The following is a 1,126,639-nucleotide window of genomic DNA, read 5'->3' on the forward strand; positions in this document are numbered from 1 at the left end:
TATTTAACACATACTCTAAAAAAATACATTTATAAGAAATAAATATGATAATAAATTAACACATAATTTGTGTGTTCAACTTCAAATATAATTATTTATTTATCTATAAGCACCAAAGAAGTATTTAAAAATACACCATAATTTACTGAACCCGTTTTTCAAATTTGTTAGTTGAAAACACACCAGATTGAGGTAATTATTCTTAAAAAATATAAGGTATAGACGTTTCGTTTAATAGTATTAAAAAAATAACCCACAGCCTCATATAAATATTAATAAACAAACTTCATATAATATACACATTCACTATTGTTTGTATTTGCTCCGTTAAATTAAAGTTTATATATATAGATGTTTAGGTAGGTATGCATATTAATTATATTGTGTCAATATTTGTGAAAGCATAATCAAAAGTTATATAGAGCTTAATCTATATTTACGATACAGATAGTACGTTTAAAATGAATCGATACGTTTACATGACATAGCAGTACTTTGTTATTACGTCATATTTTATATTACGGTGCATAAGATTAAAGTCACTCGAATATTTAAAAACAAAGTATTTCCTAACTTCTGCTATCTTTAACTCTATCACATTCTTGATCAGATTCGGTGCTATCCGACTTTATAGTTTCATCAGATTCGTCTTTATCCGTGTGGGCGCAAGCGTCTTTAACATGTTTGTTAAACACTTCCGGTTTATCTAAGTAAACGTGATGTCCAGCTCCAGTTATGATCTATCAATAAAATAATAATTTGAAAATATATATATTTTTAACTTGAAAAAAAATTAAAAATACCTACCTGAACGTTAACATAAGAATTTGGTCTTTGATTTTTGATATTTTCTCCGGTGATATTGTCCACCCAAGATCGTGATCCAAACAGCATCGTTATCGGGATATTCGCACACAAATCGTCCATTCTATTAGTAATAGGATTCTTGGCCCAGCCGAAGCCGTGCATCATTGCATGAAAAGCACTTTCACCACTATACAAAGATCAAATGAAAAGGTGTGACTTTCTAAAAATTTAGGTTGGCTGCAAAAAAAAGTATAATTACCTCGGTGTTTGAGCATTGCATTGATGGATGTATTGCGGTATGACTGATTCGGCTTCGGGCACCATTGGTGCAAACTTCTTAACTATATCGGGTCTGGCCTTTTCCACTATCCATTGTCCGAAAGGTCCGGCTGCTCTTAAAGCCCATAAAGGATTCAAAGGTTGAACGGCTGTCACTACGGCTCGCACCCAAAGTGGTAGTTGATAGCGTTCAGAGACGTTAGCGGGCCTTTCTGGGAAACCCCACGGATCAGCCAGAATTAGATGCTTTACTCTAAAAAATAAAAATAAAATTAGCTAACAGGTTAATATTTGTTTCTCTCCGGTTTGTTTTCACTAATTTATTTATAATAAATCAAGTAAATTTTATTTTATCCATAAAAGATGAGTTTAGGCATCCGAACCAATAAAGTTTATAAAAAAAATTTCCGCAAATCAGATTTTTTGTGTTGCTGTTCCTGCTAATGATACAGTCGAAGATATAATTCTACACTGATAAGTAAGTATTTTTTAAAATAAGAACGTCATAGTATCCAGAGTTCATTATTTAGCGAAACAATATAGATTCAACCTTTTAGTCATATGTGTTAACTTTCTAAGACATTAGTTTTATATTTAGATAATTTCAAAGTTAAGCTGTATCAAATGCTTTTTCTACATCTAGCATTAATTATCCTGTGCTTTTTTCATATTAAAATTGGTAGAAATGTGCTCAATTCGCATGCTAAGTTGGTGGGTCGATAAATGCATTTTACAAAAATCAAATTGTTCATTAATAATTTTACTACAGACAGATTTATTCAAATACCACAAGATTATTTTTTAAATATTTTACTAAGCTAGTGGGAAGGTTCTGATCGGAACGTTATATTCTTTCCTGGATTTTTAATTATATGAATTTTGACTGCTTCCCAGATAGTGCGGAAATATCGTAATGATAAGCATGCATTTAAATATTTTAGATAAGAAGTGAAGGCCATTAAGAGAAAAGTTTTTTATCAACATGTTATTCAATTTATTTAACTCAGAAGATTTTTTATTCTTTATTTTTTTTACATATTTCATTTACAAATCACACATGTGATTTTTTATACGTTTAAAATGGATGTAATTTTGTATCAGTGTTTAAGACGTTGAAAAAGCGCTGCCTGCATTTCAACCTTATTCAAATTGGTATTGGCTATATTGTATCTGATTTTTAGTGGTGGAATATTAGCATTTTGATTTTTAAACAAAATTGTTATTCTCCACAAAGAATTGTCAGCCGGATTAAGTTTTTTAAGTTAACACGGTCATGTGTCATTACTTATTTTTTGAATTTTACCGCGAATAGTGAAGGTCATTATTAATCAAAGTTTTTAATTGCGTTCTCGTATTTTTTGTCATTGCTTTATAATTTTATTTTTAAATTTAATATATTCAGCAATCAGTGGGGTTAGATCAATTTGATAAGCGGTATTTGTACGCATTGGAATGAAAGATATTTTTGGTTTATTCATTTTTTGTGAAATATATTTTTTAGAAATAATTATAATTTCTGAACTATTCACTACATTATTATATACTTTAATTTGTTAATTTATATGTTAATTCAAATGTATAGAAATAATTTATAAGGTGTAAAAAATTGCATGCATATTTATATTTATAGATATTTCCAAAGCCAAAGCAGGTGAGATAAAGACACATTTACACAATAGTCACATTAAATATTATTGTTAATTATTTAAACAAATTTATTTTTCACATATATTGGGCTAAATATAATATTAGATTTACACCTCCTTGCTAGTGATTTTAGAAATAATTTAAGAAATTGGGTAAAATGTGATTTGACAAATATAATTGATGTTTCAAAGATGTTCTAGTGTTTCCTGCCACATTCTCATACAAGATCTTTTATTTAGAAATAATTTGATATTAAGGGGGAAACATTACGACACATTAGTATAATTCTGGGATTTGAGAGATTAATGAATAAAAAAGAGAAGAATAAGTAAAAATTGAATTGATTCAACTATTGAAATAATGTAGCAAAACTTTTTGACAATCGCTACATATAAAAAAACCTTTTTGAAACATTTTGATGAGTCGAGATACAACACAAAAGATTTGAAGCATATGGAGCAAAGTATTGATAAACTAGTAGCAGAATTATTTTTATTATTATAATGAATCATGTAAATAAAAAAAAACATAAATATAATATGGAATCGTGGTATAACGAAACGTAATTTTAAAGGTGCAACAATATATTAAGTTAATATAATAAAATGTATTAAGAGTGTATTAAATGAGTAGTATTTTGAATAATTAGCTGCACCGTACGACCAACAAGTAGTTTATTTATACAAATGTACAATATGAAAAGCCAAAGTTGAAATTATTTTTTTTAAATATTTTTCAAAAGTTGTTAAAAATAAATATTACCTGAAAAAAACACGATTTTTAGAAGACAATTTAATTGAGCGATATATAAAATAACTTTGCAACGAATCCTTTTCCAAAGAAAAAATCCGAAGATTTACATGACATTACGCACAAAGCATTTATTTTATGGAATCAAGTATTTATTTAAATGCACATATCTCTTAAAATAATTCCTTGTTTAATCGCACCCATTTTTTATAATATAATAATAATAAAATTTACCAATAAAAATAATGATTCATAATATAATACATAATCCCAAATTTCCCAGATTGTTTGAAATTCTGAGAAATAAAATAAAATATGCATAAAAAAAAAATAAAAAAATTACTAAGCGCAAATATTTGTATGACCCCCTGGTCAAGCGACAAACGACAAGCGAAATCTTACACATATACGGGCAATATTTACAATATCAAAAAGGTCTGCATTTATCATAACGCCTTTTTTTTGTATATCTCTAATAATCCATTTAATGTATAGCTCTGAAAATAAAATATTTTTCTTATCTGTAAACTTTCACAATGATAAGGATAAAAGGTTTTCTAAGAAAGTACTTTCACTATAAGCATACTTTTAGCCTTCAAGCTGTTTCATAGATAAAGAATAACAATTGAATAGATTATGATAAGTGATAACTTGCAAGATAAATTTCAAGGGTTTAACCCAAATATTGCAATTTTTTTACTTATGAATATTGACGAAAGATATTATCGAAGCTTCAAATAATTAGCATAATATAATTACCTCTCAGGATATTGCATGGAGTATGAAGCAGCGACGAAACCACCCATACTATGTCCAAGAAGATAAAATTGATCAATATTCATCTCTTTACGCCACTCCTCCACCGAATTGACCAGCTGCATCTCGGCTAATTTAGCATCAGAGCTAAACGCCGGTCTAGAACTCCTCCCGAAACCTAATTCGTTCAATTAAATAATTTATTTGACTGAATATAGCTTTATATACATATTTGTTTATTCACTACCTAGCAAGTCGATGGCATAGACAGGTCTGGTTGTAGATAGAGAGTCTAAATTCATCACCCACATAGCGACACCCGCACCGAGACCGTGCAGCAGCAACAGAGGCGTCTTGGGCGACTCTTCATTGAGCGATATCGTCCATATTTTATCAGCTTTGCCGACGACCGGTCCGATATCGACGAACCAGCCCCTATACGACGACTTGAGACCTTAAATTACAATCAAATAATTGAAATGCAAAAATAGATGACACAAAAGCGTCCTTGAATTCTAATCTTTTGACTGTGAAACTGTTCGCTTTTGATATTACAAGTTATGTAATTATAAACAAAATGATTCACTTGTTATTTAGGACGGTTTTGCGATACTCACATGATAAAATTTTTTTCTCCACCGATCTCAACATGACGATTGAGGACGTAGACCACGTTAACCAGCTGGGAAACCACCCACTGTAAAAGATTAAAAAATATATATATTATACGTATGCACCGCAAAGCTTAGATTAACCTACATAGTATTGGCTTTGGTCTCTACTGTCAAGCTATTTTTAGAAATAGTAATCAAAGTTACATTTTTATTATTATTCAAATTATCAATCAAAGTAAATATAATTACAATGCAAAATTATGAATCATTCTTTAAATTCTCATAATTATCTTTAATTATTCAAAAGTTACAGATACTGAATGCAAACAAAACAATAACGTATTGTATTGACACACAATCATAAATTTTATTAATGAATTAAATAAATATAACATTATGAATGAAATTTTTTCATTATGAACGTAAACGTGAAACAAAACAATAATCCGGAATGTTCTATGGCCAAAAATAATTGACACGTTCTTTTAATTGGTATAAGTGAAAATTTCAAACCTTAATAAAGCAATTAAAACAGTATTGACGGAAAAGAAATAGATAGATTAACTCGAATGACAAATCGATATAATTTTCAAGTTTACGTCACTTGTTGCATGGAATATGAAAAAAAATGATTCAATAGTTTAAAGTGCGCACATCTATTATTCGCCAATTGAAGTTTAACAAATATTGCAGGTTACGTATAATAGGTGAGATAAAACGTCAGGTATTCTTACCCATCTTTCGGATTGATTATTTCACACTCCTTAGCCATCGTCTACCAGAACCGACTGAATCTACGACCGAAGTCATTCGCACAAACAATCGATGTTGCCATGCGAACGGAACTTCTCCATTAGCGTATGATATTTTCCCTAAATGTCAAAGTTTTCCCTACTAATGCGATGTACTGTCAAAATTGAATTATAAAATATTCAGCAAAACTAACTATTTACTTAAAATTAGATATTATTTTCATTTTAAAATCTACTAATGACCGATATCAATCATTTGTAACATTTGTTTTTACTAAAATTTTTATTAAAAAATAATAATATAAACAAACATACAGATAAATGCCTTGATAACTGCATTTATATTGGAATGAAAAAGTTATCACAACTTTTTTAAATGATGTAGAGAATATTTAATATTGCTTCAAGTATAATGTTATATATATTTTTTTTTCCAATTTTATTATTTAATTTATTGAAGTGCAATTTATCTTCTTTCCCCTTAAGTTGTGAGAATTCAGATGATGCTGAAACTCAAATTAAGAACTAAATTTAGGTAACCATATTTTGAAAATACAAAAGAAGGATACTAAAAAAGGCCATTTCGGATATTTTTGTTCACTGAGAGATACTGCGGGAGCAAAAAAAATATGGTCTCGGAAAATTTTGTTGGAAGAATAAAAAAGAAAAACAATATTTTTAAGGAAGACAATCCTTCTCAAAGGATGACATCTAGCCACCTTAACAAACTGCAAGATCATATTAGATTATTCTCATTGTGCAGCTTGAGTACTAACAAAATGTAATAATCACTAATTTTGATCTCCCAAATACGATAGAAATTAAAAATATACTAAGGTCTGCATGAGATTCGAACCCGGGTCTTTCAAATATTAGTCACCGACCACCGGTCTTTAGTTTAAAATAAATTTTACGTCCTAGATTGAAAATTTTGAAATCACGTTATCTAATTTTTAATTAAAAAACTCCCGCTGCACTGTCAAATGAGTCTCAAAAAATACATAAAGAATTCGCCATGCCCAGATCACAGACTTTTTCGAAATAAAATAGTTTTTAAACTGGTGGGGAATGCGGGCCAATAATCCCTCAAGACTTCCTTAAGAAAAGCGATAATTGAGTTGAAAAGCAGATTTTATTAAAAAATTAGCTGCGTTGACATTAGATTGTAATAGGAACAAAATAAATCTTATAATAAAATTTATTCAGGGTTAATAAATAAATTGCACACATAAAAAGGATTTTAATACTAAATACTTATTCAGTAATGTGTGCAATTCAATACATCATGAAATCAATATGCAGTTACCAAGGTTACGAAACCTCTAACATAAAATAACCACATATTTAATGATAAAAGTAAGACTAGCTTAATTACCTAACAAAATGGTTCAACCAGTGTTTATGTTAGAATTGAACCACAAGATTGTTCCGGGTATTGTAACTATTGGAAAGTATGACGGAACACATGCATGTTTAACGGCGGCGACTACTGCTGATAAGGTATTCTTTTTTAAATAATATTTTTTAATTTTATACAAATATAAATATCGAAAAAACAGGTAATCATTCACAATCCACACAAAAATACAACGCTCAATTCTGGTAGAATTCAATGGTCGGAATCGCACAAGGAAGTAGCTATATTAAATTTGAGCCAATCTATCACTTATCTTGCTGCAGGTCAGATATGTGCAAAAAAAGAAAGAGATATGCTATTGATTGGATCACCGACACATTTATTAGGTAGTTGGTAATATTTGTATTAATGAATAACATAAAATTTATATTAATTTTATAAATAATTTTAGCATATGATGTTCAAGAAAATGCTGATTTATATTATAAAGACACTCCGAATGGAGTCAGTATAATAATTATCGGACATTTTGGTAAAAGCAATCAGCCTTTGGCTATAGTAGGTGGAAAGTGTTCGGTCCACGCGTTGGACTACCAGGGAAATGAAGTGTTCTGGAACGTCGTGGGCGAAGAAGTGAAATCTTTGATTTTGATGGATTACGATAAAGATGGAACTAATGAAGTAAATAAAATGTTATTATTATAACTAAATATAGAATTGTTGATGAACTGTGTTTCAGCTTATAGTTGGTTGCTGTGATTACATGATTAAAATTTTTAAAGAGGATCAAATTTTATGTGAGATATCTGAAACAGAGATGGTTATTCAGTTAGCTGTGATGCAAGAAGTAAGATTTGCTTATAGTTTATCGAATGGAACTGTTGGTGTATACGAAGAAGGAATTAGATTATGGAGAGTCAAAGTAAGATTTATTTTTTGGTACAATATTAAAAACTATATAGATTCATAAATATTAAAAATTATGCTTTAGTATTATGAATAATTTTTTTTCACGAGTAATAAATATATAAAACAGAGTACAATACAATAGATGATTCTTTTAAAAATAATGACTGTTACCAAAACTTGCATATTATAAATACATTTTCACCTGATGCTTTGAACTAATTTATTTTCAGTCTAAAAATATACCAGTGAGTATTTATTGTTATGATCTATTGGGAAATGGCAACAATCAACTCATAACCGGTTGGACCAATGGAAAGATTGACTGTAGAGATGTTAAATCAGGAGAAGTTCTATTTAAAGACAACATTGGACATCCCATCGCCGGTATTGTGGAAGCTGACTATAGAGGAACAGGAAAATCTGATTTAATATGCGTTTCCATAGAAGGAGAAAGTAATTTTCATCTTAAATTCATTATTATCGGTAATGCTAAAAATATGTGCTGTTTATTAGTTTATTAGATACAGGAAATAAAAAAGAATTAGGTTTTAACTATTTATATAATCTCCATCTGAATCTATCAGTTAAAAAAATCCATCTGAAAATTTCAGTATTACAAGAAGCATATATTAAATCTAGCGTTTCTTGGTTCACACTGTATGAGTTGAGAAACACTACAATTGGTGTCGAAGTGATAGATTCATTATTTGTTAGCAATTCAGAATACATAATGCCTTTCTGCTAGATTTTCTTTGTCTACTCATTGCAAATGAGAAACACATTCACCAATTTTAGTTGGTGCGACATCCACTGTTTCAATTTAGATCGCAAACATACATAGTTTCACCATCAAATGTATTGATCCAAGTCTCTCTGATTCACATCAATCTCGGAAAACGTTGTATCCATAGTTAAAGGCTTTTCTCCATCTGTTTCACGCACCAATGAAAACCATATTTTAAAATACTATTTAATTGGCCACAATTATTTTCGTTCTAATCACAAATGTTTTCTAAGCGCATGAATATGAGTTCGATTCCTTCAATGTTTAAGCAATGGATGTTACAGCAAAAAAAATACAAAATGTACACCCCAAGTTCTTATGTTATGCAATTTAATAACAACTGTCTATAAATGGCACATATTTATGGCATAACTATTCTATACATATTTATGGGATAATATATTCATAAATGTTACAGTACGTGGATATATGACTTCTCCTGATCACAACGCAAATTTGAGTTCTAAATTCGAGCACGAAGCTTTGCGTGAATTGTTTTCTAAGAAACAAGCTCTACTTTTAGAGTTGAAGCATTACGAAAGCAATACAAAGTTTAACGAGCAATATGAAAAGAACAAGGAGTTGAACGATACGATTCCTAGCTCGATGGGAATCATACCGGCAAATACTAGACTACAAATCGGTTTAGCGACTAATTTAGGATCAGATAAAATAAAGCCCCACGTAGAAGTATCTGTATCGACAATAAATTTCACCATAATAAAAATTGTGATGATATTTGCTGAAGGTATATTTGAAGGAGAGACTCTCATAGAGCATCCCGATCAACATGAACTGAGTAATGTAATGAATATTGCTCTAAATCCTCCCAGAGATGTACCGATCGATATCCATATCAAGGTTTGTCGATTAAAATATGTAATAACAAATATTATCAATTAAATTAAATTTTATATTGAAGGCGTTCGTCGGTTACGCCGATAGTCAGCAGTTTCACGTTTTTGAACTTACGAGACAACTGCCAAGATTTTCAATGTATTGTATGCCAGATTCAGAAAATCAAAAATCTCTCGATATTCCTTCGAGTCGTGTAACGTTTAATGTAACGGAAAGAATGCAACGGATTTGCATTTGGATCAATCAGAATTTTCTTCTGCCTGATGACGTTGAAGTCGATCAAAACAATCAACAAGAGTTACACATTCTTTTGCATTGCCTGAGAGACAACACCAATTTGCTAATGGATTTTGAGGCAAGCGGTGAAGTTAAATTCAGTACGTCAAATATGGAACTAGCTGGTGATTTGATTCAAAGTTTGGGAGTGTTTTTAAATTTGGAGCATTTGCAGGTATATGTAAATAACAAAATCGTATTCAACGTTTATTTTATAATTTTTAAATTTGATAAACGTTTACATATGTGTACTTTTTAAAAGGCAAAGAGTAGCTTCCCGGATGATGAAAAATTGTTGAGACGACTTTTGGAGAGCTTAGATGAGATACAAGAAACGAGATTAAGATTGGATACCGATGCTGCAGAGCAGATGCAAAATATACGCCATTTAATAACTATAGCTGACGAAAAGAAGACTTTTGATTTGTTAGTAGGTATAAAAAAATAAAGTAGTTCATTAGTAATGTATCTTAATTATTTTAGAAATGATATGTTGATGTGTTATAATGAAATTATGGACATTAATAAGGACTTAATAACGAGCAACACAATTAGATTAAACAATCATCATGAAGGAGCGGAAGCTTTAAAGACGATTAATAGTATCATCCAGAAGAGTTCACGATTAAGAAGTATGCCAATATAAATACAGATCAACCTAAAACATGATTATAAATGTTATTATTTTACAGTAGGAAAATACACCATGGTTATGGTTAATCATTGCAGGTATGCTATAAAAAGCAAGAATGTCGATAGTCTTATTAAAATAATCAGAACTGGAGAAGCCTGAACTGATCTGAGTAAGATATTATTCATGAAATAAAACGATCAAGATACAAAACACAATTTTATTTCAATATATGTTACAAAATAAAAAAATAATGATTAAATATAAATTATTAATAATCACACATATAGTTTAAAATAATACAATTTGAGGTATGTCATTAATTAAAAATTCTTTGAGTCGCATAATGTACATCGTCGGAGCTGACGTTGAGTAAAATCTTTTGGTTGATGTCGTTTCTTGTGTGGTCGTTAATGATTAACCTTGATGAACCGAGACGGACGCATACGCCCAATATTTCGGTAATTGTAGGTACTTTTAAGCCGACGAAAGCGCATATCGTTTCCATTTGTTTGTAGACCATATGGAATGACGTTTCTTCAATACCGGTCCTTTGAACCTAAGATTAAATGTAATAAATAAATATATACTAAGACCTCTTTTTTCAGTCAATCGACGTCGTTTTAGTTACCTCTGATGAAATCGCTTGTAAAAATATTTGTTCCATCTTTGAGCATGATTTAATAGCTTGTACTTTAGGACTTGCTATCATTTCTGCCAGAGCTTGATTCACATGCGACAAGGAAACTTGAGTAGTAAGATGATTTATTCTTTCGTGGACTTCAGCCAACTCTACAGCTCTTCTGCAAATGTCCAAAGCTCTACGAGCATCTCCTGAAACTGCTGCGACTTTCCTAAATAAAAAAAATAATAGAAAATATGAGAATTGTAAGATGGTGTTTTGATCAGCAGATAACGAATCTCTAATTTAATATATGCATATAACACAACTTCATTGGGCTACTTTATCAAGTCTAAAGATGGTGTAAAAATAAATAAAAAAATTAAAATCATGATTCAAATTTTCACTTTTTTGCCACAAACATTTATAAAAAGATATGTTCATTACAAATCAGTAATGTTTTTGCCTAAGGGCCGTCTTCATTAGAATTAGCCAAGATATTTACAAGATATATTTATTTAATAAGTTTCATCTTGATATAATTTAAACTACGGCCCCTGTCGTGTCCTAAAAAAACATTTAAATTACATTTTTTTTATAAATTTCAGATTCGATTATGAAACGTTTAAAAATTTTTGAATAGCCACTATTTTGAAACAAGAATATGGATCAGGGTGACTAGGGAACTTAGCCTAGATATTTACAAGATATACTTTTAGAACAAGTTTCATGTTTGCTTCAGAAATTTTGAGAAAGAGCGACTTGTGATCTATGCATAATTGATTGTGGATATGATAATGTATGATTATTACCGAGCTACTAATTGGACTGCATCACTGTTAAAAGCTCCTGTATCGGCAAGTCTTGCTGATACAATACTTTGCAACTGCAAATGTGTGTACGGTTGGAATGTTAATCTAATAAAAAAAAATACATAAATTAATAAAATAATCCTTTATAAATAGATTAATAATGATAAATACCTAGTAAGACCTAATCGGCTTGCAACTCGACCCATCAATAAACGTTCAGGAAGATCCATGGTATTCGCTATGGCAATGACAACTAAATGTGCTACATTCTTGGACGGCCAATCTAATAAATTATAAAGAACGTCTTGTCTGCGATTACATAACACATCCAACTGTAAAATGAATAATTAAAACAATATTAAAAAGATTATTTTGATGATTAATTTATCTATAATACCTCATCAATTAGTAGAACTGTTGTAGATCTTCTCGGTGCCGGTTTTGTGAATCTAGCTTCTAGCATATTACAAGCCTGCTCCCAAGCTACCCTCTTTCCCGTCAATTGCTTATAAATATGTACATATGCTTGTCTAGGTTCCGTTAATCTCATTCCGTTGATCTCTATGAAGTCAAACTTTGGTAGTTCGTCTAATTTTTCTTGTTTCTTCAAACACCTGATTACTTCAGTGACTGTAGCTGTTTTTCCAGTACCAGGAACTCCAGATATGTACATACAACTATTTTAAACATAATTAATATTTAAACTGAATAAAAATATTTGGATACAAGTAAAAATTACCCGCCAATGTTGTCTACTATTTTATTTTCCACAAAACTGTATATATTATTGAATTCTTCTTCTCGGCAGGGTAAGCTCAGAGGAACTGAGGATACATGCAAACTTTCTCTAGCGGTTTGTAAAGCTCCTTCTGTAATTAATAATACAATATTTAAAAAAACAATTGTCTCATACGTTAAATTATTTTAAAACTATACGAACCTTTGATTTTTATAGGTATTTTACGAGCACTGATTGAGGGAGTAATATCAGATTTTAATAACGATTTTCTTGTGGGAGTAAATTCGGTTTTCATTAACGATTTTCTAGCTTTCGGTGTTCCAATACTCTTGTCTTTCTTAGGCGTTTTTAAGATGAATTCCTCTTCGTCGCTTTGTTCATACTTTTTATTATACTTCTTTGCTTTCGGAGTTGCGCATTTATCAATCATATTATCAGTATCAGAATCATTAGAATATTTATCGACTCTGGCCGATCTAATTGATCTTCTAGTCGGAGTTTTTTCAACGTCCAAATTCTCAGATTTATTTTTGTGGGGCGAAAGATTGCCAATAACACTCTTTCGACTCTTTTTCGGTGTTACATTTTTATGTGGCAAATTATTTCCTTCTTTATAACTGTTGGTAATATCTCTCATGAGAGTAAGCTTTGATTTTTCTATCTTTTTCACGACCCATTCGTCGCGATCGTTTAAGGACGACGCTGCAAACTTTTTAATCAAAGAATTCGGAGTACCAATCTTGCTTTTTTTATCGACCGTTTTTTTCTGGGGCGTTTTTAATAGATCCTGATTTAAAGGAAACTCCATTCGTTCATCTTCTAACACGGGTGCTAGCACTAACTTTTTTTTCGTTAGTGGAATAAGTTGATATCTACATAAAAACTTTGGTATTTTAGATGGACAACTTCCGTTTTGTGTTATAATAGCTGTTGTCGGTAATTTGACGATTTCACATTTTTTATAAAATGTTTCTATTGAGACGTCTTTATCATACGGACGATAATCTTCAATAAACTTAAAACATAATAAACAATAAAGTAAACTAAAAAAATACATAAATAAGACTTATTTACCTCTGAATCACACAATACTATATTTGTGCCACAAAGAGTACTTGATGGAACATCATGCGACTTACAGTACCATTGAACATGCGCTCTGAATCTATCAGATAAATCCTTATCATGGCTTTGGTATAATTTAACAATTTTCCCAATATCACATCCTTCGACCGTATCCGGTTCTGCTGCGTCTGCATTTGAGATCAATATGTAATCTCCAATACCAGCAACAATGTTTCTAAATTGGAATTTACTATAACAAACATTAAAAAATACGTTATAAATTATCTTTTGATACAAATTATTTATATTTTTCATACTAACGTGTAAAAATCCACGATCTTATATCTAAAATCAGGATCATTCGAATGTTCCCAGTCAACTTTATCGCTCAACCATTGTACAGGAGCAGCCATTTTCTATTAAAAGTGAAACTAAAGTAAATTATAAATGCAAAAGTTAAATATACTGAATGCAAATATATCACCTGTCGTACGTCAACAACTTCGTGTCACAATATGGCGCGAAACGTTGACATTTGGGTTCGTAAGTTTTTGGCCAAAAGCTTTGCTTTGTTGCGCTAGATTTAACACTGCTAAACTTGTTCAATATTTAATAAAATTGGAATTATGATTTTTATTTACAGGAAATAAATATAAAAACATTTTTGCACCTATAAAAATGATTAATAATTTTTTTTATTAAAACTGATCTAAAATATGTTTATATAATGTGGTGGATTAAAGTTTTTTAAGTTTAATTTTCCCCTGTGTGAGGAAAAATAGTGATTGGAATAACACAAAATAAACTTTATAATAAGAGTCAAAGTCGAAACAAATTATTATAATATATATAAGTGCTGAAAAAGAATAAATGCATTAGACATCGCATGTATTCTGTATAAACGCTGGCATTGAATAACCAAATATTTACATGCATAATAATAATAAAAATTCAAGTTGAAAACTTTTCTACGCAAACATCAATCATATGTGAAGCAAAAAATCCGACTAACGACACTTGCAGAATATTTATTTTTGTTACTTTTAATAATTACTTATATATTGTAATTTTTAAAGTAATTAGTATATAAATTGTGAAAAATAAACAAAAAACGAACATTTTATTTTACATACATATGTATAGAGATATTTACACAATAAGGTGTTATCTACATCGAATGCACATTACAGTTAAATAAAAGGTTAACTATTCTTTCGGCAATGACATACAACTTGTTCCTATATTAAATTTTATCTTTTGATAATGTTTATTTCATTATCATTTAAAAGGCTATTTGTACAATATTAAAGATGAAAAGCTAAAAAAAGCATTGTTTGTATAAGCTCAAAACGGACGGTAAAGCAGCAGAACCTGCTTGTACTAAACAAATATTTTGGTGTGAGTTATTTATAAAGGTATGGTGAAAATGTGGCTCTAAAAATTTTATGCTGTGGACGAGTGTCTTGAAAATGAAAAAGGTCGTAGACGCTCATCTAGGCGTTAGTTAAATTAAAATCACGTACAACAATTAGACCCAGCCCAAAGATATTCAGCGCCCCGGGAAAAATGGTCACCTCGGAAATGTCTTCTTTCTTTTTTGTGATCGATTTTCGTGTGAGCAAGTTTCTTTGTGACCAAGGTTCATATGAACAATAGTCCATGTGAGCAATCTTCCTGTGACCAACGTTCGTGTAACAGTTACTATGCGAGTAATAGCCCATTCACCATTAAAAAGGATTACCGAATAAAATTTTTGGGCATTGGTTACTGATCACTGGTTTAGTGGGTGTAGGTATTTCCCGGATATGTACAAATCTAATCATCCAGCCGTTGTTACTTCCCGAGCACTCAACGTGCTGCTTTTTGTCATACCCAATACACTTTACAACTTTTTTATTTTGTCAATAAATCAAAAGTAATTACAATAAGTCATATTAAGTTAATATAATACAGTCTTATTTTTTCAGAAAAATTGAAGAATAAGGAATATATATCACAAAAAGGGTAGAATCTCTGGAATTTACCATTAAAAAACGGTCCACAAGGTAGCTACTTTCAGTCTTCTTCGTCTATTATAATGATCGGCGTAGCTCCACTTGATGAGAATTCGAATGAGCTCTATTGCGTCGCAGGCAGGGGATTTTTTGATGAACCGCTGACAGAAGCGAAATTCGAATAGAAGTATAGGCGTTATGTATACACTTTCAGTTATTTGCGCTGTGGTATTCATATATTCAAAATGTCAGTTGTGGTAGGGTCTTCATATATAAAAATTGACAAAATAATGTATAATTTAATAGTCTTTAAGCATTTTTTTTAAAAATGATTTATTAATTTACGCATAAAAATAAGTTTTTTTTTATGTCAAAAGCTGCATTAGTTTTTTAAAGTACACGAAGATAATAATTTTGCCTTTATTTATGAAGGATTGCACTAAAAATTGAATAGAATACTTTTAATGCATATCTCAAGTAATAACTAGAGACTCAAAAATTATAGCAAATCACACAACACAAACGATCTTATTTATTCATATAGTTTACTCTTTGCATTTCGTCGCTAATACCTTAATAGCTTAATAGATTAATACCAACCAAAGTATGCACAATAATACACACTTTGGTTGGTTACCATTATATTTTTTTATTTGGTTATCATATAATTATTTTACCCGCTGTCTTTGTGACGTTGATCCATTATATTTTAGGTCTTTGATGTGTGAATAAAAAACACTATCCAGTATTTATAAATAAATAAATATATAAAGAATAAAACACCCATCGTGAAATAAATAATAGAATATGATGATTTACTACTAACCACGGTTAATTTTCAACATAGTGAAAATAGACCACTTGATATGAAACAAAACTAATGGATATGTGTGGGTATTCTCCGGTCAGTTGCGCTGTTAATGCAAAGGTTAACTTAACGACACAACGTAAAAAAGAAAACAACAACTCATTCGGACAAAAGGTCAAACGCAAACGAGGATAATAATACATTACACAAATCCCGGCGTCTGTTATTAATATAAAACTAGTAGTTTCTAAAAGAAATGGTGAATATGCGTCTATGTGAAGAAACCTATATGAAATTGATGAAGTATGCTGTTAAATTTCTATGCCCTTTACTAATATTAACAAAAAATGTGTTATTAGAAGAAAATTATTAAATTTGGTCGATTAAACGGTTTCAGTTAATATCGGATTTGTATTAGTGACTAGAAAAAAATAATAACGAATTCAAACGAGTGTGGGCTCTTTTGCTGGTAATTTAACTTATTATCTCTTTTTACTAATTAATATTTATTGAAAAGATAGACACGTACCACAGTTTATTTTCAATACGATAAGTAAAAAAACATTTTAGTAGTACATTTGCTGTTGAAGTGAATAGCACATCTTAATACTATAATAATAGTCATAATGGATATTAATACGATCTTAAAATCACTATGTTTATTCTATATTTTTCCAATATATATTGGGGCGTCATCTGGACGAACTTGTATTTAAGAATTTATTTTAATTTTTTGTTTTTAAGACTTCTTTATATAGAAATAGCACTATTCATTTTTGACAAAATAACTATTGTTTTATATGATTATTTGCAACCAATCAGACACATCATTACTTAAATTTTTCTAAGCTAAGATTTGTTTTATTAAAAATGCTTTTGAAATAAACCTTCTTTATTAACCCGTTTCTTCATATGTTCATAATATGCGAGCCAAAATATACTGTTCCAACTGTAAAATAACACAAATTAAATTTAATCTTACAAAAAGTTACTTATTTGAAAATGGATAGTATTTTTCGGTCACCGTATACGTGTATGTACATACTTAAATTAACATTTTCTCATGTTTATAGATATAGCTAAAGACGTTTTGTTCGGCGGTTCTATCCAATTTACAATTGACACGAACTTAACGAATAATTACTTAAGGATTGCTCATAATTATGAAGAAGCATTTGAATTAAATTTTAATAATGAGGTTATTAATTTAATACTAACATATTATTAAATGTATGATTTTCAATGTATATTTAACAATTTAGGTCATACAAATAGACTCTAATCATCCAGATTGCATAGAATGGGTCGATAATAATACTTATATTTTATCAAATATTTCCCAATACAGTCAGGGTACTTGGCACTTTGGAAAAAAAAATTTTTTTATACTTCAACTTGATATTGCTGTAAAATGTAATTACTTATTTTATACATTTACATACATGTATTAACAAACTACTTTACAATAATACAAATGTCGATTATCATACTTTTAGACTTACCTGCAACAAATTCTACGATAGCTACCACTTTGGGATCGAGCATTTATATTGACTGTTCGTTAAATAACCAAATACAACCAACATATTGCAGTATCGTTAACAATCATGGGAAAACTGTTAGCGGAAATCATTTGTTAGCCATAAATCCAGTAAAACTAGAAGATGTAGGAACATGGAAGTGTAAAATGGGCTTGCACAATTCAATCAGGGAATTTATTCATGACGTGATTGTGAAAATAAAACGTTAGTCAATAAACGTATAATATTATATCTGTTATTTTTTATAATAAACTATTTTAGCTGATGAAAACATCAATAGTACAACGTCAGTTGGTACAATGAATAAAGAAAGCAAGCTTGTGGAATTAAAATGCACAATTAAAAAACCTACATTTAGAGTGAATTGGTGTAGAGCTGTAAGTCCTAGTGGAGAATATTTTACACTCATTGATGGGCATTTTGCTGACAAGTATTCTTCTATCGGTACAAAGTGAGTTCATAAATTTACACATAATTTATATTATCATTATCAATGTATATTATCATTATCATTGTATAATATCATATAATTGTATAATATCATAACATTTTTAATTTTGAAAAAATATATGATTTTGTAATAGATCACAATTTTGTGACATATATGTAGTTGTCTTGCAATACATCAAATTTAAATACAAAAAATACTATTTTATCTCATATAATTTTTTTCGCAGATTAAATAATAATACATGCGGAATTGAAATTCACCTACCACTTAGTACAACTACAGATGTTGGACGATGGCGAATTGATATAGGAGAAACAAATGATGTTTTTACAGGGTGTTTCTTCGATGTTCCAGATGATAGTAATTAATATTACATGGTAGTAATGGAATTATGTTAAGATTGTTTTTAAATAATCACTTTTAATGTCTAGATATAACGTTACCAATTATTGATGTTAAAGAAAAGAGAGAATCGATCGAGATTGGCAAATCAATGTTATTTGAACACTCAGTTCCATGGCCAATAAAATATTGCTATGTGATGAATCCCAATGGTGATTTTCTTTATTCTAAAAACATAGGGTTGCTGCAGGTTGGAGTGTGCAAAATTATTGTCAAAGTTAGACCTTTCTTGAATATTATTTTACTTCTGTTTTTGGATACACAAAGCAATATATATATATGATTATTTACTTTAGAGTATGACACTACAAGGAAGATGGACTTGCGGTATACCTTCACGAAATGACACTGAAGAACTACAATTTCATACACAAGTAAAAAATATTATTAAAATCTGTAAAAATTATTGAAAATTTATATTGAAAATAATTTTAGGTATTTGTTCTTTCTGGTGGGATAATATTTGATACATATGGTAATAAACCGATCATAGGGAAACCGTTCAAGCTTACGTGTAAATCACAAGTAAAAATACCAATGGCATATTGTCGATTTATATCACCGACCCATAAAGGATATTCTTCCTCATCCAATCTTGAAACAAGGTAAATTTAAAATTTACAAGGAAATAATTATTGTTTTTTTACAATCGATATTAATATTTAAAATTACAGTAATAGCGAAAGCTCAGGCCTTGATAAAGGAGAGTGTGTTTTGTACATAAAGAAACTACAATTGAAAGATCTGGGAATTTGGACGTGTGCTGCTTCCTTTGCACCGCCATTAACTATTTTTGAAGAATATGCAACACTAAACTTAATACCTATGAATTAAGTTAATATTCATGATAATTGGTTCATTTGCCTTATTAATATATAATTTAAAGCAAGTTTAATTTTAACAAAATATGAAAGCTGTAAACGCTACAGCGTCACTTCCATAGTTGCCTAATAATTTTTCACATTACGCAGACAGAAAACACTAATTAGATATCAATGAAAATACAAAGAAAAATTAAATTAAACCATTATTAACTTTTAGAAAATTCTAATATGATATATGAATAAAAATAATTTTTAATGCGATTCTGATAAAATATTATATTCTTCGTTTATCTTAATTGTATATACTATATTAAATATGTAATCAATTGCCGAAAATATTTTATAAAAATCATGTTCATATATGTTTAATATTAAAATATATAGTATATCGCATAAATATGTAATGAATGAACTTGAAATATGTTATATTGGAATAAATTAAATTATATTATTATTTTTGCACGTATAATTTCTTATCATAAATTAACAATTATGCAGCGTAAATAACTAAAGGGAACCAAAAAAAATCCACTCTCTCTTCTAGTAGCTTTACTGTTATGTAACTTTAGAAAAATTTAATAAATATTTAGAGAGATGGGAAATTTAAACTAAAACTGAGTAAATTATATTTACGAAGCGTAGACAAGCTTTACCACCACGTCTCTAAAGTAAATAGGATAGTAACGTATAATGAAAATCTAGCGTTAAATACATGTGCTTACACTTAGACTTTAAGCTAAAAGACATTTTAGAACTTTTCTTATAAGAGATTGCGACCATTAGACTGATATTTAATAGAAAGATCATGCTTATCACAACAATAAGAGAAATATAAAACAAACAATTAATCAGACACATTTTAACGTTTGCTTGCTCGGCGTGGAGTAGCACCAGCAATACTATTATTTTTATAAATCCAAAATAAAGCCATACAAATAATATACATCTTTTAAATTATATTAAAAAAAGAAATGCTCATATGTACAAGTATTGCTTTACCGCTTCGACTGCGATTATTTTATTGCTACTTATGGACGTTATTGCTCTATGATTTATGTTGACTTTGAGAATAAATATGCTAGGGCTCTTTAATATTTGATAACAGTATAGACTCTATACTATAGACTTTACAAAAAGTCGGCTGTCCAAGAACAGTCGCTACCGTTGGCCGTAACAATTATGTGGGGCATGTTTAAAATTAATCAGAAAAAGTAGAAATTGTTTTTTTAGCGCCGATTTAATGTCATAAGGTATGCCATTATTTATTGAAGTATAGTTTAGTTACATGTTGAAATATTTTGTTAAAAGAAATCAACGGACGAAGCACCGCCGTTAAGATCCGCTAAGAAGCGTAATGCCCTTTGCCGCCGTCACGTCAGTATTACCAAAGTGCCGCCTAGTTTAAAGCATAACAAATAAATAAAAAGACCTCCACAATGTTTTTTAACCCGGATTTCAATGTTTATAGTAGCGTAAAAAAGCTACAAACCGAACAGAAGTGGTGCCACCAGTAGAAATAATGTTAAACGGTTCGTCAAGTTGCCAGCTCGCCACAACTTTGATTAATATTTTTATGATAAGAACGAAGAATACGAAGATCATACAAAGTAAACAGTCGAATATATTAATAAAACAGGTTTCGAAACACACAAGGCTAAGTCAACGGAAGACACATGCGAACTAAAGATACAAATATCGCAAATAAAAAATAATAATCATTTTCTCTCTAGTAGGTCCAAGGTTATTATCAGCACACCTATATATTATTCTTATATTCTTTTCTAAAAAAAATATAGAATTATACGGTGTTATTTATTAATACAATTTTTAGGATTAATTGATATGGTGAAAGCAAACGATATTTCATTACATAATATTTATGGAAGGGAAGATCAGAATATGATCTCAGATTTGTAATATTTCAAAAATAGTATTTCGTAGAAAGTTACTTGCTCATTCATCGTTGCGTCTAAATCACTGAACACTAAATTACTTGTAATTAAATACGTGTGTGTCCCTCAATGATCAAAGTAATGTACCTCTTTTTTATACTTGAAAAAAATTGTTGCAAGTCACGATGATCGTGTATTTTTAAGGTACCAATTGTGTAATAGTGTTTTCAACATTCCCAGCATAATTGATGTAGACGTCATCTCGCTTGGCCGGTTTCCGCCTCATTCCTCCACTAGCCAGCGAAGCGAAACACCGTCAAACAGTAACTCTATATTTAAAACTATTTTAATAACTAGTTTTAGTTACCTTTTAGTGAACGATTCCCATTTAACTATCTAACAAAATTAATATATCATAAGCAAGTAACGCAAACGACAAAAAATCTAAAAATAGCTGGCTATTAATGAGATAGTGGTATCCACATTGGATCACTGTTTGTAAACTGTACCATACTCATACACCAAGTCATTTAATAATTTAACTTCAATTTATGTTATAGAAATGCCTGTGACCTTGTACCATTTCGCACCAAGTCCGCCTTCGAGATGCGCTCTTTTAACAGCCCGAGCTTTGGGCCTGGACGTCGATGTTAAAGTAGTAAATCTGCTCAAAAAAGAGCAACTCGATCCCGAGTTTGTCTCCAAGAATCCTCAACATACAGTACCGACTCTCGACGATAACGGATTCATCTTGTGGGAGAGCCGAGCTATAGCTACGTACTTAGCTTCAACGTACGACAAGACTGGAAAACTCTATCCTCGTGATGATCTTAGCGTATTAGCCAAGATTGACAGTCTTCTCTACTTTGACGCGGGAACTTTGTTTCCTAACATCAGAATGATTGTTGTAAGTATCACTGAAAAACAATCGTTTACCAACTAATTTCATTACTAAATGTTATATACATGAAAACAATTTTAAATTTAAAAGAACAGTATGATAATATGCGATGTGTAATCGTTTCTTATCAAGCCTTATCTACTGATCAATATTGCTAGTTTAACAAGTACTTTTGCATTGATAATACAAATTTTTGAGTGCATTCATGCAGTTTTGTATTAAAACAATTTTTTTGCTTCTTAACTTAATCAATATTTGATTTGTTATATGTTTCAATAACTAAGTAGCATCTTAAAACTGACCATATATTTTGAGATACTTGTATATAATAATTTTGATCATTAATAGGCGCAGATAGATTTCGCACCTCTGTTATTGCAACATAGTTTGTCTGCACTTTGATGTTACATAATGTTTTAAATATATGATAGCTATCCTTACTGATATTATTATGGACTTCCGATATATAAGGGCTGATTAGAGTATATTCAAACAGAATTTTGATCAATAGGAGAGCGCAAAAATAATTATTACTTCTCTAACGAGCGTTCTCACTGCGACGGCGACGGCACGATTTTATTGCTTTTGACGTGGATTTTTGAGTTCTTAGACAAGAATTACCTAATCCGAAGTCATTTGGGATACATTTTTAATAGACTTGCAAATGCGGCTATCAATATTTTAATTTTAGTTTCCAGTTTTATTCATGGGAGAGACTAAAATAACGCAAGAGAGGCGCGACAAAGTAAACACATCGCTGGAATTGCTGAACATATTCTTGGAAGGCAAAAAATGGTCTGCCGGTTTGGATCATTATAACGTAGCCGATTTATCTATCTTGGCATCAGTGAGTGGACTGTTTGTAAGTATAATATAAAATATAAATGCAATATATAGATGAAGCTAAAATAATTAATATCTTTAATGTTTAGACACTCGGCTGGGACATGAAACCGTATCCCAACATTGAAAAATGGTTCGAAAGGTGCTCGACGATTCCGGGATACGAGGAAAACGTGGCAGGAGCTAAGATGCTCACGGATATGGTTAAAAGCAAACTAGAACCTGGAGAAATCTGAATTGTTTATATATTTTCTTATATCTGTTACAAGATTATAATTTTTATATTCTTTTACATAAATAAATGCGAATCAACATTATTTTTATAAATGTATACACTTTGGAATGCCTCTAAAATGTTATTTTGAATTATAAATAACTTGTATCATTTTTTTTAAATAAATCGTTTCAAAACAATTTTTTATATTATATTATTAACATATTAAAGAAATAATTATAGTAAATTATGGCATAAAAACATTTCAGGCCCTTAGCCATTTTAACTCCTCAGTAAAATAGATGTTTTAAAATTTAAAAATATATAAAAACTTCAGGCATAACTACATAAATTTATATTACTTTATTTATAAAACATAAAAAATAAATCAAGACAAAAAAATCAAATATATTGATTCTTGGTTTAAATAAAGTAATTCTTTTCTACTAGTTATATTCATTATTTCTTTTTAAATCAATTTAACTTTTGATTTATGGCTTGATTTTGACATGCTCATAAAAATAATGATACAATACAAAGAAAGAATTTCTTGAATTTGGAATTCAAAAATATTAAAAATTATTTATTATGTATATGTATATAAAATGCAATAAAATAAAAATTCTGTTCCAAAGTAGGTAAGTCAGTATTATATCTATTAGCATGTTTTTAAATATATTTTTATTTTAGTTTCTGAAGGTCAACGTATAAAGATCCCCCTAAATCAGTAATATTGAAACATAAGTTTAAGTTCTAATAAAATAAGGAAAAAGATTTAAATCAAAGAAACAAATTTATAGATTTCATCAATGAATTTATATTCTTTATGAAAATATAAAGAATATTAAAGATACAATAATTAAACCATACGTCGTGACTTTTAGTTTCAACAAAATGAGACTATTCTTTATACTCTATTACATAGTAATATACAGTGTATATAGGATATTATTGTAGCAAGGGCGCAGTAAAATATTTGAATATTATGTTAATCGACTATTTAATAATTTGGCATTTATAATAGCATTTTATATTATATAAGGGGAGGGGGGGGGGTTGCATAATTTTATGTAATTTTAAATTTGACCTAAAACAATCTGGACCCATAAAGGTTAACTTTGAATAAGGCTTTCTTCTAAATACTTGTATGCATATAATAAAATCACTTCATTCTTTCGAATTTTACTACTTTCAAACGTTCATTTCTCACCTTTCTCTCTATAACAATTGACATGGAAAAGTGCATTTTTTTCATAATCAAACCAATCTCTGCGGGATCATTCTCTTCTATGACAATCATATAGCAAATTCCTTTATCCGATAAAGTCACAGGTAAAAGCGGTAAAAACTGATCTATAATTTCTCTACCGCGAACGCCGCCAGCCCACGCGCGGCTTATGCTACTCTTTTTTATTTCCTCACTATCGGTCACGACGTAAGGTGGATTAAATAAAATTACGTCAATACTTCGATCTCTTATAGACTTCATCAGGTCGCCGTTGACGCATTCCACGAGCGCATTATTTCTCTCGCCAGTCAGCTTCGTGACGTCGCACGCTTTCGGATTTATATCAACGGCGAAACAGAAACAGGATTTGAATACTTTGGCGAAAGCCGTTATATTGATTCCAGAACCGGGACCGATCTCTAAGCAAGTGGCCGGTTTGAGTTTTTCAATTAGATCGATCTCATTCTCCAGCGCATCTAACATGAGATACGAGTCTTCGGCGGGTTCGTAGACCGATGAATAATCGTCGTTAGATAAGTGAGATAAAAGTGGAGTATCCATTTTATTTTGTTGTTATTGAATGATAATTAAATTACGCAGCATTTCCTGATTCTTCGTTGGCATTTGAAGTCGAAGGTGTTGGAGAGTCACTGCTGATGATTGTGACGAGTCTTGTGCTTTCTTTGGCAGTCATTTGATGAATTTTATTCAATCTATCCTGCAAAAAGTTAATAAAAATGCTTTTAATACACTGTTTTATAAATAAATGTTAATTTTATCAATACCTGAGAGCTTTGCAAGATCGCTGAAGTGACCGTGATGCTCTGTTTGATGCACACCAACTTTTTGAGATACTGGTCGAATTTCGGAGGTGTTTTTTGACTCTCCGTGATCTTTTTTAAGTCGTCTAACACACTCTCTAGTTCTTGTTTTAATTCTACTTGCGAAATACTGAAATTAATAAATTATAAAAATTTACTGATGTAACAATAAAATAAGTATCTGTAATAAAATATTACATATAAAAAAAATAGTAAATAAATATAAGCATTGTCATAATGTTCACTTTTTGTAATTCATGAATTTCATAATTTTATACGATGTTTTGTTAATTAAGTCATTATACTGCTTGGATACAGTATAGTAAATATAATTGACTGTGTAAACGATATTGGAAAAGAAGGAAGAGAGAGGTTCTGTCTAATAGAATAGAGCGATTGCTAGAAAACTTATTGATTTATAATTAATACAGCTCAATATATTTTTAGAAAAATTAAAAGAAATCCGAATATACATAGCTTCAATTGATTCGTCTTAATGTTATTTAATTTTTTCAATGAGACAATTTTATAACCGTGTGAATATTGTGCAAGTAAAGAACTATTAATGATGATTTATTTAACACAAATTAATTGTTGCATATTAATATAATGAAATTCACTCAACAACTACTTAAATTAAAAATATAAATGGTCCTTAGCAGTTTTCGATACTTATGAAACATTAAAAAAATCATATGGTATTATAATCTAACATTTATCATATAAAACACATAAAATCTTGACTGTGACAATAAAAACTTTTCGTTAAAAATTGTCATAAATTGCTAATATCTAGGTTCTAAATTTTAACAAAGATGAACATTAAGTTGGAATTACCTAAAACAACACATTTTAACCATTAATCGATTGTTTGACAAAGCCTAATTCTTGTACAAAGGTATAAATACTGATACACAAAAAAATACAAAAAAAAATAGAATAATGATAAAGTAAATCAATAATAAATTAAAAACAAGACCCGCTAAGTGCATTTTAAATGTTGCAGCTGCAATGAATGAAAACACTATCCAGGTTAAATTATTCATCAGAGATTGAAATGGATTATGATCGCTTTTCAAATGTATTTAAGCAACAAACAGTCAATGTGTATACAAATAGAAAAATTGCAATACAAGAACTGACAAATCAGTGGAATGTGGTAATTAGGTAACCAAATTACAAGTGTCATGTGAGTGTTGCCAAATATACAGCTGTTTTTATTAGAAAAGTAAGACAGCAACATAGTCTGTTTTTGCCCCCAAATCGAGCGGTCGAGGGTAGGAAAGAGCTGAGCCCATACACATCTCAAAAATAGTAAGCGCAAACATAGCGTACTCACAGCACTTCCATTCAGAATACACTTTCAATAGGAACTTCCACAAGTTATACTTAGCTTTTCAACTACTTCGCTTCCAAATCAATTATATCATATATTATTAAGGGGAAAATTTATCTTTCATCTTCCTTGAACAAAAATATCCGAGGTGACCTTTATATTTTTTGTGTCTTCTTTTGATATTTAAAAATCTGGTCACCTTAATATTATTAACTTATGGGAGGCGGAAAAACTTCGCTTGCGTAATGTGACTAAACGATTCAAGCAATCTTCTCTTTGTAGTAATACAATATATATATACCGGGTGGTTCGCACACACTCGTCCAATCGGTCGACGGTCGGTTTGAGCAATCCCATAAGCCCCTCCGCCAATGTGTCTCTGGTGGGGTGGCCGCACAGCTGATCCGTCTCTTCGACAGAAGTGCCTGTGCCCGTTCCGGTTCCCGTGCTTTCAGTTTCCTCCATTACTGGCAACACATTTATTGTTCTAAATCACGACACTATTTCACTCATGACTATTGCCAGTCGGAGATCGAATCAAACTTAACCTAATCTGTCAAACGTCGAAAACAGATTTGATCAGATCGGGTGTTGCCATTGCGAAAATATAAAAAAAATTGTCAAACGTCACAATATTTTGTTTTTGACCGAATATTTGCTGTTCTAATCCAGTGGCCCGGAACATTTTCAAACACACGGCACATTAAAGCTTTTCCCACAATTTCGTGGCAAAAATGTATATTTAAAAAATAGAAAACATAAACAAACAAATCCATACATATTAGTGAAGGGCAAAATTAGGGTATATAATACAATACATAGGTGACCAGATTTTGAAAATATCAAGGGACATTAAAAATAAAAAGGTCATATTGAAAATTTTTGTTCAAGGACGATAAAGGAGGACAGATTGGTGTGAGAGCTAAAAACAAGGTCATTTCGGAAAATTTTGTTTGAGGAGGACAAATTGGTACGGGAAGTTAAAAAATTGTCATTTCAGAATTTTTTGTTTAATGAGAACAAAAAAGGGCAAAAGGTGGACAATTTTTTTGAGAATCATCCTCAAAGTAGTACGTCTGGTCACCTTACCAATATATAAATACAAATCAAAATCAAAATGCAAATATTGTAAATTAAATCAAACAACAGTGCAAATATAAACCGGTTATATAATTTAGTGACGGGAGGTAACGGGTGGCAGTTAGACACAGATTGCAGTAGTATTTTATTAAATATGTTAATTACATGTTAGAATTTTGTTATCATAGAGTGAACGAGGCAGCAGGCCGGGCTCGCAACCGGCCATTGCGAGCTCGCCAAAGTGTGCCAAGGAAGCTGTTCGTCTCGCTAGTATTACCAGAGTGCCGCACAGTTTTGGCCATAATAAAACCAAAATATTTATGTTTATTCCCACCAAAAAAAGTCACGTGACTGCACAAAATTGAACCCGGCAGCTGCCAGTGAAAATACCAGAAACTGGCAAAAACAAATTTTAAGCATTTGTTTGATAACGCTAATATAAGTAAGTTAGCTGGACTCGATAATAATAATAATCTAGTGTTAAGTACTTACCTACATAATAAAGACAGCGATCATAATTATCAGTCTTCAAAATTACACAAAAGTGATGATTTCTGAATAATTATTTTTTCCTTGCATCATAAACCGATAAAAAATATCAACGAGCAATGAAATTAATCCGCTAATTAATTACTAATATAATTGTCAAAAATGCTACTGAGAAGATTCTAGTTCAGTTTATCACATATTTGGTTAGCTCTAACCACACGCTATGCGTTATCAACTTTGATCGTGCAAAATTTAGTTTATCTTCATAACGCTATTATTGATAACAATTAATATGTGTAGAGCTAAAACTTTTTTTTAAGTAGGATTTGTTGATTGAAATTATTATAACAAAGTAAAGGAAACATTTTATGAGCATATTGTGTTTCAAAATATGTACCTTAAATATAAACATATACTACACAAGTGTTTATACATATATTACCTATATTATGATTACTAAATTCGGAAAAAATAATATAAAATTTCCATTAATAATCTTTTATTAACTATTGGTTGGTTTTATTAACCGAAAGAGTATGTGTGCTTCTCATGACCGATGGGTGGGGGAGTAAAAATGTCATCACCTATATTCATTTGTAATATACGGCCCTACCAATAAACTTGGAAAAGCGATTGCAAGTATCGACATCATCAATGCCAACTAACATCACACACCTCACCAAAAATCAACAGTTTTATCTATAACATTAGAAAAATGCATAAAATAGATTCCCCTTTCCTGTATTAGAATACATCCTCCAGGAAAAAAAAATGGAAAATAATTTTGCACTATTTCCGACACAAAAATGACTTGAGACCTTCAAAAGTAAACAAAAGTTAGGTAACCCTTTCATAGACAAAACAAATGAGCGTTCATATTTTATATTACATAGATTACAATGCATATTGCCTAAAACAATCTCATTACGACGCTGAAAGATCTTATGCATATTTATTATTTATGGTTAAAGTAACTGTGGCTGACCACCCTTCAACATATCTGTCACAAAGTTGAATATTAGAAAACAAAGGGTGTATAAGATCCTTGTCAAGATGCAATTTTAATTTTTCAGAGGGTGTTTCTTTCATTCGGCCTAATTGGTCGAAATCAAGACTTCAGTCAAAATTTCGATTTATTTATATATTTTCGGCAAATTCTAGAATCTGTACGAGATTTATAATATTGACCCCTATTCAAGTGTTTTCACATCTCGATGCTTCTTATTTCTCGACAAAAAACTAATATTAACCTCGTCTTAAAATTGTTTTGTACAGTAGCACATGCTATTTACTCAGCTGACTAACAAATTCATTAAAAACATAAAGAATCAACATTTTTTTTGACATTAGTGAATAAGTCAAACATGGATTGGCCTCTCCCATTGAATAAAACAAAATAATACATGTTGAAAAATCAATATAATTATCTAGTTGCAAAATCTTTTTATTTTAGCTATCAATTTTAATACTGGCTTTATTCGATTATCTCTTAGATAAGAAGGTTAATCTCCAGCAGTTAATTTCTCATGTTATCATAACAGTTGTTCCTACACATTTACAGTAAAAGGACTTTTTAACATTATCAACAATCATAAATAAAACAACTGTGTAATCTACAAACAATATAATTATATTTATAATTTCACAATACATAATTAATACTTTGGATGTGTAAGCTCATTACGTGGGGAAGCAGCATTTAAGGACCATAATATCAGGTGTACAAAATGAGTTTTTGTGCAATATAAAACACTCAGTTACATATTTTTTTATTTATATTAATTTTTCATTAACGGCCGGCCGCGAGAGCCTGCGACAGTTATCCGAGGGGTGAAAATATGACTGACCTACTACGGGACAGCACACTAAGATTGATATGCATTTTAATAATAATACATAATTTAATAAACGTGGTCACATACAGTTCAAATTTTCTTACATCGTACAAACAAAAAGGGAAAACATTGCACAAAACAAGGGAGTTCAATTATTTGATATCATATAATATATATTTATTATATCCCTTATATGCTATCACATTTATGACTGATATGGCAACAAATATTAAAAACGTACAATAGCCCACGAATGGATGTTTTTCTATTCACCGAAGGAAACTATATTTAGGCATGTAACATTGGTAAAACACAACATTGAATTCATTTTAACATTAATTCACCCGAACAGCTACTCCAAACGCGGGAACTATAAATTCCACAACACAGTTTTAATATTAGCGCCAATTTTTCAGCTGGCGTACTGTATTATATTGAAGGACAGTTTATTTTTTAATTCAATACACAAATGATAAACACATAAATATATATATATATATATATTTTTTTTTCACACAAATCTTAATTAACATGTAAGGAAATATATATATTAGTATGTATGTATTTATATAATAATAATAATATAAATATAATCAGAAAAGAGGTTTTATTTTATATTATATGACTTCAAAAGTATCCCTTGATTCGATTTTATAAAGAAACTTATAGTTAGCTTAAAATCAGGGGATACTATATTGTGCAAATTGGTTTTAAAATTAATCAATATCTCTTAGATAGATCTATGATTTGATTTGTCCAAAAATGGCGTCTCACCATTAAGGCATTGTAAACATATAACATGTGTACAAGTATATAAATTCACGAAAAAGGCTTCGTTTAACGTTTATAGCAAAGATGCGTATAAAAAAATGTTTTTTATTTATTATATATCACAAACGTCTGTGACGAGAGAAATAAAAGGAAAAGTCGGTTGTTGTTACACAATAGACAAGTGTAAAATGATCCCAACGTGGAAAAACTCACAGTCTTTACGTGTGAATACAAAGGTTAGATTAAAAGGAATGCTATTTAAACACAATACGAACCACACGAATTAAGTCCACTCAACAGTACTTATACGGTATAAATCAACGTCTTCGCAATAACCTGCGATCTTACATAAATATAAGATTTTGCAGTTATTGCGATAAAACGATTTAAAACGAAGCCGGTTATAGGTACACGACAATGTTAAAGACTCAACATTTAGGAAATAGTTAACACGGAGACGACAAACATGCTCACTCGCGAAGAAGTACTCCAAAGACCGTCAGGGAATCACACGGGATGCCCGCTTGGGTTTAAATCAAATACGAAAATATATATTTATTACACAATTTACACCGCACTCATTGGTCGATAGGACGTGTGAGAGAAACGAACAATAAATTACAATAATAAACGCGCTCAGTGCCAGCACCGGCCGTGAATCAACACAAAATAAACTTTAAATAAAATAAAAATAATAAAAATACTGTTACATACATATTGTGTATATATAAAAATATCGAAGGAATGAAAGGATCGGCGATCGTTTTAGAACGAGAGGGGGCGTTAATCGGAGAAGAATGCGTGCGACACAAAATATATCGTTCTACCCTGTCGATAAGATTTGTCCGGACTTTCTTTTTTTAAATTTGATCGTCAGTCCTGTATCGAAACGATGGAAAGAAAGAGACAACAGAGAGACGCGGTCACGGATCGTTATTAATAGCTGCCGTTGATCATTTAAATAGATCGATTGGTCCAAACTGAACGACGACGACGATAAACGGATACACTCTCTACGTTTTCTTTTTAATTAAATTATCACTAAGGTACATCTATTCGAAGGGGCTAAACCAAACTTGAGTTTATTGCAAAACGGAAAGTTCTAATATAACATAACCAGAGTACGGAGACTCGGCGATACTGATACACAAGCTTTTACATCTGTTAATTTAAATTGACAGGACAACCATTAATAAATAATGTAATCAGTAAATAACATGATACTTTTATTTTTATGACAGAAATATATTAATGGATTGCTCAATTTCGTAGAATGAACTACATGCGCATGCTCGTGTATCGGTGAGCGCCCGTTATTCGCACCCTAAATACAACACACGCACACAAAAGTCATTCCCCCCATAGCCGCGTAACATTATTTTTATCATCGTTCCATCCAACACACTCCGCATAAGGCTTTCGATAAAAATCTATTTTTATATGTTTACAATATTCATTTACGTAACAAATTGCTCTCGACGATTATTTACCTCCTTACAAACGTTCCGAAATTTTACGTTTATAACATTCAAGAAATTACACAGAGTCACAGTCTTACACTCCTAATAAGAGGTTTTATACTTTTTTTCATTAGTCGATTATAATTAATAACATTTGTATATAAGTGTAATACAAACATCTTTTCACACCCGGATAACAAATCGGAACAGATGATACAAATTAATAATTACATCTAGATTAGGTTTAACTTTAACGTAAACAATATTACAAATTATATTTTTTTTATTATTAATAAATAATAACAACGAATAGCCGGTTAAATTGTTAAAAGCGTCCACTGAAAAATAAAATATATTCAGACACAAAACATAATGTATATATACATAAATTTTGTATGACACAACATGACTAGACTATATATCGAGATTCGGAAAGAAGATCTTGGAAATATATATGTATATATATATTTAATAACCATCGTGGCATGTCATACACACTACGCACAATTATTAGTTAATCGTTTATGAGGACAATAAACAATCATCGGTACATTGGATAATTTCATTATTGCGATAAGCCGATCAGGGCCGCCTTGCGTAACACTTACGTGCCGCCATGTAAACAGAACGTATAATTTGCGGCAATAAAACGAGCGACACGGCGACGAAAGGTGTGCAAGATTATTTGCTATTGTTTGGGAGCAATAAAAACGTCCGCCTAGCACTATGCGTAATGCGATTTTACGTACGTGTACGATAATAATAATAATAAAACACGCAGATAAAGAACACTAATCTGGCGATTTATAACCGACACAAAAATTGCTTATCAGTATCAGTAAATCAATATATCATAATAAAAGCTTCCAATACTGTTTTTCAAGATTATAAATGCAAAGGATCTATATGCAGACAATTCTCAAGGACAAAAATAAAATGAGTTTTCTACGCTTAATTTTAAAACAATGGCACAAACGTAAAGCTATTTAGCCCATAAAAAAATAGACGAAACTTTAGCCTATTGCCAGTCGAGTACAATTTTTGATATTTTTTTAATTTCTTGAAACCGTGACAAAACGTCAACCATCTATGTTTTACAAATGTTATCCAAAAATGTCCATTTTGAGAGACGTTCGTTTAAAAAAATTCATACTACTCTTGCTAAGTACTATTATTACTTAATTTTCTGGATTTATGTGGTGCGTTTCATTTTATTGGACTAAAAACGAATAAATAATTAAACATGATAAAAAATTTATAATTAAAATAATACATATTAAAAAAATAATAAAATGAATCAACAATATATACATAAATAAAAAGATAAAAATTAAACTTTTTTTGATCTTTAAGACATCATTGGGATTTTTCAGTCTCAAAGGGTTATTTTGATATTTTTATAATTATTTGTAAATATTATTTTTTTATTAATAAATACAAAAATTAACACGATAATAGTTATTATTTAATAAATTAATAAAAATGTTACGAGACAACATAAATAGTTAAGGAAGATTTTTCTCAGTTTTTATCTTTGATACATTAATTCTGAATGAATAGAAAAATTAACGAAAGCGAAGAGAACGCGTCCGATATAATATCATCATGCATGGAATGAGTTACGGTGAATGCACAAAAATAAATTTTCTTGATATACATAAATATATATATATAATAATATTGTCGGCGGGGCTGGGAGGATTAGATGCACAATATTACGTTAATCATTGTATCGTTCATCGGATATCTTCGACGTTAGTTTTGGAACCGAACAATTTCACCAGTTGATCTTCATAATCGTCTATGTTCCTCTTCATTATCTCCATGCACGGTCCGAGTAGACGTTCGAAGGTCTCCACATCCAAAACTGTGAACAGTAACATTAATATTAATTTATAATTATTAATAATATGATATTTTAGTTTTTTGATAAAAATGTTACTTATTAGCTATGACAACCTATATTTTAAGTCATGCCATAATATTATGGAAAGATTAGGGCGTTAGCTATATACATAAACGAGCAATCAAAAAGAAGATTTGATAAACGTGGTCCATAAATTATTCCCCCAAAAACTAAAAATAGAACAGTCATATGTCTGTAAACATACTGACACGATTATCCAATAAATCTGTGAATAAGTATCACAATTCATCCCAAATTAAAAGAGAAAGAAGTAGATACGATTGACTCACATGCTATTTTGGTTGGACCTTCGGCGTAAGCGGAGGCAGCTCTAGGACGATGGGTGACAAGTGCTAATTCTCCGAAATATCCTCCCTTGCCTGTTGGATGTCGAACAGCATTATTGTCAAAAATAAACATAGACACATGAGTCAAATATATACATAATATAATTCATACCGATATGATTGATCTCAACGTCTTTGCCATCTTCTCTGGTGAGAACGATACGAACAGTGCCTTCCTCTACAAAGTACATTCCGTCGGCCATATCGCCTTGACGGATGATAGGTTCGCCCTCGGATACGGGACGAGGCGCTAACGCATCTGCTAAGTTTGCCCTCTCGTAAGGCTACAAGATAAATAATTATTATATAAATTAAATTATCATAAATATATACACAATGAAAATGAAATAGGGTTCTACCTGGAGAGCTTTGAGCATTGGAACTTGGTCCAATAGCTGTTCGTACATCTTGCGCTTTTTAAAGGCGCTCTTGAGGAGTATGCGACGGAAGGTGGTCCTATCCATGGCCCAGAGGGCGCCTGGAGTTATGGCCCGCACGGTGGCGGCACGTGGCATGTTGTACATGAGCGCCAGCTCTCCGAAGCTCCCTGCACCGTCGTAAGTGTGAACATGTCGCTCCTCGCTGCTGTCTCCGCGGACGAACACGTTAAACTTTCCGCTGCAATTGAATAGAATTATATAAGCATAATTCAATATTTAGTCAAAAGAATTTCATCGGTCAACTTTGACCGTAGTCATAATTCATACACTTTTCAACATTCATTGTTTTACCCTATGCTTATAGAAGTTTTATCATTGTAATGCAAAAACGTCCACATGCTACATCTATTGTAATGATCTTAAAGTAAAAACTATTGTAATACAAGTTTTTGAATTGCAATTAAACAATAAAATATTTTCTGAGCTTTGAAATATAGATTCTACCAATAATAATGAGCGTGTATACATCTCTTGATAAAAAAATAGTTTGATTTATAATTATACCTTTCTATAACGTAAAAGTTGTCTCCGTCGTCACCCTGTTTGATTATGTAATCATCGGGCTCCACGCGCTTCTCGAACATGGCGTCGAGCACATCCCTCATCTGCTGAGCGTCTAGGGCTCGGAATAGCAGAATGGAGTGAACGGCATCTGCCAGCCTGGCCCGCTGCTCGTCCGACTTGGGATGGACCGCCTGTGCCGCTTCTCCGTCTTCTTCATCCTCCTCGGGGTCGTAAGTCTCGGCGAATACGGACTTACGCCGAGAGTTAAAACGAGCCACGGGAGGTTCTGAAATTTCCCACAATTGTCATTAGATAAACGTACCGCTGAATTTGCATACATTTAAATGCTGATGACCTAGATGCACACACGCGTGTTGCGAAGGTCGCATTGTGTGTGCATTTAGTATGCAATTAATGTTTGTGATGCAGATGAAAACATAGTTTTATAAATGAGACGCTTAAAAGCAAACATACCTTTAAATATAAATACTATAACGAAGTTAGATATAGTACATATAACTTTTGAATTTGTCTTTTTGTTCATATAAAGATATTTTTACAGCTAGTATTACAATGCGGTATTTTTTAATAGGTACGATATAACAGGAAATGATTTTAAGTGTATTTAAATAAATACTTTTTTTCATAAACGAATTGTCTGTGCACTTATTTAAAGTAGATTTCAGGATTTTTTGATTCGTTGCAGAGAATTATTCATGGGGTGTTCACTTTCTTGACTAATGTTCGCTCGCACCTAATCTGTCCAACAGTAATGCACAAACAATTCGTTTTATGGAACAATTCTTTTATATATATTGCTCATTTAAATTGTCCTCTTTTTTAAACATACTTAATTGTATTGCTCTTTCTGGAGATAATCTATTACTAAGAACGGAGAGCTTTTAAGTAAATAATTCACATTGAGATTTTTTCACACCCTTCGATATTAGTCTCATTTTAAATATCCGATTAATTAAATTAAAAGGTACATAAAATAAATGTTTGCAGATATTATATAAAATATAATATATGTATAATGCCAAAACTGTATCAAGCTATTATTTCATTTATTCAAACTATCTAGAATTAAGAATTTGGATTCGGAAGATGAAAATGATTAAGAGACTGGGAATCATATATTTATCGATTCAAGATAGCCAACTAAATTCTTTAATAATAAAAATACGAACAGTTACAGACCATTTGCTACGACTAGAAAATATGAATAACTTATAAACTTATTAAGGGAGAATTTGGCTAGGCTTTCACTGATTCTAGACTGTATATATTATAGAACAGTAAAAGTTAATGTTTTAAAATGAATTTCAATCAATCTCCGATACACCAGTATCATTATGGTCTGGAAACATTGCCATACATGCACTGTGTGTTAATCTATGTATAATTAAAATTTATGCTGGATGATTATAAACGTATATGAGTCGAGATTATTGAACGGATTTTTAAACAAAGAAATAATTGAAGGCGATACAGATTCCGATTACATTACATCAATTCCATCTAAATCAGCTGAATATTTATTAACAATAAAAGAAAACTAAAACTGAAATCGGTTTAGAAAAGGTACCATGAAACAAGAATTGACGAATAACTTTTGATTAACTGATGGCAATTCGTTCAAAAAGGGTTGAATCTGAATAGTAGAATCATTTTGCACGAAAATCAGTTTCAAAGTATCTAATGAGTCTTATACATGATTTAATATATGTTTTAACCAAAGGGAATAAAAAGTAAATAATTACATTAATTTTTACTACTTCATTATGTTGTCATTAACTTTAAACAGGAATTGAGTGTTTCGTTATTTATAGTTTTTAGTACTTGTATTTAGTTATGAAAAAAGCCACTATTGTTTACATTATATTTTTTAATATTAAAAATTTACAGTAAACATTATTGGTGAATGAAAATGTTGATAAATTTAGACTTCCTACTATTGACCCACCAGGTAAATTACTCGAATCGCGACAATCGTTCCTAATTAGAGGACACTCTACGGAGAAGGCCAAGACTAAACAAGATTAGGGTTACCATATTTATTTATGTTAGTGTAGGACACAGGAGTTAATGTAGGATAATTTTATAAAACAACAAGGACAAATAGTGGACACGTTTTTTTATTATGATTGAGTCAACATTCAATTTTGTATTGATTGATAAAATATACACATGCTAAAAGAGGAATTGGATAAGAATTGTCTTCTAAGAAATAGAGGCTTGCCGATGAAAAATTTGGTGAGTCTTCCAAATTTAGTAAGTTGTGATTCCGAGAAATCCCTTCCTCAGCCAGCCCACAGAGATGCCAGAGATTCGAACCACAAGATTAGCCTGGGTTTAGACAAGATATAAGTGCTCACCACAGAGGGCATCCGCCTTCAGGACTATGCCTTTAGTTTGACGGATCTTTTTAGAGCTATAGTACTTAACTTTTTTTGGTATTATCTAACAAATTTGCAATTCCCTGTATTTTTTAGCTTAAAAAGACAGGAAATTTTAAAAACATTCTGGAGTTTTTGTTAACATTTCAAAACAAAGAAAGACATAGTTAAACCAGTGGCTCTACTTTGTAAAGCTTTATGACACTGTAAATACATTTTACGTAAGAATACTTCTAGTCAATACATAAACACAAACTTTTGCATTAGAAAAATATTTGCCAGAATTTTAACGTGTTGTACTGTCTGATTAAATGTATCTCATTATATTCGAGAAACTGACAATACACACAGAGGAATAAGCAAATCGAACCTAAGTCATTTTAAATACCATTTGAAATTTATAAATGAAATTATACGCGATAAAGTCAAGATAATCATGATAATGGGTAAAAATTAAATTTCTGTATTTTTAGTCAAATGATTGTAACTTCTATATTTTCCAACCGATTTTTATCAACAGCAGCGTATTTCCAATAAAGAAACAGGATCTATAAAAAAAATTCTTGGTGTAATTCACAGTACAACCAAATTTTTTCTTAAATTTTGCTAAAATTCGTCGATAAATTCGTAAATAGTGCCTAAAGCAATAATCCGATTAATAAGTATTGTTGGACAGTTGATAGGAAATTCAATTACTTTTAATTTTATATAAAATACTTTTCAATCGGCCAATTGAAACAAAAATATCTTGAACTGTTCTTTTTTAATTGTTGACTACATTATCGGATTCACCATGCGATTTTACATAAAAAATAACTATAAAATGTCATGGGTCAAAATTGCTGTGTATTCACAAAATAAAGATGTAGAAAAATATAACATTGAGACCCTGATTGGGAACATAAAAGTCAGTTCTTGTGGAGTGAATAAAAATTGTAACCAAAAATGAATCATTGCAGAAGAAAATTTTCTTCGACATTTTTGACAAAATTATTGATTTGACAATATAAGATTTGGCACTCTTAAGAAATCAGCAGGTGTATAACTTTACCGCTCCTTTGTGTTCCATTTTGGCACAATTTCACATCCTTCTTGGTGTTTCAAAGCAGAATGAATACAAAAATTTGTCATGAACTTCACATAAAATTAATACAAACATGATGCACATTTGCACACATTTATAGATCCTCACACAAAAGCTTTAGTCGTAAACAGCATTTTTCATTAAGTTAATCTGCCGGGTGCAGTCGAGTATGTAGAAAGGATTTTCAAGAAGCTGGAAAGCCTTAAAAGATACACTAGGAACATAGTGAGATTTCGAGTACTACAGTCAAAAAAGAATGTAAATTAAGAAGAACCGGTTGAGAGGTGGAAAATTAACATCAAGCAAATTAAAACAAGCAATTATTTCCACAAAACATAGAAACCACTTCTCCTATATGTAGAAGGCAGTAACATAAAATGGTAAATAAGCATTAAATACAATACATGGGGGCTTACACCTAGACTCCAAACTTAAATTTAATAAACATATTTTGGAACTTCGTTCTAAAGGGCTTGCCGTCAGCGGCCCTCAGACCGATAGTTAGAAATAGCACGCTAACAATAAAAAAATGAATTCTAATCTATACAGAATTAATTAGACCCATTTTAACATATGCCTGCCCGGGGTGGAGTAACACAAGTATTAGTAATTTTTCTAAATTAGTAGTTACGTAAAATAAAGGTATAAAAATAATATATAATACACATTATTATATTAATCTTAAAAATTGCATATTAGCCTTCAAATGCCAATAATTAAAGAACACTTTCATTTTCATACCAGAAAATTCTATAAATATATCTCGCAAAACCACACTAACCACTAATCTCGTGTATCAGTGACTATGATTAAACAACCTTAAATTTAAATACAAGCACAAAATGCCAAAGAATATATTGCTTCAGATGCTAAAGGCAATATATCAATGGTTCCAGTTCTCCAATGAAATGTACTCAAATTATCACTTAATTTATTGTTTGTTTTTTGTTTCCTATATTTTTTTATTTCTTTCGCTTAAATTGTAAAAGATTTTTAAATTTTTTCATCAAATTGTAGCTATGTAATAATAAATTGTAAATATGAAAATGGTTATAAACCAGTAACATGTATATTATATTTAATTTGTGAAATTATTTATATTGAAATGTACATATTTAAAAAAAATAAAGAAAATTCGTGAATAGAAAAAATATGAAGGACCCTGAGTCTGGGCCTATAACCAGAGTGATAGATGTACCATCTTGGCGGCCATGGATGGACTTACGCGCGGGTAAATATCAAACTGTTTATATAAATAAATTAAATGAAATAAATCATGGAACATAAATCAGGTGTAAAGGCGAAATTTGTACTTGTTAAGAATGTCGGCGCCACGCACAGAAACCAATGGTTATGAACTCTACTCTGCGTTTGGCACACACCTAATCTGTTAGCAAAACATTGTCGGCCGCTTTCGTTGCCGTTAGGGGCAAACGCAGAGAAAATGATCATAAACCATTGGTTTCGGAGTATGGTACCGATATTCTTAACAAGTACAAGTAAAAGTGTTTACAAATCCAATTTTAAACCAAACAATTTTTATTAAATAATTTGTGTAATTTAATAAATATTAAATACCACTATATTGATTTCTATGGGGAAAGTTCTACCGGTGTTCCTAATTAATTAATGTTACTAATAAATGACCTAAATATCAATGTTTGGTGCAGCTGTAAAATAAACATCATGAACACGGAACATGGTCGATGAACACCAGCAGACCGTTCGGAAGACCGCGACTACCTTGGAGGGATCGAGTCGCGTCAGATGCCGTTCTCGCAGAATCGATCGTGGGAGGAGACGACGTACGTAACGATAGTGGTGGGGGATATACCTTCTTCGTCCGAGATGACGGAGTCGTCTGGGGTGGCGGCGGCGGCGGCGGGTTGGGCGCAGGCCGCTCGGCCGCGGGTCTCCCGCAGACGCGAGAAGAAGTCCGCGGCGAAGTCCACGACGTCGGGCGGCTGCTCCAGCAGGAAGTTGACGGTGAAGTCGAGGAGTACCTCGCGCAGCTCCTCCGGCACGGCGATGCGGCCCCCTCGACCCCGCGACATGCTGCCGTAGCCTCCCACTAGCCTCGCAGCCTCCGCCCGCCTCCGCCCGCGGCCCCCGGCCAAGATGGCACTGACCGCGTTATGGCAACACTGCCGCGCAAGAGACCACTCCTTTGCGCAACGAGCGCCGACTGAGCGATGCGACCGCCGATCTACGACCGACGAGGGTCGTTCGCCATCGTCGCGACCTATGCCCGATTTACATACGATATATTGCCTCCAAAATGAAAAATCGATAAGCAAACGAAAAAATGCAGCTCGCCAAGTTGGCTACACATATGAAAATCAATCATTTTTAATCGGCGTTTTGGCCGTAAAATGTTATAATCACAACCAAATAATCGATAAATCGTTTTAAATATCTTAAATAAAACAATTTGATAACCTTTTTTTATCAAATTTAATTATACCATTGTTATCCGCATTATTATTATTTTTAATATTATACATTTTTCGTATATTTTATAAAAACTTTTCATTTTGGGATACTTTAAAAAAACTTCAATGTGAAAACCTAATAGATTTGTATTTGGGATTTTAGTTAATTAACAATAATGTGTGTTCTTGCACTCTTTTATCTCTCACTCACTTTTATCACATTACACGAGAGCGAGCGAAAGGGAACATATCTCACCGACCAGTCCTGGGTTTGTTCCAATATTATTTGTAATATAACGTTCAAAATTGCATAAAGTTAATTATTTCCTATAAAATATTTTTAATTTTTTTCTAATTGTGTATTTTTTTCATTAATTGTAAATAACAATAAAACAAGTTTATTAAACGGTTTTCACGTAATTTTATTATTAATATCTGTTTATAACACCAAATTCGAGTAATGGTTTTCAATGAAACAAATATATTATAACATAAAAGTGTATTTTCTGTTTCGTAGTCATGTTTCAGAAAGCATTACTTAATTTAATCCATAATATACATATATAAATATTCGCTCGAAACTCGCAGATTAGAAATTAAATACATCAAATGCTTATCAAAATAAATGTAAAAAACATATTTCCTCGTGTCACAAAAAAGACTAAGGCCGGTTTCACACGTGCCGGATGGATTCACCCGGCACCGGGCCGGCGCCGTTTACAAAGCTTTCACACGTGGCCGGTCTCTGGCCGGTTTCTTCCCAACCCGACCTATACCCCGTCAACTGGTGCCAGTAATTTAGGATTAACGGCTTCACATATGCCCTTCCACACATTTCGCGTTATTTTTTTATTTTTGTATGTATTCTATTAAGATAATTAAAAGAGATTACATTAATATAGTTAAAATTTCGAAGTCTATTTCTTCCGCTATTGCCTAAACACGAGGAATATATATTATATTTTATTACAAGATACCACAATCACTGTCAACGGCCCGGTTCATGTTTGAGTTTTACCCCCACCACACTCAACTCGGTACCCGGCGCCGGACAGTTTAGTGAGCGCGGCCGGCGACAACCCGGCAGTCAGCGCCGAGCCGGCGCCGGGTAGATTTGTCCGGCACGTCTGAAATGATAGTACTAGCCCATACAATACCACCCCCACTACACGGCGCCGGCCCGGTGCCGGGCAAATCCACCCGGCACGTGTGAAACCGGCCTAACAGATGTTTTAATGAAGCACTTAAAAATGCATATCACAGAATATTATAATTGTTTTATACTTTGGGTGAAGATATGATAAAAGTTTTTTGCTATAAATTGTTAACAGCTTTGTTAAGTTTTTGGTTATCATATATTCAATAAAATTATTTAAGTAATGCCGTCAGATTAACGCGCACGCAGAAAATACAATTTTTATTATTTCAGAAATTATTTAACCGCAGATGACACTTATAGCATCAAGAAAATACCAGCCGCGGGCAAAGGGTTTTAATATATGATTATTTTATTACTATAATACATATTCTAGAAAATATAGAAAACTTGACCTTTTTTATTTTCTACTTTAAAAAATGCTATAGAGATATACCTTAAATTATATAAAGTATAATATTTATAAAAGGTAAGAAAAATTTATAATATTCAAATATAAGGTAAGAATGATATTATAAATATAACGCTTATACAGTTATGTGCAAACGTACACTACTTTTGATCTGTATTCCTTCGTAATTTGGGAGTTCTACTTTTTTTAACGAGTTTTTTCTTTATAAATCATTTTATGTTCTCGTACGCTTAACTTTTTAGCCTTTAAAACTTATAAACTACTGATTTTTTATAATAAAGTTTTACATGTTTTTAGTACTTAAAGACAAAGGCATTTGGTAAAAGTACCGATATTTCATATTATTGCGAATAAAAATAAGGTAATAATATAATAAAACAATTTAAGTAGAACAAATTTATTATAGCTTTCTACTGCCTATAAGTAAAATTACATTAAAATATGTTAGATATTAAATTTTTATAATTTACAACGCATTTAATTAAAATAATTCTTAATATTTTAGAATTTATTGAACTGTACTAAAATAAGCAATATTTATTAATATTAATAAAATTATGTTTTTAAATGAATACGCTCAAAGAACACATCATAATATCGAATATTTATAGACGGTTCTCACATCTCATTTAACTATTTATGAAAAACACCATCGCTTTCATTGATGTTTACATAATTGTGTATGTGTTTGAGTAAGCAAATGAATAATCAATTGATGTCGTAACGTTTTTACAGTCTGGCAGCACTGAAATTTGACGTCTTCGTAAACGTCACAAGTTCGGCACGCAGGTGTTTATTTTGTTTACAAGCGAATCGCCTCGCTATGATGAGAAACCTTGAAACATAATATTAACTATTCTAAATTTAGCACGATTTATATAAACATTTTCGCAATATGGCTGTGTGTTATGCCGATATTTTGCTGGACGAAATTTGTTTAGAAGGCTTAGAGGGTATCACGCCTGAATCACTATGGATAAGAATCGAAGACAGATTGAAGCACAAAGTGCCGCTAAATATGAAACCGAAGTTTTGGAGTATTGTAACGAATTTGATGGAAGTAGAATTTTTTACATTACCTGAATCGAGACCGCCCGTTCCGGTGTACGACAGATATGCACTGATATATTCAAATTTAGAGGATTGCGCCGTTAATGTGCGTTTTATCACATTTAATTTGTAATACAATTTCATTTATATAATTTTTTTATTATTTTCTTATCAACAGAATGTTGCAGAGTTTCCCGATATTTATTCGTATGATCCTGTACCAAATGAATTCGGTTCGTGTAAAGATTACAATACGAGGAAAAATATAACGCCTACTATTAAAAATCTTTCATTCAATGATATAAACACGAGGTATAATTTTTAAATAGCTTATACTTTTAAATTTTATGTTTTAATAATGTTTTATTTGTTAAGCATGTTAAACACTTTGGTCGTTGTTGGAAATGCGGATGCAAGATGGCGTGCTATAGCCCCTGGTATTCCAGATTCTGTGAGAATAGACATTAGTGGTGTTCAATATTGTATGTTAGAGCGAATAGGTCGATCGCGATATAACGTAAGTATTATAAGGCAGTCATGCACAAAACAAAATGTTTCTGTTTCAATGCAATTCATTCTGAGATTAATCAAAATATTGTCTTATTAACTCAACAATGAATTTATTTCAGGGTGAAATCTCAACAGGCAAAAATTCACTGGTTATTCTGGGCGAAGATTCAAAGACGATGTCTTACTATAGAAAATATTTAACGCAGCAGAAGTTGATTACAAAACAATCGACAATTTTTAAGAATCCGAAAGCTACTTTTACTCTGCTGTTTCATTTACCGCGCTTTTATAAACATTATCCGTTAGTTGTTCATCACAGAATGAAGCTATTGGAAAATTACTTCAAGAAAAATGACCAAAAGGTCGTGCTCTATAAAGATTTAAAGAATCATTTGCTGCAGCACATGGATGAAAAGAGCTTTAAAATGTTGATGCATTCGCCTGAGTTTATCGGAAAAGTATCTTTGAACAAAGTAAGTACTGCTGAGATAATTTGCGATCTTAAAATATATTTTAAACATTTTTATAATACATATTTCAGAATACCTTATATAGAGAAATATATCCTGAAGCTCCAGAAAGCGCTTGGAAATTAGTCAATACTGGTAAAGAGCGTAAAATATACACAGTTAAACTAATGCAAAACACTGAAGAGAAGTTTGAAGATGAGGATGAAGATGAAGAGGGAAATGTTGAAGGTTAATTTTATTTTCAACTAACTACAGGTCATGTTCGCTGATAGTAATTCACGGTGCAAAAAAACGCACATATGTGCGAGCGGGCGCCCCGGCGTCCATGTGTTAATGAACTAAAAGTTAATATAATAGTGAAATAAATTTTTATTTTGAGCATGTTTAAAATACAATTTATCGTCATCAAATTTATCTATAAATAGCTTTCTCCGACCATACTCTCAGAGGAAGCAGCAGTAGCAAACTGGCACGGTCTCATGCATCGTCTGGCACATGCTGATTAATCAGCGAGTGTTCGATAAGTTACCACACAAAATAATACAATTTTTTTTATAATATTTCTTACTCGAATAAAGTTAAAATTAATTATCAATAGTAATCACTGAAACGTAAAAAATAAATAAATTAAATACCAGTCAAGTTATTTATAATCTCAAAACCTCGATATTTATTTATTTATTAAAATTATAACCATCGTGACCTGACAGGCAAACCTAATGCGTCACGATAGTCAAAAGTACTAATACATCATAATACATACAAATATAAACAAGACAAAACAACAGACACAAATCACCTCAACAGGTGATTTGTGTATTATAATTATTTATTCCTAACATTTTCGCATTCCATTCATTGGGATATCTTTATAGATTACAATAAATATCAGAACGGCATTATTCATATTTAACAAATGGTTGAGATAATAATAATTTTGGGGTACAAATGTACCCTGCTTAGTCTCATGAAGGTTAAACATGTTTGCCTATGATTCTTTTAAAAATAACCTGTCCTATATTTTGTTTGAATATTTTTTTTGCAATTTCGAACAAAAATCAATGCATTTTATTTGACAATTACTAGAAGATCATAATATCATCTTTAGTTCAAATGTTTACCCCTATGTTTATGCGAAAGAGCACAAGCAATAGTGTTCAAAAATTAACATTCGCTTATCCCAAAAGAGAATTAATATAATCTTTTCCTTAAATGATTGTTCGTGGAGTTTCTTTAGCTATAGATCTCTGTTTTGAAACTTAAAAGGCGGCTTTGTCAAACAGAGAGCTAAGTGAAGGCGTGGCGAGGCGTTTTTATTTTATAACACGCCTCGGAACGCTACGCGTTCGCTTTTCTGTGTGACGAGACTCGAAGGACTCGGTGTATTACAAAATAAAAACGCCTCACCATGCCTTCGCTTCGCTCTCTGTTTGGAAAGGCCTAAAAAGTCTACTCAGAGACTTGATGAAGTTGCACACATGGTACCACTTTATTGAACTTTCATTCGTCAATAAATTCCATTGAGTGTCTTCACTACTAATAAAATGAATAACAAAGCACTTTTATTTAATATATTTTTAATCATACAAATATTTTCAGAGGTCGGATCTTATGTGATCGGAGAAGAACTCGTGCAACAAGCTTATATGTTTATTTATGATTCCAAGATGGCTGGTATAACTCAACAGGAACTTTCTAAAAAGCTTGGATGTGGAAGTCTGATGGCCCGTTTTGCACTCAAATTGCTTAAACCGTTGACTCATATTGTATCGGATGAAAAAAATAGAATAAAAGTTTTAAGGTATAATTCACAAAATAAATTAATTCAAAAGATAGAGATTATTATAATATTTGTACTTTTTTTTAGATTCTATTCTAAAACCTTCAGTGAATCCATAAATAAAGAGCTTAGCAATGAGACTTCCAAAATTAAAACGTTTTTCGACACAAATGAAAATAAATCAAATAAAAACGAAAGTATGTCCGAAAAAGACTTTTCCGATATAAAAGTTGAAGCCAAAAATAATGAAATGAAAAATATAAACATCGAAGAGTTGAAGATTGAGTCGAAACTAAAAGGATGCGATTTTTCAATATCTGAGGTGATGGAAGATCCTAAGATAACGTCCTTGCGTAAATTGCGTCGCATTAATATGATAATGGAAGAGCTTCACAAAAAGCAAGTCATTCCCAACTTGAACGATCTATTGAAATACATAATAAAAAAAGAACAGGGCGTGGAAACTGGCGTCGGTAAGATGGACAAAAGGTCGCTGCTCAGATTATTGATTCGGCTCGAGAAAGACGGTCAAGTTAAATATTTACAACTCAAAGTTACGTCTCAGTCCAGTCACGAGATGCTGAAATTTCTTTGTGAACCGAACGTCACCCCTTCACATCCTCTCATTCAAACGACGATCGAGCAAACAAAATCTAGGATGGTGCTAAAGAAAAGGATACCAATTGGGGTCAAAAAAGTGATTGTAAACAGACAAAACAGCATCGGCAAGCTCAACGGATACGCTCCCAAGTTCGGCAGAATGTGTACCCTACACGAATTCATGTTTTACTTGGCATATAGTCACAGAAATAAACATGGTTCGCCGTCCGAAGAACTCAAAAAGCTTATAGATGAAAATGTACTTTTACAAAATGGTGAGATTATATCGTATGAAGAGACTTTGGATATGTGCACGTTCGTTCCGCCTTTACCGATATACACCGATCATCCGGAAGGCTGGATTTTATTATCGGATGCTATTTGCAGATTGCCCCTATGTATGTTTGTCAAATTGATTAATGTGAATTTTCATGTGGCCGATTTGCAAGAATATTTGAAGCATCCCGTCAAAAAGATGTTCCTTTTAAAACACTTACCGGAAACTATGCGCAATAGCTTAATTTCTTTGTGTCAGTACTCATATGGATTTTGCAATCGCGTAGAAATGCTCTGTTATGTTGGTCTGGTACAATTTGGCAAGCAAATGTATAAAGATAAGGATAAAGTCTTCGTTTATGTGAATCGGAATGCAATTTTATGGGATACGACTTCGTCGAAAGCCGGGTATCACAAGATCGAAGAGAAGGAGTATCCCGTTGAAGAATTTGGATTTTATAGCCTATCTGACGTGAAGAATTATTGGACTCGAGTTCAAGAAATAGCTCTTTGTACGCCTTTGGGTGATAGATATGCATCACTGGGAGACGTAGTGGTGACGCAAGCGCTCGAAAGAAAACTGTCGTACGCATTGAAAGATGTCACGCCCCAAGAAGCAAAAGAATCCGATAGCGGTTATATTCCGGGCGACGGTTGCGGTGCAGCTGGTTTAGATTCGAACATATATATTCATTTGAAGAGATCGTGGAGTTTCGACCATCTCAACAATGGAAAGGTGTTGAAAAAGAATCCAATGGAGAGGAGAGACATCATGATTAATATGCCGCGCAAGAAGCGATCCATGGCTAGAGGCCTCACTCATAAATCGGCGTATGTACCGCCGGCAGATATTAAACAAAAGGTGCGCATTATTAAAATGCGTAAAAATATGAAAGCAGCGTTCCAAAAGTGTGGCAATGACGAGATAGATCAAGAAGCTTTGCGGATTCTTGGACCGAAGCGTTCTAAGTGGAGACAGGATGAAGATTTTGTATTGTTTTTAAGCAAAGTAGCCATGGATATAATGAGCCCAGGAAACCGAGCAATATTGTTCACCACCATCAGAGACATTCTGCATAAGTGTAATAAGAAGTCGTTGGATAAAACGTCTCCAGCATGTAAAAGAAGATTATCTAATCTAACGCACAATCCGAGCTTCGTTCACAAAGTCAATTCTAAAATCATTGAAGTCAGTCAAAAGAGTTTGATTTACGACCGATACTATAATTTATACTCTAGAATGGCAGTAAATAAATCGATGGATAATTTTGCAATGTATAAAAAGAAATTTATCGAATTTGTAAATTATTTGATGTATGAAAAACACGATAAGCTAACTGGTATCGTTCTTCCGAAGACTCTAGAAGACGTACATAAATATTATATAGTGAAAAGACAAGAAGAAGTTAAACTGGATCATTTTAATAATTTCCCCTCTAGTGATATACGCAATGGGATTATTTGCTCGTTAATACATAGCGCTTTAGCGTGTCCTTTTGTGAAGGACTATACGATATTCTCAATGTTGTGTATATACAGAAAATTTCCCGAGATCATACTCAGAGGTAATTTAATCAAACTCAGAAAAATGGGTATGATATCGCTGAAAAAGAGTGGCGAAATAAAAAGTGACAGAGTCAAAATCAACAAATACACGACAAACTATTTCAAATTATCTATCAACTATTTCAATAACCTGTGTTGCGATATTCCGCAGAAAATATTCGAACAATCGACAAAACACATTAAGAAGATGATCGAGAAGAACGATGTGGATTTGGAGTTGCTCAACGGTGGAATTACAGCTAGTTTGCTCGATTTGATATATTCGGACTATGTAAAATTGGACATGAGCGTACCGGAGAACATCCTGATCGATCCCAAGCTAATGAACGCCGACGATGTGGAAGGATCTGGGAATGAAGAGGAATCAAACGATGGCTTCCAATTCCCGTCCAAGGTCGGCAGTCTGCAAATATTAGAGAGTAATCCCCAACATGCGCACGATAAATACGTGATGAACTTATGTAATATTTCGACAACTTTAAAATGTCAAGTTACAGACATAATAAAATTATGTACCAAGGATTCCACCGATGTAATATGTAATGAAGTAATAAGGTATTGTGTTAAGTTACATTATAACAGTCAGTATTAAATATGTCATAAATTTCATATTAAAAGTTATTACTTTACAGCGATGGTGTGATTCATTTTACTGTCAATCTGGATATCAATAAAAATAATGAAGATAATTTAAAAAATGATCTCATTTTATCTTCTATTTATCAGTTTATATACGAAAAACTGGCTTATGGAGCTTTAAACAAGGAATTGAAGGTTTGTACTTGTTTCAAAATCAGAAAAATGTGTCATATACATGTATTTAACTATTATGTTGTCTTGTTAGAATCGAATCATCACATAATCTACATTTGAAAATGTTGACATTATTTTTATTGCTATCAATTTATGCTGACAAATAATATAACCATATTAAAATTGTTAAAATCAGAGTTGGAGTTGGACTATAAGAAAGAGTCGGATATTGTAAAATTGTGAACGACTCTACAGTCCTGCTTTAAACGTATCTAAAGTTCTAAGTCCGTAAAGAAATATGAAAAAAATACACTATTCAAGTCTCATCATAGAAAGTTATTTAAATTTAAATCCATTTAATACTTTGTTACATGTTTTTATTATTAACTTCGCAGGATCATTTCATCAATGGCACTTTTACAATATCACAACTAAACGAGCGTATCAAAGAGTTATGTAATAAAAAATTGGTGTATCGATTAGGCACCAGTGAAGTGCATTGGGTGTCTTATAAATATTTGGAAAATTGGTTGGTACGACCGGCGCCGTCTCAGTGCATAAAAAAACCGATCAAGATCTCCAAGTCCTGTAAAGACAATGAAAACAGTGATAATGCATCGGATACAGATGGCAGCGATTACGAACTAGTAGCGAAGGTGGGAAGGAAAAGGAAGCGTTTAGGAAGTGTAATTGAGGCAAGAAAACAGGCACGGAACAATAGCGAAAAGGATCAGGATGTTAAATTAAATGATGGTGAAGATGAGATAAAAATTGAATATGAACCGCCTGTCGATGAGAAAATAACCAGTAATACGTCAAGTGAGGATGACAATATCCACTTATTGCCGAGACCTTGGATAAGGCCGGATGGCGTATTGAACATTCGCTATATGTTGAGATTGATCGGAGCGATATTGAATTATATGATTCAGCATCCGACGATTAAGTTTACCATATTGCAAAAGAGATTCAAGTATATCGAGAAGCAGCAGTTGCATCAACTATTGGAGGTATTTATTTTTTAAATAGTTGTGTTTTTGAGTTACTCGTATATTTTTTTTAATGTGTTGTAGATAACCGAGAAGATTGGATGTGTGAAAACGTTCATCATTAGACCAAAAAAAGTTACGCTCTGGAGCCCGAGAATAAAAATTGAAACAGGTAATTGTATTTATAGTCTTATACAATATAAAATGAAAATTCTATCTAGAACATTAAAAATATTGCTATAGAAAAAAGTAAAGTTAATTTCTTCTTGGTTATATTTTTTAGAACCATGTACCAGTTTGGATGAATATGAAGACATGTTTGTGGAGCTGCTCGACATGGCTTTGACAAAATTCTCATTGTTCAAATTGCATAATAAAAATAAAGATCAAATTTTACAACAAACATAGATTTGTATGAAAAATTAGATTTACTTTGTAAACAATCAAGTATTTTAATGTAAATAAATCGATCTTATTTATTAAAAATAATCTTATGATTCTACCAAAACCTTATTCCAGACTCCGAATCAATTCTTGCATTTGTATCATCTAATCTCCTACGATATACAGAATTTATCTAAAGACCGACTAAAATTCCCTTTTCGACCCAACGAAATACAAAATAATATTAATATTAACTTAATTAGTCTCAAATTGCACACCGAAAAAGTTTTTCTGCGAACATGTCTAACGAGCAATAGTTTATGTTGATGCGGGATTATCATAGATGAATGCCCTTTTAAGTAGAAAATATCATATTTAATTTTTACCTGTTAATCTCATGAGCATTTAAATAAAATGCCTTTAATCGTGAATCCAAAAAGTTGATGTAAGGTGAGAGGTATTTTTCTTAAGATAAGATTCTATAAAACAAATAAATTAAGTGAATTGACTCTTTAATTAATTAAAAATACATATATTAAACTGGAATACATTTTTATTATTAATTAAATATCAAAATGAGGACTTCAGGTGTGAATGGAGTGATCATTTTTAACATTTACGAATCTTGCTCTTTGCCATACACAGCCATGATCTTTTCCATAATCTCCCAATTCTTCTCTTTGGTCAAATCCTTAACGAATATCTAAAACATATAAGAACAGTTTAAGATTTGCACAAATGCATAATGTTCAATGAAACTCACCGTGTACCAAGACGAATCGTCGTCTTCAGCTAAGGGAACAGCGACGCCGAGGCAATTTATAGCAAGACAAAGACACCCAACGGCTGTGTGGTTAGGTTTGTAATCGAGAATGGCCGATGAATGGTGAAAATCTTGTAAAAAAGCCATTGCCGTGCGAGCTAAAGGTATTTTTTTCCATTCTGCAGGTGTGAACCAAGCTTGTAAAGATCGTAAATAATGAAGAAGGTACTTGTGCTATAAAAATAAACAAATACATTAACTATGTCGTCGCTATAACAATCACAATATTATAATGATAAAATAAAATAGGAGTGTTACAAGATGCTTATTGGAACTATTTCTTCACTTTTTGAATTTGAATTGAACAGGAATTTGTGATACTTTAGGGTGATGACGAACGTGAAGAGTATCTCGTGACTAATAAACAAAGGTAGTTCTGGGTATATGGTTTTCAATTTTTCTGATAAAAGTGATCACAATGAAATAGTAGATTTGGAGTCATCTGTATTCAGCGTCAGAAAAGTTGGTGATATGGGAAGAGGCTTATATAAGCCTATATACTTCTGATGACAGGCAAACTCCACCATTAAATTCGTCAGAGGTTTAGATTTATAATTAGCAATCATTTTTAAAAAATAATATTTTTACACACAAATACAAAGTAGTGAGTAATTAAAAGATACAAAAATTCTCATCTTTTGTACATGTAAACATATTTGATCGAAAAAGAAGCTTTTATTTTTATGAGACGATCATATTTACTCCATTTAAGGTAATTGACCAAGCATACTAATAAAATTGAATTGTTAGCGTACATGATACGGTAGATCAGGATGAAACGATAATGTCCTCAATATGAACAGCTGAGCAGCCGACAGGGATCCGCGCAGATTCCAATATTCCTCGTTTAATTCTAAAGGACCAGCATTACGCCGTAGCGATCCATGAGACACGTTTAATACGTCTCTAGATTTTAATTGATCGTCTCTCAATTTACCAGCTAAGCTGAGGCACGCCGAGCCGATAACCTGCAATTCAAATCAATCACGTAAATACAAATCTTCAAGTAAAAAATACGTTTTATTAATTTACATAGCAGTCGTATGTAGATTTATCAACTTCTTTGTAAAACTTGTGAAACAAAACTGCCGCCGCAGCTATGGTGGCCGGCTGAGCGTTCAACTTTATTCCACATTCGAATATATAATGCGAGGCCAAGGTGTTGCCTGACGCTGCTAAATAATCGAACTGCCTATTTTTCGATTTGTCTCTTTGTAGAGCGTTCACGTCGATAATGTCCTTCATTGTTGTCTTGGTACTGAAAATGTATGTGAATATTTATTTTTAGGTTATGTAGTGTAATTGAAAAATATATGATCAAATCTGATTATTGCACTGCAATGAATAAATTAATAGGCATCAATGTAACTAAGTTATGTAAGCAATAGTAAATAGTGTTAAGAGCGCTACCATCTTTACTTTTTGATATTTTATTTCAGTCGGCAATAAAAATATGTTTTTGAATAGATTGAATTACTACTTAAATAATAATAAAATTTATCAAATCGTTAACAAATTAACACCAAAAAGTATTGATGTAAAACTACAAAAGATTAGATGATGATTAAAATAATTAAATTGATAAACTCACGGAATAGCAGATAGCTGTCAGTGGACGACAAACAAGACGCTCTAGATTTGGTCATAACACGCCGCTTTTCAACCAAAAAAAATCACATTTTATATTTTTGCAAAATTTATGAATAAAAACAAGATAAAAAAATATAAATTCAAATAAAATCTTTTTCCAAAACATGTATCCATTTTATCATGAGAGTATTAAAATTGATTAAACATATATTTTTTAAAAGTAAGAGGTGTTCAGAATATTACCAGCGAGCTTAAACGGTGTACTTTTTTATTAGTTCATAATAATATTATTTAAATATATACATAGTCAAAGGTAAATCTTAAAATATATCTTTAAATGATTAAAAGAAAACATATAATATTGTGCTATTACACTGTATCCCAGCTCTATTTAACAAGTGGCCCGCAAGATAAACAGATTTTTATTTGAATATTAATTAAGTTCTAAATATTTTTTATTATCAGCAAATAACGTATTATTTATGCTTTTATTTTACTTGATTATTCGTATCAATAAAATATCTTTTATTGTGACATAAATTAACTTTTCAATTATCTACTTATTTATTTGCTACTTAAAATATTTGCCAAATAAAATATGGCACGCGTGCTTAGAAAAGTTAGACAGTGCTGCTGTACCTGATTGTTAAGAAAAAATCCACCAAAAGCATGTGCCTACCTCCGCCGCCGTTACGCAAGTGTTACCAGAGTGCCGCCAAGTTTTGCATACAATGCATGAATAAATAAATACTCAAATAGATCCCTACAAGTAAATATTTTTCTGTTTTTACTTTTTCTTTAAGAATTTTTCAGCGGAGCTATGAATTGTTCAATTTTTTTATTATACGGTGAAATAGATTGGCTAGATTGGTAAGTTTTATGTCGATATAATTAAAATTATGGCGCAGTATACAGGCGCGAAAGCCAGGTGTTCGCGCCTGCATACTGCGCATGCAGGCGCTAAGTCAGGCCTCCTTTCTAGGTCGTCTCTCGTGACGAAGCCCGTCACGCCAGTGTTACCAGAGTGCCGCCAAATTTTAGCCATAATAAAACCTAAATATATATAAATGGACCTCCTACAGTGTAATTATTAAGTTCGTCCTTAATATTTTTTATTATTTTTGTTGAATACATATAATATATTTTATATGAGCTGAAGTAGCTAATTATTAGAGAATTTTATATCTAATACGTACAACCTAGCTCGAGTTTAATTAATCATTACGATATTCATCTGTGAGATCAGAAAAATCTAGGTAAACCTATTCTGTGATGATCAATTGGAATTATAATTATATAATTATTACTGATTATAATTATATAATCTCAGACAGGATAGAAATAAAAAACATCAAGGTCCGTATGAGATATAAGCTCATGTATTTTAGGAAAGTAAAATAAAAAGGAAGAAAATGAATATATTTGGACAAAATATAAAATGTTTCATCTGCGGTTTAAAAAGAATCGACCAAACATCCAGCCAAGTGGTGGTTGTATATTATGATCCTTATCAACAAGGAAGAACATAATTATGGACGATCAAATGATGTGATAGGATACGTAGTCAGTTGTTTCATTTTTGTGGCTACGAAATGTTGATATATTCTCTTTTGTAAAAAAATTACAAATTAAAACGACCAAAATTAATAGGAAGAAAAAAATACACAGAAATTTTATGTTAAAAATAGCAAATTATACCTATGCATTTCCTGGGAATTATTAAAAGCAAAAACCATACAGTGGATTAGAGTAAAAGTTATTTTTAATGACATACCTGTAATTATTTTTTTACATTATTATATTTTAATTCTATTACTTGTCTAAACAAAACCCTTACTTTGAACGGACAATGATGAAAATATGACAAAAAGTGTATTAAAAAAGGCATAGATGTATTTATCGCTTTTAAAAATTGTTCTTTTGAATCAGGTATTGAAAAATTGTAGATTACATGTTAAATTTTTTCACCCCTTAAAGCTGCGCACAAAAAAAGTTGATTTGACCACTGTCGTCGAAATATTGTATCGGTGATGATTTTAGAAGGCATTCCTTCATATCAAATCGAACCCTTTGTTTACATGCGTATCTGGTAAATCAGGTTCGACCAAGAAAGCAAGTCAATAGTCGGAGACTTACAGCAATTGTCTATCGTGCTGGTATATTCCATTATTTATTTAAAATTATTTTTTATTCTAAATCAAGGTTGTCCAAAATTAAAATATTGCACATCTAAAAATATGCTATTATGTGAGAAAAACAAGTTTGTTTATGAAGTTGCTGTTACAATTAGTATTTTTACAAAGCATCGTTTGTCTGTAGGTCGGAACGGATTGCTTCATTCTATGATGCTTTTACACTCCAACCAAATAGATTTTTAAAATTATACTCAATTTATAGAGAAAACATTTTTCACAGATCATCTTTATTCCATTTTACATAAATATACAAATTAATGTCAATTCAATTCAAAAATACATCATATGGCATAAATTAAGAGGATCATATTGCATTTAAGTATAAATAAAGTATAATGGGAAGCTTTAATAGCTTTAAGTATTGTTTAAATAAGTTAACTTGCACAAATACATTACACTGTAATTTTGTGTAATATTATGTATTTGTAATTTATTAATTACACGTATGAATTAACTTATATTTATATTACAGATGTTTATATATAAAGTAACCACAATAATCTTCAAAGGTATCATCGATCATAAACTAAGGTAGCATACGTTTATACCTAAACAAAAATCAGCTGAATAAGCAAAATAATTCACTATTCAGACATATCATTAGTCATTTTTGTTTTGATAAAAAAACATTTGATACGGAAGATTCGACGCATATTTAATTTCATACTCTGCGTACTTGTTGCACTTAAAATTGGAACAAAATGAAATAACTATACCGTCGATATGGTATCACGTATAAAATAATTAACATTTAAACTTACAAATGTTTTTCGTTTGACGAAGTGTTAAAGTATATCATATTTAGTATTTACAAATCCATATTTGTATAATTTAAGAATGTTTTTATGAGAAATTTTTAATTAAGCAATCAGTGTACAATTGGAAAATTATGATGGTTTAAAAAGCAGTAGAAAATGGGTACAAATTGCTTAATTATCAATTTCTGCAGAGATCTGCACCGAATAATTTAAAGTCTCAGTTTGTATACACAATTTGTTACTAATCGTCGCCTTTACCAATATTATTTGTTTATGACGGAGGCGGCCTTTTTAGCTTTGACCAAGTTGACTAGTTCTTTGTATCGTTTCATACAGTCTTTTTTGCTACGGCTCGGAATACACTCTGCTATGCGGTCCCATCTCTCGGCCGTGTTTACCGGATATGTCTTTATGGCTTGCTCCAATAATCCTTGCTCTTGTTTTGTCCACGGTACGTCATCTTTATCGCTCTTCTCCTCCGCTTTCTCGACCTTCTTCTCCGCCCGGCTTATGTCGCCGTTTGGAATTTTATTCTTTTGCGGAACATTAGAAACTGAACCGTTGGTTAATATTTTGGCATTGTCGAAAGATTTGGATATGCCTGCATCGTCGACAGTCGATACGGGAGCCTTCTTTTTGTCCTTTTCGAACTTATCGAAAGCTTCTTGATTGGCGGCAACTTTCAAAGAGCTCTTTGAAAAATCTGAACTTTGCAAATTCTTAGCTTTATTGAGAACATCTTTAGCGACGAATCTGCGTTCGTCTTCAAATGTACCGTGTTGGTTCACAAAATTAGCTATCACTTCCCATCTCTGATTCGTGCCGGCCGGGAAGAAATTCACGCTTTTGATTAGCGTGTGTATTAATTCTTGAGTCCAATCCGGAGGGCCGCCTCCGGGACCGTTCTTTGAAGTGTCTTTAGCGATTTCCGTCTTTTGAGTCTCCATCTGCGCCTTCCTCTCTTCCTCCAATTTGTTTTCAGTTTCGTTCATGACCTTCATGAACATATCTCTACCTCCCTCTTTAATATCTTTATTGAGTTCTTGAAGTTGGAGCAGTTGCAGCACTTCGCAAATTTTTTCAACAGCGGACATGTGCTCTACGGTTTCGGAATCTTTCGAAATATAGTAATTGTTAGATTTGCAAAAATCTCTAAATGCTTTACGTTCCTTTTTTAACTGCTTCTTTAAAACTTCCCTCTCGGCACGTATGCTGTCCATACGAGCCTTTTCTTCTCGTTCGGCGACCTCTTTAGCTATCTGAGCTTCTTTTACTAAGCGTTCTTCTTCAGCTTTTCTGGCAATTGCAGCATCCTGTACAAAAAACGTGTTTAGAATACGTGCATCTTATAATATATGGATATTGCAAAAGTATAATGTTACCTGTCGAGCCTTTTTAACTGCTAACTTCTTGTCCTTATCTTCTTGTTTGAAACGCACGATTCTAGGATCGTTACTGTACGCGATATCAACGAGCGATCGTATCCTAGCCATCTCTTCCTTTTTCTTTTTCGCCCTGACGCTTTTATTCTGCTTCTCGATCCATCTTCGCTCCTCTCTGTCTTGACCCTTCTCCTTTTCTTCCTCGTCGTGGTACGAATACTCGCGCCACGATTCGAAGTTGTACCAGAAATTGTAAAATTTATCTACGTGCTCGCGCGTCGAAGTATCGTCGCCGAACGAAGGCGTGTTTCTCTTTTCCGACCATCTCGCGTTCAATTCGAAGAACGGGCCGAAAGTGTCGTAGAAATCGGACTTGGGTTCGATGCCGGTCGGAATGGAATCGTCAAAGTCGGGGTCGACCGAATCGTAGGAGCGCCGCTTGACGGTCGTGCCGAGTGTCTCGTACGCCTTGGTGATGCAAGTGAAGTAGTCGTCGTCGTTTCTGACTTCTTCGCCTTGAGCCTTGCGCTTGTCCGGGTGATGGCGCAGCACCTTGAAGCGGTACGCTCGCTTCACGTCGTCGTCGGTGGCGCTGAACCTGAGGCTCTTGATGCCGAGCACGGCGTAATGATCCTGCTCTTTCCATTCCTTGGGGTCGAGGCTGCGCAAGTACTCCACGTCGTCGTCGAAGACTACGTTGTCGGCGAAGTCGTCGCCGGAGCAGCTGTGATTGAAGCCCAGAGTCGCCTCCAAGCCCCTGTGCTGTAAGGCGGCGCCCCGGATGAACGCCCGCCCGACGCACTCGACGCGGCGCGCCTCCGCCTCCATGTTTATCGTCTCCGGCGCACTCGACATTTCATCGCCCGCCGCACTTGACAGCCAGGTTAGCACGCGGGCCAAAGTGTTGCCGCAACGAAAAAACTCTTGACATTCGCGAGCTTTCTGTAATATTAACCTTTCCCTTACACATTCAAATAAATCTACGCAGGGAGGGGGGGAGGGCAGGCAAAAGTTAGCCAGTCAGTGGTCGTTTTTTTAATATTTCGAATTCACTAAGATTCATCCTTCCCTCCACTTCCCATATCCAACTGTCGTCTCCATAAAGGATAGTGATGCCGGAGACCATCAGTAGCAAAATCGCGACGGTCAACCCGACCGCGATCGTCACTCGGAAGATCGAGGAAGGAGGCCTAGCCTAACGCTTGTCCGCGCAGCGTACAGGCGCGAAAGCTAGGCTGGGTAATAACCGGTCGCCCATGGACCGAAACTCCCGAGCCTAATGCGACCGTGGAGGAGGGCGTGGGCCCATTCAAAAAAAAAATAAAAAACCCCTAGAAAGATAATCATGCGTAAAATTGAGGCATGAATTATTATTAGCTTAATTTCGTAAATTTATTATTATTATAAAAAAATTAAATAACCACTATTTTTTACTATACATAAATAAAACAACAAATATAATAAATATATATTAATGTTATTTCTATATACTTCAACTAATTACACATAATTTTTGTTTTTATCGCAAATCAAATACTTTAAACATTAATCAGTATTTTTAACATTTCATCGGTGATACTGCATAGCCGCTAAACTACTGTTTGCAATACCGCGGAACTGGAAATAACTGAACTTTACAGGAGGTAAAAAACTTCATAAGTATTACATTGTGAAACTTATAGATGTCTAGTAAAATAAATATAGTGCTTATAGATCGTCGAGTTTTTACCTAATTCCAAAAAATATAATTTTCGGTAATCTACTTATGTTACATCACTTACGCGGATTGTCGTATCGAATTAGTAAAATATGCGACGTATTTAACATAGATACGCGGAATTCAAATTTTCTAAACTAAATTTTGGTTACATCTAAAATATTATGGGGGCCAATATAGATTTGTTATGGCCAAAACTGGTCGGCGCTGAAGTAGCATTGTTGTGACGGTTTTCGCTCTCTACCGGCAAGCTTGTAAGGGCTCGGACGCGTGCCGTCGCGCGTCTGCCCCATTTTGTAATGTAAACACTGTAACCGTCAATAAATATACTACTGCAGCGGCTCAATCTGTGTCTCATTGCCACCCGTCAACTCACGGTCCCTAAAATATTAATTATGGCCGCAAGAAAAAATTAAATTTAACAGCAATCTCTTAAAAACAAGACACTATAATTTTCATGATGAATGGTGAGAGATCATTCGTGGTAATTCAGCTTATTATAAAAATCATGACAATCTTTCATCTTAACATCTTTTAATTCCTGCAAATGATTGTACTTAGTCTTAGATATTTTTTGTGAGGCTTGATGAAGCTGGGAAACATCTGACAAAAGAGATTCGATTTGTTTAAGGCACCTAAGTAATGGGGAAATTCATCAGAATAATATTATGATAAAATCCTTTATATCACATGAGTACTTCTGAAATACAGTGGACAGAAAAGTTTCCATTCTTAAAAAAAGCAGCATATAAGTTAAAATTAATTTTCCGTTACACATACTTTTGTGAATCATTTTTTCAAACATTAATTTAATAAAAGCAAAATTCAGATCTCTATGATTGTTTACTAACAAATTCCTAACAACGAGGCACTGGCCAATGAACTGCAATGGCAAAAATCACACTATTTTGAGATTGATTTTGTAATTTTTATATAACGTTTATTTTGTATGTATGAGGCATCGATAAAGTGCTAACATTTTACAGAATAAAAACAATAAATTTTCTATTTCTAAATCAGAAATGCGATGCAGCGGAGATTACATAACCATTGCTTTTTGAGCGTGGCGCCATTATTCTAAGCAAGCACTTATTTTTTTGTGTATTACTACAAATTTGTTTTAAAAAAATAGGTGGTGCTCGCCGCCCTACCGATATTTTAGAATGTGCTCAAGGGTACAAAAAGGCTGGGAACCCCTGCCTTAGAGGTATGTTTGTTAGCCTTTTATAATATATATTTAGGGACAAAAAATTATATTGCATCGCAGCAAATTAAGTAACATAATTTCTGTTTGCAAAAGCTCCATCTCATTTCCTAGTTTAATTGCCAGGGGTACTATTGGGACTAATAAAATAACTTCCGCTATTTGCAGTTATATTTGTAAAATTAAAATGTTAAACTTACCCATCATAAAATAAATAGAACACAGCGAATGACTATAAAATTTGTCACAGAACAGTTACGCACTGGCTCTTGCAATGATATAATATTAGAAATGACAAAATTCGTCCCTCCCTTTAAAATTTAATGACGACTTTTTGCATCACGTCCGTTATGTATGAAATATAATTATGTAATGGTAGTAAGGATTTTTTCAAATAAAATAAAAACATAATAATACATTATATTTTATACACAATAACAAACAAAACAATTATTTTCACACTTTCTTTGATTTCAAATATAAATTTGGTTTTGAACGAATTTGACTATAAAAAACAATTTAAAGGACAGTACATTTTTTATTTATATTATAACATAACCTAAGATTATTATATGTATTATATATATAATGTACAAAGCTATATATTTATATTTTTTGTATATACAAGCCTCTAAAAGTTTCACAGACTGGACGTTTCACAATAATATTTATTATACATTAATTTGAAATGGCACTTTAAATAATTAACTAAAATTAATGGTTTTACATCAATAACAATTTTAATTTAATTATACTACTAATTTAACTGGTATATGTATAATACCTTGATTATCAGGTATAAGGTTTATGGATATAAGTAAAATACTAGTTAAATATGGGGATATAAAATGTAAAAAAATAACTTTAGACATACATTTATATAATAAGGAAGTTTGTGTGAAACATTTGTACAGAGTATAAAAATAATATTTACATGAAGTAAATAGTGTAGATATACATACAAATAGCAATTTGTTCAAATGCAATTTATAATATCATTTTTAATATAATATGTGTTAATTGAGGACACGTGTGAATAATGTGTTGCAAATAGCATGATAAAAATAAGTTGAGCAAAATCAGGTGAAGAAATGTCTTTTAGAACATAAAAAGTAAAACAAATAAACTAAAAAAACTGTATACACATATTTTTTATAGATACAGTGAATTTAAATACTAGTTTAACATTGATATTAACATTAGTTCAGTCGTACGTCAAAATATCTAAAGAAATTGTCGATACAATTTTGGTAACATTATAACTCTTTCTTATAGCCGTTTGATGTTTTGTTGATCATTCCTAAAGTATTCTCTTTTAGCTGATACAATTTGTGTTGAAGGTGATCGGTGATGACTTTTCTAGCTTCTTCGGGACTAGCATTATCACTTCTAAGTCTGAAAAGAAAATGAGATTATGATAAATAAAGATAAATAGATTTTAGAGATTTACTTTATAGTATCATCACTTACTTATCAACAATATTTTTAACGTCAATCGGTTCGCCATAGTTGATGGTCAGATTCTTCCTAAACCTGAACATGTACGGTTCGATGTTCGGTAGGATATCATCCATTCCTTCGTGCCAAATTGGTATTATTATGGGCGTCACAGGAGATTCATAGACAAGTCTTCCGACTCCCCATTTCAGCCGCAGGTTATCTTTGGTCATGTTCACCTTTCCCTCGGGGAATATATGAACCCATGAGCCTTCTTTTAGCTTTTCCAAACAAAAGTCTACAGCAGGCTACGACAATAATGTTAACATACCATAAGATTGACCGTATATTAAATTAGCACAAGAACACAATTTAAGCAACCACAACCTGATACACTCCTTTTCCTCTGATGACCGGTATGCATTTTCCAAGCATGAAGAATATAGAATGGGCTATGTTGGTGAAGCATATGTCGTGAGCTGCCAGAGACCACCGTAAGCGTCTCTTTGAACATATATGTCTAATGGGAAGATTTCCTTAAAAAAATATAAAAGAAAAATGAGGATCAGTATGGTTGTAATATTTTAAGAAGTATTAAGATCTTACCCCATAATCCTGGATCATCGAAGCAAGAATAATGGTTTGATATTGTAATTAAAGGCACATGGGCAGGGCGATAATCCAGTGCATCAGTGATATATCTTTTATTATAAATGGTAGCCTTGTTAAGCCATTCTATATAAATATAACACATAGGGTGAGTAGTTTTAATTTTTTTTTTGTATGAAACATGCTTTTTTTATTGTATAAAAGTACATCGATACTATGATATTCCATATATTTTTTTAATGGACTTTAATATTATAGAATATGTTATGAAACTTCTGTACAATAAAACAAAAGGGCATAGCTTAAGAGTAAAAGGAAAATATATGTACTATTTTTGAATAATAACACAATATCAAGTACGGGATGTGGCAGAGGATTTTAAAAAAAATAACAAAATATGTTATAAAATTAACCCTTTGTCCACGGCTGGAATTTTTGCATTTTGATAATATATGGGGGTACCTATTTATGCAATAAATTCTTTAAATATTATATTTCAATAAATAAGTGATTTTCAGGCTTAAATTATATAAAATAATCATGTCACAAGGCTCAAAGGTATATGACACTTTTAAGTGCCCAATGCATACTGGTGATTTTCTCGATGACATCTATAGAAGCCATTTGCGGTCAAAGGGTTAAGACATTCTCTGATTCCTCTGACACATTCTGTGTGTAACAAATAGTATCTAAAGTGTACCCAATATTATAGTAGCATTTTTTAATTATTTGCTAAACTAATAAAAAGCAGCAAGTTGGAGTATTATCAAATGTTGCAGTCAGTGTCGTAACTAGGCAGATGTAATAAAGGGGGTTCTAAAATGTCAGTATTAAAAAATATATTTGATAATATCGTGTATTTTAAAAATTAATATTTTGACTCTATTTGAAGCTATATCAGATGTGTTGAATAAAAGTATATCAAAAAAGCATTACAACGAAAAGATTTCATAGATCGTCAATCCAAAAAAATAAACATAATAATTATGATGATTTTTATAGATGTGAATAATCTTGTATGTGTGTCGTGTACACAAAAACTATTCATAAATAATTGTTACGTCATTTCTATTTTATTATTTGTTAAATAAATTAAGCATGTGAAAATCCAGTTACGGCACTGATACATACAGTTGACTTTGTACTCACATAATTATTTAAAGTGACAAGAATTATGCTGCAATCTAATAATATAAGTATATTAAATACAATGAGCATATACTCAAAAAATACAATAAGCATCATGTTAAAATAAACAACAAAGAAATTTTATTTAGTAAGTATTGCTAGACATAATAATATTAAATTTATACTTAATTGTGATATATATGATTTAAATTTTATTTTAATATGAATGGTGGATTACAAATAATGTGTTTTATATATTATATATACAGTAAAAACCCAGTAATTTAAGTTTATTATTATGTACGTAACTAGATAAGTTAATATATTTTTAAAATACGAATAATTTTACTGTTATACTATCTTAAAGGATTGGAGAGTTACTGTACATAATGAATGATAAATTGCTATGATTATACAGTTATTTTTGCGACATGTTACAATTGGCAATAGCACAATTGAAATTTATTATTGGTTTAACGGTTAGCACTTGTAAAATTTAGCTTGTCGTCCTGTTTAAAATTATCATATTAACTTTTTATTGTCTAACACTACATATTTTTCTTACGTTACTCTACAGCGACAAAAATGACTGTATAAGCAATGAATAAATTGAAATTAGATAGATTTATGGGTCATCTATACCCATCAATGACCCAATTGTGTTTTTCGATACAATGAGAAGTGTACGTAATTTTGTCTATAGCCAATATATAAATTGATGATATGCTAAACGAGTTAATGGTGTATAATGTGCTAATGATACGAATATTTCCGCTTTTGTTAACAATCAAGCGAAGGTAAATCAATTTTTTCTACTTACTATCCATCTACAATTTAACCGAGTCGGTAAAACATAGCAAATTAATACAGTGAATGTGCAAAGTGTGATTTTTCTGTTAAAATTTCATACCGAATGCGCCTGGTTTGGTAGATGTGCATCCTGTGTGTGAATGTTAATAATAATATAATATAATATATTAATAATGATCTTAAAATATTTATATACATGTACACATTGTTCTCTTTTTTGTTATCAGTTTTAAAATATAATATGTGTCATGACACAGTATATTAAACGAAGATGCAAAAATGATAATGTTGATAATACGGAAGATAATAATAGAATATCGTTTGTAAAGAATCAAGTGTATTTAGTATCTAATTTGATGAATCATTTGATTATCTACAATATATTTTAAATATCGTCAATTCAGAAGAAGTCACTATTAAGAATATTAGATAAACCAATTGGAAGTTATAACGTTAAATACAAATTTATACGCTTTCCTGTAACATTTTGTGACAATTGTATTTTTAAATGGGATTTTGAATTGGTTTGTATTCTTATTAACTCTAAAGTTGAACATTTTTTTTAAATAATGTAAATCAAAGACTCCAGACAACAGATTATATTTTATTGCTTCTGAATAAATACTATAAGAGAAAAAATAGAATATAGTGGACAAAAAGTAAGGCATATTTTTATTATGCAACGAAAGAGTTTTTAATATGATTTCTAAAATTTATGATTGAAGTTTAAAATATTTTTGAATAATCCAAAATACTACAAATCCATTTAATTTCATTGAAGATATTTATAAAGGGTGGAAATAAGAGTTGCAATTCAATATTAAAAGTCTTTAACACGGCATAAAATGTTGGTCTAATTTTAAATCGCTTTTCATAAAAATATATTAATTTTGTGTTGCGACAGTACTTGCAAGCTGATATAAAAAATACATCTTATATAACATATTGGAATAACTGAGATTAAAAATGTCAATTTAATGCTTAACAATAGTTCATTTATTAGGAAATTATAAATAAAATAGTACAGTCATCCCCGAATTTACGTCGTTTCGTACTTGGGAGTTTTTTTTATGTATTTTAAATAAGAAAATCAGTTTTATTGTTGTTTTTTAAACTTACTTCTGATCTATTTATTCAAGAGCAATGCGAATCATCTAATAATATCAAAAACCAATACTGATGCATAGGTTACTAAGACTGTCTTAAAAAGCAGTTCCGCTACTACTTCATCTACAAGGCTGAAAACTATAACTGTTCTCAGAATTTTTCAAGTGATGAATTTTTGACATTGTATATAAAAGGTTTTGTCTTTTTCTAGTGAGAGATGAGTGTTTTAGGGAAGAGAACTAGTGTTCAGTCAATATAGAACAAATGTTTAAATACAAATATATGGAAGTTCAGTGGTCATATTCGGGTTACTAAGAATAACTAAGATTTTCGAAAGGAAATACTCATATTCCTTCAAATTGAAATATCTTAGAAATTTTTCTTGTAGCTGTATTCCACATTATACAATTTATATCATATAATCCGAAATGCTCCTCAAATTTTGAATCTCAAACCTTAACATTTTTGATATGTTCGTTAGGAGCTGTTGACTCACATATTCGTCGTTTGTAATTTAAGTTATAACAAAATGCCAAGATAGTTCGTAGATATTAGAATAATAATTGGGAAATTTCGCAGAATGGTAAATGATTTACCAAAGCCTATATCAACAATAATGAATTCAAAGCATCATCAGTAATCGCTCTGATAAATTTGAATAATTTAAAATCTCCAGCATATAATAAAAGTCCGAGGGTACAATTGCTGTGTTTATATCATTTATAAACAGAAGAAACAGCAGTGGATCAAGACTTTGAGTATTGCGAATCCTAAACAACAAATTGGCGTTGATGCTCCAAGCAATTGCGAAAGAACCTCGTTAGTACATTTGAAAACTTGTTGATTAGCACATTACAGGCCGTTGACGCACTTATGCGTTAATGGCTATTCAAAATACAAAAATATTTTTATGGTGTATGTAGATTATAAAAAAATGCTACAAAATAGTTTTTTTAAAAGGTTATATATTTTAATTAATTTAGTATACAAATTTTTTGATCACTGAATGACAAGTATTTTCTCATAATATTATAGGCTCAATTTTAATTGATTAAAATCATTTTTTTTAGTTAGTAAGAGTTGCACAACATTGCGATTTTTAAAAAATACATATGTGATACTCTCTATCGGTTAAATTTAGTTATTTATTACAGTCTTTTTGATACCATATACTCACTTAATTCGATTTTAATTAATCATCAGTGAGATTATAAAAACTAGGAAAACCTAATCTGTGGTGATCAATCAGAATTATAATTAAAATAATCACTAATTATGATCTCCCACGCAAGATTGAAATTGAAAAATTACATTGATCTTTTTGTTGTTTAATATCAAATAAATATTTAAAAATTCAGGATGGACTGAAAGTGCGATTTATATGAAGATCGAGTAGTAACTGCTAGGCGATCACCTGTTAAAATTATTTTTTATAAGAAAAAACACACCAGCTGTTGAACAGGGCCGGCCCAAGGGGCAGGCAGTACAGGCGATCGCCTGGGGCGCTAGATCTTGGGGGGCGCCGTGATACCAAATAAAGGCGCAATATTCACTTAAGATTATCAAACAATATTGTTAAAGAATATAATCTGATATTTTTTGTATACACTACTGTGTACTCTTTACATTATTTTACGCGTAAAAAATCGCGACGAAAATAAAACTACAAATTCTTAAATATCCACAATCGCAAAAAAGAGTATGGTGTCAAATATATGTAATATTAAATTACTTTAATTTGAATTATATTTTTGCGCTCATGTAATGAGTTATTAAAGTATTATTAGGGTGGGGGGGGGGGCGCAAATTTAGTTTTTGCCTGGGGCGCTAAATAATCTAGGGCCGGCCCTGCTGTTGAACCACCTTCGACGTAGCTTTGAGGGATGACTGTACATACTATTTTTTTAATTTAGTGTTGTACTTACTTAGCGAAATAGAACAAATATTTTAACTATTTTTGTTGTTGTTGTTTTAACGGTCTATTATTGATAGGAAGCACTTTTGCAATTGTAATTTATTAACAATAGAGTTAAATCGGAATATATAACAAACGTCTCGATAGAAGATGCGATTTTGAACAAAGGGCTCGAAGGGGCGATTGAGGTTATGTTACATAATTAGTAGTCGGTCTTACCTGCGAGAACTTTGGCGAAGAGGCCGACGACGGCGATGGTGAATGAGCTGGCGGCGCCCCACAGCATTGTGGGCCGCCGCAGCTTCGGCAGCACCCACCTCACGTCGGGCCCCATCGTCGACCCCGGCCGCACAACATCCCCGACTACGACGCGGCGACTGTCAACGCTGACAGCTGCCGACTGGCTGCCATGCGAGCTCCATTTTTGGCCGAAACGCTGAAAAAACTGCTTCAGTTACAATTTAATTTTTAAATTTAAATAACTACATGCTTGGAAATAGCGCGATTTTTAACGAGCATTTATAATCAATTTATATAAAAAATAATAATCGGCTCTACCGGTGGGCCTGTAAAGTCGATTAATTAAAATATTAAAGATAAACTCAGGATTAGTACGAATAATACATTTTTTATTGATTAAAATTGAGTTAAAGAAATTTGTAATGACACGTGCAGGATAACCGGATGTTCATTGGTGATAAATAATACTTGATAATAAAGGTGATAAAATACTCATAGCGAGTGTAAAACATAATTTTAACCATAACAGCAGAAATTAATTTATTTTAAATCAATTTAGTTAATTGTTACGACCAATATTTTTTTAGATAATAATAAACTTTATTATCAAAATATTTTTTCCGATTAATTATTTCAGTAGGGTATAATTATGGATTATGCAGCTTGGTCATTGAAGACATTACACTTGAAAAAATAAATAAATAGGTTCTCAGTTCTCAGTATCTCAGTTCAATAAATTAGTACAATACAATATTGAAACATTGAATGTAAAATTAATAAAAAATAATTTAGAATCAATTCACATCATAATTTGAATATTAAAATAAGGAATCAGTACTGATGAATTGGATGTAAATATAATTAAAGAAACATGGGAGAATACTAGGAACTAAATTACATTATTTAGTGAATAAAGCACTCTCCGAAGGATAATTATATGATATTTTGAAGATTACTACTAATATACCTATACCTTTAAAAAAAATAGTTATAAGATTGAGTTATAATCTTGTATGGTAACGATGATGGAAGATGTAGTAATCAAATAATTAAAGGATTTTATTATTTCAGAGAAAATAATATACTGAGACTGCATTACAATAAGTGATAAATGATTAGTTGTTGGCCAAAGATACGAACAAAATCATTGAAGCAGTTTTTTTTGGATTTCAAGAGAGCTTTCGAAATAATAGATACAAGTATAATGTTAATAGTAGAGATTATAGGAATAAGTGAAATAGTTTTTAGATGGTTTGTTAATTATTTAAGAATAGAAAAAAGTTAAAACAAATGATGCTTATTGATAAAGAGAAAATAATATCTCACGGTGTACCACGGGGTCCAAATTAGGACGATTGTTATTTATAATATATATTAGTGATATAATTGATAATATAGAAAAATGTAAAATACATGTTTGTCTTAATTTATTGCATAGGTGATAATGTTTAAGAAGTTGTAGATAATTTAAATAATAAATTAAGTATAATATAAATACGGTTTAAAAATAATGTACATAAATTAATTGTATGTTCACTTATTATAAAGATATGTTAGATAATAATATAAAAATAGTTATAGATATTATAGAAATAATTGATAATATAAAATATTTAGGAGTAATTGTAGATAAAAAAATTAATTTCGAAGAACATTGTAATTATATAGTAAAAAAAAAATAGTAGAAAAATCGGTATATTATCTAGGATGAGAAATATGTTAACAATTATTAGAAAACATGTTTAAATACAAAAAATATCCACAATAGTATTATTGTGCAACAATATTATACATACATATATGTCTAATAAATTAGATAAGACGATATTGCAAGAAATAGAAAATAAGGCAATGAGAGTAGTTTTAAATAAAAATAGATTTACTAGTTGTACGATTGAAAGATTGGAATGGTTGGATATTCAAGAAATATTGAAGATGAATTTTTTAATATCTATATCTAAATTAGAAAATAATATGTTGGCAATAAAAATATAAAAAGGATTTAATTTGAAATATAGATGTACATAGATTTAATATTATAAATATAGACAATTTAAGGATAGTTAGGTATAAGGAAACGAGTACGGCTAGCGAGGTACTGTAATAATATTCCTGGGACAATCCGCAAAAATAATAATGTAGCGGGTTTTCTTAATTGGATAAAGAAACACATTCGTGCATTGGAAAATCAATTTTAATATTAAAGTATTTTTTATATTCTGTTTATGTTACATCATATTTTACATGTTTGTTTTGATTATATTTATTTTGTATATAAACAATTGGCTAAATAAATTAATAAAATAAATAAATGGTCGTAATGCTGTATTGCTAACGTAGCGAGATGTGTGGTGAGTATGGTTGGTGAGGCAATATTTAATAGCCTAACTTTATTTGATTTCTTAAAAAAGCCCTCAGCTGAAATGGTTTCACCAAAATTCAAAAAAATATAGTGGCTTATATCGAGCATTGATGTCAAACCATAGTAGTAAGGTCAATAAGTTTCTGCTACGTAAAATAAATCCAGAAAAAACTCCGTTGCGGAAATTTTTTTCTAATAGATTTAAAAAAAATATCTTTAAATTGTTTGGTTGTTTTGAGAAACAGGGTTCAGCGTTTGGTTAGAAATAAAAGCACAGTTCATTGTGTAAAGGAGAGTGTTGCAGAAGATCAGAGCACATCACTCCAAGGCAGTCTGGACGGGTTAGAGTTTCTCGGATGTCACTCCGGTGTATTCTGAAAGCTTTAAACCTGTTACCTATAGTGTACGGTCTGGTTCAAGAAGACATTACTTTAAGAATATTTTATTTAATAAAATGTAAAAACTATTACAAACAAATCACAATCTTTCGAAAGCACTGGAGCTATTAAAATAATCAAAAGTTGGCTTTTTAAGGGGAGTGGTATTAATATTATTAAAATAATTCAGCGTTTCAGATTCGTTTTTTGATATCGCCGTGTTTGATCTTTCTCAGTATATTTGTTTTTAGGCCTGTGTGGAATAGAAGCTAGAGCAACAAAGGTTTGGCCAAACAAAACACGAGTGAAATCGTAATTGAGCTACACTCAAGAAATTGCTCACAATCGCTAAGTAAACTTATGAAACCCGTCAATTAATATAAATTCGTAGAACATAAAAAATCATATTATCGGATTGAATTGCATTGTTGTATGTGTCATTTGTCATTATTGGATCAGATGGTCTCCTACAAGTGGCCACCTGGAAGTTATACTTTCACCAAGGTATGTAGGTATGCAGTTGTAGCTAAACAATAATGCTATTGGATATAAATTGACCTTCTTTTCCATTCGCACAAGCTTCGTCCAAACACAGGCAAGACTTCAAGACTCACCAACTAGACCTAGCTAACCATAAGAAACCAGATACCAGGAAGAATTGATTTTCACAACTTCGAGGCTTTTCGGCTCATTCTTATTCGAGACAGCCACTTGATTCTGACACCTGATACTTTATTGTACAATAAATTATATATCAAACATATCTTCAGGCATCTAGCTGGCTAAATAAATCACACCATTCAGTATACTAAACCTCTAAAGTTATTTATCAATGGGTAATTATTACATCAAGTAGTTAATTACATTTTGATCGAAGGTTTGTATTTTAAAATAAAAAGTTTCTATTCTATGTCATGAAATATAATCGACGTAACAATACTTATCGTTGACTTTTGTTTCATATAGCCGATGAACAAATCTTTGATAAAGATTAATAATATAATTATTCTTAAGTCATTGATCCTAACATTCTATTTTTGTATTGACCGGCAAATGTTCGAAGAAGTAAAACTAAATATTTACTAATCGTTATTCCTAGAATCGGCCATAAAACTTATATTGTCAAACAATGCTTTTGGGATGGTTATTGAAAATGTTTGACCCTTTTTAACTACCTGCTCTAAATGCAGCTGTTAATAATTATCTGTTCTTAAAATTGTATCGGTTATAAACCATCACAAAATATTCGTTTAAGTTTAATTTTTAATAAAAAACGATTCATGAAAATTCTCGAGAAATGAAACATTATCATTTTACATTTTTCTCGAGAAATTCATATGACGTGTCCTTGTATTTAATTAACATAATGTAATAAATATGAGAGTCTACATTGGTATAGGGAGCATTACCATACGGTCAGTTAGAGCTCTGAAAATATCGACCTTCACCTGAGTCGCAGCCAGCTCATATCGATAACAAATAATTTGTGCCATGTCTTTAAGTTAAGCAATAAACCTAAAAACTAGAGATATCGAGAGTTTAATTAGAATATTTTATACCTTTTGCGATAAATGGAAGCTGAGAGGTGTCTAGTTTCATCGAAGACCCTCTTCGAAATCATAGGATTCATAAAATAATAACGTTAAATTGGTGGCTTCATTGATTATTATAAGGATAGAGTAGATATAAGATAGGCAAAATGAACCTATAATTATGCATTATTATTAAAAACATAATATAGAACGGATAAATGATAAAATATAGCTAATCGTCATAATGATTAATGAAAATTTTTATTTAAAAAATAAATATAATATAAATTTTAAATTTAAAAACATATGATTTGTTCAAACCTTATTTACAGACATTATTGGCGAAAACGATTCAAGACGAATGTGCACAGTAAGGAATGAATAAATATAACAACGAACAACAACAAACAATGAGCTGTGATTAAATTAATCGGTGAATTATGTATTCATTCAAGCTTATTAAAAAAAACAAGGTGATTGCAAATTATTATTATTTGTTATCGTATAAGTCCCTTAGAAAACAAAGTGAATGCATTATTATTCTTAGTGGGAAGTAATCTAAGTTATATTTTCGCATGTGTAATTTATTTAATCATAAAATTATTTTTTCTTATGAATTGTTTAGGGTATAGATTATACACGTTGTCCCATTCATTATACAGTAAACAGTAGATATATAATTTTGCAATGTGGGTTGTATAATATTGCATTAAAAATGACGAAACGGTAAATCAATAACAATTTTACTTTCATCACATAAAGCATTGCAATGTTAATAATATTAATATGTAAAAAAATACACAAGAATTAATCACGAATTGAACAAATCATTGCTTGAAGATTTTTATCGATATCTCGCAATACCAATATATTGAAAGATTACAAAAAGATAATTTCTTGAGCCTATTCGATGTTTCTAAATATTTTTTATTTTACATTTATATTAACATCAGCAGATGTACATGCGAGCGTTAATATTTAATTTAATTATCTTAAAAGGAATTTCATTGTTAGCGAATTTTATTATAGAATAACACTGATTAAAAAATGGCAATATTTGAAGCAACCTTGACATATAGAACTAAAATAAATAAATAAATTCCACTTTTTTATAACCCGTTATATACACGTTGTATTTTACATATTTTTGTGTCGCTTTGTTTCAAGATGAAATTATTTAATCTTGGATGCGTAGTATATTCTGTATGATTAATTATCCAACTTATATAAATAAACGTTTCCTGCGCTACTGCGCATTATCTTTCATTGTGACAATTTATAGATCTGCTGATCATGTGAATAAATTAGTTTAAACGGTGTTTTTAAAACATGAAATATTCCTAATTATGTACAATATATAGAACGTTTCACTCTATTTATTATGTTTATAACTGGAACATCACGCAATTAAACCAGTTTTCACGTGGGTTGTATAATATATATAACATTAAGCACTTGCACTTTCTAAGATATTTAAATCATCACACATTAACACGTTAATTTATATATCTTATAGCAATGCACATTTCATTAGTTGTCAATGAAAATATACTCACATTCAGTAAGCAGTGCTCGCTGGTCATCCTCCCCAATTTTTTTCAGGTGGCTGCCCTGCGACCCTGAAAAACACAAGCGACACGCTTAGCGCACCATTGGACACTATTTATCAATTTTGAAAATTCGGTGATTGCCATCCGCGCGCAGATTGCGTGAAATCGTGACCGAATTCTATTTTGAAATAGTAGTGTTAAAATATAAAATGGCGCCATGATCGAAATAATGCTCATATCGGGTCGATATGCGTCGTAGTACATATATATTATGCAATTTCGAATGACTTCCTTACGCAATGGCGAAGGTTCCGAAACGTTTTCGAGTTAACCGTTGCGACACCCGAAGGCGTGTAGCGTCGGCTCGCGACTCACTTTTCCTATCGTTTTACGTCAAGGAGGTACTATTAAAAAATAGGAAAAGAAATGTCTTGTTTTATGTCATTATGACGTTAGTATGCAGAGCTGATATCGAATGTACCCGAGTAAACAAGGTTAACCGGTTCATTTCCATAGACGCTAGTGCTCTCGACCTAATGGCCTTCAAGGGATAAGGAAACGCGCACCGGATAGTTGGCAGCACTGAATAAATTAATTTGTCTTTCTAAAATTTAGGGTGAAACTGGATAAATTATTTTCACTAATTAAAATGTAATACTGTCGAAAAGGAATGCGCTGTAACGTACAATGTAAATGACATCCGACCGGAAGTTGAAAAATACAGGTATAAAGAAGAAATGGAAATCGTCACACGAAACTCTTTATTTTTGTTAAATATTTTTGTAAACCGTTTAAAAATAATTGCACTGCGCGGCCACGTAGACTCGTGGCTTTTATAAGTTAAACAGTAGTTTAAAAAGCAAAAAATCATTTTCTGCGGTCAAATGAGTATCTATGTGTTACATAACAGCCGCGTAGTAACTTTTAAGAATGTAAGTTTTTATATTTTGGTGGTCGCTGGGTAATGATTTGAAATTTTAAGGCGAATCGTTATTTTTATTCAGAAATTAATACCTTATTTTATTTAACATTTTTTTATTTTTGCTCCGTAAATTGCATACTTAAAGGCAAGAACGGGTTAAGTTACATAGACTTTTAATATTTACAAATTTACTACCTAGTATTTTTATGACCAGGGAATTCGGGACCACCCGTAACCGTGGCGATGAAATTATTCGGAAGCAGGGCCAGTCCGAGAGGTGGTCGCCCGGGGCGACAATTACTCCAAATGGGGGCGCTATTTACTCTGAATGAGGGCATCGTTTGATTATATTTAATACAGTGTCAAAATCTCCTCGATTTCTCGAAAAATAATTCGGAGATTGTATTTTAACAAAATTTTCTAAATGACCTTTCTTTTTAGCTCCTGCAACAATTTATTCTCTTCAAACAAAAACCTCGAGATGGTTTTTAAATAAAAAAAATCCGTGACGACCTTTTTTTAGCCCTATCAGAATTTTGTCCTCCGAGATAGTTTTTGAACAAAAATTTCCGTGATGTCCTTTTTTCATCTTTTTTAGCACTTATGAAAAAATCCTAAATGATCTTTGTTTTTTTAGAGTCCAGGGCGCTGAATATTCTTAGACCGGCCCTGTTTGGAAGTAGAGAACTCATTTAACTTTGTTCTCATAAAACTATTTTGTTTTGTTTTTTCTTTTTACACACATATTAAGTGGTATTCATTAACAGTTTCAAAGCACGAAACATATAAGATATCTCTACCGAACTAAAACGAGTACCTCTCTTCCCCGAATCGACGAAATTGATTGAAATTAGAGGAATAACTTTTCTAATAAAACTAATTAATTTATTTGATGTTCTATAAACGCGAAACAAACGATTGCATATCTGAGCAGATATCGATTAAGTGGCATCCATTAACAGTTTCAAAGCACAAGTGTCGGTGTGTATCTTTGCATCCCAGATTCACATTCCATAGAACGATAACGTTGCTACATTTTACCAGCGTTACGCAGAAACAATCTAACAAAATCTTTATTAGACAATAGGAAAAAGTCTGATTCCACCCTAAATCGATTACTGAAGTCGTTGGACTATCACCAATTCTGAAAGGTATATAAGTCAGTACTTTGACGAGAAGAGACACATGCATATAAATATATACTACATATGTGCATTATTGCACAAATTGTACGATCAATTTCAAAACTATTCAATAATATATAAAATAATAATAATTCCAAATTAAATATCAAATAATTTCAGTACACAGAGTATATTTTTAATATTTTTATCTTAACTTGAATCAATTGTGGGTAATTGTGAATAATGTCATGAACGTGTCATGTTCTAGAATTTCATTTAGATTGGATATGTACATAATCACACAGCGCAAAAATTTGAAAAAAGTGTTGAGATTATCTTAGCTGCGCAGTAAAAAAAATAACATGGACCGCAAACTCAAATTATTGAGATATATTTAGCTTATGGGTCGAGTTGTTGATATCCTTAAACATAATTAATTAGCTTTTCAATATTTAGATTATTTTTTATATACAATAGAAATGTACTCTAAATTAGGATATTTATTAAATCATATTTAATATCATATATGCACGACCTAGTCAGAGCTAGAAAACCTAATCTATGACGGTCGATAGCAAAAATAATTAAAATAATTACTAATTCCGATCTCTCAGATACAATATCTTTATATGGGACTCAAACTCAGATCTTTCACTTTATTTAAAAATTTGATCTTCGGCCTAATTCTACATTACAATCATAAAGGCTACGTAGTGTATTTTTTGGGTGTTTTCTCAAAACTTATAGACTATGAAATTAGTATGTGCTATTGATAGCCGGCGATCATAATCTTCATATAAAATATTTAACTAATTTTCCACAAATATGTTAATTAACACGTGATACATGTATAATATTGCATATATTATTACGAAATTATAAAAAAATATTTGGGACACATCTTTGGACCTTTTCTAACACGACTTTTATGTCTAATGTCTAATCTATTGATAACTAAAATTAAATTGTATTTATTTGACATCGTTTTTAAAAATTGGAATCTTTCTCAAAATCTTTATTGGGCTCAGACTATTTTTGGTTTATGAAATTGGCGTGCTGTCCATTTAAGATTCGTTAAAGATTTAAACAGATGTTTTGATGAAATATAGGCGGATGGCTCAATGGTTGCGAATGGTTCATAATTGAATAGGTCACTAGTTTTTTTATTATACATTCAAGATCAGTAAGTTTTTTTCTAAAAAATGTGAATGACTTTCTGTTTAAAGTAAGTATACTTTCGAATCGATTTTGGAGTGAGATAACGATTATATTAATAATTAAATTAAATGTAAACAGTTACATACGGTAATTGTGTTTGTTTAACGTTAGAGAACTTCAAATTGATCTGATCTATGTTGAAATACTACTTGAATATTTTGGACAAGTATATACAATTATATATAATACTCAAGTACATGTACCTACTTATGGAGATAACACATACTTATGGAGATAATTTTATAGATTACGACAAAATATTTGGCTATCAAAAAACAGTTTCACCCATTCCTTAATTAATTATTTTAACGTTAGATAAAAAAATAAACAAGAGCGATCATTCTATACGTGTAACATAATGATCTGAATGTGGTGTTGCAACAGTTTTCATAATTCACTGCAGATATGAGAAACGATAGGAAAACAAAAGGATGGGAAAATGTTATAATGAATCGTTATGTAAGATGGACACTATGCAGTTCCTATTGCATTTTCAATTTCACTGTTAAAATATTTATATAAATAATAATTATATAATATTTACATGTAGCCATTGTTGGAGTTTATCCAAAACTATAAACAAATGCTGTTATTTTTTTTAAACACATCCATTAGTTACGATTATATTAAATATGTTTAAATAAATACCTTATTTTTTATCAGAGTTGAAAAGTATTGTTATTTGCAGGTATTAATTTACAATATGTATATGTCTTGAGGTTGGCGGTTCTGTCGGTTGTAATTGATATTTCGCGTTGAATTTATAATATTACGATAAATATAAATTACTTTATTATTAGTGTTGCCAGTATGAATAATACAAAAAATAGATAATTTCTCAATGCCTAAAGGAAAATTTAGCATTAGCACAATTATTAAATAAGGTTGCGCTACAAATAAATCACTATTTTATTTATTGAAAATTGACTACCTTTGGGGACTTTTTGGTTAATATTTATTTATTTATTGTAAATCTTCCGCTGCAAGCAAACAAGCGTTAGCTCATTGCGCTGCAACGAAGTAAACACAATCAACAACTACTAAATATGTAGTGAGATATTAGACTGAATTCAGTGTCTGTAAATCAATGTCAATTTTTTAATTATTTATAAGCTATAATTAATGCTTTCAATCAGTATATGTCACTATGAACAACCTAGGTCGATAATGTTTCAAATATTTATCAATAAGATTAGGAAAACTTAATTGGCGTAAACCTAATCTAATGATAATATTAATTTTATACTAATCACAAATTCTAATCTTCCAGACACGATAAAAGATTTATGGTTTGTTTATTTATTTTTTATTTATTTTTTATTTATCGACGTGTTCAGTTTCTACGTCTCAATGTATAATATAATCGCCATATAATAATTTATAGGTACAGAAATGGTACTAAAAAAATACATCTTCAACGTTGGAAACGATAATTTTTTTCTTGTCCTTGACAACACGTTGGAAGTCTTGGCCTTTAAAATTGTCACTTAACAGTTTTTCTGGTACAAGGTTGTCATATAAGGTCAATGAAAGTACAATTATATGAAGTAAAGAAAGGATTGCAAATTAATTATAAAATCCGGAAGCTGTATCAAATGTAAAAAGTATGCCGTTACAATTAAATTATAGATTCATTTGTAGTCTTTCACTGTGAAATAAAAGTCAGAATTGCATAGAACGACCAATGAAAGCAATACAACGAAAATAGGTTAAAAAAAATTTTTCTGGAAGTAAAAATATTGTAGAGATTGAATTTCTCCATAAACAAATAATACGAATTAAGTATGTCATTAGTCTTCATTAGTCATTATGGTTCTTTTTTAGAAACTATTATTTTTGCCGAATTACAAATAAAATAAATAAATATCCGAATATCAGTGTCGTTCTTTGAATATTTATACTACTTCATTTATCGACTTTATAGGTCGACTGTCGAACAATAATATTTCTCCAATACATTCATCTATATTATTATTTAATATAGTATCGTAAAATATATTACTTATATTTATGTAGTCGATATATTTGTTGGAATAACATATTATTGAATATGCACTGTATATTGTTATTTCGAATTTGTTTTTTAAATTGTCTAAAAATAGAACCGTGCACAGGGCAGTGTTATTTTTTGTTACATAATCTGTGTTTTTAAATTTTTACCTTACCTTAGTGTTTTTAAATTTTATCTTTATTTTTACTTTACCTTAGTGTTTTTAAATTTTTATCTTGTCTGGAAGAATTTATGATTATTCTAACATTTAAATTTTAATCCATCGTCGTAGATTAGGGATTCTTAAGTTTTCCTGATCTCACGGATGAAAATCGTGATGAATAATAAAAATAATGTTGATCTAGGTCGTGCATAGCGACATTTATTGATTGTAAGCTGTAATCATAGTTAATAATTAATAAAATAAATGATACTGATTTACAGACTTGTGTGTCACTAATTAGTGGTTTATTGTGCTAACTCAGTTGTAACGCATTAGGCTAACGCCTGTTATGTTGCAACATAACAGGCGTTAGTCGAAGAAAATTCGTACCTTAAAAATTATAAAGTAAAACATAACAACCTAATGCAGCGGTCTCCATAATATTTTGATCGCGTACCCCTAAGAAAAAATGATTTAGTACGTACCCCTGAATATATACTTACATTGGTAAAAAATTCTAATTTATTGAAAAGATTTAGTCGATTCTTCTATGAGTATTCGAATGCATCGCAACTGACAATTTATCGTGTATTTGATGTTTTCAATCGTGTAATTATTACTTTACGTACTTTGAAGATTAGAATATACATGTTTAGTATATTCACATTTTATTTTGATGAAAATATTATTTACATATTTAGTTAGCATTTAAAATTTATACAGTTGTTTTCTTATACAACTTATTTTATTATATTTAGATTGGGTTGTTTTTAGTAAGACGTAAAAAGTATATAGAAAAGTAAAAAATATGTAATTGTAATCAACAAAAAATATACTTGTTTTTTTCCAAATTCATAAATCCGCTTTGCATTTAATTGATGAGTTTTGCTGCTAAATTGAGTATTTGAGAAAACAAACTAGGAGTTTTGTAATATAATATGCTAAAAAGGGATGTAGCCAGTCTAAAAATGAATATAGCGCCTTTTTTAAGTGTATTTTGAAATAAAAAACTCACCGAAAGAACGACGCAATAAGTGCAATAAGCAAATACGATCACGCGTTATCGTCGATTATCGAAGTCAACGCCGGACGTATCGGGAACAATAATGGCATATCGATTACCGATATAATAATACGACTTTCGCGTGTGATCGATCGGTCGTAGCGAAGCGGTGCCGTTTCTGTTGGCGGATAAACCTCCACTGGCGCACTTAGATGGTGTTTGTACGTTTATTTCTAAACGAGTTCTCTCACGACGATTACTCAAGAAACGGCAGTGCGTAAATCTTACGTCAGCTTTCTAATGCAACACCGGCTCAATAGAGCAAAGATAGGTTGGGTTGAGAGGCGGTGATCTGTGATATAATATCGACTGGTCATGCGATGCGATTCGAATTAGACCGCCATTTTTTGATCGTTCGCCGGGGTTGCTACATGAAAAATATATTAACTTGTTTGATTCAAATATAATTTAGCGTATCTGTATTCAAAATATTGTCAATAGAGAAAAATAATTATTTACTTATCCTCACAAAAATCGTCCCCCTGAAATTATTTCCAGTACAATTTTTATAGTTATTTAACAAAACTTTTATATTTAACTGGGGTTACTCAATAAATTAAATGCGGAGTGAAATATTATTTTAAGATTTACTTATAAATGAGAATTTAACACAGAGGTCAGTAATCATCTCATCTGAGAGTGAAAGTCAGCTCTAATCCTCGGCTTTGGAAACGGAACGCCATTCCAGTTTTAAAATATTGCATTTTATTGTTAAAATAGTAGAATTTCTACCCGATATATACATTTTTTACGGTTTTGTGAAATGCTGCGAACGTTAAGAATGAAACGGACCATTTCTGCCTGAATTTTCAAAATAAAATATTTGTTATGGCCGTATAGAAAACGGTTATAATTGTCTATTCGTTACCATTGTTTAATGCTTTTCTTACGACAGATGTGCACCGTGTTTGTGTTCAATTATTAAAACGTTAGTTTCAGGCTTGAACATGTTTGATCGATTGTTTTCAAGTTGTCTAATTGACTATGTCTAATTGACATACCAAATTGGTACAGATTTACATCAATGTAACTCATTAGGATCACGCTTACTCAAACGATTGGGAACGTTGAGCTCTCCAAAAGTGTATTCTCACAACACGGCCATACTGAATCACTTCCGCCAGCAATATTTTATTATTTATTTATTTATTAAAATTATAACCATCGTGACCTGACAGGCAAATCCAATGCGTCACGATTGCCAATAGTATAAAATATATTACAATTTTTAAAATAAATACAAATATATATGTATGCATACATTTAAATTCATATACGCACATACACACTCATACACATATAAGTAAAAACAAGATAAAATAACAGACATCAAATGTACATTTCGTAACTAGCAAATTGAGTGTCATAGACATTTTTTAGATAGGCTGATTGTAGCAGGGATTTTCTTTTATGGGTAAGTAGTTAATGAGTAACTTTAAGATAAAAATGTAACTAATATTTCCACCTTGATTTTGCCATTCTGATAGGCTATAAAGATCTCATATTTAAAAAAAAAGTAATAAAAAAAAGTTGTTGAGAATGTGTAACTCCATCATTGTTTGCGAACTTATCATAAAATAAGGTGAAGATAGTTGAACTACTTAATGCAAATTTTGTTGAAAAAAATGTGAGATGCAGTAAACTAACTATTCTTATTTTTCCTGTAAAGTTGACAATTGTGGATTTTTCTCTATAACAAAACCTTTTAACAACACAAACCTATACTGCATTTACCGATTCTTATAATCGATTGAAACCGGTTTGATACCTGTTTTTTCTAAATTTGAACTTGCATTCAATTGAAAAATAAAAATATTCTTGAACTGTTCAAAAGATTTGCTAAACAACAAAATCTTTTTTTTACCTTATATTCCATAGTGAATTATCATGAAACTTTTTTATCATATTATGTAATATTAATTCCTTTTTTATTGTACAAAACAAGTATAAATGCAATATATTTATGTAATATAAAATATTCTTCAAAGCATAATAAGAAACAAGTTTTCATTTAAGTATGTAATCAGTGAGAATATTTATGTAATTGATAGAAGAAGAGTTTGATGTAATATTCAAATAAAACATATATAAAGAGATGTATATTAAATATATTTAAAAACATAAAATTAAGTCATAACTATAGATGAGGTATAAAATTTGTAAATCAGTCATATAAAAATACATAAATAGACAATAATTAATTATTTCTTATAAAAATAATAATCTCGTAAGTTGATCAAAATTCCCATGAATCGAGCCATTTGAGATGATGCATAGTAGAATTTGATTCGCCGGCCATCGGGCCTTCCATTCCGTAAGCGAGAGGAGCAAACAGATAAAAGCTGTACACAGTAACCGAAAACACGGTACCGAGTATGATATGTTGGAATGAGTTTCCCAGTTCATTACTTACATAACTCTTTATGCTAGTAATGAGATAATCGACTAGAACACCTGAAATAAAATAATATAAAGTTAATTTGTAAAAAAGATACTTTACAAAGTTGACGATCTTGAAATCATTATTACCTGTAAGCATAGAACTGAATACAAGCGCTGGAAAATAATGATGAAAATATAACACACGCCCCATCGCCCAGAATGGAACATAATGTAATAACCATCCTATACTAAGCCAAATGGAAGCGTTTATTAGCATCATTTTTCTGCCTGTGAATATTAAGTTTGAAATTAAAGTTAAATTATAATCTAATAAAATTAGTATGTATTATATTGTTATATTGATTACTTTTACTATCAGCATTATCAAAATATCCTCTTTGATGTTGTACAGCATTAATGATGAATATAATTGGAAATATAGCAAGAAAAGCTAAGTTTATCCACCAAACAATCGGATTGCCCAATAGATAAATTCTGTGCGAACTACCTGAGAAAAATTGTCCCTAAAATAACAATAATATTAATATTAAACTTTTGCATAAGCAAGTACTAATTCGCAAAATTTCATAGATTAATTACTCTGTAGTTTAGGGGCCATTGCCACGGTTGAGACGTAATCTCTCCTTCTTTCGGTTTTAATCCAGCGTTGCCTTGGAACATAACTGCGTGAGATTCAAAGAACCTTTCGATAAACGATGGAGCGTATGCGTTAAAATTTACTTTTGGCACTGAAAAAATTTCATTAACATTATAATAAAATTTAAAGAATATAATTTTAAGATCGATTTGGCTCACATCCGTCAAACTCGTTCTCTTCAACGTTCCATATAGCATTTTTATCACGTAAATTTGGATTGCAAGATACCTCTTGCTGCTCGTATCCCCATCGCGGAAGCTGGCGACCGGCAGACGTAAGCGTACATGATTGTAAATAGTGTACGAGTCGAAAGCGCGATGTGACCGTTAGCAACTCCTCTCCTTCTCGTCCTCCGACCATTTGTATTCTCCAGACGTCATTGGCATCACCAATTCCTTTCTATATGCATTAATGTGATTATTTCATTTCATACCAGTGTAAATTAATTAATTATTTATATAATGTAGAATTAATGCAGGCAATTTTAGATACAATTAGAATTTAAACTACGAATAAACTGCTGCCAATATTTTAACTCTCTTATTAAATTATATCACTTTGATAATCAATCAGTAATTTGCGTCATTTTAACACTTTGTTGCGTAGAAATCTTGAAACAGAATTTTTAATATGGAACTTCTCCGAGGCCAAATATTCTCTCAAGATTGAAAAAATACCAATATATGAGGGAGTTCTTGTTTTCGACACATTATGACGCATTGGGATGAGCTATGAGCAGAGCGTAAAAACAACTTATAGTCATGTACAATGATACAATATTATCGTTTTTTTATTAGAACTTAGTATGTTTCGTCAAAATCCAGTAACTTTTGCTGGAGGCCAAGACACTTCTAGGTTTAAAGCACTAGTCCTAATTGTTTTACTTTAAATTGATTTAAGATTCACTTAATCAATTATTACCTCTCCATAACCAGTAACTTGCAAATGTTTCTTAGTCAACGGTGCTGGTTCACGATGCGAATGCAAATTACGTCCGGTCATTTTATGCTCCAATCTGATCAAATCGCCGTGATGTAAAAGAGATACTTCTACAACTTTTTCTTTATTGTACGGCTTGACAATCCATTTGTTATTCTCGTCTTTGTGCGTGTAAGTTGTTATCTGAAATCATAAATCCTATGTAATATTAAAAAATAAATAGAGCAATATTATTTATTTAATAACCTGTTGTTGTCTAGCGCCGACGTTTTCAGGATAAAGATGTTGATGCGAATGAAGATATCCACCGCCAGTTTTATGATTCTTTATTGTGACTATAGCTCCGTAAGCTACATGTCTCGGAAATGAGGCGTTATGCAGAGAATTACCAATGAGTTGCGATTGAAAACCGGATGAATAAAATCCATCGCCGCTACCACTGCAATATAAAATTATTTATATCATTCTGTTAAAAAAATATTTATAAAAATTGAATACCTTCTATTTAACACTGTCAAATGTATCCAGAAAAAGAACATATAAAGCAGCATAGGCCATATAATTAATGTAATACCTCTGACTAATAAGTGTTTGATCGTTTCAATCTGTAATAGTTTAAAATAAATATACGCTCTATAATATTTAAGTTATATAATTTAATACATACCACTGGTTTTGATAGATCTCCTAATAGATCCCATAAATCAGCCACAGTTCTAAGGCCACCCAATAGCACAATAAATAGTCCGGCAAATTTGACCGAAATGGTACAAGCTAACATAGCGCCGAGAAAGAGCTGCCAAAATATATATTTCTTCGAAAATGGGCAACACCTTTTCGTTGAATACGACGTTACCTATAAATAAATTATTTTTAACAATTATATTTAATTTGAATTAATTAATAACACATTAAAAATCATACTTTAGACATTCCTAATATTGATCCGCACATGAAAAATAATAGAATCGGATCTAATAATATGTATCTATTCAATGTTAACAAGCCAATATCTGTAAATTAAATAATAAAAATGGTATTAAATGACCCAAATTGATTAATATGTAATATTATAATAACGTACCACAAAGTATGAATAATGTTCCTAGTGTGGAAGAATTTAACGATTCTGTTAATTCCCATAACGTTAGAAAAGTCATGGGTATTATAAGAGCACCTAATGTCGTACAAAACTGTAATAAAACAAATTTTAAGTATAATGTAGCTAAAAAAATATATTAAATTATTAATTACACTAACAATTCTCATTCCTTCATATCGAGCACCTTCGTATTTATCGCCTGGCTTCTCAAACGGAAACATTCCATCATAACCGGTGAGTTTACCAGAGAATGCAATTAGCATCTGTATTGAAATACATTATTAAATAAATTAGAAATAACAATATATCATCTTAAATAAAAATGCGTACTTTTCCTAGCGGTGGATGTACGTCAAAAAAGAACGTTCTATTAATGTACCAACTAGCCATTTTTCCAAAGTGAGTCTCATCCCAGCTTTAAAATAAGATGTAAATTATAGTTATTTTTCTTTTCGATGTCAATCAATAAACGTACCAAACGTGATCCGGTTGTGTGACATTATAAAATCGGGTCGCAAACGTAGCGATTAGAATGCATCCAAAAATTGTCCACCATACACTAAATGAATGGGTAAAAAGAAAGTAATTTGTGTACGTGTAACTCTGTAAAACGGCAATATGATGATACAAACTTGTCATTAGAAGGCTTTGCTGCTTTTGACGATGTCATTTTATTGCTGTATGTCAGTCCTTTGGTCAGATACGATTTTTCATGTTTCTCAATTCATATTGACAGTTTTATATTTCGTACACATTCGATGTGAGGTGTCACCAACATAACGGTACATAAATTCTTGTTGGCTTTAACGCCAATGTTTTCGCCCATTAAAAATTATTTATCTTAAAACTGATAATTTTTACTTACAATTACGACTTTTTATAATATATAAAATTATATTAAATTGAAATATAGGAAAAATCTGTTTCGTATTTTTTAGATATATGTATATGAAATACATATTTATAAAAAAAGTATTTGGCTTTTGAAAACAATTTAAAACTATATTTATGTATAGGTACTTATCATTATGTTTTTTCGTTGTCATTATTTATTAGAATGTATGAATAGTTATTAATATTAAGTAAACAATAAAATATTTTTATTTATTTTTCAGGGAATGCGATGGTGGCAATGACAATAATACTGATGGACCTCATATCGTATAATTAAGCTAAGCATACGTCTCGATTTTACACCATCGAGCATAGTTTTATTGGGATTGTCCCGGTTTCACAAAAAATCCAAGATGACCTTTTTTAAGCTCTCCTAGCATTCAATTTACTATATATCAGCGTTACAAAATGTAAGTATAATGTTACATACTTAGATATATGTATATCATGATGTTAGAATGACATTCCGCGTTCAGGTTTTCTGCTGCTGGATATGTCCGCGTTACAGGTTTGACAGCCCCACACTACTCCCCCCCATAAATTTTAGATTGACAGATTAAAATGTGAGTATAGCATTGACGTAACGTTCTACTGTGGTGGTTAAAATTGCTTGTATTTCGTTATTGTTGTTGCTGTTTATCTTCTAAAAATTTGCAAAATTTGTTGAAAAATATAGTGTAGGCAATGGCGGCTGGTGAAAATATAAATAGGTGGGTTCAGGGGATAAAATATTTTTTTTACACATAATATGTATTATACATACGATTACCATATTTAAGAAACTCTAAATTGGGACAGCTGAAAAAATGGTAAATTTTCACATTTTGGTGAAAGAGTAGTGAGAGCTAAACAAAAATGTAGTCATTAAATTTTTTGTTCATTTTGTGACGTTGAGATGCTGAAAGAGCTAAAAAATGAAAAGGTCATTTTAGAAATTTTGTGAAACCGGGACCGATGGTATGAATCTAAGACAATCCTGATAACATCGGGATCGATGGTGTGAAACTGAGACCTGGTCCGGCTATCGACCTGTTTCCGAATATCGACCAGCTCGCTTTTGAGAGATAGGCAATTTACAATGAGCGAAAAAAGGAAGAAGCCAGAGAGCCGACCATAGTCAAGTAGCATGAACGGTAGAACGCCTCAGTAAAAGGACGATGGACGGGCAGACTCATCGTGAATTTAAAGGTCTGAAGCCAAGGGATCACGGTGAGCTAAACTACCACTTGATGCAGGCAATAACAGCACATGGTTGCTTCGGCACTTACTTACGTAGGATAGGTAAGAAAGCGCCTCCTGGGTGCTATCGGGGCAACATCGACGAATCCGACGAAATGCGGGAAGAAGAAACCTTGAAGAAATTCTAGGCGAGCAACAACTGTTGCTAGAAAACATAATCCCCTCCATACTGAGAGACAAAAATGCGTGGTCAGCTTGGCGAGAATTTGCATCGTGCGTTATATGCATGAAAGAAGAAAACGAGAGAACCCGAAGAGCTATCCCCAATGACGAATGAGGGTTTCTAGATAACCCATTATCTGAAAAAACTCACATAATAATGACGCAATAGCACTAGCTCTAGGATAGCTGCCTCCCTGAAGTTTTAACGTGTAAAAGCAGTATACTGAAGAGATAGTAGGAGTAGAGTGGTTTTTAATGAATAAAATCTAACATGACTGTTGTTGATTGTCCCAGTTTCACAGATCAGTTCAGATTCTATAGGGACTGTCCCGTCCCGGATTCATAATATCGGTCCCGGTTTCACAAAATTATAGAGAATACTCGATATGTATGCTCGATATATGTCACATAACATATATCGCTCGATATGCTACGCTGCACCATTCACCGCTGTGCTCACGTTATATTATTGCGTTTACGTAAATAAAACTGATTAAATGATGACTATCAATTTAAAAATTGCATACTTACAATTGTAAATTTAAAACTTTTTAATCTAAATAATTTCGAATAATTTATTTAAATTATTGGCTGGCCCGGTCCCTGTGGCCGCTAAAGACGAGCTACTCCTGAGTGTAGGAATATGGTCTGATGGGAAAAGAACAGGAAATTTTATAAAAGCATTTGTTGTTCTTCTTGCAATGTTGATAATTATGTAGTTAACTGATTTATACTTACGGCTATCGATATTTTATACGGTTAAGCAGCTTCCATAAATTACGTTACAGGGTTTTTTTGAAATTTTAACGCCTATCTCCTCCCTCGTCACAAAGTCTTACACAATGCTAGATCTCCCTTTCCCTTGTACGTTATTTAACAAAAGCAAAATTATTTTTATTTACAAAGGCAACAATATCATATATAGTACAAAATATGTATTTGTGTGAAACCAATGTTGCTAAATGATTTCTATCACAAGTTATGTATAATAATAATAATAATAATAATATAAGATGTACTCGATATTCAAAAAGGTATATTGTAAATAAATCACATGCTTACACATTAGAATTTAGTGAAATAAACATTAAATTTATGCTTTAAGAAAACTATTTTATTAAAAAGCGGTATAGCAAAAACGTGTGCAAGTTACTAAAAATACACTATGCTTTCTTATAAACAAATTAAAATTCGTGATGTTACATTTTTTAAAAGACCCCCCTACTTCCCCTGTCACAGACGGTCACAATTCTGCTGATCTCCTAAGCATGCGACATTATTTATAAAGACCGCCTTGGCAAATCTTCCAACGATTCACCACGGCTGAGTAAGAAAAACGTACATTAAAAAAATTGTGATTAACATGAATATGGTCCAGAGTAAAAATAAACTCGCATGAAAAGCTACCTCATATTTATAGATACGGTGGTAGTGGTATGTATTTAATTTGAGTGGTTGTTTTTTTCTTAATTTAATAAAAAAATAAAACTGTCAACAATTTTTCACACATGGCAACACTTCTATTATTGTAAACAAGGACGTCAGACGACCGTCATCAGATGCGTCAGAGTTATAGTCGGTGACGGTCGACTCGCGATGGGTCGCTGCTGGTTCCTGGTTTGCTCTCTGGCCCTACTGGCCATTGTGAATGGCGATGAGTCGCACTACATCAGTTCTCTCATAGACCACCTCAACAAACAGGATATTCACACTTTCACTGAGGGTGTCTTGATTAACGTGCAACAAAAGGTGAGTTGACTCATTAGTTTTTTTTATCCATGACGTATTTTTTTCGCAAGAAAACGCAAATTACCAAATCGTCGCCATTTAACGTTCTTGTTAATGTTTCGCAACAATGTTGAACAATAAAATATAAAATTAACATAGGCTTATTTGTAAGAATTATATTATTTTAATATTATATATAATATTAAATTCTTAGAACGCATCTAATACAATGATCAACACGTTGAGAAATAGCTAATTTGTTAACACCTAAGTAAAGTATAAGAATAAACATTGTTATAATCGTGACTGTATTGACAAAAATATTATATTTATACTACGAGTTTATTATGTCTGAGATGATAACATATTTTTTTAGTGAATAAAAACAATTTGAGGAATTTGAGGAAACAATTAGTGAATAAAAACAATTTAAAAAAAATATGAGGTAACTGTTTATTAAGTGTTGATTGTCAAATTTTGTTTATTATTTAAAAACATTTAATCACGAGTTGTTTTATAGTATGTTATGTGTTTAAAAACATATAATGTTTGAAAAAATACAATGTATACTTAAAATGCTAATAAAAATATTAAGTTACCTACTTATTTATTATTGTCTTCCCATTGTATACATATAAAGCGGTGAACTAACTAGCCCTCGAGTTATTTTAAAATCATAATTAACACATTACGGTTTGCTATTTTCGCGGAAATAAATATTTTGACAAAGTGTGATTTTTAACAAAATAATTTTAAATACATTTCTCGATTAAAGCTTAAATTTTCTTTACGTTCGTAAAATATATTTACAAGCCTCAGTTCCATTATTTGTAACCCTTGAAAAAGCTTGATCAGACTTACTGCAAAATTTCGCTAACACTCAAAAACACGTAATTGGACTGTAATGTGTTAAAGAGTTTTGATGTATATATAGCTAAAAACAATCCAAACCTTCCAAAATTCTTAAAAATATATTCGTATACACTTGGCAGGTTCGAATCTTCAAGATAAAATCTTAACTAACCGGCGTGTCAGCTAAATAATTATAATTCATAACCGTCATTGAAAGTTAACTTTAAAGTTTTCTTTTCATTTTCTCTCATATGTTAATTTATTATCAGGGTAATAAAGTAAAAATAAAAAACACAATTATATATTTTCATTAATTAATAAAAAAGTATATATTAAACTAGTCATTCAATTAAAAAAAACCTACATTATTGGTTTTCCCCTTGTAGTAAAATAAAATGTGGTAAATGACAAAAAACTTATTCCTTGAAAGACATTTTGTAATGCTTTTATTAAGTATATTACTCATTGGAATCTTTAGCAATAAAAAAGGCTTATCATTTGTTGACTTTTTTATCTGAAACAAGTATGAAACTAAATGAAGACGTTAAAACTTTAAATTTAGCAAAACATTATTGAATAAAATTTTGGAACATTTAGTAGTTTGATGGTCCATCAGCCTTCTTTATTTCAGAGACACAATTGTGTACTTTTTTATTATGTAGTTATTTTGCTTGTCTAGTCTCTTTATACTAACTGCAACTTGTTATATTGTGATTTTCGAGAAAATATATTTTATTCTTTAAATTTAATATTACTTTTTCAACCAATCGTGGGAATGAAATATATAATGTACTTTCATTTTAGAATGTATTTGTTTCATAAAGAATATTTTTTCTAAAGCAAAGGCATTCTAAATTAGGATCAACAATTGATTAGCAGCGATTAACTACTGTCGTATTTTTCACTTTCACTATACACAGGCAATGAAAGAGTTGAGCCAAAAATACCCGAATAAAATCAGAATTTATTTATATTGTATGCGAGCAATACATTTTGAATTGATAAATTGTCATTAATGAATCGGCTGTCGATTATAAAAACAGGATCTGCTTTAATACTCAAAAACACGAAAGAATAATTCGATTTAATTTATTCTTCTACTTCATTTACATGGATTGATTGAGATTTCCTCAATAACTATCACACAATAGACTTCTTAGATTCTACAAATATCATAAAAACCTGAGTTTGAATCCCGTATAGACCCTTGTGTTTTTCAATTTTTATCTTGTCTTGAATAAATTAGTGATAATTGTATAATTATACATCCGATCGATTATCACAGATTAAAATTTCCTAGATTTTCCTATTCTGATGTTTGAATATTGTGATGAATAATTAAAAAAAAATTGAGCTAGTGACATCTATTGATTGTAAGTTATAATAATAGCTAATAATTAATAAAATAAATGTCACTGATTTAGACTTTGATTTCAGTCTGGTGTCAAACTATTTTTTTGGTAGTTGTTGATTATGTGTACGCCGTTGTAACGCATTGATCTAATGCTTGTTATGTTTCAACAAAATATTTACAATAAATAAATTTATGACTCAAGCACTATTTTCAACATGTTATTGCAACAAATGATATCCATACCACATTCTGAGGTTGTGTGTGTAATAAGCAACCGTTCATGCTCTAAATTGTCGACACTCGTTCAAAACGACCACCTTAATTTGTACAGTACAATCCTAATTGCTTGATTACTATCGCAAATCTAAAGTTTATATACTATATACGTACATTTATGTATGGATTCTTTGCCCTTTTTAAAATTACTTTGTATACTTGGCTTCCTTCCATTCATATCTATTTTTATGCCATTGATATTTCTATAAATATAAATTCGGCGTATTTCACTTTGTGTAAACAATGTAGCAGGTATGAAACAGGAGTATATTTAATTAATTATGTGGCAAATTAATTCATGGATTCACTCAATGAAAAAAGACTTTATTTAAAGTAGAGGCTATTTAAAATCCACTTATTGTGATGTTCTAAAGTTATCAAAAACATATTTATTTAAATTTAGCTGTTCTATTTTTATAAAACTCTAAATTCCGAAATCAGTATTATCATAAATATTTACTGATTGACAAATATGATGATATGCACCAGCTTACCGCGCAGAATTTGACAGCTGTATGATCTCAGCCAGAGTAAAACTTTGATGCCGCTTTTAGTCTAATTTCAGCATCCAATAAGCATCAGTACTCTTAAACCGTTGATAATAGTACAAATGAATTATTTACAATTTTGTTAATGACATTAGATTAAATTGTTGATAGTTCTAAGTTATATTCGCTCTCATTACACGATTTTATTAATAAATAAAATAATTTTAAGAACTGTTTCTATGCTTTCCTTTAATATTATTCGCTTATCAGTCACAAATATTAATATGTAATTACCATAGGCGTATCATTAGATAATTAGAGTGACTAAGAAAAACATTTTTATAGACGTATTATATAAAATATTTACAATTAATAAAAATACATTTTCAAATGCTGTTTCCGTCTGAATTAAGTTTTAGTGAATTTACTGATTATTAAGGTTATCTCCTAAGCATGTGTGCTAAACAAGGGGGCATTGTGCCCATTCATAAACAGATTGATAAAGGATGTCGAATATAATCATATCATTCAATCACTTGACTGAATCAAAGCTGTTGTAACACTTATACGCATTTCCATGATGCACTTAAGAATGAGTTAAGCACTTTAAATATGAATGTGAACCCTTTCAAACATAAACACGTGACTGCATTACTTGTATTCGAACACACGCGCAATTTATTATTTTAATTACATGAGACACTTAATGATTCATTCAACACGATACAGGTTTTTCCTTATCATAATAGTCGATTGTAAAACGAACAGGAATTGTTTATGTAATCATATTTCTGCTTTTGAATAATTGTTCAATCACTGTTTATTTAGTTTATGTATATATATATACTATAAATATGATAGTATACATGTTTTTCTTAACAGATAACTAATAGTGTATCTGGAAGGTTATCATCGGTTGGGGAATAAAAAAATGTGTTGTAAATACGTTAATGGTATTTATTTATATTTTTGGACGTAGAAAAAAAATTGCGCCTTTGGACAAATTCCTTTTAGTTTGTAGCATATTAGATTGTTTAACTGCTTTATTCAACGATCTAAAACCGTATTATATTTTCAGGACAATCTTTATGACATCAACGCCAATGTTACTGTGTTCTGCAATTACGATTTGTGTACCCCAACGACCGTGAGTTGTAAAGGTCTGTTCCAATATGTAAACGACGATCTGGTGGTGGTCGAAAAAGGGACAAATTGTGATTTGTCTCAACTGGATGTTAAAGAAGAAGCTCAAGAAGCTGAAGACGCTCTGTTTGCAACTGTACCAGAAATAGTAATTACCCCGTCGGAGCCTGTGGAGTTGGCTCACGAAATTCAATTAAACGATCAATATGTGGGTTCTGGTGAACAATTCGTAGCAGTGCGTCGTATGTCCAGTGGCGATGATACATGGTGCGCAGGTTGCCCCACAGATATAAATGTTAATGCTGAGGGGGTGTCCGATTTGGCGAATCAAGCCGTTCAACACCTAGACAGACATAAACCTAATGAGAATCACTCGCTTAAGAAGATCATCAGCGTTCAACGACAAGCCCAGGTATAAATACAGATTTTAAACTATTTATACCACAAAGATACGATCGAATAATGTATACTTAAACACACTTGAGTTTTGTGATTTATATTATAATCATTTTTAAAGTGATTTTTTAATCATTAATCAGATTTTTAAATCATATTGATAATTTAACCTATTTAATGTGTAGTATAAAAATATTACAAGGGATTGTTTAGTTACCAAACAAAAAAAAAGTTATTTTCTACCATCGCTAAATATTATTTGTCAGCATGTCAAATATACAAAAAGTAAACAGCTGTGCGATTTTTTAGGATAATACTAGTGTGGTATAGGCCCTAGTAAAGAATATTGACTTAATTAGTTTTTTGCTATAATGTATAGTTAATTTTATCATTTTTACTAGGGCTACCTTAATTAATAATATTTAATTTGATATGAAGATTTTGTCGCAAATTTAATTTTCACTCAATAAAAATGGCACTAGAAGTATTTTATTGAAGAAATAATGTTGTAAAACGATGCGTTTTAAAAACAAATTGACGTAATTTAAGAACGAGACCTAATAAAAAAATAACGACTATATCAATATGAATTAATCTTATCTTTGTGACAATCTGTTTTACTTTAACTTCATGGTACTATTTTTAATTTTAGATTGTTAATGGAATCCGTTATATCTTATTACTGGATATTGATACAACGACGTGTGTGTCTAACGTAGCTGAAGAACCATGTAAGAATATCACTTCCACTTCTTTGTGTCAAGTGAAGATTTTAGAAAAGCCTTGGTTGAAATTATCGGATGGTTCAAAGTTTAGAGCTATTTTGTCAAATAATTGTACTGAAGAGTTTACGTTCGGAGACGATGGCGAAGCTTTGCCGGCGTCTAATTCGGACGATAACATAAAAGCTGTGCATAAGGAAGCTTTACTTGGGGTTCAGAATGCTGAGACTCAGACCATAACTGCTGAAAGGCTTAAAAATATTGAAGATCAAATAATTATGGACGTGGAAACTACACCACAATCAGTCAATACAATTGAAGATCAAGTAACTGATGCGATAGTTGCAAGTGTTTCACCACAACAGCCCGATGCAACTGAAAACGTTGAAAACCTGGTGGAGGAGGTGAAGGAACAAAAAGTAGTTGAGGAATTGGGTACTGTTCAAAATTCCATGACTGTAGACGATATAATTGTACCTGTAACTATGAAGAGTACTTTATCGAATGAGAGAAAGCAGGCTCTCGATATGTTCTTGGGTTTCATGGATTTTGATAAACCGTTGATATTTGAAGCACCAGCGGTATCTAATAAGAAGGAGACAAATGTAGCTATGCAAAAAGTTATCGATATGCTGCAAAAAGTTAGCGATGTATCTAAAGATTCATCTGAAGAAGTGAAGCCAGTTACAAAGAATAGTATAAAGTCTTCTGAAGAGAATTCTTCAGAAGAGATCAAAGATCCCGAAGTCCTACACGTCAGAAGCAGGCGTAGTGTCTTAACGTTTAAATCAGAGAAGCAACAAGTTGAAGAATTAGCTCAACACGCTGTCGATACGTTAGACGATTTTGACTCGGACGATAAGAAGAGAGTGTTATTGAACGTAATGCACTTTTCAAAAATAAGTTCGGTTCGTTCAGGAACTATAATTTATAAGATTAGAATGAGCGTTGGTTTTACTAATTGTTTCGAGCAAGGCAGTGAAAATTATGATTGCAAAAAGAAGTTGATAAATGGCAAAAATAAGATTTGTAACGTCGAGGTCATGTTGAAGCCGAACGGTGAAAAAAATGTTTTGAGCTCACATTGTTTGGACAATAAACTGATTAAAAAGATTGCAAAGAGAAGCCTCCGTGGTCTTCCCGGTGCTCCCGTTTCCGTTAAACTTCCTAACACCGAAATAAACGAACTAGCGAAAGCGTCTTTGGCTCATTACGAACTGACTACTAACAGTAGCGGACATACGATTGAAGAAGTTCTCTCAGCGTCCAAGCAGATAGTCTCTGGTCAGTTGACCGAGATAACTTTCAGAGTCGAAAACAACAGCGCTAAGAAGATTTGCACTGCAAGCATTTGGGAAAGAATTTGGCTTGATCATCGCGAGATAGAAATTAAATGTAAATCTTTGAGTAATAAGGTAAGGGAGAGAAGAAATGCAAAGTTGAAGGAATTTCAACATATCAAAATATTGGAGAAGTTGATCATGGACGAGAAGAAGTTCAACGATTTTCTTTTGATACACAGAAAAGAGTACATGCATAAGCGAGATGAGTACCTCAAGCGCTTTAAAATATTTCGTAAGAATTTGGAGATGATTGATTATTTGAACGATAATGAGATGGGAACTGCGAAGTATGGCGTTAATAAGTTTGCCGATTTGTCAATGGAGGAGTTCAAAGCTAGCTATTTGGGTTTGAGACCAGATCTTCACAGTGAGAATAACATTCCATTCCCACAAGCGGTGATTCCGAAAACTAAGGACATACCTGTCGCTTTTGATTGGAGGGATCAAGGAGCAGTTACCGAGGTGAAGGATCAGGGTCAATGCGGAAGCTGTTGGGCTTTCAGTGTCACAGGTATTTAATTTATTTTTAGTTTGAAACGTATATGAATATTTATTTATACAAATATATTTATTTATCTTTAACCAGGAAATATCGAAGGACAGTATAAAATCAAGAACGGGAATCTTTTATCACTCTCCGAACAAGAACTCGTCGATTGTGATAAATTAGACGATGGTTGCAATGGCGGACTTCCAGATAATGCTTATAGGCAAGTTCTAAATAGTATATAGAGTTATTTTACAAAATACATAGCATTTTAATACATGTGATGGGATCAGATCGCATGTCTTATATTTTATCAGTAGAGAATTCTAATTCCTTTGTAACATATATTTATAATAGCTCTCTGTTAATATTGTAGAGCTATTGAACAGCTCGGTGGATTGGAGTTGGAAAAAGATTATCCATATGATGCTGAAGATGAAAAGTGCAACTTCAACAAATCAATTGCTAGAGTGCAGATATCCAGCGCTGTAAATATTTCATCAAACGAAGATGACATGGCAAAATGGCTGGCAGAAAATGGACCTATATCAATTGGTAATTTAAAAAAATTGAGTACACCTATGTAGTATTCTGTAGGCTTACTATTTTATGTATTTTTAAAGGTATTAACGCAAATGCTATGCAATTTTATATGGGTGGTATTTCTCATCCATTGAAGTTCTTGTGTAATCATAATGATCTGGATCATGGTGTACTGATCGTCGGTTATGGAATTCACAGTGAGTAAATCATATTTTCTTTGATGATACCTATTTATGTAAATGAAATACTTTATTAAATGTTTTTATTTTATTTATTATAGAATATCCTATATTCAAGAAGGATATGCCTTTCTGGATAGTGAAGAACTCATGGGGACCCAATTGGGGCGAGAGAGGATATTATAGAGTGTACAGAGGTGATGGCACTTGTGGTCTTAATTTGATGGCTTCAAGTGCTGTGATATAATATGATGCTTAAAAAAACTGTAAAAATCATAATCGCTTTTATATTAATCAAACTATGTATAAGGATGCCAAATAATATTTATAAGCGTCAATTATAAATTAATTTTGTGTTAACATTCTTAATATTATATGTAATTTATATGTGTAATTTAGTTTAGATGATGTATAGTAGAATCTGACATGTTCATTGATATTAGACTGTATGAGTCTTTCTACTTTAGAGAATACTATGCCATAAAATGACATTAATATGTAGTATAATGCGAATTACAGTTTAACTTTTTGAACTTGTGATTTAGTAAATGTTTTATAATACTAATTTATTAAATATTTTATATATAAATTTGGTACTTTTCATTGTTTCATTCTCCTTATATTAATATATAGATACATGACTGATTTTTTTGTGCTTAAGAATAAATCTTACATGTGGTTTCAGTAGGATGGAACCAATTTTAAAAATCCAGAACTTTTTGGCAAACAATGTTATCCTTCTTAAGATCAACTTGAATTTTAATTATATTGTATAAAATATTGAGCTTGACATTTTGTTATAGAAACTGAAATTTTATAAAAATAAATATTAATTTCACGAAATAGTAAATATTAATTTAAAAATAAATATTCTTTCGCGAGTCAGTTTTTACGCCCTTCTGTGTATTTTTAGTGCCTTTATGTGGCAAGATGAAGTGTTGAGAAAATATCCGTTTTTCAATGACAGGCACTTTTTTACGAACGAGAAAGCGGTAAAGATAAGACTAGGATATGAAAGGTAGGTCAAAATAATACATAAGGATAGTGCGTACTGCGTAGGTATAAATATAATGTGTATATGTATGAAAAAAATATTTGTATATATACTTATCAAGTACTTGTAAACATAACATATAGCTAACTTAACCGGCAATATTTAAATTAATTTAATCATTGGCTGAATTAATTATTAACTTAATTGACAATTTTCCCCATATTATAAAACTTTTATCATACAAGCTGTGGAAGCGCCATATCCTATATTTTATTTTATAAATAATTAAAGAACAATTAAAAATATTTTGTTTACATTTACATAGAATGCAAATATTTACATTTATGTATGTATATTATCAGTTCAATCAAACACCATTATCTATCCGAAGATGGATTCGCTTTTATACCGTGTAATAGTGTGAGCGAGCAAACTCGCTCCAGTGGTTGGGAGTGGGGAGTAGTGCTCATTAAATCTGTGCTAACCTATAATTGACATTGGCTATATATGCTATATACTGAGTGATTAACAATAAACGGTACAATATTTTACCCTCAGCTTCTTCCAAGTATAAATTCATACCCCTAAACTTGTATGAATATGTTGTTACATGTGCATTCATTATAAAGAAATATTGCATATAATTTAATCCATTTTCGCAATAATAAAGAAATACTAGTTGTTTATATAATATATAATGAAGGGTGACAAAAACATGGTAATATTATATATCAAGAAAAGTTTTCCAATTTGTTTTCTTTGTGAAAAAAAAATGTTATATAAATGTGCCACATTTGTACCCTTCACTCTGAGACGTCAGATATTGGGTTCCTTTCTGAAAAATATAATATTTTATAAAAAAATTACAGCCATTAATCAACGCAAGTTGCCATTGATAGATTTAGTTACATCTGTGTAACATATTTAACAAAGCATTATTTATTTTGTGAAAAAAATCACTATAATGAGAAATTAGATAATGTAGCGAGACATTTGATGAATTTACTACATTTATTAAATCAAGCCTAAATTAATATATAGCAACATCTATATTTTAATAGACAAATATTTGTTTATTTAACTATAGTTTCCCAAATTGTGTATTTTTTATGAATAACGAACTATATTTTTAGTTTAGGTTAGTTGCTAAATTGTATTATTTCTAAATACACTTATTGTCTTTTAGATTAGCTCATTATTTGCGTTAAGATTACGTCAGAGGCCAAGTGTTTCTTACAATGTCTTTCGTTGCAACATGATAAGCGTTAGCCTAATGTGTTACAAATGGGTAAACAAAGCTACAAATTTTAGTTTATTTTACAAAATATACAGTTTGAATTAATGAAACTGCTACTTTTTATTTGATAGTTACTTATAATGCGTAACGATAAACATCTAAAAACATGGAGCAGTGTATTTGAGTGTGTAGCAGGCACGTACGGTGAGATACGTTCCCTTTCGCTCGCTCGCGTATTCAGTGACGAGAGTGAGTGAGAGATAAGGGCGTGCGTTACATGTGTTCCGCACCAGATATAATTTGTCTTCATCAAAATCCGATCGTCGTCCACTTCTAGGAATTCTTCAGGCTCCGATTACCCGATTTGATCTTTCGAAACTAGGATTGACTTTTAGAACTTATTCATTAATTTTTTTGATGGATTCCGATCGTTGATTTCAAGCTTAAGCATTTTATTCTTATGAAAAAAATATGATTTTATGTACGAAAAATAACGTCAAGAAACAGCTCTACAAAAATAAAAATCTCACAAAGACGTTTTTCTCATCGCAGACTAACTTAAACTAGACCATCTGAAAATAATAGCAAAATTCCTAGTACCTCTAATATTAACATATTAATTATTTTAACACTATAGTTTGCAGGAAAAATATACGATTTTATAAAAAGTAATAGTATCACTACAGCTTTCATATTATCTAATTTTGCAAAAATAGAAGCAAAAGTTTATGTAAATCAGGGGTCAACATCCATTTATACATATTACCCACTTTTGCATATTTATTATGGGATAATTTCCTTATCGTCCACTAACGTCGCAGTAATGCATTTTTTTAGAGGAGGTTAGGTTTGTTGAAAGTAGTTACTTCAGTTTATTTATACGTATATAGTATATGAGAAGTTGTTATATAGCATGGTACGATTTATGGGGGAAAAAAAAATTTTGTAACATCGGATCAAAATACCCATCGCCTACCATGGAAGTTTGAATCGCCCACTAGTGGATGGTACGGACCAGATCGACGACCATTGATATAAAATAAAAGTTTAATTTCAACGCGCATTAAAATTTTTGTGGATGGTATTTATATAATATATAATAAAAAATTCTGCTTTTGATTTTAATCATGAACGTAAAAATATAAAATATGTTATGATCAGAGTTAGAGTTTTTATATCGAAAATAAAGATACAAATTTTAACTAAAAACTATACTGTCTAATTAATAATATAAGGTTCATATTTTGTATATTAAACTAAGGCATACTTTGTAATTTGTAAACTAAATTTAAAAATTACATTTAATGGAGAAGTTTATTAAACTAGATTAAAGTATATTCGTTTTTTAATATCATTTATAATTAACGAAGATGAAATTGCTATAATCAACTCACGGATAATTAAATTATAATCGTGTAACTCACACGCTAGTTGGATAAAAGAATAATTAAGATAATCTATCCATCATATTTGCTGGAAGGGCAAACTAGTATGATATAAAAGATACATTAATTCTGATTCTGGAAGTTGAGATTCGATCTCAAGATCGACTTAAATCTAGTTGAATCACTCCCGAGACTGAGCAACTGCCAAAGTTCGATCGACCCCTCGATCCAACCGGTATCTAGCCCTCCTTTGACCTGACGCTTCATAAGATTCTCATGTCATCTGGACGAAGTACCGTTACACGAAAGAGCATGCTTTATCTCTTTCTTCGTTGCATACGACACCACTCCCACTTTTATTTCTAGGGGATCGGCGTCAGTTCTGGATTGTTAAACGAATAAATTTGATTAACCTACAATATCACTAACTTCATTCCATAATTTTACTACTTATGTATCTGATTTTTTTTAATTTTGTGCAGAATTTTAACGATATTTTAAATAAATATAATTATTATAGTCATTATTAAATGTATTCTTACTACTTTTGTTTCCAAAACCAATAAAATATTTATATTTATTATAAGAAAAGAGCATTATTATATAATAAAAATAAAATGGTAAATATTTCTTTAGAAGTGCAGGGTAACACCCCCACGGTGTATGGCTGAGAGGCAAATAGTAGTGGATTCTAATTAGAATGTAACGGTAAACCGTCGAGCTCTATAGGGAATCTTATGATGCTGACCTGACCCATTGATACAATTGCAAGAGAATTTACCAGCAACACTGGTTTAATAAATAAATATTTATAATCAATTATGATATAAAATTGTATTTGTTCAATTAGGCCTCATTATGGTACTTATTACACTGCACGGAAAAACTCACACCAATATTTATATTTTGTAGTCCATCAGAATTTGGAGCCCTTAGGCATTGCCTATCTTGCCTTTTCCCACGGGACGTATCTGATCATCACGCTCCCTATAACGAGGTGTCATTTAACGGCCGATAACCCCCCACTCCTTGTGTGATAAACTCGGGGGTGGTTTCGGTGATATCTCCTGGGGGGACGATAAGATTTCCGCGAAGCGGCCGCACGCGCGGAGATGCGGCCCATCGATTGGCCCGCTGGAAGTCGGACGTTGCGCAAGGCTTCGGTGGTTTCAGTGGAGTCGGCGTTGCGGCCGGGGGATGACGCCTCCGGCCGCCGTGGAAGAACCGCCGGTTCGGGGGCCTCTACACCATCCGCCGGAAGCGGTGCACGACGTACACGACGTGCATGTGCACGACCACAACGGCAGACAGGTGACGACGAACTTGACGCACATTTGTCGGATTTTATAATTTAATTATTGCAAAACAAAGCTTTGTATATGTACTCGTATTTATTGCGAATTGAACAGTTAATAATACATTTCGATATATTTTGAAAGCGCTATTCATAAAACTAAGTAGTTTACGATTTACGACTATGTTCCTTAATGAAACAAAGTTGACCTAAGTCTATTTTGATATTTTAATAGCAATTCGAGGAATTCTATTAATACTTCACACATAGTTATTTACATGCAAATAATTTACGATGAAAAGTGTAAAATAGTAAAGTTAATATCTAGTTAAAATGTACAAAGTTTTGTTTGCCATAAAGATAAGATAAATAGTTTTAAATATATGTTTACAATAAATCATTTTTTTAAATTTAAAAATCAATTTACCAAATTTAAATAATATTGGTAATGCCGATTATGATACATATATGTCGATTTATCAAACTTTTGTGCCAAAAACATACGAAATATATTGTTGCGTTTGTAACGATTTGGAGTATTTATCGGTAATTAAGTATACTACCTCAGACGGGGGGGGGGGGATGCATATGAAATAATAATGGTCGGATGATCAATTTATACAGGAGCAGTTTGTTCTTTACATTTAAAAATATCTTATTTAATATTACTATTAAGAAATACCAACCTAAATTTCCGCATATTTTTTTCTATAAATTGATTTATTTATTTATGTGTTTGAGATTGAATACGACTAATAAATTGCTGTTTTAATCAATGATTTTAAAAGATGAAGCTCTTGTCTTGTATTTTTTTTATATAAAATTAATTATTTTATTAAACAAAAAATTTGGCTGAGTAGTGAAAATTTTCTGTATATTTTACTTATGAAGTTCAGTTTGTTTTATTGCTATTTTATTTAACGAAAGTCTGGAGGCTGATTAGACCAAAATTTTACTAATTACGCTCAAGAAAGTATAATAAATTATTTGGTACCGGAGTGCAAAATTTTATAAACCTAACTGATTACAAAATATCTAGCAACCAATGTGAAAAAAATAAAAATAATAATATTTTGTAAGTAGTACTTAGATTTATATCGTTGGGTTGAGTATTTATTATATAATATATGATATTTCGATATTGTATTTCAGTCGAAGTCAACCTCTGATTTAATTTATAAATTAAATGGCTATATTTTTTGTGTGAAGAAGTAGTAGAAATAAAGATATATTTTATTATATCAATTCAATAAAGCTATGGTTATTATAACTTTACATTCAATATTATGTATCCAGCGGTCTTTTCTAAACAGGAGATAAAATGCAAAAAATTGTTACTCTAAGAATTTTTTTTATTATTATTTAAGCCTGTTGTAAGGCCTATAAAGTAGGATGCCTTGCACTTTCTGCATTTTCACTTGTGAGCAACAGCAACTTTTTTAAAATTAAAAAAAAATACATGTGGACCTTTACTGACAATGTTAAGGACATGATGTTTGAAAAAGAAAATGATACTTGTGTGCTGTGCCATCGGCTACGAATGATTGAAAAAACGTAGCACAGGGGTATGACACATATATTGTGTCATCGGCCATTAAAGTGTTAACTATAGATGTCACCAAAGAGGCCGGATTTTCTTAATGAAGTAAGTTGAATTACAAATACAAGGCAACCGACTCAAATACGGAGTCAATGACTTTCGCAATTCATTTTAAATTTTGCTAGGATTAGATTGTTTTCTTACTAATAATGCCAAACTTTAATTGTATGTTTACATAAAATGTAAAAACTTTTGATAGCATTACGTTATAGGCACGAATATTGCTCGGGACTGATGCCCGGTTGAGAAAGGCGATTAGTGTAAATTAAATGCATTGTCAAATAATAAGTATATAATTTTATCAAAATAAAGCAAAGTTTGGTTTAGTATAGTAATAGAATTATAATTTATACAAAAGTAGGTTTCTTGTATTTTGGCAAGTTTTTCATATTACCCTCGCGGTCGTTATGTGCGTATAAAATATTATAGCCAATGAAAACGGAGCGGTCAACAATTTTCAACAAAATTGCGTGCTTTAGTATCTTGTTTCAATCAAACTGAATCGTAAACGCCTACATATAAAATACAGGTTGTTTCTAAATTTAAATATTAAAAATTACCATATTTTTTACACTGAAAAAATGTTTTTAATTTTATTAAGGAACAAAATCAAAAGCACATCAGTGACGATGAATCAGATTTTTGTTGCAATGTGCAAAAATACAATGGAAATTGGTAGTTCTAATCATTATAATATTCAATTAGAAATCTACTCAAATGAATACTAAAATTTGTCTTATTTTGTAATTAATTGAATAAAATAAAGACAAATGAACATCATTTTAGTACATCATCTTTAAGGCGTTCAATACAGGTTTTTCAGTGTATAGAATCACATGGATATCTCTGGAAAATCATATTTAAGTTGACTACATTGACACTAGTGTACCGCCTGCTGCACATTTATATCGGACCTAAACCCAGGGCCGGCCCGAGGGGCAGGCAGTACAGGCGATCGCCTGGGGCGCTAAATCTTGTGGGGCGCCGTGATACCAAATAAAGGCGCAATATTCACTTAAAATTATCAAACAATATTGTTAAAGAATATAATCTGATATTAGTTTTTTATACACTGCTATGTACTCTTTAAATTATTTCACACGTAAAAAATCACGACAAAAAATAAATTATAAATTCTTAAATACCCACAATCGCAAAAAAGAGCATGGTGTCAAATATAATATATTATTACTTTAATTTGAATTATATTTTTGCGCTCATCAAGTATTATTAGGGGGGGGGGGCGCAAATTTAGTTTTTGCCTGGGGCGCCAAATAACCTAGGGCCGGCCCTGCCTAAACCTGTATATGTATGACAAGCCTCAATGGTGTAGCCATTACCAAGCACCATAAATAAGGTTATTTTATCATTGTTATTCGGCGCTTTTCCGTTAGAATGCTCTCAACTGCTGAAATGGTTTCTGATGTCACAGCATTCTAATTATTTTGCAGTATGGATACTCATTTATAAAACAGCCTGTATTATACAGTTCAGTTGAACTTTGATATATCGCTTACGTATGGATATAGATCATTATCTTGCCATTATCCTTCATTATTCAAGACACATTATCCTTCAATTTTTATTATGCATTCATAACATATGATAAAACTTAAAACTCGACTTTGTAAACACAGGGAAATCAACATTGATTTATACAATTATGTATACAACATGGCCCGTAAATACACATTATCATTTAGGTATTCGAAGAATTTTTGTTTTATATATATTTATTTTTAAATAATTAAATAGAAAATTAAATTAAATTATAGATTAGAAAAACGCACTAATATCATTGTATATCCATGACATTTATTATTCATCTTGTTGCTGGCAACTTTATTCCGTATTTATTGTGCTGCGTTATTCCATTACTTTTTTTTTTTTTTTTTTTTTTTTTAAAAGATTCTTCTTCTTGTTGCAGGGCTAAATTTAAGTAAATTATTAATGGGTTGATTTACTTATGGGTTGATTTACAAACTCCACAAATATAAAACCCCTAACTATCTGCTACACTTGTTACGCTCCTACCTTGATCGTCGAAGTTATGTTGTTTCAGTAAATAATGAACAATCGATACCGCGTAATATCCCAGCTGGTGTTCCTCAGGGGAGTTTACTTGGACCGTTCCTTTTCATTTTGTACACAAATGATATACCTATTTTAAAAAATACTTGTCTTTCAATGTATGCCGATGATACGGCGATAATGAGTAGCTCTTACGGTCTTAAGCCTATTTCAATAAAATTGCAAAAATCCTTAACTCTCTTAAGTAATTATTTCAAAAAGTGGAAAATAAAAATAAATCAGGACAAAACGGAGGCTATAATTTTTACAACTCGAAGACAACCTTTGCCCCCGACCATTATAAGCGAGCAGGGAAAGTGTATAGAATGGAAGGCGAGCGTTAAGTACCTCGGAATTCACCTGGACTCCAAGCTTAAATTTAATAAACATATAACCGAACTTAAATCTAAAGGGCTCGCAGCCATTGCGGCGTTAAAACCAATTTTTAATCGAAAAAGTGCGCTAAATACTAAAAATAAAATTCTATTATATAAGCAATTAATCAGACCGGCAATGACTTACGCCTGCCCAGTGTGGAGTAATACGTGTAATACTAACTTTTCTAAGCTACAAGTTGTTCAAAATAAAGCTATAAAAATAATTTATAATACACCTTTTTATACTAACCTCAAAAAACTTCATAATAAATATTTAATTCCAACTATTAAAGAACATGTTCACCACCATACTAATAATTATTATAAAAAAATACCGCGAAATCATACTAACCCGTTAATCTCAAGAATCGGTGATTACGACAAAAACAAACTCAAATTTAAATATAAACAAAAAATGCCAAAGCACATCTTGCTCTGACGCATAAATTTTATCTATTAATTTAACAGCTCCAGGTCCACGAGTTTTATATTAAAAATATATATTTATAAATTATAATTTTTTTTTTTTTTTTTTTTTTGTTAAAGGTGTTTATGTACTTTGACCTAAACTTAACGTATTTTATGTTCTTTTATTATTCTTATTTTTGTAATTCCTCTTAATTTAGCTAATCAATCGTAAATTGTGATAATGGTAATTAACCAGCAACCAATGAAATGTAAATATATATGTTTATAAAAAATGTATTATTTAATTATGTAATAAACAAAAAAAATGGCAAATGGCAAGTAAATTATTAGCAATTTATTACTTGTTTTAAAGCCAATTAATTTATTGCTTTTTAGAAATATGATTTTAATTCAAATAATACAAATCACGTCATATCTTCAAGAAAAAATAAGGTTACAATATTTTTTTACAAAAGTTAAATAAGTAATATCATTTTATTATATTATTTTTTGACCATAAAATACTAAATTTTATTGCTGCGGTGCCAAATAAATTAGTAAAAATATGTAGCGAGTCCATTTCAGGCACTTATTTTTGTGAGTGAATAAAAACAATTTTTATATAAAAATCTAACATTCTTTAATTTTTTTTGTATAAATTCTGGAATTTTTCGTTACGCGGGCAAATAAATTCGGTCATTTCTTTTCAGTAGAAAAACAAATATTTTTTAGCTGCAGATTTTAAAAATATCCTACTTTTTTGCTATATGGTATTTTCTTAAATAATATATAATCTGATAATAATTATTTTTCCAATGATTTGATATATACACGTGTCGTTCATTGAGTTGTCATTCTTTTGTTTTTTATTTAAACCTAAAACGCTCCATTTTGTTATAGCTTTCTAAGTCGGAATAAGTCATCTTACTAGTGTGGTATTTGAAAACAAAAATCTGTGAGGTGCTTGCGACTGATAACGTTTATGTTTGTAAATTTTGTTTTCTAAATTCAATAACTATGTATAATATGTATATGTAAGAAATGTAACTATAGCTAGATTATATATATATATATATATATATATATATATATATATATATATATATATATATATATATATATATATATATATATATATATATATATATATATATATATATATATATATATATATATATTTTGCACGGTTTGTTATAATTCAGAGGTCACTAACGACTTTTTTAACAAATGAAAAAATATTTCGTGATCAAACAATTGCGTTATTAATTGTAAATATTTCACGAATACGTTAATTACCCATACGTTCCGCTAAAAAAAATATTTTTGTTTGAAAAGGATGCGCGATAGACAATACATTCTACCCTGCGTATAATACTATTGTTCTACTATCCTTCGGTTACCGATCGCCGGAGTGAACCGTTTTTATTTCAAGACAAAACACTTTTCGTCAAGAAACGATGCAATTTAAAAAACGCAAACATCCTCATCTGCGATTCTGTGCTATATACGATTCAAAGCCATCTCGAACCAGCATTATAAAGTATGTGACATTTGGTCAGAGGAGAGAAGCGCCTCAGAGTCACAACAACAGACGAGTCAGGAGATTGTATCGAAACCAGAGACATCAATGGAACATCCAGCATCATCTCGACAGATTCCAGCTGTTCCATGAGATCACAGCCGACAATAATAAAACTCAACACGCCATAAAAAGCTCTGCATTAACTCCACCGCTTGATAGTGTCATATACATTTCTATATATAATATATATTGTAATTTATATATGTTTATAAAATAAACTTTTACCAACTTTTTCGGCGTCTATTTTGGCTTCAAAGTCTCACCCCTTCTGCCTCAAAACCTGAAAATGACTTAACAAATACTGTTATTGTTTTGTAAAAATATATATAAATAAAGTTTGATAGTTAAATTATTATAAAATGAATAAATATATTTAAACGCATTTTTATATTTTATAAAAAACAAATCTTTCAGGTGGGTGTCGTGACCATTGTAAAGTAATTAAGTAATTATTTCTGTATGTATAACTGTAGTTCTTAAATATGAGCACCCTCTAATAACTTTACTGATATATATTAATTATAATTTCTAATTGCTACCATAAAACAACCCTTACTTTAAAGTTAATTTGAATTTTTAGTGTTAGTTAATTTTAGAGTTTTGTTTGCGCTTATTTTATAGGGTAAAGTTAGGCGTAGTAAGTTTGCCTTATATAATAAATATACGTTTGTATCTCATATCTGATACAATTACAGATTGAACCATATTCTTGTTTTTTTATTACGTATTCTTATGAAGCCAAAAATTTAGATCTAACTATAGGATTACATCAACCCACTCAGTCACGCTAACCCATTGTGTTCACACAAAGGCGTGCTAAACCAACATTTATTTTTCAATTTATTTAAAAGCAATTATGATCCATTGTTCTTTGGGTGTATTTAAATTTTTAAATACAGCGAAAAATTCACACTATTTGTACAATTAACTTTTACAACCCTCTTGACGTATAAAATACACAAGTCAGAACTTCAAAGCTTTTAGAATGTTCTAGTAGACTGCTCCACTAATGGAATAGGCTCGAGTCCATAAAAAGTCAAAGGTCGCGAAGTCTAATTGTTTCTGATTATATACACTTTATATTGCTATGTTATAGTTTTTATTTGATTTGGGTCTCGATTGTATGTATTACTGAAAAAAATTGGCACGGAATTTACATTGACACGAACTAATCTAATTACTCCAATGAGGCTTTTATTAAGGCGAAGTAAGCGGTTTCTGACTAATATGAGAATTTAACGCTACATGTAAATTGTATAATGCTTTAATGGCATCGCTTAGATAAACATAACAAATGTGTTTTTATTTATATCTAAATTTTTTAGATTTTTTAAAGGTGATAATGTTGTAATTACGCATAGTTAAAGCTAATATGATTTTTATGCAAAACAAGCGATTAGCTGTTTTCATATTTATGATTTTTTGGCAGTAAAGTTTTCGAGCAAAATTATCAGGCAACACGAAAATGGCAAATATGTATTCTATGTTATATAAAAATTACGCGACCCAAAAATAGATTTAGATCTGCTACGTGATGTTCTATTTCGATTATTCTAGAAGCACATAATACATTTAAACAGATTCAGATAGATAGAAATGTCAGCCAGATAGTTCGATGGAAATTATTATACAATACATAGATATATAGAATCATAGACTCAATATAATCATTTTAAAACATTAAAACTAATAAATTATATGATTGGTTAAAAAATTATATTTACTGCACTTATGTAACACGACAATGTGGCGAAATTGACTCTTGATAAAATCAAGGAACTTAGCTGGAAGGTCTTATCTTATTCACCTTATTCTACAGACCTTGCTTTTTTTGATTACCATTTATTTAGAACGATGCAACACTTCCTAGATGGTAAAAAATCAATAAAAATAATGCAGACTATGTGAAAAAGGGGCTATCATAATATTTTGTAGCAAAGCCTTCATTATGTTATTGTAATGGAATTTAAAAAAAGACTGAGAATAGGGAGAAAGTTATATCTTTCAAAAAATCATACTATGTAAATAATAATGTAATAAATTAATTAATAAATAATAATAATAATATAAAATAATCATATATAAGAGAGATTTTTTGATTCATTAAAAAACGATGTTCGTTTTGGGATTACCTAATATATAAAATCGTTGAAAGTAAATATGTTTTGAAAACCGCAAATTTTTATCCTCCATAAAAATCCCTATGCAATAAATAATCTTCGCAATTGTGGGTTTTATGTATATATAACGTAAACACACTTTAATGGTCGGTCCTTTCAAAGCTTTCATATGTGCTGAATTTTACGGGCAATTAATTATTGCCCAATTTTAATTTGCAGAAAAAAATGATGCCATTTCAACTAGAAAAACTTAATTTTTATGAAGCTCTATCCGTATATTATATAATATAGTGATAATTTATTTCAATATATGACAACCCATTTTGTCAAAAGTTTTAACGCCATTATTCTTAATTACAAAGATTCTTATAGATTGTTTTAAAGTCATAACAAATTGTGCAAGATCGTTTAACTGTTTTCGTTTTGAAACTTTTGTTTATCATAATTCGCAAACAAATAGTAGTTTAAGTGCAAGTTTGGAAGTCGAGTTCTGACTAAAGTTCCCAATTGAATTAAAGAACATGCTTTGTCAACGTTCTGGTTTATATATCATCAAGGAAAGGGAGGAGTCCTATGATTCGATAAAGCGAATTTATTCTGGCACCTATATTAAAATAAATAATATCATATACGTATTTATATTAGATTTCACTTATCGATGGGTTTCCATACTGAAAAAAGCTATAAAAGGTTTTAATAATCCAGCTATCTAGCATTTAAATATTATGAGATACAATCTCATTTATCGATTCTGAATACTAAATACTCATTTTTTAACTGCCAAATTAAATAGTGCGAAGGCTTTTTCCAACTCTAGATAAAATTAGCTCAATACTTGGTTATGTAACTTTGAACTGAAAACCGATCTTCAATTCAGGCTTATATCGATAGCCTTAAGTGTAATTGTAAATTTTATGTGATTTATTTCAATGTTCTTCGGTTTATTTACCTTTCACATTAATTTTAGACAGGGTTATTTTTGGATATTATGCTGTGATGCTTTCAGTTACAATATGTATGTTTACATATATACACATACGTATGATTATTTGTTTATTTTGAGATGTGATATTTTCATGGTATATGCATCAAGCCATTTTTACCCAAAAGTGGAACTAGCCAATTTTATTTATCGTAACATTTTTTTAGATATCTGCTGGCAGCTGGGTTTGCTGCATGCCATGCTACTGGCTACGTTCGAACAACAGTGTCCACAAGGCATCATTGACAGTGGTCACCCTGTTGGTGACTTCCTTGCTGGTGGCGTCTCCCGTTTTGTTCTTGATCTCCAGTGTTCCTGCCAATGAGCAGCCTTACAAAGACTGCACTACTATTGTCAGTACTTACTTCACTATATTTAACTAGGATTATATTGCAAACACTCAACGAAATATTTTTTTTAGGAAGAAGAAGACTGCTTTGTGGAGAGAGAATTGGAACCGCCTCTACCGGTTTGTGGTACTCAGACATGCAAGGACATAGCTCGAAGGATGCAGTTCTCGTTGTCTTGGGACTTCGATCCTTGCAAGTATGACTATTTAATTGTTTTTAATTATCATATATGCTATAATGCCATAGTTAAACTATAAATAGCTGTATCCAATTACAAGATCAATAAAATTGCTATTACTTAAAAATAATAAAATTGCGTTCATTCGAGATTAATCAATGTGCCAAGGTACCTCATGTACCACAAATATATGATTGGCGATCTTTGTTGTATCACAGTTGCACCACAGTTGGTAACGAGAGCCCAAATCATGCAAAAAACGACGAAGTTGATTAGAAATTCATTTTTACAATATGATGTTTTACTATTAGAACTAAAATTGTAGCAAATCCATAATCGAAAAAATAGTTCAACTATCTGGCATTATTCTGTTTTAAATAATTCCAGCATAATCAGTCGCGGGATCATTTGTCTTAACACACGAGTGAACGTATATATTATGATAAAATGGGTCCCATTAATTGATTGTATAAGATTTAATTTTTTGTAGTAAGCGCGTTTCTTATTATTAAATATTGGTCTGAGGGCCACAATAGCAGCAAGCCCTTAAGAGCGAAGTATAAGTATTATATTTAAGCGGTGTAAGCGCATGCTCTGTTCTGGTTGATTTTAATTTTACACCCTTCTAAATATGTATTTAAGATTTTAAAATATTTTGTAGTTTAATCGCGATTAGTTTAAAACCGTAAGCACTCGTTAAAATAGTTGTATTGTAAGAGCATTTTTAAATTATATACAAGATGAAGAGAAACGGCGCAAGAAAACTTCCCTAAGGAATTTTAGCTGGAACTTTATGCGTTATGTTGTTCGCATAATAGGTTTGTCTAACTCATAATGGGTACTGAAAACAGCCGCCTAAGCTATCAAATAAAATATAACTCACTCTTCCATCACTACTTATGTATAAGTATATTTTAAAATACGCTTTTGGGTACTTATGATATATTGATGAAATAGCGTCGAACCTCTGAAGAGCGTGACTCTCTGGTGGAAGCAGGTCCTCTGGGAGTTGTAGACTATTTGGCGTAGTTTTGGCGGTACTCTCTGCGGAGATGTAATCTTTGCGAGCGCCTCACTTTGGGGCTAGAACCAGCATTCTTTTCGAGAGGCATGCTTTTCAGTAGTTTATAGATACGTTCGTCTACTAGGGCGATCCAACTTATTAAAATTTCATTGGTGAGTCATATATTATTTCGCTGTCTCTCAGGGCCATTGGTATCCCGTTATTTTGTGTCTATACAACATATGTTGCTCATATAAATGCCTGGAATTTAGTTAAAAAAATAGTACGCATATTAACATCAATACTTTTTCGAGCGATTATAGATACAAGCGCAATGTTTATTTAATTCCATGGATTACTTTTAGGGATTTTTATAAGTTCGCTTGCGGTGGTTGGTCTGAATCTAGAAAGTTGAAGAATCGCAGGTTGCGATCTAGTTATGGAATGGATTTGAGTTTTTACACTATACAACGATCGGTTCAACTGCAATTACAACGTGAGTATATATTTTTTTATGTTCATGATAGATCATATATTATTTTGTAAAACTTTTTAATTGCAGTACTGCTTTCGATGAATGCTACGAACGGACGTTTTAAGAAATTAGGATTATTTTACACGAGTTGCTTGGTGTCGTTCAACAAACCGATCGACATGTCTCCTAGTGAGTACTTTTTTTGATACGATTCACTACTTTATTTTTAAAATCAAACTATACATAAAAACGAATCAAATCATATCTCAATATAATCGACAAGTATTTTCCTTTGTAAATAAAATCGAATAGGATCATATAAAATTTAATCCCAAATATAGTACATTTTTTTATTAACCATAGTAATTCATGTAGAATTTGAGTTATAAGCGATAATAAAGGTGGTTATTATAAAACCACTTGACCCTTTTAATGCCACTTGACCTTTTTAAAAAGTTAATCAATATTTTAAAAATGTTTTCAGTGTACATGGTGCTTGATAAGTTAGGCGGATATTTACCGCCAGGTTCACTAGGTCCTAACGATATAACTTCTCTAATTGTAAATATTCTGAAAGCGCACGGAGCCCCTCTATTTGATGTCTATCTAGATAGAGATGTCAGCAACAAATCTATATATGCGGTCATCATCGATCTGCCGAGAGATATAAGTAACCAAAGATCCTTCATAGAAAAAAATATTTTTGAAGTAGGCAATTTTCTTTTGTATTCCTATTCTCTTATCCTTGAAATGAATTTAAATTAAATCGATTTTAGCGTCCGTCACTGGAAAGACGAAAAAGAGACATAAACAAACAAAGTATATATTACACTTACATCAAAGTGGGTATTGTATTATGTTTGCTTTTAGAATATGAAAAGAAACTTGATACGACTATTGATTATATTATTTTAGGACAAGTACATGGAGAGGAAACTGTTTATGCTGGAACGGGTAGTTTCGGGAATGTTGCCAAAAGCCATGAAAGTAATAGACAAAGCAAACGATATGCAGCAAATTTTGCTTTTTGCCACTGCCGCCGATAAGGTCAGTTTGTATAATATGTTTTAGGCTTTCAGTTGTAATATTAAGTATCGGTAAATATCCGGTGTCACCCGCATTTGCCCTTGTACTAAATTTTACTTTAAAATGTGATAATCGTGAACAAACATAGAAACACATCGTCTGTTTTATATTTACTGGATGACCCAATATATATTATTATCTTATAAACCGATAATGATGTTGACAAAATAGATACCTTAAGTTAAACTTAATTTCAAGCTATTGCTACTGATAGTATTAGCCTTTAAAGCCTAAAAAAAATCGATACGATAAAACACAAAAGCTTATTTTAAGCCCTCTCTTTTGATGAATCATACGTTGTGATAAAATAATATTCTCTTTCCATGAACGCCTTTTATCAATCCCTTATTTAAAATTTTGCATTGCGGTAAAAATATAAATGATAAAGGTTTTTTTTTTATTATTTTATAGCCTTAAAATTAGTTCGATTGATCTGATCATATTTTTTCTTCGTTTTTAATATACTCAATGAAATTATATTTAATTTCTCTTTTTTTATATAAAGTCAAAAGTCAAACAGCTTCAATGTCTTTTATGATGATGCAATAATCTTAAAATTTACATCTATAAAAATGGATTAAATAGAGTTTTTATAGCTTAAATATAAAATATTTTTATATTTATATTGATATTGATATATAAAAAAGTCTACATCGTAAAACAACTTGAATATTATAGAATTAGAAAGCTACAGTTATAAATATGATTATATCAAAATTCAAACGAACCCAATACCTCTACACACAATACAAGAGAGAGAGAGAAAAATTGAGCCGATTTCCTGAAACATTGTTTACCAAACCAATTCCCAAACGATATATAAGCTTTTCCCCCAAAGCACAACACTCCTACATAATTTATTTAATCAGCACACAAATATTGAACTAGGGAAAAGGTGTGCCAAGAGAGGTCGCAATCAAGGGCGTGCCTTTTCAAATATTAAATTCAATAAAGAAAATTAAATTGAATAATTCATTAATCGTATCGCGAATGTGACGTGACACGGTATAATGTAATTAAATAATTCATTCTGTATACTCATAGAAAAAATATGAAATAATATAAAACATATACTTATTACAGTTATTGCCAAGAAAAAAAGAATTGAAAGAACAGCTTCATGATCCTGTAAACAGTGAGCCTTATACGATCGATCGATTACAGGAGTCCTTTCCATTTGTAAGTATATCTATTAATTTATTATTAAAAAATACATGTGTGGAAAAAGACCGTAATATATTATTTAGACACGTAATTAAATTTGCTTATAAATTTCATATCAATTATTGATTTAGTGATCTCTCACGTTCCTACCGCACCCTTGATAATAATATATATCATGGTAAATTAAATGATTATTTTATCACATTTATTAAATTTAACTGAACATCTTAAAATGGTAATATAAAATGATTTTAATTAAAATTTAGGACATATATAAATATACATACTCAAAACTATAAATAATTAAAATTGTTCTATTTTGATAAATTATTAATAAAAAAATAATCGAGATAACAACTAGTGGCGTGTAGAAACAGCCAAACTTCATAGTAAATTAAATTCTGATCATACCGAAAAACACTGACTTTTGAATGGTCCATTTTTTGGTCAGACTTTATACCTTTATAGTTAACGTTAAACATTAAATAAATATCTGCATGTAAATAAATCATGTTTGATTTTTAATTTGTGTGTTACAAATGTAGTTGTGATTTAATGTTAAACCGTTAAATCCTAAATAAATTATAAGTTTCTAGTTTTAAAAATGTGTTCTTTCCGCACATCAGTTCAATTATAATTAAAAGCACTTGATTTTTCAGGTAACTTGGAAGTATCTTTTTAAAGAAATGTTAGGCGAAGACGGCGTTGGCAAAAAAAACATATACGTTATAAGCAGACAGTATATGCAATCAGTTTCAGAAATGATATCACGTTTTCAGAAGAGGTTTAGTGTATCGAATAAATTGTTTGTTCTAATCCGAGTCACATTTAACCGTTTGATTTATTTTAGGGTTATACAAAACGCTTTGTTGGCGATGTTTGCAAGAGACTTTCTTTACGTGATGGTAAATCATACAGCAGCTTCTGATGATAAATATCAATTTTGTACTCATGTAACTACAAAAGCTTTTACACAACCTGTTTCAGCGCTATACCTAACTCAATATAGTAATCAATATTTGGACGATTTGCACGCTAAGGTAAGTCCTGCAAATCACCCGAAGATTGATTTTTATATATAGTATTGTAAAGAGGCGTTAAATTTTTACATGTGTTCAGTGATACCTTTCAGGCTGCTGAAATGTTTGTACAGTTGAAAAAAGGGTTGTTCTCAAGAGTAGAAAAAGTGTCATGGTTGGACTCCGAGACTAAATGGAGAGCCATGGACAAATTGGCTGCAATGACGGCTCATTTCATAGCGTGGCCGTCTCTACGCAATCAAACTTTTGTCGATGAGATGGTATCTTCTGTGAGTATTTTATATCATTAAGTGTTTCAAACAAAAATGTGTCATTTTTTCTGGAAACTTATATAGATAAAATTTCTGGAAGACTTGATTATTTGAGAATATTAGATAAAAATAGCAGACAAAATGTACAACAGCACGCATTTAAATTTTGTTAAAAGAGCCAGAATCTTATTTTTAGTTTATCATGCTGGTATACAATAATAATATACTACATATAAAGTAAGTTAAATTATTAACACTATTGAAAAACTGACTAGAATATTGGGATACTTGTATTGAAAGACAGAATCTAACCTGACGGCTATGTTCGCTTCAGTGAACGTTCTTGTGTGAATTTTGCCCCACCATAATATGCGATATTTTTAAAGATTCATATATAAAGAACAATAAAAAATTTGTTTAATTTGAGAATCATTTATATCTATTTGCGAGAAGTTAAAATAGTACATGAAAAAAATAAAAATCTGACATCACCGTTTCAACGCTATTTATTTGTATCAAGCCGGCAGTAGTTCAATCTGATGGCCCTCTGCAACGACAACTTACAAACTTAAGGAATCTGTCTTGTTACTTTATATAATACATATGCATAATTTATTTGTATTTGATTTTCAGATTATGCCAATCACTATCTTTATTAATTTACTGTGTATTTTCATTTAATAACACCACCAATTTGATTTTGTTATAGCTAACCATCTCCGAAGACTTCTTTGAGAACATAATCCAAAGATACAGTGAGCTCAAAGAAATGCAGATGAGCGTCAAAGACTCAAACATAATAAATCTATCATGGCCCTATCCGTTTGTGGTGAACGCCTTTTACGAGACAGATGATAATTCAATAGGTGAGTATGAGTTATTTTAATAAACACTATAATATGTTCTATATAAAAACGTATATATTTCAGTGGTTCCGTTGGCTCTCCTCATTCAACCACACTTTGCTCGTGGTGTGCCGGAATATATATCCTATGGTACAATCGGTAACGTGATAGCACACGAGATGCTCCATGCTTTGGATTACAGTGCAGTACCTCATGTTCCCTCTCCGCTATGGGCAAAATCGTCGTCTTTATCAAATCTAAAAAATAAGCTAGGATGCTTAGCTTCACAGTATCAAGCAATGTTTAAGAGAGAGTTCAAGTTTATGGGATACGATATGAGAGTGGAGGTGAGATAATAATTTTATTTTTTATTACATTTATAATTTAAAACAACACAAATACAAATCAATAAATTATCATTAAAATGTATAATAATCATATTTAGGAAATGGACCTCATTTAATTTCAACCACAATATTGTCTATATGATATTATTAAATTTATCTTTCCGGCTATATGTATGATGTATTTATGTTTCCCTATTGGGACTTTTTATTACTAACTTGGTTTTACATAATTTGCTCTAAAGACTTGTCGAAGCCTCGTATTCATAAGCTGTCTTACTGTGCGTTTCGTTTCCAGTTTTACGTATACTTTAATTCAAAACCATAAACTAGTATATACTATTATTTTCTAATTTTGCAGAAAAATGTTCTATCAAAATTTCATTCTAGAACTTTTTGTTATGCCTATTTCTTACGTCATATACCACAGTCCAAACATGAAATGAACAAACATTTTTAATATTATAAAAAAATGTTTTCTTAAGAATAGTTAGTATATTGTACTATCTATTCATTTTAAGCATTAACTCTTGAACTAGTTGAACTATGTTTTTATAGCAGCAATTTATATGTTTTTGTGGTTATTTTAATCAGTACTACATTTAATCTCAAGTTAAATATAGTTGAGCGGTCGTGTTATGAGATGTTTTGATCCTTAACATATGTTCTAAGGATCCATTACTTAATAAACCAAATTAATTATTTGGGTTATTGTATATTTTACTATTATAGTTGTATACAGTATTGACCTTTTATATATACTTTACAGTTTGACGGAAATGCCACGAGGGAAGAGAACGCTGCTGATATAGGCGGAGCTAGAGTATCTTGGGTAGCTTGGAGAGGTATAGTTGGTGGAGTCAGTGGAGGTTCAACTTTGCCACCCTTACCGTTGAGCCCAGCTAAACTGTTCTACTTGGCAATGGCTCAATTATACTGCACAGATCTATCAGCCGAAGATTATATAATGGCAGTTGAAAACGATTTTCATATGACGTCACCGGAGAGGTATTATTAAAAGCATTACATATAACCTGCACAATAGACTAGTAATATAAGTCGGTGACCTTGGTTTGAATCCCATATGGATCCTAGTGCTTTAAATTTATATTGTTTCAGAGTGGTTTGATGTATTGCTTATTATATACTTTTAATTCCGAGGATTTATTACAGATTAGGTTTTCTTAGATTTTCCTGTTCTCACGGATAAATAATTAAAATAAAATCGAGCTAGATCGTGCATAATGAAATCTATTGGTTATAAGCTGTAATACAATAGTTTATAATGATTAAAATATGTATGTGTCACTTTAATTTCAGTCTGGTGTCTCCCTTCTTATTTAGTAGTTGTTGATTGTGTTTACTTTGATGTAGCACATTGAGCTATTTAGTGTCATGTTACAACGGAAGATTTACAATAGTAGAATCAATATTTGATAACTCTATTTTTAATAATTTATTTACTATATGAGCATAAATATTAAATGAAATTAAAACTTGTGCAGTAGTCAATCGTATTCTTTGGCGCACATAGTTAAACATTAAATATTTTAAAGTTAAATCTGTCATTTTTGTGAATAATACTATTATATTTATAAAATTAGAGTTAATAAATCAATATACAATTTAATTCTTTTTATAAATATTTGGACATCTATGTAAAAAGTATGTAATTATTTAATAAAAATATTTAGTCAAGTTTTAAACCAATTTTAAATTATTTATTATTTGGCTTATGACTTCATGCATTGTACATGGTGTGTGTCAGTTTTGAATACATAAATATGATACTGTATTATAAAATATTACTGAATGTAAATATGTATTAATCGATAAAACATATTGTATGCTTATTTTTAATTTAGATATAAGCAGTCATTATATTATTCATTTATTGATTTTCAGAGTTAATGGTTTAATACGCAATAGTGCGGCTTTTGCTGAAGTGTATCAATGTGCTCCCGGTTCGGCTATGAATCCCACAAATAAGTGCATCATATGGTGACTTATATAATAAAGATTATATATTTATATTTTTATTTATATTGTAACATATTGTGATGGTAAAATAATTTTATATCGGTATCAGCATTATTATGAAGAAAGGGGGATAGAGTCAAAAATAAGTTTTTTTAAGTTGAAGAATATTTGTGAGAAAAAAACGTTGAATGGTCCATAAAATATAGTATTAAGTATTATATTGTGAATTATTATTAAATAATAAAGGCAATATTCCGTGCCTCAAACGTTTTTTAATATAATATTTGTAGTTAAATTATTATATTAAACACCAAGGTTCAGGGATATTACATTACATATAAATTTGGCTAATTTATGTTTATTACATATTTTATTATGTATTTGACGCATCCGTTTTATAGATCACTAAATAGAGTTTCTAATAAAAAAAATATCGGAACTCTTTTTAACTTAATTAAATGCTTGACCAATTATTATTTTTTAAAACATACAATTTTGGCAACGATACTGGTTTTAAAAAGTGTTAGCGATTTGTGCCTTGAATTTTGCTATTGAATTGGTCCAATATTATACATTCATTTTCAGCTAAATGTTTATATACTGTAAGATAAAAATAAAAAAATAACATCCTAATAATATATTTTTTTAAAACAGTAATTTCTTTATAATCTATTAAAAACTTATCCCCGGTTTGAGTGAATGTTATAATTTAAGTAGAACTTTTATGGTTTGTAAGCTTTTAAACGTTAGATTGCTTATGTGAGCTTTGATGCGAGCTTTCTATTAAAACAATTAGTTATAGCTGACAATAATCTACAGTTTGTTTTGAAGTAGATTTCTGTTAGTATTGTTAGAATTGGTGTTGCACATTTAAGTATCAAACGACAGTATTACAGTATTGATTATTAAAAAAAAAACAGTAGTAATTCATAGTCCTTAAAATAAGAGTGATATTATATGCACCAGTCGTAATATGACAGCTTCCATTTTTAGAAAATTTTATTTAATTTATTAATGTATAGAGAAATATCGTTGTTTCGGACTCGGCTTCTTTAAAAGACTTCTTCATATCAATATAAAATAAGATTTTACTGAGATGTATTAATCGTTTTATACATAATTTGTATTGAATACATGTATGCTATTAAAATAAAAGTAAAACTTTTGATTAATTTACATTTACTTTATACAGTGAAACCTTGAATTGTGTCATATAATAAGAATTTATGTGCCAAAAACAAACAATCAAATGTGAGGCTCAACTTAAACACAAAAGACTCGAAGATGTCCTCTGAATGCCGAGTTCGTAGATTTACGCCAATTCAATTATGAATGTACAACTTAGAGTTTAGATTACATGTGTATGTGATAGAAGTTACAAAACAAAAAAACCTTGCAATGTTTTTACAATTTCGAACAAAATTGGTGTATCTTATTATAGATAGGCTACGAGATTTGTCCTCCTGATGTGATAACGTATATTAAACCAAAATTTGTAAAGCTAAGGATTTTATATTATATGAAAATCACAAACTAAGCTTTGTTTTTTCTAGGTAAGAATTATAAAATTTAATAAAAAAAAGTTCAATTATTATTGAATAATTTTTTACTAATATTCCTTTCTTAATATTGCATGATAAATGTTTGTATCGTAAAGTATATTTATAATACATTTTAACCTATTTGAGCTTAATTTTCGTCCATTGTTACAAAATTTGTATATGAATATAATCCTCAAAATTCCTAGATAAAGAAAGTATTGATATTTACATACTTATTTTTTTATTGTACTCAATAAAGTATTGAAAATTATTTTGTCATGTATGATTTTAATGCAAAACCACCCCAAATGTCACATGAAATAGTGCTGCTAGTGCATTGTAATCACAAACCGCACCAAATGTAACGAAATTGCAATTATACGTTAATGTACCTAACATAACAATATTTTAAATGTATAATGAAATGACGACAAAACGCTGTTATTGAATTTTTTATATATTGAATAAATTATATGTTATATAGATAATGTTACATTTTTTCAAAGTATATTATATTATATAATATTGTAATCCCATTCATTCCATAATTGTTAAATCCCTTCTGTGATAAAAAAAAACAATAAAGTATTATGACTAAAACTGACTTTTGTATATATTATATTTGCTATTTCTAATTTATTTACAGAAATATTGTTGTTAATTTTACTATAACGTTATAATGAAATAATCTACTGTAGCCACGAGGTAAGAGGCACTGTCATGACAGCTGTGCTGATTGACGCTACGCATGTTGGAAGTACATACTGACTCACAACCCTTTCTCCATGGGATAAATATATTACTCCAGAGTAATTAACGGTTTTCAGCATATTTTAATTTACAGGGGCGTGATTCTGTTTTAACCCTAATTACGGTCAGACTTCTACGTTCCATACTGCTCGTTTAATGAGCAAGATCCAAGATCTGAACTATTAATATCTTAGATATTCGTCGTACTAGCTAGAACGTCCCTCTTTTTTGCATCTTTCAAACACGATAAAAAGAAATAGGTTCAGTTATGAAGTAAAGATGCAGCAGGTGGCAAATAAATGGCTGCGCACTCGGCTAAAAAAAATGTTTTTTGGTTTTTACACTTGATTTTTAAAGGTATGGTACTAATCATTTTTTAGATTTATTAACACCCTAAAGTCAATATCATATATTTAAAACTATAAACAAAAGATATTAACTAATTCGTTTATATTTTGTTTGATTGTATAAATGTAATGTATGAGAATGTTGATATTAACGAGGACTTCCTAGAGGACTATGTGAAATACAATAACTTAAAACCTGTAGTCGTTCAATCAATCAATATGGCTTTTTGGATTTTTATTGTCTTTTTAATGATCTTCTTGATTGGTAATGATTCATTATATATAACATTTTGATTTGAAGATAATTATATATTTTTAAAGGAGCTGCTAAAGCAACGTTGGGTATCTTTTGGAAACCGATGATTGGAATTTGGGGCTTGAAATGGATTTTATATGGACCGTACAGATTAGAACATTATCGAGAAGCAGAACTCAAAGACCAAGTTGTAATTTATGATAGATATGGTATTCCAATTCATCCAACCACAAAACTACACACTGTCAAAACTTTACCGCCGTAAGTTTCCAATATTTTTGGTTAAAAATGAACATCTACTCAATAGATATATTTTTATTTAACTATAGAGTCAAAGAAGCATTAATCAATTGCTTATTCTTCTTTATATTTCCAATTGCTATATATTTAAAAATGATTCAAAGGTGGCCTAAGCATTGTATACTCCTTCCTGATGATTCCGATAATGAAGATGAACAAGTAATTGTGTTTTTTCAATACATGTTTATTTATTTTAATGTAATGTGTATATATTGTTGTGCCTTACAGAAATTGATAGAACATGATACGTATCATGTTATATATTCTAAAAATATTGAAGATGACAACGCTACAATTAGATTGAACAATTCAAACAAAAGCGAAACATCATCAGTGGTAAATTACTAATATACTTAAACTATTTATACTTAAAATAATATGGCATAAATTTTAGATGCTAAATGTTATATTCAAAAGTGACAATGATATAAGACACAAAATGAAAATGCACAAGAGCGATTTATCGCTAACGGCTATAGAATCTAATGCTTCACTTAAAGGTAAATGCTTAAAATAAATCACTTACTTTATTTTTATATATAATTAAAAGCATCTATTTGTACAATAGAATGTGATTTGAGTAAAAACTGGATATTATCAAATTTAACTAATAACTGTAGTGTCTATATGAACATCAGAGGCATAGATGCCATTTCAAAAGGAGCTATACTATTAAATGAACAAAGTCTATACACAATTCAAGGGTCATTGAGTCAAAGTTATGGTGATTCATATATATTTACGATTACAGAAGGATCTTATCAGGTATTTACTTAACCAAACTATCAATTACATAATAAATTTTATAATTGAAACTGTAATTTACAGTATTGGGGAGTCGATACAGATAATAATGATAAAATCATTCGACTACATGAACTTCATAGACTTGATTCTGAAAAATTTACAGTGAAATATGATACTATACACAATCTTTTATTAGATGGAAGAATAGTGTTGTTTACAAATGTCTTATGTCTAAATACACAAACGCAGGTTATTTTTCATATTTTAAAACTTAACCTAAACTCACAAAATATCACACTTTATATACAAAAATATGTTTTACAGTCTGAACATAGATTCTCGTCGGATAACGAATCGTCTCAGACAACGCGTATGTAAAATTAACCGTAATAATATATTAAAATGAGTATTGTATAATATCTTAAATATTACATATTGTACGAAGTCTTGTTGTGAGATTATAGTATAAATTATCAATTATCATGGGATGTTAGTTCACCTCTGAGATTTGTGTTCATCATCTGAAAGATTAGTAACATAAATATGTTATAAAATGTATTGATTTTGTAGTAAATGATTGAATAAATACACTCACGAAACGCTTCGTTTCCATGTTCCAATCGTTCCTTGAAAGAACATATATCAGTTTAGCAAAGCACGCTTCAACGGTCATGTCATAACCAGGAATAGCATTACATTCAGTTAGGAACTAAAATTATGAGTTTTTTTTATATACATACATATATCATATTTCATAACTACATATTAACATCTACATATATTTATATAATACAATCGAAAATATATTTGTATATGTAGCATCTCAGTAGACATATTAACCAAAAATAATATGTTTATTTAAAATTATTTTTATGTGATGAAGTCTCAAACAAGGATTTAGGTTCAATGCCTTTACACTCATATACATTTCATTATATAGCATAATAAGTGGTAGCCAAATATGGCCACGAAGTGTAACCAAACGCATAAGTACTTTGACGGTTAGTTTGTGCTGTCGTAATTTACGTGGATTTAGAGAACTAATTAACTCAACTAAATAACTGGTAGTATTTTGCCTTCTATTATACCTGTCGATTGAAGTTTTCAATAACACAGACTTAGAGTATTATATGAATTGAATTGGTCATATAAACTCAGCATGATTTTAAAACACACGTTAAGTATAATCAATAAAATACCTTTCCAGCTTCATATATCGGTTGAACGGATCCATGTAAGCACTGAGATACGTTGACCATCATCACTCCACGTTTAGCTGCTTTCCTCAATTCATTCTGTATCTCAGTTGAGCTCGACGGTATGTTTCCAGAACCATAAGTTAGTAGAACGGCTCCTGCATTAGAAAAAATAGTGTGTGTTAAAGAATGATCTTGACTTTAAAATCTCTTTATTTTCAAAATTCAGTGAAAAAATATTGTTCAACGCGCGATCATCGCGTGCTCCTTAATTTCAGACCTGTAATTGGTCGGTCGCCTTGAGGGGCACAGGTAAATACACAGGACAGTATTGGTGATTTGCTATCGAAGTTATTAAATTATCGTCCCTTTCACTATTATTATAATAATACTTGTTTTATTTATTATAATCATTGCCTTGCTCTTAGATTAATACTGTTTTATTTTTGTTAAAATAATAGCATCTTTGTTCTAATTCAGTCCTCTTGCCCATTGATAAAAAATATAGTGTAGAAATATATGTAGCAATATGTTAAATACCTTCAGTCGGTGATTCAAGTAATTTTCCGATTATATCACTAGTTATTCCTGGATAGAAATAAATAATGGTGATGATTCTGTTTTCAAACGGATGGTACTGCAGATTAACATGTGGAGGTGACTTCAACACGGCACGGTGATTGATGTGCAGATTTATCCCTGATTCTAATAGCGGTTCGTAATTTGGAGAGTCAAAGGCGGAAAAGTTGCAATTAGAGACTTTTGTAGAGCTGTTAGGAATTTAAATTTAGTTACAAATACATCAAAGTTTTTGAGTAATTTTGGTGAAACTTACCGATTACCGCGTAACAGTCGATTATTAAAGAACAAAGAAACTTCTGGTATGACCTTAGTGCCGGCTATCATAAGAGCTGATTTGAAGTTGTTGCAAGCATCGGAACGAGCGTTAAAAATTGGTATCTGTAATGAGTTTTATTTGTATATTTATTGTAAATCTATCAGAGCTCGATAGGAGAGCTAAAATATGGCAACACTCCGTTGCAGTCTGCCGACGAGTGATCATCCGTATATTAATGTATTTTTTAAGTTATTAATATGTAAGGGGTGTTGTGTTGCGCGTGAGCTAGAATTAATAATTTGCACCATACATTTTAATTAAAGATGTAGAGTTTGTCATAAAAAATGAAGGGGATTCGTTATTCTTTGTGTGACATGGATGTGTCACACAGGTTTCATTTAAAAAAGCCACCCATGCTTCATTAAATATCAATAAAATGCTAGGATTGTCACAACAGACCATAATTGAATTAATTTTGCTTTATTGGACAATTACATTTTTATATAAAAAAAAATTCAACGATGTACAACGTTTCATCTTAATATCCTTTCAAAAAAATCTAATTCTAATCTAATAATCAATTGTTGTTAAAAATTACGTTTCGTTATAAAATTTCGTTCCACATTATTTCTAACCATTTTTAAGATAGCTATTCAAGTGATAATAATTTTAGGCATTTATCCATAGATGACTATATACATAAACAGTCTTATAATATTATTCTGTAGCGCAAATAAGATTTTTTTGAGACCCGTGGTGGCTCTTGGCATTACGGTCGCGACGCGGCTGAGCTCCGTATGTGGCTCCTGGCATTAGAAAGGTTATGGCGTATTTGAATTATTTGGGAAGAGCGGTAAAGAATAACCGACAAACTTCATCCAATTTGGAAGCCGATAGTAAAATAAATCACTTTAATAATGAGAGGTTAATTCAAAACAAGAATAACTTTAATATCAAAAAGACTAGTATATTATTTATTAGTATTTATTTACCTGAGCACCAGTAATAATAACAGTTTTATTCAGTCCTTCAAGCATCATCGATAATGCAGCTGCTGTATAAGCCATCGTGTCCGTGCCATGTAATACTACAAAGGCTGCATATTTATCATAATTATCCTAAATAGAAAATACACATTCGTTTTATATATTCATAATACAATATTACTAATCAAAATTATCATATTATATTTAAAGACGGAGAGACACATTTCATTAAACATCATAATTGTTCTGATAAACACTAAGTATTATACATCAATTTCCACATTTGTGTGTCATAATAATATTAGTAAGTATTATATAACAAACCACGCGTTTTATATTTAGACAAATCATTATCAGAACCAGATAACTCGAAAACGTGAGAGTAACATTGAAAATGATTAAGAGTTTATTTAAAGATCTGGTTTCCATCGATCATGATACGTGACGTAGGCGAATTCAATTGATTTAAGCAATTACTATACCATTCATGCTAAATATCAATACAATGTGTGAATCATGTAAGCATATGAATATAAAACTTATCTTATAAAATCGTCACATAGTAACATTCATTATATTACAATATTGAACTTCAGGTCATAAAGTTATGTATTATGATCTATTTCAATTTAGTTACCTTGATCTGTTTGGCCATCTTGACCCATTCGGCGATTGAAATGTTTGATGAATCCAAAGGGTCTTCCCATTCGTTGATAACGTAGAATATTTTGTCTTTGTTGTTGTTAATGTCTGATAAATATCAATTGGTTATTATATTATGCTATATAAAATGCTGTAATATTGTACCTGGAAGAATAAGTAGATCTTCTTCTTTCTGACAAAATTCTCTATAGTAGTGCTCGTCGTGCATTTGAGATTGATGACGTATGCATTTAGATAGAGCGCCTTTAGATGGAATTAGAGCTGTAACATAATGAATTTTAGATATTATAAAGCATTAAATATTTTATATAATATGTATAAAAAAATATAATATGTTACACAACATATTCTATTTTTGTTACAAATAATAAAATACAGGGCAATTAGGAAATTCTATCTCGGAACAACGATTAACTCAGTTAGTATATTTTTATCTCGAGGTCATAGAATGTATAAATGCTTTAAAAACTCAAATCAATCATATTAAAACAATGGTGTTAATAACTTTTTTGTGATTGTTAAAAATTATATTTTTTTTAGTAATTTATTAACATTCTCTACATTTTTGACGTCAAAATTTCTTTGAAATATATTTTATATATAAATAATGAAAAATAACTGAATTTTTAGACATATCTAGCATTTCATTATATTGATTTTCAGGTCAAAGTAAATAAAGCACTATAATAAGGAAAATTATTATTTTTTCAAATACGTATTAATTAATTGTTTGTAATAAAGAAGTTGCAAAACAAAATTAAAATCATTTTCCTCTTTATATTTTTATAATAAAAGCCGTAAAAGTGTATCTTTAAAGTGTTTATAACCAAATATATTAGATTGTTTCATATCATTTTTACTCAGTCCAAAAAGGGATGGTTAGAAAAAGATGTTCATAGTAAATAGCTCTTTATTTTATTATAATAAAATTGAAAGTGAGAATTATTTTTTTATGCATGATGATGTCGATAAAATATTTACGTATCCTTTTTTAAGTTTATTATGAATTTAAGCTTTAAAAAGCATAATGTGGCACAGGCCACAAGAAATATAAATTTGGGATTTGGTGGGGGTACTGTTAGTCTCAGAACTGTTGGTTCGAAAATTTTTTTCTGGTAAAAATAACATTGAAAATAAGTCCAGTGAAAGAACTCTATCTGCATTTGATACAAATAACTATTGCAGTAGGTTTCATGGTATGGTAAAAAAAATAGGAGAAACTTCTGATATTTATTATTAGAATTACTTATATACATCATTCGTTTTTTAAGTCAGGCGATACTATTACAGCGTAATCAAATTGTTAAGAAATTAAAACCATGCATAGAAATTAACCATTAAACTCATGTTGGTAAACATACTTAAATCGATTTTGTTCCATGGTAATGCAACACATACTTAAATAATTACAATTAAAAATAAATAAAGTAGGATTGAAAACTTTGTTTCATCCTCTGTATTTCTCAGACATTTTTCCTATAGGATAATATTTTTAAAGGTATAAACATATCTTTGGAATAATAAATTCAGTAATCATAATGATATTATAAAAGCCATCAATAAATTCACAGTCCAATGAGTTACAATAAGCTAATCACAATCAACAACTACTAATTAGTGAAACACCAGATTGAAATTTATTTTATTATTTATAAACTATTATTAGTACAGCTTACAATCAATATATGTTACTATGCGCGACTTTGCTTCATTTTATTTTAATTATTCAACCGTGAAATTAAGAAAATGTAAGAAAAAATAATCTAAATTGATAGATCGGAAATTTAATTAGATATTAAGTATTAATTTCAATTTCTCAGATACGATAAAAATTTAGAAATAGGGATTCGAACCTCTGTCTCTTAGGTATTAATCACCAACGTATATTACTGGTCGATTGTGCTGGTTTTAATGTAATTGGAAAATTCCAATTGAATATTTTTAAATAAATAAAAAAGACATCGGATCTAATTAATTTTCTATTTTATAACTGGTTTAGACTGATTTTATTTATGATATATAAGGAAAATATGAAAATTATAAATATAATAGTTTATTTAACCTAAGCCTTTATCAGCGATGAATGGCTCACGCTATGACCCACTGATCTGAGTGTGATCTGCAAGACTATATTTAAAGGTAAAAATCTTCTAGATTGCTATATAATACTTTTTTTTATTTATTTTAGACTAGGGAACGAAACATGTAGGGTTGTTATAACCATTGATATGTCTAAAGTTGTGTCAGTGACGAGAGATGGGGACCCAATATGTTTATGGAAGCTATTGGACGTCCACTTGTTTCTTTTCATTGCATTATCCATCAGGGGGTATTGTGTGGTATGGCAGGATTTACATAATTTAATGTCAGTTATAAAAAATAGGGAATTTAATAGTTGCTCAAGCCCTTCCCAAGAGACAATTTTACGTGCTTTTACAGGAAGTTAATTCAACGTACAGTTGATGTTCGATAAAATGAGATGGCTGAACCGAGGAGTATTTGATATATTTGTGGAATGCTTTGTAGAAATTAAGATATTTCTTGAGGATAAGAATCTGTAATAATGTTTTTTTACAGATCTCTCTGTTCATGTGAATGAACTGAACTTAAAATTATAAGATTTTGCCAAAAGTATTGACGTTATGTTTAGATATATTTCATTTGAAAGCAAACGTAATTTTTTTAAGCTAGATGTAGAGACTAAAATTTATGAGTATTTTTTTTGAGTAAAAAAGGATTTTGTCAAAGAATTATAGAATTAGTAGAATTTTAAGAATATATAAAGTTATGTGAGTTTTAATGAGCTAAAGTAAAAAGTGAAAAAGTCATAGTACAAGAGTAGAAATTTATTCATATATGTATTTAATTGCATTATTAATTTAGCAAATACCACAAAGTTTAGATCGACATATTTCTACGAAGAACTATTTACCTCAATGAATTATATAAAATCGTCGGGAAAAAACCGACTGGGAAAAAATTATTACAAATTTTATATTTATATATATTTTTTAATTAAAATTTGGTATTATCTACTTTTCTTACTATAGATTAATTGAAAAGTTAAATGATTTTATTTTTTAAATTTTTTATTTGTCAGTTAATTGACACAAAATTTGTAGTTACAAAATATTATATTACTATAATTTGTTTTAACAAAGAATATAATAAATTTATATCAATACTATAGATCAAGTATACTAATACCTAAAAGACCTAGGTTCGAATCTCACATGAATCCTAGTGTTTTTATTTTCTATCGTGTCTAGAAAATCTGAATTAGTGATATATATTATATATAATATTATATAAATATACTTCCGATCGATTATCAAAAATAGTATTTTCCTTGATTTTCTTGAGCTCACGGATGAATATCGTGATTAAAATTTAAAATAAAAATAAGCTATGTAGTAAGCTGTATTAATAGTTTTTGTGGTACTGGTTTACAGATTTCAGTCTGGAGTACTAGAGTTTCCACATATATGTTTTTGACAACTATTTGAATATCGAATAGTTAATGATGAAATATTTTAATATATTTGTAAGGTTATATAGAATAAATAATAAATACAGATTCAGACATTGTACATATATATGTTAACAATAAAAATTATCCATTTTTTTCACAATTAAAAATAATAGTACATGAATGGACAAATATAAAAATAACGAACAGGTAAAAAGCAAGCGAATATATTATCTAATATAATTATATAGTTGTAAATACTCAATATTCCATTTACTCCATTGTAACGCATTGTGCTAACGCCTGTAAAAATGTACAATTTAACCCCTGTAACGGCAGTGAAATAGTATGGGATAAATAAAATATTAGATAAATAGCGTCAAAGTAAATATTATCTATTCTAAAACTAATATAAAATGAGTACATTTAAGATTAAAGAACAGATATGAAATTCGTAAATAAAACAGATTATTATACAAATATGTTAATATCATTATTTATATATTATATGTTTTATTAAATTTAAAAAAATAATATGTAATTATAATATAACTGTAAATAGATAGCTAAATTAAAATGCGTGTTATGACGAAATTCAGTTAAAATTACCAAGCCTTTCAAATTAACGTTCACGGTTTAACGGCCGTTAATTGCTATTAACGTTTCGTTTGTTCCATTTAAGGAAAAATAATTATTACAAATTGTCGTTAAATTAACTCATGCTTAACTATCATTAAAAGGAAAAACCTGATTATTAAATCTAGTGAACTAGTTTATCGATACGGTTTTGACTTTAAAGCGAAGAAAATAAATCTAGTAGTTATAATAAAAACACATAAAAACAAGTATGAGCAATAATATTATTCTATAAATATAACTGACCTCCATTTTTATCAGGGATCATCCCTATAGTTCCACCTGTGTAGATAACCAATATGACTTCGTTCATTTCGCTTATCTTCGATTGGAACATGTTTACGAAATTTAGTATTTTTATCTTTAGCGCTTAAAGAAGCTGATCTTGGTTTTAATTAATAAACAATAAGAAAATAAAAGTTTGAGAAATTGCTGTCGCTTTGATTGATTTACTTGCAGAGGTCCGATTCGGTTCGCGGTTGATGTCTGAACTGAATAAGGCAAAGGCGAGCTGTGATAGTAAAGCTATGTGCAATTAAATAAATATGGTATGTAAACGGTTATTTATACGTGTTATGAACCATCTATTATTACAATTTGGGGAGCGATGTACACGGCTTGTACGAAAGTTAGGCACTTAATAAATAATGCGTAAAATTAGACGTTTTATTTTAATCTATAAAGTAGACGTCGTATGTACGAATTTTTAGAAAGCCTTCGATAAGATTTGTCATGGATTATTATTAAAAAAAAGTCAGATTTCGTTGCACGGATGATTTAACTCGGTTATTCTCCATTTATTTGAGCCATAAAGACAGTTTGTAACCTATGGCGGCCGATTGTCAAAATAATATTGCAACATTTTGGGAGTTCCACAAAGGTCCAACCTGGTCCTTCTGCTCTTTATGTTATTTATTAATGGCGTTAATACGGCAGTTACAAATTACATTTTTTTTCTAAATGCTGATGATTTAAAATTGTTTAACTGCGCATCTGAAAGGACTCATAAAAAAATATGACTTATGCCCTAGAAGTCTCGCAAATATGAACAAGCTCATCAGTACCAACGGATGGCCTTTTACTATTAATTACTAATTTTAATTTTTAAATACCTAACCACTTTATTATTGCTATAATTATAATACATACGTCAAAAACATATTATAAGGATAAACTACAATCAATTGCTAAAATTCTGAACCGCTTGATCTTTTTATTATTATTAGAGCATTAAGTTACCAAAATACGATAACTTACTATTTGCAAATGGAAATTTCGTGGCCTGATTTTTTCATTTACAGATTAAATTAATTCTAATTGTGCTTACGTTACTTTTGTGGGTTCTGAATAGCGATCGACCTCGTGAGTAGTTGTTTTAAACACTAAAAGTAGTTTTAAGCGAGTGAGAATTGCCATATTTATTTGCCACTTTTGGCTATTATACTGCTTAACGAGATTCGCACGATTTGGTGACGTATTTTGTTGTCAATTCAAAGAGTTAATTATTCTATACTTAGACACATACTGAAAAATGTACATATACACATACACCAAAATAATCTTATTGCGCCTTAAACTAGTATATAATTTTTATGGCAATCGAGCATCATATCCATTTAAATAAACAAAAAGCAACTGATAATCATTATTGAAATATAACTGATCATGTATAATTATAAGTAATATCTATTGAACATTATATGCATTTTCCCATTGCGCTACAACAGGGTTCACACAATTAACAACTACAAAGTATTGAGACATTAGACTGAAAGCAAATTCTATAAAACAATTATATGTAATTAATTAATTAAAAAATATTATAACAGCTTAAAATCAATATATATGAGCCGTTGATTAAGAAAGTGGGGTATATTCATTAAAAATTATCTTAAAAATTCTGTTTTTAAGCAATTCACAGTCATAAGTAAGTCCATTGAGCCCTATTAAAAATAACGCGAATATATATTTATTTCATACAAAGTTTTTATGAAAAAAGATCGTATACAATATAAAATAAGTCTATTATTGCTTACTAATATTTTTAAATTAGTTCAAACGCAAACCATTAATTATCAAACAATAACAAAATATTGACTTGACCCACTTTCAAGACAAATGGCTGAAGTTTTCATGGAAAAAGACCGTAAACAATATAAAATAGGGCTATTATTGCTTACTAATATTTTCAAATCAGTTCAAACGTAAACCATTAATAATCTAACAATAACAAAATATGGACTTGATTCACTTTCAAAATAAACGGCACTATGCGCGACCTTGTTATATCATAATAACTTATTAAAATACTCACCCCTGAGATTAAGGAAGTCTAAGAAAACATAATCTAAGTTGTTAGATCGGAATTATAACAATATAATAATCACTATAACACAGACACGATATAAATTAAAAATCACTATATTTCATATAAAATTCAAACTTTCAAGTCTTTCGTGTATTAGTTATAATATAATATACTACGTATATTTGATAAACATTAGCTGTTTAATTCTAAGAATCATATAACAAAGAGTATGCGACTAATATCCACTACATACATATTTTTATATTTTATATAACCGCTTAGACTTTTATATATACTATGAATTTATTTAATTACTGAAATATATTTAATTTATATAATATAATTTTATCTGTTTATTATATATAATAATATTATTCATATTAAAAATGAATATTTCATTTTAATTACTTTAACAAGCACGTGATTTAATGTTGAATGATATTTTTTTATCAAAATGCAATAATTATTATCTTTTATAAGTTTTCCCATATATATTGTTAATAACGCACGAATGACATGGGTCATGCGTTATCTTTTAAAATCCAGTTTTTATCGGTTTTCCTTTAAGCTGTTGATGAATTGTATTACTTATGATATTTTGGATTGTTAAATATTTACAGGAAGATGGCGTCTATGTATGTTTTTTTTATTATCTAAAAATAACTATTGAATGATCTGGGTTTCTATTTTGTTTATATAACATATAAATATTTCTATAAATAGGATATCCTAAAAAAATTGAATTAAATTTTAAATATTCATATTTTATGATCTGTGAATTCTATTAAAAAATCTAGAGCCATTTCCATTGATGTGTAGTATTTATTTTATTTTAAAAAAAATACTACACATCAGCTCATAAAAAGTACTCTATTGATGTATCACGTATTACGCTTAATAAATAAAATTACATTTTATCTGTTTTTTTATAACATTTTTTATAACATTCTATGTGAACAACAATCGGGATTTAGAGAAAAACATTTCAGCGAGACTTCATTACGAGTAGTGATAAATGATTGGTTGTTGGCTAAGCATACGAGCAAAATCATTGGAGCAGTTTTCTTAAATTTCAAGGGAGTTTTCGAAACAATAGACAAGAACAATGTTTAAGAAATTAGAGAAGTGAAATAGTGGTTTAACAATTATTTAAGAAAAAGTCATATATATAATTATAAAATCATATACATAGTTATATATAATCTTAATAAAATTTAAAAGTTTGTGTATTACTTTTAACACTTAAAAGTTAATAGAATATAGCGTCTGTAAACTACTGCTAGATTGGAAAATTCAACGTCGTCGTATTTTTTATATTTTTTTATTCATTGATGTATGTATATGTACTTATTTTTTCTCTAAATAATACAAACATATATTATTATATTGATTTTAAAATAGTTAACAATTAGATAAGTGTAAATAAATCAAAATTTATCGCAGTTAAAATATGTGTTATGTTTTGCAAATAATTGATAAATAGTGATGAAAAATGTTATTCTTTTAAATTAGACAGTGTGAAATGTTGAGGTCATATAAATAAATAAACAATTATATTAGGATAATAATAATAATATTACAGAAATTCTGTATGCAATGCTAAAGAAATGTAATTCAATTGCAGACTCACCATTGTGAAATATAATTATTTTTATTGCATAATTTTGCGTAATAAATATACTATGGTAAAAAAATAATGAAATTGAAAAAGTGAATAAAAACATTAGTAACTTATAGTAAAAGCACTTATATAAAAGCTAGATTACGATTTGTTGTCAATATTATATCAAACAATTTTTTTAATATTATAGAAAAAGATTTTAAAGAATATGTAATCGAATAAAAATTTGTAAAGTGCGGCTAGAATTCTAAACATCGCTCTATCGTATTGTAAATTAGTAGCATTTGTGTGAAAACTTTCTCAATAGTTGCGTAAGGTTTAAGAGTTTTAGTCCATTAGCGTCCTTTCATAGTGAGACTGGGGCTAGGCTCGATCTCCTACCTGGGCTGTCGTAAGTGACAGCCGCGGTCGGGTAAACCGGCACGAAACTATTGATTGTTTCTATTATCACAAATCAATTCAAGTAAACAGATAAAGCGAATACATGCCGTTCCTCTTTTCAACGTCAAAAATAAATCTAACATGTCATATTACATTATACATTTTATCGCACAGACATACACACATACATGCATTCGTATACACCTGCGAAATTCACAATATAATGTGTGACATCGCATAATATAATTTGAAAACGCGACAAAGCCTCGAGCTGCCTGAATATTTCATACGAACCGAAAGCAACGCTCGAAGTTTTCGATTTGAATACTTAAACTTTGACGATGAGACCTTCGTTACGTGTGGTATGTTTATTAATACCGAAAACAAGGGGGACCCATTTAGCCCCACTCTCCCCCGCCCCATTTTCAAATTAAACTAAAAACTGTTCGAATGAGACTTGTGCTGTTAAAATTAATGTCCAGCTAAATAATATTCATATTTATAAGAAAGCTTGTTAAGATGCTGTTAGTAACAAATAAGCATAATCTACATTTAGTAATAATTAAATAATCACACCGTTATATTAATATTAAGTAATATAACGGTGTGACAATTTAATTCCCAGATTGATGCTGCAACACAGGAGTCAAGGGAAATTAAAGCGAAAGCAGCATATCATCAATAGAAAATGGTTAATCGAAAACTGAGCAGCTATCAGTTTCTACTTAATAAGCTAGCACATACATATTTCTGACAAATGTCATGAAGCAATGGAGAATATTAAAGTTTATAAAATATAATGGTAAACTGTAAAAGCAGCAAAATAATAATAATTAACCTTAATATATTGTCATCGGTTTATTTAAGCTACTTGAAATTTGGGAATTTTTTCTCAAAGTTGCTTTTTGTTGATATTTTGTTAAATATTCTAGGTTTCTTATTGGGATATGCTATTTTTACGAAAATTACTTGTGTTATTTTTCATCTTCAATATTTATTGCATACTTAACCATTCCAATCTGTCAATCATCCTTCTACAACTAGTTAATCTATTTTTATTTAAGACTACTCTCATATGCCCTATTTTGTAATTTTTGCAACAACATTTTATTTAATTTATTAAACAAATCTAATATTGTTGCACAATAATTAAAACAGGGCAGTATAATACTATTGTAAATTATTTTTTTGTGTTTATACTTAAAATATTTTTCATTCTGGATAATATACCTATTTTTCTACTATTTTTTTTTATATGTAATTACAATTTAATTTTTATCTACAATTGTATCATTATTATATAATATGTATAAATAGCAATGGTCCCAATTTAAACCCCTTTAGTACATCGTGAGATAAAATTCTCTCTTTGGAGTACGCATAGTTTATTTTAACTTTTTTTTTAAATAATTACTAAACCATCTTAAAACTATTTCACTTATACCGATATTTTATGATTTTTTCAAAATTATTCTTTTGTCTATTTTTTCAAAAGCTCTCGTGATATAAAAAAAAACAGCTCCAATGATTTTGTTTGTATCCTTGGTAAGCAACCAATCATTTAGAACTACTTGTAATGCAGTCTTAGTGGAGTGTTTGTCTTTGAATCTCGATTGTTGCTCCCATAGAATGTTTTGAAAAATATTGAAATCCCTTAAATGTTTGATTACTAAGTTTTTAAAATTATATTTACATCTAATACATCAATATGGTTCCTTTTTTAATTTACAAATTATGTTGTGAATTTCTTTCAAAGATACTGATTTAAATAAAATTGTACTAAATTATTAAACTGGGATATTGTATTGTATTATTGTCGTATTGTCCACTTATTTCTTAGTTTTAACCTAATCCTATTGCCAATTTTTAAAATTGACTTAGCATACTTAAATATAAATAAATTCTACGTAGAAAAGTTTGAATCTTAACAATACGATTTATAAAGTAGCAAAAGCTTTGACGTATTGAAATTAACACAGCTTAATCTGTCTAGAATTTCTTAGTAAATGCTCCTTCTTTTAGCTTTAACGTCGTTTTTATTCTGAAATATTAATTTATCTGTCAGAGACAAAATGAAAAAAATTAATATTAGGAGTTATACAATTTCTGGGTGAAGCTGAACAGTAGAAAACGTATACATTGCAAATAATGTATTTTAATAAAATATTTTTTTTATAAATTAAATTTTAATAAATATATATATAATAATAAAAATAATTTTATTGGACTAGTGTCTATAGTTTTTATTTATTTATTGTATTTATAATGAAGAGTAGAAATCACTCTTTTTCTCGTATATATTTTTCTCATTTAAATTTGAGATTTGTTTATCTGTGATCTGTGAGTCTGTTCCTATACTTGTTTTAAGCAAATTTATAATATAAAACGAGCCCTTACGACCCAGGAAATCAAGGACATTTTGGTGAAAAATTGTAAGTCAAACTTTTTATATTTTTATTTTATTTATTTATTACAAATCTGACCATCATTGCCTATTTTATTTATTATTTATAAATTTGACAATCATGAGGTATTTCCAATGCGTCAAAATGGCCCTTATAAAAACATGCTTGTATTTTGAAACACTTAAGTTAAAGCAAATTTCTACATGAGAAACAATGAAAACTTAAGTTGATTCATTCCAAACCCAAAAATATTTGTATAAAAATGATAGAATCACTGCTGTCTATCATTGATAGCACAATAAAATATTTTTCTTAATGTGGAACTTTATCAAGGAACAGTTGCTTTTATTTTATTTTGAGGATTTAATAAAAATATTACATTGCATTGCCATTGAATAGGTTAAGCGCTTACAATGATTCGGACTCAGTCGGGGGGGTGCTTTTCCATTAAATTTATAAATAATCTCATTTGAAGTGGAGAGTTTCTCAGTCTCTTTCTCCTCCTCTTTAGACGAGATATTTTCTATTGCTTCATGCTGTTCTTTGGTGGTGAGCTCCTGGCCATGTTCTTCCACCAACTCTTATATATCATCCTCATTCGCCTTGAGCCTCATGTTCTTTCCCAAGGACACACTTTCATCGTATTGCAAGACATGACTCATTTATCAAATCAAAATTGGTCAAAAAGTTTTGCTTTTATTTCGTAGTACAATTTACACACAGGTTCCACTGTATTAAAATATTTAAAAAACAAAGAACTCAGCTGTAACAATTTGATATCACAAAAATAATGCACAGTGTACATGACAAGTTAGTTAAGAAACTGACTCACTGGAAACCAAAATTTATTAGACGCAAATTCTAGTAGATAACTATTGATTAAAAATAAAAGTGTAAATTCTTGCAAGACAAGCTCATTTCAATCTCTACAATTAGTTCCAAAAACAATTACCAGTCATTAAACATATCTTCTATCGACTCTTTTCAGTCACCACTCCTCTCTCTTCTAACATTAGTATGTAACCAACAAAGTTCTCAGACACTAGGGGGTTTAAGAAATAAAGTAATCACATTCGACTTTCGAAATGCATAACCCTTTAGCACCCAGAAGCTCACACCTCCACGGCGGGCTATCGGCCATTTCATATTCATGCTATATCGGCCGCCGTATTTCATGGCGTTATAAATTCCGGTCGATCGTAAAAATGTATGACGTGGAAAATCTCCACTTGCAATTTCCTTCCTTTCTGCAGCCGGGGGTAGGCGAGGCATGCACTGTCCAAGTGGAAGGTAGGTGGCGCACAGCCCGGCTGCACCAGGTACAATTTCACAGGGACGCGATGCGGGACCTATTTATTATCTGTCTCGTAGAGGGCGGCGCGTGTTCCGAATGTGAAATCTCCATCAGCCGACTGACTGCACCGGTAAACTGTGTGTGTCTCCTTTTAAAATTGAATATGTTAATTCTTCACTTTGTCGGATTCACGACAAAATTCTAAGCAAACACAACTCATGGCTTCTAAGAAGCCTTCTCTAGAAACGCAAAAACAACAAAAGAAAAGTATTCTGAATGCCTTTCTAAGTAATTATCATCAATCATTAGAGTACACGAATTATACATTTTAATATATAAACTTTATTGTCTTACAATTATTCACTCCAAAATCGTTTTGATAAACGTTAAATTAAATAGGTAGAATTATTTATAGATCTGGTTAAACTCTAAATTTTAGCCTTCATAGCTGGACCAGGGTTGACGTGAAGTGAAACAAGGCTATATCTTCCGTCTTATAAGTCTCGTTTGATGTTCAACGTAGCTCTGTTTTAAGCGATTAGTGTCTCGTATGTTATACTGATTTTATAAAATGTAAAGTAATATTTTCACGTATCCTATTTATTTCAGCTTGGTTTTAATCGTTTTTAAAAAATATAATACTTAAACATAACATTTCGATTAATAAGTACATTGTATAAATTTAATTATGTCTTACGAATAAAATATATTCTCGATAAAAGGTTACCAAACGTCCTTCTCAAACATTTTTTATGTTTAGTGTCTTCAAAATCTGGTCATCTTATCGATAGGCAATATCTATAAAAAATGTTAATACAAACTACTTTTATGTACTTTATTATAAAAACAAAAAATACGGATATACCGATTGATAGATAAATATAAAAAATAAAATAATGATTTTAATTGCAATACATTTGTTCAAAATATATAAATAAGAGTAATGATGGGTATATCGAATGTATATCTGTATCAGGTGCTTTACAGATAATAGTAGGGGCGTAAACTCAAACTTGCCATCTTTTTCTCAGTTATGAATAATGATGAAATGGATTGCTCTTGAACTGAATGTGTTAACGCAAATAGAGTATATATACAAGCAATAAAATAATCCTGATAAAAAAAACTTGATTAGTTAGAAAAATTGTTAAATAAATATTATTTTGCATGATATTTTATCATCTAAATGCAATTTTAAATATTAATCACATAATTTTACATATTTATATACTTATTGTTATTAAATGTTTGCGAATGAACTAATTTCACAGAGATGTAATAAAACTTAACATTTTTTATTAAAGTGAATTGTATAAAACCAGAGGAAATGAGTTGAATTAATGGAAAAAAAATTGTTAGAATTTTAAATCTCAACTAAGAAATAACGTTTAAAAGCGTTTTTCAAAATTTCAAGGGTAAATTATGTCGGAGTCATAATGGAAACTAAGGTTTTTTATATGATAAACTTTTGGTTGTGACAGGATTTCGAAACGTAATTACCTGAGTAAGGAAGGAACGATTAATTTTTTTTTTTCTATAATTGGTGCTAAACATTTAAGATATGTTATTATTATATTGCAATAAAATATAATTTTTTTATAAGATTTTAACAAATATTAATGATGCTGTGGTAATTAAGTCTATGGATATGTATAAGTCCATCTAGCAGTAAAGAATGTTCATAGCTATTTGATATATATATATATATATATATATATATTTAACTCCAGAGCCGATACATCAAATAGCGGACTAATAAAAAATAATATGTACTTTAAAATGTTTATAACTGCTTGTTTTTGGTAATTGTTTCACTTTCACTCTTTTTATAACTGCTTGTTTTTGGTAATTGTTTCACTTTCACTCTTAATTACTAAAGGAACGATCATGATATTTAGAAATAGCGTAATAAAAACTACAATTGCAAGTGTACGGCAAAATTAAATTTACCATTGCATATAATCAAATCCTAGATTTCCTAATAAAATGGAATTTAAAAACTCCTATAATCAAATGATTTTACAAATAAAAGATTGCAAAAAATATATTTTAGAGAGCAAAAAGACCGAAATATACAAATTTGATATTATAAGTAGACATTTTTATTTATTTTTATTTAAGTGTTCAATTTGTTATCGTACGTTAGAAATCGTCATACATAGAAAAGTGGCAAATTCACAGATCATTGCCGTAAGTTATTTTGCCAATATATTGCTTTTCTTCTATTATTTATTCCATTAGATGCGTTAAGAGTTGTTTTATTCATCATTCCTCATCTGCAATATTACTATCACATTTTTCATATTATCTACAGCATGCGTCTGTAAATCCTCATTTCAAAGACTTCTAGACGATTTATCACCTTTGCTGTAAGTGTCCATGCTTAGAAAGACTGATAACACAATATCCTATTATTCTCATTCTTAAAAGCAAGTTTAAATCGTTTTTGCATAGTATGCTTTGTTGTCGATCCAGAATTTTATCCCAATTTTTGTCTCGATTGTATCCCAAACAACTACTCTCAAAATTCTGCTGTGAGCAAAGTATCATCAGCATATTGAAACATACCAAAAAATGCTTATTTCAATTCATTCGTCTGTGTTTGGTAGTGCTGCGTCAAAAATCTTTTCTGAATAAATGGTAAAAATCATAAGGGATAAAATACAACTTTCCTCACTCATCACTGTATTTTCATATGTTGCCAGTATAATTTAAAGACAAGACATAGTTTGAGAGCTGTGAATAAGAATTAAAAAACTCAAGAACTAAAATTTTATATATTTGACATTTTTCTTGAGCTAGTGATTTAATAAATACTGAAAAAATCTTTATTATTATTATTTATTATTTTATTAATTTATTTAGCTTAATAGCTAATCTTTACATCTAACAAATTTAGTAAACATATATAAAAATATACAAAAAATACATAGTGGAAAGAAAAAATAAAAATATACAATAATAAAGTCTTAATATTGTAATTTATTTCTATATGTACGAAGGTGTTTTTTTATTCCATTTATGAAACCCGTTATATTTTTGCTGTTTCGGATTTCTCTTGAAAGACTATTATATAAATCAAAACCTCCGTACATAATTCCCCTAGCCGTACTCGTTTTCTTATACTTAATTATCTTTAAATTTTCTCTATTTCTAGTATTATATTTATGTACATCTTTATTTCTTATTAAATACTTATTAAAATATTCTGGTAACATATTATTTTCTAACTTATATATAAATACTAAAACATTCATACACAATATTTCTTGAACATTCAACCATTCTAATCTATCAATCATACTTTTACAATTAGTTAATCTATTTTTATTTAAGATTACTCTCATTGCCCTATTTTGTAATTTTTGCAACATTTGTTTATCTAATTTATTTAACATATTTAATAGTGTTGCACAATAATTAAAATGGGGCAATATTATACTATTGTAAATTATTTTTTTTGTATTTATACTTAATATATTTCTTAATCTAGATAATAAACCTATTTTTCTACTAATTTTTTTTTAATATGTAATTACAATGTTCTTTAAAATTTAATTTTGTATCAACAATTACTCCTAAATATTTTATATTATCCACTATTTCTATACTAGAGTTATTTATTACTATTTTGGTACTATTATCTAACACATTTTTATAATTAATAAACATACATTTAGTTTTATTCTCATTTAATTTAAGTACATTATTCTTTAACCATATTTCTAATATACTTAATTCATTATTTAAATTATTTACAATTTCTTTACTGTTATCACCTATGCAATACATTAACGTGTCATCCGCAAATAGATGAATTTTACATTTTTCACGTTATTAACTATATCATTAATATACAAAACAAATAACAATGGTCCCAATTTAGACCCTTGTGGTACTCCATAAGACACTAATTTCTCTTCAGAATATACATTATTTATTTTAACTTTTTGTTTTCTTTTATATAAGTAATTATTAAACCATCTTAAAACTATATCACTTATAAAAATAATTTCAGAGAAGCTACAGATTATAATTTAATGACAAATTGTAACTTACTGAAAATTATAAGCAAATTGAGAAATCGTTATCGCAATGGTTTTCTGAAAATTACTGAGAGTTAGAATTCCTATCAGAGATTTTTTTTTATTATTTTGCATAGCAATACAGATTTTATTTTAAATTTCTTTATGATACATTTATTATATTCATTTATGTATAATCAATACATATTTCACTATTACAGTTAATCCCGTAGGATTTTTTGGTGTAAATTAATTAACTCGCGGTAGAATATATTACGTAAGCTCTTCACGTGTGCTATACGCGCCTCATACCATGTCGCGAATTTTTCCCAAATTACAAATTAATCATATTCATCGTGCACGAGGCGTTTACGCGATATCGGCAGTCGTTCGCCGAGATCTTAATCGTATATTAATAATTCCTAAGGTTCCCCAGGAGCCATTAAAATTACAATGAGCGATATCGGTGAATTATTAACGGGGATGTTGGTATAGAAATGGGACCCTGTAGGGTATCTCCGACCGAACTTCAATACGCTTCAATGGCATTAGTTTCCTTCCAAATTAATTGAAATGTGTTCGAAGGCGTGTATAATTAAATAAAATTTGAATTGCCAATGCCGGCGTTCGACTCGGACGGTTTGCGACCGCTGACGGCGACGGCACGGGAACAAACGAGGCGTACGAAATTTCAGGCCCGTGTGTAAACCTGAAACCTGAAATGCTTTTGCTCTATACGTTGCGCTGTGTGTGTATTATATTATACAGTAGTATTCGGTGGACAAAAGTTTCACGTTCTGTCAACGCGCGTGTGGTTTTGTGTTGTGCGATGTTTAATTTAATATCCCGCGAATTGTTATATAACGGAGAAATATTATTTTTAGGTGAATTTTTAAATACCAAAACCAGTTGTATGAATTCAATCACGCTTATAACCGAAACTATAATAATAGAGTCCCTTCAGAAATGTTTCTTAATTGTGATATATTTATTATTTTTTTGTAGGACTTTTTTATAGGTTTTCTAGTGTCTAGTGGATGTTTTAAATTATCGTTAGAACCAGGGCGACTTAGAATGTATATAGTAGTTTAGAGTTAATCTGAAACAAGTAGCTATGGGTTTCGTTAGATTGAAATATAATAAGAAAACCATAGGGAAAAAATCTTCATGCAAACTTGATACAAACTTAAATTAATGAATTTCAATTCAAATCAATTCAATTCAAGACATTTTAAAGATGAATGTATTTACCGATTACTAAGAAACTGTATAATGAAGCAAAATATCGCATATCGTAGTTAGTATTCAAACTTGCTCCACTTCAAACTAAGTTGTCATGTCTGAGTAAAGCCATCTGGATTGCCAAATTATAAACTAAATGAATCATTCAAAGCAGTTCAGTTTAGTAAAGATATAATAATTATCCTAGCTATATAAAGCTAATAATTTAACAGGTTAAATAGTCAGATTTTATTTTAAGATATTAAATACAAAAAAACAAATTTTAATATGCGCTGAATGTAATGAAGAAGTACTTAAATTGCGATTTAAACGATCCAAAATTTTAAATGATTCAGGCCATATCTAATTTATCTCATATAAAGACAATGAAAATATTGCTTAAGAAAGATATTAATCATACTTATTTTTAATCTTTTTTGTGTAACGTTAAATATACGTGAGTTTGGCTGCTAAATATATTTTTATGTATATATATAAATATATAAAAAATACGGAGACTAACTGCCGCTCTCTGTATGATTGTGATTGGTCCGCAAGCTTTGCAAGCAGACACCGGAAGATACTAGCAGATTCGGCCCGCCCGCGAATAACATACGATCACATACTGAGAGGAACTCCACCATACGGGCACCGCAGCAGAGAGGGATCAACTGCCACACCAATCTTCCACTGACATCATCCCTCCGACAGCTTCTTCACCACCGCTCGGAGAATAACGATCTCACCCATCATAATAACTCGCAACAAATGTAATTTTAACGAATGAAATTCTTACTAGTTATACTATTTATGCAAGGCGATAAGGATATCAACTATTTGAGCACACTCCGGGATAGTGGATCTTGGGTTGCCTTTCGTAATTGCCCAGCTTGTCTGGAAGGGCCCATATTTGAGGCATCCTCTAGAAAATGACCCACATAAGCACCCTCAGAGGCTAAAGATTTCAGAGCTGCATCCAAGGAGTATGGACCTCTTTCGTGTGTTAGACAGGAGTTTAGATCCTACATAGAACAACGAAACAAGAGCGCGCCCCGTCGACCACAGCCCTAAATATTTCGTCGCTTAGGGTTTGTTCACATATTTTTATATACAACTATCGAACGGAAAACAGACGATTTTTTAAAGCAACATAAAAATAACATTTAACGAACATATACACAATAGTTGTTCGTCAACAGCTAATGAATTATGCCGAACTCACGAGACATTCTATATATTTTCATCCACCGGACAAGTCACACTTGACATAAGTAATATTGTTCATAATTGAATAAATAGAGATTTTAATTAATATATAAAGCATATTCGGGCATTTCAAATGAAAAAAAGAGAAGGCAAAGATTTTTGCTTCCTATCAGTAAGACCGCATATTCGAAACTTAATATCAGTGCAGGCATTTTTATTCAATTTTACCATCAAACTATTTTGCAGTTTTGCAAGGCAAAACCTTATCGCTTCAGTAACTACAGGGAGAGCCATGCTAGGCTACCTCCCATACTTCCGCTACCAGAGCGCCTTCAGAAACCGCAGCCCTGATGTTACGTCAACAACAGCTGTGCTGCCAGAAATCCAGCAGTTCTCCAGAGGTTGCGCCCACAGAATATTTTGCTTGGAATCAAGAACGAAGAACCTCCGTTTTACAAAAATATTTTTACAAACGTAACTATTAAATATTTGTGAATTTGTTGCAAAATAATAAATATTGTGTCTTTAATCAACCAGAGACATCTTCAGCAGGCTTTAATTTTAGTTAGTTGATAAGTTTTTATTAAAATAAAATCTAAAAAAAACTACATAATATATAAAGGGCTACGAATTAAGCGATAATACAAATTAATTAACTTTACCCTATTCTCATACGCCTAACTCAACGACGATGCAACATTTCATTATTTTTTTTCGACTCATTTAACGAAGCTCTTTATTTTGAAAAATTCTCACATCTACCACCTCAGTATATTAGTTTTTTCAACCACAAAAAATACATTGCTCTGTAGCGCTTCTCCCTTTAACCTCACCCCTTTGGCCTTTTACAATTCAAATGCGATTCGGCAAAGAAAATCTGCTTTAGCGCTATATTTCTCACCGGAGCGAGCATACAACGCCCCCTTTCGGCTGTTTAGCATTTTACTTAAAATATCGATTTAAATTCCGAAGCACATTTTACATGACAAAGGGGCGCTGCAGCGCGGCGCTTGAGCCAACCTGTGGCGCACCTGGGAGCTCCACGAACGGGGGGAGCGCACAAAATTAAATTTTAAACGGCTGACCTCATGATGCCGGCGTACCATTTGCACCGCATTTATATTCAGATTAAAACGCGCATACACAAGTGTGCACTATGGACTATGCATTGTAATGTTTATGTAATGCATAAATTTATTTTACATAAAAAGTCGTGACTTTCAAGATTTGAGAGAGAGAGAGAGAACCGCATTTTTAAAAAAAAAATTTTATGTTCTTTTTAGTGAGACAATATAGCTTATTTTCTCAGGTATTAGTGTATTAAGTGGTATTCATATACTATAGACTAGTATGTATGAAAAATGAAAAAGTCGAAATAAAAACCATTTTCTCAGTAAACATGCATTTTAGAAGAAAATATAAGTACTTAACTCATTATATAATATATAAATGTCTAAATTGCAATTAAATATTTATAATGTAAATACCAAACAATATATTATCTGTGATATTAATTTAGTTTTTTTTAACTATCTTAACGCATTAAAAATGATCTTATAAAATGAGATGACAAAAGTGAACGATCAAAGCGTTAAAGTAAGCGGCAGGTGTTCCGATCATAAACTATTTACATAAGATGGCGAAGTGCACATCTAATATGGCCGACTAACGTAACTTAGCTGCAACATATTTTGCATGAAAGATTATAACTTTAAAAATATGTTTATCATGAATTATAAAATAAAAAATATACGTCGATTATCACTATGTTTATTATTATTATATTTATAGTATTGTATTCGTTATATTATATTTATATATATTTGTATTTCATAAAAAAAGTGTTGACTATCAGCTTAATCGATTATGATATGTGAAAATAATATTCTTGTATTTGATGAAATGATATAAAATAAAATAATTTTCTTAATAAATTTATTTAATCTCAACAGGGTTATAAAAAATAATAAGAAAAATCTTCAGATCATATGTTAGTTCTAAGACAGGAATAATTAATATCTTTAGAGATTTTCTAGCGCTCAAAGGTTTAAGTGGGCAAGCCATGTAGTGAGTTGAAGAATAAGTAAATTGCCTAAACTCTAAGTGAAAAAAAAGTTATTTTGGAAAGATGTGACGTTACTGAACTGAAGCTTATATTTATGATACTAAATTTTTGAATACGTTGATTAAACATATTTATAATTTTCTATTTTGTTATTATGCATTTATTCACTTAATGTCAAAAACAATTGTATTATATAATTTAATGAACTCGGCAGAAAACCTTTTATCAAATAATATTTAATGAAAAAAAATCGGATATAATATACCGCTTAATTTCAGAATTGGCAAAAGCGAGTTTCCCTGGTATTTTTAGCTCTCGAAATATTTCCACCATTTATGCACTTTCGTATAACATTCATTGGTTGAACTATATCAAAAGAGCATTTGTGTACATGGTTAACTATACATTACTAAAAGGTAAAATTTTCGTGAACGTACAAGTTACATATGTACGTAATTGATGACGGCAAAGTATAAATTGTGTTTAAGCGATGAGCCAATCGAGGGTTACAATAACAGACAAATAACTTCTGGAATTTCCGTTTTGCTGATCTGGTATCATTGAGAAATTTACTTTATCGTTCAGTAATTGGATGTGGCGTGGTTATTATATTATCTTATGACTTCATCGCTTCTAAGAAAATCTCACTGCCTAATCTTTACCAATTGATTAATTTAATCAATTACATTTGTGTGTTAGTATATTTTAAGCTATGCTGCAATAATGGACCATTGGTCTAAATCAAAACTACATCTGGTAAATTCATTTAAAATATTCATGACCTGATGTTTAATTTACAGAATTTTTTAGTATTTCAAACATTTATTAAATTTTAATTCAATAGATAATGCAGTTTGATATAAAAAAATTTTATTATTGCTTAAAAATGAATAAAATTGTATTGTGATGTGTCTAGAACTGTTAAGGCTGTATTCATCTCAGATGAATACAAATCTTAAAATCTAACAAAATAATATGATACGATGTATATTTATCTTTAGTTGTCAATACGATTTTTAATTGAAAAAATAATTTACAAAAAAACATAGATTGCATTTTTTTTTAATAAATTAACGAAGCACGGTGACATGTGTCAGCATTTGAAAGTAATCAACGATAAGAACTTTGAGTAAACTTTCTATTTCTAATAGTTTTAATAATTTCGGGAAATAAATAAGTTTTTTCTTGTTATGGTCAAACCATTATAACAGTTTCAATATAGAGTTAATATTTACTGACTATAGCCCAATATCTTAAGAATCCTACTCTTCAATATAATTTTTCCTAGTAATATTTTGTATATTTTCATTGTTTGATAAGTTCAAGTCTGGTAGAAGGTCATCTCGAAAGCTTATTGATGCAAAGTCAGTAGTAGAAGTTGCTATTTTTGTATGAACTTTTTGCCGTTGGTGAGGCTTTGAAGCAATTGAGCAGTCAAATTCTTGTCATTTCAAATTTTTAAACAGACTTTATATTTAACCAAAGTAGTATTATTTCTGCTCAATAAACATTATTTTTCGTCACCAATTAATTTATTTTAAAATAAAATATACTTAAAAAATGATTTTTCTTATATTTTTCTCATAATTTTTTTGTAATAATAATAAAAAATATTGTTTTTAATATGTAATGAAATATTGAAAAGATATATTGTTTAAAAATTAAGCACCCAATGACGCCCTTTTAATATGCAATTTTTTTTTTCTGTTGTATGCAAATTTTATATAAATAAAACCATAGTAGAATTTATTATAAAATAGTCTTTGTTGATTTTTCTATTGAGACGATACCCGTACGATTTTTTTTATTTTTTACTTATAAATGTGTAGGCACAGAGTTCGGAATTATTATAATCAGAGACGTTCAGTTCATACGCGAAAAACACGTAGAGGACGATAAAGGGAGTGACCGTAAAAATGGCAAAATCTTGTACGACCCCAATTTTTTTTACTAGTCCATTGGAGTAGTTCGGAACCTTTTTACTGTCATTCCGTGATTATGATGAAGCGACTCGGAGCTTTTACGGCGGTTTTACCTCTGCCAAAAACGTGATGGGGCCAAATGGAACGAAACTATCAATGGACCATCGATTTTTTTCCTATTTGTCTGAATTTCTATAATAAATATACTACAATTGTATTGTTCTTTTTTCGAAAGTTGACCAACGATGGTGTCGTCAGACGCTGTTTAATATTTCACCCCGAAATAGGAGGAAGGCTCATTATTTATTCAGTCAATAAAGGGGTTTATCAAAGTAGACCAAGCTGCAATATCCTATGGTGGAGTGGATTACTCAATGGGATGGTAAGCATCTGGTGTCATTTTCATTAGAGCTTTCGTATATACGTCTTTGTTTAGGTGTATTATTGTAGCTATATATCAAATGATCTTATTCTATATTTATTTTCATATTTTTTGTGCATTTTACTGTCGTATGAGTTTTCAATATTTATTAACCATGGAATATTAATTTTACATAATTTAAATTAAAAAGTATAATGATGCATGAACAAAAAAAATAAATCTGTCTAATCAATTCATGACTTATATTGATATTTTTCTATTTTATAAAATTAAATTTTATTTAATATGTATGTATCTACTAGATAAAATGTTTATTATAGTCTTGTCCTTATTCCAGATTTTTATATTTTTATGAGGGTTTCAACCACATGCGCAATTTTTATAATCGAATAAACAAAAAAAATATGGTGGGTTGAAAGTTAGTACACTAACAATATTTTCATGGCACTGGAAAAGAAATCTCATAATCAAACAATTGCGTTATTAATACTGAGCAGCAAAGATTTTGTAACTAGGATTTCGATGATTGATATGGACTAAAATTATCGTACATCTTCATAGTCTCTATGGTGACCATTATGTATCACGTCAAGTTTTGATGTTACAGATTAATTATTGTTTGTATGGACCCCATACATTAAACATGTACCGGTGTTAAGCACATAGACATGTTTTTGTCTAAGGGTTTAATGAAAATTTTTGTTATGATAATATAGAGTAAAAGTAGTAGGTAATATAATTATCAGTTTGTATTAAAAACAATCATAAATATATAAGGATAAACATCAGTTAAAAACAGAATTAAAAATGCTTTTTATTATATTTTCCTCTCTTTTATTCTACTTCGTCAATTTTCCATTCCAGGAACCATCATACTAACATTCCGTTTCCCTTGAAAACGGTTTTCTATTATAAACATATCTTGATGGAATCTCTTACCCAATTCGTCGCTCACTGCATCCAGATTTTCCAAATGGAGAAAATTAATTTTAAGTGACATTCTTGCACCCATTTTCTGGCAATAGCCTAATATCTGTTTCACTAAATCAGCATAATTAGTCTTTATTATTATCTAAAAAGTCTTCCACTACAGTTTTGAATGACTTCCAGGCAGTTAACTAAACATTATTGAAGTGAATTTCAAACTTCTTGTCCTGTAATATTTCGCATATTTGTGGCCCAACAAAAATACCTTCTTTCAACTGTACTTCTGAAATTTTTGGAAATTTAGATTTGGATTTTTAGAGGTTCGCGAGTATTATTATTTTTGAAATCTCGGGATTCATCAGAATTTTCGCTTACTTTATTTCTGTATTTCGGCTGCGATTCTCCTTGATCTTGTTATATATATATACGTTTCGGTGGGGCAGTATTAATTATATTAATTGATTGTTCATTTTCCCGGGATAAGTCATTTGTGTCTATGTTAATGTGTTTGAGTAATTGTGTGGCATTTAGGTCGGTGACAATTTTATGTGATTTTTTCGTAATGACTCCAAAACCGGCAGCCAATGTAAATTTTTTCGCAATCTGCACATGAGATTTTATACACACATTGGGATTCATTTTTTAAATGATATTTTCCGTTTGGAAGAATTAAGCCAATTTTGGTTTTGGATTAGAAAATAGTTCTACTATCGTGTTTAATTAGCGTTCTTCCGATCTTTTCTGTCACCCTCGGATGCATGGAAGATTTGCATGTCCTATGTAATTTTTTAAAATTTTCTTTGTTTACCTTTCTGTTAACATTAAATAAAACAAAGAAAATTTACAGAACCTCTGCATAATGCATTAAGATCAGGTATTGCTATGTAAGTTGATAAGTGTAATTGGAAATATTTCACGGACCACCTAATAGCACATCGTAAAAAAGTACCGCGAAAAAATTACTCTTTGTTTAAAAAGCATATTAGCTAGACAATACCATTTTACAATGTGTATAATACAAGTGTTATTCTGTCCTTTGGTTAGCAATCGCCGTAGTGACAATATGGACTGTTCCTGTTTTGAACCGAAAATACACCTCTTAGGTATATCCAAGTAGCGATGCAAATAGCTCGCAAAAATCTCATCTGCAATTCGTCAGAGATGTGACAGCGAGAGAGTCACAGCGTGAGGGAGCTAAGAGACTACATCGATATAAAAACATATAACGAACGGTTCTAGCAGCTCTATAAAATCAGCCGACAATAATATAACTTGAAAGCGAGGACTATCTAACTTCCGAATAGTGGCATCTAAATTTTTCTATATATGTTTATAAAATCAACTATTATCTATATCCTTTCGGCCTTAACACGTAAAATATTTTATATCATATTTTATATACATTTTTATCTACTTTTATAAAGTATTGTATAAAAAATCTGATGTCGATTTTCTGGTATTGTATTTTAAAAGTACCGAAATACCTGTATTGAAAATATGATCCGGTATTGAAAACCCTGATCCCTATACACCGCGCACCCATAGACATGTGTAATATTTACACACCAAATTTTATAGGTGAGAGAAGATTTTGCATATTTCAACGAGCATCCGAAAGTGTGTTCCGTTGAAGTGGCGGCGTTTTATCCATAAGTGATTCTGTTAGGATGAGGTGGGAGGGGGGCAGCGCGACCTTGCTGGAAAATATTTATGGAAGAGAATGTTTTCGGTGCTTTTAATGCCACTTTTACGGCCCATCACATTACGTTTGTGTCAAGTGGTTCGGCTCTCTTACTACTTTAGGATCAAACATAAAAATGGCACACTTTATACAGTGAAACTCTACCTTTATGCGCGTCCGAAAGCGACCGTCCCCCAAAGTGTTGCCGCAAACTTCCCTTGCATCACAATGAGCGACCATTAAGGTTGACCGTGTTTCGATTTGTCACAGTGAAAACAAAACGATTAACGTCGAAGAAAAACAGAAAGCGTCATGTAGTCGATTTCTCGGTAAATATATTTTGTGCAAAGTATGGTGAAAATATTTGCTTTTCTAGTCTCGTACGTGAGGTATTTTCGAGAATCGAGTTCAAATCTTCTATATGTGGATGTTAGGCGCTAAAAGTACTAATGAAGCAAAAATATCAATATGCATAAACGTCATCATGTATTGTGTTGTAACGACGCACTTTATTAAGACGTTGAATTATATTGACCTTCACTATTTGCCACCATTTAGCAAACTCATGCTCATATCATATATGTGATACGAGTAATTATGCACTAAGTATTTTAAAACGTTCTACTTTGAGATTGACGTATAATACGATTAGATCACGCCATTATTTATGTTTAACATAGTGAAAATATGTTTCTTGCTTGCAACGTTATAGAAGTCCAACGGCTGTTCTCTTTTTCAGCACCTAACGCGTGCAAATATGCTGTTAATCGTTTCATTAATACAATTCTTGCCATTAGGTGTTATATATACACCTTAAATTACCATTATGTTGATATATTTTAATTAATTAGCATTATATAAATTTGAGCTTTCCTAGAATGCGTCGTCAAGCATTAACGTATTGATAATATAAATTAATCTCAGTCGATAAAGTTAACGCTACATATTTTAACGTTAGCGCCTCTGGCGGGTCGCTCATGTATGCATAATAACAACAGATAAAACATCCCTAAAACACAGCCTTGGGCCACACCTAAAATGCTTCCTATCTGTGCAAAAAATATATAATATAATAGCCGATAAAGCAGTTTCCTGCGTTGCTCATATTTTAACTGTCAAGCGGGTGGTATCGCGTTTCAGGTGCGCGATCTTAATTATTATTTTTAATTACCCGTCAAACGTCACGTATCCCAGCGATTCTCAAACGTTTCATTTTTACAAACAAGTGTTACGCATGGATTTTTTTCTACGATGAATATACTTATATGTTGCGTGTCAGCTTCAGTTATAAAGGATTGTCAGGTGTTCCAATTCAAGCAGGATAATTCCTGGAATTTAAAAGCTTTTCCAGAAGCTGGTGAATTATCAGATTTTCAAGCGTAGGGTTTTCGGCGTAAAGTATAATATGAAACGTTTTCTTCGTAATTTGATGTAAGCGAACTGTCTGGCTAAAGGAGGAGGTAAATTGTCATTTGCGAAGCGTAAAATTATTGTATTTTTTATTAAAATATTAAACAAAAAATTAATGTAGTTTACTCAAATCTCCTACCCTTGCATTATATTTAGTGAATGGGTGTATAATAAGAGAAAAGACAATTACAAAATAAAGCGCTACTATACTAATGAATTTATATAATTACAATTTTTTGACTCGCGATTTTTTATTACGACCCGCGGAAAACGGCTTGAAGACCACTGATCTAGATTATGAATTATAGAACTGTCTCCGTCAAATGCATTTCCAGAAACACTCGAATGCAAGCAAGCAATTTCTATCTTATTGTTATACTTTATAATGCCATTTTCTTGTTTAGATTTTTTTTTATACTATATGTAAATTCACTAAATCAAATGACTAAAACTTGGTTAGTATTTTTATTAATAAGGTTTTTTAATAATTGAAAATTTGTTCTGCTGCGGAAATTGTATCCAATTGAATTGTAAAATACATTTACGATAATATATCAGCTAGATACATTTTAATAAAAGTATCGCGATTGTGATGCAGAGATCTTCGTTATTATTTTTAATTACCCAGCAAACGTCACGTATTCTGTGTCCTCGCTGCTTCTCAAACTTTCCCGAAAAAATTCGTTATTTTTCATCTGTGTCGCCGTTTATGGAGGAGATCGCATAACGGAGATACATAAAGGGAGTAAGTAGTAGGGAGGAGAGAGAGAGAGTGGGTGGAGAAAAAATGATTGCGATTGCGTAATGGAGCGAATAATAAAAGCGTATTGCGGGACCGTTTATCAGACACCCACCATCTTGGGGATGCTGGAGGAGATCTAGACGCAGGGGAATTGATTGTAGTGGTCCCAGCACTCCAATCAACTAATTGGCGAGGGTTCTCCCCTTGCTCGTGGGACACAGTGTTGGAATCATTTTTGCGGCGGTACCACTGTATTCACAGGTGGGTGGGCAATTTGACTACATTAAAAATCAATAATCACACATATTGCGAAGCATATACCAAAAAATAGATAATCAAGATTCAATCATTTAGCAAATTCGTATCATTTTTTACCGCAACATACATGTAGTATATTTCCGTTTAAATCAACTATAAAGTAATTTGTCGTCTGGTAAAGTCACAATGTAGATTTCGTTATTACTGTTGCCGATGATATTAATTTATTTCCAGTTAAACTTTTTTGCTCATTATGATATTTTTGGAATTTTTAAGTGTCTTAACAATATTTAATAAATGTCTTTATTTAGAAAACTTGTGTAATTCTGATTTTAGATTAAAATACTAAATATATTTAGAATTATTAGTAGTTTTTAGCTGGTTAAAATAACTGTCAACATGGTAACTACTATAGAGGTACAATTTTTTTGTTAAGAAATTAAAAAAATATTATTAGTTTAATAAGTTCATAATTTCTTATACAAATTAAATAAAAAAAATAATCAATGACATCATATCACTTTATCATTACTTTTAAAATCCTGGTGTCATTGAAAAATATATGCATCTTTATCCTTTTGTGATTCCTATCTCAATATCGATGTATTATATAATTAAAAATATATATATTTGGAAAAAATGTTTTATAATAAAGAAAATATCATACAGAATTTTTCAATGATGACACGAGCCTTGGCAATTGCAGTCAAAGAAGAAAAAGGCAATATTTAGGATTTAGGCAACTAAAAAGATCTATCTGCAAAAAACGAAATTAATATTAAACATAATCTATGAAAGCAGTCAAAACATTTTTTATAGAAAAAATAACATTTCAGCAGAAAAAAATATTTATCCTTAAGATAAATTAAATCGTAATAAAATCTTAAAAAACACCCATAATAAAGACAGTGATAGATATAAGGATTCAACTAAACAGTTTGATGTATTCTAGGTGACTATGTACGATTTAATCTATTATCCAATGAAAATAATTAAATAGTTTTGTCGTGTTAAAAGTGTATATTTCTGTTTTTACTAGGGGATACGAAGAGAGAAGCAGCGGCTTCTGGGATCTGCGATGGTTTGAAGTGAGTATACAAACGTCAGAAGAAGTATCAGAGCAAGTTTTTGAGGAAGGGATATAGGAAAATATTGTTAGTTGCCCACGTTCCAATGCCCTTTCGTAGGAGATATTGTTTTCCGCCTCTTTCGGTGAAATGGCCAATTACAAAATGGCGGTGAGTTGGCCACTAGAGTAGATTTTAAACGGTCATTTGGATGGCAATCCCAAATATACGCATTATTCTTTTTAAAGGTCGATGACATGTCGGAGATGAATATTTTAAATTTTTTTGCTTCATGGCGTATACATAATATGAGAAAAGGTTGTTCCATTTTAAAAAAGAAGCCCCTTTTTTGTTTTAGACTATTAAGACTCATCTTTGAATATCACATGACAACTGACTTTGACACCGGGGCTTATGTTTTGATGGCATAATATTTGGATTCACTCGTCTGTCAATTTTGCTAGAAGCTTTTGACCGTTTTGAGTCCTTCTGATTAATATAATGGTATAATTATTAAACGAAAACATGTAAGTAAATAACGTAATCATATGTTCAATTCAAGGTTGAATGCGTTATGTATAAAAAAATCACTGCTTAAAATATAATATATTAAAATAATTTTTTGGATTCAATTTATACGTTTTACTTTTTTTAAATGAATAAAAATTAGCTTGATGCGTTTTCAACAAGGGAAACACAATTAAGTAGTGAGACGCCATTTTTGTCATTAATTGCCAAACTTTTAGCAATATATTAATTATATCATTGTAACATTTTATGCAGTTAATTTATATTAGTTTATATAATAACAAAGTAAATATGTTTGCTGTTAATTGACTTGAATAATAATAATATTTGTATTCTCCAGCGTGTTTTATAGTGTCATTTTAAATTTTAACGCAAACTATTAGATTATTATTATAATAACTGAACTGCATCCACGACGTTTCTGCAAAATTACCCAAGCGGCACAAGAGCACAATAACAAAATTAGCAACACAGCAATAACGCGGCGAGAGAATTCTGCGAGTTTAGTATAATTACTTCGAAAGTAGCACATTGCCTCTGAGACTGAAATACTAATTGTGAAAAAAATCTAAACGTCTAATTGAATACATATTTAGAACGAGCCGATAATAGATCACATGCTTATTGGTTACATACGAAAAAAGCCTCGATCCGAGTAATAAAGTTAGAGCACGTGGCCCGGAGGGACAATGGAAACTTTTCACAACACAGGAGGTCTGCACTGGATTTTCTCGTATGAACGAGCTTCAAGATCCGAAACTTCGCGACCTCTGCGATGGGATGGGGTCCGGATCACGTACAAAAAGATGGCAAAACGTTCTTTATAAATAAACCACGAAGATCCGAAGGCTTTCACGATCCAAATACATTATGCCCAGCCCATGTTTATCGGCGCGTGGAGTGGGTCAGACATGACCCGACACTTGGATCGAATTCGCGCAAGTTGGGGCGTTAAAATTATTATCTTAGTATGTGTGTGTGCTGGAACATTGTTTAATGCAAATTTGGATAGAGTATCAACGTAGGATGTTAACTCAACACCTCGTTCGGTCTAGTCCCCGAGGGACACTTTGGCGTAACGGTCATTTGGTGAAGCGGTCAGTGTACGTTCGTTGGGTACTTGTGAAGACTATATAATTACGATGCTAATTAATGGATTAGATTGATTTGGAGGTTGTGTGTATTGATATAAAATTCAATTAATCATAGCCGTTTGTATCCACGTATGTGCATTTACCCCCAGTTTTTGCTCTGCTTTGTTTAGTACAAACTTGAAATCTGTTTTTTAAATCGGTATGTGACAACTGAGCAATGGTCAACTGAATAATTTATAGTTTGTGTCGGTCAAGTAAGCGACAAAAACTATATTTATTCTATTGTAGTTAAAACTTGGTAACATATATATATTTATCTAAAACTGAAGAACTAAAATAATCTTAGTATTCAATATCATTTTATTAAGTTCTTCACTGTATATTCTTAGACGGTTCGCAAAATATTGTCCACGGTTTCGCGCAATATTCCGTTCTGTTTTCAAGGAATCATTTTCGATTTTCTTTTTCTTTATTTTATACTTGGTCTTCAGAACTATGCTGAAGACTTGCGTTGAAGTTCTTTTAGGCTTGCTTTGCTTCTCGATTTTATTTGAAATGGTTGCAAAATCTCGCTTTTTAACATATTTTTAAACTAATTCTTTAAAGACGCCATCATTTTCTGTTCATTGAAAATTAACAAAAGTCACCTTAAATAATAAAAAGGGTGATAAATTGTGCTTAAATAAATATAGGCCAGTTGCAGTGATGTTATCTCCTGCTAAATTGTTTAAAATAATTATCCATAAATATGTCTTCAATAACTTTCGGCAAGTTTTGTTAGAGTAAAAGATTGAGTTTTGTCCCGCCTATTCCACTGTTACTAATTTTTTGTCTTTCACCAAAATATCTCGATATATGAACTCAACTTCAAGTATCCTTCTTTATGCAGATGATTAAAAATTGTTTATATGCATCTGAACAGATTCGGACTTCTCTACATCAGTGCACGTCACATTATCCAATTTTTATACACATACATTCACGCGTGCTAGAGCCGAGTCATTTGCATGAAAATACGATTGTGTGTTGTTTTTGTTTCTACCTGCGCCTTAATAACGACTATTATTGGCATACTTTGGAGAGTTTAATGTCTATAAAAATGTTACACGTATGATATATTATTTAAAAAAAAGCAATAAAAACATTTAAAAAATTATTAAAATATTTTTTTTTATAGTGATACAAATTACAAACATATATACATATTTTAAAATACAATTAATTAGATTTAAAAAACTATTTCACGATTAAGATGGAAGTAAAAATACTATTTTTTTTAAGTAATATATTTATGTAAATCTACAAAAAAAATTTAAGCAAGCAATTGAAGCCTTCTGGTTGTGGATAGTAGCTTCGATGTTTTTGGTTGCATTAGTTGATGATTTGTGGAGGACGTTTGTTCAGCAAACTGTACAAAATTACTTTTATGAATATCTCCTGCTGAAAGGCGTCAGTGCTTGTCTTTTTGAGCGCGTGTCCTAGAGTTGATTGCTCGTACAGGAAGCAAGGCGTAAGTCCGAGGTCGAAGAAGTCCGTTCAGCGAAGATGTTCTTGGTGCGAAGAGGTAGTCCGAGGTTGAAGGTAACCTCACTCGCAACACAAACGCCACAAGCTATCCTTACCCGTCAACTATCAATCACATCCCCACCCATTACCACAAATTTTCTTTTTTTAAACAATCATCAATAACCAAATATCCAAAAAACTAGGAACATCAAAAAACATCAGGATCAAGGATCAAGGCGGGACCTCAGATTCGTGTCTGATGCATAGGAGTCACTACATAATTACAATAAGTTCTTTTTGTACAGAATCAATCAATAAAAACAACCTTAAATGGCAAAGCAAGTATTGCTTCTCCAATTCTCCAGTTCTCCAATGAAATGTACTCAAGTTATCAATTAATTTATTGTTTTTTTAGTTTTCTATAATTTTATTTTTCTTTCGCCTGAATTGTAAAAGGTTTTTTAGTTTTTTCCTTAAACTACAACCACAAAAGTTTTATCTCTTATTTTTTTAAGTCAAATTGTAACTAATAACAAATTATTAACATAAAAATAGCTATATCAATAACATGTATATTATATTACACATCGGGGGTTGCAAGAATTTTTGCAGCAAGAGCCTTAGTTGCCTAATTGAAAATATTGGAAGCCGCACCTAAAGTTCTTAATTATATAATTAGGAACTTATTAATTATATATAATTAATTTGTCTGTAAAATTGTTTATATTATCAAAATAAACGTATTAAAAAAATACTATTTTATAATAATAGTGTCACACTTTTAAATCCAACCTTATGTTGTGTTGAATAAAATGTAAATTAATAAAAAAGCTTAAATCATTAGATATAAATAAATTAAAAAAGTATTATTTTAGATTTTTTTATAGCGAAATCATTGAAGAGTTTATCAACATTTGCTTGTCAGTTTCATTGCACAAAATGCTTAGTGCAGACAGCCTTTTTAACTAATTTTTAAATCTTTAAAAAGACTTACGTATATATGAAAGTGCATCAGTAAGTTTCAGGTCAACGTATTTTGGGTATCCTTCTAGCATTAATTCAAAATCTTGCAAAAAAAGAAAAAAAATGCAACACCATTGTACACAGCGCCTCTTTTTCTTAAACTAGTTTAAAGAAGCATTTTAAGTATTATAACTTAAAAATAATTAAAAAAAATGTATTTTCTCCTAAATTCCTATTTTTTTCTGTTATCAATAATTTTAAAACTATTTTTTGGTTTTCTCAGATATTCTTTAAATATTATTTTTAAATACTATCATTTTAAATATGATGGCACTATTATTTCGATGAGTTATGTTTTACGTCCTAGTTTTATTTTAATAATACATTTGATTTCGATCACTGTAATAACAAAAAGCTAAAAAACATAACCAAAGATGATTGTGTGAAATTAGAATTAACTATAATTTTTAATTTCAATTTTTAGCACACGATTGAAAATTTAAATGAATGTGGATCATTCACAACCTTTGCATTGAACACTGCTTTATAGTCATCGACTTTAAATAATTTACTACATAGCTATTTTTTTAAATGCTTATAAACAATAATTCTGAAATTGAAAGATACACTACTAATATAATTATTTGTTATTTAATTTCATTAAATTTAATTAAGCCTAATGGTTATTGTAAAAAAACGAATAATATTTAAATAGTCTGCCTTACTTTATATGTAGGCAAATAGCAACAAGTTTTTTAAACTTATTTTTAGAATTCATTGAAGCTCCAAAAATATTTTCAGACCCCTTTCCAGATAATAAGATTTATTATAACTTTTTCAAAATTTCGATCTTAATATAAAACATGTTTCTAAGTATTAATAACTGGAGGTAATTGATTTATCAACCATTGACATATTAAATTGCTTTTAAATTAACGAAGTTAACAGAGTTTGATAATGGACTTCCTGTTTTCTGCTTCGGAGAAATTTCAAGCCAAAATATTAACTTTCCTCGTCAACACATACATACATATGTAAGCAAACGTTTTTAAAATATAATTATGTAAAAAAATAAAAATAATATAAATAATAAATATTATAAAAATTAAAAAAAACAATAAGTAAGTGATCATTAACTTTCGTCTCTTTTAATTAGAACCGCAAGTTTTGATATTGATTTTATTAAACTAATTAAAGCATGCTTTAATTTTAAATTTAATGGTATAAAAAGAGCTTATTCCAAAAAAATATTAAACCTTTTTACAAATCTTAATGTTATAATGTCACCATATAAATTATATTGCCTTTGTATGTAAATATTATTAATCGGTATAGAAATTTTTAGTTTTTAATATAAACATACATATGTGCATGCTACTTTTATAGAGACAGTATATTTCAATAATTTACATATCAAGTTTTCAAAACAAAACAACATCTTACATTTATAAAGCTCTGTTAGTGACATAAATACATATAAGTTTATGTTTTCTTAATTTCATATTATATACTATACTAGTAGTTAATTAAATATTATTTTTATATAAATTGCATTTATATTTTACTTGGATTTATAATTATTTTAGCAATTATTAGCTACGAATCGTATTGTATCGGGTGATATATATTATATTTACAGAGAAAATTGATCAAATAATATGGTAGATTATACGATTTTTTTTTATGGTTTGTAATTTTAATTTTCTCTTCCAATTTCCCCTCGAGTAACCAGCGTCCGTTTCACACGAGAACAAAGCCTGCATGGCACAGTTTTAATTAAATAAACCACGATTAAACAACAAGTTTTTCCTGGTATACGAGCGCAGACATATACTAGCTTCTGCTTTTGATTCCAACAGCCTTGCTTTTTCTTTGAACTTTTACACGTCGTTCGCTTTGTAGCTATATACATAACAACATAACTATTTGTTTATTTAAGTACAATGTAATAAATCTATTTTATTCCTTTATTTGATGCGATACATATTTGCTGTTATTTATTTAATCAAAAAATATATTCAAATAGAGTTATATATATTATTATTATATTTTATAGAAACGTAAAAAAATAATCCGGACTTTTTAAGTAGCCTACTTAAAGATTCTTTATTTACAAAGCCTTTTTGAAAAGATTCGCAAAAGCTTCGGCAAACTTTTCTCAACCCTCGTCTTCAATAGATCAAAAATTCGACGAAATTGTACTTCAAACAATTAATCGGCCTACCCTTCTCTCGCCTCTTCTTAGGGGTAGAAATTGAAAAAAATGATAAGATGGGCAAAAAAATTACACACACATTACGAATGCATGCATATAAAGAAAATTAGGGCCGAGGATGTGAAGGGCCAATGGACCGAGGGATTATTTTCCACGCAAATTAGGTCTCTAGAAGAAGCCTCCCGCTGATTTGCTTTATTGCGAGCAGGCGCAAGAAAAAGATGTTGATTAGATTTTCACGGCGAGAAATCCATTTTCTCTCAAAAAACATTCCGAGGCGTGCAAACACAAAAAATACACAGCCCCATTGTTCCGTTTTCTTTGCGCGTTTTTAGTGATTCAATTATTTATTTTTTACATCGACCTATTATATACATATACTACATATATATATATTGCGAACAGGGTCGGCTTAGTGTGAAATGATTCGGGATTCTTACAAACGAGTCGCTTATTCAAAACATTTAGTTCAATGATATTAACTAAATATAGCATTACATCTAAAATATGAACCAAATAGTACTTTACAATAAACTGGTTTCAAGAAAAAATTAGGTTTTCATAAGATGTTAATTGTTTCAATAATTTGAAAAAAGATCTGAAACAATAAATATATAAATAAGCAAAAGAAAAAAGTGCTGGAAAAAAATAAATAGATGCAGCGATGGATAAAAATCAGACCCATAGAAGAATTTATAATAATTTACGGCTCATTTGAAAGCACAAATGTTATCGGTGACACAAGAAAAAACAACAGTTAGAGATCTTTAGGAAAGTGGTAAAAAATCAAGCTTTTTAATTATTTACTGCATGAAATCTTCTAATAATTTAAATTTTACAAGTAAGTCAGGAAATTGCTGAGAGAAGATAACCATTCAAGAACGATAGATACATACAAATGGTTTTATAATTGCACCTGAAGACCTTTTTCGGTATTTTAAAAACAATAAATTATATAAATTATTATTATTAGTAAAATATTGAACTGTTAAATGTAGCCTACCAACAAGTCGAAGCTGTAAAATTTACATTTATATATATGTAAAATATATTAATCAATTAATTATTCAATTAATCTTTAGACGACTCCCATATTTTACAACCAAATATTGATAATAAATTGATACAACGTAAGTTTCTCTTTAAAAGTTTATGAAAGTATTACACATAAAACAATAAAATAAAAGCCCATAATAAAAACATAAATTAAAATATGTCAAATTTGGTCAATAATTAAATAAAGTTTGAAATTGCCATTTAAATTGTAGAAATCGAGTGGTAATAATAAACAGTAATTACATAAAATTTTATTATTGTGTTAAATAATTTAATAGTATTAATGAGTAATTAATTTACTTTTCACTCACATCTTTACTGTATTAATCAAATTGATAAGCAAATATTACTATTTGAACAGGAAAACAGAGCAGTTAGTCATTGAATTAGTATAATTAGAGTTTTTAAAATTATTAAAAATAATATATGTTTAAACCCACAAATAAAGCTATTGTTTTATTGAATTAGGTTTTTTTATTACAGACCTCTAACGAGCCAGAAACATAAGCTTAAGTTCCACAAAGATTTTTTTTCAACTGCGTTGACGATTAAACCACAATAATTAAAACGCTAAAAAAATATTTAAAAAAAATAATAATTAATAGCACAATTTTTAATTCAGCTATATTTTATTAATAAGCAGTTTAAAACTATATTTATTACAAAATAGAAGAGTTAAATAATAATTTTAATGTATTTTTATAATATTTGATAACCCATTGAACCGACACATTTTTTTATATATAATATTAACTCCAACTACCGTATGAATTCCACATTCTCAATATTACATTGTCTTGAAAATCGATTCGGTTAGTAGTTTTTGTAGTTACAGTTAGGTATAAGTGTGTTTTTTTTAAATGATTTTAATTAAAATAGTATCGACATTTTTTTTAACTTAACTCTTTGCTTATATTTAATATTTTTTTTTCAATAGAGTATATGCTTTTTTTGATTACTGTATTGTTTATTTAAATGTCTAAAAATATTTGTTTGCTAAGGTCACATCTAAAGCTAGTACTAGCTCTATTATTTATTAAAAATTATTATTACTTTTGCATAACTACAATAGCGATGACGTAGAAAGAGCAAACTTCTACATAAAGAGTTAAGCTATGTATGAAAATCCAATATCGTGCCACCCTTTATTCGTCTTAATTAAAGCGAAAAACTAATTTTCCAGTTGTCTTTTGAGGCGGTGCAACGTAACAACGACGAGATGCCTCAAAGGACAACTTTAATTATGAATTTAAAAATACATATTTATACACGGCCAATATACTGCAAAATACGTATATAATTTTATTAATACGACAAACTGAATCATAAGATATGTGAAAAATTTTACTCTAATTCGATAGATGTCTCACGTATTAATTTATGAATAAAGGTTAAAATGTTGACATATTTGACATAGACGTGCTGTATATAATTTATCATATTTAATTAATTTTTAATACAGGAGATATGATATTTATTATCAAGATATTTAGAATAGTTTTTAATTATTGTAGTACACAAAGGATTCACGATACTGCAGCTGATTGTGTCTTTGATAATAGTCACGGATAACAAAGCAGTAAGTAGGTTCTTTGTCGAGCACATACAATTGAGAATGCATATACAATAATGGGGTTTGAATTATCGGTTTACTTCCATAAGTAAAAGAGCATGCATGCTGAGATCGTAATTCTGATTACATTATTTTAGTACATATATTTAATATAAACATTACCGTTTTTCATGCATTTAATATACAATATTACTATATCAATATTGAAAATAATGCTTGCTCGGTAAGGAATTACACCAGAAATATCATTAATTTAAACTGCAAGTCATCCAAAATAAATCTATAAATATAATATACATATAATAGACATTTATATGCTAATTTAAAAAAAACTTCTTAATAAGCAACAAGTACCAACAATTTAAGAACATTGTTATTTTATAACTCAGTTCTGTGACTTTTTTTTATCAGAAATGGAAGATAAATCTCTTGATTTGCTTTACCATACAGTAGTTCAATAACTAAGTCATATTAATTCTTATTACGATTTTTGAAATCAGACGAGAAATCATATTATGCTTAACACTATATTTAAAAACCTGTCTTAACTAGTTCTATCGAATATTAAATAGCTTTGGAAATTAGTTATTTATTAGTTAATGTTAGAAAATCTAATTTAAAACTACTATAACAAGGAAAAACAGTGCTCATATATGAAACTTACACAGCATTTAAAATTTTTGAGAGACATACCGTCTTTTTTAAAAACTCACTTTAAATCACTTCCAAACTCACTGAGTCTATAATATTTACGATCTGGCTCTTTACAAAAACAGTTTGCCGACTTCTGATTTAGTGCATTCGGCAATCATTAGCCAGATATAAAGCTACTATTAAAAATAATGCACTGACCGGGAGAAAATAAATTGTCACAATATGCGTAAAAAAAACTATTTTTTTTATTCATCTTTATGAGTAACTAACAAGTGCTTTTGTATGGGACGTTGTTTTTTACGTTATTCATCAATGATATAAGTACAGCAGTTACAAACTCCAGTTTTCATTTGTATGCTCATGATTCAAAATTATTTATTTTGCTACATACATTCAGTGTGTAGCAAAATTAATCTATTTACAGAGAGTTAGACTCATTGTTTAGTTGTAATTCAGTTAACTTTCTGTCTTTTAGTGTCAGAAAATGCCATATTAAGCCATCTCGCTCACAATCAAAATATTTTAACGATCTCGGTATAAACATTTTGGCTAGAGTAGAAAAACTTTAAGCAAAGATCCCAGAATCATTTTTACGTAAACAATGTATGCGAAAAATGTTCTAAAATGCTCGATTTTGTTAAAGAGAATAGCGTTTCACTTTAACGATTCGCCAGTTATTTGTGTGTTCTATAATATTTTAGTTTCAAATATTCTTGAATCGGAAACTATAATTTAGAATATACAAATAACAAAATACTTTTAATTAAAAATGTTCAGAAATAGTTCTTAAAATACCTTTATACATGTATGAATATTAATTAATTATTCGTTTTTGTATTCCAGCGTCTTTTTTTTAGAAGCGTTGCGATACGAATCGCAGAATTCTTGCAGAAAGTTGTATTTCACTAAGCATCTCTTTAAAGGATGCAATCATATTCAAAACATGAATTAAAATACTTACAGCATCTTATTTAATTTGGAATATATTAAAAAAATATATGTCTAAAGAAAGACCTGGCTTTTAAAGAAATATCCCATAAGAAAATAATAATTTTCAAGCGATATATTATCAAAATTAATTAAACCAGAATTTCAATTTTTATAAAATTATCAAACCATTTTTATTATTTTGTAGGACTTTTTGTATTTCCGACATTTATTTTTCTGCGTTTCAATAATGGCAAGTATTTATTTATACAAAAAGATATATTGACAATTTCCACATACTCCACTAAAATTAAAGCCGACAAAAATACAACTCGATACGCCAACGAAGATTCTTTGAGTTCTAATACCTGCCGTTTAGTCAAGATACATTTCTCTATATATGTAGTAATTTTTATATGTAGTGTCACTTCTTCAACCTTAAAACCGATTGATAATATGTAGATATATTGTGTTGCAATCAGCCAGCGATCGACTTGTTGGCCAGGCCTGTTATAGAGTACTTACAGATTCTCTCATATATTTTAAAATACTGTCATAGGTATATTTATTATTTGACACGTCTTTCTATATCATATTTTTCACCTAGTAAACTCCGTCAATTTTTTGTCATGCGTCCATCACATTTTATGCACACGACGTTACATATAATTAGAACATGCTTATCAGCGACATCTGCCACCGTTCCGGTGCTATCAAGATTCCTACTCTATTATCCGTCGTTGTTAAGGGCATTCGAGTAAAGTTTGCTAAAATACAAAGGGGGCTCGGGCTCCAGGATTTTCTGGAGCTCGATCCGGGGACGCCCAACCCCCGCCGGCGTCGGCTCCGGCAGGGTTTAGCCATCTGATACCAGCTTATAGTTTAAAAGTTGGCCGTTGTTCCCGTATTGAGATCCCATTCGCCGATATGCGCAACGACTTGGATTCTCAGACTCGAATTCACGCTTCATTTCCATCGTGCAAATAAACGAACCAAGATGTATATCGACGCTTTTTGGAATTCATTCCCGTCGCTTAATGTTATCGCTGGGTGTCGTCCTGTTTTTTGGTATTGCACCGAAATTGGACCCAAAAGCGGTGGGTGTGAGATAGAGCCGTGAAATTATACATTTTGAATAAAGGGAGATTTATTTATTTAATGTTGGTACAATAAATATACGTTACTTCTAGCATCTACATCAGATATGTGCATTTTTTTTATTTTATTGCAGACAGTTTGCAGAAATTTGGAGTAAATTGTTTGGTCGGCCATTGCTTTATGGAGTTTAACCGTTTTCATGTCGCATCACTGGTTGTTATTTTAATATTTTTTTATTTTGGAATTTAATATTGATTTCAGTATGTATTACATAGAGCAAGTTTTTATTTATTTATTTACTATTATTATTTATAAATACACACACACACACAAAAAATTAAAACAATACACAAAACATTCCGGAACACAAATATATAATTTATCGAGAATAATTTGATTGTCGACGGCACCCTTCAGTAGTTTAAAAAAACGCTTAGCGATCGCTAACTTTTTGAGGGAATCGTATCCCAACGCTCCTAAAAGTAAGACGCTGGGATACAAGAACGAATAATTATATATATCCTCTTATTAAGGTATCCCAGCAACTATTTCGATTAATAGGGAGTATTTAGTTATTCGGGAATTCAAAATTATAAGAATGCTGCAAACTAAAGTGTCATTTTGATTGCTTAATATACAGTTGCAGAGACCCTGTCCCCTAAATAATTGATAATTCGAATTAAATTACCCTGAGTTCTAAGAGCTCTTGATGAAATATGGTGTTGCAGGTAAATGTATGTTTATATTACAAATAGTCATAAATAACATTGTTAAAAATATTTAAAAAATATCGTGCAAATTTATTTATTGATATAGTAAAATTTTATTTAAATGTAATAAAAATATCTATTATCATAAGCATGTGTCACGAATATATGAATTCGTGCGCATAAAATTGTATGTACACATATAAATCATACATACATATAAATCTATTTATATAATATTATCATATAGCTAAAACTCTTCTTTTTATTTTAAATTCTCTAAAAATTTTCGTGTCTTATCAACTACTCGAGTATTGAGTAGTAAAAACTTAAAATACTCGAGTACTCGAGTAATGTCCAATGTGTCAAAATAGCTAATAATAATTTAAATTCATGCACAAATAATAAATAAATATTATATATGTATATTGAATGAGAGAGTTAACTTAATTTACACATTTATTTTAATTTTAAAAACAATATAGAATTAATTGTCTCATATTTCATATTTATCTGTAGTTTTGATTTAATATTTCCTGCTGTTGAGAAAACTATCAGTTGCTGTTGACATTGGTATTATTGTTAACAATTTTTCTTTCGCTTTTTAAACGTATCCAATTTCTAGAAATCCTCCTTCTTTACGGCATTTAGCCATTGATTTTTGCATCATCAACGAAATGTCATTTTGCAACTTTTCAATTCTTAGGAAGAATCTAAATCAATACCCTCCAAAAATATATTCGGGTGTATCCTTTCAATTATTTCTTGTACCAAAATATTTGAATCGTTTTTAGGGAAATATTTGAAGCTTTCATTGACAATTGGAAGTTTTTACTTATTAATCTTTCATTTCTGCGTTCATTCATACGCGTTTAAACTGAAATTGATAGCTTATTTAGTTTTTCCTCGTTGTTCAATTTTAAAAAATAAAAATGTATATACTCTTTCATTTGTCAAAAGTGTGGCACCAATGCTACTCAATTCTTTCACAGTAGTTTCCATTAAAGATTTTTTTTTATGTTTTATATTATTTATTGCCATTGCTAAGTCAGGAACTAGAGTCTCCAATTCGAGTAATCGAGTACTCGATACTCGAGTATTTTTGTCTATTTTTCAAGTACTTGATAATCGAGTATTTTGAAAATTACTTGATTAATACTCGAAATTAAAGAAATTTGAAATATTTCAGAAACAAAAATAACTTTAACTCGGTCCGGTAAAGGTTAACGTCTTGCTTTTATTTGTCGTTTATGCCTGAAGTCCCGAGTTAGAGCGGTTACTATCAGGTATAATTTTTTCATAGTTCCATAGTTGCATAGTTCCGGTCGTCGGCTATGTTAGTGGGTACGACGGAGAAATTTCTTTTGTGTTTTCTGTTCGACAGTCCCGACATATCTAATTTATGGCAATGAACAATATGAAATATCAACAAAAATTTTTTAGGTTTTATGACTATGCAGTTGTAGCGTAAAGTGTTGTCAATTGTTTATACTGATCCCTCAGCTTAAAATATAAATCAAAACAATTGTGTGTTTTAAAGGCATTTAAAGTAAAGTCAGTTCTTTGCGAACCGTTTAGCTCTAGAGTGAAAGGGATTCACCCAAATACATCTTCGAAGGATATAGATTTAAATTCTTCGCAATAATCAGAAGGAGTAGAATATTGTATATTGTTAAGAAAAAAAATCTATTCAAGAAGAATTACAAAATACTATTTTGTCAATAGTCGAAGGATATAAGAGAAAAGCAGAGAAGGGAATGAAAGAAGAGAACATAAAAAAGAGAGTTCAAAAAATTTTATATCTATAAAAAGCGAACAGATATAAATTAGAAGCCTTATCCAACGCGTTAATGACAATAAGACTAACATCAACAGCAACGGAAAGGGTTTTTTCCATAACGGGAATAATAAAACCAAAGGTTAGCAGTAATAATAAATTCGAGACACTTTTTGCATTATTGTTTTTAAAAAGTATGTTCGTGAAGTTAAAATAATTGTAAAAATTAACATACTAAGTATTTTATTTATTTATTTATATGTGCACGAATTTGAATAATAGCTATTTTGGTACATTTGGTAAATACTCGAAAGTACTCGAGTACTCGAGTATTTTAAAATTTTAATATTCGATACTCGAATAGTTGATGGTTCGAGTAATTGGAGACTCTATCAGGAACACACGAAGACATAACAATTGTTCCCACTAGCGTATCTGATGACTTAAGCTATGTAAAAAATCATTACCTCACAGTAACCGCTCTAACCCGGCCAGGTAATGCCGAACGCAGATAAATAAGTAGCATTTTTTTACATATTTCATCATTTATAATTTTCAAGTACTCGATTATCGAGTACTTGAAAAATAGACGAATATACTCTAGTATACTCGAATTGGAGACTCTACTTAGTACTGGTCCCAATAAACTTCCCAGTGGAACTTCAGAGTTGATTTCCTTCAGCTCCGTGCATTCCGCGTTGACTTTCACGCGAAAAAATCTCTTATGTAATATTCTAATATTTTATAAAATTTCTTCTGCAGGTTTACTTCTATTTTATAGATCAGTCCATCGTGCTAGACTTTGTCAAAAGCATGACTTTTGCCATTATAATCTTATGAACTTGCTCTATAGTCCCGTGGCGATTTCTGAATCCAAATTGGTTATCTGCAATAATTCATTTCTCTGAAATTATCGGGTTTATTCGTTGAAATAACAGTTTTTCGAATATTTTCGACAGCACAGAAACAGGCTTATCGCTTTACACGACGTTGTTTCTTCAAGTCGTTTTCCTAGTTTTGGTATCATTATTTCAGTACAAGATAACATTATAGTGTGAATATTTCTTTCAAGTGAACTGCTAAGGTGTCAGCCTTTTCCTTATCACTTCTAGCACATTTATTGTTCTCGTTTCTAAGTGGTGGCGAGTATATTATGGGTTGATTTAGCTTCTTCATAGCTTTCCACAGCGTGTAGTCGTTGCTTATTGAGGCCGACAAGTTTTTCAAGTAGTTTTAAATATAATCATATTTTAGGTTCTCTAATAGAGCCTTGAGTTCTATAACGGCTTTATTGAATTTTGTCTTGTCGCTTGGTAATCTTGATTGTTGCCACTTTTTGCGTAGCTTACGTTTTTCTATTACTTTTTTTGATAATATTACGAACTGATTTTTCATTTTTTTATTTGTATTAAGATTGGGTGTGGCTTTTCTGTTTGAATTAAAAGAAGATATAGTGATTCGTATAGCTAGTTGGTGACCAGCCATACAAGAGTATGATATGAAGGTTAAAGATCGCTCTGAAAAGAAAATGAGACATGTAGATGACTCGAGTCGGAATCCCACAACGTTCAATCTGATCGATGGTACCAAAGCATATTGGATATTACTAGTGCAATTGTATACTAAAAAGCTCAGAAGATTATCAGAGCATTAGAGCATCGAGAAGCTGGCACACATATTAGGGAAGAATTGATTTACAGTAAAGGATAGTCGATTATATTATACGACCGCGCTCGGGGATCGTCTTTATGCTCCTGCGATGCAAAAATGTAATCTCTTGCGTAAGAATCACGATGAGATTGGCCACCCTGGAGTTTGAGAGACGCTTTTCATTAATTAAAATAATATATTAGTTTCCTAAGATTAAAAGGTTTATGCACAAGTATAAAGCAGCATATCTAAATTGTGCATATGCTAAAGGTGCTTATGGGTGCGGAGAAGGATTTTTACATCCTTTAACATTATCCTAGTAGCAAGTGGTTCCTTTTGATACGGTGCACATAGAGCATTTAGGACCCTTTGTGAAAAATGTTATCTTTTGATGATAGTAGATGATTTCACAAAATATTTTATCTTGCGTCGTCATTATTATAATTTAATGAATTATCATACTTTTAGAATTTTTAACCTAAAATCGAAATTTTAATTTAGTAAAACACTAAAACGCACCTTATTGTTTAAAAATTTTATGTATTTTTTTTATTGAAAATTCATAAAAAACATTGGATTTTTCACCGGTTTGTATACGAACATATTGTACATTTAGGGCTTGGAAACATATACATTTTTTGGAGTTGAAGGTGTAGGACTTACTGTCGTAGATGGTGGTGGCGAATTTATATACCCACATAGTGTACATATAGGGGTTGGAGGTGTATTTGTAGTTGTAGGTGTAGGATTTACTGTCGTAGATGGCGGATCTGTATACGAACATATTGTACACATAGATACTATAGGGGGTGGACGTGTTGTTGTTGTAGGTGGAGAATTTACTATCGTAGTTGTTGGCGGCTGTGTTGTTGTTGGTGGTGAAGGTGGTTTAACTGTTGTTGTTGGAGGTGGAGGTGAAGATGGTGGAGGTGGCGGTGGCGTTTTTTGAACGCAGTTACTTATTTGCTGTACACTATCAGGTATATATATTTTTCTATGCGTTTTAGTGCCTAGATATTTTTTAAAGTAATACGGGCATTTCTTTGCTATTTCAGTTGCACTTATTAGCTTATTTTTGTAAAGGAAAAATTTAATTTGATTATTTTTTGATGGAACTGGTTTTTTATTGCGCCATTTTCCATTTGCTGCGTAGTAACACAAGCTCTCTGAAATTGTTCAATGTAATATGCATGTATTGTTCATCATATTTACTTTGAGAAATTAATGTCTGTGTTAAATATATAAACATACCTCTGATACTTTCGCATAATTTACATTCTAGATTAAAGTAATTTGGACACATTAATCGAATATCCATTATTGATCTTCGCTGTCCATTTTCATCGTGAAGATACTTTTTTAACATTAGTTCTCTAGCGTTTCCTGCTTCCATTGTGTCTGGTATTGTTTTCCATAAACCGTATTTAGCATAGAAACACAATTCCGCTAATAACATGAAATATTTTAATTATTATAGATTTTTTTAATCGGTATTAAATATTTCAGTATTATAATGTGTTTATACCGTCTATATCTTTATTCGGATCCTGCTGGACCAAATATATACTTTTACATATTCTTTTAATTTGACAAATTTTTAGCATCTTTCCTTTTTTATAAAAGTGGTTTTTGATGTAAGTATATCCCATGGTTTTGCAATCATTTTGACACCACGGAGGCCATAAACCATATCTAAAAAAATAACAAGCTTCTCCTAAAATAGAAAATATAACAATACTAATTATGGTATATAGGAGTTCCTTTAATAGAATATCATACTTATTATTATTGTGTAAAATAATAAATTAGGTCTGTAGCATATGTGATCTGTTTTATTATAATTTAATAAAAACGTGATAATATAAGGTATATACTTGTATATTAACTTATTGAAATGTTTTAAAAATAGTCGTTGAAAGATATTTAAAAAAATAAAATCTTACGTCTCCTACAGTCTTCGAGGTATTGTTTGTATTTATTTGGATTATTTTTAATTTGTTTTTCTTCTTTTGCAATTAAGTCTGTATAGAAAATAATATTTTAATATTTTGCTTAATAATTTTTAACTAAAAATTGTTTATTATTATATTTACCGTCAAGACAATTGGCATGCGATTGTTGTACATATAGCAAAAAAATCAGGAACAGAGTTCCAAATCCCAAAATAAATGATATTCTGGGCATTTTAAACAATTTGTCAATGTGTCGATGTAATATTTAAATCTATGCTAGACGTATTTATACTAGAAATAATCGTTAAAAATAAATAAAATAATTTTAAACAATATCGTGATATATTGTATATTTATTGATATCTTTTAGGTAATAGCGGAGCTTGATTTCAATATAAAAACAAATATAATAACCATAAAACAAACGTCACGAATATATAAACTCGTGCATATCAAGAAGCACATATAAATGCAATAAAACATTTATCATATAACTCCTTAATTACACAATCTGTCTATTGACAATAAGTGAATTAAATGCTTTCATTTAAAAAGCAAAGCACCGAAATCAATCAAAGTTGAATTGGAACAGGTTTCTGGCATATCTGCACTAGCGTTTAAAACTGTTTACAATTGGGTGAATGAGTTTAAACGTGTTAGTATATCCACAAGTGATGAAAATCGTTCAGGACGTGCACTTGAAGTGACTACGCCAGAAATGATCGACAAATCCACAATATGGTCTTGAGTGGTCGATGAATCAAAGTGTGCAAACTTGTTGATGGTACAGGCATATTCAATTTTTCACGAAAAATTGAATATGAAAAAGATATCGACTGTATGAAAGAGATATCTTCTGAGTTTGAAAGTTACGCCCTAAAATAAATAGCAGGGATAGCTCTATTCACTTAGTCCGAATTCCATTTGTTATATTGCTTGGTTCCGTTAATTTTGATTGATGAAGTTTCAAACTGTCTCCATTGGTAACCTGCATTCGAGATAATCTTGATTGGATTTAATGTGTCTACTAAATATTCGTATTTAACATGGTGAATAAATACAAATTGCATTTATTAAATAATTTTTTTTATATTTAAATATTTCAAAAATGCTTTAAAAATTCTTCGAATCCACTTTTTTATAAATTTATTAAAAAACTAAAAATACAGAAAATATATATTTAAAAATGAAGTATAATTTGCTAGTTTATCACATTTATAGTTTAAAGAAAAAAATTAAAAAGATGAAAAATTGTAAAAAATATATCTAAAATAGCGCGCATTTCTCGAGAAAAAACCGACCATCTTTATTAATCTGCTGTGTTTTTACAATGTGCAGGTTGAATTTTCAGTGCTTCTCAAAATTCACACCAAGATCCTTAGTAAAGTAAGGCCTGTCTAGAATACATCTTCCGAGATAATTGTGTCAGATTTCATGACACTAAAAGGCACTTTTATTAAAAATTGCGATTCTCCCGCAAGTAATCCGAAGTCGACTGAACTCTATTGGAAATTTTCAAGCTCGATGCATATTGTCGTTTTTATGTCACTAATGAATAATAGAAAAAGCAATGGACCCAAGTTGGATTCTCACGGTACACCAGTATAGGTATTATATCGTTCTGAAAATTAGTTTTCATACTTATCGAACTGATTTAAGAATTGCTTCATGAGGCCTTTAGAAATCCTTAACCTAGATATTTTTTTAATATAAATTTTATGGTTGTGGGGAAACTTCTTTAGGTAATATTAAGCCCGGTAAACTTAATATTATACGGATATAGAATTGAGAGGGTAAAGCATTTCAAATACCTGGGTGATTGGGTAAATAAATGAAACGGATCCTGACGCAGAGATTGAAGTCTATCAAAATTGTTAAAAGTTAAAGCTGGTCTTAAAAACAAGCATTTACATTTTCAGATTAGAGTTGCTATTATTAAGATGCGATATCTAGACATAAAAAAATAATAAAATTAATAAATGTTACTTTATAGGCGTATGCTAATAGTTACATTTACTAAGAGAGTCTCCAATGACCGAATTTAATATCAAGATGCTTCTTTTAACCATTAAACAAGTAAAGATGGAGTATTCAGACACACGATCTGAGATCTTCAAACCTTGAATGAAAACATTAAGGTTATAAATTAATTGGAAGAAAAAACATGTTATGGTTGCTAAACATATTAGGGATGACTGCCGAAAAAGTGCTTCGTACAGCCAAGGACCGGAAGATATACTTGGAATTTGTCAACAAGGTTGTCACCAACATCTGGAATCCGAAATTTTTTTTAGTGGCAGTGTGTCAGAGATTTCTTTGTTTTTAATAAGAAATTGTTACCTGGTTGTAGTTTTTAAATAAATACCGTAAGTTAAACTAATACACATTAAATTACTTGTGAAAATAAAAAAAACATAAAATACATTTTATTAATTATTTCCATAATAAAATTTTACATTGATGTAAATTTCTAAATGTCATATTGTCTCGTAATTTCGTTTGTGGTAATCAACATGTTCTAACCGTTCTTATAAATATTTTATGTATAAAATATAATAGTTTTATTTTCACATTCAATACTTTAGAAGAGCGTGTACTCTTTTTCAATTTTTCAATAGTGACATAATTGTATTAATATAAAATTTTGAAAATCGCTGACAAAGAACCTGAGGGTCTTACCTTTCATTCGGAAATGATAAATGCGGCCTGTTGCCAACTCAAGTTTTAGCTCCACCAATAAATCTGCCCCTTCCCGTTTAAACGCGGTTTGGAAATATAAGATTAATGCTCACCGACCAACTGAGGATTATTATTGTGAAACACGGCCGCATCTACGCTTAAGACCATACCTGCGATTTTGTACCACTATTGAATTTATAACAACTCGGCCGCCTTCGCCAAAATATATTTATATACATATGTAGCTACTGTATTTATTTATGTATATTGATAACAAATTGCGGTTTATAACGAGCCCCACACCATTACTAGCCGAGTAAAATGATTAAATTTCTCTTAAATTATTCAATCCCCTTTAATTATTAAGAATACACATCTTTCAAAGATTTTCACTGTATACATAGCTATTAGATAACAAGCAAAAAGTTAATGTATATAAAATTTTAATGTTCGCTACTAACAGAAAATTTAGGGCAGATTACTTTTTTTTACGAGATTTAAAACACATTTTTTAATTTGGATAATTAAACAACAAATAAACAATATTTTTGCTAGTATATATTTTAAATTTAATTATTGTTTAAATTAGTTTACCATTGAACAGAATATTCTTACTTTAATAAATAAATGCAATTTAAAAGTGATAACTTAAAAAAATAGATTCTCTAAAAGATTATACATGTAAATGAATTCAACCATTAAGTTGTCGAAATGTCATATTTTCCCTCCATATATAAATGTAAATATATCATTCATTGTTTTTAAAAAGTAAATGTAAACCACAAGGGTGTATTGTATGTGCAATAATCAAAACAATGTAACCGTCTTACCAAAAAGTGATAATTATACTTGATTGATGATTAAAATCTTTGTAATTTGTTTAATGAATGGGTTTAGTAAATATGATAATAAAAATGATTTTTGTTTAAATATTAAACGGCTAAATGATTGTAGAAAAGTTGGAACTCTTGAAGTTGAAGCGAAAATGGGAATGAAATTTTACAAATAATGGACGCCGAGCCCCAAGAGAGAGAGAGAGAGAGAAGTGGGAAGGGTGTCGCATGCAACGAAGAAAGAGATAAAGCATGCTATTTCGTGTAACTGTATTTCGTCCAGACGACATGGGAATCTTATGAAGCATCGCACGAAATAGCATGCTTTATCTCTTTCTTCGTTGCATGCAACATCCCTCCCACATCTCTCTCTCTCGGACATATAATTGTGTGGTTTCTCTACTTTTATTTCATAATGATATTTTAATATTGCGTTAAAAACGAGTTCGGGTTTTGTGAAAATTACAAATTAAGCAATTAACCGTAAAATAATACATTATTAGTGCACAAAAGTTTTCTTTGATGATTAAAAAATTACAGCAATATTTCTCGTTATAGCCGCTACCTATCGGCTTTTTCTTGATTCAATAACTGAAATTATTGAGAAACCGGATATTTATCAGTGAACTTGAAATACAAAAACAGCCTTGGAGGCCTTGGTAAAACTATCGTTTGTCTTTAAAAGTAAGGGAACATGGTGTTCCCGGGTGTTACCAACCTCTTCCTCAGGTCGTGTGTAAGACCTTACCTATCGGCTCATTAACGACTCTTACTTGAGCACAATTGCTTCCCATCTGTTACGATGGTCCATTGCCAGATTTTAACCTGCGTCATCCACGATGGATTGTCACAGTTGGTTTGTCACACGGAACTACTGATGGTCTCCCGGCATCAGTATCTTTTGTTGAAGACGGAAGAAGAAATGAAAGGGGTTGGTAAGGCCAGTGGATTGGTCGCGCTTCGCTGTCTTTGTGTCTCTAATCTGTGATGATCGAATGAATTATTCCAATTTCTCAGACACGATAAAAATTTAAAAACATTTACGTCCGTATGGGATTTTAGCCCAGGTCCTTTAGGTCAATAGTCGGCGACTTGTCCCACTCGCTTATCGTGCAGGATATTCGAGACCACGATAGAGCTGAGACTATTTTGCATCCTTTGCAACCAGACTAACACTAACACTTTAGCTTAAGTTTCAATGCTATGCTTGTGCAAGAAGTATTGGGGTTCACGAGTCCATCGAGAGTGATCGAGCTCTCATTAGCTTTCATTATCGTCATTGTTATAGCTTCATACCTCGGAAGCGCCCGTGTGTCTCGAAGATCTTCGAGCAAGATGTCAACACTATCTCTGCTGCCTACCTCGGAGGGTCCCGTCGAGACTACGACAAGACGTTTCTGTCAAACTCGGGAGAATATTTTTATCCCTGGCCCTCGGCCTCCTTTCTTGCGACCTCCAACTTCGATCTTTTTGTGGAACCAAATTAATTTAGGTTTCCTTAAACAAGTTTCTTCCTTGCTGGTGCTGCGTGGAAGAAGCTGACAACTAATTATGTTATCGATAAATTTCATTCTAGTCATTGTGACTGTAATTAACGTTCTTTAGGTTGAGCTCCGTATTTTAACTAAAAAAGCAGCATCCTCATCGGTTTCAGTGCTTAAGTTTGTAGTAACAAAAATTGTTTAATGTTAAAATAATCAAAATATGATATTTAAGTTGCATATATTCCATTTATTTATTGATATTATTGATTTAGCAATAAATACCCCATAACAATTATTTTTATGTATTTTAAATTGTATAATATGCATAGATGAAAAATTAGGTAAAAGCGAGAATTCGAGTATTAACAAGTAAATTCATATTTATTTTCTTATTGTTAGTAAGATTAAATTTATTAAAACAAAAATAATTTTACAAATCTTATGACATAATCATGAAAAATATATAAAGTAATAGTAATTTAGTAGAATACTAGTAAGCTAACTAACGTCGGCGGTGGTTATAATGACACGGTCAGCTATTTCCACCCGTAACAATGATTGTCGATGGCTGTTGCTGTATTATTTTTAAGGTGAAGGTAGTTGGGGGAGGTGAAGGGGTAGGCGGAGGCGAATGTGGCTCTATTGTCGTAGTCCGGGTTAAGGGTGGAGGTGGCTCTTCTGTGGGAGATGGGGGTGGTGGTGGTGGCAGGGGTGGTGGTGGGGGTGTGGTGGTGGAGGTGGTGGAGGTGGTGGTGGCGGAGGTGGTGGTGGTGGAGGTGGTGGTGGTGGCGGAGGTGGTGGTGGTGGCGGAGGTGGTGGTGGTGGTGGTGGTGGTGGTGGAGGTGGAGGTGGTGGTGGTGGTGGTGGAGGTGGAGGTGGTGGTGGTGGTGGTGGAGGAGGTGGTGGTGGTGGTGGAGGAGGTGGTGGTGGTGGTGGAGGTGGAGGTAGAGGTGGCTCTATTGTCGTAGTCGAAGGTGGAGGAAAAGGTGGCTCTATTGTCGTAGTCGGAGGTGGAGGTGGAGGTGGCTCTTCTGTGGTAGAAGGAGGTGGACGTGGCGCTTCTGTGGTAGACGGAGGTGGTGGTGTTGGCGGAGGTGGCGGTGGAGGTGGTGGAGGTGGTGGTGGAGGTGGTGGTGGAGGTGGTGGTGGCGGAGGTGGTGGTGGTGGTGGTGGTGGAGGTGGAGGTGGCGGTGGAGGTGGTGGAGGTGGTGGTGGAGGTGGTGGTGGCGGAGGTGGTGGTGGAGGTGGAGGTGGAGGTGGAGGTGGCTCTATTGTCGTAGTCGAAGTTGGAGGAGAAAGTAGCTCTATTGTCGTAGTCGGAGGTGGAGGTGGAGGTGGCTCTTCTGTGGTAGACGGAGGTGGAGGTGGAGGTCGCTTTTCTGTGGTAGATGGAGGTGGAGATGGAGGTGGCTCAACTGTTGTAGTCGAAGGTAGGGGTGTAGGTGGCGCTTCTGTGGTAGTCGAAGGTGGAGGTGGAGGTGGCCCTTCTGTGGTAGACGGAGGTGGAGATGGCTCAACTGTTGTAGTCGGAGGTGAAGGTGTAGTTGGCGCTTCTGTGGTAGACAGAGGTGGTGGTGGAGGTGGTGGTGGTGGAGGTGGTGGTGGTGGAGGTGGTGGTGGCGGAGGTGGTGGTGGTGGTGGTGGAGGTGGTGGTGGCGGAGGTGGTGGAGGTGGTGGTGGTGGCGGAGGTGGTGGTGGTGGCGGAGGTGGTGGTGGTGGTGGTGGTGGTGGTGGAGGTGGAGGTGGTGGTGGTGGTGGTGGAGGTGGAGGTGGAGGTGGAGGTGGAGGTGGCTCTATTGTCGTAGTCGAAGTTGGAGGAGAAGGTGGCTCTATTGTCGTAGTCGGAGGTGGAGGTGGCTCTTCTGTGGTAGACGGAGACGGAGGTGGAGGTGGCTTTTCTGTGGTAGATGGAGGTGGAGATGGCTCAACTGTTGTAGTCGGAGGTGAAGGTGTAGTTGGCGCTTCTGTGGTAGACAGAGGTGGTGGTGGTGGGGGTGGTGGTGGTGGTGGAGGTGGAGGTGGCGGTGGTGGAGGTGGTGGTGGAGGTGGTGGTGGAGGTGGTGGTGGAGGTGGTGGTGGCGGAGGTGGTGGTGGAGGTGGAGGTGGCTCTATTGTTGTAGTTGAAGGTGGAGGTGGAGGTGGCCTTTCTGTGGTAGACGGAGGTGGAGATGGCTTAACTGTTGTAGTCGAAGGTGAAGGTGTTGTTGGCGCTTCTGTGGTAGACAGAGGTGGTGGTGGTGGAGGTGGTGGTGGCGGAGGTGGTGGTGGTGGTGGTGGTGGAGGTGGAGGTGGCGGTGGAGGTGGTGGTGGAGGTGGTGGTGGAGGTGGTGGTGGCGGAGGTGGTGGTGGTGGCGGAGGTGGTGGTGGAGGTGGAGGTGGAGGTGGAGGTGGCTCTATTGTCGTAGTCGAAGTTGGAGGAGAAAGTGGCTCTGTTGTCGTAGTCGGAGGTGGAGGTGGAGGTGGCTCTTCTGTGGTAGACGGAGGTGGAGGTGGAGGTCGCTTTTCTGTGGTAGATGGAGGTGGAGATGGAGGTGGCTCAACTGTTGTAGTCGAAGGTAGGGGTGTAGGTGGCGCTTCTGTGGTAGTCGAAGGTGGAGGTGGAGGTGGCCCTTCTGTGGTAGACGGAGGTGGAGATGGCTTAACTGTTGTAGTCGGAGGTGAAGATGTAGTTGGCGCTTCTGTGGTAGACAGAGGTGGTGGTGGTGGAGGTGGCGGTGGAGGTGGTGGCGTTGGTGGAGGTGGTGGTGGCGGAGGTGGTGGTGGAGGTGGAGGTGGTGGTGAAGGTGGAGATAAGGGTGGCTCTATTGTTGTAGTTGATGGTGGAGGTGGAGGTGGCCCTTCTGTGGTAGACGGAGGTGAAGGTGGCTTAACTGTTGTAGTCGAAGGTGAAGGTGTAGTTGGCGCTTCCGTGGTAGACAGAGGTGGTGGTGGTGGAGGTGGTGGTGGTGGCGGAGGAGGTGGTGGTGGAGGTGGTGGTGGCGGAGGTGGTGGTGGTGGTGGTGGAGGTGGAGGTGGTGGTGGTGGAGGTGGTGGTGGAGGTGGTGGTGGTGGTGGTGGTGGTGGAGGTGGTGGTGGTGGAGGCGGAGGTGGAGGTAGAGGTGGCTCTATTGTTGTAGTCGAAGGTGAAGGAGAAGGTGGCTCTATTGACGTAGTCGAAGGTGGAGGCGGCTCTTCTGTAGTAGACTGAAGTGGAGGTGGCTTAACTGTTTTAGTCGGAAGTGGGGGTGTAAGTGGCTCTTCTGTGGTAGACGGAGGTGGCGGAGGTGGCGGAGGTGGCGGAGGTGGCGGAGGTGGCGGTGGTGGCGGAGGTGGCGGTGGCGGTGGCGGAGGTGGCGGTGGCGGAGGTGGCGGTGGCGGAGGTGGCGGTGGCGGAGGTGGCGGTGGCGGAGGTGGCGGTGGCGGAGGTGGCGGTGGCGGAGGTGGCGGTGGCGGAGGTGGCGGTGGCGGAGGTGGCGGTGGCGGAGGTGGCGGTGGCGGAGGTGGCGGTGGCGGAGGTGGCGGTGGCGGAGGTGGCGGTGGCGGAGGTGGCGGTGGCGGAGGTGGCGGTGGCGGAGGTGGCGGTGGCGGAGGTGGCGGAGGCGGAGGTGGCGGTGGCGGAGGTGGCGGTGGCGGAGGTGGCGGTGGCGGAGGTGGTGGCGGAGGTGGAGGTGGAGGTGGTGGTGGTGGAGGTGGTGGTGGAGGCGGAGGTGGAGGTTTTATTCTTTCGCTGATCTCCCATTGTAGCATGAAGGAATTCGGACACCGCAATTGAATATTCAGTATTGATCTTTGCTGTTCAATTTCATTGTAAAGACAGTTTTTCAACTTTAGCTCCCTGACATTTTCTGTTTTAATTAAGTCTGGTATTGTTTTCCATAAGCCGAATTTAGCATAGAAGTGTAAATTCTCTATTAACATGGAATATTTGGATTAGTATAATTTTATAATTTAACCAGTAATACTATTTCAATATTTCAATGTGTTTATACCGTCTATATCCTTATCAAGATGTGCCGAATATACACTTTCACATAATTTTTTAATTTCTGAAATTTGCAACTTCTTTCCTTTTTCGTAAAAATTTTCATTTATATAGTTATATCCTCTGACTTTACAGTCATTTTCACACCATGAAGGCCAGAATCCATATCTATTGAAAAAACAAGCTTCTGCTAAAATACAAAATGGATTAGTTATTAATATAGTTATTATTTTGATTATTATTGTATTATTATAATTTTTATTATTGGATATATTAATAAAATTGTTATGTAGTACATGTGACCAGTTATATTATAATTTAACTAGTTGTTTAGTTAGTGAGTGACCGTATACCGCACTCTTACTTTTGGGTTTTAAATGTAATTTTTGATTCATTCTAATTTTTTTGAATCTAGTTGCTTAATTGTTTGCTATACAGTATAAATAGGATCAGATCGCACGTGTGCGATAGAGACATATGCGGTTGCTTGCAATGTTTTAGCAATAACGAGTTGAATGTTGGCTTTTAATTCATATATCGTTTCTTGTTTATCAGCGTAGACTAGCGACTTTACATATCCATAGAAAAAATTAATCAAAGGTGTTAAATCAACGATCTTGGAGGTCAATTTACAGGTCCATTATGCGAATTTATGTTCTCGTTGAGTGTTTCCTTCAATAAATTGATTGTAGCACGCTGTGTGACATGTTGTGCCGTATTGTTGAAACCAAAGCTCTTTCACAATAATACTATTCAATTGGATAACGAAAAATTAATAATCATGGATTTATAGCGCTCGTTATCGACTGTGACGATCTAGCCGGCATAATTTTTAAAGAAATATAGACCAATGATTCTACTAGCCCGCAATGCACACCAAACAGTGATTTTTTACAAAAAGTCACTGTCACAACAGAAACAACTTATTCGGTGCGCACTGTACGACATCTTTGCGGATGCGTATTATCAATTAGAAAACTATCCATGTTTATTCGAAAAACTTGCTCGGATGAACATTTATGTTGACCGTAAAATGGACGTAGCACCTGGAGGGGTTACGCAAACTGAACAACAATTTTAGAAATAAATTTGCACAATTTGCAAGCGTTGTTCTGGCGTAAGTCTATTATGATAAAAAATCAGCTGTCAAATTGGCTGTCTTAAAAATTCGTAAAACAAACCTTTAATAAAAACAAAACACCCTTTATATATATGTATATAAAATATAACATATGTGAGAAATTCAAATAATTCCATTTAGTCAAATCTAACAAATATTATCGTTAAATCAAACAAAAATACTATTATCAACATCTTTCATTGCGTTTTTGGGCATATTTTTTATTTTATTTTAATTATTTAAACTGCATTTTATGATTGGTTAAATAGGTTGGGTCTTTACCCAGCTCAAAAGGAATTGTGCGTTCGATAGTGAGCGTTATGAATTTCTTTTTTGTATGTAAATAGACACTTTTTTCCAACGATCATGCGTCTCCATGGAAATTTGAAGGAATCCTTTTTTTTTCTTATTTGTTGGGATGTTTAGAACTAAAAGGTCTAAAGTAATATTTATTATTTATGTACATATTTGCATTAATAGGCTTCGTTTGTTTAATTTATATTTAAATTTAATATATAATTTCGCAGCGGACATCGAACGACGCTGGAAGCGGAAGCGACGTCTTAGAACAATTATATATTACAGGTAAAGATAGTAAAGGGGTAGCCATAGCGTTGACCGCGTAACTATTCCTAGTTGTCCGCCAGAAAGAAAATAAAAGAGAAAGAGAGAAAATAAAAGAACATATTGTTTTATTTTTAAACTATTTCTATGTTTGTGTAAAGTAATCATTAATTTATTTTATTAAAATAACTTGATATTGAATAGATATTGGTATTATCTATGTTTATTTTAAATTTATACTTATTTTTGACTTGAAATTACTACTTTTTTATGATCACTTAACACATACGATGTTAGTAAACTGTCGCAAATAATTTAAAATGCAGGTCACCCGTAGTGATTAAAAGCTTAAGATAGAAACGTGTTAATTTAAGTTATACGTTTATATATTTACTTATTGCAATGTTTTAAAAATATTAAAAAAAATAGAATCTTACGTTTCTTGCAGTCTTCTAGGTATTGCTTGTATTTAGCTGTTTTTATTTTAATTTCTCTCTCTTCTTTTGAAATTAAATCTGTATAAAAACATTATTTTATTATTTTGGTTAATAAATTTTGCTTAAAATATGTATTATATTTACCGTCAAGAATATCGGCATGCGATTGTTGTACGTACAATATAGAGAGCAGGAACAGAGTCCCTATTCCCAAAATAAATGATATTCTGGTCATTTTTCCCAATTACTTGTGATGACCATTTGTCTATGTTTCGGTGGAATGAAAGTATTTATACTACAAATAGTCATTAAATAAAATCGTTAAAAATAAATAAAAAGCTTTTCAACATTATCGTGATGTATTGTATATTTATTAATAGCATTTTGGTAATACACGAATATAAATTCGTGCGCAGCATGAAGCATGCATAAATTCATTAAAACATATATGTATACGATTGTTTTTTTTTTTATCAAGAAAGAGCATAGTAAAAATAAAGTTAATTGTTTTTTTTAGTTTCTTTCCCTTTTTATTTTCTCTTCCTGAGTTTTTAAGAATTAATTTTGTTATTATAGTTTTTAGAATTATTAGGTTTTATTTTTAATTTTGCTTAAAATTGGGCTTAAAACTTTGCTGTTGAATTATAGATTGAACAGATAACAACACATAACAACAATATAAAACAAAGAAGCGGAAAGCACACCAAGCGGGCTACGCCGAGAATCGACCGAAACTCAGAAGTCTGAAATCCAGATTTCAACCAGATTTTCAGACAACTTTATTCAGACCTTCGAGTATCGTTCTAAGATACGCAGACACGGCTACGAGCGCATCACATATTTATATATAGTCCGGGAAGAACTTGTACGAGATTAGTTTCTTTATTAGAATTTGACAATAATTTATAAACTTTTCTTTCTAAGTGTACATATAAATAAACGGTAATACTATGTCGATTATAATGGTGCTAGTTTTGATTCACACTGTTAATGATTATTGAAGAATTTTATTTTATATTTGATGATACAGCGGTTTTCACAGCGAACTAATATAATTGTATATATTTATTTTGCTATATATAACATGCTGATATAATACATATTAAATCTACATTTATTTAATTTAGAAGTATTACCATTCTCTAAGTTTCCAACTTACTCCCTTAAATATTTAACCGGGAGAGCTCTATTTAATTTGTTCCAAGTGTATTGCTTGGTTCCGTTAATTTTGATTGACGAAGTTTCAAACTGTCTCCATTATATTTTACATATAATAATAATTCAATAAGTGTTTTGAGAATTATTTAAAACCGCTTCTTATAATAATGTATTTTAAAATAAGAGTAATACAGGAAAAATATATTTTAAAATTAAGTTAGTGTTGGATTTTCATTACGTTATACATATAGAATCGTTTTAATAATTTTTATCAACAATAAAATACCGAAAACATATTTTAAAAAACCAGAACAAATTAAAAATTAAATTTAATACCCATAAAAGTTTAGAGTCCGATATTTACACACATTCACTAGCTGCGGTAGCTAACTAACTTATTAAGAATATACTTGATTTGTTCTAACTTATCAGAAGAAGCTTTGAATCTTTCATGTCTTGTCTCCCTATTGTCGAAGCGGATCTGATTATAAATATTGACGAGCCTTTCTCGAGACATAGCTACTGTTAAAAATTACTGGTCCTTCACTAGTCCACAACTCATTTAAGCTCTTCACTTGTTTACAACTCATTTAAAGTTATTTTGTGTCTGCGATTCCTGCTAAACGCAAGATCTGCTGATGAAAGTATATAATTCTTCGACGACTAACGACTCGATCTTATTCAAATTTGCTTCTTTACACATTTCTCTCGTCATATATGCAATTATAAATAGAACAAAAATTTCACTATTTGTGATTACTAGTGCGCTGCCATTTATTAGGCCTGAGTTTTTAGCAACAATATTACATTACCGACGTCTTGAGACGATGGTGGTAACGATCTCCATTTAAAACCATGTTTTGATATGGGTATTTCTTTTTCGTCTTCGTTCTCATTTCGTTCTCATCCTAGTCCGTAGCATACAAATATTCAGCAATATCTTCTAATATTCAACAATATCATCCAAATATCATATTCAGTATATTTTTTTTTCTAAATTAGAAAAGATTTTGAAAATATATATAAGACTTAAAAATCACAGCAAAATAAAAAAATCGAACATGCCCAATAATTCTTATTTATATAATATTTGCGGATAAATAAAATTTCACTTTAGTACTCCTGCACACAAACAGCACTACACATCACGACTGAGTCAAAGTGACTAAGTGAGATGCAATGCGTGTGTGCGTGTGGCTGTTGTATCCTTTTGCAAAAATGCATCTCAGAATACGTGACAAATATGTATACGTTTGATTGTATAGGTGAATTTATTTCTGATTCTCGACAACATCTCTGCTACGCCGATGAGTGATTATTAATATTACTTACTAGCTATCGGTCCCTCATCGTCGTGAGGTACTGAAGCTAGCGAGTGTACGTATACCAGCCCTTCAACTTTTTGCGATTTAAATATTATTTTTATTTGTTCTGACTTTTTTTTTTATCTATTTTGAAATTTAATTATTGAGATTAGAGAATAAAACCATTATGTAGCTGTGCGCTTTACAATGTAAATAAGTTGAGATCGCACGTGCGCGTCTGAAAGATATGCGGTTGCTCCAAATGCATTTTTGACTGTTAACGCGTTTTTGCGTGAATTTGTGCACTATATAAACGAATACTCCATCTATAGAAAACTAGTTCACATTTTCAACTCATTTGAAAATAGGTTATCAATTTTACTAAATGTTTATAGAAGAAAACATTTTATATTATTCAAAGTTATTAAAACATACTTATTTAATAATAAAACTAAATATTAAATATCATTTAAGATTATGTTTAAAACTTGCCTAGATAATGATAAAACTCAATATTGTATTAAATTTTAAAGTAGGTTTGCAACTTTACTAAATAATAATAAAACAAAAAAATACTATAAGGTCTGCAACATAAAAAATATATTAAAACGTAACATTTTGTATAATTTAAAAATAAGTTTGCAGTTAAGTTAAATAACAATCAGTGACCTATAGTTGAATCAATGTGAGCGATTATATAATAATCATTGATTGTGTTTAAGCGCATTTTACGTATTTGAGTGCTCATTTTCATATAATAAAGTTTTTTTTTAAATATATTTTTACACAAAAAATAGTTTGCTATATGACTATGATATATAAATTACATAATACTTACACAGTGAAATACATTTTTATCATAAATTTAATTTTTTGTTATTAAAAAGTTTTTTAGTGACACTATACAATAAGTAGCTTTATATTCAAAAATAAAAAAATATTTTATGTGTAAATATAAAAAAAAAATTTTCATCTAAAATTTTTTCAAGAATTTTTTTTCGTCGCGAAGTGTACCGTGTTGTTATATTACCTTTCACCTTTGTCCTAAGAGTTTTCGATGCGCAGTCAAATAGCAAATAAAACGGTAATACACGATTCACTTAAAACATAAATTAAATTATGTTTTAATTTATTATATAATTTAAATTATATCATTTTATTAAAATTAAATTAAATATTTACCATTTTTATAAAATTTAATATTTTTTAGTATTTCACAGTTTTATTCAGTAAACTATAGTATTTTATCATACAACACAGAGCAGGCAAGACCCGGAATTCGACAGTTAATGTCAAAGTTTTTCTAACCGCTGTCTAGCTAGGCCAAAGTTCGTGCTGTACTAAATTCAAATACATAATCAGCAAATAAATATCAAACCAAAGTAGATATATTTTACACAGTTGATATATCTTATACAGTATTAGTTAAAAATATGCAAAGGTTAGAGCACACGGGAGCGTAAACGATATAACCCAATCTTAATATTACCTGTGTGGATTCGTAAGTATTTTACTTAATAGTAAATATAGCACAGTTATTCTAACTAATTAATTATACACTTATTATTATTGTTTTATATTAATAATTTTATTTATATTTTGTAATTTGGTCGGAAACGCTCAGAACCAAAATGTCGCAAGTGCTAATTTAGCACATAGTGTGTAAAAATTAAGCGTTTTCCACGAATAATATAAAATTTATATTTAATTACTATTTTTTAATTGGTGGATCACTTTGGCTAGGTCCAAAACGTCGTAAGTCGTTTGAGAAAATGATCCAAGATTATATATCTAACACACTAGGTACCGGTTCGGATGGATCATAAAAGAGAGAACAGGCAATTAAAATATTAAAAAATAAAAAATATATATACATATGTATATTCAATGTCGAATTTATAAAAACATATTTCCATGTAGACATTAGCTAGCTAATTTTGTATCGTATCAATGCACCCGTACACCGTAAAACTTTGTGTTTCGTGGTAAAAAGTAGTTTTTAACCATTCTACCCTCCCCTTTGCAAGTGACGCCACTGACTTAGTAACCCAGGAGCTAGTACTAAAAAAATAATGATCAAAATTTGACTCACTTCTCAAAAATGTTTACCCTCACTGTCCTAGGACAATAGTTTGTATATACGATTATTATTTTACTAGCGAGTATGCGTATACCAGACCCTCATCTTTTTGCGTTTTAAATATAATTTTTGCTTCGTTCTGATTTTTTTAAATATTTAAAAAAAATTAATGGTTCAAATTGGACATTATTATTTAGGATTTTCAATGATAGACAAAATGGTTTAATCTATAAAAAACTACTTAACATTTTCAATTCATTTGAAAATAGGTTTACAACTTGACTAAATATTTCCAGAAGAAAACATTTTATATTATTTATTAGATTTGAAACGTTAAATTTTATCGTTATATTTGAAACTTTGATATTTAATGATAAAACTATATATTGCATATCATTTATAAATAGGTTTAGATCTTAGCTAGATAATAATAAATTTAAAATTGTACAGTGAAATCTCAATACAGCGAAGCTTACGGAACCAATGAATAAATTGCATATAACACAATTTTATCATAAATTTAAATCTTAGTAATAAAAACTTTTTTTAGTTACACCATAAGTTGATTAATAATTTAAAAAAGTTGTTTTTTATGTTTTATGTGGAAATATAAAAGCCGATTAGAAAGAAATAATAAGCTGAAAATATCAAGCACTTAATCTGTTACTTTAGAGTTTAGACCAAAAGTGCGCTTTAAAAATAATAATAATTTTGAGACCTTTGTCAAATTTTATTAAAAAATATTTATATTTATATATTTTTTAAAGTAAATGATTTATCTGCGCAGCATTATATATTTTAATAATTAATAAGTGCAAACAATTTTCACATTATATAAAATTAATAATAAACTAAACATATTTAAAATCTAAAATAAATTAAGAATATTTAAAATCCATAATAAAATAAAAAATATTTTTAAGGTTGAAAAAAATATTTTGAATAAATCTTGAAATTTTATAATTTAAAAAATATTTAAATTAGTTAAAAAAATTAAATTAGTTATAAAATATTATACTATTTTGTGTAGTTTCCTTTCAAATGGGTCAGTAAGAGAGATTCTTGCAACACTATGTGTTTAGTAGTTGGTTGGTAATCAATAGTACTTATTTTGAAACTTTGCCCCTTTTTGTGGAAAACGTTTTTTCAAGCGAAATTTAAAAAAATTATCAAAAACTATTATTTTAAATTGCTAACGTTCGCCAAAATTTAAGTACATATAATTTTTTTAAGAGAAGTTCATAAAAATTCACATTATTTATATTATATAATATTTTAAATACCGTATAAACTAAACATATTTTAAAAATATTTGTTTTAGAATTTAATGATTTTTAAACATATATTGTTAAGTGTTTTACAATTTAAATCGTTAAAATCAATTTCGTAGTTCGTTCTTAAGCGCGCGGTGATATCCCGAACATGTATCGGGAAATCCCCTCAATTGCTTACATTTGACAGTTCTTCTGTCATCAGTCAAGCGCGCGCCGGGATTCATCTTAATGCGATTCAATAAACAGTAAAATATGTTATAATCACAACATTTTTCTTACAGTGTCAATTGAAGATGATTCAAAGTGTATAAAATAATTAAAACTATAAATTATGAGTGTGCCAGTAAGTGTTTGGTTATATGAATAATATGTCACGGTTATTCTAACAAAATTACCATTGACTTTCCAGGATCTAATATTAAAAGACGAACAGCGGTGATTGGGCAATTAAAGGTATACATACCAAAGTTAATTAAACAAAGTAACATTTTACCCACTATATAGTATCGTTTACAGTTAATTTTCAGAAGCAATGATAGATCTAATAACATTTACGTATGGCAAACAATTAATATATGACATATTGCGACTATTTTGAAGAAGATGAAGATATGTCAATCTATGTGTTTAATCCTCTACAGTATCTTCTGTCAATTTTGTTCTTCGCTTGTCGTTTAAATTTAATTTATGGATTATATTAGTAGTAATAATGTGTTCAATGCTTAACTCTTGATAAAGGTGTTTTTAATTATTTTTCAGAAGCAATGAGGGAGCAATTTGATGACTTATATGGCCACAACGTAGAATTGGTATATATAAACAAAGAGTGAATTTTCTCATGTTGAAGTCACTGTCAGCAAGTATTATCTTTTTGTAAAGAACATACTATATAAGTTTGATGTAACTGAATATCTTGAATTTGGCTATTCCGAAAGAGGAATGAAGGCACAGAACAAAAATTGAACATATTTTGCCACATCGGAATTGAAAATAACCTACTCTTAGATATTTTGGCTATCGATTATTCCAGGTTTGCGATCACATATATATAATCATTGTAAATTGTCGTTTATTAGATAACATCCAAGGAACCACACATTTATAAGCTGTCCGTTGGTTGATATATATAGCCGACAGCGCCGATTTGATCGACATTAACTTTCAATCCTCATACATACTAAGGATATATTACACGTTCACGTTTAAAATTGTGCATTAAATTGGAAGCAATGATAATGTTTACGTAATATAAAAGGAGAAATTCACTTTTGGGCCCCGGAGCCCGGCGACGGGAATTCAAAATTTGAATATTTCATTACGAAGATTGTTTTATGATTGTTTATCTAATTTAATCAATGTATTATTCTAATCCTCAACACATTATTAATATATTCAATTTTCATAGTCATAACACACCTAGTTAAGTTGCAATCTGATTATTTATAAAAGAAAAAACTTACTTTTCGGTCTCGGAGCCCGTCGCCGGGAATTCAAAATTTGAAGATTTCATTACGAAGATTGTTTATCTAGTTTAATCAATGTATTCTTCTAATCCTCAACACATTATGTATATATTTAAGTTAACATACTTATAACACACCTAATTAATTTGCAATCCTATTATTTATATTCAGTCAAATGACGAATTAATGAAAATTATTGTCGCGTAGCAAAATTTTATTATTAAATAAAAGTGTTGTCACGGTACTGTCTATTTGAATTCGAATGCTTATTTTTCATTGGTCAAAACTATTTGAATATTTGAATGCTTATTTTTGATTGGTCGAAACAACAGAACGCATTACCGGCGGCTCGAAAATCAATCGGAGCAAATTCAATTTTTATTTTTATTATGATTTATTATTATAATTCCTTTATTTACGTGTATTGTTACACACCGTTTATACAAAGCGATACGATTTACAGAGTAGAGGATTGAACGGAGAATGTTTCATTTAAAGTTATGCGCGTCCGGAAGCGGCTTAGAACAATTATATATAAGAAGATTCAATCAATGCAAAAATATAGTACTAAGTGTTACTGTGAATTCTAACCCAGTTTTTGTTATATTTATATTATTAGTGTATTAATTACACGTCATAGAGAAAAAAAGGTTAAACAATATTCTTTCTAGTCGATGCTGCATCGGATGAGCTGGTAAAAGTTACAAGTTATGCTAGACCAGAGGTCGGCAAAGTGCAGTTCGGGAACCGCATGCGGCTCTTTGGCCCCATAAGTGTGACTGGCACAAATATCCACGGGCATTCGCGCATGACGCGCCGGATTTAAAAAATTAGGAAATATGGTCTTTGTGTTGATTTGGAAAATTATAATAGAGGTTTGCTAAATTAATAAATATATTTGGCTCTTAATTTTTTTTTAATCGTTGTAATGTACATATTTATCTCTTTGGCTAATAAGTTTGCCGACCACTGTGCTAGACGATCAATTACATTCTAATCACTGCGACTGTATTTATCCTTATTGGTTTCACTGTTTAGGTTTGCAGTAAACAAATATAGTTTATTGTTAAATAATGAATATTTAACAGGTAATAATTCATTTTATTGATTTAGTAATAAAAATCTCTTTGCATGTATATTTTTTTTGTATTTTCAATTGCATGTAAATATAAACAAAAAAATAAAATAATAAATTCGGGTATTATAATAAATTCAATATGTGAACGTGTATAATAGTTGCTATAGATTATACTAAATAAATTATTAATAATCACACAGTTTTTATCGAAAATAATAAAACAATAAAATATTGGTTTTATAAAAATGTAAGAGTTATTTACTAATGCCGGTAATGAAGATGATGATATGGGCAAGTAGAGCCTTCTGTAACAGTAATCACTGATACATCTGTGGCCGTAGCTGTATTGTTGTCGTCGGGGAACGTTGACAAAGTACATTCCTCAGTAACAGTAGTTTCGTATGGACAAGATGATGTTGACTCAGTTGTTGTTGAATGTGGTGGCTTTGTAGTTGGCTCTACGGTCGTGGTTATGGGCGGTGTAGTTGGCACTACTGTCGTGGTTGGTGGTGTAGTCGACGATATCGGTGTAGTTGGCTCAACTGTCGTTGTAGACGGTGGGGGTGTACCAGGTGTTGTGGTTGGTGGCGTAGGTGGTGTAGGTGGTGTAGGTGGCGTAGGTGGCGTAGGTGGTGTAGGCGGTGTTGGTGGTGTAGGTGGCGTAGATGGCTTCAATGTTGTAGTCGATGGTGGCGGTGTAGTTGGCTCAACTGTCGTTGTAGATGGTGGGGGTGTACCAGGTGTTGTAGTTGGTGGCGTAGGAGGCGTAGGTGGTGTAGGCGGTGTTGGTGGTGTAGATGGCTTCAATGTTGTAGTCGACGGTGGCAGTGTAGTTGGCTCAACTGTCGTTGTAGACGGTGTAGGTGTACCAGGTGTTGTAGTTGGTGGCGTAGGTGGTGTGGGTGGTGTAGGTGGTGTAGGTGGCGTGGGTGGTGTAGGTGGCGTAGGTGGTGTAGGTGGTGTAGGCGGTGTTGGTGGTGTAGGTGGCGTAGATGGCTTCAATGTTGTAGTCGATGGTGGCGGTGTAGATGGCTCAACTGTCGTTGTAGACGGTGGGGGTGTACCAGTTGTTGTAGTTGGTGGCGTAGGTGGTGTAGGTGGCGTAGGTGGTGTAGGAGGTGTAGGTGGTGTGGGTGGCGTAGGTGGTGTGGGTGGTGTTGGTGGTGTAGGTGGCGTAGGCGGTGTTGGTGGTGTAGGCGGTGTTGGTGGTGTAGGTGGCGTAGGTGGTGTAGGAGGTGTAGGTGGTGTAGGTGGCGTAGGTGGTGTAGGTGGTGTTGTATGGTGCGTAGAGGGCTTCAATGTTGTAGTCGACGGTGGCGGTGTAGTTGGCTCAACTGTCGTTGTAGACGGTGGGGGTGTACCAGTTGTTGTAGTTGGTGGCGTGGGTGGTGTAGGTGGTGTAGGTGGCGTAGGTGGTGTAGGTGGCGTAGGTGGTGTAGGTGGCGTAGGTGGCGTAGGTGGTGTAGGTGGTGTAGGTGTCGTAGGTGGTGTAGGTGGCGTAGGCGGTGTTGGTGGTGTAGGTGGTGTAGGTGGTGTTGGTGGTGTAGGTGGCGTAGATGGCTTCAATGTTGTAGTCGACGGTGGCGGTGTAGTTGGCTCAACTGTCGTTGTAGACGGTGGGGGTGTACCAGTTGTTGTAGTTGGTGGCGTAGGTGGTGTAGGTGGCGTAGGTGGTGGTGTAGGCGGTGTTGGTGGTGTAGGTGGTGTAGGCGGTGTTGGTGGTGTAGGTGGCGTAGGCGGTGTTGGTGGTGTTGGTGGTGTAGGTGGCGTAGGCGGTGTTGGTGGTGTAGGTGGTGTTGTATGGTGCGTAGATGGCTTCAATGTTGTAGTCGACGGTGGCGGTGTAGTTGGCTCAACTGTCGTTGTAGACGGCGGGGGTGTACCAGTTGTTGTAGTTGGTGGCGTAGGTGGTGTAGGTGGCGTAGGTGGTGGTGTAGGCGGTGTAGGTGGCGTAGGCGGTGTTGGTGGTGTAGGCGGTGTTGGTGGTGTAGGTGGTGTAGGCGGTGTTGGTGGTGTTGGTGGTGTAGGTGGTGTAGGCGGTGTTGGTGGTGTAGGTGGCGTAGGCGGTGTTGGTGGTGTAGGTGTTGTATGGTGCGTAGTATGGTGTGTTGTATGGTGCGTAGATGGCTTCAATGTTGTAGTCGACGGTGGAGGTGTACCAGTTGTTGTAGTTGGTGGCGTGGGTGGTGTAGGTGGCGTAGGTGGCGTAGGTGGTGTAGGTGGTGTAGGTGGCGTAGGTGGTGTAGGCGGTGTTGGTGGTGTAGGTGGTGTAGGTGGTGTAGGTGGTGTAGGTGGTGTAGGTGGCGTAGGCGGTGTTGGTGGTGTAGGTGGTGTTGTATAGTGCGTAGATGGCTTCAATGTTGTAGTCGACGGTGGCGGTGTAGTTGGCTCAACTGTCGTTGTAGACGGTGGGGGTGTACCAGTTGTTGTAGTTGGTGGCGTAGGTGGTGTAGGTGGCGTAGGTGGTGGTGTAGGCGGTGTTGGTGGTGTAGGCGGTGTTGGTGGTGTAGGTGGTGTAGGCGGTGTTGGTGGTGTTGGTGGTGTAGGTGGCGTAGGTGGTGTTGTATGGTGCGTAGATGGCTTCAATGTTGTAGTCGACGGTGGAGGTGTACCAGGTGTTGTAGTTGGTGGCGTAGGTGGTGTTGGTGGCGTAGGTGGTGTAGGTGGCGTAGGTGGTGTAGGTGGCGTAGGCGGTGTAGGTGGCGTAGGCGGTGTTGGTGGTGTAGGTGGTGTTGTATGGTGCGTAGATGGCTTTAATGTTGTAGTCGACGGTGGAGGTGTACCAGGTGTTGTAGTTGGTGGCGTAGGTGGTGTTGGTGGCGTAGGCGGTGTAGGTGGCGTAGGCGGTGTTGGTGGTGTAGGCGGTGTTGGTGGTGTAGGTGGTGTAGGCGGTGTTGGTGGTGTTGGTGGTGTAGGTGGCGTAGGCGGTGTTGGTGGTGTAGGTGTTGTATGGTGCGTAGTATGGTGTGTTGTATGGTGCGTAGTATGGTGTGTTGTATGGTGCGTAGATGGCTTCAATGTTGTAGTCGACGGTGGAGGTGTACCAGTTGTTGTAGTTGGTGGCGTGGGTGGTGTAGGTGGCGTAGGTGGCGTAGGTGGTGTAGGTGGTGTAGGTGGCGTAGGTGGTGTAGGCGGTGTTGGTGGTGTAGGTGGTGTAGGTGGTGTAGGTGGTGTAGGTGGCGTAGGCGGTGTTGGTGGTGTAGGTGGTGTTGTATGGTGCGTAGATGGCTTCAATGTTGTAGTCGACGGTGGCGGTGTAGTTGGCTCAACTGTCGTTGTAGACGGTGGGGGTGTACCAGTTGTTGTAGTTGGTGGCGTAGGTGGTGTAGGTGGCGTAGGTGGTGGTGTAGGCGGTGTTGGTGGTGTAGGTGGTGTAGGCGGTGTTGGTGGTGTTGGTGGTGTAGGTGGCGTAGGTGGTGTTGGTGGTGTAGGTGGTGTTGTATGGTGCGTAGATGGCTTCAATGTTGTAGTCGACGGTGGAGGTGTACCAGGTGTTGTAGTTGGTGGCGTAGGTGGTGTTGGTGGCGTAGGTGGTGTAGGTGGCGTAGGTGGTGTAGGTGGCGTAGGCGGTGTAGGTGGCGTAGGCGGTGGTGGTGGTGTAGGTGGTGTTGTATGGTGCGTAGATGGCTTCAATGTTGTAGTCGACGGTGGAGGTGTACCAGGTGTTGTAGTTGGTGGCGTAGGTGGTGTTGGTGGCGTAGGCGGTGTAGGTGGCGTAGGCGGTGTTGGTGGTGTAGGCGGTGTTGGTGGTGTAGGTGGTGTAGGCGGTGTTGGTGGTGTTGGTGGTGTAGGTGGCGTAGGCGGTGTTGGTGGTGTAGGTGTTGTATGGTGCGTAGTATGGTGTGTTGTATGGTGCGTAGTATGGTGTGTTGTATGGTGCGTAGATGGCTTCAATGTTGTAGTCGACGGTGGAGGTGTACCAGTTGTTGTAGTTGGTGGCGTGGGTGGTGTAGGTGGCGTAGGTGGCGTAGGTGGTGTAGGTGGTGTAGGTGGCGTAGGTGGTGTAGGCGGTGTTGGTGGTGTAGGTGGTGTAGGTGGTGTAGGTGGTGTAGGTGGTGTAGGTGGCGTAGGCGGTGTTGGTGGTGTAGGTGGTGTTGTATGGTGCGTAGATGGCTTCAATGTTGTAGTCGACGGTGGCGGTGTAGTTGGCTCAACTGTCGTTGTAGACGGTGGGGGTGTACCAGGTGTTGTAGTTGGTGGCGTAGGTGGTGTTGGTGGCGTAGGCGGTGTAGGTGGCGTAGGCGGTGTTGGTGGTGTAGGCGGTGTTGGTGGTGTAGGTGGTGTAGGCGGTGTTGGTGGTGTAGGTGGCGTAGGCGGTGTTGGTGGTGTAGGTGTTGTATGGTGCGTAGTATGGTGTGTTGTATGGTGCGTAGTATGGTGTGTTGTATGGTGCGTAGATGGCTTCAATGTTGTAGTCGACGGTGGAGGTGTACCAGTTGTTGTAGTTGGTGGCGTGGGTGGTGTAGGTGGCGTAGGTGGCGTAGGTGGTGTAGGTGGTGTAGGTGGCGTAGGTGGTGTAGGCGGTGTTGGTGGTGTAGGTGGTGTAGGTGGTGTAGGTGGTGTAGGTGGTGTAGGTGGCGTAGGCGGTGTTGGTGGTGTAGGTGGTGTTGTATGGTGCGTAGATGGCTTCAATGTTGTAGTCGACGGTGGCGGTGTAGTTGGCTCAACTGTCGTTGTAGACGGTGGGGGTGTACCAGTTGTTGTAGTTGGTGGCGTAGGTGGTGTTGGTGGCGTAGGTGGTGTAGGTGGCGTAGGTGGTGTAGGTGGCGTAGGCGGTGTAGGTGGCGTAGGCGGTGTTGGTGGTGTAGGTGGTGTTGTATGGTGCGTAGATGGCTTCAATGTTGTAGTCGACGGTGGAGGTGTACCAGGTGTTGTAGTTGGTGGCGTAGGTGGTGTTGGTGGCGTAGGCGGTGTAGGTGGCGTAGGCGGTGTTGGTGGTGTAGGCGGTGTTGGTGGTGTTGGTGGTGTAGGTGGCGTAGGCGGTGTTGGTGGTGTAGGTGGCGTAGGCGGTGTTGGTGGTGTAGGTGTTGTATGGTGCGTAGTATGGTGTGTTGTATGGTGCGTAGTATGGTGTGTTGTATGGTGCGTAGATGGCTTCAATGTTGTAGTCGACGGTGGAGGTGTACCAGTTGTTGTAGTTGGTGGCGTGGGTGGTGTAGGTGGCGTAGGTGGCGTAGGTGGTGTAGGTGGTGTAGGTGGCGTAGGTGGTGTAGGCGGTGTTGGTGGTGTAGGTGGTGTAGGTGGTGTAGGTGGTGTAGGTGGTGTAGGTGGCGTAGGCGGTGTTGGTGGTGTAGGTGGTGTTGTATGGTGCGTAGATGGCTTCAATGTTGTAGTCGACGGTGGCGGTGTAGTTGGCTCAACTGTCGTTGTAGACGGTGGGGGTGTACCAGTTGTTGTAGTTGGTGGCGTAGGTGGTGTAGGTGGCGTAGGTGGTGGTGTAGGCGGTGTAGGTGGCGTAGGCGGTGTTGGTGGTGTAGGCGGTGTTGGTGGTGTAGGTGGTGTAGGCGGTGTTGGTGGTGTTGGTGGTGTAGGTGGCGTAGGCGGTGTTGGTGGTGTAGGTGGTGTTGTATGGTGCGTAGATGGCTTCAATGTTGTAGTCGACGGTGGAGGTGTACCAGGTGTTGTAGTTGGTGGCGTAGGTGGTGTAGGTGGTGTAGGTGGCGTAGGCGGTGTAGGTGGTGTTGGTGGTGTTGGTGGTGTAGGTGGCGTAGGTGGCGTAGGTGGTGTAGGTGGTGTAGGCGGTGTTGGTGGTGTAGGTGGTGTTGTATGGTGCGTAGATGGCTTCAATGTTGTAGTCGACGGTGGAGGTGTACCAGGTGTTGTAGTTGGTGGCGTAGGTGGTGTTGGTGGCGTAGGCGGTGTAGGTGGCGTAGGCGGTGTTGGTGGTGTAGGCGGTGTTGGTGGTGTAGGTGGTGTAGGCGGTGTTGGTGGTGTTGGTGGTGTAGGTGTTGTATGGTGCGTAGTATGGTGTGTTGTATGGTGCGTAGATGGCTTCAATGTTGTAGTCGACGGTGGAGGTGTACCAGTTGTTGTAGTTGGTGGCGTGGGTGGTGTAGGTGGCGTAGGTGGCGTAGGTGGTGTAGGTGGTGTAGGTGGCGTAGGTGGTGTAGGCGGTGTTGGTGGTGTAGGTGGTGTAGGCGGTGTTGGTGGTGTTGGTGGTGTAGGTGGCGTAGGCGGTGTTGGTGGTGTAGGTGGTGTTGTATGGTGCGTAGATGGCTTCAATGTTGTAGTCGACGGTGGCGGTGTAGTTGGCTCAACTGTCGTTGTAGACGGTGGGGGTGTACCAGTTGTTGTAGTTGGTGGCGTAGGTGGTGTTGGTGGTGTTGGTGGTGTAGGCGGTGTTGGTGGTGTAGGTGGCGTAGGTGGTGTAGGTGGTGTAGGCGGTGTTGGTGGTGTAGGTGGTGTAGGTGGCGTAGGCGGTGTTGGTGGTGTAGGTGGTGTTGTATGGTGCGTAGATGGCTTCAATGTTGTAGTCGACGGTGGAGGTGTACCAGGTGTTGTAGTTGGTGGCGTAGGTGGTGTTGGTGGCGTAGGTGGTGTAGGTGGCGTAGGTGGTGTAGGTGGCGTAGGTGGTGTTGGTGGTGTAGGTGGCGTAGGCGGTGTTGGTGGTGTAGGTGTTGTATGGTGCGTAGTATGGTGTGTTGTATGGTGCGTAGATGGCTTCAATGTTGTAGTCGACGGTGGAGGTGTACCAGTTGTTGTAGTTGGTGTCGTGGGTGGTGTAGGTGGCGTAGGTGGCGTAGGTGGTGTAGGCGGTGTTGGTGGTGTAGGTGGTGTAGGCGGTGTTGGAGGTGTTGGTGGTGTAGGTGGCGTAGGCGGTGTTGGTGGTGTAGGTGGTGTTGTATGGTGCGTAGATGGCTTCAATGTTGTAGTCGACGGTGGCGGTGTAGTTGGCTCAACTGTCGTTGTAGACGGTGGGGGTGTACCAGTTGTTGTAGTTGGTGGCGTAGGTGGTGTAGGCGGTGTTGGTGGTGTTGGTGGTGTAGGCGGTGTTGGTGGTGTAGGTGGCGTAGGTGGTGTAGGTGGTGTAGGCGGTGTTGGTGGTGTAGGTGGTGTTGTATGGTGCGTAGATGGCTTCAATGTTGTAGTCGACGGTGGAGGTGTACCAGGTGTTGTAGTTGGTGGCGTAGGTGGTGTTGGTGGCGTAGGTGGTGTAGGTGGCGTAGGTGGTGTAGGTGGCGTAGGCGGTGTAGGTGGTGTAGGTGGCGTAGGCGGTGTTGGTGGTGTAGGTGGTGTTGTATGGTGCGTAGATGGCTTCAATGTTGTAGTCGACGGTGGAGGTGTACCAGGTGTTGTAGTTGGTGGCGTAGGTGGTGTAGGTGGTGTAGGTGGCGTAGGCGGTGTAGGTGGTGTTGGTGGTGTTGGTGGTGTAGGTGGTGTAGGTGGTGTAGGCGGTGTTGGTGGTGTAGGTGGTGTTGTATGGTGCGTAGATGGCTTCAATGTTGTAGTCGACGGTGGCGGCGTAGTTGGCTCAACTGTCGTTGTAGACGGTGGGGGTGTACCAGTTGTTGTAGTTGGTGGCGTAGGTGGTGTAGGTGGCGTAGGTGGTGTAGGTGGCGTAGGTGGTGTAGGTGGTGTAGGCGGTGTTGGTGGTGTAGGTGGCGTAGATGGTTTTAATGTTGTAGTTGACGGTGGCGGTGTAGTAGGCTCAACTGTCGTTGTAGACGGTGGGGGTGTACGAGGTGTTGTAGTTGGTGGCGTAGGTGGTGTAGGTGGTGTAGGTGGCGTAGGCGGTGTTGGTGGTGTAGGTGGCGTAGGTGGTGTAGGTGGTGTAGGCGGTGTTGGTGGTGTAGGTGGCGTAGATGGCTTTAATGTTGTAGTCGACGGTGGTGGTGTAGTCGGCTCAACTGTCGTTGTAGACGGTGGGGGTGTACCAGTTGTTGTAGTTGGTGGCGTAGGTGGTGTAGGTGGCGTAGGTGGTGTAGGTGGTGTAGGAGGTGTTGGTGGTGTAGGTGGTGTCGGCGGTGTTGGTGGTGTAGGTGGCGTAGATGGCTTTAATGTTGTAGTTGACGGTGGCGGTGTAGTAGGCTCAACTGTCGTTGTAGACGGTGGGGTTGTACCAGGTGTTGTAGTTGGTGGCGTTGGTGGTGTAGGTGGTGTAGGTGGTGTAGGAGGTGTAGGTGGCGTAGGTGGTGTAGGTGGCGTAGTTGGCTTGACTGTTGTAGTTGGTGGTGTAGTTGGCCCTATTGTTGTAGTTGATGTTGGCGGTGGTGTAGTTGGCATTACTGTTGTTGTTGTTGGTGGTTTTGTTGTATGCTTGCAGTGATGTGGCTTTATTGTAGGTATACAATCAGGCATATATATTTTTCTATGCGTTTTAGTGCCAAGATATTTTTTGAAGTAATAAGGGCATTTTTTTGCGATTTCAGTAGCACTTATTCGCTTGTGTTTGTATAGGAAGAACTTCATTTGGTTATGCTTTGACGGAATTGGTTTTTTTTTTGGCCATCTTCCATTTGCTGCGTAGTAACATAGGCTATCTGAAATTGTTAAATGTAAAACGTATATAATTTAATTACTTGGAGAATGCGTTGTTTTTATTATTCATGTAAACCTACCTCTTATACTATTGCATAATTTACATTGGAGTTTGAAGTAATTCGGACACATCAATCGAATATCCATTATTGATCTTCGCTGACCATGTTCATCGTAAAGATATTTTTTTAACATTAGTTCCCTGGCGTTTCCTGCTTCTATTGTATCTGGTATTGTTTTCCATAAACCAAATTTTGCATAGAAACATAATTCCGCTAATAACATAGAATATTTTAGTTAGTATAGGAAATTTATATAATCGATAGTAAATATTTTAGTATTAAAATTTTGAATACCGTCAATGTCTTTATTTGGATCAAGTTGGCCCAAATATATACTTTTACATATTTTTTTAATTTGACAAATTTTCAGCATTTTTCCGTTTTTGTAAAAATTGTTTTTGATGTAAGTATATCCGCTGGCTTTACAGTCATTTTTACACCATGGAGGCCAGAATCCATATCTGAAGAAATAACAAGCATCTCCTAAAAGAGAAATTAAATTAATATTAAATATGGTCTGTGGGTGGTTTTTTTTAATGTAGTTTCGGAAATTTATACTAATTTTTTGTATTATTGTGTATTTTGTGTAATAACAATATATTTGTTTCATACATATGTATGTTGCACATGTGATTAATTTTATCAAAATTTGATTATAATGTGTTAATTTTAGTTGTATACATTCATATTTAGTTGTTGCAATACATCAATTAAAATGAATAAAAAAATCTTACGTTTCCTGCAGTCTTCGAGGTATTGCTTGTATTTAGCTGGATTAGGTTTTATTTGGTTTTCTTCTTTTTTAATTAATTCTGTATAAAAAGCATTATATAAATATTTTGATTTTTTTTTTGTTTTAAATATGTGTTAATATTATATTTACCATCAAGAATATCGGCATACGATTGTTGTACGTTTAGCATGGAAATCAGGAGCAGAGTCCCTATCCCCAAAATAAATGATATTCTAGTCATATTGTACTAGGCATCAATTAGTTATCGAGACCATTCGCCAATGTTTCGATGGCATATTAAAATTAGTGCTAGGAGTATTTATACTGAAAATAGTAAATAAATAAAATCGTAAAAATATATAAAAAGCATTTAAACAATATCGTGATATATAATGTATTTATTGATACCTGTGGATTTTGATTTAAATATAATAATCATATTTAACAACACTAAAGCAAGAGTCACGAATGTATGAGTTCGTGCGCATTAAGATGTATACACAAATGCTCTAAAACATATATTATATAATTATATTTTTTTTATAAGAAATCAAAAAATTTTTTTCAGTATTCAGCTGGAGAATGCGTCTGATGTGAAATGAATTTGTATAACATATTTGGTTATCTGTAAAATAAATTGTATGTGATTAATATTTAGTTATACGGTTATAAAATAGTTTCTAACCATGGTTTTCACAATATTAATAAAATACTAAGATATTTAAAGTCATACAATTTATTATTTTGTAATATAGTAGCTAATCGTAATAAGGATGATATCGTATTCTTTTATATTTCAAGAGTCAAGTACCGCTTTCATTAAATAATTATCAATATGCCCTTACACGTTTTTAAATATATTCCATAGATTAACTTGAATATCAAACAAGGGTGAAGGATACACGAATTTTCAGGCAGAGCTACATAGCTTGATGGAAGTGCCTTGTTTTCAAATATTGAAGGTTTCAATACCGGGACGTAGAGGAGGTTAATTCTGAGTCGACGCTGGACGAAATTTTAACTACCCTCAGTTATGTAAGGGCACTATGTGAGCTTTGCGATTCTATAGTCTAAATACTTTATTAAAAATTCAGCAAGCTCGCCAGACGGGGCTTGGATGTTGCTTGCTTTCTTGTGCTAGATTCTGGAAGACAAAACGATACGCTTCATTGATATTTTAAGCACAGGTCGACGCTATTCTGGGGCTAAAAATTGTTTTATGAGAGGGTTTTAAGTGAAAAAAGCTCGTGCTTCTGTGTTATAGTATGGGTTGGTTGCTTTACGTTTGTGGTTACTGGATTGTTTGTCTATGCTAAAAACTAAAAGAAAACACTCAGCTTACCTACGCATGTCTTTCGACAATAGCTCAAAAATATCGTTGTTTTGGAATATCTATAAAGATATTCAAAAACAACGTGTGTGTAGAATTGCACAGGAATACTATGTACTTCATGCTTTAGCGTTTTTAAGTAAAATATTATTAATGATAAAATATAATCGGGAAGTAATTTTAATTAAAAATATTTTAATGAAAACCTTACTTTTTTGTACTTTACATACGACAATATTATTATTTATTTAAATAGTAAAGAGTTTCCAAATATATTGCTAATTTTTTGTTGTGAACAATGAGCTCAAGATTTTAAGTATTACTTTAAGCATTTCAAAAAATAAATAACAGTTTTGGCATAATGGTCTTTTTTACTACCGAAAATGTTCTGTATAAATACAAACGCTAGAGAAGTAGGTCAAGGGTCAGATTTTCTTTTATCTAATACTAAAAAAAGTTTATTTAGAATAATGTTCTCAACAACGCGGTGCCAACAATCCGTCGATGGTCAGCGACTTTCAGCTGCGAGCTATAGTGTTTTAAAGAGTCACGATCGCGTCCTTTATTCTTGAATTTAATAGCCAGGATGTCAGCGCTTCATACGCTTCTTTTGGACGAGCTATCCAGCTTCTCAACAAGTTTGCCAAATAATACTAGAATAAATGCTACTGCCAATCCTTAAGGTTCCTCTGGCTCATCACTTAAATAAATCAAACCTGTTGGCGTCTCAATTGTTATAAAATAGTACGCATTTTATATATTGTTCGCTTTTATTATCCCCAAAAATTAATTTAAAAGTTAAACAATAATAAATTTGTAACTCCAAAGTAAAACCTATTTGTTTAAAAGTTATTAAGTTTTTAAATAGACTGTTTAAATATTTATGGTTTTAAATGATTACACGCATTACTGAAAATAAAAGAAATCATTGGTATAAAGTATGTTTGCAGACGCTTATATTGCTTGTAAGCAAACTTCCTGGTTATTCCACATGACCGGGACCTAAGTACATACATATACATATATACATACTGTATGTGTTTAACCTATTGAGCGACAAATGTGGGATTAAATTATCAGCAACTAGCTAAAATACTAACTTTATCTCAAAAATATCTCAAAAAATGTTTGCTCGAAGCAAGACTATTTGTGTTTTTTATTTATTTTACCAAACTTACAAAGATGATGTTTTTATTTTAAAAATTATTTATATAGAATTTCTTAACTAAGTTAAATTTTATTTTATATTATATTAACGATAACTATTTATATAGTAAATATTACCAATAAATAGTTGGAGAATTATATTTATTATACAATATATATATATATATATATATATATATATATATTCAAACAGACAATACATTTTTATGGCATTGTGTGTAAAGTCTTCTTTATTGTACACGCAAGAAAGATGCCTTTCTAGTAGCATAAATGAGATGTGATGAGAATGAAATACGAAAATTGTTATTTTGTTATTCCATTTGTGTTCCTGTGGTATTAATTATATTTTAATTTTTGTAAAAAAATGTGAAACATATGTAAGTTTGATTTAATATTATCAGATGCATGCAATATACATATAGACGTTGACAATCAATAAAATTTTAATTACTGCACAAGTAATATAAAAATAAAACACGAATAATATATTTTTATTATAACAATATTAATAAACGTACAAGTCACGATTAATTGAATTTATATGTTTTTGTATATAAATATTATTGATTTTCTAGACATGACTATGCAAGCAATAGCTTCTACAAATCCGCATGGTAATGTCAAATTATTTATTATATGTTCTAATTGTATTTAAATGTCTACATATATGGATGTATATAAAATAATGACGCTATTTTTAAAGCGTTGCCATTGAAATGCTGCGAGGAAATTCATTATATTAAATTGTGAGAATTCATTAAAATAATGGCAATTTTACTTCTGCCGTCATAGTCTCAGGAAGTAAAACAAAAACCTTAAAAGGATTGCGAAAAGAGAAATAAACCCGAAAGCCCAGATAATATTATATATAATATAACAGTATACAGTTTTGTATTTTAATAATTTTTTATTTGCTATCAGTAAATTCATAATAATACCGTATTTTAAAATTTACAGTGTAAAAATAATGCACAATTGTATTATATTACTGCTTATCATGCTAATAACACTAGAAAATATTTTTTACAAATATATTTATTAATAGTTTATATATCTTGATTTATGGCATGCATTGGTTGCAATTTATAGTTGTAGCTTCAGATTAAAATTACGTTTTATAATAATTTTTTATCGCATCTGTACTTATTTTTCTATAAATTTTTGTATTATATTTTACTGTTTATATAAGGCATTCTAGTTTTTCGATGTTTTTCATTTGTCAAGAAATGAAAATTTTTTGAGAAATCTTAAGAAATAAAAAAAATATGTAATATTTAGTATGTGATTATAATAAAACAGTATATTACAGTATACTTATATTTATATTATTGATGAACAGAGAACTAGATGACTGTTGAAGGAAACACTACAAAAGGACGATGATTTGTTATAACAGACATAAATAATCAAAGGAGTTACGAAGTAATTTTGTATTATAATAGAATCTTAGAGAAAACTAATATTAACAGCGGTTACTATTTTACAATTTCATATTTCGAACATGATAAAAATTTAAAACCTCTTTGGATTATTAAAAAAACAAGATTTAAGTTCGCCGACAGACAAATTTTATTGTTCAATTCTGAAGAAAGCCCCTATACATTTTTTTAATCTGCTGATTTAAAACTGCCTTTGGATTCGGTACACTCACAATTTTTCATAGTGACTTTTTAAAAATTGAAAATCAACTACTTATATTTTTCTTCTACATCATTAGAAAGTAATAGTATTGATGGAAGGAAACCAAAGAAAAATTACTTAAAAAATTGGTATTTTTAATTTCAACTTAACCGTGACTTTATTTTGAATTTTTATTTTTTAAATGTAATAAATTGTTTTTAAAAATATATACATTTTCTATGTCAACTTTCTGTAAATATATTTTCTATGTATGTAATTTTATATCTAATATATGTATGTAATTTGTGTCAGTATATAACAAAAAATATTTTATTAATTTTTGAAAAGTTTTTAATTGCATTTTTTAAATAATATATCATACGTGTAAAATTGTTATCGATCTCTGCTAAACTTTCCAAAGTTTAAAGTACAAAGTGCAAGGTACCCAGGCTAAGAAGTTGCAATAAAAAAAACAATTCAAATTATTATTTTTTATAAAACGTTCAAAAAAAAAATGAAAAAAAATGGACCCACTCATAATATGTAGCCTGTGTACCTTGTAACTCAACTCAACCTAACTCAATTCCTTATAAAAACACATTCTGCCTGAATAAAATAGATTATTATATGGGACCGAAAATTAAGGACACGATAACTTCCGCTGATTTTATTATATCAGCATAATTTTTTTGGCAAAAAATTGATCTTGTAAAAATCTCAGGTATGTTTGTTAACCAGCTATACCCACCATTTTGTTTCAAAATTGTAACTTTGTTATAAAACATTATAGAGAACTAAGTAAAGAGTGCAAAAATAATTTATACCGATAATAAAAGCAAAATAAAAAATTAAAATACTTTTTTTTTATTTTTGTCACTTATTTGTTATTTAGACAACATCTTCAGTTTTTTTTATAAATAAATTTTGCATTTATTTTTGCTCAGTTTGTTAACCATGTTTATTTTTTTTTCATTTTAAAATGCGATCCCTCTTATAATATGAAATCTGGGTGCCTTGCACTCGTTGTACCACCCTTGTAATTTAAATTAAATGTTTTGTTTTTAACAATTTATTTATAGCTGGGCTATGGAGTGGTTAAAAAATTGATCGATTCCAACTCCAATTTTACCTTATGGACCGACTCCGATTCTGCTAACAATTTTATTGCGATTAATTTTTGCCAGCATATAATTGATATATATTGAATAAAAAAAATATAAAAGGGTTCTAACCCTAAGAAGTGTAACTTCACAGCTAAAAATAGACGCCAGAAACTAGTAATAAATCATTTTCGTATTACATATTATGTATACAGTCTTGGCCATAATAATGGGGCACCCCTTAAAATGGTGTGTAACTTTTTACAAGTACTTAGTCTGACTGAAATATTTTGCAGGTAGTTTTAGCCGTAATTTTAAAAACTAAATAAAATAATTTGTCGTTTTTTATTGCTCAGTTAAGTTTTAATGGGATTGCATGTTTTATTGTTCAGTCTCGCTTATGCGATCTTTATGCTCACTTGCATGATTTCGACTTTTATGTGCAGTTTTAATTTTTTTCATTTATTAATTTATTTAGTATTCTATAAACATTTAAAAAATGCTGAATAACGCGATCTAAGTGAAGCTAAAAGAACAAATATATCAAAAATATTAAAAACTTGCTTTATTTAAATTTTTATTTTTTACTTCCAATCGCTATTTTAATTCGGAAAAAGATGTTTGCGAAAATAGACAGTAGTAATTATCATGCGCGTACGGTGAGATACATTTCCTTTCACTCGCTCGCGTGTTAAGTGACGAGAGTAAGTGAGATATAAGGGCGTGCGTTACATGCATTCCGCACGCCCACTTTTTCTCGCCTGGTAATTACATATAAAGTATATAATTTTTAGTCTATGTTCCTTTTCCTAGGGATTTTAAAAAAATTTTGCGAAAAATAGTCAATCATTAAGCGGTTAACATAGGTATATTTTTAGAGATATAAAACTTTGAAATTAAATAAAACATATAAAAATAGTGTAATGGCCATGATATTCGCATTATTGGAAAGATATTTTTATGGCACTAGTGTTTAAATATGATTTTGGGCATAAAGGCGCCGCGACTGGCTTGACTGGCTTGAATAAAGCGCAATATGGAAGTCCAATTTTCAAGAAGCTGGGGCCGTATATTGGAAATAATGCAGCGAATGTTGACCTACAAGTCATCCATTGTATCTGGTTTATCGGCGCAGACTAGCGACTTCACAAATCCTCACAGAAAACAATCCAAGGGTGTTAAATCATACGACATTGGAGGGCAATTCACAGATCTATTACGCGAAATTATGCGCTCATCGAATGTTTCCTTCAATAAATTATATGTGGCGCGCGCTGTATAACACGTTGCTCCGTCTTGTTGAAACCCAAGCTCTTCCACATTAATGCGATTCAATCAGGAAACGAAAAAGTCAGTAATCATACAAATTCGGTATTTTTTTTTCTTTTATTCAATATTAGTTGGTCCTTGGACGATCAGTTGGTATTCAGATGGCTCATCTTCTATTTTAATTTGCATCTTGGTTTCATATTCATTATAATGTTGAACGGATTTAATAATATTAAATACATATTTATTGATTTTTTTCATGACGATATTTTACAGAGTTTCTTATAGGTACTATTGTACGAATCAATATTTTAAGCAATTTTATTCCAATAAAAATTAGCAACAATAAGCACCCTAATACAAAACCTATTATGTCCAATAAGAAATATTCATAAAATGGAACTTCAATAGCCGGGGCGCGAAGATGAGATGCCCCTTTGTGACGCAATACGTATTCTGTCCACCATACGGTTCTTTCCAAGGCACTTTGAGGTTGATCATTAATAAGATCTGATATTTTGGATATTCTTTCCTTATATCTGAAAACAATCAATGATTATTTATGTGTATAGATATTAAATAGTTACATAAATACAGTGCAACTAACTCTGGATTCTTGACGACTTTTTCGATCGCTTCAATTATCGTCTTTTTAGACAATGTTTCATGGAAAAGTTTTTCACCAATTCCTAGCTTAACCATTTTATTAACATTAAATAATTGATCGCCTATAAAAGGTAAACCAATTAATGGAATTTTATGATGAATTGCCTCTTCCATTGATTGTTGTCCGCCTTGAGTTATGAATGCTTTAATATTTGGATGGGCTAAAATTGTCATGAGAGATCATATACATATTAAGAGACACGTATCTATTTATATAACACTCACCTAATATATCTTGTTGAGGCATCCACTTAGAGACGATCACGTTCGACGGTTTATTATCTAATGTGTCATTCTCCCATTTCCATAAAACAGTATACGGTATTTCATTAAAGGCATCTAAAAACTCATTTCTTTTATTTAAAGGCAAATCAACAGATTTAACATTAGATCCAAGACTAAAATAAATAACTCCATTAACTGATTCATCCAATATTTTCTGATATTTCTAAAAGAATACAATGTTTAAAGTTGAAATCTTAATTATGATTAAAGAAAATAAAACTTACCAATGGTAGGGAAGTATTTGATTTCAAATGTAAACCGTTCATGTATACAATCGAAGGAACTGTAGGTCTTATATTACCTGTGATCGGATTGTCATTTAAGAATATCATGTCGATATCTCTTTCTATTTCCAGTATTGGTCTGATGTCTTCTCCAAAGTGTTTTTTTGCTAGAGCTTCCATTCTGGATAAGTACATATAGTAATATATGTATCTATAGTACACATCTTGGAACACAATAATCAATTTTTGTATAAATGTGTATGGTTTCAAATATGGATTCATTAGATCCGGATATAAGATTGGATTCGATGGATTACCAACAGCATCGAAGTTGTCTATAAGAGTGATTGACGATGAAATCATGATTAAACTGCAGTTAAACCGGTCTTTGACGGCCATCATAGGCGGTGCAAATACTTCTAAGAAACACAAATCAAATTTTTGGTTAGGATTTTTTAAAAGTTTTTGCATTTCGGGCGTATTGAGCTGTGCTTCTGCGTACTCCAACATGGTTTCAAAATACCAAATATAAATGGACGTTGGAAACCATTTGTTTAGGTCGACAAAATTTTCATTCCTTGTGAAGATTTTATACGAAATGTCTTTAACATCGATCTGGGTTAAGTTTTCATATTCGTCGCGATCGTATTCAACAGGATCGGTGGTCAGTAAAGTTATATGATGACCCCTTTTCACTAGAGCTTCTGTCAATGCTCTGTGTGGTATTTGATGACTTATCGAAGGCGTTGGTATGAGGGTCAGGATATTGGCACAGTTCACACGATTTAAAATAAAGCACAACAAAATAAACCAACTATGTCGATACATCGTCGCGGAGAGCAATTGAGGTACTAAAAGGAGGGAAAACCAAATCTGATTGACAATGAATATATTAGAACAGGTATGAATAACCTTTTTATATAACGTGATAATATTAAGTTTTCTATTATCTATTATGAAAATATCTCAGTTGTATTATATAGCAGGTAAAAAAATAGTCCTAATGACTTATTAATGTTTAATTTGTGATCGAAAATTAAGTTTAATTGTTTCATTGTATGTTTGCTTTATCTGTGGTATTTTAATATATTCTAATGAGAGATATAATAAAAGACTATTAAAACATATCAATAAAAATAAAAAGATTTGTTCTTCAACATTTTGATTCATTCGAAAGACCGCATTTAATGGTCAATATGGTCTCAGATTTCTTATCCCTGCATAAGAATATTTATGTATTGATTTTAACGACTCTCGTGAAATTGAATGAACGTTGACTTCCTCCAAAACAAGAGGGGAAACTTTTTTGGAGACTTAATTTAAATATATTAAGTAAGTCAGTATTTATATCCAACATAGTTCAGTATTTAATTGATAAATTGGTTAGTATTATTTGAGTTCAACGATCAGTATAAATAAGTTATTTAATGGTTAGCATATATATTATTCTTAAGAACAAATCTTTACACTGTGTGTGTAATTAAATCTAGGCATTTTATTTAGGTGGAACTAATGTTTAACATACGTGCTTATTTTTAGGTTCAAATTAAAAAAAATAATAATTATTTTTAAGACACAAAAATTTAAATTCCAGCTACACAATTTTTGCAATAAATGCATATTTATGTATATATAGAAGTCTTAGTGATCAAGGTAAACTCTTAGCGATTTAGGGTGACTGCTTGGCTAGACCAGATCTGACTATCAAAATGGAAGCGGCTGTATTTATCTGGAATTCAACAAAGTAATTTGTGTTCATTTGTGAATCTCTAGTTTGGGTTAGACTCTCACATTCAAGTCGCGAAGTAAAAGATTTACTAATACTTGATATTTTTAGCAGTGGATTTTATACTGTGCTGGTTTCAACTACTTTCATAATAAAGTTAAATGTCATTATTACAACCATTTAGAGCAAATAAAAATAAATACTAACTCGTCTCGAAAGTAAGTTCTTACCAATGATCGAGAGATCAAAACAATAAAAAATAAAGTTTAAAGTTTATTGGGGTAATAATTGTTATAATTTTACGGATAACTGATTAGCACATTCATCACTTTGTTATGTTTACCACACTGTTAACGATAGCCAAAAGTGGCAAGCTGGAAGTTTCACTTTTAAAACGTAAAAATATTTCGTAGATAGGTCTAAAAGATAATGCAATTGCCCCCTCAACATCCTTATTTGCGATAGCCACGATGCGATGCGCCAGAGCTGTATCGAATCTGCAATATAAAAGATGTGATCCTCGGTCACAAGAAGGCAGACTGAGGGAACTGCTCCCGCTTAGCTCCGAAGAGTCTCCGTAAGAAGCCAATTAACTGATAATCTAATATCATCACAAGATCACATCACGACACCAGCATCTCCGGCGGCTATTTTGGCTGCAAAGTTTGGCCTCAAAACCCAAAATCTGAGAAATAGGAGATTTTAATCTTTTTTCATTACAAGAAAAATTATGAGCGATTTGAAGTTAAACGGAATGTCTTTTTAAACGGGTAATTATAATTTTAAGCAAGTAGATGGGTCAAGGGTTGCGTAAATCCAGCAACAATGGAATTTGCAGGTTCCACCAAACGCACAAAGAAACATTTTTACTGGTTCTTGTATGTCTATTTTAAAAGCCATCGGCTATCTTAACCACGGCACATTCTTTCGTTATTTGTGCCGTTTACAATATATTCCGTTTAATGTTGATGAAATATTTTCTGTTCATTGATTCATTGTCCTAAGTATTATTTTAAGTTACAAAAAATATTCATTATAATAACGCTGCTTTTTAATTCTATTCCTAAATTAATCAATGTTTATATTGTTATATTTAGATGTAATGTTTGAAATATCATTATTAAGTGCAGAAAATTTACTGAAATTATAATTTAGTTAGCTGTCTAATCTGCTGTCTTTAGCCGTATGGTTGAATTAACTGTCTTTATTCAAATTTAAACTGTTTTAAAAGAATTATTAATTTTATAATATCAATATTATAGTATAATATATTTATTAATTTAATACTTATTGACACTAGAAGTTCTCAAATATAATATATAATTTTATTTGCATTAGCTACTTTTTGGTTTTGATAAAATATTTTTTCTATTTTTCATATTGAATTTTATCACAAAATAATCGGATTGTAGGTTTAATAAAAATAGCACCGGTAGCCAAGGACAAATTAGGCTTTCGTTGACCGTAGTTTTTTTATGCCTGCTCTAAAACTGGTTTTAATACGTTGCGTTAGTTTAAGTAAACGTTAGATTATATCTATACTTATTAAGGTGTATCATATTTTAATATTAACAGACTGATTTTGTATTATATAATTTATTCCTATTTTTGTAACGTAATTTTTTCTTAAATTAATCTAAAGTTCTAAGAAAATGTCAAGATTATAAATTACAATTAAAAGTATTTAGCGAAGAAGTATTTTGTAATATTGTTATTATTCAAAACGCAGTTGATTTACAAAACTATAATAAGCTCTTTGATTTCTTAGAGATTTGCGAATATTAATATTATTATTAGAATTCCGGGATTCACTGTGATAAGAACTTTGTTCGTTTAATTAGATATTTCGGTAGTGACACTCTTATCGTGGTCATGAAATTTCAGCAATTGGCGTTCTCGCCCTTGACCTTGCCATATATTGATACGCTTTCGGTGGGTAAGGATTATTGATATACATTAATTGCTCATTTATAGGAGCTGCATAATTAGTGTCCGCAATAATATGCTTGTTTAAATGTGCGTTTATTAGATCGGTGTCAATTTTATTAGATTTTGTCGCTCGAATGGGCCTCATCGCGTTTGTTCATTGCGATATTTTTGTGGATTTTTATTTTCACTGCTTCGCATTTTGTGTGAACAAACTGATTTTTTACATTAGTTCATATTGCTGGTAAAGTCAATCTTATGGTTTTTATTAAAGCAATGTTCGTCGAGAGCAGAGATACTTTTTCAGAAAAAAATTAAATATACATTTTAAAGGCATGCTATTTTTTTGTAACGAAAGAGAAAATTTGAACAAAAATTGATTTACTTATTTATACGTAAATATTAAAGCAAAAAATACACTCAAAGATTAAAGCGTATCACATAAGTTAGTTTAACAAGTTGTACATTAATCTTGAAGTTTATTTGTGTGATAGTAATATTTAAAAAAAAACTATTATAGATAACAAGCGTATTACATGAAGGTAATTGTTTAATAACTCAGTATGATATATTACTACAGCTCTTTTTATATGCATACTTTTTTATATTTAAAAACACTAATAATATATAACCATTTAAATACCGTGAATTTGTATTTGATGAATATTACAATATAAACTATCTTTAATTTATTAAAAATAAAAATCTTTCTTATATCAATGGCAAACTTTCTCTTTTTTTTATGTCTTCTATCTGTTCCAAAGATCAGGTTAAACTAACAGAGATTCAGGTTGACTGTTCAGCTGGACCATATCGAGCGCTTAAAATGAATTATAGAGTTGTTTCAGTCGATTCGACGTAGCTCTGTTTGTGTGCGAGTTCGGCTAAAATATTATATATACAAAGTCGAAAGCAAAGTGGAAGTCAAAGTAAAAGTCTCTCGTGAAGTTCTGAAAAGAGGTAATAAAGGCATAGTTTTGTCTTTGTGATTAAATAATTAAAAGATTAACATTGTTTTATTTATTTAAATTAAATTAAGACTATCATGTCCTAGCGGGTTACTTCAATGATTATAATGGTAAAAAACAATACATAATATTATTACAACACACAAAAATATCGTGGCGGCGCCGTTGCAGTAGAAACGCTTGTTACCGAGAAAATAAGATAAACAATAATACACAAAAATAATATTTAGTAGGAAAGAAAAAAACATAAATAAATAAATTTAATGATTCAAATTCAACCAGCTCCTCGTAGCTGACATTAAGCATATATAATGCTAGCATATTAAGGACCCGGATGGTGAGTCGGCTAGTGTTAACGTCCTTGCTATGAACATAGATATGAACAGTTTTGAGCTACACCCCGGAACAGTGAGTGAGTTATTGATTAGAGGAAAGACCACGCACTATCACTTCCACATGATCTTCAATGGGAGCCTGACAAGCTAAAAGTCTGCACTCTAGGCTTGTCAGACTCTCTGATGGTAATCCAGTACAGTAGTTTGCCGGCACTCGCTACGCATTCGTCCTTGGCCGGCCACTTTGATATTTTAAGACTCGCTCGAAGATGGCGCGATGCCGAGTTTTTGATTTTATCCTGTTGAGCCCACGTTTAAGGAATCTTCATTGAGGCCTCTGAGACTCCTGCCTTCAGAGCTGTTTCCACGAAATATGGGCAGCTAGAAGTCTGTGCTGTTTTGTCCTCCTGAGAATAACGACATCTAAGAGCGCATAGTCTACTGTGGTTCAGGTTCACAGGCTCTCGTTAATGGGGGACCTTATTCTTGAAACTTGCGTGATTACTTAGACCAAAAATAATTATTTAACAATAGTGCGATTACACAAAAGAACTAAAGGGTTCCTTTATAAATAGCACGTAAGGTTTCTTAGTTGCATTGAATGAATATTCCTTTGTTACGAAACGGTCACGGGAAATAATACACCGGAAGACAAATAGCACCGTAAGGCCACAATATGCCCGTTACGCAATTCACCTCGGAGATATCTATCAAGCAAATGTCGCATTCTAAAGGCGGATACTTATTTCGTGTTATAAGAAGCGACTGCAGCGAATGGCTAGATGATCGCTGCATGATTGTGATTGGTGAGCAAGCTTTGTAGCCCTGAATACATAAGGTCAGTTACAGGTAGTCACTCCACAGACTCCGGCAGACACTCGAAGAGACCAGCAGACGCCCGTCTGCCCGCAGATAACCTACTGTCATGGACGCTCGCACCAGAGAGGGACCAACTCCACCATACGAGCACCGTAGCAGAGAGAGATCAACCTCCACTATACTATCGCTGCCACGCCACCTACAATACCTCTAAGGATATTCCATCAACATCATCCTTCCGCCAGCATCTCCACCACTGTTCGGAGAAAACATCTCGCCTATCATAGTCTGTCGCAATATGTAATATAATCTAATAAAATTACCACTAGTTTCCACTTTCGTCTTACTGGCTGCGTAGTCACACCCGAAAGACTACCATAGCTTAAGACGTAACGTTACTTAATGTAATTCTACTGATAACAGTAACCGAAATTAATGTTATCTTTGCCGATAAAAAAAACACAAAACTTTTCATTCCTGTTTCTCGTATCGTTATTTGAATAATTGTGGTGCAACGGTGGTGACATATTTAAACGGTATTTTTTGTATAACAATTATTATCTCTTAAGTGCGTTATTTAAATAATTTATTTACAAAATATAGGTTTAGAAATTTTATTGTTGTTTTTTAGACATTAGTTGAGAATATTTTTGCTTATTTATTAATCTTAATATAAGACGAATTGAAATATAAATTATTAGCCCCACAACTATTACAATAGATACCAGACACACTAATACAAAAGCAATTACGTCCAATAGGAAATATTCATAAAATGGCACACCAACAGCTGGTGCTCTAAGTTGAGATGCTCCTTTATGCCTCAAAATGTACTCTGTCCACCAAATGGCTCTATCAATTGCATTTTGAGGTTGATCATTCATTATGTTTGATAATTTTGTAATCTTCTCTTTAAATCTAAAATAATATAAATATACTTTTTATCTGCTGACTTGTGAAACTTTAAAAAATAAATTTTAAGTCATACTGTGAATTTTTGACCACTTTTTCAATAGCTTCAATAATAGTTTCTTTAGATAAAGTTTCGTGGTACAGTTCTGTTCCAATGCCGAGCTTAACGATTTTTTTAACATTCAAGAATTGATCAGCAATGAACGGTAAACCAACTAATGGAACTTTGTGGTGTACGGCTTCTTCCATGGATTGTTGTCCACCTTGAGTTAAAAACGCTTTTACATTTGGATGTGCTGCAATTAATTAACAGTTTTATAGATAATTAAGGTGGTATATGTAATAAATATATTTATATAGTATATACATTAATGTTTACCTAATATATCTTGTTGAGGCATCCATTTTGAGATGATCACATTTTCAGGTTTATCATTCAGTGTTTCATTTTCCCATTTCCATAAAATGGTATATGGAAGTTCCATGAAGGCATCCATGAAAGCCATTCTTTTATTTAAAGACAAATCTGTGGATTTTACATTTGATCCCAAACTAAAGTAAATAACTCCATTGTCAGCTTTGTCCAAGATCTTTTGATATTCCTGAAAAACAATATATTATAAATTGACTTTAAGTATCGTTTTTATTTATATTTTATTGTAAAAAAATATTGATTAATAAAAATATCACAATGTTTATAAATGTAAGTAATTAACAATTATAGATATTGTTAATTTATCATATTCATTAACTGTTTGTGTGTTAAATTTGTTATACGTTAAAGTTCCGAACAATTTTATTAAATATTTTTAATTTTTAAAAACGGTACTTATTCAACTGTACATTTAAAAATATACTATAAATAATGATTAAATTGGTAACTATGTCTTTATTGAATATATTTAATATTGTAAATTAATAAATTAGTAAATATTTTTAAAACTCACCAGTGGTAGAGTTGTATTCGTTTTCAAATGAAAACCATTTATATACACAATTGCTGGCACTGTAGGTCGAATATCACCAAGAATAGGATTGACGTTGAGGAATAGCATATCGATATCTTTTTCAATCTCAGATATCGATCTTATATTTTTTCCAAAATGATATTCATTAAAAACGTCGAATTTCGGAATGAACACATAATAATACATAAGCCTAAAGTATATGTCTTGAAACACTAGAAATAATTTTTCTCTTAACGTATACGGCTTTAAAAATGGATTCATGATATCAGGATACATAATCGGATTTGCAGGATTGCCAACGCCATCAAAGTAATTTAGAAAGACGGTCGTCGAAGAAATCACTACCAAACTGCAGTTAAAACGATCTTTAACAGCTACCATAGGCGGAGCGAACATTTCCACGAAGCATAAGTCAAATTTTTGGTCAGGTTCCTTAAGAAGTCTTTGCATTTGTGGTGTTTTAAGTTGCAAGTCTGTGTATTTCAGCATAGCTTCCCAGAATACCATAACCGCCGACACCGGGAAGTAACAGATATTATGCACTTCGACAAAATTGAAATTTTCTTGCAAAAGTCTGTATGAAAACGATTGAACGTCTATTTGAGTCAAATTTTCGTATTCTTTGTGATCATAGTTTACAGGATCTGGAGTTAGCAATGTAACGTGATGACCTCTTTTTACGAGGGCTTCAGTAAAGGGACGAAATGTAATCTGATGGCTGATTGATGGAGTTGGTATGATTGATAAAATTCTTGCAGAATTTACACAATTAAATACACTGTCCGATATGATGAATAGCGTTACTAGCCACATTTTTAAAAAATTAACCACACAGTGTTGAACCGTTGAGATCATTTCGAATACTAAATTTAAAGAACTTGGTATGTTTTATTTATATATCGCATGCATATAATTTCTGTATGGTGACTATCTCGTGACTAAAATCGCTTCCTTCTTTTTTCTTGATATATTATCATTATATGATATAATAGTGGCTTAAACGCCATACACTTATTACTCATAAATATTGCTTGTTATACGTAAAATGTTTAACAAATAAAATATCAAATCATAATATAATACTCACAATGCCCTTGTATGTATGGACAAGCTGATTTGTGTTACTATTTATATACATATTCATTAATTACCTCATTAATATATTACATGTAAAAAGGTATTGCCTAGTTTGATGCTAAAATGCATTAAATAATTTTACAATATAATTGATAAAATACTATTGTAATAATTTTCATAATCATTATGAAATTAATATTCTTTCTACCTTTTGCAAATTAATATATAAATATAACAATATACTGTAATATCAAATTTTAACCATCAATAATTACACCAAAATATATATATATATATATATATATATATATATATATATATATATATATATATATATATATATATATATATATATAAACTATTTCACATTCATGTATGTTTCTTTTATTATTTATTGATGCGCTTTTAAAAAATATCACAAACATACCATTTTATATAAATCTTGATCTTAGATTATTTTTTTATTCGTTCCTAATTTATTTTTTAAACTTTTATTGCGATTTATTTATTATAATACAACAATTTTAACGATAATTTAATATATTAATTTTAACATATTTTACATAGCATTTATGTATGCATTACAATTTATTTTTTAATTTAAAGTTAATGATTAATCTTGATCTTAGATTATATAGTATTTTACATAGCATTTATATATTACAATTAATTTTTTCTGATAAAATGAATTATTATGAAAAAAAAATATTATGAGCTGGTAAATATTATGTTATATTTTTTATTAAAATAAAGTAGGCAATCGAATCGATAAGTCTAAATGTATAATATTTTAATTACACGTTATAACAGTTCAGAAAAACATATTTAATGTTAATATTAATAAAATTAAAAGATATTTATAGAATTATGTTTTATAAAATTTTAGTTAAAATTAATCATACACTACTATTTTTTTTGATGGTCGGTAACAATTTTTGACCTACGTTTTTGTTACTTGAATCGTATTAGTAAGAGCTAAAAATGAACATCAAAAATAATTTCAGTGTTATTTAACCGGTCTTACTATGTAAAAAAAAGATTGTTATGACCAGTTCATTCGAACCGGTCATAACAACCAATTATAAATGCTTAGTAAGATATTATCTAAGTAAGCATTTATAATTGTGTAGTCAAAATATGATATCTTTATTTAATTAATGCGAAGACAATTATACAAACTTGTGCATATCTCACTTAATAAACGGCGCTGCATTTCTACAAGGATGCTGTTGTGAGGTCAAGGAATTCTAGATAACTTTTTTTGATATGATAAAATATTTTTTAATACGAGCATCATTACAAATACACATTAATATTTAATTTATCACAGCAAAAGTGTAGTTGAAGGTATATAAAAAAGCCCTACGCTTGTCATAGGTTTTCTATGCTCTGAATTTTTTTTGTATGTTAAATTCAATTTTAGATAATAGCTATACGTCTTTAATGTACTTATATACTGAGTAATTATTATGTATTATATAATTTATCCTAGTTTTTGTAACGAAATTTACTCTTAGTTTTTCTAAAGTTCCAATAAAATGTCGAGATTATAAATTAAATTTAAATGTATTTAGCAAAAAACTATTTTCTAATATATCTATTATTCAAAACACAGTTTGTTTACAAAATTATTATAAGCTATTTGATTAGGTGAAGAAGGATTATTAATAAAATGTTATGTCATAAACTATTTCTAAACGATGAAGCAATATTATTGTTTAAAATACACAAGTAATGTAAATTTAGAAACTAATTTATTTTATTCGAACAATAAAAAAAAATAGTGCATATTTATTTTCACTGTATAGTAATATAAATTAAATACTTATCCATATTGGTATTTATATAATGCAAATCTGTTATGATTATTTGCACATATAAATAAACATGAATACAAAATAAACTTACTAACATAAATATTTTAAATTACAGGATAAATCAAAAGGAAGAAAAAGAATGTCTAGCCCAATATATTTTGACATAAGACTTTAAATATTTTGTTAAATATTATATATTTTAATTCGACCAATACACCTTATAAATTTTATATAAATACAATAAGCGTTTTCAATTTAGACTTTTTCGGGAACTTTTATTAGTAATTTTAAGAATATCTGATACAGTTTTTTTAGATACAAAAATATTTGAAAATAAATGTATAAAACACACTTATTTGTGTATAACTCATTAATTGAAACACACAACATATTTGATAAATTGTTTTAACCTTGGCTTAATTTATTTATCTACTATTTTAATTTATTTTTTTATTTATGATCTATATAAGTACATATGTAAAGTATAAATCATACGTGAATATGACACAATAGTTTTATTTCATATTAATAGTAATTGATATATTATTTTATAACATTTGTCATAATATGTTTTATTAAAATACAGGTATAAAAATATTTAGATTAATAAAAATATTTTCTTGAAATTATATGCTATACATAAGAAACATAATTTAATGCTATACTATATAGAAAACAACAAATAATTAATGTATACGATTTGTACATGCTATCCATTGACAATTTTACGTATAGATAAAAAACAGCTGGAATTTATTTATTGAACTTTTTCATGTATTTCTCTGTTTCTTAAGTATTTTTTTAAGCGAAACAATATCATAAATAATTTATATATCACACATATACATAATAAAAAGCATCCCAAAACAAATCCAATTATATCTAATAGAAAGTATTCATAAAATGGTACTCCAACAGCTGGAGCGCGAAGATGAGCAGCACCTTTATGCCGCAAAACGTATTCTGTCCACCAAATAGCCTTCTCTAGTGAATTTTGCGGTTGATCATTGAGTAAATCGGATAGTTTTGACACTTTTTCTTTATATCTAAAAATATAGAAATTTTAGTGTAATAATTTATTATATACATATTATACATTGTATGTACTTTGGGTTCAAAATGACTTTTTTTATAGCATCAATTATAGTCTTTTTGGACAATGTCTTGTGATGGAGTTCAACGCCGATACCGAATTTAGAAAATCTTTTAACGTTTAAGTATTGATCAGCAACAAACGGTAAGCCTATTAGTGGAATTTTGTGATAAATAGCTTCATCTGTGGATTGTTGACCACCTTGTGTTATAAACGCTTTGATTTTTGGATGTGCTAAAATAAATATAATAATATTATTTCTTAGAGGAAAATGTTCATGGTAATAATATACCTAGTATATCTTGTTGAGGCATCCATTTATATATGATCACATTTGGAGGTTTATTCTCCATAGTTTCATTTTCCCATTTCCAAAGAACAGTGTAAGGAATTTCTTTAAAAGCCTCCATAAACATTTTTATTTTATTTACAGGTAAATCTATGGATTTAACATTGGAACCCAGACTGAAGTAAATAACGCCGGCGAGTGATTGATCCAATATGTTTTTAAACACCTGAAACATATTTAGTTCATAACTATTTATTTTAATAACAAGGCGTTGTTGAAATAACTTACTTGAGGCAATGATGTATTAGTCTTTATAGAAATACCATTTACATAAATTATAGATGGAACTGCTGGTCTCATATGTCCTAGAATTGGATTAACGTCTAAGAATAGCAAATCTATCTCGTTTTGTATTTCGTTAACCGATCTTACTCGTTCGCCCAAATGATGCTTAGCAAAATCATTGAATTTAGTCATGAACATATAATAATAAATATATCTGTAGTATATATCTTGAATTATTAAATACAACTTTTGCATGAACGTGTAAGGTTTCATAAAAGGATTGAATGAACTCGAGTACAGTACTGGATGAGAAGGGCTACCAATAGCCTCAAAGTAACTAGGAAATGCATTCAGAGAAGAAATCACTATTAAACTACACTTAAAACGATCCTTTACAGGTAACATATACGGAGAAAACATTTCCACAAAGCATAGGTCGAATGTTCGGTTTGGATCTTGCAATATTTCTTGCATTTTAGGTGTTCTAAGTTGAGCGTCCGTGATTTGTATAGTATTTTCGAAGAACCAAATCATAATAGACAATGGAAAGTAATAGTTGCGCTGTTCGACAAAACTATTTTGTTTGAATTTTAAAGCTAGAAAATCATACGAAACAGAGTGTACGTCAATTTGAGTTAGATTTTCGTATTCTTTGCCTTCGTATTCAGCTGGATCCGTCGTTAATAAGGTGATATGGTGTCCTCTTTTAGCTAAAGCGGCCATCAAAGGTCGAAACGCAATTTGATGGCTAATTGATGGTATTGGTATGATGCTGAGAATATTAGCCGAGTTTACTATATTAAAAGTAAAGCACATAAACCATAAGTATAGGTGCATGGTTTTAAAGTTTGGTGTCACTGTTGAACCCATGAGAAAGACTAAAATATTAATATACGGTATCGTCTTTAGTTCACATACCAGTAATGATAAAGTTTGAGCGAAGTAAGCAAATCAGTAAGATAATGTCAAATAAATTTGTTAAATATAAAATAGGTTTCGTGACTGTTGAAAACTAAAGATTTGAAACTATATTTAAAAGGTTTGCTAATTTTTATATAAAAAATATTTATATTTAAACTCAACTAAATCTTTTTAATAAAAAATAAAATTTACATTGGCATATCAAAATAATTTTCGTCTGGGAATCTTTTCTGCTAGGCATCATGAAAAGCAATAGTCTTAAGTCACGCCTCGGGACAGTGGTGAGCCATTGACCAGAAGAATGAGCGCGCACCTTTTTAAGACGAGAGACGAGAGCCTGCGTCCTTGGCGTGTCAGGATCCCATCGAAGGCTGTCAACCACAGTAGCCGGTCACCATTCGGCAATTCCTTGGCCGGCAGCCCCCACTATTTGAAGACTCGCCTGCAGGTGGCTCGATGCCAAGCTTTTGACTTTAGTCGGTCGGTCCCACTTTATGGCATCTCCGATGAGGCCTCTAAAACTGCAGCCTTAAGAGATGTATCTGTAAAGAAAGGCCAGCTGGAGAGCGCATCGTCTACCGCAGGTCAAGATGTCGCGACGCCTAAAGGAACTCGCGATAACTGTATGCGAGATCTTAAGTTTAATACTATCTTTGTTTTCCTGTTTCTTGTATCTTCTCAAGAACCAATTAAATTTGAAGCATTAATGTCGAACCAATTAAACTTGACAGTGTTATTATTAAAAATGCCATATTACCTGACTCTGGAAAACGGTATTCTAGCACATGGAATGTACCAACTTATTTTTCGTAATTATTAACAGGGTGCAGCTACATTTCTAAAATTAGTTATTTAATTTTACGTTTTCTGCATAATATTAAAGCGGTATTTTATTGTATTAAACAATTATTATCTTTTAGGTGCGTTACTTAAAATAATTTATTCATAAAACATATTATAGGTTTCGACATTTTATTGTTGCTTTTTAGATATTAGTTGAGAATATTTTTGCTTATCTATTAATCTTAATATAAGACGAATTGAAATATAAATTAACAACCTCACTACTATTACAATAGATACCAGACAAACAAATACAAAAGCAATCACGTCCAACAAGAAATATTCATAAAATGGCACACCAACAGCTGGAGCTCTAAGATGAGATGCTCCTTTATGCCTCAAAATGTATTCTGTCCACCAAATGGCTCTATCAATTGCATTTTGAGGTTGATCATTTATAAGGTTTGATAATTTTGTAATCTTCTCTTTAAATCTAAAATAATACAAACATACTTTTTATCTGCTAACTTGTGAAACTTTTAAATATAAATTTTAAGACATACTGTGAATTTTTGACCACTTTTTCAATAGCTTCAATAATAGTTTCTTTAGATAAAGTTTCGTGGTACAGTTCTGTTCCAATGCCGAGCTTAACGATTTTTTTAACATTCAAGAACTGATCAGCAGCGAACGGTAAACCAACTAATGGAACTTTGTGATGTACTGCTTCTTCCATTGATTGTTGTCCACCTTGAGTTAAAAACGCTTTTACATTTGGATGTGCTGCAATTAATTAACAGTTTTATAGATAATTATGGTGGTATATGTAATAAATATATTTATATAGTCATTAATGTTTACCTAATATATCTTGTTGAGGCATCCATTTTGAGATGATCACATTTTCAGGTTTATCATTCAGTGTTTCATTTTCCCATTTCCATAAAATGGTATATGAAAGTTCCATGAAGGCATCCATGAAAGCCTTTCTTTTATTTAAAGACAAATCTGTGGATTTTACATTTGATCCCAAACTAAAGTAAATAACTCCATTGTCAGCTCTGTCCAAGATCTTTTGATATTCCTGAAAAACAATATAGAAATTGACTTTAACTGTCGTAAATAATTAACAATTAAAGGTTTTGTTAATTTCAGAACATGATAATTACTAAAACATTTTTTTTTAAATAAATTTTCAAAAGCTTCAGTTTAGAATTTACAACTGAACATTTACAATGAACATTTTTAAGGATTACTTATATTTATTAACCATTTGTGCGTTTAATTTGTTATACATTTTTTACAAGGATTACTTATATTCATTAACTATTTGTGCGTTAAAGTTCCGATCTAATTTCAAGAAGTATTTTTTATTTTTAAAAACGGTACTTATTCAACTGTACATTTAAAAATATACTGTAAATAATGAATAAATTGATAACTGTATACGATTGAATATATATTTTATATTGGAAATTAATAAATTAGTAAATATGCTTAAAACTTACCAGTGGTAGTGTTGTATTCGTTTTCAAATGAAAACCATTTATATACACAATTGCTGGCACTGTGGGTCGAACATCACCAAGAATAGGATTGACGTTGAGGAATAGCATATCTATATCTTTTTCAATCTCAGATATCGATCTTACGTTTTCTCCAAAATGATATTTAGTCAAAGCGTCAATTTTTGGCATAAACTTATAATAATACGTAAACCTAAAGTATATGTCTTGATAAAGCAGAAATAATTTTTCTTTTAACGTGTACGGTTTTAAAAATGGATTCAAGAAATCAGGGTACATGATCGGATTTGCAGGATTGCCAACGCCGTCATAGTAATTTAGTGTGCTTGCCGTCGAAGAAAGCAATATTAAACTGCAGTTAAAACGATCTTTAACAGCCATCATAGGCGGAGCGAACATTTCCACGAAGCATAAGTCAAATTTTTGGTCAGGTTCCTTGATAAGTTTTTGCATTTGTGGTGTTTTAAGTTGTAAGTCTGTGTATTTCAGCATAACGTCCAAGAATACTAACATTATTGACACTGGGAAGTAACAAGTATTGTGCAAGGTGACGAAATTGAACTTTTCTTGCATAAGTTTGTATGAAAACGATTGGACGTCTATTTGAGTCAAATTTTCATATTCCTTAGGGTCGTAGTTCACAGGATCTGGAGTTAACAACGTGATGTGATGACCTCTTTTTATTAGGGCTTCAGTCAATGGACGAAATGTAATCTGATGGCTGATCGAAGGCGTTGGTATGATTGTTAAAATTCTTGCGGAATTAACATAATATAATACGCTGACCGATGTAATAAATAATGTTACTACCCACATTTCGAAAAAGTTTAACACACGATGTTAAACCGTTGAGATTAGATCGAACACTAAATTTGCATAACTTGGTACGTTTTATTTATAAATCGCATGTATATATTTTCTGTATAGTGTCACGTAATTAAAACCACTACCTTCTTTATTTTTCTTGATTATTGTCATTATTTAATATACTAATGGCTTAACTCTATACACTTATCATCCATAAATATTGCATGTTATACGTAAAATGTTAAATAAATAGAATATCAAATCATATAACAATACCTACAACGCTTTCTTGTATAATGCTAATTATAATAAATATATATATATATATATATATATATATATATATATATATATATATATATATATATATATATATATATATATATATATATATATATATATATATATATATATATATATATATTTTATTTTAAGGGATAAGATAGTTTATATTACTTTTATATATATATTTATCACGCTAATATAAAATTATATGTAAAAATATATTACCTAATATTAAGTTTCTCTACAGATTTATATTAAAAAGCAATTAATAATTGTTGTCAGTCCTCAATCATTTTACAATATATTTGTTTTATAATTTTTATAATCAATATAAAATACTCTCATCAATATGCTTTTCAATTTCTACAAACTAGTATGTCAATATGGCGACACAATTAAACCCAAATATTTAACATAAATAACTATATTACATATTATTGGATGTCTTTTACATAATAATCATTGAGGTGCCTATTAAAATATAACACAAACATACCTTTTTTTTTTTTTTAGTACTTCCTATTATTTAATTCAATTTTTATTGCGGTTTATTAATTATTATGTTAAGTCGCATTCTTTACAATTTTATTTTATTATATTTATATATTTAACTATTCATTCTTTGATTTTAAGATTTTTATTCTAAAAAATATTTTTATGATTCGGTGATAGTTATATTTTTAATTCAAAAAAGTAATATTATTTTTTTTAAGCCCAGTTACAATTTTAGACATGGTTTGTATTAATGGAGTTGTTGTCGTTGAAAAATTCATAGCTAATGGCTTTTCTATATTTATTATTAAATTAGCTACACGTGAACTAGCTTTATTTATAGATTTATTTTCTTTCTTTATTTTCGTGAAAAAAACTTGGTGTATTTTCGGTATCATCCAAAAAACTCATACCCTTTGTCAGGTAGCAGTATTATCAAAAGTTTTGAGGCACGTTTCGTGACGTTCAGATAGCACATATTTTTTGGGTGCGAGTCAACCCCTTCAAGCTTAATGACGCTATTGTTTTTGGCCGTCTGCCGCCATTCGCTGAAGTTTGGTCTGTCTCCGCCATTTAGAGACTCCACGAGCTTATATCCAAAGAGAAGCCCTTGTTGCTGCCCCAAGACAACTTAGGGCCCATACGCACTGTCGGCTAGCTGCCGGCGACTAGCCGCCCGGCGACTGTACTTTATATGGTTTTAAGTGGGTGCATACGCACGCAGGCGCCGAGTCGCCGGAGCGTCAGGCGCGATCCTGCGCAGAGGTGATGCACAGGCGACTTGCCTGTCGCGGCAACCTATAAAAGCATGGGTTTAGATGAGTGCATTCGCACGAGGAGCGACTTTCGAGGCGACTTATACATCATTCACACAAAATGGCTTCGACACAGAAAAGCTCATCGTACAAATTGAATCCCGAATCGTTTACAATAATTTTATATGAATATTGATAACGAAAAAAAATATTGTGAAATAATATGTATAATTAAATAATATTATTTCTTGCTTCTTAATTTAAATTAATTTTATTAACATAATACAGATACATTTATAATTGCATTTGGGAAACAAAAAGCGTTTCATACGGGGAAATTCAATATTATATTGAAAATAAAATAATATTTTTTTCTCTTTAAAATTAATATTGCAATTTCTTCGCGAATGTACTACCCGACCTCGAGTCGCTCGGCTTAGCCGCCTAGTCTAGTTACCTACGTTTTTGAGCCGGTGGCCGCTAGTCGCCGGCGGCTAGCCGACAGTGCGTATGGGCCCTAAGAGGTCCAGGATTCTGCATTATTTCGTCCTCATGAGCGCGCTTTGCCGAACGCAGTAACTTGTATTGTTTTTGTGTTTCCAGTGGCGGCAAGAGCATTACTTTTTTATTAACTATGCTTTTCTGTTTATTTATGTATATATATATATATATATATATATATATATATATATATATATATATATATATATATATATATATATATATATATATATATATATATATATATATATATATATATATATATATATATATATATATATATATATATATATATATATATATATATATATATATATATATATATATATATATATATATATATATATATATATATATATATATATATATATATATATATATATATATATATATATATATATATATATATATATATATATATATATATATATATATATATATATATATATATATATATATATATATATATATATATATATATATATATATATATATATATATATATATATATATATATATAAACCACTCATATATTCATAGTGATATACATTTAAAATTTAAATAAGCATATAAATCAGGTTCTTCTGACTTTGTAGCTCAAAAAATATCAATGCAACTAAGAGATTATATAATTAAATATAATTAAAATTAAAATTAATAAGAATATGTTTAAATAATCATGTCAAAACTCATTGCTTCTTTTTATTTTCTGTTTGACTCGTTTTGTTAAAATTTATTATACATGTGATAAAAAATTTAATTAATAATACTATAGTGAATGTAGCCATTAATAAACATCCCAACATAATAGCTAATACGTCTAACAGAAAATATTCATAAAAAGAAACTCCAACAGCAGGAGCTTTAAGATGTGAAGCTCCTTTATGTCTCAAAACATATTCAGTCCACCAAACGGCTCTTTCCAAAGATCCTTGAGGCTGATCATTGATGAGATCTGATAAATTCGATATAGTTTCTTTGTATCTAAAAATTAGTATTATATTAATTTATATTACAATTTTATTAAATTTGCTTACATTATTATTTACTATAAACTTACATTGAGTTACCAATGACCCTTTGAATCGTATCTATTATTATTTGTTTTGATAACGTTTCGTGGTATAGCTCAGCACCCAAGCCAAATTTGGTAACTTTCTTGGCATTGGTGAATTGATCGGAAACAAATGGCAAACATATTAGTGGTACTCTGAAATGAATAGCTTCTTCCATAGACTGTTGTCCGCCTTGAGTTATAAAAAGTTTTACGTTAGAATGAGCTGAAACAATAATAAAAATGCATTATTAAAACGTTTCATATTTAAAATCATCCTTTTATATTAAATAATAATAATAATACAATAATCTATGGTTGCTTATAAAATAATACAGATTTCTTAACAAATATATTTACCCAATATGTCTTGTTGAGGCATCCATTTTGAGATTATCACGTTTGAAGGTTTATCGATCATTGTATCATTTTCCCATTTCCATAGAATTGTGTAAGGCATTTCTTTAAAGGCATCCACAAATGCCTTAATATAATGTAATGGTAAATTCGCCATTTTGACATTGGATCCCAAACTAAAATATATAACACCATCGACTGCTTCATCCATGATTTCCTGAAATTTCTGATTAAAAAAAATTAATATGTTTGTTATATTAAATTGTTTTAAAAAACTCACCAATGGCAATGAAGTATTTGTTTTTAAATGTAAACCATTAATATATATAGTCGATGGTCCTATAGGGCTTACATCGTCGAGAATCGGTATTATGTTTATAAATAACATATCTATATCATTTTGAATCTGAGAACTTGATCTTATATTTTTTCCAAAATGTTGTTTGGACAATGCATCAAATTTTGGCATAAATTTACAATAATGAATGTATCTGTAGTATAAGTCTTGAAGTACTAGGTACACTTTTTGCATGAACGTGTAAGGTTTAATGAAAGGGGTAAACATGCTTTGATATAGAATAGGATTTGAAGGATTGCCGACAGCGTCATGATAGTTGGTGTAAACTTTTGTTGAAGACACAAGTATTAAACTACAATTAAAACGATCTTTAACCGACAAGAAAGGCGGAGCATAAGCTTCAACAAAACACAAATCAAATTTTTCAGTAGGATCGTTGATGATTTTTTGCATTTGTGGTGTGCGTAATTGTAAGTCCGTATATTTTAACATTAAGTTATAGAATGTAGTCACTGTTGATGCTACAAACCAATTTTTATGTGTAAAATTTATTTCAAATTTAAAAACATCGTACGATATAGATTTAACATCAATTATAGTTAAATTTTTGTACTGTTTGCTGTCGTATTCAATGGGATCAGTAGTTAAAAATGTGATGTGATGTCCTCTCTTGATTAAAGCGTCTATAAGGAAACGAAATGGTATTTGATGACTTATTGAAGGCGTTGGATTGATAGCTAAGATTCTAGCACAATTTACATAATTTATCATAAATAAAAAAATAATTGTATAATTATTTTTAAGCATGACTTTTCAAACGAATTAAACTAGCACTGTTGAACCTTTGCGAACAAGTACTGCATAAAGTATTTTTTATCTACACATGTCTAGAGAAACCATGTTAAAATTATCAGTTTATTTATTATTAATAAATGTAAAATTTATGTAAGATAAAAGGCAGTTAAAGGTGAGTGTAATTTAATATTTAATATAATAAATTACAAATAAATATATGTGTTTTATTAGGGTTCAGTTTTTAGTTATTAAAGCTTTTTTATCAATGATCTTTTTGACCGCATGTGGTTTAGATAAAGTTTCGGTTACATGAGTGCACGAATTGTTACTTTAAAAACGTCGAAAAATAAAATAACAATAAAGCATGTTAACTGAATTTGATAAAAGTAGGAGTAGAATGCGAATTTTTGCTGTTTTAACACATTGAATACTTCGATTTATATGCGCTATCATTAGGAATATTTTTTTCAAAATAATCGTAACTTTTTTATTAGTCAACATTTTAAAATCAAATTCGAAATACAATTATTTAATGATTGTTTTTTATGGTTTACACAATGGTTAAATCAGTAAAATACAAATAAAAGATAAGATAGCATAAAAATAAATCTGTGTTAAAAAAAAAGTTTGGAGGTCAAAAAATGTCTCTAATATCGATTTTAATTGTAATTTAGTCCATCCAGATTTTTTTTTATTATTTCAATAGATGTTACTATGTGATAAAACATCTAAAGTCACATAAAACACTTGATATTAGCTAGTAAAATAAGTACAAAGTGAAGCCCAGATATAGAGTGCGCGTTAATACGCTTAAGGCGCAGAAAGGGTTAAAACATTCATGCACACGGTATTTAATGTGTTTTAAAATCGACTTATGTATTGTTATGTAATACAAACAAAACTATAGATTCTATGAAAATACCGGTATTTAAGTATAAATAATTGTATCATAGTTATTGATTATGGAGTATTTCATTTTATAACTGCCTTTAAAATATATTTAAATAACGGAGGATTAAAAATCAATTTGGAAAAAAATTAACTTTTTGTGAATCAGTTTATTTTTAGTAAGTACAATTTACTTAAGCAGAGAAATAGCAGCGAGTTGTGAATATTTTCTAATGTGCGGATAGAGAAGCTGGTGGAGAAGTGATGGAGAAGGGATTCATTCTAGATGCTTTTCTGAGAGTTCTCGCGTTTTTTGTTGTTATTTGTTCTCGGTCTCAGTCTGGTTGTTTGCGGTCTCAAATTGGTTGATTGTATTGAATCGTGCAATCATTTCTGACTCTCTAATCTCGAGTAATTTGATCGTCTCTGATCCCCCCGTCTCGAATCGCTTGATCGTCAGCCGACGTGATAAAGTGCTAGATATTTTATATTCTTGATTCGAGCCGGCACTGGTGAATCACAGATTCAGAAATTGGTTCGACAATTGCGGTGCTTGCATATTCGAGTAACCAAATATGTTTACGTCTTAAATGAGTAAAACTGCATGGTGAACACATTACAAAGGTCGTTAATGCAAGGGGTAGACTACCGGTTTTTACGCCGGTTAGACGCATTGTCTATAGCATCATTATGCCCGAAGAGTTGTTTTTATGGTAATCACATTGCGGGTACCGGGCAATCTCTTATTATTATTAAATTTTTATTACCTCTTTTATTAAAAACAAGTCGTTATTTTGAATGACCTTAGCGTTAACTGTATAGTTGGGTGGATCTCTCAGAGTTATCTAAGCTAATTTTATATGTGTTCTGATAAGACAAGTACAACTAGTGAATAACGCAAAGGAATATTAAAACTATTTCACAGCCCAAATAATTATATAAATATTGAATTGAAAACATTGGATTCCAAAAAAATATAAAAAGTATAAGATAAGAATTATTTATTTTCAAGGTAAATGAAACTCGTAGTTATAATTTTCAAGCTGTTTATAAATTCACAATGATTATGTTATATATTTTTTTATATTCTTTTGTGTATTCGTTATTTTAATATATAGTTTAGATATACTTTAATATTTTTTTATCATTGTTTAAACAATACAAGATTGTTTTTTTATTTTAAAATATTTAAATACTTATATTAAAAATATTCTTTGTTATTGAAAACATTGGAAGTTAATTTATTAATAATAAAAAAAATAGTTATTTGTACTATAGTCTAGTAGAGATATCGGTAAAATGATATTAAGGCAAAAAACTGTGCTTAAAAACTTATGTAATTTTATATTCGCACTAAAAACCTTTCTATTATTAATTAACCTTGCATTGCTGCGCAAGAGACTGTAGTAAAATATATTATATTATATATAATTGTAAATATATATGCAAAAATATAAATTATATGCATATAAATAAAATATTTATGCATTGTGTAATAAATTACTTAAAAATAAAATATTACAATAGTTATTGATTCTTTTTACTTTGTCCCTTAATTTTATTTACCAAATTTGAAAAATAACGAATCAAAAATTTAATCAAAAGTATTGTAACGAATATTGCTACAGCTAAACATCCCAACACAAAACCAATTACGTCTAATAGGAAATATTCATAGAAAGGCACGCCGACAGCAGGAGCTCGAAGATGAGAAGCTCCTTTGTGTCTCAAAACGTATTCAGTCCACCAAACGGCTCTTTCTAAAGACGTCTGAGGTTGGTCGTTGATGAGAACTGATAATTTAGATATAGTTTTTTTATACCTATAAAATAATTAAATTAATTTAAATTATTAATAATTTTGTATATTATTTATATTTATATTATACTCACGTTGAGTTGAGTACGACCTTTTGAATCGTATCTATTATTATTTGTTTCGACAACGTTTCGTGGTGGAGCTCATCGCCTATGCCAAATTTGACAATTTTTTTGACGTTTAAGAATTGATCACCAATAAACGGGAAACCAACCAGTGGTACTTTGTGATGGATGGCTTCTTCCAGAGACTGTTGGCCGCCCTGAGTTATGAAAAGTTTGACGTTCGGATGAGCTGAAACCATTATTAAAAACATTTTTCTGCTACGAATGATGCATTGCCTTAAAATATAACACATATTTTGTTTTATTTTAGGAGTCAAGGAATTTTATAAGATTTTCAAGTACTTTACATTTTGCTACGAATGAGAAATTAAATAAGCAAATACAACATATACACAAACGTCTAAATCAATAGAAATAAAATATCACTAATCCTTTTAAAGGGCATTTAGCTATGTATGAAATAAAACGACGAACCTAAAATATCTTGTTGAGGTAGCCATTTTGCAATGACAACGTTTGAAGGCTTATCTTCCATTGTCTCATTTTCCCACTTCCATAAAACATTGTAAGGCATCGATTTAAACGCGTCTATGAATTGTTTCCTTTTATAATCGGGCAATTCCGCAGATTTTACATTGGATCCTAGAGAAAAATAAATAGCTCCGTGGGGCGACTCGTCCAAAAACTTCTGATATTCCTGCAACAAAAAAAAATATTAATTGCACTAGCTACTGTATATAGTTTTAGTTATATAATATATTTAAACGCAGGAAATGCTTTTAGTTGTTTTTTTCAACTACCAGCAAATATTGTTGATATTCAATTTCAATCTACCGTGAGCCAACATCCCTGTGACTAATTGCTAATTTAAGTAATTTTAAGCGAAACGGTTAATCATTAGGAGTCAATGAGATTTTGAGAATGAACATATTCATGCCCTTAATTGTGCTAGTCAGGATTGTTGTCTTAATTACAATACTTACGTATTTAATTAATGTCCAAGTATCTGAGTTTCATTGCATAGTTTTGTTAAATTAAAATAGGACTTCAAACTTTGAGTGTCAGTGTGTATTATCGTATACACTTGTACTCGAAGAATTTAGTAACTTAATCAAATATTTTCAGTCCACTAATATATTGCTGTAATTTATACCATTTTCCAAGTGCAAAAATATATTCTGTTGACTTTATATTGATTATTGAAAATACAAATAGATTTTAAAAAGTTCACAGAAGTGATATACATATGTATATATGACGGTTTAGAGTAGCGAATGAGTGTCTAAATTTATATAGAGCTGATAAAACCGATTAAACAATATATAGAAGCGATAAAATGTGTGCTGTTTTTATTTCTACCTATATTTCAATACGGTTTGTCATTGCGAGAGTATTGCAAATAAATAAAGCAGTGAAAAAAATTTAGACATTGTGGCGTCCTCTGTTATAAAAAGTAAATACTCGTACTTAATATTTAATCACATAATTGTCACCGTTTCAACAATCCATTACCTCACTGTAAAACATTAGGCTCACATCTGTTAGGTTACAAAGGAAGATTAAAAAATGCACGAGAGCAAAAAATATAATTACATATTAGTTAAAAAATCACATTCTTAAGGATCAATCTTGATAATCAACAAGTTAGATAATATAATTAAATCTTACAATGTTAGTCCACATCTAATAAAAAATATAGTAATATGGTCTGTCATCACATATCTGTGAAATCTGAAATCTCTCACCAGCAAAATAAAACAAGAAGGCGGTCTTCAAAAGAAGAATCGCGAGGAAAATATTTAGACCTAAAAAGTTTGAGATTGCTAATAAGAAAAATATTTGTGAATAAATCAATACTTGATTTCGAAGATCTCGAAGAATCTTGATACTCATGTGAAGTAGGTCAGATTAAATCATGCTTTATAAGAGTCTGAAGATCAATTCAAGATGGGACAAGCTAGAGATTAGAGGTGGCTAACTAAAAGGCTAAGTTCTACTCTGAAATATTACATAAGTATAAATAACTGCTGTAATAAACCCAATATTGGTATTGATAGTTATTCGTTGTTTGTCTTTTTTATTACCCATGTTAAAAAAAATAGTTGGGTTTCGATCAAAGCTTATGAGAAGTAGTGATTTTTATCATTACTATAAGGTTCGTAATTTTAAATAATTATTCAGCGGATCAGAAGGTGTTTAAGTAACCTGTAAATAAATAAGTATAATAATAAATAGTATAAAAAAATAAGATGTGAAGTGTTTTAGTGCCAATGCGTAATTTCAGAATTTTCAAAGCTTTGTTTATTTAATGTATTTATTAAACAAGAGTATGTAAACGTAATAATTTTAATTATCAGTTGACAGAAATATTTATGTGGTAATGCTTTCAATGACTAAAGATAAGAGCGTCTGTGAGAGTTGCTAATAATATACTAATGTATATAATTTTATATGTATACTTGTTTATATCTTACATAGCATATTTTTATTATTTTATCAAAAATATGCTAATCAGATGGATTTATAATATTAAAAAAAACTTACGTTTGGTAATGGTTTATTAGCTTTTATATGCATGCCTCCAACGTGTATAATAGCCGGGACGCTGGGCCTAATATTTCCAAATAGTAAATTGTTTGCTAAGAACATCATATCAACTTGATAGACCAAATCTTTGATGGATTTGGCATTGACACCAAAATATTTTTTAATAGGTGGATTGAAAGATTGCGGCATCAAAATTCTATACAGATATTGATAAGCGATATATTCATAAACTGAATCTATTTTTTGCCAAATGCTAAGATCACCATAATATGGGGTGTTCATGTCAGGATATAAAACAGGATTTGAAGGACATCCAAATTCTTCAAATGTGTTAATCAAACCAGATATAGAAGAAAATATTATTAAACTACATTTAAAACGATCCTTGAAAGCATAACCTGGAAAATAGTAGGTTTCAGACATGCATAGATCAAATCTTGTTTCGGGATTGTTCAATAGTTTTTGAAAATCTGGTGATCCAAATTGGATATCCGGTAGATTGTTCATTACAGTCATGAAGGTTTTGAGAATTTTGTAGTTCGAAGTTAGCTTTTCTTCATTTTTTTCGACAAAGTTAAACTTTGAAAAGAGCTCAAACGATTTTTCAATGTTGATGATGGATGAATTTGGATACTGTGAATCCGTGTAATGACTAGGATCAGTCGTCATTATAGTTAATTCATGTCCTTTGTTTGCTAAAGTTTCCATTAAAGGACGAAATGGTGATTCGTGGCTCACTGAAGGCGTGGGAAACAACACTAATATTTTTGCACTTTGTAAATTTTGAAATAACAGTATTTGTAATAGTATGCACTTCAACATTTTGAGTACGGGGATTCACTTGTACTATTACTAAACAGAGATTTGAATGAGAACTGGTCTTATATATGAGAATCTTATCAACAAATTTTGATAACAATAGGCAAACAAAGTATAAAATTACATAATATATATTTACATACTTTTATCTAGCAACTAATTTTTATGTAGAATAATTATGATATTTTTTGAATATTATTAGTTATTGCGATTATGATAACAATAACCCTTAAATAAGTTATTAATTATTACATACTAGCAATAAACATAATCTCAAAATCACTTGATATCAATATTTTTGCTATTCTGTACAGAATTCTTGTACCAATTTTATTAATATATTAGTTTGATTTTAACTATATTTTTTTTTTGTCAATTAAATTTTGATAAAATATTTTTCCTACTTCATATACATATGTATATAAAAAAAATATTATAATGATTAATTTTTTATTGTAAATCTTTTATTTAATCATCGCTAGTGCTAGCTCAATACGTAAAAATAGGGTAAATACAATCAACAACTAATAAGTAAGTAGTAATACACCAGACTTAAATTAAAATCTGTAAATCAGTGACATATATTTTATTAACTATGAGCTATTATTAAAGCTCACAATTAATTTATATCAGTATGCACGACTTTGTTCCATCCGTAAAAAAATAAAAATTTAGGAAAATCTTATCTGTGATTATTAATAAAAATTATACTTATATTGTATATTAATCACCAATTAATCTGATATAATCACAGGTCGTTCTTTCCTTTGTTAACTAACATTCAACAAACTGATTTCTGTTATTTATTTCTAATAAGTACTGATTTTCCCTGTAAGTTTAATCTGTAATTCAAAACATCTTAAATGCTTTTGAAAAATATGTTATGTTTTATTAATATATTAAGTATTAGAAATATTTCTTACTATCAGCAATATTATCATAGCGGTTTTTAAAACTTTCATTACTAATATTAATTTGACTTCTTATTTAATTCACGTACATATTTATATTATATCATTATTAGTTTTGACTTTTGAATTTCTTGAGCACTTCGGACTTTGACGTCGGAAACGGTGATTCACTTTCTCATGTTGACTCGTTCTATGTGTTCCATATTGGTACTATGCAGTGTCGTAAGATAACTGTGTTCGATAACGATTGCAGAGGAAAGAAGTAGAGCATAATAACAGTGATGAAAAAACTTGACCTTTGACTATATATTCCTAAAGGCGTTTACCGTTTCTCGACCTATACAAAAAATAATTGAAATATGACAATAATGTCGACCAATGTTACGAAGCATAATAAATAATTCAAATAAATTAAAACATGCATTGAAACACCAAAAATACGCCACAACACAATCAATGACTTACAATTGATCATATTTAAACACATATACAAAGGGTAAGTCAAGTAGAATACATTATATTTTGTGTGATTTTTCTAAGGAGATGTATACCAGATGCTATTTATTATTGGAATTTAGATAGGTTCAGACTTGTTTTTAAATGACAAAATGTTTCGTTATATCATTACATATAGATAGAACTACTATTAACATATAGTTTAAAATTTCTTAAATAGTTGTTCACGTAGTGCTCAAATTTACATAGTTTATACCAATTCACCAATTTATACTCTAAAAAAATGTTAAAATATAAACTATAACAAATTAATAATGATATTAAAAAATAAAGAAGATTTAAAAATAATATTTATATCCCAAAAATTCGAGATTCCGGTATTTGTACATCCAGCAGCTGCGGCATCTCACGATAGTGAGAGTCCGACAGCTAGTCACAATAATTATGTTGTCATTAAGACAATTTACTGACGTATTACCAGAAATTAATATATATTACGAATATTTTATAATCAATAAAACATAAGATTATTAAATAAATATGTTTTTCTCTTTTATGTATTTCATCTTTAACTATTGCTATATTTATGTATGTCAATATGCTTTAATTCGTAGCCCAATATCTTCTTTATAGTTTTACATTTCTAATTTTTCTTAGATTAACAATTTTACCCATTGAGTAAAGAAATTTATTTACTCTATGATTTCACTTAACCCTTTTATGATGTTAAAATTTAGACACATTAACAGGTTATATATTTTATTTAATTTCTTTTAAAACTAATTTTATTTAATATGGAAAACTACAATTAATGAAACAAAGTATACTAAAAATAAATATATAAAATATGTATGAGAATTAAATAAACAGTCAAATTATTATTATTATTAAAAGTTTTAACTACCGCTATGATTATATTATAAAAATATTCCTAATACTTATTATAATAATATTATATAACATCTTTTTCAAAAGCATTTAATTTTCTCCTATAACTGAATACACAAAAAGATCTTTGAATTACAGATTAAAATTACACGAAATTATTAAGCCTAATTTATTAAAAATTAAAAAATGTTTAATGTATATACAAAATAATTTATAATTATGGATTTTTATTAGATATTATTTGTTGTGATCATAGTTGTTAAATTATATAACAAAAAGATAACAAAAAAAAGTTTGCAAAAGCAAAAAGGCACAATTGGGCTGTAGATAATATAAATGGTACATCAAAGAAAATACGTTTTTGTAATACACATACACTTAAGAAATAATACAATTAGTTTTTAAAGTTAGTCGGTATATATTAGGATTGGAATCTCTAGTCATTATTTACTTAGTGGTTGTTAATTGTGTTTACTTTGTTGTATTGCAATGGGTTAATGCCAGTCATGTTTCAATGAATGAAAAACGATAAATAAATGATATTATAAAGATATTTTAAATGAGCAAATAAAATATAAAATATATATCAAGACAATACTCCTTTAAAAAACTTATAATGAAATTAGAGAATTATTTCATATTTTTTTGTGGATTAATAAAATTCATAATATTAATTATGTAAAAATTACATACACTGTAAAACAAACCTGCACAATTTGTGCTTAATATTATTATCTATCTAGTTGAAAGATAAGATTACGAGGTACGCATTTTAAAACAACGAATTTATAGAACAGCACATGTAAATTTATAAAATTACATTTTCATTTTATCCAATAAATAATTAATAGATTTTAAAATAATCTGCATAAATAAAAAAACAGATTATAAACAAATTTGTATTTATGTACCTGTATCTGTATATTTGTTATAACGTTGTTATTATTATTTTATCCTAATATTAGTTACTAAAAATATCTTATTTTAAAATACGATTTTGCACCTGTTTGTAATTTTTAGCACAAGTTTTCATTTACATTGTGGTATCATCGGGTGTCGATAAAATGAGTTGCTTTTCTTTGTCGTTGCACCATCTCTTCTTTATCTTGGTGGATTGGTTCAATATGTTTCTGGCACGGTACGAGCTCAAATATATTTGTCTCAAATATCATATTGTAATTCTTCTGCAATCGTTAATATCCTTCTAGTATTTTTACTAAAATCTAGTAAATCACATTTAAAGGGCAATTCTTTGCCGTTAATTTTTTTAAACAGCATTAGTGTTAAAATCCTGATTAAAAATAATTTACCAACGATTCAGTATTTTTTTTCTACCTTCTATAATTTTTATTGTTAGCTTGTGGCATTTTAAAACAGAAATTTATTTATTTTAGTACTATTTTAAAATTTATTTTTGGGAACAATATAGTGTTTTCAGGTTTTGGGGGCAAAGTGTGTGAATATTTAAATTATGTACTATTTAGCAATGTAGATACAAAGTGTAGAGTTGTATTATATAAAATAAGTGCTGGTGGAAAAACAGGAACTGTCGTCATAATGTCAGTTTTTTTTCAGTTTGCCTCGGATGCCGTCTGCTGTTTTTCATCGACTGCCGTTTCAAATAGTTTGATCATTTCTGATCCATCTCAATTCGTCACTGACGCTATTATCTTAAATAGTTGGATCGTCTGCAAATGTGACAAAAGTGTCGCATAGTTTATATTCATTATTCGAGACGTCTCTAGTAAATCACAGATGCGGACGTTGGTGGAACAATTGCATCGCTGATGATTCGCCAATTAAAATATGTTCAAGCCTTGTTAATACAAAGGGTAGATCAGATTCCTTAACGCTTGACTTCTTAGCAGGATTACACCGTAGTGGGTCGCTGTTTGGTAATTTCTGTTCTTGAGCTAAAACTGACTCCCCTGGCTCCCTAAAACTGCAGTATCAGAGTTGCATTTAGGGAGTAATTCAGCTATAAGTTTACGCCCACATTATTGGCATCCACGGAGAGAGCCCCCCCTCTACACTTTACAGAGACTGCAGCCTACAGAGCTGCCTCCACATACTGAGACCCTACTTATAGAGTCAGTCAGACGTCTGCACTAATGATATGTGCCGCATGATATTTTGCTTAGTACAGCATGTCATTAAGGGCGTTTTTTATTTGTGCTTTACAAGTAATTATATATATTGTATTCTTAAAATAAAAATAAAAGTTTAAAAGTATTTTTGTTGATTCATTAAAAAATAACATTAACTTAGGGATAACATGATATACTAAAATAGTAGATAAATTATGATATATGCATGTATATATATTTGTATTATTGTATTTTTAATGTTAATGTGTAATGTTAATGAGCTAACATTTTTAATAAAAAAAACTTACGTGAGGTAAAGGTTTATTGGCATTGATGTGCATTCCTCCGACATGTATTAAAGCTGGAACTGTGGGTCTTATATTTCCAAAAATTTGATGATTTGCTAAGAACATCATATCTGCGTGATAAGCAACATCTTGCATTTTTTTGTTATGTTTACCAAAATATTTCGTTATTAAAGGATCAAATACGCTCGGCAATAAGTTGTAAAATAGAAACTGGTAAGCTATGTAATCGTATGTCGAAACGACTTTTTGCCAAATACTAAGTTGTCCAAAATAAGGTGTGTTGATATCAGGGTATAGGGTGGGATTAGTAGGATTCCCAAATACTTCGAAGCTGTTAATCGTCGCTGACATTGAAGATAATAGAACGAGATTACATCCAAAGTGGTCTTTGAAAGCATAAATAGGCAGATAAAAAACTTCGGTCAGGCACAAATCAAATTTCTGTGTTGGGTCGTTTAGTAGTTTTTGAAATTCTGGCTCGGAAAACTGATTATCCAAAGTAAAAGCCATTATGTCTAGAAACGCTTTAAAAACTTCAAAACTCGTAGTCAATTTCTCTTCACTCTTCTTAACGAAGTTGAATTTCAAATATTCCTCAACTGATTTTTCAATGCTGATGATCGTTGAATTTGGATATTGGAGATTTGTGTAATGCCTGGGACAGGTAGTTATTATGGTTAATTTATGCTCTCTATTTGCTAAAGATTTCATTAAAGGTCGAAAAGGTATTTCATGGCTCACTGAAGGCGTAGCAAACATCAATAATATTTTAGCACTTTCTAAGCTATGAACTAACAGTATTTGTAGAAGAATGCACTTTAACATGATGGATACACTTATTCACCACGATTTTTAAATAAGAATGAATTGTGAAAAAACGCACGTACATAAATATGTATTTCTTATCAACAAATTATGATAAGAGTTTAAATGTAAATCATTTAAAGTCTTTCAAATATTTTTTACATAATAAAGAATATAGAAATAGCTCGAATGCCAATCATAACTATACAACGCCGCTTTTTGCGTACAACTTTTAGTAAAGTTATTGTGGTCGTTGCATATTTTGTATGTACTATTATACATCTAGGTCAAGTTTGGGTATTCGGAATTCGTATAATGCATAGGGTTCGTGGTCAAAATAACCAAAAGTTGTCCTTTTTTTGCGAGTGGTTCAACGAGCGGCACCAAAAGGGATTTGATGGCTAATCGATGGTGTTGAGAATATGGTGAGGATTCTGGCACAATGGCACGACTTCGAGAAAAGGCAAAATGCCAATTTTCTCAGATATATAATATTTTATTGAGGTACTGAAATATTGAAGTGAATAATAAAATATAAATCTTGTTTCGAATAGTATCAAATAAAACCCCATTAGAGTAAAACATATCTTCAATATATGTATATAACTGTAACTTACATAATATAAGTGAATATAGAAAGATGTTTATGCTACGTAAACTTCTTGCAAATGCGTATAGATTTTGTAATGTAATAATATAAAATTATTTTTATTATTATCAACGCATTGTTGAATTTATAAATTAAACATTATTAATTGTTTAATTTATAAATTCAATTACTATTAATAAGTATGTTAAAATTTAGTTTATTTAAAAAAGCAAAATACTACTGTATAGCACCTTATATATTTAATGACGATTTAATTCCTTTACTTATCTACTATGGTGAGAAGCATGTTTGTTCAGCATATTAAAAAGCAGTTTATTGACAAACATTAACAGCTACTTTATAATTTCTGTAAAAAAAATTGTAAGAAATATTCGTTTATGCTTTAATTTTTTTTCACGCTTCAAAGGATTTTCTTTAGCGTAATGAAAAAGTCGAAATAGTAAATATTTTTTTCCCTTCGTTCTTAAACTATTATAATAATGTATTTTTGGTAGACAGAACAAGTAGGAAATACTTGTTCTGTCTACCAAATATTGATAACTTTTCTAATAGTATATGTAATGAATTTTTAATGAAACCAATAAGCGTTTAATTTTAATTTGGCACATATTTGTTATTAATGTATATATGTAACTATAAATCATTTTTTTTATAAATTTAATATTAAATAACATTTTATTTTCTTGTACGTAATACTAGTAATATATTATATTATTTTTTTATTGTTTTAAATATGGAATATATTCGCCTACTTTAGAACGTAATTTATTATTATTATTAAAAAAATTATAAATGTTTATACAGCTTAAAATCAATATTAATAGAAAAACGTAATTTAAAAGCTTACTTTATTAAAATAGGTTACTTTATATTAAAATACACAATATAATCGGCGTCTGGAAGGTCTTGTTATATTATATGTACATATATGTACTCGTACTCCATTCATATAGATAACGATAGTATAGTTAACCGTCCCCAGCAGTTGATTAGCTGTCGTAAACAGCATGTCAAATATATTTATATAGCGTAAATATGGTCATGTTGTTATTATGTTAAATAATAAAAAAAATCATTAAATTTAGAACGATAACTTTTTTGCCAAAACTGCTGTAAAAAAACAATTAAACTAACTGCTATGTATGTAATATTAAATCTATATATTATTATATTTATTATATACATAGATAAGTTATGAAATTAAAAAATAAGCGACTGATGCGTGCATAGAAACTTAATAATAATTATATAAATATTTATTTTAAATAATATTTGGAAAACAAGTTTTAATTCTCGATCTTTTTTTAATATTATATACAATTATCATAATGATACGTATTTATCTGGTTTTTAGGGGGCATAGCCCTTGGCGTGGTTGACTTCGCGGTCAATGAGACTCTTGTGTGAATCTAGATAGACTGCTTATTAAGTGATATTTACATGTGACAAATGGACGATTAACGTCATGACGTTTCTTCCGACTGCGGTGAAGGTGGCGCAGGTGGTGATGGCCGTATATTATGCTCCGGGCTCTTGTGGCTGCGTGCGGCGAGTGTCAGTTGTGACTCTTCGAGTGGTTCCTTAGACCGTCTGCCTTTCTGCTGTCTCCGGCAGTCTGCCCTCTTCTCATCGGAGTCCGAGCTTATATCCTTTAGGGGTTACACATTTGCTGGCCAATCGCGATTGTGCATCTATCTCCTAGCCAATCGCTGCAGTCGCTTTATAGAACTCGAGAAATCGGATGTTGCATTTTCGAAAGCAAGTTTTTTGCTTGTCCAGACTTTCGAATTCTTCGGAAAGGGTTTGCGATGTGGTGATTTATTGCGTCCGTACCGTTTTGTCACAAAAGAGATTCTCTTAGCGACTCGTGTTGTGTGGTCAAAAGAAATCTCTCTTGTGCCATGATATTTGTCTTATTGTTAATGCATGGACGTTTTTGGTCACGGTCATTAACAATGAGACAATTATCCTTTTAAATGTGGACCTATTTGTGTGGTCGCCATATGTTCATTATCGTAATTTAAAAAATAATATATGCGTTAATTTTAACATGACAAAAAGTACAAGTTTTTAATGTTAGATATTGAAAAAGCTTTCGACAAGGTATGGCATGACGGTTTGATTCACAAAATGTAAAATTATAGGACCTCAAAATATTTTCTACACTAATTATGCTCATAGCTGAGAAGTAAAAGTCATGTTGTTTTAATAAATAATAAGCACTCAATATCGTGTAAAATTCCAGCTGGAGTTCTCTTAAAAGTCATACAAAATAAAGATAGAAAAATAATATATAATATACATTTTTATACTTATCTTAAAAAACTTTATTTTTTTAACAAAACCCACTTTAAAAATATTTCACGTAACCACACCATCTTACTAAACTGGTGTATCAGAGTAATAACCTTGATTATTAAAATAAGTACAAAATAATAAAACATACATTGCATTGGCGAATGAAGGACATACATCAATGCTTTTAAATCCTTAGGTAAGTATCTTTAAATTTGCACTAAATCCATTGTTTTTTCATTTCTGTTTTATTCTTTTTCCGCTTTATTTGTAAAAGGTTTTTCCATTTAACTGTATTTTATACAATATTCTTAATAACTTGCAGGTAATAGCAAAATTGTTATAAAAATGTAATAGAATGTTTGTAAAATGTATTATTGTATTAAATTAAACGGCTCGTAAAAAAATTAAAACCAATATACAAGAAAATGTGTTTTTACTGATTTAAAAAGTTTTTGTACTAGAAAAATAATTGGCAACGTCATTGTATCTAAATATATTATAAATTTATTACGACAGAAAGATACCTACTTTATTCTGCTTGACATAATTAATATAACAACCGTGCCATGTAAAGACATCCGGTGGATTCTTCCACCTCAAAAATTTTCCCGGTACGACTAAAATTTGCTGTTCGCTTTTCCTTCTTAAGCGTTCGTTAATTAGGAAGTATTTAAATGTTTATAAAAAATATTTTTATACAACAATAATTACAATTTTTAAGAGAAACGAAGAGATTTTTGTTTTATATAGTATTTTTTAGTACTTTGAAACTGGAACTATAAGAAATATTTTAAAATTATCAACTATTTATATATAAGTAAGTTATTCAATATATGTATTTTATAGAAAAAAAAACTTTTTTAAAATATTAATATGAAAGTAATTAGTATATTAATAAAGTTATATTTTATTATTGGATATTTGAAGTAGAATTGAAAACTGATTTTTCATATCCGTCCCTACTATTGTATTTCGGTTTTATCTTAAACTTTATAATCCTAATATATGTAAAGAAATATAAAAACAGAAAAGTTATAAATAACAAACTTTTTGAATATTAACTTAAAAATTTAACAGTTTTATATACCAAAAAATTAACAAATTCAAACATCGTAGAAAATTTAGTTTTTCTTGTGTATTTTTATCAAGATCTAAACTTTAAAAACTAGCCAAAACCTAAGCCGAACGTTCTTTCGTCTCTATTATTAAAAATATTAATTCATTATAAAATAGTCGTTTTTTTAATGATTTAATATTTTTCTTTCTAAATTTATAACATTCACTATTCAATCAATATTTTAATTCTATTATTGTAAGTTGTTGAAGGATTTGATTTAAAATATTTTGATAGCCTTTTTACATTGTCTGCATTTTGAATCAAGTCTAGGAAATTTTGCATCTTTCTAATGAATCTATACAATGTTGAAACGATCTAGTTTAGTTAGGTTCAAGTTTAAGTAGGATTTGTTTCCATTTCTGCAGCTAGGATTGATTCCCATCTTTGTCGTTTCCCCATATAGAGATAATCTATTTATCGTTATTTTTTGTTAAAAATATTTTAAAACATCATTGACATTTCCGAATTTTTAACAAATTATTAAACAATTAAAAATGTTATGAGTGGTTGTAGTTGCTAAATTTATTCTTTAAGAAATTCATTAAACATGATATTTTGAATAAATTGTTCACTTGGTAAAAAATCCGTAATTGAAAATATTAGAATGTATATATAAAAAATTGTGCACCAATATATATGTACATAAAAAAATACATACTCAGATAGCAACAGTCAAAGCACGACTGAGTGTCGTAGCTGATATTAAAAAAATACACTTTTTTTTCGGGATTACCTTATATAAAGAAAAGTAGTTTACTCCTACATTTATTTTTCTATATGGTGTCCAATATGCTTTTGGCAAATAATAATAGTGTAACTTTTTACCCAATATTTACAAAAATTAAGCCTTAGAGACTTAAAACAAAATATGATCCACTGAGATTCATAGAAATAAGGATTGAATCTATTCTTACAAATAAACTAAAGACTGATTTTAGAAAACAACATAATAATTAAATATTTTAATAAAGCATTTTAATTAGCCTTGTTATTATTTAAAATATAATTAAAAAACAAAAAAAATATATTCAGAATAAACCAGAAAGTGGAGTATGATATCAAAGATTCAGTCGCCGACACACGCCGGTAAAGGAGCAAGGAGAAGTCAAGATAATTAATACAGGTGTATAACTCTTTTATGTTTAAAATTAATTTTATTTTACATCTCGATGTTGGGTTGAGCTTAATCAGAGCGTGCCCATTGTTATGCTTGTGTCCTGCGTATGACAGAAAGGTTTACTTTTCGCAATTTTCCTTTGATCGTTAACCCAAAAGCGCGGAACGACGGGAGGGCGGAGAAAAAAATAAATATATATATATACATATGCGTACGTACGAACATACAATAATCCGCAAGTTTAAGCGGATATGGCGTAATCCGCTCCGCGTCACGTTCAGTGCAAAAATTTGCTTTAAACACGAACATGATATATTTCTTGTTTGGCGAGAAAATGATACAGACACTGCGCTGTGTGACTACCCTTAAGCTTTTCGAATAGCGCTCGAGGGTGAATATATTACGCGATGGACAGATTAGAATCATTTCCAACTAACAGATAAAAATGAATTTCTCATATATTTTAAATAACGCAATTGAAGACCTGTTCACTTTTTATTGGATAGTTAAATGGTTCCCGTTCTTTCAAAAGCAGAAGTCAAAATAATCTAATTTCTCTGAAAACAAGAATTAAAAACCTAGTGATGGAATCTTTAGTCTGCGATAAATATAACACCCGAATCGGTTACCACATGTATGCGATAAGGCACGCTGTTATCCACATATAAAATGGTGTTCTTGTTCTATGAAATTCTTTTTTTATGTTAAATGACATTCTATTGGTAGATTTTAAATAATTTAAAGTAATATAATTTTAAGTAATACTTTTAGGTCATCGGCGAAAATGAAGAATTTGGATATATAAATAAATTTATTAATAGCAATATTAAATAGATAAAAATAATAACGCGCTAAGATGGTTAATTATAGATAAATAGTAAATAACAATTATTTTACCTGTCATCAATTTGTATGCTTCAATTTTATTATATAAAAATCATCATACATAAGAAATTTTAAATGTAAAGTAAAGGTTATATTTTTTAGATTTCTAAGTATTTTTGTCAATACTATTATAATTTGCCTAAATTTTATTATAATAATTCATTGGAATTTTTTTTTGTATTTAGTAATTTCTAGGTGTTATGTTTAAAATAAATATATGTCTCTTTTCTTTGCATGTTATGTATATAAAGATTTTATTTTGTATTTTAAAAAATAAGTAAAAGTGTTATATATGAAAAATCATAAACAGCAATAATTAAAAAAAAAAGAGTTTTTGTCAAATATTTTTCGGGATTAAAACACAAATTGAGGTGAAAATGATTAAAAATAATGTGCGTGTATTAAAGTCACGAAAACACTCCTTACTCTTTTTTATTTTATTTAAGTTTTTTTATATTAGCAAATTGCTTAATGAAATATTTTATTAACGTATTATGTTAAACTGTTAAGTATTGTAATATATTTTTAGTAAGCACGTTTTTAATCCCAAAAATAATAATATTGACTAATTTGCTAAAACTTTTTACCAATGCTGAAATCTTAGCTTTCTCGACAAATATATGTACTTTTTTACCCTTTTTGCTGAATAATTTATCGTAGTAGCACAAATTTGCAGACTTTTAACCGTCGCGAATTAATTAACTGTCAAAGTATTTTTTCTCTATTTTTTCCTTAGCTTGCTCTGCGTACGATGTTAATCGTTCGAGAAGAGGATTCAGAAAATTCGTGAAATCGATTCGTGAATGTTTGAGTTGCTCGCCCCTTTAGCCGGTTCTGGTCAGATTAATTAAGGAGCATTGTAAAAAGGGTCTCTTTTCCCTTTCGGCACGAAGACAGCGACCTAGGCAACGATACCGTCAAAACTTCCTGCCGCAAAAGCGTCGTGGAGACCGGATAAAAATTTACATAACACCCGTCAGAATCGAAAGACTTTTTAGACACTTTTACTCCTGTTTAATGAGTAAGTATTGTAAAAATGTTTTATTTTTTCGGCGGTGTACAATAGAGTCAAAATCGTCGCCCCTCGTCTTCTTCGAAGACTAATTGCTTCTATAGAGAGACAGGCACGTACACATTGCGCATGATGGGGAAAAGAAACTCTTTTCGGACAGTTGATAGGGTGAAGAAGTTTGAAAAATTAAACTTTGCTTGGAATTGTTCGAAATATAACGACTTAGGATTTAATACCACAAAACAAACTGTGAAAGTATATAAGAAATTCACTTGTACTAGAAAAATAACTTAATAACTTTTCACCCTATATGCTTGCAAAAGAAGATAGATTTTTGAGAAAAATAGTGTCAAAATTAGAATAAAAAAAATAATTATTTCAGGAATAACTGATATATAATATTTCTAATTTAACTGTGAGTGTTGATTGTACTTATATGTGTTAAATAACTAAACCAATATTTTTTAAATAACTTATTATTTATCATACTTTTATTTATTTTATTGTGTAAGATACTAGTGCATATATAATATGTGAATAAAAATGTTGCCCCCAAGTGATTTGCGCATATGTTCAATAGACCAAAGGCAAATATTCGAGTCGAAAGTTACTAGTTGCCTTAGACCAATTATTGTTTTGTGCACAAAGGCAAAACTTGTGGCATAAAGTTTTCCGTGCTTGAGTTATCTTCTGAATTAACTCCCAAAGAGACGCAAGAAAGCAATGTGCAAACACACAAACATAAGCAAGTCGTATGCATAAACTTACTGCCTTTATCTATTTTTTCTGAGTGCAAAACTTTAAGCTGGAAATATATATTAGATAATATTTATATTTTTAATGAAATATTCATGTGTGTTATGATTTATCATTTTTAATAAAATTGTATTTATAATAACAAACATTTAAAATTTACAATAGATCTATGTATGTACATTTTTATTTTTTACTATGAGTCGCTTACACTTGTTTTAATAATTAGTATCAGAGCTTTCTTGTAGAAAAAAAGGTGCCGAAACTGACATATTTTTATTCTTTTAAAAAAAAAAAAATTATTGAAATTTAACGACACATAACTTTAATTTATTGTATTCAAGGAAAGTGTACATCGTTATTTACAAAGTTTAATCCAATTCTCATCTGACAAATCTTCTCGACTCATTTTCTGCCCGTTAGTATCTATGGATACATTTCGTCCTATGAATAACCAAATTTGAAGGATTGAATAGGGGTCTGACATCTTTGATGAACTGCTGAAATTGTCTTAATAAGATTTATTTATTTCGTCATTTATTTGGTTTTAATAAGTATTTAATATATTAATTATTACTTAAGGAATAAAACTGCTCTAAAATTCTTAAGATATTTGGACATATGGAAAACTATATGTGATATAAAGTATGTATTTATATTATTACAGAATTTTTGCATATTAAATTTAAGGCAATATTTATAAATTTAAAAAAGGAGAACTAATTTATCTGCATCGCGAGTAAAAGCACGAGGGTACAAAGAAGATATCTGATAACGTCTGAGGAGTAAAAAAAGAGCCTGAAAAACTCCTCACTTCAAATGAGATAAGGTATATCTAGTGAATATGGGAATCCGAGTAAGGCTAAGTAAGCACTGTGAGCTATGAATTGACAATGAAATGTTACATTTTTGTCAAATTTTTAAAAGGAGTTAAAAGGACAGGTTTCTTCTTAAGATTCAGATATAAATATTCACAAAATTAAACAATTTTATATTAAATTTTATTTATAAAAAATATACGTATATTGATCATTTACATAATATTATTTTTTGGTTTTGGAACGAATAAACTTAAGTTTCCAATTTTTCTATGAGCAAATTTGCTTTGATATACAAGTGCTTTTAAATATAAGCATGTTTTCCGAACAAACTATGCTCTTAAATCGAGTTTTTCTTATTAATTTATATTGAAATCAAACTCGCAGTAAAAATATTTTAATGTAACTTTTACTTTCAAATAAAAAAATATTATAGTGGTTAAGAAGCTCTTGTGAATTGCCGTAATTATAATAATTGATATTTCGCCTGTGGGAAAAATAAAAATAGCGCTTGGACTTCAAGGATCCCATTTAATATAATATACATAAATATGGTTGTTTACTTTGACCCGGTTGTAGTACTCACTAGCGTTATAAAGGTAATAGGGCCTTGATATTTTCTTCGTCAAGTTTGATATTCTACTTAGTATATGTATAAAAACAATCTCTACTGCTTGTACGTCTTTCTATGACTCAAGCGACTGATCATTAGAAATTCTTTATTAACCTTATCATTACTTTAATGCATAATAAAATCAATATATTTTGTTATATTGGTATTACCTAATTTAAAAAAAAATAAATATTCAATAAAATAGTCAATTAAAATTTTTTATATAAAAGTTTATTATTGATAAATATCTAAATGCATCTTTTTGGTTTTGAGACTTTGACAATCTTACTTTCACATGTTCTAGTAAATATCATTGCATTTGATGTTTTTGCTATACTTTATATAAGTAACTATAAATTATTTAATATATTTCGATAAATATACACATATAATACATAAGAGTATCAATATAAGTTGGGGATCAAAAACTTTCTTCCCTCTCTTTTAAATTTCGCCATCTACTCGTATTTGTCTTGTATGAGTTTTCCATGGAAAAAGTTTACTCTTAGGCAGGTTTTCTTTTTTAAATGAAAGTAAGATCGATGGAATCCCAGCAGCAATTTATATACTCTCTTTGTTTTCTTCGCGCGAGTGGGCATCGCAAATCGGGTCAAAGGAAAACTTTTTTCTCTCTCTGGTAACAATTAATATATTGAAAAATTTACACACGCAACTTTGTGACATAATCACAAGCGCATAATGGTCAAACGTGGTCCACGAATATCTATTTAGGCTTAATGGCGGCGAATTAATAAGTGATGATGTCACTCGCGGGAGGCTGGGAGCAATTACGAGTCATCTCGATGGAAGCATCATCGCGGTTTTAATGTTCAGGTCGGAGATTTAACCGCTCGGTAAGCCTAATAAATTCCAACCTTGTCCTACAATTTAACTTAGTCTCCGCGCGGAGATTAGGTTAATGCCTGGCAATGCTAATTTTTGCCGAGCTTAATGAACGCGAGTAATGACTTAACAAAAACTTTGCATGCACAATATGTATATATATATATAAATATATGTATATATAAATATATATCAGATTCTTTTAATTTTTAATAAAGTAAATTTATCTTTGCGCTACTACACTCGGTATACGTGTTTATTTTTTATCACAAATAATAAAGTAAATAATTTATTTTTATGCGATAATACATAGTTTGATAATGGCCGTACAAATTTTGCAATAAATAAAAAAAACATTGGTCATAGTACTTTCCAATTTAAGTATTGATTAAGTTGAACTCTTAAAGATTCATGGTGGCTACTTGACTGAACCAGATCTTACGGTTGAAGCGAAAGCGGCTATTTTTCTCGAACTTTTTTGGGTCATTTCCTCTATTTTGAGCTTGTGCTGACCATTTGTATATTCTAAGTCGAAAGCAAAGTGGTATACCAAGTTGTTCTGAAATAAAGTTTTTAATAAAAAAATAAGTTCAGAATTAAAGTTCTATGAAGCGTTCTTGCAAATATATTTGTTTTGGTCTGACAGCAATGATTCGTTGCTCGCTCCTGTTCCCTAGAAAATGATATTTTAACTAGTTGTTATTCAGTTGTAATGATTGCATCTAATGGTTATCTTATGACGGTAATAAACTTTATATATTCCGTTGTTAGTTTCTTTTGGTAAATATATGTATAGCTGGTATTTTATTCCTCTGCTTTGAAGACCAAAATTCGCTCTGATTTGTTGTTTAAAAGAGAGACACAATAGACCTTTTATTAATGATGATTATGGTTGATTCTATCAGATTGTTAAATGCATAATAAAACGATATATTTATATTTTTAAAAACGCTGATTTTTTACAAATGCAAAGATAGCATTCTATTTGTTTTAATGGATCTTGTATACAAAAACTACATCGCGACGATTAAAGGTTGTAAAATATTTAAAATGAAAGCAAGAATACCCCACATTAATCATATTTATAAAAATTATAAATATTTTTCTCTCAAAAAATCATATCGATCTGATTTTTATAGTAAGTAATTTACTTAATTACATACTTTAAAAAAATCTTTCCAGAACTTTTGTAGAGGTATATTTTCCCTTATGAATTTGAGGTCATTCGAGCGGATCAATTGGCTGCACTTTTGTGAGAGCAATTGACGAAGAAAGGTCACGTATTCATTGTAACACACTTGTAAAAATTGCAACGTTGGGATGACCGACAAATTTTTTTCGCTTTTCGTCATATTGGTCATTTAACTAATAATTTATAAAAAAATATATATATATATAGTTTTTTATAATAATAAATACGTATTTTCGATTTTTTATTTACTTATATGACTATAAAATGGTAATTTAAATTAATAAAATATTTTATATAAAAAAAACAATTACGTAATCCATAAAAAGGGATATTATTCCGATTGCCTTTTTTTTACATTGTCTGCATTTTGAATTTTCTTTATATAAAACATGTTGCATCTATCAAAATTAATGGTAGTCGGAAAGAGCAAGGTCTGGAGAATAAGGTGGATGAAATAAAACATTTTAGTTAAGTTCATTGATTTTCTCGAGAGTCAATTTTGCTACATAGGTATCCAGTTTTATATATTTTTACAGTGAGCCCAGACAGACAGTTTACCTTATTTATCACAGTGCTCTGTATAACATATATTATTATATAAAAATACATTTACGAATAAATAAATAGGTAATTTTATTAATTTGCTGTAGTGAAGTGTCAATTATGGCATATTTAATTATGAAAAATTAAAAGTAAGATTTTATATGCGAATAAAATTTAAATTATGCCCTAAATTTTAAATCCCGTTTTGGTGCCCCCCCCCCACCCATAAACCCTCGTTGCTACACCTCTGCTCATATGTGCATTAGCACAGAAATAATATTTAGGTTTCAACGTCAAAAGTACAAATGGCTGTTAAAACTTAAATTTATTTTGGAATTATATACCTAATATTAGTAAATAAATTTATTAAATTATAAATAAAATTTACTGGTTATTAATAATTTATTTAATTCATTATTCCAGGAAAATAAATGAAACTATTTAAAATTGTATAAAGAAGTATACTTACAAATTTAACGTTCAGAAAGTTAAAGAATGTATAATAAGTAATCATCGTTAAAGTTTTCAATGGAAGTGTTCAGTTTGTAATTAATATACCGTATAAAGTATGTTGAACTTTTTTCATTTATTCAAGTTATCTTCCCTTTATAAAAGATAATATTATTTAAAGTGTGACACTATGTTTAAGAGGTTTACATATTCAGAACATGTAAAAAAATTTGTTGCTGATCAAGTCAATATGAGTAATACAGCTCAATTTATAATAATACAATATAGTAATCATATATTATGTATAAATTGTTTTATTACTTAAAATATTATAATGCTATGCATGATTAAAATTAGGTTTTATGATTGCGAAGCAACTAAATAGTCATTAAATTCGTTGATCACATTTTACATTTATATATAATGTACATTATTATTTATAATATGAATAATTAGTGACCCTTGCTTCGCCTACGATTTTTTATATAATAAAATTGCTATAGTAATAATTTGATTGCTTTTGGATATTTTTATATTATTATAATGCAAGTGTAAAAAAACACTTGCACTATGAAACTGATATAAAAATATTCAAAAGCATCAAAATTATTTTATAAAACGTATCATAATAGCAATGTTATAAATTAAAAAATCTTAGATGAAGCAATTATTAAACATAGAATCATGGATATTTTTAGCATAATATATTAAACGAGAACATATAGAGAAAAAACTATGATGTATAGCTTTGAATATGTTTCACCATAAAATACACAAAAATCTTTTGCTTTAAGTGCATAAAACACATATCAACAATAAAATTAATGCAATCTTCTCGCAATTGGCCAACAAACTGAAATTCATATATTTTAGATAGGCGTTTAGTGTTGTGGTCTAAGTTTCGGTTTGGTCGGTCCAAGGAAGCTGTGAGTAGTAACAACATCTTTATTGGGTCGTGTCACTTATCGCCTCTCGTAGCCGAGCTTAGGTTTACTACCCCTATTGATATTTATGGTCCCCTTTACGCCTCACTTATTCAACTGTCTACTTTGCGGTCTCAACCATCACGCCATATATCATCGTAAAGCAAAATGGATTAACGATGAGTTTTTCTGACGGTTTTTTCGGATTAACTCTGTGACGGATGTCAACGAAGAGAGACGTGAAAATTTAGCGATGCCTATGTGAAGTCAGAAGAAAAAGATTTGCGCGTTTGGAGAAGCTTAAGACATTTAAGTTGGTATTCAAAATATTATTATGTATTCATCACAGTATGTTACGCATTTGATACTTTTATTGTTATAGCACATTAACTCTTGCATTAACTTAACTTCATGTTTCATTTATCTGACTTTCGAATTAACTAATAATAGTTCGATGCGAGAGATACCCGGAATCAAAGAGTTCAACTTGTTATTCAGGGACGACTTGGAGAATATGTGACGCAACACACGTATATATATACTAATAAATATTAAAAATATTTTATAAAACATTAAATAAATTGTACATATAAAAAGCGCGCGCATTTTACGTTATGAATAGCCAAGACATGGCAAAATATTAGTAACATTAATTCAAAGGTCAAAAATGTGTTTTTTTTTTATAGACATCTACGTTTAAATATTTTGATTAACTTTGTAAATAAAAATGTATAAAACTGATAAAATACTAAAATACTGCGCGCGTTGGGTGTCGAAAATTAGAGCAAAAGTGATACTTCCTAGGCTTAGCGAATGCATGAATTCCATGGTGACTTAGTATTTATATATATTTTTTTAAATTACATTAAGTTGTGTTTAAATCTGGGATTTGGTATTCAAAGGTCCAATCCCAAAAATCTCAGGATTCCCAAGATTCCAAAAAAGGGCCGAGAATCTACTGTGTATGTGTTTGTTTTCCGTCTAGCATAACTTGACAGATTGGTAGTATGTTAATCGCATATTTGCGTTTGCGGGCCCACATTTGTTTGCCGAAACTTTTACAATGTGGGTCACGCGCTGTCACGCTGACGGTGCAGGTGTCACCAGTTTGACGCGGATTCCGTTTATTTGTTTGTTTGCTTTTTTATTATCATCATGCGAAGTTACCCTAACCTTGTTATACGCCTCGCGCGGCGGGGCAAAGTTTTTTGTTGAAAATTCACCCCCGGTATGAATATGAATTAATCGTGTGCCGACAACGAACAACTTTGACAAGTGGTGGGGGCGGGTGACGATGTGGTGGGGGTGCGATGACTAGAGTGTAGACATCGATCATTCAGTGTCCCTTTGTGTATGTGTATTGTAAAACTATAGAATTTTGTTTAAGCTGCCACATTGAAATTAAGACCTTGATGATTTTAATGAAGTGGGTAACTCACAGTGGTTTTAAGCTTATGTATATTCCGTGAAAGCCTTAGGCTGCAGTATATAATTTTAAGATTATACACAAAAGCTAAAGAAATATTGAAGTGATAGTAAAAATATTTGAATACACAATACAATGCAAAATAAAAATACATATTATAATTTAGGGTTTGAGAGAGCCCTAGGGGGTGTAATTTTGTATTAAGTGAGACTCAGGGGAAATATTGTTAGAGTTTTTATTAGTTTATATTACAATTGCATCAGGCGATAAATGGAGAAATTTTTCTCCGAGCGATGGTGGAGAAGCTGGCACAGGGATAATGTCCGTGGGAGATCCTCGAAGGTCTTTTAAGTGTCTGCAGCGAGTGTCTGGAGGCAGTTCTTCTTGCTCGCCGTCAGTCGACCACATGCTGGAGCTCGCCGATAACAGTGTGGGAGATCTCATTTTCAAACTTCATATAAACCAAACATTCACCGGTTACAATCATATTTTTTCCAACTTCCTTTCTTGAGTCATCCAATTACACATTGATCTATTTGATGTTAGATACGAGGAGCTGGTCCAGTCTGTATCATTTAATGCACTCTAACCTTTGAGTTTTATTTTTTTCTAAAAGTATATTGAGTCCTATATTGTTGAGCCTTTTTCTTACCGTCCGCGAATAAATGGATGGCCTCCGCTTGCAGAGACTTCAGCACCCAGCTTTGAAGACGTTTTTCGACAACTTTAAAGGGACTCACGAATCAAGAATCGATCTTGTTGTGTACTTGTATTTCATTTTCTTGCAGTTATTTGTTTTGATTTGTAAAAACCACATTGAATAAACCGTTTCAAAGCATTTTGGACATCGTGTTGTAGACAATTAATGTTCTTTCTAATTTTCGATATATTCAGTCAAAAAAAGTAAAGAGAGTGAAAATGTTTTATATTAAAATAAAAACAAAATAAAAATGAAAATATTCCTTTATTACATTTTTATCAATTATTTGTTTTCAAGACCCGACCACTACCGCAGTTTTTAACATTTTAAATTTTTTCTGAAAAAAAATTTTGCTTTCATTATTTTTTAGTTTGTTAAGCATGTTAGTTTTCTTAATTTTTAAAATAAAAATTGCAACCCCTCTTATTATATGGAGCTTGGGTGCCTTGCTATATTAATGGGGCACTCCTTAAAATGGTGTGTAACTCTTTACAAGTTCTTAGTCTAACCGAAAGTCTAGAGCATTGCGCTGTCGTAGGCTGTTGAGTATTCACAAATATATCATTTTGTACTCTGACTTGGCATTTAACATTACTCATTGTGAGTTTCACCAAGGAGATTGTTTTTTTTTGGTACACCCTACTGTGTACTTTTTAGATTTTTCTACTATATTATAAAATAACCGAAGCTGTATTTCGTTTTCTCGTGTAATTAATACGCTATTAAAGTATGCAAACAGCAGTTGGATGCAATCCGACAACTTTGACCAACAGCCGTCATCGGCCGGCGCACGTGCATAACCTCAAAATCACCACGGGAAACGTACGCGTGTATCGTAAATTAACCAATTTACGATTACGGGATAATAGTGGACGCGGCGTGGCGTTGCGTTGGTTTGCTAAATGCGGTTGATCACTATGCGGGAGAATATGGATATGTAGCAAAATAACACAGGGTGATAATAATTCTCAAAATATATTTTTGAAATATTATAAGAACGTCGATATGATTGAATGTATTAAAAAAAATATTAACACTTAAGCATTCAATGATCCAAAACATTCATAAAAATTACTAAGAGCTATTGGTCATTTGCAATGTACGCTAAACTATAATTGTAGATATAGATAGAATGAGTAATAAGAGGAGAAACAAAGCCACATCACAAATGATACTGCTTCATCTACGTCAGTCAGTAGATGCTAGTCCAAATACACTTCTTAGACCAATAGCAGAAGTTTCCTTTCTTGCGGATATTTTTGAAATTAAATCCTACACACTTTTAATCCCTGACAATTTTTAACAATTTCATTAGCCAATGGATTTAAGTAGTACAGTGTATTTAAGCTCGATTTTCGGATTTACAGACAAAAAATATATTTTTAAAGAGCACTTTAAATAATATATAAATAGTTTGATATAGGTTGAATTTTTTTACTGATATATATTTAAAATAAATAAAAATTTCAGTGGTTGAACTTAAACTATATTAAATCTATACTGTTTTAGATTTTAAAAGTTTACAATATAAAGGGCGATTATTGTATAACTCAACTGAATTTCATGCAGCTAACGCCCAGACGAGCCTTGTACCTGACCTGACCGTTTTTAAATTCAATCTCGTTGCCTATGAACGTCACGTTTTAATACGTCCGACCGTAAACGTTTACGGCCGAGCATATACAGATCGCGTGCAGGTAAATTGAATTATTCGCGCAGATAAGTGAGATTCCCTTAGTCTCCCAGTCTTGGGTATGTTTATGACGAGGGCATATACTACGTACGTATATATCGTTAAGTCCGAATGCTATTTTACGACGCACGCTGCGCCATTATGTGACTAATCAATAAATTGTTTTTATCATTGCAGCGGGCGTGGAAGTACGCAATCGTGACCCGAAACCCTTTTTTACGATCTGTACGGTCCGTCGGGCCAAAAATCGCGTTCAACTCCGACGTCCTTGATACATAAACCTCCTACTGCCTCAGTATCAGTAGAATCATAAATGTCGTTAGTGGTCTGGACGCACGCGGGATTGTGAAAGCTGTGAGAGTTTTATAACACAGTAAAAAAAATGCATAGGAGTGAAGTCTAGAAACATGTTTAATACTATTCGCTAAAATTTTATTTCTAGGCGCATTTTTTTATAATCGACAAGGTTGAATTTAAATTATGCGCCTTGATAACTATTCCTATATTATATACATTTAAATTCAACTAATTGGGAAGTGCATTTAAAGTATCTGCTCTGTTGCGTCAGTTTTCATACGATGTAAATGTAGCAATATTTTTGATATAAATTTGTTTTAATTTTGATGATGTGTATTTATTTATTTTTATTTTATTAATTTATTTAGCTTAATAGCTAATCTTTACAGCTAACAAATTTAGTAAACATATATAAAAATATATAAAAAATACATAACAGAAAGAAAAAATGAAAATATACAATAATAAAGTCTTAATATTATAATTTATTTCTATATGTACGAAGGTGTTTTTTTATTCCATTTATGAAACCCGTTATATTTTTGCTGTTTCGGATTTCTCTTGGAAGACTATTATATAAATCAAAACCTCCGTACACAATTCCCCTAGCCGTACTCGTTTTCTTATACTTAATTTTCTTTAAATTTTCTCTATTTCTAGTATTATATTTATGTACATCTTTATTTCTTATTAAATACTTATTAAAATATTTTGGTAATATATTATTTTCTAACTTATATATAAATACTAAAACATTCATACTCAATATTTCTTGAACATTCAACCATTCTAATCTATCAATCATACTTTTACAATTAGTTAATCTATTTTTATTTAAAATTACTCTCATTGCCCTATTTTGTAATTTTTGCAACATTTGTTTATCTAATTTATTTAACATATTTAATAGTGTTGCACAATAATTAAAATGGGGCAATATTATACTATTGTAAATTATTTTTTTTGTATTTATACTTAGTATATTTCTTAATCTAGATAATAAACCTATTTTTCTACTAATTTTTTTTAATATGTAATTACAATGTTCTTTAAAATTTAATTTTGTATCAACAATTACTCCTAAATATTTTATATTATCCATTATTTCTATACTAGAGTTATTTATTACTATTTTGGTACTATTATCTAACACATTTTTATAATTAATAAACATACATTTAGTTTTATTCTCATTTAATTTAAGTACATTATTCTTTAACCATATTTCTAATATACTTAATTCATTATTTAAATTATTTACAATTTCTTTAATGTTATCACCTATGCAATACATTAATGTGTCATCCGCAAATAGATGAATTTTACATTTTTTCACGTTATTAACTATATCATTAATATACAAAACAAATAACAATGGTCCTAATTTAGACCCTTGTGGTACTCCATAAGACACTAATTTCTCTTCAGAATATACATTATTTATTTTAACTTTTTGTTTTCTTTTATATAATTAATTATTTAACCATCTTAAAACTATATCACTTATACCTATACTCTCCAATTTCTTTAACATTATTTTTCTGTCTATTGTTTCGAAGGCTCTCTTGAAATCCAAGAAAACTGCTCCAATGATTTTGTTTGTATCCTTAGCCAATAGCCAATCATTTATCACTACTTGTAATGCAGTTTCAGTGGAATGCTTTTCTCTGAATCCCGATTGTTGTTCACATATTATGTTTTGAGAAGTAATAAATTCCTTTAATTGTTTGATTACTACTTCTTCTATTATTTTTTCTATACACGGTAGCATGTTGATTGGTCTCATTTCTTCAACTTTTTTACTATTTTTTATTTTAGGTATAGGTACAATAGTAGCAATCTTTAAATTTTCAGGCATTTCTCCTAAGGAGAGTGCTTTATTTATTAAATAATTTAATTTAGTTCCTATTATTTCCCATGTTTCTTTAATTATATTTATATCTAGTTCATCAGTACTAGTTCCTTTTTTAAATTTACATATTATGTTATGAATTTCATCTAATGATACTGATTTAAATTTACTAAATTTTACAATTATTGCTTTATTATTATATTGTACTAAATTACTAATCCTTGGTATTGAATTCACAATTTCTTCTATGCTCTCAATGTAATATGTATTCATTTTTTCTGCTATTATATAAGGATCTTGATATATATTTCCATTAATTTCCATTTTTATTATGTCGTTTTGCTGAGTTGGATTAATTAATTGTTTTATTGATTTCCACATCTTATTTGGATCATTTTGTATTTCATCTATCAATTTTTCATACCATTTCTTTTTAGCCATTCTTAATACTTTGACTGCCATATTTCTACATTGTGTGTATGTTTTCCATTTTTCATTAAAGACTTTATATTCTATTTGTTCTGTTTTTAATATTTGAAAAATTTTGTATGACTCATCTCTTTTCTTTATAGCATTTTTAACATCATCATTAAACCACGGTTTTGGGTTGTAACGATATTCCTTTTTAAAATTATATTGACTTTTTGTTTTACAATCTACTATATTCTTATAAATTTTGTTCCATATCATGTTAACATCCATATTATCTACATTCCAGTCACATTTTTGTAATTCTAATCTTAATTTATTAAAATTAATTTTTTTAATTATATCAATTTTTTTGGTTTTTTTAACCTTAAGTTGATTATGTTTTTCTATATAAATATATACAATAGAATGGTCAGTTATTCTTGGAGTTGATTTTACTTTACAATAAATTCTTTTGGTATTGGTAAATACTAAATCTATTAATGTGCTCGATCTATTATTTGTCCTTGTATTTTCTTTGACACATTGTCTTAAACCAAATATATTTGATATTTTTTCTAATTTTGATGTGTAAAAATCTTCACATTTGTTCCAATTAAAATTCCAATCTCCAATTAAAACAGTATCCAAAATTTGATCAAAACTCCATTCTGCAATATTATTTATAAATTCTATGAATATGTTCGGATTACTATTTGGAGATCTGTATGCTATACATAATATTATGGGAATTTTTTCAATAAAAATCGTAACTGTGATAGACCAGTATGTCTTATCTTGATTATTTTTAAATATAGTATTGAATTTTATATCATTTCTAATATACAGTATAACACCTCCTGTATGTCTGGAATTAGAATCACATCTAGTTATATTATAATTGCCAATATTTAGTTCAAATTCTTCAATGTCATTTGTGATATGGGTTTCAGTTAACCCTAAAAATATTGGATATTCCTTTTCAGTAATTAATTCTATTTCCTCTTTATTTTTTAAATAACCCTGTGCATTGATTAATATCCCAGTTACTGATTCTTGTTTCCCATATGAACTTGATTTTTTTAATTGCTATACTATATTATATTGTATTTTATTATAGTAATTTTGCTCGTATCTTTTATAAATTGAACAATTTCTATCCATGGAGTTGTGTTCCACATTCAAATTAAGATTTAGTAATTTATTTGCTCTACAGCAATTCACACAGTTTTCTTTTTTGTTGCATTGATTTATTAAATGTTCCTCCGAACCACATTTTATACAATTTTTTTTATTTTTACATTCACTGGCTTTGTGATTATAACCATAACAGTTATAACAACGGTATATGAATATGTCTTCGTATACTTTACACCTATCCCATTCAATACTTAATTTGCCTACATCCATTATCTTTTTAAATGTCGTAACATCTACTTCAATAATAGCATCATACTTATTAAATTTGTTTTTTTTAATATGTTTTACTTCTAAATAACATTTGTTTTCTTCTACACATGTGTTTTGTTTGATTATACAATTTTTTAGTTGATCATATTTTAATTCTTCAGAAATTCCAATTATTTTTATTTTTGGTTTCTTTAAATTTCCTACTTTTATATTATATTTATCTCCTAGTTTTTTTTACTGCATCTGTCGTAATTTTCGATGCATCTTCTTTACTATCACATGTAATTATTATACCTCCTTTGCTTATTGGTCTTATATTTTGTATTCCAACTTCTAATTCTGTTGGCTTAATTAAATTTTTGCAATCCTTTTTTGTCTGCTCTATATTTTGCATATTTTTAGGTATAATTATCGCAATATCTTTTCCTTTTTTAACGACTTCCGAATAATATTTCTCTTGCCTTTTATTTTTATTAATATTGCTATTTAAATGTAGTTTATCCTTTATATTATTGACATCTTTTCTAACTTCATTTAATAACTCAATTATTGAGTTATTATTTTCACTTTTATTATTTTAATCGTCCCTATTAGTTTTTAATACATCTAATAAATGTTTATACATTATATCAAATGTATCAGTTATAATGTTTTTTTTTCTCTTTTGATAATTTATTACCATTTGATAATAATTCATTTAATTTTGTTTTTAATTCATTTATTTCCTTGATTCTATTTTCTGGCGTAATTACGCCCGCTATAGTCACGCCGCTATCGGCTATAGTCACGCCGCTATCGGCCATTTTTTTTTTATGTAACAATACTATCTAATTACATTATATTAAAACTATTTATATTTTATACTATTTATATATTATTTTAATCAATCTATTTATACTATTTATTAAATTGTGCTACATACGCGTAAATATCTGCCGGTTTTCACCTCCAAAGGGGTTGGTTACCACAATCTTGGCTAATTGCACGGCAGACACATGCACATACGATGAGCACAAACAGATGAATATAAAGAATAATAATTTAAAAATACATTTAAAATAGAGAAAATTTTTCATCTGTGCATTAAATATTTATTAGTTAGTTAAAGTTATGTCAATAATTTTGATTGCAAGATCAAATATAATATTGAGAGAACATTGTGTAAATAAAATTACATAATATAGGAGAGAAGTAGTTCTTAATAATAAAAAATAAATTGTAAATATTTTTCGGCAAAATTTAAAATAATCTGTTAAATTTGTTAATCTGCTCCATTAAAAAAAAATGCAGATTTTTTTTTTTTTAATAATTAATTGTGAATATTTTGTTGCAACATGCAAGGCCCAATGCGTAAAAGCGGGGTAAGCGCAATGTGACACGTCAGACTAAACAACGACTGTAAATCTGTAAAATCTGTTTTATGAATTATAAACTAATATTACAGCTAAATTAAATTGTTTTTTTTATAGTATTCAGCACTATATTCTTTTGTAGGACTTAATATAATATATAATAAGCAATCGAAATTAAAATTATATACTCAATAATAATTCTGTGCTAATAATTCTAGAGTGCATATGCGATTTGAACTTAGGTTTCTAAGGCCACTGACTTATATCACTAATTTATTGCGCTGGTATTAAAATATGTATATTATATGCGTAAATATCATATAAGTTGTATCAGGTAATGCATCGCTTTACCATCGAAGGTAGTGAAATATATAAAAATAATAATAATACATACAACTCTACATGTAAGTGTACTCACATATATGTGTTACTCATTTAGTATTTCATTTTCCATCCAAAAAAATACTTAATGAACCAAAACGACGCGAAACAAAAATGAGTTTTAATATTACGCAATACATTTTCATAACCACAATTTATTTTTCGTTTACGTCAGCGTTATTAAATTGGAGGATAATATCAAACTGTGAATATTCAGCATTCAAAGATTGATATTTAAAAATCAGAGAGTTAGATTAAATTTCCACACTACAGTTAAAATCAGATTTAATGCCGTTTGTTCCTACGTACATATGTACATGTATCCGCGTTTATGTGCATACAGAGAAACCAAATTAGATTTTCTCGAATCGGAATTATTATTCCACGTGTCCGCCCGCATCCAGTGGCGTACCGTTGAAAACTTTTGTGTGTGAGCACATTAAATAAATTACCGAACACTTCTCGCTCTTTTTAGGTTAATTGCTTTGAAAATTTTGTACGCGCCGCTTTTTATTTTCATACGTAACTACGTGCGAGATACGGACGACCGCACACATGTGGATATGTCTTTACCTGCGTGCCAGCGTGCCTATAGGTATTTACTGTAAAAGGTGTATGGGTATATAATTTTTGTTTCCCATAATTAACGGCAAAGTAAAGTTGGACGCCAGTACGAGAATATCGCGAATGAAACAACGAGCGAGAATTGAATTTTTCATTGTTTGTGAGTTTAATTAAAACAGATATTCAATATTTCTGTGCTGCATTTTCCGAATAAAATGTTACTCAGTATAGTAAGCAAAAAATAACTTGAAAGAATTTTATAAAAAAACGTGACTTTAGAAACTGCTTCAACAACAGGGGTTAACTCTATTTAACAGACTGTAAATTATTTGGTGTTGAACATGTGTTTATTCATTACGGATTTTAAGGTTTTATTGTACACATGTGATACAACTTGCTATATATAACATTATTAAAAAAATAATGCAACATAATTTATTTCATACCTTTATATTTATTTTTATTTCATAATTCACAGTTTTATTATCATTAGTTGTACTTTTTGTTGACCGTTTATACTTAAAATATTTTAATGTTATACAAATTTTTGTTTAAGGAGCTCACTATCGTTTTTTTTTTAATATATTTGAAGCGAGCAATTATATGTATCATACAATCATATTTTTAATAGAAATTTTATACAATATATAAATTTCCATGGTCTCAATTTAGAGCCTTGATATATTACCATCGCTAGAATTTAATGTCTTAGTTTTAAATTTAAGTAAAACATATCAAATTAAATAATGTTCTATTTATAGTATCAAATGCCTGTCTAAATTCCAAGAAAACTGCTTTAATAACGTTTTGCGTATCTCAATTCGCATATTCTATACAGTTAACTAAAATTTGCAATGCTAGCTTATTAGTGTTTATTTACTTTGATTCTCACTCAATCAAGATTTACATATAAATTATTTGTTCTGATATTTTCTCTAGTAAAGAAAGAATAATAACTGCTTTGAATTGTAATAACTGTTTTTACATGCTATATATAAACATATATGTAATGGTCAAATTTATGATATAAGGATATATAAATAAGATGTAAGTGTATTATTATATTTTATACTTTGAGTAAAAAATTGTATTGTATCTACTTTGTAATATTTCTAATACATAATTACTTACACATATTTACTTTATTTAAAAAAAAATCATTAGCTAAACAATTTGCGTAATATAAATTTAGAAGGATGGTTATACGTTACGACTAGGGTTCTCAATTTTTTGTAGTTTTTAACTATTCGAACATTCGAATATATTCGTAACTTTTTTTTTGATATTTACTGATATTAGTTTATCAAACCAATTAGTGCCACAAAATAATTAGTAACATGTAATCTAATATTACATACTTTTTGATCAGGGACATCATTTTACCTTTAAAAAAAAAATTGAAATGTTTCAGCAAAATTGATGGAACATTTTAAATACATAATTTTATCGAATGTATTGTATATACAATAGCTAATAATGTTTGTAAGCGTTTGTTTTATATTAGAATACTAGAAATAGAAATACTGCGATCGAATTATTGCACTGATTGAAATAAAATCTGTGCGTCTAGAAACGGTAAATACGTAAACGTAACATAAGCTACAAAAATTTGAGACGCACACCTGTTATTGAGATAAGCGTTAAACGATATTAAAAGGTAGAATTTTTCAACATCTTGTTTCGTTCAATGAACAAAATCTGCGAATTTCATTCATAGTAGGTAACGCCGATGAACAATCTATATCAATTTTTATTCGAAGGTGTGAAATTATTTTTGTTGTTGAGAAGAAACGTCGCATAGTCTCGTATTTTAAAACAAAATAAAGGCTCATAAAGAACCACGATTTTTGGAGCGACACAAGTGTATTGAGAAAAGAAATTACTACATTTCTTGCTCAAGAATACAAATTGTTTAATTTAAAAAATCAAATTTAATTCGAGGTAGTATAAACAAATATTTTACGAATATTCGGTTGATTATCCTAATATTTATATGGTTAAAAATATTTAGGATAATCGAATATGCGAATATTAGATGGAGCAGTCACATCCCAAATCTCAACTTCATAATGGCATGCCAGTTTTATTATATTGTTGTATATTAATATGTTTTTCCAATGATAAACCTTAATTTGTTACTGTAAGCCAGTACAGCCTGTAAAGTTAAAGAGCCAGATGTTTCCTTTTGTTTCAGATATGAGTTTTCCAAATTAGTGCTTTGAAATGAATATCAAGATATTTCTGCGGAATTATTTTGTGATATATATTTCTCGTTAGGGACTACCAGAGGACAAGTATTTTGATTCATGTTAAATGTAACTTGGATTGATTTAGTTTTATTATCTCTGTCAAGCTTAACGTCAGCATTGGCCCAAGAACGCAACCCTGAAGCATACCCGATGATATTTAGGTCAGTTTTGCGTTTACTTCTCTGATATTAATTTGGAAGTGTCCATATTTCAGATAGGATTGTATTATTAGGAAGATGTTGTGTGGAAACAGTTTCGCAATTTTGTAGAGTAGACCTGGATGCCACATTTTTACATTTTTCAAAAGCTTGGGTTAGATGTATTTTTTATTTAATATTGCTATATCTTGCCTTATATTTTTTAATTAATTCTTCATTGCTATGTTTTGCCACCGTATTGATCTACTGTAGAAGGTTTATTTCTAAAGCTGAATTGATGATTTTGTAAGATATTTGAAGAAAGTTAATCTATTACCGGTTTGATTATATTTGATAGTATTTTTATAATATTTTTGACGTAACTGGTAATATTCTTATCGGTCTGTAAGAGGCAATATTTGTCTGTTTCTTTCCCTGGTTTTAATGAAATTAAAATCTAAGCATTTTTCTATTGGGTTGGAAAGTAGTTAAATCTTATTACTGATTAGAATAGGATGGTCATTTATCTGATGATTTTTACTGCAATTATTTTATTACTTATTATATCATATCCCGATGTCTCCTTTGCATTGATTTATTTTTTTAATATGCATTTGTAAAATATAAATATAATTTAAGAGTAGCGTAATATATAATATTATTTATTTTTCAAGCATAGCGATTTTTTTACGAATGAAACATATTTAATTAGCATACTTAATGATTTCTTATTTAATTTAATTTTTATACTAAAATAATTTTATTTTCTCTGATTTATTATATTTAAGATTTATTAACTTGTTTTTGCCTTTACCTAACTTAAATTTATTTAATTAAATATTTATAAACACATATGCTTATTTTTTTATATTAAAATATATTTACATACAGGGTTTGAAATGTACGAAAATGATACGACTTATTCATTATTAAATGTTGCGAATAAAGTACTGGTTTCGCTTTGAAAAATAAAATTTAATTAAAAAACCAAAGCCTAATCCATGTTTAAATTTGGTTACAACAACAAAAAACGTTTACCAGACATCTATCTATGTACGAAAATATTAATAAACCATGTACCCGTAGATATGCGCATTTACACTGAAGACTAAATGTATATGGTCGTTGTTTGCTTTAAATTAAATATAAATTTGCACTTTTGTTATTACTAAAATGCTTTAATTTATATTATTTCAAGAAAGGAAACTGATATTTTAGAAACACCTCTACATTACAGTGATTCGCAAATCATCGTATACGCTCATGCAACAATGCCATTACAAGGAATATTACTATTTTTACTCATAATAATTTTTCTTATCAATTAGATAATGACATTACCATCTAGTAAGTGTGATGTTTACTTCAGTTTGTAAAGTCGTGACAGCTCTTATCTTAACTATAAATTACATTGTTCATTTCCTAGATATTTACTTTTATTTTTAGTGTATACATAAAACACGAATGCTTAGCGCGTGATAATATAATAAATAAATGTATTTATATGATATTATTGCATTTTATTGTATGTATGATGCAAGCGTATTGCCTTTTCAAGGCGCGACTCCAATCGGAAAAGATTAAGCACCACTGTCCGGGATTGCGAATTGTTCATCCGCGCTGGGTATGGTAGGGGTTTCTTTATACCCAGATTACCCAGGGGATGCATCGTAAAGGGGTGAATGCCGGGACAGAAAAAAAATAATGTAATGGTGTAACGACAACAACAATATCACCTGTTCATGTTATTGATTTTGTGTTGGTACAGATTGCCTTATTCCTGTAGTATAAATTAAACTTTTTAATGCATACATATGTATCTGTACATATACGAGAAAAAATAGTGAAACATATAAAAAATCAATAGGGGATAGAATGTCATTATATTGTATTATCTGAACGCTAAGCGAAGAGAACATTACCGGTCTGTATTCAGGGAAAAGAAAATTTCAATATATTATGCATGTGGGATCGAATATATACATAAACATATTATTATGAAATCGTTAACATTGAATTAGGATTTAAATTATTACTAATATTTAATTGAAATATAATATTAATTTTTTAATATATAAATAATATCATATTTAAAAATAAAATATTCATATTTTTAATAATTCCAAGAAGAAAAATAGTGATTAGGAAGTCTAAGGAATATTTTTAATTAATACCGCAAAAACTTGGTGACAAGATCTCTCTTTTATTTTTGTATTTGAATGGTCGTTAAATTTTTTTCTAAATCTGAACAAATTGTACAGGTGGTTAATACAATATAAAAATAAATAAATAAATAATTGTTACTTTTATTAAATTATCAGATTGGAGAGGCTAAATGTAATTTATAGTATAGAGTTTTGTACAAGAAAAAATGAAAATATCATTCTATTTAAAAAAATAATATTTATTTATTAAAAATATTTACAACGTGTCAGACATTTATTTATATCTATTTTATTATATTGTTGAAGTTTAATGCTTAAATCTTTGTCACTCTTGATTATCTGACTCCATTTTATACTTACGAAGAAAGCAGTATACAGCGAACGTTTGTCTAACATCCTTTAAATAGAAGAAGTAGAAATTATTTTAATTAATTGAAAATAATGATAAATATTATGTAGCACAAATTATACCTCAATACAATTGAAGCGACTTCTGGAGGAAGTTTCCCGATTATATCAATGTTAAGATTGACTAATGGAGATAATCCCATAATGCAGAATATTAGTTAGTAAATTGGAAATTAACCTAATTAATCCTTGAAATTAAACTAATTTATTGAGTTTCAATGTAGTTTATAGAATAGGTAATGTAGCAATATATACAAGTATCTAGCTTATGTATGATAATTTATAATTTTACGATGACATTTATTTATTATGCTGATTAACCCATTAGTAGCCAACTACAAATATATAGTATCTGAAAAAAGTAGTTGTGAATAGTATTTTTTGTAACAGTAGATTTTTTGGAACTTGCGACATCTGACGCTGCAATAGATTAAATTTAAATCAAAATCTACTGCACTTAAATGTTTTTAGCAATATACGTTGTACATAATACAATATAAAATAATGTAAAAATATTTTTTAAATCAAAAAACTTTAGTTGTTGTTATTTCTTATCCGACACGTTTTCAATTAATTTATTCGACGAGACTTTGTCGCTGCTCTACTTTGCGCATTGTTAACTTTTTACATTTTTTATATGGAAAAGAAAAGTTGGTCTCCTTTTGCGTATTTTTTTTATAATCTACCCCCCGTGTCCCCCACAAGCGCCCCCACTGTCTCGAATTTATGTAAGGAAGTGTAAGAAAATCTTTTTAGCAATACGTATGCCATGGGCCGCGCGTTTTTTTCCCTCTACTCCTTCCGAATCCCTTCCGCTTACGGAAAATCATAAGGAAGAATGTTTATAACACGTGTTACACCAGTTTTTCCAGATTTTTCCCACCGCCTCTTTGGCTGTACCACTTTAAATAATTTACCACCAAAGTCGTGAGGATGTTTCTTTTCCCCGGGATCGAAAGTGGCTGCTGTCAATGGTGATGAGCTCGCGTGTATTTATGTGAAATTGAAAAACGGTCCATTTGACCCTTCTCCGTTTTCGTAATGCCCAACGCTAATGGGTTTGAAGGGTCTTGAAAGTGTTTCGACCCTTCGCGTCGAGTATTATTTTTCATCAAAATACAACTTGTGTCCCTTATCGCGAAACAGCTTGTTCAACAAATTCGGACAACTCGCAATTGAATATTACATTTTAAACATTTACTTATTCTTCTTTAACTTGAAGTGCGAATTTAAATGGTTATGGAAAAGCAAGCGTACTTGCAATACGTATTACTACTATTAACTGATAAAATTCAAAGTTGAAGTTAAATCCAATATTCATTGAAATTTTACGTCAATTATTTACTTTTTTTAGTATTCATTTAATATAATAATATAGCAATACATACTAAATTTGCTTATAATTAAGTTAAAGAAATATTTAATCTATTTGTTATTTTATTAAACAATTATTTGTGTATAAAAATGATAATGAAAAATAAGTATTAAGAATTTGTTATTTGTGTTTAAAATTATGTTGTTGCTTTTATCAATATTATTATATGTAATCTGGTTTGTCATTTACTGCTTTTATAAAAAAAAGCATATTTATATATATAAATGCAAAAATAAAAATTATGGAGATAATAAAACTACAAAGTTATTTCTACATTTAAAAGCAAGATGTTTTTTATGAAAATAATAATTAAACATTCCATCCTAATAGTTGACTCTGTTATTATATTATTAAAAGAGTTAAATTTAAATACTGTATTTGTCAGATAATTTATTATTTCTCAAAATCTACTCAATATACTTGATTTAGTGTAAACCGAAATTCAATAATTTAGTAAAAATAGTGCTACTGTAATAACATTAGGCCAATACACTTTTATATTTAAAGCACATATGATTAAAAAATAGTAATAACTCCAATAAAGGACGATTTAACGCCAAAATAAACAATTACTTACGTCAATGATTTGTTTAATAACTGAAAATGCTGCTGTATTGTTTTTGAACTTAATATAATAATAAAAAACAACTAAATAAATGTTATACACCCAAAATTATAAAATTAAATTCTTCCTAGAATTCAGATATAGCAGAGTTACCTTCACCAACAGACACTGGTTTATAACACGAATAACAAAATTTAATTTTAATAACTGTGGGTATACCTATATCCGTATATGAAAGCTTTTAGTGAAAAATTAAAATAATAATATATTTAGAATTATAAAAAAACAAAGATTTGATATACAATTCATGCATTGATATTATTAAAGTTCAGATAAATAGCAACTGGAAGTATTCTTTAATAGTACAAAATTTTTCATTTATTAAAAGTTTTATTTATTTAATTCTCTATAAAGTCTATGTATTTATTGTTGTTTTGTATGAAAAAAATAAACGTGAGAATGAAACCGTGTTTATTATATAAATTGTTTTCTTTATTTCACATAAATTATATAATTTAATATATTATCCTTCACAATTTAAATACACATTTTCACATATATTATTTTTAAATCACAACAATAAGATAATGCTTGTATATACATATCTGTTCTCGCCATAGTAGAAATAGACTAAAATAATTCGCTAAAAGATAACGTCGTATTCGAAAATATAACTGAGCACCAATAAATAAATGTATTTTATTTTCATTCATAAAATATTGACCAGAAAATTGCATTAACATAAACGGGAAAAGTAACACTGTCCAATGAAATTTAAAAACACAATATCCGTTAGTCAACATTATATTAATAATCTGCACTGAAACATAGTCAATGCCATACTAGGTATCAAAAATGACATTAGATGTACGATACATGGTCTTTAGGTTTACCAAAGATCAAAACCACATACAGCTGTGTTATTGTTTATATTCTTCGTGTAATATATTTTCTAGTTTTCGATCTTCTAACCATAATGATGACTATTTGTTTTTGTTTTATTAAGATCTTGTTAGACTTACACTTAAAAAACACTTATTTTAATTACCTGTGTAAATTTATCTCACCCTTTTTCAAGAAAAAAACGAATCATCATAAATATTTTTTTTCCCAACGCTGAGATGTAATTCGAATTCAGACTTTAGCAGTCGATCATTGCTTTAGCTCTCACCTTCAGATTGAGTTGAGGGTAATGAAAATAACGTCCTTTCAGCTGAATAAATTGTAATAAACAGTTATAGAGTATAGTAATACGTATATTATTAAACACTAGAATCTAAGAGGTTTTATGATTGATTTTTATCTAAGGCTTAAGTAGTCCAAAGGCATGTATGTCAAAGCTAATATAATTACTATTTACTAAACCCTTTTTGAATGATTTGATAACGAAATTTTTATCAGTATATCACAGTAAAAATATTTGGTATTTCGTAATTATTTTACCTGGAGTCAGATTACTAAAATTCGGCGTAAAATCGGTTATCCGTCGAATAATTTTGGAAATAATTTTTACACTTGTCTGTGCCGTCCGCTCGTCAATAACTCATGTAATTTTATCGCAAACGTTAAACAAAACGATCCGTGGTTCCCAATCTAAAATGTATTGTTTTAAATTTACGTAAATATTTTTTAATAAATTATTAACTGTATTTAACTACGGCCGACTGTGTTATTAAATAATATCAGGAAATCAATATTTGTTTATTGCGGAAATAATATTCTCGTCAGTAAATATAATCAAAAAGCAGCATATATAATATATCCGACGGTGAAAGTGATAACACCTATTGAGATTGTATGTATCTGTGGGCCTAAATCGTAGACATTTAGCTATTAATAATGATGATTTTTTAATTATTATTTTAATTAAAAAAAAAATTTTAATCACCCCAAAATGGACGATTGAGATGAACCTTTATAGAGAACTTTTAAGACGCGTTGTCCGACGCCCCTAGTCATTATGAATATAGTTATATGTGCAAAAGTGATTCTAATTCAAGTGTACGTGAACATAGATTTGTGATGAATTTACTTTCATTCAGTGATGGTGAGTGTAGTAGTCATATTATCCCAGAAGACTTGATTGAATTTCATCCAACAAGCGATAATCAAGATTTTGAAGGTATTCCAGGGGAACAATTTTTCCCAATAATAGTGAAAGTATCGAAAAAGTGGCAAATTTATTTGTTAGCGATTTGTTCGAAATAATAGTTTCTGCAAACATCTCACAAATACGAAATTATAGAAAAAAAAAAACGAAAAATGGAACAATGTGACTGTAAGTGAACTAAAAAAGTGGTTTTGTTTGAAACGCTTATTGAAATTTGGAAATCAAATAAGAACAGAGATTTCAGAATGATGTCTACTTTTCATAACAGCTAAATGATAGACACGGGAAAAACAACCAGAACGACCGCCCTTACAATATATAAGCCTCAATGTAAAATGGATTTTAATAAATATATGAGATGTTTATCGCGGCGAGCATTACCTAGTTATATAATATTTAAAAAAAACAATGGAATAAACACAATTTTTTTTTAAAATTATTTCAATTGTTTTTTTCGTGCGCTATTCGTTCAGTATCTATCAACATTTGAACCGTAACAGTGAAATTAAATTCATATATTTTCTTTTGAGTAAGACTAAAGGTTCTAACTAATAAAATGTCTTCAGAATCGATAAATTATGAAGACATTTTAGCAGTTTCTACCACATCTTGTCATGCCCGTGCTGTCGATCCACCAGAAAGGCTTTCGGATAAGCTAAAAAACCATCAACCATTAAAAATAAAAAGTGTAAAGAAATATGTGAGAAAAAAATGTCGTGATTGTTTTGTTTTGTGTGTAGAAATTCGTTATATTGACAAATATTTTTATACGTATTAAAAAATATTAAATAGATAAAAAGGTGTTAATAATAAAAATAAATATAAATAGAGGTATAGTGCGGTTTAAAAGTGTAATGATAAAAATAAATGTGTTTGTGATAGTTGTAAACAGAAAAAGAAAGCCGAAACATTTGGTGAGTGCAATTTATATTATACTATAAACGGATATTTCTTATAAATCGTTTATACAAAATATTATAGCATTTAAGCATATATATTATTAAATTATAAATAACTGGTTTGTAACTATGGCAACCATTTTCAATTTACACAAAATATGTGGAATCAAAAATACACATTTATTTGTTCGTGATTTTTTTCCTCAGAGAATCTTTTAAGTACAATAATTTTATTTTTTCAATTATTTTACTAATATATTCATAAACTAATACGGCGATAATTTATCCAAATTGTGACAGTTTTCTTAATCAGTGAATCATTGCGATTTTTTAAATGGTGAGGAAATTCCAAAATAACAAACACTTAAAAATCTTCGTAAATTAATGGATGATACTTTGTGATTATCTTATTTATTTACATATACCGTAACGATTTTACTTTTTAATTTTGCAGTAACATAGGGAATTTTTGGTTAATTGTTGTACTATCAACCGGGATGTTTCGATTTCTTTTGATTGGATTGGTTTTATGTTTACCCAGCCAGGCAGCTTGACCCTGAAATGTATTTCTGTTTAAGAAGTGTAACATAAAATATTATTTTTTATATAAAATAAATAATTATGGTTCATACATTTATTTAAAAAAATTCCCGTGCTCCAAAAAGGCAACATCTCATTGCATTGCGTCGCAATGGGATAAGACGACTTTTTTTACAAAAAATTGAAGTAAAATATAAAATCATATATGTAGATTATCATATAGAGGCAAACTTAATGGTCTCAGTATTTTTTTAATAAAAAAACATATGACTCATGCCTGAGTTTATGGTCACTAAACAATGTTTTTTCAAGACTCGTATACGAGTCCTCAGGCGTTAAGCTCTTAATAACTTTGTCAAAGACAAGTATAAAAAAATATATACTGAATAAAGAAAACTTCAATCTGTGAACTTTTTGACCTCTCCTCGCAGTTAGTTCGAATAGCTGCGCTTTTTCAATATCTCTAAAAATCCAAAATCAATCTAGCAAAAAATGAGCGATTCGTTCATATTTTTTTACAACCTTAAGGCGCGTGTTTAGGGCACACCGGCGCCCTTGTGTCCCGTCACGTGACGCACGCTCATTCATAACACTCACGTTATTCGCTCCTCGCGCCTTATCGAAAAGCGTTTGCGGGTTGCACCCAAATGAATCCACAGCCGAAAGTAGAGTTTTATAACGTCATAACTCGGGCGAAACGTACACGTAAAAAGTGTAGTTTACGACGCGACAGCCGCGCGCTGGCAAGGGGGAAGACACTACATAAAATCAGTTTCGGCACTGCCGCCACCGTGTCATTATTGTATAGCGATAGGAAAAATAAATAGGAAAAAATGGAGTTTATACATATTTATGGCATGCTGCTCGTAAATGAATAAATAGTTGGAATGGAAAGATGCGCTATGTTTATGATGGCGGATGCGGAAGAATAAAAATTGATGAATGTTTAGCGACATGAAGATATTTTGCATAATCGAAACTTCGATAACAGCTACGTATATATATATATAATACTATAAAAAATAGGCATAGAACGCGACTAACAATATATATTATATTTAATCAGTATTTGAATAGAACGTTTCATAAAAAGGTTTCTTCGACCATAAATATTTATTTTCATATAGAAAACGCAATCTTAAATCTGATATTATTCTATTCAAAATAAGTTTATGTATGTAAATTATCATTTAATTCTTAATCCTACAAATATTTTAAAAAGCTAGTAAGGTATAGTAATAAATAAAATACAAATACAAATTAGAAGATATTTCGTTATACACACAACTATAGGTAGTATTATATATTGAATCATAATAAGTGAAATGATCTTTAATGTTAAAACCCTCGGGAAACTTTTATCTGAATCATTAAATGAGGCACTGTAATGGATTAAATAAAACTGAAATTAAGAAGATAACTAGTAATTCAAAATCATACTTAGTATTATTAATTTCTTCTTAATAAGTGAGATGAACTTTAATGTAAGAACCCTTGTGAGACTTTAATATGAAAGTCTAGAAATTGTGTTGTAGTTGTGCATCCAAGAGTGGTCAGGTCATCTAAAATTTTAAATTAACTAATAGTTGGAATTTTGGGATTTCAATTTGACGATCAATTTGTCTCGCGTATATTTGCTGGCAAGGTCCATAGAATATCCACTTAGCTTAGTTTCATATGATAATATTATATTTGAACCAGTGAGAAAGACGAAGTCTTTTGTAACTTTCTGATTTTTTTAAATCTCCATTCCTTTTTCCCGATATTTGTGTCCACAGGGTCTTTGTTTGATAAACGAATTAATTTATGCTTTATATAAATATATATATATATATATATATATATATATATATATATATATATATATATATATATATATATATATATATATATATATATATATATATATATATATATATATATATATATATATATATATATATATATATATATATATATATATATATATATATATATATATATATATATATATATATATATATATATATATATTTATTAAGTGCTTTATATTTACGTTGTTTAGATAAAAGAGTCTTGACTACTATATACTCTGTTGTTGAAACATTTATTGTGATCATTGTATTTCTTAGACTTTAAGCTTACTAGCAGTAAAAATTGTTGTGGTTATTTATTTTGTAAAATATTGTCTTTTTTCACTAATATGTTGCCTTACACTTATCAATCTGCAGATAAATAAAAAAATATTATAAATGCTGTATATTTTTTTGCTCCCCTGGTTTCTCATTTTGTATTATTATTGTATATTCCTTCTAAACACGCAATATCTTAAACAATTGCTTATAATCTGTAGATACATTGAAATTTTCTTTAAACTATGACATAAGTATTTTCTATCTGACGAAGATAAGAAAAAACAAAAAAAAATTTTAGACTGTAAAAAAAGGTCAATATTTTTAGAAATAATCCGGCAGCATTATCTCAAAAAAGGTTTTAAAAATGTGACGCAAATTTTTTCACTTTAATAATTTGAGATTGTTCTTCTTTATAGCCATATTTGCATCATTGGCATAATACAGGTCTGAAATAGCAAAGATGTCTGCCTGAAATTTTTCAAAATTTATTTTGCTGGTCACTCTGTAGTGCTGTTTTGATTTTAGAAAATCAATTAACTTTTCATCAATGGAGCAATACTCATGTTTTGTAATTTTTTTATCTATACTTATCTTATAAATTAATTAATTTGTGTAGTACAATCAATAGAAATGCTGTACCTTGCCTTATGAATATCATTAAAGATAATTATTCGCACTTCGCTGGAATTATTTATATAATTTTAAAAGTTATATTTACATATCCTGGCTCTAAGATCAAAATAAGACGCGATCTTGATTCTCGAAGACTTAAAGAAAAAACAAAACTGAAATTTCACATGCATTGTTTGATTGTTAACATAACCTTTCATTGGTTTTAAGAAATTCTTAGTAGCATACAACGTTCTGCGCAAAATCTGCGAATCTTATCGCAAAGCTCCCAAAAAAGACGCTGAAATACAATAAAAAATAATAATCAAATGTACTCTTATAATCGTTCAAGAAACTTTGCTGAACTTTTTAGATTAAGAGGGAGATCCCCAAATTATATATCATTTTTCAAAAATGCTAATTATTAAAATATTGAGTAACTGACAGATTGTCAAACTGAAACGCATTATTTATAACAAAGCCAAACACATTGATAGCTTACGTCGTTTACGTGTGAATAAAATCTCCACTTATCTTAGGAAAAAGTTTCTCTAGATGCGAACGAGATGTATGTCACAATATAAAATATTCCGTAACTAAAGGACAGGCAGATGACGAAAGCCAATCCCATAGAGAATCTAAATTACGTTATAGAGAGAAAGAATCCGCAGCAGATCGAATGCATATAAACACTTGAATCATTTGCATACAAAAGAAAATTTATACTTGTACCTGATGTATTATGCCATTTAAAAATAATGTAAAGAGCAAAAGGTTCAGATTGTATTCTTGAGAAACTTTCGAATAGGTGAAATATTTTTGTGACAATCGGCCTTTATAGGCTATAAATTGGCTACGATCGCCTAGGTTACTCGAGAATAACCAAGTTAATGAAGCATCTAAGCATCTAAGATCCGAGCATTTTTTAACATATAATTCAAAAAAGCAGTTGTAACTATAATAGCATTTTTATTTGCACGGCTAACTTTTATTCAACTTTACTGTATAAAATAAACATTACCTACAAAATAAGACATGTAATAATTAAAAAGTAAACAAGAAAAGTTCTGAGATTTTTTTATATATATTATTTTAAGCTTAATAATTCTTTACTTTTGCTTAATAGAAATTCAAATAAAAGCTTTTTAAAGCTCAAATTCATTTGAAAGCGATCGTCTATCCATAATACAAATTTTAACAATGTTTACCGTCTCTCGTTAATAAAACGGACGTCAATCACGAAAGTCGTCTAAATTAAACTTGATCGTTACATCGACGGTCAAACAAAATAAGAAATTTCAGTTGTGTCTGCGTGTTAATAATTCTCGAGCGGTTCACTGAATCATTGATCCGAAAGTTTTGCGGAAGTTTGGCACGCAAAACAAGTTTCGTATTACTTTTAACGTGAAAGTTGAGCAAAATGCAAGACCGGATATATTATAATAAAACTGGTTGACAACCGAAAGCATCGAAGAGGCGATCAAACGATTGAATAATTAATTTCGACCTTTATCATAACGGGCAGACCTTAATGCGACATGACGTGCGTGCATATTTTATAAACAAAAAATAAATAGTTTCTTCTGGTGTGGGGATAAACGGGTGGTATAGAAAAGATGATGAAGATTAAGTATAATATATAGTAAGTCAAAAATAGGCCCTTTTCGATTTGATATTGCGTGCTTATTTCTAAAGACCGTCTCGCTTCTATTAATTTATATCCTCATTTCGTATAAGCTTTCGTAGATTTCAACGATAATCTTTCAAAAAGTTACTTAATTAATAAACTTTAAACTTTATAATATAGGGTCTCCAAATTTCCATAGCTTTAATACAAGACGCAAAATTTCAAAGACGTTTGGTATTAAATATAAAAAAATTGTATCCTCTAAGATTAACAAATGGTTATGTTACAGTTTTGCAAATAAAGCCTTTGATGATATAAGTGCTCAAATACCTATATTAACTTTTATAATTATTTCAAAAGAAAAACATATATTTATATAAAATACTGCGGTTAATGTTTACTATTATTATTAGGATGTGTTTATTTTAATGATCTTCGAAAAACATAATATATACCAAAAATCATTTCGATAATCATCAAAATAATTATTATTCAATATTATTTGCAAGTTATAGTTATTTTTTAACATTTATTATTATTTTATAAGTTTCGTCACTTATTTATTATATTTATATTATATTATTATAAATGTTAATTGCATGATTTAATAAATATATATTCGTCTTTTGTCAATAAGGACGTTTTTAACTTTTTTAGACTGGAGAGCAAAAATTAGTTAGTCTGTGGTCGTTTTTTTAATGTTTCGATTTGATTAAGATTCATAATATTATTAATTAACCCTTTGCACTCGTATTTTTTTTTGGTTGGGGTAGTGCCAGCTCGTATTTAATTTCAAGATTTTTTTTAAGTTCAATTTTTGGAAGTAAAAATGAAATAAAACATGTTTTGATTTAACTTTTTACAAATTAAAATTAACACAGCGAAAGATTGATAGTTTGTCAGTATTTTAGTTAAAAAACATTAAATTAAATATTAAAAATATATTATAATTTAAATACTTTAATCAGAAAATAACTTTTTTTATTGTACTTTTTTAAATAATTTGTAAAACGTTAACCATGAAACTTAGAAAAGAATAATTTATTGAAATGTGTTTACGAAGAATTGTACTTACTATTCACAAAAAAGAAATGACATAGTATTAGGTATACATAGTATAGGAAGGTAAATGTAATGATGTTTTTAGATGATTTTTCGTCCATCGCAATCAAATGCGCGGTAAAACAAATAAATGAATTATTTAAAAAAACAGCTGAGTGATGTAGCGGCAGGGGTTTAAAACCATTAAGAAATTTGTAAATAGCTAGATGTCATATGAATTCTGAATAATTAAAATATTGGACTGCTTGTATTTTTTTGCACCTATCGTTTATTATCTTGCGCAATGCGCTTATTATCTTGCGCATCGCGCTCGTTCTATAGCGTTTAGCGCTCATAAAATTGATCAACAATTTGCGTTCATACAAAAAAATAATGGTTACAATATAATTTAATCAAGATTAAAATTACAAAGAGCACAAGTTTTTTACTTGTTGTTTTTTTTTCTTAGTAAAACCTTAAATTTTAGTTTTTTTAATTGTTGTTTTTTCTTGGTAAATAGTTAATATATTCCCATTAACATGTTTTAGACTATAGAAAATCAGCTTACAATAAACGTATTATAAAAAATAAAAAAATATACTGTTAGTTAAATAAAACATATAATAACATATAATACATTTTTTAAAACATAGATAATACGAAAAATTGTTATGCACCTTACAATAAATAAAACACAAACAATATGCACATTAGTACATATGTTTTAAGCAAAAGGATACATTTTGACGATTTAACCAATAATTTTTAAAAGAAAATATAACACTTTTGACGCTAAGTTGCCGATAATGAGATTCCGAATAAAGTAAAGCGAAGGTCGATATATAAAGGAGAATGTAGATTAGTAAATATGGTTCTAGGACACTAACCGCCTGGAAATATATTTCTTGGACAATAACCCCCCGTCAAAACCCCCCTGGACATTGACCCCTCGTGCAAATAACCTCCTGACAATTAACCCACCATGCAAATAACCCCCCTGACAATTAACCCCCGCCACGTATAAAGATAAGTATTTTATATAAGTTGTTAGTATTTATAATAAATGGTCATTATTTTAATAATATAATGTTTAATACGAATAATCAGTATCAATACTAATTATTTGCACAGGGGATTATTTGTACGGGGGGGGGGGTTAATGTCCAGGGGAGTTTTGATGGGGGATATATGTCCAGGGGGTATTTGTCCTGCGTGCACTTAGGATAGGAATATTTTAAATACGAAAAAGAAGGCCAAATTAAATTAGATATTTTTTAATATATTCACTGTCTATGGCAGAGGTCAGATTACGGCCAAATCCAGCCCTCTGCTTATTTTAATCCGGCCTGCAAGTAATTGTTAGATTTGACATTTAAAAAAATCTAAGTATGTGCTATAATAGAGCGGCCAACCGTCGAGTTAAGGAGCTAGCTAAGTATCACCTTATAAGGTGCTCCTATTGCTTTGGATTTCACTGTGACGTTATGTAGTTTAAATTTGACAGCATATTCAGTGCCCACGTAACGCCTTTTGCAATAGATTTGTTTGTCTACCAGTTTTTCGGCGAGAATAGTTGCTAAAAGATAAGCACATTGTGTGTAACATCAATAGACAACTAAATAGCAGTTTTTTTAGCTCAATTCGGTGAAATTAAATTATTTTCGACTCTTAACACCATTGCTAAATTCAGGCTTTCGCATGGCTCTTTAAGTCAAAATATTACATGTAGCCTTTGCCAAATAGTTAATACTTTGTATAAGTAAAGGGTTATGTATAAATAGTAGCAGTATTTATCCATTTTTAAAGGCTTCTGCAAACAGTAAGTTACTAAGTAAGTTACTGGTTTGCACTAGATTATTTATTCAAGCAGTCAATGCTATGTTTAAGTGGCTGAAAAATTAGTTTTGATGAATAGTTTGCATGGAACAACTACAAATGAAAATATTATTAATAAAGTTGAAAAACGTTAACAAAGTACATTTTAAAGTGAATTTCGAATAAAATGTGTAACATCTGATATTAAATAGATTTGAGAATTAGCCTTTGCTGAAGATATCTTGAGATTTCTTACCAGATTGAACTTTGAGCTGAAAAGAAAAACAGTGCTTATATTTAAAATTTACACCACATTTGAATTTTTGAGAGAAATGATAAAGCTCATTTTAATTTTGCTTCCTGGCCCGCTGAGCTTAAAATATTTACAATCTGGTCCTTCACAAAAAAGGTTTGCCGACCCCTGGTCTATGGTATTAGACGAGTAAAATAACCTTGTCTATATTCTTCAGTCATATGTTTTACAGAGAGACTTTCAAAATGTGTCATGGCGATTTTACAACTTTATATTTAGATTGTCTTGTATAACCGGAATGTCGCAGTCCTTAAGGCGTTGAACTGATATTCAAGAGGCTATCGGTTCAGGTCCCCGCAGCAAACTAAACATTTTAATAATAGGAATGCGCTATTATTAAAATTAGGCCCTAGCTGCTAAGCGATATCTATTAATTGTAAGCTGTAATTATAGTTAACAATATATAATAGATATCACTAATTTACAAACTGTGTTTTAAATCTTATCCAATTAAATGTGTAAGTGTTGATTATGTTGTGCATAAACGGCTTTTAACAATAGTTTTTCAATGACGCATATTTGAGTTATCCACCAGTAGAGTGTTAAATATGGATAAATTTATATAAGTACAATACAATCCTAAAACTCACTGAAAAAATATGTCTTACAAGACTTTTAACCCTTTCACCGCGAATGACTTCTATGGGTGTCATCAAGAAAATCGCCAGTACTCATTAGACATTTAAAAGTGCCGTAAACATTTGAGCCTAATAAAATGGCTTTTTAGTATAATTTAAGGCTGTAAATCACTAGAATTATTTGAACCATAATGTTTTTAAAAATATGGCATGAATAGGTACCCCCACATATTAACAAATTTCGAAATGGCGCTCAAAAATATCAGCTGTGGTGATAATCTAAATGCAATCGGAGCCAGGCCCCACCCAATTTTTTTGTACATAAAAAATATTAGGTGGGGCCGGTAAAGTTTTATTATATTTCGTGAAAATGATCAATTCTTCTATTTAGACAAATATTCTACAAGTTTTTTGTATGTATTTGCCCATTTGAGGCAGAAATGATAAATATTACATTGTTTTTTTTTGGGGATCTGTTTTGGATTGGCAGGCGTTCTTACACCTAGAGCGAACCAGCTTAGTTTGGCCTCGTGGATTTATTTTTGAATTTTTAAGTTTTGAATTTATTAAAACAGTTTTTAAAAGTATAAATAAATTTATCATAAAAAAATATTACATTAAAAGATTATCCTAAAACTTGAAACTTCAAATACTTGTACAAGATTTAAAACTGGTAGAAATAGTCTTAGCATAAACGCATACTTTTACTGTCACAGTAATAATATCACGGTTAATATCAAATTCATCGTCACGTCCTTAAAAATCCATTATTATATCGTCATTCGTAATTATATGGATAATTTTTAAAATAAAATCAATATATGTATTTATAAATAATTAAAACACAGATTACTAATTCTGTTTTACATAATTTAGTAATTTACTAGCTCGAAAATAAATTAAATGTGTCGAGACCAATATTATCATTTGAGTTGAGTACCCAGGTCGATAGTTGTCAATCGCTCATTTTATTAGTGCGAGCGAGTAAACGAGCTCTGCTTGCATAACGGCATCTCGCTCTTTTTTTCGTCTTACAAATTTTATTTTTATTTCATAGCAGACACACAATATAAAGTAATAATTATGCACAATTAGAGCATATGATCCCGTTTCATCCCATATCATAAAAATATAGATGCCCTTTGAAGGAAAAAATCAGTTTTTGAGAAATAATTGACAACCTAAATCTATCAGTCTAGCGCGATGCCGTCCTAACACCGCGCGCTTTGACCATGTTCCGATGAAAAATTTTACAATAAACTTACACTTGTAAATTTAAAATTATTGAGTTATTTGCATAAGTTAAAAATTCAATATTACTGAAATATGTTTAACAGAAGTCTTTTTATTATTAATAAATTTAAATATTCAATATTTGCTTGAACACAAAGCCAATAAATGCATTCAAAGTTTTGTCGACATATTTTCGACGTTCGAGTGCAACGCTTGAAATACGATGTCGACACATAGTCGACTTACGAGCGCAAAGGGTTAAATGACACGAATTTTTTCCGAATTCAAGGTAGGAAAATTCCCACAGTTTCATATCCAAATGATATCTCTGTTTGCTAAACATTGAATGTGAAATAATATATTATCGACTGTGACAACGTTTATTTAAATTTTTACTTCTAATATTAATATTAAATTAAATTAAATTATAAACAAACATATTCAATGTGTATATGATTAAAATGGTTTAAGTTATAAGTTAATTTCATGGGAATGTGTTTACTACGTGTTAAATCTCTAAAATTTTATTTCTATGTATGTAAACGGTTCCATTTTATTGTTTTAATACCTTATTCTGTTTTTTTTTTAACATTTTAATTTCTTTATATAATAACTTTTTAATAAACACACACGTTTTATAAAATATACGGCAGTATTGATTGTTAAGAACGCGAATTTATATTTATAGTTAATTTCACCAATTTTAACAATTGATTATATATTGTAGAATTTCACTTACTGTGTTTCTTCAAATTTTTATTGCTTGTATTATTTATTTTTCATTGTAAAATTTAATTATAATTAAAATATATTATTTATTTATTAGATTTTTATACATATTATAGTAATATTTTTTATTTAATTATTATTTAAAAAGGATTAATTTTTAAGTAAGTTAATATAGATGAATGTAATTTAAAACTATTTAATTAATTCTTAAGCTCGTTAACATTGAAACGTTAGCAGAGCAATATCACGAGTTTCTCTTGTAGTAAAACATTTATTAAAAAAAAAGTAGTGATGATATAATTCCGATAAACACTGTAGTGAATTTTGACATGCGTATTATATTTAACAATGAAAATATTACACTACATCGAAAAAAATAAATTCAAATATTGATACTACAAAATTTACTAATAGTCAATGAAAATCACGATTTTTTTGAAAACTTATTTATGGTTAGTTTTGCTAAATTGTTAGTTTTACAAAAAAATAACAAATATATTATAATTTAAAATAAATGTTAAGCTTTTATGATTTATGGTTTGCTGGTCATTTTTTGTGTGTTTTCTGGTAAAAAAAGCTATACAGTCACACCGAAATTTGCGCGTTAGATAGGTTTCGCGAAATTTTGCGTAAATCGAATTCGAGGCAATATATCGAGGCATAAAAGAAATACAACAATAGAAGATAGGTTACAAAAATTAAAAGCTGCCCAAGTCGAGACTTAGAAGTTGGGAGATAGTTTACAAAAAAATCACGTTAAGCAAACACATACAATTATATATGTACATTCTCGAATATACATATAAAAAAATGTTAGTGTGGTAAAAGTATTATTTATTTTTACTTTAAAATAACAACAGGTACTAGAAATTATTACTTAATATTATTTTATAATATGAACATAATTTAAAACGGGATTGAAAATTTAATATTTCTCTTCGTCACTGCTGTTTCTAATCTAACCTGTTGTTTTCTTAGAATTGATTAAAATAATGGTCATCAAAAATCAGTTATAACTGGCAGTAGATTATTCTGCATTGGCATTTTCTTAATTGCCAAAAGCTTTTGAAACTAAATATTGTTTTAATTTAAAAACACTAGAAAACCTTGTATATATTTTTGAGTTACTTGTTTCTAATTAACCATTTTTATTATTCATATTTTTCTTAAGTACGGTTTTATTGAATTATTTATTTTATTTTCATCATTATTAACAAATATTTTATTTCCATTGTGTTACTGAAAACTGAAATAAAATACAGATTGTATTTTATTTTAATCTTGCGTTAATTTTGATGTTCGTACATTTAAACGTTTACGCCAGACATCTAGGTATATACAGTCTATCCTTAGTCTTTTAGCTCTTATAGTTAATGAATCCAAATGAATATCATATTTTTATTTCACGTATAAGCTTATGGATTTCATTAGATGCATTTAATATTTTTATTCATTAAAATTTACAATCCATTAAAATCTTTAGTTTCACCCGAATATTTCTAATTATTTAGTATTTCCGAGTAAAGCGATTTAATCTGAAAGAGAACCCGAAAATTAGTATGCTGAATACTGCAACTCATTTTTGACCATAACTTTAGTTAATATGTGTCTTGGGGTCTTCAATTAATCAAAAATGTCTTTGTCAATAAGCTACGTCAGTATACGTGTGCGAAATACCCACAGGTGAAATCAGCTCATCCCCACCGAAGCCAAAGAAATGAAACATTTCTAAACTTCTATCTTTATCTACGCGAATAACCTAACTATACCCATTACATCGGCCGGCAATAAGTTATTAAATTTTATCCGCGTTCTGTTTTGGCGCAGCATCCTATAAAAAGGGATTTGTTTTACAACTTTGGTGTTAGTGCGCCTGCTCCACTGCGCGTGAGGGAGATGGTGAAGAAAATGTGTTACGTTGGAAGTGAACAGGGCAATGGGTGCGAGGGAGACTAATATAGTTGGCATATTGCTCCAATACAAAGGAGTTTATAAATAACGAAACGTTCACGCTAGACACGTCTTCTTCTTCTAAGTACCGTTTTTGTAGTGAGATATTTGAGTATATATGTTAAATATATTTATATTTTTTAAGTTTTTTAAGTGAAACTTCTTTAGGCATAGTATTGCGAGATTATCGCATACAAACGAAACGAGTAACGATGACGTAATGGCTTCCATTTGCACCTAAACGTAATGACAGACAACTAATTTGTCGGTAACTAAATGCATTATCAATATGTACATCACCAGATTTTGCGAAGGTCAAAGAAGTTTAAGGCGTCAAAGATGCTTGTCTTTGTGACGCAAGTAACCTTAACAATTTATTGTCGATTAGCGTTTTTTATAATAGACGCAGTTTTTTTTCTACGACATCACTTCATCTATTTTAGGTTACGCTACTTTATTTTTTTTTGATCTTGAAATTAACCTATACATCGTGCGTATTTGTACGAAAAATACGTGTGTTAAAGTATGTGCATGTACGTATATAAACATATGTTGAGTATATGTGTAGGAAATGTTAAATAAACTATTTTGTTAACTAAACTTACTAAAAGTTAATTAAACTGTACAATATTTTGTATAAAGGTCAGCATGAAACATTGGAAAAAAAAAGTCTTGGTAAATTTGTTATAAAAAGTAATAAGTCGTGCGGCGTACCTTTTTATACCTCTTCTAATATAACAAAAAACAAGTCAGTCAGTTAGTTACGAATTTATTTATCAATCTGCAATCAGACTTGTAAGTCTTGACCCATGGTAATCTGCGACTATTTACTTATATATGTGGGGGTTTTATTAATTATTAAAGATCCCAAAAACAAGCAATGGCTCTTATTATTAAAATAATGATTAGCTTTGGACATTTAGACGCACAAGGAACATACACGACTTAGTAATTTTTCGATATTCGCTCTATTGTTATATCTTTGATTTCTGATTCTTGAAATTTTTAGTTCATCTTTATCTAATTTATCGATAATTTCATTGGTTAAGTGGTTACCCGTTTTTTTATTTAGTCGTTATGAAATCTATAACCCTTTATTCAATTGCATAAGATTTGTCATTAATAACTACATCGAATAATTTGGTACATTTGTTTGTGAAGCGCTAAATTAGGTGTATAGTTGAGCATTAAATAAAAGTATTAAAGAAAAGAAAAGAGTATGATAAATTTTTCCTGACTTTTATTTGGAAAATAATGATTAGTGATGTGTTTCGCAATAATCGTATTGTATCGGCTTATTAATTCTATTAGATTTAAAAAATATCCTAAATTCGTGCCGCAAAGCCGACTCCCCAAAATAGTCTAGACATAACCAGAAAATTTTGGCTAGGATGCGAACATTTTTAAAAGTTGTATATTTTCAATTCACTGACTTTATTTATCAATTCAGCGCCCTTTACATAGTTCACATGAGGCAAATGCCTCACTCGCTTCATCCACGTAACGGCCCTGGTCATCGATTTCTTGCATGATTGTAACACGGTTATAATGCATTAGGCTAGCGCCTGTTAATAGTAAGTTTACATTATATATATACATATGTGCATATATACCAAAAACGTTACCACTTTTGAATTTAATAAATAGTTGCAAGGCTTGAAAAGTCTCAATCGATTTGACATTGAGTAAGGTTATTTATGTGTACCCTGTTTAAAGAACCCCCTTCAGATCTTGCTATGTACATATTAAATATAACAAGAATGGCCTTCTCACAGGTTTATTTGGATTAAATATTTATCCTTAGCAATGCTAAATATAGAACGCTAGTTAAATTATACAATTTATTAACTAAGTTTACTTGTACATACATAAATATTATACATAGCTATAATATATTTTATTTTATTATTTTTAATGTATTTTAAGAACAAATTTTATTGTTAAACTTAAATTTAAAATTTTCATTACTTCAATAAGTAATAGGATTTAGTTTGAGATTTTATGTGGTTTCTTTTATTTATTACATCAAAGCAATTTCTATTATTTATTCTCTTTAGTATATTTTTAATAATTAAGCTTGTGATAGTTTTATTGAAATTGATAATATACAATCAAAATTATATTACAATTATTATTTAATGTGAATTAACAATTTATTTAAAAGAAACAATATTTTAACGTAGATGTTACATTAATTTTCTCATAAAATAGATAACATTTTTAGTATATTTACAAATATAAAAAAAATCATTTATAGGTACTTTATAGCATCGCATCAATACAACTTAGACCTTTTAATATACGATGTGAATAACGTTTTAAGTCTTCAATACGTAAATTGTCAACTTTACAGGAGTTGAAACATTAATTTACAGATTTACATAAGTTTTTTTTTTGGATTTTTATGATAATATTATATACATATCACAATTTATTCATCAGAAAGTTTTTTCATACTAACTAGTATCTATATAATACGATATTGGATTTTGTCAAGAATGATCATTTTCAATTGTGGAATAACGTAAGTTATGATGTTGTAACGTTGTTTCAATGTATAACAGCAAGTACCTATGGATAATTTATAACGTTTGTTGAAAACTTATCTACTAATACATAATTTTAAAATAATAAATAGTAGTGGTCTTTCAAAAATATTTATTAAAAACATTTGGAAAAAAATGTTTAAAAACGATCGTTGTTTTTTTAGAAAACAACGAATTAAAATTTAAAAACGTTACATATTTTTATATTAAATAATTTTTATTTGCCGGTAGATATTTTGCCAACTCTAGTTTTTTTTATATTTTAAAGAAGTTAATAGAAATCGCAGAATCACTCATATAACGTTATTCAACCAAAATCTCAATTCAGATTTGGAACGTTATTCATTTATGGAAATACTAGAATTTTTATATAAAAATTTAACACAGTCATAATCCATCTATTTTAAACCTACATTCTCTATAAATTTTCTTTAATGCATCTTTAACGTGTTTTTTTATTAGGAATAGTTATCATTCTTTAGCTCTGAAACATTTTGAATATTTTTCCATAAATATTATTGCTAAATTTAAAATGCTCGTGCAATAAGAGAAATGAGGCAACACTATTGTGATGTATTTAAGTCTCATATAATCGATATATATTTTTTTTATACTTGATTATTAAAAACAACTGTTGTTTTTTAATAAAAAAATATTCATTGTAGTAGTATTTTTTTATAATGATTATTACACCTAATATTTTAACCACATCTGAATTACAATGCTCATCTATCACCTATATATTTATAGCTTTAGTTAAACAAATTTTTATCGTACTTATGTTTTAGTATAATAAATTCACATGTACACTGTTACTTAAACGTGAGCATGCTTATTAGGGATGTTGATTTTTTGTAACACAAAAATTTATAATTCCCAGAACAAATTTCATCAGCTTTCAGTAAAAAACACTTTTTCTGTGTTTATATTTATCTATATGTACAACAAAACTTAAAATACATGCGTATATTAAATGTATTAAAATTGTATGAAAATGTATGAAAATTCTAAAAATATGTAGTATATGTTTAGGCACCCATAGAAATTTTATGTTACCGAATAATAATAATTTTCCAAAAGTAGAAGCTATGTTCTTTCACTAAATAATGAGCGCTTGATCCCGCATAAAATCCCGGATGGGGTTCCACTAGGAAGTTTGCTTGGGCCGTTCTTCTTTACCTTGTATATAAAAAATACGCGTTTATATATGTACGCTGACGATACAGTTATTTTAACTAGTCCTTACGATTTTAAACCAATCGTAAATAAATTATAAAATTCTTTTGAAATCCAAAATAAATATTTTAAGAGGTGGAAAATTAAAATCACGCAAATTAAAACAGAAAAAAATATTTTTACAAAACGTAGACAAACTTTGCCATCACCTTTCCTAAATAAAGAGGGCAAAACGTCAAATTAAAAACAAATGTTAAATACCTTGCCTTACACATGGACTCAAAGCTTAAATTTAATAAACATATTTTAGAACTTTGCTCTAAAGGTCTAGCCACCATTGTGGCCCTTATATTTGATATTTACTTAAAAAAGCACGCTATCCGTAATTTTTTTTTTCTGTAAACAATTTTTTATACCTATTTTAACATATGCTTGTCTGGTGTGGAGTTACACCAGTCAAACTATTTTTTCTAAATTACAAGTAATTTAAAACAAAGCTATAAAAATAATATATAATACTTCTTTTTAACTAATGTTAAAAAAATGCAGAATAACTTTCAAATACCAACAATTAAAGAACACTGTCATTTTAATATCAGGAAATTTTATAAAAGTATCTCGCGGAGAGATAAAAACAACATTGAAATGAATTACAAGCACATAATGTCAAAGCACATATTGCAATTTTCAAATTATTACTAAATTTATTGTTTTTTATTGTTTGTTTTCTGTATTTCATATTTTTATTTTGGTTAAATTGTAAAAAGTATTTTATTTTTTTCTTTAAATGATAAGCGTATATGTTTTGTTTTACATTTTATTCAATTTAGCTAATAACTAATAGTAAACATGAAAATAATTAAAAATTAGTAGGACTGTAAAATTCATTTAATTATTGTAAAAAACGTATTTAAAAAAAACTTTAGGGGACAGCAACATCTTTTAAGTGCTTAAGAACTATAAAAATTTTCAGACCTGTAACAACCATACTCTTAATTTTGGGAATCAGTGACATCTTCATACTAACTTGTAAATAATCAAATGTAATATAATTAATAATTTTGGTAAATATATTTCACTGCAGCTAAGGCCGGTTTTTAATTATTGCGCATTTTAATAAATAAAAATTCGATGATGCTGCTGTGATTCGAAGTTGCGACCTCTAGGTTAACAATCGACATTTCTACGCTATTTCGAACTTATGTTAATAACTTATAATAGTATTAACTTTGCAAATATTTCTTAAAATAGCAATTCGTTTTCTCCGGTTTATAAAAAATATAAATTAAAATCGCAATGCTTTCTTAGGATTCAAAGTTAAATTTTTCGCAATTTTCTGAGAAATTAGGGTAAGGATTCCTATTGTTAATGTTTTTTTCATAAAATTGATCTTCGCGCTTCCGATTATATATAAATGTTATCGAATCTGTACGATCAGTGCGAAAAATATTAAATTTTCTGTCATCTCTGGTACACCGACTGGCGTAGACAAAGACAGCATCCGCCGTAGAGCAGTTCCGACTACGAGCGACGCGAGAAATCGACGCGGACGGCCAGTTCACTCCCGGGCGGCTTCGACGCGCTACGACGCTACGACGCGCAAAAACGCGCGCGCGCGACACACTCGCGTGCCATTTACCCAGCGGTTTTCGGTTTATTCTGTATGAATACCAACAACAATACGCCATAGTATAGTACGTAATATTATACAAGTGAGCGATCGTTTATAATAATAACAAAAAAATTCAGTGATGTGTGAGTGTTGTGTCAAAGTAAAATAAATAACAACATTATGTATATTCTTAATACCAAGTGCGGTTGACGATTAACATATCTGGATTATAAATAGCATATCTATTGTTAATTTTAAAACAAAACAAAAAAGTAAGTTGTGTGCAATATACTTAATGACGTATTTAATTCTATCTGTGAAAAAAATAATCTAACCTAACGTGTGGTGACAGTTGGGTTGGTATTCAGTCAAGTCAAGTTTTGTTATGATGCAGAATCATAACAAAATACAATTTTTATGTCGGGATAAAGATTCATACAAACAAACTTTATTAGTATAGTACTTTATTATATTAGTTTAGATCCCTTTTTAAAAAGTCATAAATATGTAATTAAATATAAAAAAATATATTTATCTAAGAGCTTATCAAAAACAATACAGATGAAAGTTATTGTTGATTTTCTAAATATTTGTGGGATTAAACAGATTAATTTGTCTATATAATAAAGTAAATTTAACTACATATAATATAAAAAAATATGCCATTAATCTATAAATTGTAATAATAAAAATATTATCTAATTTTACTTAAGATCCATTAATTTGATATAATTATTCGTAAAATAGATCGGATAAATGAAAATCATCATACATAAACAAAGTTTATATGATAGATTATTGAAGATGTAAAGTTATTAAAAGGGACAAATTAAGGATAATGAAAAAAACATATGTAGAATATGATGTTTTACGATACATAGAGTAGTTTTGTTATACTTAGGAATTTGTTCGATTCTGAAATAAAATTAAAATAACGAGATCTATTTTATTTTAAAATAAAAATCATATTTGTACTTAATCTACAATACTTTAAAAATATATTTGTAAATTAGTTATCAAAAGCTTATTTTACAGCGGTTAATTTATTAGTTCTAATTAAGTCTAGCTTGAATACTAAACTAATATAATTTGTAAATTAGAGACATTGAAATTGTGAAGTGTTCTATGAACTGGTAAACAAATTATAGATATTTTGTATTTAATTAGCAGGATAGACGAGTGTATCTAACTATTGGTTCTGGAAGATCATTATTAGAAATTATTACACACAGATGAATATCTACATAATTTATAAAAGTCAAGCTAGGTCATATATATTAGCTATTAAAAACCTTCAATATTTAGCTATTTAAGTTCATAGAAAATATCTTATATTATATTTAATAAAATTAAAAAAGCATATTTAAAATGTATATATTATATTAAAACAAAAATTTTCTTCTAGTTTTCAAAATAGTATTATTTTTAAAAAATGTAAAAATACCTTAAATTCATTGTGTAATACTTTTTTTTACAAACACAATTTATGCTTATTTTAAAGAAATTAAGAGTCTCTTGAGTTTAATTTATAAAAAAAAATTTTGAACATGTAATAGTAACTTTCTTTTTGCACTTAAATTTATACGCTGCTTGAATATTACTACAAACTAAAGAAATATTTGTTTAAAGTGTATTAATAAAAAAATATAGTATAAACTGAGCCAATTTTGTTAAATCTAAAACTGTTAAAAGTGTATTCTTAAATAAAAAATTATATAAAATGAAATATAAAATCAAAAAATAGTTTTATAAATAATATCTAGATTTAGTACAATTATTATTTATTTTTAGTAGTAGTTTTGTGTACAAAATAATACATAATCTAATCATTTTGTTTTAATGTTGTTTTAAAGCATATTATACAATATTACTCTTTGCTGTGAATTGCCCTATTTTATAATTGGTAAATTTACTGGAAGGGCAAAAACTGTGTAGTTTACATTAATTTACTGTGAAAATGTAATACTGATGTTCTTTATTTTAAGCAGTATTACACAGACAATATATCACGTAAAATTATTTTTCTAATAACTTTACTAGTGCTTAAGATGGTTTTAGTGACAGTAGTTCTTAGGTGCTTAATTTATATTTTATATATGCGAAATAATAACAACACATGGTTCAGTGCTAATGGGTCACGATGGGTTAGTGACTAATATAATATAGCAACAATATATTATATTAAAGCAAAACATTCCTATATTTACCATCAATGAAAAACATGGAATAATAATATTGTTACCAACATGATACAGTTTTTTATGATTAATTGCTGTATTAGATATGCAAAATATAGGTTTATTATAATGATAAAGAAAATTTAATTGTAGATGGAGTTTATATTTACGTAAATGACCAAGTAGTCAGTTACTCTTACCTGAAAGGCCTGGGTTCGAATCTTATCTCTACCCGCATGTTTTCATTTAAAAAAATAATATATTTATCATCAATGAAAAACATAATCTAATAATATATTGAGCAACATGATAGGCCAGTTTTATAGTAGGTGACTAAGGCCAAGAAGACGAGGTTGAATCCAATACAAATTACTAATTTGTATCGTATTTGGAAAATCAGAATCAGTGATTGTTGTTTACACAAATTGGGTTTTCCTATTTTTTTTAAATTTCATAGATAAATAATTAAATTAAAAATGAGTTAGTTTGTGCATAGTTACATCTATTGCTTGTAAGCCGTAATAATAGTTTATAATTAATAAAATAGATTTTACTGATATACATATTATGATTTAAGTTTAGTGTCTCGTTATTTTATTGTTTTAGTCTGTATTTATCCTGTTTTGAATAGCTGCTATCACGCCTGGCATGTTTTAATTTTGGATTTACAATGAAAAATAAAATTATTATGTAAAACCGAAATATTCATAAAAACAGTATGAAAAAATAATCGATTATATTATTAGTAATTATTTTTTACTTAGGTTGAATCCATTTATAATATCCTTCATTTATTAAAAGTTAGAATATATATAAACAAATTAACAAATAGTAAAATACAACTTAATTTATGGCTCTTTAGTTATAACCTATTATCTAATTGTAATTTTCAGTGCTCAGTTCTGTGTACATCTTATCATTAGATTGATAAGAAATAGTATAGGATATTAAATAAATTTAAGGTCGTTTTAGCCGCGCTTGACTGCATCTACGTATATATTAATAAATAATTATATACATACGTGTAATTAATTGTCGGTTGACGTGAAGTAATTTACGATTATGTACGGTTAAGTGTATTCAATGCCTTGGGGGTGGTTTTGTGTTCGTTCACTTTTGTCAGGGAAATGTCGAAAGTGAAAGTAGGCCAATAATATAACATGCATAGGGTGTGGGAGTGTATGAATGTGTTTGTGTGTGGGGTGCTTTGTGCTTATTACACATTCTATTGTCGAAAGTGTATTGTCGACATTTGCCAAGTCGCTGTAAGGCGACAGCGTTTCTCGAAACATTTTAAACATATAAAAATTAGTAATAAAATTATTTATTCAAATATACTGATGTTTTAAGATCATTATTGGATTTTTGGCAAACTGATATAACGTAACTATTTTGTAGCATCATTTTTCATAAGTTCAAAGCATAACTTTTTTATTTTTAAATGTAAAGAGCCATTTATTATTAATTTTATCAAAGTTCTAAAACTTATGTCACTAAGTTATATAAGCTATTATTTTAAAACTTATTTATTAATTATAATATATAATATACTTGCCACAAAATTCATTAAAACATTTCATTATAAAAAAATACTTATTTTTAATATAAATATAAGGCTTTGTCTCATTTTCTATATAATAAAAAGTAAAACTATAGGTATTTCTTTTTTTATTTAAAACATATTACTTTTATTTGGGGAACAATATGAAAAAATGACATTATTCTATTTTTATTGTTTAAATAAAACTTCTTAAGTATTTTTTATGTATATTTGCTTTATCTTCGGATATTACTTTGATGTCCAATATTTAATTTGGTTTATCTCATATTTTTCTTTCAAAGTACAACAATGTCTCAAAAATATGTCAAGAAAAAAAAATATAAAATATTACATTGCAATACAATCTTGAATTTCATGGTGCTTTTAAAATATATTTAGGAATCGAAGACTTCAATTTGTTTTAAGACAGAATATTCAGTTGTGATACGATGGCACTTGAGTTATGCTCTTTAGGTTATTTAAAATTAATTTACTTATAAAATGGATTTATCGTGAGTAAAAATATTTAATCCCAACATAAAATAAAATATAATTATACCGATGATAAATGAGCAAAAAAAGCACTAAAATAAACCACAAAGTTAATGACATTTTTTACTTAAAGTCTTAAGCTCTTTTTCACTTCTCGTCAATCTAGTTTAAATAATAAAAAAAATACTACAAAAATAGACCAGCTTCTAATTAAAATTAGTCAAAACAAGATCGTTAATCACAAAAATTCTCCCAACAATGGATTTCGTTTCATCCTTCATAAAAAGCGAGTGAAACCACTCTCCAAAGATGGCGTGTTTAATCGCATCAATTCACTTAACTCCGACTCATTAATTCCCGATCGACCCTAGGATTTACCGATATAACGCAATTAGATGTTATTTGCTCTTCTCTTATAACGAATTTGCGTACGTCGGGTATGTGTACGTGGGCTAAATTAAATCAATAGTTAGAATTTGTACACCGGAGCGGTTCCAACTTAACGAATTAAACTTAATCGCGTTTCCCGCTGGATGTATTGCTTCCGCGAAAATGCTTATAAACATCGTGTATGTGTGTGTCATGTGGGTACATTTGTATGCCTTAAAAATAAATACAAACTTGGCAAACTTTGAGGTTTCTCGAGACCGGCTACAGTTAATGTGTGTATTTGCGCGTTTGGAAATTTTGGGACCGAGTTTAAGATAATATTTGTGAGATGTTTTGATTTCATATCAAATGTAAATGTAATTTATACAAATAGTTTTGTTATTAAGCTAATAATATCATATTTCGTGCACTGAGTTAAATGTCTATGTATATATAGTAAATTAACTGCTAAAATTGCTTCTATACAGGACTTGGTTATAATATAATACATATGTGGGATTAAAAAGGTTGTTCTAAAGATATCTATTTATAAAAAATAATTTTCCTAACATTATAAATTAATCTTGAGATTACTAAAATTTATTAAACTTAAAAGTTAGGCTTTTGGTAAAATATTTAATATAATGAATATTATGTATTATTAAAATACATTAAATTTACTTTCGGATTTAAGTATTTTTCTTATTTTTTAAAATAAAACATTTTTAATATTATTGCAGAATTATGTTTATGTACATTTCTTTTTTCGACCCACGTTGGATTTGGTTATGATATCATGTTTAGGGTAATAAAGGGTTGTTAAAGATATTTATTTATGAATTTTTATGGTAAACTTTTAGATTAAAATTAAATGTAAAGGTTTGCTTTGAGTTTTGTTTTATTAGCACTTTTACATTTATACATTTATTAAGGTCTTATTTCAATCTCAATCATAAATTTCTAATAATATAATTCAAACTTTTGTAATAAAGCATTTGAAATATTGATTTTATTAGCCAATTATTAGTAGTGATTTTATATTGATGGTATAGTTACCAATTTATAGCATATTCAATTTTAATGAAAATATTTATGAAGAACTGTACAACAAGATTTTTGCCATAAATATAAGACATTACCAAGCTTATTTATTATATATACATACTATTTTATTACTAAGCTTATTTATTATATATACATATTTTAAAGAATACAAGTAAATTATATTTTTGAATTAAAATTTGTAAAAAAAAATTTTCTTAAATAATATTTGTAGTAATAATTAATATCAACTTATGTATTAATTTTTTTGCGATTTTATCAATTTTTACGGTACAATATTGATTTTTAATATATTATAATTAAGTTTTGACACATATTTTCTTTTATGAAATTGCATTTTAATATCATTTTGTGTAAATTTTTGACTTATTTAAAACATTAGATTATTTTAAGTAGTAATTAATAGTTCTTATATATATATGAGATAACTTTATATACCTACATATCTGTAATTTTATTTATATAAAAATAGTACTTTGACATATTAATTCAAATTTGATAGAAATTACTATAACAAAAATATGTTTACCAATAATGTTATTGACATAAATTATAATTAGTTACAAAACAAATTAAGAATTTTTTTTAAGGCAATTGTTACACAAAAATCATGTTATCTACTACAAAAAATTTTATAATCTAAAGTTAAAATGCAAAATTTTATTATAAAATAATTAATAAAGTTCATTGTATATACTTCAATATTTTTTGTGTTTAATCTAAGGACTAAAATATGTTTTTTTTAAATTTAAGATTTTATTTTATTTCATAAAATAAAATCTATTTATAATAAAGAGATGTTTTTTGTGTGAATTTAGTATTATTAATTTTATTAATAAAAAAATTTAATCATTTAGAAAATAGCAATTTATTGTAAATAAATTACACTTATTATTATATTTTTATTTAATGCTCTCCTACTTTATATTTTTTTATTTATTATAATTTTAATTTAATATAGAATTTTTCGATGAGACATAAATTGATTGAAACCAAAAATTAAGATTTTATTTTACTTCAAAATATAAAATATTTTTTTGTATCGAGCTTTTTTCTTGCAGTCGATTTAGTACTTATTATAAATTTATTATTGCAATTCAACTATATTTAAGTATTTTATGTATGCAAGCGCATTGTGAAACAATACATCTTAGCAAATGTCCTTTTCCTCGGTAAAACTAATGAGAATAATTATATAAGAGAAAAGCTTGGAGAATTAATAAATTTTTTGGTACTTAATACAATAAAAGTTTTATAGTAAACAATATACATTCCATACTTCTATTTAACTTATTTATGTACTTTTATATTATAATTGAATTACTCAAAACTGATTCATATTAAAGTACTGAGATAATTACAATTCTCTTAATAGCAAGTGATAATATCCTTCTAGATTTTAGTGTTTATATTAATTATATTTACAAGAAGAAATTTCACCATAAAATTAGTCCTGTTTGATATTTTGCTATTTTAACGTAAAATCTTAACACAATAGGTTACTTCAACTTGCATATTTTGCTTAAAACACATTTTTTTAAAGCACGTTTATGATAAGTGATTTACACAAAAAATGTTTATTTTGTACTTAAGATTTAATAACAAGCTGAATATATGAATTATATAAATAATTTTTTAAATTAATATAGTCATGGTTAAGCGTTGAAAGCTAAGAAAAACTCAGCTTCGCTTTAAATTTATACAATTATGATGCACAACGCCATAAAAACTTAACTGACAGAGATGAATATTATAAAAAATAATGACTGCAAAGTTAGGATCTACTTTGGGAGATGCTATAAAATTGCAACCCATCACTTTTATTATAAATAAATTTTATTAATATGCAACATTTATTTTTGCTTGGTATTCTAAGCTTTTGAAGTTTATAACTGTTAACTAATATAATAATAGAATCTTTGCAATAATGAATTAAAATATTAGTATGTATATTATAACACGTTTTTAGACAAGTAGGTATATATCGCATTTTTATCGGTCAAATAAAAATTTATATTTTTTTCTCAGCATTTTGATATATTTTGCCTGTGATCAAAATTAGTATACTATGTCTAATAAAAAGCTATTATAGCTTTAAAAAGATTAATGTGACACTAAATCTGTAAACGATCTTCTTTTTTAAATGACTACATTTTATATTATATGATCTATGATTCATAGATCCTTTAATATAAAACGTAGTCATTTAATTTATATTCATAGACTATGAATAAAATAGAAAATGTACTTGAAAACTATTTAGGCAAATATAATGCCTTTATATAGCTCAGGGTGATAAATTTAACGTCCGAAGGCTTATCATTTAATTAAAAACAAACACAATATATTAATTTAGCGCGTTTATCTTTTTTCATCACCATTATTAGCTTATCCTTATCCGCCGCGAGGATTTTATTTTTTACCGGCGAAATTCGTATTAGACAACTCATGAATAAGTCACGAGTTCTAATCACGAGTTCTAATCCCGCGGGAGTGGCCACTCGCCGAATGATTCAGTTAATTTTTAGCCGCACGTGATTAGCCCGCAAAGGCGCCATAGTCGATTCGGGTCACGCCGCGTTCCGCCCCGTTCCGTTTCGACCCCCACTCTGTTGGGCAGAAAAAGAGTCGCGGTGAATAATTAAGAGCGCTCCGGCAATCTTCGACAACAACCGCTGCTGCCTATTAATAATTCGTCGGAGTCGGTGGATTCGATCTTTAGGTGCCGCTGGGGTCGCGACGGCTCCCAACACGCGATAGCTTCGCATGCGTGAGCTGTTTGGGAAATGTTATTGAGAAGCGTATAGAGGTGGAAGTAAATAACACGAAGAAAAAGTTTGTCCAAAACGACGCCATTATTGGGTTACGTTATGTGGAGGCAGTTTGTTGATTAAGTGGTTTTGGGGAATTTAATGGTTTTAAAATGGTTCTTTTCCAAGATTTAACTAAGGTAAAGTGGAACACTTAATAAGATCAAATGTAGTGCTGACTCAAGTGACAGGGTATTTCATTTTTATATAAAATTTATTTGGTCTATGTACAGTTTGGGTAATTATTGTATGTATATATATATATAAACACTTAGGCTATGGTCACGAATTTTTCGTAAAAACGCATCTAAAATATGTTTGATCGAAAATTTTATTTTGCGTCAGGACTTATTTTTAAAGATCTTCTTTTGGTAAAACTGGAGTCATCTATTTATTTAGACTATTATATGATATACTGCTATTTTAGAATTCAAGTTATACAAAATTAGGTAAGACAAACTTACATCGATTCAAGTATTTGTTGTGCAATATTTTTAAAGGTTACGATATTACAATTATTTATAAAATTGTGATCAAAATAGTATATTGTTAGCAAATAATCTTTTGAAACTCACTTATTATCGATCTCACACCTCAAATGTGTAAGTGTAACTAAGGTTCGCAGGTGTTAATGGATTGATAAAACCAAAATTAGCTTAATGGGATCCGTACCTCGCTACTCAGCAACTTCCTTACAACGCAAATATTAAAATATTTCAGATGATATAACTTTTATATATTATGACGTGAGTAATAAAAGCATATGTTAGTAGGGTAATTAGAAACATCTAATGGAAATCTTATGTATATTTAAAAACCTACTCATAATCCACTTAATGAAATTATAACTTTTATTTATATATCAAAGCAATTTTTATTTTGAGGTTATTAAAAGATTATGCTTCATTTTGTAAGACAAAATCATAGATTTATTTTGCGATTTTGCATCGAGTACTACCTGACAAATCTATAATTTTTCTCACACGACATAAGGGAGTTATTTATACAGATTGTTTCCATTACGGAGACAAAATTAAGGGCAAACGACCGTAATCATAAGGCGATTCTTTTCGTGAGCGCCTGCCTTTTCTTCTCGTGGAGGTGTCCGGTTTTTCATGCAAATTAAATGGATTCATTACGTTGAGTAAACTTGAACATTAAATTGCTCCACTGCTGACTAATGCTTTATTAATGTCGTTTGTTTGAATTGGAACCTTTTGAAAACGCACAGTCGGGAGGAGAATAAGGAAGGCGATGATTTGTTATTGCCGCTGTATTGTTTTATTGTTCGAGAGGTTTACATAAATTACTTTTTATATTGTGTTTTTTGCTTCAATTATTCGGCATTCACAAAGCGACGCAAACGAAGGGCCAAGACAAGAATAGAACGTGGTAGGATGTATAATAAATTTTCAGAGTTACATATACGTATAAATATTATATCGTCTTATTGTGATGACTGTTTAAGTGCTCTTTTATAAAAACCAGCAAAGCACTTTATACAAGTAATAAATTACACACTATAATAAATACTATAATATATAGTTTAAGATGGTTAAATCACAGCTGATTATTAGGAATACTTTGGTGCACAATATATGTTTATGGATATAAATATATTGTGCTATTGTGTTTAGGCCAAATATTCATAGTAAATCCAAAGTTTTGCTTTATTCTCGTTCGACAAATTTTCTTGACTTTTGTCATTGCTGTGGGACAAATTTCGTTTTCTGAATAACCAAGTCGTGGTCTGACAAGTTTGATAAACAATAGTGCTGAAATGGTCTTATTTTTTAATAAGGCTCTCGTTAGAGTGGCAATTAGATTCATCTTCGAAAGCCTGCGCTTACATTTACTTAAAGAAATGGGAATGATATTTAGAGTCCGTATCAAATAAAACAGTTTTCTGGATACGTCTCTTACAGAATGTATTCACGAATACCACAAATAATTTATGTTTCATTTAATTGTAGTTTAATTATCAACTCTTCAATTTACACTTTTTTTAGTGTCGGTTGAGTATCTTCAGGCCAATGTTTTTGATCAAGTACACAATACCATACAAATACGCCTATTCATCTTTTGTTCGATTGAATATCTCAATTTTGTATAAAAGTACTTCAGATCTTATGAGTGAAGTCTTACTTTACGAAAACGAAGACCATGTTTAAAAGCAACAGTGCATTTATAATAAGGCTCAAAATGTTATCATCTTTCTTGAAAAACTTGTATCAGTATTAATATTTTCTTATTCGCTTATACAAATCTAATTCTTATATTAGAGAAATATCACACATCAAGTCTAGGTCTAATAAATATTTTGTAGATGTAATTTTTATTTTCAAGCCATGATAAGTGCATTCATAATTTTTATATGTATATTGTAAGATTTTGCTTCTTTAAAATGATACATAAGGAATTTAAATTTATTTTAAATAGTCAAAACTGTTTGCAAACAAGATTAAACTCATCGAGTACTTATAGTTCTTTCAATTTTTAGCAGCTCATCCCAAGTAAATCTGCACATAAATGAAATTTTTTACTATTATTTGCCGAAGCATGATATATGACGTAAAGTTAAATTAAATTTTTTCATGCCTGACGTTTTTTTAGTAAGTAAAAATACAAAAATCAATAATTTAAAGTATTTTTTAAAGTGTGACCCTTATATATTTTGTATGTTGCAAAAAAGTTTGAGTTAAACATGAATTATTGCTTTATATTACACAAAAGTGAGTTAAATCTATTGAGAACAAGTTATAGTTTGTGTTATAAAATTTATATCTGAGATTTTTTAAGCAAAGAAAAGAAAAAATCATAAATAAATCGTATTTTTATTATTCTAATGCAGTAAATTAAAAACCCACCCGCAAGTTTACATCCAAATTATAAAAAGCATAAGTCATAAGATATTCATGGAAGGAGGTGTAGATCAAAAGGTTAGCAAACAAAGGTCTAAGATTTATAAAATATATAAAGCTTAACAATAGAAAATCACTGAAATTATCTATTTTAATATAGGATTATAAAATTGTATTTACACCGTTTATTATCGTCTGAAAAATAAGCGATTTAATTAAACAAAATTTGTGTATTATAAAATGGTTGTAGAATAAAGGCAACCATTTATGAACATTTAACACATCCGTAATATAATTTTTATTAAATTTTTAGAAAAGGTATTATTATTAAGGTCAAAATTAAATATTTACTTTGAAAACGCCCTCAGCCAAAGGGAAGGCTCATCTTTGGCACGTCGCCGTAAAATTTTCGGGGCTCGGGGGTTTTATAGTAGAAAATAAATAGCACTTTCGAGAGCACAAGAAAGTCCCCATTAGGCTGTTTAAATATTAAAATACGTAAATATAAAGAGTAGCTATGTAGCTACAAATATACATTTATATGGCAAATGTATGATACAATAAAAGACCTACTAGAGTGGAGAAGTTGAACGAACGCGAATGAAAGAGTCTCCCTTTTTACATGAGGCAGTTTTTCATGTAAAAATTCTTAATAAATATCGCTAGAAAAATAATGATGGGATGCACAAGAAATTCCTCGTAACTGTTCATTCAAATTGATCTTGAAAGTAATATCAGAAAAAATGAACGGTGTGCATGAAATGTCAGATAATTAGAATACTTTTTGTGTATTTGTGAAATATAATATAATATTAAAATAAAAGTGTGTGTATTTATCGTAATACTACCTGCAGATATATTACGCAAGGCGTTTTAAAACTATAAGGCGCGTTCCCCTTGAGCCCAGAAATCTTAACCTTTTTTGCTATATTCCCAATATTCAAAAAAATTTTTTTTTTAATTGTTACAAGATAAAAACATTGAAAATATAAATACTAATGTAGATACAAGATAATGAAAATAGAACAAGAAAATAGAAACCTCGAAGTATGAAAACTTGATTCATCGTATTTATCATTAAGATTAACAAGTGTGATGATAAATGGCTAAGAAAAAAATTAATTCAATTAAAAATTAAGTTCTCGCTGTAGATAGTATGAATGTAAATTAAAACTGTATATTGTCACTAATAACCTAGTACGTCTTTTGTTATATTTATGTTGCTGCACATCTGGACTGTACATTGTGACCCAAAATTTATTTGCTACTCTATTTTCCAGACCTTGCTCCTTTCGGCTACCATTTACATTGTAAGATACAACACTTAATAAACAAAAAAGGGGCTGTTGGAGTATTTTGCATCAAAGCCCCCAACATTTTATGATTATTTATTTTAAAGCAGACCGAGAGGTGGGAGAAGGATATATATTCAGAACTAAATTATATTTGAAATCATTGAAATAAAAACTAAAATTTATTTTGGTAAATAAAATAACACAGATTAAATAAAGTAACGTTACGTGAATAATTTATTCCTCGTAAATTGGAAACCGTTCATAAAAAAAATCCAAAATGTCTGGTCTTTTTTCATTTGTAGAGCAGCTATACTATACAAAAAACATAGTACAAAATCATTACATTTTTTAGTTATAAAATAGATTAGTATTATTTGTAAATTTTTATATAATATTATAATGATTCAAAGTTTATTAAGAATCCGAAAAATATATTTTGTAAGTCGCATATATTATTTTGATTTTCTTCTTCCAAGTGCACAAGCATGTTACTTGAACACAAAGCTATACAAGTTTTTGAAATATATGACTGAAAAGATATTATGTTTAAGAGAGCTGCTTTACACAATTGCAATAAAATTAAATAATTGACATTGTATGTTATTGCTAAATTAAAAATTTGAGTAAAAATTTCTTAAAATTTTAGAATATTTCTTTGGTTAATATATTATTTGTATTTTATGGTATACGTATAAAGTACGATATTTGTTATGTTATATTTATTTTTTAATCAAGTCTTTTCATACGTTACAGACCTCTACTAACTTAACTTGTGCAAAATGTAGTTCTTTATGTCAAGCGTGTTTATAGAGTATGGAATTCTATTCAATAAAATAAATTATATCCACATATAATATACGAATTGCATTCATTGCCTACGTGCGCTTCGTTCTTTTATCGTTTTATTTATTTTTGTTTCTTTATTATACACAAAATATTTCTTTTCGTATAATATTGCCATTAATTTGTGTTCGCCCCCTTTATTTTATTGCCCGCACAGGGCCGGGCACATTCGAAAATGTTTACGTTTATAATTTACGACCGGATGCGAACGCGATTTTTTTCCTCCTCTCCACAGGAAGTGTTGAATTTTAAAAGCGATGAACTAAATCAACCCTAAAAGCGAACGCAAGCCGACCGGAAGTCGTACACGTAGCCTATTTCCTATTCAATTCCTAGTTTACCATGAATGGGTTCAAATTTAAACAGCTATCTTTGTATAGCGCATTCATCTTCCTATTATCACCCTCCATGCTCTCGTTAGCTTTAGAAAATCCCACGATTCGGAGGTAGTATTCGTTTGAACGACAGTTGAATACCCCAAGGCAATCATATGTTATTACCAATAACGTAATAACTAGTATTTTTTCTTTATTTATAAGAAAACTGAAAAAAAATTGTAAAAGTAATTATTTTGATGTTTATGACAACTATAGTTAATTATAAAACTACAACTAAATAATCAGGTAGATATAAGCATTGAAAAAATTTATTTATTTTAAAAGACTTTATTTTATGAAATATAGTTTTTTTTAATATTTTTATGTAATTTAAAGTGTTTTAATTATATAGTTTTAATTAAATAAAATAATATTTTATGTGAATCAATTTTAGTCTTTCCTGATTATTTTATAAATTCATAAAACCTCTATCCTTACGTTGAAGTAATTTTCGATAATGAAATACACGTGAACCTACAGGGCCATAAGCTAAAAAATATTTGAAGCAAGAACGTGTTAAATATGTAGTTTAACACATGCATAACACGCAGAGGTTGTTCAATTACCTAAATTGAAAAATGTTATTAATCTACACGATGTATGAATTTATAATATACTTTGCTTGCATATTTAATAAAAATCAATTTAACGAAGGTTAAATTTAAAAGTTGTTTGCTAAAAAAAATCGCCTAAGAAGATGTATACAATGAAAATAAAACCTTAGTAATTTACAATAACAAAGTGTGCCACCCTGGGAAAAATTAAAAGACTGCTTTCACACAACATATATTGATCTAGAGACTGTCAAAAACAGCCATTTAAAAACATATTTTTAATTCGCATATGTTTTATTCAATTTTCTTTACTTTAAAGAAATCTGATTAATTATTTAAGTACAAATATTTTGTGCCAAATCTTTAAATGAAAAATCTGTGTTGATTTTTAAGCGATTAATATTTTTATGTCTTATTATTAATATGTTTAAATTTTTCAGAATTTTCTCGATGAGATGACAACAATTTCAACGCGACGGTTGGATCGTGAGTGAGTGATAATGTGCGATGATCAGTGATATATCTTAAATTATATATGATCTATAGTCGATAAGTGATACAATGTGCCATAACATCGGAAAGGGCCGGTGTTGTTTTCCTCGTCGAGCGTCGAGGATGAGGGTCCTCAGAAGTGACCTGATCGTCACCCTCCTCTTGGCGACAGTTCTCCAGCAGCCGAGATCTGTAACACCGGCAATAAGCAGTAAGTACATTTTTTAATATCTTTTTCGTATGCGTATGTGAGTTTTCGTTTCCGTATGAGGAGTTTCCGATAAAAAATATGGCAAAACATACACATATATTACGTTATATTTGGGTTGTAATATGAAGAACAAGATATATAGAAAACTTGTGTATCATATCCGTTGTAGAGAGCGCGAAGTGGCATAGTTAAAGTTTTGCTATGCGAGGAAAAAACGTTTCGCAAAATATATAACACGCGATATAAGTTCAAAAAAAGTTGTTTTTTTCATCGGGTTGCCTTAGGAAAAGCTCAATTTGTTTTATGTGAGCAAAAACGCCGTATGTGAGACACTTTTGCGAAATTGGAATATTTTGGAAATAAAATTAAACTTTCTAGTAAATTAAATAAAGTAATAGCATATTTGTGATCATTATTGACAGAAAAATTTAACAATAAAGCAAAGATAACTGAATTCATATAAAAAATAAAATATTAATTTATTTTGTAAGAATAAAATATTTCTAATAAAATATCGTTTTATAAAAAAATATTTTAAGTTTTTTTGTATATTTATGATTGATTCAGACAAAGCAAAACATAAAAATATTTGGTAAATTTTTCGCAAAATAACCCTTTTTGTTATTGTAGTAATATTGGTAGGTGAATTTTTTTTATGTATTCGTAATTATTATTGTGTGAAATGTAGTTATATACAATATTTTGTTGAGATTTAACTAAACGATATGTTTTACCATAAATATTCGATACCAAATTGTAAATATGCTTGTCTAAAACGTGCCATTAGCTATACTTATATTAATCATTACAAGAAACTTAAATTAGTGCTTAGCTTAAATGTTAATTAGTATTCTTATTTTAATAACATATTGTAAAAAATTGTATATCTTATAAATTAATGTATATATGTTTCACATATGGACGTAGAAAACTATTGCAAAACATATTGCTACACAGATAACTACAGTAATCTTAACATTTATTTAAGTCATTTAAAAAAAAAGAAAAAAATTCACAAAAATAAATTACAAATTTAATTTAGTAAATTCTCATAAAAATAAAAAAAATATTTATTTTTATGTTTAGCACTTTATAAAAAAAATAATAATACAATTAGTAAATACTACAGTCTAATAATACTTATTATTAGGAAATATAAAACTATTTAATTATTTCGTAAGAAATGTTCAGTAATAGTATTCAATATGTACCGTTATTCCAAATTTATTTTTTTAAATCAATGATTAAATTTATTTCAAGATAATAATAGATAAAATAAGTATTGATAATAATATTTCGAATAGCTACTCGAAATATAAATAATAATATTTCGAGTAGCTAACCCTTTGAGGTGTGACTTCGCATTTAATTAGACGCAGGTGGAAACTAGTGAGAATTTTATTAGAATATAATACATATTGCAACGGAATATGATGTGCGAGATCGTTATTTTCCGAGTGGTGGTGGAGAAGCTGGCATAGTGATGATGTCCGTGTAAGATCCTAAAGGTTCTTGTTTGTGTGGCAGTGACAGTATAGCGGAAGTCTCTCTCAGGATGTGAATGTCCATGACCGTATGTGTTCCGAAAGCGGACGGGTATCTGCTAGTTTCTTCGAGTTTCTTTTGGAGTCTGCGAGATGACTGACCTGTTCTTATTAAAATCCAGGCTTAATTATTTAGGGGTGCAAAGGTTGCTCGCCAATCACAATCATGCAGTGATCACCCAAAAAATCGTTGCACTCGCTTCTTAGAACAACGAAATAAGTATACATTTGCTTGATGGATATCTTCGAGGTTGAATTGTGTAACGGGAATGTTGTGGCCTTATTGTGCTTTTTGTCTTCCAGTGATATATTGTTGTCCGTGACCGTTTCGCAACAAAAATATATTCATTCAATGCATCGGAGAATCCTTTCGAGGTATTTATGGGAAGCCCCTATTTTTTCTAGTCGTAACGAATATGTATATAATTCAAGAAATATATTTAGTTTTGATAATGTAGCTATGACCGGTTTATAGCCGCAATAAGTGCTTTAACCTTCATTTTTCAAAAAATAACTGACAAATTTGAGTTATTAACGGACAATGTATTAGTATTATAAGCAATTACTAATTAAAAGAAACTAATCTTAGATTGTTACCAAAAAACAAATTACCCTTTTATTGCAAAAAAATTACAGTATTTTAATTTTGATGGATAGTTTTTTAAACCTCAATATAGACCTATATTATTTTAATGCAAGCATTTGTTAAGTTTTTGCCTTATCTTTTAAGTACCCTAATTTTATTTTATACTGGTCTTCAAAATTAATAAATACGTTTGATAAACTATATATTTTTTTAATTTTTAAGATTTTATCATCTATGTATTTAAGCGTTTCTTGTGTTAAATTGGTTCAAATAGTAAATTTTTCACAAATCGTGAATATAAAAAAAATTGAGAAAAGTTATAAAAATAAAATACCAGGTGAAGTTGTAAACGTTTTATATAATTTATTTTCGTATATTTAACTATTTATTAATTACTTCTGGTATTACATACCTGCATATTTTTAACATATTCTGATGCTAAAAGCTCTTTGAGCCAATTAATATTAATTAAAGTAGCAAATAGATAAAAAAGGAATTATTCTTTCCATTTGACGTCATAATCGAAGTAATTAAAAGCAGATGCCTAAAAAATGAAACAAAGGGCTTGTCTTTATTCTGTTGATAGTAGCTAACATTGATAGACAACGCCAAAATACGTACACTTTATCCGAAAATGAAAAATGAAGGCAATATATATACATACAATTTGAGTCGCATCACAAACATGCTGACTATCCTAGAGGACTTCTCCGAGAAGTCCAATATCCCCAATGCTTGCAAATTAGTACAATAAATTTCTTTCGGGCTGCCCCAAGACATTTATCAAGGCAACATCTTGCCGTAATGGTAGACCCTCGGCCGCGCGGACCCACTGCCTCCTCCACTACTGCTAACTTATCAAGGGCCTCCGTAATTAAGGCAGTTACACCCTTAAGGCGACCCACTTATTCCGCCGACAATAAAAAGTAACAGCGGCGGCACGCGAACTCTCTCTTCGACCACCTGATCTTTCGCGTGACAGAGTGCCAATGGCCAATCAGCGCTTTGCCAGCCAGAGTTGAGCCGGCTAACGTTTAACGCTCTAATCGATTTTACTGCAGCGTAATATAAATTTATTACAGCTGTAAAAGTCGACCGAGCGACCAAGGTAATTTTACATTTGCCAAACTGTTGCTTACCACTATGAATGTACATATATAAATTTAGCGGCAAACCTTCGTTTGTTTTCATTGATCGGCAGTGGAACGTTGCTTTATACGAGCACAGTCTTTTAATTTCATATATTAATCAAATTAAAATATGTTTTTTTCATCATTAATACTATCTCTATAATCATAGCGTAAAAATCTTGAACTTTATGTTGATATTTTATTCAACAATCGCTCTCGCTTAAAAATAATATTAAAAGCATCTAAAAAGCACATCAGGTGGGCCGGACATCTGTTCCGTATGAAAAACTCGAGGTCTGCAAACCGGTTATCTTTTGAAAGCCTAAGGTAAACCGCAAATATACACACAGTTGTTGTGACGTACGCGCAAAGTAAAGCCAATTAAAAGACAATTTTTAAATAGGTTAAGTGTGTTTGATTTTTGCAACGAATAAGCGTAACTATAAAGAGGCAATGTGTAATCTCTCAGATATTTAAAAATACAATTTTCTATATCAGGTGATTCAAAGTCAAATTTGTTTAGATTAAAAATATCAATATTATTTGTGATACTGTTAAACATCTTGATATTATTTTTAAAAGCTATAATTATTTATTTGTACTGGGACTGCTTATTTCCGGTACATATTTCAATATGTAATATAGCAATATCTGAAATGAAATTTAGAATATATCTAAAATATTAAGTTGCTATAATTGTTACTATCTATTAAATTGTAAATAATGGTTAAAATTAAAGAAGTAAACCTCTAAAGAGTAAACTTCTCTTTTATCAATACCAAGCAGCAGCCAGTTTTAATCATTATGTATTAAAATATTTTTTTAAATATTAGGAAATTAATTATTTAATTGCACAATCGTATAATATCTAAATATTACTAACAATAACATTAAGTCTAATTAAAAAAAAAACACAGGACTAACGAGTAGTTAATAAATATTTAATAGAAGTTATGTGTTATGAATAATTTATATTTTCATTACAAATAAGCAAAAAAAAATTAATTTATACATATACCTTATATTACGTTAAATTTTCATATATTATAATTTATTTACTATAGAATATTGTATAAAGTTCGAGATATTTTCGTAGTATATAATTATGGATGATTTATTATATTATAAATCAAATGTATGTTGTAATGAATTAGTGTTAGATAAAATAATATAAATTATAATATAAATTAATTTCAATATTTTGCTTATCAATATAAAAAAACCAATACTAAAATAATAGTATTATAAAATAAAGCATCGTATATATTATAAATATAAGTTATTAAAAACCTAATAAAGGCATATATTAATAGTATAAATTATACGAAAGGTTATTTATATTTAAGTCTTATGGATTTTTTTGTATAATATTGATAAAAAACTTTATGTATTAGAATGTTTAAATATTATTTAAGAGGAAAAATTTATAGATTATAAGTATTTATTTAAAATACTAGTATCGTACCGGTTTACAAATAGCGAGTTTCATAAAAGAATTATAAATAAACCGAGAATTATATATATATCTAATCATAAATGTTTTTAAACTGAGTATTTAATAAACACAGCAACAGTTATATAAAATTACTTATTTTATTGTTTTAACATTTTTTTAAAGCATAAATATAAATTTAATCATACTCTTAATTAGCTTTATGTATTTTATATAGATTTTTTATTGATTGAATTGTGCGAAATATTATTGTTTAATATAAATTGACAATGATAAGCATATAAAGTCATTTGCAGATAAGAAATTATTTTAAAATTTATTAGCTAACATTTTTTTTTAAAGATTATATATGATAAAAAGCTAAGTTGAGTATTAAGTTAAAATAAAATGTGAAGATGAAGCTTAAAATCTGTCAATACTAAAGACATTTTTAAAATAAATATTTTATTACTTTTACGATTGGAAAATGTATCAGCAACGGCGAGATTGTATTGGTGAGAAAAAATCTTGCTTTCGAAGAAGATTTTACAAGATAGTCTATTTTTTATGCATTATATATGTATATGCAGTCATTTTTAACCGGCTTAGAATATGTTGAAAAACATTTGGGCTTACAAATAATTCACAGAGTTCGTGGTTGGTTTTATGCCACACCTTCGTTTACCATTTATATCTCAAACGTCAGCAATGTGCTCTCGTCCTTTCAAGTATAAGTAATTTTATTTTTAATTACGATCAGAGCTTCCTCAAACGGTAATTAATTTATAAAGGTCAAAGTATAAAGCAACGCTGCTCAAAAAATATTTGACGCTTTAAAATCCGCGCTTATTATTTAATAAGGCCAATTTGGGTCACGTATATGGGAAAAACGTGTTTTGACATGTCATAATGGAATATTTACGAAGGCCGCCATCGTGCGTGTCATCTTTGAAAATCATTTCTGACACTGTCAAAAGCGACACGTAAAAGGTTCCGCGTACCGAATTCGTGGAAGCCATTTCTCGTCTGAAAACCAACGAGGAATTATGTCTAGGTGTATGAAATTTTTTCAAAGTTCATAAAGAGCACATTTTAATTATTTACACACATATATGTATGTACTCAGCATAAACTATTTACGCGAGGTGAACCGTGAATATATTTTTGATGTAAATATAAAGGCATATGTAGTACGTATAGTTGTTGATTTTTTTTAAGCTAATGGCTTAATTAACGAGAGATTTTTTTATGAAATTTAAAAAAATATAAATAAAAATCAAACGTGCCAGCTTTGCTTATGAACATATTCAAGTATTTATGTATGGGATTTTTAATATATTTTATCATGGAATGTTCCGGAAGGTGGGATCGCGTATCTATTATGCCGACGTTTCGAATTCCAATTTTTGGATCATCGTATGAGTTTTGATCGTATCTAGAACGTATTTTTTTCTCTACATTTATTTGATAGATTGTAAAATATATGTGTTATATATGTACGTCCCAAATTGCAAAATATACTTTCGCATGCGTCATGAGAATTCCGTTGCTTAGCTTGAGGAATACCGTTCTTCGGAATTTAATCTTGAATATCTCTTTGCTAGATCCACTCTATATTTTTTGTTCGATTCTTGTCCTTTTTGACATCCACCACTCCTGAGAAAACTAAAGTATCAAAAGAGGTTAGAAATTATCGCTGATTTTGTATGCCTCATGTATTTTTCTTTATTCACCTACTAGATCTTTTTGTTATGACTTGACACGTTCCTTAATGCGCACTGATAATCTTTGTACAAAATAATTCAATTACACAAGCATATGCTACATATCAGTTGATATTTAAACATGTACATATAAAAATATAAATAAATACTTTAACACAGCGAATACTATTATTATGCATGTGTTTGAAATGTTTTGTAGAAAAAAATGATTGTGGCGTACACCTTAAATATTTGTGCGCTATCTCAGATAAGTTATTACAGTTCCTTGTAGCTATCGCCAAAAACATGTTGATTCTGGCAAGCTCGTTAAGAAGCTGGATGACATGTGTAAGAGTCGTAGCGATAAACAATAATGGGCGCAATTGCGAAAGTTGCTGAGTAACGAAGGATTGTCGACACCACCTCTTAGCAACTTTAAAATGTAATGGCTTATATATTTTATCAAATATGTTAAAGTAAGGAGTTGCTTTATTAAATACACGGTAAATATAGAATATAATCAATTGTATCCTAATGCTCTAGCAAAAAGACACTCTTATATAATTACGAATATTATCCGTATTCCAACTTGACTTTAATATGAATTTCTAAGGTTACAGATAATGTAACCACATGTTTCGAAATCCATTTATATTTTTTACGAAATTTCTTTAATTTATGATATGATAATATTTTTTCAGAGCATCGATTTATATTTCTGAGAAAGCTGTTAATAGGGCTTTTACAGAATTTATATATATTAAAAAACGTAACTTTATTTAAGGTGTTAATAAATTATTATTTATAACGTTTACAATATCCGTAGTATCATATGATTCTAATCAATATAGCTATCTGTCTTTTTAACCTTTAGTCAAACAGTGATAGTTATTGTTAGTGAATGCAATGTTATGTTTTACACATATTTTTTATTTGATTTTATATTTAATGCTATATAAAAATGATCTTTCTATAAGTATAATCACTGTGGTTTTAACCAGCCTGACTTGGGGCGATATTCAGCTTTGACACAACGCGAAGTTCCTCCGGTAGGAGGTTTAAATTTACACCGAGTAAAGATTTCGGCTTTCGAAACTGAGCTCGGTGGGGTCTTTGTGAACCCCACGGTTTAAATATTGATCGGTTAAACTTATGTTTGCGGTTCGGACTTAAGGATTAATATTCATTCGCTTGGTAACATAATCAATGGGCCGCGTCAAACTTTGCGAACCTTGCCATGGTCCAGAAACTTTTTGCTTAACACCGCGGTTATTGCAGTTTTACTATGTAACAGTTTGAATACCAATCACCATTGATACAGTGGCTGCAGAAATTAACAAGCATTATATTTTGTTGAATTTGAGTATAATCGTATCTAATTTTATAAAAAAATTATTTATTACATTATGTTTTTAAGTTAGCAATTGCCAAATTTTTTTGAAAAATTAAAATTAAACAATGGATTAAAAAAAATATATATTTGGCTTAAGGTATTGAACCTTAAAAATGTGTGCTATTGTCTCTGCAGCATAATGTGCTTTGCTATTTTTAGTTTCTGATATTTGTTGTTGTTATAGGAAATATATTGAACTTCTTGTGTGATTATATTTGTGCTTTTTAAATCGTTAGTTAATGTTATTTATTAAAAAGTTATTTAAAGATTCGTATTAAAAGATTGATAGATAATTATTTTTATGCCATTATGTTGAATGACTTTAAGTTGGGCGTTACTCTATACCAAGCAAATTTTTTTATTAATTGTTTATAATAAATATTTATTTAAGGACCTCAAAAGCAGCATGCCATTTGAACTAATTGTTTATTAAACTTGAATCACAGGAATTTAACGCTTAATTTTCATTGAATTCTACTATCATGTTTTCTTTGCAGTTTCAAAGCTTATTCACGTATTTGATGTATAACTGTTTCTGCTTTATTCTGATTATGATCCTAATTTTCCACCTTTCAGAAAAAGTTTTTTTAATTAATTTGGAATTGGTTTAAAGCTATAAACATTTGTTAAAATACTTGTGTATTTTTTTCATGTGAGATTTTAAAAAATAATAATTTTTCTACTAAAATCCACAAAAATAGATTGTAATATGATATATATAATTATTGTTTTCTAACGTTATTAGATAATCACATTACCGTAGTTTACCTAATGGCAATACATGATATAATTGAGATCATACATTGGAATACAATTATTCAATAAGATGACCGAGCACAAAGCGTATTTCCTGATTGTCCGGCACTAATCCAATAATCTCGATTCTGTCAAGTTCAAGTTGTAATTCATGACCGAATTGGCACCTGCAAATCAGGTGAATTATTCATGATGTAGTTGGATGCATCTCCATCGTCGAATATTATTTGGACGTGTGTGGTTGTGTGTGTGTGTGTATGTGATACGTTGTCATTTTCTAATGTGACATAACGTATGAACACATCCACATGCCTATATACGTCACGTATCAAATTATCCCTTTGTCGAATATATTACAATATAATATTTACATGTTAATATAATATTGTATTATATTATAAAGACGTTCGTGGTGTGATGGGACATATTCATATTTTGATTTTGACACACCATTAGTCAAAATGTGAACGCTATTCATGGCGGGTCAATAACGAAAGAAAGGAAATAAAATATGTGAAAGTTTTGAGGGGAGAAGGGCAACTGAAAGCACAATGAAATTTTGCTTAAAAAGTAAGGCTTTAATTTTTTATAAAATTTTCGTTCATTCCAGAGTAGAATTATCCATTTTGTATACAAATATATTTTTCAATATCTATATACAGCAAATTTAAAGTTATAGAACTTTAAAATATTTATTTGGTAAGAAAAACTGTGCAATGAAATTCAGTTGTGAGATAATGGTGAAAAGCTCTTCATTCGGCGGAATATATGTAGTATATATTAGTCTTTTTAATTAGTTTGTTTCTATATTTTCTTATATTACAGCAGCATAATATAGATATGCTAATTTCAAAACTTATTGTATACGCTTAATCTTTTCAACGTATATTTCATAATACGATCTTAAATGTGTATTAGGCATTTAACTATAAAACAATGTCGTTTGTAGCGGTTAAAGTTAGAGTTAAGTCGTAGTTATTTCTTAAGCAAGCTGAAGGATCTTGAAAGATTGAGATGATTAAAAGATAAGGCATACATATAGGTTTATACGTTCGGGTACACGACGACGAGGATCAACGCAAAAAGGGTACACACGCCTCGACATCTCTCCGTCTCTCAGGTTGGATAAAAGTTAGTAGTAGCCCGGGGGCAAGATGAGTCTCGATAGCCAGTTCGGCGTTGCAGAGGCTTTATCCACTTTGCTTGGCAAGTGAATGCGATCACGGGTGAGGAAACTCACTTTGCTTGGACAAGAGAGCTTTTAAAAGATCCCATTTTCAACGGATGAGCCGGCCATACCGCAAACATGTACACAAATAATACGCGTGGGTATTCTAAGTACACGGTGGTTCAAAAGGCAAAAGAAAACTCGCTGATATACCGTGAACTTTTAATGTTACTATGCCACAAAAATAAAAAGTTTATTTTTTGTAATTTATAATACAATTTTTGAATACTTGGCTCGGGCCATCCAGCTCCCTAAAGAACTTGCCAGATTGAGATAGTTTTATAGCATTAATATTATTATTTTATATAAATAAATATTTTGTTGAACTAGCATATTTGGTTGATAGTACAATTTAATGTACAAATATTATATATTTTTATTACCATGAATAAATTATTACTTTCATTTAAATAATTAAATTTAAAATTATTATTACATATAATCTTATGTATTTATAAATCGCTTTTATTTGAGCAAAACAGATTTTATTAAGTCAAACATATGATATATTATGCTTACCTAGCGGTCCTCATGCTAGTTTTTTTTATAATATAGATACTGGTAGATAGGTAACTGCTTAGCTACACATAGACAAAGTGGAAAGCAGCTGCTATTTCAGGTTTCTAAATATCGTCTCCGTCGATTCGGCGTTGTTCCGGTTAGTGCGATTTCGACTGAACTCTCATTTATTTCAAGTCCTAAGCACAGTGGTGGTTGTGTCAAGTTTTGACTATAGTATAATACTCCTGGCGTAAGTGAGTTCAGTGTGACTGTGTTCGAGCTTATATATTCTTCGAGTGGTCTTATAAATCTAAAGCCCTTTCAGTGCTCAATCGTCTGGCCAATGCGTAGATTCAAGGCGGAAGCAGACTATTTGTTATTGCCTAAAAATACACAGTTATATCATCCGCGTACGATGAATATAAATTGGTTGAAATTAGGAATGTAGTAATTTTGTTGAATGTAAGTCTCAAACATTAGTCGCATAATGTACTGCATTCTATTGTATTTAGCATCATAAATTAACCTACTATATTTTTAAATTGGACGATAATAACTTAAAATAATAAGCAAAAAAAAGAAAAAAAATATATAGGTAAAATGAAGCACAGTGGGAAACCTTTTACAAGATTAAGCCACAAGGTAGCGCCATGAATCAGAAAGAATTAAATATCACTAGTGCATTTAGTTTTATCCTCAAAACAACCGTTTGATCTGAATTAACGGTCAATGGCAATTTGTTTTAGAAAAATTCACCACACTTCTGTAATTGGTCACCAAAAAAAGTGCGGATAACAAAATCTGCCATTTAGGAGCCATCAATATTAATACTAGAACGCGATTTGAGGGTCAGAACAGCATTAGTAGTATGTGATCCTCTAATAAACTATTTTTTGTATTTATTACATTATTGTTAGAATAAAAAAATAAATTTGTGATATTAATCACATTCATAAATTTACAAAATGAACACTAAAATGTTTAATTAAATTTTAGTAATTATATTCTAATTTATAATTTTAGTTCATTATTTATAATAAATGTAAAGTTTAACATAGTTTTTACAGTTTACCCACAAAATTTTAGCAATATTATTTTTTTCAGAATTAAAAAAAAAATAAAATCGACAATATCAGAATATTTTATTAAAAAACATCTAATGACACAGAAAGTTTGTGTCAAACATCTTGCTGTTCAATCTAATAAATTTAATACTAATTTAATATTGGAATCCACTAGTGCAAACCAAACCACAAATCACAAACCTTATATCTGGATTATTACATAGTGCCGACGGCTCCGTAGATAGTAGTTTGTAATTAATCGTTAAACGGTAACTGTCTAAATACGGATGACATCCAAGAAATTAGCGAGCGCGAAAGTTCGGAATTAATCGGAGTGGATCCGCGGTCACGGTAAAAACGTTTATTGAGTTAAAGTTTGGCATACGTTTGGTGGTTAAAATCCACGGTTTACGGGTTTAATCGGCAGGCGGCGGAACAATGAACTCGGAGGAAACTAATTATTCATCTGGACCGATTGTTTGGACAGTTGAACGGCGCCAGGTGAACCACTAAACGCACAATTCCAATAACTGTGTGCACCTGTCGCCCGTAGCTCAATATTGCGTGGTCCACTAATGATTGTGTATGTGCATTATATATATTGAGTAATAAATCACCAAAGTATAAACAGCCATATGCGTTAACTTACTGACTCCATAATTGGAAACTTTATTAGAAAAAATACAAGTTACATAAATGTGATTTTAGAATAGATCAAGGTAGATAATGATGAGCTGAAAGTCTAAACCTTTTTAACTATGTTTGAATTAGCTTTAAGATTGGACGTATCATTTCAATAATATAAATCCATTTTAAATTTCAAATATATCCGTTCTGTTCCTTAGTATTGACCATCAAGGAAACTAAACGCTCAAATCTTAAATACGGATTTGAGAAGTTAAAGACTTTAGGGTCTGATTTAGTTCCTGATTTAATTTTGAAGGGTTGCGAAATCAGTCTCGCTACTATAATTAAACGCATTTTTATTCTAATTTTCTGATCTTTGGTAATAAACAAGAGTCACCCCTATTCATAAAAAAGTGACAAACTGTGCATAAATAACTACCAGTCGCAGTGTTGACAGCTTCTACTATATTGCTTGAAATAATTATCTATAGATACATCTTCAATCACTTTCAGCATGTTTTGTTTGGTCAACAGTATAGGATACGTCCCGCACGATCTACTGCTACTAACCTTCGTCTTTCACCAAAACGGTGACAAAATCTCTCGATGCGAGAATTCAAGTAGACGTCGTATATACCGATTTTGAGAAAGTCGTCGACAAGGTTTATATCAGGTTATTATAAAATAATTGCTGGATCTTGGTTTATCGAATGGTTTATTTCGGTTATTCTCGAGTAGTTAAAGTGATCGTAGACAGTTTGTAACCTATGGCGGCCGATTGTCGAAAGAATATTTTACCCATTCGGGAGTTCTTTAAGTGTACGATCTCTGCTGTTCATGTTATTTATTATAAAAATGCATACTACAGTTACAAATTAAAGTTTTCTTCTGTATGCAAATAATTAAAAAAAATAATGCATTCAATCTGCTGCGGACTCTTCTCTACAAAGTGATTTAGATTCTCTATGGATATGGGCTTCCATTAACCGTCAGCCCTTTAGTGTCGAAAAGTGCCATATTGTGTAATTTTTCCGATCGCATTTGCAATCGGATTATCCCTACGATCTTGGTAGGTACGTTTTGTTTAAATTATATTATGAGTTTCGAGAGCAAGTGAAGTTTTTATTTACATCTAAACTTTGATCCCTCTACTTTCGAACATTTAACATTTGCACACATTTTCAGAAACCAATTATGTGCGAAAGTCAAGGACCGCCTGTAATGGTATGTTTGTAAAATTAATTATCGTATTGAAATGTACGTTTTATAAAAGCTTAGAAAAAGTTCTTGAGATACATTTATCTAAGGTTATAATTTGTTATTAGCTCCCAGCGTCTTTCCTTTAAGATGCAATGGGCTATTTTAAGATGCACTGATTCACTGCATCCTCATAGAAAGTTGAACGTTGAAAATGGTCTGTTAAAATGTAGCTATTTTCGAGTAATTCCTATTTTTCATTCCATAACAATTTTGAGATGCTCGATCGCATCCACTTCTGATACTCGTTTGAGTAAGGAAATTTGTACTAGTACTATACAACAGTTGTGTTAAGACAGTCAGTTTGAGAGCTATCCATTTCATACTTATTTATAATTGAGAAAGAGATGACAAGTTTGGGTTTACGCCCATACGATACTGATATACGTTCGATATACATGTTATTCTTGTTTATATTTTGAACAAATTAATAGAAATTTTAATCATTACTACATACTTTATATTTATCGATCAATCAGCTTCTTAATAAGTTATAAGGAGCTAGTGTAGTTTTATTTCGAGTTTTTCTACAAAAATATATATTATTTACTACATATATTATTTACTACAAAAAAAATTACTTAAAATTGCTTATTTATTTAAATTTATTTTATTTAATCAGTAGACTTTTACTTTCTGACTGATCTAAGACAAGTGAAAAGTATGTATAAGTGGCATTAACTTGATTTTTGCTTAGATCTAAGCCCATGCCATGCCTAACCCATCGCATCTTGAGGTCGCGTCTTTCTCCTTCGATTTATTATTGGTCCCGCATCGAAACAAACATCTTCCGAGTAACTTGTATCAATAGAAGAGCAAGAGTAAGAAAAATGTAAGTGAACCAATAAACGAAATTGCTCGAATTCCCCCATGGCCTCACTATACACAATGGAAGTATCTCGAAGACACGGCCCGCGAGAGCTCGTGTGTCCGTTAGCCGAGCTCATATTTGACTTTTAGTAGCGAAGAAAGACATTTGGGCAAATATTTGCTTTCGCCGACACGACGAGATAACCCCCACTCTATACACCAGCTAGGGGTCGGGAACCTTTCGTAACTCGCTTCACAAACATCGGCTAACCGACGTATTACCGACGCGCTCGATTCGAAATGACATTTGCTACGCCCTTCCGGATCGGAGACAAATCGGCAGTTTTTAAATAATTTAAAATTTTATATGTAACAGTATGATATATATGTGAATCTACCGCATCAAGATGCTATTTTGAAACTCTAATAATAATTTAAAAATTAGCCACAATATACAGGTATCCCTTTTTCATGCAGATTACAACATTGCGTCCCTTCTGTAAACGACGCCGCGGTCTTGGCCCGTCCAGAAGAATCCTTGCGGTCACCGGACATTACCTACGCGCTTAGGGCGGGTCGCAAAAATCATTATGAAATAAATTAGCACTGGGGTCCAAAATTACATTCCGCCGGTGTGTCACAAAGGGACGATAGGACCCCGGGGACCGAGCCCGTGACCACGAAACCGACGCTTATTTGTAAACTAACGCAATATTCTGTATTATGCAAAGATTACGCCGCGTGTGCGGATTGGGCCCTTTCGTCAACTAAACTGATAAAGCCCTTTCTCTGCTATATATGTATGTATGTATGTGTGTGTACAAATTAATGAGTTAATTTAAATTTACCCCCGACATGCAATTCGTCAATTACTAATTCGTTTAAATCGATAAACGATGCGAGTCAGCGAAATGGTTAAAGTTCTCTGTGAGGCAGTAACATAAATTTAGATTGCCGCATTAATTTTGTAATAATTTGTCTGGTAAACGAGCCGTACTTTAGCGTTTTTAACTGTTGTGTTTTTTTTTGTAAAGTTCGGAACTGTGCGGTATAATTTGCAGGTTTTATGTGAAGGGTATTATGATTGATTGATATTTTATGTTTTAAGAGCTCATTTCTCTCTTTGATTTTTTATTATTAATTTATATAATTTAATGACTGGGAAAACGCAATTTTAATCAAACTACATTTATTTATTTTGTAAAAATATATGTAAGACCTTACACTTAATTGCCTAATTATGTAATTTAATTATTATGTAAATAAAATAAACATATAAATGTATATAAAACGAGAGAAAGGACAAATAATAATCTTTTGGGATTAATTTATAACTCTAAGGACACCACTTCATATTTTTAAATATACTTCATGGACATTGAGAATAAATGAGAATCTTTCGTTAACCGTTTTATAAGCATAGATGATGACTATTTTTCTTCAATATCAGTGTATATTTATCTTACTTAAAATAAACAAAGACATTTTGTCACATGTTTCTAATGTCATTGCCATAATCTTACATATACAAGCCCGCCATGAATTTAAGCAAGTATTTCCTTTCAGACATAAGAAACAAATCACTGAATTTGGGAATTCAATAAAAAATTGCTTATAATAAATTATTATTTCTTGTACATGTAAACAGAAAATAAAAGTGTCAGACCAAAAATGTGACAACCGTTAGTATTAGAATAAAAAGCGATTAACAAACAAGATCAAAAGATTTATTAGAAAGTAATCTTTAGAAATATGTATCATTATAATTGTCACTCCGCTGAATATTTCGCTAGTTTTGAAGTACTGCAGGGATACAATATGGGTCCTTTTCATAAACGATATACACGCAAGAATTAAGAACTCTGAATATTTATTATATGCTGTTGATCTAAAAGTTTTTTCGAATATATGAAAGAGTCGGATCCTCTTTTGTACCGTAGTGTCCTTTTGCTCATTGCATTTTTGGTGTAGCATCTAATTAATAAAGCACTTTTTAAAGTCATAAAGGGGCAGTGATAAATATCTGGCCATGCTCTGCGACTTATAGCTGCTATCTTTCGAGTGCTTGCAAAGAGTAGCGATCGCGTCCTTTATTCTAGCCCGTCGCGGGCAGAACGTCAGTGCTCGGAAACGCTCTTCTTGCACGATATACGCTATACAGCTTCTCAACGAGCTCGCCAAACAAAATAATGTTTTTATCGATAGCTATGTAGAGCTCGAAAATATATCTAGGATCGTAGTTAACTAATTTTGGTGTATTAAATATTAAATATTAAATGATCTTATTTATGTAATGGCCATCATGAAACATTCAAGTAACCTGTTTAGTCATGAAATTTATAATAAAAATAACCCAGTATTTATACTAAAAATGTAGGGAAAATTATTAATAACAACTACTTTACAATTTTAATATTTAGAACATGATAAAAATAAAAGATTTTTTAGGATTGAATTACAATGAGATTAAAGTTTAACGACAGGCAGATTATATGGCGTAGCTCTTTGAAAAGCGCTAATACATTTTTTCAATCTACTGATTTCCACGCGGAGTGGTTTATTTTGTTCTTATTATTAAAATAGTTGTTAAAAACCGAAGCAATGAAAAGACCGATTAGAGTAGTGTCAACTTTTACTTAAAGCTTCCAAGAAATATGAATTATCTGATTGGATTATCATTATTTTTTAAATTTATTGGACACTTGTTGCTGTTATTTGCGTTGGTGAAGAATTTATTGAAGAAAACTTGTATATTATTTTAGAAACATATTTTCAAATACCGACCATCTGATAACAACATGAAAACGCTCCTAACCACACGCAATAGATCAGGGGATGATATGCATTTGAATTTTTGATTTGTATTTTAATCATAATCTAATAGAGAATTTGTAGTTTATTTATAGGGATGCTTTTTTTTAATACTTTTGTAAAACTTAAGTGCTAGATAAATTGTAATATTGAAAAGTCATTATTTGATTGTATGCCACAAAATATTGTGTATATAATTACATTCATGCATATATTTTCTTAAAATATCTTCTTACTATTTAGAATAAAGCTGTATATTGTAGGATATTTTCATTCTCGATATTTTTTGTTCTCATGCAAATTTTAATATTGAAACGGAAATATGCTCGACATTTTCATTTTGACAAAAGTTCGGCTCTGTTCGCAGCATTTCTGCGGAAATAGTTGGCGAGTGTTGTTCCCGTTGTTTTTAGAGCGCATCGAAGGGATTTTTTTCCGTTTTGACAGTACGAAATATTTTTACGTATTCTTTATATATAGTTTTTTTTGTTCAGGGACTGGGCTTGTGCACGAAAGCGTTGTTACGAATTATTCTCAAAAAAAATATTACACACTATAGCATAAACGTATACATAGGTATATTGTAGTTATTCTTACAATACTCAGCGCAAGCTAAACAAATACCATTTGTGAAGATTTTGTGGGTGTGTCACGTCTATCAAACTATCTACTTTTTCGATGAACTTTGTAAGAATGTAATCCTTATTGTTGAGAAGCGTCTGCTTAGAAAATATTTTACAAAGTTTACAATATTATTATTGTGTCTACAGATATTTGCATTAGGCTCTGCCATTACTGGGTTACATACTAAATATTTTTTAAAAACATTGGTTAAGAAATTCGACCTTATGCTAAAATTTCGTAGCCCTAAAGTCTCATATTTACGGCTATAATACTCTTAAAATTTACTATAAATTTAATTCTTATTATATGGAGAGCAGCTCATGAACGCGATGCATTGAAAAATTAGTGAATATACGGCGTCGATGCTGTAGGTTTGAGAAAAACGTATATATGATATAACGATCTTCTGTCAATAATGCGATGTTATTTATTGTCCCCTATTGACATAGACTAAAGTGCGAAAACTCAAGTACATAAACTATTGAAGTAATAAACAATTTCAGCATATTGCTCCAAATACTATTCTAAATAAATCTGAGATGATTAGATATAAATAGATATGGCAGAATTTTACTTAAAATAACCTTAAGCGCTATGCCAATGTTTCAATAAACACGTGTGTTTGATTACAATTGAAAATTTTTACTATGTGTTTCGAAATTCATAGAAAAGCAATTACAGTGATATTTTATCCGTATACATATCTGAACCAGCACGTAAAACTAATCTAAACTTGTGTGTTCGTTTATGAAGGTAAACAAGCCCGACCCGGCACAATCACACGCAAAAGTAAATGCTTCAGAAGTGAACTGTCACTTTCAGCTGTTCATACATATGCTTCTTCAGTGACCATGAAATTTTCAGAGCACTCGTCCCGAATGAACAGACGGAATACATGCATACTATACGAGATGGAAAAAAAACTTACTTATCCTGGAGGATGATGCTGTCTTAAGTGCTCTCAAAGATACGACATCCTTTGTCGGCTTGTATGTATTTGTTTGCCTGTTTAATTGAGCGATTATATGAAGTGTACTTTAGCCTTATAAATACAACGTAAAGGAGCGTACACGCGATTGGTTCAACACATTTTCAATGTATCTTATTCTTATTGGTATAGACTAGGTGTGAGGAAAACGTACGGCAAAGATAAATTGCGTAGCCTACGAGAGTAAAATTAATTGATAATACTAATCAATAAAAAAACAGCACGCGAATATGCATTTATCATAAATAACAACATATTAAATATCAAAAACCAGATATTTAGTTCAAAGTTTGTGATTTAAAATAAAAAATTCTATTCTATTCAATATTTTTTGATTTATTTTCTTAGATGAGAACTAGAGATTTTATAAATATAAAAGATAATAAATCAGAAGTAGATTTCTTACCTGTAAATACGTAGTAAATACTTTATATAAAACACTTATTACATTGTAGATAGTATATATAAATATGTATATATACTTAATGAAATATATTTAAATCTCACTTATACATGTATAATAAATTGTATGTAATAAGACTCCAGATTTCTAGTTGATTTTGCCGGGTCACCAATTTAAGGATCAAATAGCTTAATGAGACGAGGGTGTCGTATTTTCTTCTTAAATATCATTTTGTAAATTAGAACCTTTCTGACATCAAGAGAAGCTGCGTACGTAATTCGTATTGCTTTTAATTGAATAATTTCTTTATTATGAGCACGGGAACGGATATCTTTCATCTTCTCGTTCAAAATTTAATATCAAACATGTAGTTATTGTCTTGGGCGTCAAATGAACCCAAAATTAAATCCGACCGTAACAACAACGAACGGGGGCATTTGTACCCCCCGACGACCGGGATGCTCCTCAATTAAAACTTACAAATTGTTTCGAGCACAATATCCCAACGACCTGCGCCTTATTGGATTTTCTTCCGTTAATAACGTGAAAGTTTTATTGACGACGAAAACTTTCGTCGGTCCGTTTGACGACTCTAAAAGCACATTTTTTGTTAGGTCGTTTATATAGATATAGACTATGCGCTCATTTACTGTTTTTAGTTATTTATTTTATTGCAAAGTTGAGCATTATATGCTACTAGACGAGCGTTTTGTTTTTGGATACTTAGTTAATTTAATATATATATTTTACGTAATATAAATAGGGCTGATATATAATTAATGTATAATTTAAAAAGTACATGTATCACTTAAATTGTAGTATATAACTTAAAACAGTGATATACTATAATTTTAATTTCTTTGTAAATCGATTGCGTGTGAACCGAACTTAACGATCATATTTGGCGAGGCGTGTTCATCCCATATTAGGCGACCCTTGTTGGTCGAAATGGTAAATTGATAAATTTTACAGCCGTCAATTTGGTTGACGGATCGTCCGACGACAATAAATGTCGTCGTTGGTCCAACACAGTTTTTATTTTATTTTTAGAAAAAGAAAAAGGAAAAGTTATAGTAGGCGCCACGTGAATAATGACTTTGCGTCACCAAACGAAATTGACTCGGTCCAAACGAAAAATGTGGCACACATATCTTATTTAGATGAGCGTCGTTGTAGCCATTAGAAGTATTGCTGATGTTTCTATTGTTTTTTTTATTGCGGCAATAACGGTTTATGTAGTGTATAATTGTGATTCGTTATTTAAAGTAAATAGGTCGTTGTATGTATGCTTATTTTTATGATAGTAAAAATAGCTTAACCTGCAGCGAGCAAGCTTTGTATATGCTAAAAAATACGATTAATTAATCATAATATAAATTTATTTAATTATTATTATTAATATTTTCCGGTGTATTCATCTTATTATTTACTGTTAAATGACCTCTAGAAAATAACACAATTATTATGTAATGAACATATTTTACACGCTTTTGTAACGAATTTAATTTATATAATATTTATATTATTTTTGCATGATATTTTACAGATTAATTAGCAAAATAATAATTTACAAAATTGCGCAACGAAGCTAAATATTTAGCTTCATTTTTAGCGACGTTAATTATTGCTATAAAATGATATATTAAATTTTGCAGGTGTATCATAATTAGTGTTTTTCATTATTCGATGTTTTATATTATAACAAATATCTTAAGCATTCTTAAGAAATTTAAATATATAAAAACATGCGTAAAATATTATATTTATATCACGGTATATATTTTGTATTAAGAAAACCTTTTACTATTTGTATTTACAATAATTTGGGCTAGTATTTATGCTGTTAAAATATATTATATTTTCATTTTAATACATAAATTAACGTGAAAAATTGAATAAGAATTCTTCAATACATACAAGTAAATAATTATTACCATATTAATTTAATTTATTGACTGTATTTTGCATAAAAATAACAATTTAAAACACATAAAAACTTTGTCTCGTGTTTCATTAAGTCGGCAAACGAATCCTTGCCTAAGATTTTTTAATGTTTTTATTTTTAAGTCATTGAAACTTGCATTTCTTATTTTTGTTAACCAGCTAATGTTTAAGGGAGTTTAAATGAATTGTTTGCTAATCGTAATTCCTAGTGTCGGTCATAAAAATTATAATGGTTTGAAAGTAATTTTTACTTAAAAAAACATTTTATGAGAATTATCGATAAATTTTAACGAGCGAAAAGATAAACATATGCAAAATACAGTATATTTGTAAAAAAATATATGCAAAAATATACACTGTAGTAAAATTTTTGCATATAATATTTTATTGATATCATTTACAATAATATACAATAATATTTACGCAGGTAAATTATAATATAGTTAATAATTATTATTATAAAGGTGCGCAAAAATATTTAGACATTAAATAAAACATTCATGTACGTATTAATTAAATTATTAATTTATTTAGTATTTTCATATGAAATATTATTATCTTTCTGAATGCATACATAAAATGCATGTTTATATATAGGTTACTTAGCATTTTACAAAAAATAGCATTGTATTGTCGTAAAAATAATTCACACGAAACCATTGACTCTAGTTTCATTTAGACAGCAAACTTTTGTACTACCTGCTCTAAATGCAGCTGCGAATTAAGCTGGTGTAGCCAAAACTTGTTCTTAGACTTTGCAACAGTCATGAACATTTAAACATATTTATCTATTGGTTATAAAATAATATTACACGTATATGGTTGTCAGCGATTCTCTGACTTTAATTTTATTATTTTTGCTCGACTTAACCTGTTGGTACAGATTTACCCCGTTGTAGTACATTGGACTTACGCATGTCAGGTTGCAACGAATGATTAAAAAAATATATTAAAATCAATAATAATATTACCATTTATTCTTTGGAATACAGTATATTATTAAAATATATTCATATATAGGTATATACCAGTTTAATGTTATATAAATATAAAAAACATAAAATCGATGTTAAAAAAATGTTTAATATTTGTATATTATTATATACCATAATGAACACCCAGAATACAACTTGTAGTACAGAAAAATAATCTTTAATTATAGCATATTATTCAGTATTCAAGTATTAAATATAAAGACAATATAGTAGAAATATACATAAGCTTCCATATAATTGATGATAAACTCAAAGTTTGGAACTAAAAGTAAGATTAAGCTTCCGAAAGGAATACACTAGCAGTCTCTGCGAGTCATGGTGACTTTCGGTTTTGTTTGTAAACGAAAAACGAAAATAAATAACGCTCCGTTCGTAACAGCCAGGGATAAAGGATTTACTTTTATTTTTTCCTCCTTGTCGTATAGTAGTGGTATATAAATGTATTTTTAGCATTCGAAACGTGTAACGATTTTTTTCACTCAGCTCTTTTACCCTCAACAAGTTTCTTTTAACAGTGTGTATCAAATGATCGATAGTCTAGGTCTAGGAATTTTAAGCTATATACTATAATTTTAATATATATATGAATATGCTATTATAGTATTAAAAAATAAATTATATTGTACCATTCTGTATTATGTTGACATTCATTGTATTTGAAGTGATAACAAAGACTCTCGCCTATGTTGTGGCAAGGCTTGTCTCAAATGGCAAATAAGCTTGTTTTTTTAACGTTAACTAATTTATTTATCTCCATTTGCTATTCCAGACATTAACGTTAAGGATGAATGAACAGGTAATAGAACAAAGACGTCGCTATCGATAGATTATTTATTTATGCTATTTCAAAACATTTCAAACACTCATTTTCACTGTTATGATTATATATATATGAATATATATTTTGAGTTTAAAGTAATTTATATACTTTATTAAAAAAATATTTGTATTTCAAATGCTGATATTGCTTAGTGAAAAAAATCAAAAGTCTTAAAAATTGGGAAACATAGTATATTGACACAAAAGAGAGCTTTCGTGACCATAAAATTACGTTGATTACTGAAAATATTTCATAGAAATTTAATAGTACATCCATCTCAAGACGTTAATCACTAAGGTCTATTACGACTAGTCGCCCGGCGACTCTACTTTATATGGTTTTAAATGGTCTGTAAATTTATAAATATGTAAAAATAAATTTATAAATTTACAGTGCACTTTATTTCTGACGAATTTTTTTATTGTAAATAGTGTAAAATTGATAACTTTACCATAATCTATCTGTAAAAATTGTATCTAGCTTAATTTAAATGTTTTTTTTTTTAGTATATAAATAGTTTTATACTATGTATAGAGTAGACAAGTATTAGTACATCGATGGCTTGTTAGGCCACCACCTAAGGCCATAATAATTGACACGTCCGCCGGGCGAGCAGGAAGAAAAATAATGGGTTTCGGACCTATCCGTTCGGAAAGGAGAAAATAAACAATAAGCAAAGGTTTTACGGTGGGTCACGGAGTTGATTGCTTTTCAGCTTAAGTTTTTATTGGTCTATTACCAGCTGGGGCAAAGTTACGCCCCACTTTGTGACTCCGTTTCGGTCATCAACTCAAGTGCCACTTTAAAAACAATTCTCGTTTATGCACCTAGTTTATATGGATAACAATTGCAATAAAAATGAAACATCACATATAGAGCTTATATAATAAAGCCGTTAGATGAAGCAAATTTTAAAATAGTATTTAAGATTTTCGAATTCTTAAGACAACAAGAAGAATACACAGAAATATACAAAATTTATTGGTGCGTTTTTAAAATAGCGTGTCACTTCCTAATCAATTTTCGTTATGTACGTTATTTAATGTAAAAGGTATACAAAAAATCCTGTCGTGAATTTAAAGTAAAAATTAATATTTTCTATTATACAGAAAGAGGTGAAAAGTGTCCTTAATGAACTCATTAAAAAAATAAAATAAAATCTTTTTTATAGTCATTTAACGATGGATGAACTTCATAAACAACAACAAGAAATTTCTCAAACTGTTTTTTTATGAAACGGTTACTGAAAAATTAAGATAATTAAAAAGCAAATAAACAATAAAGGGGTGTTTTAAAAGGGCAAGCACAAAATAAAATACCTATTTATTAGTCAATTATATTTTGTTAATAATTATTTCATAAATAAAAAGTAATTTATTGTTATTTGAAAAAAATAAATTATAATTTTATATCTTAGCTTATTAGTCAAAGGATCAAATGATAGGATATTTAATGAAAAATCTGTTTTGCCAAAAAAGCCTATTTGGAAAAATCGTCTATTTACTTCTTCAAGGTGGATACTAGAAATTGGGATCATTTCCTCTTTGGCGTCTCAAAAGCAGAACTCTTCCTGCGCAGCCATTTTGCGCAAAACAATGGCGCCGTTGCCCATTTGCGCTAATGCAGCTAAAAAAATAAAGAAATATCGAACGTCGTTCGTTGAAAAAAAAAGTACCCCTTGGGGGTAATTAGCAGTCACCTTAGTATAATGTGATTTGCAAACACGTCTCCTGTTTCCGGAACTTGACGCCGACGATATCATGTGACGTCGTTACGGACGCTGTGTTGGGATTTAGAGCGATCAAGTAACTAAGACTGATATATAATGTGGGTTTAATTAACTTATTAATCACCTAATAGTTGTAACTGTATATAACACCGTACAACAGATTTTGCTGATTAGAAAGCTCTTCGGCTCCGTCGAACCGCTTTTGCTAAAAGCGAATCCATAAGCATGCTTGTTATTTGATTGGTTGTTTGGAACACATTATTGCAAAGCACGTAAAGTGCAAAAATAATTTATGTTATATCTCTACTATATGTTAAGACATATAAGATAAAACGGTAGCTCTGTACGCATAAGAAACACATTGGTCACTCGTATAATCTGTATCATTACAAATAATAATGTTTAATTATTATAACATACTTTAAATAATACAAAGATGTACATTAAAAGTAAACTACTAAATTGTTCTAAACTTTACATGACAAATCTGTGCATTATGAATGACTTTTCACTAAAAAAATTATACAGATCCATAGAGATTTTATAATCATGGTAACTGAAAATGTGATATATAATTAGATATAGAGCTTTTATGTAACTTATAAATATAAAACATAGGTTTGCTTTTTTTAATACTAAATGCACTATTTTACTATTGACCTCGAAAATTATTACAAAAAAACGCGTTGCATATTCCAAAATGTTTTATGGTTTTCTACGAAGTTTTTTTATAAATAAATTTGAAGTATTTTCTTAAAATTATATTGAAAGTAATGTTATCATCAAACATAAGATCCAGGGCTTTGATATTTATTAAATCATATATTTATTAAAGTATAATATTTTTGTTAAGACCTTTTTAATATTTTTTAAAAGTGTTATTAATACACTACGAGGTTTATGAGACAGACGCGCGATATTATTTAATATTTTACTCACAAACTGCTCTTTTAGTTAGAAAAGTGTGAAAGTTTATTTTGAGCGCCGCAAAAAACTTTCTAAAAAGTAACTTTAATATAAAAGTATGTTCCACAACAGGTTTTTGAATTTTGAAAATTATTAACAAAGGGTTTCCTGATAATGACGAACCATTGTCGTACGCTCTTACGTAACATGCATATGTTACAGTAAACGTGTATTACAAATGAAAATATATTTGCACTGGCATTTCGATCAAATCCAATCGTAATACGTTTTCACTGGTAGATATAAATTTCTACTAGTGAAATGATATGCTGCTCAAAACTGTTATTAAAATTAAGTTTAAAAAAATACTACTTTAGAAAACCTTCTTCTTATGAACAAATTTTTTGACAGTGTATTTTATCCGCTAACTGTAAATTTTCTGTATCTGAAAAACGAGCTGGAAACGAGCAAAATTCTGGATACTGTGCTAGAGTGACCTCTTTAAATATTGCACAATTTGACAAGATGATATATGTATTACAGTTTGGTTTATAGACTCAAATATATTTTATTAATTATAAACAATTATTATCGTTTAAAATCAATTGATATCCCAATGCATTAATAAACTCGTTTTGATTTAAATTACTCATTCGTCAGATAAGAAAAAATTAGGGAAACCTAATCGAAATTAAAATTATATACTGATCACTAATTCTAATCTTCCAGATACAATAAAAAATAAAAAACACTAGGGTTCATATGAGATTTAACTTCAAATATTTTAGGTATAGTCACCGATTATACCACTGGCCCTTTGTGTTTTTTTCTAACCCATATTAAATTTTTGAAACTGGTCCATTAAAATAATTGTTGATGGTATTATTTTATGCATTACCAAAATGCATTCAGTTTCATTTTTCACTTTATTTTTCATTCTGTTTACTGAAATCAATGAGCTAAACAGCACACAACATCCGCGTGAATAAATTGATACAGTTAAACTATTTATTTGTTGCGCCCTATCTATGCTGTGAATAAATATTTATTTTAAAAAGCTTAAATACAGCTGGACGATATAATTGCTAGACAAAAAATATATAACAATAAAAAACCTTAAAACTGCAGCCTCGAAAAAATTATATTTTTGACTTGTGAGCTTATTCACGTCCACCAATTTATTATTGAATTGTTACTTTATTTGCGTGTCTTTGGTTTGGGTTTTCTCTAGATCCTGTAAAATCTTTTATTGAATATTTTATTTTGTATTATTAGCATGAACTTATTGAGCTATAAATATTAAAAACATTTTTTTTTTGTGTTTTTATAAATATGATTCATAACGAAGGAATTAAACAAACTTTGCACATATTTGTATATGGAAAATTTATTAGTCAACGCTGTGTTAATAAGAGCATGAAAATAATGTAAGCATCTTCCGAGAAGCATATTAAAAAATATTTTATTCCAAATTATAAAATACTTCACAAGGTATCCTTATCTCCCCGGAGTTTAAAAAAAGGCTAAAGCGGCGTCCGCTCGGCGCTTGTTAAATTGGAATAAATTTCTGACCGAAGAACTGAATAAATTTTGCACAAATTAAAACATTTTTAAAGTCATGTGCGGGGAATGTCCCAAGTTTAATCCCGACTGGGAGTGAGTTGACGTCCTCGGAAATAATCGTAAAAAGATAATGCTTCCTTTCCTTCTCTCTCCGCGAGAGAGAGAAAGAGAGTTAGCAGGGTTTGCGCCAGGAGGCGAGGCCAGGCCCTCACGTTAGCAACGACTTGTGAAATGAGTTAAATTTAACATTTAATTAGAAGCTTAGTGACCCGAAAGGCTACATTGTAATTTTCTCATCTTGCGCTATGAGACGACTAGAACTTATTCGACCGTGGGATGTAAATTTCGGCCCTTTCGGCCCGAGACTACACACCCTCCTGTGTGTGAAAATGGGTCGATAATTCAAGCCTAGTGTGCGATAACAATAAAACACCATCGTGGACACGCTCTTTGGGAGACACCCATATAAAACGAACCGTGAAACGCACAAATTGTATAATGGTCTAAAAATATCACGTGATCGGTTTTTATTGTTCAGCTTTAGCCAATGTTTTTTAAAGGATGATTAATTGAATTTTGTTTTTTATTACTATTATTAAATAATAAGGAAAATATATATATTTTAGCTCAATATAACAAAAATTAGTAAGTAATGGATGTGGATTTGATTCCTTTATTAAAATTTAATTTTAAGGTATAACATATTCTTTGTCACAAACCATTCAAAATGCTTTAAAAATCCCTAAATAGTGTTTCGTCTATACTATTTTATTAATATATTTATAACTAAAAGTAACTGATACAGATTCATATATAATATTGCAAAATAAGAAGTGAAACGTGCAATTCGACAAGTCAAACATAAGTAAATTCATGGATCGGGTTGTGTCAAGTACAATTAACTTTATTTAATTTCACGTACATTTTAAAATATCTGTTAAAACTTAATAATATTAAAAAAGTTTATGTTATGGAAGTCAAAGAACTTTTGTTATGTGTGAATAAGCACTTTCAAAGCATCAATTTTAATAAAGAAATACTTTTGGTATATCATATGCATTGTTTAACATAATTTGTTTTATATTTTGATTTATATATCTTGTATGTTTTGTGTTCTATAAATACATATCAAATTGATGGAAATCTTACAAATACCAGTCAGTAATAATAAGATATCTAAGATGTAAAGTTGGACGGTAACCACGATATACAGATTATTTAAATAGTTCCTAATAGTATTAAACAGTATTGATAAGAAAGGGGTATTTTTGAAAAATATAAATAACAAAGCACTTTATTTATGACAAAAAAATATTATGGGAAATGTGTGAGGGTCGCAACAATCATACAAATAAATTTATTATAATATTTAGATATTTTTAGCAAAATAATTAAAAATATTGACATTACGACCTTACAAATCGAATAAGACAGTGCTCTTTGACGTATATCATTAATAATTATGTAATGGTTTGAGTTCAAGGGTTGACCCTAAAGTCACAAGTTAATAGTTTGCCTAAAAGGTTTTAATTCGAATTAAACCGTATTATTTTTTTAAATAAATCATGTAAAAATCCTAATGTTTCAAAATATTATCTTAAACAAGTCTATCAGGTAGAGAATCAGGAAGCAAAAAGTAAAATGTCTAGACGTCAGTATTAAGTTTATAATTTGAACAACCATTTGATGTAACAAGATTAATCAAATTCATCGATCTTTTAATAAGATTTTCGTGTTGTTAGTCGAGAGCGCGCGAGTTCAGATTTGAAAAGTTTCCACCCTTCCGCTCAAATAGTTTGCTAAACTTTTAAGATCCATAATGAGTAACCGGTCGTTTCTGAGTTTCAAACTGCCAATATGGACCCTCGCCGACGTCATACTCCAGACTTAACTTTATCCTCTTTCATGTTTCCACCTCACGATCTTTAAGCTCCATGCAGCATCGTAAAAGAGGCTGTGATACACCGACGAATTATATAATGTTTGGTGTGGTCAATATGGAAACTTTTCCAACCGTGGATAATCGGTTAGTTTATTAGAAGTTATAAAAGAGAAATTTTATATACATAATAAATTTTATGTTATATACCTTTTGATTGAACTGGCATGATTTTATATGGAAGTTTTTCCACCTACGATTATAACTATATTTTTAATAATAATGTATTTAATTAATATAAGCCCTGGATATTGTGATATAAAAGGTTTTGTCATAAAAGTTGTTACTTAATTATATTATAATATATAAAAAAAACGTACAAAACTATTCTTTAATTTAACATATTATTCACATTTTTATTGACATTTAATTAGTACAAGTGCCTAGTATACATTTTATTTTCATAAATATACAATAACTTATAAATATATTTTTGGGTATATTTTTTATATTTAGATTAAGAAAAAATAGCAAAACTTACTTATTGACAATGTTATAGTTATCAAATAGATATTTTTATAAATTGATGTGTTTACATAGAAAAATATTAAAAAAATAGACACATACAAATAAAATACTAAAAATAACAGCTAAGATTATTTATAAAATTGCTTAGATATTATTTTATATAAAACATATAAATATGGTCGACAAAATAAGAATGAAATCGATATTTTTTACGTCTGTATAAAATCAGTGCTGTAAGTTTTGATAAATATTGTTATGTCAAAAGATTTACAGGTTTCGTAGGTGTGATAATTTAATTTTCGGAATGACGTTGCAAAATTAAAGCTTCGTGATTTTAAAATAATATCAAAAGATTTATTAACCGTTAAAAAAAGTCGTAATATTAAATCTGAATAGTTGATATTAATAATAGATTTGATTTATAGACACAATAGTCAGTAGTAAAGTAGTAATAAAATATCAATGAATAAGACTATTTTTTTATAACTCTTAAAATTTAGAAATAAATAAATAATTGTAAGAATACATTCGTTAAATTAAACTACGACATTTGGAACTATGTTATGGAACTAGATATGCTTAGGAAATAAAACTTTGTTTTGTGATCAAAAGCTAATAAAGCTGGATGAATAACAACAATTTTCTTAGCAAATATATCTAAAATTTAAAATCAGCACTAAAAGTTAAATTTTGTTCAAATAACATTTTCATATATATATTGATATTACTTTTGAAACTAAAGAATATATATATATATATATATAATTATATTAAATTTTTTATTTTTTTAAATGTTTACATCACTTTTTCTACTTTTAAGTTTTTGCATAACGACTTTACGTTACTATTATCACTTTTAAAGTATATTTCTGCAATATTATTTGAAATATTTTATAAAAAGTATTGTTGGTCGGAAAAAACTTTAGTTATTCTTTTTCTTCAAGATTTATCAAGTTATTTTCTGACTGTCTTATACCGTTTAAAATATCTTTTACTTATTATAGATAATTTATATACATTTTCATATATATATATATATATATATATATATATATATATATATATATATATATATATATATATATATATATATATATATATATATATATATATATATTACTAGATCATGTACATTGTATAATACATTATCGCAGTCACAAAAAATATACCTTCGCGTGTGTTTATAACACACTCAATTCGATTTATGTCCCTTTTGGGGAAAAAATCGCTTTCTTACACGATAATACTTCTTTATATAGAACGACATGAGACAAGATTGAATTATCGTAACGAAATGTAAGGAAAATCGAATCGGAAAGGATGCTATCTCGTTTTGATACATTTCCACCAAACACCTGATGATCACGGTTAGATTGCTTTGCAGATGAAATTAAATTTGGGTCATGTCGTACGAAATCCGGTACACATGTGCGACAAATTTTACAAACCGGGTGTGTTCCAGTCACCCCTCGTTTCGTAATCAAGTGCTAGTTACCTTGCAGATATTTTTCTCTCCCTCTTTTGGCGCCTAACCCTTATATAGCCTGCGGTTCGGGCGTTATTGCGCTCCTATTGGCGTTTAATGCCTTACGATTGTGGGATCAAACTGTTACTGGGACACTTATGCCGAAACCGTGGATTTTCAGCCGGGTCGTTACCAGACCAGACATTGCATATTTTCTGGCCAGATGCGCACATAAAAGGCCCAAAGGCAGGGTCATTATCGAAAGTTGATGAAAAAGGGTATTTTTTACTCTGCGTCATGCTTCGATGAAAATATGTGGGGAAAATAAGTCAGGGGTTGTTATAGCTCAGCGTGAGTCGTTGAAACACTTACAATGTGCGGCGGTGGACGTTGGTTATTGTCCAGTTAAGTTAAAAGCAAATAAGAGCTATAACACGACAAATGCATTTATCTAATAAAGAGAGAGAGAGAGTTGTGTACATGGTGTTTCAATAAGTTCACATTTAAAAAAAATAGTAAATGAAAAGTGGTTGATTCTAAAAAATAAATTATAAAAGAGAATATGTACAAAGTTGTATATTTATTTATTAATATTCCTACTATAATACTGTATTTGCCTACGACTCAAGAGTGTTTATTTTTACATAGGGCAAAGCTATTTAGTTATAAATTATTATTATTGTGCAATAATTTTTGAATACATACACAGTTTGTATAATTACTATAATTTAATTACGCGAATTTCTCGTAGCCTTGTAAACGATTAAAGAATCCAAAAATCGGATTTACCTCTGAATTTCGGACCACGTGGCTGGACTAGGGTTATTATGAAGAGGGAATCGACTGCTATCTTGGTCGATGTTTGGCGTTATTCCGGTTGGCAGGAGTTAAACTGCACTCTTGTGTGCCTCATGAAGTTAAAAATGGTTACTTAAAGTAAACGGCTAAGTGAAAATGAACTTTTGATTTATTTAAGTCAGAAGAAAAGTAGTAAAAGTTCAAATTCTGGCTGAAATACCTGATAAATGTAAATTTGCCATGTTCGCACTTTTATAATTTATTCTCTTTCAGGGTCTTTCGCATTTCCTATTCTCCATGGTCTGGCAATATCTAGTTATTTAAAATGATAACATAAGTAGTATAATTAGGTATGATGATATCGGTTTGTCAGTTGAACAACCTTTTATTTTATCAAATCAAAAAGGGGCTAGTTCGAAATATAAAAAAATACAAAAACGGATTTTAACTGTCTAAGACAAAAGATCTTTGTTAAAATAAAACACACTTGCGGGACATCTTTTGACAGAAATTATCAAGCATAAATAAAAAATAATTAAACTGTCGCAAATGTATAAGAAAAAAACGTGCATTTGGGATCACAAACCAAAGGTCCGTTCGGAAATTTGTTCTAAAATCTCACTACCATTTTGTACTACGTCCCATCAAACCAGAGCAGATTTTTTTTATGGAAGGGGCCATGTATATACTCACAAAAAGAATCACTTAACATTCGCTATGAAGTTCAAGGCATCATAAATCCAACTTTGGAATAATGAAAATCGCAGAACCCCCGCTTCTCTCTTCGCATTTTCTTGTCCAGTTTGACGTCTGAAATCCAGTAGAACCCGCTTCTAGCCTGCAGTAAAATGTAATTGACAGTCCGAGAACTAATAAATATATAATTATTTAACCATAAATAAATCTTTTGCTGCGCCTTTTAGTTAACTTGTTACCACGCAATTACAAAAATAATATGTGAATCAAACACTGACTTTAATTGTACATGTATATAAGATTTTTACGTATATATGTATATCATCTTGTTTTTAGATAAAGTTAGTAATTTTAAGTAAAATAACTTATTTTTATCACTGATAAAAAAGTAAAAATTCATCATTATGATTGATAGTCTTGAACATAACGTTAGCAATATTTATTAATCAATAAATTTTCAATAGGTCGTAATTTGTATTGTGTAGTTTCAATCTATCAATTAGATATTGCTTCATAATTTTCAAGAGACATATAGCCGTACTTCAATTATTTACCATCCACTATCCATTTGTTCAATTTTTTTCGTCGAAAAGAGTAGGGAGGTGAAGTTAACGAAAGGGTTGATAGGGTTAGTGTGTGTGTGAGAGAGAGGCCCCGCGGTAGGACCCTCGGCGGGGTCCGTGATTAAAGATGCTATCGAGTGGAAATCCATTGATTTTTCAGGCTTCCCACTTTGTCGGCGGAGTACATTCATCATCCAAGGGCCCTCCAGGCCACGTTCTCCCAAAGCCTCATTTGTTCCCGGGAATTTGTTTGATTAGAACCCATTCGAACTCGACCACCGGCGAATCAATTTTCGATCCCTTCTTCCCGATTTTTTCTTCTTTCTCTCATCTTTTTCCCGGTCTTTAAATACCCACCGCCAAATTGTTCTCCCAGCCGATTATTCGACGAGATACGATAAATGAGGCAAAGCGCCGCCATATTCTCATCTCAACCCCCTCTCGAATTTATATTCAATGTCTTTATTGGGGCAAGCTTACATCAGAATTCTTTTCTGAGAATTAATCAATTTTTTCGATATGGGTTTCCGATTTAAATTTTGATTGTTATGCGTTTTGAGAAAGCTAGTTTGTGTATGGGCATTATAAAGAGATTTGATTTATATATGTACAAAGATCGTGTTTTTTCTTAAAAAAAAAATGTCTATTAATTTATTTAATACATTTTTCGTTGTAACATAATGAATACCTACAAGTAAGTATTATCCACCAGATAAAGTCTGTAAATCTATTTCATTGAAAATACTTTTTTATGTGTTTAATAATTTATAACTAATAGTTTTTTTATAGGTAATACATTTTTTATAAATAAAATTTATAAAAAAACGAAGTTATAATTGTATGATAATCACTAATTTATATGTATGTGATTCGGACTCGCGGGTTATTTCGTAGTATTTTTCGTGTTGTTTTCAAATTTAAGTCACTATTTTTTTACACATTTTACATGAACAACTGAGCGTACATCACTGGAGAGCTAAGATTTTTTTTCACCGTAAAGTAGAGCATACTAGACAATTGAAAATTAGGTGAAAGTTAATAAAACTAACTTTTAAATAAGTTGAAACTAATTATTGTTTACATAATTAGATATTGGGTATTTAATTAAACATTATGCTTAAATAAAAAATTAGAGGCATATCATCGACTTTTATAATCCGATGCCAATGTCAGGACTCTATAATCGTTGATCGTACAATACCTGTTTATAAAACTAATACATTTTTGTCCAAAATATCAAAAAATGTGTACTTAAACAGGACCCTATCATAGCAAAATTATAAATTAAAAAAAACAGTCAATCACCTGAATGATTATGAAAAATAAAATTAGAGCATACATGTATGTGTATATGTGGAATTAATAATATATTTCATTTTCAATTGATTGAAATCTATCAATAGTATGTATATAAATATAACGTTTGATACACAAGATTATTATTCTATTGTGGCAAAAACGATAAATCAGATTTTAATATGTATATTATTATAAAATACTACAATAAAATAGCATTAGTATTATTTTAAATTATTATCACATATTTAATTTCTTAAATTTCAATAAAACTTTTACAATTACATATATAATTTTTCTCCTAGAATATGCTACATTTATGTCGTTGTTGCTGTTATAATGGGATAGATATTTAATAACAGATATCCCAGCAGTGTAATGTTAAGAAACTTGTGATGATGTTGTTGGGCATTTAAATATTTATTGTATTATAAATATTTCGTCCTTGAAAGATAATTCTGTTCCTTTCTGTTTATGAAAATTTTTAAATAAAATTCACTCGTTTAAAACGTTCTCGTATAACAAAGCCCAATTCGCCTTAACGAACGGCGTTTTTGTGAAATAGATATACATTAAAAAAAATACCTACCGTCTTTAATTAATTATATAGAGTTACATGATAATGCGGTAACTTTGTTATTTTTGTGTTGTGTATATATTTATAAGATTATACAAAATTTAATCTCATAAACTACACTTCTTAGTTATTAATTAATTAAAAATCATGTAAAAAAATAACCATTTATATAAGGATCAGGATCTTAATATAAATTAACTTAGAATTCACTGGCACGACAAAAATAAAATATTATGTCCCTAAATTGGCTTTAGAGCCCTTGGCGATTCCAGTCCTTGACGTCATCTCGAAATTTATTGATTTTTTTATTATTTTTTATGTATATTTTACGTTTCCATTTTCGGACCGTTAAAATTGTTGGCAATTTGTGAAACAAATCGTCGTTCGGGGAAGGCCCGTTCTAAGGGCGCACGCGAGGGTCCTTTTGGGCGTTACTAATTAATATTAAAACCTAACCTTACGTTTAAACCACCCCCTTTACACAAGAAACCTTTTAGTGGGCCTTTCGAAATTCGATTTACCGATCGACTACTTCGATGCCACTGCTGCTTCTTGTGTTTTAAACTTAAATATATTATACGCCTCCGATGTACCATTTTATAAGCGTAAGCGTGTTATAGTATATATATGTACATTAACTATTTATGTGAATTTCAATAATGAATTTATAAGATCGATTTATCGGTGTTTCGCCTGATGCGTTGGGAATTTATAGGCCCTTGATGTTGTATATTTAAAGAGGGTCTTGTGTCTTTGACTTCTACGGGTCGTGCTGAAAATTTGTTGGTATTTGCCATATAGCTATATCAAAACTTAATCTATATCTTATGCGAACCTCTACGATGTGTTTTTGTAAACGACCTATTACACTGAACATATTTATTCGTGCGTAAAATACACGTTATTTAAATTCTACAAAAAATGCATTTAATTTACGGATGTTGATAATAATAAAAATATTTTATTTTCGAAGATATAAACACTAAGATGAGATCTACTGTAAACCTCACAAATAGCAAAAGAAATTAATTGCTTTTGAAGTAAACCAAGAATTTGCCAAAGCAAGACCGTATTCGATAGTTACACCTAAAATTCCATTGTTTACAGATTTATGCAATCGAGTATGAATGTACTGTTTTATAAAACTAGTATAATGACAGTTTAACTTATAAATAATCCAAAAATAAAGCTTCCGGTTATCTTATACACATAATACAAGTATGTTTATACTTCAAAGGTCGAAACTATGATGTTTAATTAATTATAAACTTCCAATTTAAATGTGAAATTACATCTGGAGTCTCGCAGGGTCTTTTTTGTGTAACGGTCGACACAATAAAAATAATCCGACTAAATCTGGATTCGAGGCGAAATAATGGAAGCACTTTGCCAATATTAATCCAGTGCAAATTTCGATTTCCAATTCGGGTCGTTCGATTTAATGAAAATTTTCACTTACCGTGTCTTGATTTATATACACAGGGTGTTTTCAAAACCATATTGCTTAAACAATCTTAGCAATGTCTGTATCAACCCTTTAAAAGATCTCTATAGCTAAATGTTTTAATGCAAACAAAATCCTCAATATACTGACAATGTATTTTGTATCATTACAAGATCAATATATTATTAAATTATCATGATAAGTGTGTGCTGTTTAAAATTAGGAAAATCAATACAAAATAAAAAAAAATGCTTTTCTTAATCACGATAAAAGTATAAAACGCACTTCATTAAACAAAAAAAAATAAAACGTGGCAATTTTGTGATGTAAAAAAGGAGCTTTTGATAATCGTAAAATAAGAAATCGATTCATTATACGGAGGCTAGGAATTTTACAACCTACAAATAAAGAAAAAGATAGTTTTAAGTAATAAGAATTATAAATTTTCATATAAAAAAAGATAATATTATTTTTCAAAGTAATTTTCCATAAACGCCACAATTATTTAGACTTATAAAATTTTATAAAATAGCTTAACTCTTTACAAAAAATAACATTAGTTATAACATATTTTAATAAATGAAATAATTAAAAATTATATACTTTTATAATTATTAGTAGAAGTAATTATGTACTACATGAGTTTTTCGTATTTCATACATAGAGAAAAGTTTTACTAACAGGTAAATGAAGCACCTATGGGATCCAGACTGTCATCGATCGTAGCCAGTCTTTTCATGGAGGAAATGAGAGGTGCTGGAAATTAGAAAAGTTTGGCTATGATACGTATATGACGTGTTTGTGACACGGAAGCATAAATGGGAACATTTAGAAGAGTTCCAGGAACATTTGTATCCTCTACATATTCACATAAAACTCAAAACGTAAATGGAACAAGACAAACTGCTCTCTCTCCTAGATACCCAACTGACACGCAAAACGCGCAATTTTAGAGCACAAACTATCTATAGAAAAAATGCAGATATATGTATTTAGATAAATAAAATATTATCTAGCTCAATTAAAATCAGTGCCATCACTTTAATACCGATCAGAAAAATAATCATAATCATAAATCCTAAACTTGATCTAGTCTCTTAAGCTAATCAGTATAAATATTATATAAAAATTATAATAAAGCATAACATAGTCCGAAGATTTTCTGTAAGAATTGGCATAGTTTTATATAAGGAGAATATCATAGATATTCCCAAGTCAAATATCTATGATAAGAATACTATATATATATTATAAAAAATCTTTTTAAAAAAAATAAAAATGAGCAATAAATGATTCTGTGATAAGTTTATAATATTTTTATTTTTTGGAACACCCTGTATACACGTGTCTCTTTTAATAGCTACCGGAAATCTGTTTACGAAAATGTAACAATGGAATTTCCTTAGACCGTTATAAAGGCCGATGCCAGGCATTTCTAATGCCAATGGCGATTACATTCAATTATTATTTTAGGTCCTTTTGTAACCATTTGATTGTGTGTGTGCAAATTTACTTATGTTTCTACACATACTACGTATGTATGTATGTATTTGTACATTTTGATATTCAATTCCATTTAACTACTTTTGTGATCAATTATTAAACCTGGCCATGTACTACATAATTATTATTTTAAAATCGTATAATTGAAATATGTTTTGGCCAGATTAAATTAATTTTATGTAGTAACCTACTTTGAAGTATTGTTAATGTTTTTGGCATCTATGAATGTTTTACCTTTTTAAAAATTATTTTCATTGCGGAACGTGTATTTTACTACTTATAAAAAATGAATAGCTTCAATGTAATTATTACTATTCAAACTGCTGTCAACTATATTTTCAATAGTCGTCCTATGTTAACTAAAAATATATGTATATGTTACTTGTACAAACTTTTTAAACCATTTTATAACCGACAAAAATACACTGCATTTTAAAAAAAATACTAGAAGCTAAAATATATTTAAAATATTATACCTAAATCGGTTGCAAAATCTGTGCGATGCATTCTAAAAGTTTGTTTAATGTAACCTCATGCTATATATTATATTTGAGTATTGGACAATTTCTCAATAATTTTTCACAGCTATCCAAATTTTTAGCTCAATAAATCAATTATTATGTAATATGTTTCTAGCTTTTTTTAGATCAATTATTTTGTAAATATGTTTTGTTATTCTGTATTTTTCTCTGTGCAAGGTGCATTGGTTTAAAGCTGTTCATTACATGTACATGTAAATAAACAATTTAATAAACAAAGGTCATTGATGTGTGGTAATTAAATTATTTACGAATATTTGTTTAGCGCCTAATTGTACAAATATCACTATGTGGTTTTCTCAAATGATCCGTATTTATTTTAGCGATACATTATGGTCACCGCTTATTGTCTAACGGCTAAGCCTTCGAGAACGAAGACATAAAAGCTTTTAGGCAAAAGAATAGCTTAGTAACAGCAGCTGTAAAACAACGTAGCCCTTACATTATTGTTAAGGCCCTTGGGTTTCTCGCAAGTGGTGAAGCGTCGGGCCCTTAAACACGAACTCGGACTTATCATTCAAATATATACACACATCGAGCGAACCAAAGGGTTAAAATTAATTGTTATTCTTTCCCCTTCTAATTTTTTTTCATTTTTTTTTATTCTCGGCTAATTAACGAAGTTCGAGCTGCTCCCCGAAAAAAGTTGTTACGCAATTCAACGCGGCTAATTTTCCTTCGTTCGTCGCGCGGGCGATTAAATTTTCAGTAAAGTTACAAAGTTAAAAGTTAGCTTACATGCCTTTGGATGGCAATTAATCATTTCTTGTGCTTTTAAGAATAACACAACTCATTTTTCACGGGCCCTTTTTGAGGGGGTGAGGGTCGAAGACATTTTCCTTTGTCGGCCCCCCCATTTACATATTATGGCTTCGAGTGAAAATAATCGCCTCTAGCGTTTCAATAGCCATTTTTCTTTACCCGCTTCTTGTTTAATGACATTAAAACGTATTTTAAAATGATACTTTTCAAATTTAATGGCATATGCGATGAAGACTAACATTACTTGAAAAAGTACGCTTCAATTATTGATTTGGGAAATTCAACTGATTTCTATAAAATATAAATTAAATAGATAATTATACAGTATATTTGGCATAGACATGACTCCTAGCGTTACCTCACAAAAAATCTAACGACGGTAAATCGCATGATCTTTTGGTACAAAAAATCAGATCTAAATTACCAAATTATTAAACAATCTGAAATCACAATTTCAGATTGTTTAATAATTTAGTAATTTAGATCTGATTTTTTGTTTTCTATTCCGAAAATCCGGAAAAAAAGGAGCATCTAAAAACTAACATCCGCTAAGTTATAACCTAGATACTGCCCGAAGTGTACGAAAAAGTTATTAAAAAGTATATCGAAATAATCAGCTGCTGCAAAAGGCCCAGATGCAGTAATTTGATTAAAGTTATTTTTAAAATAATAAAATGCAGCAAATGTCCAATTAATAAAAAAATCTAAAGATATCTTCAAATTTGTGTTTTCATATTACAAACAATAGTATCAATCATTTTTTTCATGGACATTGTTATTTAAAAATATTTCTAAGTTATTAGCAAACATACAATAAGGTAAACTCGTCAAACAAAACTTTAGATGTAAAATATTTTATTTGCAATGATTTATACGATTGTAAAATAATATGATATTTACGAACTCATCGCTTAATATATTACATATAAAGAAACATTGCTAATCTTCTTTGGCTGTTAATGAAATATATTTTAATCACTGAATAACTCATTAAAATCTTGAATTATCATTTAAAAATTTCTCAGAAACTACAGTTTTTTATAAGTGAATTTATAATATATACACAACAATTAAGTTACGAATATATTTTCTTTGCAAACGAAAGCTTCTTTGCTCGTTATAAAATCTCTTTCGTTATATTTTTTGTGTTTTTTACCCTTCGTTTCCGCGGTTAAATTACGTTTCTTAATTCTTCTACTGTCAAGTCGCTCCCTATTTTGAAACTTTTAGACTGCCTATAAATCCACCTACACCATTATTTGTTAAACTATTTATAGTTATTAATAAAACTATTTATAGTTAAATCTAATACTTTATTAAAACTGTTTATAGAAATATTAAAGTGAGAATTTTTAACCATGTATTTGAGACATTAGACATTAGGAATTATGTTATAGTTTTCAAATTGATTATTTTATTAGTGTCGTAAAAAATATAAATACTAAAAAAATTCAGTAATATTAAATTCTTGAATTAATTATTAAATTCTTTTTTAATAAAAATAATTTTTATATTTCGGAATTTCAAAATTAAATTTTTTTTATAAAAATAATTCATAATACAGACAAAATAATAATAAGTCGTATTCAAATAATTAGTTGAAAATATCTAGGTTTAATAATATTCGATTTAATAGTTTTAAGTTAAACACAGATGGGTGATATAATACATACATATTTTATTTATAATATTAGGAAATGTATCCTATGCATGTTACTAACACACAGTTTGAGAAACTGGCAAATGCACCAGTTATGGCGCAACATGTTATGATTAAGTACGCTATAACTTCATTGATACATTTATAAAAAAAATATATTAGGCAATAAATGTTGTTTACGGATACCTTTAATTATGATGTTTAAAATCAATGATTAAAATATTGCTAATAACAAAAACAACGGTTTTATAGTTCATAGTATAAACTCTATACCATGAACTATAAAATAAATACTTACTATAAAGCGTAATATGAAAAAAAATCAATATATTTTCCATTTCGATCACCCATATATCTACGATACATTCGATTACACCGACCGTTTAGCCAAAGTTTTTGTTATATCAGAAGAATAGTTTATGTTCTGTACATATAGTATTTTACGGTGGCGTGTAAAAAGTTCAGACTCGTGTATCTGCTACAACGCGAAAAAGTTTTTTTATATAGAATTTGTGCAATTGCTAGAAGCCGAATGAATTGTGTCGCTTTTTTCTGTCCCACCCATTCCAGAGCTGTACCTTTGCGTCTTTAAAGTTGTACAAGTTTTCCTCTCTTTCTTTCTCTTAAACTTATCTACCCCCACAGTTACGATCTTGGTACATGGTAGCGACCGCCCGTTGTCTACTCTGAAGCGAGCAAACGACAAATCTGCAAGACAAACGCCAGAACTTTATCATTATACCGGCTTGATCCTTTCAAGCTTTTACTTTCCATTAAGTCATTGTTTGCGGCTCGGGGTATTTTCCTTTTCTACGCATCGCCCATTTTTCCAAAGTGGCGCCGTCGTTTTTCTCCATGCATTTTCCTCGTCGTTTCGGTTAAATGTACAACCCTCCCTCTGGTTTTAACGCCCTTTTTTCCGCGCTCCCTCAAAAGGGCGTCTCGAATATTTAAAGCTACGTTATTTATGACGTTTGATATTCGCCCGAGTGCACCATATACACAGAAAAGAACCACAGACACAATCAATCATCGACGGCATCCAAGTTATTCTGAAAGACCATATGTTACTAAAAATATGTACAGTTACAAGTGAAGGGGATTGGAATAATTAGTACATTCAATATACATTAAGGTTTAAAAGCAATCAAAATAAATTAATGAAATAAATACGTCTGAATAAATCTTGGTTTTTTTGTAAGAAGATAATATTATATATACATATGTCAAATCCTATACTAATATTTTTGAAATGTGATAAAGAAAGTCAAGTGCCTTTTGAAGAAAATAACACACAGTATATCTATATAAATATATATAACGTTGTATTTATCTATTCTTCATAAATTATACATTAGGGAAATTCTTAAATACTTAGAATATTTTTTTTGTGAGATTTTTTCATAACAATGATGACAATCCTTAGCTAAATTAAATACCAGTATAAGCAATTTATGCTATGACAATTTATCATAAATGTTTTTTGCTTTTAGAAATGTGCAATCAAAAATATTTTTCTTGGTCCTTTTGTTGCACCCCCGAAGGGAGTTCTCAACGGTCCAACTTGGTCCCATTCTTTACTTTATTTATTATTGACATAAATATGGCAGTTACAAATTCAAGTTCTCTTCTGAATAAAGATTATTTAAAATAATTTAAATGCATTCGATCTGCTGCGATCTTCATTTCTTTACAGCATAATTTAGATTCTCTATTGAGATGGCCGAAAAGTACAATATTGTTTTATTTTATTGACCCAGTTTGCCGTCAGATTATTATTGCGATCTAGGTGGAAACATTTTGGCTAAAGAAACTTTCAATAAATATCTCACAATCACTTTTGAGAGCAAGTCAAGGTTCTCTCTATACGTAAACAACGTATGCAACAATTTTTTCAAGACGCTCGGCTTTGTTATGAGGAACATATTTTACTATGAGAATACTTCAGTTATTTACGTCTCCTATGACACTTTAGTTCAGAGCACTCTTGAATCAAGATCTATATTTTGAAATCTCCGAATAAACAAATACTTACTCTTAATCAAAAAAGTTTGGAAAAGGTTCTTGAGATACCGTTATAAGATAATATTTGGTTATTATCTGTTCTTGTATCCCAGTGCCTTTTCCTTAGGAACCTTGGGATATGATTTACTAAGTTCTTGCAAAAAGTTGTATAATGCTCAGCATTTCTTCAAACTACCGAAGGGTCCAATCCAATAAAATCTACTTTTGGCTTCCAAAACGTCTTTGAGAGTCACGATCGTGGCCTATTTTGTTACAGCCAAGACATCCGCACTAGCTGATTCACCTTTTGGCTCCTTATTAAGCTTGTATTGTGAATTGCTCTATTTGCTTAATGTCAGCTACAAGGATCTGGTGTACTTCGTATTTAGTAGTAATAATTTATGATTATTTGTATTTTTTACTACGTATTATTTTCTATCTTAATTTTAATATATATGTATAAGAAACCTCTCATATGGTATCGCTCTATTAGCTTGAATGTGTAATTTATGTATGTATGTATTATAGCTGTATTTGATGTAATCAAAAATTAAAAGTTCAGAAAATATTGTATAAAATGTAATTAATCTTATGTTTTTATCTTTTCAGGTAAGTTCAACTATCAAACTATATTAATAGCCCTAGAATAAGCAAAAACCACAAGTACAATTATATATAGTGTAAGTGTTTATCATTTCATAATTAATAAATTAAGTATGTTATGTTAAGGTTAATGCAACAATACATTTAAGTTATGTCTTACAATCAGAATTAGGTATTGCGCCATAGTTTAAAATATTTAAGCAGCTTGTGAAAATCATTAGTAAAACATCAAGCTAATATTGAAAGTTTTATCTAATGAAGGCTATACAATTTCGATTAATTATCGCATTATTTGTTTAATCCAGTCATTAAAAAAAATATTAAAAAAAAATATTTTGGAAAAAAAAATTATTTACAGTTTCACAAATATCAATTTACAATACATCAACTTGATTTTAATATAAACGGGTTTCTTAATGTTAAATACAATAAAAGCTTTCGACACATCACGAAATGTTAAATTAATTATTGTATTAAAATAAACTTTAAAAAAAAAAAGTTAAGTTCAATAACTAAGCTGAGACTTTTTATTTTCGTGTTAATCAATCTGTTACTAGTAAAACAAATGTTCCTAAAAGCATACGTTCTTGAGTTGAAACTTCTGTTTGTATTTGAGAAGTACTTCATTATATATACTATATATATATAAAAACTACAAAGGTCGTACATTATTAAATATCTCCTCTCTAAAGTTTAATTACATTTTCTTGTATAATAAGTATATTATAAACATACTTTATCGATATAGTTTTATAGATTCGGTAATGAATCTAAAATTTCGTAACACAACATGATTGAACGGAGCACCTTTTTTATGTATTAGTATTGCTAGTTTTTTGTTTCTAGTCAAACATGCTCAACGCGGTGGAGGCTCGACGTTAATTTTGTAATTACAGTCGAAACCCATAATGGAACATCAATCATTCAATACGAAATGAAAATGGGAAAGGAGCTTTTTTCGCAGAACGGGGAAAAAAGCCTGCGCAAGCTTTCGCAGGTCGTCAGCCAATGTTGCTGATCAATAGACCGCGAAACCGACCCAACTCAAAGTCAGTTGTTTTTCACTTTTCAGCGTTCGATTCATACACATTTGAAGTTGTACATTTGTATACAATACACGTATAAACAGTTTGCACAAAATATAGTTTTGTTAACTTTTGACGATAGTTCAAACGGCGCCGGGTAGCCGAATCGATAATTTTAAGAATTCACTAGGCTAAAATCAGATCGGAGTCAGTTTGGCTGATTAATTGATTCAGAAATTTCATTTCCAGATAAGAGCTTAAATAATACAAGTAATGAAGCTAAAAAATTTTTTTTTAAATGATTATGAGCAAAATGATTATGAATCATCAATTGATCTTATGAATTGCAAATATATTTTGAAATTGTTGCAAAAAATAATATACAAAATTAGTTTGCATTAAATGGCAGATAAGTTAAAAATCCATAACATAATGGTTTTATATGGTTTACACTAAGTTTGTGTTTTATAATTGTTCATTAGCATTTATTTTTTTATTAATATTTTTTCATTGTAAGTGATTTAAAAAAACAATAACGTCTTTACTTATAAAATATTCAGCTTGTAAAATATACTTTTGAAACATTCAAGAAAGTGTAAACAATAGTAATTTTTGGGCGTTTCGTAAATTGTTACACCTCATTATTTGTAAAGTTAATCGCAAAGCTACAAAAAATTTTACTATTTAAAACTCAAGTAAAATTGATAACAACATAGATCAGGCCATTTCTATATTTAAAGTTGTGCAGGTTTTTTAGATTTTGTTACCTTAAAAATCACTATTGTTGTATATTAGTTGCTTTTTACCTTAAAACCAATGGCGATGCTGGTGAATAGTGTAATTTGTCAATCTCCATCTCAACGTTTTAAATCTTAGTTGAAATACTTTATGGGGCACGTTGGTTGATCTGGAAGTTAATAAGCTATATTTTAGCAAAGAACGCTTAAAAGTTTTTTTTCGAATAATCACAGCCGTTAAACAACAAGGCTAAGTAGCTCAAATGTTCACTGCGAAAATGTTTTATTAACAAAAATCTCCGCAGTTTGGTTTAGATTATTCATTAGCATTTCTTTGATCGTTAAAAGGGATGAAAATGAATAGTACTATATAACCTGAAACAAATAAAATATTGGTAAAAAAAAACCAACAAACAAATCTGCACAACAAAGAAGATTTTATATTATGCGTAAAAACAAATATTGATTATATAATTTATGCAATTAGATATTCTAGAGTTTTAAAGAATAGATTAGTACATTTATCCTTTTCATAGATTTCAGAAACGATTATACAATAAGGTTACATTTAATTTTCTCAAAACAGATTTATAATTTTTTATTTATGCATGTATATTTAATTTTTCTCATCATAGAATATGACAATACCATTCATGCCTGAAAAGCTGATAAAAAGAGGATCAATATGTATGTCTTTAATTCCACTTGAATATGTTAGGTGAAACGTGATATTTCATAACGCTACATATGTACATACGAGTACATGCAAAATAGTGTGCTTGAACTATATATCAATTTTTAGAAAGCTTTTATAAATTGATACTTTGTTACAGTATTTCAAAAAATTTTTGTGAATAATAGATAAATTAAAATTAATATACCAGTATTATTTAATGGCGTATAAGTATTAGTAGTGTATTTTTAAAACATTGCTTATTATTTCTGGGTTATGTTGCCTATAAAATATTTATTTCATCTGATCTGTTTAGATTTGGTGACACATGGTATATGGAAATAAACTAAACTTTTTATTTGGTAAATTTGTTTAGATTATTTTGGGTTTAAACAGCAAATAAACGTTTTGTAACGGTCAACAGATGTAAAAGTAGACTGAAAAAAAAATTTTGAAGCAATTTATTTTTTGTGCAATATATGTATTTGCTTTTGTTGCAAATTATTTTTATTAAAATAAATATGATCTAAACTAGCGAACTATAAATTATTATTTGAAAAAAAAAATAGTAAAAGAAAAAGTAACACATAAAAATAAATGTGGCAAAAAGTATGATTCATATTTATATAATGTGAACCATTGATGCTACAGAAAAAAATAAGACTCATTACTGTTTAGGTCAAACATTTCACATTTATTTTAAATCTGTACCCCGCTGGGTTGCTAGATGAAGCGTATTATTATTTTTATATAAAAAATACTTTTTTAAACTGATTTTGGGTAATACGAGATTCGGAATTTTACATATTGGATTTTTGAACCTTAAAAAGAAAACCAAAGTAACTCTATCGATATACGAGCGGTTTTGCTCGTAAAACTCGATGTTTTTTCTATTCTCGCCATCGCCAATATGATAAGGGTTAAATCCGGCCTAATCTGATGGCGTCCATTTTTTTTTACCCCAACACATTGTACACAATGAAACGTTTCATATATCATACACACGTCTGTCACAGTAGGGCGTTATCTTGCACGTTCCATTTTCCCGACGATCCTTCAGAACGATTTTATTTTATTTTGAGATTTTACGCGCTTTACCTGCGTGTCAAAATCATTCGGCGTCAGATTTAATAATCACGCCGTAAATAAGCATTTTGGCAGGTTGCCATAATTCTCTTCCCATTTTTCATGAACCAAATCGAAGGGGAACAAAGAGCAAATCGCGCGAGCGATACGCAAACAACAAAAGTTTCGCAAGAATACAAAATAAAAACAGTAAACAGAATAAATCATCCGAAATGCAGTGACTGAGCCTTTTTTCAGACCTCCAGCGGGAATACCGGAAGGAGAAAAAGATTTTTATTTTGTTTTTGCTGTACACGATTGTCTGTGTGTTAAAAGTTTAGCCTTGATCTTTTATGGAATAGCCTTTTATTTTCATAAAAATATTGTGAATAATAAACATAAGGTAGGTTGCATAAGTTCATTTAGAAATACAATTTATAAGGGCAAATGAAATTTAATTGAGATCATTATAGTATTTTTTGTTGAACTATATACATATGTATCTATAGCTTAATTTATTTTATCCAAACAATATATACATATATACGCTTTAAGAAATCATGAAGTTCTTTGTTGCAAAGATATATGTAAGGATCCATTACCGTTGTGGAAACCATTACACAGAATATTAGTAGTATACCCATATGGAATAGCTGTTGTATCAAAGACTAATTGTGCTCGAATCTACCGGATATATTCGAAAGTGATAAAGTATCCACTTAGGCGGAGCATTAGCCAATCAACGTCTCCGAAGTACGGAAGAAGCCTGCCTCCTAGGGACTTTCCATGTCTTCGCCGCGTCACTCTAGCGGACGGAGGCAGAAAAAGCTAACAAACCCTTCCCATACAATTCAGTGACGGGTTAAATTGAAACAGAAACGTTCAACGGACGTGTGCACTGAGTAGAATTTGTTGAGGCGTTTGGCCGATAAAGCTAAATCTCTGTATGTAATCAAGCTTGTGTTTGATTAAACGTATTATTCTTACTCAAACATAAGGCTCTATATAAAACAATCTGATATTTCTATAATTTATTTATGATAAATATATATAATATTATTAAGCTTATTGTTTCATATATAAATATAGATAAATCTAACCGCAAAATGGCCCACATACGCACATCTACATGTTTTCAATATAATCAATAAAGAACCGCAAAACAGGCCCATTTTCAATTCTGTATATTTACATACAGATATGTTATACTTATGTATAAAAAAAGACAGTACGAATTTATTTATTATATACGCAAGTAAATAAATCTGAGTAATGATTGACTGATACGTCTGAGTTTACTTTATTTTTTTCTATTTGTGGATAACGGAGGAGAAAATGTATGATAAATCCAGTCTCTTTCCTGCAACTCTAAGCCTCAAATATGTTATTTTTGGATGTGTCTCTTTGAAGGCTTGGCAGCCTTATCATAATGCGAAGATGCGTAATATAGTAAATATTTCAGTCACGTGAACTTCAAATCGGAAAAATGTATCAATTGGAGATTATTTTGCTAACGCAAATTAATAATAAATATGTATTAGCAGTAAATAAATATTTTTACAAGTATAAATTTAATTTTACTTAATCAAGCATTTGTATACAATTTTACTGCTTGGCATTAGCATATTGTTTAACAAAATACTATATTATTTTAAAAATAAAAAATAAAACATAAACCTAACGAAATGAAAACAAAACTCTAGTTAATTATGAAAGTTTCATAAAATAAATTATAATATGTAAGGTTTGGGTTTAAACAGTAAATTAACATTTTGTAGCTGTCAAATAAAATATCATAAGCATTTAGGAGCAGAATCAGTTAAATTATATTCAATCTAGTAAAAATATATAGCTGACGATGGAAATAAAAAAATATTGCTTCACTCTTACATACACATAAATACAATTTAATTCACTGATACATATACAGTAATTTTAGCTACAACGATTTTACTTACAAAATAAGTTGATACTTATGTATGCTTATGTTATAAAAAAACTAAAAAAAACATTTATTCTAGTTGTGTATGTCCAATATAAAAAAAACCTCAATAGCAACTGAGAAAAAAAAAATAATAACTTGTTTGCCTAATTTTTAAACACTTCAAGTAAATTTTTAAGATTGACGTTTTTACTTTATTAGGCTAATACTTCCATTAAATACTGACCAACAGCGATCGTAAAACAAAAAACAGACTTCTTAGTATTCTTGGATTATTTTTGTTGTCAGAAGCAGTCGTAGTAATATGTTAAAAATATATTTTTTGGAATTGAAAATGTATTTTAAGAATCAGTGTGATGTAATCCTTAAAAAGGTCGATTTGTAATCATAGCCGCGGGTTCGATTATTGCAATCAGATATTTTATTATATAAATAAAAAAATATACTTTTAATACAGAAACAATCTTATGATTTAATAGTTTAGAGGTATATGTATTCCTCTTAAAATAACTCTAATATTTTAATTCTGTTTAATATTCTAAAAATATCACTTAATGTACAATATTATTTTAGTTGTATTACCTTTTTTTTGCTTGTATTATCTCTATTTTTATTATTAAATCTCTAAATATTCCAACAAACAAAACTGATCAGAATGGTAGATCAATTAGTGACTAATACTTATAACATATTGAATAGGATCTCATGTGAACCATATTATTTTTAATTTTTATTTTCCGAGAGATTAAAATTTAAGATTTGCAAATTAATCATCACAGATTAAGTTTTCTTATAATTTACTAATCTTATGAGTGAATATCGTGATGCTATTTATAATGTTATTTATAAATCTTGTGAAGTTTTATGCTTTAACATGTACCTATACTTAACAATTATTTTTTATTACAATATCTTACATATGTCGACGTATTAAAAATCCGTTATAAAATAAAGAAATTCTGTTCCAATTATATTATCTTCATTATTTTTCACTAAAGAAATATTTATTCTTGGTAGAATGATATTCTCTACAATAACAAAATTCTTTACTTGTTTAACGACTGATCTTTTAATTATTATTTTAAATAAGACAATACATTCCTATTTTCACAAACTATTTAGAGAGAATTTATATCAGCAAATCAATTGTCTGTGAAATGGTAATGAAATTAGTGGCGAACCATGGCTCAATGATGTATTATAAATTTACTAAATTGCATATAAATACATACACATATCGAATATATTAAAAAATATTCATGAAAAAAATGTTTTTGTGGTAAAAAGGGAAATGCTTGCGAATGACAGCCAATTTGTTGCTACCTGTTCCTTCCTCGGGGCGCGCAGCGATTGTCTTCGCTTCGCTCGCCTTTTCATGGCGTTTCCCATCAATCCGTAGCAAATTACATCGCCCAACCGAATTAGTATCGATCCTCTCTTCTTTTAGAGTCTTCGTTGCTCTCTGTCTTGAAAGGCGCGCGGGGGTCCAAAACAAATTTGCGAAATCGGAGGGCGCAAGTGAAACACAAGAAGCAAGTCAAATATTTGAGTGGTCGTTAGCGTCTTGCCGGTGCTCCCATCCATCACGGTTCCCGCCGCTGACTTCCGCCTTCCACCACTACCTCATTCCTACCCGGTCACCCATTTCCGTTTCCTCTACACTTCGTCGCATGTAAGGTAGAGGCATATTATTGTCACGTGACATTTCATATTATGAGATCGCATAAATTTAAGTAAAATTATAGCTGGCAATGTCAGAATTATAAGTCAGGGTTAAGATACTCGTATGTCATATTTTCCTCAGGGTGCTGTCACCTGTTATATATGGCAAGCAACTTATGTAACGGTAGTGTTTTTTTTTTGTTTTGAATAAAGGAAAAGTGGATACTGTATTGAAGAGCAATAAACGGTTTTAATTTTCCAGAATTGGGTTAAGTTTTTGATCGTATTGTGTTGCTAAAAGTTTTGAAATAATGTTATAGTTCATATAGCATCGAGAATTCCACAATGAAATATAAAAATAAAATTTTTTCAAAACATTTTTAAACACTTTTTTCAAAACAGTTTTAGCAGATCAATGACGTTTGATATGTTAATTCACCAAAACTGAACCAATGTTTTAAATATCTTTTCCTTGTCTGCTGTTGTGATATCGGCATTATCAATACTTGCAGTATCATTTTTTTATTGTTGCTTTTACATACATCATATTACTGGTGTGAAAATTTTTGAAATAGTGCAAGAAGTTGATTGTATAATAAATTTTACTAGTTTATTGAGATAAATTCAGATGTAAGATTTTCTAATAATAAAGCCTATTGCAATTAATTCATATAAAAAAATATTTATTAATATCGATATAATTTTGATTTGATAATTTGTGATACGAAAAAATTGTAACATAAGCACCGGGTCTAATCAGTCAATTTATTTTTATTTTTACACAATATGTGAGATAAATGACAGCTGTAAAAAACTGCATAGACAAATATTATTTTGGGTATACAAATATTCAAAATGCTCAACAAATCATACACAAAGTTATACCAATTAAAAAAACGCCGCATCATGACAGGCCGCTAGTGCTGCAATGTTAATAATCGATTAATATTTTATAATACTAATCTGTTCAATTAAAGAAAATTATAAAGCTTGACTTTATTTTCAATCTCACAAATCTGAAAATTACTAGCGATTAGCTAATATAGCCTATTAAATTAAATATGATACAACAATATTATTTTTTGCGTCCTAACGGATAATGGAGTAATTATAAACAATATATAGGCAAATTTTATTATTAGTTCTTAAATTAAATTGTGTGTTCATATATTTTGTAAAATAATATATATATTTATATTATATTTATATACGACTTCATAAAAAAATGAAATTAATAAAGTAAAGCAAAACATATATAAACAAACGCTATAAGCAAACAAAGTTTTCCTAGTAGGGAATATATTAATTAATATTTTAAATTTAGAAGCAAATCGTACGTGCAAAAAAAATATAAAAATGTCCGCCAAGCAGTTACAGATAAATGTTTACGAATTCGTCAAGATACCGTTATAAATAAAAACAGTGAAATTTATTATAAATATATTTATTTCCTATTTGCGTCGATTTATTGTGGTCAATATATGCAATATAGCCATTCTAGATATTTGTTTCTAGATGTTTTTTATTTCATAAGAAATAATAATTATTATGTACTCATTATTAGGAGTTATAAGAAAAGGAATCGATTTGGCAAGAGTCCATTTATTTAAGTAAATCATATTTAGATTATTTTAATATAAAAAAATATATGTTCACTAAAACACACCAACAAAATCGGAATATTTATTTATTATTACAAATCTGATCATCATGACTTGATAGGTTTTTGCAATGCGACATAATATCTATTACATTGAATACTTAAAAATTATCAAAAACAATAATGGTAGACAATTAAAATAAATAAGCAGCAACCCAAATAGTTTTTTAGCTCATTATGGTTATCGCCAAAATATATTAAATAACCAGATTACCAAATAGCTGTCTGCGATTGCTGTCATTCGCATATATCCCTATCTGTTGCTGTGTTAGCAAGTTCTTTCAAGTTATAGAATGACAGCTTCCTAAGAATGTATAGTAAATATTTAAAATAAATATATAAAAGATATTAACGGCAATTTAAAAGCATATTAAAATCCCCTAATAATAAATATTAAGCAAGTATTGAATATCCTTGAATATAATTCCATAAAATATTTTAATACTTGAAATATTTTATGGAATTTGTTGAAAGATGATAACACCATAACATGTCAGCTTGTCTTATTAAAATATATCATTACAGCATCAGGGTAAAAATTACAAATATAGTAAAGTACACTTTAATTATTTCAGTAGCAGAAGTTTTAAATTGCGTTACTCTGTATTAAATATATTTTACGAAAACTTTGCAGTAAAAACAAAAGTTAAAAACATAACATTGGAACGTTAATTTAAATATCACTAACCCTTTTTTATATAAAATATCGAAACCCAAAAACCAGTAGCATTGTTGTAATCATAGTGTTTTCTTTTATTTAAAAAAATAGAATTGCCTTTTTTGTGGCTTATGTAATGTTACTTTTCGTATCGTTCGGGTTTATGTAAATTCTTTTAAATAAAATAAATTTGAACTCGTGTTTGCGTTCTCAATATATATAGGAGTTTCTGTATCACGTGCACTCAATGTCAACCCTTTCTGCAGTGGGGTCTAGCCCACCCCGGACGTTTTACGCTTCGGCGACGTTTCGCCAGTCCCGATAGTTTTTCACTCGCTTTTATGGGGTGTATAAAGGCGAAATCGGCGCATGGCTATCCCTTTATTTGTGAGCTGAAAATGAAATACCTACATACGTATATGTGTATGTATGTAGGTATATAGGTTTATTCAATAAAATGTTTCATTTTGGATTACGTATTTGATAGCTGTCATTTATAAACATATAAAACCGGAATTTCATTCGCAGTACCATGAATTCTCATTAATTGGGTGTTACGGAATAAAAAAATATTCTTGCGTAAATTTTTAAAAAATGTTTTATTTATAACTTTTACCTATACGGTGCAGAATAAACAAAAGTGGACAAGTAGTTTAAAATAACAAGTTTTTAAATAATAGTAGTCTAAAAGTAAAATAAAAGTTTTATATAAAATTATAATTCGTTACTTACTAAAATCATATATTTACGTTTCATATTGTCAAATTTATATATACAAATTCCCTTATTATTTTATTTATAAATATGATATACTAAAATTGTACAATATAATTTATTCAACTAGTGCCTATAGTATGTGTATATCGTCGAATCACTTTGCAGAGCTTTAAGGTTTGCTTTTGGTTGCATAAAGTTGTGCGGTTAACCGGCAGCCATAAATTGCACGCCGGATATTTATTCACCGCAGGTGTGAAAAGTCTGCAAACAGTTTCAGCAGGTGTTGCCAGGAAGTGTTGGTGTGTCCAGAACTCTTCAAGAAGTCGTCGTATTTGTGAATCTGCAAAGAACAGCAGGCGGGTGATGATATTTACTTAGTGGTACGACTAGTAGAGTTTGCGTTGGGAACTTCTCGAAAATTTTCCTTCTACTTGTTAATTGTAAATTAACTATAAATACAAGGGTGCCGAAATTATATTAGCAATTACAATTTAAAAATATATATAGTATCTGAATAGTTTATATAGATCTTAAAAATATTTATGGAATATAGTATTGACTAAAAAATCGCCATGTATATTATATATATACTAAAGCAACGGATAAGATAAATGTGTCTCAAAAGATTAACTCTTATATAGACTTAATCTTTTGAGACACATTTATCTTATATAGATATTTCTTAATAATTATCTGCAGAGAGGACCGCAATGTTTTTAAGTCTGACCTTTTTGCCCTCTGTTTTTTATCTGTAATTCCATTCGAAAGGACCAGTAAACTTCACTAAACGTATAGTTTTAACGCAACTTGACCTTGATCTATCCGCCACGACTTCAAAATATAATTTTGACAAGACGTAATTTAATATAAATATTATGTCAGTATATATAATAATTAAAATTAATTAAAAATATTGTTATAGCAATAACTATATAATATAATTTGTATAAAATATATGAAAAGAGTTATATATAGAAACAAATGTACTTTTAAGATAAAAGCGTTTTAAGGATCTTGCTAAAAAAATATTAAACAATGGATCTGCGATAAATTCCTTTTTCGAATGAAACCTTACTGTTTCCTAAATGTCTTACAAAAAAAGTATTATCATGCAAGTAATCTCACCATGGTTGGTTTATGAAATATTAGACGCAATGCATCTGCCTAATAGGGATTTTGGATTCACTTCAAAATATTGATGATTAGTTAAGTAATCGTTGAAAAGGAGAGTTGTTGATCCTCTCTCGTTTGCCAGATATTAAGCAAGCTGGTGACGCTGCTATATATCATTTTTCATAAAGGATTTCCCTTTATCTTTGGTTCAAAACTTCCACCTTAAACTTGTATCCAGTAAAGCTTACGCCGAATCAACACAAATGACTTACATAAGTCTAGAAAAAAGCAGCTGTTTCCATATTGATTGTCAGACTTTGTCTAGCCAAGGAGTCACGTCGAATATTCAATACTTCAACTATACCTTTAAAGATGATTTAAATATTAAAGACAACAGCATATAACAATATCATTCAATAATATATGTGTTACACAAATTAATGTCTATATCTTATTTCTTGTAGTTTAAAAATAATTAATTAATCTTTGTCATTACATTTAAAATAAAGGCGTGTGGCAAGTACATAGTTTTTTAAAACGAAACAGTACTCGCAGATGTCAAATTAGGAGTCAATAGCAGTAATGTTTTATTTTAGAATATGATATAAGTTGTAGTATGTTTATTTGAACAAATTAAAGATGTGACGAATGAAACAGCAGCTAATGGTTATTCAGTAAAATTTAAATATTTTGAAAATGAGGCGATTCGCTACAGCAAAAACTAACCCTTACCGACAAGTATATCTAATATTCTGACAAGAAAGCATACATCAATAAAAGGCTGGTGTTTGAAACGAGATCACACATATAGTACAGGATTTAAAGGCAAGAATGTCTCTACTCCCAGATTTTTAATAATTTTTAGTTTTTGAACAAACCTTTATGTAAAGCAGAATGCCTTTATCATTGTCAATTTTAATTCACAATTTAACCAACTTAACTTCTTACCATTTATGTAAAATCAGTTGTTGATAACTAAGGCAAATAAATTGTATTTTATCACATGTTAAGGTATACAATAAATCTTGGGAGAAGTTAAATTTGAATCCTTGTTAAATAATATAAAATTGTTAATATTTTCTATATGGATATTTTCATTATATTTTATATATTTTTATCACAACAGCAAGAAAATCCTATCTACAATATTTTGATACCATTGTTGTAAAACCCGCAAATTAAAATCGTATTCTGCGTCCATTTGCGGCTCCACCCAAGGGGCCGGGTCTCACCGTCGATTTTTTCTCTTTCATTCCTTCTCTACATTTATTTATTTTTTCGGTCTTCTTTATTCGCCCTCATTCACTTACCTTTATCTCCCGTCCCCGGAGGGGTCGTTAACATTTTTGTCCATTTTTGCCGAGGCTCGCCGAGGTGCGATACGGAAGATGGCGATGGGGCCCTGTTGAAATTTATGATTCTTCTGTTGACACTCTCAGAGGAGGCCGGGAGGACACTTGGAGCGCCGCTGAGGGTGGGTGGTTTACCACCACCCGCCGATTCAGCGACTGGATGAAATGTTTTCGTCATTAGCATGAGAATAAGATGACAAATGTTTAAATGAAACGCATAAACGAAAAGGGAGCGAACGAAATTCGAGTGCGTTGGCATGACAGGTTTATAAGTCACAACACGGCTTAACTGAGCGGCGGACTCGGGAATCATTATTTCTGAACCCTAATGATCTAGCTATGATAAAAAATATGTCTTCTGACGTCGGGAATAATATTGGTGATTAATCAAGTCTTCAAAGTAGGCTTTATAATGCTAAGAGCCTAAGATTAAGATGTACTTAGCCGACATCAATTTTGTTGTAAAAATGTTGAATTAATCGTTCAAGATAAGCACTTTTATTTTTGGAGACATTTTAGATACTGTGATTTATTTTTTTCTATTTTTATCAGCAAAAGAGCTCGATAAATTCGTGTCTCTAATGCATATGCATATTAGATATATTTTTATTTTGAATCTGATAATCATGTTAGATTATCTTGTTCGGACTTCTTGTTATTAGATTTAGTTTTGGTCAAAAACTTTAAAGCTTATTACATTAAGAATAATCGATTACCAAATATTTTATAATGCTTAAAAGTTATTTTTATTTACAAAAGAAGACGATTATTAATAACAACATTATATTATAGTTATCATTTTCTCTTTGATCAACAACATGGATTTTATCCTAAACGATTTATTACCACCAATATTTAAAATCTCTTGGACAGAATACTCAAATAAATATTGATAGGTTGAAACAAAAAGAGTTTTATTAAAATAAACCATTTAGTTTTAATCGTCAAATAAATTAATTTGAGTATTCTGATTATCATATTTTTCTGTGTATTTTGTAAGTATTTTGAGCTTATGTTTTTCAGTGCTTAAAAGAGTTCTTTAAAATCTTTAAAATAATTATATTATTATAGTGTTAAATACACGGGTAAAAATCTGGATTCCAAACTTAAATTCACTTAACATATAGCAAAATTCATATGCAAAGGGCTTACTACCATTGCGGCCTTAAAACCAACATAAAGAAAAAAAAGCTCATTAACAAAAAAGTAATATAAAAGTAGCCAATACGACCAGTACTACGCTACCATACGCTTGCTCGGTGTGGAGTAACACTAATAATTAAAAAAAAATTAACTAAGAAAGAGCAAATCTTTAATACCTAATGTTTTTTTTTCTATTTGTAAATTATAAAAACACAGAAATTATTTTGATGCCTTAAAAATTTTTAAATACACAAGACCATTTTTTTTATGAAATTTTCTTTAAAAATATACATAAGTTTAATGGCATTCGGACACGCACAATACTGGTTCATAACCATTTTCATTTTTTACAATTAGTTAAGGTATTCAAAAAAAATATCAAATAATAATAAATTATCAGAAAGTATTTTAAATTTAAGGAAAACATCCAATACATAAAACCTTTTACAAATTTAAAAAAGAAAAATGAAATTATAAAAAAATGAAGAAAATAAATGACAAAAAAATATACAATATATATAATATGACACATACAAAATTAAAAAAACCTAACCCTGTAGACCTGAAACTAATGACATTGCAATAATCTGAATTGCATCAAGGCAACATGTGCTTAGGCATTTTATGTTTGTATTTAAATTTAAGTTTTGTTTTTTCGTATCACTGATTCTTGAAATTAGAGGGTGTGTCTGTCTCGCGAGATACTTTTATAGTATTTTTCAGTTTGATAATAGCAATATTATTTAATGGTAGAAATTAAATATCTAGTGTAGAGTTTTTTTAAGGTTTGTGTAAAATGGTATATTATAAATTATTTTTATGGCTTTATTTTGGATAACTTGAAGTTTATTCAAATTAGTATTACTTGCGTTACTCCACACTAGATAAACGTAAGTTAATACTGATCTGATTAATTGTCTATGGACTAGGATTTTATTTTTTATTGTAAGCGCGCTTTTTATGTTAAATATTGATTTTAGAGCCGCAATGGCGCCAAGCCCTTTTGACCGAAGTTCAGTTATATCTTTGTTGAAGTTAAGTTTGGACTCCAGGTGTATACCCAGGTACTTAACTCTCGCTTTTCATTCAATGTTATGCCCTTGTTCACTCTTAATGGTCGCAGGTAAGGGTTGTCTACGTTTGGTGAATATTATAGGTTATGTTTTGTCTCGATTAATTTTAATTCTCCATTTCATAAAATATTTTTTTAAGTTTTCAAGCGATTATAGTAGTTTAGCTGCAATAGTTTTAAGACCATGAGAACAAGTTAGGATAGCATTGTCAGCGTACATTGATAGTTTAGTATTTTTTAAAATAGGAATGTCATTAGTATATAGAATGATGAGAAACGGAACAAGTATATTTCCCTGAGGTACATCAGCTGGTATCGAAAATGTATTATTTATCAAAACGGCATAGCTTCGATTCTTTAGGTAAGACTGTAAAATGTGGATAATATAATAGTTTATATATTAATCCGCCATACAATACTGTATCAAAGGCCTTTCTATGTCTAGCAATAAAGCCATGACTTTTTTCATATTAAAATCGATAGATGTACTCTGTTAGTCTGTAAGTTTATACGAAGTCGAATGATGTTCGCGGAAATCAAATTGTTCATGAATAAGTTTGTTATTAAGAGATTTTTTTAATTGATATAATATGATTTTTTCAAATAATCTTCTGAATGAAGACAGTAAACTGATCGGGCGATAGTGAATTGGTATGTTATCTGCTTTGCCAGGTTTTTTTAATGGGTGAATTTTGTCCATTTTCCATAAAACTAATTTGGATTTATCTTACAGATGGATTGTGGACACTGAGTATTGATAAATGTCATGTTGTAGTAGAATACAAAAAGTAAAGAAAATTTTCTTTTTAGTTTCTAGTTTTTAGTTTCTGATGTGAACGCAAAGAAAATATTTAAAATATTAAATTATGCAAAAATTAGGCTTAAAGTAATTGAACCGTTAAGTAATACTATAAAGCCAACGGAGTTGAAAAATCCACGGTGTTTCAGCTTAAAAGTCGTTTAATAAAAAATCATAAAAATTTCGAGTTTAATAGAATATTTTTACGCAGCCAGCTCTTGCTCAGTGATTGCATGAGGCTCATGAGTTTCGGCTCAACTTCCTACCTGAGCTGTCGAGCGACCGTGTATATCAATCGCGGACCGGTTGCACGTTTCCAATATCAATAATTAATTTAGGAAAACGGAAGAGGGATCTTAGGGATAAAGAACTAGAAATGGTTAGTCGCGCATATTTAACAATTACTTTGAAGATGATAACGAAAATGTATACAAATGAACTTAATTGATAGTCGGTGAAGACTTATTGTCCATCCCTAATTTGCCGTAGATTTTTTCTATTTACTACAAAATACACATGAAATGTTACATGAAATATTATAATTAAATAATAAATAATGACACTTTGTTGAGTCTGCCCCTATTATTTTTAGCGCCTCAAGTATTGTAAATTGATGACTTGCGTGTTGAGCACGAACTCACAAGCTTTATCACTGATTTTTTTTTTATTATACTAAATTTTCCTTTGAAACCAAAGGATAAAATCAAAAATTTCATAGTCACGGGCGTTAAAGCGCATAAACCAGTTAACCGTCGTTTCCGTACGCGGTTACAAAGCAAACAGAGCGGAGCGCGAACAAATTGCAAACATCGCTCCACTCCACCGTGTTTGTTTGTGTAAAAATAAAATATAAATAAAAAACAACACATAAAAGATCGCGGCAGCCCTGAATGCAAAAAATCCAATTGTGAATGAGAGCGGCCCCCCGTTAAGTGTGGAAGCAGGCGATGAACGAGAGAGAGTGTCGGCCAGGATAATAATGGGCCACAATGGGCGTTCGCGAAAAGGAACTAATGAAAAACCGTTGAGACGAAAGTCCTTAAAGCAAATGACGAAAATAAACAAGGCCGCAATCGAAACTGTTCTGCCCGAGGGCGCAAAAAGGCCGAGTAGCGAAAAAAGTTTGTTCGCACGCCCAACCTCTAAATGAAAAAAAGCACCATCCCCAAAGTGAGTGAGCCTTTATAATCAACGCGCTTGTTCCGCCAATGTTGAATTTCGATAAGGTCTGTAATTAGATTTTGATTTTAAAAAATAAATACAGCTTTGGTCATAATATTAAGGTAAATTTCAAATCTTACATAAAACGCATTCACGCGTGCATAATTTAACTGATATTCTGATACAATTAAAAATAATTAGGATTAATTATAATAACAATAACTTCATTCTGTTAAATTCTAAGTGTTTTGTATTTTTTATTCAGTTAAACTTATGTAATTATATAATTAATATAAAATAAACATTTCATAAGTGCTGCAAAACCGTAGTACAGTTTTATTTTTTAAAATTGCCAAAGAAGACAACTTGAAATTTCCGCAAATGGATTGCAAAGCAATACACAAACAGTTGCTTTGAAAAACAAACTAAAAGAGATGACTGTAATGGGTTTAACTACACTAAAACTGGAAAAGTTTGGGTGAAGTCATTTGGTCCGACGAATTACACTTTAAGATAAGTTAAAACCATCCTTTGTATATATGTGTACATGTATATTTAGAATTTAATTTATCTTTTAGTTAAATGAAATATTCTTCTCAGATTTCTTAACGTGCATACGTTATGAAATCTGAGAATAATATTTCACTTATTGCGTAGTATATGAATATGTATTTATCAAGAGTAATCGAAAAATATTTTTTATTAATATTTAAGCCTTTTTAAACTCATGTTGTATGTTTTTGTTCAGTCTTAGTATTCTGTCTTTGATGATATTTTTAATAAGCAGTCGCTTTTAATTCACTTAATAATAAAATATTTATTTTGCATATCGTTAAATAAAACTGGTGCACATCTAAGAATAGTTTTTGTAATAAATTCTTCTTCACTGAACGCTTTACCATGTTGGGCTTTGGAGAAAGATATGCAGAAAATTGCTTATTGTAAATTTGTAGACCCACCTACAAATTTAAGGATATAATTTGATTGACTTTTATGGAGGTGTAGCTGTATAGTAATGTATTCTTTCCTTACATCTTCACATGTAAACGATACTTCTGAGATATAAATATGAGATAAAAATAACTGTTCTAACTAATTGATTTATACAAGAAAAAAATCACACTTTGTGACTACTTAATTCTTTATTATTTGCCACATATACAAAATAAATTAAAGACGTTATAAATAGCTTTGCACAATTATAAACTATGAATAGAATCAAACATTTGTGAAATATATTTATCTTTTTAATAAAAAAATATTTTTAAAGTTTAAAAACATAATAAAAGTATAAATAATTATTACAAATATAAAAAAAAAATATAACTATATACTCATTTAAAATGTATACAGGCAGTCGCTAAACCCAAAATACGTTAAAATTTGAAAGATGGTAAAGAAAAATAGGAATATAACCAGTGTATTGGTAAGGTCAGATTTTCTCCTAAATCTTTTTAGTGCTATCAGACCTCACAACGGTCGTAATGCGGACAGGGGAAAGGAGAGGAGAAATTCAACCCACATTTATAATCTCGGAGGAGTCGGAAGCCGGAAGGCTAACGTTGACCTGGAGAAAAGTTCGCAGAATATTATGCGGTGAACCGCCTAAATATATGTACATAATACTATGTAAACATACACGCACACGTAAGCATACATACACAAATACATAAATATCTGCTGATCGAGAAAAAAATAAATGTCATGCGAAATAACCGAGCTCGTTATGTTATTTTTTTAATGATGTAGTGTGGCAATAAGTGATAATATCTATTGTTCGAGTTATGTAAATTAAGCAAAGGTCATACCTGATACTACTAATGCAAAGCTATTGACTAGATGATGATAAACATATATTTTAATGAGTGAATACTGTTATTTATCTATTCATCGAGGGAAATTATATCAGTGTCCTGCTATTGTAGTAATTAAGTTTCTTCGTTACCGCAATATTCATAATGATTTAATTTTTATAATTGTTAGATAAGCAAATTTCTGAAACAACATATTAAAAAAAACTAGGTTCAAATCCATTAGGGGTCCTAATGTTATGAATTTTTTGGTATTTGGGAGATCTTAATATGGGATTATTTTACAAATATAATATCAATCGACCATTTGATGTTGTAATGAATAATTTAAATAAAAATCGAGCTTGGTCTTGCATAGTAACATAATTTAGAATAATAGTGTATAATTTATAAACATGGATGGTACTAATTTAAAGACTTTGATTTTAGCATAGTGTCTTATTAATTGTTAAATTTGCGTACCCTTTTTCAACGCATTGGGTTAACAACTGTAACATTGCAACAATGAATAAAAAAAAGTCAATTTCATACGATTTTTTTGTTGTATTCATAAAGATCAATCTTAATTATTATAATAAATATTTAGTGTTTATTAAAATTAATTACTATTTTTTGACTTAATACTAATATAAAAACATCTCTATAGCTGACGTGTATATTTTAATCAATATTGTGTTAGGTTACTTACAGGTAATATCGTATAAGTTTACATAGTACTCGCATTTGCATAAATCTGCTATTTTTCTCTGTTTGTCTGCAATTACTTCTAGCAAACTGGAACTCCTTTGTTTCGAATAGTATATAAAATAAATGGCTTGGTTTGTTTATCGAGAACACTCGATTTTGTTTCACTTAGCTTAGCGAAAAGTTAGAGAGGGCATTCATGCGCTTTTACTGCATTTTTTATTAAAAAATTCAATGAAACATTTTTAGCTTGCGCCACAAACTTTCAATATGCATAGTTTACAAATATTTTAATATTTAATTAATTTTGAAAAATAGGAAAAATGCTTACAGGTATATTTAGAATTTTTTCATCTCGCTTTGATTGGATTTTGTTAAATTTATTTTATTTGCCAGTATATATCTCGTATTTAAATGTGGCAATCATGATCGTTGCCTCAATTGAAATATTACAACAACTATATTGTAGTGCACAGTTTTAGTAAATCGAAACATCTCAGCAGCATAATAGAGCTACCAACTTCAAGTGTAAGTTTGTGCTTTGTTATTTAAATTAAATTCAGATTATATTTGCAGCTTAACTTAAGACTTTGTTGTTTTTAAAAAATAAAAATAATAAAAAATAATTATAAAATATTAAAAATAAGAAAACTGACATCTCTCAAATCTAGAAATTTACCTTGTATTTATTGTTACTGAAGTAATTTTCTTGAGGCAATAAAATAATTAAAATTATATTGTTTAAAAAATATTTAAAATTGAATAATATCAATTAAAATATTACAACTACTATATTATAGTGCACAGTTTTAGTAGATCGAAACATCTTAGCAACATAATAAAGCTAATAAAATCAAGTGTGAGTTTGTGCTTTGTTATTTAAATTTTAATCAGATTACTTAGTTTATCAAAATTTAATTCAGCTTAGTAGTTTATAAAAAAATAAAATTAAAGTCCCTAAACTAAGTATTAATTTTCGAATTAAGAAGTCGATTTATTTGAGGCAGTAAAATAATTAAAATTATATCGTTTAAAAAAAAATTAAATTTTAATATTATAATAAACTACAAATTAATTATTAAAATATGCGTTTTTAGTCAGAAAACTTTGATTATTAAATACTAATGTATCTTATAAAAGCTTTCCCGAAACTGTTTATTGTAAAATAAATACATTTAGTTTTTTCATTTAATTATTTTAAGCTTTTTTCAATATTTCATTTGAATTTAATGAGAAAAAACTAATATATAAATATTAATATAATTTATACACGATCTTCTTCTTATAAGTTCGATGCAGTAAAAAATGTAAAGAATATATATGTTAATGATAAATTATTTTATACTGTTTCCTCATAATATATAATATTTATGTGCATGTGCACATGATTTTTGTATTTTATAATCTAATCTCACCACTGATCTGTTATTTTAGGATTTTCCAAGTGGTGTGCATGCATAAAACATATAAAAACATGTTTATGGGACAATAAAGAAATATAATAAAAGTTATCAAAATTTCATATCAGCGTAAATGGTCATGGAAACAAGTGGGTCACTTGTAAAAACTCTCAGTGTACGTGTATGTGATTCGGTTATTACACGTTTTAATAAAATCGAAATTTTTATATAAAATCAATTATATGTGAATTCGTAAATTAGTCAAAACTAGCCATTCTGGATTTTCGACGTTTTTCATTTTTCGTAAACTCACTTCTAGATTTAATTGCTATTTTTTTATGAATCAAGTATTTGTAATTAAATTATACAGTATATTTTTATATTATTGATACACAGAGCTATTGTTCTGAAGTAATTTAAAAAATATTTTTTAAAAACAAAAACCATTTAAATTAACTAAAAATTATAAATATGCAACTGTAAGCTTATGAGCAATTATTAAATAATTTATCATTTATCAAAAAACAAAGCTATTTGGTTGTAATATTATTTTACATTTAATGTACGTTTGGCCGCGTAGTGAGAATTAAAAAATATTAACATAAGAGCTAGTAAGCTCCAACTGAAGGTCGGAGATTTGGAAAACTCTGCAGAATTTTCTATTGCTTGCTTGCTTGACGCGCTATTGGGATTCCCTTATTTTCTGTCCTTGTTACATATATTGTCTGGCAAAATAAATAAATTGGGAGAAATCATCAAGGCGTATTTTCGCTGGTCCTTCAAACTCTATGATCTTTCCTCAGAGGGAAAGGTCACACACCACATGTGGCGTGTGAAATCTTATTAAAATGAAGTCCCGACCTCTCCCGATTTTTTAAAATATATGTTAGTACAGTCGCAACTTAACAATTCTAAATAATAATAATATACAAAAATCAAATATTGTATAATATAGTCATACAGTTACATGGAGAGATCGAATGATGATTAGTTAAACAAAAATATAAGTAAATACGAGTCTCTCAAGAAGATAGAAATGATTTTAATTCCGAAGAAATAATAGGATAGTAGTAGAATCGGACCGAAAAAGCTTTTTTAATAAAAGTCGTGTAATTTCATATATCTCAATATTTATTGCATTGTCAAAGTCATATATCCTATTGTATTTTACACAAATACTTTATACTCTTATTTATACAAGTTCTGCTCTTTGGCGGATAGTGATATCTTTTGTAATCTTTGTTATTTACTGTTTGCTTATTCACAGAAATTTCTAATAAATTGCTCTTGCTAGTAAGGTAATAAAACAAGCACAAACATTCTTATTTATATTAATATAACAAAAATAAACTTCTTCATTAGAGTATTATAAATTGATAGCAAAGTGGTAAGCGTGAAGCGTAATTGGGAATGATATAGAGTATGTTTTATTATTTATTTCTAGTGATAGAATAGTGAGTGTATTTTTTAATATTTATAAATTAAATTAATTAAAAAGTATGTTTAATTTTATATCGTTAATATGCTCTTTAATACTGAACTATTCATACATTTGAATGCATTCGCGTCAATATTTTTATATTTTAAAAGAGTTTAATTTATAATGGTTTGAGGCAAAACATTTTTTTTGTACATTTCCGTTTCGTTTTTATTACATACATTTCATAATTTAAATTGAGCATTTAACGTAAATCACGATTTAAGCCTTAAATTAGCGTAAAATGTATGTAACACACATTCACGATAATTTCTCATACGCTCCGCCGTAATATATCACATTTTTACAATTTTTCCTACGCCACGGCTCTTAAGATCGGCCCGATATCCCTCTACGATAAATTTGAACACAATAGTGTATAATTGCGCCATAAATTTCGCTTTATAAAATGAATGTTTACCAAATGGAATATATTATTCAGTCGCCGACATATTTCTGACACTGAAAAAAGCACACAAGACAATACCCACTTCCGACCGAGAGGGGTTTCGGTCTTTTGTTTCGTGTTTCCAACATACATACACACAATATCCAACGAATGGATGGGAATCGCATAAATCAGCCCTAGGACCTAGCCGGCCCTTAATGCGGACACCATCTCGTCGTACAAGGAGAGCCTGTGGAACTTTTGCCCGCAATTTTCCCTTCAAGGACGACCCGCACTTTGCCTCCTATTCATTGCCGGGAACATAAATCTGGCGAGAAATTATCAATATCCACTCTCTATGGCTTTGTGGACAATCGCATAAATTTCCTTTTTTATATTTAGTATGTCAGATGTTGAAATTTTATTTATTATACAGAGTGATCTATTAATAAATGAAATTTATATAAAGCTCTTTTATTATTTTCCTTTCTGCTATGAATATTTAAAAAATCATACAATATTAAAAAAGCGCGTCGACAATTGCCTAACGAGAAAGTGGTTCTACTGACCTTTTTGGAGAGCATTATATTATATATAATATTTTTATTTTATCACTTTAATTCAAGTTCATTATTGATCTATTACCTAAAAAAATAAAAAAAAATAAGAAAAAGCGCATTAAATCAAATTTCGTTTAAAGCGACATTGCAAAATATCTAAAAATAATTATTTATACGTAATCTAAAGATTTTTTCTGCAAAAAATTAAATAAACTTAAGTAAAATACACACTTTTTTCTATAGAATTCTAAATTATGGATCTTACATTTAAATTTATGTTATTAATATATCTTATAAAAATTATAATCAATCATTGTTTTCTTTTTCTCGACAATTTTTGTTTGCATTCAATTTTAAACCTACATATATTCCATCGTTATGAAAAAAAACTAAATTTATTTTTCTAATTGTAAAACTTAACCTTGAATTAGTTTTAAAATATTGGTGTAATATAGTCGTCGTTGAAGTTCAAAGTCCTGACTTTAACATATATTATTGCAAAAAGCAGTAGTACTTCTACGATTTCGTTTAATAATAATCAATTTTTAATTATTTTAAAATAACAAAATGTCAATAATGTAGATTTTTGTCATAACTCACTGTATATTATAATTTATGAAAAGTATTTATCCCAGTTTTTTAAGTATAAATGGTTAGTAAAATTTAAATAAAACGCTCGGTAAGATTTCACTATATTCTTCTATTCACAATTAGAGGTATAAAATTATACTATTAATCAATAAAAATGGCCAGTTAATCTTGTGATAAAACGTATTAACCATTTAAGAAAAAATAGGTTCCTTTGTTAAAATGCAACTTAACAGCGGAAAACCTCTAACGACTTCAGGTATGTACCATAAATCAGAAAGGATTAAAATATCTACCCTGAGAAGAGATAACTCGTGCATTCAGGTTTATCCTCAAAACGACCGTTTTGAGGATAATGTTTTACCGGCCAACAGCAATTTGTTTCCCCTTCAGGTTAGCAAAGATCTCAGATGCTGCCGCTTCTCTCTTTGCATTAACTTGTTCAGCTTGACTTCCTGAATTTAGAGCAAACCCACTTCGAAGGCGTCTGCAGCCTACAGATGCACCAACGAATAATAGATTTCAACCATTGCGCAATAAATTTAATGACAAATTTATTCTACTAGATTAAAATATACAGGATCATTCTCGTAAGCTGCATTAATCAAGGCTCAGGGTCGAGACTAATTAAGATTTATATTGGGCGCAATTCAAGGCAAAAAAGGAACACGACGATTCCTTTTCATCCGTTGATTATAATTAACTTTCATTGCTATAAACATTTGCTGAAGCATACAAATGCGTACATTAAATATTTTCAGCAGACAATTTCAAATAGTAGTTTCAATTTAAACTGTATCTTGACGTGTTGTTTTCTTGGTTTTCAGTTTTATTTTCGGCTTTTTAAACACACTCGACAATCATACCCTCGCGAGCTACTTATAATATCTTCGCGATCGACGTCATGGAATGAAACCCTACGATAAAATAGTTTATTATACCTTATTTCGCATACGCTTTCTTAATATTGAACCTTACCTTTCATGCATCGTTTCCTGATCTTAATATCGTTCAACGCAGGCACAAATACACTTTTTTTTATATTTTTACGAGTAATATTCCCTTACCCTACTTTTGACCGCCCGGGGAAATTTTAAGTACGAGTACTCGGCCGTCCTTATTTAGAACCAATCAAGCCAAATTTGCTACGCTTTCTGTCAAACGCAAGCCGGATAAAATCGAAATTGCTTTTTTCGCCAGACCAACCGAACCATATTTTTGTTATGAAATTCCCGAAAAAACGGAAAAACAACCTTGGTCAAAATCTCCCATCCGTATTCGGAATTTTTAATATTACCACCATGAAGAGTGTATTTTCCACGTCGTTCCGCATGGCCTTTTCAATTCACTTTCAAATTGAACGCGCACAATATTGTATTTTAAGAATGCAAAAATATGATTCAGATTTAAATGTATTTTAGTAGAAATAAAATACGTATATATTAAAAAACAATATTTTATTATAAAGGCTTTGAACTTTTTTTATAGGCAATACTACAGATTTATAACGAGTTTCTTATTAAGTTAAATAAATGTTTAGTTATAGTTACTATTCTAGTTTATATGTTTTAACAGTTTAAAATATAACAGTACGAACAAATAATTTTATTCTAATATTTTTAAGGTTTGTCGTTCTCTTTGTATGTCCAGCACTTTAACAATATAAAACATTGCATCTAATTTCTCAAACAAAGCGTTTTTTAAATAATGAAATTTAGTTAAGAATTAATAATAATTATTATTTTTTTCGAAACCTAATTTTATAAAAATTTAATCAATGAAATAGTTTACAATAATTTGGGTAATTGCTACAGAACAAAGTAGTCATAGAAACATGTTATGCTATTTGAGAAATTTGCATCTACTAAAACTGTACAATAGACATTTTCCACAAATCTTTGTGGAAACGATTCTATTGTAGATTAGTAAAAAGTTATGTGTTATGTTATTTAACTTAGTGACATTTTGGTGGTGATATAGTATTTTTAGAAGTGATCAGTACCCATAAAAATATTATCTGCAACGTTTTGTAGTATATCTGTATAAATAAGATCTTCGATTTATCTTAATGACCATATTGATTTGTTTTTATTATCTTGCTATGCGTTACAATGACAAATAATGTAAGATCTTCTACAATTTTAAATATAAACTATTACTAAAATAGTACATATTTTATTTTTTTGGGTTTCTATATTCTTGTATAATGTTTTAAAAATACCATATTTAACTTTTTTTATATTAGAGAATTCATTGTATGGCATTTATCGTTCGATATTTGAATAGTTAGATTGGACATATATTTGGAATGTCTACTTAATACACTATCAGTAGAGAACCATATTATATTCATAGTGCTCCAAAGTATTATATAAGCTAATCAGCAGAGCATCATATAAAATACATCATAATAGTACCTCACATTTCGCATGACTAATTTAAGAATAAATAATTCTACGTCATAGAAACCGTTTCTGATAACAAAATCTGATAAATTGATAATAATGATTTTAATATATACCACAAGATTTTTTAATGGTATCGCGTTTTTATTATATATACACAATCATTCGTACACATCGTTAATATGTTTTAATGTTAAACTGTTTTTTTATCGTTCTATTTTCATATTTATTCGTTCGCTTTCGATATCTTTCTTTTGTACTATATCTACGTTTCTAGGACGACTTCCAATTTTTAACAATACCCAACCAGAAAATTGTAGTTGGCCGCAATGCCGGCATCGATCTCTGTGCCATTCAAAATCGCACTGTCAAGTTTGACACACAACACGACCTCGATGCCTATACAATGACCGAGCTTTCCCCCTAATCGTATTTTCCTGTGCACAATGTTTGCGGCGAAACTATTTTCCGAACCAAAGTTCGACGCGATTTTTTTCCATTAATCCGACATTATACGGTCTGAGCGCGAGGGCAAAGTTTGCGACTTATGATCTAGCAAACGTTTGCTAGAGTGAAATTTCCACGTGTCTATAAAGCTTGTGCAAGGATTGGTGGCCGAGTAAGTATTATAAATTTATATACATTCAAAGGCAGTTTAAGTTATTTAACATGTGAAGTTTCAAGATTCTTAACCCCAACAAACATAACCTATTTACCTTCAGATTAAGTATTAATGTCTTTTCGATGGCTTATAATTTTAGCTATATTTATTCTAGTTAGGCTTTGTAAGTACATTTAAATGTATGTTTAAAATATGTTTATCTGTCACAATAAAGATTCAAACTATAATATTTGAGAATAATAATTCCGATGATGTATAAAAAAATGTTTTTGATAGCCTGATGACGTGCACAATTATTGGTGCAAACTCAGGCGTCAGCCAGAGGTGTACAACGTTTAATGGTTTTTGTTTTAAAAAAACTTTATTGTAATCTTAAGTAATTTAACTCGCATTAGTATATCAAAGCCGCGTGTGCAATACTAATTATCGTCGTCGCAAACTTTCGACCTGTCGCCTGTTTCGCCCGAGATATAACGCCATCATAATCAGAATCTTGACGCCGGGGTCGAGGTTGGGATCTTGACGTTCGGGACCGAATTACGTCTATATCGTTTTTATCTTGACGTCGGCGTCTGACAGGGCCGCACTTATCTTTGTTTGCGTTGGGGGCTACAGCCCCCGGGCGGATACTTGATAAGTTCGCGTGACAGCCGGATTAACCAAGCCTTGCAACACTGACTGGTTTATCATTAACGCCCCAACCCCTAAGCCAAACATATGTGTATCTATTAAAGGTATATATATATAGAACAAAGATACATGTTTTATTAAAAGTACCTGTTTATACAAATTTTAAATGATTTTTTAATTGCTGATATCACATGAAATTAAAAAAGCTTTAGTCTTTTGAAAATAAGCTTATTATATTAATATATAAATAATTTAAAAAACTGCTATAGTAATATTTTATAATATGTATTTATATTACTATTAAACGTAGACTAATTTAAATGTATTTATGTCTATTAATTTTAATATTTTAAATAGTTATATAAATTTTACAAAGGAAGTTGGGAAATATATATTTTTAGATAATACTCCATCTTCGAGCAATTTATTTATTTCTAGTAACTCAGAATATTTTCGTAATTTTAATCAGCTTATTAATGAGAAGTTTTTTTTAATCAGATTATAATGATATTGTCCAAAACTTCAATTTTAATGTACAAAAATATTTATGCCACAAAGGTAAATTTTATTACAGTTTTTTCAATATATTTCGAAGTTTGATGATAAATTTAATTGATATTTTTAAAATATTTATTACGAATTCTTACCTTATAATAAAAAATATGTTTATTAAGTGTATTGTCTAAAAATCTTATAAAAACATTTTAATAATAAATAAAAAAACAAGTTTTGAAAAATACATTCGTTGATCTCTCTTAGTTATAATACAATTATATCTATTTATAATTTTATTTGTTTACAATTTATAATTATTTTTTTTCTTTTTGTTCCAAAACTTAATTTATACTTTTGTACCATAACAAAAATTAAAAGATTAATTAATACTTTATATTTATAGCTAAATAATATTAATTATATTTGATTAGGATATTATTTAAAATATCAAATTGGTTGAAGGTAAAATATCTGTTATTATATTTAATCTAATAATTGCAAAATAATTATAATACTATATTTGTCAATAATCCTTATATTAATTAGTTAGTTAGTTAATTATTGTATTGATACATGTCTCAAATAAAATGATATGATTTTTAACTTCACAAAATATTAACTAGTATATAATTTTATAGCAGAAAATCGCATTAAATTCTGAGTGCTTTATTAAAATTTTTCATGTACGTAGAGTATATGAACATTTATTGTTGTCCTTTGTGTACATTATTAACCTTCGCATTTCGAATCAAAAATCTTTAAATAAGTCCTTTGACGTCATGCTGTGAACTAATATGAAGAAAATACGTAAGCATAAATGCGCAGAGCGCCGATGTCAGTCAAAAAGCACTCTACCCTGACTTAAATAAATATATAAATAATAAATAACAAAGGTTTTTAAAAATAGGTTTATAATTTTATGTTTTCAAGATGCTGTGTATATATGTATATTATATATTTTATATTGTTTAACAATAAATTAATTGAACTCTTTTTAAGAATATTGTTTGTTTTTAACGATTGTACTACAATGAGTTTTTTTAATAAAACGATATATGTACACAAAAACATGTGGAGTTTGAGTAAAAAAATATTTATTCTGATTCCGCAGTCTTTTATAAGCAGAAAAATGTTGAAACACCTTATAACCATAATATTTTTTGCATGTAGCAATAGGAGGGCTTGCAGAATCAAAGCGCCGAAATAAATTATAAAGAGTGGGTTCCCAGAGAATCGTTTCCTCTTTTTTAAATCCGCTTTCCATATATAAGTCTTTGAAAGGCGTCAAATTGTCCCAGCATCAATGTGAAAGCCAGTCGTCGGAGACTGGATTATTCAACCGCCCTTTTCAAGAAATATAAGAAAAAATATTTCTCTTCATCCGCCTTTTGTAACGCTCCCTTAAAAACTCCACCACCTCGTTGCGGATGAAGGAACGCAGCGCGTTTCAGTAATTTCGGGTGTTGTAGGTCCCCACTTATGCACAATCTTATTTTACTACTTTGTGCATACATACATATGTATATACAGGGTGGGCCAATGAACATTTGAGATGTGTGTAGGGCGTATGACGCTTGCAAAAGATATATTTGATACTCGTTCATAATTTAAACTTATAATACTACAATATATTTAGTTTATTAAATATATTTAATAAATTGCAAATAAATATGATTTTGTGTATTTTGTTGTATAATAGCATCGGTACGTGGTATTCCATATTATTTTAGAAATATCTCTGAATGGTATTAAACGTTAATATTAGGGAATATAAGAGGAATTATTGAAACTAGATCTAACCAATGGCTCTTAAGCTTGTCGATTTCTATGTAGAAGTTCTCTAAAGGGATAAATTTGTTTGTAATGTGGCTACATTTAAATTACAAAGATCGACTACAAAAGGTTTTAACTAAATGACTTGACAGTAAATCTGTGATAAATTAAAACTGTAGAAGATCAGCTAGAAGACGATCGATTTTAAGTAGAAGAATTCCCTCACAAATGCACACATATGTTGTATCGTTAACTGTAAAATTTAAACATCGTGGTTTTACTATTATAATTTAAGCTTATAAACTTTTAGACTTTTAGTATGTCATCAATTAATAACTACATTTTGATTATTTATTTAATGGACGTTTGTCCACTAATTATTTTTAGTTTTTTTATATACTAGTTTTTTAATCATATTTCACGACTATATTTTTAATATGTTATTTATACAAACATATACAACTAACTTTATTATTATTGGCTGTTTCCGGGATAGATTTAAACTCATTGTTTATTTATTAAAGACAATTGTATTAATCGTGTTAATTACAAATTTATTTCGATACTTGGCTATTTATAATAATTTTAGTTTCTTGTCTTGAAGTATTGCAGTAGCACGTAATCAGTCATCAGCACGTCGCTGATTAGCTTAACTTTTAACTTAAAAATTAAAAGTCAGAATGATATGTGCTAATGTCGTTCGTCGCTACTGTTCAATAGGAGTTTCGAAGGAGTTTTTATGATAGACAAACAGGGGTATTTAATCTCTGTTTTGTATTATAGATAATTTGTTGAAATTCAACTTAATTTTTACACAACGATTCAGTAGGTTAATTTTAATTTAAAAATATATTTTTATTTTTTTCCCTAGAATTGAAATATATGTATCTATTTTTGTATTTATAACATTTATTTTTATTCGTACACTTATTATATGTTATTTTAAATATTAATATTTATTAAAATCGTTGTCAAGAAAAAACTAAATGTGCTAAAAAAACTAACAGCAGTTTAAAAAATACTTGACAATATAAAATTTCTGCTATTTTTTTATAATATTAATTCTATTAAGTAATGGGTTAAAATAAATTAAATGAAATTTAAAAAATATATAGTTTAACGTCGATGGAAAATTTAGGCATTTTTGAAAATTTTATTTTATTTTAGTAATGTGTAGAAATATAAGTTAAAGGACGTTATAAAAATTAGTAAAACGATGATAAAGAAAAATGTGCACTTTACAAAAAAAACTTAAAACAGCAATGTAATAAATCCGTTACTATAATAATCTAAGCAATAATTTTGAAAAAAATAACAAGATTTTTTTTTTTTTTTTTTAGGTATAATATAAAGTTAAAATACTAGAATATGTATTTTAATTCATCGTAATATACACTCAAATATCATAAGAATGCATAAAGCATTTTCCTGACACCACCACCAAATATTCGTACAACACCACATGTACACACACATCCATATTTATACACAATAAAATGGTTATATCTTGGAGACATTAGCGCTTCCTTGTTGCTGAGCTTTCAGTTTATTACAAAAGCCCTTGGCGTAGCCGCGTCGCGCAAACTTTTCAGAACAAGAGTTAAGAGTCCATTAAAAAGTCTATATGTGTTTGTGTCCCATTTGAGACCGAAGCCAAATGTAATTTTCATATCACTCACGGGTGGTGTGACGTCAGGGAGAGAGAGATCGTTTCACAAATTCTCCGGTCCCTCTGCGATCTGAGGGCTGCTGATTCCAATGCGTTGTTCAATCGTGCGTTATTGAGTTATATATAAAGTCTTTCATGCATGGGGAACAGGTAAAATATGAGATCTCCTCTCATACGCTTTTAGATCTATGCGAAAGGGAAGGGCCCTTCGACGTTTGACGGCCCTCGCCTTATGATACGGCACTGGGAATTTTATTGTGTTCCTTTTTCCATTTGAATACTGTAAATTGAAATACCCTTTTCAACGTTTGTGATATTTCATTATTGTTTAGATATAAAATTAAGTAAATCTGATTGTTCATCGTTCGCTTAAATCAACCGTGAAAAAGGTAAAACTTTTGCCTCAAACATTTATTGGAATTGACTAAAGAATATTTATATTATTCATAAAAAAGAAAAATGTCTATCAGAGCGTTGAAAACATATTTAAAATTCTGAATTCAAAGTTAATAAATTTAACGTTGCTTTATTAATTTAAATATTAAACTTTGACAATTTTCTGCAAAGGAAATATTATATTAGCACATCAGTGTTAAATTGTAAAAGTGAATAACAGTTCTTTTGCAGTTTTATATTAGTTAAAGCTTTTGGGCATTTTTAAGCGAAAATAAAAATACTAATTAAATAAATTAACTTGAGCTTTTTTCGCCAATTTATAGAATAGAAAAATACATTTGCTGGTTGAAAATACTATAAATTAATTTATCCAATATGAAAGCAAACTCGCATTACCAAGAAAAAAATATAAAAATATGTTGATAAGAGTGATTTTCAGAAGGTTTAAAAACATTAACCGTAAAAAAATGCTCTTGATTAGGTACATATATAAAATAAGATGCTGCTCTGTATTTATTTTACGTAAGTTAATTAAATTAGTGAATGCTAAAAAAACATATTATTGAAATAGACAAACATTAGAATAAAAAGTAGTTATAATAACAGGCAAATATTATTGGTAATAAATTATTTGGGTAATAAAACATAGAACTTGGAACACAGTTTAAGAGCACATTTTTAGAAGGCACAAACCTTTGGCGATGCGTTATTTAGAGGTTGATAACGGCGGGGTGCATTTTGGTGTGATCGTTCTTAAAAAAACAAAGTGGCGTAGATTCCTCCCTAACTATCTAGGGAGGGCTTTGCTTTTTAAATGCGGAGTGGAGGCTGTAGTTTCGATAAAGGGCACGTTTAGAGCCATTTTAAAATTGTGAGCTAAACTTTTGCCTGACTTAGCCTCTGCATATGCTGTCTTAAATGTGGCTTAACTCGTCAATAGGGATCAAGTCGTCAAGCTCAGTTTCGAGACATTTGCGGTGGAGTGTTTAATTGGGTGGCTATCAAAAAAAAACTCGGCGAATGGTGGCCGAATTCAGTGTTGGTCTGTTCAAAAGCCTTTTGGTGGAGATATAAACATAGGCTGCATAAACTAGATTCATGTCAAGAAGTTTCTTTGCTTCTCTTTTCTTGCCAGACTACACAAGATCTACTGTATGGTATGGCTGGGGCGCCAGTCCACACGCTGTGGCCAGTCATTCTAGTGTAGTAGTAGTCATGAGAGTAACGTGAACACCTTTTAAGGTAGCTCCTAATGGTGTCTGACAAACCCTGAAAGTGGCGCATGGGCAATTCTAAAGGGTCAGAGTATGAATATTTAAAATATATGAATATATGGACGTAAAAATCCAGTACCAATGTGCTGGTGTAAGTACTTGTGCTTTGGCTAGCACTCGTATCGCACTTTAGCTTGTATTGGTATAACCTTAACTTTCTCAGGCGCCTAAGTGCTTATGTTAGGAACTTGTACCAGCGTTTGAACCAATGTAATCAGTAGTTTTGGTATGGATAGTAGCTTCACCAGTATGGCATGCCTCACAACTATTGATATTACCTTATAAAGGGTGTGTTTTTTTTTTTTGGAAATTTCATACATGTGATAAATCAACCATTTATTTTATTTTTTCGTTTTTTAAACAGTTTAAACGTAATTTAAAGTTTGAAAATCTAAGGGGTGTGACTTCTTAGCCAGTAAAACGCTTGGTGGAATCTAATTACATTATAGTTTGATTACATTATATTTACATATGCTGTGACAGACGATAAATGGAAAGATGTTTTTTCCAAGCGGTGGACGTCTGCTGGTCTCTTAGAGTGTTCACTGAAGTCTGCGAATATATTTGATCTTTTTCTACCACTAAATACTGAAACATTTAGGCATAATATAAGAACTGGCAACATTTAAAATTTTTATGAATAGTTTTTATACTTTACTTAAAAGAGTGTTTTAACAGCATTATTAAGTATTAGGAATATAACTACTTAAGAAATATCAGTAAAATTACGGAAATATGTGTTAAGATTCAAATACTTATGTAAAAAAAGACCAGTGTTTTAACAAGTATTTCATTACCTTTCGAATTGTATCTTCAAATGCAAAGTACAATTTTATTTGTTATAGAATCTTAAAATGCCTTTTGTAAAAATGATTTGATAAAGTTTTTAATGATTTTATTGATAAGCAATTAAAATTCCTAACATTTAAACCAATATCAAACGCTACTGAACGGGTGATGTAATTAATAGCGTAAAAAAAGTCAATGTTAAGAATCAATTTAAAATATGAAACGTTCAATGCGCTGTCATTATTAAAATGCGCATTTTTTAAATAACAAAAAATATGTAGCTTATTATAAAATAGCTTAAAAAAATAAACTCTTAAATTACATAAAATATGTAGTTTAAGAGAAAAGCTTACAAACTCCTAATACATTAAAATATTTTGAGTTTTATTATTTGATAATTAAATAGGTTAATATGAATATTATTAATATTAAGAAGCTTGTTATCAAGCTCACCAGGTATATTGAGATGTAAAAATAAAATGCTATGCAGTTATTTTCTGTTGTTCTTAAATATTTTTCTTGGATCTTAAGTCTGAATTAGTGAAAAAAATACTTTTATGATTTTTAGGTATTAAATATTATATATAAATATTATTTTAAGAAACAAATATAATATCAAGATGTAAATTTCTGTATTGGAAAACCATATCAGCGACCGTACGAGTAATAAAAAAGTATTTTATTTCCGCCTATGGAATAAACATACATAATACAAAATCGCTGAGAGAATTTTTCGAATTTGTTTCGGCCTTATACAATTTGATGACCGTCAGCGTTTTACTGCTTAGCAATCATACTCCGTTTTCCGGACTATAAAAACATATTTTCGCCATTGAGTCAAGTTCACTTGCTGTATGTAGAAATTCGTTCATAGGTTTTTTTCCTCACAAATACGCTAAGGAAAAGAATAAATAAACGACTTATCGAGAAAACAATTTTTTTTCGCTTGAACGTCAAGTATAAATACAAAGTTCATAAATACTCTGAAAACTTAGGTAAACTTTTACTAACGTCGATTTATGTTAACGTTAATTTATTGCTTTATATATTTATATTTTATATATATATATATATATATATAAAATAAATACGTAACATTTTTTGTAACCTTTCTTAAGGCACAATCGAGTAAGTCTGCGTCTGGTCTCGTTCGAATTATAGGAGGTCCCATGTGACCTTATCGTGGGGTCGCATACGCCCTTCGTTCCGCCATCTTGAGTTTTTCCCTTAGCTGATAACGAACCGAGGGAAAACTCGGCCTGTCGTCGCCTGTCACATTTCCCGAAACGCTTTTCCGACACCTTTTTGTGTTCAACACATTGTTTTCCCTGCGAAAATCCATCGTCGGAAAGGCATTAAGCTTTTTCTATTTCATTAGTGGCGATCAATCATTAATAGCGTGCTTGTAACTCAATCAATACACGTCCTTGTGCGAAAAGCCATATATGAGGAGAGGTCCAAAATAATCTGACCTAAGTAGGATATAAATTTATTGCGAGATTATCTACAGTATCATTTAAGTTTTTTATTATATTTTATCTTTTTAATATCAAAATATAAAGGTATTTAAAAACAGCATTAAATCAGTAAAAACCCTTACCGGTGCAGACGCGGCTTTTAATGAAAATCTTTTTGTTGCCAATAAAAATGAAACTAAAATAAAATTAGATCTTCAATTTATAAAGGACGAAAAAATACAACTTTTATTTTAAAACTAATTAAAGCAAAATTTTAAACAAATTTTCAATGAACAACAAATATAGAAAATATATTCTTATTGGTCAAATGGGAAAGTAATTCCTCGAGTCAAAAGCAACAAAGAATGACGGAGGAAAAATTGTATTATAACTATTGAGCAATCATAAAAAATGAAAGACATTAATCAAATAAAATACAAAAATATTTATCGTATTATAAAAAATAAACAATCGATTTATATATCATATAAATATAATGTAGCATATTTTTTCCCCCATTGTGTACTTATACATACACACAACCGTGTATAAAAATATCATCGTATGAGTTGTGCATTGGTGGCATTCCTTATATTGTACGAAATTCGCTTTAGTGCCGAGGGATATATTAAATCCATCTGTCGTCGTATATCCTAGTAACATATCCAGCTCGGCTTCATTTCAATTTCCTTATACACTGTATACAGGGGAATTTCGTAATTCAAAGCTTAGTTATTTCAGACATATTTTCTTTACTAATATTTAGTTTTCAGATGTGATACGGAGCGCTACGTGTAATGCTGAAAATTAATTTAGTTTTGCATACGTAATCTTCGCGGATGAATTCGGTACTGTGTAAGTATCATACGACAGCGGTTGTCTTTAAACGTATAACTATAATATATACACTATAATATGTAATTTAATACGGCTAGTATATATTAAATATTGATATAAACTAGCAAAGATAACCAATATGAATATATCAGAAAATATATATTAAAATTTTCGGAATTGAAAATAGAAAATTAGACTTACGCTTGGTATTAATGACAATAAATTACAAAAAAGTACAAAATTGTTACATTTATTTATTAAAGTGTACTATTTTTAGTTTGTATTTAAAAATTAACGACTTTAGATTTATTAAAATTAAAAATCAGTGCTGCTTATGTAAATTTATTAATTTGAGTAAATAAAACAAGTTGACGAAAGCTATTATTACAACTTTAATTTTTAATATAAGTTTTCATTCTAGTTAAAATTTATATTTTATTCACATAGTTGAGCTTTCAGAAGATCACACATATTTTGCATACTAATATTTTATTGATTTTTCTATATTAAATAAAACAAAAAGTAATTTAAACTCATTGTTAATTAAATATGTAGACATAAACATAACATATGTTTTAAATTCTTTAAATTATAAATTGGACATATTTCTACCAAATTGAATACAAAACAAGTACAGGATTATTACTGCTATACTTAAAAAAAGCCTTAGACACTGTGTGGTACAACAGTATAAATTATAAATTGTCTCAATATAGAGCCTCTGATTATCTTATTTATAAAATATTCTTATACCTGAAGCTGAAGTCAAAGCTTTATTGTTTCGTTGTCAATAATACGAAAAAAATTCGAGAATAGAGTCCCGCAAGGTAGTTTTCTCAGGCCGATTTTCTTTATTTTATATACTAATGACCATTTATATTTAAAAATATAATCAATGTAAGCCAACGACACAGCCGTCATACTGTTTCAAAATAATTGCAATTACGTAAAAATTACAAACATCTTTACAAATAAACTAAGAGAAAAATAAAGCAATATTTTTAACAACACGACCTGATACGAGTGAAAAATAAAACTGCATTAAATAAAGAGTGATTATCAATTATCTTAATTCACATCTGTACGTCAAACTTATATTCACTAATATTGCGAAACTTAGGTCTAAAGGAGTTGCTTCCATTGCAGCCCTTAAAAAAGCGCATTTATGAAAAGAAAATTCTTTATAAACAGCTGATTAGACTGGTAATACTATATATTTGCTAATGTGAAGTAACACTGATAATTTTTTTTGAGCCTAAAGACGTTGAATATAAAATAAGGATTTCCGAAATATTTTCTTTAGATAAATAAAAAATTTTAGGTTAAAGAAAAAGCTGTTTTTTTTTTATTTTTAATGTATATATGTATATATAAGTAGATAATAAACTTTTATTGCTAGTAAACTAAAGTTTTATATTGTATTTTAAAAAAAATATTATCGAAACTCAAGGGCTTATTAAAATTTACCTATGTATTTCAAAAGGGGCAAATAATCAGACTATATTATTAAAATTTAATAAAATCAAATCAAAAACATTTTACTCATTTATCAGGCTAAGGTTTAAGTGACATGATATATTTTTTAACCATAATATTGTGCTTACAGTGTATTAATCCTACCCAGTACAATATTATTTTAGTGACCCGCATTTTCTGTACGAAAAGATTTATCGATTGTTGTTTTTATTAAGTTGTTAAAAAAGTGTTAAAAGTGACTTTTATGATAAGAAAATAAGTAAGAGGAAATCCGTTGTTACTGATATTATCAATAAAAATTAGAAACAAACTTATTTTGGTAAGCGTTTGAAGATCACCTAAGTATATATAACTGTTCAATATAATATAAATAGTTATACAACACTATTAAATGACTTTAGAATCAAGAAAATCGATCACAAGCTCACTGAATGCTTTCCCAAAATGAATTTATCATTGCAGTAAGGCATGTATTGCATGTCGTGCCTAATATTTTTTTTATTATCTAAAGCCTATTTAAACGATTTTATATTAAAAATAATTTCCAGTATTTTATTTTGTGAGTCACTCACGGATATTTTTTAGTATTTTACTATAAAAACGTTTGGTAATACTTTAATATTTACCTGAAATTGTCCATTGACTAATATTCGTAAAATTGATAAACCATCCATCAATTTTGCAAACATATTTTTTACCAGTCTGAGCCAAAGAATCCGCTTATTGTTATTAAAGCAGCAAACATAAAACAATTTTGTTATTAAATTATTGTACATATCTTTTTACTAAATAAAATAACTGTTTTAAACTACAGATACGATGATAAGAGATGTGATATTTACGTAAACTATATATATTTAATGTTTCATGTATAAAATAATTAATAAAAAATAAATGCGTGGTGCGGAAATTAGACGTGGTATATACGAATTTTGAGAAGGCCTTCGACAAGGTTTTCTATGAGTTATTATAAAAAATTGCTTAGATGATTTCACTTGGTAATTCTCGGGTTATTTGTGCGATCGTAAACTGTTTGTAACGTATGGCGGCCTTTTAATCAGTAAAGTTTAAAAAAGGGTCTTGAGAGTTTGTGTATTTTTCGTAATTTTTTTTGTGTGTATTCTAACAATACAATGTATTGTACATATATTAATTCGACCATAATGACGCAATGGGGTAATTTGTTAGTGCACTATGTTCTTAATTTAATTTAAATGAACTAATAAATTCCGTGGCATTTAAAATGTAAATTAAAAACTAAATACCATTCTTAAAACACATAGAGCTGAATAATCTTCGATGTTTTTTCATTTGTATCCCATATCTGGAATGGGTTAAGGGTATATTCTAAATAATTAATATACAGATAATAAATTATTGAATATCATTGAATAAATTAGACTCCTGTGGATTTATTAAGAAAATTAAGTTTGCCCTAAAAGGCTTAAAATAAATAAATAATTGTTCTTTACAGTCAATTTTAGAATAAAAGGCTTAGGATTTTTTTTTATATATATGTACCGTCATTTAATAAATATTATATTTAGCTATATTATAAAATGTTTAATAAATATTTACGTGAACGATAAGTATACAATATCTAAAATTGATTGCCAGCATTGGAGATACTTAAGCGTCAAATTGTTCCGTGTTTCGAAGGCGTCATTACGGAGGCTTTCAGTGCTACCTTATTACCAGGGGCTGGACAGGTGAGAGTCTCGACTGATTTGATATTTATATTTACGGCCCACGAGCTCGAACGTCATTTGAATATTTTAATATAAATCAGAGGCTTTATATGCGAGGCGCCCGTGTGTTTTCCGACTTGGACCCGATCCGGTGTCAAACTTTGATTTAAACGAAAGCACATCGAAAGCTCTCTCCATATAAATTTATTATTTAAAAGTCAGTCGCACAACCGTTTTCCATTACTTGAATATTAATATATTAGTAAATTTACTTTTTAAAAAAAATAATAAATTAGCATTAAAATAAAGATAAAAAATCGCACTGTTACCCGCATAGTTGTAACAAAATATGTTGATCCAAAAATGTCTAATATAGTCCATTTCAGTTCAAGAATTTTTAGAAACATTTTTAGGACTTCCGAACACTATGGTATAAAAGTTACTTCTCAATTATTACAAAATCCACTAGCATATTGTATTTTACAGATTACACTTAAAGCAAATATTGACTAGCGTCTAACTACGTACGAACAGTTTTGACCCATAAATTTCTCTTTGCGCCGAATGAATTTACACCGTTTATTTATAGCCAAACGTCTACTTTGAAACACACATTCACCATACCCCTAATGTATCCGTTTTATTCCGCGTCTTATCCAAATTTAAATTGCCACACAGCCACCGCAGCGAGCGCAGAGGAAATTCGAACAATGCTCGAATAGATCACGGGGCGAAACTGGGAAAATACAGAAGTTGAACCTGGTACGTCAGCGTATTAAAACTGTTGAAAAGCACTCGGTCTGAAATCTGTAGCAGTTGCCACTTTGAGAAACTTTTCACTCTGCACGTCGGCCGATATTGCCGGTAAAGACACCTGAGACTGTGGGAAAATTTAACGATTCGTGGGGGAAATTTAATGATTTACTTGTCAGAGAGGATAACAATAAAAATACTTCATATATAATAAGCTGAGATTTCGCGAGTAATATCGATTGCCTTAAGTGTAAATTGGCTTATTCAATTTTGATGTGATATTAATTGTTTTTGTGTTTAAATAGTTCTATGCTTATTAAAAAAAATTAAAAGTGGGACACATGTATATTGGAATAAGTTATAAAAATAACTGTAAGGACAACAAAACCCTTTAAAGCGTCAAAAATGTGCAGAGGTTTTTATGTGATTAGTTAATATCTAACCTACTAAAAACCTTACACATTAGAAATTAAAGCTTAAGAGTATAAAGCAAGATGTGTTTTAGCATATTATATTTATATTTAAATTGAAGTTAGCTCATTGTCCCGGAATCCTAAACGATTACGATACATTTAAATTCTTAGAAGTAAATTAAATGAAATAATTCTACTCGCAAAACTTTTACTTTTTTCGACGAAAAGATTTTATCTTGACTCTTAAAATCATGCTTCGAAGAAAATGATTAAAGTCAATTAATAATTGTTTATGTTAGATTTTTAATTACTAATTGTAAAACAAATATATTTTGTCTAAAAATCAATATAACTGTGATATTGTGAATACATAAACATGACTCTCTAAAAATAATACTCATTTACAAAACCATGTTTTAAACCAGCATGTAAGAAAACTAAATCCTTCATAAAATAGTGAAACCTGGTGTTAATTTACAGAAGGAATTTTTTATTTTTAAAATTAGGTACATATAAAACGCCAATATATTAAAAAAATCCAATACCAATAAACGAAAATGATTAGGAGTGATTGAAAGAAACTAGTTTTGAAAAGTATCATGTCATGACAATAAATAAGTCATTAAATGTAACAGGAATATACTTATTTTATACCTCATTTTATGTCATACATATTCCAAAACAACTAGAATTCTCAAGATTATACACTGTTGACAAATAAGGAGTTACACATGTAGTCTGGCAACTGCTAAAACATGAGCGACACGCTGTACATACAAGATACCTATCAAAATGCGAGATATTTCTAAAAAACAGTGCGTAAAAAGTCCTGCTACTGTAGCTAGAGAGTCGTTCACCATTTGAAAGAAAGTGATGGAACCGCAAAAGAAAAATAATTCTTTAAGAAAAGTACGACATCAGCGCTCTTTTTGTCCATGCACCCATCTGATTCGAGCGCCCTCGGCATGACACATTCTTCTGTCGGTGCGCCACTGGAGATGTCGTTAAAATACACACAGGGGTGTGTTTCTTTCGTCGTGGAACTTAAGGGGCGTCCGTCGTCGTCGTCGGTGTAAAAGAAGTCTCAAATGAGGCCAACTTGTGTAATGGCGGAAACGTGATGCGCCTAAGGGCGGACACGTATGCCGTACGTCCGAAGACGTATATAAAATAAAAGACAAATTGCCAACCCCCCAGGGGAACACTTTATCGAGCCCCCCATCCACCTCCTTCAACAATTCAATTCGCCAGACGTAAACGCAGAGAAAAAAAGTAAGTCGACGGTAACGACTGCGGGGGTTCCTTGCCTGACGCCACTTTTACGGTGCTGCTTTTTTTAACGTTGCCAGTTTTAAATATCTACCATTCGCCAACAGTCGTTATAATAAACGCGTTATAAAACGTAAAAGCGCTGTGTGCTTAAGTCATGGTGTAAATTATGAGCGGTGATAAGGTTTTAATCGGAAAATATATTCTTTTTTAACTTAAAAAAATATTAGTATCATTCTGACCATTTGGGTATATCATCTAATATTATATTATTAAATATAAATTGTAATTGAATTTAAATTAAAAAAAAATTGTTAATAATCGTACAGTTTATCTTAACTTTAAATAAAATATTGTAATGTTCATTATGTCGCAATTTTATTATATAAATATGACCCTCAATTATCTTCTTGACTAATATGAGTGAAGGCTATGTTATTATACGTTTATCTTTATTTGATATTTCAATTTCTAAAAAACATTGCCTTATCAACTTAATCTGTCAACCTAACTAGTTATTACTAAAAGTGATTATGTTTAAGATTAAAGCAAAATTATTACTAAAATTAAATTATAAGAAATAAATTAAATTAAATTATAAGTAATTACCAAATGCATTTAAGTTATAAAATTTTAAAATTTGTAACAATTATTTATCAAGATAAAACCGAAAATATTACATCTAGAGATCGTGTTACGTTAATTAAATCATTTTTTTAAATAACTTATAATTTAAGTGTATTTTAATTCACAAGCAAAGTCATTTTAAAAAGAAAATTAAAATTATAAGTAGATTTTTACCTTTAACGAATAATTAATGTTGTAATGTTAAAATTTATCAAGTTAAATTTATATTTATGTCACTGTTAGTGATACCTAATTTTATTAACTACCACTGTATATTTAAGTATTTATATTAATATTATTAATTAAATATACATTACTTAATTGACAAATAAAATACGCTTGCTTAAAATAAATAAAAAAATATTAACGTTCCATTTTCGATACCATAGCTGTAGTTATTCCCATACCCTTGTTTCGTTATGTTTCAATATGTAGACATTTTGTTATTTCATATTTTCGTTAGCTTAGATTTCGCCATAAGGGCTCGGTGTCTTGATAAATATTATTTATAGTGGTGGACTCTAAGGCCTAAGACGACCCCTAGAGCTTTTACCGTAATCTCGGAAAGTAAATAATAGGTATATTGTGTATATATTTATTTCATAAAAAAATAAACCTCTAATATTTCGCCGAATCGCATATAAATATACTATTATTCATAAAATTTAATTAGTATGATAACGTAGTACGTAAGCAGTAAAAGATAAAATCTAGGCAATAAGGTTATTTATCTTTTCAATAACCCATATTTTTATTTGTATAGTAATTTTATTACATATACAATAAATAATAGTTTTGTTTATTTTTTTGTTGCGAATACAAGTGCTTTATATATTAAAACATATATTTATGTTTAAGTCTATTTGACTGTCCTTGTTACTTATCTATTATTATCGTAAAATTAATGCTAATTCAGAATTGGTCTGACCAACTCTGTCTATTGAAATGGAAAGTTTTTTCTGGACTTCTAGGCTTGTAATGAGTCGTCTGTGCCAATTTGCGGTGAGGGCTAATGTATGAAGTACAATATTATCTTAAAAAAAAAATTATTGCAATTTTTTGTAATTTAACTTGTATTTTAGCATAAACATACATAAAGTTGTTTTATTTGCTCTGCTAGAGAAATTGCAAATCAATATTTATTTTTATCATTTAACAATAAATTGTTAATCACAATTTATTTTTATTATTATTCAATAAACTAACATTGCCTTTGAATGTGACTGTCAAGATTGCTTAGTAAATTAGTAGTACATGTGTTTGATGTTTTTATAACCAACTATGTCGATCCAAACTATTTAGTTGGGCTACTAATGCTAGTGTCGATGGAGTCCAGCCTTGTACTGTATCACCTGTGTCGATTTGATGTAAGCTTCACTGGTAATTGAATTCTCGTGCATTCGAAAATCAATGTGTTGTTCTTGCTATATCCGAATAATATTCAATGTAAATTTTTTAAAATAAAATATCATTTTTTCTTATGTGACTATTTTTTATAAACCTTAGGTTTATCTACAGATTTTAAAATCTATTTTGTATATAAAAGTTATTTATTATTTTATGATTATAATTCTAGTCATGAAACAAAAATATTATTTTATCTAGATTTTACTTATCTCATAATATATTATAAAACTATTAATAAAACTCAAGTTAGGTCGTGCATATTGATATCTATTGCTATGATAAATTAAAATATATGCCAGGGATTTAAATACTTTGATTTTAGTCGAGTGCTTTATTCTTGCTTGTGTGTGTCGTTAGTATTTATCTCGTTGTAACACATTCGGATTAACGCTTTTCCACTTTGCTTTGGTAGATAATAAAATTATATTATTGAAAAAATGTATAGACTTTAGCGTAAAATAGTTTATTATGGAAAATAAAATATTTTTTGTTGCTCATGATATTCTTATAATAGAATCATGTTTTAAGGCTGATTAATTAATTATTTTTAAGCAAAAAAGGCACTAGTGATTATTTTTTAAATCAATTTAATCTACAAAATTCTTAAGGCTCTATATAAGTGAAAGACTGGTAAGATATATATGTATATATATATATAATATTATATTTAATATCTGCTGGAAGGACTTAAGTAATGCCAAGTAATACTTCTAGTTATTACATATTCGCTCCAATATTTTCAAGTGGATGGATTCCTTATAGTAACTTTGTTTAATTGCCATTCCTTCTTCGGGTAATTAATAATAGCATTTTAATTTAATCCTGAGGTTGAAAAGCAATTTCTTAGAATATTGTATTTCAATAATTGTAAATTAAATGAAAATTTGTTTTATACCAGGGGTCGGAAAACTTTTAATGCAGAATATGTAACTAAAAATATAATTTTAAAAGTCATGATCGACTTTTACATTTCTACGTCTACATTTGATTTTTAATTAAGATTTGTCGATGTTTAAACAGTGATTTATACTTACTAGAATAATATGTATATTTTATTAAAAATATTTTAGTTTTAAAGTCGCTGTAAATGGTAAAACTGTTATTTATATATCTTTAAAAATTAAGGATTTACCCATTTGTTTAGCATATATTTCGCTTTCATACATGAAAAGTACTGACCCCTAATTAAACGTAATTAAATTAAAATTTACTAGTATATAGGTAAATATAAAATATATATTTGATAATCGTTAATTGACAAAAATATTAGATACAATATTTTCGCATTAATTTTTTATAAAGGAATCAAGAGGCGTATGCTGCCGACCCCTGCCGTATTCCATTACGACGCCCATGTTTTATTCTAACGAGTTTTGTTTTCATTTCACTCAATTAAAATTAATATATGTAAAATAAAGAGATTCTCTTAAGGTATTTTCACAGCGTATTATGTCAAGATATTAATAGATAAAATATAAATTTTGATTTATTATTAGAATATGATTTTGTATATTAATTATTACATAATATACTTTAACACATAAAATAGCATTTTTGTTTGTATTAAATTGTTGAGTATGTTATTATTTATGTGACTTTGGCACTATTGTATATTTCTTGTTTCATAAGCATCTCTTGTTGCGGTTTATTATTTTTTCTATCTACTAATAATCAATGTTTAGATTTAATTGTTGAAAAATCGTCTGAAACTACATCATATAAGATATACTTAATTTTTATTACGAATAAGACATTTTTAAATATGTTATTATTCTATGAATAAATATTTATACAATTGCATACAAAACTTGATTTATTGCCAAAGCAATATAAATATAAATGTTAAACTGATTATTTATATTTTGCCTGTATACTGTGTTCATAAAATGTATTTATTTTTAATTTTCATTTTACTTTACAATCTAATATAGCAATCAGCACGATAAACCAGTGGTGTAGTTGGTGACTAATAATCTGAAGTTCTGAGTTTGAATCCCATAATAATCTTTGTAATTTAGATTAATAATTATTTACAAAACCTTAAGTTTGAATATAGCTATAAACTACAATTTGCAAAAAATATTAATTTAAAAATGGGAAAAGTGAGTTTAATTTTTAATTAATTTAATTCTTTAACTGTTCTAAACAGCTGTAACTACATATGACGTCACTCCACCGCAATAAATTGCAGACTGGTTCAGTGTTGTGTAATAAATTGTACACGAAAGTAAATATGTATATATTGTACTTAATTTATTTTACTCTACTTATTAGATTTGTATATAGTACATGCATTTTTTATTGTTGAAAAAAATACAAGTCAGTGTTTATATATTAAAGGTTTACACCAAATAGCACTAGTATATTGTATTAATATTATAGATTCAGTTAAAGCAAATTCAAAGCACTTCATAATTATGATAGAATAATACTAGTGACATCACAGGAGTTCCACTTTATGCACAAACACAGATAAGGCTAATCACACATTTGACAAATAAGCGGGCCGCAAACAATCGTATAAATTAACAATGATATACCAAAATGTAAATAAGGATGAATATGATTAGATAAATATAAATATTATTTTTTAGCTTTATTAAAATTTAATTAAGTAATTTATCAAAATAATAAATTTCAAAAAAGATAAAAGATTATTATTAAAAAAATATATTCTAAGCATAAAAATATTAAATTAAAGTAATAAATCTAGATATGCCAAAGATTATTATAATAATATACTTTTAAATGTATGATGAACAATGTTTTTAATTTAATATAAACTAACTAGTTTCAGTAGATACACACTCCATTCCATGTTTTCGGTTCTATATTTTATTTTGAGTTCATAAAGAGTATTTTTTGTAAGAGCTGTATAAAATCTCCATCATTATACGCTAAACGAAGCGCAAAGGTGCTCTCTTTCTGAAACGCATCCTTTGTATGCTAATAATTTTAAATTAATACGAAAGAGGATACTTGAAATCCCCTCGTGAGTTAAACTTATACCATTCGCTGGAGAAATGATTTATATTAAAAACATTATTCAAGGGTTTTTCTTAAGCTATTTTTATAGTTTCTAATACTTATTTTTCTACAAAAATATCAAGAGCATTTTGAAAATATTAAATAATTCCTATTTTATATTATTGAAAAAGTTTAAAGGAATTAAGATAAGCAACTAAACTCGATCATTTTTTTCAACATATATAATATGTTTACATTTTCATGTAGTCATTTTTATAAGAGACATTTAACGAAGATTATCAACGTGTGTTGAAATTATCACTTAAAACGTGTTTTAATATACAAGGTGCTTGTATACGATAATCGTAATCCAAAGCTCATTTAAAGGCGTTAGACTACAAAAATGTTTAATAATTTAATAACTTTATATAAAGGTATTTCTAAAACCATTTTTGAACTCCTTTAATTAACAAGGAGAATTTTGTTATTTGGGGCTCTAAATTATAAAACATGAGTCTAGAATGTTGCGAATCAAAGTGTCATAGAGGACGCAAACAAAGTTTATATGTAGATACCTCTACTTGTTCTCAAAAGTGATTCCGAGATCTTTAGTGAAAGTTTTTCTAGCCAAAATGTGCCCACCGAGATCGTAAGAATAATCTAATGGCAAACGGTATCGTGAAAATGATACAATATGCCACTTTCCGACACTAAAGGGAAGACGATTGACAGAAGCATATCTCCCTAGAGAATCAAAATCACTTTATAGAGAAAAAGAGTCTGCAGCATGCATTTCATTTTTTTTAACAATCTGTATTTATAACAAAACTTGAATTTGTAACTGACGCTTTTTTATAAATAATGTGAAGAGTAGGAGACTCAGGTTTGACATTTGAGAAACTTTGTAAAAAGTTGCAAATACGTAAGGTATATAATAAATTCAATATTATTATTTATAAATATAATCTTTGAGATATATTTTTTATGTATAAAAGGTGCAATTGGGTAGGGTATGTAGCTAGAATGAAGGGTTACCAATCGCTAAAAGCTATATTAGATTGACGTACTATTTATATATCCTTAGATACACAAGGTGTGGATCCTATTTTCGCACATCCAATTTCGAATTAACTCGTGTCCGTTTCCGTTAATTCTAAATTCTTGCGGTTGTCCGCAATACACATACAAATACACTGTATACTTATGTATGTATGTATAAGATTGGAAAGCTTCATTAATTTGGTCTGTGGTGTGTAGTATTGCAAAACGACGTCATTGGCATGGCAAAGCAGGGCCGGTAATTGAAATGTGGTCTGTCCGGAAGATGGACGGCTTCCTGCGGCCGTCGAAGTCACCGAGTGTTCCCTAAATGGATGGCCGAAACCCTCAAACGACCCCTGTCCACCCACCCACACCCAGTTAATCAATTATTTGCATTTCGCCCACACCTTCGGCCTCGGCTATTTTATTCTCGACCCGCCCATCGTATAAATAATCAATTTGATCGGCTTAAAACGCAACGTAAATCTTTGTGTATTAAACGGCATGGTAATAACCGAAATTGAATTTGCTTTTTTTTATAAATGTAATTAAATCGGTCACGTTAATCGTGAACAATATGATTGACATTTAATTTAAGTATATTATTATTTTTCTTAAGCATACAACAATACTTGTGTTACTTCATTAAATTATAAATATATTCTATACATAAAATTTTTTAACGTGTACTAAGCTATTTATATTTAATTGTGTATTGAAAATTTAATAATTAGCAGAGAGATGTATACATTTAGAAGTGTCCGCGTTTTTAAAAGTAACCGCATTATGGCATTTTTAATTTTTAAAAATTGAATACGAATAAAAAATAGTAATCTGTTCATATTTTTAAACAATTTTAAAATGTATAAAAAAATTCAACAAGAGTAAAAAAAATATAAATTTTGAACATATTTTCAAAAATATAATAATAATGATATTCTTTGTTGTCCAAACGACGACGGCAAGCCGTAGTTTCTTGAGGAAAGATAAGGTTAATGGATGATGGGTTATGTTTGAAAGGTTGAGATAACTGATGTGTTTTCTTAAAAACATTTGAAGAAAAGTGATATCCTTGTTTTGTTTACAATCTGTGAAAAAATATTTCAGAAATAAAAATAACAAATTTCAGATGAAAAAAATTCATCTCAAAAAATGTAACGAATCTCACGCGATGATATATGTATTATTTTATACATAATATTAAAATTTATACAATACGTACCGAAAAAATAATATGCTAATACTGCTTTATATAAATACATAAATACACAACCTGTATAAAGCATATATATAAACGTCAGATGAATTTAAAAATATATTTTACATATACTGAAATAGAAACTGTGTGGTAATGTTTATTTATTATTTACCCACAAACGTTAAATATTATTATTCTTTAATTTTTGTAAAAAATGAACAAAGGGGGCACACGGAGTCGAACCGAGGACCTGTCGATCTGCAGTCGATTGCTCTACCACTGAGCTATACCCCCGGAGATGGCCCGAGGTCCAAAACTATGAACATAAACAGTATTACTCCCACACACGCATGGCACTGATAAATGCAGTGTAAGCGTATGAGGGCGTCACGCACACAAACAATCATAATGATTCATTGAAGCAAATTGATTGTCAGCAGTCAGACAGTTATTTATAACGCAAATGTAATGCATTTTTTTATTGTCCCCATTTCAAGAATTTGTATTTTTTGATTGCTTTCTTTGTTATTTATTTATATTCCTCGTTGTTTTCATTGATAAGAATAAAACTTCTAATTAATAACTTTATTGTGCTTTTGATAGTAAAAGATCTATAAGACTTTTTACTTAATTCATTATTCGTTGGATTAATCTCACTCTTTCAATTGCTCCATTCACGTTTTCAGTGCATATATATGTTTATTGTAGCTATATGTAAAAAAATTGCCAAATAGTAATGCATATTTTAATTAATAAATTGTTAATATATTGTAGTTTCATGTTTTTAGGCCAAAGCTTGTGTGGCCTTGTAGCTAAATATACAATGAAAAAGCTGTTAACAGTTTATTTTATAAATATATATAATTTACTATATATATACAGGCAAACGTGGATGCGGTGCTATCAGGAGGTAGAGTTAAAATGACAGGTCTTGGAAGTTAGAGTTTCTGCAGGCATGTCAAATTGTATGATTATCGGGTGTGATTTCGTGGAACAGCTGGAATCTGTCGTGACGTGTTATCGTGGTATACGATCCGCTTATGTGTTTCATGTCCATGCAGTGTCCTAACTTAAATATAATTTGCGTAAAATAGACTTTGAATGGTAATGGAAGCGTTAAAACTGCATGGCTACAGCAAAGCTATGGATCGAGTTCTACTGCTGAGGTTCGCATGAATAGTACTATCAAAAACTCAATCCACCCTAATGGATTCCATTATATATAAGCTGTAAATGAAAAAGTTTTTCGTACGTTAAAAGTGTGCGTGAATTCAGAGCCAGTTATCGCGATAGTTTTGTATTATATACATAGTGTAATAACGAGTTTTAGTAATAGCTTCCGCTTTAATTTGTCGTCGTCGCGTGTCACTAATGGATTGTCGTCGCTCTGCTTATCTGCGTCGGTTTGTCTCTGCGTCGATTTCATACGTTGTCATCGCATCGTTCGCTACTGCCGCCGTGTTCATTATTCGAGACGAATTCGGTCATTTCTCCTTGGCGTTGACAAGTTTAATGCTGTGTTAACATCTATGCGAAATCTTACTTGTCTGTATAATAACTAAATTCAAGATCAATTCAAAAGGTTAATCCCATAAGGCGCAGTAACCTGAAAAATATCCTAAATTGCATTTATTTTAAATATCTGTATATAAGAAAGCTTTCGCCCTCGACTTTCGAACGTTCGACTTTCGCACAATTCGCTATTTCGCACATTTAAAAAAAAACATTTTTAAAAAAAAATTATAAACATGAGTGAGAAACGGAAAAACTTCAATGTTGATACCAACAAAAAGAAATCAAAGACTCATAAACTTCACACGATTCGAGACAAAGATGGAAATTATTAGACGTTCTGACCAACATCAAAAAGATATCCCTCTGAGTATTTCAATTATTCAAGCAAAAGCTCTTAGTTTGCACAAGGATTAGGAGGATAGATTAAAAAAATATTTTATCACGGTTTTTCAAGCAAGTAACGGTTGGTTTTACAATTTTTAAATGAGGTATTCCTTTCATAATATTAAATTTACTGGAGAATCGGCTGATGCGGATAAAGATGCTGCAAAAAAATTTATTTCCTAATTATTCAAAATTATTGAAGATGGAGAATATTCGTCTAGCCAAATATCTAATGTAGATGAGACAGCTTTATTTTGGAAAACTCTTTAACAATGAAAAATATGAATGAAGCTTTCACGCACCTTGACAATTTTTTTAATATTAAGGAAGATTGTGATCCCAATGGAGAACGCATATCTCAAGTGCGTAGAGCGATCAATAAGACATAGCATGTTATAAAATACTATATGAATAAAAGAAAAAGAATAGAGGAAAAGAGTTAACTCTTAATAACTTTTTAAAGGATACACCCGCAAACCACACTTAAACATGTAACTTAAACACCTCTTAAACATTTTATATTTACTTGATAAATAAATATTATAAAATACATAAAATTTCAAATTTTTTTACTTCCCTCTACTTTCGTACATTCAACATTCGCACACATTTTCAGGAACCAATTATGTGCGAAAGTCGAGAGCCGCCTGTAATGTCCTAAATGCTAAATATATTGATTTATAAAATGACTCATCTTTTTGGTATTGATTTGTGGTAATTGCGGCGTTTGAGGACCAACTAAATTTGATTTATTCATCTTGTAGCTAAATTATTGCAATTATCACTTTCACTTTCACATTTTTATACTTCTTTATTTTCTCTTCATTGTATCGTTAGCAAAATCAATGTTGAGTCTATCTTCCTATGGCTTGTTCTTTTCTGAAGGCTTTAAATCATTATATACATAGTAGCTTTAAATACACTCTGTTTAACATTGCACTAAAAAAATAACTAGAGATTCCAGAGTCAAAATAACAAGCAGTATATATTATATATTAAATCTGTACAATTTTTTTCTTATGCATAATATATATTATATTATGGAAAAGTCAAAACAGGCACAAATAGAAGTCATTCCAAAAAAAAATAACCCTAATAATAAACGACATGACCTAATGGCTCAATGGGGACAAGATTTTTATAACATCCAAATAAATAAGCAATAAGATAAAATATGTTTATACTTAATATTTGTGCAAAAAGTGTGTCATGTTCACGTAAACTTATGTAATCATGTAGACGTATACTCAAAATGATATTATTCGTGTCTACGTCCAAAGGATCCAGTAGCCTATTAAATAGGTTAAACTCTAAATTTTCAATGTTAAGCTGGACCAAAATTGTCGTGAGGAGGGAAGCAGCTGTTTTCTCGATCTCATCTGTTGATATTTGGCGGCACCTTTTAATTAGAGTACGTTTGTACAAACTACAAAGCTCGAGTTATTGATGTGCTGTTAGAATTATGTCACAGATTTTTAGATTTAGGTGTTGTATACTCGATTTAATAAAAAGTAGATTAGCACTATAGAGAGGTATAGTGCTAAGCTACTTTTTGCTGCTACGACCCATTACGACGAGCTAGGATTGTAATTAAATTAGCTTGTATTCTTACTGGACTATCATTACCGTTGCGATGGAGTTTGTCAGGTTTCAGACTGTCAACTAAACATGTTTGAAACGGCTGTTAAATATTTTGTAAATAAATATTAATAAGTAAAAAAAAATGAAAAAGGATATTATAAAACATTTTATGAAAACGAAAATTGTATATATATTAACACACCACAGCGGATCAATAAAGATCACTCTCTGACTATCAGTGGTCCATGGACCACCAGTTAGTGATTACTAACATAAGTGATAAATGTTTTTATCAACTACTTTATAATGCATATTTTTATTCCATATTCAATTTCTTAGTAGTATAATAAGGGTGCTATCTATAGAAAGTTTAAATCTAATTTCAATAGGTAGATGGTTTTCCTCCATTATCCTATCAATTGTAAAACTAACGTGCTCTTGAATTTTTATATTGATTGGTTCAAATATTGTTCAGTACTAGACAATTAATTATGGTTGCCAAACACTTTGCTAAATCCCAACGGTCTTGATTATTATTTTTCCACCGGGTCTCCCTAGTGTAATTACTGTCGATGATCGGCTTGAACTCGGTTTTTACTTCAGTAGTATCTTAATCAATTAGCTACCTTCCATTTTTTCTATGTACATGCGTTTAATACGATCTAAATATATATAAATATATATATTTGTAATAGTGTTATTTTTATTTATTTAACTCTTGCAGAAACTTATCCATTTCAGAACCCCTAAACTTGCTTTTAAATATCCGTTAGCGCCACTGTCGCGTTTCTTTGCTCAATTAAAATCATATTCCCTATTCGTACATACCCATATAAAAGGTCGTTTCGCGGGGATTTTTCCCGATAGAGTCCCGAGCGAGGCGAGTGCTTATTTCGGATTCAAAATCAATAGTTTGCTCATATCCCGAGGGTGCTTCGCCCTACCCCCAGAGACCGATAGCACTCTCGTCTCCGCCGAAATGAATCTTTTATACGGCCCGGCACTTTGTTCCAGCCAGGGTCCCAATCTATCGTGAAAGCCTTATTTTCAATTCGGATCGCTTCACGCAAATATTCGATATCTCTCCAGAATGAGTCTTGGTTAATGGTTGGAAAAAATCCACCGAGAACAACGCCGAATTGTAAAGTAGCCATTTTGTTTATTTTTGACTGACACCAATATTAATTAGGTGTCGATATGACTTGAAAATTATTTGCTAAAAAAATTTTATTTACAAAAATATAATTACTATATATAAAACATAATACAACATTAGGAAAGTAAAATACTTAATACGAATATTACAATAAATACATATTATACTTTATACAGAACACTATGTTTCTATAAAAATACAATAATATTTGAGCATGTTATATCTGGAATTGCAAAAACTTGCAATATACAATTTCATACTCTTCGTTGATTTAGCAAAGAATATGATTCTAGTGGCATACATATACTGATATGACTCAATATTATAAAATTATTGTATCATACTATATAACTTACTATATAAAATCTTTGATTTTATGATGTTCATCAAGCATAGTATAAATATTGCGAAATAAAGTGTGCTTTGTGAATATAAAATATGTGAAAATGTTGAGTTTGTAAATATTTTATTTTAGTATTACGTTACTGTATATGTATAACTGTATCAGTACATACATACATATACTATAGGTACTATGTATATTTATTTACTGAACTAAGATTTGAATACGCAAGCGAATATGATAATTACTACTATAAATTTTATCCGAAATTCGCATTGTGTTATATACAATTTTTGATATTTTCGTTTTGTGCAAATTTAAGATTGGGATTTTCTGCAAAACCTTTTATTTATCTTGACACTTCTATCCCACCGGGAGACCACGGACCTGTTTGAGTATCCACTGAAACTGGAATTCACAACGCTGGAAAAGCTTCCAGAATTTTCAATTATCTTTATACACACACATACAAACAAATATACCAAAATATAAAATGAATTATTAAATTCGTACCGTGTTCATAAGTCACGTTGAAACGCAAATAAACACAGTTATATAAACATTATTTTTATGTTGTAGGATTAGAGGTGTTTCAATAAACGAAAACATTAATATTGTCTTTCTTTTTTGTTTCAGGTGAGTACAGCATATTTATATCTACGTTAGTGTTGTAGAAATGAGAAGCATTTAAATTTAATAATGAATTTCCGAATGTAAGTTAAATTTGTTTATATTTTTTAATGATGCTATCGGTAATAGATGGTTGCTTGACGTGAATACCAGCTTGCAAATTCAGGCTTTAATTAAAGGGATGTTATGTAAATTGAGCTAAATACGAACACAATTGGCTCTAAATTTGTATTATCTCCTATTTTTAAAAATGTAACGCTTCACAGCATCACTGAATACTTACTCTCTAATAACTTCTAAATTCATTTACTAATCGGTCATATGATAGACTTTAAAGACTGCCAATTTGACTCTTAGAGCTAACAGACGAGTAACCAAACACCACAGCCTCATTTCTCATTTGATATTTGTTGAAAAAAATTTAATGATTGTATCCTAGTAAATTTGGTCTGTATACATATCCACATGATCGTTGTGGCTTTCGAGGGCGGAGACAAAATCGATCGATTCTAAAACCCAGGTTGATGTCGTCTTTACTGACTAACAAAAATCATTTGACACAGTTTGTCATAAGCTACTTCTTCAAAAGTTTGTTTTTTTAACGTCGAAGTTAATATTAAAATTAATAAGTAGCTGGATTATCTGATCTTTTTGTTCTTTACTCACGACGAAGCAATTAATAACTTGTAATATGTATTATATGCTGATGATCTGTAAGTGTTTTAGAATATTCGCAAAAATTGACAATCGATTACCTTGCGGCAAAATTATCTCACAGTTTAGATGAAGGTATTTTAAGTATAAATATTTTCTTCAATGATTTGAGAGTGACTTACAAGCAGGGGTTGAGATTTTCTATGTACATCGCTAAAATTTACTAGGCATCAGAGATACTCAGCTTTGTTGTGAGGAGCGCGAGTCTCTTCGCTAATTTATTGTCGATTCGCATTCTATACAATACACTAGTTTATAATGTACTCGAGTACGGCTTCATTTTTTGAAGTCCAAATGAAGCGAGGTACTTATTTTTGATGAAGAGAATACAAAGAACTTTTCTGAGATATCTCTACAAGGAGAAGAACGTGTTGTATCCATATGTGTATCCTAGTGACTTTTAAGTTGTGAAGGGTGGTGTCGACAACTCGTCAATGGTCAGTGAGTGTCGGCTGCGAAGAGTCGCGATCGCGTACTTTATTCTTGCCCGTTGCGGCCGGGACAGTTAAGTCACTGTTTGTAAAGGCTTTTCTTGCACGAGCCATCCAGATTTTTACCAAGTTTGCCAAACACAAAGACGTTTTTGTGATAGCTATGAAAAGCCGCAACAAAATATGTGGGATTGTGCTCATCTATTTTATTATAACTGTTTTTTAAAATGTGTAAATGCCACCATGACGCATTGAGAAAGCTGTCAGGTCATGATTTATAAAAATAAAAATAATAAATAATATCATAGAGGTTCGTCTATTATTTCTAATGATTTGATAATACTAATGAGAGAAATCTTTATTTTAGTAATATTTTTAAAAAAATATACGAGGGAAATTTTTTTATTATTAATATTGTAATAAATGTTTTCGTAACCTAATATGTTTAAATCAGAAAATAAATTTATGTCATATTACTCGCAATTATATATTTTTATCAGTTTTTAAAATAGTGTTCTATTTAAAAAATATATTTATACCATCTTTGCTATGACCAGAATAAGTTAATACATATTTTTTGATAGATTATTTTCACTTAAGGCACTAACTTTTGCCTTAAAAGAAAATAAATATTGTTTGTATACATTTATTGACTTTCAGCTGCATTTTTTTAATTTGATTAAAAACTAAGTAACACACGATAGTATTTTTAATAGTTCTAAGGCTTTGGGATAAAAAAAACTACTTATTGTTGTTACTGTATTTTTTTTCTATATAGAGTTTTTCGCAATTCTCGTATTAGAGTAATAGAACTATTAAATTTGATTAACTTGATTAAGAAAAAAGTTTTTGAATTGATAGATTTTGCTATATATTTGTCTTGATATAATCTACTTGATTAAAATATCTATATATTTATCCAACTATTTTTAATTACTAAAAACTTGCCAATATTTTTTCAGTATATAATTAAAAAACTGTATTTTTTATTACGTAATTTAGACTTTGCTTACTTAATATTTATAAAATGTATATAAATTTAATATAAAATATTGATATTAATGTACTTATTATTTAACTTGATTACAAAAATGTTAAATTGACATTATTATAATCAGCCAACAATTTAAAAATATTTATAATTTATCATTATTATCTATATATTGTCAACAAATATACGTTTAGTCGCTTAAATTAAATAATCTAAGCCTATAAATAAAATAATTATTCAATCTAAACTGCTTTTATACCGCAAAAGAAAGCTCAAAATACTTTTTAATATAGCTTCCCTTTTCATCCTTTTCGCATTATAACTTTTCATTTAAATTTAATTATTTTGTAACTTTATTTACTATTTAAACAGTTAACCATTACACAAAGCAAAGAAAGCACTCACTCGAACTTAAATATTTCACAAGTCAATATTTAAAAATTAATACTGATGTTAAACATTATGAACGCTACGTCGTTAACCACCTTCCATTTAATTACACACTTATGAATATCTAGTTTCAATATTATAATTTGTAATTTAAGGTCATATTCCACATGAGTTAAGCGATACACAAATTCACACAGTTTCGCTTAGGTATCAACTAGAGAGTATCCATATCATTTAAGGTAGGTCCTTTATCCGTTTATCCGCAGTGCCGTCATTGAACGCCAGCGTACTTATTTTATTTATCGTGGCAAAATGCGGATCTGTCATACATATTCATTTATCCCCAAACGTTTGTTAATTACGGTCTGCCTGTATACATAAATACATACATATGTACATGCATACAAAACGTATTATATGAAGCGGGTCGAAAAAGGCGTCGCGGCGCCCTATTGCGATTGGGCGTCGTTAGTAAATTTCGCAACTGGAATGAATTGAAACGTTGGTTAATTCATTATATTGATTGATTATACCGCAATGTGTTTGTGTTATTGGTGCGCGCTAATATGAGAACGCGCTAATTAGGCAGAACAATGGGCGTGTATTGGAATATAAATGTAATATTCGGCCCTTTATATAAGCAAGAAACTCAAATTAATGGCATAAAACAGCAGTTTTCATATATCAAGATTAGTGGCAATGAACATGCTGTTCCTTCAAATTCGTTATAAAATATTTAGGCATGTATAGGTAATCAGATTAGAGTAGAGTAGGGCAAAAGTGTGCAATTAGTTTTTGATTCAATATCAACAGTGGTAAGAGTCAAAATTACATTTAAACGCTGTGATGGTAAAATAGATTCTATTTTGGGATTTATAGAATAATATATAACTTGAAATTTTAATTGATTCTCTGAAAACATTCCTCTGTAAAGCAATGTATATATTATTGTTTGGGTAATATATAATACTTTCCATTAAAAATGTTGTTTTTTATTTAGAATAAAAAATGTTTTCTATAAAATGGGATTACCTTATTTACAAAATATAACATCGACGTGCATTCGCTATTGATGATCATAATAATAAAATAATAAATAAAAAAGGTCTTTAATAATAAATCAATATTAAAAAAAAAATTTATTGATGTTTTATCAACAAATTGTGGTAAAAAGAGATAGTTTAAAAAAGGTGCAGTTAAAATTTAATTAACCAATATATCGTATTCTAACAAATGCAAAAGTTACATTGCTCGATTGCTTTTACTAATCATCTTGAGGAAGTTTTCAAACCCAACGAAGCTGAAATATAAGACAACGACACAGGAAGTGAAATAGGAAACCACGAAAACGAAGAAATAAAATATATAACACCAACAGAAGTAGCTATAGAAATATTAATTAAAATTGGGCACCTGAATTTGACTCAATAACTGTCAAAATTATGAAGAAGCTTCCAAAAAGGCAAAAGTTAAACTAACATTTTTAATTAACGCAGTGTTTAGATTAAAACATGTGCTCAGTGCCTGGAAGATAGCAGAAATAATAATGATACCCAAGCCAGGATAACCATTAAACGAAATAAAATCGTACAGACCTACTCGTATATCATTACCACCAACAATATCTATTCGAAAAACTGATTTTAAAAATAATGAAACCCATAACAGAGAAGAAAAAAAAGCCGTGTAAAAAGTCCATGGCGTTTAAAGATGGCGAGTAATGATGTGGCACCTTTGGCAGAGGGAGAAGGTACTTGTACTAAAAAAACTTGAAAGATTTGTTTAGTGATTAAATAATGTGACGAAGAAGAAACTTTTGTCATAATAAATGTAATGAACATGCTAAATGTAACAAATGGTTTAGTTATTTTAAACGTCACTTTTTCCAAAAAACAGACTAGAAAGCCTAAAAATATTTTATAAAGAGAATATACAAAATTGTTCTTATTATAACAGCTACCAAAAAATTGAGCTATTCGAAGCTCTAGTGCCTTAAATAAAAATATGAGTAACTTATTTCGAAGCTAATCAAATTCATTAAGGTCCATGGTGACTTTGTTAAGGAAAAAAAGTAATTAAAGCATATAAGGATCTATAAAAATATTTTCTAGACTTCATATCTATACTCTTTCACTATATTTCGTATATAAAGTTATTTAAAATTATTATATACTTATTTAACAATCATATAACTTGAATAGTTTTAGTACTGAAATGGATTTCTTTATGTATGTATATACTGATTGTTATCTATTGACGAACATTTATCTCTTTTCTAACGTCACTTTGCTATAACAAAATATCGCATACATCCATGTCGCCATAAACGAGTTTCTCCTTACTCATATTTCTCGGAGACGTAATAAAAAAAGTAGCAGCAACACTCCAAAGTTCATAATTTATAAGCAAACGGCCATCGAGCTCCTTCGGCGACGACGGGCTCGATATGTTCTCCACTTTATTAAATATAGAAGGAGCGTAGTGTTTTTTTCCTCATCTCTTTCTTATTCTTCTTCTTGTTCTACTCTTGTGCCCTTCTACCGTGTTGTGTCAAGAGCAACTTTAAACGTCAGCGACCCGCCGTGTAAACTTGGCCCTAAATCCGCCAAGTTGGATGCGCGAGACCCATATCGAGATTTAGATGTTAAAACTTTCCCTATCTTAACGCGTTACAGTTTTCCTTTATTTTTTGGGACCCCCATCCCGTCCGTCGCGCCCACTGCTCCGCCCCTGTCCCCGTTCTTTCAATTTCATATTCATGCTTTTTGTTATTTATTCACGTTTTGAAAACTTTTCGTGCCTTCGTTTTCTTACTGCCATATTTTAGTGGAATATTTTATTTTTCCTAGGGGCTCTTCTGGTGTATGGGCAACATCCGTCTTGTCAGCCTTACGACGCCATTACACTCCGAAAATTCTGTACTTTTATTTAAAAATAAAATAAAAAAAAACGACGCCAACCGCCTCGGCTTTGTTTTTTATCGCCCTCCTAATACGGCGAAACAATTATTTTTTTCATTGCACACATTGCACGCACGAACGTTAAAACAGCCATTAAACAGATTAAAATTATATATTTTATGAAAAGAAAACATTTACACAATATTCATTTGTTATAATTATACATATTGAGGTAATTATATATTGCATTGAAAAACTACATTGTATAGCAAATAAAAATTATCCTAAATACAACTTAAATGCTTGCTACAGAGCATATTTTTAGATATTTTAAAATTTTAAAGGCCACAAAATGACTTAAGAATTTAATTTTATGTTTAATTACAGTAAATTGCAATGAATTGCTTACAAATTGCTATACTTACACAAGCGTGGATAGCCTGAATTGTTTTATTTAAATACAGAGATTTTGGATTTTTAATTTTTTTGTTATAAAAATTATAATTTTACTTGATAAAAATATTGCAATGCAGCTTTAAATCGTCGCTTTTCAATAACCTCCGTACAAAAAGTGTTATATTATCAAAAATAACATTTTAGAAATTTTTAGTTAATGGTAATATACCAGCGATTAACGAAATCTATTGTGAACGGCGCAAATAACAGTATAATGTCTGTTTTTATGCTATGAAATCTTATTGCAAAATAGAGATAAAAATGCCTATAGCATGTAGCAGGTACAAATAAATTTCATTGTTGATTGATTTATGCAACCCATGACGCTTTGCAACTGAAAAGCCTGTAAGCTATTATTTAATAAACACAAAGCTTCTAGTTTCACCACACATCATCCATGATTGTTTAATCAGTCAAAAAGGAGAAGGATCTTAATATTCTATTATTTTTCAAACCATTCCTCTAGACACAGTACAAAGAAAACGTATATAGTATATATATATAATTATATACATTTATCGTATAAATTTGTACGGCTGGAATTTTAAATGTTATACTTATCCACTTTGCCTTTTAAACTTGAAAATACGTATTTAAAATAGATGTGTTTGCAAAAAAAAAAGTCGCAAATGACAACATTTTACTTTTAACGTCTTCACTAGAGCCATCAATTGCTTTTTAAGTTCATCCATTTGCCCTTATATTAAATTATTTTATATGATTTTGAAGCCTCGTCATGGGAATTGGTTCATATAATGTGAAAAATTAACCAACCATAAATAATAAATCCTTTTGGTAATTCAAGCTAAAAACACATTTTCACAATTAAATTTGGATTTTTCTGAAAATCTATTTTATTATAAACGCTGTACATACGTCTATAATAATTATTACAAACATTTATTTTATTATTATATTTCTTTTCTTTAATTTTTTCTGATATTGATCTAGCAATACATAAATTCACGCTTGAAAATACAGACCGATGGCACGACATGATTATCGTGGTCTGCACAACTGTTGACGGCCGATGAAACAGCATGTACACCACGTTTTCGTCCACAGTTACTGTCTCGCAATACAAACCCTGTGCCACGATATCGTCAAGCATTATTAGTCTATTTCACAACCCATAAGTCATAAGAAAGCAGAAACCCTTAACAAAAAAAATATATATTAAAAATGCTGTTTAAGAGAAGTTTAACCGTTTAACCATACGCTTAAGAATCGTGACTTATATTCAATATTAAGCAGTTTTGTCCCAAGCAATGCATTATTAGATTAGCTAGAGTACAGCATGTGATTTCATTATGTATTCGCACAAGTCAGATTTAATCATACCTGACAGCATCCGCCACGACGTCATGCAAATTTCCTTAGTGTAGCCACACTACAGTTGCATACTTATACGCAGTATAAATAAATAATTAATAATATAATATAACAAATAATAATCGAAAGTAAATTATTTAATGATTAAAAAGAATTTACTTTTTCAGATCTGGTCGCGAAATAATAAGAGTAAACATTTTAAAATAGACAGATGATGCTGACTCTTAATATAATCACATCAATAGGCAAATTAGTATTGTTTAATGATGTTTAAAGCCAAATAAAACCAATATATATTAAAAGCATAATCTATATTATAATATATAATATATGTTGTATCGTGTGTATATTTCTTACGTATTATTATTATTATTTATTTGTTAATTTAGAAGTTTAAGTTTAAGAACCTTTTTTATATTTTTGCTAGTTAAAGAATTTCCCTCTTAATATTTTTTATGAAGTGGTTTGGGAGGGGTTGGTACTTTACACTAATTATAGTGTTTTGAAATACTCTTGACAAATTATAGGGTAAAGGTTCTCGGTCCGATAATACATAATATGCTTTACAACATCGTAGCACAGGTGCAAATCATTTTTACGAGTGTCATGATTAAATTATCATGATAAAACACATGCCTTCTTTATTGGCCAACTAAATCAATTGATTTCAATTTATTTTTATCAATTGATTTTTTCAAATTTCGTCAATTGTAAATTTACTCTTGATAGTTAATTTCACTGTGACGATATTTGCAGTGGACAAAACCGAGTGTTTACACCTAGATTTTTGTAAAATTTCTCAGACTTGCTTCTAGCAAACACTTGGATGTTTTTTGTTTTGATGATCCTAAAGGTTCTAACAAAATAATCACATCTTAACATTCTTAAATCTTCCATCTTTAGTTTTGTCAATTAATTATTTGTTACTGTGAATTCTTATAATATCTTGATACTTTAAATTAGTATCACTATAATTTTATTAATTATAAAAAATGTAATATCTTGATTTAAAAAGCATTGAAATTGAATAACTAACAATTGGTAACCTGATATAAATAATTCAAGTCGAAACAAATTAGTTCAGAGAAATTGTAAATTGTTGAAGTGGCAATTAATACCATACCTTAGCTGATTTTAGACAAGCTACTAATAACATAACACATATTTGGCAAATAAAATTTAAAAAAAATGATATACTATACCTTTATATAGTATGCTTGTTATAAAAACAATGCCAACTAGTCTAGAATCAGAAAAAAATATCTTTAACAAAAGTGATCTGTATTAAAATTTATTCTAGCTTATTAGGCTCACTTAAATTATTTTTTAATGAAACCTAAGTTATAAATTACACTTATACTTTTTCTATTCATATTTTTATCATTTTCACTTTTCAATACTTTTGATGTTATTGATTTATTACTAGGTTATTAACCGCAAATTTTAGTTTAGATTGAATATTAATGAATTGAAGATTTACATGCCCAAGTTCAATCATCGGATAATTTTTTTGACTAGATATTCTAAACTGAAGGATATTTAACTGTTGTATTCAATAACTTGTAAATTATAGCTTTAGTATTGTAGTTAATGAATTGTAAACTAAGAGCGACTATATTAAAATTATTATTTATTTCATTATTTGTATACATTAAAAAAATATTAAAGCAGAATTTAAAGCTAAAATCTTAATTACCTTTTTGAAATTATAAAAATATACGAGATACGCATCTCTCATATAATACGATTATGGAAATTACTATTTTAAAGATAAATATGTTTTTTCAACTAAAACGCTTTTAAATTTTAATTGAGAGTAATTTAGGTTTCAAATAAAGCTTTTAAAGATGCATAAGTGATACAGTAACTTAATTTAAATTTAATTACTGACGGGTAAAATTTTATGACAAAAAAATAAACCAGACGGTTTTTTAATGTCATATTTCCAAAGGTCCTTTGTATGCTGATGACCGCAAGATATTCTTTAAAATACACGGTTAAAAAGGGTTTTCATTTAAAATACATTTAGTACGCGCGAGCTATTTCAACTAACATCTCATTAAATTGTCAATGTTTCAGTCGTTTAACATAATTTCGTACTTACAAATGGATTTCGTTAATGGACTCGTTAACGTACTTTGTCATGCATAGTTCGAAGGGAAATTTGTTATTAAAATTAGAAATTTGCTATGCAAATTGATATATAAGTGAGCAATATCGTTACATATAATACGTATACATTTTGATTATAATATAACTTAATGCAAGTAGATATTTTAACGCATACTTGCATTGAATTATAGATGTATATTTGTTTCAATAATTGAGCTTAATAAAACTGTATTTTTTACTTGATTATCATGAATTGGTTTAAAACATATTTATTTATTTTATTTATAATAAAATAAGAATATAATAAATTTATAAGCATATATTTAGAAGTGCCCAAAGCCATATGCGTATAAAAAATTCTCAGCATATTGGCTTCTATATATTGAACATAAACAAACTTTTGGTAACTCAAGATATTGCTATACGAGAAAGCACTTAAACGTATAATATATTATTTTACGTAGTGTATGTAATGTTATATATATAATACACGTATATTAAAATAACAAAACTGTATGTTAGTTCAGGCAGCATATAATATTTTTGACAGATATTTTATAAAAAATATCTCATTATAACATCTAGTGTTATTGAATTCTTTGGATGTCAATCTGGACAAAAAATTTTAAAGTGCGACATAATTGTATCTGCAGTAAATAGTACTTTTGTTAGTATTTAAAACATTTTATAAATTTGTTAACCATGTTTAGAATAATTGTTTTAATGTTATTAAATGGATTTACAAAAAAATACTATAATTTTAAAATATATAAAATGGCTTGGCCGAAAAAGATGATAAAAAATAAATTATTGGTATTTAAAGAAATATAAAAAAGTATTTAAGACAAGCAAAAAATATATTTTTTTTGCTGCACTCTGAGTGATCGAAGCAGTTTAAAACCCAGTAAAAATATATTCATTTAAATTTAAATAATTTTAGAAATTCTAGAGGTCATGAAAATTATTTTATCTGAAATTAGGTTATTATAAAAAAATATAAATTAGTAAGTGATTGAAAAAAAGATCTATTTTACGATCATATTTCTCTCCCGTTATAATTTCTCAAGTCAAAGAAGCCTTGAGAAAACAGTTTTTCTGTACTTCTAAAGGTCGATTATTTTTTAAAAAGAAGGTTTTTAAGATTTAGCTAACGTTTCTTTGAGTTCATATTAAATTCTCGTATATTCCAAGTCCATGTGATATTTAAGAAGTTCTGATGAAAATTTGGACCTAAGTAAGGTTCTGTGGCATGGTTTTGTCTAATAAGTGACTACAAAAAAGAGGAGGAGACCAACGTCTTCACTTTCCTTTGATTCCTTAACTAGATGGTTTGGGGTGAAACTGGAATGTCATAAATATCTTATGAAATTATTTTACCTAATAAATAAAGTGCGGTTCGTTCGAGATTATCTAAATTTGGCAAAGGTGTCTATTACTTGCTCGCTAGGAGACGATATTTTAGCGTCTAACAGTCAAAAGTGTTTGCTTGCATACTGTTTCAAAAGTTATTGCTTTCAGCAAAAAGTTGTTGAGCTGGCGTTTGATAAAATTACTCCATTTATGTTTAATATTATTTTAGCACCTTTGAACGGTTATTGTACAAAAAATTGCAAAGTGATGATTATGGGTATTCCTGATGATATTGTAACTGTTTATTTTACTTCTTCTGTAAATTTTCAGAATATTTTTTTAAATCTCGTATCATTGTCACTTGGATTGAGTAAAGTTTTATTATAACCCTGCTTTAAAAACGTTTAATTTTGCTACTTTAAAAATTAAGCTGGTAAAAGGTAATCTTATATATATGCTCGTACATATATTTTATAAGTCTAAGACATATAATACGACTAATGTGATTCAATATAGCAAAAATCTGCATACGTCAGATGGGTATATGAAAATGGGTCTCCGCGGAAAATTATGAGCGACAAAGAAATCTCGCAATATTAACTGCGATTCAAATTACTTTATTTTTCAGCTTATTTTGCGTTTTTCGTCTTTTTCCCGCTTTTCCCAGTCGGTCCCCGTCCCACCGAATTTTCATACCCACCATCCACCAGCCACCCTGTAAGATTCGCTCGTATTTCAACCCCCTCGCCATTTGCGTCCATCAAGCTTTATTATAATATAATAAATACAGAATTCGGCGAGGCGTGGTGACGTTTTGATTTCTAAGCGATCTCCTTTGTTTCAATGGCGCGCCTAAGAATGATTTTCGATCAAAGAATACGACATAGCTATGGTGAATATATTGCATAATAGGCAAAATGTTAATGTACAAGATCCGTTGGGACAACAAGCAATTAACGAGACAAAGATATATGTATAACTCACCTAATATATATTACAATAATGATGATTTAAGTATGGCAGATATCACACCATCAAAATAATTTAATAAAGGTAAATTCATTCTAATTAAATGTAGCACATTGATAAATATGTTTGTAACAACTGTTCGCGCACGGCATATAACGTTTAATGGTAATAAAAAAAGCAAGATTTAAGGATTATTTCAGCTTTTAGGTCTGGTCTTTTATTTTTTACTGTCATGATAGACTTTCGAGTTTCGGAAAAAAATTCGTGCTTCAACAATTTTACTGAGTTTTGATTTTCACTTAGCAGCACAGCCTCAAAGCTATTTTCTATTTAGGTAAAATTAATTGAATATCCATTAGCATTGAGACAATTAATACATATTTAAAGTTTTTGGTTAAGTTTTTCAAGAATTTTCGGTGTCAGTAGACAATAGGTGAATTGCCCTCTCAATAAGAAGGTGGACCCTAGCTCATTGCTGCTTTTAAGAGTTCTTGTTCTTTAGTTGTAATTATACGAAAGCCCCAGTAAGATCCTTAGCATTAAAGTTGCCTCCGGCAAAGAACTTGCTTCCGAGAGATTTGAAAATTTCTGTGTAATTTTATTTTATATCATTAAGATTTGGTGGACTATAAACCGCTGAGACGGCACACTGTGTTTTTTTTAATAATTCTTAAATTATATCTGTAGAATAGTTCAGATCTTTATCATGTTTTATGTTTTTTCTAATGATTACAGCTGATCTGCCTTTCGCGCAATTAACGGGGTATACTGTATGATACAATTCAAATCAACGAATGCACAAAGCATTTCCAAAGATTTAAAGGAGCAAAAACTTTGCAACCTTGAAAATTAAACTAAAAACCAATTTGGTAAAAAAAAAAATCCGTTTTTAACTTTTTAAAGATCTGAGCACTTAGTTTTCTTAATAGTCAATACTATACGAAGAAAGCAATTGCGTGGAAGGCGAATGTGAGATTTGTGTAACATATGTTTTGGAGTTTATATTTTTTTTATCTAAAGCCATGGATACGTTAGTACTAGAGTCTCCAATTACTCGAACCATCAACTACTCGAGTATCGAATATTAAAATTTTAAAATACTCGAGTACTCGAGTACTTTCGAGTATTTACCAAATGTACAAAAATAGCTATTATTTAAATTCGTGCACATATAAATAAATAAATAAAATACTTAGTATGTTAATTTTTACAATTATTTTAACTTCACGAACATACTTTTTAAAAAAAAAATAATGCAAAAAGTGTCTCGAATTTAATATTACTGCTAACCTTTGGTTTTATTATTCCCGTTATGGAAAAAACCCTTTCCGTTGCTGTTGATGTTGGTCTTATTGTCATTAACGCGTTGGATAAGGCTTCTAATTTATATCTGTTCGCTTTTTATAGATATAAAATTTTTTGAACTCTCTTTTTATGTTCTCTTCTTTCATTCCCTTCTCTGCTTTTCTCTTATTTCCATCGACTATTGACAAAATAGCATTTTGTAATTCTTCTTGAATAGATTTTTTTTCTTAACAATATACAATATTCTACTCCGTCTGATTAATGCGAAGAATTTAAATCTATATCCTTCGAAGATGTATTTGGGTGAATCCCTTTCACTCTAGAGCTAAACAGTTCGCAAAGAACTGACTTTACTTTAAATGCCTTTAAAACACACAATTGTTTTGATTTATATTTTAAGCTGAGGGATCAGTATAAACAATTTACAACACTTTACGCTACAACTGCATAGTCATAAAACCTAAATCTTTTTTAGATATTTCATATTGTTCATTGCCATAAATTAGATAAGTCGGGACTGTCGAACAAAAAACACAAAAGAAATTTCTCCATCGTACCCACTAACATTGCCGACGACCGGAACTATGCAACTATGGAACTATGAAAAAATTATACCTGATAGTAACCGCTTTAACTCGGGACTTCGGGAATAAACGCCAAATAAAAGCAAGACGTTAACCTTTACCGGACCGAGTTAAAGTTATTTTTGTTTCTGAAATATTTCAAAATTTTTTAATTTCGAGTATTAATCGAGTAATTTTCAAAATACTCGATTATCAAGTACTTGAAAAATAGACAATTATACTCGAGTATCGAGTACTCGATTACTCGAATTGGAGACTCTAGTTAGTACAAAACAATTTACAATTTTGTAGCAATTTTACAATATATTTTTTTTTCTGATATTAAAAATTCATATATTTGTAATCAATAACCAAATATCCTGTTTTATGCAGTTCTATGTTTATCAATACTATATTTTATTTAGTTATATTGTTTATGTATTGGCAGTAAGCTCCTAAGCTTTACACAAACATAATAAATAAATAGAATATGCAAATATTTATATTATATTATTAGAACCAAGAAAAAATATCGCACCGTATAGCTTTAAAGCAAAAATGTGCGAAATTGATCCGATTACGTAACTGTGAAAGTACAGCCGACGTAATACAACCGTTACAGGCTATGATTAATCGCGTGTCACTTTTAATTAATTTCGTTTACGAACAATGGAGTGTGAACGTAACAATTTTTCACGGTGTCACATTACGGGCTCGTAATGACAGCACATTGCAAAACTCATCGCTTTTCACCGAAAATGACATACGCTGTTGGTCTGCACATATGCGGTTTTCACGTGAAACACAATACGATGCCCACACAGACACAAGTTGCAATTATGCAAATGCGTCCATTGAAACCTTTGAAAACGTTCAAACTTTGCATCACTGTCGAAAACGTTGCACTACCACGTACGACTTATTACTACTTTTTTTTTTATAAAAGTTTATTTCTTAAATAGACATAGGTAAAATAGCATACAGATATATTAAATGCACAATACTGGTTCATAACCATTTACATTGTTTACAAATTGTTAAGTTATACAATAACATAAAAAGAATAATAAATTATACGAGAATATACTAAATTAAAAGAAAAATACATAAAACCTTTTACAAATTTAAAAAAAATCCAAAAAAAAAAAAAAAATTTTTGGAAAAGAATGAAGCAGATGAGAAAAACAAATTATACAAAATACATAATATACAAAATAAAACACATACAAAGGTAAATAAACCTAGCCCTGTAGACCTGAAACTGATGACACTGTGATGAGCTTAACTGCATCAAAGCAATATGTGCTTAGGCATTTTATGTTTGTATTTAAATTTAAGTTTTGCTTTGTCGTAATCACCGATTCTTGAAATTAGTGGGTTTGCGTGGTCTCGCGAGATTTTTTTATAGTATTTTTCGGTTTGATAATAACAGTATTCTTTAATGGTAGGAATTAAATGTTTGGTGTGGAGTTTTTTAAGGTTAGTATAAAACGGTGTATTATAAATTATTTTTATGGCTTTATTTTGAATTACTTGAAGTTTATTAAAATTACTATTACTCGCGTTACTCCACACTGAACAAGCGTAAGTTAAAACAGGTCTGATTAATTGTCTATAGACTAGAATTTTATTTTTTATTGTAAGCGCACTTTTTCTATTAAATATTGATTTTAGAGCCGCAATGGCGCCGAGCCCTTTCGACCGGAGTTCAGTTATATGTTTATTGAATTTTAGTCTGGAGTCCAGGTGTATACCCAGATATTTAACGCTCGCTCTCCATTCAATGTTATGCCCTTGTTCACTTTTAATGGGTGCAGGCAAGGGTTGTCTACGTTTAGTGAATATTATTGCTTCTGTTTTGTCTTGATTAATTTTAATTCTCCATTTCATAAAATATTTTTTTAAGTTTTCAAGGGATTTTTGAAGTTTAACTGCAATAGGTTTAAGACCATAAGAACTAGTAAGGATTGCAGTGTCGTCAGCGTACATTGAGAGTTTAGTATTTTTTAACATTGGAATATCATTAGTATATAGAATGAAGAGAAACGGGCCAAGTATACTTCCTTGAGGAACACCAGCTGGTATTTTACGCGGTGTCGAAAATGTATTATTTAGCGAAACAACATAGCTTCGATTCTTCAGGTAAGACCGTAACATGTGAATAATGTAATAGGGAGTTTCATATTTTAAAAGTTTATACATTAATCCATCATGCCATACTGTATCAAAAGCCTTTTCCATATCTAATAATAAAAGACCAGAACTTTTTTTCATATTAAAATCGGCAGATATGTGCTCTGTTAATCTATTAAGTTGATGCGTAGTCGAGTGATTTTCGCGGAAACCAAATTGCTCATTAATGAGTTTGCTATTAAGAGATTCCTTTAATCGAGATAATATAATTTTTTCAAATAATTTGCTAAATGAGGGAAGTAAACTTATCGGGCGGTAGTTAATTGGTATGTTATCTGCTTTGCCAGGTTTTTTTATCGGATGAATTTTTGCCGTTTTCCAGATTATTGGGAAATATCCAAAAGATAAGCATGAATTAAAAATGTTATTTAAGTACTTAAAGCAAACAAAAGGAAGGTTTTTAATCAATATATTCTCTAATTTATCTATACCTGGAGCCTTTCTATTTGATAATCGTTTAACAATACTAAGAATTTCTGATATGCCGACTTGGTTAATGGATTTTTTATCTATTGGAGTTTTACTAATATCTTTAATTGCCCGGTCTACTTTATTTTGGGTTTTTTGGTCAATGTAATTTTGCGTAAGTTGATAAGATGTAGAAAATGTCTCAGCTAAAATCTCGACCTTCTCCTGAGTCGTGTTAGCTACGTTGTTTCCGGTTTTTAAAGGTGGTATATTTGAGTTTTTATTTTTAAGCGATTTCGTCATTCTCCATAAGGAATTATCTCCCGGTTTCAAAGCTTTTAGTTTACGCGACCACGAAGCGTTTTTGATGTTTTGAATTTGAACGCGAATTTCATCAGTTAGTTTGTTAATTAGAGTTTTAAGTTGGGGCGATTTATTTTTGTGCCATTGCTTTCTCATATTATTTTTAATTTTAATACGTTTAATTATTTCTGGGGTGAGTTCTATGTTATTCCAAATATTTTTACGCGACGGAATTGATGATATTTTGGCCTGCTCGATCACGGATGTTAAGTAATGAATATCATCGTCAATAGTTTTAGTGTCATTTGAGGTATAATTCTGTCGTTTAATCAATACCCGAGACTCTACTATGCTTCTGAATCGCTTCCAATCAGCCTTTGCATAATTGAAAACGACCTCAGACACCATCTCGACCTCACCGTCCAACGTAAAGAATACTGGAAGGTGGTCCGAGGACAGAGCCTGGATGCAGTGCATGTTTGAAATCCGGGAATTACCCTTGACCAACGTTATGTCCAGAATTGACGGAGTCGTGTGGTTGGTAGGATAATGCGTTGGGGATTTCGGAAAATTTACAGTAGTGTCCGTATCGTGTAAATAATCAAAGATTAATTTACCGGATCGATTCGCACCGGGGCAATCCCAATGCATGTGTCTCGCGTTAAAGTCTCCAGTTAATATCACGGATTCTCCAAGACGAAACACATCATCAAGGTCACCTCGAAGCAACCTGTCACCGGGAGAATTATACCCCGCGACAATTATTATTAATTTATTATCGTGTTTAATTTGTATCGCGACAGTTTCAAGATTAGTCGTGTTTGTTGTAATGCGCGCGTGTTTAATTGATTTTTTTACAAATATCGCGACCCCTCCGCCTGGCCTTGAGAGACGGTCCCTCCGGAGGCAGACAAAGTTCGGTATAAAAACGTTGACGTGTGGTTTGAGGTAAGATTCGGTGATTACGACAATATCAATTTTGTACTCACTGATCAGCAGTTCCAGTTCTCCAGTTTTATTTCGGAATCCGCGTGAATTCCACGTCAAAACGTTGAGCCCCACCTTAGAAGAGCACATCGAGATATTCGACCATCATCAAGGCGATCTCCATTTTGCTGGCACACTTTCCAGCCTTGGTCCTGATTTCTTGAAGGACGAGCAACATCCTGCGTAGCTCTGAAGTTGGCATTGTGTCTGAGAGGGGCTCCTCAGGCTGCCTGGTTTGGGGACGTTGTGGCGCCTTGTTTATTGGTGCTGGTGCGGCGCCAACCTGGGCGTTCCATGAAGTGGCTGATGAGATCACTGCTGGGGTGGTTGAGGTTTTTACCAACGCTGGTTTCGTTGGTTTCAGTGCAGGAAATTGCGCTTGCTCGAGGTTGAATATGTTGTTCGGCTGCGACGAGTGAACAGTGGGAGTCGGTCTCTGTTGTCTCTTCTGAGTTTTCTGTAAGTATTCTAACCTACGAGGGCAGTCCTTAAAATTGGCCGGATGGTCTCCTCCACAACCAGTGCAGATGGCGGGTGCTTCTCGGTCCTTCTTAGAGCACTCGTTCGTGGCGTGGTTTCCGGGGCATTTGACGCACCTGGGAGCTCGTTGACAATTTCTTGCAGCGTGGCCGAATTGTTGACACCTGAAACATTGCGTTAAATGCAACTTATTACGCTTGTACTTTTCAAGCGTGGCCTTGGTGAAGCAAACGTACCGGATGCTTCTTATAGTGCTCGTTGTTGTATTAGCCGGAAACTGGACAAGGTAGAGCCTGGAGTCTCCTTGTTTCTCGGTCTTGGTCTTCATTGCCGTCACCTTGACGACGCTAAGTCCTTGACGTTCGAGATCTGCGGCAATGTCTTCGGTGGGGACCTCTGGGAGCCCTCTCAGCACGGATTTCACTGTTTTATCGTCGTCGGCGGTGAATGTGTGAAAGGCGCGTTGGCCCTTCAGTCCATCCATTAACAACGCGCGTGCTTCAAACGACGCGCAAAGTACTGACACATTGCCACTTCCCGTGTATCGCAACGAGAAGTTCGATGTTTTTGTGATCGACTTAATTAAGTCGATCGTCTGGAGGTGTGTTCCCGTGATCTCTACGATCACAGGCGGTATCCTCTGCTGCTTCCTTTCGATCACTTCGGGAAGCTTTTCATACCTGTTTTGGCTCGTGGTCGGAGGCATCTTAGCATCCTGGGAAACTTTCGATGTCTTTTTGGGTACCTGCCACTCGTGGTCTGGCAGGCCTGAAGTTGATTGTGAGGCGTTTAGGTACGCCTTCAACGTTCCAAGAGAACGCTTGCGCGTCTGCGCCTTCTTCATGGCGCTGTCTTTGTAGCTAATTGCAGTGGGCGTGTCTATCGTTGCAGAACGGTAGCGGGGGTGTCCTTCGTACGATAACGGAGCGAAGCGCGAATGCGACCGCTCGCGTCAACAGCACAGAGTGGACTGTGACTTATTACTACTACTCACTACACTGTGTATGTGATAATTCGAGTAATGATTCAGATTAGGGGCGATGTTGTGTGAGCTTAGTTCATAGCTATTTAATGAAAAGTGACATTTAGTTTCTAAAAGTTGATTATAAGCTTAGCTCTAATTAGTGATGAAAATTCAGGATTGTTGCATACAAACTCAACAGCTCCTTAAACAATCTGATTATTTTAATAATAAAATATATTTTTATTAATATTGTAAAAAATATACTGAAAATTCAATAGTTTTTTAAGACATATCCATAAGTACGCTAATCGAATATGACTTTATACAATTTAGATTTGCAAAATTCAATTGTCTAATCGTTTCCGGAGCTTAATGGACCCTCAGTGCTTTACGTAAAGGAAACGTGCCGAGCTTGCAAATGCGACTAAAATGCACTTCGCAACGTGTACCACCAACAAAAATCGATTACAACTCTCTGAAATTGCAGATAAAGTAATTTTTGACGCGGTTTCAAATAATGAAAAAGTAGATTTCCAACTTACAGACTTATGTGTATGGCTAAGTATTATCACTACGCTGCAAAAAAAAATATGCTTGAGATATAAATATTTGTATACTATCCTATATTTTACATCTTAAAAATAGTATAGTTAGAAAAACCGTAGGAATTACATTTTATCGAGCCTTTAGATGCGACTGAGAAAATTTGGGTCAAATAGCATTGAATACACTCTGAATACATAGTGAATATATACATTTAAATCGAGTGTGGCAGCCAAAGGGCGGTAATAGGTGGCTATGTTTCAAGAAGGGTCCTAAAGAATATCTATACTAAATTTAATTTAAATCGATCAAAAGGTGCAGGGTTGTAAAGAGATATACACTTACATAGAAAGACATACTACTTATATGTACATATGTTTATATCTACATTTAATTGAATATATAAAGACACCATTATTTGAGATAATAAATAAATAAATTATTATTTTTTATTAGTTATTAGTATTTTATTACTATATAATATTCAGTGTAGCTATAATAATTTTTTTTTTCTAAATGATAATATCTCATGTGCTAATAATTTTTGTATACTTACGATTGTTAGTTATGGAATTATTAAAATTAATCAAAAGCTTTTAAATAAACATGAACACAATAAGTTTAATTAGTAATATTTTTTATGCAAGATCATTTTTAGTACTTTTTATTAGCTCAAGCTGCTTATAAATATAAAAAATATTATTAAATGCACATTATTAAAAAAAATAATGTATCAGTAAACTGGTTTTTTATTTAATTTAATTTTAAATCCGTTCTACTAATGGGATTAATTTATGTGTCGTTTTAAAACATAAGTATTTCACAGTTCCTTAATTTATTATAAAATAATCAAATGAAATAACAATTATAAATTATTATGCTTTTTTAGATCCTTGTAGTGCGCTGTAAACAATTATAGCATCCTTATTTTTCTTCTGGTGTCTTATCCGATTCCAGACGTTGGCAACCACCTTGTTGAAAAGCTTCAGCCTGGTCCATGGCTGCATTAAACATTTCTTGAGCTGACATCTCCGTCTATAGACGTTTTTTTTACAACCAAGATATCTTATTTTTTCAAATCGAATTAAAACTTTTATTTTTCTTATTATTAAGTTATAAAGAAACCTTTATTCTGACCTCGGATCATGTGTCCGAGGTACTCGATCTTCCTCCGTTTGATGGTTGAAAGGAGTTTTTGATCGCATCTTATCATAAAGAGAATTTGGTCATTAGAGAGTAAATTTTTAGCATACTTTCAGTCTATTTATAAAAGTTTAGGTTTCGCATCCATATAAAAACACTGACCAGACATAGCACTTAAATCTGGTTAAAAGTTGTAAGTGCTTGTTTGTGAGACTAGCTTTAAATTTAAAAACTGTTTCTTAGCAATCTCGATCCGGATTTAAATATTTTATTTGCGGTCCATTTTGTTGTTTACCTAACAATCTAGGTATTTATATTGCTTCACTCTCTTAATTGGTAAGCTTACCATGTCTACGAGGGGATCTCTTATAGCAAAGAAATTTGTATATCCAGAGATCATTGAAGGTCGTCAACAGTCCTAGAAAATATTGCCGTTTTATCAGCATAACGAATGTTTTTATTTGTCTCTTTACCAATTTTAAAAATTTTTGTCTTTGGAGTGTTTTTTTTTTGTATATGCTTTCGGAGTATATGTTAAAAAAATTAGAAGATAAAACCATCTGATTTAGAATATTTTTGGTTTGATCTTTTTTTGGATTGATGCTAATTACTGCTTATTGATTCCAATATTTATTTTTAAGAATCTTACAGATATCTCTGTTAATTTACCAAAAACTAAAGTGTTGTATATAATGATCGTGTTTTACGCAATTAAATGCTATCCCAAAATCTATTCGGTACATTAAAACAGGTTTACGAACTTTGTAACATCTCTGAAGTAACGTCAACATGCAGAAGAACGCTTCTCGTGTACCTTTCCTAAATTCAAATTGTTTTTTGTTTCTAATTTATTCACAACGTGTGTGAATTGTTTTATTAATAAATTTTACTAAAGTTTTTAGAAAGTATTTGATTAATCTTTTATCAAAAAATATATTACAAAATTATTTTTAATTTAAAAAAAAAAATTTTATTTAAAAATATAATATGATAACTTTAACCCATCCTTCCTACAACCTGAATAGAAAGGGTTCTATATGCCCATCTCACTCACGCCCATTATAAATAGGAAAATCCGCACTCATCGTCCTAAGCGACAGCCACCGCCACAGCCGCAAAAATCCTTCCTAGACCTCGGCCGTCTCACCCACCCCACCCCACGGCCGGTTTTGCATAAAAGCTCTCGCGAATGTAGCAGTTTGCTTATTTGCTGCTCGTCGACGAGCTTTCCATTTCTTTGCGGCGTATCAAAACGTGCAATTGAAGAAGAGCCTTTGTGCGACCTGTGTGCAAGCAGCAGGATTCTTTTCTAATTAAGCTTTTATTAATATTTTTGTTGTACCCTGTCGTTTTGATTAGTCGTTTTACAAGAGTCCTTAAGCAATATTTTATTTTACTAATAAAATACTATTTACAATTATTTAATTTTACCCAACAAATAATTTAATAATTCCTTAGAGCAGCATCTCGAAAAGAAGAGGTTGTAAAAAATGATTCTGCAGACGCAAATGCCAAATCTGCAATAATAATTATTCAAATTATTATATTTTTATACAAAGTGAAGTTTTTAAACTTAAGATAAAAATATAAAATACATGCTTAACCCATAAGTTGTTGCTAAATAATATGAATTCTTTGGTTATGAGACGCACTCACATATTTATATTAATGTAATATAGGCACACAATAATAATTTTATTTAATAAAAAAAGTTTACAAACACAACCAAAAACATGTCACTAAAATAATTATTAAGATTTCTATGCGCTATTACTGACACAGGTGCTCACTCTATAACGTCCTTTGCCACAATATTTCAGTATTTTAAAACCTGAAAGGTCCCTTATTTTTTTTTTCTCAAAATAGTTTGTTTACATATTTTTATATGTTTAATCAAAATCAAAATGTTTGTATAAACCTATTTAATTTATTGATAATGAAGCTTTAGCATGTAATTACTTTTTGTCAAAATTTGCAATAGTGAACCATATGTTGTAAAGTTTTTTCTACAGATTAAATTTGTGATTACACATCTTGAATCCAATTTTGAAATTAATTAATAAATCTTTCAATAGGAAATTAAGAGTGTTGGCAAAACAAATCATGATGTCCCAACAAAGAATAAAAATTATTAAATAGAGTTTATAGATAAATATTAAGTTGATATAATGTATACTATCATTTTTAACTTGATAAAAATAAGTTAAAATAACTGTATAATTAAATCATATAGTTAAGTATAAGAAAATATGGTTAACTTTAAGCTTTCAATACAAACTAGATACATTGTGTAAAACTCACAATGAAAAACATTTACTGGATTTAATAAATTGCGTTTTGCTTTTAATAAATAACATATATTTGTATGTAACAAATAACACGTGTGCTTCTGACAGAATATCGTAGTTTATATTCATATTCCTCGAACAAAGCAATTGTTTTTCAGCTATTTTAGAACTCAAAGAATACATTTTTTATTACAGAAATTATTTGACATATTTTTTTATGTTGTTAAGCCATGATAAAATAATTATTGTTATTTTACCTATAAATTTCAAAAACAAAATTGTTACTTACGACATGTACAATATTTATTAGCAATAATAATTGATATTATAATATATCTAGATATAATATGAATAAACATTCATTTTTAAAGTCTTAATACATATATACTCAACCATTATCTTTTATATATATACATATATTATATTTATATAGATCGAAAAGTCAGGTTTGTTAATCATGATCTTATTGCTTATAAATTATTGTATGTGAATTAAAAACTAATATAATCCTTTTTTATTTATTATAAGATAAATAATTTCATAAACGAAGTGATATTTTAAAAATTGTATTTGATTAATATATATACACATAAACCTTTTCGCGCTAATCAAATATATATTGTATGGTTTGTAATAAAGATATAGCTTAGTCTTCGACATGATCGTATTTATAGGAAAAAGATAATTTTATTATAAGAAAAATAAAAATAAAATGTAATGAGATTTATGCTGGTGTGCGAATGTTTCATATTTCGCAATTGTACAGCGCAACTGTTGTTCAGCCTTTGATTGCATCCAGGTGTGCTCAACCATCGATTGGCTCGATTCTCTCGTCGCCATCTTATTGCGTTGTTGTTCGCGACACGTTTCAATTGACATACAATTTAACGGCACATAGTGTGCTATTGAAGTGTTTTATACACATATAAATCTTATATACAATATATTAAACGCTACATTTTTATCCTTATTTCTCAAATATTATTAAGAGCAATGTGTTATTTTATTGCAACAACTACAAGAACGGTTAATCAATCAAATGCATACCGACGTTTACGTTCCCCTTAATGGCTCCCATTAAAATTCAATAAAATTAAGATTCACCAATAAAAAGTTTAATAGCCGGCCAGAGAAAGACGCAGAGTTCAAGAGCTCCCTGGGCAATAATCTTAACCGCAGAGCTTTTATTGCATGTACGTTTTAATATACTTTATACTGTTGCGGATTGCTGTTTTATTTTTGTTTATTGTTGTTTTTTCTACTTTCTTTTTACATTTTTTACCGTTGCTCCGAAGCATTCGCTGCAACAATTACTTTCTGAGAATATCAAAAGGAGAAGAGTGAATATCATTTCGAGAGGCAGAAGCGACGTGGGTATCAGTATTTTGTGTTTGGATAATAATTTATTCAAGACCAAGTTCTTTTGAGTCTATGGGAAATTTTATCTTGCTCCATCTCGGTCTGTATCTCGTTCGTATTTATTTCGTTCGTACCATTACTCAAAACAAGTTGGATTTTGATTTTTATTTTTGATAAGAATTTTTTTGTCACTTTACTAAAAAATAGAGTTCAAGATAATAAAAATGTTAAAGCACTATTCAAATAATTTAAATACTTTAATAATAACATTAATTTATTAACATTTAAAATAAATTTTGAAATAGTAAGATAGGGTAAGTTGACGAAAATTTTCTTTATTTTCTGATGTACTATAAACTATACAATAAAACAGTACACCTCACTGTTCACAACTAAATTTATTTAAATGCCAGCTGAACTGTTATTATATTGTTATAATATTATATTATTGGGTTTAAAGTTGTTTATTATATAAAAAAATCATAAAAATATACAAATATATGTACATATATTTCAACCAATTATATAATATCATATATTTTACATGTAGCTAAATTGAAGTTGTGTGTCAAAAACGATGTCCAAATCTTTAATTAATGTAACTCCTGTGGGAAAATTATGGGTCATAAATGTGAATAAATATATGTATTTCCTTCACATACTATGCTTCAAAAACCTGGCAAATGTACTTGTATAATTCTTGGAGAATTTCACGGTCGGAGATGACGCGCCGAAACGTCAAAATGACGGAATACATCAGGCTAATATTAAACGAAGCTACTCAGAACCACTACGCTTGAATACCCATTCGCACACCTATGTATGTACATATAATTTTGAAATAAGGCAAGCACTCCGATGTAAAATATAATTAAGCAAGCGCCGCAACACCATCCGCGGGGTACTCTTCTCCGCCTCTACCCATCTTGCTCTCCAGAGGCGTTCTTGGCCTTTGAGAAATTCGCACATTACCATATCAAAGCTCGATGCAAAGAAAACCCAAAGCAGAGGGACCAGACGTTCTGCTGCTTGATTGGCGCCATATGCCATACATTTGCATTTTATATTAGCAGGTGCTAGTGGGTATTAGGAAGTTGAGCAATATCAATTTTGCAATTAAACTCCAACCCCAACCCTTTTCGGATGCCGATTTCGAACCCCCCAATGTAATACCATACGTCGGATAACTGGATATTGCACGGTCATTAGTAAACGACAATACGGCGCTAATTGATATTGCATATTGTTATTGCGTTCAATCCGTTATCGATGCCCTCGTTAGTAAAGGAAAAAATGTAAAATGAAAAAATCTAAATGGACCTGTTGCTCCCAAAAAATGCGATTCATATGAGCAACTGAAAAAATATATTAAATATTTTTTTAGCTACTAAGAAATTTTGGTTCTCCTTGTTTTACAAAATACTCATTTAATGAATTATGCGTGTAATCTTATTATTCCTTTTTAATATATCAGATTTTTTATTGGATTGATAAAATATAAATGTATATTAATTAATGAAGTACATATAATGAAAGCTTATTAAATCGATTTTAAATATTGTTTAATAGATATCACACAATTTGTTATTTATGGTTAAGATCTGTCTGTTAGTTTGACCATATAATTAAATAATGTTTTATGTAAAAATTAAATATAACATACGGTTGCTAGGTGTAGAGTAACAGTTGTTATTCATTTATTTTTAAACTTAAAAGTCATTTAAAATTGAAGTCATAAATATAGTATAAAACACACTGTTTTATATTTATCTTTAAAAATCATAGTCAATTTCTAAAATCATAATTTAAATAGCATATTAAAAAAAATTATGCGAGACGGATTTTTTGCGGCTCTAGGCTAGTTAAATAAATATTTATACACAATCTTAAGCTTGATAATTTAAATAATCATTTTACAGATTTTTTATTTTACTTTGTATTGCTTAGTTTATGTAATTTATCATTTATTTATTTTATGTTTTATATTTATTATTTTATTTTTTCTATTTTCAATAGAATCAAGCATTGACTTCTACTCAGTTTTAATATATGTATTTTCTTGTATATTTAATCTTGTAACAAATATAAATGTAATGAAGGATTTTAAGTAGTTGAATTTTATGAGGTGGTACAAATTCGTAATTAGGGTTAAATTTTGTTTATAAATTTTAATTTTAATTTCAAGTTTACAAGCGCTTAATATATATTGATAAAATTGGTAAAAAATATATTATATATTCACGTACAGGTACATCAAGAAAAAAATTGTTTTTTAAGAACAAAATATATTTTTTAATATTTCTTATTGTTCTTTATAAAATAAATATTATTTATAAGTATCTCCTGTAAAAGTCTATTGGTTATACGTTATTAAATGTGTAAAAAATAGTAAAAAAAACACGAGCAATTGATAAGAAAATTTATATACTTTATAATATTTTACTTGCAATATATCCTATTAAATACTTAGAGAAACCTTTCGAGTAGAAGTGATATTTATTTTAGTTTGTTTGAACGATTGTCAGATTAACCTCTTAATTATAAAAAAAATTGTGCAGGTATTTGAAACCATTACAACTTTATTTATGTATATTATATAAAAATACGTAAAATATTATTGTTTAAAGCCAAAAATAATATAAGGCGATGTTAGATTTTGCATAGAATAAATGATAGTAATTTTAAATTATAATATAATGTGAAAATCATTAGAAATGGTTTGATATGAAAAAAAAGAAGCTTAGTATTAATTATATTAAAAAAATAAAAAAACTTAAATGCTACTTTTATTCAAAAAATAATAAAAATAATTAAGTTTACAGAAAACATTTTTAATAAATAATATTGGCAGAGGTATATATTTATAGGTATAGATTTAATGTATTGCCTGAGTTAATCGGCATATAATATAAATTAAAAAAAATTTTGAAACAATTTTGACTTCATAATTTAATAAACGTTTATTGCTTACTAATATATTTACAAATATATTAATATAAATTTATGTGTTGCAAGTTAAATATAAGTGCAATCTAATTATTAATATTAAAAACGATTCAATTATACGCTTTTATGTTACTTTCATAACTTTGGATCTTTTCCTGATGCTTGTAATCACGAGAGTTCTATTTATACTAATTAATGGAAAATCTGTGAATCCTGAAGATGTATAATATTTATATAATTTTAATGCGAGGGAGGAATTAACATTATTTTAATTAGTCAAATTAAAGAAGAAAATTTGTTGCAGTCGAACATTATGCATAGTATACACATGCATGTCTATAAAGAAGTGATTATAATAAATGCTTAATCATTGTATTGTTTTTTTGGCATAAGGAGAGCTCTATCAACTTATTATATTGTACTAATTCGAATTCACAAAAAGGATCAGAGTAAAAAAATCTTGTGTCGAGAACACTAGAGAAAATTAAAATTGTGTATTTTTTTAAATCTCATGATTAATATCATATTCAGTCATATATTGACAGACGCACTTAAGGATATTTTCTTAATATATAGAAAAATAGGCTATAGATATGTATTTGCGCTGAAATATTTTCTCAGCGGTTTTGCATATACACTTCAAGTGTAAAGATATTACTTTTCTGTATGGATTACATATTATGTATTTATTAAACCATGTTCATTTTATAAAAACAGTCAAATTCGGAGCAACTCATGCATTAGATTATTAATTCGTTACGTATTATAAAAAAATCATTTTTCAATAAAACAAAACCAGTACTGAGCTCTTGTTGAAATATTTGTATAATGCAAAATATCTACATTGATCTTACTATAAAGTATATATTTTTATCTGATGAAAATAAAAATATATTTCCTTGATATTTTTATAAAAATATATAAAATATTATATGTACATTTTATACGCACATGGAGGTTTTGTTACATCTGTTTTGTATTCATCCCTGGATTTCGGGGGTCGAGGGATCCAACACAAACGAATCCCAATAAAATGATATATACACAACAATAAATCAAGCTATTAGCGAACGCCTCGCCCAGAGAACGTCTTTTATGGAGCATCCATATCCTTTCACGTATCCGTTGAAATCCAAGATCTGTTTCGGCAAAAAGAAGAGCACAACCCTCGCCCTACACATCGAAATTCTTAAATCTAGAAACGTGACAAATGTTTGCTTTTTCAAAGTAGTTCCTCTCAACTGATTCTTATATTCATTCATACTATGAAAATCTTATTATATTGGTACAAAAATAAATGTGTCAATATCTTTTTAATTCTTAATATTATTTTTTAACATTAAACTATAGTTAAGGATTGTAGGCAAGGAAGATGCGTAAACAATGATTAAAGTGTTTACATATTTGCGTATATTTTTATGCGGAAGATTTTAAATAAACGCATAATGGTGTTTTCCTGTTTTCGAAGTTGAATTTTTCCCGCATCTAAAAAAGGCATCTCGTCCCTCGGAATAAAATCGGTCGTAAAGGGTAATAGGACCTTCGAGACCGATGATGAGCCGTGGTGCTGTAACGTGTACACTTTCCATCCGGACCGACGAAAATGGGTAATGATACCGACGAGACCGGCTGTGTTTTTTCCTACCATGATTTTATATCATTAATAAGATTTTTTACATCCCTTCGCAGTTATCGAATTTGCTTCGTGAGGGTATCGCGGAAAATAAAAAGGAACCATAACCGAACGCGTTCGAATGACTCAGATAGGTGTACAAATTTATGAATATGCTAAATTTTATCCTTTTTATTTTTGTATTGCTTCGTGTAGACATTTTGGAAAGCTTGTAAAAGTAAAACCCTCATATAACTTATTCACTAGATATATAATCTCAAAATAACGAAATATAAATAATATTTTTCTAGAAGATGATATAGCTAAATATTTATTTATTTATTTAGTAATAGACAAACGTTTAAACTGCTAAGAATATCTGACCAATATTTCATCAGAATAGTTTAAAACCGATAATCGATATTTGCTGTCTAAGTGGAATAGAAAACCAATATTAAACCGTAAAAGCTAATAGGAATTGCAATGTCTTTATTATTAATTAAACTAGTATCTATTATCGGGTTGTAGAATATGACCTGTGGGTCAAGTTGTGACCCACGATACCATTCCAACATGACTTTCTAAGAGAGCTTTGTTTCAACTCTCAACTCACATTTTCACGCGTTATTTTACAATAAATTTTTAGCTTAACCCAATCTAACTTAATTTAAATTAATATTTTTATAATATACGTATATATATATAATATATATACATAAATTTTACATTAAATACATTTTACATAAAGTTTTCACACCTAATAGGTACGGACATAGCTCCATTTAAATAAATTATAAGGATAATAATTTATAAAAACAGAAAAAAATAGTAAAACCTAATCTGTGATGTTTAATCGAAATTATAATTATATAGTTTTCCTTAATTCTGATCTCCCAGACACGACAGAATTTGAGAAGCGCAAAGGTTCATAAGAAATTCTTAATCAGGTATTTTAGGTATTAGTCTTTGACTATACAACTTATTAATTTGCTTTCTTATAAAAGTGAATAATATTATATTTACGATTTTATTACAAGAAAAATAGAGAAATTTTTATTACGACAAAAGCAGAGAAAATTTGTAATAGGCTTATATATATGTTGTGACACCCTTTTGTAAGCGGAGCTGTCAGCGTCTACATCAGAGAGAAGCAGTGTTATTAGTTGTCGGAAGCTGTATTGATTCTGATTCTAAAGTTAGTATAATATATTAGAAACGCGTTTTCTTCTTGAAGATAGTACATCTTAAAGGACATACTAACAAGGGCATTTAATAGACACCGAATTAGCTGAGGTTAATTGACGAAAAGATAATTTTTTCTTTGACTGGTCAAGTTAGAATCAAGGTCAAGTTGTATAAGTCAAGTTGTGTAAGTTAAATGTAGTAGTCTATCTAATGGTTAAATGAGAAAATAATCTTACGCTGTGTGAACCGCAAAATAAATTATTTTGTGTAGGTAGTCCGAATACGCATAAATTGGACCTTTGTCAATTTCAGTGCACAATGTTTCTACTTCTCATGATTATTTAGGCATACACTCTTAATAAAAAAATATGATAACAATTTCGACTTCCTTTCAATGATGAAGACTTATATATAACGAATAGCTTCAAAAACGTGCAATATTACTTGTGTCAATAAAGGTTAGCATTTTTGGATGCAATTTGTTGATAAGTAAAAGAGTTGATGGGCTTATTAATTTACCATGTTTTTAAGGTTATTGAATTTCAGATTTTATTTTTATAAATCAGTGGCATAAGCTATTATTTGTGTTTTTTAAATTATGCATATTAATAATGATACATAATTCACGCTATTAAACCATGTACATTTAAATTTACTTGCATTAATTTATTATAAACGCGTATATATCAAATTTAAATTTTCGAGTACCACTAGAAAAAAGTTTTTTCATAATATTATAATTAAAACAATTATTATAATTAAATTGTTTTTCAAGGAAAAAATAACTGAGCAAATATTTGATAAATGTTGTTCTTAATAATTATTCTTGGAACACTTTACGTCAATGTTAAATTTTAGCAAACAAGTACTTAACCAAGTAAGCAAAATAAATTAAAACTTCTATCTTATAAACATATAATACTGAAATCACTTTTGTATAGAAATAAACTTAATAACCACTCTAGAGTTTAAAATGTAGACATTTAATTGTCGGCTGCGCTGATTGCGTTTTGCAGTTATTTGATCAATTAATTGTAAAAAATATTTTTGCTGTATATCTGCGTATACAAATAAAATATTTAATTTGCCGTGCGTATGATTGAAAACACTTCCTGGGTGAAATTAATTAGTCAAAAATTGCATTCAATTATTTTGCGCGATTAAACATGGCTTCGTCACATTTGCATAAAGCAGGCAATACGCGAGCAAAATAAAGGACGTAATTTATGCAAATGAAATTGCATTTCGCATGCAATTTAATGTTATCAATAAAATGTAAATGCAACAGCGTTTGTTGCGCATTTACCGCAAAATGTACGAAAAAATACACTCGTACACTGCACAAATTTACATAAAAAACTTCACAAACAGCCGATTCGCGAACAACGTACATATGTACGTTCCAATTCCAAATTTAAACAACCAGCCAATGGTATACAATTACACAAAAATATCAAAGGTAAATGTGAACGTGATATCTGGTTTGCTAACTTTTAATTAAAATATTTTTAAACATTTTGAAACTGTTAATTAAAATACATATTGTCAGTGTAGCAGTGAAAGTGGGATTGAGAACAAAGTAAATTGGGAAAAGATTGGGAGTGGTCGTACAAACGAGCAGTGGCCTTATATACAAGTAGGCATATTCCACTTTTAATTAAAAATACATTAAGAATGCTATCTTACTGTTATGCTAATAATAATGATTATAACTTTGCATCTAAATTTTATACCAGTTTTGAAGAACAGCTGAATATCAGCTAACATCTTTTCTCATTGCTTTTTGATTTTGTCATTTGACGACACACCAGCTCACTACAGTTTCTGACTTTATATCCAAAAATAATAATATCAAGAAAGCCAATTAGATGGGTTTTTAGATATAGAAAAGGCCTTGGACACTATTTGGCACGATGGATTGATATATAAATTATCCGCACAATTGATGATCTCTCTGACAGAAAATTTACTGTCTCAATGAAAAGAGAAAACTCAGTACCGAGAAAAATAGTAATGGAGCCCTCATATATTTTTCCCTATGTATTAATGACGTTTCAACTCCGCATTACTGATAAATTGCGCTATATGGCGATCTAATGAAACAGGAAAATAATCGCCGTAAAACTCGAAAGCGGATTGCGGCAGTTTTGCAACTTCTACAACAAGTGGAATATGAAAAAAATTAGGGCAAATTATAAGCTATTATGTTCCCTTGTAGAACAAGAGCGACTCTCTTGTCACAAATAAAAATGAGCGGTAAAACGATGTCCTGGGCAAAATCTGGCAAAAATTTTAAGTTTCCCCTGGATTGCCGTGTGAATTGAAGAAAAAAACAATTTAAACCCATTGGACCAAAATTAAACGCAGAATCTCAGATATTGTTTTAATTTTCCAAAGATGAAGCGGTCTCAGTAGCAATGATAAACTTTTGTTACATAAATCTATAATATGGCCGCTGATAGTATATGGAGCTCCTGTGTGATCCAACATCAACATTTTCAACAGCTTCGTCAAATGGGTTGTAAAAAAAGTAAATTTTGCATTTATTATAGATTCATAAACTGTTTTTCAATTTTTTTTTTAATAGCAATATTAATAACGAAACGTTTACTAGAAATATTATTAAAAAAAGACTTACTTTCCCATAAAGTTACCAACATTTAAAAATGACTGTTATTTTAAATTACGTAGATTTGAATGTTTAGTTATAAAAACTAAAAATTTTAGATCTTTACACCGTCTAGATGCAAAAAGTTCTGGTCAGTGTTTATGATTTTCGATTATAAACGTTTCAATTTCACCTCAAAGCAAAAAAAAAGTTTAAACACTTTTCTACGACTAAGCCAGCGTACTTTACTGTGATAAAATAAATCACCATATTCAGAATCAATTAATTCAAGAAAGCTGCTGATGAGATATTTAAAAATAAATCACCATATTTGACATCAATTGATTTAAGAAATCTGGCGATGAGATAATTCAACTTTTTTAATGTAATTTACTGTGATTACTACAGTGGACATTTAATTTTACTTCACAATGACTGTTGGTGTATAATACAATGTATTTGTATCGATTTCTGTTTATTTTAATTTTGAAAAATCATGTCAATACATCCTATTAATCCAGTATTGCAGCCAATCATATATTTGCATCCATCGCAGTCTCTAGTAATACAAGTTGGGATTTCCAATACAATTCAAGTTCGTTAATTGTTTCTGATACTTTTAAAAATTAATTTTTAGTAGTAGTAGTAGTGTATTTTAAGCTCTTTAATTACGAATAAAAATAATCAATTGGGCTGTGTCACTTAACGTTTTTACTTTTATCGTTTGCCAGTGAAAAATGTAGGAACTTAAATGCCTTTTGTTTAAGCTTAAAAAACACTTGCTTCTGGTGATGAAAATTTTCCAGAATTTTTATCCAGTAACCATTGCTTCAGCAAACCGATCTTTTAGGGATCTCAAACTGGTCAAAAACTATTTAGGATCTTCAATGGCTCACGCCTGATTTTGTGTATATAAAGCAAGAGCAATTTGTGTATACTTTTAATTTAAAACAAAGTGACACATTTATTAGATATAGACAGAATTATATACGATTTTTTCTCTGAAGACGAAAAAGATAACTTATGAATTAAAATAGATTTTTTTCACATGCAGCAGCCAAAATAAATAAAAATTATATCTCAGTAAATAAAGTAAAATAAGAAAACAATTTTATGGAAAAAAGTAGTATTGCGATTCCTTGTAAATTTTTAATGATGTCGTAACAAAAGGATTTTTGCAATAGGTTAATTATTAAAATCAAGTTTTAATATTATTTAGTAGCAAAAATCTGTTTATGTTATTATATTTCCATACAATGTTCAACATTTTAAACAGCATGTTCATCAGAAGTTATATATTCAGATTCAGTTTATTTTTTGACAATTTAATTTCTTCAACAACTAATAAAAATTAGAATTGTAGATTTACCAAGACTTTTATCGGTACTATTTTTTTATAAAAAGGAGGAGGGGCACTGAATTCAGACTTTGCTTTGTGCTCAGTTTTTCCTTCACCGACACTTGAGTGCTTATTTCATCATTATTTGTCATATTTTTGCATACTGATAACAAACATCACTAACGATATAGTAGTGTTATTATTGGTTAAAATATTAGAATTACCAGATATTAAAAATCATAATAGCTTTGGGTAATCTTAGTTAAAGAGTGGAAAATTAAAAACAGTTAGACTAACACAATATATAACGAATTTATTACCAACACCACTCAATCACCGTGTGGTTCGTTTTAAAACACATTCTGGCTTTCAGAGCTTTGGTTGTTTACGAGCCTTTGTTACCACTTAAAGCTCTATACATTTTTTTATTTCCCAAACCCTAAAACTGTGTTTTGATGACGGATCATCGGCTTCGGTAGTTTTAGTGAGGTTTCGAGGGCGCAGAGGTGCACGCCAAGGGTCCAAATCGCCCCTCTTCGGGCCTTGACGGCTGTTGGGCACTCGGGTGAAAATCCGTACCAATCCAGCCGTAACGAGGGACGGATGACCGGCGATTACATACTAATCTGCAAATTAATGAACCCGGATCGAACGACCCGCTCGGCCGCGGACGTGAAAAGTTACACCTCCGGGGTGAAAGCGGGATTAGAACCTTCGTCATTGGTACGTGCTCGCGCTTCGGTTAATCCCAACGATGTGTACAGGATTGACCGCAAGTGACGGCGCACTTGTACTCTCACTCAGCTTCTGTGAGTGTGATGTAAAAAAACGTGACTGGCCATGACTTGGAGGATTTAATGAGTGTGGATATGGATATTAATAGTCTGTTGATACATTTGATTTTGTATTTTTTTATTATTATCAAGTTATGCTTTTGCTTTTAAAATGTCTAAGCTTTAGAAACACCGACTTTTAACTAAGCTTTTAATAAACAAACAACAACAGAAAGTGACTCTTACGACACAAGAAGTGCCTTTCCTTAGGATATGATTTCGTACTAAACTCGTGGCTAGGCTTGCGAATAAGGCTTTTTATTGCTTTTTTTATTATTAATTCAGTTTCTTAAGTATTTTATACATATTTTCTGATACTAAATATTTTACTTTATATTTTTTAATATTTATAAAAGCACAGCAAACTTTAAGAAAGTAAACTGCCGTGCAAAGATTGTTTATGATTATTGCAATAAATGATTTATAGGATAAGTTGCGTGTTGTTATTATAATATATATGTATATACATATAAACAAAGATAGTGAAATCTCGAGATATAAGTAAACAAAACTTTAAATTTAATCTAAAAACCATATGTCAATTTGCCTTCAAGGTATAACTCAAAGTGTACGCGCAAAGATATGTTTGCGGTGTTTTCTGGAGATCTGTAAATATGTTTTTATGACTTTTGGAATCAGAAAAATTAAAGTAGTTATTTATGCTACTGGAAAATTAACGAGTTTATATAGTCATTAATAGCTTATAAATAGCCCAAATATATGTGCTTTTTGGGATAAATTTCTTGAGACAATACTTTTTATTGTGTCTGCTTTTTCTTATTTTACATCTATGATCAGTATACCAAATATTATATTATCTAATCAGATAGACCTCAAGAGGAATATTTTCAAAAATGTCTTATGTGTGAAAACTTTAACTGCAAATCTAATAATTTTTTTAAAATTGATTGCAAGGACTGAAATTTATTTTGTGTCTTTCGTAGCTTTATCTTTAATTATGGTAATTAATTGTGAAATATTTTGGTTGAAATAAGTGGTTTTAATATTATTGATATTTTCTGTGAGATCTTGTGTTGATTAAAGTTGAAAGACGAGATTGACAAAAGTGATGTGTTCAACATATAGACATTTTTTTCATAATTTAATATCTTATTTATGGAATTTCTCAGTCAATAAAACAACAAATAAAACGGAAGCAAATTATAATTAGCAATTTAATTCAAACCTTCTTTAATAATAATGCTTATCTCGACAGAGTTATATTTAGAAACAATACAAATCAGCATGTTCTTAATTGAAAAGCACTTCTGTTACATAAATAAATCAGTCTATTGTATCTTTTCACCCACGTTGATTTATACGCTAAATCTAAACACCTATACACAATAAGTAGTAAAATGTATCTTACGTTTCAAATTGTTTACAACCCCTAGCTTCACCACCCTTCCTTCGTCCCCAGCGCAGCTTTAATTAATAATGTTAACAACAGAGACAGAGGCACGTCTGTACAAAGGGTTGGAATTGCATCCCCGCGAGTGCACTGTTCAACAAGTTGAATATTTATTTCAACCACCTTCAACCCATACCATTGCCGGAGACGTGCAGGAAGCGCCTTGCCACTGCTGATGCTACTACTACCACTATCGCTACTGCCACCTACTGTAATGCTTTGTGACTCTTACATTCCTTTGTCGCAGAAAAATCCTCATTCGAGTGTCCTCAAAGACGCAACGCGGGGTGTAGATTTGCATTTCGACGGTAACTCCATACATAAATAATATATTTTATTCTTTAATCTTGATTTTTATTATTTGTGAGAGACAAGGAATAAAGGCCGTGCTTCCGCAAGTTCCGTTATTTTCCGTCTTTTATTTTTACAAATAAAAAAAAAAACATATTTTTATAATGTGCTTTCCCTTGAGTTTTCATCGATCAATAGCTTTATTATTTCCGACTTTCAATATGGTTTTGGGCAAAAAAATCTTCAAGGCCTTATTTAATTCTAGCTTGTATGCTGAAGGATTACAGTACCTTATTGCTCATCCGCTGTTGTTTGTTTTTAACATATGTTAAAAATAAATCTTTTGTTACGTGTAAAATATTATATGTATAATAATATTAAACTGAAAAATCTCGATTAGGAAAACGCGTTTCATATAACTCATTTTCTTACAAATTAATTTTATTATCCTATTTTGCACCATTATACGTACTTTGTACAAGCATAACTTAAAAATTTAATCATAAGAACATAAAAAGAAAAAAAAAATTTTATACTTTACTATATGTTTATTTACATACCAGCAAGTACACATTTACGCTAAAACAACTACAATTATTTTAATTAATTAAGACTTTGTTTACGATTATTTTCAACGTAAATTAAATTCTAGTTATACAATAATATGTCTGTATTAAAATGTTTAAGTATACTAGTTTTTTAGTTGTTGAGAGCCACTTAAAGATTAATTTAATTTAATATTTTGCGACAATGAATTTTATTATTTAAAATGTTTTTAATATAAATTAATCAATATCGTTTTAAAAGTGCAACTTAATTAGCCATAATAAGGTCTTTAAAAAAATATAAGATAAAGCTTAATATTTATTCTAGTGCTCAAACGTATGAGCAACACAGGTAATTCAAGGCAGAACTAGAATATTTGTTTTTGTCTAATACATATATAAATAACTTTTTGGTTCATTGTCACAGGATTTGTAAATCTAAAAAAAATAGTAAGACTATGCATTGACGAAGATGCTTGGTAAAGATATTTGGAACTGACCGGTTTTTTTTTGTAGTATGACTGCTGATGGTAATTCCTTTGCTTCAGTACTACTGATCTCGTTAACAGACTTCGGCGCGGAGATTTATAGGTGTTGTATAATTTTGCTTTCTGTCTGTAAAGTCCAAAGACTACTTTAATTTGGATTTCGGAATTAATTTCAGGGATCACAAATATAAAAGTTATCTGATTTCTTAAATGTATTTTGTTAGTAATTTCGACCAATTTAATATTGAAATATTTGTAAAATACAAATCCTTGTTTTTTCTGGTGCATTATTCTTTGTTTTTTATCATAAATTATAACGCAAGATATGTATTATTGTATCTGATTTCACAAACTATATTTTCAAATCAACATATAAACATTTCAGTATGCGTGAGATATTATGACCAGTGTTTGTCCGATTTATTTTCAAGAATTCAGTTCTAAATCAAAATCTTTCACATTCATGTTTATGAGGCGGTAAGAAAAAATGGCAAACCTCTTCAAGTAAGGTTACAATCAAACGCTGACATACAAACAGACGCATAAATACGGCCGAGGTATCAACAATAAGCCCGGGAAATTGGTAAACTTTCATTGCCAAACTTTATCACCGAGTGACTTTAGCAGATACGTCGGCAATAAACTGTATAAACTGACTTAACAAGATGGAAAACACGAACGCGGAGATTTTTCACCTATATCTAATACAAATATATTCATGTAAGAGTGGAGAGAAGAAAGCATGTAGGAAGGAGGGTCACGGTGGAAAATCGCGGTTTTTATTTCGGCGGTAAATTGGTTTAGTCTCTCGTTCAATAAATATGTCGACTTACGTCGACAGTGAATTTATGACGATGCGCCTTTTCGAATTTACCAGAGTTTACCAGACGCCCCCGATGGGTTTCCGAAGATAAGACCTCTTTTTACTGTATACTTTCACGTATATTTAATTTTATTTATTCATTTTATACATCGATTTATTATCTTATGAGACACGTTTCTGCTTGATTTGTTAACATATTATATTTAATCAAAGTCTAAATTTTATTAATCGATCTCACAATCTATCATTGTAGTCAGAATTTTTCATTTAAAATCAGAGATAAGAAATATTAAAATTTAACTATGAAAATCTATAAATACATATGAAGAGCTGGTTTGGATAAGGACGCAGCTTCTCATCTAAAATTCCTAAGACTGTTAAATATAAATCGACCTCGAGAGTCAGTTTATATCCGGCCCTCTTCCGACCTGACCTGGCAAACTTTACAGAGACAAAAGAGATTCATTAAAATCGATTTTTTTTTCTTGGTGTAACGGTGATACATATTAACTCTTTAGATGCTAGTGTTTTTGAAAATTCTTCTTTTTCACAAATTCATCAGTTCTTTCTATACATTAATATAATTAAATTCATTCAAAAAACTGTTTCATGCCATTATCATACTATACAAATTACTTTACTTTTTTGAGCACTATGACGTGAAAAGGATCTTTCTTAGTATTTATCTTATATAATGACAAACAACGATATATCGTTTTTTAGCATCCAAAGGGTTAATATGAAGCTTTTTCAACTTTCAATACCTCAGATGCTTTATTTAATATGTTTTTTATTGCGTATGAAATCTGTAGTCCGCTTGAAATATGACAAACAAATTAAATTCCACTTCTGTGCGATGAAACACGTTGTAATATATTACATAATCAATAATAATTAAACATGTTCTAGAATTGGTTATGAAATATTTTTTTATGCTAAATAAAAGTCTATTAGCAGATGACTAAGCACATATATTTTTAACATCTATGTGCGTAGTAATAATATATTTAGATCAATGTTGATCAATACTTAAAAATATAAACGATACGCATTATTTTAAATAAAATATTGTATCCTAAAATTTACTATTTTTTAGAAATATTTACATTTTTAGGAAAAACAGATTTTAGATTGCAACTCCATGTTAGTGTTGTTCTTGCTTCGATCAACTAATCACAACGTATAAGAACATATTCATACATGTGCAAAAACGGAACGCTTCACAATTGTCCGTATAATCTTTTACATTTTAGAGTTTTGTTCTATATGAAGGATTAAGTTAGTTGCGTATATTGTGCAGTGTCAACATTCAGTTGCAAGCTTTAGAGTGCATAAGAGAGTTGCGATTTCGTCCCTTATTCTTACCCGTTGCGGCCAAGAAGTCAGTGCTTTAAAACGCTTCTTTTGCATGAGCCATCCAGCTTCTCAACGAATTGCCATGATCGGGAAATTTATGTAGGATGATGCTAATCGATTTTAGGTGCACACCATTGTTTTATTTTTATGTTTAATTGTATGATTGGTGTTTATATATTGGTCATCATAAAGCATTGGGGAAACCTGTCAAGTCATAATGGTAAAATTTGTAATTAAAAAATATTGACATGTATCTATATTGTTATTATAAATTTACCCTTATAAAATGGCTCAATGCGTTACAATGTTGCAAATACAAAATTACAAATAGGTAATATAATAATTTATATATTTATATTTTTAGTAACTGAAATATAATATCATAAAAGCTATAATGACTAAGTGCTATTATAGAAACCATGCTATATCTTTTTACAAATATAAATTAAATCTGTTACTGATTGCGCTCTACCTCATTTTTTTGAAAGCTGGAATGTATAGACTCTTTTCTTAGAATTTTTATATTAAAATAATATATTTTCTCAATTTATTACTTCATTGTTATATTATTCATGTTTAAAAAAGAAACAAACGTTATTTTAAATGCTTATTTACCAAAAACTGTCACTTGTCAACATATGGTAGGTGATGTATGTACATTTTAACAGTAAGCTTACTAGGAAATATATTATAACATTTTTTACGCAGACAACAACGAATTTAATTTTTTTTAGTAGAGGTTTTCTAGGTATTTAAAGAATAAATATTATAATGCAATTATTATTTAATTTTTTTTTGTTACTATTTAAATTATCGTTAACACAACTCAGTAAATAACAATAACTAACCAGACTTTAAATATTACCATAAAAATATAAATTTTATGTATTGTAATATAGTAATAATGTGATTAGTACCTTGTATTTTATTACATTTATAGAATTTACAAATATAAATCGTATATATGAAATAAACAACATATCATTTTTTTTTATATTGAAATAAAATGTTGATTAATAAAAAAATAGCGATATTATTTATAAGAATTTTAGATTTTAATGCGATATGATATGTAATGTTTTTTCAAAAAAAAAAAGTTATTTTATAAATTACGCTTTTATCCATGCAATCCTGAAAAAAAAAATTAAACAAATTAAGCGAACAACGAATCCGCACTTAAGCCTCATACTTTGTCCGACAAGAGCAAATCTGTCCATCGGGATTTAACCGTGCGGCTCGAGTGCGCTTCGCTTCCAAGTCCGGTCCTGCTTTAATTCACCTCGGATAATAGAATCAATTACATGCTTTTTTAATCGGCAAACACGCTCAGCTATGAGATATCCGATATCCCCGGGATTAAATGCACCCCCATTGCCAGATATGGTAATTGGATCGAACTTGAAAATTTGTCGTTCCGTGCCTTTGTGTGCCAATTTAACTTTCGTCGATAAATTTTAATAAGACCGAGGGGGGCGAAGGCCCCCGTGCAATTTTAACTGTGCGGCCCCCCTTTATGGCGAAATTACAGCCTTTTCATGCTAAGTTGGACCGTTTGAGCGCGCGGCTTTTTTGTGTGTGTATTTTTTTATTTTTCACCGTGCAAATGAAAGGGAAATTATACGCGTAATGTAATCTTGTTGCGTTGTTTTACATGCAAATAGAATCGCCCCGCGGAACGGCAGTTTCCTCGCTATCAATCATAATTAAATTTTGGGAATGGTGCGCGGAAACGGCCGCTCGGATGATATGGATTTTAATAAATGGTGCTATAATTCGTGTCGTATCGTAATATTATGTAAGGTATAATAATAGGTTTATTTCAATGAAAACTAACTTAGCTTCTTAGCGGTCAACATAAATAAGTTTTTAATCTACCAGGGACTAAGCTTTAACCAACCACAAAACAAGACATATGCTGCGTTTGACAATACTCAATCTCTGTATAGCTCTTCCACGTTCTGTCAGAACGTGGTTTCCAAATTAGATAATCAAAATGTCAAACATAGATTATAATACCCCGATAATAATATTTTCTTAAGTAAAACATAGCTACTGATTATTAATATAGAAAGTAGAGATTCTTACGTTTTAAGAAAACGAAATTGCATATATTAGGAGATTTAAAATTTTACGTCAGAAAAAGGTGCATGGCATTAAAAATTAATTGTCATTTAAATGTTGACTCACAAACAGTGACTTACATTTAATATTTGATTGTGATGTATAGAAAAGACCGGTAGGTCGGTAAATGGTTAATCCCCCGCCGAGACTTTGAATGCTGTGAGTCGCTAACCACACATTCACACCAAAAGCTTATATTTTCCAATCACCTAAAAAACATAAGACACCTAAGTTACATATTTTAAGCAAAAAACATCCTAATACGCCGACGCTAATAATTTTAAGACAAACCGATAGTCCCACAATGAGGGAAGAGTTGATAAATTTAGAATCAGTGCCAAAAAGTACATAAGAGAAATATATGTGAAGTTGTACTAAAAAATTCTCTGACATAAGCATTGATAAGTGTCAGCGACACCTGCAGATTTAGGGTAAATAAAAAAAACTATATATATTTATATTATTTAAAACTTGATTTGGCTTTGCAAAAAAATTCTTATATTTTAAGCAATTTTCAGACTTTTATTTAGATGCTTTAAAAAAATTAATGCTTAAATGCAAATATTATTATTAAGTATATCGAACAAATGACCTTGAGATGAAATTAAATTTAATTATTAATTTTTTTTTTAACAGGAGACGTTAATAACTAATATTTTTTATGATTCTTGGAAATAATAAGGTTTTACATAATTTTAATTAAATTCAAGAATAAACTAAAGAATAAATTTGCAATTATAAAAAAAAATGTTTCTTATGACACACATAGAACACAGAAAGTTAAAGAATTATTGAAAAATCGATGTCTTAAATTTTAAACTGTTGTAGTTTCTTATTTAATTTGAACCTAACAGTCTTGGGAGCTCAAGAGCGTCTTTAGTATAAACCCGGAAACTTTGTAAGCGATTTGATTCGCTAAATTGCCACGGGAAATTGTGCAGAAATATTAATATTTGCTGAAAGTGGCAATGCAATGTTTCTCTAAATGTGGGCTGTCTATAACAATTAAATTATTATATCTCGTTTTATATAATATAATAATATTAATTACGAATTTCTTCAAGAAAACATATAATTTATATAAAGACTTTGCAGATCTTTTTCTATTCTCATACCAAATATGAATTAATTAAAATTATACGAACGGGATTGAAAAACGTTGACTTTGGAATGCTTTTCAGGAATATTTATAACCACTCGAATGCGAGCTAGACCGATTCCACCCCTTTACCTGTATTACCTACTCGTGTTTTACAAAGTGCTGCTTCGCCTTTCTTATTTATTGCCGAACGACGGGAAAAAGGAGAGCGGAAAGGGGAAATTTTATGTTATATAACCGAATCATTAGATAACTGTCGTTGGGTTTGTTAAAATATTATAAGGAAACCATTACATAATAATCGCATATATTTAATATATTTGTAATATAAAAATAAACTTGTTTAGTAATTACTTAAAATTAATCTAATGTGTTTTCACCCTGATAACGTGTAAATTATCACCTTATACTGAAAGAAAATGTTGACTTTATATACTAATAATACTGACTAAAAAGCAAGAGAAAACTTTAATGTAGTGCATTAGTTCAATCAGAACATTTACGACTTTGGAACAGTTCCAAGCAGCGCACAATAACGAATCTGACGTTTTATGACCCAACATTAGAAACTTACGGCGTTACACTAAAATGACTTACATAATGTGATTTATTAATTTATTATTCCGCCCTTTTATTCTCTTTCTTAACAGGCCAGAGTTTCTGTTTGTATGGTAACAATGACTATTTTAGGGTCTTGAACAGAATATAGTGCTTCATGATAAAGTTGACTACGGTATTGGTTATTCATATTTTTAAATATGAGTTGCATACTTAAAAATAATACTTTATTAAAAAACTAAAAGCAATATTCTTAAATCCCTTATCTACCTTTTTAACTTCGTCTTATTTTCATTTACATTTAATAATGCGTTGCGCCGAATTTATTATTTAAATGTATGAGATGTATAGATACTATAGTGTTTTTTTGGCTTGAAACTTAAAAATATGTAAATGTGACATACATTATATTGCTTTAAGACATAAAATATAATAATAATATTTATTAAGAACATAACGTATATTAATATAAAAATTAGTTTATATTATTATAAATTCAAGTCATACAAATAAACTTTAAGAAATAAATTTAATAACTTAAAGTATTGATTATCTATACAAGTTAGGGCGTAAAGATACTTAATATTGACTGTTGCAACATAACATCTGATGTTTTAGATTTGATTTTTTAAGTATTTTGACAAATAAGTTCAGCTGCTTAAATGTAATCGATTCACTCTTCATATAACCTTGAACTTTGTGGCCATCAATATATTTTTTAAACACTTTCTCTTAGATAAAGTCGGAACATATGTATAAAATATAATCATATTAATAAAGTATTTTTATAATATCAAGTATATGAATCACAAAACGTAATAAACAATTTATATTCATTTTAAAAGCTGTATTTTCAGACAAAAATAAAAAAAAATAAGATTGCACATTCAGTTTTGGCTAAAATATGAAATTTTTTAACATAACTGAAACTTTTTTTATTAGCATTGTTTAGACAAAGACAAAAAAATCAGGCAAAGCTTTGACTTTATATGAAAAATATTTATATAAAAGTTCAAATTCTGTATATGACAAAAATTATAAAGTTCTCCACATGTCTCAAAAACTCATTTAATCCATTAACTGTTAGCTCTCATTTTCTTATCTTATAAAATATAGTATTTTAAGTTGACAATAGACAATGATAATAAAATTTTACACTGTTTTCAGGATAATCAGTTAAGTCAGTAGAGAATGGATGCTTCGTAGCCGCCATCTCTCCATAATGCCATTTCAACTACAGTCGTTTCGCCAAACACAAGATATTTAGTATCGGTGAGAGTTATTAAAACGAGACCATTTATAAGACATCATAAGATGTCAATAACACGAAAACTCATTTTGCGCCCACTCTCCCCTACCGTATTTCGCGTCGTTATTCCATGGGCGTCCTGCAAAAATTACTACAATGCCCAAATACGTAGAACTGGTAGATCTCTCGGAATTTACGTGCTCTCATTAAATGCGCCAGAGCAATGTTTTTCACTTCCCTGCGAAGTGTTTTCCTTTATGCGTCACAATGCGTGACGTCGCTTTGAGCTCGGATTTGATGTGCCGGGGGTTGGTGCACTGCCCCCCGTCACCTCCCACTCTTATAGGAGACTGGCCGACGATACGAATTACGAATGATAGGGGCAGAGGAAATCAAATGTATCACACAAACACTTACGCCGCCCTCTCGGGGTAATTTACGCGAGGGAAGGTTAGCTTACCTCAAAAAGGTGGTGGCGACACCCTCTTCAAGGACCCATGTCATTATGGCGGACTTGATTATTGGAAACTTACCACTGTAAATTATCGTGTCCTTTTGTGGTGGGGTGCTAATGCCTTTGTTGTGTGTTAATAACATGCTATCAAATTGTAATAACTTACACCTAGCATGTTACTCGTTTTAAAAACAAAGGCAACATGTTTTTCTTGATGGCCTTTGAACAAACTGTCTTACTTTATATTTGAAAGAAAATACAAACTTTAAATTATCTTACACTATTACAAAAACCACTGCAAATAAAAAAATAAATATTGCATTAATTACCTAAATATGTATCTAACGCCTTTTTAATAAGAATATAAATTTATTTTATGAGCATAATAGAGCTTATATATAAACCATGAGATTAAAGGTTTTTTATTTTAGTATATTCTGATATATACTAGTTAATTATTTATTAAAAAATAAATTATCGTATTCTGAATTACCCTACCACTTTGAATAGTTCTAATGTAATCACAATAAATTGAACTGTACAAAATGTTACAAACCATAAAAGCTAATTGACTATTTGTGTGCATAAAATAATGGCATTTAAATATTCCGCTAAAAATCAATTCAATGACAATTGAAAAGCGATATGACGCCAAAATTACTATTCCTGCGCAATTAACGCTTTAGCATGGTTGATTAAAAGCGACAAATCGTTTTAGTAGATCGTCGTAAAAACAATTTAAAAATCTAGCAAAACTATTAGCTATGTTTCAAGCAATTATTTAGACTCAATGCATTTACATGCGCTTAAGGAGCTTTATAAAATAAAAATGAGATTCAAGGCATAATATATGTTTTTTTAAGTATTCCTTTCAATTTATTTTCTACTTATTATCTTCAAAACCATTTACAAATAGTAAAACCTACATTTTATATCGGGTTGTTACATTTTTTACGGAATTAAAGCTTAAGAGGTAAAATTCTATACATAGGTTTGTGTAATCAAAAATAAAATATTTCATCAGATTATTAGTGCTACCAAGCTTAAGGACTAGTTTGTAAGTAAAAATAATTTAAAATATTAAAATTTAAGAATTTAAACTGTTGTAAATGGCATCAACTTTACATTAAAAAAATGATTTTATCGACTTATATAAGTCATGTTTTTAAGCATTTATTTCTACTATACTGATTTAATTTCAAAAATATAATATTTATCCACTTGTAATTTTTTAAGACAAAGGTTGTATGGATGTTGAATTTTGAAGTAAAACCTGTTTAAAAATTAAGATAATGAAGGCAAACTAGAAATTATTTTATAAAATCATAGGAAATTGTATTGCTGATAAATATCTACCATAAAGTTAATACCATGAGTAACGGATTTGGAGAAAAATATAACGACTTGTGGTAGCCACTGCAGCGATTCTTCAAATTTTGTCAATGCAATTATTCATTTAATAAATTAATAAATAATTTTATTGCTTGAATTATATTGATTGAATATGCATATATGTATAATAAAATATGTATTCAATTGAATGCGCTATAAATCAGGCTTTATGCTAAAAATGTACGATAAAATATTTATTATAAATATACAATGACACACTGAATCAAAAATTATAATTATAACTTACGAATTATATACACATTTACGTTAAAATAGATTGCTAAAATATTTTAGAGTGAATTTATTCAGATGAATTCAATATTCATTAAATATTAACGATATGATATATTATAAAATACTTTCAGGCCGGTTTCACACGTGCCGGGTAGATTTTCCCGGCACCGGGCCGGCGCCATGTAGTGGGGATGGTGTTGTATGGGCTAGTACTATCATTTCAGACGTGCCGGACAAATCTACCCGGCGCCGGCTCGGCGCTGACTGCCGGGTTGTCGCCGGCCGCGCTCACTAAACTGTCCGGCGCCGGGTACCGAATTGAGTGTGGTGGGGGTAAAACTCAAACATGAACCGGGCCGTTGACAGTGATTGTGGTATCTTGTAATAAAATATAATATATATTCCTCGTGTTTAGGCAATAGCGGAAGAAATAGACCTCGACATTTTAATTATATTAATGTAATCTCTTTTAATTATCTTAGTAGAATACATACAAAAATAAAAAAATAACGCGAAATGTGTGAAAGGACTTATGTGAAGCCGTTAATCCTAAATTACTGGCACCAGTTGACGGGGTATAGGTCGGGTTGGGAAGAAACCGGCCAGAAACCGGCCAGAGACCGGCTACGTGTGAAAGGTTGTAGACGGCGCCGGCCCGGTGCCGGGCAAATGTACCCGGCACGTGTGAAACCGGCCTTATAGTCTATTGCTACCAATTTGGATTAGGAAATAAAGAATACAAGTTTAATTTAAAAAAAATATAGTTTGGTTAGATCAATAAATTAAACTAAATATCATAACCTAAGCTATTTTTAATGAGATATTAAAATTAAGTGGTTTTAAAACTACTTATCCAGTTACCATTAGTAAAAATTTATATTTAAAGGCATTAAACAGAAACATATGTATATATAAACTATTTTTATAATTTATGTTTATTTTTTATTTCTTGTACTCTAGAAGCATCATTTCGCTAAAACTGAATATTAATTTATTCCAACATTATTTGTGGTTGTACTTATTTCCATTTTAATCTATGGCAATCAATTGTTTGCGGTATATCGCAAATATCAAATTTTCTGTATAATGATATATAGAATTGAATCAAATTTTCACGCAGAGTTCCGTGTAAACGATTATAATAATTATCGACTCTGAAAGAAATTGTGCCATTTGCCATAATAAAATCAACCGTTAAACATCAAAATTACTGTGTTCTCCGATATGTCAGTATTTTTATACATGCTTATTTTATGAACGCTTGACACGAAGACTTAAAAGGCGTCGGTTAGCTAAAATTGGTCATCAAAACTATGAAATACAGCCCCAAACGAGGTACGTTACACATATTGTTATTTTGATGATATCTATAATACATATACGGTGGCCAAAAATGCGAAGGATAATTTTTATGTATCATATAGTAGTTTAAACCAATAAAACTTTTATATGTTAAATTATACAGATAAGTTTAATTGATAAAGGGTGCGATAAAAATTCAGAACTTTTCCCTATGGTTCCGCAAATTAATTAATTTAAAATATGACTACTACGTAAGAGTACGAATCTTAAATCAATAGTTAAATAGGTCCGCCAATCTTAGAACATACAAAATATAATTTTAACTAGAATTATGTACAACTTCTGAAAGGTTTAAGACGGATAAATTTATGTAGCAATTTTTTTAAAAATAATTTAGATAAAATGTATATTGACATCCAAAGTTGCAAAAGTAAGGGTTAATTTTATGTACGACAAAGAAATTAATATTTTAATACCTTTACGGTCAGATTTAAAAGAAATATTCGGGCAAATGTTTTTGTTTTATAACCTGTTTAGTTAATATGTATACCACTGCAATACTTATAATAAAGTAATTATAGATTGCTCTAAATAAATATTTAATATTTTTCGTGTTAAATAAATTGTTAGTATTTTAATTAGTTGAAACCGATAATTAAGCTGCCACACTCTATATAATTACAAACTTATAATTTAAATTTCTCCAAAGTGACTGTAATTTGTGTTTTATAAAAACCTTTGCTTTATATATTTTGATTGTATCGATTTCAAAAATAAAATTTTAGTTTTATTGTTATATAACTTTTTTTTATCATACACGCTCATGGGCAGAATTCTGAAAATCGCGTTTTATAGTTTACATGTCGTAAAACTCGACTGCCACACACAACCGTTCGATATTCACATACATGCACAGAGAAACAACAAAAAAAATACATAAATATGATACACGCATAAAGTCAATATTATAGATTGGACAGCTTCCAAATATGCGCAAACACAGAAACAAATTCATTTACATTAATACGAGCGCCCTAAGTGGATACAATATATCATGAAAAACTGCAAAAGCCTTGGCAAAATATTTTCCCTTTCAGAGATGTTGACCTGACCCGAAACTTGTATAAAACCCCAAATTCTATCTGTACATAGGCGTAGAGAGATATATTATTATTTCATCGTTGGAGATTATGAAATGGTCATCTGCGTGGCTTGGGTTCGGTACCGGACCCTAGGAGTCTAATCCGTAACCCGGACGCCCTTTTACCGATAAGTATATGCATTTTCCCCCTTACTCCCACCCGTTCTCTTCTCTTGCTCGTAAGGGCTAACGCATAAATCAAACTCTGGAGAAGGGTATAAATTTCAAAAGTTTTCTTTCGGCGGCCGGGCGGAAAAAAAGCCCTTTCGCCTTTTGTAAAATTTTAATTTCACAAAATGCGACGCGGGGACGCTTATCGGAATTTATAGTTCGAATCCCGAACCAGAATTTCACGGATGGAAAAATCTGCGTTGGGAATTGTACTTTCCTGCTTGCAATATCTAGAAACTCTATTATCGCATTTGCGTACGTATCGAGCCGTGTTGCCGAATCAACTGTAAAACATAAATTGAACTACTAGTCTTTTGCACTCGTATTTGTTTGAGCACTTTTATGTACTACCTTTATTTTATACTATAACTATCAACTTAGATTTTATTTCAATTCTTTTGCTAGGTTTAAAAGTTTTGCTTAATGTAAGTAAAATTCATTCTTTAATTTCATAGTTTCAATATTAAGTCATATGACAACACGAGCAACATATTTAAAGCTACACGAGCCCACTGATGCGGAATGCGACACACAACGACGATGAAAAATGAGATCCATGGCGTGAAAGTCACACTGGCTAAGACAATCGCAATCAATGCTTAATGTCTTACTTTATGCGGTATCAATATTTTATGATACTATCAAAAGAATATTTGGCCCCTTCAGGAGTTCTTCAAAGGTCTAACCTGAGGTATTTATTAACGACATAAATACGGCCGTTACAAGATCTGATTTCGAATTGAATATATGCATTTAATTTGCTGCGGAGTATATTTCTCTACAGATTAATTTAGATGAGATAATTTTTTTGCAACTGTATGCCCTTTAGTGTCGGAAAGAGCAATATTGTGTAATTTTTTTGATACTATTTGCCATCATAATATTTCTACGCTCTCAGTGAAAACATTTTAGCTACAAAAACTTTTACTAAAGATCTCGTAATCAGTTTTAAGAGCAAATGGGAGTTCTCTTCACGTATAAACGACGTCTGCGATAAATCCTCCAAGATGCTTGACATTGTTATGAGGAACGCATTTTACTTTGCCTATCCATCAGTTACTTTGTCCTTTAAGACATTTTAGTTCGCGGCATCTTTTTAAAAGGTTATTGTAATACATTTATATTTAGTTATTATCCGTTCTTGTTTTATAGCACCTTTTTTAAAAAAAAATACCGATTCACTGAGTTCTCGTAGAAATTTATGTCACAAACTATTAAATGGTCTATCATATTATTCTTGAGAAATTACAAATTTGGTTTCCGGAATGTCTTCAAGAAACATGATTGCATCCTTTTCTAATGTCCGTTTGAGCCGGGACTTTTGCACTAGCCTACTTGCCTATGGATGTCACCATCCGGCTCTTAAATACGCTGGCATTAAACATTGACCTATTTTATGTCAGGTATTAGGAGCTGGTCCGATTTGTACAATTTAATTGTAATATTTTGTGATTTTTTCTTTTTCTTAATAGGTATTATTTTTTTATATGTATTTTTTTCGTATTCACACATTTTATTTTTCTAAAACTCCTTTTATAACTTAGATCTTATATGCTTTGCACCTGCTATACTGTTCTTATAACTGCTCCTGTATTAATTTGGATTCTTAAAAGTAAGTACGCGTGTACTCAAATATATTTAATATTTCTACATACTCTTTTAGCAAAATATTTTGAGTTGAGTAAGATTAGGATAAATATTATCGTCTCAACTTAACTTAAGAACACACATTAACGCTTTATTTGGCGTATTTTAAAAAATCATATTTATTGACAATATAAGTATTTTATTGTGAGTATAATTGTATTTAATTTTACTTGTATCGCTATTTTTTAAATGAAAGAATAACTGTGATACTTTATGATGAGCTGGCGTACGTTACTACCGGTTTAATTTATAATCTATAAAATATTCAACTACTTTGATTAAAAAGTTACGTAATTTTATCTTGAAATTCAGATACATACAAAAACATAAGACACTAACTCTATATTTTTATATATTTGTTTGTTAAAAAATTTAATTCTCACGATATCTTGTAGTTTAAAGTAATAGGTTATAAAAAATATATCCTTGATTAATTTCATATTATCAAAATCAAAATGATAGTCAAATAATATATATTTATAATGGCATGTCGTGCCATACCCTATTGACGTTGCTTTAATATCGAGTGACTTTTATTGCTGAGCCATGTAGAATCAGATATATTTCTTATAGATTTTAATTAAAATAAAAATATAGCTTAAGTATTACCTTTGCTCAAAATTGCGTACTTTGAAAGTGAGCAACATTTTTTTATCAATTGCAGTCAATATTGAATTTCTTCGAGCGCTTTTCGGAAGGACAGAATTGCTTTGACGGTGTATAGGTATATATATTCTAATAAATCACAATAAAAAACGTACCATCGGCTTCGACGTACAATTCGCGTCAGCGACGAGCAAATCAATATCACAAAAGGGAAAACGAGAATAAGAACCCGAGATGAGTTCAGAGAAGGGGTAAAAGGAGAGGGGTTTGGGGAGTAGGTTATAGTAGGTTTTCGTACGTAATAAAGCCCACACCGATCAGTCACACATCAACGTCTAAAGGGCGTCCGTTTTTCCCATTAGGACGCCACGATACATGGGGTTGAAACTGGGACAAACTTATATGTTTTTGAAATTCGTTAAATAACTTTTTAGCTATTATAGGATAGTCCGTAAGTCGTTTTACTGTACCAAAATGTAAAACATTTTTTTGATTATTAATTATTAGTATATTTTTAATTATGTAGGTGTAAAAGAGTACCCGGTTTCGATTTAAAAAATATCTGTTTTGACCTTTGTGTCAAGGATGTATTTAATTTGTTTATTCTTAATTAGGGACGTTGAGCTAGACCAGGGATCCAAAAAGAGAAACGGCGGTTTTTGCGATCTTCGCTGGTTTGAAGTTGAGTCAACTTACGCTTAGTTAAAGTCTGGGTTGGATTGCTTCTGAAGATGATTTTAATTTCAAGTGTAAATTCCAGTAAAATAAGTATCTCAGACGAAAAGTCTAAGATTAAGGTTTTGCCCTTGGCCAGTCGGAATCCCATAGATTACTTTGATACCCAGATAACCTGCCCACCCAGATGCTGCGTCACTAGAAATGCACACTTCGAATAATCTTTGCAGTGGCTGCATTTTTTATAAGTATTCCGTTTATGTTTTATTTAATTATTTTTATTCAACGTGATTTTTGCACTTTTCTTTATCACAATTTTTATTAAAAAATATTGCAGAGAAAAATAATCACTGACGTACATTTAGATTCAAATTTTTTGCTAAATATATGTTTTGCAGATCTCAGTGTTATTTAGTCAGTTAAAGACACCATATAATCATGAACACTATATAAAACAAAAAAATACTTTTAGTAAAAAAAATCGTGGTAAAATTTGTTTTATAATATATAATATGTGTAAGTTGAAAATTATTTTAAAAAACACTAATTTATATGAAAATTGCAAAGATAAGAAAGGTGTCGTTTTCCCTCAATTTACCCACATATCCCAGATGCGGCCCTGTACGCGCCTCGTGAAATTAGCTTTTTCCGCATGGTCGACCATCGGCGTTCGGTGTGTGCGTTTATTGTGTATACGTTTGTAATCATATTAGGAGCACATCAAAATTTCATTGCTGACAAAATTGCGCCGTTGCGCGAGCGCGCTCGCTTCCGGCACCAGGGCCGCACTTAACACTTGATTGGAGCCGTTAAACCGCGGGCGGGGGACGCTCGCGCTTCGCGAGACCCGCTTGATTAAATCCTTTGCCGATGCTAACAAGACTTTATATGATGTCAAACTTTGCTGACAAATGTTAATAAGGCTCAGCTCCTTGGTTCGAGGAGACCTTCCATTCACACAATCGCTATAATGAGGGAGAGGGGATGGAGGGGGAGATAAAAATATTATTAAATATAAATCATAGCAATATATGTTTTTAAGAAAAAAAAGTTTTTGTTCAAAATTTTTTTTAAATTGGCTTGGTTGAAATTTTAGCATCTACTGATATAATTGAAAGCTTGATAAAAAAAATCGGCTACCTTATTTATATAACGGATTTTGAAATGTAAAAAGGCAGTTGAGGGGTCATAATATTAATACTATGTAATTACCACTTGAATATTACAAGAGCACTTTCCGTTATTGCAGGTTTTAAGCGGCTGTTGAATATTTTCAACATGTGTGAGATGTAGCAACTATTGTTGTGGATTGCAAAAGGCTCTCATTTGTTATATTATATTAACACTTTTACAAATTCTTGAGTGGTTATTGTGATGCTTAAAGTTAAATGCGTCTATTGTCACGTACGGTTTGTGCCAGTAAGCATAAAAATATTGTTAAGCTAATGGATGGATTCATAGCGTTTTGTTTTCACGGTCAGTGCAGATATTTAATTTAAATGTTTTAAAACTGATCTACTTTATACTTATCGATGTACGTTAATTGATGTAAATGTAGTCATTGTAGATACTACAATACCACGACAAAAATGTTATTATTTATAAAGGAAGTTAAGTAAGCTAGTTGTTAAAGAATTGTGTATCATCATTTTACACGCGATTCAAAAGTTGTACTAAATCCTAGAGCCTAGAATAATCATATATAAGTTATATATTTAGACAATATATACATAAATGCAAAAATTACTAGATTTTGATATGTAATATGTACTATGCGCTTATTGAAATGTTTGCTTTATGAAATTCAATCATCACTTTTAAACTGATCACGATGCTTTATTATGTAACATATAATATAATATGAACCTATTGTACATATATAGCTATTAGAAAGTTCACACATACACACATAGTGTATATACAAACATTCCCCCTAACTTCAAACATCCGGGCTTTGAAATATAATAGATCGATTAAAGTAAGCTTCTTCATTAGTATGTTATATTAGTCTCGTGTAATACGCGCTTGCACGCATGGGGGGCGTAATAGCGCTTTAAATGCATCAAAGGGTTAATTTAGGCGCTATCCGTCCTAAGGGCGTCGTCAGACGTTGATTGCGAATTCCGTTTCAACGGAGCAATAAAAAAAGTAAAAGAATGTGATAACATCCAAGAATGTAGGTCAGATATCCGCCACCTCATTTCCGTTCTTTTTACACGCGGCGCGCTGCGACAGAAGAACAAAATGGAGAGAAGCAGTAGTAGCAGAAGAAGTGTGAATGACAAAAAAAATCTCAAAGACTGGAGCCGGATACGCGGGAAATTCGAGGAAATAGCGTCGACACTTCCGTTTTAATGCGACTTTTCAATACAGGAAATTTTACGCCCGAGCTATAAATCCGAGATTCAATATTAAATTTTCATTGCAAATATAAGGCCGGCGTCACACGTTCAAACAGTATTTTATAGGTCATAAGTGTCTATGTAATGCGCCTATATGTCAACATATGTAATAAAAAGCGCGTTTATTATTATATATGCATACGCGAGTCTTTCAAATTTAAAGAATGTTACCCTTTGTTTATAAAGAGAACGTATGGTTTGGCAATAAAATTCCAATGGTGGGTAACAAAAGTTAAGGGTCGTACAAAAATTCAAGGTCTATCATAAATAATATACAACGATTGTTTGTAAATTTATATAGCTACTTATTTTATATCTCATATTTACAAAATAATATTCTCACGATAATCTTTTAGATTATCAACAAATCATATCATATCAACTAATCAAAATGTTAAAGTGCAATCTGATTTCAAAACTCAAACACTTTTTAGATTATTTTTTAAATAAGAAGTTATTTCTAAGCATACATTATACCTGGCGTTCTCTAATTGGAAATATTGTATACAACTACTACATCAAAACATATAAATGTTTGCTCAGGTCTCAAAACTTATTGTAAAATTAATACAACAAATATTTTATCAAACGTTGTTTTCGTTGAAAAAGTTTCTTATTTGGTATACTATAATTTAGGTTTTGTATTGTTCAAGGTTTATCAAGCTTTCGTGTTAATAGCTTAGCCTTAGATAAACATTAGTGTTATTCTTGAAAAATATATATTATATATTAAATCATCAATATTTTGATGTTTATATCTTAGATAAGCATCGAACGTTTTAGATGACACTTTCAAAAGATTAATTACACGTCAAGTTGATTGAGAGGTTCTTTGCCGGCAAGTAATGTTTTGATGAAACATGACAATGTTTCATCAGATTGAGAGTGAAGATAGCCAAATACATCGATTAGTTAAATTACTGATAATACCACTTCCCATTGGGTGTTATAATGTTTTCTAATCACGTGGAATTACATCGGGGTGATTAACTAAAATTGGTCTAAAACATATGCTTTACATTATATAGTATGTAATAACTTTTTTAAAAATATTTTCAGATTTTCTGTCTTTACTTTCCGAATCTCCTTTATATGTATTAAAAATAATAATATAATAAATTTTATTCAATAAATAATATTACAATAATAAAAAATATGTACATGTATAAAGTACCTGCCTCTAAAAATATTGTGAATGTCAAAAGCCATAGGCATAAGAGTATGAAAATATTTAATAGGCAGGGGTAGCAACCCTAAAACGGCCCTATCGGACAAGGGCCTCTTGAGCCCTTGGTAGTTTTCTTTTATTTCACATTCACCCGCATTCATCTACCCGTGGCCCATTATGAGTGGATGGCTTTTCAGAAATTATTATTCGCCGAAGCAAAAAACGCTTTTATTTCGACGACAGCGGTCTGAAATGTCGAATCGAAAATAAACCTTATATCCAACCATTATTTTGTCATACGTTTTTTATTATTATATTATGTATGTTGATTGATTATGTTTCAAAAATTTACATTTCAATTTTCTTTGTATTTATAAACACACTTTATTCTGTTTGTTTCAGGTGAGTCAAATCTAATATCTTAATCACAACCGACACGTGATACGTGCTAGTGTCAGGTATGTTTGCGTATAGATTTATGCAAGACACACATGTCATGCCGCACTCGTGGCAAACAAACAAAGCTCTTCTATTACTCAATCAAGTGCAACATTGACTTGTTTGCTCGGAGCTTTTGTTTGTCCGCGACATTTGCCTCACAGACAGGTTTCGCGGAATCCGACCGTCACATGATCACCGGAGCAATCTCGTAGATGCTGGGATCTGAAACATGAGTCGTTCCGAAGTGTTGTGTGGTAATGATATTGGATAACTTCAATTGGTTGCATTCTTTGTCTATATGCAGGATTCGTAACGACATAATTTACAATTATAAAATTAAATAATAACCATAAAAACAAATATTTGATTTTTAATATTTTATTAAACAAAATAGGTTTTTATAAAGCCCAATGTATTTAGGGACGAATCAGATAATAAATTTCTAATTTTTCTACCGTTAAAAATTCTCGCTTTCTGTTGATGTTGACTTAATTGGATTTTGAGTCTGTTCTCTGGCTAGTTGCAAAATTCGAAGTTTATTTAGTATACCACATTTATTATTTTTCATTGAATAAATATTCTGGCGACTCATTAGTTTTTTGTTTATTTATCAACGTTATACATACTTTATATTATACAAGGTTTATTGGCAATATAGTCGCGCTTTAGTAAAAATAGCTTAAACCAATTTTTTTTATTTTGTTTTATTTGAGAAAATAAATACCTGGGTTGTGCGATACAGAATCTTCACTGGAAGCAGACTCAAATTTTGATTTTATAAAAGTGCACTAATATTAAAAAATGGCTTCAGTAAGTAATTATTGATTATGAATCGTATTACATAATTGTTTATAATAAATTATATATATGTCACCTATTCTCAGACTTTCAGTCTGATATTTTAATTTCTTACTTGTAGGTATACTTTGCAGTGGGGTAGCTAGGGTACGTGCCGCCCAATTTCCCCCCCATCCCCACCAAATTTTAGCTTTATATTGTTGACTTTATAGCATCAGCTATATCTAAACTTATGCTTTTATTTTTAAATTAAAAATTCTTTGTTTGACGTAATATTTAAAATAACTTTGCCACATGATATCTAATAACAAAGTCTAAAATGAGCGCAAATCTTAACATTGAAAAAAGTACATTCACACATAAAAATTCACATATTTTAGACCATTAAAATTATATTGACTTCCTTACCTAAATTGTCACTTTGCTTAAATACCTTAGTTTATAATTCTAAAAATAAATAACCGTTAAAAATATATTATATATATATCTAATAATTTAATATTCATAGCAAAATATTTAATTAAGAAGCAGTACAGTAAAAAATTATAAAATTAAAATATATATTTTTTCGAAATGTACACATTGATCAATTCAATTTTTTTATTTAAAATTTTACTTCTACTTTTAGCAAGTATTATTGTGAATACAAGTATTCATTAAAAAATACTATAACATAGAACTAAAGAGTATATAAAAAATACGATAAAAGTATCAGCAATAGTACGTAATTATATTATTAAAAAAGTACTGACTAAATAATCGATAATAATAAAAAATTACGCAGCTATAAATAAGTTGGCAATATTGCATCATATTATTTTATCAAAATAGAAAAATAAAGCATTTTTTATTATATTTAACGCAAAAGAGTATAAAAATTAACAAAATATTAGAGCATTGTTCAATGTTACTTTTCTAGAACCTCCAAACCGGCTAGTTATTACATAATACAAATATCGAAGATTGTCTAGTCAAACCTCGAACCTTGTAATTATTGATCATGCGCCGTTTAATTTAATTAAATATTCATAATCGAGTTATGCCGACGTTTAAGCCTCGCGATTAACCACGTCACACGCCCATATATTAAGCCCGCTTATATGTTTATCCGGGATTAGCTAAGATTACCAAATGTTTCACTACAATTAATAACGCATATCCTGGCGACTTATGTCGAAGTGTACCTGTATTGGTGACGCTGGTACGCGCGGATAGTCCTTTCACTGTGATCCAGTAATAATAATAATTGTCTAATCTAATCTAATATTTTATCGTTTTTTGCATTTTAATTGAGATCCATGTGTAGAGTGGGTGATGAAGATAGGACAATTTAAACGAGCTATAGTATGCTAATGCATGAACAATATTCGGTACAAGCGAGCGATAGCGAGTAAGCATTGCTCAAAATAGTGAACACCCTATGAATATCTGTCTGCTACGAATGCTTTTCCGATAAAAAAAAATCCAAAGATTTAAGATTTACATAATGCATAAAACAATTCGTCTTATAGAGCAAAGTATTTATTTAAATGCACATATCTCTTAAAATAGTTTACTGTTAAATCGCACCCATTCTAAGATGAAAGATTCTTGTTGGGATTTAAATGAGCTGAAGCTCTTATATTATAATAATTAATGCATTTAACTCTTGCTACTAATTTTAAGATGAATGATATTGGACGTGGTTATGCTTATATGTGGCGAAAAATAGCTTGTTTATTATCAGTAGTAACAATATAAACTGGAATCATTGACTAGAATTTAAAAGAACCTAAAAGTCATTGTTCAGTTTAGTTATTTCTATGATTTGGTGCGTAAACCTCTATTGGGGTTCTCATTCATATTCTGTGTCTTATTATTAAGGAACGAGATCTTTATGATTGGCTTTAATTCTCTGATGACATAACTTCTTGTAGAGCTACTAAATGAACTGTAAACATCTTTATTAGGTCAATTAAAAGTTTCACTTATCTCCCTGTGCTTTTTTTTATCTGTTTACGATACAAGGAAAAAATCTTCACTGCGGGAAAGAGAATCATGTTTTATTTATAATGGCTTTGCTACATATTTGTAAAACATGGTTCGGGCTTCCTGGATGACAAATATTTCTTAAGCTTTAGGATTTTTTTTTTGTTCCAGTTAAATTTCATCAAAAAGTAAACTGTACCAGCTTGTGCGCTAAATCTAAAATTATCCAAGCAACGCAAAGTGGAGGGAATAACTCTTCGGTTTACTGGTGATTGCATTTCTAAGTGTTATTGCTATCGATTAGCGTTCGGCACACGTACCGCGTAACTCTATATATTTACTAACTATTCGAGAGCGAATGTAACTTTGCAAATAGTCGGGTTTGATTTATGCTTTCAAGTAGTGAGAGTGTGTACAAAATATTACCCCGAACGTATAGATTGAGATAACAATTTTAGAAGCGGAAGAATTTATTAAATTGTATAACATATATAGCATTCATATGCATTTGAATTTCAACATTTGACAGTAGATGCTGTTTATGTTGACTTATTTTAAATATGCAGAAGTAGAAGAACTTCATACATGTCATATTAATAATACACTTATTATTGATACTTAATGGCAAAGAATAATGATAAATTGCTAAGTAATATTAAAATTCACATCCTTTTATTTCACGTTGGTACTATTAACAAATTTACTATAAATTTTTAGTAATTTTGGACGCGTTGTTTGTTTCTGACATTCAAGTATTGACGACACATTTATTAACGCTTGGCAACTTTCTGATTTAATAAATAGCGAAATAAAGAATTTTCATTTATTATATGCAGCAAAGGACTTGACAAATGTGGTACACACTTTTTCAAGAGAGTCATGAAGGTGTCGAAAATGATAAAAGAGATAGGCGGTCTAAAAATTTAAGCACTGATGCAAATGTAAAACATATTACAAACATTATAGATAGATGACTTTCATTTCTCAGAAATTCTCAAAAAAAAAATACTGTATAAAAAATATATGTTATATGTAGTATGTGATTATATTACTACATTATATTATTAAATATATTATAAACAAAGTATTAAATGATCGTTGACGTGAACTAATTTTAATAAAAAGGTTTGTTAAAATTAAATCAAATAGTCGAAGCACCAAAATGGATCGATCTTCTTCGATTGATTACATAGCGCCGATTTCCAAATACATTTTAAGCTTTCATATTTATGTTAAAATCATAAATAAAATTGTCAATAACAGCTGTTGTTACTTTATATTTTTTTATATTCATAACAATAATAATTGCAAATTTTATGATGTACATTTTTTCAAATATGCTGATTTCTGTTTATGTTGACTTATGTTTATGGTTAATATTCATCTTAATATTAATGTAGTTCTTTGATTATAAAAGCAAATATAAGTTAAAAAATTATAAACAATTTTTTGCTAATAAAATACATGCATATAAAAGCATGCATATTTTCAAGCATCTGGCACAAACCCATTTTTTTATGCAGCAGTTCCAAAAATTTAGTGGTTGTAAAACATTTAAAAATATTCGTAAAAAATATTTTTGACCAAAAACGTTCAATGGAAAGTTTTGAGGAATAAAATTTTTCAGCTCAGCATTTTTCTCTAGAAATTCTCCAAAATTATTACATGGTAAAAGAAGTCGTTGACTATCAAATATTAAATACAAAGAATAAATCATAATTGTATAGTTAGCATAATAAAAAGTCAAAACAAAAAAAGGGCGTCAGGTTTGATCGAATGTCAAGGTTTTTTTTATTATTTGTTTACGGCTATAACGATCCAAGTATACTATTATATTTTACTACGGCTAATAAAAAAGTAGTAACTTGCAGTTTAACTTCGTTTTTGGGAGGTAAGCGAAAGTAATAAAATAACTAGAATTGTAGGCAAACAATATTTTACCACGATAACACATCACGTAAAATCACTAAAAATTAGTTTTTACCATAAACAACATCGTCATGATACTGCAGTCATCACATTTACAATATATAATCACTTACTGTTTTCACAGATACGGAGATCATTAAATAAACAGCGTTTTTTATTCGTTGGTCACGATAATAAATATACAAGGAAAATATTTATTAAAGTAAGTGTTATTATACAAGAATGTGTTGGATATTATTTTTATTGCCTTATTTTTAACGATAACGAAATACTGTTTATTCGTTTTTTTGGTTGAATGTCGGTTTTAGGGCCACAATAGCAACAAGCCTTTGAATCTAGGTTCTGCGATGTTAAGTAAGTTACGCTTGGAATCCATATGTATACCCAAAAATTATCTGCTCGTTTTTGTTTAGTTTTAATAAGTAAAAGCAAGAAATTATGAATAACGTTTTACGGCCATAGTTATGATAAAATCAAAAATAAAAACTAGAAAATAAAAACTAGTATATCTAAAAACTTTTTTAGATATAAATTTTTAGCAGTATGTCTTAAATACTATTTTTTTGTTCTCTATGTAGGGTAAATAAAATATAGAATTGAGTAACTTGTACTTTTTTATTGATTAATAATCTTAACAATCAATTAAAATCAACATATTGTGATTGACATCATCACTTGAATTGTTTTACTCGACTTTAATTGGCAGAAGTATTGCTTGTTTTAAAGCTATTCGTTATTGCCGAATAAATAAATTTTGTCGTTATAATTTAAATATTGTATATAATATAACTTTAAAAAATTGCGTTGATCCAGAAATTCGCAGCAGATTTTCTATGAAAATTTATCATCAGAATGTTTGCGATTTTAAAGCGAGACAGTCAAAGAAACACAAACTTTATAAATTATATTATAGATTATGCTAAACTTGATGTTATACTTAAATCACGACTGCAGCTAGTTTAATATGTAAATTTAATTTAGTACGAATTTTGACTACAATGCTTGCAATTAAACTGTACTGCTTTGTTTGTTCTATATGTGTTTACTCTGATAACATAGTGTAAAACATAATTCTAACAAATATCCCAATATGCGGTTTAATTTACTGACTGTATATTACACGCGGAATCAAAAATAAACATATTTTTATGAAAAGAATGCTCTACTTTTACAAATAAATTTGTTTTAAACGTAGTATATTTTATATGCATAAATAAAATAGTTTTTCACGCGTCACCTACTTTTTATTTTATACAAAACGTTAAGCTCAATGCAGTGTGTCGGTTGCTTTGTCGTTGCCAATTTAATTATAGTATTTTAAACATGTAAAGAACGAATAATATAAAGCCTTTATTACACCGTTAAAAAAGTGTAGATTAAAATTAAAGATAAATTTGTAATTTAGTTAATGACTATGTGTGACGTGTTTCGGCGATAGTGATTAACGAACACGTGTTGTAAAATTGACAGGTGTAATTACTATGTTATGGAATATATTTAGAAGTCATGAAAATATGAAATTTTAAATTAAAGGTTATCGGACAAAATTGACATTTCTAAGTGTATTGATTAGGACTGCTATTCTTAATACAATATTTTAAAAAAAATAATGAAATAAGAAACATTATTTATTAAAAACTATATATATATAAAATAGTACATTTTATTTATTAGCTAGTTAATTATTTTTTATTACTTTTTATGTTGAAAGATTTAGTTAATTTTCAACATATACAATTTTAAAAATACCGATCAAACGAAAACTGTTTATATTTACATTTCCATTAAATAACGTAAACGGTATCGAGTTATTTGATAAAAAATCCAATTTGTAAAATTTCAAGTCCTTTTTTATTACGATGAAATTTAATATTTTATAAATGTAATTAATTATCTATATTTAAGTTCTACTTTTTATATTTTTAAATAAAGATTTGTTTATTATTAACTACATATAATTACAACAATAAATACCGAAATAAATTAATTATTTCATGTAAAGAACTTTTTAAAAGCTGTAATAAATTTTAGACAGTAAAAACGTAGCATATTTTATTATTGAGGTATAAATATTATTTCAATAATTAAATAAATTTATTTTTAAACTCTAGTTTGTATATAAATTAGTATAAATTAAGTCTTAGTTTTTTTTGTATTATTTTTCACGTAATTTATGATACATAAATTAATTTAAAAAATGTTTATTTATTAAATATTGATTAATTTCTCGAATATTAAAAAATCTTGTTTATATTATACCGATTTAAATTTAAATTTTGTTAAAATAAATTTAATAATTTATCGTATTTTAAATATTTTTTCACCGTTTCCCAGTTAAGTACGAGATATTATTTAGATCAACTCAAACGAAAATCAAACAACATCCGATTAATTTTTATAAAAAAAGAATCGTGTCTTGTTACTTAAAATTTGTAAAGATGATATGTTTTTTATTTATGTGCGAAATAAATTAGAAGAAAAATTGCAACTTAAATTGGACATTCTTTATACGATTTCTTGATCATGTAAATGCATTTTAATGGTGGCATAACCAATGATGAATGATGTTAATAAAGATATAATATGTTTAATAAAACGCGATGAAAGTGACCCAAAAACTAATAGAGCAAACCTAGACACGTGCGGTCACGAGTGTTTAACCCTAAAAAAAACCAAAACTGCCGCGGATTAAACCCTTCGAAGCGGGCTACCCATATATTTTTCCGTAGAGGTACCAAAAAAAAAAGTTGGCGAAAATTGTGAAATACGACCGTCTCCTGCAATGAAATATCGTCCGAAACTGTGAAAAGTTACAGAAAGCTAACCGCTTTTTTCCTCTTGAGTTTTTTTTATACACGGCTGCTGGTCGTATTAACCCACGAAAGTCGCGTTTGACCTCAAGGATGATTTTTTACAGCACGAGGCCATAAGTCCCGGGCATAAATAGGGGATTAATGCTGAGCCGATGGCAGGGCACCGGTAAAAAGTGGACATGGCGACATTTGCGGATATAAAACGTCAAATATTTGTCCTTTTTGGACTGCTTGGACTCGGTCGAGGGCATGGCGGGTAAGGAAAAGGGGCTTATGGTGGACGGTTGAGAAAAATGTTTCATATAAATGTATATGTATGTGTGTACAAATTCGAACGTTTCGTGAGATACAAATCGAGGTTTGAGGCGAGCTTGTATTATTTATAATCTAACACGAAAAGGGTTTTGGGATTTATATTTTATTAAGGAACGCTTTATGCTTGGGTGTACATATGATATTTATGGAATTCATGTTCAAAGACAATGTACAAAGAAATTGTAACAACCGATACTGTATTTTAAAATCCATTTTTCAAATTAGATATATATGATACAATAAATCCATAGAATTGAAAAATCATATAATAACTTTGATAAAGCCATTCTTGTTATATTTGCATACACAAATGTAGATCAAAAAGCGATTCTTCAGAAAGAGTACACAAATTTAAGCTAAACTAATGTAAAATCTTTAATGGGTACAAATAAAGAAATCAAAATAAAATTACTTTTTTGCATGAATTATGATATACCCGAATAACAATAAACTTTTTTTACAGATATAACTATAAATCTACTTCTGCTAGTGATTTATTAGCTTTGATTATTGAATGACATATGCGCACATTTTTTTACGCAATTGTGTTATTTTCAGTATTTTTATGTTTTGGCTAACTATATGTATCTAACAATCTGAAAGATAATGCCTGGGTTAATTCAAGAGTTATTTTGTCACACCTGTACTCTTTATCATATTTAAATTTGCGCATATTTGCTCCGTTAAACTATTAAGCTAATATTTTGTAGAATATTTTTTACAAAAACTAAGCTGCTCGTTCATAATTTAATTACCCAAAGATTCTTTTAATAAAATTATTTTTATAAACGACGGTAAAAAACTGATTAGGCGATTTTTATCGGAAAAATTTTAGCGGTTTTTCAAATGGTTATAAAATACTAAAAATAATAAGCAGGCGTTGAGATGTTTATCAAGTAATAAATTAAAATCGCAGGAAGGTGTTTAATTAACATTATCTAATCTGTCTATGCAAAAAAAAAATTAAATTTTTAATTACATTTAAAATTTCCCGTGAGATTATTTTTCAAGTTCAATTCTGATCTACCGTGGTTGTTTTTATTTTTCCTATTTATCTATTTACTTATTTCTTAGTTTTATTTCGTGAGTTTCTGTAAGCTTATTTTTAAGCGATGTTGTTACTTTCCTTAATGAATTATCTGCCGGTTTTAGATTTTTAAGTTTACGCGACCATTTATTTTTACGCGTTTTTTTTAATGAATTTGACACGTTTTATTTTTAATGAATTCTATCGCGAATTTCATCGATCAGTTATATGTACATATGTACATATTCAATTTACTCGCAACGCGTGGGCTCAAAAGCCGAGTAATCTATTTTTGAACAAGCGTACGCACAGAATAACGTAATCAATGCTTAAATTAAATAATTAGGAACACCTGTTGGGATTTTTGTTTATGAGTACAACCAAACTAGTGTTATTTTTGTATATAAATTACATACTATTTGATGAACTTAATAGGTTAACACTATGACAATGTTATTTTATATACCTGAGACACTACCATTTCACTTTGATATTAATAATAAGAACAGCTTCTGACGCGACTATGTCGACTAGCATAGTTGCAGTCTGCTAGAATCGATTTCTAAAGAAGTATCCTCTATTATATTTACAAGTCATGCCCATTTGCGCCTTTCTCTATCGTCACAGAAACATCTCTATCGTCACACCTTTATATTTTTCACACAATATGCTCGCGAAAGCTTTTTCATGTCCGACACCCTTTCGCACATATATACTTACACAAATTGAAGCAAAGTATACGCCAATTACTTTTGCACATCTTTGACACCTCGCAAAGCTCAGCATTATCGTCGTAATAAGTGTTGTGTTTCTCCGGCGCTTTTTTCCCCCCGAGGTATTTCACAGTCCACGGCTCACTTTCCATTATTATTGCGTAGGCACTACACCCGACGGCTGAGAGTAATGAATAAATACGCTTTCGATCTATTTTCGTTGTCGCTTTTTCGCAATTTCAAGGTAAAAGGGAATCGCCATGGGAACAATTCCGGCAGATGATCGCTCCTCGGGCAGCCGGATGAAATATGGAGCGACCACTCTCTCTCTCTCATTCTTAATAACCTTTTGCGGCTCAATTCTGATTTATGAAATCTGACGTGTTTCTTTAGATTTATTGTGAAATATTCTTTCTACTCTCTCTCTTTGTGTTTTGTGAAACAATCGACCCAATAGTACTGTAAGCTTTTTATTATCAGTATATATTTAATAGTATTTATTGTAAAACTATTGCGAGAGCTTGAAAGTCGCATAAATTAATATCATATATATATATATATATATATACTTTCATAGTTACACCTAAAATAATAATATACTTTTACCGAGGATGATTAAAAAGTTATAAATATGAAATAGACAAGAGTAAGAAAGAGTTATTAGTTTTAAAAATATAATCTTAATTTATTAATAACCAAAACTGAACAAGGTATAAATATTTAATTGAAAACAATACGCACCATAGCACGCGGAATAAATTTGATTGCTTATTTTTGACGTCTCTCCTTTAATCTTCAAAGCTCAGCTCTAATTATTTCTGCAAATTTACAGCAAAATACAAGAGTAAAAATATTTTTTTATGTAAATAAACGTTGGCGTCGTAGATAAAAATATCATTTCAGTGTTTTTAAGACATATTTATTAATAATTAAACGTATGTTTAATTAATTAAAAATTTTATTCTATTTTATTATTTCACCTCATCTTTCTTAATAGGATCTTATGTAATTACATTTATAGTTTATTGTTTTATCATTTAAAAAAAAACGTTAACAACACTCTAAAATATTTGGGAATAAATTAATAGTAAAATATTTAATGTGATTAGTAGGTAAATTATGAGGCATATTTTCGTTTAGATTAGTTATTTTATTTTTTACAAATGTATATGTTAATGAAAAAAACAGCAGTAAAACAGAAAGTTATAAATGTTTTACTGTTTATAACCTTCTGTTATTTATCAAAACGCTAAAAAAGTCTCCCCATGCAGGAATACGTGATTTTGAAAAGAGCTTCGGCAAGGTTTGTGATGACTTATTATTAAAAAAAATAGTCAGACCTCGGTTGTTTGGATGATTTAACCAGCTATTCTCTAGTTATCTGTACGATGGTATACAGTTTGTTACTGCTGATTGTCGAAAGAGTATTTTACCCCATTTAGAGTTTCCTAAAAGGTACAACTTAATTTTTTTGTCCTTGTTCACCATCAATATATTCCTACGATCTCGGTAAAAACAATTTGACTGGAAAATTTTTCACTGAATATAGCGGAATCATTTTAATACAGTGTTATATTTTTTTCAAGATATTATGAGTAAGTCATTTAACTTTGACGATCTGTCAGTTTTTCGCGTCTTTTATGACACTTTAATTAGCAGCATTTTTAAATCTGATATATAATTTAGAAAACCCCCAATAACCAAATATTCCCTTTAAATTAAAAAAAATAATTGAAGGACTTATATTACTAATGCATTTTTAATCAATTATTGTACATAATATAAATAGGGATAATTTTATGATTCAAAGTTTATTTTAATTTTTATCGTTTTAAGTATGATTGTTATTTTTTCAATTAGAACTGGTTTGATTGACAGATTCAGTTAAAATTCCCTAAAATTCGCAGCTCAAATTTATATTTTGTATATGTTAAAAATGTAAGCGGTAAAGCGGAAATAGGTTTATGAAGTATTTGTGTCAGAATCAGGTGGATAAATATGGGTCAGAGTTTATATTTAATCCTTAAACAGATTATTGCTTTTGTCAACAATAAAAAAATATTTACTTCCTAATAATAATAAGGTTTAATTTTATTAATAATTTATGGAAGCAAAGTAAGTTTAATTTGTATTAGATTTTATCAAGAATATATATTTTAGCTGCAATACAGTAATTCAATAAAAATTACTTCGTAGCAAAATTGCGCAGTACAAAATGGTGCAAATTAAACTGTGCTGAAAAACAGTAAAGTGTAAAATAGTTCATAGATATATACACAATAACTGTCTGCAAACGCTAGTAGGCTAACAACAAGGGTTTCGTCTGCGTCGTTTCATAGTCACTAAGTTTTTTTGCCTTTTGTGCGTTGACAAAATAAATTAATATAAAAACTAGGTTGATGTTGTCTATACCGACATTTAAAAAGCATTCGGCAAGTGTTAAAGAGTATTCGCACAAATTGAGATTCACCCTGTTTACAAAAAGTTCGATTCACAATTAACTACCTTTCAGCTAGTATCACGCTGTCATATTTTTAAGATCCCCTTGCTTAGCAGAATTTGCTTAAAGCTTAGGCGAAGGTGTTTTCAACATAAATACTTCCGTTTATTACTTTGGAGTGAGGTTTGAGCTAAGATGGAGATTATCTATGAGCATCGCTAAATTTTTCTATTAGACGTTGAGTATGCTCGGTTTCGTTATGCAGAGCTCGTGTTACTTTAATAATTTATTAGCAAGTTTTTTTCTGTACGATACAATAGTTCGTAGCCTGCCCAAATATGGTTTTATTGTCTGGAAACCATATAAAACGAAGTACTTTTTGTTGTTCAAGAGAATTTCTTAAATATTTTTACAGGGTCGTGTGCATATTTGTATCCTATGATTTTTGCTAAAAGTGTTGGGATACAATTCACTGCATTTTCGGCGTTGCATATACCTAATGAAGCATTTTTTAAAGTTGTAAAGGGGCGGTGTCAACAACCCGTTAATACTATGTGACTTTAGGCTGCTAGAGAGTCGTGACTAGGACGTCAGTGCTTAAGAAAGCTTCTCTTACACGGACTATCTAGCTTCTTCAAGGACGTTTTCACCTTTGTATATTTTTCATCTATGTAAAGATGGAAAAAAATGTTGGATTGTGCTTATCTATTTTAGGTGTGCACCATGACAGTTGTTTTTTTATTTTAATTATACAATTATATTTTATTTAATGGCCATTGTGGATCATTGGGGAAACTTGCTCAGTCATGATGATTAGATTTGTAAAAAAAATAATTAAAAAAAAAACACCGTAGAAACTGTTTATATTTTAACGTTATCGTGTTTTATTGACTTTTTTTTGTTTTTAATGTTTTTGATTTTTTAAATATGTGTTGTGTTGTTTAAACGCTAAATTTTTTTTTGTTACTATTGTTTTGTCAGCGCTAATATGTACTGCGGTTTTTTTTGCTATGATACCATTAAAATGTGCTTATAAATTCAATACGAGACAAAGGATATAAAAAAGCAATATATGTTTATATTTATAGCATATATCTTATTATAACGATTATGTTAGATTCGAAGCATGTTTATTAGCGTATATCGCAATTACAATATCGATACGTGCTTGACTAAAATAAATCCATTTTTTGTGAGAAGTGGATCTTTTTTTCTGATACTGCGTAGAATATACACATAAATTTAATAAAACAAATAATATTATGCTGAATAAAAAAATAATTAATATACTATGTGAGAGCGTTAATAATTAATGCTTCACTAATGTATATGAAATACTTATATTGTATGCGCATAACTGCAAGACAAATATTTTTAATTTAAGTTCAAAATTAAATTATTCATACATTTTTGACCTAACATATACCATGCTGTGCAAAAAGATCATCAGATAATGCAAAATATTTTTTCTTGCGAAACATAGCGTAAAAGACCCTTTTAATTTATGTATAAAGTTTGATCACACATTATTCTCCAAATAAAAATAATAATAGCAATGAAAACGTACAAATTGTGTAGCCTTGTGCTTTTGAGAAGCAATAAGGTTACCCACTTGAGTTTTTAAATCACGTGTAAAGTAAAACACTATAATAATCAGTTATAAAAAATAAAACTCTTAAGAATTTTCAATATTTTATGAAACTGACTAGTTTAAGAGAAAAATAATAATTTAATTGCAGTTGTATTTAAAACAACATAGAAATCCTAATTTAATTTAAGGATTAGTTGTATTGTATGTCTGTGGGTAATCTTTATTTTTCTAATCAAGTTTTTTTTATGTATTCTCGCAGAAGCAGTGGACCACTATAGGTTGAAATTGGTCGCTTTTCTTTCGTCCCCCCGCTTCTCAATATTTTTTTTAATCAGTCCAAATCGCAGCTCGAATATTAATTGCTCGGCCTGAGGGATCGATCCTTCAAAGCGCCATTTACACCGGCCGCGCAGCTGCCGTACCAATTAATTTTCGACGGTTCCGAACAAAAACGAAAATTGTTATTCGGCTTCAAAAATCCATTTCGGTTCGGTTCGCCGATTGCTCTGCGCGTCCTTCGGGAATAACTTTGATGTTAACTCGCGCCGAAAACGAGTATCCAAATAAACGTTCCTCGGCGAATCACCAAAGTTTTATCTGCTCGACTAAATAATGCTGAGGCCTACGCCACTTGTGTTCGCAACATGAGAGTGTGTGTATATGTGTTGAATTTTGGGAAAGTAAAGTTAAACCCTAACTGGAATCAAGGACTTTTAGATTTAATTTGACGGCGAAAATTCACATGGAATATTTAAAAACAAATAATATATTGAGCATACCGGTCATATAGTCATATTTAAAAAATCTCAATCAAACTATTTAACTCTAGAAATTTATATAAACACGATAATAACCATATCGCGTATTATTCGTACGCCTTTTTGTATTAGATGTTTTATGATTTCTGTTAGTACCTATTTAAGGTTAATTATAGAAACAGATAGAGTGCCCTATGTAATGCAAATTTAATATTCCACTTCGACTCTCAACCCCATAAACACGCCACATATGCATGTATCACAAGTGTACGCTCGTTGGAGATTTATCAAAATTAATGGTTATCTGAACTACTGATAACGTTGTGCTTTGTACTCTAGGGCATAAATCGAATAATGGTAGGTACTTACTATACGGGTAGATTGCACGATTTGTGTGGTACGTATGGATAGCGTCGGGCTTCATGCAAACTATCATGGTCAGGTACTCGGTGGGCTTGACTGTGCCAGAATGCAGCCAAGACTATCCAGCTAGGATGGAAAACGTGATCGTATTAAGGCCGGTAATCGAAGATGATGGCCAGCCGCAAACCGATATCGACCGAACACCAAGCCCGAGTTTAAGCAAGATAACTGAGGCTATACCATGTAGTATAATATGCCTTCTACGTTTATCGCTCGATTTTGCAAATTTGAAATTTTTGTAATAATAACTTTTGTCAGATAACAATGGAATTTGTATGATAATGATCCACGAAAGTTGTGTTGTGGCAAATCACATTAGTTTATATGCATTATTGACTATATATATTTAAAAAAAATATATTAAAGGCGTACGCAATCAATGCACGTAGCAATATTTACTACAAAATGTTCTAAAATACATTGTAATTAGAAAGCTAAACTCAAGGTCAGGTTAATAAGTAGTTGAAGCATAAGAAAACACGCATATCGTGTTTAATTATATGCATTTTAAAATTTGGCGAATTTTCAATAACTATTATTGAATAGTAATTATTATTTCATTAGCCACAATAATTATAATATCAACTTTTTATAAATTAATATTTTTATAAATATGAATAAAAATACTGCTTATATTCATTTTTAAGACTAAATTTTTTTAATGCAATAATTTTGGGTGGTATCATATTATTATTATTTGACACCATTTATTAAATCTTTTTTGCATATTAGTCGTACTTAAAATAACTAGAGATTTAGCAACGCTGCAAATGCGTTCAGATCTTTGATCAAGCAAATCGCAAATAACAATTTATTATATTAAGCTTTTAATAAATAGTCGTAAAAATTATTTATTTACGCTCGGATGTTTGAAGCTGACAAATTAAAATTAAATTTTATATTCACATAAATCATATGCAAATTATCTGTTAATTTTAATTCACAATGTAGTTATAAATATTATTTAATCAGTAGATATTATGATTTTAATCTGTAAAATATAAAAAAATATTTTAACCCATCATTTATATTTTTTTAAGCATATAAATTAACATTTATTGAGAAAAAGCCCAAATTGAATTTATGCTATTACAAATCAATAAATTGTAAATGCTTAGCAATAATTGTGATAAATTAATTGTGTATATAGATAAAAATATAGAGTTTTTGTTTCTTTCTCTGTTAGAAATTTAGTTATTTATTTAGTATTTTTATAATAGGCTATTGTTTTGTATTGAGTGTGTATTAAACTTTTTTTTTAAATGTTTTTGCATAATAGTGATAATTTAAAGAACGCTGCAAAATGCTCCGAAAAGTCTCCGATCGTCACGTACATTAGCGTGACGAATACACATGTTCAGTAAGTCGCAAATTAATATAATACGCTTTTAATAAATAGTAGTAGCATTTATTTTTTATATGATACTGACAAATCCAAATTAAATTTTATGTAGACAAAATCATATGCAAATTTTCTGTAAATATTATTTTAGAATTAAATCATTATTTAAAAAACACAGCAGACTTAATCTCTACAATAGTTGAAAAAATATATTGACTTATTACTAATTTAAATTAAAATGTAATGAGAGAAAAAATCGAACTTTTAACGCTATAAAAATTTGATTGTAAATATTTAACAAAAATTGTAATAAATTATGAATTTGTGTAGTTTTAACTTACCTGAGTTATTATTTATTATCTTATCGGTAATTACTAGTCTTAATAAATTATCTGTTGTTTTATAATAAATGTGTTTTTACTGAATTTTTGTATTAAAAAAAATACAATAACATGCTTAAAAAAATATAATTGTTAGCGTCTTTGTAATTAATATATTCGTGCTATGGCATGTTCTTTAATAATCTGCATTTGTGCTACTGACAATTTAAAATTATTATTTGACCATGATTAATGATCCTACTGATCGTTTTATTTGTAAATTACTGACCATTTATTTTTGGTAAATGTGTATTGACGGATTGGTAATTAGACTTTTGTAATTTTAGCGCGAAAATTCTCGGCAAGCACCGACCTACAATTTTCTTTCATTACCTCGTCAAAACAAATATTTTCTTCCTCCGGCTGTTTTGTCATTTATATTGCCAATGTACCGCGTAGCTCCAGAGTAGTCAACTAAATCACCTTCCTAAAAATTAAAAAAATATTGTTGTTGTTGTTATATTAATATTTATATTTTTATCAGCCATCTTTGATTAAATAAATTAAAATTTCAAAATAATAATAAATGAACAACTCACCTATACGGCGGTATATTAAGAATAAAAAATCTCTTTTAACAAATAGGCTAGTAGTGGTATTATATCATTGAACTAATTAGTTCAAAGTTAACAAGAGCTCAATCGTTTTTGTCAACTTTTTTTTATTAGAATATAATAGAATAACATTCACATCACCTTGAAGATCAAAATTTAATATTGGCTTATATTTATAGTGGCGATTGTGCAAAACCGCCCCTTCATACATAACCTAATATGAGTTTCGTGCTTCTTCGGCAGCGATCCAAAGCATTCTGGTTTGGGGCCATCTCGTTTGAATAAAGTATGATCAGGTAGACGATACAACCCGAAGCGATTTTGAGCGCGTACTTAAAATAAATATGTTAATAAATCTTTGATATTGGCGTGGGACGTATACACCCGAGTATCTCCACTTATACCCAGCGCGGTATCCACATTTATCTTTCCTCGAGGCAAGAAGTCTTCCCACTTCGGAAGTACTCGTCGAAACTGAATATCAAAACTGTCGTTATACTACATACATATTATAGGCTGATATTGCAAAAGTGCTTAAATGATAACGATAAATAACCACTTAGATGCTGGTTGCTATTTATTAGGTATGACGAATTTGTACACGATGGGGAGGCGTTGTAAATAATGATTTTAAGAGCTGCGAAATAATAATAAAAATATGATAAACGTGCTGTGGTTATCTTTTGGAGCTGGGAAATTTTCGGTAAAAAATGTAGGTGAATTAAAATTTATGGCAGGAAAGGGAAGAAATTCATTTTAATGCATAATTTTTATAATTATCGTTTTGTTAATATGCAATAATATAATACAATAAGTTTGTTTTAATTTATTAAATATTAAAACCTTGATTCAGGGCATAATTATCAGTAAAAGTTTCGGCTATTTTATCAGTTAATGAGCTAAGACTCATTAGAATAGCGTTAAATGTAGATCTGTCTTCTAAGCTATCTGCTATACCTTGGTTTCCATTTTAGGAGTGTCTTAAGAAATCAACTGTACTCTAGTAGTCACGTACTCCTGAGCTTTAAAGCTCAATTAAGGAACATAAGATTACAATTAAATTACTTAATGTATGTTCTTTATGACTTATAACTCACATTTTTATTTCATTAATCCAGAAATTTAAAAAAGGACTGCCATAATTTTTTTTGTATATATATTTACTAGCTTTATCGCATTTGCTTTCATAAAATAAATAAAACTGTAGTTTCAGATCTAGCTAAATACACTTAAACTATAAAGAGTTGTTTAAGTTTTGACCCTTAAATAGTGGCCATCAACGTTCAATTTTATATTCTTATTTTTATCAAAATTATATACATGAAAATGGTTATAACAAAAATATGTATGTAAAATTATATTACCGTATAAAAACAAACGTTTTATTAAAAAATAAATAAAATACTATACAGATTTATATTGAAAATAAAAAATCGCAATGTAAATATTTTAACAATTACCAATATAAATCTGCAAAACTACAATAAAAAAAATAAAAAACATACACTGTTCACTTTCTCTAACTTCTCTTGAAATTTATTTATTTTTGTCGTCAAGTCGAATTTCGTCAAGTATGTCAACCAGTTTTTTTTTCATAGTCAGTTTTTATTAGTTTTAGTAAGTGATTAACATTTGACTTACATTTTATTAATTTATTTTATTTTATTAATTTATTTAGCTTAATAGCTAATCTTTACATCTAACAAATTTAGTAAACATATATAAAAATATATAAAAAATACATAACAGAAAGAAAAAATAAAAATATACAATAATAAAGTCTTAATATTATAATTTATTTCAATATGTACAAAGGTGTTTTTTTATTCCATTTATGAAACCCGTTATATTTTTGCTGTTTCGGATTTCTCTTGGAAGACTATTATATAAATCAAAACCTCCGTACATAATTCCCCTAGCCGTACTCATTTTCTTATACTTAATTATCTTTAAATTTTCTCTATTTCTAGTATTATATTAATGTACATCTTTATTTCTTATTAAATACTTATTAAAATATTTTGGTAACATATTATTTTCTAACTTATATATAAATACTAAAACATTCATACTCAATATTTCTTGAACATTCAACCATTCTAATCTATCAATCATACTTTTACAATTAGTTAATCTATTTTTATTTAAGACTACTCTCATTGCCCTATTTTGTAATTTTTGCAACATTTGTTTATCTAATTTATTTAACATATTTAATAGTGTTGCACAATAATTAAAATGGGGCAATATTATACTATTGTAAATTATTTTTTTTGTATTTATACTTAATATATTTCTTAATCTAGATAATAAACCTATTTTTCTACTAATTTTTTTTAATATGTAATTACAATGTTCTTTAAAATTTAATTTTGTATCAACAATTACTCCTAAATATTTTATTTTATCCACTATTTCTATACTATATGTCGTAATTTATATATTTTTAATAAAATAACCTGTTACTTGTATTTTCAGAGTCCATTTTAGCTGTAAAGTAACATCTCTTTAGCCTTAAAACCCAAAAATGAGTTTTATATAACGGCAGTAATTGTAATTGTTTTAGTATTGAACTATTTCTCTGTTCTTTTGGCCTTTGTAATTCTATAAAATTATTTGATTATTTCCATACTTTCTTTGCTGACATCAACAAATAAGGTTTTAATATGCATAAATCTCTACCTTTGTTTCATTTTACCCAACGCATTTTTATAAATATAAAGTTCTTAATGAATCACGTTTTAATATACACGACATAAAAAATCCCACGTAACACAGATTATTCCAAAAACAAGCAAAGAACACAGCCCTGGTACACACAATATATATTCCCGGTCTAAAAAACCTTCAGCCCTTGAGGTGTTGATATATATGCGCGCATGCCCTATCAAGCAAATGAATGAAATTTATTCACGCGTTAAAAAATAAAGTGAGCCGGAAAAAATTGTTTTTGGCGTAAGTAAACATTTTACGACTCGAATTTATTATCCGCGGCCGCCGCCTTTAAGGAAAAATGAAAATTGGCAGAGGTGTTTTATATGTATGAACATACGGTTTTTTACGTACGTACGTGTGCATGTAACGTTTACGTTTACGTGTACGTCGGGATATAAGTCAACGCGGCGGCCAAATCGATAAGTAACTGTAATTATTAATTTATTGGAAAGTTATTTGGAACCCGATAAAATGGAAGTGTGTGGAGCATTGGAAATAATGGAATAAGCATTTTGTATGCCTAAATTTCGTTTATTGATTTAATGTACTCGAACATAATGGGTTGATAAAAAACACATTTGTAACGTTAATGTATTTTATATAGTAATTGATAAAACAATTATTGCATAAAACATAAATATGAACACGTTTGATTACTTACGTTGTTTTTTTATAGATTAGTTTTTGGTAATACAACTTTATTTATTCTTATAAATATATTTAAGAAGTGTCTTTTCAATTTTTTTTAACAATAATTAATACTTTGCTAGACAAAAAAGTAATATTCAAGGACGTTACGAACTTCGTACAGAACGGGAGTCACCAATAAATTGTTAAAGCGACACACGCTCCACATAACGAAGCAAAGCGTCTTCGACGTCTTATCGAAAGTTTGATGACGTGCATACTAAATCCCCACTTCACTTATAAGTTTTGATCTAAGAATTTCTAGTTAAAAATTATGCCTAAAATTTTGGAAAATTTTTCTGTGCGAGGATATCTTAAAAATATAACAATGTGACACCTTTTGTAAAGACAGTGAATCCGCATTTGTGCAAATACTCTGAAACACTTTCAAATCTACTATATATAATATTTATGTTTAATTGCTGCATATGTCATTGATAAGGCGACATACATATATATTTATATTATGTTTAAATGTATTAGGTAATCGTAAATAATTTTCTTTTTTTTTTAGTTGAGTTTTAACAGTGAGTCATTCCTTGGATATTGATACCTCAGTACTAATTCTGCGTTAGTGAATATCTGGACTCTACATTTCGATATTATATATTAAAAAAATTATCCTAAAATTTATTTTAAAATGTATCTTTAGGGGTTGAGGCTCAAGAAGTGATTGACCTCGTAGCCAATGAGACTCTATGTGGAATCTAGTAAGACTTTTTATTGCAATATTTACATGTGTGTGACGTTTCCTCCAAGCGGTGTTGAAGCTGACGCAGCTGACGATGTCCGTGGACGATTCTCGTGGTTCTTGTGACTATCTGCAGCGAGTGTCAGGAGGTAGTTCCTCTTACGGTGATGATTGTTCAGACGTTACAGGTCATCTCTTTGCGTCTGTCGGTGGAGGCGCATCTGCTGGTCTCCTCGAGTGTCTGCTGGTGACTCTGACTACCTGTTTCCTGACTAGATGATTGTCTCACCCTCTTACTCCCTGACTGTCCAACTCTTCGCATCGGAGTCCGGACTTATATATCCAAGACTATAAGGTTTGCTGGTTAATCGCATATGTGCAGCAATCTTTCAGCCAATAGAACGGCGAAATAAGTCTACGCCTTTAGAAAGCAATGCTTGCTCGTCCAAGGTCGTATTGCATTTTCGAAAATGTCACGGATGTAGTGATTTATGATATCCGTGACACTTTCACCACAGTGGAATTCTCTTAACGACGCAGAATATTTACTGTAAGCTCGAGATGAGTGCGGTCACACTTAATTTTATACGCTATTAATTTGTTTGTCTCCATTGTTAATAAATGATCGTTTTTGGTCACAGTCATTAATGCGAGTTTTGGGCTTAAGACAATGACCCTTTTGAACGTGGTCATCTGTGTGTGGTCACTACAAAAAAATTTATACAAAAGTAAATTTTATATTTTTTTTTAAAAATATCAGCAACTACGGCCACTAAAAATATTTGTAAAGTAGTAAGTTATTGATAAGATAATTGTCAATGTCAAAAATAGGATTTAAAAAAATGAACAAAAAAAACATTGAGTAGTTCTAGATCTATTATCAGTGTTTTTTTTGCTAATCCTTTGCTGAATTGCTTTTGTTCTAGAGCAGCACTACCTTTTCACCCATCTCATAAATTTCTCATTATATATATTCTGCATTTGTATATTTTGAATAGAACCTGTGGTAATAATAATTTATGTGATGTTTTTTTAAGCTTAACTGTATTTTGTCAGAGACTCTTATATGTTTTTGTTCTAAATTAATATATTTAAATGAACAATTAAATGTTTATTTGAATAATACGTTGTGATTTATTTGTATTCAAAGTATTAATTAAATATTTTATTTTTATTATGATAAATGAAGATGTAAGTTTAACCAAACTGTTCAATAGAAATAAGCTTACAATTTATAATGTAAGTTGAAATCATATTGCGGCTAAATAATAATAATATTTCATATAGTATTATTATTTTTATGTACAAAAAGGTTTCTAGCTAATACTACATAAAAATCGTATAGAAAAGACATTCAGGAGATTTCCTTTCACAAAATCTCCAATAGGCGATCGAATTGCTAAACAAAACAAACAAAGCTTTAGATATGTAGCATACACTACTATATCCATCCCTAGCAATATCACTAAACGTATAATAGTTACACATAAAAAAAATCCCTACATACACGCGCTTTGAACGAAATTCGCTGCAGGGTCGAGTTAATGCCTTGTTTGTCCACCTTTTCGCTTTGGCGTTTTGTCTCTCTTTCGACGGTCAGAAACGGGACTGGAGGAGACAAAGGGTCCTGCGGGCAAATTGTCGAATTTAAAAACATGGCCCTTTGATACATTATTCTAATAAAACGGCCTGAATTATTTATCAAGGCGAATGATATCGGACCGCTCGGATCGGCTGCAAAGAACGACCTTATATGTGCGTGTGTGTATGTAATCTGGGGTCTTTGATTCGGGGTCCCTATTAGTTTCACAGCGGGACGACGGTCAAAGTGGGACAAATTGGGAAAGTGAACCCGAATTCATTCAATAATGTTACCACCACTAATTATGGCTAGAGATGGCGGACTTTTTTTTCGGCGGACAATTCAAATATTTATGAAGGTCACTTAAAAGGATACATTTATTTGTTTAACTGTCAACTGTTTTGTATGTGTGTGTTTTTAAAAAAAAAAAAAATTTTTTTATTAGGTTTTAATTTAAGAAAGACCTGAGTTTGAATCCAATATGGACCCAACTGCTTTAAATTCCTATCGTGTCTGGTAGATCTTAATTAGTGCTTATTAAAAAATTATCAGTTTGATCGACCATTACACATAACATGTTTTTATAGATTTTCCTAATTCGATGGATGAATATTTTCAAAAATAATTAATCGATATTGGTTTGAATATTGTTAGACTAATAGTTTATAAAAAATGAAATACATATATTTTAATAATTAAAAACTACTATTAAAACTAATTTAGAGACATATCACCGGTTTACAGATTTTATCATCCAGGTGTTTTATTTCATTGTTGATTGTTTTTATCTCATTAACTAACTAACGCCTATTATGTTGTTATGAAAAAACAATAAATATAAAAATTATGCAGCGTGATGCTGTATAATGTTTTACATTATTAAGAAAATAAGTAAAGCAAAACTAGAATTTAACAGCAACGTTGCTTCAGATTTCCAGTAACAAACTTTGATATGTCAAAGTTTGTGATTCTCATGATATTTTACAACTTGTCAGACATTTTAAACATAATATTGCTGTTAATTAACAAAAAGTTAAAAGAAAGTAAACCGTTGTACATTTTAATGAGTTAATATATAAAAAACGTTATAAAATATTAAATATAACGAATTGTATTGACCTTTTTAACATTAAATAATTTTTTGAAAAAAAATTTATTCCAATTGACTATTGGACTATTAACAAATAAATAAAATTATCAAATAACAGCATTTTGTATGGATACAAAATTGATGATAAAGCTGCAAAACTCGTGAATTTATCATGGTTCTAAACAGAGTTTTTTTGTAAAAAAATGCGCCAGAACTGACATATTGTCATTATTTTATTTAATTATTATAAGTTAATTTCATTGATTGAATTTAAAGCAAATGTTCATGGTTAATTATAAAGTTTTGTCCATTTTTTGTCCGACAAATCTTCTAGATTCCTTTTATTGCTGTTAGTATCTATAACCAAATGTCGTCTTCTAAGTCACCACAGATCCGTGTACTTCGAAGGATCAAAAAGTCTCGGAAGAGGTCCGTCAAGTTTGACGAACAAAAGTGCTAAAATTGTCTTAATCTTTAACAAAGCTCTTAGGGTGGCAATTAAATTCAACTGCGAAAACCCGCTTTCAGAGAAAGCTTCCAGAGACCGTATCAAACACTTTATGGATATATTTTATAGAATATATTCACAGAATCAGCTGTTTTTTTTAGTTTGGTTGACAAATTTTTAATTTTCACTTCTCTAAAATTCAGTTGAGTATTACCAATGTTTTCGATTAAGTATTCTATAGATTGCTATCAAGCTTTTTTGATTTACTTTTTTAATTTTGTATTAAATGTTATTTAGGTAATGCACAAAACTCCACAAAAGCGGAGATCGCGTACAATAGCAAGAGCTTATTTATAATAGGGCCCAAAGTTTTCTTTTCTTTCTTTTTGAAAAACTTGTACCTGTACCTATTTATATGTTGTTCATTTATCTTATACAAGTTCCTGTTGCGGTTCTGTAGGTCCAAACCCTATTCTGATAATTATTGTAAAACTTCATACATCAATCATAGGTTTAATAAAAAAAGCTGTAAATTTGATTACCATTCTAAAGGTGTTTATCATTTTTATTTCTTGTAAAAAAATGCATTACTTCTCAAAAATAAGGGATTTAAAATTAAAATACAGAGCCAAAACTGTACGAAAACTAGAAGACTAGATGAGTTCTAAACATAAATGCTACTCTTCCCCATTCTTTACAGATGCATAGTATGTCACGTAAAGCTTATCATTAAATTATTTAATGATAAAACGCGTATCGTTCTGACAGCAATTCTCTTAACTTTATACCACAACACCACATATATATTTGCAAAATAATTGTGTAATATATGCTTAGCTTTATTTCCTTATTAGATTAATTATATAATTTTATAATAAATAGATTAATGATTTTTTATGTAATTCATATATAAATTAGGTATATTTTTAGATATTGCAATTTTATTAACATATTAAGTGTCTTGCACATAGTTGTTTAAAGTGTCGCAAACCTCTCTTTAAATTTTGAATAAGCGTTTAATTTTTCTTCAAATATATAAATATTAAATAACTAAACATTTCTAGTTAATATTAAATATAATTTTTCCTTTAAAGCTGTATCGTATTCCAAGCTTTGGTTAAATAGCGTTCGCTAAAGCTTCGTTATTTTAACGTTAACTTTGAGTTTGCGAGCTTATCTTGCAATAAGCTCTTTATCTTAACTTTTGCCTTCGATGATGAGCACCTTTAGCTTCACTTTGGTCAATTAACGCTTAACTTCATCAGCTGTTCTAATCGATCTAACCCTTTATTGCTCATCTTGCATAATAGATAAAAAAATAATTTGATTAAATATTAAATAATATTAGTTATTAAAATACTGAATAGTTTTTATTGAATTTTTAATTAAAAAATAATACGTATGTCAGTAAAGTTGAAAAAAAAACTATTGCAAGTCACATTTATATATTTTTAAAGTTTAATTAATAAATATTTTTTTATATATAAATCTTAAAATTGGTGATTAAGAAAAAATCATTAATTAAGCCATATCTTTGTGTATATTGTCAATATTTTTTTATGTTTTATTATTGATTATCAAATGTAGTTATATAGTGGGTCACTCTGTAGTTCTGGAACTAGACGACCCACCCCACACTTAGAGACGATGTCGAGATTTAAACACAAGCGCCCTTTTCCGCCCGGGGATATGAAGAAATACCGCCTTCATATGGCGCTGTGTTGTATCCTCGTTGAAAATTTTACTTCGCGAATAATAACAATAAACCCCAATTCCAGGGAGTAATCTCACATAACTGGATAAAGGGCGCTCGGGGCAATCGGGATTTTTTTTGCGCTTCGCCTTGCGCCGTTTCAGAATACATTTTTTCGCGATTACTTCACATTCGCGTTTGCTTTTGCGCGCGTCGGGGCCCTAACGAGAAGCAAACACGTTCACTTCGTGTTTACTTCATCTTTGCGAATTAACGGTGGACGTGATTCGGAAATGAAGAAGAAGAAGGGCAAGAAGGAAAAGTTCAGACGTTATCAAGCCGCGGGTCGCGAAATTGCGCGTATCTCCTACACGCGTACAGAAACATCTCGATTCTCCTTTGAAGATAAGCAGGCTTTGTGTAAATATTTGCGTACGTATATTTTTACACATATTAAATTACATCCAAAGGCAAAAGGGCAAATTTTATAAAGTATAATTTAATCAAACAATAATACAGAGTTTTATTATTTGAATCATCGTGTCGATCGTGATCTTTAATATGTATGATGTTCAAATGGGTTTGAAAGCTGCAACACTTACAACGAATAATACTAGTTTTAATAAATTTAATCAAGTTATAGCACGTTTATTGTTTGAACTTATCCTGACCTCAATTGTAATACAAACATGTTTGCATGTTGCATTTTATATCAAACAATACAAAAACGCGTGCCTATGGTTTGCGTGCATTGTATGTAATATTTGTTTATTATTATTTTAAAAACAGTCATGAGTGGTTTATGAAGTTAGTATGATACTATGAAATTGGTAAATGGTTAAATTTATTATTTTGCTATTTTAAATACCATATATTATAAGGGTAAGGTTATTAATATTTATATTTGCTTCTAAAGACGTCGTGTTTTAAGATAGTAGACTCACTTATAACAGTTACAGTTAAAATTACGCAGTAAGCTCAGAAGCTTCCCAATTTATTTATACAAGGATAATAAGGAGCAATGGAATTTAGTCAATATAAAATGATATAATAGTGCTTTTATCTGCACATGACAAGAACTGGGTCATTAAAATTATATTATTTTTATAAAATCTAGCGACTATTATAAGGCAAATATTGTTTGTGTTTTAATTACCAATATTTAGCTTGATTATTACATCACACTTATCTCGGCTCAAATTAATTACCTTGATGCATGTGATTAAAAAAACTAGAAACAACTAATCCGACGTGATTGATTAAAGTAGTGATTATAAAAATCATTAATTTAGATTTTGCAGATACATAAGTTCAAAAAAATGATAATCAATATGGGACAAGCTCACGATTTTATTAGTCTAAAATTTGAGTATGTAACCAAATTATATTTTAGATTTTAAAATCGAGTATTTCCTTTAAAATTGAACAACTTAAACGTCATAATTATATCAAATCGATTTCTAAGGAAACTGTTATTTTAAGGATTATTAGTTTTTAGAATAAATTATGTCTATATCTTTAACGCTGCTTAAATGTTCTTGAAATATTAATTTAAGTATATCATTAATATTTTTAATCAATCGTTAGAAATCTAGTAATATATTTTTCTCTTTTTCTTTGCAAAGAATACTTAAAGTTGATAAAATAAAATATATTTTTAATATGAAAAATGTTCTTAACTTAAATAATATGATTTTGCAAAGCAACTATTATCGTTACATGTTTTATTACAATTTATGTAACTTTTTTTTAGGGAACAATATTCGAATATTGTTTTGTATTCTCCAAATAATTTATTATTATTATGATTATCAAGATATTAATTAATTTATTGTTTTATATTTCAAGATATGACATTTATTTTACTTTAATAACACATAAAAAGCTGCCTTTGAGTTTGTGTTCTTAAAGAATTTAAGTGATTTAACAACACAATTTAAGTGATTTAACTGCCAATTAACACTGGCAGTAATATTGTTGATTTGTCGAATTTGTGTGATGAAATACTATTGGTTGCCAAATTATTCATAAAAGTATGGATCCTGTCTACAATGTAAACGCAACCATGTATTTTTTTTTTAATTTTCTGGCTATTTGAATTAAGATTAGATGTAACTCTCATATAGCCTTGAAAGTCTTGCATGGCCTTGTTAGCCTGATATAAGTTACTAGAAAAGCTTCTCAAGTCAATTTCATGATAATGTCACGGGTGGTGCTTGTAAAGTCTCTTAAAATCTGTCAAATGAAAATAATGTGACCAATAACATCACTTATGATCGTGTACTAAAGATTTGATTCAACTGAATATAAAACAAGGAAAAAACTAGTTACAAAAGCTAGTATTTATTATAAAATCGACTTATTATACATCCTTCTTAGCACGTACACTATCGGAGAGTGCAATAAAAGTAACTGCTTTCCCAGAAACCTTTTTGGAATGCTAATCCACTCTTGATTGTTGCTAGCTTTAGATAAGGGTCTGTATATTAGTAGAACTGTTGTCAAAAATATACGTATTAGGTATCGTATCAAGTGTTAAAATTAAAATATCATATCTGTATTTAAAGCCCTAATTTATTTATGTTTTAATGCTAATTTTTTTTTGATTATTTTTTAATGTTGTTTTATAACGAACTACGAGTTTATTAGCAATTTCATTATAGAAATATAGGTAATATTTTTTATAAAACACACATTTTTCTCTAGTACCACATATAAAATAAGTATCTATCTTAAGAGCTTTTTGTGTTTTGTAGCTTTATACGCTTAACATCAAACAAATTGAATAAAATAAATCATAAATATTAAAATAAATTAGGCAAATTATTAGCATGCGTAAATCAAATTTATTATTTTATGGTTATAAAAGTTGGCTCATGTTAAAGGAGTGTCGTTTGCTTTAGAACTCGAAATAAAATCAAAACATCGTAATGTGTTTGTATTATACATATATCGGAATAAGTGGCCGAGTTTTCGGCGAAATTTGCACACGCTGTCAAATAAATAAATTATCGAGCATACGCTTGTTTGTCGACTTTGCCGAAAGTTTGTGATATTTGCCAAAAACTTTGTGTCGAGCAATAAAAGTTTCCTTTACGCTCGTTGCGTTGACAAGTTTCCCGATACAACTACTGTTACAATGAAATGAAAACGCTGGCTACGACTAAAAACATTGCTCTTATTGGATATAATACGTCAATTATGATACATTTTCTGTTGTGTGTAACTTGCGACAGATAGCAGAACATTGCCAAGAATTTATTTTTGTGGAGCTTTTCCGAATTAATGGTAGTTAAAAATAATATAATACACATATATCTATATTTGGTTACACGTATGTAGATTTTTATGTATGGCTGGATCTTTTACAGATTGTTCTTAAGAAGACACTAGCTTAGAAATTGTCCAATATGCTTACGTAATACTTAATAAAGTATAAGCCTAGTTTTTAGAGTCAAGCTACAAAATCTATTTAACAATACAAGTACTGCTAAAAATATAATATTCGGTAATGTTTTTTCTCAACTTAATGTTTTATATATTGTACAAAACACACCAGTCCAAATAAATCATCTATTATTTTATTATTTTGTGCTCCATAAAAAAAACTTTTGATACTAAAAACTTCCTCATTACCTTTATATAAAACATAGCTAAACACAGCTTATCCCTCATTGACATAATTATGTTACGATATACCAGATTTAGTCTCAAATATAAATGGTGTTGATTTTTTTAATAACAACTATCTGACTTATTTCACTTATTTTTATATTGACTTTACTTATTTTAATACTTTATTAGTACTTGCTATTTATCACTTACCATTTTTTTATATAAAAAACATGAACAATAGTTATATTGAAATTATATTATAAGTAATGTGATTATGTTATTGGTAAGAACATTTTCTATTGTTGTATACATATATGATTGTATATAATATTTTTATTATTCTCAGCAAACGCATTATATAAATTTATTATGTGTTATTCCCATTAATATAATATATTTTTTTATAGTATGTGTACACACAATACGCATGTATGTATGTATATTATATAAATTATTTCTGTGAGGATATAATCAAGAATAAACCGGGACGAACGTAATAAAGGCCGGAATATAAAAAAGAAAATGTATTATATTGTGTGTTTATAATGTGGATGTACACATACATACTATATTTTTATTGTATATGTATATATATTATATACATATGTATGTGTATAGTATCTAATATAATACAATGTAGGGGACAAGGAATTTTCAGGTCTGCAGGACGGAAAAAGAGGCTGAGCTTTCGGAAACGAATCTCCTTCATACAATTTCATATTAGAAAACACTTTTGTTGCGCAAATATTTACTTTGGTTTATTGAAATTGTATTTTACGACACGAGATGGAATAAAAAAAATAATGGGGTACTGTGTCAAGTTGGGGTCAAATCTTAGGCCATAAATGACGCATTAGAGCTATAAGGTTTTACCGTAAAATATATTTTACGGAGGCGAAGCATATAATAAAAATAAATGTTTTTATGAATAAAACTTTGTTCTTCGAATACACGTATAAAATCATATTTTATATACCTGTTTACTTGATAGCCATATGCTTGAAATAAATATAAAATATGAGGTTCGTTTTAATTGTAATTTGTAAGTAAAACTTATTATTTTAAGCTTTACGTTTGCTTTTGGCATTAGTATATATACTAAATGAATGTAATTGTTTTCTTTAATATTTTTTTAGGTAAATTCTCTTTGATGTGTATAATATAATATAAACAATAACGTCGTCGCTAGAAAGACAGACAAACAAAGTTACACTGGATGATTGTATTATGTATACAGACATAGTAATTGTTGAAAAACAAAGGGAGTCTTTTTAATCAGTTAACAACTAGATAGCTTACCCGACATTTTTTTACACAATATTAAATTATATTTATTTTTATTTTGTAAAGTTATTTTATTAAAATAATACCAACTAGTTTATTTTTATAGAAAGAAAAACTACATTTTTTTTCGTGATGTTTGAATGCTACAAAATCGATGAAAACGTATGTATATCCAAAATAGTTTTTTAAGAAATTAAAAAAGTGTATTCCATAAACTTTGATAGACAATATTTTTAAATCAATACTACTTTTTGTTCAGCTCAATAACAAAATGGTGACAAAATCTCATGATACGTCGTCTAAAAATATTTTGAGAAGGCCTTCGACAAAGTTTATCATGGTTATATAGACAGTTTGTAGCTTATGGTGCCAATTATCTAAAATAATTCCACTCCTTCAAGGATTCCTTAAGGGTCCAACTCGGACCCTATCTTCTTACATTCTTTATCTTAATGACATAAATACGACAGATATAAATTTAAATTTTCTTCTGTATGTGGATGATTTAAAATTGTTTAAATACCTTTGACGCTCCTTCTCTCTACATAGTGATTTAGATTCTATTTCTGCCCTTTTGTGTCGGAAAGTGCCATACTGTGTAATTTTATCAATCGCATCCGCCATTAGATTATTATTTTACAAACTGTATGGAAAAATTTTGCCAAAAAAATCCACTGAAGATCTCAGACTCACCTTTAAGAGCAAGTGATGTTTCTTTTTACATGTAAACGACGTCTGCGATAAATCTTCCAGGATGCTCGGCTTTGTTATCAGGATCAATTGTTACTTTGATGTTTGTCACTTTAGTTTGCAGCATTCTGTAACGGGATTTATAATATAGATTTTTCTAATAATCTAATACTCCTTTTAATCTAAAAAGGTCAAGTAAAGTTCTTGAGATATCTTGAGGTTCTTGAGTAAATTAGTTATTATCCATTATTGTATCCCAGCGCCTTTTTTAGGAGCGTTAACTAAACGAGTCAGTGAAAACACCCATTCAGAAACTTTGGCAAGAATTAGAGCCACTAATACTTTTCAATCGATAAATGATTTTTTCTATTTTTATTGAAGATTGGAATATTATTAAAATAAATGTTAAGATTCTTATATTTAAAAACTAAAAAGATGAGCAAATATATTTGGATTACAACGTGTTAACGAAAATACAAGGACAACTTTATCACAACAATAGATTCAGTTTCTACCAATAGTAAAAGAGAACAATTTAAAGTGAAAATACCTCTATAAATTACTGAACATTTTATTTTATATATAAACAGTAAAATAAAAAGTCAATGAAGTTTTATAACAGAATATTGATTCAACCCAAAACCGAGTTTTATTGATGATATTTTGACTTTGACAAACTATTGAGCTTTAATCTTAAGATACAGGGCCAAGCAGTCTCTAGATATTAGGCGTAAGTTATTTGAATAACAACCAATCAAATTAAAAAAAATCTATGGTAACACTACATTTAGCTTATGCATTCTGCAAGTTTTTTAAAAAAGAGTATGAATCATTTTTTGTAAATATTTGTCTGCCTAATTAAATTGTATAACAAACAATTTCTGATAAAACATATTAATTCATAAATTGTTTAAATATACCCAGACCAATGCAAGTGTGAAATGCCTATTCAGTATTGTCATTAACATAACGTAATATACAGAAAATTATGTAAATTATCACGACTGTCCAAACACAGGCATGGGGTGTAAAAAAAGAGCTCAAATGAAATAATGACAAAATCAAATAATCGATTCACAGTCGAGTGTTTGATTTCCATGAGTGCCATTCGCACTTTTCAGCAATTGAATACACTCCTACTTTGACCTTTCAATATACTAAAGGGAGACAAACTAGACCGCCCTTGCTACATACAACATGTCGTCCTATTGTTTTCCAATGGTATATATAAAAATAAACTTCGGAGAAGTGAAAGCGATTATCTCGCCGATCGCGGAAACAGCGTCTCGCGGATAATATAACGCGTTTAGGGCCAAGTTTAGATAAGATTGTGTAGCAAACGGTCGAAGAAAAAGATAATGAAACGGTACACTTCCCCCAAGGAATAAACTTTAAGAGGGTCCCCGGGGGCACAAAGGGGCGCCACCGATCTGGGAGCGAGGGGTCTCTGAGCGTGTTTGCTATTGGTAAACAGCCTCCTGGAAAACTTACAAAGGTTAAATGTGCTCGTTTCCTTATCGACAAATATAACGCCAACCTTTCTGCGGATGACTTATATATGAAGTCGGGTTACATTAGACAACTTTGCGGCGTTCAAACAATTGGTTAAATCAAAGTCCGTTTGTCAATTATGTATTAGTATATAACTGGGATAGAAAATCTTCAAATGCACATCATCTGCAAAAATTGCAAACATTGCAGAGAGCATCTAATAGCACATTTGTCTCAAGATGTATATTAACTACTGGAAAAACTCATTTTTCTTTGTAAAAGATGCGTGTTAAACAATAAATTCTGCCCAACGGATAAAACCATTGATATTGTACCCTTAAGTTACTGATCGCCAGAGTAGTGATATGGACCGTACTTTTCAAGGCGTAAGCACATTACGTGAATGTGCCAACAAAGCTATGCAATTGGCCCACAAATATCATTATCTGTAATTCGCAAGAACTATCTCAAACCAAAATTATAAAAGATGTGAAACTTAGTCACAGAGAAAGGTGGGAGACGCGGTGAGAGACACATTAGTAGAAACGTTATGAAATTACAGAAAAAAATTAGCATCATCACCAAAAAACACATCACGACAGATCCCAGCTTATTTACATAATCATAGTAGACAATAATACAACTCAACACGCTAGCAAAGACTCTTTGACTTTCAAGACCAGCCATTATAACACCACTGCCTGACAGCAGCATCTTAAATTCTTTATATAAATGTCGTGATTTATATATGTATATTTATAAAATAAACTAATCAGTTTTTCCGGCGTCTATTTTGGCTGCAAAGTCATACCCATTTTTCCTCAAAATTCAAAAATTTTTTTTATTGAAAACTAATATATTTTATACACAAAATAATTTTGCACTGCCTTTATCCTTTGTCAGAAATGCAAAAAAGAATTAATTCGGTAGAAGATAATTAATTCGGTACTTAAAAATACGACCCATGTGTTTAGACTTTACACTTTATATTACAAAAACAATTTTATATACTCAAATATATTAAATAAAAATACAGAAAGCATATTCTATTTGTTCTACTTACAAGTAATGAATAGAAAGTACTTTTCAGCGACAGTTAGATCCGCATGAATTTTTAGTTTGAAGTCACGAGGAGCTAAGGTGGAAATTGTTTTCGGTTCTCGAGCGTTAAGTGACTGTTAGATATAACGATAACATTTTGGTACAGGGCCAAAGTTGAGTTCTTTTCCCGCGCCCTCATTGTAATTTTGGATCCCTCTCTCGGATGTAAGATGCTACTACGTTCGCTAACTTTCATTGTTCGTTCGCATTTTTATTTCATTTCACAAGACATACACAATGGAGACGGTTATTATGGCGCGCCGTCAAGCATGCCCTATTAAAATTTTGAAAGTCGCACTGAAAAAAATGAAATATAAATAAAATTCGAGATACCGAGCATAATAAGCTAACAAGATAATTTGATATTCACACATTGTGCAATATAATAACATTATGTGTTAATAAAAGATATGAATGAAAAACGTGATGCATGAAATAACAAGAGCCTCGCGTATCTTAACGTTGACGTTTTAAAATAACTTATTATGTAATGTACATATAAATAATCTTTTTCTAAAACAGATTTTTTTTTAAATAAAATTAAATAAGGACTATATTTTATTTACCCTATTTTTAATCAAATTATTTCATGTGCTTAACGAAATCATAACAATGCGAGTCGATGAACACAATTATTCCAAAAATTCGGCAAGAATCAAAGCCATTAAAACTCTTCAATCGAAAGATGAAGTGATTATTAAATGAAAAAAAATGAAAAAAAAATACAATAATAATAGGTCAAAACGTGAATATTACCATCAATAGAAAAAAGTCACTACAAAAAAATAGAAACCCACTGAAAAAAATTTAAAAGAAACACTTATAACCCATTGTTTGAGCCCATTGGCTTGAATATTTTTATAAAGGAATTAGGGCAAATGAAAAATTCAACCCTTTTGGTTTACTCCCAGGAAGGCTACTTGAAACGCATTAATGGCCCCGATTTTAAAACCCATCACTATATATTCCAGAGTCAAATTTGGCTAAATATTTTTTAGTTCCCTTAAAAAATTAAAATATGAATCTTCTGTTTTTATAGAAAGTAAAGCAAATATTGCCGGAATATTATTATCTTTTGCAATTTAGTTTCAATAACTTATTTTAAATACTACTTTTATTTAGATTTTTACCAATTATTATTTTTATTTTTGTGCCTGGTACTTTTTCGCAATAGCTGATGACTCTTGTATTGTCAAAGTTTTGTAAAAATATTTGCTTTTGTTTTTATTCGGTTGATTTAAATTATTTACGTAAATACCTTTTAAGCGTCATCCTCGGTCGATTCAAGCCGGAACAATTCCAATGCAAGTGTCTAACGTTGGGATATTAGGTTAAACTCATTAAACTTTTAAGACTGGATTGGAGTTATTTGGAATTTTACTAATAACTGTTGCACTCAATCTTGTACAACTTTCTGCCAGACGACTCCTATGTTTTGGTGTAATCGCTTTATTTTTTATCGATTGTTGAGTTTTAAGATTCTCGCCGAATTTTCAGAAGCATTGTGTTTACCAACTTGTTTTTGTTATGATTTCATTTATCACATAAATTTTTCCACGTTATACTTGGACAAAGTCACACCAGGTTATTTCAAATTTTACGTTACTGATCTGTTTATTTTAGATAGGTGATACCAGAGCTGGTCTACTTATCTTAAAAATAATTGCTTTTATTTTTATTCAGTTAAGTTTAATTATTTATGTTAGTAGTTTAAAATCGTCATCCTCGGTCGATTCCAATGCATGTGTCTTGCGTTGAGATATTCGGTTCAACTCATCGAATTTTCAAGACAAAAAACTGCACCGATTTTTGAAAACTAGCGTGAAATACCTGATTTAAAATTTATTAAACACATAATTGACACCAAGCGCAAAGTTATTAAACACATAATTTACACTTTAATCTGAAGGGTTTGCTGTCATTGCGGCCCTTGGAGAAATATATAATAGAAAGAGTGCACTTACTACATAAAATAAAATCCTAATATACTAACAATCAATTAGACTTATCTTAACGTAAGGTAACATCAGTAATACTATTGTTATATAAATTGCAAATTACAAAAAATGTAATAAATCAATATAATACATTCACCTTATTTTAAGTAAAGTGCTAAAAAAATTGTGTACATTCTAAACTTTAAAATTAAAAGTTAAAATTGTCTTACCTCGTGATCGTCGATTTTATAAATTTTCAGATAAGGTGAAAAAAATCTATGCATCTTACTTTAAGTCGTTTAAATTATTAGTACTTTTATATGCATCTATGTGCATTTTGTGAAGTTGGTTTCAAACATTTTGTAATAAAACTTTTTTCAGACAAACTTTCACAACGTATGTATTTAAATAGTGAAAGCAAAATAGCATTGATAAGTCATTTTTGTTTTCGAGTCGAGTTATGGTCCAATCGACATTTAAGGTTATCGATACATTTTTTTCGTTGTTATTATTTTCAACGTTTCTAAATATAATGATAATGATATTTTAAAAAGTGATATAACCTATACATATTATTTATATTTAAATAAATGTTAAAATAAAATTATTTATTTAGTTGTATCTATTACACGATAGATAATCTACGATCTCACTACTAATTTATCGTTCCGGCTTATATTTTTATCATTAAACGATTTCGATATTTACGATTGCATTTTATTTCTATACTTTTGTGGTCATTTTTATCTCAAGACACTTTGACACTTTTATCCTTATTATTTGACAACTCCTTCTCCATTTAGCTTAACGCCATCACCACTGCTCTTAATCCCGACGTTGAAGCATCTCGACTCTCTCGAATAAGCTTCCAAAGCTTCTCAAACCGCACGCGTCCAGCCCGCAGCTTTGGGAACCACCGCCCCTTTGGCAGTCCTGCAATACCGTTACATAAACGATACAACCGACGTTGTACATACAATGTTGTACACAGTAGATGCACACCGAGCCAAAAATGGGTCGCGACCCGGAGTCTATTATATCCCGGATGATACGAAACGAAAGAAAGGATATTTCATATAATAATAAATATTTATTATTTTTGGATACGGTGCAATCCGAACGCTGCCAGATCTCAAGCCAAGATCTGGCCCGGGCCGAATCGACCGGAAAAAGCGAAGCGGAAAACGTGCTACGGCATGGCCATGAATTAGGAAAAACGGGGACTGCTCGGTAATTTGAGCTGCTTTTGAATTTTGTACAATGTCGCGAAAAATGTACGAAATTTAATGAGGTTGTCTGAAAAATTCAGAATTATCTGTATACCGAATATAATATATAAATATGGAAGTGTCAAGGGCAATCAAAAAATCTGCACAGCAGAGGGTAGATATTTTTAAAATATAAATAATAAAGAGATTTAAATATTCAGGAAAATATCAATGATCATAGAAGTAAAATAATACGTACTGCTACTAAATACTACTTTTTGTTGGCTTATTTTTTTATTAAATAATGTTTTAATATTTATATGAAGCAGTTCATTGTACTCTGTTTAAAATTCTAAAATTAGCTTTCATGTTATGTGTTAAATTTATTCTGATATAGACTATTGTTTTGGTAGAATGTATATCATACAAATCTCAATACCAGTAGTATACAATATTTAAAGTATATAAACACATAACACATACAGGGTATTTTTTAATACATATAGAAATATGTGTTTATTGTAAAAATAAATGATTTTTGCCTCTTGGAAACAGAAAAGTTATATCCACGGATCTGAATGACTAGATAAATAAGAGGGTAAAACTTGCACTAAGAAGTGTCAGGATAACGTTTATTAAGAACTGGCTATCGGCACTGTCATAAAATGGCACAAGCATTATTTATAAAAAGCAAATAATAAAACATATGTATGAAACTAATTGACAAAATATATACATCGACATGTATAATTTAAGACATTAGGAATTGTCTTGCGACACGCAGGAGCTTGAAAGCACTGTGAGGTTTGGAAAATCACCTAATGCATTAAATAATGCAACCGAATCACTTATAATATAAATGGTTCAGAAAATGTTTCTCAGATACATGTACATAAAAGAAAATAATAACTATAAATTTTCATTTCCCACAAAACTTTAACAAGGTATTTATAAATGCTATTGGTAGGATACATAAAAAAAGAAAAAAGTAAAAGTCACAATAAACACGTATAATTATTTAAAATGTATAATATGGTAGATTATAAAAATGTATAATATGGTAGTACGAGTATTTGTGATTAGTTAGAAATATTTTCAAAGGGCATGTTCCAAGTTATATTTTATAGATATAGATTATATTGAATTTTATAATGTCTTTATTTGAAGTGGGTTTTCGTGTACATTGTGCTCGCCGTAATGGCGCTCAAACGACTGGGGGATGTCGGTTAAGTTATAGCCATTAAAAATGTATTTTAAAAAGCACCATGGGGTTGAACACGTGATAAAAAGGTGAACTAGTGTTTTCGAAGCAGTAAACGGTTAATCATTTCGTTTTGAGGTGGTATTTGAAAAGGCGTTGTACTCTGTTCGTGGTTTTAAATTACGACATATTGCACATACACCATTGACCATAAAAGTGGGTTACTTTTTAAAATGTTGCATAATTCTTCACAAGTGCATAACTTGTACAAAGTACTTTCAGCAAGTAGTATAACATAACTAGTATTTTGATATCATAATAAATATAATTTATTACTATTTTTGATAACCTTTACCTTAACTTGTCGGAGAAACAATTACCTCTGTTCAAATAAATTTCAGATTGTTTTTAATACGTTTTTTTATTAAATTGTAAAACTTTATTTTTTTTGCTAATGAATGGTTAATTTTAACATCTATGCGCATTTAAAAAGATCAGTAGCGTTGCGAGATTTTTCGCCAGATAAGCATCGCGACGAAAAGGTTAAATCCTTTTATTTTAAAGTTTATATACCTGATTTTATTAATAGTTGTAGTAGGTATATGTATATGTAAAATGCAATATAAAAAAATATTCGGCGTCTGAAAAATAAAAAAATTCGTCACTTGTAACTTGGTCATCTAAATTGATTTTATATTTTTTTCGCCTCGTCACCAGGGCCGCGCTTATTGAAAGTCAATTGTTTTTGGTCCCCGTCGTACCCCTCCCTTCTTTGCCGGGCGCGAATCCCAGCGGCGGAAACAAATCGAAAACAAAATCCAGTGCCTTATCTGAAATGGAATCGATTCCAGCGTATTCCGGTACGTTTTCGTGTTGCGCTCTCTCATACACTACACAGGCGTAAATCGACTGCCCCACGTGAAACGGTCGCCCATGGTCCGCCCGCCGGCCCTGGCTAATACACTTCTGGGCTAATGGAAAATGCTACATAAACATTGCTAGACATTCCACCCCTTGCATGTTGGCTATATTAAGGTTCACACAGTATAATGATTTATGTGTTTTAGAATCTGACTTTAACTGCAGTTGGTTTTAGAGCAATCAGTGCTATAACATATTTTAGACTAATTTTGACATACGAAGCATACAGGAATAAACTATAACTTAAATTATAGATTGTTTAAAAATTTATATTACATAAAATATGTAAAATGCAAATATTTTATTTGAGAGTCTAATAAATGCGCTTAATAAAAGCAAAAAAAGTGTAGTTTTAAATTTTATTGTAAATAAATATCTATAATTATATATTCAATTTATTTGGCCAAGTTTTGTTAAAACAACAGCATTGTTTTTATTCTGCCCGTTCTACTGTCAATATTTTACTCTGTAAAGACGTTTTTATATATTAAATATAAAAACGTCTTTCACAGAGCTTACCACGAATTATTAATAAGCAAATTGTCAGCCCTCAGTTGCTTAGATTAGAATTAAATAAATATATAAGTAAGTTAAAATTTTATTTAGAAAAATAGCTTTCGTTAGCAACTATTATTTATTACTGAATGTTTTTAGAAATAGGCTTTTGCTTCAAATATAATGAGATTTCATACTAAAAATTATCTTAAAACTACAATTAAAAATAGTTCTCTTATATGAAACTCACACTGCGGTATAGTCATTTTGATGACAACAGGCGTTAAGTAGGTCACCATTAATGACAATTTGTTTTATGAACATATGTATTTCCCATTGTATCGCTTTTCCAATATAAAATTCCGGCTGATATATTTTCTAAGCTTTATCTGGAGTTCTAGCAGCGTTTTTCGAATCTTGATGCAAGTGCGGAATACACTTAGATTCTTAAGAGTTTAATAACCAAGCAGAATTCTCTACACGTTAGCTAATTAATATTATTAGTTTGGGTATTTGTATTTGTATTTGGCAGCACTTATGTTAAAATATTTTTTTAAAGATAGAGTTCGCCATATTACAATTTTATGTCAGCATTAATAAATTAGTATCTGCAAATATTTTTGACGATAGAAAGTTAAAAACTTAGATCTTTAGTTTATTGAAATTTATAAGATAAAAAAATACAAATCAAATAAATAAAATATACAAATAACAAATTGCGTTTTTTATTTATTTTTAAGCATATATAATTTTTGATTTTTGGGAAAATTGTAATTGTGTTTTCTTTAATACATACTTAATTTTGTAGCATATAAAAACCAAAATCTATAATTTTAATTTAAATATGCGAGTACGTTTTCTAAATTAAAAAAAGTTCTTAACATAAATTTATAAAAAAGTATTTTATTCGTTTTTTATACCATCGTGACGCATTAGGGTAACCTCTTATTTTAATACATATACATATGTTGATTATTAAATTATTTCATTCATAATATCTTTTTAATAATATTTAAAATCAAGTAATCGAACAATCTAAAATGTCTATTAATAAATTTATTTGAAGATAGTCTGGTTTCTATTTATTTCTCAAAAATTAATTTGTATATGTATAAGCTAAAGCAGTGACTAACTTTAGACTAAAAAACTGGAAAGTATAGAATAAGAATTATTATTCAGAAAAAAACATTTTTAAAACTATTAAGTAAAGTCTAATCATGTGTTATAAGAAAACTATTAAAAAAGTAAATATTCATATTATATATATTCTTAAAAATACAATCCTACTAATAATAATAAATATTTCTAGAAACTATGATTTTACATTATTGATTTATATGCTCATGTAATGTATAACATTATGTATTTTTAAGTATTTAATATTTTTTATTACAAGTTTCAGGAAATGTATAAACAATAAATTAAATACAAATTAAAAATTATATGAAAAGATTTTTACAATATTTTTTTTAATAATGAAATTAATATATATATATATTTTAAATACAATAGTTCTTTTAAATTAATAAAATATAATGTGTAACCCTTTTAATATATATATATTGTTATTGAGTTACTAAATTATTTAAATACATAATATTTTTACAATGTTTAGACGAATTTATTTTATTATTTAGTTACATCAACATTACATGTCATGAATAATTGATTATTAAAATTATTAAAATAATGTAATTATCGTAAAAAATTATAAGATAGGCACATATATTTTTTATATTATATATAGATGTAAATATTTTACATTAGAGCAAAGGTAGTTATCATTATTATTTCAACAGATATTTAGACTAAGCAGATATATACATATTATATTATATATGTATATATACATAAAAATATCGTTATGATTAATGAATGTACATTAAGAATTAAATACATAGTAATAATAATGATTGCATTATCTTTAGTTAGTAGTGAATAATAAATTGCAATTATATTAAAAAAATCAAATATTAAATAATGGTTTTGTAAATAAATAATATGTTATTATAAGAAAATAAAAACATACTCTTAAGCTGTCATCGTATAATTAATAACTAGACTTTTATTGCCCGTATTGCTATATAAACAAATATACCAAGCTCCAATTAGGAAAATTATTAATTGGATTGAAGATGGCAGACGTAAACAGGAATCAGTGAAGTGGCAATCTTATTTTCAATTAATAGTAATAAAAATAGTTTTTAATTAAATGATCTCAATATCTTCTCTGCAACAACAACCCTAAACATATTAAAAAGTAAATATTAAGAAATTATGATATATTAATAATTAAAGAGGTTAAAACAATGTTATTATTTCTATTAAAAATATGTTATGTATTATTTTGAAAACATACGCGTATTTTTAATATAATAATATTTCTTTGGATAGGATTTGGATTATAATATAACAAGTATTTTAGTAAAAAATTGTTGATTTTTTTTTTATTATATAACTAAAACACTTTCCTAGAAACTGTTAATAATAATTTGAATTGAAAATAAAATCATAAATTTTATTAAGTGATTACGTGGAATTTAATTTAGAAATAATTTATACTAAAACATGAAAGAATTATTACATTTTATTATATGTTAGCAACTTCTAACCAACATAAACTTAAACTATGCTTTTAATGTCTAATACCTCAACCTAATTTAATGATTTATCTCAGAATAATATATTTACTTCTAGATACAAAGGTTCGACAGGCCTGTCTTATATCGCACGTCGTAGCATACGTGTAGGGTGGGTCAGAAAAATACACATTGTAAACACCCTGTGCCGATACTACGATCGTGCGATCGAATACAAACGCATCGTTTTTATCTCAGTGAGCCATAAAACCGAAGGGACCGAATTGTGGTTAAGCGTCCAGCGTCCGCAATGCACATTTTACTAACGTCTGGGAAGCCATGGGTTTCCAAATACAGGGCCGTTTTTACGTTTATTATATTGTTAAACAATCACAAAAAAAATATTGTTTAAAAATGTAATTGAATTCCTCACATTTTATATGACTTTTCTAACTATACTTGTGAACGTTGACTCTACTACAAATATATATGAAATTTACTGCTTATTGGTTTTCCTTTACAATATGTTGGAGTTCAAATCCTTAGTAGTCTATTAACATGTATAACTGAGAAACAGCATGCTTACACTACTGCTACGTTATTATTAGTACCTAAGTGATGTTTATATACCGTTTGCAAAATGGTATTTAATAATTTTCTGAGAGTACGAAACAATTCTCGTGTTGCTTTAAACAGTATTTGCAGTTGATAAAGCACTGTCTGGAACTAAAAAGTTCTCTGTATATGTATGTAATATAGAAAAAATATGAAATACATAAAATGAAATACTTTAAACATTAAAAAGCAATCTAGTTTTTAGTGATCATGAATCACGTATATGAAAATATGTATTGTTTTGATTCAAAATATAATACCAGTTTTAAGCTTTTTATTTTAATTGATTGCGTTTTTAAATTCATTATGTAGACTACAGTTGCGAGCTTCTTAATGATATTGAAGAATTTTAAATATATTAAAATGAAATTAGTATCTTGGCTATATTCGTTAGCTAGTTCTGAAATACTAGTCATTAAATAAAATTGTAAAACATAATCTATTGCCTTTTCAATATAGAATAACAGCATTCGTCTGCTTTTTATGTATTCATCTGTAGTAATGAAGCTTATTTTAAATAAAAGCTATAATAATATATCATTTTTTTTAAATCTTGATCGGACGCTTCTTAGAGCCATAAGCTTTAAAGTCACACCAGCGACTGCACCTCATCCAGAGACGGCCCTGTACGTGTGTATACAGTATATTTTTATCCTCCGAGACGGGACGGCGTAACACGTAGCCGCTTACGTATACGTGATTGTGTTATTCAATCTACATTGTGTAGGGATCCTATTTGCCGTTAGGCCCCGAGTTCTCCATTTACGGAACGGCCCCCCGCTTTTGGGACCCCGGGCGCCGCGCGATACGCACAACGGCGATTGTTCCGCTTTATTATTATAACCGGCACGAGCGGGAATGGCTCGGGTCCGGGAGAAAGTCCGGAATGTCTGGGCGTGGAATTGATTGATTTTGTGATTGGTAAGAAATTCCAATTGGCCGCGGACAGTGAAAATCTGGGCCCCTTAATCTCAGCAGCCTTGAAAATGACATCGGGCTAGAGTTTTATTATGGTGTACAACTTTTTCTTCGAAATTGATATGCTTGTATTTACGAATATTAAGAAATTTAGAATTGAGGCACTGGAAAGAAGTACATTTTTTTTCACAGATTCAGATCTCATTTCATATCGTTATTTATATTAAATATTGTGCAGATCATATGTGATAAAAACCAATGTATTACATACCGAGACAAAATAAGCATTTAATTAAGCTTCAAAATACATTTATGTATGTAATTAGTAATTATAATATTAATCTCAATTTATTAAAAAACGACATTAAAGAAAATATTTTTACCAACTAATTCATATACATATCTTATTCATAAACTATTTCAATACATCTTGTCAAACTTTAATATATGCGCAATTTATTTATTTAATAAAACATAATAAACAGTCAGATTTAAGTTTTTGGGTGCGACTTAATTATCAAGGATTGTGTTATTTATATATATTTGTAAAAATACAGTTTTTCTCTTTAATAAGCACAGATATTTAATTTAAAAACACATATTGATTTCTTTTGAGCAGCGACACTCAAATTTTTATTTTTAAAAAATGCGCTATTATTAAAAAACCGGCCACAGCTGCAGTGACCTCTATTATAAGTTATAAATTATATCACACATAATAATTTATAAGTATTAATATAAATGTCACCGATTTCCAGACTTTCAGTCTTGGAATTAGGTTTATACTTACTTGTAGGTATTCATTATATCTTATTGATTTACTTAGGTGGTACAGATTAATCCCATTGTAATTGCATTGGGCTTATGCCTGTCAAGTTACAATGAAATATTTAATAAAATAAATAAATATGGACGCAAAAAACTTAAAAATCTTACTAAATGATTGTAATTTAGTAAAATAAACTTACTGCTACTAATGTTATTAAAATTTACATTATTTAAGCTTAGTTTTATTTGTTTTATAAGCTATAGGTACATGTATAATTATTTTCATTAAATTCTGAAAAAAAAGTGTTAAAAAATAATAATATGAATTACTACCGTTAGTACTACCATTAGAGTAAAAATCGATTTGCGTTCTAATTTAATAGAAATTACCTGGATTGATCAAATAGTCGAATAATATATATTAAGGACGTTGATCTTCTCCTATTTCCCTGAATACATTAAAGGTATAAAATTTATAAAAAAAAAATACTCTTTGTATGAGAAAAGCAATAAAATAAGCAAGCAAAAATGAACATAAAAATGCCCTAATGTTAAAATATCATCAAGAACGATTTTTGAAAGTGTCATATTCATACTTTTTTATATTAAATAATTATATGAAAGAGCTATAAGGAAAGCACTACATATTTTATAAGTAGTTAATACAAATTAAAATATGTAGTATATGTATGTATTGTACATACTATTTTAATGTATGTATTTCTAAAAATATCTTTATTTTATTTAGTTATAAATTAAAAATATCATAAATTGCTGAAATTTTGACTTTGTTTGATTTGTGCAATTATTTGACTGAAATGGAAACGAGTACATGTATTTAACACTTTAATTAAGAACTTAACTCAATTTTAAATACATTATAAAAAATAATCTATAAAAACAGTAATTTGTAATTAAAAATGTACTGCACAATGCTGTAATTTATTTTAAATCATTATTTAAGTTATAAACTATGTTTTTTAAAAAGTTTCGTCGATGTATAAATCTGCATAAAAACGTATTAAAACAGTTTTATAGAACGAGAATGGTTATATTGGTAAATTAAAAAAAATACTTGATGTAAAAAATATATAAGAAATAACTGTAAACCAATATTAACTGTAATAAGCACTTTTATATTTGCTGATTTTTAAAGTATATTTAAAAATTTAATTTATACATACACATGTCAAAGATATGGAATATGTAAAAAAAATGTTATTTGCCAAAATATTACCACACAGTGTGTAGTATTTTTTTTTTCAATAAAGCGGACTAAATAAATTTTCTTCGGGTCTCAGATTATACATATTTTCTACTAAAGTTACCTACCTTCGATACCTTTTTGATGTAAATTCAAAGGGCGAAACTCGTCTTTCCGAATTTCGATCACGATCCCTGTTAAAGCCAATGTCAATCGATGCCCAGAATTCCCATATACAAAATTAACCTTGGACTTCTGGCCCGAATCCGAAATCAAATTCCGATTCCGTTTAATTAAGACGGAGTCGAGGTCGAAATAAAGGAATCCGTTTCTGATACCGAAATCTGCCACTACAGCCGGACGTTTAATTAATTTTCAACCAATCTGACTATTTTATGTATAATATATAGGTAGCGTTGATTATGTTACATAATTTATTATCGGTATTATTGTTTTCTGATCATTTGCACGCGTTTCTGAATCAAATTTATAAAAAAAAATCTTGCGGTTTCAATCTAAACAAGGCGAGTTGGCTAATGGCGAAAATTTGTATGGGTTTTTCGGTCAACAATGGCCGACTTGTCATATTATGCATTGTGTGTGTGCAACAATGGACATGATTGATTAATAGAAAACACCCGACAAGGGTCGAAAATCGTTTAATGGTAGAATTTTTCAAAGAACGCTCTAAATAAGCGTCGAAAAATTATCTTGAAAAAAATATATACTACGTACATATCAAACACACTATGTAATTTAACGGTCATTGGCTTCTCTAATAAATTTATAAATTACATTATTGGTTATAAATAATATAATTAATACTATAATATTATTATTAATTATTACCATACACTATTAACATGATTTAAATTAATCTTACCCTTAAACTTATGAATATATGGTCATAAAATGTCATTTTATTTGTTGCTTTAAGCTTAAAAATATTTTCTCAAACATAATAATTAAAATCTGTATAATAGAATTATATTTAAAGAGTAAAAGGCATTTCGTTTTCACTCAGCAAAATATCTCGTCGTAGTAATTAATGCGTCTGTGGAAATCTGGTTTTTAGACGTAGCTGGACCAAGATGACGTAAAGGGGGAAGCGGCTGTTTTCTCAGTCTTGGTCAATGTTTTGCGTAGCTCCACTTGTATGAGTTCAGATGAACCACTAATAATGACAGTTTAAGTGTGGAATTAGGATTGTTGATATCCGTCGATTTTTTATAAGATAGTTACGTCGTCGTTCAAGTTTAAATGTGTTGATTCGGCAGCACGTAAGCATATTTTATGGCCAGCTGTCGAACCATATTGATTCCACATAATCTAGGTAGTATAATTATAAACAATTAAGTTTTTACGAAGTGCATTCAAAGACTTACCAATATAACATGCTTAATGCACACATTTACGTTTTCCTAATAAAAAAAGTACAGAAGTAATAATCATAGATATGGAAAAAAACATTCGACACCGTTTCGTGCGACGGCTATTAAAAAAAATTATAAAAATATAAAGCCTCTGGTTATCTTATTCTTATAATCCGTTTATATCTAGATGGTTTCAAATAATATTAAACCCTCAATACCACCTAAAATTCCCGCAGCGTAGTTTGCTTGGGCCGTTCCTCTGCATTCTATGTACTAATGACATTTATATTAAAAAAATATTAAGGTACGGTGACAGCACAGTCATAATTAATTCTCACGGTCCTTAATTAGAATTTAGTCGCAAAAACTTTTTTTTTCAAAAAATATAAGATAAAGCAGATAAAATAACTTTAACGAGCAAGCGTTAAATATCTGAGTATAATCTCAACTCTAAGCTTAAATTTATTAAAAATATTGCGAACTTGCAGACTGCCATTGCGGCCCTCAAACTATTATTTAACAGAAAAATCGCTTCAAGAAAAGGTTTATTTTACTATGTAAACAAATTTCAACCCAGTAATAACATATATTTGCTTGGTGTGGAGTAACAGTAGTAATTCAACTATAATTTATTCAAAATAAAACGATAAAATATATATATAAACCAAATTTCATAATAACTTAAAAAAACGTACAAATGCACTTTTTGCAAGTCGTAAAGACAACTATGTTGCGTTTACAAAAAGTCCTAAAGTTGTCTATAGGACCGTGCGTATTATGAAATGTTTCTTAATTGGTCAAATGGTTTTTAACAAAGTGCGACTTGCCCACTTAAAAGTGTCAATAATATGTCATTTAACTTAAGACTCTCAATCCCAAACTTACCATAGGAGACAAAGTCTATTATGACTAATATGAAAATAAATTAAAACCAATTAAAAAGATATTTAAACCCGATTATAAAGTCAAATATTGTAAAAGTGTTTTATGAGCCTTGTATATTTACAATCCAAATATCTCTTCTATTATATTGCTTTTAAAGCAATCCATTTTTTTTTATTTTTACGCTGCGTATAACATCAACTTCTCTTTGTTTTATATGTGTTTATTTTAAGGCCAATGTCGAAATAAAAAATAATCTATTTTAATAATATATTCCATCTACAATTTTCTTTCAATAAGCCTATGCTTGTATTGTAAAATATTCCCCATACATTCATGCATTTGAATACAAATACAAAATAAATATTTAGACACAATCGCGTATTCATATTAAACGAAACACGAGCTTACAACGTTTCAAATAAATCAAATTCGAGACTGCCTCTCCATATGTACATTTATACAGAAACGGGGGAGAGTGAAATCGAAAAAACTGTTACCTTAGGATTGCTCCTGTTTTATTCAAACGCCAATAGAACAATCGGAGCACGATCGTATCCCTATTTGCCATGACAAACAAAAATGTAAGCAAATAGAATCTCCGTGTTTGTTCTCCAATATGCGATACTGTCCTACAACAAAAAATACGCTTCCTTCAAATCAACTTAAAATATCATTAAGCCCTTCGGCCGCGACCGTAATGGTGTGGGGGAAAATCCCCATATGCCCCGTTTCGGCTTATCTCCACTTACGTGTCCCAAATTCATCAAAAGATGGGATTACGACGTACAAACCGCGCATCCGTTCGACTCGCATTTTACCAGCTGGCAGGTATTGCGCCCATAATTTAGAGTATAGAGTACGTAGTCTTTTTGCATACTTTGTTCTCAACGCCATTATTGCCTTTTGGTATACGTACACTAGCTAGAAGATAGTATTCGACATTTAAAATATCTCTTTGGACTTAAACGAAAGTATAGTTACTAACATACTATAGCATCTGACTGGTATACTTTTTATTGCTGTAATAAAATAAAATTATTTTCAATGTATTAAAAGCACCTAAATATTTATTAAAAAACTATTTTGCAGTTGAATTTATGTGTAGAGTAATAGTCTTTAAACTAATTTTACATATCAGCTACTTTGAAAATTTAGCTCTTAGATATATATACAATTCTAGCTAGACTTTTAAAACAGAACTTTTTTTAATTCTGTTCAATCTTTAAACCATTAATTCCTCAATAAAAATAAAGACTAAAAATAAAAATAAGTTGTTAAGTCCATTTTATCGGCTTATCTTTATTATTATCAAATACACTTTTACTCTAACGTTTTATGTAATCTGATATTTTAACTAATGCCTTTATTTTAATATATGATATATATATAAAATAAATTAATTTTTTTTTTGTAGAATCAGCAATTTATTTATTAACCTAAGTTAATTTTTTGCTTATTTTTTTCAATAATTAACATTTATGTTATACTTGACAATAGTTGAACCTAATTATTCTTTTTTGCTTTATTATGTATTATGTGTGGTATATCGATATCATTTATTTATTTTCGTGAAAAATTCACATAGTTTTTCTTTCACAGTCACGACCGCTCCTGCCCCTCGGGAAATCCCAACGGAACTTCAGTCAAACCGATCTTAAATATAGATGTGTTCAACTTTTGAAATCTAACTTGTCACCCTTAAATCAACGCACAAATTTGTTTACACGAAGCCACCTGATGCCGAAAATGGATTCGGTTAGACTTTTTTATAGCACTTCGCGTTACGATATATAAAACGTTTGTTGAGATATGTTTTTGAAGTAATATTACGCTATAATAAAACGTTATAATATTTTTATATATATTTATATTTACATATATAACATTTATGTTTATATTTTTATTAACACAGTGGTTAAGCTTAAGTTTACAACAAAAATATTACAACATATAATCATATATTAAAGACTTGCTGGTTTGTTTCTTGAGCGACGTTTAAGACTCAAGTCCGCTAAACCCTCTTAGTAGGATTAGGCCTAGGCGGATAGTATATTAGTTGCTTAACGTTCTCCGATCTGGTCGTTTATTAATATATAAGTAGTATAAATATATTATTTTATTTTTATGAGTAAATACGATATGACAATTTTAAATACATTTTTTTTGTAGGCATTCAATAATACTTAAAAATCAACATTAAAAGCAATATGCAAAAAAATCTTAATTTTATCGTAAGAATGGGAGTATTAAAAGTTTTGTTGTGAAAGCATCAAAATTTAAGAGATGCATTTATAGTAAACTATAATCTTAAACTCTTAACAGATCCCATTTTCGAATTACAATTTTATTGTTTTTCTTAACAGACTCCATAAGTGTGTTCGAATCACCACTGTAAGGATATTGGGTTATTGGGCATTTTATAATTTTTAAAGATATGATTTTACTAGTAAAAATATATGCTATTTTAAACTGTCATTTTACAGGCATATCGCTTGTAAAAATCGATGTTAGTGCTAGTTTTCAACTGTCAGTTTAAACGCCACTTAGTTAATATTGTACTTTACCAACAAATTTCGTTTTAACATCACGTGTTGATGCCAAAATATTTTTAGCATTCGAGTATTATTCTATATTAGTAAAGATATAACTTTACTAAAAATATTGTACATTCACAGCTGCGAAATGTGCGTTTTATATTTCACCCCAAACCTAGCTCGACTTAAAGTCTTAAAACAAACTATAGTTTATGTTTTAACTCTAAGTGGAGGTTTCACAACTGTTAAATTTAGTTTAATAGACATTTTAGCACAGAATTTAATTTCTAACTTTTAAGATTTTACTGAAACAGTTAATAGAATTATATTTAAACTAGCGAATATATTATAACAAGGTTTGTTAAGCAACATTTCTGTTAGTCGAATAAGGTCGTCATCCTGAGGAAGATAAAGTGATGCAGTTGTCCCTCTAATGAAGTTATGGCTCTTTCCGACGAATGCCTTAAATTATGTGAAGTCTTTAGGACAAGATGAAAACTTAGCAATAGGCGGACAGATGTGATGCTTGTATATGCCTGCAGTAGCGTATGATAAGATTTAAAAAAATCTGCCTCAGGCAAAAAAAAATACGCTATTCCCTCTGATCTAGTAAACGACCCAATATCAACAAAGTATGGCTCAATAATAATGATATTCCTGGTGCCTAGTAAGAACATAAAGTTTGTAGGAAGCACTCTGAAACGTTTGACTACACAATTTTTTTAACAAAAAGCTCACGTCTTATTTTTTTTTAACCTTATCTTTCTCAAAAAATATATATGGTTATGAGAAACGTTGGAAATCAGTGCAAAATAAATTTCAAAGAAACGTATTTTTTTTATCTTACGAATGTCACAAGTATTAGGTTTAACAGCAGGCGTGGTAAAAACTGGCACAGGAGAAAACTGATGAGTAAAAGTATAAAAACTATTTGTTTTAACACTTAAAGTTGATGCTTATTTGCTAATGATACAAATAATCTATAAAAAAACATGATGTTTTAAATAGCGATAATTACAAATTAACAGATATTGCATCTAGTGTGGAATTATAATTTGATTACATTGTAACATAAATTAACTAAATAATTTAGATAAAGATTAAATACTGTATTAAAAACGATCAACATTAAATATAATATATTCTCAGTTATTTCGATGAGTTAAAATTAATTGATTCCGTTAAACAAACACTTAAAGTCATAATATGAAATATGGCTTATGATGTAAGACTTTCTGGTAAAATACAAATTTGACAATAATGTTTATTATATTTTTGCAAAAAAACTTAAATTATGTAAAAAATGTTTAATGAGCATACAAACAATTTTAAAGTTAAGACTAAACTTTGATTTATTTTTATTTTTTTAAATTTATTCATGAACCAAAAATATTCTATCTGAAGAAAGTCGAAATTTAATATATCATATCTAAAGATAGTCGCAATAAATATGTTATTGAAAAGGGATGTTTGGTACTTTCTAGAGAAAATATAATATACGTCTCTATAATAAAATAGCCGGGTATCAAAGAACGGTTGCCTGCGATATGCAAGAGAAATGTATTCAGTTGAAGGCACTAGTAATAAGGAAACGTCGAGAAAGAAGGCCCGAAATATTAATAGTACCGTGTCGTTTCTCACACTTTGTATAAAGAAAGCTTTAGCATTCAGAATGAAGGTCTGTGGCACTTTCTGCTAGAAGACTCGAGTAGTCTTTTTATTAAATGTTATAGATGACTTCTTCGAAAATTCCTACTTTTTATATTAGACTTTTAAATTTTTAATACAGTACTCGAAATAGGCTGTACTCACAAAATTAATTTATTGCATATTAAGTGATTACATTTTTTTAAATAACTGAACAATATCTGATATTAAATTAATAAAACGCATGGTATGTCTTAACTTTGTTATATTAATATACTTGTAATAATAAAAATACTGTTCAGCATATATGTGATGTTTATTACTCTTTTAATGAATTTTACTCCAAAATAATTACTCAGTCCAATTTATTATAATATAATTAAGCTACATCTTACTTCAAGGACTTAGCAAACAATACTTTAAGTCGTCGTTTTAAATAGTTTAAGAATATTAATAAAATATTGTAATGATAAAGTATAATAGAACTTGATAGTAAAAAATCATCCAAATATAAAAATATGCTCTTGCTTGTTGATAATTACCACTTTATGACAAAGAGTACTTTTGCTGGAAGGCTTAAAGATTGTCTTTTTTCTATAGAGTAATATTAAATTACGTAGGTTTAAAAAATTTTTAATATAAAAAACACATGAAAAAAATTTATACCAGTTTTTTTACAAATTACAATAATATTTAGCAACCGGATTAAGACAGTATATTCAATATATATTTTATGTATAAAATAAAAATAATTGACGATAATAATTTATATATTATTTCATAATATTATCTAGGAGCAAAACTGTATTTAATAAATATTTTTTTTGGTTAAATCACTAATTTAATCATATTTGAATAGTACGTCAATTTAAGCAGAGAGCAAAAAAAAATTTTTTTTTCGTGTAGAAAAGGTGCTCACCGCGTTTTGTTTCACTATTTATTTTTTCGCCGTTTTTCCGCCATGTCGCTAATATTTTCGAGTGCTGCGGATAGAGAGATCCTTTTTGCCAACTCGGCAGCAGGACTAACGAATGCCTCTTGTCTGAAGCACGTGACTGCGGCCTGGATGATTTAAGCCCCAGCCGAATGCTGACTCGTTATTAATGACTGCCAGGATATAATTCAAACGTCCTGTGCGCTGCTCTGCCCCTCCTGCTGCTAGGGATGTGCACTTCCTCTTGCCTGTGCTTCGTTTCACCGGATGAGACACTAAATCTGTTCAGGATGTATGAGGATTTCGGAAAATGATCTACCCTCTCCATCTTTCTGCGTGCTTCCTGGGGTTAATTGAATTAATAACTTATTTCTCAATAATAATAATGATTGATTTTATTTATATAGTATTAAATTTAATTTTAAGTATTATATTTTAAGAGTATTATAAATATGTACATATATTATTTTACTTAAATATCCAATTTAGTTAAAATAATAAGCACTTGGTTATAATTTGCTTAGTATTTAAATAAATAGCATTAGTAAAGTAATATATTTTAAGGGCAACATATTATAAGATAATTAAAGATTTATTATGTTTACATTTGTTGTATGTTTTAATTTTGTATAAAAAAATTATAGATTAATTAAAAAATATTTTTTTAATAATACTTTTGTTCTATTATTTTTTACTTTTAAGTTATAATTTAACACTAAATTTTTTTTTCTAGTTCTTAAGTGAAAGAAATTTTAATTTATTTCTAAGCGAAAACAGAATATCAGTTACTTTTATTATATATTTATTGTTGCTATATGATTTTGATGTTATAACATTTTTATTTAATTAGGTGTTTTATGTTTGTTTTTTTAGCGATGACTAACTTTAAGTCTCGGTTATATTACAAGAGTTTCAATTGTATAATACTTAAGAATTAAAGCATTTGAATGTGCAGATCTTATTATTTCTTTTAAAACTAGTTATTTGAATAAAATATTTCGTTTTACTTGCATACACAATACGTTTAATTTTAGCTAGTTTTTTGTAAGTTTAGTCTTATTTAATTTATTGAAAAATATTACTGCAATGCTTTAATTGTTATTTGTAATGTCAAGTTATTTGTTGATATATTTTTTAATTCTCAGTTGGGATAAGATATTCTTACATACAATATTATTTTGCAACCTTATAAGTTAAAAGTAAGAACCCTATCCCAATTTGAAAAGTGTACTATATCACCAGTGACGAAACTGTGCGATTTGAACTTAACGAGCGAATAAAAAAAAAGGAGAAGAGTCGTCAAATTTACGAGCTACAAACGAACCTCACCTTGGCCCCGAGGAAATGTAATAAAAATTTTACTCACTCTATTTACAGATCTATTTCTGTCAAAGTAGAAATTTCCATTTTGAGTCAATCAATTTACGTTTACGACACTGTAATGAGAATTTAATAACCAAATATATATTTTTTATGGTGTGTAATTTTTCTAATCGATAAAAAAATTACCCTTTTTAGTTTTTGTTATTGTAATTTTAGTTATGTTATGTAACGTTTACATCACAACAAATAACTGTTATTTATAAACCAATCTCCTTAGATTATTTTTATGTATAGCATTATATAAATCAATTTCATCTTGAACAAAACACCGGCAAAATTTTGCTTGCGCAATAAAAAATGCCGGAATCCATTATTATTTAGAGGCATTTCATAAAGATTCTCTTATCTCTTTTTTTTTGAGAAATGTAATACATATTGAGGGAAAGGGTATTATGTGTTCGAGACTGCGCGGCGTATTGTGAGCTCTGTTTATTTGTCAGTACATAATAGGTAGACGCTTACGTAATATAATAGTAGTCATATTTTCACTAACCGTACATATATTACGGTATTATATTATATATTTAGAGAAAAAAAAGTATTTTAATCATAGTACCCCTTTACATTCCATCTGTAAAGAATGACTTACCTATTATATTTGTTAAAAAATACATTTAATACTGTCAATCCTTTCAAAATTAATTTAGAAAACAACAGCAGTGGTTTTTTGCTTGAGTTCAATCTTTACTTATCCTACATATAAAGTATTGTATTGAAAATCAAGGTAATCATATGAAAAGGTGACCAGATCTCATGGATTCTTGTTAATTTTTTTTTTCTTTTACATTTTGAGAAAAATTTTAGCTTTGTATTTCTTTTACCATTAAACAAATTTACAGCTTGAGTACTTAGCAAATAGTAACAACTTCAGACTTTTGAGCTGTGTGATAAAATCGATTAAAATAAATAACATTGATTTGATTTTGTCTGCTGATCATACAATACCTTCTTTTAAGAGTCGATATTATTTTCTGTTATGCATTATGCTAATACATTTTTTATTCTGAAATTCAACAATATTATAAATAATATAACATTTTAATTTAAGATATACATATCTTTATGGCTATTAATTGTCATGAATAAACTCTAGACATTGAATTACGATGGGCGTTATTTTATGATTTCGCTTTAAGCTACAAAGAAAATTGCTTAGGGATTATGTTACCTAGGAACGAATGGGTTTTCGTTCTTATCCCGAAACTATACGATCATTCGTATATTCATACGGCATTATCCCAAATAGAACGGAAAGGATGAAAAGATATCATTTGAAATATGTCGGCGTTTCCACTTATCTGTCGGCTACGGTCACCCGACATAAGGAAATTTCAATGTAAATGGAAGCGGAGTGAATACGGCAAAAGGAAAAACTACAGGGATTATCGCCCCGGGGAATGGACAAATAATAAAGGGGAAACTCTTGAGGTGCAATATGTATTATGTCCTCCAAAGAAATGGCTGAACCATATCCACTCGTGACCTGGACTGTTTCGAATCGAATTTGCTTTTAGGTGCGATGTATAATTTTGGGTTATGTATTGCGAAATATTCATTATGGTTACATAAAGACATGGGTTGAGCTTTACCAAATAGAGGTTTTTTATTCTGAGGTAAATGCACTACAAAAACAGTATGTATTGTATTTATTTTTAAGAAAAAGAGATAAACGTATTAAATAAAGGCAATTGAAAAGACAAACATTTCAAAAAATAAAAGATAATAATTTGGGTCAAAGATTTGAAAGTAGCAACTTCTCTTAGCTTGAAGTGGTAGTTTAAGATGTTATATTATTAATTAAATCTGACTAATTTAAATATATCGTTATATTTACTGACAATTATTTGCCGTTAAGGAATAAGATTTAAAATAATGTATCATAAACATATAGTCATATTTTTATTCAGTAAATATTTTATTAGATGACAAGGAGTTAAAACTGTAAAATAGGTCCCCAAAGTAAAACTTTGAGCAAGTTTTGGTTTTCAATACTAAATAATGTATATTTGGAAAATTCATATTAAAAAGTTGTAAAATTTTATGCTTCCATTTGGGATGATTTAATTTTATTGTTCAAGATATATTTGTATTATAGGCAGTTTTAAGGGATGCATAAAATAAAACTAGTTTGAAGTCTCTGATCTAAGTCAAATATTTCAAATAATATTTTTACCTTTTATCCTTTTTTAGCTATAATTATTTTTTCATATAAAAAAGTAAAATTTATAAATTTAATATTTATTCACTGGTCCTTCGATTATGTATTTTTCTGAAGTACACATATTTTATATATATGCAGTTGTAAGATGTTTAATATTTTTATTTTGTTATAATAATAATTTTAGAGCGTCTTTATTTTACTACTGGAATATACATAGTTAAAAAAGATCAGATACTATTTCAACACAATTGTTTGCAGAGATTTAAAAAAAATCTAGTTAATAATTTTTAGGCGCTCACTATGAAGCTCTATGACATATCAAAATGCCATAAAATATACAGAATCAATTTTTCGTTTTTTTGAGTTTAGACCTTTATATAAACATATTGTTTATCTATTGCTAAAATATAAACAATTCAAATATAGATAGAAATTGAACTAAATTACGATCTTCAAAATAACCAAAACATTAAAATAAAGCATCATGCCACAAACATATAAAAATACACCATTCGCTAAAACAAAGAATGCTGCGCCTCAGAAAACAGCTAAAAAAGGCTTATTTTCACTTCAATTTCACTCGATTGAATTTGCCGCCATTTTGTGAGTCGTCCGCCATTTGCTTTTCGCGACTTCACCCTCCCCTTCCTCCTACCCCTTCCCTCAACTGCCCATTGCCGAAATATTATTTCACGTCAGAACATATCCGATAAGCCGACATATTTATTATTCCGTCCGTGATGATACCGCACATACACGCACACACAGACGCAACAAAAAAAACTTTTCGCAGCGATAAACCCTTTATCCTGATATTCGTACATTGAGTGAGAGAAAGAGATGTGTGATTACATTCTCATCGATCGGAGATTGTGTGTGCTAGAGAGAATGTCCGCCAGGAGTCGATGTAATTCCGCACAATTGCTTGACGTACGTCTCGAAATGGAAAAAATCAATCTACCGCACACGTCATTTCAACATCGCCCCATTGTATTCGATGAGAGGGTAATAGTCGAAATATTTTGTATTTTTTTATATTTATTTTATTTGTTGTACATATTGACATATTTTTAAAAGCAGACTAGATACAAAAAATCGAAATAATAGTAAATATTCATATCAGTTAAAAGATGTTTTGATAATCAAACATTTATACAAAAAGATTTGCGCAATGCCCTTTTACATTTGTTGTATTCATTTGTTGATATTTTTAATATCAGCTACGAAAAGTTTGTCCTGTTCGTATTGTTTAATTTTAATACTTTATATTTTCTTTTTTTAAATAATATTTATTTGTGTATATTGTTTTTTAAGCATCCTGACACAATCTGGTAACTTCAAATAATCATATAATTGTTTTAGATTCAGAATGGTAAAAATAAGTTACTAGCTTATTATCTAATATTTTATTTTTTCCAGGCCGCTTAAATGCCATTTCATTTTTTAAAATAAGAAAAATCACATTACTTTTTATAACTCTATTAACAATTTTTTTAATGAAACTCTACATTTTTTATTTTTCTGTAATCAAAGTTTTAAAAACAATATTATTGTTATGATAGAATATTATCTATTATCTTGTTAATATTCCCACATTATTTTGGGTCAAGCTATATTGTTGAATAATAATAGAAATTTTCAATTTGAATTGCATTCAGTCTATAATTTTAGTACATTATTCTATTACTAGAGTAATCTCGAACAATAAACAAAAATGATATCCACCTGTTACGCGTAAACCGTAACGTTCCAAGCCTTCCATAATTAAATAAGATTTTTGTTCATATTTTGGCTTATCAATCTAAACAAAAACATCTTGAAAAAGAATACAGGTAGTTACTTTAGTAATATTTAAATAATAAACAAATACGTATAGTATTTTTTAAGTAAGTTTACAAATAATAAATAACTTTTAAGTTTAGTTTTAAAGTATAAAAATAATAATAATAATCAAAAGTTGTTAGTACTTTATTGAGAAACTTTATATTTGCTATAAGATTTTATTTTTCAAATAAATTGTTATTTTTATATTTTTACCTTAGCTACGGTTAAAAAACATTAAGATTAAAAATATATATTTCAGAATTCATTCCTAAGACATTAGTATGATTTAGAATTATTCCTAATTTTTTTTGTACTATTATTTTAAAATGGAAGATTATAACAATCGTTCTGATGCATAATTCGCAGGATTGTACATCATTAGCTATTTAAGGATTTTTAACCCTAAGGGGTGTGACTTCGGAGCCAAAAAGTCGTCGTTGGAAGCTGGTAATAATTTATTAGTAAAAATTTAATTTATCGCGAATTACTATGATGGGCTAGATCGCTTTCTCCGAGCGGTGGTGGAGAAGCTGGCGAAGGGATGACGTCAGTCGAATATCCTCAGAGGTCTTCTGGTTGTCAGTTTCCCTCTGCTACAGTGATTGTAGAGTCACTCTCTGGTGAAGTATTGTCTAAGCGTATCTGAGCGTATGCCAGTGAGCCGTGTCTGCCCGTCTGCCGTATCTTTTCTCTCTCCTCATTGAAGATCACCTTGTTTCCCGAGTCCGTTTTGTAACAAAGAAATATTCTTTCAATGCATCAGAGAATACTTACTATGCGTTCTATTTATGTTAAGCATTTTTTTCTAGACGTAACGATGGCACTTTATACACAGAAACAAGAAATAAAATTTATATGGATATTTGTTAGTTAATATACAAAGCAATTTATGATTTTTAATATTGTAATATTTTTACTTAAAATAATAACCAAAAATGTATTCAAACAAATGTATTTTAAACACACGTGTAAATATATATTATTCACACATGCATACGTATGGGAACTAATTCTATGGGGGGTCTAAAAATTCGTCGCTGCGCCCCGTGAATATTTACATTAAATCCATTTGTTCGCGGCTAAATTAAGGGATTTTGTGAATAAGCCGTTTGGAGCTTTCCGCTCATGGCCGACGTAATTATTCGCATGAAAAATATTATTTTAGGCCCCGAGGCTGCGAGGTTCTGGGGGGCGCGCAAAAAGTGTATATAAAAGAAACACATAAATATAATAATAATTTTCGCTGCGAACAAAGCTTCCGTCGTATTATTTTTGACAGGCGGAAAAGAAAATTTTCTATTTTGATCGACAGCCGTTTGATCGCGGACGCTTTACGCTTTAACGCGTCATTTATTCCATCTTTTAGAATATTGTACAACGTCTGTGTTTATCGAAAATTTGTGTGTTTTTTATGCGTCTTTGTGAAAAAGTAGCTTTCTATGTGTAGGAGTTTATTAAGAAAACTTTATAATTACTTTTTATAGGCGAAATCGGAATTGCGTTTCACTAAAGATGTCTACTCGTAAAATATATATTTTTAGTTATAAATTGTTTACTACAATATATAAGTGCATTACTTTTGTATTTAGCTGTGTTGTTTCTAGTAACAGTTCAAGAAGAAAATTGTTACAAATATAACAAAATAGTTTTGGAGAATTTCACTATAATAAATTATTTCTGGCACTTTTTTTAATACTATAATATAAATATAATAAAATCTTTATTTAAAAATAGTGATGTATATAGTTTATACGTATAGAACTACAAATTAAACAAATATTATAAAATTTGGGAGATAAAAAAGTTAGCACAATAAAGAAGATTCTGTGCAATTGTAATGATAAATATAATTAATGGTCCAACAAGGAAACGCATATCAATGAAAATTTTCTTTTTAAGGTACATTAACATATTTGTGCGGATATTATTAATTATTAGGTATATAATTTTGAGTTAAGAATGATATACCATTATAAAGAGTATTTAAAGTGATAAATAAATTATAAAGTAATAAGCTTGCTTATAAATAAATAAATAATAAACACTACACGTACGAATATATAGATATACAAACGCACAAGGCAGTGAGTTTTGCAGCTACGAGAATTTTACTTATTGCTGTTCATTATCTAATATTTATAATTCTAGAGTATCTTATTATATACATACGTTGAAGATCCTTTAATCTTCGTCAAAATAATAATAATTTATTAATTAAGATTAAGATTCCTTCACACCATACGCAAGATGTCTTAAAATTTCCACAGCATATAGATATCCCTTCTTGCGAGTACCCATAATGCGTATTTATGCATGTATTATAATTATACACGGGAATATAAATTCTAATAGGGTTTCCAGTGGAATTATTTTCATGTAATGTTTATTACGCAATTCCAACGTAGTCTAATCAGTTTATTTAGCGTAATCAGGACAAAGTTAGCAGACGTGGCGTCGTCCCGGGGGTCTCATGTAAGGAATTGCGTGCGTGCTGACTTTGTAAGGGGTGAACGCCGTATGTACATGTAGTAGGGTAGGGTTTGGTCTTCTTACACCGCGAGGGCTTGTATCAAACCTGGTCACGTGACTTGTCGACAACTAATTGCAGGAATTTCCTTACCCGCCACCTCCCTTTGCTGTATATATCCTGGCGTGGCGTAGGTGCGAGCTAACCGATTATTCAACCGTTTGACCCTAATGAAGTTTGTGGACTAACTTACGTGCGAAGCCAAAATTGATCTGACTGCTGATGTAGGGGGAGAGATTTGATTGACAGCGTAAACAAAAGTTTATGATTTACTTTCTAAAATGTATATATGTATGTATTATATATACAGGACGGCATATACCAACGAAAGCATTTTTAAATGCTTGTATCGCATGTGCTACTAATAATGCACTAAACCGTACATGCGATACAAGCTTACTTAAATTAAAAGTATCTCAAAAAGCTTAATCAATGCTTTTAAAATGCATAATTTAATGCTATTTTTGCACGAACGTCAATCTATCGATGGTTAGCATTCCGAATGGTTTAAAGCTTAACTAGCGCTTTAAAAGAATAAAACCATGTCACTTATCTGCTCGATGCTGTTCTTACGAGATAACTACTGGTTCCAGATCTGAAGAATCTAAAAAAATAATAATAAATTAAAAAAGTATACAAATTTATAGTTTTTACGTATCCTTACGCACATATGAAGTTAATAAGCAAATAAATATACGCTTGTGAATAGTATATAAAATTGACAATCAACGCTTGAATTCAACATTATTTTTATACTCAAATGGTGCTGATGTTCCAGTGGTCTTAGTCACAAAATCTGTAACCAATTTTGTTGAAGCTGTTAAGTATTGTATAATGATTCTATTTAATAACCCAATAATAATTTTATTTTGCGTAAAATTTCTCAGCAGTGAAACCATTTCTTGATTTGAATCAGCAGTATTTGATTTTGTCAAAGTTTAGCACATTGCTTTTATTCTTGTTAATTCTCTTATCTACAAGTAATTTATTAATATCTGTAGATGATTGATTGTTTTTTTTTCCTATTTGAATGCTAAGGTTTTGGTCGAATTAGAAGGCATTAAATTTTGTGTTGATCACATTCTTGACAAAAAACTCAACATACGTTCAATGCCGAACATCTTATTTGAGATTTTTATAATCTTAACTTGTGTGATGATAATATTATTATTAAATTTGTTTCACGCATTTATCTGTTTTGTAAAATGTATAAATATTTATTGATAGTGGTTCTTAATGTAAAGAAGACAATGCATTGTCGATAATAAACAACATCTTTAATTCAAGAACCATACCGATTTTATAGCGTCTAACTTCGGAGGCAAAGCTTATATGAACCATCGTTAAAACATTCAGTGGTCCCCTGAGTTTATTCTTTTGCCATAAAGTTAACTTTTAATTTATTTAAAAGTACACCCTTTTACTTGCAATGGTCTAAGAGTTCAATTTACAAATAAATTTTCAGCACACAATATCCTGAAGAAATAAAACAAAATAAAAATATCGCACGATTCTTGGCAACTTTTTTTAAAATTTAGCTGCGCATGTTATACTTCCTGTTAAATTTCAAACAATAATAAATTTATATGTATAAATAGTTTATAAATTAAAAGTACAGCGACTTTAATATCTTAGTCAGTTTTTTAAGAAATTACCAATTTCTGCAAATGAAATTAATATATAATCTTTAAATCAATGTGACAATGAGGTTATTATTATTTCTAAATAATATTTGTGCAACTATTTAAATATATGTGTCAGGGATGTTTTTTTTGTTAAAATATTTGTTTATTGCTAATATTTGTCGACCATAATAACGGATTATGAACGTCGAATTGAATTAGATTTGACGTAAAGAGGGAAGCGGCCGCTTTTTTTATTACGTCTGTTGATGATCGGTGGCTCCTCTTGGTTCGAGAACCTTCGTGTGTGTAAAAATTTGGGGGCTGAAGTTGAAGTTGTCGATTGTGTTAATCAGTGTTGTTAAAAGACAGTCTTGAGGGTGTATTTTATACAAATGGCCAGCCTGAGGGAAATGTAGTGCTCACCCACTTTTTCTGCCACGACAATTACGACGAACTATTACGAGTGTAATTTGATTATCTTGTTACTTACTATACTTTTATGACCGTTGCGTTATGTCGGAACAGGTTGCATTCTGTCATCTGAACAGGTTTACAGTTAGTATAAATTATACAATAAAAGTAGAAAACTTTTTACTTAGCAACATATTTATTATTTTTACTATTATTACTTACTATTTTTTACATATGAGAGAACGTATTTTTAATATTTTATTTTATTTACCCAAAAAATAAGCTTTGATGGTTTTTTTTAAAAACCTTTGTTTTTAATATTTTTAATTTATTATAATTAAAAAAATGAAATGATAAATGTTATTTATTTCTTTTAATACAAATTACGTAACTTTTAAAAATTACCACAACAGATATGAAACAAATTACAAGGAACTTCACCATATTTTTTTGAATGATAAAATAATCAAATGAGCCCTTTATATGAATGAACAACTTACTAATTACTTTTGAATTATAATTAACTAAGTTAATTATCTATATTATTTTTAAATAATTCAAGTTGTGGTATACATATTTCTTTATTATAATCAATTTATATGTAGTAGCAGCGTGAATTACGTAGTCTTTGTTCGTCTATTCAAAAACACATGTTTTATTCGGGGTATTGAAACAAAACTCAGAAACAATAGTCCCGTGGGACAATGTCATCGACGCTCGAATAAAGGTGCCTTAATAATCAACAGCAAGTGAAATGTTCCAAATATTCCCACCCATTTTCCGTTACTCTCAATGGAAAATAGTAGTTTGAATAATGTGAAAAAATCAATTACAGTACTGGATAAATAATGAGTAGGCATTTATTCTAAAACAATATTGATCTATCTGCATATTTTACAAATACTTAAATTGGAATTCAATAAGAAACACTAAATAATAATAAATATACTAAATAATAATAAATATAATATATATAAATATATATAATATTAAGCACAATTGGTAATTACTAGGTAATATATATATAAAATTAAAATAAAGTAGTGCTTTTAACAGTAATGTATTAGATCACAAATAAGTATTCGTATACACATTTAAAAGTTAATTTGAAGGTCAAGCTTGTAATTTAAAAATTTATATACGAGAGTAACAAAAAATAATCTTAAAAAAGCATGCTACTGGACTATATAATTTTAATTAAAATTATAATTTTAAGCAAAGTCCTTAAAAAAATCGAGACAAAAACTCCAAGAATACCAATTGCCACTCCACTTTCGTAACGCTCTAGCAATACGATTTTTTTTGCCCTCTCCGTCTCAATTATCTTACACAAAGATAACCCTCGGAGCTTCTCCGTCATAATAGCAAAGGTTATGTACCTACTATCTATAGTATATACGTACCCAGTATAAGATTCCCTGCATCAGCCCGGGTTCATTTATCGGTAATTATTTTCGCCCGGGCGTGTACTCTAAACGGTTTCGTGCGGCAAGATAAGAACAATCTTATAAATTTCTACCCTCTGCGACGGTCTTAGTTAAAGTTACAAAGGCGCAATTATTTCCCATTTCATTGGACTTATTGCGGCCCTCTCTGCCACGTGAAATACGACATCAGGATAACGATCGAGGATAATTTTTCAAAGGACTCGATCCTAGCAATCTGGCGTGTACATGCGACGCGTGATGTATGTGCTTTATTATTTTTTTTCCGTTTGACATTAAGATTGTCGAGATTAAAAAAATATGGCATATGCAGTGGTGCTCTTGGGTATATTAAAAGTTATTAATGTGTATTATATGCAGATGTATGTTTAGCTTTACGTTCTGAGAAAGTTAAACGTTCAATTATTGTACGAAAATTAAATGATTGGATGGATACATGTGTTGTATATTGTAATTTATGTTATTATTTATTATCATCGTTATTTATCATTATTATGTAAATGTATTTAATATGCCTAATTAATGTGCAAATATTACTCATTTAATAGTTATTTTACAGTTGGTTTCTATTTTTTTCTAAAATCATAGTCGTTTTGATTATTATTTAAATAAATTATTATGGACGAATAAACCTTTATAAACACTATTTTAAACTAGTAATAATTATTTTACTTGAATCAGAGATAATAAAAAATCTGTGTTTGAAGCTTAAAAATTCATATTAAAGGCTAAATCTTTGTGATTTTATAGACATGTGTACGCTTAAGCCAAAACAAGTTTTTAAAAATTTGTTGTACGAAATTTATAATTTTCTTGATGTAAGATGTAATGAAAAATACATGTCTGAAAGATTTTTAAAAATGGTTTAGTTATGAAATATTGAAATTCTGGTTTTCAACGATTAAGCATACATGCGTACGGCAAATAAAAATGCTTTACAGTTCTAGTTTGAACGCTTTTACGTAAACCGCTAGGCAAGCGACACTTCTTTGTTTCGGTAGGTGGAAAGTATGAAGTATATAAAAAGTTCGGTCTAGAAGGAAGTTCATTTGGCATGCATGTATTCAACGTTCCCACCCTTATAACTCACTGAATTATGAGCGCCACACATAAGCTTTCGGCGTAACAAGGCTTTGTGAGCGAGCATGTCTGCTTACCGCAGAAAGAATAAATTGTTTTTTTTTTGTTTTGCCTGCCCGCTCTCACATAAAGCTTGTATGCTGAAATTATTCACATGCAGGTATCGTTGACAATGTCATATAAATTATGTAAATGAATGGTGGCCCGTGCGCGTATACACTCGCTCTTAATTTAATTCGTGTTATGGCGTCAATCGTGAGTACGCCTTCGAAATCCAAAAACTCGCTTTCAACGAGCCAGAATTAAAATTTATTTTTTTATTTGCATATGAGACATTTTGCTCGACACGTTGGTAGTTTAAAACTCAATTATTGTCGCAAGGAAATGAGTTTTTTTATTTCAAACTTTTGATGCATTCGTTTTCAGGCGCTGAATTGCATATTTGATGTTTCATACTATTTTTTGTTATTTTTTACTTCTAAAACTGCATAATGCTAACTTGCATTTGACGTTTTACACGAAAATTTTAAAATAAATTACGGTGGAAAACATTAGCAAAATAAATCACAGCTTGTCATGCACGTACATTGGTTTTGTTGCATGTTGTGGTCGCGAAAAACATAACCCTGGTTATTAAATATAGTAAAAATACTTGAACTACATTTTATCAAAATCTATGATAAATAATTATGTGGTTGTTAAACAAATAAAGCTAAATAGGTTGTGCCAATGTGCAGTAGTACTATTTATATAAGCCACACAAAGTTCGGATATATAATATATTTCAGATTTCTGAGTTGTAGCTTTTGACGTCACGTGGACAGCTGATCTATTTTTTGTACAAACAGTGATTACGTAATTTTATCTAATGAATAATTGTATCAAATGGAAAATTCTAAAGTGCTGCTTGACTGCCAAAGCCTTAATGTTTTCTTTATGGCAATTTTTATTTTTTTGAATTTCATAAGATGGATGAGAGATGCGTTGATAAATTTACATATTTCAATGTTATTCTTAATATATTTTAAATACACTGGATAGCGTTGCTGGCATTATGATTGTTTATTATTGTATCTATTTACCTGACAATATTATATGAATTCGCTGTATTTATTGTAAAACCATTTTTAAGTGCATTTCGTAACATGCGTAAAGCAAATTTTCTATTTACTATATTTATTCTTGAATACTTACTTGATTTTATTTATTATCTTAGGAACAAGAGTGCCAAATAAATATGTTTATTACAATAGCAAGATTATCAAATTAAATGATCTATAATCGTAGCATAGCATAGACATTTCATAGGCTTATATAATTTTACTATATCCATTGTTTACCTAACATATTTGGCCTTCGAAACTTATTTTTAATAACATGCATATATATATTTTATAAACAATGCTTTATAGATAGAGAGTATTACATATGTATAAAACACGCACTATCTATATAATAAACTCTTATCGATAAAAAGCAGCAAAACGAAGAATATTTAAATACTAAGACTATAATGGAGAAAACTTAATTAACAGTCTTGAATGGAAAATATGTTCAATTAAGAGTCTTGCAATTGTTGGTAAATGGCTTGAAAATGTTGGCATAGAAAGTAAAATAAACAGTATTTTACTAACTCTCGAAACTATTAGAAGACGTGCAAATAAATTGCTACTATTATACAATCTTTACAATTGCAATGGATGAATCTTTAGAGCACTGTGATATTCATAATATAAGTAATGTAATGAAAGATATTACATGTTTAAAGTAACATTATGACATCAGTTAAGAGCATTTTGTAAAGCGATAAAAGGTAGTAATTTATTAAAAGATAACAATTTAGAGATAAGTATACATTATGCTTAGATTTTATTATTTTTTATAAGAGATTTTTAAATCGAATAATACAAAAATATTGTAGTATTATAGTTGACACGTTAAAATAAAAATGTTTATAGTGATATGTAAGAAAACGAAATATTTTTGATGAATCTATTTTATAAATTATTGCAGTGCAAAAAAGTCTTAAAAATTAGCAATAAATGCGTTAAAATTGTGCCACAATAAATAGGAAATATTCTGAAAGCTTGATAAAGAATATGGCATATTTTTTATTTTTACAAAAGTCTAAAATTGTTTTTAGGCTTTGAAAAGAATAATTGTAAAATTCCTAAGATTGTCATGTTTTTTGGAATTTTTATTTACTGACGTGTGTAAATTAAAGATAAAACTTGATTTGTCTTCATTACAATTAAATCAGCACTAGTTCAATAATTTCGTGAATTTAAACTATGCCCTAATCAATTCCGTACATTGATAGCTTTATATAAAAAAAACTGAAAAATATACATTTTTTAAGTGACCCTTAAAATATTCAACATTGCCAAATTGGCCATTGTTTTAAAATTTTACGCATCACTGGTTTACGTATTTATAGCGAGTATTAACATAATTCAAAAGCTTTCAAATGCACCACTATAAAATATGTTTTCTGCAAATCCATTTAACATAGGTACCATTAATATTAGTTAATAAACGTTGTGTAGTCAATGTAATTTATCAAATGAATTTGCTATTGACTGCTATGATATTATTATATTTGTGATATGTGTATTTTAATTTAATCCAATATTATTTTTTTTTGTTACAGGTGAGTTATCTTTCGTCTTATTGAATCATATTGAAAATTTCTGGTATGTAGTTTAAACTATCTTATTTATAATTGTTCAAAGCCATCGCTTTAGCTTTAAAATGTAAACGCTCTACATATAAAATTGGTAATCTATAAATCATATCACTTTGTATGAACGGTTTATAATAATTCACGTAAGGAAAACAAAAACATTTTAATATAATTAATAGAAATAAAAATTGGTTGGCTCGAAATTATGAATTCTTTTGTTTTTGATTAGAGACTCTGACTGTCGACTAATTAAAATTCAGCATTTAAATTTAAAACAAATGCTCGTCACCAACGTAACAGTTGTTTATATAAATACTTTTCAGTAATTTTTCAAGCGCGTTGTTCGATTCGACTGAATATAAATATTCTAAGTGCAAGTTCAATAAAAACGTTTTCTTTAAATTTAAATAATATATATAATACGGAAAAGGATTTAAACAATATAAAATTATACAACATTCTTTGTGATGAAATCTTCAAATTTTGTGTTCCGTCGACTGGCTCCGAGAGCGAAACGAAAAGTGAGTTTTTTGATTTTAAATATCTAAAAATTACCATTGCTTCTGATTTAACTCACATATTTGGCAGATTTGACTGAATATAATTATTCGAATGGCAGTACATAATAATCATTATTCCTGATTTTTCAGGCACAATTTCATATGGAATTCGAACAGAATCCAAATTTTATAGATTAGATTCGGGCTTAAACAGCAAATTGACGTTTTGCAACTGTCAACCCGTGAATAAAAACCAATATTTTCAAACTAGTATTTTAAACACAAACACAATATTAAATATGTTAAATATATCAGTGTGTATGTTGCTATAAAACAAATAAATCTAGAGCTTGTTTTTGAATGTAAATATTTTTTTAATTTCGAAGGTTTCCAGAAACTAATTTAATTAGCAATTCCACTGTACAAACAACAAAGTGTATATGTATTTTGTGTTACAAAGTATGAAAGAAAGTATCTAGTAAAGTAAATGGAAAAGAAACGCGAATGGCGAGCAAAACGCAGTGAAAAAGTTTGACTATCGCTGTCCATCAATGTCGAGCAGCGTTCCTCGTTTTTACAGCAATAGTGTGCGGTTCAGTAATTCGGTTAATTTTATGTTGCGCATAAAGTAAATAAATTTAAAAAATGGTTGTTTTCTACTGAAATAGTATATTCAGTGCTAATTCTATTAACGGGCACATGTCATTACTGACAAATACCATGAACCACTATCTCCATTGATTATTATGTACATATGTACGTGCGCTTACTATAGTCAGATGGGGGAAAATTACAAAATATTTGCTTATTTGCGATGTCAGAGACACTCGTTCAAAGCGAAATTAGAAAGTTGTCAAAAAGTTTCGGGGAAATTTTACCGCTCATTGTTCGTCTCATTTACGATTGTTGGTAACACGAGTGCGAGATAATTACAAATCTTCAAAGCGTCAAAATTATTTTATTAGCAAGTAAACTATAGGGATTAACTGCTTCTTGACATCGTAGTCTTTTAATTTTAATTGACTTATATAGCATATCTTAATGTCAATTTCATAAGAGTAAAATTATTTTTATATATTTGGAGAATTAATAATTACTGTGGTTAGAATTAATTTTTTTTAGTTATATTGCAAATAATATTTAGATTTTCAAGCAATGATGTTTGCTTTGTTCGTTTCTCTTTATCTTATATACGAACGATATAAAAAACCGCGTTTTTCTATATACACTGATGATACAGATATTTTTTTTATATTTTACGGTCTTAAACCAATCATGAATAAATTTAAAAAAATTTTGAAACCCTAAATATTTTGTAAAGTGGAATATTAAAATCAACAAAAATAAAACAGAAGCAAATATATTGACAAAATGTAGACAAACTTTGCCACCGCCTCTTTAAGATAAAAAAAACGCTAAATTAAAATCAAGTGTTAAATACACGAGCTTACACCTGGACTACAAGCCTAAATTTTCATTGTTTTGCCGCCATTGTGGCTTTTAGACCAGTATATAAAAAATCCTAATCTATTAGCAATAATTTCGACTCATCTTAACACATGCCTGTCTGGCAACACCAGTAATTTTTTTTTATAAATATTATACTTCATCCAAAATAAAGTTACAAAAATAATATTTCATACATATGCTTAAACTAATTTTATAATAATTCTTAATAAGCAACAAATTTTTACAATTAAAGAGCATTGACATTTTATACTGTAAAGTTTAGAACTGGATCATTTACCAACTCTTCTCTGGTAAACGCTGTTCGTCTGCTCAATACTGTGCATAGAAATATTGACATTTTCTCGTGTACATATGCCGTTTTAGTTCAATTCGTGTGTGACAATGCACACATGTTCAGGTGATTTGTATCTGTTTTTTATCTTGTTTTCGTGTTTTTTCTTATATTTGTATGTGTGTGTATATGAATTTGTATGTATGCATACGTATAAATATATATATATTTGTATGTATTTTAAAAGTGTAATATATTTTATACTTTTGCCAATCGTGACGCATTAGGTTAACCTGTCAGTTCACGATCGTCAATATTTTAATAAATAAATATTATAAAAATATTAATATTTAGTGATTGCGTTCCTGTGTTACGTTTGAAGTATCTTATGCTTAACAGGTGTTATAAACAGTCATAATAGTATTGATTTGTTCTCATGCAAGTTCTCTCAAAAACATTCTAAGTACTAGAAAAAATGTCAATGACAATTAATCTAGTGCTTACAATATTTACTTTTATTTTCTACTGACAATGAATGTACATTTACATGCATTTTATTACGATAAGTTAAATTGTTCATATTAGTTTAGAAGATAATTGGACCGTGAAAATTTGTTTTATTAATTTTACAAGAAAATGAGTTTTAGCTTAGTCTATGTTATTTTCTTAATACATGCATAACTTTGAACTTCGGGTTGAAAGATAATTTATACATTTTTATTAAGTCTATTATATCCAAGTCAATGAATTATATCTGTTTTTTATTTTTAATAAATTGACTGTTTTTTGAAAATGCAATAAGAGGTGAAGAATTTTTTTGATTATAATTCAATAACAGATTAAAGTGATTCATAACTAGGTTAGCTACATATTTTTTATTTTATTTATTAGTACATGGTACGGTATGTTTTAATTTATTTATTATTGATTTTTTATTGCTGGTTGTTAAAATAATAAATGGGTTTACTATCAATACATATTTTATGTGTGTAAAAGCTCATATTCCCGAAATGTTGATACTAGTTGTTCTCATATCAAGCCACAGGAATATGCTCGGCGAGCACACGCTTTACATGCATTGGATAATCTCGATACTAAAGATGATATACGAGCGTCACTTATGTGCCATTTACGGCCCCCGGGCCTCGACAGGAAATTTCAACTGGAAACGGCAGCAGTAATGCGTGTGACATTATACAATGAGTCGTCACGTGCTCGGAGTTGTTAATACTTGGGTCACGTTACGGTGGCCGGTGCTGGTGGTCACGACACCCTTCTCTCTCTCTTCGGACACGAGACCGCCAGGTGACGATAAATCACCACCAAGTGCCGATTCCGGGGGTGAGGGGCGGTCTTTGTTCGACCCCCAGCCAACTTTGAAAAATGAGCAAAGCTCGTCGCTGATTGAAAATTCTTTTTGTCGAACGTAAATTATGGGTCTATTATTTGTTGGAATCATTTTTTCGGTGATTTATTAAGGGACACTGAAAAGCGTTATGTGAAATTTATGTGCGCATGTGTTGTTTAAGGCCGTGTGCTTTTTTGAATAATAAATTTTGTTGATCTACATACGAAGGTCATGTATTCACTGTTACAGCCCTAATCAACACAACTTTGGGAATGTTATATTTTATTTAAATATGAGACTGACTCTCGTCATCCAGATCCTCAATGTGCTGGTCAAATACAGAGAGCTTATGTACGCATATCACTTTCCTCTTATCAGGTCTTTTGGTCATAATCTGGATAATGTCTTAAAATATCAGTTCCGGCGCTCTTTCGGCCGTATAGTTTTTGATTTGATTATATCAAGAATTGTATATTTGCCCATTAAATGCGTGTGTTTTGGATAAAAAGTGGAAGCTGTGACGTTCACTGAGCTAGATGGTGTAAACTAAGATGATAAAATCATTTATTTATCAGTTAAAGGTCTTTTGTTGTACATGAGTCATGATTTTATTTTTATATTAGTAAAATACAAATTGAATCACAAATTTCAACAACAAAAAATATTGATATATAATCATTGATGCAGAAAAATATTTAAACTCCATTTAGTAATGACTGATCACAAGAATAAATTCTACGCTCTTGTGATCAGTTATTCTATTGAATGTTTTTGTTAGTTTGGGTTGGATATATTATTTCCGGAATACTCTTAAAATGAGATAGGTACTCATTTGCAACCAAACTACATAATGTTTCATTATAGCTGTAATATAAAAATCTATATGTTAAGTCTTTCTCCTTTCTTATTCTAAAATATCGTCAACAAAATCTAAGCTTCCTTGTTATGTATTTAGTGCCTTTTGGAAGCATAATAAAAAAACGGCAATACTTCAAGCGGAAGTGTATGATAATGGGTTCGTTTCCGTAATTCTTCTTTCCGTATCCATTGTTCCGCGAAGTGGGGTCGCCTCTTGCGCTTTTTCTCCCATCGATTTGCCAAGTACTTTGAGAACTTCATCACGCATCAAGAGACTTTCTCTCGGTGCTGGACAGATCAACGGAGCATTAACAGACTTTTCATTATTACTGTGTCGAAATTTCAGAGATTTCCTCCGTAATACATATAATATTGTATACATATTCCACGGGCATGAGGATGCCTAACTGCGCCTTCGCATGTATATTTTGGTCGTTACCTCTTTCGCCAGTACACGCTGCAACAATTTTCCATTCCTCTATGTTGTTTTAGCTCGGGAAGAGCCATAGCATTAGATCGTTATGTAAATTTGGCAGTTTCGCTCCACGAGATAAAAATGATGAAAGCGAAAGCAAATGCGCAATTTTTGCAAATCGCCGCTATACCGTCAAAGAATTTACGGATGACTTTTTCGCTTATGCAGTTTAGTTGTATTAACCAAATAATATTTAATAGCATACTAGCAAAAACCTCATTTACATTTAATCTGTCTCAATCAGATTAAAAAAAACACTATTGCTAATTTTAGCATAAATTTGTTTCAAATAAAATTTTTTAAATACTTATTAATGCAATTATAAAATTTCGTTAACTGCATATTGATTTTAAAAATAATCCTTATTTATATTACCATAAAAATCAATGACCGAGCTATTCTTAACATAGTGATACCTTGACATTTTCGAAAGCTTTGGTCCTGATTCATCTGGTTTTCAATTCACATTGCATTGTTATTGGACATGATTAACTCGTGATGTATGAACTCATTCACAAGCTCAATTTGTTCTTTCCAAGAGATTGCGTCTGTTAACCGCCATAAGTTTCATCGCTGATATGTCAGGTCTTAAAACATTTCTTTATTTTTCAATAGTTTGAAATATAATCAAATAAGCAAACGAATGCAATACACATTTGTCTCTAAAAAATTGGGGTTGTAATTTTATAGTTGCATGACCATTAAAATTTTAATAAGTTAAGATTTGACAACCTTGCACTCGTCCTATTAGTATTTCAGTGTCGTATATACAATAGTATTTTTAAAGGTACCAAACAACCGTTAACGATGCTAATCCTTTAAAATCTCTGATAGCTACGTACAAATTAACTTGGCGGCAAGTCGCAAGATTGTAAATCATATTTGTTTATTACGCTTTTATCGCGAATATGCCACAAATCCATTTATTGCTGCTAATGCGTATCGAAACTAGGTGTATTTTACCTGGCTGTTTGATCCTCACCATCAAAAAGTAAATAGGTTTTTTAAGGTATTAGAAAACAATTTTAAAATAAAATGTTTCAAAACTAGTTTTGAACTTTTCTTGAAGGAATAAAAATATATATTAAAAGTTTAACCATAGAATTCTTTTACAATTTTTATTAAAAAGATAAAAATGATAAAGTACGCATTTGGGTCGATAACAGAAGAGCGCGTAATAAAACATAAAATATGTATGTTTGCCTTCATCTAAACAACGAACGTATGTTGGTAATATAGTGGTTTTTGCTGATACTGGAAGGGTTTTTGCTGATGCTGTGTACCGAAACACCGATGTAAAATTTTCAACTGTGCGAAACTTTGTATATTTAATGGGTTAAACGGAATCCAAACCCGCATGGGGTTGCCATTTATATATAAATTATATACCCACGTATATTATGGCCCCGTTTCTAAACTAAATACTGTTGACAAGGCGCTTGCCTAGCGCGTCGTTTGCTAAAAATCACCTGTCGAATAAGTGAGATGATATAAATGAAATACTATATTCTAGTATTGTAATCAACCTTTTACACCAGTCAGTCCTAAGCATTATATTTTATCGGCTCTCACAAACTTATCTCATGACGCATATATATTCATCCAGTGTAGTCGTGGTTTTATACTCAGTTCATTGGTAAAATTGTAAAATTTGAATAACGTAAATTTTTAATATGAATGAATAAAACATAAATTGATTTTAATAACCGCTGGCTTTTTTTTCATTTTTATTAAAAGTGTAATACATAACATTAAGATATACTATAATATTTCAACCAATATTGTATTAGCTTTTTATATAAAATATTTATTTTGGTATGATTATTATTTTACAAACATATAATACTATCATATACAATACATTTAATTTATTTATAATCATTTTAATGTTTCAAATTGTGGTATTTGCTATAAAAAAATTAGCAATATAAGGAAAAAAAACATCTTAAATATGTATGAGAGAAAAAAAATCATTGGATTAAGGGATAATTTAAGTATATTTAACTGAAGATGTGAAATCATGTGTTCTTTAGCCGATTAAGTATTTAGTGTTTATATTTTTTTAGGGTTGTTTTTATCGTAATCTCGTATACATTAAATTAATGCGTTAGTGTGGGAACGCGAAACATTTTTATAGTATTTGCTAATATAGAAATGATAATGTTCTTTAGGTATTTGCTCCTCACCTTTCGCTCAGTCTTTTTATTTTTATTGTACTAGACCTTCAGTACTAAGCAATAAGGAAAATAACTTTGAGAAATTTAATTTTAGTTGGCATTCTTTTGGATTACGATTTTATTTTGAAGGATTGCGAAAGCAGTCTCACTGCTCCTTTAAAACGTATTTTTGATCCAATTCCCAAGATGTAATTATTTACTGATCTTTGAAAATGCACAAAAGTCACCCCTAATTATAAAAAAAGTAACAAATTGTGCATAAACAACTGTAGAATAAAAACATTGTTGTCAGCTCCAGCTAAAGGGTTTGAAATAATTTTCGGCAAGTTTTGTTGAATCAACAGCACGTGCTTCATATTGTCCGTTCCACTGTTATTGACCATATCTTTTATCAAAATGGTGACAAAATCTTTCGATGAGAAAACTCAAGTAGATTTTAAGAAAACATTAGACAAAGTTTTTCCTGGGTTATCCTAATTCGATTGCTCGTATGATTTAACTCGAATATTCTTAAGTTATTTAAGCAATTGTTTACAATTTATGTTTTGTGTTACCTTTTAGGTGTTGATTATATTAATTATATTTACATAAATTATAAGTTTTTAAATATTAGAATTAAAAGGTGCATTCAATTTTATTTTTATAGATTTTTTTTAATGACTTAATATTTCGGAAAAAAATAGTATTATTAGTGTTACATCACACTAGGCAAGAATATGTTAGTCTGAATAATTGTTTGCAAAAATATCTCTTAATTGGTATAATTAAGGAAAATGGCAAGTTCAAATGAAGAATTATAGATTAGGATACGGAGAAGCAATTTATTGGAGAAAGGAATCAGGAATTATCTTACGATGGTGAATAAGCAGACAAGAACAGTTCTTAGTATGTAGCCAATAATAAAATAATTACGAGAATAATCATAGACTGTGTCAGAAAAATAGTTATTTATCTATTCTAACAAATTACATACTTAATAAAATAAATAATATGCAAAATTATTAATATAATTTTTATTATTATATCATATATTCAATTTCCTGTTATACATTTTATAAGCATTTAAATAACATTTTTATAAAAAAGTGTCCTTCAATAACTCAATGTGCCCATAAAATGCAAGTATTTAGATGCAAACAAATCAATATTATCTAACAAATAGTTAAAAATTCGAATTGTTATGCCTATTGTGGAGTTGTTTAATAGTCTTGCTATTACATGTGATACTTTAAACAATATTCAAGAATTTGTCTTTAATAATTAGGTAACATACACAAATCAGGTTGTTTTAAGATTTTTAGATTGTAGATATTTATTACTAGTACCTTGAAGAAGTGCTTTTCTAAGTAAACTCAAGGAAATCATATTACAGCATGTCTTATAGGAATTTTGTATCACTAAAATGGATAATATTTATATGTCCTCATGTACATTTATCTGAGATTTTTATCAAACTAGAGAAGCATGCTAAATGAAACTGTGTACTATGTAATTATAGATGGTACACATTACTCAAAGGCTTCACTACATATGTTTTCTAGTGTGCTTGAAATAGACAATCTAAATCTGTTACCACATTTGCGTAATAAAAAACATTGTTGCCAATTTTTAAATTTAATTTAAGTTGTGTTTTTTTGCCCAGAATAAATTATGGAATGGATTTTTATGCTATATAGTAATCTTATTACATAATCCACACATGTAGGTTTTCATCATCAAACTAAATGTTTCTAATATATTTTTAAATTATCTGGATTAAGTAAGAATTTGGAATAACATATTAGTTTATTGACATTTTTAATAAATATAATAAACATTAAGGGTATGAGATTTAAATTATTAATGTGGTAATGTATTCATAATTCATTATTTTTTTATCAAATCTTTACACATGTGTGTCATTAATCAATTTTTATATTGAAGTATTAATTAATAATTATAATTAAATACATTGATAAAGTCTGAATGGAATATGTTAGAATACTGCAACTAAAGTTAAATTAAAATTATGAGCGCAAAGTCCGAGATTATGTTTCGATAGCAAACCAGTGTTTTCTCCGGACAATAAAAGTACCAAAAAATATTATTTTAAATATTTGGTTGCCATCAGTGAGAGTGGGTCTTAAATATTTAAAATACGTAACGCTTTCTACTTATACTAATTATTAAGGGGAATGTAAGCAAGGAGTACACTTGGAGTATGTGTGTTTGGGGGTCAGGAGTAGGAGTACGTGTGCCCCTTTTGCAGGTGTGCGATAACACCTGATTAATGACATCCAAGATAACGGCTCGAGTACATTCAGACACGTGTAATTGCCAGAGTATTTATTAACAGGACGGCATAAATTAGTGGGCGAGCGCTAAAACGGCTAATGCGCAAATTACCGGAGGGCTAACTAGAGCACAAAGGATGCCCTGAACTCTTGGTCCGGATCGATCCAGGCCCGAATTAGGGACTATGATAATAATTATTATAAGCCGGCGATAGGCCCCCATCCAAACTCAGAAATAAGACCTTCTTAAACGTATTCATATTCCCGGCGGGGGCCCGGGCGTAAAACATTTACGATTAGCGGCGTACGAGTACATAATAATATGGAGGCGAACGCGTTTACGCCTCCCTTATGCTACGTGTTTGAATATATATTGTACATATGAAGCAAACAAATTGGGTTAAACTAATATTTGGCATATTATGAAATTTTAAATTAAATTTTTGCACATATTTATTACTCCAACGAGGCTTCAGCCCGACAACAATTCAACACCCGTAGTTTTCTTTGGTCTAAATTCGTGGATTCTTTGAAAAAGTATGGCCAAATAATAAAAGGATTAAGTTTCATATTATAACGTAATATTATTGAACACATTCAGAGATAGTTTAGTAGCTGTATCCAATATTAAAAATACAATTTCTTAAGCCCCTAATAATGACCTTTATTATTGTTTTTTAAACTGCTGTTTTTCAATTCTGAAATATGTTGTTTTAATGTAGTAAATAAAAATAAACAAACAATCATTAAAGGAAAGCCTATAGCCAAGTCCAAAAGAAGTATATCATATCGCAAAAGAGCAAATACAATATGTTTTTTTTTTTGTATAATAATATTTCATATATAAGGTTTATATTTGCATATGATTTTTAATGAAATACAAAGTACCGGTTTATAACTATGTTATTGTTTACAAATAATTAAAATACAAAATGTGCTTTGGCATTTTGTGTTTATATTTTAATTTAAGTCCTTTTTTATATATTTAAGCGTAGGGACATGGGTAATTTTTGCTGGTCGATTATGAATAAATGGTTAATAATATTGTCGTATATTGTTTTACTCTCTGAAATTTTATATTTGTCGCTCATTGACGAAATGCATCTTTCAATATTATTTTTGATCCTTTACAATCAGATTTTTTAAAATCGAATAAGATCTCAAAGATTATCTCGGCTTCCTACTCCAATGTAAAAAACGTTGAGAGGTGATCCGAAAACAGAGCCTGCATACAGTGTATCTTTGATATTCGATAGTTACCCGTGACCAATGCGATGTTAAGAGTTGACGGCGTCATGTTATTAGGAGTTTGTGAAGTATACTACCTAACCTGTATTGAATAAAGTAGCGTATCCTTGCCGACAGTGATGCACTGCGGTGAAAAACTTTCAACAGCTATGAAGGTATCGCTGTTGCTTTTGCTGAGTATTTTTTAGCGTTTATAATGATCATATTTAGCCCTTGATCGCAATGTAAACAATCTGACTTCATGGTTTAACTGGTATAAATAAATAGAGTAGTTTATCTTTTTGCTTCGTTTCGATTAAATTTTTAAGTTGTCGCATAAAACTTTATCGTTTCCTGATTTATAGAGATATACTTTAGTAGCCACATCGATCCAAAAAAAGGTGTTAAATCATGTATTGAAAACTTTAAACCTGTCGGCACCTGCTAATTTTTTTGATATATTTATTTACATATATATCTACAATTACTGTCAGCATGCACTTGCAGACCAATCACACAGATTTTATCCGCGTCGTTCGACGGTCATTAATCTCTTGCGCCTTTCGAAGCCGATAACAAAATCCCTTGGTTTTCTAAGTCGATATACTCTATATCGAATTTCAAAATACATTCGACAAAGTTTGTCATGAATTACATTTTCGAAAGTTAAGCAACCAACCTGGTTTTCTCAAACGGTCCTCTAAAGGTTTTTTAAATTACTTTTAACCTGACGGTGGCCAGTATATCTGCTATGGCAATCGTCGCTCTAATGAATGCGTATTCTAGAGTATCACAGGGATCCAATATGGGTCCTATGCTCTTTTTGCCCTTTATTAATGACACACGCGTGGCAATTAATAACTCAAAATATTTACTGTAAAGGAAAAAAAGGAATATATTAGAACGCAATAAACAAGCATAAAAATAACATTGCTAATTTTAATATTTCTTATAACAATTATTATACGATAATAGTGAAGTTTATTAGGCTTCATAAAATATAATGGTTTAATTTACAATACGAATAAATCAATTACTCATTTTCGGATCTCATGTTACAAAATAATTAATAATTTTTAATTGATATAACTAGAAATGAGAGCATAGAAATTTGAGGACCAAAAAATAAATGTTCATGTAAATTATTAAGCGTTATTGTAAAATTTAACATAAAAACATATTAATAATATCATTGACAGTAATTTACATAGAATTCAAAAAAGTATTTTTTATACATTGAAAATATATAAAAAATGCTTAAATCGTTGTTATATTTATTAGGCTTTTTTTATTACATTGTAAACATTGTTATTAATATTTAATAATTATAATGATTTTATAATTTTTTATTTTTACCCTTATTTAATTTGTTTTACGTAAGTAAAAAAGCGCTTTAAAAGTTAATTATTTAAGATTGACTTATTATGTATAGATCGAGTAATGATATAAAAATAACAATTATTAGATATTAACGTAAGACAGGAATTTATGCACAGCTTAAATCATATCGATTATTGTAATTTATATTTCAGATAATCTCATTTTGCAAAACGAAGATTCCTGGTCGAAACTTTTTCTCGCAAGAATGATTTGCCAAATGAGAAATTCTAGTAAATTTCCATCCTTATCTGATTTTTCCGAGTCGTTACAATATGTCCGATGGGATCTTTTATCGTTTACATTAAGACCCTCACGTTTTGACGAGTAAGAGCACTTAAAAATGTCATTATAAAAGAGAAAAGTCGTTAAACTTTCAGCGAATATTGGATTCTTCTTTTATTTAACCCTTAGCGCTCGACTCGGCCCGTTTTATAAAGCGCTCAAACGTAGATTATACCAAACGGCGACGGCTAAAAACTTGATTTAGTATTGATTTCTTTCTCTTTTCATATCTTCGCAAACTTATTGTGTTGAGATCGTGACTTTTCAACTTGCAAAAAGTTTGCGTGTTCTGATTTCCGTTTCGTGAATAATTAAAAATAGTAGAAAGCTTGTGTAATGCTCAACTTTTTTCTGTTCTCAGTAAAAAAAAAGTTTTAAAATATCGCATATATACGGCACGAGTTTGAGTTAATTTAATAATATCGCCCGAGACTTCTTATGTTCTAAGTTTTTAATTAAAATAATAATTCTCTACTCTTAGTCTGCGATATACATATGTATACTTGTACGTATGTTAAGCATTCATTAAACAGGCAAATTACATCTTAATATTCTCATTAATTAACAAATAAAACATATAATTTATTTAACTATAATGTTGATTATTTTAATTTATCTTTTATCTGTGACATATTACAGCTATTAATAAACAATATAATTTTGATTACTTTATAATAATAAATTGACTTATTAGTGTTCTTTAATAATTAATTCTAGAGATTTTCTATTGCCTCTTATAGCCAAGAACAAAGTTTAATTACATACTAAATGCTCAATCCCATCAACACAAAAATGGTAAGAGGTATCAAATCAATCCTCGTAAGGCATCTTCTTTAAATTGGTATTGTTACTGTTTTATCGTCTGTATTCCTGATAGACCTGGGTTCAAATTCAATACGAAGCTTAGTGTTTTCAAATTTCTATCGCATTTGCAAGATCGGAATTAGTGATTATTATTAATATTATATAATTATAATTCCGATCGATTATCACAGATAAGATTGTGTTAGATGTACTAAAAAAAATGATATGCCGGTTTTATGTACTTCGGGAAGTCTAACTAGTTAGGGCTGGAGCCCCGGCGGTTGACCTGACTATTACGACCGTCTTTAAGGGCGTCTCTGTGATGAGATTGCTTGTTATTTCGTGATTTCTAGGAAACGTACGTTTTAAAAAATTAGATGCCTTAAAAATAATATTTATTATTTGACTACTTGTGCATAACATTGCAGCAAATGCAGAGACAAATTTGAAAAATATATGGATAATATTTTTATTTCTAATGCACAGGTATCTGAAATAGCTTGTTTAATATTTTTTTATTTAAAGTAAGTTAGTTGCATAATTTAGAAACTTGATCAAAGGTACTGCGCACTTTTACAAGACACGCCGTGCCCTCGAGTTTCTCAATCGATGCGTGTATCACAAGACAAATCCCAACATCTTAAAGGCTTTCTATATGCTAATGGAATCTGTAAAGCGCTTAAAATATGCCATCCAAGTCGGTTACCACTTCTGTGCGATAAAGCACATTTTCTATAGAGAATTAAGTGATGTTCTTTTTATGGAATATGTCAAGTCATGGTAAATGTATTAGCGGATGACCACAAGCATAGATTTTTAAGTTTAAAATAAAGTTTTTATTGATCCTAAATGGAATCTCTTTTAAAGGGGTACTTGAAAGATAGAATTTAATTTATTAAGTAAGTGGTAAAATCTTGGGGACAGTATAATGTGCTTGTCTAAATTTATGGGAAACTATTTACAGCGATCTATGCAGAATTTTTTCACCGGTGTTGTCTAGAAACTTGTAGTTTTTTATTTATTTAAAATTCTTGTATCTCATTATAGTGAATAAAAGTCACTTTTTGCCATCCTCGTATATCTTGAAATACCTAATTCTTTAAATAAATAATTATAAAAATAAAACGATTTTTGTCAGTTTTTATAAAAAAATATAGTGATCTTGTTTTTTTCTACTAAAGTAATTAAAATAGTCACATTACCTAAAAAGTTTAAGGGCTTGTAATAAAATAAAATATTTAAAAAATATTTATATATTAATATAATATATTCTTAGTTCAACTTTATTAAAATTCTAATTAATGTTTCTGTAAATTAAATATACTTAATTTATTTTTTAATACAGTGGCGTATTCGAAAATAAGATCCAATATCTTCCCAAACAAAAATAAAATTACGAAATTCTATCACGTATCCATTTTAATTAAACTTTGTACCTATACGTGTGCGTGAGCATATTTTTTATTTTTGAAGTAATAGGTAGTCTCTCGTAAGGACAAGAAGGAAAAAAAAACGATATTGCTCGAATTGCAATAAAAAAATTGCGTGTTCAGATATGAGTTCGGCGCCAAATGGGGCCCCGAGCAAAAGTCTTTGCCCTTTAACGCCTTAACGGCCGTTATTATTATTTTATAACGGCCGAACTGTAACATCGAGCGGCAACCGTCGTTACTCGGCGAAACGAATCGTTAGCCGGATCTTAATGTCAAAAATTACTAAAGTCTCTTACGCGTAGGTGCCTTAACATTATATAATATCTGCATTTATTTTTTTCAATATTTAAAGAAAAAAAGTTTAAGGGTCTCCTGTCCCTTTTCCTTCGACAAAACTCGTTTCTTTTACGATAAGCCCTTTGCTAATTTTCGTTACGAAATCACCGACATAATGGCGCCGTGAATTTCGGTACACGCTGCACTGCATTAGCGCTAATCTACGCCCAATTTTTTGTACAAATAACAGTAACAAAATATTTTTATTCACTCCGTACGTATGATTTATTAAAAAAAATACTTAATCTATTCTCATTTGATCTAGTTCAATCCAATTTTATTTTATAATATTAGTACAGAGTTAAAGTTTATTTAAAAAAAGAGCAACATTTTGAACTATATCTTTAGCATCGTTAAAAATCTATGCTTATTACTTAACTTTAAATATAGTAACATATCATTAATTAATTTAACATGTAGTTTATAAAAACATATAAATTTATAATTTTCATTTGGTGCACGACAGGTAAGTAAATGCGTTAAACAAAACGACGAAGAAATTAATTTTTTTATTTCCTGCACCATTCTAGAGGTATAGAATTAAGGAAATATGGAACTTGGATTCACACACATACTTGTATATTTTTAGTTTTATTTATTAGTTACGGCGCACATATAAACATACATAATAAGCACGAAATTTAAATGAGTCTTATGTAACGTTGCGTAGGGAGGGTTTCGCCCCAAAGGCGTTTTCCCGTTTTGTTTGGCTTCAAGGCTCTGTGTACACATTTTAATATGTTAAATTTATTACAGACCTTATTTCTATTATATTTACAATAATTTCGTTAAAAAAATATTTTAATAACGCTTATAAATACATGAGAGATAAAATCCTAATGAGTTAATATGTGTGTAGGTATTAGTATCTGTTTTGATAATGGTTTTTCACTCTCAATTTTAATTGTTATAATCAGGTATATAATATAACTTTAAGCTTAAAATATGAAAATGTTTTAAGTACATACGATTAAATATATAATAAAAAAAATAATTCACATATTATATCAAGTATATTAATAGAAACAATAGTATATGTGTTAAATTTTAACTTTTTTACTTTTTATATTTGTAGTTATCAATGTGTACAATAATTGACACACGGCTGAAGATTAGGATCTATATATAGTTTGTTTTATATATTGACAAAACAGAAGTTAACCCAATGCATTGCAAGGGGGTAAAACAAATACTAAATAAATAGTATTATACCAAAATAAAATTTAAGTCTACCAATTAGTGACATGTAACTATGCACGACTTAGCTAGATTTCTATCAAGTTATGAATTACGATAATAATTCGTTACATTAAGAAAATCAATGAAAACTTAATCTGTGATTTCCATATGAAATTAAAAGTATATAGAATCACTTAGTTTGATCTGCTAGATACAATATAAATAAAACAAACATTGGGGTTCATATGCAATTGAAACCCAATTCTTAGGGTATTAGTCACCAACTTATATCACTAGTCTATTCTTAATAAATTTGATTAAAATTTTAGTTAAAACGTGTTAAACTAAAATTTATATTGTAAATAAAAGTAGTACATAGATGATACAAAAAACTTAAAGCTATATTTACCAAAAAGTAGTATTGAATGGATGTTAAATATACATTAGTAATAGGGGTTAAATATTGTCAACAACTTACAATCTGATCTTTGATGCTTACTGTTTTATTTTAAAATACTAATATATTACATACTAAATATTTAGTAGAAAAAGTGTCTATTTATATATATTTATAATTATTAATAAATTAGGAAGCAAATTGTTATTAATTTAAATGTTACTAAATGTTTTATTTTGTATTTTTTACCTCAATGTTGAACTTAAATATAAGATAAGATAAAGTTATTAAAACTATTATTGAAAAATAAAAACTTTCAGTGCTTATTATTTATTATATGAGATGTTACTTAAAATTTTTGCAAATTTAATAGTCCATGTTTAACATATCTAAATATTTAATATCATTGATGATATGTGTAATAAAAGCTTTCTATTTAAAAATATATTTTATAAGATACATCGCAACCACAAAAAAAATCGAGCATGTGAGTCCTTCTGAAAATAATCCTTGTTCGATGACCCAAAAGTGCTCTTAATGGTTAAAGGTTTTCCGCTAAACATTTATTCGCCACATGTGTATACATACAAAGTTTTTATTAAAAGTTACACACTTACTAAATAATTTATAAATATAACCGGCATATTATTTTTAGATCTAATTTGTTATCTCCGAATGCTTCTTGATTCGGTCGTAATTTAATATTGAAAATATTCAATGAAATATCGGACGCCTTAGCGCATTTCGTTGGAGCGGAAAAGGGAGGACTTTTTTAAGCTTGAGTAAAGAAGCTCAAATGAGTCAACTGCTAGCGAAAAAAGCTCGGTACTTAAGGACAAAATCGACCCACTTGACTGTTGGTGTGTGAAGTGTTAAGATGGGCGGTATCGAAAATGATCTTTATTCCATATAAATATTTATAATATAAAAAGGTAGAGTGAATCTACTAAAAATAAATAGTATTAAATGTATAAGAATCATTTAAGCAATGTTATTTTCAAATACCTAAATTTATTAAAATATTTAAAATAATTATAAGGTTTTGAGAATTATGTTTACCAAAAAAATATTTTTTAATGAAAACCATTTAACCTGATTTATATGCTAAATTTCATTCAATTTTTTTCCTAATTTCGTCTTTAAACCTAACTATATTTCTAACTTTATTTCGTTATTTTAGATATTGAGTATATATATATATATATATATATATATATATATATATTTTTCGAATAAAATTTTTTTTTCTTTAAAACACAAAATAATAAATGAAATTTGTATCAATACACTAGTCATTTGAGAATGATTTTCTCAATATTGCGTAAATTTCATTTTAATAAATTATTATTATTCATAAAAAGTTGCATAAAATATTAAAAAAATACATTATTAATTTTTACATCCAGATTCATACCCATGAAATTACAAATATTTCATAAGTCTAAGTGCGTTTTTTCTTTATTCCAACGACATATAAGTCTTACATTTAGTCTCGTTTTCGGACAAACAGATGTTATTATATATATTTTTATTTTTTATTATTAGTCGCATCGTTGTTATTTTTAATTATATTTAATTTTAAATGTCACCTAATTGTGTAAACAAATAATTGAATTATTTTACTATATTTTACTTGTTTATAATTAAGAACATATACTGAAAGCAAAACGTTGCTGTAGTTGAACCATGTAAATACTACTTTTACCAAATACTGCTAAATGCAATAATTTAATAAAAAACTTAATAAATCAGCCAATAATTTTGTTAATTTAATTTAAAGTTTACATTTAATATTTATATTTTAATAGAATCATAACCGTGGTGCTTATATTTTTATTTTTGTTCTCACCATCACTCGTCTGTATGATACGTTTTGAATGTTCAGAGAGATGTCACAAATCCGTCGATATATAAAAAAGATAAAAAAACAGCCGCGTATTTTCTGCGCTGCACCAGCCCGGGGCGCAGAGTTTAAAATAAACGGCCCATAAAAAAATCATTGGGGCGCAGTAACGCGCCCTGACGCCGCTGGCCCGCACATAAACTGCCATCTCTTGGCGCCGTAAATATTTTCGCACAGGGGCTTCAACCCCAAAGTATATATGTATTAAAATAAACTATTCGGCGGGCTAAAGGGTCTGAGAGCTTCGGACCTTAACGTCGACGGGCTTTACAACGCGTCGATATTTTTATTTCATTTTTATTCGAACCCAAATCCTGGAAAGCAGCTGGAAAATGTATGATTTAATTGTACTTCTAAAAATAAGAACAGCTGCCAAGAATATCAAAATACTTTAAATATTGACTAAGTGTGTAAAAAGCTGAATGTCATAAAAAATCAAGGGTACAGAAAGGAAAGAGATTCTATATATAAATGGTCATAACTTTTTCAATCTAGGCTCACTAATTAAAAGCTCAAGATCAAAAAACTGTCAATGTAGAATAACGTGTCGTAAGAAAGTGCATAAAATTAAGTGATTGTTGTTTTGATAATATTGTTTTAATATTATCGAGATTTAAAACTATAATAACTTAATATGACAAAATATGATGCCCATTATATTTTTACAAAAAACAGTTTTAATAAATCATATACATTTTTATGCTTAAAAAAATACATCATATTTTTTTGATCCACCTTGATCATTGTGTGATCCAAATTGTATGTCTGGTAAAACAGTTTAGCCAAAAACAGTCTAATTTTTGTTTTGATTATAACAAATTGATAACAGGTTTAATATTTTTAAAATACAAAATGTAGTAGTACATTTTAATATGACAACCCAAAAAAATATTATTGCAATAGACCAAAATAATAAATTTAAATACTCACTGTAATTAATTTCATTTAGGTTTTCAATGGTTTTCATTAAAACAGCAAACAGGCAATGAAAAACCAAAATAGGAAAATTTATTAAAAATATGATAATACGTTTTTTAAATAAGAATATATATTTGACTAGGAATAAATTAGTTATTTACTAAAATAATAAATCACAGTTATATTAATATATTAGGAAAAAACGGTAAATAATTTGATAGCTCTGTGTACGATTGGATTCGCCGAAAATTTATTCCTCACTGTAGGAGCGATGGAATTACTACTATAAGGGAAATCCAGAGTGCTAAATAATATATTATAAATTATAGATAAATAATTTGGCGTAATATATAGTATGTACAGCAATATAGAAAAAAAAATTATGGCAGAAAAAAATATTTTAAGACCAGCACGATTATATGTAAATTTTAATATATTGTTGGCAACCTAAATGTAGTTAGGGTAACATCGTTTTCTTTTCTCTCACACGCTTAACCTCTAAAACAACACTTGGAGCAACTTCTTAACCACTTTTATCCAACTAACAACTCTCATTTCGAAACGGTCGAACGCCACGCATATCAAGCAGCGTTCGGTGCGATCGAAAAGCTTCGAGACCGCCGTTCTTGTTACGGCGTCGTTACGTATTTTCTCACTGCACATTTCGCGTGACGTTGATAGTGAAAAGACACCGCCAAGGTTCCCATATAATCCGATAAATTATCTACGTGCAAGCGATAAAGCAAACGTAATGTTCGCACTTTCCGTTGCCGGGAAAAATTTACCGAAAATATTGCCGCCCGCCTTTCATGTTTATTACCGGCACCGATTGCATTTCTCCAAAGTGCACTTAAATTATTTTATATGGCGAACGGAAGGGATTTTCATTGTTATTTTAACCGCTCGTCCATATGTGCAAAACTCACATAATGAATATAGAAAACCATGAAGACAACAATGGCTTATTATAGCTAGTGTTTTATAGCATGCATCATGTAACATCTAATTTTGATGTAAAAATGCTATGTAGCAAACTTTAGTTTAGGCACAAAGTAGTAATACCAAAGTCTAAAGGCATTTTACAGGGTGAAAGTCTAATGACAGTATACAAAATAGACTCATTTTTAAAGTTAATTCATGGATCAGTGCGCCACATAATCAATGAAACTCTGCTGTTCCATGTGTCTTTATAATAGTATTTTATGCTTAATTGAAAAACACAACTCAAAATGAAAACGATGTGCTGTCTACCATGAACTTTTTTATGCTTTAAAGCAAGTAAAAGAGGTTTCAGGTATAAAACTTGGGTTCAATATCATCAGTTTGAACCAAGAGAGCGAGCAAAGAATGGCGTCATTGATTCTTTTGAAAACCAATGAAATTACGTACACAACCATCTGCAATAAAATAATACTAGCTCTCTTTAGAGCTACAAACAAAGTAAGTTTGAAGTACAAACTCAAACATTCTGGTTTCTGTGTTTTTCCTTTATCAAAGTTTAGAATTATTATTTAATTTTGATGTATGAAAAAAATATGTAAAATACAGTATATGATTATAATAATCCAGTTTATTATTTTAGATAGACACACTTCAATAGAATGATTATTTGTTTTAATGGATGCACATATTTGTAGAATTATAATGGATCGGTATACTTTGATTGATTAGAGATACAAATCATCAATAACAGCTGTTGCTACTTAACATTTTTATCAAGACAAAGATAAAAAAAATATTTAAAAAACAAGATCTAAGATTTCGTCGACAGGAAAATTTCATGTCGTAGTTCTGCGAAAAGCCTTTATACATTTTTGTTATCTGCCAATTCTCACGCAGATCAGCTTCTTCTTATCTGATTGATAATGTAGTTTTTAGATTACAAAAGCAAAGATAATGGCAATTAGAGTAGAAAAAATTGTAAACAATTTTAAGTCATTAATACATTACAAAAAAAAACAGGACAAAGGTGAAATATCTTTATATACACTAGATATTCTTGCGCTTTCAGCGCCGGTAGAGTGCAAATGTGAAAATAGTAAAATAAAAATGTGACCGGAAACAGTGCATACACTTCCCATTCCAAAGTTCCGGTCCACCCACACCCTAGGTTCCAATTTCTCGACTGTCTCGCTTGTCCGTGGCAAATTTATGCAGATTGAAAGGTACACCGCTGTCAGTGGGCGAAATGAAAAGCTGCGAAGGGCGTAATGAAATGAACCGGGATGCTGATTCCCGGATAGGATAGAGCAGGTGGGCGGAAGATTTGCGCCGCGGCGTTTGTGTGAATCTTTCTGTGAATTTGTCAAAGGACCGAAAGACTAAAGAGTAGAATCCGATTAAATTTTATCGTGACCTCGAATAATTCTGTAAAATAATAGCGTTATTGAGCGGTAATTTAAACTGGTTAAATTCAAACAAGGTCGTATCTAAATAGGATTAAAAATAAATAGGCTTTTAGCTTGTTTTTTAATGCAATGCAATATATAACCTAAAAATATAAATATATATAAAAATGGCCAGCACAATAGCTCAGTGACTATCCTAAATACTTGCATTTTAGTCTAATTTTTATTGCATTTAAGATATCAAAAATAATTATTATTATATAATTTTAATTTTTAAAAATTAGATTTTCCTTGCTTTTTTAAGCTAGTAAAAAAATACAATATTTTACTAAATAATAATAATATTAGTTTTTACAAAAATGCGTCTCTTTTGGCAAAACAAATTTATTAATTTGTCGGAGAATTTTCATTTACTGTTTAAAATCTAAGAATAACTCAACGACCAAACGTTTTCTGTTCGAACAACGACAGACTTAATTATTACTCTACCGCCATCTGAGAGATCATTAGATCAAATTAGCGCAAGGGTCGTGGCTTTTCAAAGACAAGAAGGAGCAAAAGGGTGTGCCAATTTTGGGTTCAAAAAACCCATATCTGATTCAACACCCTCTATTTATTACCGTCATTTACCCCCATGGTAATCATTGTCTTGCTAGGGTTTCGAAAACTCTTTAAAAACATAACAATGGAACTCGGCTCCTATTGACTGTATAAGTGCACTCTGGAGGAATACAATCGGCGCTGATATAATAAACTCGGAAGGTGAATGGATATGTTTTGAATGTCAAAGTAAATGTACATTGCTGAGTTAATGTCCATATTCGTGCTATGGTTCCACTGAGGCGGGAAGCGACACGGCACTATGGAGTCGCGGAACCAGTGCATATGTCGCGACGTACAGCGTGGTCAGCATAACAATACCTTCAAGTGTTGTTATTAGCAATATTTTTTGTTGAAATTATAAATTAATAATGTATATTATTTTTAGATAAATATTAAAAATATGTAGGATGAGCCAAAAAATGTAAAAGCTTATAAAAATAGTAATAATATATGATATTAAATATATCAATGATTATATTAATAATGGGATTAAAACACTATAACAATCTTATTAATTAATATTAATATTAACTATTATTAGAAAAAATCATAAATAGATTTAACTTATAAATTATTTAATAAGACTTTATTAATAGTGCAAAAAAGTGATCAGAACACAAATATTAGTTATGTTGACAATTTAAAAAACACATTTGTAAAAAGAAGCTATTTTATATAAAAAAAAATACATATAAAAAAATATAAATACGTTATATACAAATCTTACAATTTTACTTTCTATATGTTTAACTTCAATATTCAAAGATTTCCTGAACTCTTTTACTGATCGTCCTTCAGGATATATATTCGCTCTATACCTTTACAAACTTGTTTTTTTCTTATGTGTAAATAATTATATTTATTACTTATGATTCGAATTTTTATAATATATTTTATACATCACTTTTTTTTTACTTATCAATTATTTATAAATATAAGTCATCTTAAGGAAATAGTTAATTTAAACATCATTTAAAAATAAAAAAAAAACCAAAAAAAACCTTTATTTACACACAGATTTTTGTTGTAGTGGTGCTAAAAATCAGTTATAGTATTTATAAATTTCGTCATGTTTACCAAATATGTTAAGAGTAAATTAATAGCAATCACTTTATTTTTTTAATAATTATATGGGTGTGAATGATTTTTATTTGTAAATAACATTTTTAAAATCGTACTTTAACCCTTTTTTAAATAGTGCAAAATAAATTTTAAAATAGTTGGGTTTTACTATTTTATTATTATTATCATATAATACATTTAAAATGGATTTGGTATGTTTGATGTTTATACACTAAAAAAATTTTTAGGCTTCAAAAATATTTTTGATACAATATTTGTTTTATTATATTTTGTATTTTTACCTGAAGATAGAAAAATAAACTATTAAATAAGTTTAATTTATAATCCTAATACGTTCAGCAAGCATATAATTTACATTTTTTGTTCGTTCAAGTTCGTTTGGTTTTATTGCCCATTATTCATAATAAACATGTCATTGTTACAATTTATTATGTAATACCATATTTAATTTAGGGATATTGAAAACGCGTAGATAGTAGAAAATATGTTTAAAGCATTTTATTTGATATTTACTCTTATTTTCAAACCATTGACTTTAATGCATTGGTTAAGCTTTAAAACGTATCCCTAATTATATAGCTATACAAAATACGTGCCTGTATCATCTGCATATCATTTTATTTCTAGATTATTTTAATTTTAACAGTAGCAATAGTTTTTTTATTTATTCATGTTTAAACCAATTACAAAAAATGATCTATTGTTAATTTTTCTGTTCTAAACCCAGATTGGAATTTATATGCTATTTTTTTCTTTGGGTTTGCTTCCGGCTCATTATATTATTTTATATGCTGTGTTTATTAATCTTATACATCTATATTACGAACAAATAGGTCACTTCTATTATATATTTGACATACAATTTATTTTTTTCATTTAGAAGGTATGTATTTATATTGTTAAATATTTTTATTTATTTTAATAAGATGTTGTAGAAGAGTACATCAACCGCTATTTAGCATCTCTGCATAAAAGTTGCCTGTACATGGTGACTTATTATCTTTAAGACGAATTAATATTATGTTGACTTCCTTTCATGAGGGTTCATCACCACTTGAGATTTAATTTTCATGTTCTGAGTTCCTCTCTCAAATATTCTACTATTTATAACCATATTTTTAGCGCCCTAACGTTCACAGCCTTTCGCTATTTTCCTTAAATTCGTTGTACCAACAAAGTTTGCCAATTGTTAGTAAAAAAGTTTTTTTTTTCTATTTTGCCGTTCTTGTCTTCTATAACTATTTAAATATCGTTTATTTGATAAACATCGCTTATAAATATTTTTTAATTCGTATTAAAAGGTGTCTTTCATGATCTTATTTTTATAATCATGTTTCAAATTTTTTATGTACCTTTTTTATATTTATGTTGAAGAACATTACTCTTAGACGAATACACCTCATTCTTGCATTTATTGTAAAAAATTAATTACTAGCTGCCTTTTTTTATAGCTGAAAATTAATTTTACGATAAAAATGCTTACTATTTCATTACCGATAGACTTTTAATTATTTTACATGTTTCAGTGTGCTTCTAAAAATAATTCTAAAAAAATGTCAAGCGTTATTTGACTATAAGTCAAGCCTTGTGAACAATTTTTTTATTCATCGAGAGTTTATAGACTTGTTTTTTTGACCGGACTGTTGGTGGGTTTCAGCTCACAATAAATTTGGGGACCCTTTGCAATTATCGAGATTTACCGTCCGCAAACGGACGCTGATGACGAAAACCGGTCGAATATGCGCGTACGTCCTTTGTATGCAAATTTTTACGATAGCAATACATTTATTTTTTTGTCGCTTAGCCGACGTATCAGGGTATTGATTTTTGTAATAATAATTCCTGGTTATTGTTTGTGGAGAGTTCGGTTTCAGTACTGATCTTGTGCTATAAATTAATGTTATATATTATATATTGTTTTTTTTTTGTCATACAAAGATGTATTGTAATAATTTTTACAATTAAAGTGATCTTATTATAACAAAAAAAATATTGTAAAATTAAACATATCTTCTTCTTTAATTTCTGATCTTTGGAAATGTACAAAAGTCTCTAAAATCAATTATAAGGGTGAACAATTGTGCATAAATACCTGTAAACCAGTCGCAGTGTTATCCACCCCTGCTAAATTATTTATTTGGCTACTAAAGAAACACTTATTTTTAAAATTGATTAATATTCCACATAGTAAATATAGTATAAGTTATTTCTAACTTATGTAACATATATTATATGCATGCACACATTATTGCATACACACATTATTTCCTTAAATACGCAAAAGTTAATTAAAATTATTTATTAGCACATTGCTGCTACAAATATCTAGGGTTATAAAATAACGCTTAATACTTGTAGTACTAATGTGCTGTTAAATAATTTGGATCAACTTTTAAATATTTAAAGAAAAGTATGTGTTTATTACTACTATTATTATTATATTTATTTTTATGCATAAAATGCTGTGGTAATGTTTTTCAATTCAGGAAGTATAATATTAAAACTATTTAAGTGGTAGCTTTTGCTTTGCGTTTTATAATGTTGTATATTTAACTAGAATTTTTATTTAAATTGACTTTTAAAAAAATGATTTTTTTATTTTTTAGTTAAAAGCAAATTCAACTTAAATAAGATAGAGATATGTAAAATAAACTCTATTTTGATAATATAATTAACAATGAGTTTAAACCATAAATCTGGTGCTCAAAATTATTTCTATAATTAATAAATTATAGCACAAGGTTGCGAATATTCCTTTATTAAAATAATTTCATCTGAAACCGCTAAACCGCATGCTGACATTTTGATGGATTGCAACAACACACCTAATTCACCACACTTTGAGAAACTCTAATTTAAAATTAACAAATAAATACATTTTGTTATCCAATTAAAACATTTTTTAGTAATTATATTTATTAATAAAAAAATTTTCACGTAAGAACCAAAATATAGCCTTAAACCAGTGATAGCAAACATTTTGAGCTTGGTATGTCAAAATTAATAAAAAACCTGAATTTACTTGGGTGCAATTTCACATCTAAAAATATTTATAATTGAGTGATATTAATAGTAAAAAATAGATATATTTTTTTATTGAAAATATAGTATCACAAAAGTATATAAAGGAGAATGTTGTTAGTAAAGTCATTACTAGATTTTTTCGGTAATCGGTTTCGAGCACTCAAAAATTATTGTTCGTAGTGGCACCCTTCTTCATTTTTTAAGCAATTTTTCAAGCAAGCAGTTTTATCGAGAGAAATCAAAAAATATTTGCAATTATCTTAGTCCTCTTTTTTAATTGATGTTGTATATTTGTGTTTAGTCTCGTTATCTTGTCTTTGATGACATGTACATAACTTAGACATTCGCTTAATATTAGCCTTTTTATTTTGTTCAAAATATCTTAGCGTGTCACCTTTGACACGCCTTTCATAGGTTCGCCATCACTACCTTATACCTAATAGAATCGTTTCTCAACCTAAAATCACAATATGCTGTAGTGTATACAATATTGAAAACTCTTAGAGGGGTCGATCTCCATTTTCTCAACGATTGCATTTCGCCTCCCCCACTTCCTACCCACAGTTCGGTTCAGGTTTCCGTAAGTTATGCAGCGTTAACGTCTAGTCGAGCGTTAACGCCACAATATTCAGGTGAGATGAAGACACCGTTACCGGTTACGTAACCGTGGACAATGCCGATAAGCGAAAACGTACACGTACATACTACATACGTTCTACGTGTTTGCGTACGCAAGGGTCTTCGGAACGTGCTAATGTAAGCACTTTTATATATTATATGATGCTGGGTACTATATATGTATTTGAATTGTGTGGTTGTTTATTGTGTAACATACATAGATATAGTAAAATGCGGCTCTTAAATAATCCTATCTGGATCGGTACACAAAGAACTGCTTTAGAGTATATTTTCGAGTACATCAATGAGATTATAGTAATGGCATCTGATAATCCTTTTCTCGTTGATAATGGTTTTAAATCACAATTACTGCTTAGCTTTTTTTATGATTCTTTACCAACTCTCCCTACACATACACAATAATATTTGCAGCTCTTATGTTATTAAAATATTTTTTTTTTATATAATTGTGTATACTTTTAGTCTTTCTCTTGAACTAAGACTATTGACATATTGAGATAAGAAATAAACAATCTCTGGTAAAGTGTTTAAAATACATGTTTTCACCTACGCACGAACTAACAAAGCGTTTTTAATATTTTTAAGGCATTTCTTAGTCAAATATATTTAACCAATATAAATATAAAGTTCATGTACAAATATCCTGATAATAATTAGATACGGTCTCTTGTTTTATTTTTTTTTATTTCTATTATATATTAAAGGGTTAAAATAGTTTAAAACTATCTCGTGAAAAAATATATTTTGTATTAGTAAAACCTAAATATTCGTTTTTTTTATTATTACTATTATTAATATTAAAAATTAAAAATAACCGCTTCTAATTAAAAATGGTAATTTTTTTACGTTTCTTTCCCTCTATTTATTAAATTATTTGTTGCCACTTTTAATTTATTATATAAATAGTTAAGTATCACTTTAATGAATAATGTTGATAATTTTATTCAAAGAGTTCTCAATTTTTTATTTACTGCACGTATTTAAAACAAAACAGGCTTGAAAAATGTTTTGACTGTCTTTTCTTGTGACGCGAAATTTTTTTTAAGATGCTTTCCATAAATTAGAATATATAATTTATTATTTATTGGGGTGGCCTTTTTTACATTTTTATTATTTATTAGAATGATATAAAATATTCAATTTGGTTAGGGTACATTTATATTAATATAACAATATTCGAAAAAGATTAACTTTAGGTTTATGAATACGTAAAAAATATGTAAATATTAATAATAGATAGAATTTTGAAGTTAAAGCCATATTTTTAATACTATAGAAACCATTTAAATTATACTATGTAGCTGTTTTTATAGTTGATTTTACTGTGAGCTTATATAGTACATTATTTTGTTGAAAAAACACGTTTTTAGCACCAAATTAAATATTCTTAATAAATATGTACGAGTATATAAAATGAAAAATTTAGTCTGTCAAAAAAACTTATTAAAGGTTAAATCAACTGTAGCAAAAAGTATTTAAGCTTTATAAATTAATATGGTGTACAACATCAGCGCATTGTTTTACATATAACTTGAGTTATTTAATTTTTGTAATAAAATAATTAGGTTTAATCTTAGTAAAAGAAATTACACATTATTCCTGAAAAGTTAACTATAATAAGACCTTAATTATTAATAAAAAAATATTATGGAACAATAGATTTTTTATGTCCAAAATCAATCACGTTAATAATGATTTTTTAAAAAAAATAATAAGTATATTTTTGATTTTACTAAAAAATAGAGAATAAAAAAAATATGAAAAGCAAATTGTGTGATTGATTAAAATTCTATAAAAGTTACTGATTTTGATCTGTCTCGAATCCAGGTATTAGTCACTAACTTATACTTCTAGTGTGCTATTTTATTAAGTTACTCTAGAATACTATGTAGACTTACTTTAAACTTATTTCATTATAATATCTATGCAAATTTGAGGGTATTATATTAAAGCTATTCTTAAATTTGCTTCCACAACAATACTTCATAAAGGCAACAGGAAACCACTCAACCTTATCCGCTTATAATAATTTTCCGAATAATATTTAGTTGCAATTCAGGGCAAAGGTTTTCAGAGCCACTCGATACTTTATACAAGCAGCAAAAAGCGGAAAGATAAGGAAAAGGGCACGAAATATGTCCACATAATATATACATTTGGAGCACCCGCAGGGACTCGTGTGCGAAACGGTCCGTTTTATTCCCGGGCGGCCATTTTGTTGCGCCCATTGTGTATTAAGCGCAAAATGGCCGAATCAGTGTTACCAGATGGCCGCGAACGAATTCCGTCCGGAATAAATCGCACCTGTTATTCTGATTATTTGCAAAAGTCCACCCCTCCCCTATCCTTTCATCTCGTTATCGCTATGACAATGGTGGAATTTGGACACGGTTTTAATATTTGGAAGAGCATACAATAGACTTTGAGTTGTCAAGTGTTTTTCTTGAAGGTGATAAAGATGAATGAGGAACATTTTTTGAATTTAATAAAATAAATAACAAAAACACTGGAAAAATTTACAAGTGTTATTTACTTTCAATTTTGTTTTCGAGAATTCTGAAAAATGGGACGAGATATATTTATTATGTAAAATAAATAATTTACGACACATTGTACATTTTAATGTATATTATGTTGTTTGCGTTTATTTTATTTTTAATGACAATATTTTATTCGTGAATATTATGATGCGAATTTAGTAGCAAGTTTTAACACTTTAAAAATGTTAAGAAGTACTTATATCCTCCTGTGTATTAAATTGTGTGTATTTTAAAAAATCATTTTTTTTTTATAAAAATACAATAGTAAATAATGAATATTATTAAGTTGTTAATAAATTGTATTTTTTATGCAAAATAGATACAAAATGATTTTGATTAAATAATGCTTTCTTTTCATATATTTTATTTTATTAAAAATATTATATAAAACTAGTTAGAATACAGTAAATTAAAAAAAACAATTTTGATATATAATATCACTGATTGGCGTGACAGAGGACAGATCGCGAATGCTGAAGTCCATAGCCGAATCTGCAGGATATAGGAACGTGAACACAACTCTCTGTACCTAGGGCCTAAAATATTTTTATTTATTAGCACAAAACATATTTATATACCACAATTAACATAAGATTTTATGCCCCTCACAAAAATATCTTTATTTTACTGCAATACAAAATCATAAAAATATTTTTTCTATTCGTTTTGATTTATTAAAAAAATATAAGCAACAAGTGTCTCACTGGTGAGTTGCTGGCGTTTAAGTGGTTAATTACTTCTAAAAATTTGTAACCATCTGTTAAACATTATGGTTTTATCGGAAAAGATTTTTTAATTTTTACTGTTATCTTATTCATTGTTTATTTTCTTGTAAAACATTACTTTTTTGCCTTTTGGGTTGATTATTTATATTTTAATCAAATGCATATGTTCTCAAACTATTTTTTTTAATTAATGTTCTTGTATTTTTTTGCCTATAAGCTTTTTTCTTATAGTTTAACTACGACCTAGTATTAAATCTCTTTTCTCTGCATTTTTTATTTTTTTTATAAAATAAAATTACAGGAAAATATATTCATTACAATTAACTATGAGTGACTGGTTTTTATATATTTTATAGTTTACAAAAATAAATAAAAAAATATCATTAGACTAATAGTAATACTATAAACAATAATAAATTCAGTAAAAATCACAAAAAATCCTATGAAGCAAAACATAAATACATAAATTATCAATCTACTAAAAAAATAATTGCTGTATTTAAAGCAAGAGTTGCTTAGGAATTTTATGTTTTCAACTAAATTTATGGTAGGTCTTGTCGTAGTCATCGATTCTGGAGATTAGTATGTTGATATGGCTTAACCTAATATTTATATTGTATTCTAAATTATGATTATGGAAATGTTTTATAATCGTTAGTATTAGAAACTAAACCAAAAAAAATATTAAAGTAAAATAAAAATATTTTATTCTTTTTTTTAACGACTTGTATATATAAACAAATTAAATTACTAAAATTATTCCATTCCGAGCAAGTGCATATCATTTTTAATCTTAATAACTGTTTTTTGCAGTAAAAATATTTTATATTGTTATGGAGATTTTTCTGTTAATTATCGGTTTGGTAGTAAGCCCTATAATTTTGAGTTTCGAGATGTGTTGAGTTTATATGTATAGTCAGGCATTCGCCGTGTATTTAATGCAGTTTCCATGTTTACTTTTGCAAGGTCTGCCTTTTTAAAAAATAATAATTAAAATTTGATTAAAGTGAAATTGTATTTATTTATTTATTAGGCACGATTTTATTCCTATTCATCGTAATTTAATCTTGTGTTATGAGAGACGCTACTTTTAAGCAATTGCTTTACTAAGAATATAACTTAACCCTACGGATTAGGTATTTGACAAATTTTGTTTAAACAATAAGGAGTACTTTACTTTAATGGGATTCTATATAAAAGACATTATGAATTAGTGTATCTGTAGAAGCGGTAATTGATACAAACATATACACAGTTATTTAGCAATTAGATTATATAAGGCACTGAGAATGTTTTAAAATATAATAAGGCAAATTACTAATTATTAAAACTGTTGAGTAGTATAAATAAAATATGTAAGATATTACAAGTTGGCTAATTATTTATCAGAATTTATTATTTTTATTATTAATCAAAATATTTTACCAGTAAAGTTTTTATCATTCACTGCGACACACAGATGCACTACTCAGATAAATTATTCAATCCGCAATGTGTGTTTTTGTATGAGCACAGAGAGATACCCAAACATAGATTGTGTCCGCGACGCGTCGGTGCGCAATTTTACCGATTCGTACCCTATCAACGTCTATCGGTAATAATAAACAGATCCTTTTTTCGTATGTCCTTTTTTGAATATTTCACCGCGTTACAAAATGGCGTCCGCGTTAGGACCTACGTATTGGCCAGTATATTGAATCGGTTCTTGCGCTCCAATATGCAAGTGGCAGGAACGGGGGGTCCACTCTATAAATCAACGTCTTCGACCGTTCGGCTGGGGGGTCTGTTTGAAAAATTTATTCGACATTTATCATTCAGAGTCCACCGTGCATTTAGATTTGGTCTCTCGGCGATACGCCGCCCGAGGGCTGCGCCCTGGGCCCCCGGAATGCCCCCACCTCGCTTGCGCGTAGTCGACGTGCAATATTAAAACTGATCCATGAATAATGAAACAAGGTTGCTCGAGTAGAATTGAGTTTAAAATAAAAGGCGTAATGATATTCGCATGAGTACGAAAATAGATTTATAAAATAATATATTTAATATTCTGATAAAATAAGAATAACAGATTAGCGTTGTATCGCACTTATGGCAAATTATTTTACTGCTTTAATAAAATTAGGTTTTTAGAGCTCCTATCACTTAATGGGAAACAAATTAAATACATTGAAATTTTATATTTCGAGTATAGTAGTACAATATAATCATATATATTTGCCGTTTATTATCAGAAAATGTAATTTATTGCCATTTTCACATTCCCATTCACAATCAAAATATTCCTATGATCTTGATCGCGATGTTAAGTCTAAAGAAACATGTAGACGTCGTTTATACGAACTTGGAGAAGGTTTTCGACACAGCTTATTATGAAGTATTAGTAAAAAATAGTTTTATAATTTATTCGCGATTGACGTAATACTGTAAGTACATGTTAAAATAGCTGTACATAGATAAAGGCGTATTTTATAATTATGTAATATTGTTCGTACAAGATGTAAAGAAATGGTCCGAACAAACTTCTGTGAGGAACTCGAATTGAAAATTAACGCAGTATCTTTCACATATCTTGTAAATCAAAAATTATTGTTATAGCAAGTAAATATAGAAATATGTTATAGTATTATTAAATAAAGATAAATATAATTATTATAAAATAAAAAATTAAATTGAATTGTGAATTAGTTGTTTAGTAGATATTTCGTTCAAAAGTCTGATTACTAATACTTAAGACAATAAACGTTATTTTTCATGTCACAAATATGATTAAAAACGCTGTGTGTGAGTACGATAGTGGCCCTTAACATTGTTATTTGCAAAGAATGTATGTACATATGTATATCATTGAATTTATCGTGTTCTTGAACCCTTTGTCTGACATTAAGCAACCTTTACCTTTCGTATTCATGCAAGCTTATACACTAAAAGCTTTTCACACAGATAAACCTATTAACTTTTAAATGTTTGTCTAAAAAACAAAATAAATGTATTCTATTTTAACTCTATCTCGCTTGATTCGCCGAATCAATCCAATTTATACATCCATTTGTCCGCCAAAAACTTATGCATAAATGCATAGATAGTCAGTGTCTGTTGTGCGCTTACCAACTTTACCTGTTCCCTATCTCTTCTTGACTGATTGATGAGCCCACTTGTCAGACAAGAATAATGGTCTCCTTTGGTGAGCAATTCTCCTTTTCGTTTGTACAACAACCGTTTGTTTATATCCATATATAAATCCTGCAGGAACGGACACAACCGATATAATCATAATAATACATAATTCGTGTAATATACTATGGGGAGAGAATAAGTGCTTCTTTTTTTAATTCAACAAATATCTAATTTTAGATTTTAATATAATCAATAGTGTATTTATTTTTGCAAGTCTGTGGAATATATAAAACTATTTAGAATTTCATGGTGCCGTTTACGTATGAAATAATATATTTATTATTTATTATTATTGTAATAAAATATATATTATAGATATGTTTAACGTAGACACAACAAAAACAATTGGTATCTGTCAGATCATTATGGCAAGATTTGAAATAAATATAAATTTGATGGATAAACTAAATACATCATAAACATAACTTAAGAGTTTAACTGACCGTTTTAAAATATATTTTAATAAATATCATTACCTTTTAAAATAATGATTATTTATTACAACATTTTTGGGATTAATATACAGTATGTTTTGCGAATTATTATGAATACAAAGTTATTGATTTAATAAATAATTATTATTTTTAAGTTAGCTAGTTACTTTTATGGTTATTTATGTAACTATTTATGACATACAATATTTATTATTTAACATTATTTTATTAAAAAATCTCATTTTTACTTTTATATATAAAAAAATAATTAAGAAATACGATCAAAACACCATTACTGATTTTTAAAACCTTCGCACTCTCGAGAGCTTTCCAGCCATTGGAAAACAATTTCCGCTCTAGATATTGATTGATACCCTCGCCGGAGACCAGGTACATGTTATTCGGCGTTAATTAACAAAATCCTAGGTTTCATCGAAGAGAATTTCTGTTAAGACCCCGCCGTTATCGGCAGACCAGAGCCACTGCTGGCCAAGGAACACAAAAGGAAGCGTTTGGGTTTTCAATTTTCTGGGATAATTAATTAAGTGCCATGGCGCGTCGTCTTCGGAACGCCCTTCCGCTTTCTTTGTACACTCAAAATACACATAGATTGAGTAAATAGACGAAAAGTTGGATGTTGAATATAGAAAGGGTCGATTGGGATAAATTAAAAAACTTGGAAATTTCAACGAATTTGTCGATGAATCGTTAACAATGATGAGAGAAATGCCCAAAATCCGTGAACCTTACATAAGACTTTGTAATCAAACTGAACCTTGTTTATGTATTTATGAATTTCATTATAATGCTATTCTCTTCATAAACAGCGCATAATATAACTTTTGTGGGGTCAATCTTTCTATGATATTTATCAGAAAAAAACATAAAAAAATAACAATGTAATGAAACATCTTAATAAACACGAAAAATATAAATAAATTTAAATTATTTCGCGGTCCACAAAAGTTTTATTGCAGATTATCATAGATCCACGGACTACTGGTTGCGAATCACTGCAATTGGAAAGAAAAAAAATTGGACAAATGGACACTTTCAAAGTTCTCCTAATTAATTGGAAAAAATAAAGATTGCGTTCCATGTAATAACCAGAAGAGATTAAAACAATAGTTTATTAGCAAATAAGCTTTAAGTAATTATTTTATTATTAATATTAATCATTTACTGACGTGTTTGATCATATTAAACATCACAATAATATTTATATCAGTAAAATATAAGATGAATATACTTTATTATGAGTTTTCAATAATAGCAATAAATACAGAAATACAAGTTTTCAATATATGTATTTTTAAGTTTGTGAATAAATCTAATCAGCATTCAATTTTATAGTGAAATATAGAACTTTATTTTATATACATCCTGTTTTAGTGCTGTGTAACAAATATCAATTTTAATATTTGAAAGCAAAATGTTTCCAATTAATATTTTATTTATTATGGACAACTAAGCCATTTGTAAATAGAGCATAAAATGTATGAAACATGCAAAAATTTGTCATGCCTGAAAAGTTTCAATAAAATTAACTTTCGCAAAACTTTTTTTATTGCAAGCACTGTTGTTATATTGTGTCAGTCTGCGCTTTTATGGAAATGGATTTTTTCCTCCGACAACTTTACGTCTGAAACTATAAAATTTATTATTAAAATACTTGTTAAAAGAACAGTGCAGCGCAGTATAAAATGCATTTAAGTTAAGTTATAAAACGGTGCTTTTTCACTTTCTTGAATTTTTCCTATACAATGAAATTTGTATTAAACAAAAAAATAGAGTTGTTTTCACCCCAAGATTTCTGGCAGAAAACACAAAAATCTAACCTCTCAGAAAGTTCGGCGACTGGGCTTATTTGCGAATTAACTTTGCCAAAACACATCTGGGTGACTTATGTCTTCACGGTCGCATAATTCATAAGGCACGTGCGAAATAAGTGAAAGAGCCACTTTTTCTCTCCTTTTTCGCTTTCAGTTCGGGTATCCCCTTTCTTGTAAAATAGTATTTGAATAATTTATGGCGGAACTTACAAATCTGTGTCGGGGAGCTAAGGTCAAATTTTTCTTGTATTTTTCTTTTTTTTCTCGCGCTCGCCTCGTAATATTTTCACTAATGCGCGATGTCGCGAAATGTATCAGAGCAAAGTGGCTTTTGAGGCTTTTAACGCCGAAAACGTGGCGGAAGTTTACTCATGAATCTTATTTCATATAAAAAAAGTTTTCCTTTATCGAACTTACGTGAACGCCAGAAATGGCAATCTGGCGGACGTCGAAACGCCGTTGTGAAAATTTCGATAAGCGAACCTTTTATATTGATCTTATAGAAAAATACAATATATTTTTGCTTAGATCAGATATATGCTTAAAATTTTATAACATATAGGTAATTCAATAATATATATATTTATTTATTTTATCATAAAGACTTATTTAGGTCACAAACACACATATACATAAATTGATATAAGCAAGCACTACAAGTTTACAAATATGAAGATTAAGTTGAAAAAGTAACTGTTCTTCTTTAGTTAGTTTTAATAATAAATGAAGTAAATTATTAAAGACACATATTTTATCAGCTATACATAGAACTGGTCTTCAAGATTTTACTTGGTATTTAATAAATAGTTAGTTTTAGGTAAAGTTAACTAAATTATACCATATTTGCTAACCATTATAAAACATAAGTGTGTACTTTAAACATAATATATATACAATATATTATATAAAAAAACATTTAAAATAAGTCTTATGATTTTATTTTGTTTGCTATTTAAAATATTTTGTTTTTTCATATATATTTTTTATGAAAATTATATTCATTTATTTAATAGTTCACCTAAAAATTGTTATTAGTTATCTGTAATGAACAAATTCTTACGCTGGTGGCGTTGTTGCAAAAACTGTGCTGCTGTACGTGTGATTTGTTTAAGACTTTATGTAATTATTATTGATTTTTGTAATTTTTATATTTTAATCAAATAAATTAATGTTTTATGCTTTTTGTTTCAGGTGAGTTTTATTTATCTAATCGAGTCTAATCGGGAGTTTTTGGTATGTTATTTTTGAATTAATTATTTTAGATTGATTAATTTATATCACAGTTTCTTGAGACTATGAATTGGTAATGTTTGCGTAAACAACTAATGTATTTTTTTCTTGTATGCCCTTTATTATATGCATGAACTATAATTCTATATCACTGTGTGATTTATGTCATCGGCGTCACGTCCTATCGTTGCTGAATATGATAGTATAGGTACATACATATGTATGCCACGATAGTTCCCTGCGACTGAAACCCAATGAAGTGGGAAATATCGTTATCCTTGTTCGTTCCGTTACATTGGCTGATATGGTATCGTGCATATAACGTTAGTATTTTTTACTTGGTTCTCTTAGCGAAAATTCTTCTCTTCGGCAAAAATTTCAATTTAATTTTACACGGGCGCTTTCTTCGGCAAACACTTCCAAACGAGATACCACCGCCGAGGGTAGAACTTTTTCTTTCTATGTATTATAGGTGTACGTAGATCCGGAATGAATATGTAGAAACACATATTTCTTCTGTCGAATGAGAGAAAATCTCTGAATCGCGAACATAACTTTTCCCCACTTTGGCTTTGTCTTTTGATAATCCCCGACCTACGTCAGATCATACCGCCTCCTCCTCGGACGTAATCTGCTTTTCGAGACTGTTAACCGAGTATAACTTGGCGTATAAATTTTTACTTTTTTTTTTCTCTCGCGAGCGCGAGGTAACAAATTAGAAAACGAATGGAAAAGTTTTTATCTCGGTCGACTCGAGTTCAGTTGGAGAAAGAACGGCTCCCTTATTAATTCTTCTTCGACACACCTTGGCAAGGATCGGATTAGTGGTTGTGAATTTTTTGTTTTAGGATTATCGAGATTGCGTAAGTTTATTTTTATGACCTCTTAAAAAGGCATGCAATTAAAAAATATGTTCTAAGTTAATCTTCTCTAAGCTCTAGAAACGCAGGATCTAGCCTTCTAAAAAAATTATTATATATTGACATTGAACAAGTATATCTATAAAAATGTAAATGTGTCATGTATGTCATTACTTTGGAATACAGCCGTTTGCACTTCCAATTTGACTCAGTCCAAACATTTGTCCAACGAACGCCGAAATCCAATCAAGCGTGTTTGACCTATCCACAAATCGCACCGTTCTGGCGAATCCACCTGGCCCGTACTATGGTGTCATTCACCATGAATAAGCCAAGACACTCGAGTGAATAGTACATCAATATTGACTTAAGTAATCGCATTGGCTTATTGACAAGCAAATAAACGAGCGTGCCACATAAACAAGCATAATATAATACTCACAAGCGAGAAAGCCGCAGATTAGCAAATCAACAATAAACCATAACATTTATCCAATTACAAAACTTGACACCCAACATTACTAAAATTAAAAAAAATATTTAACATTTTTTTTGCCACCATTTTCAAATTCATAAATAAAATTTTCAATGTAGAACAAATAATTTTATAAAAAATTTAAAGTTCCTTAAATTTTATCAATAGCTGTTATAAATAAAATATTTTAAGAAATCCTTTAAAGTTTTATCTTGAAATCGACAGGCTCAGAAGCATCTGGTTCCTTATTGAAAAAAACACTTTTTCATTTACGATTTTCCGACTTGGGACTGAAATCGGCTGTCAATCTGTCTTCTATAGTAAGAACTTTTGCTTGTTTAATATATTTTTTTGACTAATCTTCACAGTTTCTAAAAACTAAAAATTCAAATGTATTTTTTAATACATTTGCTCCCATTGTAACACTTATGCAATTTATTTCTGTTGTTACCTCGTGCCAAATCTTTAGTCCACAAATTAATTTGAAGTTATCTAACTTTGACGCAATTGATTCCGCTGTTATATATATAGAAAAGTGTAAGTCAATCATTTTCGAATTACACGATTTATTTTATTGTTAGTAAATAAATGTATTTAGTCTTCAGATGGCATTCAATGGAATGAATGTGACATTCCCATCTAGTATTGTTTGAAATTTTTACCGTTAATTTACAGCACATGGACTTTGTCGAACCCGAAAAAAACTATAAATTGTTTGAATAGTAAAAAAAATAACAATTTCGATAATATCATTTACTGCATCTACAACCACTAAATTTAATGAATGGCAGAGACACGAAACAAAAAACCTCTTGGATTTATATTTACAATGTGAGATTCTACACCTTCTCTTTTATCTTTGATTGTAATTGTAATATGTAGTTGCACATTTAATGGACATCTGTTCTTTTTGGCTTAAATCAGGTGTTCAATCCACAATAATCGTTTATTAGATTGCATTTTTCATAATTTATAAAATCTTATTCTTTGTAGCTTTTGTGATCATTGAAATAATTTTACTTTTAATGTTTTTCCACAAATAATGAGACGTGTGATTTAATATTTTATATCTTCATTTTCTATGACTTTTGTCATCTATCGTTTTATATTGTTATTCTTTATAAAATTATCAAGTTTTATAAATCCCGAGATTTAAAATTTAATATATAATTATATACATATATTTAATAATTATTCTCCTGCAAACAACATAATATATTATATATGTTTAATAAATTATTTAAGAACACACTGAATAAGAACGCTTTTCCGCTAAACCTGAACCCATTAACCCAGTCAGTGTATTTATACACATTTACACAACCAGAGCGACAATTTATTCTAATTAAAAATGATACAAAAGGCAGCAGCTACAAAACGATCGCGATATCTGATGTTTGCCCCTTTTCGAATCAACACGCGCCGCTAATAAATACCCTAACCCTACGACGACCGAACTCCGTTCGTCCCTGTCCAATGCCTTAAGGAAGAAAAGGGACAACGCGAAGGGACCTTAGGGTCTCCCCCACGAAACGGGGCAGAGCGCGTCCGCGTCATTACGCAAACGCGTTTAATTACAATTTGAATACAAAATAAACGTGACGGATGCCGTGCGCAGTGTTTGCGCAATTTCGTTAATTACTAGAGACGGTGTCACCGTGTTTAAGTTTAGAATTAAAACGGCGGATTAATCTATTTTAATCGCCGCTTAAGACTCTTATTATCCGCGGCGGCTGCTGGAATGAGTTTGCTTGCAGAGTCGTTTTACTTTTTTGCCGTATCGTTACTGCGAGCTTTTTAATGTGAAAGCGGCAAATAACCCTTTTCTATGGTAACTGGTTTATCAATTAATGGTCACGAGGCGTTATATAAAAAGCTCGCTACAAACACATGTTTCATACATCTATGCTAGAACTACGATGTTAACACAAGCTTCGAAAAATATGCCATTTAAAATTGTATCTCCCATTACTTCTATAACCTATTAACTGATTATCAGTATTGTGGCGTTTATAATATTAATAACCAACAGAAACAATGCATGTATTTTAGAATATAAAATATGCACTAAATTCATGTGTGTAATGTTTTAAGTGTATATGAAATCAAACTTTTGCTGTTAAGATTGCTATTTTATTGCCTTTTCAATATTAAGAAATGAATCCACATAAATTTTGCATAGCTTACCAACAAAAAATAATCTTTATGATTTAAAATTAATAACGAACAATTCAGCTTCTGGGAAAATTACTTGACAACATTTTGACTTGATATTCTTATAAAGCATTTATGCTTTATTTTAACTTTTATATATAGAAAAATTTCAACATGGTATGTCCTATAATATAATATTTCCGATTATCTGTTACGCTTAATTGACTCATATTTAAAAGTAAAAGCAATGTTATTTTACTAAATAAAGAACACTCGAATCCGCGTAAAATTTCAGCTGGAATTCTTAAGAAAAGTTTGCTCGGTCAGTTTCTATCTATCTTATATACGAATAATATTTAATTTTTTTATAAAATACGCGTTTATCTATGTACGCAGACGATACTTGAATTTTAACAAGTGCTTACAGCCTTGAACAAATCGCAGATAAATCAGAAAAATATTTTGAAAGCTCAATATATACTTTAAGAATAATATCAATCATAATAAAATAGAGTATACTATTTTTACGAAACGTAGACAAATTTTGCCACGGCCTTACCTAAATAAACAAGTCAGTAATGTAGAAATAAAATCTAGGGTTAAATACTTAGACTCGAGGCTTAAGTTGAATAAACACGTATTTGAACTTGGCTCTAATAGGCTTGCTGCTATTGTGTCCCCTATATACATACAGTATATTAAGAAAAGCGTGTTTACGCAAAAAATATAATATACAAACAATAAATTAGACTCATACCTGTCTTGTATGGATCACTTTGAATTTAGTAAAAACGAGTTTATAATGTAGCTCTACATTAGGCAAGCGTATTTTATTACTATTTAAATAACCTTTTTATACAGTTAATTAGATTTTTTGGTATATTAAATTGTATTATTAGACATACCAAACAAAAAATTATAAGTATTTTACTAATTTTTTTAACCACGTTTATCAAAAACGTACTTCAATAGTCATATAAAATTTACTTTGAATAATAATTCTGCATCACTTACTGTTAACCTATAACCTAATATAGTATTGTTTAACTTCAATATTAACCATACCTCAATAAACTTAGATGAAAATAATACACGACTACTTTCAATGTTTTTTAAAATCACATTTTTGCTTTACGATGAAAGTACTAAAACATCGCAAAATAAAGCGTGTTAAAGCTACAATATTAAAAAATATTATAATAGAAAAAAAACATTATTTAATTTTTAGATCACCTTTGTTATAAAATGATCTAATGTAATTTTATTTGTATTATGTATTTTAAGCATGAAAACCACTTTACCAATACAGTCGTTAACCATTTAAATACACGACTACTTTCAATGTTTTTTAAAATTGCCTTTTTGGTTTACGATGAAAATACTGAAACATCGCAAAATTAAGCATGTAAAAGCTAGAATATTAAAAAATATTTTAATAGAAAAAAAAACAATATTTAATTTTTAGATCACCTTTGTTACAAAATGATCTAATGTAATTTTATTTGTATTATGTATTTTAAGCATGAAAACACTTTACCAATAGTCGTTAACCATTTAAATATTGTATTTACACGTTTTAACCGTGTATTATATTTTTTTGTTAAAGTGTATTATTTTTATCACATACTCACATACGTAGATGTTTTGAATGCTCTGATTGTAATATTGTTACATAAATTAGGTCATGATTTGCTTATATAATACTCGTACACATGTAATATGTTGAATAAATTTAATTAGCTTAATGTCAAAGAATAAATATCATGTGTGCAAGACCTAGCCAGATTTAATCATTGTAATCTTCATCCGTAAAATAAGAAAAAACTAAAAAATATTGGGTAGCGATTAACAATAACGTATTCTTGTCTCCCAGATATAATAAAAAATAAAAACGCTATGACTTATTTAAGTAAGAAATCAGGTAGTCGTTGAATTATACCACTGTTTAACTGCATAAAAAAACTTTACTTAAAGCTAAGTGGCAAATTCATAGGATGGGAATAAGCACATTTTTGCCGATAAATGTAGCTGTTAGAATCATTATTTGATTAATTTTTGTGTTAAATATAGTTTTAACCACTTTCATTACATTTCATTTAAGTGTAGATCAACGAAGCATGCGAGTTAGTTCGTGGTAAGAATTTAACTAGAAACTCGTAGATTTACTTTGTGTATTATTTGTCAAGTATTAAAGTAAAGTTTAAATTAAGATTATCTATTAAATCATTCAATAATGAGAATCAGAAATATTTTACATTGATTAGCAAAAGTATTTTTTGCATTCCAAGCCATTTTTACTTCAATTATTATTTAATTTACGTTATTATTCCACGTTTTTTTTATTAATAAAAGAATATAGAACATATAGTATAAATCTTTGGAACGATTGAATAATTTAAATTATACTTGTTTGCATTTAAATAAAATAATTAACCAAATATATCATATTATTATTGCTCTTTAAGAGCAAACTCTCAGTAATATTTATAGCAATTTTTTTTAATCTTACAGTTAGATATATTTAGTAAATCTTTATAAAATAAATATACATATAACAAAAATATTTGTATGTTTGTTTTTCAGACTAACCTAAAATATGTCGTTAGCGTTTTAAAAGTATTTGTTATATGTATATATTTTTGGGTGGAAGTTTTATGATTTATTGGTTTATTACCACAATACAAATAAATCAACGTCACATTTATATATTTTATGTAAATATATTTTAATACAATATTTCATTATTAATATTAAAATTGAAGGAAATTCTTCCGGTTACGCACAATCTACGTTAAACTTTTACGTAACTGTGGTTTGAGGTGTCAAATAACTTCACTTAAAACCTATATTTAAATTGCCTTTGATATTTTAAAATACAATTATGGTAATTAATTAAATGTATTTAAATTAAAATGATATTTTTTATATATATAAATTACTTGTTAATTTAAAATATACTAAACTTTGATTATAGAGATTTAAATACATGGCTAATCAAATTGAAAACGATTTTTGCTACCCTATTGAAAATACTGTTATTTTTTAAAACATTCGTTTTTACCAGTGAACTTAAAACTCGTTTTAATAGGTATTAATATGTCAAATAAAATTTAAAAACAATTGCTAATAAAATATATACCATAAAATTAAGCTATAATTAATTATGCGTGTAAAAAAAATAGCAGGCGCAATATTTTTATGACGCAATTAAGTAACCCATTTTTCGGCTCATCAAATATGCATTAAAGATTACAATTACAGAAGTGTTTTAAATGTATTATATGGCAATCCCATATATATACATTTTTAATAGATACGTTTCAAGTTTTGTATCTTATTAATATTAATATTTATCGTAGATACTTTATTCTACTAGTATTGTCTAAGGAACAAAGGTAATATAATGAAAACGTAAAATATAAATTGTTTATTTTTTATAAAATATATTTTAGTCATACGATACGGTAGTATAAAATATATATTTTTATACAAATAAATATATTTATGTAAATGTCGTCACGTTGCCCCGTGTAATGTGTTAGGGCCGCCACTCGCGGGACAGAAAACGAAATATTGGAACCGATACATTATACGTTTCGCATTGCAAATACCGTTTGAATTTTCACTATCGCAATTGTGTCACGTCTGATAAATGTATTCCTGTTCTCGGTGGCGCTTAGGACCTTTCTTCCGCCATAACGCAAAACACGCATTTATTCCAGAAAAGTATTTTATATATTATATTAAAAACACATACACAGGATAAAAGCATTTTTTTAAATGATTTTAAAATATAATAAATTTTAAAGCATACATGTTTTTAATTAAATTAGTATTATTTTTAAATTAGGGATACAAGAGTCGTACAAAAATTCAGGCCAAATATCCGCATTAAAGAAAGTAAAATTAAGTCTTCGCTTTTCACAACATTTCAAATTAACATCATAGGACAAAAAGGTTTTATTTAATTTTTCTGCGTTGTACATTTTGTCTTTTGACGAAGTTCACCTAAACATTTAGCGAACTTAAATTTATTTATAAGGTTGATCAGAAACCATTGCCACTTACAAAACGACTATAAAAAACCTCGATACATTTTTTAATGGCTGTTTAAATGCAAGTGCTAGTACATACAATATAGCTGGATTATATTTATAAGGGACAGGGCATAAAAAATCAAACAAAAAGCAGAACAAACGGTAAAAAACAAAAATATCGTTATCTTATCTTATCGTTACTTCCGTTTAGAATTCGCGTTCGATAACACTTTATCAAAAACTTTCATTTAACATACAAAAAATATTTAAACTTTAACTAAATGGAGCTACACTGAACATCGTCACAAAATGTGATTTAAAATGCAGCTGATTCTCTCTTCACGTCGTGGTATAGCTACGTCGTCAATAGTTTAAAGTTCAACCCATTTTTCAAAAATAATTCCACGTATGGATATATCTATAACAATATGCTGTGCCAATCGTAGCTTCGATAAGTATTTTGTTCATTCTAAAGTATGTACAAGCTTTGCCATAACAATGGGGCACCTTAATAAATGTGTTATATCTTAAAAAATCGCAAGAATACAAATTAAAAACCGATTAAGGTTCTTTAAAGTGTTTATTTAAAGCTTATTTTTAACATTTATTAGGCCCACCTTTTTGACATACTATCAACTAATGACTTGCGGGTGTACGGAGACAATTTTCTCCATTCCATCTACAATTATTTTCGCAGCATAATTAAAGGTTTGCAATAGTGCTGGGCAACCTTTTCTTTTAATTTTACCCATAAATGTTCTCAAGAATTTAGGTCTGATGACTATGTGGGCCATCCTAAAAGCATCAAACCCTTTGACGCAAACTAACTCCTTACTTTTTAGCGAATTATGGCATGGAGTGTTTTCCTGCTGGAATCGGATGGTAGTGTGATCTGTGTTTGAAAATATTTTCCAGTGGGAATCCATTAATATATATTTCAACATTGAAATATAAATGTCACTATTTATACTACCCTCGCAAGTGTACAGACTACAACGCTTCCGCCATAATATTTGACTTTGGGTACTACGCAATTAGCTAGATAATATTCTCTTTCCAAAAACTTTAAAATATGGTAAAAAGGATGCTTATTTAAAAAATTTTTTTTTTTATATTGACCGATTTTATTTTTTAAATTATTTTAAAGTTGGATTCATAAGACCAAATTACTTTCGTCTGATCTTCAGATGTCCAATCTCAGTGTTTTCTGACTCACTCTAACCTTCAAAATTTATTTATTTCTGAAAGCCACGATTTGTGTCGGGCTTTTCAGCCTCTGAGTTCCACATTGTTAAGCTTTATTCTCACCGTCTGAGAAAAAATAGATGGCCTTTCGCTTGCAGAGAATTGAGCAGCCAGCTTTAAATACGTTTTTCGACGATTTTAAGGGACTCGCAAATCAACATTCCATCTTCTTGGGCAGTTGTCTCTTGTTTTTTTCCAGTTATTGGCTATGATTTGTAAGAATTACATTCGTTGAACCGTTTCAAAACATTTTGGACATTAGTTAGGTATATTTAACGTTACTTCTACTTTAAAATTTAGTATTTTTATGATAGGCATAGCTTCTGGCAATTATTATTGTTATATATCATTCCACCCATGATTTCGGAATCAAATTTTATTTATATGCTTTATTTTTTTTAATAGCTTTCTGTTTGATCCAAATTTGGAAAATATTAATATTTTTGAATAAATAAGATACTGTTGTATTTTTTGGTTAATTTTGCTCAGTGCGGAATTTTTATCAAACATTTAGAGCATTTTTATGTTTAAATTATTTTTGCGCTACCCACATACTGGTTTGACTATCTTATTATGTTTCATAGTCTGCACAACTAATCTAATATATAAACTGAAAATAATTTGAAATTAAATCTTAGTCACTAGACAAAGAATAAACTTATTGTAAGCTTATGGATATACAAAGCTAAAACTTAAATAAAATAGTATTTCTACTTAATTTTATTTGACACCTATATTGAATTTCATATACTTTTTTCACGTATATCCCATATTGTATTGACTTGCCTTATTCGTTCAATTCTGCTCCTATTTTATTACGTCATCACTTTTCTTCCATTTTTCAACAGCCAGTGATAAAAAATATATATATTTTACTCGATAATATTCACGTTTTATACGTATAGACATATTTTTCAACTAAAACCAAATCGACGCCTATTGTGAACGCAAGCTATCGCCTAATGAACTTTTATTTGCACGAAAGCACTTCTCAGGAAAAGCTCAAAAAGCACACACACGTGTCTATGTATATGCCCGGCCGTAAATCGTGTTATTAAGGGGCATGTGATAAATTTTAATGCGGAAAATTCGCATTAGCCTACAAAGATACAAAGGCTTTGTAGCGATTCACGTTGAGGATGGAGCGGGAGTAAAATGCGTGGTGAGATTTCTTTCTTCGCAACCATATTTATTGCGCAAAGAGGAGGGCAATACAAAGAGAAGAATGTGCGCGGGGAATAACTTTTGAAACGTGACGTTAACGTGGATGGCTTTCGTTTCGCATTAATATAAAAGAAAAACAGAAATAAAACGTTTTATTGTGTGTAAGAGAAAAAATAATGCAAATAAATATATAAAAGGGAATCTGAAATCACGTAGACGCTCTGCGCAATCTTAGCTTTTAGGCACACATAAAAGGTGACACATGTTATGCATATAAGATACTTTAAAGCATCAAGTATTATATAATAAATATTTAAGCATAAGATAATATGAACAGTAATATTAAAAATTCTAACAGTTTTAACCAACCAGTTCATAGTAAAAAAAATAATTTTGTGTCTTAATAGTATTAGTAGTTTATTTATATGAATTAAAATATTTAACGAAAATTAAAATAGCATGATCGTGACCTGAAAGTTTATTTAAATATTTTATTTTATTTATTTATTTAGCAAATATAGCTTATTTTTACACTGAACAAATTTTAATTAAACATACATAGGAGTATAATATATAATATAAACACAAATAGAAAATAAAAAAAGACATTTATAATTAATTTCTTATTGTACGTAGTTTTTTCTTTATTATATTTAGAAAATCCGCCACAATTTTATTTTTGCGGATTCTTCTAGAAATATTATTTAGGCGCACTCGGTGAGATACATTCCCTTTCGCTTGCTCGCGTGTTAAGTGACAAGAATGAGTGAGAAGAAGTGGGCGATCTCTTGCCTTTTTTAAATTCGCATATACTATGCATCTACTTGAATTATTGCATTGAGAGATTTTGAAACTAATGTGACAGAAAGTGAACAATTCATTTGTGGCGAATTTCATGTAACAATCGAAAATGCCTATATTGTGCTAGTAGATCAAAATAATCACTAATTGTACGTAAATTAACATTAAACAATCATTAAAAAAATACTTATATTTTTCCATATTATAATTTACTCATTTGCAACTCAGTTTGCTTTCAAATTATTAGATTGTAATGCACATATGTTTTATCTATCGTAAAAATTAAACTTATAACTTTCTTTTTATTTTCCTATCAGAGCTTTTATAGTAAGTTGCGTATTTTTACTGACCTTACTCAAGTGAAAATGCCTTTATATAATATAATCAGTCAAAACAGTTTACTTTTAGAAAATTTTATTTTATAAAAATCATTGCTTGCAACATATTCAATTGACTTGAAAAGTAAAAGCAAGTACATATACATTTGAAGATTAATTTACTATCGTTTATACAATTGTTATTGTTCTTTGCAATTTAATTAGCACAAATCTAAATTCATATTGTTGTCCAAATTTAATTTACCGTTCATAATTTCGTTAGCAATAGAAAATAATTCGGAAATTAGTCGTACGTAAAACGACCGTGAAAAAAGCTCGCCCATAATGCCGTGGATATTACGTGATGGGCCGCCGGGGCGAGATGGGCAAATTATGCAGGACCGTCAACCCATAAAGCCTTCAAAATGGCGGCGGGAGCCGTGACCAGGTGGGCGAGGCGCCGCGGAAAGCTCACTCACTTACCATAAAGCTTAGAAAGATGCTGGAAAATTGTTTATTCCTCATGATGCATCGCTTATGAAAAGGCTCGCCTTGCCTGTCTGGGCCGATTTGCTCGACGCACTTAACTTTCCCTCTGTAATGTAATATAATTTCTCATACATAATATAAGCATAAAACTAATACATTATTAAAAGTGATGGCGTTGGGTGTCTCTTTAAAATATTCCCAGAAATATAACAACGTTTAACTGAACATAATATATTTAAATAATTAAAGAAAAATAATGATAATTTCGATTTTTCTTTGTCGTGAAATTATTATTAATTGTTGATTACATATACATATTTATTTTAATCTATATATTATAAACTTTTATTTAAAACCGAAAATTCTTTGAAAAGATTGCTAAGAAATAACCAACATACTACCCTGTTTATATTTTTGTTAAAATATGTTTTTAAAATATTCAAAAAAGTTTTATTGATTAATTTATTGTAAATATTTTATTGCAATATGGTAGGTATTAATCCAAAGCCTTACAACTTGATAAAAATAATCAACAACTACTAAGTAAGTTGTGAAACATCAGACTTAAATCAATGTCTGTAAATCAGTGACATATTTTATTAATTATAAACTATAAAGCATTTATATGAACCAGACCAGCTTCTCGTAGCTGGTTCATATAAATGGTCAAAAAAACAATGGCTCCAAATAACAAGAATAACCCCGAGAGGCTTTACGTTACAAAATGTCAAAATTTTCTGTTTGGTAGGACATTCTAGTTATTTAATTATAATTCATTCGTTCTTTAATTATAGCTAACTAAAACCCGGAAAAACAATTACGACGAACATATATTACAACTAGCTAGATATATTGTATGAAAATTTAAAAAAGGAGACCTGTTCGGTAAATCAACATACACTGTTCCTGCACCAAAACAATGCGTGGTCTCATACCACTAGAATAACGCTAAAAAAAAATTCGGATGGAAAACTGTTGTTAACCCTTTATATGTTTTTAATTCAAAGCCATAAGATTACCATTTATGTAAATCTTCACAACACAAATAAGTATTAGTGTCAATGTAGTGAAAACAGCTTTTTCCAGAGATTTTTAATTAAAGCCAGTAAGTTTTTACAAACGACAGAATAACAACTAGCCTAAATTATTCAAAAAGGTTCTATCTGTCAGTGAAGACTATTTTGTAGAATAATATTGTAAAAATACATTTGTGTGTCAACAAATGGTTTTTATTTACAAAAACGTTCTGTTTTTAAGTACCCCTTACGTACATAAAAATACCGTTGCGCCTTTTTTATTAATCATCCACTGTAATCTGACAGGCGTAAACCTAATGCGTTACAATAGGATAAATCTGTACCAACTGGGTATGTCAATCATACATGTTATATACCTACAAGTAAATATTAACCACAGGTCTTTTTAGTCAGGGAATACCGATAATAATATTTTAATGGTTACAATCATGTAACTATTTATATATTATTATGTGTAATATAATTTATTATCAATATATGTCACTTTGTCGCAGAAGCTGTTTTTTATAATAAAAGTGCATTTTTATAAATAGTCTGCTGCCGTGGATTGAACCCGCGGCTTTAAATTACCAGTCTGAGACTTATTATGACCTTAATATTATAATCTATTGATTTAATTATTTTACTTTTATTCTTTAAATATCACTGAAAAAATTTATATTTTGTAATTTAACTTTTTTAGAAAAAGTAATGATTAAAAGTTAATTAATCCTTTGAGAACTGATAAAACATATTCGTTTATTACATAAAAACACACACGTGCTTTTAAAATACGCTAAAAAAATTGCGATGCGTAAGAATAATTATTTTAAAATAACCATAACATGCACGTGACATTTCAATTAAAACGGTTTTAATAGAAAACATTAATCCCTTGGCTTTAAGCGGATTAAAATTCGAAGCATTTTGGAAAAATCAATTATTATTATAAAAATTATTTATGTAAATATTTTTAGATTTATGTATGTAGACGTTAATAAATAACTATAAATATAAATCAAAAAATCATTAAATTGGTATTGGTAAAGCTGTTTTTTACGCCATTGTATGCTGTATGCATTTTAATAAAAACATTTGGCAACTGCAGCAACCAAAAAAACTTGTGTCGTCTATGGAAAAATTTTTCTGATTCGTCAGTGCTATAAATGGTTTAAAACATTTAATTTTAGATGAAAATATTTTAATTTTTTATTAATTTATTGCAAGTCTTCTGTTATTTATATATTTTATTATTTATGTATGTGGACATTAACAAATAAAATTAAAATATAAATTTATAAAAAAATCATTTACTTGCTACGTACTTCAGAACGTTGCATATAAATCAGATTGCTTCTTAAAACATCACTCGATATATAACTTTATAATGCGTACTTGTGCTTATCAATTGCCCAATTTTAACTTTTTCTTCCTTTTTAACGACGCACCCGTAATCTTATTAATTTTTAACGAGTTTTTAATTTTGGCTCACTCCTTTTTTTGCCGCCAGTATAATAAGACGAACCGGGTAAGTGAGAGAGAAAAAAGAAGCGAAGCGAAAGAGGGAAGAAGCGGATAGGGAAATATCAGGAATTCCTTGTAAAGTTTGATCGTCGGCAAGGGGCGTGATATTTTATTAATATAAGAATCGATTTAAAGTTTTTCAATCTGGACGAATTAGAAAGCGCTCCCAATTTTCTTTTCGGCGCTGCCGGAAAATCTTTTTTCTTTAACACTTTGAATCCTTGCGAGAATACACTTTTATGAAAATCATTTCACTCTTCGTAACAAAACCAGGCTGGCTAAAAAATAAAATAAATTCCAAATATATGTTTTATTATATATAAGTATTATATAAGCCTATATTTTTTGCGTATTCTTGCAGATAAATCAATATAATCTTTGAACTGTTAAATATTTAATTATTTAAGCATAGTGCTTAATAAATTTAAAAATAGGAAATAAGTCTTTTCACGTCGTTTCCGGATTCTTTTTAAACTTTTTAGTGTCTAGTTATAAAACATTCATTACGGTCGAGAATTTCCTCGCACGTATTTTTAGCCGATGTAAATCTGACTTTACCTTGGGGAGCTTTATATTTTTTAGCTCTTTTAAGGTACTGTAGAACAAAACGGCGCTTGGGATTATCTCTACGCGGAATGGTTGTAATTTAAAAAAGTCCTACGAACATGTATTTTCTACTGTATTACACGCGATGTTTTTCTTTTTGATTTAAAGTATGTTAATACATACTTGATTTTAGCGATTAAAATTAGGATTTACGGTAAATTATGATTATTTTATCATAAAAAAAGAACCACACGTGGTTGATGGAAATAAAGATTCGATAAAGATGCACGGTTGATTATGTTTAGTTTACAAATACATTTGCTTCAGATAATATTTGTTAAAATTATGAATTTTTACAAAAAGTCCTCATTTTGAGTCACTCATTTCGATTTTCTCTTTTGATTCAGTTGCTATCAATAGATTTTTAGTGTTCACCTTTAATTATCACAATAAATTTAAATAAATTATTAGTGTACTTAAGGAAAAATTTTTCGCAAAATAACATCTACGTTTTTCAATATTCATATAGTTTTGCTTATTGAGCCAAGCATACTTATTCACATCTACTTTTAGTATAGATACAAAAGCATTTGATAAATGTAGTCTCATCTGCGTGTGCTTTATTAGAGTTGCACATGAGACTCGCAGTCGTAAATAAAGACCAGAAAGTGGTGCATGAAAAGTGTATAAGCTGCGTCAGAAGGGATTGCAGATAGGGAAAGTTTGATTGCACAGTGACCTAGATATCTGATCTCCAGGGATGGTTGAGGTATATTCCAGGACTTGTTTTTTGGCATGCATACTCCGGCTGTGGCAAAATGTCTTAATCTCATATTTGAAAACGGGGTTAAAGGGATACTTACATAAAAACACAACAAACAAAATAAATTATCTCTTGAATATCCCCTCGGGTAGAATTATCTTGTTGCAATGGCCGCCGTAATCTTTGCTTTATGTTCTTGGTCCGCAATCAACTAATGTACTTTTTTCTGGTGTTTAACTTGCTTTAGCCATTGCATGGAAATTCGTTAGAGAAGTTTTCCGAGAGCGTGTTTTCGTTTCATTTGAAACGTCTGCATTGTATATTGAATCATTATTCCACTCTATGTTAGATAATTGTTCTTGAGATGTAACACAAGCTAATTAAATAGGGTTTTAAAATATGTTAATGTTTGTTTGCTTTAATAAAAGGTATATATTTATAATATAACTAAGTACTTAAAATAAAACTTGCGTCATTAAAAAGTCGTTAATTTTTATTATTTCATTCAAAGGTTTAAAGTGTTAATCCTGTAGAGCTATTTTTTTATTATTTTATACAAGTAAAAGCAGTTTATTATCACAATTTTTTTATACCTAATGTATGATCAAGCTCGATTTAAATAAATTATAACAATATATATTTGTAAAAATAGAAAAAAATATTTATTTATAGATGTACTGTCACTAACCTTTGTCTTTCATCAAAACGGTGACAAAATCTCTCGTTGAAAAAATTCAAGTAGACGTCGTATATATCGATTTTGAAAATGTCTTTGACAAGGTTTGTAATGGGTTGCTCAGATGATTTAACTCGACCATTTCAGAATTATTTAAGCGATCATAGACAGCTTGTTACATATGGCGGCCGATTGTCTAAAGGGTATTTCACCCTTTCGGAGGTTCCATAAAGGTCCCTTACCGTTATTTAATAATAATACAATATACATAGTAATAGTAATTAAAAAAAATTCTGATTTAAATTCAAATTTTCTACAAAATGATTTATGTAGATTATCTATGGAAATGGACTTAACAGTCTGTAGTGTCGGAAAATGCTATTAGGATGTCATTTTTTTTATCACGTTTGCCATCAGATTTTTCTAATGATCTTGATGGGATTATTTTAACTAAAGAAACTTCTACTAAATATCTCGGAATCACTATTGAGATCAAGTAAAAGTTCTCTTTACACGTAAACGACGTTTGTGATAAATCTTCTTAGATCCTAAGCTTAGAGAAACGCATTTTACTTTGACGATCTGTCCTCTATGACACTTTAGTTTGTAGTATTCTTAAATCGGGATTTATAATTTGGAATCCTCGAATAATAAAATACTCCCTTTTAATTAAAAAATCTCAAATTTTTTTATAATATACCTTTAGAAGAGGATATTTGTTTTTAATTCGTTCTTGTATTCTAGTGCTTTTCGTTAATATGTATGTCAATAAGCATTACTACCAAAGAATACTGTCAAAAGTAAAACTATTTTTTGATCGACATGACGCATTATGGTAACATGTTAGGTCACGATGGACCTGATTTAATTTAAATTATTAAATAAATGTTATGTGTCACGTGTGTCACGTAGTCTCCAAGTAATCTAGAAGATCTGATTGCACTCTTAGATTTTATTGTCTTTTTTTGACCAAGTCTAACGTGAAGTAAAAAGCGGCTGCTTTACCTTCTAAGGATCGTCTCGTTCGATATTTGGCGTAGCTCTATTTGGTGCGAGTTCAGTTGAACTCGCACCAAACAGTTATTTCAAGTCTAAAGAATAGCGTTAAAGTGTATATTTTTTACTTAAATATCATAACTAAAGTGAATTTAGTGCGCTGCGTTTTGAATTAAAACATCCTTTTCATATTCGATCGTTTGAACAATGCTATGATTCACAGAATGAACAGATTATTTGTTATTTTTTAATATCTATATATAATTTGCGTGACGGCGATTTGGTCTAATTTTCATTTATAATATTATTTCGAGTATCTGTCGGTTTTTTATCACCGATCGTATCTTTTGTTCAGATCCTTTTACAAAGTGCTTGCTGAGTGGCCGTTGTAACGATCAGGGCCGGCAGAACTACTATGTATTATATACATATTGATTCTAAAATAAGACTTGGATTAGACACTTGCTGTACTATAATTGTATAAATAAATAATAGTAAATATAGTCATTGATTTTTAAGACAAGAATCCTTTTCATGCAAATATTTTCCTAATTAAAATAGTCACTAAATTTACTCTCTCAAACACGATAAATTTAAATGAATGTTTAAACTCTGGTTTTTAATGTATTATTCACTTACTATTGTACCAGTAGTATATTGCTCTTGTTATACATTTAAAACATAGGACCAGAGATTTATGTTCAGTGTCTTTTTACAAAATAATTATAATATTGTAGAAGATTTAATGATTTAAGAACAGCTGTGAAATAGTATTCAACATAAATAGCCATGATTATATTTAATAAAGGATCTATAAATATTAAATAACTATTAATTCTTTTTTTTCGTAATAATATTAAAATACCTAAACGTCATTTTTGAACGATGATTAAGAATATTAATCTATATTTTTTTTTTAAATTTAAAAACTAATATTATTGGCAAATAATAAAAAAAATATATTATCAAAGTGTCTAAGAAATATTTAGAACCACACGTAAACATTTACATTTCTATCTTTGTCTTCAAAAAGACAACTCTAAAGCACGCACGTATGAACATATTAGAACCTGTTGTGATGCAAAGTAAACTATTTATATGATTGTCGCGAGTTTAATTCCCCTGGACATAAGCATGCCAATTGTAATCTTGATGCTGTGTTTGAATTTTGAAGTTCGAAATTATAGCTCGAATTTTTTACGCTATACACATGCATGGTAAGTGTTGCATATGAACACAATTTTAATCATTAAAAATAAGTAATAATATTAATGAAAAATTATTTTAAAACATGTATTTTTTGGTAAAGCAAAACCTAAATAGGTTCTGCATATAAAACAAAAATATTACGCTAGCCTAGAGTCTTACATAATCAGATGTTATACTAAAAAACAATTTATTTTTAGATTATCAATAAAATAGTTAAAGCTTATTCTCTATATTTTAATAAATTTTAAAATATTCCATATTTATTAATATATCAAAATTCACTTAGACAAGTAATTAAATTTTTTTTAGTATTTTACCCAAATCAATTAGTTTTGCTGAATTAAAAAAATGGCTATTAAAAGATTAAAATTAATATCTTAAATGAGAGACATATTAGTGACAAAAATATTGATTAACTAAAAATGTATAATTTACATATGTTAAAAATGCTTACAAATTTTATTTTTAAATAGGAAATAGATTTATTTAGAGACTATTATTTTCTTATTAAGACTGGTATTTTGAGATAAAATAATTTTTATCTGAGTGAGAGAAATTCTCGATTTGTATCTCTATACACCATATTCGGTACGAATTTATTAAATAATGAGATGAATATATCTTGCAAGATATTGGACGGAAGCCAGCTTCTGGGGCTTTGCACCCACTCGGATTTCGTTGGTGAAGAACACTCGATTTGGAGTCCGCGTGCCGAGACCAAATTACCCCAATTTCGCGGAAAGCGATGTGTTTTTTGCCCCTCTCTTTTTGCCATTGGCAAAAACAAGTTTTTTCCTCACATGCAAGCCGAGCTCGGCAATCGTGGGAAAAGCCGAGCTGATCGCACTTAACACGAACATTGATTAAAGGTCGAAATAATACTTTCAGACCACGACGCGGGTCTTTGAAGCTAGTATGCAAGTTCAACGCCTTCAGTACACATATCTGATTAAACGGAGAAGCTTGTTATGCTTGAACTACAAACAGCTCCTATTTAATTTTCAAGTACTTTCCAGCATGAATGCATTAAAGCTTTATCAGGCTATAGAACTTTATGTTTCCGAAGAATGCGATGCATTAAATTGCGCTATTTTATTAATCTAAATTTTGCTTTCGCTTGTAAATTATAACTCATTTATATAATTTTCAAGAGAGTTTGTTTTAGTTTGAAACGATTAGGTATAAATAAATTCTTTAAAAACCGTAAAACATTTAAGAGAAAACAATTGCAAATAGATTAAAGATCAGTTTATAATGATTCTGTACAAAGTTAAAATATATAATAAGGTAAAAAAATACGTTAATTTAAAAACAAAATGTATGAATATGATTATAAAAAATAACTTTTTATATTTCATTTGAAAACGTGAACATCTTAATGGATCACCTTGTATAAATTTGAGTGAATGCATGTATACCCTGCGGTTATCTCTTTTGGGTTATCATCAAACAGAAAGTTTACGGCCCTTGACAACACAAAATGGAAAAGTTGACCGCCGGTACACTGACTAAACTAGCGCAGGTAGGCTCGTGCTTAATGGTAGTTTCACTAATAGTTGCAATCATCATTAGGCGCAAAAGTTTCTGGGGCGAGTGATTTTACTCCGACACGATCGTTGTACTTATATTGTCCACTTATTGTATTTTTATAAAGCCTATAACATTATAACAAAAATATAATATTACGATTTAACAAGTTACTATAAACTAACACTAGCATAATCTATGCCCTACAGAAAAATATAGGTTTTTAACACTGAAAGTATTTTTCTGATCTATATTGCCTATGATGTTATTTATGTTTTTTATGTAATTTATGTTTACTGGTTGCCAACAATTGATACTAAAACTTGTCAAGTAAATAATAGACTATTACGAAAAAAAAATTTTTTTTTCGTAGCTTCCTGTTTGGTATGTTTTAACATTCTATGGTAGGATTTCGTAGCATCATTGACCATTTAGCATATTTACTTTATTTCATTGTTGTCATAAGTAAATAAAATATATTTTTTCAATTTAGTTTAGTATATTCGATAACAGCTAACCAACGTTAAATAATAAATAATCTAATAGCCATTGTTTGAACAGCAACTTATATTAACTTTCAGAACTTTGTATCGAACTAACTATAATTTATTGCTGCCGTAATTTTGAACGATGCCATCAAAGTTGTATTGATGTTTGCAAACAACGTTACAATACTGCTACATTGTACTTTACGTCGGATTTAATCATTTCATTGTTTAATATGCTGTACGTTAAACATAAATGTTTAAATTAATATTAATAATTTATCTGGTTCTGTTTCTTAATTATTCTAATTTAAAAAAAACTATAAAATATCTACTGTTTTTTAATTTTTTTCCTTGATAAAAAAATTTTCGTAAAACTTATTTCTCATAATTCATTTACGAAAGCCATATATTAGTTAGGTTATATTTTATATTGACACATATGCTCCATGTAATGCTTTATTTTTGTGACGGAAAGCTATTATAGCTTTTATAGCTTTCCGTCACAAAAATAAAACATTACATTGAACATATGTGTCAATAAAAAATATAACCTAACTGATATTTGGCTTTCGTAAATAAATTATGAGAAAAAAGTTTTACAAAAAATTTGCTATCAAGGAAAAAATTAGAGAAATAATAGATATATTATAGTTTTTTTTATAATGGTATCATGGTAATAGTCTTTAACATTTTTGTTACTAATAGATTTTCATTAGGAATAAAAACTATATGTTACTGAAAATTTCAATAATAATAGTTAAATATGTACGAGCTCAAATATGATATTTAAATATTTACAAAACATTAAAACTCTATATAAGCGATGCTATGATGATCATATCCAAATATGAATGTTGTTCTTCGAATGTTTATTACTTTTCATGTGTTTACTGATTTATGTAAAAGAAGTATTATAAAGTTTAAACGATTCAGATTTAATTTAAAATTAAATTTGCACAGTAATAACATTTTTTATAATTATATAAATATGATATAATTGCTACATTACAATCCAAAAAAAAATCCGTTAACAGAAATATTTATATTTTATATATTTATTGTGTACAAAAAAAATTATAAACAATTGCTGCATTTTATATAAAAAAAACCTTGCACAGGGAACATTAAAAGCTATTTATGGCACTAGTCATACATTTGGATTAAGTTATAGAGTGGTGTTTAAATAGACCCCAATATATTACAGAATTGATATATGCCCTAATATACATTAATCTGAATAAAACTCAGCACGCGCACTAAATAGATTTTTCATAAAAGAATATGTTTCTCTGTACAAAAGCAACGTTTTCGAGATGGCCGTATAAAAATGCGATAGATCACCCACCTGCCTCGGCGTTCGCATTGAACTCTTTCTCGAGTGCCCTATTTTTTCCCCCGGGGCAAAAGTCGAGATATTATTAAAAGGAAACACTGAGAGCCCGAAAACAGGCGAGTAAATCAAAAACGCACCCCCTCTTCCAGACCCACGCCACGCCGTTCCGCGCCCCTAACCGGGGGTAAGTCGATAAACCGAAAAGTTGCCAGATCCTGGCTCCGACCCTTTGCAAATCTGGCATTGCGAGCATATTAGAAAGTTTCAGCCATATATTACTATTATATTCCTTTTTTCAACGCTCCACTTTTCCCCCCTCGTGTAATGTACATTTTTTTGCGCGACGAAAGGATGACAAACACATTTCCTTGACGAGAAGGGCTTATGTTGGGCGTATGGGTTTTTTTACCATTGTGGCGAAATCTGATTCCGCCGGCGGGATTATCGGGGTTATTACATCGATTTTACGCGACGTTCGAAATCGATGAGTCTCAATAAAGGGTAGCGACGCGAAATCGTTTCTGGGTATCATCCGGCGACAATAAAACGCATTACTTTATTGCGGTGATACCGTTTTGGTGTCGTTCTGCTGCGCGAAACCTACATGGATATAGACACTTTGCTGTTATCGTTCAATCTGCGTTGATTACCATACACAAACACAATACATACATATAAGAAGGATAGAGTCGCGTCAGATACTGATATTGTGAGATTGTATTTATGGGAAAACGGAGCTTAAAATCAGAACCTCTTCCAAGTACTCTGATATATATTATATCTATAGGTAAAATCTTGGTGGCTTAGACCGTCGAAATATAACAGATGACTTGTCGTCTCAAGTGACAGGGGTGGACTCTGGTGAACTCTGATATAATGCGTGCCTGAATCAAATTCTGACTGCCTTAATTTGATAGCGAGATCCCATTATCAAATAAGAGTTTTGAGCTTTTTAAATATAGCTCTTATTCAAATGTCTCTTGGACAATTTTTTTATAGGCAGTTTAACGGCTCTTCTACTAACTTTTATTTTATAGTATTCGATTATTTTTTTATATAGAGAGATAATAATTATTAAAAATAATATTTAAAATATCATTGAATCTTATCTTACATTGTATTGAAAAATACCTAAAATCATAGAAAATTTCAGCTAAAGCTCTAATACTCTCAAGTACGATAATTTTTTTTTTAAATATTTAACTTAAGATAAGTGCTTAAAAATTTTCTGTTATAGTTCAAACTAGAAGCTTTATTTCAGAAGTGTAAATTTAACTTTATAGAAAACCTTTACCTAAAAAATAAAAAAAAGCAAACACCTATATTACTAATCTTGGTAAATTCAATTCAAACGACTTACCATTCTAATACAAATATAGTTACTTAGGTACAAATTTAAAAAACGAACCGTTCGAGAAATTTGCTCTGCATCCATACGATTACTACTGTGACACCTTCGGTTTGAATACGCGCAGTAGTCTTTCGCCGTTAGTTCTGAAATTCGCTTTTACCACTTATATATAATATATGTAAACAAGTTAAGTTAAAAATTTTACAATTTTTTGTTAATAAAAAGTTTAAATTAGTTTTGGGTTTTTTGATGACTTGTGCGGTATATTATATAATTCATTTATTAAAATACCAAAACACGCAGAGGTTTTTAATGAGCTATACACAATTAACTATACATCAATATATATTTTATAATTTTAATCTAAGGTGATAATTTTGATTACGTATCGATAAACTGTGTAGAATGATATGTACAATTATGTTAAATATTTTTTATTTCATTTTTTATAGCTCATAGGGAATGTTAAATATGCATAAATAAATTATCGTATTTTGGTAGAGAAACATTCATAATTAATCTTCTGTTTTTTGTGTTTAGCTTTTGCCAAAGGGAAATTGCGTATTATTAAAATATTCTCAAAATTAAATAACCTATATAGACTTCTAAAAACATAAATATACAATTTATTAATTTAGTAATAAATATAATTCTTAGCTGAAAGCCTATTTAGTTACATTTAAAATATTTTTAAAAACAAGGTAAATTGTGTATAAGTGTTAATTTTATGCGTTAAATATTTTTGTAATATTAAATTATGTGTCGCATTGTCACTAATGGAGTATCTAAAATACTCACATATATGTAGGTTAGAAGATAAAAATATAACAAAAAATATTGTTTATTGTCAATACATGAGGAAAACGATATAATTGAGAACAAAACGCAGACAAGTACAAAACATATACTCTTGTTATTGAGAATGTCTTACTAGCCGAACAAGGAAACGCTCCTCATTCCTTTACCATATTGACTTGGGACTTGTGAGTGGTAAATTTTATGGAAATTGTTTGTTATCCCAAGCTGCCATTAAACAGAGTATAATGCATTGTAATTTTCTCCCATATGCTTCGTGAACGATGTGAAAAAAATGTTTTGTGTACATACGCCATCTATTAAAATTGGTTTGTATCACAATATGATCGTCCAATACACTTGCAATTTAGTGTGCAAGATTCTCGCTGAACACGTCAAATGTATTATGTTAAAACGATACTCTTTCTGGTAAGTCTCAATAGCCGTATGCCAAGCGAGGCGGAAAGTAACGACCAGGACGACACCTAAAAGGGGTGAAATGTGTGCGATACATGGCAAAAAAGTACACATATCCATAAATGGGCGTGTGTGGATATGTGTGGGTGTTGGAGACACAAAACGAGCCCGGAGACAATGGAAGACCGTCGAGCACAAAGGGAACAACGTGCGACCGGTCGTGATTCACAAGTTTTATATAATAGACAACACATGCGGGAATTGGACGTGGAAATAGGGCTGTTCCGTGTGCTGTGTGAGAATTGAATGCGCGGACAATTCTGGCGTCGGAAAACGGTTAAAATTCATTTTGTTTACCTTATATGGATAGACTAATAGTCAAGTTGTGGTATTTGAACACACGTATTAACCATTGAGTGTCATTCGACTGTTTTAATCCTAAATTCAATTTTCTGTATTGTGGAAAGGTTTTTTTACTATACCTGAAACCCGTATTTTTAATTCAAGCGAGCGACCTTGCTCCAACGTTGGGAGCAGAGTTTCAGGAAATTGCGAACCTTAGCTTTGCCGCAAGAGTATGGGGTGAACATTTTTTTCTGAAAAATGAGAGAATCATTAATCTCAAATATATTCCCGTGATATTGAATTTCACTGTGACTTATTGATTTTCAGATAAGCGCTAGAATTCAATGAATTTATAGAAATAATTACATCCTCTTCATTGAATTTGCCAGAAAGGATCACATTGCATCATATTTGTGTTAAATGCCTTTACAATAAACTGCGTTTTTATTTTTTGATAAATGAGAATTCACGATTTTACTTCTCAAATTTCTCAAGAATTCTCGAGAAATTTTTATGAATGAAACAATGTATATATTACAGTAAAGTATTTCTGATTCATTTTTACATATTATTCTTAAAATAATCCTTAAAAAATCACATGCCATCTAAAATACTATCAAACATCCTCGTTCTTTTTTTTTGTTAAAAAACACGGCCGTGAAAAAATTCCTCTTGATTTGTGTTGATGTTAGTTTAATCGACAACAAGGTTTCAAATATGTACTGTATTTGTGCTCTTGCTCATCAATTTAAATATTTTGAATTCTTTCTTGATTAATCCGTCCAATGTTGGGTTTCTTACACTATCTCTGTAAAGCTAAAAAATATTTCTTTAGTTGTTGTGCCAATGATATTCAGTTTCTTCGATGAATTCTAATAATTTAGTGGAATCGCGAAGGTCGCGAAAGAATCGCGAAGTTTTCATTGAGCCACTAAATAATCTGCGAATAATTTCATTCTTCATTTTAAATATTTCTTACTAAAGAAATCTTTCTTTTCTCTATAATTGTCCGTAAAAATTTCGAACCTAGCTCAAAATTTATAATTTATAATTGTTTTAACAACAATTTTAAGACCTCTTCGGCTGTCAATAATAATCGTGAGACAATTGTCAATAAATCTGTTGCTACTTCACAAAAACAATATGTGGCGACAGGTAACAATAAATTATTAATATTCCCGTTCAGTATATAAATAGACGGGACAGAAACTCCAGAGGACGGTCGCCCGATTACATTACGAGACTCGACTACTGGCTCCGCTCACGCCCTGGCCGCTTCCGCCGACTACTTGCCGCAGCCCCGACCATGTGCCGCCATCGTCAGCCACCGTCGCCGCTGACAGTCGCCGCCGCCGACCACGCGGCCCGGGAAGCACCCGGCGCCATCACGCACCCGTAGGGCTACGCCACTGCGACACCGAGCTCCATCACGACGACCCCCAAACTGGTGATAACTCGACGTGAGCACGAGCTCCAGCACCAGACGACACGACCCCCTCACTGGTGACAACTCGACGTGAACACGCAACATTCTGATCATGATCAGCTCCGTCAACAACAACATCGACCCCCACACTGGTGAACTACCGACGTGAATTTGGATAACAATTTTGCGTTCTGATGTCTCAGACGGAAGACTAACGCAAAAATTTTGGACGGGGCCGGTACGAGCACGGACGCCGACCACGCTATCTACCTGCCGCAGACATGACCATCGCCTTCTTCGCCATCCTCCTGCCGCAGCCACGACCTTCGCCTTCTTCACCGACCACGCCATCCTCCTGCCGCAGCCACAACCATCGCCTTCTTCGCCAACCACGCTGCATCGCAACTCAGCTGCGCAGAGCTTCCTGTAGACGCAGCCCTGGAATTAGAAATCAGTTCCTCGGCCGACCGGATATCCGGGTGCTACACAGCTCCGCAGTCACATGGAGACTCTTCTCCATCGCCACAACAACACATCTTCGCCAACCACGCTGCATCGCAACTCAGCTGCGCAGAGCTTCCTGTAGACGCGGCCCTGGAATAAGAAATCAGTTCCTTGGCCGACCGGACATGCGGGTGCTACACAGCTCCGCAGTCACATGGAGACTCTTCTCCATCGCCACAACAACACATTTTCGCCGACCACGCTATCCTCCTGCCGCTGCCACGACCATCGTCTTCTTCGCCACAACAACACGTATCGTAATTTTATCCAAATTACTCCAGGGGGAGTACTGTGGCGACAGGTAACAATAAATTATTAATATTCCCGTTCGGTATATAAATAGAAGGGACAGAAGCTCCAGAGAGACAGTCGCCCGATTATATTACGAGACTCGACTACTGGCTCCGCTCACGCCCTCGCCGCTTCCGCCCTCGCCGCTTCCACCGACTACTTGCCGCAGCTCCGACCATGTGCCGCCATCGTCAGCCACCGTCGCCGCTGACAGTCGCCGCCACCGACCACGCGGCCCAGGAAGCACCCGGCGCCGTCAAGCACCCGTAGGGCTACGCTACTGCGACACCGAGCTCCATCACGACGACCCCCAAACTGGTGACAACCCGACGTGAGCACGAGCTCCAGCACCAGACGACACGACCCCCACACTGGTGAAAACCCGACGTGAACACGCAATATTCTGATCATGACCAGCTCCGTCAACAACAACATCGACCCCCACACTGGTGACCTACCGACGTGAATTTGGATAACAATTTTGCGTTCTGATGTCTCAGACGGAAGACTAACGCAAAAATTCTGGACGGGGCCGGTACGAGCACGGACGCCGACCACGCTATCCACCTGCCGCAGACACGACCATCGCCTTCTTCGCCATCCTCCTGCCGCAGCCACGACCATCGCCTTCTTCGCTGACCACGCAATCCTCCTGCCGCAGCCACGACCATCGCCTTCTTCACTGACCACGCTATCCACCTGCCGCAGCCATAATCATCGCCTTCTTCACCGACCACGCCATCCTCCTGCCGCAGCCACAACCATCGCCTTCTTCGCCAACCACGCTGCATCGCAACTCAGCTGCGCAGAGCTTCCTGTAGACGCGGCCCTGGAATTAGAAATCAGTTCCTCGGCCGACCGGACATCCGGGTGCTACACAGCTCTGCAGTCACATGGAGACTCTTCTCCATCGCCACAACAACACATCTTCGCCGACCACGCCATCCTCCTGCTGCAGCCACGACCATCGCCTTCTTCGCCGACCACGCTATCCTCCTGCCGCTGCCACGACCATCGCCTTCTTCGCCACAACAACACATACGAAAACATATCGTAATTTTATCCAAATTACTCCAGGGGGAGTACTGTGGCGACAGGTAACAATAAATGATTAATATTCCCGTTCGGTATATAAATAGACGGGACAGAAACTCCGGAGGACGGTCGCCCGATTACATTACGAGACTCGACTACTGGCTCCGCTCACGCCCTCGCCGCTTCCGCCGACTACTTGCCGCAGCCCCGACCATGTGCCGCCATCGTCAGCCACCGTCGCCGCTGACAGTCGCCGCCGCCGACCACGCGGCCCGGGAAGCACCCGGCGCCGTCACGCACCCGTAGGGCTACGCCACTGCGACACCGAGCTCCATCACGACGACCCCCAAACTGGTGACAACTCGACGTGAGCACGAGCTCCAGCACCAGACGACACGACCCCCACAAATATAAAAAAAATCTTTGGATTATCGTAAAACAAAAATAGCCCTAAATTGTTTTGCTTTCTGCCGATTCCCATGCGTAATTTATTCTTATTAGTGCACGTTATTTGATCACCAGAGCAAAAATAAATTTGCCGGCCAGTTAGAGTAATCGAATATCGCAAAAAATCGTTATTCATTGAAATACTTTCAATCTTTCAAAAAATTAAGCATATTTTAAAACATCTGCCATAAAAACTTTAGGAAAGGTTTCTTATTTGCATGTCTGCTTTTAATACTTAACCAAAAATAAGGCGAGTTACTTGAGCAAAAATAAGACAATTTTATATCATTCCTAGACTCTTATTAAAATCTTCCAAAAAGAATGCATATTAGGCATCAACCTGCTTTTACTCATACATAGTTATATAAGGGCAGAGGTTGTAAACCATTTAAAAAAACATTTGTATAAATTTAACTTTAAATAATAATAAATGTTTTATAAAATTTCTCGAGACGTTGGCAACACCTTTCTGAATATACTGTTTATATTGTATCTACTTTGACCGAAATTCTTAGAATTCGTTCGTTGAATAGAAAAAAATGTTAGGAAGGCCCTTCATTAATTATCGTTTAACGCTTATCGCAAAAACATGTGTACGTCGTCCATGTTACGTTAATTTATTTATTTGTAGATTTTATTTTATTCGGTTTAATAATTTGATCGCGGTCAATGTTTTTCTAGTTATTTAATTTATATGCAAATCCGCACAAAACAAACGCCGATACAATTCCGATCTTTATGTATATAAAATTTGTTCCGAACATAATTAGCTATTATACATATATAAAATAAATTCGATACAATTTTGTATATAAAATTTTCCATCAATTTTACTGAATTAGTTTAATCGTAGCTGATCGTAATTTTAGTAATTTGAAGAAGCTAAAATAAAGTCCTTGATTAAAAAACATTAATTATTAAATTAAGCATTTTTCTTTTGACGCCCTCAATGATCTGTAATTTGCACACATTGGGTTTCGCAATTTCGTATTTTGCATGAGTTTTCGTTTTGTTCTTATATTAAAACAACATTTTAGTTTATTATACAAATCGTGCTAGACCGCAATAAATAATTATTTAGTTTTTTTAGCATCATATCGCTAGTCAATATTCTTATAGATTTATTTCTGGTCATCGCTTAAATGCCATTGAATTTCGCAATTTAATATATAATAGTTATCTGACTCACATAACGACACCCGAAAATAGATTGTTAATAATTTAGTACAATAAACTGCAAATGGTCACTAATGCCCTTACATAAGCAAAGCATCCGTATAAAAAAATATGTAGAAAAAGATCTTTTTTACGCCACAGAAAAAAAGACACACGTTTCGCCAATGTTGTTCGACTTAACGGCCCGGCGTGATTAAAAGCACAATAAAGGTGATGTACGGTCATGGCCGGTCACAACAGTTGGAGTTTAATGGGTTAAAACCATTTCTTCGCGTTATACACTAGATACGTATATCTGATCTCAAGGGTCCTTTGTCAAGGAAGACGAACGGCTGCAGTAATGAACGATAACCTTAATCGGTGTTGTGAAGAATTTACTAAATACATTTATATACGGTATTGCGGGATAAATTCTGAAAAAACCTTTGCTTTCTATATATGTATTTTTCTTTGTACAATTTTCCCTTAGATTGAACCCGCCTTCCATTCTACATCCTTCATATGTAGACATGTATATGTATGTAAATGTTTTACATATACATTCATATGCAGGCACATACACCAAGGTAAATGTATAAACCTGATTTTTGTATGAGCAATAAATTTTGCTTTTATCTACTTTGTAATACTTGATTAAATACACTATTGCTAAATTCGAAAAAAAGTATAATGTATTATATTATATTATATTAAATGTGTGTAAGAGAAAATTAAATTCTCAAAAAATATTTTTTTTATATTGCCTTTTATGAATTAGTAAAATACTCCTAATTTAATCTGCAAAGTAGTAATTTATTTATTAGATAATACTTTAAGATTTAAACAAAAAATGTGTTGACTACTTCAAAATAAAAATTTATAAAATAACAGTTTTAACAAAGAAGAGTTCTTTATTTAAACTTTAGTTTCACACACAACTTAACTTTAAATTTATTAAAGAACTGTTTTTGCTTATGTTCATAAATTTTATAAATTGATTTTAAAATAATATATATTTAAAAGATTACTAATATATCTAAAAGATATAGATTTTTTAAATTACGAGTTTTTATTAACATAAACATTTCTATGGATATATAATAGAGCAATATAATATGCAACACCTTAAAATAAAAAAATACTGGAATATTTTTTTCAATCATATTTAAATACAGATTTAAAATATTAATATTTTAATTACCTTGTTTCTGATTTAAGTCAAAGTATATTATATATTACCTTTTGAGTTATCTCTATGAAATTATTTCATGCCGCAAAACTTTGTATTGAAGTACAGCTTAAGTAAGTGTTTGATATTAGATATTTTTAAATTACTATTGAAAATATTATTACGTAATAATAATAAATTTAATGATTTGTGGTATGTCTCGTATCTCATAGAGTAATATTAATACGGATTTGGTTAAAAATTTGCATTTTACAATGGCAATCAATTACTGTCATTACTTATCGAATTATGCACACTCGCCGCAAACGACGCGGTCCGCTCAAAATCGATTCCAATCAATTATCACCCAATTGATTCATGATAGTCACTAATTTGAATATTCATACAGAATTACTACAATGCACAGTTATAGACACATATAGTTCTAAATAAACAATACAATATTAATAAAATCTTATAGATATTTATTAGGTGACTATTATATCATACAAGATTACTATGGTTTCACTAAAATATGTTATTCAAAAAAACATTGGGTCCTAATAATTTATTTATTTTACCGATGGTCCCATTTAATCGTTGATAAGTGAGCTTTTATAATTAAAGGGTGGTGTTAAAAATTTAAAATGAATAGCGTGATTCTATGACGTGGAGAAAAGCGACTCATTAACCTGTAAAAGGCAAACATAATACTACATAATTAAGGTAAAGCCGTTAGAAAGCAAGGGTTGACAACAACTATTAGGTTGCTAAATAATATTTAAGGGTGATACATATTTTAACGAATCAGAACAATATACTAGTGATATAAGTCAGTGATTAGTACCTGATACTCTGGGGTTCAAATCCCATATAGACATGTCTGGGAGATCAAAATTAGTGATTATAATACTGATATAATTTCGATAGATCATTACAGATTAGATTTTCATAGATATTTTAATCCCGCGAAAAATATTGTGATGGAGATTTGAGATTTTAGAATTAAAATTTAAAAATTTTTCATATTGCAACGAAATATTTTTTATATTATAATTAAAAAATTGCTTTACCATCAAATAAAATATAATAAAAATTAAATTTTATAAAAACATATTAGGGACACTTAATCTATATAAATTGTTTATATAATAATATTTTATTGCATACCAAAAAAAATTATAAATGCAAGTGTAAGAGTAAGTTTTTGGAGAAATAATGGTATTATATTTTTTCACAGTGCACATACTATTTTTAAAATTGTTGTTTAACTGTAAATAATCTTATAAATACAAAAAACAATTAAAATTAAATTTATCGATGTATTTGTTTGTAAAAATTTGGAGAAATATTTTTTTGGTTCTTAATAAATGTCACTATTTATTTTAATTGTTAGTCAAGTGGTATTTTTAATTTATATTTTTTTTAATTGCTTAACTATACTAACATATAAATTTAGAAATTAAAAATCCATCAATAAAGCTATGAAGTTATAATAGCAATGTTTTTTATAAACCTTTTATATGTATTGTAACCATCCGAAAATTAATATAGAGTACATAAAATAAGTATAAATAAACCAGTGTTTTATATTTGCTACCTATAGTAATTATATAGCTAATGATAAAAACTATGAATTCAATTTTAAAATATTTATAAGCTGTTAGAATATTGTAGTATTTGATGAAATCGGTTAAATTAATTATTTTGTGTTTATTAATAATGATAAATACATCTACTTTTATGAGCATGTATTTTTATCATAAACATAATTTTATTGGAGTTTTAAAAACATTATTTTAATGTTATAAATCACTGTAGTTTAACTTTTATTACACAACTATACTTTTTAAACGACTTTTTTACTCTATATATAATAAAAAATCTAAATAAAACTGATTAGAAAAGTTATTTTGGTTATTTAATTAATTGTTAATATTTATGTGTATTTATATTGGATAAATTATATTTTAAAAATATTGTTAATTTGGTAAGAAATATAATTAAAGACGCAGAAATGCTGCAATGATCTCTGTTAAAATAATTATGTCAATTTAATTTTATTTTCAGTAAAATATTTATAGCGCTTAAAATATGAATTTTATAATGATATTTTTTTTATAGTATCATTATGTTTTTTCTAGTGATTTCAAAAGCTATACTCATACATGTTTTTAAAAACATAGTTAGATTCTATGAGGAACTTAAAATATATTTTTTTTCTCTAGTGCCTCTTCTGTCGAAACATATATATTGACGAATTTCTCTTTTGGTCTAAATTTAGATATTCTGTCGTTGATTGGTAGTTTCAGTAACTATGGAATCTTGACGAGTCCGTCCAAAAAAATATTTGGGTAATGTGAAAACATGTAATATTTAAATTTTATTTTATAAAAATAAGTATATTTGTTTTGATATTTTTTTACTAATATGCAAAGAATCATAATATTATTTACCAATTATAAAACATTTACAGAATTTAATTTGTAAATAATTAGCATCGAAAAATATAAATTAGGGCTAGGTAATAATGCATAATATTTAAATGTTTTAAAATTATATTTTTTCTAAATAAATAAATTTAGCTATTTCGGTTATTTATATTTTATTACAATACAATATTTTACTTGTATAAAATACAACTAAAATATTGTTTATCTTAATAGTTGAGCAACTTTAAAACTTTTATTGGACAAATTTCTAACTCTAGTGTTTTTTTATGAATTTAATATTAATAACATTGTAGAGTAAGTATTTTTATTTGTACATAAACAATCGTTTCAAAATTTAGTTTACCGAAAGCAAACGTTAAATAATTAAAGTGATGTGTAAAGTACCTTTAAACAATACAAAGAATTTATAAAAATAAATGATAAACGTGTTTTTACAATTTATCGTAATTGAATATGAGATTTTCTGGGAGGCGGGCTCTTGTATTACATTTAAGCATACAATATTAAATTTTATAAAATCCTCATTGGGGCTTTTCAAAACCATGAGCAAAGCTCTAGATTTTCCTGATGGGGTTTTATAAATTTACCTTGCTTCCCATTGAACAATCCAATCTGTAGATTTCATTTGATCTGGTATTTCATTGTGTATTAACGTGTAAAAATAGTATTGACAACTTTGCAGAAAGACAACGAAACTGTTATTAGTTATAAACAGTGCTGTATTTCTAATTATAATAAATTAATTGCTAGTGTTTTTTTCTTATTTTAATTTTTATAGCACATGTATAAAAATTATTATCTTTGTGAAGTTATGCAATTTACACTTTGTGAAGCTATGCAGTAAAACAAATCTTGAAAAATATTATCTAAAGAAGAAATATATGAAAAACATTACCACATTGTTTTGTGTCCTCGACGCGTCCTGTCCAATATTAATCCTTTTCGTGCAGGACGTTTTGGAAGCTGAATTCACTTCCTACCCCCAGGTGATTTATCTTCCGCAAGACAAATTACCGCAAGATGGATCACGTTTCCTCGCCGTTAAACTCTTCCTCTTTCCCGCCCTGTGTGTATTTTTTTCATCTTCCTCTACCACTACCACTACTACTACTTCTCACGTACGGGCATGTTATTTCCTATTATCCGTTTTACGTTAAAGCGACGTGACAGTAGAGCGTTTCACGGGATCCGCCAAGTGACAGAAGTGGGTCGGGATCTGTCAATAAGACCACAATTTATACACACATTTCGTGTAAGTGCTTTAATCTCGCGTTGAAACACAAGTTACTCGACCTGTGCCTTTCTAGTGGCGGCTAAAGTCAAAACAAAGTAGATAGAATAACTTGTAAGGATGTAAACAATCTTACTTCGAAGATGGGTCTAAATAAACTTCTTAATTTTTGTTCCTTAAGGCAATAAAATTTTTAGATACGCACACCTTAAATATAAATCTCTCTCCCTATAAGTCTCTTTATGCTTAAAAATGCAGTGGATAAACTGAAAATTAGTGCAATATATATATTTAGTACAAACTAAATAGTTCGTTCAAATATGTTAATATTTGTATGCTAGGCAATAAATAATTATTGGTTAATTGTAATGATTTTAATTTATCTTAGTTGCCATTCTTAGACTACTGATATTTGTACAACATTAGTCCCTAACGTTTTCATCTTTATTTATTTATAGTACTATATTTTCATAAAGCCATTCGTAATATTGCTAGTACTATTTATATATGTATATGCTTATTGTAGACTTAAGCATAATCTTCTTCATGATATATAATATATCTCACGTTTATAGTATTTTCAAAATCTACAAAAACCATTACATTTCTAAGGTGTTCAATATTTTGCAATTTACTCTCTTTATACTCTTAAGTTTAAGATGCATAATAACATATTCATTTGTCGTTTTAGTCATGTTTATGCTTTTAGTAAAGTAAAAATGCTATAGTAAATTGAACCCAGCCTTTCAAATATGAAAGCTTCTTTTGAATACCATTATAATATAGAGATATTAATCATTTTTAGTTCATATATAAAAAAAATAGAGCGGTCTCTTTCGCATATTAACAAAATTTTTATGGAATCAATATATTTATATAATGAGATCCCTTTAAGGCATATAATTTTTCATGAGGCATCGAGACGAGGGTCATAATTTGTTACATGAAAGCGATGCGGGCTGATAAATGATTCATTTTGCCCGAAATTAAATAATGGTAATAACTTACGTAGGCATATATTGTGTAATATAAAACAAAAATGAAATAACATTTATATTAAAAAAAATACCAATATTCAAGTAGATTTATATTACTAAAATATGGTTTTTATCAAAAAATTCTAGTATATATCAAATATCAATGTTGATTAAAAAATAAAGCAAAAATTGTACGAATCATTGATATATGTAGACTATGTATAAATATTATACTGATAAATATAAATACATATTTGCTACAAGAATATTTTTATAATTTGTATGAAACATATAAACTAGCTATAATAATAGTAATTATTTAGCAGCAATTATATATTATATATACTTTTTATTTTGCTCTTTGTTATGTTATTTCCGGTTTTTAACAGAATTTTTCATTCTCAATGATCTAAAATAGCTCATTATTAAAGAATTTTTAATACCAGATATGTACAACCTAACTTAATTTTAATTAAGCTTCACGATCTTCATTCGTGAGATTAGGAGAATCAAGGCAAACTAATCTGTGATGATCGATCGGAATAATAAATATAATATAATCACTAATTCCGATCTTTTAGATACGATATAAATTGAAAACACTAAATTACGTATGGGATTCGAACCCTGGTCTTTCAGGTTAATAGTGGGAGACTTACACCACTCGTCTATCGTGCTCGCAAGTAATTTAAGTTTTTATCATTTTCCTTAGAAATTTGTCAGCGGATTTAGTATTTTAAGTTTAGCCGATCACGAGTAGTATTATTTTAATTTTAACAAGTATAATCAATTTTTTTTTATTCAAAATAATCAATAATCGACAAGGTAACTTTATAAATAAATAATAAAATTAATTTTTACCATTCACATTATCGCTGTTTAATATATTAGCTAATTTCAACGTCGACTCTAAACCTTTTCCAATCAGGTCTCTCGGTATCGAAGATCATCTCAGGAGTGACATCGATTTTATTTTTGAATGTTAAATACACTGAAAGTTGATCATCCTCCAGATATATGAGTTACCCTAGATAAAGCTTTGTCTATGTAATTAGTAGGGTAATATTTGATTATATCTGTGTCGTTCAAATATTTAAACAACGTGCCTCCAAATTATTTCGCATAAACCAAAACAATTTCAATGAGGGCTTATAGCATTAAAACTTTCAGTTAAAATAACTGAGCTTTCAAGTCTAAGCACGACATTTAAATCCGTCAGGAGCAATCCTTGCGAATTGTTGAATTTTATATTGTTTTTTATTGCATCACGACGGTTTATAAGTTCATAGTGTGAGGATTACTGATTTATTAAATTTATTTAATATCGCAACTTCTTCGCCTTGTTTTGAGAAACTCTTTATTTTTCCGGAAGCAGACAGAATGCTAACATGTAATTCAAGATTAGTTTTGGTGACTATTACAAAACCAACTCTGTGTTCACTAAAAATTAGCAGCAGTTTGCTAGTTCTTTTTGGATTCTACGGATATTACAAATTATTATGTTCATATTTTCATTAAAATATTACACTATAGTATTTCACTTTCAACAGAGCATCATCCATTTTGTTAGCGTACTTGCAGGCCTTAACGCTAATCTCCTAGATGGACGCTTTTGTGGTTAAGTTGTTTTCAAACGCGGTTGTGGAAGTTTACTCTACCAGTAGAACAGAAAACTGTTCTTGCTCTAGATTGAAAAGTGGCTTAGGCACGACTAGCTGATGTTTCTTCTTGCTGAGCTGGAGGTACTATTTTTGACACGGGCAGAAAATGTACATCTCTGCATTCGTAAAAAAATTCAGGTGTCTCGCGGTCCTTCTTGGAGAAGTTGATTGTGACGTGGCTGCCTGGGAATTTAACGCTTGGCACGTGAAACAATTATATGGACCTTAAGTACATATTAACTATCCGTTAATATGAAGGTCTATAGTCTGGAATTGTTACGATATCTGTAGAATTACATTTATACGATGGTAGATTTACAGTGATAACCACATATCTTAAATTAACAGCAATACATTACACAGAGGCAAACATTGGCCGGGCGCTCGTCGAAAAATACTACGTCAGCCAAAGTTTTCCATTGTGAATGACCTTTGCGACTTTCCACACAGCATCCCGGCATTCGCTTGTGTATTTTTTTTAAAGGGTGGCAAATCTGCTGCTTCTAGGGGGGTTGATTCCTTTGTGCGATCACGTACAAATATGTCATCCGGATAGCGACATAAGCGCCCGACTAGAATCGAAGAAACTTTACAATGGCGAGATTTCAGTTTAAGTCTCGTTGGCTCGCTGCCAAGTGCCTCTCAAAAATCTAATTTCTATTATGGATAAAGAAACTTCTCTCTCTCTCCCTCGTTCTTCGTCTCTTCGCATATTTCACAGTGGACGCATTATATAAATTCGTCATATTCGCGTAAGAGTCGCGTTGCGCACCAACGGTCCACGGCCTGGATGGGATAACGAAAGGGGTCTCGGTTTGGGGTTTATAGGAGTGGGTAGGACGACCCAAGGCGTGACCCAAATTTGAGCCGGGAAAGTTTTGACAATTTTAATCCATCACTGTTACGGCATCATCAAATATATTTATCATGTGATTTAATCATAATTTTCAATGGAGTGGAATATTAATGACCGGAGAGAAATTATGATAAAAAAATCGGCGTTATACATGAAATATATTTTATATTGTCTAAATTTTATTATTTATTGTTAATAATATTGTGATTTTTTTATTTAAAAATTCTTCATCAAACAACAAAAATTATAATATAATCATTGTGATAATTTGTGGCTCAATCACCAATAAGAAACATTGCCTAATGATTGGTCCCTCCTTATTTTAATGACACATCTATTACTTTTACAAAGGCTAACATTAAAATAGTAAAAATATTTTTTTTAAATATTTTACATGATTATATACTAAATATATTTATTGAGTATTTTTTTCAGATTTGATTGATCCAATATTATATTTAATAAGGGGCGTACTTTTTTTATCTCGGTGTAATATAGAGTTTTAGAAAAGCATTTAATCAATGAACAAACATGTTAGTAAATATTTTTCTGGACTAAAATGATATTTAAAAATCTTAATTATAAAAACCTAAAGAACCACAAGACTTGATAATTTTTTTGTAACATCTATATGATAGGTTTTATCTTTAGTAGTTTTAATTTTTATTTTTACTTTATTATCTCTATATAGAATATCTACTAAAGCTTATAAACTAAATTGAGATCTAACTGTTACAGTAATCTATGCTTAGAGTGCATATTTTAGTGTTAGCTAATTTTTTGACGATATAACTTTGTCTCTGTGCAATGCCAATTTATTTTTATTTCTACCTACATCAACCGTTCTGATCGATATATTCAAGACAAACAAACTGATTATCAATCTTCAGAAATAATTGAAAACCTATTACCAATTATGTTTTTAATTTGTTATTTTTTGACCATTAAAATATTATTCAATCAATAAAATATATTATAGTAATATAGCCTTTTTATATTCAGTTCTCAAAATATTTATTTACGTATAACATATGCTTGTAAATTATTAATAGTTTGCATAGATAACTATGTCTTATACACACAAATCCTATAATTTAGATCGTATTTTACTACTTCAGTAGAAAGCTACAATCACTGCTTAGTTTGCCTCAATCAAGTTCCATTGTTTGGCCACGTTATTAAAAAGATTTATTGCTTGAACTTTATGGTATTTCAAGAATTTGTGGGTTGAAACCTACATAGCAAAAACACAAATCGCCCAAGGAAATACTATTAATGATAGAACATAGAAAGTAAGGGTTTGTGTGTTGTATTAAATATATTATTTATTAAATTATAAAATTACATATTTATTTTTGATTATATAAATCTGATATATGCATAACATATACATATATGTCTTAAGCATTTTATATTAATATTGATTTTTATACAGTTATAACGCACGTTTATTTATTTTGGGCTGGACAGGAGGTTTATTTTGTGGAATAAAAGTTTGTTGTTATTATTAGTATTAAATTTGTTGTGCTACAACTGAGAAAAGATAATATATTGATTAAAACCATTCATTTGTATGCTTCAAGTACATAACTAAAATATTTAATTCATGCTTATCTTTTGAATATTTTCCAATTATCTGGAAAACGGCAAAATTCATCCGATAAAAAAACCTGGCAAAGAAGATAACATAATTCACTATTGCCCAATCAGTTTACTTCCGTCATTAAGCAAGTTATTTGAAAAATTATATCATCTCGATTAAAGGAATCTCTAAATAGCAAACTTATTCTCTAACAATTTGGTTTTTGCGTACATTATTCGATTACGCATCAACTTAACAAAATAACAATACACATTTCGGCCGATTTTAATATGAAAAAAGTTCTGGTCTTTTATTGCTAGTCATAGAAAAGGCCTTTGATACAGAATGGCATGACATATTAATGTATAGTCTTTTAAAATACAGATCTCTCTATTTTATTATTTATATTTTACGGTATTATACTAAGTATAAAAAACTCAGTACCAGATATTTAATTCCTACCATTAAAGAATATTGTTATCATCAAACTGAAAAATACTATAAAAGTATCTCACGAGACCATGCAAACCCACTAATATCCATGCTAACCCACTAATGTGTTGTATTTTATATGTTGAATATTTGTGCATAATTTTTTTTTTTAATTTTTAAAGGGTCGAATGAATTTTTTCTTAAATTTTGATTACTTACAGATATTTTTTTTATTTGATTGTATAACTTAACCAATTGTAAATAATGGACATGGTTATGAACCAGCATTGTGCATTTATTGTGTCTGTTTGCTATTGTACTTATGGATATTTTTGAAATAAATTTTTATAAAAAAAATAATTAAAAAATTAGTATATAAAGCTGTTAAGAGTTATAAAGTCATCGTAGAAATCAAATTGTACTCTTCAGAATTCAAGGACTGCTTGTCTGGATCAGATTAAACGATTTTAATAGTCTTAATCTATATTGATTCAGAAAAAGCTTTGATTAGATATGCCGTTAGGCTAAACTTTTGCATATATTAAGTCAAAAGTAGAAGTTCATCTTAAAATAGTTATAAAATCGGCTTTTTATATTTTCTATAAGAAAAAAGAAAGAGATAAACGCCTTTACTATTTTTTAACCCCTTCACGAATCTGAGTGATTTGTGTCGAAACAAAATATCTTTGATTTTATATAATAAATAACTTATTAAGCAATTCTAGCTATTAAACAGATTCATTTATAGCCAAATACTGTGTACTTACTCAAATTAAATAAAATATTTTTTAGTCATGTATTTCTCTTTAAGACTGCACATTCTTTCGCTATTTTTGCCGTCAAAAATAGATTGCGTTTTAGTTTTTATTTTTGGTGTCGTCGCTTGTCCTAAATTTTTCTTTGTTTCTTTTAGGTTGGCCGCTAAAATCCCGTTACTTTTTTAAATATAAGTGACAAAATACTATTAATTTTATGATTTATTTTACATGCTTTGTACTAATAATTTCAATGTGACGTTTTAAACTAACTCGATGTTAGAATTTGGCACGGCTATTTTAAACAGACATTGAAATCATAAGTTGCTGTAATTAAGCTAGCATAATTTTAGAAAAATATATCAGCATTAAGAACATATAATATGTTTTTGTACTCAATAATAATTGTCATATAAAAATATTTACAATGACATTTAATATAAATCAATGATGTTCAGCATCACCATTGTACATAAACTCTTATCACATCTTTCTCTATACATTGCATCTCTTTTGCTGCGCTACGGACGCGATTTATACTTGACTATCTACAATTGTAGGTTTTTCACTCGAAATAAATGTAATTACATCTGACGGCACTAATAGACTAATTGTTGCTTACATAATATTATTCATAAAGACAATTATATCTCTGCTATGGACTACTCTAAGGGTAATTTATTTTTGTTTATGTGCTACATAATATCATTTTTAAATAAAACAGGTTGCTCCCGTATTATGTTTTCATCTACAGTCCTCAATCGTATTTAAGTGTGATTGTTTTTAATTTAAATGCAATTTTATTCCAAAAAGCTACTGATATTTTTGGTAATAATAAAATATATATTATATTTAGGTATGTATTTATAAAACTATGTTGCCTTTTTAGTGAGTTATTACTTTGAAGATTATCTTTTAAACTGACATCGGAAAAGTCTTAATAAACAACGTCGCGTTCGATTACATGCCGTCGAATTTTCCTTCCGGATTATCCCACAGTAACGAGCCTCGAAGACTAATTTTCCGTTTTGGGCTTTCTTTCGCCAACGAAAACGGCACTAGTATACCATTCGACCATTCTTTAGCCACGCTGTGTCTGTGTTTATCTGCAACCCTTTCCGATCGATTACGCCACAGCCCTCTGCAGCACAGCCTCTCTCTCTGCAACACACAGGATACGCGGTCCATATTTCACCGTATCCTTTTCCATCCCGGGGCTTATTTCGGCTTTGCTTTCGAATCCCGAACGGATATTATGTGTTATTGATATATATATACATATATCTTTTTTTGCAGCGAAAGACGAAAGATTTACCTATACGCTGAGGCGGGTTGTCCCGCGGCATCGGAGCCGCTCGCAAATTCGGTGCCTTATTGTACGGAGAATTTCTTGTTCTTCTCTTTCTTATTTTTTTCCGAGTATATCGGTACATGGGTGTGGCAAGTGTATAATTTTTTTCTGTTTTTCCTGAATGAAAAAAATATATAATTTACGCAGAGCTTCAGGCACGTCGCGTATGCCCGTTAAAATACCAAGCGGAGTTATTGCATCAAATAATATAATATATCTCATGTTTTGCCGATATTAATATTTTATTCTGTAATTATATTTTTATTATTATATTAACATTTCTGATCTAACAATACAAATAAATTATCTTAAATAAAATGCACTTTAACATACTAGGCATACTGAAATATTATCTAAATATTTTTAATTAAAAAATAAGTTTTTTGCTAGATAACGAAATTATTACGATACACCGGTGTATTAAATATACATTTAGTCACTTGCAATCAAAACTCATTATAAGTGAATTAGTGTTTTGTCGTTTGAAAGTTCTCGATGGATTTTTTACATTATTACTTAGCAAAAAATCAAATCCCCCAGCAAATCGTTGTCAACGTTACTTGTTCAAAAATACGTTACAGCATTTCGCTTCGCATTCCCTATTGAAATTAAATTATGATTTATCGAACTGTATAAATCAGCGAGAAATTAATAATAGAAATTTAACATAATAGTAACTGTTTTGACTCCAGCGCTGAAAATCAAATCCATATCCACATGACCTAATAATTTACGCTAAACGCAGCGCTATTTAAATGATCAAAGAGAAAATCAATTATATTATCAGTCAACTGAATGTACTAATATATTGTGTGATTAAAATCAACGATGTGTACGCATTAATAAATACTATAAAATATTTTAATAAAATTATGGAAGTGATATTATATTGATGTTACATATTATGCGAGATTTAACAAATCGCGGATTGATAATGTTAATATTGGCTGAAATTCAAAACTACTATTGTGCTTTTGTGTTTTATAATGCATAGGTTAAACAGTAAAACATATTTGTAATAAAAATCATATACAAACTTCAACATACATGTAATTATGATTGTAGATTTAAAAAATATTTAAATAATACTTGCATTGTAAAACTAATTATTGCACAAAAATATAATTATTTTAAATTGTGATGTTATATAAAGGTACATTAAAACAAATATTTAGGTAGTTTAGTTTATTTTTGAAAACAGTGGTTATCGAATGATAAGATACGTATATTAAATACTATGGATTTTATGCACTTTAAAAACTCTTCTAAAAGTGTATCTATAATTTTAAATTATTTGTTAATGTATCTATAATTTTAAATTATTAAATAAATTTGGTTTGTTAAATTCTGTAAATGTATTATACCTTAAATATATAAAACAATTTTTTATTGTAATTGTATAATTAATCAAAAAAATAAGTAAACTATAATTTATTTTTAAATAATCAAAAAAATATAATATAAGCATCTTTAAAAGGCTCTCTAATTTTTTTGATTTAGTAACCACAACTTTTTAATATTATATCTTTGCGTTTTTATTAGAATTCGTGACTATACATTTATAAATTAAAGGCGCCCGAAACTATGACTTTGATTGATCTTGAATAAAGCTATTTAAATTTATATAATCACTCTAGTATTACTCTTAACTAGTAAAAAAAATTAAAAAAATGAAACCCTAAGAGTTAGTAAAAATAAATAGTAACTAACTTTTCTGACATCCATTTACTTTTGAAGTCACACCTCTTTGGCCTCAAAACTAAATAGTTATGTATATGTTTTATAATATTTATTAGAAATTGGTTATGAAATACGTGGCTTAGGGCTTAATATATTTATAAAGTCAATTAAAATATTTCGTTCCTACTTTCTCGAAACCTTTTCTGTTTTTTTCTTGTTATTCAGCGCCACGTGTCGCACCCAACACTATATACATATTCTTGCATATATAGTCTCGGGTATTGATTTCTTTTTTTCTCGTGCTCCACAAATTTCGTACGCGTATTTTGCCTCTATATCAGATCTTCGGATTATTTCGATACATTAAACCTGGGGGCAAAGTTTAAAGAGTCTCCAGTTGTATTTATCAGGAGATAAAATTAAATGTTGTCGAAGATATTGACGCTGCCGATTCGGGATCATTAACTCCGTATTCTGGCGACGCATTCTTGGAAAAAGCAATTGTAAATTTTGCGAGAAAATCTTGAATATAATATACGTAAAATATAGACGAAAGACATTTTGAATTTCATGTAAAACAAATACCTTTATTATTATTATTATAAGTGAAAATAGCAATTAGAATAATTTAAAATTTCTTTGTTATAAATATAAAGTTTTTTTATTAACGAAAATATGTAATGGTTTTTGAAGTGTAAAAATATAATAAATAAAATTTATACTAGTGTTGCAAAATTAGAATCTAAAAATAAGTAATCTATTGTAATTAATAATATTTTATAAATTATTATCTATTATATGAAGAGCATGTGGATTCGAACGCACGACCTTTTAAATGCTTCACAGTGATATCTAAATGATTCTTTTGAATGGATTATATTTAATCTGATTTATTTATTTACTGTGTACATATTTTATGTGTAGTGTATAGCTTATATTCGAGCATAGGATAATCTCGCATTGGAGAGACCGCATTGCACCGTAGCAATGAGCAGCTAGCGTCCGCCGGGGCTTTATTTATCGGCTGGTACTCGCCAGTGTTGCCAGTATATAGTGTGTACGTATTGGATTTTCTCTCGCGGAAAATGCAGCAATAACTCACTTTCGGTTCGTTTGAATTGTGAGCGCCCCGCCACAATGGCAGTCCAACTTTGCAAAGACTTTCGAATCACTTTCGCGGAAGAAGACACCCATTTCTTCTACTTCTTCTTCTTCTTCTTCCTATCCTTATGCCATGCCACAGCCGACGGCGGATTAGCGATATATCATTTCAAAGGAGTCTGGCCCGGTCGGGGTTGCCATGATAAATTGAATCGGTGCCGAACGAACCGTCTCTCTCGGACTCGTGTTTGAAGTTGACTTCTTTATACAGATTGCAAAATATACAACGATAGAAATTGCATAAATAATATACAAAATTATTAACTTAGAAGTTATTGTTTAAAAATAATATTGAAATGTAAACAAATGGATTTAATTCTTTGAATACATATAAGACCGTGCGCTAACGGTTAATTATGCCCAATATTTAAAAAGTATTTGATTATTTGATAATAACAATAGCGTAATGTATATATCAGCGTCCAATACCTCTTTAAATTTTAAACCCTTATTTTTATTCATATATAAATAAATATATATATATATATATATATATATATATATATATATATATATATATATATATATATATATATATATATATATTTATATATATTTATATATATATATATATATATATATATATATATATATATATATATATATATATATATATATATTTATATATATTTATATATATATATATATATATATATATATATATATATATATATATATATATATATATATATATATATATATATATATATATATATATATATATATATATATATATATATATATATATATATATATATATATATATATATATATATATATATGGTAAATATTTTATTAAAAACAAAGCTTCAGTTTTCAGTTTATGTTATTAAGAATATAAATTTGCTATTTCCCAAGAATACACAAGTTTTTATTTATTTTTTGCCATAAAAAAATGATTTGATATTATATAATTATGGTTTACATCAAACATATATCACATAAATTATTAAGCCTGTAATATTTAATTCAAATCAATATAAACATAACGAAATAACTTCAAACATCAAGATATTCTTTTTTTGATTCACAGTGGTGCTTTCTTTTTTCACCACCCAACACAAGCAGAATTTTCAAAAATGTAATCTTTGGGTAAACTTCAATATAGTATTTTAAAAATATTTATTTGTGAGACTTTTTTATAAATAAAAGTTTAAAGTCTGGAATATTTTTCCAAGTATTTAAATTATAATATTGAAATTATATTTATTATAATCTTTTTTTACCCTTCAATGATCGTATGAATTTTATTAAGTAAAACCCAATGAAAAACAGTTAAAGAAAAAACTAAATACTTCTAAACATTGTTTATAAAAACGATTATTTTAATCTTTTACCCATATAATATTACTATTTTCCATATTTTATTAGTTCAAAAAAACAATTTCCTTTACATAATCTAAAACAATTTTAGAAACGTTATTTACTTTCACGTGGCAAATGAAAACATTAGTATCATTTTATTGTTTCAATACGCTTTTGGACTTTTTCTTGCCAACCTCCATGTATAATATTTTAATTTAATTGTTAAAAACTGCATTAAAGTTTTAAAAAGAATTGTTTTGAATAAGCTGTATTATATAGTGTTTTTTTATTTATATAACCATTTTATTTATTGATATAATATATACTTTATAAAATAGCTTCAATAGTAATTATCCGCTAAACGCATATTCCCCTGTGTATCAGGAGAGTTTACGGTAAATATATTATTTTTTAATATATATTAAATAGTATCAAAGGTAATCCATATTTTATTTAACACAAATGTTAAAGAAAATAATCTACTATTTTATTTACTTAAGTTTTAAAATTTTAAATATTTAAACAATGAATAGAAAAAAGTTAGCTTGGGACTAATTCGTCTACAATCGAAAAACAACTTAAATTTAGATATTCTATCACAGTTTTTATAACATACTCTCTAGATATAATAGTACTTCAAAGAACAAATTAAATCTGAAAAGATAATCAATTGTGAATAATTGTCTGGATAAATATTGTATAATTTAATAGAATTAACGATGTTTTTCAAAGTATATTTAATTAAGAACGAAAGGTTATATAAATATCAAATCATAACAATAACAATTTTCCCGTTTTATTTTCTCTGGATTTTTTAAAGAAAATATACTGCACGAGCCATTTAAAAATTAATTTCGTTAGGAATTCACCGAGAAAGATTAATTTTGAAACGTTTTCAGCAGGTAAGCCGAAATGAAACAAAATTTTTAATCAGTTTTTTTCGCTATTAATGTTTTACAAGTTCGGGTGGTTTAGAGTTGAGATGATAATTAAAATCCCTGCTATATATTTATAATATTAATTATTGAAGTAAACTGCTAATAACAGTAGAACCCTGTTTTTTTGCAACCACATAAATTTATATATAATATAATATTCATAAAATACAAAATATTTATTTATATTATTATTTAGCACCCTTATATTATATTATTTCATAAAAAACGCAACCACACGTCATAAATTCAACTTTCACATAAGCGTCGAAGACAAAGATGCTCTGATTGTGAGTTATTCTCCAAGCCACTTCATTCCGGGCACTCCCCGAACCCAAACAACAACAACAGATAAATGCACTTTATTGCATCATAAATTCATCTCGGCCGCAAAAGTTTCCAACTGCAACTTTACAAAAACGCTGATTCGGTAGTAGCGCAAGTTTACGTCGCCCAGAACTTACTGCATACTGTTAACGCTGTTGTATTGACTTTGAATGCTTATATATACGTATATCTTTCTCTCTACTTTACAACTACGTAAAGTGAGTGCTTTACAGTACAAAAATTCACGACAATTACATGCGTCGTACAATAAAGCGTCGCTGCAGTGTTAAAAACCGTAAAATTTTATTACCATCCTAAAGCTATATGGCTGAGACTATGATGGCGTGAATTGTACATTTTATATAAATATTCTACGTGTATCTTAATATAAATAGTGAGACGTATAATGTTTTATATTAAAGTTTTATGCGCAATGTCTTCAACTTTATTGAAGTGTGGCGTAGAGTTGGTTCAAGATTGGTACTCACATTGCTTTTAATGGATACTTGCATAGTATTATTGTATGCTTCATAAATGAATAGCTTGAAATTATTTTCTACTATTTTATATAAATATGTATAAAACTACTGGGTGTTTGTATCATACATATATAAATAATATCGTCTCTTCACTATATGACGAAGCTTCACATATTTCATAATGCTGGTTTGAGTTAGAATAGATTGTTTATAAAACATTACTATTGCTTCATCGATACACCTCTAAAATAAGTTCACGCTTAAAGATAAACAATTCAGATGGCCAGTCAGACGATCATTAACCAAGAGTCGTAAGACAATAGTAATGTGCACAGGATAGAACGTATGTCTAGTGCGCTTTCTAAACAAAGAGCAATTTTCTCGGCGGTACTTATAGATAAACAAGATCTCAGGACAGAAGTGCTATTGGGTGGTCCGTGCAATATTTACTATTATCAATGCAATTATTTGGTCACGAGATCTCTCTTATTGTGGTATATTATGCGTGTTCCCTATTTTAAAATGGGTTAATCTCTATTATAGTTTGTTTGGAATGGTCTTTATAATGATTTATATATTATAACAGGTGGTTTCAAGCTTTACAGTCTAAACTTTTAAATAAAATAAAAATTACAGCTGATAAACTATAAAACAAAGTATGAAGTACATACATACAATTGGTTTATTTATAAGTATTATTGCGTGAAATACGAAGCATTTTTTTATTTAGATAAAACCAATTTAATTGTTCATCAATTTTAAATTTATCAATAATGCTAATCGTAATTATTAATAGTAAGGAAAAAACTAGTCTTCAAAGCAAAGACTTTACTCCGCTACTCTCCGTGAGCCCTGCTCTTGACCTTCGATTTTTTTCTTTGATCTGATTAATTATTTGTTTATTAGTGGCTAAAATCAAAATCATATTTAAACAAAATATTATCAAGTTCATAAAATTACTAAGAAAGTAAGTCACCTTAATGCATTTTGTGACTGGGAACTTATTGGTTTAAAAGCCATAAAAATCTCAATTTACATAAGTTAACTTTTATATTCACCTATCATTAGACACATAAAAAACAAATGGTTTTTCTATTTTTTATAATGGGTTTACTTTATAATATAGTATATACTGTGATATGGCATCAAACGATGAACAATTTTACAGAGACTAACTCGATTGTTTTTGACAAAAAGTTAATTTTATTATTTTTGTGATTATATTTACTAATCTCGGGATTCGTTTGGGACCCTCTTCTGACTTATAAGTCTGCGGATCCACTAAAAACCCGCGACACGCCAATATTCGACACTAATGAGACGCGGCCCCGGGCGCCTTCGTTGAATGGGTGCCTGGAATATTATCAATTCAGGTCACAGGTCCGTCGCCGGTTAGGTGACACTCTCCTGTCCCTTAATGATGTATTCACCAATCGGAAGGGGACCCATTTCGCTAATGACCCGCTGTTCTTCGCGCTACGCGACAAACGGGTCGCGACTTGTGCGCCATAAAGCCTCGGATACGTTTTCATTCACAATTTATCCAATTACGACCGTTCGTAAAGGGAGATTCTGTGATAAAAAATATTTTATACGCGTACACGTTCATAATGACGTAATTCACCCCCAACTCCGACTTCCTGGCCGTAAAGCTCCGTCGATGAAAAGCTCGGCAATGGAGTATGAAAGTCGCTTCGTTGGTATTCAATATAATAGTATGTAATAATAAAAATAGAATACTGGCATTCTGAGAATGCACGGTTATTGAAATGTATTTTTTTTTTTTTAAATTGTGTACATCTTTTCATTGGGTAAAACGAATATCTAAATAACATATGTACTTTTTATTAATCGTTACTTTCCAAGTAACTTTTTATTATAACGTTTGCTCGTTCGTGTCCTTCGTATACGTGGAATTGCCAGAATTGAAATCAGAAATATTCTTCCGGTTAACTGGTCGATTGAAAACTGTTTTCTTGTCGGTAGTTTTTAAAATTCTATTTCCGAGAAACAGATAATTTCAGTAGCACATATGATTAAAGAATAATCCTGAATCAAACAAATCGCATTTTTGCGAGAGGATCCTAAAACTCGTATCTAAGCTCATACAAATATTTTTAAAAATAACAGATTAAGGAATACTGATATCAATAAACAAGTTGTTTTAAAACATCATTCTATATAAATAAAATTAAGCAATATTTCATAAGAAGCGTTTAAAGCATAGATTCTGAGTAATATTTGAAAGAAAAATATGTAACATAGCTTTACCAAATATATAATGACGCAGTTTATTATTAAATATATAATCAAGCAGTGGCTGCCAAACTGTTTACCTCTTGACTAGGATTCTCAGTCGAATATTCGAATTATTCGCCTGATTTTTAACTATATAAATATTTGAAAAATGAATCAAATATTCGTACAATATTCATTTATACACGTGTACTCGTTTTTTCTCTCAATATACCCGAGTGACTAGTGCCGCTCCAAAATTCATGGTCCTTTTTGAAAAAATGCGTAAAAAATGTTTTTACGCATCCCAAAAACTTTTGTAAATAAAAATGATTATTGGCAGTGACTACATGACCAAAATTCGTAGAATTTCTTCAGTGAATGAAACAAAATATTGAAAAGGCCCAACATTTATTTTCGTTGCTCGCTTATCATTATGAATTTCACGAAAAATCCTGTGAACTGACAAAGGAATGGTCTTAATTTGTTGTATGTCTTCAACGCTAATCATTATGCCAACGGCGATCTCTAATGTTAGCAAAATAATGTTTCTTGAATCAGAATGTGTTTTTTATAGCCTAATTCTGGGCAATCGGGTGAAATTTTTAAATTGTCATTATGTTGTGGATGTTTTATATTATTAAATAACGTTGAAGTTTCCTGGGAACCATTGCTTTATTTGAGAGTGTTGTTATATAAATCATAAACAAAGAAACTGATTTATCTTTTTTAAATAATGTAAAACCATATTAGATGTATTTTTCATTATATAATTGCTTTGATGAGGTGGATTCAGGTGCTCATTTTGTTTGCTATGAGCCTCTTTCTCGTTTTTTAATGTCTTGTTATTACTCTTTATTATTTGAATTTTTTTTATAAGATTATTTACGATATGGTATTGTTTGTATCGACCCACTTGGAATCCCTCGCGGCGCATTATTTTGCTGCGGCACACAGTTTGGCAGACACTGCCATAAAGCATGACGAATGTTAGCAAAGATTTTTTTTAACAACCAGACACAAGATAATGTCCATTAGAAGGCCGAGTTACGATATTTTTTTATGCTTTGCGAAAGACCATTTATTGTAAAAAATATACGAAGTGTAGAAAAAAAATAAAACATTTTTTTTATATATCGCATAGGATTGCTTATAAGACAAATTAGAACATTGGTGATTAGTTTCCTAAGTCTAAATAAAAAATTGTAGCCAATCATTTATTGGCGATTATATTAATGACTTCTATATGTGACATCCACTGTTAAAGGGTTAATATGCATATATCAACTCTGTTAGAATATTTTTTATTTGGATTATTCTCAAAGGCACAAATATAAAAATTGATAATTCAAGCGTTAAAAATAAATTTTAATATCGCTCAATGAGTCTTTTAAGAAATAGTTTGCCGTAAGCTTCCTGGCATACAATTTCGGCGTCTATGAATCTCATTAAAATTGAACAAAGACCTTTAGCCTACCAAACCCTGCGATATTTTACACTTCGCTTCGGGCCGTTTTGAAATAATAGCATTTCACCAACGCCAAATGGAAATGGATATTTAGGATTATGTGAACAAACTTTGAGGCACGTGATTTCTTTATTAACATAGTACCGATGCTTCTTCGACCACATCGTTTAGTGGTCTATAAGTTTCTAAGTGTTCTCATGTTATTAATTTCACGAGAATATGCGCCACGAAAGCCTTCAAAGTGCTTCGTAGATCAATAGCATTTTTTTTATTTATTTAACAATTTAGCTTGAGGTTTTAGTTTTGTGTATATTGATGGTTCAAAATGGTTTGGACGCATTCAATCTGTTGCTCTCTCTCTATAAAGAGTGATTTAAATTCTCTATACAAGTGGGTTTTCATCGTTTAAAATGAACCTTATGGTTCAAATTAATTAATTAAAACGCCTGATTTTTTAAATAACTACTCGATTTAACATTTAATCATTGTTTTAAATGTATGTTTAAGATTAAGGAATAATATATTTTGATTGTTTGTCTTATCGAGTTAGTACAATGTTTAAAATTTAGTTGAATTTTCACTTTTTATGAGAGAATAAAATATAAAATTTGCAGCCGTTCTGTCACCAACGTCCGATTTCTCTGCTCCACCCTGTATTTCTCTAAAGTCATCCAAAGAAGCAAGCCAAATACCAAGAATCGCTTAATACGTAACGACATGAATGTATTAAATTATATTCTAATATGATGTATGTGTAGAGTATAATATAACAGGTATTTCATAAGTATTGGTGTGTGTTCGCTTTAATCAATATCAAAATTATTATACGAACCACCCTCGTACGTGAACAGCAAAATTTATAAGGGCGAGTGTATCATTGTGTAGCCGAGCTGAGCATTCAAGGCTTTCATAGGTACCTAATACGTTAGGCGTTAAGTACTGGAGGGTCGCTGTGAAGTTAAGTGGTATAAGACAGTAGTAACTTTGAGCTGATTCTTTAGGCACACATGTGTGTGGTGTAGGGTGGCACAGAATATATAGACGTGAAGAGTTTCGAACCATAAGATTCCCTAGAATTTATTTTGTATCATTTTAAATAAATTTTTACTTTATTCTTATTTTTGTGATAGTTAAAGTAGCAGGGGCTTAACTTATAAATACATATTTGTTATGTAATTTTAAATAAGATATTTATAGCGATGACTTATTATTAAAAAAAAGCTTAGGAAAGAGGAAGATATTTTTTTTATAAAAGACACGATTAAATTATTACGTCTCCTAATAAATATATTTAAAATTTTTTTTTAAAATACTTTGTCTTAATCATAAAAGTTCAGAAAGGTTTTTGATAAACTTTTATATTCGCTGAGTTCTCCCAGAAATTTGTATGTTACTAGTATCTTTTCTCATTACCAATGTATTTTCTGATTTCTTGAGTACTTTCTGAGTCAGTTTTAATTCAAAATTAAATTTATTCGAATATTTTTTAATGTTTTACAACCGCTACATTTTTTTATACCACTGCATTAGAGATAAAGGGTCCGTGCTAGATACTCAAAAATATGCATCCTTTTTTATAAGCTTTTAATTGAGACCGGAAGTATTTAATTGTAAAAATATGATTACGATTTTCTCAAGTTCTCTGATTGCCCTTATCTTTACTGTTATAATCTAAGAACTGCATTAATTTATAGATATGAAAAAACTTCGTGATTTACAGAAATGTATGTATGCTTTCCACATTTTAGTATACATTCTTTAATGATCCAAAGACGTTTTGAAGACATTGATTTAGAGCTAAGCCCAAAATTTCAACTGGCAATTAAAGAATAAATATACAAGTAAAGAAATAAAAAAATAATGTTAGTAAATATATTTGAAAATCCAAAATCTTACACCAAATAAATGGAGAATGATTTTTTTCTTGCAATGCAAACATTTGTAAAATGAGTAAAAAAGTTATTTTATGGCTATTAAACCTTTCTTCAGACCAATTGAACCCTCGCAAGTAAAATATATAGTTTGCTAAAGATTTTTTTATATATCAAATATTTTGCTTAGTGTGCTTTTTATGCTTTTGAATATTTTGTAGCAGGTTAAATTTTAAATAACAAAGTTTTTTTCAACGCAAAATTATACGATATCCACTTAATTAGCTTAACTTTAATATGATTAAGATCAGATTGTGGCATTATTTACTTTTAGACTATTTTTACTAAAAAGTAAATTCATTACTAGTGACCCTTTGATTCGTTTCTATGAACGCCATAGAGGTAAAGGAAGCAATCTTTAGAAAGCCAGTAGAATAGCGTCATCAATGGGCACACGTTCCGCCATAGCAATTCGCTATAAATCACTCAGTTTTTTCCAAGCTCGCCGCTTTTGGACCACCCTGTTCGTTTATTCTCCACACCGCGGTAACGAACTCTCGTCCGGAGTGGCTTGCTGAGCATATTTCATGCTTTCTTACCTCAGCACAAGTTGTGCGCTCAGCTCACGCATTCCCAGCCCCGGCCAAATGAGCATTTCCCCACCCCCAACCACCCAACACAACCCACCTCTCGACACCCCACGGCTCGAATAGTTGTATTAAAATTCCTCGAATTTGTCACATAAACTAATGCCGAGTGATGTTTACGTTTAATGTACACATAAGGACGTCTTAATAACCGTGACGACTTGTAGCGTGAACGCAGACGGTGTGTAGTCATTGTCACGGTTCGGTATTAAGGCAGACTGCTAACGTTCTCTTCTCTAGAGCTCTTCTCTTGTCTATTCAGCAGCCAGTCGACGTGGTTTAAATTCAATTCATAACGCAAAAATAAGATTGAAGCGTTAGATACGTTGACGGGAAGCTTCCGCTCTATGGGATTGTAATAAAGAGAAGTGTGGTTGAAATAGAGACGGTGACTGATTAACACATTACACAACAGTTTTTTAAACATTCACTAGATGTGTACATTTGAATATTCCTTTTAAATATGGAAGTACAGAAACTTTGATTCAATAAGCTTTTTAGCTCTCACATATTACTGAGTAGTTTTTACTTTATGTGTTAATTTGCATACTATTGCATTTGGTTACTCGGGGATTCCAAATCATAAGGGCCCATTTTTTACAAAACGTTCCATAATTTACAAAACACACATGATTTACTTGTCTTCCTCTAATAATAAATTTTGTCACTGTTTTGATGAGGTTAGTGACAGTGGAGCGGGCGGGACATAATCTCTGCTTTTGCTCTCACAAAACTTGCATAAAACGTTTCCTTGGATAATTATTTAAAATAATTTAGAAGAAACTAACAACATTGCAACTAATCTATTAGTTATTGATGATCATTTTGTCACCCTCAACAAACTCAGGAATAATCATGCTAGTTTATCTGAGCAAACAAAGTCCAACCTTTTTTTTCACTAATAACTTTTGTCAAAAACTCTAATAAACATTGTCAAAAACTTTTTTAAAATCAAAATAAACTACATTTATTTGTAATCGCACATTAAAAGATCACTGTTTTGATGAAAGACAGTAAAACGAGTTTATTTTTATCCTACCGTTAATAACCATTATCGGAACTATATATAGTCAACTTTTTTTAGATTTCCTAAATTCCCTGTTCTGTGCATATGCTATAATAACTTAAACGCCAGCGACTTACCGATGAGTCACTTCTTGTATATTTTTTTGAACAACTTATTTTTAAAACAATGAAACATATTTTATACTTTTTTTTTAATTATTAAATATTGTTGTACTATCTTCATCTATCAGTAAAGCAAATATTTTACATTTATTTTTAGAAAGAGATACTGACGCTGGCGTTCAAAAGGTTAAAACCTTACTTCTCCAGCTCTCGAAACTTTCGGAAAAATTTGTCAATTCCATTTTTATTAAAATCAATACTGCAAGAAATTTAAAAAAAACATTATTATCCAATTCGTGGACCTGATAAAAAAATGTATGTAGATACATATGCTTAAACAAAGTAGATAAATTTATATAATCGTACTTTTTATAAATTTTAATTTTAAACGACACTCCATATTGTTCGTATTTTCTGTAAAATTATAAATTATAATTTTAAAAACGAGGATGTCACAATTTTTGAACTTGCTTATTTTAAATTTAGACAAGTCTAGGATATTGTTATATTACTAGTTATAAAATCTGAAGCCATATATTATCTAAGTGACAAAAAAATAGATATGAAAACCATAGTAAATTATGCAGTAATAAGCAATGTCATAATTGGTTTTAATATATAGGTAACATAACTTTTTATCATTATTCTTAGCATTAAACCCTTAAAATGCTATTGACTCATTTTGTAACTATTTTACTATTGAACAGTGAATAATCTAATACCCGCACTTCACTCTCCGAAAGTTGTCCTAGTGGAAGTTCGACCGAAGTCGGTCAAGGTCGCAGGCGTAGCCGGGAATTTCATACGCGTGCACGCTTCTCAACCTCGCGTATTATAACTACGTGCGTGTTTTAAACACAAAAAAAATTAAAGCCAAATGGAGAAAAAGGAGATGGTGGATGATTGCAATGCACCGGAATAGATCAATGTTAGTAAATAAGACATTTTATGTTGAATCGAGGCTTCACTGTCACTAATAAATAATAAACAGGAAACGTTCAAGTGTGCAACTAATGAATAATTTCTATTATTTTTTAAGGAAAAGTATGGAAAGTCAATTTGCTGAATTGAGATTTTATATACAATATATAGCTTAGGTCTTTCTCTTTATGATACATGCAAAATTGACTGCGGATTTTTGCGGTTTTTAACACATTGCATACCTTAAAAATGTATTATTCTTAAAAATGGGACGGGGCTTAGTCGCGAAAGTTACGACCTAAAAATTTGTTCAGAATCACCAAATATACACATATTTAAAAAAAAAAACGATACCGGGTATGATAAAATGCTAGTCAAATACTTTTTCTTAATATAAAACAGCAAATTTGTGACATATACAATTTTTTTTTTTTACGCTACGCGGCTAAATTTTTTTATTACGCTACGCACGGCCGTTAAACACGGAATTCCTCTTCCTCGGGCCTACAATTAAAGAAATGTTAACGTCAAATTTAAAATACAGTTTTGTAATGATTGTAATTTTTTAATAATATGGTTACCGTGGTAAAATCAGTAAACGTCAAATTGTGGATCGCGTACTAATGAAATAAAATAAAAATTTGTTTGGAATGACTAAATATATACATATTTAAAAAAACGATACCGAGTATGATAAAATGCTAGTCAAATACTTTTTCTTAATAAAAAACAGCAAATTTGTGACATATACAATTTTTTTTTTTACGCTACGCGGCGAAATTCGCACGACCGTTCAACACGGAATTCCTATTCCTCGGGCCTACAATTAAAGAAATACTTTAAATAATTGTATTTTTTAGCACTTATAATATTATATATTTGACTAAGAGCACTTATGGAATCAACTAAAGTGGTGAAATAATTTTGGCCGTCCAGATCGGGCAAAAATACCAAACAGTGGCGCGATCGTGAAGACGCCCATATTAAAATTGAATCGTTCTATCTCAGTTTGCGATAAACCATCTCTATCTCTCTCTCTCGTCACGCGAGAGAGCGAAAGGGGAAGTATCTCGCCGCTCGCGCTCGAAGCGTCTTCGGGTATTACTTTCGGAAAGCGAGGGAATTTTCGGAGGCGACGAAGTCGGCCGCCTCGACCAAAATTACCCCCAGTTTACCTCCCGTTCGCGGTGACCTCGGAGAACTTGCGAGAGATTTTAGCGCGGGGACAACCGAGCTCGACCGAAGTAAGCCCGAATTTTCACATTATATTTCCCGTCCTTGGCCAACTGTCGCCTACTTTCGGAGAGTGAAGTGGAAGCATTAAAATATAGTTTGAATAATATTTTTATAATTTGTAATTAGGCATTAAGTGTTTTACACTTTTATTATTAAAACGATATTTTTAAATAGTCCTGCTGTCAAAATATTTTAGAAGGTTGCTATTATAATAGTTTTTATTGTCAACAATGTTAAAAAAAATATTACTACAAGAAATTACTTCAGATCGACTTGAAACTATTCACATTGATTTAACATAATTTGTATTAATTTTAAAAGATAACAAAAAAAGCAATAACAGTCTTAGAAAATGTCCACAGCTGCATAATAACAACTCAGAAGTATGAATTATTCATAAATTTCGGTTATTACAAAGTATAATTTTTTCTCATTATTTTATATGCGACTGATTTTATCTCTTTCTGTTTAAAATAATCCTAAGATGAGAAGATAAGTTTTGTAAAACAAAACGACTCACCGGTGAGTTTTTGGTATTAAGCGGTTGAAGCAAAGGTTTTATTTGATCAAATTAGACAGATTTATTTAACAATTTAACTCTAATTTATGATATTACATATTTTTAGGCAGCAATTGAAAAAAACTAAATTATTTTATTATTATATATACGTCTTTATTATATATTGTAGCTTTGGATCTGATGTTCATAAAATAAAATACTATTAAATAAAGTGATAATCTAATATTAGCATTAAAATTGCATTACACTGGAATACGCTAATTTGTCGCTTGCATAATAATTATCACTTATGAACATATGTGCAGAGAGACTTACCAAATCAACCCAAATAAAAATAGTCCATTTTAAAGTGCAAACTTCGAAATTGAAATTTGCTATGGTATGTTATAATAATTTATTTATTTTAGGTATAAATAATATTTAAGTGTACCTGATAAAAATTATTCAATCTTATCTTAAACACACTATCAATTAACTGCTTTAATGTATAAAATAGAGTAGTATAAATATATAATAAAATCCTATACCTAACCCCAATATAATGTAGTTTTTTAAATTAAAAACTATTTACCTATTACTGAATATTTTTTTGTTTTTTATTTTATTTGTCAAGGTTGTTAAAAGTTGTGGTCAGCTGTGTATGCATAACTAACATGCAGTTACCTGAAATCATTCATTACAGTATTATTTGCTTGCCAGATTATCTAACCTGAATATACCTAAAATCCACATCAAACAGTTAGACGTTTACTTCTTAACTATAATTCAATTTATCCGACTAGCTGGAGCAAAGTGCTCTCCGAGCGAGCATGATGTTGTCTACCCGAAAATGGCATCTGCTTTTGGATTCGAGATACTATACGTGCGGCATTACGTCACGGCTGTAATCAGCCGCAAAAACTCGTTAGTCTTTAGTGAATTTTCAGCTGAGAAAATTACAGCAGACTCGCTCGGTGTTAGTTTACACTCGAGCAGATAGAAAATCGCGTTTATGCAGAGGAATCAAGACTCGAGTTGCTTTGTAACCATATGATTGGCCAATCGAGCGATCGCAGAACACGGAGCAAACAGATTTTTTTATTCGGAGAATAGTCAAAGCTTTCAATATTTTGCGTATAGATGCGGAAGCACGCGTGCAAGGATAAGGGTTACTGGTTGAATATCTACCTATATAAAAAACTACTTTTTATTTATTTTCGAAGATATAATAAAAACTATTCTAGAGCAATGGTATTTTATTTTACAAATAATCACATATCCAAGATAGTATAACTTATTTTATGTATAAAAAGTATTTGTATAATAGTTTGTTTTAATAAGTCAATTTTCAACAATATTTCCATAACCTTTTGAAAAATATCGTTAAAATAATATTAATGCAATGATAACTAACTCTTATCGTTATAATATATTTTTATTAATTATAAATTTATAAAATAGAGATAGAATAGGTGTTTTAATCAAAAACTTTGTGATTTAGTCGCACAGTAGCTACCAACATATGTGTTATTTGCTTATAGCGGCAATATGTTAAACCGTTAATAATATTTAGCCGATCTTACTTCAGAAAAAATAACCATTTCTTCGTCATTTTTAACTTTAAAAGCTTTATTTAAAGGCTCAGATCAATAAACAAATAATAAAATATGTGTTTAAAGTATCTAATATTCAGTACTAATATTAATTTTATTTTTACAGTACCCCTGACACAAGTGGTTGCCGTAGCTGGAGAACCAGTCTATCTACCATGCGACATCTCTACCACAGACTATGGAGATGCAGTTCTGTTAGTTCTATGGTATAGAGAAGATCTCGGCACTCCTATTTACAGGTAAATATTCAATATTAAAAGAAAACATATACAGATATTATGTGTGTGCGATTTTCGAAAAAATCCCATTTCGGTAGACTTTTATTTATGTTTGCTACTTTGCAGATTTTTCAATATACATGAGATATTTCTGGGTCACTTCCCGCCAAAGAAATTTATAGGAATCAATTGGCGACGGAGTGGGTTTTGAAAAGCCCTCTCGGAGGCTTTACCGGAGAGCTTTTATTGCTGGTATACGTCTCTCCTTCTGGTGCTGGGCGACTGTGGAAAATCAGCTTTCAGATAAAACTGAACATTCAATACGACATTTTTACGTATGTGTATGTATTTGAGTATAGGGAAGAGATGTGTATTGATGTAAATGTATGCTTTTTGATATTGTCTGAAAAAGTTTCATGTGTTGAAACGATTAATGAAATTTGAATAAGGGTTGTTTGTTAACTATTTAAGAAATGAGTGAAGAAAGTATTATTTTAATTATTACGTTTACATTTTCATATTGTAAAAAAGTAATGCCTTTAAATTAAAAATATAATTAACAAATAATTATTTACAATAAAATAATAGTGAAAATTAAAATTAAAAATATAATAAATTATATTTTGCCATCATTACTATTTCAATGTAGTTTTAATATATTAACTTAAATATAGGGCGTAAAGTTATATAGGTTTTTCTGATTGTTCGAAGCTTTTTGTTTTTTGCAAATATTAAAATAAGTAATTAAATTTAATTAATTGCCAATATGTTTTTAAGAATTTATAAAATACATCAAAATACCATGCCAATAAAAAAATGTCTCAATAATTTGTACGGAATGAACGTGTATTGAAATTAAATAACTTACCTTTTCATACCGTGTGAGTGATTATCTGTGTGAGCAATATTCGTATAAGCAGTCCTCGCCTTTATATGAATCAATTCTTTATACAATTTACTGTTTTTTAAATCTAGGATTTGGATACTTGATTCATAGAATTAAAAAGTGTTTTTGTAATTATATGTTTCACTTTGTTTTCACAAAGATTAATAACTAATCAATAAAGCATATTTAATATTTTTAACAGTTCTAATCAAATAAATGAAATTTTCTAAAAATATTTGCCTATATCATTTTTTTTGCGCTTGCTCAGTAGCGCTTTCTTAATCAATTAATTTGTCACAAAAATATTCAATTATTTCTGTGGAGCGATGATTTACACTCTTTTTGATCTTGCCTTATTATGAATGCACAAAAAGGACGTCCAAGTTACCCGCTTGTTGTTGACTTTGAATATTTTTCTGATTGCTTCCAACTCGAAATATATATTATCCACTTAAAACTTTGTATCTGACAAGTTGTAATATTCCCATGGCCCTCTGCGGCAAAACAAGCCCTGCCTATATTTACCCGCGCCCTTCTCTGTAGAGATTTTCAGAAATACATCTATGTATGATAATTTTAATTTAAAATTCTTTTGACCGGTTTCGAGTACGAATAATAAAGTTTAATATTGTTATTAAATATTATTTTTTTCATTATTATTTACCACACGAAACCTATCAAAAGTTATTACCAAGAGGTGCCAAAGATAAGCTTATAATTTAATTTGATACGAGTCATAAAATTGTATACATTATATATTATATAGAAAATTTTTTATCTTAAAAGTAAACACGATAAATTTAAAATCAAACTAAGCTTTTATATGTGTATTACCTATTATATTGTTATTTTTTATGTATTAGCAATATTATTGTTAAATTTATTTAAACAAAATATAATTTTGTAGCACATTTTTTCACAGAATATAGATTGCTACATGATGCTTGCCTTATAAAATTTGTATACTGTAATTAGTGATACATAAATATTTTATAATTTTATGGCATATAGTTGATATATATAATTAAAAACAAGTACTAAAATATAGCATATTTTATTTTATGGCATATTCTACCTCAGACTTAAATATGTACGATCCCGTTTTAAGTTAGTTTTCATTTTTTTATGGCTTCTCTATGGTCCTAAAATAATGATTTTGTATACATGGTCTATTTATTAGAATTATATATATAAAAAAAAAACACTTTTTTTTAAGCCCAATATTATTATAATTAAAGACAAAGAAATATTAGTAATAATCAATTCTAAAAGTCAAGTACTTATTTATAACCTAAAGAGCATAATTCAAGTGTCGATGATTTGCTCACGTCACGACCTACAACTTAATATAATTTGACGCACTGTTCTTAAAATAATTAAGTGATCATAGTATAAACAGCAGCTTTGTAATTTAATTTTAAAATTTAATCAATACGCCTTTTTTAGCCCTTTTAACGCATTTTAATATGGTTTAAACTCTCCGTAGCAATAAAAACTCTTGTGCAGCGCCTGCAATTATAACACAAAAGAACTTTACGGCAATATAAAACAATTTACATTGTAAACGTTCGCCGTATAACTGCGGGTTAACGCTTTAAAATTATAATTCGCACATAAATCCGTATTAATGTCGTCGTTAAATATTTTTAAACAAGAAAATAACAAAAAAGGCAAAAGAAAGGCAATCTTGGTGGGTAATTATCGAGACGATTTTGCAAATGTTCTCTTTATGCCCTTTTTCTCGTATTTACATATTTTTACATCTCGCCATGTTCATAATGGTAATGTAAAATAGGTATTATAATTTTACATGTTTCATACAGTTAATTGCAGTTAAAATTTAATTTGATTTTATTGTTAATTTAATTACATCAGAACGCTAATTACATTTTATTTCTTGAGTGCTTTTTTAATACCACAGAGTAATTCACAAACAAAATTAGAATAAAAAAATGCAATTAATAAAAAAATAATATTTGGATTAACTACAGAATATTTAAGAAAAATATTTATTATAAGTAGTTTAAGAGTCAAGTATTCTATTGCTTAAAATTCAAAAAGATAAGTTTTGTATGTATATTTTAACTAACTTAGTAAAGTAAACTTTATTATTACACCTGGACTCCTCTGATGTTTTAATTTAAGCAATATCAGTTTAAATATTATTTAAAGATTACGATTACATTGTTATAAAGATGTAATCCATATAATAATATATGGATGTGAGTTGAATTTTTTCGCATTGGTTGAAATTTTAATAATGTTACACTGAAAAAGATAAATTATTTAATTGGCTAATAGATTAATGTATCGCAAAGTTAAAAATTGTCATTTTTATAAATAGTTTCTAAAATTATATATAAACCTAAAAATGAATAAATAAAATAATTATAATAAATTTAATGTGAGGATCTTAGGTTCGTCTAAGCATACAAAGTATATATCATAGTTATTAGAAAAAATTGTAAAAATTATATTTAATATTAAATACTTTTTATATGAATATTTTTTTTTTTTTTTGTATATAGGTTACTTTAATATTTTAGTAAAAATCTGCTTTATTTTCAGTGTCGACGCAAGAGAGAGAGACTTTGCAATAGCCGAGAGATGGTCAGACGAAGGGGTGTTTGCAAACAGGGCTTATTTCATGCCCGAAAGAAGACCTGCCCAACTGGGCGTAGATAGGGCAAAAGAGTCCGATCAGGGTCTCTATAGGTGCAGGGTAGATTTCAAAGTTGCTCAAACGAGGAACAGCAAAGTGAACCTCACCGTGATCGGTAAGTGAATTTTCGATATTCCATATATACTTTCAGAACCATGTAATAATATTAATGTAACGACATAGCGATATTGTTTCTTTATACAAGATGGCCTTTTGCCATTTACCTTTTATTATTATTTTTATTTCAAGAATTTGACAAAAAGCTTAAATACTTTGTTCACTTATAAAATATAATGTACGTTGATATTAAATATGTTGCTAGAATTTTAAGTACATTTTTGCCTATACGTATTGTTTTTAAACAATTTTACTTAGGCCGATTATATTAATTTAAATCAATACTTACAAGGGCTCAAATATAAATGTATGTGAATGTGAGTATTTTATACATTCATACTATACGATACGAGCAGATCAATCTATTGACTTAAAATTTACTAGCTACTCGAAATATTTATTAGGAAAATATATTTATTAAAAATAAATATATAAATCATTTGATAAATTAAATTAGTGTATGCTAATACATATTAATAAAGCACGTGATCTTTGTTATACAGTGTTACATAAAAAACTAATATTTATAGTTATGTGATATGTGAAGCAACCTACTCATATATTTATATATCGTACTCTATCTGAAAATTTTAATACAGCTCTATTTATTGACTGTAATATATCAATTTATTAGGAAAATATATTTATTAAAAATAAATATATAAATCATTTGATAAATTAAATTAGTGTATGCTAATACATATTAATAAAGCACGTGATCTTTGTTATACAGTGTTACATAAAAAACTAATATTTATAGTTATGTGATATGTGAAGCAACCTACTCATATATTTATATATCGTACTCTATCTGAAAATTTTAATACAGCTCTATTTATTGACTGTAATATATCAAACGTATCAGGTTGAGGTTCTACATACGTTCGCCACTCTATCCCTATCCGATTATAAGTGAGCCGTCTCGAAACGCGCAAATTCCCCATGTTGTGCGCGGTTAAATCGTTGGTTATTTCAACCATCCGTGTACCGTCTTGAGCGAGTGGCTGACTTAAATATTTTCCCTTTTGAATAAAACGTTTGATGTGGATGTTGCCGCGGCAGTTGTTCAGCATTCCTGTAGATGTCTGCTGGCAACAAACCCGGGCGTCATAGATAAACATGACAGCTATTGTATTTCATAAGGGACCTCTGTATTTCAAACTAGCGTATTCTGACATTTTCCCCCATTCAACCACTTCGCCACATTCCTTTAGCTGCTCACTGCTATATAGGGTAGGAGAAACTTCTATTTTTGCGTGCTCCTCATCTCCGTTCCATTGCCATCTTCAGCCGGCTTGGATTTTAATATGCATTTCAAAGCAAGCAATCTATTTTATCATAAAGAAAAAAATTGATTCAGATTTTAAAAAGGCAATTTTAATTCTCAACTTTATTGATATTTGTTTTATTTACATGTCATTGGACTAGACCATCAAGCAGTTGCTCTTAACCTAATTTATAACTTCTTTGTCATTGTTAACTCATAAGCCGCCTAATTGGAATTTAGCTAAAGAAATAAATGAGTCACTTGAAACAAGGTCTATGATTTACGAAGGATGTCCAGAAATAAATTAATATTGCCTATTAAATATGATTTAAAGCCACAGATTGTCTTTTTTTAACAAAGCGCCATTAGCCTTTTATCTTTTAGCTTAACATAATATTTAAGAAAAAATATCTCATTGCACCTAAAACAATTTCCCAGTTATAAAATGAGTAACAAACAATTTTTTTACAAAATGCTTTAATGGCTTAATAAATAACAAACGTGAATTTCTGTTGAATTTAAAATAAAAATAGTACAGGATTATTAATGATATGTATATATAAAAAGCATCAAAAACGTCACGGTGGTTTTACCTTTAAATTATACGCTTATATCAAAGCTAGGTTGATACGCTGAATATTGAACTCTTGAATTCCAGCTGAAGTCCAGCAGGGTAGTTTTCTCGGGCCGTTTCTCTTCTTTCTATATAGAATAATAATATTAAATCAAATTATGAATTATAATTTTCATTAAACGGCAATTTTAGCAATTGTCAAATATTTCAAATAAATATAAAGTTCGCGAAAAGGGTAATTTGTCTGTAATTGTTAAAGGCGCGAGATAAACGCTCCGCACAAAGGCTGCAAAAGTGAGTTTGAAACACACGAATAGATAAATAATCAATTGTGCAAAGTTTAAATTGAAAGATGAAAGGATCGACTCGAAAACATCGCTTAGAACTTGACAATTAAGACTCGGATAAGGGCCAATCTTTAGAGAGCAAACGGAGCGATTGGACGGCAAACAGCACTAATTGTTCAAAGTGGGTCACAGAAAATTTTGAATGAAAAATACGTTATATAAATTTCTGGCGATTCAATGCAGCATATTGAGTTTTTCAAAAACGTATTCAATTGTAATTTTCTACGTTTTATCACAATACTTATTGAACGATAAATAAAACTCAGATTGGATTACCTAAACGTTTTTTTTTATAAATGTAATTAATGCATTTTAAAATATTTTATTTAAGTTACATTGAATAAAATATTTAAAAATATAATGAAACAGTGATAGCTTATAAAACAAAGAGGCACTAAGTGCCATTGTATCATCTAAATTTTCCTCACAAATTTCAATAATCGTTATCTGGGATTTTTTATCTAACTTGATTTTTTATTTTAAATTAAAAGCACCTAATTTAAAATAAAAAAATCATTAAAAATAAATGTTTTATTAGTTCGAATAAAAATAACAGTTGTTGATTTCAATATTAATTAAAAATAAGTAAGTTTATAATACAAAAAGCTGTTTTTGCTAGGGCTAAAAATATGGCTGTTAAACTTATGTAGTAAAAATATTTATTTTTAATATGATTTATACAATTTCTTCACTAAAAAAGTAAACTTAATTAATTATGAAAAAAAGTATATTGAAAATAACCCAAATAAAAAGCAATAATATCATATAAATATATTGTTTTAAAAGTCTTTTGTATTTTCACATATGTAAATATAATCCACATTTGGTCTACCAGTTGTCGGTGACTATATACGAACTGTTTTAAAGGAAGTAAATTTCCCAGATTGCAGGATTTATTTGACTGCGCGTTCGGTTGACAGCAGGATATATTATGGCCTCCCAGGACCCCCAAATCAACCGTTTCGCAATTCGGTTCGACTCGCAAAAAAATAGTACACGTAACCTCATCTTTTGCTATATATTTCAAATAGACTTTGCAGCATTTGCATGAAGTCAATGGTGTGCTCTTTTTCCTCTGATCCAGGGTTCGGTATTTATAACCGGACGGTTCATTTGAGATGGAGACTATGGTCCGTAGAAACTTTTTGGAGTTCTTTACGTCTGAAAAGAGACTGGGTCGTAAATATTGGCGGTAAAGACCCGGTTGTGGGGGCAAAGGTTCGTCAGAACGGCCTTTGGGGTTGTTCGACCGTTACACAATAAAACAAGCGGAAGGGAGAAATCCATAAAAGTGTGAGAGGCACGTATAGACGGATGTGTGTTTTCATTGAAATTAAATAATAAAAAAAGAGGGACGCTTGTAAAAATGCATAATAAAGGGCAATGGCGTAAGAAGATTGCCTATCATAGTATAGAGAACAGTACAATGGGAATCCTATTTTTTTAAAGCATTAAATAAGATATATTTTTAAATATTAAATAATTCCTAAATAAATATCGTTTTTTTTTATAATTACAAATATTTACTTTTAAATGTTTATTTTTACTTTTTATGATGCAAAATATAATTTTATTTTAAAGGTTTAACCTCTATCATTAGCATAAACTATTGAAAGCTTTGAAGTAAAATATTCCGATACTCCCCTTTTCACGTCGTCTGCATTTTGATTTTTTTGCGATCAAGGAAGTGATGCATCGATCCAAATTATTATCTAATAAATCACTTTACAAATGTTTTTAATGGACGCAGTTGCGTAGTTTTATATTAATTATTCACTGAGTAAAAATATTTCAATCTTTAATTTTTGGGCCCAATTTTTGCCAAGTCAAGTCCAGACAAAATACGTACTCAACGTGCTCAACTGTAAACTAATGGCCAAAGCAAGACTGGCTGGTAAAACTTAATTTAAAAATAACGAAATTTTTAAAGATTACCTTATAGTGCCAATTGTGTGAGAATTACCAATTAGCGTAACTACTCTTTTTGATCAAAAAATTAAAGCTTAGCGTAAATGTATTTTTTATCACAAATAGATTTTTTGTCTTTTCATGTTGCTATGGAATTTAACCAAATTAAATTATTTTTTAAATAAAGCCTTGTTATTATATAAAGCCAACTAGTTGTTGTTAAGTCTACACGATGAGCACTTTTTATGTTAGTGTTACTTTCAGTTATAAATTTAAAAAAGCAAAAATGAGTTGAGGATTATGTTTATTTTACATGTACTTTAGACTACCACTTGCAAATTTTAATTTGATAAAGAACAACTATATATAATAAACATTATTTTAAAGTTAATGCTGAATGGTTAATACTGTATAAACGTCAGTTTTCAAAACTGGTTATGCATATGGAAGCTTGCTATTTAATTATTAAAATATTGCGACGCACACACATCATAAACCATTACGTTACTAAAAAGCACCCCATTATGAATTTAAAAGCCTCTCGAACAAAAAAGCACAAAACACGTGCTTGAATACAAAACGGTTAAGCGCGCCGTTAAAATATTGCAACGTACACGTACGTATAACGGTCAACAAATCGTACGTTAAGGCCAGAACAAACCGACGGACGTACCGGTATCGCCGCCCGTAATTTTTTTCTCGCCATCTTTTTTATGATCTGTCATGTGGGTAATTTGAAATATTTTATCAAAGCTTTGCACGCCGTGGGCTCTTTTTTCAAAATATTTGTATACATATTTACACCAGGGTTCGGGTATTTTGGGGTGTTCTGCTTTAGGGGGTGGTTCAGTCCGAAGAGCGTTAATTGCCTCGGAAATGTTTGCATATAATCGTCGGCACGGTTATTCCATTAAAAAATTACGCTCTTTGTTGACGTGATCAAATTTAATCATCGGAATTCATATTAATTAACTCGATATTCATATACGTGAGATGGTGCCGTGTTGGGGCGGGTGTGAATTATCGGAGAGCGAGGCACGACGCACAGTGTTCTGATTTGAAAAATCCAGGAAGACGCTTGATCAATGGTGTTAAACAGATTTCTTGCTTTTATATCTGGAACCATGTGTTACTTTCAAATTTTATTATTTTTATTACGTAGAAATGCAATGGTTAAGAAAAAATCATATTTTTTATTTATTACTGTAAAATGTCGTGAATTGCCTAATTTGAAATAAAATAAGATGTTTTTAAAAACCGAAATATTGCATAAATAGTTTTTTATAAACCATTGTTGTTGATTGTGTGACTGTGATTGTGAGTGTCACGATATTATGAAAAATAAACCCGAGTTGAATGAATTGTGCAATTTGACAGGTCAGGTCGGAAAGGGCAGGATGTCGGCTGACTCTTGGGGTCGATCTCATGACCTGCATGTCGTAGGTCATTATTGATTCTGGATTTTGGACGCCTTATAAAATATTTCTGTAAAATTAACGCAACTTTTTCGTTTCATTTATTTGTCTCACACATAGTCTTTGTGTTCTTCTTGTATTTTATATTCAGTATTAAGCATTATGAAAACTAAATCTTGATTATAAATTTATTAAATTAAAAACAATAAGTTATTCTGAGCCTGGTTTTATTTTTAAAGGTTGCGAATTTAGACTCACTGAAGCGTATTTTTGATCTAATTCACAGAACTTCATAATTTTATGATCTTTGGAAATTCAATAAAGTCACTATTCTTCATTTAAGAGCTTAAAAATGTGCAGTAAAAACTATATTAGCAGTCGCAGTGTTGACAGTTTTTTCAAAATTATTTGCAATTTTTATTGTCAATCACTTTTAAAAAGTTTTATTAGACCAACAGTGTAGTTTTTGTCTGTACTTTTTTACTGTCATTAACTTCTTGTCTTTCGACAAAACAGTATCAAAATCTTTTGAAGCAAGAATTTAAGTAGACGCCATATCTATACTGATTTTAAAAGAGCTTTTGTGGTGGGTTTTAAACACCTTTACAATTTATTAAAAATTTACGGTCACTCTATTCGAACCAACAAAAGGAGAGATCAAACCATCGCAAAAAGTGAGCCACACACAAATTTAGAAATTTAATAAAATTGATTATCTAAATTAAAATCCTGGGCCATTGTGCGTCAGATCAAATAATAATTTTATACCTGTTGACAAAAATTTATGGAGTAAAATAATTTAGTTGGAGCTTAGCAAATCTAAATTTTACATTTAATTAAGCGCGTTTAGAATAGTTAAACTTTGATAGTGGTATTAGAAGCATTTCCTTACCTCGCCGCATTGGTAGTGTTATAATAAAATAATATTTTTTTCCTTTAAAATCCTAGTAGAAAATACAATTCATTAATTATATGATGTCTTTAGTTATATTTATATTTTAATATTTTAACTATAACATTGTTTAAATATATTATTTTAACGATTTTAAGTCACTTTTGAGTTATTATGTATAAATAAATACTGTTCAATACTGAATATACCAGTATGACGGATATTAACGGTCGTAAATCAGGACAGGTTTCTCGACAACGATTGTGCAAATAAAGCCATGTGCAAATATCAAACACACACATTCAAGCTTTGATCTTTTTGGCAAATAACAATTATTACGGGTTGAATACCATAAAAATGTGTTGAACCCATTTATTACCAAAAATAATATTTTTTCAACATAAAAACTCCCATAAAGGGACAATTTACGGGTGTCACCCTTTAATATATGTAATTAATTATTCATATGTCTACATGTAGTGATTTATTGTTGCTAATATGCCTAATTTTTAATGGAATATGCAGACATGAAATTTCTTATAACGATTTAATTAGAATGTTTTGTATAGAATAGCAATTATATAAAATAATGTATTTTGCCAAAGATTGAACTTTTATTAGCGCATATTATTTTTTTTATTTCTCTAATTAACAGAAAATTTTATATACTGCGATAATAATGATCCAATAGATAAGTTTATTAGGCATGGTTTGAGTAAATAATAATTTAATGAAATATTAACAAAAAAAATATACAAAAATAAAAAAATTCTATTATGTAAATTTTGGATCACAAAAAAGTATTCTTTAATAGGCAAGTAAGATAAGTTAAATATAGTTTTTGTACTTAGAAAAACATTTTTTTCATATAATTTAGTACGATAGTAATATTAGATAGGTAGAGATGTGTAAAAACATTGATTGCATTGATGCAAGCTCTTTAAAAAAATATTTTTACTGCATGTTTAAATAGATCTCGTCAATAGATTCTCATGTATATGAAAAAAAATATACGCTTGTAAGTAAAATCGGTCACTTAATATGAAACAAGCTAGTATATGTATATATCTTGTTGGAATACCCTATATGAATAAAAAACTACCTTTGAAAATGCCTGAATGTTATATACGAGCGTGCAATGCGAGTACAATATACTTTAAGCCTTCATTTATCATGTGACCCCTTTAGAAGTTGTATGCAAAAATATGAATTATTTTTATAACCTTTTTGTTAATGTATTGTGATTTATATTACACACGAGACCAGTAAAAGATTTTTTCTCTTGTACATAATTCACGCGCAGCGGACAAATTTTTACACGAACGAAAGCATTCCAAATAGTTTTTATTTATTTTTTGCAAACGATAAACGTTCGACGTGTTCGTCGTAAATCTTTTTTTTATTGAATAATTTGTATGGAGCTTCGGACGTATTGTTAAATTTCACAAACGAGAGAATCCATTATGTGCGAAACCACTATGAAAAAGATAAATTCTGAATTTATCAAGTCCTAAAAGACAATTGAAACGAAGTATACACATCCACTAGTGTCTGAGAATAAAATAAAACAAGCAGATGTAAAATCTATCCGAGGGTTTAAATGGGTCAGAATGATCGCGCCCGTCCACGGGCCCACTTTTAACAACAGCTGGCTTACACTTTATGAGGCCACTAAATAAAAGTACCGAGCCGAGGACTCGAGACCGTAATTGATGTTTCAGCAAAAGTGCTTAATTCAATTTCTCCATAGGACAATCGTAAAATTGCAATTGTTCCAGCTATAAAATGCGATTTATTTTCGCGGCCTCTTCACGAATTAACTTAACATATTTTTTTGGTTAAATACATTTTGTTTGAATATAACAAAAAAGCAAACTTGAATAATAAAAAAATATCATGATACTAGTTGCAGTTTTTTAGTTAGTACTTGTTTTAATAAATACAGCTTATTTGTACAAATATAATTTAATATTACCTATGAAACAAACACACATCACCTTGAGCTTGAACATCTTTGAAGCTTTATTGCACATATTTTTTACATACTGATGAAATCTGTAGTACTCTTTAAATAATTAATCACGTATGTGCGATGTATCAAATTTTTACCCATTTATAATGAAATTTACGTGGTATTTTTGCTCTCAAATATGTAATGGATTATTATGTACACTAAATGGTAATCTATTTGCGGATGGCATTTCAACTCAATACTAAAAGTTATGTACCATCTTAATTGGAATCTATTTTAAGGAATACTTTAAGGGCAATGGCAAAACGTAATTGAATAATACGAATTACTTTATTAATATCATTAATAAACAGAAAATGTATGAATGAGCCAAAATTAAAACTTTGAGGAGTTCCTGATATTCAAACAATTTAATTATTTTAGAGAAATAGGGTATAATAAACTTTATCGAAAGCCTTTTAAAAATCAGTATACATTACATCTACTCGATTGCCAATAGCAGTTTTTTTTGTTACAAAATTAAAAACAATCGTTATTACTGATCTCGATAAACCAAAACCATGCTGTTGAATAATCAAATATCCTTTGATATGGTTACGTATATATATTTTAATTTATTAATATTATAACGGTCAATCATGGTTAAAATGTATGTTTTAAAGTATGTTCTTTGTTATTTGTCAATAACAGTAGTGAATTATTTATAAAAAATAATGGATGGATTCTTTGCGAGAACCAGAATAGATTAGAACAATGGATAAACAGAAAAGCAGCTCCAAAACATGCTATGATATCTAGTTTGAATCTGAAAATAATTATGGTGATATTATGAAGCAATTGTTTATTCATCGTTTTTTAAACCAGTTTAGGGGGCGTAGCCCTAGGGGGGTGGACCTTGCGGCCAATGAGACTTTTGTGTGAATCTAGATGTAAGTGATATTTACATGTGACAAATGGACGATTAACGGCGTGACGCTTCTTCCAACTGCGATGAAGGTGGCGCAGGTTGTGATATCTCAGGGCTCTTGTGGCTGCGTGCGGCGAGTGGTTCGGGAGTTACAGGAGTGATCTTCTGGTCTGTCGGTGAGGGCGCGTGTCTGGTTCCTCCGGATGGCTGCTGGTAGATCTCTCTCTCTGGCTGGGTGGATCGTCTGCATGCGTGGCTGGCTCTCTGCTCGTCTCGACCCATTTCTTGTCTGGTAGGGTTCCTCAGACCTTCTGCCTCTCTGCTGTCTCCGGCCGTCTGCCCTCTTCTCATTGGAGTCCTGGCTTATATTCTTTAGGGGTTGCACGCTTGCTAGCCAATCGCGATTGTGCATCGATCTCCTAGCCAATCGCTGCAGTCGCTTCGTAGAACTCGAGAAATCGGATGTTGCATTTTCGAAAGCGAGTTTTTTGCTTGTCTAGATTTTCGAATTTTTCGGAAGTCGTTGTTGTTTTTGGTCACGGTCATTAACAATGAGACAATTGCCCTTTTAAATCTGGACCTATTTGTGTGGTCGCCACACCAGATATGAAATTATATTGTAAAGAAATTAAAACCATGCATAAAAGTAATAGCCATTAAACATCAGATATTGGTAAACAGACTTGGAGCGATATTTTTTTATGATAATGCGAAAGTTCATACTTAATAATTACTGGAAAAAAATTAAACAAATTAGGGTTAAAAAATTTATTTTTTATATTACCTTTTACCTTTTCCCTACAAGATAATTTAATGATTAAATCGTTGGCTAAAGACAGTATAGAGTATATTTTGATTATAAAAATGGTAGTTGAAAAAAAATATAGTGCACTAAAAACTATCGGTCACTATATATTATATAAAACAACAGTATTTTGTAGCTTTTAAGTGATTGGAGAATTCAAATTTATTTATATTTAAATATATATTTAAATTAAGTGATTTACGATCCACATCAATAATGCATCGCTTTGGTTGTATGCTTTAAGTCGCTGTAATTAGCCTTCACATCCTCTGATCTTCTCAATGGACTAATACCACTGACCTTTCTTGCCGTTTATATTAATGATGTATAAATAAATTATTAGTTCAATCACTTAAACTCCACTTTAGATATCACACCTAAAATGTATTAAATAAACGTTTTACACGTGAACCCGTGCTACACGCAATCACCAATACGATAAAAAAACAATAAATAAAATAAACCCACCCACAAATCACAGTTTTTTCGCCGAAGCAAATTATACGAGACCAATCGCGAAATAAAGCAGTATTTCTGAGTAAACGCTTCCGGCCCCCGATTTCCATATTTTACAGGCACCTCAACGCGCAATTGATTGTACGTCGCGATTTTTGCGCTCGCGTTTATTGTCGGCCGGGAAAAGATAAAGCCGCAATAAATAATACTGGAAAAGGTTATATCGAAATAGGCAATTGCCGACAATCGGCCGACGTTTACGACGGATCCGGAGCTGCCAATGAATTTATGCTTCCCAGGCGGGCGAACCTCCCAATACGCCCGCAATACGGCAACAAACATGGGGGCGCCGAGTTACCCCACGCTTAAACAAAATATACTCGTTGCCGATGATACGCCGCACTAAATTTAGATAAATGACCGGCGCCCTTTGACAACGGAGGGCTTTTAAAAAAATACATAAACACACAAGAACGTATTATGTAGGTTTTTAGGCATACTTAGCGCTGAATAGACCAAATCGCCTATTAAAGGCAAATGAAAAAAATTATTTGGGTACGATTGGAAGTTATCTTAAAATTTAAGTTACAACGACTGTTTACTAAACGTTAGATTTCATCCTATTAAAATATGTATATTAAAATACTAAGCTGCATAGTTGTGAACTGAACGTAGGTTTCCTTCGTGATCTAGTTGTATATCTTTTGTATATTTTTAATTTAGGATATCGTTTTATATATAATATAAAATAAAGAAAAACGGCCAAAAAGTGTCACGAGTTATTATTTAGAGCAGGTACTTCTCGAATAAAATTCAAACATGTTTGACCTCATAATAACAAGCCAGTGATTAAGAAGGGCTATCTTTTGGAACCAAGTTCGAATGAACTTGATAACGTATATTGTGTTTCTTTAGTTGGCAGATCCCGATCGACGCGACAGCCAATTGTCAATAGTCAATCGACAGTTGTCAAGTCGGTTGTTGCGCTGATAAATTTGTTAACAAATTTGTCAATGCAAATATTACTTATTTGCTTGTAGTTGATTGAAAATAATCGTATTTAAATCGAAAATATTTGTAAATTATTCATATGACATTAGACATATGAGCCGTTAATTTTGAAAGTGGGGCAAGTTCATATTATGTTATTTTTGGATAATTAATGGTTTGCGTTTGAACTGATCTAAAAATATAAGTAAGCAATAATAGGTTTATTTTGTATTGTTTTCGGTCTTTTTTAATAAAAATTGTATATGCAATATTTATATTCGCGTTATTTAAGCAAAAAACATGTTTTGAATAGAGTCCAATGGACTTACCTCACTTTCAAAAGCAATGATTTTATAAAAATGTTGATTTTCTGTTTTCAAGAATTTAATTGAATAATTTATTTCTTTACTTCTCTATTTTACTTCAACACTTTATACTTTTTTCGAATAGGTGCATTAAATTCTTGTGATCCTCTGGATGCAATTGGTTCACCCTAGGTATACATATGAATTTTCTCATCATGTTAATTGTGGAATCCTTGATTAAAAGAAACATGTTTCGTTTATAGTATAAAACAGAAACTGTCAGTTTATCGTATTGTAGTGATTTATCAACGTATAAATTCTACATTTTTAATATATTTCTTTCAAAGTTTAAATACTTTCTATTTGAATTGTGAGACCTTGTATAAAGGCTTTCTGATTGAGGAAAAACTTTCAATGTGGTTCTTTACGCGTTTTAATTCTTCCTCGTTGGTTTTCCTGGAGAAATCTATTCTACGACGAAAATTTTCTCTTAAATGTTAATTACATTATAAAACATGAGATAGGCTTAGAAAAGTGTGTTCTGCGTATCAGCAAATAGCACTAAGAAAAATCAACAGTCATTGTATATTCTATAAGCAAGCACTAGGGTCATTTTTGGAAGACCCAGATATGAAGAAAAAACGTAGATTTTACATCTCAGTGTGGGATAGTGAGCTTCACTTTTTTTGTGAATCATACCATCGTGATATACTTATTCTATGTCTTACATTAAAAAGTCTATTTATTTTTTTATATAGAAATTAGCTTTAGTCTTTATAGAAATATTTTTATTTCTCAGTTTTTACATCGTAATTATTACACTAATATGTTTATGAATAAACGTTACATGAAAAATAACTTACAACAATGAGGATGGATCGTCATACCATCAATAAACAAGGTGAAAAAGAGTGGAATTTGTGGAACCAATTAACCACGCAAATGGTGGGATCACTGTATTACATTATGTATACATATTACGTATATGCCAGGACCGTCACTCGGCCGCAACTCAGGAGCACTCAATTAGCCAGACAATGGGAGGTCCAAGTGACCTCCCGCTCGTGTTTAATACATGTCACGTACGGCAATGTGCCACCCCTTCATTAATCATCGAAGCCTTATTAATTAATCAACGCCAAATTAAAAAAAGGCCCCGGGCGGCGCAGAAGCCATTTTTCGCCCGTTTCACCATTAATAACTACAGGCGCGGGCTCTTAATTTGGCCCCGGGCCTGGTTGACGCTCGACGTACTTTTTTGCGATATTCAACTCGCTCAAAATTCATATTCGTCACTAGTGACCCACCCTCTCGTTCTGTATAGTTGCAGTGAAGGCTGTAAAATATGTCAAAAGCCGTAAATTTTACCAAGAATTAAACCATAATCTGATCGAACATTGTTTTCTCGAAATAAAGAAGTAATATTTATTTATTCAACATATGTTAATGTATAAGCTTTATTGTTTCAAGTGTTAAAAAATCTGATTCGCATTGATACATTGTTGCAAACAAAATTAAAACTTTCATAACTCACTTTACAAAACAAGGAACACTGGAAATGTTTTTGAGACTTTATTTGTAATATTTTTATATTCAAATATCAATGAGTTCATCCTTAGTTAGATAAGCATTTGTGATAAATTTTTATCAAAAAAAGCGGTAAAGACATGGCTTATTTTTAATTTCATCTAGATAAAAATAAACTGGAGAGATCTTGAAGTTTTGCTGCCTTAAACTCCAAAGTGCGAATGTCAGTAAGTGTCAGAAAAAGTGTCTGAAGAAGTTTCTTTACATTTCTCTAACATTGGTTTTAGCCCAATGCTTTGTAGCGAGATAAATCATTACCAACTGGTGATTGGTGAATCGGTGACAGGTACTATATCATTATTTGTAAATTAATATGCGTACCATAATTTACAATTAATTGATATTATTTTGCATCTAAAGCTGGTTTACGGTCTAATAAGTCTGCTGCCAGGACCCGATCCTGTTGCCGCTATGTTACCAGTCAATGCCTTACTGAATATTCTCTTCCGACCCTATTGGATTGCCACAAGTTTAGAAACAACAAAAAATATGACGGTGCCTAATCAATTATTTATGAATAATATCCTAAGTCTAATAAGGTTTATAAACGTAAAAATGTACTATCAAAAGGATTACGAATTATATAAAATATTATTTAGAAACAATCAAAAATACATTTTTTTAAAGAGTATGCAAAATTTACTGATAACTATTAATAGAGCATCTGGTTCAATACCAAGTTTAGTTTACACAATGAATTATTGAACTGCCATATGCATCACTCTTACCGACCAAATACAAAGGAAAAACTCAATTAGTCACTTCTAGGAATTCTATGATACGCGTCAAAACAAATAAAACTGGTGCCGTCAGAACGTAGGGTTATGCCGTACCGGCGGAAACGCCTCTTTTTGAAAAAAGCACAAAGGCCACGATTCATATATTATTTGCTTGTGTAGGTTCAGATAGGATATGTACTGTCTTCATTTTCATTGTTTGAACATTTATCTTTTCTTTTTTCCCCTGGGAGAGATCAGCGAATGTTTCCTGCCAACATTTTTCTATTTGTCCCAGCGCCTCGGGGCACTATGATTGAATACGAACGTCTTATGTAACTCGATGCTAAAACTGAACTCTAGCAAAATTTATACTATGATTGGTATATAATATAGTATTATATATTATCATTTAATTATTTTAAAATAACCCTTAACACTTATTTTTAATTGAGACAATCAGAAATACATAATTGTTTTTTATATTTAATTTCATATTGAATAAAACATAAACAAAAATGTCATCGTACTGTGTGATTCTATGTCCATTGTATAATAATTTAATATAAACATTAAATCAAAACGGCCATCTTTAACTCTGGAATAATCCGTGATTGTGTCACGTTCCGAACGTGACTGTCGTCGAAACTTTGTCAATTAAAACTGAAAAAAACGTAGTCGTTCTTGCGGTAACAAGGATGTTCCAGAAACGTCAATTAAAAAAATCGACTTTTTTTGCGATTCTGTCATAACGAGGTTTTATTTTATTCGGATAATACATTAGATGTATGATATATTATAGCGCTTATGTGTATTACATTATTTTTATATTTTTATTTGAATACGTAAGCTTCAAACATTGCGTAACTTAGCAATTGACGTCACTAGTTATAATGGCTTCAAGTGCACTGGCACGTGCTGGACCTAACAAGTAGTTTAATTTGGGAGCATACAGTGACTAATATTTTATTTCCCAGTTCTTTGGCAAAAAGCCATTTACCTGGTTATCGATTTCTTCCCCTTTATTTTATTAGGGGAAAAAATAGAAAAAAAAACATTCTTTTTTCCCTTTATATTTTTTTTTTATAAGCATTTGTTATTATTGACATTAGCATTTAACTACTAGTAGTAACTACTGTAGTAGTTTTTATATAATTTGGGAGCATATAGTATATACTAAACCAAGCTAATTAATACTTAAATGAAATACTGGTATTTGTTTTAATATTATAAAAAAGTAGTTTTATATTTTGTATACGAAATTATTATTTTTTATATTTTAAATTATTATTTTTTATATTTTTTTTATATTTTATATATCATTTATATGTTGTATACGAAATTATTATTTTTTTATAATATTATTTCTTATAAACTTATATTAAATACTACGTTTTTATATCGTTTAAAAATTTAATAGAGCTTTTAGTGGCTAAAAGTCATGAATAACAAAAAAATCTTGAATATTCCTAAAAAGCGATTTTTTTAAGTATAAAAGCTAAAATTTATTATTTTATTAGGTTATATTACATATATTGCGAATTACTATGATGGGCGAGTATCGTTTTCTTCGAGCAGTGGTGGAGAAGCTGGCGCAGGGATGATGTCTGTGGAAAATCCTTTAGGGTCTTGTAGGTGGCAGTGACAGTGTCTGGAGGTCAGTTTCGCTTGCTGCAATGATCGTGTTTGGGAGTCTCAGGTCGTATCTTTGCGTCTGTCGGTGGGGGCACGTCTGTCAGGCGGGGCGAATCTGCGAGTCTTTGCCGGTATCTTCAAGTGTCTGCCTGCTCCTCATTGGAGACCAGCCTTATGTATTCAGGGCTGTAAAGCTTACTGACCAATCACAATCATTCAACGATCATCCAGCCAATCACTGCACTCGCTTCTTAGAATAACGATATATGTATACGCCTTTAGAAAGTAATATTTGCTTAATGGGCATCTCTGAGGTCATTTTGTGCAACGGGGTTGTTGTGGTTTTACGGTTATTTTTGTCTTTCGGTGATATATTGTTTCATATGATCGTTTCGTGAGAAAGAAATATTCATTCAATGCACTCATTCATTCATTCATTACGTGCTATTTATGGAAAACCCTTTTATTTTAGTCGTAACAAGGGCTTTGTGTGGTCCCAATATTGTCTAGTTGATCCTTATTGATGAATGATCACTGTTTATCACCGCGAGTCTTAAGAATAGGATCCCCCATAAAGTAAATTATTAAAAAATCAACCAAGTTTTTTAGTTAGGAAAACAACTGTCATGAAAATTGAGATTTTCTCCCAGATTTTTCACACGTGTCCCACACCGATTACGAGACAGCGTCGTGCACGTGTTTGCGCAACGCGCGTTCCGTGACTAGACGCGTTAAAGTAACAAATATAGAATTTCCACGGCAAAAAATAATCGTTTGTATTTTTCTTTCGCGTGTTTGCACGCCGCAGGCTCCCGACAGGTGTGCTTCGGAAAAATGAGATGAGCCATCATTTATATCTGCGGGAGCAGAGGAAACACAGCGGCGGCTCGCGAAATATACATTTATATTTACTTATTATTAAATCGTCGATAATTTCCCACATTACTCACACCGTTCGTTGCGGCAGAAGAAAAAAACTTTTTATCGTCGGCCATTATCCCTGTCGACGCGTTTATCACACCCAGCTCGGTCATCAATAACGAAAATTCGTAATAAATTAAGCGTAATGGCTGGCGAAATTCGCACATTTTTATTTTTCATAATCAACACACTCTTATTCTCTCCATCTCTCTATCTCTCTCTCACCCCACGGCGGACCGGGAAAAAGACGTCATAATAATAACTAGTCGACGTATTTTATTACCGGATCGCGGGTGAGATTCGGAGACGTAAAGTCACATTTTATTATCATTGCTTGAAATTAAATTGAGTAATTGCGTTTATATTGGATGATAAATTATTCAGAACAAGTTGTGTTTCGAGATCCTATTCGGATAAAATATAATATGACATTACTTTAGGCAGAGTTGAAATTATCTGTTTTATGAAAATGTAACTTGCTTCCATCTATGTAATTTGTTTCTTGTAACGCTCCTGGAATATTATAATAAGAATAATAAATGTGTGAAATTGAAAATTATTAATTCAACACGGCTCAAGACACTCCATAGTATCTTATAATACTTACGTACAACATACATATAATTTTAGCTAATATTTTTACAAAATACGTAATTCATAACTGGCAGCAAAGTCTTGATTTCACAATGTTATTATTGAATTTTCTCACAACAAGCATATAGTAACTGTTTAAAACCAATAATCTTCTTCCAATACACCCATACCACGTTATACGGTCGCTCTTTATACGGCCTTTCGCTATAACGGCCCTCTTCAATTAAGGCACGTTTTCGATATACGGCCTAAAATGTTTCGCTATAACGGCAAAAAAACTTTTTTTCGATGTCGATTTTTAAAAAAATTTAAAAACAGATTTAATTTGCAGAATTTTAAAATTAAAGGTGAAGCAGCTAGCGCCGATGAGGCCGCATCTAAGGAATATCCCAACATTTTAAAGGGAATTTTTGAAAGAGGGGTCATAAACCTGAACAAGTGTTTAACGTAGACGAAACAGGGCTTTATTGAAAGCGAATGCCTGATTGCACGTACATTTCAAAAACCAAAAAATCTGCGCCTGGTTATAAGGTGTCTAAAGAACGATTAACTTTGCTACTTGGTGCAAATGCTGCGGGTGATTTTAAGCTAAAACCACTTTTAATATATTTGTCCGAAAATCCAAGGCCTCTTAAAGGACTAAATAAAAATCAATTACCCGTCATATGGAGATCCAACAAGAAAGCTTGAATGACTAAAGCTACTTTAGAGGATTGGTTCAAAAATCACTTTTGCACAGAAGTGAAAAAATATTTGCGAGACAATAACTTAAGCAACAAGGCTTGGCTAATTTTGGATAATGCACCAGGGCATCCTACTAATTTATCCGAACTATCTGAAGATGTCATGATTAAGTACCTTCCGAAAAATACAACAGCTCTGATCCAACCAATGGATCAAGGTGCAATAGCCACTTTTAAGGCATATTACCTACGCCGAACTTTCCGACAACTTATAAGGGAAACCGATGGTAAATCTTCAATTAAAACATTTTGGAAAAACTATAACATCAAGGATGCTGTTGGCAGCATCAGTGAATCATGGAAGGAATTAAAATTAACAACAATGAACCATGTTTGGAAAAAAATATGGCCAGAATGTGTAAAAAGTACTGATGCGGAAGTTAATTGCCTTCCTGAAATTAGGCAAAACATTTTGGATCTAGCACATGATTTTGGCTTTGAAGGTTTGAACGAACGTGATGTGCTTGATCTACTTGAAGCTGATAGGGAACCCCTTTCATATAAGGAACTCATTCAGTTGCAAGCAGAACCGGCATTTGATGAAGAGACAGAGCCTGTTGTATTCAAACAGCTAACATCAAAAAAATTGTCAAAAGCTTTTTCCTATTTCGAACAAGGAATACACGTCTTTCTTGAAAACGATCCTGACGTCGAACGTAGTGCTAAAGTTTCTCGAGGAATTAACTCAGCCATTAGCTGTTATAAATCACTGAAGAACGAAAGAGACAAAAAGGCAAGACAAACATCGTTGGGCAATTTTTTTAAGCCAGGCCCATCCTTACCAGCGAAAAATGAGAACGACAGTGATCTGAAGGCTACCATTTCTTTATCGTCTTCAGATTAAAGCCATTTTAAAAAAAATAATATATGTATTCATACACATATTTTATGTAACATGAAGTTGTTTCATTTTTGTTTATGGATTATTGTTGGTTTTTGGAGTCTGTTATTATTTTACGTACAAATGTATGTACTTGTTATGTATGTATTTTTAATTTAAATGAAATAAAAAGATAAAATTCATTTTAAATGATAAACCATGTTACATTTTTAACAAATATGGAACCGATCATATTGAATTTGTATGAATTTGTATTAGAATAATTGATTCGTTATACGGCTTTTTGCTTAGCGGCCAAGTTTCGTGGAACGTATCTAGGCCGTAAAGCGAGGTATGGGTGTAATTATTATTTAAATATCAGAAGTCTTAATATATTGTGATTATCGTATTTCATGCATGCTCATAATTGATTTTATTTATGCATTAGATTTAAGGCAAATTAAGCATTATTCCCAAATCTTGGGCTACTGAAGAAAACGCAATTCAAGCTATTTTTAATATATCACTCTTAAGCATAACATTATAATATACGTTGTACTTAAAAAACACTAGGAAACATGGTTTGCGGAGCATATTATTTGGGGGCACAGACCTTTAGCGACGCGCCATGTAAAAATCCGTCGTGAACCTTGAAATACGTTTAACATTTAATAAAGGTCTTACGAAATAACCGATTCTGCACCAGTTTTCTTGAAAATCCTTAAACCATTATAATCAATGTTATGCATTGCACGAATTGAGCGTGTGTATTTAGTTTCAGTAGGAGTTGAATCACTATTATGTATAACTTTCCATTCTATAGGTAGATTATTATGTAATTGTTCACAGCAAAGCCGTGTTTTCGCATAATAAGAACCCCTCGTCTTTGCGTCTATAAAACAATGGCTACACTCCACTATTCAGTATTCTAAACAAAATAAAGCTTTGCGTTGATGAGCTTGAGACGTTCGATACTCATTTGGTGGTGAAAGGATTTCAGTCTTTCAGACACGGTTGACCCAAATGTTGACCCCAGTGATTAGTTCGCACTTTCCTTGTTTTTCATTCAGTCGCTTCTGGCCTATTGGACCCTTGAATAATTGCACGAATAAAGACGTCTATTTATTTCTTCAGAAGCGGACGCTGATTATTTTTTCTCTTTCTCTCTTTAGCTCTAGATATCTTTGAATACATCCGCTATTGATAGACATCTGTGTGTGTTAAATTTTCAGTGAAAATGATTTAAATTAATATTTTTCTTAATAAAATTTTCATCGTTGTTTTTACATTACAAGTTTTTATTGAAAAAAATAAGATTTTAAATAAACAATATTACGGTTTGTTACAAATATAAAAACATTACGCTCTTATTAATATTAAATCATCTGATTCGTTAGTGGGTATTTTGAACACAAACAGATTTAATTAAATGTACTATTGGGTATAAAAATCTATACATATATTTTACATGTATAAACCATATTTATTTATTATAAATTTAAAACCGCAGTAAAAGATCTGTTTACCAATTATATTTTCCATTATTCTGTTGTGAATTAAAAATGTAAAATATTGCACTGCATTAAAGTAGTCTATTCTAGAGCAGCTCAAATGATATCAAGTAGTTTAAAAAAAGCCGCAAATGTGTATAATAAAATACTTAATGCAATCATAGATAAATAAATACAGTATTATAAATAACAATATTTATCGCGATATGCAGATTTCTTATTTGTTTGTCAATGTTGCATGTAATTTATTTTGAATAAAAATTTACATAGATCACTATTGCTTACCACTCATCATAACCAAACATTACCTTAAAGTAAAACAGTTCTTTATAGTTTCAAGGTTAGTTCCATGTCGTGTGAATTTTGCAGCAAGTTAGATGCCAAAAAATCTGATTTCTTGTATAAAATATAATTCACCAAATATGTATTAAAAATGAAGATGGCAGTATTAAACAATAAAGTTATTTTTTTTAGGTTTTGATAGTATTAGTATCAGGCAGTGAAGTTATGTCTTAAAAATCATATATCATAAATCAATACACACAAAAGATGTACTATCTTATACATTAAAGTTGAGTCTAAAAATATGTCTCAATTGTCTCTAATCGTGTGCACTTATTATTTATTATTTTTTTAGGCCAGCCATTGAAATTTTATATATTGTGAATACTCATGAGAAATCGTAATTAACATTAATATTTAAACTTAATTTATAACGCATCCCTTTGTCACGTAGTTCATAACTAACGCATTATCCTTTTGAGCCGTTTCAAACCGTTAATACATTTTTTTAATACACTTGCGTGACTGTGCGACCGTATACGTGATGTGCGACATCTGCGATGCATTAAATGACAGTTTTTTCCGTGAACATCCGTTATCACGTCAGGCATAACCCGGTCAGAATTGAGTTTTAAGAACCCATTTTACGAGTGAACCTCTACGTGATCGTCACGCATGACCATATTAAACAATGAACCCGATCATGGCAGCTTCGTTATTAGCATTTCTGGCAGCTACCCGGGGCGTCAAAATTTTCGGGACCACAGGGTGCAAAAAAATCAGAACCATCGCTCTTATACATATAACCGACGGATTAGTTGGACGTCCGGCGTGAAAAATGTGGATGTCGAACGTGTACATGACGTGATATATGTGTAGCCACAGGTTGTAGATGGGATTTTGTGTAATATTTTCATGCACGCTAACTTTGGTTCGAATAAATGGAGAAATAATACAAGGTGCGTGAAAATGGCCCTACTGACGATTGAACCGTTGTCTGGTTGTTTTTAATATATCACTAAATGTGGATAAAAATATAGTGACCCAAAAAGGAATGTTTGTTTGCGATTTTTGTTGTACGTTTTCTTGAAAGGTTAAAGAATTTTCATTGCACGTCGCAAAGTATTCGAATTTTCGTCATATTGAAATTTTCAAGAATGTTTGTCGTGAGCTTCCTTTGTCTATGTGAGATGGGCTTTATATATTTTGTTACACACACAAGTCTGTAAATTTTTTACTTACACAGTTTATTTATAAATATAAAATACCTGTAATACAGAGATAAAAATCATATATAAAAAAATCAACAAAATATTTATTTAGAACATCGAATCTTATTGAAAAGTCAACAGCAATAAATCTAGATATTTTTTTAAATAAACTTAACACATAGTTTGCTTTAAAAAATATAAATTTAATAAAATAAAATTAAACTTCTGGTAATAATAACAATATTATGAAAAGTATTGCTGTGGTTTTCCATAGTTATCAGATATAATTAAAGTTGTATTGAAAATATATGTGTACTTGAAACGTTAATACTCAGACCGTTGCAGTTCAAAGGATTTGCTCTGTCGTATGATATATTTTACACAAAACACACATACATTCGCATATATTGAATAAAATATAATGTATTCTGGCGAACTCTTAGAGGTCGAATGTCTAGCGATGACAATGGTTGAATCCCATGGGTGAAAAGGGCAAAGATGAAATGTGAGTGAGGCTGTAAAAGGATACATTTGATACCAGTAGAGAAAATGTTTTGTGACTCAAGTAGCACACGTTTCTTATCAAAGCTATTATTTTTTCTGTCCCTTTCCCACGATAAATAGGGTAAATTATCACTAGCTCGTAAGATTACTTTTTGAGCGTACATTTTAAACACATCTGCTGATTTTTATATAGATTTATAACAATATTTTAGTAAATATTTTTTGTACACATCATTTTGCGTTCGCTTAAAATATATAGCGCAATATTTCTCATTATAATATGAGTTATTCTTGGGCCTGCTGCGTTTTGAGAAATGAAAGTCAAAAATGAATTAGAATGATATAGTGCCAACCCTTAGAATGAAAAACACAGCTAAGCATATGTGTGTACACGTACGTGTATAATACACGTAGTATGTATGTATATGTACAATATAAAACATAATAATTCATGTTTGGAAACATTCGTAGGAGAAAATTAAATTTGTTGTCAGCGGCGCAGATGCTTACGTGTCGACTGTGTGTGATATTTTACCGTTTTGTTACATTTTTAATTAAATTAAATTTTATATATGTTGTTATATACTTTGTATATGTATGTTTTTCATTGATTAAAATTCATATACATACCATAAATGTTTTGAATGTATTTATTTTTAATGTCTTATTGTAACATAAAAATATCACATTATATACACATAAGTGTTTCTATAATTCTTTTAGAAAATCTGCAAAATTTTTATCTGCCGATCACTTGCATGTTTAATTTAACCCTACAAGTACTAATATTATCTTTTTATATATATAATATTATATCTAGCCTTAAACTATTTTTTTAATATAGAAAATTGTTTATTAAATATCAGATGTATTTTTGAGTATGTTATATAAAATTTAATTATGCAAAGAGTAACTATAATAATATAGTGTAGAATTTTCATTACTACAGTGTATATTCTAGAAATACACAAGAGTCATCAAAACTGAGTATATCTATATGAAACTAATAAACAGGCGCACGTACACACACATACAGCCTTATTAGACGAAGATGAGAACTCATATTACTACCCTAACATATACGTATTCACTAATAAGTGACGTATTATGTTGTCTATAAATATCAAGACAATAGAGTAGATATGCATGTACATATATCATGTATTTATATTAAATTATAATTTTCTATCACGCGAAAATAGCTTCTATGAATAATAAAAAATATTTCCATATATTAGATAATATTTTATCGCGAGTAACATTATTAAATATATACTGTATTTAGTACATGTACATATCAATAGGTCACATTTTTAATGTATTTGCCATATTATTTATTTATTTCGCTCAGAAAGTATGTTTTCATATTACCAGATATTTTTAATAATTTTGTGTACGTGTTGCAGAAGAGTATTACCAGTCATTTGAGCATCTTTGCAGAAAGTTTGTCTGTACCTAGTGACGTATTATTTTTAAAACGCATTAATGCTTTGGTTAATTTGTCCAGAGACGGTTCATCACCAATTAGATATTTTTTTTGTATCTCTTCGGAGTACTATTTTTGTTTTTAGTTACTCTCTATCATTTAACCTGTCATGTAAGTGCTCCACCCAACAATCTAAAATCTTTGTTTTTTTAGTTATTCTGGTTCTTTTTATATCTTTACACATATAGTTTCTCAATTAAAATTTTCTTCAACGCTGGTTGGCTTTACAGTGAAATAATCTACCATTATTTATTTTTCTTAGCTGTTCAATCTCATTCAGTTTGTTTTTCGCATTGTCGTATTTTCTCCCTGTGTTTTATGTTTTTATCCTAGCGCAGATTTTTGTAGTTCTTAGCAGATTTTTTGTAGAATTATTTTATGTGTCAGGTTTCGGTTCATTATTTATATTTCATAGTGCCTGCCCTAAAACATTTTCTCCCACTGACGTAAAAACGTTTTTACTGTAATTATAATATGCTTATGGTTTTTTTTCCGTAGCATTGTTTTTGTAGTTAAGAAAACCTTTTTTACTTTTTGTTTATACTGTGTTGCAATATTTCGATGTTATAATTTCTACTAGGGGTTGGTTTCTTTTTTTTAGAATCGTATATTCCAATAAGCAGTTTTGCAATGGTTAAATAATAATATGAGTTCAAATTAGCACTTAGATTAATTATCTAAAAATATAATAATTGGGCTTTAGAATTTTATTTATATTTATTTAAATTAAATTATTTTTTGTTTTAAATTAATGTGTTTTCAGGTACTTTATGTTATTACTTAAATTTTTGTCAGATCTTGTAGTCACAAATTCTAAAGATTATTGGGTTAAAATGGTTATTATCGAGTAATACTATTTTTGTTGTTTTTTCGGTATGATTAGGATCATGTTCTTTAATTGTTATTATTAAAATCTACTATGATTTTATTTTTGAGTTAGTATAAAAAGGTGTGTTATATATTATTTTTATCATTTTATTTTGAATAACTATTGTAAGTATTGCCAAGCAAATTTTATTAGCATATATATATATATTTTTTCTTAATGCGCTTTATTCTTTAAACATCGGTTTTAGGGCCGCAATGGTAGTAAATCTTTTAAATCTGAGCTCCACGATATTCTTAGTGAATTTAAACTTTGAGACAATATGCATATTTAACGCTCGCTCTTTACTTATTGCAGTTCTTGTTTACATTTTAAAGGTAAAGGTAATGGCTAGGTATGTTGTTGTGAAAATTAATACTTTTTTCATGGTTTATTTCAATTTTTAATTTAGTAAAATAATTACACAATTTTTAAAGATTTTTGTCGCTTAATTGTAATTGTAATAGTTATATATGTCGGCTGTATCAGTAATAGATCTGTAATTTAAAAAAAATAATGGCATTAGTGGATATAATGAATAAGAACGACCGGAGCAAACTAACCTGCGGGCTTTTTACCCGGATTATTTATTTGGATGAGTTTTATCTGTTTTACAGATATTGAAAAAAAATACCTGAATGATAGGCACACATTAGATATTTCAGATAGCAATTAAAATAAATGTTAAATTAAGCTTATTATAAAATTTATACAGCTCATATTTTAAAAAATCTTGTAAATTTAATTTCATCTTTAAAAAAATATGTTTTAACGAAATGTCTTTCCAGTTGGCCAGACTATGACCCGTAAGGTTTATATAGCATTCTTACACTAAAATCAACATACAACGGCACTTTAAAAAAATATATTATCACACAGAATAATCTATCTACAAACACAATAAATAATTTTAATCGCATTTGCTTGACGCGCATGCAATAAAATAATGAATGCGCCGCGCGCATTTAGTCCGCAAAAGCCATATTGCAAAATATATCATTGCCGAAATCCTAAATTACCACTGTCCACAATCATGACGTATGACTCTGCAAATTTCACACACTCGCTTATAAAACAAGTACGGCATATAGTAGAAGCGATCCATTGTCCCGAACCGGGCTCCCGGACCTGGAGGGCCCCGTCGAAACAAAAGGTTGTTTTTTTTCGTATTCAGCTCTCGCCTGGTAAAAAATCGAGTAGTGTGCCAGGCTGACGTCTGATCGATGTACGCCATCTGATGGCACCGAAATGGTTAATGGTGTGTCCGCGGGAATGCTCTTTGTACCCCTGGCGCGGAGAATGCGATCGGTCAGAGGATGTGACCCCCGGTTTTGTTCGATTGATTCGCCGATCTGTGAAAAATGACCCAACAACAAGAAACGGCCTTAACTCGTCCTCGTCTAGATTTCCCTTTTGTCTTTTATGACTCAAAAACAGGAGGACGATTGATGGATTCGATTTAAAGGTAAATTTTATATTTGACCTAAAAATAAGTAAAACCCAACTCTTCTTTATTTTAGCTCGTTATTAATTTTTTTTGCACAAAACTTATCTATATTTCAAAGGTATTATTATACATGGCTTATAATACGAAATAAAGTTAGTAAATAACATTACTGAATATTAACATAAGTAATCCTCTTTTATAATATAATAAAGTCATTCTCGTCTTTTGACAATTTTAAGAAAGCAGCATGAAATAAATATTTAGGCTACTTTCAAAACTTATCGTTGACAAAAAAGCATTTCCCCAATAGCTTTTTTAATGATCGCCCGAAATAAAAAAAATCACTAGTATCATGGTTGGAGCTATATTAGAAATGTTTATTGACTTAATGCATATTCGGTCATAATGATCATTATTAGGATTTAAGAATGTTGCAGTAGGCAGGTCTTTTGTACCGAAATATTGCACAGAAAGGCGCTGCTTGACAACAATACACTTATTGAGAAGTGCCGCTATCTTGCAACAGCTGCTTCCCCCTTTTGTTTGAGAAAATCAATTGTTATTGCTCACGTGAGCCCTAGATAATGCTGTATATTGTCACTGTTTTTCTTTGATATAAAATTTAAACTATAATGAGATTTTAAATTTGTATCCAGTTTGTTTTGTAATATCTACATTTTCATATTCTTAGGAAAAATCATACCAGTGCATTATAAATTCATTATTAAAGTGTATTACTCAATATAATTTATATAGTAAATTTACTAAGAACAAAAGTTTTATTATTTCTTAAATATACAAAATTTAATAATCAGACTTCACAATCTCTGGAAAAAAATTCGTATCATTATTTAATTGTTAGTAAAAAACTTTTTTGTTAATAAAGTATATTTTGATAAATTAAATGCTAATTAAAATAACTACTTTATGTGAAACAATCTAATATTTTTTGATTAGTATTTACATATTTTCAAGAAAAATAAAAATTAATATATGAAAAAACAGTTAGATTTAATTTTAATAATTATCAGATTTGTACCTTTCATTGTCGGTATTGCTTTTTAACACAAAGACCATGATTTTTTTGACTTATTATAATAGACTTATAATTTCCGATCACATTGCGACATTTGAATAATCATTGCCATAGCATGGTATGAAAGCACTTGAAAGACAACCCGCTAAGATGCGTATATATTACGATGAACCGCATTTCGATGCAGGGTTGAAAGCTATAAGGGTTTGCTTATACTGTGGTAGTCCACCTAGATTCAGATAATTAAAGCACTTAACTAATTGTTTAATCTTCGTCTACTAATTGAACATAATTGAATACACGTAAATCATATTATAGTACATTATTACTACAGTGGAATTGGTTATAAGTATTTTTCAATTTACTATTGATATTACGTCACAAATACGGATCATGATAAGTATTATAAAATGCATATTTATTAATACTGTAATACTATAAAAATATAAAAAAATACACAATAATTTAATAAATATTGATATTGAAACTCCCGTTCTTTGTTTTGTGTTAACCATTATGCCAAAATGCACGGCTTTTTGCATAAATAATTAAATTAATAACAAAAGTAAACTGCAATAGCCATAAAAATAACTTAAATACTGCTGGTATTTCTTTAAATCGTTGTACGAATATTGTCATTAAATTTGTAGATAACTTTTTATCTCATTTTTATATTTTAATTAATCGCAACGTTAAGCAATTATTTTTTTCTTATTTTATCGAATAAAAATTCGAGCTCTTTGTTATTATGAGTTTTTATTTATTAAAATAAAGTATTTTATCTGATTGATACTGCATACCAGATATTAATTAAAAGGGTTGTAAAAATTGTTTCTGAATTTTCACAGTATATTGTTAATCTTTTTTTTATGATTCTAAATTCCCAGACGCTTAAAAATTCACAAAAGTGGCTTATTTTTCTTATCAAAAAAATATTATAAAACGACTTAAAATAATTACAGTTCTGTAGATTTATTATTAGTGCCCACTACATTGCTTATTACTAAAACTATTACAACCTCGTTAAACAACAGCACGTTCTACTGTCATTAATATTTTCAAATTGCTATATTTCTCTAAATTAATAATACAATAAATGTTTTTAAAGCAGATTTCGAAAAAGATTTTGACGAAGTAAATCATTAAATCTTATTCAACAAAATATTCATAAATATTGCGCAAAATATAACATATATTATAATGCAAAGTTATTATTTAATGTATTTTATATACATATTTCACGTTTAATTTGGTAAATATGTGGGTTTTTTATGACACAATTATAGACTCATTTCAAATATTATAATAATCATATACCGAGCATATTCGACTTTTTTAATTATTCTTTATCTTATTATTTATTCATATATTTTTATTTGTTTATATTTCTAGTAAAAAAAGGAGTTTTTATTTTAAAAAAAAATCAAAGACCAAACAATTCTAAAAACAAATTTTTTTTTACTATATCTTATAGCTATGTTTATATACGTGTATTTATTCACAAGGTATGTAATCATTTTTTCTGATTTACCACACTTCTAATTTGCGGCCCAATTATGCTCCTTTTTTAAAAATGTATCTTATCTTTGTGTTGCTTATAACAGCCATGACAACTAATAGTTTACAAAAGAAATTACAAAAAATACTCATATTTATAGTTTGCAGCTGTAGACTTTCTTAATGGCTGGTATTCGCTTATTTTATTTATTTTACTGTATATCAATATGAATAATGTTAGTTTAAATCTGTCTAAAGTAATATTTATGTTATTATTTTTGGTTTAACATGCTGCGAATAACTCTTAAGCAGTTTCTTTGACTTCGAAATATTTAAAATGAAACATATGTATCAATAAATAAAAATATTAAATTCTTAACGATTGTTTTTGAAATCAAATGTATTGTCTTTATAGTTTATTATTTTTTATAAATGTTTGTATAAATCAATATGTATTATTTAAACTTTAATTTTTAAATTTTCATCAATTATCATATAATTAACTGTTTAAAGTTCGAATATCTAATCCGCTTTTTTTTTAAATGGAAAATTAAAATGGTGTCCAAACATAAAATATTTATTCTACTTTTTTTGTTAATAATGTAATATAAGGAAATCAAACGACACGATAACTGTCATAATTTTAATCATAATAAGAAATAACTTGTCCAAAAAATAGCTTATGTATATATTTCGGTCAATTTTGTTCTCAACTTAATCCTCTATTTGTTTTAAAACACAAAAATAAAAGCAATACAAAAAATATTAGAGTAAAAATTAGAGAGGTAAGAAACATTTAAAAATATAAATTAAAATATTTATAATTTTTAAAATAGTATATAAATTAATTATGAAAATGTGCTACAATAAGTCGTTTACTGTTAAGCAATAATAAATTAAATGTTGCGAAATACTAAGAAACTTTTTTACGAATACGATAAAAATATTTTTTTAATAAAACAAGCTACAAACGACATAAATTTTTAACCAATTAGTATTATGGAATCCAAAAACCTTTAGTTTTTCAACTATACTTTTAAAATGAATTTACACATAAATATTGGTAGCAAAAACTATTCGCATTTAATTTGCAAGCCACATTTTCATAATTACTACATCTACAATTGTCGGTACGCAACATTTTTTTTTAAATAAAAAATAAAAATAAACACCGCTTTCAAATTACCTTTGTACCCTTTACACACACGCGTTCCGAACGATAATTGCATTTGCGAATGGGACACACCAGGGCCGGCGTCACGTTTTTTTTCGCGCTTCTTCCGCGAAGTTACGTAATTAAATTACGACGCACGCGTGCGTCGCGCAATCCCTTCCGCGGATAAATTCCGCGCCGGATTAAAAGCACGTTCCGTGTCCGTGCCGAATTAACGCGAAAATCTTGAATTTATTCACGGACCCACCTACATATCTATGTATACATATGTGTAGCTACGTAACGTGTCCTTGCTGATGCTGTAACAACAAAATACGTGTACGTTACAATAATGCGGAGTGATTTATGCACGCGACTCACTGCCCCATTATCCCACGTGGAATATTCATACATGCGCTTGGCTCTGAGAATCCAATTATTTATTTGTAACAATCGTATTAATAATAATATTAACACGCGGAAACAATGCGATGAAAGGTTGGGAAGCATTCATTTGGAGTTGACCATTGTTTCCGATGCGCTCTTATCGCTGAAACACAGAATAAATCGCTACCATTACACTAAGGTGACCAGATTTCCGAAACAATCCGAGATGCAAAATTGCTTAGACATGTATTTAAATTAAATCAACACCATCGTAACATGGTTTTCAAAAAACAATGTTCAAAAAAAAAATACAATAGTAAAAAATAAAAATAAATCATAAAATATTTAAATGAAATTTTACAAAATGGACCAGCTCCTAAAAGTTGCAATGTCAAAAATCAATTTGAAATGCCAGATGTGCTGCGATTCGACTACTGCAAACGTCCTGACTCTAATGGGCAGCAAAAGAGGACGCGATCGTGATTCTCGAAAACATTCCAAAACCTGAAGCTGGAATTTTTTTGGTGAATATTTTTATTGTCAACAACACCTTTTAGTAGTTTAAGGAAATGCTTACCACATACAACTTTCTGCCAGATCTCAGTGAATTATATCACAAAGCTTCTAAAAGAAAGGCGGTATGATACAAGAACGGATAATAACAAAATATCCTCTTATAAAGATACCTCAAAAATTTACTCTGATCTTTTTTGATTATGTGTGAGTATTTATTTATTTAGAGATCGAATAAATAAATACTCATCCATCGAATTAAAAGTCTTGTTAACGAAAGTGTCATAAAGAATACGAATAACTGACGAACCATTAAAGTGAAATGCGTACCTTTTTAAAGACTTATCGCAAACTTCATTTGTGTGTACAGAGAACTCCCCCTTGCTCTCAAAAGTAATTGCGAAATCTTTAGTAAAAGTTCCTTTAGCAAAAATGTTCCCACCAAAATTATAGGGATAATCTTATGCCGAATGAGATCGAGAAAATGATACATTATGGCACTTTCCGACACTAAAGGGCAGACGGTTGACGGAACCCCAGATGGACTTCCGTCAACTGTCAACCGTCATTTAGCTTCTCTATATAGATCCATAGAGAATCTAAATCACTCTGTAGAGTCTGCAACAGGTGTAATGTATTTAAACAATTGTAAATCATCTGAATACAGACGAAAACTTTAATTTGTAACTGCCGTATTTATGTCATAAGTAAAGCAGAGGGTTCATATTGGACCTTTGAGGACCGTATTATTTCGACAATCGGCAGCCAAATATTACGAACTGTCTATATGATTTTTTAATCAATAATTATCGAATTCGATTATCTAAATAACCGAGCTTTGACCGAGTTTTTCCTGATAAATATCCATATGTTTTCATTTTGCAACTCTTCTAAATTAACTCGGGAACCAAATCAGGCCCAAAAAAAGCAGTCTTCAACTTTTCAAATCATTATTTAAAATCAGTTTATTTTACAAATATAAAAAAAAGTGACTAAGCGTTTATAAATTTAAAAAATGCTTTAAGGTCATTTATAATTTCGTTTTGGCAAATTTTGTGTTTTTTGCCATAACAAGATATCAACAAATACCGACATTCCTTAAAATTAGAAGGATGTACCGATCTTTTCTATTACTTGTGAAAGATGTTCTTTGTGCTTTCTTTTTAAAAACACAACTATCTTAGTATACAACTAGGATATGCCATGTAAAGCACTTGAGGGCGCTTTTGAGTAAAACATCGGTCGAACGCACAATATCGTGGCTCTTAGAAGGCCGAGAGAGCAGATTTTACATCAATGCTTTTGTTTTTAGTTTACACGTAAAATCATATTAATTGATAAATCAAAATCTGCAATTTTTTATATATCGTAAATATTGTATCTAGCAATTCTGATTATTATTCGCTTAATAATAAATCTACATTTTTAATTTTAATTATCTAACATTTTATCTACCAACTTTAAATATTTATTAGTTAAACGCATTTTTTATTTTATTATTTCATAATAGTATTTTAAAAATCATTATTATAAGACGCATAATGAAGTAGAATAAAATATTTTTCTAGATAATATTTAATGTTAGACAGCACTCTAAAATCAGGGATTGCCCCGTGTAATCCGGGACGTCCGGTTACTTTAACATACACACACAAACACACATGTGGTGTTTTATTTATTTATTTTATTTTTGCGCAAAGCGATGGTAAGTGGGCGTAGCTGTGTCGTTTGCATATTTTTTCTTATCGTATTTTTGCTTACTTATTTATTTTTGCACAAAAATTTCCAGGCGATTGTGTTGTACAAGCCATTATTTTTTCGTCAAACGTAAAACGCGTACAGAGCATTTTCTCTCCTTGTTTTTAAGTTGAAATGCTTGCGTAATATTTGCGTATTCGCTACCATTGAGAATGGTACAGCAATTTTTAATGTCAGGTGAAAAAAATATGTATTATTTTAACTTTATTTATTTAATTATAATAAATATAAATCAATCATTAAATAAATATATATATAATACAAAAGCAACACAAAAGCATTCAGAGTAAAATCAAGCGTCGAAAGTTTCTCTAACTACTATCCAGAGAGAGATTTTATTAGTGTTCGAGAGACAGTTTTAGCGGTAACCAAATATTAACTCGAATGTGTCTCGTGTGCAGCGTTAGAGTTTGTGATTCTTTATTGACTATTTAGCGTTTTGAACTTTCTTGATGACAAATTGAAATAATTTTAACTGGCGTTAAATTTAATTGTATATTTTAGCTATACATACATCTATCACAAATATACAACCTCTACAATATATTTTACATATTTTGCCTTTGTTGTGTTTAAGCTTGTTTTAAACAAAAATACATTACATTGGCTGCAATACATCTGAATCTTAGCTACTTATTTTAGTTCATAGAAAACACTTAACATTAATATTTTTAAATAGAAAAAAAAGATAATGAGAATAGTAAATTTCTAGAACTTTAAAGTATCATTGAACCTTTTGCAAAATGTCCCATAAGAAAGTCATCGAACTCTTACAAAATTTACTAAAGCCTTCTATAATTATTATTGTTTTTTTTACACAGTGAAATAATTTAGAAGGCTCTTACATAAGAAACATTATGCTATTTGTTTTTTATAAAACTGACGTTATTCATAGTCGTTAGAAATTTCTAGTTTACTTTTGTTTCATTAGCATTACCAATTTGAAGCAATGTGCTTCGATATTGGTGTACCAAGGCAAGTCAAGATTGCCAAGATGGCTATAGGTTGGCATCGAGATCTCTCCGCCACCTTTCGGTCATAACGTTTGCATTTTTCCGCTATAACGTCGCAATTTATGACCACTCTGCGTCGCCGAGGTGAATTTTTCGAATTCTTGACATTGAATATACTTAGCAAAAGGGGCAAAAACAAGAAAAAAGGTACGGGCGTAACGACCTACGCGGAAAAGAAAAGGATAATCCCATATCTCGGGCGCGGAAACCGAAGCCATCAATGTAATATTTGTCGTGAAAAGGATCCCTGTTGGATTAAAGCGAAAAGAACGAAAAGGTATGCACCTACTATCCGTTGTTGCGATATGCGATACTGCGAAATAGGTCCTTTGAATTTGGCTCGTCGTCGTCGTTTGCTCTGAGCGATGGGGATTACGACGCCATGATAACAAATGGCGGCCGTTTATCGATTTTCAATAACTTGTATGAAAAACAAACGACGGGCCGGTCCGCAGAATAAATAGAACGAAACACCGGAGCTTACGCAAACAAGATTGATTGGGAGATAAACCAGTCGCCGAAAGTGCTCTCACTTCACGCTGCCTCCAGCTAGGCGCACAGTGTGTGATTTTTTTTTATTTTTGGGAAGGAAAAAATCAGCAGTTTTCACGCTTTATGGATTGTCAATATCAGAAGTAGAGATTTACATCAGCACAAAGATGAGACGCTTCTATATACATATTGTTTTATAGGTATTAACAGTTTGGACTGAACCAATACACCTGAAAAATATATAGCTACCTTTCAAACAACGGTTATAATAGTATTGATTCAAAAGTATGAAAAATACTATACAAATTAATGTGATATTTTTACTATCAAAAATATTACTCATGAAAAGGTTGGTCACCTGAGTGCAGTCACATCTCTTATTCCCCGACAAAATTTAAGGTCAGCGCAGAGTGGTCATAAAACGACAATTGCTTTGGATAATGGCTCGCGCGCAATGTGTTGGCTCACCTACCACCGGTAAGATATAACTTCGTATACCAGCTGATCAAAATTTGGCTCCTGATTTATTAAAGTCTGTTCTACTGCTAATAACAAATTTTTAGGATCTGTGGATCTTTATAATAATAAAAATTACTAATGTTTGACAAATTTTAATCTGATGCCGTGACTCGAACCTGTGATCTCTAATTTGACAGTCCAGATCGAACAGACAACGCTATTTCAATTATCAAAAAAATAATTCAGCAAAACTAACGATGACAGAATTTTATAAAGTAAACAATTTATACGAAATTGTATGTTATGTGACTTTATTTTTAAAAAAATCATCAAATGTGCGTAAAAATTCGTAGAGTGGTAGATAATTTATTTTATTGTTGTAAATTGTAAAGATAGCTAGTAAAAGCTAAAAAATTAAACCGAAAATTAAGATAGCATGGTCTCCCACATATAGGATTAGATATGAGAGACCAGTAAAGATAGACGAAATTGTCTGGGTGCAGAAATGGAAACAAATCTTATTAAACCTATCCATCAGCTGGCTAAGAAATAAAACCAGACTAATTCGATAGTGCATAGACAATTAAGAAAGCGTAGAGATAACTTTTTGTATGTAACACGCAAATAGATCAAAGAACACCAATCGGCGTGTATCCGCATATCCCAAGAGCTTTAAGATCTTGAAGCTGGGTCTCCTTCTCTCGATCATTTGATAAACGTGTGTTATACAACAACAATCGTCGTAGAAAGTGTTTATCCGAAGGTCAAGTAGCAAAACTACCTTAAAGCCTGAGCTCAATTAAAAAAAGTTGCTTTGTGTGTATGTTGGGATTCTGGGATTACATAGAGATTAAGCACTACAAAGCTCTTACACCTGGTAGTGACAGCAAGCTTATATTGAAAAAGTAAAAAAGCCTACATTTGTGCATTAAAATATTTTTAATCAAAGCATCCCACATGATAATGGAATTAAAAATTGCCCAAAAAATAAAATAAGGTTAAATCTTATGCTGGAAAGTATATTTTAAATCATTAAAATCCAAATAAACATTTTAATTTTATTTTATTTATGAAAATCAACATGTGAACTATCAACTGAAAGTTGCACCTTTTTCATAACTTTCTCATTGGTTTAAATTAAAAATACAACTGACCAATATTTTTTAATTTATTTTTCACCTTGCATAACAATGCCTGATCTTAATGCATTATGCAGAAGTAAATCCAAATTCGAAATCAAAAAAAATCTAGCACATCAGATTTTATTAATATATATGTAGGTTACAATTTTTCATTTTTGCACCATCATGCAATATTTTTATTAACTATTTTATTTGTGTTTGTAACATTTTATTACATTGGCAACATTGCACTGTGTCTCTCAACTGACAGATACTTTTAACAGCTTTAGTGAGAAACTGCACTTAGAAACCCTCAAATTAATACATAAAATCAGTAAAATGTTAAAGGCAGCTCAAGACATTGCAAGACCGCAGTTTCCAGTTTTTGTTACATATGTGGAACATATATATCCGTCAAACAAATATAACTCCAAAAATTAAAACTGCAGATTTTCACTATTGATGGTCAAGACAAATCTTGGGCTCCTTATCTTTGCGGCACATCTTGTAAAAAAAACCTAACTCAGTGGTTACATTGAACAGGAAGAACGGTGTTCTAATGGTTTCAATGGAACCAAAAGATCAAGTAAATACTTCTGACTTACTGACGTCACAGGATGAGACAACAAAGTAAGAATTTAGTTATAGACTAAGGTACATTAGACGCTACTCTCGGTTTCGAAATTTATTTTCGGTCTAAGACACATCAGACGCTACTTTAGAGCTTATTTGGCTTACTAAACCATGATATACATCAAAAGTATTATAAATACTTTAAATATTTATTAGGCAAAAATAAATTAAAGCAGACACTGTGCGACGGGATAACTTTGGGGTCGAGGGAGCTTAGGAAAGAAGCGGGAGCTTGTAGAGGAGAACGACCAAAAGAAAATATTTTCCGGAGACAAATTTTCTATTGATTAACGCTCGGAAAGCCTTTTTCCCTTTTGTCGGACGCGCTCCTTACATTCACGACATTTTTCCTACGCACCGCACCTTTTGACGCGGATACCTTAATTTTGCGACTATATACATGAATAGCATTCCCATCTCGATAAATATCGTTTACGAAATTCTCCATGAGACATAGCTGTATACCTAAGACGAAGAAACCTTATCATATAATGCCAAACCCACACATACATGAGTATGCGTGAAGAAAAGAGTCGATTAAATACGTGTTTTGTGTCGCTTTCGTTTCCTATTTCTGTCACGGTGCTGACTACAAAGAACCGGAGGCGCCTCTTTGTTTTGTCTTTCTGTTTCTTCGATTCTGTCCAATTGTGTTTCTTTGATCAATTTTAAATTCTTTCCTAAGCGCTCTATTTGTCGCCACGATTGCCTCTATTTCTTAACGTTTACTGCGAATCGAACAAACACGGAGACGCTAAATATATTTATTTTTCTTTTAAGCTTTATAAATTCATTATAATTTTCCCTCATCCATAAATGACAAAATTTGTTTATTGCTCATTTCACTGTACAGTAAATATATACATCTTTTTTACTGCAAATATACAATATTATTGTACACCTAAAATTATATGCTGTTTTTTTAGTTTTTTCTCTAGCCTATATGTCGATTAAGTACAATAAGTGTTTATAAATATGATCGCTGTGATCATAAAAATACTCACACAAAAAAAATATTTTTAAAATATCTTAGAAATAGCAGTATTTTATAATCTCTTTAAATAAAGAGAAGTAACATTTATATTCTTTATTTATATCTGATATTATTTTTAAAATGTATTTTTATATATTTTACTAGTCTTTTTTCTTTTTATTTTATTTATTTAACTTTTGGGAGATCAGCAAAAATAGCTAGATCTACTTTAACAAATAAAGATAAATAAGTAAGAATGATAAAACTAAAATAGCTTTAAAAATAAAAAAAAACTACAAACATAAATTTGTTTCGTAATTATTTTCATAACATTAGTAATAATTTCCTTACTATAATTTATAAAGATAATTTAAAGCACAACTATTTTTAATCACTCCTTATTACAATGTAAGCTGGTACGATACTAGTGATACAATAATCTATTAATAGAAATATATATTAGTCAAGATAGACGTCTACCAGACACTAAATTTAATGATAGACATTTGAATCGTCTTATCTATCGTCTCTAATTTTGAGCATTCCAAGTATATGACACTTTAATTTTAAGCCTAATATATACATCTACGTGACTTATCTTTAATTAAATTTTACTAAGCTACCAAGCTACTTTATAAATGACTACATCTTTAAAATATTTTTAAAATATTAATTAATCTTAAGATACAATTTTAAGTTTAATTTATCTGTGTTAAATGAATTAGTATTACGCTTTCCTAGAATTCTCAGTCTGGGTATAAAGCATTATTTAACTTACATATCTGCATTATATAAATATTAAAATTACCTGTCTGCTATTTATTCCATGCTTTCAACAGTTGATTTAGATTTTTATCGAAACTAAATTTTATAAAAATGTGTTACATTATTAATGCTTTTTTGTGATCGTCCACTATATTTTTAATCAAAAAAGTATTTATATTAAGCTGTAATGTTGTGATTGATCATCGTCACTAATGTATATAATGAACCGGCTGTCTTTTACCCGAAATGATTTGCTATTCAAAGCTTGAATGAATGTAGTGTTTTATACATGATTATATTATAGTTTTGCATGTTTATGATTCGACAAAAAAATGCAGGTTTATTACCGTAACATTAAGAAACTGAAAGTTGTGCCGGATGTACCTTGTTATAATGCTATAGCTCTGTTTACTTCAATACATCAAGTCTTGTAAATTACATCTCAAATTTATTATTTCACATATACATATACTATAAGTGAACATACATTATTAAAACATACATACCATTGAATTTGGAAATGAATTCTCTTCTACAAAAACCATAAATTTTCCACGCTCCAATCATATTTCCGATCGCTTATTGCTCTCTCGACAGATTTTCTGTCGGCACGTGCCTTCCTTGGCAGCAGATATCTGGAAATTAGCGCGAGCACCAGCTTTTTTAATCATGCCTTGCTCCGGCCCTGGACACTTGTCATGGCTACAGTTGGCAAGTCCCCGCCCGTCCAGACAGGTCCCTTGTAATATCGATGTGGGGCAGCCGTGTTTTGAATACAAATGTGCCAGCCGCACAATGGAAGCTTAGCAGATAAGCGTCTGGAATTGAAAAGAAAACGTAGCGAGATCGTCACCAGAGCTAGATGGCTGGGTAAATACCAGGTAAAGGATTTAGACGAAAATTTCACGCTTGGGAAATTTGTGTGCCGACGCTGGCTCGAGTGGGTAATTGATAATCTTGTTAAGGTTCTCAAAAAAAGGTGTGATTAAAATACAAATTATTTAACGAATTGATCAGTTCAGTAGCATTGTGTTTGTATTCAATCTAAAAATCAAAATAAATGGTTCAAAAATATACATAACACAACTTAGTGACTAATACGTAAAATAATAATACGTAACATAACATAACCTTACCGATAAATAATATAATATATATATATAGCTTCAAGATGTCACTTCATCCCACACATAACCACTCTAGTTTAGATATCTGTGTCATAAATACTAAAAATATATTCGAAAAAATCAGAAAGTATCAAAAATAAAATTTAAAACGTAAAAAATTCAAGCGTCCAGTATTTACACACCCACTAGCTGCGGTACCTCATGATAGTGAAGTACTGACATTTATAATAATATAATATTAGGTGTACCGGAAAAGAATGTCGTTTTTTTAATAAAACAATTTTGTGCATTTAACGATTAGCCAGTGCAGGTCTTTTTTTATTTATTTCTGCATCTAAACGCTCTAGTTGATCACAATGCATTTGAGCGTTAATTGTCTGTCCGGGTTTTAATGTTTCAAAATAAATTATTCCCTTGCAGTCCGACAAAACAGACAAAATAACTTTTTTTGCAGAGAGCCCGGGCTTAGGGGTGGGTTTTGGTACCTGGCCCTTTGAAAGCCATTGTTTTTTGCGTCCTTGGTTTGAATACAACACCCATTTTTCGTCACCAGTTACAAGATGTTGTAGAAATGGAGTTTTGGTATTTAATTCCAATAACTCAGTGCACGCGTTTAGACGCTCACCTAGATTTTTCACTTAATTCATGAGGTATCCATTTTCCTTGTTTCCGCGTCTTGCTGATTTTTTTGATATGCTCTTGCTCGCTTGACCATGAACATCAGAGTTGCTCCGCGAGTTCTTGAATCGTTGAAGATGGATTTTGGTGAATCAGCTCAGTTAAAACATCGCTATCCACTTTAACAGGTCGACCACTTCCAGGGTTATTTTTTAGATCAAAATTGCCGGATTTAAATTGTTTAAATCACCTCTGGCATTTACGAACATTCAAAATATCTCCCAGTAAATCACAAATATTTTTTGTAACACGTGTTGCACTTTTTTTCTTCATGAAATGATAAAACATAAAATTTCGAATAAATTTCTCATTCGTTACAAAGCTCTCCATTGTATATAGGGTTGTAATTTTTTTTGTTTAAAAGTCCTAATACACTCCAGGTATACGTAGTCAGAGAAACAACACAGAAAACGTTGTAAAAGTTCAACTGATGAAGCACAACTGACCACTTAAAAGTGATAACAAAAAAAACGACATTCTTTTCCGGTACACCTATTATAATAGCACTAGCTGTCGGTACCTCACTATCGTGAGGTACCGATAGCTAGCGAGTGTGCGAATACCGGACCCTCAACTTTTTGGGTTTTAAATATAATTTTTGCTTCGTTCTGATTTTTTTAAATATTTTTTAAAATTTAATGGTTTAAATTGGTCATTACTATTTAAGATTTTCAATGATAGACAAAATAGTTCAATCTATAAAAACTACTTAACATTTTCAATTCATTTAAAAATAGGTTTACAACTTGACTAAATATTTCCAGAAGAAAACATTTTATATTATTTATTAGATTTACAACGTTAGATTTTATCGGTATATTGAAACTTAGATATTTAATGATTAATCTAAATATTGTATATCATTTATGAATAGGTTTAAAACTTGGCTAGATAATAATAAATTAAAAATTGTACTATGAAATTTCAATACAGCGAAGCTCACGGAACCAATAATAAATTTTGGTGTACTGAAAATTCGTTATATTGAATGTAAGGAAGATGATATATTTTTATTTTATTTTTAATTACTATATTACTACAGCATCAAAATAACCTCTTATAAGGTTGACAGATCGTTTTTTGTCCTTGTTTAAGGAAAATGTATGAAACACAATAAAATTTGTGAAAAAAATGTTTTATAAAAAAAGTTTGAGGGTCAGCGAAACACCTGCATCGTCGCTTTTGAACACATCTGGCACACGCCAAGTCAATGATGAACTGAATTCTTAAAAATATTTGTCAAGTTATAACGTCATTCTTAAATTCGGAGCAAAATATTTTGTTATGCTGAGATTAGTCTTCATTACAATGAAAACATTTTGCATGAAAGTTTTTCGGGGACAAATTAAAGATTCGTTATACTGGAATTTCATTATTTCGCCTCGCTACCGCTCGCGCCGACCTTCACTATAGAACCAAACAACCTAACCTTTTTTTAATGATATTGTATTGATTTGTTCTCATTTCGGTATATTTTGTAATTGTCCAGAATCATCCAATCTATGACTAACCGATCCCGCGATCGCAGCGACGTATGAAGCGACGCCTGTGAGTATTTGTAGAACTGATTTTGACGCCGGCGTAAAACATCATCGTGACGTCACTATGGCGTTCTAACGCGAGTGTTTTGGGAATTCGCGGCCCGTTTTAACGATGCATATAACACATTTTATCATAAATTAAAATTTTAGTAATAAGAGCGTTTTTTAGTTACACCATAAGTTACTTTATAATTAAAAAAAGTTGTTTATTTGTTTTATGTGTAAATATAAAAGCCAATTAGAAAGATATAATAAACTGAAAATATCAAGCACCTAATATGTTACTTATTTTGATTGATATATTTTTTAAAGTAAATGTTTTTTCTGCGCAGTATTATATATTTTAATAATTAATAAATGCAAAAAGTTTTCACATTATTTAAAATTAATAATAAAATAAACATATTTAAAATCCATAATAAATAAGGAATATTTAAAATCCATAATAAAATAAAAAATATTTTTAAAGTTGAAAAAAATATTTTGAATAAATCTTGAAATTTTATTCTGAAACTTTATAATTTAAAAAATATTAAAATTAGTGATATACAATTTTGTGTAGTTTCCTTTCAAAGGTGTCAGTAAGAAGGATTTTTGCAACACTATGTGTTTAGTAGTTGGTTGTTATCGAATAGTACTTATTTTTAAACTTTGCCCCTTTTTGTTGAAAATATTTTTTCAAAGGAAATTTTAAAAATTCTCTAAAAACTATTACTTTAAATTGGCAACGTTCGCCAAAATGTAAGTAAACATTTTTTCTGTTAAGAGAAGCTAATAAAAAATTTACATTATTTATATTATATTTTAAATACCGTATAAACTAAACATATTTAAAAAAAAATATTTTTTTTATAATTTGATGATTTTTATACATATATTGATAAGTGTTTTACAATTTAAATCGATAAAATCAATTTCGTAGTTCGTTCTCAAGCGCGCCGGGGAAATACCATAAACGGTATTCCCCGGAATTTCTTATATGTGACAGTTCTTCTGTCATCGCTCAAGCGCGCGCCGGGATACAGCTTAGTGCGATTAAATAAACAGTGAAATATGTTATAATCACAGCATTTTTCTTAAAAAGTTACAATTGTAGATGATTCAAAGTGATTTACCATTTGAATTATAGACTTTATAATCGAAATTATCAATTATGAGTGTGCCAGTAAGTGTTTGGTTATATGAATACTATATCACGGTTATTCTAACAAAATTACTATTGACTTTCTAGGATCTAATATTAAAAGACAAACAGCAGTGATTTGGCAATTGAAGATATACATGCCAAAGTTAATTAAACATATTACAATGGTAGTAATAATGAAAAATCTCATATTAGTGTAAACAAAAAGTTACTTTTTACCCAATATATAGTATCGTTTACAGTCAATTTTCAGAATCAATGAGAGATCTAATAACATTTACGTATGGCAAACAATTAATGTATGACATATTGCGACTATTTTGAAGAAGATGAAGATATGTCAATCTACGTGTTTAATCCTCAACAGTAATTTCCGTTAATTTTGTTCTTCGTTTGTCGTTCAAATTTAATTTATGGATTATAATAGTAGTAATAATGTGTTCAATGTTTACTCTTATAATTTTTTAATTACTTTTCAGAAGCAATGATGGAACAATTTGATGACCTAAATGGCTACAACGTAGAATTGGTATATATAAACAAAGAGTTAATCTTCTCATGTTGAAGTCACTGTCAGCAAGTATTATCTTTTCATAAAGAACATACTACATAAGTTTGATGTAACTGAATATCTTAAATTTGGCTATTCAGAAAGAGGAATGATGGCACAGAACAAAAATTGTACATATTTTGCCACATCGGAATTAAAAATAACCCACTCTTAGATATTTTGGCTATCGATTATTCCAGGTATGCAATCACATATTTATAATCATTGTAAAATGTCGTTTATTAGATAACATCCAAGGAACTACACATTTATAAGCTGTCCGTTGGTTGATATATATAGCCGACAGCGCCGATTTGATCGACATTAACTTTCAATCCTCATACATACTAAGGATATATTACACGTTCACGTTTAAAATTGTGCATTAAATCGGAATCAATGATAATGTTTATGTAATATAAAAGGAGAAATTCACTTTTGGGCCCCGGAGCCCGGCGACGGGATTTCAAAATTTGAAGATTTCATTACAAAGATTGTTTTATGATTGTTTATCTAATTTAATCAATGTATTCTTCTTATCCTCAACACATTATGTATATATTTAATTTTCATAGTTATAACACACCTAGTTAATTTGCAATCCGATTATTTATAAAAGCAAAAACTCACTTTTAGGCCTCGGAGCCCGTCGCCGGGAATTCAAAATTTGAAAATTTCATTACGAAGATTATTTTATGATTGTTTATCTAGTTTAATCTATGTATTCTTCTAATCCTCAACACATTATGTATATATTTAATTTTTATTCAGTCAAATGACGAATTAATGAAAATTATTGTCGCGTAGCAAAATTTTATTATTAAATAATAATTATTTAAAAGTGTTGTCACGGTACTATCTATTTGAATTTGAATGCTTATTTTTCATTGGTCGACGCTATTTGAATATTTGAATGCTTATTTTTGATTGGTCGAAACAACAGAACGCATTACCGGCGGCTCGAAAATCAATCGGAACAAATTCAATTTTAATTTTTATTATTATTTATTATTATAATTAAATATATTTCCTTTGTTTACGTGTATTGTTACACACTGTTAATACAAAGTGATACGATTTACAGAGTAGATAATTGAACGGAGAATGTTTCGTTTAAAGTTATGCGCGTCCGGAAGCGGAAGCGACGGCGGCGGCTTAGAACAATTATATATAAGATAAAAAGCAAGTAAAGGTGTTAAACTATTTTTTTTAATTCATAAACAATTTGAGATTTTTTGCTAAAGTTTTTTTGAATACCATCTGATAATAATTTAATTTTTTTAATTTGTATATATCTTTAGTATGCCTTTTACAATCATCTTCATAGCCTATAGTTTGATAGAACTTGAGTGAGTTTGAGAGCTCTGTAACTTCTGATGCCTTGAACCATCTGAGAGAGAGTGTCTGAGAAAGTGACCGTTGGTGTTTCACATATTTTTATATTCCACGTTCCTGACCCCTTTAATAGCAGATTTTGTATTCTGACTCTTTCGGTAGGATGGCCAATTATAAAAAGGTGATCGTGACGTTGATTTTAAAAGTAACATTTAATTTCAAAAAATATCCTTATTTTTTTCATGAAAGTAAAAATAGACAAAAAGCTTTAAATCTGTAAGATAAGCCTTTGTTGGTTTTGGAAGATATTTGAAATGGACAAATGAAAATGCAAAATTCATTTATCATATATAAACAATCTTAATATTGTATAATGATAGTTTTTTTAACCCACCCATTTCTTTCAAGAATCATGTATCTATTCTGGGACGTAAGCTTTCCAAGAGTTTTACCGTCCAGAGACCGCATTCTCAGACGTCCCCATCTCATATATTGTACACACAAATATTAATATGTCGTTAAAGAATACGGGTACATAATCCATTTTCGGAATTCCGTCCCGTTCTCGTGTCCGGGGTAAAAACGGTGCGTTCCGCATACCTCGCGAGGTTATATCCCGACAACAGATTTCGCAAGGAAAACCAAATTCCTGCATTCCTCAGATCAGCGTCCCGAAATTCCGCCGATAATAGATGTATATTTTTTCCAAAAAGGGATATTAACGTCAACCAAAGGGAGGTTGTTTGGTGATTTATTACGCAGTGCCAGAAAACAAAATATCATTTCCTTTTTGACGGCGGTGCACTGTGCGATGGAATACTATTCGTAATATGTTTTTTTGGTATGATAAATTTAAATCTATGTTAAATTATGCATTGATTTTAAAAAAAATTATCAGGTACAGATTTATATGCTATATATTTTTTTATTGAAAAAATAAATATGGTAGGCAAAAACTAATTTAAAAACTCATTTAGAAGCAAAAAAAATTAAATACATTTATTGGTTGAAAAATAATAAAATGATACATTCATATAAATATTTAAAATAAATAAAAAGGTAAATATGTATTTTTAGAAATAATGAGCTTTGCCACAATATAGGACGTTTAACCGAACTGTGCGGCGGCGGCCATATTTCCTTTTCGGGAATGCCTAAATTCAAAGGGCCTTTTCGGTTTTCTTTTCGTCAAATTACGCGCTTAATACTAATTAATGACGGCCTTTTCATATTAATTTCCTCCTCTCTCCCTATATAATATATAAATATATTTATTAGTATCCTATCAATGAGATCTTTGATATTTATCGCCTTGTTTGCAACCCAAACCTTTATCCTATACATATGTTTTTTGGCTGCTCGATTAATTACGTTTTTGTTACAAGACTCATTATGTAATATATAAATAGGAAAGGAAGCATTTTTAACGATACAATTTATACGGTGTGTTTACTTGAAACTGGACCGAGGCAAAATAATAAACAAATTTTGCAGATGCCACTCAAATTAAAAATATAACACTTTATTTTTAAAAGCTCACGCTCGATGAAATATTTAAAAAAGAAAAATCAAGTTTAAAGAAATACACAAAGCATATTCTTTAAGTAAAATAAAAATAATTTAGTGATTAAATTTAAAATGATTTTGTATTTGCCGATCGTTTATAATTACTATTTTAAATACATGGTCAGTAAAAGTTGTCAGTATCATCTTTTTTATTTCGTTATTTTTTTAATTTAATGTTGTCAAAATGTCATTTTATGATACTTTGCTGTATTTGAAAATGAGACCATTTTTCATGAATTAAAATTTAAAAAAATACTATCTTTTTGTGCGTAAAAATATGCGATAAACAATGCGTCTACAGCATAAAAACCGATATTGTCATATATTAACTATCCTCAAAAGTTTCACCTTGGAGTTTACCATATTCAATACTGTTGGTTTATTTATCCAACGAAATATATTTGCGCATTGAGTAGGTGAAACTTTTGAGAATCGTTAATATATAGCAATAGCAGTTTTTAAGTTATTGGTACATATTGTTATAAAGCGATGCAATTAGCCCACCAATGTGATTCGCTAAAGCTGTCTTGAATAAGGTATAAAAGATGCGATACCTTGTCACATCCTCCAGATCAAAGATGATCAGAAACTTTCTCAGACAGCAGACGGCATCCGAGGCAAACCGACAGGACCCATATTGGCATGACAGCACGACGCTTCTCCACCAACACATAGTCAACAGAATACACAATAAAAATAAACTGTTACTAGATTCTCCAGTGTCTATTTTGGCTGCAAAGTCACACCTTGAATTATTTTTTAGCAATATATTTTAAAATCAAATAAGAGTATCATTTATAAACGTTCAACAAACTGCAAATTATTTCTGTTTGTAAATATAAAGTGAAAACTAGCAGAATACAAATACCTCCCCTATTCCAAAGCATCATCATAACCGTCGGGAATCTCGCCCTTGCGCGCTCTGGCCCAGTGGGCTTTTAACGCACAAAACGGCCTATGTTAATACAACTTCCTGCGCGAGCTTCGTGCCGGACGCGGGTTCGGTTCCGAATTAATTCGGTTCGGTTCGGGTTCTGGCGCTTCAGGGACGGGTGTTATTTCATAACCAAACGAGCGGCTTTCCGGTCGTTAAGCCCGGGCCTTAACAACTTGGCCACGCGAGGCGGGACTCTTATTGTGTGCTCGATAAGGGATGACCGCAACCTCCCCCCACCGATATTAGAAACTTTAAGCCCTAAGCAACAATTTCCGAACGGGAAATCCTATTAGTGTTTCGATGTTTCCATTAGCGATTTTCGATCGCGCACCGAATTGATTTATCCCCGTCTTTACTGAAAATGGAACGTGTCGTTGGCTCGGATCGGTTCGATTCAATCCCCGGTGGTTTTGAAGCGTTTTGTTTGGTAATCTGAGTATTGCAATTAATTCCAAATCAAACTAATTAATGTAATTATTAAAATTTCGTTCAGAGTTAAAGTACCCAATCTGACTTGAAGAAATCTGTTATTGGAGTCATTTTTTTATTAATACTAACAAAGCTATGTTGATTTTTGGTGACTTGTCGACCTGACAGATCAGAATGTATTTGTAGTTGAGGTAACTTCAAAATTGAAATAGTTAAAAATATACTTTGCAATAAGTAGTTTAAAGCTATTATATAACCATTTTAATGCAATTTAAATGATCAAGTTTCTTGTCAAAGAAAAATTAAAATGATGAATTTTAAATAGAAGTCGACGATATATATTATAAAACATAACTAGAAAAGCATATTGTCTAAACTATTAACTAATAAAAATAAAGTAACAAAAATTACCTTGTACTATTTTATATTATATTTATGGCAAAGTATTTGTTACACAATACTATCTAAGTTATGATATAATGTAAGAAAGGTATTTATTACACTTATGGATTTTATCTTAGATGTATACATGAACTTGATCTCAATTCTAAGTCATAAGAAACCGACTTAAAATATTATTTTATAATATAAAAGTATTTGTTTCTAAAATTAAAAATATTTTTTTATATATGTTTGTTTATCATCTTTATAAGTTTTGTCCTGACGTCATTAGATTGAGTTGTCTTTGAATCGTCGGAAAGTTTTTCTCTTTGGCAAAACTCTTCATAAAGCGAAGACGGCATTGTTACGGCGATAAATCAAATAAGAAGTGAAAACTTTTTATTTTTAATACTTAACGTAAATACTCGCGATTTTATCGCGTTCCCCCGAGCACAATCGCCACTCTTTTCTTTTCATCCCCGAGAGCAATTTAGATTGAATGCGATATAAGAGGCCTTTGTTAATATTTTCAACTTTGATGTTGTTCAAAGATGTATATTAATGTTCAATTTTTAATGAGCACGTATGCCTCTAGAACAATTGCAAAAGTGAATTGAAGAATAAAAAAACTCTCCGAAAGAATGGAGAATTCGCTTCAGTGTAAATATTTGGATATCTTCACATTTCAATTTAGACGTGTAATATGGAAATGTTTTATGCTCTTTCATCTTTTTTATAACAAGATTCTATCTCAAATGTATGGCGCTCCTTAAAGTAGCTTTCTAAATGTATGTATATTCAAGTAACGCATTATTGCGAATTGAACAGCTTTTATCTTTCAATAATTTGATTAAAAAGTATTATTAAAAATACATACATTCAATAAATAATAAAATTTTAAGCCCCAAAAGATTCACCCAGGGATTAATACATCAACACAAATGTAGTACAAAAGTTTGCAAAGTCTGCATTACATAATATCATAAATCCCCTCGTGTAATATAATATTTATTAATAAAAAAAATGCATCATTAAAAAAATATAAATTATCATGTTTATTAACAATTCACTTTTCAAATATTTTTTAAAACTATTAATACAACTTACAATCAAAATTTGTCACTATGCACGAGCTATGCTAATTTTATTTTTAATTAATAATCACAATATTCATTCGTGAGATAAGGAAAATCTATGAAAACATGATTTGTAATATTATATCAGAATTATATTTATTTAATAATTACAAATTATGATTTCCTAAATACAATTAAAGTTATAAATAAGTCAATAATAAATTATTATATTTCCGATCGATCATCACCAAATAGATTATCATAAATTTTACTCATCTCACGGATGAGTATCGTAATGAATAATTAAAATAGAGCTAAATCGTACATATTATGCATTGAAAATTCTCCATTAATAAGCTTGGATACTTAGCTCATAGATAATATATTAAATGTATTAAAAAATAATAAACTGTTTTAATTGTTCCTCTACATAGACTGACGTTAACCTTTTAGTATGAACTCTAAAATTATAGTAATGATTACTTATTTGATTTAATACTGCTTAAAGTGAAATAATGACACTTTTGCCCTCCAATAGTTTTGCTACTAAAGTCAATATTCTTGAATAGATTATTGTGATAATATTGTTTTAACGTTAAACGTGAAAAATAATATCACCCAAATGTTTTATGTGATTTTGACACAGTTTTTTAAATCATATTATCTAATATTACATTTATCGATTTATCTTTTCAGATACATGATGTATCGTTAAATGACGAATTGTCAAAGATAGCTGAATACAATTAATAAAAAAAATAGTTTATAGGTAGTGTCTCTCATTATAATCCCCTTTCAATATTGTATTCACTAAAAACATTTTTTATTTGGACTTTATTTATTTAAACAACAAGTATAAACATAATTTGTAAATAAAATAATAATAAAAAAAGCAATAAAAGCCCTCACTGTACTGGGTGGTAAAAAAACAACACTGAGCGAAAATTGAGCCGACGATTTATCGCACCGCGCGTGGTTGTAAAATTTTATTATTAAAATAAAATTCGATGTAGTAACAAGCGTGGTGAAAAAAATAATGTCGATAACATAAATGCAAAAGCGTCCATATCGTAAGCCAATAGTTAAAATTCAAAAGGGAAAACGTTAAAACCCGAGCTTAAATAATCCCAAATTTGGAAGGATTATGCCCTGCATTGAACCCTAGAAATACTCGCGTTTTGTAACCCAACGATCTATAAATAATTTGCTATGTGAACAAATTTTACACGCTTGACTACACAATGAGGACAGTGTAAATTTACAAAAATATTTTCGATATATGTATAAATTTTGTTTATAACTAACTTTGGCCAACGCTTTTCAATATAAGTGTTAGCTTAACTTGAACGATCAAGACATTCAAATAACTAATCGAAAATTTTAAATAAAGTGATTTTAAAACAAAATATCACAAAAGATAGTCGAAAAGTAAATATGTTTCTTTTATTTAATTGACAACACTACCATTTTTGATAAGCTACGCGTGATGTGGCTGAGCTAACAAGGCCTCAGTAATTGGTTTATTGTGCAAAAGGAAAATTACTACTAAAAATTGCTAATTTATCTATGTTTATGACTGTCATTAATAGAGAAATTTAAAAAATGTGTCAAAAATGTATAGCATAAAAAAGTTATGTTAAAAATTTTGGCATTTTTTTTATTCCCATTTATTTACCACCTTTTTTTTAAATATAAAAACAATGTGTCAAAGTCTGTGTGCGTAATAATATAAGTTACAATAAGTGTAATGATTCTTATTCAGGTGATTACTGCTATAATAGATTTAAAAAAAAAATGTTTTTTATGTATTTCAAATAAAAATGTTAATGACTTTGAGTCATATTGTAATATCAAGTAACCCAAAATTAAGTAATAAATTTTGGTTTCGTTGCTAGCACTACAGAATACAATTACACAATTATTTTAGATTAATATATTATATATACTAAGACAGTCATACTCACTATACATTCCATATTAACACTTTACCGACCGCTCACGCCATATGGAGTGCGAGCCTGCCGAACGTTAAATACCGCGCACGCCATATGGAGTGAGCGGTAGCTATGATTTCGTTATCAAATTAAAAATATATGCTTAGAGATATTTTAAGATTTTTTTTTGAAAAAAATTAAATATTAGTATAAAGTTTCATTTGATATTGAAAAAAAATATTTAATTACTGTGCCTGGCCTTATTATTAGACACGTTTGTCTATATATTATAATTTGTTTATATATTACAATATAATTTTTAATGCAGAAATTCGTTTTTTTGCTATTTTATTATTTTTTATAGCATTAGTTATTGAAAAAGAACTAATTTAGTTGTGAGAAGTCATAAATTCTATTTTTTTAATTCAAAACAAAAATAAAAATATTTTTCACTATGCAATTCGGGACTATATTTAAAATATTTTGTATGTCCTTCTTTAGATTAAATAAGTGCCTGAATTTACTTTATAAACGTTGTTTAATTTTTGAAGGTTCAAAGTATGATTCTATTCCCGAATCACCTTCTCGATTAGCTCTCTTTTAGTGGTTATTTCGATTTTATCAATCTCTTCTTCAAATGCTCCCAAATATTCTCGACGGTATTTTTGTTTTGCAAGTATGTAAAATATCTTCCCAGTGTTATCAGTAAAAATTAACAACAAAATCATATATAATAAAGATATAGTTCAAATATAATTGAGCTGCCTTTGTATTTCTTTACTTGTGTCTTATAATATAATCAGGTACTGTTTATCTATACAAATTCGAAAATCCATTTAAAAAATATATATTTATATCAAATATATTTTGTAAATTCTTTCTACTTTGCATTTTTTTAAGTACACTAACATTTTTTGTGAGTTAATTTATTAGATAGTACCGGTTTCCCGAATTTCTAAATTGACAGATTAGCGAGATTATATCGTATTTTTTCTGTCCTGTAATTTGGAAGTTTCGACCGTTTATTTTATTGAGTGAATTTTATCTATCACGAGATAGCACCGATTTACTGAAGTGATTCTCAGAAGTGACTCTTTTTTTGAAATTGGGAATTTCTTTTGAGATAAGAAATAATATGATGCACTTAAAAAAATATGAATAATAATTCAGTTTAGCTAACGCTGTCGTGTAAATCGCATCTTGTTTTCGTGTGCTCGAGTGAATATTCTAAAAATAATAAAAAAATAAAATAAATAAAAGGAACTTTGTGCTGCAGTGATTCTTTAAAAATATTACGCTTACGCCTCTTTATAAAATATAGTGTCTATAAAAATATAAATACAGTGTATTTTATATAACAAAGTGTTAAAAATATAGTTTTTATTTAAATATAATTATAACCCAAATAAATAAATGGCAGAAGATAGTTTTGTAGAGGAAAATTACGCGGACAATGATTCAAATATTCCCAGTGATAACGAAAACTTTAGTGATAGTGATACAAGTTCGATTGTTCATGAAAGAAATCGTCCTCGAGTAATGATGCCTATTAGCGATGGAGAAGATACTGAGGATGATGATATTCCATTAGATTGGTGTGAAACTGATACACCTAGGCATAACCAGCCATTTGAAGGATTGTCGGGAGCAACTTTTGATGTTGATATCACGCGCCCTGAAGAAATCGCCGAAAAATTTATCGGTGATGACCTGTTCCGCATTATTGCAGAAGAAACAAATAGATACCGTGCTCAAACTTGGAATAAGTACAAACAAGAAGTTAAAAATATTATACAAGAAAAAAATAAGAATATGTGGGGCTTACCGGATATTCTAAAAAAGGCTAAACTACGAATATTTGAAAGTAAATATAAGCGAAACGGGGAAATTTTATTACAATTGTGGAAAACAGTAAAGAGTAGAGATATTCGAATGATATCAACAATCCATAATACAAATATTGTAAACACTGAAAAAACTGACAGAAGAACTGGGCTGCGTATAAAAAAATCAATTTGTATAATTGATTACAATAAATACATGAAGGGAGTAGATCGGGCTGATCAATACCTTTCGTACTATCCAATATATCGTAAAACTAAAAAATGGACGAAAAAAGTGGCCATGTATTTATTTAACTGTGCATTATTCAATGCATTTACAGTGTATAGAAGTGTAAATTCAAACAGCAATATAAATTTTTATGATTATTTAATGAAAATAGCAAAATATTGGATAGAGGAAAAAACACCAGAAACAGAAACACCCAATTTCAGAAATGTCTGAAAATTCACAACCGACATCCACATTCGCCACTGCTCCCTCATTTCAAAGGCTTTCAGGCAGTTTAAAACAACACCAATTAGTCAGGATATCATCTACTAATGAGCGTAAAAGAAGAAGATGCATAGTTTGTATCGCACATAAAATAAGAAAAGATTCTCTTTACATGTGCAAAGAATGTAAAGTAGCTTTACATGTTGGTGAATGTTTCTCCTCGTATCATTTGAAGAAACATTACTAGGTAAATAATAAAAATAACGTTTGTGAATTTTGAATTTTATTTTTTTGATAATTCGTATTGGTATTATTTTAGAATTAAATATTGTGAAAAGTGAATTACAAGGGAAAGACATTGAATAATAATAAAGTGTGTACCTGAAATATTCCGTATTAGTGTGGAGAAATTTATAATGGTGAGTGCACTTTAAACTTGCATTATACAATATAAATAGTTATTGTGAAAAGTGATTTACACGTGAAAGATAATGTACAATATCTGTGTATGTGCCTGGAAGATTTCGCATTACGATGGAGCGAATTACAATGGTGAGTGAATATTTTATTGCAATTGAATTATATATCAGTAAACTCATATTAGTAAAAATGTCATTTCTCATTTTTGTAGATAATCATTTACACAAAATATCACAATACAAAAAAAAAGTGTGCTTGAAAAAAGTTTTTTTAAATTTGAAAAAGTTTGAGAACTGCTGGATGACTCAATTTAAATTATTTTTATTTAAATTTTTAGGTTATTCATTTTTATAATTTTAAAATCAAGATAATCATTTTAAAAATCTAATAATAAGGAAATGTAATAATTAATTTATATTTCCGGCGATCCACATGTTGAGAACCACCTAATAATGACTTAAATTGATGCATTGATACATTTTTAACATGTTTAAAAAAATTCAACTAAATATTCGGACCGTATCAAAAAATACATAAATTTAAATAAAAAAGGTAAAATTCGCGAAGATTTGTGAAAAGGTGCCGGTATTTAGCGTAAGTCTGGTAGTGAAACTGCCGGTCGGTAAAGTGTTAATAGAATTTAATCCCAAGCTTGATCTTTAGCTACTTTACATCACAATGTACGCCTATTATAAGCACACCATGAACTTTCATTGTAATCTATCCAAATCAATGTTGATAGCGCCGGCGCGCCGGTATCAAACGCAAATTGTATGCCTTTTGAATTCTACAACGCACAAAGGCCCCACCAAAATCTAGTACCGCCCCGATAATCCTAGAATTGGAGAAAAGCGACCGAATCTCGCAAATGGCAAGTTTACTCTGAAGGAATTTAATTTCCTTGGCCTGGGGGCATTCATTCACAATCGCTGCATCCACTAAAGGTTGCTAATTAAGACACGTTCACACCGGGTTACTAATATTACGATATAATATAAATCAATCGACAACATTTCTTTCAAGTATTATAATGTACTATCGATCATTTGAGTGCCGATAAATGGTTTGCAGATTATCCGTTCTTAAAATATTTTTTTTTTTTTTAATAAGAATAATCTGGGTTTGTGAGATTACATAAGATCATTTAATGAGAATAAAATAAAAATCGTCCTGTTGATTATTAAAACTAAAAAGGAACATAGATAGAAAGAGAGTTTTTCGAAGATTAGTTTAAAACCAAAGGGTTGCTGTATAACGCAGTATTGTTAATAGGGTAATGCTCATTCTTATCTGAATGAAAGCATATTGAAAACAAACGACGGTTATATTGTTGCAAAATTTTACTGCCTAATGTTACAAGTTTAATTCAACTCATGGAACAATGTGTTATATCGTCAGTGAAACGGTTTTACCGTGCTGGTTTTCTCAAAGCTCTTGCTGGGGAAGATATTGGCTCGATCGATTTCTAGAAAAAAATTGGTCGATACTGGATGTTATAAATGGAATAGCACAATCTAAGTTTGAAGTGAAGCCAGTAAAACTTGTTCGATTGTTCAATTCAGAGACTAAGGCAATATGCAGACTAATAAAAAAAATATTTTAAAAATTTTTATCGAAAAAACAACGAGAATTAGTTTATTAGCAATCAATGCTTAAATGATGCTGATATCTTTAATATTGTCACTCAAACAGAATAGGAAGGAGGTAATAATGAGAATATACTTCTTCTGCACTGACTTCTGTTGAAAATTTACTGAGCATTAGAATATAAGATATAATAGCTCTAAGAAATATTCGTACTGCTTTTCGAAGGTAACGAGAATTACAGATTTTCTTTATAAATAGAAAAAATATTATCTGTATTGTAAATATATTATACATATTTTAAAACTAAATAAAAAAATTAAATTATTTGTACCATCACTTTCCAGCAATAACCCAGATAATTGAAAGTATACTGCATTAAAAATACGCTTCATATATTTTGTTTAGTTAGCTAACGGATAAAATACTATAAAAAAAAGTGTCCCATAAAAAATAATTAAAGCTAAACCTGCATCAAAATAAAATATTAATAAAATAGCTTTTTGCTTTAAAACAAGCTTTATATGAAATTGTTCGGACCCCCATACAAGCTTTTATGAGACTTGCAATTTAGTTAACGCTGTAAATTATATTATTTTACAGATTAAGACTTGATTTTTTGTTATAGAACAGAACTCCTAATAACCCTTATAATATTTGCTAAAAAAAGAAAATATGTCATAAATATAATAGTTCTTTGCTTTAAAACAAGTTTCGTATTATAAGTCGATAGGCTCTCCATACAAACTTTTATAAGACTTGCAATTTTTTATGTCTGGTTTCGGCTTTGTTTTAAAGACTAAAAATTGAATTTTTGTTATAATATATGTAGAATTCTTAGCACCCTTATAAAATGTCACGTTTTTGCAAAATTCTGCAAATTTAAAAACTTATTTAACAACATTCATAACTACGTTGAATAAAACTTTAAATAAAAGTTCGTTTTATAAAAAACGTTTAGAAGCTAAAGCATCGAAATAAAATTTAAAAAAAAATAGTTTTTTGCTCTAAAACAAGTTTCATAATAAATTGATTGGACTTGCAATTTAGTTAGCGCTGTTATTTTTTTTTGTTTTATTAACAATAAATATAATAAAAATACTGTTCCGTAAAAGTATGTTGTAGCTTTATCTTAAATTTTGAAAGACTTCTTTAATTAAATCTTACGTCAAGAGAATTATCTGATCTAACTTGAAGCAATTATTTTTGCGTTATCCAAGTTATTATATATCATTTTATTTTCAGGATTGAGCAAATTGTGATCCAATCTTAAATAGCTTAGTTCGCCAATGTGATAAAGTATAAAACTTTTAATTTGAGTAAAAATGATACAAGTAAGACCGAGAATCTTGCATTATTTTTTATTACTATTAAAATTACTAGCTTAAATAGAAATCAACTAAAGTGAAGTGAAAAACATATATTTTTAATAATAGTTGAAAAAATATGTTAACGTGTCCTTAAAAAGAGGCGAAAATTATAATTAAGTTCTGGATTGGTTTTTAGACGTTTTCTTACATTGATTTATCAAAATAGTCTCATTGCAAAAAAAACATAAGTGAGTTTACAACTTCTTACGAAATTATTTATTATAAATAAATAGATATTTTAGATTATTAAATATTTTGCGGCTTACTATAAATTGCTAAAAAAAATAATAAACAAAAACATTATTAGATCTACAACTTTCTAAGTACGAATAAATTAAACTTGAATTTAAAAATAAATTGAAAAAAAAATTAAATTGACAATTTTAAAGTGAAAAGTTTAAATAGTACAATGAGTCAAGAGGGAAAAAATTTCACAAATAATAAGAAGCTAGTCCAAAAGCAACAATAGATGACAAAGAAAATATTAGAAATAATAAAAATAAAAGCATAAATAAAATAATATTTAGCTTTTCTTATTAATAAAAAAATAAAGAAGATTAGATACATAAAAATGCAAAGAAATATAAAATATACAACAAAAATATACATGATATATTATATATAAAAAAAATTAAATCATTAAGGCTAAATTTACAATAATTATTTAAAATCGATACATCTGAAAAACAAAAAAAAATTATACACTACTTAATATTAAAAAATAATGAACTAGGTATACAAAACTATTATTTTAGAACCATAGATAAGCTATAACAAGTGAGAACATACTCGAAATGGAACAGCACATATTGAAATTAAAAAAAATACAAGTCAACCGGACTTAAGTAAAATCTTATTGAGTTACTTGTTAAAAATTATACAAGGAAGAATTCATATTCAATAAAGCAGAAAAAAAATATGATTTAAGAAAGCTAGACACGAGAAGCGCTCTTCTGCATCCAGGTGCTACTTAGGTTCGTAAACCTGTTTAAATTTGTTTTTTAGATTTTGAAAAAGCATTTGATCGCGTAAAACATCATCATCTAATAGAGAGCCTAAGTTCTATCGATCGAGATGGTAGATATGTAGGAACAAAGTATCTAAAACACCAATATCAGATGAAAATAATATAACAAAAACACCGTCTATGGTCAAGTGTTAATTAATAAGTTGAGGGATAATTATATAACTAGAGCAAAACACGGACAAAGCCAGCTACGAAAGCTAGTTATTAAATAAATTAGAGCGCTGGAAAGTGGAGTACTTCGGTCACGAAATCCGAGAACCTGGAAACAGAATCCTGTCTGCCTTCGAATTACTGGCTAGTTAATCCGCATCGGTGTGAACATGCCATTATTGGCCTGCAAAAGGCCTGCCGATTGAAGCCGCAAGATCGCTGTGGCTACAAACGGCACCGTCGAACTAGATCGCATGACTCGTTATCATAAACAAAGAGCCGGACTGGTGGGAAACAAAGGGCAGTTTCGCGCGCTGACCTCTGCAATATTTCATATTCAAATAAACGTTTATTTCTTTTTCGCGCGACCCTGCTGCTGCTTCTACGCTAACTCCAGCGGCAGAGAACGTGTTAAGTAATAATAATAATAATAATAATAATAAACGAGATGGTTATTTGGGTTGTGCTGATTGCGGTCGACTGTATGAAATCCTTTACGCGTAAGTATAATTTTGTGATGGGGTGGTGAATCCAGTTCTCTGTTTATTTGTCTTTGTGAAATTAATATGCACGTGGTTCATTGTTTATGTTAAGCTCAAAGAACGAAACCGCTCAATGAGCGAAATAACGACCGGAACGTGATGTGAATTTAGATCAACGGTAACAAAAATAAATTTTAAATATGGGTGATTTTAAATAGCCATAACGCGTTCTAGCGTATAAAATATTCCATGACTAGAATATTATTTTTATTAGTATTTATAATGTAACGGAGAACTAAAAAATATATGTTATTGTGTTTATTTAAAGCAATTTATTTGTATTTTAAATTATTATTATTGTGCAACATTTTTTCGTCAACGTATATTTGGGTAATTATTGTAAATATATTGTAAATATAACCAAGTTGGATCCTTGAGGTACTCAAGTAAAGTCTTGTATCATTCTGAAAAAGAGTTTTTATACTTGAATAAAATAAAACACGCATTTCACATAAATACTTAGATTTCTGTGAAATGCGTGCTATTTTAATATTTTGTAAGAGAGCTTAATTAATTATGGATAAAAAAATCGTCATTTAAACAAAATGAAGGACAAAATGAAAATCTAAGAATTTTAAATTGCTGAAATTTTCAAACTAATATAAAAAAATAAGTTTAAGATATCCTTTAAAAAGCTCTGAAACAAATACGATTAACATAGTTTGTATACGTGAGGATATAGCTTAATAAGCTATTATATAATATACAGATATATAAGTATTGATATATAAATAAACACCTTCAGCACTTGTCAAAGCAAGCAACATAAATATAAAAGGTCTACATGAAACTTGGTGGATCAGTTTGGTTTATTTTTGTATTGCCTAATAATATATGTTTACTATTATATGTATAAGTCAGGCGTCAGTGTCGGGCGGCTACGTCAAATGCGAAATAGTCCAGGTAGATCCAAGTGACATATAAGGTCATCAAGTTAGTGTATTCGAAAAGCTAATGTTAATTCTAAAGTAAATGAAAGTTCAGATTTTTTGTAAAAAAAATATGAATATGGAAAAGATTAATTACTTTTAAAACCATATGGTTAAACTTTAACCTTGTATAAACGCTCTTGTAATGCCGCGTGTGTAATTATGGTGGTGAGTCCTGAATCAGTTTATTATATTATGGCTTTACGGTCTTTTTATAAAAATAAATTAGAACTACGCCTTTGTGTTGAGCATGACAATGCCTTAGAATCTCTTAGCTACGCGTTTCAATAGGTACGATTGTATTGTTCAGTGGTGACAAACGAAAATAGATTTTTGGACCACATTGATTAATTTGCGTTGCGTAAACGTTCATTGTTTAAGTTTAAAAGTCTAGTGGCGATTTTTATTTATTTATTGCATTAAAATGCGTAATACAAAAACTTATTCATATGCATTACATATTTGAACCCAAAAAATTAATATTGTAATATTGTATATAGAACATACATGATGTGTCTTATTTGCATTACAAGACTTTTTTTTAAATATTGACATTGTAAGAGAAAAACTAAAAATAAGCAATGCCTAAGCGTTTATGTTAATTTAAAAGCTGTATTTAATTTTTTATTTTTAACTGAAACATTATTTAGTTATAGCAGATTTTTTATCAATTCTTATACAATTGATTATGTACACACTTATAATTGATTATTTAATTGAGTATTCTGTATCATTTTAAAATATTACTGAAAGCTCTAAGAGCTTTCACTATTATTTTTAAATTAATACTTCCACCACTCAATCAATATTTCGACATAAACAGCGATGTTAACGGTAATAAACTCATGCTCTTAATCTTAAGCACTTAACAAACTTTGAAGTGTATTATATCGAAACAAGCATTTGTTGAGTATGTCCTCAACATTCTGAACGACGCATATGTATTACGCATCATATTTTAACATAATCTATATCTAAATTATATTTTAGAAATATTTTTAAGTATTTATTTAAAGAAAAAATACATTAAAGCTACTTATATCAAAAATACGATGAACCTATTCACTCTGATGTATTTTGAGTTAATAATATAGGTATTAATTAAGCTCCTACCTTCTATGCATACATATAAATACGTGCGTTAAAAACAAACCTTATTAAATAAACCCGCCCAAACGATGGGCCCTAATGAAAAAAAAAATCCGATCAAATAAGACCCGAGCCGCAAAACAAAACTCTTTAAACCTTACCGAGCGCAACACGACCTATATACCTACATATACTCACCTATATATACGTAACAATTTAAATTGTTAACGATTCCCCAGTACGTAACGAGCTTTAAGCTCCTCACCAATCGGACGCCGTTTTCTGGCTTTCGGTCGAAATAAATAAAAACGAACGAACGAACGAGGAAAAAACCACCAAATTCTCCCATACCCGGGAATAGATATCTGGGGGTCGTTGGGTTTTGATGTTTTAATCCCCGGCGTTCATTATACGAACGAATTTATATTGCCAGTTAAGGCGGGCTTACAATACACCGGTATACGGTGATTAAAAACGATTAATGCGCTACAAGATAACCGTGCGAAAGTGAGTTAGCGCCCTCGTTATAATTGGGCTGACCATACGTTCCGTTTTGGGCAGGACAGTTTATAGGGGCAGGTCGATAAGTGCGGGTGTCGATAAAAGTTGAAATGCGAGTGGATCGTACATTAAGTGATTAAATATATTTTATATCACTAATCTTCTGCTCCAATCTTAATCATGACTAATATCAGTAATACAGGACATCAGTAAGATTAATTGGTTACAATAACCATAATCAAAGGATTTTGACAGCAGCGATAATTATTTGCTTACGATAAGCTGCTTTTGCAAGATAATTTTTTTAATTAATAATTTATAAATGAAAAGTACATTGTATAGGTAAACTTTGTAGTAGATGATTTGATTAACTTTAATTTAATGCATTTTTCTATAAATTTTCATGTTTTTCTCTTTATACATTGAGGTACTCTCATTCAAAAAATTATTTTTATTACTAGATATAATATTTTTTATATCAATCCATTGAAATGGTATATGACTTTAAAATAGTATATATGAATTTCACAAAAAAATTATTTTCATTTCATAAAATGTTTAGAAGGCAAATAAGAATTAAGTTTAGATTTTTTAAATATTTTTAATTTTCACTTTCACACAAAAATATTTATTATTATTTTTTTTATAGCAAGAAACAGTTATGTTAGCTGTTTTACTAATAAGTTAGTACATTTTTTTTTATATTGTAGTATACCAGTTAACTTTACCTCGGAACAATTTTACGTAATATCATGTGCTGATTTATAAAGAAACAATATTGTTTTTATATCTAAAGTATGTGCATATTATTTGGATAAGTTAATCGTGGCTTTATATCTAAATAGTTACATATATATCAAACGGTCCTTCAACATCACATCAATCGTCACAAATGTGATCTGTAAGTCTGTCGAGTTGTTGAGTGGTTGAGTGCTTTTCGCGTTAATCGAATCGCTCATTCATAATTTTACTAACGAGGGATTCCTTTAAACGGCAAAATATATTTTTTTAAATATTTTACTAGCTGACTAATAGAACGATAATTAAATTAAATGTCAGCTTTTTATACTTTTGTAACTGTATATATAATATATTATTTTTCAGGTATTGATAAAATGCCCGAAACATGTACAACTTTTATTTTTTGTGATTAGTCTCAATGTTTTTTAACATAAACATATATATGTACTTTAAGATTTTTGTTTGCATTAGTGTATCAATACTATTTTTCAGCATTTTTTATACTAAGTGAAAGAGATTATTCTAAATCAGTCTTCTAATGTATGTATTTTTTGTTATATTCTATTTTTTTTCAAATAAATAGTAAATTTGGAAACACTGTGTATATTAGCCTCTTAACTGTTACATTAATAGATGGTTTATAAGTTAGTATGCTAAGCACAACACCCAGTTATCTAAATTCAACCGAATAAACGACCATCAGAGGCCATGTGTGTGCAATTCCATTTTCATGCCACAAATCCGCACAGTTAATATTCCATCGGCAACTATAAATACCAGACACAATAAAACACATACAGTATATTGTATCTGCCGATATATAAAATAGTAATTTCGAACAGTTCAAACACACAAACACACACACGAAGCGCATAAAATATGTCAAAACACGTACATACATAGTAACCACGTTATAGTCATACCGTAACGCACACAGCCGGATAGCATTTAAATTACACATTAAAACACAAAGCGCTTCCCATTGTGAACGGCAAACCATCGATTCATTTCATAAACACCCTGTTCTCAATGTAAATATGAATGTCCTGCAAACAATTAATTTACCATAATTCTTTAGCGCTATAACGGATAACAAATATTGTTATTTTTTTCATCGTTTCTCACAAATGAGTAACGTCATTCAAAAATGAATTTATTTATTATCATTGTCTTGTGATAAGAATGTAGTGTTTTTCACTTGCATCGTTTATTTTAAGATAGGTTTTCTTTCTCTTGTCATTTGACATTTTCAGTGGCTATTAGCCATTTTATGTTGTCGCTCCGCGATATATGTAAAACGAACTGAAGAATTCTTCTTGCGCCATGCTTCTGTTATGGATACGTTGCTCCTTTTCTCCCTTTAATTGATAACAAGCATTTTTCTCAAACACAATAATTGAATTGCTTATGTATACCATTTGTTTTTCTTTACCACTTAAAATGCAGTATTTATCAATAGAACTTTAATGTTTGAGATCAAACCCTAGGGGCGTGACTTCGTAGCTAGTGAGACGCTTAGTTAGAGTTTTATTAGATTGTATTAAAAGCGCGACAGACGATAAATGGCGAGACGCTTTCTCCAAGCGGTGGTGGAGAAGCTGGCGTAGGGATGATGTCCGTGGGAGTTCCTCAAAGGTCTTGTAGGTGGCGTGGCAATGATCTGCTACGGTGGTACTCGTATAAGAGTCTCTCACGGGATGTGAGCGCCCATGACAGTATGTAGTCCGCGGCGGCGGGCGTCTACTGGTCCCTTCGAGTGGCTGCTTGTGTCTGCCCTATCCTCATCGGAGTCCAGGTTACTATTGAAGCCAAACTCACTTTATATACGCCTGGAGCCTGCGTACCCACCCACGGAAAACATTTCTTAATTGTTTAACAAAAACTTTTTCTTAACAAAATAAACTTCCTAACAGGAGTCAGGACATGCTTATAAATTAAATCACATCATTAGTTTTTTCATTAGACTTAATATCAAATAAAATAATATTTTTAATAAATAAATAAAAAGATTTTTGTAACATGAGAAACGAACTAAAAAATATTTTATGGTCATGATTTATACTTCTTAGTTGGATAAAACCAGTAAAGAACCGAAAATTTGTTGTTAAATGATGATTATTAAAATAATAGTGATAAAAAATGATGCTACGTTTCAAATATATTTTTCATTGGGTTGTGTAGCTAGTATATGTTATGTGACTCTTAATTAAATACATTGTTTATTCTTGCTTACGTCAGTTGTCCGATCATTTATAATAAAGAGCATAATATTATAAATATTTGTTATTTACAAGTGTATCACGTTTACAATGTCATAAATATACATTTTTTATAACTACATTACATTCGAGTTTGTCCGCCTCGCCGCAGACAATATTTTTAATTTAGGAGCCAACGATAAATTTCAAGCTGGTTTTTTTTTCAAAAAAAAAACATTAGTTTCCCATACAAAACAACGACACAGTTCTGCGTTTGACAATTCGAAAATATTTCTCTGTGACCTGTTTTGTACGGCATTCATCATCTTTTGCGCGCGCGCGTATGTACAATATTTTTTTGTTCGTTTCGGAGCTTTATGAAGCTCAAATGTATATTAATGGCGGACGAACCTTTTACAAATACACGTGCGGGTACATAGAACAAATATGAATACCTTTATATGTATAATAATACACACATGCATTGTGTTTTATACACCAATACAATCGAAAGTTTCCGCGAACTAACGCACACTTACGCCCTTTATCCCGAGCGGATCGCAGTTCACGGTTTTCTCTCGTCTCTTTTGTTGTAAGCTCTCTGTTTCTCTCTCTCTCTCCATCTGTTTCCGAACCCTGAATAATTATAGAGGAGCCTTGCAAATAACCGATGTAAATTAGGGGGCATCCTCAAGAGATTCTCATTTGTGTATAAATGTGTTTCGGACCTTTGCGCACTCTCAATGTTCAACGAACAGTTCAGGCCTTAAGAAAAAAATCTCACGACGAACTCCTCTCTCTGCTCGCGTTGATAATTTAAGAAAATATTTTTTTATATAACCAAATTTATACATTTAAATATATATTAATAATTTGTATTAAGCTTTAAAACTATAAGTCAATGTTTCTTAACTTTTTAAAGCTGCACCTAGACGTCTTTAAGCTGTCATATTTGTTTTGTTATAGTTGAAATATAAAACTTTTACACACATAAGTATATTATTATATATTGTATTAAAGTCGAAAAACAGACACCTTATTTTATAATATGGTTATTGTTGTCAAAAATATTATTGAAAATATTTCGTGACCTATTCAATAATACATGCCAAACGACCCAATTTTGGGTCACGACCCATAGGTTAAGAAACCATGCTATAAAGTACATCGATAGCCTTAAGTATAATTTGACTAAATTACCTAATAATATCATAAATAACACATGATATAAAATAACACATACAAAAAATACCAGTTATCGTATACAACATCTAAGGATAAATTTAAAATAGCGTTGTCATTGAAAGCAACGCTGAAAAATGTCTGTGACTATCAATCGGAATAATAATTATATAAGAATCACTAATTACGATCTCTCAAACACCATAGAAATAAAAAAAAACAATATGGTCTAAATGTGATTCAATCACAGGTCTTTCAGATTAATAGTCAGTGACTTATACCAATTGTCTATTGTACTAAAAAAATATTGTCATCATCATAAAAAAAATTAACAAGGAAATCCATTCTGTTAAGTCAGTTATTTTAAGATTTAAGCTAGTCTTTCAGAGAAGTTTTTTCAGTCTATTCTTCTTATTTTTATATTATATTTATTACTACAGATACTAACGATTACAACTTTACTACCATAATCTTCTTAGAAAATAAACTCCTTGACAACTCTCACCTTCAGTCAATTATATTGCAGAAAATAATATTAAATAATAATTATTCGTTCAATACTTGCCAACATTGCAATCTTAAGACTGATATTTAAAAACAAAGTGGGTTCATAAAAATGCTATAATGTGTAAAAAGACTAATTAATCTGTAAAAACATATGATTTTGTAAACTGCAAATAACTTGAAATAAACTTGTTAAAAACTATAATTATTTTACTGCCATACTAACTCCATAAACTGTGAGTGATACATTGCAACTAATTTCAAATTCAGTAATAAGTATCTAATCCTCACAATTTATAATTATAATATTAATTAAAACCATATTATACTCACCACTTTTTAATTTTGCCTTATCTTTGTCTTTTTAATTCACTATTAAGAAATGTGTTAACTGTCCGAATTATTCTAATCTTGCCTGCGATAAAATATCTTTTGGACTTTTAGACGCAATAATTGTTTAATATTGCCATTTAACATAATAATGGGAAAAAATCAGTTCAACGTATTACATATATTATTTTGGTTTAAATGAGTTACATAAAATCTTTTCAAGATAAAAACTTCATATGCTTATAAAATTCGTTTTAAACATATACTTTTTTCTTCAGTTTATAGTAGTATTTGCTGTTATTGTATTATATTTTAATATTTTTTAAATCCATATATATATATATATATATATACGTACCTGCCTATAAGTTTGTGAGATATATTTTTCTTTAACGCTTATTTACGGTAATCGCAGCTGAAAGATGTATACATCGGGCGAATGGATGCTGGATGGGTTGGGGTCCGCAAAAGCCGGCGGGTCAGCCTCCCTTCATTATTCATTCGGTCACAGGAGCTGTTTCGCATTTCTCACACAGTAAACGAATAACGCAAATCCTTCCGCAAAACCGAAGCATAAATCAAACCCAACACCTGTTTCTTTCGCGGCTACGGAATGTCTTTGGGAATTTTGTCGGTTGCCAGTGAGTGAGAGAGAAAGAGTGGGAGGCTTGATGTATTGGATGGATGGTCGGCCATCGCTCATACGCGGCTGACACTTCTTAATTTGATGGGGAAGATGGGTAATTATTATATTTCGTATACACAATAATATATATAAATACATATATGAATATATACCAGTACCTAAATAAATATATATCACATATTTTTTATATATCTAACAATTTTGCTGAAAATATAAATATAAGTACCCCACAAAAATTTTTTTTATAAATATGACCTATTTATTAAATTAGAATTTTTTATAGGGTATGTTTTATTATTTCTAAAATTGTAGTATTGTTTTTTTAAGGTATCGTTATTTGTATTGGTCTGTAAAAAGCAATATCGTCTGATTATTTTCATGGATTCACTAAAATTATAAATTAAGCAACATTCTATTGGGTTAAAGAGTTGTTTAATCTTATTATTACGTTAAAAAGGATCTAATAACTTTTACCGACAATTATTTAAGACCGCTTATTAGATAAATTCCCGGTGACTTCTTGGCATTCATGTATTTTTATTGCTTAAAAATAATAAAAAAAATATTAAAGCTAGAATTTTAATAAAAACTACACATTTAGAATTATACTACCATTATGATATCATTATTTTTATAACAAAAAATATTAATAGATCTTTATTTGAAGCTCAATAAAATTAATATTTGTATTAATTATACATAATTTAAATAAACGTATAACTTATTATGTATCATTATTTTTAACTTAATATATTTCTAAAACCCAGAATTCTAAAATTTAATATTACAGGTTATTAATATTAAAAGACAACAAATCAAAGCAGATATAAAGCATTAAAATAACAATAAACTAATTAAAATTTATATTTATCATTATACATACATATTTATAATATATAAATAAATGACATAATTTAATTTTTATGGATTTTTTAGATAAAAATAAGTAAAAACTCTAACATAATTTAATTATTGTAAAATGCACTGTGCATTATTTTTTTATTAAAATCAAGTGATTTTTATTTTTTGCAAATATTTAATTTCTTCTCTTTTAAATTTTTTAAAAATTAAATTTAAAGATAAAACATAGAAAATACAAAAAAAAACATATCATTGGTTTAAATTTAATTAAAATATTCTTTTAACGACTCTTTTACACCAACGAAAAGGGAAATAAAAGTCTCCAAAGTTTTGCCCATACAGTATTTTACACAATAATGTTGAAGCAATCTAGTAACCAAAAAATTTAACTAATGATAAGTAATAGTGCACGGACTAGAAATTACACAACCATCTCAAAATGTTAATCGCACTTAAATTTCGCTAAAAAAGCTACTCTTTGTATGGAAAGGATGCTAGCTAGACAATATATTTTATCTCGCACATATTATTATTGTTTTTTCACCCTTTGTGTACAAATCGGCAGGGTAATTATCCAGATTATTTATATTTTAATGCGTTAACAAATTTAAAAAAAATTCATCTACGATTCACAATAGCCGTCCTAAACCAGCATTGTAAAATGCTGGTTTTGACGGCGACGATGACGTTGTAAGAGACGCAAAATTAGAACAAAGAGAGACACAGCAGAAAAGACGAGCCAAAAAACTGCATAAGAATAACAGTTAGCCGCTCCACATACATCACAGCTGACAATAATACAACTCGACACGCTAGCAAAAAATCCTTGATTTCTATGACTTGGCATTTTGATTTCACCGCTTATTAGCGACATCCACATTTCTCTCTATACATATATAATTAATATATGTTTTAAAAATATTTTTTTTTCCTGTATGATGATAATTGAATCGCTTTCATTAGTCAAAGCGACGACCCCTAACGTTCGGCGAACATTTGACCCATTTCTCAAACACGCTTTTAAAAAGAGTGCTGAAAAGTTTACTCCTTGTATATATTACATTATAATCTGCACTTTTTTCAGCTGTTGTCTCATAAATAACAGCGATACGGTCGGTAATTTCAATTTAAAATAACGGCGCTGTGAGGCACCTAGAGCGGTTAAGACTAGACGCCACCGCTTCTGAGACATTATTATTATGCAAAAAGGTTGATTATGTTTGGTCAGGGGCTGTCTAAGGACGAGACAGGGTAGGTTAATGGCCTTCTTTAAAATATTCGCTCGTATTTAAGGCGGGTACGTCCCCGGGCGTCTCTGCTCTATGCACTTTTTTGCTGAAAATATTATGAAAGAGGATCCGCTTCTGCTTCCTCGGTTAAGCTATGACCACCGTCGAGCTTTCACACAGAAAAAAAATAATAGAGAAAAATTCAATGTTTTATGCGGTGGGTGGGTGGGTCGGTCGGTTGTTTTTCAACATCTGGATCTAACCTATTTTAATTTTCTGCATTGAATGTGTCGGAAGCATTTTACTAAAATTATTAAAAACAATAAAGTACTGTATCATTTAGTTTAATTTTATTATTTGTGTTATTTTCTGTAAAAAATATAGTATCCCTTAATATGCTAAATATTAGGTATGAAAAATAATCGAGTTAAGATCTTGATTTTTGAACTTGATGCTAAAGAAAAAAATATGTATTTTACACACAATATTCGTATAATTTATGCGTATTTCCTTTCAAAATGTTTGTTTAGTAATACATATGTACTGTATATACTCCCATATAGTTTTGCGATGTTAAGTTTCGTCATACTTTCAGCTATTTGAATATAGTGGAATATGATGACGAAATGGAGTTCTAGGATACATCTCATGGGAAATATGGATCAACATGAATGTGAGATAAGTCATGTTATCTTGGCAAGACTGGATGCTAAGACCTACCTATGTGTGTCTATATATATATATATATATATATGTCTGTTCATGCTCACATGTATTATAACTGAGTTGTTAGTTCGTTGGCTAGAAATGACATTATAACTTAATCATAAATATATACATAGATAATCGTGATATTATATAAACAAACAAACAACGGTTTCAGTCAATCAAACGCTTGATGGGACTATAATATATTAGATTAATTCATATCAGTCGATTGTGTTTTGAACTGATTTAACATGTATTAAAATTAACATTGATATTATATACTGTCAGAATAACATTATATGTATGTATGTGTTAAAATTAAAAAATAAACAGTATTTAATACAGAGCTAATATTTATAATATGATATAAACATAAATAGGGATTGTTACATATACATATATATAATATTATCGAAATATAATTGTTTAATTTATAAATGATTTTAAATATGTAAAGAATTTAAATTTTTAATATGAAAACAACTATTATTCTGTTTTCTATATCTAATAATAACATAATTGTCATAAAAAAATATACAGTACATAAGCTTTTGACTAAGATATTTAATTATGTTTTTGTCATTGTATATTGGTATTTCTATACGTATGACAACCAGTGTGCCATTAAATTTAACCGCATAATTCGCTGATTGGTTTAATTGCAGCAATGCGAAAAACTAGCGCGTTATTTGCGGAATGATATAATAAATATGTATTTAGTACAAACAGGCTTTGTGATGTTTATATTACAGTTTTTATGATATATTGTTTTTGACGTTTGATATGAAAATAAAATAAATATTTGCGGACAGTAATAAAAATATCAGATAGTAATATCTAAATAATTTAACATTAATATTTTAATTAAAATTTAGCTAGTAGACATAAAATGAATATTTAAAATAAAATCCATATCAAAATCCACAATAATTAAATTTCAATGAATATTTAATAAAAAATATTAGCAGTGTATAAGATTTTTCTATAAATGATACAATAGCTTAATCTTTATACATAGTTAGTAGTTGTTCCATCTTAATATTCCGTGTTTACACTGTTTGACTCTTTGAATTTTTTAATGTTACAAAAATATAATAGTATATAAATCAATATTTTTACATTTTTGTAACACATTTGTTCCTCGTCCTATATACACAAGAAAAAAAAAGAAAAGCTCCTTAATTTATAATTTAAACTCAGCTGTGCCGAATAAGTAGTAAAGTTTGGCAAACCATGTGATTAAATTGTCAACAAAGCAAAATAAAATGTCACTGCTTCTATGGTGAACAATGCAAAATGGGTTTCGTTTTCTAGATATTTTTCACTTAATATTACTTAAAATTTGCCACACGAAGTAAAAACTGTATTTTTTATCCTGGACATACGTTACATTATAAATGGTGCTAACTTAAAAATTTCGACTTGTTTTTTCATTGACCAAACAACAGTTTTATTTTAAAATTTTATATAAACGATAATTATAAATTCGGTTAGTAGTAAAATTAATATTTTGAATAAAAAATTTGTGAAATATATAACAAAAACATTTACGTTACAAAAAAATATAAATACAATGATTACCACATATATTAATTTCAACAAGATTACTTTCAAATGTAGTTTATTAAAAAAAAATAGTTAAGAAAAAGTTTAGATATATTTACCTAAACAATGTGAAATTTAAAACAAAGTAAATTCAAAACCATGGGTTTGAAACCCGTGTGAATCTACTGCGTTTATCAATTAGCTTAAATTAGGTTCCTAGAGATAAATATCAAGATGACTTATTTAAGTTACTAGGTCATAATTTGGCTTCATCGATATTTTAAATACGTTTTAATATATAGTTGTATATTCAATATACATCATTATTTACTAATCTTATTTTATTATTGTTTCGTTAAGAGCACTACACTTAAATAATAGCCAAATAAGTCATCCGAGAAACCGAGAATAACTTTTTTAGTATCATTGGAACAGGCGGGACAAAAACTTTCCGAAAGTGATTGCATACATATCTATTAATAATTATTTCGAACAATTAAGCAGGAGCTGACAGCACTGTCACTGCTCTATATTAATTTATTCACTATTTTTATAAATAAGGGTAACTTTTATGCATTATCAAAGATTAGAAAATCATGACGTCTTGAGAATCAGATTAAAAATACGTTTTAGAGGAGTAGCGAGACTTATTTTGCAACCCTTTAAAATTGAATAGGGACCAAATAAGGCGCAGAAAAACGCCGTATTTAATATATAAATGCTTAGTGTTCTTGATAGTTAATACTGAAGACAAAGTACAAAATAAAAAAGCGACTAAGCGAAAGGCAAAAATATTCTTCGAAAACAAAACGGAAATATAACCATATAAGCAAAGTTTTGCCTAATCGTGTATATATTGTAATTTTTATAAATTAAGTTTTATATCTTTTGATTTGTGTCTAACGTTTTTACCCTCCATTTTATAAAAATTATAACCATTACGTTTGCGAGAGTTCTTTGAAAGTTTGCACGAGTTTCCCTCGGCGGAAGCGGGTTTTAGGAATAACCAATGTGGTTTCCGGCTTTTGAGCACTCGGAAGGTTTCTGCGGCTTGCAAAGGTTCGCGTTCCACGCACATTAATGGTAACTTGTGTTACGGCTCTTTAAATTTCCAACTCGAATTAACTATTTCCTGCGATATCGACAGCATTTTAAAGCCACTCGGGAGCTTTTAAGCGCACGCACGCGGGGAAATTTTCACTTATTAGCATATAAAATTTGGGGTGAAGCCCAAAAGCGGGCAATTATCACTCTAATAGTGCAATTAAACCCTAATAATAGTAATTGTGGTGTTTAAAAAACTTGTCGTTCAAATGCAAATAAAAGAATGGAAAATTATTATACAAAGCTTTAAAGCTCAAAAAATATTTAAATACATATTGTAGTTTTTTTTAATTTTATGATAACATATTTAATAATATTTTATTACATTACTATTTATTGTCTATTTTACTATTATTTTATTTAGCTATCAACGAATCAAATGTCATTATAACGTTTGATTTTACTTACACGTAGTATTAGTAAATTTTATTATTCTTGTGTTTAATTAAATATTTGTGGATAATTTTAATAGGAATGCTTAACAGCAATAAATTTAGAAAAAAGCACAAAATTTAAGGCATATCTACAAAGTTCCTTAATTATTTTTATTATTTTTTGTGTGCCATAACTTAATAATTAAACAAAATAAATAGTGTTTTTTTATTAACAAGCCATAATATCTTAACAACAACATTACTCTAATTCCAATAGAATATGCTTCATAATTCGAAAACAATAAACCATAAATCTAAAACTGCATATAAATCTAGATTACCTTAAAACAAAAAAAAATGTTATATTATGACCATAATCAAATATGTACCTAGATTTAATAAATGCACGAATATATTACTTATCATTTAACATTTAAGAGAGTTATATTAAAATTCTGAAGAGCACAAACATACTTTTTATCGTTGAGTTAGAATGCAGACAAACTTAGAGGATTTGCGGCAAAACTATCTCTACTAGCCGCATTCCGTTCAAAATTCCACTTAAGGACTACTTGTTCCAGAGAGTGGATGCTTTTGTAACCAAAACCGGCAAGTTGAGAGCAATGTTCAAAGCTCGCCTTCGATCCGATTGATTCGGAGCTTTCGCAAGCTTTCGGCGATAATTATTCGCGAATCTGACCCCCCGCTGCTGAGGAGATTTCCAAATCAGAGAACAATGAAGGAATATAATAGACCAATTTAAGGTTTCGATTTGTGATGACTAAGGCTTAACTGTGATTAAAAATTAAAATTGTAATCAATTATCAAAACTTGGTTGCAAAAGTACGGTAATGCAAAATAAAAATGTTAATTTAACTAAAATATAAAATATATTTATATATGTAAGTATGTGCATGGTGAAAGTGTTGCTTTTTTTGACACGTTTGCTCACTTTTTTAAATAATTAAAATTTGATTGATGACAAAAAAAGAGATTGGGTTCATTTTGAGCATTTGACATGAAAAGCTATTCCCCTTTTGCGCATAATTCATTAAAAAAATTGGTGTGAAATCATATATTTGTACAAAACGGTGAGACTGAATTAGGTCGTGTGTGTGGTATAAAATAAAACATTGCAAAAACCTTTGTTTTAATATTAAAAATAAAAATTAATAATAAACGTTTATTTTATATTATTAAACATATCAAACATACTTTTAAAAATATAATATAAATTTAATTTATATATTATTTTATACACAAAAGCCCCTATTTCCACTATGTTTCAATACATAAAGAAAATTGGTTTTCATTAGAAACAATATCTTCTTTATCATCACATTTTCAATTGATTTTGTGAATCATACCACAAATATATATACGTGCAAAATAAAGGTTTAATGTTATGTGATATGCTATTTTAAAATATATAAATATAATTTTCCTACATTATAAATCTTTTTACTGTGACTCATTCGCGACTTTTGTAATGTTATCTTACGTTTTCTATTAACTTCATATTGCGTGCTACATTCGAATATCGGTAGTATCAACACAAAAACAAACAAACGGAAATTTGACGACATTTATGTGTGAGTTTATCTTCCGTACCAAGCCAGTAAAAACTCATATTTGCTTGTTTGTTTTAATGTTTCCGGCAATGTGATTTTATTCTATTTTTCTTTTCTTTCCCTAAGTCCATCTTTTATCGATGCATACTTACACAAATATACAAAACGTTTGTATGAGTAATAAGTAAATTTTCCATTACAGTATAATTTAAAGTTAATAAAACGCAATTTATATTTAGGGACAAAAATACATTTTATTTGATTTCTAAATGTCAATATAATTATTTTTTACTGATAATTACTTAATTAAATACTGAAATTTAATCAAAATATTTTATCTCAATATATGGATTTAGCCGCATTAAAAACGTGTATATGAATTATAAAAGAACAGAAAAAGATAATTTATATGCATCTAATGACAGGTATTATATTAGGTAAATAATATTTGAAGCTATGAGTTATTAAACATATATACATGTTAATAAAGACATTGACATGGGCTATTTGAAGGCTGCAAAAGTCGTATTAAAGGTAAATATAATACTTAATTTATATATGGCACACATATAAATAAATGTAAAAAATTGCTCAAATATATTTATAAGTAATTAGTTTGGGAAAACTTCACAAACATATCAGTGTCTTTAATTAAGTAGTTATTTTATTTAAATATTTTTTTTATACCTTAAAAAACACATATTAATGTCGTATAACAAAACGTAGTTGAGTATTAAAATTGTTGATATTACAAATTATGATTTTACAGGGCAGAAAAAAAAATAAAAAAAAAATAGGGAAGCATAGACACACAAGTGCCTAATTTATTTTACATTTAATAAATATGGCGCTTGCAATGAATTTCATCAGAAATGCGGACAATATATATATATGCATATTTAAAAATATAATAATTTAAATTTATATTTATTTTTAATTTGAACCACACTGTACACACTCGCGTTCATCGAGGACGAATGTCCTTTTTGCAAAATTCACAGAAGCATTCCGTCCACGGGTCGTTTTGACCCCGTTACACAGTGACCATATTTGAATACATTTGCTCCAATTTTACCACCCACCTTCATCCACCACATTCAGGTATATACATACATATTTGCCACAAACCACTGGTTACATTTTACCGATCAAAACCCTCCGAATGTATATATATATATATGTGTGTGTGTACAATTCATCAAACAATGTCTTTGGAATTATTACATCTGTACTTTCGGGTCGGGTAATGTATTACATACAAAGGTATTTTAATCAGGGTCAGGAATTGTACATTTTCAAACGTATAGTATAAACTAAGCGCAAGGGGTAAAATAATTTTATTTTCTCTATGAGAGTCTCGCCGGGTGGATTGCGGTCGGAGCTTCTAGAAATGAGACAAGACCAAACAAGAGTGAAAGAGATGAGAGGAGAGAAGATCAAACAACTCGAGGAAGAATTTAATATCAAAGTTATTATTATAATATTTCATATTGTGATTTCGTACAACGATTCTATGTTGTACTTGTTTTTATTTAATACTTAACTTATGTTCGAAGTTTACCTTTTAAAGATGACTTACTTGTTACAATAAACTTTTTAAATATTTCCCATTGTCATGTTTAAGATAGATAGAGCGAAATCATTTTTATATAATAAACAAACCATTAGATTTTAACCAACAATTAGACAAAATAAGATTCAAGTAAAACTATATATATTTTAGTAATCCTGTGAGGTAATATACAAGCGCCGTGTATTTTTTAAACTGCCTTTTAAAGCGTGCTCGCGAGGTGTTAATTTTATTAGAAAAGACGCACCCACATCCAACCGAGTGTAAACAAGACATTCCCAAACTTTTCACACTAAACACCGTCCCGTGATTTTTATCGCGCTGGCAGTGAAAGGGCGTAAGATAACGACTGTAAATCACAGAGCGGCGTATCGGGTATCTTATCGCATTATATGGCGCTGAGGCATTTATTAGCGAGACCGTAAAATACCCCGTAATCAACCGAACGTCGTTAAATATCCTTTTACCCTAATGTCTTTCCTACGGTGGCGCACGTACATATATTATATCATAAGAGTATAGATGGATACTCAACTCTAGGTTATAATGATATAATGGACTTGTTGTAATGTATAAAAAGTGGTTGCGTTTATGGGACTATCCGACGATGGTAATTTTAGGTCAGCGGTTATCGTGGGACTAACGATCTAAATTAGGGTAAAACTATAATATGAGTTTGACGAAACCATTTTTATTTTTCTGATTATATGGTATTTCCATCTTACTTGTAAAGCGCTGAACAATGCACAATTTACAATAATAACATATAAATAAATAAACCTACATAAAACAATTTATGTGATTACTTATATTATTTAGTCGTCTCCAAAGATCAGTTTGAACTTTTATTTTAGTTTTGTATCTCTCATTTGTTTCAAGTCGAAAGCGAAGTGATGGAAGTGCCGACTTTTCTTGTCCATGTATTTTATAAGTTCCTCTAATAAATGTATATTTGTAAAGTTCTTAAATCTGTTGACAAAAAAGACTTTTTAAAATTTGAGAACCCTAAGGGTGTAACTTTGTAGCTAGTGAGACGCAGGTGAATCTAATTAGAGTTTAATTAGATTATGTTACAATTGCGATAGACAATTCTTCGAAAGGTGGTGGAGAAGCTGGCGCAGGTATAATATTCGTTGGAGGTCCTTAAAGGCTTGTATTTGCCTGCAGTGAAAGTGTTTGGAGGCAGTTCCTCTTGCTGCGATCGTCAAGTTCGGGAGTCTCGGGTCGTATCTTTGCGTCTGCCAGTTTGTTCGAGTATCTGCTGAAATCTACTAGTGACTGCCTTTTTCTCATCGGAGTTCAGGGCTGCAAAGCTTGCTGACCAATTACAATTATGCAGCGATCATCCAGCCAATGGCTGCAGTCGCTTCTTAGAACGGCGAAATAGGTAGACGCCTTTAGAAAGTGACATTCGCTTGATGGGTATTGTCCAAGGTCGTATTAAATTTAAACGAGAATCTTGTGCATCTGGTGATTTATTAAATCCGTGACCGTTTTGCAACAAAGAAATATTCTTATAATATGTCAAAAAATATTTATTTTTTATGTGATTTTCTGGTCGTAACGAAGGTTTTTGTGTGTGGTCCTACCCTTTACGGTATTTAATTGTTTCCGTTTTGATAGACGATCATTTTGATCACAGTAAATGAATGCAAGATTTAAGAAAAAAACCTTTTAAACATGGGCATCTGTGTGTGGTCGCCACAGTTTTTTTAAAAATCACAAATAAACTCATTACGTTTTACTCTCAATGGGCGATTCCTGACATTTTTTTATTGTGTCATATTCATAGAACTAAACAATATACTTACGCTTAAGTAATTATTAATAAACAATCTCACATAAATCAAATCAATATTGTTTTACATATTCTTCTTGTGAATATTTAGTTTTCTTTCCCTGAAAAGTGTTATTAATATATTATTTAAATATGATTCACCAGCAAAGAAAGTATAAATCTATATTTTGATATAAATAATAGTTAAGATATACATATGTTATATGATTACTAATATTTGTTTATAGTATCGTATTCATTAAAAACAATCTTCGCTCGTACTGATTCACTACGTGCTATAGAGCAATTTTATCTTTCGCACCGACTGCGTGGTATCAAAACACTCGCTCCACCGACCTAACCGATTGTAGAGCAAAATCTTTTTGACTATAAAATTTTTTAGCAATTAAATAATCATTCCATCATATAACTTTATTAAAAATTCAAGCCTATTTAAAAAATATCTCAAAACTAAATTAGTTCTAATTATTATCACCTTAAACAAGATAGTGAATGATTATTCCCTATGCTTGTTTTAAATTTCACTTAAAAGAAAAGTTAACCTACAAGACAATGAATGAGTCAGTCCCCGTCGCGACGAATAAATCAAATTCCCAATTAGCGGGGCAAACGGGACCGATCGAAAGCCGCCGTTTTCAGTGAATTCTCTCCAGTTCCGCGGAAACCCTGAACAAAAGTGTTCAATTACGCCGAATGCCAGCAGTTTTGGCAATTTTCTTGACGCTTTTGTGTCCGTTCGTTCGGAAAGCGGACGAATGAAACGCATCGAACAATTACGTAATTTATTTGCTGCGAACTCAGAATTGAATTACTTCGAATTGAACCGTTTCGAATTAACTATTTTATGTTTATAAATAAGACGGTCTGATAATTAAAACGTCTTCGAGAAAGAAAATTGTATATCAACTCCTCGGTATTATCATTTTTGATAATTTTGTGTATGTATTCATTCGCATAATTTCGTTATGTATTCGTGATTTGGAAAAACAAAGACATATTATTCATTATCGTTAGATAAACTTTAAAAAATCACAATAAAAATTTAGGTGTGAAAAACCAGTCGCTTGAAGGATGGTTTATGTCAGACAAAGAAATAGTCTATATCAGTGATTTACTACATTTAAACTTGAGGCAAATATATCTTTGTGTTTCAGTCTCAGTTTCAGTTTGTGTGCGTCTCACGCACCATACGAGCGGAATTCCAATCAGCTTTTAATTATCTTTTAAATAGTTATTTTATTGTATTGTACATTAAATGCTTGATATATATCACAACATCAGGTACTAATTCAATTTCACATTATTTATTGACAACAATAAAATACCGTAAAAGTTTCTGTTTTGATGCTAAAAGAATGTGACTCTACGAGAAAATATACCCTGGAAAAACTAGTAATAGTTTATTTTATAAAAATAATTTACCACCTATAAATATTTGAAATGGAAGGTCTTGGAGATCAAAGAGTTGTATTATTGTCGGCTATGATGTCGGTGAGACAGCTATGTGTTCTTGTGATGCGTGATCAACGAGAAAATTTGCTGCAAATCTTGTTTTATTATTATTATTACGATCATTTTAAATGACAGAAATGGTAATACTTTAATTTTTTCTTAGTGCTACTACTTAATACTCCATTCGAATATAAATCAATAATATAAAATATTACATAATATTACATAAAAAACAAATACAAGCTGTGAGATACTTTTTCTAAAAAAAAATGATCCGATTGAATACCCAATTAAGTTTTTTTCTAAAGAGTACATGAATATGATTCAATGAGTTTCCGTAGTTAATGTAATTAAACATTCAAAGCATAATCCATTGTGTAGAATAAATTATTCTTCATACCATATACATATATGTATTTAAGTAACCCAATACTTAAACAATAATTCAATACGTAAATGCGTTTAAAATTGCGTATAAAATAAATAAACTATTTATTTTAATATTTTTAAAGCACCGTTGAACCTATTTATTTGCTAATCGTATATCTTTACCTATAATAATTTTTATTAAATAATATTTTTCAAGGAAAATAAAAAGTATTTACGTCTTGTCACATCATGGATTTTTTGCGAGTCTCGTTATATTTTGTGAACGTTAACAGAAAAAAAAACACGAATATACTGCCATAACAGCCTTTACTTAAAACGCGAATGTGACAGAAATATTACACTTGATATTTTTTATTGTGTATTATAATACCTCCATTTAAGAATCGAGTCAGAGCTAAAAAAATGTATAAAATCGAATTTTGTGGAGTGTCATATACAACTTTTTTAAGAATAGCGTAATGAGAACGTTGAACATTCTAGTCACAATAATATCAAACTACAAGGATGGCGTTAAATGAATATTAAGATTTATTTAATATACTTGACGTCTTAAAAATAATTATTTAATCAGAACCTAATATTAGATTGAAGGTATTTAATTAAAAAAAATATATAGTCAAGTTACTAGAATTTTTTTTATATGTCGATTTTGATTAATAAATATAATTATTAAATTAAACGGTCATGAATTTAAATTATTTTCCTAGTTATCTTATGTTTTAGTAAATCATAATTAATTATTATTATTATATTCATTAGTGTACAATCCTGGTTGTTTTGCCCATTACTACCTTATCTCGTTTTATATCCTCAAAGGCCATCCCATGCCTTTCACTCATATAATATTTCACCTCTGAAAATTTTTCTAGTGAAAATCTCTTTGGCAGCGATATTATAGTGAGATCCCGAAGCGGAACATGCGAGGCATTTGTCCCCATTAGTCGGTCTATTTGAAATAAACCCCCTTTAATGTGTTGCCATGTGCGAGACACACGCGAACAAGCAGTGTTGCCCGCAAAAAGTTAGTGGCGGCCAACCTTACATATACGTGGCCAATAAAGAGCGAGATAACGAAGATTATAAAGATTTATTCGCAATAAAGTATTTTTAACAACTCTATTAACTTAGATTAAAAAGTAATAAAAAATACTTCTTCGACTCTGCCATAAAAAATATTTTTTTTAAACTATAACTTTTTTATATTTAGTATTTATCTTATAAGATATATTTAGTGGGAGTTTCTTTTAGACGGAACATTTCCACTGATATCGCTGGAATATTGTGAATGATATTGTCAAAATAGCAAGATATGGCATTTCAGATGGTTGATGAAACCTCACAAAGAGTAGATCACTCTGTAGAGAGAAAGAATACGCTACAGAATGAATTCAGATAAACAATTTCAAATAATCGGTATGAAAAATAAAACTACAGTTTGTAGCTGTTATATTATTGTCAATCATGAATAACAAGTAAAGCAAAAGACCCAGGATGAACCCTTGAGGAGCTCCTAGAGGATTGAAACATTCTTTAGACAATTGATAATTGTCTACGATGCTCAAATAACTGATACTAATAACCGATGACAAACTTTATCGGGGGCTTTTTAAATGTATTCCCGTATCAAGAGATTGCATCACTGTTTTTGTAAAAGACAAAAGGTTAGTAACCTTGGAACATGTGGAATGAATACCAATCCGTTTGTCCAACAAAAATAAGTGAAAGTGATTGAAGACGTTACTATAAATAATTATTTAAAATAATTAATTAAGTTCTGACAACACTGCCACTGATCTATATTTAACGCAACTTTAATGCATTTTCAATGATCAAATCAAATCTTAAGAATCAGATAAAAATATGTTTTAGAGAAGCAGCTCGATTGATTTTGCAACATTTTAAAAATCAATCGGGAATCAAATCGGGCTCAGAAGAACGTTCCGTCTTTAATTTCTTAAAGCTATATGTAAGTAGTCAGCGCTTAATTTTTTTATGGTAAATACTAAAGACTAAGTATAATACAAGAAGAGAAAGGCGAATGAGGGTAAGGCGAAAAAGATTCTTTGAAAACAAAACCGAAATATTACGCAAAACTTTCAGCAATATTTTGTGAGCCGTCAAAAGTTTCTCCATTGAAGTTCATCAATTTTGGCGTTGACTGAGCAAGGCTTTAATTGTTAATTAATTTTTGGAACGCAATATATAGTGCTGCAAATATAGATATACAGTGCTTAAGATAATAATTTGTGTTTGTTAATCTCTTCTAATACTATTCTATCAATATTTTTTCAAGCAATCTAACTTTTAGGAAGTAATTTGTAAAACATAACCAATCTGAATAATTTTAAACATCAGCAGACTTTCGAAAACAAACATTCCCAAAGTTCGTCCAAACACATTCCCCCACTCCTAAAACCAGAAACAATTACAACAAATTTACATTATTTAATGCTTATTTAATTTCGCCACACGGATGGCATTAGCGAAACGCTTTCGGATGCAAACCCCGACTGCATTGCCATTGCATGTACCACTGATATTTATATACACATACATATATCCGGAGCAAAGTTTCCGGAAAAGTGTGCGGTCGAAAAGGACCCGCCTCATCGTGGAAAATAGGTTTATTTGTTTGGCGCCGTTTGTTAGCTACCCTTTGTCCTACGGGGGGACAATGGGCACCCCGGCAACAAATGACCCGCTTTTTGGGCACACCTTTCCAGATCCACGCCCCGGCAGACCTCGGATTGCACCCGCAAATTAAAGGTCACCGACTCCAAAGGTCTGGCGACTTGGTGACCAATAGCCGAAAGGTCAAGGCGGATTTACGGCCCACGGGCGCTTTGAGAAGGGTCGAATTAGATTCGGCGTCTTTAATTAATTCGATTGTGGAATAGCAAGGAAGTAATCGAATAAAGTGGAAATAAAAACTATATAATACACATAGAAGGTCAATCAGTCCTGTGCAGTTCCAACACAGAAATTAAGTCGTGATAGTTCGATGATTATGAGTTAGGATAAGAAAACCTACTTGTGGCAAGTGAATTTATGAGTTACCACTCAGTATAAATGTCATTAAAAACTGAACACAAATATACAGCATCAAATAAAGGGAAAGTTGAATAATTGTAAATATTTTTCGATATCTTTTGCTAATGTCACTACTGATGTCAGATTAAATGCTCGGTTAGCCATTATCGCTAGATATTCTGATGATCTCACAATGATAAAAGAAAACATTTTGTGACCAAGCATTGATATATGTAAAGCTGTGTCAGTGATGACATATGGAGCACCCAATATATTGGCAAGAAACTTGGGATTAGTGAACTTGATAATGGAAGCTATTGGGCGTCTACTTGTTTCTTTTCATTACGTTTTGTGATGAGGCAAGATTCACGTAAGTGTCAGTTGTCAGTTGTTACCAAAATAGTAAATTTAATAGTTGTTAAAGTTGATATAACATACAATAGACTGCTGTCGTTCAACAATGTATGGTGGCTGAACAGAAGAAAAGTATTTGATCGATTTGTGGAGTGCTTTGGATAAATTAGTGTATTTCTTAAAGATAAGAATTTGGCAAGTTCCCTCAGCTCAATGCTCATAAGTGGATCAATCAACACGTTGATATTTTATACATCTCTTTCTATTCATATAAATTAACTCAAACTTTGGCAAAAGTACTGACGTTATGTTTGGATACAAAAAAGCCTTTGAAAGTAATTATGTAAGTAATGAATTAGGGGAATTGTCAAAATTTATACTTTAAATATGCTGCAATAATGGTTTCAAAAAATCAAGGTGTGGACGAGTGTCTTTAAGATAAAAACGAGTGCCATAGACATATTTTTTTTGTTGATAAAAATATTTATAAATAATTGTTTATATGCATTTAAATGCCGCTAGAATTGCAAACGTTACTTTATTGCATCCAATTGCTTATATAATCGCTCAAAACGTTATCGAGAAAATAGCTAAACATACAATAATACTTGGATTCGAATCCGAGAGAGTTTTTCAATATTTATCACCCGTTTATTTGTTAATATCCCACAGAAAATGGTGTGCAGCTTTAAATTGAAACATGGTAAATGGTTTCGAATGCATAACACATGTTATCAGCGCAACATTAATTTCGCAAGAACAAAAAAATTCTAAAGCTCTCTCGCTTATGCGCAAATGTACCAATCCTGCACAATAGCTATAACCACCGACCATTACAGAGAGTTTAAAAATTGTTATTTTTTACCCTGGACATTTATAGCCGAAACGTGGCCAAGACACTAGGACAAATTATCATTTTGTGGCTATAAAATGTTTTAAATTCAGGCAATTTTCATTAAGTACAAACCATTGAACACTCTGTGCAAGACGGTTGGCCAAGAGCACTTAATACTGCATATTGTGTTTATGTAGATATGCTTAATAAAATTCAATAATTACAAATATATGACATAGTTTTTATTTTTAATAATTTAGGACTTTAAAACTTGTTTGGTATATTTTTTATGTATTTGCTTAATACTAACATACATTTAATATATACTTATTTATAAGATATTAAAATCATTTTTTTATATTAGTATAATTTAAAAAATCATTAATTAATTTTAACGCATTATATATTAATGTTTGATTGTATGAAAATAATTAATATAAAATACATTTATTTTATTAATAATAAATAAAAAATCTATTAAAATATAAAAGTAATTAAAAACATTTTTCAATTTATAACTATCAATATAATATTTAAAATTTTACTAGCAGCTTTATTGATACAACCAGAAAACATTTTCAACATCTTAGTTTAATGCTTTACTAGTTTTTACGATATTATAATAACTTATACATATTGTTTTATTCTAAAACATTTTTTTTAATTATTAAAATTCATGTTAAAATTAAAAATATTAATATAAAAACAAATACTTTCATTTTTGTATTAAAAAAATTAATTTGGTAACAACAACGTAAAAACTGTGGATGTAAAGTTTTATTACAAAGTAGAAACAAACATTTATTTGAGTCTATCTATATAATTTTATTATTCCGTCACATACAACTTCTGCGTGAAAACATAAAATATTAAAGTGTAATGTAAATGTTTCATTACATTAAAAAGATGTAAAAAAAACTGTTAACATTAATACTAACACTGTTTATTTGGTAATAATAATTTACTTTGAACTTATCAAAGAAAAAATAATACATAAATGTAGTATTTAATATACTCATTATTGATTTTTACCTCTGCTTAATAATATGCTAATAAAAAATCCACCCGATCTTAAGGAGATGCCATAGAATAACTAATTTTATTTTGCGATATTAAAATTATATATTTTTCTTATATATTAAAGAAAATATATTTAATCTTTCGTGATTGTGCAAATGAAAAACCTCTAGATTGTGTTTGATTTCAATATTAAAAATACAATTTGTTTATTTAAAAAAAGATTGCAAACTGCCAATAATATATCTAAAACTTTTATTGCTTTTTATTGGTACGCTTGTCTTATACACAGCAGTAAATCTTCAAGTTAGTATAATAAATAGTTATTTGGTAAAAAGGTATTTAAATCGTACTAACCTTTGTGTCTAAGAGTGTTTATTTTTGTTCTTAGAAGTTTGCTATTTATTTTTTTGTTCAGCAACTCCGGTCATTACGTAAAGTTTGTATATGTTAGTTATACGTACAGTTTTCGTTGGTGGGTCCGTAGGCTCCAGAAGTCTCTAAAGCAAGATTTTGATTCCTTGAACTCTTAAGTGTGCTATTATTTAATGAGAAAAATTATTTTGTCATGGTATTGTTCCATTTTAACACATTTGTATATAATATACTAAAACTGGCATTGTCACAAGTTTTTATGATTAGCTTAATATTTAGATTGTCACTATTGTAATTTTTACTAAAAACGTTTTGACCGTTCTTAGAATTGTCAATAATTATATTCCTCAATTGTAAAATCCGGTTAAGTTTATTAAAACAATTCGCTAGACGAAATAAACGACATTTTATTTCAAAATTCGATGACGTTAAAAAGCAATAACCTCTTTAAAGTTAATTGCTAACCATCTCAAAAAATATATATTTTTAGTTGATTTATTTTATAACCACAAAAATTTTTTTTTTTTATTTTTTAAAATATATTAGATAAAATAAAGATCGTTTGTACATTGCAATAAACAAATGATCTAGAGTAATGTATTAAAACATTTCTTTAACAAAATAATAGTTGTATAGTGTTTTTTTATTCCCGGTCGGGATACAAAATCTTAAAAATTTCTAAAAAGCAAAATTTGTGTTTCTATTAAAAAAAAACACATAATTGAGCGATTTTATTTAATAAAACATAAACCTTTAGTATATCCAAGTTGAATATTTTAACATCGAAGTTAGCGATTAGTTTTAAGATTAAAAAAAATGTTTTGAGCATTTGTAATTTTTAATAAGGATGTAGACAGGCAATATAACATCAATCTTTTTTTTATTGCTAATAATATACCAATCAATATATAAATATTCGAAATTATATTAACAATGTTAAAACATCACATCGTATTTTCTTCCCCCGATTTTTAAAACGTGAATCATGGGAAATACCGGGAAATTTTAAAACGAATTTTGAAACTCAGAAAGGATCTACTAAACACCACCCATATGTACTACTAAAAACCTACTCTTTACTTGGAAAGGATGCGTGCTAGACTGCGTTTCACCCTGCGCATTTTAATATATTTTTTCAATTCTTTGTTTACCGATCTACAGAGTGAAAATCTGGACCGTTTATATTTGAAGGCATAAACACATTTTGTGGGTGTGTCCATCAAGCGATGTGATTGGCTCGCAAACATCTCGATCTGTGATTCGCTAGAGCTATCTTGAACCAGCTTTATTAAAATGTTACACCTAATCACAGATAATAGACACGGTGAAAGATGTGAAAGATAGACGAGAATATAAGCCACGAAAAAACTATAATCACGACAAATCTCAGCCGCTCCACAGTCATCACAACCGACAATAATACAACTCTCACTGACTTCCAAGATCTGTAATTTTAACTCCATCGCCTCATAGTGTTTATTTTTCTATATATTTAGTAATTTATATATGTTTAAAAAATAAACTATTATTAGCTTTTGGATTCAAAGCCCGAAATATTGTTTTTTTTTTTATTATTTTAAAAGGTAAGATAATTTATTGCAATATAGAAACTAATAATTTGAGTGATTAAACTTAATATATTAAGAAAAATACTACTTTGACTAATGAATTTTAAGATTTCTTTCTGATTTTACTGTGCTTGTTTTTCATCTTTTTTTTACTTTATAAGAATCTTGACAAGATATTTTTAAGGTGATGAGTTGGAAGTATTTAAGAGAGCTTGGGAAAACCATTTTATAAGATTATATAACATTGTTAAAATATTCCAGGATGTATGATAATTTAATAAAAGTAGTTCAGATAAGTTTTATAAAATAATAAAAATCTTTTCATGAGAGAAGAAGTTAACAACATTAATAAAACCAATTTATGGAAGATGTCACTGATTCAATTTATAGATTAAAACTATTATTACTCAGTATCCACTAATATACAACAATATTAAAACAATTAGTCTGCAGAAATAGTTAATGCTTTCTAAAGCAATTGTAAGCATCAAATTTAGTATCAAAAATCGCCAAATAAAGTTTTTTTTCCAAAAACAAATAATTGTAAGTCACAAAATTTTACATAACCCACCAACGTTGACATAATTAGTTATTGACTTAAAAGCATATTATATAAAAAGATAAATATTCACAATAGTATAGTTATTTAACAGTGGTTCTTTGTGTTAAGTTTAAAAAAAAAATTATATATAAAAATGTGTATATAATAAATAATACGCGCATGAAAAATCAGCATTGAATCTTTGACATATTTATGTGTATAGACATACTAACATATCACTAGAAACTATCACGATGAAAGATAAAAATAAAATACGCCCATGTCTCGAATCCTTTGATGGCTATCGTCTAGGGGCGTTTCACCCCCGGGGAAAACCCGTATTCTCGGGGTCCGAGCGGTTAATCTGACCTTTGGGTAGTTACGGCAGGGGTTGAAAAAAGGGCAAGGAATTAGCTTAATCACATAAAAATGCAACTCTTATTGTGTCTCCGCAGTTAAGTGGCTCAGGGCATAAAAAAACATAGTCGTTTAGTCCGTTTCGCCTCCGTCTGAAGCCCCTTTGTCGGGGTCTGAAGCGCCGAGTCGCGGCTTAATCCCAGAGAGATTTAAGACGACGCCATTATACGAGCCGATATTAAATTCTTAAGTCCGATGATAAAAGTGTCAACGACGGGGATTATGATGGGCCGAATTTCCGTGGAGACATTCTACACCCGGAACGGAAAGGAAAATGTTTTGTTTGAGTGATTAATTCTTACTCAGATGGCGGAGGATGATGTAACTCAAAAGCGGGTATGTTCTAGGAATTTAATAAATAAATATAATTTAAACTTTGGCTTAACTTCTCGTGTCTAATATAAAACACTCAAGATCTTGAATAAAGAAAAATAATAAAATTAAAAGATGTATGTATATGTATGTATAAAACAAAATTAGATTACTAAACCCTCTGTAAATTTTAATGCTTTATACAATAAACGAACACAAAAAAGCTTATTTTCTTAGAATGATGTTACCAGATTTTTAAGCTTCAATTAAAATCGCAAAAGAACATGTTTTGGTAAAGTAAAAATATTAAATAATGTTAAACATAAGATATAACATAAACAATTTATTATAATAAAACACAAGTTAAGAGAATAGCTCTTACTTCTCTCTGTAATTTATTTATTTTTTACTTTTACTAAGAATCTAAAATAAATAAGTATTGTCCTTTTCAAATGTATTTAATTGACAATTATACCACTTTTATTATATTGTCATTCTAAAGTCGACACTTTTCTACTCTAAAAGTTATTTTATAGTAGTATTATGCGGATGTCAATAAAGCATAAAGCACTTAAACCCTAATGCAAACATCATGCAAAACTCACGCAAACAGAGTTATATTATAGTTTGAAATCGTTTCATGCAATTAAATGCTGCAAGACATTACGGTATGCGATCGTTAAAATCGTGTTTTGTGTTAGCGCATAAACGTTGAAACATCTCTAAATAGAATGCAGTGGAAAATAATGGGTAATTATGCTAATATGGCAAACAATTTCACGTGGACTAGATGTATCCCGTTGTAGTGTGTTTTAACTGGCGCTTTGCTAATTATGTGAATACCAAAGTGAAAAATAGATTTATTTTACTCTAATAAATATCATTACGTACATTAATCAAAATATTGCTTAACTATACACAATGCTTATATATGCAAGTAAAGCACTAATTGTACGACATTTAATGCATTTGCACATAATACAATTTAAATAATGGCATAAATTTATCTATAAAATTACTAGAGCTATAATTTTTATTTGGCAAGTTCAGTATCATATTATAGCATATGATTCACAGAACAAAAATAGTTTCGGTTGTATACTGAAAATCATGATAAAGATAACAATATTCCCTAATTTACATAATAGTTTTTATTTATTTTTAATTATTAAACAGATATTAATTGCGGTACTTCTTGAATACTTTTTATATGTGTAGCATTTTTTGCTTATATACAATATATAAATTTTAATACTTTATGAATATTGTTAATAAAGTGAAAGAAGGTGTAGTAAGAGATTAAAAGAAGACTCGCCCCCAAACCATCTTACACAAATTTGTTTTCAGAACGGTGAATTGCGTATCAAAAGCGATATATTTTATCGAGAGAAAATATTTTCCTTCTTTTTACTATATGGCTTATGGCATTTTTCCCGAACGGCGCGTTTGTTACGTTACACCAGAGTATTACTGCATCTGCCAGGCGGGGATAAAAGCAAAAAGGAAGAGGACAGTAAAAAAGGAGAGAGAAAAGTTTAGTATGTAGGGCAAAATATCACGGGCGGGTATTATTAAGGTCGCTTAACGACAAATCAAAAGGAAGTAATAACGTTTTATTGCCGAGTATATAGCAGTAAGGGTTTTGATCCGTTCTGTTGATTCTGGGATTCAATGATTCAATCACCGTCGGCGAATCCGGCCACCCTCCGGCTCTAATTTATATTTAAGGCTTTCGGGGACGAGACCTTCCAGCCCATCTGATTTCACCATAAAATTGCGTCGCTTTTATGGTGTCGTGTTAGCGACGGTAAACTACCGCCGAAACATTATAAAGCGACATTAAGTGCTTGTAGGGTTGAAAAAAATATAGATACGCGCATTCGTGTCGTACTTAAGTGGACACTAAATACAATTGGGCTTAAATGTTATAGTTTATAAATAAATATTTTAAGCATAAAATTTTTTTTTCTTAACAAAAACAGTTTCCATTTTAATTTCCCGGATGTTTAATTATTTTTAGCAAAATAATAAAATAATTAAAAGTGTTTTTATTACTGGTTTAATAAATGATTTCGTGTTTATTGACTGCTTGATATTCATTGCAAGTTTATTTACATCACAATTTAACTGTTCAAGAAATAGAAATTGTGATGTAAATAAACTTTTAATTACTATATTTTGTTATAAACTAATCAAAACATGCAGTTTTCCTGTGGAGAAAAAAATAATTACCACAACTTGAAACAAATGTTTCTTACTTTCTAAAGCAACTAATTATAAATATTAAGGGTTTATATGTATAAATTATTAAAAAGTAGCAACTAGGGTCTAATTAACTTATAAAAGTAGTGTGATATTGATTAATAAAAATATGAATAATATAAAAATGTAACCCTTAATTTATTTAAGTAACATAAAAGCTTTTTCTAATGCACATTTTTAATAAAGATATTATTGGAAATATACATTTACTACGGATAAAAATTTAAATAAATATTTTTAGTACTGTTATAAAACGCACTTTTTGTGTGAGCAACCCCAAGCCAGATTGCCTAGGTACATAGACTAAGAATATCCGGGGCCCTTTGAGCGTGTTTTGCCATATGCTGGATGGCCCATGAAACTCAATGCAGAACTACTAAATATTAATGAAGGAAGTTTCGTGTGCCAAAGACAGTTGGCGGTCACAATTAGGGCAGAGCCGGCTTGAAGATAATCAGTGGTCCCGACCTGCGGAAACTAACGGGGATTAACCGACACGCGCACTAACTTTTGCCGCTGCGGTTTTTCGGCTTGGCCGGACAAAGCTGTGTATACGGTATGATTTTTTTATGCATGAAAAAAGTTTTTTGATTAATATTTTATATTCTTTGACAAGTTTTATAAAGTATTTTGCGTTTAAATAAATTAAAAACGACATATTCTTGGTGACAAACATTAGTAAATATACTGAAAAATAAACAATTTGTTATTATATATTAATTTAATTGTTAATAATAATGTGCTTGTGAGTTTTTTTATACTCACGAGTCTTTAAGAAGAGGGATACTTTATACTGGTGTAGTATTTGCTAGTATGCTGTAAGACGAATAAAAATTGTATATTTTTTTATATAAACATGTTTAACGTTTGTTTTATGCTTATTCTTTGGGCGAAAACTTCAAACGGGGTTTGTACGATTCTTTATTTAATTTAAATTAAATCAACTTATCTGTATGATATTTTTAGGTATATCATCTTTAAGGTATCAAGGAGAGGCGTGTAAGTTGGAACTCATCTTTCATGCGTTCTTAGGTCGAAAGTCAACAACGTGTCGGTCTAGTGGCAATCAAATAATTTCGTATTTATTGGCTTAATCATTTGAAAAAAATTAAGGAAAAAAAGAAGCTCCTTAATTTGCAAATTGTATTTCTAAAAATAGTGCTTTAATAATCATAGAAATTTTTAATTCTGTTTCGTTTAAATCTTTAGTTTACCAATATTATAATATTTTTACTATAAAATCTATTTTAGCTCATATTTCCATTTTTACTCGATTTATTTAAACGAGATAAGTAAAATTTTATGCACATGAGTAAAAATGTTGATCACTTCAAAATTCTGCACACAGCACGCAAATAGTTTAATGACATTATTTCGGTAATGTTATAACTTAATTAAAATATATTTTTTATCACAATTGTTAAATCACGTCATGTCGCGTGCGAGCTTTGCTAACGAGCTGTCGTCCGTTACAATTGCGATGATTGTGTGCCCCTTTCCACTTGGTATTGTATTTTTTTATAACCATTGTGTTGTAACAGTCACGAATGAGCCAAGGTACAAGATAAGAGTAGGTTGATCCCGGCTGAAGCATAGTGTAATAAGTGTATAAAATAAATAATGTATGTTCAAAAAAGCGCGGCCGGCAAAAGGGTGACATGTGCAAGTTTTATGAATAAATTTGCATCGATTTGAGATATAATGCAAATTTGAATTTAAAAAACTACTTTGCCTACATAGGATTAATATGGCTATACTATAACAAATAAATGTTATGATAATTTGTGCAAGAGATTTTTTAATTATTTTTTATAGTATTAATATCGAATTAAAGATTATATATATTGTAACGGATATGACGACTAGCAGCGCCTCGTCATCATAGATAACATTTAATAACGATCTGATAAATAGAATTTAATAAGTATAACTTCTAAACTTCAATAATTACTAATGCATGATACGTGTAATCAGCGGACGAGGCGCCGCCGGTCGTCGACTTTCAGCGAGTAACTTTATTTAGAACGAATTCGGATGAACTCTCTTGTGACCCACATTAGAGATATATGGTTGATCTTCTGTTCGGAATAAAATTTTTAATTAAAATAGCGACTTTCATCTAAGCGCGTTTCAAATATACAATAATGATATGTGCTTTATCTGATATTTAGCAGATTTCCTTGCTCGCCTACTCTCGAAACAATAGTTAATTTATAAAATTAAGAGGTGAATTTAGACTGATTTATTATCGTTCCTTTTGATTTAAAATATTTGCGTAGCCGTCAGAGTTTATTAAATATGAGATATAGTAATCACGCAGTTGTTTTTTTATTTTTCACTGCTGTTTTTTATTTGGTAATACCCTAACGATAAAAAAAATACACTTTTTGTTAAGTCATGCAGACAAATAATATTTTATTTATTGCGCTTTTAACGCGTTTTGCGACAAGTATTTTTCTCACTGTCAATACATAAATTTAAAAAAATGCTTACTACTAAACTGATTGTTATTATGCTTTCCTAAATTTTTCACTACATATTTTGTAAATAAAAATATCGGTGATCTATAAATGCTTAATTACATAAATATTTCTACAATTATTTTGCATTAGTAATATTCATGTACTTATAACATTAACGTATTTGAATATTCAGACAGTTAATATCCATCTTTATTCAGTTACAAGTATAAATTATTCCATATTATAATATCGTTGTTTAATATGTTAAGTAGCAGTGTGTTAAATAAAATATACCGTGTCACCAAATATAATATTTTAATATTTCATATTTATCATTATAAGCTACAAAATTTTTAATGTCATATAAACATTGATATTGAAATTTAAATATATATTAAGGTTGTATTTATAGTAAAATTTGTATTAGAAATAAAATCCTTTGAGATAATGAAGAGTCCTTATTAGAGATAGATCAAAATCAAATTATTATCAATGGTACAGACACAAAAAATATAAACCGTTATATTTAACAGGAACCTAAAATTTAAATCGCTAATCAAGCTTAGTGTTTTTTTATTGATTTTTTTATTCATCTAGTTAATCTAAGAACTTCACCTAACCGTTTTACACAAATATATGAAGGGATTTTCAATATGTTATGCTATAAAATCTGCTTTTCGGCAAACTTTAATCTCCTTTTTTTCATATACAAGCTTCTTATTATTTTGTTCGAAATATGAAAAATGTAAAGTAGCAACAGCTGCATAACACAAATATTAAATTTTGTATTTTCATCCTAATAAAGTATTTAAACGTCTTGTCGTGACGCGAAGCTACTAAGTATTTTAACTTAATATTATTTTTCGTACTAAAATTTTTTATCTGGCCAAATGTTTTGGTTATTATACGAGACGGAAAAATCAAAAATATTTCAGTAGCATATAGTGAAATATTTGGTTAAGCGAACGCAAGTTCATTCGTCGGAAGTTCATTGTACTGTGCTTAAAATTTGTTTTAATAAAAATAGGTTTTAAAGCTAATTTTACTAAAATTTTGGATTCTTTAAAGAAAGTATAATAATTTATTTTAAAAAGCGTAAACTTTCTTTAATAGTAGCTTATTAGATCAGTCACTATTATTAAATGCGCCGGAAGCAGTAAAAATATTAGAGTTTGATTTTATTTCTTACCCCTAATTTTACATCAAGGAACCTCATTTGAGAAATGCTACAATAAGTAAACAATGACTTACACCATTGCTATATTTTGTTTGAACAATCACAACAGAAAAAAAATCCGACCGTTTGCGTGCAAAGGTCTTTTTTTCTTCCACCGCCGCGTGTCTTAATAATTCAGGGAGCGGCCCGCGGGCGCGCAATTCGACGGGGCGCTCGTTTTTCGACGGGCGCGTTTCGTCCGTAACAAGTTAGCAATTCACCGCAGTGTAAAGGTGAAATAAGTGAGCAATAAAGGTGAAATAGAGCCTCGGGCCCGGGTAGGAAACGGAAGCATTAGTCATCGCGCACGTGCGCGCCCCCATCGCCGAGGCGGCCCTGTGCTGAAAAGCGGCTCGCAACCAAGCTTAATTGAAAGCGAAATATTGCCATTAAGCGGCGAGATACTTGTATGTGTATGTGTGTGTATGAATGTTGCTGCCTCGCAAAAACGGGTGTTTATTAGCCCCCGGGCAACAGCGCCGTTTTTCCACAGTTGGTATAAAGAGAAAAACTGTATTTTGACGGCATGCGCTCGTGTTGTAAAGAAAAATCAGATGGTTTTTAGTATAAAGTGTTATATTGTTACCTCTCACCTATGACTATATATTTTATTTTATTGTATTACGATTTTGCACTTTACAAGCTACTTCGGCAAAAAACATATAGAACGCACCTTTTCGATAAAAATTGCGTGACTTACTACCTGCATTATTTCATCAACTGAGACAGTGACTTTATGCGAATAACATAATAAGTGTAAAATTAAAGCTAATAAAACCAATTCATATTACATTTATGCTAAACAATAATCCTTCTGTATTCCATGAAAAAAATAATTATCACAAAGATAATCCAGCAAATACTTTAGAATTCATCTCAATAGAAGACTGACAATAAAAACGTTTTACAATAATATGATCTTTTATTTTTATAACAAGCTAACTATCAGCATTATTTTTTTAATATTGTTTAATTTAAATTCGACATAATTTTTTAACTGCATGTTAAACTTGTTGTCTAACTTCGGTATAAGTAGACCTTATTCAGCTATCTTTTTCTTTATCATCCAGCCCTACTCTCAGTTCTAAGAAAGCGATATGCAATATTTAAGGTAGTCAGGGAGCAATTGTTGATCCCGCGGTTTGATGTTCAATTCCCGTGATTTAATTTAGTGATGACTTAAGCCGACCGCAGGGCGGGAATCGAACCGGCAACCCTTGCGCACTGAACCGGAAGATTAATTACGGCGAACCGTAACAAACTGAATTCGTAATCACGTGGATTAGCCGAACCATCCGCCCACTCTGCCGCCCACGTTCGCCGCCAGCCCAAGAGTTATGTTTCAGCCGACGCCATCTCGCGCAGTCACGTCAAGAATGTCGAACCGTTTCGATAAGGTTCGACGTGTTTCAAATAGCACGTGATGCAATGCCACCGTCTAGGAATTCAATTATCGATCTTTACGGACTGCGTCGTGCTACTTACTAACTTACTTACGTGTGTGGCCGGCGGCCAACTAACGCAAGAAATTTCGGTCGGCGGGACAGAATTGAGCCGTTAACCAATCTCGGCTGTGGTGTTTGTACGTTGCGCATTGCTGATGGAGGTTGTGGGGTGAGATTAAAATAATAGTTTGGTTGACTTGATTGGATTGTTAGATAGATTAGTTTGGGTTATGCTATGTTAGGTTTAGTTAGGTTTAGTTGGGCTATGCTTTGTTAGGCTAGGTTTTTGTTAGATTTAAAAAAATATAATAACACTTGTTGAAAATATGGTAATTTAATGTTAAATATATAAAAAAAAGTACCGTATTTTATAGTTATAATGTAATGTAAAACTACGAAATCGTATAAAACCGGGTGAAATAGGTATAAGTCTAAAAAAATGTATGATATAAAGCCACCTAACTTCATTCTTTACTTTTCAAGCGAGCGTTATCGTAATGTATAATAATCATCTCGTATAAACGATTTTTTCCTATATAAACTTTTTTAAATATACCTCAGCTTTTATTGTGCGGTACATTTTAGAAGGTTCACAGTATATCACTCCATCCATATCACACCCAACATAGTTTTAAAAAGATTTTTTACGAACAGATTTGCTTGTTCATCTTATTTATTCATTATTTTATTCTTGTTGAAATACTAAAACCCTTTTCAATATTCTGTGATGACTTAAAAAAAATAAGCGATACTGAAAAAGCACGAGGCGTTATCTAGCAAGCAAAGACACGCATGTAACGACTGAATGGTTGTTGTTTTGATTTATCTTGTGAGAGAACCTAATTGAATTCTGATATTAAGTACCTTATGCTGTCATTCTATAAATATCTTAAAAAAGTATTTTTATATTAAGTTATCTAAATTTCACTAGATATCCAGACTATAGCTTTGGGTGAAATCGCATTTTTTTGTAGCAATTAAAACATTTTAGAGCTCTTAAAATTGCAACAAAGCTATATAAGTAAAGCTTATCTAAGAAACAAAATGGACATATTTTAAAAATGTTAATTTTTCATATTTTTGGTATTAGTGTGGAAGGTTTTGATATGGGCGTATTAATAAAATATGTATGTCACGACAATAGCATTTTGTAAATACACATTCTAATGCTACGTTATGTGTATTTTATAAAGAAAAGAACAGATGGCAAAAATATTTATATGGGTATATATGTAATTTTGAAGAAAGTCTATTATTCGCTAGCCAGCTGCATATAGTTCAGAAATTGCTAATGGTTTTATTACAGAGCTAAGACTATGCGTGGTTCTGGGGCGTTCGGGCGCTCTGCCGTCTAAGCTAAGTCTAAGCTGGTGTTGGGGCTGCGACTTTAGGTGGTGAAAAAAATATCTACGACACCTTTATTTTACTGGCTAAAAAAAGTTCTGGGCTGCCTCTGCAGATGACTGCTGATGGGGATTATTAACTCGGTAATACTTACCATGATACAAGGCCGAAGATATAAATCGAAGGAATTCTTGGAACCAGAGACTCATCTCACTGCCGCTATGACAGTGTTATTAGTATGCCGTCTAGCTCCAAGATAGACAAAAAAATCGCTTCTCACAGTACTAAGAAAAATCTCAAAAATAAACATGTAAACTTAGATGGAAAAGTACTAAATAATATAGAAATGTATAAATACTGCTGTCTTATATTAGGAAAAGTCACTTACTTTTATTGTCTTTAGTGAACTACGATATTTATTTATATAGAATATATATTAAAACAGTGTTTTTTATAAACACGGTATTATAAGCTATTTTTATTTTTATTTAATTATAGTATTTACTATTTATTTAACTATAATATTAATTTTTAAATAGTTAATTTACAACAATAGTATTTTTTACTAATTTATAATAACCCGTTGACTTTTATTTTAGTTTATTATATTTTTTGCTGTTTATGTAATATAAGCAAGTTCATAGTTTATTTTTATTAGTAGAAATTTTGTTGGAGTATTTACTTAGATTTCTTATGATTAATTTAAACAATTATTTATCATATCAATTTAAAAAATATACAAGAATATTTTTGTGCATTGAAGTGAATTAAAAAAACACAAAAATATAATAACTTTTTTATATATGAATACACCTCTATTTCTGTTTCTTATTTATATGGCCTCATTTTAAATTTGTTTTTCGAATCTAGCAAACACATTATAGACCTTTAGCATCTGTATTTTTTTTGCAATATTTGACATTTTCAACACAAATTGTAAGTTTTTTAAGTGTTTATTTAAATCTTAATATCAAATTTTCTGAATGATTATGATTTTTCTTTTCGAAGTAAAAAAACAACACTACAAAATTTTCTTTAAAATTAGTAACCCGAAGTTTTAATATACAAAATTTTTATCTTGAATCTTTATATAGCTCTCTAAATATTCTTGTGCTAAATTTTAAATAAAAAAATGCTATTTATAAAATTATACTGTTATTTTTTAAGAAAAAAATACAATGAAAGATTTAATTTAACGTAGTGGGATATTTTAACATATAAAATATCATTTTTGAATAAAAATCTGCGATTAAAACCATAATTAAAATAAATATTAGTATCTGTTTTTAATTAATTATATAATTTCATAATTTAAAATAATATTATTTTTTATTTCTGTTTTATTTAAAAATGTATTTTCTCTTAATATGATATTATATATTAATCAAAGAGAGCATTTTAGTTAAAGTGCCGTGATATGACGCTTTTATGTAATTATCTTCAAAGTATGCGAAGGTGGCAAAGATTTCTCAGTATCTTCATTTCGTATTCAAGAAGCGTATTACAATTTATATGGTGTATATTATTATGTGACGGTGCGACCCTCAGCGAAGAAAAAAAAACAATTAAAAATATGTATAGAATAAATTTTAAGAAGAAGCGTTTATTATTAATTTAATTAGAGACGAAGTTTTATAAAATGATTTTAGAAACTTGTATTTTATTTAGGTTCTATACCGTTTTTTACTAATGAGACAAAGAAAAAAAGATTGTAACATTTTATTTAACGGAATAAAATCTACTGTAATAATAATTATATAACATTAAAAATCAAATGTGTATCAAGTTGCTGTTTTAAGCCGTAGCTCGTTTTTGTCTACAAACCGGACATGTTATCGTTCTCCCAACAGGAAAACAAATATTTTTCAGGGTCGAAACACGCCTTTGGGTCAGATTCGGAAGGGTTTTACGAACCAGAAAATTCTCATGTGCACATGTTCTCAGAGACGTTATGACCTCTCCTCCCCAACCCGGAAAATCCCGGCAACTAATGGCCAGAGCCGTTACATTATTCTCGCCGAAAAAATGCCATGACATAATTTGCACTTTTGAGCTTTCGCACATATTTTTTGTCGGATGCATGCGCCAAAATTTCGTAAACGCATAGTCGAATCTCATCACGTGCCGGCTTTTTGGCCTGAACCCTGTGCTTGGCCATTGTTCGAGCCCCATAATATATTCCATCTATGACCCTTGTAGTCGCTTGGTCTCCGTGATGCATTTTATTATATCTGGTTTATTGCTGGTCGATTTCTGCATGAGAATGAGTCAACTATACACTCTTTAAATAAATACATGTTTTCTTGGTTAAAAACACTGTGCGTAGTTGCTTCTCAAATCGATTCTATTCCATTTTATGATACTATAAACTCATTCAAAAATCTATTTGCTTACTTTCAATAGCACTCATGTGTGATTCAGTATAAGCACCCGAACTAAATTATTCTAAAATATATCAGCCCATTTGCACACAATTGTGTAACTAATACTAACACAACAACTATTTAAATGATATTTTAATATATAATATCATCGCTTAGCTCTTGCCACAAATTCACGAAACCCTCAAATTGCCTCTATTGGCAAAACTAAATACAGCAACACAATACACGTATGTGCCCGCTCTCATAATTGGCTTACTCGAGGGAGTTTGTCATACCCTTTCTCCGACATCATTTGTATAATTATACAAGTATAATACACGAATCCCCGGTTCTGTCTCTATGTGTGCGGTGTATTAAAACGTAACACTGTAGGAGCGCGGTTTCTCCAAACAAAGAGCTATGATATGCCTCCAGGCGATCCCTACCTCAGTGATATCCCTAGCAGTTGACGGCAAAAACCGTCTGCTATCGTTTATTATGAAGCGTAATTCAACTCTTTCTCTTATGTATTGTATTATAATGATATAAGCAAACATTATTAATAATATTTTATTTATTTTAGAATTATAGTGTAGGTATATATTTATATATGAATATATTGATTAACAGTGTATGTAATATACTTAAATTAATACAAACGTCATCAGTAGAAACAGATTTTTTAGTATAAGATAATAAACATCTAGAACAATTCAATGATTATTATAGAATACTTTTTTTAAATGTTATTAAGGATCTGATAACCAATTAAATTGTATGTTTAATTGCTAATGATTTTTTTTGTGGTAATTTTTAATATATTTAAGTGCAAATTTTGATCAATAATATTTTTATTGTATAAAAAAGAGATCCGGATTTTGTTTATCGTAACAAATTATGTACAAAAAATGATTTTTTGAGTATTTTGATGATGAAGCTAAAAATTAAACTAAAGAGTATTTATTATTTATTTATTATTTTATTAATTTATTTAGCTTAATAGCTAATCTTTACATCTAACAAATTTAGTAAACATATATAAAAATATATAAAAAATACATAACAGAAAGAAAAAATAAAAATATACAATAATAAAGTCTTAATATTATAATTTATTTCTATATGTACGAAGGTGTTTTTTTATTCCATTTATGAAACCCGTTATATTTTTGCTGTTTCGGATTTCTCTTGGAAGACTATTATATAAATCAAAACCTCCGTACATAATTCCCCTAGCCGTACTCGTTTTCTTATACTTAATTATCTTTAAATTTTCTTTATTTCTAGTATTATATTTATGTACATCTTTATTTCTTATTAAATACTTATTAAAATATTTTGGGAACATATTATTTTCTAACTTATATATAAATACTAAAACATTCATACTCAATATTTCTTGAACATTCAACCATTCTAATCTATCAATCATACTTTTACAATTAGTTAATCTATTTTTATTTAAGATTACTCTCATTGCCCTATTTTGTAATTTTTGCAACATTTGTTTATCTAATTTATTTAACATATTTAATAGTGTTGCACAATAATTAAAATAGGGCAATATTATACTATTGTAAATTTTTTTTTTTGTATTTATACTTAATATATTTCTTAATCTAGATAATAAACCTATTTTTCTACTAATTTTTTTTAATATGTAATTACAATGTTCTTTAAAATTTAATTTTGTATCAACAATTACTCCTAAATATTTTATATTATCCACTATTTCTATACTAGAGTTATTTATTACTATTTTGGTACTATTATCTAACACATTTTTATAATTAATAAACATACATTTAGTTTTATTCTCATTTAATTTAAGTACATTATTCTTTAACCATATTTCTAATATACTTAATTCATTATTTAAATTATTTACAATTTCTTTAATGTTATCACCTATGCAATACATTAATGTGTCATCCGCAAATAGATGAATTTTACATTTTTTCACGTTATTAACTATATCATTAATATACAAAACAAATAACAATGGTCCCAATTTAGACCCTTGTGGTACTCCATAAGACACTAATTTCTCTTCAGAATATACATTATTTATTTTAACTTTTTGTTTTCTTTTATATAAGTAATTATTAAACCATCTTAAAACTATATCACTTATACCTATACTCTCCAATTTCTTTAACATTATTTTTCTGTCTATTGTTTCGAAGGCTCTCTTGAAATCCAAGAAAACTGCTCCAATGATTTTGTTTGTATCCTTAGCCAACAGCCAATCATTTATCACTACTTGTAATGCAGTTTCAGTCGAATGCTTTTCTCTGAATCCCGATTGTTGTTCACATATTATGTTTTGAGAAGTAATAAATTCTTTTAATTGTTTGATTACTACTTCTTCTATTATTTTTTCTATACACGGTAGCATGTTGATTGGTCTCATTTCTTCAACTTTTTTACTATTTTTTATTTTAGGTATAGGTACAATAGTAGCAATCTTTAAATTTTCAGGCATTTCTCCTAAGGAGAGTGCTTTATTTATTAAATAATTTAATTTACTTCCTATTATTTCCCATGTTTCTTTAATTATATTTATATCTAGTTCATCAGTACTAGTTCCTTTTTTAAATTTACATATTATGTTATGAATTTCATCTAATGATACTGATTTAAATTTACTAAATTTTACAATTATTGCTTTATTATTATATTGTACTAAATTACTAATCCTTGGTATTGAATTCACAAACAAATTTATAAAAAATAATTTCTTACAACATGTTTCAAAATAGTTCTCATATATTATTATAAAAAAATTGTATAATCTTTATTAATTATATTTGTTGTGTATTTATACAATATTTTAATATGTTAGGAGATACTTTCTAGATTTGGAATATATATTTACATAACAAATGTACAATATTATTATAAAACAAAACATTTCCATACATTAATAAACATCAATATATTCAAGGTACGTTAAATTCGTGAATTATTTGTCGACCAATCTTCGTTATTGTTTAACAGTCTAAAACGGCAATATATTTCGATACAAATGAATACGTATCGCCCGGGCTAGCTAGTTAAAGCTTAATGCTTTATGGGTGTGTATGTTTTTGTGTATATCGGTGAATAAAACCGATGCCAATGGGCCAAAAGTTGGTGTGGGCGTTGGGTGGTAGAGCAGTCGGATGCTGAGGGAGAAAATACCGACGGGATAAGGCGCGACAGACGGGAACTAGAAAATATTACACTCAACACTTGGCCGTAATTTATCATTGCACGACGACAGAACACACTTAATTACCGTTCTAGTTATATATGCTATAAATCGAGTATGACATGGTTAGTTCTCTTCAAGAAAAAATTAAAGATATCTTGAATCTTAGTGGTTTGAAAAATCAGTCTTGTGCGAACGATGATATCGTTGAAAATCTTAATTTGCTTCAACTTCTTTTCTGTATCATTTATTTATTTAAATAATAAATGTATTATAGCAATCAGCTTGATAATGAAATGAACATTTCAAGCTATTTTTTTATATTGCATTGGTATAATTAGGTATATTTTTGCGACTTTATTTAGCTACAGATCTATTTAATTGATTACGCTCTCTCTAGTGATAATAAACTTTTTGTAATTAAATTTAATTATTTTTCTAGATCGAGTTAAGCGTATTTTTGTACGTAATCGCTTGTTTAAACCTAAAGTTACATCATTCTAATAGCATAATATATTTAATTATTTAATTTTTTTTAAATCTTAAGCATATAGCTTACTATGCACAGTGTTAATTGCATGTGAATACGATTTAACATCAAGGGCAATCCAGGCTTATGGCATTGAAATGAGCTTAATAGAATGAAAGGGCACTTGAGAAGGTCATCCTGGCAGGAAGTCACGGTCGACGCTCGTTCAGGAAGCCGACCCTTTGAGGTTTTCCGTGACACTTTTCTGGCACACTCGGTCAAAGCTATTGTTTGAGATCATAATAACATCAAAGGTTAGCTTAAAAGCTCTACGCGACGCTTTCAGAGCACGTTATCGCTTCGTTTGCCTTTAGACGTTCCTGAGATATCACACAATTGTACATGAACACAAACACACAAATACTCACCACAATATTGTCAAACAAATCCTTACAAGTAATATTAATTTTTTTAAATGTATTTCCTTTTGTATAAATAGTACCAATTTAAGCAAAACTAAAAAATAATGATTTAAAATTATAACATATTGCTACTGAAAAAATATTTAAAAAAAATATTGAACTAATACTATCAAGAGACCAAAGTGTGTTTTAGTTATGCTCTATACATCTATTTCTTTATAATTAATTATTTATCTATCTATTGTTAAATGAATGAGTAGATACAATTCCTAAGTGAATCTGTTCGGAACGAAAAATTTTCATCCCTGCTATAGACTTCTAGACTTTTATAGTTAGTATACTTATAAATATATGTTTAAACCCTGTATACTGTATTCATCTAAGAAACGTACCTTACGTAATTTAGACGAAATAAGTCGGGTGCAAACTAAACTTTCTCGCGTCATTTCATTGTCCCTTCATCCAGATGGACTCTCTGGAAGGCGGCTGGGTCCTCCTATTTTCGTTTTTTTTTTTTTTTGTTATTTGCATTCCTCTTGGGAAATCGCCAAAAACGTATAGCTCGAAAGAGTGAGGATAATTCTCGACGGGGCTATGGGGGACGGAGGCCGTTACACATTTTAAATTTCAGGGCGCACCTGGGCTCGATTTGCACCGCGGCCCTGGGCCTATTGGCGCTACTGTCAACTACTGTCCCGGTGACATTTTTACCTTACATTTATATTCATACACACGACGTTGCCGCTGTTGGTTTTGCGGATGAAAAAAAACGAATATACAAATACTGTGAGAATTGTTTCGGTATATCAAGATAATAGTATACTAAAATGAAGATGCGCGATGATGTCATGAAAGATATAAAAATATATTAGATTATTTCTTTCTCATGTTTTTTTTAATAACGTGCATTGTGACTAATGTTTTTGTCTTGACTCATGCCGGGAAATAATTTTCGAGTATACCTGATTTTTCAAATATCTAAATGTATCTCATAGGTCCTAGGTAATATATTTTTTAATTCATAAATTTTTTTTATATATATTTTCTAGATTACCGACCTAGAACCGCAGAAACATCATTTAAAATTTGTAATAAAAATGCATATCTTTTTAAAGATTATTAACTAGTAAATTAAAGACAAAAAATGTCAGTGTCGCTTAATAATCGATCTCGCAATTTTTACAGTCTCCGTATTGTTATTAACTACTTATGTGTTGTATTTTTTGCAATACTTTAGACAACATTTGATAATTTTAAATATTAATTAAGTTTAAAATTAAAATATTTTAAATGTTTTAAATGTAAAAAGAATAAACAATTTATATATAATTTTAATCATTTATATTAAAATCAATTTATCGTTTATCCTTGAAGTGATTTTTAATATCTAATATTACATTTTTGCACAAAATGTATTAAAATGTGTATAAATATAAGTTCAAATTTTCGATTTGTGTAAATATAAATATCAATTGATGTAAAAAGCAATGCGCAATTATATAAATTAACATTTTTTTATTTTTAAAATGAATAACTGATAAATTTTATATGTATACAAAATTTAATTGTGTGCAATTATGTTGAAATAATAATAATGAATTGACTAATTTTTGAAGCATGATAAAAAATCATCTGGTAACCGGGAATTCCAGGGAATTACTCAAATTTGAGGTGCAACAAGTATCCATGGTTTGAAAAAGTCCAAGTATACAGAAGCCCTTATTGTTAACAATCACCATACAATTATTAAAAAATAATTTTATACAATCCTTAAGATTTCTGGTAGGCATTATTTACTAAATTTTGTCCATTTTGATATCTACAATATGTTCTCTCTTATTTGTAAAACTAAATATATATATATATATATATATATATGTTTTTTTATTAATTTTAGATTTATCAAAAAGCATTTTGCTGATAGTCGTTCTCATCTGGATACTCACCTTTTCCAGCAAAATACACTAAATATGTATATTTTTTTGTGGGAAACATTTCTAATGTGTCAGTATGAAATTAAATTATCTCTTTAATTCCACAACTTTATAAATAAAAAGTTATAAAAAAATTTATAAATAAATTTATAAATAAAAACTTTAAACTTTAAACTTTAAACTTTAAACTTTAAACTTTTTTTTTTAAACTTTATAAATAAAAAGTTATAAATAAATTTGTTTGCTTATTAATATTTTCTTAAATATAAAAGTTATAAATAAATTTAATAAAATAGGCAATATTAAAATGTACAAAATGGACATAAACAACTTTGCAAAAAAAGCATGTGTATAAAAAAACAATATTTTTTTTTAAATGAAATATTTTTATATTTCTTATCAAGATCCGTCAGAGAAGTAGGTTTGTGATAATGTTTCGATTTTTAGTTTAAATTTCTATAAATTTTACAATTAATGTCTTTGTTAAATTTACAATAAATCACAAAGTTATTATATTGTTTTTTTATTAACTGATTGTCACAGTAATATAAATAAATTGTATATAGTTAATCGGTTACAAATCTTCAATTTCTCTTAAAATACCGTAATAACGACCTTTTAAATTCAATATTTATTCTGGGAGAATTAGAAATTTAACAGAGATATAATATATGCGATATCGCGGGGTTTTTTCTACCCCCCAAAATAGGGAATAAGTAAATAAATTAAATAGTAATCCAAGTTAGGTCATTTAATGATATCTTTGTTCTGTATTTAAATCATACTTATTCGACACTGCTTGCCATTACAGCTCGCACAACTTAATTATTTTTATTTTTTTTTTGACAAGATTGGTTTTCAACAAAGAAACTTTTCTTGAAATTTTCTTTTAACTCTATAAAAACTTTATAATATATTAAAACACACTTTTTTATAAACTGGTATTTTCATAAGCTTCAGTTAAATTTGAAAAATGTAATAATACGTTTATAACGTTTGACGCAAATTTAAGAGGATACTAAAACTCAGTTACATGATGGAATTACACAGGAAAATAAAACATGGAATAAAATTACACAGCAAAAACTACACAAAGAAGAAATTATACATGATAAAATTACACTAGGTAGATTTTACATACACGATAAATTTCACACGGGAATCATATATCATAGGGAGGTGTTGTGTATAATAGTGTTGTTCTATTTTTTTTACTAATAAAATATATTGAATTGAAAGTGACCTGACGCCTTTTTTGGAAACATTGGACTTGTTTTATGTAAATATCTTAATCGACACAAATTATGTTTATATCTTGAGACACTTAATCGACATTATTTGTCATCACAGCTCACACTTCTTAAATATTTCGATCCTTTATTGATTAGTCTTCCAGAACAAAGTTCATCTACAAAATTTTGATTAAAAACCTTGCCATTTTGAAAATTACTAAATAAAAAAATATTTTTAATAGACCGACATTCTTAAAAAATTCTCGTTTGAGAGTTTTTATGAATTTTTAAACAATTTTATTTGCAAATGTAACGTTACGTTTACAATATTTATAAATAACATTTAACGCAAATATATTGAGATATTAAATCACTGCTACATGATGAAATACACTTAAAAAATTACGCAGTTAAAATTTCACAAAAAAGAAATTACACATAGATATTATTACGCAATAAAATAATTATACGTTTTATATTTAAATTTCTTCTATTAAGTCATTCTATAAATAAAAACTTTTATATATGTTGACTATTACTTTTATTTTAAACTCCTTTGTATGTTTTATCAGCTTTTAGGAGATTTATTTCAATAATAAGAAAGTATTATACTAATTTATTTTACAAACATATTAGTGATTTTTTTATATTTTTACATAATATTTTTTATAACTAATGGAATATATTTATGTCTGAAATACACATTTTTTTATTTCTGATTCAATATATTATTTTAACGTTGAAAGGGCTATACATATTACTGAAGAATTGTAATAAACGTATTTCGTGTGTTTTTTTAACTGTGTAACATTATCATGTTTATTTTTACTTTCTGTAGTTCTTTCAAGTGAACTTTCTTCTATGTGTAATGTTAATTCATCTGTGTAATTTTATTCTGACACCTGAATACACATCTGTTAACAGTGGTAGCCCAGTACTAACTCAATCGATCGACTTAAAACAAGTCTCGACTAAATTGCCGATATCTATCAGCCAAATATTATGTAGCCCAGTCGGGTATAATAAAATCAGAAATCAGTCTAAAATGTACTATTCATTCGTTATATTATATCAACTTTCATTATATTTTTAATATTCAATGAAAATAATATTTAATATTAAATTTAAAATAACCAGACACTTGCTCTCAAGCACGCAATTATATAATTTACAAAATTTTATCACAAGTATATAATTAAAGCTTTTTAATTAATTATTTCCGCCGCTCCGAAATAAAATATAATCTGCCACATTTGTTTCTCGGCGAGATTTGTACGGAACGCACACACAAAACCTGTAAAAGATTCTCTGAGAATAAGTAAAAAATAAAAGAAAGGACACTGAGGCGAAGTAGAAGAATAAAAAACGCGACGGGGAGAAAACACATTTTACCAGATGCGCTTTATTTTTTGTACTCGGGAGCCCGAGATGGCATTTACATTAAAATACGTAAACGAATAACGAAACAATCTACATATTTATCGCGAAGTGTTTCAAAGTCGTCTCGAAGATATTACGTACGAGCAAAAATGGGGTTGGGGGAATTTAAATTGAACCCGGAGCGATATGAAGGAGCGTGTGTGGCCTCCTTTACGCGCGTGCCGAGCGTCTTCCGAGATATATCTACAAAACATGGTGGGTGTGGAGTCACAACCTGAATGGGTGTGATATGTTATAGATAATATAAAATATATCACTTACAAAACATATGTCTTCTACAAAAACTAGCTATTAATAAAATAAAATCGTACCTTTAAAATCAACGCTTCTTTAATATACTTGCAGCATTCCTTACTAGTTTTAATTTATTTTTTCATCTTAGAAGAATCTTATGAGCGTGATATTCACTATGGTATGTTGAATAATAATTCATACCCATAATCGAAAATTTACTAAGCACTTTACCAACGAGATGCGAATGTTTACACAACTCGGGCCCCATCAGCTACGATTAGAATTGCAAAACAATTTTATTAAGAGATTATTTCACTTAACGCATTTAAATGGATATTTACACTGAGCTGCGAGAAAACGGCTAGGCGATAAATTATGCAGCCGAGAGATGAAATTTCATCAACATGAACAATTTGACGCCCATAACGCCCCCCTCTCTTTAGCGTGGGATAATTCAACCAAAAAAGTATTTCATGACAAGCTGGTCAAAGACCGTTAACAAAATAGCCTTTGAGAAACCGCGAAAAAGAATAAGATTCACCCCGGGCCATTATTCGCAATGATAATAGACAGAGAAAAGAATTCGTCCGAGATCTGCAAAGGGAGGGCCACGTCAAAATATTTTCATAAGGGTCGATTGATGTTACGCATGGAGAACACAGATATTGTTCTAAACTAAGCATATCCGAGAAGAAGAAAGGGAGATAAGATAATTCAAAATCAAGAAAAAATATGTAAAGACGTCGATTTTATGAGGTTGCTTTGATATCAAGTGGTGCATTTCATTTCACAAAATACTTAAATACCAGATTTTGCAAAATGGTTTTTAAATGATAGTATCTATATATCAAATATATGTAAATATATATGTGGAATTTTATAATATTTTTAACATTATTTATTTGTTGGTTTAAAATTATGTTAAATTAAGAATATTTCGATAGTATTTTTCAATAACTTTTTTTCACTTTTATAGCCCAGGATTTCCTGGGACTTGTAAATGAAAAATTAAAAGCTCAAATCTAGTAAATTCATACTAATAAAAATGTCTGCACAGCCTTAAAAATCGTAGTCTAAAAAGGTTCAAGATTCAGACAATATGTAGTAGAAACGTGTTGTCTGAGATTGTCATGGTTTTTCGAATGGCCGATTCTTGTTAATTGCTTATTTTAGTATGAGCAATTGTGAGTAATACTAAGTCAAAAGATAGTCTGAACCGGGTTACCCTACTTTGCCTTGTGTATTTATTATACTATCATACAGTGTAGGTACAAGTATTTTAAGAAATACTTGTATCGATGTCTTATAAGTGATGATTTTGTATGCATATCGCCAAAGTTTGTGATTAGACATCAAGGATGCTCGGATTCATAATGCGGAGCACGTGTAATTTATTATCGAATTGTATTTTATAGGATAAGCTAATTCGTAGCATCTTTGAATTTAACTTTATTTTCTTAAATCTTAGCGATTTTATAAAAATATATTTACAAAAGAGGCTTTGCATCGTATCCGTATTTGTATTCTAATGCGTTTTTACTAGATGCGTTGGAAAACAATTTATTGCATTTTAGCCGTAGCATCTATTTAACATAACACTTCCATACATTTTGAAATGATGGTGTTAATAATCGGTCGATGCTTGTCGATTTCCATCTGCGAGCTAAAGACTCGTAATCCCATCCCTTATTCTTTACCATCACGGTCAATAAATTACTGCTCTTCTCAAGCCATTCAGCTACTCAACGAACCTACCAAACTCAAAAAAGTCAAATCTATAATGAACAGAAAAAATAATAAATGTTTTTTGCTTTAATGTGCATTTTTATTAAAAATATGTATGCATGTTTCTTTAATATATATGATATTCTCTATGAGCTAAAATTACTTATTATTAGAGATTTTGCTGAAAATTTGCCTAGTATTAAATTAATTAAGAAAGAGTAATTAAATCTATAAATCTATTCAAAAAAACAAAAAAGAGATCAACTCGTCACACACTGTATATTCTTAAAAAAATAGAAGAACGATCTTGTGACCAAATAATTGCATTTTTAAATGTAAATATTAAACGTACAACCTTTTGGCCTTAAAATTCGAAATATATATGTACATATATGAAATGTGAAAATCATTGGAGAAAAATTTAAGAATACTATAATGACCAGATTGATACTAATTACATATAATTATTAATAATTATAAATAAAATTATTTAGTTTTTATATTTTACAAAAAAAAAAAAAAACACTTTTTATTTATATTTTTTCGAGAATCGAGAAAATCAAATGTTAAATTTAAATATAATTTTTTTATTTTGGTTTGTTGTTGTGTTGTGAATCTTTTCATTAAAAAATAATAAAAAAAACATATTTATATTTGCTTGTCGTGTTTTACAAAGAGCACTTCACCAGGTAAAAAAATAATGTACATAAATATACCTAGTGAAAAATATTCTTTGTTAAATACAAAAATAAAAATATATGCATTATTATGTCGTAGTATACATTTTTGATGAATTTCTATACATTTTGAGTGTGGCGTAGGGCCTTGGTACTTGTGATTTTGTTAATAATACTACAATTACAGTACTATATATGTATATATATAAATAAATACGACAAAAATATTTTTTTATATTTACAATTGCTATTTTATATTCTAAAGATATCACAACTATATATTTTTAACTTTAAAACTACGGCAGAATACTTTATATTATTCTCTTCTGTAACAGTATTTGTTTAACAATTTTTAGACAAAAAGCAATGTCTATAAAGTAAATTGTATTATTTGCTAATTATTTATGATGACTTCTGCAGCTTTGGTTGCTATTTATATGATGAGGTCTATCGACTAGACAGACCAAAACTTAAATCGTAATTTATTGTTAGAAAAACACGTTTAAAACACAATAAAATATAAGTCTATATAATCAACTGAGACATTTGTTATGATGACAAGTGACATAGCTTATCTTGTTCCCGTTGATAATATTTTTTCTAAAATATCACAATGGAATGCGAAATGACAAGTGCAAGCTCCACGCAATACAAATACATAGTTCTTATACTGCCACTTCCATTCGAAATACGCTTCTAGCAACATTTCATGGAGAACTTGTACTAGATATCTTCAAATTGGCACGTTTAAAAAGTTTATCTGAACTCCCACAAAGTGTATATACGACGATCATCGGCAGATACTAAGAATACCGAGAAGGTAGCTACTTTTGTTTTCACACCAACATATGTCGAGCTACAACGTTTAGAATCGATCGATCTTCGTAAACGATTGCAATCTTTAGACGCACTCAATGCTACGAGAGCCTTATGTTTATAAATACCAATATTAAACGATTTGAACGGGACTCAAAATTGTTACAAAAGAAGTAATCTCTACAATATAAAAAAATAAACACAATAAAAATATAAATGAAATGCTTAAGTCGAACTTATAGCATTCTATCATTCTAAAGATCACAACACTGGCTTTAAAACTGGTAAGACTGATATAATTTCATATAGATAATGTGCAGGATACACATAAGAGTGAATGTTTTCGTAGCATTTTAATCGGCCGAGAGCGGGAGTGGTTTCTGTGGTGGCAGTCAGGTGGCGAGGGCTGGGAGTGAGAGTGTCAGAGTGGTGGTGCGCAGGGGCGGATTTCGGAATAAAAAATTGAAATAGAATTTACGGAAGCAATTTCTTTTTAATTAGGCGGCGGCGGTACAAAACGAGTTTTCCGCAGGATTGCTTCCGAATTAATTTCAGAAAGTACTCCCTTTCACTTTTGCACCCCCACCACAGTGGCGCTGCGCCCAGGGCCGAAAAACAAAAAGTGTGGGCTGCGTGGATATTTCCCGGACCGGGAATTTCGACCATAAAACAGTTGGCCGTACTTTAATGATGGCAATAAACGGTTTCGCAATTGTCAACACGCTGCTCGCGGGTGTCCGGGATTTTTTCCCTTAAAAATCTCGACCCCTCACACTGAATGCGGCCCTGTAAAAATTTGCGCAAATAACGCGAAAAATATGAACCATTATCGAATTTAATTAAAAAAAAACAAACGGCGCGCGAACAAACACAAAAAGCATATTAAATTGCTTATTTGTGCTTTTGCTTGTTTTTATTATAATTTTATTTTATTTTATTTACAACCGCTGTTTAAATAAATTATTGCGTAGCTCAAGAAATATGCGTAGATTAAAAATTTTAACTCGCCAATTTTTAAACGATTTTCTGTACGAATCTTCCCATAAAGAAATATTTGTACTTCAAATTAATTTTTCCAAAGACTGCTAAAAGAGATACTACCGCTAGAACAGTAACCCAGAGGGCGCGGGTTCGGGTCCCCGCAACAGATTTTAATTTTTGTTTATTTATTTTGTTGCGATATCACTAAAAAAATGCAATTACCTGCAGATGGAGATCCATTGATTATAAGTTTTAATATAGTAACAAATTAATTATATTGCTGTCTTTAATTTTCAAACTTTCAGTCTAGTGGTTAATACATACTTATGTGTTATTGACTTATCCAGCTGGTACTCATTTATTTTTTTGTCATGCATAAATTTATGCCTGTCATTTTACAGTAAAATTGGTAAAATAATTAAATAAATAATCAGCATTTAATTAAAATATATTGTATTTCTTTATTCTAAGAGTCCCAGTATAGTCCCGTCCTTTATATGAGACTATACAAAGACCTCCGCAAAAAAAAAAATCCGCAAGGATTCTTTGGTGCATTGAATGAATATTTATTTGCTATGAAACGGTCACGGGAAACCATATAAAATCGAAAGATAAAAAGCACAGTAAGGCCATAATATTCCTGTTGCACAATTCGACCTCGGAGAAGTCCATCAAGCAAATGTCACTTTCTAAAGGTGTATACATATTTTGTTCTTCTAAAAAGTGAGTACAACGATTGGCTGGATGATTGCTGCATGATTGTGATTTGTCAACAAGCTTTGCAGCCCTGCATACTTAAGGCTGGTCTCCAACGAGGAGAGGGCAGATTCGTCCGGCCTAGCAGACGCACTCCCACCGGTAGACGCGCCCCCGCCAGCAGATACGCCCCCATTGGCAGATACGCAAAGATACGGCCTGAGACTCCGGAACAGAACCATCGCAGCAAGAGAGACTGACCTAGAATACACTATCGCTGCCACGTCTACAAAACTCTTGAGGATCTTCCACGGAACATCATCCCTCCGCCAATTTTTCCACCATCGCTCAGAGAAAACGATACTTATATACCATAATAAATTAAATTATTATTATCAGTTTCCATCTGCGTCAAATTGGCTGCGAAGTCACGCCCTTTAAGGTTACCAAACCTTAAAATATAAATAAAATAAACTATATTTAAATTTTTTTTAAATCTTTTTAATCATGTGTCCATTATTAATGAATTTTATTAAGTAGCAGGCCTTAAAATTTTAATATAATTTAAAATTATAAAAGTGTGTCTAAGACTTAGTTAAAATACATAACATTAAAGAGTTAATTATTTGTTCGTTCAATTATTTGTTTTTTTATGTAAAAATAAACTTGTTTAATTAAGTACATGGCTTTTATTTATAGCGATAAAGTTTGCAATAGAATAAGTTTATTACATGACAATAAGCAAAATTAGGAAGAGCCATTCTTTATCACTGATAAACTAACTTAAGCATATTATGAAAAATGCCATTTGTATATGTTTTAATTAAGAGATGTATCAAAAATTAATTTTAATTATATACCTAACAAAATATCAGGTTTTTAAAAACTGCGCACGTTGGGTGTCGAAAAGAGAGCAAACACAACATTTTTATGCCGTTGTAATCAAGAAACTTGTACCATATCTTCAAACATAAATTAGTAGTTTGAATAAATAAATTAATTAGATAACATTTTCGTGATTTTGTAAATTTATTTTTTTATTATTCTTCATCAAAAAAAGTAAATTAAAATATTTTAGCTATTTTTTAATCAAAGTAGTAGTATTACTAAAGTATATATATATACAAAATATTCTTATTATACGAAAATTTTGCCTTTTTAAAGTAGTGATATAATATTTGCAATGCCTTTTTTAATTTTTAGGAACAGAAATAAGTCGCTAGAGTTAGCCTTAAAAAAAAGTTTATTAAAGAATTGAGAGAAAATACAGTAAAATTTCTGTCTTGACGCTAATTATATTTAAGGAAACTCACAAAATAATAATCATATTATTTATTTCCTGTATTTCTGTATTTTTTAATCATAACCAGCTATATTTCATGAGTCAATAGCATGAGCTAATCTATTTAATTGTTAATAGAAGACTATTTCAATTGATGACCCAGACAGATCAAAAAAGCTTCTTTAGGAAAAAAAACAAATATAAAATTATAAAACGTCAAAGCAATAAAACTTTTCAGGCTTTTAATTATTATTTTTTAAAAAACACACTGAAATTAGTAGAGAAAACGAATAACGTTTTCTTATGTTAATGTTTGCTTATTAATATTTTCTTCAGGATTATATAAATTAAATTTTAGTATAAATGGCATTAAATTAAATTATTAATTTTAATCAGAGTTTAAATTATAAGTATATGTTTAATTGTTTAGTTCTTAAAAATATTGTATGTAGTATGTATACTATATACAATATTTTTAATATATTAACTAGGTCTTACAAATGTACATATATATAGTACATATAAATTGTTCAAAAACAATATAACAGTGAATTAAAATTTTTATATAAATAATCATTTTTAATAAGGGTGCTCACTATTAACATTTAGGGTGCTCACTACCTACTATGCCACATCCCCAATCTAAAATCATAAAATTCATTATTGTCATTTAGAGATAGTGCAATTAAGTTTATTTTGTGTGTTTTTGAATGAAGATAAATGATTTAATTAAATGTAAAATGTATTAGGATACACCTTGTAATATTTCATCCGAATACTGTCATCAATTTTAAGCTATAGAACTTAGCTGAAATATTTTAATAACAATTCTGATGTTTTTGTTATTCTTCTTTTACAGTACCACCGCAGAAGATCATATTGTCTGACGACGCTGGCGTCGAGAAGACATCCGTCGTTGGGCCTTTCACAGAAGGCGGAAGGCTGGTCCTTCGTTGTGATGTTTACGGAGGTATTTATAAACATTTATTTAAAAAAGCAATGTCTTACATTTCAATAACAAGTAAAATAATATTATATGCCACCAGTGTATATCTAACAAAAGAGGAATCTAGCTTTACATTGGTATTTCACGAAGACTTTTGCCCGAATTCAATAGTTCCACTAAAGATATTTTAATAAGAACTCGTTATCCAATAAGAACCCTTCTTGAAAGCCTCTAATTCATTTTAAACCTTGTTCATTTAATCACATAGCATAAGGAATTTAATATTTAATTGAAAATTTACTGACATTTATTAAATATTATATAAAATGTATGTTGGTATTTTACAAACGTATTTACTTAAACAAACGCAATGATTTAAATAAGTAGTTGTAGTTTCTTTATTAATTTACTTTTAATAATAAATAAAAAAAACAACCAAGTAACATTTTTAAGGTACATTTAATCGGCCGGCATTCGGAATGATTTTTCACTGTCAAGCCTTACCGACATGCTGACATTTCAGCTCTTAAACAATTAAAGAGCTTAATAACTAAATCGATCGAACGATGTTTCTTTTGACAGATATAAACAAATTAAAAAGTCTCGAATGAACCTCAACAAGTGTACATTGCAAAGCCTCAAAGACGACATTCGACCCCGCAATCTAAAATCGGATGCTACAGAACGAAATATACAATTGGCGCTAAAACAAGGCGTTAAATAATCCGACGGTGCCCGTAAAAGCCCCCGGAGGCCCCGGAAAAGCCCCGGGAAATAAGCCAACGTCTCCCTTATTCCGAATAACCAAGTTAACCGGCAACTTACTTTAACTTTATGCGAAAGTTCCTTCACCGATGTCCCGCGTTTTTGAGCCACTGTGCTGTGCTTCTATGTGCGCTCGTGGATATTGCTCCAGGCTAAGTGTCACTTACGCCCTTCTTAAAGCCAAGTATCACGTGAGATCGCTTTGAAACGCACCATAATAAATACAGCTTCAAATGTAACTAGTATAAACAAGTAGATGTACATATGCATTGTTTTTTTAGAGTTATTTATTGTAAAAAAAAAGATCTGCTTACCAAGACAATGACTCTCTTTTCCAAGATTTTTTGATCATAATTTTAGGGTCCTCTCCAAAAGAAGTTTTTTTTATATTAGACATATTTATTTTTAGCTGTAATTATCGATAACATTGTATTTCTTATGAAAGTGACAATAAGAGAAAAGTGGGAAAATGGCAAAAAAGTAAGTAAATAATCTATTTCCGAACATTTTTGCAACCTAGGGCACACTACATCAGCCAAGATTAAAAACAGCGTTTTTCTTGCTAACAATTTTTTAAGCAATCTTTAACATTTGCAAATATCTAAAATCACCCAGCTTATGTATTTTTTTAATGGCTGTTATTGTCAATTTAAAAAATCATATTAAATGCATTTAGTTGGTAAAAATTCTGCCATCGTGAATTTTGGAATTTAGATTCTAGATGTGCACCAACACAAATAAAACAAAATACGTAATCGGGTATTAACCACCAAAGCAAAACTGATAATTTTAATTAAAAAAGAAATTAAATTTGGGAAAACCTAATAAATATTAAAAACATCAGTTATAAATTTCACAAATTAATACTAATAATAATTTAAAAATATTTTAGCTGCATGTACTGAAAAAAGTTCATGATTAAATGAATATATATATTTATATATATATATATATATATATATATATATATATATATATATATATATATATATATATATATATATATATATATATATATATATATATATATATATATATATATATATATATATATATATATATGCGTCACATTCAGTCACAAGAAGTACAAACCTAAAATCAACGCCGTAAATTCGTCCGAAGATGGCTGGTGGGATCCAGCCGAAAATTCACAGTAAAAATGAATTTATATATAATATTTATATATATTTATTATAATAGAATATATAACATATACAATCAATTTCATGATCTAATTAACATAATGGTACCTAATTATATATAAACATATTTATATAAATGTTCAGAGGAACTAAAATAACAATCCTTTGTTGAATATAGACTAAACATTGAAAGCTCGAATCGATTCTCTAGTTAATTAAGACCTTAAGTGATATTTAAGGAGGCTTATTATCGTTATGGTAACTTGAAATAAAATTTATATCACAAATGTAATAATTTTATTTTAAAATTAGTCTACCTTTAAATGCACCATTGATTTTTATAATATATTTTGGTAACCTTTTAACAATATAAATTACAATTGCAATATAAGTTTTGCAGAAACTGATTTTTAATGTACTGATATGAACACTTTAGTATAGTTATTAAAAATATATGTGTTGATTTATAAAGTTTGCGAAATATTTAAAATACTGTAATATTTTCTATAGACGTTAAAATAATATTATGTATTTTATTTGCATTCATAATAATATTTTTAACATGTTAGGTTTAATTATGTTTAACATATTAATAAGACAAAAATTGTAATTAAAATTTAACATCAACCGCAAAACATATTAGTTAAAATAATATATCTCTTATGGTTATCGCACATTTAAAATTATCGCATAACATAAAACACCATAAAGAATCAGACTAAAGAAGCATGCTTAAGGTACTGCGCACAAAGAATACAGTGCAAATACTAAAGGCAAATATCTGAGAGGCTTAATTTTATAGTTTAGTATATGCATTAGCAACATAATAATAATCTGTGGTATGTTTATTAATCATTGTAGATAGGATTTACCCGATAATTTTTAACATAAAATCAGAAAAATCGATAAAAATTGTGGCTACTAACCTTAATACACAAAAACTTTGCTAGCAATCAATAAAGTATTTTTACAAATGGTCTGAGGTATATATAAGAATAAAGATTTCGAATACTTTAGCTAATACTGATAAAATCGACACTGGCTTATAATTCTCTATCATCGATTTATTACTTTTTTATGTATATTTGTCAATAAAATTTGTGTACTAATAAAAGGTTTTCAATACAAGGTTGAACACATATATAGATGAAATATAATACAAAGGTAATATAAGGGAAATCAATGATTGTGGCATCCCTTTGCTACTTTGTGGTTTTGTTTGAGTGCACATTGAGGAAAACTCCAACTGGAAGATTATTTGAAATGTTAATCATATCGGAGAGGGGTTCTTGTTCGCAAAAATAAATTAAAATCACATTCCAAACGCGACTTCCCCCCCGTTTCCGAAGATGGGAATGCGCCTCGGGAAGACGAAATTGCTTCCACACAATTAGACTATAAATCATGATCGAATCTTGGGCACAAATTTATTCAGAATAATTTCATTCCCAATTTACGTTTCTGAATAAAAATAATGCATATTTTTAATGTAAAATAAGCAAACAATCCAAATAATTTTATAATTATATATGTATTTATTAAGATATATCAATAAATAAAAATATAATAATATAATGTACATAATTTTAAATCGACACTTTGAAGTAATTTCAACTGAAATATTGTAAAACCAATCTCTTCGATAGAAATCTCAGGAGCGAACTACTCGTAGCTTACGAAGGATTAACCCTACGTTTCCCAAATCTCTGGTTACCTAAAGCTTAAGTCTTACGCTTGTTTGGAAATTATTTCGGTTATGCGAAAACTTAAAGTTATGCGTGATCGCAAATGGATACAAGTCTCTTAGCAAAGCCATTAAACAGAACTTATACGTACATATACATATACATAGAAGGTATGAGACGATGAGTGTGAGATATTTGTTATGCTAAAATATTATATTTACAAAAAATGCATTGATATATAACGTTATATATTACGTGATCTTTTCGAAAAACTGTTATTCATTGTGTAACATAAATCAATAGAAATATATTCAAATAACAAAATATGAGAAAATGTTTGATGTTGTACTCAAGGGAAGAAGCATACGAAACAATAAGAATATACAGTCACATAAAAAAAAAACAGATTGTTGAGTTCTCAGTTGTATTGTGTATATTTTATTATTTTAAAAATATATTTTTAAGCTGTTGGACATCTGACAAGCTGGCGAGTCGTATTATGTTTTGAGTTACTTCATTAATTTTGTAAAACTTACATTTTATATTATAAGAATATGGATCGATAGTATGTAAATCAGATTTTAAAGGTGCCATTAGATATTATTAATTAATTTCCAAAATGCATATGTAATCACTTAGAATGCTAGTTAACACTAAGTCAATGTGAGATTTGAATACAGGTTTCTTAGCTACTAGTAACCGACGTATTTCACTGAGCTATCGTGCTGTTTTATTCGAACTTAGCTAAAACAATCACACTGTAAGATTCCCCTGTAGTAAGAACTAATTCCTTTACAAAAAATCATTTAAGATTTTTGCTAAATAATACATGTGATTATTGTATGTATACTAATTTTATTTTATGGTTTATTCTTACTTATTATTTTATTGTTTAAAATATATATCACAAGTAGTGTTTGTTCTTAAAAAGTATTTCTCGTAAAATTTTCCAAAAATATACCAAATAGGTAATTGTCATTTCTCGAGAATTTTCATATAGACTTTTATGCTAAAAATTAAAATAGTACAAATATTTTTAAATATTTTACAACCGCTGCATTTTTTAAAGCACTTCATAAATGGGTGGGTCCGTGTCAGATATTTTAAAATATGCATGCTTCCTTAGTAGATTTTTATATAGTCGAAAGTATTTGAATGGCACATAATTGTTAAAAATTTTCTTAACTATTGCCCTTATCTTTGCCTTAGTAATCTGAGAACTTCATTAAAAATCATTTTAAACGAAATCAGATCAGGTTAAATAAAATTAAATTGCAAAAATACCTAAAGGTTTTCCACAAAGTTAAACCATAAAATATGCCTGTCAACAGACTTAAATCTTACTATATTAATCATCCAGAGGTAACAACAAATGTTAACAATTTTCTCTACATACATAAATCCAAAATTCTTTCGTACTCAGCGCTCTCTAATCAATCGAAATAGATTGATTCATCGATTATTCGCGACCATTAAAATAAATTATCATGTTATTGAAGTTGGTTCTCCGTAATGATTATTCAGGTCTTTGTCTAATAATAATTTAACGATAGCTAAAATAATATACTATTGTATACTATAATATGTATATATTACAAATAAGTTTTTATTACTCAAAAATTTTAAGAATCGAGATGTTAAAATCGGAAATATTATTTTTCGATAAATAAAACATATCGAAAAACCAAATTTTCTAATTAGAATGTTCAGCTGTTTACACATATATTTTTTAAAGCCATGTTACATCATGATTAAGACTTACTAATCAACGTTTCGTCAATGATCATGTACTAGCCATGATCAAGATTTATAAGAAACTTCTCCTTTTTCGATATCATTATTTTGACATAATCAAATCCAGCTTGTAAAAAAAAATTCGTTATAGTATAAATATGTCACTTATTTATTTTAATTTTACAGCACATACATATATGTTTAAATGTCCTGCTTCTGATATTGAGAATGAAATATTTACTAGAAAAAAAGCATTTATTTTTTAAATATATTTAGGTTACTTTAAGAGATTGTCTCTCTTACTGATTAAAGGTCGTAGGAAAGATAGTAGAATTTAGTATCAAGCTCATTTTTCAATGTGTAATTCAAGATCGTGTATTTATTTGGTTAAATTCTATTGCATAAAAAATCTAAAGTAGTAAAATAGTGCAACCAACCTTAACTTAATTTGTGTGAAAAATCAATAGGATAAACAGAAACTTTTTTCCCCAAGTCTTGCTCGCTTTTGATGTTATTATTATATATAAATTAATACATTCAAGGTGTTATTTAGTTCTATATGACTTCTGCAGTACGCTTACTTGAGTGTTCAAGGCCTTCTTAGATTTACTTCTTGACCTTTGTCTAATTTAACCATTAAACGAAAGTGTAATAGACTGCCTTGTTTGATTTTACTCAAATGCCACTGACCAAGTTACTAAGTCCTTGTCAAACTGTAATAGTTGCCTAGTAGTGGCAATCGTTAACGGCTTTCGTCGATTACCTTGGCATCGCAAGTGGGCAACTTTGATGAAAGTAAACAAAGTCCTAGAAGCGAGAAGAACGAGAGTGACGCCATCGGGTGTGAGGCAGGGGCGCACTCTGGGGTGGCAACAAGTGTTCAAATGAATTATTCATGGGGAGAAAACAAACCGTTCGTAGCTGTTCGGCGAAAGACGAGTAGGAAGAAGAAGACGCAATACACAGCGAACAAGAAGACAATAGACTTAATTTTAGGGACGATTTGAGGCGGCTGTCTGTGTTTGGGAAACGAACGAGAAAATTTATTCAGCGTGTCCGGCGACCGATTTTTACCGACGCCATATTGGACACGAACGTTTCGATCCTTGTTTTGTGAAAATTTCATGTTTACGAATTGCCACTGTTGTCGCCGATATGCTCGGATCGAGGCAGATTCGCAAAATTATTATGAAAACTGCTCGTTGAGTATGCGCGGCGTGGGCTGAAACATTGGTCGGTTCTGTGACGTCAGAGGTCAAATTTTCGACGATAATACTAGTGAATTTGTATTTCGGTGAGAGAATATAATTTTTAATTTCGTATATAGACTGTTACATAATATATTTTTGTAAAACATGGGTTCATTTTATTTCTCGAATGCCTTGAGGTTACAGATCAGGACTAATATTTTTATTATTAATTATAGATGTCATAAATTATCTTGTTATTAATTTTTGTAAAAAACATGATTTGATAACGATATTTTATATAGTATTGTGTATTTATTGAACGACATATTCTAGCAATATACAAAATACAATTATATGAGAAAGATAGCAAGAATCCATGCTAATAAAAAAAATCAAGATATAATCGTCATCAATTTTAATATTTGATATGATAATCTAATACCAAATTAAGTTCCCTTTCCGGATTGTTTTTAAAAATAAGTACTGCAAGAGCTTTTACAACACAATAACTTAATAGCTTGCACTAATTTCAATAATAAATCAACGTTTAGTATTAAATGGTGTTCTATTTCATATAAATTTAATATCATGTACATTTTAATGCTAGACGTTGAAAACTGATACACATAAAATACCAATGAATATCTGTTTTACATTTATTGTGCTACATAATAAATAGTCAACCTAAATAATACATACAAAAAAAAAATAGTAATGAAGCATGTAAAAAAACACCCTTGTGCAAAAATACATGTTTAGATCAAGTATGATTTAATACCTTTGAAGAATTTTAGCATGTGTTTTATCTCTAATATTTTATGTTTTAAAATACAATAGAATTTTATCGATCATTAATTTTACTATTTATGTTTGTCCTGTTTTTGTTTATGAGTATTATAAATTACAGTCACTGTTTGAATGGATTTATTTACGATTCTTCTTAGAAACATTTTTCACAAAGGCTATCCAGCTTAAAAGATCTATTTTTCTGTTGATTAAAGTTTTTGGAACTACAAGCTTTTTTAAGTTGTTGTTTTTCCTTTGCCAAATATGTATTTCCGAATAACTGCAGAATTCTCTTTGTATATTTTCCTAACAAACGGTTCTAAAATTTTTAAACGTTACAACAATATTAATGCCACAGTGATATCCCAAATGTGTATGTAAAATATAGACTAAATATTTCTGTATTGTAAATATTTTTTATATGATTATATTTTTTTAGTTTACAGTTAATTATTATCAATATATTTTTTTTATTTAATAAAATATATAAAGATAATAATTAACTGTTGAACACAAATACAAAAAAATGTAAAGCTGTATCTCTATATTTATTTTTCCAATTATGAACATGTTTTATAAGTATTAGTCAAGTGTTTAAAATACAATTTTTTATCACATTAGTTTGTACATCATTAAATAAAATTGTTTTTAACAAGAAAAGTACAAAAATTAGATTTTCACCAGACTGTCAGTGTTGTGAAAAAATAAACTGCGACAAGTAATTTTAATTAAATGCATTAAGCATGATAAGTTTAAAATTACAAAATAAAATAATAATAAATATAACTAAGTTATAACCATTTTTATGTTGACCACTTTATTATTAGCTGTAAAAAAATATGAATAAAAAATAAATCGTTGGTGGTTACAATTTAGGAAAAAAACTAACTTTTTAGAATTCTAGTAGAAGGAAAAAACTAATTAAGTGCTATTAAGTATTTTAACTGGAATTAAGATTGCATTACCGGTAGTACTGAAAAAAAATATATATCTTTTTGGCTTGGAACGACGATACCCATATTGCTTGAAATCAAAAGCAGAGAATAAAATAATTTTAGGGGTTTCACTACTAAGGTTAATCGAAGTAATGTTATCGTTGCAAGATATCAAAGTAATATAATATTATGCAGTATTACCGTATTTTTTATTCAATAATATATTTTTTTATTATTCACAGTGAGTCTTACCTAGCTTATGATAAAATTTTACTTTAAAAGATTTGACACTTGTTCCCAAAAGAAAGAGACGTAATAGAGTTATAGTAGCAAAGACATCGATATAAGAAACATCTTTTGCACGAAATCACAACTGACAATAATACAACTTGACCCGCCAGGAAGATTCTCTAACTTCCAAAATCTGCTATTTTAACTCAAACTATAAATTACCACATATATTTCTCTATAGATGTGGTAATTTATATATGTTTATAAAATAAACTGTTATCGGCTTTTCCGGCGTCTATTCGTCTTTGGTCTAATTGACACGACTGAATATACCACAAAAACATTTTTTTTAATTTCAATGACTTAATAATTTCATCTAGTACAATATTAAGTGAAACTTATGCTTATTTCTATGTTACTGCTATTGTTAAAAGGCAATTGCAGTATGTGATATGCCTCTATTATTGTATGATAATATAATTACACGATAATGTGTATACGAATTGTCAACATCAAATATGCTGACTACATTCTCTCTCACAACATGCTATGATGGTTTAAGTGCAAGCAGATGCCTCGAAATTGTTTATGCCCTTTAGACTTTAGTTATACATTATTCCAACGCTGTGAAAACTCTATAAAACATAAAATGGTTTGCGAATTGCATCCTTAAACTTGCAAACACGTCACGTTTCACGCGAAATAACCATATAAAGTGTTGCAATAGATTTTGAATACTTCACATGTGAAGGGTATAAAATTAAAAAAAAAAATTGACATGCTAATTTAATTCGAAGGAATAATATACAGTTTTAACATAAATTTTAATTTAGTAATACAAACTGAAAAAAAAATTGAAATAAACATAATATATTTAAATAATTATTATAAAACTATTTTTACCTTAGTTATTTAACAGCTTTTATAACGAAATAAACAAGGATTACTGTTGACCTTTTTTGCCACATGAATAATTGTTATATAAATATTTTTTATTTAAGAGACACCAAAAATGCTCCTATTTAGAGTGACAGCAGGCAGTTAAATCAAAGAGATGATATACACAGCAACATCTTTAAAATACAATTTTAATATATATGAACAAAGCATCTTTACTCTACCCCTTAGTTCTCCTGTATTTTACGACATATCTTAATAATATTTTTTTATAACGATATACATACTTAAATAATGCATATTTAACACTTTATATTTATTCTCATTATCCCACACATATGTCTATATATTACATTTTATATGTAGAGCCCCTATAATCTATAACTATTTAAAAAACATATTTGGAAAGCAAGACAACTATAGAATAAAATGTCTTTATTAGATTTACAATCATTCGCTACGCATTCAAAAATGTTTGTTAAGCATTTTGCTATGACACCTCTTCAGAAATTAATCTTAAGACCTACACCTAAATATAAGAGTGGGCTTGTATTTTTATGCCCTGAACCTAAAAAATGTATACTCACTTGAACAAATTTCTGGGAGTGAAACCTGCATTTGCCCTTTTTTTCATAGTAGTTCCGTTAAATATCATGGGAAAAACAATAAATAACTTATGCTATATGTGTCTGTAAATTAGTTTTTTAAAGAACATGATAGTGCTAAATTCGACAGATTCTTAGATTTATTTTCTATATTCAATGGTGTACCCTTAAACATAGAAAACAAACCAAACTAGGTAAATCTGTAATCTGAAGCTAAAAATATTTTTTTTAAATAAGTTTTAATACCTTATTTGCAAGTTTAAAATATTATATAAATTTTCTTTACATTAATGTAGATTATATAGATTAATGTAGTACATAAATTACAAATAAAACAATATTTAATTGATAGGTAACTCCCACTTTCTATATAATCTGTTCAAATGCTATTTATTAAGAACACACACTCTAGATTTTATAGTCCCTAACTTAAAATTATATAGGATAAAAAACGCTATACTTCAAATCTTCACCAGCTTTGACATCGTCTTATCAAAGATGTACAATGCGTACTCATTTAGAGTGAATTCAATCCATCTGATGTTTCTTAACATTTCATGCCATGCCAATGCGAATTTATTGCGACACATTTTTCCGTCAGTCTCTACTCTACTGTACTGAACTACCACAGTGGCGTTGTCTTGTGCACACATCTCGCTCTAATCCGTATACTCGGACGGCTTCCGGCTCCCATCACGTCTAAGGAGAATAAGGCTTCGCTTTTATCGCAGCTCCGGGACCCTGCTGTCATGAATAACAAATAACGTAAACATGGCAGGACGTTAACGTCACGGTCCACGGTCCGGGGGGCTCCGGGGCACCCGCCGGGAAAAAGTCGGCGAAAACTTTTTACAGCCGCGATTCGCTGTCAACTTTGTTTATGCGGCGCCGTAAAAACCGATAGATTGCCATGTACTTGTATTTTAGTGTTAATTGCTGTGGCGGCGTCGACCTGACAACTATGCCATCTTATAATGGAGAAAAAGGACACTTTTTTATATAATAGGAGGTGGATTATACTAACAAAATACCGTTGCTTACCTAACTAGATTAAAAAAAAAAATCTATACGATCCGGTGAGTGCTCTTGTGAATGCTTAGGTGTATACATTTATTGATTATAATATCGACAAAAAAAATCAACAGCTAAATTTAAATCTCGGGTTCTTCAAATTCCTGGAAATCAAAAAACAAATTTAAAAGTTCTGGGAAGTTACAGGATTCCAGACTTCTACTATTTTTTATTTTTATTATAAAACTATTTTTTTTGTGGAATAAATATTTTGGAAAAATACGTATTATTTGTGAAAAAACATATATACATAGATATATAAGTATAATAATTTATTTATTAATTTGTTTTAATAATTCATTAAATTATTATAGCTCACTGTTTATATACTGAACAAATTTATTCAAAACATACATATAAAATATAATATATACATAAACCGAACATAAAAAAGACTTTAACATTCTAATTTATTTTTTAATGCAAGAAGGTGCTTTTTATTTCACTGAGAAAACCCGCTACATTTTTTTCTACGGATTATTCTAGAAATATTATTATATAAATTCACACCTCTATACCTTATTTTTTTACCGTACTAATATAATTATACCTACATATCCTTGAATTGTCTCTATTTCTAATATTAAATCTGCATACATCTTTATTTCTTATTAAATACCCATTAAAGAACTTCAGTAAAATAATATTTTTTAGCTTGTATGTAGGTAAATACTAAAACATTGATCTTCTGTTACAGTATACATTATTAAAATATTTAAATTCATAGTCTAAGATTTGATGATTGTATATAATATTTTTGCAATTGAAATATTTTGGTAGTGTATTAATTCTCTATTTAATTATTCTTTAACCGACATTAAAACAATACTTACAATACTAATTTACATTATTACAATATTACAATAAAAAAGAGGTCCCAATAATTCTTGACCATTTTATACATACTTTTTGGGACGACATGAAAAATAGTTCTTAACAATAACATAATTGGGTTTTGTAACGAATGAGGCGCATATTTCGTCTTTCTTCTATTTTTCCTTTCAGAGTTACAAACATTTCTTGCAATAAAGTTATATTGATTTCAAATATGAAATTAACAATAATTTCAGAATTCAATAAAGTGGCAACTCGGTGACTAAGAGCTTCAACTGTTATTTTTATACGTGTGAATACTTACATATTTTCCAATGCGCGAATATTCAATTCATTCTAAATATGAGCAGTATCAAGATCAATCAAAAAATTCTTAATGGAATTCCGTTATTTTAAAAATCATTTAATTATCCAAACTTAAGAATTCTACTTTGTTTTAACATCTACACACAAGTTCGATATTTAATTTAACCTTTACGTATTTTTGAAAATTGCTTTTTCGAAATAATTTTTTAATTTTAAATTTAGGTTGCATTTTGGGTGATACTGTTAGGTTTCAAACACGTAGTTTTTTTATTATTATTCTCAAAGTACTTTTCTAATTTTCTTGTTCATCGTTTTTATTGCTCTCTTCATAAAAAATTTCATATGTTTGACATTAATTCTCTTTATGTATAAAACTTTCATTACGGCTAGATAAATTGCATGATTTATGCATAGCTTATTTTCGACCGGACTCTCACGTGCAAATTTTTTCCATCAGTTGTTGTTGCCACAGTTCCGAATTATTCAAAACAGCTCTAAACAACTTTTCGGATTTAATTTATTTTTTCGAAAAATTTGATAGTGTCGGCTGACATAATTTAATTTTTTTGCACTGTCCGAGCATTTTATTTGTGAAATTTTCGTTGCTTCTTTGGCTTTCTTGCCAATGAAAAGTATATAGATCCTTTCTAAGTGTTTCAATAATTTACTTATATTCAATCCCTACCTCAAAATTTTCTGGCATTGGATACATTAAGCTAATTTTTTTTTTAGTTTTTTGAAATGCTTTTAAACTTTTTATTGCCATTTATTCCCTATGGGCCAAAATAATTATTGAGAAAATAATTTAATAATAAAAATGATGCTGAACATATTTTAAATGAAATAAATAGTAACATTTTGTAGTCCTTAATCTGTGTTCACAATTATACTTCTAAGAACGTAAAGCACAAAACGTATTTGGTTGTATTTGGTTAAAAATACGATAGCATTTTATTGTACCTGTAAAGACCGCAATCGGTATTTGTTTATGGTCAATTTGAAGAAGCGTTTACTCGATCTTCAATTTAGTCTGGGTCTCCGATCGTCACGTACGTTAGCATAACGAATACATCTGTTTAGAAGTCGTAGTTACTTCTGACGGTGAATTGGTGTGCATCTGACAAATTCATACATTTTTGAACAAATCAACTTAACAGATTATTTAATAAATGTTTGAAGTTTTCACACACGACTCTTGTTTTGTGTTAAATATGCTGTTAAATATTTTTAAAAATTATTTATTAATAATATGTTTTTTTTTACTATTTTAATTTGAATAAATACAATAAATGCTTTGTTTTTAAAAATAATTAGAGTTTTATGATTTATATTTTAATTTTAAATACTAAAAACAACTTTTATGAAAATATTTATACAATTGTTATTATATAAATTTAATGTCTACATTTGTGATTTTTTTCCTAGCAAGATTAATCAAATAGTTTATGGTTTAATGATAATATATGTTTATAAAATACATATATATCGCTTAGATTTTTATATATATTATTATTATATATTATACTTAACAAAACAGTCACGGATCCGTGAAAACACGCTACTAGGTTCGTTATCGATATCTCTGATTTGATCGAGTTTCTTGCCGAAATTCGATTCTTCCTTACCTTCGTAGATTATATAACAATACAATGTATATTTGAATTTGCTTTTATAAAATATAGGATGGAGCAATAGTGATGTAAAAGACCTAAATGTATTAAAATAAATGATTTTAAATCGTAATATTGTATACACTGCGTTTCTAAGCTTCTAAATTGAGTCTGTTTTTGTCTTGCAGCTACAAATTTATATTTAGAAGAAAAGCATAGATTAAAAACATTTGTTAAATGGACTTGTCAATATCGCGATGGCCCTTAAACCAACCGAAACTCTTAATAACTTTTTATATACATATGCTAAGGATATTTCAATTTACATTTTTTAGAAATTAATCATAATTAAAAATAAATAAAATTTAACATTAAATCAGTAAAAAATTACCACAGGAACCATATTTGTGCATTTAAATAAAATGAAAATATTTAGAAGCATGTACTTAAATTTGGCAAGTATTTATAAAAACCATAAACACGCTAAAAGTCTTGAGTTTAAATCCCATTTGGACCCTAGTGTATTTTTTTAAATTTTGATCGTGTCTGGGAGACCAGAATTAGTAATAATTATGTATTTGAAATTTACATTGCTCATTACAGATTATGTTTTCATAGAATTTTAAAATCTCACAGATGAGTATTGTGATAAATAATTATAAATTAATTTTTACTAGGCCAAGCATCTCATTGCAGTAAGTTATAAGGAAATTTTAATGAATAAAATATATGTCATTGAATTACAGATATTGTTTTCATTCTGGTGTCACGCTACTTACTTGGCTGTGAGTTGCGTTTACTCCATTCTGGTATGCTGCAACGAAAGATTTACAATTAATAAAAAAAAGACAAGGCGAAATGCCTTTCTATGTGCTGTAAAAAAGTTTTATTACATCTATATGTACATCTCTGTTATTCTTAGATACTGCTCACATTTATCCGTACATAAATAAAATAAAATCACAATTATGTTCAAGGAATAGAATTCAAAAATCCCACTCACGATCAAATCATCTCCTGGTTGTTAATACCCACCTGACGTCGGATATCTATCTCGTTAAACGGCAATAAAGTCGAGTGTTGCCGGCAATATTTACTGCCACGTTTATTGCTTTACATATGAACTTTATATTGGCATCATTACTCCCCTAAGTGGAAAAGTTAACGCTGGGGGTGAGACGAGGAATGCTCACTTGGTAAGTTTTACGGATCGTATAGTGAAAGCTCTACACTTTGGGTAAAAGGTAAGCCAACTAAAAAAATAATAGTCACCCTTGGCTGTTTTGAGATTTTACTCGCTGCTTTTACGGTTCGTAATATATTTTCGTTGAAGAGCTTCAGAGCGAAAGTTGTAAATGTGATTGCTTTATTATCGTTGTTAATATCGTGAAATATTAATAACAATATAATAGATAAAATACAAGAGAGATACTTTTTAGAGTGTACGAAAGACAAAGTGCCATTACCTTGATTAAACCGCGGCATTTACTAATACCAAAGTGATATTGCTCATAGTGTTCGTTCTTGTAAAGCTTCATTTATTTTTATATTTAATTTCTTACAATAATATTAAAAATGGCTCATTGAATAAAAATGTATGTAATACTTATGAAGAAAATCTTGATATAGAAATATAGATATTATTCATGATGAAATAAAACTTTTACTCGAGTAGCATAATGGAGTAACTTTATGTCTCTAGAGTTTTCAATATATCCGTAAATGAAATATTATATTTTTATTTAAAGTACATAAATAATATCTTACTATTACATACTATGAGGATGACATATTCGTAGTTTTTAGCATATGCTAAGTAGATTTTTATATCATATAATATAACTGTCTAGACTTTTAACATAGAATCAAAAGACACATATATCATTTTTTAAATATGCATTTTAATATTAAATATGAGTTTTTTAATATATGCAATATGAATATCTTACATAAAATGTTACTTACCTCAATTTTAAACTGCAAATGTCATTTAACTGAATGACAGATAAATCATACTAAAAATAATTACATATATTCAATGTCAGTGTAAAAAAGCAATATTTAACATATTTAGCATAATTGGTTTTTTTATTTAGATAGTGATGTTGAGTAAATTAGCAAGCAAATTTTTTTTTTTTGAAGAAACACAAATCTTACATTTTTTATATGAAAATGATATTTACGTCATATATTATAATTAATCGCGATTACTATCAAATAAATTATTTAAAAATATATTTTATAACCGATAACCTAAAACATTGCTATCAAAGTGTTGGCTATATACCAAATATTTCTAATATTATGACACGAATATTTTAAATAACACTTTTCCCTATAATTTAGACTTGAATAAGACTTAGACTTGGCAAAGCTTAATTAGTCTTTTCACTACACTACAAAAGAAAATTCTTATATTTATTAAAAAAATTTAATTTATAATACGCAGTTATAATTTGGAATTGCAAACATAAAAGTGTTTGGAAAGTTTGCTTTTTAATGACCACTTTTGACTTGGTGTAAAAGACATACTGATAGTATTGTTTGTCTGGTGGTTAATACTTAAAACACGCCTAGAAAAACATGTAATTTTTATTTTAAAATAAATTACTCCTAACTAAACATTAAATGCATAACCAATAATGAATATAACTAGTAACAAATTCATCATTCAAGGATATAAAATATCTTTTATTTTAAAAACTAGATTACCAACAATAAAATTTCTCTAGAATCGGTATTCTGATTTCTCTAAAAATCTGAATACCGTACCAAAATAGAATCGTCAATTTATTTAAAGTACTGTGGTTATTTTTTGTATAATATATCAAGATTACATAAGTATAATTAAAAACTACTTTAAGCATTTAAAGATCTGCTGTCATTTTCTAGAAAAATAAGGTTAATAGGTAACGAGCAAAAACATGTAGTATTCAAATACATTCTTATTATTACCTAGTGAAAAAATCATCCTGCAAACATACATATAAACGAGTATACTTTCAAATGTGTCAATAATAAATCAATATTAAAATTGTATGGCAAGATTTAAAGAATATTTTATGTGTGGGTATATTTTATCTTATTATATATTCTTTGCTTATTGAAGAATTTGCCGCTCTTTCATCATTAAGAAAAGTCGTCATATAAACATGCAAATTAACGTGTACGGATGGTAATAAATTTGTATATAAACATCTTAGTACCATTATCTTAAGTTATTAAATAATAGGTAAACCTTAGAAGATCTCAAAGACAAATGAGGAAAGTTATTCAGTAGATCAACCTAGCTGTACAAAGTAGCTTTAATCGCATTTTTTTTACAGGAAAACCTCAACCTTGGGTGAAATGGTTCAGAAACGAGATCGAGATCGAGGGCCGGATAGACATCGTCCAGACCGAAGATGCAACCACTAATTCTCGAATCAGGAGCGAGATAGTCATAGAGGACTTAGGCCGCAAAGACGTTCACTCAGAACTGACATGTCAGGCGGGCAACAACAACAGATCTACCCCACTGAGCGCCACCGTGCACCTGGATATGAACTGTGAGTTGATAAATATGTATGTTTCCCAACTTTCGAGTTATTCGAAAGTTGCACTGCGATAAGAAGAATAAAGTAAAAATGAAAGAGAGTGAGAGAGAGAGAGGAATAGGTTTCCTTTAGGAAAAGTTTTGACCGAGAGCAGAAGATAAAAGTGGATGCATGAAAGTTTTTTTACGTCGGGTGTGCAAAAACTGAATTATCATTTCGTTTCCAGTTGGACCTCTGAATGTCCACATCTTGGGAGCCAACCAGCCGCTCTCGGCCGGCAGAAGATACGATCTTCTGTGCCAGTCTTCTGGTTCTCGACCTCCGGCTTCAATCACGTGGTGGAAGAATGGACAGAGACTAGACAAAACCAAAGAGACGGTAAATATAATTATTGTAATTTATAGTATCACTGATCATCAAAGTAAAAGCTTATTTTGACATAAAGAATCATTAGATATCAATAAATTACCGCAATTTATATATATGACATCAAAGCGAATAATAGTATTTTACCTTAACTACATAAATATCTATAAGATATTCTTTGCTGATATCTTTACTATGTTTCAAAAGTAAATCGTAGGAATTGCCAGCTTTTCAATACTATTCAAATAAGGCACAAATTCAATGCACTGCACCGCATGACGGTTGATCTGGAATTTTGGATTTTCAGACCCGCAGAAACGTTGGCACCCCTGGCGGCGGGCCAGAATCCGGCCCGCATTGTTGCCGGCGAATAATCGGACCATATAATTGTATTTTTGGATTCGCTTTCAAATACATAGTTTCATTTTGCGGCTCGTTGCTTCGCCATCCTTTTTGCTGCCTCAAGCATCCGACCGACCATTATTTTCGACGGTGCACTCTATTAAGACAATATTATGCTGTGCAATGTACTATTTTGTTGTTTAATCTGAAACGTTACTTGTGTTTATTTTTGCTATATTTATTTAATTCTGAAGCATTTAAATGCAAATGTTAATTTGATATAAAAAAATTTGATAGGTAAAATACCGTAAAAATAAATTTTAATGACCATCACTTTTCTTACAAATATCAGAATTAGATAGCCCTCAATTACATACAGTCTTGTATCACTGAACAAAGTCGTATATTGCACGCAACATTCAGCAATATTTCTGTCTCATTATAGAAATGCTATGGCAGTGACACTATCAATGATCTTCGAATGAACTATTACGAAAGATACAATTGAAAACATATATATTAACTTAATATATCCCCAATGTTCAATAATACGCTATGTACTGATATAGTTGTTTAGATGATCTAATTTGATTATTTTAAAGTAACTTGGGAAATCATAAACAGTTCGTAATCTATATATAATTTTTTTAAATATTTAACTCTTCGGGAGTAGAGTCTCCAATTACTCGAACCATCAACTACTCGAGTATCGAATATTAAAATTTTAAAATACTCGAGTACTCGAGTACTTTCGAGTATTTACCAAATGTACCAAAATAGCTATTATTCAAATTCGTGCACATATAAATAAATAAATAAAATACTTGGTATGTTAATTTTTACAATTATTTCAACTTCACGAACATACTTTTTAAAAACAATAATGCAAAAAGTGTCTCGAATTTAATATTACTGCTAACCTTTGGTTTTATTATTCCCGTTATGGAAAAAACCCTTTCCGTTGCTGTTGATGTTGGTCTTATTGTCATTAACGCGTTGGATAAGGCTTCTAATTTATATCTGTTCGCTTTTTATAGATATACAATTTTTTGAACTCTCTTTTTATGTTCTCTTCTTTCATTCCCTTCTCTGCTTTTCTCTTATTTCCTGCGACTATTGACAAAATAGCATTTTGTAATTCTTCTTGAATAGAATTTTTTTCTTAACAATATACAATATTCTACTCCTTCTAATTAATGCGAAGAATTTAAATCTATATCCTTCGAAGATGTATTTGGGTGAATCCCTTTCACTCTAGAGCTAAACGGTTCGCAAAGAACTGACTTTACTTTAAATGCCTTTAAAACACACAATTGTTTTGATTTAAATTTTAAGCTGAGGGATCAGTATAAACAATTTACAACACTTTACGCTACAACTGCATAGTCATAAAACCTAAATTTTTTTTAGATATTTCATATTGTTCATTGCCATAAATTAGATAAGTCGGGACTGTCAAACAGAAAACACAAAAGAAATTTTTCCGTCGTACCCACTAACATAGCCGACGACCGGAACTATGCAACTATGGAACTATGAAAAAATTATACCTGATAGTAACCGCTCTAACTCGGGACTTCGGGCATTAACGCCAAATAAAAGCAAGACGTTAACCTTTACCGGACCGAGTTAAAGTTATTTTTGTTTCTGAAATATTTCAAAATTTTTAATTTCGAGTATTAATCGAGTAATTTTCAAAATACTCGATTATCAAGTACTTGAAAAATAGACAAGTATACTCGAGTATCGAGTACTCGATTACTAGAATTGGAGACTCTATTCGGGAGTTTCTTAGGAATCCGAACTAGTTCCTGTTATTCAATAATAGTATAAATACGGCAGTTACAAATTTTTTTTTTGAATGCTGATAATTTAAAATTCTTGGCTTTTGGTTTTTACAGAGTGATTTATATTATTTATTAAGTATTTTTGTGTTGAAAAATATAATATATTTTAAAATTGAAATTAAAATAAAATATTCACAATCAGAATATTCATACTTCTTGGTATAAGTATCATGCCTAGATAATCTTGCATTGGGACTTAATCTTTTAAAAGCATTAGGAATAAATCGAAGAAAAAATATTACACGCTAACTACGTCTGCGAAAAATCTTCAAAGATCTTGGCTTTGTAATGAAGACGTTTTACTTCTATTATTTGTGTTCTTTATTGAACTTTAGTTTGCAGTGTTCTTGAATCACGATTTATAATTTTGAATCCCAGAAGAACCAAATACACATTTTTTATCGGAAAAGTTCAAAATAGGTTTTACCCTTTTTAATATGATATTTTATTTTTGGTTCGAAAACGTTTTTAAGAGCCAGGATATCGACACAACCACTTCGCTATGGCTATCGCCATCCAGCTCCATAATACTCTGGTATTGCACATTGATATATTCAACCACGAGAAACTGTTTCTTATTTTTTTTTATACTTATATATGTACATATATATTTTATAAAATAAATAAATATGTCGATATTTTTGTATAATTTTATCTCTAATATAATAAAATATAAAAATATAATGAAGAAAAACAGAAAGCTGATATTTCAAGAATTTGTAATGCTACAATATAGTAAAAAATAATAAAAAAAATTCAGTTCATGTTATTTTGAAGTATGAATCAGACATTAATTCAATCTTATAAAAAATATATATAACAAAATAAATTAAAATCGTGCTCTCGAATTCTAACGGACGTGACGCGATGCGAATAATTAAACGAGCAATGGATTATAGGAATTGATGTGATTTTTACAATATATAAAATATTTAATAATTTATTTTTAAATATGTGTTAAAAATACTCTATCTAAATAAAAATTTGCAGTATTATAGTAAACTGTTTTTTAAGATATTTATTTTCTGTTTGATATGACGTTGTATCATAAAATTATATATATATAATATATTTAATTACAGGCGAATTTGACGCTTTGTTTAATTTGTGTGTATGAAACACTTCTATGAAAATTTAGTAAATCAGATAAACTTACTTTCGAAGCAAACCCAGATTGTTTATCGTAAGCCCGGATGTTTATAGTCGTAACGGTAGATTAGAAATTGTGTCAGTCTGGAAAACTGTGTTTTGTACCTGCTCAATGGAGATATCCAGGGCTGACCATCATTTTCTTCCCCTACCGGTTTTCAAATAAAATTCTTTCATTATTCGTCATTAATTATTTAAGGAATAAAAACGTATATTTCTTTATTATTCTATATTATTAAATTAGAGAGACACGAATCTGTTAGTTCATAGACTTTTAAACAAATCTTTCACAAAGAATTTCAACCGAAGTGCGACTAGATATTTATTTATTTAATTACATATTTATTATAAAAATCTAGTAGATAAGTCTGTCATTCTTTATCTACGGATACTAACTTTCTCTCTCGTCCTCGACCTGGTCATGTGAAGATTCACTGGTGCTGCCACTTATTTCTATTATCACAATCTTTATTTTTTAAATTTATTATCTTGGCCAAACTCCTGATGAAAGAGAAGTTAATTACATGGTCATCAATATACACATGTTCAGCTAGTGTCGAATTGACATCGCATATTTTTACTACTTTGATGTGTTGAAGGTTTTGTTTTTCCTGTGTAGGATTTATCACAATCTGCACAAAATATTTTTAATCTGTCTTAGGAGTTTTAGGGAGCGTAACCCTAGGGGTGGTTGACCTCGCGGCCAATGAGACTCCTGGTCGAATCCTATTAGACTGTTTATTATTTTATATTTACAAGCTTGTTAATGGACGAATATGGCGTGACGTTTCTCGTGATGTCGGAGCTCGTGCAGTTGATGATGCTCAGGATGGCTCAAGCTGCATGCGACAGGTGTCAGGAGTGTCAGGTGGGGGCGCGTAGCTGGTTCCTCGGGAAGGCTGCTGGTCGTCGTTTGCCGCTGATTCCGCTCTCTGGCGTCTCGTACCTCTGTCTCTCGCTTGACCGCCTTGGGCTCTCTCCCAAGGTCTTGTGTCCACTGCGGATCAACTCGGATCAACTCGGATCAACTGCCGTCTCCTCATCGGAGTCCGGGCTTATATTCTTTTAGGGGATGCACCCTTCCTGGCCAATCACGCTTGTGCGTCGATCTCCTAGCCAATCACTGGAGTCGCTTCGTAGAATTCGAGAAATCGGATGTTGCATATTTGGAAGCGAGTTTTTGCTTGCTCCGACTTTCGAATTCTACGGAAAGGGTTTGCTGTTGTGATGATTAATTGCATCCGCACCGTTTAGTCACAAAAGGGATACTCTTAACGACCCGTGTTGTGTGGTCAAAAGAAATCCCTCTTGTGCCATGATGTTTGTCTCATTATTAACAGTGAACATTCTTGGTTACGGGCATTAACAATGAGACAATTGCCCTTTTTTTGTGCGTTACTATTCATGGTGGTCGACAGTCGCCACAGAGTCTTTGCCATTCGGCATTAAAGAAACGATTTTTTCAGTTGAATGGAAAAGGCTCTGATTTTTTCAGTACCCATGACCCTTCCATTTTTTTCTAAAACTTTTCCCACATGTTCAATGAAGGAATATGTGTCCATTTTTTTCATAATTTTTGTAACCATCAGCTTCAAGGACTTGATCAACAATTATGAGCTCTTGAGTTACATTCTCTCCATCTTTCAGTCTTACTGTTCTATAGTGAAGCAATGTAGCCACCACTAAAATAAATAATCTTTCCATACACTAAATAAACGTGCGATTCATCACTTCATTATTTGAAAAATATATATATACAAAAATAATGTAATCAAAATACAGCAATATAACCCAAAAACGAACGAGACTAACTGCACCGTGACGTGTGTGCCATATATGTTACATACATATTCTAATTAAATGAAAATAAACAACCGGGCGACGGATGCGATCATCAAATCAAAGCCCAGTGTTGTTCCACAATATTCATGATGTGTGTTTTGCAAATTCAATATTGTTGTAATAATATTTGTAGTGGTTTTGAAGCGCGGATCTTGCGAACGGTTTAAAATGAAATCTTGAAACATTTAGTATATACTTACGTTTTGTACAATACTACGTACCATACGGAACTATTTGTGTGGAAGGAAAGCTCGGGCGAAACAACGTAAACTATAACTGCACAACTTTGCTAATAATGTTTGGGAAACATGTTTCTACGAATGTTGAACTTGTTGGTGTTTACCATAAATTTAAAAATTTATATATTTTAAAATGTAAATATCGAATAAAAAATCAGACAGTGAGAATTAGTATAAATACGATTTACATTAAATACATTACATCGCAAATTGAAGAATGAGAATTTCTTAAATTTGCTTATAAGGTTTATTAAATATTAAAGTATCTGCTGGTTAACGCCAATATTTTAAATCGAATCTTTCGTGCTCCTATTTTCAATGTATTGTTAAGTTTTCAGCAATTGTGGAAGCCGAAAAATCTTACGACGCAATTATTCTAATAAGACCGCTAAATACATAGACAATGTATTACGCAGAGTGGTTTAAAAATGTTGTAATGAGCATTAAAACGCAATTAATTCAAACAAATATTTATAAAACAATTTTTAGAAAAGCACAAAAATAAATTAATTTAGTTAACTAATATCGATGATCCAGAACGAACCAATAATGTTACATGTGTTTAACGTCGTAACAGTAGATTCGAAATTGTGTCATATTTTGTAATATTTTGGGAAGTAAATGCTTAATATTTTCTTATATTTTTTGTTGCAGACATCAAACGACGGCAATACCACCACATCCACAGTATCCATCTACGCGACGCAAGACGATGCCGGAAAATACTTGGCCTGCAAAGCGGAAAATCCGATTATCAACTCAGAACCCATCGAGGATGGATGGAGGCTAGATATTCAATGTGAGAGAAAACCAATTTCAAAATCGTACCAAATCAAATTTACAATAAATCAATCGGGATTTTTTTGCATGATCTGAAAAAAATTATTTGCTTCAGAGCTTCTAAATTAATAAAATCTTATCTAATTGGCAATTTATATTTTTTAAAAAGGTACATTTTTTTTTAAAAAATAGAAATACTGATAAATGCCCAATTGAGAGTAATCACCAATAAAAATAAATATGGATTTTTACAATTTATTCGATAATAGTTTGCAAGCTAAACAGAATCATTAAGTAAGACAAATATCAATAATTCTAGATAGTGTATTTTAATAATTTATAAACACCACATACTTCTTACTACCCCTGACTTATATGCTTGGGATTATTTTAAGTACACAAAAAATGCTAAACATGAACGAGCTTAAAGCTCTTTATATCACAAAAATCGTAGTTCATTTTCACTTTAAAAATTTAACGTAAATTTTATGTGACATATTTACAAACCATAACTAAAATAATTAACTTTGTTGTTATATTAACTAAATATATAGACTTTTTTAGAATGTAAAATAATAATAAACACGTAACTCGTTCATATTTATAAATAAAATAAAATAAAAAAAAATTAGGTTTAATTTAATTTGTCAGTTAAGCAAGCAATGTTAATAATATTTCACTTACCAGTTTGATAAACTATTTAACGTAACAACTACCGTTAAAACACGTAAAAGTAGAAACCAATTGTGAAATACCAACCTTAAATTATTAGGCATTAGTTGACAACAACCTAAGAAGAAGTAAATAAATAAATTACAAAATATATCCTTATAATATAACATAAAGAATATATGCGTATGTATGTTTGGCTCGCAAAGCAATAATATTAAGCGACTAAACCTATTACATTAGAGTAATACATATGTATAAAATGATGTACTAAATTACCCAATTAATCTCATAACACAAAACATCCATATCAATTTACCAATCTCGCGTTCTTGGGACGTAATTGAGAAAGATATAGAGGTATAAAAATTAATTCGCCAGTACACAGCGCTCTCATCGTCGACGAAAAATACTAAAAGTCTTCGTATTTAGGTTTTATGAGACAAATCATATTAACCCAAATTGAATCACTGCCACTAGTGCCCATCTTTTTTGCAGATGTCCCCGAGACTCGGGTGCGCCTTGGGACCAACTTGAACCCAGATAACATCAAGGAAGGCTCCGACGTGTACTTCGACTGTATCATCAGAGCGCATCCTTATGTTTACAAAGTGGAATGGAGACATAACGTCAGTATATACTGTACACACATAGAGTCAAGTTAAACGGTTAAACTTGTAACTCAATTATGCAAACTCTTTGCAGGGTCGTCTTCTGAATCACAACGTTGGCTTCGGGATCATCATCAGCAACCAATCTTTGGTGTTGCAGGGTGTTGGCAGAAGGACGGCTGGGAATTATACTTGTGTGGGGTTTAATACAGAAGGGGATGGAGAAAGTTTGCCCTTCAACTTGAACGTTATGTGTAAGTTATACTTAAATATTATTACTTAATTTATATACATATCTATGCGATCAAAAATTTTATTCTCATATAAGAGGAACTTACAAAGATTTTGTGCATAATCGTATTATTCAGATCGGTATATCTAACAGACTTAATAATAATTTTAGTTTTAAATGCTTGTTTTTCATGTAACCAAATTGGAGAAATCATTTTCTTCTTATATTAGAAAATGAGAGTAGCAAAAACCTTACAAATTATTATGAGTTTTCTAAATTCAATAAAGAACATCAATAAAGAAAAAAAAATGTAAATACTTAGATGTAATGCTCGGATAATTTTAGATCTCTAATTTAAACGTAAATTTGGTATATGTTGTATACAACTCGTATCATTTTTATTCTTAGTGAATTTCAAATTAATTAGCATTTTTTAAACGAATTTGAAAGAGTGACCAATAAGAGTATAAGCAGTTTTTTTTAATATACATTAAAAATGCTTTTTTTGATATGAAAAAATATATAAAATAATAATTTTAAGAAATATAAATGAATGTCAAAATTATAATTAAAATCATGTAATTTTGTAAATATTTATCGTATATGTAGAGTGCGAAGTTTATAAAAATCCTCCGCTTCACCGCGATAATGCACCGGCTCACACCATAGCACGCATGATATTTATTTTGTATCTAACTTTCGACGTATTTTCCTTGTTATATCCAAGATCAAAATCGAAAAAATATCAATTAAATTTTAAAGAAAAAATTATATTTTCAATCATTAAAATTAAAATAAACATTTTAGTAATTATTTCATTGCATTAAAAAAATGACATGTATTTCGGAATTACCTAATTAAGTCTCTGTGACAAAAATTAAATTATAAATACAATCATCTCTTTGAGTTGTTTAGTTGTTTGAGTTGAGAAAAACTTATTCAATCTGATTTTTTCTAATTAATATTCGTAGTTTTGAATACTGTTATTTTTAATAAAAAAGTTTTAAAAAATAGTTATAGCACATTATATATTAATTTTAAAACATAAACATAAACAAAATATGTTATAATATTATTAAAATACAATTAATACGAAAATTTATATATATATTTTTTTAATGTCTTTAAAGCAAAATTTGCTTAAAAAAGATTTGTCGTAACATTTTATAAAATGTTCTTTACTGATTTAGTAATAAATTTTAATCAAAAATTTATATTTTATGGTAATTTTATTATTATTTCCTGAAAAAATATATTTTGGTTCTTTTATTTTATTACTTTTAGCACTTGTGCTTAAATGAATAGAAAATGTATTTAAATTGTTTTATACATCTATATTTAAATTGTACTTTAATTATAAGAGAAAATGTAATATATTGTTAGTAGTTATTTTAAGGCGTGCTAATATTTTTAATTAATATTAAAAATATTAACATGGATGGATATAAAGCGAAAATAACTAAATAAACAATTTGCTTTCATCTATGCTATGAAATCACATCTCTTTAATGGCATAATAAAAAATTCTTTTTATATAAAATGTATATTTAAATAAATAAAATACACGTATATTATGTGACATGTATTATTTTTTAATATAATACATCTCACTAATTTTTAATTACGTTTTTGCTCCCTTCTATAAATATGAATATTAAATAATAAGTCAAATTATAATTTAGACGTAACTTATTTATGATATACATAATCCAACTGTACCAAAATACCAAAATAAATAATTTTAACTCTCAACAGTATCTAATATATCACATTTTATATTACTTTCTAGTTGCGCCAACGTGCAAGCCAAATCAGATCAGGGTCCATGGAGTTGCCAAACAAGAAAAAGCCCAAATTATGTGCCAAGTAGATGCCAATCCGCCAGAAGTTCAGGTACTTGATTAACATTTTTTCTAATTAATATTAATATTCATATTATTCACGTATATTTTATCAATTTAGTTTCGATGGACATTCAACAACTCAGCTGAAAGCATGGAAGTCAGCACTGGCCACATAGCCAGATCTGGAACGAGTAGTGTAGTGTCTTATACTCCGATGACCGAATTGGATTATGGAACTTTACTGTGTTGGGCTACGAATAGAATAGGAAATCAGAGGGTTCCTTGCGTCTACCACATCATAGCAGCTGGTGAGTTTATTTATTATTAATATTTTTTATTGACCTTTCTGTTCAAGAGATTTTAGTATCGTTAATTAAAATATGCAATTAGAGTGTTCAGCCATCTTAAATTGTTACACCTTAAGCTATAGCTCTTCACAGATTTATAGGCGGGTCGTTTTATACTCCAATTTTTTTCTCTCTTATTTTTTAAAAGTTTATTATAAAATAGATAATATATATTTGAAACAGATCAATGCTTATGTGCCCTGTATATACATTTAAAAAGTTCAATTATATTTTAAGAAAAATATAAACATGTTGTATTTATTAGGACGACTTGCAAGGGCGGTAGAAGTCATGAGCGTTATTCAAACAGCATTTATGAAGTGGTCGGAAGAGCATATTGCCGATTATGACCGCGCGCTTGTTGGCCTTTAACTGTTTAATTTGGTTAATAACTAACTAATTAAAACAGATATATGACATAAAATATATATAAAAATTGAAAACTTAAGTATTAGGAATAATAACAATATAGTTATATACAGTAAACATTTGCAGTCTGTAAGTTATTTCTGTCAGTAAGGGAAGCTACGTAGTGTAACGAATTAAATTTTTACCTAAAAAGTTCATAATAATAAAAAGAATAATAATAAAACAACGACATGATATTAAAAACTACCTTAAGCTTAAATCAGCATACACTTTTACATATAAATTGAGGTATTGAATCTTTATGGTAACAAAACGTTCAAAATTATAGTACATTGCTATTTTTATTCCCTTTGACTTAACTCAAAATGTAGCAAACCAACCATATCCAACCTTTATTGATTCAAACTAGAACACATTCACCCACATCCCCACATACCCACACAACCCAAGCGAAACGTGGCGACAATAAAATATGGACATTGATACATCACCTGTGTAAATTTTAGTGTGCCACCCCATGCATAAAGGGTTCAGGCCCTTTGTCAACCGAGAGCGTTGTTTCTTCGTCATTGTCCGCGACGCCGTCTCTCACTTTGTGTTCCCGCCCCTATATTTTGATTCGCCAATTTGTTTGCGTTACAATGGTTTTATTGCAAACACAATAAGGCCGGATGTCGCTGTTTGCCCTGCGAGTCCTAAGATCCATCGGCCACAGTCCCATGGTGACAAATTCTCGAAAATTAACATGAAATTAGGACGCGCGCGATATTTGCATATGTATATGTATTATATCTCTGTCTCGGATTGAGGCTTGATTTGAATAAATGTAAAGTGAATTACGGACCTTTTGTCCTTTGGGTGGATGGGGATTTAAGTATAATATACTGCTTGTTAAGTAACTGGTAGATAGGCGGGTGGTTCAGTATTGAATTGGCTTACTTTACGAACTCAAAATCACATTAATACGGGAATTAGTTACAAATGTACCGCATGGAGGACTCTGTTGATGTACATATATTGCTATAAAAACTTTCTTTTTCCCCAGTGATGAGAATCGTGACATGAAATTCCCACTTAACTATTCGAAAAGTCCGAATATTATTATTTGCGTTTATTACAAAATTGAAAATACACTGGTTTATATCCATTATTTAATTCGTATAAGGAATTTTATTTTAAATTAAATTAAAATAAAAATAATAAAAATTCAGTAACCTTTTACACAGTCAAAAATAAAAATAAAAATACACAAAATAATTATGTTTATTGATTATGATCAAAACTATTTATAACTATTTATTTAATTATAGACCAAAAGCTGCTTATGCTTCTAAAGTATCCAAATTTAGAAAACAAATAAGAAATGAGATTTCAGAATGATATTTACTATTCATATCTGCCAGATGATAGACACGGGAAAAAAACAGAACGACCGGTCTTACAATATATAAGCTTCAATGTATAATAAACTGTAATAAATAAATGAGATATTAATCGCGCCGATCGATACCTAGTTACATAATATTTCGAAAAACAATGGAATAAACAAAAGAGTTTGTTTTTTATTTATTTCAATGCGCATTATTTTATTCGTTCAGTGTCTATCAAAATTTGAATCGTAACAGTAAAATTTAATTCAAAGATTTTTTTATCGAGTAAGGCTAAAGAATGGATGCAGAATTCAGTGGAATCTATCGATTCAGAAAACAGCAAGTGCTCGTGCTGTCGATCCACCAGAAAGGCTTTCCAACAAGCTTAAAAATCATTAGTCAATAAAAATAAAAATTAGTAAGGAATATGTGAGAAGAAAATATTGTGTTTTTTCTGCACATGGAATAAGGATAGATACAGCAGAAGCTGTGAAATTCTTCTTCATATTAACAAATGTTTTTATACGTAGGACTCAAAAAATAATAATATTGAAATAGATAAAAAGTGTTAATAATAAAAATAAATAATAATAAGGTATAGTGGAGTGTAATTATTAAATAAATGTGTTCGTGACAGTTTCTCATAGAAAATGGACACCGAAAAATTTGGTGAGTGCAAATTATATAATATTATAAATGGATATTTTTTATCGTTTGTACAAAAATGTATAGAAGCATTTCAATTCATATTATTAAATTATAAGAAACTGGTTTGTAACCTTTGCAACCATTTTCAATTTACACGAAATATTAGGAGTGGAAAAAAAACATTTTTATTCGATCATGATTTTCTTTCTCAGAAATTCTTTTAAGCGCAATAATATTATTTTTTTCCGAATATTTTTCTTAATGAAAGCAATAAACTAGTATGGCAACAATTTATTCGAATTGTAGTTTTTTTTCCCTGGTTCTTTATCTGTAAATTATTGCGGATGTTTCGATTTATTTTGATTGGATTGATTTTATGTTTACTTAGGCAAATAGTTTTTATCCTAAAATTTATTTCTGATCAAGGAGTGTAACGTAAAATATTATATTTTAGATAAAATAAATAATTATGCCTCATATATTTCATAAAAAAAACACATGCATTGCGACGCAATTTATTTTAAATTATTAAAAATATATAGAGCATAGCTTATTCTGTACATATCATAAACTAATTTACTTTTTATGGATAGAGAAAATATTACATATTATAACATACACACTTTTTATGGAAGAATGTATTTTTTATCTGTTATTTACACCGTGGCAAATTGTTGCTGTTGCAATTTTGAGAATTGTATAATTCATCGAAGTTGCTATAGCATTGCCAGGACATATTTCAAATCTCGCAGACAATGTAGATTGTAGATTTTTTAACTTTCTTCCACCGGCTTTTGATCTTTTGCCAAGCTATGTCGTAATTAAAACTTGACAACAAGACATTCCATTATTGTGAAGTATAATTTATATTTGTGTATGTACAATATAAAACTTTAGGATTTTATCTGGGAGTCTGGCTTTAAATCCCAGGAAAAATATTTCTCAAATTATTGTTTGCATATAATATTAAATAAAATACTTGGACTACTATATAAAAATACAATAAACTAATCAATCTTATTGCATTGATGTAATAAATATATTTTAATTTTATTTTATAATATGTGTATCATGATATTTTGCGAAAGGTTGTCAAATTGATATTTTGCTGGCCCCTCTCTTTTCCTCTAAAGCTCTTTGTACAAATCCCTAGTGGTCAGATCCTTGCGTCGTCTAAACAGGTGCCATTTGAAATTCCCTCTCAAAGAGGACGTGCGTGAGTTATTGATGTCGTGACATAAGAGCGGCTCAGGCCCATTGTCATTTTTCAAAAAAGGATCACGATATTAGTAGGGGATATGAAATATTATATATAGAACAGACCTAAATAAAATCGATACCTACCTGAATAAAATTGAGAAAGAATTTTTCAATAAGTATTCTTGTGATTAAAAACAATATATACAAATATTATTAGGTTTGTTCATAAAATAATTTACACCAAAAAATAATAAGCTATTATCGTATTTTCTATAAATAAATATGACATTTAAAATACACCTACTATCTAAGTAACATGTTAAAAATTATATAATATCATACCTATCTTCTTAGGAATATTATTATTAAATTTATTGCTGTAACAAGCATTATATTTTTAGGATACAAGCAGCGTTATATTTATGCAACATAGAAAAAATCAATAAAAGCATTTTATTTATTGTTAATAATATAAAAACAATTTTTTTTATTTATGTCAAACCAACAGTTTTTGTACAACGATTTTTTCTTCACCCCAAATAATATAACTTATATTTAAGGTGCTTGTTTTTCTGGCACATTTTTTCCTATAAGTCTATTTTTTCAAAGCTTTAGTTGTTATTAATCAGATATTTCTAAAGTCAGGCTACTTAAATTTGCGTAAATTATGTATATAAATATATTTATCTATATTATTTACTATCCATGACTTTTTTTATGTGCTTGAAAATTATGCTAGAGAAATGTAGTACATGCAAATTACTCTTCCAATAACATTTTACACACGACAGACTGTCACAGGTGTAGCTCTAATTATGTGGTTACCGTAGCAGTTAATTAAAAACAAAACTAATTTTATGCTGTGTACACATGAATGTAAATAGGTTCACTATACACATATTTTTTAATCAATCGTTGGTTAACTTTATATTTAATCAACACGATAAATCAGTGGTCGTGTAATTTGAAATACCACTTTATATCGATGAGAGAATAATTTTCAGTATTTACCGTAATTTACGAGGTGTGTAAATTTAATTAATGAATTAGTCCAATAGAAATAACTTAATTTATCTAATCAAGTGTTATAAAAATAATTATAGCACTTTTATTTTATTTTTAATTGATAAAGCTATCCAAATTTCACTGAATATATGTATATGTAGTATATATTTATTCTTGCCCTTCTGTACAAATGCAACTCTATAGTGGTGTTTTTTTTTTCGGATCAATAAGACGATTCATTGGTTCATTAAACACTTTGAAGCAGTGTTTTAATTTCCACAATATATGCTAAGTACCAGACTTTACAAATACTAATAAATGTAAATATTTTAAAACGCAATTATATCATTGTAGCGATTTATACATAACGTCAGTCAAGAGACATGAGACACGCACGTCCGAAATCTTGTGAACAGTGCTCATGGTTCTAGCAGGCCTAGTCATTAAAAAAAGAAGTGGGGAACGGGCTGTTTGTGACTGCCCTCTCCTCATTGGAGTCTAAACTTAAGTATCCAGGGCTGCAAAATTTGCTGACCAATTACAATCATAGGTATACGCCGTCAGAAAGTGACATTTGCTTGATGGGCATTATCTAAGATCGTATACCGCAACGGGAATCTTGTATATACATGACCGTTTTATTTTTAAACTCTTTTATAAGTTCTCTAAAAATATATAGTATTTGTCAATATGCTAAAACTTCACCTTAGTAATGTAATATTAGTTTTTTCCTACGATAGTACTTCTTTAAATTAATCTTGTGTTAGTTTTACGGTCCTATTTTGAAAATCAATTAATAGAATATTTTTTTAAGTAAAACAATGTTACTATTACTTAACTACTGTGATAAAATGTTTTATAGTTATTCGCTCACAATGAATAATAATGATAGTTATAAATATAAAGTCTAGTATTGAATTTTGGCGTTTTAAAATCTTAAAAGTATCCCAAAATGCCAATTTTGATTTTTGGTTTAAAATTGGTAGAAAAGAAAAGGTATATATAATTAGATATATAATGAAGTAAGTCACAATTATTAGCTTGAGTAGTCAAAATTGTAGACAGACGTAATTTTAAAGTAGGCATAATTAATTTTAATTAAGGCCATTTATTGTTTAAAAAATAAGAAGAAATATTTTTGATAAGCGTTTAATGCTGTCAAGGGTTTTCTAAAGTCTTATTTACATAAACGTGACTGAAAATATTAGAAACTGCAAGTGTTGAGAGTTGAAATAGTGCAAAAACTGTATGATGTTGTAATTTAGAAACTTGTTTTTAAAATTATTAAATGTTGAAAGATAAAACTGCTGAAAAAATATTGTCAATAATAAGGTTTTATATGACATGGTGTAATTAAATGAATTATTAAATTAAAAAATATTTTGTTTGTTAGATCTGCATGTCTAACAACAAGAAAATCTTCCATAGTTATTTAACTCATCTCTTAAGTGGAAAACATTATATCACGACCGAAAAACAGACCAGCCCGCTAAGTGCCACCTCCTTTGCCCCGCAATAATAAAAAAGGAGTTGAACAAAAAAAATGAGAAACCTGGAGGACGTCCCTCACCCATTCACTTAATCCCGCCATCTTACATCACAGGAACATAAATAACTCTCCTCTCGTCGCGGACACCTTGTTATTATAAGGAAGCTTTGTCCGTTTTATGTGAACAAGCCTCAGCCCGGGCGGTGGGACCTCGGTGGTACCCACACCTCCATAAAATGTAGATGGGTGGTCCTGGTGATGGTGGGACGAAGGTCCTAAAAGAAGAAACACGGCCCCTACGTGACACCACGTCTTAGTAGTAAAACAAATACTTACAAACAATGAGACTTATGCGTGTAGTATATAAGGCAAGGACCCCACTTTTAAAAACCTGCTTAAAATATTCACATGTATCGGATAACTTTCTATTAAATTTTGTCCATGTATTGGGTATTATATAAAATAGTAGGTATATAGACATTACAAATATATTTATTGTCTACACATTTAAAGGTCGTGCCTTTTCTTCATTTTATCTCACATGCGTTTGAAGATATTTTATAAGTATAAATTTAGAGCTCATCAAAGACTGCTCTACTTGCTTTGTTCATAGATTTTTCGATTAAACGCACTGGTGTGTATGTCCACTTCTTAATTGTATTCTGGTATAAAAGAGATGTTTGGATAGATAAAATACAAGGAAAAATAATAAAGGCATAATTTTTACTTTGTTGGTAAGATGAGGCGTTAGTCGCAGCAACATTATACTTCCAGTGTCTGTTTAAAATGGCAGTGACAGTTATCTATTCGCCTATTAATAATGAAGTTCATTCTGAATCTGCTGCCTTAGTTCTCCGGAAATTTTCTATTGGATTAAATTATTCCAGAAAGAAGTGAAATACTGGTCACTAAAATACTCTATTTACTAGGCGTTTAACGATCGATAAACTACATAGAAATGTATGATTGAAACTTTTTAAAAAATAATAAAATGTTTATTCTAAAAGTATTACAAGTCAATCTAAAGCATGTATTTTACATATTCTATATTACTTTCCGAGTATTTCGTGTATTTATTATACCTAGCAGCAATTTTATAATAATATATAAATGTTCGTTAAATGTAAACGTGCTCTCACTAAAGTTCTTGGATGATATTTGAGAAACGCTATTAGCAAACATACACACATAAGCCGACCCCACCAAACAAGAATGAATGTCTAAGAAAATTATCCGTTTAATCTGTAATGAGGTTTTCCCATTAACCCAGCCGCGGAAACACTCTTGAATCTTATCGTTTAATCCAATTTTCTAATGAGACATTTATTCGTACATACATATTTGTATGTACAGCTCTCGGTTATAAGTATACGTTTACTTTATTTAACTATATTTTTATTGTTAAAGATATGGACATGTTTTCTTAATTTTAATATATGTACTATATCATACCATATTATAATTGAAAAAAAAATCAATTTAAATTAAAAATGTATTTATTCAGTAGTGAATGTAAAAAAAACAATCATTGCTAATAATAAGCAAATACCATCATAATAAACTAAAAACAATGACCTGGGTATAAATCCTATATGAACCTTAGTGTTTTTAAATTTTTAGTGTCTAGAAGATCAAAATAGATGAGCATTATTTAATTATAATTATAATCGAACATCTTAGATTAAGCTTTTCAAGATTTTATTAATCTCACAGATAAATATCATAATGATATCTATTGACTGTGAGCTGTAATAATATTTTATAATAAATAAAATCGATGTCACTGATTTAGATACTTTAATTTTAGTCTTCTTAACTTCTGAAGTATACATATTTAGTTGATGTTGATTATTTTTAGCCTTGTTCAGTGCCTTTTTTCTATCAAATTGTTACATTTTATACTATACAAAAAAAAATTGATTATAGTTTTTTTTTCAAAATATTTTAAATATTTTATGAACAACTTCTTAAAATTACCATCTATACATAGCTATATAGAATTTTGTTTCGTAAAATTGAATCCTCGAGCATTGAAACGGGATGCCTCGCGTCAAAGCAAGTGCTCCTCGAGTGGGCCATACAAGTAAGATGTTGCGGCTATAAACTCGCCCAAACGATCACACTGTTCTCATAGATAGAACTTTATACATAAATGTATTTGAATAACATCAAAAGGCTTCGGGCAACCCTTCAACCAAGGCAAACTACTCATATTTACCAAAACAGTATACGTCCCGTTGCGCAATAAGCGCTATAAATACCCAATTATGATATTAATTTCTCGCTCTTAAGTACTTAAAAGCGATTCTTGTGCGGTAATATATCTATATATTATAAAACATTGATTATTTAGGAGGTGAGAGGTGGTAAAAAATAATTTAAAGGTGATTTATAAACGGATTGCTTCAATAGAGATCAGAAAATGAGAGATGGCACCTAGTTTAATTTTTCCAGTATCATATATCAGTTCTTAAAAACTTTTATTTACACATAATTTTAATAAATTAATATGATAGCTATATGTTATCTAATAAAATTAGTAATGACTCTTACTATAATTGTAGCTTACTAGTAACTCACATTTTTTAATGTAATGGCATTTCAATAATAATAATAATACTATATCGTCGAATTGAGGATTCTGTTTTTCCGAACCGAGACGCTTTTAGCTGCTAACGGTGCATATAACATTACACCTGCTACTAGAATTACTACAACGTATTAACGTAGGTCTTAATAATAACATACAATCTCACTGTTACTCTGATATAGTAAAATAGACACTATCGATGCTCGCCAAGAAAAGTGCAATTTAATTAATTCGTTTAGAAGCCATTTTAATTTGGCACGATGCGGATGAGATTATCTAAAGAATCAAATTTTCCGCAACTTCCTGTTTTATGTATGTATGTGCGTGTTCTGTGTATAAAGGCGTGTAAGCTGAAATGAAAACTTAAGTTATTCATGGTGTTTGTATTAAAATTTTATTTTTAGCTTGTAATGTGTGTGCAGTTGAAATTGGGTTGTGAATGTTTTTTATTACATTCCTAATAAAAAAAATTATAATATCGAGTAAAAATATTAAATTCCTTATAAAAATACAAAGTTTTCATAATTAAATCATAGTTAAAAAAATGCAATCGCCACTTTTTTCTTAAAATAAAAATTATTTTATATGATTTTAATTTCAAAAATAAAACATAAATTACGTTTTTCGTGGTTTCCACTTTAGTGTGTATTTTATATATTTTTTTTATTCTACTGTATTACTTATACTAATTTAAAAGTTATTTTTTAACAGTAATAATATATTTTAAATATTGTTATACAGCGTTCATGTTATTTAAATGTCATATAATATTATTTTATTTCTTAATTACACCTGAATTTTATAATACACTTTTAATAATATATATGTATTTCATATTAACAAAAATACTCTTTGGAAAGTGTAATATAAACAGACATTAAAATATATGTGCTATGAATTATTGCTAAATTACACCAATGAGTTATTTACTACAATTATTGTCAATCTATTGCGACATGAATTTATTTTTATGTGTAGAAAAAATATACTATAAAGCAGGCGCGTACGATAGGATAAATTCCCTTTTGCTTGCTCGCGTCTTAAGTGACGAATGTGAGTGAGAAGAAGTGGGCGTACGGAACGTACGTAACGCACGCCCTTATCTTTCACTCACTCTTTTCATTTAACACGCGAGCGAGCGAAAGGGAATGTATCTCACCGTACGCTTCTGCTATTAAATTTAGTACAACATAATAAATACTTTTATTGTATTCCAACAAGAGAGAAGTCATTCGATTACATTTTCATATCAAACATTCAATAAGTAAACAGCTGTGCGAAGCCTTTTTCATATTAGAAAAAATGTGCTTTATAGACAATATCAAACACGTTATTGATTTGTCAAATAAGTCCCATGCAATAAACGCTCAACAAATAGCAATAAGCAAATCCCAAAACATGTTATAAAAAAATATTTGCAATATGTTAAATATTTATTTGCGTTTAATTAGTTTTGTAACCAAGTTATGTAAACAATGATAAAGCAACGTTTATTTTAAAAAATGTGTATTTTATTAGTTTTGTGTATCTTTATCTTTTTAATATTATTCAGTTTATAAATAACATTAAAAATATTAATCTAAATGTCCTACATATGTAAATTTTTTTTCTTTGATTATTTTTACAGCGTCTTTGCAAAATATGTTGATCATAGTTAATTTATTAATAAATATAATTGATTCACGACTTTGAACATTATTTGTATAAAAAAATATTTGCATTTATAAATTCACTACAAAAAAACCTAATTTTGTTAGGTTCAATACCAAACAAGTTAAAGAGCTTCTTGAATTTTTAACATACTTCTCTATTTTTGGGAACACTTACTCTTAGTTTGGCAATATATTTCATAGCAAATAAATATATTTTATTGAGTTATAATGTATTTTAAATGTTTGTTTGAAGTTCTTATATGTTTATAGGTATAATATTTTTATTTTTTTATTTTATCATAAATTAAAATAGTATTTTTCTTGATTGTTAATATTGTACAATTTTTATAATGGTGTTGATGTATACGTAAAATCCTATTTATTGTGTCTGCGTTCGTTTTCAAACCAGATTTCGATACTAGTCATAAGTCCTCGATTACGAGGACATATGTATTGAAATACCGGTATTACAACATTACAGTTACATGCATTTTTTAATATTTCGTTGTAACCTGACAGACGTTAAACAATTTTAGATATTTTCAATAATTCAGCTTACATATTATATATGTATATATGTATTATTTAATTCTATTCAAAACAATTTTTTATCATGAAAAATCCCCAAATCAAAGTTAAAAAACTTAACTACTAAAAATAGAAAAATAAAAAATATAATAAAGCAGCAGGCGCCAAATAAATCAAAGCCTTGCTTGATCGCCAAGCAGATCGAATTGTCGCCGGAGACAACAAAAGCCTTGTCACAACAATTTATTTCATTTTATTTTCATACACATAGTATCGTTCGGCGGTGGGGTATGGGTGAAATCCAGTTTCGTACAGAGAGAAGAGACGGGGCATTAGGGCCGAGCACACATAACTCGATCCAGTTAGCGTGTACATAATTTATGGGCTTAGTAGACGGCCTCGATTCTGTCAAAATAAACCTATTATATTCTTGTTCTGGCGCAATTTCGCACCGAACGCGAGCATGCAAAACCAGAGCCAGATTTAATTATATACAAATACATATGTATGTGCGTGAATGTATATTATTGTAAAAGTATGTTTAAATAGCATATATGCTTAAAAAGCAACATATGTTATTTTAAGTATGTTAAAATGTATCTAATAAACATTAAGCATACATGAGTTCGATCTGCAAAGTTGCAATATTTTCGGAACTCGCGAATTTTATTTTTAGTAGGAATGGAAATCTGCTTTTCTATCTTACAGCAAAAACACGTTTGTCCTAATTTATTTATGGTTAAAACTAGTCGTTATTAAAACGTTCTTTCCAGACAAATTGTAAACATATTCATGTTTACAATTTTTTATTATCTACAATTTGCAAAAAATAAAATAAAAACATAAAATAAAGTGTAGTTCTAATTTTGGGAAAAATTTACAGCTTTTCAGCTGAAGAAATTTAAAAATATAGGAAAAAAATAAATACTGTAGTAATTTTTAAACATTTTACAGAATGTCTGAAACGATTGATATGTTGTCTTTAGCCTCTTTAACAATATGTGCTTCGGCATTAACCAAATCTTTGAGGTGTAAGCCTATGTATTTAATGCTTGTTTTTTATTTAACGTTACTGCCCTCTTCATGTAAGAGAGATGGTGCTAGAGTTTGTCTACGTTTTGTGAAAATAATTGCCTCTGTTTTAATTCGGTTGATTTAAATTTTCCGTCTCTCAAAATATTTATTCAAGATTTCAAAACATTTTCGATTGGTTTAAGACCTTAAGCACATCTGTATCATCAGCATACATAGATAAACGCGATTTTTTTATTTTTGTGATGTCGTTTTTATACAAGATACAGAAAAACGGCATTAGCAATCTTCCCTGAGGAACTCTAGCTAGAATTTTACGCGGTATCGAATATCTATTATTTAATGAAACAACATAGCTTCTACTTCTCAGGTATGAGTGTATTAAGCGTAGTAAATAATTAGCGGTTTTTTATTTGTACAGTTTATGAATCAAACCATCATGCCATACTGTGTCAAAAGCCTTTCTATATTTTACAAAAAAAGAGCCGTACTCTTTTTCAAATTAAAAATAGCGCATTTAAGCTCCGTCAAACTATAAAGTTGATGGATTTTCGAGTGATTTTCGCAGAAAGCAAACTGTTCGTTAATAATTTTATTACACAAAGATTGTTCTTAAACGCATAAGGACTATTTTTTAAATATTAAGATATTATGATAATAAACTGATAGGATTTTCTTATTGGATGAATTTTAGCAGTTTTCCTAATGGTTGGAAAATACCCAAAATATAGGCAGGCGTTAAAAATGTTTGTTAGGTAATGGATGAAAATTACAGAAAGGTGTTATCTAATCTGGCAATTTCAACATGATTTATTTAATAACAAGCCCACATATTAGACTTGATTTTTTTATATTCCATTAATCATATTTAAATAAATTATGTAAAATTGGTTTGTTATGAAACGATTTTCATATTCTAGAACTTATAATTGTTTTAAATAAATATTTATCTTCATAGTAAAATAATGTCACATTTTGTCATAAAAATTGCAATGGAAATTCGAAATTCAAGCTGCTTTAAAGAAACATACAGATCGATAGAAATACATGTGATTTTGATAATAAATACTAGTAATAAAAAATCCTTTTTATTAAAATGTAATATTTTGTTCTAATATAAATAATTATATATCTATATTCAAACATCATTTTATTTTAAAACTATAGAATTAAACCAAAAATTCGTATGTATATAATTATAAATAAAAATAACTTTCCTATTTACATATATTTATTTTCGAATGCATTTAACGTTTTTTCCAAACTTTTACTAAAGAACATTTTTGCCTAATAAATTTCAATTTGTTTCAAAATTCAGCTTAAACTTTTTTACATCTACAATATAAAGAAAAAACTATTTTTTAATTCAAAAAAAATATTTTTAATGAATGTTTGGGTTGTTTTAGAAGTTATGGTCCAAATTGCATTTAATAATCACATTTAGCACTTAACAAATAAATTAAAAAATATTAATTAATAAGTTAACTGTTAAAAAAATATTTGGATTATTTGCTTATTTTATCTTAATGTTTACCAATTATTATTGTTATTAACTATCGGTTTCTTTAAAACAACTCATATTTTATAGCTCTAAAAATAATTTTAAATAAATAACTGAATATTTTTAATAAAATTATTAAAAATTTACGTTGCTACAAACATCAAATTTGCCATATAACATTTATTTTATAAGAAACACGCTTATTTTGGCTTACCTGTTTGTGACTCTGTGATGCTACATTACACATATAAAATATTTCATTGAAATATTTAAAGAGCTTCAGAGACACTTTAAAATATCTCCCGTGCATGACATATACATTTTTAAGGTATACACCAAATTCTAGAGACGCTTTCTCGGTACACATTAACGAGCTCGTTAAAATGCAAGATATACCTTTAGGCAAGCTAACGCCCAATATTTGGTAACGAAGCTATACATACGAAACATGTCTGTAAATATCTCAGCAGCCAAAATAATAATAATTTAATTAACCAAAATATCCATCATATTTTTTTTTAATATTATTTTTATCAAATATGTATTTTTAATTAGCTTAGATTTAGTTGTGCTTGAGCTTTCTGCTAAATAATTGATTTTAAATTTTAAAAGCGTAAAATCAAAATATGAATCAAGGTACCTAATTTATTTATTATGTTATTTTTATTAAGAAATATCACCACTACAACTGTATTTTAGTTAACTTTGGATTAAAAACAAAGTACCACAATTATTAGGTATAAATTTAAATTGAATTAAAGATGATTTTTCCTCTCTGGAATCAAAATTGTATCGATTTTTGGCTATTACAGCTTTTAAAATTAAAAATTTATAGCTTAGTTAATTTTAATCCTAAAAAAATAAGAGAGAGCAATAGATTATATAAACTGATTATTTATACATTTAAATTGTCGTATTCACGAAGAGTTTTATATTTAAATTTAGTTTATTTTTTCTTGTCAGTTTAATTTTATATTTAACACAACTTAAAAAAATAGTATTATGTGTGTATATTTATTTTTTATACAAACAACGAAACATATCAGTACTATTCTTTAGGAAGGGCTGAATTCAGGCTTTTCCCAGGGCGCAGCTTTTTCTTTGTACGGCTCTGGTCGTATACATGGTACATTAGACGTGATTCATTCTTTCGGAAAATTTGTTTTAGATAGCGTCATAACAACACATTTACCTACTTTACGAGAAAAATAATATTAGGATATTCAATTTTATAAACGCTTTGCGACACATAAATAAGCTCGTTAAATTCCAACGGTAAACCAAGATGCACTTTTGGGGTGAGCTTTCGTCCAATAATATATAACGAAGCTTCGTCCAAAAATGTGCATACTCAACGTCTCCGCAAATCTTTCGAGTATCTGAAATACATTTCATGCAAAAATACGTCGCGAAATGCCTTGTCGATAGTTTCATCTCAGTTGAAAATGTAAACGCTGCACGTTTTTTCTGCCATTGTAACTCGGTGCATTTCATTTTTGAGAGCATTTGCATATATCCTTTTTTCAGTCGGTAGCGTTGTCTCCGGCGCATTCTGCTTTATTTCGCTTTTTTCGTTGTAAATAAAAAAAATAAACATCGAATACGGTTCTGTTCGCGCATGAAACTGTAAACACACTTGCAATGTCGACGTTTTCGCTCATATTGTATGCTACCGTTTCGATAATTCACGTTCATGTGTGTGTTTAAAACAGACCAAATATGACTGTATAAAAGCTTTTTTATGAGTACATGAAATAGTTGGGTAAAAGCTCAATCATGTAATGAAAATCTGAAGTATGATAGTGTAATATACATTTACATTGTAAAATATTGACAAATTTTTTATGCAAATTCCCTCATCATAAAAAACATAATCCTATTTATGATCGTTGCTCATTATTGAGAGTCGTTCATTATTTTTTTTTAGTTTTTACCCTTTTGACGATACTGTTTAATATGAAATATTTTTCTTTTTCTTTTACCGCTTTTATTTTTTCTATATCCAATATAACCTAGGTGAACAATACTTAAAAATAAACATAGCAACTTTTATGCACTACAGTAAAAATAGTTTTGCTTATTACGAGTTAATGATTATATTTTATTTATTTTTAATAACATCGTGTTATTTAATTAAAATTAGGTAGATACAAAAAAAATACTCTGTGTTGATCGATCGTAATTTTAATTACATCTCTTAGACACAATATAAATTTAATAATCCAAGGGCCCATATAGGATTTGTACACAAGTTTTTTAGATATATAATATTTACCATTAGTTTATAGTCTTCATTATATATTTATACATTTCATTAGAGAGTCGGTAACCAGCTCTTAAATTAGTTCGAAACATTAAAGAGAATTATATAGTTCATCATAAAGTAAACGACAACATTAAAAAAAACTAGTCAATAAAAATATCATAGTAACTTTAGGAAGGGTGTGTTTGTGTCAAACGGTGATTCTGAACCCCGATCTTTATAATGAGGAAAAGCTGAGTAAAATAAGAATGTACAGTTTCTCGAAGCTGAGATGTATAAATTCAAAAGCGATTTCAAACGAAATGCTCGACCGTTAAGTTTAGTAACATCAAAATAAAAAATTATTAAAAACACCCACAGAAAGCTACACGAAACGAGGTTTATCCGTCTCCGGCTCGTGGCAGACGTCTAGGCATAAGAGCACACTTTTATATTATAAGAGCGTACCTGCTTCGAATTTTTGCATCAGCCAACTGAAATATTCAAAACTGCAACGCAAATTGAATTTCAGCCGTCGTCTGTGTGTGCAAAAAAATAAAATTCCGTCGGCTGTGGTGCGCCGTTTTCAGATTTGTGTAAGATTTCCCGGCGCCCAATTTCCCGCGGCGGAAATTCACCATTTGGCCGTTGGGCGCCCACGGGATATAATTAGTGTCACGGCGCTGACAGGACGATTTTCGCAGAGCGTGCACTTTATTCACCAGAGCCCTATTAAATGCCAAGAAATGGTTTGGATGTCTAAAGTAAATGCATTTATTTAAAAAAAAAACATTTCTAGTATGCTTTAAAGTCCTTTATCCGACCTATAAGCTCGCTCTATGTAGCCAATGCTACTTAATTGGCCTATACATACCTAAGAACTAGCAATTACAATGATTAAAAATCATTTCAGCTTGGTATGTCAAAATTTTAATAAAAACACGAGTGCCATGTCACATGTTTATTTATTGAAAAATTAAATACAAATAATTCTTTAAAATAATGACTTTTTGTTACTTAATTGCCTTTGCTAAATTTAATCTGCCAGTCAGCGTCTTTTATTGCCTTTTTATTATGTTTTTAACGCCGAGAATAAGATCGCAAAAAGTAGGTAGAGGAAAATAGTGTGAGTAAAGCCATCGCTGGATTTTCAGGATGCTAAAAATATCCGGTAATCGGTTCCAAGGCTCGATATTTTTTTTTCTATTGGCACTCTTATTTGTTCTTCAAATAATTTCTTTACACATTTTTAAGTTTGGATCTCAAGTCGACAAGCCAATAAATTTCAAAATACCGTAGATACTTCATTTCTTTAATTGTCTGTTCCAGGTTTATAAGTTGACTAAAAAAAGTTGACATGTAACGAGCTAATAACATGCAAATTATTGTTCAGTTTATTCATAAAAATAGAGAGGTCTGTAAAAAACATCAATGTGTTGACTCACTTATGATCATTAAACTAAAGAAAGTTTGACAGATTTTTCTCCTTAAAAAATACCTCATAAATCACCTAAATACTTTTCCTTGACAATTACTTCACATTATTAGACATTAGCAGTCCACTGTTAATTGAATCAATTTCCTGTATAAGCTCGGAAAATTCTTGCTTATGAAGAGCTCAAGCATTTTTTATTACAAATAACATTAAATCATTTTATTCTGTAAATCCTGCCTTGGAATACAGCACCTCTTGGTGGACAATAAAATGAAAAGGAAATAGTAAATTTTACGTATCCTACGTTGTCACGTATAACATCTGTCATTGCTGACTCAATTTTATACATAAAATGATTATGTCACAGATATTTTTAAAAAAACTTGAGTAAAATATGTACTTATTCGCACTGATTCTAACTTTATTAACCTTTTCTCATCGTACGACCATTAAAATATCTTGCAATAATGGCCATTTAACTTTTTTACAATTAATTTAAAATTAAATAAATAATATGATTATTTATTTATTGAACCTTAAAATCAATTCAGACTGCCGTTTTTCAGAAAAACCGTTCCAAAAATGATTTCATTATATCATATTTTTTATTAAAAGGCTCATCAAGTACCTATGTAATTACGTTAGAGACTAAAAGTACTAAATGATAAATGTTTAAAAATACATTCATACAGTGTTTCCTTTTTTTCTTAAAATTTAGTCAAATTTAATTAAGCGTGTGGAAGTTGTGTAATTAGTATTCGTAAAAAAGTATATAGAGAGAAATATTTATAATTTATTATTTTAATGTCGTTACATTGTATTTTTTGATATTTTTGTATTATATTATTTTTAATATATTTCTACAAATTTTGGTTATGTATAAAACAGTAATCTGCTTGTAGTTTTCTTGCCAATAATTTTTTTTTCATTTTAATGTATTTTATTTTATATTTTTAATAATTCATGATTTAATTTGCACATCTACTTTGCTAATAAAAATAATTTATTTTTGGTCAATTTACTTTGACTACTTTATTTATAAACAAAAAAATTAAAATTTTGATTTGTATAAAAACCGAAAACCAATGTTTCTTAATGAACGGTTTTTTGGAAGCCCTAGTTTGCAGTTTATATGGGATTCGACCTTTGATTTTTTATATATTATTATAGTCACTAGTCTGTCGTGGAGTCGATGACCTTTATTTTCCAACTTTTTTTAGTTTTTTTATAAACAATAAAAAAATATTAAAAATAAAATAAATTGCGATAGGAATTTTGAAATATTTAATTGAGATAAAAATGAAATAATAAGTATAATATTTTTATATGACATGTCTTTTCTTGTTATTAAAATACGTACTAATAAACAATACTTATTAATTTGCGTTTGTGTTTATTACATTAGTGTATATGTTGAAGTAAATTCGTATTATTAGTAAAATAAATTTAATTTTACTATTTCAGCCAGTAAAGTGCTTAAGCAAATGATATACAATTTTTGCTGCTTAGTATAAGTAAAGCTGTATTTTTTTTCAAGCGAATTATCTGATATATCAATATAATTAGAGATTCATAGAATTGTCACATCTTTCGACAACATACTAAAAATATACAAACGAACTATATATTGCCGTTTCGCAACTGTCAAATTGCGTTTCATAGACATTTAAGAGTAATATATAATTTCACTGATGCCCATTAGTTCGATTATATTTTCGCTAGTAAAATGTATTTATATTTGATTTAACTGAAACGCTAGTGAAAATCTATATACATTCACTGGTGATACGTTAGTGTTAGTTCATTGAAATCGCAACTCTTGGTTATCTGAAAAAGTTGCAACTGACTGAACTAGTTTTCTTAATAAAGCCATCGTCTCAACCTTGTCTTAGTTTCAACTCGTATATCACGTACCGCATAAATAAGCATCGCGCTAAATTGCGACCTCGCGTCAAACAAGACTTAAGACCCAGGGACGGACTTGGAGCCGTCACTTTAAAACTGTCGCATTCCGCATTCGTCCCCGTCTGCACATTTAACCGGAGCAGCCAACAGTCACAATCGACCTTCCGTTCTTGGTGCAACAAAGAAGCTTCCATGCTGCAAGAAGATACGGTCGGACGTGCCCCAAACTCGTTTCCACTCAGGAATAACCCTTTGCTTTTGCTAGACAATGTAACGCTACAGCGTGACACATAAGCATATTTCAATATTGATTCCTCTTCTTTCATACACTATAGAGTGTTTGTTAGAGCACGTTCACAAAAGAGTTTTATAAGTAAAACGATTTACACTTTTATGAAATGAAGCGAAAACAAATAAATCTGTATTTTATATATTGTATATACATACAAACATAAAAAGCAAATTTCTAAATATTCTAAAAGTTCTGATGATCCTTAATGATATTAAATTCGCATTAATAATACAATATCATCCTACTATAATGCAGCGGTTTAATCTGAAACATTAAATTTTAACATTTCATATACATATAATTACAATATAATTCGCCTAATTGTGAAGACCAGTTATGACAAAACTGTAATTAACACCGCGTCGCTTTCGACGCTCTGCTCTAATTATTTGCTACTAATTATAATATATTATTACTCAGGCTGTATATTATATGCAAAACGTTTAATTGGTCTAAATGATGACGCAATCATTTCCGACAAGTCTGCCGCTTTTGATATTTTCATCATTTTAAATGATGATAAATAATGTAATTATTCAAATATTGAAATCCATTATGACCCTTATACTAAAATCGTAGTAATAAATTTAATTTAATGCAAAATGATTGTGAAAAATATTTTCTGGGCTTGTTGTGATATTTAATTTGTATTATATACAATCTAAATCCTTTTATCTATATATTTATATATGATAAAATGCTTGATTATGTTATAGTTTAATACCAGATTGTATTTATGTACACGCTTATGGTCTTGCTTTATCAATTTGTATCCTAAAAATAGCACCTTTAATATTTTTTATGCATAAGTTATTGCCCTCTTGTGTCAATTACAATTTTTTATGCGAAAACCGAACAAAGCGCGAGATGTTTGTCGGTGTTATTTTTATTAGTTCTCCATCCATATTTTTCGGAAAAACTTCATAAAAACTTTTGAAAATCAAATGTGATGGCTTCAAAGTTTATTGACTTTACGCTTTAAGATAAGAATTTATTTTATAATCCAAAAAGTGCATTAATGTTTCGAAAAGTGATTATTTACTGGTAAAGTTTGAATTTATAAACGTGAAATTATAACTTTTTAACCGCATCTAAAAGTACACAGAAAATGACTAAACTTTTAATTTATACATTTCATGTGAAAACATTTAGTTTATCTCTAACGAATATTGTTCAGGGAGTAAATTACAGTCGTGTGTAGTTTAAGTGAATTTAATTAGCAGTTACTATGATTTATTATGATATGCTAAGTTTAATTAAAGTACATTATAAGGTTTTAAATACTTACAAACAGTACTTTTTTGATACCTGAATGGCGTTCCAGACACATTGTTTTAATTGTTTTGTTAAGTTTAAAAAGTTACTTTTGAAAATTGAATATTTGTTCCACGTTATGCTAATAAAAATGCCATAATAATAATAGATATAACGACAAAATACAGAATGTTGATATACCTGAATCTGATCTTGAGAATCAAAGCCAAATTACAAATGCAAAGCCTGATAAAAAATTTTTTTTACTCCAAATGAACGTCTTTATGTTTGAAAAATGAAAATTGGCAGTTCGCCTTAAAAATGTTTATTTTAATTGCTCTACAAAAATCTGTATAAAAGAAGTAATAAATAATATCAATTATTTGTATTAATTTGACAATAGGCATTAACATAAATATGCAACCTAACAACAGCTTTGAATCTCTCGATCGTATTAAATAATCATAAAATTCTGGTCAACTAAAATTTCATGCGTTCTTTTGGGGGTAGACTGAACAAGCAAAAAATAATAAATTTTACCCCTTCGAATGAATTTTTCCCTTAATAAATTTCATCTGTTGCATTTTTAATCCGCGCCACCCTCGTTTCGAGTGTCTTGCGGTGTGAATGGGGTATCCTTGTCCGTTTTTTTTCACTTCGCCTTTCCCAACCACCCCCTTTCCTGACTCGTTTTCCATTCAAAGCTACATTTATAAGTCCATCCCCTTTCACCTCCCAGATCTCACCCCATATTCCTTCCGCCCTCTACATTCTGTCAAGTAAAACTCTTTTCATGTCAAATGGTTACGAGCCTTTCCACACAGTGTGCATATTTTTCTATCCACCTACAAAACTCGTACGATTTCCCTTTATGGCGACGCAGGTCAGAGAATATGGCTGCTTAAACGATACGTATGCAATAATATGTATATATGTATTATACAAGGCTTTGCCAGAAACTGTTTTTATTTAGGGGAAAAAACAGCTTGTAAACAAAGTGGGTTAAAAGTTTATATCATATTTTTAAAAGTGATCAAAAATAATACATAAATATAAGTGATTGTAAAAATTGTATTTCCTGTGTTGTGTTTTACAAATGAGGCGCAATCTAACACAATTTTTCATTATAAAACATGCCATAAGCAACTTAACGTGCATGGTGTAGGATAAGAAACCATTAAAGGGCTTATGATTTTAAAAACCAACCCATGTCTCATCTTGACCATTGCGATATATCAATACGTAAATACATAAGTTATCTAATTAAAAATTAACCCTTTCCACTCTGCACTTAATTTCAGTCTTTGATCCTATAACACGGCGACTACTTCATCGTCTTTATGATTCAAAAAAAAAATATTTTTAAATGCTATTTTTATAATACACATGTTCACTATTTAAAAGCGATAAAGCTATGAATATAAAATATTTTTTTTAAGAAATAATATGACACCAATAAAAGTATATTTGTAATATTGCCATAGATACGTTTGAATATAGACTCACATACGCGCACACGCACGACTAAAATGCGTAGGGCTAGACCAATTCGATTTAACGCCTTATTTATATTTTTATAGTTAGTTTTGAACTTGAATATGTGACACTTATCTATGAAGCTTAAACTAATTTTGAAAAGACAGTTCACATTTGCATTTAAAATTACACTTTATTTAAATTAGAATATTTTGTTGTAATATTTTTAATTTTATTACTAATCTTATTTTATTATAGATTATCTTAGCAGCCTTATACAGTTGCTAGTGTCGCAACACGGTGACGTTTTTTTTCTCGCGCGAAAGTCAAATAAATTCTTTACTTTACATTGCTATTTTATTATTTTTCTACCCTATACTATAAAAACAACAATGATTAAATCGTTTTTAAAGGTTTTATTGCCTAGTATCTATCTCTAGTGTTGTTAAAAAACATGCGGTTTTACGAGCCACGATCTCGTAAAACCACGATTTTACTACCATATGATCAGCATAGCATGGAAAGAGTCAAAGATGTTTAATGATCTATATCCAAGTAATTACTGCTGTGATGCATGTTGTTCACATTGAAAATTGAATTTTATCAAGCGTATTTATTTTTTAACATTTTTTTATTGTTAAATTTGCTAAATAAGTATTCCAGTATTTTGACTTTAATTATTTTAAGGATAAACACTTTTTTTAGTTTTGACCCTTTTTTAATGAACAAATAAAAACCTTCATGATTTTTAATTGTCTGGGAGATCGAATGCAGTGATTATTACATAATTATATTTTTATTAAATATCACACAGTAGGTTTACCTAGATTTTTCTAATCTCACGGATCGTCTTTGTCTATTTTAACTCATATAGTATATTTTATTTGTTTTCAAAATGAGAAAATCATAATAATTACTCGAATTGTATACGATTTAAATCATATTATTAAATATTCAGGCAAATTTAATCTTAAAATTATAATAAGCTACCTGTCACTCTTAGATTGTATTATATCAAAGAAAGAAAAGATTTTGACAACATATGTGACATTGAGGCTTAAGAAAATAAATTTTAATTATTAGTTTTATATGACATATACGTATAGTGTCGCTTTTCGCACGCTTTGTCATAATTGTATCAGACTTGTGAAAGTTAGTTCGAATTTGCAATGTAAATGTAATAACGTGTCTTGTACGTACCTCAAACAATTAACATTAACGCTATATCGTTTTAATGGAACAAAATTATAAAGCAAAGTTAGAATTTTGCATTATTAGTTATAAAATAAACCCGATATGAACTTATCTCTATTTTGCAACTTAATTATTAATTAATTTTTAAAAACAAAGTTTTACATTGCATTTTTATATTGGAGTGTGGGGCAAATATGGGATGCGGCTCATCTACTCACCGTAATATGACTTCTTTTATATATGTCCACGTGTATGTTTGTATTTTCATCTGATACATTTGTGTCTTTTCTTTCTGTCTGTTACGAGTTTTCCTGAGAAAGAAACGCGTTCGGAACCCATTTCCTCTCTCCCATTCACCGGCTCCTATTCGCGTAGGTGGCCTCTGACTTTTCCGAAAGGAAAATTCAATAACTCTATTCACCCTCTGTTTGCAATTTGTTTTTGATTTATTATTGTTATACGGAATAAACTTGTGTGTTTATTCGTGTATATGTATGTTCTATATAATAGGCATCGATTAGGGTCAGTTGTAAGAAAAATATTTATAATTGTATAATCAATATCGATTCGAATCAAAAGACACGATATTATTTATTTTCTTGTATCAACCCTATATATACTTAGGTAATTTTATAATAATTTTCTCACGCACATGTGTGCATTAAATGTACCTCATATGTTTGCTGTAAGCAGATGCCGATAAGCTTTACCAAAGCGATGTATACCTACACATATACTCAGGGTGTACTCTAAACTCTCGCTGCTGGGGAAGATGCTTAACCTCTTCCGGGGCTTCACTTAGGAAGCACCGATGTGGATGATTATATGCTCGTTAGTGAACAAGAGTATCATTCGGATTCTAACAGGAAACATCTGGTGTTGGCACTAACTATGGCGGCATATTAAGTTTTACCTTTCAGAATTATTGGGTTACTTGGTACTTGTTAATTTGCATCCGGACACATCAGTCAATATCCGGTTTTCTGGATATATGCGTTGTTGTGGATACTTTGCGGCGGTTTAAAGGGTACACACAACGGGTGCGGCGAATGTGTGCGGTGAACGTAAAATAGGTATATCGTACACAACATAGGCCGATGAATTATTGAGCGATTGTGGAGAACGTACTACCGAGCTTTGCTGCTGTTTTGGTGATGTGTATGAAGTATATTTATTTATTTACTTTATTTAACAAGTCGTCTGAATTTTTTTTTTGTTCGTAAAAAATATTTGTCAATATTTTTTAATAAATAATACGAGGTGTAAAAAATAAAAAAGTTACATGATTTCAACAATATTTGGTGTAGTATTGCTCCAAAAAACTGGTAAACATAAGATATATGCCTCACATAAATATTTTATTTTTAATAGATTTGTTGCTGGTTTGATGTTTTTATCTTATTGAAAATATTTAATGATTCATAATTAATTATTATTTTTATGTTATTTTTTTTAGTATTTAAATAATATATATATATATATATATATATATATATATATATATATATATATATATATATATATATATATATATATATATATATATATATATATATATATATATATATATATATATATATATATATATATATATATATATATATATATATCCATACGACACTTAGAAAGATTTCAGTATATATAGATAATTTATAATGAAAATAAGCTCTAACTCTATAACAAAATGGACTTGGCCCACTTTTAAAATCAACGGCTCATTTGTTAATGTTAATTTTCATAGTATTAATATTTTCAATTTAATTTTTTTTTTAAGTTTTTCTATTTATTTTTACAGAAACTATACTATATTATTTTACTATAGGATAATTTGCATTATTGTCAATCATATTTTTTATTCATCTCTGATAAAATTTGTGTGTTTTTTTTGTAATAAATCAAAGTGTTTTGGACGCTTTAATTTATGCTGTTTTTTCATCTCCTATTGAATGCTTTAAAGAATTCTGATCAAACGGTGTAATATTAGGTAAATACTTTCTTATTTTTTCCTGTGTGATCCTTGCTATATGTGGTCTTGCATTGTCATTTTATAGAAAGCGTCTTCAACAGAACTGATATATATACACCTTTGCTGTAATATCATAACCAGGCTTTAATAATTCATACTAAAGTGATTGAATCCAACTTCCCGATTTTTTCTTGCGTAACCCTCATTTGATTTGGTCTTGCATTGTCGTATTGTAGAATGCGTCCTTAACAGAACTAATATCATAATACATCTTTACTGTAATAATCTAACCAAGTTTTAATAATTTATATTGAATCACCCCCAAAGCATCCCACTAAACACAAAAAACCTTTGGTAGGTCAATGATAGTCGAATAGTATAATCAGGTACTTATATTAACCACTTCATCCTCGGGATTATTTTTAAAAAATGGTCAAAAATAATCACCTTTTTTTATTGCGATTTATTATATGATGTGTTATGAGAATGATGAAAAAATTAGTTTAATATTATTTATTCATAATTATTATTATTATTATACTTTAAAAAAATATTCTAAAAACTAATAAAAATTATAAGTTTCCTTCTTTTCGGTTTCTTTTCATCCAAACTCTAAACCTAAAATAGAAATACCTTTGTATGTGTGATGTTTGTTGTCAAATAAAAAAAAATACCTTATAATACAGTATGGTGATTTTTGAAACAAGGTGTAATGCATAAAGCAACCTTGCATTCTGGACAATGGTATTGTGTGTCTCTTCTAAATTTTTTCCCATTCGCGTCAAACAAACTAAATTTTGGTTCTGATTTTTATGGATTTTACACGAATATATTTTACCATCTGGATATAATACGCAATTCTGAATGAATAGATCCTCTGGGAAAATATTTGAAACTTACAGTTTCTGTTTTGTTACCTAATTTATGATGACATCCAGAAATAAAGCAAATATATTCGAATTGTCTTTGATAATTTCCGAAGTCCAGGGAAGTGGGTGAAATGAAAGCAATCTGAACAGAAACGTGTAAAATAAATACTAGCATCATAAAGTGTCAGTTTTTATTTGATTTATGAGGGGTAAATGTCTTCAACATAAATGCACATATAAAAGAATGCATAGATAGAAACGTGTAAAAAAAATACTAGCATCGTAAAGCAGGGGTAGCCAACCCAAATGATCTTGCAACCACTTTGGAAATGCATCATAGCTCCGCGAAGCAAATATAAAAATATATATTGCATATGTGCCTCCGCGATCTCTTACCTTCACATGAAAACTATCGGCTTTTTAGCAATTCCTTAGTTTTTGGAATGAGTAATCAGTGACAATAAACAGCCTTTCTTTTATTAGGTTTGCAAACAACGTTAATATCAGATACAACTAAGCATCAGTTTTTTCAACGAAACTATAAACAAATTGTCATTGACATTTTATTTAAAAAAAAACGTAAACTTCTTGAATATCTTTGAGCTTCCACAAATTTTATGAACCAACTCTGTTAACTCAGTTATGGAAAATTCGTGACCATGGCTACAGCATCACAGCCGAAATTTATAAAAGCAAGTTGTAATCGCGATGAATCCCAAGATTCCAATATTAATAATATCATTAAATATATTTAGTACTAGATATTAGAATAAACTACGAATTCGCTTCCTTTGATAATATTATTCTATTATCACTGGGTTATTGCTTGTACTATTGTACGATTCCTTTAGTGTTACCGTCATATTATTACTGCACTATTGCATGAATATTCTACTCAAAACATAATATACAACCTTGTTTTTGTTGCATTAAATACAGATATTATTAAGATGAAGCTCAAATATTGATAGACATTAATAAAATAAGCTATGTATATGTAGTTGTTATTTTAATATTATCTCTTGATCACCAGGATTTCAATTAATGTGCTATAAAAATAAAAAAGCTCAACAGAATATGTATTGTATTAGTAAATAAGGTATTATACTTAGATACGAACGAATGCTAATCCAATAATCGTACCAATAAGCCGTCGATTGGTCATTAGGAATAATTGATACGAGCTGTAAATCCGACTGTGCTTAGCAACAGTTTGTCCCTAATTAAGGGATATACGCATTAGGCTCATTTTACACTTTGTAGTATAATTTAGTTACACAGTTGCATAAGTCACTTTAACAATTACAAATTAAAATTTATAACAACGTAATTTTATATATATATATTTAATAATAAATGACTTGTGGACAACCTAATATTATACAATAGGAAATAAAATAGTTTGGTAGATATAAATTCGGGGACCCAGAAATGCCGCATCTTAAAGGGTATATTTTAGGAAATCAATGTACTAAGAAATTCAGTGAAGCGTAAATTTACGTTTTAATGCACTTGATATATTACCGAGGTCCTACGTTAACATGTTCAATACACATACATAGGCAGTGGGTAGTATACGGTCGCTATGTCGCACATTGATTACATCGCCCGATTGTATCCTTGGATGTTGCGATTACATCAGATCCTGGTCTGGACAATGCTTGTAGACGTAAATCGCACTTAATGGCCACGACATTCTACCTATTTGGTCATTTGTAAAGCCCATCGGTTGGCCCAGCACGTCCATTGACCAAAACATCAAATGCATTGACTAGTGCATAATGCAATTGAAGATAACTGCCACATGTATCCGCATAATAATATATTTCAAGAGATATTCGAAATGTCAAGATTCATAGTAAAGAAAGTATTTCTAAAATATTTTATTTAAGAATTCACGTATTATTTTTTAAATTATTTACATTGGTCCTCATCAATTTATTTTAGATAAAAAACAAGTATCCGAGTACTACTGTTTAAGTAGTATTTTTTCTAAAGTTCAATAATAGTTATGTATATAAAAACATTAGTGACAAATAAAGGTCTTCGTTTTTAACGGTACTTATTTCTGATTACACATTTTGATTGTTTTTAACCACCAGTTTCTCACCACTTCACTTACAAGATACGGGTCATTAAACAAACCGTACTTTGTGGAATTAAAAATTGACAATACTATCTGAAATACACTCTAAAACCGATTGCGACTTAGTAAACCCGGCAAAAAGTTTCCGATAGCCTAATTTATAAAGAACAGCTCTTTACAGTTAAGCTCATCGATCGATAACCCGCTATAAAAACTTTTTTCTTTAATTGTTCAAATAAGCTCATAATTGACAACATTGTTATTTAATTTATATTTAGAAAAAAATGGTATTCATAGCAATAAATTATTTTTATGGAAAGGTATAGGGTGACTATAATTAAATTTGAAGGAACATATGTTTTTCAGCGTCATAATATTAAATGTTTCACTCAATATAAGACAATATAGCATATTGTTTTATATAATAATGATACTTCAGGTTTGCTGCAAATTTTTCTGCTTTAGCAAACATATTTATTTATATAGAAAAAATAATCTGGAACATGTGTTTTAGTTTACTTTTTGTAATTTTTACTAGCTTCAGTGCGATAATTTCTTGTGTATTTATTAAATAACATGCGCTAATTTTTTTAAAATCATCTTTATCTGAGATTTTTATATAAACTTTTGCCATTCTTGGCTATTGTAGAAAAACAGTTATATTTATAGTAAAAAGTTGTATTATAGCCCAGTAACCATTTGTAGTTTTCATTGATATTAATTTCATGAAATTATTAAGTGCTTATTATAATATATGCCACAGTTTAATATACTAATTTTAACAAAATTTCAAGCAATGTTTGATATGCTGTCTCTCTTAAAAAAAATAAAACAAATATTTTATGATCTTTGTCAAGGTTTATTAACAAGTAGTAAGTGCTCCTAAATTAAATCTTATTGCATATTCCTAAATTTATTCTAATACAAATATTTTATTAGAAATGTTGTATATATTTATTAGTGTCATATATTGATCGACAAAATATTATTGCGTTGTATAATATAATAAATTAATTTGTTCTAGATAACAAACTTTGTCACACTAGATATTGTGCCATATGCGTAATATTATAATCACACTATGAATAAATTATTATTCAAGTAGAAAATATGTACATAATGACTGATAATAAGTGATAAGGATATTGATTATGTAGGTGTGAATTTAAATGAATGAGCTACTTCATATAGCAATTTCAATATATAATAATAACAAAAAATAATTCTCTACAAAGAAAAATGTAAAAACTCACATTTTATTACTTAAATAAAGTGTTACATTTTGACTTATTTTTTAAATATCATATAATCTTTACTATTTAGAAACTTACATTTGTTAGATATTTTCCTTGGTTAGATGAAAAAAGAGTGAGAGATAACACGAAATACATTTTTATTAAAGCTTTCGTTTCATATACAATAGAATAACCAATTTATTATGGTCAAATGTAGGGTTTGCTACAGTAAAGCTGAAAGCCCAAATATCAAAAATTTTATTAGTGCGATTATGTAGGTCAAGAATGTTAAATAGAACGAATATCATAACAGTCAAACAACGTTAGCTGGGTAATACGTTGCCGTGAATACATTGCGTTCCTTTTTTGCCCCTTGCCGACGCGTTTCACGATGCAATTTTATACGTTGAAATGTAATTATGTTAGGTGTAAAATTCGCAATCAAAAATTTAAGGATTAAACCAATGGAGGCTTACGGAGAGTAAAATAAGCAAACCGCAAGCGAGCAAGCTCTTGATTAATTCTCATCACTGGTAAAATTTATTTTAACTAAAATAGGTCAATGATATGAAGCGTGAGAAATTAAAAAAACAGTAGCATAAAATTGTTTATGTCTATTTAATATAAAAATAAAAAATAACTTGTGTTTATAACAGAGAAAAATCAGCCTAATATTTAATCTTACAGAGCTTCTTTATCGAGTAAAAAATTATTACAACACAAATAAAGACTTTGAACATTGGTGGGACACTAAAATTAAAAATACTAATAATAAATTGAATCAATACTTCTTATCAAAATATATTAAACGTTTATTAAACAGTTAAAAGCGATCTGCTTTACTATATAATATATTAAACTATTGCTTAGCGTATTTATTTTTTATGTTCAATGAAATGAACTTCGTTCAAATATATTTGAACTCCATCTTTTGTGTTTATTTTTTTAGTAATGATTACATTTATATATTTGCTTGATATTTTAGTTAAATGTAGAGAGAAAAGCATTATGTATAGCGAACATAACAATTACAAAAATAATAGAATAGGCAAATGTTCTTGATTAGTAAATAAATAATGTTTTTAAATAAATGTATTAAATTGCCATAGACTATATAAGTAATATAAGGTATAAGGATGTTCAAAAGAGATGTATGCTAGATATAATCCACATTCCAAAAAAACGGTCATTACTCTCCAAATCTAACGAAAGATCTAGCCAGCCAACCGACGACCTCTGCGACGAAATTAATCATAACGGTGAACAAGTTCTGGAGGGGAGAACAATTCAGATTTGAGCTTTTGAATTAGCGACGTCTAAGTTAGCCAACAAACAGTCCTAATTTGTAAACGTCAGACTAAAATTAATCTCGACGCGGTTCCCGGAACCGGGGACCCGTTAATATTGCCATTTGGCCGTAGCCCGAACCGATTTCCAACTTTATGGGAGAAAATCTACGCGACGATATCACCGACATCATTAATATTCAATCGGGCGTTATTATCGTTAATAGACAGGTAATATTTCTCTTACAAATTTAGCATCAATCTATTCATATAAGAAATGCATATTTCATGTTCTTATGAAACTATTATTTTAATTTAATATCAAGTTTTATTTATATTATTTATTTTTTACTCTCATTCGTACAACGCTTTGCCTATTTAATTTAATCATAGCTTATATATTTTGCCAAGTATTTTAATTTGATCATTTCACATGTATGTGTTTTCAAGCCCTGCTAGTGAAATAAATAACATTTTTAACACTAAGCGATTATTCTGGTGACTTTTTATTGTCATAATAAAGGTATTATAATATGGAATTAAATGCGCTTGAATCAGCATATATACTCTAGTTTTCAATGTGCCAATTAGAGTAGTTGAATTAATTATTTTAGTCAGAATCGTCTTATGCATATAGTGGAATTGTTTATCCAAAGTCATTCTGAAAAACAGAAAAATAATATGTAGTTTGGTATGACACTAAAATGGTTAAATCATACTAGCTCTGACTGTCCATCTCGATAGCAGATTTAAGCAAACATGTTGCCTTTTACTCTATATTTTTCAATTTGAAATAAAAACCAAAATAATATATAGACACAACCTAAGTTTAATAATATATTAATAAACCAGCTATTTAATATATTCTTTCTCTTTTGCTTTAATAACCAATTAATTAATGTTTTTTCTAAAGTAAGTTTATTATAGTTTGCTTTGAATAAATTTCTCTGAAAGTTTTCGTCTTTTTGGTTGAAAGTTTCAATGTTGCTTTTTAAACAATAAAAGTATGCTTAGTGAAATATAGAGTCTCCAATTACTCGAACCATCAACTACTCGAGTATCGAATATTAAAATTTTAAAATACTCGAGTACTCGAGTACTTTCGAGTATTTACCAAATGTACCAAAATAGCTATTATTCAAATTCGTGCACATATAAATAAATAAATAAAATACTTAGTATGTTAATTTTTACAATTATTTTAACTTCACGAACATACTTTTTAAAAACAATTATGCAAAAAGTGTCTCGAATTTAATATTACTGCTAACCATTGGTTTTATTATTCCCGTTATGGAAAAAACCCTTTCCGTTGCTGCTGATGTTGGTCTTATTGTCATTAACGCGTTGGATAAGGCTTCTAATTTATATCTGTTCGCTTTTTATAGATATAAAATTTTTTGAACTCTCTTTTTATGTTCTCTTCTTTCATTCCCTTCTCTGCTTTTCTCTTATTTCCTTCGACTATTGACAAAATAGCATTTTGTAATTCTTCTTGAATAGATTTTTTTTCTTAACAATATACAATATTTTACTCCTTCTGATTAATGCGAAGAATTTAAATCTATATCCTTCGAAGATGTATTTGGGTGAATCCCTTTCACTCTAGAGCTAAACGGTTCGCAAAGAACTGACTTTACTTTAAATGCCATTAAAACACACAATTGTTTTGATTTATATTTTAAGCTGAGGGATCAGTGTAAACAATTTACAACACTTTACGCTACAACTGCATAGTCATAATAAGTGTGTTTTTTGAAGTCTATCAATGAAATTGTAAGCCTTTACTTACCCCCCAGAAATTATTTCAAACCGTAAATGATAAGAACTGTATATTATAAACTGGTATTTATTTTGGTTTTTGGCGTTTATTTATTTTTTTTATAAAAACAGATTTTTTTTTAAATTGTTTAAGCAGCATCTTCAAGCTGATTTGCTTTAGTTTTGTGACGATTTTTTGCATAAAACGATTGTCTTTGACCCGTGCTCCAATAATAATTTATGGCGGATCCAAATTTCAGTTTCATAATTGACATAAAAATGTATTATATATATATAGTATTGTTTGTTCTGTCAAAATATGGAAATTGAATAAATTAACAAAATTTATAAGTTTTTATTTTTAAATCGTTAAAGAGACTAATCTCAAGTATTTAGTTAGACAGAAAATAAAAAATAACAATTATTTATTTTGTATTAATTTATTGTAAATCTTCCATTGCAACATGACGACTAAGTAAACACAAACAACAACTTCCATAAATGTCTCGAAGCAGTAGTAATAAGTGAAAGATCTTACTAAGATGCATCCTTTATATTCAAATTTCTCTCTCTGAATCTCCAGAGCCATTTTCTGCACGCTAAATTATCAACATCAACTTCATTATGAAGTCTTCATGTACAACATATTATTATGTTGAAAATGTTCTTATAAACTCAACTTAGATACGGTTAACGTAGTAAAAAAAAAGGTTGTAACTCTATACTGTTTAATACATATAGATAGATGGTGATGAAATCTTGAACTAGCTTAAAACTTTATTTATAAATCAAACAATTGATTGATTTACAATAATGTATTATAAATATAAAAAGGTTTCCAATCTAAAAAAAAGTTTTTAAAAGAGCCAAACTAGGAGCTGGAATATATCGAGGCAGTTTCTTTTTTTACGAACGCCCGTAAAACCCGTATGGTCTTTGACTGCTATCACAAAGCGTTCAATCTGATCAAAAATTAAGTTCCCATACAAAATTTAAGTAATCGAACTACTCTCGTGTAGCGGCAGCGGTGGGGGTAGGTGGTTCTAACTTTTTTTTATGCGGCGATTTTCTCTCAGTCCCAATTTTCTTTGCTTCGCCCTCTTTTAATAAGAAAAAAAGTCTATGGACGTGATGAACATAAATATTGGACGTAAAAAGAAAGTTAATGGAGTCTTATATAAATAATGTAAAATTTATGATCGGCAAGCTCGTGAATTTTATAAATGTAAGCCAGCCAAGGACGTCGATAAAATTTAATCTTCCAATTTGGAGCATATGAACACACCAACGCCGGCTGTGTCAATTTAGACTTAATACTTCATTTTCCGATACACTGTGGGAAATTCGTAAAGTGTGACTCATAAACGTGTTGTAATAATATTATTTATGTTTATTTTCATTAAAGTCAATAACTTAGCTGATAAAATCGAATATATATATATATTAGATTTTTTACAGATTTTTTTTAGTTATATTTAATTTAATTTAGTATCTAATTAACACGGTCCATTTTCTAAATTAAATTACGCTAGCAAAGCAACATAATACTCTCATCCGTAGTATAAATTAATATCCGCATCTGCATCACGCTCCGTCGCCAGCATCCAAAGATCCCTTCATCGGTACATCCGCATCAAGCACATTCAGTGCAAAACGCAAACATAGCGCGTGCGTTTAATATTCAAACACATATGTACGTGCATGCTATACAGTAAGTGTGTACGTACCACTCACAGTACGTCTAGGGTTCAATTTGAACTGATCACGAAATTATATACGAAAATTAAATTTTCATCTCAAATGTCCAGATGCGCCGCTTTCGTAGCCACAGAACCTCTTATTAGTATAAAATTATATTACAATATCATATACAGAGCGTCTCAAAAAAACAAATAAAAATACGGTATATTTATTTTGTACACAGCACACGAACACTGGCAAACATAAAAGCATTGCATATCTTGGCTAATGATATAATACTAACACATACATGCTAAGGAGCAACACTATAAGATGCATCGCAGCGATGCGTATTTTTTTAAACAAATCAATGGTCGTGATTTATTTATTATGATTTATTAAAATATTTTCTACAAAAAATATTAACTATTTTTGACAACAAATTGATTCTGTATTTCTACAAACAAAAAATGAGACATTTAGCTTAACAAAATATTAGCAACATCAGCTGTGAGAACTACCAAGTTTTTTGCACAATAGTCTCAAAGACTTCCAAAAGCTATTAACTATTAGCAAATACCTCAATAGAATAACTTTTAGATACGTTTAAAAAAAATTATTACCTATTAGTTATTCTTAGTATTGTGTCCTAATACTTATTTAATAGTTGCTTATTGTATTTACTCCCACTGTAACACATTGGGCTAACGCAGAAAAAAATGTTTTACAAAAAATAAAATATTAAGCTCTGTTTTAGAATACATTGATTCTTTTTATTTAAAAAAAAGCTGAGCATTTTTCTTAAACATTACAAATTTAAATTCGTTGTTCTCAGACTTTTATAAATTAATATTACAAAAATTAAATGTTGCAATTTTTTTTTTTTATATAATTATTTTACTTGACAGTTTGACTTCATAATTAAAATTACAAAAATACTCGAAATAAAACATTAACTAATAATATTAAATACGTTATCTACTAATGATCTATCGTATTGCTAATTATTATTCCTCCTTTTCAAATCAACACTTATTAACAGGATTATTATTATTACTTTTTTTAAATCCCACTGCAAACAGCCTGTTTTCGCTAATTAATTGTCGAGCAAATTTTATTTGTGAGTTTAGTAGTGTGCTTAAGCGATTTTCAAACAGCCGAGAGCGCCTTTTAAGATGTTTGCATAGCGTCGCAATAAATTTGTCCCCCACCACCGACAGCAGGCTCCCCCCACCACTGCTTAACAGCCAAAGCAATATCGAGCGTTAATGTAATAGAAAGTCCAATTTTTACATCCGCCGACACTATCTCTCCGAATGAATAATGGAATTAGACTTATTGTTTTTGGAGCAAAGTGGCTGTGGGGAGTGGGGGGAGGTAGTAGTGAGGAAAAGTATTAAAATTCAAATTCAGGACATCTTTATTCGAACGCGCTGATTTACGGCGTTGGATTTTATATACCGATTCTAATCTTTTTAATAAGTTATTCAGCCGCTTTTCCGGATTAGGCGGAAACGGCCGAGGGAAAAGAACGGGTGGTTGAAAAACCTGGTAGGAAAAACTAGACGGTTTTCATTTTTAATATTGAGATAGGATCGAGCGACGTTGGTGGATTTTTATGGCTTTTTGAACGGTTTACTGTAAGAGCAGGACTTTGGTTCGTTTTAACGTAACTTTAGGGATTGTGTTTCGGGCAATAAAACATATTAATATAATTAATGTTGTAACTAAACAATACCAGGTGTTAGCTATTTTTATTACAACATAATAACAATGAATACTTAAATTAAATCTAGGTTTTAATAATAAATATAAAACCAATGATTGACATTATGATATTTAGAATAGTAAATACTACATATCAAAGAAACAATTCTCCCATACTGAGTTCAGAGAAAAAGTGTAATTAATAATCGTGTTTTAATAATTCATAACGCAATTATTTTCTGAAATACCCAGTATATATGGGTTCGGATTTGTAGTACAAAATCACTTAATCCAGGGCTTATGAACTATGAAAATCATATTTTCTTATGTTTAATTAAATACATTGAGACTTATATCAAGATCTATCATAAATCGGTTGACGAGAAATTATTATTCTCGTCGACCGACCCGAATCAGTTGATCCGGTCTCTACCAAATGGACCACAACTCCGCTCACATTTGAGCTGCAGATGTTTTAATACATTAACGCTTTTAAATCCATGATACTGCTTATGATACTCTGATGTTAACACGCAGTTTTTGCGATAATTGCAACGACTCTTTGAATTTAGTTACAATTTTAAGTTCCACAAAAAATAAACCATCGCTTTAAAGCGTGATTGACATCTTAAGCAACAATATATATACATATTAAATACGCTTTTTATCATCACTACATAAATCTGTATAAATACATGTTTTAGTGTGTTTTTATTAATTTTTTTTTTTATGTAGATTATGAGCATTTTTTATGTTATCAAACCGTTTAGTACAGCAAACGTATTACTAATTGTTTTCATTGCAAGCCTGAAATGCGGTTTAAAGTATTGAAGGAACAGGGGATGCAAAATCTATATGCACTTTCGACTTCAATTAGTGTATTTGCTAATCGCACATAATTATATTCCGGCATGCCTAAAATTAGAGTAATCCATCAGCTTCGCGAAGCCCTTTGAGGATTAGTGATCCTCATTTACATTCCGCCCACTTTAAGGAAAGATTTATATTAGAGAAATGGATTCTGTTCTATTTTTGGAGAGTAAAATACAACTGCTATATTTTTTCTAATAGACTTTTAGTCATAATTTAAAGTTTGCGGGAAATATTTTTTTTATTATAAATCTAGAAATCCTATAAAAAATTTTTTTAATAAATGTAATGATGTTTGAGAGATAAATAAACTCATATTTTTAATTTTCATGGAAATAAAATTCCTAGGCAGTTTTTAGTAAGCTTGTTAGACGAGACAATTATATCATAGCCCAACTTTTAAATCGCGTTTTGTCATGAAATAGAATTGCACTTTTTTTAATGCAAGTGCATGTTGTTTATTTTTTAGCATAAATAAAAAAAGTATGTAAATCATATAAATAAATAGTACATATAATAAATTATTATCATTGTATATTTCTCCTTTTGTGTGTACCGTAAATTATAAAAATTATATAAGGTATTATTATTTATTTTTTATCATAACTTAATTTGCGCAAAAAGACAAACAACTGTATTTTATATTAAACCCTTCTTAAGTTATTGATCTTAAATATATTTTTTAAGTTCATACACATACAAGCTTATAAACTTATTATCAATAAACCATATATCACTTATTATTGTTTGATAAAACTTTCGTTTTAATGCTAAACATAAATTAATCATACTATATCACTTTAATAATCGAAAGTCCAATATTTCTTTTTTTAACATCGATAAAAGAGCTCTTAGAATTTTTATTTTACAGTACGCTGGTAGGGTGAGTTTAAGGTCCGATTTGAATAAAGCTCAATAATAAAGAGCAATGGCACCTCGGGGGGCAGGCACCACCAATTGGAAACCTTTTCTTGACCGATTGATTTCCCCATAGACGATGCCCAGGCGAGAGACCTACGTGTGTTATGTATGTTCACCGCTGAAATTGCGTTCAAACCTTAAAAATAACGGTCGTTTATTAAGTAATGTACTACAACGTAAAAATAAAATCGCAAAATTATTGAAAATTGCGAGAATAATTCTGATATTACATGAAATTAAAATTCAATCAAATTTACTGTTTGTTTACGAGGTATACAACAGTTGTTAATTGAATATATCAAATTTATTTTTAATGTACAAGTATCATAATTTCATATATACTGTGTTTATAGAGCAATAAAGACCTCACGCAACAGTAAAAAGTTCTTTAACCCTTTCAACATAGTTTACAACATGTAGAAATACGCATTAAATTTAATTTTATATAGTAAAAACTAGAAAACTTTTATGTTCAAAAGAAAGTCAAAAAAGTGCAAATAAATATTTCGGTTTATATTTGTATTTTATATTCATTGGGTATACAAAAACTTTAGTATCGTAATAAATAATTGGGGAACAAAAATTTAACGTGGCTTATGACACATTCTTTGTAATATTTTTTATCATAGTAATTTCAACCCTTGTAAAATTGATACTCAAATATCAGATTTTCCAAGACCACATTGAGGTTTCAATATAAAAAAGCATGTAATAAATCAGGTGGCAATTATGTGAAACGCGACGGCAGTGGCGCCGCGAGCGACTCGCCTCGTTACTATATCAACGTTTCGGATCTTCGACCCCATTCATCTTCACGACACGGCCGCCGCGCGCGACGCCTACTGGAGACCACCTATAGATAGTAGCCGCGGCGAAGTACCCGGATAATGCATCCAACGTTGACTAATCCTGGTGCCATTACGTACCCGCCCGATAAGCACCGATTGATTAATTGCTGTGATGTATGTGGAAAGAGTTACTGCTGTTGTATACTTCTGAACAATTTTAATTTATTCGTGAAAGCGAATGAACGCTCCAAAAAAAATATATATATATATATTTTTATATAAAAAAAATGCCTATTTTCCCCTAAATTTATGATGTATTTATCAATGATAATATAGTACAATTCTAAATAGTATAAAAACATTATCCTTTCGATATTTTTTTTATTTGCATAAATTCAAAAAAGTCGCAGATTCAAATCTGATAAATTTGGTCGCTACGAAATTATGATTATAGAATTATAATTAGCCAAAATTTCATGAATTGGTAGTAAAGTGTGGATAAGTGCGTTGTTATAGTGTAAATGTATAATTTATTTCTCCACAATTCGGTCGTTCTTTGTAAATTGTCTTTAATTTTAGCTACTTAGCGACCCAGTGCTAAGAATTCGTAATAAATTATTTAAATAAAAAAACTGCAAGAATGACCTTGCTATTCCATAGAACTTGATGTGCTTTTTTTGATCTTGACTACTTATATGCACAAGCTTGTCTTCACAGCCCTCCTAATTTTGTATTTTTCATACACTTTGTTTGGACATAACATCACAGGCAAAAATATGTTTACATAGGCACTATTACACTGAATTTAATTTATACGCAAAATTTAATTAAAAGTCATTGTTTTATTATTTTTTAAATTAATAAATGTCTCAGCGTAACCTAATATGTCGTCGATACTTAGCTTTGAAACATAAACTATGCGCTCACGATAGACGAGTGGTATAAGTATCTGAGTATTGACCTGAAAGACCGGGGTTCGAATCCCATACAAACCTTGGTGCTTTTCAAATTTCTATCGTGTCTGAGAGATAAGAAACAGTGACTGTTATTTTATTTTAATACTTTAATCACAGCTTAACTTTACTTAAATTTTGCTTATCTCACAGATGAATATCGTGATGATTAATTAAAATCGAGCTAGGTCGTACATATCAGGTATTAAGAATTTTCAGTTCATATAGAATTTTTTATATGTATTAAAAATAAAAATAAAATAATAAAAATCTGAAAATTGACATGCGTATTACATTAAATTAACTAAAACCATGTAAAAATTACGTCTGAATTCCAAAACGTAACTATTTTTTATTATACCTTGTTAATAGCTTTTTTTTGTTCTGATCAGAACAAAAAAATGTTTTTTATTAAAATCTAAGATAAACACATTCTCGTCTAATTATGTCAATTAATAAATTTAAGCAATACATTTTATTCGACTTATTATAAATAATACAAAATAACACTTATAATCGACATTATCTTGAGGACGTTTTAGTGTCGTCGTCCACATAAGAAGGAGGCAAATCGAAATGAGGCGGTGTCTTTAATGGGGATGACCGGCCAAAGACAAACGGTGGTTCGTTGTAGTTCTGGCTTGTTATGAGGCCTCAATTGCCGGCCCAACAACCCGAGACTTTTCTGCTTCGGTTGACGATCCAAGGTCAACTATCCAGTGTGGTTTATGACTATATATCATAAACCACGGTTTCTCGGAAGCATTCAAAATTATATCTGAGAAAGGAGAGGATTTATCTTTTTAAAACACTTCATTGGCGCACAGCCGACTATACAAAGCTTACAAGATCTTGGAGCCTATGCTCAACCATAAATTGCGGGTAGAAACAACTAAACTTTATTTAGTCCCAAAACCACTTTATAGCCGTTGGATGTCAAAGAGGGTAACAAACAGTCACCACATATCTAATGCTGTGGTTATTTATTTTGATTTAGAATATGTAATAAATCAACAAAACAACATGTGGCTTTTTTAGGTTTTTTTGCACATTGTACTCCTTTCGTGATCAACCAAAAAATGTGTTGCTCTCGCCGCCGTCACGTCAGTATTGCAACAGTCCCACAATGTGTATAATATTTTTAATAAATATTTAACAATTAGCATCTCTGATATAATTAAATATTTTTACAGAAAGAGCAGCAAAAAAATGATTACTACTTTTAAAAAATAAAATTGTATTGTATTAGCAAATGAAATTAAGCGTAACTTTCGAACGTATTTTTAACCGTGTCATCCCTTAAGTTAAACATCCGGCGTTTTCTATTGATCGATTCTCAATTATTTGATGTGGACGTAGCCGTTAGAATGCTCGGCAAAACCAACAGACTATTTGTTCTGCAATCGTCGTCAAACGTTTGCCGACAAGAGTTCGAACCAAAAATAACAAAGCGAACCGGAACCGATTTAAACCGAACCGCACAATTATTAATCCCGTCGCGCATGACAATTAAATTGTAGAACATGCATATCGTAAAGCTATATTGTATATCGCCGTTCGTGTGTAACTATTACGTCAAAGTAATAATCGATTTCAACTACGATACTTGTATACAGATTTATATATTTTATTAAGTGTTTTGTGTGAAAATTTAACCTTAAACCTGATCTCTTCGTTTATCTAATAATGACTGCTGCATAGATCAACGCATTACATTAAAAGTATATCATGTATATACAGTTTTAGCCATAATAATGGGACACCCTTAGAAATGTGTTCATTTTAAGCTTAGTTTTAATATTTAGTAGGCCTACCTTAACTTTAATCACAGCTGCAACCTTTTTTGTTATACTATCAACGAATGACTTCCAGGTGAACAGAGACAATTTTTTCTTGTACTACACCTAAGAGGGGTCCTAAAAACTTATTATTCTTAAAAATTGTATCAATTAAGTTTTTTATTTTTTTTTTTAAATTAAGCAATTATTCAAAAAGTAGGTAAAAAAACATCATGTTTTTTTTCCATTACATTTCGCAATAACAATACTTGTTTACAATATAACAGAATTTTTTTACATAATAGACTCATTTATAACATTTTTTGTATCCTTTGCAAGTCAGAGGCTCTCAACATTGATATGCTTTAATTGATTAGCAATAATATTTGAGCAAAGACAATGTACTCATATTGTCATTTAGCTCAACTAGCTCAAATTTACTTTAAAAAATCGTGTCTCTTAATATGCTAAGCCAGCGCATTAGTTTTAAAACCATTTTTATATATTAAATCTCTCTGCATTAATTAAAAACATATTAAACACACACATAATCTGCGCAGACTTAAAAAGTTTACTTTCGCCGTATAAATCACGAGTGCGCCAAGCTGCGGCAATGCGGACTGTATTGTATGTACTAAAGCACCAACACAGTCACGAACATTCACCAGGATGCTTTACTAACAGATACTGACAGAGTGATTTTCAAATCGTGCGTGTTCGTGTGCGTTTGTGACGGTTACGATGCGAGATAGCGAAAGCTCGCACGTTGTGATTATTTGCCGAGAGGCTCTAAAACACGGGCCACGCGAATCGTAAATAAACATTTGGAATACCGTATAGTACTCTATTGTGATTTTAATCCGTGTTTGCTTCGACAACAGAGAGCAGAACGCGGGTCAATTCTGCGCCACGTTTCCGGTTCCGGAAAAAATCTCACTATGAACAGAATGTGGCGGATGTCCGTCTTTTGTGTTGTAATTTCCTTATACTTGTATGTACTAATTCTTGAATTATGTAAATAGAACTCAATTTATAGGGTAGCCAAAGAAAAACGAATATTATTAAAATATAACTCATTTAACAAATGTCTTAAATATAACTGTACCTATTTTATTCATACTTAAAATATAAAAAAAATATTCATTATTAATTCGCATTTTATCCTGCAAATGATGTGCGTTATCCATAAAGCATAAATATTTTTATTTTGCTTAACTTCTGCTTAATTAAACTGTAAGATAGTTCTGGCAAAGAGATTTGGAAAATGTTAGTATGTTACCAAATCCGCATTTCTACGATCGTTTTTAAACACTCTATGGCAGGGTTACCCAAACTTTTTCTGCGACGGAACACTTAGCAAATCCGAAAATTTTGGCGGAACACTTAGCTTATTTTTTAGGTTGGGTGATTCATAATAGTATAAATAAAAACAAAAAATGTCACAGGCACAATATTGGTCAGTTGTTTTCTCATATCTGCCGTGTAGTCGAGTCTATTTCTGTATTTTGTTTTTGTTGCAATATATTTAGAAAATCCCAGTTCGCATAAAAACGGAAGTAAACAAATCAGAACTGGTTTTGACACATTGGGGAACTCTTCAGTCAGACTCACCCAGAAATCATTTAATGGCTGATCCTTATATTTTTGTTTCAAATCAGAGTCATTAATTAAATCAATTTAATTCTCATAATCCCTTGCGCTTAAGCCCACTGGTTTAACTGTCACGGAAAATGGATTCCGAACTAGAGTCTCCAATTCGAGTAATCGAGTACTCGATACTCGAGTATTTTTGTCTATTTTTCAAGTACTTGATAATCGAGTATTTTGAAAATTACTTGATTAGTACTCGAAATTAAAAAATTTTAAAATATTTCAGAAACAAAAATAACTTTAACTCGGTCCGGTAAAGGTTAACGTCTTGCTTTTATTTGGCGTTTATGCCCGAAGTCCCGAGTTAGAGCGGTTACTATCAGGTATAATTTTTTCATAGTTCCATAGTTGCATAGTTCCGGTCGTCGGCTATGTTAGTGGGTACGATGAAGAAATTTCTTTTGTGTTTTCTGTTCGACAGTCCCGACTTATCTAATTTATGGCAATGAACAATATGAAATATCAACAAAATTTTTTTTTAGGTTTTATGACTATGCAGTTGTAGCGTAAAGTGATGTAAATTGTTTACACTGATCCCTCAGCTTAAAATATAAATCAAAACAATTGTGTGTTTTAAAGGCATTTAAAGTAAAGTCAGTTCTTTGCGAACCGTTTAGCTCTAGAGTGAAAGGGATTCACCCAAATACATCTTCGAAGGATATAGATTTACATTCTTCGCACTAATCAGAAGGAGTAGAATATTGTATATTGTTAAGAAAAAAAATCTATTCAAGAAGAATTACAAAATGCTATTTTGTCAATAGTCGAAGGAAATAAGAGAAAAGCAGAGAAGGGAATGAAAGAAGAGAACATAAAAAGAGAGTTCAAAAAATTTTATATCTATAAAAAGCGAACAGATATAAATTAGAAGCCTTATCCAACGCGTTAATGACAATAAGACCAACATCAACAGCAACGGAAAGGGTTTTTTCCATAACGGGAATAATAAAACCAAAAGTTGGCAGTAATATTAAATTCGAGACACTTTTTGCATTATTGTTTTTAAAAAGTATGTTCGTGAAGTTAAAATAATTGTAAAAATTAACATACTAAGTATTTTATTTATTTATTTATATGTGCACGAATTTGAATAATAGCTATTTTGGTACATTTGGTAAATACTCGAAAGTACTCGAGTACTCGAGTATTTTAAAATTTTAATATTCGATACTCGAGTAGTTGATGGTTCGAGTAATTGGAGACTCTATTCCGAACCCAGGTCTTGTCCTTACTAGTTTTCGGAAAATATTCCGAAAGAGTTGTTTTATTTTTTATAGGTGTTTTAAAAATACTTTTGAAACTTCTTTATCAACTTGAAAATTCAATTCATTTAAACATTCATCCAAGACAAGAAAACAATCAAAATTATTAGATTCAACTGATAAAATCCAAAATTGTATTTTTATCAAAAGATTCAATTTTATCTCTCATAATATATCAAAAATTGTAATACTTTGTCCTTGTAACGATAAGTTAACATCATTGCAATTTGTAAAAATATTTGCTAGATATGAAAGATCTATCAACCAGTAAGGATTTGTTAAAAATTTGATAAAATTTCACGGCTTCATTTTTTAAAATTGTGAAAATTTTTTTAGTCAACATTGGATGCCTATGCAAAATACAGTGACTGCTAGTAGCTCTTGTAGCTACTTTCAGGATACGTGATACAACATCTTTCATTTTTCCTACCATTGCATGAGCACCATCTGTAAAAATATCAATACACTTTTACCAGCCTATCTCTTGTTTTGTAATGTAATCATTAATACAGTTAAATATATCTTCTTCTGTAGTTTTTCCATGTAGATATGCACACGTGAGTAAGTCTTCTTTAATACTTTTATCATATGTGTAACGAACAAATACCAATAGCACAGCTAGTCCTGCGACATCTGTAGATTCAACCATTTGCAATGCATATTTACTGCAAAGTAAACGAATTAACTCTTTCTCTACGATAGTAGAAATTTCTTTAATACGTCGTGAAACATTATTATTTGATAATTGTATTGCATAATTTATTTTAGTAGCCTGCTCATTAAGAACACATCTTTCTCACATGGCTTAATGAGTGTCTCTCCAATTCTATGAGCTTCACCATTAAGTGCAATATGATAACTCACGCGAAAAAAAGCTTCTGTTGCATTTTTATTTTCAGTTTTAGCCATTGTAATCATTTGAAATTTGGACTTTTCTAGTGAGTCACGTTGTCTCTTAAAAAGTTGCATGTCTTTTTCTTTGTAATCAGAGTGTGTCGTTTCGAAGTTGAGCTGGAGCCAAAGAACTGTTTGCGAGTATTTGTTTACACAAAACGCACATTGCATCAAGAGCAACTGAATTGCCAATAAACCTAACTCCAAAATTCAAATAACTTTAATCGTACTTCCGTTTTGGTATGTTCATAGATGACACTTGTTTTTTACTATTCGATTATGAAGAAATCACAGTTTTTGGATTATTTTCTTCTTCGATGTAGACGTAACACTAGAAGTAATTGACCTTTCTTTTATCAAATTTCCTGTTTTCAACCAAAGATCCATGGATAGTTTTTGAATATGTAAATTCTGTAATATTTTTTTTTGTCAAAATGTAAAAAAAATCTGTATTGTAAGCAATCAGACTAAATTAATGTACAATAAAATCGATTTATTTTTATGCAAATTTTATTTAATTCATTTACATTTACAAAAGTATACACCCAATACTGTTTTAACGCAATGACTTAGTTTCAGGAATTGAAACTTAAAATAAAAACGCGTGAAAATTATCCGCAATAACCTTCTGTAAATTTGACAGACTGGATCCTTTGATTGAAAAATCTTGTATAAAAACCACGTACAAGTGAATTTGCGTGAATTAATCGTGTAAAAAGTGGTATTCGTTGCACCAAAAAAATTATAAAAATTGCATAACAAGCACAAATATTGTGTGATTAATTAACAAAAAAACATTGTTTAAATTCGATTAAATTTTAAAGTTAAAAAAAACAACACCAACTTATGAAATATTTCTTTATAGAATTTATACATATCAATGTTGAATATTTAACACATATTTTAAAGCTTTTCTGTCAGATTTATGAACAGTTTTTATATATAAGCAAGACTAACATTTTTTTAAATTTACTCCAAATTTTTTGTGAAATATCTATTTAGGCTCCACAGAACACCTATTTTGGTAGTAGTAATATAGTTTGGGAAACCATGCTCTATGGTCATCAGCATTTAATAAATATTTTTAATGAGTATGTCGTAATAAAAATAAGAAAGAGCAGAGAGCCCAAATTGAATCTTTGCGGTACTTCAGAATGAGCAAAATACTAATTGATGTGACGATCATCATCTCACTCAAAAAAGCTAGGAAAACAATTTTAGAAACCTAAGTTGATTAGTAATTTATAATAAGCTTTTATAAAGTTAGTATAGACTTCATTGCTTTAGACTTAAATTGAAAATAATAAAACCCATAATAAAAAAAACATTCTACCTAAAAATCAATTTAGATTCCGAAATTCACAATATACAGCGAATACTTCTAGAAAACTTTAACAAGCCGCTGACATATTAAATATGCTATATTATTTATTGAAATAATTGTACTGCTATATATTATCTATCTTTAAAAAAATAGAAAAGCTAGAACTATGGAGCTAAACTTTGTTTTTTAAAGCCAAATGATTGGTTCGCTTATGAACAAATCTATTTTTTACTTTTTTATAAATAATACCATTTCTTTAATTTACACCAGGAGTTATATTGAGTGTTTTAGTAACGAATTATTCGATTCAATTGAATTAATTATTCTACTCCTTTTTTATTTATCTAATTTGTTATTATTCTATGTCAAATTTAATAAAGTTTTAAGATTAATATAAATATTAAAGAACAGTTACTTAAAAAATCATCTAAATATATTTTAACTGTATATTTATTAAAATACTTCGGTAATAAATTATTACTTTAAAATTAATAAAAATATGAACCTATAAAATAATTTTAATACATATTTAACATACCCTACTTTAATTTGCTGTACATTCTACTTATATTGCACTCCATTCTTTGTTTTGCAACTTTTAGAATATATTTGCATAAATATTATTGCCTAAAAAATGGTTTTGCATTAAAAAAACAATGTAGCAATTTTGTGTTATATATGTATTATTTTTATAAAATATGTTATATTTTAATTAATCCTTTTTTTACTAAATTATATGTTCATGTTTCGTTTGATTTCACAATAATGATTTATAAAACTTTGAAATATTGTTTAAATCATTTCATACACATACATACATATATACTATTTGACCTACTTTTGTATAAATATATTTTAATGTTATTTATTCATATGGTTATTTTATTTACTTGAGGATAATTTTCCAAATAATTTTATAAATAAAAAAAATCCTACACTTTCACACAAAAACATACAAACGATTCGCAGAAATAATTCATTCACCATAGCTCGAGGTGAAAAGCCAAACTCGTGTGCGTGTTTGTTCTGTACAAAATTAAACGGGGTATGGGGCGAAAAAAAATCATTGCGGTTGCTCTACTCTCGCGAGAGCAACCAATCCACCCGCTTATCCGTTCAAAATTTTTGGAACGAATTCTCATTAATTCCGCATTGCGCTTCCCAGAGATAAAGCTAGGTATAGGGAGAGAGAGAGAGACAAAGAGAAGAGGGATCAAGTTTTAATATTCGTGAACAACACCTGTTCCGTATATGCCTCCGCTTTACTGGAATTTCATGGGGTTTGGTAAACCCGTACAGCTTCTACTATAGCGCCCATAGGTGAGCAACCCGTAACGATTGTCTCGGGGTAAGAGCTTCGCTCTAATACCGACGGTTTGGAACAACTGAACCCTGTGAATATTATACCGAAGCACTTTACCGATATGGGGGAAATATTAATTTGCTGCGTATTACCAGCAGGGGTGTGCGTGTATATGAAATCCCATTTAACGTTCTGTTAATTGACTTACAATAGTTGCTTTGTAATGTGGAGACCTAACGTTTCTACAGGTGTTTTGATTTTTAATTCAATCGCGATTTTCTTAACTTTGAGACAAAGTTTTGCCGGTTCCTCTCGAGGCTAGGAAACTTACGGTAGATTAATTAAGGTTTTCAGGACGAGTATGATGTAAATGAAAACTTTCAATTATACGAATCGTGAGATTCAATCCCGGGAAAACTTCAGTATGGCAAAACGCATGTTCATGGGTTGCTAAAACTTGTGTGTCGTTCAAAAGCGATGGAGCGTAATGAGCTTCGAAAAAAAAACAGAAAATACGGTATGTGATAAGACAGATCGGAAAACGCTATATACATACATTTATTGCGAGATAAAATGTTTTGATCCATGATCGGATATATTCTAAGATTCGGATAATCCTCATATGATTGAGTAATACAAATTGGGATTCTATAAATAGTATATTAATTTAATAAATAGATAGGTTTATTGATCTACCAGTGGCTCGGCTAATCAACAAACAGTAAACCGTTAAATTTTTATAATTTTACTATACATATAATTTGTGAGATAATTTGGATTATCTTGTGATCAATTCCAAGTTCACCATTTCTAGAACATAGAATTTAAAAGAGTAGAATCCTTTACACTTATTATTATTCTCAATATGAATATAATAATTGTTAACATGTCATTAAAATATTTGGTGCTGTAGATTCGTAAATACTTCACGAAAAAAAAATATATTCTGTTTTTTTTTATATCTTGGAATCTTATTTCACCAAAAATTATGATACATATATTAATAAATATATTTAAAAAAAATTTAAATGCTTGTACTTGCCATCAAATAAAAGAGATAATTGAACTATAGTTTTGGAATAGACTATATTTTTTATTGTCGAAATTCGAAAATAAATATATTTAATTTGTACGGTAAAGATGAAAATTTGTAAATACTAACTCTTTGACTTGGTTGTAACGGTATTTATGTTAGTAAAAATATTGCGTTAGTTAAAAACAAAGTAAATTAATTTTCGATATATTATATTTAGTTTTAATAGATAAGTAAAATTCGTTCATATTATAAAATGTACCGTATGTATTACAAATACAAACAACTTCATAAATTATATTGTTGTATTTCAATATGTTATATTTACCTAGTAATACTAAAATTTTCTTCATTAATTAATATTTACTGCTTTTGCCACTTTCTCAAATCGTTCTCGATCATATTCAAGTATTAAGATATCTCCTCGGTTTCTTGTTTTTTTTTGCGGTTCGTCTGAAAAAAAGTATATTTTTCCCTAGTTCTCAAGTTCCATCAATACTTCGTTGCTTATTTCCATTGAAAATAAAATTTCTTTCTTTAAAATATTGTTTTAATTATTTCTTCTTTCTGATTAATTCATAATTAATCATCAACTTCTTTAGTTTCCAGAATATCTGTGACCAACTGTGAAGTGAGTTTATTTCATAAGTTACTCATCGTATATGTTAAAATTTCACTTCAAACATTACTAGTATTTTTATCAACTTTATAAATGTCATACTCCTTCTTTAACTGCGTTAATGATTTCCTGTTATGTCTAATAAAATCACTAATTATTTGTTCAAATATTAGTAGAATAATAAAAGTTATGATTGGAATAAAAAACATAATCTTTACGTATTCACAATTGTCCTAATCAAGGGGTTTATTTTTGTCGCATATTAACGAAAATCCCTGTTTTTTCTTAAACATTTAAAACGCTTTATCACAAACCCTTAAATTGTTAACCTTTTTGCCGCGACGCTTGTTAGCGCAAGTGTTCCATCAGTGCGGTTAATATTTCATCGGACTAGATTTCCAGCGCTAGATCTTTTTAAATGCACATAACGGTTATGATAATAAAAGTTCATGTGATTTATGTATTTTTTGTGAATAATATGATATATGATATTAGTATAAAGAAAGTTCAAATCACCAAGTGTAAACAAGAATGGCATAAATACGGGATTGATTTACTTTAAATTTATATATTTTTTTGTTATATCTTAAAAAATATTTTCAGCAATTAAGAAACAGTTAAAAAGTAATTTGTATGGCTTATATCGATACCTATTTCTTTTTAGTGTTATTAAAAAACATATGCTTTGACAAGCTTGTAATATGATGGGGTTTTATGGGAGCTTCTTACATAAACTTATTTTATTGAAGTTTCTATAAAAGAGTAGCTTAATTGATGAACCCATCACATGATGCATGATTAACTTACAAAAATATATTAAAAAGACAATGCACAAAATAATGTAAAAAACTGTATTTAAAAATGTCAAGTCATCGCTCTTTGATGCTCTTTGATTAGATATCAAAATGTTTAAGAAATATTCAAAGAAATTAATCAGATAGGAATGTTTTAAAAATATTTTTTTAATTCTTTGGATTTTATGTAGAAGTATTTTGTTTTTGTAATTCTCAGCAGCATTTCTAACAATTAGAAGTGTGAGTCTATCTTTAGATACTCTACAACCTGGTAAGGATTTTTTTATTTGAAATATGTATGACTTATTTTCATTTTTTCTCTGCTCTGTAACTGACCCTGTTACGCTAGTAAAAGAATACACAAATTTTTAATATTTATTTAAACATTTTTTTAGCGAAAATATCAATTGACAGTCATTGATATAAACTTAATATAAAGATAGCACTTGTATTAATAAAATATATTTCACGTTGTAATTAAACATCCAATGATGGAGCATATCGTCCCTCAATTTTTTCAAACAGAATAATATCCCGAGACAAACCTGCAAATTCTTCCCTCGCTAAGCCCGCATTTTTGCTAATTGAGACACATGACCCGCCATGTATTATAAAGACACATACACACTCACACATCGTACACAACGTGAGCTCGGTTCAAAAGAAGCCTGCTTTTGACAGAGCTTTATAATTGGGTGGGGGAGGAGATAGTGAGCGCGCGTGAGGGCAGAGACGGCGACGTCGTGAAAGTTTACAACGAGGTTTGTACTATTTAGCATCGGGTAGATATTTGACGAAGTTAACTTAGGGCATACGGGAACTATCTGTATAGATATATATCTTAACAGGATATTGCCACGAAATATATAACGCGCTCAGTCATTGCTCAGATGGAGCGTACTTGGTAATATTTGATCTCGGGTTAATTTCCTACTGCTGCACATAAATCTTGAGACCGTGATTAATGATACGTAATTCGATTTAGATTTGATAAAAACTTAATTAAAAATACGTCTAATACTTGAGGAAAGCATGTTTCTGTAATAATGTAACTTTTTATGTTTTTTTTTTATAATTTAAAATAATCTTTTTCCACTTGCCTCTAAAAAAGTATTTTATTATTTAAACTCATTATTGTGAATTAAGAACTTTATCATGAATCAATTATAATTATACTGACGTAAAATGTTTGATTCATAAAGACTAAATGATGATAAAAATGAACTTATGACTGTAGACCCATTGTCGTCGTTTCAACATGATATGTGATAATCGTAAAGCGAATGTATTGTACCTCCGAGACCAGTTTCTCTGCTTTATATCGGAACGGTGGGAAAGTAATAACCGGAAACATTATAGAAATTAGTATTAAGAGGTCGTAAACATTCCAGTATAGCATGCTAAATCATAGCATAATGGGTATCCGTTGCAAAGTTGTTTCGTTTTAATTAAATAAGAGAAAAACTAATAATTAACAAAAGGCTAGCCTTTATTAGCGTGTATCAAACATTTATTTATTTTATTTAATGTTATATTTTATAGTTTTCTTATTGTTTATCGACATGCTATCTATTTTTATTTTGCCATATAAACATTTAATTTTTAAATTATCATTCATATATAACTATAAAAAATACGGTTAAAAATATTTTGCTTAGGATTTCGCGCAATATTTTTGTTCTGTTTTTGCAGAATCTTTTTAACCTTCAATAAAATTAAACGCCCAGATCTTAAATATAATAGCTTCAAGAGGCTAAAGATGAAACTTCTTCTGAGTCTGACTTGTTTGTCGATTTATTTCTGAACGATTGCAAAAAGCTTATTAAAAATAATAACGCCTATATTAAAAATACTTTACGACCCTTTCTGATTTAATAAATAATTCAGGAAAATTGTTTAGATGCATATGAACTTTTACAGATAGAGATAATACCGGTATTACCGAAGATAAAACAGTCAATACCGGTATTACTAGTATTGTCATTATTATTATTATTTTAATTATTAACTGAAAAATATATAAAAATAAGTACTTGCATGATTTTAGCTTATTAATTAGCAAAACCAAAGCATTCGAATACCCCGGCAAATTTTGCAAAATATCATCTTTGATTGACCACTTCTGGATGCCTTCTAAATTTTTATACCAGAGACCAGAGCATCATTTGCCAATTTATTTCAATACAATATATTACAACTTATTTTTAATTAGTTACGATTATCCAAAAGAACCTTTTGAGAATATATTTATTTTATTTATTGTAATTTTAATATTTATTTTCGGAAGATTTACCTCTCGTATATTTATTTATTTCTACTCATCTTAAAAGTATCATGAATGTTTATGTAAATATTATAGAATAAAAAATACGTAATTACTGCATAGCCCTTTTATTCCCAGGCCAAATATATGCATTGGTTTTTATTTTTTAATAAATTTTGTTATGCATATGGGTCTCAAAATTTGAAGCTTTTTTTGCGTACTCTCAACGATGAGAGATAATAAAAAGCAATAATATTTAATTGTTGCAACAATAAAATAAAATACCCGTCAACACATTTTAATTATAACCTATCTTTAGTTGGTAACTGAAAAATGAAATACTGCAATATTTTTAAGTAAAAAATATTATTTTTTTTAATAACACAAATTTCGCGCATTTTTTTTTAATATGTTTTTATTTATTGAGACTTACTTAAAGCTAATATTTAACACTAATGTTTATAGTGAAGCATATTCCATGGACGATTTAGGTAAAAATAAGTTTGAATAGAGATAAAAATGTACAAATAGTAGAAAGAATTTTGTGTATGCAATACCTGTTTTTGTTTTCACTTCGCCAGCCATCCCTAGCATAAAAAGGGCGCTGTTATTTCTCTGTTACATAACATTACTGGAAACTGATAAGTATCGTTATAGCCCTTTTATGTTGACACGTCGTGCATATACAAAAATACACAAATATCGAACATGTTTTATTACAATTAATTTTTTTTTTAGAATTCATATTTTATTATCTGCAAACTTTTAATAAATTACAATATTTATGCAAATTTTATTATTTCTTTATTACAGGTCGTCCTGATCAAGTGCACAACTGCAGCATCCTGAACATATCCATGAGTTCGTTTACGATCCGCTGCGCTGAAGGGTTTAACGGTGGTCTCCCGCAGACGTTTCTGCTTGAAGTCAGAGAGACTAACTCGCAGGTAAGAAATGTATGTGTTCGCTTTGTGAATATCCGCACGTCTCACTGCTTACTGAGTCGCTCGCTCTAATTATTCCATCCCTAAATCAGGAGATGAAGATCAACCTGACGTCGACCGTGCCGAGATTCGCAGCTTCCGGGTTAGAACCCGGACATCATTACATGGCCGGTGTGTTCGCCTATAATCCAAAGGGTAGGAGCGAACCAGTTGTCATGCAAGCTTCAACTTTGAGATTACCAGAAAAGCAGTTGACAGCTGAGAAGGGAATCGGTAAGTTAATCAATGAAAAATAAGCATATTAATATTCACTTGAACACTCAAACTATATTTGTAACAAACTATTTTAGTTTATTACCTATATGCCCAGGAAAGTTTAAGAAGCATCATAATATAATATTATGGGTTATAATGTCTAGCAATGAGGTAACGATAAAGAAGAGATCTTACTTCTCTGAGAACTTTCCGAGCAGTCAAAGTATTTATGGTACATTTAAAAAAGGGATCTATAATATATATGTAAACGCACCTTAGGAAAATATTTTATGTTTATTCTCGTTGTCATCAAAATTTTATAAGCTATCATCAACTTTATTCCAAAACAATAAAAACGATACAATCAACGAACCGAGAGGAGCGCGTTTGAATATCGCAAAGTTTGTTGAAAGCTTTAACGCTAATTCTCGTTATAAATGAAGGAGGTAATTCAACTTGCGGTTTAATTTATGTTTTCATTCGACTGTGGGCACCCACTTTCTGGGGAAAAGGAAAGTTTAAACAATTTTTGATACGAAAAGTGGATACAGCCGCCGATGTGGAAACCCGACCGGTCGGCAAAGAGGAAACAAGAGGCTTAATTATATCTTTGTTTGGTAAATTACCATTTAATTGTTGCTTTTAGTTTGATAGACGCCTTCTGCTTTCTTGCCACGGCCGAACAGGAAATCCAAACATTTAAAACATTCAATTAGCGTAAATATTAGCTTAGCAGTTTTCGTGAGTTTAGACTTTTACTGCGACGCACAATATGAAATATGGCCGAAAAGTTTCAGTAAACGCTTTCGGCTTGTAACGTGTTTGTTACAATTTGAGAAAACATAATTTCGTATTGTGATATTACAAGAACAACATCTTGAAAATTACAATTAGGGTAAATAAATCATTATCATAAAACAACGTTAATAAGACGTTTTACAAATTTGCAAAAATTATTGTCTTTAGTCGTCTTACGACTAAAAAGTTAAATGATGTAAAAATAAAACTGTTTTATTATTTTTTAATAAAAAGAGATTTTTTATATAAAAATTTAAAGCAAAATTAATCATAGCTTAAAATATACTAAAAAAAACTAATGAACCTTAAGATGTCTTAAATTTGTAAAAAAAATACAATTGCACTGTTTATGTTTTATTTACTCAATACTAATACAAAAATAATATTTTTTTCATATGTGAAAAATCATATTATAAATAATAAAATTTTCATCTAAATTAAAATGATTAAAAACATAATATTGTATTTATAAATATAGTATACCTTTAATATGTATTAAAAAAATGTTTTCTAATTATTTTATCAAAGCAAATATATTTAAGGATCAAATAATAATAATTTGATATTTTTCTTGTATTTTTTATAAAAATGTTAATGTAGTACATTGTAATTCTATTATTTTTTTTAGATCTACCACAAACAGCTTTCAAATTTACACCAATGATGAGCGTCGTAGCAGGAGCCGGAGGCGCTGTGATCATCGTAGCTTTCATAATATTCGTCCTGTTGAGAAACCAATGCACAAAGGTATTTTATTAATTTTAAAATTAAACCTACACGTGTTTACTCTAATCCTGTTAGATTTAAAAAACCCAGTTAGCAAGCGCGAATGTTGGCGTTAGCCAAAACGTGGAGTTCTACCATTTGCAAAGTAGTACATAATTACATTTGCTTTGCATCGACACGAAAAACGAATGTGCGAATTGAAATCAACGACTAGAAAATACACAAAGAGGACTTTACGTGGTGCTCAAAATAAAAATGAAAAAATATATATATAATTATCCTTTGAAACCAAAGCATCACAGGTACACGAATTTTACTGATTAATACAAGAAAATTCTCTGAAAATCACTTACTTTTCAAAATTAAATATCATATGTACATAAATAAATAAATTATCTAGGGACAATATTCTTTATAATTTGTAAAAAAAAACTGAAGATCCTAGCAAAAGAAAAAAAACGAAGACACTTTATAAAAAAAATCCGTAAATTTAGAAAATTGCGTCGACAGATATCGTCTAAAATCCATTACAATTTATATGATTTTTTATGGTACACCTATTTTTAATAATTTGCTTTTCTGATTTAAAATACACTAAATATGTAAGACAGCACTATCATATTATTTATCCTTGTGAATTATTCTTACACTGCATGATCTGTTAGCGATCAGATATTATACACCTAACATGTGGTAAGTTAATAATTCGCTTAGAAATTCGTCTCACAGAAGTCCAACTTAACCACTACTAAATTTGATTATAAGAACATCTGAGAATCATACCTTACAAAATTACTCAACTGAATGACAGAATCCCTGCAAAATTTGAAAGGGTCTAACACGATCATTAATCAGATGTTAGCAATTACAAAATGATTTTAACCATAATTCTAATGTAGCATAAGAGCATACATTATTTTAATAACTCTTTAAATTAAAAATATATACATAAACTTTACAATGAACTTTTCTTACTCATTAGTATTAAACCTTTTGAACTATAAATTAATTTTGGGACTAATAAAATGCATAATTATTAATTCTATAAATAAAACTTATGTATAAAATAAAAAGCATAACACTAATATATAAGATAAAAAATAAATTTAAGTTCTTAATAACTTAAATGAAGGTCGTGCGTTTTTTTTATTCACACGGCTGCGTGTCTATATATGCTTTAACATAAATTATAAAACATATAATACACTATATAGTTAGTTATAAGCGGGTTGATGTGATATATTACTTTAATTATCCTATTTCACGATTGCATTTTCCACAGCGCTGCTGCGTTGGCAGTTTTGATAAATAATGCGGCAAAATGATGAATGACGCGTTTTTTGTGTAAATTATATTTTTAATTTAGATATGATTTAATTAGTTTTTATCAGCTAAGAATATACTATTTTATTATTTACTTTTCTATATCTACTTAAAATGTTTTTATATAATCTGTCTTCTTAAATCTCTGTCGATTGTTTTGTAATATAAAAATAAATTAAGTCAATAAAAAAATAAATTGACAAATTTTCCATCACAAAGATGAAGTCACGTTAATTTACGTCACTTGTAAATATTACATTTTTACGTGTCACTTTGAATAACGTTCTAGTCATTCACTCGTAAAAATGAAATATTTTTTAATCCTCGTAAATAAACGCCGCTGTACAATATCGGTTCTAAAATCGTAAAATGCACTTCAGTCCGATTGCAATTGCATATCTAGATTTTCATATATTTCATCGTAATTCCATTTTGCGTCACGCCGACCGATACGGATTTACAATTTACGCTGTGATAACTTTGTTAAATTTACCTGGGCTCACGTGAAAAAGCCTAGATCGAATGGTTAAAACATACGATAAAACGCACAACGTGATTTTTATAGTAACCACCGATATTACGTCATACGTGTATAAAATTCAATCGCCATAAAAAAATTCAATACTCGCGAAACTAGACCAAAATAACATATATTAAATTTAGCATTTAAATTAAAAATAAACAAATCAGAAATCAGATATATTTATTGGAGAGATATCCAATTAAAAAAATAGTTTTTGCACAATTTTTTTATATAAAAATTTCAACTAGCATCTAAATATGTAATTTTCTAAATAAATTCTTTGACATAAATTTAGGATTTTAAATTTTAATATACCCTTAAAATATATTGTGCAATATATGAAATATATTCAATTGATAAATTTATGATAATAAATAAATCGAGAATGCTTAGGCTTGCGATAAAAAATGTGAGAAGCCTGTGATATACTGAGATATGATTTCTTTGAGTCGCGTCGACGAGTGTCATTTCTGTAAGCATCTTTGATGATATTACCGTTGAGCATCTATAGACAATATTTTTTTTAAATAAATAAGATATAAATGACTTCACTCCCAACTAACTACAAAGAGTTATGCACATTATTATTATATATTTTTATTATCCACAAATAAGATGTGCTTTTCTTGATTCGCAATGACGAGTATACGTTGGAAAGCACTTCTTCGAGCTTCTGGAAGGTAATATTCATAATTGGGAGATTCAGGATGAACTTCATTTTTCTATACCACCAGATTACCAACGCTTGCGTTCCCGAGTATTGTTTGAAGTACCGCTTGCAAAAACTTCCTTATAAACACAACTATCTGATTTTCTAACAATATATCAGATAGTATCATTATTTGTTATCCAGTTAGTGAATACATTCTTGTCAATATACACAATTAAATCTTGCTCTGTATTTTTTTATGTATTTTGGTAATATGTATTGATTTTAATGCAGAGTGCATTAACGTAAAGCTGTTATTCCCTCGCCTGTATTTAAATAAATTGAAAAAGAAAATATCGGAATAAGTTGGTAAATTTTTAAAATGCATATATAATTATTTATATTTGAAATAATATTAAAAACATGACATATTTTCTTTCTATATTTGCAAAATTTAGTTTTTTGCTCCAAAACACGCTCGTCATTGCAATTTTGCATACTGTTTTGAATTATCTTTGCCTAAATGAACATTATTATCGTATTATATTTTATTTGCCACAAATATGTATAAACCTAAACTCAAATATCATGAATACATATCTTATAAATATTGTTTAATTTGTCTTGTTTAAAAAATACCACATACATTTATGTTATGACCAAGTTGTACGTTTCTACATATATGTTTTTACTACATTTACTAAAAATCGCAATTAATTTTAAATTTACGATTTTGAAAAAACACACAATCTATTATAATACAATAATATATGTATTATCTATAACACGGTGTATATTGCAAGTTGATAAAACCACACGCGTTTTCGAGAACTATTCAATCAAAGCTGATATTATTTTCCAAAGCTTGATTAAAATGATATTTGCTCATGATGTTGCTAATTGAATACTAACATACTGGCATAATTTCTATCGATATAAAATTGACATAAAACAGTTTTTTTTTAATTAAAGCTTTAATGGTAACCGTAGCTTTAATGTTAGTTGCATATTTTTAATAATAATATTGTTTTTTTGAAATATCAATAAATTAACTGTGTTTATTTTCAATTAAAAATAAATAGATGAAATGTACATAAACACAGATTCATGAAAAAATACCATATTTGATGAACATAGCCAAATAATTCATAGCACTACACTACATATTTCAATTCCAATGATCCTGCAACGGTCACTGCCTACGAGAAACCATGTCAGTAACAATTCAAAATACGCATTTAACAATATACCCAAATTAAACAAACTTTAATTTGACCAAAAAGTCAGAACCACTGTCCAAATTATTTATTTTATGATCCCATAATCTTGACATTTAAGTAAAAAATATATCTTACCAATCTACCAATTTAAACGTATGTTTTTTTACCAGGATCGTCGTCGCCGAGGAGTCAAAGCAGGAAGCAGGTCTCCACCTCTTGGAGCCGAGAGCGGCTCCCCGTCCGGCTCTCCCGGTAAACCTCCGGTCAGCCCGGCCAAGGTGGTGCAGGGTCACCCGATGCTGGATCCGAACGAGTCCGACGAAAGAAATCCTGACATTATTCCCGACCAAATAGATGGGGACATCCAGATCGACTACATGAGAAAGCGTCAGCACGTATCGACGATAGAGACGAACTCGCCTAGTCGCAGTTTGGGATCAGGCACTAGAGTACCTCCTACAGCTCAGCCCAGGATGCTGGGAAACTCGACGGGAATCGCGTATAGACCCACGAGGAACGGTGGACCTATGCAAGACATGCAGCACCAGAATATGCAGCAGAATAATATGGTAAGATTATTTTAAGAGTAGCTCGATTTTTTAACGACTACGTCAAAAACCTTTTTTTTTAATTAGCCCTGATGTAATGGCAGTGCTTTTGATAAGACTACATATAGACCTAATCACTACCATCAGCATTTAGCAGCATTGCTACCTCAGCATCCTTATGCTGAAGCAGACCCAGCTTATGCTTGCGTGTATGCATCCTAATTTCTTCTTTATTTTAAAACTCAATACTACACTTTGTTAAAATAAATTATATGGATTAACAGTGAATTTTTGTACTGTAATTTGATTGTATATCAACAGTTCTGAGCGTCTTATAAAAAGCTAGTTTCTGTGTTGGTGCCGAGTAGTGTCTTTTGTAGCCAGTTGGATGCCGGAAAATGTTGTTCAATATATGCGATTTACTAAAAATATGTACAGAAAAATGTAAATGTTAGTATCGGATCTTTAGATTCGTCAAAAGCTTGACGAGTGATTCGTGTCTGAGAGTAGGTGCCGTAGTCATCGTTGGTTATCATAATTTATTTTAGTGATTGTAATGACTTGTGATATGACCGCGGGTCACATATTTTATATAGACGAGGGAAATTAAGAAGCAATCGCAATAAAGGTACTTTGTGATATTTCAGCTAATATCTTTTTCAGTGTTTCCTTTCTTTAACACGAAGTATTTTTATATTATATGAGATAATTTTAAAAATTTGGTAATTATTGATGAAACAAAAATTGCGAACACGACAACTGCGGTACTTAAAATTCCGGACAGCAAAACTTCCAAACACTATTATTATTTAAAACACTATGATATTTAAACTAGCGGCAGAAATTAAGCCATGTAATTTTTTATACATTTTATTTTTCAATTCTTGACGCCTTATTCTACATTTTTGGCAGAAAAGTTTTTTCTGTTATTATATTTTTTAGTATATTATCTTATCGTTTATGTTTTATGTTTTGTTGTCAAGTAAAGAAATTTATGCATTTTTCAATTTTTATTGAACAAACAGATTTATTTATGGGTTATCATATTTATTTTACCAGTGCTACGGTATTTATATATTATTATATTTTACCAGAGTAAGCAAACAACAAAAATATAAATTAATAAGAAAGAAATATAAAAGAGGATAACTTTATCATATTTCACTATTTTAGATATGCAATTGTGAAGTAGTAATTTAATTTAACAAAGTCTAAAACCTTTGCTTTAAAGACTAGAAGATCCAATTTATATCAATATGCATGTACTTATGCTTCCATGACAAAAACTCCACGGACTTTTGGCCTAACGAATATACATCTACGATAAAAAATCTAGCTGACAAAAGCTCCAGCCTAACATTGATCCACACGGCATTAGATCCAACAACATAACAGCCACAAACAAAGTATTCAGAATTATTTTTAATGAATATAATTTGCATATTGTTCTTTCGCAGATTTTTAAATATATGTAAGCCAATCAAATTAAATACATGAAGTACAAAGTTAACTATAAGAATGTCTAATTCTCATTTTCTCTGGATCTTCTGTCATGGACCTATATTTGTATGGGCAAAAGTTTGTGGATTTTTTGTCGTGATACGTATACTTATACACAATATGTTTATTCAAAAATGTTTTTATATGAAAATAATATTATGCAGATTTTTCGGGCTCGCATTTTTCGTGTTTTAAATTTTCGTTTTCGTAATAATCTTCGTATGTCAAACTAATACTAGTAAAAACTATTTGTATTTTAAATCTATTTTAAATTTTCACAATAATTTTTTTTTTTACTGGTTTTTCATGTAACTAAAAATATTACTGCTAAAGTAAAGTAAATTTACAATAAATATTTAGTGAACAAGTCTTGTAAATCAATTAGCAAAACCGAACTACCGCAGAGGTCTCATTAAAACCAAATTTAAAATTCTCATTTTGTGTCTTTCTTACTGTGTTAACTTCACTATTTGTGTATTTTTTTAATATCAATAAAAAATGTCTCAGTTATTTTTAAGTAGTTTTTTTATGTATTTAACTACTAACTACTACTAACAATAATATTTTCAAATAAACTTAAAATACAATAGGTACTTGTTGCATTAAAAATTTTCAATGCGGCCCGAAGACAATTTTATAATCGCAATGCGGCCCCCGACTTTCTTAAGATTGGACAGTCTTGAAGTGGATCAATCCTGCTTAAATAATACGTCAGGATATTTCTTTGTTCTTGACGTAATAAATATCAATATGATTTATTGCCAAAGTTACTATTGATATTGACAGTGAAGTGCTACGTTTATTATTATTCTTTGTTGTTCTCTGTTTAATTTTGGACAGAGTGTACCATATGTCTCTTAAACAATATTACCACCTTGATCTTTGTACTCGAAAAATATGATAAACTTCTGACACTAAGCTACGAATAGTAACATTATTTATTATATTGATTTTTTAAAAAATACAATTTATTATTTTCACAAAATAATTGAAACGGAAGTTACAAACATGAAAAAATAGGTTAACCATTCATGCTTCAAGAATAATACTCTCGTCGACCCTTCACCGCAAAAAATACCCTCACCCTCGCATTTATTTATATATTTATTCACATTTAACGCATTCATCCGGCGTCTAGGCACCAGATTCGCAACAGCTGACGTCAATGAAACCCACATTATCACAATTCACACTCGATTAATGCTCTCCCTCTCTCGCACAGATTCCACCACCATTGGCCTACAGCACGCTGCCGCGGGGTGGTCACTGGCCACCCTACGGGGGCACCATAGCGGGGGTGAGGCCCATGGCCACCCCTTACCCAGCCATACCCCTACAACACCTGAGGACGCTGCCTCGGGGGTATTCCGCGTCGCCCAGAATGACCCAGGACGACCACAGGGTGGTACCTGGAAATCTCCAGTACATCTCCAACGGAGACGCAACCGGATCACCCAATCAAATATCCGACGAAGACGCAGCTACCTCGACTCCTGAGACTCCCCTCATGATGAGGGACAAGCGAGAGAGCACCGTCTGACAGACGACGCAATTGTAAGAATCGGACGAATTCCTCTAATTAGGGATTCAGAAGGTTCTAGCAATTCAATACATACATACGTAAAGACCTATTTAGTTATGTGACGCGAAAGACTGTGAATCAATAAAAAAGAGTGACTAAATAATTTAATTAATAATCAATAAATATAAAAACGATCAGCGCAGTGGTCCCGGTTAGACAAGTGCGTCGATGTATTTATTTTAAAATATTTAAATCCCTTTTTATGAGAGGCCTATAATTTCAATTTATTTATTAAATTGTACTATATATGATATTAGATAATTTTATATTGAATCTATTGTAATTGTTAAGTTTATTTTTTATTTAATAATTTAATTGTAAATATCTAATCATATAAATGAAGTTCGTTGCGAATTCAAAGCATTTATATCATTGTATATTCAATGTAAATAAAAGAAAAATATTATTAAAGTTGTCAAATTAGATAGTAAAACAAGTTTTTTTTATTAAAGCGAAACCGTTCCAATAAATTAAAATCCAAGTGGCGCGTTTAAAAGTAGCCCGTTAATGTTGAGGCTATTTTTGTATGATTCTTTAATTTATATATGGTTTGAAAGCACAATTTATTGAGACTGACGTCACATATTCGTTATTTTATTTAATTGATTATTTCATATTTTTAAATAATACAAAAAAGCATCGTCAATAATATTAATAATAAATAAATAGGATTATGTTTTTATAATGGTTGTGAATAAATCAATCCGGATATAAATTTATTATATTTAATCTATATTAATACAGTGTAAATAATAAAAATATATTATTAAAAAAAACTTTTTTGTATAAAAAAGAAAAGGTCTTTAGGTGCTGTTTTTATTGTAATTGATATCATGATGAAATATTTATGTAATGTAAAATATATTGATAATTTTATTTATGTTTTTTCTACAAAAATATTTAATAAATAAACTGTAAATAAATAAAAGGCTAAATTATTCGTTTCGAAATGGAGCCAAATATTAAATAATATTTTATAATATTGATTGTATCATAATTATTTCTTTCTAATTATTTTGTAAATATAGATGAGTGTAATTTGGACGTTATACACATCGAGATGTGTCAAACCGATGAAATAATTATAAATAAAGAATAAATGATTTTTTCTATGAAAATATTCGTATAAATAAGAATGTATACATATTTTCTTTTTTGTATTCAAAATACATAACACTAATAGATTAAACGCAATCTAACATACATAAGTTGTAACTATTAGTGAACCTAAGTATTAATATATATTATGTATATGAAAATTATTAGATAATATATATTATAAAAGAAAATATTATGTTATTATAAAATAACTTTATTTGTATAAACCGAATTATCATGGAAATTTGTAAAAAAAAACGTATACATTACATTATGTACTAAGTTCAATCCACTGCTGTGAAATTATAAGTGAAAAATAAATAATATGGACAAATCTTAGTATTTTACATTTATTATTTTTATTATGCATTCTACATAAAAAACATACAATAAAAATAGAATTTAAGCTAATAAATCTAACTTAATCTTAAACATTTTATTATTATACAATTAAAATTAAGCTTATAACTTAAATAATATAAATTGGGTTTTACGACGACAAAAATAAGTCATGTATATATATTTTTTGAATTCTTGTGAAACGTCTCATTGCACATCTAATACAAAGACATAAAGTATAGTCTGACATTAATGATGTATATGTGCATATTTTTATACACCACCCAAAATAAACCTATATTTCATGGCATATGGAAACATGCCAATTTTGTACGATACATGTTTAATAGTTTGGTGTCTTTTTTTATTATTTATTTTTTCTTCTTTGTCGCCGATAGTTTATCATGCGGATGATCGATGATGAATGAGATACAAATGTGTTTGAAAACACATATTCATATATATTGCAATATATGTTTTTCCATATCATATCAATACGTGAAAATATCGCCAGAATCACCTCTTGGGCATGATGGATACGACGCCGACGTGAATGCCATTCATTCGCATTTGTCTCTGTATGCAATGATTTATGTACGCCGACAGTGTTGTGTTCAGGAGCGAAATTGGTATAAATGTTTGACGGTTTCGTCGCAAATGGTTGGCAATCAATCAAACGCAGTTAAAAGTGCGGCGAGTCTTTTCAGTTAAACTTAACTGATTGATAGTGGCCGGCGATTTGCGACGCACGAGAAATGGCTAAAGCCTTAAGAATTTTTTTCGTGACCACATAAAAGCTGACAAGCTATAGAGTGGCTAAAAATATTGAAAATTTTAAAGATATAGGATCAATACATTAAAAATAATATACAGGTAGTAAACTATCAGTTACATGAAGTAAAAGATAGCACGGCTCGAAACAGACAACTCAGTTAAGATGTTCTATCAAAAGCTGTGATTTTTTTATTTTTTTTTATTGGTAAAAGTTTTTTCTTTCTTTTTGCTAATAAGCATTTTAAATATAAATATTTTTTAATAGCGCAAATAAATTAATAAATTAGAAATGAATAAAAACAAAATTTTGTAAAAAAAAATATAGTATATATTATTATTATTATTATTATTTTATTAATTTATTTAGCTTAATAGCTAATCTTTACATCTAACAAATTTAGTAAACTTATATAAAAATATATAAAAAATACATAGCAGAAAGAAAAAATAAAAATATACAATAATAAAGAAACTATAATGGGAAAATATAATACACAGTAAGAAAGAAAAAAATATTAAAATTAAATGATATGAACCGGACCAGGTCCTCGAAACTGACATTAAATTATATTAGGGAACCGGATAGCGACAGCTATAGATAGATGCGTCGGCAAATGCTGACGTTCTATCCCTAACGATCGTCATCAGAGGACGCAATCGTGATTCTGGAAGATTGATTGATTATCGACAGCACTCTTCAGTATTTTGAAGAAATTCTTAGCGAAAAAGTTTTGCTAGAACTTAGCGAATCGTATCCCAATGCTCCTAAAAAATAATAATAACTGACGGATTATCAAAGTGAAATGCGTTGCTCATAACAAAGCCATCTTTTGGAGATTCATCACAGACATCATTTACGTTTAGAGATATCCACTTGCTCTCAAAAGTGATTGCGAGATCTTTAGTATAAATCAAAATGTTCCCAGCGAGATTGTAGTAATAAATTAATGGCGAATGGGGTCGAGAAAATGACACAGTATGCCACTTTTCGACATTAAATGGCATCTTCATAGAGATTTTCAATCACAATCAATTTAAAGGAGTCCACAACAGATCGAATGCATTTATAAAATTTTAAATCATCTGCATATAGAAAAAACATTGAATTTATAACTTCCGTATTTAAGTCATTAATAAAAAACGTGAAAAATTCAGCTGACTTTTTGACCATCGGCCGACATAGGTTACAAACTATTTAAAAACGCCCAAATAACTTGAGAATGATTGAGTTAAATCACTCGAACAACAATAAATTTATTTATTTTATTTATTTTATTAATTTATTTAGCTTAATAGCTAATCTTTACATCTAACAAATTTAGTAAACACATATAAAAATATATAAAAAATACATAACAGAAATAAAAAATAAAAATATATAATAATAAAGTCTTAATATTATAATTTATTTCTATATGTACGAAGGTGTTTTTTTATTCCATTTATGAAACCCGTTATATTTTTGCTGTTTCGGATTTCTCTTGGAAGACTATTATATAAATCAAAACCTCCGTACATAATTCCCCTAGCCGTACTCGTTTTCTTATACTTAATTATCTTTAAATTTTCTCTATTTCTAGTATTATATTTATGTACATTTTTATTTCTTATTAAATACTTATTAAAATATTCTGGTAACATATTATTTTCTAACTTATATATAAATACTAAAACATTCATACTCAATATTTCTTGAACATTCAACCATTCTAATCTATCAATCATACTTTTACAACTAGTTAATCTATTTTTATTTAAGATTACTCTTATTGCTCTATTTTGTAATTTTTGCAACATTTGTTTGTCTAATTTATTTAACATATTTAATATTGTTGCACAATAATTAAAATGAAGCAATAATATACTATTGTAATTTTTTTTTTTTGTATTTATACTTAATATATTTCTTATTCTAGTTAATAAACCTATTTTTCTACTATTTTTTTTTAATATGTAATTACAATGTTCTTTAAAATTTAATTTTGTATCAACAATTACTCCTAAATATTTTATACTATCCACTATTTCTATACTAGAGTTATTTATTACTAATTTAATATTATTATCTAACACATTTTTATAATTATTAAACATACATTTAGTTTTATTCTCACTTAGTTTAAGTACATTATTCTTCAACCATATTTCTAATATACTTAATTCATTATTTAAATTATTTACAATTTCTTTAATGTTATCACCTATGCAATACATTAATGTGTCATCCGCAAATAGATGAATTTTACATATTTTCACGTTATTAACTATATCAATAATATACAAAACAAATAACAATGGTCCCAATTTAGACCCTTGTGGTACTCCATAAAACACTAATTTCTCTTCAGAATATACATTATTTATTTTAACTTTTTGTTTTCTTTTATATAAGTAATTATTAAACCATCTTAAAACTATATCACTTATACCTATACTCTCCAATTTCTTTAACATTATTTTTCTGTCTATTGTTTCGAAGGCTCTCTTGAAATCCAAGAAAACTGCTCCAATGATTTTGTTTGTATCCTTAGCCAACAGCCAATCATTTATCACTACTTGTAATGCAGTTTCAGTGGAATGCTTTTCTCTAATTTCCGATTGTTGTTCACGTATTATGTTTTGAGAAGTAATAAATTCTTTTTAATTAAGCAAATTGTTTTCAAAGTAAAACTATTTTTTTTGCCATTTTTAAATTTGACTTTCATGTATGGGGTTTATAATTTTTTTGGTTTGTATTAAAACATATTTAATACTTTACAACATTTTTTGTCAAAATTTTTGCATTTCTGCTAAATTTATTTGTTTCCTATAGCTCGTGTATTTATTTAAAAAATAACCTAATAAAAGACACAAAAATAAAATTTATTACCCTCATTCTAACGACCATTTCGTACAAACAAATATAAATAACCAATCTTGAAAGTATGACCACATATTGAAAACAATGGAAGAATGATTTTGTCACAAATAAAATGCGTTAATAATTAGAAATATTGCACGGATAACCTAATAGCACTTCTGTCTCGAAACGTTTGTCACCCAAAAGTACCGGCAAAAAAACAACTTATTGTTTGGAAAGGATGCTCGCTAAATAATACATTCTACCCTGGCATAATAATATTGTTGTACCCTTTAGCTTAAAATTTTCTGAGAGGCCATCTGAATTGTTTCTCTTTAGGCGTGAACACATTTCAGAGCGATATTCAAAAAACGAAGCGACGGCTCATAAACATCATTATTTTTGATTTTCTAGAACTGCCTCAAATTAGCATTAAAAATATGTAGTAACCCTTGATCACAGAGAAGAAAACGCCAAGGAAACGACGTGAAGACGCCACAGAGTCACAGTAGTAAAGAGAAGAAAAACACATTAAACGAATCGCAGCTGCACCGCAGACATCACTGCCAACAATAATACAACTCGACACGCCAGCAAAGACTCTGACCTGTCATTTAAACTCCTGCGTCAACTCATAGCGGTATTAACTTTTTTTATTTGTGGTAATTTATATTTGTTTATAAAATGTCACTAGCTTTTCCATCGTTTATATGGCTGTAAATTCACCTAAAACCAAAACCCAAAAAAAATTGTTAGTCACTATGTTGTACAAGCGTACGTGACAATAGCTAATTTAAGTGGATTAAGGGTCACTCGGAAATGCAACTTTAAAATAAACAGTTGGATACAAACACAAAGATGAAATTTCTAATAACTTTTACTACGTAAAAAATTATAATAAAATAGTAACAGACAATTTAAACATATGATAAGACAATCGGCTGCAGCATATTCTTAAAATTATAAAAAACTTTTTTTTTTCAAAAATAAGTTATAAATTTAAAGAGTGATTTTTTAGTTATAAGAAATTTCAGTATTTTTTGTGATTTTGTAGATTGGTAATTTAGTGTAAATATTTAATTGATTTTATTTATTACTTAAAGTACCAAGCTTTATTACATCTAGGTGCCTAATTTGGCCACAGCATTCACTTTGACCGAAATTTAAACTATGCTCGCCGTTGCGCAGAGTTGCGCAACAAAAGTGCACTCGGTGCATTGTCCGGTTAATTGCAAACTTATTTGCTAACGTATTGCGCAATTACCAGACACCGAGTCCAAAGCACGTAAGACGCGAAAGTCCGATAGCATAGAGCCACTACTAAACTTGGTCCCACAAGGCGAGGTCCAAGACAAGATCTAGGCCCTATAACTGTCCTCAAACTTAACCCCTCCCTTCTTTACTTCGCCACTCTAATCCTTTGCATCCGTGATAAACCTCTAATCTGTCTACGGCTGACTTTGTACCCATCTATTAAAGGCGTGCCTGTTTGAGTGACTAGGTGTATATAATTAGTTAACTTAATGATCAGGCTGTGGAGGTGATATTGAATTAGAAATTTAGATTACAGTTTGATTTATCTGTAAGATTTCCATATAAATATAACTTATAAAATTTTTAAACTAAATAATTATTTAAATTGTACTCGCTATAGTTATATTTTAAACATATTTTGAAATTAATATACTATAATGTATTGTTCAAGACTCGAAGAAATTTAATATAATATTTAAGACGATATTTTATCATTAAAATATACTAACATCTTTCAACGTATACTAATAATAATCAGTTTTAATTAACAAGTAAGAATATTTTTAACAGCAATACATTCTTAAGAAATACGTGAAAGCTCAGAGCCATAAGTGACATAAGTTTATAGAAACAGAGACGTTTGAATACGTATATAAAAATATATGTGAGTATTATTTTCTCAAGAGTTTCATATTACATTTTACATCATAGAGTCAGCGCCTTTGTCAGTGTTTCTCATACATTGTATATATTATCTATTTTGCTGTCATGGTGTAGTTTTATTTAAATTAAATTAAAAATCTAAAACATATTTTTTTTATTGAGAGCATTTAATGTTTTTTCTAATAATAAAACAATAAATTTAATTTAGCTTAGCTTAAATATATATATAAAATCAAATATATTAAAAACTAATTATAACTTATATTCCCACACTGAATATAACTTTTCCTTTCAATGTTATTTATCTGTTTATTTTTAACGCATATAATACTACTCATCTAACACTGCCTAATATTTAAAACTGACAGTTCAAAATTGGTTTATGGAAAATATAGTAAAAGCTCATTATTTATTCGTTTTTTAAAATGATTTTATAAACCTTCAATAGTTTTCATTATTATCTGATGACAGAAACATTGTAATATGTAATATTTAATAATTATATTATATAAATGCATTTGTATTAATTGCTACTATTTTCTTTAACTTATTAGGAATTACTTAAAATAAAAAATAATTAATTTATAATAATTCCTTTGGCAACAATATTTATTTTAATAATAAAATTTATTATAATACATAAAATAGTTATTCAGTATATTTTGCATTAGGGTTTTTGCTCGTTACCAACCATTTCCAGGCTTTCGTAAGTAGATTAAGGCTTTAGAACTCTACTCGATGTAACTTTGCACACACACACACACACACGTTTATATAAATACAAGTATATATATATATATATATATTGTAGAAACACATTCGCGGAAACGTCCACCCTTATGCAAAGGGTAAATAAATTACGTTACAGTAGCAAGTTAACCCTTGGTTGATGGTTATTATGTTACACATTAACAACTTGCACGTCTTACGTTGACCGTGAGCGTTCAAATTTAACCGACTAAATTACTGAATTAACTAATTAAATTTAACTGGACGCGTTTACTACACACGAGGCAATTTCAAAAGTACCAATCCAACAATTGCGTAATGTTACGACGAGGTAATAACAATGAACTTTAATGCTATGCTATTAGTTCGATACATTGTTAAGTTGACCAAAGCTAACTGTGAGTTTTTTACTAACTCATTACAAGCATTCAATTTCATAAAAAGTAGAACTAGCTTATTTACTAGTTTATTGTTTAGTAGAACTACTTATTTGACTGATAAGTCTCACTACTTCACACTTAAAGCCCCGAAATGAACATTTGCTTTAGAGTCATAAACTTTAAAAGCTATAAATATACTAAGAATAGCCAATGTTTATTATATCTATAATATATAATAACAAGTCAAAGGAGAATAACAGTATGCATAAACTTGAAGTTAGTAATTAACGGGTGGATTAAAAACACTAGAGGCTTACAGCTACAAGTTAACCATTTTTTATGATAGTTTTCTAATTAAAATAAGATACTGATTTTAATACTAATGTGTCGTCTGGAAATAAAGTTACATACAAGAGAATTACCTTAAAGATAACTGACGAATGCAGTGATTTTCTTATGCTTTAAATTCCCAATTTAATAACAAAATTAGTAAGCAATTGCAAATATTTTATTATATTATTTATCTCATAAATCGTTGCTTTATAATTGTATCAAGCAATTTTTGCAACAATTTAATATAATAATTTTAATCAACGACTAAATAAAAATGCAATTTTTTTTCGTATACGAGTTTTAAAAATCAAATTAAGATTTCTACGGCACAAAATTTAGAATCGATAAGAGCTAGTAGCACAGCTCTCTCTCTCTCTCTCTAGTAAGTAATTTTCTATTCTGGCTTTTCGGGCATTTCGTAATACGCTTTCGGGTTTATTGCATCGTTTGTGAATCATGCACACCTTTGTCTCGCCAGGTAACGATATCGAGCATAATAGCGGGCGCCCTCGCTCCTTGCTCCTGACGGAAATATTGCATAAGTTAGACGCCCCAACTCCCAAGTGCGGCCCTTTTTAATTAGGAAGCCACGTTTAATAAGGAAAAAGAGCGTTCTGTGTGGATTTATGCCTCGACTTGCACAAATTAAATGAGACCCTTCCGAATACCAGGAGACGCGCGCCATATGTTGACAACGTTGATATATAACATAATAGAGGGAACGTGTCATGTTTCTTGCTTCAAAGAATTGGTAATGCCTTAAAGGCTTAAATGTTATTCTCTCCGGATAAGCAGCACTTAATTGTCATATAGTTTAATATAGAGTTCTTGTATTTTTCAGGCCGTCAATAATACATGAAACCGTTAAATTCTATCCATATAACTAGTTGAGTAATCTGGAGATAAATTAATATAAAGCTACACTTGCTTGGCCTAATCATTTATTATTCGCTTCGTGTATCGTGCATTTAAAATCTATTTAAAAATATATTTTTGACTTGATTGTAGTATAATTTCGATATATATTTGTTGATTATGAAATATTGTAAAAATATACATATTTTTCACAACTTGACGCAGTTTCTAATTTAATCAAGAGTTCGACGGAAAGTGGAATAAAAATACATAAATATAGATACTTTTATACTTTTTCAACATCAAAGATAGACGCTGGGTTCATAAGGAAAAGGGCGGAAATTTAATTTTAAAGATATGACACGATAACGATTTTTTTATCGCTTTCAAAGTTAACGCCATAGCAAATTGCATTTGTGAGGGGTCAAAAAATAAGTACAAACATAAACAAACTATGCTTATTGTACATATAAATATAATAATCGCGTTACGTTTTACTTATCTTTGACATGTTTTCTATATTTCTGTATAATCGTGAAACTATATTAGTTAAAAACCATTGAGCTAAAATTATAAAAATAGGATTAATAATAATAAAATTACGATAAGCTATCACCTCATCATTTTGTTACTGTCATTTTTCTTTCTAAGTTAAATTAATAACATCCGTTCACTTGACCCGCGAAAATCACTTGACAATACATCAAATTTGACACTAAAAAAGCTTTCGACAGATTTAGTAAGATGATTTGCATAATACATACTCTATAAATGATAAGACCCTTTATTATCTACTATAAAACGCCCATATATGAAAAGTAAAACACTGTTTCTCTAAATAATGAACACTTGCTGGAATTCCACAGGGAAGTTTGCTAAACCTGTTTTTTATCTTGTTTAAAAACAAGAAAAATATAAAGTTAATAAACCTGATTTTTCGACAAATCTGCTGATTTTTTGTGTATAGGTCATTTTTTGTTAAAATATTTTTTTTATGAATATTTTTTAAAGTTAACTGCTGCTTTTTTATGCTGCTGCATGGGAAAATATAGGTCCGTGCTAGATGTTAAAAAATCATAGTTTCTTTTATTAAAGCCTTTAGTTAGAATTATTTATTTGTCAAAAAAATAAATATTTATGATTTCTTAACTACTCTAATCGGCTTAAATTATATTTTCTTTGGTAATCTTAAAACTATTTTTTTAGTTGGATTACAAAAAATCCCTTTGCGTGTAAAATCGGCAGATTTTAGAAATGTATGACGGAGTTACGCTATAAAATTTAGTTGTTTCAAGTTGGCGATCATAAAACTTATTTTTTCAATAATATATTTTTATCTATATCTTGCTCGAGTTTGGTATATTTTGTTGTTGAAACAATCAGAAAATATCAAGTCAAAGCTAAACTTAAAATTTTAACTGACAATTGAAAAGTCAAGATATTAATGTCGATTTACAAAATCCAAAATTTTTCTTAAATCGAAAGAAGAATGCCTTTTTATTTTCGTTTTATTTCAAAGCAGAAAAGTATAAGATAACTAAAGAAATTATATATATACTTTGTCACAATTTTATGGATTCTATAGAATCATAAGAATCCACTGAATAAATCAAACATTTAAAATCAATCATTAGTTCAACAATTTAAAAAAATTTCAGTCCTCAAGAAAATAATGTAAGGTAAATAACATCTTACGTATAAATAAAACCAGAATTAAAAAAATAATAAATATTTTAATCAGCAGGCACGAAAATAAAACAACTTGTTATGCTTGTTAAATGCCCTGTTTTCAATCAAACCAAAATCAACAACAAACGAAAAAAGTTAAAGCTAATCGAATTTTTAACAAAAAAGAAGGGTGACCGATTCCACTTTGGATGGTACGTGCTTTCTGAAAATATATTTTAAGAATAATGTGTGATAATGCAACTTTTATGTTTTGATAAACATACATTCTTATCTTTAAGTTATTTTATATTTTAATTACTATAAATAATATATTTTACATACTTAAATATTGACATAAAAAAATATTAAAAAAAAAACAGTAAAGATATTTTACGTATATAAAGTAATCTACAAAAATATACTGTAATGTTATAATCGCATACCATATACTACATTTATTAAAATAAAAAGAAGAAAACAAGTATTCTCAATTCCCGAGAATTAAAAAACATCGAGTATGCCCAATCGTGATGATTTCTATAGTTGTACTTAGTTTCGACCGCTTTATTTAAAAATATACATTGCACTGACTAATTTATAATATAACTTTGTATTATCATAAAGTCATAACTAGAGTCTCCAATTACTCGACCCATCAACTACTCGAGTATCGAATATTAAAATTTTAAAATACTCGAGTACTCGAGTACTTTCGAGTATTTACCAAATGTACCAAAATAGCTATTATTCAAATTCGTGCACATATAAATAAATAAATAAAATACTTAGTATGTTAATTTTTACAATTATTTTAACTTCACGAACATACTTTTTAAAAACAATAATGCAAAAAGTGTCTCGAATTTAATATTACTGCTAACCTTTGGTTTTATTATTCCCGTTATGGAAAAAACCCTTTCCGTTGCTGCTGATGTTGGTCTTATTGTCATTAACGCATTGGATAAGGCTTCTAATTTATATCTGTTCGCTTTTTATAGATATAAAATTTTTTGAACTCTCTTTTTATGTTCTCTTCTTTCATTCCCTTCTCTGCTTTTCTCTTATTTCCTTCGACTATTGACAAAATAGCATTTTGTAATTCTTCTTGAATAGATTTTTTTTCTTAACAATATACAATATTTTACTCCTTCTGATTAATGCGAAGAATTTAAATCTATATCCTTCGAAGATGTATTTGGGTGAATCCCTTTCACTCTAGAGCTAAACGGTTCGCAAAGAACTGACTTTACTTTAAATGCCTTTAAAACACACAATTGTTTTGATTTATATTTCAAGCTGAGGGATCAGTGTAAACAATTTACAACACTTTACGCTACAACTGCATAGTCATAAAACCTAAAAAAAAATTTTGTTGATATTTCATATTGTTCATTGCCATAAATTAGATAAGTCGGGACTGTCGAACAGAAAACACAAAAGAAATTTCTCCATCGTACCCACTAACATAGCCGACGACCGGAACTATGCAACTATGGAACTATGAAAAAATTATACCTGATAGTAACCGCTCTAACTCGGGACTTCGGGCATAAACGCCAAATAAAAGCATGACGTTAACCTTTACCGGACCGAGTTAAAGTTATTTTTGTTTCTGAAATATTTAAAAAAAAATTTAATTTCGAGTATTAATCGAGTAATTTTCAAAATACTCGATTATAAAGTACTTGAAAAATAGACAAAAATACTCGAGTATCGAGTACTCGATTACTCGAATTGGAGACTCTAGTCATAACTTAGTATTTTATACAAAATAAAATATTCTTTTAATTAAGAGTGAATTATTTATGAGAAATTGCTAGTTTCTGAACATCCAAATACTTACTCGGTATGAATTACTTTATATTATTGTGTTATAAGTTTTGTATTCGCTCCGCCAAATGAAGCAAAAGTTTAATTTTTAATTAAGCCTCAAAGAGCGCGACAATAAAGTTGCGCGACTTTAGCAGGATCCTTCGCCCGCGGGCCGGAAAACGCGCGGGCAGTAATTTTCATACTCCGTCGTTGTCGTCGTGGAAAAGTTTTCCCTATGAAATTTTCCACTAGGCGTTTACTATCGACAGTAAACGTAAAGTTTTACGCTTTGGCCCGAAGGCCGAGATTGTAACATTACTGAAGCTATGTTTTATTAGAGCTCATCATCTCGGCGTCTCGCTAGACAGCAACACCACCGAGATGCCTTTTATAGCTAGCCGTCATAGCTGACATAAACGTACACGGGCCGCAATCGCTTTTTGTTAATAATTTTCACCCTATACACCGACAGAATTTGTGGCACTATATTAGAAGTTATAATATGATACTTATTTTTTATTTTTTAAATAAAATCAAGTGAAATTCACGTAATTTATCCTATTTTAGCTTGTCAAAACTTGTAGGTTACAATGAAGGTTGCTTAACTGCATCTATAAAGTGTGGCAAGTCAATTATAAGCTTGACATTAATTAAACGTCAGTCTTAATAAACTAGTTATAATAATAATGCATTTAATAAAAGACAATATAAAAATTAATATTCTAGAAAATAAAACCTAATTTTAAATTAAGTTAATATGTACTATGTATTGTCAAAGTATATTTTTTAAATATTAAGTATTTTATTGTTGTCAACTTTGTCAACTTTCACATCGTTTTTATTTTTATTTAGAGTCAATAGTTAAAGAACATTAAATAAAAAATATTAGAATAATACACAATACTTGATTTTATGATGTAAATTGTTTCTATATAATATTTCTGTACTTACTCTATACGATAGGTACAAATCGTTGCCTTCACATGCGCCGAGATTTTAACAAATCCCAGCGCCCATAGTCGGTATTATAAATCTTGTTTACGTTTTTGTCTGCCCCACTCACAAGACACGTACATAATTTATGCAAATAAATCTCAAAGGAGGCTGGCTACCTGCCGCTTCATGATTTCCAGACATCTATCTCCGGCTACACCGGCTGAAACACATTTTTCAGCAAATAATACAAACAGCTGTCCGTGTACTCATTCATCTCCTTTATCACGGTACGTACAAGGGATGCTGCGCCCGCGGGCACAATGGACCGGGGGCTACAAAAAACCCTTGTATCCAAACTTTTTGTAAAACGTTGTACATATATGATGGATATAGCACCGCGGACGGATATCGCAACATCTTCATTGTCCGATTCGATTATTCGATACAATGCTGTCGACTTGGTGGGTTTTAATATTTCTTTTCTGTAGGCGGAGGAGATAAAAGGGTTTTTTATTCAACCCTTGCAGATTGAAGATTGCGTGAGATGCGAAACAAATAAATTCCATACTAGCCATACTAGATTGTGTTGTAAATATATACACATCCTTCTTGCTAATAGTGTAACATTTGAAATACATATTTTTACTACTTTTTCTTAGACTTCATTGCATAAAAGTATATTGTTTGTGTGATTGCTAATCTCCAAGATATTCACGTGCACTATATATTTACCAGAGACCAGATAAAAATTATCTCTCTTGCCGATTTTTCGACTTTGATGTTGGTGTCATCATCTGGAGCAAAACCTCGATCTCAATGAGTTGTAAGTTCTAATCTGAAGCGATATTTGCGTTTTCTCTTATCTCAAGGTGATGTAAATATATATATATTTGCTATTTAAATATAGTACTTGTAGGTGTGCCTCTAAATCCCCAATAGTTACTAATGGAAATTTCGAAGTATAGGTGGATAGCACCACACGAGCAAGGTGAAAAGGGTCCCACGCTAGGTGTCGGCAAACAGACTGCTTTCGGGCGGCGGTAGATTCAGTGTGTTTTATCGCCGCACGAGATTGATGTAGTACACGATATTGTTAGAGTGTTTACACGCATAATTAATTTTATGTCGCGTTGCGGATATGTGCACATATTTCGGTCGGTTGTTATGTGGCTCTTTGTGTAGGAACGGCGATAGATGGCTCTGTGTTGCGGTCGTGCGGCCTCAAAGTTATGCACGACGACGTGCTCTCGGGAAAACAAAACGGTGTCTCCAAAAAGGAAGACTTTGTCTCCAAAGTTTACATGATCGCCTTTGGCATACTTTATAAAAGTCGTCTGGAACGGAGGGATGCATTTGTGGTCAGCTGAAAAGTATTTTTCAGGGCTTTCGGAAAGTAATGGTAGATATGGTCATTGAAAACTTTTCCTTCTGAATAAATTAGGATTTAATATGCTTATATAAAGATCAAAAATTGTTTATTAATTATATTCGGTTTATGATCTGATCTCAAAATATCATCATTTTCTGATCTATGGAAATGCACAAAAGTCACCCCTATTCATAAAAAGGGTGACAAATTATATATAAAGAATTATAGACCAGTCGCAGCGTTGTCAGCTCCTGCTAAATCATTTGAAATAATTATTCATAAATATCTCTATAATCACTTTCGGCAAGTTTTGTTAGACCAACAGCATGGGTTTCGTCCTGCCCGTTCCACTGTTACTAACCTTCTGTCGTTCACCAAAACGGTGACAAATTCTCTCGATGCGAGAATTCAAGTAGACGTTGTGTATACAGATTTTGAGAAAGTCTTTGACAAATTTTGTCATAGGTTATTATTAAAAAAATTGTCGAACCTCGGTTGCTCAGATAATTTAACTCGGTTATTTTCGAGTTATTTAAGCAATCGTAGACAGTTTGTAGCCTATGGTGGACGATTGTCAAAAGAATATTTTACCCCTCGGGAGTTCCTCAAGGATCGAATCTGGGACCTCTGCTTTTTGTGTTATTTATTAATGACATAAATACAGCAATTAATAATACAAGTTTTCTTCTGTACGCAGATGATTTAAAATTATATAAATGCATTCGATCTGTTGTGGACTCCTTCTCTCTACAGAGTGACTTAGACTCTCTGTGGAGATGGGCTTCCATTAACTGTCTGCCCTTTAGTGTCGGAAAGTGCCATACTGTGTCATTTTCTCGATCCCGTTCGCCATCAGCTTATTTTTACCATCTCGGTGGTAACATTTTGACTAGAGAAACTTCCACTAAAGATCTCGGAATTACTTTCGAGAGCAAATGGAGGTTCTCTTTACACATACACGACGTCTGTGATAAATCTTCCAAGATGCTCGTCTTTGTTATGAGGAATGCCTTTCACTTTGACGATCCGTCAGTTATTCGCATCCTCTATGACACCTTATTTCGTAGCATTCTTGAATCGGGATCTATAATTTAAAATCCCCGAATAGCCAAATATTTCCTTTTAGTGGAAAAAATTCAAAAAAGGTATTTAAGATACCTTTACAAGAGGACATTTGGTTATTATCCGTACTTATATTCCAGCGCCTTTCTTTTAGGAGCGTTGGGATATGATTCGCTGAGTTCTCGCAGAAAGCTGTATGTCGCTAAGCATTTTTTCAAATTACTAAAAGGTGCTGTCGACAATCCAGCTATTCTCGAGGAATTCCAATTTTGGGTTCCGGAACATTTTCGAGAATCACGATCGAGACCTCTTTTGATGGCCGTTAGGGCTAGGACATCCGCACTTGCCGACTCGCCTATAGCTGTGGCCATCCGGCTCCTTAATACGCTGGCATTACATATAGACTTAATTAATGTTAGCTACGAAGATCTGTTCCAGTTTGTATCATTTAATTTTAATATTTTATAATTTTTTGTTATGTTTAAGTATTGTTATTTTTATGTATATATACGTTTTTTATGTTTTATAAATTTAAAATTTGTTTTCGACCATCGTGGCGCATTGGGGTAACCTGTTAGGCCACGATGGTCTTAATTTTATCTAAAAAATAAAATAAAATAATTAAAATTTCTTTCTATGGTATGCATAATTTTGTAGTCAAAGTTAACTGAGAAGAAACTTCTGTACCTATGATTCAATGCGTAGATTAGATCATATACATTCATTAAACTATTTAGATGCTTCATTTTTAATCATTCATTTACATACATAAGGTTATTTTAAAACATTAAACATTGTTTATTTTTATGGCAGTAGAGTTAGCAAATTATATCTAATCTTAATATTATGTGTAATTTTTAGCTACATACCCTTACTCCGCTGATTTTTTTTAAACTTATTTATTACTAGCAGTATTTTTTTAACCTTTTCATAAAATGATAAAATTAATTATCACACAGAAGTTCAATTAGCTAATAAAAATTATTAATAATTATAAGAGATTTAAAACTAAACAATATTTTATTTATAAATCTCATATTTAATATTTGTATAAAGCAATTGTAGAATGCTTTACTTTATTTTTTCCTGATATGTAAAATAATGAATAAGGGTTTAACTTTTTTTTAAATAGTTAAAAAAATATAATATTACAATGCATATTCTACCATAAAATAATTATCAACATAATATTACAAATTAATATTTTGCATAGTATCTTAAGTATTTTTTTGTATAGTAAAAATACTACTTTTCTATTCCAAGAATAGTGGAAGGCTTGGAAAACTGCGGGACACGGTCAATTGGGCGACGGTCAAATGGGCGATTCAAAATATGCGACGGACAAATAGGCGATGGTCTTTTGGGCGATACAATAATAATGCACTACAAATAAATGTGATGCAAATCATGATCTTATAACTAATTAAATAATTGACATAATTTAATACATATTAAAATATATATATACATATACGTACATACGAAAATATAAGTAATATTTTTTAGAAAAGAATTAAAAGATGAAAACATTATTCGGTCTAAGCAAAATATAATATACCTACATAAGATATTTACTTATCATTTTTGCATATTTAATCATAAAATATCACTTAAACAGTTTGATTTTTTTATTCAAGAATTTAAGAGAGCTACCCGATATCATAAAACACTCGAGTTTTAGTCGGTAATTTTATTATAAATACCTACCTGATAAATGTTTATAGTGGGCCCTTACGCAAATTTTTTTTATGTTTTGAGCCTTGGAAACTACTATAAGAACAAACTTTTGGAAATTCTAAAAATCGCATATTTTACAGCTATCTATCTTAAATTATATAGAATAGTTATATATAAATATAATAACACAGAACTAGCGCTGATAAGTGTTTATCGTGGAGTTTGCCCTTTACGCGATTTTTTTATATTTTGAGACTTATAAATTACTGTGAGAACAATCTTTTGGAATTTCCAAAAATCTCATATTTTACCGTTATCTATTTTACTGAAAAGGGTAGTTATATATAAATTTAATAACCTAGAACTAGCGCTGATAAATGTTTATCGTAGAAATTGCCCTTAACGCGAATTTTTTTTATGTTTTGCGCCTTGGAAATTAGTGTGGGAATAAACTTTGGGAATTCACAAAAACCGCATATTTTACAATTATCTATTTAAAACTAGATAGGGTAGTTATATATAAATATAATAATCCATAACCAGCGCTCAGTATACCTTTGAATTTGTACTGAAAACGTTCGCAAAAAGTTTCGTTGCGTCTTTGAAAAGTATTTTTGTCGTGGTTTTAAAACACTTTGTCACAGTGTCATTGTGTTTTTAGTAAAAAAATCAGTACAGCAAGAAAATAAGTATGTATCTTTTTATTCACATGTGGGTTATATTTTATGTGTTATTTATAGATAATTGTTTTTTATAGATCATTGTTGAGAACGACCAATTTGAGTTACCACATTTTATATTCTTCATAAATGGATAATTCAGGGATATTAAGTCAAAAAGACAAGGTAAAATATGTTTGGAATGGATATCTTTATGAAAAGAATAGACCAAAGAATTTTTAGAAAAGTTTTGAGGTACAATAGAGAAAATATCATAGAATATTTACGTGGTACTGCATATAATTATAATATGAGTTAATAATTTGAAAATAAAATTGTTTTTCATTTAATATACTTTTTCGTTTTAATGTATATTTTATTAATATTTACAATAAAGCAAAGCGTGCAAGTTTTTTTTTAATTTCTGTCGCCCAATTGACCGGAATCGCAATTTGTCCGTCGCTCAATTGTCGTGTACCGAAGACTGCGGCCTATCGAGCAACTCGTTCTTTATGCATTAGAAATATTTATTGTACAAAGATCTTTACTTTCTAAATATATCTTAAAGTAATGACTATTTCCATTAAACATTTATTTAAGTGATTGTTCATATTATATAATACATTCAACTCACAAAGTTTTAGTCTCCATAGCTCAACACCGCTGGCGTTCCAAGCATTGTGCAGCTTATTCGAGAGTAATATTAATCGGATTGCTCTGCTGGAAATAAGTCGTTCTCTTAACAAACAGTTAGTAGCTCCAAGGCTTTGTATGTTTTTTTCTCCTCTATATAAGTACCTATTTTTTTTCTTCAGATTTTCTCTCCAGCCAGACAACGTGTACGTTCAACGCCGTTACGCATTCATTCTCAGCTGTAATGTATAGAGCGTGTTTCCAGAGCGAAACTCTAGACGAAGAACAGGAGAATAATGCATTTTAAGAACGTTTCGAGAGCAAAGTTCACGCTTGTGCCTGCAGTGTGCCTCAGCTAGACGTATGCTGTTAAATCTTAGATCACACGAGCTACCAGGTCTCTGAGCGCAACGGTCATAAAACAATACAACTTTATTCTAGACAGATAAATTTACCTTGTAATGCGACTATGTGCCCACTTTAACTCGGTGAGCATAGGTGTATATGCACTTTTTACTTCATGTATATAGCAATATATGTATTTAAAACCAGTATAACAATATTAAATTATATTTAGAATTGAATCGCTTATAATTATATAATACATTTTAAAACACAATTATTTTAGTGTTTTTCCATCCATTTTGTAATATATTTTATAACTAATTTTCTATTGTCCCATTTACCATCTCACTTCATCTCGAAATTTATTAAGCCAGCGCTCACAATTTCTAATATCTTAACCGTCCACATAAATCAACTTAATCTTCTGCAGAGATTCCTTCCTACCCTTCTTATATTCTTGTAGCGTCACACTTCCAAAGTGCACCTCGTAAATTTCCGCTCGTCTTAAATTTTCGACTGGAAAATATTTATTTTTAATGAGTACAAATTCACAGTGAAAATAAAAGGGGCACTTCAATTTCAATCTCTTGAGCTGAATATCATTATTACAGTATTATTTCGACACCAGACGGTATTGTTATGTTTATACACATTTGTATACTTTTTTCTCGTCTCAGTTGTATGGCCATAATAATTATTATAGCCATAATCACTGTCGCCGTTCTTGTACAAGTTTGCCTTTTAGCGCGAATGAAGCATAAAAGACTCGAGCGAAGCCATTAAAAATTTATTTTATTTTTTTCGACCTCCGAAAAAAATAAGTCGGGGAAGTGCAATTAACGGTTATTGTATATATACAATACCGAACAAACGGCAAAAAAATACCATGACTTTTTTAATATTATTATATTCTTCACAAATCGTATATAAACTATGACTTAAATTTTTTTTACAGCTAGGTAAAAGTTTGTTTTATTATAATAAAAAAAATTAAAGAACTGTATTTAAAAATTGTAAATTTAATGAATATTTTCTTGTATGAAGGGTCTTCTTTAAATAATGATTTTAATGTATTATATAAATGATCGCCGAAAGCTTCAGCTTTTTCTTTATCAGCTCTGCTCCGTTTGTCTTTATTAAATCTGATTATAAAACAAAATTGTCTTAGTTTTTTATTTTCTTTGTTACCTTCCATACCTTTGTAAGTACGATTGTTAAGACCAAGAAAGGTAGTTAACGGCTAAGCGCGCAGTTAGCATCGGAACAAACCATTCCAACCGCTTAATAAATGTACATATATATACAACCATTTTTGCTGCCATCGGAAGCCGATCTAGTAAATACTAAATAAATATTATTATTTAATAATCTTTTATTTGTATTTAAAAAAAATTAATAACAAAAGTCTTGCGCCATTAAAATCGAGTTATTTAATAACATAAATATCACGTTTACTTTTTTTATCACCGAATTAATGTAAAGATAAATTTAAAAAATCTATATCACAATTTGTTTTATTGACTCGTTCCCAAAACTTTACTGTCGCACAAAATGTATATATGCACATAATTTACTTTTGTTTACACTCGACGAGCCACGTTTGAAATGTGTCCAATAAATTTTCCAATTATAACGACGCCGGTTTCCTTCATTCGCTTGCCAGCTTTTCGGTGACCTATCTTGGCTTGACTGCGTTTGACAGTTGACAGTCAGTTGGTATTTCATAAAATGAAATTTTCCGAGAAAATAAGAAAACACTCGTCAGTCCAACGGCCAATATCTCCAAGACACAAGATAACTCGGTTATGCATTTACGTGATGATACACATCCCTCAACTCTCAAAAAATATATAATTCATTTACATTAACTGAAAGCTGTTATTACTCCAGTAAGTAAACCCTTTAGAAAATTTTCTATATTGTCTTAAATGAATATAGCCATTTTCATTTGACAATTCACCTAAGAGGTACCATTATATTTAATTGACATTTATAAGGACTGCTTTAATTGTATGGCTTGTATGTATGAGTTAATTCGTTAACAAGCAATAAAATTATACGGTAAGTTAATTCATAATAAATAAAATTATTAATTAATATATATATATATATATATATTTTATTATAATGTATAAAATGCAGCTTCCTGAAGATCGAGAGAGATAAAACTTAATAACGAAAAAATAGCGTTCGTTAAAAAGCAGCAGAGGAATTTCTTTGTTTCAAATCGCTCTGTCTCTCGACGAATTTGATTTAGAATTAAACGAGATAAAATCTCTCAAAATTCTGTGAGTCTATTGTTAATATATATATATATAGCAGTACCTTAAAATATGCATAATATATACATATAAAGCGTGATCCATTAAGAGCTTTACAACACAATATTTAACATTTGTAATTCACAAATATGCACATATCTTTTTTTTACATATAGTTTATTATTTTAGTAACATAGCTGTTCTTTATATTATTTACATATATAACAGATTTAACATAAAGATGTGCTACAACTAGAAATATTACGTTCTGTTGAAGCTAATCATGATTGGTAACGAGATATCTGTCAGCATTCTTATGGCACTCTGCCCATTTATGCCTATGATTTAATTTTTTTTGCTGAAACGTTGACATATTTTAATGTTAATAATATGCATTATTAAATAATTTATTTAGGAAGTAATATTTTTTTTGCAATTTTATACAACCATATTCTTAAAATACTTATTTAATTAGTTTTTTTAAGAAAGCTTGAATAGTAGCAAATAAATAGATAAGTAAAAGTAATTCACTGATATCAAGCAATAACTATACATCTGTATCTTAAATAACCTTAAATAGTTTATTATGTTTTTAAATATTTATGTACAATATTTATTTTTGGTTGATTAAAATAAATATTTTTATTATAATAAACCTATAGGCAACAATAATTAAAATTCCTCGATTTTTTTTATTAATTTATTTTAAGGATGGTATAGCGTAGTTCGTAACGTTTCAGACAAGTAACTCTGAGGTATCAGGTTCGAACCACGGCAGCGGCCTTTTTTATTTTTAATAAAAAAAAATATTTATAAAAATGCGCTATTATTTAAAATGTCTGGTGGTTAATACTTACTTTTAAGTATTCAATTTGTCTGTTCTAATGCATTGTGCTTAATAAAAAGATCTGTAAATAAATTTAATTCATATCTAAAAACATATTTAAACAAATATTAAAAGAATTTAATATAAATATGCATTGATAAGTATTAGTTTTAAAATTTTATTTGGATAAAGTTTAAATATTTTGCGGTCACTAGTGTAGTACTACAAAAGTCACATTAAACCTATTTTATAAATGATACTGCTTATTATTATATTCTGTATAATAATTTTGGTATTTACCAGTGATAAAAAACTTAACTTAATAATTTTACCTCCTGATAACTAATATATTTTACAATTATAACTAAAAAACATAATAAATTTTTGTAATAATATTTATATATATGTAAATACATATAAATATCTAAGATTTCAAAAGACTCTTGATTCACTGTTCTTAGATATAGCTATATTATAAAAAAATATTACAGCTATAAAAGACATATGTTTACTATTTATTCATAAAGTTACTTTTAAGAAACAATAAAATTTATTTCCTTAAAACTTTTAAGCCAACATGAGATGTGTACTTAAATCTATTTTAAATTCTAAATTTTACACACAAAGATTACTATATTATTAGAAGCTAAATCAATAATAACTTTACTATTTGGTCCGCAAATAGTAAAATTATATATATATATATATATATATATATATATATATATATATATATATATATATATATATATATATATATATATATATATATATATATATATATATATATATATATATATATATATATATATATATAATGATACATTTATAAACGTATATACATATGTATGTATAACTATTAATCTATACATATATACATACATGTATAGTAAATCAATAAATAGTGTACAAAATAGATTTATTAGATATAATATTTAAAAAAATAAATTATTACCAATAATACTACTTTAAACTTTTTTGCATTAAATTGACCAGAATATTTGATGTAAAAGCATTTAAAATACATACGCATCAATAAAATTGCATAATAATTTGGCGACCATCAGTCAGTTATTGAGTATTTATTTAAATTACCGCATTGGCCGTATAAAAGTACTTGTCGCAAATCCGCGTTAAAAGCGCAATAAACAAAAATAATCTATACCATTCACTAACTAATGCCATTGTTTTGCTAATAGGTGCATTTTGTACATAACGATTATAAAAAAAAGGGATTGGCTAAAACAAACCCAACGGCCGTTCAATGCCTTTACAAACACAAAAAAAAAATATTTCACTGACAAACGCGTCAAATACAATACAAGAACAAGTGCTGGTTGCCAAATCTCCGCTTGTTGAAGCTAACGCTTACTTAAAAATATAAGAAGGATGACAAAAATAGTTGAAGAGCAAAAAATCTCTTTTCATGGTAAACGTATGTATATAAGTATATACATAGCACATATCACTCACTTTCAATCGGAATTTACTTCTATCAGCATTTCTCCAATTCTGTTAAAATTAAAACAGGAGACCTAATAAATAAATAAATAATTTAAATGACTCGAAGAATTCTATATTATTATTACTACAACAACATGCAAATTATTAATATGGCCCGTTTATTTTTGATAGAAATATATACTTTTAAGAATAAAAATAGATTATCATAGTTTTGGTGTCATTATCATAGGGTCTTAAGTTTTATTACAAGTTTACGTAAATAACTTACAATTACTTATTAAATGTTGTTGTTCTATTTATTAGCACCCGGTATAAGTGTAACGCAAAATAAAAAATATTTCTAAAAATATTTTTATAATTTTTTTGCAATTTTGGGGTGTGTAATTTTTACTTAAAAGTACATTTTCTATTTTCGTTAAATTAATTAATATAATTTAACAAAAAGCAATCTTAATTATCCTTAAAAATATGTGTCAATCGATAAAAAAATATTTTTATTACACATACGGTTTTATATTTTTACTTGTCTTAGATGTTTTGCATGTAACACAACACACATTAAAAAAATTGTCCTAATCAAATTTTAAAATCACCAGCTTATATGTAATTACTTCCACTCTCGTCGTTGCATCTTAAGCGGAAATCGTTTTACAAAGATATAGTACAACGTACATAAAAAATAATTAAATATTTTTCATAATTAAGTCTAAATTTAACCGCTCTCTTATCTTTCACAAGGGGACAATGATAAAATAAAAATATTATGCTTTTAAATTGCTTAAAGGCAGCGAAAAGATAAGAACGAAGAGAACCAAAAAAACGCTGGTGTTTCAAAGAATAAGAGAGACGCTCTTTTGATATCGAATTCATTACATTCTTTTTTTTCCCGTCGCAAAAAATATAATAAAAAAATAATATGCAATGAACGTTTGATACTATCGCGAAAAAATATTATGTACGCTTTATTTTTCTTGTGTTAAACATTTTTTCCTAATTATAATTAAACGCTTAATGTTCATATTTTATAAATATTATCAGGGAATCTTGTGCGAAAAAATCGTTACTGTATTGGTTCAACTTTCCCTTAATCAAATATTCGGTATACAGAAGCTTTTACATGATATCCAGAAAAACAGTAAGCTATAGTATTTATTGATACAAAAATATATAAATAATAAAATACTCACTGTACAAAGCTCAATTTAAATTTACTACATTTGGAATTATCTGTATGTTTACATTTTTATATTTATACATCGGGTTATTTGATATTTGTGTCAAAATTCTTGTTACAACGCGTTTCACGAGATTATTATTTCTCTTAAAAAAATGCACACATAAACGCTGAATAAGGGGGAACAAAAGATTTAATTTTAGAATCCATCGTCCGGATTAGTTATTTCGGGTTGGTTCGTAGCGTGTAGCGGTGTGCGTAATTCACGATAAATTTTCACTATATCCGTGGATTACTTATGTATCCGTCAATCGGTCGTACCCTCGGTCCTAATCAAATATTGATCGTCGAATGGGCAAAATGGAGATTTAGGGCGCCGAGTCCTTTGTTCCTCTTGTATTCCATTAGGACGATCGTGGTCCAAATGGGTGCTTATGTCGAATTATGAACTTGTTCCACGGGACCCGCCCGAACGCCCACTTTTAACTGCTCCTATCTACTTACTTACTGCTCTAGTACGCTTTGCAGGTATTTCAATTGTTAAACATTTAGTCGGTTGTTGTTTGTGGTAACTGAAAATAAATTTTATCCGAGAGTAAAAAGTCAAACTGTGAGAAAAACATCTAGCGACACTTTTAAAGCAGTGTCACACTTGAAGATTCCATGCTAGACTTTTATACAATAAAATGTTTGCGTTCTATCACTGGTATATGGCTTTAAAATAACACAGTAAAGTCAATTAGTGTTACATTAAAAAATGACAATGGATTTTTATTCTACGGATTAAAAATTGAATTTTTAATAATATTTTATTACATTTTACGTGAATTAGTTTGAACAATAATTTAAAATTAAAGCTGATTTGGTAATAGTTTTGCGTTAAGGAATAAAAGTTAATCCTATTCTTAGTAAACATTTAATGACTATAAACAGTGTCTAAGATCTCAATAATGATCTGAAATTAGGCAAGAAAACCACAAGTAAATTTTTTACTACCTAAATTAAATGTAGGTCTTATAAAGACCATTAACTTATTACTAAAAAAACTAGTTACAACATACACATATAGCGTAATATATTGTCTTAAAACCCACTTTTAGGTATTAAATTTCTAAATATACTTTATCAGAGTAATAAAAAAATTATCTATATTATTGCATAAGTATATGGAATCAGTTATTTATGAAATAATAATAATAGATAAAATAAAACCATTAAAATAAACGTTTAAAAAAATAAACAACATCGATGCTCCAAGCGTAAATTTAAATTTGCTTTTTAGTCGACGGATTTTAATCGGATTTTTATGGTACTTTTACACCTGAGCCAATTAAACAGGTAACCGAAAGAAATTAAACTCAAACCAGTTTTCGCGGTACAATTTTCAAACGCGATGCCACCACGCCGTGAGATTGCAGTTTTCTTCTCTTTTTGCCTGTTTCGTTTTTCGTTCTGTGAAAAGTTGTTAGCGAGTCGGAGAATGGTACACTTAAGGCTTTATCGCTTTAATATTTTCCACTTCGGACGCGAACGAAACTCTTTCTCTCTCCCTTTCTCTCTTTTTCTATAGCCAATGTTTTAAAAAAGACGCCAACGTAGACGCCCTCTTTACACTTCAATTACTTTAATAATAAGAAACTATCGCACCTTTGAATTCATACCATCGATCAAACAGTTCAATATTGCTTGTATTATTTAACATGGAAATTCGTACTTTCTTCAAAGAAATACCATATATAATATATTTTAAGCAAATTTTCAAAACGTCTTTTTATATAAATTAATACTTAAACAATATTATAATAATTAAAAAATAACTTTTGATACCTAAAACAATTAATTTATTATGCACGAGGTTCATTCCATCACAGCTCAGGTCTGACAAGTCACACACGTGCTTCTGAAGCTTTGTTCATTCAATTTCCTAATTATCCTGTCTTCGTTTAGCTTCATATCCGATTTTCGACCTTTGGACCTCCATTCAAAGGTTTCCTTTGGTTCGAAAGCTCATCAGCCACATCCAACTCGCTCTGCCCGAAGTTGGTGTTGTGCAATTAGAAATTCAATTAGCTGATTATTTTGGCTTCCATTCTTGCCTGTGTGCCGCCGAGTTTTAGTAGCTGTTGGAGATTTACAAAAGTTGTCGGTACAATTACAGATTTTATTTGGTTTGTTTCGAAATCGCGAGCTAAAGTTGAACTTCTGCGAGCCAACTCTCGCTATGTCTGCCTGTGTTTTTTATTAGTAAATGGATTAAAAATCCGATTTTAACACGTTCGCGCCCGCAGTTGTAGCTTGTTTTGACTCTTAAATAACTTTCTCCAAAGACTACCTAAAAATAATTCAATTAGACTTAACTTTGTTAATTGCGAATAAAAGAAATTAACATGATGAAAGTTTTTTATTTTAAATAAATCAACTAAAAAGTAAAAGAAAAACACGTTTTACATAAAGCGCTATTTTATCACTAGAAAAGGATTTCTATTTATCTGCAATAAATATAAATATAAAAAGGTCGGAATAGCGTAGTCCGTACGGTTTCAGATTGGTTAACAAAAGGCCGCGGGTTCGAGCGACGGCAACAGACTCAAAATTTTATTTATTAAAATGCGGTAGTAATAAAAAAACAGCTGCAAATTGACATTTATAGATTATTTGTGTTTTATCTAATATAAAAATGTAAAGTAAAAATAAAATTATTAAAATAATTATGAAATTAAATACTATGAATGCTATAAGTAAAGCTTAAAAAAATATTTAAAATTGCTATGTGATTTAATTTAAATTTTGAAAAAATCTTAAAACATTACAACAAAAAAGTAAGTTTAGTTTAAATATACATAACCTTTCTTAGCACCAAACTAAATATAAAACATAAATAAATAAATATGGCAAAACAAAAAAATTCTCAACAAATTTTGTTTTCGAATTTGCAGCGTTAAAAGCTTATATCATTAAATTTATATTGTCTAAAATAAGCTCCTTAAATTAACAAAATTACTTGTATAATCTCTGCATAATTCAGAGCCTCTTTTATTTGCATCCGCTGCACCGCTTTTGTTTTAAATTTATAAAATTTACTACATGTGTCTTAATTTTTATTATTTGTTTTACTTTTAATATATGAACAAATAATATACTAATTATTTTTATTAAAATATTTAATTAAGTCTGAATAAAGCAACAGTATAATGTACACTAGCTAAACTCAAAATATTTGTATTATTAAATTAGTATGCCAACAATAAACAGCTACTCGTCAGTTTCAAAAGCGAAGATAAAGCCTTAGCCGTTTAAACCTTCAGCAATTCTATCCATCTGCACACTGTAACTACCCAAACACAAACTACGTGCAACAATCAAACAACGTAGTCAATTGTAAGCAATAAACAACCAAACGTCAGTCAAATAGACTCTTTTCTCACAATGCACGCAACTGTAAATAATAATCGCTTTGTGCATCGTCTTGTGATTCTTCACATATTGCAATGGCAACCTCAAAAAGGACTGAAATAATATTTATTAAGCGCTAAAAGAGAAATTATTTATAAATATAACATAATGTGGCACTATGCTGTTTCATATGTCATAAATCTATAGCTGTTATAAAGAAGTATAACGTAAAACGACACAATAAAATGAAACACAAAAGAAATTGATTGCATTCAAACCAATTAGGATTTCAGAGAATCTCTCACCAATCAACATAACTATTTGATAAAAGTTTGTATACAAAAAAAATACAAGAAATTTGCACAAAATTATTTAAATATTTATCTAAAAAAAAATATCAATACCTATTATGCGGCCCGCTTACGATAAAGTTACCGATTCTATCTAGCACATAGCTCATATTATTTATATTAATAAATTTATTTAAAATATTTCGAGATAGCCTAGGTTAGGGTATATTTATACCCTAACATAACTCAGCCTAACTCAAATTTTTAAATGACTACGTTTTTTCCTAAAAAATATTTTTTGTCAAATTTATTAAATGCATATGAACTCTATATAATGAAAAAACGTACAAATGTTTATATATAAATTTGAGTGAAATATAAACCTTACCTAGTTTAGCCCAATTTAAAAAAGTTGTTCATATAATCAATGAGTTAGGCTAAGTTAGGCTACGATATATGTACCCTAACCTAACCTAACTAAAAATATTTTTATTATTAAATTTATACAATATATTTTGATTGAGTCTATTATAAATGCTACTCTTTAAAGTATCTCAATACAGCTTTTTTTAAATTAATATATATATATATATTTGAACACATTATATTAGGAATAAAATATAAATCTAACCTAATTTAGAACAACTTTGAACAAAGGTGTATGAATTGTGAATGAAATAAAAGTTGATTTACGGTATATTATGCTCGTGTTAAGATTACATTAGTGATTGTAATTAACACATATTCCAAAAAAACTATGACACAAAATTCAGTAATTTTATAAATTTGAGCAGTTAAATTTATTGTACGATTTTATAAATGAATTTATTTTATAGACCCTTACTTTAGATATTTACATTTTACACTAAATTTTATTAAAAAATAACACGTTACAATATTCAAGCATTTAAAATATATTTTGAGCTTCGTATATAAATGAAAAAGTATCAAACATTAGGCATGCAAGAAAATATCTAGCAAGTTAGACCATTGATATAATTTATGATCACAATGCAGGATTTAGAATAGCTGACGTTTGAATTCGAATCCTTGCCCGTAGGTACATTAATAACCTCCCATCCTTACTGTTATGATTTAATCTCCTGAACGCCGAGCTGAGTGGACAAATCCTTTTTGGTTCACAATGGACTTTTTGGGGGTCATTGATTTAATTTTATATAAACATAGAAGTACTTTTCCTATATTTTATTTAGCCTACTATAGAATTTTGTAGAGAGCACATATATAAAATACCCTTTTCTAAGGACATATATTATTGTGAATAAATGTAATATTTTTACTTCTCTAATAACTCCTATGAGTTTTATTTTAAACTTATGATTTAAAATTACCTACTGCCATAATCTAGTGAATGTTATGACAATCTCACAATATAAATACAGAAGAATATCTAAAATATTTTGTATATAAAGTAATGAGATTCACTATGTTTTTGTCGTGTGTTAAGAATAATATGTAATTTTCTTTAATCTCATACAGTATATATACCATATTATACATATTAAAGATAATATGGTTTGTCTTATCGATATGATTTGCAACAATACTAATTAATTGTAAACCCATAGATTAAAAACTTAATAAAAATAAATAATTGTGAATGTAGTCTATAGCTTAAAAATGCAAAAATTAGGTATTGGCAATTTTATATATTTTGCAATAAAAGTGTGATATCTAAACGTTTACGGCCACTCTTCTAGATAAATAATTAAAATAACATAGAAAGTTTTCATGCATAGTCCAATGTAATATAGAAATTCTGCTTTATAGTTTCAAAGAATATATTCCAGATACAATGATATTATACAGCCGAATGGAAATAATTCTAGGGAATAAGGACAGCGTCCCGTCGGGCTGGTGTCGGCTAAGTTTTTCGGGATCGAATCCAAGAAACGGTCCTTCCGGTAGCCAAGTTTTCTTCCATTCAGCAGATGCTACTCAGATAATTCAGTGCGCTGGGTGGGCGGAGGAGGCGAGCAGTCTTCTGCGAGTGCATATTTCTTGTATCCCAGATGAGATTTTCTCCCGGATCGTATTTTATCGGGCGAAATTGAATTAGCCATGGGTAAATACGTATCCAAATTGCTTTGAGAGCGACTCCTCCTCCTTCTCGAGAAAGTGCAACCGATTCGCTCTCACATAAATAAATGCCGAACCAAGCTGCAAAGCGTTGCATGAGTTTTTTTTTATGTGTGCTGTTTGTATCTTTTTGAAAAATTAAATTTGTTTTTGAATGAGAGTAAAATTTTCTGTCGATTATTGTTATTGTTTTTAGATGACCTCTGTTATAAAGTTGATGTGATTTATTAGACAAAATCAATCTATATTTTGATTTATTTGAAATTTGGACATCGTGACCTGACAGGTTGTCTCGATACGTCACAATGGCTTAATAAATGTTCTGAAAAAATTTAACCCACTAAAGATATAAAACACAATTTTGTAACATGGATCATATAATTCAAAATATTATAAAATATGAGCTCGAATAAAACTGCCTTTTATTCAGAATTAAAATATTTAATGCCTAATTAACAATATCTTATGAAACAACTACGATTTGAAAAAGTAGGAAGGGATTAAAAATTACAATATTTTTTGACCACCATCAGTGAACAAATACTATTTTAATTATATGATATATGCTCCAATAATATTTTAATAATTTTAAATTTAAATTCAAAGGTTTCCAAACTAAAGGGCGAGAGATAGTTTAAAAGAAGGAGTCAAAATTTAACCTGTAAACCTTTATTATAAATTTATTCCTTATGTTTTAAAATAAAAAGGATGAATTGCCTTTTACTTTCTCAACTCTACTACTCCCACTGAGTCTTAGCCTCTTACAAAATTAAAAATTAAATTAAAATATTTTTCAAGGAACACAAATGCATCCATTGCTTTTAAAATACACAGAATTCATAAAAAAATTAAAGCCATAAAAATATTTGATTACAAAAATATACATATGGTTGATGTGTTTTTTACCAAAACTTATATTGAAATAAATATAATGTCAATGGAAAAAATCTATTTATCAATGAATAGCATAATGCATTTAAATCAACAACTTTCTAAATAAACAGCAAATATAATTATCATGCGATTTGCACCAAAAATTTGAGACAAACTCTAGTTCAACTTTCTTTGAATAAAAGTGAATAGTTTTTGAGAGACTTTGTTGAGCAAAGCTGTACAGATCTTGTTGTTAGTCTTAACATTTTATTTATGCGAAATTAAATTTTCTGCTTTAGCTACTATTACATTAAAATATCAACCCTATTTTAAGGTAAAAAGATTAACCGCGTGTAATACTTTCATCGATAACAACATAATATAAGTAACGCATTTATAATATATATATAAGTAAACTTTATTGTTCTTTATTTTTTAAAGTTAAACTAATTTTATTATTAAACAAATTGCTTAAATTATTAAATAAAATTGAAGAGGCGCTAATATTTTTTTTAATATCAAGTCTGGGTTCAACTATATTTGAGTTAATTGTGGGGTTAAACTATCTATATTGGTCAAATCTGTATGTGTATATTTTAAATGCTAAGAAAAACTTTATTTTTATCCCATAATTTGGTTTCGTGATAACTCAAGCGTTAAAAGGGCATAGCAAAGAACTTTGTTGCGTATATACGTGCGCAGAAAACTAACTTGTGTGTGCCCTTCCTAAAATCTAGATTGTCTGAACGTTGCGAAATAAAATATGAACGAGCACCTCGAGTGGTTTTGTTATATGTGTTTTGACTCTAGACGATTTAGCAGCCTAAATGGTTATGGGATGATGAATGCTTGAATGTGAGTTTTGCGATTTGCAGGTGATGTACGGTTATTTTTGTTACAGTAATTCCATAAAGATGAGCGTTAAACTCTTCTAACAATGATAACAACTATAAATTAAATATATTGACACTTCATTTTAACAATAGAGATTATATAACATTGCCATTGATAAAATATGGATCAAGCGTTGATTATTCAAATATGATTTGGGTTAGGATTATATTGTATAGAATTGGGTTATGCCTGCTTAGGTAAAATCAAGATAAAGCATATACAAGTATTATAAAAAATCTAAAACAGTTTATATAAAGTAGTACTGTATATTAGTAAGTGGGTTTTATTTTCACAAATGTGACTAAACATAGAGTGACTTTAATTTAGGACTGCAAGAAGAGAAATATTGTCTGTCTATTATGTTTACACACATAAAATAATTTAGAATGAAAATTGCTGTATTTTAATGTAAGGTTACTAATAATTAATCTAGTAAATTTATTAATTGTTAATTGTCAACAGACGCAGGTACATTTATTTATTTATTTTTCAATTAGGGCTTTGGGTGTAAACCTTTTATTGACACGTTTTTAAATTCTGTTTTTTTTTTCTCTAAAAACTCAAAAAAAAAATACAGTATACTAAGTTTATCATTTGAAATTACTTTTGATAATCATTACTTGTAAAATTAAACGACAACTGCAAACTATTATTTTTCATTGTTTTCGTCAATTGTATATAAATGTATTTTTAAAGAAACAAACTAAAACTAAATAATGTAAGTCAAATATAATTTCAAAAGCATTTTCATATATTTTTTTGAGTTCACAAAATTATTTATATGTACATTAACTTTGAAATAATAAATTAAATAATTATGCAAAGGTGAAAATAAAATATAATTATTACATAGTACAGATAAATCGCAAATTATTAAAAAAAATAGATTCACTATAACGATTATTAATTTATTACCATCGTAAAAATTAAAACCCAAATAACGAATTATGCAAACGTAAATTTAGTCATATCATTCGAAAAAGTATCACTTGTTAACAGTAGTTAGCAATGATCCATACTCAGTGGTTATAGGTACCGAATAAAATATAATTAAAACCAATTTAGAAAAGTCTGGGATATTTTAACGTCCTATGTGTTGACACAAAATTAAATCAGTGATAGATAATCAGACAATTAACGTCGTTAATTTATTATAAATTATTTATGTTAAGTTATGTAAAAAAATGAAAGAATAAAAAATCACTGTGCTAGATAGATAAAAACTTTCTTTATATAGCTTGACTTCAAATTTAAAACATTTAATCTGTGCTTCTGAATATTTGTATATTAACATTGTTTTAAAATAAAATTTGTTTAATAAAAACAAGATTTTTTATGAGCTGAAGAAGTTAATTATTAAATAATTTTCTATACCTAATATGCTTAATTATTAAATAATTTTCTATACGACATAGCTTTATTTTAAATAATTATCATAATACTCATCAGTGAGATAATAAAAATCAAGGTAAGCTTAACCTGTGATGATCGAACGGAATGAAAATTATATATTAATTCCTTAGCTTCCAGATATAATAGAAAATATTTATAAACTAGCAAATTGTACTAAATTTTAAGGTATATATTTTTTTTTAAATACTAATAAAATTATTTTTTATTTAAGCTTTTTCAAATTATATTCTATTTAAATTATGTTTGATTTTAATTTTTCAATTGTGTAAATTTAAAGATATGCATTTTTCTGAATTTCTAATTCTGAAATAATCGTCTATACAAAATACAATATATATTCAACTTAAACCTGGGCACTGTGTCTCTTGTTTCCTATAGTATATGTATTCAAAGTTACTTTTAAAAACCTTTTTAAGAGGGCAAGCTTTAATATTCTATATTTTACATAAAAAAAAATTGAGTTAAATAATACAAAGGCAATGTCAAACATTCTGTTTAAAAGAAAATTCGTACGAGCGTAAATCTGGAATTTATAGGAACCAGGTGTTACACTCAGTACTATGATATGAAAAATATAGTAGGATATAATATATTCAAAACATATTTTATTAATAGTATTTGTATTTAAGCACAAATCCTAGATAAATGTTTTAATATTAAGACACTCGAGATCCAGACGTAAAGAATGACATAAAATTAATTAACAGTTTGAGTGCCAACGAGCCAAAAGCGCGATCATGTTTCGACGTGTTACGTTAGTATCCCTTGACAGTTTCCGCGTGCCACATGTGTATTAAGTTATAAATATATTTTACAACTGATATATATTAATTTTCACTTCAATTTTAATTAAAATTAGTGCAAATAAATAATTAAAATGTATGGTTTGTAATTTACCCAACAAAATGAGTTCAACGATTGAAACATTTGAAAATGATGACGATTCACTGAAAAATCTTAAGAGCAGTGCTGATACATAGAATATGAATCTGAAGATAGTTTCATTGCTACTATACGAAACAAACCCAGAGTTTTTAATTTCATCGAAAGTTCAAGAAGCAAAGACATTTACACAAATACAACTTCCGGGTTCAATGAAGTTCAAGAGAATTTTGATACATATCATTAGTCAACTTTTTCATTTTTAAAATCACCTGGTTTAAAAAATAAATGATATGCAGAGCAATTTTTATTACAATAAATACATGGGGAGTGTAAGTGTATCTGAAAAATGATGTATACGTTCCTTGATGTAAGAAAAACTCTAAAATATTGAAAAAAGTAACATTAAACGTATTCCCTGTGTGATCTTAAATTTATAAAATAAACGTGGGTAGTAAATTAATACTAGGTCTGCAATTTACATTTAGTATACTTGAAAAAAATTTTGCAGGAATGTTTACAAATAAAAAGTCAATTACCTGTTCCAACTGTGAATGCTACCCCAACAGAATTAAGTTGAAAAAATTATGTATTGTATGCCGTTCCCAAAATGAAAAACAAATCAATTGAATCAAATCGAGCTAGGTCATACATATTAGGTATTAAAAATTCTTTAATAATTAGCTACTTTAGCTCATAAAAAATATCTTAAATGTATTAAAAAGAACATTTTTTTAATAAATATTATATTTGATACAATAAACAATAACCCACATTGGTTACTGTGCCGCGCGATCTCACTTTGATTTCATAGCTGGAGGGGAACGGGTTATCCGCCATTTTAACTTTTATACACAGTATAATAATAACCAATGCTCCACGTCGTGAAATTCTCGAAGAAACGACACAATTAGATCAATTGCGCGGCTTGTTAAATCCGAATGGGCCAAGTTTTAACCCGCCGCTCGGTTAGCGACGGAACCAATTTAAGCCAATAACTTAATTAGCCCAAGACTGCGAGGAATCGCGGGGTGAGGGGGTAGAAGGTTAAGGAAGGCCCCTTTTAAATATTCATAAGTTTAAGTGGAACTTCATCGGGCGACACTAAGCGAATATGCAAGCGCGATGCGGGTTATATATGGTAGCTATGGTTGCATTAAATTCATTGATTTTAAGACTGTATTGAACGGTAATTGTCTAAAATAAGTTAATATACAGAAAAAAAGCCAATCTAATGTATAGACAGTATTGAACATAATTTATAAAGTTATGTTTTTCAATAAGTTTTTTTGTGATTCGAAAAATTTTTTCGCAACTCTCTATAGCAGTGAACGTCACAGCTTCTAATTTTTACACGCATACATTCGCGCGTACTAGAGCCGAGTCACAAGAAAAAAGTCGTATACGTCACACAAAAATACGATTGTGTGTTGTTTTCGTTTCTACCCACGATACAATAACAGTTATTATCGGCATACTTAGCAGAAGTTGATGCAAAAGTCTTGTTTGCGTCTGAAAAAGTCATCTTCGATGAGCATGTTTAACTCTGAATTTAGAACGTCGTAGCTGGTTTATTTTTTCATCGCAGCGAATTTTTTGCAAAATTTAAATAATGTTAATAAATCTAAAACTAAAGTCAGCTTACATGTAACTTATTTACTAACTTATAAAATAAAGCTATTTTTTAATGGTGAATTAATTATTTCAATTTAACAGAATTTCGGTGAATTACAGTGTTGGGCACATTGTAAGTAACATCAATAGGCAATCTAATAGCAAAATAAACTATTAATTTTGCTAGTTTTTTTAGCTTTAATGGTTTGCTAGTATAAAGTTAATTGTATAATCTCAGTTGTAGAACATTTTACCAACAAATATGAACTTTACCTTTACAAAGCTTTATTAATACATAGCTTATTTTTTAGATTAGATTAAAGTTGATGAAAATAATTCAACAAAATACTTTGATAATAATCAAACGTTGAAATATATACTATATATCTAAAAACAAACCGTGGTAAATTTAGATACAAAATCAATTATGTATATTTTTAATTAAATTATACTACTATAAAGCACTCTACATTGCTTTTTAAAACATGCTTTACTATTCAAAAAAATATTTTTTGATATTAGTTCCACTAAAGTGTACTGCTTACATAACGTCGTATAACATTATTTCACAATCAATAAGTTCGCTACAGATTACCGAGGCGTATTATCTCTGTATACGCGTGGACGTGTGTGTGTATGTGGATATAGAGACCTATAGCTAACGAGATCATAAAATACCCTGGTTGGGGTTAAATTAACCCGCGTAGACGCAGTAGGGCTTCGTTAATTTCCTTCTCACGTCTCGTTTGGCAGACAGCGGCACGCGTCCTCATAAATTCGAGACGCTTGCATGCAAGTTTGCTAATACAACCACTGTGCCGATATTAGGATATAATATAGCGATTTAAGAAAAGTAGTAAACTCGAAATTAATTAGTAATCACAAAGATTAGGAAGAAGATTAAGCGATTTAAGAAAGACAGACATGACCCAATTATGACACAACAAAACAACAAAATCTTACGCGTTTTACTTATACATATGGAAATAATACTGTACACTAGAACACTCATTTAAAAAAATAAATATGGCAGTTAGATTAGGTATTTTTAAGAACCTTCTTAATATTCGGAATCAGAGTAATTGCATGTATGCATATATTATCTGTTTAATATATGCATATTTTAATATTTATATTTATTTTGCTCTATAATAGCACCAACAAGTCTGTATATACATACTATATATCAGTCCAGATACTTTTGTATTTAGCCGGGTGTCAAAAATCAAAGAAATACGTACACTATATTTGCCTGATTTTTCTCGTTCGTCCGTCGAAAAGGTTCGTTTTCAACGACGGCACATTTCGGTCGGTGATGAATGCTTCCCTCTGTCAAGAGTCCTCGGGGCAACAAATTGTGATTGACTTTGGAGTGGTTGCAGAACGATATTTAACATCCTCGTTCTTCGAAAGACTCCCACGCCCATTGTATACTCTACATCCACCCACCCCCATAACAATGGGGTGGAAAGAATTCTCGGTCCCGTCGGGACGACCGACCGAGACCGTATAAATTCGCCGAGCGAAAGAAATTTATTTCGTTTATTTTCTCTTGCCACGTCTCTGTCCAAGAATTGTTTTTATACTTATTGCAACAACAAGCCAGACACTTTTGATGATTCACGGATAGTTGAAAATCACATATATTTTTACCCATATTGAAATATTTTATTGGTTTTACTAGAAAAATATATCAGTGACGTTATAGGACAAAAGTTCTTACTTAAACCTCACTTTCATGTTTACTTAACTGCAGAAAAATACCACAACATTGGCGATTGGCCCATACTATTCATACTTTGTCTAATAGGAACACCAATTCCTTGATCTAAGATCCCGGAAGATCATTTCATAAGAGGCTATAAATATTTTAATATTTTTTGCACAGTAGATGATTGCTAAAGAAAAACGTTTAGTAAACATTTTTTTATTATAAAAGTGTTTTAACCATATTTAATTTTCAGTTTTACGTATTTAATTGCAATCGACAATCTTTAACGTTGAAGCAGGGGTACAAACAGCAAATATCGTCGCAAAGTGCATGCTTTAAATATTATCGTACACGTACCAGCAAATCTTTCAAGCAAGTAGATTAAAACAACTCTAAATTAATCGTTTGCAAGTTCACACAAAAGCTAGACAGTATGCAAAGTGGCTCAATCCTGCTGGAATATTATATGTATATTAGAAAACTTTGTTCGTACTCTCTTTACAAAGAGATTAACAATTATCAAACGATAAATTTTAAGGGATACTCTATTCTACGACGTTTTTTTATTTATTTTTTTTAAATAGTACCTCTTTATTAACACCGCAATCACAAAAAGCATTTTACAAAGTAAAATACTAAATAATTGATTTATTATTAATATGCCTAAAACTAGTTATAACTACTTGTTTAACAGGGTACTTGAAGCTACTAAGAAATGATTTTATTACTCTAAATATGTGGTTAGAAATTTAAGTATTTGATTCTGGATATTGGTGAATTATTAATATTAACCTAATATAGTTTCACGTTAAATATTTTTGCGTTAGAAAAGTGTGTTATAATTTATATTTTACACCTAATTTTAAATATGTTTTGAAAAAAATATTTACTGATGTTAAAATAAATAAGATAAGACGATGTTGCAAAAATCACTAAATAGTGCAATGAGAGTAGTTTTAAATAAAAATAGAATTAATAATAATTGCAGAAGTATAATTAAAAGATTCAAATGGTTGGAATTTCAAGAAATATTTATATATAATATTTAAATATAGTTAAAAAATTGAACCTTCAAATTTGCCTAGTCCCCTATAACGTAGTATTCCTATAACAAAGTCCCAATTTCAACGTTATAAGGGGGTCAACTACGTCCAAACTTGAAAAATATTTACAAGTTGAGATGTAGCCTAAAGAGAATATTTGCACATGATTTAATTTATTTTGAGAACATGTGTATATTTGCGGAGAATGGCGCAAGTCGCCAGTCATATGCCATAGAGCTGTTTCGCACGCACTTTAATTTTGGGTACTTTGATAATAACTGAAAATAAGACGTCTAGATTTCTTATGATAATTTATACAAAATTGCAATTGAGTTCTTTCTTAAAACTTAGCAAAGAATTGCGCTATAACCATCGTGCGTTAAAATAGTCTATAAACGAAAAACTACGATTTAGTTTGTCATGGCTAAATCTTGACTATAAAAAATGTTACTGATTTATTAGTGCCGCAAAGTATTAAATCGGACCTGAGGTGTGATTAAAAACTATTTTTATATATTCACTAGTTTACATTAGCACATCTTTGTATTTCGAATGCAAGAGCTTAAGCATTAGTTTTGAGCTTAAATCTTGCAGTTTACCAAGATTTTTCTCGGAAGAAATTTCTCAATAATAAAGTGGCCGCTATACGAACTACAGTCGACGTCCGCTAATCTTGCCGAACGTGTGCGACGTCCTTCCGAGCAGCGCCAGCCGAAGAAAGAAGAAGAAATTACTTGAGTGTAAAGCGGAGGAGGAAAAGCGTTCGCCGCAGTGCGCGCTAAGAGGTTTTCCTTTTCCGGAGTGCTTTTCCACTCGGCCCGTATTAGCGGCGCATTATGTTATACACATTTAAAAAGAAAGAGTCCCACGGGTCGAGATTGTTTTTTCATTTCCCATCGGGTCTAATTGCGCACCCGCCCGCACCCCTGCCGTTCGCTCATTGCCATTGGAATATATAGGGGTGGGGGATGCGGAAAAGAGCGTCATTAACGCGCGCACCCGGGTCAAGCGGACCCCAACAAATGGACCTTTTAAAACACCTAGTCGAATTATGTATTAGTGTCGGTGACGATGAGTGTAAATTAATTTATTTCGTACCTTTTTCTCATAGGATTTGTTGAACTATAATATGAATTATATTTATTTGTATGACATTAAAATATATATAAATTTATAATATATATATATTATTTTGCAACCATTTTTTTATTCATGTACAGTCTGTGTAATAACTTAAAATAGTGATATTCTCGTAACCTTGTCTGCGTCTATAGAATTCAGTCGTTTCCAAAGATTAATTTGAACTTAAAATTTTGGAATTATCCAGATCAGATTTGACGTGAAAAGAAAAGCGGCTGCTTTCTCAGTCTTCTATAGTACAGTTGCTGATAGGCGTTTTTCAGCATAGTAAAAGTTCAGCTGAAGTAAAAGTTTGCGCTTTTTGATAAAAATTAAAAATGTTTCTTTGCCTCAACTTTTTTTGACGTACGCGTTAATAATTTCAATTTGGAGATGCAATTATATTTGCTTATTTTTTTTTATATATATAATAATTTTTGCGTAGCCGTGAAAAAACAGATTACAATTTAGTAACACTGTAATATGCCATATATCATTTTGTGTTTGTAAAGGCCATTGTAGATGCAATGGAGAAAATTATCTCCATCCACCCGCAAGTCATTAGTTGACAGTAATTCTGAAACATGCTTTTTGCCTCAACATACATAAATTTATGCTAACTGAAAATTGATTTTGATTGTAATTTTTTAATTTTGTATAATGATTAATAGTTACTGTTGCTATATATATATCGAGTAATTAAGCATTAAGTTGGTTATAAAAAGATGGAAAAAAGGGTCAACTTTACAATATAAAAAATCCAAATTTCTTTTTATAAGAAGAATCTTTAATGTTATCGACATGTAAGTATTGTTTCAATTTTATAAAACAACAAAAACTTAATCAAAATACAAATTACAATACACAAAATTTGTTTTACACAAAGACGAGATAATTAAAACTACTATTTAAAATTACCCCCTATTTTTAATGCGTGTCAATTTTTTTTAGATATTTGCTTTGACCAAATAATATATACTCTTTTTTTCACTTTTATTTTATTGAATTATATAATAAGAATATTTATTTTGCCATAAATTGTGAGTATTTAACTCGTAGTTTTAATTTATTAAATGCTACGAAAATAAAAAGTGCAATACTGTACATATATAATTTAGCGCTAAATATCTCTAAGGATAGAATTTATCTAAAATAAATAGAAGGAGCTAGCAAAGATTATACAAACTTTCAGAAACAAAACTATCGTGAAACTATAAAAGTATTTTTATATGGAAATATAAATTTGTTTAAGGTATAAAAAACTAAAAAGTAGTAAAACATTTATGTTAATAACCAAAATTATTATAAGTTATGCATTTATTATTTTAACTAAATGTATGTTTATTAATTATAAAAATGTGTTAGATAATAGTACCAAAATAGTAATAAATAACTCTAGTATAGAAATAGTGGATAATATAAAATATTTAGGAGTAATTGTTGATACAAAATTAAATTTTAAAGAACATTGTAATTACATATTAAAAAAAATAGTAGAAAAATAGGTTTATTAACTAGAATAAGAAATATATTAAGTATAAATACAAAAAAAATAATTTATAATAGTATAATATTGCCCTATTTTAATTATTGTGCAACACTATTAAATATGTTAAATTTATTAGATAAACAAATGTTGCAAAAATTACAAAATAGGGCAATGAGAGTAATTTTAAATAAAAATAGATCAACTAATTGTAAAAGTATGATTGATAGATTAGAATGGTTGAATGTTCAAGAAATATTGAGTATGAATGTTTTAGTATTTATATATAAGTTAGAAAATAATATATTACCAAAATATTTTAATAAGTATTTAATAAGAAATAAAGATGTACATAAATATAATACTAGAAATAGAGAAAATTTAAAGAAAATTAAGTATAAGAAAACGAATACGGCTAGGGGAATTATGTACGGAGGTTTTGATTTATATAATAGTGTTTCAAGAGAAATCCGAAACAGCAAAAATATAACGGGTTTCATAAATGGAATAAAAAAACACCTTCGTACATATAGAAATAAATTATAATATTAAGACTTTATTATTGTATATTTTCATTTTTTCTTTCTGTTATGTATTTTTTATATATTTTTATATATGTTTACTAAATTTGTTAGATGTAAAGATTAGCTATTAAGCTAAATAAATTAATAAAATAAATATGTAACGTTATTAAAGTTTTGTGCAAATGATTCATAAAATTGTAATATAAAATATTGCTGATTCTACAGAAAATGTTAAACTTAATTATTAATTTAATATATTCCATCTTATCTTTAACTGGGTAAAACTTTTTTCGTGCTCACGTAACTTTAAGACAATTTTACGTATGCCTTTTATATGAAATATTATTTGTTATTTCTAGATATATCGTAATGTACATAAAAAAAATGTTACTTACAAAGCACATCTTATTAAATTAAATTATTAGCTGAAATAACATAACCGGTGAATATCAATAAAATATGCAGAAAGAAAATACGTAGTAAATATTTCTTATTCCATTTATAATTTACGATATTAAACTACGAAGTAGTTTATCAACTATAAAATACTAAAAATATATTAAAAAAATCAGAACGAATCAAAAATAAATTTTAAAATCCAAAAAGTTACGGTCCGTTATTTACACACACACACACTAGCTGCAGCACCTTACGATAGTGAAAAACCGACAGCTAGTATTAATAAATTGTTGCAATAATAATTATCTTATAAAAAAATGTCTAAGTGGAACAATTTGTTACTGTTTTAAAAAATCTATGTATACTATTATGTAATAAACATACAAATTGATTTTTATTTTAAATTTAAGTAGAACATAGAAATATATATTAGTATCTGTGTGTAAAAATGGGTAAGTTCGTATTAAATGATCCAGTGTTTCATACCGCGAATTGAAAACGATGAAATGAAAAAATCTGAAGAAAGTTTAAGAGGAATCAAGCGGCTCTTCATTAACGAAATAACGACGAAGAAGAAAAATATTCAAAGGGCTTACAACATTTTCAATATATTTGTAGCTCTCAATTTATAAATTAAATACTTATTTACGATCGCCCGCGTACAACATTCGAAACGAAAACGCTACTCTCACATTTTTATACTCAGGTCCGTTTATTTCTGCCGCCATAGCTTGAGGGGCCTTCTATGGAAAAAAGACAACAAAAGGGAGCGAGAGGGAAAGAGAGAGGGAGAAAAGAAAGGGCTTAAGACGGATTAGAAACGGCGGACGTCAGCACTTTACATTTGCGAACTGGCTGCAGACCTGCCTGAGCTTTCTTCTTGATTGGTCCAAAAGCTCTTCTTGTGTAACAAACATAAAAACAAATTATTTTCAGCGCGTTCGCAGTCGTCGTAGGAATTTCCAAAATTACGACCATTATTAGCCCTTCAGTCATAAAAGTGCGTCTTTACGATTTTCCGGCCAGAATTGATCGCTGGCTTATCTCTTTCTCGCAGAATCTGAGTGAAGTTTATCTTCTCGAGAGATGTTGGACAACAGTTAAATTTTAACTAATGCACTCCAAATTTATTTGAGTTTATGAAAAACTTGAGTGTTTTATGCGCTTTATTTAAAAACTTGATGAGAGTTTTAGTTTTAATTTAATTGTCAAGTGCTGTCATAACTTAAAGAGACAAATGTTACAAGTTACTAAATATTAGATTGTATACTTTAAATTGCAAATACGTTTTTACGTTTGACACCACACGTAAAAGCTGATATAAGATATTAAAAAATAATTTAAAATGAATAATATAAAAACTGATATTGTAATATACTTCTTGCATTACGACCTCGAAATGTGAACACCTTGCAGTTTTACTTATTTAAGACGTGAACATGTTTCATTAGTTGAATATGCAAGCAATGCAATTAGACAAATAATTTCTGCATCTGTGATTCGCAAGGAAAGATCTGACACTTTGTCACATCATACAATCAACGATCACGCGCATCAAGAGCAGATGACTACGATTCAGGAGAAGATGATCCACCGATCGATACTGAGATAAAGCAACAACAACAAACACGAAAGATCTCAGCGGATCATCTAAAAAACATTACTTCTCCACCAGCTTCGATATCAATACTGTTTACGAAATACAACTGTGGTAAACTGTACAACTTAAACGAATAAACTATTACTAAATTTCCAGCGTTAATTTTTGCTACAAAATCAAGCTTCTGTGGTCTCAAAACCTGAATTATTATTAATTTTTTGCAAGACTAGGGCTAGGAAAAAAGTGAAAGCATTTGACCTTTCGCCATATTTTAAGAAGCAATCCACCGGCGCCGTGTCGATCAGATCACTTTTCCTCTTTCATAATATATTTTAATAACACCGAACGCTTTTACATGTCTCGACCGTAAAGACCGCACGTTTGCTTCCAGGTCTTAAATTAAATTTCCATTGAATTGGCGGCACGGTTCCGGGAGCGTCCGGGTACGTCGGCGTTTCATTTTTTATTAGCCAATTACTCCGACCGGCTGCCGCCGGCTCACAGGTGAGTTTTAATCTACAGTCGTTTGTTCCTACCCTACCTAGTTCCTACCCTCTTGTCCCACTAAGCTCATTTTAATATTTTTCCCAAAGACCACCACGGACGGGTAAAGTAAACGGTTCAGAGCTCGCTCTTTCTCTCTTTTTTTACTTATCATGCAAAATAAATCTATCCGCGACCACGACCCGTTATAATACATTCAATTTTATGCGAGTCGTATTTCTGGAATTATCTTACTAAATTTACTTTGAAAGCGTTATATATTATGTGTGTCAAGGATAGCCTGGTGGTTGCAAAGAGCAAGCAAAGCAAAGCAGTATATGTATATTTGTTTAAAAAAATTTGGTCAGTTTGAAAGGTGTCATAGCGGAGTGTAACCATATTAAGGAATAATAAAACATTCATTGCTTTTTTTTAGTGTACAAATATAATTTTTATATTATTAAAAAAAATATAAAAAAACCTAATCATTAAAATTGTTTTTAATATAAGTAAACCCATTAGGATTTTTTCAAGTCAAAAATAAAAATAAAAGTCGAAAAATTCGAAATGGAAATAAGTGTCTTTGCTATTGCTAAAGCCTTTAATATTTTTAGATAAAACTCTTTTAGATAAAAATATAAATTTATGCCCTTTTTCGAGAAATTGAATTATCTAATCGTGCTCAAGATGTAGTAGAATCGTGTTTGATTATAATGTTAATATTTAATTCTCATGTTATTAAAGTTAAAATATTTTTTTAATTTACTACAAGATTGCATTTTACACATACATTAAATCAATACTACGTAAGTTGCAAAAGACTAACTACTACTAAAAATGAGAAAGTTTGCAAGTTGGGCACAGAAATAAGACTTTTTTTTATATTTATAAGTTATTATTATATAAAATACCCGATAGTTTAAAGTTATTTTGTGAATAATCTAGACTATTTTTATGATACATTTTAACGATAGTTGCATATTTCAATAATAATATATGTTTTTTAGAGTTAATTTACTGATGGATATAATGATTACGCCAAAGTGATCAGACTTAAATTGTTTAGATATCAATAATTGCCATATTTTACTACAAAAATAGGTTGGAATAGCGTAGTCTGTAAGGTCTTACTGGTAACCATAAGTTGCGAGTTTGAGCTGCGGCATCAGACTCGAATTTTTATTTATAAAAATGCACTATTAGTAAAAAAATCAGCCTCAGCTGCAAAGTGACATGTATTGATTATAAATCATATTATACGTAATAATTTATAATTAATTATTTGGATACCACTGATTTTTAGACTAAAAAGTCTGGTGGTTAACACTTGTAAGTATTTATAATGTCTGATTGCTTTACCCAGTTTGTACAGATTTAACTCATTGGGCATATGCCTGTCAGGTTACAGCGAAAAATTAGGAAAAATATGATATATTGCTCTATACATAAACTTAAAGTGCTTGTTTTATTTCAATATTTTACTTTATATGTAAGTGGTTGATTTTGAAAGTGGGGCAAGTCCGTATTTTAATTGGTTTTGAGAGACTATTTAAAATAAATGTCCAACTATATGAGCCCAAATTTGATATATGTATAAATAAATATCGAAGCTGGTATACGATTCTATATTTTATATAAAAATGATTTAAAATCAAAGGATTGGCTTAGCGTACTTTTGGTATTAACTTCACTTTTCACTCCACTTCGTATCTTTGTCGTCAAATTTGACGCTCGTTTGTGAGCGCTTTGGAAAAATGGCAGCTTGACGCCATTATAGGAGAAACAAAGGTCTCGCATTCTGAAAAAGGGCGCCCATTCAAACAGCCGGCCCCCGACTGTTTTTACACGGGGCGACCGCCCTTTCAGCGTTTGAACACGCAAATTTAACGTGGAAAACTTTTTAAAAGCGCAATTCAAATGAAAAACGCCGAAATTGAACGCAGATTCCATTCAGCGCGTATTCACTTTATAACCGGCCGCTTCTCGACACTTTACGGCGTCGTTTCAACAGCAGACTTCCTCTCTCTTTCGCTCCCGTGGTCTTACTCCGTTTCGAGTTTAGATCCTTTCCAAAAACGATTTCGCCCCTTTGTGTACCGCCGATCGTTCCGTTTGTATAAAAGAAACAAACACCCTTTCGCGCGCCGAGCAATTGCTCCGGTGTAAAAATAAAAAATAAAATTCAATTGAATGCGCCCGGGCTAATTCCATTGTCAAAATAGTTCTTACTTACATCTGTGTAAAGCGACTTTAAAATTTAAGATGCAATTTATTTAATACAGCTTTTAAAATTTAAGACAATGTCTAAGACTATTGACTGTGTAATGCTTTAAACAAATATATTTTTATCTATTTTTTATATAAATAATATACACAAATTTAAGCATATTTTTTTAATCGAACATTTAATATAAATATTTTAATTACATTGCGAATAAACAGACCAGAATTTGATATATTAATGCAAAAAAATATTCCATATAATAAACCATTAATCGGTACTGACGCTGTTTTATTTTCGCACGGCTCTGGTCCGAGATAAGATTAAAATTTTGTCTATGATGATGACCATAACATCGAAGATCAAAACGTTGAATGAAAATAAAAATGAGTAAAATACAAAGCACGATGCGTAAGTCCGTTATTATGTGTATATATGTATATAGAAATCAGTTCGTATATTCAACATTTTAAAGTACCCAAATCGAAAGATGTGTGTAAAAATTTAAAAAAAAATATATAGGACAATAATATTTATCCTCTTTACCGGCGTGTGTTAACGCGCATTATTTATTGAACGAGCTTGCCTTAGGTCAGTATAAAGCGGGTCGCACACGTTGTACCGCGATAAGTTATTGCAGACGACAGCGGTTGTTGGTGCGCGCGTGAGTTACGTCTCCGGCAATAAACGTTATGTATGTCGGTCCGCGAGCCAGCGGCCTGTGTTTGCCACCCCTGGACCGGCCAGAATTACACGCTGGCAAATCAAATGCATCATTTTCAAACAGATTCCACGAGTGGGCGGCTGAGCGATGGGCGCACGTTTAAAATGTAAAATGTGACCTGTACACAACCTTTAAGCTGAATAGTGCGTCATTTGACAGATAAAAATAATATATAATTTCTTGCTCGTCTGGACTTTCATCTATAGTTTTAGGGTCCTGTGGTATAATGTTTAATGAAGCACAATATTAATACCTTATGTTAAAACATGATATTTAATGAATATAAACGATTATTTATCTATGCCACCACAAAAATAAATCTCTCAGATGATTATAATAAATTAATAATACAATTATAATAATGGAATGATATAAAGCGATGCTTTAGAATGCCTGCTCTTTAATATTGACTCTTCCTATGTTAAAATGGGTCTGATTAATTGTTTATATTATTTGTGGTAAGCGCGCTCTTCCTAGCAAATATCGATGTGAGAGCTGCAATAGCAGCAAGCCCTTCAAAGCAAAGTTCCAAAATATTTTTGTTAAATTTTAGCTAAAATTTATGTGTATTTATTTTTAAACGAATAAATTAGTTTAATAACCTCTTATAAGGTTGACAGATCGTTTTTTGTCTATTTTTAAGGATATCAAAAGAGAAATGATTGCACACTATTTTTATGGGTTCCAAAATATAAATGATTGCACAGAAGAAAAATTGCTAAAAAAACCATGACGTAAATACATATTTTGCCACATCGGAATTAAAAATAACCCACTCTTAGATATTTTACCTATCGATTATTCCAGGTACGCAATCATATATTTATAATAAAATTTAAAATGTCGACTATTATATAACATCCAAGAAAGTACACATTGTATTATAAAAGGAAAAACTCACTTTTTGGTCTCGGAGCCCGTCGACGGGAATTCAAAATTTGAAGATTTCATTACGAAGATTGTTATATGTTGGTTTATCTAGATCAGTGTTTCTTAGCCTTTTAAGTGAGCCGCACCCCTTTGATTTTGAAAATTGGTCTCCGCACCCCATTGAAAAATGTCCTTCGATTTTTTAGCTTAGAAAAATACATTTGTTGCGAAATTTATTGTTTATTTTTAAAAAATTGAATTTTATATATCAAATACAAAACAATCTTATTTTTATCAATGGATAGGCCGTTGTTGCTTGTTAATTATAATATTTGTGAAGCGAAGCTTTTTTTTTAAAGAGACAATATATCATCACTTGCATTTAAGCGATTTCTCGCTTTAGTTTTTATATACAAAAGCGGTGAAAACCCACAGATAGTGGTGGCAAATGGTAGAAGTGACTGCAATGCTTCTTTCACCATCTGTGGTTAGCGTTCTAACTGTGTACACCAGAATTGTTGTAATTTTCATTGTTCAAATTTCATTTGCATATGTCCTCTGTCTCGCATTTCAAAAAGATCATCTTTTTTTAAATCATCATCTTCCATCGAATTTAGGAACTGTATTAGAATCTAATACAGTTTTAGCTATTATTAATGCACAGGGTTTTATTAATTCCTCAGCGATCGTGTGAGGTTTTCTTTTCTTTGCACACAGATATGCCACTTGATAGGACGCTTCTCACAAGGGCTTTTGAATTGCTGGCTCGCATAATTTTAAGATAGTACCACTGGTGTCAAATCGAGCTTTTTTTTACTTCAAACTATTCATGCTATGCACACATTCACCACCATGCAGTTGGTTGAAATTCTCTAATAACTTTGATGGTTTGAGATTGCAGTTTGAAAATATCTTGGAACATAAGATGCATTAAGGTTGTTGCGTACCATCTTTTTCTGTTGTACAAGTGAATCCATAAGCAGCATACTTGTCATTCTATTGGCATTTTTTTGACATAGTAAGGCTTACTATAATTAATTAAATTATTTAGAAATAACCTTTAAAAAAAATTAACAAAATATTATTTCAAATTAGTCAGAAAAATTCTTACGTTTGTATTATCAATGTATCCTATTCGGCTTGAGTCACTGACCAATTAATAGTGTATTAAATAGGTAGTTATGTTCATAATCGGATGTTTAAATGCGTAAACGTGATTGTTTCAATAGGTTTCTCGACAAAATGCCGATGAGGACGACAGTTCCCGGGTGCTCCCACCCGCTTCCTCAGGTCGTCTGTAAGCCGAATTCGGCTCATTAGCGACCCTAGCACTTGAGCAGTAAAAATATTTCGATTGAGTAAAGTAATAATAATTACATAATATATTGATTTTATTTCAATACCTTATTTTTCTTAAAAATGATATAAGTTATTAAAGTAAAATTAAATATATCACGTCATATTTAATCAAAGATTTAAATATAATAAAGATTAGACTCTTAACGGCCTACAAAAAATACCCGGAACCGGACCGGGTACCCGGTTCTTTATCGACAAATACCCGTAGAACCGAGTAATGAATTTGGCCGGGTATTTGGATGCCCTATCTTAGAACAATTTTATTATATAAGATAAAATAGATTTCAGTACTAAATATATCATAAAAAATACATTTTTATTACAAATTACAAATGAGTTCACAATTGACTAATTAATCTCTTATATATCATTAAAAATGAATATTAATTTAACGTAAATACCTAAGATATTGACTTCAATGTGTAATAAGATAGCGTGTACATAGGAAAGTTGTACGAAGCTTTGAAGGAGTTTAGAATTCCAAGCAAGCTTATAAAATTACAATGAAAATCACATCCTTATGCAAAAGAGTATGGCATCCGTATACAAAAAGAACTTTCGGATGGTTTCTATAACAATAACGATCTAAAACAAAGCATTTCTTTTAAACGCATTATTTTCAACGTTGATCAGAGATTCAGGAATAACCAGCAAACCATCGGAAGCAAAAATCCAAAATTGGTGCAATTTCTGACGTATAAAAATAATATAGACAACTTTGGTTGTTTCGACAAAAATAGAAAACAAATCAATTAAAAAAAAAACATTTTTATCAATGATGAATTTTTTAATATTAGTCCTTGATAGGTTCAACAAATTACAGTGAGATTTTGCTATCTACGATCTACATAAATGTCTTGACTAAAGTAAACTTAGACCGGTTTTGGGTTGGAAGTTTAATGAAAAATTTTAAGATGCAATGTCAGAAGCATTTAATTTTTGCTTGCTACTAGTTAAAAATAATTTGATACAAAATATTTTTAATGATTAAGTACAAAGAATACGATATAACAAAATGTAGGTAAAGCCGAGGTTCAAGCATACATACGATAAACATCAGATAAAATAAATAACCTTTACATTGAGTACAGCTGTTTTCAATACACACCTGTAATAAAAATAACAAAATGTCTAGGTCTAAGTTTGCGGCCTTTCATGCCGTAAACTGTTGATGAATGAAGTCATTTGTGGCAGTTGTAAAGGTAAACACCGCAAGCGTTTTGCTCCAAACTTTTGTCCATTAATCACCAGCGACAGAACTTTGTATAAGTGCCAAGCAGAGGGATATGCAGCGATTTATACAGGTGAAAAACAATGAAAATAACTTTTAGTTTATTATACAAAAATTCAAAATATATATCAGCTTTCAAAACCGTAACAATTTGAGCTCAATAATAACTACTCCAGAATAACCAATTTTCGCTTTAAACGGTTTTCCTTTTATCTCAAATCTTAGAAAAAAAACATTGCTTCGAATGTAACGAAAAGATAATACTATTCTTTCGGTGTAATCGCTTCATTTTGACTTTTAATCTAGTGGCTTTAAAAAAGTTCTCTTATAAAAGATCGCTGCAGCAGATGTCTGGCTCGAAACTAGTCGAGATAAATGTATAAATCACAGAGAAAACGTGTTTCTTCAACTAATCCATATTATTTCATTTTTTTATAACGCTCCTAAACCTCGACGGTATTTTATGTATTGTAACGTAATATATAAAATAAATATGTATTACATATAATACAAATATTGATATTCTCGAAAGCTTGATTATATTTATAGTTTTCTATAATGAATATCATTAATGCCTATGTTTCACTCCCGTGTAATATTGCGAGCATGTAGTCTTGCTCCAACGGCTGGAGCGTGGCTTGCGGGAAGTAGCAAAATTGAACTTTGCCACAGCATTTTTCAACAAGTTCGGGGATTTATGAACACATATAAGAGTTCTATCACTTTAATGCAAATTTTATAAAGTAGCGGTTCTATTGTCATAATTTGTTAGACCCACTGTTGTTTTATTTTAATTTCAACTTTGCCTTCCATAAATTTTGGCATTGATATGATTCTAATATACATACTTTAAATATACATATTATTTATATATTCCATTATACTTCGGACATTTTTATTAAAGTACAATAGAATTAGTGAACAAAATATTTTATAAACACTATAAATTCAAGTCCTTATTTTAGTAAAAGATTCCATTATTCTTATACACGCTAATGCTATGAAATTTTTACATCTTCAATATATCAACTAATTAAAAAAAAAAACGCTGTCTTAAAAAAATAATTTTCCCGAAACTGAAAAGAAAGTGAACGTATTGAACATCTCTATAAAAAGAATAGAAATATGAATAAAGTCGAATTTATATTTTTAATGTTTATCAATTAACTAAATAGAAAATACATTATTTGGACAATTACTGAAAACATGTTATTGCTTTGAGATCTTAATGGTTTATTGAAATAAATGAAATTTTTATTCATTAACCATTTTATTTATAGAAAACCATTATTTTTTGTAAAAATGCAAAATACTTCTATCAACATAAAATCTAAAAGATTTATGTACTCGCTAGCTGTTTATTTTTAATGGTTATTTGTATTCAAAGCGTAGAAGGTCAGGTAGTGAAATAACAGACATATTTGTCTTTCGGCACCCAAAAAAATGAGTGACAAATTGAGCGAAAAATTCGGTGTACGTGCGCGCGAATGAAATCCGATTTCGCGTTTTTCTTTTCAGCCCTAAGGGAGGTTTTCTGGATTCGGGACAAAAATCCAGCGATGAAAAATAAACTGATTTTTTCACCCGAGGCCATATATAAATATCAGGTGAAAGGAAATACGCTCTAAATCAATATAGACTCGAAGCCGAGAGCTGAGATATTTTTTATTTAAATTCTGTTGCAATTTCAATCGTTACAAAAACAATCGGATTAAAAAATAAAATTACCTAATATTCAACATGCAAATTCTTATTGTTATGTAAACTGTTATTAAAAGTCTAATGGACCACTTTTTCAAGCATAGAAATATATTTTTGCTCCACGTATCACAAAGGAAAAATAAATATATTATTATTGTTTTAGAGCGTCTGCTCTTCTGTAGACTTCGTAGTCTGATGCTTCGTTAAGCAACAAAATTGTAAAATGACGTAAAATCTAGCGTTGAAAGCTTCTGAGTATACTGTGATAATGGAATACCAAAAGGCATAACAGTGTTAAATCTGCAGGCAAGCGCCGCGTTAAAATATACATACGTAAATAACGTACTATATGTATGCAAATTTAGTGCTTCAAAAATTCACAAAATTCGTCGGATAACACGGCGCTAAAGGCAAATTTAATAATTTGCACTTAAACCTTGTTACGTGCTATGTACACCCACGTGTATTAAATATCACGTGCTAAAAACATTCATAATAATTTCACGTAGCGTAGCTGCTTTAAGGGTATTGTATAGCAATGAAATAAAGGGCAAACTCGCATTGTAATGAAACACGTAAAGATCATATTATTTGAAATATCTATTGTGTTAAATAATTTTCGATGTAACTTTATTATAAGGCCTGATTATAATAGTAGGGGGAAAATAAGAGTGCCTAATTTACTTCTAAGATCGTAACTATAAAACGTTACAGAATTAATGATTGCATTTTACTAAAAATCCTTCTGTTTATCTACATTTACAGATAATTTAGTACATACGTATATGTATATCATTTAAAGTTACAACAATAGTACATGGTGGCCTAGTATAATTATTAAAAAAACACTATTGTATATAAAACAATGTAGTACAACATTTTTTTAAGTTTATTTTTGTGCAAGAATTTAAACACGCTTGCTCGGTGTGGAGTAACGCCATTTTTTCTTAACTTAAAAAAATATATATCACACTTTGTCATACTGACCTTAAAACACTTCATAGAAGATTTTTAACAAGATAAATTAACAGTTCCATAATCAATCTGATAAATACGATAAAAATAATATATGAGATCATAATAATCGACTAATCTCCGATGACTACGACAAGATAAAACTTAAATTTAAGTAGCTACAAAAAAATTCAAAATTCGTTTTACTGTAGACACAATTACTAAAATAATAATAGCTTTAGATCCCAAATTTATTAAAAAGTCTAGTATTTTTTAAATAATTGATTTGTGTATTTTTTTATTACTTAATTTTTGGAAAATATGCATTGACCATGAGAAAGCACTTGTCACACGTGCTTACAAATGCTATTAGTCTTTATGACTCGACTACAAATTCATTTTTATTGTGCTGGCGAACAATCGAAGATAACAATAAATTAGCATCCTAAAATAGATCATCATTAACGGCTGTTAATCGTCTTTACAATCATAAATTATTATTGCAATAACAAGGTCTACATAAGGTAGAATGTGCTACACAAAATGACAAGTGTAGTGCTGCTAAATTTACACATATAAGAAAGAAGTTTCATTTAACCCTTAAACATTCGCGATTGATGCACACGTCTAGGGAATCCAGAACAATGGACCCTCATCCATCTTGATTAAGCGTATATAGATATATACATAGCGCTCATCATGCAATTACATTTATAATTCACTTCCAACGGAAACCTTTACCAAAAACTTTCACTAATTACTCCCAACTTAAAGCACCCGAGAGTTCATCCAAAATCACACAAAAACAGCTATTGATACATAGAAGAGCTAGGAAGCAGCCGCTTCCCTCTTCACATAATTTCTGGTCTAACAAAGATATGCAAACTAAGCTTCTTTTGATTTATTCTCCATATTCCCCTGACTTTTGAAACATTAAAACTATTTTCTTCGAACTACAAAATTCAATAATCATAGCAAAATAAAAGCCTTTGACGACTTAAAGGGATTCATCAATTTTTGAATTATTTGCAGAATATTGTAACTACTTCATATGAAACAACCTAATATTTTCTGTACCTTTATTTAAATTTAATGCGTACACTTATACTTTGAAGTCTGTACTGAAACACGCTATTTTGGATTCGATCACACGATTTTTATGCATGTAAATATTAATAAAATATTTTTGCTTAATTTTCTAATGACAATAAAACGTAAAGCAAACACACCGGACCAAATATTACTTAATAAAATGTATAATCTCTAAGAGATATGTTGGTTTAGCCGCCGAGGTAATGCGGTGTCCCGAATACCGTAGATTTCTCTACTGTACTCTCCGCGTGTTGTCCGGCTTCAAAATTTTAATTAAAACCCGCCGCACGTTTATAAAACATTATTAAACGAAAAATGTATTAATACGAATACACACGTAGTATGTGGAGGATGAAATTCTTGTGCGTGTGGAAATAGTAATCAAAATATTAATTTATTTCGCCGACTCCCGCGGGAGAATTCGGATCACGATCGCCCGGCCCGCAAATATGTTTCGTTTAATCGCAAATGATACACACCCCATTAGGAGGGCTGAAAATAGGAAGAGAGTGTATTTTTCAGGGCGCTAAAAATTTGTATGCGGGTTGCGAGCGAATTTCGACGAAAGATTTCATACCCTGTTTCGCGTTATCTTCTCGAGACGTGAGAAAACATAGACAGTTTTAAAATAAATATTTTGTTATCATTGAATTGATATTTATTGTCATAGGTAATGATTTGCGTATACACGAAGACTTCGTCCTTCTTTTTATGTTTATAGTTGCGACAAAACAACCATGAAATTAATAATTAGAGTTGTATCTGAGTGTCATCATACGTCGTTAATTATTTTGACAATGGATCATAATGTACAGTCAGTGCCTTTTGAATTGAATCTTCAATGTAACTATACGTGTACTTTTTTCACTAATCTTTGCCTATATATAAGAATAAAATAAAACTTCTCCTACCTTCTTTTTCCATCGTTTCAAGAACCAATTATAATAGATTTTCTCGCATCACACGGCGATCTCATATGTCAAAGCTGGATAAGGCAAATGTTACACAGGCTTCGTTAGCTCGTATTTCCTTATTTCCCTGCAAGATTATTTTTAATAAATCAAAAATTCAAAAAAAAGAAGTTCAAAAGTAAAAAAATATTTTTTTTACCAAGTTTTCACAAATACACCGCTGACGAAACTCGCTTATTCGATGAATATTCTGTTCGCTTCGGGACGTATTTATTTTGACACTCTTTTTCGCCGATGCAACAATGGTCCATTAAACGCGGCCGCAGCCGACGAACGCAGTGGTGGGCGATTCACCCAAGTTCCCCCCGTCACGTGCGCCACTTTGCAACAATTTGTTGCTCGAATTGTCTCGGCGACAAATTGGCCCTTTGATGACGCTGCTTCGGCTCGTCAGCGCTCGCTTGTCGCCGAGGGGTTACGGTTTTTCTCCTTTTCATCACTTCTTTGAATTAATGAATATAAAAAATATATATGTATACATAAGAGTAAATCTGCCTTAAACGGACCAATATGCAAATTATGTAAATCTATTTAAAAAAAAATAATGTAAATTTATAGTATGATGAAATATTTTTAATGTAATATAATTAAGAACTTTTTCTCAATATCTGCTAAAATAAAGTCAATTTAGGTCTATGATTTATCTTCAGAAACTGAAGACCAAAACAAGCCCAGATTCTGAAACAATTACATATTAAAAATAGTAAAAAAAAAAATTAAATAAATTCTCATGAAAAATATTAATTGTTCATATTATTAAACAAGTTAAACTAACATTAATCAGCTTTTTTGTATAGTAATTTGGAATACAATGGTTTAAAAATAAATTAAACAATAATAATATAGACGCCATACTATGATGAACTCATTCCACGTCTAAAAGCTACAAAAATCCATAAAAAAAATAGCTAAAAGATTGTGCTTTTATTCTAAATGGTAAACTTTTTACTTGTATTTTAAGGACAAAACCAATAAAAAGATATTGCAATTTTTTTTAAATTCACAAATTTTTATCTGTTTTATCTGTAAAAAATTAAAAACTACTTTGTAGTTTTTAATTTTTTACAAATTTATTTCCTCTCTCCGATAATTTTTTTTATTAAATATAACAAATTTGTACCAAGTTTTATATTTATTTTGCTTCAGAGTATCTAAAATTTACAGCATTAATTTAAAATATTACAAACATCAAATTTGTGAACAAAATTATTGCTTGCTTTAAATAAATTAAAAATCAGACTCCAAATTTTGAGCAATTTAAATAGCTATACATTTTGACGATTTTTAAGGCTCTTTATATAGAAAAATCAAGCAATCAAATTTTTAACCTTTTATATTATTTATTCAAAACGCTCTAAATTTGTGGATTATTTTATTATTTTTTAGAATAAATTAAGACCATCGTGGCTTAACAGGTTACCCCAATGTGCCACGATGGTCGAAAACAAATTTTAAATATATAAAACATAATAAAAAAAAGTATATATACATAAATATAACAATACTTGAACATAACAAAAAATTATAAAATAATAAAATTAAATAATACAAACTGGATCAGATCCTCGTAGCTAACATTAAATAAATCAATATGTAATGCCAGCGTATTAAGGAGCCGGATGGCCACAGCTATAGGCGAGTCGGCAAGTGCGGATGTCTTAGCCCTAACGGCCATCAGAAGAGGTCTCGATCGTGATTCTCGAAAATGTTCCGGAACCCAAAACTGGAATTCCTCGAGAATAGCTGGATTGTCGACAGCACCTTTTAGTAATTTGAAAAAATGCTTATCGACATACAGCTTTTTGCGAGAACAGCGAATCATATCCCAACGCTCCTAAAAGAAAGGCGCTGGGATATAAGTACGGATAATAACCAAATGTCCTTTTGTAAAGGTATCTTAAATACCTTTTTTGAATTTTTTCCACTAAAAGGGAATATTTGGCTATTCGGGGATTCCAAATTATAGATCCCGATTCAAGAATGCTACGAACTAAGGTGTCATAGAGGATGCGAATAACTGACGGATCGTCAAAGTGAAAGGCATTCCTCATAACAAAGCCGAGCATCTTGGAAGATTTATCACAGACGTCGTGTATGTGTAGAGAGAACCACCATTTGCTCTCGAAAGTGATTCCGAGATCTTGAGTGGAAGTTTCTCTAGTCAAAATGCTACCACCCAGATGGTAGAAATAAGCTGATGGCGAACGGAATCGAGAAAATGACACAGAATGGCACTTTCCGACACTAAAGGGCAGACAGTTAATGGAAGCTCATATCCACAGACAGTCTAAATCATTTTGTAGAGAGAAGGAGTCCACAACAGATCGAATGCATTTTTTTAATTTTAAATCATCTGCGTACAGAAGAAAACTTGAATTTTTAATTGCTGTATTTATATCATTAATAAATAACACAAAAAGCAGAGGTCCCAGATTGGATCCTTGAGGAACCCCCGAAGAGGTAAAATATTCTTTTGACAATCGTCCACCATAGGTTACAAACTGTCTACGATTGCTTAAATAACTCGAGAATAACCGAATTAAATTATCTGAGCAACCGAGGTTCGACAATTTATTTAATAATAACCTATGACAAACTTTGTCAAAGACTTTGTCAAAATCTGTATACAAGACGTCTACTTGAATTCCCGCATCGAGAGAAGTTGTCACCGTTTTGGTGAAAGACAGAAGGTAAGTAACAGTGGAACGGGCAGGACGAAACCCGTGCTGTTGGTCTAATAAAACTTGCCGAAAGTGATTATAGAGATATTTATGAATAAATATTTAAAATAATTTAGCAGGAGCTGACAACACTGCGACTGGTCTATAATTCTTTATATATAATTTGTCACCCTTTTTATGAATAGGGGTGACTTTTGTGCATTTCCATAGATCAGGAAATGACAATGTTCTGAGAATCAGATCATAAATACATTTTAGAGTAGCAGCGAGACTGACTTCGCAACCCTTCAAAATAAAATCGGGAATTAAATCAGGTCCAGAAGAACGCCCTGTCTTTAATTTATTAAATCCGTATTTAAGATCTGAGTGCTCAGTTTCTTTGATGGTCAGTACTGAAGACCAAGAACATGAAGAAGGAAGCGACTGAGCAGAAGGCGAAAAAGATTCCTCGAAAACAGAACGAAAATATTGCGCAAACCCGTCAGTAATATTTTGTGAACCGTCCAATGTTTTATCGTTGATGTTCATCACTTTCGACGTCGACTGAGTAGCGCATTTAGTGTTAATGAATTTCCAGAACGCTTTGGGATTATTAATTATTTATTTTTGGCAACTTTTGTAGTGATTGCGATGACAGGAAATTATCAAACATTAAACGCGTGCTCTTAATGAACGAAATTCCTCGAGAGCAGATGGATGTCCCGATCTCTTCCATAACATATGAAAGGCGTGCTTTTTTTTTAGCAATGAGATGATCTCATGAGAAAACCATCTAGGTCCCAGATGGTTTTCTCATGAGATCATCTCATTGCTAAAGGTTCTAGGATATGACACGTCAAGCACTCGAGGGCGCTTTTTATATATTGTAATAGCTTAAAAAAATATTTTAAAGGCTGAAAATTTATAGATCTCAGTATTAAACACTATTTAGGTACATAAATTATTTATATTCAAATGGCTTTAATTTATCATTTAGAGCCATTTCGAGTTTCTTCAATATTTGTCGTACTATCAGATTTTATTGATTTGAACCGTTTAAAAAGAGGAAGAAATAAGTCCGACATAATATGCTCTTCAGCGCTAAAAAATATATGTTTAAAGTAATAGAGAATACGTGACATTACTGTCCTTTTATACCTATTTTGCCAAACAAATATATATTCTTTTGTATCGTGCTAAAATGTTAACGATTATTTTTTAAATAAAATTTTGTAGCCCTAGAAAATCATAAAAAAACATACTTCAGGATGCTTATACTTAAAGGAATTAAAATACAAACAATATGTCCGTTTTTTTCCTTAATTGTTCTATCTGAAGAGAAGCAATAATGAAAAGCATTAGCCTGTTTCAATTTTTAAATCTCGATAAGGGGGGCTTAACAAGCTTTTTTCTCTCCATCGAAAAATAAAAGCGGAAACGCTTTTGCTTTGATGATCGGGTGAAAAAGGAGAAAACTGCGAACAGCCTTCAACCCTTTCTGATTAATCGCTTATAAATGTGTTGTGCTATATAAATTTATATGTAGGTCTACCAATACAAAAGGTATTTTTATTGAACGTTAAGATTAATGTGAATGGTTATTGATTTGTTTTTTTTTATTAATATAAAATATATTTTAATTAATCCAAGTGTTTTATATTAATATTTTTAATGAAGCACTCTGATACATGTGTTACATCTAAATCAACTATTAAATAATAACTGAACTGGAGCAGTTTATAAGCATTTAATTGAACTATTATTGCATATTTGCCACATGAACATACCTGTATATCGATACGATACTAGTTATTGCATATTTGCCATATGAACATACCTGTGAGTGTCAGCATTCAAATGGAGATGAATGCTGTCTAACTACGGACCATCGATCCCATTTCTTGGGCCATCGAACAGATGACAGCGACAAAGCTCCAATAGTTACAGGAAGAAGAGCCAGCCGACAAACGAAGCGTTATCCAACTACAAATCAGTCCGGCCGAGTGTCGCCTCATCAAATACAGAAGCTACTGGCCTTCCGGGACTGTTCCTGCGTGTTGCGCACATTTATCCTGAAATACAGCCCCATTGTCAATCCAAAGCGTGGAATTGACAGCTACCACCCCTACCCGAACGATTATGTTACCGTATGATAGACGATAAGATTTTTTTTGTTGACTATAGATAGAAAAAAATATTCAAGGCAATGATGAAATGAACGAAATGGGAGAGAGTTCAGAGTGTAATGTGGTGTGTGGAGAGTGTGGTGGAATAACGCAGACGATATACCTGCTCTGGATTGAATCCTTTGGGAGTGGTGTTGTGCTAAAAAGGTGATTCGAGTACATTGCGATTGGATAATTGAAAATATTGTGTGTATGGACCTATAGGGTGAAGTAAAAGTCAATGACTTTGTTGAGTTAAATTAAATTTAGTGTTATGGTTCATTACTTTGCAACTTTGTAATTAATATGCTATATATATAATGGATTTAAATAGTTTGCGTATATATTTTAAAGTTTATAATATGTAAATAAATTTTTTCACGCAAATCGATCTTAAAACATAGTTAACGAAATTACATTGCTATCAAGATTTTGAAGGTATTACAGAAAAACATGTTTGTCTTAATAATAGTGAAAGCATCGAAGAAGTGGCCAATTTATTTATAATCGATGATTTGTTTGAAATAATAGTTTCGGAAACAAATTTATATCATTGGCAAACATCTCACAAATGACACCGTACAATGAAACGACGTGACAGTAATTAAACTGAAAAAAGTGGTATAGTTCATAAGTTTAACATACCTCATAATAGAGACGCCAATATTTTGAAAAACCAGAACGACGGCCTTACTTAAAAGCCCCAATATATAATATAATGCACCGTCATAAATATATGAGGTGTTGATGGCCGATCTATACATAGTTACCAAATATTTAAAAAAAAAACAATGGAATGAACAAAAAAGTGCATTGTTTTATTCTTTCAGTGTCTATCAAAATTTTAATCGTAACGGTAAAATTAAATTCAAAGATTTTCTTTCGAGTAAGGCTAAAGTATGGATGCAGAATTCAGTGGAATATATCAATTCTAAAGACATTTCACTAATTTTTACAACATCTTGCCGTGCTTGTGCTGTCGATCCACCAAAAAGGCTTTCGGATAAACCGAAAAATAATCAGTGAATAATAATAAAAAGTGTGAAGAAATATGTGAGAAAAAAATGTCGTGCTTGTTCTACACATGCAATAAGGAAAATTACAGCATGTGCAGAAATTGTGAAATCCCTCTTTATATTGACGAATGTTTTAATACGTATCAAAATTATATTAAAATAGATAAAAAAAGTGTAAATAATACAAATAAATATAAATAGGGATAGTGTGGTTTAGAAGTGTAATGATAAAAATAAAGTGTTTGTGACAGTTGTAAGCAGAAAAAGGACGCCGAAAATTTTGGTGAGTGCAAATTATATTATATTATAAACGGATATTTTTTTACAAATTGTTTATATAAAAATGTATAGAAGCATTTAATCATACATATTATTAAATTATAAATAACTGGTTTGTAACCATTGCAACCATTTTCAATTTAGACGAAATATTAGGAACGAAAAATACGTATTTATTCGTTCATGATTTAATTCCTCAATGATTCTTTTAAGTGCAATAATATTTTTTTGCAATTATTTTACAATCAAATAATACGGCGATAATTTATCCGAATTGTAGCTTTTTTCCCCTGGTTTCTTAATCTGTGAATCATTGCAGTTTTCCAAATGGTGAGGAAATTTTAAAATAACAAACACCCGGTAAAAATTTTCGTTAGTTAATGGATGATATTTTCTTATATAATTTATCTACATATACCGTAACGATATACTTTTTAATTTTTCAATAACATACAAAACTTTGTTAATTGATGTACTATCAACCGGATACGACGGCTTTTTTTACAAAAAATTAGATAAAATTAAAAAAAAAATTATTTGATAGTATGTAGAAACAGTATACTAAAATCTGTGATTATTATATAGAGGCAAGCTTGATAATATCTCAATATTTTGTTAATTAAAAAAACGCATGACACAGTATTCATTCTTGATTTCACGGCCACTAAATAATATTCTTTCAAGACTTATATACGAGTCCTCGGGCTTTAAGCTGTTAAATTGTAAAAGGATTTTTAATTCTTTCCCTTAAATTAAATACCACAAGCGCTTTGTTTTATATTATTTTTTTTTTAAATTCAGCTAATAACTAATTGTAAACATGAACTTGGTTTACAATTAAAGAACTATACTATATACAATTAATATGTCTGTAAAATTAATAATATTATTTAAATTAGCATACTTTAAAAATGCAATATTTATGCGCTTATAAACGCTTACTTTAATGTGATTTTTATCATTAAAAAATGTATCTAACCGTCAGAGTTAACAATTAGAGATTTGGCAACCTTTTACTCATCATTTCGCATTTCACATTGGCCATTGGGCATTTACTTCGGATTATTCGAAACATATTATCATCACGTACTAAAGAACTATATGAGCGAGTCAAGGCTAATGGAAAATTATTTATTGCGCTTTTAACGCGTATTGATACAAACTGTATATTTACATAGTTAAAAATATTATAAGTTCAAATTTCTAACATCTAAAGAACAAGACTATAAGAAAAAATAAGTTGTAGAGTAATTGAACATAATCAAATATTAAAAAAAAAAGTGTTTTTTTATATAAATAAATTTATTTTTGCAAAATTCTTGTTGCTTGGTGATATTTATCTTTTATTATCTTATTAATTTTTTAGGCGTAATAGTTCAATGTTTTACATATTTGCGTTATAAGTTTTAGCTGTATCTTTTTAAGACTTATTTTATCAGCAAGTAGCATATTTATATTGACTTTTTTTTAAATATGACCACTCTAATGTACATATAGTCACACACAATATATTGTATTTATCACTGTAAACATTGATCTGTCGAAATGTTGCCTTCGAGAGAGGATATTTTATCTTACCTCTAACAAGTCTAACACCTCGGACTAAGGCTTCTTTATCTTGTAGTCCCTCGAGGATCAAAGGATCGCGAGACGAGACCTTGTGTGCTCAGGCGCTTTAATACACACACACGTGCTATACATTTTTTCCCTCTGCACACACATCAATATATTATTTTCTTTACCGAATTGGATTTTGTAAAGCATATGTAAATTGTGTATATGTGTGTGTATATAAATAAAATCAATTGAGGCACATTACGCTTACGCGTGTGTTTCCTTTTTATCAGATTTTTATCCCATCGGAAGGGATATGTAATACATTTTATCGAGTTAAAAAAAGTATTTCGGTCACGTAGACGTTTTCCTTTAATCTGTCAGATCAAAGCGGTGTGCTTTATCTGATATTAAAGTTTCCATATCTAGTTTATTTTTTATCTGCGTCATCTGAAGATGAAATGAGTGGACAGGCGGATTCCAGTGAGGGATTCTGCATCTGGCGTTTTGTATTCAGCGGTCTTTCACCGTTAAAATTTCGCACAAGGACAACTCAATATTAATGATAATTTAAAAATTATACTTTTAATAAAATAACAAACATATTACTAGCTTGTAATTCTAAGCAATTTAGTAATGAATTAATAAAAAAATTGACTATGCTTAAATAAACATATATTTCATTTTGCAATAAATTTTATTTTTAAAGCGCATGATACTTGTACCTATTTTACTTTCAGTATTCAAATTAAGGTTTATTTTTAAAACATCTTACAGCTAATGCACATTATACAACGTGAACATTATTCTCATACAATGCGCACATAAATAATAAAAGTTTGCAATCTCTTTTATTTTCCATTTCTCGGCACTCAGTTGTGGTTGTTGTTTTAAAAAACTTTCAAAAGGAAGCGCTCCTTGTTGGCGCGAACTTTTGAACCAAACACCAAAGATATGAGCTTACATTACCATTCCTATTTTCGTATGTATTTTTTTTCTTCTAGCCGGAGATTTTTGGTGTATTTTTGGAAAGTCGCCTCAAAAGTTTTCGAAAGGCGACCACTGTGGCTATCTATCTTAGTATGAATATGGTTGTTTCTTGCGTTTTAAAACCTTAAACACTGGCATCGTAGACATTGCCGCATTAAAGCAGCTTAACATTCATGAATATGTAAGAACGGTTTAACATGCGATTAATATATATTGTAAACACAACGAAGAGTTTTATATTAATGTTGTAATAATTATTAATATTCAAGTCTTGTTATTTTGCCATTAAATTTTTATTTATACATACTAAAGATCAAAATAGAATTCATTTTTAAACATAGAATTCTCAATTAAATATTTAGCTCATCGAATATTTTTTTAAATACATTCTGAAAAGAATAGTATTTTCTAATAATATATCTAAATATAACTCCTAATTGGACATAATTTTTGCTAATTTTGTGGTAGTAAATATATTTTAAATAAAACCTTTCCAAAGAATAAGGTTTTTTAGCAAACCACACTATTGAAACAACAGCTTTTAATTGACCATATAAATTGAGTTATATTCTTATAGCAAGTCATTGAATGGTAAAGAAAATTTGTACCGAATATAAGTTTTTATTTAAACGGGTACTATATTAATACCTAATACAGTAAAGTGGCCGTTTGCCCGTTGAAGGATACATAAATTTAATTTTTACACCGCTCATCCTCGAAAACCATAAGTCGGCCGCTAACCGCCCGGCCCATTAGTGCCCCCCGGACATAAACCAATTAATATTTTAATGCGGCCATTATTCTTTAGCCGTTTTACGATCGAAAATTTTATTAAATGAATAAAATTAGCGAAATTGCTCCCTGTGTTATGACGGCAAATCTGAATAGCAGTTCCTTGGGCGGGTCGAGGGGCATGACCGCATCTCGTAAACTGCACCTGTGCACTGGACCGCGTTTTACGAGCAAAATGTGGCCTGTGTAAGCAATGCACTTGCGCAATCTTGCACCGTATTTATTGCACTCATAAGAGTCCCCACAAAAAAAAACAAAAATACGATCCGTTAACCAGAAATGGTAGTAATTCACGGCGGCGACTATAACGAGTTCGGTTACGAAGAAAGAATAATGCTTATTGATTTGCACCGATAGAAGCTTGTATGAGAGCTGTATTTTTGTAAGCGAATTAGAATTAGACAAAAGTCTTGTCGTGCATATATGCATCATTTTATAATAAATAACCATTATCCAGAATTAAAAATGTGGTTGTGAATCAGTTGTCACTAGCTATTTTGATTTGCTCTGACCAATCTCGACATCAGGAGTAGGACTCGTCCGCCGGCGTCGGCATAACGAATTAGTATCATGTTGAATGTCAGCAGTTCATCGTTTGGTATCGTGTAATATCGCAAGTGACTTTAATAGACAATTGTATGGCTCGTAACAAATCAAGTTTCAATTTATTTGAGGAAAAATCTGCGTCTATATTTATGTTACTTTTATCACGTTAAAAATAATGTGAAATTCTTTGTGGCAATATTTTATTAACTGATGATTTATTCAATTATACCATAAGATTTGTTTATGTGTCTAGTAAATTCCACGTAAATCGTTATTATTTCTACAAAAATGAATTTCCGTTTATCAAATATTACTTTTTACTTTTATTTAGAAAAGAGATGAGTCATACAAAATTTTTCAAATATTAAAAACAGAACAAATAGAATATAAAGTCTTTAATGAAAAATGGAAAACATACACACAATGTAGAAATATGGCAGTCAAAGTATTAGGAATGGCTAAAAAGAAATGGTATGAAAAATTGATAGATGAAATACAAAATGATCCAAATAAGATGTGGAAATCAATAAAACAATTAATTAATCTAACTCAGAAAAACGACATAATAAAAATGGAAATTAATGGAAATATATATCAAGATCCTTATATAATAGCAGAAAAAATGAATACATATTACATTGAGAGCATAGAAGAAATTGTGAATTCAATACCAAGGATTAGTAATTTAGTACAATATAATAATAAAGCAATAATTGTAAAATTTAGTAAATTTAAATCAGTATCATTAGATGAAATTCATAACATAATATGTAAATTTAAAAAAGGAACTAGTACTGATGAACTAGATATAAATATAATTAAAGAAACATGGGAAATAATAGGAACTAAATTAAATTATTTAATAAATAAAGCACTCTCCTTAGGAGAAATGCCTGAAAATTTAAAGATTGCTACTATTGTACCTATACCTAAAATAAAAAATAGTAAAAAAGTTGAAGAAATGAGACCAATCAACATGCTACCGTGTATAGAAAAAATAATAGAAGAAGTAGTAATCAAACAATTAAAGGAATTTATTACTTCTCAAAACATAATATGTGAACAACAATCGGGATTCAGAGAAAAGCATTCCACTGAAACTGCATTACAAGTAGTGATAAATGATTGGCTGTTGGCTAAGGATACAAACAAAATCATTGGAGCAGTTTTCTTGGATTTCAAGAGAGCCTTCGAAACAATAGACAGAAAAATAATGTTAAAGAAATTGGAGAGTATAGGTATAAGTGATATAGTTTTAAGATAGTTTAATAATTACTTATATAAAAGAAAACAAAAAGTTAAAATAAATAATGTATATTCTGAAGAGAAATTAGTGTCTTATGGAGTACCACAAGGGTCTAAATTGGGACCATTGTTATTTGTTTTGTATATTAATGATATAGTTAATAACGTGAAAAAATGTAAAATTCATCTATTTGCGGATGACACATTAATGTATTGCATAGGTGATAACATTAAAGAAATTGTAAATAATTTAAATAATGAATTAAGTATATTAGAAATATGGTTAAAGAATAATGTACTTAAATTAAATGAGAATAAAACTAAATGTATGTTTATTAATTATAAAAATGTGTTAGATAATAGTACCAAAATAGTAATAAATAACTCTAGTATAGAAATAGTAGATAATATAAAATATTTAGGAGTAATTGTTGATACAAAATTAAATTTTAAAGAACATTGTTAAAAAAAATTAGTAGAAAAATAGGTTTATTATCTAGATTAAGAAATATATTAAGTATAAATACAAAAAAAATAATTTACAATAGTATAATATTGCCCCATTTTAATTATTGTGCAACACTATTAAATATGTTAAATAAATTAGATAAACAAATGCTGCAAAAATTACAAAATAGGGCAATGAGAGTAATCTTAAATAAAAATAGATTAACTAATTGTAAAAGTATGATTGATAGATTAGAATGGTTGAATGTTCAAGAAATATTGAGTATTAATGTTTTAGTATTTATATATAAGTTAGAAAATAATATGTTACAAAAATATTTTAATAAGTATTTAATAAGAAATAAAGATGTACATAAATATAATACTAGAAATAAAGAAAATTTAAAGATAATTAAGTATAAGAAAACGAGTACGGCTAGGGGAATTATGTACGGAGGTTTTGATTTATATAATAGTCTTCCAAGAGAAATCCGAAAGAGCAAAAGAATAACGGGTTTCATAAATGGAATAAAAAAACACCTTCGTACATATAGAAATAAATTATAATATTAAGACTTTATTATTGTATATTTTTATTTTTTCTTTCTGTTATGTATTTTTTATATATTTTTATATGTGTTTACTAAATTTGTTAGATGTAAAGATTAGCTATTAAGCTAAATAAATTATTAAAATAAATAAAATAAATAAATTTATTGTTATTCGAGTGATTTAACTCAATCATTCTCAAGTTATTTGGGCGTTTTTAAATAGTTTGTAACCTATGTCGGCCGATGGTCAAAAAGTCAGCTGAACTGTTCACGTTATTTATTAATGACTTAAATACGGAAGTTATAAATTCAATGTTTTTTCTGTATGCAGATGATTTAAAATTTTATAAATGCATTCGATCTGTTGTGGACTCCTTTAAATTGATTGTGATTCAAAATCTCAATGAAGATGCAATTTAATGTCGAAAAGTGGCATACTGTGCCATTTTCTCGACCCCATTCGCCATTAATTTATTACTACAATCTCTGTGGGAACATTTTGATTTATACTAAAGATCTCGCAATCACTTTTGAGAGCAAGTGGATATCTCTAAACGTAAACGATGTCTGTGATGAATCTCCAAAAGATGGCTTTGTTATGAGCAACGCATTTCACTTTGACAATCCGTCAGTTATTATTATTTTTAGGAGCATTGGGATACGATTCGCTAAGTATTTCTTCAAACTACTGAAAAGTGCTGTCGATAATAAAGTTCCGGAGCGTCTTTGAGAATCACGATTGCGTCCTCTTTTGATGTCCGTTAGGGGTAGAACGTCGGCGTTTTCCGACGAATTTAAAGCTGTCGCTATCCGGTTCCCTAATATAATTTAATGTCAGTTTCGAGGACCTGGTCCGGTTCATATCATTTAATTTTAATATTTTTTTCTTTCTTGCTGTGTATTATATTTTTCCATTATAGTTCTTATTTAATTTAAATAAATAAATAAAAAATAGTAACGGCACTATATATAAGAATAACAAAATAACTACAATTACATTTTTTTTAGGCATTCTATTTATTTTTTTTAAATATTTTTAAGACTTGTATATTTAAAGATAAACAAGAATTGCATTAATGTAAATGTTTTGTATACGAAAACACAAATTATGATGTGATAATTAATCTATTGATTTCACGTTCTGTGTTTTCCACCACGTGTGGAACGAATCCAGCACGTATCGAACTTATTACTGTGCAACCAGCACGTGTAACCAGCTAAGGTTAGCTTTTCATGAAATAAAACAAGCTAGTCGAATGAAGCGCAAATTAAAATAACAATATGTTGCCGCTTTATATAATAGAAAACTCGCTTAAATTTACACCATTGAACTTCCCCTCGTATCTGGTTCTTTGTTCAAATTTCGAATGAAATTTCCATCAATCGTTATTATACACGTTCATAATGTGACGGAACGTCTTTCACCTTTTTTTCTGACAGATGTTTATTTTATCTTCACTTTCATTACCACCTGTCAGCGCTATACACAGAGCCAACTGTCAGAAGCGACAGGTCGGAAAACCTCCTTTGAAACCTGTGAAATGAAAGTTTTTTCTATTTATTTTTAGAACACGTTTAAAAATATTATCAATCATCGCGTTGATTTCCTTGAATTTTAAATGACTAACTCTTCTATTGTACATATACTATGATATTCTTACAAATTTAAAATTGCAAGATAACGTAAAATTACTTTAGAAACTCTGTTTCGATTTAATTTTACAATTATTTTTGCATACCTTTAATAAAATAAAGTGTACTTGAATGATCTTATAAAGATATTAGCAGAGTTTTTTATGAAAAATATTAATTATAAATCGGTAACTAATACCCAAAAAACCTGAATTCGAATCCAATTTGAACCATAATGTAACCAGAGCCTTTTGACTAATGGTCAGTAAAAGCTTTTTCATATAAATAAATTTATTTTTTTCTTAAATACATACTATTTTTAATCGATCATGATAAATTAAATTAGATTCTTATCATCTCACGCATAATTATCGTTATAAATAATTAAAAACCAGAATACATATTTTTATTGTAGCTTTTCCTATGTCGCGAAGCGCATAAAAAAATAAACAAAATTAAATGAGAGATTTATTTATTTCAAAATTTAATGATATGCGAATATGAATTAAAGTGTATTTAAATCGAATTTTGGTCAATAGGTGGGCGCAAAAACAATTATCACTTCTCAGAAGTCAAAAATTCACGTCAAAAGTAATAAAATCGTGTCGGCGCCGTCGCAGTGGGAACGCTCGGTTACGAGCGTTCCCACTGTGACGGCGCCGACACGATTTTATTGCTTTTGACGTGGATTTTTGACTTCTGAGAAGTGATAATTGATTTTTGCGCTCTCCTATTGGTCAAAATTTGGTTTATATGTTCTTCATTACATTCTCACCCATTTAAAATCGTAATATTATTAAAAAAAACTTAATTTACACATTTTTTATATTTATACTTTCAAGTTATTTTCATAAAATGGAAGCATTGCATTCACCCACACTTTAGCATATATTTTATTTACCGACTCATAATCAATTCACATACAAACAAATGCATATTTGCTTAAATTTATAATCCTCATAAAAAAACGCACATCGAAATAGCCCTACAATTTTATAAAATACTCGCACATATTGCAAAAGGGTGAATATTTAATTTGGTTCCCATTTGGCCGAAATATCATGTTGTAATCCTATCAATCTGTCTGACAAGCATTTTTGCACGGATGAAACTCTGCGGTCGTTCTATTTTACGTTCGTCCACAGATATCACAGGACCGGAGTGGCATTTAACCGCGGCTCTAAATGCGGCCCTGTATACATTCATTATCCCTTTAAAATGTGACTCATTAATTATAAACAATTCCCACAGCGCGGCCGGTTTACTAAATGTACTGCTGTATATTATTTTGTATATTTTTTCATTCAAATCTTCTCATTTCTTTGTGCCAATCTAGAAATTAAATTGCCACATCTCGTAGATCATTATTATCGTAAGCACCTGAGATTTTTATAAATTAAAACCTGAAAAGAAACATTGCTTAATACGTATTTTGTATGCCTAGGTTGTAACATATATTTGTAATATTATTTAAAAATTAAAAAATCATTTTAATAAATTATGTATGTGCCATTTTAATTAATGTGCTTAAAGTTTTTCTAATTAATATTTTTTTCTAGAAAAATAATAATGAATAATATTATTTATGGCAAATATTTTCTATATGCAGTTTTAAGTTTGATGAAAAACATTTTTATTTATTTTTAAATCAAAATTAATTATTAATGTTGTTTTGCTCTAGGATAGATCATTGGATGTTTTTTTTACACTAAATAGAATTAAGTTTAAAAATTCCTATTTGCTTTAAATTAAGCTATGAAAAACATTATAAAAAGCTAACATTTACACGTTTGCTTAAATCGAAATTTTTTGTGAGTAAATCGGCAAAATAAAACTCTCAAAAACTATGCTGGTAATCAATGGAGTACACTTGTTTTTAATGTGAATTATTATTTTAAGTACTGATAAAATCGACACCGGTCCATCTTTTCTACTATAGCTTTATTTATTTTATTATATAAAGGGATCACTTTTGTTATTGCATAGATCGGAAAAAATATTTGTTTTTACCGATAGGTTAATAAACATTTTTTTAACCATACTATATAAAAAAAGCTCGTCGAATATTTCGCTTTTAATTTTTCAAAACCATGGCTAAGAATTGTAAAACTATCGATAAATAAACATATCGGTGTTAATACATATTTTTGAGCAATTTCCATCTGAATCGGAGCTAAGACCATTTGGAAGAAACTTGCATCTTTCCGTTATTTAAATCAGCATTTATTAAGATTTATTCTATTAAACCTGCGCTTCGTTGTTTGCGTTAAAGCTTTGATTGTATTAAACAATCCCACGCATTAACTAACCAAAAATTCAACACATAAAATATTTATGATTATAAATCTAACATAATATAAATAAGCTACAGATGTCATATGTAAATTTATAAGCATCGTAGAGAAGAATGTATTGCATTTGGCCGAAACTGAATATTTGATAATAATAAACAAATTTTGTAACCACTACACTGTTATTTCCCTATTACAAAGTAACAAATAATGACAGCTTAAGAAGAACATGTAAAGTAACCCAATATAAACACATAATAGATAATAATACAATAGAGTTATAGTTTCAAAATATTCAATAAATATTTTGTCCTTGAACAAAATGTTTCTACAATAAAGACGAATTCATTACACTTCCCTGATCGTTATCAAATAATTAATTGAAATTCCAATCTCCGTCTACCCTTGTCATAATTTCATGACATTCAATGTTCAACAAGGATAGTCATGTAGTAAGTTTACAGGTGAGTTTCGAATGCCGTGATGTCTGTGTTATTGTTTAATAGGCTTACTATAAACTTGCCGTTGATTGACGTTGTGGCTTATGGCACAGTGGTAAAAGGACCCCGTTAAAATTTTATTTTGTTGTGATAAATATCATAACCATAATACCAATTTATTCTTAATTTTAATTACTGAATAAATGTTTTTTTTTAATTTCAATTAAATAACATTTATTTTTATTCGTTTATTGTATAATCCTTAGAGGAAATATTTTATTAATTCATACATTAGAAATGTATAAATTAAAAAATAATATTAGCAATCCTATATATGTCTTGTTGAATTTTCTGTTCGCTTTTAAACTATTTTATTAAATTACATTTACAATCAATCTTAAATAGATTTTTTAATTTGATTTGGTTTTAGTTTTATGATATTAATACTTTCTCTGGTAAATTGTTGTGTCGATAATTCTCTTTTAGAGTAGTTTTTTTTTACTTTTGCTGGATTGCAATCATTGAGAGCTAAAGTAGCTCAATATTAGAAAATTTTAATCTAGCTTGATTTTAATCAATCATAAAATCTTTGTAAACCTAATCTCTGATGCTCGATCGAAATTATATTTATATAATAATCACTAATTCTGATCTCCCAGATATAATAAAAATTATTAAGCACTAACGTTCATATGGAAATCGAACCCAGGTCTTTCAGGTCAATAATCAGACACAAATCACTAGTTTTTATGTTGTACTTTTAAGAAGCATCTCAGATAAGTTCCTATTGGCTTTCAAATATTTTTTACAGAATATTCCTAAGCTTGAGTATATTTTTTCTTAGATATAATCAGTGCTTTTTTGTCATGTAACGCGGTGGAACGGCGTTCCAGCACCTTTTTACGGTATTTTAAATGCTTAAAAAACGATTGACAACATTAACATTTTATTTATTTATTTTTACCTAAATAGGACGTCATTATTTTCATTTTCCTTAATCTTAACTGTAAAAGTGTAACCCCGAGTTTAAAAATGAAAGAAAATTTCGGTTACTTTTAAATCGGTGATCCCACTAAAAAAACACCAAAACAATAATAAAAACGACAACAGAGGTATGATAAAAAGTTATTTAAGTAAAGTATGGATGCAAAATATGGAACGATAATAAAGTACAAATTAATTTACGATATTACGATTTTCAATAAGTAAGGATTAAATTAAGAACATCTAATCCGAATTTTGCGCAATAGGAGAGCGCAAAAAAATTATCTCTTCTCAGAAGTCAAAAATCCACGTCAAAAGCAATAAAATCGTGTTGTTACCATCGCGATTTTATTGCTTTTGACGTGAATTTCTGACTTCTGAGAAGTGATAATTGTTTTGTCGCCCTCCTATTGACCAATATTCGGTTTGAATACACTTTGACCAATACTGGCATATCAATAAGTCTCTCGTAGAAATTTTGTTTCGTTTTTAATGCGTTTCGTGGCATAGGAAAAGCTGCTATAAATTTAATTTAAATTATATTTGAATACAATTTTCTTTACTAAAAAGCTTGAGTTTTGGCACTTTTTTTGTTAAAAATAGCCCTGTATATAATTAAAAATAAACCTGAATATAATTTTTCATTAAGCATCTAAAATATGCTGCATATGTATGTGTTTGACTGCTTGTCTGTCTTTAGAGGTCAGATTTTTTTTATAGCCTCATTTGGATGTAACCCTAATCAGTCGACATATATTTTGTTGACGTGAATAATTACTTACATATTTTATCATTTTCACATGAAAATTGTTTTTAATTAAAATCGTTTAATTATTTCAATCTTAAAACTTTCAGGTGTATGCTTATATTATATGATATTCTTAATAGCTTAATATTTTTGTAAACACAGTTTTGGTCATATCTCGATCGTTATATATCTAATAAAAAAAAAAAAAGTGGTCTTTTTTAAAACCTCACTTTTTTCTACTAGTATTTTATACTACAATTTCATTTTATTTTGTTGAAAACACATTTAAAACATTCACTGCTAACAATACCTGGTTATTTTAAAAAAAAACATTTAAGACAAACCATAAATTTTAAAACACTAAGGTTCATATTGGAATCGAACCCAGATCTTTCAAGTTAATAGTCAGCGATTTAAACCACTTATTTATCGTGCTGGCTTAATTTGCACCACATTACACAAACCTTAGATAAAATGGTAATTATTTACTCTATATTTTTTTCTTGTGAAATACGCTTCTAATTCATTGATTAATACTATCTGAGATAACCCTTTTTACTCATTTAGTTCATCAAATAATAGAATTTACTTTAAACACTATAAATTTAACTTTTCTTCTATAATATCTACCGAGCTCAGTCAGACAGATCCGAGCTCGTACATTTTGCGTCTGTGGCCAAGCCCGGACAAATCCGTCAGATGTCCGACGGGCAAATCCGCCCGTGTGTGGCCGGCTATTACGTCTGATTTACTTACTCAATTGGTACAGATTTGCCCGTTGTAACGCATTGGGCTCAGCCTGTCAGATTACAATGGAAGATTTAATAAAAATAAATCTCAAAGCTGTCTATCCATGCTTACCACAAGTTGAACCTCATTTATATATTATTATACGGAATATTTGGAATCGGAACATGATGAAAGACGCTTGTAAAAAATACTAAATACGCATTTAGGCATTTTAATATTAACGGATCTGAATAAAATAATTTAATAATATAGTAAGTGTAATACTTAATAATATTTAAATAAAAATATAGTACATATATAATATTATACATTTCTATCACCTTCTTTCGCTAATTAATATGATTTTTTCACAATTGGAACATTGTTCGCCGACGTATGAAACAAAGAGTGGCGTGATGATGCCAGCAGTGCTCGCCCAGGTAAACCTGCAGAGCCATTAATCATGAGACACGGAACAATATTGCCACCATAATTACCGGGTGTGTAATAGGCTCATGTTGTATTATGTTGCTCTCACTTAACAGACGAGCTCGATCTAAAACTTCTATTCAGCTGAACGAGCGCGTGCTGAACTCGCATGATTTACAACGAGCTTCGGTTCGATTCTGACAATGGTGGCAAATCGAATATAAATAAAATTCTATAGACATTCTCGTTGAGGGGATGAAGGATTTAATTTAATATAAATTAATTTAACTCCACTTTGAATCATTTAATGGATAAAATGGCAAGTTATTTTAGGAAACAATCAAAATACATTATGTAGGCTACTAAATACACAATCTTACGTTCTAAATTAATCACGGTAACGATCAAACAACTTGATTTTAAAAAAAGAATATTGCTTGTAATAATAGTTGGGCTAAAATTGATGATATTGATTAGCTATATCTAAACATATTTTAAAAAAACTAATTGCAACTTACATTTTATGTAAATTTGTAGAATTCACAGCTGCGTCGTCTCTGATTCGATCTTGCGATTTCGAATATATATATATGATATACTGTATTAATATAATCATATTTTTTATTCAATTAAATTACTTCAAAATTTCCGATAAAATTGAGACTTAAAAATAAAAATTCTCATTTCTTGAGAAATGAAAAATATCGAGAATGTATCGTAAAAGACTGATCATATTTTTGTTTATTGCGCTTTTAACGCGTATATACAACAAACTTATTTCAAGGGCAACGTATAAACTTTAATAAGTTTATACTTGACTACTATAAAATATTGTAGGACGTGATAAAAAGACTTAAATAGTCGAGTCAAATTACAGAAAAGCAGACAATTATTTTTTATTTCATACAGGAACTTAAACTTAAAAAAGTGTGATCTAATTTTTTTTTTTGTGTTGCTTGTGACATTTTTAATTAATAGTTGTTTGTGGCATCAAACTATGAGGCACTTAAATTGTAAAATTTTTATATTTAATTTTAAAATAAATAATAGATTTTGAAGCAGTACTATTTTGAATTAAAATTTACTATAACTCGATAAAGTTTATGTATATCTTATATAGATGTAATGAAAGCGTTAATTAAAAACGAACAATAAAAACAATCTTATTATGGAAAGATATGTGTTTGTATCCAGCGATACTTTTAGATATGAAAACTACTCTGCCCAACTCCCCGCCGTTAAATAGATTGTCCAAAGGGCGCACGAAAGTCTCGCTCCACTTTCGTTTTCCCATTTGATGAGATGACCCTACCCGGGAAGTGACGTCTCTCCCTAGAGAAAAAAATAATCCCACTTCTCCGAGAAGACGGCTCTCCCGGAGGCTTATTAAAAGTTAAATTCGTTAATGGACAACAAGATAATTTGTTTGCGAGGCACGCTCAGAGAGATCCATAAAAATAGAGACACGACACTCTAGAGCAGTGTTTTTATAACTGTGATCCGCGGACCCTGATAATCTTTCCTGAGAAAAGAAAGATATGGCGATGCAACTTTTAATAAATTTATAACCCACAATGACAAAACTATAAATAAATAAAAATATCAGAAGAAGGCAAAACATTAAACTGAAACTTTATTTTGTACAATCTTTAAAACCTTACATGTAAGTCCTGGATAGGGTTTTTCCAATTCTCGGAAATCGAAACATAAATTTTCAAAGTTCTGGGATTTTCCAGGAAATTAACGTTATTGGGTTTAATGTCTGTGTGTTTTGCTTCATCTAGGGTACAGGTTTTAATAATTGTCCTGTTGTCTTCTTAGAGTCCGTTGTATCTGTTTCTTGTTTGTGCTTCCTCGAGTCAGTTATTGTATATTTTTGTTGGACTAGATATTCTAGACACTTCTTGGTCTCTTTCTGTTGTTTGTTGTCACTGTATGCTATTCCAGTATTTGCGCCAGTGGCGCGATGCATAATTTTTTTTATACACGCTCACTTACTAATAATACTTTGACTTGGATTTTCGTTTTCCATTTGAACAACCGATTCGATTGAGTAACGATTTGTAACTGGGTAATTTATAAGTTCCAGGGACTCGAGGCTCTGATTTGTTTTCATTCGAATTTTGAAATTTTCGTTAACTCAAAACGCGATGGCCAATCCTTATTGTCATCGATGAGTTGGAACAACATCAATTTTGAAGGTTCTGAAGAGATTGCAGATGGATTTGCTAGGTATTTTCAAACCGTATACCATAATGATGGGTCACATTTAGAGTTTAATTATAATTACGATGACACTCATCGTTCATGGTCATCTTTATTATAAATCAAAACCTTTAGTTTGGTTGATATGGAATATGGATTTAGCAGACTAAAGTCCATTTTTACCTCGGGACCAGATTTTATTCCAGACTACATTCTGAAAGGATGCAAGTCTGGTATTTTACAGCCTCTAAAATTTATATTTAATTTAATTTTGAAATCCTCTTGTTTTCCAGAATTGTGGAAATGTTCAAAAGTCACTCCGATTCATAAAAAGGGTCCCAAATCTCAGATTGACAATTACAGGCCAATTGCTTTGATCTCATCACCTGCAAAATTATTTGAAATTGTTTTGCATAAATACATTTTTAATCATTGCAGGTGTATGCTTCTCGACCAACAACATGGTTTCCGTAAATCTCGATACACTGTCACTAATCTAATGGTTTTGTCTAACTATGTTTCAAAATCATTGGACTCTGGTGTACAAGTGGACGTCGTATACACAGATTTTGAAAAAGCATTTGATAAAGTTAACCATGCTTTACTTGTAAAAAAGTTATCTAATTTCGGGTTTTCTGAAGATCTCATAAATCTATTCTCAAATTACTTGACCAATAGATATCAATTCGTCAAGTATAATAACTCCTTTTCAGAACGATATAAGACCCCTACTGGAGTACCTCAAGGATCCAATTTGGGTCCATTGTTGTTTTTATTGTTCATAATGACATAGAAACAGCAATAGAGCATTGAGATTTTTTTATTATATGCAGATGACTTGAAAATTTACAAGAAAATGCATTCGATTTCTGATTCCCTCGACCTACAGGAGGATCTCAACTCTATATGGAAATGGGCTTGCTATAACCAATTGCCTTTCAGTGTAAAGAAATGTCACACAATTTCATTTTCAAGGTCATTAACGCCGGCAAAATATTCATACCATCTAGGCGGATATTTTCTGGAAAGGTTTTCTTCAACTAAGGATTTAGGAGTGACTTTCGAAGAACGTTGGAAATTTAGCCAGCACATTGCAGAGACTCATAGCAAATCCTTAAAAATGCTCGGTTTTATCTTGAGAAATGCGCGTTACTTCAGGAATACTTTAGTATTGCGCACTCTTTATGATACTCTAGTCCGGAGCATACTAGAAACTAGCTCCATCATTTGGAGCTAGTTTCTCCAGGCGTAATGAATCAATGTAATGAATTGAAGCTGGAAAAAGTACAACGTAAATTTCTTCGATATTTATACTTGAAGGAATACGGGTATTATCCGTTCTTGTTTCCCAGTGCTTTTATTTTGGGAGCTCTGGGATACGTTTCTTTGTCGACTCGCAGAAGTGTTTATGTAATTAAACACTTCTGGAAATTGCTCAAGGGCATCGTAGACAATCCTTCAGTGCTCGAGCAGCTTCAAATGTGGGCTCCTGAAGGTGGTTATAGTTCTCGGTCGCGTCCACTATTCTTGCCTGTTAAGTCTAGAACTGGAGCACTTGCCAACTCTTCTCTGGCCAAGGCTATTTATCTGCTCAATTCTGTCCATAGTAATATTGACATTTTCTCTTGCACATATGGAGTTTTGGTTCAGTTCGTATGGGACAATGCACACCTGTTGAGGTGATTTGTGTCTGTTGTTTTGTCTTGTTTATATTTGTATGTATTATGATGTATTAGTACTTTTGACTATCGTGACGCATTGGGTTTGCCTGTCAGGTCACGATGGTTATAATTTTAATAAATAAATAAAAATAAATAAATAAATATTAAAAATGAGGTAATTTTTTTTTTTTTGGAATAATCAATTGGAGAAAAAATGTATTATTTGAGGAAAAACATGAATACATAGGTACATAAGAATTTATTGAAGCAAATAAAAAATGCATATTCAGGGCAAAATAATATTTTAAAAATATTAAAATATTATTTTGTCCTGAAAAGTAGTAAATAAATTAAATTAAATTTTTTTTAATAAATTAAAAGCAAAGATTTATATAACATATTTATGTTCAGGGTGCGAATACAAGTTGCTACCAAGATCTGAAATTTCTTCTGTTGATTCTATCTATTATTTTTCATTGTTGAAATACTTCTTTAATCGACATTACGACAATACTTGCGAATCATCTTTAACTGTCCGCTTGCTAAGTACGGTTTATTTAGGTGTTTTTTATTATGCATATTTTATTAAAAAAAATAAATGCATAAAATATTACATAAACTTTACAATTCTTGATTTGTATGTTAATTTTTTTTAAATTCCCGTGCGATAAATCTAAAAATTTGCAGAAATATTTTCTATAGTTGTCACTGAATCTCATTCATTTTACTGAAGCAGATATAGTTTTACTGAATTTTATATTCTAATCAGCTAATTCTTCCTAGCAAAAACATTTAAAATCGTATTTATTTTAAGTAATACATATTCTATGCTCACGTATACAAAAATAATAGAGAGTATAAAGACAAAGTGCTTGTGAAAGGTTGCTATATTGGTGCTTCTGTATACTATGTAGTATGTGTGAAGAGAATTTGACGATCCCATTAATTATCCCGCGACGTCCCGGTAGCTGTGAATAACCCGTCGCCCGGTTCAATTAACGGTCCGTCTGATACGGTGATAATTTAGTGTGCCACGATTCGTTGACACGTCATCGGCTTCAGGTACATCAAATATTAATTGACAGTATCCGAGTGGTGTGTGCGCTACAATTGATGTCACATGCGGGTTTCGGTAATTTGCTGGGACATTTTGGAAAATCGTTTTACTATGTACAACAATGGAGTAATAACCTACAGATGAGCGAAGCAAATCGTGTTACAAATGTAGTATATATGTCATAGTTACGATTTTTAGACAATTAAGTGGCAGAATTTGATCTACTAACAATTAATTTGGTCAATAAGTAAATATTGTTTTTGCTTGTAACGCTTCTAGACCTACCGTCTCATAATATACTTATATTTTGTATTTATTGTTTGCACAGATAGTCAAAAAAAATTCAGTAATTTTCTATATAAGAAAAAACTAAAACATAAAAAAAATTATTTAATAGAAAAAAATATATTTTATTACTCTTTTTCAACACAATAAAAAAATGCGTGCGTCTACGAAAAGGTTTTTTAAATCTTAATATTATTATGTATTTGCTTCCGGATCTATAAATACAAATCTCAAAAATAGTTTAAGAATCTCGTCTCCTCCAGGACCTTCCGCGAACTCGCTTGAAGTGGTTCAAGTCCTTTGACTTTCGCCGCGTGACCCGACAAAGAGCCAGTCACTCTTCCGAGCCGACTGTAGAGACTCGACCAAGATAGTCCTCGTCGACTTCTTGTGTAAGTGAGTTAAAATTTGCGCTCGGCAACACGGCTAGTTAGCTAGCAGTTCAATTAACAGCCTCAATTTTATCATCGGCGAAACTTTCGCGGATAGTGAAGTGTAGTCCGAGACAATTACCAAACTCCGCAACAGATATTAATTTCAGTACAATTTTCATCAAACTTTCAGAACGACGAGATAGGTACTAGATGGATAGTCTTTTTCTCCTTTTGAGCGCCTGAACGCTTCCTTTCGACGCAGTAAAGTTTCGAATTTCGTCCTTTTTGAACGGCGCTCTGCATAGTTGCAACGTTGGCTAAGATTTATTGACGTTTCAAAGTTGAAATATCTTTATATTTAATATAATATATTACTACCGCAATGAAATGTAAATCTTAAAATCAATAATTATATGTTAAGTTTGAAGCTTAAAATAATATTGTCAGACCTAGAATTATTATTGATTTTTTTTCTCCCCTTTATTTATTTACAAATAAGATTGCAAATTAAATTATCCTATATAATGTCGCTTCACTGGAAATGAAGTTGTCAAGAATAAAATGTCATATGTTTATAAAATGCAGCAAAAAAATCTAATCCTAAATCATTTTCACCCAAAAGTAGAGTTAATGGCTTTACACTTGTTTTTCGCTGTCGATACACTTATTCCGCGTCGCTCTCTTATTGATGAGGGTCGTGACTCGCAATTGACGTTAAACTGGGTTTATTTATGATTGTTCTCAAAACTTTCCTTATACAATAATATGTTATAAGTAGGCCTGTAGTATTTCTCTCTTTTTCCGTATATCTTAAAACTATACATCTTTCTTGCTCCCAGTGACTTTTAAAAAAGTCTAATCAAAGCATATATATTTACTAAAAATAATACTAAAACAATATGTATATTTAAAACAACTTAGTAGCCTGAGTCAATCGCTTCAGTTTTCAAATCAAACAAGAATAAAATATTTGCTGATGAGTTTAATAGTGAATTTAATATAAAGAAAGTGAGATTATAGTAAATGTATTATTTGTTAAATTATTACTGCTGTTGTTTAAAATGCTAACCATTGATCATTGTAGTTAAAATTATCTACTTGTTCTTAGATCCCGTAGTTTAAAAATTAAATGTGCTGGCTAAAAATATGATTCACATCAATTAGTACATAATAAAACAGTAAATAATATTTTTAAGCACTGTAAATGTTATTGTTATGATGTTTTGATTACATACATGTTCAATAAAAGCCTTTCAATAAAAATAAAATATGTTAGCGTTTTAACAATGAAAAAATGATCTTTAAACAACCAGAACTACACAATAACATTCATTAATAATCACAAAAGTGTCTAAGTACACCTTGAGACAATAAAACTGGCATAATATACAAGTGGCTTAAGTCGGTGACTATTCAAATCTCATGCTGTTTTTCTTTAATTTTCTATTGTGTCTGGAAGATCAAAATGACTCACTATTATATAATAATAATTCTGATCCATCATCACAGATGTGTTTTTTTTAGATTTTTCTAATCTTACAGATTAATATCCACTCCTGTCGAAAGGAAAGGGAGAGGAGATAAATTTCTGGGCTAAACTCTAGAAAAATCATAGCAAGAATATATGTATAAAAAAAGTAAAAACCAACTTCAAATAATGAATCTGAACTAAACTATCTTTCTAAATAAGATCCTTTTTTATACATAATATAAAAAATGGAGCAGAACGTTGATTTTAAAATCACCCACTTTCTAGATAGTACTTTCACAAAAAACATTTTTATTCAAAGGGACAGATTGGTTTTTTTTTGACGCGGCTCCATTTATATTAAAATTTGTTTGCAAATTATTGTTAAAATATTTAACGAATGTGAATTAGTAGAAGAAAATTTATGTATTCGATTTGAAAATTCAAGTCAAATAAATAACGAAAAATCAAATGTTTTTATAAATTCTATTATCGGTTTTTTGACAACTAGATTTAATGCAGCAAAATAAATAAATAATAAATTCAGCTTCTAGAAAATCTAAAAAAATGGTCTTGAACCTGTCCAAAAACTTTTAGTAAAATCATATCGGAATACATTTTCACTAGTAGATATATATTTTTAACCGTAAAAATATAAATTATATGGCAGGTGCTAGTAAAAATTTTATTTTATAGTAATATATATATATTTACATATTTTAACTAATAAAGTCCAAATATATTTCTACTAGCAAAATTATAATTCAGCTAATAGGCGCTTATATGCTGCTCTAAAATGTCTATAAAACGCAATTTGACAGTTGCAAAGCGTAAATTTTTCTGTTCAAACCCAAACCTAACATAATTAAAGTTCTAAAACCAATTATAGTTTTAAAATTTTTACTGGATCAAGTATATGTCTGCATTTAAATATTACACTATGTTTTAAAAATATGATTGCTCTCCTTATCGATATTTCTATGGACTTCTAATATAAAAGTGCTGATAAAAGTATATTCAAACCGAATTTTGGTCAATAGGGGAGCGCAAAAACAATTATCACTTCTCAGAAGGCAAAAATTTACGTCAAAAGCAATAAAATCGTGTCGGGCTCCGTCGCAGTGAGAACGCTCGGTAACGAGCGTTCTCACTGCGATGGCGCCCGACACGATTTTATTGCTTTTGACGTGAATTTTTGACTTCTGAGAAGTGATAATTGTTTTTTGCGCTCTCCTATTGGGCAAAATTCAGTTTAGATGTACTTTATTTGATTCTAACTTATAATATTGTTATTAAAAATCTTTATAATCGATCGTTTTCTCCGCGATAGCTTTTGATCTGATTTGGTGCACTATATAGCAACACTGAGCACCAAAAAAAACACGACTAATTAGGAGTAGATATTTTTAATGCCTAAATAAAATATTTGACATAAAATATGATTTCAGAAAATTTTGCGAGACGGTGGCTAATTTTTATATTTATTTGTATAATAGAAAAGGTTAAATCGTATATATTATTATTTATTTAAAAAATTATATTACGATGTTAAAAAATATATAAAATGCTATTTTTGTCATGAGGCCCGGAGTCATGGTTTTCCATGACTCTCGGCGGCCTTGTTAATATTGTGCTGATTAATTTAAATCAAGGTAGATCGATTATAAAATATATTACAAAATCTGTGATAATATGCTACTTCAGCTAATAAAGAATATGTATTTAAAAAATGGTTTGATGTACGGACCCCTTGTATTATATAATGATCAGACAATAGGCCGATTGGATATCAATTATTAACGTCAGTCATTCAGCAAAGCTTCCACAAACGATCTGTATAAAAATTGTGTTATATCACAGAAAACTCTCTCACTTACGCAAAACACGAATTCGTAAAAATCTTCCAGCGAATAATTTTAAAACTTACCATTTCACCATTATTTGGCATTTGACTCACTGAAATTCAAAGTTTTAGTCTTACAGAAATGTTAATCAACAAGTTATTCTTATAACTATTTTTTGGAAGCAGTATTAATTTGGTTCCGAGAAGCTGTTTGGTGTATCATGATCGCCACAATTTTATCCTCAATATCCTTAATCATAATATAACTCTTTATTTTGTATTATCATTTTATACATTTATACACTATTCTGTTCTATATACTGATATATATATTGTATAATTTATTGGATTATTTTTTAAATTAATAAATACTAATAAATAATATCTTTCATAAATAATGCAAGGTGGTGTCGAAACGGTAGCTTTGAAGCATCATTGTTCAAAGTTCAGTCTTTTTGCTTACACATGTTGAAACATATCTACCATATACTTTTGACCTACTGATATATGTCTGTTTACTCGCAAAAGCGTTTTATATATGTATATTAGATTAAGCACACCATAAAAAGTATGAAGAGTGTTTCGTTTAAAAGCGCTGATAAAGTTCACCTTAACATAATAAAATAAAAGTGCGAAGAAAAAGTGCGATGAAAATGTTATGAGTCGTCAAAATGTGTCGGGGTGAAATGTTTCATGAAACATTTCACACAATTTCGTCACACTTTGACGATTATGGGCCAGACCTCTGCGGAGCCACTTTCGCTTGTTTTTGACGATGAAAAAAACACACTGAGATGAATAGCGACAGACACACAGACGCACACACATTCGCCTAGTAAAAATCGTCCTATGTTTAATTCATGTCGTAGCGGTGGCTAGGTGACGAAATTGAAATTCAAATCCTTCGCGGCAAGTTTTTTGCCTGCGAAAATTATTATATAAAACTGAAAACGTAAAGATCGAATTCGTTCTCGTGGAGAGTTTCGACCTCGGAAACTAATAGTATTGAAAGGTGCGAATTGCAGCCTCGACGAACTCGACGATGAATTATGCAAATGGTAGTTTTTTTCTTGCTCCTCCTCCTTTTCGGTCGGGAAAATTTTGCTTTCGAATAAATTGTCGCCCTTTTGCCGAGCGAGCAGCAGCAAAAAATATAACAAACTTTTTCTGTGTGAAAATTTTCACATTTGTCACACGTATAATGATAAATTTACATATATGAAACCACAGCGAAGTGAAAAACTTTATGGAAAGATTCTATTAAAGCTAAAAAAAGTATATTTTTTAATCGTATTAAAATGTACATTTATTTTAATTGAAAATGTACGAATACTAATAAGTAAATCCAATATAATAATTTTATTTTTATCAATTTTTGCGAAATGTATTTTTAGACTCAAAATGTGGTTATTTGTTCAGAAAACCTCGAAAAGCTTAAAATATATTTTAAAAATCCGTTAGTTATGGCATTAGAATATTTATTTTAATTTTCTATGTGATTTAATTAAACGGACATCATGAAATGGCTCCATAAAAATCATATATTAAATATTTTTATATAAAAATCTTTTACATATTATTAATTAATGTATGTAAAACTTTAAAATTCGCTTTACTGTCCAAAAGTTACGAACCATTAATAATTACACATTATTAATCCACCATTTATTCGTTAATAACTGGTAATATTATTTTGTAATATTTATATTAATAGCCGAGCATTAACTGACTGCTTTTATTACCGATTACATTTCGAAAAAATTTGCCAAAATAGAATTATATAATTCCGATGATCGAAATTTTCATAATAGCAAAGAGCTATAAAAAAAGTTACAAAAGAAGTAAGTTAAGTTACACTAAGTAGTGTATAGGTTTTTATAATCTCAGTTTAAATAATTACTAACTCATAAATATTTAAAAAGCTAAATAAGTATATTGCTAAAAGGCCTTGAATAAAAAATAAATTTTTATTATTAAAAAACTTGTTAAAACTAATTTACTTCCTTAAGCAACTTTTTCTATCTAATTAAAAAAATATTTTGCATTTATTCGCTAATGAAAATCTTAGTAAAAATTATATTACAATTGCAAACGAGTTACGTAAAATTATTTCAAGACAAATATCAACTACACTAGAATTTTTTTTAACACATGTGATACTTTTTCTGTTTATATTTGATTTTAATTTTTATTTAAGTTTATAACATATATATACGACCTAGCTGGATTTTTTTATTTATCATGATATTAATCTGTGATAATTGAGTGAAATTATAATCATATAATAATTACTAATTCTGATATTTCAGACACATTAAAATATAGAAAAGCACAGAGTTTATGTGTGATTTAACCCAAGTCATTAAGTTATTAGTCGGTTGGTTAAAAACTAAATTATTAAAAGCAATAATTATTGTATTAATTAATATTCTACGACAACAAAAGTCCCGATTTTTGTTTAAAGTGACTATAATTTAAATGAAAATATGGTACAGATTATTTCATTGAATATGAAAAACCTTAATTAAAATTATACCAATAAATAAATCAATTAATATACCAGCAAATATTTAAGATATTGTATTTTGAAGACCATATGTCACCTCAAAGGAGCTAACAATGATTTTTAAATACTATAAAAAAATCGCGATTATTAGACGCTCTGAAAACTACCTGACTTAGGCAGGCACCAGGGATATTAATTGTTTTGAGACATTGACTGAAAGTAGATATTTGATCGTCAACGAGTGCAAAAAAACAGCACACTTAAATATTTTGAGCCTGATCTGAACTTTTAACTCTGGCCTCTTTGCTTACTAACAGCAGTGGGTTTCAACTTTTTTAACTTTAGTCCTTGCCAGTTACTCCTATAATGTTTGGCGTCAGTCCACTACACGCTGGAGCACGCTAACCAACAGTGGGAGAGCGAAGGACCTCTCTTGAGGTTAAAACCCAAGCTCTTTACGATAAGTGACCTCTCGGTCTGGCCGTCTAAGGTAGAGCTCGAAGCAATACCTAGGACGAAAAAAGCATAGTAAAGTAACGCAACAGGGACAAAGGGGTCGGTTCTGCTTGCGTTACTGAGGCAGCATAAATACCCCGTGTAGACCTGGGGTGTGGTGTTGTTACTGCAATGATACGCAATGCAGGCTCATCTCCCTGAACACTCAGGATAAATACTAATGCATCTTCATTAACATACTTAACCCAGTCATCCGGCCGGTAAAAGCTGAGTGCCCGCCCATAAGGGTTGGGCTCGTAGGGCTTCATTACCGGTAACGGCAGTGATGCACGCAATCGATAACACGTTGCTATACTTCTACTCTTTTAAAGACCTCTTAAAGGCAGTATCGTAAGACTGGATCTTTCAGAGATGCATTTACAATGCGAGCTTCTACTTAAAAGGGCAATCGAGAGTCACGACACCAACGTGACTCGCCAAAATTATCATTATTGTCCTAGCTTATTTGCAGAATAATATTACTATTTGAGAAACCCATGTATAAAAGTTTTACAGGTAGTAGTAATATTCATTTTACTAAAAATTTCATATATATAAAATTTCTAGTTAAATTAAAACCGCATTAGCAAAAATAGCATCAAGTTTATTTTTTAAGTTAAATCTATTTTTACATTCATATTTTTTATTGTATTTCTTACGTTGCAACATAAAATACGTACGGCTAATGCGTTACAACGGGGTAAAAACAATCAGTAAGTAGTGAGACACCAGATTGATATTACAGTCTGTAAATCAGTGACATTTTTTTTGTTTAAATATAAACTATTTATACAGCTAACAATCTATATATGGTTTAAAAACATTAAAATAAAATAAATGATGCATGATTAAAAATTAACGATAGTGTACAGTAGACCTCTCAATAACACGGTAAATTGGGAGCGTGTAGTTGGGGAAGTAAAATATTTTATTGCAATACGTACGTACGAATCAGGCGCGTGTGGTGAGATATTCTCCCTTTAACTCACGCACACATAATCATGTCCCTAATTTACCATGTTATTTAGGGGCATACTGTATTTAAAATATATTTCCAAATAATAATAAAAATCTGAGTTTAAATATTAAGCCCAAAAATGACCGCTAGTTCAATCGGTACATTTTAAAGAGTGTCCCTATTTTTCTTTAAATAAATTAAATGTATTACTTTACGTTACATTTAGCACACTTAGTAAAGAAATGCTCTCTATGTCCATAAAAAAAGATCAAGAACCAAAGATTTTATTAAAATCTTTTTAAAGTTTCTCATTGGGCTATATAGGATCTACAGTAATACATATAACTATATGACATCTTAAACTTCAATTGACTTAATAACAGTCGGTTACATTCGATTAAACCAAGAGAATTTTTATTTCTTTTAGCAAATAAAATAAATCAGTTCCTTTAACACTTATTTTCCGTATTTAGTTGAATAACACACATAGTCGATCATGGGAATCGATCCTTATAATCGCTCCTCCGGGACGTACGTGCGAGGGAAGCGATAAACACTTTGCCGAGTATTCTTTTTGTTTCCCAGCGGATATTTTTACACCGAGTTAAACTATCTCGTCCGCTTCGATACTATACTATTATATACACTGTTGTAGCTTAGAATAAATGTACAAACGCTATCCTCGCCACCGCTAACCGATAGCTGGAATACAAATTGAAATCGTCGTTGGACGTTGCATACATCGATTCGAGATGCTTTCATAGTGATAGCACTGCTATCGCCTGGAGAATATGGGTCAACGGTACTTTTAAATTAATCTGTTGGTGCAAACAATGCGATTATTGTGTATGAATTCTGTTGAATAATGTATGTTGTGTATTCGACGGATATATCTGTTTTTTTATTTATATAACGATAAATTATGGTAGAGCTAGAATTATTACTAGAGCGACATATTATACATACAAAGAGACTATATAGATTTTATGTTACATAATAATTTTGTAACAAAGATTAAACTTGATTTTTATTTTTTTTTTATATTTGTTAGATACCAATAAATAGTTGTTTTTTAAGCTACAATAAAATAAGTTTTATAAATATTTTATTTATTGTCTCTGAATTTACTGTGTTTTATTTAAATTCGCTAAAAACTATATACTTATTAGAACATATCTGTCGGCCTTTTGAATCGGCTTTTTTATTCAAGTCCCAATTTAAGGATCAAATTTTATTCTAAAAAATAAGTACTAAAAAAAATTAGACTTTTGAGATTGACTCAAAAATTCATAAACAACACAAAAAATATAATTAATACACCAAACAATTTTCATAAAAAAATTTAGATTAATAATTACTATTATTGCAATAGTACTTATACCTGATATTCGTATGTATTAACTCAATAATCGTATTTGTTGTAATAAATCATTAAAATGAGCAATAATATAGCTTACAGATATAGAGCATGCCTGAAATTACTCATAACGTATACAGCTAATAATCCAGATTAAACAACAAGACGTTTCTATGAAAAGGAAAATCCCTCAAACGTATTAGTAGATAATATAATTATATAGTTTATCTTGCGGTAGCTATGGCAACTGTCATCAAGCTCCACCGCTTTATTTATGAGCCACCTAAGACCCGGTAAATTGAATCATTCAAATACATATTAATTAACTCTTTATATAATAACAAACATCAAACAACTCTTGAGTCATAAAAAGTAATCGTCGTAAAAATGTCAAATAATTAATGCCTCAGACGAAAATAGTTTGGAATAATGAGAAAATATTTTATTAATAAAACGACAAGTTAATGCGCTTAATAGGCGTAAAATTATTTGCAATTATAATATATTAAGTGTAAAAATTGTAATTGAGTTATCTGGGTTTTATGTTTATTAATAAAACGATTGCAAGAAAAGAGTTATGCAGTATATAAAGTAAATCTATTTAAGTTTTAGAAAGTGCAATTTGTTCATAGATCTTCTTAATAATTTAGCAGCTAAAAAAAATACATCATCATTTTTCACATGTGACATGTGTTATTAATTTTTCTTTAAGAAAACACAAATAAATTATTTCAATGCAATTTATAAGTATCTTTAGTTAAATTAAGATGGTGCCTAATGGTTGCGCGTTGATTTTATATAGTACAAAATTATTCATATATATTTTACTATTATTTTGGCAACAGTTTTCAAACCATTTAAAATTTACGCAATTGCTACATATACATGATGCTCTTGTCTGTGTCACGTAGTCTCCAAATTGTCTGCGAATATCAGGTTGAATTCTTGCAATTCGGACTTCGTAACTGAACCAGGTTTGATTCAAATTGTGAAGCAGCTGTTTTGTCGTTTTGATGTGTACTCAACAAATCTTTGTTTGTTTTGAATTTGGTTAGACTCTCGTATGTCGCAAGTCGAAAGCAAAAAAAAGGTAAAGTTCTGATGAAAAGCATTGCTGGTCTGGAGTGTTGTGAGTATGCTTTAATTTCGTTTATACACTAGTTCTTTGCTATAATATGCAATTGTATTATTTGTAATAATACTTATCTATAATATTAAGAATTTACAATTCCTACCTGACTACTGGTCAGTTTAAGCATTACTTTATATTATCATCAGGATCGTTTGTTTTTATTTTTATATCGACAGTGCATCCATTTTAACGGTGCATTTACAAGTTGTCCTAATCCGCAAAATCTTATATTAACCGCTTAATGATTGACTTTTTTTGCAATTTCTTTTTCAAAATCCATAGGAAGTGGAAAATAAAATTAAAAATATATACTTAATGTATCAGGCAAGAATAAGTGGGCGTGCGGAACGCACGTAACGCACGCCCTAATCTTTCACTCACTCTCGTCACTTAACATGCGAGCGAGCGAAAGAGAATGTATCTCACCTTACGCGCCTGATAATTACTACTGTCTATTTTCGCAAAGAACGTTTTCCGAACATAATAGCTATAGGAAGTAAAAACTCATGACTTAAAATATTCAAAAATATATAAATATGTCCTAATAAAATATATACAAATAAAAATTTTTAAATAAATAAAAATTTTAATATTTTTTTATATTAACCAATATTAGTTTAACTTTAACTCAAAGTTGGATTCATCAGACCAAATGACTTGCGTCTAATCTTTACATGTCCAATATTGGTGTTTTCAGGCCTACTCTAACCTTTGAGTTTTGTTTATTTCTGAAATTAACAGCTTAAGTCCGTAATCCTTGAACCTTCTTCTTACCGTCCGCAAATAAATGGATGGCCATCCGCTTACAGAGACTTCAGCAGCCAGCTTTAAAGACGTTTTTTAACGACTTTAAAGGGACTCACGAATCAAGATTCAATCTTTCTGTGTACTTGTTTTTTATATTCTTCCAGTTATTGTTTTTGATTTGTAATAACCACATTCGTTAAGCCGTTTCTAAGCATTTTGGATGGCGTATCTTGAACAATTAACATATTTTCTAATTTCTTATCAATTCAGTTAATAATATACAATATGCAAATGCAAAGTGAGTAATAAAATCGATAAATTCTTTTGTTTATTCTTCAAAATTACAGCTGAAAATACCTGTTAAATTATTTCGGTCATAATAACAACTTGTAAAGCGTTAGACACCATTTTAAGGGGTGCCCTATTACTAAGGCATGGCATCCAGACTTTATATATTATAAAGGGTGTCGCTATTTTTATTAAAAAAATGGAAAAAGCTAACTTGGTTAACAAACTAAGCAAAAATAAATTCGAATTTTGTCGTTTTTAAAAACAAAAATTTTGTCAAAAATGTAGGAAAAAAACATTTTTTATTATTTTATTTTTATTTTATTTTTAATATGACAAATATTTACTCTCCTTACTTTTTTCTCTAAAATGTTTTTTAACGAAGATACGATTTTTTTAATTTTTTGAATAGCCACCATTTCGAAACCAAATAGTGAATAAAACTGGCTAACAAATATATTTGAGATGTTGACATGGTCTATTTTTTGGCGAAAAAATTATGCTGTTATATTAAAAGCAGAGAAAATTATCATGTCCTTAATTTTAAGTAAATTCCATATATAAACCTATTATTTTCAGGCAAAATGTGTTTTTATAAGAAATTGACTTAGGCTGAGTTAGGTTATGCTACGATTTATCGTAGCATAACCTAACTATCGTAGCATAGCCTAACAGCCTAACTCAAGATTTTTGTTTAAGGAAAAAAAATTTTTTTTTGGTACACGTGTTCTCAATTTTATACCTTCAGGTGTACACAGAGGCGGTCACCAGGGCAGTGCAACGGGTGCAAGGTACCCATGCAGCATATAATAAGAGGTCCAATTTTATTTTTTATTTTTTTTTGAAAAAATATTAATTTATATAAAAAATTCAATAAAAAAATTATTAAAAAAATAAAAATAAAATTTAAAAAAAAAATTAAAAATATTTTTTTTTGAATTTTTCATAAAAAATAATAATTTAAATTTTTTTTATATTGCAACTTCTTATACTGTGCAACCTCATTATTTTTCACTTGAACTGCCTTTGTAACTGCCTCAATATGTAAATAAATTCATAAAAATTAGTTGCAATTTAAAAAAAAAAACAATTCTAATTATTAGTTTTTATAAATGGTTCAAAAACTTTTTTTTAATTGGACAACATTAAAATATGCAGCCTGGGTACCTTGGTGACCGCCTCTGTGTACCTGAAGGTATAAACTTGAGAACACGTGTACAAAAAAAAATATTTTCCCTTAAACAAAAATCTTTTGAGTTAGGCTATGTTAGGTTATGCTACGATTTAATCGTAGCATAACCTAACTCAACCTAACTAAATTCCTTATAAAAACACATTTTGCCTAAAAATATTAGGTTTATATATGGAATTTACTCAAAATTAAGGACACGATAACTTCCGCTGCTTTTATTATATCATTATATTTTTTTGCCAAAAAATAGATCTTGTAAACATCTCAGATATATATGTTAGCCAGCTATATCTACCATTTTGTTTTAAAATGGTGGCTATGCAAAAAATAAAAACATTTTAGAGAAAAAAAGTATGGGGAGTTAAAATGTTTTATATTAAAAATAAAAGCAAAATAAAAATTTATAAAATGCTTTTTTTACATTTTAGTCAATTATTTGTTTTTAAGACATGATCACTGCGTTAGTTTTAAACATTTTAAATTATTTTTAAAGTCCAAGTTGACGCGTCGACCTAAGCAATTCCATGTAAAGCAATAAAAACACACAAGCTATAAATTAAGTTTTAGATGCTCAATTTATCTCAAATTCCATCGTCAAATAGGTCAAATTCATGTAAAATATTTATAAATACGGTGTAATAAATTGAATAAAACACAGAACCATTTAGCCAGCCGACCAAACTAAGCTCTGATTGTAAAAGTATAATATATGAAATAATATATTTTTTCATATTCACTTGTTAAATGTGCACTTAGCCAATCAATGACCGGTATATATAAAGTTTAGTCGTTTATTAGTGAACTTATTAATCTGTGTAGGATCGCTATCAGTGTCTCCTCTATATATTGGTAATCTTTTAACAGTCTGACTTCACGGCTTCCACTCTCTTGAATTCGAATCAAATATAAATAATATATATGTTTATATTGCTTTACAGCGAATCGCTTAGGTCAGCGCATCAACTCGGCAATTAATATCAGACTATATTATTTAACAATATTGTTTGCTAATTTTAAGTGAATATTGCGCCTTTATTTGCTATCACGGCACCCCACAAGATCTAGCGCCCCATGCGATAGCCTGTACTGCCTGCCCCTCAGGCCAGCCCTGTATATCTGTTATGTCTTTTTGTAATAAATACAAAGAAAATACATGTTTTAAAAAAATCCTGCATGTTTTTGATCTGAAAATATATAATTTACACTCATAAGCATCAAAAAAGTATTTATAATAAAAGTTGCATCAAATTCTCTAAAGTTTTTAAGCAACTTAATTTTACAATAATAGTTAAAAATTTAAAAGTTTTAAAAAACACTAAAATAAATTCAAAATAAAATAATTCAAACAATAATATTAGTATATTAAACTTATACATATATCTTTACCATTAATATATAAATAAATATATTTTAATTAAATTAAAAACTTGTAAAATAACAATAACAGATATTCACGTATTTTAATTATGCAAAAATGATAAAAATTAAGTAATTAATGAAATAAAAATATAATATAAATATTTAATTGTAAATAAATGTGTTTTTACTTAAAAATTAATTTACAGTTATGCAGCTAATAAAGAATTTTCATTAGGAAAATAAAAACGCGTCTTAAAACATAAATTCATTATCTAAAGTGTACCTTTTTTCTTCTTATTCTTCTCCTTGTTGTTCTTCTCTTCGTTTATGTGCGAATAAATAATTTCCACGGGGATGGAGGCTTTTAATTAACCCTAATGGCCGATAAAGCCTTGAAATATATTTCAGTTGCAACGCATACACATTCGTATATGTATATGTATTATATATGGCATGGCATACCTTAAATGTGCTCTTGGCATAAATACCTTTGCCTGCATTCGTTGCCATTAGCCGTAAATAAGAGTGACGCTTAATTTCCCCCTTAGTCATGACGATTTTGCTTAAGACCGGATAACGTGTAATTAAAAGTTTTTACCTTTTTAATTAATAAAACTCTTCGCCGCTCTGGCGTAACGACGAGAGTTTTCAAAATTAAAAGGAAACCGCAAAATGAGAAGTAGACATGATTGTGTGTCCATTCTAATACATATAATGTTAATTTTAAATAAATAAAAAACTACGGGATTATTTTTGTTCACTTACGGATCACAAAGTTTGCAACTGTATTCTTCAATATTATTTTCTTAGAACTACTTTCATTAAATATGTACAATATTTATATCTGATCTTGGAAAAGCGACTCCATGACCGGTGACATCTATATTATTAATTATAAATTATTATGTGCTATATAATTTATAATCAATTGATGTCACTGCAGTTTTTTTTTAAATAATAGCGCAATTTTATAAATTAAAATTCGAGTGCGGCTGCCGGGGCTTAGAGTTATATTATACATCACTAGAATAATCTAATAATATATTTATCAAAATAAAAATTAAATCCATTTGATCAAGAATTGTAACACTGATCTCCTCCCATTTCTCTAATCGTACATAAGTCGTGACGTTGCTATATAACTTCATTTCTGTTCGATACTTCAATCATAAGATCACAATACATATATTTATGATATTCCTTCTAATTTGTATTTAAATTAAAACCACCGTGACAAAACAGGTTACTTCAATACCTCACAATAATTATGTTATCATCTTAAGTTTTATTTACATCGACTAATAAATTAATAGTCTAATCGTTAAATGCTCTATCCTAAATGTAATATAGTCGAATGAAAGGATATGCATGCTTGCAGTGAAAATTACACCCCACAAGAGTCCCTGGTTAAGCATTTTCGAATAATCTGGAGCATGCCCCTTTATGTGGAAACACTCGTAGGACAGGTCAACCATTTTGAATCAAATAATCGCGTTTCATTCATCTGCACGTATTCGCAGTCGGACCAGAGAGACATTTCATTGTCGATGCTCATTCCCTTCAAAGCTCACATAGCGTCAGATATTACATGCTAATCTGATTTGAATGCATTACACGTCTAATTGTGTCCATCGGCCATTAACGGTAGGCGTATATTAGCTCAGGCTTCTATTCAAAACGTATACACATACACAATAGAAGCATTAACTATGATGGTCTTTATCTTTTGTGCTTGCATTTAGTTCGCATATATGTATGTACGAATTTTAATTACGATTAAATTATACCTAATTCATTACATTTCAATTAAACCATTCAATATCACACACAATCAAGAATGTTTTGATCTAAATATAATATTTATGTGTACCGAAATAAACGGCATGAATCAAAAATATTCATGTTTTGAGTTTAACATGAAAAGTTTTTTTTTTAATCAAGGATAAATATAGTAAGTTCACACTTTAAAATATTTTTGCTACACAGATTAAATGCATACAATAAAAACTTTTGCTTTGACTAAAAAACTGTAAAAAAATCTAGAGACTATTTGGTTAGTCTAGGCTTTCATATTCAATGCGTTTCTGTGGTTTTTTATAATAACACCAGTCAGGTGGTATCTCAGCATAGAAAAATATAAAGTTGACCGAATAAATCCCCTGGTTTTCGTATATGCAAATGTCGCCTTGGCTTGAAAAAATTCAGGCGCCCGGTGAATTGGTATGCCTGTCGCCCACCGAGAGCGCCGGGTAAAAAAATTTCATTAACATGAAAATTGATATTCAGCCGGGGAGCATGGCTGAACTTTATTGAATTGCAGTGATGAAAAATATTGGAAAATATTTGACGTAACAATCGGCCGGGATAATTGGGTTTGGGCCGCGGGCGACTTGTTTGTATAATTCCCCGGGCGACTTTTGTTTTTCCTACGCGTCTCGGTCAAAGGCAAACCTACCTGTGTTTTAACGAGAGCAGTCCTGCCTATCTGCCTTTGAACAGGTGTGATGGAATGGGGACATTTTATAATGGAGAGTCTATCAGATCACACATTAGTTACAATAACGCCATAACACAAACAACATTTATCAGTATTAACAAACATAAAAACTTGAAAAAATTTCTGAGTAGCCAAATATTTGGTTAATATCCGTTATTATAACCCAGTGCCTGAATTCTTACAAAAAGCTGTATATCACTAAGCAAACTAAAGAAACTATAATCTAGCTATTCTCAGAAAATTCCAGCTTTGGAACATCTTTGAAAGGCACGATAGCGTCCTCTTATGATGTCTGTTATAACTAAGACTCACCTACTTCTGTCGCCATCTGGCTCCTTAGTAAGCTAGAATTGCACATTGACTATTTAATGTCAACTAAGAGAAGCCGATTTAATTTTATTTTTTTCTTACTTATGTATTCTTATGTACTTGTACAATTATATTATTTTGCCGATCGTAACGCATTACTATAATCTGTGAGGTTATGATAGTCTAGTCAAATTCTTAGGACCTGTTCTAATTAAAGGGCTCGACTCTGGAAAAATCATAGCTAGAATATACGTATAAAAAAAATTAAAACCGATCTCAAATAATGAATCTAAATTAAACTACAGTTTTTTGAGATGTGTGTACTAATGTATTTCAGGTATAGGTTCCTTTAGTCTTTTTTATACATATAAGAAATAAAAGGAGCGGAACATTGCCTTCAATAGCACTACGTAGTACTTTCACAATAAAAATTATTATTCAAAGGGACAGATTTTTTGACGCGTCTCCGTTTGTGTTAAAGTTTGTTTGCAAATTATTGCTTTTTGAACGTTTAAAAAATATTAGATATGAGAGGAAATATTCAACGAATGTAAATTAGTAGCATTAAATTTAGGTATTCGATCTGAATTTTCAGATCTGCTATTTTTTACAATTTTTCCAAGATAATAATAATACATATATGTAATTATATGCATATATAGAATTTGAGAAAATGTTTTTCCTCATAAAAGCTCTGATTTTTCATCGTGTGTATATAGGACTGAGAAATAATGAGCTTAGTTTCACAATGGCAAGACTAATGAAAATACTTTTGAAATAACAACCCCAATCGTTGAAAAAACACAGATATGAGTCTAACAAGTGAGACGTGTTTTTGCACGAATCAAATGACTCTCAACATTCTCGATTTTAAAGTGTGAGTTTTCTAATCCTTACTGTATAATAATATATTACTATATTACACAGCTCGTTCCAATTTTATATATGACTATAATATATCATTTATATAATCAAACTATTTATTTCTTGATATTTTTATTATACAATAAATAGCTATATTATTATTTATGTAATGTTAATGATAAACAGATTATTAAGAAGATCATTTGCTTAAAAAGGTCACCATTTAGCTTATTTAATAAGGAAATTTGTTGAACTGGCGTATCAATACCTCGCAATCCGAGTTAATAATACACGCTATGCTGATTTCAATACCATGGGTTGTGTGGTACAACCCATTTTTTGTTCAGAATAATATTAAAACAAGCAAAAAATGTACAAAAATAGTAGATCTTATTAAATTTGGTGAGAAAACAAATATAGTGGCAAGATATCTGGCTTTTATCAAACCATTCTTAAACTCAATAAATAAAATTGTGATAGTACATTTTTAAAAATAAAATAATTTTACACCAAATTTTAAGTATAAAAGAACAATTATTTAATCAAAGTAAGCCATCTAGGTTCTGGACATAAATCTGTAGAAAAGCATTCTTGCTGATTTTAAAACAGCCATAATATATCGTATTATTGATGTTGTTTCATACAATTTTAAGTTATAAATTACGTACACACTCGACCGTTGCTTACGGTAGCGTAGCTTTTGTCTAAGTAATAACACTGACAGAACTTGATGTATGGCGTTAGTACCCGAGCTTTCCTGGTTTAATATCAGGTGCACACTTTCACGTAACACTCCTTTACAAAATTTATACGTAAATTATTGTAAAGAATTGTCGGCACGAACACAATAGATTTTTAAGTTCAATGACAATATATGTGAAGTTTTGTATACCGTAAAAAATACGTGAACACGAAAAACTCTTAGGAAAAAATATTTTTAAATAATTTAGTTAATATTGGCATAGGTTTCGGTGTGTTTTCTGAAAAGGATTTATTTTGTATAGTTCTCAATTTTTTTCTAAAATTGCAATTTGTTCGTAAACAATTATTTAATATGGGATGCTACAGGAAAAAAAATATAATTTAATAAATCAATGAAAATTTATTTATATGTATTTTATGTAAAATTTTATATATGGCTTTTTAAAAATCTAGTAAAAAATTTACAAATTAAAAATGCATACACATTTAGATAACATCGTAGAAGAGTTTTGCAATTTTGTTGTCAAAATATATCACTAAATATTATAATTAAATTTATTTTATTGTATATAGCATATAGTAACTAGTTTGTTATTTGAATAAAGCTTCTAGTAACTAGAGGCTTTCTTCAAATAATTGACATAAAATAAATGTATGTTTAGTTAATTTAATTCATAGTTTGGAATTGTTCATCTTTCATGTAGGATTGGATTATTTAGAAGATTATATGAGTAAGCAATATCTTAATTTTAAAGAGTAGTCCAGTATGCCACACTTATCAAAAGCCTAAGTTATATCTATGAATTGCATAATTTATATATTTTGACAATGAATCATGCCATGCTCTATTGTATAGTGTATTTCTATAGCCAAGTTGATGATTTGATAAAAGATTAAATTCCTCTATCACTGGTTTGATTATTTTTAATAGTATTTTTTCTAATACATATTTTTCACATAATTGATAAGATAGAGAGAGGCAATATCGACTTGTTTCTTTCCTAACTTTAGTAAAATATTAATTTGAGAAACAATTTGGAATGTAGTTAAATTGGATTAAAATATGTATCATTGTATTACGTCAATTTATGTCAAATGTATGTTGGTTCCTGCTATATGTAATAGTAACTAATATGATTTGAATACCACTGTATTCGTATGTAAGTTGCTTCTTTTTTAGTTAACATTATTCTCGTCCAGTGTGAACACAACCTTAGCTACCTCAAAAAATGGCTTATTTATTTACGATCACGATACATGCGAGTTTTACGCGTTTTCGGATGCCTGTCACCGACGAGTTATTAATATTTATACTCGTTTTTTATTGGGGGGCGCGATCAACCATGCGAAGGCGGCGAAGGCAACAAATTAAACTGGATAATCCCGCAAACTGGATTATAAACTTTGGGATAACACTTTCGTATCCAGCGGCAGTAGCAACCGACACAGCCCACGCGGGGCAAATTGCTTTTTTTCAGGCCTTAAAAAGCAAACAGGGCCCACCTCGCCGAGGGGAAGAAAATAAATTGTGAGCGCAAAAAAAATAGCCGGCAGATTGTTAAGTATTTTCTGGATAATTAAATTATAAAAATGGGGGAATCGGATGTCAGTAAGGGTCCCTCCACACGGAGCGCCACCCCACTCCTCAGCCAGCGCCCGGCCAACGGGTGAACGTTATTAAAAATTGCTTCAGAAACACGTTGATAATGCGTGATAAACTGGCAACATTAAGGAAATGGTTTTTCCTTAACAGCGGCGCCTGCTTTTAATGCGTTCTGCAGACGTTTCATATAAAATATGCAAAGCGCTAATTATATACGCCTTTTTAGAAACTTTAGCTTATATTATGATATATCACAAGCACGGTATAAACAGAGCTTTTCAAAAATAGTGTATTTTGTTATAATTAATAAATGGATACTGTAGGTAAATGGGATATTCGGAATCTCAAAATATATGACTAGAATTTTTACTCAGTTAACATTACTGATTTTTTCGCTAAGGTCAGCAAGATATTGATCAATTTACTAGGCATCATACACAACAAAGTTTTATTTAAAATATCAGTGTCAATTCTACTAATAGTACAAAATATGTTTAGTGATTCGATCATTCCGTGTAAAAAAGAAAAATCAAATCTGTTAATTTTAATGACGTTAAAAACAATCAATATTTTGACTTAAAAACATAAATCATGGACGTTCATAAAAATAGATGAGTTTCTTCTTTATAAAAAAAAACTGCAGCTATACTTCATCGCAAAGTCTCTGTTTATGGCAATTATTATTATAGTTAGTAATTGAGGCGATGAAAATGAATAGCACGACATATGATGACCTGTGTTCGAATCCCATACGGACCTTAGTGTTTTTTTTAATTTCTATCGTGTCTGAGAGATCGAAATTAGTGATTTTTATATAATTATAATTCCGATCAATCGTCACAGATTAGGTTTACCTAGATTTTTCTAATCTCACGAATGAATATCGTGATTATTAATTAAAATTAAGTTAGATAGGGCCGCCGAAAGCGAGCACAAGCCCTGAGAAAACAGTGATTCCGGGCCTCATGACAAAAATATAATTTTATATATTTTTTAACATTGTAATAAAAAAAATTAATTAATAAAAATAGGTACGAGTTAACCTTTTCTAAGATACAAATAAATATTAAAATTAGCCATCATTCCGACATATTTTCTGGAACCATATTTTATGCGAAATATTTTAATTAGTCATTAAGAATATCTACTGATAATTATTCGTATTTTTTTGGCTGCTCAGTGATGCCATATAATTAATGACTAGTCCAATGCATTATCAAGCATTTATTAAAACTTATTATAACAATAAAACGAGTGAGAATCAAATAAAGCTCATCTAAACAGAACTTCGCCCAATAGAAAAACGCAAAAAACAATCATCTCTTCTCAGAAGTCAAAAATCTACGTCAAAAGCAAAAAAATCGTGCCATTGCCGTCACGATTTTATTGCTTTTGCCGTGAATTTTCGTCTTCTAAGAAGTGATAATTGTTTTGGCGCTCTCCTATTGACCAAAATTCGGTTAGAAAATACTTTAATCAGCCTTTTTATATTAGAAGTCCATAGTAATATCAGTAAGGATAACTATCATATTTTTTAAACATCCAATTGCAGACAAACTGTGGAATAATATGTAAGGTGCAATATCTAAATTATTAATCAATAAAATTAAATTTTAAAGAACATTGTAATTACATATTAAAAAAAAATAGTAGAAAAATAGGTTTATTAACTAGAATAATATAAATACAAAAAAAATAATTTACAATAGTATAATATTGCCCCATTTTAATTATTGTGCAACACTATTAAATATGTTAAATAAATTAGATAAACAAATGTTGCAAAAATTACAAAATAGGGCAATGAGAGTAATCTTAAATAAAAATAGATTAACTAATTGTAAAAGTATGATTGATAGATTAGAATGGTTGAATGTTCAAGAAATATTGAGTATGAATGTTTTAGTATTTATATATAAGTTAGAAAATAATATGTTACCAAAATATTTTAATAAGTATTTAATAAGAAATAAAGATGTACATAAATATAATACTAGAAATAAAGAAAATTTAAAGATAATTAAGTATAAGAAAACGAGTACGGCTAGGGGAATTATGTACGGAGGTTTTGATTTATATAATAGTCTTCCAAGAGAAATCCAAAAGAGCAAAAGAATAACGGGTTTCATAAATGGAATAAAAAAACACCTTCGTACATATAGAAATAAATTATAATATTAAGACTTTATTATTGTATATTTTTATTTTTTCTTTCTGTTATGTATTTTTTATATATTTTTATATATGTTTACTAAATTTGTTAGATGTAAAGATTTTCTATTAAGCTAAATAAATTAATAAAATAAAATAATAATAATAAATATATATCTACTGGTGAAAATATATTTGAATTTTAATAGTGAAAATATAACTTTACCAAAAAATACGCATTCACTGTAACATTTATACATCGGATGTAAATAAATAATGATAAGTTTGTAAATATATATATTACTACAAATATAAATCTACTGGTAAAATTGTATTTTAATATGATTTTACTGAAATGACATGTTTTAAAAAATATTTTCGGGATAGATTCGAGACTGTTTTTTCTAGATTTTATTTTATGAATAATCACATGAAACTGAATGTATTATTTATTTATTTTTCTGCATTTAATATAGTTGTCAAATTAGTGATAATACAATCTATAAAAATAATAAATTTATATAATTCAGCTGGAGTTGTTATTGATTTTTCGTTATTTCTTTGCTTCTTCCTTAGGTATTTGATCTGAATTTTCAGATCGAATACATCAATTTACTGCTACTATTTTACATTTGTTGAATATTTCCTCTCATAATATTTTTAGACGTTAAAAAGCAATAAAGTCAACAATAATTTGCAAATAAATTTTAACACAAACGGAGCCGCGTCAAAAAACTACAATCTATCCCTTTAAATTATAATGTTTATTGTGAACGTGTACTTAGAAAGTAGGTGCTTTTGAAGGCAATGTTCCGCTTCTTTTATTTATTGTATGTGTAATAAAAGCTTAAGGAACTTATATCTGAAATTTATCAGTACACACATCGCAAACAACTGTAGTTTAGTTTGAATTTATTTTTTACACATATATTCTTGCTATGATTTTTTCGAAATAGTCAGGCCCCCCAATGAGATTTTGCCCCCTCTCTCTACTTCTCGGCAGGCCATGTATTATATTAAATATTGCCATAAAATTTCTCATTCTATTGTGTATTTACTATACAGTGATATATTTTCAGCTTCTTTAAACTTATTGAAATTCTTAAGGTGTTTTTCAATGTTGTATGCTTATATAAAATAGTATAATTTAGCCCGTTATTTTTACAAAGGCTTATAAAACAAACAAAATAATATATATGCTCGATATAATATAACATGCATTATATACCAACAGGTCCTGGAAGCGCATAACTCCCGTATATCCTGTTGGAGGCGAAGTCTTATCCTTAATCCGAGCAAGTCGTTGGGTCTCAGAGCGGATCGTATGCATAATGAATAAAAAGCTTTCACATTATCCACAATGTTGAACCTTTATTTTGTCAACGAGGCCTCTTAAAATCCTCATCCTAATTATACATATACGAACGTTACATACGCTAGGGGTGTGAAAGCGCGGCGTGGGGTGTGTTTGAAAATTCACCTAATCTTGGATGCTGACGCGCTTCGCAGGATCTTTATTCCGCCCTTAAAGCTCCATTATCCCGATTCGCCCCTGTGTGTCGGCGTTTCGGTGGGAAAATAACGTCGTTAAGGCGCACCTATAAGCGGCGTAGCTCGCGCATAATTTCATATTTTGTCAAGGCGAAAGCGTTAATTTAGGGCCACGTGTTGTGCGCTTAAAAATACGGCCAATAGACCCGTCGGACGTTAATGATGATTGGATATAGAAAGGGGAGTTTAAATTGCGTACTATGTAATATTATGTGTCACATATGAAGTTGCTCATTTAATGTTAGTTAACTTTAACACACTAGAGAAAATATCTCACATAATAAGTCGGGGAAGAATCATTAAGAAGTTTAGTAGATGCTAGTCATGGAATGAAAAAAATGATGATACAGTAATTATAAATTAGTGAAAAGAATAATGTATAAGATATATTTATTTATTTTTAAAATATGTGCGCAAAGTTTGATGATAGTTTTATTTATTGAATTTTAATAATATACACCAAGTCCTCGATTTGCGTAAGTTCTTACAGGGCTTGATTTTTTTTTAGATTTCACTGTGCTTTGTTTTGTTGCATATATTGTGAAGTCCCTTATACGATAACATATAAAAATAATGGTCAAATGATCATTATTTTTTTGGCTCAAAAATTGGCCAACACTTCTACTGGGAATTTCAAAATTAAAACACCCCTGATTTTTCACAACGAGATTTAAGTTCAATGCAAATGTATGGCGTAGCTCTGGAAAGCCTCCATAGATTTTTGCAATCTGCCAATTCCTTTCTTCCTATCTGATATTAATATAATCTTAAGATTACCAAAGCAAAGATAAGTGCAATTAAAGTTGTTGATAAATTGTAAACATTTTTTTGACATTTAAATACTTCCGGCTTCTATTAAAAGCTATTAGAAAAGCGTGCATATTTTAAAACATCTGGCAAGGGCACGCCCTTTCTTATGCAGCGGTTGTAAAACATTTAAAAATAATTGTTCAAATTTAGTTTTCAACAAAAAATGCTTTATAAAATTCTAGATAAATCAGCAACTTCCTCGAGAAATAAAAATTCTCGATTTGTCATTCTTCTCTAAAAATTCTTAAAAAAAACAATATAGCTATTAATACAATTTTAAAAATACCTGGTATACCTGGAATAAAAATTCAAAATCTACAACGAGTATCGTATAAAATAAAACAAAAGTTCCAATTTGGTTGGAAATAGCATGTAATCTAAATAAGTTGAAGATGTAATTACCGAATTAGTCGAAATGGGCAAATTAAGTTCCAATATTTTCATCTGGAATAAAGGACTAATCTTGAAATAAGCACGCAGCGGAACGACTGCCACATTTTGAGTTTACTTTACTGACCAACGGCAACGTTACACACAATACTGGAATGGACGTTAAATTCCTTACCAATTTTCAATTATATATATATATATGTCAAAACACTGCCATACTTAGCCACTTCATTCTGCTACATTTATAAAAGTATTGAACTTACAAGTGAGCATTATATTCGCGCATGTCTCGCGACACCACGTGGAGCTCATTCTTCACCATGTTAGACCAATGAGCTCCAAGTTTGTTTTTGATAAATTCAACATGTATTTAATTATTATGCAAGAGTTAAAAACAATTGTACTGATGTGCGTTTGATATCCATCGAGATACTACTGACCAGGCTTACTTTAATTATAGTATATCCAGCAAAAAAATATTTCCCCTTTTGCTTAAACTTTCAAAGCGTTAATTTATAGCCTTTTGCCAGTAGGTAATTAAGTCAAAAACATTTTGTTCTTCGTCATTTGTTATTCCGACGCCGAGCCGCGCAAAGAGCCGGCATGTACACTTGCGACGTGACGTCACGGCGCGACGCCAGGGCCTCGTTTTGCGAGTGCGTCCGCCCTTCCTCAAGCGAGAGGTGCGTAATGAAATTTCAGACGCGTACCATAGACAGAGACGGCGAGATATAGAGATGTGTAGCAATTTGCATAGGGCGGCGCCCTCGTTAGTTATGGAAATTAATGTGCGAAGTTGTCGCATTACGGCGAATTTGTCTCGCCCCCACCACCGCTGCTGTTGCGGCCCTGGCTAATCTTCGTACCGCCGGAAAAACCTTCATCTTGTACGATGTAGGATTGTCGGACTGCGTTCTGGTCGGTTTAGCATTGGTTGATGGGGGCGCTGGCTCATTATCAAAATTGAGGGTGCATTGGGGGCGCCGGATTAGGTCGTTCAAATTATTATGTTTCACGCACCCCTTCTACGTGGGCTCTTATTACTATATAAATTCTGTTTACTTGAATCTATTATTTTTATATTTTTTAATAAAAAAAATCGGGTAATCGGGCAGATATTATAAATATACATTTATATTGAAAAGGTTGTACCGTAGAAGGGTTCATACTCAAGAATATAAGATGAAGGCTAAGCACCGGTCTTACCCAAAATTTTGCTTTTACATTATGTTTATTGCACAATATATATTTTTATACTACCTACTTAAAAGGCAATGATAACAAAGCATTAAAAATATTTAGTGAATGTTGTAGATCGCTTAGTCTTGTAGAAGTTCATATTACTGGTGTCTTCGTTTGCCAATCCAGGATGACATGCTAACTGGTGTTTTTTAAATAGTGAACGTTTCATCAAATATTTGAGACATTAGCTGACAATTGAGGACGCAGGCACTACCTCAAAGTTGAATCCAGTATGTTCACACTGGTTTGATAATTGATTTGTGCATTAGTAATTTGTTTTCCAGTGTGATCTAGGATATCTGCCATGTAAGCCTTATTTCTAGATACACTCCCAGGTATTTGACCTCTTCTGACCAATGAACGAATCTCGGAGGGTAATACGGTGCCAGAGAAAATTTAATGGGCGATGGAGGAGAAAAATAAGATTTTATTTTTAAATTGTGAATTTTTTTAATACCCAAATGCAAAAAATATTTAATTTTAAGAGAAAGTATTGAAAGGGGTCATTATAATAATATATGGTTATACAAAATAATAAAGCACTAATCCTTTCAATTCGTTAGTTGATCAGCTGTCGGATTTTATTGATTTAATAATTTTTACTTGATGCGTTGTTTACGCGTTTTTTATCTATAATATATATCTACAAAGCACTTTTTGTTATTATTATGTTTTATGACTCATTTCCTAAAACTATATTATCATCTACTCTATAAAATTTGATAATCCAATACATAACTCTTATATTTTTGACTGTTTTTATCGCATAGTTTACTTTATTTCATTTTTGCTTTAAACTTTGTAACATATAAGTATCAAAATGTTGCGAGTTAATTAAAGAATTTAACATTGAAAAATAAAAAAATATTGATTTTATAGTGAGTATTAATTTTTAATTATTTATAAATATAAATTTCTAGTAATTTAATATAATTATGGTTTGGGTTGCTACCTCTACGGGCTTGACTCTGAGACTTCGGGGTTCAGCTAGCAGTCTCCGGGGTCTGGGTTTAAGTATTATTTCTCCGGGTTGTGTAGTAAATCCCCCTTGTAATTATAAAATATAAATAATATTAGATTAGAAGTTGTATGCAAAGCGTAAAGATTTGCTCATCTTGTGCAAACAAAAATGGAGTCTAACATTGACGAACTTGTTGACTTGAACATTGAAAGACACAAGCTCATCATTCTCATTAAAAATAATTTTAATATTACTTAATGCTAGTCATTATTAATATTGCGAAAAATCTTGTATTTTATTAAATAACTATTTTTATTTTATTACTGTATTAGAAATATGAATATTTTAGTAAAATTATAATATATATTATATTATATAAACATAGCTACGCTTATAATTTATTATTAGGTGAGATAGAAAGGTGTTCTTCAATGGTGGGTGATGAAACATATTATAATTGAAAAATGGGCAATGAGCCAAATAATTTTGATAATCCCCAATTTAGCGGAACATTTTGGCAGGCCTTTTTATTTAATATGAACGTTACATGCGTTGATTTTGTCGTATTTGCTTCCATTCTCAAAGTTTTCATCCATTATTTAATTCCGTTAAGGTTTCTTTGGAGATTTTCTGACGCTTTCAATGTGTCATGATGAGAAGCAATCACAGCTGTATCGTTCGCAAAACTTAACAGCTGTATATATTAGGTCCCAATTAAAGATTGTAATACCGGTATTACCTATATATCTTCATAAGATATTTTCATAAGATTCCCATGTCATCTGGGCGAAGTACCGTTACACGAAAGAGCATGCTTTATCTCTTTCTTCCTTGCATGCGACACCACTCCCACTGTTATTTCTAGGGGATCGGCGTCAGTTCTGGATTGTTAAATGAATAAATTTGATTAACCTAAAATACTACTAACTTCATTCCATAATTTTACTACTTATGTATCTGATTTTTTTTAATTTCGCGCATAATTTCAACGATCTTTTATATAAATATAATTATTATAGTCATTATTAAATGTATTTCTACTATTTTTGTTTCCAAAAGCAATAAAATATTTATATTTAATATAAGAAAAGATCATTATTATATAATAAAAATCAAATGATAAATATTTCTTTAGAAGCGCAGGGTAACACCCCCACGGTGTATGGCTGAGAGGCAAATAGTAGTGGATTCTAATTAGAATGTAACGGTAAACCGTCGAGCTCGATAGGGAATCTTATGATGCTTACCGATATTGAGGCAAAAAAAATCCAGGACGAGGGAATGTATTCCAGTCTTTATATGGCATTAAATATTATTGTGATAATTTTCATTTCTTTTACCGATAATTTTTTTAGTAATTTTCCTGATATTTAGTCAAATCCTGGCGCTTTTTTTTTATTTGTATCTGTTAATATTATTTGTTTTTACTTATTTTCTTTTAAATCTCTTATTTAATAAACTCGCTTGAAGGATAATTTTCTTTGCATTTATTGTAATTTCTGTCGCAGGATCGTATGGTGTGAATATCGTCATTAAGTGAGCTACAAAAGTACGCCCTTTTCCTTATCATGTCTTGCCCATTTATTGTTTTCATTTCTAGTTGGCGGCAAGTATGTTATGGGTTGCTTTAGTTTCTTTGTAGCTTTCCTCTACATTTTTATTTGTCTGTTCTGCAACCTTAAGAATCTTACTACTTTAACTTTATCAGGGTAATACCGAAGTAGCTGTATTAATATATTATTAAAATACTCTTATATTTAGTTTAATAACAAGATTTAATTGTACCAACGATATATGAATTACAATTTCTATTTCACATTTAATAAAATTTCATCTAATTTCAATTACTTTTTTAGTTACTTTACTATAAAATCTAAATAATTATTTATCTAAAAATCTACATAACTCTATTGTTACTGTTGTTTTAAGTAAATTTCCAATTGATATATGATGGTAACTTTTCAATCAAAATACATTTATTACCTATCCAAAACCTATGTCTTCGTGCGACAACTTTGCTTTCATAACCACCAAACTTGGCTTACCGCTTCCACGAACACATTACTTATGTATTATATGTACACATATGTGGATGCATTTTGACCACGGAAGGCGAAAATGCATGGTAGACATTAAACAACCTCACTTGTTATGCTGAACGCGCTCTGGCCTCTTTGACGATTATTATCGCCGAAGTTTGAAGATCGAGCTGCCAGCTAGCGAAGTTTCCCCACATTTCTGGAATGAATTGCATTTCCGTGTATTCAGGTGCAGCGGTCGCGTCTTCCCCTCGCCCCCGACACAATGAAAACTTGCAGCTTCGATTGTATCAGATTTATAGCTCGTTAGGATTGGTTCGATATGTACGACACAATTTGGATGCATAATTCAAAGGGATTGTATTATATATTGATTCGATTAATTGAGATTCTATAGCGATTAACTTTCATCAGTTTTTTTATTCAACATGTATTTATTTTTATATGGTGCAACATTTTTGATGATAAAAGTTTTGGAGAGAACGAAGATTACCATCATCCTATTGAAGTTTGTTCTCATTAAAGATCATCTACTTTTCTGTTCAGTAATACCCTGCCATTGCTGATATTAATCTGTTTAATGTCAGCTACGAGGAGCTAGTCCGATTCGTATCATTATTATTATGTATTATTTTTTCTGCATTATAATAATACAATGTATTAGTTTTTTGATCGTCATGCTAGATCACGATCGTCTTAATTTAATTTAAATTAATTAATTAATGGCGGGTAGTAAGGCGCCACAAAAGATGCGTCTTATTAACCACTTAACATAATTCACCATAATTTTCAATAGACTCAAAAAACAAAATCGATCATCCCCTTGATGAATCCTTGCCATAATTTTGTGTGACGACGTAATTTATCATAAATATTTTAGTGTGAACATTCAGACCTAGATCTCGCCTGCTGTGTCTCTTATTCGCACCCCACCCTCCTCCGACGGGAGTGTTTATGAGCGTTCTAGCGTGGGTCTACGAATGGAAGGCGAAAGCAATTAATCATTCAAAGTGAAAACGCAAGCAACCCTCGGCTCTTCACGGTTTGTTGCAAACTTCGCCCCTTCGATATTTGGAACGATATTAATTTTCACGTGATGCACGAGAGCCCAACAATCGCACAAATCCGGAAACCACACAGTTGTATTGTGTTGAAGCGGTCGTGATGTTTCTAAATTACCCATATGCTTTTTTATTACAATAAATAAAATTAAAAAATAAATAAAAATTAATTATTATATGTATATGATGACATCAGACAAAAATGCGTTTCATATAATGCTACGCAGAATAATCGCAGAAAATGAAAATGTAGATCGGTAGCGATCAACCATAATCAATAAAATACAAGCAAAAAACAATATCTGCGTCAAAGATCACTTTTTTAATTTAGAATTTAACAGTTTAACATATTAAACATTATTTTTTTAAATCTTATTCAACTACTTCCTCGTAAATGTTTGAAATATATAGGTATACGAGTATATACAGATAAAGGTTGTTTCCGCCACAAGTCTGACGTCGGAGCTGAAGTGGCGGCGGTAAATATTACAATTGCTGTTAATAATTGGCAAGTGGCGCAACCCCCGTCTCGCGGTCTTAATTGCAACCCCCAAAGTAAATATTTGTCAACTGTGACAATTGTGTTAGAGTTCATCTAGGGCTTATTTGGCGGGCGAAGGGATCCTTCATCGGTCTCCAAACTCGACTGAGTGCTTCTTTCCGCGTCTGGACCCTCGACGAATTGTGTCAATATTTAAGTGGCGAACCGATTCCCTTATCGATTTTATTTTTATTTTACCTAACGTATTATTTTCTCATTCAAGAAAATACAAAATAATATCCAAGTCATTTTCAAAGCTAAGTCATATAATATATCAAATCATTTGCGCATTATATTATCCTTAGTATCAAAAGCGCTTGATAATTTTGTAATAATAAAATATAATCTTAAATAATTATTATTATTATAAATTTAAACACTGAAAAAATTAGTATTGCTTTATTTTTTCAATGGTGTATAATCACTCAAGATTTTGACTTTTCCCCCTTTATTTTTAATGAAGTGCCATCAGAGTGAAATTAATATTTTCCTTTGCTCCCTTTCTTCCCCTTTGGTTATATTGCGTCATTCGTCTATATTGAAAATAATTTAACTCCATCATGTTAGGGGAAGTTGAGTTATTGTTATTTTAAATATATAAAACACATTTGCTTATAATATATTTAGATAAAATTCTGAATATTAACTTCAAATACATATATAAATACAAATATAAATGTATAAAATGTATCTTGTCCTTAAGACATTTAGTGTCAAAAACTGATTTTAATGCCTGCACTACACTCTCTGTAAGTTGGCCAAGGTTGGTCAAGGACGGATAATATAGTGGGTTACTTCGGTCGAGTTCGGTTCTGCCCGCTCTAAAATCGCTCGAAAATTGTCCGAGGTTACCGAGAACGAGAGGTAAAGTGGGGGTAATTCAGTCGACTTGGACAGCTTCGAGCTCTTCCGAACATTGTCGGCAAATGGACCGAAGTTGGAGCTGCTCTTTTGAGCGCGAGCGGTGAGATACCTTTCGCTATCTCGCGTGTTAAGTGACGAGAGTGAGAGAGATAATCATATGGTTTTTCGCAAACTGAAATAGAACGATTAACTCGATTCAATTTCAGTGTGCGCATATGCGTCCTATGGTCAACACGCATGTCGAGCGCTGCATCGTACTCACGTGGTCAAGTTATAATACCACATGCTTATCGGGGACTTCAACAGACTCTTACTGACATCTTTGAATATTTTAGGGCACCAAAAGGGATTTATTATATTTTTGATAGTATATTCTTTTAATATATATCGTTATTATATTTTTTTACATATAAAATTAAATAATTAAAAAATAATTAGTGGTACTTGATTTTGTTAAAAAAAATGTATTTTCCTAGATCGGTTTATATAAATGTCAAACCATAACAAATTCTGATTTAGAATCGATGGCAACAAATTCTAGGATAGTCACAGATGTGGTGTTCGTATTCTGAAGTATCATTTTTATGCCTTATGGCATTTTGCAAAAGCCGACAAAGATTTTGCGTAAATTAAATATTTACGACCAAAAAGTTTTCACTCATATTGTAATGGTGAGTGCCCACGCAAACCTAATAAAATGACAATTTAAAAATTGCGATTATTTGGCACATTTTTCGATCGCGTGCAAATATGCCAGCTGTACGTGACAGAAGCCGCCGTCCAGACGTCATTCACGGCCGCCGTCCAGACGGCATATGAAATTTGTGGTAGTGTGGTCGCTTAATCGAAGTCGTAGGTCTCGCCAACTTCAGTTGTATCTTCGGTTCGGACAGCTTCCAGAGAGTGTAGTGCAGGCATAAGAATATTTGTCAAATTTATTTCATTATAATTAGCGTTAAATACTGATTTATGTTTACAAAATAAATAGCACAAGCTATTTAATTTGCGCTCAAAATCTATCAAATTTTAACTTAGGACAAGAACTTGAAAATTTACGACTTTTAAAAAATTAATTTATTTAATAATGAAAAAATTGTCATAAATGGTAAAAATGCATTTTTTTATAAGCATTTTAATGGCTTATAAACTTTGAGTTACGTGTTACTCTTTTAATAGTTATTTTGTGCATAGGGAATATCATTCTTATTTGGAATTGCCTAAAACGAATTAAAATATTTCTGCAGAGGTTTATTTTTATCTCACTTAACAAAAATCACATAGAGCTTTACTACATCTTCCCTATTTACCAGATATCGTTATTTCGTGTTATTGGCTAAGAAAGGGTTTGAGATTAGTTCCATATAAAAAATAATGATTTTGTTTTCGTTCCTTATTTGCTACATGAAATATACAAAGAGTACAATAAATAAAATAATTGTTCCATAAAAAATAATTGTTTGTGCACTATTGTCGGTATGGGCAAGCATTGATCACCTGCAACGAATCTTTTTCCGAAGAAAAATCGGAAGTTTTACCTTACATAAATGCATAAACAATTCGTTTTATGGAACAAAGTATTTATTTAAATGCACATATTTCATAAAATAATTCCCTGTTAAATAGCACCCATTTACAGATAAAATAATATGACGCCTTCGTGGTGGGCATCACAAAATACTTCTATCGTTTACGTTATATGCATACATACATACATATATATATATTTACATTATGAATGTAGATGTTGTATATCAAAATTACCCAACAATGGCACTCGTCCGTTCTGCGCTCAGAGTCCCGAGGTCCGTATTGTTGGCAACATAATTGATTCCACGTTTCCGCATTCTGGAGTCCCGTAAAAGTGTTATCTTCAATTTCATAGTTTCGCAATGCGGCCATGACAGGTGGGTGGCGTTTAATTAATTGCGTCCCTTGTTGCTCTCCGACGTCACTTATTACTCCTACTTTATATTAATGTTTCATCCCTTAGTTATCTTTGCTTGTATAGGTGCGTGTGTTTATTTTGATCCATGAGATATTTATTTTAAATATTAAATCATAATTCTTGGTTAAGAACAAGTCGAATACTCATATGTGAAGAATGCGTCAGACTTATTTTAATAGTAACAATAATCAACAGAAAAAATAATTATTATTTATTACATAAAAAAAGTCATTGTAAACCAATTGGTAATATATTAAAGCAACACTTTTAGAACAATATTTATTACTTATTTGTAAATATGTACTTGTATTATATACTATATAGAGAACTTAGGGCTTATATTGAGTAATAAAATACAATATGAGAAGCTAATAAATATAACCATTAATGTGCTTTCAATAGCGAACTTGTGAAGCTATTGTGCATAACCCATTAATTCTCGAGAGTATTATGCACTAAAACTGATAATGCTTTTTCACCGAATCGATTGCATATATTTAAAAAAAACATTGCTTTTAATATAACAATAAATTAAAAATTTCATATTTTAGGCTTCTTGGATAAGTATAATATATTATAATATACTACACATATAATTACTAGTAACTTCATATTTATTTTCAAACCCACATCATCATCATCATAGCGCTACAGATAGTGGTAGGCTTTGGCCTCATACATAACATTATTCCCCACTTTTCTTTATCCTGAGCCACGCAGCACCAGCTCCTGATGCGCTTAAAAATCTTGCATAAAAAATAACCATAAATAAACATCTGATGTTAGTAAACAGATTTGGCGCAATATTGCTCTTAAATAAAACAAGACTTCATACTTCGCTAATTACTGTTGCAAATTTTTTTATGATCAGAAAGTTTTAATTATCCCCATATTTTCCTACAGATTATCACCTGCCTTATTTTTTCAAAATACAAAATTAAATAATCAAAGTAATAACATAAAAAGCCTGTGACAGTAAAATAAATATTTTTATATTTAACTACACAATTGTTAAATTTTATATTATATGTGTACATATATAATATAACAATTAATTCATTATTAAGTAAATCGATGGCATAAACCATTTCTGTAATTGAAACATATATTGATTATTAAAATTGTAGTTTTATAAATATATATCGCTTTAATACAAATTAAAATAATCAGACATTTGACGAAATAATCTAATAGTTAAAGAAAAAATTGGTGGCTCGAGTCAGAAGAGAATTTTCGATGGCTTATTTCTAGCTACGGGTTATTTCTAATCATTTTCTATACTTGGATATATTGATTTTTCTTTAGTTTATTTTTAGAAAAACAACAACATTCGTAGTGTCTGTGATTTTTTCTATTCCTTTTTTTGTTTTATTTCCGCTTCTCCGCCCTAAAGCTCATTTGTCCAGTCCGGCCCATCCGTAGTACGACGCAAATTTACGACCAACACGCGAACGAATCGGAACCGTTTTTAGCGAACGATTAGGTTTAACGCTCAAATTATTATCACAAGAAGCGAAAAAAGTATTAGCGAGGTGGCAGTTTAAAGGCTTGCTTTTGTATCGTTTCCTGGAATGAATAAATAAAATGGAAGGAAATTGCGCTTTTTACAAATTACAAATTTGGTATCAGTTTAAATGCAATAAAAATTTTATTAGGATAAATATCTCATTAATAGGTAATATAACATTTAAATCAAATTAATTTTAGTTTAAACACTATAAATATTAATAGGCAAAGCTGCTGTTAGAATATTTAAAATAATATCTATAATATTAATACATGCACTAATAAAAAATTCATCTCGAATAAAGGCAAATTTAATAAGTGTAAGATCTGAACATTCTTAAAAAACCCATTAGTTTTTCCACTTCTATTTAGTATTTTTTCAAGAAAATTAACTGTACCTGGTAACTTATTATTTTTAAGACGCATTATTGCTTTGTTGAGCTCAGTAATTTGTAGCTTACAACAGATGATTTTTTTCTGCATTATTTTATATGCCAGGTTTTTCTCTTTGGTTGCTTCTTGGCATTCTGTATCGAACCATTCCTTGTTGATGTTTCTTAATATTTTACACTATTGACGTAACAATATTTTACAGTTATTTTAATATGCTTTAGGTTCTTTTTTTATAGCATTGTTTTTGTAGTTATGCAAGCCCTCTTTAATTTTTTGTTTATATTGTGTTACAATGTCTTTATTTTTTAGGAGTTCGATATTATATATTCTATGGTTTCTCCTTTATATGATACATATACACAGAGCTTTTTTTTAACAAAAAAGGTGCCGGAACTCAAGCATTTTACTAAAGAAAATTATATTCAAATATCATTTAAATTAAATTTAAAGCAGCTTTTCCTACGCCATGAAGCGCATAAAAAAATTAACCAAATTTATATGAAAGATTTATTTATTTCAAAATGTATTGATATGAGAGTATTGGTCTAAGTATATTCAACCCGAATTTCACTCAATAGGGGGGCGCAAAAACAATTATCACTTCTCAGAAGTCAAAAATTCACGTCAAAAGCAATAAAATCGTGTCGGCGCCGTCGCAGTGGGAACGCTCGGTAACGAGCGTTCCCACTGCGATGGCGCTGACACGATTTTATTGCTTTTGACGTGAATTTTTGACTTCTGAGAAGTGATAATTGTTTATTGCGCTCTCCTATTGGTCAAAATTCGGTTTATATGTTCTTTATTCGATTCTCACTCATTGAAAATTGTAATATTGTAAAATTAAATTGTAGTTTCTTATCCATAACTTCTTATAATACCAATATTACCAAATTTTCTGTCGTCGTTTCTGTTATTATTTTTGTCATTTTTTAGTAGGACCGGCGATTGAGAAGTAACCGAAGTTTTCTTTCATTTTTAAACTTTTACACTTGACTTACATAATGACGTTATATTTAAAATAAATAAATAAAATGCTACGCAGATTGTCAATCGCTTTTTAAAAATAAAAATACCGTAAAAAATGTGCCGGAACGCCGTTCCACCGCATTACATGATGCATATACATATATGATACTTCTATGATAAAAAATATTGAGATGCATTGCATTTTGCATCACAAATCTCATAAGAAATAGTACCTATAATATTTATATTATAATTAAATAGAATGCCAATATATTTTTTGTATATATATATAGTATTGTATATTTTGATAAAAATATGATAAAAAATACATACCTTTAATCATCCTAATTAAATTATATTTTTTTAGATGCGCATTTTATTTTCGTTTAAAATATCAAAATATATAACAATTATAAACATACAATGCATAAAGCAAGATTTTTTTATATTTATTTTCATGTTTTCACACGAAAACACGAGTATTTTTTATCGCAGGATTCTCAACACCTGTTTTAATTTTTATGAAAATTGCTCGGTACACCGTGTCACATAAAATTTCGACCCAACAATGGAACACCCAGCGCTTTCGAACAATGCAATACCCGTTGCATGGGTTTTCCTATTTTTTCCCAACTTCATATATTAGGTCGAGTTATAAATAACTGACGCTTAACACAAAGGTGAATTTCTTTGAAAATAATATTTTTGTAATCCTCCTGCTTCATAAATTAAATTTCAACTTTACTGCTAATAAAATTCAATATTTAATCAATCATTTAAAAGTTTTTAAAAAAAAATAAAAAGACCTTTCCCGTTACCTTATAAACTCAGTTTCTTGCGATTTAAAATGGCCTTATTATTTTCTATTTTTTCGTATAGATTTTATGTCAACTTGTTTATAACCAGCAGAAATGTTGATCGAATCAGGAAGTTAGATGCAACCAAATCAATCACACATTATGTAATGTAAGCCGGTGCATTGTCGTGGTGTAACATTGTTTGTTGCTTCTGATGCCTTAATTTCACTTGTCATTAAATATGTTTGTTAATCATTATACGCTGCTGTTTTAATAATATTAAATACTAGCTATTTATTAAACTATCTGCTTTTATGAGACTAACTTTAATAAGCTAAAATGTCAATTAAAAAATACTATTTTTTTACGATACAAAACGGGCGGTTCTAGTTATATTACTCAAAATTAAATGCACACATTGTATCACCGGTCACACTGTGTCATTTTGAAAGGCAAATAGTGTATTTTTTGCAAACAGTAGAAGCTCTGCAGCAATAAATCAACGCTCGTTTCCAGTTCCTAGCGATAACATATGGCCGTGGACATGTCGCTAGGCTCCATTGCCTTTTTGTTACCGCATTCATCACACCATATTCAATATGAATCGACTACTAGCCATCGGCTTAATTGAAAGCAAACACACATGCACACATATGCAATTTGGCAACGTATTTACAGATGAAAAAATGGGATGTCAAGTACGAGCCAATTTTTAAATCGTTATATTCGGATACATTTCAGCCTGTGAAATTAATAAATTTATCCATTTTAAATATTTAAGTTAAAGCAATTATACGTTGCTATCTATTGCATGGCGAGTTAGTGAGATTAGGGATGACTCATCAGTTCAGAGCTATTTTGTGTCTGAGCAATGAAAGTTATTTATGAATTTATTAAGATGAACTGAATAATTAAAATGTGAATACAGTGCATTATTTAAAGTAAATATACTTAAGCACAATTAATCGGTATCATTTTTTTATTAATCAAACATATTGTAATGATGCCATGTATATATAGTTATATTGAAAATTTCTAGTGCATGCGATCTTTATCAAGGCATTAGCTTTCAGGTAACGTTGAACTTATTTGCAGTTTCATTATGCACCCCATGCAACGCCAGCAAAATGGATTTTCACAGCCTACTTAGACTACCTACAACTAGTTGGAAACGTGAAGCTGCAATCCCGGCATAACACTATTCTAGATCACGTTCCTAAGGAGATTACGACCCTCTGATTCGATTCTCACAATGCGAATTCAACGCTCGGTTATTAATATCAAAATGGAGGCAACATAGATACAGGTTGCGAAGTGAAAACTTATTGAAGGACTACATAGTAAGTAAGAAGCAAACTAATAGAACGACTCATAAATATTATGTAATCCTTTCTTTCCGTATTACTGACTTGAATGTGTATATATATATACAATCTATCCCTTTCATCAATGTTCGTTAATAAAAACGATACGACAAATTTCATTTTATTTTATTATATGTTTACTATGCTATTATATATAGTTCTATTTGTATTTTGCATACATACATAATTTATAAATAAACATCTAAAATTTAAGTCTTAAAAAATAATTTAAAATATGATCATGACAATAATAGAAAATAATATATTTCGCAATTATTCTACACGATACATATCACACATTGGTTTGTAGTTGTGTGAGCACTTCTTCCTTTCGGCCTAAAATTGCAAAAGAGGGTTGCAAAATCTGGAAATGCGATTTGCAACGGTCCATGGCGGAGCGTGTAGGTGATCTCGGCGGTTTCAAAAACCCAGGAAACATAATAATAATAAGCCTCTCTACGAAAGCTCTTTACGAAGCTCTCCTTGCGCTACGTACCAGTTGAAAAGTTTCCTATCGTTATATTTTGCTGCTTCAATTTCCAGACGAAAGCGGCGAGGATCCTACTTCGAAATTTTTACTTCGGACCCTGGACACGGCGACTTTCAGCCGAGATTTATTTTGCTACATTTCGCGTCGTTACATAAAATTATTTCCTCTTATACAACCTTGTTATATATTGTGTGCTGCTTTCATATTTCATAATCAATAATATATTTTAGTTATAATCGATTGAAAAATATTTGTACTTAAAAATATTAGTTTACTTTGTTAAGTTTTCTTATTAAAAAAATCACAGATGAATTTATATGAGGAAAAATACATTTTTCTGCTGTAAAAGAATTCAGAGGAAATATAGAGAACGTATTATATCTGAATTTGTACCCTAATGCAAATTTTGTAGCATTTATTTATTGTAGCACTTTTTAAAGTTGCTGAAAGGGGTTGTCAACAATCCGTCTATGCTATGCAATTTTTACCTGTAAGCTAGAGTCTATAGAAAGCATCGGTGAGCAAACTTTTTTCAATTTCAACCCCTCATTTTGTTGCGGCCCATGGACAAGCGTATTTTTAATCGTCAATGTAGACTTGCGCTTATGTTTCTTACATGTTAGAAGTCTGTATAAAACACATAATTTTATTTTGCATGTGGATATAAATATTTTATAAAAGTAAAATACTTTTGAAAATCTTTAATTATGTGTATCTAATGCGCTTGTAAAGAACTCATACTTACTTTTATGTTTGAATTCATATTATAAAACGCAAGCTGTTAGTCATTATCTAGCCACGTCATACTTTATCACTCGCTAAGAGACTGAAAGAGTACGCAATATGTGTCGCGTCGCTTGGCACCCCATCTGGCGGCTATTGAGACTGTCGTCTGTTTGCCCCTGCTCTCGTCACATAAATGAATTTAAATTTAAATAATATATGTATATTTCGCTATTTTATTAATACTTAAAAATACCTTAAAAAGTTTCTTTCGACCCCCTCGGGGGTCGGGAATTGTGCTTTGTGCCCTAGAGAGTCACGATATATACGAGGAGCTAAAACAATTCATTACATATGGTTATTGCTTTTATTTTACACAAAATTTTAATATATATTTGTTCTTGTATAACTATGAAAAACTTTCCAGGGCACGATGGTCAGATTTCTAATAAATAATTTCAAAAATGTAGAAATATCGAAAAAATTAGACTCATTTTGATTTTTTCCTCATACAAAATGCAATATAAATCCCGGCCAAAGTTGCATGGCTAAACTGAGTCATAAATACCAACCCACACATATACCGTAATATTAGCATACACACAGCGTCACATAGCGCAACGCTACATTGGCGGGAAATAGCGGCGCGTAAAATTGAATTTGGAAGCCGACTGCGCTTCCCGCCAAAGTTAATTACCGAACTCCATTAGAGAGCACCACCACCACCTGGCGGTAGCGACACGGAACTAACACCCCAACATGGACCGACGCCGTAACCACCGGAGCTCACTTCAAAAGTAGCCACTGCCTGTGTAAGTCGAAATGAAAATAAATCGACAAGAAAATATGGCTAGCAAAATACAACCGTAATGAGTGAAAAAAGTTGAGGATCAATTTATGATGCGTTTTATCCCACTCATAATATACTTGCCTTCCTTAAATATAATAATCATTGATCGTTTACATTTTTAATGCTACGTACTACATCTTTAAAATATGCAGTAGATCATTCAAATCAGTTTATTGCCATGAATTTAAAATTACACTATTAATGGTTGGTAAGATTTTGCGGTAAATAGAGAGAGCAAAATTATTATTTCAAAGTCCCCGCACGTCACTGCTTTGTATATGTAGTCTTAAGGGACAACGTCACTCGCACGCGGACTGGAACGGAGTTCTGTCATACAGAGATCCCATATAACAATGACATGAAAATGTTTATGAATGAAATATAAAAAGTATGTGTTATTACAACATTAAATTACAAATACATTGCATGGTTTCTTATAAAAATCAGATGAGAAAAAATGATAGTGCAAATAATATGTAAATTACAAATCTTGAATCTGCTATATATCGTTTTTTAAAAGGCGGAACGCCTGAATGCATCGAGATAAAGCTCACCAAAGAAACAAACCTAAATTAAAACAAATAAACCCGATTCAGTTCCTCGGGCGCTGTGCTTCATTACAGGTAGGGAACGCCACCGTTCGTCGTCGAGATTGTATCAAATTAGTGAGTTCGCCGGCAATAAAAATGCAAATTCCAGACAGCCACCCTCCATACACCGGATTCGACTAACCTTAGTCGCCTCCTCTCCTCTTCACCCGAGCGAGGAAATTGCGCTTATGAAATCGTCATTTTAATTCGTCGACCTTGTATCCTCGATTTGAGATTACTTCTTCCTGAATTCCACTCTCTCACTCTATGGGTCATTTTTGCCACGGTCCCATCCGCGATGCTAGGATATGGACCTATGAAAAATAATTAGCGCCGTTTCAGGGTTAATCTTTTAAATCGCCTGGGGCGTGAGGAATCCTGAGCCAGAAATTAGCGTGATCCGCGAAATTAGAACGATCAAGAGCGGATTTGGGAAAGAGTAGGCCATTCACTTTTGAGCTCAAGTTTTATAATTTAACATTTTGCATATGAAATTATTTGATTTAGTGTTGATGAGAACAATGTATTTAATTATATTTTTACTTTTTCTCTTACTTATTAAAGTAAAATTTTTTTTTAATAATCGGAGATTTGGTGTCAATGTTTTAATACAATATTCGGTTTCTTAACATATAAATTAATAATCTGTATAATATATGTTACAAAAACATACTATTATTAGTAATTTACTTCAGTCAAATCAGTTTAGTTAAAAGTAATCGTTAATAAGAAGGATGAGCCTGGTGCTTTGGTATCATTTGTCTATATTAGTCTCTGTTTATGTCAGCAGCAGCCTTAAATCTCCTTGGTCAATTATTCGCAGTCGGTCCTCTTTTTGGTTAAAAGATTTGTGACCGCATTAAATCCACGTAGATATACAATCAACGATTTTCTTGCGATAACCCAAAGCTTTTATACGCGTTTTTAAATTAATGTCTTTTGTAATTGAAATGATTATTTAGCACTTGAGATACTAAACCCAATTGGTATTTATTTATTAAAAATGTTTCTTTAAAGCAGGTATTTAAATAGCATAGCGATTGATAAATTATTAATGTACTGCGTTTGTACAATACAAGTTTTGTTATATTTTTTCCTTTCTTTGCAGCTGGGAATTAATTTTAATTTATTTATAATACAAATATATCTAATTATATAGTTTATAGCTTTAAAGCTTAATGTAGTTTTTTCACAATGTATCATAAAACTCGTAAACTGAGTTTAAGAGATTTTAAATTATTCTTTCGTGGAGGAACAAGGGTTTGAATTTTTAGTTGCTTTTATTACAAAGCTATCCTCAAATAAATCATATTTACATTTTACTTCTTTCCAGGAGGAATATTACTAATGATCAAATTGACTATACACAGCAATGTTAAACATCTGAAGACTTACAACGGTCTAAGCTTTTAGTATCTACAAAATCAAGAACGACCCTTAGATTACCTGATATTTCGCAGTACAGAGTACTAATTTTATTCACTTATTGCAACTTTTATGCACGATTAGAAGCGTGAATAATGAAATAAACGAACAGGGTTGTTACACTTTGAGCTTTTGATAGCTCAGTGCAGATGGCGCACGCTAGCTTCAAAATGGCCACCGTTGTGGTCGTTCGAAATGGCCGCCGTTGTCGCTTCAAAAATAGTTACGCGTTGTTTATTTTTATTATTATGGCTAGTGCGCCGTTTCTGGCGCTACTACTAGCAGGTGCTCCTTCCAAAGCATTTGTCCGATCGATTATAGCGAAAATACATTTGCATCGAACGGTAATCGTTTATTTTACTGCTTATATATTTATGGACATATCCCAACTTGAAAATGAATTATCCCGACTAAATTTTTGTTTTGTTAAGAGCCACGTGAACAACTCGCACTTTTTCTTATCCAAGAATGATGTCCCTTAAAAGTAAAAATAATTGTAATATTAGTACTACATACTATTCATATAAGTAAAGACAAACTTAAACGTTGTTAATTATAAAAAGTATTCTCACAAGGTATGCTTGAATATGATTCTTTCAAGTCGCGTCGACGAGTGTACATGGAAAAGCACTTTTTTAGATTCCTGATCTAGAATAATCACAATCCGAATAATATGGAAAGTCTAAACGAATGAAATTAATCGATAGTACAACAATACATTTACCCTAATTTACAGTTGGTCACAGTGAAGATTTCAACATCTCGATTGTATCGCCAATATTGCCATAGCCTCTTGCATCGACGTTCTTCGTCGTTAGTCAACTCGCAGCTTCCGAGAACGGCCATAACTTTATTAAAAGTTGTATCGTAGTAACCTGCGCCATGATTTGCACGAAGCCAATCGGCGCCGTCGCAAAGTTTGCCAATTATGTACCCGGCACCGCAATTTACGCTGGAGTGTCTGGTCCGCAATTATCCGAGCAAGTCCGAGTCCAAATTCTGATACTAGATCGTTAAGTTCGAATAATAATACGCAATACATTATCGACGCGGTGTGTAGGAAACTTTTAACGAAGCGAGTGTTGCTAACAGCAGACCCGATTAGGCAACGCGCCATTTAACAAGCGGCCTTTAACAGCCGACAACCTCTTGGTCTTTGGGGGAAGTTTTCGCACAAATTTCGATCGGCGAATGCAATGGCGCCAGGTTTCGCTTAATGCTACGACCGTGCCGGATTACGGTTCAAGGTGAAGCGTTGAATACGGAATTGGAACAGAGGGGTGTTCCAGAAAATGGTTTTATCTTAAAAACAACATTTTGGTCTTGGTAACCTAATTGACTTTTTTTACATGATGGATTTTCGATCGCATATGTACACATAAGCTGTGGAAGCGCCGCTTCCTTGATATTGTGTCCTAAATTACTATTTTAGTACAGCAAATTCTTAATTATTTTGTTTGATTAATTTTCTTCACTTATGAATGTATATATTACAGTGAAGGTGTATTTGTAAAAACATATTTTAGATGAAATTATATCGGAATACATTTTCCTTGTTAGGTATATATTTCTACTACAACAAATTTTGCTTAAAAAAATAGTTGTAGGGCAAAATAATCCAAACTTACGTGTGATTTATTTACTATGGGCAAAGACTAAGCGGCATTTTAGTAACAATTACGTGACAGCGGCGTAGGGCAACATATTCTTTGGTCGACTATGGCGGAAAGATAACGACCAGTGGCGCCTCGTCCGCAGATCTCTCGTAACATCATTAAAATAATAACACTAATCTCATAAATACGATAGAAATTGAAAAATTTGAACCCAAGTCTTTTAAGAATTAATCACTGTCACACATATAGTGCATCCCTGACTTTCTCCAGTGGTCGAGAGCAGGTATCCCGACTAGCTGAAAATTAAGCCTATCCGCGCTTCAGAATTACGCCACTAACTGATTTATTGATGAAGTTCGAATTTGACATATAATATGTTTATCTATAAAAATATACAATGTAGAAAATTCGACTTACTGTAGTATAGAATAATGTAAAACTTTCGCTCATGGTTAAAAAACAACTATTCTCGCTCTCTTACATGTACATACTACATATACCGCTGTAAGACTCATCCGGTGTTGCCTTGTTTATTTATTTAAGTTTCAAAAGTTTACTACGATCGTTGATATGTGTGGTGGAGTTTTAAGACAAATTTTACTTCGAAAATACCGTAAATAAAGTTTTAATATTTTTACTGATTTGTGTTCTATGATATTTGCCATCGCCAATAAATTTTCAATGAAATAATTTGCTTTTGAAATACTTTTGATTTGAAAAGACACTAATTACCAGTATCACGCATATACAAGTATTCTTGAAATTAATCTATATTCAACTATTTCGTTACCTCTACTACAACAGAAAGCGGTCTGTGCAATGTTTTGACAAACAATGAAGCTCCATTCACAGATTCACTCGCGTAGAGGCCAGCGCTTAAAGTAAAAATTTAATAAAAATAGAGATTAATATTATTTTCATCACAAAATTAAAAAAACACGATGAAATAAAATTGTGCTAATTCTAGGGTTGGTTTTGCAGTTGCTAAAGACAACATGGCAATTATTCCAGATCTTCAGTAAATGTACTCAAATTATCACTTAATTTATTGTTTTTTTCCTTGAATTATTACTATTAAAGTTTTATTTTATATTCTTATTTTTTATCAAAAGTTTATTGATTTGGGTTAAGAAATATTGCCTTATTCACTATACTCACTAAACATATCGTTGAGATTATTACTTGTTTAAGCATTTCGACAACTTCTCGCATCTTTTATTTCGATCAATAAAGTTAAAACTGAAAAAAACGCCGTTGACTTAAATATTATAAATCGTATTTTTAAATGAATGTACCCATATGTGTAAGTAGTATATATATATATATATATATATATATATATATATATATATATATATATATATATATATATATATATATATATATATATATATATATATATATATATATATATATACAATCGAGAGTAAGTAAGGTAAAAAAAACCTTTCCCTCACTCTGAGAGAGTATATATAAACGCGAACACAGTAAACTCACTTTCACAAAAAACTTTTAGTTAGAACCTAACACTTCGACACTTCGCTTCAGACTTGGAAGCGAGAGCTACGCCTAGTATCGACTAAAACGATCCGTATAATATCTGAGAAGGCAGCCGCTTCCCACTTACATATTATCGTAGAAGTCCTCAGAATTCAATAGTTTAACTATATATTCTTGACGATTAGACTACGTTACGCAATATTACGATAATAAATACGTATATCATCAGTGTACAAGAGAGGCCAATTTATTATTTTTGATAAGTGCCAGAGACTTCCTGCTTGAGTCCATTACTGTGTATAGAATGAGAGTTTCATCATAACATACAAATGACTTTTTCTTATTTGTTTTACGCGCGTGATTTATCCGAGCGTGTGCGGGTTTATTGTAGCCACCTTCGCGAAATAAAAAAACAATTTTTCAGCAATTTCGACAGCAGCAAATTTCTTGATGGCGCTGCGTCATGAAAAAAGCTGGGAGATGGATACATGGCGTGTTTGAGCGAGCCGTCATGTCCCGCAACTCGGGATAAACACACATAAATCATTTCTCCGACGCCGGAACAACCGGATATCCCCCGTTTTGTGTGTACCGTGTACAAAAAAAATCAAGGCCGGCCAGGAATTCGGACACCCGGAGCGCTCCTCCGTTTTGCCCCCAAATAATAGTCGTCCCCCGCTGCTGAATGAAACATTGGACAAATGCGAAAGCTTAGGTTCGTCGGTGGGCGGAAAATTTCAGATTTTTTTTTATTTTTCTTTCGCATGGCAAAAATCAATTTTCGCTACCTGGCCAATCATGAAGCGAGGTAAAAAATACGGATATACAGCTTTACAGATCACGTGCGCGACTCACAACGTGTCTCGTTTGTTCTTCTATCACGTTTTACTTTTATATTAAATAAAGTAAAAGATATTGAAATTGTAAAACGTATATATTTAGAAATATTGCATAATGTGAAAAATAGCAGGAAATTGTTGTGGAATGGGAAGCAATAAAGTGCTACAGCGCGAGTGATCAGCCTCGCTCCAGCGGTCGGGAGCAGAACCCGCGCGAGTGGCAAACATGAAGCCCATCCTCGCCACAGAATTACTCGATATATATTTTTCCAATATATCAGGCTTTCTGCAATATGCTACTGTAATTTTAGCTCTAATTGTAATCGTAATTTTGTGATTTTTTTGTAACATGTATATGTCAGTAAATAATGTACTTAAATCCACTTTTTGCTTTTTTTACTTTTACATTGAATAAAAATATTTTTTTTCAAAGAACGTATTATAAATATTATAGACGAAAATCATAAATCATTACATCCCGACGAAAAATTATTGAAAAGTTATATTTTTTTATAACTGCTAAAGTCCTTTGAACAATGTTGATAAAATTTACTATTTTATAAAAAAATTTTATTGGTACAAGCTCTGGTAAGTCCAATCTTGTACGTGTATGTATACAACAGGCGGGAAGTATCAGAGCTGTACAAAATCATTGAAAATAATAAATTTATTGTCATAATTATTGTTTTCACCTTTCAGCTTAAAAAAGTTGCCGACCCTTGTACTCGACAATCCACTATCTACAATTTTACATATATTATTTGTAAATCATTACTAATCTCCATTATTAGACCATTTATTCATGTTCTTTGTTTATACAATAATTTCTTGATTAAAATATTAAATTATTGTCATAAATAATGTTTATTTAATGAACCCTGTTTAGACCAAAACGATTCGTTTACACTTCTGTTACCATATCAACATGGGTAACTGTCAAGATAACAACAGTGTAAATTCTTCTTTAATATCTTAAACATAAAATAAAACGATTTTACTCAACATTTTATAAACTTTTAAGACACTCATCGAGGAGACTCTAACATGTGACATCCCGGAGGAGCTTTTCGACATAAAAAAATGGATAAGGACATTGATAGATATGCAATTGTAGGCAGAATTGGCGAAGGCGCTCACGGATTGGTACTGAAAGGAATACACCTACCAACTGGCAGAAAAGTTGCTCTTAAGAAGTTATTTTTGAAAAATCTAGATGACGGGATACCGCTGAACGTCATGCGTGAAATTAAAACTCTACAACAAATCAATTGCAAATATGTAAGGTTTTTATCTTAATTAATAAATCAGTCCATAAATGTGTATTCCGCAATGAAATTAAGATATTCAATACCTTGTGTGGCACCCACTTTATAAGTTTACATTCCTTTCTTATTGAATAATAATATTATTTGATTAATTTTAAGGTTGTGCAGCTATTCGACGTCTTTCCAAGAGGCATGAATTTCATATTGGTATTAGAATACATGTGTTCAGGTCTATGGGAAATGTTGAGAGATACCGACATATGCATCAGTGAGCCACAAATCAAGGCTTACATTCAGATGATGCTCAAAGGCGTTGATTATCTGCATGCAAACTTTATAATGCATAGAGTGAGTGCTCATTCTGTTTTTTTTTTTAATATATTATGTAATAATATTATGATTTGGTTTAGGATTTGAAGCCGGCAAATCTATTGATTAACTCTCAAGGTATTCTAAAGATCGCCGATCTCGGATTAGCGAGACTGTTTTGGAAAGAAGGTGGAAGACCTTATTCGCATCAAGTGGCAACTAGATGGTATCGTGCGCCAGAACTTTTGTATGGAGCTAGATACTACGATCAATCTGTCGATTTATGGGCCGTTGGGTGCATTGTTGCTGAAATGTTGAATAAACAACCACTGTTTCCGGTAAGTTTTAGATTTTTCAAAGATGCAATTTAATCGTGAGAAGCAATAAAATTATTCAGAATGATTTCACAACTCTATCATCAACAATTCTCTGGTTCTAAATTTGCTATACTCTTTCTTCTGTGGTTTCTTAAGTGTCTATAAATTAGGGTAAAGTATCATTAATTAAGTGATTCGAAAGATTCATTCGTATGCATTGGCGCTTTTCTCGCCATTTCTCAATATATTTTATTTATACAGAATAGTGAGTTTTCTATAAATACTTCATAGTCAATAGCAACGTGTGCTTAAAATAATTAATTGTTATAGGGAGAATCCGATATTGAACAACTAGCGATAGTTCTTCGAAATCTTGGTACACCGACTCCTGAAAACTGGCCGAATCTGACATCACTACCAGATTACAATAAAATAACGTTTCCGGAATCGGAACCGACTGCTTGGAAGGAACTGTTACCAACGGCTTCCGATGAAGCCATCGATTTTGTTAAAGGATTTCTCTTTTATGACTCGTCGAAACGCATGACTCCGATATCTGTAAGTATTAAATAATGTTTTGTGTATCATTGTAATGTATTATAAATAATATGGTTATATAATACTTTTGTAGGCCTTGGGACATCAATGGCTGCATATTCATCCTCGTCCGGCCATTTTATCGGAAATGCCAAAACCGACAGAATCGCACAGAACCTTAATGAGACAACAATCGAATGATAACTTGTGTCGGAATGAAAAGCTTTAGATTCAATAATAATACTATTTATTAGAGAAGGAAATTAAAAAATTATACATCACATATTGACAAAATAAAAAAAAACATGCTTGTTGATACTAAGCTTCCAATAAAAATGGTAAATGCAAAGATTTGATACATTATTAAAATTTTTAAAATGATTTTTCCGGCTCAATTTTATAATTTATCTAAGTGGTGAAAGGAATGTAATGTTAAAAAACTTGGACTATAACGTTCAATGCAGTGTTTCTTCTTTTGTAAAGTTAATCAGTCGAAAAAAAGTGTAAAATACACCAAATACTAATAAAACTCTGTATTGTGAAATTATACAGATTTTTCAATATTATTTTTAAAAAAATTAGGATGTGACCAAATTGTCAAAAATACCATAACTGATTTGAGATTATACAAATCATTTTTTAATACTTATATAACTACAATAATCCGCCTCTCGTTGCATACATAACAATTAATTCAAATATTGCTGAATTATTATTTTTGTTATATTTTTCTTGAAAATATATTTAATTTTTTTGTTGCTAACATTACTATAAAAACTTACTTCAGGTGTGTCCAAAACCACAGCCGTATGTATTTCTAAATAAAAAATATTTAAAAACCGAGTGGACACACAAATTAATGCGGTTGAAAAATTTGAACTTTTGTTTATTATAAATGTTGGACACGCCTGCTATACAAGGCAATAACTATAAGGTATACGTTTACTTAATTAATGACCACACCAAGACAATAAATAATCATTATAAATACATTACATAAATCTAGTGTTCCAATTTAGTGAAAAATAAAATATTTTGGAAACACTACCAATGAACTAAAAATTGTAGAGTAAAAATAAATACATTTTTAAAATTTCTATAGAAAAAAAACACAAATAGAACAGCAATTCTACAACACTCCAAGCAAATTGGTTATATATAATAACATTCAGTATTAATTCATATTATATAAGATAGCACAGTAAGAAAGCCACTCATGAAATATTTATAAACATAATTATATTATGAGTTAAATTTATGGATTTCTACTCGCTAATCGTTTATACATGATGGTCTATAATGAGCTTTACCACTTGAAAACAACTTTTTTGAAAATTAATTCATTGAATAATGGAAAAATTACAATATTCAAAAACATTGTCAATATTTTCACTCATAAAAATGCTATGCAAGAATCACACGACAAACTATTTATTAAATTTTCAAATGGTAAAGCAGCCTATGAACCATTTTTTAAAGCTCCTGTCTCTTATAATATATGTTCTATTGTTAGAAATAACACCAATAATTAAAACTTTCGATGACAATTTAAAAATTCACATTAGCAAGATCTAAGATTATGATCATTAAATTAATATATATATGTAAATAGTTATATGTTATTTTCTAACTAAAGAAATACGTTTTAAAGAGACAGTACTTAGAGCCGACGATACATTATTTTTGTTAAAATATAAATCTAAATCACTTTTACGTCGAAACATTTTCTAAATTATATATCCTCAGCAGGCAAGTATTGCAACAGGTCAAAGCAGGTGTCGTCGTCCAGCGTTGACTGGATGTCATCCTGTCAGCTGGCGTTGATCCAGCCGTTTGCTTGAAGGTACTTAGTTATGGCCGTTTCGACGGCAGTAGAATTACATTCCCCCGGTTCAGTTTTCAAATACAGTGAGTCCGGTGTGGACGATTGGGAATGAGCACGGCTGCCATTGTTTCCTTTGAGCAGCACCGTTTTCAGGGTTATATATTGGAGAGGCGGCAAGTTTAACGAGTTACAAAGCTAAAACAATCACATACGCACAAGATAACAAGTTTGTCGCACCATTCGATAGTTGGAATACTGCTGCGTCGATGCAAAATAGAAACAAGTCGAAATATTCCTTAATGAATTAATACGTTGCAAAAATACAATTTACTGTTTAAATTCCTCTATTCCGACTCGTTCCATCTCTGAACCGACACAGTCTAGCGTAAGAACGAAAACACACTTCGACTTCGTTAGAAGTGAGCAGGTGAGCATTGGCGTTGCAGCAACTGTTGGTGTTGTTGTTGCTGCAGCATGAGCGCCTTCTGCAGCATCCACATGCGATACTTCCGTCCCGTGTGGACCTTGGGCTTGTGGAACTTAAGGCGTTTTCGCTTTCTCTGCAAAGGCAAACCAAACGAGAGAAGTTAACACACCCGCTTTTTCAAAACGACAACAAAAACACAGCATAAAACGTATTTAAACAACAATTTTTCTTTTCACGAACAGCACCAGAACCGAGCAGAAACAAACCTTTTTCTTTGATTTATTTGATGAGTTGGACTGTGATCGCGTGGAGTGGGAGTCTGTTGAGCTGTGGATCCACTGCTACCCTAACACAACCGATAAACGTTAACACAAAAGACATTATTAAATCTAATATGCTTAACTACTATATATTAAAATATATATATATATATATATATATACATACAGTAAAACCTATTTATTCAATAATAAAGATTTTACTGTATGTATCATAAACTATCATTTAAAAATATCTTAATTCAGGTTAATTCATAAAAAAGCTTTCCTATTCAGATTATTGTTACCAATTAATAAAATCTATAATCAAAAAACTTAGCGGTAAAATATTTTACTATAAAGGTATAAAAAATTTTAAGCAAAAAGCTCAAGCCCAAAAGCGTATGTAAGTGATGTAGTAAAAGTAAGTATCAAAATAGTGTTCATATTATCTTCTAATGAATCGATTGATAAGAAAGACTAAGAGTGATTTATAAAAATAGATATTTTTTTGAATGATGATGAATATAAGAATAATATGCATGTGATAAAAATGTTTTTTTAATAAAATCATAAATGCTTGATGAAACATCAAGTAGGCATTTATGATACTGTGCTAGATAAAATCAAAAATTATGTGTTTCCTTTGATAAAACCTAAATTTTAAAATAAAAACAAACAACCTACATTCGTCCAAAGAAAAATTATAAACAAGAATGTGTCACTAAATGGTAAATAAATAAGGCTTCACTATGCTAGAATCAACATCAAACATGTCCATTTATTATACATAAATGTATAATAAACGAGCATCTATAAGACTTCTTTAACGAGCCTCTTTTAAAATCAGACAAACTAATATATTATAGTCATACAAATCGAATACACTTTTATACCTAAAATATGTATGTTAACTCAAACATTACGCCACTGAATAGATAACAATCTAGATTATTTTCTATTTGAGTTTTATTAAAATAAAACCAGTCAAGTTAATTTCGATTCGACGTTATCAACTAACATAAGAGCTCAATGAATTTTGAAACCGTATCAATAAAACTAATAACAATTAAAATCAGTATATCATTTTAGCATTAACGTAAATCATAAAAAAAAATGTAATACAATTTTAAATAACCAAGCAACTTATGGCCATCTGATCAACATTCAAATTCAACACATTTATGAATAGAATCAATTGAAAGATGTAAAACCACATAATTTTTGACTTCACCCAGTTTCAATCTACAAATGTTTGATAATGAGAGCGTGCATGCACATATACCGCCATGCGAGCGAGAGCTGCAGCACGAGCGTTCACCGGATGGGCGTTCGTCGAGCCGACGTTGGCAGCAACGTGGCGTTCGAAATGGACACACTCCTCAGTCGACGTGATCCCATTTCGTCTATAGCGTACAAGCTCTGACAGCCGCACCCTCAATTCCCTCTCCCGCCACAGCGAGGTTGCGGTCGCGTTGTGCTCGGCTCGCGACGAGAACCGCGTCAACGGCCGCAACTTATCAATAAAGTCCCTAAGCAAAATTCCACATTCATAAATAACGTATTCGTATCAAAAAATAAATATACACCGATAACAAATCCAAACACCATCGAATTTCATGCCTACTCACTTTTTCTCCTTAGCCAACTTGGTAATGGGCCTCCCTCTGCTTTTGATATTATTGTAGAACACAGACACTAACTGATAGTCTCTTACCAGACGCTTTCTTCTCGTACGCTCTCTTAAACGCCTCGTATAAATATCGACTTGCGAAAGCTTAAGAGCTGTAGACATAACAAAGTGAATAAGAACACGAATTAAAACATTATTTCATGATGTAAAGCAATACCTATATCAAGATCATCATCTTCTGAGTTAAGGGAAAGTGATGAAATTATCTGTTCTGCCTCATGATCGTGTTCCTATTAAATAGAATGTGTATAAGCATTTTATATATAAATTAACAAAAATAAAATGAAACCCCTACTCTTTCAAAATCGTCTCTATTGGGCATATATCCCAATTGGGTGGCTTCTTCTTGCGATATTGCCAACGGGGGTAATCTAGCTACGGCGTCAGGCCCTAAGGGACCTTCATCACGTACTATACCGGCGGAAACAGGTCTCACGGGAGCTTCGGCACCTCCCCACGTAGCCCTTCCAATGCTGCCTTCTAAATATCTAGATATATATTCATCTTTAGCTTCTGCAATTATAGAAAAATATATTATAACACTAATAAAACAATATTGTTAACGTTTAATCATACCTTCAGGTGTTCTAGTTTCGATGTGCTTCGAAATATCTTCCCAATTGCCGAACCCAAATTGTTCGATCGCATCCAAGAGTCTGACTTCTTCTTTGGCCGACCAACCACCTTTGCCTTGAAATATTCCTACTGCTCCTGAATCCTGATGAATAAATAAATATATACTATCTTTAGTCTTTTATTATGGTCTCTTTTAACAGAGCTGATTTGAATGACAAATTTATTACTAATATAGATAATAGTAGTTTTTATTCATTTTGTTATCGTAGTATTAATTTTGTTTTTTTTGTAAAAACACAAATACTAAAATCATAATCTATTCCAATGTAATACTTTCTAACAATAATCACTGATAAGGTTGTGATTGTATTATCTACATATATTGAATGATTATTGCGAATCACTTTCACTTTAAGACAACAAAGTTTTCCAAGAAATCACAATAAACTTTACTTTCATTTGATTGACTACATGACAAGAACTGATTGAAATTGTAGAGAATAACAGGAATTCACTATTGAAATGCGTGATTTGAAACTGGCAAATTTTTTGCTAAGTTAAATTAACAATTGAAAGCACCAATTTTTTACATGTATGATATTCTCTATTAGCTGAAGAAGGTTAATAAAGATTTTTTATTAACTAAAAAATTCTAGAAAAACCTAATCTGTAACGATCGGCTGAAATTATAATTATATAAAACGGCCAATTCCGATATCCCAGACACGATAGAAATCGATAAACACAAAGGTCCATACGGAATTCGAACCCAGGTTTTTCAGGTATTACTCAATAACTTATAGCACCTGTGCTGATAAATTGATTCAAGAAATTATGTTAGAGCAAAACTTTGGCCTAAAATTCAATAACGCCATTTTTTTACCAAAAGGCTTTATCCATACAGTGAAAGGATGAGTGAAAGACACATAAATATCGTTTTAAATACACTCTAGAATATTATTTACAACACTAATAAAGAAAGAAAAACATTTTCCAAAAACAAGCATAAGGTCTAAAATTATTTGGCAGAGAAACTTGTTCAACTGACGTTGATTTCACTGCTATATGTTGTGTGGCACATACTCTTTATCTGACGAAATGATCTATATTATTTACGATTAAACAAATATTGAGGCGAATCAAAAAATGGGCCGAGAATATCACATTTTTTCCCGTCACCACACAATGCCTCTTAAACCGTATAATTCTCCATAAAGATTAGAAGGCATAGAAGCTGATAAACTAATAAATTCGACATGAAGTTAAAAATTTACCTTACCATCCGAAAATATGCTACTATAAAGCTAGCACTATCTGAACTATGTTTTTCACCTATAATATTATTTTCATAATAATATAATGGTATAAACCCATATTATTTTCGCTATATCAAACCATTCCATAATTCAAGGTGTATAACTTGCTAAGCATTAATCTAAATAAAAGAACAATACAAATATCAAGCGTCAAGATATGCAAAATAAACCCAGCAAATAATAAACACAATATTTTCTAAAAATATTTTTATGGAATACCATTAGGTATACAGTAGACCCCCAATAACACGGTAAATTGGGGACGTGTAGTTGGTGGACTAGAAAATACTCATACAATTTTTACAATATGTATATACAAATCAAGCGTGTGTAGTGAGTTATCCTCCCTTTGGCTCGCTCACACATAAAGTAACGGGCACCCAAATAGCACGTCCCCAATTTACCGTGTTATTGGGGGGTCTACTGTACATATCTACTAATATATTTCCCTAATCATTTTGCTGAATATGATGTTGAAGATAAATAAGATAATTTAGATTTTTTATGAATAATACATTTCATTTTATCATATTGACTATTTTGAATCAAATATTTAAATGGCAAATATTAAAACAAAATATAATATCTTCTACCTGAAAAAATACATTAATCCATGACAACAGTGAGTTCACATTGTATCGATTATACTGCATCAACATCAACTCCACAAACCATTCAAGAGTCAACGATTATCATAATTATTTGAATAAAAAATATATCCTTGGGAACAGAATATTTCTTCCTTTAGATCTAGATTGCAACACTCTGTCGACATTTACGTTTATATTTTCTACAATGACTAACTGCAAATAAGTACTTTTTAGTACTACTACCGTTCAAAATGTATTTTATTCATAGGCCTATATGTTCCTAAATTTATAAACATACATAAAGTTTATTTTGCTGAAAATGAAAAAGGATGTATCGGTCGACCTTTATTTATAACATCATTACATGAAACTATATGCGTATTCTACAATTATGAGAAATATATTACCATAATGTAATAGCCGTGATCGTTGCGATGGGAACCAATCTCAGCTCCGGCAGAGAAGCACTAAAATACAAAAAAAATGGATATAATCAATTGCGTCATCGAATAAATTATGGGGTTGTACCATATCAACAGTCAGGTTAAAAGATTCTGTACAATATTTTACTGGTTTGGCTATTCGGAATTAATAAGGTATTTTTATTATCCTGCGTTTTGTACACCCATAAACAGGACTGGTAGAATGTGGATGAAATCTCCAAGAGATGCATCTAAACCATCATTATATAAAAAGAAGATTGGCACTGTACCGTGGACAAATAAATAAGTCATTATTTATTATTTTTTTAAAACCAGACGAAGAAAGAATGTTCTGAATGGCAATCGATTCATAAGATTGTTTTTATACTATCTATACTGAGCAAGTAATCAAAAGACCTTGCAAATGATAAAACGTTAATAACAAAATTGTCTGTAACTTGGATTATTAGATTTGATTAGAACGCAAACGTTGTAGTAAGATAATTTAAGTTAAAGGAGCCCAAATAGCCACAAAACACGACGTGTTGCTTTACTCAATACAGGACACATCCTACCGAGCTCATACCAGGACAATTCTGAGTAAGAAGCATTATTCAGAATCAAAAATTCAACAAGAGACAGACCAGCTTAGTCATCTTCGCCTATGTACCAGCTACATCTATATATTTGTCATGTTGATATGGTACAACCTATTAGTATATTGAGCGGTCATATTAGTATTGTATTGAAATGCGGCCATTAAAATGTTAGTTTATGTTTTGATTTTGGGTTAGATGAAGAAGAAGACGCGCAAGTGTCAGCTGCGGTAAGAGTGCATTCGGATTAATGAAAGAGCGAATGGGTGTGTATTGTAAGTGACAACATGTCATCCGCACCGGCAGACAGACGTCCATGTCGGGGCACTCTGCGCAGCGCACCCTCAACCCAGTGACTTCCTCCTGACAGTAGGTGCACCACTGTCGGCTGTACAGCTCTGAAAGAAAACAGCCGACATTTTCAACGGTCGCGTCATTCGGCGTAAACGAGCTGTCATGGCGGAACGTCACTCACCGGCCATGGCGCTGGCCATTTTGGCACCGGCTCGCCTGCTTGTCGACGCCGACTGACGGACGAAAACGACGCTCAACAGCGCCGCGCCCTCCCCGCTGACCGCACGCCCCCTCTACCTGGCTTGCAATGGCGCCGAGTAATGCCTGTGTTGCCAATAAGCCGAACGCTTACGTTCGTAAATAAAATCACTTTTTACTATATTTTTATTATTAAAAATATTTTTAGATTTTTATTTGAAAACAATTTTTTTATTCTTTAAACATCGTATGGCATAAATGTGCATGAATCTTACCTGTAGATAAAAATTGACAATATCTTTAATCAATTCTAAATGAAGTTCTTAATCATGTAAAAATTTTAAATGCTAAAATTATTTTTGGTAGCTTTTGTGCTTCTTTACACTGCCTAGACAGGGCTAGCTTTAGTGTGGTGCCATAGGCCAGGATTCAATAAGACGTCCTTCTTTGCTTTTCCTCGAAACTGCGATTTATAATTTAGCCAGAATCACAGAAACAGAAAACTATATGTAATTTATATTCTGCAGAATTACTGGAAAAACATGAAGAGGCAAAATAATTAAAAATGAGAAAACTTGGATGACATAAAAGAATTGTTTGAGTTTTTCATTTAATTCTACTCCATTAAAGTTTAAATATTTACACTTTATATATGGTGTTAGTACGACTATGTAATATTTCTTTATATAATAGGCAGAAGAAAACACGTTACAATTCCACGCAAATTCGCACTTAAAAAAATAAAATACGCAAGTGTGTCATAATGTTTTATTATAAGCAAGTTAAAGCCTGTGAGCGTCTCTTGTGTATAAATCAGGGCTGTGGAGTTGAAGTCGAAGCATTTTAAGTGAAGTCGGAGTTGTAAAAAATCGACCGACTCTGACTCCTTTTTAACCCTTATCAATATTTTTTGAATTGTTCATCGTGCCCCATGCCTTTCAAGTCGGTAATATGAAATAATAAAAAAAAACACTTAATCAAATACCCAACAACAACCTTATTTTTTGCTATTCGAAAAGTAACAGCAATGCAGCCAGTGTAATCAAAAATGCAATGTTGCTTAGAGAAAATATTCTGTTAAACAATGCCATTATTTTGGCTGGAATCTATGTTGATCCTATGGTTAGATCTTTATTAATAACTCAATTTCGAAATGACTCTATATCGTCTGCACTGCCTATATTGCTGACTGACTTCGTTAGGTTCTTGCTCTAATATAAGGGCTGATTTACACGCTGCCAGTTGCTCGCATGCCAGCTGGAAATTGACTGGCGGGTCACTGGCACGCGATAACTGGCATTCCAGTCCACGGCGCCTTACCATTTATCTAGTGCCAGCAAGTGATAAAATTATTGTTGCGAAAAAGCGCTACTTACCTTGCGCCAGTACGGTAGTGTGGTGGAAGGGGGAGTTGGCGTGCCAGCAAAACTGGCGTGCCGCTTTAAAATTTGTGTTGGTAGCAATAATAATGAGATATAATATATATAGAAAACCTATGGTTGTAAATTATGTATTTGTTGCCTTTAAATAAAAACTTCTTATATATTTTCTTAAATATATATGAATACCTTTTTTAACTGATTAAAAATAAATTTGTTTAATTTCACATTCATAATATTTTATTTTAATTCCCACGCATGGTCACAATTTTTGCTGTTAGTACCATATTGACGAATTCGCAAGTTATTCTTTCGTCGGGGTAACCTCAGCTGTCAAGGGCAACGTAAAAACCTCCAAAAGGGTAAGGTACCCCCCACGGATAGAAATAGGAGTCCCACGGCTCGCGCCACGTTACACAGGCGCCCCTTTCACTCTGTTCCAATTTCTAATTCGCTTCACCGATTCCAACTATCGATTGTTTGTTTATTTTTCCACCTGCCACTGGCCTTGACTGGACATAACTTATTCATAGGCCAAGCCGGTTTCAAGATCGACTTTATAATTCGACATGACATTGCATGCACTATAATTCAGCTAATCTTCATTATTATTTACAGTTATTTTGTATTAATGAGTATATTGAATAATTCATTCGGACATTGTGTCGTTTGCTTGTCTTTATTTATAAGACATTTATTTCTGAACGCGAACGTGTTTCTATTCTAGTATTTTTTTGCTCATACATATCTACAAAATTCTCTTGACAATTAGCAACCACAAATTTTCTATTTTTCAAGCTTTTGATCATTTACTAATATAATAATGTGTTTTACTAATTCAGGTTTTAATACAATAATCTTCCATGATGAAATCAAGCAAACGTAGGCTTCAGAGTCTCGCGGAAGGCTCGGATATAATTCCGAACATATTCAAGTTGGACCAAGAGTCAGAGTGTTCGATTCCACCAATGTATCGATCACGGCTACACGAACTGTTCCAACAGATTGAAAAAGAATTCGATATGCTCTACACTGAGAATTTAAATCGTAATTAATTTATATTTTTTTATTTATAAATAATATATAATATTTAATTTATTTTTTATTTCAGTACATGAAAAGATAGATTTATTAAGCGAGCGATTGGAGCGAGAATCTTACATAGGCGATAAACCAAGCGTAGACACCGTCGATTTCGATGTACAAAAGTCGGCAAAACAGAAATGTATTTGTATTGAATCAATACGTAAAAAAATCTTATAGAAATATTGATTAAAAATAATATTATGTAATTATTACAGTGACACAAAGCTCGCAGAAGGTGAAAGCTAGTCATAAATTAAAAGTCCAAACTAGCAAAATTGTATCTAGTTTCAAAGCGCCGGCGTTCAATTGTCAGTTTGCTAGAGAGTTCACTGGTCACAAGGACGGCGTCTGGGAAGTGTCTTCAGCTAGGCCTGGACAAGCGTTAATTGGTTCTGCTTCAGCAGGTATTTTTTTTAATTTAAAAGTCATTATCTCACTAGAACATTTTTCAATAAAATCTTGTAGGGACTGAAAAAATCAATTCCTTCTATTGAGTTAGACACATGTATGTAGATACATAGCCATACTAGACATTTTTTTTGTAAGAAGATTTTTTTCCAGTCCTCACACAATGCCATGTTCTGTGAGTGAACCATCGAAAACCGATAATCACTCAGTTCTTAAAAAAATCTATTATGGAGCTTATTTGTCTAAAACTCATTATGCAATCCAAGATATTGCTACTAATATAAATAGCACTACATACATTGCTCCTTTATTGCTATGGGTAGTGTGGCACAACCCCTTCAGTTGCCAGTATGTGAATTTTATTAAAAAAAATATTAAGTCGATTTTAAAAAAAGTATAGGGAAGTTGGGAACCTTTTTAAAAATATATAGAGAATGATGGCAAATGTTTTGAATGTTTTCCGAGTTGTATGAAATTATTTACCACTTATTTTCTAGGTTCAATTTATCCAATTGCTTCCACAAAAATATTAGTAATCATCTTGTGATATCGTTCGCCATTTATGGTAAGCACATTACCAGTCTCATAATCAAAAAGTATGATCTTATCATGCCATGTGCTGAAAAACTACCCCAAACTGTTGCATATCAGGGAGATGCATTTGTTATTGGTGTATGGCTTTAGGAATTTTATTGTATAAGTAAGGCAGTTTTGCTTACAATTTGATGTTCTGTAACTGCAAAAGGTTGATTAGGGACGTCATAAACTTCATGTAGTGTGCGATTTAGATTGCTCGAAGCTGAAACACAATCATTTTAGCTTAGTTTATTATAATATTTATTTATTTTTAACTAGTTATTAAATATTACTAATTATTTATCATCCGTATTATCAGAATGTAGCACACACTTACTTTATGCTGATGACATAGTCATTTCAATATAATTCTCACTATTTTATTATTATTATAGATCATTCAGCTTATATTTGGAGCATCGATGTTGGAAAATGTCTATTGCAGTACCTAGGACATGCTGGATCTGTAAATTCGATCAGATTTCATCCGTCGAGGGACATTGCTTTAACTAGCAGTGGCGATACAACAGCTCATGTTTGGCAAGCTGCCGTGAATTGGGATTTACCAGTAAGCTTTGTTTTTTAACCAAATTAGATTTTTAGATATATAAGAATTTATTCATAATTCCAGTTACGAGGCCAATCGTCTGAAGAAGAACTTGACGGTGGATTTGAAGATGGAATCGAGCGATCAGATAGGCCGGAGTGTTTGAGGACGCCTTTAGTCGAGCTGACCGGCCACACTGGTGTCGTTGTATCGGCTGATTGGCTCCCAAGCGGTGATCAGGTCATTACTGCTTCTTGGGACAGAACTGCTAATTTATACGATGTTGAATCCGGTGATTTAGTGCAATGCTTGTCCGGTAAGTAAGCGTTAGTAAAACTTAAAGAATGCAAGAAAGTCAGATTTATTTAATAATACATTTAGGTCACGATCATGAATTAACTCATGCGTCGGCTCATCACTCACAAAGATTGGTTGTTACGGCGTCACGAGATACGACCTTCAGATTATGGGACTTTCGTGATCCAATACATTCGGTTTCAGTGTTCCAGGGACATACAGAGTAATTTATATTTTCAATTGCTTATAATTTATTGTAATGATTATTTTCTAAATTATGTTTAATTATAGAAGTGTCACATCTGCTGTATTCACTGGTGAAGATAAAGTCGTTTCAGGATCTGATGATAGATCTGTTAAGGTATGTTTATTTATGCAATAAATGTATTTTAAAGTATTCTATCTCTAGTTTATTTTTATTAAGGTTTGGGATCTGAGGAATATGCGATCATCACTTGCTACAATCAGATCAGATTCTAGCGTGAATCGCATTGCCGTTAGCAACAATGGACTTATCGCTATTCCATATGATAATAGACAAGTCAGACTGTTTGATTTGAATGGACAAAGGATGGCTCGATTGCCAAGGACTAGTCGGATGGTTTGTAATTGTTTGTTTTATCATATTATGTATGATTTTTATATTATTGTTTTTTTTTATATTTCAGGGTCATAGAAGAATGGTAACATCTGTGGCTTGGTCTCAAGACATGACGGCGAATGTTAACTTCTTTTCTTGCAGTTTTGACCGCCGAATCCTCGGCTGGTCCATTCAACCACCTAAAGAAGTGTGAACCATTAATCCAAAGTAGCTATAAAAATAAAATCAAACACATCAATTATGTCGTCGATACTTGAAAATGTGGTCTTACACACATTATATTAGCACTTAAGAAATAGTTATGATAGTCGATTACGTATCAATACTTAAAATAATAAACGAAAAGTAAAAATCATACAATTTCCTATGTTACCAATATTAAGTTCCTATTTATTTTGTGCACTGTTTACGAATACTTATAATAAATATTGGGAGTTATTTTTAACTTATTTTAATGGATACTTGTATTTGCGTCCATTTGTTATTAATACATATTAATTTATTTTAATAATATGAGCATTATGTACCATTGGTGAGATTGTAAAACTTAAAAATTACGGGTGAAAAAATTATACGGTATGAAGGTTTTATTTTATGTTGCTTGTGGTTGGGTTAAAATTTATAATAGTACTAACATCCTTGTTGCAATATGTTTATTATTGTTGTTTTTATCTTTCAATATAAATTTGTGTACTGATTAGTTGTGATTTACAATGAAAATATATTAATAATAAATGTGTGTGTATGTTGTATAAAATATGAATATACAAGAGGATGGGGGACCATAGCGATTTGGTTCTTAAGATAACCGAGATTCTCTTACTATATTAATATTGATATTCCTGAGAAATTATAAATGTATGATAGAAAAAATAATTATATAGATTAGTATTTTTTTAATTGATTTTCAAAACTTATATAATGTACTTTGGTCTTCCAATGTCTTTAAAACCAATTTAAAAACACTGATCTAAATAATTATTTAGATTCGATTTCTTGTATAATTTTAAAATGTTTATATAATATTCAATCGTGTATACCTCGATAACCGTCTACTTGAACTAGTTTTTATAACTTGTAAATTAACTGAAGATTAAAAAATTCTTAAATAATCAAAAATAGATACATCTTTTAAAAAAAATATTTTTATATGATAGTTATCACAGGAGAAATATTTTACTATTCAATACTAATTCATTTATATGCAATTAAATTTCTCCTTTAGTAAATCCTTGCTATTGTATTCCAAACTTTTAATTAAAAATACATCTCGTCTGTACTACTACTATATTAAAAATATAGATTCCAATGATGAAACAACATATCAAAATTTTATCAATGCAGGTTTTTAACTTAAATATTCCTAAACGTTCACTGAGAATGTTTTAATTTTGTATTATTTTATTTTATTTCTAACAGTATTGTAAATATAATATTTACATTATAGTTTAAAAAGATATTTTTTAATAAATTCGTACTGATTTATTTTAAATTTCTCATTCGTTGATTCAACAATGATCACAACTCAAAATTGTCTTTACTTTGACAGATATATAAGTATTTAGATTTGTTGTTATGAAATGAAAATTTTATCAAAAAGTGGACAATAAAAATCCTAGCATTAGTAGAGTCAAAAATATATCATATATTATTATTGGTGTTTCCAAATTATATTTCTTAAAAAAATAATACTTCAAATTGTTAAAAAATATAATATTTGTATCGATATCACTTTAATTTATATAAGATTGCAAATCAGGAAGTTTTACTTCCTTATTGTTGATCTGTAATGTTTTCTTATTGATTACTCTCTCATCAAAACTGCTTTAATAATATGAATAAAATAATATACTAAAAATTAATTGTTCTGTAAGAATGCAACTTCAATGATTTTTCTTCAATCCATATCTGCTGTAGATCTGTAAATATTGTTGAATTGTAAATATGTTTTTTTAATTATTAAATATTTATGTATATGAAAAAACACTAATAAACATTTATAAAGCAATATTTAATTTGTATTTCTTTAATAGTGATAAACAATAGTTTCACCTTAAAATTAGAAATTGACTATCGTTTTATTCAATATTTCTCTTGAAAGGTTTTAGTTTAATTTTATCTTTGTATGATGCAGTGATTGTCTTTAAGAAGTTGTAGTGGTAAGGCTGCAAAAATAAAAGTTAAAGAAAGCAAAATATCCTTAATAATACTAAAATATGCACTATATAAGATATAATACGAGACAAAAATAATTTACTGACATTTGTGCACATAAAAATATTTAAAACAGACATATTTTATACTAGAAGGTATGCAGCCCAAGTGGACGAACAGCCACTGGTATGATGTCTAAATGCTGTGTTGGTACTATTGAAAATTAGATGTATTATGTCATTAGTGAGATATTGTGCACAAGAATAAAAAAGTGTCTTAAATTAATGCATACGAAATATAAAATGTTCTTATGCTAATTATATTACTAAAATTATAATATGCCGAATTTAAATTAAAGTTAAGATGTTTCATGTCAAAAAGAAACGAAATATCATAAAATCAAAAGTAAATGGAAACCAATTATTTAAGTATGATATAGAAACACAAACTCGCATATTGTAACACTTGCTACAGTAATACCCCGTTTAACGCGAGGGATACGTTCCAGCAAAGTAGAGCGTTATAGGAAACAAAGTTAAACGAGTTCCGTCCTTGAGCTCATCATTAGAAAAACTTTTTGCTCTTTCTTCTAAAATCTCTTCAGGATCTTGCACATCAACCTCACCTACACCCGTTTGTGTTGCTAGTTCCACTATTTCGTTGATATCAACAGGCGATTTTCGGGGAGTACCCTATTCAAATAAAACAGCGTTAAACCAAAACAGCGCTAGGCGGGGTCTTACTGTATTTTGATTTAATCTACACCCCAAAATACTAATATCAAATGCCAGTCCCTAAAGCTCCAATATCAGTAGTTTAGGGACGTAGTTTGGAGGAGGGAATTTGTTCCCCTCCCCCCTTGAATTTGCCAATAAAATGCATGTTATTTAATGAAATCGAAATATTAAAAAACAACCACTAACTGGCCAACTTTTTACGGGTTATCCCTAAAAAAAAAAATATAAATATACAGTACTGAAAATATTTTTTAAAATATGTCGCTTGAGTGAAATCATATCGGAATACATTTTCATCGGTAGATATATATTTTTACCAGTGAAATTATAATTTATCTGACTGGTGCTAGTAAAATTATATGATTTTGACTTTTCCATACGTAGTAATATATGCAATTACAAACCAACCATTATTAATTTACATGCGTTATATAAATATTAGAATGAATGTGTATTTTATAGTGAAGTTATATGAACCCAAATCATCTCTAAGGGGAAATAAACGGAAGAAAAATTACAAACAGACATCGCATCTCGTATATTGCTCCATGGTTTGTCTGCATTTCAATAATACCCTATGTTTTAAAAATATGATATTATTACGGACTTCTGATATTAAAGTATCGGTCGAAGTATATTTAAACCGAATTTTGATCAATAGGAGAATATTGTTATAAAAACTATTAATATGGACGCTAGATAACCGAAAATTTCCACTGCGACAGCCATAGCACGATTTATTGCTCTTGACGTAAATTTTCAACAGAAACGCTCCTTGAATTTGGCCAGAAAAAATCATATCATTTAATGAAATACTGTGAATCTTAATGAAATCGAAATATAAAAAAAAACATCACTGACTGATTAATTCCCCCCCCCCCCCCAAATTTAAAAAGAAGCAGAAAAATATGATAATGTAAAAATTAGTGACAAATATTAGTAATCACACTATGATAACGTATTTAAATATTTTAATTATTCTTATTATTAAATAATTAAAATTTTCATAGAAAAATTTAGACTTGACAAATTGTAGCTTAAGACCAAATAAGTTAAAACGAACTGTCAAACTAATGTCATGAATTTTTGTGTTCAACGAAACTATGTATTTAAATACCACTACCTGTTTTAAATAAACTATTTAAATTATAAAATATTATATTTTAATTAATTTAGATACATTTAAAGGTTTTTATAGATTAATTTATTCAGTGCAAATGCATTTTTTTATATTTTATAATAATTATCCACAATTTTAGTCTAAAATGCCTTCTGGAAGGAAGTGTAAAAACTGTGGCTCTTCTGAGATCGAAGTCGATCCGGCCAGGGGTGACGCAGTATGCACAAACTGCGGTTCTGTGCTAGAAGACAATATAATCGTTGCCGAAACAGAGTTTCAAGAGAATGCTCATGGGGCGTCTTCTATGGTCGGCCAGTTCGTCTCTGCCGAAAGCAAAGGAGGCGCGACTGGTTATGGAACATGTACGTATTTAAATAAGTTTAATCTATCATATATTATCACTAATTTAATCATATACTTTCTATTTTAGCTTTCATGGGAGTTTCGACTGAATCTCGCGAAGTAACGATAAGAAAAGCTAAAGTAGGCATTACTGCTTTAAGTCAGCAGCTGCACCTGAAGCAACATTGCATTGACATAGCATGTAATTTTTTCAAAATGGCTTTGAGTCGACATTTAACTCAGGGTAGACCGGCTCCTCATATTCACGCTGCTTGCGTTTATATAACTTGTCGCACAGAAGGCACCGATCGTATGTTCTATGAAGTTTTTGTGTATATGTTTATGTATTATGTGTGTATTTATTTTGTTTTATTTATTTAGATTTACTCATCGATATCAGTGATGTTTTACAAATTTGCTGCTATCAACTCGGGCGAGCATATCTTCAATTATCGAGAGCGCTTTGCATTAAGATACCTTCAATTGGTGAGTTTTTATTTATTTATTTAAATTTATACTTGTGACAATAAATCTTTAATTAGGTTCTAAAAATCATAGTCCATTTATATTTTTCTCAGAATGAAAAATAAAATACACTTACACTCATATCGTTCTAAAAATTTGCTAGACGCATATTATAATGACTCGTGCCCTGTGAGTGGTCAATTTATTTTGATGACATAATCGGTAGGCGGAGTCATAAAATATTCTTGTTCTATTCTTCATTCTGATATTAATTAGAATATAGTGTAATGATGATAGTGAGTTGTTATTTAAGAAAAACTGTGGGTAAAATATCATAATGCTTATAGTCGTTTTATTTTTAATCAGTGCACAAAAACATCATTCAACGCGTGTACATCACGTTTCTCTAAAATTTCTGTCCTGTGATTGGTCAGTCGCCCTGAGGGGTTATTTAATAATGTATAAATACACAGGGCAGTTTTGGCCTGTTGCTCTCGACTATTATCTTACCTCCCCTTTCCCTATTGTTATAAGTACATATGTTTCATTTATTATATTCCTCTTATTTATGAAATTAATATTGTTTTGATCTAATTCAGTATTGTTTTAGCGGTTTCGGGCACTGACTATTAAGAAAACAACCTTTCAATTTACCAATTGGTTGTGTTTGTATTACCAAATACAAACACCCTTCTCTCTAATAAGACTATTGGCAAAATAGTGATTGACTAAAGCAAAGACAAATTAATATTGTTACTGTAATCTCAATAAAAAAAATCATCCGACTTCTACTCAAAGCATTTGTAATCAACATCTAGACTTGTATATTTATAGATGGCGATTATAATCCAGTAAATAAAATATAATAATAAAACTACTAATGTAAATAAGACGAGTCAACTGTGAGTCTTACTGCAATGTAAATATAAATAAATGAAACTATAACAAATGTACTATTTGTTAAACTCGAACCGCTGTTGTGTAGAATGTGGTCTTTTACATTGTAGTAAAACTAACATACACATTTGTTAATCCTGGAGTTCATGAAATAAATATATTCATTCGCATTTTGTGAGGAACTATTGTATGGGATAAAAATAGTTTTCTACAGCAATATTGCAATATACAATATTGGCCGTTGATTGTAAGAACTGACAATTATATAAAAAAATATAGTAGTGATGCGGCGATTCTACAGCTCTCGTTGACACTCGTCGTTTATAAATATACACATACATAAGTATAAAATATAGGTAAAAATAATAAAAAAATATATAAATAACCAATTATTTTATATTTTTTCAATATTTTCGTCGTAATACAAATAAAACTAAATTCCTGAAGCCATAATTTATTATCAATATTTTTTGTCTTAAAAATAGATATTAGAGTTCAGCACAAGACGATATTAAATCCATTATTATTTTTACCACACGACTCCTACTTTTAAATAATTCGGTATAATATTCGACTTTTATAGTTGTTTCAACGTGACCTAGGCAAGCTTTTTTATATCGATAAGATATGACTAATACAATAGAAATTGTTTAAACTTTAAACACTAGGTTTACTCCAACACATATTTTTTAGTTACGCACTCGTAACAGACTTAAGTAACACTTGGATCACAAAACGATATCTAAATCATTGACATTTTGATTATTATTATTATTATTATTAATTGTATCTTAACGACTAATTAAACAAAATATTTAGAATAGTAGTCGGGTAAAGGCATAGTGAATCAAAAGTGTTCAACATCACCTCGAAAACATTAGTTAATAATTTAATCACATTGCTGCAGTTCATCTGAGTATAATTGAAAAGTGGTAACTTTAGCCCTGACGCTGCACAGCGAGTAAGGCGAATATCAGTCATCCCCGTTGCTGACGTTCGTCGGGCCGTAGTAGATCAGCTCTGGGATTTGACCTCCTTGAACGCCGGTGCCGTTTGTGCTCTCCGACGAGCACTGGAATTGAAACGTCACAGCTCCGCTGTATATCTCGCTCAGGCCCTCCTGGCCGAAATAACTCAAGTTAGCCCCGTCTAAGATAGCCGACGCTGTGTAAAAGCACTCTGGCTCTATTTGGATTGGATTTTCGAAGTAGACATGAAACGTGTTGCTAGAGCCGTCCGAGAAAAACTTTGTTTTGTTTTCGGCCAAGATCCGACCGAAACGTTTCAATTCGATTTTGACGTTGTAATCGGCGGCTCCGTTTGAAGAGCCGTAGAGACCAAATCCGACGACAAATATTCGTTTATCCACTGAGAATTGTATGGAGTCGCATCTTCCCCTGTATCGCCATTGATTACTTCTATAGGCGCACGATTGAAACCGATGACAGACCTAAAAATAATAAAATATAAATATCAACTCTCTTTTAACTAAAATATTGACCAATCAATGATCATAACTTACAAGTGTTTTCAATCCGTTTCTTGGCTTGATCGGATATAGCAATGTCGGTTTGTTGCTCGCCGTAAAATGCAGGAATATATCAATGGTTTCTTGCAGTGTGAGTATTCCTTGTTGCGCCACTCCGTTGGCAAATTCTTCTAAGCTCATCGTAGGTATCCTTACTAAGTATATGGCATTTCCCAACATTGCTCGTTTATTTTGAGGCGTCGGTTCTATTTCTCTTCTGACGCATTCCGCAGAGGCCCAACTCAAAGCGGCTTCGAACAAGTTGATCTCTTTACAATTCAAAGTCTCTCTAGCTAGCACTGATTCCAGCGTCGACATATCAATGTCCACGAAACCCTCAGATTTTAAAGCCATCTCTGCCTAAAAGTACATAAAATCTGTATGAGTTTCTTGAATTTCAGAATCTGCTATTATATTAAATTAATTACAAAAAGTGTCTTCAGTTATTTTGTTATTAAGTATATGATCTCTAGCTGATTTTATATCTTTACTATATTAATATTGAATCTATCAATATATAAATATTGTTATAGCAGGTTTTGAAAATCATATAAGGGATTGGAGTAAATTAAAACTGCAATACAATGCCTTTTGATAAATCATGTATTTCCAATATACATGCATATAAATAATATGTACAATCAATCGAGATAAAAACATATAAAGAATTTCACTGATATGTATTGAGTATTATAACAAAAATAATTAACAGGAACTAATTTCTTAAAGAATATATAAATCAATGCAATTTTCTTTAGAAAAATTACAATATTGTATACACGTGTGTTTTTCAATATATAAAATATTGTATTGCAGTTTATAGGTGTAAGTAACGAGCGTATGACTAGACACATTTATCCTTTACGACTTATATATTATTACATCACATTAGTAAAATAACATCTTGTCAGATTATTGCTTTGTACTGTAAAAAACAAGTATAGCGACGAAGTTAAGAAGACGTTATCGAATCTTCGTCGGACGATTCCGCATACGAGAACGAAGCGCTCGACGAGTCCGTAGAAGACAGCAGTTTCTCTTTGAACTTGTTCATTAAATCGTTCAAAATTACCTGAGCGTCGATAACCTCCCAACACCGTTGCATCAGATCCGGCTCTTCAAAAAGCCTCGATTGACTGAGTAGTAAACACGCATTTTTAACAGTGAGGCTCGTTTCTAAATAGTTGACGCACGCCTCCGCTAAATGTGGCACAATATATTTCTTAGCAACGTACAGAGTAGACAAAACTGTATCCGCTTCCAATTGTATTTCATCACAGTACAGGTACCTGAAACGATTGAACAATGTTAAAAATGATTAATTAACAATAATTCAAGTAAAGAAACGCACTTTAACAGTGTCAAAAATGCAGAGGGTTCCACGTCAGGTACTTCAATTTCTTGTTTACACTCAGCTAAGCCTCCGTAGAACATTGCATAGAAGACGGAACTGCCAGTTGCAAGAACGTATTTGTGAGCCGGTATACATTGAGTCTGACCTGTTATAAATATGTAAATTATCATTTAGTTGCAGAATTTAAAATTCTGAATATAACTAAACATTATTCGAGTTGGTTTTTTTCCAATGAAAAAATTCTCTATTGACAAAAATAGTCATAAATAAAAAAACCAACATCTACAGCTTTTACAAATGAACTTTTCTTGATCATTCATCGTCATAGATGCATTTTGACAATAAATGCTTTTATAAATTGGATTCAATTATAAGTTTTGAAATATATTGTAATTGGCAATTGGTAATCCGAAATTCTTCTACTGTATTTTGAAGTGTAAAAAGTCATTCTTGAATCTATAATATATAATATATTACCCAATCATGTCACTGTACCTGGTCCTCCGACAAGGAATTTAACGTCCGCCATGAGCTGATTGTTAAACATGGCTGCATTCCTCTCTCGGACAGTGGGCCTGCTAGCTTGCCAGTTGGGGTCGTGGGTAGCAGGAGTTGTCATGAAGGGCGGCGTGGGCGTCGGGGGAGCTGAAGATGGTACGGGTGATCCGATGGGCGAGGGCGGTGCACTGTGACAGGACTGCGTGATTTGCGTGCCAGCTTCTCGTTGCAGGATCCCGCCATAGGGAGGCGAAATTGACAATCCGCTCGGATTGCAATTTTCTGCAATTGATAAAATTAACGATAAAATTTTTGAGTAACAGGAAATAATAAATATCAACGCAGTTTTATGAGTTATAATATCTACTAGACTAAGTTTGCTTTGCTCTTTTCAAATAAATACACTTGTAGGTTCACATATTTTATCGAAAAATATGATAAGAATATTTGAATCTGCGTCTTGCACCCACGTAAAAATATCTTTAGCTATTTCTAATAAAATATGGTCTTCAAATGCCTTTGCTTTTAAAAATCGTTTAATTGCCTTTGCCTACCATCAAACATAAGACTACATTTTTTCATCAAATGTAAAAAATATATACCCTGCCAAAATTTACTACTAGACTACTTAAAATAATTATCCTTGAATTTCAATGTAGTTTCTTAGATTAGGTATAGTGAAAAATAATACCGTTTTTCTGATGATCATTTTCAACAGTGTGCTGTACTTGTCGAGTTTTTACCATGTTTTTTTGTGTTGTATCTCTAAACACCTAACGTGTATTTTAACATTTTTCAATGGAGAAGATTTATTCCGAGTCAATAATTTATTCGCAATTTCATACTGTATCATTTTTAAAATAAAAAAAATAGCAGTTTAAAAATGTATAAGAAATGACAAACTGGAAATTTTGATCTGAAGAATAGTTCTGGAAGTGAAAAACCAAAATAAGTGGATGAAGATTAGGAAAAACTTAAGAATACAAAATCTGTGATGATCAATCTGAACTATAATTATATACTAATCACTAATTCAAATATACCAGACATGATATATATTAAAAAACACTAGGTTCCATGCGGGATTTTAACATTTAACCCAGGTCTTCCTTAATAATTATTTTGCATTTTTTAAATTGAGATTAAATTTCATTATTTTTATGACTAACAATTATGTCTATATCTGACAGTTTTACGAGTGAGACAAAAACGTTTACCATTATGAAACCATCCAACTTTGTCATTGGTTATGAAGGCATTCAGGGGTTTAAAACATTTGTGTACTAAACAAATGATACGATTTTCGATATCAACTTTCCTGATATTGAATGACACTAGTGTTAATTGCTATTAACGTTGGAATTGTAAATTATGCATAAGCGCGTCACGGGCTGTAATGTATTAATATGGAATGTATTAATATATATTTATGTGTTTGGTACACGTTTGACGTACTTACAAATTGCTGATAATAAATTTTTAAATTATACCAAGTATCAAGTAGGTGAAGTGATTTGCATAATTGTATCGATTAACTCTAATTATAACCTTCAAATTATATACGAGCGTCGGGAAAGTATTATTTTGTTATAAAATGTTGAAAATTTCCATTCAACTTTGTATGTAACGTCACTTTTTATGGTTAAATTATAAAATAAAAATGTTTTTATTGTAAAAAACTTAATGGCGTTATCTAATCTCATACATTATTTTTAATGTTTTACGCAAATATAAATTCTAATCTTAATAGCGTTAAATAATGTAATACATCAAAATCAGCGCCGTTTTTTTTAGTGACAAAAACTCAACTGTGCGTATATTTTGACGTTATTTATTATAATATATAATACATGCAAATACATTATCAAAATTTGTCATATTAATATTATTAGTTTATAGGTTGATATTTTTTATCGATTAGATATAGTATATGAGAAAATCAATTCAAAATCGGCGCCATGTTTGATTTTAACGCTTGACAGTGCGTACATTCTCGCGTTATCTAATCCATAGCACATGGTTATTGATCTCATGTAAATGACGAATCGTGAACGGAGTTCTTATTGTGTTCTGTATATGTGATGGAAAAGCTTTTCGCGAAAGTACCGACCCAAGACCCATTGCGCCGTCGAGTGCGCCGGGGGCGGCGCCTCCAGCGGCCGGCGCGATTTAATAGCTCCCCGCGCCTGCGACATCGTCTCTATGGAGCCGCCCACGCCTTTGCCCTCGCCTAGCGCCGAGCGCGAGGATCGACCAACGCGCTGACGACTAGGAACAACCGCGGCGACGCAGTTACTATTTTTACGCTCGCAATGTATTGACACAAAACACGAGTGCTGCCAGAGTGCAACGGTGTGCCATCGATTTTTTACACGAATGACGCGGTTTGGTCTAAAGCAAAGCGTTTCTGAGCCTATACGATTACAAATCACAAAAACTTATTATTATTAGAGGTAATAAAAAACAAATATTCCCTTTTATTTATAAACCCTTGTTAGTTTGCAATAAAAAAACGTTTAGTTTTTTAATTTCCAATCTAGTAATATTTGGCGTTACATTTGATATGGCTACTCAAATTTCGGAACAAATAGGACATTTACAATTTCATGATCGCGTTTTTAGTACAATATTAAAATGTAAAATGGACCTATTAGTCATAAATATAATTTGCCCAGACCGAATATACTTTAAATAATAGATTTTAAAATCCGCTGATTTCCGCCGCCCATAACGTATGCAATTTGAGATAATTTAAAATACAAGCAGCAGATAAACTATTTATTTAAAAGAAGTATTTCACAGATAGGCCGCCCCTTTAAGTCAGGTGCATAAAAACTTTATAACTGACGGAATGGTTGCTATTTTACGGAATCCATTAGACGTTAATAAACTCGTTTTTATAAGTAGAACTTCGTGCAGATTCAATTTACGCCCTCGTCAACTTGTTATGTATTTATTTATTGTTAGTCTTTCGTTGTAACACGACAGACGCATATTGTACGATAAGAATCGATATATTATACACACATACGAAGTAAATATCAGCATTCAGCAAAATATATTTTTTAAGAAAATACATTTTATGGCTCATAAAATCAGCATTTGTTAAACTGTTGTTTATTGTTTTTATATATTTAACTTAGCTTTTAGCTATTCGTGGATATATACCGTCTTTTTCCGAAAATAAGACATCCTCCGAAAATAAGCCCTAGCGTAATTTTCAGGAGTTTTTGGAATATAAGCCCTCCCCCGAAAATAAGCCCTAGTTAAAATAAGGTATATAAACGCCAACATGTGGCGATTATTGCTAGTGCCACACTATTTACAGGCGGCATTTGACTTTCGAAGGTTCGACTTTCGCACAATTCGCTATTTCGCACATTAAAAAAAAATTTTTTTTTAATAATTAAAAAAAAAAAAAATTATAAACATGAGTGAGAAACGGATAAACTTCAGTGTTGATACGAACAAAAAGAAATCAAGGACTAATAAACTTCACACGATTCGTGACAAAGAAAATAAAAATTATGATTCCAGCGGGAATGACTGCCTATCTCCAGACACTTGATATCGCAATAAGCAAGCCCTTTAAGGATAATTTGCGCGTGAAGATAGATGAATACACTGTAAACAGAATGGTGAGAAATCAACGTGAGAATTTTGTGAAGGTCTACAAGAAGTTGCGAATTGGGTAAAGAATTCATGGGATAAAATAACTGACTGTTGTGTTTCCAATGCATTTCGATCAGGCTACTTAGACAATAAATACTCATTTAAGGGTAGCTATATTGCAGGACATGAGAGATTCGGACCAATGATTCAACAGAAAATGGACTTGATTGAAATTCAGGATGGAATTCAGAATTTGATTAGTTATGACAATGTTCCAAAAGAAAATTAAATGACTGTATTCGAATAAATTTGAAATAAATGTAAAATTCCTACATAAAAATAAATATTAACCGAAAATATATAAATTTACTTATTGTACGTGAAAAGTAAGCCTTCCCCCGATAATAAGACCTAGCTCATATTTCGGACCAAAAAAGAAAGTAAGACAGTGTCTTATTTTCGGAAAAAGACGGTATATATACATATTTTTAGCGCATTTAGTTTAAGAATCACACTACACGAACGGTCTTACCATCGCGAAAATTCCGCCCTTAAGCAAGTGCCGCCCGTGGCGGTCCGCCCCCCTAGCTACGCCACCGGGTACTATCTCAAGAATCACAAGTTAAGTTTAGCTTTAATGCCATTAAATAATTTTATTCTTAATAAATAAGAGTATTTCTTTGTCAAATAATTCGTAATTTACAAATTACTCGTCCTATCATTGCCTGTTCCAGTAAATGTACTATAATATTTTACGAAGTCCTGTTACATTCAGTTTGTCTCCCTACAATTTCATAATTGTAAAAAATGTTAGATGCTAATATAACCAATATAGTAAAAATTGAATTATGAAACAAATCGATAAGCCGATAAAATGATTGACTAATAAAGACAAAGATATGGTTTAATTAAGTTATTACTAATCCGGATATGTATGTGTGTTTGTTACAAAATATTATGTCTCAGTATATCACAACATATTGGAATTCACAAAAATCTAACATGTATGACACTGATTATTTTTATTTGTATTACATGTTAAAATTTATCAAACTTATGCAGGTATATTATATTAGAAATAGTGTCGAAGCCATCAGGCAATACTATTGATAATTTTAAACATGTGATTTACTACATCTAATTTCACGCATCAGAGTTTTAAAAGCTTTTAAATGTATTGAATTAATGTTATCGTGATTCAATATCAAAATTTCATAATAATTTTAAGATACATATGTGATATGCATAATTGCAACATAACTTTGAAATAACGTTATAACATGCATATTTTTTGTATTAACAAATTTTAACCTAAATAGTGAAAAAGCCGTTGAACTAGTTATTTTTTATAAGACATTTAAATATTTACAAACACAGGTGTATGAATATATGATATTTCGTTTCGGTAATATGTCTTGTGTGATACTGGACATGTTTTAGACGTTGGGCCATTAAGTTTTCAATCATCAAGGTCTACGTGAATTTAAATTGAAATTTTATCCAAAGAAGTATTGTGTTTAAAAGCTGCTGATTGATGAGCGAATCTGATGAGAGTGAAAAATGTCAACCTTCGCGGTTTTGTCTTGGATCACGAAAGATAAAATAGCATTAAATTTAGTATAATACACAAAAGAATACCATTTGTCTAGCCCTCTTTCCGTGTCTTAAAACGAAGTTAATATATTTTTTCTAAAAAGATCAAGGCTAACAACTCACCCACTTGGTTTTTTAGGTCTTAAACGTTTTTTTTAAACATGGAGAAGTCTTGAACTTGAACACTATATATTTAATTCAATGATGGAATGTATTTATGTGAGTAACTCATGTAAAATGTTGGTGCTACACGTGTGAAACCAGTTTAGTACAACTGTGCCCTTACACGTGGATTCTGTTTTGGAAAACGTTGCTCGAAGCGATCATCAAACGTTGCATTTATAGCATATTTCCAAATATCGCCATGTTTAATATAAAAATATTGCTCAATGTTTTTTGGAATTCGTCAATAAAATATTTATTGTACACACTCGATGGATATTCGAAAAATGAAGATAGAAAATACAGAAAATATTTCAAAAGCATCCTTTAAATGTATTTAATGAACCCGAAAGCCTAATCTTTCAGAAACAGTTTGATAGAAAACTGTTATTGTTCAGAAAGTTTATTGATCGTTAAACGACCATCAAAATATTGTTTTCTCTTTGCTATTATATACAATTTAATTATTAGCTACAATATAATACGAATATAAAATAAAACGTTTGTGGTTACAATTTAAGGGAGGAAAGCTAGAAAAACAATTTTACAATTTATGTTTATGAAATAAAAAAATAGTTTAGGTGCTAATTAAAGTATATTTAGCTGAAGATCTGTTACCATTAAAATGTACTCTTCAGCCTCTAAAGCTATATGTATGTGCTTATTTAGGGTTGTTTATATCGTAGTCTCTGATACTTGAGATTAGAGAGTTAGTGTGGTTACGCAACATATTTTTATAATAATTTGTAGTAAGAAAATGACATTTTATTGCTGTTATATGTAGACTACTACCTATGTTTTCTACTTAAATATTGAAATAGAAATAGCTTTATTTTGGATGACTTGGAATTTAGAAAAAATAGTATTGGTGATGTTACTCCACATCAGGCAAGCATATGTTAAAACGGGTCTGATTATTTTTTTGTGTATTCAAATTTTATTTTTCTAGTAAGTGTGCTCATTCTGTTTAATATCTTAAGCTCGGTCTGAAGGACTCAATAGCAGCAAGCTTCAAATTGTGTTAAATTTAAGCTTGGATTCTATTTGTAAGTCTATGTATTTAACGCTAGATTTCCATTTTACGTTACTGCACTTTTCACTTCAAAGTTTGTATACGTTTCGTAAATATAATTTACAGTTTTATTCTGGTTTAATATTTATTTAGGTTTTCAAAAGATTTCTATAATTTATTCGTGATTTCTTTAATACCGTAAGCGCTCGTTAAAATGTCTGTATTTTTAGCGTACATAGATAAACGCGTATTTTTAAATTTTGGAATATCGTTTGTATACATCAAGATAGAGAGAAACGGCCCGAAACAATTTTATGAACTCCAGCTGCAGGAGTTCATAAAATTGTATATTGAGTGTTCATTAATTAGTGAAACAACATAGCTTCTATATGAGCGCATAAAGCTTAGCAAATATTCGGGGATCATATATTTATACAGTTTGTAAATCAAACCCTCATGACATATTGTGTCAAACGCTTTTTCTATATCTGACAAAAAAACCGTAAAAAATTGCAGTGGGTACGCTCGATAAATGATATATAAATAATATGTAAGAAGCATAACTTCTGTGATTAAATAAATTGGACCTCAGTGGATTCAATAAAAAAAAGTTTTTGCCCGGTAAAGGTTAATCCATCTTGTAGAGATATCTCTGTGACAACAGGAAGTACTTCACTTCATTGAGATTCAAAACAATGGAGTTGTATTAGAGGACGCTACGAACTAACGTATCGTACATTTAGATTTTTTCGTAAATTTAAAAAGAGTTAAACATAAATGTTATAATTAACAGCTAGTTTAAAAAAGTATTCATAAAAAACTTATTTTCGTTCTAGTCCATGTTCTTATACCTTTTATAAAAAAAATCTTGAAACTATAGTATACTAGCTGCAGGTACATAGTATATAATTATTTTTTGTGAAAAGCAAGTTGTTATTCAAATCACAACAAATCAATTTTCGAAACGAAACGCCTATTCCTAAAATTGACCCTTTTAGGTTTTACCGTAAAGGTATTTCTCAACTATACGGCATTCTACCGCTGTTATTAACCATAAATTGAGTAACCTTGCGACTGGTTCTTTCCATATAAATTACCAAACTGTGACCGCCAAGGGTCCGCAATCTTCTGACCTTTATACGCAATCCCGACAGTTATTAGGTCTGAAGATATTTGAAAACATCTAGATCTAAGTCTCAATATTTGTATACATAATTTATTACGTTATATATAAACTAATCTTTACGTTATTATATTTTTTGCAGAAGTGTGTAAATTATGTATTGTAGAAAAGAAAGTTGTTTCCATCCAAAAAATATTTATCTCTGAATAATTTGAAGCCGAAGTCCAGCCTAGGTTGGACGCTCTTATAGATTACCTCTGTTGGAGTGATGACTGTATCTCCTCCAGTCTATTCTGTCGTCTTCGTCGTCCGGAGCGAAGAGGCTTTCCAGAAGTGCCACAGCTCCGCCTCTCTGGAACTGTTCCACGCAGCGCCCGGCCAAAGCCCAGGCGTCCAAATGGCCCCCCGAAGTCCAGTGGGACAGGTAGTCTTCCTCGCCCTTGGCGCTCCTGTCCCAGCTGGTCATGACGTCGCCACCCTGCGATCGCTCACGACGCAAGTAGTGTGGTCTCCGAAAGAAAATTGTGGCTGGTTGGCGACTTCCTTGTGGTTTATCAACGGGCCGCGTAGGACCAGATTCCAAAACACCATCACTCACAACACTCGCGGGCGTATTGTCATATAAATGTCAATGGATCACATTGCATCGACCGTTATTCTAAAATTTATGAGAGTTCCGTTTTGATTGCTTCAGAAATTCACGGCTTGGTGATTTAGAAATGGGCGAAATTTAGCATATGAGCGGAACGACTTTTGGAAGCGCCGAGTAACTGTATAATTTTTTTAATGGAAGTCTTAAAACAATGTTTATTTTATTAAAAAATAACTTCTTATTATTTCATTTATTTTTTATTAATAAGGTTCTACTTTTTCATTATTTAACTGATAAACTTATTATAATAGATACTTGCTTTTATAAAAAAAGTGTTGTTGCCAAATTTCGAGATGGTGTTAATTTTGCGAACGGTAAAAATCTAAAAAATCACGTTTTGCGCTCAAAATTATAAAAAAATAGTTAAATCCTAAGGGATAAAAATATCGCTGCTCAGACATAAACATTGATTTTTTCAGTAAACATATCATCTAAAATTTGCATTTGAAAAATAAACTTGTCAAGGTTCATGAATTCATACTTCATAAAAAAAATGTTTTGATATTTCTGAATTTTGTGATGAGCTCAGATTTTTATATGATATTAGATCAACTCTAACTAATCACATTTATTTTTAATGTATTAACAGCCTGAAAAATGTCTCAGAGAACATCGAATTAAAAAATGGATATCTAAAACAAATTTTCAGTAAAAAATCCGAACAATCAACGTCTGTCTTGAAAAGGTAAAGCAAGTAAAAATTAAACTGGAATTATAATTATTATATGAGTCGTAATTACTAAATCCGAACATAGAAAAATGTCTGAGTTCATTTGAGATTTGTACTCATAGCTTTCTAATTGATGATCAATGACTATTAGTAAGTCGACTAGCACAATAGAACAGTGATGTAAGTCGGTTACTGATAATTGAAAAACCTGGATTTGAATCTCATATGGACCATAGTGTTTTTCAATTTCAATGTTGTCTAGTACTGTATAATTATTATTCCGATCGATCAGCACAGATTATGTTTTCATAGAATTTCCTAGTTTATAATAATAAAATTTATGTTACTGAAATACAGACTTTACATTTACAAGGGCTAATGTCATGTTGCAACGAAATATTTACAGTAAATAAATAAAAATATTTTTTTATATATATGTATGTACATATTTGATATTCTCTGTGAACTGAAGTAGTTCATTATTATATATTTTTATACCTAATACAGTGAAATCTCAGTATAGCTATATATGAAAATTCGTTATATTGAATGTAAGGAAGATGATATATTTTTATTTTATTTTTAATTACCTACAGCATCAAAATAACCTTTTACAAGGTTGACTATTTTTAAGGATACTGTAATGAACACAATAAAATGTTAAAAAAAGTTTGAGGATTGGCGAAGCACTTTGAATGTCGCTTGTAAACACATCCGACACACGCCATGTCAAGAACGAACTGAATTCGGAGAAATATTGTGTCAAGTTGTAACGTCGTTCTTAAATTAAAATTAAAATATTTCGTTATACTGAGATCAGTCTTCGTTACAATGAAAACATTTTATATGAAAGTTTTTCGGGAACAAATTGCAGATTTCGTTATTTCGGTATTCGTTAAAAAGAGATTTCACTTTATTTTTTTTTAATTTTCATTGTAACCGGTCCGGCGTAAGCCTAATATATTACAACGAGGTAATCTGTACCAATTGTGTAAGTCAATCAGACATAACTAATACCTTCAAGTAAGTATTAACCACTAGAAATCGATGGCATCTACAGCCTTTGCCATGGTGTGTAACTCTACAAGTGCATAGTCTGACCGAAATATTTTAGCAGGTAGTTTTAACCGTAATTCTGAGAACTATACTAAGGAATTTGTCGTTTTTAATTGCTCACTTGAGTTTTAAAAAGGGATTGCAAGTTTAATTGTTTAATCTCGTCTCGTCTTTTAGTCTACGCTACCATCCAATTCCATCTAGAAAACGCTCATGCTTATACTTATAACATTTTTATTTATATTTTCACTATTTTTTAGAATATAACACATTTATTGGGGCGCCCCATTAAAATGCCCCTTAATTTATAATCAATAAATATCACTTTGCAGCTAAGACCGTTTTTTTTTATAATAGCGCATTTTTTTTAATAAAAATTCTGCTACTATGGCTCGAACCCACGGTCTCTGGGTTACCAATCTAGACTTTGCGGTCTATGCTATTCTGACTTCAATATCTACGATCTAACTCGATTTGAATTAATAATCACGATATTCATCCGTGAGATTAAAAAACCTAATCTGTAAAGATCGATCGGAATTATTATTATATAATAATCACTAATTCTGATCTTCCAGATAGAAATTAAAAAAAACGCAACGGTTCATATGGGATTTGAACTCAGGTCTTTCAGTCGACTGACCACTGAAAAATGTCTTCCGTTAAACCAAAATATCCGGACGTCTGGCTATAAAAGCTGAAAAAATTATATCTGAGGTGAAGGATCAGAATTATAATTATAATTTTCATTGTGTTTATGAATTCCAAACTCATTAGCATCACAAAATGTCGGAGTTCATGTGAGATTTTAACTCATGGTTCTTTTAAAAGAATAATCAATAACTTATGTACATCGTATCGACATAAAAACTACACCGTTAACTTCAGCTAGTGTTTCTTCTTTCATGATTTATTTATATAATTTAATATAACTTGGTTCTTTTTTAATTCCATTAAGAAGATTTATATGATCGTGACTGTTAAAAATCTTATCTATTTATTAGAAGAATATTTAAAACTACTTTACTTTTAAGAAGAAATATCCATCGCGAGATGAGTTTTATTTGATCATGAGATTAGAGACAATTACAGCCTAACAATGAATTATTTGCACCAGTATTATGCTCTCTATCTGTATATCAATAAAGATTTCAGCAATTCTAGCCTTGATCGGAATTCATTAAGGTCAAAAAACGGGTTATTGCTACTATTACTCTTTTGGAATTCGACTATGTATCATATTGTCAATGGCATTTATACATTATTTTAATAAGTATCACACGAATTAGATAATATATAAATTCCAAAAATCATACAGAACAAGAAATGTAACATTTTAGGCTATAGACATAAAAAATGTAGGTAATGCTATAAGAATATGGGTTAATGATCTTTTTCACATATGTATGTATGAGACCATTGTGTATTTCTTTAGATTGAAATGTTTTCTAACGATCAATCAATGGAACACCTCATGATTTTGGTACTACAGGTGTATAAAAAGAAGTGAGAAAGAAAAAAACGGCTACATGATTCACATTTCACCGTGCGGTCTACTTTCTTTGGTGTAGATTTTAGCTACATAGATACATAATGATGATTATGTTTGACCATCGAATTGCGGTTCTATTCGGGTTACCCTAGCGGTTTTGAGTTGTGCCAAAAATCTGCATTTTTTATCTTGTCCAGAAACGGTACACGAAACCAGATTAACATAAAAACTGATAAAACGTAAGAACATTATATACCATACATTTATGAATCGTGTGAACTCTGATTAATAAAATAAAAATATACACATTAGAATAAAAAACCCATTTATATGCTTATTTTAGGCTTTTGCAAAATTTCACTTGAAAGCCGTTAATTATCTAACAGCTAATATAATAACTTGTTTCGTTTCGTAATCTAATATATTTTTGCACTGTGGTAACCCCAATGAGATTCAAGCGCGGGGTGGTTTAAAATCGTTAAATGACAAACTTTTAATTGAATTTTCTGTCAATTCAATTGTTCGTTATCTGTGACGCGGGTCATCAATTTATGAATTTGATCAATTTACGGTGTTTTATGTTAATGAAATTTATCGCGGCGGTAAAAAGACGGCGACACGTGCGCTCGCTGCGAAAGTCGCGGCGCTACTACTGATAACTTGACTCTGACTGAGATCTCGTTTCTTGGCGAAACCTTCGGAAGTGGTGTTCGGAGGTGGACCGGTTGCACAGCGAGTGCATTGTTGAAGATCATGACTTCGATTCAGTTGAATGTCAACGCATCTTGGAGATCAGGTTCGTCTTGTAATAATTGGCGTACTCTAAAATTGCATCCAAATTGAAAACTCCAAGGCAAGAACATGTTAACAGGCGTAAACGCAGTTTAGATATACCTAAAGATTTTCATCGCTACTAATTCCGATATGTATATATTGTACATTTTTTTATATTAATTCCAAACATATAGCTGAATTATTTTATGCAGCTCAAATATTTTTGTACCTAATAATGTAACCTAAATCTTCCATACTTATGGAACAAAATAATATTTTTTTTCTTATTATGAAGTCATTATTGTTTAAAAAACACGCATGAATATATAAAGCCAAATAACAGGAACAGGTTTTGGTTTTTATAAAAATAATCAGTTAATTCACTAATTTGGTAAAAATCACGAAAATATAATATTTAATATTTATATATTTATATTAATATATCTCGGGACCACACATGACCGTTGCTATGACATTAATTTGTAATGAGTACTTAAAAATACTGGTTTTTGATATATACATAAGCGAAAACTAAATGCTTCAATTAAATATATTTATATGTAATAATAGTATTATCTTATTTTTGGCGTATTTACCTTTTGCATCAAAATTTAATTTTGAACTTATAAATTGCAATCGTTATATCCTCATATTTTTTTTACTTAATCACTGACTTAAAAAATCTTAAATTTAATTTAGCTATAAAAGTTTAAAAACATATTAACATATATATTGTATATTTGCAACAAAAAAATTCCGACGAATTTCTACCGATGTGTATTTTAAATTTTGTTTTTTTATTGATGCTTACGGCAATGGTCTGTACTCGTTTTTATGCTATTTTTAACCCTTTAAGCGGTATCGCCGTACATGTACGGCGGTCGATTTTCACTGTTTTGAAAAAAAAACCAATGGTCATTTTAACAAAAAATTATAGCTTAGTAAATTAAATAATTTTCAGATAAAAACTGTGGCGGCTTCATGTGTCACACCGAAAAAAAATTTAATTTAAATGGCGCGATAATGTAAGGATTGAATAATATGTTTTTTTAAATATCTAAAATCTAAACGCTTCGCGACCAAACAGTATTTTAATAAAAATTAGCGCTGGAAAAAATTATTCATTAGAAAAAATTACAAAAAATTAGTCACGTTTATTATTTTTTTACTATTTTATGTTTATTTATACTAATCAAATATTATATTGTTTCATATAAAATAGCCGATTTTTTTTATGTGTGATATAAACGATATATTTTTAAAACTACAATTGCAAATATTAAAATATGCTTAATTTACAGAAATGGTATTTTGCCAACGATTTAACAATTATTGAATCTCTTGGTAATAAAAAATCTTAGTTTTAAGATGTTGTGTCGTCGTAGGCTTTTTTAATATAAATTTGATTATTAAATTTCTTATTTCGAATAAATGAGTCTAAATGTTAAAAAATGTGATAATCTACACGGAAAAGGTCAAGGAAATATGGGGGATGAGACAAAATTTCCAATTCTAATTTGTTTAAATTTGCAACAGTATGTTGCAACAGTATGTCTCATTATCGTGAAGAAATATCGTTTTAAGTTTGTTTACCAACATCGCGTATTTTATGGTTAATTTTCTATGCATGTTTTTTACTATATGATTCCACTGTAATAGTCTCGCATTATTTAAATGATCGATAATTATTGCTCTCAGAATATCACTTTTTTTTGGGTGCAAACTTGGTTTCGATGGAGCATTTTTTGGAGCTTCATTGCCGTCTAACCATTGTCCTGATCTCATTTGGTTGTCGTGTAGAGTCCATTTCTCATCATAATTATCTTTAAAAATAGTTCCCTATTGTTTCTGAGAACTAATGAAAAACAGACTTCGAAACATGTTGTTTTTGCCTTTCGATCAGTTCGTGCGGTACCCATTTGTACATTTTTTTTTCACTGTTTTTCTGGCATTCAGATGTCTTGAAACAATTGTAGGAATATCCTCTAAGTCTGATGCGAGTGTCCGAAGCTGTTTAAGCTAATCCACAAACAGTTGTCTTTGGATTAGTTTCAACAGTGTTTCTGAATCTTTCTTTCATCATCAATAAACAGAGATATTCTGTTGTATTCTCAATGTGAATATCGCCAGTATTAGTTTTTTTCAAACCGAACCATTTCTGACAAACAGTGCCTTCGCAAAATCAAAACTTTATAATTCTCGTGCTATAATTTTACTCGTACAAAGAAAAATACATAAATCTTTTGTCGACACCATAATGCATAGGAACCCAAACAAGTTAGACAAATTAGTAAAAAAATAAAGAACAACTTTCTTGAAATAAATAAATACAAATATTTATTACAAAAGTCTTGTATAAATTAGATTGAGTAAAATTCGACCTCTTGATTAGTTTAGCATATATCATCATAGAATTTCAGTAAATATTCTAAGAAAAAATCACTAAAATATTGCTTAGCAAATCAATATTTGCCTTCATTTTTTATCGATATTAATTAAAATTATTAATGCAGTTAAAAATCGTTTAAAAATCCACATTTTTAAAATAGATTTAATTTGGTATTAAAATATAATAATTGATGATATACCCATTTAATATACAATAGAATTTTTTAATGCGCTCTTTATAAACACATTGATTTTTCCTTGAGTTTATGTTAAAGCACAATAATTTTTTATTAAAAAATGCCAAACTATAATAGATAATAATATTAAAAAAGGCTCCATAATCGTATTTTTCAATGCCAAAGCATTAAATTTGTTAATGTTATTGCAAAAGCCCTGTATTCGTTTTGTACAAGACTTTTGCATTTAAATATATACATTATAATCGTTGCAAAAAATCCTTTTTTAAAACTTAGTTCAAATTCATTTAAAAGTTTCAAGACTTTTTTCAATTTACCAAAAAATCTGTACCGATATTTTTTTCAACTAAATTTTATTTTATAGATCGTCGTCTTGACAAAAATTTAAAAATATAGGTTTTAAACGTACGATTGCAATTACATTATATATATTTGCTGTGAACAGGATGTCTTAAAAATGTATGAATTATGTTTAAATATATGAATTTAAGTATATAACCTTAACCTACTAATACGATATAGTTTTTTTATTTAATTATAATGTATTTTTATTTTAATGCGTATCCAAAATTATTTTTCATAAAAAAGTCAAACTATCATTTAAATCATAGTAGCTCATTAACACAAGGATTATATTCTCTTGAAAAGACTTATTCTTAAACACTTTACAATATATTTCTTATATGCTGACATTCTATTTATTATAAATTACTGGATTTTAAGGAAAAATCATAAAATTTCTTGCTGCTCAATCCATAATATCGTTGTGTAAAGATTTTTATTCGGAATTTACCAAAAGACTTCTGTAATCGCTTATTTTTATATATTTTTATTTAATTATGTAATAAATAACCAAAATACGCAATAACTAAATATAAGGTTAATGCTAATATTATTCTGATATATACAAATTTACAATGTCAAGTTCGCTGTTAATATTTTGAACGCCTAATAAAATATTAGCATCATACAATTAGTTTATTTAATAAGCGTATTAAATGTATTACGGTGTAATTTAATTAACAAGGTTTACATTAAAAATCCTACTTGATATATAAACATGACCCAATTCTGTGAATTTGACCATGAAACCAGTTTTGCCGATGAATTTATTGAAATACCCATATATTCGGATATAGCTTTAGCAAATCGGATATCCTTTTACTGAGTAGTAGATCACATCATTATTATGTATATATTTCGAAAGCCGTCAACAGCGAGTGAAAACCAACACACTTTGTCGTCCGATTCAATTTCCACGGCACGCAATGCCAACGCAATACAATTGCGTTTAACTTGCACTTTCTTCCCGTTGTACAACGAGCGATCGTTAACCTTTTGATTGCGAGTTTGCGCGAGAAAAATCGGATTGTGCAATAGACTGAGGTGTGAACTTGACAACCACTGAGGCTTACAAATAATACATAAAAACCAATACATTACAAAACTTATGCTATATTTATACTTGACAGTATGCAAAATAAGTAATAAAAGTTTGAAAAATACTGGTTGTTATTTATATATATGTTACAGTGATGTTATATTTTTATTAGTTTAAATATAATTCCACTAACCTAGCCAGTAAAAATATATTTGCTCCATTATAATGATCTATATGTATTTCCATATGATCAGAAATTCACAAAATCGCGACGTCACGTCCATTGACAAAATACTACAATTTTTAAAATAAATTAAACCAAACTCAAACCTAATCTAAATAAATTTACCTAATGAAAGTTCAAAAGCCATAGTTAGTTTTATTTGGTTTATATTAAAAAAATGAGTTTCATAGACATTTTAGAGCAGCATATTAAATAATATTTTTGTTAGTAAAAATATATATTTACCAGTCAAAATATATTCTGATATGATTTCACTGAAATGCCAGTAAAAATATAGCTTCATTGGTGACATTTATATAGATCGAATCAGATATTACTTTTGAAAACAATCTTAAATAAACACGCCGTGATCCTTATTTAAAGTATGTTATATTTGTAACTGAGATTTTTTAAAGAATGCCTTTCAGCATTATACATATTTATGTATTGAGCAGGGTCTTAAAAAGTAACCATGCAAAATTTCAGTAATTAAAAAACCTGCTAACTGCGTCAGACGTGTATATACGTCAATCTAAAGCTTTATTTTGGTGCGGCTGGCGGGTATACTCGTCGTGTGAAATAAAACATACTATTTATTACAAAAACTTCAAATTTCGGTAAAAATTAATAAAAATAATATGTTCCCTTTGAATTGCCAATAAAACTGCTGTGTATTTTATACAAAAAAGTAAAGGATTTTTAAAACAAAATTTCGCAGTTTATTGGCTAACAAAATTTTATGTGTTTCCTCATATAGGTATGTATTAAAAGTATTAATGCTATTACTTATACACAGTATAGAGGGGTGATGCAGTGGCGTAGCTGCACTTTCTTGGGGGCGGCATATTCGCGATGGGATCGTCTAGTGTGGTTCTTAACCCTGAATGCATTAAAACATATATATTTACGAATAACAAGAGCTTAATAATAACTAATTTATAATTTTAAGAAATGCTGACTTTATGACCCTGCAAAAAATGTATGGGGGTCGGCAATTTTAAGGATCGCTCTGGGCGGCGCATACCCTAGCTACGCCACTGGGGTGATGATTTTTAATTATGTCGTTAGTATACAAACGGCATTTCCCTAGTGAAGAAAATAATAGCACGCTATAAATCGTCACAGCATTCTCTTATGCCAATTTTATATATACATACACGAACAAGTACTTGAATTTTAAATTTGCACTTTACATGTAGCTCAGAACAAAGGCAATAATTCGTGAGGCTATTTATTTCCGTATACGCATGCGCATCAATTATTTTTATTATAGTTATGTTTGTTTATCTAATTTCCTATATAAAATTATATACAAATGAGCTTTAGTATCATTTCCCACTCTCTGATTGTTTTACTTTAACCCACGCAAACGGTAAGCTATGAGCACTTAATATTATGCTACATTTTAAATACAACTAAGATTATCAGGAGCAATACCGAGCATACATAACAGTGCAACGTTCGGAGTCGGAGTTTTAGTGGGCGAATAAATTATTATTATTATTACCATCTATAAGATCCTTATTAGACACAAAAAATTGCATTGACATAACCTCCAAATTATTTAATTTAATTTACACATTCATCTCGAACTTCAGAGAGAAAGAGATTCTCGCCAAACGGTGACTTTCACCGAACGTTTTGCAAGCCACAGCGCTCGCTATAAACCGTCGACGCGACGCTTCTAAACTCGACATTCAAGGTTTCCAGTAACGTTATATCATCGCGAATTTTACTTTCCATTTCTCTCGTTATGAGAATTACGAAGTAGAAGCGGCGCTTTCGTCGCTAATCGGTCGTAATTGGTTCGGTTCGATTCCGTGTGCCGAAAATAACGACCGTGAGATGCTATTACCTGAGGAAACTGTACTTCTTTACATGATAATTATAAACGGAATTTTATTAAGCACCGTTTATAATTATCAGGTACAGAATCTTAAAATGTCATTCACTCCTCCACCTTCCATACTTCTCCGATTGTTATCTTTGTCTATGTATTTACTCTTTGACAATATTAGTGTTTGGTATTAATAATATTCCGAGATTTAAAAATATATTGACAATCTCGTTTATTTGTATATTTACAGGATATTGTTTCCGCTGATTCAATAATCCGTTTTTAATCTCTTTTGTATGGTAATTTTAAGGACTTCAGCGTAACAATATACGTTGCATTGAAGAAATAGTGTGCTTTACAATTAAAAAATAATATATTTTACTATGAAAAATACAGTCTCAAAACTTGCCATTGAATACTACACAAAATACCTTGTTTGGGTTTTAGGGCCGAAGGGGTGTGACTTTGTAGCCAAAATAGACGCTAGTAACAGATTCTTTATTAAGCATGTATAAAATACCATAAAGATTATATATGGAAATGTAGCTGCTGGGGTGTCAATTTGAATTATTGTCGGCTGTGATCTTGTGCTGGACAGAGGTGTTGTAGGGCCGGAACGCGGTTCCCGTACTTTTTTCCATGACGAAACGCATCATAAGATACCCCGTCGAGCTCTACGATATACCTTTACATTATATTTAGAATCCATTACTATTTGTCTCTCAGCCATACACCGTGGGGGTGTTACCTTTCGTTTCTAAATAATCTTATAAGAAAAATAATCTGCGCAAACCAAGTGCGAAGTAGCAACGAATTTGATGTTTGATGTATTTTTACGAGAGGTTTGATTTGTCGTTTATACATATAATATGTATTTAATACGTTTTTAACTAAAATATTACTGAGCTATAGTTCGCAATATCATAATTAATCCCTTATTTTAAATTTATTCCTAATATTTTAAATGGAACTGATAATTTTTGGACCAGTTACAAGAAAAAATATAAAAATCATTAAGAAGGGTTATGAAATTGACTTAATAGTGGCTTTTGTGTGAAAATATCTTTTCCTTCTTCAAACTAAAAGACATTAAAATATATTTTTTTAATTGTGCCGTTATTGTCAAAATGAATATGTACAAACATGCATTTAAAATATTATTTTACATAAAATATTAAAGATTTAGTTATCTTTAACCGAAATTTTCATTGGAAAGCGCGCGGTGATGCAAACGCGCAGTCAAGCGTCAAACCCAAAAATTCGCTTAGTTTCTAACGAATAAATAAATCCATCTCACTTTCACCAAGTTCATGTACGTCGGTACTATTTTTTATAATAACCATTATTGTAAACATTATTCAACCGTATAGCTTCTATAAATATGTACATTCATCACTAGACAAACCATAACTAACGAGTCGTATGATCCGAGGAACTTGACCGTCTTTTTAGATATTAGAAAGGCAGATCTGCCATTGACATTGCTCGCTTTTGATTCGGCAACGAAGCAATTTAAACGCATGACTTTGTAGAAGAAATTTTCGCGCTTTCTTCAACTTCAATCGAAGGTCGAGTGCATAAAGTCATTGCCGATATAATGCAATCGCCAATACCAGTTTTGGGAATGGGTATACACTTATTGTATGTGCAAGGATATCGTGACCTTTGCAGGGCTTTTATTATTAATATGCGCTTTGGTACACGTATACATATTTGCATATTATACTATTCAGATCAATGGTATTATATCTACGCTCAAAAATCATTATAAATAAAATACCTTATGTTTAATTGAATTTTCTTTAAACATTAATATATTCATTTTTAACAATAAAATTCACCATTCATATACTAAATTTAATAAAAATGTAGTTTACAAGGTAATCAAATTTTTTTGAATTACTAAACAGAATAATAAATATTCAGTGATCATGAATTTAATGTATTGTACATTCATTTACTTTTATTGTTTGCTCAACTGTAAACATTTTCATAGTACACAATATTTTTTTTATAAATTCTTGTTGCTCATTGATTAAGCTTTTCCTTAGTAAAGAAACAATTTATTTTATATTTAAAATTAACGTATAAAAATTGAAACGAAGAACAATAAAAACGATCTCATATTTTCATTTACTATAAAATGAATGTAAAAAATGTTAACCGAAATAAAGTTAGTTAAAGTGAACAATTTCTAAAATTGTACAAACTATATTTCATTCTACATACAATATTGATCAAAGACATTCCTGACATAACCTCAAATACTAATATCATATTTTATACGTAAAATAATATATAATACAAATAAATTATTTTAATATGTTATTTTATAATCTAACATTTTTTTACCGTGAATGATATATAATGTGTAGTTAATATATATTTTACGGGTTTCGTCCGCGTCGTTTCACGGCCGCTCTTGTGCCTTTCGAAGGTGATGACAAAATCCCTCGATTTTAAAATCCATGTCGATGTAGTATACCGACTTTTAAAAAACATTCGACAAAGTCATGAGCATGAGGTTTCTCTAGCGGTCTTGTTAACTTTTTTCGAGTTGCTGGCAATCGTTTAGCTCATTTTAAAGTACCACAGGGACCCAATCTGTTCTTTTTGCTCTTCATTAAAGATGCAATTAATAACTCAGAATATTTATTATATGCTGATGACCTGAGCGTGTTAAAGAAAGATCTGGAGTTGCTGTAGAGATAGTTGATCGACAATCGACTACCTTTCAGTATCGCCAATGTCAGGTTGTCACATTTTCTGGGTATCCTTGTCCGGTGGAATTCTCTTACAGTTTAGGCGGAGGCGTTTTAAGCAGACATGCTTCCGTCGATGACTTGGGAATGACGATTTTGTATGCACATCGCTAAAGTTCGCATTGAGGGTGCTCGGCTTCGTTATGCGGAGCGCGTGTCACTTCAATAATATATTGGCGATTCAAAAAAATTCAAAGAAAATTTCTGAGTCTGAGTAGCGTATACTCAATGGAACACTTTTGAAAGTTGCTAAGGGGCGGTATCGACAATCTGTCAATGCTCTGTGACTTTCGACTGCGACCTTTAGAGTCATCACAATCACGAGCCATTCAGCTTCTGAACGAGCTTACCAAATACAATGATGTTTTTGGCGATAGCCATGAGGAGCTGAAAAAAATGGTGCTGATGGTAGTGATGACCATCATGACGAATTGAGAAAACTTTTCAAGTCTTGATAGTCAGATTTGTGATAAAAAATGCTGGCTCAATATTTTCTAACTGGTTTCCAGCAATGGGAATGGGGCAGTAAGCGCATTGAAAAAAAACATAAATCACCTGGTATACTCTTGTTTTTTACGATCATACGTTTTCTCAAGTCTGCAAATACGTGATGATAGTCAATGCCATGTGTTTAAGGGTTCTCTATGTAATTCTTGATGGAGAAAAAATTGTATTCCGGGGATCTTCTGGACTAATGTTTAGTTTTATGGCTAATGAGTCAACTATTACTCTATCAAGATATTCCGCATAGCGAGCAATTCTACTATTCCATCAATATATTTCGCATAATAAAAAATTATAAAGCCGCGTCCCCTATCTCTTTATTATCGGACTCGAAGGTAAAGGCAAATTTGGAATCGTATTTTTAAGTAGTACGTACCACATGCTTGACTCATGGTCGCTGAATAAGTATTATAAATTATTACGACGTAAATAATTTAATATCATAAATAAAAAAACATGTTCTTAGAATCCTCAGAAAGGACTACATAAAAAAACATTCATTGCGATGAAGCTTATTAACTGATAATATATAATAGAAACGATTCTTATAGTGTACTATGAAAATGTTAACAATATAAATAAATATGCATTAAATCCATTACCGCTTATTATTTACCATTCTGTTTGGGAATTCAAATTTTTTACCTGGAATCAACCTTGAAAATTGCATTTTTATTAGGTTTCGTAAATAAACTGCGCACATTGCAAATTTTGAATTTCATCAAATGTTTCTGTTTGACCGAAATCATTCTGTGTATCTTTCACTTTTCGTAATAATATATTGATATGTACAACAAGGTGGACTTTAGATAATAAATGCTAAATATTTTAATTTATAATTTCATTGATATGTATTATGATTTTCTACTGCACACAATAGTTATATTCAAATAGGTCAAATAAAAATTTGTATGTCAATATCAGATCAAACCACTGATATGTTTAATTGCTTTTTTGATTGGTGTTTTCCAGCGCTTGTAAGACGTTAATGTTTCCAAAACCCTCGTCACATTGTTGTTTCATACCAGCTTTTTATAGTCAGTTAAATATAAAACTAGTATCGTTATTGCGAAGCGAATCGGATACTTTGGTAAGGTCGTCGTGTTGAATATCGTTTTTTTAATTCCGTTGCGAAATTTCCATATGTTAATTTTTTGTATTTTATGTATGACTATCACAACATTTCTATCGTTGAAATAAATATTAATTTTATTAAATTAACAGTTAACCAGCTTAAGTCGTTATTTGCAGTTCAATATTTCAATTCATCTCGTTTGAAAGTGCTAACGGTGAAAAATGGTAGCTATCGCTTTTTTGTCGTTGAAATGACAATGAACCGTAAGATCGATTTCTTGGACAATGAAATCGACCATTCATCAAAGTATATCAGGTCAATTTATTTTTAAAACTTTTTAATCAACCTTAATACAAAGAAAGTATATTAAATAAGAGCAATGCTCTTTTCCATTAAATAATACCTAATAGTGTGTAAATATAATAAATATTGCAAATTACACTGAACAACTATTTTGCATATATAAGGTATACAATCATTTAAAATACTATTTATATTTTAATGATTTTGGGCTAACCATCATTGCGTGACAGTTCATGATAAATATATTTTTAATCTTCCGTTGTAAGCTGACAGGCGTATAGGTAAATCTATACTAACTGGATAATTCAATTTGACATAATAAATAACTACAAGTAAGTATTAACCACCAGACTGAAAGCCTGGGAATCGGTGACATCTAAATAATTTATTATAAATTATTACGTGTATTATAATTTATAATCAAAAGATGTCCCTTTGCAACGAGGGTCAGTTTTAATTATTAGTGCACTTTATGAATAAAAGTTCTGCTACCGTGGCTCGAACCCGTGACCGTATTTAATAATATAACTTTTTAAATATTTTTGTCAATGAAATACAATATGTTTTAACGTGTTTGGTCGATAGTGATGGTATTCCAGGTATTTTAATATCGGAACGTCACTTATGCATATGTATTTGAGTTCTTTCGAGGTCGCCCAATGTGACCTAGACCGCACGTGTCCGGATGATATAAACAAATTCGATAGTTTGTTATCGTGTCACGATTGTGCCACAGTTGGTAGTGGGCACACTGCGCTCATAACTGCAAGAAATAAAAGTGCTGAAAAACAATGTAAAAGAATAAATGAATAATGTCATTGCTGAATTAATCGTCTACTTGTTTTTCGTCTACAAATTTTGCTGCTAAATTATAATTGGTTTGTGTAGACGCACACGCTTTTGTAAGTAGCGCCACAATAATGCGACAAGTGCAGTAGCGGATCGTCCAATTAAAAATTGTCAAAATAATAATGAATAGTTTAATAGTCAATCAAAATGTTGCTATTCTTACGATAAAAAATGAGCGAAAGTTTATACGAAATTTGAATGTTAAAAAGGCTTACATAATGATATTGGTCACGTAGTTATTTTATTGACATGAATTTTAGATTAATTTATTAACATAAAATATTCATGTAATGCAGTTCTCATTCAATTTGATTTTTTCAGTGCTTAAAGAATAAACTAATAGTGAAACGTTTGATTTAATTATTTAAAGACATAATTTTTCTATTACAAAAACCTAAACATTTATGAATCTATTTATAGACCGAATTCGATCATTTCATTTTTCGAAAGGTTCGAAAATGTTTTTAAGGACACTTTTAATTTGTATTTGTCACACACTATAAAACGTATACACTCATAATCTCATATACTTCGCTCGTAAGGAGGCAACCATAAAATTTATGCTTGTCTGCTTGCTTTTGAATCCACGTATAACCAATCGGAACATTTGTATACTGCGTCGTACTATGGCGATAATATATATTTTCAAATAAATAAGTAAAATAAAATTAAGGACGGAATAGCGTAGTTCGTAACGTTTCAGACTAATAACTCTGAGGTTGCGGGCTCGAGCCCTTGCAGCGGCACTCAAATTTTTATTTTAAAAAAATGTGCTATTATTGAAAAACCGGCCCCAGCTGCAGTAACATCTGTTTGTTATAAATTATATTACGCATATAGATGTCACCGATTCGCAGACAGGTTACAACGGAAGATTTAATAAAATAAATAAATTAATACCAACACGATTGACCAGTGACGCATATTTAAAGTAAGACCTGGGTTCGAATCCCATATGTACCCTATTGTTTTTCAAATTATATCGTATTTGGGAGATCAAAATTAGTGATTATTATATAATTATAATTAAAATCGGTCATCACAAATTAGGTTTTCCTAGATTTTTCTAATCTCATTGATGAATATCGTGTTACACAATTAAAATATATGTCACTGATTTACAGATTTTAATTTCAATCTGGCATCTTACTACTTATTGATTGTGTTTATCATATAGTAACGTATTGGGCTAACGTTAGTCGTGTTGCAACGATAGACTTAATTTACTTTAACAACGATTAATTTAATTTCCAAATAAAAGTGATATTATTTATTTAGTAACAATTCATTTAAAAATAAGTTATAATAATTTAATTTTTACTAGAAATAAATATAATTTTTTTACTGTGATTTGTGTGCAATTCTTAAAAAAATATATTGAAGACATTTCTCATTAAAATGTCATCTTTATTTATTTAAAATAGTATTTTACAAGAATGTAAAAGTATAGAGAGTCTCTCCTACTCTTTTAAGGTTGAACTATTCTTAAAGGCTTTCTTAACGTATCTTTAAAATATTGTGACATTTTAACGGAAATTGAAATGGTGTTACGAACACACGTAGTGTTTGCACAAACCAAACGGGAATCACACATAATTAAAATATTTCCAACCCATACAACCAGACTGAGATGTTACTTTCGCATTGTTTAGATATGGTACTAGTAACTGGCATGTTACTCTTTCCTGCCAATTTGCAACGCGATTGGCGCGATGGAATAATGATATTTTCCTGCCACTCTTTATAGTCTTAGCGGAACTAGCTTTGATAGTATGATATTTTAGCATATTTTTGCCAACTTACGTCTGTTCCTGCTCCTTTCGTCGCTCCTCAGAGACGCCACCGCCGGCTTGAACATAGCTGACCACTTCGTCTTGGCGATAGCTATCCTCTCGATCGTCTTTCTGCCGTTTCTCCAACCGCCGGCATCACCTTCCTCACTTTATCCATAAAAGTGCTATGGATTCGAAGACCACGTCAGCTCAAATGGCAGCTCGGCGCAGACTGTCGCCGCAGTCGGAACATTGATATTGTTTTAATTAAGTCAGGATCATCAGGTCATACTTGCGCATACATATTTAGGTCCATTGTTCACAATTGACGCAGGAATCCACCTATCGTGGCGAAATTGTAACAATAAAGGCGTATATATAACATTTTCGTGAAAATCTACTGCGATAGCTGCTAGTATATAATTACGTCAATCAAGCGGTAGATTGAGGTAAATGAATTCAAACATCATTGCAAGGTTGTATGTCTGTGCGCAGAAATGGCGTATTTACCGTATAACTTGGTCAGTGAGTCAATCTTTAAGATCAAATGAATGTTGATTCTAGACTTGTATTACGACGTGCTGTCTGATTTTAAGAAAAGTCTGATGTTGTTTTTTACTTCTCAATATTCATTCTCAAAAATAATCAATTTACTAAGATATACATATATATTTACATATCTTCGGATTGAAAAAAGAAAGAAAAATTTTCTGGAAAAAAAAATTAAAATGTTGGCGAGATAAAAAAAAATAGAAAAGTTTTTTATTTAAAAACCAAAAGAGTTCTGCAAAAAGGGAATTGAAAATTTGCCTACACGTTGTCAAAAGGTCATTGATAATGATGGATTTCTTTTAAATTAGTATTTAATATGATCTTGTAAATAAATGTTTTCTGCAAGCAAACAAAAATTTTGATTACTTTTTGGTCCCCCAATAGTATTCAGCACGACCAGGTGATGCTGTCTAGTTGATACTATCATTTATTCTTTAAATGTTTGTGACTCTGCGATCTAAAATCGTATATTGGTATCCGATTCTGCGATCTAACATGGTGAATGCAAGCCTTGCGCATGCGCCACTTGCAGTTGCTATCGTGTCACTAGTCGCTTGGTATCGCGCCACTTGTCGCTTGGTGCCGGGCCACTTGTTGCTTGGTGTTGCACCACCAGTCGCTCATCGTCGCGTCACTATCCCCCTAAGTCCAGACACCATTCTGCCGTTGTCAGATATAAACGGCCAAAGCCCCGTTGGCTTACCCTTTCTGTAATTAAAGTACTACTACAGGGCCGCCAACTCGCCACTACACGCCGAACAAATTCGCAACGCCGCATTTTTCTTCTTCAGAAAGTTATCACAACTTATATGCAGGCGGGTCCATAAAGGACCAAGTAGTGGTATTAAATTATTATTATTATTTGAATATATATTTATTTATATGTACATACAATCATAGTATTTTGTTATCCGAGACTTCGTATCCGAGAAGCGCATGCGCATGCGCCACTGGTGGCATGGCGTCACATCATTCTGGTTCCAACATCATCCCACCGTCGTCAGGTATAAAAGACCGAGTTTATGTATATAATCAACCGTCAGTGCCTTCAAATCTCTTCATATCGACTGATATTTGCCAATATTTTATTTAGATGACTTGTTTTTAGCTCCCAACCAACTATTTATAGGCATTTGTTTCTATTGCATTTTTAAAAACCAATTTTTTTTAAGTTCAGATTACTGTAATGTGATATGATGTATGATATTTGTTTAATCTAATTCAACTTGGTTTAAAACCGGTAACTATGTATCCGAAATTGCTTTTGCATTTATTTAGTGCTATTTTTCTTTTAATTTCTATTTTAATTGCTTCTCTATAATATTTTACAATTGTGTTTTTAATTTTGCTTAAAGTTTTAGTTGTATCAAAATTGTAATGGTGATTTTCATCAAAGCATTGTATCGCGTTTTAATGTTCTAGTTTTCTTTGTAAAATCCTACCGTTTGTTTAACCAATGTAAATTTTGACACAATTGCCAAAATAAATTTAGTATATTCCTTTGATTTATTATAAATTTTATCTTTTCCATTCGGTAGAATGGTTCCTATATTAATATAAGATTTATGTAAAAATAGTTCTGACACCCTCTTTGAAAAGTACTCGCCCTATCTTTTTCGACATCCCTCGAACGTATGGTAAATGTGAAATATCATTTTATTATTATATTTTTTTTTATTACAAATATTATTGAAGCCATTTAATTTGAATGCTTCTTTGACATTTTTAAATTCCTAACTTTATGTAATACAGAGTTTAGTTGTGAAGAATGATGGTGAGAATTAGTGTTTAAATATCGATTTGTATGTGTTTTTTCCTATAAACCGTGTGTCCAAAAGTCCTATTATTTTTTCTAAAAATGGTAAAGATTTGTTTTGTTTAATTTCGATAGTTTTTCATCTTGATTTTTGAAATTGAACTAAAATACAACTATATTAATCTCAGATGTTAAATAAATAAATTATAAATAGCAAGTATTATATTATAAATAAATTATATTTTTATGGATATGTTATACATATATTTTCCGTTGATTTATCGAACCAATTGATACCTCTAATTAAATATTCAACTTAGTGAATCGACTGTGGTAATTGTTTACATCAATTTAGGCTCATTACAATGTTTATATACCTTTCACATTGTGAATCTACAGAATGGAAGAACCTGAAAATCACTTCTTTTACTTTTAGATGAGATTCAGTCTAAAGGTTAAAATTTATTATTACATTTTACGTCATAGAATATGAAAAACAAATAATAGTTAATAATACCTAATTTAGAATAGAATTTTGCTCTAGTAACTTTAACACTTAAATTATTTGATCGATAAGATCATAAAACTGATCTTAAAGTAAATTGAGAACTAGAGAATATACATGCTTATGAATCTTATATTTATGAAGAATCTAAAATATTTTATCTAATTGTATTATGTTATTTACTACCAGTGTCGTGTCAAACCATATAATAGTGTCAGTAAGTAAACGTGCGAATTACACGTCAAATCCCACGCCATATCGTTGCAATTGCAATTTGCTTGCACACTTTTGCATTGTCTTGAATACCGGTTAATTTCAATTCTTTCAGTTTTTGTCGATGAATTACAAAAATGCCTGCTTTGTTTAGATTCAGATGTGTAATTTCTCAGTTACTTTTTTTAAGATTACTTACTGAACGGAGTAGCACCTTTCATTCTATTAATTTAGACCCAAAAGAGGTCATCTGAGGTAACTCAAACCAAGACTATTGAATATATTTATTGTTTTGTACATAAATAAAGATTGTTAAGCTATCATAAATTGCTTTGTCTAATAGGTTCCTAGTACAAAAACCACAACAAAGTATATCTAATTACATATAAAATATATTCGTGACTGTATAAAATTGTATTGTTATGCATTAATCATTTTTTATTATTATTTTTTCAGACCCTTGCTTGTACATCCTTCGGTTTGCCAATCAATTAGATTTGGGCGATAAAACGCAGGAAGTAACGACCACAGCCCTTCGACTGGTACAAAGAATGAAAAGAGACTCGTTACATTCTGGTAGAAGACCTTCCGGATTGTGTGGCGCTGGTAAGATTCTTAAAATTTAAGTTATTGCATGTCTTTCCTGTGTTATACCTACAACCTTTTACAGATCTTGACCTGGCTCACAATAATTTTTCACCGGTGGTGTTTCAGTTTTTATCTTCAATTTGTCCAGATCATTATTGAGACAATTGTTCCATCTTTTATATCATTCATTAAGATTTATAAAATCTGGTAAGCTTTTCATGCTTAGTCAGCTCCTCCAGCTCGTGATTCATTCTGATGCTGTAAGTTCCATTTAGGATTTTGATCGATCCAAATATTTTTCTTAGGTGTTTTTGCTCAAAAGGTGTATTTTTTTGTGTCAAACTCACATTTGTATCTAACGACTAGCCGTACTATGGTTTTATATATAAGCTTTTTTGAGCACCGGCTTATTAATCAGGATCCGAGTAAATGCTTGGATGCATTGAATGCTCCGTTTCTGAATATTATGCGTCTTTTAATTTATACTGCCATTTTATTTGATAAGAGTTTATATTAGTATGTACTGGAAGTCTTCTACTCCTTCATACATATCGCATTCCATCATTAAGTTACCTGTTAGTTTCACTGTATGCGAACTGATTGTGTATTTTTTCATTGGCTGATCGTTTTGAGCCTAATAGGCATTTCAATTAATCTATCTGATTATCTAAGATTTATAAAGACGGAATGACTGACAGTAATAATTCTTATTATGTAACAGTTGTTCCACAGTTAGTAGTGAGCACTCTGAATATGAAATTGTTTATTATTATTGGTATTAAAGCAAAATATATATTTTTAGCTCTGTTACTAGCGGCTCGTCTACACGAATTTAGCAGAGAAGCTTCAGACGTTGTACGCATTGTAAAAGTACATGAATCTACACTTAGAAAGAGACTCATCGAGTTCGGTGACACACCATCTGGAGCGTTGACTCTTGATGAATTCTTAACGGTTGATTTAGAAGAAGAGCAAGACCCTCCAGCTTTCATCGCAGCTAGGAAAAAAGATAGAGAACGTTTGAAGAAGGTTCGTTGAATAAATCCTTTTTTTGTATCTTGTCCTAATGCTTTCGATTTTCTAAAACAGTTATCAGAAAAAGACGGAGAGATTGTTATCACACATCTTCAAAAAGAAATTGAAACACAACTCGAGAAAGACAGTAAAAAGAAAGTTAGAGTAGCTAAAAAGGGTATTTATTTGTATTGAATCAAAATATCATGTGTCTAGTATTTTAAATGTATACTTATATTTCAGCCCCGGAAGAGGAAATTGATATGGAAAACTTAGAAACCGAAAAGTTTGTCTTGCAATCTACCTTAGGTGTATTGGAAGAATCGTTTGAGGACGATCCAGATCCAGTTCCAATGATAAACATTGAAGCCGGTTTAGGTATGCAATGGAAATCATATCCGTCTAGTTCATATGTTGATATAAAATATTTTATTAGGTCCGGATTTAGCGAGTATGGGTCTCAACACAAACCCTGATATCCGTCCGACAATGACAGCTACTGTGATAATGCCTAACAATACGCCATCGACACCGCTGCCAGTGGAAGATAATAGCATTGTTGGAGAATCTTTAGATGATATAGATGACGATGAAATCAACTCAATCATCATGTCTGCTAATGAAGTCACTTACAAAACACAACTGTGGCACAAAACGAACGCATCTTATCTGGAAGGTCAGAGATGTGAGTATGAATTGGTCAAATTGTACATATATACCTTATTGAAATAATTAATTTAGGAGTAATGAGCTAATATCTCCTCTTGATATTTTTTCTTTATCCATAAATGTGAGTTTATTATTATTATAGTGAAGGCTGAAAAACTTGCTAAAGAAAGAGAAGAAGGCAAACCTGAGAAGAGGAAGAAGAAAACCGGCGCGAAGAAGAAGAATGCAATAGGTCCATCTTCGTCGGCCGGAGAAGCCATTGAAAAGATGTTGCAAGAGAAGAAAATCAGCAGCAAAATTAACTATGATATTTTGATGAGCTTAAACAAAACCACTGATAAAGATGAAGGAACTTCTTCAGAAATCAATGATATCAAACCGGCAACGTTTATAACACCGATTGTTGAAGAATCGCCAAGTAGAAAGTTAGTATTTTTTTATGAACTATAAATATATAGTTAATGTATCATAAACTTTTTCATTTATTTTAGGAGAAAATTGTCGATTAGTAACGTAAATCCAACTATATTAAATTCACCGATAGTCATGAATTCGAATAGACGATCTAAAAACCCTAAGCTATCCGGATCTATCGGCTTGCCTGTAATGGTATCACCGAGAACTCCTTCTGTGCCCATTGTAGTACAAGAAGACAATTCAAAGCAAATCAATAACATGGATGATGGTATGTGTTAAGAACAATAAAAAAAAATATTTCTCACACAATATTTATAAACAAATCGATTATGATTTCAGAATCAGAATACTATGAAGACGACGTTGACGTTCCTGATAAAAATGCGGCTCCAGAAATGGAATCATTATCTCAAATTCTACGATCGCAAGACGATGATGTTGAAGACTATGTGTTTGATGAATATTAAACTAAGAATATTGTCAGCTTAGTCCAAACCATAAAATATAGTAAACTTAAATGGTGAAATGAGCTACATGGGGCTAGAACTAAGCCAATAATAATTATGTTTAATAAATTTAATTGGTTATATATATCTTTAGCTATAATTTATGTATGTATATATAGCCTAATAATATTTATTAAATTTATATTCTATTGATATGGGTAGACATAAAAAAATACTATAATATATCATTAATTATATCCATCTACATATATCTATAACAGTCTGACCAACCTTTTTATTTTATATTATTTTTTTACATTTGTTGACTACATTTTACCGGCGTCTGGCGAAGGAAGTGGATTCTCTCAGAAAAGCGGTGTTTTCTCCTTATGCGTGGCAAAGTGTCCTCACATTTTTTTAGTTGAATAAGTTACCTTTTATTGATAAGGTCTCATTATAAAATTTGGATATTTAATTAATTAAATCCTATTACGTTTATCAGTATGTCATAATTTTAATCTTATATGATTTATTTTTACATTTGTAAATCTATTATATTTTCACAACATTATTGATAGAATCAACGAAGACTTATATGAATTGAAATAAAAGAGTTAGCGCCTAGATATAAGCTCATAATTAATTTGTTATCGGAAACTGTCCATTTCTGACAGTTATCCATTTTAATAAATTCATGTTTATTATATAACATGTAACATGATATTCACTACATTGTGAAAATAATTAGAACATGAATATAACAACCTTTTACTTTTTAAGTCGCAAGAATTAAGAAAAATTCTAAAAATGATATCACATTGACCACTAAATTGCATTTCAGTAAAAAATCTCAATCTATTCCACAAAATGTTTTCCATAATAATCTGCTCTCAGAAAAGTTCAGGAAACGCTACTTTATATAGTAAAATTGCATTAAGACTACATAAAATACTTGATTTGTATAGCTTATTATTATATGACAGCTGTTCGTACTATGTAACTTTTTTCAGCAAATTATATAGCATGTTTTGCAATATAGTGTGGTGCAAATTTAAAATTTGTAACTATTGTAAATCATATTAGTAAAATGTTTTTTTTTGTTATTAGCAAATCAAAACAATTTCAGTACTGCTATTTTTTTATTATTATTATTATTATTAAGACTTCTATTATTTTAACCCTGATTTGTTACTAAAACTTATTGTTTTGATACTACTCGAAGCCAAACTAGTAGAAATTAGGGATTCTGAAGTCTCGGGTTTTTTCGATTCCCGGGACTCGAGACCCAAATTTTTAAAGTCCCGGGAATTCCCGGGACTCGAGACTTTGATTATTTTTCGTTTAAATCATGAAAAAAAATTATGTTAAAAAATGAACTTATTATTATTAACTTTGATTAACTTATTATTATTAACATAATATTATTTGTGTTATCGGTACGATAGGTGAAAATGTATTGAAACAATTTAAAAACACTTTATTCGATATTTATTTAAATTTAATTTATTACAATTTTTTTAATGAAAATATTTATATCAATATTAAGTTAAAACCTTTACTTTTGTAAGGAAAAATATGTTTTTAAAAACACCAAGGCGTTTAATGATGAATTACATAGCCTGTTCCTGGTTTTTGTGGCAAATATTCTAGATGTAGAAAAAACTCTCTCGCAAAAAACTGATTATTTCAACAAATAAATCAACCCAATGAGAATTATTTTAAATTATTCTAGAAATACGAGTAGCACGTGCATCGTACTATTCTGCATCGTACAAAGAAACATTTTGCCAAAAAAAATCAAGGGTACTTGAATTTTTTTTTTGTTTAAGTGATATTTTACAAATAGCGATGAAAGCTTTTATTACAAAGACAATATATTCTCTCGCTACAATAAATCATTCTCTATATCCTTTCCATCCTGTATCCTACAATATTTTTGTTTATCGGTAAATGTAATACGATTTTTTTTTCACTGCCGAGTGCCGACAATCGAGTTATCTTGACGAACCGCTTGCTACCTGCTCCGTATGGGTATGGCTTGTTCTCGACTAAGCAGATTTTATTTTAAAAATATAAATGTAGGATATATTGAAAAAAATTGAATCGGAAAGTCTCGAGTCCCGGGTTATTAATTTTTTAATTCCCGGGACTCGAGACAGCAAAAAATCTTTGAATTCTCGGGAATAAATTCCCGGGTTGTCTCGACACAGAATCCCTAGTAGAAATGTAACTATCAATTTATTTATACAATAAAATATATTACAATACATACCGCATTCTTATTTCGACCAATTAATTAAAAAGTAATCAAACACAAATTTGCAACAATTATTCAACTCTCATTTCGACAAAGCTTAAACGGTGGCTGTGTGTTTATAGTTAAAATTTGTATTATTTAATGCAAAATCTGGTATGAATTACACCACAAGTTACATCAAAATAACTTTTATGTATAGAGATTAGTTTTTGTATACTCTACTGGAAGCTTTCACTCTTTCTTTACATCATGGAACCAGTAGATAACAGGTAAGACCCTTATCTGTATATTTTTAATGAATTTCATGTCAATTTAGCAGATGAAACTTTTTAGGATACAGTAGTTATTTGTATGTTATATATATACTTTTTAGGATACAGTAGTTATTTGTATGTTATAGCGGACAGCAACCCGAAGATACGGGATCATCCGATAGCAGTAATAACCAGCCTTCCACCAGTGAACAACCAGTTCCAGCTAAGCGAACGACAGTAGTTGAATTACAAGAGGCAACTAGCAGTAGCCAACTGCAGTCGACACGCAGGTCTCGATCCCATCATAATCGACAATATAGAAACAGAAGACAAACCGCAACCGGCAGACCAACACTAGACCAGGAAATAATCGACAGCAGACGGGAAACATTAGCAGCTATATACGATCAGCAGCGATCAATTAATAGGAATGTAATACAAACTGTTAGCAGACCATTATCAATACTTGAACGACAGCTTTTGAACAAAAGTGATCAAGAACCAACTCCTAATGATCAACAAAGAACTGCGCAAAGCCAACAGGTGGTAGAAGATCAACAATCGATTAGTTATAACCAACTGATTGCCGTCATGAGACAAGAGTTTAGCCAACCACTAATGCCAGAAATATTCAATCATCCATCTATTTCCATTGATGGTCGAGAAGCATTATTAAGCATGTGGCGAATGTGTAACGATTTCCAAGATGTTGTTAGTAGACCAGTAGTTGTCGATCAGCCACAATCGATCAACCTAAATCAGGCAGCAACACTTAGTCAAGGTCCATCAAATACCTTTAGCCGAACAGCATCAACTAACCAAGGTGTAAACGATCAAAGAGGGGCATTGGCAAGATGTATTGAATCACAACCTTTGTCTAATATTGGTGAAACAGCAACACATAGCCGACAAGAAGTACCTGTCCCATTACGACCGTATAGCAGCCGCCCAGCATCTGTAGCAAACGAACCTGCAATGTTCGAACATCAGCGATTGATCAACAGTGAAGGAGAAACAGTAGCAGTCCAATCACCAAGTAGTAGTGGTATAGATCCAATATTTAGAGAGCAGTCGTTTTTAACTGATGATTCCAAAAATGTAGTTGATCGACAAGAATCTATTCAGGTTATCCGAACAATGACAGCAGTAATCAGACAGGAACCGAGTAGCTCAAGATTTGTATATTCTCATAGTCGGCAACAGCAACCGACCAACACTAGTGTAACAAATGTACATAACCGACAAGCAATAAGCGAATCGGAACAACCGAGTAGTAGCAATGGATTACATGCAGCCAGTGAGCCAGCGGCAGTTGAACAACAGCAATCTAACATCGGCGATGAATTAGCAGCGTACTTTCGACAAGTAATAGCCAGTCAAAGACAGCAGGGTAGTAACAGTTCATTAACAATATCCGAACAGCAGTTTCCGAACAGAGATCGTTCAACTTTGACAAATAGCCGACAAGAAGTAGATGATCAAGAACGACTGGGTAACAGTTGCCAAGCATCTGTAGCCAGCGAACCAACATCTGACACACAGCAGCAATTATACATTGGCAGCTCATTAGCTTCATACTTTCGGCAAGTAATAGCTGATCAAAGACGAACAAGTAATAGTAGTTCAACAACAATAGTCAAACAATCGACTGACAGCAGCGAAGAGACTTCACACAGTCGACAAGGAGTAGCTGGACAAATACCACCGAGTAACAACAGCCAAATGTCTTTAACAGTAGCCGAGCATCAACAATCGACTAACAGTAACGTAATAGCTACTGAATTGAGGCAAACGAGTAGTGGCAGCTTAGAAACTTCAGTCGTAGATCTACAATTGCCCACGGGAAGTGAATTAAGTTCGTGCATTCGAAAACCAATAGCCGGTCAAGAACAACCAGGTTGTAGTAGTCAAAAAACAGTCGAACAGCAGTCTTTGCTTAGCGTTAAACGAACGACATTCGATCAACAAGAATCACAAAGCCGGCAACAAGTAACCGGTCAAAAACGACCAAGTAGCAGCAGCCGAGTATCTGGAACGAGTGAATCTATAGTAGCCAAACAACCGCGATCAATTAAAGGTAGTGAAGCAAAATCACCCAGTCTACAAGGGGTAGTTAGTACAATTGAACAAAGACAATCGAATAGTTCTAATCGAGATGGTATAACTGAACAGCCTTCGATTAACCTGAGCCAAACAACAATTGTAAATCAGCAACGATCGATAGATTATAATCAGATTGTATTATCAGCACTAATCAGGAAACAGCAATTATCCGACAATAGTGAAAGAGTTGCATTAGCAGTAAACGATTTAGGCATACCAAGCACCAGCAATCAAGCCTCTGCAGACAGTGAAATAGAAAGAGTCAATCAGTTTGAACCGACTGACAACAGCAAAACAGCACTGATTGATGAGCAGCAGTTGACAAGTAATGAAATAGTTACAGCACACGCTCGTCCAGTGTTAGTCGACCAGCAGCATATGAACATCGATAACCAAATAGTTGTACCAAGCCCAATAAATTTAGTCGACCAACAGCAACACATCAGTCAACCAGAAGTAGATGGCCAACAGCATCCATCATGCAGCGGGAGCAAAACAACCGGCAGTTCACCTACAGAGAGCACTGATGATTGTTATAATCCCACACAACCACAGCTGAAACGTTCACCGTATGTAAACAAATCTTTCTTTACTATTTAATCTTAAACATAAGTATTATACAAATTAACACAGTGGATATTTTGATTGACGATGAGTGTAAGAGAAAAAAAGGATAGCTATTATTTTTCAATAGTAAATGAAAAAATTTAAGTGTTGTAAATCTTTTACTAATAACTTAAAAAAGTATTACTAAATTAATACGTTACTCAACTTAATTTTAAAAGTGTTAAGTTATTTAAAATTGATTTTCCAGGAAAAAATGACCTCTTCAGGAAAAACAATTTAGCAGTATCGATTCTTCGAGACTTTGAAGTATGATGTTTATTATTATGTTGTTGATAAATTATAGTACATTTATTTTTAAGTTTGCTAATTATATAATATAACAATATCAAAAAAATCTAAACATACACATAGAATATATAACAAAAATAAAAGTATAAAATTAAAATTTGGATCTCATATCACAAAGGTGTTTCTTTATTCCCAACAGAAAACCTAATATTTTTTACTTCTGCTGATAATCCTAGGAATATAAGCCCACACATCCGTACAATATCCTTTATACTCATTTTCTGATAAGTATCAATTAATTTAACTATATTTTTAGTATTGAATTTTAATTTACATTATTAAATACATATATGTTTTGCTATTTTATATATTTCTGCGATTCTTGTTACTTTTAACTATTGAATTATCTGTAGCATTACTAAGATTCTATCCTCCCCATCTCACTTCTAAAATTATCACAAAAAAATAAGTAAAAAGAAAAATAGAAAAAACATTAAATATGATTGAAATATTTAAATTATTGTACTCCAAACGACTAAAGACTGAATGTTTCATTTCCAACGTGTTATTTAGAACTTTAAATACATTAACTGCCATGATCATCACCCGTGCCCAGTACACTAGTATGGCATTGCGCCACAGTATGCACCTGCGCTCGTTGAAATTTGTTTTATTACGAAAAATTCACTCTCATAGTGATATTTAATACAAAATGAGCCCTATATGGAAGGGGTGGAAATCATTTTATTTCTAAATAATTAATCTCTTTTTTCATATGAGCGAACTTTTCTGTTTTTTTCTTCATATTTAGCAATTAAATATGAGAGTTAAAGATAAAGTCGTAAAGTCTCATTTTACAGTTTTTCGGTTTAAAGACACATCAGTCAACCACAAAAGTGAATAAAACACATATAAAGATATTTACATTAATTATATAAAATTTAAATATACAAATATTTACATTATAATAATAAAAGGTAGACCACAATGCGTTCATAAACTGCTAGTAACTGAAAGAGAACAAATCAATAGTATCTCTATCCGACAAAAGGTTAAAAAGTTAAATAAGTATGCTTATTGGGGAGATGTATAATACTCCAATTTTTGTTAGTGGTACTATACACAAAAACGAAGTTCTTCGAAGCCTTCGAGCTCATCAATTGCTTTAAGTATCGCAAGACAAATCTCAACATCTTTAAGCTTTTATTGGATATGTTTTTCATTTATTGATGGAATGTGTAGTTTTCTTGAAACGTGATACCCGAATTGGTCACAACTGTTGTGCGATGATATATCAAGTTATGTTTCCAGTTTTAAGAAAATTTGTGATGTTATTGCTATTTATTTTTGCGAAAGTGATTAATTAAATAAATTATATTAGTTTGGTTTTAAAGTATATTTACATAACATTTATTAGCGCTGAAGCATATAAAATTGTATTAGTAATAGTTATGCATACCAAGTTTTATCATTAATTTTTAGTTAATAATTTCGGTTTCACCTAAATTGGCAATCAAAACATCGGGGTAATTCCGAACGTCGCAATTTGTTGCGTTTGGACCTTGGCGTTGTAGGTGTGCGCGCGCAGGTGACTGTTTTACCGACGTGCGCGCGGCGCCATTGTTGTCGCAGTCAGTGGAGTGTCGGCCGCCGGCATGGCGCCCGTCGCCGCCCTTATCCGCCCCGTCTAGTCTCGCGATCGTGTATGAACACCGAAAACAGACGCAGAAACGCGCAACGACGCGCGACATTACAGTGTATGCGTCTCTCGCGCGACAACAACCTCATCCATAATTGGGACCCCCGCGGCAACCGCCGTTCCTTTCATCATGGTAGTCAAACGGTGAGGTCCTTTTCAGACAAACGCATAACGAAAACATCGCGTGTGTATTTATTTCGATTTGTGTTATGAGTGAAATCCTTTGTTTTCGCTTCAATTATCAACACCTGCGGTCGACGGGGGCTACAGTGTCCGCATGCGTTCCCTCACATTCGAGACGCCGCGTGTACGTGAATCGATAAACCAAGGATTTTTAACGTTCTTAGTCGATAAATAAAGTGGCGTTTCGATAAATATTTTTAATTCCATTTATTTGGCCTAAATCGTGCAATTTCTGCTCGTGTCGTGTAAATTAAATAAAATTTAAACAATACAAGTGTATTGTAGATCAAAATATCAAATTACCGTCCATATTCAAAATTTAAAATGGTGGCTCGTGACATCTATATAGATTTTAACCCATGTTTTTTAAATGAATTTTATTCAATAAAAATATTGATGTCAAACTTCAGTTTTGTTTTTAATGATACAATGCTAAACGTCATATGTCCCAAGTACGTTGCGATTTATCAAAACACGTTCGTGCCTGTAGCATTTCTTTGAAAATTAATCATACAATGACTAAAAAAATAGCGTTTTTCATGTACCTGTTCGAATCCCATTCCGGGGCCGCCACGCGGAGGACGTATTGATAAACAAAATTAATTTTATATTTCTCATGTTTTTTTTACAGAAAAATAAATTAATAATATATTTTGTGTATTATAACTAGTACAGTACTGTGCAAAAGTCAAACATTTCCAACTTAACTCTATCCAATATGTAGATTTTTGTCCAGTTATATTCCCTTAACATTTTGTGGTACACATTATTTTAAGGCTCCCAAAGGTATTTTTAATTACCTACCAAAATTCTTAATATCACAATCTTTTTATTAGTTATACTTTGTTTAGAAATCAGTCAGTGTGCATCACTTAACAAATTCATTTTATTTGTACGTAAGTTTAGACAATTATAATCATCCAATTTAATCTGACGGATGCAAGCTTCGACCTTTAATTTATAAGCAATTGTTCAAAAACCACCACTGCATCGTATAGGTCTCAACAGAATCTACTATTATGTACATATCATTTTTAAAGTTACCAAATTCCAGTATACAATAATTCCACAATTTTGATTCTGTCATAAAATAAAATTATAATATAATTACTAATGCCAGAACTAGTAATCTAAAATATATAGATATAAACTAAAAGTTTTTAATTATATAACGAATAAAATATTTATTTTGAGATTTTAGATTTTTTTCTACAATACATATTCATAATTTAAGTTTCGCATGTGCTTCATATATTTGTGTTGAATCTTCTTTATTTCTGTCATTTGATAAACGTCATATCTATTCTCATGCACATTGCAATTTGTTAAAACGTGTTCGAGCCTGCTGTACTTCTTTGTAAATGATTCATATAATATATTCTATAGTAATCGTTGCTGGCTTTCGAATGCTTTTTATCAAATACAGGAAACTCGGACAGAATGATGTATGTACGACTTATTGAAAAGGTTTACCGGCTCTGGAGTGAGTGACCATAATAAGAAAATAACCCGCCCCGAGACAGTCTATTATGGACCGCATCTCCCGCAGTGCATGGAAATATCCTCATTTGACCCACTGATCACTGAACGTATTTACATATATCTCGCCTATTAGACGGATATTAAATTCGTCCCATTTTGAACAATGTTTGATTTCGATAAAAACGTTAGATTTGTAGTAGAAGCGTTTAAATTTTTAAAATTATTTTATAAAACATATGGATTTTTTTAATGTATTTATACTAATAAAATAAATATTTTAAACCATAAAATAATATTAAAAAAAATTATAGGAACATTTTGACGCAACACTTTTGATGAATAATTAGAATATTCCTTTTATATCTTTCAGAATTATATATAATACATCACGACGAATTACGTTCTCTTATATTTTTACTTGTATTTAATGTCAAACATCTTCATTACCTATGTTTATATGATCAAATTGAGAGCAAAAGTTATCTACGCTGTGCCTGTGATCCCTATTTTTCTCTACGCGTGAAATATTTCTTACTTTGGATGGTTACATATTTTTCCTGCAGCTAAATTTCCACTTGCATTTAGAAACGCCCTGATCCCTTTTCGGGGTAAATGATGTATTTTTAGTGCCACTATAATTTAGAAGAGGCAACTCTCGCAGTCAAGGCACAACTTACATGTTTATACGAGATTACTTACAGCTCTCTTCAATATTGACCATTCGAATGTGTGGCTGTCTTATTCTAAACCGATAATGTTTAGTCTTCAATCGTGTTTTATTTATTTAATTATGTGCAGAAGTGAAATGGCCGAAATTTTTTCTCTGTACAGACTCGATTAACAATAACCAAATCTCGCTCAAGGGTATTCTAAATAATTAACGAATGTTGATTTGGTTTGTGGTTAGTAAATAAAAAAATCATATCAGCAATATGTGTATCAGTATATAGAAATATGTATGTACGCATAATTTAAATTATAGCCAAAGATTATATGTTTCAATATCGGATGGGTATAAAATAATATCTTGACTATCTATATATGATTATTACTATGATAAAGATTATTATAATCCCTGATTAAAATAATTATCAGCATATTATGTATTACACGAGACAACCAATAAAACTCCGATACGAGTCTGTTATCATGTATTTTTTTTAAGATCCGCATTTCGCACAGGTAGCTACTATACAAATTGCCATAACTCAACATTTTTTTAGATTATGTACGGCCTATATTTACTATTATCTTATCGTCTCATGAATAATAATAAAAACTGTATCTTAGGTCAGAAAAATTCTAATTTACCGTTTAATTTGCACGCTGCATTTGTATTGTATCGGTACGAAGAGCGCACGTGTTAAGCCAGAGGACCGGATATTGTAAATATCGATGAGTGTAAAGTATAAATAAGTTATTGTTCTGTTATACATTATTATTGATATATTAATGTCTCTTGATACAATTATTCCCGTTGGTCAAAATTTACTGAAGGTGTTTTTTTATTGCATCAACCTTGTGTTCTTTCAATCCTTTAATTGTTCAGGTTTCCTATCTTTTATACACAAAGGTTTGTTTTATTTTTAATCCATAAATCACGTTTATAAGCCTTCGCTTGCACCATCGACATAATTTAACTGTCCATTGTTACGCATTTATAGTACATAAAACTCGAACGTTTTTCGTCGATATGATACGATCGAGTACGCTTCGGCAGTATGACTTAACAGTAACGGTACCCGATAAAAATTATATTTGTACCATGCATCGAATATTTAAAACCACACGACACCAAATGAATGATGATCGACAAAGCCTTGAGAACTTTTTCGCCCGCATTTAATCATGTACATGTCAAAATAACGATCCGTTGACACCGTTTTAACTCCTTCGACGCTAAGGCTCGTTCAAATCAAACAGGTTTTGAATGACGTCTTTCCGGTCTTGTTCTTCCCCGAAAGCGCATTCTCAGAAATGCTCGTTACAATCATGGGGAAAATGTCGAATTGCGAACAGTCGACGAATATACCGAAAACCAATAGACGTTGACGGCTACGTAATGAAGGGAGTGCACTTGGCTATGTACTTATTTTCCCCATGTAACTTATGTATAAGATATGTTATTGAAAGGTCAATGCCTTTCATGTGTAAATAATTGAGTCTGAACATTTGAAACTTATTCGCTTCTTTAAGATTAGCCTGTTATCAGATGATATAAATTTGACAGCTTACCTGCGTATTAATTACCTATTATATGTACAAATCTGTTAATTGTTTTTTAAACTGACACAGTTTATTCAGTATTGGTCATCATATCTTGTATGGCCTTATCTTATTACAAGGCTTATGCTTTCTACACGTCTAATAGAAGACTTATGCCGTGACTTGATACGCTGTCATTTACTTGGCTAACATTTCGGGGGCCAAAATGTCAAATAAAAATGTCCGAGGTGACTTTTTTAACTCTCATCAGCATTCGTAAACGAACAAAAATGTCCTAGGTGACCTTTTTTTAGCTCATTTTTTAAATTTCATTTTAAAAACATGAATTAGTTCGCGGCCGCCAGTTTGACAGCAATGCGCTATAATTTTGCGCTTCAAGTCACAGCTGAGTAATATAGATATAGCGGCTATATCCATATTATTTAGTACTTACAGAGACAGATTATTCTTAATCTCGGTGAATCGTTACGTCGTTTGCCGTAAAACCTTTTTTATGGTCCACGAAACAGTTACAAGGATTGTTGCAAAACGTCTTCGTGTGCAGTTCTAAAAACGTGCTCGCATTGCGTGTCATGTCATGTTCAAAAATTAAAATTACAAGCATGGTCATTGACGGCAAAAAAGTTCATTAAGCGCTTGGTTTGTCCTAACTAACGGCACTTTCTCACGGTGCGGAGGCAGCGCGTTGTTTTGTTTATTGTTTTGTTTATGTATGTACTCGTTTGTGTCTTTTTGCTCGACGTCCGGTGTTTTTAATGCAGCATAAAAATAATATTGATCAAAGCGCATTGCATGAAAATGATTCTAGTCAAAGCCTAACGCTGCAAATACAACTGTGGCCAATTGAAAGTTTCACGAATTCTATTATTAAAATGTATTCTTTCCATAAAACTTGTTCTATTGTATTTTTTTATGATCAAGTGCATCTGTAGTAATAATTTACAAGATATTTTAACTTGTAAAACTTCCTCAGTTGCACGTTAGCCTCGGTTATGTATATATACAAACCCAAAATTATGGAGAGATCTAAACAAATGTCGATCACGGTAAAGTCTAAAATAATAGCATATCTCGAAGAAAATGTTTCAATTATAGATATAGCGCAAAGAGTGGGGCTTAGTGATTCTGCTATTCGAAAATATATTTAAAAATATCGCGAAACAGGAATTCTAGAGAAGGCGCAAGGGGGTGGTCGGAAGCGTATGACGTCTGCTTGAGAAAACCGCAGATTAAAGGATATCATAAAAATATCGATTTAAAACTGCTGCTGAAATACAAACAGAATTGCAATCTACTTCAAACTCGAATATTTCGAAACGGGCAGTGAATAGACGTTTGGTTGAAGCTGGATTTAAAGCGCGAAACCCAGCAATTATTTACTGAAAAAATGAAAAAGAATCGCCTTGAATGGGCAAAAGCTCATCGCCATCGGACCGTCGAAGAATGGAGAATAGTGGCTTTCTCCGACGAATCCAAATTTAATCTGTTTGGAGCAGATGGTAAACGATTGTGCGTCGTAGAAAAAGATAAAGATTTAATCTCTTATGCATTAATCGATTCATCAAGTACTCGCCCTATGGGATGATCTGGGGATGCATGACAGCTTACGGATTAGGCTCTGTAAATTTCGTCCAGGGCACCATGAATGCAAAAATATATAAATTGGTTGTATAAAACGACTTTATTCCAACCCTTGAAGAACTTTCCAAACATGACCTGAACCCAATTGAAAATTTATAGGAAATCAATCAATCAGAAAAAACTTAGCCGAGCTGAAAAAACAAAACGTGGAAGTGTGGGAAGAAGAGATTGATCTAAAAATAAGGGTGAAATTACGTCAAAATTATTTTGTTAATGTGTTATAAAAGTGTTTTATTTACAATCTTCTAATTTTTAAATATCCTCGATATTGTTTTTTATGAATAGAACCAAACAAAAGGGTCGCGCGCACGTGTTCAGTTAGAGGCTCGCCATTATGCACTTGCTGGTTTGACGAAATAATGCACCTTTCCCAGAATTTACGCAATTATACCTTCCTAATTTTAAAATACCCCCATTTTTTCAACAGTATTAAGGGAAAGCGAAAGTTAACAATTATAATTATCCATCATAAATTCAAAAACATGTAAAAAATGCATCAAAGTTGATAAAATAAAAAAATACGTATGGGAACCGCCGCGTAAACTTTCAATTGGCCACAGCTGTATGTGTTATTAATAATTTATATTTTTCTATCAATAATGCAATGGATTATGTGCTAGAAGTACTAGGCTCTCAGTAAAGAAATTTATTTTAGGGATGCTTTTACATTACTCGCGTTTTCCACAGAAAACTCACTACAGTAGTTGAAGAGTTAGTTCATAAATCAGTCGCACGCATATCTACACTAGTTACCTTGTAGGTATAACATGAGTTTCTTACAGCAAGGGGAAGTTGAGTTAACCTTTGACTGTGAATGGTCGGTAATAGTCGAATGGTGCGCCTGGATCACCACTGCGTTTTATTAAATGAAATGTTGATTTTATATATTTTGCGTTGTTTTTGTTTTATAATTTAGATAAGAATTTAAAAAAATATCTTCTTTACATGAATCAACCTGAATGTTTTTTTATTGCGACAATATGTGGTTTTTGGTTGACAACAACATTTAGTTCCGCTGTGTCTCAATTTCAATAGTGTCCGATCGCTCTTCGGTTGAGTCGGTAATTTACGAACGGGTGACGGCTTTTTGGTCTATATCTATATTATATTTTTAAGGTTACCTTTGTGCTCATAATTTGTGTACCAATAAGTGAATCTATCTCGTGACGTTTATTTTCGTTTTAATTTGTACGTATAAAATTATATTTTTTTTCAATAATATTGTGAACAAAACTTGTGCTACGGTTCAATATAATGATTTTGATGCTAAAGTTTTGTTTTATTATGGTTATTTTAGTGAAGATGTTGGGGAAAGTGTCGTTAAAATTAGACCTGTTGATCTAAATCGAAAACGAAGATCAGACGATTTCAATAGTGGTGACGAGGAAATAATGCTTCAAACAGGTGGCAACACTCCAGTAAATTAGAAAATTGATACTGATAGTCTATCTTATAAATATCAATGTTCTTCAGGTAATATATGTTCTTGTCCTAAAGTTTCCGCAAACTACAGAACCAATAACTTATTTTCAATTATGTCACACTTATGAAATAAATTAAATATGCAAATATGAGGATTTTAAATATTACATCAACTTTAATATCGATGTGGAATAGCCAAAAAGATATTAGGTTCAGTGAGATGAAGGTGTTTCATTGGTTAATATTCAATATGGGATCTGCAAAATGCATGCAATATTATTTATTGGTTCACTCGTCATAATTATATTTTTTCGAGATATATTATTTGTAGAAGAGGCAGATTTTTCCAAATATATTGGATGTTGTATCTGAAATAATAATACAAATGAATCAAATAATTATCTGTGGAACAGAATTGAAAAAGTCAACCCATATTTTAAATACTTGGATCAATCAAAACTTTCGGAAATATGTGTGTGGTCCTAATATGGTTACTGACGAATCGATTGTAAAATCAGCTTATTACCTATAATTACCAAAGATCTTTTGAGATTTTTAAATATATTAAAATAAAATAATATGTTAATTCTAATGTGAAATATAAGTTTATTTATTTAAATTTAAAAAAAATGTAAAACTCCAGAATTAGGTATGTTTACAAACATATTGTCAGAATTATTTTTAAATACTGTTAAAATAATAATTTTAATAAATAAATTTGAAATATGATTTATTAATATGTATCTTCATTTAACCCCCATCGTTCAGGGCAAATCGAACTAAATTAAAGGGCGCGTTCTCTTATTTTCTTGTCATTGGTTTTAAATATTTTGTTGATCCATAAATATTTTTAAAATGGTCACCCAAATGTATTATTGTGTTTTCTTTGATCGAGAAAACTGAATTTTTTTATCCTTTAATAAGAATTAATAAATGACCGTTTTCATTTTTTTTAGTAGACTACCTACCCAGCACAAAATCACTATCGAATGCAAAGGGTTTAAAATGTAACGGAATCAGGTGCTCCTATTAGAGTCTCCAATTCGAGTAATCGAGTACTCGATACTCGAGTATACTTGTCTATTTTTCAAGTACTTGATAATCGAGTATTTTGAAAATTACTCGATTAATACTCGAAATTAAAAATTTTGAAATATTTCAGAAACAAAAATAACTTTAACTCGGTCCGGTAAAGGTTAACGTCTTGCTTTTATTTGGCGTTTATGCCCGAAGTCCCGAGTTAGAGCGGTTACTATCAGGTATAATTTTTTCATAGTTCCATAGTTGCATAGTTCCGGTCGTCGGCTATGTTAGTGGGTACGACGGAGAAATTTCTTTTGTGTTTTCTGTTCGACAGTCCCGACTTATCTAATTTATGGCAATGAACAATATGAAATATCTAAAAAAAAAATTTAGGTTTTATGACTATGCAGTTGTAGCGTAAAGTGTTGTAAATTGTTTATACTGATCCCTCAGCTTAAAATATAAATCAAAACAATTGTGTGTTTTAAAGGCATTTAAAGTAAAGTCAGTTCTTTGCGAACCGTTTAGCTCTAGAGTGAAAGGGATTCACCCAATTACATCTTCGAAGGATATAGATTTCAATTCTTCGCATTAATCAGAAGGAGTAGAATATTGTATATTGTTAAGAAAAACAATCTATTCAAGAAGAATTACAAAATGCTATTTTGTCAATAGTCGAAGGAAATAAGAGAAAAGCAGAAAAGGGAATGAAAGAAGAGAACATAAAAAGAGAGTTCAAAAAATTTTATATCTATAAAAAGCGAACAGATATAAATTAGAAGCCTTATCCAACGCGTTAATGACAATAAGACCAACATCAACAGCAACGGAAAGGGTTTTTTCCATAACGGGAATAATAAAACCAAAGGTTAGAAGTAATATTAAATTCGAGACACTTTTTGCATTCTTGTTTTTAAAAAGTATGTTCGTGAAGTTAAAATAATTGTAAAAATTAACATACTAAGTATTTTATTTATTTATTTATATGTGCACGAATTAGAATAATAGCTATTTTGGTACATTTGGTAAATACTCGAAAGTACTCGAGTACTCGAGTATTTTAAAATTTTAATATTCGATACTCGAGTAGTTGATGGTTCGAGTAATTGGAGACTCTAGCTCCTATTAATTCAGCGCAGTCTTAGTGATACTTTTCAAAACGCTCTCTACGAAGTTAAAAGTATTTTAAGTTGTTTTAACCTCGAATTAAGAAGTTTAATACACGCTTAAAGACTCATATCTTCAAAGACGAGCGAGTAGATAGCGACGGAAGAACAACGCGTTGTTTGTGAGTGTTATCTAAAATTTGCTCTTTTGTGCATCCGGCGTAGATAATATTGTAAATTAAACATTAAAACTGTGCAAAGGTATATGCCAATATAAGTCACAATGTTCTTACTAATTGCATTTTTATGCTTTTAAAAAATTCTATCTTTATACGAATATAGTCCTTGATGGGCCATTCACCAGTCATCGTCCCCTGTCTAGCCGATCAATACCAATTATTGTGCTCTTATGATCTCAGCACCTCTCTCTTATTTCGTAGACGAGTGGTTAAACCTATAATCTAATTCATACACAATTCATTGGTTAGCATAGACCAGTAAAAAAAAAAATATTTTTAATTTTCCTCTGTTCAAAAGGTACGTGATTTTCGTCGTTAGGTTTTTAACAATCCGTCCACAATTAGGTCGTTCAGCTCGTTTTTAACGTAGACGTCAAATTAACGGTGTATTTGCGTTTTTTGTCGTCGTCTCTACCAAGCCATTGTCTTCTTCGATCCGCCCAGAAACACCCACTAATCAAACGTTGTCGTTTTTTTCGTTGCAGAGCGGCCGATAGCACGGAGTCTCCCATTTTGGAAGAAACGGCCGCAGAAGTCGGAGCCGAGCAGAAGCCGAAGCCGGCTATCAAATATGGCGAGCTGGTCATACTCGGGTACGTATCCAAAAGTCACGTTTTGTCGACGTTCGTGATGAAACAGTAAATAAAAAAGTAGTTTCTAAATGCCGAATCTGCGAAACTCGCCGTAGACCAATTCGCTGTAACTGCGCATCTCGGTCATGTTCTAAGGACCGATGCAAATATTTGAATAAGCTACTCGCACACACGCGCGCAGCTCAAGGTTCGCAAGCGGACTTCTAATATTAAGTGTTTAAATTTGGTTGTGAATTATCTTGGGTTGCTGCACGTAGGCAATGCTTGGAAGTGCATAAACAAGCTACTTCTTCACGGTGCCAATGAATCAATTGTCGACACGTCAGCTTCTTTTGTGGCGAGTTGGTTCACAGTCGCTTGAAGTCCTATTTGGTAATTGTGGCCATTGTACCTTGTGTGACCACAAACAAGTGTGCCTCGTTGAAATTTTAGCCACGCTGAAGACGAAATTGAAAAGCCTAACTTTAGATTAATCGGATGAGTGGCGCTTTCAGTGTGTAATGGTTAAGCTTCCAAATCGATATGCTCTCTAGTTTAGCTTTAGATCAATCTAAAGGCAATCATGCCTTGACTGTCCAAATTTTAATAATGTTGATTACGTGAGTTTTTACATCCAAAGAAATTTGCTAATAAATTAATAACTATATTTAGATCGATCTATTCGTATCATTCAATAATTCCTTTGACCATATGAATTACTTTTCTTATACCCGCACTTCACTCTCCGAAAGTTGTCCTAGTGGAAGTTCGACCGAAGTCGGTCAAGGTCGCAGTTTTTCGAATAGCGTTCGCACAGCCGGGAATTTCATACGCGTGCACGCTTCTCAACCTCGCGTATTATAACTACGTGCGTGTTTTAAACACAAAAAAAATTAAAGCCAAATGGAGAAAAAGGAGATGGTGGATGATTGCAATGCACCGGAATAGATCAATGTTAGTAAATAAGACATTTTATGTTGAATCGAGGCTTCACTGTCACTAATAAATAATAAACAGGAAACGTTCAAGTGTGCAACTAATGAATAATTTCTATTATTTTTTAAGGAAAAGTATGGAAAGTCAATTTGCTGAATTGAGATTTTATATACAATATATAGCTTAGGTCTTTCTCTTTATGATACATGCAAAATTGACTGCGGATTTTTGCGGTTTTTAACACATTGCATACCTTAAAAATGTATTATTCTTAAAAATGGGACGGGGCTTAGTCGCGAAAGTTACGACCTAAAAATTTGTTCAGAATCACCAAATATACACATATTTAAAAAAAAACGATACCGGGTATGATAAAATGCTAGTCAAATACTTTTTCTTAATATAAAACAGCAAATTTGTGACATATACAATTTTTTTTTTTTACGCTACGCGGCTAAATTTTTTTATTACGCTACGCACGGCCGTTAAACACGGAATTCCTCTTCCTCGGGCCTACAATTAAAGAAATGTTAACGTCAAATTTAAAATACAGTTTTGTAATGATTGTAATTTTTTAATAATATGGTTACCGTGGTAAAATCAGTAAACGTCAAATTGTGGATCGCGTACTAATGAAATAAAATAAAAATTTGTTTGGAATGACTAAATATATACATATTTAAAAAAACGATACCGAGTATGATAAAATGCTAGTCAAATACTTTTTCTTAATAAAAAACAGCAAATTTGTGACATATACAATTTTTTTTTTTACGCTACGTGGCGAAATTCGCACGACCGTTCAACACGGAATTCCTATTCCTCGGGCCTACAATTAAAGAAATACTTTAAATAATTGTATTTTTTAGCACTTATAATATTATATATTTGACTAAGAGCACTTATGGAATCAACTAAAGTGGTGAAATAATTTTGGCCGTCCAGATCGGGCAAAAATACCAAACAGTGGCGCGATCGTGAAGACGCCCATATTAAAATTGAATCGTTCTATCTCAGTTTGCGATAAACCATCTCTATCTCTCTCTCTCGTCACGCGAGAGAGCGAAAGGGGAAGTATCTCGCCGCTCGCGCTCGAAGCGTCTTCGGGTATTACTTTCGGAAAGCGAGGGAATTTTCGGAGGCGACGAAGTCGGCCGCCTCGACCAAAATTACCCCCAGTTTACCTCCCGTTCGCGGTGACCTCGGAGAACTTGCGAGAGATTTTAGCGCGGGGACAACCGAGCTCGACCGAAGTAAGCCCGAATTTTCACATTATATTTCCCGTCCTTGGCCAACTGTCGCCTACTTTCGGAGAGTGAAGTGGAAGCATTAGGATTTCAGATATAGAGGTAATCGTGTTTTAGTCGGTAATGAAGAGTCGGTTCTTGATTGTTTATTTAAGAATTAGTGCCTTTTGGGAAATTGGAGATAGTAAGTAGCCTTGTCACGCTTCGGCGGGCGCTTGTGCGCTGTCGAAATCGATTAGTGAAGTAAAAATATCTCCGCCTCAGCAGGGCATTTCATATGGCGTTGAATAATTTCTATAGAGGCGAGTCGGCGTCTATATCCATTACTACAAATTGCCTGATTAACATTTTCTTCGTCCGCCAGGTATAACGGATTCCTTCCGCAAGGCGACCGAGGACGACGCCGGTCCAAATTCGTCCTGTGTCGCAGGGCCGTGGGCAACGGGGTGCGACGCTCCAAACACTATGTGGTCACAACGCCGCATAGCTCGCAGGCCATCTTGGACACGCGTCAACACAGCATTTCGTACACACTGTCGCGCAACCAGGCCGTCATCGTGGAGTACACGGAGGACGAGACAACAGACATGTTCCAGGTAATTTTTTTTTTATTATTTTTAAGTAGAATATTAAAGGCTCGTATTTTTTTAATTATACCATACCATATTTTTATTCTAACCATTTAATATTTATTCCGACCCTGAATAAATATAATTATGACCATTCATTATTTTAATTCTGGCCACATGCTATTTTTATTCTAACCATTTGATATTTATTTTGACCCTGAATAATATAATTATAATCGGGCTATTAATAAAATTTGACCGAGATTTGATTTTTATTCTGACCCAAAGTGGATTTAAATTTTGATCATTTAATGTGTTGCTAAATATAAATACATATAAAGCGACACTAGAAGTAGCTCTAGGCTTACACATGATCAGTTTTAAAACTTCCACTTTTGACTGAACAGTTTTAACTGACAGTTAAAACTAACGCATTGTGTATACATATGTACATTCAAGTTACATCATTTATTTACAAGGTATCATTGGATCGCCTACACACGAATAGTTTAAACCGACAGTTCCATCAGTTTAGTAACAATTTATAGAATTGAAATATTCAATCAGTTCTAACTGACGGTAAAAAGCAGGATTGTGGAGTCGTTGGAAATTATTCCCGACTTCGACTCTGAATTTAAAAATTTCGATAAGATAATCTTAAATTATTAAATTTATTTTATTTATTTATTTTCATGTAAAGAACAAAAAATTATAATAATGTTTCTTAGGATTAGTGCCGCGCCATTGTATGTGTATACGTGTGACCACGCCGGCCGATAGCCGGTCGGCTGTTAGGTGTTTGATTGAGTGCATAATAACTTCTGCTTACTTCATATTACCGACTTAAAACGCAAATATTGGTCGGGGTGGAAAGGGTTAAAAATGAGTCGGAGTCGATCGATTTTTTACGACTCCGACTCCACAGTCCTGGTAATAAGACTAACATTTTTCATGCTATACACGCTCAGTTTTACCTGTCAGTTTAAACTGTTCAGTCCAAGCTGTCAGCTTTAACTGACCGTCGCGTCGTAGCAGCTCACTTTAGTCTATCTATATGAAATCTGGAGGTATTTCGGCTTTGGTTGTGCTACTTCCCGTTTGAATCTTTGTAAACGTGTTAAGGACCCGGGAGGAGGAATCGGCTGGACGAACGATTTGTTTTAAATGAGTACGCTTTTGTATAGTGGCTTTGACCGTCACTCTCTCTCTCTCCGAGATCAAGATCAAGTGTCTTTTCTTTATTTGATTCCCATATTTATATACATTGCACACGTGACGCATTTCCTTATGACACATTCCATAAGGTAACATGTACACCATCGATTTGTCCCTTCGATCGACCCTGTGACTACATGTGACGCATAATCTCTTTGTGACAAAGAGAACAAGTGTAGTACTGTTTCCAGTTTCAAGTGTCCCATCGATTTATGGTTTCGTTCAAACGAATGATACCGAATAGATCCCTTGTTTGCTCTAATTGCTTTAACATAAACAAACGTTCATATAACACGATTTTTAGGTCGATGAACTAATTACGTTGCATCGTTGAAATTGCGTCGCAATCTTATTGATTTATATAATTATAGGAATTCATAGATTCAAAATCAGAGTATATAACAAACGTATAATATGATATAACGTATAAATATGATATTTAGCACCTTTTTCGTTATCGTTAAATATTGTAAATTTATTTTTATAGCCAAAAACTAAATAATTTCATGTTTTTTATGATATTAAAAGAAATGATAATTATACAAATAAACTAAAAATAGGACCTGATATAAAATATCGGTAATCATGGGTTTTCCGCTTTTATAGTACACTTACATGGACAAAGTAAACAAAACAGGTCAAAATGTGACATGTCGTAGTATCACGAAAATAATGTCTGAATGTCATTTCAAGAACGAGGAATGTAAAAACATATTTTCAGTTATGACAGCAATTAACCAATTTCAAAATCTCTCGACACGCCAATCAAAAATAAGGTCGTTCATCAACTGCACCATAGTCTGTGGATTACATATACACTTTTTATAAAGACTGCGATGTAGAAAAATAATTTAAATTAAGTTTATCATCACCGATGGAATAAATGGATGAAAAATATATACACAATTTTGGTGTTTGATGCATTTGAAATAGTTTGATCAATGCCGCATGGTCTATGCTGTGTTAAATCGTGCTAGCCATTCATATTCGTACGTTTCATATCAAATTGAATCTAAAACAGTGATTTAGACACTTGTATTGACGATTCTCCTTTCAATCTTAATCCTGAATGGAAATACCACAGCTACTACGGCCACTACACCCTCGGCCGCTTCGCGACCGGTTTTGGCCACAGTCGATCGTACGAAAACACAAACGACCTTGTTTATTTGCCTCTTGATTTTTTTTGCCCATCCTCATTCAGAACATATAAAAAAGCGGCTTGTGCGATTTTGGAATTCGTCGAATGTTTTCTAAATTGCACAAACATCATTATTATAGGAAGAGGTGACACGAGTTACACAAGCGCGTCTAAATTATGCATGCGCTCGAAAGTGAAACACAAAGCACTCGCCTTTTCTCGGTGTGTGTGTGTGTGTTATTCAATTAAATTATAAACGGAGAACGTCATCCGTCGCTTCTGCCGTAAGTTGTTGCCCGACGGTGGTTGGTACCGGTCCGGACAAGTTAACTACCTCTAAACTCGTTTCGTGCACAGCAACCTGGGGTGGTGGTGGGTAGGTAACCTTCGGGCCCCACAACAACAACGCAAGATGACCAGTGGCGTTGTTTCAAATTCGTGCGATCGAGGCGATAAGGGGAAAGGTGAAACGCCGAAATGAATCGGATATCGCACACTCGATCTTGTCGATGTGTTGCGTTGCTTGCGAAATTTCCGCGCTGACTTGTCATCATCGCCACGGTCGATTCCCACGCTGTGAGGCGGTAGAATAATTACGAATTTCAGTCACTAAAACATTGATGTGTAGGTGTATAAAGCTCCTCGCCTAAGCAGAGCTGTTAATTCAATTTTTAATAACTGTCAGTCCTGTCCTTAAACTAAAACCACTCACTGGTAAGGCTGCACTAGATCACATTCTTATCATCATTAATGAAGGTTGATAATATTCGTCCATTATATGTATTATTCGTCTTTTCGATTTACATCCATATCATTATTGAGTGAGTCAGATGTTACCGATTTTAAATTGCCATCGCATTTGACGATGCTGATTTACAGTATCCTTATTTAAACTAAAAAGCAATTGTCAATGACGATACAATTCATCATGAAAGTAAAAATTCAGACCTTTAATTTTCCAGCTTTTGCACGAGTTGTGATATAACAAGAATCTGGGAAACTATCTGTTTGCTATTTTACTTTCTCATCTGTGCACGATTTTGACTAAAGAATATGCTTGGTATGATTTAAAGTAGGAATTACCGATCTTTTTTACGGCGTAATAATATTACTCTTACTTCTGCCTAAACTCATAAAAAACTGATTTATCGTATAATTTGTTTTTGGTGTAAATAATATTGAAATAAATGTAAAATTGCAACACATATGATACTTCTGAAAACATCTACAGTATATTCAGTAACCTAGATTCATGGACTCCAAATGTAGATAAACTTTAAATAAAGAAAAATTTGCAGTTCAAGCGATTTTTGCACTTGGAATTCTAAAAGCATCTTTACGTGTTATATTTTTTTTTTTTTTTACTTATTAATCGCAATTGAAAATCTAATCCCGGAATTTGGGGATTGCAATTTGATTATCTCAGGAGTGGTAATAATGTTTAATAATTTATACGTTTATAAAATAGGTCAAAAATGACATTTATTTTGAATTAATCTTTGCAATCTAACTTCAGTTTCCGTACTTTTTTTTGTACATTTCGGGCTGTATCTCGGCTATAAATTGACTGATGTAGGTTTTTAGGTGCTCAATCCTTTCGGGTTTATCGGCGTAGACACGACCCTTAGCGTAACCGTCGCACCCGATGTGTGGCAAGTTGCGTCGTCTTGCTAGAACCATGCGTTTTCCACATCAATATATTCGATTTCATGCCAAAAATAATCTATTATTATGCGCTTATGCAAAAAGTTATGTCCCAATGAGACGCCGCCTGACCACAATGCGCACTTTTTGGGCATATAATGGTCTCTCGTGAATCACATTAGGATTTTCTCGCCTCATATGCGGCAATTTTTCACATTAACAACATACCCAGAGTGGTAGAAATGTGCCTCATAAGAGAAGAAGATTTTCTTTGAAAAACCAGCATCAACTTCCTGCTTCTTTAACACGCAATCTGCATAAATTCTTCGCTGTCGCAAGAAAAGCCCAAAAGCTGCGAACGCCAATGAATTGACAATTCCGGTTCTTCGGTCACACTTTTACTCACAGCAGCAATACTCTCGGCTGAACGGGCGCCTCGATGATGCGCGGGCCTTACCCTATCTCTAACGCTTCTAGTCTCTTCAATTTTTTCCCCTGCGCTGCGATTTGTTCGCTTAGCGGGAAAATGAAATTGACCACAATCGTACAGAATTGTTATTTCTGTAGAACAATTGTACACTTTTAACGCGCTATTCGGTGGTTAAGCGATTTATTTCGTAAATGTGTTGTTGCAAACGTTTGACACTTTGAGCACGAATGATTATTGACAGCTGTCTAATTTACAGTGTTGCCAATGTAGGAAACTCGAATTGGATCAACCTATATATTCGCTCGAAACTAACAATTAGATCATCCTATACAACCGAACACATATTATTATAAAATTGACAAATTATAATGGGAAGGTTCAAAAATTTCATTTTTAATAATACATCTTAGGTACATTAACCCTTTCAACTCATGATTATTCAGTGATTCCGCAGATGACAAGTGCAGGTGTATCGATCATTTAAAATTTGCTGAGACACCCACACATGGTTTAAAAAACTCAATCCCGCAGAAGGGTTTGTGATGCGAAATGCGAGGCACTTATTTATTTGTATTTGAAGGAATATGAATATATTCGTTTTGAATATTCAAGCAAGTTTATCTCAGGAACACTTGGATATGATTCACTGAGTACCCTTAGAAATATCATATTTATATAATTAAACAAGGTGTACGTAGAAATTCGCCTTTAGCGAGAACAATCCGATTACTGAATGGAAGAATCTGCTGTGAATCTTTCATAGAAGTAGTTAATGACTAATAATCAAGCGTCGATTATTTAATTTATTTATTAAAGCTATAATGTATATATCTTTATGAGGGATTCGCATTTACATTGAGCCCTATAAATACATTTAATTAAATTCGTAGTTGATGTCTTGATTACCCCTGATTTAAAGTACAGTATCATAATATGCTTTCTCCCGATTATACACGATCAACACAAGTGAAACAATGAGGCAAACGCTTTATATATAATTTAGTTGTTTTGATGACAAAGGGTTCTTAGGAGCTACACATTTGATATTATTTATAGCATAAAGGCTGTGCTTTCAACGATACCTGTCAAAATTAACTAAAGCTTCCTGGAACGCGATTGCCTTCGTATTTATTATTACTGCCTTTTATTATACCAGCGCAATTTATGTAAAATATTTATCACCGGTTCAATAACATTTCCCATAATACAAAACGACGTACCCTATTGTGAAAATTTTGCATGCAACGACCGTTTTATAACGGCACTCCGAGAGGAGCACAGTTTTAATTGAAAGTCATCGTCGAGCCATTGTCGCATCTCGGGTGTTGAAATGTTTTTTGTGATTGCGATTGTGCAACGGCGAAAAGCCATTAAACGGTTCAACAATTGTGCGATCGAAGACAATAAATTTTAATAAAACAATGACTTCCCCTGTAAGTAAAGGGAAGTTACAAAAATTGCACTCAGACCCCCGAAGAAGCTGGGCGCGGGTTTGTATGACTAGGTGTCAGCAGCAGCGGTCTCGCTAAACGCTCATTGACCGCTATGCTCCCCAAGACAAGGATTGGAATCCCGCGCCCTGTTCGCATGTTATATAGTGACGTGAGGTTGTTCCGTTTGCGAGTTACATAAACTGCTAGTGACATCTATTGGCGAGCGCTGGAAACATATTTTATAATAAAATAAGTTAATTAAATACCTTATTACGCCTTGCAGTGGACAAAATTTAAGAAATCGGTTGTAATTTACTAATATTTTATTATAGTATTATTTTCATAATTATTTTAAGGGTGTTGCCAACTTTTATCACTTGGTGGAATTGTATCAGTAAGATTACATTAAGTTCTATCAATGAATGGATAACGTATCTAGGCATTATTAAAAGCAAATTATTCTCATCCCATCTGGCAACCATGAGAAGGAACGATATTCGATTTGAAAAAATATTAGCATAATCTTTTATCATATCGCAGGATTATTGCGGTATAACAAAAATGTGGCTAAGCTTTTGATTGAAAGGTTTATCTTATAGAAAACTAGCAGACTCCTGCGTTTCTTAGGATTAAAATTTAGCATTCGAGTCATTCTGGCCGTATTTACATACATACAAAGAGAGTAAATATTTATAATTTTCGACTTTAAACCGATTTATTTTTCAAGTTAAAGTTTTGCAACTTTTCCTTTTGAATGTATTCGTAATATTCACGACGACACTGATAAGCACAACGGGAAATAACAAAGAATCCAACACAAGTTATTGTTTAAATTTTAAAAAAATACGTTCAAATACGCATTTCATTAGTGAAAGTCTGGGTGAGTGGGGTTATTTTGAATGTGATGACATTTTTAAGGGTCCTAGAGTGCAATTGAGCCGATTTTAAAACGAATCGTATCGCTTTTATCATAGGTAGCGGATGGGATAGTAAAGGAGGGGTGTTGCCTATGTTTTGAACAGTCCTAAAGATTGACTTAGCAATATTTCCGGAATAATACTGATCTTATATTTATCAATTAGCGATGTTCAACTCCATATATTTATTACATTTTATTATTGTCATTAATCATGATGTTCAGCAGTGCTATTTCAATCCTTTACTGCGTTTACATTTTGTTCATGATTATTTTATTTAGTGGTTGCTGGCGTTTTAATTATAATTACAATAAAATCCATCTAAGATTATCTCACGGTTGAAGCCCGATTTATTATTTTTGCGGCCCCGCACTACGTTGCGGAAAACGACACCGACAACAATATTTATCTGACCGCAGCTCTTTACACAAATCTAAAAGTAGCTCGGCACTTCCACACAGGCGTTTAAAATCAAAAGTCTTCGAGCGCGCACAGTGTGGGAATAATAATACGATTATTGCAATCGAGAAGAAAACCTACATGTTGTGTCGTCTGACCGGAATCACACGCCACGTGTGCGTATGTGATATAACTTCTTGCACACTTACTTACACGGTTGCGATCTTATTACGGGTATTACGAGAAGGCTTTCATTTCAAGGGCGGTCGGCGCCGAGTCGGTTTTCGTTATTGACATGATGTATGTATGTGTGCACGCGATGTTAGTTTTTCCTACGAAATTTGACGTTTGAGTATCGAAGGAAATTTGTTTTTGTAGACGGGCGACGAAAAAAAATCTATATACGCAAGCCAACCCAACCCAAACCTGCCCACGCAGCGAAACGTAGACGAAGGACGCGAAAATATATTGATTTCGCTATCAAGATGCACAAAAACTGTTTAAAAATCCATAACAAATGTTGAAGATACTTTGATTTCGAAAGAAAGTTCTTTTCAACCGCGCGCACATACTTTCTTTACATTAACTCGACTCTGTGGTGGTCTTCCTTATCTTGGGATAGCCATTTTAAAACATGATTCCATCATGTATTTTCCTTCTTATCAAACTACTTAGAGCATATGTTAGCCTTGCGCTAAACGAACATTAGCTGTTTTAACCCATACGTCACGGTGCCTCGAAATGAAAAATGACATCCGATGGGGTCGCTCAACTCCCCCAAACATTTCAAGTCAAAATATTGATGAATTCTTCATCAAATTTATTTAAAAATAGATAATTCTAAGTATAAAATTTGTTATTCATGATAAGCTTCATCATCTGGTCAATATTTAGGATTTTTTAATTAATCATTACGACGCATAAGTGACGACGTAAACGCCGAGATTTCGCTGCAGACTAGCTTTGCAGGTATACGAGTGACTGCCGCGCGCTCGGTACATAAAACTACGGAGTAACCCAAAAAAATAAACAAGTATTTCATTTATTTATTATTTCAATTTTTGAAATAAAAAATTGTTGCAACATTTATGTTGTTAATATACAAAAAAGTCAATATATAAATACTATTTTGAAATTAAAATAAAAATTTGAAAAAATAAAACACATTTATTTTATAAACACAAAAAAATTCAAGTGTAACACTAAAAAATATGTTTATTTTATACATATATATTAACATTTTATATTAATTTCAAATTTGTAAAAACTTTTTTCAAGCACACCTTTCTTTCGGATTGTGATATTTTGTGCAAATGATTATCTACAAAAGTGAGAAATGATATTTTTGCTAATACGAGTTTATTGATATATAATTCAATTGCAATCAAATATTCACTCACCATTGTAATTTTCTCTACCGTAATGGGAAATCTTCCAGGCAAACTCAATTCTTATCCATAAGTTTTTATGTGTATCTTGCTAATAATTTAAAAATAATAACTCGAAAAAATTACCATTTTCTAAAAAAATGTGTCATTTCTGAGATTCGGTACTTCCAGTGAGCCAGTAATATCTGACGGGAGATAATATTTACTCAAAAAAAATATGTTATGATTTCCTTATAACAGGATAGAAAAAATACAATATAATCTTACTAATCTGACAATCTTTAAATTCTCAGTAATCCATTATTATCTAATGGTTAATGGTAAGATACATTTTTAGTGTCTTGTACTTTTTATATATGTACATCGTATTTTTTATTTTCTGTAATTTTACTTCATTTCTAAATTAACCCTTTTACATTGGCATGCGTGTCCTTGCCAACAGTTAGAGGGCGAAATATTTCCCTGATTGCGGCTATAAAATTGAAGGAATTGGCTAGCGAATCATTCAAATCGATTCAATTTGGTGGACGTTATGCATGTATATGTAAATGAGTATGTAGCCACAGTTACTTTGGCAAATTGTAATAAATATTATATGAATACATATAAGAAATAACCTGCAGCTGCTCGGAAAAATAAACTATAAATTGTGATTATGTACACGTGAGTACAATAAAAGCATTTATTAAAAAATATCTTCTCTGGTCAAACGATCATCAAATCTGAGCACCGAAAATCTATCTCTAGACATGACCGCTGAATAAAAATATTGTTTGGACAGTTTGTTTGTTGTCGATAATTCTTTGAACTGTATTTTACCCCCATTCAATCCTCCAGAAGATAATAGGATACCTATAAACGCTTCAACTTCGATACGATTTACGGGAGAAATGTATTTTTTTAAATGTATTATCAATATCGATATCGCTATCGTATTCGCTACCACTCTCGTCAGAATCTTGCAAAATTCTTAGCAACTCTTCGTCAGTTACAAGCCGATCAGCCATTTTACAATTTCAAAAGTAACGTGAGAAATAAAATAACAATAACGATCGAATTTGGCGGTTCAATTCGAACTGTATGTTTTTTTGGGTAACGGTGTAGTTTGCGATAAAGCGTTGAAGGAACCGCGTGGAGGGGGCGCCGCGCGAAATTCTTAGAAGGCGAATTTCTCTAAAAACTGACTCAGGTATACAAATCACACGGCGACAGTACCGATTAGAGTTGATTTTATTTTTTTCTCGCGATTGGAGATAATAAAGTACAATGATTATTTTTAATATTTATTCTTTAAACTACTTTTGACAAATACAAAAAGTTTGCGACAAATAGGATTTATATTAAATAAGTTATTTGAGAAAAACCAAAAAGTTGGGGGAGTCAATAGACCCCACAGGCACGGAAGGGTTAATATATTTGGTGGCCAGTCCAGCCTCTTGGTGGCCAAACGACTGTAACTGCTTTTTAACATATACTTATACAGTCCGGTTTATGGAATGCATGTCTTGTTTCTAAATAAAACACTATTTGATGTCCGTTTTTTTTAATTTTGCTGTCTTTATTTTTATAGTTTCAAAACATTGATATTGCCTAATTGTTAAAAACGTGCCTTTTTTATTATTTTTATGAGTAAGTAGACATCAAACCCGTTGAAACGAATAATTAACCCAATTGAACAGTGCACTGTGTATACAAGTAATATTATTTAACAAATGAAGTATCTTGTCCGAAAATTAGTATTTATTTAATTAAACGTTCTAATGACACGCGCCACATATGGGGCTCTGTCGTTACGCGACTGTAATGCCAAGAGCTACATACGGGGCATTTACAGAATATGTTACTTATGCTACGTAATGATATTAAAAGAATATTTAGGTATATTATAATATAATTATTATCGCTTCAATATATGTGTTAAAACAACGTCACCAGGGTTGCCATTAGCCACTAACAGTCCCTACGGTTCGCGCCTTTGTAATATGATGATGGTGACATGCTAAAATGATGATTTTTTATTTTTATATTGCTCGTTTATATTTTATAAAAAATATTTATTTTTTACTTTGTGTAAAAAAGCAAAAATTATTGTCTTGTAACTAAAGCACTTTTCTTTACAATGCTGCTGTTTTCGCTAGGGTGTTCGTGAATTGGTAGAAGTTGCGTAAATCGCAGTAAGTTGTTCTTACAGTGTGTGTTTAAAATGTCAATGTCGATTCATAATACCGCGATAATTTTTATAGCACGTCCCCATTTTACCGTGCTATTGGGGAATCTATTGTAGTGTAAATCTGTACATGTGATTCGCGAGCAAGATCTCGGTCTCGGCATTCGTTACGAAATTGAATTTCCGCACAATGCATCGGACACCGACCCAGACCTTCCGTTCGCTCCCACAAACCGTATCCGTCGGCAAATCTACTTTCGCCGCTGGCCGCACTCTATTGTGCTCTCGTTTCACTTTCAGCTTGCGATTAATTACCCAATGTGCGCATGTGTGATGACCGGTAGATCTGATTCCACGTGGCGTAGGATTAGAGTGTCGATTTAGCATTTTATGTTCAAGTCTTTAAGGGTAATAGCGTCGGCACCTTACTTACAGCTTTCTCCTTCTAGGAGATTACATTTTTTCTCGGTGATGAAAGTTTCATCATGTATTTAAAAACGCATTGGGTGAGTAATGTCCCGTCGTCGACCGGCCCGTAATGTATCATCTTAATTTATCATTCTTCATTCTGTGGACGAAAATGGGGTCAGAAGTCGACTCGGTGTACATCCACCGCTCTCACCAACTCTGGAGTACATACATATTTTGTTTTTGTCGTTGATTGTGTATGACAAAGTGCGCTTTGCTGACTATCGAAGTTTTGCGAAGTCGCCGTTTATCTCGGATAATTTCAGTTTGTATTATAGTTATCAATCGCTGCAATTATTACAATTTTGAATTGATGTCATATTTTAGATGTGTCGATTCATGCATAAATGTAATTCGTAATATTGATTGGATGCATTTACCGAGAAATAACCGCAAAATAAGGCATTGACATTAAAAAAACAATATATAACAAAAATAATATTAAAATTAAGATAAAAAATAATACAAAGTAAAAAAAAACATAAAATATTTAAAGTAAATTATACGAACCAGACCAGCTCCTCGTAACTGGCATTAAAAAGGAGCCGGATGGAAACAGCTAAGTCGCCATCGAAAGAGGACGCGATCGTGATTCTCGGAAAACGTTCCTTTGGTAGTTTGAAGAAATGCTTAGCGATATACAACTTTTTGCGAGAACTCAGATAATCGTATCCAAATGCTCCTAAAAAAAAGCCACCGGGACATAAGTACAGATAATAACCAAATATCCTTTTATAAATGTATCTCATTTTCTGAACTTTTTCGATTAATAGGGAATTCCAAATTATAGATCCCGATTCAAGAGTGCTGCGAACTAGGTAAAATGCGTTCCTCAAACAAACCCGAGCATATTGGAAGATCTATTACATATGTTGTTTACGTGTAGAGAGAACATTCACTTGCATTCAAAAATGATTCTGATATCTTTAGTAGACGTTTCTCTAGTCAAAACCTTCCCATCGAGATCGTAGGAATAAACTGATGGTGAACGGGATCGAGAAAATGACACTTTCCGTCCCTAAAGGTCAGACGGTTAACGGAAGCACATCTCCATAGATAGTAGAAAGTAGTCCGTAACAGATCGAATGCATTTATCCAATTTTAAATCATCTGCATACTGAAAAAAACTTGAATTTGTAACTGCCGTTTTTAAGTCATTATAAATAACGCGAAGAGCAGAGGGTCCAGGTTGGACCCTTGATGAACCACCGAAGTGGTGAGATATCGTTCAAATAACTAGTGAATAGCCGAGTTAAACTTTGTCGAATGCCTTTTCAAAATTCGTATAAACTAGTAAATACAGGTCTATTTATGTGTGTAATTGAGTCTAAATATGTTTAAATATATTTAGGCAGTTTTTAGTGGGAACCGCCGCCTTAAAGCCTGGCCTTTTTTTCAACCCATTTAGCCTGTTTTTGTTTTATTAATATTCCTTCAAGCGTCAACTTAAATCCACAAAACTCGCATTTAACAGTACCGTTATACTACTGCCATCGAGCGCCTTATAAATAAAACAATCTCGAGTAATTTAAATATTTATCTGACAGTCAAATTTGATTGTCGTGCGCAGTGAACCATTTAAGTCTACATTCAAAATAAAATTGCTATTTAAATCAGTGGTTCCTGAACATTTTGATCAAATTAAACTTTTGCAAGCTTGTATAATTTATTTATTGGTTATAATCTTTAAATACAAATACATATGCTATCTTATATGCCACGCAGCGACACATTTTCAATTCCTCATTAAAGTTTATTTTTTGTGAGAATTTTTTTTTCTTGCATTAGAAAATTATGTTATAGTAAATGTGTTGTATATTATCAGTGAATTTATAGTTTCGCTTAGGGCATCCAAATACCCGGCCTATTTCATTACCCGGTTTCACGGGTATTATCCGACGAAGAACCGGGTACCCGCTTCGGTTCCGAGTAATGTTTGTAAGCTATTAAATAAAAATACTTTTGTTTATTATATTTGAATCTTTGATTAAATATGACGTGATATATTTAATTTTATTTTAATAATTAATATAAAATAGGGTATTGCAATAAAATCAATATAATTTGTTATTATTAATACTTTACTCAATCGAAATATTTCTACATTCCATCGGTAGGTTAGGTTAGGTTAAGTGCTATCCCTTTTTTGTCGTTTAAAGACGTTAGTCGCGTAAGAACGCCGATTCGGCTCTTCCATTTAATTTGAAATAATGGAAAAAATATTTAAATGAAATCAACCGGATATCCGTCAAAAATTACCCGGTTTTCGGTTCCATGAAAAACATGCCGGGTACCCGGTTTCGGTTCTGCCCGGTTCGAATGCCCTAGTTTCACTATCATGAATATAATTTCACTAACTCAGTCACATCATTTGATAATATTTAAAATAAATTATACCAAACCTAAACTTAATCAAAATGAATTAACCTAATGAAAGTATAGTTTTAGAAGTATTTGCTTGTGTTTGACGTTTCGCAACTGTCAGATTGGGTTTCAACGACAGCTTAGACCTGCATGTAATTGCTAGTTAAATTATATCGGTCTACCGTAGAAAATATATTCGGATATAATTTCATTGAAGTGACTGTGAATATATAACTTCATTTGTAATACACATTCACTGTAACAATACTCTTACGTGATTTAGATGGCTAGCTTTGCTATGCTATGCTAGACATTCATAATTTATTTATATATTTTTAAAATATAAATCTGATAGTTATCAAACCGCACACTACTGCGTACGCTGCGGTATGTCCTGCGTAATATTATCAAGGCTTCTTTAGTTTGTGTAAAATCTAGCATATACAGCATTTTTTAAAAGCAAATATGACCCGAATTAATAAAATAATTAAGTCGGAGTTTCTGAATTATTTGTCCAATCTTTTTGATTGTTTTTTTAAGACATTTTAAGCAATACCCTCGGATTATTCTAGTTGATTAATTATGAAGTCGTGACGCCATTATTATAAACCGCAGATTATTTATTATGCACAACTGATTTGCTGCTTTGAATTAAAATTTATTCTGCTCGGAATTAAACGCGAGTGTGGGCTTGCTTAAATTTTATGTATTTGCGATAGGTATCGCGATTCCGCGTCGATTCTGGCATTGGCCGAATTTTCGTAGTCGTTTTGCCGATTACGTGTCCGGTCCGGCCCGTCAACGGTTTTCGTTTCCGCCGATGAAGATGGATATGAAATACGTATCCATTTATACCCGCTATGACCGCACAATGGCGGTGTTCCCACACGTAAGAGGAGAACGCTCGACACAATACGAATCGGATGACACAGAAACCCGGCTCAGTCTCCTTCCGCTTTCGGCCAATTATTCAAAGTCGAAAGCTCTGTGTACTTCGTTCGAATGTCCACCGTTTGTTGATAAAGAGGGGTAGTTAATAGTAACACTGCCGCACATTTAATGTTTTTAAAAAGTTTGATGGCATTGTCGATGGGCATATAAGATAATACATGATAAAATCATTTCCAGTCAAGATCAGATAGCTCTATTTTCCGTTGAAATCATAGACCATTTAGAGATGGACATCAGTTTTTTACATGTTCGAGTCAATATAAAATGTATTTATTTATTCATTGCAAAATCACATGCGTTAGTCCAATGTGGTTACAACTGGGTCGACACAATCAACCACTACGAAGTAAGTAGTGAGATGAAGTCTGTAATCAGTGACATTTATGTTATTAATAATAATATACGATCTTCATCCGCGAATTTATGAAAACTTAATCTGTGACTTATTCCGATCTTCTAGACACGATATAAATTGAAAAATACTGTATTCCACATGGGTTTCAAACCCAGGAGTAGATGTAGGTTAAAATACAATAACATTCACCTAGATTCTAGGTCTAGGTTTTTGAGTACTAAATTATGGCAATTCATAGTAATAATACATTATTTCATAGTTTCGTTTGTGTTTGAATAAGTTGCATTGCAGACTATTGTCTCGTAATAAGTCCGGTGAGACGCTTGAAGGTCGTTAAAAATGTAATCGATTATTTAAAAACGCGAATTTTCAGCACGCAAACCTTGATTTTCAAGGCTTTGCTCCTCAAGGCCCGTCGCAATAATTCAGCAGGAATTTCATGAAAAATTCAATGATTTTTTCGCAATTTCTACACTAGACTTAATTAAGTCAATTATTATTTTGTATATGCTGTTATAATATCAAATTTGCAATCGGTAACAAATTTTTTGCAAACGGCCATAGATCCTTCACACAGTTAAACATGGTCACTATGTTTATTATTTCCTATCTAACTAATTACGATGATGAACCATTGATTGTGTTTTTATAAATATAAAAATATGATATTATCTGATCAAAACTATCATTTCAGAAGTGTACTTATACTACTTTTAAAAAAACGACTCATATATCAAAATATCTTTAAGATGTAATTTAATACTATCTGGTCCTAAAGTATATTTTTAACTTTCGTTATATTCTAATTCGGACTCGAATGAGTTGTCAATAGACAACAGTAAAACAAATTTTGAACATCAATAAAATACTGAGATAAAACTTATTATCGATGTTCGCAGAAGATATTTTTTGTGTTAAAAATAAAGTAAATAGAGCGATTATATAATAATCTCAATAGTCGTACTGCCCTGTGTACTTACACGTACCGGCATATCACACATGGCGGACGATCAATTACATGTCAGAAATTTAAGATCATGTTATCGAGCACTGATTTTTGTAAATTAATCGGCTTTGTTTCCTAAACCCATAATAAATTATGGGCACATTGTTACAATTTGCTTTTGGTGGGTTATATTTGAACGGAAATACGCCTAATTATAAAATTGATATATAGTCGTAATGATTATGATTACCTGATATTTTATTTTTGTAACAGCTGCCATGCATTTTCCCTTATGTACTATATACAATTATAACCTCAATGTAGCTCTATAATTAAAGTCGTTTTACTGTAATGCGCTACAACAAACTCGTTGCATGCATGCGTCGCGACAAAACCAAGGTTTTCGTGTGACATAAGTGAATCGATACAAAAGTCGCCTCTCGTTCCAAAAACGTTAGCGCTACTAACCCGCAGTTTTATATAATTGCGGCAATTAGACGGTTAACCGATTTTTAACTGACTCAACTCTTTAGAGTAGTGATAAAGTGTATCACGTGCGTATGAATGTTATATGTATGAATGTGCATTCGTTTCGAAGGGAAAAAATGTAGGTCGGCCTTTATCTGATATCTGACCGAGCATTAGGTCACCACTGTGGGTCGGAATTGAAAAGAAAATTCATTATTTAAAGCGATCGATTATTGCCAGCTTGTCGTTTTTGCTGTTTTTCATTTCGCTGCTTCTTTGATTTATTAACGGTAGATTCCGACTAGGGCATTATCACGACAGTCAACAATATCTAAAGCGCTTCAAACTGACCCCTTATGGACTTAAAATTTTAAGATACAAAAAATAAATATTTTTCAGCCTTGGCCTTCTATTGCCTAATTTCTAGCTTCTGTAGCTGATTTTATCTTGTGTTTTCGAAATACATATTTACTATAAATATAAAACACACTATTTAAGTGTATTTCTTTTATTTTTTCAGTAAATATACATTGATTGTGTAAAATGTATAATTCCGTTGGTTATAATTCTTATAAATTTTATGGAAAAACGAATGATACGTGATTAATAAGATCATGAATCATATTATTTTTAGCATTAATTGGAAGCGTCGTTACCTCTATTTAATTTTACAAAAATAACAAATAAGCAATCTAATAGCTACCAAAAATATTTTGCTTATATTAACATATGTAAAAAAGTAAACGTAATAGCTGTGAAAGACATTGCCTAAGAATTTGAAGGTCTTGGTTTAAAAACTAACACGAATCCAGAGAGAGGCCGATGTATTTTAGTGAATCAAGCATGTGTTCATTACAACTGTACATAACCTATAATTAACGCTTTCACCGCGGCTGATATTTTTGTGCGAAATTTCGAAATTTGTTAATATGTGGAGGGCACCTATTCATGCCATATTTTTAAAAATAATATGGTTCAATAAATTCAAATGATATACAACCTTAAATTATACTTAATAGCCATATTTTTAGGCTCATCCTTAGGTGTCTAATGAGTACTAGCGAATTTCTGTATGACAGCTATAGAAGCCATCCGCGGTGAAAGGGTTAACTACTGAATTTATTCAATAAATCGATGCTATGATAATTTACCCACCGCTCTTCTTCATTGCTGTGTATACATGCATTTTATTGTTATTATCTACAGCTCATCACATAGGGTGAGTTCTTGATGAATCGATTAATGCATTAGGGATGAAATCTTTTGCTTTTTCTACGGCCCACAATCGCTTACCATCTCATCCAAACAGATTAAATTTGGATTCGTCTGAGAAAGCCACTCTTCTCCAATCTTTGACGGTCCAATGGCGATGAGCTTTTGCCCATCATAGGCGATTCTTTTTCATTTTCTCAGTAAATAGTGTTTTTTTTGCTGGGTTTCGTGATTTAAATCCAGCTTCAACCAAACGTCTATTCACTGTCCTCGAAATATTCGAGTTTAAAGTAGATTGCAATTCTGTTTGTATTTCAGCGGCGGTTTTAAATCGATATTTTTTTATGATATCCTTTAATCTGCGGTCTTCCGACCACTCTAGAATTCCTGTTTCGCGATATTTTTTTTATAAATTTTCGAATAGCAGAAGCACTAAACACCGTGATTGACATTTGTTTAGATCTCTCCATGATTTTGGGTTTGTCTTTACATAGCCGAGGCTAAAGTGCAACTGAGGAGGCTTTACAAGTTAAAATATTTTGTAAATTATTACCACAGATGCACTTGATCAAACAAAAATAAAATAGAACAAGTTTTACGGAAAGAAAACATATAAATAATAGATTTCGTGAAATATTGCCTATGAAACTTTCAATTGGCTACATCTGTATGTCTAAATTAAGTTAAAAGTAGCGGGTCACGATTAAGACAATACGTTTGATTGATGCGTAAACTTAATAAAAATATTTTCACGCGTAATAATTCAACTAACTTTTGTACTTTGAATCGATAATTAATGGTGGATTTGGCATATGTTAATTCCAAATACTTTGCAAACACGCATAGTTTAATAGTTTTCATTCTGCGTTAGCTCAATTTCTCCGAATTGTTTCTAAAATTCACGAGCTCTGTGTTACTGATAAGGTAACCATTTGACTATATCTAAATGTTTGTTTTGGGCGATTGCGAAAATGGGAAAATCCTGATCGAGAGATAAACCTACAATGACGTTGCGCTATATTTACTCTAAAATGTTGTCGCCTTTTCCGAAAGTCTTTAAAATTCCTACCTAAATAATTGTGGTTATCCTCTTAAAATTCTTAAAACTTTCAACTAAAGGATTGTTCAGAATAACTCGTGTTTCTTCTCATAGTTCATGTGAATATTGCATTCACTACCTTCTAACCTCATTGGAATTGTGATGATGACACCTTTCCATTCCAAACCATCTTTATTTGGCAACCCTGCTCACGCTCCAGTCGTTGGAACCCATCACCGCTCGCCTCGATCTCGTAATCTTCGAGAGGCGATCGTTCCACTTTGGTCGCTAAAAAGTTCGGCTTCGTTCGCGGCGGCTGACCGCGAAACCGATCGTGCGGAACACCCTCTGGCCAAATCGGCTCTTTCCATTTCCACTTCTGCTACGTTCCATTTAACCAGCAAAGCCGAGTCTCCGTCGAAGGCGTCGTCAGATCTGAAGAGCGCCTTCATTAGTGGTTATTCGCGGTATGATTGAAATTAATACATTCGAAGTACACAAAGGTCGTCCGTTCACACCGTAATGTTCGATTTGTTGATGTGTAGCCAAGAGTGCAATCTCTGCGTGGGTTTATTTATATGTATTCGATTGGATGCCTAATGGATTCAGATTAAATGCATTGAGGCGAAGAAGTCGTTCGCGGCGTCAGTACCACCAATCAATGGCCATAAACGCTTTTCTTCTAACGAATGCTGTTTGGTCTCGGATCATATATGAATGCTTATGTGCTTATTGCCGGTATATTACTGGTATTATCCAAATCACAGTTAAAATATGAAGAATCAGCAAATAGACTCGTGTACGTAACTTGCTTTGAAATTTTCGCCGATAAGCATTATCTACGTATGTGCGAAATTTAATCTTTGTTGGTTTCGCGTATCCGGCGTAACGACCGGAACAAAAATTCCGCACACTTGTTTAACGTTTATATGTATTCATAGTTTCTAAGAGTCTAGTTTTAGATCAAGTAAGCGCTATCAGATTTGCAGATTATCTTTATCAGTAATATAAGTTTATTTTATTAAATATATTTCTTTAAAGTATGTATAATCTAATGTTTAGCTCATCTTGTGCAATCAAAAAATAAGCGTGCTCGTCAATCATCGATGCGACTTGATACCCCACAATACACCTTTTAAACGTTTTAAGAAACAAAAAGATACACAAATCATCAGCATCTTTAATCGAATCGAGCACGAAACGTGTCCCTCCCACCGATAAACTTAATAAGCCCTCGTCGACCAAGCGACATTGAAAAGCCTAATCCGACTCAGCCACGCAATCTGACCTGATGATTTTCCATATCCGAGATTTGTGTCGCTCATGCTTCTACATCACGTATACGTACATATATATGTATGTATATATATAAAAAAAACAATGACTATATACGCGCTGTTTACAAAGCCGTGCATTTAGATCCGGTTTTCTACGTATGTGGAGCTTTTGGAAGGTTCACGTTCGGTTGTTGAACCGGCTCTCGGAACGGCTCTCCTCAGCCGTTTCGCGCTCGAGGGGATGAACGATGATTCGCGAAGGGTTTTGGAGCGAGACACTGAAGAAGTCCGCCGAAGCCTTTGCAAAATGAGCTCGCCCTAACTGGGAATTATATGTCTTCGCGCGACCTGACCCGGTGCATAATCGATTACGCATGATTGGCGAGCAAGCGTTTAGTGGCGGGTCTTGGCTTGGCTAAATATCACTATAAATAGTTCTCAAATTCAATTTTGTTTGATCTTATAATGATACACGGTTCAAGTAGCGTATTTATGGAACTCGGTGACACATACTTTCTAGTGTACTGACTTATATGTTAGTGTGTTTATTCAGTTATAAATTATTGTCTGCGTTCCTGTTCGATTTGAACTCTGAATTTCTGACACCTTAGCTGTATTAGGGTTAACGTAAAGAGGGAAGCGGCTGCTTCTATAGTTTCTGTCGATGCTTACCGTAGCTCCACTCAGTTCGAATTCCGACAAACTCTTTTGTATCGGGAGTAACTGGTGTAGGTTTTGCTGAAAGAAGTCAATGTCGTGGGCTATGTATGCTCTTTTATACGCTTGATCGAGATGGAGGATTCATTTGATCTGGTTATTCTTAATGCGTACACCAATTGGGACGATTTTGATGCAGAATTAGATTTGTTTATGTCCTTCGTATTTTTAATGAGAATCGCTTCGTGATCATTTAAGTTTAAATATGTGGTGATTTGGCAACATTGCACTTGTCAATGCAATATTATTATTTTGTGTTTATAAAGGCACTGAAATTGTTGATCCATTTGGGGACGCTAGTACCTAGGAATTTTGCTCGTCACGTAGAAATACACTTGTATAACATAATGCCTGAACTACACTCTCTGGAAGTTGGCCAAGGTTGGTCAAGGAGGGAGAATATAGTGGGTTACTTCGGTTGAATTCGGTTCTGCCCGCTCTGAAATCTCAAAAGTTGTCCGAGGTTACCGAGAACGGGAGGTAAAGTGGGGGTAATTCAGTCGACTTTGCCAGCTTCGAGCGCTTCCGAACATTGTCGGCAAACGGACCGAAGTCGGAGCTGCTCTTTCGACCGCGAGCGGTGAGATACCTACCCTTTCGCTCTCTCGCGTGTTAAGTGACGAGAAAGAGAGATAATGATATGGTTTTTCGCAAACTGAGATAGAACGAGTAACTCGCTTCAATTTCAGTATGCGCGTAGGCGTCCTATGATTAACACGCACGTTGAGCGCTGCATCGTGGTCACGTGGTCGAGTTATAATACTACATGCTTATCGGGGACTTCAACAGACTCTTATTGACATATTTAAATATTTTATGGCACCAAAAGGGATTAATTATATTTTTGATAGTATATTCTTCTAACAGATATCGCTTTTATATTTTTTTCATATAAAATTAAATAATTAAAAAAGAATTATTGGTACTTCATTTTGTTAAAAAAAATCGTTTCGAATATCCTTATGTATTTTCCTAGATCGGTTTATATAAATGTCACACCATAACGAATTCTTATTTAGAATCGATGGCGACAAATTCTAGGATAGTCACAGATGTGGTGTTCGTATTCTGAAGTATCATTTTTATGCCTTATGGCATTTTGCAAAATCCGACAAAGATTTTGCGTAAATTGAATATTTACGACCGAAAAGTTTTCACTGATATTGTATTGGTGAGTGCCCACACAAACTTTTATAATTATCAGTAGCGTAATTTTAATAATAAGACAATTTAAAAATTGCGATTATTTGGCACATTTTTCGATCGCGCGCAAATATGCCAGATGTACATGACAGCAGCCGCCGCGCGAACGTCATTCACGCCCGCCGTCCGGACGGCATATGAAATTTGTGGCAGTGTGGCCGCTACTCGGAAGTCGGCGACCTCGGCCCACTTCAGTTGAACTTCGGTTCGGACAAATTCCAGAGAGTAGTGCAAGCATAACAATTGAGTTGTAGAATAATAGCATTTTGGTTTATTGCGCTTTTAACACGTATGTGCGATAAGTTATTTTTCACGGCCAGGTGACTTGGATCTTACGCTGAGTACCCGGGTCACAAGTCGCAACTGAATTTATAATCATATGGCAGTTTAATGGTATCCAGGGGTTTTCAATACAGTTATAAAATATAGCATTGAGTCTAGGGGCTCGGTCTCCGTTTAAGAAAGTTTTTAAAATGTTTCTGTTAAATAATTTGATTGTAGAGGCACATTCATAAAGAGGCGCCGTATTCAATGTTACAAATTAAAATAATACTTGATCAACCGCAACATTATTGATTATGGGAGTATGGATTAGATATCGATGCATCGCAGCATTCGTTAGATAAGAGTTGTTGATCTTCCTTAGCATTCGTTAGATAAGTAATCTGGCTTCCAACGGTTTAATTTTAGGCGGCAACGCAGATTTTTAATCCAGCTTAATATGTAGAATATGACCAGTGTTATCATTCGTTTTGTTCTACTTTTCTTGTGGCGATCTGAACTCCACGATTCAGTGCAGTTCAAGAATATTATTTATTGCACAGTTCGATCATTGTAAAATTTAACGGCCTTCGGCATTTTCGAATCCGTGAGCATAGTGTCCAACCTTGGAATTTAGCAGAATCGTATCCAAACACATACACTGACGACTTTCGTTTTGCGCAACGGGCACTCTAAAGCTACGACGTTTCGCTTATACGTGTACTCGGGTATTTACTACGTGCGTTGCTACGCGAGAACGACAAATTGGCCGGTTTTGTATATTTCAAAGTGTCGTTTTTTAATGCGAAGTCGTTAAAAATATACGCCGGAGAGAACGCACAATACACACCGGCGACGGCGCTTCATTATTATCGAGAAAAATACTAGAATGCCTCGATTCTTAGCCGGCGAAGAGGCGTTTCTAGCATTGTGTTGCGGCTGACTATGTAGATACGAATGAATGGACTTACGTATATGAACGAGCGCGCGTATTTTTCCTTCGAAGCAATCCTGACAATTAGGAGGCAGGCGTTAATGTGCGGCGCAATTAAATACCGAGCTCGTCGGCTAAAAATTGGGACGCTGGAAGCTTTACCTGTACAATGGCAAACTGAGAACGTGCGTGATGATCACGCAAAATGAATTACATATTATTAAATGGGATTTTATCCTTCCATTTTAGGGTACTTACTTCCTTAGGCGTGGCGCTCAAGTATCAATCAAGCCCGTGACCACCACCTAATATATTCTGATACCTGATCTACTGATTCTATTTACTTAATCACTCCATATTAATAGTAAAAATATAATTCGATACGTGTGTGAATAATAATTACATATTTATAAGCTGCACGTGTAAATATTTACATACAATTTGATTAATGTTTAACATGTGTCCATAAAATTCGTTTCTATGCGACCATTGGCGGTAGTTAATTTGTTGGTCTCAACAGTACTCCCCCCCTAACAATTTTCAATTGCGGGGAGAAAAAATAAACTAGAAAGTGAGATGGAACTTTTACAGTCAGAAAAAATGTTACCAAATTTGCTGCAGTTGTTGCTGTTAATGCTGTTAGAGCTGTGCGATACGATACGATGGGAAATGAGATTCCAATAGTAATTTTTAATAAAATAATGTGAGATTATTGAACCCGAAGCATGTTCGTGGACTATTTGGGTAAATATATATCTGAATGGAGATAAAATGTACAAATAGTAGAAAGAATTTTGTGTATGCAATAGCTGCTTTTGTTTCCATTTCGTCAGCCATCCCTATCATAAAAGAGGCCGGCAGGCCACGGATGGCATCGTTATTTCCGTAATTCTAAACCATCGTTTTCAACAAATAAGGTGTACGGATATAAAAAAATTTAAAAAACATTTTCAGTACTATCGGTATTTCATCTTATAATACCGGTAGTACTACTGAATCATTTTTTTTGCTTAATACACGTATTACTGGTATCGGTACTACCGGTATTGCATTATTTAGATGTGCTGCGTGTTTAGCTCGATTATCTGGAGCTAAAGCCAAATTACCAATCTCAAGATTTTTATTTGAAAACACCCGAAAGATAGGATGCTTTTGCTATTCGCACTGGCCTCAGCCAGTCATAACCTTTGACTATAATTGCATTTTCATTTTGTGCGGCTAATGCGTTGCTATTTAAAACGGTATCCTTTTGAATGATGCAATTCAGCGCAGATTCCTTTGTATGACGCGGCTTTTCGTTGGTTAAAGTAACTTATTAATTGGTTCATTTACTTTGAAACATCGTCGATTTATTTTATATGTACGTAATTCATGCAATTTAGAAATCAGCTTTTAGCGAATATGACAATGCTGTAACGACTGCTTCTAATCCGCCAAAATAGGTGATCAGCACGTGCGCTCGAATAATGCCGACGATAAAAACACACTTGTTCTTAACAAGTCGCAAATATCTATTCTATAGCGATTAGTTGTAATATGCTTTTAACAAGTAATTGCAACTAGATGTCAACATCGGTAATGTAGGGAACAACAATTATTTTATGTTTGAAAAAAGTACATTTTTTATTCAGTTCACTCGAATAGCGTTCTCTCTAGCTCATAATCTCAAATACTAGAACATTGTGGAGAACGTGGTGCCAGAAAGACTTTATACGGTCTGAGCTAAAAAATGGAAAATTTAAATTTGCCGAATTACATTAATTAATGACTCGAGTTTGTGTCGTCGATAAGATTTGGGCCATTTGAGGTGTTATGGAAAATAATGCAGAATAAATCTAAAAATAATTTTTACATGATGTAATTTTATTTATTTAATTAAAATATAATATAATAAGATCGTATAGCATAATGGTGTTATGATCAAATATCAGACGATGCTCTTTCTAACTGCACATTTGGTACTAGAAATCTATCTAGAAATCCCATATGTGCATCTCTCTTCGTACGAACAGTTTTATTTGTTTGATCACACCCTATCCCTCAATAGTTTTTCTCGGCCAACGGAGCTTCGTATCTAGAATGGAGATTTATGCGTTTGGGTCGTCGTGCTCGAAGACAATGGACTTTTGCATCGACTTTTAGATAAACGAGCGAACACGCTCGCGATTAGATTTTTTAACGACTCACTTTTACACTCGAGTTCCATGCAGCAGCAGCGCAACGTCGATAAGAGCGGGAGGGTACTCGACCTCAAAACGGCAGGTCGTCAATCGCCTCGAATGCGGTTATTTTTACCGCGCGTCTCTTTTGCATAATAAATGCTCGGTTTCGCTCTGACCCCGCGAGGTGAGGGATGCCGAGAGTGACGTCAGAGCTGTCCTGGTCCTACCTCGGTTACCCTACTTTCCGCTATTGTGTGGCGAGCTTCAATTCTCATTGCGAATAGGTAGTTTGCGCCGCGAGGGTCAGCGCGCGTTTTGACATTTGACACACATTCGGAGCGCACGTGTGCTGCGTGCAACAAATGTGCCTAATGCGGCTTTAGCGATAGATCGATTTTAAAGATCGACGAAATTATGATCAAAAGTTTGTGAAATTACGTGATTAACACAATGAAGCAAAGGCTTCACATTGTATATTAGCGATACTGTAACATAGCTTTCTGAATAGCGGCAAAGGTTCTTGAGAGGTATTGGGTCAGTGGTGCACCACCACTTTAGGTAGGTGTTGCGCAGCCCCATTTGGGTGTGGTATGACCCGTTGACCTTATGGGCATAATAGTCTTATTAATAAGATCGCTTAAAATTCAGGCTGAAGACCTCAAATTACCTCTTTCTCGGATGCCGACCCTTATTATTTATTTATTTTACAGCTAATGTTATATCGGGGTAACAATCAAGAATTATCAGTCAAGTACATGTAGGTGGTAGATGAATTTATTAATTGAATTGTCCTAGCGGATACTTCTAGTATTAATTTAATCTTAGGCGATCGATTGAAATAGCGACGATAATAAATCCTCAACTTATCTGTTTATAAACAACATTTATCTTGCTTATTGAATCGGCAAGAATTTCAAAATTATATTATCTACACAAGTGTATTAAATTTTGTATATCGATCGTTTTATGACACTTTTTTGGGTCATGTTTATATTCCCTAATGCCCTTTTGATACACAGTCCTTCGGAAATGACACACGACGGTTTAGCTACATTGTATGTCATAAGCTTGACGTCGGAATCGCGATAAAATCATATATGCCGTGTATGTAATATATCTTATAGTTATTTACAGGATATTACTTGAATTTAACGAATGTGTTTTTTTTTTATTTTGTTATGGTTGTAAGTTTTACTTATTATAATATTAGTTGACTATTTTTAAAATATAACAACGATGACAATATTTTGTCACATGTGTTGATCGATCTGTTTCTATCACCACGCACGTGGAACAATACTTCTTTTTCTTTATGCAATTCCGACGATTGACGCGTTACTGTAATTTAACCGTTATAATATGTCAGGAGTTAATCTATTGCGGTATAACGGAGCAACAATCAGTACCTAGTAGGTGTTGTAACAACACCAGGATGAATAGTTGCATTATATTTTTATTGAATACAGGCGGCCCTCGACTTTCGCACAAATCGCTATTTCGCACATTAAAAAAAACATTTTTTTAAATTTAATTTTTTTTTAAAAAAAATTATAAACATGAGTGAGAAACGGAAAAACTTCAGTGTTGATACGAACAAAAAGAAATCAAGGACTCATAAACTTCACACGATTCGAGACACAGATGGAAATTATTAGACGTTCTGACCAACATCAAAAAGATGTCCCTCTGAGTATTTCAATTATTCAAGCAAAAACTCTTAGTTTGCACAAAGATTGGAAGGATAGATTAAAAAAAAGATTTTATCACGGTTTTTCAAGCACGTAACGGTTGGTTTTACAATTTTAAAATGAGGTATTCTTTTCATAATATTAAATTTACTGGAGAATCGGCTGATGCGGATAAAGATGCTGCAAAAGAATTTATTTCCTAATTATCCAAAATTATTGAAGATGGAGAATATTCCTCTAGACAAATATTTAATGTAGATGAGACAGGTTTATTTTGGAAAACTCTTTAACAATGAAAAATATGAATGAAGCCTTCACGCACCTTGACAAATTTTTAAATATTATGGAAGATTGTGATCCCAATGGAGAACGCATATCTCAAGTGCGTAGGGCGATCAATAAAGACATAGCATGTTATAAAATACTATATGAAGAAAAGAAAAAGAATAGTGGAAAACAGTTAACTCTTGATAACTTTTTAAAGGAAACACCCGCAAACCTCACTTAAACATGTATCTTAAACGCCTCTTAAACATTTTATATTTACTTAATAAATACATATTATAAAATACACACAATTTTAATTTTAGTTTACTTCCCTCTACTTTCGTACATTCAACATTCGCACACATTTTCAGGAACCAATTATGTGCGAAAGTCGAGGGCCGCCTGTATTACAATATATTGCTATAAGTATTTTATTTATATCCAAAACCTATCCGGAATCATTTAATCTTATAATGAATTAGGGCGTTTCGTAAGGTGACCAGATTTTAAAAATATCAAAGGACTTAAAATGGTCATTTCGGACATTTTTGTTCGAGGAAGGCACAATTTTTGAGGACAGGGTTTCCAAGTGAAGGACAATCATCCTCAGAAGAGGACGTCTGGTTAACTTACGATTCGAGTACTGCACATTATTATTAGACGCATTAATGTCACTCTGTCTTGAGCAGCATTTAAACCACTGGCTGATTTCTTAGTTTTCGCTGAATATGTTCTACTCCGTATTTTCTTCCAGTAAAACTTGAACTCGTCCGCATTAAATTTTTGATGCGGAGAATAAGAATTCTCGGTATTTTTTTCGAATATTTTGGCAAAAATCCTTAGCTGCATTTTTGTCTACAGAAGCTATTTCACCACCAATCTTGAGGTTATATAATGCGTATCTTTTTTTAAACTTTTCGAGCCATCCTCCACTAGCTGCATTTTGTTGAATCTCGCACAATTAAACTTTGAATACGTACGATTGCAATATATGTATATTAACAAAAAATGCTTTTTCTTTACTGTGTTAAACGGGTACCGCATTAATCGAGGTATAGGTTTATTCATTTTTGATATCTTAGCTTTGAATGTTGATTATCCGTTTGTGCGGTTTGTGCACCACCAAGCATAGGAAAGTCGACTTCAGGGCCGACGCTCGTTGTCCCTATTTAGCATACGCAAACAAGCAAGTCTGTTTACGGAAATCGAGAGAATGACGCCATTGTTCCAAGTTCGCAGTCGGCGATGCGTTTTAGCGCACCGTCGGTTTTCCTTCTGCCGCATTCCTTCTCAGGATCTGCGTCGTCTTCGTGCTTTCCTTCCTGCGTGTCTCTCCGCTAATCGCGTGGCGCTAGCGGACGATCGCCGTGTCATGCCGTCATCGGCAGGCAAGTGCATTTAAAACTGCAGCGGCCGTTTCGCAACGCGACGCGAACTTCTGCGCTTGCATTGTTCCTTTTTGGGTCACGGCGATTAGGACAGTTGTGTTGTGTGCGGAGAGAGCCGTGTACAAATTTGGTCGATAGCTCGTTTCTCTCGTCGGATCGATTTGTACCTACGTAGGTACGTTGCGCAACGAAACACCTGTGGCGCTTTGTTTCCCTCGGTCGATAAACGCTTATCTCCCCGCGCGGAGATTCGGTGACATTTGGGCTGTTCGATCCCCCGAGGGCGTAATAAATCGCCTAGATATTGTGTCCGACTTATCTAAAGTATTTACGGTTTACAAAGATCTTTGTCCTTGGGCTTTGAAAACCAGTCAAGTAGCTGCAGGTCAAACTGGAGCCGATGCTTACGTTTAAGGATAAACATGTGGACATACATATGCATTTTAAGAAATTTTCATACATTTATCAACATATGTGCCGCCCGGGGCAATCCTTAAAATTGCCGCCCCCCCCCCCATACATTTTTTTGCAGGGTCATAAAATCAGCTCTTGCTATTCGTAGATTTACATAAATTTTAGTTTATTCAGGGTTTAGAACCACACTAGACGATTCCATCGCGAATATGCCGCCCCAAGCAAGTGCCGCCTGGGGCGGCTCGCCCCCTCCGCCCCCCCCCCCCTCACCATTGCTACGCTACTAGTAACAAGTAGACAAAAAATATATATTTTTTATTATTTATTTACAAGAGTAGATAGAAAACTTCGATTAGAGATTACAGTAACTTCAAAGTTTTACATCAATCTGTGACAGTATATCAAATAATTGCATAAACAGAAGCAAATTCTTGAAATTGGAAAACACTTGTAAAAAAGTTCAGCTGAATATAAATATGTAAAGAAAAGCATTGTATATGATCTTCGACGTGGAAGGCCTTCCACACTAAGATAACATTGATTTGATTAGTAAAACATTTTGTGTAATGAATTAGGAGGCGGGTTGGTTAGAAACGTGCTTGTATCCAGATGTTATAAAGCTGATCCTGATATATTTATGGAAAGATTTGTTACTACATATGAGGCATGGCTCCACCACATCAGCCTCAATAGTCTTAGAATAAAAGGGTTTAATCACCTTCCAACACGGTGGCCAATGTTTCATTCGCTACAGAACCACAGTTGTATCAATTGTTTTCTGCTGTACGGTAAGATCAAAAATGCGCCCTTGACTAATTTTTGAAATGCATCAATTGGCGCATGCGTCATGGTCAATTTGGCCATCCTTGGCGTTGATTATTCAACCTCGATCCTCCTGCACATTGCTTGTGTAATAGTCCACGCTTCTGCTCCATACAATAAGAGTGCAGCAATTTGATACTTAATGTCTGCATCGACGATGGTTAATCATGCCAATTTTCAACCTTTAACGTTTTGTTATCTATCGCATCCACTCTGTGTAAATTAGCATAAAGAGTTATATTTTTCTCCAATTGAAGATGTCGAAAGGGCATGAAATAAAAGTGTCATAAAAATCATCATGCATCATCAAAAATGTTCCTAAATATGCAACATTGTACCGATTTAACCATATAATTCAAAATTATGTAGCCACTTTACTGCCTTTTTGTTATAAATATATTTTTGTCTACTAATTTTTCTACATACATTAAAAAGCAAAGAAAAGCGAAAACATAAATTAATTATACATACAAGCACCGCATTCCATCTAATAAGCAATCGTTAAAGTTGCCTTGATTTTTTTCAATTAGTAAACTTGGCATTCGTATTATTTTTATGCATAATTGCTATAACAATGTATGCATTATATAACATTATGCGTTTTTTAATAGATTTTTGAAGCATTGAAGGCCGAAATGATTTCTTTTAAATACATAAACAAGTGATTATTAGCACAACATTATATACATTGAGAAACAAGGCTTCCTTTCAGTAGTGGTTATTTGATGGTGGGAACTTTACTATAATTATGAATAACCTATGACAAACGAGACAATGTTTCACTTTTATTTGTGTATTTTAAATGTTTTTTTTTTCTCTTCAGATTGGCCGGTCGTCTGAATCGCCTATTGACTTTGTGGTGATGGATACAGTGGCCGGTGACAAGACTGGTGACACAAAAGAATTGCAAAGCACTATATCGCGTTTTGCGTGTCGCATCTTAGCTGACAGAGACGAGCAGGGCACTTGCAGGATATACGCAGCCGGCTTCGACTCATCTAGGAATATATTTTTAGGTGTAAGTGTAATAAACTCTTTGTATTATATATGCGGTTTGTTCCTAGCTCTATGCTATATTTTTTTGTTTAAAATCTCTTAATAAAATTTAATTATAGTTTAAAGTCTAGTTTCAGCAAAATTTAAGAAAAAAGAGTCCATTAAACCATTTCAAAAACATAGTATGTTATGATGAATTTGTTGTATTTTATATTTTACTAGTTGTTGAATATCTCATTGCCTCGTATGTTCTCACACAGTTATCCGATATGCTGCTATCAATTTTAAAGATTAGTTTCTGCTATTGTAATTCAGAGAATTTAATTACATATCCTTATAACGGGTAACTTCGTCGACCATCATCTTGTCAATTGACTGAAATAAACGTGCTACAACTGGCATCATCGATTTTCACATTAATTGTGTATTGTGTTTTTTAGTTAGTCGTCATATAAGTACTTGCATGATTATTTAAATTACATTCAAAAAAATAATTTATAGTTTGGAAACCCATCATACCAGTGTTTCTAAAAGTAAAACAAATTGAAGATAAGCTATGTATTTGTTATAATTTTAGGAAAAGGCGACGAAATGGACGGATAGTCAAATAATAGACGGCTTGACAACAAATGGCGTGTTGATAATGCATCCGTGTGAAACATTTTGCGGAGGAGACGCTACTTGCGGGTTGTGGCGAGAGGCGAGCGTCGGCGGAGCTGTGTTCATGCTCCGCGAGTCTCGCTCTGCCCCTCAAAAGGGAGCTCCAGTATCCAACGAAACCAACGTACTAAGAGACGGAACTATGATTGACTTGTGCGGTGCGACTTTACTGTGGCGCAGCGCTCAGGGCTTGCAGCATTCGCCGGTTAGTTTATAACTAAAAGTCTGATTCATGTGAGTGTGTTGGTATTAAATCGATTGTTTATTTCAGACAAAACGTGATCTAGAACAGCTAGTCGACGAAATCAACGCAGGTAGACCGCAGTGTCCAGTCGGTCTTAACACTTTAGTTATTCCTCGCAAACCATCGACTACGCACACTTCGGATCAACTCAATCAGCCTTACGTGTATTTAAATTGTGGCCATGTTCAAGGTATTTAAAAATTAAAGTTTAGTGCATATGAAATATATAACCTATGTTACGATAATAATGTTATTTTCATAGGTCATCATGATTGGGGGCAAGAAAAGGAGACTGGATCGCGTCGTTGTCCGATGTGTCTACGTGCAGGACCTGTCGTTCGTGTTTGCATGGGACTAGAGCCAGCTTTCTACGTGGATAAGGGTCCCCCTACATTCGCCTTCAATCCGTGCGGTCACATGGCCACAGAGAAGACAGTCAAGTAAACAATTTTTCATATGCATATTAAAATTATATATAGATGTACGTAATATTAATATGTATTTATTATTATTTCAGATATTGGGCCAGCGTAGATGTTCCACACGGTACTAATGGATTCCGTGCTATATGTCCGTTCTGCGCGACGCCACTAGAAGGACATCCAGGATACACGCGCCTTATATTCCAAGACAATCTTGACTGAATTCTGTTAATAGTGAAAACAAAATCGAACACAAAAGTGTAAAATAATGTGTATTAAAATGTCTCGGTTATTGTGTATATATGTGTATATTTACATATATATAATATGTATGTGATTGTTGATATATTTTTATAAATATATCCAGGAAAAATTGGATTCCCTCATAATCGAGTGCCTCGTTTGGTATATTTTGGACCTTCGGATGTGAAGAACTGAAGCGTGTGTTATTATTGTAATAATAATGTGTGCGTGATGCGTGTGGTGTCTATTTAAATTGTGAATGTGCGAGGTTGGTATTGAAAACAACAACGGTCCATGTTTCTGAGCCATATTTAAAGAAAATAATTAATCGTAATAATTTGTACATATTAGTATAGTAACATAGTCCGTTTACGTTATGAAAACTAATATGAAATAGTGTTTTTCGTTATGCGTGTGCGTTAGTGCATTTTTTTTGAAGAAGTTATGTTTTTGATTATTTGATTAAATTTTTAATGAAAAACACTATTTTGTCCAATGAACAAATCTTAAAGTGGCGTATACTTTTCGCTGGGTTAATTGATTTTAATATAAATTGTATATTTTTTGAGTGCGATTAATATTTATATAAGGAAATTGTCTCAGGAACAAAACTGTCCTCTCGTGTATAATAATAATAAAAATATTTTTTTAAGTCGAAATTTTTCATGATAATAAAACAATGATTTTTTTGATTTTTGGCTATCAAAAAAATATATTTTAATCAAAATATTAAAAAAAATTAAACGAATGGGCAACTTTTTTATAGTTTGTAAAATTGTGTATTAAAGAATTTAGAATTTTATTTATTGTTTCATTGTCACTTTTTATCCATTTTTCAGCATAGGGCAAAATTATATAAGAATTATGATCAATTAAAATTACTTCTCCCAAAAACTACATTATATTTTGTGATTTTTTTCTAATATACTTATAATATTTTGTAATGTATTATAATATTTTATAAAAAAGGATCAAACTTTTAGAAAATAATAGATACACCATTTTTAGGAATTATCAGAAATTCTTATATAAGGATGCTCTATGCAGTGTTTTTATTTTATTTGCTCTCCTGTTGTGTATTATTTTGCACGTCTTGTTTTGTTGCACTGTTTCACTGTAGACATTTTTTATAGATTTATTGTTGCGTCTTCTTAATCGTTTAAATTGAAATTAAACGTTATTGAAGGTTATATATCAGTTTACAATGGTTAACTATGATTTCGCTTCTATATACGTACAGTATATAAGAATCAAATTGTGTGTGTGTTTTTAATGGTCGATGTCTACACTTCGATGCAATCTTGTGAATCTCATTCAATAATTATCGCGATTGTGCGTATTGTTACAAAATAATAAAAAATGGATGTTTTTGCACTTTGCCAAAGAACTGAACGATAGGGTGGCCTTGAAAATGTTAAGCTAACGTCTAATCGGATAAGATCGCTTGAGCTGAGACTTTCTCTAAAAACAATTATTTCTAAAATCTAAAAGTTGAATTATAAAAAAATAAAACGATTATTGTACTGAAATTTATAATTATATATATATAGTCAGATAATTATATATTGAAAATACATTGTAAGATTTGAGGTTTACGACGTTTCGTCATTAGTGTTATTGTTGTGACAGAATTTTATCGTAAAATTATGATCGCGAGTTCTAATCACTCTTTTTTTATGTTATTTTAGCTTATGTGAACTGATTTATTATTATTTTTAAATTTGATTCCATTCGGTTTTCTTCCGTTTTTGGAAAATATCTAGACATGTCTAGTTAGTATAATTTATGTGAAATGGATACAATTTATCCACGGCTATTAACCAGAACTGATTATTGAGACACTGTATTTATGTATTATTATTATTATATTAATTTTTATATGCTTTTAAATATACAATTACTTATTGGGTTGCCAAAATCTGGCTTTCTTTTATTTATTTTTTTTCATCAAACTTATGGTGATATACAATAAAACCCGTTTCCCTATTTACATTACCACAATCCATTCTATATTCATCACAAATACCAATTAGCTACGTGTACCTAAAATATGATAAAAAGCAAAATATCAATCTAGTTTTTTTTAATATACAAAATATATTTTGAGATTATTTTATTATTTTTATTTGGTAAGTATAATGTTTAAATATAATCAAGGTTTAAAATTTAAATACGCTTTTATATCTTAAAAATTAATCATAAATTAAAACGTATTTTATTTAGTATGTTTTTTATTTAATGCACAAATATTGTGTATGAAAAATTATATACAAACGCACACTACTTGGTTTTAACTTAAAAAATAACGATTGTTGCTAAGTTTTTAATTTGATTGGATAAGATTTAATGCATACGATCTTATCTTGTTGAACGACGTCATTTATGTAAAATTTGATTGTAAAAATATGTCTATATTGCATTGTAAATGTGTAAATAATATAAATAAAAATACATGATCCTAATTATTGTGTTTAATATAATGTTAAATATATACATTGGGATAACCAAAAGTTTCGAGAATTATTTATAAAAATGTATTAATTAAATAAACTTTTGGTACTCCTCGTAAGAAAACCAGTCTTTGTTGCCAGAGACACTTGTAGATTGACTATTAAGTCATACTTTATATGATTATCAAGCATTATATTCAAAATTATTTCTTGATCTTAATCAGATTTATTCAATACAAATTCAATCTTGTAGTTATAACAAGCCTGAGGTGTTGATCAAACGATGTGCAAACTGCAAGACCCTGTTTATCCGGACACCAATCTAAAGCGTTGATGGGTTGTGTGGATATCACCATTTTTTGCAATCGGACTAGTGAACCTGCGACGCCACAATCTATACCGTTAATGTCTTTTTTGTTTCGTTTGTCAGGATATGAACTAAAAGTGCATGAAGATTATTTAAAATAGGGAATTTGTAACATAATTACATAATATACATACTATTTCCAGAGCAATAGATGTCCAGTACCGGAGCATGTGACGAACAAGTCTCGGTTTTGAGGCAAATGTTTGCATAACCAAACGGTTATGTTTTTATTCTCATTTTCTACAACCTGTAAAAGATAAATCAAATATGTATATAAATATAAAAAGTAAGGGCAATTTATATAATTCATAATAGAGTGAATCATCATTCACATTGTAATATAAAAGTGAAAGAGCTGCGTTAAACTGTGTGTAAGATGTTTTTTTAGCAAAAACAGTAAAAAATAATTAAATACTTGAGCGAATCCTTTTTGTGGATGCTGCGTCCTCAAATCGAAGACGTGGAACTTTCCTTCCAGAGTAGTGGCGACTAGTTTATTCATCGGTATATCTCTTCTATCAAATTCTATACTGCAGACCTATTTATAAAAACACACATATAAAAAAATATTTATTAACAAACATATCAAAGTAATACAAATCTTTACCCCATTCTTTAAGTTGCATTCCCATTGCAAAGCCATTTTGCGCAAATCAAACATTTTCAAATCTCCGTTGTCGTAGCCAGCACATACGACTCTCTCGGAGTCACTGTACGAATTTCCAAAACCGACAGTCCAACAGTCCCGTCTCGTTTCACCGGCGCATGGTTCCATGTTTGCAACTGGTTTTTCCTTTTGACGTGGATCCCAAACTTTCACACAACCTATTATTGAGAAATTTTAAGCTACTATACTATAATTGAGTTAGAGCTTATTTTTACTCCCTAAACTATGAAAATATTTATATATACCGTCTCTGCTTCCAGTGACAATTTCAGGAGCTCCACAGTGCATAGAATTGCCTCCGATTCCATCAATCGCGTTTATAATGTCTCTATGATCCCGGGCTGAATATATTGGTGTATTTGAGTTGAGCTCCCTATGAAATAATAAAATAAAATATATTTCAAGTCGTGAATATATCAGTGATGGGCGTGAATAAGTTGACAACTCGAGTTGTCAATTATTTGTTTATTTCAGGTAATACCTGAAAGACCTGGGTTCGAATCTGTATTCTTTTTCATTTTCTTTCGTATCTCGGAGGTCGGGATTAATGATTATTATATAATTATATTATAGTTTTTCTAGATTTTCCTAATCTCACGGATAAATATTGTGATTATTAAGAAGTTAGTTAATTGTATTTCTTTAATATAGCAATGACAAGATCTAATTGAAAGATCATTGTATGGGAAATTGACTTTTGAAATTGTCTGAATTTGGTTTGAGAATTATTATAAAATAATAAAAAATGACTCTTTCTTGAGTTTGTCCATAATATTTTGGACGCTTTATACAGTGGCAACATATTATTATGATTAAAATAAATAAAATTAGGTTTAAATATAATATTTATTAGTTTGTAGCTATTGTATTAAATGATACACACCAAATATTAAGCTGTCCTTTGAAGTCCCCAGTAGCCAAGTGTCTATCTTGCATACTAGTAGCTCCAAACGTACAGCATTTCAGAGCATTCGGAGTGTTGAACTCGCTCACTTGTTGCAGGGCTCCCTCCTTCACTTCGAACAGCTGCATGGAGCCGCAACCCCGGGGCTCCACCCCCACGACAACCATTTTTGTCGAGCATGGCACCCATTTACAGTCGAACAGCGAATGATTCAAATTCCTCTCGATATGCGTGATTATTTGAGGCTTCTCCAGACCATCCATTTCTGATGCTACCTTTGCGAGGAAACGGCGTAAAAAGAAACGACAGTAAGAACTGTTTTAACGTATCTATGGTTACAGAGCATGTTCACCATTCAAATCGGACGCAAACGTCATCCGCGTTGGCCTTAACGCCAAACAATTCGAGTATTGATCAAATTATTTAATTTGTATTAAAATTAAGCTAAATAATTCAAATGTATTAAATACAAGACTTGCGACCCCAGAAAATCATCAGTTGAGTTAAATTACAGATTTCCCTATTATTATTATTTTACTTGTAAAACGTTTATATAGAGAATTATAAATACAATTTGCTTTGTATATTTGAAAATATAAAAGGCTTACTATAATATGAAGCTTTAATTTTGATCGTTTGTCCCAGGGGTAAACAAACAAAAATGTCTAAGAATGACCAAAAATTGAATAATCTTAAATATATATTTACTAAACATATCTTTAAGGTTGTCTAAACAACATGTAAATCATTTACGTAAGGTGTTGCTATCAATTTACATAATCCTCATTTTAAGTAGATTTGTTGCAGAGAGTTGTCCATGTGGTGTTTACTATTCTGACCAACGCTCACTCGCTGCCGCTCGTTTATACCTAACCTGTTTAAATTTTAAAATGTATTCATATAACAGAACGTTGCTGGTCGTCGCTTTCGTAGTCGTTAGGACCAAACCACCCATGTGACGCAGGGGGCTTATTTATATATATTTATTTAGATTTATTATGGGCATAACTTGGTGGCACTCGGGTAACACTGGCGTGACGGACACATTTTTCACTTGGAGACTCGCGCACCGTCCACTCACTTATATATTAGCATGTAACTATTAACTATACTTTAATATAAATACTACTGCAGCGGTTCAATATGTGTCTAAATGTCACCTGTCACCTCCCGTCGGCAAAGTTCATAACCATTGGTTTCTGAGCGTGGCGCCGACATTCTAAACAAGTACCAATTTTCGAACTATATATTATATGCGACTAAGGAATCTTTACATTATTGAATCTTAATAAATTTATTCCTCATCAAAAATATTGCTAGTTTTAAAAAGAAGCTCGACTGTGTTGAAATTTAAAAAGTATATTATTTTCGAAACACAGGATTAAACATGTGCATCTTATTAAGGCATAGTTTTTTTAATGTATTTTCTTGATTTATTGCGTTACAAACGTTATAAAATGGTTTTAAAAAACGATACATTCAAGTTGTTCTGGCCCTTGTTAATTTTACAAAAAATATTCCAAGAGCCACGCAAAATTGACGATGGAGTCAGTGGCGTAGCTATGGGGGTGCGGAGGGGGCGGGCCGCCCCGGGCGGCACTTGCTTGGGGGCGGCATATTCGCGATGGAATCGTCTAGTGTGGTTCTTAACTCTGAATAAACTAAAATTTACGTAAATCTTCGAATAGCAAGAACTTAACAACAATTAATTTATTATTTTAAGAAATGCTAATTTTATGACTCTGCAAAAAAATGTATGGGGGGGGGCGGCAATTTTAAGGATTGCCCCGGGTGGCAAATACCCTAGCTACGCCACTGGATGGAGTTTTAGTGGAGCGCGGGTTCAGCTCTGTTTATACTGTATACGAATTTTACAAAGATACACAAAGTCTGAACCGGAAAAACTGACCCTAGAATTCTTACAATTTTGATTTCATCATCGTGTTTTTAAGAGAATTAAATATTGTTATTATTTACCGTTGTTGATTTATGATTCTTGCTTGCTCGTTATTTATCAGTTGATATATATTCTTCACATTTGCAAATAAAAGTAATTTAAGAAATATATTTATTTTTTATTAGAACGATATGTGTGTACATGAATATTTTGATTAAATAAAATATTAACAATTTTACACCGGTTTTAATTTTCTATCCAAACATATTTTTTAATTTTATAATTAAATACTATTTGAGCAAAATACGAAAACAAATATTTTAGTTTATAATATAAGTAGGTAATACAAAGTATAATGCTGTATCAGTATATAATAGTGGGAAAAAAATACCCGGAACCGAGTTATTAATTTTGACGAGTATTTAGATGCCCAAGGTGTACTATAGGGGGCCTATTTATTAATAATGATCAAAATTAGGCGGCATTTTGATAACACGTTTGGTGATATTAGCAGAAGGCAGCACTTTCATGTCGGACCTCGACGGGAAGAAGTGAAATACTACTTTTTTGGGACATCGTAGACCGGTGATACTTTTTTTATTGAAACTGGCAGTGCTAAATACTTTTCTAGACAATAGTATAATTTAAGAAATACAGTATTGAATTAACATCTATGATATTTTGTAAAATATGAATGCAATTATACGTTAACGATGCGTCAGGAAAAAAATACGGAACAATAATATTACATAATTAAATATTATCTAAATTTCTCTTTAGCACCTTATATTTATTTGATTGGAATTTTACATCCGGATCTATTCAAAATGTTAGGGTGCGTGGAATTTATTTTGTGAAATAACTGATAAAGGAAATTAAATGCGCTTCTCATACAAATAATACAAGCTACGTTATTTTTCTTTTCGACTTTATTTTTAGAATAAATGTCCATTTTACAGTTTTTAATGTGTGTATATAAAAGACTTTTATAAATCATGTCATTCCATCGTGTTTGTATTACAAATATATATGTTTTTCTAAGTACATAAAAAGTAAAACAAATATTTACAATTCAAGTTTTATAAGGAAAAAACTGCACAAATGAAAACGTCAAGATAATTTATTCAGGTGAAAAAACATGATATATAAACAACTTTTATTTCAGGGAGATTTTATTATCAATGTGCGCAAGCAAATAATTGTGGCAAATGCTATTGACGAGAATATGTTATTGTTAATAATGTTATATTTCAAGTAATTAATTGATTAAGAAAAAAATATACTTTTATTAACTACATTTTGCGAAAAATATATAGAAGTTTTTATATATTCTTTTTAGTTATCATTCTTGAGAAAATAAAAATAATAATACGTTTGGATCACCTGGTATATTCGATTTAAATGTCTCTATTACTAAATACATTATACTAATAAGTTATACCTGTTACAACATTTTTGATTAACCTGGACTTTCTGCATTCAACACTCTTCTTTAAACCACGTTTGCGTAATAATATACATAAAAACTTGTGCAATAAAATATTCATCTCCCGGGTGTCTCACTGGCTGATATTGCTGATAATCACACAACTTGGCTGATTTATTTTTACGTGGGTTGTGTTTATTTTTTGGTGTAGTCTAGCATTAACATGTTGTATATTTCGTTGATCAGAGCTGCTCGTTAAAATTGTTCTATCCTCTTTTTATTTATACCACCAGTCCTACTAAAGGTACTACATCACATTTTTTAATATCTTGATGTTTTCAGGCGGAACTGAAATATCTGTTTTCATCTTATAATTATCCTATTACTACAATATTTTAGCAGTTTTAACAGGTGCTCACGCATTGCATTGCGTAAATCCTAGAACAATGGAATTTAGGTTTCATTATCTGCTATCTATTCAGAAAACGTTTTTGATTGGTAATCTTTAGGATGCCGTTGTTATTCGTTTCTTTTGGGCAGACAGCTAGAACCCCGTTGTATCAATATAATACATGCGCATAAGACAAACATCTATTCATTTTGTTGAAAACATTGAAGCCACTATATCTTCTATAATAAATGAGTAAATCTGAAGCAATTTTATTTAATAAAAACAATTTTAAAATTATTTTTTATGGATTTTTTTTATTAAATTATTATTTTGTTTTAAAAAGCAAAGTAGCTAGTTTGACTTAACGGTGCATTTTTTAATATTTTAAACAATTTACTATTTTGTATTTAAAGTTGGGACTGGAATAACCATTCATGACTAAATCAATGCATAAAGGAACCCCCATTTATTTAATTACAGAACTGACTTTTTTATTATCAGTCGTAAGAGTAATTTACAAATAAAAAACTGTAAATACCAGACAAGCCAAAGGCAAATGTGGACGTTTGTGTATTGCCTCAATGTTGACTCAACTGTGACTGCCAGGCCGTGTATCTCTGGCATTTGGCGAAGGGATGGGGTTTCTCAGAACCAAAATCTCTCAAGAGAAGCAGTATTGTTCCGATTTGACATTACATGTTGGGATCAGGGCCGGGTCGAGAATAATTAGCGCTCCGGGCTCTTATTTTGAAAAAAAATTGTACCTTCGTATGGGTATGGCGGATAAATTCATAAAAAATCTAAATCTAAATTTTTTTACTTTATGATCCATGTTGAAAATGTATTTTTCGTCCCTGAATGTCGCCCCCATTCGGGGTAAATGGCGCCCCTTGGGAGTAATTGGCGCTCTGTTCGGGGCGACCGCCCGTATAGCCCGCCCCTCGAGCCGGCCCCTGTTGGAATGTTTTTAATGAAAAAAAAATAATGTAATAGTACTTCTCTCGACATTTGATCGAACGGAATCAGGACTTTAAAGTAAGTATTAGTAATTCGTTACTTAAAATCACATTTGCTAATGTCTGAATCTCCACAAATAGTTATTTTTACTTTAACAACTTTTAAGCAATACATCGGGTTGTTATTAAAAAGAGAAAAATAACAAATGCCACCTATCATAACATTTCTGTTGATCCAATATAAATGCAGTTTTCACTCAGCAAACACAAGATATGTTTTTTTCGAATAAATCAGACAATTTATATTTATTTTAATACCTAATAAATTATGTAACATAACAAGTAGATAATTAAATATTTGAATACAAAATACTCGTATGTATAGTTTTTACTTTATTTGTTGTACACGTAAGATTTGCCACAAATAGAGAAAGTCACAATTATAACATTCGCGTATGATACAGAAATCTTGTCAGTGTGGAAAGAAGTAGTAAATATTACAATAGGATCAGCAATTGAAGCCAAAAATGGAAAATAAAATCTAATAAATTAAAACCGGTACATATCAACTTCATTGATAAAAACATAACTAATTAATTACAAGTTTTTATATTAATGGCAACACTATCTTTTCCCCACTATTCTGAACACCAAAAGTGGTGGATATAACATATATAAAAAAAACTTTTAATATGATATTTATCTTAAAATTCAAAATAAAGTGTTACAAAACATTCTGAATGTTTCGTGGTATGTTCGCGATAGAGACATATATCTAGGGCTTCCAACCCGGGCAGAACCGGAACCGAACACGCGTTTTTAAAAGAACTGTTTTTTTTTTTATTTTTTTATTTATTTTCTCTATATGAAATAAATATCTCACACAATTTTCAAGATGCAATTCTTTTCTTCTATTTCGTAAAACCCATTTAGAAATTAAATGGGCTGTGAGAGCGGTGTATCGAAAAGGGATAAAAAAATCCCTATTTTACAGTCGAAAGTATTGTTTCACAATGTAAGTTTTATGACATATTTCACTTCGTCATCCTCAAACATCTCTGACTAACAATAAAATTAAAATTCAATTATTTGCAAAAAATACACACGGCATACTCGGGGGACGGTTGTACACAAAAAAACGGAATTAAAATCTATTGTTTTTATTTACCGTCATCGTTAATAGTTTTTTTTCGCTCATTATCTATCCATTATTATTTATTCTTCACTTTTGAAAAAATATATAAAAATGAACAAATTCTGCTTGTACTATTAGGTGATTCATAAATAGATGTTTATAAAATTTTATGATTTATTTATTTATTATTTTTGTAAATGAAATTAAGACCATTGTAACTTAATAAGATACTCCAATGCGTCACGATAGTCGAAAACAATGCTTTGTATTGTTTAAATAAAGAAAAAATACATACAAATAATTAAAATAATACATAGAGAGAAGCAAAATAAAAACATGAAGTATTAAAATTATATGATTCGAACAAGACCAGCTCCTCATGACCGACATTAAACAGATCAATGTGCAGTTTATTCGGCAATAATATATTTACATAAATATTTTTTTTTCTAATTAATTACAACTTAAAATTATAGCAGTCCTGTTCAAATGGCGCCCCGTGAACCAGTTTTTAAAATTAATATTAAAAATAATAAGCAAAAAACTTCATCTTAAACATTTTTGTTCTTTTAACCAGAATGAGGTATACAATCAAAAATGTCTTGAGGTAACCTTTTTTTAACTCCCACCAGCAAATGACTTTTTGAAAAAATGGTTTGCGGACTAAGTTAGACAGCGCTGCATTAGAATGTTTATTATTATTTTATTTTATTTTTTATGTACCGTTATATCTGTAAATAGCTTTTAAAAGTATTTCAAATTGTTTAATAGACAATAAACTTGTAACAGAGACAGTTTTATTATGTTTGCTTATTCGAATCACCTCTTTATTTGTCTGCAAAAAAGCTGCAGCAATACGAACATAATATATGCATTTTGTTCGGAAAATAAATTATATCTAAGGTGAAATGTGTCAATAGATACAATCACACTTGGTTAGTGTGACCACATTTTTTATATATTTTTTTATTCTATATATTTTATATATTTTTATATATTTATATATTTTTTTTTTATGTATTATAATAAAAACTTCAATATTTAAAAAATAATATAAAAAAGACTTACCCTGGAATATATTTGGGGCATAATTAGTAAAAAAAATCGATTGTACTACTCATTGAGCAAACAAATGTAGAAGTGACAAAAATAATTTGCCACGACGAATTAAACCATGAACTAGTTGAATCGTAGATTAATTCTATGCTTTTTATTGCTTTAGAAATAACAATATAATAATATTTTACGTGAATAATGTTAATATATGGTTTTAATATATTTATTACCTCATACTATTTTATAATTAAATAATGAATCATCATCAGATATTTATTTTACGGGCGTTTTTTATGCCCTGCAGTGCCAATTCCCTTATTTTAATAATGTGCGACTCAGCAATATCTTGTGTAAAAGCTGTATTTTTTTTTTTAGATTATCAATAGGATTTATACGTTATTTTCTGCATCACTAGGTGGAAAACATTGAAGGATAATTTAAGAAATTTCACTTTAAAACCACTTTGTGAGACACGCTGAAAAAGTCGCATTGAATGTTTTAAAGCTTAAAGCATTAAAACATCAAATCTTTGAGGTACTCTGAGGAGACTTCATCTGATCCTGCAATTAAACATGAAGCTTCAGTTTTTAGTTTTTTAATTTCTCACGCGTCTCATAATTTGATACGACATCTTGCGTCACATTAATTTAGTTAGTAAATCAATGCAAGCTAAAAGTATGAATTTAATATACTTTCCTGTAATCATGGTTCAAATTTATTGTAAAAAAATATTTATTCATTTGTTTATACATTTTATTTAATTATATACATATACCCATGTTCTGGCCATTGGAACTAACCTGTTGGATCTAATGGATCTAACCTGTTTTAATTTGAAAACGTATTTATGTAGTAAAACAACGTTTTGCTAGAACGGTAAGCTTCATAAGATTCCCATGTCGTCTGGACGAAGTACCGTTACACGAAATAGCATGCTTTATCTCTTTCTTCGTTGCGTGCGACACCCCTCCTACTTTTATTTCTAGGGGATCGGCGTCAGTTCTGGATTGTTAAATGAATAAATTTGATTAACCTACAATACCACTAACTTCATTCCATAATTTTGCTACTTATGTATCTGATTTTTTAATTTTGCGCAGAATTTCAAAGTTTTTTTAAATAAATATAATTATTATAGTCATTATTACTTTTTGTTGCAAAAAGCAATAAAATATTTGTATTTATTATAAGAAAAGAACATTATTATACAATAAAAATAAAATGGTGAATATTTCTTTAGAAGCGCAGGGTTACACCCCCACAGTGTATGGCTGAGAGGCAAATAGTAGTGGATTCTAACTAGAATGTAACGGTAAACCGTCGAGCTCGATAGGGAATCTTATGATGCGAACGGTAAGCATCCAATGAATAACTCTCTGCAGCGAATCTATTTAAAAATGTCAATTAATGGATATAAATAAATAAAATGTAATTTTTTTTTTATAAAACAATTTTTTTTTATATTTTTAGAGTAAATTTTAAATATCGTGTCAATAGGTTTAATGAATCTAAAGTCGAGGGAACAGAATTACCTTATTAAATTAAATAATGGATGTAGAAATAACGTTTATTATGAATACGTAGTAGATAAGTGTAGCAATAGGCCGGAAGAAAAATTAAAAAATAACATTTAATTTAATTTAATTTAATTAGTGTTTTTTAAATAACTTTTTTTTAGCAAATCAATTATTTTCAAAAAGCTTAGAGCTTTTAATTCAATTAAATAAATATTTTCGAAATAAATAATCTTAAAATGTGACGTGAAAACTAAGAATTAAAATTTACAGATAAAGATACTACTGATATAAACGACAATGATTTTTATGATGAAATTATAACGTTATGCAAAATAAAAGCACTCCAATTGAAGTTTTAATTTTTTAAATATTAACTAATTACAAAACATTTTGCCTAATCTGTAGATTGGAATGAGAATTTTATTTATTGTATATTAGACAACAACAACGAGTTTGGTTCCGCCCCGAATCATTAAAAAGTAAATGTACATAATATGCAGTGAAACCTGTGATTTATTATAGATTTAGTTCAAATAGGAGTTTATAATATATTGTAGATACACAGTTTTTATATTAATATTTTATTGTATTAATTATGATTAATTTATTTTATAGCTGTGAAAAGCTATTCTATTAAAAAAAATATTGATGTACTAGTTATATTGATTCAAAAAAATAACTTGCTTTTAATTTAATTCTTATATATGTATGTCTCAAATATGTATAATGTAAGGTCACACTATTGTATTTTTAATGTATGCACTATATATAACATTGATGTTTTTTTTGCAGATTATTCCTGATAATCATACCACGATGAACCGAATTGGATATATTGCCCTTTTGGGCATATTATCTCTACATTCATGCAGTAAGAGTTTTTATTTATATTATATATTATTTTATTTAAAAAATATAAAGATGTTCATGTTTTAAAACCATTTTAATAAAATTAATTGCAGTCGCGCATAGCTGTAAAGAAAATGAAGAGTATAAAGTAGGAAATCACCCAGAGCGATCCTGTAAAGATTTATTTCCGATACATTCAGGAAAACCAATTGAAGGATGTTTCTGTATTTCTAAGCACGTCAGAGATTCCAAGGGAAATTGTATCAAACCAGTAGATTGTCCGCAAATGAAATGGGACCCTGCAGTGACAAGTAACATTTTATTTTAATTTTTATACATTTTTATCATATTTTCTACAATAGTTACTGGGCAAAAATGGACGATTATTTTGTTTTATTATTTCTAGGACCAAATGCTCACAAGATTAGAAAAAAAGGATCCTTAGAATTACTAGATCCGCTAATTGATAATGACTTAATCCATATACCAAGAAAATCGGTTTCCATACTTGAAAATCATAAAAATTCACAAAAAAATAAAAATCAGAACGCTAATACAAAATCGAAAAAATATGATGTACCAAATAGGTATATTTTTGATAAGGAAAATGAATTATTAAAAGACAAAGGCAAATTAAAATTTTCTGTTGAAAGTAAAAACATAAACAATGTAGTGTATGAAAAAAAGAAAAAAAATATTAATTTTGAAATATATAACAGTGAGCAAGAAAAGTCACAAGAACAATTTAATCATGAAGTTTCTCAAAAGCATTTGTTGAACTATCCAGATCACAAGGAAAATAGTAAAAACTTGATCTTTCAAGACTTCTCTGACAAAAATGTCAGAAAAAAACAAAAATACGATGAAGAACAGTTTTATAAAAAACAAAGAAAAATCGAATACCCAGAATTTACTGAAAATTATCCAATTAAAAAGAAAAAAAAGGAAAACTACTTTGATGAAAAATATGTAGATGAATTTCAAAAGCAAGGAAAAAATATCTATAATGACAAATATAAAGAACGAAATGATCATAAAATAATGAATAACGATGAGAAAACATATGTAGATAAATTTAAAGAAAAAGTAAATTATGATGAAAAAGAAACATATAAGGAACGCAAACATTCAAAGGTAATTAATAATCGCTACAACAAATCAGTCTATTCCTATGAATTTAAAGAGCAAGATAAATATTTGCACGATGATAAATATAACAAACGTATACTATTGAAAAACGACAATAAAAATATAAATTATACTGATGAAAAATATGTAGATATATTTAATGAGAAAGAGAAATTTATTTACGATGGTAAATATAACGAACGGAAATTTAAAGGGAAAGAAACTTATGATGATAAAGAAAGATATAAGGAACGCAAACATCCAAAGTTAATTAATAATGGCTACAACAAGTCAGACTATTCCTATGAATTTAAAGAGCAAGATAAATATTTGCACGATGATAAATATAACAAACGTATACTATTGAAAAACGACAATAAAAATATAAATTATACTGATGAAAAATATGTAGATATATTTAATGAGAAAGAGAAATTTATTTACGATGGTAAATATAACGAACGGAAATTTAAAGGGAAAGAAACTTATGATGAAAAAGAAAGATATAAGGAACGCAAACATCCAAAGTTAATTAATAATGGCTACAACAAGTCAGACTATTCCTATGAATTTAAAGAGCAAGATAAATATAAAAAACGTATACTATTGAAAAACAACAGTAAGAACTATTCTGATGAAAAATATGTAGATATATTTAATGAGAAATTTAATTACCATGATAAACATATCGAACGCAAAGGTCCTAAATCAGTTAATATTGACGAAAAAAAATCAAATTCTTTTAATGACAAATATGTAGTAGAATTTCAAGAGCAAGAAAAAAATATTCATAAAGATGAATATGAAATAAAAGCCTTTGAAAATAATAATGAAAAAGAAGAATATAATGACAAAGAAAATATATTAGATGAATATGATGAACGTTATGATCGTAAAGAAATTAAGAAGTACAAAAAATATTATCAGATTAAAGAATCACCTAATTCAAGGTATATAGAAAAAAATATTGAAGACCATTTTATAGGACAAGACGCAGAACTTCCCAAGCACGAAAATGTAAAAAATATAAACTTTAAGAAAGAACACGAAGAACACATTCCAGAACGTTCAAAAGAACTGTTGTATGAAATACAAGATGAATCAAAAATATCAAAACCATTTATTCATTACAAGGGCGTAAAACCATCTTTAGAAAACATAGAAGATTTGGAACAATATCTGAAACCCAATCATATATATGTTTCAGAAGCAACAATAACGGAGAAAATGCACGAAAAGTATTCGAAAGAACAGCTTTATTTAAAAGATGTTGAAGTCCAAAAAGCAGAAATAAAAAACAAACAAACACAACTTGAAGACAAAGTAGTCAAAGAAGAAGAGTTGATAAATCACATTCATGAGAAATCAACTTTTTCGAAACTTAATAACAACCCTAAGCCTTCTTTTATTTTGATCGATGGACACAAATTAGCAATATTAAACATAAAACAAAATGATGACTCAAATAATTTAGAACCAAATTTTCTCGAAAAAATTATGAGCACATTAGGAAGTATGATAACTGCAGATTCTTCAGTAGGCGAACCAGTTAAAGAATTAGCACACGAACCAGTCAAAGAGACAATACCCGAACCGATTGTTTCCGATAAAAGTACCGTATTGCTTTATTTTTTCTGCGTTTTTAAAAACTTACTTACTCATGGTGCTGGATAAGCCCACTAAGTTTCTCAAACATTTGATTTTTGTTTTATTGTGTTCGTGGAAGACTAATTATTTGATGGAAGTAGCCAGTTTTTCATCTCAAAATTCATAGCGAATAACAAATACTAAAAAAAGGAATATTAGCTTTTGGTCCTAGAAATTCATCAATAGGTTTTGGAAATTATTTTGTATAATACATTTTAATTTTGTTATGCATATATGAACTTACTAACCAGAGTATTTTTATTTTCTGAAGAGAGCAAAGAAGAAAAACAATGTTCAGATGGAGAAGAATGGAGACATGGAATCGATCCACCACCATCGTGTTCTAATCTCTTTCCTAAATTTAATAAAATAAAATTGAATTGCTATTGTGAAGAAAATAAGTTAAGAAATGAAGAAGGACAATGTGTACCAGTCGAAGAATGTCCACAGTTTAGAAAAGGTAAGCTTACATATTTTTTTAAATCAGAGACGTTTTCTGTGTGTGTTTTGGAAATTGGTCATATAATATTATTTTTTTCTCTTCTTAAATGAATCATATTTCAATCGTTTCCTGATTCGTGAAATCGTGACATTCATCGGCATTTGCTAAGAGGTTTCCATAAACACGGTTTTCGTCCGCGTCGTTTCTAGATAATTATTTATATTACTCTCGAAGACAAAATAATTAAATTGACGTGTTTAATTAAAACCTATTATTATAACAATAATTTTTTAAATAATATCAAATACCTATTTACTTTCATAATATTTTTTACCTATTTTATACACATTTAATATTCCAGTGTTATTCTAGTAACACACACACAGAAGGGCAAATCTACACAGACACAATTAAAGCTATTTTTTTAAATAAAATAAGCTATCAAACTGTCTTAGTTATTAAATCGGTCATCCGAAATGACATATACTGTTTTTCATGACATCACACTAATAATGAAAATGTAAGACCGGCGTCTTAAAACTTGTCAATAAAAGAAAATTTTCTTAGGACCGTCACTGTCATTTTTTATGCGCTTCATTACCTTTTATGTTTTTAGATATTTTTTATCATAGAGAAGTGAATTTCTTAACAAGTGTATAATTTCTTTTTTAGAAAAGTCTTGTAGCATTGGGGAGGAATATAGACCAGGTATAAAGCCGGAACCAACCTGCGAAAAGTTCTTACCCAAGATAGTAGATTATACTATCATTCACGATTGCTTCTGCAGAGAAGATCACGTCAGAAATCAAGAAGGTCAATGCGTATTAGTCAGCGAGTGTAATCAAAAATCCAAGAGGCAAACTGCTGGTAAGACATCCTAAGAATGCTATTAAGTATGATCATTGGGAAGAGCATTTTAATGATGATAATGCAGTATCACACACGTAAATTAATGGTCCATTTGTTTCGGCTACATATTCGTCGAGATAATTTGGTGGTCAATTGAGGAAAGCAAAGTTTTAATATGCGAATATATAATTTTAGAAAAGCCTTGCAATGCTGGTGAAGAATATAGGTCAGATGTTAAGCCGGAACCAACTTGCCAAAATATGTATCCCGATATAGTAGACACCACGCCCGTGGACGATTGCTTCTGCAGAGAAGATCACGTCAGAAATCAAGAAGGTCAATGCGTATTAGTCAGCGAGTGTAATCAAAAATCCAAGAGGCAAACTGCTGGTAAGACATCCTAAGAATGCTATTAAGTATGATCATTGGGAAGAGCATTTTAATGATGATAATGCAGTATCACACACGTAAATGAATGGTCCATTTGTTTCGGCTACATATTCGCCGAGATAATTTGGTGGTCAATTGAGGAAAGTAAAGTTTTAATATGCGAATATATAATTTTAGAAAAGTCTTGCAATGCTGGTGAAGAATATAGGTCAGATGTTAAGCCGGAACCAGCTTGCCATAATATGTATCCCGATATAGTAGACACCACGCCCGTGGACGATTGCTTCTGCAGAGAAGATCACGTCAGAAATCGAGAAGGTCAATGCGTATTAGTCAGCGAGTGTAATCAAAAATCCAAGAGGGAAACTGTTGGTAAGACATCCTAAGAATTATGTTGAGTACGATCGTTGGAAAGATATAATTTTTTTATTTTATTTTTATTAGCATTAAAAAATATGTCATTGTGATTTATAAGTAATGCGATATGATTCCTTTTTTAATGATATTCTTGACTATTTTGTCAATAAATATTTGTTTTTTGTTAATTTTATTCAGTAAGACCATATTTATTATTGCATTGTAATCGATCACGGGAGCATTTTAATGATGATATCACGTAGAAGAATGGTTCATTTGTTTCGGCTACATATTCGCCGAGATAATTTGGTGGTCAATTGAGGAAAGCAACGTTTTTAAAATGCGAATATATAATTTTAGAAAAGTCTTGCAATGCTGGTGAAGAATATAGGTCAGATGTTAAGCCGGAACCAACTTGCCAAAATATGTCCCCCGATATAGTAGACTACACGCCCGTGGACGATTGCTTCTGCAAAGAAGAATACGTCAGAAATGATAAAGGCCAATGCATATTTGTCAACGAGTGTAATCAAAAATCCAAGAGGGAAACTACTGGTAAGAAATGTCATAAGAATGATCCTTTAAAAGATAATAATAAAAAAAATATATTACCGTAGTTCCTACCTGCCCGGAGAATGAAGAATATATAGAAGGATTGGTGCCAGAGCCTACCTGTGAACAAATGTTTTCATTCATGTCAGATTACGAAGTTAAGCCAGGTTGTTATTGTATGGAATATTATATTAGAAACAATGAAGGAAAATGTACATTAATTAAGGACTGCCCACAATTTATAGGTAATATAAAATATTATTAATAATTTTGGGATTTTTCAAATCGATTTTGCATTTTCAGAAGAACCTGTAACAAATGTGACTAAACGCTCTGTAAGGATCTAATTTATTTAAAATATGATATATTTGATATTGTAAATGTGTATATTGTATATTTCTACGGTTTAGGTTCCTCTAAAAGAAAATCATATTTCATCATCGGTCCATTTGGTAATTTATTATTAATATTTATATTTAAACGTATGAATAAACACTATTAATTATTTATCACATAAATAGATTGATCCTGAAGATGAATTTGATAGTACAGATCACATACTATACTATGAGGATCCATTTGAAAATATGGACGAAGACAGAAAGGTTTTTAGAAAAATTGTTTATCAAATAAAACTAATAGTTTAATATTAATTACGTACTGTTGTAGAAGCGAGATATTGATGATAATGATTTTGATGAACATTTAGAATACTATAATGATCCTTACGAAGGAACGAATATTGAACGTCTTTCTTTTAATTCAGAAGAAGATGACGATATGTTATATTACATTAATCCTTTCGAAAATTATGATAAAAACCACAGAGGAGAACGTTCAGTTACAGATACAGAGGTAGGTGTTTCCAAAATTATTTTCGCTGCAACCTATTTTTTAATACATAAAACATTTTCAATGTAAAATGTTACTATTTTCAAACATTTTCATTTGAACACACTGTATATAAATACATATGTTTTACAGAAAGAACCAGAAGATAATAAAAATCATGAAGACACTAAAACAGACGCCACTAATTCAGTAAGTTTGGGTTTATTTCCTAGAAAAAAATGCTAATAATAAAAAAAACACATAATTAGGGCTACATTTCTTTTAGGAAAACTATATACTATTTATGTAATATAAATATATATTTTTACAGACGGAATCAGTAACTCCAATGCCACACCATCCGGTCGGTTGTAATCATCATAAACATCTAGAGAAAGATCATATTCATTCGGTAAGTTATTTGTTCATAGGTTTTGATGGGTCGTAGTGTTTTTTTGGTACTTGTTTGTGATCAGCATTTTTATAGGCGTTGTCAAAAATTTGTTATTTAAAATGGCGGCCTTTTTAATATTTTCTGTAGCTGCCGCTTTGTATTAACTGTAAAGTGCTTATTTTCCGTATATAATATATAATACAATTTGATTTAATTTTGCTGGTATATAAAAGTTATTTATCTTCCGTTCAACTATTAAATACTTTTGCAGTTAATGAAGTAGTATATTCTATAATACTCTTATATTCTTTACAATATATTAAGAAATAGTAATAATACAAATTTGTATGTACCTATTTCTACAGACTGATCCAGACACTCCAAAATCACACGATTCGGTTCAAGAAAATAACCACTCACATCAGTCACACCATAAAGTATATCATTATTGAAAAAATATCAAATTATTTAAAAAGAATAAAACTAAAAATATCTTTATCTATGTTATAGCATGATAGCTCAGAGAAAGAAGCCCATTGGGAAATGGATTTCAGTGTCGATTACGGATTTATTAATGAAGTAAATATTTACTCAAATATTATATACAATTTTTATTTTTTATCCATATGGTTAATTAACCTGCATATTTAGATACATATCAAATTTTATAAAAAGTGGATTATAGATATGTAATAATATACATTTATTTTAGAAATTGCTTGATTTGGACAATAATGATCATACTTCCTGCGCTTGCAAAGATAAAGAAGAACATAGAAATCATCACCATGTAAATATGAACATATTTATTATTTATTAATTTTATTGACAGCTTTTATTACTGTATTTTTTTAAAACATTAAAGCACTCTTCCGAATCTAAAACTGATGAATCGGAAATATTTGGATGTCCTCGTGCCGTGAATTTAATCAATAAGGGAATTGATCCAGAAATTGCAGAAAAACTCGCAGAAGCTCTAAAAGGACCTTGCTTGAACATATTTAACATTTTGTTATCCTTCGTTATGCATCCGCCAATTGTGGCGTGATTTTGATTTGGTACTATTATATGGGATATGGTATGTGTTTTAAAAATATATATATTTCAGGCTTTAAATGTGCTTATTTTATTAATTCCTTTTTGAGTTTAATAAATTTTATTTTTATAAACTGCATTTAGTACGACTTTAATCCGACTCTAAAAGAAATTACTTTTTTCTGCATTTTAACGCCCAGTTGAAAAAAGTTTTCAGTTGTGTTTTTTGTGATGCTTTGGACATCATATAAATATCAATTATAAATAAGAAAAATAAATTTGAGTAATAACTTTTTATTTATATATTACACAATAAAATTACTCTCGAGTTATAATAGATGTTTTTTTCAACGACAACTATCACTATTGAAAAAGTGATATGCAACATCATATGATCATCTTTACGTATTGTAATAAACAATACACACAAACTGTCAATAATCATTTTGCAGAAGAACTAAATTATTACAATTTTTTATCATTACATATATAAATACTTTAATAGTTAAATACGCATATTTACAAAACAGATTACATAGTATATATCGTGGAAGGCTTGTGTGATATTTATTGTACAAACACACTCAAAATACTTATATTATATGTATATATACATGTGTACGAAAATACATACATATACATAAAAGTACATTTTCGGCCTTGATGCTTAAATTATTATTAACAGCTTACTTCTTCTTTGACGGTGTTTTTCTCTGTAAATTATTTTTTTAAATAAAAATATGATATTAACCGTAATATATAATTTAATTAATATAAAAAAACTTACGTTATCCTTTCTAGTTGTAACCTCGCACGATACCTTAGGATCTATTTTAAATATGCCACCTTCGCATGTGCATTCACTTTCCAATTGTATATCGACCAATGAATCAACAATTGTGTTGGAGATCATGGTCAAGAATCCTTTCCTTGCGTTAGCTGGCGTCGAGAAGAAATTGGTCGAAGAGTATATGTTTCCATAAGTCTATAAATTATAATCATAAGATATTAGCGCTCATGTACTAAATAGATTATAAAAAAAAATATATTTTAAAACTTACTTCAAGAGCGTGATCGAAACAAGCGTCGTTTTCGTTGTAAGACAATTCAGATCTCAAGTTAGCATTAGACATTCCTCGTTTCTTATCACCCAATACAAAGACCTGATTCTCGCTGAATCCTAAAGGAGCATAATATATATTTAAAGTTTTTTATATTGTAGTTAATTTTATAATCATATGCCAAAAAAAATATTTTAATAAATGATTGTATGATTATCAAAATTAAACTCACCAACAACGTTTTGACTTCTGAGCTTCAACTCCGAGACTGGAGTGATCAAATGAGCAACTAATCCTTCATCGACCATCAATTGTTCCGAGATGCCAGAAGCAAACCACTGGATCTAAATTTTTAATAATACAATTAGAATAAAGCAAATTTATTTTAATAGTTTTTAGATTAAAACTTACGATTGGATAATCAGCAATGACGCATTCATGCGAGTGTACCATGATGATCGTCTTCATTGCCTTAGGTCTCAGTTCCATCTTGCCGATCTTGGCATAAGTCATGTGAATGTTATTCAATCCAAGACTAAGCTCCAACGATTGCAAGAGTTCTGTTGCTTTATTCAGAGCATCGTCAAGTGTTTCGTTTCCTGTTACAATCACAGTTTCCCATGCTGAAGTACGGCTATGGTCAATGAACTCGACCTTATTGCCACTCAATTTATCTAAAACACAAATAAAAATCCTATTAAAATCTATTCTAGAGCTACTAATTTTCGTTAATGACTGTAACTCACTGTTATTGATGTCGTAGTAGATTGGATATTTCATTTTAGGCGTTATTCCGATCAAGTGCACTTTAACGTCGGTGATATGCTTGCTCTTCAATTCGTCTATCATTGTTGAGAACAATGGCAAGATCATTTCTTTGAAAGTTTTACTGTTCTCCTATAAAAATATTTAAATAAAAATATTATAAATAATATTCTCAAATTCGTTTTTAATAAAAATAATTATTACCTTAGTCGTTTCAACTGCTAAAAGAATATCAACTTTCTTCGTGGGTGTTTTCACTTGGAACGATTGGTCTACATTGTAGGTTTCGCCATCAACGTTACACTTGGCGCAAATGTCAGGCAAGAATACTGGGAACAATTCCGATCTGCAGGCTAGAGTGTAAGCTCTGACGATGGAGCAAGCCTCTTTCATGGCTTTTGCTGCATTCATTCCAGAAGTGGCGTGTTGACAGGCTTGTCTATAAAGAAATAATATCAGTAAAGCTCAATCATGTATAAAATAGAAATGAAGATTCTCGCATACTTGTAGTTGTTGATGCTGACAATAGCTTTGCAATGATAGACATCAGAATCTTCTCCGAAGAGGGTGTTACAGATGGAAGATTCGGAACCAACTTTGTGGTGATGGTGCGAGTGATCCACAGTCTTAACCTTAGGGCAGTTCGATGCCAAAGCGTACGAATGTCCGAATTCAGCTTCAGATTTAGCAAGGTTTCCGTTGGGCATTTTATAGTCATCGAAAGGTTCGTGGTTTCCATCGCCCAATAGTCCTCTAAGTTTGCCCAAGTAGAATCCAGATACAGTGACCTTGCACAACTATAAACACACAAATCATTAATTCTAAATACTGCGTATCTACAATTTTATGATTTAGATTTCTGGTTTATGAATAATATGAGCAAAAGAAGAACATTGATATTTTAATATAAAATATATGGTTCAGTGAATCTTTTATTATTAGGAATGATGTTTTAGCTATAGAGCGCGATTTCAAGAAATCAGGCACAGTGTGGTCCAAGAATAATTTTAGATAAATCCGGACTATGATTATTATTTGCGATAGAATCGATACTCACGTCTAAGTTGCTGCTGCATTGTACTCTAGCTCCATAATTGGTTTGAATAGAGAAGGTATGATCTTCTTCTTTCCATGCTTGAGTGTCGGCCTTGACCAATGGGAATCCATGTGCTTTACCGTTGAGATTCAACTGCATCTTCTCGTTGACTTCGACTTCAGTTCCTGATTTGTCGATCATGAAGACCGATTTTGGTTTTCCCTTAGACATGTGCATAACAATTGAGAAGTTTCCATCGACGGCATCTTGAGAGAGCACATATTTACAGTCTCCTGGGAATGTCATGTGTCTACCGTCATATGTAAAGATATGTTGCCCATCGACAATGTAAGCCCTCACTGTAAAAAAAATAATTCTCAAAACTCATAGATTTGTGATATTATATAATATAATAAGAAGTGATACTAACGTTTATATGGTGGAACATATTCAATTGGGTTCAAGCTGTTCGGTCTGTAAGCAAGGAAGAGTTCAGCTCTGCTAGGTTGGGTTTCTTTGGAAATGTAATTGTATGCGCTCCACGATGGTGCTCCGAATTTCCAGTTGGTGTATACTGTGGACTGTTAAATTCATTTATATACACATTGAAACGAACTGTTATTTCATATAAACCTTACCGGTACAACCAGTGGTAAGAAGTAAGACATATCAGGTATGTCAATGTTGAGCCTAGATTTCGAAACACTGTCAAAGGCTTTCATGTAATACTCAGCGATGCGGTTCAATTCTGTAGTATCGTCGCACGGTTCGCTTTTGATTTTCTGTATTTAAAAAATATTATTTAGATCCTTGTACATGTTAAATAAAATTATTTTTAAATAGATATTATACCTTGACGATGTAGTCTGTAAGCAATTCAAAGAATGCACGTACTTCTTCATTGGGAATGATAGTTTGGATGAACTGATTGCATCCAGTGACAACTTCAGTCAAAGCCATGATAATTACTTCATCATACTATAAATTAAAAATCATGGTTAAATTATGATAACTAATGAAACTATAATATACTACATTATTTTGTCAACTGATTTTGCGGGTTTTTAAAATATAAAATCAGTGTATAATTCAAGATTTAGTTGTCTGTTCCTAATGCTAAAATTTGTATCATACTATTTAATATTTATTAAGAAAAGACACATACGTTAGATCCCAAAATTTGGTTTGGCATATCAGCGAGTTGCTTGATGATGTCTTCGAATGGTTTTAAAGCTTCGTTGAACAGTTTGGTCATCACTTTCATAGCATCTGAAAATATAAAACATATTTAATAAATAATTGTATTATATATAAATATGATTGATATTCTATGAAAATTGTTTACTAACCGCTTACGATCGATTCGCAAGTTTCAATCAAAGGTGTCAGTTCAGCGATGAACTTATCCATAAAGCCCGAAAAAAGTCCGAAATAATGTGTGGCAGAATCGACGATTATCTCCATCAATTTGGAAACCTCAGTAAGCACGTTCGAAAAGAAGTTGGACAGGTCAGGTAAGATCTTCTCGTTGAATACAGACACGAACTTGTTGCAAATATCTGTGACCATTTCCATCGTTTTGCCGTATACTTCCATGAATTTGTTGAAGATATCCATTGTTGTTTCGATTGCGACATCGCTATATTCAAAATAATTATTAATAAGAAGCTAATCGTATGTTGTGATCAGTCGCGTACGGTGAGGTACTTGCCCTTATCTCTCACTCACTCTCGTCACTTAACACGCAAGCAAGCGAAAGAGAAAGTATCTAACCGTACGCGCCTGCTTGTGATACGAGAACGAAAAATATTATAACAATAAAAAGCAACAATGCTCTTAAAGTATTGAAAGAAAATTGCTCAAGCTCCTCGTATCTATAACCGAAAACATCTTCGCATCTGTCTAGCTTGAACTGAGCGAGAAACTTTTAAAAGTGCTTCATTAAATATATGCTAAATTAATTGTATCCTAACGCTTCTGCTAAAGATATTGCGTATTATCTCTTATAGAGATATCTAATAAATTTATATTTAATGGAGCGATATTTAGAAAGCTACGAAATAACGTATCGTACAGAAATCAAATCGGCAATAAGCACCAATGATGCCATATTGAAACATTTTGACGATCTCCACCTCTGCCCGAATGTCATTTTCAAGTCTTCAAAAAAATAATTTCTGCTTAAAACAATTATTCTTCAAGCATAAAAGAAAGAAATCTGAGAAAGAAATCTGGTAAATAAAAAGTAGCTAATTGTTGATCGAGTTCTTAATTGCCACATGAAATCAAGCGAGAAAAATAAAAAATAAGTTAATGACACACTTTATAGAAAGCTTTTTGAATGTCGGTATAGATCGAATGTGTACGACGCGTACGAAAACCGTGTTGCTGGTTCACTAAAGCTAATAATGATTATGAATATATTTTTGAATAAGTATAATAAAAATCTAGTAGGCGTCGTAAACGAATATGTTCTCTCCATAACTTATATGCCCCATAATCAAGAATAATAATAAACATGAGAAGAATAAAATCTAACGATTACTTACAATACATGCAAGAAATCTTGAACGGCCTTTTCTTTCTTCAGTTCGTCAGATATCCTTTGGAATTCTTCCGACATAAATTTGGAGATTCTGCTGAAATCTGGCATGTTATTTTGCAAGTGTTTGATGGTGCTCTGCACGTCGCTTAACAAATCTTCTTGAGCGACTTTGTTGCAATTTTCAACGTGTTGGATCAAGCTCTTGACTTCTTCAGCTACCATTTTCTATAATAATCATATTCATAAATCAATCCGTTGTTTTTTTAATATATATGTTGAAAAAAATAAGATTTCACTTACGGTGTATTCTTGAATGTGCTCGTTGCTCATTTCGGTGGTTGGTTTAATCTTATTTTTCTCCAACTTGACTCCGTACTTGAACAAAGGCATCGTGGTTTTTCCTTGAATGGCTTCAGCCGAGACTTCGCTTATCTTCTTTTGACTGTCAGCCATTGCTCTAACTGACAATACTCCGGCTTGACCTCCTCCAACTTTGAATTCCAATTGGTAGGATGGTTCCATGCGTGCGGCTCCAGAAGATGTGTAAGTCTTGTCTTGCAATATGCACACCCTAGTGTTGTAGCTCAAACTATTTTTATCGGCAGTGATGTCATTTTCAAAGTCTAACAATTCAGTAGTTGGCAATTTGATCTAAAATAAATATATAAATGAAACATTGCTTTAAAATTAATTATTTGTATCCACAGATATTTACCTTCAGTGTTTGCTTATCTTTTTTCAAGTTCATCGAAATAGTAGCTTGCTTTTGCTTGTTTTCGACCATGAAGGATCCTCTACAATTGTAAGTAACTTGGCTAGGCATAGCTACGAGCTTCTCGTCGATAAGGTAGTCGAATCCTAATTCCTTAGCGTTCAAGTGAACCTTGCTAACACACTCAAGATAGTCGGTCTTGTAAGTTGGTGTAAATTGAGCCGTGAAGACAATCTTTTGTTGCTTCTTCTTGAAAATATCGATAACGACGTTCACGTCAGTGGCTAAAGTTGCTTTGTCGAATTTAGTCTTTCCGCTCATTTCCATGTCTTTTTCCAGAGAGGGATTGGAGAATACGATGCTCCAGTCGCCTGTGTTGTCCTTGCGTCCAATTCTGGCTTTGAAAGAAGTCTTGGTCTTCGGATCGGCTTTGTTTGTGTAGAAACAGGTTTCATGAACCATTGGGAAGATTGGCTGCTTGTTCTTAACGTCAGGGTATGTTGTGCTCGATTCCAATGATACAGTTCTGTGCGGCATGGTCACGGTGAGAGCTGTTTTATAGTCTCCTTCAACGCGCTTAGCGTACACTTGCGAATGATACTTTGACTTATCAGAGTTCACGTGGATGTCGAACGTGTATGTTGGCAGTTGGAAGGGTAATAATTCAGACTTGGTTTGAAGTCCGAATTCAGATTTGAATCCGAGTTTCCTCAAATCAATAGAGATTTCAGACTCTCTGATGTAACGGTCTGGCACTAAGAAAACGCAGGTATTAGGATAATATTAATTTAGAAATATTGTATTAAGTTTTCTAGAATATTTACTGTTATCTTCGACTTTGCTGTAAATGTTGATGTGAGCACATTGCTTCATCTCTTCGCAGTAGGCGTTGGAGAACTTATACATCAGATTAGTTTTCTTGAATTCGATGGCGACTGTCTTTTCGCCTAAAGCGACGTTGAAGAAGATCTAAGATATAAATATTTTTGATTAATTGCGCATGATAAATTTATACAATATTTATTTATTGAAACACACACCTCCATTCCCTTTTCATTTCCTTCGGATAACTCATCCTTGATGAACTTAAAGCTGGTCGATTTTTGTTGGTCTCTCAGAGCTACTGATCCAGAGCCTTCCATTGTGAATTTGTTTCCTTCTTTGCGAATTTGATAGGTGGTGCTGCAATGAATAACAATAGCTATTTTTAAAAGACTGCTTTATTTAAAAAAATATGCAAAAATTGTATTGATATGCTACAACATAGCTAACAATTTTTTAAATTAATTAAAAAATACTAACCTTCCGCTCATCAGGTTCTTGCCATTTTCAGTAGCTGTGATTTGAATCTTCTTAACTCCCTTGCTTAAAGCTTCATTGACAGCTTCGAATTGAATCTTGTTCAGCTTCAATGTTTCACAATCGATGTAAGCCCTGATTCTGAATTCTTCAGCTGATTGCACTTTGCCGAGAACGTTCATGTCCAAGTTGAAGGCTCCAAAGTTTTCGATCTTAGTCTCGTATTTCACTTCTGTCTCATCAGTCAGATCCGCCTTGACAAAGAATTTGTACGGTTTGGCATCTGCGCACTTTCCATAGAACTCGATCATTGGCAGCTTAACGTCGAACATGTCAACGTTTGATGTAAGCTCGTACCTCTTTCCATCGACATCAACGATGTTGCTCCAAATCATGGCGTTGGACTTCGGAACTTTGAATTTGGTATCCATGTGTATTTTTTGTGCTTGGGTTACTTTAGATGGCAACGAAATGTCAGTGACAAAGTGTCCGTCCTTTTGAGGCGTCCTCTTTCCGTTAACTGTCATTATGAACTTCTGATCGCCGCTATATTCGACTTCGAGGTTGGTGTCGTAAGTTCTCTCCTCACCTTGCAGCGTCCTCGTGTACTTTCCTTTAGTCGTGAACTTTTCGTAGTTCGGCACGTGGATCATCAATTCACCGTTTCCTTCAGTTTCGCCCATCTTAACTTCCCCGGTGTACTTATACGTGTCGGCGTTGATTTGAGACGCCAGCAAAAATTTAACTTGAACGAAGCTTTGATCATTAGGAACAAACATCAAATATTTATTTGTGATTTTAATATTGTTCGTCTTTTCGAGTGGGATTGCTAATGTTAAATCAAAATCGTTAACGAACTTGTGATCTTTTCCTTCTCCGGATTCGATCATATAAGTTCCGAAAAGTTCGAAGGATGTTTTGGGGCCATAAGATCCCTTGTATCTGTAATCGGTTTTTCCGGTTTGCCTGTCCTCCGATGCGTAGAAGTTGATAGTGTTTGGTGCTAAAGCTCCTTGAATATCAGCCGTGGCTACAATTAATTCAGACGGTCCTTTTTTGGAGGTCTTGTACGTCATCTTGTAGTTGAACTCTTCTCCGGTGGGTTTGACGAAAGTGTATACGTGTTCAATATCCATAGCGTTTTGCGTATTGACCTTGCATTTTAAGATGGATTTGTATGGCTTTTCGCCCTTTCCAGGAGTGTATGTCAAGAGAACTTCTCCCTGACCCTTGTGTTTGGTAGTTTCTTCCATGGCCCATTCTCTGTCCAGCTTGAGAGACACGCTTTTACCGCCCGAATGGGCGAGTGTCATCAAAGCGTTTTGCTTTCCATTCATCCATTCGCCAGGGAACTCTCCCTTTATTGTGAAGTCTACTTTTTCGTTTCCGAAAATAAAACTGTTCTTGGAGTCGATCACCTGGTTTTGGTATTTGGTGTTAGTGCTTATAGACACTTTTTTGTTGCTATCCTTCGGCAAGTCATAGAAAAAGTTAACGTGTGCGTTGTATTGAGGGCCACCTAAAGCGAATGCAGTATCGAATTTATAATCTTTGTTGAACTTCAATAGTTTAACGCTGATCTCAGCTTCTCCCTTACAGTCGTCACTGAAGTACTTGAACTGCGATTGTCCCATAATATAGTCTTTGATTTGAAGCTGTACATTGCCGATGTTTACGTCCTTTTGGTATTTGACGCCAAAGTTCAAGCGCTCTTTTTCAGGATCAGAGTTGATAATGCGGACTGTGAAGAGTTTCGGTTTAGATATATATTCAAAGAAGGTTTTGTATGGTTTATTACTGCTTTCAGTGATCAAGCTACCGTCAAATTTAAAAACTGTGTTCGTGTTAAAATCGTATTGTGTGGAAGATTTCAATTCGGTAGCTTTCCTTCCATCGCTGCGTACAGTTTTTGCCGAGATTTGGAATGTTCCACCCATTGGTCCGTCAACTTTGAAGGATGACTCGCCGACCACTCCATTTTGATCTATTTTAATCTCGAAAGTACCAGTTGCGTCATTTGCGTGCTTCATTCCACGTTCAAAGTTAACCTTGAATACTCCACTGGCGGCCATGGTAGCGACGATTGTATTGATTCTGAATTCTTTTGGATTTACTTTAACTTTAGAATCATACTTGAGCTTCAACAATGGGTATTCTAAGTTGCTCGCAACATAAAAGTCCATAGTTTCAGCACTTTCATAATCATTAACAATCAATTCTCCTTTATAAGTTATCAAGTTCTGTTTGGAATTGAAATCCGGTCCATGTACTAACGAGAAGCTAACCACCCCTCCTGTATCCTTCTTATCTAAATTAGCAATTACCCTGAAGTTGGTGTTGGTATCCATTGATCTAAGGAAACTCATATCTACATTATAATTACTTTCCTTAGCTTGCATTTTTCCTTTCATTGTGAACAATTCCTTATCACATGTAAGTTGGATGTCATTTTCAATGCGATAGTTTTCAGTGTCTAACTCTCCATAACCGTTTAACTTCAAACTAACTGAGCTCGATTTCAAGCTTAAGTCTTTGAAAGTCAACCGCATTTTTTTGCCAGTCTCTCTAATAATAGTACCAGTCATTTGTACTGAGTTTTTGTCTTGTCCTGGTAGTTTGAATTCCAAAATTGGCGTCATTATTTCCCTGTTACCTCCTCCAGAGATCAACATTCCAATCTTTCCGTAAACATCATCGCCATCATCGATAAGCTTGGCGGTGAGTGATAATTCTTTGCTGTTGTAAACGTAGACCAAAGTGCCTTCAGACTTCTTGATCGGCGAGACGAGAGATACTTTTAGAGAGTTCAAATGATCTTGGTTGATGAGGTCGATGGTGAACATGGTCTTGCGAGTCACTGAACCTTGAGCTTCAAATATGAGTTCGAATGACTTGTGTTCGGGTTTGTCGAGCACGGAAGAGCTGATATGGAAACCGCGCAAATCGTTCTTCTCCAAGAATATGACGAATCTACCAGGACCGCTGAGGAGACCGCTTCCGCTGGCCTTGAATCTGATACTCTGGTTCTCGTCCATGAACACGACTTTAGGTACAGATACATCGCCGCAGAAGGACAGACCAGTTACGTCCCTCACTTGATCGAAGCAACCCTTGAATTGGTATCTCTCTGGTGCTTCGCGGAATTGTACTTCCTTCTCGCTATCTTCCTGACCCTTCTTCCTATTGACGTACAACAGTTCATGCTTGACTGAAACCAGTTCTTGTTTTTCAACCGGCAGTTTGATGTCCATGTCGAATTTGCCGTTGTTGACCTGCATTTAAAAAAAAATTGACGTAGAGAGAAGTTCTTAAAATACCAAATATTTAACTAAATCAGCATGATTTTACCTTAGCAGTGACATGAGCACCAGTCGATGTGTGGAGAGAAGAGCTGACCTTAAGTCCAGTGCTGACAACGTCGGCGTCAAACATAAGCATTCCACTCAATTCAACATTAGCGCTGAAACATATGAGAATTTAAATTGATGCACTCTTTTAATACAAAGAAAAATAACTTATCAATATATTGTTTCTTCTTGAGAATTATTTCTCGAGAATGTCAAATCAATAATTCGTATTTTTCGAGAAATTTTATTAAGCATTTTTTATTACATAAAATTAAATTTGTATAAATATTTTTAAAATGCTTACAACCACTGCCCTATTTATAACGCTCGCGGGTTCATGCCTAATGTGTATATTTCTTAAAGGGTCTGGGAATTAAAATTTTTTATCACTCGAACTCGCCTCATTTTTGCTTTAATAATAAAAGAAGACACTCAGATAAAAAACCTTTCTGAAGGTGTTCGTGCTAGATGTTTGAAAATATGCATACTTTCTCGGAAGATTGAAAGTATTTGAATGACCATCCATTTATTTGTGATTTTATATTACTCTAACCGGCCGGCGGCTTTATCTTTGCTTTGGTGATCTAAGAACCTGCTCCGATAAGAAATAATTACGCATGGAAATCGGCAGAATGCAAAATGATTCGGGCTATTTTTATTTTTTGCTAATCTTTATGAAACGACCTTATAAATATTATTTGCAATGAACTAACGTCATTTAAAAAATCATAATTTTAATATTAAGTTAATAATTCAGCTATAAACGATTTAATAATATAATATGTATTAAAATATATTGTAATCGATCGTAAAAATTCAATTTAATATCATTTTTTATAATTTAAAAAAAAAATATTATTTTTCTCGTAAATTTTTTGTTGTGTTATGTTATTGGGACAGTGTGTTTTTTTACCTTGGTACCACGCTGAAGTCAATCTTGACATTATTTGGTTCACTCAAAATTTTTTGGATATCAATGTTGCTACTGAACTGCATCCTAGTGGTTGATGCTCCTTCAAGGGTTAGTTTCAACGCAACACCCAACGCTGTTGGGTAACCACTTTCAAGGTCGAACAACAACATGTGACTGCGGATTTCGTGCTAAAATAATTTCAAACAATCAGTTATACAATATAATAAAAACACAGGGACGTCATTTCAGCTTTTTCAAAGTCAGTGGTCATTTTTCTAATATTTATATTAATTTAATTAACATTTATAGTATTTCATTAAATGAGATGCATTTTTCTGGCCAAATTCACGTCAAAAGCAATAAGTTCGTGCCGTCGCAATGGAAACTTTTTTTAATAAAATTACGAATAGAGGGGCAAAAGTTCGTTAGTTAGTAATTTTTTTTTTATGTTTTAATTTCATTAAAATTCATAGTATTTCAGTAAATGACATGCATTTTTCTAAACAAATATCCACCGCCTAAATGACATCTCTACAAATACGCCTCAAATTAATAATTAACATTTTACTTACAGAAAAGTCTTTAGCTTGTGTTACTCCATCGGCAAGGCAATCAAAGAATTTATCGATAAGGGATTCGATTGATGTTGGTTTGTCGTCTCCCAAAGACAAGAACAAAGCGTCTGATCCGAAGATTTTCACGAAAATGTCCAGATCTAGATCATCGTGATATCCAGCAACATCTGTCTTCATCTATCAAAGAAGATTAATCATCAGTTTATATTTGAGATAAATATTAAAGAAGAATATATTACAAAAACTTACATTTTTGCCCAATTTGTGCGTTTGTTCCAAGACGCTGCGCTTTCCTCTGGCGTGTTCCATCCTTTCCCTGATCTTTTCGAAGATGCTCATTATCTTATCTTTGCCTTCTCTGTAGATGCTTTGTGGGCTTTCGGTTTTAAATACTCCGTGCGGTCCAAAGTACTTCTCAACGAACCTGTCCAAGTTTCCTTGACGGAATCCAACCTATGAAGCGGAGATATTGTAAATTGTTTTTTTGGCAAGGAAAATAATTCACTAATCGTAATTTTTAAATAAAAACTTACTTCTAAAAGATTGACGTTCCTTCCGAAAATATCTGTGGTCAAGTTGAGGTTCGAAGATCTTGGCAAGAATGAGTTTTGCGAATAGATGACGTCGGCTTCAGCGAAACTGCCCACTCCGAACATACCGTGCTCGTAGCTCATTTCATAATTTTGAGAGTACTTCCTGACGTCGATTGGGAAGTGTTTGGTGGTGGGAATGCCACCGAAGAACTGCTTGGCGTTTTCATACGCTGGGTTCACTGACGCTCTTATATTCTTGAGAGAAGATGTGATGAAAGATCCGACTTGATTAATCTTCTCAGTTTCCAAAACGTTCTTGATGTGCTGGGCCACTTGTGCGTTCGGACACTTGACTAGAGCCAAGTAAGCCTTGATCCTCACTTCAGAGTCTTGTCTGGCGTCTTTCAAGATATCCATAGCTACTTTTTGGAGTTTAGGAATGCAAGCATCGGCCGCATAAGCCTCCAGAGCTGCTACCCTGACCCTTTGCTTGACGTTCTTATCAGAAGCGCAGTTGGCGAGGTTCATTTCCAAGCAAGGTTCGATGTGGTGAATGCTTTTGATGCTTTTCAATGCGAACATGATCTAAAATTTAAAAGCTCTCAATTTTTTTCTAAATGTATATAATTAAAATTAATTATTGTGCTACTTACGACATTTTCACTTTGCTTGTCATTGGCCATGCAGTTTCCTAACTTGGCGTTCAACTTCTCCGAGAGCTTGGCGATAGCCCTATCTTGGGACTTGGCTCCATGGCATGGGTGATCTCTGCAATAAGCTCCAGCTAAAGCGCCGACGGCTAAATAAACTTCATTGGGAAGTCCTTTAATGTCCAAAAGTCCCTAGATGCAAATATTGATGAGTTTATATTCTCAATTTATTTTTAGGTTTTAATATAATATATAAAATACTTACAGTAGCGGCCTCTACAGATTCAGTCGAAGCGTGCAACACTGTGACCATAGCGATCAATCCGACGGTTTGTTCCAATTTGTTCAACTCTTCGTTCTTGATGAGATTGATAGATACTTCGATGCTGTCGCCGGTTCCAGCGCGGAACAAGGCATCCAAGAACACTTTCCTGTGAATAATATAATGATTAGCTCATATAAAATGTATACATAAATGAACATGATGAACATGGAAATCGCTAGTATGCATTGTTCACCTAAATATGTCATGAACCTTTGAAGTTAAGGTTTATATAATTTATGGCTCCCCCACATATGAGCAAATTTTGAAATAACGCACAAAATTATCAACTGCGGTTAAAGGGTTATAATACTGCCAAAAAATAAAGATTGATTTGAGTCTAAATGACGTTAAAGTGTCGTTAAAAATGACTTGCGTTACTTTAATATATATTTAGGGGTACTACCCACTATTTTGTAGAAGGTTGTGTATATATGTTGATACATACCTTTGCAGACTGTTGTCTTGGACTGTCGAACCACCCTTGATCTGTTTGTAGACGCTCATCAAATCATCTTTGTTAGAATATCTGAAAGTCCTGACTAAAGCCGCGAAGCTGGAAGCTGACTTGCTATCGGCGTATTTGCCTAACATTTGAATCGTTTTTTGCAAAGCCAGTTGAATGCTTGGGATGTTGCTCTGTTCAGTCTTCACCGGGAAAGGATTTTCAAAGATGATGCTCTTGGGAATGACGCAAGATGCTGTAAATGTATAATCGATTAATGTTGTATGTTTTAAAGAGCTCTAAAGATCTATGATATAAATATGCATACTTTGGATGGCAGCTCCCTTGTTAACGTTCTTCAAAGTCAATTTGGAATCTACGTAAGCTTTAGCGCCAGATGAATCGACGGTGAACGGGGCGTATACGTATTCTTCGATGGATTTGGATTTCTCGACGATGCCATTAGTCAATAAAGTCTCGACGTTCAACCTCGAATCTAAGATGTTTGATTGTTTTTCCTAAAAAATATATATTCAATTAGATTTTTCATCTTTATTTGCAGTAATTGAATGCGCGTCAGTCACTTACAGTCTTGGGGTTAATGATTGAGAGCAAGTCGTGCTTTCCTTGTTCTCTGTGGATGCATGAGTTTAGATTCCTAGTCTTAGTCACAACGGTTCTGCTGCCTTCAGATTTGACGTCGAAATATGTAGGGCACACTCCGAACACGTCCACCTGTCAATTCCATAACAATTTATCGTCACATTAATGCATTTTAACAGTAAATTCAGTCTTTTCAAGGCTTCCAACAATATACCGGATCGTGTCGTTCAACCTGGATTTGAACTCATAAAACAACCGTAGGTATACCGAAGGAGAACTGGTACTGGTAAGGTTAAAATATATAGATCGCAAAAACTCACTTCCGTGTTGTGTTTGTTCGCCGTTTGCAGCAAGGAGAGGATGGCTCTCTTGATGTTGAGAGATGGTCTCGTTTCATCAGCCTCGACGCAAATGTCCGATCCGACGACTCCATCTTGCAATGTGAATCTGACCGGCTTGGTAATTTGCATTGGGACATCATGTTGCTATAAACAAAGGGGATAAACTCAGTATTTTATCGAAGATGAAGGATTATTAAATTTATATTAATGCTTACTTTGCCATGGGTGTCCGTGATCTTAACCCCTGTGATCTTCAAGATGTTGGCACAGTTACCAAGACCATAGACTGTAGCGTGAGCGACCAAATTCACGTTAGCTTTATCTACTGCTCCGATCAATTCGATGTATGCGTTTCCTTCTAAGACATAGTTGTAAGTGCTTCCTTGTAAGAAACCACCTTTGGGATTAGTGGCTGAAATAAAAAAAATGGTTTAAAATATGTCCAACAAAAAAATCAAGTAATTTACGAAGAGATTCAATATTTACCTCCAGTGCATACTGCTGAGCATTTATCTGTAAATATAAAAAAATATATAGTAATACAAAAAAAACATTAAAAAACTAGAGGAATGAGCTTTCATGCATTTTTTCATAGATACTATCAGAAACAAGCTTGAAATACAATATCTATATAAGAGATATTAATAACTGAGCTTTAGATACAGTATTTTTATTATATATTATAATGCATATATTTTACAATTGAAGATTGAAAAATAATCATAATTCACTCATCACAGAAAAAATATTATTACATAACTTTCAACGCGTGTCCTTATCTACTCGTACTTAAAAAATAAAAAAATGCTATAAAGCTCACCCGGCTACAATAACAAAGCTTATCGTTCGGCAATTAATTTAAAATTAAATAAACATTTCGGTTATAGAATTCGGTGTTTGTCGAAAGTTGATACGGATTGATGTAATTAAATTTTGACCGCAAAGGTCAACGGAGCTGCGTTTTTCTTATCACGTATATGCGATAAAATTTGATCCTTAACCCTATAAAATATATGTATTAATAAATATGCAGGTTTACTCAATGATATTAAGGTCGAAAAATCTTACACGCATACACAGTTACGGGCTTGTTTTTCTTGAACCTACACGTAAAAACAACGTGAAAAGTTATGAAATATTTTTCGTATATTATGTTTATGCTTTTCCCTAAAGTTTTACAAATAAAATTTAATTGATTTTTAAATTCTTATATATTATTAGTCATTAATGCTAATTAAAGAATAGAAATTCTGTTAAAAGTTAACCTATTTAGTATTTAATAACGATACACTGTATAAATTTATATAAAAAAAAAAACAGAAGAAGTAAATATGATTTGATATTTCAAATTTAATTTCCTTATTTAGAAATATTGTCTTTGATAGGTGAAGTTTACTAGAAAATTTTGTTTTATGTGACGTTCAATTCCTGTGGTATCTGCAGATCCTTCATCTTTTCAACATCCACAACTATTGATAAATGAAATTCATCATTCCATGGATTAATATTATATATATATATATATATATATATATATATATATATAATAATATCAAATATTATGAATATTAAATTTACTAAGGATTTAATATAATTAGATATATAAAAATTTACTTTTTATTGATGAAATTCTAAAAAAGCTAAATAAAATATATTGGTATTTCTTGTACTTTAAAAGACTAAAATTTATGATTTTAATAAACTTCTATTATTATGATTTTTGAGATATATACTTGTAATAAATAAAAATAGTGTCGTTCTCTGTTCGAAATAAAAGCGTTTAAATATAAAAGTTGAAATTAAACAGTTAGTATTTATAAAATACTGCTGAGAATGGGAGGGGAGAGGAGATCAATTCTCCTTGAGGGGCCTGAATATTGACAAAATAATAGCAAGAATACATAGTATATAAAAAAAAGTAAAAATCGACCTCAAATATTGAATCTGAACTAAAAACTACAGTTGTTTGAGATGTATGTACTGATGTTTTTCAGGTATATGTTCCTTCAAACATTTTTATACATAAAATAAATAAAAGGAGCGGAACATTGCCTTCAAAAGCACCCTTTTTCTAGAAAGTACTTTCAAAATAAGCATTACTATTGAAAGAGACAGATTGTAACTAAGTTGACGCGTTTAAAAAATATTAGACATGAGAGGAAATATTCATCGAATGTAAATTAGTAGCTGTAAATTTAGGTATTCGATCTGAATTTTCAGATCAAATACCTAAGGAAGAAACAATGAAATAACAGAACCAGCTGAATTACATAAATTTACTGTTTTTATATATTGTATTATCAATAATTTGATAACTAGATTTAATGCAGTAAAATAAATAAATAATACAATTCCTAAAAAAAATCTAGAAAAAACAGTCTCGAATCTATCCAGAAAATATTTTTTAGAATATATCATTGCAGTAAAATCATATCGGAATACATTTTCATCAGTAGATATATATTTTTAGCAGTGAAAATATAAATTATCTGGCAGGCGCTAGTAAAATTATATGATTTCAACTTTTCTTTATGTTGTAATATATTTATTTATCATTATTTATGTAAATCCGATATAAAAATGCATTTTTTAATTTAAGTTATATTTTCATTAGGAAGTCAAAATATATTTTCTCCAAATAAATTTCTACTAGCGAAAATATAATTTAACTGATATGCTGCTCTAAAATGTCTATTAAGCTCAATTTGATATTTGCGAAACGTACATTTGCTGTTCAAACCCAAACCTAACCTAATGAAAGTTTTAAAACTAATTATAGTTTTAGAACTTTCATTGGGTAAAGTCAAAAATACAAACTAAACAAACTCATCTCTTATTAAAAAATGAGCGGAAGAAATTGCATCTCACATATGCTATATAGTTTGTCTGTATTTAGATATTACATTATGTTTTAAAAATATGATGGCTATCCTTAATCTAATATAAAAGAGCTGATCAAAATATATTTAAAACCGAATTTTGGTCAATAGGAGAGCGCAAAAAACCATTATCACTTCTCAGAAGGCAAAAATTCACGTCAAAAGTAATAAAATCGTGTTGGCGCCTTCACAGTGGGAACGCTCGGTAACGAGCGTTCCCACTGTGACGGCGACGGCACGATTTTATTGCTTTTGACGTGGATTTTTGACTTCTGAGAAGGGATAATTGTTTTTTGCGCTCTCATATTGGCCGAAATTCGGTTTAGATGTGCTTTATTCGATGCTTGAATCGAGGGTTTTCACCGCAATGCTTTTGACCTTGACTGTAAAATCATTATATGGCAACACTGAGCAGCTAAGAAAATACAGATATTTTTAATACCTTATTAAATTATTTCGCTTAAAATATGATTGCAGAAAATATGTCGCAACTGTGTCTAATTTTTATTTATTTGTAGCATAGAAATTATTTATTCAAGATTTTATATTACGATGTAAAAAAATATATAAAATGTTTTTTTGTCATGAGGCCCGGAATCATTGTTTTCCAAGGGCCCGATTCGCTCTTTATGGCCCTGATAGTAGCTTATATATATTTAAGATAATATTGAAGAGTATATTAAAAATATTATCTATTTGTTACATTATGTATTTCTTAGTTCAACAGAAAAACAACATACAGTTAAAACTTTAACTATATTTGTCCATATAATATAAACTTTTTTTATAAAACATATTATTGATATAGACTTAAGATTAAAATTAGAAGTGTCAAGTATAAACTATTTTTTTATTTACGTAAATATAAATTAATCATAGTTTTTAAGTATGCATATAAATTTGGGTAAAATAATTAAGCTTGATAAAAGCTTTTCTATTAAGATTTGAGATGTCTGATTTAAAAAAACTTTTATTGTGTTTCATTCGATATCACAAAAGACTTAGTTTCATTGTTGTTCCAATTACAATAGTGGGCAAAATCTATTCAAATAGCTTTAAGCTTGTACAAATATCAAGCTTGAATATTTCCGCTTTGTTCTAAATGGTTCATATTGTTTGATACAGAATATGCATTGTTCGCGGAATTGGACCAAAAGTTCTTGGTCAGCATCTATGAAACGAGGAAAACCTGATTGACTGTAAACAACCATCAGCTAATTGGTAATAATTCCGTTTAGCATAACGACGCAATTGAGATAACACATGTACCGTTGCAAAATAGATGTCATTCGGGATATCGCTATTTGAACAGTGATAGTGTTAAGGTCACAAACTTTGCACATCTTTCAAGAAATCATTGCCAATGCTATATGCGATAGCTTTTATCAGCAGGATATGGCTATCGGTCAAGAGCGAGAACAGCATTTATCTAAGGTAATTATAAAATATTATGATTGTGAGAAAGCTGTAAAAGTATTTAGTAATTATTTCAATAAATTGTTGGATTACAACTATTGTGTATTATTACTGGAACGTATTACTAATATATATAATCTACATCATTATGACTTCTTAACATAAAAATGAGCACAATTTATCTATGACTAAATTATTGCAATATTTGCTGTGTATCATAATAATAAAAATGCAATTAAAATTTATTTGAGTAGAACGCTGAATTGTATTTTTCTAAAATATTGAATGCACAGAGAAAGATGTATATGAATTTGAAAGCTCGATTGTTTTTAGGTCTCTCGGTTCTATCTTAGCTACTTAGTGAAATATATAATGTATTAATTATTCTCTGAGCTGCTTTTAAATACTTTCTATGGTGTTTCGCTATATTTTTTTTAATAAATTAACTTTTTAACTGTCATTTATGAAATATTTTTTTTAGCATTAAAAATCGTTGTTAAGATTTAGGCTATTTAATTTAGTAGTATTGTAAAATTTATAACATAATAAGGTATTGTATGATAAGAGACTTTATATATTTACTCAATAGCTTTGAAGCATATTTAGTTATTAAATACAATATATTGTGAAATCAACAGTATTTAAGATATCGATTTTTGATAAATATTTAGACATTTAAGAAATTACTTTATGGACTGATAATAAATGCAAAAGCAATCCCTTTAAAATAAAGATACTTTTCTTGAGCAATAAGTTTGGGTTTATTGTGTTTTTATGGTAATTGGATCGGAAAAGTGAGAGTAATATTTTTATTAAATTTTCGAATTATCCTGGGCTTGACAAGGTATGCTTTTGCGTTGTTTACGCGGCTAAATTAGTCCACAGTCCACAATTTAAGCACCCATGCACCAGAGTTCGTTGAGACAACGGGATGTTGATGGCAAATTGTCGGTGGGGAACAGACAATGACGAACAATCAAGTAGTTAGCGGCAAAAATGCATCAATTGCCGAACAACAGATGCTCATTTTCGACAATTCGATGACGACGTTTTTCATTGGCAAAACTTATTAAAAGGACAACGTTGAAAAATATTCTAATTTACGAGATATCTGGATTTAAAAATGGCAACATACACCTTTGGTAATAACTCTGTAATCAGTTCATATCTTCAATCAACAATCACAAACCTTTCACTTTAAATGATTCATTTTAAATTTAATGTAAATTTCACATTGAACATTAAACCTTATTTTTATGATAGAAATTAATAAGTCATCTCAAAATACAAAGATCCATATGACTTATTATTTTGAAATATTTTTTTTTATTAATTTTCGAAACTTTTGCAAGCTTTTTTCTCTTACTTTATTGAATTATTTTAAAAACGGTTCCTTTATGTATTTAAGTTTTTTTAATATTGAAGGACGCCAAAATGTAGTTCGAAGGAGCAAAATATATATATCTTTAATTAGTGACTCCTCACCGTTTAGTCATTTTTCCGTAATAAATACATATATTTTTCTACTTTAAAAATACATTGTAATTTTAAATTAATATACACATGTACCTATATATTATACTATGTATCATAATCTATCAATAATAATAATATACTATATTTTATATTATAAAACCAATTAGAAATTTCGCTAAAAATTTCAAAATCGATATCATCAATATGTATATAATAAATCTAATTAAGAATTTGCGTAAAATATTGTTGTGCAGATATATGTTATTAAATATTTTATTTATCATAAAATTCATGTATCATTAAATATTAGTGATTCAGGTGAAATTTATAATCCATTAATGCGTCTAGTTAAGTGATTTCATTAGTTTTAGTTTTAACTGTATTTTTGCGATTTATAATAATAAGTGCAAAGATATAATGAGAATAATTTATATTTAAAGTTGTGTGATTATCAAATTAATATTTTAAAAATCAGTTTAAATCTGGATGTTTTAATATCAAAACATCTGTTTTATTGTTTCCAATGCGTCTCTTTATCTCAAATGTATTATTTAAAATTAAGTGCCTTAAATGAATTTATACATAAGAACTTGATCTCAAATTAAGCGCATTTATTAAATTCGACACATTTAACTTTAATTTGATTTCTAACAGATTTATGGAAAAGTAGTAAAGGGCGCGTTTAGTGCAATCAATTTAATTTCAGATAGTAAATTCCAGTATCTTACAAACATATATTTAGTTTCAAAGGCTTCTACTTAAAATTAATCTAAATAATAAAATTGCTCGAATAAAAATATAAAACTCAAATAAAGTTTTCTTTGAGATGGAATATTACAATGTTCATAGTAATGAAAAAGGGTACTGACCAGCATACGTATTCTGGAAAAAGAGGAAGACGAAGAAAAAGGCGATTCGGCCGTTGAAGGCCATGTTGGTGTGATGAGGAGCCGATGCTGCAGCTGGACGCCCGCCGTTGACAGACGCGGACCTTCCGGCTACCAAATGCTCGAGCGCTGACAAGCTTACCTTATATAGGGTGTCCGAGAAGAGGGGGCGCCCTCTTATCACATAGCTGCGCCGCTATCTCACAATTTTACCCAGACTCTCTACTCAACCTACCAATATGATTCTCTTAGACAGTGGCGAATTGGAGATTTATGAACCCCAAAATGTTATATTATATATATTTTGATATTATTCCTAGGGATTGCAATAATACCGGTATTACGAGAGAAAAAACAGCCAATACCGGTATTTATTTTATTATTATTATTTTAATTAATTGACAGAAAAAATAATCCGAGTACTGATCGTATGATTCACCATACTTATTGATTAGAAAAACCCCAGCAATTATTGTTTCGATATATTTAATAATAATATAAATAATTTTAAAATAAATATTTTCAAAAATTTGGGGGTCAAATTTTTTTTATTTTAGAATTCAAAATACCGTTTTTGATCAATTTCTTCTGGATGTCAATGAATTTTTATACCAGGAGCCAAAGCACCATTCGCCAATTTATTAAAATAAATATCTGTTACGATTTTCCGAAAGAACTTTTTGGAAATGGAGTGCGTAGAAAATTGTAAGTCCGTTTGTTTTTTAAAAATCATGTTTATATGGTTGATGATGTGATTTATTCATATTATTTTATTTTATTTATTGCACATTTAATACTAATTTAAGAATATCTCAATAATATTTATATATATATCGTATATTTATTTATTTATTTTCTCATGCTAAAAGAAATATTATTTAAATTTTAGTTATAAATATTTATGTTAATATTATAGAATAAAAAAATACGTAAATACTGCGTAACCTTTTTTCCAAGAAAATTTGCATTTTTTTAAAAACTCATTGATTTATATTTTTAAATGAAAATTTTTTGTGTACACTCAATGATGCGAGGTAATAAAAAGCAATATTATTTAGTTGTTATTATAATAAAACAAATTTTTAGGTATTTATTAATTAAAAATATAAATTGTAAATCAATTTTGATTTAAAATGATTATTTTTTTATTTATATTGTCCAATACAACCTATCTTTAGTTGTTAACAGAAAAAAATAACATTGCATTATGTGTTTTTACAAAAAAAAAACAATACATTTTACGCAAATCGAATATAATTATTGCGATTTATTGCTAATTTTTAACACCAATGTCTAATGAAGCGTATATCATGCACTATTTAAATAAAATTTATACGAATGGAGATAAAAATGTACAAATAGTTTATGCATCGCCTACTTTTGTTTTGCTTCGCCAGCCATCCCTATCATATAAAAGGGGCGCGTAAATTTCTTTGTTACATAAAATAATTACTGGGAACTAATAAGTACCGTTAGATTTGTCTGAGATAAAGCAAATATATTCCTTTCTGCTGACAAGTCGCGTATATACAAAAATACGAAAATACTGAACATGCTCAATTAAATTAAAAAAAAATTGCTGAAAATGTAGTGTGGGGCGATATTTTGGACCCGTTGGATTAAAATGAATAATATTATTCTACATTAATATCTAAAGTAAGATAATCTCATATTATTTTTAACGCTTTTGCTTTCTAGCAGTAAAGGTATCGTAGTTCTAAGCCATATATATCGTTTTTAACAAATAAGATACATTGTTGGTACTACCGGTATTTAATTTTGGAATACCAATAGTACCGAAAGACAATTTTTGTCATGATACTGGTATTGTAATCCATATTTAATTATTATATAATTTATAGATAGTTATTAACTCTATTCAGTTTTAGTACCCCTCATTCGGATGTAACACCAATCTGTCAAGATACATATATCTCTTCATAAGATCTCGTTAAAGCGTATTGTTTGTTACGAGCCATGGGGCACCTACAGGGCCGCCGAGAAGAAGGGACATCTATATTCATCGATAAAATATATATTTTTAATTATTAATATTTAATTCACTATTAATATTTTTTAGATCCAATTTTTTAAAATCCTTCTTAGATACTCAGCAAGGGTGGATAAGTTATATTAGATTGTTTTATATGAAGTGGTGAGATATAACATGCTATATATGTTATTAAATACAATTTTTTAATCAAAATATGAATAGAAATAATCTTTTGGCAATTATTTAACAATGAATGGATCCCTTGTTTAAAAAAACTTAAGAGGTTTTTAAACTCGTTAAAAGCTTACATAATATTACTATGATACATATGTAGGAGAAAGATAAGAGAAATATAGATGATGAGGCATAATTTATAATCTTAATTCAGTAATAAGTAAAGTATGAAGTCTTCCATTATCATGAACTAATATCGCTTTAAGTATATTTATCAACATCGGATATATTATGATTAATTTAATTTGCATGGTTTCAATTTCTCTACAACCAGATGCATCATCAACCTAGAGGCAATTCTAACGACCGTTTCAAAAGTATAGAAAGAAATACCAACTCGTCCTGACAAAAGGCTTATTCTAATTACAGTCCATTTTTGACTGAGTAAAAATTGACCATTGATTATATAAATGTAATTAATAAGCATAACTTTTTATATATGTGTATGATTTTAATAGTATATATGATATATATAATAAGCATAAAATTTTTATCTGTATATGATTTTAAATAATATATATAATAAGTACATTTTAAACTTTCTTTAAATTTCTATTTAAAATATTAACTCATTTATGTCAATTCCATATAAATATTTACCAGAAAATAAGAAAATCGACCTTTGGTATTTAAGGAATATTATGTATAAATAATATAAGCATATTATACAGTAAGTGCTTCAATTTTTTGATTCATTAACAATTTTTATTTTTGCTTTTGGTTACCATATGAAGTAAAAAATAAATATATTTTATGTATTTATAAAATTACTACAAAAATTAATTTAATTCAGTTTTTATGTACATATTTAATTATAATAAGCTCAGAATTCGTTTAAAGAAATGTATTAAAAATATTTTACTTTTAAGATTGATACACAAAAAGCTTTAAATGAATGTTTTTTTAACGTCATCCATTTTATATTATGTTACAACTTATTTTAAAAAGTCGATGATAAAAATTTAAAAACTGCGGATATTTTATCTACTCTATATTTAAAAGTTCTTTCTGAAATGTTATGAAATAGATTTGGGGGTGTTTTCTAGTTTATTTATATTTTATATCATCCAATGTTTTGTTTTATTATTTTTACTATTTTTTTTCAGTGAATTAATAATACTACAAAAAATAGTAAGAACTATAACTTGGGTGTCCTAGAAAATGTATCAGTATAAAGCGTCAATTGAACAGAGATGCTCTTCAATAAGCCCCCGAAAAAAATAGTCATTTTTAGAACACTAAAAGCTTTATTAAATAAAAAAGTTACAAATAAATTATTATTATTAATAATAATTAAAATTATTATTATGTATTTATTTACCATTGTTGCTTTTATTTACATTCCAATTACTATTATAAACTAACGTGTTTTTCGTCACGAAATTTGTAATAATTTTTATCAAAAGATAAGTAATAGAAATTAATAGTAATTATTGTATTATGTATTATATTAAATATACAATAATATTTAACTCTTCAGGATAATTAACTAATAAGTTATTATTTCAAATTATATTTATAAAAGCAATAGTATTGTCGTTATCAGTAACATCAAAAATATTACAACATACATTTTTGGTGGGTAATCGTAAAAATAATATAATCTAAAGTTCAGCGAAATAAAACGCTATCACTTAATTATTAAATTATTTGCCTTAATTACAAAAAAGCAAAACAAATTTTATAGAGATAATCTAAAAATATACATTTTTAATTGTTTATTTTGATAAGTCATGAAAAGCAGAAATGAAAATTTAAATCACAATACAGTAAAATTATATTTCTGTGTAAAATTAATAATTCGAGATTACATATTTAATTTACAAATAGCTTTCAAGAATTATATCAATGTTCATTCGACGCACAGTTGTGTTATAAACATTGTTATCCTAATCGAGATGATTAAATATTATCATACAAAATCACCGTGTAAGACAAACAAAAATAATTTTACACTTAAGTAGATGATTATTCCTTCAAAACAATATTTATAATAATATTATGAGTTTTTTGAATACATATTCAATTTATAATCAATTTTATCAGTATATATTATGATACCTTTGATAACTTTTGCTATTAGCATGCATAAATATGACGCATAAGTAATTGCATATTTATATAACCGTGTGTAAACATAATGATTAGATAGATTCATTTAATTATTATAAAATAACAATACACAGAAAATGAATACAATAACATTTTTTCAATATTATATTTAGTTAAAGATGCTGTAGAAATGAATGTGTATATCTCTTTTATTTCTGCACGGACTCAACAATTGATCTCAGTCCCAGCTTTTCAACAAGACAATTGCCATTAAACACAGCTATCATTCTAATAACTATATGTAATGAGGATTTCAATTTATTTCTATTTATGAGTCGACGTTCAACGTTCAATCCTACTTATTTGACTCACTAAAAATTGTTTAATCTAAGATCTCTCGCTGCTATTAATAATTAATTATTATACAATCTTAGCTAAATATTAATATTTGCCTTATGATATATAATAGCAAAGATCAATGTTAAAAGGACATCATTAACAAATATTTTAAAACTAAGACACAGATCACATTTTGTAGTCATATTTATGCCGCACCCTTTATCTACATATTGTTTAAATTTATTTTAAAGTATGTTTGTTTTAAATAGTATGGTTACTTCAGAGGTCAGCAATATCATCCAGATAACTTCTGGCTCGCTCTTTATCATTTTTTTTCCCGCTTATAATACGGTATGAGTTCTATGAACTCCGAATTAGAATTATAATAGTTTACCTCTATAGTATCAAGGTTAAAATTATCGTTATCAACAATAAAATATTATATTTAAAGTACTTTTGAAAGTAACTTGAATCAGCTAAAATGTTTTGCTAACAAAGATCCTGATTCGATAAGAAAATTTTGCACATTTTGCTTCAAATTTTCCAGCTAGACAAAACACTAATTATATTAACAATTTCAATTTATTATTATAAAATTTTATATCAAACATACAATATTTTTCTATGGTTTAAATATATATCCATAAAAAAATGCCTTATCATGCAATATATTTAAGCTTATCAATAAAAAAAATTTAAAACACCGTAATTATTTTTAAGTGCTTAAGCTGTGTATTATATTTTCTTCATAAAACATTTTTTAAATATTACATTATATATAAAAAAAATATAATAATATATAAAACAACCGAAAAGCTTACATATATTAATCCAAGTTAAAGTTACAAGAAATAATTTGCTCAAATGACAATTATCTATGTTGAATGTTAAAATGTGTTCAAGTTTTTCCTAGAGAAAAATTAGAAAGTTTAAAGCTCACTAAATGAATTTACTTTATATTGTTTATAGATGTAAACATAAATAGAAAATGTACATTTATTATCTAATTTAATGACATATATTTCTACACGGTAGAATTAATTAGGCAGTTTTATAAAATACAACAATATTTTAGAGCAGTATATGATTCTTTTTTTTATTTTTAATAAATTGTGTTATTACAAGCAACTATTTTTTTAAATTTTACTGTTTAATGTTTAAGAATTAAATTGTTAATATTTTGATGGAAAGCTTGTTATGTATTTTGTTTATATATACTAATATCATATATTTTTTAGGATATTATCATATGATGGACGCATAACATAACAGGAAAATACAATATTGTAATTTATGTTTAATTAGTATAACATTAATTTATTATTAGATCGGCAAAAGTAATTTAATTTAAAAAAATTAAAATTAATATGAAAAAAATAAATATTTACAAATGAGAAAATAATTGTGAAATATATTTTTATCTTATATTAAATTTTTATTGAATTACTTTTACTGATCTAATAACAAATTAATCATATACTAACAATATTGTATTATTTTTCTGTTCCGTTATGCGTCAATCATATGATAATATTCTAAGAAAAAAAATTATATGAGTATACAAAAATAAAATACATAACAAGCTTTTCAACAAAATATTTACAATTTAATTTTTAAACATTAAACAGTGAAATTTTAAAACAAACTAGTTGATGAAACTGTTATCACGTTAATTATCATATTGAACTTTGGAACAGGGCTGATAAACGCAATTAAAAGTTATCAAAATATAAAATAAAATTGGGAAGGAGCATCGATTTGTCAACAATTCTAGGTAGTTATGATTTACATTAGATACAGAGGGATACAATTCATTGCATTTTCGACATAGTACATACTCAACGAAGCTGTAAAAGGATGATTTCGACAACCCCTCAACGCTCGGTGACTATCGAAAATCGCGATCACGTTCCTTATTCTTGCTCATTGCGGCCAGAAGATAAGCGATTGAAAACGCTCTTCTTACACGAGCCATCCATTTTATAAACGAGCTTGCCAATCACAAGGATGTTTTCGGTGACACTATGAGAAGCTGGAAAAATATATGTTGGATGGTGCTTATTTATTTTATCTGTGTACCATAACTTTTTTTAATTTTAATATTGTTTTTTGAAAAAGTTTGAAATTTTAATAATTTTTTAGCATTTAAGCTTGTTGTATTATTATTTTTATTTATACGTTTTTTAATGTATGGACCACACAAAAGCCCTCGATAGGACCACATAAATAACATGAGTTTTTTTCTTACTGTAAATATTTTCCGTCATTGAGAGAATATTTCTTTGTTGCGAAGCGGTCACGGATATAATAAATCACCGGATCCACAAGATTCCCGTTGCAATGCAATACGACCTTGGACAATGCCCATCAAGCGAACGTCGCTTTCTAAAGGCGTATACCTATTTCGCCGTTCTACGATGATCGCTGCATAATTGTGATTGGTCAGCAAGCTTTGCAGTCCTGGATTCTTAAGTCTGGACTCCGATGAGGAGAAGGCAGTCAACAGCAGTCACTCGAAGAGACAACATACAATCATGCACTCACATATCCCACCGCAAGTTTCTCCACCACCACTCGAAGAAAACATCTCGCCATTTATAATCTGTCGCAACATATTATAAATATAATATAAAAAACTCTAACTAGATTCCACCCTGAGTCTCACTGGCTACGAAATCATCATCCCCTAGGGTTTCCAGACCTTAAAGCTGGTATCAATGTTGCATATACAAATACAAAATAGTCACTTTTATGGGTTTTCGGAAATTTGAGATAGAAGCGGTTTTCAAGGAAATTTTTGAAGTACACATGATCTTAGTAACGATAACGGAGAGCATCAGTTGATTAAAAAAATAGCACGTGGTTAAAGGAATACAATATTTAGTCTGTATGAGACCAAATTGTCGTATAGAAAACTAAAAAATATGGCAAATATGGTAAAAAACAAGTTTGAAAACTAAAATTTTAAAACAAACTGTAAAGCACATAGATACAAAATGAAGAAGTCAACTCGGACAGGACAGAACAGAAACAAAAAAAGCTGCCAGGGAAACCATTGGTGCAAACAAGATAGTTTAATGATGTATGTAGACAGACATTAAAAGAAAAAAAAAGCTAGAAAGAAATATCTGCAAATTCAAGAACAGTAGAAAGTTAAGAACCTTCCTGGGACGTTGCGCCAGACAAAATAAAAATAATAGATTGGCAAAAAAAAGCGTTAAACTAATCAATGAAATTGGGTCTTGGACAAAATTAGTATCATGATTTTAAACTGATTGATGTTATTAAATTAAGAGAGGTACATTTGGACCCCAAAATTTTAACTATTTGTTCAATATAATATCTAGCTAGTGCTTATTTTAATATATAAAAATATGTTAATGATTTAAAGCGAAAATTAAATATTTACTTAATCCTCAAATTTTTTGAATCAATACTGGAAGATTAACTAAATAATTATTCATGGTTTTTATCCTTTATCTCTTCATGACTTTGGATGTATCGAGTCATATTATTCTCCGAATATTTTAGCCCGTTTATTTAATTCATATTTATTTGAGAACGACTTTCGGACAGGAACGATTATCCAATATAATATCGTTAAAGATATTAAAGCCAGATTTGTTTTATTATTATTTAATATTACCAAAAAATAGCTCAAACATAAAACTTTGCATCGGGCACAGGGAAAAGCTTGTTAGAATACAACAACACATTTTTAATGCGCCTAATCTTTCTATTATGTATAGTCTAGAACTCTAAAGACGCAGTTTAGCTAATCGCGATAAGTTTATATAACTTCATATCTTCGCCAGCTTTGATATTGCCACATAAAATATTCGATGTTCCTATTTTTTTATAATAATTAACAAAACTATTCAGTCAAAACTTTCTTAAATAAATTCAAAATAGGAGTATCATACATAAATCATTTTACATACACATCCTATTGATACTTCGCAATATCCGTTCTGAATTTTCGGGTCAACAATAAGTGACCGATGCATCACATCAACGAATTTTCCTCACTTAATCTAGATCCGTTTTGTTTGAATTTACGTTAAAAACACTTCGTCACCCTAGTCTAATGTCAAATCCGTCAGCAATCGATGAACTTGGCCTTTCGTGGAACATAAAATTGGCAGCGATTCGTAAGTAATAATTTTCTTGTGACGGCCACAACAGTTATCGCATCATAAGGTGACCTTTAAGTGTGACCCCACGTTACTGATAACCGACACCTCTCGGTGGCCAATCATGTCGTTATTACAATAGCAGCATAGAAGCCATATCACCGAAAAATACACACTGAACCAAGATCAGTTTGACCCAAGCCGGAGAGTCACGTGAAGATGCAATGGAATTGAATGAAAGCAAGGAATCAACAATTAAATTATCAAGCTGCTATTTTTGCTTAAAATATTTGATAACAGTGATGATTAAGTAACAAGTAATATGCCAACAATGCAATGAAAAAATTATCTCAATGAGAAATATTAGTAGAAATATATCAGCATAGTAAAAATAAACGTTGTAGTAGTAAAAAGTGTGAATATTCAAAAAATCTAAAAGTTAATTGTTTACATATTGATTTCATAAATGCATTAAAAATCAACTAAATAGAAGATAATTTTACTTTTATTCTTTATCCAGATGCTTACACGAGAAACAATCTTTACCGACAATACTTGGAATACAATAGATTATTCGTCTTATTCATATATTGATATTTCCATTTATAAAGGTGTTGAACAATAGTTATTTTTAACATGATATATACAAATATTAAATAAATAAAATGGCAATAGGAATTTTTAAGAAAGAACCAAAATTATTAATTGTTGTTCATTAAATAAATATATAAATAGTAATCGCTATCGCCGAGAACCGTTTAAATTATTGTAATATACAAAGTCAAGATACGAAATTGGTATATAAATGTATCTGAATGAATGTGCGGGTTGACAAATAATTATCAAGTGTCGAAATATGCTGATATATGGCAATATTAAATATCTGGTCAAATATTCAGTTTGGCAATGTTAAACATGTGCCTCAAAACTATTACTTTTTAATAAGAAAAATATAATTAAGGAATGTCATAATTTAGGAGAAAGTGGTAATAAAATAATCGCTGAAGATATGAGTAGTTATGCTATTATATTTTTATGTTTAAAACAGCATTAAAATAATTATCTGTTAACATTATTTTAGCAATTATTTAATTAAACAGCGACCTCTGTATTATTTTATCGCTTTTTAATGCAAGGAATTTCATATGTGAATATTTTATATTTTATTTTAAACATTAATACATGATTTAAGTTGCAAAAGTTTTCAGTAGATGTCTCTGTACAATAGTGGAGCTTTAAAGCTTATTTTAAATATTTTTAATAAATATATTGGATTTTTTATACAATTGAAGTTGACCATTTTTCATTGAATACACTATTGTTTTACTTCGATTTGAGCTTTAAATTTTAAATTAGTCCTAATTTTTAATAAAAGTAAAGAACACTCTCCGCATGAAATAGTATTGTTGTATCTATAAAAAATGTGTTAAAAACAAAAAGTAATAACCAACAATCATTCGCTTTGCTAGTAAAAACGTTATTCTACAGAAACAAATATTTAGCATCTTCTTCTCAATTTTATAAATAGATTTATATGTTTCAACATATAAATCTATATTTTTGCGATTTTTTAAAATTACTTTTTACTGTTAGAGCCTAAGGTTTATTTAAATAAATTTATTTTGTTCAATGTATTATAGTTATCTCCACTAAACAGGTACTAGTCTCCGGGTTATGCATTTTATAGAATGACGACGTTGACAATATTACCGAATTCAAACTTATAGTTATGCAGTTATACACGCCAAAGAGTGTAATAAGATTTGTATTATACAAATAACTGAAAACTGAATCTTCGACATCGATTAGAGGATTAGAAACTTTTGCCACTTTATCCAAAACTACCACTTCGCTTCCGATTTGGTATTGTGTAAATCAGCCTTAAGGACTTCTGATGTAAGAATATTGATAAAAGTATATTCAAATCAAATTTTGGTCAATAAGAGGGTGCAAAAACAATTATCACTTCTCAGAAGTCAGAAATTCACGTCAAAAGCAATAAAATCGTGTCGGCGTCGTCGCAGTGCGACGGCGCCGACACGATTTTATTGCTTTTGACGTGAATTTCTGACTTCTGAGAAGTGATAATTGTTTTTTGCGCTCTCATATTGGTCAAAATTCGGTTTAGATATGCTCCATTAGATTCTCACAATATCGTTATAAATCTTAATATTAACGCTAGAGCGTTTCCACTGTGACGAAACGGTCTTATTGCTTTTGACGTGAATTTTTCACTTCTGATAAGTGATATTTAGTTTAAATTTGCTTCATTCGATTCTGACTTATTGTAAATCATATTATTACTATAAAAAGTCTTAATATGAATGATAGATAACTGATCGTTTCCACTGCGACGTTGACGGCCCGATTTTATTGCTTTTGACGTGATTTATAAACAGGCACTGCCTTAAAAATTCATATCATTTAATAAAATACTATAAATCTTAATGAAATGGAAATTAATAATAAAAAAAACGACCGCTCCTCTGGAAAAAGCTGAAACGACGCTGAATGTACATTTAATTTCCTGAAAGTTGCATTTTATACACCTATATTAAGTAATAGGTAATCATTTCACTGAAATTACCTTAAAAATAATATACATTATTTATGCTATAGTTAATATCTGTTTCCATTGTGACAAAATCCAAACACTTAACCGACAGGTCAAATTGTCCTGACCCGTTAAGTTTGTTGATAGTAATCCGGGGGACAGGTAGTATCTATATTTTTTGACCTCTGATGTTTAACGACAGGTAGTGTAGTATCTACCCGCAAAAACTAACACTTATTGTGCTTCAAATTTTTGATTTTGACGTGAACAGGGACCACCACCCTTGAATTAGGATAATAAAATTTTACTTTTGCATAAATGGTAAATTATTTATAATAACCCTAGTATAAGTCAGTGGTGGAGTACCATTAAATGCAGTTTTTTCCAGTTGATTGTTGCAACCATGAGGTTATATTATTTTTGATGCAATATTTTGTCTATATAAAAATTGTGTTATATTTAGTTAATATTTAAACAAAGATAATAAATAGAATCTTCGTATTATTAT

General features: G+C 30.2%; 34 protein-coding genes, 4 long non-coding RNA genes and 2 other non-coding genes across 91 annotated transcripts in view; 15 read left to right on the plus strand and 25 right to left on the minus strand.

Annotated features, from left to right (window-relative positions):
• Positions 1–5,683, minus strand: part of puml (pummelig) — a 5,826-nt gene extending 143 nt beyond the window's left edge. Inside the window, exons 1-7 of the mRNA XM_088190615.1 lie at positions 5,588–5,683; positions 4,857–4,936; positions 4,487–4,693; positions 4,243–4,417; positions 1,067–1,339; positions 808–994; positions 1–740 (exon numbers count right to left, since the gene is read on the minus strand). The exon at positions 1–740 is cut by the window's left edge and continues 143 nt beyond it. Of these exons, the coding sequence (XP_088046741.1) occupies positions 570–740; positions 808–994; positions 1,067–1,339; positions 4,243–4,417; positions 4,487–4,693; positions 4,857–4,936; positions 5,588–5,625 (1,131 nt within the window). The 5' untranslated portion in view covers positions 5,626–5,683 and the 3' untranslated portion in view covers positions 1–569. The remainder of the gene's footprint in view (positions 741–807; positions 995–1,066; positions 1,340–4,242; positions 4,418–4,486; positions 4,694–4,856; positions 4,937–5,587) is intronic.
• A 1,262-nt stretch (positions 5,684–6,945) lies between these two features.
• LOC148233135 (BBSome complex member BBS2-like) lies at positions 6,946–10,633 on the plus strand. Its single transcript, XM_088189210.1, has 10 exons — positions 6,946–7,105; positions 7,165–7,348; positions 7,414–7,643; positions 7,702–7,884; positions 8,102–8,324; positions 9,074–9,516; positions 9,578–9,964; positions 10,052–10,215; positions 10,273–10,421; positions 10,482–10,633. The coding sequence occupies exons 1-10, from the start codon at positions 6,989–6,991 to the stop codon at positions 10,580–10,582; spliced, it is 2,181 nt and encodes a 726-aa protein (XP_088045336.1). The 5' UTR covers positions 6,946–6,988; the 3' UTR covers positions 10,583–10,633.
• Positions 10,629–14,265, minus strand: Orc1 (origin recognition complex subunit 1). Of its 2 annotated transcripts, none has more exons than XM_088189208.1 (10): positions 14,143–14,265; positions 13,980–14,074; positions 13,668–13,908; positions 12,795–13,608; positions 12,594–12,723; positions 12,252–12,531; positions 12,026–12,186; positions 11,855–11,959; positions 11,052–11,274; positions 10,629–10,979 (listed from the first exon to the last, which is right to left on the minus strand). In XM_088189208.1, exons 2-10 carry the CDS (start codon positions 14,069–14,071, stop codon positions 10,740–10,742), a joined length of 2,286 nt encoding a protein of 761 aa, XP_088045334.1. In that variant the 5' UTR covers positions 14,072–14,074; positions 14,143–14,265; the 3' UTR covers positions 10,629–10,739. The 2 variants fall into 2 exon arrangements, with proteins under 2 accessions (XP_088045334.1, XP_088045335.1); XM_088189209.1 differs by having other exon boundaries at positions 14,152–14,181.
• A 2,756-nt stretch (positions 14,266–17,021) lies between these two features.
• LOC148233137 (uncharacterized) lies at positions 17,022–20,144 on the plus strand. Of its 2 annotated transcripts, XM_088189211.1 has the most exons (10): positions 17,022–17,168; positions 17,534–17,658; positions 17,723–17,873; positions 17,957–18,205; positions 18,263–18,452; positions 18,679–18,812; positions 18,884–19,071; positions 19,151–19,228; positions 19,290–19,459; positions 19,529–20,144. In XM_088189211.1, exons 1-10 carry the CDS (start codon positions 17,087–17,089, stop codon positions 19,686–19,688), a joined length of 1,527 nt encoding a protein of 508 aa, XP_088045337.1. In that variant the 5' UTR covers positions 17,022–17,086; the 3' UTR covers positions 19,689–20,144. The 2 variants fall into 2 exon arrangements, with proteins under 2 accessions (XP_088045337.1, XP_088045338.1); XM_088189212.1 differs by lacking the exon at positions 17,022–17,168 and having other exon boundaries at positions 17,391–17,658.
• Positions 20,145–21,854: 1,710 nt separating this feature from the next.
• On the plus strand, positions 21,855–23,728 carry LOC148233138 (glutathione S-transferase 1-1-like). Of its 2 annotated transcripts, none has more exons than XM_088189216.1 (4): positions 21,855–22,064; positions 22,131–22,477; positions 23,163–23,333; positions 23,404–23,728. In XM_088189216.1, the coding sequence occupies exons 2-4, from the start codon at positions 22,133–22,135 to the stop codon at positions 23,548–23,550; spliced, it is 663 nt and encodes a 220-aa protein (XP_088045342.1). In that variant the 5' UTR covers positions 21,855–22,064; positions 22,131–22,132; the 3' UTR covers positions 23,551–23,728. The 2 variants fall into 2 exon arrangements, with proteins under 2 accessions (XP_088045342.1, XP_088045341.1); XM_088189215.1 differs by having other exon boundaries at positions 21,855–21,893.
• Positions 23,729–24,321: 593 nt separating this feature from the next.
• HemK2 (HemK methyltransferase 2) lies at positions 24,322–25,317 on the minus strand. Its single transcript, XM_088189217.1, has one exon. The coding sequence runs from the start codon at positions 25,315–25,317 to the stop codon at positions 24,691–24,693; it is 627 nt and encodes a 208-aa protein (XP_088045343.1). The 3' UTR covers positions 24,322–24,690.
• Snapin (SNAP associated protein) lies at positions 25,291–27,504 on the minus strand. The gene is made up of 3 exons (XM_088189218.1): positions 27,215–27,504; positions 25,542–25,707; positions 25,291–25,474 (listed from the first exon to the last, which is right to left on the minus strand). The coding sequence occupies exons 1-3, from the start codon at positions 27,376–27,378 to the stop codon at positions 25,349–25,351; spliced, it is 456 nt and encodes a 151-aa protein (XP_088045344.1). The 5' UTR covers positions 27,379–27,504; the 3' UTR covers positions 25,291–25,348.
• Positions 27,505–33,994: 6,490 nt separating this feature from the next.
• On the minus strand, positions 33,995–41,567 carry Pka-R2 (cAMP-dependent protein kinase type II regulatory subunit). Its single transcript, XM_088189214.1, has 6 exons — positions 41,063–41,567; positions 35,746–36,031; positions 35,161–35,419; positions 34,914–35,085; positions 34,745–34,834; positions 33,995–34,415 (listed from the first exon to the last, which is right to left on the minus strand). Exons 1-6 carry the CDS (start codon positions 41,280–41,282, stop codon positions 34,285–34,287), a joined length of 1,158 nt encoding a protein of 385 aa, XP_088045340.1. The 5' UTR covers positions 41,283–41,567; the 3' UTR covers positions 33,995–34,284.
• A 2,418-nt stretch (positions 41,568–43,985) lies between these two features.
• Positions 43,986–51,708, plus strand: LOC148233142 (general transcription factor 3C polypeptide 1). Of its 2 annotated transcripts, none has more exons than XR_015810345.1 (11): positions 43,986–44,384; positions 44,457–44,590; positions 44,654–44,795; positions 44,908–45,261; positions 45,330–45,486; positions 46,858–47,059; positions 47,126–50,035; positions 50,113–50,254; positions 50,325–51,243; positions 51,307–51,394; positions 51,506–51,708. XR_015810345.1 is itself a non-coding variant. In XM_088189455.1 (11 exons), the coding sequence occupies exons 1-11, from the start codon at positions 44,124–44,126 to the stop codon at positions 51,628–51,630; spliced, it is 5,130 nt and encodes a 1,709-aa protein (XP_088045581.1). In that variant the 5' UTR covers positions 43,986–44,123; the 3' UTR covers positions 51,631–51,708. The 2 variants fall into 2 exon arrangements, 1 of the variants encoding a protein (XP_088045581.1); XM_088189455.1 differs by having other exon boundaries at positions 50,629–51,243.
• A 393-nt stretch (positions 51,709–52,101) lies between these two features.
• Positions 52,102–54,243, minus strand: koko (cyclin Q). The gene is made up of 5 exons (XM_088189456.1): positions 54,021–54,243; positions 53,462–53,687; positions 53,185–53,397; positions 52,370–52,603; positions 52,102–52,309 (listed from the first exon to the last, which is right to left on the minus strand). The coding sequence occupies exons 2-5, from the start codon at positions 53,672–53,674 to the stop codon at positions 52,223–52,225; spliced, it is 747 nt and encodes a 248-aa protein (XP_088045582.1). The 5' UTR covers positions 53,675–53,687; positions 54,021–54,243; the 3' UTR covers positions 52,102–52,222.
• Positions 54,244–56,409: 2,166 nt separating this feature from the next.
• LOC148233144 (dnaJ homolog subfamily C member 2) lies at positions 56,410–59,257 on the minus strand. Its single transcript, XM_088190902.1, has 2 exons — positions 58,355–59,257; positions 56,410–58,285 (listed from the first exon to the last, which is right to left on the minus strand). Exons 1-2 carry the CDS (start codon positions 59,207–59,209, stop codon positions 57,236–57,238), a joined length of 1,905 nt encoding a protein of 634 aa, XP_088047028.1. The 5' UTR covers positions 59,210–59,257; the 3' UTR covers positions 56,410–57,235.
• Positions 59,258–61,683: 2,426 nt separating this feature from the next.
• Positions 61,684–81,030, minus strand: Taz (tafazzin, phospholipid-lysophospholipid transacylase). 8 transcript variants are annotated; one of them, XM_088190903.1, is made up of 8 exons: positions 80,775–80,963; positions 74,349–74,411; positions 68,501–68,726; positions 65,360–65,389; positions 63,319–63,447; positions 63,100–63,248; positions 62,746–63,020; positions 61,684–62,670 (listed from the first exon to the last, which is right to left on the minus strand). In XM_088190903.1, the coding sequence occupies exons 2-8, from the start codon at positions 74,373–74,375 to the stop codon at positions 62,532–62,534; spliced, it is 975 nt and encodes a 324-aa protein (XP_088047029.1). In that variant the 5' UTR covers positions 74,376–74,411; positions 80,775–80,963; the 3' UTR covers positions 61,684–62,531. The 8 variants fall into 8 exon arrangements, with proteins under 8 accessions (XP_088047029.1, XP_088047032.1, XP_088047031.1 ...); XM_088190906.1 differs by having other exon boundaries at positions 68,501–68,717; positions 80,775–80,915; XM_088190905.1 differs by lacking the exon at positions 80,775–80,963 and adding an exon at positions 74,639–74,732.
• A 1,882-nt stretch (positions 81,031–82,912) lies between these two features.
• tw (Protein O-mannosyl-transferase 2) lies at positions 82,913–86,717 on the minus strand. Its single transcript, XM_088190047.1, has 15 exons — positions 86,536–86,717; positions 86,379–86,462; positions 86,234–86,318; positions 86,062–86,166; positions 85,886–85,994; positions 85,726–85,814; positions 85,469–85,657; positions 85,300–85,406; positions 85,048–85,240; positions 84,784–84,984; positions 84,021–84,261; positions 83,805–83,953; positions 83,572–83,728; positions 83,352–83,492; positions 82,913–83,276 (listed from the first exon to the last, which is right to left on the minus strand). The coding sequence occupies exons 1-15, from the start codon at positions 86,571–86,573 to the stop codon at positions 83,059–83,061; spliced, it is 2,106 nt and encodes a 701-aa protein (XP_088046173.1). The 5' UTR covers positions 86,574–86,717; the 3' UTR covers positions 82,913–83,058.
• Positions 86,718–89,755: 3,038 nt separating this feature from the next.
• Positions 89,756–98,298, plus strand: LOC148233147 (uncharacterized). Its single transcript, XM_088190912.1, has 7 exons — positions 89,756–89,947; positions 93,975–94,451; positions 95,088–97,011; positions 97,087–97,210; positions 97,364–97,542; positions 97,611–97,727; positions 97,811–98,298. Exons 1-7 carry the CDS (start codon positions 89,795–89,797, stop codon positions 97,954–97,956), a joined length of 3,120 nt encoding a protein of 1,039 aa, XP_088047038.1. The 5' UTR covers positions 89,756–89,794; the 3' UTR covers positions 97,957–98,298.
• A 4,181-nt stretch (positions 98,299–102,479) lies between these two features.
• LOC148233148 (endothelin-converting enzyme 1-like) lies at positions 102,480–122,498 on the plus strand. Of its 4 annotated transcripts, XM_088190913.1 has the most exons (16): positions 102,480–102,636; positions 111,926–112,111; positions 112,180–112,304; positions 113,655–113,785; positions 113,852–113,953; positions 114,249–114,472; positions 114,541–114,606; positions 114,680–114,811; positions 115,934–116,029; positions 116,674–116,798; positions 116,865–117,054; positions 117,147–117,323; positions 118,015–118,171; positions 118,235–118,497; positions 119,264–119,502; positions 120,400–122,498. In XM_088190913.1, the coding sequence occupies exons 1-16, from the start codon at positions 102,523–102,525 to the stop codon at positions 120,497–120,499; spliced, it is 2,427 nt and encodes an 808-aa protein (XP_088047039.1). In that variant the 5' UTR covers positions 102,480–102,522; the 3' UTR covers positions 120,500–122,498. The 4 variants fall into 4 exon arrangements, with proteins under 4 accessions (XP_088047039.1, XP_088047042.1, XP_088047043.1 ...); XM_088190916.1 differs by lacking the exons at positions 118,015–118,171; positions 118,235–118,497; positions 119,264–119,502; positions 120,400–122,498 and having other exon boundaries at positions 116,865–116,919; positions 117,002–117,054; positions 117,147–117,281; XM_088190917.1 differs by lacking the exons at positions 118,015–118,171; positions 118,235–118,497; positions 119,264–119,502; positions 120,400–122,498 and having other exon boundaries at positions 116,865–116,919; positions 117,002–117,054; positions 117,134–117,162.
• A 1,334-nt stretch (positions 122,499–123,832) lies between these two features.
• LOC148233149 (L-asparaginase-like) lies at positions 123,833–132,744 on the minus strand. 2 transcript variants are annotated; one of them, XM_088190919.1, is made up of 10 exons: positions 132,657–132,744; positions 132,450–132,582; positions 128,243–128,359; positions 128,073–128,185; positions 127,442–127,567; positions 126,447–126,571; positions 126,152–126,381; positions 125,615–125,769; positions 125,011–125,124; positions 123,833–124,936 (listed from the first exon to the last, which is right to left on the minus strand). In XM_088190919.1, the coding sequence occupies exons 2-10, from the start codon at positions 132,538–132,540 to the stop codon at positions 124,889–124,891; spliced, it is 1,119 nt and encodes a 372-aa protein (XP_088047045.1). In that variant the 5' UTR covers positions 132,541–132,582; positions 132,657–132,744; the 3' UTR covers positions 123,833–124,888. The 2 variants fall into 2 exon arrangements, with proteins under 2 accessions (XP_088047045.1, XP_088047044.1); XM_088190918.1 differs by having other exon boundaries at positions 132,450–132,724.
• A 59,177-nt stretch (positions 132,745–191,921) lies between these two features.
• Positions 191,922–193,108, plus strand: LOC148233150 (uncharacterized). Its single transcript, XR_015810503.1, has 3 exons — positions 191,922–192,055; positions 192,122–192,165; positions 192,229–193,108. It is a non-coding gene; the product is annotated as an uncharacterized LOC148233150 (long non-coding RNA).
• A 16,972-nt stretch (positions 193,109–210,080) lies between these two features.
• On the minus strand, positions 210,081–212,040 carry LOC148233151 (UDP-glycosyltransferase UGT5-like). Its single transcript, XM_088189650.1, has 4 exons — positions 211,188–212,040; positions 210,904–211,126; positions 210,620–210,839; positions 210,081–210,551 (listed from the first exon to the last, which is right to left on the minus strand). Exons 1-4 carry the CDS (start codon positions 212,013–212,015, stop codon positions 210,257–210,259), a joined length of 1,566 nt encoding a protein of 521 aa, XP_088045776.1. The 5' UTR covers positions 212,016–212,040; the 3' UTR covers positions 210,081–210,256.
• A 3,810-nt stretch (positions 212,041–215,850) lies between these two features.
• Positions 215,851–219,700, minus strand: LOC148233152 (UDP-glycosyltransferase UGT5-like). The gene is made up of 4 exons (XM_088189648.1): positions 218,821–219,700; positions 218,253–218,475; positions 217,950–218,169; positions 215,851–217,879 (listed from the first exon to the last, which is right to left on the minus strand). Exons 1-4 carry the CDS (start codon positions 219,694–219,696, stop codon positions 217,576–217,578), a joined length of 1,623 nt encoding a protein of 540 aa, XP_088045774.1. The 5' UTR covers positions 219,697–219,700; the 3' UTR covers positions 215,851–217,575.
• A 68-nt stretch (positions 219,701–219,768) lies between these two features.
• On the minus strand, positions 219,769–224,272 carry LOC148233153 (UDP-glycosyltransferase UGT5-like). Its single transcript, XM_088190704.1, has 5 exons — positions 223,406–224,272; positions 223,121–223,343; positions 222,843–223,062; positions 222,548–222,781; positions 219,769–219,802 (listed from the first exon to the last, which is right to left on the minus strand). The coding sequence occupies exons 1-5, from the start codon at positions 224,270–224,272 to the stop codon at positions 219,769–219,771; spliced, it is 1,578 nt and encodes a 525-aa protein (XP_088046830.1).
• Positions 224,273–224,714: 442 nt separating this feature from the next.
• Positions 224,715–227,448, minus strand: LOC148233154 (UDP-glycosyltransferase UGT5-like). The gene is made up of 5 exons (XM_088190705.1): positions 226,615–227,448; positions 225,968–226,190; positions 225,670–225,889; positions 225,384–225,599; positions 224,715–224,838 (listed from the first exon to the last, which is right to left on the minus strand). Exons 1-5 carry the CDS (start codon positions 227,446–227,448, stop codon positions 224,715–224,717), a joined length of 1,617 nt encoding a protein of 538 aa, XP_088046831.1.
• A 2,629-nt stretch (positions 227,449–230,077) lies between these two features.
• On the minus strand, positions 230,078–232,333 carry LOC148233155 (UDP-glycosyltransferase UGT5-like). The gene is made up of 3 exons (XM_088189649.1): positions 230,887–232,333; positions 230,533–230,752; positions 230,078–230,456 (listed from the first exon to the last, which is right to left on the minus strand). The coding sequence occupies exons 1-3, from the start codon at positions 231,986–231,988 to the stop codon at positions 230,162–230,164; spliced, it is 1,617 nt and encodes a 538-aa protein (XP_088045775.1). The 5' UTR covers positions 231,989–232,333; the 3' UTR covers positions 230,078–230,161.
• A 1,644-nt stretch (positions 232,334–233,977) lies between these two features.
• Positions 233,978–238,135, minus strand: LOC148233156 (UDP-glycosyltransferase UGT5-like). Of its 2 annotated transcripts, none has more exons than XM_088189652.1 (4): positions 237,292–238,135; positions 235,222–235,444; positions 234,757–234,976; positions 233,978–234,686 (listed from the first exon to the last, which is right to left on the minus strand). In XM_088189652.1, the coding sequence occupies exons 1-4, from the start codon at positions 238,114–238,116 to the stop codon at positions 234,392–234,394; spliced, it is 1,563 nt and encodes a 520-aa protein (XP_088045778.1). In that variant the 5' UTR covers positions 238,117–238,135; the 3' UTR covers positions 233,978–234,391. The 2 variants fall into 2 exon arrangements, with proteins under 2 accessions (XP_088045778.1, XP_088045779.1); XM_088189653.1 differs by lacking the exon at positions 237,292–238,135 and adding an exon at positions 235,731–237,276.
• A 1,696-nt stretch (positions 238,136–239,831) lies between these two features.
• Positions 239,832–243,588, minus strand: LOC148233157 (UDP-glucosyltransferase 2-like). The gene is made up of 2 exons (XM_088190706.1): positions 242,764–243,588; positions 239,832–239,909 (listed from the first exon to the last, which is right to left on the minus strand). Exons 1-2 carry the CDS (start codon positions 243,586–243,588, stop codon positions 239,832–239,834), a joined length of 903 nt encoding a protein of 300 aa, XP_088046832.1.
• A 51,076-nt stretch (positions 243,589–294,664) lies between these two features.
• side-VII (sidestep VII transmembrane protein) lies at positions 294,665–836,717 on the plus strand. The gene is made up of 17 exons (XM_088190535.1): positions 294,665–294,887; positions 309,436–309,698; positions 628,412–628,544; positions 631,978–632,186; positions 746,440–746,550; positions 763,644–763,865; positions 764,080–764,231; positions 770,293–770,437; positions 771,586–771,716; positions 771,793–771,952; positions 773,720–773,823; positions 773,893–774,082; positions 827,159–827,292; positions 827,382–827,562; positions 828,971–829,089; positions 832,954–833,352; positions 836,054–836,717. Exons 2-17 carry the CDS (start codon positions 309,557–309,559, stop codon positions 836,369–836,371), a joined length of 2,850 nt encoding a protein of 949 aa, XP_088046661.1. The 5' UTR covers positions 294,665–294,887; positions 309,436–309,556; the 3' UTR covers positions 836,372–836,717.
• TRNAC-GCA (transfer RNA cysteine (anticodon GCA)) lies at positions 401,925–401,996 on the minus strand. The gene has a single exon. It is a non-coding gene; the product is annotated as a tRNA-Cys (tRNA).
• LOC148233160 (uncharacterized) lies at positions 421,978–426,167 on the minus strand. The gene is made up of 2 exons (XM_088190254.1): positions 425,432–426,167; positions 421,978–425,359 (listed from the first exon to the last, which is right to left on the minus strand). Exons 1-2 carry the CDS (start codon positions 426,037–426,039, stop codon positions 424,792–424,794), a joined length of 1,176 nt encoding a protein of 391 aa, XP_088046380.1. The 5' UTR covers positions 426,040–426,167; the 3' UTR covers positions 421,978–424,791.
• LOC148233161 (uncharacterized) lies at positions 674,359–675,640 on the plus strand. Its single transcript, XR_015810480.1, has 3 exons — positions 674,359–674,659; positions 674,726–674,805; positions 674,881–675,640. It is a non-coding gene; the product is annotated as an uncharacterized LOC148233161 (long non-coding RNA).
• A 127,693-nt stretch (positions 836,718–964,410) lies between the features above and the next one.
• Positions 964,411–966,301, plus strand: LOC148233162 (cyclin-dependent kinase 20). Its single transcript, XM_088190860.1, has 6 exons — positions 964,411–964,476; positions 964,546–964,802; positions 964,949–965,137; positions 965,200–965,436; positions 965,746–965,973; positions 966,047–966,301. Exons 2-6 carry the CDS (start codon positions 964,605–964,607, stop codon positions 966,179–966,181), a joined length of 987 nt encoding a protein of 328 aa, XP_088046986.1. The 5' UTR covers positions 964,411–964,476; positions 964,546–964,604; the 3' UTR covers positions 966,182–966,301.
• On the minus strand, positions 965,623–966,165 carry LOC148233163 (uncharacterized). The gene is made up of 2 exons (XR_015810530.1): positions 966,039–966,165; positions 965,623–965,971 (listed from the first exon to the last, which is right to left on the minus strand). It is a non-coding gene; the product is annotated as an uncharacterized LOC148233163 (long non-coding RNA).
• Ada2b (Transcriptional adapter 2B) lies at positions 966,183–974,257 on the minus strand. 9 transcript variants are annotated; one of them, XM_088190855.1, is made up of 11 exons: positions 974,130–974,257; positions 973,955–974,052; positions 973,044–973,103; positions 970,731–970,872; positions 970,450–970,667; positions 970,312–970,384; positions 970,093–970,246; positions 969,783–969,993; positions 968,471–968,545; positions 968,181–968,337; positions 966,183–967,972 (listed from the first exon to the last, which is right to left on the minus strand). In XM_088190855.1, exons 1-10 carry the CDS (start codon positions 974,146–974,148, stop codon positions 968,191–968,193), a joined length of 1,197 nt encoding a protein of 398 aa, XP_088046981.1. In that variant the 5' UTR covers positions 974,149–974,257; the 3' UTR covers positions 966,183–967,972; positions 968,181–968,190. The 9 variants fall into 9 exon arrangements, with proteins under 9 accessions (XP_088046981.1, XP_088046977.1, XP_088046980.1 ...); XM_088190851.1 differs by having other exon boundaries at positions 968,471–968,550; XM_088190854.1 differs by having other exon boundaries at positions 969,747–969,993.
• Positions 974,258–975,785: 1,528 nt separating this feature from the next.
• Wdr37 (WD repeat domain 37) lies at positions 975,786–981,050 on the plus strand. Of its 2 annotated transcripts, none has more exons than XM_088190558.1 (10): positions 975,786–975,887; positions 976,368–976,572; positions 976,637–976,756; positions 976,827–977,015; positions 977,991–978,163; positions 978,227–978,458; positions 978,524–978,662; positions 978,731–978,800; positions 978,864–979,040; positions 979,108–981,050. In XM_088190558.1, exons 2-10 carry the CDS (start codon positions 976,389–976,391, stop codon positions 979,231–979,233), a joined length of 1,410 nt encoding a protein of 469 aa, XP_088046684.1. In that variant the 5' UTR covers positions 975,786–975,887; positions 976,368–976,388; the 3' UTR covers positions 979,234–981,050. The 2 variants fall into 2 exon arrangements, with proteins under 2 accessions (XP_088046684.1, XP_088046685.1); XM_088190559.1 differs by having other exon boundaries at positions 976,637–976,750.
• Positions 981,051–982,988: 1,938 nt separating this feature from the next.
• Brf (Brf RNA polymerase III subunit) lies at positions 982,989–1,020,858 on the plus strand. Of its 3 annotated transcripts, XM_088189284.1 has the most exons (12): positions 982,989–983,119; positions 983,191–983,413; positions 983,482–983,703; positions 983,775–983,879; positions 1,017,055–1,017,204; positions 1,017,989–1,018,215; positions 1,018,276–1,018,378; positions 1,018,444–1,018,578; positions 1,018,637–1,018,885; positions 1,019,012–1,019,294; positions 1,019,361–1,019,554; positions 1,019,626–1,020,858. In XM_088189284.1, exons 2-12 carry the CDS (start codon positions 983,197–983,199, stop codon positions 1,019,751–1,019,753), a joined length of 2,013 nt encoding a protein of 670 aa, XP_088045410.1. In that variant the 5' UTR covers positions 982,989–983,119; positions 983,191–983,196; the 3' UTR covers positions 1,019,754–1,020,858. The 3 variants fall into 3 exon arrangements, with proteins under 3 accessions (XP_088045410.1, XP_088045411.1, XP_088045412.1); XM_088189285.1 differs by lacking the exons at positions 982,989–983,119; positions 983,191–983,413; positions 983,482–983,703; positions 983,775–983,879 and adding an exon at positions 1,014,001–1,014,021; XM_088189286.1 differs by lacking the exons at positions 982,989–983,119; positions 983,191–983,413; positions 983,482–983,703; positions 983,775–983,879 and adding an exon at positions 1,015,062–1,015,128.
• Positions 985,197–1,013,862, minus strand: LOC148233167 (BTB/POZ domain-containing protein 6-B-like). Of its 3 annotated transcripts, XM_088189289.1 has the most exons (7): positions 999,999–1,000,158; positions 995,893–996,407; positions 988,133–988,417; positions 987,635–987,782; positions 987,356–987,572; positions 986,278–986,643; positions 985,197–986,205 (listed from the first exon to the last, which is right to left on the minus strand). In XM_088189289.1, the coding sequence occupies exons 2-7, from the start codon at positions 996,101–996,103 to the stop codon at positions 985,729–985,731; spliced, it is 1,704 nt and encodes a 567-aa protein (XP_088045415.1). In that variant the 5' UTR covers positions 996,104–996,407; positions 999,999–1,000,158; the 3' UTR covers positions 985,197–985,728. The 3 variants fall into 3 exon arrangements, with proteins under 3 accessions (XP_088045415.1, XP_088045414.1, XP_088045413.1); XM_088189288.1 differs by lacking the exons at positions 995,893–996,407; positions 999,999–1,000,158 and adding an exon at positions 1,013,604–1,013,862; XM_088189287.1 differs by lacking the exons at positions 995,893–996,407; positions 999,999–1,000,158 and adding an exon at positions 990,246–990,470.
• A 5,977-nt stretch (positions 1,020,859–1,026,835) lies between the features above and the next one.
• Positions 1,026,836–1,072,583, plus strand: Pli (E3 ubiquitin-protein ligase pellino). The gene is made up of 8 exons (XM_088189499.1): positions 1,026,836–1,027,044; positions 1,036,708–1,036,815; positions 1,039,342–1,039,573; positions 1,070,040–1,070,234; positions 1,070,790–1,071,077; positions 1,071,144–1,071,306; positions 1,071,379–1,071,556; positions 1,071,634–1,072,583. The coding sequence occupies exons 1-8, from the start codon at positions 1,027,031–1,027,033 to the stop codon at positions 1,071,758–1,071,760; spliced, it is 1,305 nt and encodes a 434-aa protein (XP_088045625.1). The 5' UTR covers positions 1,026,836–1,027,030; the 3' UTR covers positions 1,071,761–1,072,583.
• LOC148233169 (uncharacterized) lies at positions 1,044,686–1,051,184 on the plus strand. The gene is made up of 3 exons (XR_015810347.1): positions 1,044,686–1,047,436; positions 1,049,519–1,049,791; positions 1,049,983–1,051,184. It is a non-coding gene; the product is annotated as an uncharacterized LOC148233169 (long non-coding RNA).
• LOC148233170 (U4atac minor spliceosomal RNA) lies at positions 1,045,423–1,045,544 on the minus strand. The gene has a single exon (XR_015810559.1). It is a non-coding gene; the product is annotated as a U4atac minor spliceosomal RNA (small nuclear RNA).
• Positions 1,072,584–1,074,237: 1,654 nt separating the features above from the next.
• Wdr92 (dynein axonemal assembly factor 10) lies at positions 1,074,238–1,077,118 on the minus strand. Its single transcript, XM_088189500.1, has 7 exons — positions 1,077,044–1,077,118; positions 1,076,149–1,076,444; positions 1,075,511–1,075,638; positions 1,075,206–1,075,423; positions 1,075,014–1,075,136; positions 1,074,733–1,074,845; positions 1,074,238–1,074,669 (listed from the first exon to the last, which is right to left on the minus strand). The coding sequence occupies exons 2-7, from the start codon at positions 1,076,430–1,076,432 to the stop codon at positions 1,074,462–1,074,464; spliced, it is 1,074 nt and encodes a 357-aa protein (XP_088045626.1). The 5' UTR covers positions 1,076,433–1,076,444; positions 1,077,044–1,077,118; the 3' UTR covers positions 1,074,238–1,074,461.
• An 8,227-nt stretch (positions 1,077,119–1,085,345) lies between these two features.
• Positions 1,085,346–1,093,102, plus strand: LOC148233172 (uncharacterized). Of its 23 annotated transcripts, none has more exons than XM_088189502.1 (19): positions 1,085,346–1,085,418; positions 1,085,510–1,085,707; positions 1,085,803–1,088,136; positions 1,088,443–1,088,631; positions 1,089,286–1,089,480; positions 1,089,658–1,089,852; positions 1,090,030–1,090,224; positions 1,090,570–1,090,764; positions 1,090,827–1,091,006; positions 1,091,065–1,091,096; positions 1,091,172–1,091,213; positions 1,091,283–1,091,366; positions 1,091,431–1,091,616; positions 1,091,746–1,091,802; positions 1,091,924–1,092,004; positions 1,092,352–1,092,423; positions 1,092,497–1,092,565; positions 1,092,699–1,092,776; positions 1,092,852–1,093,102. In XM_088189502.1, exons 1-19 carry the CDS (start codon positions 1,085,364–1,085,366, stop codon positions 1,093,032–1,093,034), a joined length of 4,620 nt encoding a protein of 1,539 aa, XP_088045628.1. In that variant the 5' UTR covers positions 1,085,346–1,085,363; the 3' UTR covers positions 1,093,035–1,093,102. The 23 variants fall into 23 exon arrangements, with proteins under 23 accessions (XP_088045628.1, XP_088045629.1, XP_088045630.1 ...); XM_088189503.1 differs by having other exon boundaries at positions 1,091,068–1,091,096; XM_088189504.1 differs by lacking the exon at positions 1,092,352–1,092,423.
• Positions 1,093,103–1,093,299: 197 nt separating this feature from the next.
• On the minus strand, positions 1,093,300–1,114,946 carry apolpp (retinoid- and fatty-acid binding glycoprotein apolipophorin). The gene is made up of 34 exons (XM_088189501.1): positions 1,114,809–1,114,946; positions 1,108,655–1,108,681; positions 1,108,384–1,108,580; positions 1,108,148–1,108,312; positions 1,107,813–1,107,959; positions 1,107,553–1,107,742; positions 1,107,228–1,107,480; positions 1,106,723–1,106,888; positions 1,106,461–1,106,649; positions 1,105,808–1,106,392; positions 1,105,524–1,105,727; positions 1,105,272–1,105,451; positions 1,104,700–1,104,887; positions 1,103,788–1,103,899; positions 1,100,443–1,103,711; positions 1,100,181–1,100,322; positions 1,099,965–1,100,109; positions 1,099,144–1,099,895; positions 1,098,729–1,099,079; positions 1,098,433–1,098,653; positions 1,097,233–1,097,522; positions 1,097,049–1,097,152; positions 1,096,736–1,096,861; positions 1,096,522–1,096,665; positions 1,096,314–1,096,464; positions 1,095,905–1,096,242; positions 1,095,352–1,095,644; positions 1,095,052–1,095,286; positions 1,094,829–1,094,979; positions 1,094,494–1,094,756; positions 1,094,315–1,094,426; positions 1,094,083–1,094,201; positions 1,093,809–1,094,006; positions 1,093,300–1,093,734 (listed from the first exon to the last, which is right to left on the minus strand). Exons 1-34 carry the CDS (start codon positions 1,114,870–1,114,872, stop codon positions 1,093,708–1,093,710), a joined length of 10,098 nt encoding a protein of 3,365 aa, XP_088045627.1. The 5' UTR covers positions 1,114,873–1,114,946; the 3' UTR covers positions 1,093,300–1,093,707.
• Positions 1,114,947–1,126,639: the final 11,693 nt, after the last annotated feature.

Source organism: Plectrocnemia conspersa, unplaced genomic scaffold (genome assembly GCF_051122295.1).
Source record: "Plectrocnemia conspersa isolate PC_06_02 unplaced genomic scaffold, ASM5112229v1 ptg000008l, whole genome shotgun sequence".
NCBI classification, from domain to species: Eukaryota; Metazoa; Arthropoda; class Insecta; order Trichoptera; family Polycentropodidae; genus Plectrocnemia; species Plectrocnemia conspersa.

Coding starts and splice junctions, on each gene's coding strand:
- HemK2 (XM_088189217.1), bottom strand. CDS start 25,317: ATGGATACTCCACTTTTATCTCACTTATCTAACGACGATTATTCATCG.
- LOC148233172 (XM_088189502.1), top strand. CDS start 1,085,364: ATGAACCGAATTGGATATATTGCCCTTTTGGGCATATTATCTCTACAT. Junction 1,088,137..1,088,442: donor ACCGATTGTTTCCGATAAAA/GTACCGTATTGC, acceptor TATTTTCTGAAG/AGAGCAAAGAAGAAAAACAA. Junction 1,091,007..1,091,064: donor GGACTGCCCACAATTTATAG/GTAATATAAAAT, acceptor TTGCATTTTCAG/AAGAACCTGTAACAAATGTG.
- LOC148233154 (XM_088190705.1), bottom strand. CDS start 227,448: ATGTGGGTAGTAACATTATTTATTACATCGGTCAGCGTATTATATTAT. Junction 225,600..225,669: donor AAAGTGGTCAAAAATTCACA/GTATGTCTTAAA, acceptor GTATTATTTTAG/ATTTAAAGAGAAGATTACAA. Junction 224,839..225,383: donor TCTATTGTAATAGTAGTGAG/GTTGTTAATTTA, acceptor CTGCAGTTTTAG/AGGCCTCATCGGAGATGCCA.
- tw (XM_088190047.1), bottom strand. CDS start 86,573: ATGACATCGTCAAAAGCAGCAAAGCCTTCTAATGACAA. Junction 85,815..85,885: donor AACATTATTCATACTTTGTG/GTACGTTATTAT, acceptor TTTAATTTACAG/ATATTGGCTTGTTAACATTG. Junction 85,241..85,299: donor TTGACAGTGTTAAATAGAAG/GTATTCAATTTT, acceptor TTTATATTGCAG/TGGTAGCGGCGATGGATTTT.
- Brf (XM_088189284.1), top strand. CDS start 983,197: ATGCCTTCTGGAAGGAAGTGTAAAAACTGTGGCTCTTCTGAGATCGAA. Junction 1,017,205..1,017,988: donor TTCCGGATTGTGTGGCGCTG/GTAAGATTCTTA, acceptor ATATATTTTTAG/CTCTGTTACTAGCGGCTCGT. Junction 1,019,555..1,019,625: donor AATCAATAACATGGATGATG/GTATGTGTTAAG, acceptor TTATGATTTCAG/AATCAGAATACTATGAAGAC.
- LOC148233147 (XM_088190912.1), top strand. CDS start 89,795: ATGGGTCGCTGCTGGTTCCTGGTTTGCTCTCTGGCCCTACTGGCCATT. Junction 97,012..97,086: donor TTGGGCTTTCAGTGTCACAG/GTATTTAATTTA, acceptor ATCTTTAACCAG/GAAATATCGAAGGACAGTAT. Junction 97,543..97,610: donor AAATGGACCTATATCAATTG/GTAATTTAAAAA, acceptor GTATTTTTAAAG/GTATTAACGCAAATGCTATG.
- LOC148233155 (XM_088189649.1), bottom strand. CDS start 231,988: ATGCTTAAAAATAATTATACAATTATTTTTTTATTTATGATAAATTAT. Junction 230,753..230,886: donor GCCTCAACAAGACATATTGG/GTAAATATATTT, acceptor TTATTGTTTCAG/CTCATTCTAACGTAAAACTT. Junction 230,457..230,532: donor AGGGTCATTGGTAACTCAAT/GTAAGTTTATAG, acceptor ACTAATTTTTAG/ATACAAAGAAACTATATCGA.
- Orc1 (XM_088189208.1), bottom strand. CDS start 14,071: ATGGCTGCTCCTGTACAATGGTTGAGCGATAAAGTTGACTGGGAACAT. Junction 13,909..13,979: donor AAGATCGTGGATTTTTACAC/GTTAGTATGAAA, acceptor TGTTTGTTATAG/TAAATTCCAATTTAGAAACA. Junction 12,724..12,794: donor AATACCTATAAAAATCAAAG/GTTCGTATAGTT, acceptor TATTAATTACAG/AAGGAGCTTTACAAACCGCT.
- LOC148233144 (XM_088190902.1), bottom strand. CDS start 59,209: ATGTCGAGTGCGCCGGAGACGATAAACATGGAGGCGGAGGCGCGCCGC. Junction 58,286..58,354: donor CAGTTAAAAAGGCTCGACAG/GTAACATTATAC, acceptor TTTTTTGTACAG/GATGCTGCAATTGCCAGAAA.
- Wdr92 (XM_088189500.1), bottom strand. CDS start 1,076,432: ATGGATGGTCTGGAGAAGCCTCAAATAATCACGCATATCGAGAGGAAT. Junction 1,075,137..1,075,205: donor AATGCAACTTAAAGAATGGG/GTAAAGATTTGT, acceptor TTTTATAAATAG/GTCTGCAGTATAGAATTTGA. Junction 1,074,670..1,074,732: donor CATCTATTGCTCTGGAAATA/GTATGTATATTA, acceptor ATGCACTTTTAG/TTCATATCCTGACAAACGAA.
- apolpp (XM_088189501.1), bottom strand. CDS start 1,114,872: ATGGCCTTCAACGGCCGAATCGCCTTTTTCTTCGTCTTCCTCTTTTTC. Junction 1,106,393..1,106,460: donor ACAAGCAAAGTGAAAATGTC/GTAAGTAGCACA, acceptor TTTAAATTTTAG/ATCATGTTCGCATTGAAAAG. Junction 1,096,243..1,096,313: donor ATATGTTCCACCATATAAAC/GTTAGTATCACT, acceptor TTTTTTTTACAG/TGAGGGCTTACATTGTCGAT.
- LOC148233153 (XM_088190704.1), bottom strand. CDS start 224,272: ATGGGTTCAACAGTGACACCAAACTTTAAAACCATGCACCTATACTTA. Junction 223,344..223,405: donor CTAATACATCATTGCCTCAA/GTAAGTTATTTC, acceptor AATATGTTTCAG/GTGTTTAAAAACATATTGGA. Junction 223,063..223,120: donor GCCTCAACAAGATATACTAG/GTATATTATTAC, acceptor TATTTATTTTAG/CACATCCAAAAATCAAAGCG.
- Snapin (XM_088189218.1), bottom strand. CDS start 27,378: ATGGAGGAAACTGAAAGCACGGGAACCGGAACGGGCACAGGCACTTCT. Junction 25,708..27,214: donor GAGTGTGTGCGAACCACCCG/GTATATATATAT, acceptor TATTAATTTCAG/TATTTCGCAAGTAGAATTAA. Junction 25,475..25,541: donor CGATCTTGCAAAGCTCTCAG/GTATTGATAAAA, acceptor AACTTTTTGCAG/GATAGATTGAATAAAATTCA.
- Wdr37 (XM_088190558.1), top strand. CDS start 976,389: ATGATGAAATCAAGCAAACGTAGGCTTCAGAGTCTCGCGGAAGGCTCG. Junction 976,573..976,636: donor CTACACTGAGAATTTAAATC/GTAATTAATTTA, acceptor TTTTTATTTCAG/TACATGAAAAGATAGATTTA. Junction 978,801..978,863: donor CTGATGATAGATCTGTTAAG/GTATGTTTATTT, acceptor ATTTTTATTAAG/GTTTGGGATCTGAGGAATAT.
- koko (XM_088189456.1), bottom strand. CDS start 53,674: ATGAAGGACATTATCGACGTGAACGCTCTACAAAGAGACAAATCGAAA. Junction 53,398..53,461: donor AATCTACATACGACTGCTAT/GTAAATTAATAA, acceptor TTTGAATTGCAG/GTTATCGGCTCGGCGTGCCT. Junction 52,310..52,369: donor ACGATTCGTCTTGGTACACG/GTGAGTTTCATT, acceptor TATATGTTTTAG/ATATTCGTTAAGGATTTGAC.
- LOC148233156 (XM_088189652.1), bottom strand. CDS start 238,116: ATGTTGAAGTGCATACTATTACAAATACTGTTATTTCAAAATTTACAA. Junction 235,445..237,291: donor CTAATAAACCATTACCAAAC/GTAAGTTTTTTT, acceptor TTTTTGTTGCAG/GAATATCAGAAGTTTTTGGA. Junction 234,977..235,221: donor ACCTCAACAAGATATTTTAG/GTTCGTCGTTTT, acceptor TAATGGTTTCAG/CTCATCCGAACGTCAAACTT.
- side-VII (XM_088190535.1), top strand. CDS start 309,557: ATGTGCCATAACATCGGAAAGGGCCGGTGTTGTTTTCCTCGTCGAGCG. Junction 632,187..746,439: donor AGTGAACCTCACCGTGATCG/GTAAGTGAATTT, acceptor CTTCTTTTACAG/TACCACCGCAGAAGATCATA. Junction 774,083..827,158: donor CTACCACATCATAGCAGCTG/GTGAGTTTATTT, acceptor TCTTTATTACAG/GTCGTCCTGATCAAGTGCAC.
- LOC148233135 (XM_088189210.1), top strand. CDS start 6,989: ATGGTTCAACCAGTGTTTATGTTAGAATTGAACCACAAGATTGTTCCG. Junction 8,325..9,073: donor CGTTTCCATAGAAGGAGAAA/GTAATTTTCATC, acceptor TAAATGTTACAG/TACGTGGATATATGACTTCT. Junction 9,965..10,051: donor TAAATTTGGAGCATTTGCAG/GTATATGTAAAT, acceptor ACTTTTTAAAAG/GCAAAGAGTAGCTTCCCGGA.
- Taz (XM_088190903.1), bottom strand. CDS start 74,375: ATGACCAGCGAGCACTGCTTACTGAAT. Junction 68,727..74,348: donor GCGAGCACTGCTTACTGAAT/GTGAGTATATTT, acceptor TAACTGAAGCAG/TTTTTTCAGCGTTTCGGCCA. Junction 63,249..63,318: donor CGATGATCCAGGATTATGGG/GTAAGATCTTAA, acceptor TATTTTTTTAAG/GAAATCTTCCCATTAGACAT.
- LOC148233148 (XM_088190913.1), top strand. CDS start 102,523: ATGACGCCTCCGGCCGCCGTGGAAGAACCGCCGGTTCGGGGGCCTCTA. Junction 117,055..117,146: donor TGGACGATTTGCACGCTAAG/GTAAGTCCTGCA, acceptor GATACCTTTCAG/GCTGCTGAAATGTTTGTACA. Junction 119,503..120,399: donor CATATGACGTCACCGGAGAG/GTATTATTAAAA, acceptor ATTGATTTTCAG/AGTTAATGGTTTAATACGCA.
- LOC148233167 (XM_088189289.1), bottom strand. CDS start 996,103: ATGACCAGCTGGGACAGGAGCGCCAAGGGCGAGGAAGACTACCTGTCC. Junction 987,573..987,634: donor GCATTTTTGACACTGTTAAA/GTGCGTTTCTTT, acceptor CAATCGTTTCAG/GTACCTGTACTGTGATGAAA. Junction 986,644..987,355: donor GGGAGGTTATCGACGCTCAG/GTAATTTTGAAC, acceptor ATGTACTTTTAG/GCAGAGATGGCTTTAAAATC.
- Ada2b (XM_088190850.1), bottom strand. Junction 970,668..970,730: donor CGAAACTAGAACACCTGAAG/GTATGATTAAAC, acceptor CTATAATTGCAG/AAGCTAAAGATGAATATATA. Junction 968,338..968,470: donor CAAATAAATCAAAGAAAAAG/GTTTGTTTCTGC, acceptor TTGCCTTTGCAG/AGAAAGCGAAAACGCCTTAA.
- LOC148233152 (XM_088189648.1), bottom strand. CDS start 219,696: ATGATCTCAACGGTTCAACACTGTGTGGTTAATTTTTTAAAAATGTGG. Junction 218,476..218,820: donor CGAATACAACTCTACCACTG/GTGAGTTTTAAA, acceptor ATTGTTTTTCAG/GAATATCAAAAGATCTTGGA. Junction 217,880..217,949: donor AAAGTGGTCAAAAATTCACA/GTATGACTTAAA, acceptor ATATTATTTTAG/ATTTAAAGAGAAGATTACAA.
- LOC148233157 (XM_088190706.1), bottom strand. CDS start 243,588: ATGTTAAAGTGCATTCTTCTACAAATACTGTTAGTTCATAGCTTAGAA. Junction 239,910..242,763: donor CCAATAAACCTTTACCTCAC/GTAAGTTTTTTT, acceptor TATTGTGACTAG/CTGTCGGACTCTCACTATCG.
- LOC148233162 (XM_088190860.1), top strand. CDS start 964,605: ATGGATAAGGACATTGATAGATATGCAATTGTAGGCAGAATTGGCGAA. Junction 965,138..965,199: donor CAAACTTTATAATGCATAGA/GTGAGTGCTCAT, acceptor GATTTGGTTTAG/GATTTGAAGCCGGCAAATCT. Junction 965,437..965,745: donor ATAAACAACCACTGTTTCCG/GTAAGTTTTAGA, acceptor TAATTGTTATAG/GGAGAATCCGATATTGAACA.
- LOC148233151 (XM_088189650.1), bottom strand. CDS start 212,015: ATGTATCGACATAGTTGGTTTATTTTGTTGTGCTTTATTTTAAATCGT. Junction 211,127..211,187: donor CAAATACTTCCCTACCATTG/GTAAGTTTTATT, acceptor GTATTCTTTTAG/AAATATCAGAAAATATTGGA. Junction 210,552..210,619: donor AAAGTCGTCAAGAATCCAGA/GTTAGTTGCACT, acceptor GATTGTTTTCAG/ATATAAGGAAAGAATATCCA.
- LOC148233137 (XM_088189211.1), top strand. CDS start 17,087: ATGGATATTAATACGATCTTAAAATCACTATGTTTATTCTATATTTTT. Junction 18,453..18,678: donor TATTCTTCTATCGGTACAAA/GTGAGTTCATAA, acceptor TTTTTTTCGCAG/ATTAAATAATAATACATGCG. Junction 18,813..18,883: donor CTTCGATGTTCCAGATGATA/GTAATTAATATT, acceptor TTTAATGTCTAG/ATATAACGTTACCAATTATT.
- LOC148233138 (XM_088189216.1), top strand. CDS start 22,133: ATGCCTGTGACCTTGTACCATTTCGCACCAAGTCCGCCTTCGAGATGC. Junction 22,478..23,162: donor CTAACATCAGAATGATTGTT/GTAAGTATCACT, acceptor TTTTAATTTTAG/TTTCCAGTTTTATTCATGGG. Junction 23,334..23,403: donor CATCAGTGAGTGGACTGTTT/GTAAGTATAATA, acceptor TTTAATGTTTAG/ACACTCGGCTGGGACATGAA.
- LOC148233160 (XM_088190254.1), bottom strand. CDS start 426,039: ATGAAGAAGGCGCAGACGCGCAAGCGTTCTCTTGGAACGTTGAAGGCG. Junction 425,360..425,431: donor AGCACTATAAGAAGCATCCG/GTACGTTTGCTT, acceptor GCAATGTTTCAG/GTGTCAACAATTCGGCCACG.
- LOC148233149 (XM_088190919.1), bottom strand. CDS start 132,540: ATGTTCCAATCGAAGATAAGCGAAATGAACGAAGTCATATTGGTTATC. Junction 128,360..132,449: donor GATCCCTGATAAAAATGGAG/GTCAGTTATATT, acceptor ATTATGTTACAG/CTCTAATTCCATCTAAAGGC. Junction 127,568..128,072: donor AGATGGCCAAACAGATCAAG/GTAACTAAATTG, acceptor TTTTCTATTTAG/GATAATTATGATAAATATGC.
- Pka-R2 (XM_088189214.1), bottom strand. CDS start 41,282: ATGTCGCGGGGTCGAGGGGGCCGCATCGCCGTGCCGGAGGAGCTGCGC. Junction 36,032..41,062: donor CGTCATCTCGGACGAAGAAG/GTATATCCCCCA, acceptor GGGAAATTTCAG/AACCTCCCGTGGCTCGTTTT. Junction 34,416..34,744: donor AGGTCCAACCAAAATAGCAT/GTGAGTCAATCG, acceptor TACTGTTCACAG/TTTTGGATGTGGAGACCTTC.
- LOC148233142 (XM_088189455.1), top strand. CDS start 44,124: ATGGCTGTGTGTTATGCCGATATTTTGCTGGACGAAATTTGTTTAGAA. Junction 44,591..44,653: donor TTCAATGATATAAACACGAG/GTATAATTTTTA, acceptor TTATTTGTTAAG/CATGTTAAACACTTTGGTCG. Junction 50,036..50,112: donor ATATGTAATGAAGTAATAAG/GTATTGTGTTAA, acceptor ATTACTTTACAG/CGATGGTGTGATTCATTTTA.
- Pli (XM_088189499.1), top strand. Junction 1,071,078..1,071,143: donor AGGGCTTGCAGCATTCGCCG/GTTAGTTTATAA, acceptor TGTTTATTTCAG/ACAAAACGTGATCTAGAACA. Junction 1,071,557..1,071,633: donor GCCACAGAGAAGACAGTCAA/GTAAACAATTTT, acceptor TTATTATTTCAG/ATATTGGGCCAGCGTAGATG.